General features: G+C 36.2%; 3 protein-coding genes, 2 long non-coding RNA genes, 1 other non-coding gene and 2 pseudogenes across 10 annotated transcripts; 4 read left to right on the top strand and 4 right to left on the bottom strand.

Moving 5' to 3' along the window:
• Positions 1-8071: 8071 nt before the first annotated feature.
• Positions 8072-8566, top strand: FERD3L (Fer3 like bHLH transcription factor). Its single transcript, XM_042927595.1, has one exon. It carries the CDS (start codon positions 8072-8074, stop codon positions 8564-8566), a length of 495 nt encoding a protein of 164 aa, XP_042783529.1.
• A 20233-nt stretch (positions 8567-28799) lies between these two features.
• LOC122208553 lies at positions 28800-39871 on the bottom strand. The gene is made up of 5 exons (XR_006197281.1): positions 39717-39871; positions 36226-36388; positions 34507-34831; positions 29994-30072; positions 28800-28887 (listed from the first exon to the last, which is right to left on the bottom strand). It is a non-coding gene; the product is annotated as an uncharacterized LOC122208553 (long non-coding RNA).
• Positions 39872-40415: 544 nt separating this feature from the next.
• On the top strand, positions 40416-42301 carry TWIST1 (twist family bHLH transcription factor 1). Its single transcript, XM_042927594.1, has 2 exons — positions 40416-41171; positions 41688-42301. Exon 1 carries the CDS (start codon positions 40530-40532, stop codon positions 41127-41129), a length of 600 nt encoding a protein of 199 aa, XP_042783528.1. The 5' UTR covers positions 40416-40529; the 3' UTR covers positions 41130-41171; positions 41688-42301.
• An 88023-nt stretch (positions 42302-130324) lies between these two features.
• On the bottom strand, positions 130325-1088139 carry HDAC9 (histone deacetylase 9). Of its 4 annotated transcripts, none has more exons than XM_042919682.1 (28): positions 1087887-1088139; positions 1086980-1087187; positions 985413-985532; positions 659959-660021; positions 572539-572780; positions 567429-567579; positions 566316-566442; positions 563933-564054; positions 527632-527763; positions 524133-524248; positions 513614-513736; positions 510165-510375; positions 509530-509747; positions 491189-491452; positions 419999-420176; positions 404749-404882; positions 390728-390848; positions 385571-385620; positions 355215-355322; positions 324093-324148; positions 323761-323848; positions 317951-318070; positions 317529-317626; positions 265811-265929; positions 204814-204947; positions 180874-180958; positions 151022-151199; positions 130325-130872 (listed from the first exon to the last, which is right to left on the bottom strand). In XM_042919682.1, the coding sequence occupies exons 3-28, from the start codon at positions 985432-985434 to the stop codon at positions 130833-130835; spliced, it is 3300 nt and encodes a 1099-aa protein (XP_042775616.1). In that variant the 5' UTR covers positions 985435-985532; positions 1086980-1087187; positions 1087887-1088139; the 3' UTR covers positions 130325-130832. The 4 variants fall into 4 exon arrangements, with proteins under 4 accessions (XP_042775616.1, XP_042775625.1, XP_042775634.1 ...); XM_042919691.1 differs by having other exon boundaries at positions 130326-130872; positions 151052-151199; XM_042919700.1 differs by lacking the exons at positions 130325-130872; positions 151022-151199; positions 180874-180958; ... (9 more) ...; positions 404749-404882; positions 419999-420176 and having other exon boundaries at positions 488822-491452; positions 567429-567570; positions 1087887-1088129.
• Positions 411457-412756, bottom strand: LOC122208547 (annotated as a pseudogene).
• On the bottom strand, positions 435616-437043 carry LOC122213626 (annotated as a pseudogene).
• On the top strand, positions 911109-934024 carry LOC122208551. Of its 2 annotated transcripts, XR_006197270.1 has the most exons (5): positions 911109-911322; positions 913135-913276; positions 914271-914334; positions 915185-915266; positions 932215-934024. It is a non-coding gene; the product is annotated as an uncharacterized LOC122208551 (long non-coding RNA). The 2 variants fall into 2 exon arrangements; XR_006197273.1 differs by lacking the exon at positions 915185-915266 and having other exon boundaries at positions 932215-934023.
• On the top strand, positions 959256-959384 carry LOC122214702. Its single transcript, XR_006200077.1, has one exon. It is a non-coding gene; the product is annotated as a U6atac minor spliceosomal RNA (small nuclear RNA).
• Positions 1088140-1095651: the final 7512 nt, after the last annotated feature.

The following is a 1095651-nucleotide window of genomic DNA, read 5'->3' as shown; positions in this document are numbered from 1 at the left end:
ATCCATGATACTAACCAATATGGAGATTCCATAATCCTCAAATGATAGCTATAAGAAGCCACAAAGAGGCTAAAGACAGTGGCAGGAGAACCAGAAAACCCTGCCCAAGGAAGGCTGGTGAGTCAAGAAGCAGAAAGATGGCTAGGAACCATTTCACTTCAAAGTTCCACTTTGTTTGTTTTGAAACAGCCAGCATTTTAAAGCTTAAGTAAATCACTTAAATTTAGAAGAGACAATATGGGACAGAAATAAATCTAAATGATACTCTTGGTATCTTTGCTTAAACAAAGTTATTTAATAAAAAATATCTAGTTAACCTAATGCAATATTCTTCATTGAAGAAAAAAAAAAGGTGATAAAAGGCTTCCAAACTCCATGCAAATAAAATTGAATATTCAAATTCCATAGACTGAAAATTATTGAAGAAATATTACGTTAGACTCTGACAGGTGCTGTTTTCAGAAAGATGAAGACATGAGTTAGTGGGAAGCATTGTAACTTGGTAATCAAACCCCCTGGGTTCCGACTTTGAATCCCAACAGGAGCATTTACACATTTGTGAACTCTTTCATTTTGAGATTCCTTTTAAAAATGGAAAGTTTATCTACTGCATAAGATTGTTTATTAAATGAAATAATACATGCACAGCACTTAATATATAGTAAGTATTCAATAACTATTATTCTTATTGCAAAATGGTAGGGTTTTTATGGTTGTTTTCTAGTTTCTTGGGAGGAGTAACTCCCCTCCATTACTCATAGGTAACTCCTGTGAAAGATAAAGGAGGAGAAAACAGAATTGAGCTGGGAAAAGCTTGAGACTAGAATACTAATCTGACATCTGTGAAAGGAAAAAGAAAGAGGAGGAATGAAGACTACACAGGAAAACCTCATACTATGATGCAAAGCTGAGAAAAAAATCAGCAAACGTAATAGGGAATTCTGGAGCAAATATGATCTACTTAAAAGTCTCATGTTAGGCACAAATGGCCAACCTCTGGTACTCCTTTTGTGCTGAGGCTGACAGAAAGAGTACATGCTGAATATATTTGAATGCTGCAGTGACTCCTAAGGCACCGAGGATGAAGCCGGTTGGCTCATTGCAATCTTTGCACTTGAAAAAGAAATCCAATCAGTGTACTTCCATGGTCACCATTTGATTTCAAATTCTAATAAGGGAAACCAAAATTACACAAGTGAAGAAACAAATATATACCGTGCCAGATGTTTTGTGTGTGCTTTGGAGAAAGATAAAGCAAGTTAGGGAGTGCAAGGCAGAGGGAGCACTAGTTTATATAGGATGGTCAGGGGGTGCTTCCCTGATAAGCCAGCATCATCCAGGACCTGAAGGAAGAAAGGGAGTGAGCGAGGTGGATATCTAAGAGATGAATATTGCAGCCATAGGCAACAGAAATGTAAAGACACTAGGATAGATATTGTGCCTACATGTTTGAGGAATAGCAAAGAGACCAGCATAGCCAAAGCCGAGTGAGGAAGGAGGAAAATAAGAGATGAGTTCTCATGGGTAGGGGATGGGAAAATAGTGTATCATGTAAAATGGTGCCTTTTAAGACATAGTGATAACGTTTACCCCAAGAGAGATAGAAAGAAGCTTACTCAGTGTCCCCACTTGACTGTTAATAAATATATTAAGATGTTCAGAGCTGAACTCCTGATCTTCACCCTCCCCCACATCTGCTCTTCCTGGGATCTTTCTCCTTTCAGTTGATCACACACTTTCTTTCCAGTTGCTCAGGCCAAAACCTTGGGATTGCCCTTGACTCCTTTTTCAAATGCCACATACAAGCATAAGCAAATCTTGTTGAATACTCCTCAAAATATATCCCAGATATAACCACTGTATGTCACAGCAACTGCTACCAACAGGTTACCAAAAGACCTGACCTCTGGTCAGGTCCCCCTATCTCTCTCTTGTTCCCCATCAAATTTATTCTGAACACATTAGCCAAAGGGATGACTTTAAACAGTAAGTAAATCTTCAGAAGGCTCCAGTGGATCCTCATCATATTCAAAGTAAAAACCAAGGTGGAAAAGGCCCTACATAATACAACCTTGCCCCATACTACCTTACTGACTCATCTCCTAGTATTCTTCCTTCAGTTCTTTCGGTCTAGTGGCCTCTGTGATGTTCCTCCAGTATCTCAGTCATTCTTCCACTTTATCTTGTCTGAAATGTTCTCTAAAATGACTCTGAAACACTCTCACTTGATATGCAACTAACTACCTCCCTGCTACCTTCAAGCATTTATTCAAATTAGACTTTCCAATTAGACTGTTACATGATAACTATTTAAAATAGCAACTTTCAGTATTCATGATCGTAATATACTAACCAACTTTTTTCCATATTACTTACCACTCTCAATACCATAACATTTTTTTGTGCGTTTCCTACCTTATTTACTGATACACACCAAATTCCTAGATCAACCCCACAAGGATCAGGCACATTATAGGCATTCAATAAAAATTGGTTGAAAAAACTTGTATTGTGTATTTTTTAATTTACTGTGCAATGCATTTGCTGTACAATAGAATAACAGGTTATAATTTAAATATATTGATGCACGTAGTACATACATGTATAATATTATTTTAAATATAATTCCATTTCCTTATTAAGTAGGAGTGTTTTTGAATATGTTAAGTTAAACCAATTAAGTTGCCCAATTTTTATGTCAAAAATGGTTAGATTTTTGGAAGTTACATATGTCTCAACTTAATACTAATATTTTCCCCATATTGTAAATGAATAGTATAATGGAAAAAAACTTGAAAAATTATTAAATTGCAAAGTCACACATATACTGTTCAATATCCAAGTCTACAAGGAATTTATGGACTTGAGGATGACTGTCAAACCTACAATGTTTATTACAAAAGAAAGTCACATTTAAAAATAATGTGCCAAAATATAGGAAATGAGATTAAAAAGGAAATTATTTGGGGGTAGGTTTATAACATCCTGAGGGATCTTTTTTCTTCATACCACTTTAGTTTTCCACATGTTTTTCAAAAAGAAAGACTTTGGAGACGGTTCAAACAACAACCAATGTAATAACTAGTATAAGTGAAATTTGTAAAATAGATTTATTCCAAAAGATAATTTAAATGGAACTATTTCGTGTGAAAAAGAAAAACCTGAGACAAAAAAAAAAAGGATTTAATATCTAACTGTAAGCCAGTTTTATAAGTGACACTGTAAAAACAGATCTAAAGTAGCGTATCTATCTGTTTAATCCTTCAAATCATTGACTGTTTTTTTTTTTTTTTTCAGGTACCAGTAGAAAAGACACCACAAAGTAAAGAGATCTGAGATACACTGGAAGAATATTTTTTCTCATATATTAATCTGAATTTGAGAGGTACAGCTCTACTCCATTATATCATTCCAAGTCCCAACTTTCTGTTGTTCTGCCATCACATAGGGCAGGATTCAATAAACTACAGCCTGAGAATCAAATTCTGCCTACCACCTTCTTTTTAAGTAACATTCTATTGGAACTCTGCTATACCCATTCATTTATATGTTTTCTGTAGCTGTTTTCATCTTTTTAAAAATGTTTTTATTTATTTTTGAAGGAGAGACAGAGCATGAGCAGGGGAGGAGCAGAGAGAGAGGGAGACAGAATTTGAAGCAGGCTCCAGGCTCTGAGCTTTCAGCACAGAGCCTGAGGCGGGGCTCAAACTCACGAACTGTGAGATCATGACCCGAGCAGAAGTCGGACGCCTAACCGACTGAGCCACCCAGGCACCCCATGTTTTCATCTTACAATGGTAGAGTTTAGTAGTTATGACAGAGATTGTACAAACCTGAAACAGGTACTATCTGGCGCTATATAGAAAAAGTCTTTCAGTCCCTGCCATAGTGTGCTGTCCTTGTCTACATGGTCAGCGCTAACTCGCTGCCAAAGCACCCAAGCCAGAAGAGAGCAAAGGGCCAAGTGGGAGGCAAGCAATTTCATTTCCAAAGACCAACTTGAACTTGCACATATTATGTCTCATTGACTCCACTGTCGTGGGCTAGACATATGCCCAGCTAAAATGCAGTGGGTCAGAAATGGGCCCAACTAACATATGTGTGGGTAGGTCTGTTACTAAAAGGAAAAAGGGTAAGTAGATGCCAGGGAATGCTGAGCAGTTTCTGCCACAATGATGAGGGGGAAAGAGTGGTTTAGGTGGAAATAAGAGGGAAATGATAAATAAGCCTCTTGAAGCAGCTGCCTTCATTGAATGGATTTTGACAATTAGAAGCACTTCACAAAGTAAAAGACTGCTTTCCGGGAATTCTGCCTTTTCTTTACTTATTTCTACTTAAGTGTAATTCACCCAAAACCTAGTAATACTAATATTTTAAAGAGCATATCATCATATTTGGTATTTGTTTTCAGTGACTATAAATAAGCCTTGAGTCTCTGCAATGGTAATGGTAGCTTGGTGTATGCCTCCCATGCAGAGCCTCTCCTTGTTACTCTAACACCTCAGTGTAATTTCAAAGACAGTACCTACAGATTCAGTTGCTTCACTTCAGGAGCATTTTTCCATTCCTTGTCCATCACACATATGTGTGATGTGTCCAACACACATATACACATGTAAACAAGATACATGCTCAACAACTTAATATTCGCTTACATGTTTGAGTGTCTTATCTTAGCAAGTCCCCCTAATAAGTATCCCAAGGAATGTGAAGATAGGCTTATTAAATAGGGCAGGGTCAGCAAACTACAGTTCAAGGGTGAAATCCTGCCCACTGCCTGATGTTGGAAATAAAGTTTTAGAGAACACAGCCATTCTTTTTCATTTACATATGGTCTATGGCTACTTTTATACTACAAAATCAAAACTGAGTAGTTCAGCAGAGATTCTATGACTTGCAAAAAGCCTAAATTACTATTTTGCCAATTAAAGAAAGTTTGCCAATCCCTGAACTACAGCATCCTGAGGAGCCCTTACTTTCATTTGAACTCAGGATTATAAGTAGAATAGCAAGCAGTTAGTTTGAATGTAAGCAAGAATTTCTTAACTCTAAATATAAACAAACCCTAGAATTTATTTCCTTTTACATTTCCTGAAAATTTTCCTGGAGCTTCCAAATGGCAGAAAAGGCAGTTATTCCATTTGTAAATATTTTAATAAAATGAATAAGTTTCTTGAGGTTTAATGGTTCCTTCCAAAGGGATGAAATGTTTTAAATCATTTTTATAAATTTATTACATTTACTGTGTATATTTACTGTGAAACCAAATATCCACAAAAGCATTTTAAAAAGAGTAGATGTTTCAAAATAAACAGAGAAAAACAATTTCACTTATTTCTATTCTATCATTATACTTATAAACAAAAAATAGAGTCAGTCATTATAATTTAAACATTTGTGTCACCATGATTAGAACCTTAAAGGATAAACTCAGATTATTGTGGTATAAACAGAAGTGTTTTCTTGGGATGTTATGATTAAAATTAAGAGAGAGGTATTTTTAAACTACTGCTACAGACATACCTATTAAGATATTTTTATGTTTCCTAATATTTTAATATTAATATTTCAACCCCATCCTGTGTAGTGTTCCATTAATTCTGCTACAGTACCTAATTTCATTAATTTTCTTTTGTGATAAGATTGTTGAAATATTCATCCCCTTTCATAAAATCCAAAAAATCCAAGAGAAGTGCCTCTTTAGATTCCCATGATAGCTTTTTACACCTATGGTATTAAATTTTACTTCTAAATATCTGTCATGTTTCCCTTCAGTAAGTGTCCTAATGTATTTTATTGCCAAACTAGATTCTCACAAGATGAGGTATTTAATCCACTTATGTTGGCATTTAAAACAGAAATGTTATGGGGCACCTAGGTGGCTCAGTTGGTTAAACTTTCGACTTTGGCTCAGGTCATGATCTCATGGCATGAGTTTGAGCCCCATGTAGGGCTCTGTCCTGACAACTCAGAGCCTGAAGACTGCTTTGGAAAGAGTCTCTGCCCCTCCCCAGCTGGCACTCTCTCTTTCTCTCAAAAATAAATAAACATTTAAAAAAAATTTTAAGAGAAAAGTTATGAGAAACATTTAACAACTACAAATCAAATTAATCCTCCCATTTACTTATTCTTTAGCCACTGTTGAAATTTCAATTCATTTTTTCTTATTTTTCAGTCTGCTCTTTGAAAGAGGTTGGGTAAAAATCAACAGGCAATCATAATCAAGAATCTCATTTTCATTAACATCTTTCAAGAACATAAATTTCAATTCTTCTCTGCCTGAGTTATCACAATGCACACTGGAGCATGAAAAATAAATGCAAGAGAAAAGAAAATCAACTAAAGGACAAAAGAACAAGAGAGAACACAGAGACGAATGTATTAAAAAATGAATGAAAGAAAAAGAAGAATTCATAACGATACTGCTTTAATAGTATCTGGAAGCACAAACTGGGAGGTTAGGAAGAAAAGGAATTGTGCTGACCTGTTAGAAATAGGCGGTTTCTGGGAGCTGTCCAATGTACTAACTGAACGGTCATACAACTCCCTCCTTAATAGGAATTGATGTCTTCAGGAATTTTTTCTTGAACCAAGGCGCCTCTTTACTGGTCTTTTTAGGCTCTTTTAACCTATCTTTAAAACAATTTTCTAACATGTTTTTCTGCTCTTCTGTGTCTTCTTAAAAATCCCTACGCCGAATAATTAAATAAATATAGCTACTGGCAAAGAAGGAAAAATGAACACTTCTTTGTTAAAATATTAGCGATAATATGAAATTAGTAAAATTTTGTCTTCGTCACACCAAATTTCAAATATCTTTACGTCTCAAAAATATGATATAAAGATAACTTTAAAATCTCCCTTAAATAGAATTCAATACAGCATAGTTTCCACTGGTAAGTCCTGTAGGGCAGTACAAATCAATGAGGAAAATGACCCAGATGGAAGTCAAGATTTATCTTTGTTCACAAATACCGAGCGGCAATTTAAACATTGCAAGACTTCTCAACAGAGAGTGAGCGGATCGACTTATTGCTTTATCAAAGGGTAAATCGCATTTTTGAGAGGAGATTGAAGTTGTTTTGTTTTGGGGCGCGAGTGTTTGCTTTTGCTTTGCCCCCCGACCCCCCCCCCCCCCCCGCCACGCTGGGGTTACACAATTAAGCACACTCGGGAGAAAAATATTATGAGCTTCCTTCCCCCCCACCCCATTATCATTTTGCCCTGAATTAAAATCTTCCACTTTACATGAGGAAGATATAAGTAGGGAAAGGAAAGTCAAGTATCTCAGTCGTTAGGCTGATTACAACAAAACAGACTTTGGAAGTCAGGGTTTGTAACGCGGCAGGAGAGCCGTTTAGATGCCCTGGAAGGAGAAAGCCGGTTCCAACAGCGACTCTGGGGAATGCGCTCTCGGCCCCCCCTACCGTGCTTACTTAAGCTAATGGAAGATCTTGCCTTTCAGTAGCCGCTGCACTGGGATACCAGACAAACAGCTCTCCTCGACCCCTGGCAGACAGGGCCTCTCTTCAGGACATCATTAAAAGCACATGCACTTGTTTCAGACCCATTGGCAGCCTCGGGTGGCAAGATTCGGGACTTCTACTCTGAAGCCAAGGAGAAGCCAGAGCGGTGGAAAACATCCTCGCTTTGAAAATCCAAAGCTAAATTAAAGAGCTACATGAGATAAGGAGCCTGAAGAATATTAGTTGGCTGCGGGGGTGAGGAGAGACACAAAAAGCACAGCAGGTAAGAGCCGGGGGTTGTTGCCAAAAAGGAACTGTCCCAGGTGGCGAGCGAAAAGGATCTCAGCGTTGGAGGCCTATCCGTTTGAGATTTCCTAGCGCGCTCAAGCTTGCTTGTCTTTTTCCATCAGTTTCCAGAGGACGGACATTGTCAGAGCCTTCCCTATCGGTGCCACTAATCCTGTTATCAGCTTGGTTATAAATGTTAATTCCCCTGGCCCTTCGGTGATGGTGCCGCATCAGATTGGGAGCTGTTAGGAAGCCCCTCACCAGAATCTCGCCCCTCCCTGCGAGAAACCGATGAGAGGCAGGGCCAAGGCAACGCGATGGCGGCCTATCCAGAGAGGTGCGTGGACGCCACCGTGCTGGACTTCGTCGCAGACCTGTCCCTGGCCTCCCCGGGGCACCCACTCCTCTGCGACTTCGCACCTGGTGTTCCCTTTGGGGACCGAGACCTTGTGCTCCGAGAGGGAAGACGCAGGAGGCTGGCACGCTTTGAGGAGGAGGATCCCGAAGAGGAGGGCGAAGTAGACGAGGGGGAGGAGGAGGAGGAGGAAGAGGAGCATGGGAGAGGCGCGTCCCCGCTGGGCCGTCCCAAGAGGAAAAGGGTGATCACCTATGCCCAGCGCCAGGCAGCCAACATCCGCGAGAGGAAGCGGATGTTCAACCTCAACGAGGCCTTCGACCAGCTGCGAAGGAAGGTGCCCACTTTTGCTTACGAGAAGAGGCTGTCCCGGATCGAGACCCTACGCCTGGCCATCGTCTACATTTCCTTCATGACCGAGCTCTTGGAGAGCTTCGAAAAGAAGGAAACCGGCTGAGTCCGGGTGGGATGGAGGTGTCTGTCCCCTCCTCTCGTGGGCGTGCGCGGGCTTGGGGGTGCATCAGGACCCAGCAGGGTGCGGCCGAGAGACCTGGAGGGACTCTTTAAGACAGAAAGTCTGGCCTTCTGGAGCTTGGTCCGGACTTGAGAAATCCCCACAGCTATGGAGAAGAGTGGCAGCCGGAGAGTTAACATACACGCGATTGCTTTCTAAGGAGCCTGGGGCGCCTTAGGAGGTAGAATTCGCTGGGCCTGTTGAGGCGACAGCCCAGAAGCGGTTTCTGCCGGCCTGGTGGGTGGGGAGCTAATCTTCTCCCCAAACTGTAGACTTCGGGGCCTTCTACGGAGTCCAAACTCTTCTCTTTACCTTAAAAAAAAAAAAAAAAAAAATAGAAGTAATAAAATAGACATTCCTACTGGTTTTTTGTTTTTTTTGTTTTTTTTTTTTTTGCCTCAACAGTCTGTGCTGTCCAATTCTGTGCAGGCGCTCCGCTCAGCTCCCCGTCCGAGCGCTTAGGTAGGTCCTGGAACAGACACAGGGGCGCAGGGTGGAGGGTCTCCTGGGAGGCCGAGGGACTCCGGACCTCTTGTTCAATCCTCTTAGGCTTGTCGAGAGACGGAAGGAAGGAAGGAAGTGAAGAAGGAACGGAAGTCCAGGGGACAAGCGACCTCTTAGAAGGGACATCATTCTCCCCTCTCTTCGCCTTAAGGCGCAAAACCAGAAACCTTGTTGGTGTTCCTCCCGGAGACTGATGCTCGAACTCAGAGGAGGACGGAGAGAGCTCCAGTCCTACAGGCGGGGACGCTCCTGGGCTTGCCAGGATCTTGGGCTACAAGCTTTGGCCGCGGAGCTGGACTTTCCCCTGCGCTTCCGGGAAAAGGACCTGGTCTTCCCAGGCTCGGCGCAGCTTCAGCGCGCACTTTTACATTTTTATCTGTAGGTAGAGAAGACAGCTTCCTTTCTAGTCACAACTAGGAACAAGAAAATCAAAACTCAGAGGAGGAGATGCATGCTTCCACTTTGCAAATATGTGTGTGATGGAGAGGAGGTTGAAGCAGGACCAAGTTGAGGACCCATCTTCAGTTTGGATCCTCTGCCATTCCACGGTTCTTCCTTCTGGGCGACCTGCTAACACCTGAACTGGGGTTCTTCAGATAGGAGTAGGTAAGTGAGGAGAGGAATCCGAATGAACAAGGCCCACCCAACTGCAAATTCCGTATTTCTTTATTTTGCCACTTCACCTCACACACCTTTGTGCACCCAAACACACACACACACACACACACACACACACACACACACACACACACATTCTCCCTATCATACCTTTAGAAATATTTTTATTAATAACTAATATATACTTATCCTAGAAAGTTTGGAAAACAAAAGCTAAAAAGGTAAATAAAATTTAAATCATTCCACATCACCACATAGTTAGCATTTTTATTTCCTTCTAGTCTTTTTTTTTTCTGTATAGATATGAATTAAATATGCTTAACAAATTTGAGGTACTTTTGGATATTGATCTTTCCCCACACTCATCAGTATAGAAAGAGCCCTTTCCCCCTGACTTTAAATATTATTCAAACATAATTTGATTACTGTATTTTATTGTCATAACGATGTATCACAGCTTAATGCCAGTCCTTTACAGGTACATAGCTAAGATACTTCCTTTTTAAAAAATAAATGGCAATGCAAAGAGCATTCTTCTAGATGTCTTGTCTGCCTGTGATAACTTCCTGATGTTAGAGAATAAGAAATAAAATTTCTTCATCAAATGAACATTTCAGTTTGTGGCTACAAATGGCCAGATTGCCTTCCAGGTAGGTTCTGCCAGTCCACACTCTTTCCCACCAGCACTGCCAGGATTTACTAGTCTCTCAAGTGTCTGCATTTAAAACTCTTCTAGTTCTCCTATCTATAGGAACCGAATTAGTTCCGAAATTTTGTCATTTCAGAACTAATTCTAATTGTCTTCCAGAGACAATTTCTTATTTTGACTGTGTCTTTTCACTAGGATTTTTTCCACCTCTACCATAGGAACGTCAGGATAAATAGGTAAAAGAAAAAAATGTAACCAGGTAAGACCAAAAAAAAAAAAAAAACAGCAAAATTAGGGAGTATATTTTTATTCTCTTGTCACTTTACAAAATAAACTGAAACTTAGACAATGACCTCTGTATCAGTTTTATAAAATAAAATTACTCATTTCCACTTCTTTTTCTAGACAACTTTTTGGCTACTGAGGCCAGTACATCTGTATTTTTAAAGATAAATTTAAAGTTACTCATTTCAATATGTTGACAAAAATAATTATTTCTGAACTTTTCATTAAACAGAATTCTGTTCCCTATCTTCTTATGGAGTGCTAGTGTCTCCATCAATACCTCATGTTTATTCAGTTATTTTTTAACCACTTTTTTAAAAAATGTGTCAACATTTTACATATAGTGTGAATGAGTTCAAAACTAAAAGAACTTGCAGAAGCTTCCTTATTTCTCTCCCTTACAGTCCCCCTGAGAATTAAACATCATGTAAAAAAAATCTACAAGTGTTAAGTTTTTTAAAAATGGCTCAAATCCAGGAATCATCATTTTTTTAAACCAGAAATTAAAGAAAGAAATGTGTGTAGACAAAGGACCTCTAAACCACTGGGTCCTAAAGAGTAAATACAAGCATCCATCATGCTTAATCCTCTCCCTCATGTTACAGACCATTTTGTTACGTTCTTAGTAAGCACATAATATCTTACAGTGAATAGTTCTTCAGCACATAAATAAAATCTAAAGAGCCTCCAAATAAAAAGTGATTTCCCCATTATTACCAGAAGAATTATGTCCACAATTCTTCAGTCTGTTAAATCGCATGAATGTTTTGTTCTCTGTAAATTTTTTGTATGTTTAGAAGCTGTTCTAAAATGCAAAGTCACTTAAGGCATTTTCTTAATCATTGTACTGATAGAATACTTTGAAGCCAAACAAGGATTGTAAACACAGAGAAATGGGTTGACTTATTTCTTACACCAAGTTATCCACAGAGATAAGTCATCTGCATTTTGAACATGAATCCACTACACCTCCAAATCTCAACACTCAACTTTTCTAAGCAATGCGACCGTTTTAGTTCTTTTCATGTTAGATCCATAAATTCAGCATACTTTTAATTTTTTTAATTCTTTTTTTTTTTTTTTTACCTTAGTTGACACACATATTACATTAGTTTCAGGTGTACAACAGAATGACTCAACAACTCTATACATTATGCTATGTTCACCACAGGTGCAGCTATCATCTGTCAGTGTACTTTGTATTTTTTTTTTAAATGTTGATTTATTTATTTTGAGAGAGAGAGAGTACAGGGAGGGGCAGAGAGAGAGAGAGAGGGAGAGAGAGAATCTCAAGCAGGCTCTGTGTCATCAGTGCAGGGCCTGACTCAGGGCTCCATCACAAGAACCATGAGATCATGACCTGAGCCAAAATCAAGAGCTGGATGCTTAACCAACTGAGCCACCCAGGTGCCCCTGTCGGTGTATGTTTTAACACAACTGTTTTTAGTATAACGTAACCTATGTTAACATTGTTTTATTCTTTATCTTTTAAACTAACACCAATAAAATATCAGTAGATACTGGTTTTTTAATACTTTCCACCAGTTTTAAAAAATCCTAATGTCAATTACTTCTGGAAATTCTTAATAATGTTTTTGAAATCTAAAAGTTATTTGGACATTTGGTATCTAAATACCATTTTAGACATTGCATAGAGGTGATTTATTTATATACAATTTACTGACTGAAACCTGCCTTTTGGTCTCAAACTAAATTCCCCATAATTTTCAGGTTACTAGTAGTATTTAGACATTTATACCAAAGAAAAAAAGATCTAAATGAAATCATATTTGAAAGACATAATCAGACTTTCCAAGGAAAGTAAAAATCAGAAGCCTTTGCCATCATCAACAGGCAGCCATTCAGGATGATCATCTTTTACAGCTGCCCAACGTGAAAGCCGATTTTGGCAAAAGTAGCAGTGAAAACTGAATCAAATATTATGTTAGTATTTATGCATAATTTCTGCATGAACATACAATTAAGATCCTAGGATTTTTATTGCTATTTATTATTGCATTTGTCAGCATTTCCATTATGAAAAACAATGTGGTGGAAGGTTTATAACAAAACTATAAAAATTCTGAGATGAAATTTGATAAGCACCGTTTAGCATAACTGTTATTCTTAACTACAAATCTTCAAAGAAAATTTCAAAGGTAATGAAAACACTTGAGTACATTTCACATGTAGGCTTTCAAAATGGACCTGCAATTTGAAAAACTAAGAGACTGTACTTAATACAAAATGCAAATTATTTTATTTCGATCAAAAATAACTGGCAGATTAATGTTGAATTTTTAAGTACTAAATCTCCTTTTTATAGGGTGACATTTCATTAAATTTTCTTTAATGTAAAATAGAAAAGTGTTAAAGGTTTGGTACATATCTATATCTTGGTGCAAGTTCACTCAAAGGTTTCTGAACTTTGCCAACATTTTGGGTGAAGTTAGTCCCAGTTTCTGGTCAGCGCCCTCTCTTCCTGTGAATGCTGAACTAAAAAAGGTTACAAAACAAAAGTCAGCAGTTCTGACCATTTTGTTTTGACTTTGGGGTTTCTTTGAATCCAAAGCTCAAAACCAAACCTGGCGGAGGAGGAGAAGGAAGGGAAAAAAACCCATGCAGGCTGAAATGAATAAAATACCAGAAAGATGGAAAAAGACTTCAAGTATCTATAAACCAAAGCCTATAAAATTCCACAATCTTCCCTGTGACCCCAAATTTTTAGTTCTGTACCTGAAACATATTCCATAAAGAAATATAAATAATTGCAAAAAATAGTATGAACACATTTTAAAACACTCTTTATGGTTAATATTTGGCAGAATTCCACCTTCAATCTTGCAGAAAGCATAGAACTTTTAATATTCAGTGAAACCAAGAATTTAATAAATATGATGGAAATTATCAGAATAAAATGACTTATGGTTACTTAGCGCTTTATGGTTTTCAAAGCACCATTCACATACTTCCTCTCATTTGATCCTCCCAAATTGGATTTTAACACGATCTAGAGTCCCTCTATTAAATTGAGTCATCAGCGTACCATCTTAAAAATTCACTCACTCATTAAAATCAGCATGATACCAAGATAACCTAAACAGGACCAATGGTCACATATAAGCAACACATTGTTTTCAAAGATATTGTTTCCAAAGATCAAAAGCACCTTAACACACTTTGTGGATGATAAATTATACAAAAGGCTAGTAGAGTCTGGCTCCCTCAAAGGCCAAATTTTACCACCTTCTATTTAGAGTTCTGTGAAAGAGATTTCCACCTGCAGTCAGCAAACATAGATGACCTCAGAGCAGCTGTTATAGACAGCTTTTTATAATTTCCAGTCTTCAAAAGGGAGGAAAATATCTATAAGAATTTGGAAATAGATCAAACAGTTGGTGAACAATAAAAGGCAACAACATCACATACATGTGTTTGAATGAACGAATGAATGGATATGATTACACAATTTGTTTTTACTGCAGATAATTTTGTGACTTCTCCAAAACTTAGTAAAATCACAAGCTGTCTTTGTTACTCATCATATCTTGAACTAATTGACTACATTTAGTCCTACAGTTTAGTGAAATGTTGGCTATATTTAATCCCATAGTTTAGTGAAATATTGGAGAAGCTAGAAACGGTTTCGAGGAGAAAAACCAAATAATTGAATTCTTAGGTCTGGACGAAGTAATAATATGTATAATAATAAGTAGTAATATATGTAACCATATATTTATTGTATTGCTTACTTATATTGAGTTGCGTTCTTTACATAGTTCGAATAATAACTTTAGGATATAGACATTATGATCACCTAGTAATGATGAAGACACGATGGAATAGAGAAGTTAAATAACTTTCCCAGGTTCAATCAAGATTTACACCCCATCAAGGATTTGAGACCAAATTCTTAGGGGCTGAGGTTATTTGTCAATGAATATATGATTATTATTCTTAAGTAGAAATGATATGGTAAAAATAAAAAAACTATTTTTATCTTTACTGAGGATCAGAAACGTGGACATGGGTTTACCATGTACCAGAGGGATACAGTCTCCGCAATGAAACTGGAAAGGTGAACTACTGGTGTAAGTTTTTGAAGAGGCCTTGAAATAATCTTCCATGGATATTCTAAAGCCACAACTTTCCTCTAGTGGCTTCAGTGCATTCCTGCCAGAAAAGAAGAGACAAAACTCTTTTGATGAACATAATGATTATAAACACAAGCTTTGGAATTTGACAGAAGTGGGTTTGAATTTCAAGTACATCACATCATGTTCTAGAAGCTAGTAAAACTTACTTAAATTTGTTGACCCTCAGTTTATTCATCGTTAAACTAGGAATAATAATATTCAGCAAACAGGGCTCTTATGAGGATTGACTGAATTATGTATGCAGAGTAAATGCTTTACAAGCACTCACTAAATGGTAACTACTATTAAAATACTCATCATCATCATCATCATCATCACCATTATCATCGTAACCATCCCAGTTCTATGGCAACAAAGAACTGTTCTATGAACAAAGCATCACCTTTACCACCAATGGTAATACATGAGCGTATAATATAGAAAAAAGCAGAACTCATTATATAATACTTTTAAATGAATTGAAAAAAAAATCAGATTTTTTTTAATTATCCAATATTTCCTTATTCCTGGAATACTTGAGTGCCAGCATTTAGTCCTGGTCCATGTATCTTTCTAAGTAAAACAATACACACCCAACAAATGAACAGAGAGTTCAAAACCCTCTCCTTTAATGTGCTACTGCAATAACATGTATATTAAAAAGAAAGCATAAGTAAGTCACTTTAAATCTGAGAAAAAGTGATCAGAATTCATTCACAGAAGTTTTATTTTACCAGCAGCCTAGATATTACAGTTTAGTATATATTTTCCACAACAGTGTGCATTTATTCAAATCAGATAATTTCTGATCGAATAGTTCTATATCTTAATTGCAAGAGTGGTTGCACTAACCCACATTTGTGACAGAATGACATAAAACTGCCTTTTTACACTAATGTTAATTTCCTGGCTTTGCTATTGTACTATAGTTATGTAAGATGTAACCTATGGAGAAAACTGAGTGAAGGGTACATGGAACCTCTCTGTACCACCTTTGTAAGATCCTATGAATCTATAATTATTTCAAAACAAAAAATGAAAAAATCAGATAATTACTATGGCATTTCTTTGAACCTATAGGGCACCTTAGAAATGTAAATTATCATTAATTTTAGGGAGACATTCACATATACTTGACTCATGTCCTGTTCTATAATTTTTCTTCAAGGGTCTCATGAAAGTGAAAACAAGTTTTGTGCATGGTATTATGTGTATCCTAGAATGAAAATCAGGACTCTACCTGTAGAGGTCATAGCCAAGAATTGAGTATCTGATTCTGGATTCCTTGACCAAATACATTCCCAAGTATGGATTTGAGTGGTGGAGGATCCACTTACAAAATTAGATAACTCACTTAAAATGTCTGGGCTTCAATACCTACCCTGGTCTGTAAAGTACAAGTAATAAATACAGAACTCTTTAAAGTATCAGAGGGGTTAAATCAAGTACTTAGTACAGTGCCCCACACAAAGTAAATATTTAGGGAATGCTGTTATTATTATTGTTTATGTTATTTCAATGTTCAATGTGTATACAGAGAAAAATGACAATTCAGCCTTTTAGAAGGACTCAAGAGAACACACACAGAAACAATAATAAATTGCCTTGCTTCTCCTAAACAGAATCAGTCTTTTAAATAGCATGGCATTTGTGGCAAATTTAATCTGCCATCAGAATAGTGTGTTTTTGTTTAATTTTGTTTTTAAGGCATAGAAATTTATTTTTTAAAATTTTTTTTAACGTTTATTTATTTTTGAGACAGAGAGAGACAGAGCATGAACGGGTGAGGGTCAGAGAGAGGGAGACACAGAATCCGAAACAGGCTTCAGGCTCTGAGCTGTCAGCACAGAGCCCGACTCAGGGCTCGAACTCACGGACCGCGAGATCATGACCTGAGCCGAAGTTGGCCGCCCAACCGACTGAGCCACCCAGGCGCCCCAAGGCATAGAAATTTAAAGGCAAAATTTCTGGTTCATGACATGTAATCACAATCTTTGATCTGCCAGGAAAGCCACTGTAAACCCTACATTTCTAAATAACCTCTAAAATTTGCATATAAAGCTTTTTATATGAAAAGTTGATACTTCTATTGGTATATCCTCTGGGATTTATTTTTGAGCAAATTCAACTTGAAAGCTGTGGTGTTGTGTAGGACTGCTTCAATTACCAAGCATTTATGCATACCTGATCAGATCTAGACAAACAGGAAGTATGAAAATCTGGAACTCAGCGTAATCAATGGAATGGAATACATGGTCATGCCTTGTTTTAGGTTCCCCGAGGGACATAGGAGTCCCTGTGCACCTAAGAAGGTTAAATGACCACCACCTGCTTTCCACTGAGGACAGTCAGGGAGGAAAAGAGAAAAGGCCCCTCTTGGGAGCAGCAGCAGAGAGGGAAGCTGGATCTAGAAGTGCACTCTGGGACATCATCCTGTGCTATTTCTGCCATTTACACTTTTTGAAAATTTGGTGCCTGGCTTTATCCTCTTTACTCGCATAATTTTTTTCACTCTGATGCTAGTAGATTTATACAAAATCTTTGAAAACTTTTGAATATTCTGGCCTAAACTTACCGGCAATTTAAATAGGAGGTTTTTGAAAAGATAAAGTTGACCTGAACTTACACATAATTTCTCAACATTTAAAAATGGGTAACTCTAGGAGCAGCTGGGTGGCTCAGTCAGCTGAGTGTCTGACTCTTGATTTTAGCTCAGGTCATGATCCCAGGGTCATGGGATCAAGGCCCACATTAGGCTCCACGCTGAGCGGGGAGCCTACTTAAGAATGTCTGCCTCTCTCCCTCTGCCCCTCTCCCCTGATTGAGCTCTCTCTCTCTCTCTCTAAAATAAAATAATAAAAAATTTAAAGCAAGATGGGTAACTCTAAAAAAATAAAATAAAATAATAAAAATGGGTAACCTTTTTTATATCTATTTTAATAATTTTTCTTCCTTGCATAGAAAGACAAAAGGATAATTATATCTTGTTCCTTTCAAAAGCTTTGATTCAGCTTCAAATGGTTTATTTGAGGGTTGATGGTAAAGGGCCTCCTGAAACTTACTAAAATTCTTCTGACTTGGGAAACATACCCAGTTTCAGATATTCTCACCATGGGTTCATATTGTTTACTAAAAAATGTCGTAACTGTAGTTAACAAGCATTTGACAAGTAGTGGTTTTGTTAATTGTAGATCTTATTGAACATACCATACCATTTCTTTCATCACTATTCATTTGTTTAATCTCATCGAAGTTTATTAAAATTAGAGCAGATGAGCTCAGTTAAAATATACATATTGGACGCCACTTTTTTTCAAGATGACACAACCACAAATTAAATTTCATACCCTTATTCGTATATTGTATTTCATCAAATTCAATCAACTGCTTCTAAAGTTAACATGAAAAAGGCTGAAAAATACCCAGAACTCAAGTGTATTACACAACAAAACACAACAAAGATTTTCCCAAATTACATCCAAATATCTCAGTCCAAACCTCATGGTCTTTAACCACGACATCCTCAGAGCTTCTCTATGGTTATAACCCCTCTCCCGTTGTATGAGCCACATGCATGCAAACATGCACACATGTGAAAGTATTTTTATTAGAATGCCTTCACATGTATTTTAGAATGGATGGTACATATGTAAATTTTTTTCACTACTAGCTCAAATCTTAAAAATGGTTTCATTTGTCTTCCTTCTCCATACTTTGGTAGTTTTACTGTTTTTTACTAATAGCCATCTCTTTCCTTAATATTTCATATGGTCATAATATTAATGATTGTTGAACCTTTCTAACCTTTGTCAGAATTCAAGTGGGCATCTTTGTCTTTACATATATTGAAAACAAGCCCCAAAATTACTCCAATTATCAACTGAACATTAGCTCCACATTAGTATATCAGACCTGCATATAATTACTAAGACCAGCAGCCAGTAAATTGTAGAAAAGAAAGTGTCTGGAATTGCCATTCAGGAAACCTACAGAACACTCACTGATTAGATGAGGGTCATTTACTCAATGAGAAAAACAGAATTTTCCCTGGGAGCAGAGCTACTTCCTCTTGGAGAGATTCAAGACTATCTGAAGTTCAGGTAATTTACCATATCAAGAAAGGCGTTATAAAGGATTCAAGAATGCTCTCTGAACTTTGGCTCTAGTTGGGAAGATCTAAGCCAGATTTTATAACATTAGGGACATTCTGTGGATTCTTACAGCTTGCTCATGGAAATTTCACTGGTGCCTAAGGAAATAATCAATACTATGTACAAAGAGTAGATTACAAAAGATGTATCTGGGTATTGTTTATAACATCAAAATTGAGAAAATAACCTAGATACCTTTAATATAAGTCCTGGTTTTAAACTGTTATGGGTGATGTACAAAAGAGACTGTGCTATGGGAAGATGAATCCAATAAATGATACGTGAAAAAGTATTCATATGGAAATGTGTGTAAATATAGGTGTGCATGCATGCATATCTTTATATATATAAATGTTCATTTTATATATGCTATAGGAAAACTGGTCATTTTTGTACTTGCTTGTATTTTTTCCAGTTTTCTAGCAATCTTTTGTAGTCTAACGTTATTTTAAAACAAGTGGGACTACATCAAACAAAAAAGCTTTGCACAGCAAAAGAAACCATCATAAAATTAAAAGACAACCTATGGAGTAAGAGAAAATATTTGCAAACCATCTATCTGACAAGCCGTTAATATCCAAAATATACAAATACACAATATACACAACTCAACAGCAAAAACACAAATAATCCAATTAAAAATGGGCAAAGGACATGAATGCACATTTTTCCAAAGAAAATCTGCAAATGACCAACAGGTACATAAAAAGGTGCTCAACATCATGAATCATCATTAAATTGTAAACCAAAACCACAATGAGATAGCACCTCACACCCGATCAGAATGGCAATTATCAAAAAGATAAGAGATAATGATCATTGGTAAGGATGTGGAGAAAGGGAAACCCTTGTGCACTGTTGGTGAGAATCTAAATTAGTACAGCAACTGTGGATAACAGCTTGGAGGGCCCTCAAAAAATTAAAATAAAACTATGATATGACCCAGCAATCCCACTTCTGGGTATCTATCTGAAGGAAATGAAACCACTATCTGGAAGAGATATCTGCACCCTTCGTGTTCACTGCAGCGTTATTCACAATAACCAAGACATGGAAACAACCTAGTGTCCACTGACAAATGAGTGGATAAAGAAACTGTGGGATATTCATACAATGAAATACTATTCAGTCACAAAAAAGAAGGAAATTCTGTCTTGCAACAAAGTGATGGATTTTGAGGACATGATGCTAAGTGAAATAAGTCATAGAAAGACAAATACTGTATGTTCTTACTTATATGTGGAATCTAAAAATGCCAAAATCATAGAAATAGAGTAGAATGGTGGCTGCCAGGAGTTGCAGAGCAGAGGAAATGGGGAGATGTTGGTCAAAGGGTACAAACTTCCAGTTATAAGTTCTGAGGGTCTAATATACAGCATGACAACTATAGTTAACAATACTGTATTACAGGATTGAAAGTTCTTAAGAGAACTATTAAATGTCATCAAAACAAAAAAAATAAAAATAATGAAATCATTTTATGTTAAAAATAGCCACACAGTAAAATTTGTGAGTTCTGCTAGTTGTATGTCAGGACGGTGTTACTTAAGTGAGAACTATTGCCTTCTTAGCACTAAAACATTTAAAACTAGATATTTAACATACTTAGACATGATATTCTGTAATATTTTTCTTTGGATACCACAGAGCATAACATTATCAGCATATGAGAGGCCCCTCTTATGCTTCCCTCCACTTACTACCCTTCTCTCCCTACAAGGATATCCAGTAACCTGATCTCTTAACAGCCTTGATTCGCTTCCCAGTTATTGTTTTGTTTTATATAAATGCAATCATTGGGTTTTGGGAAAAGAGGGCTTTTCTATTATAAATCTGTATTCAATAAAACAAGTATTCTGACATTGACCCTCAACATGCAAGAGAAGTTGAAATTAATTAGAAAGATAGGGATTAAATTTACCTTTAAATACACAGAGTTAACAACTAAAAGGAAAAGTACTTCACAAATATGCACTTCAATTTTATTGACACTGAAATGGAAAATGCAAATGGAAATTTTAACAGTGTTGTGAGCCTTCTCAAAAACAGCTGAGTTCACCCACAATTCACACACATACACACAAACGCACTCCTAATGAAAATAACTACAGTAAACTATACTTATTTCTAATGATATTCCTGGTTTTTAAACAATCAGTACCAAATTTTGCTTCCTATTTAGCCCCATGGGAATTACAATGCATATATGAGTGTGTGTGCATGTGTGTGTGAAGGCTCATATTGTATTGACATTTGATGTTTACTTCATTTTTTAAAAGGATTAATATTAGAACCAAGTGAGTGTGATCCCCAAAACTTTACATATTCATATGCATATTCATTTTCATGGACTTTTCGTATTCACGTTTGAAAACTGCCATACACTAAAAGAAAAAAAGTACATTTCTAACAAGTAATTTCAAAATATTTCAAACTTGCACTGCTTTTAATAACTTTTATTGTTTTTAACATGTGACATTTTATCCCCATTAGCAATAACAGATGTCTAATGCATTAAAAAGGAAAATCCTGCACACATGTTGAAATAGAGGACTTTACTGAAAGGAAAGCATGTGCTTTGATTTATATTAGTCAAAATTTAGATACTGTACTTGGTGCTATTTCAGGAAATGAAAAGGTGAGGAAATAGTTATATACCAGTAAACCAGAGCAAAAGTCTCCATAGAAACCAAAACAGTTTCAGTGGGAGCCACATAAGCTAAATTAATACCTAGAATATGGTCATATTAGCCCCTAGAGAGCTAATTCGAACAAAATAAAACACCGTTCGTTGGTTCATGCATGTTACACCATATTTACAATTCTTCTTTGTTCACAGTTAATTGTCAAAACCTAATCAGTCATCAAGACTATGAAAATTTGGGTGAACGCTAAGGAGAAAAGATCACAAAAACAACAGTGTTTACTTACTCTTCCCCAACTCCATGATCTTCACCACTAGTCAAAAGAAACACAAAGGGCAAATTGAAAAATAATGAACGATAAATCCCATTTTATTTGTTTAGCTAGTGTTTGGCCTCAGTTTTCACAGGCACTCCTGTAGACTCCTCACCTGACTTAGTGCTCCCCCACCCCACTGCAGACAGTACTGAGTGAGGAACCACAAGCCAGTAGGGGCAGCAATTAATTTACTGAACAACTACTATGCACTGGCTGCCTACATATACTATGCCATCCAATCCTTACAAAATACTATGATGAATATTAATATATGCTTTACAAATAAAAAAATTAAGTTCAAATTAAATGAAATATCCTGTCCAAGCTTAGACAGTGGTGGAGCCAGATTTTGACCCAGTTGTCTCCTTCTCTGGAGGTAATGGTGACAAACGTTGCCATTATATAGCTCTATGCCTCTGTCAATTAGCTGAAGAATAGCATATACTCCTTGCAAAGGTGACCCAGCATTCATTGTGTGTCCAGCTGGTTACAGCATAGACCGAAGAATTAAGAATTACTATCAGTTCCTAATGGTTTCAATTTATACCATCTTTCAAATGGCGTATTTGTTGCTAGTGGGATAATTTCTATTCCATGCAATTTGTATTTTATTCCTTTACACTCATTTTCTATGTTATTATTGTTTTGTGTTCATAGAGTGTGATAGAAATAGCTTCTTCCATCTAACCTGGGCTGTTTTCTTAAATGCTTCAGAAATACATCCGTGGGTGTATGTGACATAAAGGTATAGCTTCCAACTGCCTGATCCTATCACAAAAGGGCTACCACCTAGAGATCACATAATCCTTGATATTTCCTTCACACGATTCATTTCATTACAAACTGATTCATAATTAACCATAAGGTATACCGTCAGCTAAAGTATCCTATATATATTTATCATCTTTATGATGTTTGGAACAGCAAAAAGGGAAGTGCATTAGATATAAGCATAGATATAAGCATAATATATAAGCATGAGATACATCTATCCCGTGTTTTGGCAGGTCTGTCCCACTAGTCAAACTGGGTATCACTACACTTGTCCTACTGGACAGAGTTACTTTCAGGTTTTTCTCTTTTTGTTCACTTCATTTTCTTGCTCCCCAGCAAAACTAAAATTAAATTGAGAGGATCTTCTTAAGTGTGAGATTTTAACCTTAAAACAGAGAAAATTTGCTCATAAAGGTACTTATTTCATCATCTCCACAAAAGAAAAACACGACTTCTGGGTTGAAATTAAGGCTGGTTTGTATCTCTACAATTCTGGTATAAAATATAATTTGCCAACTTATGATGTAATAGCCAAGAAACCCAAAACAATGTCAAGAGCATTACCAAGGTCAGAAATGCTGAGTCCTAGCTGCAATAGGACAGTGTGGACAAGTCCCAAAGAAGAATCTTTTAAAAGGAAAGGGTACTACTCAGACTAACCTGAACTATGAATTTGAGGGTGGCTGGAAACTTCATGGAGGCTGACCACAAATTTACTACCGAACGGATCAAGTGGCAAAAGTGAATACAATTCTCAGATTTATGACATTTAATTCAGAAACAGAGGTTCTGTTGAAATAAAATTCCAACCATTGGGAGAATTTCCATGTCAGAAGATACAATTTATAATACTTTCTTCATCAGTTTAAAGTTTAAGGCCATTATTATGTCTCTGATTTTGTGGATGTTCTTTAGACGATACTATTTTATAAATCTGCTTTTCCTTCAAACTCTGGCTGATTTGCTACAAGTTAGTTGTGTTGCTTTTTAGAGTTCCTATATCATTAGTAATTGGCTCTCAATGTATTACTCTGTATTACAGTTCTAGTTATTCATCCCTCATTGTCACAAAGGTAAGTGGCTATGTATGACAAAGAAAAATTTACACAAAATCATTATAGATCTCTCTTGCTTCCCTTCTCTTCTCTTTCTCCCCACAGTTTTTTTTTCTCCTGTCCATGCCATCATTCTGTTGGATTCACTGACTAAATTTTATATAGTAGCATAGAAAATTAAGTTTCTTTTCTAGATTCTCTCCTCTGTGAACATGTATGCAAATGTTTTCTACAGAAATTATAGAGAAATAAAACACCAAGATATATTTTATTCAGTCTAGTGAAGTTAGTGGGCTACATAAATATCTCCCTTGGGAGAAAGAAGTTGACAAAATGATCAAGAAGGTGAACAATTTCCTGACTCCCCTTTCCTAAGTCAATGTTCATGGTCATTCTTCTGTGTAGCCCTAAACTAAACAAGCACATAAATGTCATAGTGAGGAGAGAGTGAAAAGTAGCAATAATGTAGGCTCAGTTTACATTTAAATTGGGCTGGATCGAATTGAGTTTTCTTGCTCCGTTCAGTACCCAGTTCCTGTGCTAACTTTCACTACCAATTTAACAAAAATCTATCAAATTATTTATTGGATGTTTACTTGTACTTGGCTTTGTTCTCAACATAATTTTTTTTCATTCAGTTAAGGTATCTTGTCTAAAATGAGCTCATAGTAGAATGAGAGACATACACTTAACCAGCTTGTGTAGACACTGGATGGAATATGTAGAAACAGTAGTTGTTGGGATATAATAGAAGAAAGGTAGTTAATATATTGTAAGTTCCATAGTAACCTATACCTAAATGCCCTTAGGTTGAGGCTTCTGGGAGGAGGAGTGTTGGCAGGTGGAGTGAAAGGGCTATATACCCAGCATGCACACTATGACTAGGTCTAAAGGAGTAATTCTAAGCTAAAAGCCAAGTTGAAGCCAAAGTTCATGATCATTTTGTTCACTACTTGGTAAATAGCCTGCTAGTTACCTAACAATATCCATTCTCTCTTTCTTCCTTTAACAATATAGCCTGTAAAGGTTATACTTCACATGGCTATCCAGCTAATGACTACCTTTCACAGCCTCCCTTGTAGTTAGTCGTGGCTATGTGACTAGAATCTAGTAATGGGATATGAGCACTAGCCACATGTAATTTCTAGATAGGGCCCCTAAAAGAGGGACATGTCTTCCCTTGGCTTTTCTCCCTTCCCAATGGCTAGAATGCAAAATTGAAATGAGTTTGGGGTGGCCATTTGGTCCATGAAATGGAAGTCCTATTTTGAGGACAAAAGAATAAGACATTAAATCTCCACCATGGTTCAGCCAGCGAGCCAAGACTGTAACACCTATCCAAATTTCTCATAAGATAAATAAACTTTGTTGTTTAATCCACTATATTTTTTGATCTCTTTATTATAGTGCCATATCCTACTTAATGTGTCTCTTCCTCCCAGGTACCTAGGACAGTGCCTGACATATAACAGGGTCTCATTAATATTGTGGACCTGTTAAGGGGCAGAATGATCTCACACTACATAGGTTTTTAAGCCTAAGGCCAGAGTACAAATACGCAAGGACTACATTGCAATTCTTCTGAACAAGCTGATATAAGAGAGGGAGAAGTACACACTATGCCTTTTCCCTACCCCAGTATGTAACACACCTCAGCTCCTCATACCCTAACATCACCTCACAAGGTACCATTGTGATGTCTCAGAAGGGAAAAAACAGTCTAGCTCTACAAAATGAAAGAAAGCATGAAATGTGAAAGAGGAAAATCAGCTTCTATGCTGTATAATACACAGCTGAAAGCTAGTGTCATTCTATGACAGTATAAACAATATAAATTTGAATGCAATAAAATTTTTCAAAAAACAATTAAAATGTATCTAAATTCAAATTTTTATATTATAAGAAATTTAGCAGACTTTTAGTTTATCTGTCTTTTGTTGTGACTTTCTCTTTGACAATGCACATTTGGGCTAAAAGTACCAAACTATAGAAGATGGTAACTGTTAATTGTTATACCCTTGCCTCCAAATAGGGGCAACAGAGCATTCAAATTCAGCATGTCTTCCATTTCAGATACTGCTGGACTCAAGGGTTTTCCCAACCTAGACTAATGCATTTTACTATCAAATTTCAGGGAGCATAATCTCAAAATCACCTCTCAATAACTTTCAATATCTCTGCTAAGAAAGACAACATTTACTGAAGATAGCCAGAAGTATATTATTCAAGATACTCAAATATCTCTGTTAGAATTAGGCGCTCCTGGGTGGCTTAGTCGGTTAAAAGTCCGACTCTTGGTTTTGGCTCAGGTCACGATCTCAATGCTCTTGAGTTCAAGCCCTGCATTGGGCGCTGCACTGGCAATCAGAACCTGTTTGGTATTTTCTCTCTCTCTCCTTCTCTTTCTCCCTCTCTCTCTGCCTCTCCCCTGCTCATGCTCTTTGTCTCTCAAAATAAATAAATAAACTTAAAGCACATTTTTAAAAATTCTGTGACAGGATTAAACCCCATAATCAGAAAGAAATTAGCAAATTAGTAAATCATTTTTGCCACCATATCACAAACCTATATTAAATAACATTATTTTTAAAAAAGGAACAGCCCTGTGAAATTTATTGGATATTTTATATATATTGTCATGAATACTGTCTTTTATTAACCTTAAGGCTTCCTTTCCCAATTAAGTTAAAAAAAAAATTCTTTCAGGCAAGTCACAGTATCGGAAATAGTCGGACTTCTGGATTCCGTGTGTGTGTGTGTGTGTGTGTGTGTGTGTGTGTGTTTCCTTCACAGACCCTATAGATGTTACAAATTGTTTGTGATACCTATTCATGTTGTATACTAGACTTCTTAGAGCCAAGTTTCTGATAATTAAAAAATATATAGAACAAGAAAGACAACTAGTTTACTAGAATCCCTGGCATCTGAAATATAAGCTGCAAGTCCTCAAAAAATACATAGGACATTCTTCTGCTAACTTGAGTTTTACTTTATACAGTTTCTTTTTTTTTTTATTCATGTATCTTCCTTATGTTTAACGTATGTCTTCCTTCTGGCTTTTTTCTATTCATGTTATCTACCTTAAATCTTCCTCTGGAAGTGTTATTTATTAATACATGAATATTTTTATAAGATGTTCTCCTTCAAGAATTTTTTGCTTAGGGGTGCATGGGTGTCTCAGTCAGTTAAGTGCCCTACTTCAGCTCAAGTCATGATTCATGGTTGGTGGGTTCGAGGCCGACGTCAGTCTCTGTGCTGACAGCTCAGAGCCTGGAGCCTGCTTCAGAGTGTGTCTCCCTCTCTCTCTGCCCTTCCCCTGCTTGTGCTCTACCTCTAAAATAAATGAATATCAAAAAAAATTTTTTTTAATAAGTTTTTGTTTAGAGGGGCGCCTGGGTGGCTCAGTTGGTTGGGCATCCGACTTCAGCTCAGGTCACGATCTCACAGTTTGTGAGTTCAAGCCCCGTGTCGGGTTCTGTGTTGACAGCTCAGAGCTTGGAGCCTGCTTCGGATTCTATGTCTCCCTCTCTCTCTGCCCCTCCCCTGCCCATGCTCTGCCTCTCTCTGTCTCAAAAATAAATAAAACATTAAAAATTTTTTTTAAAAAAAGAGTTTGTTTAGTTTCACACTTACTCTTCTTGTTTTTATAACAACTGATTAGACTTCGGTTGCTGTATTTCCTTGTATCATTGCTCATCTCATTCTTGTGTCATTCTCAGTAAGCTAAGAGTAAACTTGACCTTTTGTTGTTGTTAAGAGGACAAAATGGTATTTTCTGAGTCTTCCACACTTGTTCACACGTGTAAATGTGACTTTGGTTGGTTATATGAACTTCGTGGACTATAATATCCTTTTGGCCTGTGTTCTTTTGGAAAAGACCTAAGTAGCCAGATTTTCATTTTTTTTTTTTAAATAAATAACCTATGTTCTCTATCTGGATGCCTATAGGATGGCTTATCTTCAACATTCAATATTTTTCTGACAATATTAATGGGTATGGATCTGTTTTCACTCACTTTGCTTGGAATACAGTGTGCCATTCCATTTTATGAACTGTGTTAGTTTTTTTTTTTTTCCTACTCTGGAGAATTATGTCTTTTATTAATGATTATTGCTTCTCAATTTGTCCTAGTTTCTTCTTGGAAAAATGAATTATCTCTAATTTCACAAATATCACCCTACTTAAAATTGTACTCTCCTCATTAATCCCTATATCCCTTCTCTGATTGTTTTCTCTATAGAGTGATAACCATCTTTTTGTTTTTCACTCAACTCTTCCTCACATATACTCCCATAGTGATCACCTCCAGTTAAATAGCTCCAAAGGCCATGGCTATGCTGATATATTCCAAGTTTTACCTTCAGTCCAGACCTCTCTCACCAACTCCAGACTCACAAGTCCAACTGCCACCCAGCAATTCCACTTGGATTTCTAACCGACATCTCAAACTCAACATGTTTGAAATGAACTCTCCCCACTGAAATGTGTTCCACCACAGCCTTCTCCATCTCAGGGGTTGCCAATGCCCCCCCCCCCCGCCTCACTTTTTCTCAAATAAAAAGCCCTAAAGTCATTCTTGATGCCTCCTCCACACACCTCATATCTTATCTTTAGTGAATCCTATTAGTTCTACCTTCAAAATATATCTAGAATCTAGTCACTTCTTTCCAACTCCAACTCCACGGTTAACATCTAGTTTAGGTCATAAACACCTCTCATCTACATTACTGCAGTGGCCTGCTAACTAGTCTCTGTTCCCTTGAAGAAAAGCCCATACATGCCAGAGACCTTGGCACAATTCTGGGTCGATACCATTTCTTCTTCTACACAGGAATATCATCAAGTGAATACTCTTGAGTTCTGACACTTGTGGTGGAGTGAGATCTTCATATGACTGAATGGACCACTTAAATGGTTGGATCATTCCGAGGAATCAGAAAAGGAACAGGATAGACATTTCAGCAGTCAAAGGACTGACCATCCTTCCCATTTGAATTGCTACAGCCTTAGATTGGACATTCCCTTAGTATTTTCTTCCAACTATTTTATTACACAAACCTCCAGCTCTTTGAAACAATTAGGCTGAAAAGTCTTCCTTGTCTTCCAGGTCAGGGTCAACTGCTTTAGCTTCTTCTTTGCAAAGAAAATAAAACAGAGAATTTACAGATACTTTTTGCTTTATTGTAGTCTTTTCCCTCCTCACCAATATTTGTGCTGGTGCTGCTATACAGAAAAAAACCTGCTAAATATATATATGTGTGTGTGTGTGTGTGTGTGTGTGTGTGTGTGTGTATGTATATATATGCGTGTATATATATGTATATATACATATATATACATATATGTACATATCCTATATGTGTATATGTATATGTATATATCCTATATATATATACATATATATATATATAGGATATATATAGGAAAAAACTGCTAAATATATATATATGTACATATCCTATATATGTATATGTATGTGTGTGTGTGTGTGTGTGTGTGTATGGCATATATAGCTATAACAATACTAGATATGTTTATTGAATAATTTAAGAATCCAGTTAGTGGTAATATTTGATTGAATATCTGTGGAAGGAAACAGTCTCCAAATTATTTTTTTAAGTTTATTTGTTTAGTTTGAGAGAGAGAAAGAGAGAACACAAGCAGGGGAGGGACAGAGAGAGAGGGAGAAAGAATCGGGCTATCAGCACAAAGCCCAATGCAAGGGCTTGATCCCAGGAACTGTGAGATCATGACCTGAGCTGAAATCAAGAGTCAGATGTTTAACTGACTGAGCAACACAGGCACCCTTTCAAATTAGTATTTTTAAAGAAAGTGTTTTTAATCTCTGACTTTTAAGGAATAGATATTACTCTATCTTATTGTTGTTTGAGTACACTGGCTAAAATGTAAGTTTAAGATAAGACTGAGGTAAATTAAGGTATATTTAACTTGTGATTGTACTTGCACTTTTTGTACATTTCTAAAGAGAAAAATAATCAATAAATGAGTATTTATAGAGTACCCATTGTGCACACTATGGAGCCCATGTGGAATATGAGAAAAGTCTGGTTTCCTACAGCAAGTAGCCTTGCTGGGAATAAAATACTAACACAAATGAAACAGACTCCAATATAAGCCACTTAACACTAAGTTATCCTACAGTGAGTCTCAATGGTGTGGACCCTGGAAATGCCACCTCTGTTGGAGTTCAACAAACACTAAATAGTACTTCCTACCATTGGGTGAATACTCAGTCTGTGTGTCTTGGTGGGAAACTGCACTCCTTGTGATCACCTGGATGCAGGAAAGGGTGGGCTGAGGGAAAGAGACACATTAATGATGGCTTCTAGGTTTTTAGGCTAAGCAATTAGACAAACGACTTACTGAAATTGTGGGAGGAACAAATTACGACTAACAGTAAGTTCAAGATGTCTGTGAGAAACCTGCATTGTAGTATCAAGTGGACAGTTGAATATGAGAGTCTTTAGCTCAGACAAGATACCGCCTACTATGGAAAATGGAGGTCATACGCCTCCTGTTACCATTTTTTGGTAGCTAGGGCATGGATAAATTATTGAACCTCCTCCAATTAGTGTCCTCATCCTAAACTTTGAGTCCTCAGGGACTGAAATAAGGATATAGGAACTGATGCTCTTCAAACAGAACTCAATCATCAATTAATTTCCTCATTTACCCTTTAAGCCCTTCCTTTACACTTGGAATTGAATACAAATGCTACATCTCAGTCTACAAGGTACTGCATAACTCAGTCCTCATTTAAAGTAATAATATCAAACACATATCAAGTGCCAGGCACCATTTTAAGCACTTATGACTCTATTTCATCACGACAACTAATGATGCACATTATTCCCTCTTTTTCCCAGGAAGCATGGAGGGGCAAGTAACCTATATAAGATTACACACAGGTAGTGAGAAGTTGAGTCATATTTGAACCTAGGTTGACTGGCTCCAGGATCTGGGTTCTCAGGTACTACACTGTTCTCTATGGCCATTCTATGTTGCCAGAACGGAAGAATCACTCTGGACTTCTAAATCGTCTTCTTGCTCTAGCAGTGTATGACTTTACTGAAGTGCTTTTTTTTTTTTTTTTTTTTGAAATATAAGCAGTTTCTCCAGTTCTGCAATTGTAATGTTTTAAGAATTTTATAATAAATTAAGTGAAAATGATCATCTTATTGAATTTAACTAGGGAAATTATGCAGATTGTTATTTTTAATCTGCTTTCATTATTTTTCATTCTGTTCTATCCTAGTCTATTCTGTTCTCCAATAATGTGATCTTCTGCCATACCTATTACCTCAAGTAAATGACAAAAGCCACAGCGCCTTGTGATTGCAGCTTTCATTGCTGATAGATTCACAAATAAAAACCAATAGTCTTTCTGTCTTAACCAAAGTTTGCCATGAAATTCTCTCTCTCCCATTTAAAATGCATACTAAACAAAGTACTTTAAAGTGTTTTGATGAACCTCTATAAAATATCAGGGTGCCCAGTTTTTCATGTAAGAATCAATATAATGAACACAATAGTGAATAAATGTTACATAAGCCTAGAAGTGGAGTTGATTTTTCCGAATAATTGCATCAGACTGTAGTCTATTTTGGAGAATAGCTCTGTTAAAGAAGAAATATAACTCACTTGCAGTATTGGTTCTTCAGACATTTCAAGCCTGCCGATATTCTTCAAATTTAACATCTGTGTCTTCCTCTTTAGAGTATTTTTAACAATTATTTATCCCCAGCCCAAAAACTTGGCTGTGAAATTAAAACTGCTGTTAAAGTTGCTTTATGACCACCAATGGCTATTTCTGTTTTTCTCAGTCATTGTATGTACTTCATGCTCCCTAGAAACAGCTCTACCCATGAATATAATAAGTACATCTAAATAGGTCAGTTATGATTAAAGCAAAGAGATTGTGATTGTTTGTTCTTAACACACATCTGATAGTGAGACAGAAGAGTATGCTCTATTTGATAGCCACTTTTCAAGGTTCTAAGACCTTGGCAGAAATCGAGATGATGAGAAGGGCAGTGGGTTCCGGTTTCCTCACTAGCTCATTGTGTTCTGCCTAGAATTGAATCCAAAAGACAGAACTGGATGACATCAGTCACACTGAAGGCATGGAAGGCTCAGACAGGCCAGGATGTTAGTCCAACACCCACCTAGAAAAAGTGCAAAGGTACTAGTACTACAACCATTTCTTTCTTCACAACTTTCCTTGACTTTCAGTCAGGGCTCTTCAATTTGTCTCAGTATCCTTCGGCTAGCCTAGGCCCCTCCTTTCCTGAGAAAAATGTCATGCAATCAAATTCACTCAAAGGTGTCAGTGAGCTAATGTGTTACCTCACCTTGGGGACTTTACCATCTAAAAGACGAGCCTGGAGAAGACAACGGCAGGCTCCAACTTAATGAGTTGTCAGTGATAGATTTCAAGCATGGCTATGGGAAGTATTAAGTGGTTTTGGAGAAAGCCCCTTCAAACCACTTCACTACCTATTTTACTCATTTTTGGCATAAAAGTTTAGGACCACAGTTGGCCACAAGCAGTTTCCAGAACTAGAAGGAAATTCATTCTCATTACTTAGGAAAATGCTTTCAGGTTCTAGATATTGCCAAATCATAGAGTTAGAAGCAGTCATAGAGAAAACTTTTTCATCCATAAAACTAAGAGGCTAGATAATTTCTAAAATCTTTCAAGTTTACACATTTTTTTAACTTTTTCATATTATCTATCCAACTACTTCATTTTACAGATGAGGAAACTGATACCTCCAAATCTCCCTGAATCCATTTTCCCTCAGCTTTATATTATACTGTTCACATACCCCATAAATACTGCAATGGTATAAGTTCTCATAAGTAAACTGATGCATTTATAGGACATATATTGTGGGCTGACACAAGAACTTCCTAAATATAATCACATAACTGTCTAACCCATCCCCTGCACCGTCCACAGGCTTGTATGTCTAAAATATAAATCTGATTGTGTCTTTTCCCTGTTTAACATTCTTCAGTTTCCCCAACTCCATTTAGAGCTAAACCCAAATTCTCTAGCATGTCACACAGTTAGTGATCTAAACTTTGTATCATTTCTAGCTGTTCCCACACCCATTCCATCTCCAGCCATGCAAGATTCCTTACAGCACCCCGAGCAGGTCATACACGCTCCTGCCTCCCTGCCTTTATCCATGCCACTCCCAGTGTCTTTCCTTCCTCCTCCCCTTTCTACTCCTCATCTGGTTCACCCCAAACATCCTTGAAGACTAAAGCTGAGATAAAGGGTACTTTAGGAAGACTGCAATGTATGCTTCCTGTTAGATTTATGAATATTCCATTCTGCTGAAGAGAGTAAGAGAAACAAAGAAAATAGACAACATTAAGAATGGAAGTAAGTAATCTGTAAGACATCTTAGACATCACTAAAGTAAGTAGGAATGGACAGAAAGACTATGTAAGCATCAGATAGTCATGAACTCTCAGGGAATCCCATATTCATGAGGTCTTCAGCTCCCTGTTGGTGACATTCAACTTGGCCCACTTGTCCTCTGGCCAAGACTGAAAGATAAAACCCACAGCTGCTCAGAGGCTAATATCAAGCCCAGCTGTGGACAAGAGTATTTGCCTTCTCTAACAGAGCAAGTTAATTTAGCTCCAGGAATCCTACATCATTGCTAACCCTCACTTTGGACCTCTTAACCACACCATCAGCAAGGAAGGCTGCTGGAGGGCAGAGTCACCGTGAACCTGTGTACAAGATTTGGGTAGCATGGCCCTTCCTGCCTGTTCTAGTATATTAACCTACTGTAATTCCCTTTCTTACTGTATGTTCCTAATCAACTTAATAAACCAGGTTGACATGTACATCTTCACTTGGTCTGTGGGCCTTTCTGTGTGTGTCTCTGGCTGGGACAAGCTTCCTGGAAATATATTTGGAGGCTATCATTGCAGTGAGGTAATCTCCCCATGCACCAAGGCATCCTGTCACCTCAGACCAGGTCCAGGGTCCTTGGCACTCTTTGAAATATCCATCACAGTAGTTAGCTCTCCATGCCACAAAACTGTTTTCAGATTTTATTTCTCATTAGACTGTGACATCCTTGATGTCAGGGGCTAAATATTCTTACTCCAAGTACCTAACATAATTAGAGGTGGACACATTTTTGTTAAATTACGAAAGAATCAATAGACGTGTTATAACTAATTAGTGCCAGTTGAAACCAGAATTCAGGTCTCCTGAATGCACCATTAGGCAGAACCAGAACCTCACGATCTCTCAAGGTCTTGAGTAGGAGTGAGTGAGAGTAAAATGTATCACTACAACTATGTCTTCCCTGAGGTATCTGAGGTGGGGAAGACAAAGGCATTGATGCTGGCTAACCACAGGGAAAAAACACCAAGTTTGATCTCCATTGTGGAGGTCAAATAGAAAACAATGAGCCAGGATTTCTAAAATCCTATCATAATTCAAAGCATTTTTCACACAGTAATGGCATCAAGTGTCCCCCCAGACGTCTTCCCCTCTACCATCTTGAGAGGCAAGAACGACAACATGTAATACCTTTACTCTAATTCCAGATAGACCATATCTATTCAAGGAACATTACCCTCATTAAAAGTTTCCCAGCCCTCCACCAAGTTCCTTACTTTTTGTTAGCACTTCAGCGAGAATGACAGGGATTTTTAAAATCAAATGCCTATACCAAGGGACAGGTAGCTACTTACAACAATCTCTGTGAGCAGAAACTGAGGCAAATAATCCAGGTGCTTTTCTATTTCCCACTAAATGCATTTCTTTCTTTCTTTTCAGATGTAAGCCTTTTCTCTTGTCACTGACCCCTCCATATTAAGCCTTATTCTTTTTTCTCTTTCGGTCTCCCACCAGTTGTCCCAGCGCCCTCTTACACTCTCTTCACATTCTTCTCTGTCTTGTTCTCATTTTTGCTCTGGTTTTTCCTTCTTGTCCTTTTCTCTTCTTCTCTTTCCAGCATCTCTGGTCCACAGCTCAGTTCCTCCAGCAGGGTCTCAGAGAGTGTGATTAGGAATGTATCTGCAAGAAGACACATATGCAAAACAAAAAAAGCATTGAGTTCCAAATGAAGCAGCGATTCCCCAGTTTGACTGTCACCAGCATTCTACCAGAACTATAAAATTCATCTAAAAAAATATCAAGACATAATTCATTTTAATTTAATTTACAAAGTAATCAGATGCTCTGAAATCTTTTTTGAGAAAAAGTAATAGGAAAGAGGACAGTGACCTTAAATTAAAGAGTGTGTATCATAATTTGGGGGAAGTGTTGGGAATCTGTATCTTAATATCCTATTTTTCCATATCTTTGAAAAATAATTTAGTTCTTATGACATGCGTTAAAATAGAACTGGCAAATCATAAAACATAATTTCCATGCATTTGTTCACATAAAGACAACCCAAATGCTGAAACTAAAAATTCAAACTTTCAAAGGTATTCTGGAATAGTAACATATTTTTAAAAAAAGATTGTTTTTCATTGCCAAACATGGCTCTAAAATTGAGCAAGTAAAATTCCAGATCACTCACAGTTTTGTACAAACCTCTACTAATGCAAAATAAATGTTTTCCCTTAAAATGGTAGCATTTTAGTACATTTTCATTCATGTTCTTCTTTTATTTTCTACAATAAAGAGAAAAGATAAAATCTTCCAAGACATCCCAGGTTTGAATGCCAACTTATGTGTATATATGGTTTTTTCATTTATTTTTAAAATGATTTTTATTTTTTAAGTTTTAATTTTTTTAGTTTACATCAAAGTTACTTAATTAAGAAAAGTGACATAAATGAAATAGGCATCCCCAAAATGACATTCACTGTGCAATATTTTTTGCTATTTTGTAAGCCTTCCTCAAGTGTCTTTTTAAACAAAGTTCTCTAGGAAATTGTGTCCTCTTGTGGTCACTGGCAAAAACAACATGTTTTGTGCAGGAAGAATCAATCAAAACAATGGAAATAGGATTTAAGGCTTCAGGAAAAGCCATTTGTGAAAAAAGGAAATCCCTTGAAGTGTAGAGAGATGAAAGTTAGGAGTAATCAGAGTAGGAACTTTTTCTGGAAAAAACACAGAATATAAACCATTAGATTTATATTTAAATTGCTTGATGATTAGACAGAAAAGATAAAAACGCTTACTAAGTAGGAAGACTATGGTCATGATAAAAGCCGCTATGAATAAGTACATATTTCTTACATTATTTCTTCAGTTACTCCAGCAGCTCTCTGAAATAGGCGAGTATGTATGTCACCAAGATTAACTGGCAGCAAAGACAGGACACAGTCTCTCTAGCCTGCACACCCAACAAGCTAATAAAAGCTGGGTGGGGAGGAGGCTCTTCAAGACACCATACTTTTCCACACTCTGATTCCTCTTTATGTACAAGTTCAGCATATGCTGTTTCTTTATCTTACCTTCATTTTGAATGCACAATGTCAGATATTGTAAAGATTAATTTATTTGAAATTTGATTTGCTTGTTTAAGGTGCTCCTGGCAACTCAATTTCTTATGCTTTATCCTTTTTCATTTTACTTCCAGACTGAAAGCTTCACATTTGATAATTTTAGTTCCTGATCCTTAAAGAAGTTTGGAAAGAGAAATATAGAATCAGTTAGATTCATGAATTAAACTACCATGAAAAGAGAAAGAGAATGACCTCTTCTTTAGGGTAAGGTATTCAAACACGAAGGCTGCCTGTGTCACCAATCCAAGTCACTTGTGCTGACACAGACTTCATACTCCGCTTTGAAAAAATTCTCTTACTTAACTATCAAACTAGGCAATCCCCCATGGAGTGTTCAAACCAAGATGAAATCTAAGATGTCCATTCAACTGCAGCCTTCTCCAATTTGCGCCCCCTTCTGTGTGAACACTCCTGTGCCACGTTCATGCAATTCAGAGAAATTATTTCATAGAACTCTAAGCCAGCCTTCAGGTGGTAGGTCATCCAAAGAATAAGGAGAAAGAGTAGGAAGAGAGAGTCTCAAGCACTCACCTTTTGTGCAATCCCAGCTCCCAAATTTACCACCTTGCTAACAATTCTATAGTATATGCATGTTTCTTTTCCTTCTCTGAAAGTATTTATAAATGAATGTTGCTAAGAGAATGCCAGTGGGTACACATTCAGACGGTAAAAATACAGATAGATACATACTTACTGCATCTGCTCAGTAGGAGATTCCTAACTCTGTTTCTTCTAACAGGTTTTTTTTTTTTCACTTTTTAACACAGCACACATTCCTCAGGAAGGACTGCTAACATGCCAAGTTTGCAGTTTTGAAAACAAAGCTCGTTTTGAATTATCCAAGTGCAAAAGAAAAACTTTTTTGTTTTCAGTTCTTTTTTTTTTTTCAGGGAATTTGTTTTAGAAGTAGACAAAATGATTTAATTTCAATTAATCCAGTATTCCCAAAGAAGGCAGTTCTCCACTAACGTTCTTCAAGTCAGGCTGAGTTCAGCCCCAAGGGGAAATTTCCAAAACCGTTTTTTAAGAGCCTGAAATTAGGATTTTAGAACTAGGGATGCTTTCCCCCAGCAAGTGTGGACAAGAAAATTGTTAGATAAAATGTTACGTAGGATATAGCTGCAGATGAACAGGGTGGGACCAGGAAATATTACAGTTTGCAAAGCAGGGAGTATTGAGCCCCAGACATTTTGAGAGGTAATTCATTTGGCAAGCCACAGCCTTCTGCTCAAAAAGTAACATGTAGGCACTGAAAACCCCTCTCATTCTCTTCGTCCATTTCTTCAAAGAGCTCAAGAGAAATTTCTTCTCAGAACTAAAGTCATTGATTATGACTCTGTCAGGAAGATTCCATGCCGAGATGGTTCTAGTTAGGTCATTCATTTTCAGCCCTCCAGTAAGCATTCTGGCATCCAGAGCGCAGCCTCAGCCCCCGGGGATCCCTGGTGCCCAACAGCCAGGAGCTCTTCATTCCCTAGAAGTTTAGTTGCTCAGAACAGGGCTGGGTTAATTTGTTTAAGAACTAGTCTTAGAGATTGATGACTCTGCAAGTCTGGCTGGCTAAGGATCCCTGGCTGCTAGCTGCTGAGGACTCCGTTTCTCCTCCAGCTTCTCTGCCCTCATTTCCATCCCGCAACCCCAATTCCCCACCCCAATTCCCCTTGGTCAGGTAAGGTTTCCCTTTACACTTTGCCCACACTTTCCTGTCTTGCTTGTCCATAGCCACAAAGGAAAAAGTCCAATTATTCAATCTCTTTAGTTTTAAGACTTCAACCAAAGGGAAAAGAAAAACAAAATTAAGATTTGAGATTGATCTTTTAAAAAGAAAGGTAAAGGTGGAAACTTTTCAAGATTTCTGCAGCCACCTTCAAATAAGAATTGCGGAATAATCTGCAATTCAGATTTCTAAGAGAGAACACTGGGTAGAGTGGGGCAGAATTTCTGCCTTATTCTCTGCTTCCAAGAGATAAAATCCTACAGGCAGAAGATGAAAACAAAAGGTGTGACTTATCATAATGAGTTTTGCTTTAAGGATACCTGCCTGCACACTATTAAGTGGAGGTCAAGTAGAATCCACTTTCCAGACGGGCTCTCATTTTAAAATGCCGCGGGAGCTCTCCAAGCAGGCCAGTCAGCATGCTGTGGGCATTGTTTCTGAATATTTGTAAAAATGGTGATAGACAGACCCTGCAAGTCACACCTCCCATGAAAGCACTGCCTTGTTCACCCCCACGGGAGGGATGCCTCTTGCCCTCACTTCCCCCAGAAGTCTGAGCCCTTCAGCCAGCTCCAGGCGCTCCAGACCCCAGGGTTTCCGGACTGAATCTGTGAGCCTCAGCGGGGCAGAGCCACATGGCCTGCCCTGGTGTTGCCTGGGCTCCCTCCTCCTCTTCCTCCTCCTCCTGACACCCGGGACAACGACCCTCCATCAGGCCCAGAATGGGGTCCTTCGCTAAGTTAATTCTCCCCTGACAGTCCAGTCTGGGGATAGCGTGAGAGGACCTTGGCCTGTGCAGGGCACACAAGCTCAGCACCCCCAAATCTACCCCCTGAATATCGACTAATGCTTTGCTTTGCAACTAACGGATGAACACAAAAAGCTTATTCTATCCCAACTCGTTCCAATAGAGAGAAACAAGTCTGGAACTGCAAAGATGGGTTTCTCTTCCATGAGGCTTTCCTTCCAGCCCACCAACTTTTGTTGCCTCCGATCTGACAGAAGCTGCATTAACACCCTCTTTGGGGCTCTTTGTTGTTAATGTATCAGACAGAATTGCTTAAAATATAAAAGCGTCCAAGTAACTGGACCACGTCTGGGTAGCACGAAGCATAACTGCCCACTCCACCTCCTAGGAACAAGGAGTGGAGAAGGTGCCTCTCACAACTGGCTTGGGCAAGCCGCGTTGTGTTCAGGGGCTTTGGGACCTCATCTCACTTTCTTACGAGCCTACCTTTAGAGGTCACAATGCGGGGCCTTATTGGGAAGTAGGGTAGGGATGAAATGGCCACAGGGTCCTCCACCTTGGGCTGGCAGCTCAGGAGATCAGGGCCGCAGCGAAAACGCTGCGCTGTCCCTCTCTGGCCCCGCTGCCTTCTCCAAGAACAAAACTGACTTCCGAGAAAGAATGAATTTCTGTCTCTTTCCAGCACCGTCGGAGGTGTAGCCTTTTGAGTGGTAGGAAGCGTTAGACTGGGTCAGTGTAGAGGGAAAAGGAAGGCCCAGATGCTTCTCAGGGAGGGGTGAGAGCAGGCCGGGGCGCAGATCCACACTCCCCGTGTCGCAGCCACGTCTTCAGAAACGCCCACGACTTCAGGGCCCGCCGCAGCGGTTTGGCCTTTGGGGCTCTAGGGGCCCGTCTACCTGACTATTGGGGGAGCTCCGCGGCTGCCAGTTTTGCCATTGCCCCCACCCCAGCAATCCCAAAGGCAGCCCCACGGACCTAGAGGGTACTGGGGAGAGTTGAGACATCACGCACTGCGTAGAAGCTGTTGCTGCCGCTGCTGTCACAGCCACTCCGGGAGGGACTGACACCGCGGCCGAGAGGTCCCCTCCGGCCGCTTTCCGGGGCTGCGCTCGGGTGCGGGGGCGCGGCCCGCGCGCAACGGCGCGGAAGGAAATCGCCCCGCGCCCGCCTGCGGAGGGCGGCGGGGAGGGAAGAGGGAGGGCAGCAAGGAGGCGGGCAGAGGGGCCGGCCGCCGGAGCCAGGTCGTTTTTGAATGGTTTGGGAGAACGAATTGTTAGACCCTGAGCAAGTGGGGGGTGGGGACGGGGAAAGGAGGGGGGGGGGGGCTGGAAAGCGGAAACTTTCCTATAAAACTTCGAAAAGTCCCTCCTCCCCACGTCAGGCCAATGACACTGCTGCCCCCAAACTTTCCGCCTGCACGGAGGTATAAGAGCCTCCAAGTCTGCAGCTTTCGTCCAACTCCCAGACACCTCGCGGGCTCGCCGGCACCGGCAGCGTTTCCAGGAGGCCGAGCAGGGTGTGCGTGCGGCCGTTGGGCGCCTTCTTTTTGGACCTCGGGGCCATCCACACCGTCCCCTCCCCCTCCCGCCTCCCTCCCCGCCTCCCCCGCGCGCCCTCCCCGCGGAGATCCACCCCGTCCCTCCTCCCGCTCCCTCCTCGGCGGGCCGCACCGCCCCGGCCGGCGCCGCGCGCGGGGGAAGCTGGCGGGCTGAGGCGCCCCGCTCTCCTCCTTTTCCCGGGCCGCCCCTCTGCCCCGGGCCTGCGAGGCCGCACGCTGCCACCTGAGAGATGATGCAGGACGTGTCTAGCTCGCCAGTCTCGCCGGCCGACGACAGCCTGAGCAACAGCGAGGAAGAGCCGGACCGGCAGCAGCCGCCGAGCGGCAAGCGCGGGGGGCGCAAGCGGCGCAGCAGCCGGCGCAGCGCGGGCGGCGGCGCGGGGCCCGGCGGGGCCGCGGGCGGGGGCGTCGGAGGCGGCGACGAGCCGGGCAGCCCGGCCCAGGGCAAGCGCGGCAAGAAATCTGCGGGTGGCGGCGGCGGCGCCGGCGGCGGCGGCAGCAGCAGCGGCGGCGGGAGCCCGCAGTCCTACGAGGAGCTGCAGACGCAGCGGGTCATGGCCAACGTGCGGGAGCGCCAGCGCACGCAATCGCTGAACGAGGCGTTCGCCGCGCTGCGGAAGATCATCCCCACGCTGCCTTCGGACAAGCTGAGCAAGATCCAGACCCTCAAGTTGGCGGCCAGGTACATCGACTTCCTCTACCAGGTTCTCCAGAGCGACGAGCTGGACTCCAAGATGGCAAGCTGCAGCTATGTGGCCCATGAGCGGCTCAGCTACGCCTTCTCGGTCTGGAGGATGGAGGGGGCCTGGTCCATGTCCGCGTCCCACTAGCAGGCGGAGCTCCCCACCCCCTCGGCAGGGCCGGAGACCTAGGTAAGGACCGACATCTCTGCGCCCCTTCGCCGCTCAGGTGGCGGACGAACTGACGGCCGGGCCGCGGCTGCCTGCCCCTTCCTCAGCCCCCTCTCCCACTCCGCTCTCAGCCTTCGCCACCTCATCCCCTGAACGTCCCCGAAAGGCTGGTCCGTCCCCGCTAGGGAGAGAGGGGGGATGCGCCCCGGTTAGGAGCGTGCGTGTGCGTGAGTGTGCGTGCCAGACAGGAGGGAAGTCTGAGAAAGACTCCAGGGTCATGGGTAAGGACAGTTTTCTTGCCAGCGCCTCCCTTTCTTTTTGGCTTTAAGTTTTCCTTCTCCTTAAAACAAATGTTTCCAAATTCCACCTCCTCCTTCTTTCCGCCCACCCACTTCCTCTTGCCCTTGGGCTGAAATCCTTCCAGGTTGTTCAGCGCAATTTCTCAGTAGTGGTGATAAGAACAGAGCTCACTAGTCTTAGAAAACAGCCACGAAGACCTAAACAATAACCAACTTTCCCCTCTCTGGGTTTTTGCAGATGTCATTGTTTCCAGAGAAGGAGCAAATGGACAGTCTAGAGACTCTGGAGCTGGATAACTAAAAATAAATATATATGCCAAAGATTTTCTTGGAAATTAGAAGAGCAGAACCCAAATTCAAAGAAACAGGGCGTGGGGCGCACTTTTAAAAGAGAAAGCGAGACAGGCCCGTGGACAGTGATTCCCAGACGGGCAGCGGCACCATCCTCACACCTCTGCATTCTGATAGAAGTCTGAACAGTTGTTTGTGTTCTTTTTTTTTTTTTTTTTTGACGAAGAATGTTTTTATTTTTATTTTTTCATGCATGCATTCTCAAGAGGTCGTGCCAATCAGCCACTGAAAGGAAAGGCATCATTATGGACTTTCTCCATTTTAAAATGGTAACAACCAGAGGAATTTTAAGAACATCGTTAGAAATAAAAATACGGGGATCAAACTGACTTGCAAAATCACAGTCAGTTCATTCCTTTTTACCTTCTTCCTCTGAGGGAAAAAAAAAAAACTTAAAATACAAAAAACAACATTCTATTTATTTATTGATGACCCATGGTAAAATGCAAATAGATCCGGTGTCTAAATGCATTCATATTTTTATGATTGTTTTGTAAATATCTTTGTATATTATTTTTCTGCAATAAATAAATATGATTGAAAATTTTAAGAACCTCAAAGTTTGGTCTATATTTTTAAAGCTCAGGATTAAGTTGGCGGTAAATACTTGCTTGTTTAACTCTGGAGGCACCCAGGAGGGAGGGGGCACTAATATAAACAAAGCAGTGAAAAACGCAAATAAACTAGCTACTGACAGGCACAGGCATGTTATTTAGAAAGACAGCTTTATTATTATTCCAATTTGGTGTTCAGTGGGCTTTGTGGCATCTATCCTTCATCTCTTACCAGTTCTCTAAACAGCGAAAACTTAAATTTGTTACTCACCTCTCTTGCTTATATTTTGAGGAGGCAGTCGTAGAACAGTTCAACGCATATAAGCAATATGAAGCCAGCAGTCTTTTCTCTTGTTAACTCTGTATTTTTGTCATGAGCTCCACTGTTTGTGAGGATTTTTAAATAAGGTTCATTTCAGTGAACGGGTGTATAAAGTGTTCTTAAAATGACCTATCTGTACACGTATAAATCAATACAAATGCACTGAAAATAGTAAAGTTTAATTCAGCAGGAAAGATAATTCCAGTTGTAATTTACCTCTCTCTTTCATGAATGAAAATGATAATTAATGTCATGTTTGCTTAAAAGAAAAGCCAAAGTTAAGAATATTTTCCCATGTTGATGTTACCTATTTGGGAAGCATGCTCCTTTTTTGTATGTATAAAGAACATACAACTATGGAGTCAAATACAATAAGCAAAAAACCTGAACTTCCAGTATCTTCAGTAACAATTGGAACAATTACAATTTTAAATGCAACAGCTATTCATTTTCTGGTCAGTTCATTAGCAAGTAGATTTTATCCAAAATTACACGGAATTTTTCCTTGGTTACTTATAGGTATACAAAATCTGATGAAGTTAAGTTAAATGGGCAAATGGGGCTTGATTTTTATTTCATTATGGTTATTTCTGAACCAGGAAAATATTGGCTCATAACTAATATCATTAGGAGCAATACATTTGTATCACTCAGTGCTTAACTTTTACATCTAGTTTACTGCATTCAGGTGTAATCTGGCAAGCTTTCAAACTGGAAAATAATTTTGTTGTCTATTTCAAACAAAGGCTATGGCAGATAAGTGTATATGAATCCAAACAGGTTGTGTTTGTTCAACTCAGATTGAGGCTCTTATTACCTGAAGGTTTTTCATTCCCTCCCACACAACATCAGGGAATGCTGACATAACAATATTGTAAATTTACTATTCTGAATATTTGAGACCGTATTTTAGGATAAGGACCCTGTAGCATTTACTTACACTGAAAGGTTAGTGAAGGCTTGGGGAATTTGTTTGGATTTTGGTATTCCTTTACCAAATAACTACATGAGCCGGGAAAGTGATTATGTGTGCATGTATTTGTAGGGTGTGGGTGTATTGGCAGAGTGGAGAGAGAGAGGGAGTGCGTGTGTATAGGGTAGAAATGTAAGGGTACCCTAGAAGAATGAGGGAGGGCACATCAAGATGGTAATTCTCTCTTTTGTGTGTATCATCCTACACCTCCATTTTCTAAACTGTTTATGGAGGAATCTCCTTGTTCACTAGCTTGGTCTGACTATTTGATATTTCAGATTTCTTGACGTACATCAGGATGGAGCTGACTGTCACTGCTGAGAAGGTAATCTCTTATCTTATCTCTGATGATTTAAAACCCAGAGGTTTCACAAAAGGTAGCTTTTCATTTGCCTTTTTAATTTTTTTCTTTTTTTCTTTTTTTCTTTTTCTTTAGTATTTTGTTCTCTTTTCTCATAAGAGAACCCTGTGGAGAAAAATACCATATTTGTGTTGCTAAACTGAAGGTAATATTTTCCCCTAGATTTTCAGAGAAATGAATGAATGAATGAAAGGCGATGAATAGCTTTACTTTGAATGAGAATAATTCATGGAAAATATTAACTATTATACAATTTTCAGGTTGCAGACTGATTTTGTATTATTGCCAATCTCCTCCCCCTTGCACATAACAATGCTAATTCTTTTTTAGAATAGAAATAAAGCCACCTGTATTTCTTTTGCTCTACTATTTTTTTCCTGTTTTAATTCTTTTTGCTACCTATTCTTATTTAAAGGACACTTAAAATGAATTACCTCTGCTTCAGAAGTGAGAATTTAATGTGATGGCTGGACTGGGGGACTCTACCCTTTAGCCAGAATGCATTCACTGGAGGGAAAAATGCTGTATAAAATAGCCTTGGGTGAATTCTATAGACCACTGAGTAAAAATGGTTCCTTTACTGTGCACATAGTTTTTTTTTTTTTTTAATTTTGCTTTTAATTTCGTTGGATTGATAGCCTTCAGTTTGTTCTTATACACACATTTATGTTCCTTCTTTGTGCACACACTTGCTAAGCACATGCACAGATGATAATTCATGCACAGTTGCAGGTATCCTCTCTAAAGTGGTACAAATTATTAATAAAATAATGTTAAATAGCAAAAACTCACATACTGTGTGTACTTTTTTCCCACACTCAACAACGGCACAAGCTTCTTGCTCCTGCAGTCTTCAGGCTCATATTCATAATGGAGCTTTTTAAGGGACACTTGGCCTCTTGCAAAAAAGTCGAGCATTTTGCACATTCCACGGTTTGGCAAACTCAGAACTGGTTATTTTCTCTAGACCGGTATCAAGTTCTTCTCAGGCATATGATTTCACTTGAAGTCCTGCCCAGGAATCCTTCAAAGTGAGCGTTTGTCCCGCTCTCATGATGTCAGGCGGTTTTCCCTGCATCTGTAATTTGAAGAAAAACAAACAAACCTGCGGGGAACAAACGCCACGGAAACCCAAACAGAACTCCGTGGGGAGCGGGAGTCTCACCTGCGGCGGGCGCGGGCGGGGGGCGCAGGCCCAGACTCCCCTGCGTGGGTGGCGGTCCGGTGCCACACGGTGGAGAGAAAGACAATGTCGGTGCCCTCCTCCGACTGCGTAGACCGCTCCGGGCCCCGCGTCTGGCCGCTGCGCGGAGGCGGCGGTTCCAAGTGTCAGCGGTAGCAAAGGCGGCAGCAGCAACAGAGTCAGGCAAAGGCCCAGCCTCAAATTTCCAGAGACAGGCCTGTATTAGCGACAAACAGGGGTCGGGCGGGGGATCCCCGGGGGCCACTTTTGCAGAATTTTCTGCCTGTTGCGTCGTAAGCTGTGCCCCACCCCCAGCACCAGCGAAAGTGGAAGGAAAGTGCACCGTCAAAGTGGAAGGAGAAATCGGTTTCCTCGTAATTTCTCAAAGCCGGCAACCCCACTCTTTCCCGGAAACCTCGAAACCGAGACCTCAAAAATGCCAACAGGATTATTAATTATCCTTATTTACTGAACAGCAAAAGACAGACGCAGTAAACCGGGCATGGGATACATTTGCCATTTGCTTTTGTCCCAAGGCCCCAGGACGTGAGCCCACTTAATGTTCTTAGCAAATCAAAGCACGTGTCCTTTGAAGAAGGTGTGTAATTGGAGTTTAAGGCATGTATGGAATTCCCAGATGTCTATAAAGTAAGAAGGAGCATGTGGCAGGTCACTGGAAGGTGGGGCAGGTTAAAATCACTGGCACAAAGTCCCCCCCCCCCTTTATATTCGCCTTCTTTGTAAGAGCCAGGGAGGTAAACCTTGGGGAAAGGATGGGACGGGATCGTAATGAATGTCCAGCTTCTCCTATCAGAGTCATAGTAACCATGGTAAAAAGCACATGGTCAGAAAACCTCAAAGAAAACACTCAATTATAGCCGGGATTTCGTGGGCGCCCTGCAATGAGATCGTTTGGGGTTTGCTTCAGCGAAGGCCTCCAACGGCTGTCCTTCTTGTTTACGTGGACTGTTTTCTTTTCCTTCCATTCCCCCGCCTCCCCCCCCCCCCCACTAAGTTTGTGGATGTGTCTTCGTACTTATGCGTGAACAAAATTCCGGGTTAGGAAAAGAAAAAAAAAAATGTCTAAAAACATTCATTCCTAAAGGCAGCCTTCTTGGGGGAGGGGAGATTGAAGATTACGAGCAAGTGAAATTAAGTTTCTGTAAAACATGCAGTTTAAACATGGACCAGAAATGAGCGAATGTTCAATGAAAAGACAACCATCAGAATCAGCAGCACTCTTTTCTCATTTCACTGAGGAATATGTAGATGCATATGAGACTGTGGAATCCAAGCGCGAGTCTGAATATTGTTGAGTAGGCAGTTTTGTTTTGTTTTGTTTTGTTTTTGGTTTGAAGCCGGAATCGAAGGCAATATGACTTTTCTCCTTGGGTTCAAGATGGTGCGCTCACTTACCTGCACAGTGGAGCCAGAGGCGGACACGTAAGGATGGGGGTCTGCCAGAGAAGTTGGCCCTGGCAAAGGTTGGCCTTGGGAGGGTGTCGGTGTGGGGTCATCTGAGACTGGGGCCCAGAGCGTGGGGGCTGGAACAAAACGCGCCACAGACCCCGCCATTGAAGCAGGCGGGAGGGCTAAAAGGACGCGTGGGGGGAGGGGGGGGACAAGAGTGTGACAAGTGAAAAGTTAAGCAGGTACCTGAAGGAAGTTTATCTTGCCCAGATGTTAGGGCTTTTATGAAATGTCACGTGAAGAGAACAGATGTACAATTTGCAAATGGGGCCACGCCTGTAAATACAAGGAGGCAAATGCTTGGAGGAAAATCCAGGCATAAATCATCAACCTCCTTTTCTAGTTATCTATTCTCTCCTTTAAATATTTGCCACCAGAAAGGGAAGACACATCTTAAATCGTCAAGTGCCTCTTGGAGCAGAAGTCGCAATCCTATCCCCTCCCAGCACTCCCCATCCCCTAGGTGTCTTGGGTGCAGAGGGGTGGGGTGGCTGGCAAATATCTTCTCCCTTTGCGTTTTCCTTCTTCAGGTTCCCCATCCCCCACGTTTCTGTCTTGGCCTCTCAGAGACTTTTGATCCTGAGAAACGTATCGGATCTCGGTTAGGAAAAGCTGAAACTAATCAATTGCCTTTTTGAAGGGGTAGAGAGTGATAAGAAGAGAGAAGGAATGCCCGGCCTGACAGACCCTAAACCCCCAAGATGGTTGGATGGGCTGAAAGATGAGCAGATGAACCGGTGATCCCTCACTCCTGGGGCGGGACCCAGGCTCTGGGGATCCTTGCTACCCATGGGGTAGGGCTTTTAGGAAGTTAAATTATCGGTTTGATTGAGAAGGATTTTTAAAAATCACTTATACAAATAAGAGGCTTTTTTTTTCTTCCAGGCAAGAAGGAAGCTCAGTTCATAAACAAAACTAAAATGAATTAGTAGTTGCCCAGTTGTGTGGAAGACAGTTCAATTCCTTTCTCTGTTCTTAAGAGAGATGTTTTAGAAGCTATTGTGACTATTAATGCGTGGCTCAGGCCAGGATCTCTGCGCAATTAAGGCTTTAAATATTTGTTGACAATACTTTTAAGACTGTACATTAAATGAACGAGCTGTTCCATGGCTCTTCGCTTAAATGCCAGAGTATTCCTAGTCTCTGTAAAATTGACATGGCACCTGGCTTATAATTATTATATAGCTGCCCATACAGCTCTGTATTTTTTTAAAAATTTAAAAGTTGGGGAACTTTCTTCCACAATATTAAATCTAAACTTACTGTCAGAGTTTATGTTAATCCTCTTTGGATTTCCAAAGAATTGAAATAAATTCAAAATGATCAACTTTAAGGGTGACAGTTTTAAAAACGACAAGAGCAGATAAACAGACATATCTTTTCTCTCTATGGCATTTAATCTAAATACTCATCCAGCTGTCCCTGGAGGAACTTAACCTTGAGTTATTACCTTTGGGTACATATCATATCTGGTTATGGCCCCCAAAGCGTCCTGGAGGAAGACCTCAGATCCCGCCCCTCTGGGTTTGCCCAGCCTGGATGAGCCCCCACACCCTGACTCTGATACCGGTTGCTTCCCTTAGGGATTTCCAGACTTCCATTTCTAAACATAGTACTGGACCAAACAGTCTAAATTTCTTTTCTTTTGTTTATGAAACTTAACACCAATCAAAAAATTGTTACTATTGTTGAAAACCAACATGCAGCAAAAAGACACCATGCCAAGACGGCAAGTTTAGCAGTGATAATGAATCCTTCAGAGAGGTCTGCTGATGCCACCCCTGCAACAGTGTGCTCCATTCCTGGGCAGAACGCTACCTTGCAGAGCAGCCTTCTTTAAAATGTTCTTATAAATCCTTCTTTCATTATGACTGAAGGAAATTTCTGTTAGCATCTTGTTAAGGTTGCCTCTCTCCTCATTGCACCCTTCGCTTCTCTTGCTACGCCCTCCCCCCTACCCCCCATCAACACACACCTTTTAAAACTTTTAACTTTGTAACATAAAAAAGAGACCTGGAGCAGAGAATCCTTCTTCCTCTTCCTTCTCTCCAGGCCTCGACTGAGTGAAACTTAAAACACATCTCATAGATCAGTTTTCCTTCTCTGAAGTTAGGCACAGTCCACGACCCGGATTTTCAAATAGCCCAGGCTGGAGTCTGCAATATTTAATCCAGTCAGCTATTAAATGTCCTCCGGCTAAATCAAGAGTATAAGAATCCGTAGTAGGATAATGATACCAAGAGCAGTTTGGTAAAGGAAAGGGGGGCTGGGAGGGGACACGGACTCCAGGGATTCTTTGATTTGGAAAATCCTGTTTTTAGAACTCCTGTCAGAGTAATAACAAAGCAAAGAAACATGAAAGAACAACTCTTTGTTCCAGGATATGGTTTTAATGAAATACTACTAACACACACACACACACACACACACACACACACACTCACGAAAAGAAAAAGAAACAAGAAAGATCTATTAACAACGGCTTCTGAGACTCCACTTCTCCTTTACCTATTAGGGACTAGCACGCTCCGCAACGTGAACCCCTCTCCCCCTTTTCTGCCGCCTCATTACCTCCCTAATTAAGCCAGAATGATAGTTCAGAGGAGTCCCCGCGCACCTAACCACAGCGACACTGCCCTCCGCTACTCGTCCCTTCTCAGAGCACAGGCAGCGCCCTCTCCCACCCCTACCCCTACCCCCGCTCCCGCCTCCGCCCCGGGAACTTGACTGCTGGGGCTTTGCCTTCTCCCTTCCGAATGTGGGCATCCGCGCTTTGGGAGCTAGTTCTCCCGGTCCCTGGCGGGAGGCCTTCTTAGGACCCCAACACATGTGACACCAAGGGGATGGCGTGCCCCAAATCTGCCCGCCTTGGCTCCCAGCTGACCCTGCCCAGCGCTTTTTTGTTGACTTAAAACATCCGGAGGGACTGCAACTAATATAGCGGACGGGGCTGGGGGTAGGGGAGGAGAACGAAGAGGCAGGGGGTGGGGATCACCAAGAGAAAAAGCAACAGCATTGGGAAAGAGGGGGAGCAACCTTTTAGGCAGCGGGAACCAGAGATTTGAGCAGCCGCGTCTGTCATCTGTAACAGCGGACAGATAAAAACCGTCCCAGATCAAAGAGGTTCGTTCATAAATCACCCATAAGAAACGGATTGTAAGGAGTAAAAGACACGTGTCGAATAAGCTCAACGCTGGAGTCAGCTAGCTGCCAGCGCCGTTCCTAACGCCCCCTCTCGCGGTACCCGCGCAGCGAACGCGTCTTCCCGCAGGGAATGTATGTGGGGGGAGGTCTCTCCGTGCAAGTAACCCCCCCCCCCCACCGCGCCCCGGCCCCCGTCAACCTCCTACCCTCAACCCCGCCGCCCCCTAGCTTCCGCCGTAGACGCCCGGCTGGGCCATCCCTGCTCCAGGCTTGAGATTCAGTACAATCGTTTGACTCTGGATTGACCAAGGAAGTCGTGGTAAAAATTGGAGTCTTTTCATTTCTGAGGCCAGAACGTTGCTCTTTCGGAATCGCAGACATCTCCCACTCTAGATCCCCTCTTAGTGTCCTTGTCCCTCTGAGGATCCCTCTGGGGAGAACTTGGACATTTGCAGCGTTAGGGTGCAAATGTAACTCAGCCCATAGAGGCAGTTCGGCAAGAGCACAAATTGCCTGGGCGGGTGTTTTCTGTTCCGAGTTTTCTAAGTTTCGGATGAACAGTGCTTTGCACTGATGTTTGCCGCACCAGTGTAATCTGTGAGGAGCACTTGCTGTCTCTAAACTCAGACCAAGCGAATTCCCTTTCTCCGCCTCCCATCTCCCAAGCCCCAGACTCTCTCGCACCTGCTTCTCTTGGTTGAAAAAACAAGCGAAAGCGAATGTCCAGTACCGCGTTCTAAACTCTCCAGCCAGCTGTTCGGAGGACCCTCGCAACGCGTATTGGGCGAGTTTAGAAATGCTGTGGTTGGCCATCCCCAAGAAAGCAGTTGACAAATCTAAGAAAAGATAGAGCTTGTGAATTTGTGCGAGGGATTTCCAGCGACAAATGCCTCTTACTCCTTCTCTCTCAGTTTTAGCATCCTCCAGATAAGTAGGATTTTGCTTATAATAGGTGTTTATGGTTCCAGGAATTGCACTTTGATCTAGGATTTTGGGGGTGGAGTGTCTAAGGGGTCTCTAGACGCTTGTCTGATTTGAATGCTTTTCAGGATGATTTATGGCAAAAGGCTCCTTTCTGACACTTCCAGATGCCAAAGCTCTTACCTTCCTGGAAGGGGTGAGGGAAACCTGCTTCCAATAGCCGCGAGGATGGGAGCCAGCGCGCCTACCGCGCCACCCTGCGGGTCACCTTAAATTGACAGCACACACCACCAGCCTTGATGAGCAGCTGATAACCTTTCCCCTCCTTCCAACTTGAGGAGGGAGAAACCTTTTCTTGAGAACCAAGCTGGGGAGAGAAACCAAGTCAGCGCTGTCAAGTTAGTCTCTAGCAGTTAACTCTAGTTTATGCAATTAACGAACCACCTGCTCCCGCCCGTTGGTGGTTTGGTGTTAATGCGACTTGACCCACCAATGTAAAGCGGGGAGGGAATAAGCCCTCCGTTGGGAGCCCTGGTGGTTTCACCCGCCGGCCTCAGTCTCTGGCCGAGGCCGCGTGGATCGCAATCCTGGTTACCGCGGGGCGGAGGCCGGGACCGAGCTCAGAAGCAGCCGGGGCGTCGGGGCAGGAGTGGGGGGTGGGGGTGGGGGTGGAAGCGATGTCTTTCCGAAAGCTCCCGCAGTCGTAGGACGGTGAGGCGAGGCCAGGAAAAATAACCCTCCCGACTCAATTACTGCGAGCTCCACCGTGAAGCTGAAAAGCTGAAATGTGCGGCGCTGCAGGGGGGCAGGTCAGACAGGGCGGACGCTAGTGCGATTTTAGGGGACCCCTAGGGCCCACAGAGCAGAGAGCGCGCTGAAGACATTTGTCAACCTGAAGCTAAAGGTGGGCCCGACCCACAGTAGCCTCTAGCGGACGCTTTTCCCAGAGGAAACGACGGTTTCTAGCCGTTTCTTCTCCAAAATGTAGCTGATTGGGCACTGGGAAGGAGGAACTTTGTTTTCTTTCTTCTTTCCCAAGGTGAAGGCAAATTAAGGAAGGAATTAGCGGAGCAGCCTCGAAGACCAGCGGTGAGGAGGGTCGAGGCCACGGCACTGCTAGAAAATGTATGATTACAGAGGAAGGTTTAGCCCTGAGTGATATTCTGGTTATTTGCTTAGAATCCCACAAGGCTGGGAATCTGTGATATTTGGGAAAGAGTGTCTATTTCAGCCTTTCTCTGACGAGTCTCCACACTCCCTTCTCCCATGTCCCTTCGAGGTTAGTAACTACAAAGTCAAAGGTTTGCTTTCTCAATTGAGAAGTAAGCCTGATTTCCTGGGTGAAAGAGAATGGATTAACTCAAGAACCTGAAAAAACAAACAAACAAACAAACAAACAAACAAAAAAAAACACGTATTTTCCAAAGTACAAGCTTCCTTCATTCTTTATAACATTGCAAAACAAAGAACCAGATCAGAGTTTATTGGTTTATGCAGAAACGATCCTGATTTGATAAGCTTAATCATATGACAAAAGACAAACCGATTATTCCCCTCCTCTCTAAAGGCAGCCTGAGAGGTTTTGGAAGTCACTGCCTTTTTCCTAGAGTTCCAATCACTACATCAAAAGACTCAGGTCACCTCTTGTCTTTTCTGTATGTATACATTCAAGAGCATAAAAATATTAAATAAAAAACTTTTCCAACTTCAAACCTATCAAATGTTTAACAGCTGAAGGATATTCATCTTTAGGAGGCAGGCCAAAATGTCAATAAAAATTTAATTATTTCTGAAACATATGGGAGCACTTACAAGACCCAAAATGTGATACTAAGTATTGATATTGAGAGGAAACCAAACAATATACTTTCATATTTGCTGGTCAAGACCTTATACCCTGAAAAAAGTTCCACAAGCCGCAGAAATTTTTATTCTTCCTGACAGGGTTTCTAAAACTAGCATGAAAGACAGGTTGGTGGTCAAAGGGGTCATCTGTATTCTGTATAAGGAAAAATTAGTGTTGAACTCGTATGTGTTTGGCATTTGTTTTCTGGAGAAAACTGTGATGTCTATGATAGCAAATTACATTTCAGTAGGGGATGGAGGGAAGGTGTACATTGGTGTGGCCATTTTTGATTTTTAATACCTAACACAAACTGCTTTTCTGAAATGTTACATCCAAAATTTCTTTCCAGCTTATAATTCTGCTGTACTGAGAGATAGCCTTTTATGCTGGAAGGGACACTGGTGGTATTATTTCTGCAGTTGGCTGTGATAAGACTGGTGTGCAACTTGGAATAATGTCCAAAATCTAATTAGGGTCTCTTAGGTAGCTACTTTTTCCACTTAGAAGCATTAGCTTGTTTTCCATTTACAGCTTCCATAGGACTTTTGCTTTCTAAAAAATGACATCAAACTTTAACTGTTGAATTGTAGGTTAATTTGCTGGTCAGCTGCCACTTTTGGACCAGTCCTCTGATAAATCCTGATAGTTGGTTTGATTTCATTGTCATCATTTCCAGGTTTCATTGTGGTTCACTTCACAATGCCCTGAAGAGTGTCTTTGGTACCTCGTGTTCTGCTTCCCTAGACAAGAGGTTCTCAGTGTCAACATTAGCCTGATGGTGATTTGCATACCTTCCTGGATTGATAACCCATTTAACTGACAGCGAAGGACTCTGGAGTACAAAGTGTTTAAGATATTTGCCCAAGACTAACTGGGCCTAATCTGGTGCTCTTTTCTCTACTTAGGAGCATGGTTTTAAAATTTTAAGCAGGTTTGTAAACTCCAGAATTGGCCTGAGTATGAGAACTACCCATTTTCTTCTAGCTGATCAACCATTCCCCAAGGCTCACTATTTTTCTCTTTTACTACAGTTTTGTATAAACAAAGCAGATAACACAAGGCCATGACTGTCTATTAACAAGTGAGGCGGGACACCATTCACTCTGTGTATGGATGTAACACCTGGCCAGCATCCTGTTTAGCTGTTTTATCCTTTCATTTCCCAAGAATGAAAATGAGTAGGGCTTTATTTATACTAAAAATTCTAATAGTAATATTATTTATATGTGTACCTTTCAGAGTACTTGTTATTTTATTTTGATTTTTACAATTACTGGTACAAAGCCTTGTTTGTGGAAGAATGCCCCAAGACCATTATTTTTGCCTTTTATAAGGATAATTACCACTAAGAATACTCTTACGAATTTAAGACTGATGGAAAAAGAAAGATAATTTAACTAGCATGTGCAGAAACTGTTTGTTGGGCAGAAAAACCAGGAGTGTAGTTTGCCCCATGGAGTGATTATGGAATGAAGCAGAACCAAAGGAGAGTGATCATAAGTGGGTTTTCCTACTCTGTGCAAATGATCCCAGAGGTCTTTTCAGTTGGTGATCTGTGATGCTGTTCTTATGTCTGACATGCTTTCCTAGTGGGGTTTGTTTTCATGAGTTACTGATGCAAAGAACAATTTGAAATCAAGTTGTTAGTAGTAGAATTAAGAAAAGTAACACCCAGGTAAAGAGTGTGTGAAATTATTCGAATGTATGGCCACAAGTGACTCTCATTTACTCCTGTGAAAGATCTATCCAATTGTCTGATTGTACAGCTAGAGTTAAATATCATGTAGATCTGCAGAGGCAGTTTCAAAATGTTCATTCTTCCCCAACCGCTTTTCCCCAAGTGACAGGCTGCGTGGGTGGCCACTGTGACACTGCCTTCAGTTAAACAAATGCATGATTATTCAATCAACAAACATTTCTTGGGGGTCTCTGTAAAGCCTAAAGGCTATGTAGAAGTGACTGTGTCATGTTCATCATAACAAACAAAGGAACCTCTAATTACAGAAGGTTGGTCTCACCTGTGGATATTTGCTGCACGTGTGCTGAAGGCCTCGCCAACTGTTTTTCTTTGATATTCTGGGGGGTGCAGAAAATTAGAGCCCCCTACCTGTGGAAGAATAGGAGTGGAGAGGTAAAAGTGATTCACTCTGCATTTAGTATTCTAAGAGTGGAAACTTTAGAACAGACAGTAAAAGTGACTGTAAGAACATTGTCTTTTGGCCTTTGCTACTTGTCTTTCTTTTCAATGGACACTTACCAATCTGTAGCAAAATCCTATATAGTTGCTTATTAGACTTTAAGATTTTTATGCCTATCCAGTTCACTACTATAATCTCAGCATCTTGCTTAGGACCTGTCACATGGCATTTTTGTTGATTTGAATATCACTCCTATACTATTAGGGAAACTGAGGCAGAGAGGCAGAATTCACATCTAAAGAACCAAAAAAAAAAAAAAAAAAAGACAATATGACAGTCCCATACTGTGGTGGTGGGGAAATTCATGTACTTGTATCTCAGGTTTAGAATGAAAACCCAAACAAGCACAAAAGAAAATATTATTAAAACTTTGAGATTCAGACATTAATTTTAACTTACGTGTTTTAGAGTGCTTTCTATATGGAGCCCATAGCTGCCATTTGCCTATATGATTTCTTTGTGTGAATAAGTAAAGGGATCCCTTTTTCCCAGGACTTATGTCTTGTCTGTCAGAGCAGGGCTGACATCAGGTCCCATTACCCCATGGACCAAATGCCTTTGTTCAGTAACATCCCTCACAACCGTGGGTAGCAGCCTTGGTACCTCAAGAGCAATAATTGTCAAATGTAATAAGAAATCTGGCTAGCTTGTTATCAGTATGTTTTCAAGTCTATGAAATTGATTCCACTTGATTTCTGTCAAAGACCCAAATAGAGAGTCTCCACATGTGCTTCTAAACCAAACTGGGATAGTTTACCCAGGAGGGTCTCTTCTCCTGATTCAGCCAGTTCCATTTTCCTATATTCCTATGCTATAAAAAGCTCTATATTGTCCCATCACCTCCTAAAACAGTATGAACACTGGTAACTAAACAGTATATGTCAATCAGTATCTACTGAAAAACTGAAACTCCAAGTTACTTACTTATTGCATATATATGCATACATTATTCCAAACCCAAGAGTGGTGGTTTAGAGATTTAAATATAATTGATTGTGAATTGAAAAGAGGTATTCTAAAACTATTTTAAATTTGGTATGATTAGTATGAATGGAGAAAGCTGCTTCCCCACCCCCGTTCTTCTCCTGCCTTCCCCCCTCACTCCAGGGATGTGGTGAACTTGTGTAATTTAAGGCAGGTGGTCCACATAGTAGGCTGACCACAGAGGATGAGAGTGTGTGCATTTGATACCCTGACTGCTGCTCTTTAATAGACTTTAAATATACTATGACTATTATTTGGCTTTTGGCTATTACATTTATTTTCACTTTCTTTCAAAGGCTTCTCTCTTTCATTTCGTCATTTTCTGCACACTGAAATGCAACCCAGGTCCAGTGGCACCAACCAGAGAATTTATCTATGTTGTCATCAAACTGGATGCAAACGAAATATCAAAGGGGGGCAGAGGGCGCCACTATATAGGGCTCTTGAATGCTGACAGAAAATGCATGCATTTTTCTTTGCCTAGGTAATAACAATACTTTATTTTTATATAAAGCCTTTCATCTGAGAATCTCAAAGGCCTTCAAGATGTCGTTTGGGTCTGGCATTCTTCAATTGGCTGCCCTTTGTCTCTTTCAGTAAGGAAACATTCCTGCTGGATGTAGTTTCATAACTGATCTTGCACTTGAGTATGCACATTCAGGGGCCAAGGGCACTGAGTGTTTCTTGAATAGATCAAACAAATGGCCAGTTATGACATTCTCAAAACAACCCTGAGAGGAAGATGGGTGGCAAAGGTGATTATCTAATTTGCAGATGGAGCAGTTGTGACACAGCAGGTTAAGTGACTCACCTGAGGGCACACAGTGGAGTCTTTGTTACTGCTGGAAACAGTAGTAACATCTACCAGACCATTAGCAAGGCTCTGTTTCTTTGACATCCCACCTATCTGCTCCTTGCCCTTTCAGAATGAAAATCTCTAAGAAATGGCACCCTTGTGCCTATAAAAAAGGAGAATAGAGTAGCAACTTTGGAAATGTTTAAGATGAAATGTGTGGGCCTTACTTCTTCAGAAAAATCACAGCTTCTGTTCAAACTAGTGAGTCTAAAATATAAAAGAAATATCCCTTGCACATAGAAAGTGGAAGTATGATCTTTAAATTCCATTCCTTGTAAGTAAGAGAGCACATGTTGGTCTCAGCCAGGAAGCATAGCGTTAGTGGGATATGTATTTATGTATAGCTATATATGCAAATTCCTTAAGCTATTTGCACATTTTAAAACTTAAAGGAACTTTCCTTACTTGTAACTGTCTTTTTCTTTCCTGGAATTTTGTTTTGCTCATCATTTCAAGCATTGCCACTGGCTTCACATCACAGTTATTAATCTGGAAGAGCCCTGAATCTGGATTATTCCTCGGTATAACTATATATAATTTACTATTAACTCCATGTTTGATAATTCTGACTGTGATATTACACTTAACGTTTATGTTTTAATGTCCTCTTGGGACACCATATGATAATTTACTTTTACTTTTAAAATTCATGGGGGCATGGATCCCAACTTTGCTTTTGCAAGTAAAGTCACTTCTGTATTTGATTCAAGTAAGAAAAACTAACAGACAGAGTATGTATATATATTTTTAATAGACAGTACTTCATAATAAATGTGACTGTAGTTTTCATGTGAGAATAATTATACATTTGAAACAAGATAATTTATTAAACAAAAACTTATTTGTTTTGTTTTTCTTTCCTTTATCTTATATTCCATTTGAGTTTCTAACATGGAACCTGTCTTTCAAAGTGAAAGATTTTTACAAAAAGTCAAAGAAAAAAGTTCTGGAGTGATTTCTATATTATATATCCTGAAGCTGTCATTAGTCCATTTTACTGACAGTTATATATAAAAAGAAAAAAAAATCTTGGGTGTGTGTCTTCCTATTTTTCTAAGTTTAGACATTCTCAGATCCAAGATATGTAATTTAGAAAGCTTAGAAAAAGCTGTTCCATATATAACATTGGTTTTACCATATCAGGGGTAGAAATCTCAGCGATATGCCCATTTTCTTTATCTGTACATACCATCTAGGTTCTCAGCCTCGTTTTGATCTACTCCAGAAGGAATATGCATAAACAAGCAGGAGAAATGATGAAAAAGTTAAAAACTCAGTGATCTTACTTTGCCTGAATTTGAGAGTCTAGAATCTGTACTGTAACTTGTCATTATCAGTCTCTCTCTTCCATGAAATCGCCATTGCTTTGTGCTCACTCTACAAATGAAGCCACATTTGAGAAAGAAGGTGAAGGTGTAGCAATGTCGAACAATGAAAGATGCTTAAGATTTTTTTCCTGCTTTATTAGATAATCTGAGTATGGCTTTTGCTCTTCTTTTTCTTACACAGAGTAATCAAACCCTAATGCTAGCCTTTTCATTGGCACATGTATCTTTGTTTTGAGGTTATGTGGCCTTCTTGCATTACTGATTTTGCCCTAAATAAAAGTTCCATTTCTGATGTATAGTTGAGTTGGTTTAGGTTATGAGTGAAAAAAAGAAGAACAAGTCTAGTGTAAGTTCCACCACTTATTAGCTGTGTTATTTGCCAATTAACTGAATTTATCTGGGCATCAGGTTCTCTAAAATTGGGGAGAGTGGTAGATTGTATCACAAGCATTATCATTCTGTCATTGTACGACCTAATATCTCTGATGATGCTTCAATAAAATGCAGTTTTAAAGTACCATTGCCAGCTAGCTTATCAAGACATTTTTTCTGTCAGATGCCAAATTTTACATCATAAGATCAATTAAAATGTATTTTCTAAAAAAATTGTAACTTCAAAATTGTGACATAAAGCATTATTTATAAATCTAAAAACTCTTTCTGAACTTCAAATTACTATAGTTAAAAAGCAAAAATAAAAACTTGAAATCTGGGAGCAAATACAAAAGTAGTGGTAAATCGATAACATCTCATTGCTTTTAAAAGTCATTTGCTAATAGTTTAACTTTACCATTTTCTTGTTAAATGAAAGTATTTGTTATTTATCCCTTAATCAAAGATAATTCTATCTTAAATCATAAGGTATCTTTACTAGTCAATATTAATCTTATTCAACAGTTCGTAGCTATGGACCATGAGAGACAGTGAGTGTATGTGTTTACACGTACAATTGGCATGCTTATTACTGATAATGAAAAATGATAGGTACAGGGATGTATATTGGCTTTGAGGATTCTTTAAAGTATTAGTTCACAATTTTTCATCAAAATTTTCTTTTTCACGTTATGACATCAAAGTAAGGGTTTAAAACTTGAAACTTTTCCTAGGACTCATTCTCTGAAGTATTTCTGTTTCTTGTTTTGTTTTGTGGTCACTAACCACAGAGAAATTTGTCTTTTTTACATATGCTGGAAATAATTTACTGCTTTTAGAAATATTAAACCACAAAAAAAAACCCCAATGTTAAAGAAACATTATGGGTCTGCCGAAGCCCTCAAAAAGCCAGGAAATTGAGAGTTAATGCGGAAGCTCTGATCTGGCTCTATATCCAAGGGACGTTAGACCTCTGAAGAATGACAGGTAGAGCCCAGCCCACATACATGCAAATATTAAAAAAAAAAAATACGGTATTGGCAGGATGATGTGGGAGAGGGCACGCATGATTAGTGCAATTTCCCTGAGACACCAATATTCACATTGACTTACTATAAAATAATATTTTCATAAATACCAATTCTTACCTAACCTTAACATGTAGTCAAAAATCACAAATTCAGTACACTTCTAAAATGACAGTGCAGATTTTGATCTGTGGCATAGATCTATTTAACAGTATTAACTTAACAGAAAGGATATTCTGAAATCAAGTTTTAGAGGTAATATTCACTTGTACAATCTTTGCATATGATGTATGGATAAACAGTGCTTTCAAGTGTATCTATTTTACTGATTCCACTTAAGAGGCCAGGCTATTTACACAGACTAGGTCTCAGGAAATAAATCTCCTGATGTACATAACACAGAAGGCAAAAATTCATGATTTTAGTGGATGTATTTTTTTAAAGTGTTGTTTTTCAAACATTACCTTACATATCATCATACAGAAACTAAAATTCATAAATCAATCAAGAGAGAAAATTTCTATTGATGAAAGCATTGGATCCAGTTTGTAATTATATTGTATTTAATTGATTTAAACAATGTAATACTTTTCCTCAAGAACTTATACCTGCCTGTTGTTTCCATTTTAATATTTAATTATTACTTAATGCAGAAAATATATTTGAATGAGAATATCTATATCAAAAGTGGTTTATTTAAATAATTAAATACATATTTTATTATCACAAACCTAATTCATAGCAAAATATGTCATTGGATTGAGTCCGATGCTTCACATTTTTAAATCTGCAAGTAGAGAAAGAATTCTAGTGCTTGTATTGTAGGTATGCCCTTGATGGTATTATTGGAAATGAATTGTCATATTAATGGTAACCATATACTTGTAAAAGTATTTCTGTTGAGCTAGAGTTTTGTCAAAATAATTAGACAATGATAATTAAGTAATGAATTAATGTATTGCTTCATTTACTGTCATATTATTTGCTTTCTTTGTAAATGGAAAAGAAAGGTGAAAACCAATGTATCAGTTACTTAAAGTAGGCACATTTGGAATCAGAAAGATAAAGAATTTACATGAATCAGAAAGCATAAACTGCTTTCAATTTTAATTAAGAAAACTAATTTTTGTTTTTTGATATGAACATTAACTCACCAAATATAGGGTTTTTTTTTTTCATTTTAGAGCTCTGTTTTAAAAGCAAATTGACTATATGAATGAGACACAATGGATGATATATTTAATAAAAGCTCATTTCTCAATATATATTTTAATTCATTGAAAACTGATAATTTGCCCGCCTATGCTAGTGACTTCAAAAATTACTAGTAAAATAACAAACGTTTAATGAGAAATATTTAGCAACCTATTAAGTAGGAGTTGAATTATTTTTATACTGTGGAAAGGACTAATAATTACAGTCTAAAAATACTTTCCACACTGATTGAATTTTTATATATTAATTTAGATCTAAAATCTTGCTTTCTGCACTTGAACATGGAGATGTTAAAACATATTGTTGAATAAAGATTATATAATGAAGTCTTTCCAGATTCAGGAGCCTAATTACAATTTTTCAGATTACATATTCCAAATCATAGATTTGATCGGGTTGCAGTTCATGTATAAATAAATGAAATTATCCAACCTACTTTTTTAACATAATGTCCCCCATAAAACACAGGAAATATGTTACCAGGGAGAAAAATTAGCACATGAACAAAAGTTGTCACAACGCACTTCTAAAGATTAAACTTTGTGAGCTTAAAAATCACAGCTTTACAAATAAGAATCATTTTGCCTTTCTATTCTGGGCTTAAAGGAAGGCATTTGACACATTTACATGGCAAACTTAGTCAATGTTTGGAAATGCTTTGTAGTGGCCAAAGGCTGTGCATTTCCTTCTGTTGACCTGATTTTTTTCTTCCAATAAAGTTAATTAATAGAAGATGCATCCAACAGGATTATTGCAGATGTGCACATACTGCAGTGCTAATTGCTCTTATTTTTTACAATTCTGTCCTGCACATGCTTTAATTTATATTTGCCTGAGTTAGCTTTTTAGTGAATTAGCGGCACTCTGCCACACACTGAATAGTAATGTGCTTGCATCACTCGATTATCTCAGATGTGTTATTGTCTAGAATCCATGCTCCTAATTTCCTTACCACCCACACCCATCTCTTTCCTCTGTTTGGAAGGCTGATTTGTGTTAAGAAGGGACCACCAAGCTATTAACTCTAGGACATAACTGGCATTGTTCATAGAGAGCGGGGCTTATGATCATATCACATTTTAGCTCTTCCACCAGCATTATCCTTGTTTCCCCAATGCTTTCAAGAGGCAATAACTCCAAATGCCTCGCATGGAAATGATAAACTGCCTGTTGTGCCTTTTCTTTGAAGGAGTTCTCCTGCAGAGTATCATATTTAAATAAATTGCCATTGAGTTTAGCAAGCAGCACAATCATGCCCATTGAGGTAGAGTCTTTTGATCATATTTTGTAATGCAATCAAGGATCACATGAGGATTCTCGAGCAGGCCAGCCTTGCTGTGTGCTAAATAGGCGACAGGAGAAAGAAAACATTAATTGCCCTGAATCCCACTGACATAACAAAGCACACCTGTGTCCCAGATACTCCAGACCCTACAGCAGTGGTTACATATACGACCAGAGGAACTCTTTCCACTTGATTGATCAGTAATTTCAAACTACCAGATTAAAAAAAATTTCTGATATATTCAGATTGTCAAAAACAGTCAAATATGTGTACATAAGCACAGCATTTATGTATTTTTATGTAATGGAATGTACTAGATGGGAGCATGAGACCTGGGTTCTAGGTCCACCTATTTGCTGCCTGAGTTAGTTGACATCTCTTTTGCTGGTCTCCTCCCCTGTCATACCCTCTCAGAAATTATTAAGACAGGGACAGTAACTGCCTACTTACTGAAACAGTTGTCTTGAGGATTACATGAGAGAATTGTTAAGAAGAACTTTAGAAATACAAAGGACTTTACAAATGTACTATTTTGATAACTGTATGGATGTGTGTGGCACAGACTGTGTATGAATGGAGTCCTAGTCTCATTACTGCTTTGCAAACATTATTACAGTATTAATGTTTCTGGAAAAAAGGACTTAGAGGTCTTTCATCTACCGAGGCACTAGTAGGGAATGTCTAACTGACAGATTAATTGAGGAAACTTGGGGACATTCTTGAACTTCACTCAATGGATTTAAATACAGACAGCAGATGTAGAAGTAGGGGCTTGGAAGGAATTTCCTGCTCTGCTGGTCCAGCATTCTGACTTTCTGTTAAATTCTAAGATATCAATGAGCAAGAACTCGTCTATACCATCCCAAATCATTTCCTGCTGACAGATACTGTTTATTAACCTGTGACCCTCTCTGCCTTTCTTTCTTTCTTTCTTTCTTTCTTTCTTTCTTTCTTTCTTTCTTCTTTCTTTCTGTTTTGATGGTTGATGGTATAGGAAAGAGAAATGAGAGAGGGAGAAATGAAAAATCAAGGAAGTAATTAATAAACAAAATTATTTCAGTCTCTTCTAAGACAGTTTTGCAGTTCAGACTTATCTCTACCCCCAAGAATAGGATATAACTTTTATGTTGCATTCCAGTGAGATCTCAGAAATCATATGGGAATGCCATTTTTGTCAGAATGTTTCTCCTCTTTTATAGAGAAGAAAGATTTGGTCCCAGTCTGATACCTTACCTCCCTGCCAAAAGGGAATTAAAAAAAGAAGAGAATTGAACTAGGGAAGCATACCTTAGGTCCTAGAGGGTGAAGACTAAGGTTCTTTCATAAATGTTAAAAAATGATTATAATTCTACATCCTTATTATGAGCTGAAGTCAAATAACCTGAAAAATAAATGACCGAGGAGGGAAATGGGCTAAATGGCTTCCACATTACTGTGGAGCCTGTATCAGTTAGCTAGGGCTCCCATAAGGAAGGATCACAGAGGGCACTTAAATAACAGTTGTTTTCTCACAACTTTGGAGGTTATAAATGCAAGATCCACGTGGGGTAGTGTTGGTTTCTTTGGAGGCCTCTCTCCTTGGCTTGCAGGTGGCCCTCTTCTCCCTGTGTCTTCCTGTGTGTTCCTATGGCCCAATGTCCTCTTCCTATAAGGACACTAGTCATATTGAATTAAGCCCACCCTAATTACCTCTTTTAATCTTACCTCTTCAAAAATTCTATCTCAAAATACAGTCACATTCTGAGGTACTAGAGGGTTAGGACTTCAACATGTGAATTTTGGGAAGACACAATTCAGTCCATAACAGAGCTCCTTTTTATCCAAAGGAGAAAAGAAATCTCTTCCCTCAATTCCTACGGACACTGCAGAAAACATGAAATGTATTTGATTTACCATCCTGACAATTATAGGTGGGATTCCTAGGAGATATGGTGACAAGATTTTTGAATAAAACTAAAAAACAAAAAAACAAAAAGAAAAAAACAATGAAAAAACTAGCTGGAGTAATTAATCAAAGCCTAAATTAAAATCAGAAGTGGTAAATCCACTAAATGATAAAAATTCAAATAATCTAAGAAACATTCTTTTCATTGTAAAAAGGAAGAGCTTCTTCAAACATCTGTTCTTTTTTAGACCAATCCACACAAATAGTCCACAGCCCTATCTATAACCCTGTCTTACATTTCCCCATAGCCTATTTCTTGCCTCTCCAACCTGGCAGCTCAGTCCCTGTCATTCCCGCCCCATTTTGCACACGTAAATTTTATGGGGATAAGATATTGTCTGTTTTAGTCACCTCTGTAATACCAATGTTAGCCATACAATGAAAGTTAAGTAAATATATCATGAATAAGTAACAAGATTGTTGCTAAATATTATGGGCTAGGAATTTGGAGCTCCAAGTTCTATTACATCTTGTACTTTGTGTGTTGCAGGAACAACAAAAAGTATCTGAATCTCCTGTAAGTCCAAAGTGTTTATCTAAAGCAGATCTTTCTAAAAGACTTGAAAAAGTCTGGTTGCAGTCTCAATCAGATCAAGGAACATCTTGATTAGTAGATAAACCTGTGAGCCAATCAGTTCATCAGATAAAAAAATCAGTTGTTTATAAGTTAGCATATATCCTATCCATATATATATTACCTCTAATTCTTAAAGAAACCCACAGAGTGATGTATATATCTTCATTTTACAAGTATGGTAATAAAGTTCATAGAGGTTGAGTCACTTACCCAAGATTTCACAGCCATTAACAGACAGCCAGGATTTCAATTTTGGTTTTCAGTTTCAAGGTCCCATGACCTCATCCCTTATCCAACTTTGTTTCTAGTCAAAATGGCCACTCTAGTGGGGTTGGGGATACACAGCCTGATAATATTTTTAAATATCCTGCTTTCTGAGAAAGATAAAATAATTTTCAAAATACTACTCTTCTCAGTAAAGTCAAACAAAAATATTGCCTGGTTGTTATAAATACAGCATGTGTAATTAAATACTGGGTGGTATTTTCTGAAAAGAAAGGAAAATCATCCATCCTTTCTGAACCGATTTTCTCATAACTTGACTTCAACTAACCTTATTAATCAGGACAATGAAGAAAAAATTCACAAGACCCATGAGTCAGCCCATTTCAGATTCTCAGTGTCAGCATATGGTCTCAAAGCCCAGACACAGTATTTTCACATGATGCATCTTTGACTATTTATTACAGGGGAGGTAGGAGAAGAGGAAAGCAGTCTGTTTTGTTATCCATCCAGGAACACAGTTAAGTGTCTGCATTCCCAAAGGCAACTTGGCAGTTTTGGGCTTGGTGCCCACATTGTTCAAGCGGCGTTTGTTCTCAAGTCTCCAGAAGGGCTTTTAAAAAAAATATCTTAAATATTCCTGTTTCTTCATGTCCCCTTCCCATCCTCTAGAGAAATTGTTTAAATCATATGATTGATCTAATTTAGGCAACAACTCTGCTACAGCTCTTCAGCAGGGAGACTTGTTTTCTTTTAACTTTATGGTACTTTGTATAGGACCCTTTAGTCATTTTTATATAATCTTTAGCAATCTGAAGTCCCGGAGTCTCATCTGTTTTTTAAAATGCTTTATAAATTAAATTCTGTATACACAACTGAAAGTCTTTCTTTCCAGTCATAGCAAAATAAGTTATAAAAATAAATTAAATTTTCTTTTCCATCCATATTTAATTCTAGTGATTGGATTTTAATATGGAATAGAGAAGACATGTTTTGGGTCCATGTGTATACTCACTATATAGAGGAGGCTTTCAGTAAATGATTGGTGAGTTGAACCAATATGCCAGCCATGTGCCTTGGTCACCTGCCCCAGATCCCTCCTTCACTGTCTCATATTAGTGAGGCCCATGGCCTCCAAAGTCTGTTTCTTTGATTCACATCTCCCTTGCGGCTGCCCAGAAATATGATATTCAATCTCTCTACACTCAGTTTCCCTGTCTGTTAAGTGGACAATAATGATATGTGTCTCAAGAGGGTGTGCAAATTAAATATGATTACTTATCCTTGTAAAGGATAGACCGGTGTCTGTCACATCTTACCCTAATAACTATTCGGTTTTGTTATTATTGTGGTTACTATTATCATCATCACAGAAGATGTGAAAAATATCACTCTTAGTTTTTGAGGAAAGGAAGAAAAGCTATCTCTGAACGCTTTTTCTTATAGTTCTGTGCATGTTTGAAACTGAGAATCCCTCAGCTAATGCCAAGTTGGATGCAGCACAGTCAACATACAATCTTGCTACCCCAAGTCTGAATTTGGTGTTAGGTTTGCCACACTTTGAGTCCTTTCCCAGACACTCACAAACACTCACAAATGCAAAATTGTGTGTGTATAGTGAGGGTGGCAGGTTGGAAGGTTGTACCTTCATTCCTAAATAACATTAGTTTACTGGGATGAATGGTTTCCCCCTTCTCCTCTCCCGCTTCCTTTGGTAAATCTGATTTACTTGCAGTAACTCTGGAACAACTGAGGTAAGGATGACTATTCCCCAGCAATGAGAAAGGTTGTAAAACTGTTTCTGACTTAATAATAGGAAGATTTCTATTGTGTCAGAGAGGGAGGTAGACTGGTCACTTGACATCTAGGACCAAGCATTAGTCTACCAATCTTTATGTGATTGATTATTTTCAGTATTTTTTCAAAACTTTTCTGACTACTCAAAATTTTAAGGGTAACGAAATAAAAACCCCTATTTTCTTGATTACTGATCACACTATCCATCCTGCCTCTTCAAGGAAGGACTCTTCTGATAGCCATTCTCACTTCCCACCAATGCCTCAAGCACAAGAAAGAGAACTAGAGCAAAGCACATTTTGGGTGCTATGTGTTACTTGACATATGGCTAAAAACTTCAAGCGTTTGAACTTGCTATCTTGCTCATCGGTGTCACACGTAATCTACTTCATCATTCAAATCAGAGGAAATAATATGTTCCGCATTTTTACAAAATCTAGGACTCCCTTGCAATTCCTGAGATCTGAGTTTGGAACTGGAAATGAACCTTTCCAGAACTAAGTTAAAACTAATGTTGTCAAGCACAGCATCACGGTTCAGAGGGAAAAAAGAAAAACATCCAACTAAGGTTCACCAAGTAAAAGGTTTACCAGTTCCCTTAGTCATCAAATGCCTCCTTAGAAACCATGTTAATGAGTTACATGTAAGTAAATCAGAAACAAAGGTATTATTAACACATGGCTTCACAGAGAAAAAACATTTGCCCACATATTCTTTCAAATGTTCTAAATATTGTTCAGTTCTACAAATGATATGTTGAAAAGTAGATTTTTTACAGCATTATTGAGCTATAGTTCACATATCATACAGCTTATCCATTTAGAGTATACAAGTCAGGGCGCCTGGGTGGCTCAGTGGGTTAAGTGTCTGACTTTGGCTGAGGTCATCATCTCACAGTTCGTAGGTTTGAGCCCCACATCAGGCTCTGTGCTGACAGCTGGGGGCCTGGAGCCTGCTTCGGATTCTGGGTCTCCCTCTCTCTCTGCCCCTGCTCTGCTCACTCTCTCTCTCTCTCCCTCTCTCAAAAATAAATAAACATTAAAAAAAAAAAAATAGAAGGGCGCCTGGGTGGCTCAGTGGGTTAAGTGTCTAACTTCGGCTCAGGTCATCATCTCACAGTTCGTAGGTTTGAGCCCCGCATCAGGCTCTATGCTGACAGCTGGGAGCCTGAAGCCTGCTTCAGATTCTGTGTCTCCCTCTCTCTGCCCCTTCCCTGCTCACACTTCGTGTCTCTCTCTCTCTTTCAAAAATAAATGAACATTACAAAAAATTGTAAAGTATACAAGTCAATGATTTTTAGTATATTCATAAATATATTCAAGGACTACCACAGTCAATTTTAGAATAGTTTCATCACTTCAAGAAGAAACTGTTTCTAATTTAACAATAACCTCCCAATGCCCCTATGCTCACCAACCCTAAGCAATTAGAAATCTACTTTTATCTTTACTGATTTGCTTATTCTAGACATTTCATATAGATGAAATTATGTAATATGTAGTCTTTTGTGACTGGCTTCTTTCATTTAGTGTAATGTTTTCAGGGTTTATCGATGTTGTAGCATGTATCAGTATTTCACTCATTTCTATGGCCAAGTAATATTCTATCATGGATATACCATAGTGTGTTTATCTATTCATCACCTCATGGAAAATTGTGTTCTTCCCAATTTTTAGCTATTGTAAGTAATACTGCTGTAAATGTTTATGTACAAGTCTTAGTTTGGATATATATTTTCATTTTCTTGGGGATGTAGCTAGGAGCAGGATTGCTGAGTGTTATATAATAACTCTATGTTTAACTATTTGAAGAACTGCCAGAGTGCTTTCCAGAGTAGCTGCACCATTTTACATTCCCCCCAGAAATGCCTGAGGGTTCCATTTTTTCCCACATTCTTGCCAGCGCTTGTTATAATCTGACTTTGTGATTGTAGCCATTCCATTGTGGTTTAAGTACTATCTCATTGTGATTTTGATTTGCATTTCCTTGATGGCTATTGATGTCAAGCATGTTTTTATGTCCTTACCAGCCATGGTATATCTTCTTTGGAAAGTTGTATATTGACACCCTTTACCCATTTTTTAAATTGTGTTGTCTTTGTGTTATTGAATTATATGAATTCTTTATGTATTGTAGACACAAGTCCCTCATGACATATATGATTTGCAGATGTTTTCTCCCATTCTGTGGGTTATCTTTTCCTTTCTCGATAGTGTCCTTGAAGCACAATGGTTTTAAATTTTGATGAAGTTCAATTTACCTATTTTTTCTTTTGTTACTCATTCTTTTAGTTATATCTAATAATTCATTGCCAAATTCCGGGTCATTAATACTTATCACTGTGTTTTTTTCTAAGAGTTTTATACTTTTAGTTCTTACATGTATGTTAATTTTTGTATATATTATGAGGTAAGGGCTCAACTTCATTCTTTTGCATGTGGCTATCAAGTTGTCCATTTGTTGAAAGAACTACTATTTCCTCACTGAATGATCTTAGAACTCTTGCGGAAAATCAGTTGACTTTAGATACATGGGGTTATTTCTGGACTCTCAGTCTTATTCATTAGATTTATATGTCTATCCTTAAGATACCATCATACTGCCTTGATTACTGTTACTTTGTAATAAGTTTTGAAATTGAGAAATGTGAATCCTCCTACTTTGATTTTTTTCAAGATTGTTTTGTCTATTCTGAATCTCTTGAATTTCCATGTAAACTTTAAGAATTAACATGTCACTTTCTACAAAGAAGTTAGCTGGGATTCTAATTGGAAGTGCATGGATCTCTACATTAATTTGGAGAATACTACCACCTGAACAATAGTAAATTTTCCAATCCTTGAACATGGGATTTTTTCCCATTTATGTGGATACTTTTAATTTCTTTCAAGTATGTTTTATAGTTTTCAGATTTAGTTTTACACTTCTTTTGTTAAATTTATTCTTAAAAACTTTATTGTTTTTGATGCTACCATAAATAGAATTTTTCTTAATTTCATTTTTAGATTGTTCATTGCGAGTTATGAAAACACTACTGATTTTTGTAATGATGCTGCAACCTTACTAAACTCATTCACTAGTTCTATTAGTTGTTTGTGTATTTGCTTGTTGTTTTAGTAAACTTCTTAGAATTTTCTATAGACAAGATCTCTATGTCTTTTATTTCTTTGTAGTACCTAATTCTTGGACCCTCCAGTGTAATTTTGAATAGAAGGGGCAAGAGTGGACATCCTTATCTTGTTATTGATCTTAGTGGGGAGAAGTATTGTGTCTTTTAACATTAGGCATTATGTTATACTGTGGATTTTAAGTACATTCCCTTTATCAGGTTGAGAAGTTTCCCTTCTGTTCCTAGTCTGTTGAAATGTTTTTCGTTTTTTGTTTTTTGTTTTTTATCATGAAAGATGTTAGATTTGTCAAATTCTTTTTCTGAGTTTATTGAGACGATAATGTGGTTTGTTTTTATTCTACTGAAATAGTGTATTACATTAATTGATTTTCAGATACTAAACTGACCTTGCATTTCTGGAATAAATCTCACTTTGTCATGGTGTATAATTATTTTTATGTGTTCCTAGATGACTAGTATTTTGTTAAGGACTTTTGTATACATATTCATCAGAGATATTGGTCTGTAGTTTTCTTGTGATTGGTTTTGGTATCAGTATTATACTGGCCTCATAGACTGAATTGGGGAGTGTTTTCTCCTTTTCCATTTTTTGAGAAGATTTTGTGAAAAATTGATATTAATTCTTCTTTAAATGATCAGTAGAATTCATCAATGAAGCCATCTGAGTCTGGACTTTTCATTGTGCATAAAGTTTTAATTACTAATCCAATCTCTTGTTATAGTTTTATTCAGGTTGTATATTCTTGAATTAATTTTGGTAGTTTGTGTCTTTCTAGGAATTTGTCCATTTCATCTATGTTTTCTAATGTATTGGCATTACAGTTTTTCATAGTATTCTTTTATAATTATTTTTATCTTTTTTTAATATCAGCAGTGATGTCCCCTCTTTAATTTCTGATTCTATTAATTTGAGTCTTCAAAATTTCTCTTGGTAAATATAACTTAAGGTTTGTTAACCTTGTTGATTGTTTCAAAGAGCCAGCTTTTGATTTTGTTGATGTTTATTCTCTGTCTCATTAATTTCCATTCTAATCTTGATTATTATGAATACTAAGGTTTGACATAATCAAGCTGATGTGAGAGTAACTAAACTGCCAAACAAACTCTCGTTAAAGGACAGCAACAAAATTCAATAAACCACGTAATGTATAAAGGGAGCAGAAAATAGAAACATAAATTGTAAAGCTTTTACTTTTCTACACTATAGGGTATAATATTACTTGATGATAAACTCCAATATGTTAAAGATGCATAATGTAAATTCTTCAACAACTATTAAAGAAATCACATCAAAACAAAAACTTTGACATCATATTTAAGCTCAAGAAAAAAAAAGACAAAAGAAACGAAAAAACAAAATGAAAATGTATACCTATTAAGCCAAACTAGGAGTTATTTAAAACAAGGCCAGAAAAGAGATTTAAAAAATGAATACATGAATAAATAAAAGACAGGAAAAATAAAAAAGGTAACAGACTTAAACCCAATCATATTGGTAGTTACATTAATTATAGTCTAAACATTCAAATGAAAAGGCAGAAATTGTAAGAATGAATTTAATACATACATCCAACTGTAATGCAATTTAGAAGAAATGCATTATATTACATAAAGATATAACAATAAAATATATGTAGTATTGTATTTACTATACATGGATGTTAAAGTAAAAGGGTGGAAAAAGATATACCATGCATACATTTAAGCACTATAGTGATTATATTCATATCTAACAAAGAAGACTTAATGACAAAGAATATTATGAGGGATAAAGAGGGCCATTTCATAATAACAAAAGAGTTAATTCCATCAAGAGGACCTAAAAACTCAAAGTGTTTGCACCCAGTAACAAAGCTTCAACATATCTGCTTCTACTACTGACAGAACAAAAGGGAAAAATAAACCAATCCACAGTTGTAGTTGAAAATGTCAATAATTTACAGAAAATGTTCATAGGAAATCAGTAAGGATATAGAAGACTTGAAAAACATTATCAACTAAGTGATGATTAATAAAACATAGTAACCAAAACAGTAGAATATATATTCTTTTCAAGAGTACACGGAACATTCACCAAGATAGACCTTATTCCCAACCATAAAACAATTCTCAAAAATGTAAAAGAACTGAAATCACATAGATTGTATACTTAATTCTTACCACAACTGAAATTAAATTGAAATCAAATAACAAAAGTTACTTTACAGTAACCAAATATTTGAAAACTAAGCAATCCTCTTCTAAATAATCCCATACATCAAAGAACAAATCACAAGAGAAATTAGAAAATACTGTGATTTAAATAAGAATGAAAACACAAGATATAAGAATTTGTGAGATGCCATTAAAGTAGTGTTTAGAGGAGACTTCCTATTTTTAAGTGATTATTTTTGTAAAGAAGAAAGATCTAAACTCGATGATTCAAGAATTCACCTAAAGAAGACAAGAAAAATAAAAGAAAGCCAACTCCAAATTAAGTAGAAGAAAGAAACTAGACAATAAGTATCAACAATATGGAGATCAATGAATCAAAAAATATACAGTGGGTTTGACTTTTAGTAGTTTCTTTCATCTTTCATTCTTTCTTAGAGTTTCCTTCTCTTTGCTTGCATTACCCATCTGTTCTTGCATGTTGTCTGCTTTTTCCAGTAAAGTCCTTACATATTAATTATATTTATTTTAAAATATCCCTTCTGTTCAATAATTCAAAATCCATGTCATGTTTGAGTTGGGTTCTCTTGGATGAGAAGCATTATCTCTTTGGATGGTGGATTTTTAGACTTTTAGCATGCCTTGTGATTTTGTTGCTGAAGTCTGGATATGATGTATCCAGGAATAGGAACTGAGGTAAACAGGTCTTTAGTGTGAAGTTTTATGCTAACATTAAACAGTAAATACATCCCAACTAGGAGTTGTCCCTTTTCTTCCCTGTTGACTTTGGCCTTTAGGAGCACTAGAGCTTTGTTATGGAGAATATTCAGAATATATTTCACAATGATTACCCTTCACCTTCCCTACCAGAGGCACAAAGGGATCTTTCTGTGCTTTTCATCATGAGACCTTGATGGGGTTCCGGGAGGTAAGTCCACAAATTGAGAGACCCTGCCTAAGACTGCAGACCCCTGAAGACTCTCACTCTCACACTAGTCCACACTCAGTCTCCAACAATTAATCAAAATAGTCAGTTAAGTGTTACTACCAGTTTATGGCTCCACCAGCTTCTGCTTCTGGTAGGTAGATATTAGCTGTGATGTTCTGGATTCTCCTGTCTCTCCAGATTCAGGGTGGTGATTTGCTCTTACACTTCAGCTCCACAATGGTTCCAAGAAAAGTCATTGATTTTTTATTAGTTTATTTTTTCTTTTAAGGATGGTAGTGATGACTTCCAATCTCTTTACTTTTTTTCTTTATATCACTACTGTTGTTGTCCTTTTATTTTTATTTATATTTTTATGAATATAATTTATTGTCCAATTGGCTTACATACAACACCCAGTGCTCATCCCAACAAGGGCCTTCTCTTGAGATAAATCCAAACCCTTAATCACTGAGATTTTCAATTTTTGTAATTGTAATTATTATTTCTAAAATTTCCATTTTGTTCTTATTCATATAGTCTATTTCATTGTTGAGACTTCCTGTATTTTGTTCCTAGTGTATTTGTAATTGTTCATTGAAGCATTTTAATGATAGTTGCTTGAAAATTTTTGTGACATACTTCCAACATCTGTGCCATCTTGGTGTTGGCATCTTTTATTTTTGACAACTTGTGTTTTCTCATTCAGTTTGAGGTGTTCCTGAGTTTTTGCATGTCATATGAGTTTTGATTGAAATCTGGATATTTTGGGTACTATGTTAGAATACTTTGTATTTTGTTTAATTATTAGGTTTTAACAAGCCCTCTCTGACACCACTTCATTGGGTGAAGGAAGCTGCCACATCATTACTGCCAGATGTCAGTGGAAGTCCAGATTCTTCACTTGGCCTCCACTGACACCAGTGGATAAGGGTAGGGAGTTGCCCAATAGGCTTCTACTTATACTACTCTGTCCATTCCTTGTGTCCTAATGTCACTAGTTTGTCTGCCTACTTCTCTCCACCTTCTTATGTGTGTTTTATATATAGCATCCATGCTTTTTAACTGAAGAAAATCTAAACATATCCTTGACTTGAATAGCATAGCTTCTAAATAGAGAATCATACAATAGTTTGTAAATTTCTTACTCTGGGTGTATGAATATTTTTAAATGGACATAAATTAATAAAAAAACAGGAATAAAGGTCATAAGCAATAGATAGTAGATAAAATAAATACAACTAAAATAAATACAACTAAAAAAAAATTAAACCCACTTATAATCAAAGGAATGCAAATTTAAAAAATTTCCAACTCTTGTATCTGAGATTAGCAAATATATCCTGATTGTTAAACAGTGTTGAAGGGCATGTCAATGATGTTGAATCTAAAGGGTTGGAACTTTTGGGCCAATAATGATAGTTACTAGGCTTTTGTGTGTGTGTGTGTGTGTGTGTGTGTGTGTGTGTGTGTGTGTAAATGTGAATAAGAATTCACACTTAAAAATATTTGAAATAGAATTACAATATCAAGACTAGAACTATCTTTAATATCCTATATTAGGAGATAAATTATAGCACCTATTCACATGTTGGAATATTATGCAACAATCAAATTATTTTTAGAAAGGATTTTTAATATTGAAAGTAGTTATGATATAGTGAAAAAAGTAAAATGCAAAATTATTAGTATATTTAATCTTAACTGAATTTTTTTAAATGTTATATTTATTTTTTGAGAGAGAGCATGAGTGAGGGAGGGACAGAGAGGGGGAGGGACAGATCTGAAGTGGCTCTGGGCTGATAGGGTGACAGCAGTGAGCCAAACATGGGACTTGAACTCATGAACTGCAAGATCATGGTCTGAGCTGAAGTTGGATGCTCAAATGACTGAGACACCCAGGTGCCCCTTAATTATGAATTTTTAAAGTATTTGTAGAAAAAAGACTTTAAAATACAGGTATAATTATGAGTATTATTTTTTCATATTTTTTGTGTAATTTCAATTGTATTACTTTTCATTCCAATAAAAGTTATGTTTATAGCAATGCAAAATATACTGTATACACAATTATTTTGTTATGACCATCAAATTTGGGTTGGTATATTATAAAAACATTTTAGATGATGTGCATAAGTTGTTTTGTTTGGAGCTCATGAAAGGATTAATTTCATTAATATATTAAATATCTGGTTAGTTTAGTAAATCCAAATAATTTTTCATGCTACTTTTTAAAAATTTGGTTTGTATTTAGATGTGCTTAACACTAAAAACCAAATTTGTGTTTGATTCTTTCCACCTACACTAAAGAACACCAAGTTCTACAATGTGGAGGAAACAGGAAACTCTAGAATTATCTTTTCAAGATGAGAGATTTATTGTTTAAAAAATATTTTTAATAAAACATTTCATTGGGTGGATACTGTTTAAATGCTAAAACCTTGCCAACTGTCACTTTTTGACATTGCTTTATTTCTTGTCTTTTTATGCTTGTTTTGTCATTGTATAGTCAGTTTGGACAGCAGTTTCTATTTGTTTTTTATGTAGTAACATGAATTTGCAGCATATTTAGAGAGTTCTCTAAAATGTTCTTAGCATGAGCGATTTTAAATAATGTTAAATTTTCTAACTTGTTACCATATTCAGGATAACTTAAAAAGGATTTAAAACACCAAAATCTTATAACATCATTTTAGATATTATTATAAAAGAAAGGCAAAAAAATAATTAAAAAATGAAAAATAAGGAGTTTGAAAGATACCATGTTAGAGTTTCAAAATGCTGGATCCTATTTCCTTTGAACCATTCCTGTACCAGAGGTCCATAGATATTATTGTTCATATATAAAACACTTCTAAAATTAATTATTAATTTACATACTTTTCATATTCACTAGGGACGGTAGATGTTTATGATAAGCATATAAATTTACATGCCACTTAAATCACTCTAAAGGATTCCTATCATATTTCTCAATATTTTTCTCTATCGAGGTTTCTTCCCATTTTATGCTTATTGTATTGTAGTCCTACTTTCCATGTATTTATCCAAAGAGGAAATACCCCTGATGAAATATACTGCCACAGTCTTCTTTCTATGCAACAGGGCAGTTTCCAGTGAAAGATTCAAAATGCAAACCTAGAAATTGGAAACAAGAAATCTAGACCAGTAATAATTGCTATTTATTTAGCATTTAGCACTTGCTTGTCACTCTGTTAACTGGTTTATATGCATTCATTTATTTAATCATCAAATCAATTCCAAGAGATAGAAAGCTGAGGAAACTGATAATTATAGAGATTATGAAACTGGTCCAAGGTCAATGTGGCCAGTAAATAGAATACCAGAGCCTGGAACCTGACTTTGCCTGGTTTCAGAGCCCAGCCTCTTAATCACTAAACTATGTTAAGAGACTGGGAAGTAGGCTGAAAGTCTGGAACTACCCACTTACTTGCTCTTCTTTTTGCCAGAGAGGTTGGACCTATCACAAAAGAATTACAGGTTCATACAACAAATATATTAGTATCATATTCCAACCAATAAACAGAATCCCTAGAGTGAGGTCGTAGAACAACACCGAATTTCATGCTGAAGAGGAAGTATTCATCATATGGAAGACACTTGAAATTAGTCTGTCTCACAGGCTGTTGAATAGTGGAATTAAATGTGTTGATTACAAATAATGTGTGCAGTAAAAATCACATTAAAGACATGTAGAAATGTACAAGTTATATTAGTCAATGTGCATGGTAGAATGAGATAGAAATGTTATGGCCGATGTAATACAAGTCATAGCTATTCATTACTCACATTGTGGGTTTGGACAGGTATCCTCAACAATCCCTAGTTTTTCACTGCTACATGGCTTCATAATGCCTGTTGGGAGAGTTATTATGAGGATTAGTGACACTACTTCAAAACCACCTAGCTTGGCATCTGACACACTATAAATTTTGGCTATTATTATTGTGTATACTAATAGGCAATAGGTACAATTTACAGAATTACGAGGGCTTTGTATGGGGTTCTACTAACACAAAAAGATGTTTTGCATTATATAAGGCAAATAGGCACACATGAAAATTCAGATTTAAGCATCAAAAGTGATGATCCACATCTTAAAATGAACAATTATCTCAGTATGGAAGGGTGGGCTGATAATGTGTATATGAAAAATGACAGCGTTCATTTCATCATTCATTCAACAGACAGTTATCCAGAGCCTAGTTTATTCTAGGTGATAGAGATATTTACTCAAATTCTTTATACATAAGGCCTACAGGTTAGAGTGCTCACCAAAGAAAAGTAATATGAGCATATATACCCAAGTCAGGCCATTTGTAATCGGTTTGTTCCAATTGCAAATTGACAGGCAAGGCCTGCTTAACAAAAATGAAAGGCTTACTTAAGCACCTAAAAAACAATAAAATAAAATGTGACATTAATAAATAAGAAAATGTTTAAAATTTAAACTTAACTTGTTAGACACTGACTTAACTTTTTTGAAAATGAGATACTCCTTAAAAAATAAAGCCAGTGGATTTTAGAAGTGCATTATTTCTGACTGAAGATCTTGACATGTAAACATACTGTATTATACAATTCAGTAATTAAGGTTACACTTATAATAGATGATCCTCCCAGTTTCAGTGATTTTATATAGAAATGTATATTTTTCACATATAAAGTTCAGTATAAATATTTATGTAGGAAAGTAAGGGACCTAGACCTTTGGCCCAACTACATCATCTTCAATCACATAGCTTCCAACGTCACTGCACATGGGGAAGAACATGGGAGATTTATATCTGCACTCCCTGGAAGTGGTAGACTTCCTTTCCAACCACATTCCAGTGGTTAGATCTTACTACAGGGCAGACTGTAGTCTAGGTAAATGGTATCAAAATTGTGGTTCATGGACTGGCTGCCCATCTTTAAACTATTTGTTACTGATATTTGGTAAGATAAGGACCTTGTTCTGCATGTAAATCGACTGTCACTAAAGACACTATTGAGTATAGTTACAACTTTCTTGATGAAGGAAACAGTTTGTTGATTTACATTCTGGTGCTAGCTTCTAGTAGTGGACTGGCCCTTTGAGTAGCACTGGCTTAGTTAGCTGTGTGCCCAGGAGAAAGAGGAAATTGATTTGGCAACCAACTAGCCTGTCTCTGTCACATCCAACCAAATAATTCAGATAGGTATATTTGTGGGAATGATGGTTTGGTCTGGGTTTTAAATATCTTTAAGGTCTTTTAATAGTAAAATATGTTAACTAAATGAAAAATAATTTGCAAGAAATAACAATGCTCTTTGAAAATATGAAAGCATGTTGAGTTCTTTTCTTTCTTTTTTTTTCTGTGTCCATTTTCATTTTTATTTAAATTCCAATTAGTTAACATACAGTGTAATGTTAGTTTCAGGCTTGAATTTAGTGATTCATCACTTAATTACAACACCCAGTGCTCATGACAATAAGTGCCCTCTTTAATACCCACCACCATTTAAGCCATTCTCCTACCCACCTCCCCTACAGCAACCCTCAGATTGTTCTCCATAGTTAAGAGTCTGTTTTCTGGTTTGCCTCTCTTTCTTCCCCCCCCCCCATGTTTATCTGTTTTGTTTTTTAAATTCCACATGAGTGAAATCATACGGTGTTTGTCTTTCTCTGAGTTATTTTATTTTGCATAATACACTATAGCTCCATCCATGTTGTTGCAAATGAGTATCTTTTCATGTACCTGTTAGCCTTTCATACATCTTCTTTGGAGAAATGTTTATTTAGGTCCTTTGCCCATTTGTGTTTTTTGCTGTTGAGTTGTATTAGTTCTTTATATGTTTTGGTATTAATCCCTTGTCAGATACATGTTATATATATATATATATATATATATATATATATATATATATATAATATCATATATAAATATATATTTATTTGCAAACATTTCCCCCAACCATCAGCTGCCTTTTCACTTTATTAATGGTTTCTTTTGCTATGCAGAAGGTTTTGAGTTTGATGTAGTCTCATTTGTTTATTTTTTATTCTGCTTGTGCTTTAGGTGTCATATCAAAAAAATCATTACACAGGCCCATTCAAGGAGCTTTATTCCTAGGTTTTCTTCTAGGAGTTTCATGATTTCAAGTCCTACATTTAAGTTTATCATCTGTTTTCGTTATTTATTGTGAGTGGTGTAAGGTAGGGGTTCATTTTCCGTCTTTTACATGTGAATATCCAATTATTTCAGCACAATTTATTAAATATTTTTTCTTCATTAAGTATTCTTGGTTCCTTTGTCAAATAATAGTAGACTGTATGCTTAGCTTTATTTCTGGGTGCTGAAGTCTATTCTGTTGGTCTATTTGTCTATTTTTATGCACTTACCATACTGTTTTGATGACTATAGCTTTATGGTATAGTTTGAAATCAGGTGTGATGCCTTCTGTTTTGTCCTTCTTTCTCATGATTCCTTGGGCTATTTGGGGTCTTTTGTGATTCCATATAAATTTTAGCAGTTTTTTTTTCTACCTCTGTGAAAAATGCCATTGGAATCTTATAGGCATTGTGTATTGAATCTATAGATCACTTTTGATAGTATTGACATTTTAATATTAATTCTTCCAGTCCATGAACACAAGGTACCTTTCATTTATTTGTGTCTTCTTCAATTTCTTTCATCAATGTCTTATAGTTTTCAGAGTACAGAACTTTCACCTCCTTAGTTAAATTTATTCCTGACTAGTGTATTGTGTTTTATGTTATTGTAAATGGGATTGATTTCTTTATTTCTTTTTTCATAAAATTTGTTGTTAGTGTATAGAAATGGTACCGATTTTTACATGTTGATTTTGTATCCTACAGCTTTACCTAATTCATTGATGAGATCTAACAGTTTTTTGGTTGAGTCTCTAGGATTTTCCCTATATAAAATGATGTCATTTGCAAATGAGATAGTTTTACTTATTCCCTCTTAATTCTGATACCTTTTATTTCTTTTACTTGTCTAACTGATGTAGCTAGCACTGTTGTAGGACATATGGAAAAGTTGTGAAGAGAGTAAGTTCTTTCTATGAGTTCTCATCACAAGGAGAAATTTTTTTTTCTTTTTTCTCTTTTCTTCTTATTGTATCTATATGGAAAGATGTATATTAGTGAGCTGGTTGTGGTAATCATTTCACAACATATGTAGATTAAACTATCATGCTGTAAACCTTAAACTTATTCAGTGATATAGGTCAATTATTTCTCAATAAAACTGGAAAAAATATCAGCCACATTTCTTAGCTCAAAAAAGTGAAAGCATGACCAAATTAAGAATGATGTAAGATAAATAATATAGATTCACTGTAATTGTCTGCACTGTAAATTTTTATTTAAAAATTTTTTTTAAATAAAAAATAAATTTTTTTTTTCTTTTGAGAGAGAGAGAGAGTGCATGCAAGTGAGGGAGGGACAGAGAGAAAGGGAGAGAGAGAATCCCAACCAGGCTTTGCACAGTGCAGAGCTTGTTCTGGGCTCAAACTCACAAACTGCGAGATCATGCATACCCTGAGACAAAGTTGGATGCTTAACTGATTGAGCCACCCAGGTGCCCCTGCACTGTAAACTTTTAGAATCAAATCTTATTGTAATTTTAATAGCTAACAGTTACATTACATATACTCATATAACTCATGTTACATGAGTTAACTCAATTAACTCATATTAAATCTAAAGAAGTTGGACTTTTGGTACTAAAAGATGCTACAAAAGGCATTACAGATTTGGAATGAGGAGTTTCATGTTCTAGACTTAGCAGTGTAGCTAGTCAACTGTGTATTATCAAATAAGGATTGAGCATGATTGGGAAAAGTGTTTTTGACTACATCAGGAGTGTCAAATGGATTTTAATTCTTGTGTTAGTCCAAAATAACTGTCTGGGAGTGCTGTGTTGAGAAGGATTCTGAAGCGGAATTTAGGCCCGTTAGTCAAAAGTGTCATGATCAATAAGAGATGTCTGCTAAGGGTGAAGGATAGAAAATAGCTACTTTTGAAGTAAATATTTGCTGTATCTCAACTGTTTAGTATATAAGGTTATTTATATTTTCAAAATAAGTGTTCTTTTGAAGATTTTAGACATAACTATTATGAAGCATATCAAAGGGAGGATATGAGATAGGGTATGGATAATTAAACAGCAAAAACAAGGAAAAGGGAGATATTTAGAGAGTGACTTCATTCGTTTGAGGAGAATTTTCAAAATATAATTATGTCCATGTTTTATGTTAGCACAAAACACATTACAAATTTAAATGTCTCTTGGATTAGTCACCATTTTGAAATTTCCACACCCTGTTTCCTTTCTTTTAATGTGGAGAATCAAGTGTTTTTCTGGATTGCATGTTGTACCATTGTTGTGACCTATTAACTGGAGCATGGAAATGGACTATCATAATAATACTAGAGAGAGATAGTACTGCCACATCATTAAAAAGGGTGTATTCAATACATTTAAGGCAGGGGGAAGTGACTTTCACAATATAGGAAAAAGCAAAAGTGGCTGCAGATGGAATTAATGAGATAGGATTTAGGCTGCACATGCAGATGATGTTTGACATTCCTCCTTAAGACATCTCAGATGGAAAAGCCTGTGTGTTCTGGTTAATCTAGCTCTGACATACCCAGTGAATTGAAATCTAGATTGCAGAACATTTACATTGGTCAAAACTATCTTGATGATTTATGATGAAATAAATGTCTTGGTCCTTCTGAGAAATTTTAAGGTATCATTTTTCTTTACGTTGCTAAAAACTGCCGACTCAAGAGTCAGAAAGCCCAGATTCTAGGATGAGTTCTGTCATGATATGGGCAAATCATCTCACCACTCAAGATTTTAGTTTCTTCATCTGTAAAATTAGTTAATTCAAACCGATGCTTTCTGATACTTATGCTGTCCTATGTTTTAATTGCAGAACACCAAGAACTTTCTGGCTTGTGGTTTATAGGTAGAAATCTTGAGAATCACATGAAGGCAGATAGCTAGAGTTCAGAAGATTTTGGGGGGATATCTGTAATTCTTGCACAATACACTCAGATGTTAAGCCAGAAATTCTAGACTCACCTTTTATATTCTTTCAAGTGGAATCTATTTCCTCCTCAACATTTTTTGAGTTCACTCCTCCCCTAGCTTCAGCTTTATTGTCAATGTTTATTGAGGTTTCACCTGGAGGAATAGAAGACCTTTTGCTTCCCTTCTCTCAGGGCTCCCTCCTGTCTTCTAGCCTCCACTATTAGTGCTTGCTCTTACTCTACTTTATCACAGCAAGTCATTGCATGACTGCTTTGCTTCTCTCCCTGAAACAACACAAAGCTAACAGATTCATCCTCAGCCATCTCTGTCCCCTGAAACACTGGAATGCGAAAAAAACTATGACAGAATCTTAACAATTCAAAAGGCAACTATTTCATGAATGTTCCTCACTGATTTCCAACCTTTCTTCTTTTTTAAATTTCCCAGCGGTTAATCAGAATCCCTCGATGCCCTTTCTCATATAGTCAGAGTCTCTTTTAAGAACCAAGGTTCTCAAACCCTTTACTCTTAGGAAGCTTTCATACCCAGAAATTATTGAGCATCCCCAAAGCCTTTTGTTTATCTGGGTTGTATGTATTTACTTTTCTAGAAATGAAAACTTAGAAATATTTTCCTAAAGAATAACTTTATTTTCTAAGATTAAGAAATGTAGTGAAAAGAGTGACATGGTGTTAGTTTTGCAAATCTATCAGTGACTGGTTTGAAAAAAAGACAGCTAGAGCTTGTTTCTGCATTCGGCCTTTGCAATACGTTCTTTCAGTGGGGATATATGGCAAAAATATGGTGTCACAAAGATGTGTTGTGCAAAGAAGTAAAATGAACAATGTGGGGCTTAGGGTACCAACTCCCACACAGTTGAAAACTCACATACAACTTTGGACTCCCCAAGAACTTAACTACTAATAGCCTAATGATGACAGGAAGCCTTGCTAATGACATAAATAGTTGATTAACCCACATTTGAAATATTATATGTATTATGTACTATATTCTTATAATAAATTAAGTTATTATAAAAGAAAATGTTACTAAGAAAATTATGAGTAAGAAAAAATACATTTAAAGTACTGTAATGTATTTATTGAAAAAAAGCCATGTATAAGTGCATACACACCTTTCAAACCCACGTTCAAGTTCGAGGGTCAACTGTATTTTACTACCCTTTTTAGATGATTGCCAACATTGTTCTTTGATACTATACCAAAACTCAACAATTGTAGTTTCTAAAAGATTAGTTTCAGTGTGGAATTTGAAATCACATCAATGCACTTTTCCCTTTATGTTATGTTAAAATTTATTAGTCTGTCTAGTACTTTGAATAGATCTTTTGCCAGTGTATGATTTTATAACATTATGCTTTGATCATCTGAAAAATATTGGTGAACCAAGTTATGCAGAACTTCCGAATGTTGACACAGTTTATTATACAATATCAAAAGCATGCATTCATTAATATCACCAATCTCACCCAAAAAGTCTTAAGTAGTCTTAAGTATTGGGAAGCTGTCAAACTTAGGGTGTTTAATATAAGTTTTTCAAAATTCAAAAACATTTCTGACAGATTAAATTTTATCATTAGCAATAAACATTTTCAGTTGTTTGGGAGCAACAGGCTCATTTTGGTAATTTTGGAGAAAGTATTTGCAAAATACTCCAACTCATGTCTAAAGGACCAGTTTGTCTGGCAGTTATTCTTTTAAGTAAAAAAAAAAATGACCCCATCTTATCTTTTCCTATCTCTTCTCTTGCTCCATAGACTCATCAGCAAGAAAGAGGGGTTGTTTTTACACTTATTATCCTACATAGAACACATGTTCAATAAATACTTCTGAATAAACACTGCATAGTATTGTAATTATGTATACACACACACACATAGTTGCTTTTGGGCAACATTTATTTAAAGGAGTCAAATTGCTCAGAAAAATGTTTTTCCCGTAAGAAACTTTGTTTGGTTAAGTCTAAATATACCTCAAATTTTGCTAAGAGACTAAAACTTAATTATTCCAATCACTAAAAAGAGAGAATAATGATGTAATATGATAGAGGTGCTAAATATGACTCCAACAACAATCATATTAAAATATATAAGTATCAAATTAGCATGCCGTATACCTTAAATTTACAGAATGTTATATGTAAAATATATTCAATAAAAAGTAAAGCTAAGAATGAACTAGAGAAACCTAATTAGGAATTTTGGTGTCTTCTATTTGAATATTTTCTTATTTTGGATAAAGATATTTAAGATCATTGTGATAATAATTGATACTATATTAAAAGCTTTCCATTATAAAAACAAATAAAATAAATCTCAAGCATGACACTGATATAACTATTTATGTTTAGCATTACAGAAAAGTTTGCTTCCTATTATTTAAATCTCACAAAGTCTCAAGCAAAATCCTTTAGCAACATCTTGAGGTTTATTTAATATTTTTTAATCAGAAAGAAAATGTCAGAAGAAGTAATCACTGATATAATGAGAAACTAAAGTAGTCCATTACATATGAGTTGAGATAATTGATAAATATAAAATTGGAGACAATTTGTGTCATTTATTCAATTTAAATTTATAGAAGAGTTTCAAAAAACTTCATTGACTTTGTTTCAAAAGCTGTAGACATTATACTGAGCATTAATGTTACTGGCTCTATTTTAGATATCTGTATGCAAGTAAAGTGAAATGGAGAACTAAGCCCTTTAGAGGGGAATTTGACCAATGCAGACAGGCAAACTCATTTTTTTCCCTTAACAGAGACTTGGAGGCCCAATTTGGAAGATTGCCTCCACTCTTTTTACTTAATTCTGGTAGAAGGACAAATCACAAATGTCTAAATAAAAGCTATTGCTTTGGTATAACTGGAGTGAAGAGTGGTGTGTGTGTGTGTGTGTGTGTGTGTGTGTGTGTGTGTGTGTTCCTTCCCTGGAAGCCAACATGAAGACTTCAATTAGCGTGGAAGATTTGTAGATGCAACTTGGGTATCATTTCTTGTGTCCAGAAAGCTAGGCTGGGGGAAAGATTGCTGGCTTTAGAAAAACATAAAACTATATTCTAGGTTAGGATTGTGCCTTCAGATATTTGGTAAGTAATATTTCCGACACTCTTATAACTTTCCTAAAAGTACACTTTTAGTGGTGGCAGTAGTATGATTCTCAACCTAATTGTCATATTCTTCTAATTTCACTTTCACCTAATAAATTGAATTAAATGTTGGAAAATGTGAACTGTTTCTACATACATAAATGAATCGCCAAATAGATTTGGTACTATTAAGTGAAAAACTGTAGAAACACTATCCAAACTTGTTTTTACTCTTTATTCATCATGGGTGTTCAAAAAGCATGGATTAATGCTAACACCATACTGACTCTTGTTAAAGCCCAAAGAACCCATAGCTACAAAGGAGAATCAAATAAATTAAGGCTTGCAATTCACCTGGACTTTTATTTGTTATGTAATCTTAAGCAAGTTACTTAACCTCTTTGAACTTCAGGTTCTCCATTTTTAAATTATGAGTAATAATAGCTGTGAACATAAAAGGAAATATCATATGTTTAAATACATAATATAGCCCCGAAACAGCATAGACATTTGGTGATATTCATTCTGTTCCCTTACATTTTTCAAGATAATATTCCAAGTAAAAATTGTCTTAATTAAATTGATCAGCTTTTATTAATTGGAATTTCAGGGTAGCAATGGAGCTAAAATGCTAGGGATTGCCCCCAATATCCCAAGAATTGAGAGTTTAGGAAGGTGAAAAACAATTTGTGAACCTATAAGAAATTTACTTTTTTAATAGGAAAGCAACAACCTTCAATGGCTTTGGTTGCTTTCTGATGTATCAGAATTACTCTCCCAATTAAGCGGCAGTTACTGCCATTACACATCATTATGTTTAAATGGGAGTATCTGGAAGATGTCTCAATTAGACAGTCCTCCCAATTAAGTGTGTCCTATAGGTTAATAGGAATCACTTCCTCTCCCTTGAATAGGGGCTGTTTGGGAAAACTACCTAAGGCCCAATCATTAAAAGGTCAAAATTATGCTTCTCAGTTAACACTCCATAAAATGGAACTGGGAAAATTGGCCATGACTGCTGTGGTTTTTGTCAGTCTGGCTGCAAATCAATCAAGAAACTACATTCTGAGTTACAGTATGGTATACACTAGGGGCCAAATAATGCATAGGGAGATCAACAATACTCTTTGAAAGAGCCCAAATCTGGCAGTTGTTGCAATAATTCACCATATTATTCTTGTTCAGGTTTGATACAATTCCTAAAATAATTTGTGATTTTAAAAAATTAGACAAGATGGAGCAAAAGCAAACTCTGAGGTGATAAATTCTAGAAGTGAGAAAGAACACCTCACAGAAGAATAGTGAGTTCACAAATAGTCACATTATTTATAGTACAAAGCACTTGGCACTGTGGCATTAAACATAAAGATAGCTGAAAAAATTTTCTGGCCATGAAATTGAAGGCATCAAATATTCCTTGATTCCTATTACTTCCACTAACGTCTGCAGATACTGGTGATTCTTAAGTCAGAAACCTGAAATCTGGTGTACAAAATTTATAGATTACCAATGTCTAGGCTAAATGTTTTGGATGCATCTAAGAGATGGTATATCACTCGACTTACACTACTTCAAGCTGTTTATAGTTTGGGAAGAAGCCACTGAAGGCAAACATGTCTTGCTTCTCCTGAGCTATGCTACGTATAGCCTTCTGTTTCTTTGGCTATGAGGAAAAAAAAATTCCAAGACAAAGATTGATGAGAAAGGCTTGAGAAGATGATCTTTCTCCCCTCCCTGGAAATAACCTAGTTCCTTCAGTGCAAACACACACAAAAGAAGATACAGGGTAGAACATTTCCCAAGAATATAATGTAATCTTGACAAATATTCTAAAAAATCACAGGATATTTGCATCTTTAATATGTTTGCACAACAGCCAAGAGTAGAAAATAGTACAAAAAATTTTTAAAAATAGTAATTTATTTATTATAAATTCATAAAATTAAGTTTTACATTAATAAAAGGAATGTACACACATTACATGGGACAATGGAATTTTTAACTATTCTCCTATTTACCTCTCAGGAACTCAATTTACTCATTGGCCTTATTTATATGCATCCTTAATGTACTTGTAATAAATCTTCATATATTCTATATAATTTTCTTTTCTCAAAAAAGCAAATATCATTTTTCAGAGTTAAGGAATATGACAAAATCTTTGTTTCTTCATTTGGCAACTTTAATCTTTTCTGATTCCCTAGGTGATAGTGATTATTGGCATTTTGTTTCTTTGTCAGAATATACACATATGCACATTTGATACGGAGACCCTAAATCAAGAATAACACTGTTCTGTTGATAAGGCAGGACCAATATCCTGGGGAATTGGGAATTCCAATCTCTAGATCAGGCAGAATCTTGGCAATCAACCTGAAGTATTTTAGTGGAAGCTTAATGGGAAGCCTCAGGGATGTGAAAATTAAACCAAAACATTTGTCCCCATCTTCTTAGAATGGCATTCTAAAAACATGCGCAATGGTACCATCCATGGAGCCTAACCTGGTATCAGGAGCTTGTTGGAGCCCTGTGGTGCTGCCCACACCTCATTTTGTGGGAGGATGCATTACTGTGTCTGTCGGTAGGCAGCCTCCAGCTGTCAGCCGCTTCAGGGTTTTCCTCAGCTACAGAGGACTCTCTGCGTCATAGCCACACTTTTCCTGAGGCAGCCCACAACTAATAACTTGTCAAGGTGTGACTATGAAAGGTTGGCCATTTCAGCTCAATGCTGGATAATTCTGGAGGGCTTTTATAATTTATATAATATTATAATTTCAGACCTCCTTGTAGGGTTGGCTGAGGTTTTGTAGAGTCTATATCCCAGTCTGACTTCCCGTCTGGCCTGTTTGCCATCTCTCTCCCACTTCCAAAGGTATTAGTCCCCTAAAATGACATCTCAGCCTCTGCTTCCCGAGATCTAACCTGCAAGAAGTGCAATACAAACGTGTTGCATTTCTGGGTTTCCATATCTCTCTTTGCTACTTTTCTTTGATTGTTTGCTTCGTGTTTAATGGCTTCTGTCTACCTTAATTCTTAGGAACTGTTTTGCCTGAAGATAGCGTTCTTCCCTTTGAACCATGTAGCAAATCCTGTGTTCTCAGGCTAGACATTTTTAATTCTTTAGTGCTCTTATTTTCTGAACTGCACTAAGTAGGATCTGTGCCTATTGGCACTTATAAAATAATTATCCACAAAGTTATTTAAGTCATTTTTTAAAGAGATGGACTAAACTGCACTTTAAGGGATAAATTTTATGTATCAGAACTTCTGGAATTCTAGTGGAGCACTATATTTGTTATTAGAAATAACAAAATATTATTTAAAATGTTGGCTCAACAGATCAATGAAACCAAGAGTTGTTTTTTTGAAAAAATAAACAAAATTGATAAACCTCTAGCCAGGCTTCTCAAAAAGAAAAGGGAGATGACCCAAATAGATAAAATCATGAATACAAATGGAATGATGACACCAATCCCTCAGAAATACAAGCAATTATCAGGGAATACTATGAAAAATTATATGCCAACAAACTGGACAACCTGGAAGAAATGGACAAATTCCTAAACACCCACACACTTCCAAAACTCAAACTGGAGGAAATAGAAAGCTTGAACAGACCCATAACCAGTGAAGAAATTGAATCAGTTATCAAAAATCTCCCAACAAATAAGACTCCAGGACCAGATGGCTTCCCTGGGGAATTCTACCAGACATTTAAAGCAGAGATAATACCTATCCTTCTCAAGATATTCCAAAAAATAGAAAGGGAAGGAAAACTTCCAGACTCATTCTATGAAGCCAGTATTACTTTGATTCCTAAACCGGACAGACCAAGTAAAAAAAAAAAGAACTACAGGCCAATATCCCTGATGAATATGGATGCAAAAATTCTCAATAAGATACTAGCAAATCAAATTCAACAGGATATAAAAAGAATTATTCACCAAGATCAAGTGGGATTCATTCCTGGGATGCAGGGCTGGTTCAATATTCGCAAATCAATCAACGTGATACATCACATTAATGAAAGAAAAGATAAGAACCATATGATCCTGTCAATTGATGCAGAAAAAGCATTTGACAAAATTCAGCATCCTTTCTTAATAAAAACCCTCGAGAAAGTCGGGATAGAAGGAACATACTTAAAGATCATAAAAGCCATTTATGAAAAGCCCACAGCTAATATCATCCTCAATGGGGAAAAACTGAGAGCTTTTTCCCTGAGATCAGGAACACGACAGGGATGTCCACTCTCACCACTATTGTTTAACATAGTGTTGGAAGTGCTACCATCAGCAATCAGACAACAAAAGGAAATCAAAGGCATCAAAATTGGCAAAGATGAAGTCAAGCTTTCACTTTTTGCAGATGACATGATATTATACATGGAAAACCCGACAGACTCCACCAAAAGTCTGCTAGAACTGATACATGAATTCAGCAAAGTTGCAGGATACAAAATCAATGTACAGAAATCAGTTGCATTCTTATACACTAACAATGAAGCAACAGAAAGACAAATAAAGAAACTGATCCCATTCACAATTGCACCAAGAAGCATAAAATACCTAGGAATAAATCTAACCAAAGATGTACAAGATCTGTATGCTGAAAACTATAGAAAGCTTATGAAGGAAATTGAAGAAGATATAAAGAAATGGAAAAACATTCCTTGCTCATGGGTTGGAAGAATAAATATTGTTAAAATGTCAATACTACCCAAAGCTATCTACACATTCAATGCAGTCCCAATCAAAATTGCACCAGCATTCTTCTCGAAGCTAGAACAAGCAATCCTAAAATTCATATGGAACCACAAAAGGCCCCGAATAGCCAAAGTAATTTTGAAGAAGACCAAAGCAGGAGGCATCACAATCCCAGACTTTAGCCTCTACTATGAAGCTGTAATCATCAAGACAGCATGGTATTGGCCCAAAAACAGACACATAGACCAATGGAATAGAATAGAAACCCCAGAACTAGACCCACATAAGTATGGCCAACTCATCTTTGACAAAGCAGGAAAGAACATCCAATGGAAAAAAGACAGTCTCTTTAACAAATGGTGCTGGGAGAACTGGACAGCAACATGCAGAAGGATGAAACTAGACCACTTTCTTACACCATTCACAAAAATAAACTCAAAATGGATAAAGGACCTGAATGTGAGACAGGAAACCATCAAAACCCTAGAGGAGAAAGCAGGAAAAGACCTCTCTGACCTCAGCCACAGCAATTTCTTACTTGACACATCCCCAAAGGCAAGGGAATTAAAAGCAAAAATGAACTATTGGGACCTCTTGAAGATAAAAAGCTTCTGTACAGCAAAGGAAACAATCAACAAAACTAAAAGGCAATCAACGGAATGGGAAAAGATATTTCCAAATGACATATCGGACAAAGGGCTGGTATCCAAAATCTATAAAGAGCTCACCAAACTCCACACCCGAAAAACAAATAATCCAGTGAAGAAATGGGCAGAAAACATGAATAGACACTTCTCTAAAGAAGACATCATGAATAGACACTTCTCTAAAGAAGGCACATGAAAAGATGCTCAACATTGCTCCTCATCAGGGAAATACAAATCAAAACCACACTCAGATATCACCTCATGCCAGTCATGAACAAATCCAGAAATGAACAAATCAGGAGACTATAGATGCTGGCGAGGATGTGGAGAAACGGGAACCCTCTTGCACTGTTGGTGGGAATGCAAACTGGTGCAGCCACTCTGGAAAACAGTGTGGAGGTTCCTCAAAAAAATTAAAAATAGACCTACCCTATGACCCAGCACTAGCACTGCTAGGGATTTACCCAAGGGATACAGGAGTACTGATGCATAGGGGCACTTGTACCCCAATGTTTACAACAGCACTCTCAACAATAGCCAAATTGTGGAAAGAGCCTAAATGTCCATCAACTGATGAATGGATAAAGGAATTGTGGTTTATATACACAATGGAGTACTACGTGGCAATGAGAAAGAATGAAATATGGCCCTTTGTAGCAACGTGGATGGAACTGGAGAGTGTTATGCTAAGTGAAATAAGCCATACAGAGAAAGACAGATACCATATGTGTTCACTCTTATGTGGATCCTGAGAAACTTAACAGGAACCCATGGGGGAGAGGAAGGAAAAAAAAAAAAGAGGTTAGAGTGGGAGAGAGCCAAAGCATAAGAGACTATTAAAAAATGAGAACAAACTGAGGGTTGATGGGGGTGGGAGGGAGAGGAGGGTAGGTGATGGGCATTTAAGAGGGCATCTTTTGGGATGAGCACTGGGTGTTGTATGGAAACCAATTTGACAATAAATTTCATATATTAAAAAAAATGTTGGCTCAAAAGAACCAAAAATTAATGAATTAAAAATTCAGTTAGAGAGCCCAGGGAAATCACAGAAAACTCCTAAAGAAAGTATAAGTAATTAAAATAAATAAGAGCAGAATTACTGAAATAGAACAGAAGTAAGCAACGGTAGCCTGCGGGCCAGTTGGCTGTTTTTGTAATAAAGTTTTATTGGAACATAGCCACACAAGTTCATCTAGAATTGAACATGGTTGCTTTCATACCACAATGTCAGGGTTGAGTAGTTGTTATAGAGACCATATGGCCCACACAGTTGAAAATATTTACTATCTGACCTTTACAGAAATAGAAAATAACTATGATTCAAAGAAATAAAAAAAACATAAAGTTTGAATCTCTGAAAAGACATATAAATTGACAAACTTGTATTGAGTCTGATAAGAAAATAAGACAAGACATAGATGAACATTATTAGAAATGATAAAGAAGGACATAAACAAAAAGAGTAAGGGGAAATTATAAAGAAATGTATCATTAAATGTGAAAACAGCAGCAATGACACATTCCTAAGACGGTGTAACTAACTAAACTGCTAAAATATATGACATATGAATGGTCTTGATAATCATTAAAATAAACTGAGTTAGTAGTTAAAAATTTTCCCAAATAGAAAACATTAGGTCCAGATGGTTTGCACATGCACATTCTTAAGACACTGAAGAAACAAAAAAGCTGATATTATATAAATTATTTCAGAGTTGAGAGAAATAGAAAACACTCCCCTATCCATCTTAAGTGGCTTAAATAATTATATTCCCAAGTGTAGATGAAGGTACAAGAAAGGAAAATTGTAGGCAAATCTCTCTTAGAAAGATAAATGCAAAAAAATATTCTGCAGTTAAATATAACTATGTAATGTGAGTTTAATTCCTATTTACCATGGATTTTTTCCTACTTAAATCTACTTTTCTCTTTCTTGGAAAAAAAATGGTAAACATAAAAACTTGATAGAATATGAGCCAAAAAAATTCCCTCATGTATATAAAAAAAGTCATGAAGTAAGATTTATCACTAGAAAATCAATTACCAGTCATCATATTAACACATGACAAGAGAAGGTTATATGATCATCTCAGTAGATGAATGTGATAGTTAACTTCACCTGTTAACCTGACTGGGTCAAGCGGTGTTCTGGGTGTTTCTGTGAGGGTGTTTCTGAATGAGATTAACACTTAGTCAGTAGACCGAATAAAGCAGATTGCCCTTCACAATGTCAGTGGGACTCATTCAATCTGTTGAAGTCCTCAATAAAGCAAAAGGCTGACCCTCCCCGAGAAGGAGAGAATTCTCCAGCCTGATACTCTCCACATGGAATATCAGCTCTTCCTGCCCAATATCAAACAGATAATGACTTTCCTGTTCCTACAGCACTCTGTCACCTTTCAGACTCAGACTTGAACTAGGACATCAACTGCAGAGTTTGGACTTGACAGTCTCCGTAAGTATATGAGCCAATTCTTATTCCCAAGTAAGATATAGTTTCAATTTAATTGTAACAAAAATTTCAACAAACTTTCTGTAGAACTTGACAAGTTGATACTAAAATTTGTATGACAGAGAAAATGACCAAGAAATGCTAAGATACAGCTGAAGAAAGACAAACTAGTACAATTTGATATTGAAAATTTTTATAAAGCTATAATAACTAAGATAATGTGATATTTGTGTGAGGATTAGGAAAACAACGATGGAACAGATACACATACAATAGAAGAAATGTGTAAGAATTTTCACAACGTTATTGTTCACAGTAGCAAATATGTGGAAATAATGATAGAGTACATCAATTTGATAATGGATGAATGACACTGAAACATAAAACAATATGTAATTCAGCCATGTAATAGTATATGAAAAAGTATCAAAAATGCAAACATTCTCTGCTTTTCACAAATTGAAAAAAGACTAAAATAAAATGAAGTATACTTTGAAGGGATATTTATGGATGCACTAAATCTATAAAAAAGAGTAAAGCATGGGAAGAATGATAAACATAAGCTTCAAGAGGATGGTTACCTTGGATTGAAGAAAACATAAAAATGAAATGGTAGACAAACTATATCATTAAATTAGATAATTTTTAAGATCTTGATTTTTGGGTGCTGGATTTTAGGTAGGGGCTTATGGGTGATAAATACAAATACATAAATAGCTATATAAATAAAAGCAGACCATGCAGTGCTAAGAGTATGTTACAAACTAAAGATTATGATTAATTCAATTTTACATGCGCCAAACATCTAAAAGTTGAAAATAAAATTCTGATTTCATAGTAGAATCCCAACTAAAATATCTCAGATTCCTTTTTTAACTTAATGCAAATCAAATTGAAATTACAAGAATAATTTAAATAAAATAACTAAAATAGATGCTATTTTTTTTTTTTGTTTATTGTTATGGTAGGTGTGTAGTACCCATCATTTTATCAGAATGTGATTCTATAATTTTAAATCCTAGATGCCACATATTTAGGATGAGCAAAAAATCATTCTGAAAAAAAATGTACCTCAAATAGAAGAGATACTGAATCATATTTGATATACTTTCTTCATTATGACACTACTCTCCCTTAACTTTTGTCCATTTTGTTATTCCTTTTCAAAAACTTCCTTTCTTAATTTCTTCTGTTGTTTCCAACCTAAGAGAACTAGTTGAAATGTACCACAATTAGGTCCTTGGTTCTCATCTATACTTACTCTATAGGCATTTTCCTCCAAAAGTATGACGTTAAATAGAACGCGTATTTTGGTGACCCCAAATTGTATACTCCTAACCCAGACCTCTCTCCCAACATTTTGCTAGTTCATGAGAGCGAATTATTAAATATTTAGGAATTTTGCAAGCCATTTTTCAAATCTTTGGTAGCTTGAAATTAACCATAGGGGTAGTATTTTACCATGGAAATAAAATCTACCCTAATGAACTTATTTAAAACTGCAGTTTCATACTCTTCCTCCTTAACTCCTGATTCTCCTTGTCTTGCTCTACTTTTTATTTTTTCCATAGCACTGCCATCTAATAGCTTACTGTTTAATTTATTTATTTATTACTTTTATTATTTGTCAGCTACCTCTGCAAGCTATAAGATTTACTAGGGCAAGGATCCTTGATTAGTTTACTGATAGCCCAAAATACAATATCTGACACATATTAGGAAGTAAATAAATATTTGTTGACTGGATTAAAGAAAAGAAAAGGTGCTTTCTGTTACTGTGGGACAGGCATAAGTAAAAATTATAAGTAGCTCTCAATGTTTTTACATCAAGAACTTTAACTTGAATAAATGGCAAAGTGAGAGCAATGATTTTTCAAATTGCTTAAAAGCAGTTAGCTGCCCTGGCTTTGACCCTTCCAAATTTGTAAAGAATATTAGAGTTGAGATACAGCAAATTATTCCTTATTTGTATTTTTTTTTTAATCCATTGCTTCATTGCTGGGGTTTCTATAAGCAAAGATTGGACTAAGTATCATGTTAACTGCAGACAATGTCACTTAGGGGCAACTGAAAGAAAAATGTATGTGTATATACATACATATCCCAAAATCCCACACTGTATTTGAAAACCCTTTCTATGAAATTACGTGTTTAATTGTTTTACTGTGTGAAGCACCTACTTTCAATTTGGTATTTCCACTTAACACAGGATTTAATACACTTCTGACTTTTTGGTCTTCCTAATGGGTAACTGAACTTTCAAATGACTCCAGTATGTTGGCCTGACAAAGAATATTTGAAAATTTAAAGAGATGGAAAAATAAAAAAGGAAGCACCTCAGAAATACTGTATTTATACAACTGTTTCTTGATCAGATGCCATGTCATTGAGATATCTTATATGCTAGTGAAAGTGACTTTTCTTTGCAGTGTGCTTTTAAATGTTCCCTTATTGGTCTCTCACATACTCTCTAGCCAAGGTATAGTTTAAAGTCATTTTCATATTGTGATTTGGGATACCAAAGCATTAAATTATACCCAATTAAATAACTACATTTCTCTAGCTACAAATGATAATATAAACAGATCAATTCATGTACTTTGCTTGTGTTTTTCTCGAAGGTCAGAAAAACAAACAATATTTTAGGAATATTAAGCATTATTTTCATATTTTTATTTGGGGAAATAATACTTTATATAAACTAGAAGTTTTACACAAAAGTATATCAAACCAAATGGGAAGAAACTCTTTTAAAAAGACAAATGGCTATAAAAGTAACTTACCCCTATTTCCAGGCACTTTGAAATTCAATTAAATACATAAAGTGCCTTTCAAGAATCCTGAATATGTTTCCCAAAAATTATTTCATTTTCTCTTTTTTTTAAGCAGGGAGTAGCTCCCAAATCATTATTTCTTTGGCTTATTACAGTGTCTGTGGGGAAATATTACAGATTAATAAAGCGAAGCCTGGAGTGGGAAGGGATTCATGCAAATCAGATTGTATATTAGAAACAAGATTCAAAATGCTTTGTGATGAAGATACTAAAGTTGTGAACTCTCTCAGAAGTCTAACATTAACAATTTATAACCAGAAGGGGACCTTTGTTCAATGAGTCTCATGCTTCCACAATTCCACCATTCCAAGTTCTTTTTCAGATGACTCAGTCATTTCTGCCAACATTACTACGGACACTTTTCAAAATTATAGGTATTTATTGTTCTAAAGTGTATCACAAAATCTTAAATCAACCTGCTAGCCTTAAGTCCATGATATTTCATGACTTAAGCAAATACCCCAGAGTCGCTGCAAGTCATTATTGTGGCTCCTCTTTCCTCTGAATCCAAAGGCACTGAGTCTACTTCAGGACTCAAGCTGAATGACAAGGAGCTTGCTGGTACCCAGTGGTCGGATCAGCAAAGGTTTGAGGGCTTGTGATTTTTAGTTTGATAAGTACACCAACAAAATTATCTGCCAATTATTATTGTATGGGTCATGTTTTGAGACATTTTATAAATTAGCAACATATTCTGCCACAGATAAGTTAAAATCTACCTACAACAGCATAAAAGCTTACACACATTTTTTTCCCCCTCCATAACATGAAAGTCAGTAGTAGGCTGTCCAAGGTTAACGCAGGTGTTCAACAACAAGTGTTGGGGATGCAGGTTCTCTCTGCATCCTTTGTGCATTACTATGCTTAGCATGCTTTCATCCTCATGCTTGTCATTTCTTGGTCACAACAAGATGGATGCACCAGCAAGCATTATGTCCACATTTCAGGCAAGAAGAAACTAAGAGGGACAGAGGTCTATGCAAGCCATGTCTGCTCCTTTTTATTGAGAAAGAAAAAGGCCTTCCAGAAGCTCAGTCCAGCAGACTTATTCTTATATTTTGTTGGATAGAAGTATGTTGCATGATTACTTCCAGATCAATAAGTGGCCAAGGAGAATCAGACAACTACAATGGTTTAGACCAAAGGAGATTTGCTTCCTAGCTTGGGGTAAGAGCTAAAAGTCTCTGAGATCAAGGTACCACAGGCATCACCTGAACAATCTTGTTCTCTGTCAGTAGGTAAAGGTTATCAGATATTGTATAGGCAATGGACAGAGGCCTTCATACCCACAATTCTGCCTTATTCCTAATCAAATTAAATCACTAGCATTAGCAAATAGCACATAAAGCCAGAGTACAAAGTACAGCAGTGGTTGGCTGAGAACATGCTTTGGCCTCTACTTTCATTTGCTACCTAAGTTTTAGGTATAAACGGTTCTAAATGACATTCAGATTTATTAATAACTTGATTTGTAAGTATGCCTCAGTTCCATTGTATAAATGAAGAATAACACTCAAGACCTTGGCTTAGATTCTTGATTCTGATGTTTATTAGCTATAGGGCTATTTGAGACATATTAACTAAACCTTAATGCTCTCATTTGTAAAACAGGAATATTATCATTTATTTTGGGGACCTATACCATAGTGTGATTATAAGGATAAAATCTTTAATTGCAAAAACTCCACAGAGTCTTTTTCTAAGTGCCCAATAAATGTTTGCAGCAGTGAGGATTGCTCAGTTACTAGTATTCTAAGTTCAGAACATACTGAATGACTAAAGTGACCTCAATTTACCATTCACTGTGTAGTATATAAAATGGGAGGAGGGAGGAGAAGCCATAGTATATCCATTTCAGAAATCCTGGCCTCACTTAAATTAGTAACTGAACTTGTTTTTTGATATTTGCCTATTGCTCACTTATCATGTAATTACAAAACTCAAGATCAAATAAACAGTTCTTCTCAACAAAATTGGGACCTCATTAGGAATCAGGGATACTCCATGAGGTTTTAAAGACTGGAGGACAGTGCAATTTTCTTGGATAATCTATTAAGGCAAATGGAATGTAACTGCATTTTAAAATTTAATATGAAAACCAAATTCTACCAATAAATAAATAAATTTATACATATAAATCAAATTGTGAGCTCCTGTCTATAAAGAAATAGTCCATCCTTAATGACATTTTTAAGGCAGTCACATATTAAACATAGAGCAGACGCCACCCTCAGCCCATTAAAGAAGTCACCTGATAGCTTCATTTCTAAGTTAGGATAGTAGAAATTAGAACTGTTCACCCATCATAAAAGCAAATCACATAAATGACCACAGATAAAGCATAAAAAGAAAAAGGAAAAATTTCAAAGAGCAAAAGGAACTACATATGAAGCACAGAGAACCTTGCGGTAATTCAAATTCACTAATTGGGGTGGTACAAGCATTGACCATAGCTCTGTCAGTTTTTCTTAGCCAGTTTTTAAAATATGGTAATAATAACCCTTCCAACTAAATATGCCTTGCTACAGGGATTTCACTCAATACCACCAAAAGATCATTAAGAGGAGAACCTAAGACAACCAAGGGACCACTCATCCAACAAGCTTTATTGGAGATGTATATATAAGACACTATGCAAAGTTTGTGGAGGGTAAGTTTTATATTTTGTCATTTATTAAAATGTATTAACTAAAGTTAGTGCTGAAAACTGTTAAGCAATTGCTTTCTCTCTTTGATGCTAAATGTAAAATCTGTTACAGTCTTTATATAAATTTTCCAAGGAATTAAAAAATGAAAACATTTGAAGTTACAGAACATTCCAAAGAGTGGAAGACAGCTTGCTTGGATTTTCTCTAGAACTTGAAAAATCTTATTATTACATGTGGGAAAATACATGTGGGAATAGTATGACAGGGTTTCCTTATGCTCATTACTTAGACAAAATACATGTCTTTGTATAAAATATGTTCCTTTCCTATTCTCCCAGGTGTTCACACAATTTCTATGCTCCCAGTTGAAAATCTTTCAACTTGTCTCCATCATTCTGGATAAGGGTTCTTATTTCCTAATCTAGTTCTTTGGTATAATTTTACTAGCATTCATTATGTGAAGAGAAGTTATTACTACTTTCCTTTCTGTGACATCATCTTTCCTCCAAGTTGGCCTCTCCAAGCCAACACTCTGCACATCCTTTTGTGGTAAAGAGTGCCAACAATTTCAGCTTACTCTAGTCAAAAATTGGTCTTCTAAACCCTTTGATATCCAGCACGTATTGCTTGAGCACCCTGAATAACCAGTCATTGGCCAGCCATGCCTGTCCTCCATCATGCTTTCTCACCTGTTTTTTCCATCTTTGTACTGCAACATCAAATTTCTTTCAGTGTTAACAACCAATGCCTCAAATGTCTATCTTTTATGATAACAACTGATAGATCTGAAAACCTGGAGGTCTAATGAGAGCATGGTGGAGAAGGCTTCCCATAGCAGCACAGTTTCTTTTGTCTATGGTAACACAAGGACATTTACAGGGTCCTATAGAAATCATTTCTCTGCCCTTGTCATCCAACCCAGGGAATGATCCTCTGTTAAGAAATACTTAAATCCCTAGTTAGTACTGAATTTGCTGAATTCCTATTGGCCTAATAATAAGCTGTAGCTTATTTTTACTTATCTTCCCTATGTAAAATTTTATGTAATTGCTTCTCCTTTCTTCTTATTGATTTACCATAGCTTAAACATCAATTATCTATGTACTGGATGCTTACGAGACCATTGAGTTTTGAAACGGCAGTAGGAGTAAGTAATCTCTTGGTGGTCAAAAGTTGTATTCCCCCTCCAAAACCTCTAACAAAATAGTAAAGTCTATTCAAGAAGAATGAATTTTTTAGCTGTTTCCTACTCACATTCTAATTACTTTCCAATACTATTATTGAATTAATATGCATTTAATAAAGATGTTTAAACATCATTTATGACAACCATAACTAGACCAACATTGGGGTGTCCTATACTAATTATTGAGGGTCATTTCAAACTGATTTAAACCATTTCAAGATTTTATCTGATTTAATATTTTATTTGATTTACATAATTTACCATTTCTCTTTAATATTTTAATTTAAACACATTTCTTAAGTAGAGTTTGAGGTAAATCAATTTTCTATTAATACATTTTATCTTCATAATCAGAAATATGTTACTTACAAAACAAAATGACATTTCAAATTTGAGAATATTTGAGATTGTTTTCATTTCACAAGTTTGCAATTACTCATTATCATATAGCATCAGTCACTCATACTCACTAAAGATAGAGATAATGTTCAAATTTTCTTTCCCACCATCTGCCCTACCCCAGCTTCTACACAGCTAAGGCATATTCTATCCTCTTTTTTAAAATGATTTTTTGAAGTAAATATATTTTTTGGAGACAAACAAAATGGTTTCCATGTTCAAATGAAAACATAAGTCATCAGTTCCTGGTAACCTGGCCTGAGGCTGTTGACTTCAGGAAACTCTGGCTTTGTTGGTCCTGGGAATTAAGACCTATAGTGGCACTACATAACCTACAAGCATCTGTGGCAAAAATTTTCAATACAGACAGGCTAGTGAGGTTAATGAGTGTTTTATTTCTACTCTGGGGTGCTATCTGTTTCAGGGAAATCAGGGCCAATTGACCTTTTGCCAGTTATGTAAGAAATCCCATGTGGAAATCTGCATTAACTGGCATCATATTACTATTTTTTTCCAGTAATATTTTAGTACCTTTTATAGCTGGCTTCCAAAGCAGCTGTCTAGTTAGACTACCTCTTAATATGATTCGGCTCAGAACAATCATAGTTATCGAATTAACATTCCGGACAGTACTTCCTTCCAAAGGCAGAAAAACTCCACTGTGGCAACTGTCAAGGGCAGAAGCTCTTTGTAGAGAAATCCCCAGCTAATAGGCAGTGGTGTCATATCTATCATACATTAATCTGCACAGGCTTCACAACTTCTTAGAGCCTTGGAAATCAAGACCACTCCTTTTTGTGTGGTTGGCTTTAAATGGAATCATTCAGTAGATCATAGATTCTCCACTCCCCCCCATGCCCTGGCCATGTGAATAGATGAATGTAAAGAGTTTTTTTCTTTACTAAAAATTCTTGATTCAGTGCAGATGAACAGGAAGAAAAGAGATTCCATTTTCTACTAGAAGAAAGGTTATTAGTCATATCAAAGAGTAATAAATATTTCTTCCTTTCTAAGATTTCTCTACAGTCATGTTATAAAGCAGGTTTGCTCTTGGCTCTTTCAGCCTTCTTCTGAAGGCTGAAAGTGTCTTCTGCTCTCCTGGTGTTTTGTTTCAAGTGTTAATAGGTATTTCTGCCTTCTAAATTCTGCTTGCACACACTACAACTGTGGGTAGACGAGTTTAAATTTAATGCACAGTTTCCTTAAGCGTATTTGTATTTTTTCTTATGAAGTTAAAGACTTCCCTTATTTTAAATACATTGTCTGCTGTGTTATTGGGAGGGTGATAATTTGGGGCAGAAGACTGATTAACCCTGATGACATAGTTTAGAATTAACTTTGCACAGAGTCTTACATATGAGTTTATCATACTTGACCAGCATATTCTTACCATAGCCTCCAGTGTGGAAATTGGGTCCAGAGAAATGCTGGGACAAAGCAAAATGGTTTAAAATTTGGTGATATAAAATGCAACAACAGAGTGCATGCATCATGTACCAAGAAGACTTCCTGAAGTGCCAGGCCCTGCACAGAGTATGACCCTTTTTAAATATAGTAGTACTCTCAGTGCAGGACACATAACAAGCTTTTTAAAACACACAAAAGATAGAAACTTAGCCAAAATGACAAAACAGAGGAATTCTCCCCAAAAGAAAGTTCAGGAAGGAATCACAGTAATTCAGGCCAGAGAATTACTCAAAAAAGCTATGAACAGTATATCTAAACAAAAATTTAGAATAATTGTCATCAGACTAATAGCTGGGCTTGAAAAAAACATGGAAGACACCAGAGAAACTCTTGCTGCAGAGATCAAAGACCTAAGAACTAGTCACAATGAATTACAAAATGCTACAACTGAGATACAAAATAAACTAGATACAATAACAGCAAGGATGGAAGAAATAGAGGAGAGAATAGGTGAAATAGAAGATAAAACTATGGGAAATAATAGGAGCCAAGATGGCGGAACAGCATGGAAGCTTTTTGTGTGTCTCGCGTCCATGAAATACAGGCAGACCAACACTAAACCATCCTACACACCTAGAAAACTGAGTGGAGGATTAACATAACAATCTGCAAAACCTGAACCACAGAATTCAGCAGGTACGCAGCACAGAGAGCTGAACATGGGGAGTGAGAAGCCGCAAAAATTAGGGAACCACTTTTGTGGGTAGAGAGAGGATGGAGATTGGGGAGGCGGGGAGAATACGGGAAAAGCACCCCTCCCCAAAAGCAGCTGGAGAGAAAGTGGAAAATTGGAAACAGCCACAAGGACTAAACTAAAAAGGGAGAAAGAAGAAAGGAGAAAGGAAAGGGTTTAAATTCCATTAAGACTGTAAACAAGGGGAGCGCAAAGGCTGCAACTCCACAGTTTGATACCTGGCGGTGCTCTGGTGGGAAGGGCGAATCTCCAGGAAGAGAGTGGGGTCTGAGAGCTTCTCGGGCCACACAGGGAAAAGTGGTTCCACTGCTGGAAGGACATTTGGTAGAGACTGTTGAAGCCACCTGGTCCCAGCAGACCCCAGAAGGCAGCCACATTCACTGGTGCTGGGGCAAGGTCATTAATGGTGAAGCCTGGTGCCAGATGTGTGTTGTGATCTTCCATAATCCCTGAAACGCTGCTGCTACACTGTCTCATGAACTTTTTCTGGGGTGGGCTGGCACCTGGCTGCAGTCCCAGAGCACCAGCAACAACAGGATCCAGGGGGCGTTCCTGGGTGCAGCCGATATTCAGCCATTGTTTGGTGAGACCCTCCCTCAGAGGGGCAGAACGGGTCAAAGCTACAGTCCTTCAGACGTAAGGGGCCGGGTAAAACAGCCACATCTGAGACAAAACTTGGGAGAGAGGTACTGCCTGGGGCCTGATCACAGAGAGTGAAAAAGTGGGGAGTGGACGAGAGTTGGAGACAGAGGATGGGTGCACAATTGCTGATCCGGGAGAACAGACTGGGTAGCTGGGTAGCTGGGTGGCCATTTTCACCACTCCCGTGCATGCACATATCCACCTATGAGTGCCACAACAATCCACCCCAGTAGGCTAGTAGCGCCACCTAGTGGAGAGCGGAGCTGTTATACTGAGCGCCACCCAACTGGGCCAACTTCACTCTTCAAGAACAGAAGCCTCACCACCGGCTTAATTTATGGACTATAAAGAGCTACATAGACTGACTTCTAGAGGAAAACGAAGCAATTTCAGTCCTACTTCAATCTGTTAGCAGGTTCATTTATTCAATTTTTTTCTTTTTTTTTTCTTTTCCCTTTTTCTCTTTTACAATTCTTTTCTTTTCCTTGAATACAGAAAGAGAAAAAATTCATTTTTATTTTTAATTTTTATTAAAAATAATTCTTTAATTTTTATTACTATATTTTTTACTTTTGTGTAATTTTTTTTCAAATTCAACTTTACTTCCATCATTTTATTTTAGTCTACTTCAGTGTACTCACCATTTCAAATTTATAAACAATTTCCTTTTTTTCTTTCTTTTTCTTTTTTCTCTTTTTCATTTCTTTTCTTTTTCTTGAATGCAGAAAGAGAAAAAAATCATTTTTATTTTCAAATCCTTTTTAAAATTTTTAAAAAATTTTATTACTATATTTTTTGCTTTTATGTAAATTTTTCAAATTCTATCTTACTTCCATCATTTTATTTTAGTCTACTACAGTGTGTTCACTTTTTCAAATTTTCAAACGATATTTTTTTCTTTTTCTTTTTTCTTTTTTTATCTTCTTTCTCTTTTTCAATTCTTTTTTCTTAAATACAGAAAATGAAAAAATTCATATTTATTTTTAATTTTTATTAAAATATTTTTCTTTAATTTTTTCCTACTATATTCTTTACTTTTGTGTATATTTTTTCAAATTCTATTTTATCCCCATCATCTCATTTTAGTCACTTCAGTGTATTCATTTTTTCAAATTCTCAAACGATTTCCCTTTTTTCCTCCTCACTCCCTTTTTTTTCTCTAATCTGTCAAACCACTTTCAACACCCAGACCAAAACACACCTAGGATCTAGCATCATGTATTCAATTTTTGTGTGTGGGTGTTTTTAAGTTTTAATTTTAATATTTTTTAAACTTTAATTTTTTTAATTTCAATTTTTCTACCTCATTAATTCATTTTCTCCTTCCAAAATGACAAAACGAAGGAATTCACCCCAAAAGAAAGAGCACGATGAAACGAGAGCCAGGGATTTAACTAACACAGATATGAGCAAGATGTCTGAACCAGAATTTAGAATCACGATAATAAGAATACTAGCTGGAGTAAAAAATAGATTAGAATCCCTTTCTGCAGAGATAAAAGAAGTAAAAAATAGCCAGAATGAAATTAAAAATGCTATAACTGAGTTGCAATCATGGATGGATGCAGTGGCAGCAAGGACAGACGAGGCAGAACAGAGAATCAGCAATATTGAGGGCAAACTTATACAGAATAACGAAGCAGAAAAAAAGAGGGAGATTAAGGCAAAAGAGCACGATTTAAGAAGTAGAGAAATCAGTGACTCATTAAAAAGGAACAACATCAGAATCATAGGGGTCCCAGAAGAGGAAGAGAGAGAAACAGAGGCAAAAGGGTTATGTGACCAAATCATAGCAGAAATCTTTCCTAACCTGGGGAAAGACACAAACATCAAAATCCAGGAAGCACAGAGGACCCCCATTAGATTCAACAAAAACCAACAATCAACAAGGCATATCATATTCAAATTCACAAAATACTCAGGCAAGGAGAGAATCATGAAAGCAGCAAGGGGAAAAAAGTCCCTAACATACAAGGGAAGACAGATCAGGTTTGCAGAAGACCTATCCACAGAAATTTAGCAGGCCAGAAAAGAGTGGTGGGATATATTCAGTGTGCTGAATCAGAAAAATATACAGCCAAGAATTCTTTATCCAGCAAGGCCGTCATTCAAAATAGAAGGAGAGATAAAAAGTTTCCCAGACAAACAAAAATTAAAGGAGTTTGTGACCACTAAACCAGCCCTGCAAGAAATTTTAAGGGGGACTTTCTGAGGGGAGAAAAGATGAAAAAAATATATATAAATAAATAAATACCAAAAGCAACAAAAGATTAGAAAGGATCAGAGACCACCACCAGAAACTCCAACTCTACAAGCATCATAATGGCAATCAATTCGTATCTTTCAGTATTCACTCTAAACATCAATGGACTCAATGCTCCAATCAAAAGACATAGAGCAACAGAATGGATAAGAAAACAAGATCCATCTATATGCTGTTTACAAGAGACCCACTTTAGACCTAAAGGCACCTTCAGATTGAAAATAAGGGGATGGAGAACCATCTATCATGCTAATGGTCAACAAAAGAAAGCCGGAGTAGCCATATGCGTATCAGACAATTTAGACTTTAAAATAGGGACTGTATCTAGAGATGCAGAAGGGCATTATATCATAATCAAGGGGTCTATAGACCAAGAAGACCTAACAATTGTAAACATTTATGTGCCAAATGTGGAAACACCCAAATATATAAATCAATTAATCACAAACATAAAGAAACTCTTTGGTAGTAATACCATAATAGTAGGAGACTTCAACACCACACTGACAGCAATGGACAGATCATCTAATCAAAAAATCGACAAGGAGACAATGGCTTTGAATGACACAATGGACCAGATGGACTTAACAGATATATTCAGAACATTTCATCCTAAAACAGCAGAATATACATTCTTATCCAGTGCACATGGAACGTTCTCCAGAATAGACCATATACTGGGACACAAATCAACCCTAAGTAAGTACAAAAAGATCGAGATCGTAGCATGCATATTCTCAGAACAAAATGCTATGAAACTTGAAATCAACCACAAGAAAAAATTTGGAAAGGTAACAAATACTTGGAGACTGAAGAACATCCTACTAAAGAATGAATGGGCTAACCAAGCAGTTAAAGAGGAAATTAACAAGTATATGGAAGTCAATGAAAATGATAACACCACAACCCAAAACCTCTGGGATGCAGCAAAGGCAGTCATAAGAGGAAAGTATATAGCAATCCAGGACTTCTTAAAGAAGGGAGAAAGATCTCAGATACACAACCTAACCTTATGCCTTAAGGAGCTGGAAAAAGAACAACAAATAAAACCCAAAACCAGCAGAAGACAGGAAATAATAAAGATTAGAGCAGAAATTGATGTATTGAAACCAAAAAAACCAGTAGAACAGATCAATGAAACCAGAAGCTGGTTCTTTGAAAGAATTAACAAAATTGATAAACCACTAGCCAGTGTGATCAAGAAGAAAAAGGAAAGGACCCAAATAAATAAAATCAAGAATGAAAGAGGAGAGATCACAACCAACACAACAGAAATAAAAACAATAATAAGAGAATATTATGAGCAATTATATGCCAATAAATGGGTAATCTGTAAGAAATGGGCAAATTCCTAGAAACATATATACTACCAACACTGAAACAAGAAGAAATAGAAAATTTTAACAGACCCATAACCAGTAAGGAAATCAAATTAGTAATCAAAAATCTGCCAAAAAACCAGAGTCCAGGTCCAGATGGCTTTCCAGGGGAATTCTACCAAACATTTAAGCAAGAGTTAACACCCAATCTCTTGAAACTGTTCCAAAAAATAGAAATGGAAGAAAAACTTCCAAACTCTTTCTATGAAGCCATCATTACCTTGATTCCAAAAGCAAACAGAGACCCCACTAAAAAGGAGAACTACAGACAAATTTCCCTGATGAACATGGATGCAAAAATCCTCAACAAGATATTAGCCAACCAGATCCAACAATACATTAAAAAAATTATTCACCACGACCAAGCAGGATTTATACCTGGGATGCAGGGCTGGTTCAATATCCGCAGAACAAGTAACGTGATTCATCACAACAATAAAAGAAAGCACAAGAACCATTGATCCTCTCAATAGAGGCAGAGAAAGCATTTCACAAAATACAGCATCCTTTCTTGATAAAAACCCTCAAGAAAGTAGGGATAGAAGGAGGATACCTCGAGATGATAAAAGCCATGTATGAATGACCCAACACGAATATCATCCTCAATGGGGAAAAACTGAGAGCTTTCCCCCTAAGGTCAGGAACAAGACAGGGATGTCCACTCTCACCACTGTTATTCAATGTAGTATTGGAAGTCTTAGCCTCTGCAATCAGACAACACAAAGAAATAAAAGGCATCCCAATTGGCCATGAGGAGGTCAAACTTTCACTTGTCGCAGATGACATCATACTCTATATGGAAAACCCAAAAGATTCCACCAAAAAACTGCTAGAATTGATTCATGAATTCAGCAAAGTTGCAGGATATAAAATCAATGCACAGAAATCGGTTGCATTCCTATACACCAACAATGAAGCAACAGAAAGAGAAATCAAGGAATCGATCCCATTTACAGTTGCATAAAAAACCATAAAATACCTAGGAAGAAATCTAGTCAAAGAGTTGAAAAATCTATACACTGAAAATCATAGAAAGCTTAAGAAAGAAATTGAAGAAGACACAAAAAAATGGAAAAGGATTCCATACTCCTGGATAGCAAGAACAAATATTGTTAAAATGTCGATACTACCCAAAGTAATCTACATATTCAATGCAATCCCTATCAAAGTAACACCAGCATTATTCACAGAGCTAGAACAAATAATCCTAAAATTTGTATGGAACAAGAAAAGACCCCAAATAGCCAAAGCAGTCTTGAAAAAGAAAACCAAAGCAGGAGGCATCACAATCCCAGACTTCAAGCTATACTACAAAGCTGTAATCATCAAGACAGTATCGTACTGGCACAAAACCAGACACTCATCAGTGTAACAGAATAGAGAACCCGGAAATGGACCCACAAACCTATGGCCAACTAATCTTTGAAAAAAGTAGTAAAGAATATCCAATGGAATAAAGACAGTCTCTTCAGCAAGTGATGCTGGGAAAACTGGACAGCGACATGCAGAAGAATGAACCTGGACCACTTTCTTACACCATACCCCAAAATAAACTCAAAATGGATGAAAGACCTAAATGTAAGATAGGAAGCCATCAAAATCCTTGAGGAGAAAGCAGGTAAAAACCTCTTTGATCTTGGCCATAGCAACTTCTTACTCAACACATCTCTGGAGGCAAGGGAAACAAAAGCAAAAAGGAACTCTGGGACCTCATCAAAAAGCTTCTGCACAGCGAATGAAACAATCAGCAAAACTAAAAGGCAACAGACAGAATGGGAGAAGATATTTGCAAATGACGTATCAGATAAAGGGTTAGTATCCAAAATCTATGATGAACTTATCAAACTCAACACCCAAAAAACAAATAATCCAGTGAAAAAAATGGGCAAAAGACATGAATAGACACTTCTCCAAAGAAGACATCCATATGGCCAACCGACACATGAAAAAATGCTCCACATCACTCATCATCAGGGAATACAAATCAAAACCACAAGGAGATACCACCTCACCCCTGTCAGAATGGCTACCATTAACAACTCAGGCAATGACAGATGTTGGCGAGGATTCAGAGAAAGAGGATCTCTTTTGCATTGTTGGTGGGAATGCAAGCTGGTGCAGCCACTCTGGAAAACAGTATGGAGGTTCCTCAAAAAACTAAAAATAGAACTACCCTATGGTGCAGCAATTGCACTAGTAGGCATTTATCCATGGGATATAGGTGTGCTGTTTCAAAGGAACACATGCACCCCCATGTTTATAGCAGCACTGTCAACAATAGCCAAAGTATGGAAAGAACCCAAATGTCCATCGATGGATGAATGGATAAAGAAGATGTGGTATATATATATATATATATACACAATGGAGTATTATTCGGCAATGAAAAAGAATGAAATCTTGCCATTTGCAACTACGTGGATGGAACTGGAGGGTATTATTATAAGTGAAATGAGTCAGTCAGAGAAAGGCAAACATCATATGACTTCACTCATATGAGGACTTTAAGAGACAAAACAGATGAACATAAGGTAAGGGAAACAAAAATAATATAAAAACAGGGAAAGAGACAAAACAGAAAAGACTCATAAATATGGAGAACAAACAGAGGGTTGCTGGATGGGTTGTGGGAGGGGAGATGGGCTAAATGGGTAAGAGGCATTAAGGAATCTATTCCTGAAATCATTGTTTCACTATATGCTAACTAATTTGGATATAAATTTTAAAAAATAAAAAATAAAATTAGAAAAAAAACTATGGGAAATAATGAAGCTGAAAAAAGAGGGAAAGATCATGAGGGGAGAACTAGAGAACTAAGTGATTCCATGAAACAAAACAATATCAATGTCCTAGGAGTTCCAGAAGAAGAGCGAGACAAAAGGTTTATTTGAACAAATTATAGCTGAGAACTTCCCTAACCTGGGGAAGGAAACAGGCATCCAAGTCCAAGAAGCACAGAGAACTCCCCTCAAAATCAACAAAAACAGGCCCACAACATGACATATCATGTGAAACTGGCACAATAGAAAGATAAAGAAAGAACTCTGAAAGCAGCTAGGGACAAATGGTCCTTAACCTACAATGGTAGACACATAAGGTTAGTAGCAGACCTGTCCCCTGAAAGTTGGCAGGTAAGAAGGGAGTGGCAGGAAATATTTAATGTGCTGAATAATAAAAAAAATGCAGCCAAGAATCCTTTATCCAGCAAGGCTGTCATTCAGAATAGAAGGAGAGATAGACTTTCCCAAACCAAAACCAAAACCAAAACCAAAACCAAAACCAAAACCAAAACCAAAACCAAAACAAAACAAACAAACAAACAAAAAACTAAAGGATTATGACCACTAAACCAGCCCTACAAGAGATCCTAAGGGGGACTCTGAGAGGAAAGCAGCAAAGACTGCAAAGATCAAGAGACATCATCACAAACATGAAATCTACAGATAACACAGTGGCACTGAATTCATATCTTTAAATAATCACTATGAATGTAAATGGACTCAATGTTCCAATCAAAAGACATAAGGTATCAGAATGGAATTTTTTAAAAAAAGAAAAAGATCCCTCTTTATGCTACCTACAAGAGACACTTTAGACTGGAGGACACCTGCAGATTGAAAGTGAAGGGATGGAGAATCTATTATGCTAATAGACATCAAAAGAAAGCTGGAGTAGCCATGCTTCTATCAGACAAACTAGATTTTAAAACAAAGACTGTAACAAGAGATGAAGAAGGGCATTATATCATAATTAAGGGGTCTATCCACCAAGAAGAGCTAACAATTATAAATATTTATGCCCCCAACATAGAACACCGAAATATAGAAATCAATTAATTACAAACATAAGCAAACTTATTGATAATAATACCATAATCATAGGAAACTTTAATACTCCACTTACGACAATGGACAGATCACCTAGGCAGAAAATCAATAAGGAAACAATGGCTCAGGATGACACATTAGACTTAATAAATATATTCAGAACATTTCATCCTAAACCAGCAGAATACACATTCTTCTCGAGTGCACATGGAACATTCTCCAAAATGGATTACATACTGGTTCACAAAACAACCCTCAACAGGTCAAAAAATCGAGATCATACCATGCATATTTTCAGATCACAATGCTATGAAACTTGAAATCAACCGCAAGAAAAAAATTGGAAAGCCCCCAAATACATGGAGGTTAAAGAACATCTTACTAAAGAAAGAATGGGTTAACCAGGAAATTAAAGAAGAAATTGAAAAATACATGGAAGCAAAAGAAAATGAAAACATTACAGTCCAAACCCTTTGGGATGCAGCAAAGGCAGTCCTAAGAGAAAATACATGGCAATTCAGGCTTATCTCAAAAAGCAAGACAGGTCCCATATATACAACCTAACCTTACACCTAAAAGAGTTAGAAAAGGAGCAGCAAATAAAGCCAAAAGCTAGTAGAAGAAGGAAAATAATAAAGATTAGAGCAGAAATAAACAATATAGAATAAAAAAAATACAGTTGAATAGATCAATAAAACGACAAACTGTTTTTTGAAAGAATAAACAAAATTGATAACCCTCTAGCCAGACTTACCAAAAAGAAAAGAGGACCCAACTAGATAAAATCATGAATGAAAAAGGAGAGATCACCACCAGCACCACAGAAATACAAACAATTATAAAAGAATACTATAAAAAATTATATGCCAAAAAACTGGACAATCTGGAAAAAATGGACAAATTCCTACCCCTCACACACTACCAAAACTCAAACACGAAGAAACAGAAAATTTGAACAGACCCATAACCAGCAAAGAAATTGAATTGGTTATCAAAAACCTCCAACAAATTACAGTCCTGGGCCAGATGGCTTCCCAGGGGAATTCTACCAGACATTTAAAGCAGAGTTAATACCTATTATTCTCAAACTGTTCCAGAAAATAGAAATGGAAGGAAAGTTTCCAAACTCATTCTATGAAGCCAGCATTACCTTGATTCCAAAACCAGACAAAGTAAACAATCAACCAAACTTAAAGGCAACTAATGGAAGGGGAGAAGATACTTGCAAATGATATATTGGATAAAGGGTTAGTATCCCAAATCTGTAAAGAACTTACCAAACTCAACACCCAAAAAACAAATAATCCAGTGAAGAAATGGGCAAAAGACATGAATAGACACTTCTCCAAAGAAGACATCCAGATGGGGCACCTGGGTGGCTCATTCAGTTAAGTGTCTAACTTCAGCTCAGGGCATTATCTTGAGGTTCATGAGTTCAAACCCCACATTGGGCTCTGTGCAGACAGCTCAGAGCCTAGAGTCTGCTTCTGATTCTGTGTCACCCTCTCTCTCTCTGCCCCTCCCCCACTTGTGCATACACACTCTGTCTCTCTCTCTCAAAAACATATAAACATTAAAAAAAAAAGAAGACATCCAGATGGCAAACAGACACATGAAAATGTTTTTTCTATATTAATAGAGATGATCATGTGGGCTTTTCTTTTCATTCTGTTAATGTGGTATATTACATTGATTGATTTTTGTACGTTAAACTATCCTTGTATTCCAGGAATAGATCCCACTTGGTCATGATGCATAATCCTTTTTTTTTTTTTTAAGTTTATTTATTTTTTTGAGATAAAGAAAGTACACACAAGCAGGTGAGAGGCAGAGAGAAAAGAAGAGATAGAATTCCAAGCAGGCTCCACGCCATCAGCGCAGAGCTTGATTAGGGGCTAAACTCATGAACTATAAGATCATGACCTGGGCAGAGATCAAGAGTCGGGTGCTCAACCAACTGAGCCACCCAGGTGCCTCAATGCATGATCCTTTTAATGTTATGTTGAATTCTATTTGGTAATATTTTGTTGAAGATTTTTATATCACTATTCAGAGGGAATATTTGCCTTTAGTTTTCTTTTAGTGTCTTTGTCTGGCTTTGATATCAGGATAATTCTGGCCTCACAAAATGAGTTAGAAAGTCCTCCCTCCTCTTAATTTTTTGGGAAGAGATGGAGAAGGATAGGTATAATTCATCACTGTAGCCATTTGTTCTTGGGTAGAAAACCTTATTGTTAGAAGTGTTTTGGTTATTGATTAACTCTCCTTATTAGTTCTAGGCTATTCAGATTTTCTATTTCTTCATGATTCAGTCTTGGTACATTGTATTTCTAGAATCTTGTCCATTACATATGGGTTATCCAATTTGTTCGAGTACAATTGTACACAATACTCTGTTACAATCCTTTTTACTTGTATAAAATTGGTAGTAATATCCTCTCTTCTATTTCTGATTTAGGTTTTTGTGGGTCTTCTCTCTTTTTTCCTTAGTCAATCTATGTAAAAGTTTATCAATTTTGCTGATTTTTTCAAAAAACCAATTCTTGGTTATGTTAATTTTCTCTGTCTTCCTATTCTCTATTCTACTTATCACCACTCTTATCTTTATTATTTCCTTCCTTCTGCAAGTTTTGAATTTAATTAGTCTTTCCTTTACTTTTTATTCCTGAAGGTATAAAGGTTGTTGATTTGACACCTTTATTCCTTTATAATGTAACTATTTAAGTTATAAATCTCCCTTTGCCTCTGCTTTAACTGCATCCCATATATTTTCATGTTGTCTTTGCTTTATATATTCGGGTGCTCTGATATTTCATGCATATATATTTATAATTCACCTAGAATTTATATCTTCCAGGTGAATTGACCATTTTATCATTATGTAATGTTATTTGACTTGTGATACTTTTTGACTTGGGATCTATTTTGGCTCATAAAAGTATAGTCATCTTTGCCCAGTTGCTATGTGCATGAGATATCTTTTCCTATCTTTTCACTTTCAACCTATGTGTGTCCTTAGATCTAAAATGTGTCTCTTGAGTTGAAGATAACACAAACAAATGGAAAGATATTTCATGCTCATGGTTTGGAAGAATTAATATTGATAAAATGTCCATACAACCCAAAGCAATCTACAGATTCAATATGATCCCTACCAAAATATCAACAGTGTTTTTCATAGAACTATAACAAATAATACTAAAATTCGTATCGAACCACAAAAGACCCTGAATAGCCAAAGCAACCTTGAAAGGTATCACAATCCCAGATTTCAATATATACTACAAAGCTGTAGTAATCAAAACAGTATGGTACTGACACAAAACCAGATAGATTGGTCAGTGGAACAGAACCAAGAGTCCAGAAATAAACCCATGCTTATATGCTCGATTAATCTATGACAAAGGAGGCAAGAGTATATAATAAGGAAAAGGTAGACTTTTCAGTAAATAGTGCTGTACAGCTATATGCAAAATAATAAAACTGGACCACTTTCTTAGACTATATACAAAAATAAACTCGAAATGGATTAAAGACCTAAATGTGAGATTTGAAACTATAAAACTAGAGGAAAACATAGGTAGTAATTTCTTTGACAATGGTCTTAGCAACATTTTTCTAAATATGTCTCTTCAGTCAAAGGAACAAAAGCAAAAAGACACTACACTATGCTAAAATAAAAGACTTTTGTATAAGGAAATCTTCAACAAAATGAAAAGGCAACCTATTGGATGGGAGAAGATATTCAAAAATGATCTATCAGATAAAGGGTTAATATCCAAAAATATATTTAAAAAAAAACCTATACAACTCAGTGCCAAAAACTTCAAATAATCGGAATAAAAATGGTTAGAGGAGCTGGATAGACATTTTTCCAAAAAAGATAGAGAGATGGCCAACAGACAACATTACTGGTGATGAGCATTATGAAAAATATGCTCATCACCAGTAATCAGTGGGGAAATGCAAACCAAAACACATGAGATACGACCTTATACCTGTCAGAATGGTTAGAATCAAAAAACAAGAAATAACAAGTGTTGGTGAGGATATAGAGAAAAAGGAACCCTTGTGCATGATCGGTGGGAATGCAAATTGGTACAGCCATGGTGGAAAACAGTATGGAAGTTCCTCAAAAAATAAAAAATGGAAATGCTATATGACCCATTAATTCAACTACTGGGTATTTACCACCGCCCCCCCCAAAACAAAAACAAAAACAAAAACAAAAACAAAAACACTAATTTGAAAAGATATATTCACCCTTATGTTTATTGCAGCATTATTTACAATAGCCAAGATATGAAACCAACCCAAATGTCCATAGGTAGATGAATAAAGATATGATATATATAATGGAATATTATTACTCAGTCATAAAAAGGATGGGATCTTGCCATTTGTGACAACATGGAAGGACCTAAAGGGTTTTACACCATGTGAAAACAATCACAGAAAGGCAAATACCATATGATTTCACTTATGTGTAGAATCTAAAAAAACAATCAAAATAAACAAACAAAAAGCAGAAACACACCCATAAATACAGAGACAAACTGATGGCTGCAATAGGAGAAGGGGTTGGGAGGATGGGCAAAATGGGTGAAGGGGGGTGGGAGATGAAAACTTCCATTTATGGAATGTATAAGTCATGGAGATGAAAGGTACAGCATGGGGGATTTAGTCAGGTGTATCATAATAGTGTTATTGGTTACAGATGGTAGCTACACTTGTGGTGAGCACAGTATAACATATAGACTTGTCAAATCACTCTGTTGCACATCTGAAACTAATGTAACTATTTGTGTCCATTATACTTCAATTAGAACTATTTATTTATTTATTTATTTATTTATTTATTTATTTTAATAATTTATTGTCACATTAGTTAACATACAGTGTATACAATGTAGTCTTGGCTTCAGGAGTAGTTTCCCATGATTCATTACTTACATTCAACACCCAGTGCTCATCTCTACAAGTGCCCTCCTCAATACCCATCTCCCATTTTCCCCTCAATGCCCCCCCCACTCTCATCAACCTTCAGTTTGTTCTCTGTATGGTTTGCCTCCCTCTTTGTAACTTATTTTTCCTTCCCTTCCTCTATGTTATTCTGTTATGTTTCTCAAATTCCACATGTGAGTGAAAACATATGATTATCCATCTTTTTCTTACTGGCTTATTTCACTTAGCATAATACCCTCCAGTTCCATCCATGTTTTTGCAAATGGCAAGATTTCATTCTTTTTCATTGCCAAGTAGTATTCCAGTGTGTGCGTGTGTGTGTGTGTGTGTGTGTGTGTGTGTATCCATTCATCAGTTGATGGACCTTTGCGCTCTTTCCATAATTTGGCCATTGTTGATAGCACTGCTATAAACACTGGGGTATGTGTGTCCCTATGAATCAGCACTTCTATATCCTTATCCTTTGTATAAATTCTTATTAGTGCTATTGCTGGGTCGCAGGGTAGTTCTATTTTTTTTTTTTTTTCAACGTTTATTTATTTTTGGGACAGAGAGAGACAGAGCATGAACGGGGGAGGGACAGAGAGAGACAGAGAGAGACAGAGCATGAACGGGGGAGGGACAGAGAGAGAGGAAGACACAGAATCGGAAACAGGCTCCAGGCTCATCAGCCCAGAGCCTGACGCGGGGCTCGAACTCACAGACCGCGAGATCGTGACCTGGCTGAAGTCGGATGCTTAACCGACTGCGCCACCCAGGCGCCCCATGGGTAGTTCTATTTTTAATTCTTTGAGGAACCTCAAAGAATTCTGCTGTTTTCCAAAGTGGCTGCACCAGTTTGCATTCCCACCAACAGTGCAAGAGGGTTCCCCTTCTCCACATCCTTGCCAACATCTGTTGTTTCCTGAGTTGTTCATTTTAGCCACTCTGACCAGTATGAGGTGGTATCTCAATGTGGTTTTGATTTGTATTTCCCTGATGATGAGTGATGTTGAGCATCTTTGTATGTGTCTGTTAGCCATCTGGATATCTTCTTTGGAAAACTGTCTTCATGTATTCTGCCCATTTCTTCACTGGATTATTTGTTGAGTTCACTATTATTATTGTTCACGGGTGTTGAATTTGGTAAATTTTTTATAGATCTTTGATACTAATACTTTATCTGATAATGTATTTGCAAATATCTTCTCCCATTCCGTTGGTTGACTTTTAGTTTTGTTGATTGTTTCCTTTGCTGTGCAGAAGCTTTTTATCTTGATGGGGTCCTAACAGTTCATTTTTGCTTTTATTTCCCTTGCCTTTGGAGACATTAGAAAAAAAATTTTTAATAAAATAAAATGTGTCTCTTATGGACAGCTCATATATGTATCTTTTTTTTTTTTTAACCCATTCCACCAATCTATATTTTTCTATTGAGGAGTTTAATCCTTTTACACTGCCACAACTTTATAATTTCCACTCTGCTTTTTCTAGCCCGAGGGAGGGAACTAGGAATTGGCCCTGTTATAGACTGAATTTTCCCCTCTCCTGAATTCATAGGTTGAATCACTAACCCCCAACGCAATGGTATTAGGAGTTGAGGCCTTTGGGAGGTACTAGGTTTAGATTATACAGGTCATGAAGGTGAAGAACTCATGATAGGATTGGTGCTCTTATAAGAGAATGAAGAGACACCAGAGCCTTTTGTATCCACCATATGAGGATACGGTAAGAAGGCAGCCATCTACCAAGTGAGGAAGAAGGCCCTCACCAAAACCCAGCCATGCTGGTGACCTGATCTCGAGTCTCCAGAATTGTGGGAAATAAAAGTCTGTTTTTTAAACCACCAGTCCATAATATTTTGTTATAGCAGTCTGAGCAGATTAACACAAGCCACTTCCTCCTGACCTTAGTGCAGAGAATTGTGCAAGGATGTGAAGGGGCTGAGGCAAAGGTGAATAAAAACACCAGGAAATTTACTGCCATTCTGTGGCTTTTCCTTGATTGGGCATTTGCTTGGTTGCTGTAATCTTTAGCTGTTTTCCAGAGTACCTATAAAGTTATTTTAGTCAGTCTGAGGATGTTTATTTGATAATTCGGTAAGAGAATGAGGCCCAGGAGCTTCCTAGGGCAATATCTTGCTAACACTAACCCTCCTCCCCATGATTCAGAATGTTAATTTTGAGAAATGAGGGATAATGCACACTGAATTCAAGTATGATACATCAAAGTGAGTATATTCCTTTACTTGAAAGTTTTGAAAGCTGATCACTCATACTTAATATATTTAATATTTTAATCATGATTTTATAAAAATACTTTGTTTCTAATTATTCATAAATTTGATTCCATGGTTCACTATGTTCACTGTCAAATATCCTGAAGTGCACATGATAAATAGCCAAGTTTCATGCCTAAGTATATATACTATACATATATACAGAGACATTCCTGAGCAGTTACAAAATATGGTTTTGTAATAAGCACTGTGTTTTTTCATATATAACAAATGCATTATTTCCTTGTGCCCAAAATGCAAATTTGCAAATTACATCCAGGAACTCATCAAATCTGCTAGATGAATTATGTAATTCAATTTGGCAAAATTTTTGCTCACAGCACAAATAGTTTTCTTTGGTTTTCTTGGATTCTGTTCTAAGAAGGAGGTAGCTGGAAAAAAGTGAAAAATTACAGGATATGATTCATAAAAATCCCACATCTTTTTTGTGTGCTTGTACATTCTTTTTTGAGGGAAAATGTTTTTGTCCCACAGCAATGATTCCTCTTCCTTCTCAGTAAGTACTTTTTAGTTGGAAAGATACCCATGCACAATATATCCAAGGTATTCAAAAAACAGGGTAGCCAAAATGAGAGAAAGATGCATGTCATTTAGCAACTAGAGGAACATGTAGCATATTCATTAAATCCCTTTTTCACCAGAAAGGAATGTGAAGCCTGAACTTTAACACGGCCACAGTATGTACTAGAGAGCAAAGAAATGAAACCTCAGCTATGTATGTTGTTGCCAAGCATTAGCCCAAATCTTTCACTCTCTGACATGTGATGAGTATCTGTTTCCCTGTCATGTTTTAAGAGACATGAAAATGATGCCCATGTAACCATATCCTCATTTCTAAGGTTCAGACAAGTGGAACTCACTGCTATTCTTTCCTCTTCATATTTGCTACCAACAGTGAGAGTAAGCACATATGACTCAAAGAAGGACTACCAGCACTGCATTGTCTGAGGTCGTTTTCAGGGGGTACAAGAAACACCAAATAATTAGGAGTAGTTACATCTCTGCAGATAGTATAAGTACTTGTAATTTCCTTTTCTCTCCTAAAGCCGTCTGCGAACTCTTATCATTGTAGGTTTGTGAAAAACTCTTATGGCAGTAACTCTTATTACCTGGAATGAGGAGTTCTCTTAAGCAGTGGAATGACCAGCAGTTTCAGAAACTAAAGTGTTGATTTCATGCATATGAAGAATTCATGGAATATCAGAACTAAATGAAACCATAGAGATTAGATATCCAGTGCTCTCATTTCATAAAAAAGAGCCTGAAACCACTTTCCTTATTGTCAGTGTGAAGGACCAGTTAAACTGTAGCACTCCTTTTCTTAAAAAATTGTATTAAATGTTTATTTATTTTTTGAGAGAGATATAGAGCATGAGCAGGAGAGGGGCAGAAATAGAGGGAGACACAGAATCCGAAGCAGGCTCCAGGCTCTGAGCTCTGGTGTGGGGCTCGAACCCACAAACTGTGAGATCATGACCTGACCCGAAGTTGGATGCTTAACCGACTGAGCCACTCAGGTGCCCCTAAATGATAGCCCTTCTGCCATAAAGATCAAGAAAACTAGATAAAAATTTCTTTCAAATGTATAGATAAATTCACCCAAGCCAGCAAAACCTCCAAGTATCAGTAAGGAAGAAGGCATTGAAAATAAGAGGGGCAGGTAGGAGAGCTGATGTTGCCATGGGTTTAGGATGGCATCACAGGGAGTGGCCAGTGTAAGTAACCCAAGGGTTTAGGTTTTAATACCTATGCAGAGACAGGAGACGAACACTTGGGACTTCTTGAGACTGGAACTGAAAAACCCATCCTGCGCATACATGCTCACAAATAGGGAGGATCCTTGAAAGGCTGACCTGCTAAATGGCAGGGTAGACTAAAAAATATATGTATTTGCTCACTGACAACAGAATGACAAGGAAGCTGTAGTGTGTTTGTGGACACTGGGTGGGCAAAAACATTTCTCCTGATGATTTGTTAGCTTGCACATAGACTTGAGATTTAAATTCATATTAGTCATAAGGTCAAAGAACCTATAAGCAGCAGATGGAACATCAAAATGGTCCCACATAATAAAACCTCTGAGATCCTTCCCAGAAGAAAATTTGAAATTGCTCAAGAGGGATATGTCTTCAATCCAAGTGACATGGAATTCACACAGGTAAAAGCCCACTGAACATGAATTCACAATAAAACACTTTCAAAACAATAAATAAACCAATTTAAGCAATGCTTGAGTATTTGAGATCATAGAGAACTTAGACACCATGAACTAGATGTGTAGAACATTATTAAAATGTAAAACAAGAAGTCTGAGCAATAAGAAAGTAAGACACAAGAACAATGTAATATTGAAAAAGAAGTGAGCATATCTTTTAAAATTAATAATATGGTCTTTGAATGTTAAACTTCATAGGATGGAAATGCATAAAATTAGACCTGAAAGATTGGAGGAAATTTTGCAGAGGGCAGCATAAAAAGACAATGTGATGCAAAAGGTAAAAGGAAAGTTTATGGTCAAAAAGTACAGAGTGAGGCCTATCAGTATGGGTCTAATAAGAGTTGTATCCAATGAGAATTAGGGAAGAAGGAAATAGAAGATTGAGGGGCTATTATCAATCATAAATAACTTGGAATACTCAGAATAGAGGAAGGAGTTTAATTTTCAGATTTGTGAAATACATTAAGTCCCTTACAGGATAAACACAAAGATCAACTCTTGCAGATGATCTTCATATATCTTAAGAGAAGAAAAGAGATTACTTTCAAAAGAACAGTAGACAATTACAGACATCTTGGTAGTTAAAGCAGAGGTGAGACTATGATAAAATGATGTTATTGTGCTGACAAAAATTAATTTGCAAGCTAAATTTTAATACTCAGCCAACATATTATTTGCAAGTGAGGCCCCCCAAAATAATAAATACAGTTCAGACAGAGAGAGTAGAACATTAACCACTCCAAGCCTAAAAGGAGAAATGGAGTACCTTTAAAATTATTGAGCAAAAAAATTGGCAAACATAATTAAATCTCAGTAAATATTACTGCTTACTATAATTGTTGGAAACAGAAAATATTAATAATCTAAAGCAATAATTGTTATAAATAAAATCAAAGTTTAAAAGCAGCAGAAATAAATCCTATCCAATAATAATACATGAAATAAAATAGGGTAGATAGGAATCAATGTAATTTAAGGCTCTTGAATTCTGTAAGGGGAAAGTAGAGATGTATGATTGAGACTAAGCAACTTTAAGTCAAGTGGGCATTTTAATAATACGAGTAACCACTAAAATAATGGAAATATAATGTATAGTTTTCCTAAAATAATAGAAGTATAAGGTTTAACTTTCAAAGCATTAAAGGGAAAAAAATAAATTAAGACCATGAGAAGATAATGGTAGAAATGGGTCTGGAAACCAAAAGTCTGGATTTCTAGTTCTGCATTTTTTTCTCTGGGAATACTTTGGGAATACATCAAGCAAACTTGAATCTTAGAGTAAAAAAGATTTATATATACTTGGAAGCTTTTAAAATTGTTTTGGAAAGTTCTATATACCTGACTTGGCTTGATCTCAACAGAAGACACTGATTTTGTAACACAGATTACAGTATGGGGCTCCAAACACTTTTCCATTCATTTTCCATGGATCTAAAAGCAGTAGTGACCAGAAGGCACTATTTCATTGTATCTAGCAATCCTTTTATAATATTCACTAATTGCAAAGCAGTGCTTTTGACTGTGTCAAAAAACATATATGTCTATATGTATGTATATATGTATATGTATAGACATATATGTTAACCATAAGAAAAGAAGTTAGAATGTATTTAGTTAAGTATGGGCTAAATTTTAAACTGGGGAAATTATGGGGCACCTGGGTGGCTCAGTCGGTTAAGTGTCCGACTTTGGCTCAGGTCATGATCTCACGGGAGTTCAAGCCCCGTGTCGGGCTCTGTGCTGACAGCTCAGAGCCTGGAGCCTGTTTCAGATTCTGTGTCTCCCTTTCTCTCTGCCCCTCCCCTGTTCATGCTCTCTCTCTGTCTCAAAAATAAACGTTAAAATTTTTTTTTAATTTAAACTGGGGAAATTAAAACTTCAAGGTGGCAGTATAGTTCAATGGCACAGAGACCCCTATAAATACAGTCTGTCTGATGAGAGTGGTACAGTCTATCCGGTCTTGGGGTCTGATGAAAGCACTGAAAATACCATTTATCAAGATCACTGCTTTAAAAAGTAAGAGGTTGGAAATTGTTTCATTAAAGGGCAAATTAAATAAAGCAGAAATTGTCATTGAAGAACATGATTATCTGGGACTTGATGCATCTGAAATTATAATTAACTGATTTTTTCAAAAGAAATAGTGACTAAAATGCAAATGATTACAATTTAGAAGGCAATTTCTAAGGGGATTTTTAGGATCTCTATGAATTTAATCTCCTCTAATTTTCAGCATTATATACTTTTATTTTACTTTATTTTATTTTATTTTATTTTATTTTATTTTAATGTTTATTTATTTTTGAGAGAGAGAGACAGAGACACAGCATGAGCAGGGGAGGGACAGAGAGAGAGGGAGACACAGAATCCGAAGCAGGCTGCAGGCTCCGAGACAGGGCTTGAACTCACAACCTGTGAGATCATGACCTGAGCTGAAGTCTGATGCTTAATGGACTGAGTCACCCAGGCACCCCTGTCAGCATTATATTCTTTTAATTGAATGTTGACATTAGGGAAGGCAGACATTAGAAATGAAATGGCATTAACATACACCCTAAATCATATCAATGCTTTTGATAGATCTTTGCCCAAATCTTCCTGTGAATATAACTATATGTAATTTAGAGAACAAATATTTCTCGTATGTATTCTATGTCTACCTCTATAATTCTATGGAGAAAGAAGACAGGTCACAATTTTTTAAAATCCTTAGTATCACACAATTCTAAACCCACATGTATTATCTGGTAATACTTCTTTTGTTGCTATGTAAGAGGCAGCTTTAATGAAATTTTCATTTCTTTTATGTAGACATATTGCCAATTTTCTCGCTATCCCCCATGCTATTATGAGAACAGTACTGAATACATGTGGCATATTGTAGGCATTCAGTGAATGCTGATTACATTGAATAAAATCATTTGGATAGCAGTAAAGAAGATGGGTTTTCTTGTTTGGTAATTAAGCCTCAGTTTGCTCATCTATTAAGTTACTCCTCTCACAGGAGTGTTTTAAGACTTAAATGAGAGCCCAGGTTAAGTGTTTAATAACTATTAATATATTTATTTAAAAAAATAAACAAGTAAAAGAAATGTTTAGCAAAGGAGAAAATTTAAAAATAGCATACTAGAAATATGGATTCTTGAAGGAAAAATCTCATCTATAACATGAATATAAAGTCTTCACATCTCATTAAATCTTCATAAATACTTTATTAAAATTTTTATTGCATCATTAAATTGATTTACTGTATCACATCTTAAGGTTTTAAATATTAGTCTTTTGCAATAATTATCTTTAGGGAAAAAGCAAAAAATATATGTGAGACTGTATCAAACTTCACATGCCCTATATAAGCTTTCAGTAGGAAGTTAATAGTGCCTTTTTAAAATATACTAAGAACTCAAAAAATGTGACTTAATATAAGGTAAATGCAATCTTTATTATATCTCCAGCTTTTTAAATACTGAAAACAGGAATTCATTCACTTCTCTGAATCTTATTCCCCTATTCTTATGACATTTAAAAGAAGTATCAGTCTTTTCCAAAGTACTAATTAGGATATGTGGGTAATCACCCAATTATGGTCAACTGTGAGGACCATGGGAATTGATACTGATATTGATATTACAGAGCTGAGGAGAATTGCAATATTTGGAAGTACTTTGAGTTAAATAATTCCAAAAGTGTAAATAGTAAAAGTTCTTTAGATTTCTAACTGCAGACTTTTTTTTAAAAATTTTTAACGTTTATTTATTATTGAGAGACAGAGACAGACAGAGCTTGAGCAGGGGAGAGGCAGAAAGAGAGGGAGGCACAGAATCCCTGAAGCAGGCTCCAGGCTCCAAGCTGTCAGCACAGAGCCCGGCGCGGGGCTTTAACTCACAGAACGCAAGATCATGACCTGAGCAGAAGCCAGACACTTAACCAACTGAGCCACCCAGGAGCCTCAAACTGCAGACAACTTTTTAAAAATAATACAACACTCTGGGGGTCCTGGGTAGCTCAGTCAGTTAAGTGGCTGACTTTGGCTCAGGTCATGATCTCATGGTTTGTGAGTTTGAGCCCCGTGTGAGGCTTTGTGCTGATAGCTTTGTGCTGTGCAGCTTGGAGCCTATTTTGGATTCTGTGTCTCCCCTTCTCTCTGTCCCACCCTTGCTTGTGTGCACTCTCTCTCAAAAATAAATAAATAAACTTAAAAAAAATACAACATTCATTCTAGTTTTTCAACTGTACTCCCTTTTTTCAATTGTTCTTTTTTCACCGTGCAAACTTAAAGGAAACAAAGGACCATGAAGTAACATTTGCTATTTGACAAATCTGATTAAACCAAAGGTGTTTACCACTGAGACCTACTCTATCCACTCATTCCATCTCAAGTTTACTTTCTTTTAGAGAAAATACTACTATCTTTTCCCAGAAGGAATCCAAGCCATTGTCCACTGGAAACAGTTATGTTTTAGACTGTTAAACACTGCAGGGGTTTATAAAATACAAAAATAAGTATTAGTTTTGGAATAGATTTCAAGAGTTTTTGAAATATGTATTCCAAAGACATTTTAGGGTTATTGGCTAGATTAAAGAAAGATGTTGAAATAAGGAAAAAAAAAGTTTTGTAACTTGTACTTACTGTACAAACCTACCCACAATTACCAAATCCATTTAAAATGATAATTTAATAAAATCATAAGGTTAGCAAAGACTGAGCATATAGTCTATTCTGAATGTTAGTCATAGTTTTACAGTTAAAAAATGCTTTTTGTCTACTCTTTTTTTCATATCATGTATGCCATTTGGACGCAGATGTAGATAAGGATTTAAGCCTATCTCTTACTATCTGTAACAATGGGTAAGTAAATGAGTTAATCTTTTCATGTTCCATGATTTATCTGTGAATGGGAGTCTTATACATGATGTAGGGGTTCATGTGAGAATACTGTAATTATGGTACAGTGCTCAGTAGAGTAACAGGTACAAGTCTGGGATAACCAGTATTAGCTACTGTTATTTTTTATCCTAATCAGCACATTCCATTCAAACACTACTACTTTTAACCTACCTTTTTCTTCTTTTGTTAATTCTCACATTATAAAGGAATTTATTTGCAAAGAACCCTTTCACTTTTTGAAAGTGGAACACAGTAATTTATAACTATATTTTATTTACTCAATAAATATTTGACAAATAACGGTTTTATTTCAAATAGCTTTTATTCACACTAGGACTAGAGGAAATCTAATTCAGTAGAAAATACAAGACAAAAGGGGATCTTTTATCCTCTTCGAAAGAGAAGCACAACATTAACAACATAGACAATTTGGAACACACCATTGAATTACCCATTCAGTATTTTCAAATACAAAAAAAGGAATCAGAAAGAAGGTAAACATTCCAGGAGCATGTTCAACAATGGTATTGTTATAAGGTATTAATCCTTTATTAGATAATTATTTTTCACATCTGGGAAAATATCACTGGCAGCACAATTTTAAGAAAAGAAGTTTGGCAACATGTATTTTTCTCAGCAGCTCTGGATGACAGATTTTGGTGAACGCTAGCCAAAAAAATTAAGGGCAAAACCACTGGTGCACAGAGGACAACAAACTGATCTTATTACAGAAACAGATATCAGACCACAATAGAAAAGACATTTTAATTTTACACAAAGCCAGAAACTCCAGATTATTGGCATACACATCAACAAGCCTGGTCTAAAGTGTTTAATCATGAGAGTAATAAATATTGGTTTCCTGCCTGCTCTGCCCACTTTGTTTAAAAATATCAGGATATTTGCTTTCAAATGACAAAAAACTGATGAGGCTATAATCCACAAAATGGTCATTCACTTGTAACAGAATGCTTCTTATGCCTAGCAACCACTGAAAGGGCAATTTTATATAACCCAGCTGTTGTGGAGATAAGACACTAACATTGCTTATCTAGAAAAAGTTTGAGAAACTTAAAATTTAGAAAAAGCATATGGAGACTTTTATCTAAAAACAATTTTTTCATACCCAAGGAAGTGTGATTCCTCCTCAGATCTTAGAATTCTTAATTCCCAAGTTGTTTATAACTTCATTCCTACTCAATTTTAAGTTAATAAAAGCAATAGCCTGAAATTGCTGCAAGATCTCTGTCAAGTGTCATAAAATGCCAACTCCAAGAAAGGGCACCACAATGAAGCCTAAAGGACATGACTACATTGTCCCACAAAAAATTTGATCCTCCTTATTTTATTTGATGTTGCAACATTTGCCTCTAATGTGCCTAAGGCCCAAACAGAAAAATAAAAGAAGTCCAATTTTCTTTGAATAGTCTGGAAATAATATCTTATTTCCAAATTATATTGATTTAAAATTACTGTTCAGCCATTTTTTCTGCAGGTTAGAGTTTAAGCCGATGAGTTTGAATCATAAAGACATCATCCAAAGGGCAAGAAAAGTATATGTACAATCTTCTCTATGTGATAATGAGCATGACACAATTAGGCAGTAGCAATAATGGTGGAAAACTATATTTGACACAAAAGAAAAAATTCTGCATTAATAAAACAAAGTGCCAGGTCCAAAACTGTAGGCCAAAACACAATAACTGGATCTACCTTTTAAAATAAGAGTAGAAAAAAAGTCAAGTGGTTCCTGAAAAGGAAGAGATAAAAAGGAAGATAAAAGAGTATCTAGTAAAGTGTTTGTATAAATTGGCATGAATCAAAGTATACCTAGTGGTGTCTCAGAAAATAAGTTGCCAACGTTGTTTCTACTTACTAAACACAGAAATTTAAGAAATTACCCTGATAGTTTAGATATGGCAATTTGGCATTGGCAGTTGGACAATGGAAGGAGAGAAGGGTAAAAGGAAATTATTGGTTAGAAAGACTGGCACGGTATGGTGAATTCACCATGTATTTGCTAAACATTCCAGTTAGAGAATTAAGATGGTTAGAAAAAAAAGAGAGAGAGAGAGAGAGAGAGAGAGAGAGAGAAGATGGTTTGAGAAATTGTTACAACTCCATTACTCAATCAGTAAGATCAAGTCCAAAAACTCCAGGCCAATAGTCTAAGTTTCAACTGTCTGACCCAGCTATTTCAAGCATGTTTTAACTGACTCAGTTGTTGCATAAACCATTATATAAAACTAGCCATGTATATCATAAAAAAAAAAAACAAAAACAAAAACAAAAAAGGCTGCCGCTGATTTGGAGAAATCAAGTTCTAGAGTCCTGTATCCCATGTTCATCTACACAATTTATACTCTGGACCACATGACAAGCATGTTTTGTTTCATAAAGCATTTGATGAAGGAAAAGCAAGGTGTTAAGATGCAAGGGCTATGATTTTCAATGTAAATATGACCGGGAAAAGAAGTCACGCATAGGCACATACTTTAGTGACGGTGTTGATTTAGGTGATGTAATAATACTCGTAATACTTCATTCAAAAGGCAGTAAATAGTATAAAATACTGTTGGAGACCAAAATGTAATTGTGCCCTTTGGGAACACAAGAGATATTTGATGAAGATAACGACCATGCTGATGATCAGTTCTGAAGACAACAATAAAATGCCCCCATTTCTTGGTTTTAGATCATCTGGTTTTCATTTCTTTTGGAGGTGAAAACGCCCTCTTTATGGTATGGAGTTGAATCGGTGTTTTTCCCTATTTCTTATTTTTTTTTCATATTTTCTCTGCTAGTCTAGTGATTTAATTCCTGAAGCAGGAAAAGAATGTTAAGATAGATGCCACTAGAAATGACAATGTCAAACTCTGACAGAGTGGTTATTTGAAGCTCAGAATGAATTGCTTTTAAGATAAAAACCTTTGGTTTGTTTGTTTTGTGGCTATTAGACATTTAATACTTTCACTGAGACAAACTGAGTATAAACTTTCAAAAGATAAATACTAAGAAATATTTAAATAAACTGTCCTAAACATAGATGCTGCCATAAAAAATAAGTGTGAAAGTGCTGACTGAAATTTTCTCCCAGGAGACTGTCTTCATGGTCATTCTATTTTACTTCCATATGGAGTCTGTAAAGAAACCCAGTAAATCCACAAAGCTTTATGAATGACCTTTGGAAATATAAGAGTACTAAATTGTTAGGAGAGACCAGCCCCATAGTTTCTGAAATTGTGTGAGGAGACGTCCTGCTTTCAAATCCACTATGTTTGTTTGTTTTTTCAAGGTTTTAAGTAATCTCTATACCCAACATGTGGCTTGAACTTAAAACCCCAAGATCAAGAGTTGCCAGCCAGGTAGGTTCCTCTGCTATGTCCTCAGTGAGAGGTTTATGAGAGTTTTGCAAAGGGTTATAGTCAAAACTGAAGGCAAGATTTCAGTTCTTATGATTGGTAATGGAAATGTGATTTGTAATAGTTTTTCCTGTGTATCTCTGTTTTTCTCAAAAGCTTATTTCTATCTCTAATATTGATGTTGTAAATATGTTTAAAAATATTTCAAAATATTTCATCTCAAAATGTTCTTCCCATTTAGTAAGCAATAATTAAATAGCCTCTATTACCATTTGAGGTCCATATTACTTATTATCCTAATAAAATTGTCTGTTTTTCAGACACTGGGTTGTACTATATAATTGAGAAAATTAACTTTCCTTTTGTACTTATTATCAAATATTATTAAAGTCCTAGAATTATTTGCTAATTGATTTCTCAAAAGTCATCATTTTTACTCATCATGTATGTGATCTATTAGATTGTGAGAAAGCTTATGTATTTAAACTTCACAAAGAGAGAGAGTAGTGCTAATAATCTCTTACTATTATGAGCAATAAAATTAAATGTATAAGTGGAGAAAACTATTACCAAGTGAAACCACCCTTTCAAAAAGTGCTGGCCTATTTCAAAAGAAGTGTTGATGTTCTCAAAAAGCCTCCATTCGGTCCCTGAGGACTACACTAGAGCTTGTAAGGGTATAATCAAAAAGCACTTGCAGTCTCTTCTTAAAACTACATTCAGCTGTGATTAATCTTCTCCCTACCTTATCTCCCTCTCCATGCATCCTAAAGACCCTAACTGCAACCAACTGGGTACCACACAGAAGAATGTGTGATTAACTCATTAATGTGTCATGTTGTAAATCTAAATAACCATGGAGGTGTCCTAGTAATTTGGCTTTATCAGACTGATGGCTGTGTATATTAAATATGTGGCAAAATTATTATAGGAAATGTTAGTAAATTAGTATGCTTGCACTATACTGTTTCATTTTCTTACTCAACATCTAAAAAATATCTGGGAAGACTGAAAGTAATAACTGAGATTTGTAATTATGAAGCTGAGTTTAGAAAGTCACAATTATGTTTCCAATTAAAATATGACATAACTTTCTTTTTAAGGGGGAGAGGTGTCTTTTTTTTTTTTTTTATTAAAGCCTTTGGCTCCACTATTTGGTTTTCTGTAAGTAAGTCTCCTCAAGCAATTACAGAAAAATTGCAATAGCTAGCAAATATGATTGGCATCAATTTCTCTGAAAATATGATTTTTTAACAAAAATTCATTATTATTGTGAATCTAGATTGACCTTACCCTTATGCACTAAAACTAATTTTTACCTAATACTGAGTTACATTCCATTTCAGATTTCCTATTTCAAAGGGTGTCTCAAATTTCTAAGATGTTAAACCAAGTATTGAGCCATTTTTGTATATGTAATAAAAGTCTTTAAAATTAAAATGGTAATCCTAAAAAAACCAAATGCATGAAAAATATGGTCTGACTGTATAACAAAAGGGAGTTATATAATTCTACTTGAGTGAGATCTTTCATCTTTGATTTACAGGTTAGAGTCCTCTTTAACTAAAACCATATTGTTTTATATCTTTCATATCATGGCCTTTCCTAAAACCTTGTTTTAATTAAGGTTTCTTTCAGATTTCTGAATAAAAGCATGACAATCTTCACTTATGGCTTTAATATATCCTTTGACTTAGGAAAATATATAAAAAGAAACATCAACTCTTTCAAAAGCATTGTCAGACATTAAATACTGCGAGGTATTCTACATCAGTATCTTTAGGTGTTTGAGTTATACATTGAAATAAAATTTTGGGAGGTAGGGTATAACCTACTTATATTTAGTAAATTGCTTTTATTCTCAGAAATAAATGTCCTTTATTTTTAGCCTTTGACATTAAGGTAACATGTATGAAGGTTAAGTGTATTTTTGTTCCCCCCCTCCCCACAGGAAGGCACAACTTCATGGTTAACTCAATTCAAGGTGACTTCAAATAGGCAATGCCTTCATTAACACATTTCAAAGATCTAGAAAATTCAGTAGCATTCCTTCACCTCAGTGGTGTCAGAGTTAAAAGAACACATCAGGCCAAACAACTGTTAATCTGAAAAATATAAATAAAATAAAATAAAATAAAATAAAATAAAATAAAATAAAATAAAATAAAATAAAAAAATAAATGAAAGAAAGAAAGAAAGAATCAAAGAAAGAAAGAAAGACTCAAAGCTCCTAAGTAATTGGGAAAATTATGGGTAATCTTTAGCTTTTCTATAGGAAGGAGGGATGAAAGGTAAAAAGAATGGATGTGATGGAGGAAATAAAAAAAGAGAACCAAGTTCTTGATAGATTTGGAACAAAGTAAGACCATCCTCTATGGAGCATATGCTTGAAGTGACTATCATTAGAGCAAGGGATGTAGGAGGCAGATGGAAGACCTCATCCTCAAATACAGTTGCAAATCTCCCATGTGTGAGAACACACAGAGGGAGGTTAGGGAAATAGGGTTATTTTTCTCAAGAAATGTGACATAAAACATTGCACCATTACATACAGTTTGTGAAGATCCTTTGGCATTTGGACTTTGAGAGACAGCATGGTTTATTCCATTGAACAAAGCCTCACCCCAGTTCCTCCATCTTGAACTCTCTTACGAGTAAGAGTTGAACCATGTGTTAAAAGCCAAAAAAACAACAAAACAAAACAACCCCCCCCCCCCCCGCAATAGGTCAAGAACTGCTATCTGTTCATACCCAAAAGCAAATCCTGTAAGCAATTTAAGACTGACAAAAATTATGCAATAAAAAAAAAAAAAAAAAACTGATCAGAATGTCAGGAATGAGTATTTCTTAGGTTTTGCCCAAAATTTTGCTGGCTGTTGTAGCATCCATAATTAACAGTATCTAATGCTGTACTGGATGTTACTAGTTTAAACTTTGGGCGTGGGAGTGGGTCACTCAGCATATTAAAAGTATGCTGGAAGCAGTTTCTTCCAATCATGGTTTTACTGTAACTTTAGAATCACAACGGTTATGTTTAAGGAATCTTTAATGCCCTTTCAAGTCCATCCAAAGAACAAGTGAAGCTGCTGTTCAGAATTTTGTGCCCAGTGTTTATGTTACATCGAATCTGTGCCACCCAGGCAGCAGACAAGACATGTCTGAGGGTGCTGGGTGGGGGGATACACAATGATGTCACACACAGGAAATATAGTGGGGGAGGGTGTGCTTGGCACTTCACAAGGCTGGCTCCTCTTCCATAGGCTCACCAGCAGTTCTGTAAAAATAAACAGGCAATCAGAATACGGCATAAGAGTACACAATGACATTGTAGATTTTCATGCATAATCAAAGCTGATTTTTCAGCTCTCTCTAATGTTTATTTGTGTTATTCAGTTATCCATAAATAGAGTTTCTTTCCTAGGAAGTATAAACAAATGTCAAGTGGAAAAACATTTTAGATCCAAGCAATCATTGGAAATGTTCCTGTTTATATTAAAACATGTCAAAATATTTTATAAGTCTAGATTCTGAAATGTACATGTTTTGTGTCTAGTACAGTCCAATAATTTATTGAAAAAATTAACTACAATATTTTATTTTAGGAGCAATCACAATGATTTCCTATGGAACCAGTTTGCTAACGAGAGCAAAGGACCCATCTAGCTTCTGGAGGAGACTCACCAGGGCTCTAGTTTTTGCTTCTGTTCTTTCATAACTGGATTGGCTGCCTGCCGGAGGAATTTCAAATCAAATTCTGAATTTGATTAGTAAATTGCTGCTACAGACCCAACATTTTTACAAGAAATGCTCTATGGAAGTGTGTAAATAGTTTTTATTCGGCATCATCTGTGGGGTGTTCTGCTCAGGCAAAACCAAAACTAATTGCTTGGAAATTTATACTTGATATTTAAACTTAATTTAGTAACACTCTGAGGGTGTTTTAAGGCAAACTTTTAGAATGATTTTTAATTTAGTCAAAAGGACAGATTGTAGGAGAAATCCAAATACATGAGGTAGTTGGATGGTTGAGGAAGACTACTGGGATTTGAGATGCCGAGAGAAGTGAGTTTGAGTCTGAGCTCTGCGATTTGCTAATGTTGTAACTGCTAATGTTGCACTTCCATGAAGCAGTGGCTTCAGGTTCAAAACCAGAGGGAAAAAATGCTCCTTACAGAATTAGGTAAGGTTAAAAAAAGATACAAATATGACTTGTAAACAATAAACACTATGAGACATTAGTTATTTAATACTTTGGATCTGTCCCTTTGTCATCTAACATATGCATACAATTGTGTGAATGGCTCAGAGATACAGAGTTATGCCTATGCTACCACAGGAAACTATGGAAATAATATTTGGATGATGGTTCTCTTTGGATGGTGCAGTAATAGATAGGTGGTTTTCATTTTTTTCATATAGTTTATACTTGCCATGATTCTATGAGTTACTTTCATAATGGAAAAAAAAAATGCTATGTTTAAAACAAAGCTGCTCCTGAAGACAAATGAACTATTTAGCCATGTTGTTTTATACATTTATAAGGAAAATAAATCAAGATTTCTATGCATCTATAAATAAAGTAGTTGCCATTAAAATTTTTTTTTAGCGTTTATTTTTGAGAGACAGAGAGAGAGAGAGAGAGAGAGAGAGAGAGACAGAGTGCAAGCAGGAGAGGGGCAGAGAGAGGGAGACATAGAATTGAAGCAGACTCCAGGCTCCGCTGTCAACACAGAGCCCGGCACGGGGCTCCAGTTCATGAACCGAGAGATCGTGACCTGAGCTAAAGTCGGACACTTAACCGACTGAGCCACCCAGGTGCCCCAAGTAGTTGCCATTTTAACTTAGTGTTTTTATAATATCAATGAGATGGTAATAAAAAGGATTTTAATGCATCCTCTAAAGCATGAGAAATATACGATATTCATTATTTGACATTTCCTAAAGGGGTGCCAAATCAGTCCACGTGAGTACTAAAAAAAAAAAAAATCATTTCTTAGGAAGTTATAGCCTGTCCAAGATTATACTGGATAAGGAGGTTGTGAGAAAGCATTTAGCATTGTTATATAAGATCAAAAAAAACTGTTTAAATGAGTCATACTCTATCAAAATCTTTCCAAACTAAAATTATCAGTATGCTGAGAAGAAAACTCTAATGGAAACTGAGTTTTCCTATTTTTTTTTTTTAGCTTTATTGAGATCCAACTGACGTACAACATTGTATAAGTTTAAGGTGTAGAATGTGATGACTCGATACACAAATATATTGCAAAATGTTTACCACAAACACACATCTTTCACTTCATGTAAGTACCATCTGGTTGTTGTTATGGTAAGAACATTCAAGATTTAATCTCATAGCAACTTTCACGCATACATTACTGTTAATTATAGTCACCTTGCCTTACATTACATCCTTGGAATTGATTCATCTTATAAATGAAAGTGTGTACCCTTTGACCAACATTGTCCCATTTCCCCCAACTCCCAGCCCCTGGTAACTAACAATCTATTCTCTGTTTCTATCCGTTCAACGTGGACTTTTTCCAGTTTTACTGAGAAATAATTGATATATATAATTGAATAAGTTTAAGGTGTACAGTATGATGGTTTGGCTTACATATATTGTGAAATGATTATCATAATAGGTTTAGTTAACATCCATCATCTGGGGTGCCTGGGTGGCTCAGTTGGTTGAGTGTCCGACTTCAGCTCAGGTCATGATCTCACAGTTCATGGGTTCAAGTCCCGCATCGGGCTCTGTGTTGACAGCTCGGAGCCTGGAGCCTGCTTCGGATTCTGTGTCTCCCTCTCTTTCTGTCTCTCCCCTACTCTTGCTCTTTCTCTGTCTCAAAAATAAACATTAAAAAAAAAAAGAATCCATCATCTTATATACATACTGAGTTCAATAGGTTTAGATTTCACATATAGGTAAGATCATACAAATGAGTATTTATCTTTGTCTGCCTTATGTCACTTAGCCTAATGCCCTCAGGTTCACTCATGTTGAATCTCTTTTATGGCTGAATAATATTCCATTGGAAGTTTATACCACATTTTCTTTATCCATTCATCCATCAATGGAGACAGGTGTTAGGTTGTTTCCTTGTCTTGGCTGTAGTGAGCAATGCTGCAATGAACATGAGAGTGCAGATATTTCTTCAGGATACTGATTTTGTTTCCTCTGGATTATATACCCCGTAGTGAGGTTGCTGCATCACATGGTAGTTCTATTTTTAATTTATTGAGCAATCTCCATCACTAACATTTATTATCTCTTGTCTTTCTCATGCTAGCCATTTTAACTGACGTAAAATGGTATCTCATTGTGGTTTTGATTTGCATTTCCCTAATCATTAATGATGTTGAACATCTTTTCATATACCTGCTGGCCATCTGTATGTTTTCTTTAGAAAAATATCTGTTCTGGTCCTTTGTCCATTTTTTAATCAAATTATTACTTTTTGCCATTGAATTGTATGAGTTCCATATATATTTTGAATATCAACCCCTTATATATGTATCATGATTTGCAAATATACCATATATCACATATATACATGTGTTTGCAAATATTTTCTATATCATAGGTTGCCTTTTCATTTTGTTGATTGTTTCTTTTGCTGTGCAAAACTTTTAGGTTGATGTAGTTACACATGTTTATATTTTTGCTTTTGTTGCTTTTTCTTCTTTTTGTCATATCCAAAAAATTCATTGCAAAAGACCAAAGAAGCTTTTTTCCTTATTTTTTTTCTAAACTATAACTATGTTTATAGTTTCAGGTCTTCATGTAAGTCTTTAATCCACTTCAAGTTAATTTTTGTGAGTGGTGTACGATAGGGTCCAATTTCATTCTTTTTCATGGGAATGTCCAGTTTTCTCAATACCATTTACTGAAGAGATTACTTCCCCTTTGAATATTCTTGGCTCCCTTGGTAATATTAGTTGACTGTATATGTGAGGGTTTATTTCTGGGCTGTCAGTTCTGTTTCATTGGTTTATGTCTGCTTTTATGACAGTGCCATACTGTTTTGACTACTACAGCTTTGAACAGTTTTAACTCAGGATATGTGATGCTTCCAGCTTTGTTCTTTCTCAAGATTGTTTTGGCTATACAGGGTCTTTTGTCATTCCATATGAATTTGAGGATTTTTTTTCTTCTATTTTTGTGGAAAATGCCATTGGAATTCTGATAGGAATTTCATTGACTCTATAGATGACTTTGGTGTATGGACACTTCCAAACAGTTAAATCTTCTTTGTGTCATTTTCAGTTTCTTTCATCAGACTCTTCTTTTTGGTATATAGATCTTATTTTGTATTCTGCAACTAGCAGAGATAATTTTACTTCTTCTTTTCTTGTTTGGATGCCTTTTGTATCTTTTTCTTCCCTAATTGCTCTTGGTAGGACTTCCAGTACAATGTAGAATAGGAGTGGTGAGAATAGGTACCCTTATGTAGTTTCTGATCTTAGAGGGACAGTATTCAACTTTTACTGTTGAGTATGATGTTAGCTGTGGGTCTGTCATATGGCCTTTATTATGTTGAGGTATGTTCCTTCTATACCTAATTTGTTGAGAGTTTTCATTATGAAAGGATGTTAAATGTTGTCAGTTGTTTTCCCTGCACTTATTGAGAGAATCATATGATTTCTACCCTCCATTCTATTAATGTGGTGTATCATGGTGATTGATTTGCATTTGTTGAACCATCCTAGGGATAAATTCCACTTGATGATGTTGTATTATCTTTTAAATGTGTAGTTGAAATTACTTGGTATTTTGTTGAGGATTTTCACATCAATGTTCATCAGGGGTGTTGGCCTATAATTTTCCTTTTTTGTAGAATCCTTGTAGTATCTGACTGTGATATTGAGGCAATATGGGCTATATTAAGAGAAGTTTGAGAATATTCTCTTCTTTTCGATTTTTTTGGACAAGTTTGAGAACTGCTGTTAATTCTTCCTTAAAGGTTTAGAAGAATTCACCAGTGAAACCATCTGGGACTGGAATTTTGTTTGAGAGGTTTTTGATTACTGATCCAATCTCCTTACTTACTCATTATTGGTCTGTTCAGATTTTCTATTTCTTCATGATTCAGTGTTGGTATATTGTATATTGCTAGGAATTTATTAATTTCTTGTAGGTTATCCAATTTGTTGGCATATAACTGTTCATAGTAGTTTCTTATGCCACTTGTATTTATATGGTATTAGTTGTATCCCCTTTCATTAATAATTTTATTATTTGAGTCTTCTTTCTTGGTAAGTCTAGCTAAAGGTTTGTCAACCTTTTTAGTTTTCAAAGAATCAACTCTTAAGTTTGTTGATCTTTCCTATTGTTTTTCTATTCTCTATTTCATTTATTTCTGCTGTGATTTTTGTTATGCACTTTCTTCTAGCAACTTTGGGCTTAGTTTGTTTTTTTTCTAGAAGTTCCTTAAGATGTAAATTTGGGTGTTTTGAGATTATTTATTTATTGAGGCATTTACTGTTGCAAATTTGCCTCTTAACACTGCTTTTCCTTTATCCCATAAGTTTTGGTATATTCTGTTTCCATTTTTGTTTGCTTCAAGATATTTATTTCAAGACATTTTTTGATTTTCTTTTGATTTCATCCTTGATCAATTAGTTCAAGAGTGTGTTAAAATTTCCAAATATTTGTGAATTTTCCAGTTTTCCCCCTGCAATTGGTTCGGAGTTTCATACCATTGTGGTCAGAAAACATACTTGGTATAATTTCAGTCTTAAAATTTGCTAAGACTTGTATTGTGACATAACATTTGATTTGTCCTGGAGAATGATCCTTGTTCACTTGAGCAAAAATGTATATTTTCCTGCTATTGGATGAAATGTTCTGTTTATGTTTGTTAGATCCATTTGCTGTAAAGTGTAGCTCAAGGCCAATATTTTCTTACTGATTTTCTCTCTGAATGATGTAACCATTGTAGAAAGTGGAGTACTGAAGTCACCTACTATTATTGTATTGTTGTATATTACTCCCTTCAGATCCATTAGTATTTGCTCAATTTATTTAGGTGTTACAATGTTGGTAGCATGTATATTTATAATTGTATCCTCTTGATAAGCTGACCTACTTATCAACATATAATGACCTTTGCCTCTTATTACAGTTTTAGACTCAAAATTTATTTTTTGTTACATACATATTGCTACTCCTGCTCTATTCTGTGTTTCCATTTGCATGAAGTGTCTTTTCCATTCTTTGGCTCTGAGCCTATGTTTGTCCTTAAAGCTAAAGTAGTCTTTTATAGGCAGTATGTAGATGGAATTGTTTGTTTGTTTAAATTCACTTAGCCATGCTACGCCTTTTGATTGAAGAATCTAATCCATTTACATTTAAAATAATTGTTGATAACTAAGAACTTACCGTTTTGTTAATTGCTTTCTAGCTGTTTTGTAGTCCCTTTGTTCCTTTCTTCCTTTCTTGATGTCTTCACTTTGAATTGATATTTCTTCTTAGTGGTATACTTTGATTCCATTCTCTTTATCTCATGTGTACCTACTATAGCTTTTTGTTTTGTGGTTAGTCTGAGGCCTACTTGAAACATCTTGTACATATAACAGTCTATTTAATCTGATAACAACTTAACTTTGCTCACATGCAAAATTCTACCCTTTTACTCCTCCTCCCTACATTTTACGCTTTTTATGTCACACTTTACATCTTTTTATACTATGTATCTGTTAAGAAATTATTGTACCTATAGCTATTTTTAATACTTTTGCCCTTTAACTCTTACACTAGAGTTAAGTGGTTAATACAACATATTACAGTATTAGAACATTCTGATTCTGACTGTATTCTTACCTTTACTAGTATACAGAATATTTTCATGTTTTCAAGTTATTCAGTGTCATTCTTTCTCTTCAGCTTATAAGAACTACTTTCAGCATTTCTTCTAAGGCAGGTGTTGTGTGATGAATTTACTCAGCCTCTGTTTGTTTGGAAAAAAATTTATCTCACCTTCATTTCTGAAGGACCACTCTGCTAAATAAACTATCCTGGTTGACAGTTTTTTATTTTCAGCATTTGAATATATTACCCCACTCTTTCCTGGCTTACAAGGTTTTTGGTGAGAAAACCACTGATATCTTTACTGAAGTTCCCTAGTATGAGATAATTTTTTTTTCTTGATACTTTTAAATTTCTCTTTGTCTTTGATTTAGAGAGTTTTATTATAATGTGTCTTACAGAAGGTCTTTTTTTTTTTTTTTTTGGTTTTGTTTTGTTGCGAGAGAGAGACAGAGACAGAGAGAGAGAGAGAGAGCGCACACACATGAGTGGGGGAGAGGGGGAGAAAGAGATGGAGAAAGAGAATCTCACTACCACGAGATCATGATCAGAGCTGAAATCAGTTGGACACTTAGCTGACTGAGCCACTCAGGCACCCCCAAGAATATAATTTTGTATTGGAATTTTGAGCTGACCTATTAGTCTCATGAACCCAGGTATCTAAATCTTTCCTCAGGTTTGGGAAGGTCAGCCATTACTACTTTGTATTTTTTAAGTTTATTAATTTTGAGGGTGGAAGGGGCAGGAGAGAGGGATAGAGATAATCCCAAGTAGGCTCCACAATGTCAGTGCAGAGCCTGACGTGGGGTTTGATCCCACAAACCACGAGATCACGACCTGAGCAGAAACTGATTTGGACTCTCAACTGAATGAACCACCCAGGCACCTTAAGCCATTATTACTTTAAAAAAGCTTTCTGTCACCTTCTTCTACTGAGATTCCAATAATTCATAATCACTCCTGTGATTACAAGGCCTTCCCAGGGGCATAGCAGTGGAGGCCAATGCTGGGATTCAGGTTAGTGGGGTGCAAGTACACAGCTGAAGGGGTTAGATGCAGTTGAGCCCAATGGTTCAAATCACTGGGTTTGAGTCAGGTTTAGATGTGGGCCTACATGAAACTTTGTGGGCCTTGACTTTTGGAGTATGCTCCTGTGGCTGCAAGGTCTCACCATAGGTATAAACTGGCAGTTGAAGCTAGTGAGTTGGCCAGGAGTGTGCAGGTACAGAGTTGGAGGGCCTAGCTGCACCTGGGCTCAAGAGTTCAGGCCAGAGACAGAAGATAGGGCTGAATCCTGTTCTCTGCCAGTTGTGGGGGCCATGACTGTCAGAATGGACTCCCATGGCTGCAGCGTCTTGCTATGGGTGCACAAATGGCAGTGGAGGCTGGTGATGGGAGTCAGGCCAGCAGCGTGCTGGTGCACAGCTGGAGGGGCTATCCCTGAGTCTGTGCATGGTGGTGGATCAATGGCAGGGGTCCAGGTTGGTGTCTTGCACTGGTGCAGCCACAGAAGCTGGGGCTGGCTGCCAGTATAAATCCCAGGCTGCAGAGGCATGGGGGACAGAGGGAAGAAATGAGGAGAGACCTGGGAAACTAGATAACATGAACATGAAAACCTCTCGGGTAAAAACCTGGTGTAAAATCTCCAGGGGGTCTGAAGGAGCTGTTTTGGACATTGGTTTCTTCAGCAGTAAAAGCTACTGGGTTCCCTGCAGAGCATGTCACTGGGAACCACGATCACTCCCATTGCATTTCTGATACTGGTTGTGCCCACACTTCTTCCTTGTTCCAGGCCATCTCTATATGTCTCAGCTTTGCCAGTTCTCTGGGTGGGGTGAAACTGAAGTAGGTCCTTTCTGCAGTGTCCCAAAAGGGTGGGGATGCTGGTCACTCATCCCACTCTCCTCTTCCCAGCAAGGGGAACTCTTTCTAGCTGAGGCCCTCCTGGTGCTGAGTAGTGTCAGTCTGGAGAATGGATGACTCAGGCAAAATGAAGCTGTTCTTCATTCCCTTTTTATGTGGTTATTCTCAGGTTTTCTGTTCCACTGTTCTGCTAAAGTTTGTGAGTAGACTGCTAAGCTCTCCCAGAGCTGTTTTTGTTCGTGGACGGGTATCCAATTATTGATCTTTGTTGGGGGAAAAAAGCTCAGGTCTCTGCTCTCCCATAATAGTGACATCATTCCCCCAACCTGAATTTTCCTATTTCTAACCCAAATCTACAATAAGATGATCTTTCCCCCCATACCCAGGACTCAATTATGGCTGGAATTTCAGAGACAATAGTATAGAGAGAAAACATTCCATGGGTCACAGATGTAAGTAACACATATTTATTCTTTGTGGATGATCTGTGCATTCTTCAGATACATACATGTCCAGCTTAAACTCTGAGGACATGAACAGATGCTTCTCTTTCCTCCCTTCAAAATCATTTCATGCTTTGGGACACCTGGGTGGCTCAGTCAGTTGAATGTCCAACTCTTGATTTCGGCTCAGGTCCATGATCCCAGAGTTGTGGGATCAAGCCCCATGTCTAGCTCTGCACCAAGTGTGAGTCCTGCTTAAGGTTCTCTCTCCCTCTCTCTCTCCCTCTCTCTGTCTCCTCGACTCATGCACTTTCTCTCTAAAGTAAAAAAAAAAAAAAAAATTATTTCATACTAACCACTTTTTTGAAAATAGTCCACTTACTAATCCCCACCTTCTACTGAATCAAATATGCATCCACATAACTAACCAATTCTCTCTGTGTCTTGCTGCACAGAGATAGTGTCAGTAGCATAGAAAGTTGTAGAATCTCCTGGATTTCAAGGCAAATGATCTGTGCTTAAGTCCCAGCTCTACCACTTTCTAAAATTTAACTTTGAGCAAGTCAACATTTGTGGAGTCTCAATTTTCTCTTTAAAACTGAAATATTCCTTGACTTGCCCTCAGGGATGTAATTTAAGAGAACATGCTTTATACACTGTAAAGTGTTGAACAATTACAGAAGAACTGTATTATTTACATCTGCCACTGTGATAATTTATAGTATTTCCCTTTTCACATACATAGCTTTCAGTGGAGATGGTATTGTCTTTATTTAATTCCTATCCCCTAGATATCTGTTTTATAGTCTACATATTTCTTTAAAAGGATTTTTTAAAAAGAAATCATCTTTGTGAAACACTTAGAAAATGAACTTGGTGAAGAATGACCTTTTAACGTATTTTTAAACAAATTTTTTTTAAACGTTTATTTATTTTTGAGACAGAGAGAGACACAGCATGAACGGGGGAGGGTCAGAGAGAGAGGAAAACATAGAATCCGAAGCAGGCTCCAGGCTCTGAGCTGTCAGCACAGAGCCCGACGCGGGGCTCGAACTCACAGACTGCGAGATCATGACCTGAGCCAAAGTCGGACACTTAACTGACTGAGCCACCCAGGCGCCCCATTAATGTATTTTTTTTTTTTGTGAAACAGTGAGAAGCAATGCTCTGGAAATGTGGGGGCTCCCCACTTCCGTAATCAATGTACATATACACCAAGCTTACCTTGATTAGCAAAAATACAGTTGTGGAAAGAGATAGGGAAAGGGAAGAGATGCAATCTTTACATTTTTAAATTTAATTCCATTTGTAAGTAGGTAAGATGCAGACACAGTAAGGTCAACAATACGTATAAAATAAAACCTCCAAAGATAAATTTTAGTACAATAGTTTGGCTAATTGGAAGACATAAACTTCTACTCTAGCAAGCCAACTTAACAGTGAACACTGATGATTCTCTGTCAATAAAGGGTGAAGATTACATATATTTAAGAGAAGGATCTGTTCAGTCCAGCAATCACAGGTTAAAATAACTTACAAAAATATAAAGCAGAAAGTAAACAATTTAACTTGAGAAAATACATAGCATAAATTTAAATTCTTGTATTTGCCTTACATTCTTGTACATTTCCCAAAATGTATTTCATTTCCTATGATTTTTAAAACAGTATTTCTTTGTTTATATGAATAATGTCATTTAGTAATAAGTGTTTTCTCTTGTTTCATTGACTTGTTTGAATCCCATTATTATCTTACTTTTTTCTTCCTCCTTCAAGGCAGACAATCTAATGCCTGTTATGTACATTATTTTGTTTGTAGGGTACTCTTCAGAGCTATATATTATTGTTTTGTGAGCATATATTTTTATTTTATGTAATTAATATATATTTATATATTTACATATTATTTATAAACTAACATATTTATATATATTATATATAATATGTATATTATATATATAATTTCTGTTGCTTAATTTTCTCACTTAGTTCTGCATTTACTAGATCTATCCATGTAGTTATGTTTATCTAGTCTGTCACTGCCAAGTACTACATGGTATCTCCATGATCGATCGATCTATCTATCTATCTATCTATCTATCTATATCTGCCACATTTTAACTATTTCATTCTCCCAATAATGGACCCCAGGTTTGACTCCCTCTGTCTACCCACCATGAATAAAACTGTAGTGAACTTCCTACTATATATATGCTTTAATGACTTTAGACAAGACCATCTTCAGAAGCAGGATTACTAGTTAATATGCTTTGTGTATAGTAAATAGTACTAAACTGCTTTCCAGAATGGCTGCCACACTTACCTTCCCACAGCTCCCAAAGCTCCACATGTCTACTAATTCTGGCACTCCACAGTTTACTGAATCTCTCACTGATTCAAATTATAATTACTGCATGTCTATTATGCACCCTGGCTCTGTTCTAGGTACTACAAGTATTGAGGAGACAGAAAATAGAACAGGGGTACCTGACCTAATTTGGGGATTGATGGTCAGTGAATATTCTCCAAGAAGAGGAAGTGATATTTGATCTGAATTTTTTGGATAAGTGGAAGAAAATGGGGAGGCCAGTACATGGTCAAGTGGGAAGAAAGGGAATAAAAGTATTCCAAACAGTATGGAGTATATGTGCCAAGGGGCATGATATGAACATGAATATAGGTCTTTGGAAAAAAATATAAAAACCACAGTAAGATACCATTACATATCCGCTAGAAAGGCTAAAATTATAGACTGATTTTACAAAGTGCAGGTGAGGATATGAAGTAATTGGAGTAGTCATTCATTGCTGATGGGAATGAAAGATGGCACAACCATTTTGGAGAGCAGTTTGGAAGTGTATTACAAACACATGGCTTTCCTACACCTTGGCGATTCTATTCCTAGGTACATATAAAAGAAAATTGAGTGCTGTGTTCACAAAATAAAAACTTGTACAAAAATTTCATAGAGACTTAGGTTCCTCAAAAAATTAAAAATATAATTACCATATGATCCAGCAATTCCAGTTCTGGGTATATATCCAAAAGAATTGAAAACAGGATCTTGAAGAGATAATTGCATACCATATTCATTGAAGCATTATTCGCAGTGTCCAAGAGGTGGAGGCAACCTAAATGTCCATTAATAGACGAATGATAAAGACAATGTGGCATATGCCTACAATGGAATGTTATTCAGCACTAAAAAGGATAGAACCTAATCATATACTACAATATGGATGAACCTTGAGGACATTTTGCTAAGTGAGGTAAGCCAGTCACAAAAGGCAAATACTGCATATTCCACTTATATGAGGTATCAAAAGCAGTTGAATTGTTAGAAACAGAAAGTAAAATAGTGGTTGCCAGGAGCTGGGGAATAGGGAAAAGAGAAATTGCTGTTTAATAGGTATAGACCTTTAGTTCTGCAAGATGAAAAAATTCTAGAGATATGTTGCACAATAATGGGCATACAGTTAACACTACTGTACACTTAAAAATGGCTCAGAAGGAAAATGTTATGTTACATGCTTTTTACCACAATAATAAATTTTCATAGCTTTATTCATAACAGCCCTAAATGGCAGAGGACCTGAGTAGACATTTTTCTAAAGAAGACACACAGATGGTTGACAGGACATGACAAGGTGCTAAACGCCCACTAATCATCAGGTAAATGCAAATCAAAACCACAATGAGATACCATCTCATACATGTTAGAATGGCTATTATCAAAAAGACAACATATAACAAATGATGGCAAGGATGAGGGGAAAAGAGAACCCTTATGCACTGATGGTGGGATTGTACATTGGTGCAGCCACTATGAAAACATTTTATGGGAGTTCCTCAAAAAATTAAAAATAGAACTGCTATATTATGATCCAGCAATTCCACTTCTGGGTATTTATCAAAGGAAATGAGAAACTAACTTGAAAAGATATATTCAGCCCCATACTCACTGCGGTATGATTTAAAATAGCCAAGACATAAAAGCGACCTAAGTATTTATTAGTGGATGAATGGATAAAGAAAATGTGGCACAACGGAGTATTATTCAGCCATAAAAAAGAAGAAAATCTTGGCATTTGTGACAACTTGGATGGACCTTGAGGACATTATGTTAAGTGAAATAAATCAGACAGAGAAAGCAAATACTATATGATCTCACTTACCTGTGGAATCTATAAAACCTCTGAACTTACACATACAGAGAGCAGACTGGTAGTTGCCAGAGATGAGGGTAGGGGTAAGAGGAAGGTAAAATGGGTAAAAGTGGTCTAAAGGTACAAACTTCCAATTATAAAATAAATAAGTCCTGGGGATGTAAGGTACCTCAGAGTGACTATAATTAATATCACTGTGGTTTTTTGTTTGAAAAATGTTAAGAGAATACATTTTAAGAGTTCTCATGACAAGAAAAAAATTATAACTATGTGTGCTAATGGATGTTAACTAGGGTTATTGCGGTGATTATTTCACAAAATATACATATATTAAATCATTATGTTTTATACCTAAAATATGCTACATGTCAATTATGTCTCAATAAAAACCCCCAGAAAAATAAATTAATAGCTCCAAGTAGGTAACAAGCCAAACACCCACCCACAGGATAGACAGCTTATGGTGTGTTTATACAGGAGGATACTGCAGAGTAACAAAAATGAACAAGCTACTGACTATATGGGTCTCAAAAGCATTATGCTTAGTGGAGTAAAATAAGACAGACAAAAATCTGTATGACCTACTGATTCCCTTTAAATGAAACTTAATGTTTGGCAGAACTAATCTACAGTGTTGAAACTATTTTAAAAAACCAAAAAACAAAAAACAAAAAAAACCCGAATTACCTCTGGAGGAAATGGCGTTGACTAAGAGGCACAAGGCAACTTGATGGCTGAGGAAAATGTTCTTGATCTTGTTCTGAGTGATGTTCATTTGAGTATGGAATAGGTAAAAAAAAATCTGTGCATACTAGTATATGTAAGGTACGTTCCAGTTTGAAAAAAAAAAAATGAAATATCGCTTCTCGGCCTTTTGGCTAAAATCAAGTGAAAAAAAATGAAATAAGTTCACTGATCATGGAGGCTTATGAGTCCTGTTAAGAATGATAATGCTAATGGAATGGAATGGAAAGGCAATGAAGGGTTTTAAGCAGAGGCATGACAGGATTTGCTCTCCAGTTGTTTTGTTTTGTTTTGTTTTGTTTTGTTTTGTTTTGTTTTGTTTTGAAGAGCTCCCTGATTGCTCCGTAGAAACTGGATTAGAAAGGAAGCAAAAATGGATATGGGAACTAGTAAGGAAACTACTATAAGAGTTTGGACAAGAGATGAAGGTACTTTGGACTCAGTGTTGGCAGTAGACGTTTAAAAAAGTAGATGGTTTGCTCAAGCTATTGTCTCTATCTCAAGATACCTTTCTTCTTATTTACTAGGTGAAATCCTATATATTTTCCTACCCTGGCTCAGTTGTTCTGCTCTGTGATTTGTTTCCCATTTCTTGGTCTGTGTTAGGTCTTCTCCTTTTTTTTTCTACAGCTCAATATAGCAAATTACTTGTCACTTATTATAGTTGGTTGCTCATGTCTAATCCTATGGTAGGAAGAATAATAGCCTCTAATGGTGTCTATGTTCTAATCCTGGGAAGCTGTGAATATAGTCACTTTGCATGGCAAAACTGACTTTGAAGATGTGATTAAAGTTAAGTACCTTGAGATGAAGAAATTATCTTAATTATCCTAGTGGAGCTAATCTAATCATGAGTCTTCCAAAGCAGGGAATCTTTCCCAGTTTATAAGCCAGCTTTCCCAGCTTTCTTCTTTCAGTCAGATAGAGATGTGGTAAGTGAAGAAAGGTCAGCAGGATGTATATCTGCTGGTTTTGTAGGTACAGAAGGGGGTCATGAGCCAAGGAATACAGGCAGCCTCTAGAAACTGGAAAAGACAAGGATGCAGATTCTCTCTTAGATCCTCCAGGAAAGGACTCAAGCCCTGCTAACCTCTTGATTTTAGCCTAGAGACTTATCAGCCTTCTGACCTTTCTGTCATTTTAAGCCACTGATTAATTTTACAGTAATTTTTAAAGCTAGCAATAGAAAAGTAATAAAATCCGCAAGTATATGAACATTTTGGGGACTGTGAGGAAGCTCTGTGACCCTGAATCTCAACACTTTGTCCAGCACATACAGAATAATCAGATGTGTTTAAAGAATGAATGGACTGGATATTCTCTTTCCTCATTCCGCAGATTGGAGGATAATCCTGTAATCTGTCAGCATCACTCCCATGTTTGTCTCCCTCCCTAAAGACAATTCCTTTCTCCATTCAGAAAGATACTTTGCTGCCTCCTCCCTCCTTTATTATATTTATTCAGTCAATCCATCTTTATGATATGAGTACTATGGTTTCTAGTTATCTGAAAATTGACATTGTCAATTAGTCCTATACATATAAAACATATACATATAAAATACATATAAAATACATATAAATACATATAAAATACATATAAAATAAACATTTTGAAAACTTATAAAAATATAAAAATACTAATTCTCTCACAAAACATAGTAAATCGAGAGAGACAAGAATTGCTAAGGTATCATTACAAAATGTTGCCATTTTCACAGTATTTCATCTTCTCTCTTTGGATTCATTCATTCATTAAGTATTTATTTATTACCTACAATTTATTAGGCATTGTGAAAGTCTTGAGTTAAGTCAGCTAATTACAGATTAATGAACTCAACCAATTTATTGCTTAGAGATTATTTGTCAATCCCTTGTGTTTAATGACTGTACTACTGATTTAACCTATTAACAGTCAGCCATAGATGCCCAGGTACAGCCTCTATATTCTAATATACATCACTGGATGATGAACTATGTATTAAAGGAGGCAAAAATAAATTGTGGAAGAAGAAAAATGATGGAAAAAATAATGAAACCAATCTTTACTGAGTATTTACTATGTATTAGGTATTGTGTTAAGAAGTACTGTTTCATTTTCTCCCCAAAACCCTATGAAATTTTCCCTTCATTTTTAAATACAAGGAAAACAATGCCCAGGGAGATAAGTAACTTGCCTGAGACCACACAATTATTAAGTTGGTGCTAGGATTTGAATCTGTGCAAGCTGATTCAGACTCTATTCATCCTTTGTAGTGTTAAGAAGAAAAGAGTGAAGGAATAGAGATGAAGATGAAATGATAGGAAGCTGAAGTTATCATGTGATCTTATTTTACTTATAGTCCCATTCAAATGTGCTTCTTTTTCCTTAGAAAACACTTCTTTTAAGAATTCAGAAGGAACCCTAAAATATATAAATGGGCACTGGGTTGAACCCTAACATGCTAAGTCAGACTTTAAACATACCCCATGACCACATGATAGGCACCAAAAAAAACAGAGATAAAAAGATGGTCCCCAGAAAGAAGAGGAAAAAGAAGAGAAGAAGGGACAGATTATCCTTCCTTTTACCAGGAGCTTCCAAATCGTTAGCCCACTTAGCCCATTTTTCAACTAAGATTTTGTTGACACTGGATGAAAATTCAGAATAAAGTTTATATTGGAATGTTTGCTTGGTTAGATAAAAAAGTACTCAAAATAATGGCATCATAGAAAAAAAGTCAGAAGCTTTAGAAGCCTTGGAGATATAATCCTAAAGAACAGAAAACAAAGTTGTGTTTCTAGGAATACTAGACATGAATGTGTCTTTAATAGTAGTCTATATTTCTATATAAATATTCAGATACAGAAAAATGTGGTTGAAAATGTCCTTGGCACTAGTGATAGGCCATTCACTATCACCAGTGATAGGGAGATGATACTTGGGGTTTTCCAATTTATCGTTATACATTTTTTATACTCATGAATAAGACAGTTATTCAAAAAACAAAATGGCTACATTTAGAATCATATATTTTCTCATACTTCTGTATTAAATAATGACTTGAAACCATCTCATGAGAAAAGTTGCTAAAATTAGAAGACTAAATAATTAAATAAGCAACCAGATTGGAATGTATTAAGAAAATCTAACATGGTTCACACTATAATCAACAGGTCAAACTGACATTTGAAAAATATAACTTTCAGGGTACCTGGGTGGCTCGGTTAAGTGTCTGACTCTTGATTTTGGCTCAAGTCTTGATCTCACAACTGTGAGATCAAGACCTGCACCCAGCTCTATGCAGATAGCATGGGCCTGCTTACAATTCTCTCTCCCCCTCTCTCTTCCCCTCCTCTGCGCATGCTCACATGCTCTCTCTCTCTAAAAAATAAATAAACATAAAAAAAAAAAAAGAAATGTAACTTTCAGTTTCTGTTTTGGTTTAAAAAAAGAGAAAGAGACACTCAGGAATTCTGGATTGTAAATGTGTTCCTGATAACTGAATAGTTTATCATCCTGAAGTTTTGATTGTCAGAGAGAGATTTTTCTTGATTTTCAGCACAGCCTGAACTGGTATCCAAGAATAAACCTGAATACTGCACTGACCTTTTCAAAGTAGAAGCATTTGAAACAGATATCCAACCAATGCAAACTATAATCTTTTAAAGGTGAAGTCTAGCAAATAAGAAGAAACCTAAAATCATAGTTCTCTCTTCTAAGTGACCAGGTCTATCTATTTAAATAATCTTTGAACATATAACTGGGCCCCTTTCATTTTTTTGTCTTTTTTTTCCTGGTCTGCTATTGATTTCTTTCTCACTCGAGTCCTTTGCCACCTGAAAACTATGTTTTGAAAACTGTATTTCAGTTAATCATCTCTAAAATGAATCCCCACATATCAGCCTTTTTCTAATAATTTATTCTTCATGGTCCATCAATAAGTTGTAAAAAATGAAATAACTGTTTGCAATGTGTTGTCATCCCCTTTTGCGCACCCCCCCCCCATCCAAGAAAAATGAACAAAAAATACTTACAATGGTTCTTAGCCAGGAGCATTTTATCCCTTATTCACTAGTGGTAAATGAGTCAGATATGAGTTGGCCAGGAAAAGAGCTGCTTTACCCAAAATCTTAGTACAAAATGAGTCATCTCACTCCAAACACCAATATATCCTCCAAAATAACTGGCAAGAATTTCCTATAAAAAGAATCTTGCCTTCACTCTTTTCCATTCATTTAGCATTCTGATTTTTCTAATTTTTTAATTTCCTGTGTACTTATAATATTACATTCATAACAAAGGCCCAAGAACATTTCCATCTATTTATCTAATTCTATTTATCTATTTTATCTATCTATTTATCTAATTTATCTAATTCTGAAAGTCTTCTTTCCTGTATTGAGTAGGGAGACAATTCTAATAGCATGCCCCTGAAAAGAACAAATGTGCTGTGGCTTTCAAGGGTTCTCTGTCTCTGACTCTCTCTGATGAAATTCATGCATGGTTCAATAGAAATGCAAAAGCCAATTCTAGAAGAAGTTTTCTTTTCCTCTGCTGAAAAAGTGAGTGCAGAGCCTTGGAAAATATTTCAGGCAAAACTACTTTTCTTTCCATAAGAAAAATCAATCAAAATAGATACAGTGTGTTTCATACTGGTAAACAAACATGAATCCAGGTCCCAAGCTTAAACTCTGTTTTCCCTACACATCAGAACATTCCCATTCTCATTCTCTCTCTGCTATCAGAGGAAGCTTAAAAATCACTGTGAACTCTTAAAAAAAAAAATCACTGAGAACTCAAGCCAGGGTTAAGTCCCCATTGATTAACAGAAGTCAAACACATTATTTACCTGAGGATAAGCAAGCATACTTATAGAGAGAATTCATGCCAAAGTTCTGAGATTGTTTTTACTACTTGGGGCTTATAACATGACTTATCATTCTTAATTATTCTAAGCAAAATTATTTACAATTCATTTCACTCAGGTTGGAATTTAACTTCACTTCTCTGTATTAAATGAATTCTAAAGAACAAATATATTCCTTTTATATCCAACACTAACAGATGTTAGTTTGCTCAGTTTTATAGTCCTCAGATGACAGACAACTAACTGCATTTGGCTTTGGGAATAATTGCGACACCTTTGCATTATGAACTTGGTTTGGTTCTTAGCTGGGAACTGCAGGGGGTTAGTTCATATTATCGAAGAAGTGAAATAAGTTTTCCCTTTATGCTCCAGATGCCCATATGAAGATGCCTTCTAATACAGTATTATACAACTTTTTTTTTTTACAGGTAATCTGGTCTTAAATGGTTATAGTAAGAAAAATACTTGCATAAAAATGAAATATTTTATTCAATGCATCTCCTGCTCTTCACCAAAGCAAGATGTTAAATCCATTAAACTCCGAATGTCCAGTAAAAGTAAGAAAGCTAAAACGGTTCAAATTTGCACATTCTTGGGAAAATTGCCAACTAGGTACTAGGTAGCAGGATCTGTGTAATTAATGGTGATGTTATTGACAGAGGGAATATATTTCCTTCTCAGAAGCATTTTAAAAGTGCAAGCTGGAAGAGCTTTAGTAAAGCCTCACCTGATTCGTTTTTAAATTGAGAAAATGTGACTTTGAAGCCAGCTACAGAAAGCACCAATGTTAATATATGTACATTTGTGATGGATTTGGTTCTGGCAGACTTAAAAGAAATCTTGAATGTAACACTGTCTGTATGATAGGATGATGAACACCAAAATGCACAAACCAACAAGCATTTCTCAGAAGGAGAATAAGCAAACTCAATCTTAGGTTAACCTTATTTTTCTTTTCCTGAAAGCTATACTCATATGAAGACTCAGTGGATTCAACTTCTTATCATAAGATAGAATAAAATCAGACTGAAGAGTCCACACATTCCTTTTCACACATTCCCATCTCCTTTGTAGGCCACGTGTATCTTTATCCAGTCCTTGTACCACAAGAATAGTCATATAAGGAGCTCATACATGTTTAGGTTTTCTAACTTATTGACTAGTAATACCTCCAGCTTCTGCTCTCGTTTTTTCACTTTGTTATAACAGTAATTTCAAAATGATGATAGAAAAAGAATATCTGGAAAATGAGAGATAACTAAGAAGTAAAGCCCACAAGCAGCTCTTTCCATAATGATCTGCACTAAATTACTCAACAAGGAGTGATTTTTCTCACCATGTATCGCACGCCCTCTATTTCTCTGTGAACTGCAACCACATGCTCTAGTTCTGTGTTTCCCACTAAGAATGGAATTCTTGGTGGCCTATAGTGTGTGCTGTGGCATCTGTGGCTTTGGAGAACACAGGTGGTGGAAGTGGAGGAGACAGGAGAAGGAAAGCCTGGAGAGAGGTTCACAAATGCTAATGATGAGCCTGGATGTTACTGACCTTAATGACTCCCCCATCTTGGATCCATACCTGCTGTCTTCTGAAGCAAAGGGCTGTTCTACATCTACCGTCAGGGAGGCCATGGCAGAAACGGTCTCCGTCTCCTCTTGCAACTGTGCCCCAGCCAAAGCACAGCCCCTTGGCACAGCCACCATCCTAACTGACTTCCAGTACTTGCCTAGAAAAAAAATGCATCATATTTTAATAGGAATTTTAGAGCAGTATTAATCAGACTACTTATATAGGTCCAACTCAGAGCAGTTGTTGAGTTAAAATTCTCTATGCTATACATAGCTGTAATTTGGTTTCTTAAATATTATGATTAAGTCTTTTTCTCAGTCTAAGACTGCCAAGTTGTGAAGTGCTCATAGTCCCCAGCCTGAGTCTCTCCCTTGCTTAGAGGGTAATAAAGTGAGGAATAATCCATGGTCTAATGAACTCACTATCAGACTGGCAGCTGTCTCTACAATCAAGTAAGCAAACCCTGGGCATTGTGCCCCCTGGGAAATCCTTAAGAGACTGGGAGGTAGAAGTCTCATGGAGAAACTGAATGAAATAGTAATGTTAAAAATTGCTATTGAGCCATTACCTTTTTATAAAAAAATGAGGTTAGAATATTAAAGAAAAAGAAAAGCCCCAAAATGCCAGCATGAATTGAATGGCAACTTTGCCAGAACAATCAGGTTTGTTAGTCCTGGATGTTCTTTCTTTCTTAACCCCAGGGTGTGTACTAGAACAATAATTGATTTAAAACTTTAATATATGCACTGGTTGATGTTGGCACCCTTCCTCATGTCATACGGAAGTTTCATTTTTTGAGGAGGGGAAGGGGAATGAGGAAAAGAGGAGGTCATTTCATGAAAACATGCCAGTGGGATAAATATGAAAAAGCAGAGTCAATGGCCTTCTTGCAGCCCCTAAGCTATTCTGCGTGTCTGTGTGTGTGTGTGTGTGTGTGTGTGTGTGTGTGTGTGTGTGTGTGAAGTATTGAGTCATCTCAAATCAAAGCAGGAGAATATTCCTAGGTGCTGACATGACTTACCAGGTTAGAACTATCTCTGCAGCCTGACGAATTAGGAAAGAATTTGGCATGCAGAGTTTGCTTACTTCAAAAAAAAAAACAAAACAGAAAAAAAAAAGTTCTACTAGAATAGAAAAGACAAATGGATGGGGCACCTGACTAGCTCAGTCGGTTGTGTTCAACTCCTGATTTCATCTCAGGTCACAATCCTAGGGTCATGGGATCACGCCCTGTATCAGGCTCTGTGCTGAGTGTGGAGCCTGCTTAAGATTCTCTCTCTCTCCCTCTGCCCATCTCCCCTGTTCATGCTCTCTCTAAAATAAAATTTAAAAAATAAACTAAAAATTAAAAAAAAAAAAAGAAAAGGCAAATGGATGAATGCTGGATTGGGAACGAAGATAACTGGGTCCTGGACCACTTCATTTCTGCTTCTCACAACAGGGGAAAGATCTCAAATCCCTTCCAGTTCTAACATTTTTTAATCTGCCTCTCCTATCTTATTGCTTCACAAAGGAATGGATATCATGTTAGGGGAGAAGACCCAATCTCCCAATCACTTCTCATTTAGTTGTCTACTACAATGTTACTTGTTGTGATCACTTATTCTGACCAAAGTACGAGAATCATAAAGCTTTCAACTAGGACCAAATGATAGCAATTCTAACTGTGAATGAACCCACAAACTAACATTTTCTTTGAAAGCTAAGACTGTGCTAGATGTTGAGGACATAAAGATTCTTCCCTCACACCAAGAAATTTGTGGTCTAAATGACAATTCTGTGTGGAAACTGCCCATGTGATCCTGAGAGGAACTAAGTGGAATATATACTTATGATGATGGGAAAATGAGAGAAGAGTTGCCAGAAAAAACAACACTTGACTGAGTATTTGAAAGACCATCAGAAGTTAGTCAACGTTAAATAGAGGGAGGCAAGTAACCCTGGAAGAGGAAATAGTACACACAGATGTGCAGAGACTGGAATCTCATGTCTCTATGTTGTTGTTATTGTTGTTATTGTTGGCGGTGGTGGTGGTGGTGGTGGTGGTGGTGGCAGTGGTGGAGGGGATTACAAAGTCCATTGCTAGGCACAACTGGAGCATTTGGAAAAGTCTTGAGTGTGATGAAGGAGATTGTTGTTGTAGACATAGGTTAATTAACACACTGTCTTGAATAACATGTGAATGATGTTGGACTTCAACCTGTAGGTGAAAAGGGGCCATTTTAAGCAGAAGAGGCAGGGAATCAGGTTTAAGTTTTTAAAAGATCCCTCTGGACAGATCTTGGATGATGAATTGGAAGGTGATGAGAGTGGTGGCAGGAAAACCAATTTCACATCTTGGCAAAAATCCAGGTGGGAAATGATGATGTCTAAAACTAAAAGGAAGTGACAGAAAGAAATGAGGGAATGGAGTAAAGGGAGGTTTAGGAGGTAGGTAATGAAATGTATCTTGGCTTATTATTTAGGGCACCCCTACCTCTTTCAACTTTGAAAGATGACTCTGATTTGACAATTCCATTCCAAGACCCTAAGTTTTCTAGTTTACAATGTCATTATAATCTTATTCAAGTTGGAAATACCATATTCCATCTCTAAGTGCATTCAGTTGTAATGAGTTTCACAAAATATTATTTTTGATTTTTTTATTAAAAATTTTTAAATTTTTTTTAAGAGAGAGAGAGAGTGCAAGGGAAGAAGGGGCAGAGAGAAAAAGGGAGACAAAGAATCCGAAGCAGGCTCTAGGCTCTGAGCTGTTGGCACAGAGCCCGACACGGTGCGCAAACTCATGAACTGTAAGATCATGACCTGAGGGGAAGTCGAACTCTTAACCAACTGAGCCACCCAGGCACCCCAACACAAAATATTACTACTAAACATTATTTTAGCTCAGGATATTCAGAAAATTGGTGATGCTGGATGACATCCTTTCCTTTTTCTCTAGAGTGACTAATATGGGGCCTCTGACAAACAAACAACAGGTAGCAGGTGGTTTATGGGTTAAATTATGTTTTATACACTATATGAAAGAGAAACTAGCATTAATTAACTCCTAATATGTGCCAAGGAGTATGTTAGATGTTTTCACATTCCTAATTTATAATTTCATTTAATCCTCATAACTATTATGATGCAATATTAGGTAATTGTTCTAATTTTTTTGTAACATTTATTTATTTTTTAGAGACAGAGAGAGACAGAGCATGAGCAGGGGAGGGGCAGGGAGAGAAGGAGACATAGAATCCAAAGCAGGCTCCAGGCTCTGACATGGGGCTTGAACCCACAACCTGTGAGATCATGACCTGAGCCAAAGTATGACGCTTAACCGACTGAGCCACCCAGGTGCCCCTGTTGGGTAACCTTTCTAAAGTCACATGGCTAGGAAGAAGAAAAGCTGAAATCCTCATCCAGGATTGACTCCAAAATATCACTTGCTCTGTACTCTGTTGTCCTCCTTTATTCAGTCCTCCTCTACCCTCTTTCCACTATACATAAAAATATAAAAATGGACTCAATCTATAAAAATACCAACTTATAAGAATTATTTATATTATATAAGGATTATATACATTCTTTGCTTTACCAAAGAAATCATATTTGGTAATAACAGGTTACCCATGTTCCTCAGATATGTTACTCACTTGATGCACCTTTTATTGACTTTATGGTGTAAGTTTTTACACCAAGTGAGACAACCATGTAAGACTTGTCCTTTTTACTCTTCATTTCTCATAACCTTATACTATTGCAAACACCTGTTTACCAGCTAAGACATTGATGAAGCTATCATAAAACTGGAGATAAGGGCTCATTGAAGAGCATGAGTAAGAAGTCCATTGAAGAAGGGGCCCTGAACTAAAAGTCAAGATTTGTAGGTTGGAGACTACACACCAGTCCCAGAGAAGTCATTTGGATCACTCTGGAGCACAATTTCCACAGTTATAACGTGATAGTGGTAGAGTTGATAATGAAAGGGGTCTCCTTGCTGTAATTCTCAATGATAGTGATTTTTCTGATCTCATGTTATGTATTACACTTGGATGTTAGAATAAATTTGTTATGGAAGAAAATCTTCTCTGTGAGTCTCTAAACGCTTGAGGAGGTCAGTAAACACTTTTAGAAAATATGGCACATCTAGAATAAAGGGCTTTAATTTGTAAGCACTGTACATTTTCCCTTAAGAAGAGAATTCTTGGCCATAGACAAAACAAACATCTTTACTCCCCAAACACAATCAAGGATGGAAGGTGTGAATCGTTAATCATAATTTTTCAGTAGAATGACTGACAATGATTCTTCAACATTTAGCCTTTAGGTATGTGAGTAGTAAGAAAGATTTTAAATAGCTAAGACCTTTTGGAATAAAATGTAATGTGTATAAAATATCCTGCTAAGTTAAGATTAAACGTTGGAAGTTTGGTTTTTATCCAAATGTATGAGGTTTCTGACTCAGAAATAACCCAAAACTTTGAATTCAATATGGCCTCTGGAAAGCCTATAAAAACAAAGGAAATATTCTATATTAATAATGCATTCATAGACTACTATCTCTATTTGTAAAGGAGAATAATTAAAATGGAAGTGGGTATAGCACAGACTGTGCCATATGCAGCCAATTCAAACTACAAATTTATGGGTTATATTTTCACATGATGAGTAGGTTTTTTTTTTCTTTCACAAACATGTGTGCCAGGATATCGTATCTGTTGGCACGAGAATAATACCCCTATTAGCACACAAGAGAAATGAACCAAGGTTTACTGCTAGAGTTTTCAGGAGCTGTTATTTATAAAGTAAAATATTAGTAACTAGCCACCAGTGGATTAGTCTCCTAAAGCAATAAAACTGTCAAAAGAGAGGAGTTTTACATTAAAACTGGACATGCACACTCCCTCTTTGGTTATATCCTCTATCCTTATTCATTTTGCCCACTATGTAAATCTCCCCACTTTCAACACCTTTCCTTTCCTTTTATTTCTTTCCTTTTCTTTTCTTCCCTCCTCTCCCCCAACCCTCCTCCTCCTCCTTCTTTTTGACTATTTAACCTTCATTATTCTACATTTCTGTTTTTTCTGGTAAAGGCAAAGAATGAATCTAAAATAAAGGTAAGAACCAGGTAATAGATGCAGACAGTCAAGAGTTAGAGGGAGGCCATAGATGGGGTGTCACTGGGTCAGGTAGGAACCATGAGAGGACATTCTGCAGGTACTATGTAATCAGACTTCAGTAACAACAACATTGTTCTTAGTAATGAGCGTTTTGGAAAAACAGGTATTTGCTGTGTTAAAAGCAACACATTAGCCAAAAGTTTTCCCAACCAAAGCCTTTGACACTTTGAACATCTCCTGACCCCTGAAACCTCACCCTTCCCTCATCCTTCTGGGGCTTTACAGTCATTTCTCAAACTTGTGCTTAAATAATGTTGTCTTTTGTCATTACACACCATGTTCTCACAGGACAAGAAGCTGGTAGTAAACCATTTCTAATCCCCATCAACTTCAGAGATTATTAACACCCGGGACTTAAAGGGGCCCCACAGAGATTTTCCAGAGCTCAGAGCTTCTTAATAGAGTTTAAGATAGATGTTTTAAGCAAAATGGAGACATTTATTGGGATCCAAAGTATTGTATATATATGTAAAAATAAAGATGTATTGAAAGTTGGTGTATCAGTAGAGCGACCAGGTAATTTTTCATCCAAGGTGGGGCAATTTTAAGGTTAAAATGGGGCTAAAAATAAAAATCATGTCATTGAAATGTTCATTTACTGGTCAGCAAACTGTTTTTATCAGTGGACTTATAAAATATAAAACAGTCCTATTCAAAAGTTATTTTCATAACTAAAATTCATTCTAAAAAAACAAAAATATTATAATTCATATATGCCAAAGCATAGTGACTACTTTATACTGGTTATGTAAACATTAGAAAATAACATAAGCAGAATTATGATTGCTGCTAAATATTCACATAGGTTAATCAATTTTGTGGCCATATCTCTCAGTAATAGAATATCATTGGTATTTTTATGAAGATTGCATTTTTTTCAATGTGGTCCAAATATTTTATACTTTTTCATAAACTGCCTGAAATCTTCTTCAAAGTGGAATTTTACAGTTAATAAATTTGAAACTGTGGCATCTTTAAATATTCTTCTCAAGAGACTGTAATATTTTTGGTTGACCCCATCTTTACAAGTGTGGTGCTATAGTAGTAAATTCTGCTAAATTTGGGATATCTTTCACTTCCAATTTTTAAAATATTGATATCAGTGACTACTTCATACCAAATACTTTCACAACTACTGTTTTTTCCCTTCTTTCACAGGTACCTTTATTTAGCAAACATTTTATGTAAGCTGAACTTATCAAGAAAGCTTTCTTCATTTATGATTCTATAAAATTTTATTTACTAAATTTAGATGCTGCAAAATCATATGACTTCTCAATTTCATTCTATTTCAGAATACACAACTAAGAATAGGAATTTTATCAATGATTCTGTCAACAAATAGACATCTTTGAAAGCCCAATTACAGATTTTCAAAATTAAATCTTGTGCATGGTTTGCCTGTTGATACTAAATTTGTTACTTTATTTCCTTATTTTTGTAGGGGTCAATTTAAATGTTTTTTCTCTTGAAAACACTGTTTCTGTAACTGAAATTCTTTAAAAGTTTCAAAAGCTGGTATTTTTCCTTCATTTCATAACTATTTTTTTTAAGCATTTTTTTTTTTAAACATTTATTTATTTTTGAGACAGAGAGAGACAGAGCATGAACGGGGGAGGGTCAGAGAGAGAGGGAGACACAGAATCTGAAACAGGCTCCAGGCTCTGAGCTGTCAGCACAGAGCCTGACGCGGGGCTCGAACTCACAGACCGCGAGATCATGACCTGAGCTGAAGTCGGCCGCTTAACCGACTGAGCCACCCAGGCGCCCTGTAACTATCTTTTTTTATCAGCCTCATTGAGTATAGTTCATATTCAATAAAATTTACCAGTTCTAAGGGCAGATTATAATGCATGTTGACAAATGTGTGCAGTCACACATATATTTGAAATACAGAATATTTCTTCATCCCTAAAACCTTATTTTGGCCTTTTGGCATGAATTTCTTACCCTCCTTCTTGGCCCCTAATAGCCCCTAATAATAACTGAAATTCTGCCACTGTATTTTGCCTTTTCTATAATTTCATATAAATAAAACCATATACTATGTAGTCTTTAATCCCAGGCTTCTGTCATTTAACCTATCTATTCTGAGATTGAAAGATTCTTATCTTCATCTTATCATCGTTTTGTTTCTTTTTATGCAATATGATTTTTCTTTTCTCCGGCTTCTTTTAAGATTTCATGATAATGTTCCTCAGTGTGATTTTATTCATGTTTATTCTGCTTGAGATTGAGCTTCTAGGATCTGTGGATTTGTGGTTTTCATCAAATTATAAAACCTTTTCCCACTATTTCTTTAAATACTTCCCAAACTTCTTCCTTTTCTGGAACTCTAATTATAGATACGTTAGCTGATTGATGCTGCCCAATATATTACTGATATACTATTTTTCAGCATTTTTCTTTTTTTCCCTTTTTTGAAGTTTATTTATTTGAGAGACAGAGAGAGAAAGAGTGGGGGAGAGGCAGAGAGAGAGAGGGAGAGAAAGAATCCCAAGCAGGCTCCACACTGTCACTGTGGAGCCTGATGTGGGGCTCAAACTCACGAACCGTAAGATCATGACCTGGGCTGAAATGAAGAGTTGGATGCCCAACTGACTGAGCCACCCAGGTGCACCTCAGTACTTTTCTATTCTTCACTTTGAATAGTTCCTATTACTTCTTCAACTTCATTGTTTTTGTTTGTTTTGTTTTGTTTTTGTCTTTTGCAATGTATCATCTGCCATTAATTCTTCTAGGGTACATATTTTTTTAAATTTCAAATGCTTTTTTTATAATTTTTCATCTCTAAAACTTCCATTTGCACATTTTCCAGGTTTTAATTTCTCTGAACATCATGCTTGCAACTTTCCTCTTCATATTAGGAGTAACTAATATTTTTATCTGCTAATTCTATCATGCCTTGAATTTCTGAATAAGTTTCTTTTTTTAAATTTAAATTTTAGTTAGGTAACATAAAATGCACTATTGGTTTCAGGAGTTGAATTCAGTGATTTTCATCACTTATATACAACACTCAGTGCTCATCACAGTAAGTGCCCTCCTCCATCACCCATCTAGCCCATCTCCCACCTACTTCCCTCCATCAACCCTCAGTTTGTTCTCTATCATTAAGAATCTCTTGCAGTTTGTTTCCCTCTTTTCTCTTTTCCCTTCCTATATGTTCATCTGTTTTATTCTTAAATTCCATAGATGAGTGAAATTATATAAGTCTCTGATTGACTTATTTTGTTTAGCATAATACATTCTAGCTCCATCCACGTCATTGGAAATGGCAAGATTTCATTCTTTTGATGGCTGATAATTATTCCATTATATGTACATATATAACATATATACCACATATTCTTTATCCATTCATCAGTCAGTGGACATCTGGCATCTCCCCATAGTCTGGCTATTGTTGATAATGCTGATATAAACATGGGTGCATGTACCCATTTGAGTCTGTATTTTTGTTTCCTTTGGGTAAATACTTAATAGTGCACTTCCTGGATCACAGGGTAATTCTATTTTTAGTTCTTTGAGGAACCTCCATATTATTCTTCAGAGTGGCTGTACCAGTTTGCATTCCCACCGATAGTGCAAGAGGCTTTGCCTTTCTCCCCATCCTTTCCAACATGTGTTGTTTCTTGTGTTTTTAATTTTAGCCACTCTGACAGGTGTGTGATGGTAGGTATCTCATCGTGGTTTTGATTTGCATTTCCCTGGTGATGAGTGATGTTGAGCATCTTTTCATGTGTCTGTTAGCCATCTAGATGTCTTCTTTGGAAAAGTGTCTATTCATATATTTGCCCATTTCTTCAACAGATTATTTTTTTGGGGCTATTAAGTTTGATAAGTTGTTTATAGATTTTGGATACTAACCCTTTATCCAAAATGTTATTTGCAAATATCTTCTTCCATTGTGTAGACTGTCTTTTAGTTTTGTGGATTGTTCCCTGAACTGTGCAGATGACTTTTATCTCGATGAAGTCCCAGTAGTTCATGTTTGCTTTTGTTTCCCTTGCCTTTGGTGACATGTCTAGTAAGAAGCTGCTCCAGCTGAGGTCAAAGAGGTTGCTGCCTGTGTTCTCTTATAGTATTTTAATAGTTTCTTGTCTCACATTTAGGTCTTTCATCAATTTCAAATTTATTTTTGTGAATGGTGTAAGAAACTAGTACAAGTTTCAATCTTCTGCATGTTGCCATCCAGTTTTCCCAACACCATTTGCTGAAGTGACTGTCTTTTTCCCATTGGATACTCTTTCCTGATTTGTCAAAGATTAGTTAACCATATAGCTGTGGGTCCATTTCTGGGTTTTCTGTTCTGTTCCATTGATCTATGTGCCTGTTTTTGTGCCGGTACCATGCTGTCTTTATCACTACAGCTTTGTAATATAGTTTAAAATCCAGAATCGTGATGCATCCACTTTTGTTTTCCTTTTCCAACATTGCTTTGGCTATTCAGGGTCTTTTCTGGTTCCATACAAATTTTAGGATTGTTTATTCTAGCTCTGGGAAAAATGCTTCTGGCATTTTGATAGGGATTACATTAAATGTGTAGATTTCTTTGGATAGCATAGATATATTAACAATGTTTTTCTTCCAATTCATGAGCATGAAATGCTTTTCCATTTCTTTGTGTCCTTTTCAATCACTTTCATAAGTGTTCCATAGTTTTCAGAGTACAAATCTTTTACTTCTTTAGTTGGGTTTATTCCTAGGTATCTTATAGTTTTTGGTGCAGTTGCAAATGGGATTGATTCTGTGATTTCTTAGAGTTTTTATCAAGAAGGGATGCTGTATTTTGTCAAATGCTTTTTCTGAATCGATTCACAGGATCATATGTTTCTTATCCTTTCTTTTATTAATGTGGTATATCATGTTGATTGATTTGAGAATTTTGAACCAGTCCTGCAGCCTAGGAATAAATCCCACTTGATCACGGTGAATAATTATTTTAATGTACTGTTGAATTTGCTTTGCTAGTATTTTACTGAGAATTTTTTTTCCTATCCATGTTCATCAGGGATACTGGCTTGTAATCATCCTTTTTAGTGGGGTCTTTGTCTGGCTTTGGAATCAAGATACTGCTAGCTTCATAGAATGAGTTTGAAAGTTTTTCTTCCATTTCCATATTTTGGAAAAGCTAGAGAAGGATAGGTACTAATTCTTCTTTATTTTTTTATGTTTGTCCGTTTATTTAGAGAGAGTGGGCAAACAAGCCAGGGAGGGCAGAGAGAGGGGAAGAGAAAATTCCCAAGCAGGCTCTGCTCTTTCAGTGCAGAGCCTGATGCAGGGCTCGAACCTTGAGGTCACAACCTGAGCCAAAATCAAGTCAGACACTTAAGCAACTGAGCCACGCAGACACCCCAATTAATTCTTCTTTAAATGTCTGGTACACTTCCCCTGGGAAGCCATCTGGCCCAGGACCCTTGCTTGTTGGGAGATTTTTCATTACTGATTCAATTTCTTGCTGGGTATGGGTCTGTATCCTATTTCTTCTTATTTCAGTTTTGGTAGTTTCTGAGTTTCTACGAATTTGTCCATTTCTTCCAGATTGTCCAGTTTGTTGGCATATAATTTTTCGTATTCTCTTATAATTGTTTGTATTTCTGTGGTGTTGGTTGTGACCTCTCTTTCATTCATTTATCTATTTGGGTCCTCTCTCTTTTCTTTTTGATAAGTCTGGCTAGGGGGTTATCAATTTTGTTAATTCCTTCAAAGGACCAGCTCTTAGTTTCAGTGATCTGTTCTATGTTTCTGTTTTTGTTTGGTTTCTGTATCATTTATTTCTGTTCTAATCTTTATTATTTCCCTTCTTCTGCTGGCTTTAGGCTTTGTTTGCTGTTCCTTTTCTAGTTCCCTTAGATGTAAGGTTAGGTTTTATATTTGGAACCTTTCTTGCTTCTTGAGATAGGCCTGAATTGCAATATACATCCCTCTTAGGACTGCCTTTGCTGCATCCAAAGGTTTTGGACTGTTCTGTTCTCATTTTAATTTTCTTCCATGTATTTTTAAAATTTCTTCTTTAATTTTCTGGTTAACCTGTTATTCTTTAATAGGATGTTCTTTAACCTCCATGTATTTGAGGGCTTTCCAATTTTTTTCTTGTGGTTGACATCAAGTTTCATAGCATCATGATCTGAAAATATACATGGTTTGATCACAATCTTTTGGTACTTGTTGAGGACTGATTTCTGACCCCGTATATGATGTATAGAAGACACAGAAGGAGGAGGAGGAGGAGGGAGAGGAGGGAGGAGGAGGGAGAGGAGGGAGGAGGAGGGAAGAGGGAGAAGGGAAGATGAGGAGGGAGAAGGGAGAAGGAGGAGGAAGGGAAAAAAGTAAGCTTGGTCCTATTTCTACCAGAACTGTAGGTGATGCTTTGAAGCACTCTATGATTAGTACAGTTGGTGCATGTGGGGTGCTGCCTATGCTGGTCTTCTGGAGGAGAGGCCCACTGAGCTGGCTCAGAGTCAGACCTGTTCCATTACCAATGCAGTTTCCAGGTACAGGGGGGTGGGGTTAAGTGGGTCCAGCTTCTACTGGGGGATGCTGTGTTGCTCTCTGAAGTCCCACTGTGTTGGTGGTGAAAGGTAAAATGGCGTCACCTGACTCTTGTCTCTGGACAAAGGATCTCACACACTCCCTATTCATTCAGGAAGCCCTCAAAGAATAGCGAGGGCAGTCAGCGTACCCTGCACCAGAGCTCTCCTGCAATTTATCTTTGCTCTGTGGCTGGGAATCAAAACTTGAAATCTCGAGGGACCCGGCACTGCACATATCCATGCCCCTCCCCTAGAGTACAGCCTCTCTGAGCTGTGCCTGATGTGCTTTGTCCCAAAAACCTCTCCACTCTGCGCTGTGTCTGATATCCTTTGCCCCAGATAAAAACAGTGCATGTGCACTCTGCATGAAATGTACAGTGTAGCACTTTGGAAAGCAACAACCAAGTCATCTGCCCTCTGAACACACCTCTGTCCCTTGCTGATGAAAGGCCTTTTGCTGGTGCCTGCAGGGTCTTTTGTCCTGGGAGAGGCAATTTACCCTCTTCCAAATGTACTCCAGGAAGGGGAATGTTCTTTCCACTGAGACCCAGGAGATCCCTACACTATGCTATGCACTCTGGGACCAGTGCCCTGCTTCTCCCCAGGAGTGAACTCCACAGCTCTGCTGCGGAGAAACTCACACACTTCCAAAACTTCAGAGTTTGAGCTCCACAAGTTGTTTGCAAAAAAACTGCAACACTCAGTACCCCTCGGTCCCCAGTCTGTGGTCCAGAGAGGTTTTCGTCTTGTGCAAACATGACACCACACTCTCTTAACCCCTCTCTGTCTCCCTTTTCTCTCCCTATGGAAAGGGTTCCCTTCCCTTCTGAGGCACCACTGTTTTTCTCTCCCTCAATTCACTTCCATGCACCTCATACCTACCATGCTGACTCCTGACAACCTTGGAAATTGTTCTGCCAGTCCTCAGGTCAATTTCCTGGGTGTTCCATATGATCTGACCTCAATATAGCAGTGTTTGAGGGATGAGGAAAGTTCAGGGTCCCCATACTTGTCCACCATCTTAACTCCTCCCCTCTGAATTTCTGAATCAGTGATTTGTCTTGTAGTTCTAGGTCATATTTTCCCATTTCATAGCATGTCTGGTAATTTTCATTTGGATGCTTGGCATTATTAATTTGAACATTTCTGGTTATTGAATTTTGATGTGTTCTTTGACATGTTGGACTTTATTTGGGAACACAATTAAATCATGCAGTCAGTATGATCCTTTTGAGGCTTGCTCATACTCTTTGTCAAATTGGCTCCCGAGCAGGTTTTAGTACAAGGCTAATTTAGTCCAAAACTAAGAGAAAACCATTTTGATTTCTCTACATGTTGCCTTATGTATTAGAAGGTCTCTCCACTCTGGCTGAGAGGAATGCAAATTATTCTCAGTCCTGTGTGAACTGTTTGAATTGTTTAACCTACTGGTTTCCGATGGTTAGTTCTCCAGCCTTGTGGAATTTCACCTCATGCATGTAAAATAAGTAAGATAAAGGTTTAAAGACACTCCTGTACAGATACACAGAACTTCTTCTCTGTGCAGCAACTTCACCTCAAATATCCTGACTCACAAACTCGAGTCACTTCAATCTCCCCAAACACTGATTACTTTATCTTCAACTCAGAAAAGTAATTGGATTCTATTTGTATTCTCCCTCCCTATGCTGAAGCCTCGAGATTTCCCTCTATCAGTAACCTCAGGCAACTGTAGGACTCATATTTCTCTTTCCTTGTTTGTTTCCTGCTGGGATTATAGGACTTCAGTATCTGGTGCTCAGTGCCCAAAACAGTGTTCCATATATATGTTTTTCTAGTTTTATTTCTAATCAAAGGACAATTCCTAGAGTAGTTACTTCTTCATACGTAGGGGCAGAGGTCCATTTATTGAATATTTTGCTTAATGAATTCTGAATAGAAAAAATATAATGAAAATTCAGAAACTCATTTACAAAATAGTTCAATATTAGAATCATCTCAAACATTTCTAAAGTATGGTTGATAATGGGCAACTAAGAGAGGAAATTTGAACTGCCATGCTGAAGTTTTTTTTTCCTTTGTCATCAATATCAGCTGTATTTCAAAAACTTTGTATTTCATTTAGCAGTAATTCATTTATCTGTGTTTCATCCTGTATTTATATAAAGGTATTTTAAATTTTGAGAAAATACCTTACATTTTTATTGGTAGAATACTTAGCCTGCTTGCTTTTTTATTTATTTATTTTTATTTTTTTAATGTTTATTCATTTTTGCGAGATGGAGAGAGACAGAGCATGAGTGGGGGAGAGGCAGAGAGAGAGAGGGAGACACAGAATCTGAAGCAGGCTCCAGGCTCTGAGCTGTCAGCACACAGCCCGATGTGGGACTTGAACCCATAGACTGTGAGGTCATAACCTGAGCTGAAGTCGGACGCTTAACTAATTGGGCCACCTAGGCACCCACCTGCTTGGTTTTCAAAAGAAATTTTTAAATAAAATTTTATTAAATTATTGTTTAATTTTATTGTTATTTATAAAAATTTAGGGAATTTATATTGTTTACAATTAATGACAAACACATTTCCGTTAAGATTAAGCTATGCTCCCCCCAATCTAAATTTGCATATTAACATAAAACCAAGTTATTTTGTCAGTGTTAGATTTTCACTGTAATTTATAATGGCATTCATAATAATACTCAATCTTTCATTTTTGGCAGATTTATTTCTAAAAGCTCTACTTTGATTCCATAAATTGAATGAAAAATATCAAACCATTATTAGAACTAACTGATTTTTCTGTTTGAAGCATCTAAGGACACTGTATCATTGAACCAAGAGATTCTTTCAGTGGAGTCAACATGTAACAACCATTACCTCACTTTGGAGCTTGAAAAGAACACTTGAAATTCAAAATTTATTTTTAAAATGTAGATGCATGGTCATTTTATCTAAATAAAAAGTCATGCTTCACGAAGTGATACTTAAATGTACCTTCTGCAACTGCACTTGTTAAACTGCCATCTTTGGCTTTAGTTTTTATTTTTGTTTTGTTTTTCTTCTAATAATACTAAATTTTAAAGTAGATACTGATACTCATTCAGCAATATTATTGTCTTCAGTATTCATGTCATTTATGATATCATTATGTCCCCATGATGAACGATGAACATTGACAAACATTTTGCGGAAGATACATGTTCATTATCAACTTTCCTAGGAAACAGCAATTGAGCACTACATTTTTTAACAGGTATGTTTGCTTCTGATCACATTTCAGTCAACAGTATTAATAGCAAAATCAAAATATGCAAGTAACCACAAAATAAATAATTGTGGAACTGCAATGTAAAATAAAAACATTCAGAATGTAAATGCTGTATGCAGGACTACTCCCACTCTATTTCTTGAATATATTTTATCCATCCCTAACATTTTATTCCCCACATTTTCCCTAACCCCACTTTCTGGCGGCTTGGTACCTTTACGCATGTCACAAGTTGTGGCTACAGCACACCTGCCTGGCATACCAGGTGGCAGCAATGTTAAATATTTCTCTTTCCACCTTCCAGCCCAGAATTTTAGGTGTCCTTCACAACTGGTGTCTGTTATTTCAACATCCCATCGAGATACACTTGTTTCAGATTTTTCATTTTTCAGAAACCAAGTTGGTCCCACACCCTGCTTTTGTAAATTAAGTTGTAGTTAAATACAACTGTGTTCATCACACACTGGCTATGGATGCTTCCTTGCTACAATGGAAGAATTAAGCAGTTGCAACACAAAGCCTTACATATTTAGTATCCTACATTGTACAGAAAAACTTTGTTGACATCTGGTTTAAAGCAAGGAGGTATACAGACTAAGACTTATTTTGTACAAAATTATTCTGGCAGAACTTTAGACAAAAAAGTGGAAAAAGCAGGGGTGGATGTGGGCAGACCATTTTGTATGATATAGAAATGGTCTAGGAGAAAGAAGATGGAAGCCTGATTTGGGAGAGTGGCCATGGGAACAAAACTAAGAGGATAGATGAATGAAATGTTGAAGGGATACAACAAAAAGGATGGGATTATGGTTAGGATGTAGATAGCAATGGAAACAACACAAAAACTAATTCCTAGATTCCTATAAAAACTAGATTCCTAGAAAAACTGGAAGTATAAGGGTGCCATGTACTTGGATCAAGTAACCTGGAAGAGGCTAAAGTTTAGAGAAAGAATAATGACAATAGCTTTGGACATGTTGACTAAATGTACTTTGGTGATATCAAGGGAAAGATGCTGAACTAGAGCTTTAATAAACATAGGGAACTCAGATCTGAGGTCTGAGCTGAAGATATAAATTTTTGGAGTTATTCCTATAGAGAGGACTATGAAGCTATGGTCTGGGAGAAACACAACAATAAGTAAAATGATAAGAAACAGTTTTTGAATGCCTATTATTTGCCTGATAATCTATATGTAATTTCATATAATTTTAAAATTACCTTGTGAGATAGAATTTTTTACTTTATTTTACAGATGAGCAGACTGAAGTAAAGAGGGTTGAAATAACTTATCCACATTGTACAATTAGAAGAAGAATGTATAGTGTGAAAAGGATTTAGGTAGGGAATGATGAGCTCACTAGGCAGAGATTCTGCATTTAATGTTGCAGTTAGGGGTATTCAGAAGGGCTCGAACAGCTCATTTGTTTGGTTGGCTAAAACATGGACAAAAATGTGGCTCTCGGTGAGTGATTTAGAAATGTAAGAACTCCCTTGGTTTAATGGGATTTGAAGACATAGGAATATTAGACTGTTAGAGTGTATTTGTCCTTTGTGACCTATGCATCCACACTGGAAGGATCCAGAAGACATGCCTTTTACCATGACTATGAGATAAATTTGCAAGGCGAGTACTAGAATTCCTGAAAAGACTTGTGATTGCTTATTTCTGCAGACCATAATCTACAGTGGGAATTGTGGTCATTGAATTGGGAAACCTAAATATGGTGGGAGCAACTGGATCCGAGTGGCAGGGGGCAAGTGGCAGCATTCAATTACCAAAGGCAAGGTAGGTGTGGTTACCATAAAGGACAGCAGAGTAGAAGTAACTGGTTTGATACAATAGTGGAATGGCCTATAAAAGGTTCAGTTTCAATGCAAGCCAGCTGGTAATATTTTTAGGACTGGGGCAAGTTTCTCTAGGAAGATGTATATACTCTCTACCAGAATCCAATATATGGTGGTATTTCTCCCATATCCAGTACTCATGTGTCCAGGAATCAAGGGGTGAAAATGGAAGTTTCACTACTCAATATTATACCATTGGCAAAATTTTTACTTCTTGCTCCTGTGACTTTACGCTCTGCTAGCCCAAGCTTCCACCAGGGGACATAACGATGATTCCATTGAGCTGGAAGTTAAAACTTTGGCCTTCTTATGCCTTTGAATCAACAGGCAAAGAAAGGAATTACTGTGCTGGTTGGGATGATTAACCCTGATTATCAAGGAAAAATTGGACTGCTACTCCACAATGGAGTAAGGAAGAGAATGTGTGGAATACAGATCGCTTAGGGCATACCTTGGTACCACTATGCTCTGTGATTAAGGTCAGTGGAAAACTACAAAAACCCAATCCATGCAGGACTACTAATTCCAGAATGAAGGTTTGATTCATTCCACCAGTTAACCATAACCAGTTGAGTTGCTTCCTGAAGGCGTAGGGAATACAGAATGGGTAATGGAAGAAGGTAGTTATAAATACTAACTATGGACATAAGACTAGTTCCATAACAAGGACTGTAACTGTCAAGAGTATTTCCTCCTTATTTTATTATGAATATATCTGTATGCAAATATCTGTTTTCCTCTGTCCTCTCCTCCTTTATCATGTAACATAAGATGCAATGACTTTATATCATAATATTTATTATTAATAACAATAAACATTGCATAACAATATTTAACTATTGTTAATTTTACATTTATAGAATTTAAGTTATGAGACAATGAGAAGACCAAACATTACTCAAAACTCTAGCTACTGTCCTGGTGAAGTGCTTGGTGTGTTTTCAGTTGTACTTAGGAAAGTTGTATCATGTTAGGCAGCACTATGAACTTGTTATTGTCTACAATTAGAGATTAAGTATGGTTTAAGGAGATGTGTATGGTGCCAAGTTGACAAGAGATGGACTTGTGATGGTTAATTTTTATTATCAACTTTACTGGGCCACGGAGTACTCAGATATTTGGTTAAACATTACTCTGAGTATGTCTGGGAGGGTGTTTCTGGATGAGGCTAACACTTGAGTCAGTAGACTGAGTAGAGCAAATTGCCCTCCCCAGTGTGGGTGGGCTTCATTCGGCAGATTTATGGCCTGCATAAAATAAAAACTTAAATAAGGGAGAATTCTCTCTTTGACTCTCTTCAAGCTGGGACATCAATCTTCTTTTGTCTTTGGTCTCAGAACTTAAACCACTGGTTTTCCTAGTTCTTGGGTCTTTGAGTTTGGACTGGAACTCTGCTATTTATTCTTCCGGGATTCCAGCTTGCCAAGTGCAGATTTTGGAATTCTCAGCCTCAGTTACAACTGCATGATCTACTGCCTCATTATTTATATATATATAACATATATAGATATAGATATAGATATAGATATAGATATAGATATATAACATATATATAGATATATAGATATATAACATATATATATATATACACGCTTATTATAGTTATTGTTATATAGATTATGTTTCTCTGAAGAACTCAGAGTAGTAGGTGAAAATCAAGGTGAACTTGGAACATCTTGTGATGCCAAAAACTAAGAAAATGCTCACAAAAAGATAGGACCATGTCCAAAGGACATAGGAGCCAGCCTGAAAAAGATCCAAAGCGAGAATAATTTGCAACAAAATTAATAATGGTAAGAGAAAGGACAGTTCCTCATTGCTTCTAAGGAGTAAGGGAAATAGAAAATCAGCATTGGAACACCCAAGTAATAATTTTAGCAGGCACGATCTACCAATGGCTTCTAAAATTAGTGGATAAGCTTGGGGAGAAACAGGATATTTGCATAATTGCAAACGATCTTTCCGACATATTTATTCATTCCATAGGGAAGCATTATAACATCACATTGGAGAGCTCCTTAATCAAGTGATCAAGTTTAACCTCACCAATAATAAGACATATTCACATTATGTACCATGGATCTGAACCACTAAGAAACTGCATCACTGCTGCGGTAATCTTGTCCAAAATGCACACCCTCAATCTATTCATGAAAAACATCAGAATATACAAAGCTGAAAGATACTCTTTAAACTAACTGACCAGCACTCTTGAAAAGTGCCAAGGCCATAAAAAGACTGGGGAACTGTCACAGATGGGAGAAGACTGAGACATGACAACTAAATGCAATGTGTCAATCAAAGACTGAATCCTGGAACAGAACAAGGAAAAGAGTGAACTGGTGGACTCCTTTGTCTATAGTTTAGTTAACAGAATTATATTACTGTTAATTTGTTACTTTCTGTAATTATTGCTATGGTTATGCAAGATGTTAACATTAGGGGAAGTTGAGTGAAGGTCATATGAGAACTCTGTATTATAATTGCAACTTTTCTCTAAATGTAAAATCATTTCAAAATAAAAAGTTTCAAAAAGTCACCTTTTTAAATCTGGCAGCAGAAAGGCCACTGTGACCACAGTGAGACCAACCACACTAGACTGGTTCTGACAGGGACTGGAACTAAGAAAATGGAGATGGCTAGATAGAAACATTTTTTCAAGATTTGGTTCCTAAAGGGTTGAAGAGAGATAGGTAGTAAGCTAAAGGAGTGAGGTAGTTGGAGGTTGGTTTTTGGTTTTTTTTTTGTTTTGTTTTGTTTTGTTTTTTAAGATGAGGAGTATTTTAGGATGCTTAAATGCTGATGGCAATGAACAGTTCAAAGATAGCAGTTTGGTAGCTATAATTTACTCTAAGGTTTGTTGCTGAGATTAAGGAGGGAGGTAAAGGTAAGATGGATAGAGGTTTGAGGAGAGAGAAGTTTGAAGAAGTGTAGTTTGAGAGAGAGAGAGTAAATTGACCTGAGTAATACAGTAGGATTATAATGGGCCCATTTGAATTTGGTGATCATAAATTTACAGGAGGCCAAAGTACTATGATTCAGGATAATCATGAGCAGACCTGTTAACTTAGGTACAGTATTGGAGAAAGTTCTTTGTAGAATATATCCAAGGTAGAGATTTTATTAGATTGGTAAAGTAGAAGGCCAAGATTTTTAGGGCAGATTGAAAGGTAGACGGGCAAAAGAATTTGGGCATTAACTGTTTTCAAGGTGGACACAGAAGTGAAGAAAGGAAAGGAAAATGAATTAAGAGAAATGATAAAACAAATGAAATGAAAAAAATAAAGAGTCTTAGGTGTGTGAGTCAACAACTCTATGGCATATGGGTCTGATGTATCCCTCACTATCAGAGATATACCTGCCAGTACTGGCTTAGGACTTTTTTTTCCCCCCAAGTCTGCCAAGACACTAACAGATGGTCATCTGTTCTCCAGGTTCTTATTATTTCCTTTTTTGTTCTTTATCCCTATGAGTCCATGTCTTAAAAACAAAACAAAACAAACAAAAGAAAACAACATAAAACCCCTCTTTTTTATTATCTTAGTGGAACTCCATGGAGAAGTGAAAGTAAATGAGTATTTTTAATCCGTTATCATTCCCTGAAAATAGTGCCTCTCCTCTATTTTAACCCCACAGATAAGGCTTATTATTCTCTTGTTTCTCTTTTCTGCTGACTTTCTCTAGTGGCTTGTGCCCTTGTATATTTGATTTTATCCATTTATTTAAATATGTATGTTTATTTATTTGAATTCATATTTTGTTGAACTTCATCTCTGCATATACTGGGGTCTAAATTAGGGATACTTTTCCTCCAGAAAGAAAGTGCATTTGCTTCCTTCAGAACCAGGAGTAGACCAAGATAAAACCTCACTGGTACCCATCAAATTCATATCCCCAACTTTGATGCAGACCTTATGCTTTATTGTGCAGTTACAACACTGATACTGTCATTTGACTCAGGGATACTCTCCCTTTTTGTGTTACTTACTCTATTAAATTTCAGTTTATTTGTTTTTTCATCCTATTCCCTTACATGCTAGCAAGCCCAGTAATGTATTAAAATAGTCTTTTTTTAATGTATGCAGAATCTATTATATTTTAAAAGAGGTATAGTTTAGTGTCTATCCTGGGATACTTGGGAATAGGAAATGTGGTGGAACTCTGCCCTTAACTGTGAAATGAGGAAGAGGAAGGTCATATGCTTTAACAGAAAGAAAGAGGGTTTTAACAGCAAAGTCAGACCAGAATTCAAGTCTTGGTTGACTGCTTACTTGTGGAAAGACCTTCAACAAGCAACCTAAACTTGCTAAGCCTCAATTTATTAATGAACAAGATGAGGAAACTAATTATTCACTGCAGAGCTGTGTGAGGACTAGATGTAATGTATATAAACACCTAGCAAATTACCTTCTCCCAAACTTGACCTTCTAACATGCCTTATCTCAGTGAATGGTATCGAATGTGTGTGTGAAGCTTATCTGGGTGCTAACAGCTGAGTATATAATTACAGTGCAATCCTATTCTTTTTTTTTTTTTTTTTTTATGCTCTCAGTCCCAACCCCCCCTTTTTTTTTTAATTTTTTTAACGTTAGTGCAATCCGATTCTTAAAGAGTGTTCAGTCCTAGAAACACGCAGTTTTATTTATTCTTGTGGTTTGATTAGTTTTGCCTTAGTAGAACACAAGTGAAAGAAAACTTGTAACCATAGATGCAGCTGGAATTAAAAAAAATTCCAGACAAGTTAAGTCTCTAAGCAGATAGCAGATTTTCCTTTTGATTCAGGTATATTCTAGTATTAGTGTTCCACCAAACAATAATCAGAGTCTCAACATGTCAAGAGAATGGTTAATTAGAAGTTCAAAATCAACATTCAAAAAGCCACATGTGCAAGTCTGACCTGGCTCTGATACAAGTAAGGGTTGGTGGGGTTAATAGTGGGAAAATGTCTAATGCTGCTTTTCTTCAGTGAAGGTCTGCCTGGCCCAGGGCTGCAACGTCAAGGCCTCTGTCTAAACCAAAAAATCTATGACAAATAGCAGCTCACACCTGACAACAGTCAAGGTTTTAAACTCAACAGGGTAGGGATTTGAAATTCTGCCAATCCTTGCATTTTTCTGTGATTAGATGTATTTCACAAGTTTACAAGGGGCTCCAAAGTGGATTCATAGCTCCATGGCTCCTTCTAATTTGGCACTGCCCTTCTAGAACGGACTAAACCTCAATCAACCAGAACTTACAAAACTCCAAATCTTCAGTTAAATTGATTTTTCCCCTAAATATGTCATTTTTCAAAGAAATGGAAAAAGTATACACAAAAAGTACAAATAATGAATTTATTTGTGAGATAGAATAACATAATGGCTAAGACTATATACTCTGGAGATAGACTGCTTGATTTATGATGTTGCCTTTATCCAGTTTTTAACTGTGTGACCTTGGAGAAGTTGATTAACCTAGATGTGCCGCAGTTTACTTGGATGTAAAATGGAAATGAAAATAGTACCTACCTCATAGGGTTGTTAGGAAGATTAAATGAGTTAATCTATATTAATAAGAGTGTTTAGAACAGTACCTTGCACACTGAAAGCACTTAATAATTATTACTTTACTATTTGCTAGCAGTTTACAGGGTTTACATTGTATAAATAATTTAATCTAATGTCCCTCCATGACTTCACTGTAGTGAAAAACTCATATTTAGAATGATGATGCCTTTCCCCTAATTTCAAGCATTTCAATCAACAAAATTTCTTCTTTAAAGAAAACTCTACACCTGACCTGGGGCTCAAACTCACAATCCCAAGATCAAGAGTCACAAGCTCTTCTTCTTCTTCTTTTTCTTTAACGTTTATTTATTTTTGAGAGAGAGAGAGAGAGTGAGCACATGAGCAGGGGAGGGGCAGAGAGAGAGAGAGGGGGAGACAGAATCAGAAGCAGGCTCCAGGCTCTGAGCTGTCGGCACAGAGCCTGATGCGGGGCTCATACCCACAAATGTGACATCATGACCTGAGCCGAAGTTGGACGCTCAACCGACTGAGCCACCCAGGTGCCCCATGAGTCACATGCTCTTCTGACTGAGCCAGCCAGATGCCTCAAATATCTTCTTAAGTCTAATATCATTCATCTTGCTCTCCAAACCTTTTCTTCCTCTGCTGTTCCCTATCACAGGAGGTGACACCACCAACTACTCAGTTGTTCAAGCTTGATACCTGGAAATTATTAATTCTCTCCATGCCAATTAATTACCATCGCAAGTCAATTCTCCTTCCGATTTAAACTGCTCACATCTGACAATAAGCCATGCTAAATCTCCTGTCCTTTTTGCAGGCATAATAATCTTGTGAAGTGCAGATTTGAGCATGTTCCTTCCCTGACTGAAATGAGTCCTCAGATCCTTCTGAGTTAAAACCTTTGCAACACTCTGGGTATCTCTTCTTCTCTCCTGGATCTCAATAGGATGGAGGCAGAGGAGAGAGGAAAAGAGAAAGATATATCAAAAAAAGGTAGAAAATCAAAATACAATAAGAAGGAGCGAAAAAAAAAAAACTTAATGTGGTTGAGGCTTTGGGTATGGAGTTAAAGAACCTAGTAAAGGTTGCAAGATGATTTATGCAGTGCATGTTGCAATATGGGGAACAATCCTTTAATCCATGTGCATAGCCCCTGAGGTTAAGATATTGGACAGTTTCCTCACAACAGATATATGCAAATTCCTTTCAGTTTAGAAACAATCTGGATTTTCTCCTTAATTGTGATGTAAACGCCCCTTCTCCTTGATAAGGGAGTGGATAAAGGGAATTAGAAAGATGGGAGGAGATGGCTGAGAAGGGCATTTCACTTAAAAGAAAACAATGGTTGTCTCTTTAGAACAAATCTTACCTTACTTTAATAGCTTTGTTTCATTAATTACTATACATAAATCTCTTATACTGCTCTGATGATCTACTTAGTGGGTACATCAACAGTGTTTATATTTTATTTTACCAACTAGTTATCTCCCTTGGAAATAGAGTAGAAATGAAATCAACAAAATTAACTTGCCATTGTTTGCTTGCAACATCAGTTACTTCTTATTTCATTGTGGTGCCTAAACCAGTGAATCAGTGACTACCTTATAGTCAATTACCTAGTTCCACAGTATATTCTCCTGCAGTGAGAAAATTGTATTCTTTTTCATATTGGCCTCAAAAGTGGAATAAATTCAGAGGACCATAAATTCACTTCTCATTGCCCTAAATAATAATACGTGTGTGTGTGTGTGTGTGTGTGTGTGTGTGTGTGTTTTAAGAAATAGGGCCTACTGACAAATTTTACATGCAGGAAACATGGGTGTTATTTGATAATAACATACATGACAAATACTGTCCTTTCCTTATTCTGGCCTATGTAACTATTGTGCTGTGATTGGCATAATATGGAATTCTAAGACTCCAATTCACTAAACAAGGGAAGAATCACTAGGGTGGGGAAAAGATGAAAGTGGGGGGGTGGAGTGGGAAAATTCCAACCATTTTTTTAATGATCTTGCTTCTTATTTGCCATTTTGTTGCCACAGTAGCTCCAATTTAGAAAAGCAGTATGGTGATATGCCATGCCATTCTTCCTGAAATTTCTCAGAGAAGCTAAGTGACTTGCTCCTCATCATGTTTGTGAGTGGTAGAGAGGATCATATAGGAGTTACTGTCATTTTAAAATCCTCTATCCTGGTGTTTTTCAACTTATCAGCTGCGGAGGGTTGTAGCTAAATTTGTAAAGAATCCTCAAATTCTTGTGTACATATATATTTTTCTTGATCCACAAATCAAAAGATACTATGATTATCACTATTATCATTCAGGAGGTCTACAAAATTGGTTGACACTTAAAAAGTACTCTTCTTACTAAAAAGTGAGTAAGTAAAAGGAAACCATGGCTCTATACTTGTGGTTTTCATATTTTGGGGTTTCACAGATCAATATCAATATCATTCATTATATGTTTTAGAGCTTAAAATTATAGTCTTTCAAATAACATGGATTGAGTTTTATGGAAAACTCACTTCATAATCCCTCCCTTCAAAATCAGTAAAAATGTTATCATGGGCCAGGACTGGTGTGAAAAATGTCATTTGGGAACCCTGCTTCTCACCTTACAATGAAAAAGAAGGGAAGAAGAGTTCAATGGACTCTGTAACTTGTTAGGGTGGGTTTTAGAAAAGGAAACATACAGATGAGGGTTCTTTATCCTTCTCTGGGCTGACTCTTACCTGGCATCACTCACTGGTGATTATAGCCACCAGCAAACTATTAGTTTCAGCTCTGAGAACTGCCACCTCTAAGATTAGTGATGAAAGTGGTAGCTCACAAGTAATTCATGTTCCTTCTAACTTAGAAGTGATTCATCATTATGGGTTAAGGAAGACAGAAGAAAAGAGCTCATACATAATTTGCCTATTCTTCTCAATCTCTTATCTGCATGGGCTAGCCAAGGAGTTATGTTAGTTAGTTAAGAAAATTAACCCGGGCTAAGAAAAAAATGTGGCAAATATGGACAGATCAACGGATTCAACTGATTCAACTGTTATTCATTCAATAAACATTTGCACAATGCCTACCTTGGACAGACACTGTGTAAAGAATATAGCAATTAAAAACAAATAACACCAGCAAAAACAATCTCTGCCATGAAAACACACAGGAAATGTACCTAATCTAGAATAACAATAAAGGGAGACTCATACATGGCTTCTCAAAAGAGATAACATCTGAGCTAAGTCTAGAAAACTTGATAGGGATGAGGCAGAACACTTGTTACCAAAGTGAACAGCATGTGCAAACAAGAAGCTTCTTGACCATCTCAAACATAGTTGATCTTTGTATACATCCGCCATCTTGAGATGAAACCAGACCCTAACCTGTCAGGAGGGCTCTTTATTACCTGTCAGGAATAATGATTGCCCTGCCGTTGCCTCGTAAGGCCTTTCTTTCTTAGCTAAATGAGTAACATAAACAAGGACAGGACAACAGGGATGATCCTGCTGCCAAATATTCCCATACATGTGGCCAGGCAAAGGGCCAATGCTAATCACAGCCTCCAGCACCTGCATACCCTCAGCTGGGGGGCTCTGTTCTCAAAGAGAAATTCACAGAAGGCCTGTCAGCACCTTGCTGTCTGTCTTGGGACAAGGCTATCTAGGAACTTGCCTGAATGTTTCCCACATGCTACAAATCCTGCTTCTCGACATTTACATAGTTTTCTGATACTGTAGTCTCAAACCGTAGCACAAAAGAATCCTTCACAACCTATACTAACAATTCAAACACCTCCCAAAGTTAAAAGGAGGCACCTGTGAGATGCTCAGAGACGTATGTGAAGAGGGGGTTCTTCAGTTAAACAAAGGCCACCTTAAAGGCAACCTGTGCAGTTGCAAAGGACCCCCATATACAGAAGGGCCTGCATGTTGCATTCAGTGCTCTGCTGTCACCTTCATGAAATTATAGTATTTTTTTAACAAGGAAGTATTCACACATTTTCATTTTGCACTGGGATCTGCAAATTATGTAGTGGGTCCTGACTACTTTCCCCACCAAAGGGGAAAAGGGGAGCCCAGTCAAGGGCCTGAAGCCCTGTAAGAGGACTTGAAATGAAAGAGTGAGTTATAAAACAGAGAAAAATAAAAGTGAGAGTACAATTTTATAGTTTGTAAGGAAATCTAGCATTGTTTGCTAAGGCAGAAGCCCATAATTTTAATTTCTCAAGCCATTATGAAGTTTGTTACTCAGAAACACCCACATTATTTTATTGCTTAATGGACCTTATGCAGCCCTTTTCCGGTTCTTTAGTCTGGAAGAGTGGCCCCAAAGACATACAATTCAAATGGTCCCAAAAGACACACAATTCAAAGAACTACATAAAAATGTACCACATAGTGTCAAAGCCACAGTCTCAAACAACTTTCTCTGCACTGTTTTCTACTTCATGTCCCAAATGACAAGAGATCATTCTCATCTTGTATTTGTCTTTCCCATTACAACCTTTACTCACCAGTTCCTTCTTAACCACAACTCGAGTTCTCCCTGTGGTAATGTTACTATCAGTCTTTCCTGGCAAATATCTTTTCACATCACTAACACCTTGATTTTTATCAGGAATGGCTGAATAATTTGCAGGGCCCAGTGCAAAATAAAAATGTGGGCCCCTTTTTCAAAACTTAGTAAGAATTTAAAGGCAACAATAGGAAGAGCATGAAACTATGCATTGGGTCCTTATAAGTGTGGAGTTATGTGACTGCACAGGCTGAACATCCAAGAAGCCATCTTTAATTCTCAGTGGCCAAAATTGGGTCACATACCCCATTCCTTAACCAATCACTATTTAAGTGGGTTAACTAGTTTAGGCTTAGACTAAGAACAGCTTCCCTGGAACTGGGCATAAGTTCATCTTCTCTGAGTTGCATGGTATCTGGTGGCAAGGATTCATGACTAAAACCAGGCTTCTTTTGAGTAGAAGTTAGGAAGGCATTGTTGCTGAGTAGCCAACAACAGTACCCACTATGTCATGTATCCATGGCTAAGAAAGAGGAGGTCTTCTTTCAGAAACTCCCTTTGATGCAAGCTCTCATTCCCTAGGGCCTTGAAGATCAAATCCTCCCAACTTAACTCTGCCTGCTTTCCATTCCCAGGCCCCTATGCACTTTAAATATCTCCCCTGCTGTCAACCCGTTTCACAGGTACATGGAGGGGTGAAAAGATGTGATTCCCATACTCCTGACTATCATCAAAAGAAGGAACCAAGACTAACAGACCATAAAGTACACAAAAAACTCAAATAATAGAAGAAATTTAAGGAAAAATGCTACTAATTAAAATCCACATGTTAGTGTTGAGAGTTAGTGGAAGTATTGGGTTTACAAATGCTGGATGGAATCCTCAGTAGGAGTTCAGAAAGACAGGGGATTTTAAATGGGGGTAGTTGTCAGTGTTGAGTGCTGTGGAATGCATTTTAGAACAGAAGACTAATTCACAATCCACAGTGGTAGAATTCTCATAGAGCAAGTTTTGATAGTAGAATGAGTCTTTTTCAAGAGACAAACAGGTTTGTTTGGCTACAGCAGACTGAAAAAATCACTCAAAAATGTCAGTGGTAAAGTCATGCAGTAGAAAGTTATTACCAGGAAATTAGATCTAATACAAAAGGCAACAGTACAGTTTTTGAAGATGTACACTGTGATTTTTTCATACCTATGTGAAAATTGAGAGCTTGCTTTTGTTACTCTCTTCCAAACATTCGCTCTTCATCTGGCCCAAATCGTGTTCAGTCCTTAAGACCAAGCTCAGGCCCTATCACTGCCAACAGGCCTTCCCTGAACCTTCCTTGAACCTTCCTCACTTTCTAGTATCTCTCAACCCCACTGAAAGTGACTTAAGAAAGAGAATGCTCCTTCTCTACTGTCTCAGTGCACCTCATGACCCCATATTGGAAGGATCTATTGAAGCGTCTCTCACTCACTGGACTATAACTCTTTGATGCCAGAAACTCTACCTATTCTTCTTCATAACTTCTGTGCCTTGATGACTGATGAAATTATCTTCTATCAACATATCATAAGTATTAAAGAATGCTTAATACAATCAGAAGATACATAAGAACAATAACTTTTAATAATCTATGTGTATAATGGCAAAAGAATGCTCAGAATAAAAGAAAATAATATGTATAAAAAGTAGGTATTTTTATACTATTGATTACCTGAAAGGGGTATTAGAGTGGATATAGATGAATATGAGAAGGCTGTTAAAGATCATTTTAAGATCCCTTTCCTTAAGATCCAGAACAATATATAATAGAGTCTCTTAATTTACTCTCAATGGAAATGAGACAATATAATGACAGGTTTTGGTTCCAAATATTTGAATGTTTACATTTCTAGTCTCTGAAGATCCTTGAAATTTGGACTTTATTCCAGTTATGATATAACCAATAAACATTTATGGGGAACCTATGACCCTCAATCCAGGCAATAATGAAATTAAGTAAAGTGGAGATTGCTTTGAGCTCCTATATGGCATAATTTGTAAATAGTCACAGCACCCCACATACACCCATATCTCAAAATTGCTTCTGAGCTAGCAAAGTCAAAAAAACTTAGAAAGCTGGAAGGTGGTTTCTTTAGCGGTATTTAAAAAATGCTTCTATAGGACAATAGCAAAGCTAAGGGTTTTCCTGATTCTTCTTCACACATAATTTTGCCATTTGGTTTTTCCCTTCATGCTAACTTTCGTGTTAATTTATGCTTGATTTCAAGTGTGTGTATGTGTGTTTATGTGTGTGAAGGGAAATGGATAGTAAAGTTTCTGACTTTCCCTCCTTTGTTTAGATTTTCTTTTCTTTTGTTTTTATTTTTTTTTTACCGTTTATTTTTATTTTTGAGAGCTAGAGAGACAGAGCATGAGTGGGGGAGGGGCAGAGAGAGGGAGACAGAATCCGAAGCAGGCTCCTGACTCTGAGCTGTCAGCACACAGCCCAATGTGGGGCTCGAACTCACAGACTGCGAGATCATGACCTGAGCCGAAGTCAGCGGCTCAACCAACTGAGCCACCCAGGGACCCCTAGATTTTCTAGTAGTGAGGCTTTTTCACTAACTTTCTCCTCTCTTGACAAACTGAAAACCAGTAAATGATTCCTTAATTCTAACATCATTAGGAGATAACTTACCCTTAGTTAAGATTAGACAATATAATTAAAATTTCTATATTAATTTCATTTTTTAATGGATACTTAGTGGTAGTAATGAAAAAAAGAATCCAAGCACTTGGAAAATATGAGAAAAACATGGTTCTAAATATAGAGGCTCTGAGTTATCAGTGTAAGGTTAGATTAAGCACATTAAGAGCAAGGCAGTAACACATTTAGGTATAAATACATAATGTGTGTAAATTAGAATTCTAAATATGTTTCTCATATTTGAGAAGCTCAAATGTTTTTCATGTGTTCTCATTCTCAATATGTTTAATTAATTGTACCTGATTAGAAATTAAAAAAAAATTAAAGACATACTTTGAATTTCAATGATCTTCTGTAAAGAAATAACAGCATTCATATTCGGGGTTTGGTGGAGAATATCTTCTGCAAGCGGCTCCAGCTGCAGGAACAGTAGATAATAAAGAGCAGAATATTATGACTTTATAGTAAGTCTGACAGAAGCAAAGCAAATTGAAACAACCTAAAAAAAAAAGGCTGCCCCAAGAACTAGTTAACATTTTCATTTTGCTGATAGCAGTTCTAAAAGTGTAACCAGTTTTATTTTCTGTTTTGTAGCCATGTAATTGAATTCCAAAGGGCTTTTCTATTGGTCACAAAACTAATCTATGAAGTCCCTGAAGCAGGTGCATGTCTGTGTATTATTCATTAAAAATCTGAGTTATTTGTGTAATTTTTGTGGGTTCTTCACAAACCAAATTCCATCATGTCTGTATGTGCAGCTGGGCCCTGCAAACAAAACCTCAGGGAAGTTGCAGTAGACGGAAAGTGGGCAGTCTATTATCCATACTTTCGTAGTATTTTTACATCCGGCCACCTTACACTTTCGGACACTTCACAGTAGAAAGCCATAAGACATAGCTGCTCTTACTCAATTGCGGTTAAAGAAATGGTAGAGAAAATGTTCAAATAAAACCAGAGCTAAAAAAACTGCATGTTTAAAAGGGAAATAACTGTGCATTTTTCATTTAACTTCTACTATATTCATAACTAGGCAGAAGTCCATGTGGAAGCACAGGACAAATTCCTGTCTTGCAAATCTATCATGATCTTCTGGAATTACAATGATTTTTCATGGACAAGCTTTGCAAACATTGCTTTGTGAGAAATGAAGAGGAACTTTAAATAATTTATGGATTGTTCTGGCAGAACTAAATCTGATGATGCATCCTGGGAATACCTTGGTGATGTTGCTTGGTGTGTAGCAGCAGAAACCGCACACCCAGAACCTTGCAAACAAAATAGCTGTCTAGCTATTGAAATCCAGAAAGCAAGGAAAGTAATAGTAACAAAGGTATTTAAAAAAAAGGAGTTTTCTTAGAAAATCTGAAGTTAGTAGTCACAAATTCAAACTGATGGTCAAATTATAATATGGCTTGAAAAGGAACCGATGTCACTAGACATTGTACTGAAAAACTCATCTATGTCTCTTTTTCTGTAGAAAAAACCTAAAAACTCAGGAATTCCAAGTTTCCACAGCATATGTGAGTGAATCTTCCCCCCAGGGTCTCTCTGAATTGATTATTCTATACTTCAATCATGGAATCTAAAACAATAGCACCTTTCTTCCAGATGCCATAGGATAACTGAGTAGCTCAGGGATATTTATATATGGGTAAATTCACTAAATACAACTTTCAAGAAGGTTTTTTTCAGCTGCCAAAGAAAAACCTTTAAAACATCAAAAGGTTATTTGCAATACAGTTTAGCAAGAGAGAAAAAAAGTGTCAGTGAAAAGGTTCTGTAATCTCAAATTCTTAAAATTTGTTAAAATCAATTTTTAAATCTGGTATTTCATACAGTATCTTCAAGAATATGTTACCCTAGTTAACACCCTCTTAACTCAAAGGAAGTAATGAATCATAGGCAGTAGGTTACTTGGAAAACTTACTCAAGAATCAGATAGGGTTGAACTACCTTTCTTATAAATACTCCTTTCACTTCAGTCTCAGAGCTTAAAGAACATTTTTAATAGAAATCAGGTAGAATTTACTAACAAAATTTTTGAAACATCACCCTACGTTCAAATATCTAAGAACAAAACAATGAGGTGATTTCAGCATATTTAGTTCTTCAAAAAGCTCTCCTGTGCCATTAGGGGGAAAATGCTGACAAATTAAAAGGTGCAGGCTACTGGAAAGAAAACTACAGGCAGATCATTAATGTAAAAACCTCATTTCTGGAATTCTCCTGCATTGAGGTTTGTGGGCTATTTTTAAGATCTGGGTTATGTAGAACGTAAATGTGATTCAGGGTGTTGAGAGTAAAAATACAAACCACACTAAACCTTCAATTTGGAATGGTCAGTTAAATATGATAAAGTTGTGTCTACTTATAAAAGCAACCTAGAGAATTAAAGCAATTACACTGATAATTTAAACCCCCAAACCATTTCCCTGCATGTTTTTAGGTGAATGCCATTTGGAGGATTTAATCTTCAATAAATTGCTGCAATTTGCTTCATTTTGAGGATATACACACAGAGATGAATTCAGAAAGTTCTCAGTGTAGGTTCTTTATTTTTCCTTAGGTAGCTCTGCAGAGAAGGTAATAGGTAATATTCTGAGTTGGCAAGAAGGCAAGTAGCATTTAGGGTCTGTTTTCATAAGAGAGACCACAGAATTGAGTTGTCTTTTCTAGAGTGTTTGTTGATTTAATCATTCAAAATTATAAGCACTTAAAATATCTGCTTGAAGCATCTATTTAACAAATATTTATAAGTATTGGTATAACTAACTATAATGAAATAATATTAAATGAATAGTCATTTTTCTTAAATTTGGACAGAAACTAACAATATGCAGTAAAGCTCTGTTATGTATTTGGTTTGGCTGATAAGATACAGCAAAAACATTGGCTGTTGAGGCTAATCAATGTTAGTAAGATTTATTAAAATATAAATAAGGAAGTAATTTACATAAAACAATACTTTTGTATGCAAAACTTATAGTAAGATAAAACAGATGCAGATGAGGGAAATATCACACATCCATCATGCTATCTTTGTCGAGCAATTCCATCAAGTGATGATAATTATCAGGGAGTAAGAAGATACACTAGATAATTTTTAACACAACCTCTTGACACATGAAGTTCTCATCCAGCATATCTAAAGCTTAAATGCAACCATTACTTACATAACTTCTTTATACAAATTTTCTGACTGCGACAGGGAAATTTATTTTTCTATATTTTTTACAGAAAGTGGCAATACCATATTGATATAATTCAAATGTTTGCTAAGTTTCACATATCGTGTAATTTCTAAGTATTACAGCTATTTTAAAACACCATAAAATTGTGGCTATTACCATGTTGTAAATAAGTAATTTTCAGATTCTTTAGAATCAGACCATTTAATCAAAATCATTTTAGTTGACTAACATGCATTTATAGAAATAGGCAAAGGTATCCTTGGAGAAGCTCTTGAGTAAGAGTTTTAATATTTACTCTGTATTCATGAGAGAAGAAAATCAACTTTATTATTTTCATGATTCAGAACTGAACAGAGAAAAGGCTAAACAGAGATTTTGCAATTAGGTACATGAGAACTGATGTATACATCAATCAAGCAGAGGATCTACTAACTACTCTTGTTAGCTTTTATGTTTCCCAAATACGCCCAGTATTTCCACACTTTAATGCCTTTATTTATTCTGTTTCTTCTAAATTCTATTTTCTCTATCCTTATTTGAATTGGTGAAACCTTGCTAAATCATCCGAGGACCAATATGAACATTGCCTGCTCTGTGAAATCTTTTCTAAAATTCTCTGTGAGGGCAAATGGCTTCCACTTCTGTTCTTCCTTTCCACATATTCATGTTTACTGTACACATTTTTGTAGTAAGCCACGTCTGTCATTTTCCACTTTGTTGTGAGCCCTTTAAAGGCAAAGATATAGCCTGGTATATGGTGGGCATTAAAAAAATATGTTGAATGGGGGCGCGTGGGTGGCTCAGTCGGTTAAGTGTCTGACTTCAGCTCAGGTCATGATCTCATGGTTCGTAGGTTCGAGCCCCGCGTCGGGCTCTGTGCTGACAGCTCAGAGCCTGGAGCCTGCTTCGGATTCTGTGTCTCCCTCTCTCTCTGACCCTCCCCCGTTCATGCTCTGTCTCTCTCTGTCTCAAAAATAAATAAATGTTAAAAATATTAAAAAAAAATACGTTGAATGAAGGAAAGATTAATTGAAAGAAAACATAAAGAGGTTGTCTTTATTCTGGCCTCCAGAACTAACATATCTAAGTGGGATAGGTTTTTTTCTTGGTTACCTGCTGTAGTTGGGGCATGGTTTTAGGGTGAAAGACTAGAAGGAATAACGGATAATTCATTTTTAAATCAATGTAATCGATTTTTAGTTGAGGTTTTAGTTGATTTTTGAACTTAAACTGACCATTCTTGAAACTTAGTTATTAAGTCCAGTAATGTGTAAATGAGTAATTTTGTATAGACTTTCTACATACACAATTATATCATCTGTGAATAATGAGACATCTGTTTATTTTTAAACTTTATTTTTTGTTTCTTTTTCATACCCTATTACACAGTCTAGGACCACCAATGCACTGTTAAAATGAAGCAGTAAAAGTGAGCATCTTTTCCTTGTTTTTGATTTCAAAGAAAAATTCCCATATTTCACCCTTAAATCTGATGCTAACTACAGAATGTTTATAAATATCCTTTATCAAGTTAATAAATTTTCCTTTTATTCCTAGTTCGTCAAAAGTCATAATTGGGTGTTTAATTTATCAACTGATTTTTTAGCATCTATTGAAATGGTTATGTTTCTTTATCATTCTCTTAATATGGTGAATTATAATTACTTATTTTGGAATGTTACTATGTTATGTTCCTGGCTTAAACATAATTTTGTTATGGGGTTTTAAGATATTGAAGAATGGCTATAATTTTGTTTATGCTTATGAGCAGAATTTTCCTATAATATTCCTTTCTTATAATGTTTGTTCAAGTTTAGGGTATCATATTATACTGGTCTCAAATAATTAGCTGTGTTCTTACTCCTACCCCCTTACTCTGAAACAGTGTAAATTATAGTAGAATTCACTGGTGAAGCCATATGGGTTCACCATGGTACTTTCTCTTGGTAAATTTGGCTTTAAAGATTCAATTTTGAGGGCACCTGGGTGGCTCAGTTGGTTAAGCATCTGACTTCAGCTCAGGTCATGATCTCCTGGCTCACGAGTTCAAGCCCCCCTGTTGGGCTGTGCTGACAGCTCAGAACCTGCAGCCTGTTTTGGATCTGTGTCTCCTCCTTTTTCTGCCCCTCCCCTGCTTGTGCTCTGTCTCTCTCTCTCTCTCTCTCTCAAAAATAAATAAAAACATTAAAAAAAGATTCAGTTTTGTAAATTATTATAGTATCATTCAAATTTTTTGTCTTCTTGATTCAGTTTTTTCAAGGTTATATTTTTATAAGAAATTTCCCATTTCAAATAAAATTTCAATTGTTTTACATAAACATTTTTTTAAATATTCTTTTGTAACCCACACATTAAAATCTGTGGTAAGTCTACTTTTTCATTTCAAGTACTGGTAATGCATAACTTTTCTCTGTCTGTCTTGCTAGATTTCTATCAATTCTGTTAATTGTTTCAAAGAACTAAACTTTCACTTTTTTTTCCTTTTAAAAAATTTGTTTAATATTCATTTTTTTTTGAGAGAGAGAGAGACAGAGTGTGAGAGGGGGGAGGGGCAGACAGAGAGGGAGACAACAGAATCTGAAGCAAGCTGCAGACTATGACATGTGAGCACAGAGCCTGCTCAAACTCACAGTCTGTGAGATCATGACTTGAGCGAAAGTAGGACACTTAACCAACTGAGCCGGCCAGGTGCCCCCTAAACTTTGAGTTTTGAATATCTTATACATTATATATTTGTTTTGTATTTCATTATTTCTTCTCTATACATATCTTTTGCTTACTTCATGTTTAATTCACGCTTTGATTTTCTAATTGCTTTAGTTCTATACTTCTATCTTTAATTTTAAAGTTTCTTCTATTCTAATATACACATTTAAAAGCTTTACATTTTCCCCAAATTCAACTTTATATACATGACACAAATTTTAATATTTCATATTTTCATAATCATTCAACTCAAAATATTTTCTAATACTGTGATTTCTTTGGCACATGAGATATTGTACTTTGAAATCTCCAAATAAATGAGTTTTTCCAATTAGTTTTTTATTTCAAATTACATAACTAAATTTTTTTTAGTTTTGTTTTTATACTTCATTTTATTTTACATCATTGGTATCTTACTTTTATTTTACTGTAGTAAGAACACTTAACACAAATTCCAACCACTTAAAAAATTAAGTGTATAATACATTATTGTTGACTCCAGGAATAATGACATAGAGCAGATCACCAGAGCTTATTGATCTTGCTTGACTTAAACTTTATACTCATTGATTACTAACTCTCATTTATCTTTCCCTCCAATTCCTGACAACCGCCATTCACCCTCTCAGTCTGTGAATCCGATTATTCTAGATACCTCACGTAAATGGAATCATGCAGTATGTGTCTTTCTGCGAATGGACTGTTTCACTTAGCATAATGTCTTCAAGATTCATTCATGTTTCACATATTGCAAAATTTCTTTCCTTTTAAAGGCTGTATAGTATTCCATAATATGTATTTACCACATTTTCTTATTCATTCATCTTTCAGTAAACATTTAGCCTGTGTCCACATCTTGTCCTTGGTAAGTAGTGCTGCAATGATTATGGGAGGGCTATTATCTCCTCAAGATCCTGATCTTGCTGTATCATACAGCAGTTTTATATTTAACTTTTTGAGGGCCCTGTATACTGTTTTCTAGAGCAGTTGTACCATTCTGTATTCCCACCAATAGCATGCAAGGGTTCTAATTTCTCCACGTCCTTGCCAACACTCATCTTTGTGCCATTTTTGATAACAGTCATACTGACAGATGTGAGGTGACATCTCCGTGTGGTTTTGACTTGCATTTCTTGATGATTAGTGACATTAAACATTTTTTCATATACTTTGTGGCCAGTATATGTCTTCTTTGGAGAAATTTCTGTTCAAGTCCTTAGTCCATAGTGTTAAAAGTTGTTATATTTTTTAGATGCCTTATCAGATATATGGTTTGCAAATATTTTTTCCAATTCCATAGATTGCCTTTACACTCTGTTGATTGTTTCTTTTGCTGTACAGCTTTTTAATCTGATAGTCTTGTTTATTCTCGGTTTTGTTGCCAGTGCTTTTGGTGTCATATCCAGGAAATCACTGTCAAGACCAAAGTCATGAAACTTTCCCTGGTTTCTTTTAGGAGTTTCACAGTTTTGGGTTTTACATTCAAATCTTAATACATTTTGAGTTTATTTTTGTATATGAGATAAGATAAGGGTCCAGTTTCATTCTTTTATAAATACATATCAGTTTTCCCACCATTTGTTCAAGAGATTCACTTTCTCCAATATGTATTCTTGGGACCGTATATGTATGAATCAGTTAACCATGTAGGTCTGTAGATTTATTTATGTGCTTTCTCTTGGTCTCCAAGTCTACCTTTATGGCATTGTCATACTATTTTAATTACCAACCTGTGTAATCTATTTTGAAATCAGGAGGTGTGAAGACTCCAGCTTTGTTCTTCTTTTTTTACGACTGATTTGTTTATTTATGGTCTGTTGTGGTTTCATATGAATTATTTTTTTTCTATTCCTGTAAAATATGCCATTGGGATTTTGATATGGATTGCACTGAATATGCACTTTGGGAAGTATGAACATTTTAACAATATCAGGTCTTCTAATCCATAACCATGGATTGTGTTTCCATTTGTTTGTATTATGTAATATTGATTCTGGTTTAATTTCACTATGGTAAGAAGTTATAGTCTATATGAATCCAATTGAAATTTATTGAAATTTGCTTTATGTCCCCAAATATGGTTTGTTCTTGAAAACATTAAAGGTGTCCTTGAAAAGAATGATTTTCTGCAATTATTGGGTATGGCCTATTATATATATTTCAATTAGGGCAAGTTTATGAAAGTATTTAAATCTACATAACACCCTCTTTTATTATCTTCTTTCTCAATCAGTTTCAGAGAAGTATATTAAAATGTCATTATGATTCTGGTTTTGATTATTTTTCCATTTGCTTTTTTCAATTTTTGCCTGATATGTTTTGAACCTGAATTGTTAGATACATTACTTTTGAATTATTTCATCTTCTCAGTTAATAGAATATTTTACTACCATGAAGCATCTCTATCTCTACTTCATTTTTTTGTCTTAAAGTCCACTTTACCTGATATTAATATAGCCACACAAGCTTTATTTCAGTTAATTTCTGTAGTTTAATTTTTCTTTTTATATTTAAACTTTATTATTATATTATAACAAGTGTTCCTTTTTAAATAGCACTTTTTTATTATAATGTGATAATCTTTTGTTCTTATTGGCAAACAAAATCCATTTATGTCTTTTGTGGAACTGCACAAGCTGATTCTAAAATTTTATATAAAAACACAGAAGGGACAAATGTAGCCACGACTGTCTTGAAAACAAAAAATAAATGTGAGATTTGTTCTACCAGATATCAAGATTTCTTATAAAACTATAGTAGTGAAGGCAGTATAGTACTGTCAAAAGGATAGACAAACAGACCTGTGGAATACAATAGCATCTCTATGAAGACACAGACAAGATACTAATGCTCAGCCATAAGGAATAGATGGTCTTTTCAATAAACGGTGCAGGATCAACTTTTAATTCACATTAAAAACACACACACACACACAAATTTAACTTCTACTTCGTGCTATATAGACGTTCAATTCCCGATGGACTATGCAGCTAAATGTTGAAGTCAAAAATAAAGCTTTAAGGAAAGAAAAAGGAGAGTATTTACACAGCTTTGGCTATACACAAAGAAAACTTTGAAAGAATACAAAAGAGCTAACCATAAAGGAAATGACAGATTAGACATTAAAAATTATTTTTATTTTTCAAAGGGCACAATTACAAGGGTAAATAGACAAGGTATTTCACCACATGAAACCAACTGTAGAATCCATAAACAACTGCTCAAATCAGTAAGAAAAATGACAATCTGAAAGTGGACAAAAGGTACTTCAAAAACGGAATATACACATAATCAAAAAGTAGATGAAGATCTGCTTTACTTCTTCATTAGTATTTTGGCAAGACATAACCATGAGGATAAACTATTACACATACAACAGAATGTCTAACAATTTTAAAAGACTGACAATACCAAATGCTGGAAGTATGTAAAACAATGGAAACAGTCACATGCTGTTGGTAAATATGAATTGTGACAACCACTCTAGAAAAGTTTGTTATTATCTACAAAGACTAAACACATACAAATCCCACATCCCAGCAGTACCACTTTTAGATATATAGTCAACAGAAATGTGTAAAGAAATGAACCAAGAAACATATATATATATTTATCAATATATAAATATATAAATATATAAATGTAAATATAAATATATAAATATAAATATAAATATAAATATAAATATATATATATATATATATGAAGTCCATCATAGCATTGTACATAATGGCTCCCAAACTGGAAAAATTCTCTATAGTCATTAAAACCAGAATAAGTAAAGTGTGGCATTTTCTTAGATATTCCTTTTATGAAGTGTAATAATACTACATAATAATGCAAATGAATGAACTATAGCTAGCTGCAATAACATGAATGAATCTCATAAACATGTATTGAGCAAAAGAAGTTATATACAAAGAGATAGATATTGTATGATTTCATTTATATAAAGTTAAAAAACTGGTAAATTAAAATCTTGTGTTGAAAAGGGGAGTACTAATTGGAAAAGAAAAATATGGGGTCTATTGAAGTGCTGACATTATTTTATTTCTTCACTTGGTTGGTGGTGATATATGTGCTTGATTAGTGGTATTTCATTGAGTTGTGCATTCATACCTTATACAGTTTTCTGAATATTGTATTTTACAATCAAAAAACATTTTAAAAAGACAATATGTTTTCTGACATAAAAGAATAGGGGAATAAATCTGTTTCTTAACTCCATATTTTTTCTACATATTATGGTGCATTTAAGTAAAAAGGTGAGATTGTAGGTATTTCAGGAAAAATAAGTTATATTCTTAGATACAGGGTACAAATTTACCTACAAAGGGACTGAAAGACCCACTATAACATGTAAAGCAACACAGAAAAAATTTAGAAAGGGTTCAGTGTCAGGATGAAAAATATTGTGAAACTTTGGAAGAATATAGTGATCAAGACCAAGAGGATAAGGGAAGCAGTTTGCCATATAGATCTGACCTTCCATGTTGATGAACTATTATCAATTCCCTAGTGAGGAGGGAATGGTAGTTAAAACTCAACTTTCATTTAAATAATTGTCTTGGAGATGTCTTCAATTAGTTGTATATGTTTAATTTGATTGCTTAAGTAAATCTGGTTATAATTTTATCCATATTGTGATTCATGAGTCATTCTCAAAATAATCCTCTTTATTGATTTGAAGTCATTAAAATCTTTGACCAAAAAGATTGAAAAAAAAAGTCAATCAGGATGGATTCCATTGATAATCAAGTTACTACACTGACAGATTACTGAGATTATTCAGATTGAGTCTGCCTGCACACTACCTACATGTGGATGACATCACATAGCAATAAAGAAACATCTCTGGCCAAGAGGAGTGATATAAACCTAATGAGTCTTATGAGAATATCAGGAGAACTAAGAAACAAAGGGTACAGTCATGGCCATGGAGCCCACATGAAATATTAAAGGATTACTTGAATAAAATAAAAGGGACAAGAAGGCTAGATTCTGAGATTATTCCTGATGTTATCGCACTATTTACTGAATTTCATCCCAAGCTACCATGACAAAATATATCAGCTAATGAATGGAAGAAGGAAGACTATGAACAGATGCCTCTATTCACTGTCATATCCGAATAGTATCCCACAGTTTCTATGACACTTAACCACAGCAAATTTGGACTTAATGGTATACTTAAACACCTACAGCAAGAACTAGCTAAAGAGTTAAAAATGAACTTAAAGGTAAAAAGGAGGCATAGTAGTCTATTGGAAAGAGAATAAAGAATGCAATTAGTTGGATAATTTATACTATCAATATTTTTAAGCCTTGACATAAGGTTATAGATACAATGAGAAAACATTTCAAACTATGTATGTAAAGGTACATATCAAGATGAAGTTTCAATAACATTGAAAGCAAGTTTTCTCAGTGCTTTATGTGTAGTTTCCTAACACAATGTCCACTGTGTAGACATTAATTTTTATAAAGAAGGCTTAGTTCATTCTACATGCCAAAAATCTTGTTTCCTTGCCCCTGTTTTTCAAATAAGCTTAAACTTGATAGTTATACTTGGTAAGTCCTCCTGTTTTACTGTCCTTGATCTTTAGTTTTCTTCCTACTCATGTGTTTTTAAAATTTTCTCTTCTTTAATTTACATGTTTTTAAACTGCTTTTCCTTAAATTTTTGTTGTTGTTGTTTAGTAAAGCGATCTGTACTATACTCTTTTCCAAATGTCAATTTTCTGCTAAGAAGACCTGCTTCACATCATGTAGCAGTGGTGTGCTGGCAAATGTTTAACAGAAATAGCTGTAATTTGTAGCATTTGCTGAATTCCATGGTGAAAATATTCCCACCAAGGCCTATTTCAAGATACCAGTGTGATGTCACTGAACTCAGGATTGAGTAGAGATACACACACAATTAGCTCTCACAAGCCACTGAAAGCCAGCTCTAACATATCACTGATAGACTATTATTTTGTTTATTGATAACCAGGGGAAAACTCTTCCTGATGATTATCTCCTTAATGTTTTTTTTTTTCTTGTATAAGAGTATGCTTTCTTGAAAAATCATACACAGTTCTGTCATTATTTTACCCCCCAGCATGGGGCTTATTAGTTCAATTCTTCCATATTTTCCACAGAAATTCCAGTTCCTTATCTTATTCCATTCTACTGATCCAGCCTCATTATTTACTTTTATTCCACTCAAAGTAGCCTCTCCAGTGCCCAAAACAAACAAACCCAAAACAGAACCACCCACAATTCTAAGAAGTCTTAACGTCTTTATCTATGTATTTTTACTACGAGAGATAAATCCTTTCCTTTGGTTTTAGCTTGCCAAAATCTCATTTTTATTCAAGTCCAAGAAAGGTTAATATCTATTATAATATCTATTAAAATATTTCTCCATCCTCATAGTTAAAAACAAAGGGTCCTATATTATATTCCCAAAGTATTTTGTTTATATTGCTTTTACTTTTATTTGTATTAGAAGTTTTGGAAATAAAATATATGTCCAATAAAAGACTAATGAATGAAAGGGCAGATAAATGAATGCCATAACATGTTTGTTTCACCACTGAAAAGAAATGCTTTCTCTCTTTTATTGGTAATCAGAACCCTCTGAAGTATCTAGGTTTCCAGCTCACATTCCTTTTAACACCTTCTGAAAAGCCTACAGACAAACAATATGTGAGATGTACACAATGGAGTTTTGAATTATCCAGATAACTTCTCCTTTATTTGGCATTTGCTAAAAAAGATAAACAAACAAAAAAATCCACCTATCACTTTGGCTCCATTTCTCATAAGCCTTGTAAATACAAGAAATGCAACATATCTACAATGGAAAGTATCTTCAAATATTATTTTCCAAAACATTTTTATTCTCTTTAGATTATTCATACATTCCCTTTCAGAGCATGGATATGTTTCATAATCTAAGAGAAAACCATGGAAAAAACATTGTTCTGTATTATCATACAGTGTCCCTGTATTCAATTCTCCCTTTCTCTACTCATGAATTCCAACAATTTAAGAGCTTACAGGCTTTGCCAGATTCACACCAATTCCCCAATGGAGTCAGTCATACATAATCTGAAGGATGAAAAGATGGCAACACTACTTCTTTATTCAAAATCTAAAAAAAACAAACCCCTGATGACCAACTTGCACAATACCATCTCAAAAGTTCACCTCAGGGGTGGGTGTCAACACCTACTACAGTCAGTCCAAGTGACTTTTTCAGCATCTTTAGAGCAAAAAGTCACCTTGGGAAGATTATGAAAACACACAACCACTAAGTGTAGTCACTGTTTCTGAAATCCAAGTCAGATGAAAGCAGCTGAGGCTACTCGACAGGAGACAGCAGTTATTATGAAGAAGAGAAAGGAGAAAAAGAAAAGGAGAGAAAGAGGAAGACTGGAAGGGAAGGAAGGAAGGATGGATGGAAGGAAGGAAGGAAAGAGAAAGAAAGAAAGAAAGAAAGAGAAAAAGAAAGAAAAAGGAAAGAGAGAAAAGAAATAAGGGAGGGAAGAGGGGAGAGGGAGGGAAGAAGGGATAGAGAGAAGAGGCGGGAAAAAGGAAGGAAAAAAGGGATGGACAATGGAAGGAGTAAAAGCCAAACCTTAATAAGAGTTAATGAGATTTTAAAAAAAGCTATAATTGATACTTTGATAGCATTTTATGGTGACAGATAGTAGCTCCACTTGTGGTGAGCACAGCATAACATATAGAGAAGCTGAATCACTATGTTACACCCCTGCAACTAAGGTTAACATTGTTTGTCAACTGTACTCAAATAAGAAAACATTTTTTAAAAAGAAGAAAGAAAAAAATTGCCATAAACTCAAATATAAATGGTGAACCTTTAATACCAGAGGCTGTAGCATCATCCCAACAGCTTCCATGTCTACAGCAATTTGTTTTTGTTTTTTTTTTTAATCTAACAAGCTTAAAACTGTCATTTATTCTGTTTTGACAGGTGGCCTTTTAATGGCCCTGTTTTCAACTTACTACCCAAGGCTCTTCCTCCTATATGTCCTCTCCTATCTTACCTGCCTGAAGTTTTTCAATGTTTTTGTTTTAGATTCCATAGGAATGCCAAGGGCTTAAGCTTTTCTCACCTTTTGGGGAAATTTCTTTCAGGGGAAGCAACCCAGGGTGCTGTTAATTGGCTTTGCATAACAGTAGGCAAATCTGGCCTCAAAGTAACTGTGCCATTGTTTGCTAGCCAGCACAAATGCAGAGTACCAAAATCAGTTTCTCTGAGAACCTCGCAGATGTTTCTATTACTAATTCTAAAAATGATGTAACTATTTTCATAAGGATCACTGATGCCATTTCAAGCAACCGGATTCTTCTCATTTAGATAGTCACTTCTGTTTCTTGCAAACCCCAAGCTAGTGTTTTTAAGTGCTTCATTGAAGAAGTTCAAAAATATTCATCATACACTGATTGGATTGGTAAGTCTAAATTCTGAACTTTGCCAAGAAAAAGAAAAAAATGGATTTCTGGTAGGTCTTCAAAATCAGTTGCCTCAAGGAATTTTCTGTACCATGCTCAAATTAGCTTTAATCCAATAGTATATTATTTTGATTGACCTTGTGCCTATTTCTTTAAAGAAGAGCTAAAAGACATTTTGCTAATTAGATCACTTTCATCATAAAAATATTTAAAAAGAAAAATACCTATTTTGGTTGCATCACTCAGATAACTTAATTTTTTAAAAATCAAGTTTTTTGGTACCCATCTATATATTTACACTAAGATGCAGGCCAAGAGTTCCTGCTGATTTTATAATTCCTTTGGGTTATGTAATACATATTATTCTACTGATAATAAGTCATACGAAGCAGCATTTTGCTGTATTGACATGGCTTGGCCAAGAACAACAAGGAAAAGAAACAGCATTCAAAAAACTGGCAAAATGTTTATGAATTCTAATCCTCTGCACATGAATAAATACATCTGACAAAGTGCAGAGTCCTTCAAAAAGGCCCTTCTTGACCTTCCTAATTTGAGTTCAATTTCATGTTCAGTGTTGAGAAGCCAAAGTAGGTTCTGCCAATGTTTTAAGCTCAAACTTTACTATATTTTGCTATTTGTAAAAGTGAAATCCCAGATAATAAGTTATAATTGCCCTATTAATCACTTGAAAAGGGAGTTTGGAGGGAAAGTGGGATTTGAAATTGCAATAATTGGTAACTGAAAGATTTTTTAAAAAATTTTCTTACCTAGACTTTACTATGTGAAACCATTGTGAAAACTACATGTATGCACTTTTCAAAATGGTGAGGTACATGCAATATGCCTTATTATATATTGCTTTTTCTAAAAGAATGAAATCTAAAACTTCAATGCAGTCATGCTGTTAGTCATGATGACCTCTGAACTGAAAAATATATAGAAAGCCAGACCTTGGATTATAAATTATATTGTCAATGAAAGTGAGAAGAACTCTTTGTTTCTTAAGTTGTTTCAAGTATTACGTTTTCATTTCCTTTTTTCAAATGAATTATAATGCACAACACACATGTATTTTTCTTCCATTTTTCATTAAAAAAAATCCTTCTTTCCCTAAGCTTTGTTCTTCTGCATACTGATAGACATGACACACCAAAATTTACCTTTCAAAGTTCAATACACCAAATCCATCTGTTTCCCTTAAAGAATCTTGTGGGAAATTTATAATTTCATTTATACTCTGAAGAATTCTCAATAGAAAAAGTACAGAAAACCAGAGATTATTTAAATTTGTTTTCCCTTAGCTCATAATACACCAATTTTAGATTGTGCTTATGCAATTAAAAATAACCAATGAAAAAAGACAAGGTAATATTTAAGGTATTATAATAACTAAATCAAATTTACTATAAGACATCCAGATATTACAGTTGATTAAAGAGTTAATATAGCTGAAAACAAGCATTTCAGTCATTGTTTACTGGAATTTTTAGTACCTATACATCCATATGGTCATGTTTAAGATTGACCAATGACATTTTTATCCTTTCCTCTATCTTAAGCCTGGTCTTTCTAAAAATGCAGAGAAAGGGTATAGAAAGGTTTGCGAATAGATCTCAAACTTTAAATTAGGGGACATTGTTCTAGTGTCACTAATTGCTATATGAAAACAATCTATTTGATCTCTAGGGATAGCTCGTATAATAAAATGACCAAAGATATCCTATCCTGGTCAAAAGGTCCAGCAGTGGAAGGAAGGTACAAAACACAACCATTTAACTCCACACAATGGACTTCAATATGTTCTGAAACAGAGTCCTCTCTTAAAGAAAGAGACCACCAAAAAAAAAAAAAAAAATTATTCCATTCTCATTGGTAATCCTCCCTTGGAAGAATAAAGTAGGCCAAGTGTAGTGATTACCAGCACAAAGAAACAGAATTTCATTTGAATGGATGTGCTCAAAGAGAGCCAGTGAAATCCATAATTTCCTTTCACATAGTTGGAAAATAGTTGGCTTTTGCAACTGGGTAACATTTCTTTCTAGGCAGGTCAATCATCCATGGAGCCACAATCCACAACCTACTGTGATTTTCTGCACATCTGGCATAAGCCTTTATAATGTAAATATTAAAACCAGTCTGCTTCTCTAAAATGTTTCCACATTTAAAATCAAATAAGTAAGCTGTGACTAAAGGTGAATATGCAAAATATGTTTTCTGGTAGGCATAGGGCAGCTCAACACTAACTGATAAACCTTTAATACAATAAACACCCAAACATTATTTTTGACATTATTTGTTCATAGGAAACTCAGAAAGACTAATATTTAGAAAATATTAGACACTCTGAACTATGTGTGATCTGAAATAACAATCTACTAATAAGAACACTAATCATTAGATAGCTACATCTTTTAGGTTATTGTCTTATCTAAAATTATACAATAGAGAAAAGACTTAAAGAGTGCTCAAGCTTTCTTTCTCATATTTTCCTTAAAATAAAAAAATGTACATATTTATCTCAATAAATATGGCACAATAATCAAGTTGAAGCACTACAGACTTGTAAGATAATGATGACAATAAAACTTGCATGTTCAGCAGGCAGATGAGAAAATACTTTTTTCCCCTTCATAAATACTACAGGCAAAAGCTTAAGTTACTGTTAAAAGTAATATACATGACAGATTTAAAAAAATATTTTGTATATGTTTATTTCTTAAGTAGTCACATTACAAGTTCATGAAAGAAAGTAAAACCTAAAACAGTCTTAACACTTGTAAACATTCACTATAAATAAAAAGAATTGGTAACATTAAGGAATATATATAAACTGAAATATTTGTTGACTTGCAATTAATTAGTTCAAAAGTTTGCCATAATCTGAAAGTGAACCTAAAGGTAATGTGATCTGATGTCTACAGAGTAATCAGAAAAATATGTTGCAATTTAGTCACATAATGTGAAAGAAAAAAAAATCATGTTTGGCAATGCAAATTCAAGTTCAAAATTTGGATCTAATGCATTCTAGCTGCATGACTTTGAAAGGATTTCTCCAACCTGTTTGAGACTCATTATCACCATCTCTAAGATGGGAATAATATCTATCTCTTAGCCTAGAGAATTCATAAATAAACAGAAAAAGGTTGTCAAGGTTTTTAAAACTCCAGACCAAATGGTGATATAGGAGACTCCTAAATTTCCCATCATTCCATGGATGCATCAAATGTACATCTGTACATGGAACAATTCCCTCTGAGAGAAATCCAGAAACTAGCTGTGTGACTCCTATGCATTGACCAAATGAGAAAATACCCCATCAAAATGGGTAGGAAAGACTGAGATAATCCTTCACCATAAACCCCACGACCAACACAGCACCATACAATTGGGAGGGAACCCCCAAATCCCAGCTTTTCCTGAAAAATAAGTGGTTTGGACCACACATCAAAAACCCCAACTTTTAAGGCTCCCACCTATAGAATGGGGTCCCCAAACATGTAGCTCTGAACGCCAACAGGGCTTGTGTTTATGAGTCCCACAGGATACGGCAAACAAATAACATTTCTTAGGTGTGGGAGAAGAGCTATACCCCAAGGCTCAGCACAGAGAGAGCACGCAAAAAATCTCCCATCTCCCCATTTTTCTTGGAAATATCTTGACCACACACTTTATAAATTGCTACCTGAGGAATCTGATTTCTAATTAGCACACATCAATGTGCTGAGTGTGATTCTCCCTAGAGCCTAAAAATGCTGGTTAGGCATTTCTCCTGCCTTCTCCCTCTGGTTCCCTCCCGCAATAAAACCAAGTAACCATTATCTCTCTGGAAGGAGTCTATTCACACATCTAGCACCCCAACTTTTATGGCTCTCACCCAAATAATGGGCCCCTAAATCATGTAGCTCTGAGAGCAAAGAGTACCTGTGTTCATGAGTCCCTGGGGACTACAGCAAACAAATAAGGAGTTTTTAAATAGGCATAGGAGCACTGCCCATCTCCACCCCCATGTCTATACACCCAGGCTCAGCACAGAGAGAACAGACAAAAATGTTCATTTCACAGTGTCTCCCTGGAAGGGGTTTGACTACACAATTTCCCAGCTGCTATCTATGGATCTAGCTTCTATTTAACCTAAATGTAGGTGCTGACTGTGATCCTCACCTTAGGGACAATGATAGATCTTGGCATATTGTCAACTAAGGGGAGCCACTAACAACAAAGAGTGTGGCTTGAACAATCACAAAGGCTTAAGAAGTAACAAGGACCTTGGGCTGAGCTGATTGATGAAGTTCATCTCCTAGAAGAGACCATTCTGTCAAGACTAGGAGAGGTGGACGTTTTACCTCATGTGCAGAAACCAACAAAGAGAGTTAAAGAAAAGGAAGAAACAGGGTAATATATTATAAACAAAAGAAGACAAACTCGAGAAACTGATCTTAATGAAATGGAGATAAGATTTACCCCACAGAATATTCAAAATAACAGCTGTGAAAATGGTCATTGAAGTGAGGACAACAACACATGAACAAAGTGATCATAGAAGATCAACAGAAATATTCAAGAGCAGACTAGATCAAATGGAAGAAAAGATCAGTGAACTGAAAGACAGGGCAGTGAAATTCACCCAGTCAAAAAAGCAAAAAGAAAAAAAAAAGGATGCAAACAGTAAAGATAGCTTAAAGGACTTATGGGACACCATCAAGCAAATCAACATATACATTATAGGAGTTCCATAAGGAGAAGAGAAATGGCCAGAAAGCTTGTTTGAAGAAATAGTGGTTAAAAACTATCCCGGGGAGAGAAACAGACATTCAAATATAGAAATCCCAAGAGTATCAAATTAGATGGATGTAAAGAGATCAACACCAAGTCACATGAAGTTGTCAAAAGTTAAAAACAAAGAGAGACTCTTAAAAACAGCAAGAGAAAAGCAACTTGTCACAGATAGGGAGTCTCATTAAGATTATTAATGGATTTTTCAGCACAATACTTAATGACCAGAAAGAAGTTGGACGATATATTCAAATTGCAGTAAGAAAAAAACTGCTGATCAAGAATATTCTACCCAACAGAGCTGTCATTAAGAATTGAAAGACAGATACAAATTTACAATAAAAAACGGAAGTGTTCATCATCACTATAACATCACATTGCCCTTATAAGAGATGTTAAATTGAGTTCTTCAAAGCTGAAACGAAAGAATGCTAATTAGTAACCTAAAAACATATGAAAGTATAAAACTCACTGATACAGGCAAATACATAATTAAATTCAGAATACTCTAATATTATAATGACAGAGGGAAATCACTTAAAACTCAAGTGTAAAGGTTAAAAGAAAAAAGTATTAAAAATAGCTATAACTACAATAACTTGTTAAAGAATACACAATATAAAAAGCTATAAATTATGATATCAAAAACAATCATGGGAGGCGAGTTTAAAAATGTAGAGTTTCTGTTATACATTAGAGTTAGGATGTTACCAGCTTAAAATACACAATTATACATATAAGATTTTTGCAAGTCTCATGGTAATGACAAAGCAAAAGCCTACAGAAGTATGCAAAGAGAAAGAAAGAGAAATTAAAACATACCACTACAGGAAGTCATCAATTCACGAAGAAAGACAGTATGAAAAGAAGAAAGGAACTACAAAACTGCCAGAAAAAACAAGATGGCAAAAGGAAGCCTGCATAAATTTATGCAGTTAAATTTATTGGACTAAATTCTTTAATCAAAAAACACAGAGTGGCTGAATAAATACAAAATAAGACCTAACTATATGCTACCTACGGGAGAATCACTTCAGTTTTAAGTACACAGAGATTGAAAATGAAGAGATAGGAAGATATTCCATGCCAATGAAAATGAGAAGAAAGCAGGGGTAGGTTTGCTTGTATCAGAAAACAAAAACAAAAACAAAAACAACTGTAAGGTAAAAACTGTAACATGAGAAAAAGAAGGTCATTATATGATGACAAAGGGATCAATTCATCAAGAGTATATAACAATTGTCATATTTATGCACCCAACATAGAAGAAGTAGACTTATAAAGCACATATTAACAGATGTAAAGAAAGGAACAGACAAAAATACAATGATATTAGGGGACTTTAATACCCCACTCTCAATAATGGATAGATCAGCCAGACAGAAAACCAATATAGAAACAATAGACTTTATGTGTTAGACCATGTGGACCTAACAGACATATACAAACCATTTTATCCAATAGCAGCAGCAAATACATTCTTCTCAAGCACATATGGGACATTCTCTAGGACAAATCACGTATTAGGCCATAAAACCAGTCTTAACAAATTTTAAAAGACTGAAATCATCCCGCATTCCAAGTATATTGAAAACTCACAAATATGTGGTAATTTAACCACATGCTCCTGAACAACCAATGGGTCAAAGAAATCAAAAGAGAAATTTCAAAAACTCTTGAGACAAAAGAAAATGGAAACACAACACACCAAAACTTATGGGATGCAGCAAAAGTAGTTCTAAGAGGGATATTTATAGTGACAAATGATTACATCAATAAAAAAAGGAAGATCTCAACAGACAACCTATCTTTATAGGTTGTGATAAATTACATTGTGATACATTACATTAACAAAATGAAAGATAAAAGTCATATGATCATCTCAATACATTCATACAAAGCATTTGACAAAATTCAACATCCTTTCATGATTAAAAATGCTCAACAAATTTTGAATAGAAGGAGTATACCTGAACATAATAAATGGTATATATAATAAGCCCACAGCTAACACCATACTCTAGGATCAAGAAAAGACAAGGATGCCCACTTTTGCTACTTTTATTCAACATAGTAACTACAATCTACAACATAGTAAAAGCAAATAAGCAAGAAAAAGAAATAAAAGGCATCCAAATTGGAAAAGAAGAAGTAAAATTGTCTCTACTCAGAGATAACACAATAAGTATGGAAAACCCTAAATATTCCACCATAAAACTATTAGAATTAATAAATTCAGTAAAGTTGCAGGATGCAAATCAACATTAAAAAATCAGATTTTATATACTAACAATGAACTATCTGAAGAAGAAATACAACAATCCCATTTGCAATGGCATCACAAACAATAAAACACTCAGAGATAAATGTATCCAAGGAAAGGTGTATACACCAAAAACTGTAAGATATTGATGAAAGAAATTGAAGAAGACACAAATAAATGGAAAGATATCCCACGCTCATGGATAAGAGTTAATATTATTAAAATGTTCATACTGCTCAAAGCAATCTATGGATTCAATGAAACCCTTATCAAAAGGCATTTTTTACAATAGAAAAAAACAATCCTAAAACTCATATGAAATCACAAAGACCCCAGAGAGATGAAGAAATCTTGAGAAAGAATAATAATGCTGGAGTCACTATACTTCTTGATTTCGAGTATACTGTAAGTAATCAATGCTACTAGCATTAGAAACACATACACAGATTAATGGAACAGAAGAGAGGGCCCAAAGTAAACTCATGCACATGTGGTAAATTAATCTGTAACTAAATATCTGGGAATATACAATGGGGAAGGAATAGTCTCTTCAATATATGGTATTGGTAAAACTGAACAGCCATACACAGAAGAGTAAAACTGGACCCCTATCTTATATCATACACAAAAATAAATTTAAAATGGATTAAAAACTTAAATGCAAGATTTGAAGCCATAAACTCTTAGGGGAAAACTTAGGGGATAATCTCCTTGACATTGGCCTTGGTAATGTTTTTTTTGGATCTGACACCAAAAGTAAAGGCAACAAAAGGAAGCCAATGAACAAACAAACAGATGGTGTGACTACACCAAGCTTAAAAGCTTTTGCTCAGCAAGGGTAAATAAAATGAAAAGGTAACCTATGGAATGGGAGAAAATATTTGCAAACCATGTGTCCAATGAGAGGTTAATATCTAAAATATACAAAGAACTCATACAAGTCAATAGCAAAAAAACCCAAAAAACAAAAAACAAAGGCAAAACCCCAAATAAATCAATTAAAATGGGCAGAGAATCTAATTAGATGTTTTTTCCAAAGAAGACATATAAATAAATGGCCAACATGTATATGAAGAGGTGCTCAATATCACTAATCATCAGGAAAATGCAAATCAAAACCACAATGAGATATTACCTCATGCATTAACAAAGAGAAAAGAGATAAATGCTGGTGAGGATGTGGAGAGCAGGTAAGCTTTGTGCACTGTTTTTGGGAAGGTATGATGTATAGCCACTATGGAAAACAGTAGGAGATTCCTCAAGAAACTAAAACTACCACATGATCCAGCAAACTCACTTCTGGGTATACAACCAAAGGAAACAAAATCACTACCTTGAAGAGATATCTGTACTCCAATGTTTACTGCAGAATTATTTATGATAGTCAAGGTACAAAAACAACCTAAAAGTCCATCAACAGATAAGTGGAAAAATGTGGCATTTATATCTGCATATGATAGAATATTATTTAATTTTTTAAAAAGAAGATAATTTGTCATTTTTGACAAAATGGTTAAAACTGGAGGGCATTATACTAGGTGAAATAAATTGGACATAGAAAAAAATATTGTATGGTATCACTTATGTAGACCTCCCCCCGCAAAAAAAAACAGTAGTTGAACTCATAGAGTCAGAGAATAGTGGTTGCCAGGGGCCAGAGGGATGGGGAGAACAGGCAGAGTTTAGTAAATGGTTTTAAACTTTCAGTTACAAAATGAATAAGGAATGAGGATCTAATGTATTAGATGATGACTATAGTTCATAATAATGTATTATATAATTAAAATTTGTTAAGAAAGTAGAACTTCAGTGTTCTCACCAAACAAACAAAACCAGAAAGTAAGTATGTGAGGTAATGAAATGTGCTAAATTAATTTCATGGAGGGAATCATTTCATAATGTATACATATATCAAATCATCACACTGTATATATTTTTTTGAAGTAATAGTACTTGCCTTTTAATTTTTTTTTTAATGTTTATTTATTTTTGAGAGAGAGAGAGACAGAGCATGAACGGGGGAGGGGCAGAGAGAGAGGGAGACACAGAATCTGAAACAGGCTCCAGGCTCTGAGCCATCAGCCCAGAGCCCGATGCGGGGCTTGAACTCACGGACCGCGAGATCGCGACCTGAGGTGAAGTCGGATGCCCAACCGACTGAGCCACCCAGGCGCCCCCACACTGTATACTTTAAATGTATTACAGTTTTGTTTGCCAATTATATCTCAATAAAGCTGAAAAATTTTTAAGAAGCTTTATTTTCTCACTTGAACTGACACAATCCTATGGAAAATTTCAAGAGAAATTTTCTTTATTTCTTTTTCAGTATTTCACTGCGTATTTAGTTGTGTCAGTATACAAAGCATTTCTCTTCCCAAGGGTTATTTGTAGTTATAAAAAAAAATTTTAATGTTTATTTATTTTTGAGAGAGAGAGAGAGAGACAGAGACAGACAGAGCATGAGTGGGGGAGGGGCAGAGAGAGAGGGAGACACAGAACCCAAAATAGCTCCAGGCTCTGAGCTGTCAGCACAGAGCCCAATGTGGGGCTCAAACCCACAAACCATGAGATCACGACCTGAGCCGAAGTTGGACACTCAACCGACTGAGCCACTCAGGCATCCCTATTTTTTACTTATTTATTAAGCTTGCAAATAACCTGATTGAGGGAAGGGCTATGTGGATTAACTGGACAAAAATTATACCATATAACAAGAGTACATGTAAACTTCTGAAAGCTTACCTTCTTTCTTAAAATTGTAAGAGCAACATTGCACTTTCTGATTACATGAGATTAAAAAAAATTAAAATTATGTATGCATGATTTCCTAGTCCTTTACCCCTACCCTACTATACTTTTAATGATTTTTACCTCATTTCCTAGAAGGGCATTTACACAGGCTTCTGAGGCATCGCAGATGGCTGTGAGATCATGTCCTCCTTCTAGAGCCAACACCACATGTCCATCAGCCAATGTCATCAATTGCTTCGTCAAATGACCAAAGCCTACCATAACACAAACAACATTTCAGAGTATTAAATCAAAAGAGAATATTACTAGAATCTAATATTGATTGAGCATTTATTCTGTGTGTCTCCTTTCTCAGCACTTTCCATGGACTAACTCATTTAATACTTATAATAATTTGATAAACTAGGTGCTATTATTATCTATATTTTATATATGAGGGAACCAAAATCCAAGATCCAACAGCTAAGAAGTACCACAACCAAAATTTACAGCAATCAGTCTGGTTGCTCACCAGTGCACAGTACTGCCTTTCATAACACATTCTATATGTACCTGCATAAAAAATTTGAATAGCATTTGGCAAGTGTAAATAAGGTCAATAATCTCATTTGCTGGACTTCTGTTTATTGTTTCCATCATCTGCTTTTACTTTATTATATAAAAGGAAATTTTTTCATATCACCTCAAATTAACTATGTTAGATTTTATAGACATCCCTTTGATTATGATTAATCAATTAATTTGATTACATAGTTAATAAATTTAAAAAAATAACATCTCTCTATATTATAAAGTATAATGATGTGCAAAACATCTGTTCACTCACTTTCTAGTTTAAGGAAAATAATGTTAATAATACTTTTGAAGCTTCTTGTGTATTGTATTAACATCCCTCCTCTTCTTCTGGGAAATCAGGACCATGAATTTGTGGTGATAATGCTTTTGCTTTTTTTGTGTTTTTTTTTTTTTTACTTTATAAAAGCGGTTTTCTATTTTCACAACTTGCTCTTTTTATACAATATCTTCTTAGCTCATCTCTGTTGACAAATGTAGCTATAACTCTTTGCTGTCCAGTAGGTCATATTATGCATATACAAGAATTCATTTACCCAATCTCCTGATGACAGATATTAGCATTTTTGTTATTACAACACCCCAGTGTTTTATTATTACAAACAATGCCTCCATGAATGTTCTTATATCACTCTTGTGGTTCACATGTGCAACAGTGGAGTGAAATCTCTATGGCTTAAAATCTGCTAAATAATACCAGATTATTTGTAAAATGTTATATAATCAATCCCCACTCTGAGAAGCAGTGTATATAAAAATTCTAGTTCAGTCACATCTTTGCCAATATTTGGTATAACTTACCAAATAAGTGAATGAATCATGGCATCGTATTGCGGTTTCATTCAGTTTCAGGAAGGACCTTTCTATTTCTACTTTGAATTAAAGTTTTTATTACAAATAGGTGTTAAATTATTTACACCACAATGAGATGTTTTTCTCCTATAATTTCATAGTGTTGTAACATTAATATTATTAATATTAAGCCATGATTAAATTTATAAAGCAAAATAAACTTGGTTATGATGTAATTATCTGTTTTGTACACAGCTGGATTTGTTTTGCTAGTGATTTGGGTAGGATTTTTTCACCTATGTTCATGAATGGGGTTAATCTATAATTTTGCACTCCTGTATTGACCATGTTGAATTTTGATGTGGTTGGGACCCCCTTTTTCCATGATCTCATTCTAGAAAGTTGGGTAGAAATCTTCCGTAAAACCATTTGAGTTTTGTGTTTTCTTTGAGGAAGATTTTTAACTATTGAAAAAAATTTTTTGGAGATTATAGGGCTACTCATGCTTTCTATATCTTCATAAGTTACATTTTTCTAGAAATTTAATTGTTCAAATTTATTGAAATAATGTTATTTATTTTCCTATTTTGGAATTCCAATTAGATATATGTGGTTACTGTCATTATATCCTCAATGTCTCGTAAGGTTTCTTTCATATTGTGTATGTCTCTTTCTGTCCTGCATTAGAGGTATTTTAATTTTAGATCTACTTTCTAGCCTTTCTTTTTCCAGATGTGTCTAACCTGCTGTTTAACATTTATACTGGTATTTTCATTTCAGTGATTATGTTGTTCAATTACAGATGTCCTATTTGGTTAGATTTCATAACTTCTTAGTTCCTTTTATAGTTTGTTAGTCTTTGCTCATTTCTTCATTCTATTTCTTTACCCATTATTATTATATATCCTGTATCTGTTATTCAAAGTCTTTAGAGCCTCGTCTTACTATTTATTTTTCTGATGATTCACCCTCATTGTCTTAATTCTCTCTCTTCTGTGTTTTGAGGTGTTTTTGTTTTTGTTTTTGTTTTTTTTTGAGCCCATATACACTGGAACTTCCTATGTGAGAAGTTTTTGAAGCCTTAATTGAACTTGATATTTATTTTTGAAACGTGGGTTGAGTGTGATTTTGTTTGCTTCTACTGGATGGCTGGGATACCATCAGCTAGGATCAATTTTAAATTCTTAGATTAAAGGGACTCTTTTTTAATGCACAATTATTGTAAATGTGGACTCCAAAACTTGATTACAAATTCTCATGGAAAAAAAATAGTTTTTCCCTTTTTATTTCTTTTGAAATTTCCTCCAGTATAGCCCTAGCTAAGATAGACTTATAGTTTTCTTCATCAGAATTTCCTCTTCCATTCACCCTTTTTCTTACAGTTGGCCCTTTCTCCTACCTTTATGTTGGTCTCCAATAAAAACCTCTCCCTTCAGAGGCCCAAGACTTTGACTCCCTTTCCCAGTATGTAGTAGTCTATTAATGTTCAAGCTCTATCCAGCTGGAGAATTTGGGATAGCCCAGGTTAGCCAACAGCTATAGTATTTGCTCACCTTCCTTCATCTTTTTGGAAATCATTCATAGTTTTAAAAAGTAGTTTTGATATTTTCATGTAGAAGTGTTTCAGGATGTATAGACTCTCATAATGCCAGATGTAAATGTCTCTCATTCAACATAAAAAAAATGTAACATTGTATCCAACCTGTCCAATTTTAAGGACAATTGCAAAAAAATAAGATAAATGAAAAGAAATAAAACCATGTGCTCAATATGGCATTTCATTTTTAAAATATGGTTTAAGAACTTGTAAGGAATAAAAATTTTAGTTTTAAATCAATTATATTTTTAATAATTAACAGGCTTTATTTTTTAAAGCAGTTTGGATTTAAAGAAAAATTGAGCAGAAAGTACAGAGCATTCAACTATACTATCCCACCCCTTTGCTATCATTTCCTCTATAACTAACATCTTGCATTGTTAGTGTGGTATATTTTCTATAATTGATAAGCCAGTGTTGATATATTATTGTTAATAAAAGTCAACGGTTAGGATTCACGCTTTGTGCTGTATGGTTCTGTGAGTATTGACAAATGCATAATGGCATGTATCTACCATTATAGTATCATTTAGAATAGTTTCACTGCCCTAAAAAGCCCTTGTTGTCAACCTATTTATTCTTCCTATTCACCCTTCAACACTTGCAAACCAATGATCTTTTTTGTCTTTATAGTATTGTCATCAATTTTTCCATGTTTACATTAATTCAATTTTTAGCTTCTTGCATTATCCATTCTAAAGTACAAAGGACATTATTTCATTTTTCCTCATTCATATAGTACTTACAATATTTAGAATATTTCTACATCCATAAGAACTTGAAAGAATAATCTTGAATATGGAAGTGCATGCTCTGCAAGCCTGCCTGGGATACTTATAAGCCTGACTTCTATTCTTAAGCATTGTGGGGTTTTGTTTGAAAAGAAAGGAAATTCTCAGAATAAAGTTGGTAGAACTAAATGAAAGCCTATAAAGTTGTGAAACAATGAGACCCCAAACCAAAGTATGTTGCTTCCATTTTGGAACAACAGAAAAATATCATCTTCATCCTTGGAATGCACTGAGATATCTACCCAATAAACCATAACCGTCTAGAATTTCAGTTCTGGTCTAGCACTTGAGGTTAGCCATGAATAAGATGAGTTCACTTCCCCCATTACCTTGAAGCACTTCATTGTTGATTCTATCCACTTAGCTACTACTCTGATAGAAGTCACAATAGTAATTTTATAATTACTATATGTTGCTAAATAGTTGGCAGAAATTATTCTAAAAAGTATTTTAAAATTAAATAAAAACTGTTTTCAAGCACTGCAATATTTTTCACTTCTTACGGACCGCATTACGGTACCAATAAGAGTTTTTCCACAGGTCACTTAGAAATGAGGATGGCCACACTAAACTCTACCTTCTTACCTGACTACTATAAAAAGAATGCTAAGCCTTCAGAAAATGTGATGCAAAGTTCTGATCCCTAATGCTTAGAAATGTTCAAAGTTAATAGCACATAGTAACGACTTCCAATCTAGAAAATAAAAAAGAAATACAATACTTACATACAGGCAAAAAGGTAAATATTTCTGCTAATAATATTGTGAAATAATCAGAACAGCTTTTTCTATAACCTAACCCAGGGCTATAGTGAGAGCTTAAAAACACATAATAATAAATCAAGCCAGTATGTTATATCTTTTATACTAAAGGTTCCTAACAATTGAGAATTATCTAAAGTCATTACTGAGCAGATCAAATCACATGGATTTGGAAAAAGAGAGAAAGAGAGAAAATCTCAAATCTGATTTAAGTTCACTTTTTCCTCTGGAAATAAAAAAAAAGTCCCATAAAATACCAAATTTAGATGGGATAGTAAAAAGTGGAAGGAAAGAATGGAATGAAGCTAATGTTTGATCTCTATCCAAATTCCTCTTTCTTTTACCTACAGGGTTTATTTCCATTCACATGTTACCCATGTGATTTTGAACCACAGATTGAAGCAGCTGAACTTTTGAGTTATGCATGCACAAAACATTCAAGTGAAGTAAAGAAATGAATTTCTATAAGGCCTGTGGCCTCTCTTCCAATCAAAGTAAGGAATTCAATTATAACTGTTTAGCTTTGTTAGCCCGAGTTCTACTGTGTCCATTACTGCTGTACATATATATGAGGTATTTAAGAAGCCAAGCATGGCTATTAATGTCAAGGTATTATATTTCAGGACATGTGAGACAAAACTTTCAGTGGTGTGTGTGTGTGTCTGTGTGTGTGTGTGTGCGTGCATGAGTGTGTGTTTAATATTTTAATAGGCATAATTGCAAGCCGCATTTAATAGTTTTTACTTCTATCTTCACAAAAGGCACAAAAGCTCATCCTGCTTGTTACAGCAAACTTAGCCTGAAGAGTTGAAAAAGGACAGCAGAAACCATAGCCAGTGATTTGTTTTTTCAAGGGGGTTAGTGTCCTGAGTGTGAGGGCTTGTAGAAAAAAAGTGATCAAGCAGAAAAACACATCTCTGTAACATGGTGCATCTTGGGCTCAAGCAATCACCAGATATGGTGATGGAACTGGGTTCTTAGGGTCCATATCGACCTTTAGCTTCTGGATTATTTTTGGGGGGTGGCATGGGAGTAGAGCTTAGAGAGGAACCTGTGGTGTAGCAAGATGGGCAGGCACAGGTTAGTCAGTGAAATCAGTATAGAGTCATTGAAAATCAGACTTGGCAGTCTTCCCTATTACTTTACTGCATTGACTGTGACGGCATTCTCTAAGAAATACTTCTTTCAAAGTGAAATTCGGTACCTTAAACTCTTTTGAGAAGAACTTCCAGAATGAGGCTTTAACAAAGTACTAACGCTAATATACTACTGCTGCTGCTACTACTACACTAAAGAATCCTGTGTGCAGCCTGGTTATTTTAAACAGCATCATATTAATTTAATTTAATCAGCATTAAATGACAAGCATGAGAAGGAAGCTACATTGTAGCATGTCATTTCTTTTCATGACCAAACACAGGTGAATTGGTAACTACTAAAACTGAGACACCAATGAGCAAGAGAATTGGAAGGGCATTTTGAGTTAGAAATCTTCTGTTCAGTTCTGTTGATTTACTAGATGCAAATTTAATTTTTTGCTTCTTTAAAGAATTATTAAGTAAGCTGTAAATATGTTAGTGGTTCAAATTATCAGTTTCAATTTGATTTCTTGATATTCTATGGGGTGTTACTTCTGGCCAAAATCATATTGTGTCAGCAATTTTACTAGTTCAGAAAAGTAGTTTGAAATGAAAAGTTGCTCAAATAGCATTCAACAATTAAACTTTAGATATGTATTTAATAGTTAAGTCATAGGACAAAAAAGGATTCATCCTTCTAAATGGCATGTCTCTACCACTTCATCTGATGTTCCCCACATAGTTCCCAGAGAATAGTGGTAGTGAAAGGAAACAACATTAACTAGCTTTATTTTAACTGTCTTTAAAAAAAAGACTGTTTTGAAAACCAAACACATATTCATTGTAGAAAATTTAGAAAATAATAGAAAATAATGAATAGTAAATAAAATAAATAGTATAATATATAAGTATATGTGTAGTTATATATTATATAAATGTAGTGTCTAATATTTAATAAATAATAAAATTTATAATAGTAAAATAATTGTAATATATATAATAATAAATCCACAGTCCTGTCAAAGATACCAATTCCACTTTTGTAGTATTTCATGTTTGTTGTTTTTGTGTATTTTAAAAATAAAACAGGATCATATTATAATCTTTTAACTTACATTTACAAATATTAATAGTGGGAAACATTTTTCAAGTCCTCTACAATGTTATTTTAAATGTATTACTATACCAACCAATTCTGTGTTTAGATTTTTAAATTGTTACTAGGTTTTCAGTTTCATATATGATTGTAAATAATATCCTCCTGTAAGGTTAAAATGGCCACTACATATTAGCACTTATTTGATGCTAGTGTTATTATGTATTTTTTTTAATTATGGAAAGAGGCCTGTTCTTTTTATTGCTAGCTTTCCTTTTTTATCAGAGATGAGATAGAACGTAAATAGTAAAACATATAAAGGCAAAATGGGAACAACGTTCCCAAACTCTATAAACTTCATTCCTTTAGAACCTAGGTATATTCAGCAATGCCTGTTGTGGATAACCGAAACATTATTATAGAAGCCCAGGGAAATGAGAGATAATCCCAGATAGACTATTTCTATTATGAAATTACAAAAATGGCTGAATTAGAATTCTTTACGCAAGCTAAGACTGAGAGATTCTATTGTACATTGAAGAGGGACTTCTCTCTAACCTACAGTATAGTTACCATTGCTATTTTGCCCTCTTGTAATAGATTAGAGTTTAGAATCAGCAACCAATGCCAGAGAAAGTACCTGAGTCATGATTCATTTGGTTAATAAAGAAATAGACACAAAGTGAGTAAACAAGTCTTTTTAATTCTACTCACATTAATCTCTTAACTTTGCTGATGTCAGTCTTCCAGTCACTCAAGTGTTTCTACACTATTATTTTCTGTCTGTTGAGGAAAGCTTCAAGTGAAAAAAACAAAACAAAACAGGATGACAGAGGCAATCCTCACTCCCACACCCCTTCAGGAGAAGTAGTGGAGTGGAAATCAGCATTAGTGACAGTGTCTTGAAATACTGACACCTTATGTGTTATTGATTTATATCATTTTTCTAACTCTTTCTGATATAGTTAAAAAGTCTCAATAATAATTTACTCATTTTTAGCAGGTTAGTTTCATTTGGGCCAGAAATATTTGTGAAGACTACACTGTAGATTCAATATAGGAGAGATCAAAGAATACACACTTTTGTCCCATTTTAATGTGAAATTTAATTTTGCACATCCACTGGAAAAATTTCCACAGTTGTATCCAGAAAGGATCACTGGAGAATGCACATACAGTGAAGTGTAATTACAAAAGCTGTAGCCATTTTCCTCTCTAAACCCTTTCATCATTAAGTTGCCCTGTTGTTCTTTGGGAAAGTGCAGTCAAACTCAAGCTGAGAGAGAAGTTTGGGTAGCATGTGGCTGTCTCATGTATTGTAAGACTCTCTAGCAGGACTTCAAAGCAGAATCTGATTGTTACAGATGGGAAGAATGCTTTCCACAGAAATACCTTTTTAAGACTCATGGTGCTGTAATTCATATGGTAGGCACTTGTGATTCGTTCCTGATGATGTTGGGATCATTTAACTCACAAAACCATTGTCGCTACCATAAAATCCTTTCATCTGTAGCCAGAAAGGTTTATTCCAAGCAAATGAAAAATTTTCATTAAAGTATCACCTTAATAATGGGCAAATATATATATATTTTGGTCATGTTTAAAATGTAAATTTATGAACATATTCTGAAGATTCATTTCATGCTAAGATCTTTATTTATTTGATGTCCTAGGACTCTTTCCAAGTTCATTGAAACCGGAAATCAATTTTAGAAGGAATATGGAGATTATTATCATTAAATCTTTCAGTTGGCTTATTCTAAACAGCCCTATAAATATTGCATATGTTTTAAAGAAGGTACTTTCAACTACAGTAAAAATCCCTTTAGTGTTCTAGTCAGTGATGCTCCAGGAGGTGAATTTATATTCTTGGCATCTTTTGAAAACAAACGAATAGTTGGTTTGTATCTTGAAGTCTGAGACAACAGAATTCAGTGTCATTATTTCTGAAAAATTAAATTGGAAAACATTTTCCTGAAGAATTCCTGAGAATAAGATGGCAAGAAAGGTGACTGGCATTTTGACTATCCATCCCTCCCTCCCTCCCTCCCTCCCTCCCTCTCTCCAACTATGATCCACTTACAAATCAACATTTACTAAATTCCTACTATGTACGAAAGTATTATATGTAAATCTGATACTTCAAATAGATATGTGAATCTGAGTTTTTTCACCTGTAAATAGAACTAAAGATTAATTATTCTTTCATATTTGAAATGAATATTTAAATCATAAAAAGCCACCTCAAAAAAAAAAAAAACAGTACATCGAACAGAGCCTGGCAAATAGCAGTTTTAATATATTTTTTAATAAAAGATTTTAATCATGGAATTTTAGATCTAGAAGTGAATTTTAAGATTATATATTCCAATCTTTTCATTTTAAGGATGAGAAAAGTAGTATCTAAAAAGGTGAATTATAAAGGCAAACTATTAACAATATAGTTGGGGTGAGAACAAAGCTCTCAGTGAGTGCATTTCTTACCATTCAGCCAATTCATAGCTATTAATACTGCCCGTATTTTCAGACATGATTTCCAGTTCAAAAGGAACTTTAGAAAGAGTTCCTAGATACCAAATTGCTTTTACAAATCATTGCTTTGGTGTGTTAAGTGTAAACAAACCAGAAACATGTGAAATAAATTTCCCTTAAAATACACAAATATAAAACCAGCAAGGAAAAAAATCCCTAGAAAATGCTTTTGGACATTGTAAGACCATTCTTTTCTACCCATCAACATTTTTTTTTTTTGCCAAGCCCTAAGTGCAATTTGATTTGCCAATCACCAGTTTTTACTGCTGTTTTCAATAATGTATCAAACACATGGGATCTATTCTCTCATGGATGCTCATGCATAATTGGCTAAGTGAGATGGAATACGAGCAGAACAGACTCATGCTAAGGAATGATGATCCCATTACAGTAGTTTGCACTACTCAAATTCAACCAGTATTTACTGAGCATATACTCCAATAATAGCCAGGGAAATACATGGAAGAGTAAGATATAGTTCCTGCCTCCAAGGAACTAAAATATAAGGAACACTTACCCAGATAAATAAAATTTAACATAGAAAAAGAGAACTGTTATAAAATAAACACATTTTTAATAAAGTTTAATAGATGGAAGATATACATCTGCTTAGAGGAAACTCAGAGGATAATGGAGGACATACCCAAACATTTACACTGTTAGACATTTGTATATCTTTGCTTCAGCTTCCCATTTCCGACACAGGAATAGTAACACTGGTTGGTTGCAGTGAAATAATGTCTGTAAATACATCTATCCAGTACTTGTCACACAGGCAATATCAGTAACTATTACTTCCTCACCTCAGGATACCTCTTAATGCTTTAAAAGGTCTATTAGATAAATCTGCAATATATTATACATGGTATCATTCTTTTCATTTATTTAGTTTTCCCATTAGTAAACCTAGTTCTAGAATACTCAATTATGCTGACACAGGATCATACTTATTATAGTTCCAGAAAGCAAAACTGGAGAGTGGAAAAGTAAGTTTGGAGAACAGGAAGCAACATATTCAGACAATCCTGCTTTTTAAAAACCTATTTTGAAATAGTAAATTGCCAAGAATTGATTAATACTTTCAAACCTAACATACAGCTTGGTACATGGTAGGTGTTCAGTATGTGTTTATTGATAGAATGAGTGAATTTGGAATGAGCATGTTCAAGTTTTACTTGATTATATTTAAATTAGTATGGTAGTCAGAATTCTCAGAATGATCCTCAATGACTCTGATAAGTCTTGCCCTTATATAATCCCCTTCTTCTTGAGTGTGGGTAGAACCTATGCATATTATATACTCCTGTAGTATGGAAAAAAATTTAATTTGAAAAAGTAACAAAAGGGAAATTTGGAACAGTGTTGAGCAGAAAGAGGGTGGATAGATAATCTAATCATATGAACCCTTTATAAGCAAAGAGTTTTCTTCAGGTGGCCCCATAAGAGGAACTTGGAGATATTTGAGGCATAATAAGGGCTTGATGCATCATTAATAGATTGAACATTGTTGGGTCATGTAAGAAGGAATGTTGGTAATTTCTAGCCAGCAAAGAAATGAGAACCTCAGTTCTATAACTGTAAGGGACCGAATTTCAGCCAGCAACCTGAATGAACTCAGAAGAGGATTGTTCCTCAGAATCTTAATAAGGAGTTTTCTTGCATAATATATCAGCTTTGTGAGACCTGAAGCAGAGAACTCAGCTGAGTCTCCCCAGACTTGTGACCTACAGAACCATGAGGTAATAAGTGGGTAGTATTTTAGCTACTAAGTTTTCACATACCCCTGAATATATTGCAGGTCTAAGAAAAATTAATGTAATTCTAATTTATGAGGTAAATTGAAAGTATAAGGAAAGTTGAAAACTACAACTAAACAATTACAACAATTATAAATTCTAAAACATTTATTCTATGCCAGGTCCTTGGACTGTGTAGACATATTTCATTTAATAGTCACACCAACCTCATTAGGTAGCTACAGAGAATATCAAACTTTCTATAGAGAAGCAAACAAAGAGAAGTTGAATAACTTTCCCCAGGTCACACAACTACAATATAGTAATGTCAGGACTCAATTCAGGCTTTAGAGTCTGAAGCCTTATCCACTGATTACTGCCTGTTTAAAATAAGTGAAAAAAAAACCAAAAAAATAAAATAAAACATGTTTACTTTTCACCTAAAAGATGAAGTAACCAATGCATGTCACCATGTCCTCACTCATCCCCACTCATTTTCTCCATTAAGTGCCATGTGCCAGTACACTGAGGTATAAAACAAGTACCTTGGCAATGCCTGAGCATACTGTTCATTGGATCTGGGGAAGATGGTTTGTTGGGAAACAATAAGGCTGTGAGGAGTTTTCAGCTGAAATAAATACTTCAGTAATACTTTCAGTTGAAAGTGATCATTGGCCACATGATCATTGGCCACATCTGGTTGTACACTGCAAGGTGTTTCTAATTAATATATCTTATATTCAAGGAATTCTGGGAAGTCTTATATGGCTGAAAGGGTGAACAAGTTAGGAGAAAACTCTGAGCACAGAAATAAGCAAGCATGCCAGTAGAAAACTCTAGGCTCACTCAGATACAGCAGTGAGCTCAAAATACCAGGCATCTAACCACCTGTCATTGACTTCTTTCACCTTTCAGGATTAAATTCACAGCCTTCAAGGTATGATTTCTCCAGCTCCATCTTCTGCCATTCCCTGACATTTAGTCTTCCCTTGATTTAGAGATTACTATCTATACAGTTTGATGAATCAAATAGTGCCCATAAATATGAGCTTCTGCTGATGAAATATGCTGTCCATGTTAAGTCAGCTCCTACTCATCCTTTAAATTCAACATAAGCAACATCCTAAAACCACTGTAAAGAATTATTCCTATGTGCCTCCTCATACTTATTTTTCTGTATATACTACTTAATTTGTGAGTTCACCCTTACAGGGTATAAACAGGGACCATCTCTTTCTTGGGTTGGTATATCCATTGCCTAGTAGAGTGTTGGGCATTGTTATTATGTTAATTAAAAACTGATACATAAATAGTAGAGAGACATAAAGCAGACTGGCTGAATGTGTGATAACAGCTAATTTACACAAAACTTAGTGCAGCAGAGTCTCTGTGCTAAACACTTTACAACTTCTTTAATGCTCAACCCCTTTCCCAGCACCCCCCCCCCCAGAAGTTATTATCATTACTGTCACTGTAGAAAAGAAAACAAACAGAGAGATTAGGTACACTGTCTAAGGTAAAACAGCACAGGTAAGATTTGAATCCCCTGACTCTGCAATCCCTGCTCTTAAAACATAACCCAACTTTGTGGATTCAGAGCCTAGGATGAAACATGCATACCTCGGAGATATTGTGGATTTAGTTCCAGAACACTACAAGAGTGAATATCTCAATGAAATTACTCAAATGAATTTCTTGGTTTCCCTGTACATATAAAAGTGGTGTTTACACTATAACTAGTTAATTAAATGTGCAATAGGATTATGTCTAAAAAATCCATGTATATAGCTTAATTAAAAATATTTCATCACCAAAAAAAAATGTTAATGACCATCTGGGCTTTCAGCAAGGCATTACCTTTTTGCTGGTGGAGGGTACTGCCTGGATGCTGATGGCTGCTGACTGACTGACTGAGGTGGTGGCTACTGAAGGTTGGGGTGACCGTGGCCATTTCCTAAAATTAGACAACAGGAACATTTGCCACATCAGTGGACTTTTACTTTTGTCCATGGATTTCTCTGTAGCATGTGGTGTTTGATAGTATTTTACCCACAGGACTGGGTTCTTTCAAAACAGGAGTCAATCCTCTCAAACTCTGCTGCTGCTTTACCAATTCGGTTTATATGATATTCTAAATCCTTCGTTATCATTTCAATAATCTTCACAGCATCCTCACTAGGAGTCAATTCCATCTCAAGAAACAACTTTTTTGCTCATCCATAAAAAGGAATTCCTCATCCATTCAAGTTTTATCATGAGGTTGCAGCAATGCAGACACATCTTCAGGTTCTACTCCTAATACTAGTTCTCTTGCTACTTCCACCACATCTGCAGTTACTTTCTCCACTGCTGTCTCGAATCCCTCCAAGTCATCCACGAGGGCTGGAATCAACATCTTCCAAACTCCTATGCATGTTGAAAATTTGACCTCTTCCCACGAATCGCAATGTTCTTAAAGGCATCTAGAGTGATGCAACTTTTCCAGAAGGTCTTCAATTGACTCTGGCCAGAGCCATAAGAGAAATCACTATCTATAGCAGCCACTGCCTTGTGAAAGGTATTTCTTAAATAAGAAGACTTGAAAGTGGAAATTACTCCTTGATCCACGGACTGCAGAACGGATGCTGTGTTAGCAGCCACGAAAACAACATTCATCTCATTGTACGTTCCCATCAGACCTCTTGGCTGACCACGTGCACTGTCAATGAGCAGTCATATATTTTGAAAGGAATCTCTTCTTCTGAACACTAGGTCTCAACAGCGGGCTTAAAATATTCAGTAAACCATGTTGTGGACAGATGTGCTGTCGGCCAGGCTTTCTTATTCCATTTATAGAGCACAAGCAGAGTAGATTTAGCATAATTCTTAAGGGCCCCAGGATTTTCAAATGGTAAATGAGCACTGGCTTCAACTTAAAGTCACCAGCTGCATGAGCCCCTAACCAGAGGGTCAGCCTGTCCTTCGAAACTTTGAAGCCAAGCACTGACTTCTCCTCTTCAGCTATGAAAGTCCTTGGTGGCATCATCCTCCAATAGAAGCCTGTTTTGTGTACATTGAAAATCTATTGTTTAGGGTGGTCACCTTCATTAATTATCTTAGCTACCTCTTCTGGATACGTTGCTGCAGCTTCCACATCAGCACTTGCTGCTTCCCCTTGCACTTTTATGTTACAGAGATGGCCTCTTTCCTTAAACCCCATGAACCAACGTATGCTAGCTTTGAACTTTTTTTCTGCAGCTTCCTCACCTCCCTCAGCCTTCACGGTATTGAAGAGAGTTAGAGCCTTGCTGTGGATTAGGCTTTGGCTTAAGGGAGTGTTGTGGCTGCTGTGGTCTTCTATCCAGACCACTAAATAGTTCTCCATATCAGCAATGAGGCTGTTTCACTTTCCATCATTCATGAGTTTGGTGGAGTAGCACTTTTAATTTCCTTCAAGGACGTTTCCTTTGAATTCACAACTTGGCCAAGTGTATGGTGCAAGAGGCCTAACTTTTGGCTTATCTTGGCTTTCAACATGTCTTCCTCACTATGCTTAATCATTTCTCATTTTTGATTTAAAGTGAGAGATGGATGACTTCCTTTTACTTGAAAACTTACAGGCCACTGTAGGGTTATTAATTGGTCTAATTTCAATATTTTTGCATCTCAAAGAACAGGGAGGCTTGAGGAGATGGAGAAAGATGGTATAATGGCTATGGCTAGAGCACATTCAACATTTATTGATTAAGTTAGTCACCTTTTTATATAGGCACAGTTTGTGGTGCCCCAAAACAATTACAGTAGTAACCTCAAATATTTCTTACAACAGAAATCCATAAAAAATATAATAATAATTAAAAGTTTGAAATACTGCAAAAATTACTTTAATGAGACACAGACACATGCAACAAAACAAATGCTGTTGAAAAAATGGTGTCAATAGACTTGCTTGCCACTGGTTGCCACAAATCCTCAAAATAGAATTTCACATTGAGCGAAGCTCAACAAAATGTAGAGCATTTTTTGGAGAAAAGTAAAGAAAATGAGGCAGTGAAAAATGTTACGCTCTTAAGATATACCTACTATAGAAAATCTCTTTTCCTTTCTTTAAGAATGCTTTTTAAAAAATACTATGGCCAGTATAAATAGAAAATTATTTTCAAAGAGTGGTGAGGAGGAGTCTGCGGAAGAAGTTAAGGCTCAAAGAAATACAACACAGCAAAGAGAAAAGTCAAGTCCTTCTTGTCATAGACTGTTTTTCACACAGTACAATATTCATAAGGAATTTCGTTAATTTACTTTTATACACAGTGAAACTAGAATGCCATGCCTTCAAGAAGACTCAATAAAATAATTGCAGCTGATCCATTCATTTCAGAAATATTTGTTGAGAAGCTGCTACATGACAGGAACCATGCTAGCTAATGAGGATATAGTTTTGAGCACAAGAAAGACAGTCCCTACCCTTATATCACTTATAAACTAATGTTAGTGAGAGCTAATATCACTAGGAACCATGCTATGTATTTTAAATTCAGTATTGTCTCATTTATTCATCACACAACTGCCCAAAAGGGAGAATGAGTTATAAAGACCTTAACTTGTCGAAGCAACACAATCAGTGGAAAGCTGTAGTAAGAAACTGGTTTGTTGAATCTGGGACTTGTCCTTTATACAACTTGCCTGTGTTGAAATCCAAATAATACTGAAGCACTAGTATAATGTATTAGTGCTATAGTTGTAGCACTAATAATGTCTGAATACTAATCATCAAATTTCAATGACTGTAACCCTTTCTTCCTACTCAAGCTTCTACTTATATTCATAAAGGCTAATTTTCAGGAAAAAATGTCCACTTTGATTTTTCTGATATTGACAATTTGAAAAGAAATATTTTACCACCACCACCTTGTCCGCCCTCCTGTCCCTGCCAAAAAAACATAATTACCTTTCAAACCAACCTGTGGAACTAAGTTTGCCTTTCAACTTTAGTGTAGCCTTAATTCATGACAGCATTCCTGAAATTCTGCTCAGATAATGACAGACATGGCAACACTTACAGTGAATGACTATTGCCAAAAAGTTGATCCATTAGTTTGTCCTACTTATCCTTGTGGTTACTTCATGACTATTTTTTTTCTTTTATATTTATGTTTGCAACTAGCACAGTACCTAACACATAGTACCAAAAGTAATCTGGTCTTTTCTTCAAAAACAAACAACAGGGGTGCCTGGGTGGCTCAGTCGGTTAAGCGTCCGACTTTGGCTCAGGTCATGATCTCGTGGTCCACGAGTTCGAGCCCCGCGTCGGGCTCTGTGCTGACAGCTCAGAGCTTGGAGCCTGTTTCGGATTCTGTGTCTCCCTCTCTCTCTGACCCTCCCCCGTTCATGCTCTCTCTCTGTCTCAAAAATAAAAAAAAAAAAAACAAAAAACAAAAACAACAACAAAAACCCGATACTGAGTCCTACTGTATATATTTTACGAACAGATGCCTGTAAATGAGACAGATGATAATTCATCAGCTAAATTTTTTAGTATCAGCTAAATTTTAAAGGTTTTTTAAATGGTTGAAAATCAAATAATTCTTTTTAAGGAATATGAGGACATGTGACTCATTGATAAAAACAATCCTTGTAATTCCATTTCCCAAATGACCTAGGTTTTTAATTTCAAGACAAAAATACCTGATTTTAAAAGATAAGTATCTACCCTCTGGGCAAAACTGATGATTTCTCATTTTTCCTACCATAAAAAGTGATTCAAGAACCTTGCAAATTATAGGTTTCAAACAACCATTTAATTTAGATTAAATTAAATAGCAATTGTATGTTAAATAAATATGAAATGGCTCTGAAAGTATTTGTTAAAAGATTAAGAATTCTGTAATACATGGCTTCTGTTACACATTTGTTATTGCTGATATTTAAAAGAAATCACCATTTAATTGAAATACTTAAAGAACACTTACAAAGGAAAGCATAGCATTTAGTAAAACCCATAAGAATCTAATAAGCCCAAAAGAGTAGCTCTTAAAAAAGTGCCCCTTCTCCAACTGTGTGGCAGAATGTCTGCAGTGCAAACATGGCCCGGATCCTACACAATCTTTACAAATGCCATGATTAAATTTGCAAATATCTGCCAAAAAAGGGGTTTTATTTTAAATATCTATTATCAAAGTAGTTTTGGGCTATAGGATATAGGTCCCACCTGACATTAAAAAAAATCATTGAATGAACTAAAGGGAGATGAAAATAGGAAGTACCTCATATATCCATCACACATTTGAATATAACTATCATCCTTTGGAGAAAAAATTAAATATTGCAGAGCACATCACATCATGGCTTTTATCCTGCATTTTCCCCTGTTTTTCCAAGTTGGGAGTTATGAGAAATGAAAAAGGAGGCTTCCTTTGATCATGCTAGAGGTCTTGAATCTTAAGGTTGTATCTTTGTTAATGACACCCAAACTATTCAACTTATAGAAAATACCATAAAAACTTCAGCATTGCAAAAACCGAGTATTTCAGGGAGGGTGGTGGCATTTTAGGTCAAACACTTCAAGGCACTTAAGGGATCTGAAAGATGAAAAGACTGGAATATTGAGAGAGTGAAGTAAGCGGAGGCTACATTCAGTATGGGTAGATCAAAGATAAAGAGGAGTTGCCAGGACTTTTGGGATTAGCTGGGTATGTGTAAGAATAAATGAAGGAGCATAATCTGCTGGTAATTCTACAATTATTAGAACTGGGAGGTCATGGATGTCTTTCAACAGGAATCTGTACTGAGATTAGGCAACTGATTTTCAGACTAAAGATAATCACAGATGCACGAGGCTGGGAGTTAAACTGGAATACACTTGGAATATGCAGCAGTTGAATCTATTGCCCCTCCCTTAAAGTTCAGTCCAAATTTACCAAAAATAGTTAAAATTTCAGGATCTAGATGTTAACAGCCAAGCCTAGAGCTAAAAAATGTGGGAATTTTATTATGATGTGACCGTTGGCATTTTTCTTATCCTAGTCATAAGAGTTACAGCTTCAGGAAAAAAAAAAGCAACCGGGTTCCCCAAATTACCTAATTAATAATAGATAACAAAAGAAATTTAAAGTGATTACTAAAGGAATATGGCTTTTATGATAACCATTATGTCTCAAAAGAGTTGTGTAACTCTCATACTAACTTTCAACCTTAAATTCATTAAAGACAGATTATTTTTCTGAAGAGATATCCAGATGTTCTCTGCCAGCTGCTTAAAACCTCCCAAGACAACTGTTGATTCTTATTGCCTAGAGAATGCTAGTTTCTAGAAAAGATTACCTAGCGAGTCCTATGAAGCATCAGTGACAGAACCAATGTGGCACCACTGATTATGAATTTGGATAACTTTAATCGACAATCACAGTGGATATTATCAATTAAATTGTAGTTCAAGTTCTCTGACCTACTTGGCAAAGCTAATTCCCATCTCTCAGTTTTTATTTCTCTAAAGATCAAACAAAAGGATTGGACTAAGTATCTCTTAAAGAGAGGTTAACCTCTAGCTAAACATAATCATATGGGTATTTATTAAAATGCAGATTCCTGAGTCTCATTCTCAACTAAGTTGAAATCCAAATCTCTGGGATGAGACTCAGATTCAGCATTTCAAACAAGTCCCTTAACTGAGGTCTGAGTACTGTCTGACTACAAAATTTTTAAGGTTCTTTCTAGCTTTGCGATTTGGGTTGATCCCTTGATATCTTTTATAACTTTGTAGTAGTTAATGATTTAAGCCTGCCAAAAAACAAGCAAAACAGTTTATCTGTAAAATAAATAGGTATAAAAATAATGGAGTGCTTTGTTACTCCAAGTTTGGGTTTCCATGAAATAGTATAGGAAACAGCATTTCAACCTGCCCTTTCAGCTCTTCCCTGCTCCAGGATGTATCCCAACCTCCCCCCTCCCCCCTTTTTTTAATTATTATTTTTTAAATTTTATTTTAGAGAGAGTGAGTGAGCATGATTGGGGAGAGGGGCAGAGGGAGAGAGTAAGAATCTTAAGCAGGTCCTATGCTCAGTGAGGAGCCCAACACAGGGCTCAATCCCACAACTCTGGGATCAGGACCTGAGCCGAAATCAAGAGTCATGCTTGAAGAGGATGCTCAACCACCTGAGCAACCGGGGTAGCCCCCCCCAACCTCCCTTTACAAGTGCTATCCTCCTTTTGTCGCTAGTTTCCATGAAATACACTTTCAAGAAGGGCTCTCACATGATGAATTTATGTCAGTGGGTTATTTTTATCAGGAAGTTTTAGATATGGGGGCCTCATCTCAATATTTAAATATTAATATTTGTAAAACCCATATAAAGTGCCATGCCCATCATAATGAGTTACATAACTGTCAATTCTGGAATGATAAAAGCCTTTTTCCTCTACTAGAAAGATTTCTCAGTTGGAACTGTGTCCTTGCTCTCCCAAACGGTAGTATTAAAAGGAAACTATTTTACTCATATTTAAGATGAAACCTTGTTAACTATCAATTTGGTTACTCTTATGATAAATTATAAAGAGTAAAATGCCAACATGAAGAAAACTTTCTGCTAATGATAAATAAATAGTTTAGGGTATAGTGGTAATAGGCAGCTTTTTGGAAATAATCATTTGCAAAATGACACATAAGTACCCTTTTGACTTATGTTTTTAAAGATAATAAAATTTTCCCAAAGCACGTTGAATCGTCTTTATAATTAGGCCTTTAAATTAATCATGACTCATCATTTACTAAGTATTTATTGAGGAAAGTTTTCTGTATGGTACTTGCCTCTTTATTACCTACTACTTCAAAGTGCAGAGCTTGATTTGAATAGAGGATCTGAGACATGTAATATCACAATGATTCTCAGTGGAAAACAACTTTTCAGCTCGTGGGGTTAAAACAAAGCTTGTTAATGGGGGAACTCTGGTGAATTCCAACTGGTATCATCACTGAACATATAAGTAAAAGTAAGTTCTTAGGACACTTCAGCATTTCAATTGACTGAGTCAAGTAAGTGGGTCTACTTAGATTTTTGTTTCTGCTTGAAAAAAAACTGAGATAGCAGCATCTGTAGTGATAAGTGGTTCAAATGGTTGTGTGACTACATCATGTAAGGATATACTAACTTTTTAGTGGGGGAGAGATGGGTAATAAGTAATAAAAAGTAATAAGAACATGGTTATTTTAGTGTCCTAATTTAGGGGCAATTTTTAAAGATCATGTGAAAAAAGCAGGTAATTCCTATGTATATTCTTAGCATAAATAAATGGGAGAAAATTATAAATAAATAAATATCTCATTTAAATACATTAACCTATAGAATATCTCTTGAATGATACACTGGTTTTCTGTACCATTAACCTTTTTTTTTTTCTTCCCTGCCTTATGAAACTCTTCTCAACTGGCCTTGTGGCATTACACTCTCAGGTTCTCCTCTGTTCCCTCCTCCTCTGAATCTACTTGCCAGCTTCTCTACCTTCTTCACCTGAAAAATATGGGTTCTCCCAACATTCTGCCTTCAATACTCTACCCTCCCTCTGCAAACATTGTCCACCAGTGAATCTTTTCACTGTTACAGCTACATCCATTATCACTAAGTTAAAGACTGAAATCTCCATCACTACTTTCCTTTTCCATATCAAATTCTCAATCAAAAATTGCCAGTAGGTCATTTCTTTGTATATTCCAATCTAATCAAACAGGTCTAAATATTATCCATTATTCATCTTCTAGAACTTCTCCTTCAAAAATCCTATTAATATCTGCAAATGATAATGCTCAAACTATCTGGCTGGTAATCCAGGTCCCAATATGCCATACTGTCAAATTGCTGTCCCTGTATATGTATAGGCTTTCCTTCTGGACAGTGCATTGGAGAACAGGACAGATTTGGGAATGTGAATTCTATTTCTTTCTCTGTCACCAGTGTCATCTCAGACATGTTCTTTAATGTCCCCGAGTCCCCATTTCTTCTTCTGTCAACTGGGGATAATAACACATGGAAGAATACACATATCTACTTAAGCACAATGTGACAAAGTAAAGCTCAACAAGTGATTGTGAAGAACAAATGTGACACATTTGCTTGTGTCCTTCTTTCCATCTGCTTTCTCTCCTCATCTATGTCTAACTCATCATTCAAGAGCTAGCTGTGCTGCCTCCCATCACAATATTTAGAGAAATTTCTCTGATCACTACACAGTTTGCCTGCAGAATACACTTAGATAGTGTCTTTTCTTGTATGTATGCGTTATTTTATTTTCAACTTAATTGTAAGATGCTGAAAGAGTAGTTTGATATCCCAATTTTTGGTGTATCAGCCAGTAAGCCAAAACAGTAGCATTTGCTGAATAAATCAAATGCCATTGTTCCTCATACTAACCAAAGTCCAAGGGGCCTTTAGACTGAGGAGTAGTTGTGCTTGAATCTGAGGTTTTAGTCATTATTGACTGAAAACATTGTCATGTTTGAGCCAGGGAGATCTGTGCTTTGGCATTCTCTTTGCTCTTTTCTCAGGAATGTATTAAGATTTCGTATTTGTGAACGTTGTAAGTATTTTAACCCACCTTTACTGTCTCTTTTCTGTCTGCCACATGTTCTCACAGAACTTCTAAGGGAATGCGAAAACTGAAGTGCATCGTCTTCTTCATTTGGGCACTATATACTCTCCAAATGTAACTTAACATGAACAAAGTGTGGACTCTACCCAAGCAATGCTCAGGAAAGTCTCTCAAGATCCGGAAACAAACATTCTGGGATACTCTGCAGGCCAGATGTGCAGACTACAAGATGGCATGTGGGAAAGGAGAGAAAGAACCCAAGCCCATTAAATCTAGCACATTTCCAGGGTGGCTTACTTTTCTTTGCAAAAACGTGGAGAGGTGGGGGGCCCTTTGTTCCTGGCTGCCATTCGCCCACACTTCCTGGATGTTTATTAATATCAACTAAAAGAGAAAGACGGGTGTGTTCGAGAGTAATGGCTATAATAAGTAGGTAGAAAGCAATCCCTCAACCTAAAGTGTTTATGTGCTTGTTTCTCTCTGAGGTCCAACAGCTTCTATATCCACTTCATTCACCACATGACAGAATTCAGCAAAATCCTACACACTTACTGTATCATCTTGAGCAAACCATGTTGCCAGTTGGAGATGTTGTGTACTCACTACCTCATTTGAAAAACTAAGAAATTGTTGTAGATGATTTTGAAGTTCCTTTGCATCTACAATTCTACCTTAGTGAAAGACTAATCTTTCCCCAAATAACAGAACTCTTCAGGTCAAACTCTAATTACTCTCTTTGGCACTCACAGAAATGGTTGCCAAATTTTTGGCTAGTGACTGACATTTCATATCCACGCTAGTGCACTTTCAAACACAAACCATCCCGAGCCTTTCTTTGTTCTTCAGAGATGTCTGTTTCCGTCATCCCAAGAAAATGCAAGAACAGCCAAATGCAGGTGTTTGGGCATGGCCTAACAACTATGGTGCTTTGTCTTTCTTTTTTTTTTTTTTTTTTGAGGGGAGATCTGTTTTAATGTACAGAAAAAGTCACAAAGGCTGATCCCACAGTCTTGACATCTCCTCTGGTTGTCTGACATTCCCTCTGAAGTCCATGGGGATTCTGCACTCCAAAGGTACAGGCCCATCACAGGTAAATGAAGAAATATCCAAAGGAGGAGAATTTTAGTTAACAAGAAAAAAATAAAAACCTTAATATAGAAAAATAAAAAGTGATTTTGTTGTTATTGTTGCTGGGAAAAAATGGGAGTTTAAACAGCACATTTATTTCGTTTTAATTTCTGGGCTGTCAGACATCAGCTCTCAAGCCCTGATTCGGAACACATGCGAGGTCCCTTTGAAGTTTGGGCTGCTTTTCTTAACAATGGCAGAGAGATATAAAGAAATTAAACTGCAACATAATCATGAAACAGAACTTCTGGACTCCTGATTTACAAATTGTCATTATTTCATTATTTCAAGACTTCATTTTCAAAGCTTCATTGTGGTGCATACCTTTTTGTAATTTTTTTCTGGTTAAGCTCAAGATTCAGCTGTACTCTTCCCCTCCAAAATGAAGCATTCTACTTTTATTTTAATCAACTAAAAAATAGTTTATTGTGGTTTTCCAAAGACAAGAAAGGAACTGGAAAATTCAGAGGAATATATTAAATGGAACCTTTTTGATAAAAGCCATAGCAATATAGGGTTTAGCTCTTAAAATACCCAATTCTCTTGGCATAAAGACAAAAATGTACCTTAAATTTTCAGGCAGTCCAAAGAAAATGTCTACTTTGTTTTCATGCTCTAATAACAACGGTCTTTACCAAAGATTTCAAGGATCCTGAATAAAAACTGCACTTTAAATTTGGTCTGGTAGATGCCACATTTAAACACACAGACATACACACACACACACACACACACACACACACACACACACTGATTTCATGTTATCATTCACTGGTCATACATATTTATTTGAATGGATTATGGAATTTTATAATCCAACAGACCTTTATGTAAATATGAACAGGCTAAAAGATTCTTAGTACCTAAAAGAGTTTTCCTCACTGAATATTTTTTCTTGTAATATTTATACTCTTTCCAAATACTGCTGTTTTATTCTACCTGTTTCCATTTTTATAATGAAAACTTCCACTCAAGATTTCTTCTTTGCTATAATCTTAATGGTTACATAGTTTTGACCTTCAGTACACCTTCATGGAGTACTCACCATGTTTTATTTCAAGTTCCAACTTCATACACCAAAGTGATATGGGAAGTTGAAAGAACTATCCTCATCAGTGGTCAGCTCATACTGACTTGTGAGAACTAGTTGCTACATTTTCAGAAACTTTGTAAGCCAGGTGTAAGCATCTCCATTATTAAATATTAATATACATAATATTACAATAAAAAAGTATACTAAAACAAAGGTACTAACACTCAAAACTTATCACTTCCTAATTATTTAGTACTTCTGCTGTTGTTTATGGTCCTGGGGTTATTTGCATCTATGGTATCGATATGGTGGAAATATTGTGTGATACTTTGCTATTGTACATGTCTTCTCAACTTGTGAAAGTGACTTCACATTGGTAGCTGAAATTGGTCATGTGGGAGTATTATAGCACAAGCCTGTTTTTCTGTTTTGTTTTTTTGTTTTTGTTTTGTTTTGTTTTTGTACATGTTTTGATAAACATGTACCTGCACACCGTTAATTGTCCTTTGAATAATTACCTGAATTATTCAAAATAACTAATTTATGATTTACGATGATCACTTTAAGCTATGTATTTCAATTAACAATAGGAAGCTGGAATTTATTCTTGTTAGTCTTACTTTTTGAGTAGGATTGAATGGGAGAACTGGAATATGTGAAACTATTCCCACTATTTCCACCTGCTTTCAGCCTGAAACTCCTCATAGTTCCTTAACGCTGCCTACTACTCTTTAATCTCTTCACTGTTATTCAGTGTATTGATTTTGTTTTCATATTCCCAGCTTCTAAGGTTTTAATTTCTCCTCTGCCTAGAATAAAATTGCATTTTCACATCTCTTGAACCACCTCTTAAAGCTTTAATGAAAAACTGCATACTCTTGATGTCAATAGTAATTAGCAAGGTTGGTATAAGGTTCCTCTTATTTTCTGGCACAGGAGCAGGAAAATGTGGTCCAAATGAAACAAAGAAAATTGTACATAATTTTTTTTAGGAAAAGTGGGGAGTAAAGTGTGTATTGCTGTGTCATTACCTTAGAATTTTGGACTGTAAGTATCTAGAAGGGAGGTACCAAGTATGTCAAGCAGCCTAATTCCTTAAGTATTAAATAATCAACAGATGGGTTGCCAAAATCCCTCCCATTCTACTTTGACAATGGCCTCCATCTACAAATGAAAAACATTTCTATGTCAAGTAGTTTAAATTTTATTATTCTGATATGAATGACTGTCTTGAATACAAACAGGTTTTAGACACAGAAAATTAAGATCTCTTTCTCCAGAATGGATGTGGAAAAGATTTGGATAAGAACTGGAGAAAGTCTGACTATGAAAATTAGCCATGTGTTGAAAAGACTGCATTATTTATATACAACGCTATAGCTATAGCCTTTGCTCTAGCTCTCAAGAATGCTAGATTCCCCTCAATGCCCAAAAGAGAAATAGAAAAAAGTTTAAGCAAAGAGAATACTCATTTGTATATGCTACAACTAACTACAACTTTTTCACTAAAAACTCCTCTTTAGATAGTTTTCTAATATTTAAGATTAGTATTATTTATAGTTCATGGTGAGAACATTAATCTAAACATATTATCTAAGCTCTGGTATAGCATTTTTAAGGAGCATGACAATGTCTTTGATAAAACTGTAAGATCTAAAAGTCAGGCCTACCTGCGTTCAACACAAATGTGTCTCCTCCTAAATTCTAAAAAGAGAATTACTCTAGTTTTCATTAGAATCATTGTAAGTAATGTCATATACAATTTAAAAAAATCAAGCAGACCAATATTTCTCAAACTCCACATAATCAACATTTTGGATCAGTTAAAACTTTGTTATAGGGGACTGTCCTGTGCCTTGTATTATGTTTAACAACATCCCTGAGCTCTCCCCACCAGATGTTAGTAGCGCCATCCAGCTGTGCCAACTGCAATGTCTTCAGACATTGCCAAACATACTCTGGAATGCAAAGTCACCTTGAGTTGAGAACCACTGAATTAGACTGATTTTCAACAAAAGTGTTAATTTCATACATAACACATTTTTAGAATTTTTAAAAATCTGATAAAGAAGAAAGCCCCATAGCAATAGTACTTTCACTTATTGGATACCTCTGTAATTTTCAAAAAGTTTTAAAACATTATCTCATTTAATTCTTATAGCAAATAACAATATAGGTTTTTATGTCCATTTTGATAGATGAGAAAACTGAAAATATAAAGGAAAATAACTTCCCAAAGAGCACTCAGTTATTGTGCTGGTTTTAAATATATTTAATTCCAAACTACATATATATAAATTCAGTGAAAAATTATTGAGCTTTGACTACTTAGAATCTGTGTAATTGATGTGGCTCTTAGCTTTTATATTACACTTACTTTAGAATATGAAGCTTTTTAAAGAATGTACACACATTTATTTTTATTTTTTTCACACATTTTTGAAGTACCACCTATTCCACTGAGCATCTAAAAATAGGCCCCACTTAAAGTTTTTTCATGGTGCCTCTTAATGTATAGAAAAAAAAACTTTATAAAAATTATGTCTTTTCCTTTAGAATAAAATACATTACCATGAAAACAGTATTGTAAAAATATCTAAAGTATACTATGTACACATACTATATATACATAGCAAAATACACTATAACATATACTATAGGTATAAATTTGATCAGAACTAATTCCATAGAAGTCACCTTTAACTCTCACTTTCAAGGTACTTCTGGATCTGGATGATGCTGAAAATGACCCTACATTCTTATACCTACTCTGAAGATAGCACTTCACTATTCTAGCCAATGTGTCACTATATTACCAAGAGTAAGGTAAACTGTAGGGATACCTCATATACTAAGCATGTTTCCCTTAATGCATTTTGTTTTCTTTCCAGGATTACAGATTCCATGTCACTGGGTTGCATGACACTGTGGATCACTGGTCTATCCTTCTCCAAGGAATTACCTAGCTATGGCTCCAAAGGTCTGTGGCCCATCTCGTAAGGATGGGACACAATGACATCATTGCTGGATTCTACTTTGCTTTTTGAGGTTGTGGTAAAACCCACCTGTAGCCAAATTTTGCCTGTCAAATGATATGACATCATAAAATCTGTGGGGAATTCTTAAACTAGCGGTATGACTCAACTGGTAATAACATGAATGACGTAATCTTAATATGCATCATAGCATCTTATGACATGCCCCTTCTTTAAAAATCTTTTTAGACAAAACTTCATCACTTAAGAATTAAATAATTTAAACTTCCTACTATAAAAACTGCTATTATCCCTCACCTCGTGACAAATGTTTTTAATATATAGTTAACCTGGGCGTTGTCTATTTTACCTGAGAAATGCTTTCCAAATGAGCATAATCCAGAGTTTTTGTGAGAACCTCCTTCCTCACCTCTATGTTAAACTCATTTTTTTCTGACTCAAACAAAATTATAAAGAAAAAAATTCAGCTTTCTCTGTTCTGAATGACATTATATCCTGCAGGATGGATTCCCCACCCTTGGGATACTTTGGGTTTTAGTGGATGTTTTCATAGCATCTGCTTGAGGATTCTAAGCTTTGTAATGCACATGGCATTGTTTTCTTCTTTTAATGTGAGGATGTTCCTGATATGAAGAGAAAAGAAAGATTTTCCTGCTATCCCATGTTCTCTATTTCCCCAGGTTTACACCCAAACTTTCTCATCGTTAGGATAAAAGTTCTGGTATTCACTGATTCATATTAGAGCTTTCCAGGCCTTTAAAACTTTAAGATATCCATTAAACTATAAATATCCCAGTATCTTCACCATCTCCACCCTAAATATTTGGTAATGTTGGAGAGAAAAATGGGCTTTCCAAAGTCCATAGAAAGGAGTTTTTAATACATGTTAGCTAGCTTGTAAGAGACAAGGTAGCCTTAGTGTGTGTTCACTTACTCTAAGATGCAATCCTAAACTCTGAAGTGCCTTCGAGCCAGTGAGAGACATAAGGCAAGGTCATAGATTATAACAGGACAGAGATAAAGGGATGAGCAAGAGAAGAGACTCCAAGAGCATCACTAGGGGTTAACAAAAGTGAGTAATTCTGGCTGGGAGTCAAGAGGCTCTTTAAGGAGAGGATATTTTATGCTGGAGCTCAAGGATCAGTACACCTTGGCCAGCGAAAGGGAGAGGAAGAGCTCTGAAGGCAAAGAATATACTGAGCAACTTATAGAGAAAGAAAAGGCAGAGACTTTGAGGTTATGCCAAATATAAAGGAGATCTTTATGCTGAAGAGGGCAAACATCACAGTAAGGAGAGTTTGCAAACAGCACAGGGAGTCTCTTGAATGTCATTTCTTCACAAACCTGCCCTATCTCTGACCACCTAGATTTGAAGTTATCTCCTGAAAACCTAAAGCAGCTACTTTTGTCAATCATTTATCACACAAAAATGATAAATTCATGGAGTTTTAGTAGTAGAAGAAATCCAAACATAGATGATGAAAATAAGAGTCAGTAAAGTTTAATTATTCTGTCTTCTATTACTTTAAATTTTCTTGCAATATACACGGAAAAACAATGTATTGAGATATTAACTAGTGCCTCTTCTTCCTTTCAGGAAAATAGAAAGATTCCTTCCAACCCCTCATCCTCCCAATAACACACCACATACACACATTCTCTTCTATTCATAAAAAAATAGCAGATCTTTGGGTTCGGAGTGTAAAGTTCTTCAGTCTTCAGAGACTATTGATGACTTTTGTAGTTTAGGGGCAAAAAGAAGCAGCCAGGTTCAACAATCTCCACCAGACTTTAGTTTGGAAGTGCAGTTCTATTAAGACCATTTGATATATAGATTGTCACTGAGGGTAAGGACAATGGAGACTGGAGCTTGGGTTAAAGTGAAACTGGCTTAATCCCAGATGTGGTTTCATAGAGAGGGAAGGAAGAATCCTAAATCTAAAGTAGCCATCATGCCACTCTCTGTCAAGTCACTTTGATTTTCCTTTAACCCTTATTGCCACCAGCATTATTCATTTTTGTTTGCTGTCTTACTCCCACACTGTCATCACTCCCCAAAATTAAGTTGCAAAGGCCAGTGAATATATCTTTTTATTCTCATAACTGCATCCCCAGCAACATTATTTAGGGTCTCAGTAGGAAACAGATGGCACCTTAAAGAATGTGAAAAGAGAGTTTAATAAAGGTACTTTTTACTGAGGCAAAAGCAACACGTGAAACAATGGAAAGTCAATGCAACCGTTAGGTACGAGGGGCAATGAGAAGAAGTAAGAGATCTGTAGCTGTGGGGAACAGGAGGCCATGTGATAGAGAAGCTATAATGTTAGATAGAAGAATATAGCCCTTGTCCAAAGCCAAGTGGGAGTAGGAAGAAGCATCTTGTCCTCTAGGCTCCTGCCAGTACCCTCAATGGTCAATATCATCTAGAATCAAGGGAGCCTGGTGCCTCCTAGGGGACCAAGCAGGTTGGAGGGCTGATGTAGAAGGGATAACGGAGAATAATGCACACATTTAAAATTCACTAAATAAAAGACTAATTTCTCCAAAAGATAGGGACATTTATCTTCCCTTATCAGGAAAAGGCAGGAGTGCTGATGAGGCAGCATATACATTTTGACAGCAAAAGAATACCAAGAGCTTGTGAAATCGGGAGCCAGAGGAGAATGAAAAACATCTCTGTCCCTTGTCTTGGCACAGAGTAAGTGAAAATACTTGCCTTCACGTGGAACACATGAGATGGACAATGAACAGCAACCATAATGGACTAAAGGCTACAACCCCCTCTGAAACTTTTTAACTATGTAACCCTCTTCAATCTTCTCACTCAAATCTAAGCATGGCTTTGAGGATGATTAGAAGGCTTCTCATGGTCTTATGGTGAGGATCTAGCAAGTAGGAAACTCTGAGCCAGATAAAATTTTATTTAGAATAATAAACCAGAACAATATTTTATTTTTTCAAAGATGTTATTCTATTTTTTTAGTTGAGAGAGAGAGAACAATTAGAGGGGCAGAGAGATAGAGAGAGAGAGAGAGAGAGAGAGAGAGAGAGAGAGAATTCCAAGCAGGCTCATGTTCAGTGAGAAGCCTGATGTGGGGCTTAATCCCACAACTCTGAGATTGTGACCACGGCTGATATCAAGAGTCAGATGCTTAAATGACTGAGCAACCCCGGCAGCCCACCAGTGCAATACTTTATAAACCCAAGGATTTTAGATTAATTTCAGTACTGCTATATAGTTTCTATTCTTTGAAACAGACTTTAAACTTTGCAAGGGCTACTATGGGTTGAATTCTCTCCAAATTCATACCGTAATCCCCCAGTACCTCAGAATGTAGCCATTTTATGAGATAGAATCTTTAAAAAGATGGTTAAATTAAAATGATACCATTAGTTAGGACCTTAATCTAGTAAGACTGGAGTTCCTATAAGAGAGTGAGAGATACCTGTAACCCCAGGAGTGAGGATTCAGTAGAAGTCAGACTTCTGCCACCTCAGTCCTGAACTGCTAGCCACAAGAACTATGAGAAAATAAGTTTCTGTTGCTTAATCCACCAGTATTTTGTTATGGAAGCTCTAGTGAACTAATATAAGGGCTAAGACTACATCTTATGTTAACTACATTTTATCATCACATTAGCAGCATGGTGCCCTGACCACGATAGCTGTCCTGTGAATTCTGTGACTTGTTAGCTATATTAGCTCATTCTCCATTTCTAATATATTGGGACTGTGAAGCGCACTGTGTCTTTCATAATTATCTTCTACTTCCATTGTATAAATATGTGAAGTAGAAAATAAACCTTACTATTTCAGTAATTTCTACTTCTCACTAAGGTAGAAAATAACCTTTATCTATTTAAAAGAAATATGGAAAAATCATTTTTTTTTATCTAAAATATTTTAAAGCTTTCACTTGTTCCAACTGTTGGGTGTTTCTGGAAAGACAGGAATTGTGCCTGTGGTAATTATTAGTATTTCAGCCTCAGACATTCAGCAGAATCCCTGTTCCCAATCGTATCCAGTGTTATTCCCATTCTAGATTCTTTGCCAGTGGTGGAAAGGTCATGTGGAGGTGAGCATAATATGAGGTATCTGGCTCCAATTCCACAAGAAACATTAAAGTAACTGCAGACTGATAAAATAAAGAGAGGGAACAGCATGCTGGACTACAAAGATCCTAAACCAGAGTGAGCCAAATGGTACATTCTTGACTAATGGTGACTGGCAACGAAAGGGAGAATAGCCCTTAGGAACAGACAGAAGCTCCATTTTAGTTTAAAATATAGGTAGAATATATGAGGGTATCTGAAGACATGAGGTAACTGAAAACATGAGAGTAAATAGCTGTTAAGAAGGACAAGTAAACAGTTAACATTTTCTGCAAAAATATGAAAAGTTACCTTTTTTATAGTTAACTGCTGGAAATCAGTGAGATAATGATAAAAGAAAAAAATTAAGTTAAAACAGATTCTTTATGAATGTCCTCAGAAATTGGAAGAAAAGAAATTCTATTAGAGGTCATTTTGAATGAGTGACAAAAGGAAGAATAAATATTCGTGAGAGGACTATTACTGATTATCTACAGGCAAACTATGGATATACTGGGAGTTCAGTTCCAGATCATCACCAGAGAGCAAACACAATAAAGTGAGTCAAATGAATTCTTCGGTTTTCAGTACATGTAAGAGATATGCTTACACAATAACTGTATTTTATTAAGTGTGCAAGAGGATTAGGTCTAAAAAAATCCATGTATATAGCTTAATTAAAAGTATTTCATCACCAAAAAAAATGTTAATGACCATCTGGGCTTTCAGCAAGGCATTACCTTTTTGCTGGTGGAGGGTACTGCCTGGATGCTGATGGCTGCTGACTGACTGACTGAGGTGGTGGCTACTGAAGGTTGGGGTGACCGTGGCCATTTCCTAAAATTAGACAACAGGAACATTTGCCACATCAGTGGACTTTTACTTTTGTCCATGGATTTCTCTGTAGCATGTGGTGTTTGATAGTATTTTACCCACAGGACTGGGTTCTTTCAAAACAGGAGTCAATCCTCTCAAACTCTGCTGCTGCTTTACCAATTTGGTTTATATGATATTCTAAATCCTTCGTTATCATTTCAATAATCTTCACAGCATCCTCACCAGGAGTCAATTCCATCTCAAGAAACAACTTTTTTGCTCATCCATAAAAAGGAATTCCTCATCCATTCAAGTTTTATCATGAGGTTGCAGCAATGCAGACACATCTTCAGGTTCTACTCCTAATACTAGTTCTCTTGCTACTTCCACCACATCTGCAGTTACTTTCTCCACTGCTGTCTCGAATCCCTCCAAGTCATCCACGAGGGCTGGAATCAACATCTTCCAAACTCCTATGCATGTTGAAAATTTGACCTCTTCCCACGAATCGCAATGTTCTTAAAGGCATCTAGAGTGATGCAACTTTTCCAGAAGGTCTTCAATTGACTCTGGCCAGAGCCATAAGAGAAATCACTATCTATAGCAGCCACTGCCTTGTGAAAGGTATTTCTTAAATAAGAAGACTTGAAAGTGGAAATTACTCCTTGATCCACGGACTGCAGAACGGATGCTGTGTTAGCAGCCACGAAAACAACATTCATCTCATTGTACGTTCCCATCAGACCTCTTGGCTGACCACGTGCACTGTCAATGAGCAGTCATATATTTTGAAAGGAATCTCTTCTTCTGAACACTAGGTCTCAACAGCGGGCTTAAAATATTCAGTAAACCATGTTGTGGACAGATGTGCTGTCAGCCAGGCTTTCTTATTCCATTTATAGAGCACAAGCAGAGTAGATTTAGCATAATTCTTAAGGGCCCCAGGATTTTCAAATGGTAAATGAGCACTGGCTTCAACTTAAAGTCACCAGCTGCATGAGCCCCTAACCAGAGGGTCAGCCTGTCCTTCGAAACTTTGAAGCCAAGCACTGACTTCTCCTCTTCAGCTATGAAAGTCCTTGGTGGCATCATCCTCCAATAGAAGCCTGTTTTGTGTACATTGAAAATCTATTGTTTAGGGTGGTCACCTTCATTAATTATCTTAGCTACCTCTTCTGGATACGTTGCTGCAGCTTCCACATCAGCACTTGCTGCTTCCCCTTGCACTTTTATGTTACAGAGATGGCCTCTTTCCTTAAACCCCATGAACCAACGTATGCTAGCTTTGAACTTTTTTTCTGCAGCTTCCTCACCTCCCTCAGCCTTCACGGTATTGAAGAGAGTTAGAGCCTTGCTGTGGATTAGGCTTTGGCTTAAGGGAGTGTTGTGGCTGCTGTGGTCTTCTATCCAGACCACTAAATAGTTCTCCATATCAGCAATGAGGCTGTTTCACTTTCCCATCATTCATAGTTTGGTGGAGTAACACTTTTAATTTCCTTCAAGGACGTTTCCTTTGAATTCACAACTTGGCCAAGTGTTTGGTGCAAGAGGCCTAACTTTTGGCTTATCTTGGCTTTCAACATGCCTTTTTCACTATGCTTAATCACTCTCTGCTTTTGATTTAAGATGAGGGAGAGCCACTCTTTCACTTGAATACTTAGAGGCCACAGTAGGGTTATTAACTAGTCTAATTTCAATATTTTGTGTAAAAGGGGAAAGAAAGGGAAGTTTGAGGAGAGAGCAGTTGGTGGAGTAGTCAAAACACACACAAATTTATCAACATGTTCACGATCTTTTATGGGTGTGGTTCGTGGTGCCCCAAAATGCAATGGTAACATCAAGGATCACTGACCACCGATTACCATAATAAATACAACAATAATGAAAAAGTCTGAAATACCGTGAGAATTACCAAAACATGATACAGAGACACAAAGCAATCAAATTATATTGGAAAATGGTGCCAAAGACTTGCCTCACAAAAGGTTGCCCCAAACTTTCAATCTGTAAAAAACATAGTATCTTGGAAGTACAATAAAGCGAAGCACAATAAAAGGAGGTATGCCTATAATTTTGGCCTAACACTTACCATTGCCTAGGCCCTCTGCTAGTACATGAACTATGAATAAATTTTAGTTGTTATTTCTGTTTTATAAAAGAGGAAACTGAGGTTTAGGGAGGTTAACAACTAGCCTAAAGTCATGTAGTTTACAAAAGGTGTTGGAGTCAGGACCGAAATCCAGGTTTTCCTAGCTCTACAGCCCTTCCTATAACTAACCATGAGGCTGAAATTCATCAGTTCTTGGGGTTCCCCTTCTCTTACTGTGATCAACAAACTTATTTTTTGGTCTGAACACGTATTGTTTGCCAACAGCTCAAACAAGCAAATTACTGAATATATTTGTTCATTTCCTTGTGAATAACTTTGTATTTTGCTTTTATATACATTTGACTGATCTTTCCTACAGGACAGTGGGTTCTCTGCACAATTTGTTTCGTACAACCCTTAGCAAAATATCATATGTAAATAAGTGCTCTTACTGTAGATGATTATACTTTTTAGAACACACTCCAAGGAATGAGATCAGTGAGAGTCTTGGATTTAGAAAGCTTTTACCTTTAGGGTAAAGAAATGTTTTACTTATAAGTAGTGTGAAATTTCTTTTTCCCAACATTTTCTATTCCTTGGGTACTAAAATCAAAAGTATTCCTCTTTTGTTTATGTGCTAATTTGATTACTTAGCAAAATTATATTCTAGGAAACCCAACAAGATGTTTAAATGAGCTAAGTATACTTTTATTTATTTCAGTCATGCAATTTATTCAATCAAATATTTTCCCCTGCCCTTGTCAATTGTTTCAGTTGCTCACAGGCAATTCTATTAGGAATGAAATATTGTTAGAAGGGGGTTCTCAAAAAGTGCTTTATCTTCATTATATTGAAAATTCTATTCCAAACTAACCTTTGGGGAAATCTGTTTTACTGACATACTTTACTTTCATAGTTTCGTTTCAAACACAGGGAGTTTTCCTGCCAAAGCCTCATTTTTCTCCTTTTTGGCTAAAAGCTCTTTTATGGAGACTGTTCATTTCCCCCACCCCTCAGTGGATCTCACCATGATGACTCTCCTAAGGACACATTAGAGGGCTTTGTCCTAATCCATATTTTACTAAACATCCCCAGGAGTGAGAAGGACCTTCACTAGGATTTGATTAAACAAATTTTTAAAGCCAATAAAATGTTTTTAAGTTGCAAGGGAAAGCAGCATTAGTGCACATTCCCAAGGAGGGCAGATATTTCACTTTCCAGTCGTCCTTTAGGATGGAGTGTACTCTCTTTTAGAGCAGTTCCAGAGACTTCAGCCTCTAGGGGCAGTTACCCATGAGGATAGCTTTATTGAATAGCACAACACAGTTGTGGCTTAAGCTATTTCTACACACTGCAGAGCACTTTTATGTGTAACTTTCCCCTGTCACTTTAAAGAGTTATTGAAAGGGTCAAAGAAAATAAAATAGGTAATACCGAAAAGCTTGTGTTCAAGTTGAATATGACTTAACCCCTGGAAGAAATGGAAAAGAAAGCTACTTGTTAAATACAGTGGATTAGAAATGTATATATGCAGGTCTAAGGATAAAAGAAATTAGATTAAACATATTAGATTAATAGAGACTATTTTTATGATTAAATAGGTTTGGTTATGAAAACAATCCTATCTAATGTTCAGGAAATGGTTAAAATGGACCAAGTTGGTGGAAATATAGCTCATTAAGAGTCATATGTATATATGCCAAAATACTTATTATGTCCAATGAAGAGGAGACTAGAAACTCAATGCAATCACTATCCATAATCACAGAGGTTCATTTATTTGAGGGGGGGATAATCCCCTACAGACATGAGATTGTCTCAGTTGACTGATAATAACAAACAGGCTCAGTAGAAACAAAAGGTTGTAAAATCTCCACTACATTAAGTGTTCAATAGATGTAGTTTAAAAATCAAGTCTAGCTTTTCTTTTTCCTAATGTCAGCAATGCAGATAAAAACAGGCCTTAAAAAAAGGTTTTAAAAGTCTGAGATATTTTAATTCTGCCCCAGCAGAGAATGAAAGAATCAGAGGAGAAAATATATTAGTCACACAACCTCAGACACACACACACACACACACACACACACACACACACACACACACACACAAATGAGCATCTGATCTGTTGCAGTATGGGAGCCCTGGGAATAAAGCATCTTGTTGGGAATCTCTATAGTATTTTATTAGACAATCATGATTAATGTCACAAAATTTAAGCAATCTTTGAAAAGAAGTCAAAATGTGCCACAAAAATTCACTTGATTGTGCCAGTGGGAATATTTCCTAACATAGCCTCAAACTTCAAAAATAGTATAAAGCATGCAAATGGAGTAAGGGGCAGGGTCCATCCATTTCTTCCCAAGTATATTTAATTTATTTAACAGAAAAATGTTGGGAAAATTGTGACTCTCATTAGCATGAGAAAGGAGCATCCAGTCATGTCTATATACTGGGTTATTCACATGTTGTTTTTCCCAGGGCAAGGGAGGTATTCGGATTTCTTACTGCTTCATGTCACCAGTCTGTAACCCAGATTGTAACTTTAAGATGTTATCTCCTGGCTGCTCAGATAAACAGCCCATTATGTTTTTATGGTAGGCAGTTCTGAATCCTAAGGGGATTAGAATATATTGGCTGGAGTTTGTGGTTCCCTGCTAGACTATCAAGGGGTTCATGGGATCTTGCTTGGACTATATCTTTAAGCAAACACCTCTCTCATAATGGTGTCTCACACTGCCTTCGTGGCCATGGACTTCAAAAGCTGATTGCAGGGAGGGCCAAGAAGGCAATAACCCTTAATACAACAGAACCAGTCTAGAAGGGACAGACAGGGCAAAGGTAAGGCGTCTCTAAGGTTGGCATTTGTGAGTTTAGCCACATGGGGTGAATAGAGGCCATCTGTTCTTGAATCGGCAAACTCATAGTTTTCACACCATCCCAGGATCAAGTACATTTCATGCTTACTGGTGTCAGCACTGTAGAACTTTCCCAATCTTAATGATACATATTTTAAGTTTACTTACCTTTGTTCTCTAAATAATGATAGTATGTGTAGGTGCAAGCGTGTGTATATGTGTGTGTCTGTGTGTTTGGGGGATTTGAGTTATTCAGAGTAGACTTAAAAGCAAAAGTATTACAACTAAAAGAAAATTCAAGTATGCATTCATAAAACTTATATGAATAAGTTTGGGCAGGGGGAAAGAAAACTGGAATGCTGTGCTGTTGGAATTCTTTGCTTTCTTTTGAGTAGATTGTGTGAAGAGGTTTTTTTTTGTTCATGTTTTGTTTTGGTTGTGTGTTTGTTTTTCAATTACAGGAACTCCCTGTTTGAGATCCACAAACAGAGGAATCCCTTCTTCTGTCATCTTGCAAATAGTTGTGCATACTATCAACTATTTCAAAGAATACATCATTTAAGAAAACATTCTCATTTCTGAGATCTGGAAATAAGAAATAGAAACTTAAATTCTTCCGTTCATATTTCAAACCCAATATAAAATTATTTTTTATATGCCAAGTCATGGAGAGTATATAGCTTATTAAACATTAGATATGATTTATATGGATATATGTCTTTATCTACACTACTTGATAGATAAAAAATTATATTGAATAATTCAAGGCTTATACACTGATTTTAAATATTATTAACACACTGTACTCATATTAATTATTTTGTAAGTTAGCTTACCTACCATGTCTTCTAAAGTAATAACTAAAATACCACTAATTTAAATTTTGGAATAAAACATATAATTAAAATTTGTATCTTCTAGAGCCTATAAAAATATGATTTATTTAATCAACACAAAATTGGTTGAAACTTGCTATTAATGAGTGACAGTATTTCCTTATCAATGTCTTTACCATAACCTAGCCTAGGCTGTCAGATTCTTCATGAATCGCAGTAAAGATAATGAAAAAGAAGAAAACAAGGTCATATTGAGGGGCAGGAAGCATGAGTAAATTTCAGAAAAAGTGATGCCGGGGCTAACACCAAGGCATTGAGTTAACTCAATCATGCTGATTACTATTTACTATGTGAGAATTCAGTTCAAATCTAAACACAACAAGGGAAGTGCCATCTATTGATGGGACATTGAATCAGCATTTTGACTCTGAGAGAGTGAGTCTATAGCTCATCCAAATGTTATGTTTTCAATCAGTAAAACCATAGCAAATATATCCTAAGATTAAAACATGATTTCTTATTAATAACAGTTTACGTGGTGGAGATTCCAAAACCTAAGCCTTTGGAAACCTTCCCTATACAATAACTTTCTAACTCAGCAATCTTCATACCTTTTTGGTAGCACAATCTTAACTGCATATGAAAAACTACATACTCTTGGGGCACCTGGGTGGCTCAGTCGGTTAAGCGTCCAACTTCAGCTCAGATCACGATCTCATGCTCCGTGAGTTCGAGCCCCGCGTCGGGCTTTGGGCCGATGGCTCAGAGCCTGGAGCCTGCTTCCGATTCTGTGTCTCCCTCTCTCTCTGCCCCTCCCCCGTTCATGCTCTGTCTCTCTCTGTCTCAAAAATAAATAAGTGTTAAAAAATAAAAATAAAAAAAAAAAACTACATACTCTCTTGCATATTTCAAAGGGATGTCTAATATTTTTATGAGCTAGTATTTTTTAAAGGATGTATTTTAAGCATACTGTAATAGTGCTTTAAAAACATTTCCTTGAAATATTGGGCCCCTTGATCCAGTTTATGGATTACACTATGGAAAACATTCACCATAGAGTAAAATTGGCTATACCAAATATATTTGTCACACCAATCAACTAAATCAGACTTAATTTTTTCTTGCCGGGAAAAAGTATTACTTCATTATTTGATTCAATTATTGTGAAAGTGAGTTCCAACATAGGTAGAATGATGACAGATGGATGGATGGGTAGATGGATGGATGGATGGTGAGACAGGTAGGTAGGTAGGCACGTAAGTAGATATAGATCTTTTTGTGAGTTTTTGTAAGTACATATATATCTTTTCGTGAGTTTACAACCTAAATAAAATGAGATGCTGCCTCCCTTAAGATTGCTTAATAAAACTTTGTTTTGTGGTCAAAGGAAACTCTCAGAGATAATCCATTCCCTTAATCATGCTCCTTCTCATATTTCAAGTACTATCTCTACATGAGGCCACTCATTATTTCCATGAAAATACTATGTACTTTCAGGATTTTTTTCATTTATGTGTCTGTCCCATTTGGCTGTCTGTCCCATTTGGCTGAGTACCACTCACCATTTCATGTCATATTTCAGTTACCATGTCAGCAGGGTCTTTCTTTGACCAGGTAAATTGATCTACTTCATCTGTATTCCCCTAGGTTATTGTAAGTTATTTTATATCTATGTTGCTATGCCTTTCTTAATACACCATGAACACTTATGATACTTTAAAGGCTCAATAAATGTTTTTTTTTTGTTTTTAAATAAAAATTTAATAAATTTTAATTTATTAATATAAATAAAATTTAATAAATAAAAATAAAAAAATTTTAAATAAAAAAATTTGTTTTTAAATAAAACAAATGAATCAATAAATGATTCAATCATTAAGAACTAGTTCTACTGAGAAATGTCTAAAATAATGCTTTGTAAGGACATGTAGCTGTGTATAAATTCATACTCCACAAGAGGTGATTTCTTTAAATGCACAAAATATGTTTTGCTAATTTCTATACATTAAAAAATTAAATGTTCTTTTTAAAATTCTTTCCATATTTATTTTAGTTTTTTAAATATAATTTATTGTCAAGTTAGCTAACATACGGTGTATACAGTGTGCTCTTGGCTTCAGGAGTAGATTCCCATGATTCATTGTTTACATATAACACCCAGTACTCATCCCAACAAATGCCCTCCCTAATGCCCATCACCCATTTTTCCCTCTCCCCTCAAACCCTCCCCATCAACCCTCAGTTTGCTCTCTGTATTTAAGAGTCTCTCATGGTTTGCCTGCCTCTCTGTTTGAAATTCTCTTTTCCCCTTCTCCCACGGTCTTCTGTTCAGTTTCTCAAATTCCACATGAGTGAAAACATATGATATCTGTCTTTCTCTGACTGACTTATGTCACTTAGCGTAATACCCTCCAGTTCCATCCCAGTTGTTACAAATGGCAAGATTTCATTCTTCTCATTGCCAAGTAGTATTCCATTGTATATATAAACCACATCTTCTTTATCTACTCATCAGTTGATGGACATTTGGGCTCTTCCCATAACAAAATTTAAATGTTCTTATCATCCTTTTTGGTCTTAAAGAGATTGATTCATAGGAGACATTTTAAGAATGACAGTAAAAAGCAGCAATGTAGAAAGACCACACATGGATATGGTCTTTTAATAACATTATTTCCATGCCATTGTTCCCTGGTAGCAAAGACTCTTGGCAGGAATGGGGGGACAATATTAAAAAGAATAACCAATTTAAAAGGATGTTTGGATGTGGAGCAAAAATCATTTGTCTTATAATCACTTATAACATTTAACTGTAGTCATTTAACATATGTAACAAGTAGGAAATAAAATTTTTACATGGAAAATAATTTAAAAATAATATATGGAGAATTATAGCCCATTATTCATCCTTTTTGGTTGCCAAAGCAAGCAGCTTAATCAGACCTTCTCCAGTAGAACATGTTCAAATTGAGTATCAACTACAAATTTGATATTTGATATTCTGCAGAATTTAGCAGAAGGTATCAGAAGCCATCACAACATTCTTTAAATAATTTGTGGTAAATTATAACACTAGATTTTAGGAATCACGTGATATTTATCTATTCTCTTATACATATATTCTAAGAAAAATAGAAAATACAAAAAGTCCTAGGGTCTTGAGAAACCATGAAATCTCCCAAGTCTTTAAGCATTGTTCAGATTTCAGAAATTACTCAGTAAACGATTATTTGAGAGACCTTATTACTTTTCCCCCAAATAGCAGCCAAATTTCAATATATAGCTAATATATAAAACTTATATTTTCATATTTATTTATCACTCTCTGTTATAAATAAGTATGTACAAAACTACCACTAAAGCTATTTCTGAAAACTTCAGTCATACCAGATTTTGTTCAGTCAGAATTTTTTCTATGATTTAAGATTTAAAACTAGTAAATATTAGTGAAAACAAGCTTCGAGACATTCAAAGAAGTTACAGGTCATGATTTTACACTAGAAAAAAATTAGCATCTGCATTTTATTTAGTTTTTTTCTTTTTCTTTCTTTTTTTTTTTTTTTTTAAGTAAGCTCTACACCCAATGTGGGGCTTGAACTCACAACCCAGAGATCAAGAGTAGCATACTCTATCCGCTGAGCTAGCCAGGGACCCCAACATTTCCATTTTCTGAATGAATACATGTTGCTAAATCTTTTAGAATAACTTTGAGAATCTTAGAATATCTTTAAATACAAAGTTTTCTTTGTTCATGCTTGTGGTCTCAGAAATTGAGAATGACTTTTTCTCATTGGGCGAGTTTGCTTAATTTATCTACTTTCAATGTTTCCCAATAGAGATCTTTTTACTAAATGTTTCAGTAATAGAATCTGCACTTTGAAGGTACTGAGTCAGAATTGTTGACTCTGAAGCAATGTTCTTTCTTCTCTAACAAGCCACAGGTCCTGAAGAGTGACCGCATGACCTGTTTTCACCATCATTAACAAAATGACTTTTTGTACAAAAGAAAAGACCTTTCTATCTAAAAAATAAAATCTTATGATACATTGTGAAAATTATTTGGTATGACATTGACTTTTATTACGCTTTGTGTTACTCATGAGAACCAAAGAAGACCATGCTCAAGAATGAAAAAGAAAACACTTAAGGGGATCTGGGCAGTTTTAACAGCATGAGTGAAATACAACACCAAACAGGATGTCTCTATTCCCTTTGAACTTGAGGCATCCCATGGACCCTAAGCTACTGAATTCTCTGGTTAGTTATGTGGTGTCAGACATTCAGTATCACTTAATGAAGATAAGTTTCTACCTTCTACTTTTAAAGGCAATGGTGAATGAACGCTGCCTGACCAGAGGATTTTATCAAAGTCTTTGTAAAGTTAAAGAAAATGTGCATATTATTGTTAGGTCTTAAAGTAAGCAACTGTCCATGTTCTACTTTGTGGGTTTTGTTTGCTTGTTTGCTTGGTTTTTTGTTTGTTTTGTTTTTGTTTTTTTGCACTGACTGCAAGATCAGTAGGCAGAAATATTTCCATATTTACACCTCAAGAATAAACTTAAGTATTTGTTCATTTATTTTGAAAACATATATAAAGCTCTCATGGAAAAAAAATTGAACTTAAAAATCAACTGATTTTATCTCATCCAAGATTTCCTTTTATCATAAATAACACTTAGAATTTCCTACTAATTAGACAAAGTATCTTCTTGATTCTTTCCCTTTGACATTAATGAAACATGTACCTGCTCTTTTTTGAGATTTCCCTCATTACAGAAATAGACGAATAGTTTCTTTTTGGTTGTATATAGTCAAGTAACATAGATCCATACTAAGACACTGTCACACCTCTCTTTGGGAAATACATTCATAAGAAAGTGGCTGAGTAAGCATTAAATAATGCTTATTGGTACTAGGCTTATATATGAAGTTCCTACACTCTTCATGTAAACTCTTGGAAGCTGCGTGGAACAAGAAGCTCAAACTTGTGATCAAATGCAACCCCCAATGGAACACTGTCTAGGTTCATATGAGAATGGGCCAAAGAGATCTATCTGATGTTATTTGACGGTAATATGCCACCCTATTATTTTTGAATTTTAAATTTAAGCATAAACTGATTTCATCTTATCAAAACTTTTCTTCTTTCATAAAGAGATAACACTCTAATTCAGAGAAAATATACACTGACCTAATTAAAATTTAAAGTGATTCCCTTTGTGAAATGATTTTTAGAATAGGATTTAGTGATTCTCTCTTATGGCCATGCCCTGGTCTCTTTAATCAGCCCTAAGTAGAATCCTTCTACAATATCAATTCCAAGCATTCTCCTTTTTTATCATCTCCTATCTTTTCAGTTTACTCCCGCTACCTCTCCAATTGCAATAGTTTTGGGATCTGCCATTCATTGATCCAATCAATTTTTCATTCTTATACTCTTACATTTTTTATTTCTCTCCTTTAGCTAAATGGAAATGCATACCACATCAGATAATCACTTCCTTGCCTCTTTCACTTTAATTTAATCTCAGTTAAACTCTACTGTTCAATACAGCTGGTGAAAATAACACAGTTATGCTGACTTGTCTCACTTCAAATGAAGACCATGAAACTTATGTGGGTCCTTAACGTTGCTCCATGCAACCTCCTACCAGATTCCCTTTTTTGCTCACCTAGCTATTTATGCATATATTCTCTTTGGTTTTCAAACCTCCAAAATGTCCTTCCCATTCTCATTCTGAGTGATAGCCTCGGTTCCTATTTCACTAAAGAAGTCAATGAGAAGCATACTTGATAAATCTTCTACCACTACATGCACACACCTGCCAGCATCTGGACCCATGTGTTCTGCTTTTCCTTCAGTTACTATGGACAAATTGTCCATGTATCTAAGGTCAAACCTTCCATTAGTGGACTAGATCTCATCCCCTTCATATATTCAAGGGCATTTCTCCAGAAAATAATTCCTCCCTGTCTCTACAACAGCATCAAGATTTTGCTTTTTACCAAATCATTCCCAGCATCACATAAGTATGCTATTATTTTACTAATATTTTTTAAATGCTAATTTACTCTCCTCTTCCCACCTATTGTTCCATTTCTCTAATCCCTTTAAAGTAAAATCCCTCAAAAGATGAATGGTCTCAGAAGTCAGTTCCTCTCCTCCAACTTTCTCCTCCAATCAGGATTTTAACTCACCAAATCCTTTATTGACAAGGTCAGCAGTGGCCTCTGTGTTACTGAGTTTAATAGCCAGTGTTATCTTACTTGCCTCATCAACAACATTTGATACAGCTGATAATGCTCTCTTTGAACCATTTGCTTCAATTGGATTCCAGGACACCATGCTCTGCTAGTGACAATCAGCCACTCCTCGTGTGACACCTCCTTAGGACTCTGATGACATAATGTTGGAGCAGTCCAAGTCTCAGTCTTTAGATCTCCTCTCTACCTACACTTGCACCCCCCCCCCCCCCCAGGTGATTCCCACCTGGTCTCATGGTTTTAAATAACACCTACATGCAGATAACAATTACTTTTCTATCTTTAGCTCTGACTTCTATCCCAGACTGAAAACACATATATCCAATTGCTTTCCGGATAGCTACATTCAAATGTCTAAGAAACACTTCAAATCTCATGTGTACAGAGCTGAACACCTGATCATCCTTCCCCATTTCAGTTAATATCCTTCCACAATCTTCTCCCTTTCAGTTAATATCGACTCCGTCCTATCTAGTACACGGACCCAAGACCTTAGAGTTATCCTTTACTCCCCACCCCTCCCCCAGATCCCATCTGTCAGCAAATCCAATTCACTTACCTTTAAAATAAACCAGAACAAAACCCCTCCTCACCTCTTCCACTTTCCTTCTTCCTTCATCATCCCACTTCAGTCACTGCCTCCCTTGTTGCCTGAGCACTCCAAGGAACCTCTGTCTCAGGGCCTTTGCCTTGTTTTCATGTGTAGGAATGTGAGATCTATGTAGGTCTCACAGCCGTGCTCCCTCATCACCTTCTGGTCTTCATGCAGATGTCATTTATGAGTAAAGCCATCTCTGATGATCCTTTTTAAAATTGAAAATCTCTTTTCTCCAAGCATAACCTGATCCTTTCCCTACTTTAATTTTATTCATAGCATACAAAATCTTAATGTACTACAAGTTTACTTATTTTGTTTCATCTTTAACCACTAGAAAATGCTCTTCACAAGACTTTCTGTGATGATGCAAATGGTCTACATAAGTGCTGTCCAATGTGGCAGCTGCCAGCTATTGGATATATAAGCTGCATTAGAATAGGGAGTTTTGACTTGTTTAGACTGATGTAACCCCAGTACTTAGAACATCATCAGACCCATAGTAGGTATCCACTCTGTATCTGTTGAATGAATTAAGCACCTTTTCTTTCTGGTTTCATTTCCCTGGTTAAACATTGACCCAGGCCATGGTATTTGATTCATGATGGTAGCAGAGGGTACACGTTAGCTCCCACTCACCTTTGTGCGAAGAACAAATTGCACAACTCAGGTGGTTACCCTGAGTAAGTGACTTGGTTTTGCAGATAATTACTAGCTATTTAGAGCCTGCATCTCTTTCTCCTTTCTGATAGTACTATTGCTATCAGTGTGAAAAGGGCAAAAATGTTGTAGGAGAGCCCTAGATATGGAGGTATACGCCTGTCTCTGTCGAAAGTCACTGCCTTAATGACAAAATTACTTAGATTTCCTTTTTTATTTTCTTCAGTCCTTTTGCCTACTTGAAACCCCATGTAGGTTCTCAACACTCAGCTCCAGAAGAAAAGCCAAATATAAGAAGCATCAAGTAGCAGCCAGGGAGAAACAAACAAACAAACAAACAAACATGGGACATAAACTTATGCTCCTTAAACTCAGTAGTAATTACCTTTAGAATATAAATCTCATCTCTCTATCAGGAAAGAAGTTTCATCAGTCTTCTATAAGGAAGATTTAATAGCATTGCACGTCTGGGACAAAATCAAGTACACCTTCCTGGGCCCTCTAAGTTTGTTTCTGTGCAATCAATCTCCTTTTCCTACTTTGTATTGCCCCTTTATCTTTTCATAAAGCATGATGAGAAAATAGGTACACAGGGGCCAGAGTTTCTTTCTGTCTTTACAGGGCAGGGCCCAAATCTTCATGGTACAGAGTTTTATGCTCTCAATATACAAAAATGACCTTCTAGGAGAGAAGGAATAAGAATGGAAATAGCATAAAAGGTAAGAAATTTAGCTATTTCAGCCAAATGAGTGAACTTAATAAACTTGGATCCCTATGATGATTCAAGTTCTAAATATGTTCTGGTCCTTGTCTCTCCTTGCTTTCAAGGTCAATTTCTGATACAAATATAGAAAGAAAAATACATTTTTATCAGCTCTGAAACTAGACCACCTGTGAATTTCAGCTGTAGCTCTTTCATAATCAGGCCATTATATTTTTTATGCTTTAGTTTCTTCATCTGTAAAATGGAAATCATAGCAGTATTATTTATTTTACGGTATTGTTACAAAGATTTAAAAAGTGAATGTAATCTGCTTACAATAGATTTATTAAATGCTTATAGCTCTCACTATTCTAAGAGCGAATTTTAAACCATTCTATTGGTCATTGGTTCAAATGTTTCATTTTACAGGTGAGGACTAGGGACATCAACTTTTTAAATTGACGTTTAGTGTCTCAATCAGGATTAGAACAAAGTCTCCTACTTCCTAGCTAATGTACTTTCTAACACACTACTCTAATTCTTATCCTGACCCTTCACTCCTTTTCCATTCTTTTCTTGTTATATGAAAGTGGGAATAATCACACCTAGGAAAATTGGAGTTGGAAAGTGTGGCTTAGATTGCAAATAAGCAGTTACTTAACATTCTGCTCTTCAAGTTTTTTCTTCTCCAATGTGACAATCATCAAACCAATCAGTGGAAGTGCTCTCCTCTGCCACCAAAGGGAACACATCCATTCACACAGAGACCTGACAGGCTGTTACAATGCCAATGCCTCTGAGCCATGTGGAAGGTGGCTCTAGGGCTGGCCCTAGATAAATAAATGTGGTTAGTGTAAGCATTTTTAGCTTCCAGATGATAAAACTTCAAAAGCTTTGGATGATCTATTTTATGGAAGTCAAGAATTGACTGCAATTGAATCTTGCCAAACACCCAGACACTGCCTCTGAAGGCGGTCACACAATGAGCCACAGCAGCAAGCACACTGGAAAGAATAAGAAGCCGGATTCTCCAAAAACCTTGGGCTATTACTTTGGCCTGGCACTTACTAGTTATTAAGTCTGGTACTCAATGATTTACTCTTAAAATGCCTGCAGTGGTGTCTTTTCCTAATTGCTGATCTCATTTTGCACCCTAGTGCCAAATAGTCCCCCTGAGACTACTGAGTAAAACAACAGGAATAGTTCCAATAACCATCACAATCCTTAATAAAATGCAGCTCTTAAAGTAGATGACCTTCCTGGAACTATCCCAAGTAGCTTGACACTCTTCTGTTTTCTTTGGGTTCTTCATGTGCCTGTCAGTTACTGAAATTAGCTACATTTAATAAATGATTCCCTCTACTGGCTACTTGGACAATAAAGTGATTTTAGGGACTCTTACAGAAGGACTCTTGTTTAGATGATTACCCTAAACAGAAAGGCAATATTGTGCATAAGGACAGTGCTATGGGGAGAAACCTTTGACCAGAAACAGCATCTGAGAAAATTGTTTATAGTAGCTCCAAAGAAACTGCAAATAAATGAATGTATCTAGCAACTCTTCCAATTTTGAGATAAGCAATTCTAAATGAGAAGACTGGATTTTATATAGTGCACAAGTATATGTTATGAAACCCAGCTCAGATAGACTCACCAAAATATCCTACACTGGTGGAATTAAGTAAGGGTTAGCCAAATAAACCCTCAGTACACTACTTTAGGCTAAGGGGTCCCTCTGGCCTTACTTTTGTCTTTCATCACCAGCTCCACCTATCTATCCTTTTTCAGATTGTATTGTAGTTCCAGGAAGGAACAGTAAGCATACAGGTTATCTGCCATAGATGGTCAATGATTTGGTAAAAATAATTTCTGAAATAGGTAGTTTCTCCAGTTTATGGATAAACGCTACCAAATCAGAGAAAAAAGGAAAACAGCAGGGAATAAAGACCTTATCTATACTTTACATACATACATACATACTTTATGTACATATATATATATATATATATATATATATATACACACATACATATATACATACACACACACATATACATACATATATATATATATATATATATACATATATATATATATGTATATAAAATCAGGCCATTATCCTTTTTTATGCTTTAGTTTCTTCATCTGTAAAACGGGAAACATAGCAATATTGTTTATCTTACAGTATTGTTACAAAGATTTACAAAGTAAATGTAATGTGTTTACAATAGATTAAATGCTTATAGCTTATTAAATATATATATGCATTTAATCATTCCTGGAAAAATGGTTAAAATACTAAAGTTATTTCTATTTTTGAAAATTTAAATATTAAATTTAAGTTATTAAATTAAATTTATTAAATTGAATTTAACTAAATGTAAATAATCTTTGAAAAATAAGGTTTTACTTATTATAACATAAAATAAGTTAAAATGGTTCAAAATAATCTGATTAGAGCCACACCATTTCTTATGCAGAAGTTGGTATTGAGATTTGGTGATAGGGTAAAAGAGGGAGATGGGATAAGGAAATTTCTTTAAAGAAGTATTGCATTTGAAAACAACTTGGAAGAAAATTATTCATATTTGTCTTGTCACTTTTCATATTGTTTGATTTAAAATGTTTCACATTCTGAGATTAAGAGAAAACTCCTGCCTACAGAGTTCTTTCCACCAAGGGATCTGGTAGAGTTTATGGCACTCTACTGAGTGACAATTAGATTACTTGGTTAAAGAGATAAGGGGAATTCCTTGGAAGAGACTCTTGATCTGAAACTACTTGAGAAAAACATTGGGCAGAGGAGGCTAATTATCTACAGCTCTCTGGATTCGTCAGACCTGGTAAGAAGACAATCACTGCAATTCCCAATGACTTATCTGTCCCATGAACTCCAGAATCCCATGAGACAAGCTTGGGGATTCTGTTTGAAAGGAGTCAGGGAAAGGAGGAGATATGTGGAATTCTGTCCATCTCCTTACAGAAAACAACAGCAACAAAATAACTCATAGATACAGAGAACAGATTGGTGGTTGCTAAAGGCAGGGATGGTGGTGGGTTAAATGCATACATGTAGTCACAAGGTAAAAAATTTCAGTTATAAACTGAACAAGACCTGGATGTGTTGTATGGCATAGTGACTAAAGTTAATTATACTGCGTTGTATATTTGAGAGTTGCCAAGAGAATAGATCTTAAAAGTTCTCAAGAAAAAAACTGTAACTATGTATAGCAATAGATGTTAATAAGAGTAATTGTGGTGCTTTGGGCTCTGTGCTGACAGTGTGGAGCCTGCCTGAAATTCTCTCTCCCTGTCTCCCCAGCCCAGGCATGCACATACATTCTCTGTCAAAATAAGTAAATAAACATTTTAAAAAGTACTTAAATGTTAAACATTTCAAAGTAACTAAATACTAGTATTTATTTCCATATAAGATTGCAAAAGTAATTTGACATGTGAACACAGCTCAGGTGTATGAAAACAATTATCCCCAAATTTAATGGGCATAGCATCATTGATATCTCATTATATTTAGAATGTCACATATTGGAAAGCATTTTTTCATTTATTCCTTTACCTTATTTTATTGTACATAATAATAGCCCTATATTTAGCCCAAACAATATAATTTGTATCATTTCTGTTTGAGAGACAAGAGCATTAAGACACAGAAAAGTGAATTGGTAGCCAATTAGACCCAAATTATAGATCAACTAAATCCAAATCCTGTGTTTTTTCTTCCTATAACTAGCCCAGTAGGTCTCAAAATTTGGCTCCTAGCCCAGAAATATTAGCATCACCTGGGAACTTACAAATGCAAATTGCAGGCCCCATTTCAGACCTAATGAATCAAATATTCTAGGAGCGAGGCTCAGCAAGCCTAACAAGGCCACCAGGTGATGCTGCTGCTTCCCAGTTTGGAAACCAGTGTGCTAGACCATCATGACTGTCTCCAGCTCATGAGTAGTGTGAGAAAAACTTCCTGTAGGTTAAAAGTATACACTAATTCCTTATAATTTCTTTAATAACTTCATCACTGCACACATTAGTAGATAATTCTCAGTCACATAACTGGCCCATACGCTCATAGTACTGGTACTGACTTATGACATTACTTAACAAATTGTTTGACTAACAGTTTCTATTTTCTATTGATTTGATTTGTAAAATGAACTGGAAACCAATTGTTTTAGTTAGAGTGACCATCAAAATAAGGAGTCAGATGGAGATTTTAGGCCAAGGAAGGACAATTTTTGTCTTAGCTAAAAGCAAAGTCACATGATGAGAATCCACTAAAAATTTCTCCCTGATCATGTTTTTTGTTTGTTCATTTGTTTTATATTGTTATTTTATTTTTTTACTTTCTCACAACTCTACTCAATCCCTGGAAGCCTAGACAGGGAATATAAAATGGGTATCTAAACTTTAATTTTAGTATGGCCTTTGGATTTTTAAAACAACATCTCAAAGAGCAAAATCCTGTATTTTGTCAAATCTAACATGTCATCAAATATAGCACAAAATAATTGTGAATGTTTTTTATATACCACTATGAAAATTAAAAATAAAAAAAAAAAACAGTGCTCATCTAACAATGAAATGCCATCAAATGTAAGAAGCATCCCAATTCAGACATGCTATATTATGAAACAGTGCATCTTAGTATCAATGAAATACAGTCCACATTTTATTCTACAGTTGCAGCTGGAATCCTCTTTCAGGGAAAACTCTGCTTATGTATTTTCTTCTCAAAAGCAATGTTGATCTGGCCCCAGTTATAAAAGAGTTACAGTAATTTTGCTCTTCAAAGCTAAATAGTAGTCATCCTAGCCTAAGGATTGTTTCATGACATCAGTAACTAAGCACTACAGATGGAAAATATTCTTCTACATTTTGGTATCTGAGTTGTCATGTGGTGTAAGGAAACAGGCAATTGAGTGAGAAAATGAAGGCAGGGTAATAGTAAAACATGAAGCACTCATTGAATAAAATTTTGGCGGTTATTTCAAAATCATTTCTAAAACTGATGTTATTTTTTTTAATATGCTGACATTTTGCCTTCTTAACTGGCTATGTTGCTTCTTTATGTTGACTGTTACAAGGAACTATGTTGCATTGGACATTTATGAATATAAATCTCCTGTAAATCCACATTCCCCTGTCTTTGCAGGGGGCCATGTACTTGGTCATGAGTACAACAAGGAGTCTGGTATGTGGGAATTTTGGGCCAAAGACTAAGTCCCTGACTGATTCTTAGGCAGAATGTCCCATGAAAAATAGTAAATACTATCTACAAACTGGTAAGCTCCCATATATCTGAAAACCTTCATCTACTTTTTTGACTTGGAAAATTGTATTCAAATAAATTTATTGTTGGTGAAATTTCTTTTTATTTTCTGTATTTTCGCAATTCAGAATAAATTTCTATAGCAATTAAAAGCTCTACCAATTTATTTGGGATATTTTTAATAACTTGTTGAGCCAAGTAGAAAATATGTTAAGCTGGAAGTTAAAAGACATGAGATCAAGTTGTGATTTTCCTATTCTTCAGCTTCATGATTTTAAACAGTCACTTATTTTTTCCTGTCACTTTTTTAAAAAATTAGAATTGTAAATGACTACTAAATCCGTTTTAGTGATTTTTTTTTTTTTAATTTTTTTTAACGTTTATTTATTTTTGAGACAGAGAGAGACAGAGCATGAATAGGGGAGGGGCAGAGAGAGGGGGAGACACAGAATCGGAAGCAGGCTCCAGGCTCTGAGCTGTCAGCACAGAGCCGGACGCGGGGCTCGAACTCACGCAACGCAAGATCGTGACCTGAGCCGAAGTCGGCCGCTTAACCGACTGAGCCACCCAGGCGCCCCCTTTTTAGTGATTTCAAGGTAGTAAGAAGATCAAAGAATATAATAATACAAAAATACAAAAAAGGATGCTTTATATATATTATCTCACTTAATCATAAAAATGAAATGAGATAATGCAGAGAAGTTGTGTGTATAGTACGTACCACAGAGTGAAAACTCAACGATGGCCAGCAGGTATTACTGTATCATCTATCAACAGCACTGCCAAAATGAAACTAATGTCTCCTTCCAGTAAAGAAAACAATCTTCAAGACTTGAGTGACATTCCTGTGGTCATTCTAAGGCCAGCCCAGGATTATGACTCATCTACTGGATGTCCAGACTGGGCTTTCAACCTCAGGGTCATAGTGCCCTCCATAGTCACTGATAGGATAGTCAACTGGGTTAGCTTTGAGTAGAAAGTCTTTTCAATTTCAATTTAATTCCCAAAGTACTGTTGGAAAACACCTGAAAATAATACTTTATTTATCTATTAAATGACTTCTAGTCCATGTTTTCCCCTTAAGTTCATATTAGACTTGAAGAATATTAGTACACAACAACATCCTCTCTGCCACTTTTAATTGGAAAAAAGGGGTATGATACACAAAGTGTAAAAAGGTAAAGAAGCAAGATTAGTTGTTTGGGTTATGTGTTTGTAAAAAACAAGGGATATGGACTGTGGTTTAAGGAATAGGTAAAGAAGGGAGAAGGAATTCTTTCCTTCATCTCCTTCCATGTTTTTTTTTTTTTTTTTTTTTTTAATGTTTATTTATTTTTGAGACAGAGAGAGACAGAGCATGAACGGGGGAGGGTCACAGAGAGAAGGAGACACAGAATCTGAAACAGGCTCCAGGCTCTGAGCTGTCAGCACAGAGCCTGACGCGGGGCTTGAACCCATGAACCGTGAGACCATGACCTGAGCCGAAGCCGGACGCTTAACCGACTGAGCCACCCAGGCGCCCCTCCTTCCATGTTTTTAAGTGTTACTTAAAACTTTGTTTTGTTTGTTTTAACTTTGTTTGTTTGTTTGTTTGTTTTAACTAATTTCTATGCCCAAAATGGAGCTTTAACTCATGACCCCAAAATCAAGAGTCACCTGTTCTACTGTTGAGCCAGTCAGGCACCCCTAAGTGCTATATACTGAAGAAGAAACAAATGTCCAACCTGACTAAAAAAGTCAATGTCAGATAAAAGAAGACTTGTAAAAGGATATTCACCTAAACATTATTTATAATGAAAACTGGAAACAACTTAAAGATCCATTAATGGGAGAATAGACAAAATACATGATGGTATATGTCCATAAATGCCTAATACACAGAAATTAAAAGATACGCAGTGGCACCAGGGTGGCTCAGTACACTCTTGATCTCTCAGCTCAGATCATGATCTCATGGTTCGTGAGGTCGAGCCTCCCACTGGGCTCTGCCCTGACTGTGGAGCCTGCTTGAGATTCTCTCTCTCTCCCTCTCTCTCTCTCTCTCCCTCTCTCCCTCCCTCCCTCCCTCCCCCAGTTGCTTGCTCCCATTCTCTCTCTCAAAATAAATATTTTTTGAAAAAAAGATATATATTCATGAGTGTATATCAAAATTATTTTAAAGCAAAAAAAGCAAGTTTCATAAACTATATGAACAGAATGATAATGCTTACCTTTTGCTATACATGGTAAATTTAAAAACATACCCACTAAAATATTATTGTAGTGTGTGTGTATGCTGGAAAGAACACAAATTATGACAGTGGTTAAGAAGGGAAGGGGGATAGGACATAGGGTCAGTGATTAATGTGGAGCTCACATTCATCTGCAAGTTTTATTTCTTTTACAAACAAAAGACTTGGAACAAATATAATAAAAATATTTAGCTGTTGCCAATTTTAAATGGTGGAAATGAGTTTGTTATATAATTCTTTTTTATTATTCATCTTTTAAATCATGCAAAACTTTTTTAAAAATCTAAAAATGAGTGTATAATTTTAAACAAAATTTCTGAATTCCTGGATTCCATTACTTTATTCTTCCTAAAAAGAAGACATATGATTTACAGATTATTGACGTGAAGCTTAGTAATTGTGTGACTTCCACGTACAAGACATGAAGATTTTGCAATATGAGACATATCTTAAGTTTGTTTTACAGACAAGAAATCCTTGGAAAAACTGAACACTCAATATTTTTTTCAGGGTTTGCTTCAGACATGGACTTTATATAACAGAATAACTATGCCAAGCATAATGTGAGAAGCAAATTAGCAAATATAAACAAACGATGTCTCTAAGTAAAGATTATGTGTGTGTGTGTGTGTGTGCATGTGTGTGCATGTGTACATGCATACAGGTATGTGTGTATTTGAAGTGAAGCCTATGGATCCCTTCTCAGAATGTTTTTAAATGCATAAAATAAAGTACACAGATACCAAAGGCAATTATTATACTGAAAATAACTACCAAAATATGGGGGAAAGTCATGGCATAATACATACAATTCTATATTAGTGCATCAAATAACAATTGAGCAGCAGGTCTGATATATACCATCACTTCCAAGTAATGATGAGAGTAACTATTGGAAATACCTACACAGCAATAAAGTGATATGAAAATAGCTATCATTTCTATTGGTGATAAAGTCATCTGCTTTACTCATATTGTTATGGTTTGTTGCCTACATTTATAATGAAAACAAATACCTTCCTAAATTCATACAGCTAATAAGGGGCAAGTAACTGTTTTACTAAAAAATAATAATGTAATTTTTTTTATTCAAGCTCATAAGCCCCATTAATTCTATCCATGGACTCCTAGGAGGTCTGTGGACCCAAATTTAAGAACTTCAGAGACAGAAATATACCTGTCATCCATTCATCTACCTCTGCTTCCAAATGGCTCCTTAAATCTGCTGCAGGATGTAAAATCAGATAGACAATCAGGTACCCTAGTTATATATGTAAGAAGTTAAGCAGAATCTTAGCAAGGACAAGAAGGTGGGTCTATACCTTTATAAATGTGCTTTCTGCATCTATTTTTGCATTTCAGAAGTGCTATTTATTTTCTGATTTTCAACTGTATTTCAGATAGTTTAATTGCTAAAAATGCATCACTGGATAACTCACTCTGGATGAGTATATTAATAATGTCACAATCCAAGTACACCTCAATACACCAAAACAAACTTCCAGCTTTTAGGCAGGTATAGCCTAAGTTATCCTCATCACAAAATAATAATGCATTATTTTCTTTTAAAAGCATTGCCATTTATTCGATTACCCCCAGATTTATTACAAAAAAGGAATGCATATGGATATGGAAATGAGATGTAGGCACTTCTCTTACCAACCTGACTTTCAAATGAATGGACCATACACTACTATTTACCTAGAATCTTGCACAGTTTCCTAGGACTTCTGGCTATTCTCTTTCCATTTTGTTCAAGTAAGAGTCTCAAATATTGTTCAAGCTACAACATTTGGGTTGTATATTTTGTGTTCAATTACATCATCTAACTACCCAGACTTTTGGTGAATGTTTATATTTGTTGAAATGATATCAACAAGAAAATTCAAAACTATTAACTCATAACTATTAACTCATAATACTTAATAATTTATTCCTTATGCTGTAGGTATAAGTATTGTCTAACTCTCCCATATTTGCTTCTGATTAGGAAACTAATTTGAGAGGCATCTGAGTGGCTCAGTATGTTAAGCGTCTGACTCTTGTTTTGGGCTCAAGTCATGATGTCATGGTTTGTGAGTTCAAGCCTTGCATTGCTCCCTGAGATTCTCTCTCTTTCCCTCCCTCTCTCTCAAAATAAATAAAAGGAAACTAATTTGATTACAAAATTAGTGAGAGACAAAGTGGAGATTTGAACATAGATCTTCTGACACCAGAATGAGCTCTTCTGTACTTTCCTTTAATTTTTCATCTTTACTTCTGGTTTGCTATTTGAAGAATTCACTCTTCCACTGTCCTGCTTTTTTGAACAGAGATGAAATGAGTTATCTTAACCATCTAGATTCTAGTAGGTATTAACAGCTGGAACTCAGTGCTTTTGTGCAAGGCCTACTGCTACAAGGAAACTGTGAGTTCCCGCATTAATATTTATACTATTTTCAACACAATTTCTATTAAAGGGAAATGTTGAACAAGTGACCATTGTCAGAAACACAGGTTTGTGTTAGTTAAAATACTGTAAGAAATATGAATATGTCGTCTAAGCCTTGGAAAGAAGTGGCAGTGATAGGGGGACAGCAATTACAAACAAAAAAACAGCAAAACAAAAAAACAAACAAACAAAAAACCCCCATGAAATCCTAATTCAAGTAGCATCAAATATACTGGAAGAAAGCATCTGACTTGCTTAAAAGATCATGAGTTCATTTAGCTTTACTCATAAAAAAAAAAAAAAAAAAAGGAAATTATTTAGAAAATGTGCCAGGCACTGGTCCAGCTTCTGGGGAAATAGCACAGAAATGTGTAACAGAGGTTAATCTGATGGTAGCTGGATGGGAGGATGCTTTTGAGTAATTAGTTATGCATAATATTCCCTCAGTTTCCACCCTAATATAAATGAACTGAAGCAGTTCAGGCTTAAGGTTCATCTTTCATGAAATGGCATTTGGTTAGTGTCTTTCAGACACTCCTTTTCTCTATGCCTGTTTGCTACAGACTGAAATTCTACCATAAGAATATAAAGGATTGATTCCACAATTACAGATAATAATAAAAGATGCAACTGCCAAACAGAACTATCACATTAGCTGAAATACCCTCTCATTAAAAAAAATACATAATCAGGGGTGCCTGAGTGGCTCAGTTGGTTGGGTGTCTGACTTCAGCTCAGGTCATGATCTCGCAGTCTGTGAGTTCAAGCCCCGCATCGGGCTCTGTGCTGACAGCTCAGAGCCTAGAGCCTACTTGGGATTCTGTGTCTCCCACTCTCTCTGCCTCTCCCCCACTTGTGCTCTGTCTCTCTCTCTCTCTCAAAAATAAACAAAATGTAAAAAATAAATTTAATTAAAAAATATATAATCAAGTAGTAAATAAAGCATGCAAGTGAATGGGATCAAGTTATTTCTAGGTTTTGATAATGGGGAGAAAATTAGAGACAGAGGAGAGCCATGGACATGTTAAGATAGGGGTAGAATCATCGGTAAGAGAACAAGAAAAAAATTCACATTCACTAAAATATATTTAGTTCTGGCTCAGTCTGCTTTCGATTCTGTGGACAAATAAAATGTGTGGACAGGACATTTTGAACCATACATTCTGTAGACACAGGGGTATGAAGCACATACATCCATCATAAGCTGATGAAGTAGACTGACATAGCCTCGTATACTTAACAAGTTTATTTCTTGTCACTTATTTGTTGACTGGTTTAACACACAACTTCTTAGAGACTTATTTTTGAAGGATTGGCTAATCAAGGATTTTTTATACTTCCTCAGGTAAAACTCAAAGCTAAGTATGAATTCATTTATACAGGTATCTGCTTCACCACAGTGCTCTCTCCCTGCCAGGCAGACATTCACAGTGGGATAAAAGGAGTAAGAGGATCACGAAAAAGGATAAAACACTGTATCAAAAAGAAGATGATAATTCAAGACTAAGATATGTTATTTGATCTCCACCCCCGCCCCCCGCCAACTAATAGATGTTCTTTACATGTCAAAATAGCATTTATTTATTTGCTTTACATATCAAAATAACATTTATTTATTTGCTGAGGCAAATAGTTACTATCTAAAGAACTATAAAAATGCTCTGTTTGTAAAAGGAACATATATTTTTTTTTTATCAGACATGGCTATCATCTCAAAATGACTTTTTAAAATTTTTCTTTAATGTTTATTTATTTTTGAGAGAGACAGAGTGTGAGCAGGGGAGGGGCAGAGACAGAGGGAGAGAAAGCAAGCTCCAGGATCCGAGCTGTCAGTATAGAATCCAACGTGGGGCTTGAAGTCATGAACCATGTGATTATGACCTGAGCCAAAGTTGGACACTTAACCAACTGAGCCACCCAGGTGCCCCCACAATGACTTCTGAATCATTCCAAAGAAAGGAAAAATTGTTATTCACACAATGAAAGAAATTTACACATAGTTCACTATGCGAAGGCAATGAAAACAGAGAATATATAAACATGTTGAAAAGAAATAAAAAATATATTTTGTTGTAAATTAATCTGAACTGAAGAAACTATTCTTTTTAATGTTGACAAATCACAAACCCAGGGTGTGTTGCAATCTAGTGAATTAATTTTATTGTTGGAACATGACACTTAATTGTCATGCCAACCTTCTTAAACTGTAACCTAAAGGTATTAGGTCTGAATGATAGTATTTTAAATAATTTTTAATGTTTATTTATTTATTTTGAGAGAGCGCGAGAGAGAGAGAGTGAGCACAGGTGGGGCAGAGACAGGGAGAGAGACAATCCCAAGCAGTCTCCACACTGTCAGTACGGAGCCCAATACAGGGCTCCACCTCATGAACCTTGAGATCATGACCTGAGTCAATATTAAGAGTTTAACCGACTGAGCCACCCAAGAGCTCCTGTATGAGAGTATTTTAAAAAGATACACTTAGAACTTCATGATAAAATTTGATGTAATATTTACGGTAGGATACAAAGATACTTGTTCTTTTCAATGTAGGCCTTAATTCTGGTGGTTAATTGAAACAATAGCATAGACTTTAAATAGCTAATACAGACAATTTAAAACTTTAGCACAAATATGAATATTTTGTTATAGAGAACATTTAATATGTAAAGAAATGAGAGGAGAAAAGAAGGAAGAAAAATAGTACTAGCCAAGAATCAGCTTTAATTTAAATCACCTTTATGTTTGAACTGAAATTTTTGTCATAGTATCAACCAATTCTTTTTTAAAAAAATCAGACAGCTAACTAGATATCCAAATACAGATGAAAACACTAGTTGTTTTGACTTAATTTACCTTTTTACGTTCAGGGATATTAAACAAAACTATTTTAAAAGATTATTCAATGTGCTGTGACAGTAAAATTTTAGCATTTCTGACACAATAATATCTTCCAAACCATTCTCTAAAATTGCGGCAGAGGTGACTTTAGGTGGAAAACATTAGGAGATGGATTTGTTTCTGTAATTTCTACCTACTTTTTACTATAGGCTTTAGCCTATTTCTAGCCTCATTTAGGGACTCCTCTCATATGGAGGATGACTTCTGGCATAGGACAATGAAGGACCTATATTGATCACCTGTGGAGAACTTTCAAATCAAAACAACATAAATGCATCTGCCAGGTGGTTAGAGAAAGAACAGAGACTCAAGGGTGAGCTATTTGGGGAATAACTATACAGCTGTCTGGTAATCCTAACCTCTACCTAATTATGGCAGCATCTCTAGAAAATATAGCTGGCATACTCAAGCCTGTATGAGATGACACATACAAACAGTTGCCCAGATGTGATGCTCTGTGGTTTTTCATTTAAGTATCTGGGGACTAGTCAGTGTCTATCACAGACTGTGCTTGTGGAATTAAGGGTCTAGGGCACCAAAATGGCCTCTGCAGTATGCATCCAAGTACTCTATTCTCAAGCATTTTATGAAACACTGTCCTCTTTAGTGGAAAAAATCCAGTGAAAGCCTCATGCAATATTATCTAACTACAAATTCAGAGTAAGCACTTTGATTTTAACCCCAATTATTTCAGATGGTAAAATAGTTTTCTCACCTATGAAATATGTGAATGTTTTAGATAGGTTCCACTACAATCTCTGAGTTCTAGCATATCCTTTCCTCATTGTCTATCTTTTCCTTATTAAACTGTATGTACTCAAGAGAGGGCCAATTATAAATCAGTTAAAATTTATGTCTGTATATGTTTCTTAGGAAACAAGTCACCTTGTAAGGAAACATATGGTATGTTGAGTAGAAAAGATATAAGAAGGGAAAACAGATAAAGAGGGTTAAAAGGCTGGAGAGATTATAGACAAAGTTGTCCTGGCACAGAAAGCAATGAAGAGCTTCCCCCAAAATGGATAAAGAAACACAACATAATAAAGGTCCTGGTGCATTACACTGAAGCTAAAATAAGTAGAAACCATGTTTCTTATATCTACGCCTAAAATAAATGACACCACTACTACTTTCTATTATACCTTCCAAGATGATATTTGATATTTGAACTTCACTTGGCAAAAAAATGAACAAAAGAGAAAACAAAAAGATTAGTTCCTTGCAGCTAGTGCCGAGAAATGGACTCATTACAACTTGCCTCCTTGGCAGGAAGAAAGACCCAAATACAAACATTCCTCCTTCTGAAGGGAGATTTTTGGATTTAATAGCAAGGAACACCTTTTCTAGATTTGTGTCTTTGCTCCATGTGTTTTCCATTGTTTGGGTTTATCTCAACTTGGGGTATAGCTCTGTTTTTTTTTTTTTTTTTTAGACTAAACTCTTCAGCAGTCTTGATGCTAAAGAGGTCTATCTGCAGTGGAAGGATACACTTCAGTGGAATTTCATGAAGAAAGAAAAGGGATCATAAAGACATCTGATAAAACCAAACACCTCTCTATTCTATTTTACCAAACTTGTGAATTATTACACTTTGTTTGTGTTTGTGGAGTTGCCTCTTTCAATATGTTTTCAATAGACAACAAGGCACCAAAAACCCTGGGTAAATAATAGATGTTAAATATAGCTACTACCTAACAATGTTACTGGAACAATTAGAGTGCAGAAAACTCTCTCACATGAGAAGCCAACTAAAAACAAAGATTGGCATGGTGCTGGTTCTTTGGTTCTTTTTAAATTAATAAAACACACTTGCTCTAAACTCATCTCTCACACTTAAAAACTACTTAGGTTGCTTTTATTTGTTTTCAACCCCCATTAAAATACACAATAGTCGATCCGATTCTTTGTGTAATTCTGCTTTTTTTTCCTTCTTTTTTTATACATATCCAGAGTGCCAGCATACATTTGTGTGTGTGGACTATATGTATGCCTTATTTTCACATTCAGAGAGCATGGGGATTGTTCTTGAAGAAAGCCTCTTTCTAGCCAGATTCCATTAGGTCACATTATGTAAATGAATGTTTAACACAAAATTCATTTATTCATTTGGTGTGTAGTAGAACACATGGCAAATGCTAAGGAACACAGCCAAAAAGTGAATCTGTGCAACACAAAAGAAGACCAGTAGAGATCCTGAGCATTGTCTATACACTTGTAGAGAGCTGCTGAGTAAGGGGAACTATACCTTTTGCATTCAAACCCACAAGACCATAGATAGCATTATCAGGAAACACGAATTTTTACCACATGTACAATGGAATAAAAACAGTGACTTCCATTCTCTTTGCAAAAGCCCAGTAGCTTTTCTAGACTCATGACCTTTCAAGTCTTTTAATGTATTTTAAACAGAAGTCCTATCACTTCTGCCTTTAAGTAGCAAAACGGGACTCTGGGAAAACATAAAGGTTCTGAAATGCCTCATCAAGTCTAACAAAGAAAACTATTTAACTTTGTTTGTCTTAAAGGCAAACATCTACAGAGAGATGAATCTGACAGAACAGTAAACATGATCTAAATTATTTTTAAAAGTCTTACCTAAGCATACTAGACACAAGTAAAAGGTGCTGTCCATTTTAAAGACCTATTATGTCTTAACATTTCATAAATTCCTAAAAGATAATACTCACATTTTGCTGTCACCTTGTACCCCCCCAGAGGAGGGGCATGGCCCTCTAATGCATCAAATCCAGCGGAAACTAGGACCATGTCTGGATCAAACTCTTTAGCCACAGGCGTCACTACAGTCCTACACAGTAAAAAGGCAACCAGTTACACATGGGAATGGTGAATACCTTTAAAAATTGTGCAATGAAAATGACTTGGCACAACCTCAAGAACTTCCCAAGAATAAAAGAGAAGGGGAAAAGAAAACACCATTTGAAGAGATCAAAAAGTTATCATTTCCTTAATAGTGAATCACTGTTATTTTAGCATCCCAATTCAGTCTTTTTCTTTCATCTTTTTTCCTCTAAATTAAAAAAAAAAAAAAAAAAAAAAAAAAGCTTTACAGGTACATTCTAAAGCCCATCATATTACATGCACATCTGTGGCTGCTTTATCCCACTGCCTATAAAAAAAAGTGCTTCTTCCAAGGGAGTGACTAATGTTTTACAGAGGAAAGTCGAAGCTTTAGTGAAAACCTGGCTTGCTCCAGTTAGTGAGAACTTGGTGTAAATTTGAACTATAAATTTCTTTTGAGAAAAAGTTGCTTTTCCAACTTAAAAAAACCATTTTTAAATATTTGTCATGGTAGGGGGTAACTCCTGCAAAGGAAAAACACAAAATTCCTTTAATAGAATCCAGACTATAATGTTAAGTGAGTCTAAGGTCAGAGACACCAGGAATGTGGCAGCCTCATCCATGACAGCAACCCCTGCTGGTCCTACTCAGACACTTCAGCATTTACCTCTTTAGCCTTCTCAGGACACCCTAAACCCTTTTTCCTCAGTGCTGGATTTGATAGAAAATGATCAATAGATGCTACTGGGATTCATAAAATAGAAAAAAAAATAATGTAGGATTCAAGACTGATGTTCCATTATTAAAATTCAATTTTTTAAAGACTATTTAATAATATGGGGAAACTGCCCACAATAGCAAATTTAAAAATTGGTAAGGTCTCTACTGTGTGTTTAGTAGATAGAAATAACTGTACTAAATATTAAAATTGTTAACCTTAAGTAGTGACAAAATTGAATTCTTTTAATTTTTTTGTTTGCCAATCTCTAGTTTTACAGTGACCACATATTACTTCTACACTTAAAATTTTAAATAAGAAGTTGTTGAAGTTATAAAAGATAATTATTTGAAATTTACCTAGAGATATAAATGAATAAAATGTTTTTCATAATTCCACTACTATTATAAAAGTATGAAAGTTTAATACTTCAAACTCATAAGTGTGCATGTAAGTGACTTTCACAGGTAGTCTTTCTAACAATTGGAAAGCCACTCACATCTGAGTTAGGCCACCAGTGAAACTAAGTGAAAACCTAATTTTGTTTATGATGTACAGTTTCATTATTTTATTCTTCAATATCATTAAGAATCTCTAATAAAGCTACATTATCAGGAGTGATACCTTCAATCCTTTTCCTTCCCAATAATGCCAACACTTACATTATAATTTTCATAAATTGTTACACATTACCAATTCACTACTTTCATATGAATGAAATACCATGTGATACATGTATTTGGGATATTGGAATAAATGGTCTCAAAGAATCAAGAGTGTTATATCAAGGAACTGAGTATGATTAATCCTATGTACTCCTTTGGCAAACAAGCAGTACTCCTAGGAAAATATGGGGGTAGATGATTAAACAAAGTTGTCATCCAATCACATGCATCATAGTAACCAATTTTCCATCTCCTTTCCCTCTCTGGGAAAAGTTTCTCCCCCTCCTCTTGTTTTCCCCCTCATCAATCTACAGTTGTTAAGATTGACTGAAGGGTAAACATCCTTCAAGGCACAGCTCACTATCTTCTCCATAAGGGCTTCTCTCTACATATGGACATTAAATATATATGTATATATTTTTGAAGGACAAATACGGTAAAGGAGACAAGGATTGCCAATATAATTTGAATATATGACAGACATGGATACAATCTACAGAGAGGAAAATTAAAACATAAGTGTAAGTTCTGCAGTGGAAGCTACAAAAAGAAAGACTTTTCTCTTTTCCTAGAGAAACAAACTGACCAAAGAGAAAATACCTAGAGAAACTGACACTTGAGAATCACTCAGACCAACAATCAGGTTTTTTCCTCAGTCTTCCCATAGCGAATGTCCTACTCAAAAATCCCACTCAACATACAGAGCTCCCACTTATCTTTTCAGTGTCCTTTTCTCAAATATGAAGGATTGTTTGAAGAAAATTTCCAGAATAAAAGACAACAAAACTAACATGCAAACAAACAAAAGAAAGAGAACTCAGAAAACCAGAGAAAATTCAGGGAAGACACTATAATTGCAAAAATTAGGATTATCCTCAAAGACATAAAACAGTACATCTAGTAAATGAAAAGTGAGTGCTACTAAAAGAAGAAAAAGCAAACAAAACATATAATAGACTATTTAAAAGATAAAGTTGCTAAGTTCTCTCATAAAGAATAACCAAAATAGAGACACGAAAAATTGACAATGTCAGATCACACACTTAAAGAACCCATTTAGGAAGTCAACATACAAAGAACAGTCTAAGAGATTTTTTTTCCTTTTTTTTTTGTCTTATTGAGAAGTAATTGACATAGAAAACTGTATTAGTTTAAGGTGTCCAGCATAATGGTTTGACTTATCTGTATTTTGAAATGATTAACTCTACATGTTCGGTCAACATCCTTCTCAACTAGATAAAATAAAATGGAGAAGAAAGAAGTATTCTCCTCATGATAAGAACTCAGGATTAGCTTTCATAATTCTTTCCAGTATATCATACAGCAGTGTTAGCTACAGTCATCATGTTGTACATTACATCCCTCCTACTTATTTATCTTCTAACTAGAATTTTATACCTTTGACCCCACACTCTGCCTCTGATAACCACAAGTCTGATCTCTTTTCCTGAGTTTGTCTTGTTTTTTTTTGTTTTTTAGATTCCACATATAAGTGAGATCATAAAGTATTTGTCTTTCTCTGACTTACATCACTCATTTAGCATAACACCTCCAAGTTCCATCCATGTTGTTGTAAATGGTAGGATTTCCTCTTTTTATGGCTGAATAATATTCCATTCCATATACATACCATAATTTCTTTATCCATTCTTCCATAAGCTTGGTAGTTTCTATATGTTGGCTATTATAAACAATGCTGCTCTGAAAATGAGGGTGCACATTCTTTTTGAGTTAGTGTTTTCATCTTCTTAGGATATATTCTCAGAAGTGGAAGCAGATCATACGGTAGTTCTATATTTAATTTTTGAGGATTCTCCATACTGTTTTCCATTGTGGCTGCACCAATATACAATTCCACCAACAGTGCATAAGGTTTCCATTTTCTCCACACCAAAGCCAGCGTTTGTTATCTCTTGTCTTTTTCATGCTGGCCATCTAGGTTATATCTCAATGGGGTATTAATTTGCATTTCCCTAGTGATTAGTGATATTGAGCATTTCATGTACCTGTTGGCATTTTGCATATTTTTTTCAGAAAATGTCTATTCAGGTCCTTTGGGACCATTTTCAAAAATTGGGTTGTTTGTATTTTTGCTTTTGAGTTGTATGAGTTCTTTATATATTTTGGATATTAACCCCTTATCAGACATATGACTTACAAATATTTTTTCCCATTCCATAGGCTGTTTTTTAATTTTGTTGATGGTTCTTTTACTGTGCAGAGGCTTTTAAGCTTGATGTACTCATACTTATTTACTTTTTATTTTGTTGCTTGTGCTTTAGGTGTCATATCCAAGTAACTGTTACCAGGGCTCATGTTAAGAAGGCTTATTCCTGTTTTTCCTCTAGGGGTTTCATGGTTTCAGGACTTACATTTAAGTCTTTGATCCATTTCAAGTTAATTTTTGTGACTGGTATAAGATATTCTTTTATGTGTGATGCATTCTTTTATGTGTGATATATTCTTTTATGTGTGAATATCCACTTATCACAGTACCACTTATGGAAGAGACTGCCTTTTTTTCACTGAGTATTCTTGGCTCCTTTCTCAAATTTTAGTTGACTGTAAATGCTTGAATTTATTTCTGGGTTCTGCATTCTGTCCCATTGTTCTATTTTTCTGTTTTTGTGCCAGTACCATACTATTTTGATAAATTTGCTTTATAATACAGCTTGAAATCAGGAAATGTGATGCTTCCTGCTTTGTTCTTGCTCGATTCCTTTGACTACTTGGGGTCTTTTGTGGTTCTATATCAATTTTAGGAGTGTTTCTTCTACCTTTGTAAAAATGCCATTGAATCTTGATAGAGATTACATTGAATGTATATATATTATTATTTTTGATACTATTGTAAATGGGATTGATTTCTTTTTCAGAAAATTCACTGTTAGTGTAGAGAATGCTAGTGATTTTTGTACGTTAATTTTCTATCCTGCAACGTTACTGAATTCACTGATTAGATCTAACAGTTTTTGGTTGTCTTTCAGATTTTCTATATATAAAATCATGTCATCTGCAAAGAGAGACAATTTTACTTCTTCCTTTACAATTCCGATACTTTTTTTTCTTTTTTGCTTGATTGTTCCAGCTAGAACTTCTAGTACTATCTTGAATAGGAGTGATGAAAGTAGGCACTCTTGTTTTGTTCCTGATGTTAGAGGAAAAGCTTGCAACATTTCAACAATGTTACCTGAGTGAGGGCTTGTCATACACGGACTTCACTGTATTGATATATGTTCCTTCTTTGCCTGAAATTTTCAGTTTTTATCATGAATCAATGTTGAATTTTGATAAATGCTTTTTCTGTATTTATTGATATAATCATATGGTTCTTTTCTTTCATTCTGTTAATGTGATGTATCACATCGTTTGATTTATCTGTGTTGAACCATCCCTGTTTTCTAGGTATAAATCCCACTTGATCATGGTGAATGATCCTTTTTCATGTTTTGCTGAATTCAGTTTGGTAGTATTTCATTGAACATTTTGCATCAATAGTAATCAGGGATATTACCTGTAGTATTTGTTTAAGTGTGCTTTTCTGTTTTTTCTGGATAATGCTTAGTCTTGTAAAAGGAATTTTTGGAAGAGTCTGAGAAAGATCTGTGTTAATTTCACCAGCTAGAATTTACCAGTGAAGCTATCTGATCCTGGGCTTCTCTGTGTTGGGAGATTCTGGTTACTGATTTCATCTCCTTACTAGTAATCGATCTATTCAGATTTTCTCTTTCTTCCTGAACAGTCTTGGTAAGCTGCATGCTTCTAGAAAATTTCTCATGTCTTCTGGTTATTTAGTTAGCATATAGTTATTCACAATAGCCTCTTATCATCCTTTGAATTTTGGTGATGTCAGTTTTAATGTCTCCTTTTGACTTTATAATTTTGTTGATTTGGGTATTTTATCTTTTTTCCTTGGTTGGTCTAGCTATGTCTTTTTTTTTTTTTTTTTTTTTTATCTTTTCAAAGAAGCAATTCTTACTTTGGTTAATCTTACTTTTTCTGTTTTCTCTTTTATTTATTCTCCAATCTCTATTATTTCTTTCCTTTTTCTAACTTCATGCTCAGTTTGTTCTTTTTCTAGTTCCTTAGCGTTAGGTTGTTTATTTGGTATCTTTCTTGCTTGCTAATATAGGTGTTTATTTCTATAAATTTCCCTCTTAGAACTGCTTCTGCTGCATCGCACAAAGCCTGGTATGTTATGTTCCCATTTTCATTTGTCTGAATAAGCCTTTTTATTTCCCCCATTGATTTCTTCTTTGATCCACTGGTTGTTCAGGACAGTGCTGTTTAATTTCCATGTGTTCATGAATTTTCCAAACTTCTTCTTGTTAATGATTTCTAGTTTCATGCCATTGTGGTCAGAAAAGATACTTGGTATGATTTCAATATTCTTTAATTACTAAGGCTTATATGTGGTCTAACATATGGTCTATCCTAGAAAATGTTCCATGTGTGCTTGAGAAGAATGTATCTTGCTGTCATTGATAGAATGTTCTGTATTTGTCTATTATATCCATTTGGTCTATAGCATTATTCAAGTTTGCTCTTATTGATTCTCTGTCTAGATGATTGATCTATTGTTTAAAGTGGAGTACTGAAGTCCTCAACTATTATCAAATTACCATTTATTTCTCCTTTTAGCTCTGCTAGTTTTTGCTTTACATATTTAGGTAATCCAACGCATAAGTATTTATACTTGTTTTATCGTCTTGATGTAGTGACCCCTTTATCATTACATAGTTATCTTGTCTCTTTTTACCATTTTCAGTTTAAAGTCTATTTTGTCTGATGTAAGTACCACTACTTTTGGTTTTTTATGGTTACTATTTGCTTGAAATATCTTTTTCTGTTATTTCACTCTCAGTCTGTGTACATCTTTATAGCTAAAGTGTCTCTTGTAGGCAGTATATTGTTGGATCTTTTTTTTTTTGTTTCCATTCAGCCATTCTATGCCTAATAATTTAATCCATTACATTTAAAGTAATGATTTTTATTTTTTTAATTTTTTAAAAGTTCTTTTTATGTTTATTTATTTTTTAGAGACAGAGTGTGAGAGAGAGAGGGAGAGACAGAATCTGAAACAGGCTCTAGGTTCTGAGCTGTCAGCACAGAGCCTGACACGGGCCTTGAACCCACGAATGGTGAGATCATGACCTGAGCCGAAGTTGTATGCTTGACTGACTGAGCCACACAGGCACCCCTAAAGTAATAATTTTTAAAATGAAAAAATATTTAATTGAAGTACAGTTGACATAGAATATTAAATTAGTTTCAAGTGTACAACATAGTGATTCAACAATTACATTAGGAAATGCTCACCACGATAATTATATTACAGTATTATTAACTATATCCCCTATGCTATACTTTCATCACCATGACTTTTTTAAAACTGTAAGTTTGTACCTCGTAGTCTCCTTCACACATTTCTCCCACATTTAAAGTAATTATTGATAAGGAAATAATATTGCCATTTTTTTTGTTGTTTTCTAGTTGTTTTGTAGATCCACAGTTGCTTGTTTCTTATCCTGCTTTTTCTGTGTCTTCATGTCTTTCGGTATCAGTATGTTTTGACTTCTTTATTGTGTTCTTTGGTGTAATTACAACAGGATTTTCCCTTGTGCTTACTAAGAAGCGTACATAAAGTATCTTAAACTTCTAACACTCTATTTTAAACTAATAACAATTTAACTTCAATACAATTCATAAAATTAACACTTTTATTTCTCTTTCCCCTCACATTTTAGGTTGCTGTTACAATTTATATGTTTTTTTAAACATATAATGTGTAACTAATAACAGATTATAGTTTTGGTATTTTTACTATGTTCTTTTTTTTTTTTAACATTTAAACTAGAGTTGTGAGTTATCTGTCACTATTAACATAGTTCAGAATCTAACCTTGACTATATGTTTACCATTACCAATGAGGTTCATACTACCTTTTAACGTTTTTATGTTATCAATTAGTGTCCTTTTACTTCCACTCAAAGAATTGCCTTTAGCATTTCTCATAAGGCGGGTCTAGTAGTAATGAATTCCCTCAGCGTCTATTTGTTCAGGAAAGTCTTTATCCTTCATTTGTTTCTGAATGACAACTTCACCAGGTATAGAATTCCTGGTTGACAGTTATTTTCTTTCAATATTTTGAATATATTGTCTTCTGGCCTGAAAAGTTTCTGTTGAGAAATCCACTGACAGTCTTCTGGGGATTCTCTTGTATATAATTTCTCTCTTTTCTCTTACTGTTCTTAAAACTCTTTTTTACTTTTGACAGTTTACTTATGATATGTTTTAGTTTAGCCCTATTTTGTGTTCAATATATTTGGGTTCCTTCGGACCTCATGAATCTGGATGTCCATTTCTTTTCCCAGGATTGGTGCATTTTCAGCCATTATTGTTTTAAATATACATTTTATCCCCTTCTCTTTCTCTTTTCCTTCTAGAATTCCCATAATGTGAACATTGTTTCTTTTCATTATACCCCATAATTCCTGTAAGTTTTCTTCATTGTTCTTCTTTTTTTTTTCTTTTTGCTCCCTTGAGTGATTTCCAATATCCTGTCCTTCAGGTTGCTTATTCTTTCTTCTGCAATGTGGGGTCTACTTTTGAAACTACTTTTGAATTTTTCACTTTACTTATTGTGTTTTTCAATTCTAGGATTTTTTTTTTTTTTGATTGTTGCTATTTCCTTGTTGACCTTCTCATTTTGTTCATGCATTGCTTCCCTAATTTCTTGAAGTTGTCTGTGTTTTCTTGTAGTTCACTAACCTTCTATAAAAGGATTATTCTGAATTATTCCCCTGGTGGTTCACAGATCTCCGTTTCTTTAGAGACAGTCATTGGAACTTTATTAGTTTCCTTTGGTGGTATCTTATTTACTTGATTTTTTGTGAGCCTTGATTCCTTTTGTTGGTATATGCACATGTGAATAATTACCCTATTTTAGACTTTACAGGTTTGCTTTGGCAGAGACAGTTTTTCACCAGTAAGCTGGGTTTGCACCTGTGGGTGTGTCAACTGGTAAAGTCCTTGAGCAGGTGGGACCTGCTATTATGGTTTATTTTAGAAGCAAGGCAATTGTTTGAGCTTTGAGTACTGGGATGGAAACATGTGCTACTGGCTGAAAACAGCTGAGTAAGACAGCTGCTTGGTTCCCTACCCAAGTGAGGCTGTAACATGGGATCCACAGTTGCCTGGATTCTCTAGTCAGGCTTACTAGAATGGTCAGGACTGGGTAATATATTCAGTAATAGATGAAGCTATGAATTTGTTTCCTTGCCCTGGTAGGTGCGCATGATGAGAACAAAGGCCTGTATAGCTTGTTGTGTGGGGATCTGAATTGAAACTGTGACCCAGAGGGTTAATAAGGTTGAAACTAGCAGAAAATTTCAAGCTTGGTTTTCAGAGAACTGTTTCCCCCTAATCAGCTATTGTGTCTTTTCAGACCCCACTAAAAATCTACTAGCTGTCTCTGCAGAAGTCTGGACTCAGGGTCAACTGATAAGGTTCCAGCCTATGAACAAGCAAAGCCCTGCATTCCTTACCCAAGATAATGACTCCCAAACTCCATACACTTTATACTAACTCTCAGAGCATACCCAAAGCCCTTTCTCCTTCTCCTAAGATAACCTCCTAAGGTCAAGGGCTGAGTTTTGCCTTGTTCTGATGTTAAGTATCCACCCCAAAGTGAACATGGGATATATGTTACATATATGTTTGCTAAAATGAGCATGATCCATCTTTTCTTATGAATAGTCTTAAGTTTCCTTGCCTTTCTAAATCAGTATGTGTGTAATCTCAACCCCTATAGTTACAAAAAACTTGTTCTCTCACCCTTCAGGGAGCTGGATTTAAGGCTTTTTCCCTGTCTCATTTGGCTGCCTCTCAAATAAACCCTTCCTTGCTGCATACCTGGTATTTCAGTGATTGACTCTGCTGTGCATCAGGCAGATGGGCCTGGGTTTGGTGACAGAATCAGGCCAGAGCTTTCCCAGGTCATGTGAGTCTACCAGTTCTGCTCTGCAGTTGGGGAAGCCAAGGGCCATGGTCAAGAGCCACATGTTCAAACGCTACTGTATGTAGGGCTGTTGAATGTGCTATGCAATTTATCCATGCACTCTGGTTAGGTGCCCTGGTCAGACAGGCTGAAGACTGTATTCAGCAATAAGTGGGGCTACAAATTATGTTCCCCATAATTGTCTCAAAAGCCAAGTATACAGCTCTTTGTTGTCTCAGTTCAAGCCAATCAGCAACCCCAAATTCCCTGACCATACAGGTCCACTGGCTTTGCTGTTCGAACTATCATCTCTGCCCACTCACTTCATGGCTCAAGTTCCACTGAGCTGCAGAGCCTCCAGGAGTTGTCTTCAGCCCTTCTGGTCAGACAGGACAGAAAGACACTGTCTACAATAGGTGAAGTTATGTCTCAGCTCCCTTTCCTGGGTGGCAGTGGGAGGGGTCAAGGTGGCTCCAAACTACTTTCAGTTTCCCAAATAGGCTCTGTTTTTTGGGAAGGTCTTGGAGCTACCCTCAGCCTTGGCTATGAATTCATTAATATTCCTGTCTGTGCATGGTAGAGGAATAGTCCACTCCCAGTACTGGCTTTGTTATGGGGGCAATCAGCTCTGTTTGCCCACCTCTTAGGTTAAGTGCCACTGGGCCACAGTTTCCAGAAACTGTCTCCAGCCCTGCTGGTCCAATGGGACCAGAAGACACTTTCCAAAGTGGGTGGGGCTGCAACTCAACTCACTGCCTGGCCCTGGAAAACCAGGCTCTAAGGCCTGTAAAACTCCTCCTTTGAGAATCTGAATCAGGTAGATCTGCAGGCTGACAGGCTCTCTGGTCAAAGTGTACTCCTGACTTGGTTCTCAGATGAGCAAAACTACTGACTGGGACTACTACTTAGGCACTGCAGGCATAAAGATGGATGGTCAAGATCCATGTGCTGATTGTTGCAAACCCTCCCGCCGCCCCCTTCTCCACCACAATCAGATTCTCAGTGGTTGAGCCCCACAGATTTCCCCACAATCCTTGTGATATGAGATCAGAGTAGGCTCTCCTGCAAAGCAACCTACAATGCTGGGAGTGGTCTTGTCTCCTCTGGGTTCTCTTCTGCCCCTGAAGGAACCAGAGGCTCAGGGGAGACCTCTGTGTGGGGATGTGCCAGCCAGAGTTAAGAACAATGTGGTCAATGTGTAGCCACTTCTCTTACCCTTCTAATGTAGTTTGCCTTGGTCTCTGTGGTACAGGGGGTTGCTTCAGCCTTATCCCCATGCTCTAGAACTCCCTCAGTGATGTCTTTTCCTTGAATAGTTGTTAGTTGTTGTTTTGACGGGGAACAAAGCCAGGAACAACCTATGTCACCATGTTGGTTATATCACTATTTGGGAATCTTTTTAAGATTTAGAACATCCTATTCATTCAAACTGCCAATCAAAATTGAGAGTAGAAAATAAAGTTTCAGATATTCAAACTGTTAACAAAAAAATAATATCTCAAAAATTGTAAAAAATAAGGGGTGGACAGCATCTGGCTGTCTCAGTTGATGGAATATGTGACTCTTGATTTTGGGGTTGTGACTTTGAGCCCCACGTTGGGTGAAGAGATTACTTTAAAAAGTAAAAAAAATAATATCTCTCACAAATATTTTCACAAGAAGGTATTGGATGATATACTCCATTCAAATGAAGGCATATAGTAAGAAAGAATGAGACACAAGCCATTCACCCCATCAAAACATTTTTGAAAATGTCCATTTTTGCCAAAAGTAAAAACAAATTACTCTTATTTAGAACAAAATAGAAATTGGTATGGAATGGAATAGGTTTTCATTCCAATGGAACATTTTGTTAACAAAGACATCTTACCTAATTCCAAAAGAATTAGATCTATTTATCAACAAATCTCAAAATATACAGATCCTACTAGTTTCCATGTGAAGCAAATATCATGTTTGTTATGTATATCATTCCTGAATTCACAAATATATGGCTTTTCCAATTTCACACAGAATTTCAAAATGCTCTTTCAGGACTAATCCTATATACTTGAATTAACTCCAAACAATAAGAAAAATGGAAAATTGGAAAAAAATACATACTTAGAATTGTATCTGAGTGGTAATTGTTTGTTTAATGAATTCGTGATGTATAACTGTAAAAGTGATGCTATGCTACAACATATGCTGTATACTGAAGAACTAAATGGTAATGGGTGCTTAACAGTGGTATTGGTAAGGTTCATTTATTTATTTTAAGAAGTATATAATGAGTGTCTATTATGTTGCAAATTCCTTTGGCTTAAAGATATGCTAAATTTTGAACTGTATCTTTATTTTCCTCTTTAAAGTCTCTTATGCTCAGTTCCCTGATAAACCGAGGAATCTAAGACACCACTAATCTCTTTATTGCCGCAATTATTTTAGCAATGTATGTAAAGTGTTTGTACTCTTCTGTTTATGCCAGTATAGACTGAATTTTAATTCAAAAGATCTATCAAGTCTGAAAGACTAAAAAACACATTTGGGTAAAATATAAGTGGGAAAAGCGATAATTTTTCCTAAATGAAACACATCCTCAAAGGCATTCATTTAAAATTTTATCTAAACAACTAGGTTTTTTGATTAAAGATAGCAAACAAAGCATATGTGTTTGTCTCTCAACTTTCCCAATATCCCAATGGAAGGAAAGTACAGGTTTATATGAACTCATGGTTTTAAATACGTATCAAGCAAACAGACATAGAAATAACTTTAGATATGTGTATGCGTACATGGGTTAGTATGTATTTCCTAAAAGCAATGACAGCCCAGGGGCAAATAACAGTGGCCAGATCTTGTTTTCTAATATCATTCTCCAATGATCTTTGGGAAAGTGGTTGATTCCTGGGCTGTGTCAGGGAAAATACCAGGTATTTCTGTAACATCTTGTGATGACAGAAAATAATGAAATGCTCAAAGATAAAGGACATATTAATAGGGCATATGAACAAATGTGACAGAGCTCCCAATGGCCAAATCTGGGACAATTTCAGGAAAAAAACAACTAATGAGAGTATTGGATTATAATCCAGAGTCAAATAAGTATATGTGAATCACACAAAGATTTAAAAATAATGGAATAAATAGAGAATAAGTCATTCTGCCTTATAGAAAAAATTCATCTAATATGTATAGAAGAATTGAGAGAAATAGAAAATCACCATTTTAACAAGACAGAAATATTTGATGCAGACAAGGGCCATGGAAGGATGCTGAAATTTGTGGGCAAAAGTTTGAGAAGAAACATGGTGCTTGCATTATATCTTCCAAAGTATCTTCCCCAAGATATTCTAAAGGAAAAGAATAGAAACTTTAAAATAAAGAACGCTGCAGATACCATCTCAGTAAAGTGATCAAGGTTACCATCACTTGTGATAAGACATATCAACACCAATAGTCCCTGATGTGACACACTGAGAAAGGTTGATCATTTCTATAGTATTATTGCTAAAATATATATAATTTCAAATCTAATAAGAAGAAAACAACAGGCAAACCTAAATTGAAGAATATTTGACAGAAAAAGTGACCAGTATACTTAAAAGCCATGGCCAGGAAAATAAGGAAAGACTAAGGAATTGCTACAGATTGGAGAAGACATCTAAATGCAGTATAAAGCTCTGGATTGGATCCTGCAATAGGAAAAGGACATTAGTGGACAAACTGCATGCAGTCCCATATAAAATCAGTAGCCTATCTGGGCTGATGGCTCAGAGCCTGGAGCCTGTTTCCGATTCTGTGTCTCCCTCTCTCTCTGCCCCTCCCCCGTTCATGCTCTGCCTCTCTCTGTCCCAAAAATAAAAAAAATAAAAAACGTTGAAAAAAAAAAAAAAATCAGTAGCCTAGCTAATAGTAGTGTACAAATATTAATTTCTTAATTTTGATAATTATACTATGGTTATGTAAATTTTTAACATTAGGGGAAACTGAGTGTGGGGATAATATAGGGACTCTATGCTATTCTTACAACTTTTCTGGAAGTCTAACAGTATTTCAAAATAAAATATTACCAAGCATCAACATACAAAAAAAAAAAAAAAAAAGAAAGAAAGAATTGATAACAACAAAAGAGGATGGAACAGTTGTTAATAAACAGGGATTTTTAACAAGTTTCTAGAAGAGGGAGACTGCATACTGAAAAAAATTAAACAAATAAACACAAGCTGCCACCCTGAATACACTCTTATGGGACCACAGAAGAGACATGAGACACTCCCACTCAATGGAACCCCACTAAAGAAACATATGATGAAGGAAAAGAGGCAAAACTGAAAACAAGAGATTAAGAAATGTTAGTTGGTTAAGAGGACCAGCACTATTTCCAACACCTCAACTACCTTTCCTATCTGCCAGCAACCAGTGTTTAATCCCAGGCAGAATACTCAGTTGATTCTCCTAAGAAAAGGAGGTATCTGCAGAAAACGAAGAGTGTGGATACGGTTACCCCAAAATATAGTCTTCCTTTTTTTGTCATTTAGCGAGATTCAGAGACCATGAGCCATCTCCTGGAATGCTAATCCCAAAGTGGGATTTGGCGTAACACACACCTCATCCCATATGGGCTGACACAGAGCTCCCATTTGATCCATTTTTCAACCACAGGGAAAAATCTGATGTTAGTTACTACTTTCATAAACATCAATGTCAAAACATAAATTTCCTGACATATAAGGAGAACCAGTAGCATAAACAAAAGATTAAAATAAAGCCTGAAGAAAACAGAGATAGTTCAGTCAACAGAAACAATAATCTCAGAGATTCAGAAAAATATTTTATCTTTAAAACAAAGACATGCCAATATGAAAAATAACAAAAAACAAGGAAAGCACTTAAAGATAAAAAGAATAATTATATAAACTAAAAAAGATCTGAAAAAATAAAATTAAAGTAATCCTCCTATAAGGAAGGAAATAGACAAAATATAAGTGGGAAAATATGAGACTAAAAGGATTCATGCAGAAGTCATATATTTGAATAACAAGGTTCCTGAGAATGCTGAGACAGGGGAGGAAATTTTCAACAAATAACAGAAGATAATTCTTAGGAACTGAACAGTAAGTCCAACTGATGCAAAACTATGCATAAAAATATACATATACATTTAGACCTATTCTCATGAAACTTCAAATCCACAGGGATTCTTAAAAAATAAAAAATAAAAAGTCATCATCAGAAGAGATCAAGGAGTTTGACATCAAAGTACCAATCAGCAACAGTGAATGTCCTCACATTCTAAGGGAAAATTATTTTTAAACTTTAATTCTGTTTCCAGTCATTACATACTGATTTTCAAGTATGTTACTTAAATAAAAATACTTTAAGACATGTAAGGACTCAGAAATTTAATTCCAAAACACTCTTTCTGAATAATTTACTTAAGAATGTACTTCTGTAAATCAAGAAAGTAAATCCAAGAAACAGAGGAGCATAGGACCAAAGTAGTGGATGTATCACAAGAGAATGAGAAAGAAGGCCCAGTGACCTGATGATTTGTATATGTATTTTTTTCACTATGAAAACAAACTACTAAAGCAATAATGATAGCATATCTGCTTTTTCATCTCCATTTGACCATTGGAGATTCTGTCATAGAAGAAAAGAATCCCATTTTGGATATATTTCCGTGAAATGTGATTCTAAATCAGAACCTCCTCAGTTAGTATCAGATCTCTGGATTTATTTCAACTCTAGTCAATGGTCAACGAATTGATTGCAGTGACACTGAGTCATGTGCTTTAAGATGAGTCACACTAGTGATTTCCCATGATTCATCTAGGTGTATGCTGAATAAACAGTATACAATGCTACCCATTCATATGGCATGCTCAGCGCAGGGGAGCACTCCTCTGGCTTTAAGAAAAATGAAAGGCTTGATTCTTCAGCCTTAAACTCAAAATGTAAAGCATTTCAAAGTTTTTTAATATATAGAATTATCAATATTTTTTTATTATTCAGAGCCCCTATTATGTGAGAGGCACTAGGACTGTGCCAGGATTCAAAGATATGAACAAGTTGTAATTCTGCCCTCAAGAAATTCATAACCTACAAAGAAAAGTAGGTGGAAAATACGTTTTTGTAGTATGGCATGGCACAAACTCAGGCACAAGCAATGTATCAAGAGACAGAAGGGAGGGGGCAGTCAACAGGGATGAAGTCAGTATGAAGACAGTTCAGCAGAAGAAGGAACATGGAGAGTGATTTTAGACATTAGTGTAAGAGGTTGCCAAGAAGAAAAAAGTAGGGAGTTCATGCAGATGGACGAGCAAGGGCAAGGGCAAGAACATGGGCACCTGAAAGGATACAGAGACCTGTGGCAAATACTTCGACACGATTGGAGCATATGGTGCATATGGAGTAGCAGCAGCAGAGGTTTTAAAGGCATGCAGTTTCCAGCCCTACATGTCTGGCACAGAACCAGGAAAGCTTAATGTTGAGGAAACCAAGGGCGATGAGATAGTGGTGACAAGTTGTTCAAGAACTGCAAAGTTGACTATAGAGTAAGTGCATCACTCAGGTCATTTAATTCACTCAACAAATCTTTAACAACCTCCTGGAATATTCCAGGAACTACTGTAGGCAGGGTTTATAGCATACAGAGTCCCTGTTCTCTTGCCTTCATGGAGTTAACATTCTAATAGAGGAGAAAGACAGTGTATAAATAAAGAAGCAAGCACATACTAACGGCTAAGGTGAAAAATAAACATAAAGTCATGGAAGGTGGTGCAATTTAGGTATGGGTACACAGAGAAGGCAGCTCTGAGGTGGTGGCAGTGGAATAAAGCTGCACCGTATGAGGTGAAGAAGTATGTCAAGTGAATTATGGGGGTAAAACACTGGCCTGTGAGAATAATAAATGCACAGGACCTGAGGTGGGAGGGTCTTTGGTATATTCATAAAGGACCACAAGGAGGCAATTATGGCTGACATAAAGTGAATAAAGGAAAGATGGTTGGAAACGGGGTCAGAAAAGTGGCATAAAGTCAGTTCATGTAGGGCCTCATAGGCCCTTATAGGGACTTTGATTCTCATTCTGAACAAGAAAGGAAACTGGAAAGTTTTGAGTACAGCAGCGACATGATCTGATTTATATCATTTCTGTCCTCATCAATTAAGCTAAGTATTTTAAAGTATGTTTTAGAATTATGAGGTCTTTTGACCTCTGAGACAGCAGATTCTGATCCCCTATATAATTTTTATAATGGCATATTATAATCATGTAAATATGAATTATAGGTGAATTTTCAAGTCTATACTTTTCTTTATAGTTTAATTGTGGGTCACCACTTAAAAGCATCATACTATAAAATTACACATTGTCAAATGGTACAAGGACTTGTTCCTTTTAGATTTTTCTTACAAAAATGTATTATTACAATATGCACACTTTTCATCCATCTGCATATATTTGTGCATGAAGTGCAGGAGGATGCTCCCAAGGAAAACTCTTCATAACAGTTAATGCTTAGACAAGTGAGGAAGGAAGCATATCGAAGAACAGCTGCTAAACAGATTCTAGGCAGTGGTTGTGGTTGGTGCTTCAGGATGTCCCTCAGCACTTCACTCATCACTAGACCAGCCCCCTTCCGAGGACACACCAAGGGAAGGGGTATAATGGATATTTGCGGAAGAGGGTCAGTTTTGGAAGCTCTAAGAACACCAAGTATACCATTTATTGTCCACCAGATCCACCAATCCCAACCCCAGCAAGTCCTGCTCTTCTTCCTTAACATCCACCCTCCATCTCACACACCCAACATAGACAAACTCAAATAAACATTGTCTCTATCACCACCCTCTGTTTTCTTTATTGTCCCAATTTTCCATCTCTGGCAGCTCCCTTTCTCTCTCTTACACCCATCTCCAGTCCATTAGGAAATCCTGTTGTCTACACATTCAAACTATATCCAGAAACTTACCACATCTCAACACCTCCTATATCATCACCCTGGCCTGTGCCAACATAATTTATCTAAATTAGAGCTACAGCCTCCTAGGAGATAGCCCTATGATCTCTTTTACCTACTCTATACTCTGTTCTCAACATGGCAGCCAGGTTTATATGTTTATCATACCAGATCCTGACCATTTTTCTCAGGGCAAAAGGAAAGGTTTCTTAAATGGCCCTCATAGTCTCTGCACAATGAGGTTGCCCAGCATCAGTCTGATCCCATCTCTTACCACACTCCACCAGGACTCTACTCACAAATAGGCTAGATACACTCTGGACACTGGGATTTTTACACTGGCTACTCCTTTTGCCTGCAGCACTCTTTCCCAGATGGCTAACTCCCTCATCTTACTCAAATCTTTGCTCATGTATCATGAAGAGAGGGTAGTAAGACCTTTCCCTAATGCCCTTCCCCATACCTAGCATCACTCCATCTCCACCTCCATCATTCCACCTCCATCATTCCAAACTCTTTTACTCAGCTCTTTTTATCCCATAACACTTATCTTCCCAAGTGATACGTTATTTACTTATTGTGTTCATTGTGTATTTTATTGTCTAATTGTCCACACTAGATGCAAGGTCCCCAAAGGAAGAAATTGTTTGCCTCCCTCTGGGACACAGCAAAAGTGGTCATAAGAGGAAAGTATATAGTAATCCAGGCCTTCCTAAAGAAGGAAGAAAGATCTCAGATACACAACCTAATCTCATGTCTTAAGGAGCTGGAAAAAGAACACCAAATAAAACGCAAAACCAGCAGAAGACAGGAAATAATAAAATTAGAGCAGAAATTAATGCTATCGAAACCAAAAAAAACAGTAGAACAATGAAACCAGAAGCTGGTTCTTTGAAAGAATTAACAAAATTTATAAACCACTAGCAAGTCTTATCAAGAAGAAAAAGGAAAGGACCCAAATAAATAAAATCAAGAATGAAAGAGGAGAGATTACAACCAACACAACAGAAATAAAAACAATAAGAGAACTTATGAGTAATTATATGCCAATAAAATGGGTAATTTGGAGGAAATGGACAAATTCCTAGAAACATATATACTACCAAAACTGAAACAGGAATAGAAAATTTGAACAGACTCATAACCATTAAGGAAATCAAATTAGTAATCAAAAATCTGCCAAAAAACCAGAGTCCAGGGGTGCCTGGGTGGCTCAGTTGGTTAAGCGCCCGAATTCAGCTCAGGTCACGATCTCAGGGTCCGTGAGTTTGAGCCCCGCGTCGGGCTCTGGGCTGATGGCTCAGAGCCTGGGGCCTGCTTCCGATTCTGTGTCTCCCTCTCTCTCTGCCCCTCCCCCATTCATGTTCTGTCTCTCTCTGTCTCAAAAATGAATAAAATGTTAAAAAAAAAAATTAAAACCAGAGTCCAGGGCCAGATGGCTGTCCAGGGGAATTCTACCAAACATTTAAGGAAGAGTTAACACCTATTCTCTTGAAGCTGTTCCAAAAAAATAGAAATGGAAGGAAAACTTCCAAACTCTATTTAGCCAGCATTACCTTGATTCCAAAAGCAGAGACCCCACTAAAAAGGAGAACTACAGACAAATTTCCCTGATGAACATGGATGCAAAAATCCTCAACAAGATATTAGCCAACCAGATCCAACAATACATTAAAAAAAGTATTCACCACAACCGAGCAGGATTTATACCTGGGATGCAGGGCTGGTTCAATATCTGCAGAACAAGTAACGTGATTCATCACATCAATAAAAGAAAGGACAAGAACCATATGATCCTCTCAATAGACACAGAGAAAGCATTTCACAAAATACAGCATCCTTTCTTGATAAAAACCCTCACGAAAGTAGGGATAGAAGGAGCATACCTCGAGATGATAAGAGCCATATATGAACGGCCCAACATTAATATCATCCTCAATGGGGAAAAACAGAGTTTCCCCCTAAGGTCAAGAACAACACAGGGATGTCCACTCTCGCCACTGTTATTCAACATAGTTTTGGAAGTCTTAGCCTCTGCAATCAGACAACACAAAGAAATAAAAGGCATCCAAATTGGCCAGGAAGAGGTCAAACTTTCACTCGTCGCAGATGACATCATACTGTATATGGAAAACCCAAAAGATTCCACCAAAAAACTTCCAGAATTGATTCATGAATTCAGCAAAGTTGCAGGATATAAAATCAATGCACAGAAATCGGTTGCATTCCTATACACCAACAATGAAGCAAAAGAGAAATCAAGGAATCAATCCCATTTACAGTTGCATAAAAAACCATAAAATACCTAGGAAGAAATCTATCCAAAGAGGTGAAAAATTTATACACTGAAAACTACAGAAAGCTTAAAAAAGTAATTGAAGAAGACACAAAAAAATGGAAAAAGATTCCATGCTCCTGGATAGCAAGAACAAATATTGTTAAAATGTCGATACTACCCAAAGCAATGTACATATTCAATGCAATCCCTATCAAAGTAACACCAGCATTATTCACAGAACTAGAACAAATAATCCTAAAATTTGTATGGAACCAGAAAAGACCCCGAATAGCCAAAGCAATCTTGAAAAAGAAAACCAAAGCAGAAGGCATCACAATCCCAGACTTCAAGCTATACTACAAAGCTTTAATCATCAAGACAGTATGGAACTGGCACAAGAACAGACACTCAGATCAATGGAACAGAATACAGAGCCCAGAAATGGACCCACAAACCTATGGGCAACTAATCTTTCACAAAGCAGGAAAAAATATCCAATGGAATAAAGACAGTCTCTTCAGCAAGTAATGCTGGGAAAACTGGACAGCAACATGCAGAAGAATGAACCTGGACCACTTTCTTACACCATACCCCAAAATAAACTCAAAATGGATGAAAGACCTAAATGTAAGATAGGAAGCCATCAAAATCCTTGAGGAGAAAGCAGGTAAAAACCTCTTTGATCTTGGCCATAGCAACTTCTTACTCAACACATCTCTGGAGGCAAGGGAAACAAAAGCAAAAAGGAACTACTGGGACCTCATCAAAATAAAAAGCTTCTGCACAGTGAAGGAAACAATCAGCAAAACTAAAAGGCAACAGACAGAATGGGAGAAGATATTTGCAAATGACATATCAGATAAAGGGTTAGTATCCAAAATCTATGATGAACTTATCAAACTCAACACCCAAAAAACAAATAATCCAGTGAAAAAATGGGCAAAAGACATGAATAGACACTTCTCCAAAGAAGACATCCAGATGGCCAACTGACACATGAAAAAATGCTCAACATCACTCATCATCAGGGAATACAAATCAAAACCACAAGGAGATACCACCTCACACCTGTCAGAATGGTTAACATTAACAACTCAGACAACAACAGATGTTGGCGAGGATTCAGAGAAAGAGGATCTCTTTTGCATTGTTGGTGGGAATGCAAGCTGGTGCAGCCACTCTGGAAAACAGTATGGAGGTTCCTCAAAAAACTAAAAATAGAACTACCCTATGGCCCAGCAATTGCACTAGTAGGCATTTATCCATGGGACACAGGGATGCTGTTTTGAAAGGACACATGCACCCCCACGTTTATAGTAGCACTATCAACAATAGCCAAAGTATGGAAAGAGCCCAAATGTCCATCGATGGGTGAATGGATAAAGAAGATGTGGTGTGTGTGTGTGTGTGTACACACACACACACACACACAAATGGAGTATTACTCGGCAGTCAAAAAGAATGAAATCTTGCCATTTGCAACTATGTGGATGGAACTGGAGGGTATTATGCTAAGTGAATATTAGAGAAAGACAAAAATCATATGATTTCACTCATATGAGGACTTTAAGAGACAAAACAGATGAACATAAGAGAAGGGAAACAAAAATAATATAAAAACAGGGAGGGGGACAAAACAGAAGAGACAAAACAGTAGAGACTCATAAATATGGAGAAGAAACTAAGGGTTACTGAAAGAGTTGTGGGAGGGGGATGGGCTAAATGGGTAAGGGGCACTAAGGAATCTACTCCTGAAATCATTGTTTCACTATATGCTAATTTGGATGTAAATTTAAAAAAATTAAAAACAAAAATAAATAAATAAATAAATAAATAAATAAATAAATAAATAAATAAAAGAAATTGTTTGCCTCTTTGTTCACAGATGTATACCCGGGACCTAGAATAGTCATATTTCCCACATAGTGGTCACCCAATAAACAGCTGTTGAATGAAATGCCAAATGACAACCTCTCTGGTTTTTCATGCTTCCAGTTCAGGTTTTCTTAGACCCTCACTCTTCTTCAGCCTATGCACATTTCACAAATATATTTGAAATGCCTTATTTAGTAAAAGCCATCCACATTTTATTTGTCATGTTATTGTATATGAACTTTTGTTCTGAGTGCAATCATCAGATAATCTTATCTTTCTTTCTTGGCAGACTGGTTACAAGTTTTTGTCCAAGCCAAAAAACAGAATAGGGATGATGATTATAAGAATATGACCCATTTAAATAATTTTTAATCTAGAATTATACTAATGGGGAAAAGAAAAGAAAAGAAAAGAAAAGAAAAGAAAAGAAAAGAAGGAATAAAAATTCTTCACAACTTCAGAAGATGTAGTATATTATGGCTTCTATTTCTTCATATAATGTTGCATTTTCTTTTCTTGTGTCTACATAGTTTTTCTCTGCCTCAATAATTCTACTCAATGTGAATTTCCTCTTACCTTAACCTATTTTTGTTGATCAATTTAGATATTTTTCTAAGTGTCTAGGTCTTTTTTATTTGTACAAATAAAGCATTAAAATAGAAATTCTGTCAGCACAGAAGACATTATTCTCTAACCTTCTTGCTTTGATGAGCATTAGAACACTGTATGAAAGGGAGGGAGAAGGGAAAGGTGGGATTTCTTAAAAAGCCTTCATAAAAGGGGGCAAATTCTGCAATGTTTTCTACTGGGTACCATCTCAAAATTGAATTATCTAGTTTCAGTGTACAATTGTAGTGAAGTAAAAAGATTGATGGACTCTCAACTAAATAATATCTAGTTTCTGTTCTTGGCCTGCTCCTAATTTTGTGACCTTAGTAAACTATCTTTCCTTAATATTAGTTTTTACAGCTATAAAATAGGGGTAGGGGGCGCTTCCCCTAGATGGTCTCTAAAGTCATATGCCGTCTCACAAAATATGACTTTTTATGTCTCAGACCTACTTCACCAAAGAAACATTTTTTTTAACCTTCTTATTCTCTATCATTTGCATTTGATAAGAAAAACCCTTGCCTGGTGGTGGGGGGTGGGGTGGGAGAATTAGGGGAAAGTGGCTGAAAAGTACAAACTTCCAGTTATAAGATAAATCAATATGAGATAAATATGATAAATAAGGAATGTAATATACTAAAGGATGACTATAGTTAACAATACTGTATTGCATATTCGAGGCTTGCTGAGAGAAAACTAAAAGTTCTCACCACAAGGAAAGAAACTGTAAAATTATGTGAGACGATAAATGTTAAATAATATTGTAATCACTTAGAATATACATATATCAAATCATATTGTGCATCTTAAATTTGTACAATGTTATATGTCAATTATAACTCAATAAAACTGGAAAAAACAAGAACCACTGCCTGAAGCTCAACATCTTTCTGAACAAAATCTGTCTTCCATATTCATTTATTTGCCCTATCCTTTCAGGTCAATTCTGAAGAGCATCTTTCCTTTGAGGATTCTGAACTCCAGAGTCAAGAAATCAATACACTTCAAAAAAAAAAAAAAGTACTTATGAGCTACATATTTAGAGCAGATTATCACTCTTAAAAAGATTGAAGATCTATATATGAAATTTAGTGAGTTTATATTATTATTTTGTTACATTAAAATGTTTAGTACGCTGTTTTTAAAAGAATGAATCCTTGATGAAAATAAGAAAACTACATTCAAACATCATTAAAAAAATAATAATGGGTCTAAGATCTCATATTCATTTAAATGTGTGTGTTTCATAATACCTCACAATATATTCTAATAGGAATATGTACATTCTAAATAAATGTGTGTATATATATGTAACACAATAATGTATATGTGTATATATGTGTATGTATGTGTGTGCATGTATATATATATATATATATATATATATATATATATATATATATTCCTAGTCCATGACGTTTATTCTTTTAATTGGAGCTTTAAACATGACATTTAGTAAGTTAATATTACTTCAGTATATTAAAATGCCAATGCTAATTTTAGATCTCTGTTATTAAAAAAGAATGAATACTTGAAGGGACTAAGGGACTTTCCTTACTTAAGATGTGTCATATGGACAGTAATAGTTCTTACTAATTCAGAGATATTACTCAATGTGTCTCTGAACTGATGGTTAGGAGAAATATCTTTCTCACAGTAGCTCTCCTGGCTTTGGGACACTGTCAGTGAAGGTCATGTTATCATATTCATGGTATTATATTTGCTCTTCCTCTGCCTGTGGAATGGCATTAGCTTCCTACACAAAATCCTACACTCAGGCACAGCAAGCTGGGCAAAATTATAAATTGCTAGTCTATCAAATTGGATAAAAAGAATCTTCTGTAATTACCATACAGAGATAGAATGGTAAAGGAATTAACAGATTTTGCTTTTGTTGAACTCTATATTGAAACTTGGTCTAGAAAAATTAACAAACCAGAATTAGGAAACTCTAAGACATGATTAGTTTGGAGTTTCTAAAAGTCATTTAAGAGCTAATATTAAAATTTTATTGAAATAAACATTCTTCTGCTTTGAAATACAAAATGAAATGCATGTATGTTTCCATATGCACCTTCCTAGGAACTATGAAAATATATGAATACCATCTATTTTAATATGCCCAAAATGTGGCTATACTTTTGCAACAGTTTTAAGAAACATTTTATTACAATTTCAAATGTGGGTCTAGTAACTCACAGATGATCTTATGTCTTAGTTTTGTAAGTATTGCTAAATTAGTTCTTCCAAATTTGTAAAAGCTAAGGCTAGAAATGGACAGTTGCCCTGCCAGTATCCAGTTAATAAAGGACTGAGTTGTAGGCAACCAATGCGAAGCTAAAACAGAGAGGACCAAAATCTTCTCCAGGGTAATGCACTAGAAAACTATGGATTCCTTCTTAAACCCCTGCAAATTGCCTGTGGTTTCCCAGGTAGAAATAAGTTCCTCCTTATGGTTACCATGGGCACCTATGGAGAAGCTAGTTTCACAGCAGACTTTAAGTTCTAACTTCTCTTATGCCTACCTTATTCCTTCTCCCTCTTCCTTTCCATCTTTTCTTCCCTCTTCCCTTTTCTTTCATTTTATTTTTTAATAAATTTTCTCTCTCTTTTAGACCAATTTGTTCTTAGTTAGGACATGAACATAATTTATGAAAACTTTCGGAAAAATTTTACATAAATGAGACCACAAATTTTTCAATTTTGTTTCCTTAGGCAAAGACCAATTGGATAACCGAGGAAGAAAGTATATTTAGAGAACATAATCCACATATTCGGGCAAGAGAGGCAGAACAAGCCCCTGAAACATGTATCTTTCCAAATCTTTGTTTATTTTCATTTCTATAGCAACCTGGTGGTTGTAAAACACTGCCATAATGAGTGGAAAATAGAACACAAATGACAGTAAAATGTTTTTATAACTCAAATAGCAGAGGATTGTTTAGAGAATTTGGAAAGGCTGACTTTTTTTAAATGGGCTCATAGCAGGAAAAATGTCTACCTAAGTCAAAAGTAAATTTCTCCTCCAGAGGGACAATAAGATGCTTGTGACACGTGCATTTTGGAAACTTAATTATGTGCCCATTTCTTGTTATTACTTTCTTTATCCAAAAAAATCCCTAAAGAGATTTTACTACCATCAAATCAGTCATAGGGATTTCTCTGCTTTCAGTGGGGTGCAATGTGGGGCTTAGTGCACATATTGCATTTCCCATCACCCTATGAGCACAGAATATTCTTTTTGTAAAGTTTCAAATGGGCCTCCCTTTGGTCTTTGCACAAGTGATTGCATTCCATAAAATATTATTGCATTAAGCCAAAAGACCCTGGCTAAAAATTAAACTCAATATTCCAATAAAATCCAATCTATAATATATGTGTATACACACACATACACATACTTTAAAGAGGATGTTAGCCTTTATATTTCTTCTCAAAAGAAGAGAAGATGGAGCTTTGTAGGCATAAAAAGAAAGGAAAAGAAAGGTCAAACTTTACTGTAAGTAAATGTTCTGTGGTTTATAGAATTCACAAAACAAATTACAGCATGACATCCTTTTCAAGGAACTGTTTGTGTCTTCGGAAAAAGTGTGTATTATTTTTGGTGAACTCTACCTTTTGATGTGGCCTTTTTGAGGAAGGCAGCATCATCAAGATTTTTTTCTTTTAATTGCATAACAATACAAGATGAACAAGAAAAAAGCAAGCTCATTTAGTAATTTAAATCCCTCAGGCATAGCCAGAAAGAGACTGAGAAGGAAAGAAGAACTTGAGAACTGAATGCAGTTCTGAAGTGCAGGGTGAGGGTATCTCCTCCATCAGGAAGAGATCAAGGAGTTTTAATTTTATTTATATCTAAAATGATAGGGGAGTAGAATTCATCTCAAAGCTAAAGAAATAGTTCACTTATGCTGAAGGCAAGCTAACTCTTCTTACAACAACAATAAACTTAGCCATTTTGACAATCCAACACATGCCAGGCATGGAGCTGCACAACTTACATTATATCTAGTGCTGTAATACCTACAACATACCTGAAATTGTGTATTTTGATCTCCTACTTAATAGAAAATTAAACTGAGACTCAATGAAGTGAAAAAAAAATTGTCAAGTTTATCTGGCAAGTAACTTGCATGATTGGAATTCAAATCCAAATCTACCTGACTCCAAAGACCATGTTCTCAGAAACCTGACAATTTCACGGCCTTTTAATAGCATTACTGGACGAAAAATGATGTTTTTAAATGCTATGAATCTATGAAGAGATGAAGGTATATGATACGTATCAAATTAATCACTTCAATGTTTCTGTGAGTTAGATAGGAAGTGGGTACATTATGCTCCATTTTACAGGGGATAGTAGAAATGAGACTGACTGTGGACACTTATTCATCAGCAACTTATTTCCAGGCACAATTCCAACCACAATGTTCATTCCACCACTAAGAATGTACTTTCCATGGTGGCCTGATAGCATAAATAATATTTACTATTTTATTAGTTATGATAAAAACATACTACCAATGAGTCAGACTATGGATTGTCAATTGGCTTAGCATGAAAATAATATCTAAGTAATAAGAAGTAAAAAAAATACACTGATCACCCATTTTTCCAAATATACAGATGTCTGGCTCCATGTATACAAATGTTTAGTTATGTGACTTATTTTTATTTTTTAAAAACTGGGTGTTAGGGCAGCAATGAATATTGCTGTAGTGATACAGTGACATGCTAAATAAGCTGCTGAACACCTGGGCAGCACCAAGATTCCAATGAATAAAAACCCTGAAAATTGATCTTATTTTGCACATACATACTTGTCTTACAACCAAATAATCCCCTAGAGTCATCTACACAGCAGTTGTATATCGTCACACAAAAAATATTAAAGTTACTTTTTAAAACCTTTCCAAGTGGTATATATTTCATAAATATTTAAAAATTACTTTGTATTTGTCACATTGCCATTTGAAAACAATGCTGAAGCTGGACTTTGACAAGACTGTCTTATTCACAGATTTGTTCACTCATTCACTCATTTATCCAGCATGCATCCATTAAGCATCTACACTCAATGTCTTTGCCACATGCTGGATTTTATACTATTAAGACAGGCTCCTATACTTACAGGAGCTCAAATGGCATGTGTAACACAGATCTGTAAAGCATATTTCCCCCAGTACAAAGTGATAAGCCCTCCAATACAGATACAGAATTTTTTCCTTGTTAATTTAAAATTAGTACCTCCCAAAATATAGCTATGCATGTAGACACAAAAAGGAAGTTGTTGACTGTCTCTAAGATATAGAGGAAAGGTAAAATGATATTTCAGTTGCCTTGCTTAAGCAGTGTATTTCAAAATTCTCAAGACATGACCAAGAGCAAAAAAAAAAAAAAATACATTTCACTTTGTAAACCAACACGTACACACACACACACACACACACACACACATGCACACACACACGTTTCATAAAACAATACTTACATCTTTACATTTTCTCTTAAAGCCCATTTCAAAAACGCCATTCTTGACCCACATAATTGATTTTATAATCTTTTAATAAGTCTCACCTCACAGCTTAATGGAAAAGAAGCAATTATCCACCTGAAGAAAATAATTTCAGACAAAGGGAACAGTTTGTGCCACTCATGGAATTACTGAAGCCATAACATGGTAGAAAAAAATGGTAAAAATTTCAATGAAGTTGAATCATGACAGGCATGGGAGTGAAGAGTTGAAAACTGGATTAGAAGAATCAGAGAGAAAAGAAAAAATAACGTTGAGAGGTAAGTGAAAAATGTAGAACCACACTAAATAACCAGACTTTTATTTACTTGTAAGGAATATACAATCCTTTTATTTACTTGTAAGGAATATACAATATATAGTACTCATATATGTTACTGGTGGGATTATACATTTTTAGGATCATTTTTGGAAATCAAGTGGGCACTTTGTATCAAGAAACAAAAAATTATCATATCTCTTGACTGATAATTCAACTTCCAGAATTTTTTCCTTAAGAAAAATATCCAATTTAATGGAGACAAACTTAAGTCTGGTTAATATTTAAAATAATAAGAGTGTGTAAACAGCTTAGAGGTCTACTCTTAGAAAACTGATAAAATAATATTATGTAGCTATTAGAAATTATAGTTTAGGGGCGCCTGGGTGGCTCGGTCGGTTAAGCACCCGACTTTGGCTCAGGTCATGATCTCACGGTCTGTGAGTTCGAGCCCCGCGTCGGGCTCTGTGCTGACAGCTCAGAGCCTGGAGCCTGTTTCAGATTCTGTGTCTCCCTCTCTCTCTGCCCCTCCCCTGTTCATGCTCTGCCTCTCTCTGTCTCAAAAATAAATAAATGTTAAAAAAAAATTAAAAAAAAAAAGAAATTATGGTTTAATTCAACTTAAATTATAGAAGGGTTTATAGTCATAATTTGAATTCAATTATGTTCTAAAGAATACCTAAGGACACGAGGAAAATGCTTATTGATTTAAAAATGCAGGCGTAAAAATACTATTGAAAGATATAAAAAAGTATGCTAAATTATTATAAATTACACCTAGATTCTGGGATTCCAAATGATATTTTTAATTTTATTCTTTATATTTGTCTTTATTTTCCATATTCTCTATAATAAACAAGTACTACTTTCATAATTACAGTATAAATGACTTATCATTATTAATTATAGATTAAAAACTATAATCAGCTTATCCAACATTTATTAATAAGCAGAGTTTTTATTCTGTTTCCTCCTTCATTAAAGGGGGATGAAAAAAATATTACTTCCAGAGTTTAGGGGATTAAATGTGATTATGTAAGAGAAAGTGCTATTTTTAAAGTATACATTTCTAGGAAAATATTGTATGTATTTTTGTCTACTATTACATTTTCTAGCAAAGACATTCCATTAGTATCACCAATATGGCTTCTGAAGTTGTCTAATCAGCATTTGCAACCAGAATCAACAGTCAAAATAGTAGATATCTTACAAGGATTCCACTTTACTTTTCTCTAGGAGAACTTAATTTAAATTAATATCTAATATTTATTCAAAATTATACTTAAATATGAGAATTTTTAAATTGCCATATTCATCCTAAAATCATTACACTGTCTTTTGTGAGAAGAATTATACAGGTGATGATTTTTATGTATGTCTATTTTCTAACTTTTTTCTAACAAAGTTATATTCTTATTGCCAAACCAAATTATGAATATGAAACCTTCTATTATTTGGATCAATATAGAAGGAGCCTAAGACAGAACCTTGGGTACTCTATCTTTCAGGGAGCAGAAGGAAAAACAAGAAAAACAAAAAGCAAGAGAATGAGCCCTTAAAATTATGGAAAGAGATCCAGAAGACCATAGTGTTCTAAAAATCAGGAGGGGTACAAATTTTAAGAAAGAGAATATCAAATTATTAGGGGATTGAGAAAGATGATAATGGCTAAAAAAAAAAAAAAAAAACAAATTGTTGGCACTATGGACTTGGCGAACAAGTACTATCCCAAAGAATAGTTTTAATAAGAATGAAAGTAATTTGAATGATGAAGACATATGAATAACCACACATCTCTTTTATTACAAAGAGACTTCGACCTAAAACAATTCTACAGTAACATTACAAATGTATATTATGTATACACCAGTCTGCATCCCATGGGTTCTAAAAAAGCCCCAGAAGCCCTTCTCTAGCCAGTTTGAGGTAGGAATGTGAAATAGAGAGATTTTGTAGATGTGAAAAATTGAAGCGCAGATGGCTTAACTGGCTTGTCCAGGGTCACACAGCCAATAGTAAGTGAAGGAGCTGATGTATGAAACCAGGCAATCTGGTTCCTGAACTCAGGCTCTCAATAATTTAAGTAATTAGGCAATGTGCTTTGTAACACTGTGGCAAACTAAAAAATTGGTTTCCTATATAGAAATAGTTTGCACCTGAAATGATGTTACATTTGATTGTACTACTCACATTAACTAGAAAAAAATGTTAATAGAAAACAATGAATGATTAAACTGCTATGGTATTTCAAAGGACAATGCACATGAAATTCTTTGTTTCCTGCGTTTATATCACAAAACTAATAAACTGAAATTAAGGGATGATGCTAATACATTTGTAGAAAATACACCTCTTTTTCCCACTCCCAAGTTCAGTTCAAGAAAAATAGAAGTTGTACCTACATAGCTTCTAAAATCAATCATACAGACACTCTTTGGAGGTTGTTGTAGCCATGAGTGGTTGCGGAGACTGCCGTGTGGTCAACTCTGCTCACCATAATGACCAAAACAGAAAAATGTGTCCTAATCTTTTAGGATTAATTCAAGGAATGGATTCTGATTTTTAGGTTTAGGGATTAGGTTCAAAATCTAACCATTTACCCATAGTTTCTTGGTGGCTGTAAGCCTTTAGCCTGAACCTATGATGCAGTATCTCTCAGGACCAAAATATGAGTACCTTCTTTTCAAAGCATACATTTTAAGAGAACAGCAGGATTCAGCTTCTCTAACCAAGAGTCCCACTCCAAAGATACAACAGATGTTGGTCTGTGTGCAAAGCAAACATCAGCCCTGCTACTGTGGTCTGTGCTGAATTCTTCATAATTAGACATTTATCCCAGTACAGAGTCAAGGTCGTTAGAGTGAAAGGCTGTAATGCTTACAATTATTTTGCCCCTCATGTTTCTCTGCATGAAGTCAAGGAAGACAGCAGTGCATAGAAGTAAAAGAAGGAATGTTTCCATTAATGCAAAGGTCTCTTGATACTATAGAGGTTGGGAAACAGAGACTCTGAGTCAGTAGTAGAATCAGCTACCGGTTGGGTAGATAGCTCGACCTGGATTTGGCTTAGGATCCCCTCCCCTACTTCTCTTCACCCCTGTGCGAGGGAAACACTAAACGACAGGATAGAAAGCTAAAAAGTAAGGGGCTAGCAACCACAGCCTAATTAAATTTAACATATTTAAGTGGTGAAACCACAGGCAGCTAAAAAGGAGTTGTTCAAGTCCAGCATGGCCACCATTTCTAAACACAGTGGGTGTGATGAACTATGAACAGTATCTTCAGAGGAGAAGCAGGAAAGGAGTGTTTGTGGTGAAGTCTTAAAGTAGAATGACAGGAATAAGGAAACTAGGGCTGTTGATGATGGGCCAAGTTAAAAAAATATTACTGCAACTATTTTCTCTAAGTCATGAAAGTGTGCATTTATGTCAGGTTCATAGAGAACAGCCACTAATCAGTCTAGCTTTCAAACTTCTCCACAATAGCACAATGCCAGGCAAGACAGACCTTTGGGGATGTATATTTAGAAAAAAAATTTGCTGTATGGAATCTAGTTTAAAGAGCCCTGGGCTTGATGTCAGACCATCCATGTTTGAACCTATGCTCTGCTGGTCATTGTGATGGAAGTGAGTCCTTTTGCTTTCAACTCTGCCTTTGGAGAGTAGAGTGTGATGGGATTAAAGGATTCCCTCCCTAATTCCATCTACCTCTGAAATCTGACACCAATCACTTTAGCAACCAATTGCTAAAGTTTTCCCATTTTGGTATAAAAGAATTATTTTACACCTTGGTGATATTCAAAATGTTTAACAACCACAACATAAGAACTGATCATTAATTTGTACAGACACTGACCACATTGCCTTCCTTGGGGTTTTAAATGCACTGACAAAATATACTGACCAAAAAAGCTATAATGGCAATGATCATAAATTATAGCAGTTGAAATAATGGCATTTACTATATTTGTTTTTTCTTAATTGTAGTGACTCTTCACTCCCATCCATTTTTTTAAAAGTTACCCCTGATTTGATTATTTACTCCTCTAAGAGGCTTTTTAGATTTTTCCTCCACTAATTTTTTTCCTACTCAGGCCATTATACTCTGTCCTCACTTCCTTTTATCTATTTTATTTGTCTTCATTTAGCCATTTCTGTACTTTCTTTACCCACTTAGTGACCCTTCTTCTGATCCTCTTTTCTAATTGATAATACTCTTGAAGTGTCACAGATTTATTTTCTATGCTGTAAGATACAGTAACAATCTCAGTACTTATTAAATGACCAGCATCAGCATCATTATGATCACCATCACTACCATGAGGCCCACAAGAATATCACTTACTTAATATATATACCCAATATATCAAAAATAAAACTATAGGTTTTCTTCTTTTAAAAAATGTTTATTTTGGGGCACCTGGGTGGCTCAGTTGGTTGAGCGTCCGACTTCAGCTCAAGTCATGATCTCACAATCCGTGAGTTTGAGCCCCGCGTCGGGCTCTGTGCCGAGAGCTCGGAGCCTGGTGCCTGCTTCGGATTCTGTGTCTCCCTCTCTCTCTGCCCCTCCCCTGCTCATGCTCTGTCTCTCTCTGTCTCAAAAATAAATAAAAACATTAAAAAAAATTTTTTAAGTGTTTATTTGAGAGAGAGGCAAGAGAGAAAGAGAGAGAGGGAAGGAGAGAATGAGCACAGGGGGAGGGGCAGAGATTTAGGAGAGAGAGAATCCCAAGCAGCCTCTGTGTTGTCATTGCAGAGCCTGACACTGGGCTCAATCTCATAAACTGTTTAGACCATGACCTGAGCCGAAATCAAGAGACAGATGCTTAATTGACTGAGCCACCCAGGTGCCCCTAATTTTTCAATTGCTAATCTATGGTAGTGTAATATGTATCAACCATCAGATGGAGGAGCTCAGCATTTCTCAAAAATGTTGTAGCTGCCACCTGACGTGCTTACCAAATACCCATAGTTACATGGCATTAGGCAAATTTCTGGTACAGGTCTGGCGAAATCTGCCCACAACAATGGACAAGATTTTTTTAAATACAAATTTTATTCAGTTTTACTTTCTTAGCCTTGACTTTAAAAAGTCTCTCCAAAATAGATTACTGCTAACTTATACTAGTGGAATTAAAAGTGTGTCACTATGGTCCTAGCAAGTAAATTTTTCCCTTAATTCTGGTTTTTCTAAATGTCATAATCAGCTGAATAAATTATAGTTCAACCAGCAGTGAAGACAACCAGATATGTGAATTATCCTTTGTCTAATGTTTTTTCCAGATAGTTAATTTCTGAGAAAAATCCAATCAACCAATTTTTTAAAACTCTATTCATCTGACTTATTTAATTTCCATGGAATTTAATTACATAATAGTGTTGTGTAGGGATATGCAAATGTACACTAATGAAATCTAAGAGTTGAAAAGAATATTTCTGCTGCTTTGTTAAATTCTATTGAAATGATTTGTTCTATATTAGTAATACCAATTACACACTAGAACCTAAATTCTTAAATTATAACATTTTCAAAGACACTTTAAAAGTAAAGATGACATACTTTATTTCCAAGGAGGTCTATTCTAAGGAGAGCTAGTATCAGATTTATAATGATGCCCTGAATATATTTTCAGAATCATGGTCTTAGGAAAAAAGTTTCTGAAGCCAGACAAAAGAATATTCTAAATCACAGAATAAATTACTTTAGAATTGATGCTGTCTGATCTTAATGGTTATTTAGAATTTTCAGCATTGATATGGAACCCCAAACTCATTTGTTTTTTCCTAATGGACTTAACCATACTCAGGGTCACCTACACATTTATTTTGGAATGCATTAAAGCTTTCCATTTGTTTTAATAAACACAATCATACAAAAGTCCTAGACATATTTATTTAATATTTTTAAAAGAGACTGAGAAGTCAATATATTCTGTTTCATTTCATTAATATAAATCACTCTAGTTAAGATGAAACACCCTACATGTGAACCACATTAAAGCAACACTACACCTTAGAAGAAAAGTCAGAGCCAGGCCAGCTCAGGGACTTGCCTCAGTCCAGATTTTGAACGTGTTCACAAACAGGTGCAGACTCTTCACACCAAAGCCAAAATAAAAGTGTATACTCCCCAAGCAAACATTGGTTGCTCTCACTACCCCCACTTTGATTTGTTTTGTTTAAATTGACTTCATTATTTTTCCTTTATGGATCCTTTCTGTTCATTCATTCATTCATTATCGACCTTAACATATACTGGTAAGAGAAAAAACATCCTTTACTTTGATCTCCTTGCTCTGTGCCCTAGGATGAAAAATGTACCAAAGTTGAATTTTTATGACAAGACCATTCTCTATCAGTGCAGTTTCTCTAAGAGATTCTCCACCCTTGTAAAATGTCTGCTTCCCATCACTAGCTAGGATAGCCCCTAATTTTATCTAAGGCTCTTTACATGATATGTTGTACATTGTTTCATTCCAAATGATAGCAATCCAAGGCATTAAGATTATATGAACCAAGACATATTTACTATAAAGCTTGTGAAGCTTAATTTCCACTCACATAGAAACTTCCAGGAGCTGTGCACCTATTTTTGAAATTTTTCCTTTGTATTCTTTTTCTGAGAGTCCCAATCATTGTACAAGATTGAGACCCATAAAAAGGGTCTGCCCCTGAATAGGAATGATAATATGCCAATGTTGTATGAAATTATCCTTCCCTGGATGCCTGAGGAAGCGGGTCCTGCTCTTAAGGCTTGAATCAGCAACCCTTTCCCTTATCTGTGTTCTTCTACTGAATGGTCAATATCTCATGCTTTTTTCATGTAATTTTCACTCCCAACCAGGACTGTAAACTTTTCCAGGGAGACTACTGGATACTTCTGCATTTTCCTCCATAGCAACTAGCTTAGAGTTGAGCCCATATTAGTATTAGATCAGTTATTCCTAAGGCAGCTTTATGCACATCTACTACTTATGAAAAATGCTCCAAGCTCCAAAGGCTGAACTGAGACACTGATAAGGCAGAATAGAATTGTGCCATTTCTGTACCACTCAGGAGCCATTTCAGAGAGAGCTTTATCTGGGGACAAGTTTCCAATAAACCTCAGTTTCTATGGTATTTCCCCAACAGGCATACCTGCCTGCCAGAAGGTTAGAAGGCATTGGTGTGTGGCTGGTCCTGTATTACCAAAGGGGAAAAAAGTCTAATGAATCTAAGCATTCAGGAAACCAGCTTTAAGTTGATGTTTTCAAAAAGAAAGAAAATGGAAAATGTTTTTTTTTTTCATAAATGTATTTTAAAAGACAGAATTAAAGACATTCCATGCTAATGGAATTGTCAAAAGTTGATTAGATGATGTAATATAAATCAATACACTAACATTTCAAAAGAATTACATCATATAGATCCAGGTCTTAACATTTTACCTGTACTCTTTGAAAATTAAAAGTGCAGTTTCATGGGAAGGCAAATAAAGGATGATAATTACCAAGAGATAGTCATATCTGCACCAGTGGGCAGGCACTGCAGCCCAGATCCTCCTAGGGAAAATGTGGCATGAGCAAAGGCAAGCCACTGTGGGGCAATCTGAAACACTGAAACCAGAACTGATTTCTTCTCAGTATATTTCTAAATCCATTCAAGTTTGTCTTGGTAATGCACTCAGTTTCTCATTTTGAATTAATGGTGATGGAACATCCAACTCTTTTTCTATCCTGACACTAATTTGTGTGATCTTTTAAGTAACTTGTCCAACATATAAAAATGTCTGAGGACAAATCAATAGATGCAGAACTTTTGAACTTTGGCAAGAAAGACACCTCTTTCTTATGCTGGGCCCAAAAAACACTATTAATGGGTCATGGAAGGAAATATTTTGTAGGCTTACTCTTCTCTCAGCTGTCATTTTGGGAAGAGAATTGTCACACATCTGCCTCTCCCAGAACAAGAAGTACAAGAGTCTCCATCACATGAAACATTGCTCCTTGTGGCCACACCATGGTTTCTCAAGCACATCCCATATGTAGCACATTGGAATCAGGGTCAATTTAGCCAAGAAAGGTTGTATTCTTCTGTATTATCCAAGAAAGGTATTTTCTTTTAATGTCATAAAGGCTCATTGTCATAATGCTATTTCATGGTGTCTGAATCCTTTGATAGAAAAAAACCTTTTTGTCTTTGCTTGTTTTTATTTAGGCTTTTTTTCTTTTGCTTGTATAATTCAACCTACATGGACACCTTAAGACATTGGCTGAGTACTTATACTTGAAAGTGCATTTTAAGCAAATGACTAAGGACATTGTTGATTTATTGTTTTGATAATTGCAGTATCTTTTGAATAAACATCTGATAACCACAGCTGTGGTTTAATAAAGTTGAGAACATCTGTACATCTAGAAATATTATCTTTAGAAACCAAATGACATTGCCACACCATGATATCACAGGATCTGCTTCCAAAGCCACTTGTTTAACCAGGAAAAGTAATATGTTTTAACATTTACTGTCTTATTTCAGGTGTGCTTTCTTATCATGAAAGATATTCACTTAATTAAAACCCTCCCTTATTGACATAAAGACAAATTAATTCCCCCCCTTTTCCCTCAGCAAAACATAATCATGAATAACAAACGAGGTCTTAAAACTTTGTAAGTCCATAAATGGGTTTACCCATAAAACCAATTAAATGTTCACACTGCAATTAGTTGCTATTTGTAAGAGTTAAAAAGAAACAAATCCATGTTTTTAATGTGTCATATCTGATCTCAAATAAGTTTGGGAGATATGTGCACATATTTAAGCTGAAATAAAATATATACAGTAACTGTAAAATACAACCAATTTGCTATAATTTTGAATGGCAGTAACTTTACCCTAAAAAAATTCACTGGATGATTTAATAGTGATATCAAAGAAAACTGACCCTTTTTTCCCTTTTTCTCTCTTGTTGATTCTGTTTCTCCTTTCTTTTTTGGCTTTATGACTCTACGCTAAGGACCACGCAGATGCAACCAGTGGAAAATGGAAATGATAATCTGTAGAATATAGGTCATCCATGTGCTCAGTTTATCTAATAATAAAATTTGATGTATTATAAATAATATATAACATATATTGTACTTATTTTTAACTATATTGAGTATCATAAGAATAAATTATCTTATTTACTTTTATATTATGTTTAATTAATAATGAACTGTCTGCAATACTCACCAAGTTTGTTCCCTATATGTCAGGATTTTCCAAACTATGTTCAGTAAAATGCTAGTTTCCATATTTATAATCATTTTGGGGGAAAGTAATTGGGAAGCAGGGCAATCTATGTTCAAGTAATTTGAGGAAATTAACACATTAAATAATATGATAAATTTCCTTAATACCTAAAATTGTTGTCTTAAATTTGCTTTTGCAAATTATTTATCTTTAAGGGGAGATTTTTTTTTTTCACCATAAGATATTTTAATCGTTGAGAAACACTTGCTAGCATCCCCTGAATCTACTGTTTAGCACACCGTAGTATGGAAAATCCTTTCATTGCTATCTCAAATTTAGAGCCATTATTGGGTTGTTTGGTCTCCCAAAGATCTTTGTGGTAGATGTCTTAACTCTGCTCAAGCTGCCATAACCAAACACCATAAACTGGATGGTTTAACAACAGAAATAGAAATTGCCACAATTCTGCAGCCTAGAGTCTGAGATTAGGGTGCCAGCATGTGCTCACATGGCCTCTCCTCAGTGCACAGAGAGGGAGAAAGAGAGAAGAGCAAGCTCTGTGATGTCTCTTCACTAATCCCATCAGATCAGAACTCTACCCTCATGATCTCATCTAACTCTAATTACTTCCCACAGGCCCCATCTCCAAACACCATTGCACTGGGGTTATAGTATCAACAAATGAATTTTGCACTGGGGATTACAGTATCAACAAATGAATTTTGGGTAGACACATTCAGTCAATAACAGTGTCTAATGAAAAAGCAAATATTTTGAATTAGCTGAGTATTCTAAGACTCTTCTTTTTTTCTGATTGGTGTTGAGTTGATATCAGGTTCATCACTGACCAAGGTCTGTCAAGGGCCTCCTTAATTTCTTTTAGGAGAAATTAGGGAGTAAAGGCTTAGTTTTGTCTTCTTAATGCTAATTTCCCTGGGTTCTCTATATGGTCACTTAGGTGAAGCCACATCCTTGGGGAGAACCAGTGCCAAATTCAGCCTGTGCAAAAGAACACTCAGAAAGGAGTACTAAATGAATGGTCACCAGGATAATGCATGAAATGAGAACACATTAATGTCAGGTTTACTTAAATAATGCAAAAATAATTAACTCTTTATTTCAAAAAGAGCCAAATCAGATGGTGTCCTTCATGATTTTCCTAACCAAAAGGTGTTAAATAGGACAGGAAATGGGCTCTGACTCCATGTCCCTTCGCTATTTATGGCATGTCCAGGTCTCTTCAACTAAGAGGGCTAAGGGGTGAATAATTATTACTTCATTAAGATGCAGAAACCATCTTTTTCAATTGTACCAAAAGAGGAATAGCAGCAAGCTTCAGGAGGATGGACTCTTTGGTGATATTATAGCTGACCCCTAAAGAGGGAGGCTTCCTCAATTTTGTTTGCTTCTTGGCTTTGGACTGGATTGGGAACCCTTATGTATAACCTGTTTGTGAAACACTCTAGAAGCCAGGCTTTAATTTGGTAGAGTCTCCTGAGGGGTCTTTATTCCTGAGGGTGTCAGGACAACTCTCACACCACAGGAGGGTCCCTCACTTATTTCCACTTCAAAGGGGCATTAATAATAATCCTCCTTATTATAGAATCCAACCAGACCTTTTGTGTTTTGATGACTGAGAAGTGTTGTATATATATATTTTCAATATATCAGGTGCAATATTTTCAGACCCCCAAAATAAACGTTCTTTCTGCAAAAAACAGGCACAAACAAAAATGTTTTGAAAAGTAATCACTTGTTTAAAAAATGGAAATTGGGCTTCTGTGTTCTAAGGAATGTATGTGCATAATGGTGAAATTCAACACTGGTAAATGATCTGACTACCTCAAAGTGAAGTTTTTGCCTTCCTACAGTGGCCTTTAACCCTGTCCTTTCCTCCAATCTGAGAAGAGCTGATGTTGATGGAACATATAATGGCCCCTTTCCTGTGTAGTAAAGTCAGCAATAAAGCTTAGTAATTAAGGGTACCAGGGAGGCCCAGCCCAGCAGGCTAGTGGTGTGGCGAACACTTTTAGAACTTCAAACAATATCAAAGTCACTAAGAAACGGGCCTAGCTCAGTTCTGGTTTGAATTAAGCCTCACTTCCACACGCACTTTTCAAATCCAAGCTCAGACAAGAAAGCCAAGGCCTTCTGGATTTCATTAGAGCCAATTATCTTATCTGTTTCATCTCAGGCCTGACCCTAAGGCTGGCAAACAGCTATTCAGTGCATTTGTGTGGTTGTTTGAGAAAGCCTCCAGTCAGCCAATGGCCCGAGGACCTGCTAATTAAAACACTGTTGCCCCCCTGCCTCTAGTGATTAAATATTTTCAAGCTTTTGTAAATAATTTTTCCATTCTTTGCCCCAAGCCTCAAAGGTCCAATACATGCAGTAATTTATTTAGTTTGTCAGAGAATACTGTTGGAAATAGGGTCATAATGGAACCTTTGGAAATTTTTATACGTCTTCGTACTTCTGAAAGTGACAGTTTATAAACCAGCTAAATGTGTATACTATTCCTGATGTAATTATGCCCTAATGGCCTTTCTCCTTTTGAAGTGATATAGTGTATAACAGGCTTACATTTTGTCAATAATCATATTTCCTCAAATGTCAACATAATATCTAGCATCGGAATTTAATGAGATCATTTAAGTCCTAGAAATTTTATCAAGGTATATTGCCTTCAAGTTTTTTGCCTGAGGGTGGGTCACAGTCACAAAAACAAGATTGGGAAGAAGACTAATCAAATTCTTGCTTGCTCTCTGTGGCAAGGAACTGCTAGAGAACATGGTGAATTCTTTCCAGAACCAACTTCTGAGAAATCAGTTGCGTGATTAATATGATGCCACTTGAGAAAATAAAACATTCAAGAAGAACACTGAATTAAAAACTTTTCCCAGACCTAATTAATATGCACACTGATCTAAGAATCTCAGAATGATACTTACCTTGCATCTGACCTGTGGTGATGGGGAGGACATTAAAAACTTTCTTTATAGCTCTGACATACACTAAAGCACACATGGGTTTGGTAAATAACGCTAGGAAGCCCACTATGACCCTCCTGACACATGGACTTCCCTGCCTCCGTGTTCCATGGGTTTCATATGGCCACATGTACCAAAGTGCATGAAACTCCAGGCTGTCATGGACCAAACACAGACAGAGTGGGTAGACACAGCATGCAGACACCTCTCTTCCCCTTCTGCCCTGGGTACAGCCACACAGACTTACAGCTCTTCTAAGCCAATTCGGCCATGTTTTATTGGAGAAAAATAAAAACCCAGAGTTTTGTTTGTTGTTGTTGTTGCTCTTTTTGAAGTATTACAAGAAAAAATGTTGGCAGGCTCATTAGCTGCATCCAGTTTTCACTAACACACCTATGAAAAAGAACTATGGGACTGAACAGCTCTGTTTCTGTTGTTCTTAAAATGACACTTTGGTCTTATCCTAAATAATAGGCTTTTAATAAAAACATCCACCAAAGGCAAACAATTAAACAATACATAAAGCACCAGGGGGCAACGTCGTGGTTTAGTTACAGTCTGGAGCCATTCCAAAGGAGAACATGTGGGTATTTTACAAGGAACAATGCACTTTTCCAAAGTTATTATGAAACAACAAAATTTTAAATTGGGCCTCATAAGTCCTTCAAATTTGGTACAAGATTTCATGCTCAGCTCTGATAATGGGAGTAAATCTTTACATACTAATTTTTCCAAAGCATGTTTAGAGAACTGTGTCAAACATTTTATATATAAAAAACACACACACATCCATATGTACATATATACACACACATATGGTATATGTGTACACATATCTGTATACATATATATCTAAACATAATGCAATGTTATGTATTTGTGTATGCATACATGTATGCAAATATAGCAAATATATATAATGCAATGATATATATCTATATGATATATATCATCGCTATTTTAGAAGACAGACAAAATATTAATTTGTTAAGTTTAAAAAATATTGACAATAGTAAACAGGTGAGTGATCCTTACATATTAATTAAATATTTTTCATTTGGATTCTAGATACAATTATTTGATTTTTATCAACTGTCATATCCTCAAGAAACAAAGTGAAATGTATTAACAAACTTTGGCAGACTTCAGTTCCCTGAAAAGTTTAGAATTTAATCATTTTTAACTAAATCAGTAAAATATGACACACACCAGATTTTATTATTTCTGTCCCTGCCTTTTTCACCTGCTATAAATTATACTATATTTATGTAATTATATTTATTGGAAGGCAGTCATCACTGAATAATTTCTGTAATGATATTTTCAATCTAGAAATCCCGCACTATAAAAGGGAAACTCACACAAAGAAGGGAACTTGTATACACAAAGAAAAGTCAGAGGCTTGATGTGGTAACTTTAGTGTCTAAGAGACTTTTTCTGAAACTGAAAGCAGAGGGTCCAGTGACCAAGCTTTCTTGGGCTATAAAACTTTTAAATTATAGATTTGTGCCCACTCCATTCTTGCTCTGGATTGCAAATAAATTCCTCTTCACTATTTTGCCTTTGACTTTGTTAGAGTAAAAATGCCCCTTTGTTTCTGAAATTCAGTCCATAATAGTAACTCCAATATTATTTTAATTTCAAGAAGGTATCAACCAACAAAAATACACATCCTAGGTAAATCAATATTTTTGTTTTCAAGTAAGATATGTATCTTTCTTTAATAGGTCAGATAATGTGTAGATGCTATTTTCCTGATGGACTTTTCCACAAGTGTCTTGGTATGCAAAATACCTTCAAAGTGAAATGTGGATGCATCTAAACATTTTGCAAAGATTGAAAGGTGACTCAATCATCCATCACACCTCTTCTCCCACTCACTTTTTGAATTGCAAATATGAAATAAAATGGCAAGAATGTTATTTTGCTAAGTCTTTCCCGTTAGAAATTAAGTAGTTCATAAATCCACTGCCCTCCATATGGCTTTACATAACATCAGTGCTGGTCTTCAGAATAGAAGATGTTTAGACAATCCCAAGACCGTGGTGCCCACAAGAAAGATGGGAGATTCAAAGAAAAGTCCTTACCCTTCTAAAAGAGTGCCAGGGGAGTTTAAATGTCTGCATAACATAAATGGGAACAGATGCTGATTTATAAGTTTCATCTACATTACATCAAATCATTGGGATGAAATATGGAAAACTGAGTCTATCATCCAGATGTTTGATGTCATGCAAAGGCCTGGACTATTCTCTGAAAGTCCTGCCTACCAGAAAATGGTGTAAACTTCAGCCCTGAGCCTCAAAAGTAGTATGTGAACAGATTTTCTGTTGAACAGAAGTTTTCCAAAGATGATTCCTCTACCTGGAAAAGTAAGTGAATTTCCTTTAGTGAACATTATCTTGTTCTCAAAAAAGGGACTACAAATTTGCATTTATGGTATATTAAAACAAAACTTCTCTTTTTCCACATTTGTCATCTCAACAAACTTAGTTATAACAAACTTTAGGTATGAAATCATGGATATAAAGGGGAATTATTTAGTTTCAAGGAAACACATCTAAGACCCAAAGGCACTGAAATTTGGTTAATAGCTGTCCAAAGAAATATAAAATAAGTGACTTCTACTTAGTTTTATCTTACCAGTAAATGAAGTATAATCTTAATATATTCACTAAAATTGTGGAAAAGTGTGACTCCAAAGTTTCTCCATTATATTTATATAATAATTAAATGCAAGACAATTCCATTATTACAAGAAGATAAGTTAATGAATTGATCTGAATTGCTTGACAACCCAAAAGATCTGCTATTTCTGGCCTAAAAACCTCCACGTATTTCATGGAAAGCTTTCATCTCTTGATATCTCTGAGTATTACACATATGTTGGAAGGATTTTGTGCAAGAAAAAAGTTTTATAACCCATTGTTCCATCTTGAAAATAAAAACAAATCATTTTTAGTCACGCAAATTGCTTTCTTTCCTAGAACTTCTAGGGAAAAGATTTAATTGAACATAGCTACACTTTTAATTAGTCCTTATTATTTGGAAAACTGTATAACTGCTACACAAGTTCCTGGAAATTTTGGGCTTTAAAATTTCTAACTCAGAAGGGAAAAATGTTGTCTTAAAATTTTTACAGTGGATTTGACCTTTTTAAATAATAATAAAAACTATGTTGGAGCATTTGAACTACTTTAAATAGTTCTTCGCTGCAGATAATATAATTCGCCTTTCAAAACTTCAAGCACTTCAAGATACTTCCTGGACTTTTTACCTGAGCTCTCTACTGTCTAATAATATCATATCTCTTTGATGCTCAACTCAAAAATGAAGTTTGCAAGTTTCCTAAGGAAGACAGGTGTGCATAAGATCAATTTACTCTTAGGGTCAGGGAGCAGAATTCTAAGGGTATCTAGAGACACACACCTATAGAAATTGTAATTTTTTGATGAAAATTGGTACAATATGTTGCACAGATGAAAGAGAAAAAAAATGTTGTTAAACTATACTTATTGCTGAAACTAAAGAGCAGATAGAACTGACAGCTTTCTAAAATTTATTCCTATGGATCTTTTTCTTCTGACCTGTTCTGATAAAACTTCTTGAAACATCTCTACATGCTGAATATAAAGAAAAGAATCTGGACAATAAGTAAAAGTGTCCATCACATCAGCAGTAAATTCATATGCATTGCTCTTCATTGAAATAAAATATCAATAGATGAAAATCATTACTGCTTTGTTCCCAAGATTGATTGACAAGTTCAGATTTGAAGCCCACATCTTCTTTATTAGCCAAGTCTTTCAGAAACAGAAAATGTGGGCTTGATTTGTGAGCTATGATAAATGGTCTGGGAAAGATGGTAGTAGGGCCAATTTGATATGTACAGTATTTCATATTGGCAAATTGTTTCAAGAAATTCCACCCGCTTTCCCAAAATTTCTTCAACATCCTTGGGAAAATACATACTATCATGAGCATAATATATTTGGTTGTCACTAACAATTGAGAATCCATTTCAAGACTGGGAAGCATCAACCACAGCTCTTATAGACAAAATAAGACCCCAAATCATTTTTGCAGTATTGAGTATGATTTTTAGATGACAACAAATCATTCTTTATTTCACAATTGGATCTAAAAGTTAATTTATCATTCTATATTCCATTAAAATTTAATTAGGTATTTCTCAAGTTCAATTACATACTCATTTCAAAAAATGTAAATGTATACATAAGAAAATATTCCTTTTAACAAAGAGGGAAAACATATATTTCACACTGTAAATAGTCTGGTTATAAAAAGGAAGAAAAATTATAGGGGCTTTATTTGATAGGCTCTCTTATTATGTCAGATGAGGTAGAAAGGCACACAGAGAAGTGGCTTGGAGTTATTATGGAAGGGTAGTGAAAATCTAGGAGTTATTTTCAATTTTAAAAGTGTTACCAATTTAGATGTCCAAACCAAATGTTGTATAGACTAAAATGTATTTGCAAAGAATTTCTCACTATATTATTGTTTTGTCACTCCTACTCTTGATAGAGGAACTATAGCTTATAGCTTGGGGCCCAAAGAGTACTGTGTTCACATTCACTCTTATTGTCATTGAGTCCCTAATCACCATTTACCAGCTGTGGGACATCAGGAAACCTACTGAAACTCAAAAGGGGCTTGGTATCCTCATCTAGCAATTGGGAGCCCTTAACTTGTAAGATGAAAAAAAAAATGAGCAACTAACAAATATTAAGTCTTCAATGAAGGGTCTATGCTATTATTATCATTATGTTATTTTTACAATGATACTACTTTCCACTCTCTTAGCATTAAATTATATTAAAATATGATAAAAGTAAGAACAATATAAAATATTTACTTAGTTGGCATTACTAACAAGAAAGAACATAAATATTTATTATGGTCTTACCTCTTTCTCAGACAGAATTTAGCAATCTCTTATATATGACAAGAATATTTAGAAGTCAGTCCTCTAAAATTAGAATAGTGATGATATGTTTGCTTAAATAACAAGGAGACAAAATAAAATATTGCACTTATTTATGTCCCCTGACCAAAATTATCTACCATCATTCCATGGTAAACTCAACCACTCTAAGAAAACTCCAGGATAATCATTACTGTTTAGCTGTCTAAGGAACACTTGCTTTATGAATATGACAATAAAGGGTTCAATTCTTTGTTCTCAAGTTATATGTGTATTTTTTTTTAACTTTTTGCCACAGGTGGGAAAGAATCATAGAAAGCCAAGGTTCCCATTTTAAAGATGCTGCACCTAGAACAGAACCAACAGTTTAGTGAAGTGAGAATAACTATGCTATCTAGTCAAGTTTCCAGTCACAGTCTTGTATTAATGGATTTTCAATTTGTTTATATCATTAAAGCAAACAGGTATGAACCAAAGACAGGAGAAAAAGATATAGGCTGTTTGGACTGTGTATGTACTCAAATGATTGGACTGCTTGGAAGATGTAACAAATATACCTACTTGGTTATGTGGTCTAAGTATTTTAGCAAAGGCCATATTTATAACTGCAAATATTTTGATTAGAGAGACTTCATAAGTCAGTAAAGAAAAAATAGGTAGTTTACAAAAAAGTAACAACAAAAATTTTGGGTAGATATTTTCTAAATTAGAAAACTCACTCAAATCCCCTTTTTTAGTTGGCATACGAACAATCTCAGTGGAATAGAGTAGTTCTGGGTCAGAGTTTTCCCCTGAATATTCCTTAATAACTACTATTTATAGATACTTTGTCTTTTGGAAATCCTCAACACTAGCAAATATTAATTATGGTACTACAGACTATAACACACTAGCTTGGTGAGTTGTTATTTCTTAAATCACAACTTGTTTGTATCAAAGGAACCCAAATCAACAGTTCTATTCTACTCTCTTAGCTACTCTTCAGTGTATGTCAAATGAGTCATTTATTATTTTAACAAAACCTGATTTTAAGGGGCTTGTACTTCGTTTTCGAAATTAAAAATTTACACAGGAATTGTCATTTATTCACTCATTCACTCGTTCATTTATTTATTGAATAAAATAGGCAACATTTCAAGAACTACTAATGTCCTACTTCCACATTGGAAACTGCTCATTTTTAAAAAACATTTGGAGATGTTGACTTCACTAGATTTAATTAGGAGCATGAGATATTGTGTCCTGCCCACTATAAACAAACAACTTAAATGGTCTTTTATAAATAATCATTTAAACATCTGCAGAACTCTTAAAGAATTATTAGAAAAAATAATGCATCCAGTGCTCATCTAGGGACTATAGATGAAACAGAACAATTGGAAAAATATTTTGAAGTGACTGAAACAGACCCTGCTTAGCAGGCATTCAATAAAATATTTATTAAATGAAGAGAAGATATCTGACAATATTATAACCAAATGAATGAGTGTTCAGAGTTCCTTGTAAAATATACTCCTTGAGGAGCCAAGAGATAGATAGGTTTCAGATTTTTGCTAGGGTGACTTAATGGCAGGGGTTTCCAGTGCTTCTACTGTAGCCAGTATCATTTCCTCTCTAACTCATTCATTTATTCATTGATTCATCCAGCCAGCATCACTGAATAGCTCTTTTTTTGCAATGCTGTGTACCAGACATTTGTGACTTAGATTGGGGGTTAAGGTCTTATATTTTGGTAGAATTTCATTGCGCTTTATAACTCCTTAGTCTCTTAATTGATGAACAATAGGAAAGAGTAGCAATGTGGTGTGACAGAGAAATTTTAAGAGCCATAAACTGAATTCACACCATGGCCCTTATACTTAGTAGTTCTGTGGCTTATGCAAACAAACCATTTAAAAATTAGCCATAATGTTTATAAAAGTTCTAATCTAGGACCTTGCATTTAAGACATCAATAAATAAACATTAAAAAAAATTTTAAGGGGCACCTGGGTGGCTCAGTCGGTTAAGCGTCTGACTTCGGCTCAGGTCATGAGCTCGCAGTTCATGGGTTCAGGCCCCCCGTCGGGCTCTGTGCTGACAGCTCAGAGCCTGGAGCCTACTTCAGATTCTGTCTCCCTCTCTCTCTGCTCCTCGCCCACTCACACTATCTCTCTCTCTCTCAAAAATAAACATTAAAAAAAATTTAAAAAATTTTTAAAAATGGGGGGCGCCTGGGTGGCTCAGTCAGTTAAGTGTCCAACTTCGGCTCAAGTCATGCTCTAGCAGTCTGTGAGTTTGAACCCCGCGTTGGACTCTGTGCTGACAGCTTAGAGCCTGGAGATTCTGTGTCTCCCTCTCCCTCTGGCCCTCCCCCACTCAGGCGCGCTCTCTCTCTCTCTCTCTCTCTTTCAAAACTAAATAAACATTAAAAAAAATTTTTTTAAAGACATCAATAAAGATAGCCATAATTATTTTATAAAATGGTAGCCTTGGAATACACTTTAGTTCAACATAAAAGATATCTGATATTATTGGATATTTTCTAAAGTTATGAAAAATCTTAAATATATCCTTCGATTTTTTAGGGATGAACAATAACTACATGGAAGAAATAACTAGTTATGTGAACTAATTTACATATTCAATTTAACTTTTAAATTTATTTTAAAGCTTATAGAAAACATAAAATTTTTTCATTTGCCTGCAATATTCTTTTTGCCATAGAAAAAGCACATAATAGAAACCACAAGAATAATCTATGTGACAGACATTGGTAAAACAAGCAGCCATCTTATATTTCCCTATAGCTTCACAGAGAGAGGCTTTCCCTCCAAAGATACTATCAATTAAAAATTGATTAACAATTAAAAATTAAGAAAAAAAGAAAAGGCCCCATTTACTTTTTCCTCCATCTTCATATAATGCACCCACAAATGGATGCCAGAAAGATCTTCAGTTTTAATACCGGGAAACAAGGGTTGTATTAAGAAGTATATGCTTATAAAGTAACACTACATCAAAAATTGTTTTTGGAGTTTATCTTACTAAAACTCCAGATTAGAAAGGAATTTGTATATTCATATGGGCAATTCTTTGCCAACAAAACAGTTTATGGAGTATGATCCATATTCCTGCCAGGCAATCCCACCCTTAAACCCTTAAGGCAACAGAGCAAGATCATTTCATGACTCTATGGTTTTCACAGTCTATTTTCTCTGCTTCGTATAAGTGCCCCCTACTCCAATTGCTTTACCCCTTGAAAACTCACTCATCCTTGAAAACACAGGTCCAACAAAACTTGATGAAGCCTTTCCTGAAACTCTTCAGGAATAGTTCACTATATTATCCCCTTTACGTCTAAGCACATTTGTTCTCTAGAAGAGTAAGCATCACTTCTTTTATGATCCTTGACAAGTCCGCTCAAAATTCTAAGTACTCATCACTGTGCCTGGTACACAATATGTGTTCTATGAATGTTTTTGAAGAGATGATTTACTTTGATTCCTCTATAACAACTTCACAAGTACTTCTAGTCATACAAGTTGAATGGCAAAGAGACCTAGTATAGTTCAAAATTAACAGAATTATTATGGTTTAAATCTGGTTTCTAAATAGCTATAAACCTTAAAAGCTAAAATTTTACATTTCATCTGCCTAGCTAGGTAATATTGCTTCTCCTCTAACTAAGCTTAGGTATGGTGACCGCACTGGGAAGTTTAGAAAAGTTTACTAATATAAAGTGTCCGCATTACAGGCAAACAGAAAGTACCACTCTTGAGGACATTCAGTCACTTTCAAGAGCACTTGATTCACTTACCATTTCATTCAAAAAACAATAATGTATACTTAATATCTGTTTTCACATTATTTAATGAAATTGTTGTGTTCAAAGGGGTTATTCAAACAACTTTTTAAATTAATTAATTAATTAATTAACTAATTATTTTTCTGAGAAAGAGCCAGAGCATGAGTGGGGAAGGGGCAGAGAGAGAGGGAGACATAGAACCCAAAGCAGACTCCAGGCTCTGAGTTGTCAGCACAGAGCCCTACTCTGGGCTGGAACCCATCAACAGTGAGATCATGACATGAGCCAAAGTCAGATGCTTATCCAACTGAGCCACCCAGGTGCCCCCAAAGGGGTTCTTTGAAAACATTCTTACCCACCATTCACTTTGTGATGTGAGAACAAGTAGTACAAAATATAAACTCTCTTTCCCTGCTGGGTATGCATAATCCGTTTTAGGTAAAGCCTTAATACCCCAAATAGTATTATGATAATAAAAAAACTAAGAATTCCATATTGCAGATCAATGGATATAATCATTGCTATAGTAAGGTTGACAATTAAATGTATCATGCTAGTTACCAAGTTAACTTGGTAAACAAATAAATTCTTATGTGATGTATTAAAGTGTTTATCCCATTAGAGTTCCTTTAAAATATTAATACTGTTTCGTAAGTTGCAAATATAGGTAAACAGAATTCATAGCAGTGAAACTTCTGAAGTTTCTTAATGCAATTTTTTAGTATCATTATAAATTAACCCAAAATATCTTTATAGGCAACCCAGTCTTTAAGTAAATAAACTTATTTCAGCTATTTTTTTCTGTAAATAGTATAGATATTTGAGGGTATATATTTTTTCCAAAATAAAAATCTGGAATGTGGGTAGAATTGTCCTTAGTGTCTCAAAACCAAATTTACTTATTATTTTATTTTATTTTATTTTATTTTATTTTATTTTATTTTAGAAAGAGAGAGAGTGAGCAGAGGAGAGGGACAGAGGGAGAGGGAGAATCGTAAGCATGCTCCACACTCCGTGCAGAGCCACACATGGGTGTGGCTTGATCTTATGACCCTGGAACCATGACCTGAGCTGAAATCAAGAGTTGGGCACTCAACTAACTGAGCCACCCTGGGCACCCCTAAATATATTTATTTTTAATGTATTTTTTTGAAAATAGATATTTTCTTTCATTTTCCTGGGCCTGTTTGCAAATGAAAAATGACTGAAATGAGAAATTGAAGTATGCATGATATATAGGACAGCAGAAACTCACTAAAACTTAACTTGTGGAAAAATTTCCCTATTATATCCTTAAGTTTCAAATACATCATCAATAGGATTTTCGCCTTGGGAATTTATAAATGGTTAATTTAAAAATAATGCTTCTAAGATTTCTTATGCAGTTGTTTTGTTTTCCACTAAACAAAACACCCCCAAATCATGCATTAACAATAGGTTAAAATCTCCTAAAATCTTCCAAGTGAGGTAATATTGACATAATTTGATATTTCTCCTTAAAATAGTCCTTTACAAGGACTGATAGTATATTTTCAACACCAGAGAATTAATGTCTTTAAAAAAAACTCCATATCCAAAAGATAGCTTTTAACTTATTGCATTTCTTGCTTGAATTAATTTTAAAAGTTCTTTATAGGAGAAAATAGCAGAACATAATATGTATATATAAACATATCTTTCAATTACTGCTTACATTTTGTAGAGAAACTGAAAACAATGAATTAATCAGTTGATTTTTTTTTAATTTATATTTTAAAATATAATTTGTTGTCAAGTTGGCTAACATACAGTGTATACAGTGTGCTCTTGGCTTTGGGAGTAGATTCCCATGATACATCACTTACATACAAGTGCTGGTCTCAACAAGTGTGCTCCTCAATGCCCATCACCCATTTTCCGCTCCCCCCCAACCGCCCCTCCCCCCTTATCAACTCTCAGTTTGAGATGTGGTTTATATATACAATGGAATACTATTTGGCAATGAGAAAGAATGAAATCTTGCCATTTGCAACAACGTGGATGGAAGTGGAGGTTATTATGCTAAGTGAAGTAAGTCAGTCAGAGAAAGACAGATGTCATATGTTTTCACTCCTATGTAGGATTTGAGAGACGTAACAGAGGACAATGGGGAAAGGGAAGGGGAAAAAATAGTTTCAAACAGAGAGGGAGACAAACCATAAAAGACTCTTAAATACAGAGAATCAATTGATGTTTTAATGTGAGAGGGAAAATATACATATTATGAAAGAGAAAAGTCATTTACTCTACCATGAAATCAGACTGCCTAGGCCAAAATTCCAAAAGTGAGCTAGCTCCTCAGAACCAAGAATGCTGAGTGGTGCTATGTGCAAAAGGGAATCTGTAGTCCAATGAAATTTGGGAAATGCCTGTTCAACAAAATTAAGTAGGTAACAAAGGACTTTTCAGAGCATCTAATACGCTAACGTCCATTCTAAATCACATGTTATAATAAGCAGAAGTTTCCAGAACTACTTAATAAAATTTTTCCCTTTTCTTTTTTGTAGAGAGGGGATAGCATGCCTACGCCATTGGCCATATACCTATACAACTACAATTAGGTTTTGATGTACCTTTTTTTCTTACACATATTCTTTATGTGGCTTTGTAGCAATATTCAGTTCCCCTAAACCAAACATTTTTTAGAGCTTTGATGGAATGGCTCCTTTAGCCACTTTCCCTTGTTTAAAACTTACATTTCTCTTTTACAATTCGTGTTGTTTCAATGGACATTTGTTTTCTAATTTGCCACTCTCAGAAAAAGAAGTACCAACCTGAATGCTTCAAGGTACTCAATATCTCCCATGGGGGGATCAAGGCCACCTGTCCAGGCAATATTTATATTGTATCCTTCTCCTAGCCCTGTTCCAACCTAGGAAGAAAAAAAAAAAAAAAAAAAAAAAAACACAGTGGGCAGATGAGGGTGCAGGGAAGAAAACAAGAAGAGAGGAAAACAAACACATGTGAGCTCTCGAAATAAACATCAAACAACATGTCAAATCAGCCCAACCTTGCTTGACAACGAGTGCTCTGGGTTATGCACTTGTTCTGCACTGGTTCTTGGTCCCATGGGACAATTCAGTAATCTCGTGTAATTTAAAACACCAGCAAAGGACAAGAAAATTAGGGGTAATCATGCAATGCAATTACCTGAAAGATAAAAATAAAAGTGGGGCTCTAAAGAAATAAACCGAACCTCATTTGGGGCTCCACTGCCAGGGAAAAAGTTCCCTTCATCATAGCGATGGAGTGAAATATACAGGATGCTGGGGTCAGCATAAAAGGCCTGCTGTGTACCATTTCCATGGTGAACATCCTACAGGGAAAAGAAAACAGATGACAAATACAGTCATGTCTAACTCTGCGTGGAGACAACTTTTCTCATTTCTAGTTCCCTTTCTACCCCACCCTCCATCTCATTTTCTGTCTTCTCACTATGTCCCCCTTTCTTTCTCCCATTCAGCTTGCTTCCACACCACCCCCTTTACTTCCTGAACCTTTCAGGCAAATTACCCTTTAATGCACTCATTTTTTAAACTGGCTTCTAAAAATCAGGAAACCACAGCGAACATGCCCTGGAGACTCCAGATGAGCAGTCACTGAGAAAGCCCAGTCCTTTGGTACAATTAGATATTTATACACCGGCCCTTTGTACTCTTTGCTTCAGTGATGGAATCTCGCATCCTGTTTTATGGAGGAATTTTATGACTTATTAACTGCCAACAGTTCATAACCCCTCAGGCTTAATTAACTAGCCTCATTGGCCTCTGAAGAAAGACTAATGTTTAAACTACAAACTAGTATTTTGCAGAAGGATCTATGGCTTCCAGAGCATTTTCACAATTCTTGACAGAACACTAAACATACGTGTATGCATTGATTTGCCAAGTCCCACCATTAAGGTCAAAGGCTTTGCAACCAGCTGAGTAAATTGGCTTTCTTGGAGCATTCAGTTCAGTTAGCAATCCCTCAGCAGTTAGAATCACTTCAAAAGAGACGCCAGATGCAAAAAGGACTTCATACTTTATTTTGGTAAAATTGTGACGGCAAGAGTCGAAGACACAGGAGCATGAGCTCATCAGCTATTAAATCATCTGGGCCAACGCAGAAAGATGGCATGGAGCTTTATGCAACCTTGTCCAATCTGCCTAATTTTAATATTATATCATGGCTCTCTTCCCCAGCCTCCTTCTCTTTTTTCTTTCCCCACACCATACTGCCCTTCCTACAAAGAAACAAACAAACAAACAAACAAACAAACAAAACAGCTTATATCATTAAAATGAATGAAAAAAAATTCTTAGGACATTTGTATATGATAATGATTTAAAATGTAGCAGTTATTTGGTTCTATTGTTTTATGAGATAGATACATGCTGGAAATGATAAAAGAAATGGGAAAAAGAAAACTAAGAGCATTTTTAAAATTATCTTCACTGAAAGAGCTCAAGTGTTAATCTCAATTAATATGCTTCCTAGTATCTCCAAACAAAATAACACAGACAACTCTCAAAAGTGAATAACTTATATATTTGTATTCAAAATAATATTACTGCTACATGTGCAACATATACAATTTCCAGTTTTGTTTAAAAAGTTTTAGTCACTTGTCACTATGTACTTATATTGTACTTTATTTTGTATCAGTAAAAATCTTACTAGTTTCAACAATGATCCCTACAACTTTTGTGTCAGACACTTTATATTAACTAGTCTGAATGGATTATATAACAAGTATATGAGGTATATGATATTATCCCTAATTTAAAAGATAAGTAGACTGAGGTTCAGAGAGTTTCAGTAATTTACTAAGACTATACAGAGGAAAAGTTGCAAGACTGGATCTTGAATTCACTTCTTACTCCCAAAGCCAAACTCATAACCATTATATATTAACTTACACTTTACATTAATTACCAGTTCGATCCTCTTAGCAAATGTGTGAAGTAAGACTGGTGGTCATCATTGCTCCTTATTGAGGTTTATATAACTTGTCTTCAACTTCCAGCCCAGAACTCTCTCACTAAATACCATCAAGGTCTCACTTTGTTGGTTTCTGAAAGCCTGCACTGAGCCTGCTATCCACAGTGTAGACATATACTAATCATCTCCTCCTTTCATATTATACACATATCCAAAATCAATTAAGGAATCATAAAATATTGGGATCATATTATATATCATATAAGGAATCATAAAATATGCATCCAGAAACTTGTGGCTGAAGGCATACACATCAGGAGAAAATATAGCTTGGTGAAAATATATTAATCCAGGGATTTGTGAATGTTCAAAAAAAAAAAAAAAAGGAAGGCAGAGATAGTATAGCTATTTTCCTTTATGTGAGCAAAAATGAAACTAAACCATAATGTCTTTTTAATTTGCTACTAGATACCTAGAGGATGGGCAAACAAAATACTATGAAAAATAGTAATGAAGGAAGGCTTGCATTATTACTACAATGACAGAAGTTTTAGTCAGCATTGGAAGAAAAAATTGTTCTGGCCCTAAATAGGTCTACATTTTGAAAACCAGAAAAATAAGGCATTAATTACTCTTGTTTCTTTAGTGATGTTATAAAGGCTTATTTAAGAAGGTCAAATAAAAGATGATAAATTGTCTTATATATAAAATCATTTGCTCTTGAAAATGCGTTGGGTACTTATTGCATACTTTTCTGAATAAGAAATCTAATCTTGCCCACAGTATAATACGGATCCAACAGATATAATTAAAATACACAAACCCATTCTAAAAATACTTGGATAAATTTTTGATTCCATGTTCATATTCACAAAGTATTATTTAGGAATAAAGACAAGTCCAAATATGCCTTTTGTTTGGGGCAACAATTTATAATATAACCTTGAGAATACTTTTTCAACTTTCCCTGCTGTAAAATATTTATAAAAAGTACTTACTACTCAGGTATGATCTGAATATTTTCTCTCCACAGCAACAAATATATGCTAGACTAATATAAGAAAACTATTGGTGATTGTGAGGAATTACTACAATAATGAGATGAAATGAATCATTAAATGCCTCAAAATTTACTAGGATTTACTGAGAAATGATGAAAAATCATTTCAATATTTTACTTGTTAAAATATATTATGAAAATTTATTTTCTATAAAGATTTAGGACCAATGTGTTTTCATTATAATGTTAAACAGCTTTAAATAAATCATATATTTGATCAGCTAATGTCACTTGTAATTATTTAGAACAGGCACTTGTGACAATTCTCTTGTCAAATGTGGTGCTTGACTAAAAATAGAATTGCCCAAAATCTAGGGACATTTGAAGTGACTTTTTAATGAAGAAAGTCTAAATGTTTTATTTTCAATTGAAAGTCACATTGCATAAAAGCTACCTGAGTCAGGGAAGCAAATCCTACTTTCTAGGACGGTTCATGCCCTGAACACAATGAACAGTTTCTTATGAGTTGAAAAGCAAGTGCACCTGCTCCCTCTCCTCACCACTCTGAATGTCTCTGGAATCTTCCCCAGAAGGAGAATTGGAATGAATAAGCTCCAAAGATCAACTAGAATCATTCCTGCCCAAAATACTCAACGCCTCGGAATTTGCCTGTGGCCCCAAATAGGAGGTGAAGTAGAGCTCTGGATCTCTATTTATCTATTTACTAGGCATATAAAAATGATGAAACTAGCTGCTGGACAATGGAGTAGTTTTGCCCTCTGTTGGCCCAAGAATTGTGGAGCTAGTTCACACTGATTAGCCTAAAGTGAGTAACTTCAGATATGCAGGAATGAAATTCTTGTACCACTGAAGAACCTTCACTTCTCCTTTGCTAACTTGCAGAATAGACCTGTCAGCCAGGGAGAACGGATGTCTCTGAGCCACGTGGCACTTTAAAACTTCCTTCTCGGCAGCTGGAAGAAAACAAGGGAATTTCCTCAAAGTATCCCTGCAGCTGCAGAATTTGGAAGACTTGAAAGTTAGAATATGTGGGCTGGTGGTGATCTCAGAGGCAACCCTTTGGATAGAACCTCATATATTTGGAGGATCTGAAACAGAAACTTCTCCTCTACTATAGCCTGCTGGGAAATTAGTATCCTTTATGATTGAATAATAGAGCAAATTTATAATCAAAGGCCAGTAAGCTTATAGGACATTCCTTGGAGCTACCAAACAATTTATTTTTACAAATCATATTGAATTATCTAGAGTAGTCTTATATTAATATATAAGAATATAAACATTAGATATTTAATATAGATATGCATCACATGTTCAAACAAGCAAAATTTTATACACAAATCCTATGAGGTACAAACTATCGATCACAAGCAAGGCATTTTAGCTTTTAAGTCTATTGTACAATTTATTACTTTAGAGTTTGGGTATTACAAATGTGTTTTCAAAGGGACCTTAACAGTTATTGATTATCTTCACAGAACCATAAAATGATAGAAGATATTCCTTAGAAATTAACACTAAAATAATTTTTAAGGATAGGACAGTTTACCAATCTCCTTCCTGCATAATTTTGACAAATTTAGAAAACTTAGAAAAATTTTCCTACAATCCTTGGTCTTCATCAAGTTTTTGGCTTATCTTTATGGTACTAGAAGCATATTATATTACTTTTTAAATTTACTAGGTTATAAATCATGTAAATCTATAATTATCAATTATTGAAAATGTCATTTTGTATGTACATGGGAATAGAGGTATTGATGTTCTCATTTTTGTAAAATTTTAAGACCTTTAAGACCTTGCTGCTGTAGTATATCTAGACCTTCAACACATTTCTTTAATGGTGAACTATGACCTACAGGGAAACTCAAGCATATTTGGAAAATACATGGAAAATTTTCAGCACCAAAGTGCTTCTAGGGAGGCTATCATACAGTACACGGAAAACATCCATTCCTACCAAGCATTAAAAACAGTTATCAGTCTTTCATTCCTTTTATCTTCATTTCAATTTAACTAAGTATTTCTTCACATGGCTTTGTTCATGCTTTCTAAAACCCTTTAGTGTGTTTGCTTAACTGAATCAGAGGGCTGGATGGTGAGGCCACGACTTCCCAATAAGATTTAATTATGAGTGCAGATATGAACAAGATTTAGACTATTAAGCCTTGCACTTCAAAAAAACTTTTAACATATTTTGCCTTTAAATCTTTTATCACCTGCAAAAATTAATTAAGTGCAGATGTAGCAGGTTCGCTTTGGATGCCAGGGTTCATTTCCTGTCTATGCTTTGTCAGACAACCTATTACACCTCCTCGTGAACTGGAGGCAAACCGAAAACGGGGCTCATAAATCACCAGTCAGTTTTCTTTCGCCCTTTCCTGGGCTGGCCTTTTGTATGGGGCAGATCTCCAGCTCATTATTCATGAATATACTATAGACAACATGCCAAGTGTCATCTGCATTTAAACAAACCATTTGTTAAACAAATTATAACTCTATTGTGTAAGAATGCATCACGTTAAAATGCAAGACTAATCTAATGCCTCTGACTTTTAATCACTCAAGGTTCCTGCCGGGAGTCATCCCAAACTGGCATACATGATCTGAGATCTTTCAGAAAGAATGACATGCTGACTTGTTTTAATAATACCACTGTTGCACAACAAGCAACATGATTGCTAACCAGGGGAAGTGGCCAATTGGTTACCAAAGCAACAGCATTCTTTCCAGCACATCTGACTATTTAAAGTCTATATTCTGCAGGGAAAAGTAAATTCAGGTTCTGTTGGGTTATTTTAACTGTGGAAGTATCAATTCATTTAAGGATCATAAAAGTTGCCCTGATCTGCGCCTTCTTCTCATTAAATTGCAGTTAACACCATGAAAGTGAAACGTGAATGTTTATGGTTTCAGAACTGCAATCCTGAATTTAATGAGTTTCCACATTCAAAGGATGTTGTTTGCAAGTGCTAAAAGCAAGACAACGTAACAGAGAAATACAAATTCATTCCCTTTTATCTAAAGTCAGTGAAAATGCAGCTCTGGCCAGGAATACATACCAGATCTACAATCAATATCTTGCTTATATTTAGTTGGTCTCTCAAGTATTTGGCGGTAATTGCAACTGAATTAAAAAAGCAGAACCCCCTGCGGAATAGAGAAGAACAGAGAAATAAGAAAGCAAATCAGCCAGGAAAACCATTATAAATAATGTTCAGAGCATTTTTTAAAATGCTATATGATCTCTGAAGCCATAAATCTGCTTCTAGGAGTACCTTGCAAGATTTTTCAGTCCATCTGCTAACAATTAGAGGCTTCAGAGACATGCACGGGGCAGGTGACCGCCAGGAACCGTGGCGCTTGGAGATGGGCAACAGTCCCTGGTACTTACATGGCTGTGGATTCTTCAGCATGATGGCCTGGGGGCCTTACAACAGCAAACCCATTCTGTAAAAACAAGACAGGTTTTCAGTGATCAGATATGGGAGGATGGCTTGGATCTCCATGTTCTACAGAGCATCAGGCACACATGAAAAGATTCAAGTCTGTAAGAGATTTCAGAGCTTGTTTTCTTGCCCCTATTGTCATTTCATAGAGTGAACAGAAAGAATATATATGATCACATTTTCTCAGATCATGTCTCAAAAAGAAGGCTCCCACTGAGCCAGGGGAAGAACAGGGATTTGGGAGTTGTACCTAACTGGCAAATATGCAGGTCAGCTGTTACCCTAGCATGATTCATTTTCAAGAACAACTTCTTATTTTATGACAACAACATTGTACAGAGGGAGAAGAAATTCACTCTTCGTGCAGGTTTGGGTCAAAATTTTGAAAGACCAGGGAAGATCCAAAGTGAAAATTCTTTAGCCGGATTCTCTTAATGGTTATTTCCATTCCATTGTCAGCAAAATGATAAATTTATACTCACACACTCACATACACACAAAAGAAATGCCAGAAAGGTGAAAAAGAGAACAATGGAAAGCCCATATTTCTTCCAGTCTATAAATTTAGCTTGGATGACTGCCAAGATTTGCAACTTTATTGGATTCCCTAAGTCAATTTCTAGCCCACATTCTGGAATTTTATAAAGAATTCCAGGGCTGAGTAGCAATCAGATCTATCCATGATCAAGGAATGCCTTAACCTCCAGATTAGTTGGAATGCATCACGGAAAGCTGAAGTAACTCCAGCATGAAGGCAAGGAACTATAAATCCTTACAAAGCCAGCATGCTCAGAAAAATTGGGTTGCTTGATGTGAAAAAAAAAATCATTCATCAGATGGTTCACACCACCTTTCACTTAAGTATGATTCAAGTAACATGCTCAAAGATATTTTTTTAATATAGAAACCTAAAACTTTTGAAATAATTTTAATACACCCCAGGGATTTTTTTTTCCAAATCTTACTGCAGTCATAAAGATAGTATCAAGACAAATAATTTATTCCTTAGGACTTTAAATATACATAAATTTACATAAATATTCTAGAACATTATGGTAACCAACATACAATGAGCTAATTTGCTATATATTTTGATAAGCATATAGATAATGATAATCTCAGAAGCAAATTAGGAGTCAAATCAATATCAATTACAAATGTAGACATGATGATAAACATACTTCCTATTATTGTTCTTAAGGTACTTACTATCGGTCTGGCAATAAAAGACTAATATGAGAGAAACTATTAATGAATAGTCAACACTAAAGAGACAGAAATTTTAAGATTGTAGAATAAGGCTTTAGTGTGCTATTGGACTTCTGGGGAAAGATTATTAAGTACATATTATGATAAGTGCAAACATCCTGTTTGGAAAAACAACAGGATGAAAATAACAAATATGATACACAGCAATGTAATTAGCATGTAATGAATTTCTGTAACTGGATTCACAATACTAATAATCTTTGACAATTCAATTAAAACTAGTATGTTTTACAGGTAAAGGGCTACAAAGAAGAAAAAATTCAGTGATCAATATGAAAAAATATTCAACTAAATTATCAAATAAAAGCAAACTAAATCCTAACAGAAAAACATTTTTTGACCCAAGACATTGGAATTTTTTGCAGTACTCTATACTGACAATGCAATGGTACTTTATACCCTCAAAAATGCTGCTTAGAAGAAGATAATATAGCCTTTCTGGAAAATAATCCATCTTTATAGATTCAGAGCCTTTTAAAAACATTTACCCTTTGAATTACTAATATATTTAAAGGATTTTTGCCCTAAAGGTGTTATTAACTTTGTAGACAAGTATTTATATAAAAGATAATGTTTTATTTACAACAGGAAAAAATGGGAATTATCTAAGTTAGGTAATATTAGAAGAATGTTTAAATGAACCACGGTACATCTATACCATGGAATATTATACAGTCATTAAAATGTTATTACGAATATTAAGTAGAACAGGAAGACATCAACTTTGGAAATATTAGTGTTAAAAATAATAGATACACTATGATATATCTGAGTGATGGTATCATGTGGGTTAGTTTAAATTTATAATTTCATATCTTTTCCAAATGTTTTTACAACAAACATTAATTATTTCATAATGAAAAAAAAATAAACCAAAGAGAAAGTTAAGAAATAGATTTGAATTGGTCTTCCAGGAAGAGCTGTGTTCACAAAGGTAAAGAAATTATTTAAAGGGTATTCCGGGCAAGAGGAAAAATATGAACAATGACTCAGAAGAAAGGATTTTAGAAAGTATTATATACAAATATTACACTGTAGGTTAACTGGAATTTAAATAAAACTTTAAAAAATCAAGTATTATGTACAAAAAAAAATCAATCTGAATAGAAATCATGTTAAAGAACAAGATGGAAATAAAATCACATAAATAATTAACTAGATTATAGAAGAAAAGAAGCCAAAGAGAATTTGAATTCTATCTTCTCCCATTCAGCCAAATTCCTTGACAGAGGCGTTTGCCTTTCACTTTATAATCTTCCACAGTAACCTCCACCATTCTGCTAAACTGCTTCTGAAACTGCTTGATTTGGGGCTGAAAATTATCTTCTTGCAAACATTTTCACAGTCATTACGATCCATCCAAAGCTTCCACTGTGCTCTTATCAACATTTTCCACATCTTTTCTGAGGGCCCCCCTTTCCTTAGCTGAAGCCTAGCAGGGCTGCTTCTTCCACAATTTGTTCAAATAGTAGCTGCTTCCTCTCTCACACCTCACAACCCTGATGCAGTACTAGACAGAGCTGGTGTTCTCCTTGTGTCTCATGGCGGCTTTAAAAGTATAAAGCCTGCTGCATCCACCCCCACAATACTTTCTTGTAAAAAAGGATTAGATCACACACAGAGAGAAGAGATAAACACAGTAAGATGACTGAAACTGAGGCCTGTGGCAGTCTGGCTCCCTTTGCCTCCTGTTACATTAGAGGAAGTATTAGTCCTCCTAAAATCTATTTTACCACCTGTAGTTAGGATCCCACTCCCTCTTACGTTTTCACCATCATTTATGTTTTTCTCACTATCATATTAAATTCATATTAAGATTCCAAATTATACACACACACACAATTGAGATTTAAACAAGCTCGTTTCCACCATCTTGAAAATAATATATATTATATATATATATATATATTTTAACCAAAACTATACAAATATACACATTTATACAATATACTATATACCTCCACTCCACTGATCCCTCCAACTGCCACACTTCTCTTCCCTTTTAGCAAGCAAAATTTTTGAAATGGTGGGCAACCTTTCTGTCTCCTTTTTCCTTATCCTCACCTCTGCCTCAATTACCTACCTCTAATTTATTTTCCACTTCCGTAGTCCAGTAAAGACATTTTTACTAAGGTTGCCAATGGCTTCCATGTCACTAAATCCAAAGATACTGGTTATGCTTTCAGCCTACCTGGACCCTTTCAGCTTTAAACGCTACTGGCTATATATTCCTTTCAAAAACACTCTCTTCTCTTAGCTTTCATGATTTCATGTTCTCCAGGTTTATTTATCTCTCTTTCCATTTCTTAATCAGCTTCCCTTGAATGTTCATATTCCTCAGCTTGCCCTTTAAATAATGAAAGTACTCAGGACCCAGTCTTAGACTTCTCTTCTCCTCTTTCCACGCTGACTTCGGAGGCAATGCCACCACTTTTGTGGATTCAGTCACCACCCATCATCAGATACTTCACAGATTTATATTTCCAGGGTAAGCCCTGCACTGAACCAGACCAAAGTATCAGTCCACCTACTCAATATTTTCACTTAAATACTCACTTGCAAGTTCACTTCAAATTCAATACATCCAAGATCAAACTTTGGATTTTCTCTAACCTACCAATGATACCGTGATTCATCCAGTGGCTCAAGACAGAAGCTAATGAGTTATCCTAAATGGCTCCCTCTTCCTAGTCTTCCTCCATTTATTTTTAACTCATGACCAATTCCTGTTGATTTTGCTTCTAAATATCACTCAAATCTATGTACTTACATCTCTATCTACTCCTTGAATATTCTGCCTTTTGAATTTCTGCCTTTCTCTCCATCACTCCTCCAATAATTATTTATTGACTTCAATATACATACATATAGACACTTGATTTCTCAGTTCTCTGACTCCTCATCATCAGTGACTCCATCTTCCATTTACAGTCATACTACTAGACTTTGCCATTACCGTTGAGACATCTACTCCATAATCTTAGTGTCAAACATACAACTCTACTACAATCCTGTTTTCCAATTAATGCCCCAACTGCACCAAGACTTTCAATCCACTGATTTTATTTAACTTTTGCTATTCACCATTCATCCTTGTCACCATGTTCAGTTCCCTCCTTATCTGGTTAGAATTCAGGGCCCATCAATATATTCACTTCCTTGCAGGTATTTTCAGATATCTTGTCCCCCTTTTCCTCCAATTTACTCCTTTGGTGTATTAGTCTGCTCAAGCTACTATAACAAAATACCACAGGCTGGAGGGCTTAAACAACAGAAATTTCTCTAGTTCTGAAGGCTAGAAGTTGAGATTAAGGTCTGGCAGGGTTGGGTTTGTGTTGAGAACTCTTCCCAGCCTGCAGATGTCTGACTTTTTCCTAGAGTCCTCATGTGGCCTTTCTTCTGAGTGTACATACACAAGGGCAGAGAGAGAGAGAGAGAGAGAGAGAGAGAGAGAGAGAGAGAGAATTCTAATCTCTTCCTCTTCTTATAAGAACACTAGTCCTATTAGATTAAGGTCTCAACACTATGACTTCATGTAGCCTTTATCACCTCCTCACAGACCTTTCTTTATATACAATCTAGCAGGGCTAGAGTTTCAACATTATAAATTTGGGGGGCACAAACATCCAGTCCATAAATACTTCTAGTTACTTTGTCCCTTTCTTCCTTCAACATACTTCCCTGATAAATAAAAATATGATAAATAATAATTACTGTGGATTATTATTATTGCTAATCTAATCCTAACAACTCTTGCAGGGAGATAACATTATTATCTTCATTTCATGAACGAGGAAATCAAGGCATAGAAAGATTAAAGAACTTGCTTAAGGTTCATACCTAGGCAAGTGACAGAGCTGGGAGTCCAACCCAGAATATCTGGCACCTAAAAACAAGCATTTAAAACTAGGAACACTGTACAATCTGGCCTTTGCTCACCTTTTCAGCTTCATCTTGCACCACCATCCACTTTGCTTTCTCCACCCCAGCCAGTGGCTTTTTGTTTCCTCCAATAAGCCTGTTTCCCCTAGCCACAGACCTTTGCACATGCTCCTACTTTGGGATAGAATGTCTTCCACTTATGTATTCTCTCCATTCACCCAGATAACACCTCCTTACCTGCACATTTCAGTTCTAACATCACTTCTGCAGAGAAACCATCCTTGAGCCTCAGTAGGTCAGCATCAGTTTCCTGTGTAATATGTACTTAGAGATCTGCCAACCCTTGTTTCTGAGAACTTGTCTTAGTTTGTAATAATATACCTTAGTGTGGTTATTTGTTTTAATACTTTTGATTATTGTAACTTATATAATTAATGCCCCCACAGTGGGGTCACTCCTATATGACTTGGATCACCATTTTATCATCTAGATGTACATAGTGCCTGGCAGATAGCCAGTGGTCAGTAAAGAATGATCAAATAAATTTGTGAATAGATACCATTATGGTCCTTATCTCTGGCCATTCCTTTGATCTTGCTGTAAGTTCTTCCTTATCTCAAAGATCCCAACTTTTCCATCCCAGCTTTTTGTGGGAAGCTGCGTATTAAGACTTGAGAGCATCGGGGTGCCTGGGTTGCTGAGTAGGTTGGTTAAACGTCCAACTTTTGATTTTGGCTCAGGTCATGATCTCATGGCTCATGAGTTTGAGCCTCATGTTGCCCCCTGCACTGACAGAGCAGAGCTTGCTTGGGATCCTCTCTCTCTTCCTCTTTCTCTGTCCCTTACCCTCTCTCTCAAAATAAATATAAATAAACTAAGAAAAATAAAAAAAAGATATGGGAGCATCTTCTTTCTTAGAAACACATAAACTATTTTGTTCCTTACAATTAATGGAGTCTGTGATTTGATGAACTATTGTACAAAAGTGGTTTAAAATGACACTAGTTTTCTGACAGAAATCTTGGATTTTCACACTGGATTATGAGCCTCTTAACAAGGAATTTGTATTTTTCTGTACCCTTTATTGTCTGGCAAAAAGATTTTTTTTAATGTTTATTTATTTTTTGAGAGAGAGACAGAGTGTGAGTGGGGGAGGTGCAGGGAGAGAAAGAGAGAGACATAGAATCTGAAGCAGGCTGCAGGCTCTGAGCTGTCAGCACAGAGCCTGACATGGGGCTCGAACCCACAAGCCACAAGATCACGACCCGAGCAGAAGTCAGACACTCAACTGACTGAGCCACCCAGGCGCCCCATGCAAAAAGATTTATGTATGGGATACCACTTGAACCAGGGTTTTCCTTGGCTCAAAAATATATATAATGGGGCACCTGGGTAGCTCAGTTGGCTAAGTGTCCGACTTTGGCTCAAGTCATGAGCTCATGGTTCATGAGTTCAAGCCCCACTTTGGGCTCTGTGTTGACAGTTTGGAGCCTAGAGCTCACTTCATCTTCTGTGTCTCCTCCACTCTCTGCCCCTTTCCCACTCAGGCTCTGTCTCTGTCACTCTCTCTCTCAAAAATAAACATTAAAAATTTTTTTTAAAAAAAGAATATATGTCTTCAATGAATATTTCTCAATGAGCCATTTTAATAATTTACATTCATAATTCAAAAAATTCAAAAGTCTACTAGCCTCAATAACATTAAAAAACCTATATAAAGGACTCAGATGATCAATTTATTATTTTCTCATCTAATGCTAACAATAATCATTTTCATTTCATAATAAAATAGTTTTCTCAAAACTTGAAGTTCATATAATGTCTTTACTTAATGTCCTTTAATTTTTGAGCATCTCAGATTATAGTAGTAAAACCTACACATTTCATATCCTTTTGAATTTTCTACTTTACTTCATGAAAAAACTCCTTGATGTGTATTTTATTCAGTTATGAAGATTAAGTAGTTAATCTAAGCAAACAAATGCTGAAATACTTTTCTGTAACTTTGTATCAATTTAATGGAGATGTATTTTATCTTAAGAATCTGATTTTAAAAATCTCTTTCAAGTTTTAAATTCTCTTCAATCACAAACATTACTAATCATAGAGTTTTGGCAATATTTTAGTCACTAACAGCAACGGTGTTTCCAGAGTGTACTCATCCATATTTTTACTATTGTTGTTGTCTGGATCAGTATTGTGGATGCTTCTCCTTGGTTAAAGAGAAGGATGTGTTCTCTGATGTCATCATATGGGGAAATGCAGGAGACTATCTGCTCCCATATATAGTCATGGAAAGGGAATCTGTGACATTGTCTATATGTAAAACTGGATTTGAATGAGAGGGAAAGGAATACAATCATTTTAGACTATTGTCTATTTTCATAACAGATGACATATTTATTTTTATTTTCTGGTCAAATTTCTCAAAATGCCAAACTTTGTAAATTCATTATATGCACAGTGAAACCCTCCCCAGGCAGTAAGCAAACCAGTAGAACCACATTAAAGATTTGGGTTTTTGTTTTGTTTTGTTTTTTTTACCTCACCTAACCAAAGTCAAATTCTTCTACATAAGCTCAGTTTGCCCTCACATGGATGGTAAATGAAAATTTGGAAAATGTAAAACAATCTGATCCTTTTATTTGTTGCATTCATTACGATGGTCTCATGAACAGGAGAAATGTCTATTTTTATTTCTCTAACATCCTCATGGCCAAGTAGGTATGTGATGGATAGTAAGAACCATTAGTAATTCCAAATTGTATAGAGTAATTTAGGTTTCAGAAATCATGGTAAATAAGGGCCTAATGACAACTGATGAGGGTAATGTAGAAAGTCAAGAACACATTATATAACAGAATAGGCCAATACATATAGAATCCAAAAGAGAAAAAAGTAAAAATTATGTATACATTTCAAAAATATTAAACAATGATCTAGAGCTTAAACTACCTGTAATATAGCCTGTAGTCCCATTAGCAACTTAATAATTTGCTTCATTCTTTATAAAAACATAACTGCAGTACATAGTACAGAAATTCTCTGTGATATTAATAAACTGACAAGAGATTGTGTTTTTCTTGTTGTTGTTGTTGTGTTAGAAGTAGTTGGTCAAATGTTAGACTTTTAATCTTTTCAATATAACTCTATTTTTGGAAGCTATAAGAACAAAATCAAAGAAACCTGTCCTGTTTTAAAAAATGTTTTATGTATAATTTTTTTTGTTTTATGTATAATTTAACTGCCTACTATCCAAAGACTAATTGAGCATGTCAAACCAATTAATTTGATTCTGTTTTTAAAATTTCTTTTTAAATGGACTGCTAATTTAGAACTCAATTACCTCCCTATTACTACTAAAGTATTTCTAAATGTACTTAAGTATCAATCCTCAGTGAGATACCATGTATCAAAACATGGAAAAACAGCAGGGAAAAACTCTACAGCATGTATTCCCAAGTAAAGATGTGATGGTTGAATTATTACTTCAATACATTTTTTGAATTGAAAATTCATATGCCGTGGTTTATGTGTTTGAAATATTTCATTAGAAGCCAAAACCCCAGCTACTCCATATTCATACTGATGCAGTATCAATTTTGAAAATGACTTTTAAGAAACACTCCTTTACCTATATATTTAAAAAATAGTTGGAAACATTTTAATCTACTTTACTATTAAATAATAACTATAGTTGTCAAATATATTGGTGAATAAGCTATTTGGCGCTAGTAAAGAGTAGTGCTGAAAGCAACCAGAATCTCAAATTTAGCCTATGCTGGCTAGCACAACTTACCTCCCAACAAATCTGTATGCTCTTAAGTGACCTCTTTAACATCTCAAGAAACATGCTTGCCAAGTGTACAAGTCTTTTATATGATAGATCAAGAGTAATAAAGGGGTGCCTGGGTGGCTCAGTCGGTTAAGTGCACGACTTCAGCTCAGGTCATGATCTCATGGTTCGTGGGTTCGAGCCCCATGTCAGGCTCTGTGCTGACAGCTTGGAGCCTGGAGCCTGCTTCGGATGCTGTGTCTCCCTCTCTCTCTGTTCCTCCTCTGCTCTCACTCCGTCTCTCTCTCACTCTCTCAAAAATAAATAAAGATTTAAAAAATTTTTTTAAAAAGAGTAATAAAAATAAAGCATGCATTAGCTGGTTTGACACATTTTAAAACTTATTTATAGTAATAAATTTTTGGTTCTTTATATTAAGTTGCACAGAGGGAAGAGGTCAGAAACATGGTAAAGATATAATGCTTCTGTACCATTTACTTGTATAGAAAATCCTAAAGTTTTTGTATTATAGTAAAATTTTGGTTTTTAAAAACCATTGCTTGAAGTGATTATGCTGTCTGTTGGATCCTGTTTTGGGTGTTTTAATTGCTGTATGGGTTAGTTTTCTCTTTCTTTCTTTCTTTCCTTTCTTTCTTTTCTCTTTTTCTCTCTCTCCTCTTTCTCTTCCTTCCTTCCTCTCCTTCTTTTCTCTTCCCTTCCCTTTCCTTTTTTTTGGTGGTGGTGGGGTAATAATATTTTCTGTAATAGGATTTAAAATATAAATACCACTATTCATCTTGTTACATTAAGTATGTAATTTATTTCTTTCCTTTTGATTCAGGTAAAGTGGAATAAGGCAAAATGTCCATCAAAATTCTCTAGCGCATTGTGAAATATCTATGATGTTTCATGTGAACTTGTGGACTCTGTTTCCCCATCCAAAATGGTGCTGATTACAATCAACATAGTGGTATGAAAGTCCATTCTTTCAGCTAAAGTTGAAATTTGTTCAAAAGAAATTGTTCACAATATGTTTGTTGATATCACTGGATGTTACAATTTTAGGTGAAAGATCATTCATGAAAATTGAAAGAATACTCCTTCCCTTCCTATCACTTCCTGGTAATGCATTTGGGGATTTAGATGACCAGAAATCAACTCAGGAGCAGAGAAAGAAAAACAGAGAGGAACTCTTCCTTTCCTGCTTCCCTGACATGTTTTCCTTGTAAGAGCTTGTGAAACAATTGGCTCAGATTCCACTTTTCAGGCATGGCTCAGGTATAGGAGTGTTAAGAAGATGTTAAAAAACCTGCAATCTTGAGTTGATCATTATGGATATGATACAACTTAACATTTGTTTAACATGCCTTATACCAGCTCCCACTCAAAGTTCCTAATGAATAGTAATTGCAAACCTTTTGTGTATTCTGAGGTCTTCCTCTTCAACTACCTAGTATCTGTGATGAAAAATAGTTCCACATGTTTTATAGTATGGCAACAATAATGTGAGTAGAATATTCCTCTTCCCAGCCTTCAATTCTTGAAATAAAATTTCATTTGGAAGTAAAAAGAAAGTCATTAAGTCTACTAAACACTGTAAATAGTTGGCTTGCCCTATCATGTCTGTCTTCATTAAAAAAAGGGATCAAATTACATCATCTTAAAGACCTATTACTGACAAATGCTAGACTTTATCTACTTGCACTCAATTCCATTAGTCTTTGAGAAGTACTGTATAATATCTTTATTGTTAACTCTATCTATAAATTTTTTGTGTTTATTTTATTTTTGAGACAGAGACAGAGAGCGTGAGCAGGGGAGGAGCAAAGAGAGGGAGACACAGAATCCCAAGCAGGCTCCAGGCTCTGAGTTGTCAGCACAGAGCCCGACGCGGGGCTCGAACCCATGAACCGTGAGATCATGACCTGAGCTGAAGTCAGATGCTTAACCAGCTCAGCCACCCAGGTGCCCCTAATTCTATAAATAAAATATTAAATCTTGCTTTGTGATTCTTTCCAAAGGGAAGGAACTAAACAGGAATGTAAGGATAAAATACTACACTGTAGAATACTTGAACATTATTAAGTCAGTGGGTATCTCCTAATAATATCTGAACCACTTATAAAATTTGACATTGAAATTAGTAAATCAAGGTCAGTCTTCTGGGTTGCCTTTAACTGCAATTCACTGGTATGCACAATATTTTGAAATATGTCAATATAGTCCTCAAAACCAGTTAACTTCAGCCTTAAAAAGGATTTTATAAAAAGACAGTTTGTTTTAGAATCAATGCTATTAATCTACAGCTTCAGAGGAAAGGAAATTTCACAAAGAAAGTTTGTCTCTTATATACTAGAGTCTGGGAGGTTAAAGGAGGTAGGGAGATTTGCCAAGAAAACAATAAGGGACATATGGGAATACCATTTTGTTTCTTTGAGTGAGCTCAAGGGAGCCAGGAAAACAGGAGCCCAGCATTAGCAGTTTAACTGAATGGTGGACCCCAAAGCATATGCACAGCTGCCAGCCCTGCTCCCTGAAGAATCCAGAAGGAAGAAGCTTGATGACAGCCCTGGAAAACAGTTCTTAGGAAGGCTGGCATCTGTGGCCCATAATGCCTACAGCCTTAAGCCTGGCAAAGATATGGCTATAGACAGGAATAAACACACTCATGAAAAACCAGTCTCTTGGTAGAAAAGAGACAAGGCATTTAAGGTGTTTGATGGTGCTTATATTACACACAATTCAGGCTGACGCCTGTATGAAAATCGTTAACAGTAGATCCACTATGACGAATTTTCTGTTGGGAGGTGGAGGATCATCAGGAAAGGTTTGGTGAGGCAATAATAACTCACTGAAAGCTATTTGTTTAGTTTAACAATCACTGGTTTCAGCTGACACAAGGTCCAACAATTTAATTCCCTGAGACATGATTGGTTTTTGGACCATACTGACCAAATAGTCAGGTATTTTTCATTATGTAAATAGAGCCTCAATATGAAAAAACTTCGGAAAAACAAAAGGAATTGGGGCAAAAGAGTTTCTGGGTTTGTTTTCCTTTTAGGAACCGGAAAAATCATGATCATAGCCTTCTGTGAGGATAATAGTAAGTTTAACAATATGTCATTATAATAATAGTAATCATTATAGGATATTAAAAAATAGTAAGTGCATAGTAATGACAAAGACTTGATACTAAATGACACTGGGGGGAAATACTATGTCAACAAATGCCCCATGGCTAAGATCACGTTTGTCACTATATTTACATCTTACTATAGATTCTCATTCAATCGATGGTGATTCTAATAGTCTTGGTATCTTTTGGTACATACATATATTTATTCAATTAGATAAGTGAAATTTCAAAAATTTTATGAGTAGCAATGTACATTTTATAACTATCACTCAAATTCTGGGTTATTTAGGTAGATATTTTTAAAATTTGGTCATATTATTCCTAACTCTAATTGTAAATTTTATTCCTTCATTAAATTCTAATTCTCCATGACTATATACTATAACAAGGATACCAGCAATTAAATTTGTCAACTCAGTCAAAGGTAGGCAACTGAATCAAAACTTCAATCAAAGAAGTTAAATTATAATATGTACATAACAGCATCATGTGGAAAAAAACACCTAAACAAATGATCAGACTTCATTTGACAAGTCTGTAGGTGTGCATATTAAAGTTATTGCAATATAAAATTATAAAGGTATAAAATACTTATGTTCTTTAAGGGAATATGATATGTGTGATTTGGACACTGTATCAAAAAGCAAAACAATGTCTTTTGCAGAGATTGAACTAGGAGGAAAGTCAACATCTGCATGAGGCATAAACCAGCAAGTATCAAATTTAATATTTTAAAGATAAAAAACAAATATAAGTTAGAATCTTTTTCCCATTATAAATGTGCTACATTTTAAATACTGAAATGAAAATATAGCAGTATAAAATGTAAGTAAATGCAAATTTTGAGCCTGGAATTTGTTTTAGGAAGCATTCTTTCACATGTCACAGTTATTTTTAAAATATCATTAGAACTTTGACTAAAAGTCTAAAGTAGGTGTCAGGGACTGAGAAAAGCTCAGCAAAGTTTAGAGGGGACAGAGATATAGATAGAGTCTGAGGGGAGATACACAATTTTTAGTCAGTATGAGCAAAATTACATATAAGTAATGAAATATGGACAGCCCAAAGCCAAGAACCAGATGGAGAGGCTGGAAATAGGCATATCCAATTACCATGGAGCAGGTTGTTAAAACTACAAACTAGAAATTGAAATATTAGCCATCAGAAAAGCAGATGGGTAAAATAAAAACCTAGAAGGAAGCAGACTGTGCAGTAGAACACCACAGGCAGGCCAACTAGGCAACAACTCCTAGTTCCTGAGCAAACAATCTGAGTAATAGGTAGGTTCACCTTTTACCTTCAGTCTAAACTGACTAATTTAAAAGTGTGCAGAAAAGTTAAAACACTTGGTATGAAAGATGATGAGAGGTCAAGAACAAATCAGCGTTCCATAAGAGTAAACATGTAAGCGCCAAGGTTTCTTCCTTTTTCTGATGTTTAAATATCCATTCACAGTGGATGTGCTGAGAGAATATTAGTAACATATTTGTTACTTACTTTAAGTTGAAGAATAAATTAAGAAAAGTAAGTTAAGGTGCCCTGTTATAATTAGTGACACTTATCCCTTAGGAGAATGAGAGAGAAAACGTGAATCAGGAGAGAACTTGAATGTACTCTCAAAAATACATTTGTTTGGAGATCCACAGCTGATTAGAAGGAAAAAGGATGTATAAAACTTCAGTCCTACAAAAGTTAATAATAAATCACTGAACAAACAAACAAACAAACAAAACATACTTTTCTTTAAATCATTGAAGAGCTTTGGACAGGAAGAGATTTTAAAAGAATCAAATCCCAGGGAAGCAAACCCTTTCTAGTCTCTACTGATTTTTAAACACAATGCCTAGTATATAATCAAATATCACAAGACATGCAAAGAAGCAATAAGACTCTTAATTAAGTAAAAAATATGGTAATTGAAACATATCCACAAGTGCCTCAGATATTTGAATTATCAAATAAAGATTTTAAAATAATTATAATAGACGTGTTATACAATCTATAGGAAAGGATGATGAAGAGAAATATGTTAAAGAGGAGAATTTCGAAATAGATCTGGAAGCTATAAAAAATAACTTAAAGGGAATCTTAAAAGTGAGAAATACACTACGTGAAATGAAAAATTATTGTAATGGGGTTAATGGCAGCTTGGATACAACAGATGACAAAAACAATGAACTTAAAAATAGGTCAAGAGAAATTATCCAAATAGAAATAAGGAGAAGAGAAAAAGACTGAAGAAAATCAACAGACCCTGTAAGTCCAACGTTAAGTGTGAAATGATAAAATAAACATATAATTGTGTAGCAGTATTCTTGCACAGAGAGTCGTGACACTGAGGCTTTTTAATTTCCAGGAAGTATCTTTATTTGTGCCAGTAATGCTCAGTTGGGTTTGTACCCGAAGGACTGAGCACCGAACGTCATGTGGTATAGTCTTTTATACATGTTCTATTTCTTTGTCTCCCAAAAATGGTAACAGACACAAATATGCAGTCTGATTAAGTGGCCTCAGTTTACAAGGTCATGAGGGATGTTGTCACGTAGGTGCATAGCCAGGTTACCTTGAAGGTTTTTTGTTTGTTTGTTTTCCTTTTCTCTTTCTCTCTCTCTTTTTTTTTCCTCTCCTTAGGGAGGGGACCCTACCACAAGTGGACTCTAAGAATCAGATGATATAGAGAATAGGATAAAATGTTTTAAGAAATATTACCTAAAAACTCTAAATTTTGTCAAAAACAGAAAGCCACTTTACACAATAAACTCAATGAACTCAAGTAGGATAAAATCAGAAAACCATCGTTAATCACAAAACTACTAAAAAAGAGATAAAAAGAGAAAAAAGATGTATTAAATCATTAAATAAAGAGGTCAATTATAAGAGTAGTACCTTTCTCATCATTAATAAAAAAAAGTAAAAAAGAACACTGGAAGGATATCTTTAAACTATAAAATAATGATCAACATAAAATTCTATATCAAATGAAAATATCATTCAAAGATTAAAGGAAAAGAAAAACATTTTCTTATAAACAAAAGATGAATTTGTTGCCAATAGAACTGCAATACAAGGAATGCTGAAGGAAATTCTTTAGACTGAAAGGAAATGATACCAGATGGAAGTCTGGATCTGCCCACATGAATACAGAGCACCAGAAAGATTAAATATGCAGGCAAATAAAAAAGACATTTTATAAACTATCTTTATATTATATATGTATACACACATTCATTCATTCCCTTCCTCTCTGTGACACACACATAGACACACACAAGCACATACAAACACACCCTTTAAAAAATTTCAAATACTGAAACAACAGTAATGGTAATTTGTTGTGGAGATCTATAATATGTGTAAAAGTAAAATATCTGATAAAATAATACAGATAAGAGGAGATAAAGAGACTTACACTGTTATAAGTCTCAATAAATGTACCATTCAAGGAACACAAAGCTTATTTTTCTGACTCTAGAATTCAATTTCACATCAATTATAGACAGATATCTGCAAAAATCCCCAATTAGACACTAAGTAACACTCTTAGAAATTACATTTCACGGACACCTAGGTGGCTCAGTCAGTTGAGTGTCCAACTCTTGGTTTCAGCTCAAGTCATGATCTCAGAGTTTCATGGGTTCAAGCCCTGCACTGGGCTCTGTGCTGTTTGATATATTTTCTCCCTCTCTTCCCTTCCCCTGTTCACGCTGTCTCTCTTTCAAAAATAAATAAGTAAACTTAAAAAAAAAGAAAGAAAGTACATTTCAGGTGCTCTCACCACAAGAAAAAAAAGGGATCTGAACAGATGAATTACTGACAATGAATCAGTAATCAAAAACCTCCCCACAAACAAAAGTCCAGGACCAGATGGCTTCACAGATGAATGCTACCAAACTTTTAAATAAGAGTGAATACTTACTCATCTCAAACTATTCCCAAAAATAGAACAGAAGGAAAAACTTCTAAATTCATTCTATGGGCCCTGCATTACACAGATATCAAAACCAAACAAAGACACTACAAAAAAAAAGAAAACTACAGGTCCATACCTCTGATGAACATTAATGTAAAAACCCTCAACAAAACATTAAGAAGAAAATTAAATAATACATTAAAAAATTATTCACGATGGTGGTCAAGTAGAATTTATTCCAGGGATGCAAGAGTGGTTCAGTATTTGCCCATCAGTCAACATGATACATCAACTTAGAAAAGATAAAAACCTTATAATCATTTCAAGAGATGAAGAAAAAGCATTTGACAAAATATGACATATATTCATGATAAAAACTCTCAAAAGAGTAGGTTAAAGGGAACATACTGCAACATAATAAAGGTTATATATGTAAAACCCACTAACATCATAATGGTGAAAACTGAGAGCTTTTCCTCTAAGATTAGGAACAAGACAAGAATGTCCACTCCAACAACTTTTATTCAACATACTACTGAAACTCCTAGCCAAAGAAATCATCCAAGAAATACAAGGAATCCAAATTGGTAAGAAAGAAATAAAATCTTTACTCTTTGCAGATGACATGATATACTGCATTAAAAAGAAACCCTAAAGACTCCACCAAAAAATCATTAGAACTGATAAATTAATTCAGTAAAGTTGAAGGACACAAAGTTAATATACATAAATCTCTTGCATTTATATATAGTAATAATTAACTAGAGAAATTAGGGGAAAAAAATCCCATTTACAATTGCACCAAAAAGAATAATATACCTAGCAATAAACTTAACCAAGCATGTAAAAGACTTGTACCCTGAAAACTATAAAACATTGAGGAAAGAAATTGAAGAGGACACAAATGTAAAGATATTTCATGATCATGAAATATAAGGATTAGTACTGTTAAAATGTCCATACTACCTACCCAAAGCAATCTACAGATTCAGTGCAATTCTTGTCAATTTACAAACAGTGGTTTTCACAGAACTAGAACAAATAATACTAAAATTTGCATGGAACCAGAAAAGACTCTGATTAGCCAAAGAAAACTTGAGAAAGAACAAAACTAGAGATGTCCCAATGCCAGATTTTAAGATATACTACAAAGCTGTAGTAATCAAAACAGTATAGTACTGGCACAAAAGTAGACATACAGATCAGCAGAACAGAAAAGAGAGCCCAGAAATAAACTCATGTTTATATGATCAGTTACTCTACTGCAAAGGAGGCAACAATATACAATGTGGAAAAGAGAGTCTCTTCATTAAACAGTGATGGGAAAACTGGACAAGTGATACACAAAAGAATGAAACTGGACCACTTTCTTACACCATGCACAAAAATGAACTCAAAATGGATTAAAGACCTAAATATGAGACCTGAAATCACAAAATTCCTAGAAGATAACATAGGCAGTAATTTCTTTGACATCAGCCTTACCAACATTATTCTAAGGTATGTCTCCTTAAGCAATGGAAACAAAAGCAAAAATAAACTATTGAGACTACACCAAGTAAAAAACTTATGCACAGTGAAGGAAACCATCAACATAATTACAAGGCAACCTACTGAGTGGAAGAAGATATTTTCAAATGATATATCTGATAAGGGGTTAACATCGACAATACATAAAGACCTTATAAAACTCAATACCCAAAAACCAATACTCCAATTAAAAATAGGCAGAAGAAGAGCACCTGGGTGGCTCAGTCAGTTAGGCGACCGACCTTGGCTCAGGTCCTGATCTTGCAGTTCGTGGGTTCGAGCCCCACATCGGGCTCTGTGCTGAGAGCTCAGAGCCTGGAGCCTGCTGCCTGCTTTGAATTCTGTGTGTGTGTGTGTGTGTGTGTGTGTGTGTGCCTCCCCCCTCTCCCGCTCGTACTCTGCAGATCTCTGTCTCTCAAAACTAAATGAACCATTAAAAATTAAAAAAAAAATACATAAATAAAAATGGGCAGAAGACCTGATTAGACATTTTCCAAAGAAGACATATGGCCAACAGACACATGAAAAGATGCTCAACATCACAAATCATCAGGGAAAATCAAAACCACAATAAGATATCACCTTACACCTGTTAGAATGGCTAGAATCCAAAAGAAGTAACAAATGTTGATGAAGATGTTGAGAAAAAGGAACCCTTGTGCTTTGCTGGTGGGAATATTAATTGGTATAGCCAACATGGAAATCATTATGAAGGTTCCTCAAAAAATTAAAAATAGAAATGTCATATGATCCACTAATTCCACTACTGGATATTTAAACAAAGTAAACAAAAACACTAATTCGAAAAAATATGTTCACCTCCATGATTATTTTAGCATTATTTACAATAGCCACGATCTGGAAGCAACCCAAATGTCCAGTGATAGATGAAAGGATAAAGACTATTATCTATCTATCTATCTATCTATCTATCCACACACACACATATATATATAGGTGCAATTGGGATATTACTCAGCCATTAAAAAGAAAGAGATCTTGCCATTTGTGACAACATGGATGGATCTAGAGGGTATCATTGCTAAGTGAAATAAGTCAGACAGAGAAAGACAAATACAATAAGATTTTACTTACATGTAGAAGCTTTTTTTTTTTTTTTTTTTTTAACGTTTATTTATTTTTGAGACAGAGAGAGACAGAGCATGAATGGGGGAGGGTCAGAGAGAGGGAGACACAGAATCTGAAACAGGCTCCAGGCTCTGAGCTGTCAGCACAGAGCCCGACGCGGGGCTCAAACCCACGGACTGCGAGATCATGACCTGAGCCGAAGTCGGCCGCTTAACCGACTGAGCCACCCAGGCGCCCCTACTTACATGTAGAATCTTAAAAACAAAACAAAACAAAACAAAAAAACCAATCAACAAACACAAAATGAGATTCTTAAATACAGAGAATCCCAGAGGGGAAGTGGGTCAGAGGGTGGGTGAAATAGATAGAGGGGAATATAAGGTACAAACGTCCAGTTATAAAAAAAAATTAGTAATGGAGATGAAAAGTACAGCATAGGGAATATAGTCAATCATATTATAATAATGTGATTCAGTGAGAGCAGATGAATACACTTACAATTGTTGAATAATGTATAGAATTTTTGAATCAGGACAATGTACAGCTGAAACTAATTATAACATTCTATGTTAATTATTCTTCAATCAAAAAGGAAAAACAGGTAATTAGACGAGGAAATGGACATATTAATTAGCTTGGTTTGTAGTACAAACTTTACTAAGAACATGTATATCAAGTGTTCATGTTCTTAAATATAAACAATTTTTATTAGAAATAATAATAAGAAAGAAAGAAATTTATAGCACTCAGTGCCCATATTGGAAAAGAAAGGTCAAAATCTTGGGAAAATAGGTAAAGAAAATCTCAATTAAAATGGAGTTGGGAAGCCCTGAAAGAGGTGCTCTCACACACTACCACTAGCCCTAAGAAGCATACCTCACATTCCCAAAAGAAGGCTTATTTTACATATCCCAGCAGGAGGAAGGATTTTTCCTTGCCTCATAGCAGCCCAGCCAATAAAAACTCAGCGAAAAGCCCCTCCCAGCTTCCTCCTTCCCCTATAAAAGCAAGCCTCTATCTTCTGTTCTCTGGATTTGCTCCTAGTTCACAGTAGTTTAACTGTCTCACATTGCAATTCCTCTGCTATTCCTGAATAAGTGAATTTTGCTGAGAAAATAAGTGGCTCTTTTGTTTTTTAAAGTCAACAATGTCAGGTCTATGACCTCAGCTTCTCCCTTAAAAAACTGAAATAAACAAAAATAAAGAGAAAACGAAACCCAATGTAAAAAGAAAAGAGAAAAAATAATGATGAAATCAATGAAATAGAAAACAGAAAAAAAAGAGTAATAATTAAACCAAAGGTTGGTTCTTTGAGATAAATAAAACTGGTAAACTTCCAGCTAGGTTAATCAGGAAAGAAAAAAAGAAGACAAAAATTACCAGTCTCCGGAACAAAAGAGTTGACAAAATTATAGATTATACAGATAAAATATAATAATTACTTTGGAGAATAGTTTGCCATTTTCTCATAAATTGACATAAACATTTAAACTATAATTCAGTTATTTCTCTCCCAGGCATTTATCTATGAGAAATAAAAACATATGTCCAAAAACAGACTTGGAAAAGTATCTTCATAGCAGCTTTATTCATAGTACTCCAGAACTGAGATGAATCAACAAATTGTATAATATTCATAAAATAGAATACTATTCAGCAATAAAAGTTAACAAGCTAAACAATATATGGAATAGCATGGATGTATCTCAAAAATATATAAACGAATGTTCGACGCAGAGAAGTGTACACACAGTATACCACCGCCTTATATATAAAGCTCCACAATAGGAATAATTAGGCAGCTATGAGAAAAAGCAGATCAGTGTTTGCCTGTACTGGGGAGCAACTACCAAGGCATGAGGAAATTTCCTGATTTAAATATTTTGTAACTTGTGGTGGTAGCAAGGTATAGACATTTGTAAAAAGACTTCATATCCTTGAAAATCAGTACATTCTATTCAATGTACTTTCTATTTTGATTAAAAACTAAATCATATTATCTATTTTTAAAATCAATGATTACTAAACAGCTCACAATCATATGTGGTGAGAATATTAAAGAAGGAATCTATTTTGAATATTTAGTCGCTGTTTGTGGTAAGCATAATTCCCCCAAAAGATTTCCATGCCCTAATCCCCAGAATCTTTGAATGTTAACATTAAATGACAAAAGAAAACGTAGAAATGATTATGATTAAAGACTTTGTGTTGGAAACGGCACCCAGCACTGTATAGGTGGTCCCAGTCAAATCATACACATTCTTAAAAGGTGAGAACCTTTCTCAGCTGTGGTCAGACAGAAATGCAATGAGAGAAAAATGACAGCTTGAGAAGGGTTCTATGCATTCTTGCTGGCTCTGAGATGTAAGGACTATGTGAAAAGAACAGAGAGAGGCCTCTAGGGGCTAAAGGTAGCCCCCCAGCTGACAGCTAGCCAGAAAAGAGAGACGTCAGTCCTACAACCACATGGAAATGAGTTCTGCCAACATCTGATTATGCAAGGTAACTGTACAGGTCTCACTGGGTGAAAATAAAGGTGTCATCAGGGCTGCAATGTGACCTGTATACTTCTTCTGACCTCCATGGCAGAAAATAATAAATTTTGGTTGGCTTGAGTCACTAAATCTGTGGTAATTTGTTACAGTAGTAATAGAAACCAACATCCTGCTCTATCAAACGAACTAAATTATAAAAAGGAAACAGCTTTATTTTACTCCCAGTACTGACAAGTCTTTAGTCTATCTGATATAGTCCACAGCTTCTCAGCTACAGAAACAGTTTCATCTTTAGATATTAAAAAGTCCAGTTCAGCCTAAGTAAACTCTTTAGTGTCACATCACATGCAAAGCTCTCCTCCACTGACCTGCTGACCCACAGAACTGGGGACCAGTAGTGGGCAAACGTGGTGCGTCTGTGTGTGCTGAAGGAGGAGGCCCCACTACGTTCACACCTAGCTTATGGCTCCTCCAGCTCTGGAGGGTGGGAGAATAAAAGGATAAAAGCTTTGAATTAGCAGAGCACTTTGGAGATCTCTTTTGGCTTTTGGAATGCCCTCTGTCATGGCAGGAATCCAAATGCTTGTCCCTCTTTCAATGGGAACATTCACAGGTTCCTCAGAGTTATTGTCAGTGAGCTCCAATCTGCAAGGTTCACCGATGTAGGCAATGAACTCACCAGCAAGCCTCATCAGCTCTTCTTCACATTTTTAGTTACAATCACTGGGCAATACAGTGAGGGAGGGAGGGAGATCTTCCCTGGAAGGCAGACTTTGGTGAGATATGGCTTTCATCCAAAGTGTCCACTGCCCCACAAATGGGGAAAAAATAACCACCACCACCACCACCACCACAAAAACAAAAACAAAACAAAACACCTTGCTCCACCAACAGTGCCAAGTTTCACTGTTCACCCCTCTCTCTTCAACCTGCCCACATGGCAGTTTCAGCCAGCTCTCCACTTCGTATTCTCCAGGAGACAAATTTAGGCATTCTTGTATCTTTACCCAGCTCCCAAACTCCTGATACCTATGCCAGGCCCTCTTGTGAACTTCTTCATACCCTATCCTGGTAGTAGTGTAGAGACATCCTAAAGTTTTGTAATTCAACATGCATCAAGCTATGGACTGAAAAGCCACTCATCCCCCTTGCAGACATAAATGATTTCCTTAGACTTCTTCCCCACCTCTTACACATTTGGCTTAGGCTGGGGGGAAGCACAGGAAGGGAACAGAGCATAAGAGTCAAAATATTTATAGTCCATTTGAAGAATCTTCCATTAACCACATCTCTGTTATCTCACTTTTTGTTATATAAACTGGATTAGATGAGATAATTGCAGGCTTATTTAGCTATATTTTAATAAATTCATTGAAATGGTGTCTATTGCATGTAATAAATAATCATTGTCCTCAGCTTGGGAACTTGGTCAAAATTAGAGTCAACACAAATATTGCATTCTATACTTTACTTGTTGTACCATTTCAGGATGGAGAGTATACTTTTTAAGAAAGGCCAAACTGGTGGCAAAATGTATTTGAAGTGGCAATGCAACTTTCTTTATCTATAATCAGTATACAATGTAGTCGCTACCCTTATTCCTGAAGCTATTAGAAATACACTTTTAGTTTTCATTGCTACCTTCATATGCACATATGTGAGTATGCTGTATAACATGTGGGTGTGTACATTCCATCATTTTGCCTATGACTATCTCTCTAACATCAACTTCTGCGAGGACCTTGGCAGATAATTCAGATGTAGACACATGGCCATCTTGCAGTTTAGTTTCTTAAACATGTCAAAACTTACTTACTCCACCCTACAAGAAAGATTTTGTATTTGCTTTTTTCTTTGTATGGAATACTCCTTTCCCATGTATCTACGTGATTCTTCCCTATTTCATTCAGCAAAGATTTCTCCCTACCAGTAAGGTATTCCTGAAAACCCAAGTTAGCAGAGCCTTCCCTCAGGTTCCCTCTAAAACTCTTTCATGCTTTATTTTTTATCCATAGCATATATCTTCAGCTGAACTTGTATCATTGGGTATTTGTTTATTTATCCTTGCTCTCCCTGATAGCACCTAATTTCCTTGTCTTGGTATTTTCAGTATTTACAGTAGTTCCTAGCATGTAATAGATGCTTAGAATATGTATTTATTTTATACATTTATATTATAACTAGTAATTAAAATCAGCAACTTTCAGTCAGATGCAGCTGACTTACACAAAGTATCATCATGGAGTTGCATTAAAGTTCAGTTTAGCTAATATATATAAACAATTTGAGTCAGCAAAATCCACGATTAGATACATGGTAAGCAAAATACAGAGTATCAAACCCAAAAAGAAGACATTAAAAGTAATCAGAGGGAAAAAAGACATATATATTTACAAGAATTCCAACTGATTGGCAATTGATATTTTCCATGTCAAAACTGGAAACCGAAAGAGCATGAAGGATCTTCAAAGCGCTGAGAGAAACAGTCAACCCTGAACTGCTTTCAAGAATGAGGGCAAAAAGATACAATAGCTAAACAAAAACTGAGAAACCATCACTAAAGAAACTTCTAAAAAATGTACTGGAATAAAGAAAACAATCCCAGAATGGGGATTTCAGATACAAAGATAAATGGTGAAAAAGGAAAAGTATCACTATGTGAACAAGTATAAAGAAACACTAATGTTTTGGGGTGCCTGCTGGCTCAGTTCATTAAGTGTCCAACTCTTGGTTTCGGCTCAGGTCATGACCTCACGGTTCAAGAGTTCGACCCCCATGTTAGGCTCTGTGCTGGAGCGTGCCTGGGATTCTCTTTTCTCTCCTCTCTCTCTCCACCCTCCCCCTCTCAAAATAAATAAACTTAAAAAAAAGAAACACTAATGGTTTAGAACAGTATAATGTCTCATTAGTGATATCATTTTTTTTAAACCTGAAATACTGAACTATAACAGCTTATAAAGTTAGGACAGGATAATTGTCTTTAAGACATTCTAAAATACTTGTATTGATAGGAGAAGGAAGGGAGTGATTAAGTTTATGATCCATAAAATCGGTTAAATTTTAAAACACAATTCATAGATATGTGTATTTTTTTCAAAATTAGAGGTAATATAGAATGAGAAAAAAACTTTCAATTGAAAAAAAGCAATGGGTAAGTGAAGGAAAGGGGACACACAAATAATAGGAAAAAACAAAATATAATGATAGAAATAAATACATTTGCGTATGCAACTAATCATGTTAAATAAAAATGAGTTGACTTGCCCAGTTAAAATATACAGTCAGATTAGAAAACAAAATCCAGACATGAGCTATTTATAAGAAAGACAGTAATTGATGAACGAAGCAAATGCTAGGGGGAAAAAGCTAGCAATGCAGTATTAGTATCATTCAAGTCTAAGTGAGAGCAAAGAACCTTACTTGAGATAATTATTTAATATCAATAAAAGGTTTAAGAAGGATATAACAGTATTAACTTGTCTATATCTATATAGAGACAACTAAAAGGTAACACCATACTGACGAGATTGGCAAACATTCAAAAATCTGAAAACGTCAAATGTAGATAAGAGTGGGGGACCTGAAATTGGCAGAGTAACTATTTGTTTTCTATGTGTTGTCTCTTTTTGTTCCTCGATTCCTCTATTACTGATTTCTTTTAAGTAGGTACTCTATAATGCACCATTTTAATTTCCTTGCCATTTCTTTTATATATGTTCTTTTATATTCTTTAATATATTTTTTTTAACATTTATTTATTTTTGAGAGAGAGAGAGACAGAGCATGAACGGGGGAGGGTCACAGAGAGAGGGAGACACAGAATCCGAAACAGGCTCCAGGCTCCGAGCTGTCAGCACAGAGCCCGACGCGGGGCTCGAACCCACGGACCGTGAGATCATGACCTGACCCGAAGTCGGACGCTCAACCGACCGAGCCACCCAGGCGCCCCTCTTTAATATATTTTTCAGTTGTTTTCTTACTGGTTGCCCAGTGGATTATAATTAACATTTAACAAACTAGTTCAGACATGAACTAATAGTTCATGTATCAAAAAACTCTGTTTTGCTGTTATATAGCTCCATGTCTCATGCTCTCCTTTGGGCTGATATTATCACACCAATTTCATCTTTATACACTGTATGCCCACCAACACAGATCCATGGTTATTGTTCTATGCAGTTGTCTTTTAAATCTGAGAAAAGAAAGAGTTACAAACAAAAAATACAAATATACTATAATTTATATTTATTTACATACATACTTTTACTGGTGTTCTTTATTTATTCATGCTGATTCATCTGTTTCCTTGCATGTCTCATAATTTTACGTTGAAAACTGGACATTTTAAACAATGTAATGTGGCAATTCTGGAAATCAAATTTTCATCCCTCCCCAGGGCTTGTCACTGTTTTTTTTTTTTTTAGACTTATTTTCTTTATTGAATTAAAGAATTAGTGTGTATAAAATATCAATGTATACACAGATTATATGTCGCTGTTGTTTTGTTTATTGCCTTTTCTGAGTTAATTCTATAAAATCTATATTCTATGTTGAGTGTGGTACTTTAGTTTCTGCTTGGTTAATTTAGTGGTCAGTAAATGATTGGACAAAAATTTCCTTAAATGCTTGCAAATGAATGGTCTCCAGCCTTTTTCAAGGGGCTGGATGTGTGTATGTGTGTGTGTTTGGGTGTCGAACATATTTTCAATATCCAACCAGGCAGTTGATAATTTCACCTTGGCCTTCACTTCCTCTTTAAACAGAGCCTGAAAAGTCAGCCTGAAAAATGAGAGCTTAGGGCCTTGTCAGATCTTTCCTGCGTATGAACATAGTCCTATCATGCATGTGGCTTTCTGGACTCATGGTATTTGATGGGGCTTTTCATAGCTCTTAGCACATCTCCTTCCCCAGTTTTTCCTTTGAAGCTTTTGGTTACTCTATCATATTCTCCACTGTTATCTACCACTTCAGGTAGCCATGAAGTTATTAACCAATTGCCTTTAATTTTTCAACAACTGTTTCTAGGGAAAAGGCTTCTCATGTCAGTTGAACTCCAAGTCTAATCAGATAAAGACGGTCTTGCAAGTAGAGTCTGGTACTGAAGCACCAAACAGGCCCAATAATGACAATTCTCAGGGAATGAGGCTTTGAAGAAGCTCCCATTCTGCACCCTCTGGAGACTGCCAAGTTACTGGTTTTCACTGAAAAATGCAGGCTGTTATTTGTTAAGGCTACTGTGGAGCTAGAAAGAGTAAGATGAGAATAGGGTGAATTAAACCACCACAAAGCTCACTGTTCTTACCAAGATTCAGCTGGTTTTGTTTTGAATACATGCTTCCTGAGTTGTTGCAAACTTTTGGTTGCTTTCCAGAGTTCTTCAAAAATTTATCCTGACAAATTCTGCCAGTTCTATCATTGACTTTATCAAATTCTGCCAGTTTTCAGAGGTTTAAACTGCCAATTTTTGCTGATGTCACTGTGGCAAATAACTTTGGAATTCAACTTTGCATTTCTTACTGAAATTAACTATGTTTCTAGCGTAGGAGCTTGCCATTTTACTCTTTGTAATGCCATAGTGAAATAGCAGGCATGTTAAAGACTATTCATAGCAGCATTACTCAAATGAGCAAAAACCTGGAAATTAAAAAGTCCAACAGAATAAACAAATTATGATGTACAAAGGAATACTTCTTTACAATGAAAATGAATGAATCACAGCTAAATAAATTCATATGGAGAAATCCTTATAACATGATTTTAAGTGGAGGGAAAGAAATCTGAGGAATACATTTAATTATAATTATTGTAATTATAATTAATTATAATTAATACATTTAATTACTGAGAGAACTTTAACAGTGTGACTAAAGTATTTTTTTTAAGTTGAACAGTTCATAGGTATATAGTTTACCATTATGGTTTGTAAGTTATTAATGTAATTTGTCTTTTTGTAGGTTTTAAATATTTTATAATAATAAAACGAGTATATAGACTATTTGAAAAAGATGTCTTTAACCTATTTTTTCTTTCTGTATTTGTGTTATTTCCATAAGAAATTCCTTATAGGGTACTTGAACAGAGGGTCAGGAGATGTACGGGTTTGCCATTTACTAAACTGTGTACAGGATCCAAAAACTTACTTGATGTCTCTGAGCTGGTATCCTATTGGTGATACTTCCATCAAAGGTCATTATGAGAATTATGACAAATTACATGTAAACTGCCCAGCCTGGAGCAGGTACTCAATGAATAGCAGGTCTTATTAGCAACAAGACATCACAATATCCATTTAAACATTAAAGAAATCCATTCATCACTCAGACTACCAGGGGGTTTCTTTGACAAAAATTTCCAGATAACTAAAGCAATTTTCATTTATTTAATTTAATTTATTTTAAGGAGAGAGAGTGTGCAAGCTAGGAGAGGGACGAAGGGAGAGAGAGAATCTTAAGCAGGCTCCATGTTCAGTATGGACACAACATGGGGCTCCAACCCACGACCCTGGGATCATGACCTGAGCCTAAATGAAGAGTCAGATGCTTAACCAACTGAGCCACCCAGAAGCCCCAACAATTTTTACTTTTTATGATGATATTATAGCATTGCCAAAATAGCATCAAAATTCATCCTCATAGTAAAGCTTGATGTGTGTTCAATCATTTCTTTCCAGCTTTACTGAGGTATAATTGACAAAATTTATATGTACTTAAGGTATGCATCATGATATTTTACACCATTCTTTGAACCAAGTAATGAACTGTTTATAACTTGAAAAAATACTCATTTTTAAAAGATACATCTATTTCTAGACATAATTTCTTAAATGTGCTATAGAACAATAAAACCATTTTCAGGTAAGTATTCTTCCAATTACAGTTCCCAATACACCTAACATTTCAGCATTTTCAGAATATTTGTGTTCCTTTGTACTACAATCTCAGAAAGGACCAACTTGGGCATCTCTAGATTCCAGAAATTTCCATTTGTGTGCGTGTGTTTTACACATATAGATATGCATGTATATCTTGTTAAAAACTTGGAAAACTTGAAAGTGCCCATTCTTTGTAAATACACCAATTTACTGCTATAGTTTGCCACACATGGTCTGTTCAAGCATCAAAATGAAACCCACTTTCTGTGCCTTTTTCATTCCCTTAATTCTTTCAGTCCATCAGTACCCTCAGGTGAATAATGGACAGAACCTGTCAACAGTAAGGGGTATCACAATAAGTTCAGCATCAAGCAAATAGTCCAGGTAATCAAATCTGTCCTCAGCATTTTCCTTTCTCATACATACTTCTTATCTCCTGGGTCCCCATTCTCTATGAGTTTAGTCACCTAACCTCCAGCTGTCTCCCACCTCTCAGTTCAGTACTCCATCCAGGCCCACCCTATTTGAAATAAAGCTCTTAATTATTCTCTGTTTTCCAAGCAAAATTAGTGCAGTCTCACAAAATAGAGCATTATGATGTGCCGGTTTTGTTTCAGTGAGTTATTGATTTACTAGTAGAACATAGGAGAACTGAATGCAGATGCTGAAAACCAAAAAATTAACTCTGAAGTTTTCTTATCAGAGGCTAACTTACCAGTGTCCTCAAATAAGCTTCTCTGTTCTCTTCACAGATTGGAATGAAGTGACTCCACAGCCAGGAGTGTCAACTGCACTGGCCAGCAAGTGTACCAGCCCTGTCATACTGGAGGCTGAGACAGGTGGACACTGAGTGACATTTCTGCTTAGCTAGAGGTCCTCAAACATGGTTCTCTACCTCAGTTCTTCACTGTGGCTACAAATCATTTGTAACTGCTACCTTTCCCACATGGCATTCCCACAGGCCTCCTAAAATTATTAGCAATCAGGAGGTTCAGTCTCTTGACCTGTCAGCAGTAGTGCCTTTGTTATAGTCCTGTCTTGGACTTTTACTTTGGGCTTAACAATCAGAAATATAAATGAGCTGCAGTATCTCAAATATTCATCAAAATAAGTTGAAATCAATTTTAGAATATCTATTATTTGATGTGCCATAGTATGTATATTTGAGAATCAAATCTAATTTTCATTTGCAAACAGCACCACGTACAACATTCAACATTATAAATTCCACCCTGATGATTTTGCAGAACAAGAAACTGAAGCCCAAAGAAGTTAAATGATTTGCCACCAATGACAGAGGATTTAAGTGGCAGACCTTAGACCAAGATTTCTTGATCTTTAGGCTGGCTCTTATTCTCTCATCTTTTCTCCTCTATTTTTTTTAACCACACCTGCTAATTTCTCAACCAAGGGGGAAGAAAGCATTTGTACAAATCTTTGTTCTTAATATAAATAGCCAGTGTTGGTACAGCTGGTGGTCACCATGTCCATGCTATATGTTATTGACACTTTGTTTGTAATTGGCTATTTTAAATGACTACCTCCTAAAAAAGAGAAATAGGTTTCTGTTAAACACTCTTCACACGTACATTTGGCAATTCTGTATTTCCTAAGGCTACTAACAATGATGATTTTGAGTGTAATATGCAGGCATTATGCTTGAAAATTATTGATTAAACTCCCACAGAATCAAAACAATTAGAAATTGTGCATGCTAACATAATCATTTTCTTTGTTGTTAAATGGGTCTGCGACAGCATTGTCTTCTAAAAATTATAGTACTATGCCTTAGCTGTTTTATGTTTTTTGAATTCCTTTGAAAATAAGACCTTCAAATATTATTTTTTTTTAATGTCAATTTAGTCCAATGCTACAAGTGACATACTCAAACAGGAAGAATTATTGTTAAAGTGCTACTGGGAGACAGCCAAAACATCTCCGTAAGGCTGATTCCTTTCCTCTTTGCAATAGCTCATGACCAAAGGTAAAGACTGAGTAGTATGCACCACATTACTGGCCCCATAAATCCCCTAAGACGAGCAATCAATGTTCTGATGCTAATCATGTCAACTACACATAAAGCTTCTTAAGACTTCTTAAAGAGTTACAGCAAAGACTTCTGGGAAGATAATGCATGGTAAAGTGTACCTTCCTATCCTCCTTTTTTTAACACAAGTGGAACAGTCAGGTGTAAGTGAATAAAGATTCATTAGATAAAAAGAAAAATACTCCTAATTAGATTTTAGATAAACACAATTTGTGGTGCCTATATTGTTCACATCATATTTCCCCTAATCCCTATAATTGCTAAAAATACCAAATCAAATACCACTCAGATTTCCTTACAAAGTGTGTGAACTAGTGCATTAAAAAGCCAGGTTAGCACCAACAAAGTTTATAGGGGCAACTGCATTCAAGACGCACATGGCATACCTTTAAATAGCACTGTTAAAATACCAAATAAAATGTCAAAATCTGTCAGGTCTCTGGCTTTTATAAATTGTTTAGACTGGGAAACATTGGGGTTTGGACATTGTTCTTTTCATGTGATGTAGAAAAGAAGAGACCGTAAAAAGAACAATAAAGCGTAGATCATTTTTGAAGTTCTTTCATGGAAAAACATACTCTGGATCATTACCCTTTTAATCAACAATTTCCTTCTTCCTCCCAATCCTTCCCGTCTGGTATTTACCTTTCTCCCCCTTCCCTCCCCTCTCTCTGGGTGGTATTCTGAGCTTATACAGAGTATTCAGTAATCATATTTTAAAAATTGCTTCAAAAGAGAATCCCAGGAGGGCATGACAGACATGTATACACTGGGTATTTTTAACCTGGACCATAGCTTTACTCACCATGTCTATGCTCTTAAAAACACACCAGAGTGCCCTGACCACAGTTTCCCCAAGGAGAGGAAGGCCTTCTGAGCAGGACCAGCTACTACCTACCTACAGACTAGTTATTATCACACCTTAGTGGCCATCTTTCTGCCCTCTTCCCTCTGCCCCTTTTCTTTTATTACCACACCACACTCCCCACAATTCCCAAACAACAACATCAGTGTTTCAGCTTCTTCTCTGGATTTCCCACACTTAATGCAACCCAGACCTCACCTTCAGCTCTCCTGAGGCCACTTTGGAAGCCAGCTCGATGACACAGCCAACAGCCATGCGTGCAGCACCGGACGAGTGCAGCTCATTCCAAATGGTGTCACTGTCCACCTGAGCAAACAGTCAGCACAGCCCGAAGAAACGAGAGAGGGAAAATGAGAAGGACAAGGAATAGATGAAAAAGGGAGGGAGGGGGAGGGAAGAAGAGGAGAAGGGAAAAGAGAGAGAAAGCAAATTTGTGAGGAAGGGCTGGCAGGCTAACAACCTATGTACAATAACATTAGTCTTCCACCCTGGCCAGCTGAAAAGACCTTCTGGACACGGCTTTGCTTATACTTTTTCTCTATACTGACTTCTCCAATGGAAACACATTCCTGCCATGCCTCACTGCCATTCCCTGTTTAGATTTCTCATTACAAACAGCATTACATAGGCTGGATCTGGCGTAGTTACAGGCCTGCTAGAAACCAGGCCCCAGTAGTAGATAGAGTAAAAGCTAAGAGCACTTAGCTATACATAAAAATCGGATTTGCAAGTGCTAGCGGGGGAAAATTCAAATACCTTTCTGGCTGCAGGTTTACAGGGAGCCAAAGACAATTATTAGGCAGGTAGCAGTAGCAGTCAGTGAGTAGGAAGTAGCAACCACAGTTCAGGTTCTCCAACTAAATGGAAGGAGTGTGTGGTCCTCACACTTAAAACATTCACAATATTCAACTGCAAGGAACAATTTGGTTTTCAAAGTAGAAGCTTAAAATTTCTAACATTTATTACAGTTTGGCAGCTGGTCTTCATGCAGATTGGTATTATTAAAATTGGAGAGGCCATTAAAATACATGGTTGCTTCTGTAAGAGAACATTCTTATGAAAACAAAGTATGAACTGATATTTTTGATTTACCTTTATCAAATACTGTTTACTCTTTTTCATGCATCCAATAAGATAACATATAACAAGGACAAGAAAAGTACAATAACAGTGGTTTATAAAGATATATATATGTTACATATATTTATGTGTAAAATATTTCTTAATATATGTAAAAAAAAAAAAAAAAACGAATGGTAGAGGTCTTTAAAGTTACAACACATAAATTACTTCAAGCACCAGGAAATGTAATAAAAAATTTGTGACTGTGCAAGTAGAAAGACTTTTTGAATTGGTCAAAGAATGGAAATCCCACCCAAAATAAAGATATTTTTAAAAGAATTAAAGAGACCTAATGACGTGGAACAAATACAATAAATAACAATTACACATATTCACAATGCATTAAGCAGTTTCCTAAGCATTTTAACATGCCTTTTCTCATGAGATCCTTACCAACTTAAATTGTCAAGATCAATGAATAAATAAATAATAAGTGAGAACCATAAATAAATACATAAATAAATAGAAAAATTAGGATCTTTTCAACAACAGCAGAGTGGTGGTGAAGAGAGGTTTCTGAATCAAACTGTCACAGTGAGGTTATGGCTACCGCTAAAACCTGAATGACAGTGGGCAACTAATTAACATCTCTGCACTTTGGTTCCCTTACCTGTGACACACCAACTTTTTAAAGTACCATCCACATATGATTTTGGTGAGGATTAAATGAGTAAGTGATAAGCAAATGTTAGGTACTACTATTTAGGCTACTATTAAACCCATTTAAAATGCCTTACACATAGTACCAGCCTAATAAGTGTTTATTGAACGAGCACACCATGGCTTAGAGAAGCTACTCAGCTGACCCAAAACCTTCACACAGACCCCTGACTCTGACATCACCTGTCTTTCTACTACACTCCTGAAATAACTCTTGCTTTCTAAGAACATCAAGCCTTCGTCATAGTCGACACCATCATGGTAAACACTACCAGCTAAAAAGTGAAAGAATCATCAAATGGACATGGGAACCAAATCATTTGCCCTCCAAACCAAAAGCTTTATTTTTACTGAACAATGTAAACACTTATCTGAGCTTCATATAAACATATCCTTGAGGAAGATAGTTGTTCAAGTTTAAAATGAAAACCAACATTTACATTGTGCTGCATCATTTTTAGTCAGTATTACAGAGCTACAGGTGCCATAGTAAGTCCTCATTAATCAGATTTAAAGTTGGGGCACGTGGGTGGCTTAGCCAGTTAAACGTCCACTCTGAATTTTGGCTCAGGTCATGATCTAACACTTTGAGCCCTGTGTTGGGCTCTGTGCTGATATTGTGGAGCCTGACTGGGATTCCCTCTCTGTCCCTCCCCTGCGTGCATGCTCTCTCTCTCCCTCTCTTCTTCCCTCTCCCTCTCACTCACTCTCTCTCTCTCTTCCCCAAAATAAATAAATATTTAAAAGCCAAATTTAAAATTATTGTAAAAGCAAGCAAACATAAAACATATCAATAAATCCCAAAGACTTGGGGCGCCTGGGTGGCTCAGCTGGTTAAGCAACCGACTTCGGCTCAAGTCATGATCTCACAGTTAGTGAGTTTGAGTCCCGCGTCGGGCTCTGTGCTGACAGGTCAGAGCCTGGAGCCTACTTAGGATTCTGGCTCTCCCCCTCTCTCTGCCCCTCCCCTGCTCATGCTCTGTGTCTCTGTTTCTCAATAATAAATAAATGTTAAAAAAAAATTAAAAATAAATAAATAAATCCCAAAGACTTAATGAGTAACTCAAAACCACACATAATTCTACATATAATTCCACATATAATTCCTTTTTACTTGACTTTGGAATACACTCAGAAGATTTTGGAATTCTTGGAGAGATAAAATTCTGTGTCTGTGCCATCAATTTTTGTGTATAAACTTCTACTAATCAAGATACTTACTTTTTTTAAATTTGGCTAACATTTGTTAGGTACCCACTATGTAATAGATGCTAAGAGTTATATAGTATGGGGGTTACTTTTGTCAAAAAGGTATGATCATTGGTTGAAAGAATGCTAGACACATAGATGCTTAATGGATACTTGAGATTTTGACTACATCCAAAGTTCAGGCTTATCCTTAAACAGGTTTGTTAGGGATCTATGAAATTTATCAGCCATTTATTTACTTACATTTAAACGTGAAAAACATGTAGTTAAAGAACTATTTCAACCTGTTTTGTGTATATTTAGTTTATAACTAACTTAATAATGGTCAAGTTTTTTGGATATAATCTTTCCATAAATGGTAATTGTATTTAATTCTGAATTTATTAACAGATGTTGTCTTAGCTCACCTGCCATAACAAAATATCATACACTGAGAGGCTTAAATAACAAGATTTTATTTCTCCCAGTTCAGGAGGCTAGGAAGTCCAAGAAGGTATCAGCCAATTTGGTTTCTAGTTAAAATTCTGTTTCAGGTTTCATCCTGGCTTGCAGATGGCTGCCTTTTCACAATGTCCTCACATGGCCTTTCCTCAGTGAGTGCATGTAGAGACAGACCCCTCTCTCTTCCTCTTCTTAGAAAGCTACCATTCTATTAAAGATCCCATCCATATGACCACCTTTAACCTTAATTACCCTCAAAAAACCCTATTAAATTAAATCACATCAGGAGTTAGGGCTTCAAAATATGAATTGGGGGAAGGATACAATTCAGTATGTAGCAAGGTTATATCCCAAAAACTTGTTTATAAGTCAATTTATAATCATATTTTCCTAAGACATTGTGTTCCAAGTAGTTTTTCAGGAGCATTAGCTATTTAGCTACTAAAAGCTACACACATATATTTGCCATGTTATAGTTTAACAAGAGCTCCAATGGTAAGAAATCTTGCACAACTTATGAACTCTCCTGACTATGTCACTAGAAGAGACGTCCAAATCTACTTCCTGCCATTCTCAATGGAAAAAAGTATTTCTTATCCTGATATATCCATTTTACTGGTTGGAGAAACTGCCAAAAACATTTCCCTACATGAGTGATACCATCAAGAAGGACATGTTCATATAAAAGCTCTGATTTTAACTACTGCAAAGCTTTGACAGCAGAAAAAAACTCTAGGTAAGAGAGGACAGTTGACTCCACCAATTGTTAATGGCTCCTGGCATGGAATGGGATCCTGAGTGGTTGGGGGATAAAAAAGGAAAAAGAGCAAGAAGGATTAGACTTTGGTGGATATCTATAACTGGGATTAAGGAGGTGAGATGATAATACAATGATGATAAAGGTAGAGACCAGAAGAGCTTAGAACTGTAAGACAGGTGCTCTAGCATTTGAAAGTTGAAGGTAGAGAGTAGGACAGTGGCACAGAATTGGATCTGGGCATGGAAAATAATTGTAAACAATGTAAATTATTTAGATTAGGCCAGGAAAGGGGAAAGAAATGGTAGTGCAGCAGAAGGCAATCCTGTTGACTACACTAGCTGGTTCCTAAGATCTTGCTAAAGTTGTTGAGATATGCAAAGCAAATTCTTAAAACCAAAACTACTATAATCTGAAAAAAAATTAATTTGCTTGTATCTTTTTTGTTCTTTCCGTACACCACATTCACTTCTCCTAAGTCTGTTCACCAATTTATTCTTCAGCATGATACGTGTGTGTGTGTGTGTGTGTGTGTGTGTGTGTGTGTGTGTGTATACATATCCATGCACACATGTACACGTACATTAGGAGGCAGTGAAATGTGAACTGAAAGGAAGATTAGCATTGATATAAAATAAATGTAAAGAAATTGACGTTCAAAATAGGATTTTGCATCAGTACACAAAAAAATCCAGATTTTGTAGTAAAAGAGGATTTTTTCCAAATTCTTTTATATATCAAGAACTAAGCCTGATGGTCTGAGGTTATAGTCCTATATTAGTGACAGTATAAAGACAATGCTACTATTGCATCTCTGATACTCAGAGGAGAGAGTTTTTCTACTTATGACAATGAGACCTAAAGCTTACAGACCTAGGCTATAGGTAGGATATAATAAGAGGAAGAAAAACCAAAAGTCGTCCCTTCGGGTTCTGAGACAGTGGAAAAAGGCGACAAAAGGTGCAACAGAAGCACCCCACTAGGGAATCCTAACATACTCCATCTTGCAGTGAAATCAGGAGAAAATGAGCTGCTTCAAAGGCTGGAGATTCAGGAACAATAAGGTGGACTAGGGAAATTGCCATGGAAGCTTGCATATTCAGAGGACAACATGAGTGTCCAAGGATGTCATCAAATTTCCATCCCTCCTTCAGATACCCAAATGCCATCTTGGGAGAGGAAGCTGAGAGACTGAACGATTACCTAAAAATATTGCATCCAATAGTAAGTTGATCTTGAAGAAAAAGAATTGTAACATTGAAAGGAAGCTCTTCAAACTTGAAGAGATGCATATATTGTTAATTGTGGAGAAGATCAGTGTCATTAGAAGAAAAGAAAGCATATCTACCACATATGAATGAGCATGGCTGATTCTAATTTTGTATCCCATTTTTAAGGTCAGGAATTTAATCTGCTGAATGACAGGGAAAAAGGTCTAACCAAGATCCTGGAAGAAGTCCCCAGTGATATGCTATATATATGACTAGGGGTGTAAAAATGTATTTTAGAATTAATGTGGCAATATGCAACTTACTGCACCCCCCCGAAATAATCTGGAATTTTTAGCAAGCTTTTGATTACAAAGTATTCTGAAAAACAGACTGTTTTCAACTTTCAAATATTTCTGTATAAATGTACAAAACATGAAGGCAGCTTTAGTAGTCTGCTGCGTAACTGTCCACAGAGGCTTTGTTTTATTGCCAGAATTAAAATCTATCAATTTGAAAATAGTCCCCTCAAAATTCAACTCACTTTTAAACATGTAGGAAGGTCCGGACCTTACATGTGTCCAAAACTGTAGTTCAGAAATGTCAGATGAGGCTGTCCCACAAAAAGTCTTTCTGTATTAGGAACCAAGCACATGTGGTGAGATACTGGTGGAAATACAAATAGGGTAGAGAATTATACAAGCTTGGTTCACAAAAAAATATTTAGTCATCAGAGAAGGAGGCACAATTCTGAAGACAGTACAGGGCATGACACTGGGATCCTCCTAGCCCATATTTCCAGAGCCTCATGTCTATTTATTAGGGTAGGAAGGGTAAAGAAATGGAGAAAACTATAAGTAAAAACTGAAATAGGCAATGCATTTTATATTCTGTTAAAAAATGAGATTGAAGTAAAATACTTTGGTACCAAATTGAACATTTATGTTAAAAGAGGGAGAGAGTCACATTCTCTACTTCATTATGGACCTCAGAAAATCCAGGGCAACTGGCAATGTGACAACCCCAGAATAATCAGCAAAGGCCAGTAGGCCTCAGCAACTGGAAGGAAGGGAGGAGGACAAGAACAAGAGATGGGGGGAAAAATCTAGCAATTCATAAGCACATAGCAATTACTCACACTAGTCTAAAATAGTTAGGAAGATTCTCTATGGAGGCATGGAGGTAGAAGAGACAGTAAGGGTTTGAAAAGCACCGGTTACATATTTACTTACAAAAACTTAGTCACTAGGTAATACTATTCACATCTGAAAGAAGACTACCATGTTGCAATCTCTATAGCTATAAAAGATACAAAGGAGGATTACTGAATCAAACCTGATCTATGGAACATGAATGGTAGAAACATCATTTATTCACTTGGAGTCACAGCAGAATGCAATTCAGGAAATATACAGAGAAAGTGATAGAAAACTAATAAGGTTTTCTATCTAATTTCATGTTTTTCAGTTTTATTATTATATGTTGCCCTATTCTATAAAGTTCTATTCTTTATTATCTATAAATAATAATGACAATAATAATAACTGCTATTATCTCATAATTATAGAGTACTTATTAAGATCCAGACACTATGCAAATCTCATTGCCTATATAAACTCATACGATTCTTACAATAATCACTGGCATAGATGCTATTATTAAGCATTTCTGTATATGAAATTCAAAGAGGTTATTTAGCTAGTAATTAGTGCAGCTGGAAATGAGAACCCAGAAAAACAGCATAAGCTCTTAATCCATACTTATTTTTATGTTAATAAAATCAAAATCTAAAAAGTGAATAAAAAATAAAATCATTTTGAAAAAAACAGATTCTAATTCTATTTATAGAATCAAAGATTTTCGTAGTGAAATGCAACAGCTAAGACCTACATCACTTTTTTATCTGTAAAGGTATTGAATCTCTACCATGTAAAATTGCTAAAATATTCCAAAACTTCAAATGCCACAGTTGTATCGGGAGTAGCTGGGCATTTTGTAATTTTATAATTTGTTCACCATTATTTTAAAGCAGTAGTCTTAACGGGGGTGTTTTAAACCGTCTTCCCTCCCGCCCCAGCCCTGGTGCCCATTTGTGAATTTCTGAAGACATTTTTGGTTGTCAAGACTGCAGGGGCAGGTGAGCTTCCAGTGTCTGTTGAGTGGAAGCCAGGAATGTTGCTAATCATCTTACAGTGCAACAGGACATCACAACAAATAAATATCTGTCAATGTCAATAATGCCAAAGTTGAGAAATCTTGCTCTATAAACATTGAGATCCATATAAATATCAGTGCTCCCTTCTTCATACTGGCTGCTAAAACTCTCCACGACAAATTTGTGGACCTTCTCTAGTAAAAATAGTAGATACTACAGCTCACACCTTATAAGCTAATCTCATTCCTAGCTCATGTGTCTATCTTCACTTTTCCATGATTACCACACTTACTTTTGAACACACACGTCATGTTTGTTTTGAAAGTTGCTTTAAATCCTTTATGGAATATGACAAGAATAAAAGGAAAACACAGAGAAAGAACGAAGCAGCAAAAGTAGCAGAGAGAGAGTCCAGAGAGGAGGCAGAGCAGAGGACAGAGAGGGAACAAGGAGGAAATCGCTTTATATTTTCATTGTTAAAGTTGTGCTTTCTCTCTTGCTTTTTCTTTGGAATACAACCAAGAATCATTTTTATCAACATTGTTCTTTTCCTGAATTTTTCCAAATAATTGTGTCGGCTGAATAGAATCAACACTAATAGAAACTTATTTTAAAGGGCTATTCTGCCCTTTTCAGTTTCTTCAGTTTCACGAATTTAGTGACAGAGCCAGGAAAAACCTTTCACAGTTCTTCCCATTCTTTTGCTTCAATCTCAACTTATTTTTCCCTAATACATCAAAGAAGTGGATGGCAATTTATTATAATAATTTCAAAAAAGAAATAATTATATAATATCAGTGGCAAAATAAAAGATCAAGGACATCATATGATTATTGGCACCTATACGAAAAAGAAAAAAGAAAGAAAGAAAGAGACAAGTTCTACCTATTCACAGTCAGGTCCTTGAGAAATGTTTGTTCATTAGTATTTTGGGTTTGTCCCTGCATAAAAGTAAGGCAGGGAGTATACGGACAGACTACTGCCTTTGAGTGGTTATGATTCATTTCGTTTAGAGGAAATATGTAAGTGTCACACTTCCCAATGTTCACTTTCTTTGAAACAGATTCTGAGCATCTGAGAGCTGAGTAATATTTTAAAAACCATTGCTTTCACAGTTTCTTTATCCTACTGTGAATTAAGAACATGAATTAAAATGACCAAAATCCTTGGTCAGGATTTTTTAAGAAATCAAGATGTTGCTTGAGTGCCATCCCAGCCCCTTATTCAGAAGCCTCTGTGCATCTGCAAATCCTTCGGGTAAGCACTTAATGACCATCAGGTTTTTTCCTTTTTTAAAAAAACTGTTTACTCTGAGAATGACCACATAAAATTCAACCAGCAAAATGAAAGTATGATACACAGTGCACAAAATAATCAGAGTTCCAAGTAAGCTAAATGTCCAATATGTACCTCGACACTGGATAATATACACTGTCCATGTAATTTATGGTTTAAAAAACAGCAATAACAACAACAATCTTCTCCTTAAATGCTGCCTCAGATCTGCAGCAGGTATAATCTAGATTTAACTAAAGTGTAAAGAACTTCCTTGGTGTTAAGGGTATTAGTGACTAATATCAACAAGTAGAGTCCATGAACAGGAAAAGGTACAAAGAAAATAGCTCAGAGAGTCTCACATACCGAAGTGGAACAATTCAGGCCTAAAGCAGTAGCCGCATGTTCGAAAGACTCCAGAGGTCAGACTGGTAATGTAGATGTAATGTAAGGTAAGGTAAATGAGAGAGGGGGCCTTTGGGGTGATTTTTTAAATCTTAAATATTGAGAAGAACTCATTTTTTAAAAAATCCCCAGCCAAGCTAAAAAGAAACTTATCTATAGATGTGCTAAATATGGCTCCTGGGCTATCAGTGCGTAACTTTTGCGGTCCAGGGTGACTTATTTCTTCTACCCAAAGCTTGAAAATTCTAAAGTAGGAAATGGGGAAAAAAAAAGTATCTCAGAGGAACTAGATGGGTTGATTTCTTGTGTGAAATGATCATAGCCTAACTAAAGATTTCTTAGAGTGGGGCACTTAGATAACTTCTCTAACTCGTGGGGGGCGGGGTATGTTTATTAAGGATTCTAGCTTTGCCTGAGGATAAGACTAGAGTAAGGATGCTTAGGTTAACATTTTAAGTAAAGGCTGCAAATATTCACAGCACTATGAAAAGTTTTATTGCATTTTCAAATGTGTTACCTGTGAAAATACATGGTGGTGAAAATTATAATTCAGCAATGTTTTTAAATTAACTTGAAGCATATTAATTGCAGTAATGTCTACATGAATTTGAAAATGTAGCTTCATATTTTTGACACATATTTATTCAGTCCTTGGACAATGTTGGGTGTGCATAGGAATTCATTTGTTAATAACTTCATGGCCCTCAAGAGTTTGTGAACATAAGAACAACTGGTCTATGGCACAAGAACAGACACTGAGATCAATGTAACAGAATACAGAACTCAGAAATGGACCCACAAACCGATGGCCAACTAATCTTTGAACAAAGCAGGAAAGAATATCCAATGGAATAATGACAATCTTTTCAGCAAGTGGTGCTGGGAAAACTGGACAGTGACATGCAGAAGAATGAACCTGGACCATTTTCTTACATCATACACAAAAATAAACTCAAAATGGATGAAAGTCCTCAATGTAAGACAGGAAGCCATCAAAATCCTCGAGGAGAAAGCAGGTAAAAACCTCTTTGATCTTGCCCGCAGCAACTTCTTACTCAACACGTCTCCGGAGGCAAGGGAAACAAAAGCAAAAATGAACTACTGGGACCTCATCAAAACAAAAATCTTCTGCACAGCGAAGGAAACAATCAGCAAAACTAAAAGGCAACCAACAGAATGGGAGAAGATATTTGCAAATGACATATCAGATAAAGGGTTAGTATCCAAAATCTATAAAGAATTTATCAAAGACAACACCCAAAAAATAAATAATCCAGTGAAGAAATGGGCACAAAAACAGGAATAGACACTTCTCCAAAGACGACATCCAGATGGCTAACAGATACATGAAAAAATGCTCAACATCACTCATCATCAGGGAAATACAAATCAAAACCACAAGGAGATACCACCTTACACCTGTCAGAATGGCTAATATTAACAACAGAGGCAACAACAGATGTTGGTGAGGATGTGGAGAAAGAGGATCTCTTTTGCATTGTTGGTGGCAATGCAAGCTGGTGCAGCCACTCTGGAAAACAGTATGGAGGTTCCTCAAAAAACTAAAAATAGAACTACCCTACAACCCAGCAATTGCATTACTAGGTATTTATCCAAGGGACACAGGGATGCTGTTTCGAAGGGACACATGCACACCAATGTTTATAGCAGCACTATCAACAATAGCCAAAGTATGGAAAGAGCCCAAATGTCCATCGATAGATGAATAAGATGTGAGATATATATATATATATTCCATTATATATATATTCCATTATATATATTCCATTATATATATTCCATTATATATATATATATATATATATAATGGAATATTACTCAGCAATCAAAAAGAATGAAATCTTGCCATTTGCAACTATGTGGATGGAATTGGAGGGTATTATGCTAAGTGAAATTAGTCAGAGAAAGACAAAAATCATATGACTTCACTCATATGAGGACTTTAAGAGACAAAACAGATGAACACAAGGGAAGGGAAAAAATAATATAGAAAATGGAGGGGGACAAAACAGAGGAGACTCATAAATATGGAGAACAAATTGAGGGTTATGGGAGGGGTTATAGGAAGGGGGATGGGCTCAATGGGGAAGGGGCACTGAGGAATCTACTCCCGAAATCATTGTTGCACTATATGCTAATTTGGATGTAAATTAAAAAAAATAAAAAACAAGTTATATATAAAAAAAAGAACAATTGGTCTAAATTTACTTTATTGTTTGGGGGAGAGAAAGCTAATAATGATAATAATAATAATAATAACAAGTGCTGAATAAATAGTTAACTGTGGGTGGGGGGGGGGTTTGGAGCTAAGGTCATAAAACAAGCAAGTAACCTGAATTAGTCTATTACAGGTGTAACTGGATTCTTGGAATGAGGAAAGAAATAAAATAAAGCAGAAGAAATACTAAAGAGATAACGACTGAGAATTTATCAAAAAAAGTGAGACCACAGATCCAAAAAATTCAAAACATAACTACAAAAAAATGCCATCAATTCAATTACAAAAACAAAACCACACCTAGACACATCACTATCAAATTGCTAAAATATTAAAAAAAAAATCCTGAAGGAAGCAGAGAAAAGAAACACATTACATAAAATTTTGAACTAAGAAAAGGAATGTTAGCATATTTCTTAGCAGAAACTATTTAAGCTAGGAAACAATGGAGTCACATCTTCAAAGTTTTCAAAGGATAAACATGTCAATCCAGAATTCTATACGAACAAAAATATCTTTAAAAGGTAAAATAAAAATTTTCAGAAAAATAAATGCTGAAGTATTATACTTCCATCAGACCTGAAATACAAAAAATGGTAAAGAAAAACACTCAGGAAATGAAGAGTGCTGAAAATCATAATTATGAAGGCTCATATAAAAGAGACTTTTCCCTTATTTTTATTCCCTTAAAACCTTGACTGTCCAAAGCAAAAACAATAACAATTTTATTGAGGGTTTTATGGCACATGTAAAAAGTCAGATATATGCCAACAAAATATGTAGAATGAGAGGACTGCAAACTACTATAAGATTGTCACATTATATAAGAAGTAGTGTAACATTACTGACTTTGAAATGTATTAATTAATAAATGTATATACTAGAGAAACTACTAAAAATATAGATAAAATAAGCCTATAATGGAAATAAAAATATAATTCTCAAAAATATTCAATCCAAAGGAAAGCAGAAAAAAGATAGAAAAAGAAAACAAGCAAAAACAGATGTAACAAGTATATAACAACTAACAAGATGGTTGATTTAAATTCAACCATAGCAAAACCTCCCTAATATAGAACACTGTTCTTCAAAGTGTGGTCCATGGAACCATGGTGGTCCCAGTGTAACAACTAGATAAACAAAAGCAAGCCTTTAGAAACTTTTATAACAAATTTTTGGAATAATTTTATATCTGTTGAACCTAATAAAAATGAATTTGCATTTTGTACGGTTTAATCTCTTTTTTAGTAATTCTTTTTTATTACATTTTACAAGAGCATTGCTCTGTGACAGGAAATAAAATGTAAGCAAACAAAATCTTGTCCTTTACCACATAATAATTTGAGGAGCATTGATTTCACAGAGAAAGGACTTTCCTTCCAAATTACACAAAGATCGAATTCTACTTGGGTAAGAGAGCCACAAAGAAAAGGTAAAGCTACAGGTAAAATTGGAAATGCGTTAAGAGTTTGAAAATAAATTAACCCTAACAAGATAAGTTGTACCAAGAGAGAATGGCTACCAATATAATTTGTCAAAGCATTATACTACTAGTTTGTACCTAGAGGCTTTCATAGCCCCAGGATTTGGAGAAATTGTCAGGTTTTTTAATAAGCTTTTTAACAGATTTTCCAAGGAGCCAATCTTTGGACTCTTCCACTTTATTCCATTATGTTAGGTGATAGCTTTGGCAATGGCTTCATCACTGTTTAGTGCAGTATCACCTTACCTATTTTTTGACTCAAGAGTTAGAGTTAGAGACCTTGAAAACTATTTCCATTTACAAGCTGTTCAAACATGGGCAAGTTTATTAACCATGCTCTAAATAAAATGGAGATGAAACCACCTTATTCACAGGATTATATCACCTTCCTCATAGGATTATTATTAGCATTAAATTAGTCAATGCATGTAAAGTGTTTAACATAGTGCAACACAACAGTGAAAGTAGTAAGTTCTCAGTAAATATGTTCACTAAGAGAAAAAAAAAATCTCAGAGTTTTGGTTCCAACATTACTTTTTATTCCGCGGCACATCAAAAACAAAAATCATCTGTGATAATGCTAGAAGCCAGAAACTACTTCTAATCAGAAAGCTACATTTTTTTTTTTTTTTTAGCTGCATATGGATCTAGTTCAACTGGAGTTTCCTGAATGAATGTGGGCCTTTTCCAAGCACATCCAGCATAGCTCAATCTCTGGCACCCGAAACAAAGCTAATGCTCTGAAAAGCCGCACGTGATAGAAATTAAGCTACCTGTACTGAAAGTGGATATGAAAGTATTTTAAAAGGGAAAGAGAATGACTTAGAAGAAAAGGAATTTAGGCACAGTCTCCTTTGTATAATCGAAACTTAGCTTGTTGATTCTTTTCGGAAATATTCCCAGAGTTAAAATATAATACTAGTTTGCCCATTAACAGAACAGGTTTCATACGCACTCAGCATGGTTAATGTGGTACATGATTCTTCCACGGATGCCTTGAATATTTCATCCTGAAAGTTGGGAACCAAAAGTCCTCAGCCAATACTAAGCAGTTCAGTAAACAGCTGCTGCTATGCTATGCTGCTGCTTGGGCCACAGGGCATTTTTGAATAACTGAGTTTAAGCTTAAATAATGATCAGATGCCCGTAGAAACCTCCTGAGAGACATCAGACTTAACAAAGAAACAGAGGTTTCATCAAAGTACTGATTCTATACCATTTTAGGCATGTTGTATAAAAGTTAAACTATGAAGGAAATTAAGTATCTTTTTAACTTTTGCATTACTTCAGGTAAAATACGTATTTTAAATGAATCACCCATTGTGGATCAGCTATTTCTGCAGACAGTATCTTGATTTGGTAACTCAGAAATTATCTAATATTTTTTAAAATCACTGAAATCATCTCAGTTTTATTTAATTTCTGAGAAATTCTAGTTTTAATTTTTCAACATAGCTTATTTTTTTTTAAGCTCTATACAATATGTATAATGACATCTGCAAGCCAAATTTCTTATTTGTTTTAGGAAATAGAATAATTACCTTTTTCCACTTAAGAAGTATTTGAGAAGTTCAATATTTTTCTATCCTCAAGCCTCTACTCTTAGGGCTAGAACTGAAGATTACAATACATATTTTCTTTTCGGCAACAGTGAAAGTTGGGGTGGGAGTATGAAAGATTCAAAGAGAGAAAAGCTTAGACTGTTAGTAGATTCAGGGGAAGAGATAACAAGTCAAACTTACTACTCAAAGAAAGCACAAAGTAAATATCTCTGGTCAGCATCTAAAAAAGATGCAGGGGATGGATTGGGGCAACAAATAAGTGCCAGACACTGTGTTAAACATTTTAAATCATTACCTAATTTATTCCTCATGTACTATTAGTCACTTTAACAAAAGAGGAACTGAGCTTCAGAGAGGTTAAGTAATTCGAACAGTTACACAGTTGATAAGACACAGAACTGGGATTTCAATCAAAGTCAACCCTAGATAATAGATTTTGATATGGATGGAATTGTGTTCTCCCCAAATTCAAATGATGAAGATCTAACCCCAATTTGACCATATTTGCAGATAGGGACTTTAAAGAGGTAATATGACTGGTGTCCCTGTAAGTAGAGAAAGAGACACCAGTTATGTGCACACAAAGAGAAAAAGCCATGTAAAGACACAGTGAAAAAGTGTCCATCTGCAAACCGCAGAGATAGGCCTCAGGAGAAACCAATCCTGCCTGCAACTTGATCTTTAATTTCCAATCTCTAGCACTATTAGAAAATACCTATTTTTTAAAACAACATAGAGTTGACGAAATCTTCACTGCTGTCAGGGATAGGATAAAGATATATTTTTCTATCCTGGGCATTAGCATCTTAAGAATAAATGGGGAATGATTGTTTAAAAAGCTAATCAAGAGGCACCTGGGTGGCTCAGTACATTGAGCGTCTGACTTCAGCTGAGGTCACGATCTCACAGCTCACAAGTTCGAGCCTCTCGTTGGCTCTGTGCTGATGGCTCACAGCCTGGAGCCTGCTTCAGATTCTGTCTCACTCTCTCTCTGCCCCTCCACCATTTGTGCTCTCTCTCTCTCTCTCTTAAAAATAAACAAACATGATGATTCCTAAACCAGAGAGAGACCCAGTTAAAAAAGAGAACTACAGGCCAATATCCCTGATGAATATGGATGCAAAAATTCTCAATAAGATACTAGCAAATGAAATTCAACAGCATATAAAAAGAATTATTCACCATGATCAAGTGGGATTCATTCCTGGGATGCAGGGCTGGTTCAACATTTGCAAATCAATCAACATGATACATCACATTAATAAAAGAAAAGATAAGAACCATATGATCATGTCAATAGATGCAGAAAAGGCATTTGACAAAATTCAGCAAACTTACTTAATAAAAACCCTCAAGAAAGTCGGGATAGAAGGAACATACTTAAACATCATAAAAGCCATTTATGAAAAGCCCACAGCTCACATCATCCTCAATGGGGAAAAACTGAGAGCTTTTTCCCTGAGATCAGGAACACGACAGGGATGCCCACTCTCACCGCTGTTGTTTAACACAGTGTTGGAAGTTCTAGCATCAGCAAGCAGACAACAAAAGGAAATCAAAGGCATCAAAATCGGCAAAGATGAAGTTAAGCTTTCACTTTTTGCAGACGACATATTATACATGGAAAATCCAACAGACTCCACCAAAAGTCTGCTAGAACAGATACATGAATTTAGCAAAGTTGCAGGATACAAAATCAATGTACAGAAATCAGTTGCATTCTTATACACTAATAATGAAGCAACAGAAAGACAAATAAAGAAACTGATCCCATTCACAATTGCACCAAGAAGCATAAAATACCTAGGGATAAATCTAACCAAAGATGTAAAAGATCTGTATGCTGAAAACTATAGAAAGCTTATGAAGGAAATTGAAGAAGATATAAAGAAATGGAAAAACATTCCGTGCTCATGGACTGGAAGAATAAATATTGTCAAAATGTCAATACTACCCAAAGCTATCTACACATTCAATGCAATCCCAATCAAAATTGCACCAGCATTCTTCTCGAAGCCAGAACAAGCAATCCTAAAATTCATATGGAACCACAGAAGGCCCCGAATAGCCAAAGTAATTTTGAAGAGGAAGACCAAAGCAGGAGGTATCACAATCCCAGACTTTAGCCTCTACTACAAAGCTGTCATCATCAAGACAGCATGGTATTGGCACAAAAACAGACACATAGACCAATGGAATAGAATAGAAACCCCAGAACTAGAACCACAGAAGTATGGCCAACTCATCTTTGACAAAGCAGGAAAGAACATCCAATGGAAAAAAGAGTCTCTTTAACAAATGGTGCTGGGAGAACTGGACAGCAACATGCAGAAGATTGAAACTAGACCACTTTCTCACACCATTCACAAAAATAAACTCAAAATGGATAAAGGACCTGAATGTGAGACAGGAAACCATCAAAACCCTAGAGGAGAAAGCAGGAAAAGACCTCTCTGACCTCAGTAGTAGCAATTTTTTTACTGGACACATCCCCAAAGGCAAGGGAATTAAAAGCAAAAATGAACTACTGGGACCTCATGAAGATAAAAAGCTTCTGCACAGCAAAGGAAACAACCAACAAAACTAAAAGGCACCCAACGGAATGGGAAAAGATATTTGCAAATGACATATCGGACAAAGGGCTAGTATCCAAAATCTATAAAGAGCTCACCAAACTCCACACCCGAAAAACAAATAACCCAGTCAAGAAATGGGCAGAAAACATGAATAGACATTCTCTAAAGAAGACATCCGGATGGCCAACAGGCACATGAAAAGATGCTCAACATCACTCCTCATCAGGAAAATACAAATCAAAAACCACACTCGGATATCACCTCACGCCAGTCAGAGTGGCCAAAATGAACAAATCAGGAGACTATAGATGCTGGAGAGGATGTGGAGAAACGGGAACCCTCTTGCACTGTTGGTGGGAATGCAAATTGGAGCAGCCACTCTGGAAAACAGTGTGGAGGTTCCTCAAAAAATTAAAAATAGACCTACCCTATGACCCAGCAATAGCACTGCTAGGAATTTACCCAAGGGATACAGGAGTACTGATGCATAGGGGCACTTGTACCCCAATGTTTATAGCAGCACTCCCAACAATAGCCAAATTATGGAAAGAGCCTAAATGTCCATCAACTGATGAATGGATAAAGAAATTGTGATTTATACACACAACGGAGTACTACGTGGCAATGAGAAAGAATGAAATATGGCCCTTTGTAGCAACGTGGATGGAACTGGAGAATGTTAGGCTAAGTGAAATAAGCCATGCAGAGAAACACAGATACCATATGTTTTCACTCTTATGTGGATCCTGAGAAACTTAACACAAACCCATGCGGGAGGGGAAGGAAAAAAAAAGAGCTTAGAGTGGGAGAGAGCCAAAGCATAAGAGACTCCTAAAAACTGAGAACAAGCTGAGGGTTGATGGGGGGTGGGAGGGAGGGGAGGGTGGGTGATGGGTATTAAGGAGGGCACTTTTGGGATGAGCACTGGGTGTTGTATGGAAACCAATTTGACAATAAATTTCATATATTGAAAAAAAATAAAATAAAATAAAAAATAAACATGAAAAATGTTTTTTAAAAAAATAAAAAATAAAAGGTTAATCAGGTTTTATAAGTAGATGTTTTTGTTTTGTTTGTTTTGTACGTGTTTCTTTTCTTTCCTCTGGATTTCCTTGCAGTAGGCTAGTTACATGACGTTCCATATACAGGATGACTGTGAAGCTTGGAAAACAATCAATAACTTCATGGGATACCTGAGCTATTATTTAGGAATACCCTATATTTATATAGCTACTGGTAAACGACGATTTCTGTTGTTGAAGCTAGCCAGTCTGTGGTGTCTTTATATGGCAGCCTGAGCAGACAAATGCAGATAAGAACTAAAAAAAGATTTTCTATATTGTTTGTTCTATAGATCTCTTCTTAATGATATATGATGAGAACTAGTGTTAAGAGCCATGAGCGCAGTGCTAAGGGGGTATCTTCACACATCTGACACATAATAGATCCTTAATAAATGTGTGCCAAGAGAATCAATTAATGGATGAAAATAAGCCAATTCTATAGTGATATATTTCTTGACAGGGTTTGACTCTGGCTAAAATGTAAAAATAGTTTCCCCGTTCAAGTCCTGCATTACATCACTGATTTCGTGAAGAACATGTTTCTTTAGTTAGCACCACACCTAGATCTATAGCTTTCATTTACTAGCATTAGGTTCCTCCTTTCTCTAGCTTGATAACCAGCAATATCTGGGGTGCCTCTAGGGCCCCCATCCTCTGTCATGGTGTACCCCTACTCATCATAGAACTTCCAGGTCTTAACTATTTGCCCTAAGAAGACAAGACATCCCTGTAAGTCCTTGTCAACCAGATCCCCAGTATCAAGTTAATGGGAGCCTGCTTTATGATCGCTCCAGAAAAACTGATTTTTTAAAAGCTATTTTAGGGGTGCCTGGGTGGCTCAGTTGGTTAAGAGTCTTATTCAGCTCAGGTCATGATATCATGGTCTGTGAGTTCAAGCCCTACCTCAAGCTCTGCACTGACAGTTCAGAGCCTGCTCCAGATCCTCTTCTTCCTGTCTCTACCTCTCCCCCAAACACACCTTCTCACTCTTTCAAAATAAATAAACTTAAAAAAATCTGTTTTAAATTTAGATAAAGTATTACCACAAAGTAATACCATATTTGACCCCCAAAGGAGATGATAAAGTATGTTTCATTAATTACCTCTACTTCAGAGATAAAGAAATTGAAGCCTAGAAAAATTAAATTATTTGCGCCTTTGTAGTCATACAGGATCTTATCATTCAAAGTGTGGTTCATGGATGAGTAACATTGACATCATATGGGTAAGAGATGCAGAATTTCAGGCCCCATCCAGTTCTGTTGAATCAGAGACAATGTGGAGACTTGAATCCAAATGTTCTAATTTCTAAATCAAGTTTCTCTGTGTATCTCATTACAAGGGCTTCTGAAAACAATCTCCATATCCTTCTTACTAGTCTCCCTAAACTGCCACGATTCTAACGGGAGAACATTAGCTGGGTAGTATGTCAGATGGGACCTGAAGGTTTCAGGACTTTGAGGAAGATTTAAAATCATACCTTTGAGGCAGCAGCTTCTTTATTCTTTGCAAAACAAGACCTAATGAGGGCCACCCATCAGAATGCAGTAGGTCCATTCACTACACAGAGTTGCCACTGATAAACTACATCACCATATTTGATCCTCATAATAATGCAATGAGAGAGGCCCAACTGTCCCCATTTTAAAGATGAAGAAACTGTGGCTAAGATAAGTCAAATAACTGTAAGATAGAGTTTACATTGCTGATTTCTCTGACTCTAGAGCTCGGTGGAAAGACATACACCCTAAAGCCATAAAACCACTCAAGGAAGGTTCCGCGTTATTTAGGTAGCAGTACTTCAGAATCTCTTGAAAGCCCTCTGTAATCTGGGTGATTCCTGTAGGAGTATGTTGACAGTCATATTTCTGGGCCAAGGACCTATGGTATTCTTCACTGTATTCTTTGGTTGGCTCTGCAGCCTTTAACAATGGCCTCCTCCCTTCTCCCATGTGATACAATATGCCTCTTCTTTGAATGTATATATTCATTTCATGTTAGATGTTCTGCTGAAATCCTGAGACTTTTGAAATGGAGCTGGGATGGATTTATGATGACAATGTGTGGGTAAACCCACATGCTTTCTCTCTTTTGTTCAACACTAAGAGGAACACATGAATGACAGCCCACTCCCTTGGGATCACTTGTAGGTTATAATGCCCACACCTTAGCTTTTTTAGTCATGGTGAGATGAAAAAGAAATAGAGAAGCTATAGGGAGGACCTTCAGATTCCAAGTAAAACCATGGATATGATGAATGAATACTGTGACCGATATTCCATATGGAAAGAAGGCGTGAACTATTAATGAAGCAGCTGGAAGAGACAAGGGGCATGCCATGTACATTAATGCTCTACCATAACCCCCCTCCCAGTATGATCAACTGCTTTCTGACAGCCTTGACCTTACATGTACAATTTCTAGTCACTCTTCATCTTCACAAAAATATCCCTTTGCTATTTATGTGCCACTGATGAGAATAAGTATAGGAACGTATCTGTTGTGGCTGTGCTGCATCTTACGATTCTAAGGATTCTTATTTAAGGTACTGGTGGACTCAAGGATTTCCCAATAATATATGAATTACTTTGGGTTATGTGGTCAATCAAAGAATCTCAGAGTCCTTATTGCTACTCATAGTAATCGGCTGGTCAGTCCCACCAAGACTGAATTAGAGATACAGCCAAGTAAGACCATCTCAGTATTTTCCTACTACTTCATTTACTCTGGTGAACACGCTATGGAAAGTATATTTCATAATATTCTAATCCTTGTAAGTACTGGACAGTGCATGTTAGAGCCCTGTTTCTTCCAAGACAGCTTAATAAAATTAACTCTAACTCCATAGGTGTGTAAAATGAGATTCTATCTTACTCATCCCATAGTGGTTTGGTCCAGTGGCAGAGGTTTTTCAGTATTTTAGTTCAAATTACAATGCTGTGTATAGGTGCATAATTTTCACCCCAAATTAATGATGCCTGAGAGCACGGATAATACCTTACAGGAAGTACAATAAAAAAGAAAAGGCTTTCAGCAAAAGAAATAATTGTGCTTTATTATGGCTAGGATTATTCTCATTTGGGAAATGAGTGTTGATAATCATACGAGGTCGAAATTATGGTAAGTTCTGTGTGCACAGTACTGTGGTCAAGAGCTTGGGAATCAGGAGATCTCTACTTCGCCACCTACTAATTGTGTGACTTGAACAAGTTACTCCCTTCTCTGAACCTCAGTTTCCTTTTCTGTAGAGTATAAAGCCCAAGTTACACCTTTAGTAACAAGACTTCTGGGAATGCTGTGAAGATTAAGACATGAGGTAGGTTAACACTGGAAACTCCATATAAAGACAGTGAATCAGTCCAGTTCTACAAGAACCAATAAATAGGTATGTTTTAAAGGGTTCTCTATGGCCCTGCTGGAGAGGTCAGGGCATCTCACCTAATAGATAATCACCTCATCAAGTCAACCTTCTGTACACTATTAGGTTTAAAGTTAAGGGTTATAATTTTACTTAGATGGTTAGAGTACAGCTGTAAACAACTTAGCTGATTTTTTTTGTTGATTCATCCCATTTAATACTGAAGATATTAACAGTATCAGCAACAGAAATTTAATAGTAAATATAGCCCTGGAATTTGGACTCCAAAGTTTGTGCTCCTTGTGCTGTATACACATAGCACACAATTGGCAATGAACAAATAGAGAAGTCATCATCCTTTGCTTCATTCACTAACCTAATGGGATCAATAAATCAGTTATCTTGACTCTCACAGCTCAGATATACATCAGCAGGGACCAGCTGGAGACAACTGAGGACACAATACAATAGTGTCCATTAAAGAAGCAGCTAAAATGCACATGAAAAACCACTGGGAAATATAATACAAATGTCAGGGCATTTTCAATATACTTGAAAATGGCAGGTGTTAGACTATTGTATCTAATTTGCAGCTGCACAATATGGGAAACTATGTCCAAATAATGTTCCCAGGGACTGGGAACCCCTAAGCACATAATGCTGCTAAGATCTGGAGCCACCCAGATGTCTCACAGCCACAGACTGGATATTTGTGCCCCTACCTTCAAGATCCTCCAAGGTCAGATCTTAAGAGAGATTTCAGGAACTACAGGGTTGCCTGTAATTGAACTTGCCCCCACCTCCACCACCACACTTAAATCCAGGAGTCAAAAAAGTAGGCCCTGAACTCTGTGTGTTCAGGACAGAACCCTATCCCAAGATGGTCACATCTTCATAGGTAGGAGTGAAGATGGGGACCCAGAAACTCTGAGCAGTCTTGACAAGCCTACCCTCATGCTCCCTGTTATCCCTCCTTAATTTAGTCACCACAAGAAGCGAGGACTCCCAGGTCATGTCACCCAGAAATGCTGATCTCCAAAAGGTAACACTTTCCATTAACCACCAGTTCTGTCCCCAAGCCCCACCAGATTCCATACTGTCTTCCTTCCTTGCTTTCTTTTCTGCAGAATATTCATTACACACACATATCTGAACTAATGCATATTTGCTTATCTGTCTCCCCCCACCAGGATAGAATTTTTTTCTGTTTTACTCATTGCTGTACTTATAGTTTCTTAGCATATAGTAAGCCCTCAGTATACATTTATTGTGTAAACAAGTGAATAAGTGAGTGAATAAATTCTGCCCGAAGCTGTGAGTATATTACATCTAAAGGCCAATTCGTTTTGTGTGTTTGACTTCTTTCTTCTTTACTTGCTTTTAATGGAATAGTGAGCTGATGCTAGAGAGTGCATTCACTTGCTAGCTCTCAAAATGAAGATTTGATGCCTCTAAGAAACCTGAGACAGGAAAGCTGTCTTGCATAAATCTTTCATTAGAAAAATGACTTTGGATTTTGTTCCATTAAGAGACCAGATATTTTGCCTTCAGTCCATATCATCATGGACTCTCAGGTCTTTCCCATAAAGTTGATGAACAGCAATAGAGGAAGCTTAACACAGTGTACAAACGATAAGCCTAATAAGGGATATGATTGAGAACTGATAAGAAAATAAAAATTTTTAAATAAGAATATGAGGCTAGAGTTGCTCCATACTTAGCACATAGGAGGCTCTCAAAACCTATTTTTTTAATGGAAAAATGAATAGATGTTGACATGTCTGAAAGAGGGGCAATAGGTTAATTAAAAAGTCATCTATTTAGTAGCTAAGAATTTCACTACTTTTAGGCCTTGTTTTTATTTCTTTGAATGGCCACACTTCAAAATGGTACAGGATCATTTTAAAGGATATCTACATGTGCCCATAGTAAACATTAATTAGAGGCTATATAAATCATATTAGTTAGAATATAGTAACAAAATAAATTAACCAAATGATTTTGGGTGTATATCATTCTCAAATGTATTAGTGTTTTAACAGTCTTCATTAAAAAATGATTCAATGTATGCTTTGTTTATAAGATACTGCTTACTCTTTCAAGTTCTTAATTTTACTTATTATTCTATATCTTAAGAGAAGACGTTATACAGTAATAATGATGTTGCTTGCCTATGAGTCAGGAGCTATGGGTTCTACCCAGGAGTGTGGAATGGTTAAGTCCTGGGGACTCTGCCATGAACTGATTGCTATGGCTCATGCATTCAGCAAACTAATTTATTTAAGTTTTGGAATTTGAAATATATTATATGAAAATTTAGAAATTATGCTTTACTAAACTTTCTGTCAAAATACTTAACAAAGAAAAATCCAATAGGCTGTATCAATATTCTGCATTGGACATTAGTTTGTTATAGAGATTAATTATCGGGATCAGAATCCAGGGTAGAGATGTGACAAATAAAAATATTAATGAAGTTTTTTCACATCAAAATGAAAAGGTGAGATGGGCCAGGATTTAGGTCTATTTTAAGCTGCACAACATAGAAGCTGACCAAAGATTCCTTTTTTTCTAAGTACTATTTCGTTTGTCAACTCTAAGTGTTCATCTGACCTCAGGCCTTATGTTTTCTTGACAATAGAAGTGGTAACCAATTTATGATTGTATATTTGAATTTATTCAAGTATGTTTTAATTTCTCAGAGCTTTTGTTTCACAGAACCATAAATTTCTTGAATTAGAAGCTTAATGTTCACCAAACCCATTTACCTTTAGGAATAGCATAATCTAAGTTTCAATTTCTTTAGAGAAAATTATTACAGACAAGAGAAAGATTATAGAACAAGAAATTGCAGAAATTGGTATGTTTTCTTCTTCTCTGCTATTGACAGTACTTTGGTTGACAGTGTTGCTCATACAGTTTTTATAGTTGTGGTCCCAAGAACGTAAAAAACACATGTGTAAGGCTTTGATGATGGCATTTTTAAGCTATCTCATGTTGACAACAGAAGAATTTTAATAGCTTTGTTATATACATGTGTACTTTAAAAAGGAAAATGAAATCGGAACTTGAAAATGCATCCTGTTGTGCTTAGCCATAAAGTCAAAGCAATAGAAAGAATTTAATCACAAATGAGATGCTACAGGGAAGTGAACTGAGGAGGAACTTAAGGTTTTCATTTCTAATTGTCCTCTTTCCTGCCATGAACACCAGATACTTAAAGATTATATGCCATTTTACATTTTGTAGTAAACACAGAGTAACATATAGATGTTTATCTCTGTAGGGAATGCCGTCTACTTCCCTGTAACTATTATTGAGTATATACAATTAGCATACTCTATGCAATACTGGAAACATCCTTTGTTATTTAGAAGGCATCTCCTAGCTTGCATAATATTTTGCCCCACACCTAGAGCAACATGATCTTTTTGTGGAATCCATAACATGAACCAAAATTCTGAAACAATTTCATTAGGGCAGCTTATCAGTGTTACTTTTTCCAGGTGCCAGTGGTATTCCTGCTAGTATCATTTGCATCCAGTTTAAAACTAACGAAAATCCAAATGGGAAAGGGGAGATGGGAAAAAGAGAAATCCCAAATCTTAGTGGGTCCTCTTATTATGCTGGAGGGAAGAGGGCTGTGATGCCTCTCTGATAGCGGCAGCGGAGGAAATGAAGCACTGATTGCAAGCTACATTTGAGCTGAACATTAATACAAGGGAAATCAACATAATCTTGATTACCACATGTGAGAAACAGATGCCACCCCCAACTCTGCAGATGTAAGTGCCCGCTTAGGACAACTGGATGGGAACAGCACATAATGTGTGCACTTATGATAAGGAACATATAAATTTTGGCATGAACATTAGGTGTTGTTGTTGCTTAAGGGAAAAAAAATTCCCTCCTAATCAGCAATAGCTTGATGCAATTTTTAATAATATGGTGTGTTATTATGACCTAAACAATTAATGTCTGGACGTGTAGCCCTACCTCATACTCATAACCACCCCCCATACACATGCACATACTCATACAAATATATTCATTCCTAATTGTTCTTGAAAATTTATTTACCTTATGACTACTTAAATAGTTTCAACATCACTCTTCTTTCTTTTCTGTTCTGGAAGCCCCCTCCATTGTGTTTCTACAGCACAACATTTGTCCAAATCAGCCCAATGAATAGGCTATGAGCAAATGAGAAAAGTGGCCTTGTCTCATCAGTAACTACATTCCTGCACCTTATCTAATTACTGGCACAAAGTGATTTTTCCTACCCTTTACTCTTCATATGATAGCATTTGTTATGTCTTCTAAAATACTGATTGTGTTTCTAAAAAGACCACTCTGAAGAGCAGGATAAAAATATATTAGTCTAGTATTTCTGTTACGTTGAATTTAACGATCTGTCTATAGATTTGGTCAGAAAATAAATAATTTCCTGATATTATAACACAATAAAGAAAGTCAGAGAGATCCTTTAAAAGACTTGCACTAGATTTTTTTTTTACTGTTATTGGGGAAGAACCAATGTAATGTAATAAATGGGTAAAATGATATAAAGATACAAATGTAGTATCAAATTGACAATTTGATACTTTTGAACGTATGTACATATATAATACTTATGTATACGTAAATATTATATATCAGGGGGAAGAGCTTAGATTATAAATATGACAGAATGAAAGAGAATTTGAGACATTGCATCCAAACCTGCCTCCTATAGAGCAAGTATAGTTAGAACATAAATGAAATGTATGCTGAAAACCTCAGGGCAATGGAAATGAGCCTTAAATTACCTCCCCACAACCACCTAATCCTTCTCCCCATCTCCCCCTCTCCAAATCACACAAATGACATCTCTAACCTCCACAGTGTGTCAGATTTAGGAGTTATCAAATAGAATACGGGCAGAGTAAAAGTTTGTAATAAAAATCCAGCTTTGTGTTCACAGATTGACTGAGTTGCTGCCGGAGAAGGTGCCTTGATAAAACCTCACAGAGCCTCATTTTTGGCACATCTTTGACCAGTTAGGCGGGACCAGATTCTGCCCATGCTCAGCAATTCCTCATTCCTCCTAGGAAATTGTTCTGCCTCTTCCACAGCTCCTCCTCCTCCAATCAAGGGTCTGACACTGCCCATTGACCACGTTTATTTTTCTGCCTTTTGGCACCAGGAGCCTGTCTGTTGTAGGATAAAAGTGGAATTCTCTGCTGTCTGCAGGGCTTTCCCCAGGGAACAGAGCATGAAACCCAAACTTATATATAAAATCATATCCTGTTTGCAAACATCATATTCCCTTTGCTTCTCGCTAATCTGGTCCTGTAAACCCCAGCACAGCTTGAGAGCCCATTCCTCATCTAAACAAATGCCATAAGCCCCTTTATACTTTTACAACCATGTCAAAAAATAATATTGCCTGCCAATAGTGATGTGATTGGAGTTGCCTCCTCCGAGCCATAAAAGAAGTGCAGAGTCTGTTATCAATTTCTCTAAGTGTATCATGGGAATTATGGGTCGATTCAGTTCCAAGTTATAAATGACAACTCAAAAGCCGCAGAAGTGTTTGAAGTTGGGAGCTGATGACGACATTATCATAAAAGCCTGCTCGTCCTTGCTTTTGTGGTTTTTTTGTGGCCTATCAAGTGAAGAGGGAAAAATAAAGCTGAGAAATGATTTCAAGATTTCTTCACACAGCAGCAGGTCAGATGGCTAGAAAAATGATCACTATTTTTAGTGATATACCCTTAGGAGTGAGAACTAAAGTGGTCCTGCACTTGGTTTTATTTTCAGAGTCCCTTAATTATTTATGCCATTATACAATGACCAAGTCCTGCGATTTGGTAAAATGCTCTCTGCAACTGATGCATTTTCTGCAGTGCAATCACATATTAATGAGAAATGAGTCATGCCCTAGTAACTAACAAAATGAGAACCAAACACAAAGAAATTAGAAACCCTTGAGATTGTTGCTCAAAGTGTAATTCTGGAAAACATACCTGAAAGAAACTTAAGTACCATTTGCCCTTTGAGCAACTTAGCCAACACTGTCAAATTTTCATATGCAGAGTACACTTATCATGATGAGCACTGGGTAATGTACTGAATTGCTGAATCACTATATTGTACACCTAAATCTAATAAAATACTGTATCCTAACTATACTGGAATTTTAAAAACTTTAAAAAAGTATTATATACAATTTTAGGGGCAAATTTAATAAGAAGTAGGGATTTTCTGATTTCACAACATCCCAGGTATTCTCCTCAAAATCCAGTCAATCCATTAGCCTTCAGCAGGTATATATTAAAGCCATCTAGTAGCAAGTATATATTCCAGGAACTAGAGTTTCCTTTAACAATTGGAGAGCATTAAGTATTTTAGGATTCAAACTAATGGGTCCATCTTAGATGATCTGAACTAGAAGAGTGCCTTAAGACAGGGCAATTTCAGTGGTTTCCAAGTTCTCTGGGAAGAGAGCTTATGAAGTTGGACCACTCTCGGTTCATACTGGGTATCTTTGTATATACTCTGTATGTCTAGAACTGTCCCAAAGGTAAAAATTTAGACTGGTAGAAACACAAAGGATTCAGAATTTCTCTTAGGACTTGTATCAAAACCCAAAATCTGAGGGGTTAAGGAGGTTTCTGAATGCCTCAGAACACAATTTGGTTTCTTGAAGAAAAAAAAGCCAAATCAAACTAGTTTTTATTTTTTTTTTAATGTTTACTCATTTTTGAGAGGAGAGAGACAGAGTGTGAGAAGGGGAGGGGCAGAGAATGAGGGAGACACAGAACCTGAAGCAGGCTCCAGGCTTTGAGCTGCCAGCACAGAGCCTGACGCGGGGCCCAAACCCACAGACTGTGAAATCATGACCTCAGCAGAAGGCGGACACTCAACCAACTGAGCCAACCAGGCGTCCCAAACTAGTTCTTTACAGTTTCAACATGGATAAGCTTGTGCATGCACATGCATGCATAACACACACGTTCACACTCACCAGTGTGAACCTTCAGAAGACCAATAGGCCAATCTAATAAAGAGAAGTGCCTCTCTCCAGCCCTCTTCAATACTGATGAAGTCAAACTAATCCAGTCTTCCTCCTCCCCTCTGTCTGCCAAAGCTACATTTACCTACCACCACTGCTGTCACCAAGGATTAAGACAGTGTTTGGAAACATTATGAAGGACTTATTTTATGACACTCACTTTGCTTTATGTTGGACACACAGGGACAAAAGCAGCAGTGACCCTTCATTCCTTGGGCACTTCTAAGAGTTTACTAGAACAGTTCGAGCTAAAGAATAAGAATCTACCTTGGTATGAGTTTAAGCAGTTTGAATAGAGGTGCTTTGTGTTCAAGGGATAATATAGTATAGGCACAACCCAAGTCAGACTTGGAAGGTGGATCCTAAGGAGCTGTCCTCATTTCAGCGCTGCATCATGTATTAAATGTAAAGGAGTGGGAGTTTGATGACCATCACTCTTTTAACAGCTTTGATTTCCTCCCTATCATTGAATCTTCTAAGTAGCCATTAGCTTTGTTTCATTCTTTGCCTCATTTTCAGGTACTCAGCCATTCTCTTAAAATGGGCACTTGGGATGTTAAAAAATAATGACAAAGCCAATGCCATCCGTTGTCAATGAAACCTAATTTAAAAGTCAGTTTATCCTCTGTTTTCTAGAATAATTTTGCAAGTTCCTGGCTTCACAGTGGGTTTGCTAAAAGTAAGGAGGGTTTAATGTAGGATAGTGATTATAATGAGCTCAAGGTCAAAAAGTGAAGCTCACTGGTGAGCTGCCACAAAAGGAACATTACATCAGCCACAGTGCTGCAATGCTAGGCTCCAGGGACTAGCCTACTGAAGACAAACGGCATGGAAAGAACAAATAAGCTCTTTTAGAACTCCTGCACATGGACACGCACATCAACCTCATACTTTTAGACTTTTACCCGTTACTGTGTGACTTCAGGAAAATAAGGTCATTTCTCTGAGCCTTCAGTTTCTCATCTGCAAAATGGTATTAATAACTATTTTACAAAACTGGTATAAACCTGGTATAATGTTAGCAAACTATAAATTCCAAGCAGATTTTGGTTCTTGTAGCTGCCATTTATATTTCTGAAGAGGGTAGAATCATAGGTGAAGAAACAGGAAGATTATCCTTGTTAAATCTAGAGTCACTAAAATGAAAGAATTAGCTGAAAATATGTACAATTTCCCTGTATAAAATTTAGTGATCGTAAAATATTGCCTAAAATATGACACACACAGTTCTTTCCCTTCAATGTCCAAGAAACTTAATTGACTTAAATTCCTCAGTCCTTGAAACCTGATCTAGAAATATTTCTAAGTCCTAATATGACTTAGTACTTAGTTCTACAAGATGACAACTTGTTACTGGTAAGGGTTAACTGTAAATAGATTGCAGGTTAAAGGATATGTTCTAACCATCCACCAAAACGTAGCGCATTTTCTTCGTATATTTAAACAAATTTGTCCTTGAAATGTGGTATAAATATGCTGGGTCAAAAAAGGCTTTGTTAATTATTGAAGACAAAAATGGCCCCAGGGTTCACAAATAAAGTGTGCCACAATGCAAAGCACTTTGTGAAGTCTATGCCATTTTCACCAGGAATATTAGGCATTTGCGTACTCAGTATGAGTCTCTTGAAAATTGAATTCTGCTGCAAAACAGTTGAATCCTTTTGTGTTACCTTTTTTCCAGCTACATAAGTCTAGCAAAGTTGGCTTTGTGGATATGCTATCTGTGCAGTCACACAGAACTGTAGATTTAAAAGGCCCCACACTTGGATTAATTCACTGTTGTCACCATCTTGAAATTCTTAGTTTTGCACACAGGGATATGCATTTTCATTTGGAATTGAGCCCTATAAATTCTGTAGCCAGTCCTGAAGTTTATGATAACTTTTACTGAGAAATGGCTTTACCCATAACCACAATGATAAATCAAAGGATTTTTTTTGGTAGTTTATGTTATTTAAAAGCAGCAAACAAACTCATACTTACCCCAAGTCCACCACAAGGTAATGAAGAAAAGAACTTTTGAGAGGCGTCACCTACATATTAAGAAGACATGAAAAAATATAAAAATTGGGAATACAATTATAATTTTAAAAATTTTGGTGTTTAATAACACATGATATGTCACATAGTATTTATCACTTGATTCAGAAGAAAAGTAATCAAATTTTAGATATGCAAGAACTCAAAGCAAATGAATATAATTATTATTACATGTAGAGTCTACTGCCCTATGTGAAGACACACACCTATGAAATTTGAGTCTCCAGATTGTTTTGGCTAGCCTACACATCAATTAATATATCTTAATATGTTTTTTATTTATAGTTTACTTAAAATAACACACTTCTGAGTGTATCCCTCTAAAGTGATGTCTTAAGCCAAAGTTTCTGAAATACACTGTCCTTTTCTTAAAAAGTTTAAATATTAAAACATCTATTCAAATACACAGACTTATTAATTTTTACTTCAGATATAACTAACACAAAGTACACTTGTCTTAAGTATAAGCCTCTTCAAAATACAAATTTTTAAAAATAAAAACACTATAAAAAGGATAACCTTGGGGCATCTGGGTGGCTCAGTTGGTAAGCATCCGACTACAGCTCACAGTTTGTGAGTTCGAGCCCTGCATCAGACTCCATGCATACAGCTCAGAGCCTGGAGCCTCCTTTGGATTCTGTATCTCCCTCTCTCTCTCTCCCTGCTCCTGCTCATGCTCTGTCAGTCTCTCTCTCTCTCTCTCTCTCAAAAATAAATAAATATTAAAAATTTGTTTAAAAGTAAAAAGGATAACCTTTTGGGGAAATCTATACAATATAAACACATATATATCTTCTTTAAAATATATACCAAAATCTTACCTGTGATTGTCTCTTGGAATTGGTACTTCATGGAATTTTTAATCATTTTGTTCACCTGATTTTTTATTTTCTACATTATCTAGTACATTAATAGAGAAAACAAAAATATTTACTCCCTAAACCTCCTTGCAAAGTAATTAAAGGAAAAGGCAATGGTCATTTCTGTATCATAGTCCAATGGCTCTAAAGTGACTCAGGTCAAAGATGTACTGATCACATGTGAAATTAAAATATATAATATTGTATATTTTAATGTCTGAACTTTTCATTCCACAGTCAGTAAAAAGGGGTAATATTACAATGTACTAAATGTACTAAAGAAAATTTAAAGTAATTTTTAAAAATTATTAAACTCCAAGAGAATAAATGATAAGCTGCTTAAAGAGAATTTTTATTTAGTAATGTTCATAATAATACAAAACAACCAAATAATCAATAATTTAAATTTAGTAATGTGTAAAAAATTTTTAATTCACTGAACTGACTGGGTTTATTTTTTAATAATATTATATTGCCTTATTCATGGACTCAGATCTGGCTAGCCACAAGCTAATGAAAACTGGTACTAAGAACGACAGGAATATTAATGCAAAGGAAAACCTTACACTAAAAATGATTGGAGAAAATGTTTTTAAAGTGTCACCTTACACAGTCTAGAGTACTTAAATAGACAAATGGTGCCCATTTTCAAATCTAATCATTTTATAAGCTATAGATGTCTTTCAAGATACAAAGACTGATACGTCTGGTTATAATGAACTTTTATTTAAATCCTTCATCCTAAGTCCAGAACATAACTATCAAAAAAGTAGTATTACTTTAAATCAGAAAATCATACAAGTGAATGAATTTCAATTAAATATGCATGCACATTGACAGACAGCTCCCACCTGCCAATCTGTGGGGTGGGGGGCGGGAAGGGGGGGCTGGGGGAGAAAGAAGGATATATACAGTGAAACAAAAGGATAAAGAGAGGGAAGGTATCTTGAGGGTTATAAACTTCTATATATTTGTACATGGCAGCTTCAGTCTGGTCTTGAAGATAGAAGTAAAAAGCCACAAAAATTTAAATTTCATACACACACAAAAAAGGATGAAAGGTTAAACTTTTTTAAAAAAAGAGATTATTCACTTAGAATTTGAATTAAGGAAAACAAGTTAAGTTTCTGGATTCACAAGAAAAACTAAGGTACTTCAAAGTGTCATCAAAGTTGATTTTAGTGCTTGACATTAGATCTAACAATGCAACATCCCTGTTTATCTTTCTTTACTCATGTAGCTGGCACAAAATATTGAAATTGCTTCACTGATCCCTGAGAGGTGTCTATGGAATTCCTCATGTGTATCTAAAACTAACTCTAAAATCATCAATTGTATGAATATTATCTCACATTAAATACTAAAAACTAATAATATGTGGCCAATTTATTTACATTAAAACCATAAAAACTACCAAGATATGGAAGCAGCCCAAGTGTCCATTGATTAGTGAATGGATAAAGAAGATATGGTATATACAGAGAATGGAATATTATTCAGTCATAAAAAGAAACAAATTTTGCCATTCACAATGAAAAGGATGGACTAGAGACTGTAGTCTCTAAGTGAAATAAGTCAGTCAAAGAAAGACAAATACCATATGATTTCACTCATATGTGGAATTTAAGAAACAAAACAAACAAGCAAAGGGAAAAAGAGAGAGAGAGAAAGACAAACCAAGAAACAGACTTTTTGTTTATAGAGAACAAACTGATGGTTACCAGAGGGGAGGAGGGTAGGGGAAAGGGTTAAATAGATGAGGATTAAGCTGTGATGAACATCAGGTACTGTAATGAACTATTGAATCAATGTATCATACACCTGAACCAAATGTAACATTATATGTTAATGAACTGGAATTAAAATAAACTTAAAAAAAAAGCATGGGGATGGGTGCATTCCAGTAAAATTTCACTGATGGACAATGACAAAAAAAGAAAAAGGAAAAGAAAAAAAGAAAACAAACCTGTAAAAACTAAGCTATTGATACTTGGTGTTTTCATGGCATACATCATAGGAAACTCCTTTGTCCAGGTTCTAAATTATAGTTTGGCATTTACTTGTAAATCATTAAATTTTTAAATGATATATATGTCGACTATTTTGAGAAAATCAGTTTTGCTCAAGTGTAAAATTTCATTACAAAAACAGTGGTACTGCCATGTTTCATAAGTAAACCAGTTTGGAACTGCTGAAGTTTATTTCCTCCTTTCTCTTAAAATGCGGAATAATGGGGGCGCCTGGGTGGCTCAGTTGGTTAAGTGTCTGACTTCAACTCACATCATGATCTCAAGGTTCGTGAGTTTAAGCCCCATGTTGGGCTCTCTGCTAACAGCTCAGAGCCTGGAGCCTGCTTCAGATTCTGTGTCTCCCTCGCTCTCTGCCTTTCCCCCACTCATACTGTCTCTTTCAAATAAATAAAAACATAAAAGAATTTTTAAAAAGTGGCTGTTCGTCAGCTTGATAAAATGTGGAATAACGATTGTTTGAAACACCTCTCAAACGCCTATGTGTAAGTTTATCCCAATTAAATCCAAAGTACCTAGTCATATGCCTTGGTTGATTTATCCTTTAGACCATATTTAATTTTTAGACCATATTTAGAATTTTAACAATTAGGAAAGTTGATTTATCCTTTAGACCATATTTAATTTTTAGACCATATTTAGAATTTTCACAATTAGGAAAGTTTTCTACTGGTTTTCTCTTAACTAAGTTAAACAATTATCAAAATGGACACAGCTTTTTATCTTTAAATACATGAGTATTTTGATCTCATAAAACCATGAAAGTTCAGTTTGCTTCAACTTTGTGGTAAAATAGGTGTGATTATTAAATCATGTTAAAATAAGGACATTTATTATATAGTATCCATAGCAAAAGAAGTACTTTATGTCAAAGATCTGCATGTGCAAATATTGATTCCTTCAAAAGAATTCAGAAAAAAAAATACAGATTATATGTTTGGAGTGACTTGCCTTTATATTAATTATATAACTTCAATTCTACTATACAAAGTATTTCTCATCATCAAATTTTGAATGTTTTCTAAAAATTGAGTAGTCTTTATGTGTTCCCATTTCTGTCAGTTTCCCTCCAAGCTACCACTACCCAGCATGCATGCATTCACATGCTCACACACACTCACCCATATGCCTTTACTTCACAAATTTAGGGGTGCCTGCCATTTGTTTTAAAAGGCAGATTGTAAGCATTATAATGGGTAACTGTTAATTTCCCTTTATAATTGCTTTCTAAGATGCCTGCCTACTACATGTCATATACTTGCTTTTGAATTGCTTAGGACCAGTTAACATAAATCACGTAGAAATCGCATTAAATTAGGTGAAAGAGTCCAATAGTTGGTATCTGACATAATATGTTTGTTTGAAAGAAAGGGACAAGGAAAAGTCCTAAAATGCCCTTTTAGTTAAAATACTTAAAATATGATCCTTTGGCATACATTGCTATGTCATGTATTATTATTCCATTATAAAGAGTTATTAATAAACAATATAATTAATATTAGTTGCTCCAGCTAAATATGGTTTTGTCACAAACTGTTTTCTGAAATCTTCTGTTTCTATCACTCATATAAAGTTTGTGCAAAGCTCCGCAACATAAATTTTATTTTAATATCTAATGGTAAATGTTTGAAAAATTATATATTAACTAAAAATTGTGTTTATTAGTTTTACACTTCTGCTATCTACTTAACTATTTAATTCCATAGTTAAGGTATGCATTAAATAGATTATACTAAAATTTAAAATGCAATCTTACAATAAAATGTAATGTTCTAGGTATAGTAATAATGGGTTGGTACAGTGCCTTTTATATGTTAAGGTCAAAGTAAAAAACTAAAAGACACAAAAGAAATTGGAAAGGTGAAGATAAAATTGCATGAAGAATGTGAAAATCTTTATTTCTTTTAGCTTAAAAATGTAGACAAAGCCAACAATGCATGTATTCTTATAAGATAAAACACAGTGAATACTATTCAAATAAAGGTTAATTTAACAGTAAACATCATAGAACTTGCACTGTCATTTTTTCTAATGCAAGATTTTCTTAATCTATGCTGGTTTCTATTGTAAAGGACTCATTCCACAGAGTAATGCTGTTGGAAAAGCTGATTTTTTTGTCATACTGCTTGCCAAGTATTTTGAACTGACAACAGCATTGACTAATGATAGTGCTGGAATGTGCTATTCTCAGTAGAATGGAGACCCGTACAGACCTAGGAGTGTTCTGGGGTCCAGCTTCTGTCCATCCAGAGGGTTGGTGCCATACAACAGTGAGTGATGTTCAGAATGAACAAGCTGTATTTCCTCCAGGCTGGCTTTTCGACCTTGAATTCGCTGAAAGAAAATAGCAGAAGCCTACAGTACTCCACTAAAAACATTTAGAAGAAAGTAAGACACAAGTCACATTTAAGATGATTAATAATGAACTGAGTTTCATCATGCTGGAATGTGACACTGATTTGCTTAGTAAAGTACCATAATAATATTTGAAAAATGAGTGCATGCAAGGTTAAGAGCCTATGGATTGTTTATGCCTATGCCCAAATGGGCAACTGACATAAAGCATATTGTTCTTTGACATCAAAATAAGTCTATAACAAAGAAATTAAGAGTTAACTCCTTTGTAAAAGTATCAGCTTAAAAACAGAGGTTAAAACAAACAAAAAACCCTAAAAAAAAAAAAAAAACAACAACAAAAAACCTAGTGGCTACTGTTTAGCTGAGAGGTGAATTCATTAAAATCTTACTTTACATTCACTTGAAGAAGCTGTTAGGACAATTTCTCTATTGTTTCTTAAAGGACATAGTAATATCAACACATTTTAATGTAATCTATTATCACAAAAATGCTGATCACTTCATGTGTGCACCTCACGGAATCATTAATCTAGATCAATGTTACTCAAAGTATGTCCGATAGGGTCAGTAATATTTCAGGAATGGTTTGTGAATAGTGTGTGATGAGGTCTATACAGAAATCCAGAGTAAATATTTAGAAACTTATAGAAATTGAACAAACTATTTTTATATCTATTGAATCTAATAAAATCTTCTGTCTTCCATTTTTATTTTACTTTTGTAGTAATTTAATGTATTTTATAAAACCATTACTGTGACAGAAGAGGTAAGCAAAAACCAAAACTGCTGTTTAGCCAGAGATATTCTGACACACTCTCTAGACTCAGTCAATATTTTTATGCACATGCTAGGGAGAGACTTTCATTTCAACAAAGAATGGTGCTTCAACATAGACAAAAGAGCACATTACATGAAACCTCAGGTAGTCAATATACGAAGTATTCTTCTTGGCCACATTTCTCAGTTGATATATCTACAAGTCCAATAAACATCATGCTGGTGTATGAAGTTAATTAGCCTTACTTCTGAAAATTGCTGGGCTTCCCAAAATTACCCAGGCAGTATTAATGTATCACTTAAAATATGTATCACAACAAAGCCCTTGTAATATAACATATTAGTATAGAACTACAGTGAAATTCAAAGAAAATTTGTTCAGGAAATGTTGTCCTCTCATGTTCCCGACCATGAAATCACCAGGTGACATGAAAACATTGGGAAACAGCAACACCTCTCTGAGGACCAGGACAATTCCATATTCAACCTCCCTAATTTAAGAAAAGGTGATTGCTGTTGATGTTTAAGGAAGCAGGCTGGGAAAATCTCAAATATGCTGATACTTCCTAGGGGTTTACTGGGTAGAGGGCAGAGCTCTGCTTGTCACAGAAAATAAATCATCATGTCACAGTGAGAGAGGAATGGTGGGAGATCCAAGGAGTAAGAACAAGGTAACAGGAATGATGTAAAACAGAAACTTCTTGACACTGCGCTTGTAATGTGCCAAATAAATAAACAAATGCATATGGAATTTTCTTTGTCATAGCATTGAAATTTCCTGTTTTTGACATCCAATTTACATCTCCAGAAAAAAAAATTTAAATGCTTGAGAGAAATTATTTCTAGATAGGTACTGAATGCTGAAATTAAACCAGGTAGACAATGCTGAAGACAAAGGAAAATTTAATGACGGCCAACTGGTCAGTCATTGCTCTGATCAATAAACAAACATGTTATTGCCCTAGGTGGTTTGCTAGTAAACATTAAATTTGGAAGAGTTTACGGAAGGCCAGAACAACCAAAGAAGAATGGCAAATGATAAGATAAAATAAGCAAGAGAAAGTTCAAAGAAATATTAAAGGTTAACATTTTAACTTTGAGATTTCAGCTGGTGGAAAATCCCCCAAGATAAACAGTGGTAACTCCATGGTCTGAGTCATCTAAAATTGGAATGAGCACAGCACTGGAAACCAGACTGTGGCAACCAGTCTTAGTCTGGCAGAATAATGAACAATGTGAAATGACAGGGCTTCCAAATCTTATTTCTATGAGTCTACAAAATCCACAGCCATTAACATTTCACATGCTGATATAGTGAAACATCTATATCTTAAACAATGTCAATTCTATAGCTAACAATCAAACCCACATTTTGGCTACTGTCATAAAGCTTCATGATTTTTTTTCCCTTCCTCTTTTTCTATAAAGTTAGTTTTTCAACTCTGAATTGAAGTTCTACCTCTGGCATAACATTAAATACCATTAATAATAAACATATCTTTAGGTTTTTATAAACTAGTCACATATATTTACATATCATACACTTCATGCTTGTCCCAACTCCTTTTTCATTCTCCCACAATCCCACTTACATTCACGTGGAATGCTCAATCACACATTTCAAAAATAATCTGCTAACAAGATTTAATTATTGATGGTAGCCCAAGCGCTGATAAATCATAGGAGGACACCTGCTGAATCTCAGTAATTGTCTTCTGTACTATCAGTTAACTAACAGTAAGGATAGGGCATCTGATGCAGTCTATTTAACACTGACTTGCTCAAAGTATTCTGCTCTAGTGTATACTCTTGTCCTACCTCTTACTATTAAAATGTAATGTAGCTCCTAAGTTTTCACTTCGATTTCTTTCCGGTCCCCTTTCTCTGCTCCCTTATGAATTCAAAAAAAGTATTTTATACTGACTTCAAAAAAGTATTTTACACTGGTTCTTTTTATTATTATAGAATATATTTCTTAAAAAATAATTACACTAAATATAAGGAAGTACTTATTCTTAATAATCACCTTCTGCTCCTATGGATGCCAGACAAAATCTACAAACAAGATATACATGTTTCTACAGAAAGGGAGCAGTAAAAACCAACTCATTATGAAAAATGTTTCTACCTGGAAAAGTGATCTGGAGAAAGCACGTTTTGAGATTTATATCTCACAGGGGCACTGCTGTGGGAACTTGGTGGATGACTAAGCTAAAAATTCTGAAATTCCTTCTTTCTTAACACATAGGATCTCCTGGAGTAGTTCCATTTTGCCTCACTTTTATCAGATGTCTTAAATTTGTCATATTTAACTTTTTCTCTCAAAGTGAGGCTTCCAACAATTCTCATTTCTGGCATTATCATCAGTAATTTATTATGTGATGTGTTTATGCTTAAATATAGATATTTTGATTTAAGCCCTTCCCATATTTTCTACTTCCTGTGTAGCCTTTATTCCTTAATTTCTCTCTCATGATGCTCTCTTGAGTCAAAGGTCAACAGCATAATGAGTCATGAAATAGGATAAAGTGCTCTGATAATCGCAATTTAGGGAGATACTGATTTCCGTTCTCAGAGATACTTAGCATGCAAGATGTCTATCTGAAGTCATCTATGATTCTGACCAAAGGGATTTATGAGAACTCTCAGTATATTTGGACACTCAATGCATATAAAGGATAGCTTTCATCTGGGTCTTTCTCACTTAAAATCCCAATATAGGTCTTAAATACCTTGCTAATACAGGCTTAGGAAACAAAGCTTGTAGCTCTTCTTTCATTCTCTTAATAAAGAAACCCTGTGACGTAGGATGTACTCATTATTATGTTTTCATTCTCTGTGACCTGCATCCTTTTTTTTTTTAATTTTTAAAATTTACATCCAAGTTAGTTAGCATATAGTACAATAATGATATCAGGAACAGAATCCAGGGATTCATCCCCTACATGTAATACCCAGTGCTCATCCCAGTAAGTGTCTGTGACCTACATTCAAGAAGTTGTTCTTTCAGAGTAGGAAAAGAACTAATGTGTACTGAGTAACTACTCTCAGTGCTAAGCACCTGAGGTATATGACCATATTTAGTTCAGAGCCCCAAACAGTCTACCTTCAGGTTTGAAGTTTGACTAAAGTTATTTCAAATGACTATATCAGGGGCGCCTGGGTGGCTCAGTCAGTTAAGCATCAGACTTTGGCTCAGGTCATGATCTCGTAGTTCGTGGGTTCAAGCCCTGTGTCGGGCTCTGTGTTGACAGCTCGGAGCCTGGAGCCTACTTCAGATTCTGTGTCTCCCTCTGTCTCTGCCTCTCCCCCTCATTCACATTCACTCACTTACACACACACTCTCTCTCTCTCTTAAAAATAAACATTTAAAAAATTAAAAAAAAATAAAATGACAATATCGAATCTCTCAACACATCATGGTTCTTTCCTAAAGAAATAGTCTTTCTGAAATAAAGCCCGTTAATGCAACCTGATTATAGAAGGAATGTTCTGAACATGATCTCCAAAGTCATACTGTGACAGGATAAAATGCAGCCTACCCACACCCACCCACACACAGAGCACACACACGGTATAGATTCATATTTTTTTCTGCCAAGGAGCTGGGCAAAAAGGAAACAGTTCTATTCCTTCCCCTCCTGTGTTCAAAGCCTGGATTGAGGCCAGTGTCCTAATCAGTTCTCATTGGCCCTGGAGGAATCAGAACCTTTTGTAAAATATAATAAAGGGCATAAAATCATGATAAAATGCATGAAAAAGCAGTGCCTTTGGTTAGGGAACTAGAAATAATTTAGCAGAACAGATGGATTGCATTGGTTTGGTATTATTGAGGACATGAAAGGGCTCATTTTGTGGCAGTTCCAAACTAAGAGAAAATGTCCAACTTAAATTTGACAAGTCAAAGTACCTGCCTCTGCTGGGGGAGACCCTATTTTCTTTAATCATTTTCAAAGTGGTGACATATTAGGCAACAATTTCCACTGAAATATTTCATTTTCTGAAAATATTTCATCCAGTGTCCCTAAATATAGGGATGCATTTTTTTTCCTACAAAAATTCACAGGGTTGGCGACTTCGAAAGCTAAGAAATCATAAATGACTTAGGAGTGTCAAAGTTACCTTCTGTTACAAATTCCATACTTAATATTTAATGGGTAAGTTCACAGCCTATTCATTTTTCTTGATACCCTTCTCTCAAACAAATTCAAGATTCTGGACTCATTGCTCATGTCCACTGGTATCTATTGGAGTTTTCAAATGCTACATTCAATTGTTTCTTTGATTTTACATAAAGGATTTTTCAATCCCCTTCCCCCAACTGCATTCTTTGCTTCCATATATCCCTCATGATAATAACTTATTCCTATCAGAGTTTTTCTTATAAACAAAGGGGAGTGAAAGAAGGGAAGGAGGCAATTAAGCAGACAGGCAGCCCAATAGGCTTGTGGTCCTTTCAGCTGGTCACATGGAAAGAAAATAAACTGGAGGTCAGGAGCCCTGAGTTCTAGGTTCGGACCGTCACCTGTCTGTAACATGCTCCTAGCCAGCTATGAGGTACATTTCAGGACTCTAACTTCTCCATTTATAAACATTAGGAGGTTTGACCAAATTACTTCAAAGTCCCTCTTTAGCCCTAAAATGATAATATTCTATGTGAAATGATCTTATACACAATAAAAATTCAACATTCTTTATTTTAATTGATAGAATTGTCTTAGGCAAGCAAATATAATAATTGAAGTAATAAATTACTAAAGTTGAAGCAAGAGTGGAGATCTCACTATGAAGGTTTTCAAAAGTATATTAGCTATACTTTGAAGCAATTTCCTAATGTTTAATCATAATTGAAAAATAAGTATATTTTCTAAAATTCCTATTCCTACCTTGTGATAACTTCAAAATAATAAATACATTTCCCAATTTTTAAAAGTCTATGTATGGAACTTCTGAGTTAATGCTACCTTTGTTTCTCAAGTAAATGCTAACTTCTGTTACACTCCCATGTTCACATATTTGACTCCATTCACCTTTTTGTTTCTATCCCATTAAGCTTAAGAAATAGACCTCCTGGGGGCGCCTGGGTGGCTCAGTAGGTTAAGCGTCTGACTTTGGCTCGGGTCATGATCTCACAGTTCGTGAGTTCGAGCCCTGCGTCGGGCTCTGTGCTGACAGCTCAGAGCCTGGAGACTGCTTCACATTCTGTGTCTCCCTCTCTATCTGCCCCTTCCCTGCTCATGCTCTGTCTCTCTCTGTCTCAAAAATAAATAAACATTAAAAAAAATTTTTTTAATTAAAAAAAAAAAAAAAAGAAATAGACCTTCTGGTATAGTGGTTTTTAACATTGTCTGCACCTTGAAATCAGCTGGGGAAGATTAAAAGGTATTATTGCCTGGGTCCTACCTCCAGAACGTCTGATTAACCTTGGGGACACCCTGGGCATATAGATACTTAGAAACACCCTGTGGGTTTTAATGTGCATCCTCGGTCGAGAACTGCATGTTAGAGGGAGCTGTCCATTCTTTCTGCTTGTAAATGAATTCAAGATACTGACACTCTACTGACCCACATTTCAAACTGTAGTTACAACAAATGGTTGTCACAGCAAAGGTTGGGAAGTAAGAAAGATCTATCTGTTCTTCAAAACAAGTGCCTCCACTTGCTTATAAAACTGCTTGATTCAGTCATTGCAATTCACGTAAAGCTATTTCTGGGTGCATAAAGTAATTGCAAAAGAATTTCAGAGAACAGCAAATCCTATTCAATAATAAAGGTCTGAATGGTAAAAAAGTATACATGCTATATATTTCTTAAAAGTTTATTTCCACCCATTTCAAAATATTATGCTCATCAAAAAGAAAAAAAATGTTACCCTTTAGTGTAATTGCTCAATTTTTATGATTTTATGTAACTGAATCTCCTAGATTATAATTATTTTGTAAACAACTGTAAATGAACATTTTAACGGTTTGGGCTAAAGCATTGATTTTTTTAAAAATATTAATCATATATGAAACAAATTTTGTCACAATAAATATTTTGCATTACTTTAGCATTATAATTTTCAGATGGTTAAAAACATGTAACTATTCATTTTTGTTAATAGGCTTTAGGGGCACCTAGGTGGCTCAGTGGGTTAAGCATCTGACTCCTGATTTTGGCTCAGGTCATGATCCCATACATCCCATACAGGATCCCATCCCACAGAGCCACACACTGGGCTCTGTGTTGACAGCATGGAATATACCTGGGATTCTCTCACTCCTTCTCTCTCTACCCCTCCTCTGCTCATGTTCTACAAACAAACAAACATTTTAAAAAATAAGCTTTAATGCTGCTCTTAAAAAAATCCCATATCACTCTCCAAATGTGGGCAGTCTGTCTTATTTCCTTTTGTTGATTGTTTTCCACACTAATTCTTCCTTTTTTATAGAAAAAAATAATCAAAACAAAAAATTCCAAATCATCTTAATTCTGATTATAGGCTGCACAAGTAACTTTAATGTATTTATCTGACTAGGTTCACTCTACTGTGATACACAAGTATCTCTCAGAATAATTACAAAATGTATCCTGGTTTACTCATCACATCTAAATCATTTGTGCCACTTCTCAAGACTGTCCTGTCCTTTAGAGACAATTCACAAGACTCCCTAAGTTTCTTACTGCTTTGTGGTTAGATTCTAAAACACAAACACACATAAAATTTTCTTTTTGCAAGCTAAACAGTAAGCTGTTATGTGCTGCCATCTAGTTAGATTACTCTATAAAACAAATGTTTAATTGAATTAACTTGCAGTATTCAGTGCTTTTTAGCAGTTATGTCAGAAAATCTGCACATTCCAAAAGTTTTTCTCAAAGAGTATTATATTTCTTTATTTAGATTTGAAAAAGGTCTTCTAAAATTACCTGTAATGCACAGGAAGGTGTGGGACCCTAGCCCTGAGCTCCTTGGCATCTTAAGATTTTACATTAAACCTGCTCTCCACTTTTCTCATTGGAATGGCCGAGGAAGTCCCAAAAGGCACAACAGTAGCTTGGTTTTGGGTCCCCGAATTGTTTTGTAATTACTTTGTGTTGGCACTTGAATAAAAGAGTTAAACATTTCAGCACAGTATGTTGCTTATGGTTTTTACTTACGAATTAAGCAAAACAGTTATTCAATATTAGTTACAAAGAGCCAATGCAAATTCCACATAATATGTAATCCAACAAAAGCATTATAAAATGTTATTATTCTCAAAACAAATGTGAGAGCAAGCAAATGTCTGTGGGTGGCTTGGTGGGGCTGAGAGTCATGAACACTTCTGGAAAAACAACTGCAAGTGCATTTCTAACAGATGATGGGTCAATCTCTGCAATTTTTTAAGGACAGAAAAGCACATTGTTTTCTTCAGGGCACACACACTTTAGAAACCTGGCTACCTAATCAAAGGACTTGTTTCTGAGGAGGATACCGAATGACCCTTCCAGATCCACTTCTTACGGTAACAAGAAAGCTACCGATTTTGCTTTTTGCTCTCTAAAGAATCAGTAAACTAAGTATGAATGATTCAGTTGGGGAAAAAAATTAAATAGTACTGGCATGAAGGACTAACCACCTCAATTTTTAAAAAACAGTGCCACGTCATGCCAAAAGAAGTTGACCCACGTATCCACTGTAATCTAATATGATGAAGACTAATGTTTTCTCTGGCTGCTAATCAGGACTAGTAAGCACAACCAATTTACACTACAGCTTACAAGTCAAAAAGCAGTATGTTTACTAAAACACTCTAAAAATTTTGTCTACTCTTAACCAAAGAAAGTGTTATGTGCCAAATGAGCTCCTTAGCCATCTAGTTTCGTATGATATCACTAGCTGGAAAAGATCTTAGCAAATATCCTGCCTAAGAGCCTCATCTTACACATGGGCAAACCAATGAGTAAGGTTAAATGAGTTGACAAAAGTATACAGATAATTAATGGCAGGAGTAAGGTCAAATCTAATGTTGAACAATAACCTTTGAAGGAATCCATTTTGATCAATTTTCTACACTGCTAAATAAACTGACACAATACATAATTCTGATTTGTCGATCAGTCTATTATTTTGAAACAAAGGAGGCCATTGAATGTTTACAAATTGCCATCTTTCCTATCATATCATTGTTTAATTACAAAATTGACTATTCTGTTGGTTGAAGAAAGGTGACATTTCTTTGAATGCCAGTAGAATGGAGACTCCTTACCTTCTTTCCCAGTGAAATAAAAAGCCAAAAACAAACACAAAGACAGAAGGAGGTCAAGCTCTTCAACATTAGGTCTGGGGTACTTCCTCCTTTGTATTCTGATATACAACACTTCTACTTCCATCTCTTGTTCAGATGGCCCTTCTGATGCTGTCAAGACTATGGAGGCAGCACTGGACCACACTCTTTCTCATTTTATTTTTCTTCTCCAAGCTAAATCAGTAAGAGTCTTTAAAATCACTGCAACATAAATTAGTAACTCAAAATCCCTTGTGATTTTGTAATTACATATTTTTTTCTGTGACCATTTGATTAATATCGGCTGATCCCACCAAATGGTAATCTCCTTGAAGACAGGGCATGAATCTTCTCTAGATCCTAATACAGGAGCCTGGAAAACTCAAAATTTTGATGTACTGTTGAATGGATGAATCCTGTTCTTAAAGTGTACATCTTAAAGATTCTACCATTCTTAAAGTGTGGTGGCCAGATCAGCAGTATCAAGATTACCCAGACACATGTTAGCAACCCAAATTCTCAGACCTCATCCCAACAGGACTCCACTACTGCTGAATATGAACCTCTGAGGCTGGAGCCCCACAATCTGTATTTTAGTATTCCCAATGATTCTGATGTGTGCTAACATATGAGCACCGCACTAATCAATAAATGAATACCACTTATCTGGCCACAGGTTTCAGCTTGCTGACCAGCTATATGTCCCCAGAAATCTGTTGATACCTTCTCTAAAAGCACTGGCTAACTGCTAGCTATAGGTGGCTACACAGACCTGGCAGGAAAATAGTGTTCAAAGATGGCAAATCGCTCTCTGGATATTGGGGAAAAACAAACTGACCCAGCTTCTATGTATTATATTCTTATTCAATTATATCCTTTTCTGTAAAATCTAATAAATCCTCTCTCTTTTGAGACAATTGAGTTGAGTTCTTATTGCTCACACCAAGACAGGAATTTGTCTATAATGTTTAGGAAAGAGTGATAACCTAGACACCAAGGCTCGTATTCACATCCCTGGAGTCCTAGATGCACAGATTTTACCCTCTCAGGAATGCATGTTCTAAACATAATCAAGGAACAAACAGAACTGGAATTTAATTTCCTAGTAGTCCTATCTAGACAAATTTAGAAAGAAAGGTCTCATTCTCCTGAAGTCTTTGGGCTATCATGGTAAATATTCATTCATACCCAAGCTGAAACCTAACTTCTCTCATGGAGTGAATAAGTCAAGTCCAATTGGAAGATCCTGTCATTGGCCTTGATCTCCTTAGAAGGTTCATAAACACTAACCAGGAAACCTATTAGCCCATACAGGAAGAATTTTCTTGTCTCTTTGACCCTTAATGCTCTCACCATGTACCTGACCACTTGCCACTTATAGTATACTTTTCTCCTGTTTTTTTCAGCAACTGATTCTAATGAGTTTTGGTGAAATGCTAAAAGATTTGTTTTATGTTTCTGTGGTTTTCTCTTCCACATAATTGAAATTTTCAAAATCATTTGGCTTGAGACAAAAAGGTTAGCATCCTTGCAAGATGATTTAATAATATATTAAATGTGTACATTAGATTTAACTTGTCAAAGCAAAAACTTTAAAAGAAAATCCACAACGAACACGTACCATTTATTTTAGGTGCAGTTACTAGGAAGAGTACTGGTTGATGAAACAGATTCTACTATTTCTTAGTGGGCTAAACTGTTCTGAAATAACCTCTGTGTGTTCCCTTTTTATTTTCTCCCATACTCTTCTGATAGAAACAATCAAGAAGAAAAAAGGAGTTATGTTTCTTTTGGTTCTGTTTTACCCCTTTTGTTACTATGTTTTACCTTACATACAACCTGAAAGTCTCTAGAAAAGGGTAACATTTGTTTGGTTAATGATCATTTTTAAAATTACATTTTGGGGCGCCTAGGTGGCTAAATCGCTTAAGTGTCCGACTTCAGCTCAGGTCATGATTGCATGGTTTGTGGGTTTGAGCCCCACATCGGGCTCTGTGCTGACAGCTTGGAGCCTGCAGCCCTACCTCAGATTCTGTGTCTCCCTTTCTCTCTGCCCCTCCCTTACTCACACTCTGGGTGTGTCTCTCTCAAAAATAAATAAACATTAAAATTTTTTTTAAATTACATTTTGAATATTCCTAAAATCGTTTACATACAAAGAAACATCAACCTCTAGTTGTCTTAAACTCTTTTTTTAAATGGTTTTAGAAATTCCATTTTATGATTAGGTCAGCATGAAGTCCGAGATACCTGATAACATAGGAGCAAATAAATACATATGAGCAACAATTTCATCACTTAAGCAATCAAACAACTGGTGAACTGTTATCAAATTATGTTAGCAAAAAGAGTGTTCTGTTTATATTATTAAGAAATTATGGATATTTTTGTAGTTGGTCTTCATTAAGAGCAACTCTAGTGATCTGGGCTTTCAAGTGCATTATTCGTAGTGTGATTGTTTACCAAAGACACTTATTTAGCTGACTGGTCTAGGGCTAGACTCACTCATTCTCATTAGCCCCACTGTACTTCTGCCATTTCACCCTGGGTCTGATATCACATCAGTCAGTGCTGTTGTATAAATTGAATTTTATGCTTTCAAATAATACAGGACTAAAATAATGTGATGCATGAGGAGTTGAAAAAGAAGACTGATCAGAAAGGGGTAACAGATTTTTAAATGTTAAGACCAGGATGAGCCATTTTACATTTCACTTATTTCTGCACTTTGCTCCTTTCATAACCAGTGCTCTTTCAGGTAAAAAGATTTAAGGAATACCATAATCTAACAATGCATTTGAAGTCTCTGATCAGCCACTGCTAATTTGGCTGGGCTAACACTCCAGGATATAATAAAGACCTAAAAGTGAAAAAATGTAAACAGCAATGCCTCAGCTGGCAAAAGCACAGAAAAAAATGCCAAGGTGGAAAGCATCTATAGTAGATGCAACGGTGAAACAGAAACGTTCACGTGAATAAATGTCCATTAAGACCAGTTCACCACAGATTAGTCCCCTTGCTAGTTTACTTTATTTACTCCATATGGGACTGTGTCGACCACATAGTGGTTTGGCCTCCACAGTGCATTATCAAAAACATAAAAACCTTAAAGACAACTCTATAATTTACCAAAAAGTATGAAATCCTTCTGCCATATAATATGGACGCTACTGGCAAGAGATGAATAACAGACTTTCACTCAAGGAAGTATCAGAGAAATAAATCTAGCTCAAATTCTTTCACATTAAGGTTTTAGGTAAAGAGGATACATTTAATCAAAAGAATAACTTTAAATATGAAAAAAATTTGATAATTCTGTTATAAACATATAATAAAACTTGTGAAAACTAAATGTGTACACAATACTTTGGTGTATTCATTCACAATCCCAATCTGCTGAATGACCCACAGACATTACCCATGTTTTCATGTAAAGAAAAAAACCTACAAGGTACATTATTCACCTTCAAAAGAGAAAAATCAATAAAGGAAATAATACATCCTCATAAATGAATGTACTGAATAAATGACTTTGTATTTTCAAAATCAGTTCTTTTCACTACTTTGCAGAGAAGGATCAGACTGATGTCATTCAGGCATCAAATATCAGCAAGAGCACATGACTCTAAGAAACATTCTGTCTGCTCTGGCATTTCCATCTCAACTGATATATTTTACAGGTTTACTTTAAAGTAAATTGGCTTTGAATAGAAATATTCTGGACCACATTTTGGGTTGCCAAAATTTAATTAACTTAAAAGTAGTTGCATAAGATTGCTTTTCTATTTTATCAAAGTAGAGTGAATTCGATGTAGTCTCAATATATCAGTTTCCTCATGATATACCTTTAGTCAAAATATTATCCATTTAATTTCTTCCCAAACTAGTGAGAATCACACTGGATTTCCTTCACTGATCTGCAAAGACTGACAACAAAACCAAAGAGCAACATGTTATATTGTCAGTCTGTAATAACAAGGACTAGATTTGTCTTGTGAAATTCTATAGTTCTAGTCCCTAGAACATGTTTGAACATAATACAGACACAGGTAAAAATACTTTTGATCAATAAATGTTAAAGTAATGTGAAGAAAACATTGGGGCTATATTTTTTTTTAAATGTCTTAGACTCAAATATAGAATGTTACTGGGTCTTAGGCAACAATGGACAATGATAGCAACCAAATAAAACAGCTTATTGTGACAGATTTTGCAAATCTGAATACAGGAAATTTTTTGAATTGATACCATTTTTATTTGTGAAAGCCGAAAGAAACATATTTTTCTAAATGAAAAAGGGACTCGAGGAATCTTCAGAAATGAGTCTAAAGAAATACCAGTAAAATAAAAGTACTCAAACCTTCACTATAAAAACAGAAGATTATCAGCCACTTCAATAAAAAGAAGTTACTTTTCTTGGTAAGAGGACAGTTCATCTTTAAATCTAGTCAATTCCAAAGGCAAATTTGGGATATATCTGAGTTCAAAGTACAGCTTATAATAATAACAACTCTCAGCACTTAACAGATTGTGAAGAGTTTCCCAAAAATTTAACTGAATAAATGATACCTATCTGGAAACAAGAATGCTATCATGTGTCTCAAAAAATGCTGCAATAATCGCACACATACATCATGCAACTGCTCAGTCCATCAACATGGACTGAGTTCCCCCTAGGTGCCTAGCCCAGAGTCAGGTCAAAAGTGCTATGCTACAAGTATCAATAATGTTCATCGATCATGGTGTTTGTGTCCAAGTATTAACATTTTTCTACTACTACCCAAATGAATACTGCCCTTTTTACATGATTTATTTCAGTAAGTAAAAGAGTGTAGCCAATTCAGGATTACCTCACATTTATTTAGCAGTCCAGTTTCTTGCAGCCGTGACCAGATGCTCTGTATTCGTCCAGCGTGCTCAGGGTGAGTGGTGGAATTGCCACAAATACACTGGTGTTTCAGCATCAGAGGGTCGTAGGCAATTCCTTCAGCACAAAGAAAACACAGCACAAGACTGAGTAATGATACAAGGTTATGATAAAATGTTACGATAATATGATTACTCTAAAAAAGGCATTCTTTTAAAAATAAATTTACAAATAGAGAAATAATATATATTTGAAAATTCTAGCACATAAGAGTCATTTAGTCCTGTTTATCTGGATGTAAATGCAAAAATAGGTCAACCCCTGGATTAATCAGTACTGAGCACACCTTAGCTTAGTAAATATATAAAGGGATGAAGATGGTAAAATTTTAAGAAACTTCAGATTTTTAAAAATACTGTAATTTTACCAGTATCTTCAATCACTATGAAGTAAATCACAATTCAGTAAAGATCTATATGTTATCACTGAAGCCACAAAATGAGCTCTCTAAATCATGAATTAATTTCATGAGTAATTCTAGTTTCACTTTCTTTTTTTTCAATGCTTGTTTATTTATTTATTTTGAGAGAGAGAGAGAGAGATGGAGAGTGAGCAGGGGAGGGGCAAAAATAGAGGAGGAGAGAGAGTCCTAAGCAGGCTCCACAATGTCAGTGCACAGCCCATGCAGGGCTTAAACTCATGAACTAGTATTAGATCATGACCTGAGCTGAAACCAATATTTGGATGCTTAACTGATGGCCCCACCCAGGTGTGTCATCTATCTTCACTTTAGATCAGGGTTACACTTTTGTAATAAATTAGAAAACTTTCCAACTGCTTGCCCATTCTGCTCAGCAGTTCTTCCAAAGATGTACAGAAAGAGTTTATTCCTTGCTTACTGTGCTTTTCTCAGTTTATGCCAATCTGTAAGCAATCTTATAATATTGTGGAACATCTTAAGTGTTTCTTTAAAAAAATGAAAAAGTAAAAAAAAAATGAATTAAGTCGATTGCAATACCTTTAGTAGAGATTCCATAGATACTGAATATAATCTGCTTTTAAACTATCATGAGTTAACATATTTCATATTTTAGTTAGACTCTATGATGAGTTACAGGAAATGGATTTTATAGATACATAAAATAGGACTTTTTAAAGCAACAAAGTAGATGATAATTATAATGCTGGTTAATTTTGAAAAGATTTCTACCCTTAATCCAATTCCTTGGGGGGAAAACATGTTACTTACAAAACTGCCTGACATAAGAAATCATTTAACCGATCAAATATTCCAACAAATTACCATGGAAATACATTATCTGAGGACATGGAGTGAAGACAGAAGAAGACCAAAATTAAAAAGCAAAAATAGGTATCTATTCAAGAACAGATAAAGACCAATAATTTGTTTTTTTTTTTATTTTTATTTTATTTTTTTTCCAATATATGAAATTTATTGTCAAATTGGTTTCCATACAACACCCAGTGCTCATCCCAAAAGGTGCCCTCCTCAATACCCATCCCCTACCCTACCCTCCCTCCCACCCCCCATCAACCCTCAGTTTGTTCTCAGTTTTTAACAGTCTCTTATGCTTTGGCTCTCTCCCACTCTAACCTTTTTTTTTTTCCTTTTCCTCCCCCATGGGTTTGTGTTAAGTTTCTCAGGATCCACATAAGAGTGAAACCATATGGTATCTGTCTTTCTCTGTATGGCTTATTTCACTTAGCATCACACTCTCCAGTTACATCCACGTTGCTACAAAAGGCCATATTTCATTCTTTCTCATTGCCACGTAGTATTCCATTGTGTATATAAACCACAATTTCTTTATCCATTCATCTGTTGATGGACATTTAGGCTCTTTCCATAATTTGGCTATTGTTGAGAGTGCTGCTATAAACATTGGGGTACAAGTGCCCCTATGCATCAGTACTCCTGTATCCCTTGGGTAAATTCCTAGCAGTGCTATTGCTGGGTCATAGGGTAGGTCTATTTTTAATTTTCTGAGGAACCTCCACACTGCTTTCCAGAGCGGCTGCACCAATTTGCATTCCCACCAACAGTGCAAGAGGGTTCGGGTTCCTGTTTCTCCACATCCTCTCCAGCATCTATAGTCTCCTGATTTGTTCATTTTGGCCACTCTGACTGGTGTGAGGTGATATCTCAGTGTGGTTTTGATTTGTATTTCCCTGATAAGGAGCGATGTTGAGCATCTTTTCATGTGCCTGTTGGCCATCCGGATGTCTTCTTTAGAGAAGTGTCTATTCATGTTTTCTGCCCATTTCTTCACTGGGTTATTTGTTTTTCGGGTGTGGAGTTTGGTGAGCTCTTTATAGATTTTGGATACTAGCCCTTTGTCCGATATGTCATTTGCAAATATCTTTTCCCATTCCGTTGGGTGCCTTTTAGTTTTGTTGGTTGTTTCCTTTGCTGTGCAGAAGCTTTTTATCTTCATAAGGTCCCAGTAATTCATTTTTGCTTTTAATTCCCTTGCCTTTGGGGATGTGCCGAGTAAGAGATTGCTATGGCTGAGGTAAAGACCAGTAATTTGTATTGTAAAGTAAGTCTAATGGATTTTATTATTTTTTAAAAAATTTTGTTAATGTTTTATTTTTGAGAGAGAGAGAGAGCGAGAGCGCATGCGCGCAAACAGGGGAGGGGTAGAAAGGGAGACACAGAATTCAAAGCAGGCTCCAGGCTGTGAGCTGTCAGCACAGAACCCAATGCTGGACTCAAACCCACAAACTGCGAGATCATGATCTGAGCTAAAGTTGGACCCTTAATCACCTGAGCCACCCAGACGCCCCTCTCTCTTTGACTTACAATACTGTGTTAGAGGAATGCTACTCAAGAGGCAAAAATATTTATCTCTGAGTGTACTAAAAATCATGCAGAATAATGACATAGGTATTTTCAAACCATGTGGTAAAAATTATGTCCGTGAAAAAATGTCATTTTGCTGGTCCAAACAATATCCAATCTTAACACTCAAGTGGCTTCAAAATCCATCCCTATGCCCCTGACTCACACTTTCATCATTAGTGCTGATCCCTCTTTTAAGGAGCATACTTTCACACTTGTCTATTCAATTGCCCATCTAAAATCTCCATTTGGATGTCTCATAATTTTTATAAAGTGAGAATGTCTCAGATTTGGAGTTCATGATCTTAAGTCACACAAAATGTCTCTCATTTCAGTAAGGGACATCATGACCCACCATTTCTCACTCTAGAAACCTTAGTATCCTGCAGAAACTCCCTCTCCAAAGAACCAACAAGTACTGTTATCCCTCCAAAATACAACTTGAATCACTAGATTCTTATCTCTAGCCAAAACCACACATAATCCAAGGTACTACATCTCTAAACTCCTCAAATAAAGCCTTTTCACCGGCTACCTGACTTTTACTCTATCCCATTTAACACACAACAGCTACTTTTGCCTAAATCCTTTGGTGACTTTACTGATGAGATTAAAATTTCTCAAGGCCAAGTTTCTCCAACTTATACTTCACATACACCTCCTCTCTTGACCTCTGTTTCTTCCACAAGGGCCTACCTTCCATTCTTCAAAGCAATAAAAAATATACATGACTTAGGATCTTCATACCTGCTGTTCCATCTATGCCCCCAAATTCTTCCTTCTGGCTCCCCATAACCCATACCTTATTTGGCTAATTTCTATTCACCCTTCAGGGCTAAATGTTTTAATATCATCACGAACGGATGTTGTACTTTATAAAATGCTTTTAATCTACTGAAATGATCATATGGTTTGTATCATTTCACTTACGGATGTGATGTGTCACATTGATTGTTTTGAGAATATTGTTTTGAGACTCCCACCCTTGCATCCTGGGATTAAATCCCACTTGATCATAGTATATAATTTTTTAAATATATTGTTGAGTTCAGTTTGTAATATTTTGTTGAGGATTTTTGCTTCTATATTCATGAGAGATACTGGCCTTATATTTTTTTTGTAGTGTCTTTGTCTGGTTTTGGTGTCAGGGAGATACGGGTTTCATAGAATGAATTTGGAAGTTTTCCTTTTTCTTCTATTTTTGTGGAATAGTTTGAGAAGAATAGGCATTGATTCTTCTTTCAACGTTTGGTAGAATTTGCCTGTAAACCAGTCTGGTGCTGAACTTTTGATTTGGAGAGAATTTTTTGATTACTGAATCAATCTCCTTAGTGGTAAATGGTCTGTTCAAATTTTGTATTTCTTCCTGCTTCAGTTTTGGTAGGTTATATCTTTCTAGGAATTTATCCATTTGTTCTATGTTGTCTCATTTGTTGGCATATAGTTTTCCATCATATCTTGTATTGTTTGTATTTCTGTGGTGTTGGTTATTTCTTTTTCATTTGCGATTTTGTTTGAGGCCTTTCTCTCCCCCCCCCCCCCCCCGAGTCTGGTTAGAGGTTTGTCAATTTTGCTGATCTTTTCAAAGAACTGGCTCCTGGTTTCAGTGATAAGTTCTATTGTGTTTTTTAGTTTCTATCTCATTTATTTCTCCTCTGATCTTTTTTATTTCCTTCCCTCTACTGACTTGGGGTTTTGTTTGTTGTTCTTTTTCTAGCTCTTGTAGATGTAATGTTAGGTAATTTATTTGAAACTTTTCTTGCTTCAAAGTAAAACTGTATTACTATAAACTTCCCTCTTAAAACTGCTTTTGCTGCATACCAAAGGTTTTGGAATGTTGTGTTTTCATTTTCAATTGTTTCCATGTAATTTTTGATGTTTTCTTTGATTTCTTGGTTGACCCATTCATTGTTTAGTAGCATGTTATTTAACCTCTATATATTTGTGGTCTTTTCAGATTTCTTCTCATGGTTGATTTCTAATTTCATAGCATTGTGATCAGAAAAGATACATGGTATGACTTCGATCTTTTTGAATCTGTTGAGGTTTCTTTTGTGGCCTAATGTGTGATCTACTCTGGAGAATGCTCCATGTGCACTCAAAAAGAATGTGGATTCTGCTGTTTTAGGTTGAATTGTTCTGAATATGTCTATAGAATCCATCAGGTCCAGTGTATCATTCAAATCCACTCTTTCCTTGTTTTCTGTTTGGATGATCTGTCCATTAATGTGAGTGGGGTGTTAAAGTCCCCTAATATTATTGCATTACTATGGATTATTTTCTCTATGTTTGTTATTAACTGTTTTATGTATTTGGGTGCTCTCATGTTGGGTGCATACATATTTACAATTGTTACATCCTCTTGCTGGATGTTTAATACATTTTCAACTACAGTTTCATACTACATAAAAGACATGTTAATGGCAAGAGACACAAAAATTATAGCATCTCTCTCATTTTGAAAACATATTTTTCAAGACTAGAGATTCTAATCATTAAGTTGTTTAATTTTTTTCACTATTTCATCTTGACGTATCTAACTTCAGCTCCACAGTAGTGTTGCTCTTTTAACATTTTCTCCATAAACTGCTGCAAAAAAATATTGTAAAACAGGCTATAGTAGCTGGAAGTTATTGCCAAGTATCTGGAGATTATAATAAAAGTCCAGGAGCTCTTGGAAAGACATTTAAATTTAAGGGGAAATAAATAAAAATTTGGAACTCTAAACCTCCACTTACTCATCTTAATGATGTAGCAATGAGGTGTTAACAGGTAGAGTGGAAGGTGAGACTTTAGCCTCATCCTTCCTCTCCATTCCTTTCCTCTTTTTTTTTTTTCCAGAAACAAAAACTTACAGGGTGAGAAATAAGCCTGTCCCTCTCTTTGGAATTCATATGGAATTCTACTTTTCTTTGACCCTTTCTTCCCTACTGGTTACAATTTGTAACATAAGCCAATGGATCAATCTCTCTCTTGATCAATGGGACAAGAGTTAAAATTAGGATTTGGGAAAATAAACAAAGTCTTAACATAAAGTCTTTACCTGTATTTTAAACCCTAGGCGTTAATTTTCCATCCAAAAAGTTTCTGATACATTTCTAGATATGCTTGGACCCTGTACTTCCTCTGACTTTCAGCTTTGTTAAATGAGATAAGTATTTGAACCACCTACTGTGTATCTTTCCTTTTTCTTAATCTTTACATGTAGTTAAGTCATCAGCTAGCTATAGAGTCCATTCTGGTCTTCAGGTTTATACCTAGTTTCATATGACACTGTTAGGCTGAGTCTTCTTTGCTCTATCAAGAAAGTTGAGTCTAGAATATTTAGACCTAAAACTCTTGATCCTGATTCCGAATTCTTAACTTTCAACTTTATATCGCTTTTCTGGCAACTGCCTGAGGTCTTATACCTTCTCAGGGTATCTGCTCAATGACATTTATTAAATATATTGCAGGGCCAAAGGATTGAAATTTAACATGATACAAAAATAAATAGCATGATAGCTTTCTGAAAGATGTAAATGCAATAAACAGTCATTGAATGTTTATTATGATCCAGGTGCCACCAATTTCTTTCCTTCTCTCTCTCTCTCTCTCTCTCTCTCTCTCAGTGGAATCATGCTTTATTGGGGAGAGAGCACTTTACGCGACCAACAGATGAAAGCAGCCCAGAAGGCATCCTACACATCACACTGAAAAAGATACACAAGAGGTTCTGCTAAGAAACATCAACTGGAACATGGATTCCTCTGGGCAACTTCCCCAACCTCATCCCTCTGAGGGGTTGGGACAACTCCCAACCATTTCCTTGAAGGCAAATGCAATCTGCTAGAGATACAGCCCCTCAAGGATGCCTTCTTAATTTTTGTAAGGAACAATTTCTTTAGATGTTTTGAAGTCTTTGTTACTTTCCTTCCACATTTTCTCAAGTCCAGCAGACCATATTCTGTATAGATTGTGTTGATGTCAGCACGAGGGACATCATCTTTAGCCATAATCAAGTCTTCCAGGGTTACATCATCAGCCAGTGTCATCCTACTTATATGGATCCTGAAGATGTGCATCTTAGTCTTTTCCTGGGGCAGGAGGAATTCAATCTTCCTGTCAATGAGGCCTGGTCTGGTAAGTGCTGGATCCAAAGTTTCTATTCAGTGTGTGGCCATGATAACTTTCACGTCATCCCCTGAATCAAATCCATCCATCTTGTTCAACAGTTCCAATGCTGTTTGTTGAATTTCCCTCTCACCACTATAACTTGAATCATATTTTTTTTTGTTCCAGTGGCATCAATTTCATCAATAAACACAACAGAGGGTGCATGTTCTTCAGCAACTTGAAATAATTCCCTAATGAGTTTGGGCTCATCAGCTAGGTACTTCTGAATAAGTTCAGAGCCAACCACTCTCAAGGAAGTAGCTGAGGTTTGGTTTGCTTTGGCTAATAAGGTTTTACCTGTAACAGGTGGACCATAGAGAATGACCCACCGTGGGGGCTTTATACCCATTTCTTCATAATATTCAGGAGAGGAAATTCCACAGATTCTTTAATTTCCTGGACTTGTTTGTCCAACCCCCCCAATATCATCGCAGGTTTCCTGAGGGGCCTTTTCTACCTTCATCACTGTGACCAAGGGATCCAGGTCATCCATGAGCACCCCTATGAGAGCGTGTGCCTTATTGCCAAGTAGGACCAAGGAGCCTAGTTCCAGCAGATCCTTGTCTACAAAGGAAAGAATGCTGATGTAGTGTTCGGATACCACAGATGCAGACATGATGGAATAATTGTCATCAATGATCTCTTCCAAGGTTCCTACTGACATTGGGGCCTCCCTCAGATCATCCACTTTTGATCTTTCCCCTCTTTATTTTCATTTATTCATTTTATCCATTTTTTCCTTATTTCTAATGAATTCTTCCCCCATGAGAAGACAGTCTTCAATTCTAACTTCAATAATTTTAACTGGCACTGAATGTGAAGTGTCACCAGTGGCAGCCTGCTGGCAGCATCTGGTCCCTTCGTTTTCTTTTTCCCCACTCTAGTTGGTTTAGGAGGTTCATATCTCTTTCTTGTCCTTGTCATCCTTCTTGCCACCTTCAGGGCCATGACTACCATTCTGACCTTGACCCATCTTGCTTTAGTCATTCGAATCTTGGTGCCAACAATTTCATTTTATTACATTTAATTTATTATCTAGTAGTTAAGATGAGGCATGTATAAATATAGTTGTATGAAATGATTTTTAAAAACTCTGTATGGTAAGGAAGGAAAAAAATATAGGGCTAGAAAAAAAGACCTGAAATTGGTAGAATCACTAAAATGGATAAAAAGGGTTATCTCGAAGCAAGGGCCATTTCTAATTTTTTCCACTTCATACCTACAACAGCTATTATACTTTCTATTGATAATTCTAGTCTATCCATAAGGTTTATCATGCTTTTTATTTCTAGATCTACTGTACACTTTATATGCTAACACCTACAATATTTGTTATAATATCTTTTAACAGATACACTTAAAGTATTAGTGCAATTTTCAATTAAGTATGAAATGTGATTTGTCCAGCAAACAAATGAAATATCTAAAAATAAATGTTTAAAATGTGTTAAATTGTGCCTCTGAGTAGATAAAAGAATTTTTAAGACTTATAAATGTAAATCATCTTACCAGAATATCAGACAGTTAAAAAGGAAATAGAAGAAATCCCACTTTAGGCCTTCTAACTAACACTGTCTGATAGTCTGTTGAAACCTAGAAATTGGACTGGTATTGCCATTCAATAGCATAGCCCAAGAGCATATTCAACCAGCATGTAATTTGGCAAAAAGTCAAAAAGAATTCACTACACTTGTTGGCAAATAGCTAGAAAGACTTCTCTATACTCAAGAATTAGTGAGCAGGGGCACCTAGGTGGCTCAAGTTGGTTAAGCATCAGACTTCAACTTAGTTCACAATCTCAAGGTCGGTGGATTCAGTTGATGGGTTTGAGCCCCATGCGGGCTCCATGCTGACAGCTCGAAGCCTGGAGCCTGCTTTGGATTCTGTGTCTCCCTCTCTCTTTGCCTCCCCCCCCCCCCATTATTCTCCCTCTCCCTCTCCATCTCTCTCTCTTCCTCTCTCTCTCTCTCCCTCCCTTTATCTCTCTCTCAAAAATAAACATTAAAAAAAGAATGAGTGAGCAAAAACAAACAAAACAGATGAACAAAACCCAGAGCCTATGAGAATATGCTACAAAAACTGTAAAGGAAACACCATTCCTAGTAGTTAGGTCAGTGAAGATGATTTACTATAGGAACCAAAATAAAAACTTAGAAAACTTTTTGGCATCCCCAAATGTTAAAAGAAGCCAAAATAGAAGCCAAAAGCGAAATGGAAAATCATTATAAAATAAAAGCCAATAAAATAGAAGCCAAAAGCTAAATGGAAAGTTCAAGCTAAATTAATGAATAAAAAGAAAGATGGATAAATACTGCAAAGAAACAATAACTAGTAGCAAAATTAAAATCTAAACTGGAGGTAACAAAAGAGGAATTTACATTTCAGGAAACTGAATCGGTGCTACTGAATATAAACTTAGAGATGTACACAATGAGCAGAAAATATGAAAGTCAGAGAAGAGGAGTCTCAACAAAAAGTTGTAATTTCCCTCAAGGAAGAATTCAGAGTAATAGAATAATATAAAGAATTAAAGAATTTTTTCCTAACTAGAAAGAGACACGTACATGAACATGTATCTGCAAATGCTCATCTTAAAGATGATTTGGGTTTTTTTAATTAACAAAATAAAGAAAACATACTATAAGGCTACAGGAAAGAATAAACAGGCTGCCCACAAAAGAACATATACTAGTATGTATTCAGACTTCTAATCAATGCTAAACAAAAACTGTCCAAATGCTTGAGCATTTGGCTCTATTTCCAGACTTTTCAGACAGAAAACATGTGCCCCAATAAGTCTATGTCCAACTTTGCATGAAGGGAATAGGATGATAATATTGTCAGGCACAAAAAGCCCAAAAAATTAAAAATTAAAAAAACATAAATATACATATGTATCTATGTTATATATATACTTATAAATATGTATGCTATGATATATATGTGATCAAGTTTAGTTAATCTCCTAAATAAACAAAATAGCTATTTTTATCATCTTCAGTAAGATTCAGATGAGCAAATTTTTGAAGATTTTTCAGGAGAAATTCCAAGTGCATATGTTTGAAGATGGTAATCTCAAAACTGATTCTTTTCCCAAAGGAAATTAATCTCTCCATTCTGATACAGGTAGTAACAGAAGTTGCTCTAGAGGTTTTAAAACACACACAAACATACACACACAATTACACACATACACATATACTTACCAATACACACATGTATACGAAAAGAACACAAACATACGTATAAATTTTCTTTATTCTGTTAAAGAGAGCCACATAGGAAGATGAAAATATACTGAAAACAAATCCATATTTTACTTAGGGTTACCTCTGAATGATGGAATAATGGGTGATTCTTCTTTATAGTTTTCTAGGTTTACCAAATTGCCTTCAATGAACATGTATCCTTTTTCTCTAATTAATAAGAATATAAACATCACCCTAAAATTTGACGTAACATACCAATGATAGTTTTTTGTATAATTTTCAGTATTTTGTGTCTATTTACTCTCATTTCACTCAGTTGTTCATTTGTTTGTTGATTTACTTGTTTATTAGACAGTAAATATATATAATAAGCACCTTCCTTATACTAGCTATGTATCTAAGAAATGGGGTTAGAGAAAACAGAAAAACAGTCTCTTTCCTCATGGAGAGCCCAGTGGAACACAACGCCTGAAATAAATAAGTAAATACAATATTTGGGGAAAAATCCAGTTTGTTATGAGGGATCATAAAGAATTCAGATTTAGCTGATCAAGCAAGGCTTCTTGAAGGAAACAACATATAAACTAAAACTTGAAGAATTAACCAGAGTTAGCCTGACTTGGGAAAGTAGCTTTCATTGAAAGGAAGGAAGGAAGACAAGGAGGGAAAGAGAGAGGGAGGGAGGGAAAGAGGGAGATGGAGAGGGAAAGAGAGAAGGAGGAAGGGAGGAAGGGAGGGAGGGAGGGAGGGAGAGTGGAAGGAAGGGAGGGAGGGAGGAAGGAAAGAAGGCAAGCCAGTGTTGCTATTCTCACACTGAAATATTCAAATGTATTTCACTTTCCATCATGCTGTTTCACCCACTAAACGTCAATTGAAAAATTCTTTCAACTCAATTATTTTTAATGGCTTTCACAATGTTGGTTTGGTTTGAGTACTATGATTCTATTCACACTAGACACTGACTAAAAAGATAATATCACAAAGAAAGAACTTCCTCACAAATTATGTAAAGCAGCCTAGCACTGGGAGAAAGACCTTAAATTGTACTGATAGGGAGGATAAAGCCAATCAAATTCATTTGCCATTAAATCTTTGTTTCAGGGAATCTCATTTGGTACAATAATACCTTATACTCTCCAAGTCCTGTTGTGAGCCATGGCCAAGCCTCATCTCTATTAGAAAGACCTGAGCAGAAAAGATGACTATGGTAAAGAAAATAAAATACAATGCCCTTTCCTTAATTATCAGAAGTTATATAAACAATATGTCTTGGCTTTACATAGAACAAAAACCTCTACCTTTTAAATTGAATATTACAAAAAATGAGTATTAATACTCAGATTCCAATCATAAAATCCCTTTCAAGGAGTATGTGGCAACCTGGCTATACAACACATATTCTTCAGTATCATTAGAAGCATCATAATCTTATACTCTTCTTGCCCATCCTAGAAATAACTGTACTCAGCCATTGTGGAGGACCACCATGTAATGGCCACATATTAATCCATTTCTTGGTCCATTCAAGTCTTCACAGGAAATAGTCCAAAGACTTCATCCTACAACAACTGACTGAAATCACATACAACGTTTTCCACTTGAAATACTGATTTGTTCTTTTCAAAAAGCGGGTGGTGTGGCTGATCTATCTGGTTGCTGAGAATCCACATGGAAGGTGAAAGTTTGAAAGGTGTGCCTTGAAAATTATGTGAGTTAAGTATTAGATAACTTTTTAGTTGTGGCAAAAAGTACCACTCTTACAGAATGGATTTAAGTAAATCACCCACCTTTGTAACGTACTTTTTTCTGCTCCTTCCTTTTTAGTGGAACAACTACTGAGCATGTGAGATTGCATACCATTCTTTTGAAAAAAACCTAAATATTACCAAGGAATATACTTGAATGTCACTTTTGATTTTTTTAACTGTATCTATAGCAGATATTTAAAAGTCAAAAGAAAAGCATTTAGTGCTTAAACATACTTTTAAAACATACTAAAAATCAAAATCTTAATAGTTCATCTCTGAAATCAGATCATTAGAAATACTAAAATGAGGGATGCCTGGGTGGCTCAGTCGGTTAAGCTTCCGACTTCAGCTCAGATCATGATCTCCTGGTTCATGAGGTTAAGCCCTGTGTCAGGCTCTGTGCTGACCATTCAGAGCCTGGAGCCTGCTCAGATTCTGTGTCTCCCCCCTCTCTCTGCCCCTCCCCCACTTGAGCTCTGTCTCTCTCTCAAAAATAAATAAATATAAAACAAAATTTAAAAAAAATACTACAATGAATTTTGAGATCATGTGGATCTCAAAGATTCTCAGAGAGAATGGAGGCTACAGGAGAAATTTGGATTAAACACTATGTGGAACAAGCAGAGTAATGATGGTACGTTTCGTTTCCTTTGGATTTGGAAAAGCACTAAATGAGAGTTAGCAACCAAATATGTATTTTTAATCAGAATGGCAATGGAGGGGCTATTAGCATATATGTAAATAACACACTTTGTATACTTTTTTTAAAAAATTGAGCCATTTTAAGAATTTAAATGTTAGGATACAATTTTGAAGACCAAGTGAGAGAATAGTTTTTCTCTACCAAAGTATATAATGTTAAAATCACTTAGTCATTCTTCTTTTTTTTAATGTTTTTATTTTTGAGAGAGACAGAGAGTGAGTACTAGTGGGGGTGGGACAAAGAGAGAGGGAGTCACAGAATCTGAAGTAGGCTCCAGGCTCTAAGCTGTCAGCACAGAGCCCCATGCGGGGCTCAAACTCACGAACTGCGAGATCATGACCTGAGCCAAATTCGGATGCTCAACCGACTGAGCCACCCAGGAAGCCCCACTTAGTCATTCTTTAACTGGAACAATAATTACAAAGCAACTTTCAGTATTTTCAAATTTGAACTATCAATCCTAAGTGTTTATGACTGTATGTACATATATACATTCTATGCAAACTGTTTGTTGATTTAATTAAAATTTACTGTCTATTAAATATAAAATACTGTTTTTAAAAAATATAAGTGTATATAATCATTCAGATAAGAAGTGTGCTTAAGTCCATTAAATATGAAAACAGTCTCAAGCTCACTTCCCTATTTGTGTTGCTGACATTATGAGAAAGAAACTAACCATCTGAAATGATCCAGTCTTTGGTTTGAATGATTAGGTTGTTTGTCATGCTTCTATTAGCAGTTATAGTCTACTTTTCACCTGGATTCTTCTAAGGCCTCCAACCCTGTCCACCTGGCAACACTGCTTTCTCAAGCTTGTAGTATTATTCTAATATTCAGAAATCTTACTTTATTCATATTTAAGGAACATATAAAAGCAGAGGAAACCAAAGCATATCAGGAAAGGGTCACCCCTCTTAACCAAGATAAGAAAATCAATCAATAGGATTTCAGTAGTAGACAGCGACATACTGTAGGAACAGCACCACAAAACTTTATGATGAAGTTCACTTTTAAACTAAGGAAATAATTTTGAGTGAATGGAATTACCACCATGATAGGATGATCACTGATTGCTCTGTGTTCTCTGAAAACTTGTGGCCACTATGATAGGCTGATCACTGATTGCTCTGTGTTCTCTGAAAACTTATGGCCAAAATAAAAAATATTTTCTAGAGAAAGAATTTAGAAGAATGTAATTCTTGAAGGCTACCGATCTGAATAGCTACAAATAGTACTCCTCTGCATCACATATCTGGTTTTGAGCAAAAACTCTCTAAAGACCAAGGATAGAACCAGGCACAACATATCCCATCAGATTGTGCTGACACTGGGCTACAGTCCTGGCTTATCTGGGATACCAGGGCAGGTCTGCTATGCTCCAATACAGGGATCTGAGGCAGTGGTTAATATGGTACAAGAAATACATGCAAATATACCTAGCCTGTAACTCCTAGTATGGAATGTTGGCCTGTGCAATAACACCTTGCAAAAAGTAGTTCCTCTGCATACTTATTAAAGATGTCTGTCAAAGTTAAATAACTTGGCCATTCCATTCATATTTTTAAATAAAGATGATATCAAAGCTTGGGAATGTGATTTTAGAAAAAGCATTTTAACTTTTCCCAGCACAAAGGGTTGTATGAGGTCACTGAAGCCACAAAAACAAACTGGAATCCTGAAAACTGATTCAAAAATAAATCAGATAACCTGTAAGAGTCTTTGAGAGAAGGTGCACATGAATTCTCCCATGCTGCATCCAAGTTATGAGTCCCTTAGGGCTATTTTATCTTTCATTTGATCAGCCACAAGTTTGAGAACATGGATATCTTATGGATCCTATTCTTGTGAAGACAGAAAGGAGTATTTATCCACATGGATATTTACAGCATAGTTCCTTTGGAGAGGGAAGGGCACCCCTTTTTTGTGTGTATGTTCCAGCCTTGACCTTCCTCTGGCCTTTGTTTTCCTCTGTAGCCAGGTTCTAAAATAACACAGCTGTAGGCAAAGGAAGAGATTGGTCAAATAGCCCACCCAGAGGTGCCATAATAAATGGAAATGAAACTAACGTACGTAGCATTAAGCAAGGTTTGCCCTGGCCAACTGCCTCCCAGGAGTCATCTAAATGGCAAGTCGGAAGAAAACAATGAAACAAACAAAATGTGAAAAACAAACGTGGGGAGAGGCACTCTTCAGAGTCAAATAAAGCTGAGCATCATAAATTTCCTAGTGGCCAGGACTACTAGGAGGAAGAGACTGAGGAACACTGCTAAAGAATGTTGTAGGGATTTTGTTTCCAAAAGGGATCTATGCACCTGTTGATATGTTTTCCAGGCCCTTGAATGATAACAATTTATGAGGCTATTAATACTAAGCCCAAGATTTATCAGATGTGCTGTTTGTCTTGTGGCCAATATAACCTCATAAAATTTGGGTTGCACTGGGTTAAAATGAGCGTTCTGCTATTGGAGTTATTCAAAGCATTTAAATTGCTTAATCCCACAAGAACGGTGTATGTAGCCTGCCTATTAGGGAAAGTCTTTAGGGATTCCTACCAGTTGCAGAGCCAGGCTGGAGGGGGCAGTCCATTTCTGGATGAGGTAAAATGGAGGCAGCAGGGGAGGAATGAGTCCTGGAGACAAGACGATGTTTCTCTAATCCATCCATGCCAACCACAGCCAGCTGAGCTTGGCGCACGGAGCGCGCACGTGTGTGTTGGGGCTCCAGGAAGGGCTGTTGCCAAGAAAAGAGCACAGTAGAAAGAAACATGAGACAAGCATTGAGGGAGACACTGAGAATGACGTGTAAACAAATTAAGTTCATCAGGTCAGAGACATAATAAACGGTGTGAAGGAAAAAGAAAAAAAAATAGAGAAAGGGAGAGAAAAAACAAGATCTAGTCAATAAATCCATTCAACAGATGTTTTCACACTGACTTCCAGGGCTTGTCTGCCTGGCTAAGGAGGAGGTGATGGCAGGAGACCTGTCAATTTGAACTGATTGAAAGAAACAGACCTTTAACCTCAAAAGGAACATCAACTTAGACTCGTTTCCTATCTTGATAACAACATTTGAATATAGCTCCAGAATTGTTGCAACACAAAGTGGGAAAGCAATTCAACTGCTTTCAAACTGCCAATAAGGCTAAATTCTGAAAATTCTATCTTGAATTTATTCAGTAATATTGGCAATAAAATTTATGGGAGCCTAAAATTACCAATTATATGGCTATATTTTAATACCTTTCAGCCTTCACATTATGGTATAGAACAATGAATTTTTCATAGGTTGAATGGTATAATCTCAATAAAATAAAAATTTTGTTTCTTTAAAGAGTATTAAATATAATCTCAGCGATTTAACAATGTTAACATGTTTCATACTGTAGTTATCAAATCAAAAGCCTGAGTTTGGAATTCCTCGAAGATTCACTTAGTCCATACTTCTGTCTCCAAAAAAGACTATCTCTAAAACACAGACAAGCAGCTGATTTAACTATCAACATTACATAGTGAATATACTTCCTCTTCTTCAAAATCAGGGAATTCCTAACTCTTGCACTGCTTTTTATGATTCTTTCCTTTTCCATATGCTTAACAAATGTGGAAAATGGCTGAACAGTGATATATAAGATGATTTGATTATTGCATGCCATAGAAATTGATGCCAAAAAGTTAAAGTCTTTTAAGTATAAGACTAATTCCTATAATTTTAAATTTTTACATGCCTTTATGTTTTGATCTACCTGGCTAGCATTTACTCTTTCAAGACTCGATGCAAACATTACCTCTCATTAGTGAGGATTTGCCTTACACCTCCTATTAGGTTAGGTGCTAGCACCCATCATTTGCGATGCTTGTATTTCTAGCACAAGGCTTGTTATATCCTAAGTGTACAAATTACCCACTTAGAATGCTAACAAATCTACATACAACACAACTGTACTCAATGCATATTGCATGGTTTTATGTCATTATTACTTCCCCTGTATATGAGTTAATGGCGCATATTATGATTATGATTATGAATGTTTCATTATAGACAACAGGCAAAGACTGCCCAATTTTTTAAAAATAATCTTTTAAAATTAACTTTAAAATAAGTTGTAATTAGTGTATATGTACATATTGTTACTGCTGTATACAATACAGCAGAATAACTGTACCATCAATCAGTCAGTTGGAAGTCATCTGTCACATACTCAGGCTTTGGGCATTGACTGTGATGATAAGGATGGCTTGGTCAGGATCTAGTTCTAGTTATAATAGTTTTAACACTTTGACAGGAGTTTAACTCTCTTGTTTTCTTGAGTGCTTCCATCTATAATACCCCGAGGATACAACAATAAGTATGACACAGTCCCTCCTCTGATAGAATTTATAATCAGAGGGAATGCAAATGCATAATCATGACTTGGGGAATTTTCTATGGGGAAAAGGGGTTTTTCTGCATTTGATCTAAAATGCATGAGTAAACATCTACCTGAATGTCTGTAATCTCCATTTCTCTGTCTCTTCCTACTGTAATTTCTTTAACCCTCATCTAACCTCATGCATAAGGCCTTTGATCACCGTATTCCTAAGACAACCCATCTTACTTCTTTCTGCAAGAATTATCTTCCTAAGGCCCTCCTGTAAGCAAGAAGTTGACACAAAAGCCTCTGAAGGAAACTGAAGTCAGAACTTCCCTAGCCTGGCATTTGGGCCTCTATGACCTTAGGCCAACCTGCATTCTCAACATTAGGTCTTCTATTCCTTTTCCAAGTTCTAGCCCAAATCCTATCTACTGTACAACAAATATCGTTCCCAGGGCTGCATTCTCATTGTCATGAGCCCTGGGCACTATTAACTTTTTTGGGTTCCTTCCTCCATAAGTAATTATTAGAAAATTACATTCTATGCTTATATTGCCATACAATGGATTTTATATATATTATATTTTCTCTTTTGATTAAAATTTAAACATTCTGGGAGCACCTTCAAGTATCATGGGCTCTGGGCATAGTGTCTACTGTGTCTATGGAGACAGTGGCCCTAGTCCTTTGTGTTCCACCAATCTTTTGTGCATCATCTCTCTAGGTGTATCTATGAAGCTGCACATTCAGCAATCATGCACATCCTCTAAGAAAAACCTGTAATTTTCCAAAGAACCTTTTTAAGCTACCACATTAAATGTACTTTCACTTTCCATTACATTTCTAATACACTTTTTCTCTCTCCTTCTCCTTGCTGTCATCTTTTCTCTATTCGACTTACTGCATGCCATAACCACTTCCTGAGCTCATACTGTGTGCCAGATACTTTGCTGGTGTGTGGAGCCATTTTTATGTTCATTGTCTAGTCAGAATACAGACACTAAATATTTCTAAGTATAATGTAATCATAAATACAATGAGTGCTGTATAGAATAAATGCAAAGTGCCATAAAAATGTAAAGAAAAATCTGATATAGAGGTTGAGGGAACTTGCATCTAAGAATGTGATGTTTAAGATGTGAAGGATAAGTTGAATTAGTCAGGTAAAAAGTGGGGACAAGCTCTAGACACACTGTGTGTGTGAGACAAATTATCTTTGCATGTATAATATGCAAAGTTTTTTGAACCATGGACTGGATGTAACTCATTTCTGAGTTACATTTTTTGAGTTTATTTTCTGCTGCATTGTATATCTTGTTCTTATGCTTTCTTGAACCTAAATAACTATTTGCACATTGAAAATATATAACATATTTGGAAGTTAAAGGCCAATAATATAACCATGTTTTAGATGACTGGGGTTACTGAATGGTTTTCTCTCTTAACTAAAGAATCAATACTGTAAGAGCTCCATGTAAATAATATCACTAACTTCTTTTTAAATAAAAGGGGTGCCTGAGTGGCTCAGTCAATTAAACGTCCGATGTCAGCTCAGGTCATGATCTCACGGTTCATGGGTTCAAGTCCCGCATCAGGGTATGTGCTGACAGCTGAAAGCCTAGAGTCTGCTTCATATTCTGTGTGTCTCTCTCTTCCCCTCACGTTATGTCTCTCTCTCTCTCAAAAATTAAATAAATGTTAAAAATTTTTAAATAAAATATATTTATTGCTTACTTGAGCTTCACAGGAACCTTTTGAGATAATGGAATAATACTTTGCTAAGCCATAAGCATGAAACAAATGTTACATCTTAATACAGAACTTCATAATCAGGTAGGCAAAATCCTACTTATCCAATCTCTACTATTAGGAATATAGCAACACAGATAAGAGACAAATAACTACTTGTTAAGTAGTAGTTATTTATCACATATAAGTGTTCATCCAATATCTATTGTACATGCAGAAGAAAAGAAATCCCATGTTGGGTTGTATAGACAAGAAAGTGAATTAACCACGGCTCCTGATCTTGTGGGTTGACATTCTATATTCAAGCACTTTATCCCTAGTTGGTAAGTTCCATAAGGATAAAAGCTTTGCCTATTGATTCAGATATTCCTATGTAGTGTTTCAGATGTAGCCAGTGTTAATAAATATATGATGAGTAAATAAATACTCAGGAGATACATAGGCATCCTTAAGATTGCTCTATAGGGATAAAACAAGAAAGCCTATTATAAGCAATCATAACATAGTCAACCAAAGAATGGCTAGGTAAAATTATAAGAAAATAGACACTAAACAATTATCAAAAGACAATACTCTGAAATCATTTAGGGTTAGAGCCAAGAGATAATGAAAGAAATGAGTGATTTGAAAATTATTTTTCCTTTGTAATTTTATGAAGTTTCCAAACCTTCTATGTACCACCCATATTAAAACTTTAAGAAAAATGGTAAATGGTTTTAAAAATACACAGTCAAAACTTAGACATAAGAGCATAGGTCAAATATTTTTGAACCTTCTACCAAAAAAAGGACTAAAGAAGTGAGAAAAGATTATTCACTTTCAAGAGTTGACCACAATTATATACCCTTTTACAAATGAAGTATGGCTTTTAATATATAGGGGGAATCTTGATAATCCAGTAAGGCACACATTACTATGCTCATATTTGACAACAAAGCATCACAAAATGGTAAGCCACTTTTATTTCTGATGGATATTACTCCAAAGCAATAAAAAGCTTTCTGCTTGAGGCTGAAAATTGAGACAATTTTTTTTTTATTTATTCTAAGAGAAAGAACAAACAGGGGAGGGGCAGAGAGAGAGGGAGAGAGAGAATCCCAAGTAGGCTCCGCACTGTCAGAGCAGAACCCAATGAAGGGCTCAAACTCAAAAACTGTGAGATCATGACCTGAGCCAAAGTCAGATGCTTAACTGACTGAGCCACCCAGGTGCACCTAGTTAGTATTTTTGTGTTGTAGCTGGAATTTACTGATGTGTTTCACTACACCTTTTTTTTCCTATTAGCAATTTTAATAAGAGATAATTTTGTTCATAGTTATTTTCCATAATTTTAAGTAAGTACAAAAGAGAATGTTTCTGTCGCGTTTTCAGAAAAATAAAATGCTTAAGAGCACAAAACCTATTGTTACTAAAAATTAGATGGATACCCAAACTAAACTTTCATCTACTGAGCCTCACTGAAAAATGTGTCATGCCCACATGAATAATAAATACAATGTCCCCTCAAAAAAGCCTTTTTGCTTAAGATATCTTTTAAATATACTATCTTGAGGCTATTTCTTAAGCATACATTAGTCCTTCTTTTTTCAGGTTATTTAATTGGTGCTTTGGTTTTGATTGGTTACTTTGCCAGACTGTCATTCTGAGAAATTGTCTCAGGTTACTAACTGTAAGACAACATTTTCTTATATGAAGGAAGTGGTTCAGGCCTTATATGCCTGAACATCATCTGTCTCCTCCCACTGATAAAAACTATAAATTACTTTCACAGTAGAGTTACTATGCATCCATTTTATAAATTCTTCAGTAATGCCTAATAAGACATCAATGTCATTGAGGCCCAAGCCTTTCTAAATATGGGGGATAGGCACTGCTGTCCCTTTGAAAGTGGGTAGGAAAAGGTCTTGAAGTTTTCTGTATGACAAGCACAATGTTCTTCCTTAGAGTAAAATATTTATTTAGAGGTAGCTTGCTAATGGAGATTATGAGGTAATAAAGCCCCTGGGCAGAGGCAACATCAACATTATACTTTTCTTTAATTTTTGGTTATGTTTCTGTTTGGTTTTGTTTTGCATTCTTGTTGTCATTGCTTAAGGACCTCTTTTATGGCTTCTGGGTTTTCACTTTGTTCTGGATGGTTACATTTGTTTCTAGACATGTGGGTGGCTGCTCATTATGTGCGATAATCAGTATCATTATGCAATTTCAGCAAGAACAAATACAGAAATAAAAAATTATAGTGTTTCATCTTTGAAATAATCAGTGAAATAATCAGAATTATTTGAATTAGCTTATTAAAAGATAGTACCTAAAAGAAAAAAATATCATGGGAAAACAATTATGAAAAAAGTTAAAATTTGATTTCCAAGGCCATTTCTTTAAAGAATATATGTTCCTTCTTTATTGGCATTATGAGCAATTTGATTTTCTTTTTGGTTTCACAGTGTTTTGAACTTCAGGAGTCTTGTTTTTCAGAAAATTAGAATCATAAATATGCCTAGAGCCTATCTTGTAAAATGCCAAGGGCTGCGGGAAATTTGCATGTTCTAAAGTATTTCTATTATTCAGGATGGATGCATAAATACTGATTAACTTTAGACTGTTTAAAACTAAACATGCATGTTAATAATTTAAAAGGAGCTTAAATAAAAATGATGTATATAACTTTAAAGAAGACAAAAAAATTTTGGAAAAGAGAAAGGGAACCCTCTTGCACTACTGGTGGGAATGCAAACTGGTACAGCCACTCTGGAAAACAGTATGGAGTTTCCTCAAAAGTTAAAAATAGAACTACCCTATGATCCAGCAATCATACTACTAGCTATTTACCCAAAGAATACAAAAATACAAATCCAAAGGGATACATTTTATATGCGTAAAATAGATGATGGGGATTAAGGAGTGCACCTGCTGTGGGGCACCTGGGTGGCTCAGCCAGTTAAGCATCCAACTCTTGACTTGGGCTCAGGTCATGATCTCATGGTTTGTGGGTCTGAGCCCCACGTCCCTGACAGTGTGGAGCCTGCTTGGGATTCTTTCTCTCTCCCTCTCTCTCTACCCCTCATACTCTCTTTCTCTCTCTCTCAAAATAAATAAACTTTAAAAAAAAAAATGGGGCACCTGGGTGGCTTAGTCAGTTAGGCACTAGACTCTTGGTTTTGGCTCAGGTCACGATCTCACATTTCATGGGTTCAAGCCCCATATCAGGCTCCACAGTGACAGTGCAGAGGCTGCTTGGGATTGTTTCCCCCTCTCTCTCTCTGCCCTCCCCCACTCACTCTCTCTTTCTCTCTCAAAAATAAACTTAAAAATTTATTTTTTAAAAAAAGAGTGTACTTGCTCTAATGAGCACCAGGTATTGTATGGAAGCACTGAATTACTATATTGCATACCTGAAACTAATACTACACCATATGTTAACTAGAATTTAAATAATTTTTAAAAAGAAAAAGAAATGACAACTTAAATTTATTAAAATTAGCCATTTTGGTAAAAAAGAAGCAAAAAAAGCAGTAATATAAAATAAATGGAGAAAAATGAAACATGAAAAAAGCTGAACTATAATGCACAAAATGAGATGCTAGGAACAAACCTCAATTTATTACTAACACAGGTGATGTGAAGGTACTCAATTTACCATTTAAAAGATGAAGACTATGGATTAGGAGATTAGGTTAAAACAGACCAAGAGCCTTCAAAGCCCTGAGTAAGTCATATCGATTTAACTCCTGTGCACCCAACTCTAAGGACTGCAAGAATCTATCCTACAGCAATTGATTGCAGATCAAACACTTTAATTAAGCTAAGCCCTTACTAGATTGGTGGGCCTCCATCCCACAAAAATTTAGCTAACAGCTAAACACCCTAATCAACCGGCTTCTCTCGCCTTCTAGGAGGAAAAAAAAAAAGGCGATAGGAGCCCTGGCAGTATTTGAAGCTGCTTCTTTGAATTTGCAAATCAATGTGATATTTCACCAGAGAGCTTGGCAAAAAGAGGGCTTCAACCTCTGTTCTTAGATTTACAGTCTAAGGCTTTACTCAGCCACTGTAGCTATGTTCATAAACCGCTGACTATTTTCCACTAACCACAAAGATACCAGAACTCTCTACCTTTTATTCGGTGCCTGAGCTGGCATATAGGAACTGCCCTCAGCCCTCTAATTGGAGCTGAACTCAGCCAACCCAGTACTCTACTAGGAGATCATTAGATCTATAAAGTAATTGTCATTGCCCATGCATTCGTGATAATTTTCTTTATGGTAATACCAATCATGATCAGAGGCTTTGGGAACTGAGCAAGTTTAAATTAAAAGATTTTATGAAGACATACAAAAAATACTAACCAAAAAAAAAAAAAAGAAAAAAACAAAGGGGCAGAGGAGGAGGAAAAGCCTTGTGCAGCCATCCTGAAAAGAGACAAAACAGACTTTAGGGGGAAAATATTAGAGACCATATAAAGTTACATATAAAATAATATGAAAGTTAAATTAACAGTGACAACAAATTTAAACCTAGGAACATAAGCTCAATATGTAAAGAGCATAAACTGGCAGAATTACAAAGAAAAAAATTAAAAATTCACATATGGTAGGAGGTCATAACAAACTTAAAGCGATCGAGGTTACAGAAGATCTGAATAACCCAATTCTCTAGTTATTAAATTTTGAAACCAATAAAATACTCTTTCAAGCACCTATGGAACAACTACAAAACTAATACAATAAAGCAAATGTCAATAAACTTTTAAAAATTAATATTTATAGGGGCGCCTGGGTGGCGCAGTCGGTTAAGCGTCCGACTTCAGCCAGGTCACGATCTCGCGGTCCGTGAGTTCGAGCCCCGCGTCAGGCTCTGGGCTGATGGCTCGGAGCCTGGAGCCTGTTTCCGATTCTGTGTCTCCCTCTCTCTCTGCCCCTCCCCCGTTCATGCTCTGTCTCTCTTTGTCCCAAAAATAAATAAAAAATGTTGAAAAAAAAATTAAAAAAAAAAAAATTAATATTTATAATGGAATATTATTCAGTCTTAAAAAGAAACTCTGACATGTGCAATAATATAGATGCACCTTAAAGGCATTAGGCTAAGTGAAATAAGCCAGTAACAAAGGACAAATACTATGTGATTCCATTTGTATGACACACCTACAGTAATAAATTTATGAAGACAGGATTGTGGTTACCAGGGGCTGGGAAAAGGGGGAAAGACAGTTATTATTCAAAGGGTACAGAGTTTCAATTTGGAAAGATGAAAAAGTTCTGGAGATACACTGTGGTAATGGGGGCACAACAAGGTGAATATACCTAATGTCACTGCACTCTACACTTAAAAACAATTAAATGGTAAATGTTTTGTTTTATATATTTTCCAGGAAAAAAAGGAAGAATTAATATTATAAAGATCATGTATGCTGATGACATTATAATCAGAAATATAAAGTATGTAGATGAAAATATACACTAGACTCTGTTATTGAAAGAATTAAAATCATAAAGATTACAGTTCTTCCCAAATTATTTCTGGAATGTTTCAGCTCATTCTAAATTTTGTATAGATTAAAGGCAGAGACGAGCTATGTGAATTTTGAACATAAGGAATAAGCGGGGAGATAGGCCCAACCAAATACCTATACATACTAAAACCTAAATCATTTAACACAATAGAGTATTATTACATCATTGAATAGAGTATAATAAATTAGTAGGATAGAATAGAGAGCCCAGAAGGAGACCCATGAGTATATGGAAACTCTGTAAATAATAAAGATGCCCTACAGAATAGCAGTTAAACAAGAAATGTCTATACGTGATGCTGGGAAAACTGGTAACCTCTAAGGGGAACAATAAATTTAGATTCCTAATACTATGTGGAAAAAGAAAGGATTAAAAACTAAAATGTAAAATTCACAATTTAAAATATTTAATAATGTGGAGAATATCATTCTAAAGTTGGAGAAGGAAAGGAATTTAAGTACTTTATAACATGAGCCAGTAAAATACACACCACCATGGAAAAGAGAAGAAACTAAACAGGTTGGAATGTTCACTGAGCATCTGCTAGGCCCTGAAAATGAGGCCTGCTGTCCATTCACTGAGGCCTAAACACTGAGGCTGGGGGAGGAGGGCCCAGGGTTCCTCCATCTGAAGCACTGCTTTGTACAAACCTAAGCACACAAAGCAGGCATCACTTTAGGTTCTGACACAAGTTCATAACAATTCAAGGCCATGTGCTAATCAGATCTGGGTCTGGGTCCAGACCACTCAGCCTAAAAGAAAAGATAAATTAGGGGTAAAATGTTTGCAAATATTTAATGAATAAAGCAATTTTTAATGTTTGCATTACATACATAACTCTTAAAAATAAATGGGGACAGAAAAATGGACAAGTATGAACAAGGAATACCCAGATAATGAAACATTTCAATAAACCAACAAATATATGAATAGAAACAACCTCAGTAATAAAAGAAATGTAAATTAAAACCAACAGGGGATGCCATTTTATACTCATCAGATTGACCCAACATTTGAACTCTGATAATAGCAAGCATTAGTGAAAATATAGAGCAAGAAAAACTCATAGATGGCTTGTAGAAGGATAAATTGTTACAACCACATCAATGAACAATCCACTAATATTGAGTAAAAGTGAAGATGAACAATAAATCTACAGTAAAAATGGTAAGTGAAAAAAGCAAGGAAAATAATGTATATGAAGTTATTTAAGTTTAAAAATGTGCAAGTGAATATCATATACTGTTTAAATGCATATGAATATAGTAAAAATATAAAGAGAAAGGCATGGGAAAAATAGGCAAAATTAGAGAAATAGAAGGGAGATAAGATAGGAGAGAGACATACAGGTAATTTCAACTATATACTATATTTCTTATGTTGTATGACAATATTAAACTATTATATAATAATGTACCATATGTCATATAGTATGTATATATTATATACAATTAATTTTTTTAACCTTTATTTATGAGAGAGAGAGACAGAGTGTGAGCAGGGGAGGAGCAAAGAGAGAGGGAGACACAGAATCCGAACCAGGCTCCAGGCCCTGAGTTGTCAGCACAGAGCCCGACGCGGGGCTCGAACTCACAAACCGTGAGATCATGACCTTAGCCGAAGTCGGATGCTCAATCGACTGAGCCACCCAGGAGCCCCAATATACAATTATTTATTAGATTTTATTTCTTAAGCTGGATGTTATGGATGTCCATTATATTTATCATTTTCTCTGTATATAAATACAGAGAAAATAAATTGTAAATGTTTAATAAGTTGGTGCATACAAAACACCAATATTATTGTAACACAATGGTTTTAGTTATAGGACTAAGTTTTTGTATGGAGGAAATAAAGATTCACTGGAAAATACAAACAGGGAAGTTCCTGGGTAGCTCAGTCAGTTAAGCATCCAACTCTTCATCTGCTCTGTTCATGATCTCAAGGTTCATGGGCTCAAGCCCCACATTAGGGACTGACAGTGCGGAGACTGCTTGGGATTCTTTCTCTCTCCCTCTCTCTTTGCCCCTCCCCCCACCAAAATAAATAACCAAAAAAAAAAAAAAAAAAAAAAAAAAGGAAAATACAAATAGAATGAGTGAAAGAAAAAAACAGAAATAAAAAGTTAAAGTAGATAAGAAAAAAATAATAAAAATAAGTATGAAAAAATATTTTTATTAAGTTTAAGCTAATTTAGAGGTCATATAGTCATAAAATATTCATTAATTTGTACCAACTTACACTGATAAATGAATACAATAACATGCACAATTAAGTGTATTTCATTTTTAGAATTTCAACATATTATTAAATTCATCTCAATGAGAAAACGATCCTTAAGGCACTGAGAAATGAGAGCAGAAGGATGTAAATTAGAAATGTAAAATGAGGATTTGGAATAGAAAACAAATTTAAATGTGCAAATTTTAGGAAAATATCTAAAAGGACAAAAACAATTAAAAGTAATTACTTCTAAACACTGAAACTCTGATTGCTTCACTGATTGTTATATTCTTATTGTGACTGTACTTTCCAAATTGCCTAATAAGCATTTATTTTATTTTATCTTATTTTATTTTACTTTATTTTTTAAAATGTCTTTATTTTTGAGAGAGAGAGGACAAGAACATACGGGAGGGACAGAAAGAGAGGGAGAGAGAGAGAGAATCCTAAGCAGGATCCACACCCTTAGTATGGAGGTGGATGTGGGGCTCAAACTCACAGTACCGGGAGGTCATGACCTGAGCTGAAATCAAGAGTTGGACACTTAACCAGTTGAGCCAACCCAGGTGCCCCATAAGCATATATTTTTATTTTAGAGGTTCTTTTGAAATGTTTTACTTTATTGTAATATCAGTATTTTAATTGGTTAGATATGCTAAGGTGGTGTGCATGTGTGTATTTAAAGTAAACACGAATTGCTATTAACTCAGACAGACTTGGACAATGAAGGACTATTAGATACAAGCTACGTATGAACAGAAACTCCCATTGCACTATTATAATCCCAGTCCCAAATTTAGAACTTGGAACATAACAGGAGCTCACTAAATTCTGAGTTTGAAGAATGTATATATTATATCTTAAAAATATGACTGCTTCTAAAAAGAGAGAGACAAATCAAAAAACAAGACTCTTAACTATAGAGAACAAACTGGTGGTTACCAGATGGAAGGTAGGTGGGGGGGGATGGGTAAAATGGGTGATGGTGATTAACAAATATAATTATGACAAGCATTGAGTAATATATAAAATTGTTGAATCACTATATTGTACACCTGAAACTAATGTAATACTGTATGTTAATTAGACTGGAATTAAAATTAAAAACATTTTTAAAAAACTAAATAAATAAAATGATAAAGTAAAAGAAACAAAAGAAATATATAACTCCTTCCAGATTTGGGAGAAAAATCTGACTCTATTTGTTTGAGCTGGTAAATCTACATAATTTTTAAATGTCATTTAAATTTCTTGTGTTTCTTCTTCACAGTGTGGTTTACCAAAGAGTTTTGTGGCAATCAACAACTCTAGGTCACTAAGATACCTTATTTTGTTTTAACTCACCAGTGTATTGGAATAATTACTTTATCCTATTAAAGTCATAGTTACAACAGGTGATTGAAATGAAGTTTCAGAGAAAGTCTACACTTCTCGATATGTTACTGGGTGTATAGAAGTAATTCACTATTACCTTAGTGCCTTAAATTAAGGGTGAGACATTGGCTGATGACATATGGCTAAAGGCTGGTATAATGCGAAATAGAGCCCAAATATAGTACCTGTGAGCAGTGGTCTCCAAAGCGAGGAATACAAGCCAATACGGTGGGGTATAAAAGAAAACAGTAGAGCTTCTACTGATATTTGGTTTTTAAATAAAAATACAAAAATCAAATAAACTATACTAATATTTGATACATGAATAGACACTAGCATTTACACCCAGTCCCTGCATCAAGGATTACACAGCACAAACTCTCTGTAAGATATCCTAACATAGGAAGGGGAGTCTAATTTCAAACCTTAATATAAAACTACAATCAATATAAAGCTATAATCAAAACAGTATGCTCTGGCATAAGGATAGACATATAAATCAATGGAATTGTACTGAGGATCCAGAAATAAACCCTTATACTTATGACCAATTGATTTTTACCAAGAGTACTAAGATTTTTCAATGGAGAAAGATTAGTCCTTCAACAAATGGAGCTAATTCATCTGCATATCCACATGCAGAAGAATGAAACTGACTTTTTCTCACACCACACAAAAATGAACTCCAAGTGGATCACAGAACTAAATATGAGAGCTAAATTTATAAAATTCTTTTAAGAAATATAAGAGTAAATCTTAGATGTAAGACCAAAAGAAAAAAATATCCTGAAAATACATAAATTAGATATAATCAGAGCTAAAAACTTTGTTTCAAAAGGACACCATCAAGTAAACAGATAATCCATGAATCAGAGAAAATATTCACAAAACATGTATCTGATAAGAGATTTGTACCCAAACTATATAAAGAATTCTTACGCCTCCATAACAAAAAACCAACCCAATTCAAAAATTAAGTCAATTTTCTGAATACACATTTCTCTAAAACAGATACACAAATGACCAATAAGCACATGAAAAGAAGCTCAACCTCATAAGCTATAAGGGATTTGTAAATCAAAACAACAATGAGAAATAACTTCACACCAACCACATTGGTTTATAATAAAAAAGACAGATAATAGCAACTGTTGGTGGCAATGTGGAGAAATTGGAACTTTCATACACTTAGTAAAAAGGAAATATGATGGAGCCACTTTGGAAAACAGTCTGGCAGTTCCTTAAAAAGTTAAACAAAGAACTACCACATGACCTAGAAATTTCCATAATATGTATATACTTAACAGAAATGAAAATATAGGCCTTACAAAAATTTAAACACGAATGTTCACAACAGTACTATTCATAATAACCCAAAGTAGAAACAACCTATATGTCCATCAACTGATGAATAAATTATGGCATATCTATGCAATGGAATATTATCTAGCCATACAAAAGTAATTTTTTTGTTCATTCATAAATAATACACAAACATTTGCTATTTTCAGGAGACATTTAGTCATTAAACTGCAAGTTGAAAAACTATGAATACCTAAAAATGTAGAAATATCCACTCAAAATAAATTTTAGTGAATTAAGTCTTAATATGTTTACATTTAAAAATCACAAGCCTATTAAGTCAAGGTCATAAGTCAAATGACACAAAGTGACCAGAAACACCACATAGGGCACACTTGAAGGCCACCAATAGGCCTCCCTCCTCCGGGAGCTCTGCTGGGGAGATGGGTAATCTGGTAGCTAAAGAAGGCTGTGATAAACTGTTGAAGTCAAACACTGAACAATATATGAGACCTAAAATAAAGGAGGTAAATTCTAGGTTCTGGAGAGCTTAATCAGATTATTGGAGAAGGAAAAGAAAAGAGCAGAGGCAGAAGTCTCAGAAGCATTTGAAACCAGAGGTGTCACAGCCTCTGACCTACCTGTTAGCAGCTCTCCTGGTCAAACGTGCCCAACTACCCTGGGAAGCTGCAGGTCAATAAGAGCGGTTCCTGCTGAGCCAGGTCCCCCTGACACTGAGAGTCCTTACCATCAGCTGAGAAAGTCCATTCTCAAAGCATGCGCACAAAAGTTTCTAAAGGAATCCTAGTAGCTCCAAAGCCATGTCAGATGGGCAGAGCCCATGGAGGTTGGGTGTGAAGTCTCAAACATCCCAGGAATATTAGGGACAAGTGCACAGTTACACAACGAAAACAGTAAAGAGCCAGAAAGAGACATTTGTGATGTGCTGTAAATATACACTTTCGTTGTGACCTGTCGTTCCAGCTCCAGGAGCCAAGAGGTCACGCCTCCTGCCCCGAGCTCCAGTCCAGACAAAGGCACCAGCTCCTCCACGAGGCTGGGGGATGGACAAGGCACAACTTCCACTTCCCTTTAAATGATTTAACAGCTCACTGCCAGATGTAGCAGCACTTTTAGGCATTTCTAAAAATTGAAAACACTAAGTAGGTTATCCACGCTAGGAAAGTACAGATACGAAGATCTCTGTCCTGGGAAATACAAATCAGAAGCCTGACTGGCGTTCCAGGCCGAAGTCAGGCAGGAGAATCCTGGTTCAGAGGGCGGAGGCCCGGGAGGTACCGAAAAGGCGTGAGCCACTCCTGTCTTCAACCGCCCACAGAGGCTGAGTAATGGCCAACCCGTTACACCTGGCAGGAGGCGGACTGCTCCCCGCGCGAGAGCAGGTGACCAGCAGACACCTAGACCCTGGGGCCACGGTGCTGCGGCCACTTCCTAGAGGTGAGGCCCAGGCTTCGTCACACACTGTTTATGCAGCACCCAAAGCGCTGCCCTTTAATATCTTCCAGGTGGGTCCCGAGCGTCCCGCCTCGGGCCATGGCGGCACCTGGGAACCTGGAGCAGAGGCCCCCACGCGGCTGCCCACTAAGCCTGCAGGCCTCGTCCGCGTGGGGACGCCCGGCCTCACTCAGCTGGTCGCGTCTCTCACCACCCACCTCAGATGCAAAAACACTTCACAACCAGATTTCTAGAAAGAGTGTCAAGAACAGGCTTCTTTACACAGCCAGCCTTCTTCCACCTGACAGTTGCATCTTGGGAAAAGGTAAAATGCTCCTTTGGCCGTCAACACTGTGTTCCTCACATCCTCGAACCTGGTTCTTGTAAAATCCTGGCTTTCTCGCTGGGCTCACGGGTCACGCCGTATGCGGAGTTACACAGCTCCCTGGAATCCACAGTGAGGAATTCGACTCGGTCTTCACTCCCGGAACTGCAGGAAGGGGCGCCGCTGACCAGCAGCTCAAATTTCCGGCCCTCAATCACGTGGCTACAACTGCGCAAGCTCCTCTTCCTCACGCTGAAGCTCACGCTATGCGGCACCTTTGACGTTTTGCGGCCTCGTTCCCAAATTTTATCCTTCACAAGTTTCCTTACCGAGGAAATGTTATAAAATTCTGCTTCCTCCAACACCCCTTACTCTATCCAGTTCAGCACAGGAACCAAATAAGTAGAATCTCTGTCCCATCCTTGTCCAAGTCCTGGCCACGTGCTCCTGTGGCCTAAACGGTACACGAAAGATTTCCGGTCCGCACAGCGTCTGCCGGGTGGTGAGGAAGTAGGTTCCGCCTTCATCGTGCAGGATCCACTAGCACCTGCGGCCAGACCCGGAGTGCCGCTGTGCAGCAACAGCTCAGGCAGCCGCCCCCTGCCGCCCCGAATGCGGTTCCAAGGTGCCCTCTAGCTGTGCCTGCGGTACTAGCTCGCAGTCCTTCTCCACCAAGACCTCAGAAAGCCCCGTCACAGCGCCACAGAGAACACTTTCCGGTTGATGGGGTAAAATGCCTCCAGGTGGTCAGAAGGTACAAACTTCCAGTTATGTAATGTACAGCATGGTGAATATGGTTTAATAATACTGTATTATGTATTCAAAAAAATGTAATGAAGCTCTGATGCATGCTACAGCATGGATGAACCCTTGAAAACATACTAAGTGAAAGAGGACAGCCACACAAGACCATGTATTGTACAATTCCGTTTACATAAAATGTCCTGAATAGACACATTTTCTTTTATGGAGACAGTAGATTCATAGTTACCTGAGAGTAGAGGTGGGGTAGTGGGGAATTACTGTTGATGGGCACACAGTTTCTTTTGAGGGTGATTAAAATGTTCTAAAATTGACTGTGTTAATGGTGGTACAACTGTGTAAATATATTAAAAACGAATTGTACACTGAAGGTACTCAACCATATGATATGTGAATTGTATCTCAATAAAGTTGTTAAAAATAACACTTTTTTCATCATAGTGCCAAAAGCCCATTAACTCTCAAGGCAAAATTTATTTACAAATGATTTTTATTTCATTTTTATCTCACCTTTCTTAGTTTATCCTTTTGTGCATATTCTGTTATCATATAGAATACACTGATGTAATGGTACATTTATGTAATTTGGAAAGATATACTTCTACGTCTTTTTATGTATCTATATAATGATTATATACATAAGTATCTGCTAAAATATGTGTATTACCTGTGATAAAAAAAATTGTACACCATAAGAGTTGAAGAGTAAAGTGTTCCTTCTTATTTTTATTTGTTTTAAATTTTTTAACTTTTATTTATTTTTGAAAGAGTGCACAAGGGGGAGAGGGACCAGAAAGAGGGAGACAGAGGATCAGATTTGAAGGCTCCCACAGGGAGCACAGAGCCCACGGTGGGGTGGGGCATCAAATTCAGGAATCATGAGATCATGGCCTGAGCCAAAAAGAAGAGTTGGTAGCTTAACCTGCTGAGCTGCCCAGCTCAGTAAAAATGCTCAATAAAGTGTTCCTTTTTAAAGTAAATTTTGATAAGGTAGAGGGTACTTTTCCACATCGGGCTCCATTCTGACATTGTGGTATCTACTTGGGATTCTCTCTCTCCCTGTCTCTCTGCCCCTACCCCCCCAATCAAAATAAATACATAAACTTAACAACAACAACAACAAAAAGACAGGGTACCTTTAACAAATATGTAAGGCTGTTTATCATTCCCCATTTCCCATAGCAATGGGCAGTATTTCTGAATTCTAGTGTGCGAGAGTGGCAACTAAGTCCCGGAGAAGCTGGAATAACAAATTTGTTCTCAGCAGCGACAGAAAACACTCACTATTTCTATACTAACCTTCCAGTTCCTAGTGGTGGCCCCTTGTAGCAGAGGTCAGGATCCAGGTAGATAAATTACTGCTCTCATGTACTCACTGGTTTCTTCCAGTGAGGGCAGGTCAGTCTCACTCCCTTCTTCTCAGAATCTTCTCATTCCAAACAAGAGTCTTTGCTTAGCATATTATTCATACCATCAGACAATATTCAAAAAGGCACAAAGGAAAGGTAAAAATTTATATGTCAAATATTATCCTCATTTTCAAATCGTGAGGAATCTATAAACAATGTGACTCATGAGGCAGAGCTGTGGGTAGATGAACACTACACAGCTTTCAGGTAAAGCATCACTAGCAGAATCAGAGGGAATTGTTTTCAAATGTACCAGCATTTATATGTGTGTGCAGGGTGAGTGTATATGGTATGTGGTTATACCATAATTCTGGATTGAGGCTTAAAGGTTTATTTTAAACTCTAAAACTGAACCTATTTAACAACATTGTTCCTCAACTAAGTAGAATATTGGTAAAAGTTACTATGTATGTGAAGATTATGTAAATTGTTTCCAATGCATTCATAGATACCCTCAGATATAAGAGTTGTAAGGGGAAAATAATTACTAATGTGGTTACACTATGCCTTTACATCTCTGGTTGTTTTGGAAATGTTTAAGATCCAGCCACTTTGGAGTACTCTTGGAAAATGACCATTTTAAATCACTTGGGATTTTACTGACTACAGAATACAAAAGAAACCACATTTGAATTTTGAAATTAAGTAAGTGGCTAGTCCATAATGAGTAATTTCTTTCACAATAAAAAAGTAAAGAAAACAAGTTATATTTTTGTTCCTTTATTTGCTTTTTAGCTTCTACATTTTACAATTGCCTGTGGAAAAAATTTCAAGAGAATAGATTGAAATCATTTTAATTGCATAACAGCCCAGAGGAAGATAGAATTGTGCAATAGTCTTCACTAGCACCCTCTATTTGGTTGATAGCCAGTGCACAGTGCAGCATGAACAATGGAGCGCTGGTCTAGAAATAATAGCCTGAAGATAAAGGGAGAAAAATAGAGGTTTCGTTTGACTATGATGAATCTCTTGAGCATTTCCTTTATTCCTCCCCTTTGATAATTAGAGTCCAGATATAAAACAAATCATAATGAGAGGAATGACAAGCAATATAAATCATTGCTATTTAAGACACAAGAATTAGATGGATTTATCCTGAATAAGTGTTCTTAGCCTAGGTTCTCTGAAGAATTCTAGTGGGTACAAAATCCCTGAAATTGTGTCCAAAGTTGCTTGAGTATGTGCATCTGTGAATTTTCTGGACCTGTAATCTGTAGCTTTCATCGGAGGTCCTTAAAAAAATGTTACAAGTCACGGCTGCAAGAAAAAAATGCAGTAGTGGCTTTAATAATATCCCAATAATTACAACTTTTAGGTTTCTCTATTGATAAACCAGGTTTTCTTTATAAATTTTATTTATTTATTTGGGGGAAGAGAGCATAAAGAGAGAGGGAGAGAGAGAATGCCAAGCAGACTCTGCACTGTCAGTGTGTAGCCCAACATGGGGCTCAAACCCACGGATTGTGAGATGATGACCTGAGCCAAAATCAAGAGTTGGGTGCTTAACCAATTGAGCCACCCAGGCACCCAATAAACCAGTTTTGATGACAGTATGTCCTGAGTGGATTTTTATTTTAAAAACCATGGATTTAAACATATAGCAAGGTGGTCAAGTACGTAGGTTGAGAAATCTTGCAGAATCAGGCATTTAAGTTTTATACCTTCACCTTTCCTCCCAAGAAAACATCTTACTAAACTCAACATTAGGAGAATGCCCATATTTCACTACTAGTCTCCAGATCCAATTGCTTGTGTGCAAATTACCAAACATGTCAAGTTCTAGAAAATGTGTGATTTTATGTCGATTTCACCATCTCCCAAAACATACACGCATCAAAGGCAAGATATTCCAATTTTGTCACTGAACTAGAAGTCAATTACTGGTAGCTCCCTGCTAAAATGTTGTGCTAACAAAAAAAGAAAGAGAAAGAATATTGTTTCACCTGTATTCCTTCTGGCATTTAACCACAAGCATCCTCTTAAAACAGAAAACTTTCCTCTAAAAATAGAAAAGTGTTTGAGGAAACACACGGCTCAACCTGTAGCCTGTAAGAAAACACCTTAAATAAACACCTGTCTCTATAAGTTGGAATGAAATATTGCTGTTTAATCCACAACAAGACCTTTATAATCATAGGACACATTTACTAAGACAAATATAATATAATTTATATTATATTTACTACTTATATTTACTACTTATATTTACTACTTACATTATATTTACTAATAATCATAGGACACATTTACTAAGACAAATAAAATACACCTCAAAATACTTTAATTTTTGAAAGGAATGACTTTGTAAGTATTTCCTCAAACCTAAAAATAAATATCACAAAACAGGCATTGCAATTTAAACAATTCTGTGATGATTTCTTGACTTTGGTGGAATTTAACGAATTGATTAATCTATACACTCATTCACTATATTAAGAGTCTATTAAATGTTAGGCATCATAGTAGCAACCAGAAGATACAATGATGAATAAAACAGATATAGTCACTGCCCTGTGGAGTTTATAGTCTAGTGAGGGGGACAAATATTCATCAGGTATACACAAAAAAATATAAAGAAGCAACTGAGGTAAGGGCTATAAGAGAGTCAAGATAAGCTTCTCCAAGGAAGGGATATTTGGGCCAAAAGATGAAGAATAAGAAGTATTTAAGTTGACATAAAGGAAGAAGAATGTTCCATGTGGAGGGAACAGCATGTTGAGAGTGGGTCTGATGGTAGGGCATCTGGTAGTTACCCTGAAACAGGTGCAGGTCAGCATGGATATTTATAATGAGAGGAGGCTGCAGGAGCATATAGAGTGAGATTGTACAGAATTGACATCCTGTCTAAAGAGGCTGAATCTTAATCCTAAAAGCAATGGCAAATGAGTGAGTAGTTTTAACTTCCCAAGAGTTTGGCCTGGGATTGGACATTTAGTGGGGTTGATAAAAACAAATTCATATTTGGAAATGATCGTTCCAGCAGAATAACTCATATTTTATGTAAGGTGGATAACTTAATATTGATGCACCTTCCTAAACAAACTAAATAAAGTTATTAAAAAGAATATTGGACTCAGAGTAAAAACATCTAGGTTTGTACTCTAACCCTATCATTTTATCATGTGAAAGTTTAGGGGAAATTTACTTAACCTCTCAGAGCATTTTTATAAAATGAAATAATGTGTATCTGATGGGTATTTTTTTCATTAAGAGTAAATGGTATATCTGCAAAATGACTAATTAGGATTGCTATTTTAAACCTAAATGTTATATATTTTTCTGTATAGGATAAGGCAATTAATCATTAATAAGATGTCATTATTACCAGTGATTTATTTTTTATTAAAAAAAATTTTAATGTTTATTTACTTTTGAGAGAGAAAGAGAGACAGAGGCATGAGCAGGGGAGGGGCAGAGAGAGAGGGAGACACAGAATCTGAAGCAGGCTCCAGCTCTGAGCTGTCAGCACAGAGCCTGACGCGGGGCTTGGACTAACAGACTGCCCAGCCAAAGTTGGATGCTTAACCAACTGAGCCACCCTGGCACCCCACCAGTGATTTGTTGTAAAACTAAAATTGAGTCTCTGTTAGCAACAGAGTATTGTTGGGTCAATTTTCTACCTTATCACTGGTCTCATGATTGATGTCATGGTCTAAAGATTGTTCAACAGTGTTTCACCATTCTGCAACCACCAAATATGGTGCTTCTCAGACTCCATGCTTGTTTAACTCCTTTGCCAGAATTATACACGTTTATTTTTCTTACATAATTTTTATTCTGTTTTACTGAGATTTTATATTGATAATGCTTCTTGTGTTAAAGCCCTGCATAGTTATCAGGATAACAAGACAAAGCTTTCTAAGTCTATTGTCATGTCTCTTATATCTTTTAACAACTGGTTCCTAAAATATTCCTGGTCTTTACCATTATGGCTCAGTACCTGTTATCAGCTCACATATAATACTAATCAGAAAACTATTAACCTTACAGCACTGTTTTAATTAGTAACTTGGCCCACAGTAACCAAAGGGGTACAGATTCTGCTGAGTGATCTCACTAGTTGCCACAAATTGTTGACATCTACCAATAGCCAAATTTGCCTTTATTACACTCACTTCACACAATTATTTCTAAAAGCCATTGCCCACTGAATAGGCATATAAAACTCTTCAGTCCTGCTCTACAACATTTATTGTTTTAGCCTCAGCATAGATTAACTTCAGCTTATTACACTTTAACTTACTAACTTTAACTAAGTATAATGGGATATCCTATTATTATTATCCTTTTAGGTCTTTGATTTTTTTCACCAAAATATTTTATAGTTTCTGAAAGAGCATAGTGGTTAAGGAGTATGGAATCTCAAACCAGATTGCTTGGATTTGAATTCTACCTCTGTCACCTGTTAGCTTTGTGATTTTGGAGAAATTAATTAAATTCTCTAAAATGAAGATAATAGTATCACCTATGTTTTAAAATGTTCATAAGCGTTGAATTAGTTTATAAATGTACAAATTTTATAACAGTGCCTGCCAAATATCGAGCATTACGTAATGTTAGTTGTAGTTATAATGGTTGTCATAAATTAAACCAGAGCTTGTCAGTAATAATAGACATTGTTTGGAATTAATTCTTTAAAGTTATAATGTGAAATTAATAATAGGGTGATGTTAATTGCACTTTCATTGAAATTCTTAAAAACATTTAATCAGTTACAGCATTCGTTTTTTTTTTTTTAATTTTTATTTATTTTTGAGAGATGGAGATACAGCACAAGTTGGGGAGGGGTAGAGAAAGAGGGAGACACAGAATCCAAAGCAGGTTCCAGGCTCTGAGCTCTCAGCACAGAGCCCGACATGGGGCTCGAACTCATGAACTGTGAGATCATGACCTGAGCCGAAGTCCAGCACTTAACTGACTGAGGCACCAGGCACCCGCATTTGTTAATATTCTGATGGGATATAAGAAGTCCTTTCTATTTTTAGCTTGAAATAACAAACTTAAACTAGTTAGTACTTAAATTGGTACAATGATCATATTGCCTGTGGTAAGAATTTTTTCAGTGTTTGCATCAGAAATGACTATTTTCATAAATTTTAAAAGCTAATGATTCTCAATTTCAAAAAGTTTTCTCAGTTTTCTCCTTACAACCGATCTTCAATAATTCTATCTTCCCTGAGATTGTCCTATTTGTTACACTGAACTGCATTTTAAATGTTTATTGATCTGCATTGATCCATTCCTACGTCCATGAGCATAGACCAATAGATTTATTTTTAAAATCCAAAAGGGGAGATGCCTGGGTGGCTCAGTTGGTTAAGTGTCCAACTCTTGATTTTGGCTCATGAAATCAGTTTGTGGATTTGAGCCCCATGGCGGGCTTTGTGCTGGCATTGCAGAGCCTGCTTGGGATTCTCTCTCTGCTCCTGCTCACAGACTCTGCCTTTCTGTCTCTCTCTCAAAAAATAAATAAATAAGGTTTAAAAAGAATCCAAAAGGGGATATAACTATAACCTAGTATTAGCAAAAGAAACTTGTAATATCTAAAAAGAACAAACACATAATATAATACTAATATATAATGCTTAGTTATAAGCATTTTAGTTTAGGATCCTATCTGGTATTATTTGGTTTCAGTATAACAGATTTAATTCTGAATAGAATGACACAGACAATGTAAATTTCACTAAAATAAATTCCTGGCTTACATGAATGAACATCAGTTTAAAAGTTATTTTAGTGGCACCTGGGTGTCTCAGTCCGTTAAGTATCCGACTTTGGCTCAGGACATGATCTCACAGTTGATGAGTTCGAGTCCCACGTTGGGATCTGTGCTGACCGCTCAGAGCCTGGAGCCTGTTTCGGATTCTGTGTCTCCTTCTCTCTCTGCCCCTCCCCTGCTCATGCTCTTTCTGTCTCTCTCAAAAATAAATAAACATTAAAAATTTTAAAGTTGTTTTATCTCTCTGAGAAATATTTAAAATATTATCATGCATATTTATGCACATATTATTTATTAATAATATACCAAAATTCCTATTAAGAATGATATTGATAAAGTAAATCTGAAAATGTACAATAAATATAAAGAAGATATTTAAAGTGGTTATATTCAATTGCTGCCGAACTTATTATATTTGATTTACTACATGTCAATAAACACAATATCTAGTGTTAATGGTGTGATTTTTCATCTGCCTAGTTCTTTAGCAAAAAAATAAATAATAATTATCTTTTCACAACTTGCTCATAATTTGTTCACAACTTAGTAAAAGCTAAAATAGTTCTCATTATTAGATGGTGAGTCTATTATTAATTATACCTGGAGATTTTACACCATGCTTCTTAAATATGGGGTTTGAAACAAGGTCAGTGGAGGAGGTCACAATACATGAGGGAGAAGAAGAAAACTGAAAGTTTGTTGTTAACCATCTTTAGGAGTTTGAACTTCATTTTGAACGCAGCAAGTACTCATTGACATGTTATAGAAGGTGAAAGAAAATGATTCTATTTGCATTTATGGATAGCTTAACATTTCATTTTAGTTGAATGGGAATTGAAAGACTGGTTGTTGGCAGAGCTGATGAGTCATGACCAGTGGGCCTCTGGCTGAGCTACCAATCCGTCCTTCTGCCTGCTCAATTGTCCCTGAATCTGTTGAACATTTGCTTGGGTTGGTATGAGTTTGCTTTGTGTTTGGTGAAGATAAAAGGAATTCTGGGGGGATATGAAAGAAAATATGGGACAAGATGAGGAATGCAGAGGAGAGAACAAGTCTGCCCTCTGGCCCCACTGAATGGTTATTTAAGCTTTAGGAGGTCAAGCCTTCCAGTAAAAGGTGAAAGACCTGTTTTTGTATGAGATTTAAAGCCCAAGCACTGTTCTTCTGGGCCTCCTGTGGTAAATGGGTCATAAAGTGTGAAAGAGGGCATTTTCTTATTTCTGGCAGAAGAAATCATTGACGAAATGATTGAAATTATTGAAGACTAAAGGGAATGGAGGGCCACTTAGCACTCTGATTATTGTAAAGCTTTGAAAACTTTGGAGGCAGCAACCAAAACGTGGGCAGTGGTGGTGGGCATCACAGATCATGGCAGGAGCTGGTGGTTCTCAAGTAAACATGGATTCATTCCTGAACATATTAGTACTGCAGGGGCATGGAATCAGGCTCCTGGTCCAGAGTTACGGAGTTAAGGATTACCACGGCAGCAGAAGGTGGGTAATTGATGTAAATGTGATCTATTTTTAATCACTGGCCAGATACATGTATTACAAATGAATCCAATGAATCAGACAATTAGAGACAAGCAGGAGACTCTATAGTAATCCGGTTGACACAGCTGGGTGGTCAGACTCAGAACTGCAGTTACGGGTTAAACAGAAGAAGGACCTATGAGATATTTAGAAGACAGAAACAACATAATGTGATGAATTGGGAATCTCTACTTGAGGGAATTGGGGAGCAATGATGAAAAAGCATGGCCTCTGAAATCAGACTGTTTTGTATTTATCACTTAACAGCTGCACGATAGGCAAATTACTTAACTTCTTAAAATCTCAGTTGTCCCATATTTTGAATTTGTAAGTTTTGAATAACAGTAGTATCTACTGCTAGTATCTAATAGAGATGCCTCTCAAAGTTAAATGAGACGACTCACTTAAATTACCTAGCACAATGCTAGGCACATTCTAGGCATTTAGAACATATGAAAAATCATTAGCAAACCTGCAGAAAGTATTCAAATTATGAGGAAATCAAATTGTCCATTTTAGGAAGTCCTATTTATATGCAAATAAAACATTCTGTTAGATGAACAGATTTATCATCGACACCGTCACCAATACGCTGATTGTTAATGGGTTAATATTCTGAATATTTAGTCACCTTTAGGCTTTGCTTATGCATGAATTTTTCCTACCAGAATATGTTTATATGTGTGTATCTACATGTGTGTATGCATATACCTGTATGTATGTGTGTGTGTATTTATTACATCTGTGTGTGTGTATATATATAAGTATATGAAAATAATACCTTGCAAGATCATAAAATTGCATTCAAATAATTAAATAGATACAAAAGTAACATGAGATGAAAAATTGACAAATTGTGATCACAAATAAAAATCCTTCTTCCCTGATATTTCTCAGGAGACAGCTCTGTATCCAGCAGGGTTCTGGCAGAACCATGAGTTAAGTCTTGGGATAGAGTAAGGAATAGAATCACAGAGCAAGGAAGGTGCCCTATTACTTGCATTATGATCCCTGAAATTCCCCTATTTGCTTCTAAATCTGTGAGAGACAAGAATGAGTCTCTTTTGTTCACCATTAGATGCCCCAGTCACAGGGAACAATAAATATTTGTTAAATTAAACTATAGTATTTGGGGTTCCCAAAATTCTGACTATATTTTAAAATTGTAATCTAGCTCTTAAAAAACATGTAATTTGGGGCGCCTGGGTGGCTCAGTCGGTTGAGTGTCTGACTTCAGCTAGGTCATGATCTCGCAGTTCGTGGGTTCGAGCCCCACGTTGGGCTCTGTGCTGACAGCTCAGAGACTGAAGCCGGCTTCAGATTCTGTGTCTCCCCCTCTCTCTCTGCCCCTCCCCTGCTCGTGCTCTGTCTCTCTCTCTGTCAAAAATAAATAAACATTAAAAAAAATTAAAAAAACAGATGTAACTTAACCCATTTGTTTTACCAATGAAAAAATTGTTCTGTAATATGAAAGTGACTAGATCATGATATATAGCAATTAAATATCTGGAATTGAAAAAAAAGGTCCACCATTCTTTGTTGGGAGTCTGTTTTTAACAACTACATTATTTTCTTAATTATATTTCAAATTATACACATGTACCTGTGTGTGTGTGTGTGTGTGTGTGTGTGTGTGTGTGTATGTGTGTGCGTGCACACATGTGTGTAGAGACAGAGCCAGGGGAAGAGAGAGGAGACAGAGTACTTTAATCTACATTGATTTTTTTATTGATTTTATGGGAGTTTCTGTGTTCTGGGAGTTTTCATTGTGCAGTGACCGACCATACTAGCTGGGATTGTCCATGGAGACAGCAGCTGACCTACACCTCTGACCTCCATCTGCACTCTCATGCCTAGAATCTTACCTCCCAGTACCCCACTCTTAGCTGAAAGCTCTCCTTATTCTAGTTTTGTCACTCCCTGTCTCCCATTACTGCAGCTTGAGGACCTCATTGTGACTTCTCTTCCCTTCATCCCTCTTCTGGCTTTATTTCTGTCCGTTTCTAGCATAAACTCCATGATCAGTTCCAGGACTCAAAATACCATTTTTTCAGGGTCTTTCCCCAGATTTGCAACCTTCTCATCAGTCTCACTATTTGTTTTATTTTTAATGTTACAGACCACTACTAGAGAAAGCCATAGAGAAACAGCAGTGGGTGCCCTTCATTAAAAATTCAGTCTCAAGCCTCAGCTGGCCTCTCAAGTCAGCCGGACAATCTGTCTATATGTCCCAAGTCCCCTTCCTCCCTCTTTCCCCTTAGCAGCCCTTCCAAATCCCCATCATTCTCTATAAACCCTTGACCCCACTCAGCAAATGACCTCACCTTTTACTTTACAAAGGAAATAGAGGCCAACAGACAGCAACTCCCTCCACTTCCTGCCCCCTCCTCTACATTCTTATCAGCACCCACATCCATCCTTACCTCTTTTCCTCATTTTTCAGTTGAAGCAATGTCTCTCCTCTTAGCCAAGGCTAATCCCACCACCTGTGATCTGGATTCCATCCCTTCCCGCTCCCTCAGGGACATGCTCTATCAATCATCCATGCTCCTGTATCTTCAGCCTCTCTTGGTGTACTGGCTCTCTCCCTTCTACATACAAAATGCTCTCTTTGCTTCCAACTCAAACACACACACACACACACACACACGCACACACACACTCCTTTCTACACTCCCATCCTCTTCAGCTTACTGCCAGAACTTTCTCTTTTCTTTCTCAGCCAAGCTTCTTAAAAAAGAAAATCTCCTCTGATTTTAAAAGGAGTACATGCTCATTTTAGAATGTTTGGAGAATAAAGATATTCAAAGAAGAAAATAATAATTGCCCATAATATACACCACCCAAGGATGACAACTGCTAATATTTTGGTTTTGGGGTTTTTTGTAGTTTTGTTTTTCACTTCTTATAAAAAAAATGGGTATCATACTGCATAAAGTTTTGCATCTTTTTTTTTTTCATTTACTGTGACCATGTTTCCTGTCTCAAATACCCTTCACAAACAATCTGTTAGTGGTTGTTTATTATTGCATTATAAGTGTAACAATTTAAATACTTCCTTTATTAGACTGTTAGACTGTTCAATTTTTTCCTTCTATAAATAATCATAAACATGCTTCCTGAAGACAAACCCATACTTTTTCTCCTCCTACTCATTAGTCTGCCTAAGACAATCTGTCTTGTACCTCCTTCAGTTGAGATTTCACTCATTAAAGTTACCAGTGACTCTTTACCAATGTTGAAGAGACTTTTCTGGTTTATCTCACTGAGCTTCTTTGAGGTGCTTGACAGTGTAAGCAATTATTTCCTTGAAATAATCTTCAGCTCCGGCTTCCAAGAAACAACATCCCTACTTTCCATCTTTCTAGGTGTTCCCTATCATCCCCTTTGCACGTTCTTCTTCCTGGTCTTGCCTTTGAAAATTGGCTTCACTGGAGCTCCATCCACAGCCCTGGACTCTATTTCTACACTTTGTTCCTGGGGGTAACCAGTGACTCATCCTTCATTCAAAATGCTGGTGGTTTCCAACCTGTGCGCCCAGCCTGGCTTATCTCCTCTGGGGGGAGGCTTTTCTACCTCTTAGTCAAGCTCTCTGAATTCTTTTTCCTTTTCTAAGCTCTTGTGAACCCTATACCTAACTCTATCATGGCATGCATTGCTTTTATTTTAAACTGTTGGTGACTTGCCCTTCTCTTTCCAGGGACTCTAAAGCTCAGTACTATTGACATTTGTGTCAAATAATTCTTTGCTGTGGGGCTCTGTCCTATGTTGGCAGGGCGTTTAACATCTTTCATTTCTATCAACAAGATGTTATTAGCAATCCTCCAAAAATGTTATCATCATAAGTTTCTGAAGATTTTGTCAAATTCCCCTAAATACAAAATCCCCCAAGTGGCAAACCACTGTGCTAACCTGGGAGTTTTGTGAGGGTAGGACCTGTGTATTCGTTTGTCCATTCCAGTGTCCAGCACGTAAATGATGTCAAAGAAAAATAAAAATTAATAGGAACAGGTTGTTGTTTTTACAAAAATATTCCATTTTTATTGTCAACCATCAAGCAAATATTATATTACTAACAAGTTTCCTTGACCCATGGTAGGTATTAAAAATCAACAAAGTCCTTAAACTCAAGGAGCTTACAATTTTGGAGGAAATAAGTGAGTCAGACACGCAATCAGCATGCATATGGGAACTTAATTATACAAACGAAATGGTTCAGTTTTGCTGTGGCAGTTTGGAAATTTTGTTACTGCTCCGGGACAAGAAAGCAAAAAAGGAAAATGTTCAGAGGAGCCAGACCTTTTACCACATGTGAACAAAAGACCTGATTGGCACAAAAGCAAGAGAGATGGGGCATTTGCCACTCATATGGGAAAGACTGGGGACAGGTTTCAAACAGATGGGTCAGAATCTAGGTCGTTAAGGACACAAGTCTGCTCACACATAAAGTAGATTATTTCTTTCAATGATAGGTTTAATTTAGCTACTGACTATAGGTTCATGTTTTGTTCCAGTAAAATATGTTATATTGTCTACAATGTTTTCAATTAATTTAATTTTTATATAATCGTGGATATATGTGTTCAGTTAACCATTGGAATACAAGACGCAGACCTATTTAGATAAGTAGATGTGAGCAAATGGTTGTTCTCAATGGTAGCAACATGCTTTCCCAGTTGTTCTCAATGGTAGCAAATTTTGCTCCTCAAAGGATATTTGACACTGTTGAGACACTTTTGGTCGCCCAACTGGTGAGGAGGTAGGGAAGTGTGCCATTGGCATGTAATAGGTAGAGGTGAGAGATGCTGCTAAAATACTGAAATGCACAGGAGAGCCCCACACAACAAAGAATTCTTGGGCTGACATTTTGGAATGTCAGTAGTGCTGAGATTGGAAAATCTTCATTCTTATGGATCCACAACACCAATTAACACATTAAAGGATCTAGACTCCTGCAGATAGGTAGATAGATAGATAGATAGATAATAGATAGATGATAGATTTAAATTTAAAATTTATTCATTTATTTATTTAATACCTTTAAAAACAAGATCTCACTAGATTATTTTACTATGAACCCTGACTATATATTAGGTATATTGGGTGAAACATATTGATTAAAATTAAAATATATATTAAAATTAATTTTACCTATTTCTTTTTATTTTTTTAATGTGACTACCACAAAATATAAAATCACGTATGTGGCTTGCATTATATTTCTGCTGGATGACACTTATCTATCCATTTCCTCATACCAATAAAAAAAAAGTATTCCACTTCCTGTAAAATATTGAAAATCTTTGTTAACCAGTGCTAATTGATATTTTACTCCTTTCCTCCCCAATCTTAATTTATTGTAATGTAGATTAGTAATTAGTTGTTGGTCATAGGTAAGCTCTATGGGCTTTTAGAAAAATTATTATCCAATCTGTGTATATGCAAGAGAATAGCTCTCCTGATGTTCATATGTTTAAAGTCAGATTTATCATTTCAGCAGCTATTGAAATCACTAATATGTTTAGACTTTGAGCAAATTCTTGACTCTATCATTGCTCCAAATCCTCTTTTTCCCTCTTTTTGAAATAACTAAAATGACTAGAATATCAAGTTCAAAGCAGATGAGAAAGTCATTTGAGAATATCCATTTGTCACCCACAGATGTGGCTGTGGGTATCAATGAGAATGTGTCATTCACATACATTCAAATACATTCACATACATTCAAATACGGTTAGCTAGTTGGAATCACAATATTGGAGGGAAAATGGATGGCAATAGAGTTTTATATTGTATGGAGAATGCTGGGAGAATGCTGAATCCTAAAGTCACAAAAGGTAAGGAAGGGTCCACAATACTTCTAGTATTCCTAACCAAGGGAAGTCCAAAATCTTCCCAAATCAAAAGTATGGAGGAAGAAAAATGTGAACAAAAGTTAAAACAGCACAGGAGCTGCAACTTTGTGAACCAAAGACTCCTTTTCTGTGTGTGGCCAGTTAAACCTTGCTAAGGCTGTGCTTGCAGGCAGGCCAGGCAGAGCACACAGGTGTCACTGGGTCTTAATTCCAGCAAGGACACTTCTGTGCGCTCAAGAGGATTTAACGGATGACACTTGCATGGTAGCAGGGAATGCTTCTAGTTTGGAAGGGCTGTTTTTGATATTGTTTCTCTCTCAGCCACCCTCTTCCCCAGCCCAGGAGTGGCAGGGATGCCACATTAGTCAAGGCAGGACAAGGTCAGGGCTTGGCCTAAGATCTGGTTGTGGGAATATGCAAAAGGAAGTGGCTAAAATTAGTAATGGACTGAATGTGTGCCAGTGTTGTGGAGAAAGGGGAGAGAGTGGAGGAGCAACTCCAGATGATATTTGTATTGTCCTGTCTGGAGGAAAAAATAGGAATATAACACTCCCCAGGTAGGGGGAGGAGGGGTTGGGGGAGTGGATATTACGGTTTTCTTCACCCCCCTTTTTTCAGACCTGTCGGCTAATTTCATTGCGTTGCTTTCTCCCCAGCTTTTCCAATTTGGAATCCTTTGTAAACATGTTATATTTCATGTGTTTGCTCACTATGTCTTAAAAAACTGAATAACATTGAAAAGATGGAATTGGGAACATACCAGTTTGTGCCTCAATGTAGAAAAGTGAGCAAGATATTCAGGACAGAGAAAAACTAGAGAAATTCAACATAGATTTGCTCTAACATATCTTTGTCTTCTTAAAGATCAGTTATTAATTTGCACAATTGGACATCTGAAAATGGACTTTTCCCCTTATCATGACTTTTGATGTATTTTATTTAATTTCAAAAATTAATTCTTTGGGAGAACTGTGCATCCTGATACATGAATATGCATGATGGAAATAGGAAGTCAGGGACATAATCACATTATACCTTACAAAATACCATAACACCTTTAAGTTTTTGGTTTCCTCTGAGCTTCTGTTCAGAAATAAAATATTTTAAGTATTATTTTATATTGGATGAATTAGAAAATCAGAATTGTGTTCCTTTCGTTATAGAAAAAATATGATATACTCTGGTATATCTGGTTTTCTTTGATTCAATTTAGAGAGTTTTTGGAAAGAATAAAATGAAACAGGTTTTGAAGAAGAGGTCACTGAAACAGATGCTATCTACCATAAAATATTTAATATTTTCTTGAATTCTTAAAGGATTTGTCATTCAAATGGAATAAGTGTAGGATTCATATAGTATGTGTGGATTTCAAAATATGTAATTGTCATTCAAATGGAATAAGTTTGGGATTCATATAGGATGTAAGGATTTCAAAAGATGTAACTTTTCTTTACTCTCGTAGCAGGAAGTGCATACCTTATAAACGGATGTTTAAAGTTAGGCAATCGCTTACTAAATGTTAGGACAAAACCATAGTTTTGGTTGCAAAGGGCAAAATGTGGACAGAGATTTTTGATAAATGTCAGAGTGAAATGTTAATTCTAATTGTTCTGTCGAGTTGTCCTTGATTTGTGACAAGTCTGTTACTATGCAGATTTCCGAGCTGCCATGGCCCATGCAAGGATTTTACCCTGTGAAGTTACCCAGATACACCGTCTTCTCCATCTCACCTCTTTATTCCTAATTAGCGTGTCCCTGGGTTCTCTCAGAGTAGCATTATGGTTGTCCTGAAGTGTTTTTGATTTGGACTCTGACAAATTAAGCCATCCAATGTTTAGCAAAAGCACAAATTTAAGTCACAGAATTGGTAAACCCTTACAGGTGGCATCCCAGACAGTCGCCGACTTTCATCCTGCCCACCCTGTCCACTTCCCAGAGGTGCTGCAAGCACCAGTATAACTGTAAACTCACTTAAGGTTTTGGCTTTTGTGTCTTAAGTTCTCATTATGGTCCCATACTGCCTTTTCCCTGAAGTAATAATGGCACTAAGGTCAGGCAGCGCAATCCAGTCTACCAGTGTGCACTGAAATTTAGCAGGGTCTCTGAAAAAGTAGACACTGGAAAATTGGAGAGGAGGAAAGAACCACGGAAAGATAGGTCTGATGCTGGTGCCAACAGCCTGTCCCTTTTCTTGGGCCAGCGACATTCAGACTAACCGAGAATCACATCTCCGTCCTCGCTCCCAAATTGTCTAACGCGCAACTTCTCAGGAAGGTTTCAATTGCTTTCAGTAGTTGAAGTAATAGTAAGAGAAAGAGGAAAAGGGGAGAAGGGAAGGCAACCAACACTGAGACTTTCTATGTGCCCTTTGAGTTGCTGCCTTTTTTATTCCACATTATCCCTATCGAAGCACAGAAAATGAGAGGATTTTGTTCACGGTGACACAGTAATTAACAGAGTCAGAATTTTAATTCAAGTCTGTCTCCAAAACACATGCTCATTTTTTTACATACTCTCAGATAGATTTATGGGAAATCATATTTACACAAAATCACAAATATGTGGGAATCTACAATATCTTTGGATATCTTATGGATATTCCCTATCTATTTCATATATGAACTAGGCATGTTACTGGGGGATGCCTTTACCTACAAATTACCCAGGATTCTGCCTTCCCAAGATGAGATGACTGTAATTGATTCTGATTTTTAAAAATTACAATTTTGAGGGGCAGCTGGGTGGCTCAGTTGGTTAAATACCTGACTCTTGTTTTTGGTTCAGGTCATGATCTCCGGTTCATGGGTTTGAACCCTGTGTCTCGCACAGCCTTTTTGTGATCCTCTCTCTCCCTCTCTCTTTGCCCCTACCCTGCTTGTGCTTGCTCTCTCTCTTTCTCTCTCTCAAATTAAATAAATAAACTTAAAAATTTTTTGAAAAAGCATTGCATTTTCTGTTGGGCAAAACATACAATATTTTTATGCATATTATATATCTAAGAGCTGCTAATAAAATCATTTACCGTTTAGAACCTGCCTTCATCTAAAACCATGTGAAAATGCTAATCAGTTGAGTTTCATAGTACTAATGTATAGTAAATTGTTGTTCTTTTAAACAGATGGCATAACAGGATAAATTTCTGTGATAAATAAGAGAACTTAAAAAATGTCTTTTTGGCATGCCGGATCACAGTTGTGTTAAAACACATGTATTAATTATTCTCATACGTATCTCAAGTACCTAGAATGATAGGCCAAAACTAGGAGACAGTCTTGTTCTCTCACAGGGTTGGGTTTTTTGTTTTTCTTGGCTTTGTTTTTGGTTAAAAAAACCCAAACAAACAAACAAACAAACAAAAAACACACTTGTTTTGTTTCTTTTCAAACACACTATGCCTTGTTTCTTTTCAAAAACAAGTTTCTATATACTTAAGTTTATTGATCTCAACATAAGTTTTGCAGAAACATAAATATAAAAATTATTAAAAATTTAAAATTAGGTGCTGTATTTATCTAATTGAAATGTGTTTCAGAAATTAGGGAGATGATGGTGTTATAAATGTAGCAGTAAGGGCCACAGTGAATCATTCCTTCCTCTGTACATGCCCTCCCATGTGCAGTAGTCTGCTCCCACAAAGTAGTCTCCTCCCATGGTGACTCTGACCTTGGACCTTTGATGTGCTTTGACCAATGAGATAATTAATAGCAAGTGAGAAGCAGACACTTGAAAAGTACTTGCCCACTGGGGCGTGCCCCTCCTGGTTCCTAAGAACCTGTTGTGCCTCACAGTACGAACAAACCAGGGCTAGTCCCCTGGAAGATGAGACCGTGTACAGAGAGGCCCCAGGCTTCTCACCCATGCCAGCTTTCCCAGAGGAAAGGTGAAGGAGACCATCCTAGACCATTCAGCCCTAGCTGAACTGGATTAGAACAGAGGAACCACTAGATGATCAGCAGATTCATGAGAAATCATTCATGTTTATGGTTTTAAGCCACTGTGTTTTAAGATGGTTTGTTACAGAGCAAAATGTAACCAACTCAATACTGTTCCTCCAAAAATGTAAATATAAATCCAACTAAGTCTGAAAGTGATTGAAAACTATTGCTGACTCACAGAGCTAAGTGTTAGCTTCACTCCTAATCTCATCTTAATAAACAAATCAGCTATCTCCGTTAATTTCAGGAAACTAAATTCCAACAAGGCAATCCCACCATCACTAATCTTCCTGCAAAAGGCTGCAAGGGACAATAATGGTTTCAAGTAATGTCAAATTAAGACAGTAAAAACAAGGCAACTCATTCATAGGACTACTTGTGTCTCACAGAAATGCAAAGGCTTCAAAAATACTCTCTGCACCTCTCTTTCTCTTACATACACACACACACATACAGCTGTGCAAGTAGAGGAAACATTCGCATTCCCTAGTTGCTCTAAGACTTCAGAAGTTTCAGAACTGTATGTTTCCAAAAAGGAGACTTTTTTTTCTTACAGGATCCAGTGTAAGGACAAGCTTGCTTGTTACACTGTCACCATCATCTGTGAGACTATTTTCTTAAGTAGGTTCTTTTTAAGGTATTCTGCCTATTCCAGAAAAACATAGTTTTGAAGAATTTTTAGTAACCTGAAACAAGGCTAATGTGTAGAAACATGTATAGAAAAAAAAAAAAAACTACAGGATTTTACATTTAGTATGAATTCAATTTTGTAAAAACCCTGTATGTTTTATATATAAAATAAGCAAAAATAAAAACTTTTGAAACATGTTTACCCATTATAGTAAAGGACTTTATAGGTATATGATATTTTTATTTTCTGGTTTTAATCCTCAGTAGTATTAGTATGTATATAAATATATAAAACATAAAATAAATTAACATAATCTTGAAATCAATGGAGGAATATCTTAACATGTAAAATAATATTCTACGAATCATTTAGAAAAAAGTAATCAAGAAATTTAGATCAAATTATAGGTGATGGACATTCCCAGGAGTGAGTGGGTGTTCATTACAATAGTAAAAGCATGTACAGATTTTGTGTAAATAAATTGATTGATAAATGAAATTGCACACCATATAAATACTTGTAAATTTTCTAATCATGATCTTCTATACTGATGTTTTTTAATATACACTTCTTACTTGCATTAAGAATCCCTCATTAAAAACATATCAAATTGCTTCACAATTTTCCTTAGTATTTTACATTATTTTTGTCCCCATCCCACTGCATCTTTCTCTCTTTGCAGATTCTAATGCATAGATAAGGTAAAAAAATATTACTTAAAAGCAACACATTCAATCATTGCAATGTTTGTAAATGTTAACCGTTACCCAGACTTTCAGTCCAAGCCAGTACCCTAGGAATCCATCCACGCAGTCCCTCACCCCACTATTGACTATCCAGAACATTTAAAACGTAATGGTGCTGAGAAATGCAATTTTTGAAATAAGGCATGGATCAGAAGTCTGGGGCCTCAGTGGCTGCCCCTGTTGACCCAGTTACAGGACAGAATCTGCATATTTAAGATTCCTGGATCACTACAGTGCTGTTCATTTCTGTGTGCTTTTCAGGTCTTGTGGAGTAACAGATCCTGAAGATGAATTCTTGTGCACTGTTCAAAAGTAATATTCCCCAAAGGTAAAAATGGGAAGTTTACTTTTTCCTGCACACAGGATGACTTAATGAAAGTTGTTACTAACATTTTTGGCCTTACTACATATCAGAGAGTACCCTTTCTTACTGGAATATTTTGCAAACAAAACATGACTTGGATGTAAGAATAATGAATATTATAACAGAAAAAAAAAAACGAAATTGGAGTCGCCTCCTCCCTGAATGCAATATCCACCTATTACTGACCACTGTGACCTTTCTGGGAAAAGGCACTTCCATTGGACAGGGCAGTGGCCGCAAGGCAGCAAAACACCACTCAGAGTAATTCTTTACAGATGCCAGGAACCGGAAGTCTCAAGGGGAAAAATGAAAGCCATTCACTCTTCCAATGACATAGGCCTTTGATACCACAAAGCCATTTGGGCTCAGAGCTCCAAGGTCAGGAAGGCACGTAAAGATTGGTGATTAGAGAAATACTATATCAGCAAAGTGTGGCAAGCTATTAAAAGAAACTATAGCTTTTATGATTGTGTCGCTGAAGCTCCCCAGGGCTATTTGTATTAGATATTGAGTTAAGCATAACTTATTTAGTCCCAGCATTCCAGAAAACATTTTGATGTCAGCTACTGCAGGAAAGTAAACACAAAGCAAAGGAGGAAACAGAGCTGATCTCAAACAGATAAAAATGGCGTAATTTAATTTTCTGAACCCGGGCGTTTTAGAGCATTAAGAATGAGGAATTTTAGAAGGTCCTTTCAACTTGAAAAATAAAGTTTACTTAGGCATTTGGTGGAGGGGGAGAGAAGGAGCACAGAGCTTACACTATCAACTTGTTGAGCATGTATTAATTTCCAATCAAAAATATTTTTGATATACTTAGTGAATTGCTGCTCCCAGGGTTATAATCTGTGAGTAGGATAATGGATAAGTTTCCCCCTGCTCCCATGACTTAATAACCACACAATTTTTGTTTACACATCATCTCCCAGCAGGTCTAATTGTAGCATTATTCATGATATTGGTTCATAAGGTGTTTAGCATTCACCATACACTTTTATGACTGCCTTCAAAATTATTTTTTTCTAACACGAGGCTTTAACACTGACCACACTCACCATGTGATATCCAACCCTAAAATGAAAATTCTGGCAATGATAAGCATACCAAAAAGTCTGTTTAATTCCATGTGAACCAGAGAAAGGAATGCTTGAGTGCTGACTCCTAGCTCATGCCAAGATCCCTGAGAGGAATTTCCTTACAGGCCCTATGAAGACTGAGCAAAACTTGGTGACTCAGGGGACAGATTAATAGGTATCTGAAAACATTAGGCTATCAGTGTCTGAAGGACTGACCACTTTAAACAGTCTTAATATAGATGGCACTGCAGAAAGGAGTTGGAGGGGGACATTTATACCTAAAACTTTACATGTTATCCGAAAGAAGAAACATTTGCCATCTTTTCAAAACATCAAGGTAATTAGAGAAAGAGAGACAGAGAAGGAGGGAGGGAGAGAGAAAGAATTAGAGAGAGGGAGGGAGGATAGAGAGGGAGGAGAGAGAAGTGGGGAGGGGGAAGGAGAGAGATACAAAGAAAGAGAGAAAAGAAGGAAACTTGGAAAAATGTTAACAGTCCTTGCTTCTGGGTAGTGGGCTTATGGGTGATTTTTATACTTCTCTGTTTTTGCCAAATCTTCTGCAAATACTATGGCACCCTTCTGATTGAAAAAATGAAAGAGGAAGAAAATACACGAATGAGTAGGACAGCACATAGGTCTCTTATGTAAAAGGCATGCCAACGATTCCTTCTCTCATGGGCTAGGCCTTGCCATGATGAACATCTGCTTTGACATAATCTCAGAGAAGCTGCTCTAGGATTTACAGTCTGCTGAAGGGAAGCTGCTAGACCATTTTCAGAAGGATATTCTTCCATGTTCAGTTTTTGGGACTTTGCATTCCTCTGGCAATCTTGTACTCTTCGCCTACCTCTAAGAACTTGCATTTGTGTCTTCCCTAGCAAAGGAACTCTCCTGGTTTGTTTTATTCGTTTCTCCCCCAGAGTTGTTTTCATTTGTTTTGTAGGAAGAATGATAACTCCAGCAAATATTTTGTAATCATATCTCTTGCCCAAAGCTGATAACGTTCCATGAACATGTGACTATCACCATTGCCACTGTCTGTTTGACTTAATCATTGCCTGTGCCAAATGGTTGTTAAATGTTGTGAATGCCATCTGTAATTGTGCAGCCATACAATTCCTTATTCAGGTAATCATAAGAATGACCTCAGGTGTATCATTATAGTGGTTATAGAACCATTATATAGCCACACAATATATAACATGCTCTATTATACTATGCAAGAATCAGCATAGAATTACAGTTATGGAAATATGCAACTATAACATAGTTTTATAATTTGTGGTGAAGTTTAAGATAATCTCATTACAATTTTGCAGACAATCTATTTCAGTGATTAGTCTGAAATAAATGGTTTAAAGAAATTATCATTTTGGAATACCATGTAAACATAGCCAGTGAATGGTCACCACCTGACTGAAAAATAGTAAGGAAAATCTAAAAAAATGATGTTAAAGGTAAATGCAACCTATCACATTTAACTGTATGTTTCATTAGGCAGTATATGTTAGGAGAAAAGATGTTATAGATCCTAACTTTCAAAAATAAAATTACAGTTTGAGTGCACTCAGCAAAATAGTCACATGTGAAATACAGAAACATTTTACTATCTAGGTACAATATATGCCAAATACTAACCAGAAAATAAATAAAAATGTGAGAGGCGACTGATTTTTCTTAAAAAAAAAAAAAAAAGAAAGAAAGAAAAAGAATAAGGAACAATTCTTAAGGTTGTGCTTCTCTGATTTTTATTTTTTTTGGTTGCTGTTAAGGAAAGTTCAGGTGAGGATAAGCTCCTGTTGGATAGTCATAAACCAACCATTCATTCTAAATTCAGAATGCTAAGGAACACAAACCTGACATCAAGGTAAAAATAAATCCTGTATCTTTAACATTGGCAACATTTTGAAAACACCAGAGAAATTATCAAGCAAACTGTTCATTCTTTTACCATTGCTCTCCAAGTCCCATTCTGGCCACTGAAAGTGTCAGTAGTCTAGGGGCACCTGGGTGACTCAGTGGGTTAGCCCTCTGACCTCAGCTCAGGTCATGATCTTATGGTTCGTGGGTTCTAGCCCCGCATAGGGCTCTGTGCTGACAGCTCAGATCCTGGAGCCTGTTTTGGATTCTGTGTCTCCTTCTCTCTCTACGCCTCCCCTGCTCAAGCTTTTTCTCTGTCTCTCAAAAATAAATAAATGTTTAAAATTTTTTTTTTAAAAAGGAAGTGTCATTAGGCTGTATAACAGGCTCCTTCTGTGTATCTCAGGGGAAGCATACACTTTTAAAATCAATCTACTAAAATGTTAAGTAAACGTGGACTGTATCATGTAAACATAATCCTCATCTATTGTTGAAAATTTTATGTTGATATTGTTAAATATCATGGCAGAAAAGATAGGGAAACACAAAGCTTCCCCATAATTTCAATATTTTCTCATGTTCCCTCCACAAAGAGTCCATGTACAGACATAAAAAGATTTTTTTCTAACTTGACCGGTAGCCCAAGTTACATCTGCAGATGTAACTGCTAATGATGCTATCACTTTTGCTCTTTCACCCTATGGGACACCTGTTGACTTGCCAGACTGAGTTTCCTCCATTCATCTTGATTCAAGAGATCCATTCCCAAGAAGTACTAAAATGTGTGACTTTGTTTAGAATTATACTTATGCCTCACTTATGTCCTTGGTAATCCCATACAGCAACCTTCAAACTAAATACTACTTAGCTTCTTTAGATAAAGCATCAAGAAAGTTCAGGGCTTTAATAACAATAGAAACAAAATGTCACCCCCATGCCTACGTAAATTAGGGAAAACAAGGAGTAGAAGGAAGGATATATTGAACATATTTTCTTTTATTAATACTTTTAAATTGCAAAGAAACCTTCCCAAGGGTAAGGCCTCTTTGAAGATAAAAGCCCATTTGCATAAACTGAAGGGGCCTCTTTAATGCAGTTTTCATTATCTTGACTCCAAAGTGACTGATGTCAAGATCAAGGGAGTCAATCAGGGCAGATACACTCCAGGACACCATAGAGAAATAAATCAACCCATCTTCTCCACTCAGGAGAGTGCCGCTCCACGAAGGGGATTTGTGAATCTCCTTTCTGAAGCAGGAGGCCAAGTTCCATCATTGTGAGGACTGACTCTCATCCCTCAGAAGTCCCTCATTCTTTACGTTAATTGGGGTCCCCTGCGTCAGTTATCTAATAGTCTAATGAAGTTTGGAGATAAACCAGTTCTTGACCATTTCTTGCCCTCTGAACACTCCCAGGAAACTAACCCCATCCAGCCTTTTATCTCCTCATGTTAAAGAGAGAAAATTAACTCTGAAGAAAGTGACACTGCAGCCCCTTGGGTGGTGAATATGGTATGGGTCTTCTTGTGAGCAGAGAGAGGCAAAGAAAGGAGAAATCATCAGAGCTCATTAGATTCTTTGTGACAATTATTCCTTTGCCTTCCTCAGTCATTTTCTCCCATCTGCAATGGCACTTTGGCTATGGAGTGTCTGTTTGCCTTTACTTTGAAAAATAAAGACTTTACTTCTTAATTTGGCCTCTGTTACCCAATTTATTACATGATGCAGTAGGTCTACCCAGTCATGGTAGGTGTAGGCAAATTAAAAATGTCATCATTTGGTCTTTATTTCACAAGCTTGACTTAGTGCTGTTTTCACTTGCAAAATACAAACGTGAAAACTATAATTTATTATGGTACTAGCAATTCAAGATGTTTTGCTTGGATCCTATGTGTGCAATTGGTTACCAACATTCCAATCTGTTTTGCTTTAGTTGGCTACTAGTTTACTACCCTCAATTTCATTCTCTAAATCTGTGTTTAAAAAGAGTTTAACAACATTTTGATTCTGTTTGGAAATGTAGTTATGGGTTCCTCTCACTGATGCATAGGAACATTTTAAATGTGGTTAGTAAAATTTCATTTTATGGCAGATGACAAGATGCAAATTACTTATTTAGTGATTCCTTAATTTTACACATACTATTTTATTACAGTAAATATCAGAGGCCGGGTCACTTCAGGAGTGTATGAAGAGGTTATTTCAATTACACACATTGGAATGGCCTTGAAATTTCAGTCTCCTTGGAGTCTGCATCACGTAACTAGAAGAATCAGCCTCCCTGCTCTATGAGCAGCCCCTACTGGACAACTAATCAATTTGTGCTGCTGTTAGACTAGAAGCATCCATTCTTTCCCATTCTTCTCCTTCTCCCTCCTCCCTATGCTGGTGGGGGTGGGGGGAGAGGATTTTTTATTTTTCTCTTTAAAAGTAAGCTATGCTACTTTCTTTTCTAATAATGAACATTTAGTTGAAAGAGTTGCACCACATAATCCTATAAAGACATACTGACCTTCTGAAAATTGAATGGTATTATGCTTTCTCAGTAATTCAATTAGAATTCTTAAATTGAATCTCTTCTCCCATTAAAAACAATTTCTTGTACATAATAATAAAATAATCTTGTTAGTTTTAATGTATGAATCCTAATAACTATTATGAATATGTTGCAATAGGCTAAATAGAAATAAAGATATATTTGACTGATTTTGTTGTCTCTCTTTTTACAAATTAGTATCAGATATGACCCTTATTGCTCCATATTGTTTCCTATGGGTGCAAGGGCCTTAATAATATCTAAGTTGATCTTGTTTTCATTCTTAGCTATTATATAAAAATAAACTAGTTTGCATTTTATCACAATATAAAAATTAAAGGTCCAAAGAATTAGTATATAAAACATCATATTGAAAACATATTTATCATCAGATAATGAATATAGCTATTTTCTTCACTGCAAACATCTGACTATAATATAGTTTTTTTTTCCCCAAAAATTGGTAGGACAAAAAAATTTCATTATTTATCAGTACCCAAATGATGCACTTCCTTTTTTAAGATAAACTATAAATAGGCAACTTTATAAATTACTTGCAAAAGATACCAGACTGTCAGATCTGGATGCTTTAGGTGCCCTTTTTATCTGTAAGACTAGCAAACAATCAAATTTAGCCACACCATACCGAGAAAATATTGTATACTAACCAGATCTCCATTAATTGTCTTTGGTCCACAACATCTCTGTAATGAGATATTAACAAGGAATACCAAACTTTGCCCAAGATAAATGGACTTAGACCCAAATCTTCTTTTTTCCTACATGCCATAAAACACTTAAGAGAGATGGTATGTTATAGATTACATTTCACTTCAGCTGTTCACTGCCTAAAGACTAGGATTGAGGAGCTCAATGTCCTAGGTCAGGGGTTCAAAAAGTATGTTCAGTAGAACAGCAACATTTGAAAAAATGTCATGGTCCTATTTTTAATGTCAGGTTAAACAAAAGAAGTAAGTTGCTTTGTTGCAGGACTTCTCAGAACCATTAATTTTCTAAAGTCCATTGGGTGTCTCCCAAAAGTTTACATAAATTGCAGAGCTTCCAAAATTCATCTGCCCAGAGAATGTCTCTTTGGACCGATATTTGAAAATGCAGTTGAGAAAATTCTTTTGAAAGTCATCCAGCCTTTCTACTTCATGAGATCTTAAGAGAAATGATACTTCATTCCTTTCCAACATGCAGTTACCATACAGGGTATCTACTCTGTGAAAGGACCTGAAATATGCTGTCCTTTTAAAGCTCACTTTTGACCTTGGGAGATGGATGTTATCAACTCTGTCTCCTAGAGAGGGGACTTGAGACTCAGAGTTTAAGAGGTCTCAGGACGACCGAGTGGCCAAGTCATGTTCAAACAAAAGATGTGATCACTGCAAAATCCACCTCCTTCCCCTTACATTTTGTTGCACAAATTGGTCTTTTTTGGTGAAACTCTTTCATGGCTTCTCTGGTATGTCTAGGTCATGTAACTTGATCAGGATCAAGATGTTCTACTCAGCATTAGCAACCCTGATGCTTTGATCTTGGATCACTGCAGACTATGTTAACTTGAATTCTCCCTAGCATGGAAAATTGAGCACATTTGATAGGCTAATTTTATCTAGATCACTATCCAGTCTAAAGGACTGCCATTTATAACACACAGATTAGATGAAGAATGCATACATGTTAAAATACTAATCAAAGGTAAATGTGGAAACAACCAAAAGAAACTCAAAGAGCAGTTGGAGATCAGCGTTTATATCAGAGATGGTCTATGTTTTCCTCCCCTCTACCTATAAGTTAAGTTCTACCAAACCAAAAACTACCAAACAACTCCTTCTGTCTCACACTAACAAGGTTTTAATAGCCCACAAAAAAATCAGCATATAATTTAGTTTCTGTTCACTTCAGTCCTTCTACCCTTTGGCACTAAAATGAATGTAAGGTCAGAATGAGTAATACAAAGTGACTCACCCATCAGAAGAGCTTTTGGAAAACATACTCAAACTTCTGGGTCATCTCGGTTATCTACTAGTATTAATGGGGGCATATTACACCCTCACATTGAGGAGAATCTTTTACTATCAGAAAATAAATGTAACCCTGTCATGCAGAAAATTAATTCAAATTCACAACATGATCTGAATGGTTTGCTGTCTTTCAGATCTCCCAAAAGTCCTGCTTGCTACGCATGTGAAATTACTGCAACCCAAGTAAAATGACCGTTTTTCTCATAGTTCTCCAAGATAGGAGAATTCCACAAAAGTCATTCAGAAATAAATATGCATTAAACAAATATCTGATAATATCAGCAATTTGTTTGTTTTCTTTAGAATTCCTTAGTGGAAGACTATAATCACATCCCACAAGATCACATGAACATATACCTCACCTAAGTGAGAAGAATACCCTCACTTAGGAAATTAAACAACTCTATTAGCAAGTGTGATATATATTTTAATAGGAAAAAAAAGGCACAGTGCCAAAATATGCTAGTTGTACACTCCATGTCTTGTTTGCAAAATTATTTATATTACGTTCTCTTTGTTCAACTTTAAAGAGCAGTTTCTCTCTAAATAATTGCAATAGTCTCTTCTCAAGGAAAAAAGCAATGCAGAGTATATATTATAGCAATATTTTTTTGCATGAGTGGTACTTTAGCAATTTGACTTGATTGAAAATAGAGGGCTCCTTCTCGCTTTCAGAACAGCAGCAAAAATATAGAGTTCTAGGTGAGGACGAGAGCACAGACATAGACTTCTGCCAACATTAGAGACATGCCTGGAGGGAGTTGTTGCTCCACAGGAATGAACTGGCTATAAAGTTATTATGCTTATAGCCACCTTCTTAGCTTCAGTATGCAAAGGAGAGTCAAAAGTTCAAATATAACACTTTCTGGTCAAAAGAAAAATAATATTCCTATCATACAATCTAGAAACAGTTTGCAAATATTTGAGTTTTATGAATGCAAAGTGAAGCCATGGCATTTCAATGTATCGTTACCAGTAATAGCTCCTTACTATGTACCCTCAAAAGCCAAAATGTACTTCAGTTCACATCTGGCCTTCTTAATATGAAGTATGAATGAAAATCTCCTCTGTTACCCTCAGAAAGAGTGAAACACAGGCAGCAACACGCAGGTAGGAACTGGACTGTCAGGCCCACTTACCAAGCATGATGCCTCATTCCAGGCACTATCTCAACGCCTTTTGTAACAATGTTCAGCCCATTTAATGAAATACCACTGTTTGATGTCAATAAATCTTGATAAGGTGATAAAATTACCCATGAAAGAAGGTCTTAAACACTTTATGATGGAATTTGTGTCCTCTCTTAAATGATATATGCAACAACGTGATTCCATTTCTTAATAAAATTTAGACAATTTGGATTATTCCCTCTCCCTAGATATAGTTGACGATTACATTTAAAATGCTTATTTTAATTTAGCCGTAGCCACAGAAAAATATACCATGAACCAAATCAACAATACCCAGTTTAAATCAAAGGAGACTATGCTGTTGATGATCCTAAAGCTGGTAGGCAAAACACGAACCATAAATCCATCAGGCTAAGCACTAGTCCTTATTGCTACTATGGCTGGCCAAATTTGGCTAGCACCAACACCGTTGTAAAACCATAAACCAAGAAAACTTTATCCTTAGTGCGAAAATCTAAGAATATCAAGCAGTTTCCTTTGGTTAAACGACTTTCAGTACATTTTTCTAAAACATTTCTGTTGGGATCCTTTGGTTATAATTATTTTTTTTTCTCCACATTTGAATCGTTCCACCCTGACCCTTTATAATCCTCTGCAGCAATTACCATCGATCCTTGTGACATTGCCTCTCAGCCATATCCTACTAAAAAAACTTACGAAAATTCAAAATTTCTGAATTTTGAAAATTGTAATGGAGTCCATAGAAATCTCTCTGAAATGTCTCTACTGTCTCCCATGTCTTAGTTTAAAAACTTAGTTTAAAAACTCATTATTTATTCTACAGTGAGAGAAGAAAATACATTCGTGGGGGAACTTGTTACAATGTTTAGAAGAGGAAGTTCCCCCAAATCCAAATTAAGGATTTCTTCCTAGAGGTTCAGACAGGCTCTAGCAACACATTTTAATTAATGGTATTTATGCTTATTTTTTCAATGTAAAATATGGTGTGAACCATAATTTTAATTTAGCTCCTCCTACATATTAGTTTTAATTTATGTGAGAGAATGCAGGTTTAGAAGAAATAAGATGAAATCACTTTTAAAGTAGACTATAACTGAGACTTCCATTAAGTTAGACTAATTTTCCCTTACTTTTACTAAGTCAGCGAGGTTTGAATTTATTTCATTGGAAAATGGTCTGTGCCAGGTAGCTAACAACAGTCCAAGTGTCTTATAGAAAGATATTTACTTGTCTTAACCTTTCTTTGCAACTGTTAGAGTCCTTGTCATTTTGACTTCCTTTCAGCTAGTGACCTCTGCCCTGCTCCAATTTAAAGATAAACTGAAAGACATTTCTCCTGGATGTGTGCTTCTTCTAGTTTTTCAGTGAAACAGTGGCATCAAGCTGTCTAACTGATTATCTCCTGTTTGAAAGGGCTTATGGGGTATTTAATTTTGTATTGGGAGAGGGGAATTTAGAAAGAAGTAAGCAGGAAGAAGCGACGTGCTCTTAGGTGAGCCCAGACTTCAATATCAAAATAAGAAAAGGTAAATTGTGAGAGACCATACACAAATCGTTCACGAGTTAGCATTTATCAGCAATATATGTGAACACATGTGATAACATTTCAAAAATAATTTATTTAAGCATGTGACTGGAATTGGAGTTAAGCAAATCATCTTTTGTACATATTATTCAGAGTTTGTATATAAATACACTAAAACGGAGCACTCATTATTTAGAAAGTGTACAGAAAAGCATTTCCTATGTCATTGGTAGCTTTATATAATAGCATTCTTCCCTCTTCCTTTTCTTGCTGAGAATATGATACTCCTTGGTGTTGCTTTTGAAATCTAATTGTTCTCTTGTTGATAACAAACTAAGGGAATTAATAATAGGGTAATGTCAAAACAATGACTAGAAAAAGAGAGAATTACTCTCAACAGTATACACGCAAAAGTACACATTATTGCATAATACATATCATATACACGTATCACAACATACATAATGTGTATGTGTGTATGTACGTATACATAAAAAAGCTCATATATATAGTCAGCTCATATAAATATGTTATATATGTATATATATGTATATCATAATTTTCATTCAGTTTGCAAACTGTATAGCCTATTTGTGGGGTTTCTACGGTTTTAGTTAGCTTATAAAGGGAAATCTGATAGCCACCTCTCCCCTTTATACATTATATCGTGGAAAAACTCTATAAGAGTATCTAGCCAAACTTTACATTAGATAATGGGGAAAATTTATTGCATAAAGACTAAAACAATCTTTATTACAAGAGACCACACCTCAACACACAATTGAGGAAAACATCTCCCTTGTGAGAAAACAAAATAAAATATGTCCATCCATCTGTGAAGCCCTGAAAAAATACACAGCTTCCCCTCTTCCCTCCCATTCTGAATTCCTATTCATTTTGAGTCAGCCTATCTTAGGCCATTAATTAGCCTTTAGGCCTTTGAGGTCACCCTCTTGATCTGTTCTCTTTATACCGAAAAGTTTTCTCAGTGAATATTAAAGATACCTGAATACTGACTATATTGCCAAAATAATAGTACATTATATCTGATGAAATGCCTGGATTTGTAAAACCAAATTAAAAATTCACTGAAGTTATTTTGAATAGCACAGGTGTTATTTACTCCAGGATAGAAATTTCTTTCTCATTAATGGGAGTTCTATGATAGTATCAATTATAATTTAAACATACTGTCATAATTAAGGCTTACATCTTTGAAAATCTGTTGTTTCAAAAAATCTTAAGCTAGTCTATTGTTTCGCATGCAAATACACACAAAGGGAACCAGCATGACCAGTGAGTTGAGTGGAAAATTTATTTAAGTTGTAACTAGTGAAAGCAATTGAGCTAGGATTACTTCCTAGCTTGTACATTGCATAGCTTACTGCTTGTGATGGAAAATGTGTTGACCTAGGAAATGTGTACATGCAGAAAAAAAACATTAACAAAGCTAAATGAATAGGAATGGAAAGCATAGGTATTCATTAACTATTTATATTAAATCACAGGGCATTTGGAAAATTCATTCTTTAAGTAGTTATAAACATATGCTCTCCCAATGTACTATTATAAGTGTAGCTATCATATAAACCTACCATCTTTTATCTAATTATTTGTGTATGTGACTTATCCTCTTTTTACCAGATTATAAGCTTATAGGAGTAAGGCAGGATCATATTCAACACCTAAAACAATGCCGTGCATGTTATGGATGCATAAGTAAGTAACAAACATAGAAATGAAGATTTAAACTAGCTTAGTTAAGATTATTTTATGAGTAGATTCTTTACATATAAAGGAGAGAGGGTCCCAGCCTTTCTTTTAAATCTAGTGTTTTACTGTAATTATTAATAGGAGGGAGGAAACAATTTTGTGTAAATGTTAGTAGACAGAATTAAAACTGCACAATCTACTGGGCAGGTTAAGGATATGTGAGCCAATTGGAAAGAACTCATGGTAAGTTTAAGATTTAAATTTGTGTTTTCTATATATACTAAGAGGCAAAGTGAATGAACATATATCATAAATCAAAAACAAACAGTAAATAAAGTAAATTTTGTATCAAAATTTAGTATTACTAAAGTAATACTTAGTATTAAAAAGCTGAGTATCCCATAAATGACATTTTGCATGTCTTCTAAGCCATGACCACTAAGTTTTCTGCACCAGAGTTAAATGGATGAATTAAAAGATGGTACGGAAGGTATTTGGTATAAAGAAAACCACAGGGCCACAACTGCGATGCCAACTCATACAATGCCTTTCTGACTCCTATGAGGTTGTTTTTCACTTTTGACTTTTCTTTTTATAAGCGCTAGCACATGTTCCTCAAAATAGTAAGAAGGAGTTGGTTGAACAATTAAAAGAGTAATAATTGGCTCTCTGGTTTGAAGATGAAGGAGGTATAGTTTGACTTTATCCAGCGATCTATGTCAGATCCTAGGGTCAGTGACAATATTACTACCATCAGTTGGCAGGGAGGCTCCAAGTACTCTCTGAACTTCCGCACATTTGACCTGGGGTTGGAATCTGAACTCGGCCGTTTTCTAAAAGTCTGACCGAAGGCAACTGTTTCGCTATTTTGAAGCCACCATTTTTTCATCTGTAATTAAGAGCTGGTGATCAACCGATGTAAAATACTGGGCACTGTGTATGGCATTTAATTAAATCTTAATACATACTACTTTTTATTATTGTTATTATCATTATCTAATATCCCTGCCAATAATAAAATTTTGTCTTTATCCAGCTTTTTATTATTGTTATTATCATTATCTAATATCCCTGCCAATAATAAAATTTTGTCTTTCTGTACTACTTTTAATATTGCTTTCTATAATACTTTAAATGCTAGAAAACACTGTTTTTGCATACATTTTGTTACTGACTTAGTTGTATTATTTTCACTCATGAGAAATATCAAAAACACCGTCAGCACAGATTGTGTTTCTTCCATCTCTCACCTTTAGGTAGAAATCTATTTGTCAATCTTGGTTTGAAAATGCTAAATTGAGTGGAATTTAAGACACAAAACAGATGAACATAGGGTAAGGGAAGGACAAATAAGATAAAAACAGAGAGGGAGGCAAACCATAAGAGGCTCTTAAATACAGAGAACAAGCTGAGGGTTGCTAGAGGGGTGTTGGGTGTGGGGATGGGATAAATGGGCAATGGGCATTAAGGAGGGCACTTGTTGGGATGAACCCTGGGTGTTATATGTAAGTGATGAATCACTAAATTCTACTCCTGAGACCATTGTTACGCTACATGTTAATTAACTTGGATTTAAATAAAATAAAATAAAATTTTAAAAAATGCTAAGTCACCACTCACTTGACTTTTTAAACATCCAACAAGTCTTTTTTCCCCCCTAACCAGTTATAATTTTGAAGGAAATTATGTGAGAGATAAAGAAAAAAAAAGAAATTAAAAAATAAAATGGACATTCAATATTGGTCTACCTGCCTGATAGCTGTCAATAATAAGTGTAAATATTTCTAGGGGTACCTGGGTGGTTTAGTCAGTTAAACATCTGCCTTCGGCTCAGGTCATGATCTCATAGCTTGTGGGTTTGAGCCCTGCGTCAGGCTCTGTGCTGACAGCTCAGAGCCTGGAGCCTGCTTCAGATTCTGTGTCTTCCTCTCTCTCTGCCTCTCCCTGCTCACACTCTGTCTCTCTCTCTCAAAAAATAAATAAACATTAAAAAAAAGTGTAAATAGTTCTCATCTTTACATGTTAAGTTGTGTTACACATATACACACACATAGATACATATACATGCATACATACGTTAATATATATATATATATATATATATATATATATATATATATATATATATAAAATCACTTTATAAGCCAGCTGTCTTCTTGGGTAGGGAATAAGATTCTCAAATCATAGACAAATAAGCATCTCATATCATCTTTTAGGATCTTTATCTTATGTTTAAGATTAAGAAAAAAATAAAATTAAGAGATGCATTATTTAAAAATTGGATACCTTTCTCAAAGGAAACCACAATCATTAGTATATAGCTCAAAAGACAACTTTAAATCATCTAAAAAGGATCAGTTGCAGTGTTAATGAAGAATCTTTCAGTTATCAATATTATTGATTAAAATTCTTTTTTTGATCTGCACAAGTTAGTGACTACTACTCTCTTGTGCCACAATAAAAATGAACTTTCAAATTTTAAAAAGTTGCATAATCACAGGTAACAACAGTCAAATGTAACTATGTCAAACTTAAAAATTTCCATGCAGCAAAGAAAATAATGAACAGAATTTAAAAGCAATATATATACAGAATGGGATAAAATACATGAAAATCACGTATTCAAAAAGGAGTTAACATTCAAAATATATTATGAACTTCTACAATTCAACAATAACAAAATAGCCTGATTTTAAGATGGGCAGAGAACTTGAATAGACATTTCTCCAAAGAAATATATAAATGGCAAAGAAGTATATGAAAAGGTGTTCAGTATTACTAATTATCAGGGAAATGCAAATCAAAACTGCATGAGATATCACCTCATACCAGATATAATAGCCATTGTCAAAACAAACAAACAAACAAACAAACAAACAAACAAAGTAACAAATACTGTTAAGGATGTGGAAAAATTAGAGCCCCTAGAACACTATGGGTAGGAATGTAAAATGATGCATCTACTACAGAAAACAGTATGGGGTTTTCTCAAAAAAAAAAAAATAGGATTATCAATGATCCGGCAATCCCACTTCTTGGTATATACCTCAAAAAAATGGAAACAGAATCTCAAAGAGATAATTGCACACCTGTGTTCATTGCAGCATTATTCACAATAACCAAGGGGTGAAAGCAACTTAAATGTCCATTGATGGATAACTGGAACTTCCCTAAAAAAGGAACTTATGCTGTCATATTCTACAAGATGGAAGAATCTTGAGGAAATTACGCTAAGTGAAATAAGCTAGTCACAAAAGATAAATACTGCAGGATTCCATATATACAAGGCATATACAACACGCAAACTCACACAAACAGCAAATAGAACATGGCTAGCAGGACCTGGGGTGAGGGGGATATTGGGAGTTGTTCAAAGGGTATAGATTTTCAATTTTGCAAGATGAAAAACAAGAGATCTGTGTATAATAATGTTTATATAGTTAATACTACTGAGCTGTACATTTAAAAATAGTTAATATGTTAATTTTTTTCCATGATAAGTAAATTCCATAGATGAAAGCATGTTAACATAATTTACACTTAAGAAATTCAACCCTAATATCTTGACACAAATTTTGCTAATTCCAGTTTGTAATAAGTAGAGTTGAAATAACAATTAAAAATTTGATTTCTGCCTACAATATCCTCCCATTTTAAGGAATGAGTGAAAAAAATACAAAACCCTTCTCAATTTTCCTAAAAGAAACAGGCAATGTCTTTCTTTGATAAATCTTCTCCATTGTCATAAAACAAACAAAAATATCAACTGTTATAATTATCAGTGGAGGCTCTTTCTCAGAATAACTCCATGTACAGCAGAGGCCATGAAACTGTAGTTTGGAAACCTCAAGATCTTCCCTATATTCAGTCTTCAGGAGGGCCAGGCGCAAGATGCCAAACTCATTGCTGAACCCTGAGTGGCACTCACAGGTAGCAACGGTCACTGGACAGCTGATGTGAGTTTGGATCATAGTTCATCTAGCAACTTAGAAGGTAGAACACTGTGATCAAGACCTATACAGACTTTGTGCTTTATACATATTTTTACCAGGATAGCACAAATGACACTGTATTTTCTTCATTTATTCACTCGTCAATTTCCCTAAGTGACTGTAAATTTAGAAACCTATTTGGCCATCTCATTTATCTTGGCGTTCTATGGTCATCTTCTCATTCCCTGGTTGTGGTCCCAGGAACAAGGAGTTGTTCAGCCTGCATGTACTGAATCAGCCTGCACTATTACTGATTATACACAGGCTAAATAGCAATTAAAAAAAATAGATGAAGGATGTTGGTCAGTTTACATACATAGTCATACACTCATAAGTGTACCTGCAATAAAATATTAGGCTGATGTGTAAATTAATTGGGATTGTTTGCTAGAAGTCAAATGAGTTCATAAGTTAAATTATAAACACTCTTTTAATACAGGTGTTTTTTTTTCTTAAATATCTATTGAATTGCCTTCATTATGGTTATTAATTTTTTTAAATTAGAATTTTATAAGGGTTACATTTTCTAAAAGAAATTAGGTACTGCCATTCAATACCTATATTCAAGTTTCTCCTTTTAGGTTAATACTGAATACTCTTGCCTTAAAATATCTTAAGCAGATCTCTATTTCTGAATTAACTGCTACCTCATTACTAATTTCATTAAAAAACCTTAGTCATGTTTAACTTTATAACATTTTCAATCAAATATCAATACTGAAAAAGAGAGCTCTATGAGAAATTACTGTATTTCAGCCATAAGTTTATTCTATGTAGACAATATGGGTGTGTCTGGGTATTAAAAATATGTTCACTCTTAAAAAGTTATCAGCAACTTTAATGTTCTTATGTGGATACTGCCTTCTAAAATCAATGTGTGGTGGTGTATGTATGCTCTCAGAAAAATCACTCTAAATATGCATTTAAAATAAAATGAAAATGAAAAATTAATTATCTTGAAGAACTAGAGAATAATGAATCCTAAAATAGAAACAATGATGAAAGATTTAAATGCAGTTACACTGGAGAACTGATGTAAAAAGTATAGGAAGATAAAAAAGCACAGCTTTCACTTTGCATGTCCTCAAAGAAAACACAAAATCCCTGCAGCTCATAGATCCTTAATAAGACAGGCTTTGCCTGAGTGGTGGCGGCTATATTAAACATGAGATCATTATAAATGTCTGTGCTGTGAATGTAAATTATAGTGTAAGAATTATGTTGGTTAAGAGGACTTACATATCTAGGTTTTAACTTCCTTTTCTTTTACCACTTCACATTTTTAATCAAAAAATAATCAAAGGTAAGGACCTTATCTACAAATTCTATCAGAGTGAAACATGCAATTATTCTTTAGAAAATTCCTCATCTATTGGAAAGTAATAAATTTATGAGCTTTGGAACAAAGATACGACCTTTGAGACCGATTGTCATTTGTTCAGTATAGGTCCCATTGGTTGTGCCAAAGGCCAAGAAATGTCAGAGGTTAGGGGCTCTGTCTTGGCACCTAGGAGAGTAGTGCACACTGAGTAGATGTTTGGTGTGCTTGAATTTAACTCTTGCAGGACATTATTAAGTCCATATGCAAATCCTCTTGAAGTTCCAAACTGTGCATGTGTCTCAATTAATTAAGAGTCTCAAATCTGGGACCCCTAATTTTAAAATGTGGATATTCAAGTAAGTGTACCACATGGGACAAGTCACTTTGATTCATGGAAATTGCTGTTAATTCAGCTGGAAATTTAGGCAGATGTCCTCACTGCAAATCAGATTCGTTGCAGAAAGTATTTTTTAATCTGTTTCTTTTCAAACGTTCTTCACTAATTTTAAAGCTTGAAAAGTATCAGGAGTATAAGAATGACTTAAATCTGATTAAAGAAAATTTTTAAACTTTGAACATATCAATAAAAAAAGAAAAAAAATTTAAAATATCTTTGACCTTGAAAGAAAGACTAAAATACTGGGAAAATTTCTTAAAATGACTAAATGTGTTAACCGCTGTCTTTCTATGAAAACAAAACAAAGCTAAAATATTCTCATCCAAAATATCTCATCCAAAATGAAATAGTTTCTTTTTCAACAATAAATTCACCGACAGATTTAGAGATCTGGCAAGATAAAGAAAATCACATTAAATATACACAGGAACCAAAAAAGGGGCTTGATTTAAAATGACAGTTTGGCAGCTAAGTTAGGGTTAAAGTGATTCAATGATAATGATCTTGAGTTTCTACTAACAAAGTGGTAACAAACTGACTAAAAATTTCTGACTGCAAAACCATAGTATTCTCAAGCCTACATTAAACACAAAGAGCAGGAGCTCTTCTTCGTATCCTCAATATTTCTTTTTCACCTTCCCAAAGCCAAAATGTTATCATTTTGTATAAAAAAAAAAATCAAAGCCAAATGGTGAAAATGCAAAAATGTGGCTAAACAAATAGTCAAAATTTCAATGGTTTTATCTGCAGCATGCCCAGCAACAAAACAAAGCCAAGATATTGTCCATCTTTTTGACAGACAAAGAGCCTCAGAGGTCCAGAGTGACATGCCCGAAGGCTGGCACGTGATTGGGCTAATTAAATTAAATAGCAGGAAACAGCTTTTCCATATGCCACTGCCTGGCCACACACAAACTGTAACAGTAAATCTTTTATACTATACAAGGAAAAATGTAACCATTAAAAAATATACAGTATCAGCACACCATCCAAGAATCAGAAGCTGAATATTCACATAAACTTCCTGACCTGGACTTTAATGCCAAATGTCTAAGAACTTCCTAATTCACTTTAGGAGCCATCCAAAAGCCCATGATAATTAAAGAGGATGAAAAAGACATCCACCATCCGCCCCCCCTAACCTCCCATCACCACATCCACCAAGGTTTACCAACACTTTAATTTAAGCCAATTTTCTGATTGCTTTAAGGACATATTTTGACACCAAATCAAATCAAAACCTCAATACTTCTGAATCGAAGTTAAAAATCCATTCCTTATTTTTTACCACGTTTATATCCTCTCTCTCCATTACCCACTGCAACTTAAGAGATCAATTGAAAAAAGCATAAAGCCTTTGTAATCTCTTGAGAAAATTCTTCTCCCATGCACCACCCTCCCCACTGCTTAGCCAATAACATAATTTTCTCTAAGTTTGCCACTGCAGTTCTAGCTTTTGTTCAAGACATTATTTTAAACACATCCATATTTTCATGTTTCTAGAAGAATTTTCCTGGCTTGGTAGGTGCTACTCATTTTTATCAATCATGGTTTTCATTAGCTTTGATTTCTACTTGTCATCTTAAATAAAGAAGCACTGTGATGGAAAAATAAAGTCAAGGAAACTGCTTCCCAGGGATCCTGGGTTAGAATATTGCAAGGTAACTTTAACTTAGAGACGAAAAAAATTCAGAATCAGTGCAGACAGACATGGCTTATCTGTTTAAATAGAAACATTAAATATATAATACAATATACAAACTGTAAGTGATACTCAATTGGGGGAGGGAGAATTACATTTATGGTAACCAGTATGCAGATGTTATAAATATTTCATTATTTATGCTTTTCATACTTGAATTCAGGATTTTCATTAGACTTATTATTTATTACTATGTGAGTTGACTGAATTAATAGACCATGAGCTAACAAAATTATAGTATAATCTTTAATGACAAAAACACACCCAATTCATGGAGGTTACTCAGGAGAAGAATAAAAGAAAGAAAGCTGAGAAGGAGGAGGTAGAGAAAAAAATCTAACATTTGAAAGTGAAATTTGAAAAGGTTTTTCAAAACTAGTCAGTATTACTGTTTTTTACTTGGTTTATTTCACATAATTGCAAGATGCCAAAATGTCATCCAGTACACATGGGTTGGCAATGCCCTTTTCAGTATGTGTTTGTCTATATATGCCAGAAATCAATAAGCAATTGTTATTATTATTCCTCCATGTCCCCGTTTGAAATTAATGTTTGAATGTGAAGATAACCAAAAACCAAGAAATTCAATGAGACAATGGTCAAGCCACGTAGAATTGAGTGGTAAGTGACCAGATTCTAAAGTGAACCCAGGCCTAAGAGTGAGTTAAACCAGCTCCCTCTCCCTTTACCATCCATAACTCCCCCCCCACCCCCCCCACCCCCCCGCACCAATCAAAGCTGTATTTATCTCTTCACACTTTCCTGATCATGCTCCCTTCTGCATTCTCGTTCCTCCCACAGGGCCCTGGGATAGGATTAATAACTCCCTAGGGTCACCCATCCCTGTAAACATCCAGGACATTCAATAGATGCCCAGAGAGCATACTCATTAGTGAGAGAGAAAAACCAGGTTGAGAGTCATGGCAGCCATAGACCAGCCCTAACAAAGCTGAAAATCGAGTCTTGAAAGGTTCAAGTGATCAATGTTATTTAAAGAAAGACAACAAATTTAAATTGTCTGGCATCTAATGAAAATTTATTAGACATTAAAAGGAGCAGAAAAATAAGAACAATGTTCAAGAGAAAAATTAAGGAGTAGTAGCAGACACAGAAATGTTGGAGACAGTAGAATTAACAGTAAAGGGCTTTAAAGTGAGTATTATAAATATGTCCAAAGATTTAAAGGGAAATGAATAAAAGGATATAAATAGAAAATACATAAAAGAACTAAATGAAATCTCTGAAAAATATACTACCTTAATGACGAATTTGTTGGATGTGAACAAGTTTATTCACTAGAAGAAAAAATGAGTATGGAAATAGAAATTGCACAAACTGAAATAAAAAGAGAAAAAAAGAACAAGAAAAGAATGTACAGAGACTTATAGAGTGGTGAGACGATATCAAGTCATCTACTCTGGGTGTACTTGGAGCCCCAAAAGAGAAGGAGAAGAAATATTAGAAGAAACAATGTCTCACATTTTCCAAAAATTTAAAAAGTACAAACACCCACATGCAAGAAGCTCAGTGAACCAAAGCAGGATAAAAAAAAAAAAAAAAAAAAAAAAAAAAAAAAAAGGGGGAAAGAAAGAAAAAAACCCTCTGCACTGAGCCAAACCACAATCAAATTGCTGAAAACCAGTGATAGCAAGATAATAAAAATACATAGATGAAAAACACACTATCTGATGTTACGACTTGCTATAAAGCAACAATAATCTAAATTCTGTGATATTGTTGTAAAGCTAGACATATATATCAATGGAATCAATAAAGAGTTCAGAAATTTACTCACACATATATGTTCAATTGATTTACAGCAAAGGCATCAAAATAATTCAAAGGAACAATGATAATCTTTGCAAAAACTGATTCTGAAAAATTTAAGATACTTATATAAGATATGAACCTCAGTCTTTCTCCACATCATACACACAACTACATGGCTCAAAATGGCTCTTAGCTTTAAATGAAAAAACAGAACTAGAAGGAAAAAAAAACAGTGGAGCAAATTTTTCTTAGGACATTAAAGGGTTAACCGAGAAGAAAAAATTGATAGATCGGGACGCATCAAAATTAAAACATTCTGCTTTTCAAAATAAAAAGCAAAGCTATAGGCTGGTTGAAAATACTTGCAACATATATACCTAGAAATTGATTGTATCCAGATTATATGTTACTCCTGAAACCAATAATAAAAAGACAGACACTTCGATTAAAAAAAAAACATGCAACATAGCTGAATCATTAATTTACCAAAGAAGTTCTATAAATGGCCAATCAGCATATGAAAAACTGCTCAACATCATTAGACATCAAGAAACACAAAACAAAACTACAATGAGATTCCATTACACATCCGCTAGAGTGCATACAGTTAAAAAAATCTGATAGTACCAAGTGTCAGTAACAGGACTCTCATACCTTGCTGATGAGAATGTAAAATAATAAACAATCAAAAATAATTTGGCAGTTTCTTATAAAGTTAAGCAAATAGCTCACAACTCAACAATTCCACTTCCAGGTATTTACCCAGAAAAAATAAAGACAAATGTCTACAAAGACAGCAGCTATATCTTAGTCACTCATGCCTGGAAATAACCTAATTTTTCATCAGTAGATGAATGTATAAACAAATTGTGGCATATCCATATAATGGAACGCTATTCATAAATAAGAAAAGACCATTATTACTGATACATACATGGATGGATATAGAAGCAATCTTTGAGAGGAAAAAAATAATCCAGATTGAAAATATCATAGACTCCTTACTGATGCATAGGGGCACCTGTACCCCAATGTTTATAGCGGCACTCTCAACAATAGCCAAATTATGGAAAGAGCCTAAATGTCCATCAACTGATGAATGGATAAAGAAATTGTGGTTTATATACACAATGGAATACTACGTGGCAATGAGAAAAAATGAAATATGGCCTTTTGTAGCAACATGGATGGAACTGGAGAGTGTGATGCTAAGTGAAATAAGCCATACAGAGAAAGACAGATACCATATGGTTTCACTCTTATGTGGATCCTGAGAAACATAACAGAAACCCATGGGGGAGGGGAAGGAAAAAAAAAAAAAAAAAAAAGAGGTTAGAGTGGGAGAGAGCCAAAGCATAAGAGACTGTTAAAAACTGAGAACAAACTGAGGGTTGATGGGGGGTGGGAGGGAGGGCAGGGTGGGTGATGGGTATTGAGGAGGGCACCTTTTGGGATGAGCACTGGGTGTTGTATGGAAACCAATTTGACAGTAAATTTCATATATTAAAAATTAAAAAAAAATAATAAAAATAAAAAAAAAAAAGAAAATATCATAGACTCCTTGTATATAATTTATTTACATGAAATTGTAGAAAAATCAAAACTAATGCATAGTGACAGAATACAGATGAATGATTGGGGAGTGTGGGTAGAGGCTTGATTAAAAAGAAGCAGGAAAGAAGTCTTTGAAATGGCATAAATATTCTTTATCTAGATTTTGGTACACACATTTGTCAAAATTCATCAAACTGTATATATATAATGAGTGAATTGTTGTATTTACTTTTCAAGAGTAGATTAAAAAATCAGTAAGATTTAGAGAGTTAAAGTAACCAAAATAGAAACCTTACTTTAATTCATTTATTTATTTAAAAAAAATGTTAATGTTCATTTATTTTTGAGAGAGACAGAGTGTGAGTGGAGGAGGGGCAGAGAGTGAGGGAGATGCAGAATCTGAAACAGGCTCCAAGCCAGCAGCAGAGAACCTGATGTGGGGGTCGAACTCCCCAACCAGTGAGATCATGACCTGAGCCCAAGTCGGTCACTTAACTGACTGAGCCATCTAGACGCCTCTAATTCATTTAATTCAACATTTCAGTTCAAATTATTATGGGACAAAGAAAACCCATGACATTAGAAATTGTGACTTTTTTAGGGCACCTGGGTGATTCAGTCACTTAAGTGTCTGACTCTTGCGTTCGGCTCAGGTCATGATCTCATGCTTTGTGGGTTTGAGTCCCACAACTGGCTCTGTGCTGACAGCGTGGAGCTGGGATTCTGTCCCTCCCCTGCTTGTTCTCTCTCTCTCTCTGTCTCTCTCTCTCTCTCACTTTTAAAAAAGAAAGAAAGAAATTGGGACTTTTTTGAATCCCTGGGAGAACCCCTTGGGGAAAAAAAAAACATAACTGCTTCTGTATCTAGAAGACAATTATATTGAGATACAACTAACCACTACACATATATAAAGGTATACAGTATAGAGTAACACTTAAAATTTGCATGAGGTAAAAGAAAATTAAAAAAAAAAGAGAGAATCAAGTTGAATATTTTGATGAGTTGTCAGATGATTCAAGCAATAAAAGAAAAATCAAACCATGTATAATAGGTACCAGAATACTGAATGTTAAATTTACTTTGATTGGTGAAGCATAAATAAAGAAAAGAGGGATTTGATAGTATTACCATCATGGCCAAAACATATTTAAGATGCTAAAAAAAATACAGTGTAAATTAAGCTTATTCTTTATCATGTTAAATGAAGGTAAAAGAGAGAGGATTGATGACTATTCAAAACAAGGGGGCAATTTACGAAGATGGAGGCATCAGTGCAGAATTTCTTGTTCCCAGATGGAACAAGTTTAACATTCCACCCAACTGGAGAGAGTAGAAAAAAAAAAATCCTCCCACCCAAAAAAAGATTCTCAGAGCATTTGTTAAAAAGCAAAGACTCAGAAAAGTTTAGTACTTGTTTTTTTCATCCTGACTCCAAAGAAAGGCAGAGCCCAATGCAAATGTCACAAGAGAATCCCTTGTAGGCTACCAGGCAAGGCCAGCTTTCTGAGTTGTGCTGAACTCAACTTCCTCATTGATGGCTTTGGTGCTGTTAATGGGGTGGGAATTAATGCTAGAGGAGAGCTGGGCATAGAAAGAATTTATCAGAAGACCTTCTCCCTGGTCAGTATAGTTTCTTAATACATCTCTTGGAATAAAGATCATGTTGATCATTCAGACCTGGAGTTGTTTTAAATTTGCTGAATCCTTAGTTAAAATCTGTTTTTTCAGGAAAAATCTTGGGGTTCTTTTTATGGTATGTAAAGGAGGAGGAAGAAAGGGGAGTGGAGAGGAAGAAGAGTAATGCATTCCCACAGTCTCTCAAAGAACATCCCAACCTAGGTATTTCCCCACAAATTGGGCGGGACTTGCAGCTGAATCAGTTCTTTACTGTCTTCCTCCTGCAGTGACATAGGCTATATATATATATATATAGCCTATATATACATATACATATACGTATACATATATATATAGGCTATATATATACACAGTGCCATTTTCTGTGTGCTGGGACTTGAAAAAGTTGGGGAAGCACTGATCTAAGGCTTTTAATTAACTGAAGAGAAAGTTATTCACTATTAAAAAGTTAAACTAAATGTTCCTACTAAGAGGAAGAAAGTTACAAATGTTCCAAGAAGCTCTTAGTGATGTTATATTAACAATGACATTAATAGCAATGGCTAATTTTTACTCGGCAGCGATTTTGCTAGCACATATTATACTATTTACATAGACTGATCCATTTAAACTTCACAAACACCCCAACAAAAAGATGATAATGTTAATCATATTTGACAAATGAGTGAACTGAAGTTTGGCACAACTAAATACTTTGCTCCAGGTGGAGTTGACAGTAGATGTTGAATTTGGAACTCAGGCCCTCTGACTGTTGAACCAGCATTTGTAACCACTAGGCATCTACATCTAAAAGGCAGTTCCACAAGAGGATCTCAAAGACAATGAGAAGCGCCATGATTTAACTTTGATGTGTGTGTAGTCAAAACAACACAACAATTGTCATGTTCAGTAATACTTCTATTTAAATATCTGTAAAGATGAAGTCGATTCAGTCTCTAAAATTAATACGCATAATTTTTCTTCTTTCTGTGCTTTACCTTTCAAAAGCTATCTATAGAATACATGGATATAGAAAAATTAATACTACAGAGAGACCATGAAAATTATCTGATGTGCTGTATTTTTATCTAAAAATGTGTCTAGTAGAATAATGATTCATATAGAATACAAACGATCACAAATCAATTCAGTTTATGGAATATCAAGTAATCAATTCATCAAGAAAAAAAATCCATCATTAACCCCTGGCAAAAAATAAAAATTAAAAAGTGACTATTATCACTAGAGCCAGAGTAAAAAAAAAAAAAAAAAAAAAAAAAAAAAAAAAAAAATATATATATATATATATATATATATATATATATATATATATAATTATGAGGGTTGAAACTACAGGATACCATTTAGATTAAACTATTAGGTAGATATTGTATGTTCTGTTTACAGAGAATGTGAACAGGGCATTGGTATTTTACAGTACGTTCATTGAATCAGTATAAAGACTACACTGATGCAAAAGGAGGTTATTGTAATAGCAAAAGAATGAATTTGTGTTACTATTAATTAAGATATTGACCAGGGAAAGCAGAGTCAAAGAGAAAGTACAGAGATATGATGGCTTGGAAATCAGAAACAGGAGTATTGCAATTGCTTATTAGAAATAAAGGAGAGGAAATAAAGGTGATTTCATAATAATCTTTCCAGTGTCTAAAGGGTGGTTCCATGGATAAAATGGAAAAGCCGGATAAAACAGTGTATTTTAAAGAGAGTGAATTTAATAACTGAGATGAGAGTGGAGAAATAAGCGAATTTTCCTTACAACTGATAAGTATTAATAAAGCATTTGATAGACTTCAAGTTACCTTTAAGGTAAAGAACAAGGAGGTCTTTAAACCCTTAAATCATTCAGATATGCATATCCCTTCTAACACTAACAATTTACATGTGTATGTTAAACTGAGTAACAGCAACAGAAAGATAATGGCATGAGCAAATATTGGTTTGTTCAAGTTTGATAGCCCACCTATTTCTAAAATGATGTAGTGAAGTCTGTTTACATAATATAAAATGAAAGATGATCTAAAGCAGGATTCTATAACAGAAAATATAATGTGAGCCAAAAATGTAAGCCACATATATAATCTTAACTTTTCTAACAGCCACATTAAGAAAGATTAATTTTAATAATGTTACATAATCTATTTAAAATATTATTTTAATATGTAACCAAATACATCTTTATCACTTAGGAATATATTTTTCCTACTATGTCTCTGAAATCTAGTGTGCATTTCACACTTACAGCATATCTCAGTCATACCAGTCACATGTTAAATTCTTGATTGATACAAGTGGCTACCAGTTTGGACAGTACAAATATAGGGGTCATTGCAGAAATTCTGTCAACAGAGACACAAAGATGAAAGCAAAGAGGAAAACACGGGTTCAACATAAAATTTAAGGGCAAACAAGACATGAGTAAAAATGAGTAACCAGGATAGAATTTTGTCTTATAAATGAGGAAAAATAACTCTGATTTAGTTTTTTTTTTTTTAATTTTTTTAATGTTTATTTATTCTTGAGACAGAGACAGAGCATGAACAGGGGAGGGGCAGAGAAAGAGGGAGACATAGAATCTGAAACAGGCTCCAGGCTCTGAGCTGTCAGCACAGAGTCTGATGCGGGGCTTGAACCCATGAACTGTGAGATCATGACCTGAGCTGAAGTCGGACGCCCAACCAACTGAGCCACCCAGGTGCCCCTCAGATTTAGTTTTTAAACATCACCAGCAAAAGGCATTTCTTAAAGGAAAAATAAACTTAATGTTTTGTTCAGTTTATATTAGGTACAATAAACAGCAAGATTGTAGCATTTATATGGTTATTGGGAAGAAAAAGGAAAGGAAGAGCCTCAAAAGCCAGGAAGCAACAAGAGATAATAACAGGAAGGGGAGAAATGCAAGACCAATATCAGCTAGAAATTAAAAAAAAAAAAAATGGAGATGCTGCATGAGAAAATGGAGACCAACAATCATTAAGTTCTTATCTCTTTAAAAATAACTCAAATGGAAGAACATTTTTTTAAAAAAGTGTATATAACTCAAAAATGGATCAAAGACCTAAAAGTGCTAAAATTAAAAACTCTTAGGGGCACCTGGGTGGCTCACTTGGTTGAGCGTCTGGCTTCGGCTCAGGTCATGATCTTGCGGTTCATGAGTTCAAGCCCCCCATCAGGCTCTGTGCTGACATCTCAGAGCCGGGAGCTGCTTTGGGTTCTGCATCTCCCTCTCTCTCTCTCTCCCTCCCCTGCTCATGCTCATGCTCATGCTCTGTCTCTCTCTCCCAAAAATAAAAAAAAATAATAAAAACATTAAAAAAATAAAATAAAATAAAAAACTCTTAGAAGGAAACAGGGGTATACATCTTTGTGACATTGGATTAGGCAATGGTTTCTTAAATATGGCACCAAAAGCACAAGCAACAAAAGAAAAAAATAGATAAACTAGACTGCAGCAAAAATAAAAATGTTTGTGTACCAATAGAAACATCAAGAAAAGGAAAGAAGACCCACAGAATGGGAGAAAAAATTTGCAACTCATATATTTGATAATTTGCAATTCACATTTTGGATATCCAGCAAATATATTTAAAAACACTTAAAACTCAACAACAAAAAGACTAAGAAGCCAATCAAAAACTGGGCAGAGGACTTGAATAGATATTACCCCCAAAAGATACAAATGGTCACTAAGTAAATTTAAAGATGCTCATCACCATTAGCAATTAGCAAAATAGGAATCAAAGCAGCAATGAGTTGATATTTCACATCCACCAGGATGACTGCAATTAAAAAAAAAAAAACAAAATAACAAGTGTTGGAAGGACGTGGAAACATTGCAATCCCTCTTATACTGCTAGTGGAAAACAATCTGGCAGTTCCTCACAAGTAAACAGAAGTACCATAGAGCCCAGCAATTTCACTCCTAGGTATATACTATGCATATACTCAAGAGAATAATTATGTTAACATAAAAGCTTGAACATGAACATTTATAGCAGCATTACTCATAGGAGCCAAAGAATGAAAACTATGTGTCCTTCAACTAATGACTGCATAAACAAAATGTAGTATATTCACACAATGGAGTATTATTCAGTCATAAAAAGGAATGCAGTACTGATACACGAACCTTGAAAACATGCAGAGTGAAAGAAGCCAGCCACACAAAAGGCCACATAATATATGATTCATTTATATGAAGTGTCCACAACAGGCAAATCCATAGAGACCTAAAGTAGATGTAAGTGGTTGCCAGGGGCTGGAGGGAGGGAGCAAGGGGGGAGTGACTGATTAACTGGTAGAGGATTGCTTTCAGTTGATGAAAATATTCTGGAATTAGGTAGTAGTGACAGCAGCACAGCATCATGAATATACCAAAACCCACCGAATTGTATACTTTAAAATGGACAAAATGATAAATTGCATGTGATATGAAATTTATCTCAACAAAAACACAAAAACAAAAAACTATGTTGCAACAAATAGCTCACAACTTGTGAAGAAAAATAATTTGCCAAGTATTGGTGAGTAATACTCTATAAACAGGCTAAGCAATTATTTAAATTAGAAGAGAAAAATAAACCAAAAGGACAAATACTATCAAAGAAGTAACAGCAGTAAATATTGTGAGAATAATCTGTAGTCGAGTTAAAATGCAAATGAAACAGAACAATACACAAAAAATAGAATATAGTCTATTTTGGAAACTATGAATGAAGAGTTCAAGGATCTTAGGTAAAAGCTATTGAAAATCAGGCCTTAAATCAGGAAGTGGTTTAGTGCCCTTGGGCACCTCCAGAACATTATATCTGAATCAGACTCTCCCAAAGGGCTTAAAAAATTACATGCCTGGGCTCCATGTTGGGACAACAGAATCAGAACCTCTAGGAGGTGCAGTCAGAATCTGAATTGCCAGCAACTTCCCTCAGGAGGATTTTTATGCATCTTTCAACAGAAAAATCACCTAGAAAGACAAGAACTCAAGACAAAATGTCTCTGTTCTTCCTCTCCCCAACATTTTATACAGACTATTTTAGCTCAAAATAATTATCAAGAGCAGAAGTCAAAAAAAGGTTTTAAAAGGCAGCGTTCTAGGTGCTTAGAAATTGGGATCTTTGCCTTGGTTGGGAAATAAAGATAAGAAGTGGCAAAGGAGAGCTTGACCTAGTTGAAATCTTTTCTTCTCTTCCCCCAAAATTAATCTCAAGGGCAGGTATTCTGTTTTCCCTCATCCTAACACTGGCTTGGGTCAGAAAAAAAGAAACTCACAAATTTTCATGACTCAAAATGGTTGAATATCATGTGTCCAAGAATTAAGTCTCTCATCTGTGCATTAGACAAAAAAAAAAAAAAAAAAAAAAAAAAAAAAAAAAAAAAGAGTCCTGATCTCCTACTTTACAACAAGGAAACAATGATTAAGAGAAAATTGATTCAAAACAGTTCGGAAATGTTGATGGGGGGCTGGAAGAAAGGAGAGAGAGAAAAGAGAGAAGAAGAGAGAAGAGGGAAGAGAGAAGAGGGAAGAGAGAAGAGGGAAGAGAGAAGAGGGAAGAGGGAAAAGAGGAGAGAGAGAGAGAGAGAGAGAGAGAGAGAGAGGGAGAGAGAACTGGTGAATTAATAAACCTGTATAGGTGAAAAGAATTGTTGCATTAAATGCAGTGCGGTAGTAAAAGCAGAGAACAAGAACTCCAGTGCCAGAGTGCCTGGGTTCAAATTAGAGCTAGACTGTCACTGATTGGGTGACCTTGGCCTTATTTAACTTCCTTGTGCCCCAGTGCCCTCATCTCTACAATGAGAAATAATATCTACCTCATAAGGTTGTTGTGAGAACTAAACAAGTTACTAGACATATGTTTGCAATAGTTAAAAGTGAAAGTCTTTTTTAAAATCAAGATGACCCCAAAAGGTTGCATGGTCTAAACCTTCCACTTTATAAGCCTTAAAGAAGGTATTATGAAATTAGAATAGAGAACTTTTTAAATCTAAATAGATAAGTTCTGAAAAGTCACATTCCCAGTATCTTGTTTTATTTGCCAGAATTCTTTGATTGCCCTCCCATCCTTTCCTTTTAAAACCCCAATGGAGGAATTATCAAGAACAAAGGGAATGGTAATCTACATCTAGAATTCCTTCTCTTGCATATCCAAGTTCTTGATTGTAATTGGTAATTACCTTGATTATTTATCATTATTAACTCACAATTGTATACCCACAATTCCGTTTCCATTATCGAAATAATCACAAAGAAATGCCAAATTAAAAAAAATAATCTTATCTACCTATATATCCGTTGAGTACTAGGTTTCAAAAAAAATGTTGAGTGTCTGAATTCCTTTTTAATATCCTTTAGAGAAAAAAGTATAAAACTAAGTACAAATTTCTTAAAGATAATCTTTTTCAGATTAATTAAAAGTAGCAGTCTCCATCTCAGCAGCCACCTTTACCAATGAGAAGGTGGATTTTTACTGCCAGAAGAGGAAATCTAATGTTTAGTAACTGCAATTCCTGGCAAAAAGTATTTTTCTTAAAGAAAAAGTTTTTAACATGAGATTGATACTTTTTATTGAACTTTCACTTTACAGTTTGAAAATCAGAAATGCAGTATGAAACCATTATCTAATTGGTTCCTCCAACTCCTTTTTGAGGATCTCTGGCATCAGGTTCTTCTTGTAATTTTATAAAAAGCCTAACGGCAGGGCGCCTGGGTGGCTCAGTCAGTTAAACGTCCGACTTCGGCTCAGGTCATGGTCTCGTGGTTTGTGAGTTTGAGCCCCACGTTGGGCTCTGTGCTGACAGCTCAGAGCCTGAAGCCTGCTTTAGATTTTGTGTCTCCCTCTCTCTCTCTGCCCCTCCCCTGCTCATGCTCTGTCTCTGTCTCAAAAATAAATAAAACATTAAAATCAAAGTCCAAAGACAATTTTTAGAAAATTATAACTAATGGTATTCCAACAATTTTGATCAAATTATCAGATTTATGGCATTATGGAATAATAACCCATTTTGTAACAGTGATATTTAGCTCCAGAATTCTTAATAATCTAATGCAATATTGTTGTGAGTTGGAGTAATTTTAATTTGTAAGACATTGAAGTTTAGATTAAGGGAATCAAAGAATATAAAACAACTATTTTTAACCCGCTGAGACAAAAACAAGGTAACACATTATGAAGTTATGAAGTACTGACTGATTTAAATTTTGCTAGCAACTGACCAGAAGAGGAGCACAGTCTGTCAAGGGGCATGGATGTCTATGGTGCAGTTTCCTTTACCTGAGCCAGGCTCCTTGTTCTTTACTCTAGCATTAGAATCATTGTTTCCATCTAAGGGGAAGTCATTTAATTGTTTTTTTCTCTTTAAATTTATGGACTGTTACTTTATACTTGTAGGTCAGGCTGTCACTGTAATAGATAAAATTATTATGATACATGGAACATTATTTATTTTATTATTTACTGAGTGCTTGTTACACTGAAGGAATTATGTTAACCTTTTTAAAAATAATTTTTTAAGTTGAGCCAAGTTAGGAATTAACATTTATCAATATAAAGTTTTATATTTGGAAGGTGACATCAAAGATGATGACATATCATGAAAAAAGAGGCCACACTGGGGAAATGAAGAGGCAACAAATTTTACCTGTGTTTGCTATCTGATAATGGCTGACATAAGTAGGTTAAAATCATTGTTGGATTTATTATTTTTAATGGCATGAGAAATAATTGCTCAAAATATCTTCATTTTCTTGTTTCGACAACAAATGGCAAATATATTTTGGTATACGAGACCTAGTGCATGAGCTTCAAATTCGATTAAATAGATCAAGTTTACACAAAGCCAAATGTATGAAAGGGGATCTTTTAAAAAAAACTTTATTTGAGAAAGGAAGAGACTTATAACAGAAGGCAAGAAGGAAACATACAAACAATATATTTACAACACAAAACAAGAGATCACCTTCAAGGGTGTAAATTATAATAAATACAGTAGATTTTAAAAGAGACATTTATCAATTAATTCTAAGATGAATTAAGTCCAGCTTTCTTTTTCACTGGTTCCAGGTAGTTTCTTGATTAAATTCAAAGACTATCAAATTCAAACAATTAATGTCCACCAACTGTACTGATGAAGCTAGCTCTCTCAAATGACATTATAAAAAATAGGTTTTTTTTTTTGTTTGTGATTACATATCTTTGAAGTGATATTATACAAAAGTCTGCTCAGCCACATGTTCCTCCCCAAATAAAATGTATTTTAAAAGATGCACTATCCCTTTTTTATGAGATTGAAAGAAGACTTTAAAGAAAATGAATATTTATGAGATGGAAAAAATATACAATTTTATCTTAGGAATGCCATATTTTTAATGCAAAACAACTGACAAAAAGTCATTTTAATCTTAAGGAATATACTAACCAAAATATGTTGGTAATAGGAAAAGTTGCCTATTATAGCTATTTGTCAAATTATCAGAAGGACTTTCGTTATATGGAAAAGTTTTAAACTTTCTAACTACTAGTTATATTAATTTAATTTGAATGGAGACTTTTTTAAAAAGGATAATGTATCTTTAGCAGTGACCTTTTTTTAAGAAATATTTTTAAATGTCACAGCAAAATGTAAACAACACGTGCCAATAACATACAGTTGTTACAATGTCTACATTTGGCAAAATTGTTCTATCTCCTTTGAAACAGGATACTACACCTTAAAATACCTTGGATTTAGAAATATAAATATTTTAATAGAAAAAAACCTCACAAAGATTCTAGGTCAATTTGGATTATCCATATTAAAGGGGTCTTAATACAGAGAATCTTTAACTAGCTTAACAAAAGTAAACCTATAAAACAAGGTAAACATATCAAAAGGGAGTATGAAGGAAATGTTCCAGTGAAAAGCTTCCTTAACAATTTCCCTACTTGTGGTGTTATTTTCTTAGACAATAAATCAATTCATAGAGTGCCCTTTAAAAACAGAAAGAGTAAAACACTATCCTCCGTTTTTCCCCCCCTACATTCCTCATTACATGAATCACTTGGACTTCCTGTTTCCACAAGGCATTTCCTGTTCAGCCGCATAGAATCAGTTTTCTGTAGAACAGCAGGAACCTGACAAAGAACTGACTTAAATAAACAGAGTCTTCTGTTGCCTTCAAAGTTGTTTGTATTTCATAGCATCAAAGGACACAGTCCTTCTGAAGGTGCATTATATACAAGTAGATTCTGTTGTTAAGCCTAACTTTCCTAAATTTTTATTTGCCAAAATGGTATGGTATATGCCGGGTCATTATGGAATCATGCCTAAGAGATCCTAGTGATATAATTATGAAATATGATACACCTTCTTCTTTTAAACATAATTGTGACTTCATATCAGATAATCATCATACCATTACTATGTTTTCTACAATTGTAGATACAATATAGTATCTGATTGGACCATAATGCTGCACATTACTCCTTGCCGATACTTGCATCGGCTTCATTTGATCTTTTTTGATAGACAATGTCATCAAATAACACAAGATAAAAGTAAAATGAGCAGTGCTAGGTGAGACATAATGTAATATTTAAAATAGTGCTGTACTTTGCAATCTATATATTTAAAACCACCTCTATTCCTAATATTTTCAATTGCAATCTATACAATAACCTAAGGACTATTGGCATGGTAACCAGAACATTTAACAAAAAAGAGAGAGGACGGAAGGGGCAGACTACCTTTAACAGTGTTCAAGACTGTAGTATGATACATTATGTACAACAATGTGAAAACTGAATTCTATATACCAAAAAAAAAAAAAAAAAATTCAAGAACTAATAGAATGTTTCATTGATCAGACTGGGTGACTTGATCCAGCAGTCACTGATCTCAACAGATAAACTAAAAACAACAGTGAGTTGGTTTTCCTTAGAAGTAATTGGTGTGGCGGGCTTTGGGATGAATTTAAAGCCTATTAATTATGTGTATACTTATGTAGTATAATTTTAGTGTAACAAGTATTTCCTTACCAGTGGAGTTTCAATGAAACCTTGATATCTATATAGAAACCAGTATATAGAGAAATCTCTATATAGATATATATGTATTAAGTAGAATCCTTAAACACTAAAATCAAATCATTCAGAAATATAAACAGGATAGGAAATAATATCCATTTACCAAAACCTGCAATGCATTTCATATTCAGATAATGACTTTAATTACAAATCCTGGAGCTAAATCTTTGCCTATTACCTGTTGCATAAAAGCAGCCTGCTCCCCAGATTCCATTTCCTGGATCTGAGCATCTTCATCACTGTCCACTGGTTCCTCCTTGACCTTCACAGCCCCAACTTGTCCCAGTGTGTCATCCACACAAGCACTGCTGTCGCTCCTAGTGCTGTTGCCACTAGAGGGCGCTCTGTCTTCCTGCATCGCCTGGTCCCCCTGAAGCTCTTCCTCCGCTTCCTCGAGGTGACTGCCTGGTTGCTTCAGTTGTTCAATAGATTTCGAAAGCAGCTAGAAGAGAGTGTTCAGGGGTTCAAAATTCAATAGTCCTTGGTGGTAACAGAGAAGCAAAATACACTTTGATTTCTAATGACTCTACTTCAGTACATTCTGTTTCCTAATTTCTGAACATCAATTTCACAACGAATTTGTATGCAACTTCCTCAATAATACTGAATCTGAAGCAGTCCCATCATTTCTATATTGTATTGGTGTAGCAGGCAGAGAATAAGGTGTTTAGGTGCTTTTAAGAATCGGATTACTCTTTAACACACTTAGAAAATGGTGGGAAAAAGGTAGATAAGCTTCCTCTGGGAGAACCAGGAAACTTTTATAAGTACAGTTTGTACTGTGACAATTTAATCCAAATAGACCTGAGAATATTTTTCTGCAAAGAGAAAATGTAATGGAAATAATGGAACGGTAATGGAAAACTTCCACAGTCTCATTTTTATGACAAATGTCAACCACTATAAAGTACAAACACAAATGAGAAGTCCTTGTCTATCTAATTTTCCCATACCTAACTGGTCAAATGATAAACACCCTCTTATATATACTGGGGAAACATGGAAATATTGATTTTGAAATCCTAAACTTTAAAAAGATGTGGGATTAAAAAGTTATAGTAAAAATGTTTTATGAACATAACTAAGTAAGAGGGAAGAAGAAATTATTTGTAATTGAAAATTATTACTTAGGTCTTTTCTTGACTTTATAAATTAAATTGTATTTAATCTTCAGAAGTATATGAATTAATTGATCAATGATTTTAAAAAATGACAACATACCTAATGTAAACAATAGCAAAATATCATAGTATAAAAGCTCAATAAATGGGGTAAAATACTCAAGATGATTTCATCTTAAAATCGATAAGGTCCCCACTGACTGATCATCTGCAGATCCTAACTGTGTTTTCAAGAGTGATTAGAGTTTTCTGTTACATCAGTGCCCATGTAAACAACATGCCAAATATTGCTAATGAGCAGCACACTTAGAATATAACCACTAAAATCATGAATACTGATTTTTCTATGTCCAGTTTCAGCTTACCTCATACATATCTATGTTTCTTTTTTTAAAAGTTTATTTGTATTTATTTTGAGAGAGAGAGTTCATACAAGTGGGGGAGGGGCAGAGAGAGGGAGAGAGAGAGAATCCCAAGCATGCTCCATACTGCCAGTACAGAGCCCAACGTGGGGCTCAAACTCACAAACTGTGAGAACCTGAGCCAAAATCAAGAGTTGGACACTTAACCAAATGAGCCACCCAGGTGCCCCTAACTATGTTTCTAAGACTAAATACATGCTTAGAGTTAGAATACCTAGTACTCCAACTCTGAACGGTGTCTTACCCACTTTAGGCTTACAGACTTTCCTCCAGGCCACACAACCTCAGATGGCTATGCACACAGTGATGAAATCCTTAAATTTCACTGTAGGTAAAATTACTGGGAGTTTTCATTCATTTGTTCAACAAATATTGATTGAGCACCAACTATGTTCAAGATACCATGCCCTCATGGAGCTTATAGTTTAGTGTGTTAGAAAGGCACCAAATAGATAAATAAGTTTATTCTTATTTTCAAGTATGGTAAATGAAAATGAAAAGCACAGGGCGTTCTAAGAGTACACCCTAGTTGGCACAGGAGCACAACTGTGGATGGCTATGGGAGGTTTCACTTAGAGGGTGCTATGTTTAGGCTGAGACATGAAAGAGGAAGGATAGAAAAGGAGTTGTCAGTTATGTGTATGAGGGTTTGAAATAAGGGTAGAGAGCATTTCTGGCCCAAGGCACAGTATGTGTGCTGGAAAAAGGAGTTTAGTGGCATTAAAGCAAATGAAAGGCTGGTGGGGTTTGAGCACAAGAAGATGGGGAGAATGCTGGAAGATTTTGTTGGACAGAGTTACAGCTTATACTATATTTGGTTGGGTTGAGAACAAGATTCTAGAGACATAAAGAACAATTTAGGATAAGCCACAAATAAGATGTAAACATCACCAATCTTAAGTTAGACACAATCAAGCTACGAGAATATCTACCAATCACAATGTATGTCAAAATGAAGAAGGCAAATTAAATATTAGTTTCCTTTGTGCCTACAATCTAATTTCTATTGTTCCTGGGCTGTCAGCATAAGAACAATCATCCCATCATGCTTTAAATGTCTCTAAGTACTTTATAGGAAATTATGTGCAGGACTTTTGTACCAATGCTAATCAGCTCTTCATATCATAAATACATAAGACCTTGCATACTGCTGAGATTTTGGAGAAAAGGGACAATGTAATATTTCTAAACTTTGACTATACAACTCTAGGATCCCATTTAATTGGCTGTTAGAAAAAGAACATATAATGCCATAGAAAATAAGCAGGGTTTTCATTAAAAAGTCCCAGTTTGGGCTGGGACACCAGGGGTAAGGACTTTGGGTGACAAGTATCCATCCATTCTTCAGAGAGAGACAGAGAGAGAGAGAGCTAGAGCTCATCATTCAGTCTTGCAAAGCTTACCTCCATCACTCATCTCAGATGAGATATACAAGAGCAGGGTATAGAGGCTGTTGTGGGGAGAAGATTTTATCTAAAGAAAGGTATTAGTCAGGTGAAGGAGGCTGCAAGAGCCCCTCAGAGGGACTATCTGCAGGCAGACTGCTATAGTTCCATCTTCTGGATGGATGCTTGGTGAGCTGCAGGACTTCTCCCTCTCATTACCAAAGCTTAGCTGGAGAAACCCATGGGAGCTAGCTCGTCAGAGCTGGTGGGCCAAGGACATGTATGAAAGAAGCAGACACCTCTGGGAGGGGGTTCAAAAGTTCCTGCGCATAAGAACCTCTGTGAGGAAGAAAGAGTAAAAAATATGGGATGTGTGGCCATGAGACAGAAACTGAGGGGCCATTCATGAAAGGTCCACCAGCAAGCACAGGACCACTGTCCAGGAAATGCCACGTCCAAAGTCCCTGCTTACTGAGTAGTGGCTGCGACTTCTACAGCTTCTGGATGTTTGACGATGGGGCATATTTAATAACCAAGATGAAGCTATAAATACCACCTGTTAAGTAAAAGGGTGACCCTATTGCTGTTCGTCTTCTTTCCAGTCCCAGTCCCAACATGGCCACTCAGTACCTTGAACTCCTAACCTCTAATGGTCTTTTTCCTCTGTTCTACTTTAGTTCCCAAAGCTGTGATTATACCCTTGCCTTGGTCTATTTTTTTAATGTTTATTTATTTATTTTGAGACAGAGAGAGAGAGAGAGAGAGAGAGAGAGCGAGTGCAGGGGAGAGGCAGAAAGAGAGAGAGGGAGAGAGAGAATCCCAAGCAAGCTCTTTGCTGTCAGTGAGGAGCTAAGGCAGGGCTCCATCAGACAAACCGTGAAATCATGACCTGAGGCAAAATCAAAAGTTGAATGTTTAACTGACTGAGTCACCCTGGTGTTTATTGGTAGCTGTGCACTTTCCTAAATCTCAGTTTCGAACATCATTCCCTTCTGGATCATTCTCAGAATATTCTGACCCTAACCTCTCCTCAGCTCTGGAGGGTGCTCTAAGCAATTGAGCCTACCACATTCTTGCTGCCCACCCTCTCTTATCCCCCGCCCCTTCCCTCCTTGCTGGACTAAGCTCCATTCTCCATCAATAAAAATGACTCCCTTATACTGTCTTCAACTCTCTTGCCCTTTTCAACATGGGTTTTACTGGAAAAGTAAGACTTCTAACCTTGATTAATACTGAATCTCTGCCAAACCCAAGCAGCTGAATAAGCTAGGAAACAAACAAACAAATTACAACCATGTTGAATGTTTCTCTTCAAATTCATGAGCAAAACCATCAAAAGGGTCCTCTGTGCTGCCTGACAGTCCTACTACATTTCTTTAGTTAATTCATTCCCACTCTTTCCTTGACAATTTCAAACTACTGCCTCTCCCCTCCAACCTCTAATATTCAGACCTTTTATTCACTGCCTGCTTTGCTTCTTATTTCACTGAGGAAACAGAAGCCTCCAAAGGGAAACTCAACATCCGGCTACCATCACATTTAGCAAGCTCTCCTATTCACCCTTCCTGCTCCTGTTCTTTGGAAAGCAATGTCTTTGCTGTTATTCTCAGTCAATCCCTTGGCTTATGACCTGGATCCTATCTACTCCTGCAATTATCCATTCTGTCCTCCAACACACATTTCCCCTCTCTGCTGGAATATTCTTATTTGCACATTTTCAAAATGATAATCCATCTTAAATAAAACCTCCCTTGCTCCCCTCAACCAACCCCATTATTTAACTCCCTTCACAACAAAACTCCTTATTTCTTTTCACCGTCTTCATTTCTATTTTCCCATTCTCTTTAGAATTCATGCCAACAAGGCTTTCAACCACACTATATGACCAAAATCTCTCTTGTTAAAGTAAATAGTGACTGCATTAATTCTGAATCCAGTGGCATTTTAAATAGGGTATTAATGTGTCAGTAAGGTAACGCATTTCAAAAAGGGCACCAGGACACAATCATAGCATCTTTGAAAGTAAGAGACTCATATTACTACTGTTAGTTCAGCCAAAGACGAGACAAACTGTGTGTTAATTTCCCAGAATATAGTTTTCCATAGATAGCAAGATTGTCAAAGAAAACCTCTAATACTGACCAAATGCTGAGTGTTCACAGAACATGCCATATGTATGTTTTAACAAAAAACCTGAAATCTGACCTGTTAATGTATTTTTGAGGTCATGGACATACCATCATTTAGTCCACAGATCACACTGGGTCAGTATTTACAACCTCACTGACAAAGATATGTATGTAACAATTCTCAGTGTGCAATAAAGAAACAATGCCATTTGTTCTAGTGAGTTCCTTTGGCTTCATCTATAGTTGTGATGTACTAAAGGAAACCTGAGGGAGAAAAATGCCAGAATGAATAATGCTATGATGATGGGGCAAAAAGGCCAAATAGCAAAATGATCTTCCAAGGGCAGAATTCCTTGATGGTTTGTAAAAGAAATGTTTCTTGACATAAAACAGTAACTTATGAGTGGAGATCATATACATATAAAATGTAGTCATTGGTAATAATGCTCTTCAAACCTTTATTTTATAAAGAAGGAATTTCATGTCCGGAGAACCTGAGCCATCTCCAAAAAAAAAAAAAAAAAAATAGAAACCTAGAATTTTCGATACACTTCCAATCTGCTTTCTCCTCTGAAACAGCTACATTCTGGTAACAACTGAATTAATATAAACAATTCCATTGTCTTCCTGAGCTCCAAACTTCATATTCAGCTGCTTCAACATCTTTCCTTAGATCTAGAATATCAAACAGGTATCATAAACTTTAAATAGCTCAAAGAAAACCTTTATTCTCCTCCCACTCAAAATGTTTTGCTCACTTAATTGTCTCATCTGAGTGAACAGCAATACTCAATTGCATGAGTCAAAAATCTAGGATTTATTCTCGTCTCTCTCACTCATCATTTTTTAAAAATAAATACCTGAAAGTGTAACTGATGCTTAGTAACAGTGCTTTGACACTTTTCTTCCCAGGTTATGAAGCAAATGCCAAGGTCTACATGAACAATAACTGCCATTTTTTCACCATCTCTGAAACAGAATGTGCTCTTTGCGAAGTTTCACGAAATACAAGAGTGATAAATGGGATCTCCTGGAACCAGCTTTGCAAAATACAAATGCATAGAAGGAGTTAACCTAACTTCTTCTTCCAGGTATTTGACTAAAGCTGTTTTTGTTTAAGCAGTCAAATTTGCCAGAGTGGAAAAATTAGCAATTAACATCAACAAGAAAAATCTACAAACCAAAGTCACAGAAAACTTGCCTGCCAGGTTTAACTTATTATAAATTTTTAAAATAAAAAATTACTTGACATTGTTTGTAAGTTTCTGACTATGTATGAAGACATTCAGTACTCAGATTATGTTGTGTTGTATGTGTTTTTGAACTTCAAATGTGACCATTACAACGATGGTAGGGGCTAACCCTTTTCTAATTTGTACTGTCGCTGAGTGGCCCCAGATGCAGGGAGGAACTGTCTGCTCACTCTCAGTGGGGTAGCAGAGTCTCTCTTTGGTTGAACATCTGGAGGTGATCCCCCAGCAAAGTTGAGCTGTTGCCTTGCTGGCTACAAAACACAAGACAAAACATCTGTGTGACAGATAAATGCACAGACCTGTGCGAATCTCGGCTGAGGGCCCATCTGTAAAACACACTGTGTGTCATTCGTCTGACACCAGGTGAGGTACTTTGGTGGGGAACCCAGCAGAGAGGAAGATGATGGCTGTGCTTCTCCTTCTCCTTTTATCTGTGTTCTTCCTCATCTGTCAGTGTTTCCCTGTATTCTCTATGCTATTGCACAGCCATCGTACCGAACACTAAGAATGTTGCAGGCAATCTATGACCATTCTGGGTTTGTAACACACACTCATACATACTCATGCTGATATTCCAAGGACTAGGTATGATAATTTATCTAAATTTCTAACACCTTAAGTTTGCAATTCCATTCTTATCAATCCCTGCTAGGATCATAATTACAGCAAGTCTCTAAACTTCAATGTTCTATATTCCATGTTAAATATCATCTAGTCTATTGGCAAATGATGTAAAATTAATGAAATAATATTTAAAGGCTGTGCTGCTAACCTTTACACATGAGCACATTCAGCTCATCTCTGTGTAAGTTACACTGAGACAAGCCTAAAAGTCAACATAAGTGCTGTCAAATAAAGTATCTTTCAATTCCATATTTAAAATTTTTCCCACAGAGATCTTTTATGTCCCCACAAATATCTTCAGTTTTGGGATGGCAACTAAGAACAAGAGTGTAAAAGGAGTAAATCTGTTTCTGATGGACATCTGGTTTTCTGAAATTGTCAACAACCCATTAAGCACAAGTGTTTGAATGTGATTATTAAACTACGCAAAATGACCTTCAACCCAACTCATCACTTTCTTATTCTGCCTCAGATTGTAAGACAGATTTTACTTGGGGAATGGCAATGACACAAGTTTTTGTTTTTGTTTTTGTTCTTGTTTTTTCTTTTAAATAAATGCAAAACTCTTCTTTTGGAACACAAAACCTTTCCCTTAAGCTCCAAGGAAACTAGATTGTAAAACAATGATAAAATTCTGTCTCAAATCACAAATAGATTAGGTACGTACCAACTGTTCTCAAAAACAGCATGCAGCGTTTGGAGGGTTTTCAAATCAAGAGGTCTACTTAGAGAAGAACTCTACCTCAAGCCAAAATACTCCATGTCATTTCACTTCTGTGCATTTTAGGGAAATAACCAGAGGAACCAAAACTAAATGACAAGAGAAAAATATTTTCTAAATATTGGTTCATTATTCACATAAATTAAGTCTAAACTGAAAAATATTCCTTCTTCCCAATATTGAAGAGATATAAAACTAATCCAGGGATTAAGTGAATACTTAATAAACACGTGTTTATCTTTATAACTTCAAATGGTTGTCTAAATCAATGCATGCAATTAAAATACCCCTTTTCTGGCTTCAAAACATCCTAATATTTCAATAACTTAAGTAAGTGTTAACCCTCGGAACTGGAAAGGATACTGAAAATTTCCTCCTTCCAGTGAGTTTGAGAAAGTTACCCACCCACTCTTTATTCATTTGACAATTTTTGTTGAACACTTACTATATGCCACATCCTGAGAAGAGCAGTCAGGTGAGCTCTCAGAAAAGGAAACAGAAAGTAAGCAATTGAAGACTGGAACTTAATGTGGTAAGGAATGATGGGGGAAGGGGTGAGCGTCTGTGTCTCATTTGTATGGGCAGGAAAGGCCCTCAGAAGATGTGAGGTTTAAGCTAAGAGGGGCTCCAACACCACGGTCAAGTCATGAGAAGATCTGGAAGTTGAACCTACCATACAGTACAGTGGATAACACAACTCCTGGAGATGGAACGGCATTCCCAACAGACTGAAAAGGAGGCCAACATGGCTGAGGCTCAGCAAGTAAGGGAAGGGAGTAGGAGATGAGGTCAGTGACAGGGGCAAGAGCCAGATCACAACAGCCTTGCAGGCCACAAAAAGATGTTTGGATTTTATCTCATGAACAGTAAGGAGCAACTGGGCAATTTTAAGCAAGCCCTTAACATGATTTGATTTGCATTTGTAAATGATCACTCTGGTTACTATAGAATATTGGATGTAGGCAGGCAAAAGTAGAAACAGAAAGATCTAACTTTTAGAACACAGAAAGTTTAGCAAGAGAGTGTTACAAGACAACTAGAACACAAATGACCTATTTTTCCTTCTTTTACATCACTATGCCATTTTATGCATTTTTATATTACATAATAGGATTTTCCCCTAAAAGTCCCCTTTCCAATCTTTAGTTGATAGTACACGTTCTTTCAAAGTTCTCTTTCTTTGCTTTTTAAGGGCAATGAATAGAGGCACAGTTAAGGAAAGGCACCCTTGGCAATTTTGGACTGTGTCTCAGAATAGACAAGATCTCAAAGCCAATGATCTTCAGATCAACTGACTGATAAACATTTCCCTTTCTCCCCATTTGCCAACCCTTGCTTTGGTCATCTGGATAGCAGTACAAGCCCTATTTAAAATGGATACCAAGAATAAACCACAGAAAACAATTGCCACATGGAAATGTGGGCCCCAGTGCAGCCAGATTTTCAATTTTTCAGACAATGCCAGAAATCAGATTTGCATTTGAAATCTTTCTATTTTTAAAGATTGACAAAAAATTGAAATGCTTAAGATACCAAGCTGTCCAACGACAGCAGTCCACAGAGTGTCCACCTATGACCTCTGAAAATAATCCCTTATGGCCCTTCTTCCTTAAACATTCTATGGTTTAGATCATTTAGAGCTGATGTCTGCTTGCTCTCAAAATATACCATCCTTCATACTTGTTATTTGTTTTATGTTTCCCACACGGTCAAAAATTCAACTACTTTGCCTGGGGCTGGAGGTAGGGGTAGGAATTGACGACAAAGGAGCAAGACAAAGAAAGTTTGGAAGTTGAGGTAACTGCTCTCTATCTTGATTGTGGTAATTATATGACGATATGCATTTGTCAAAACTCACCGAATTATACAGCAAAAGGAATATATTTTGCTGTGTAAATTATACCTCAATAAATAATTCAATAATTAACATATATGGTGTTCCAAACAGAAATCAAAGTTCCGCTTCATGATGACTACAAAGACTCAAGCGGGAACAAAATTTAGTGGTTTGGTTTACAACAAAGTAGCTTGATTCAAGATTGAGGCAAGTAGGAAATGCGTGTCTTGGAGATATTTTAGCACTTCCAGATAACCGTTTTCATTAACAGAATAATAACAAAAAGAACTATGAGTGCTAAATAAGAATATAAATACTGCATTAAGATTTCAGTCGTGCTCACCATGTTTACAAAGCACTTTCAGTACATCCTTTCATGGGATCTGCACTATAAACCTCTAAAACATGCAGATTAGAGAATTATTGGACAAGGAGGCTCAACACTTTGTCCAAAGTTGCAAAACTAACAAATAATTCTGCAAGACATCAGAAACTTCTCTTGGAAATGTTACCAAGCATTCTAGATTTTGCAATTCATATGAGCTACGCATTATATAGAACTATCTTGGACTGGAATGATCTGTTTGCAGGCCTATGAACCATTCAAGGGAAAGAACAGGCCTTCTTTATTTTCATTTTCAGTATGCAGAAGCATAGTGGTTGCTAATAAATCATTGTGGAACACCATCAATGACTCCATGCCAGAAAATTATTTTTAGAAGTGAGTTTTTATTGCTGGGTGATACAACTCAGTCGATAGCAAGAGAGTAATGGTGCATTTTGGATATGGGAGCTTAGCCCTGGATGCAATTCTGCCTGAAGGAATGGGAATACTCTAGATCATATGACATTTCAGGGTCACTATAATCCCTGAGATTTCGTAAGTATTTAGAGACAGGGCGGAAAGATACAGGGGAAGAAAACTAAAATCAGGACTTTATAAGCAGCCAAAATCTATAACAAAGGGACTGCTACATACTGGTGGTTTTCATGTCCACAAATCACTTAGCTATATTAAAAATTCCTTAGTAAGACTTAATTATTTCATCCTGTCAAATGAAACTATTTGTCAAGGTTGAGAAACAACCAAATTATTTAGCTTTCCTCTCTCTTTGAACAGCCTGGAATCAACATCAGTCAAACCACTCACATGGTTTAATTCCCCAGATATTTTTCTTTCCCCTATTTTCTTACCTCATAGTCATGTCCAACTATTGTTTTTCTCATTCAGTAAAAGCGTCTCTGACTAGATTAACAGTGCAGAGTGAAAAGGAAAGGTCGAGGTCCTTCCCTTGGTCTTCAAGTTATGAAAGCAGCACTGGGAACGTTTACGAAAGTTACACATTAATCCACTGAAATGGTCATTTAGTTTCTTTTACAAACACCGGATTTCATCACATCTAATAATAAAGCAACAAGCCATTTTCTGTATATTATAAACCATCAACTTGTAATTATGTAGTGAAATGGTTCTATATGAATTCTCTACGATGATGTAAGCCAGTATTGCAGTAAGTGGTTTTTTTGAAGCTCAGTACATACCTACACGAATCTATTTACACTGGGCTAATCATGTCGAAATAGCATCTATTTAAGGGCAAAGTCAAAGTTTCTTTTATAAACCTCTATAGATAGATAAATAATCTAGGAGGCTTTTTACTGTTATAAAATTAAGACTGCCTTTCAGTGCTTGCTAAAGTTTTTGGACATACTATCCATCTAATGGGCAAAATGTAATCCTAAATTGTTGATTAAAGGCTCTGCATGGAAACATACTGTCAAATGGATAGAGAGAAATTAAACCTGACAACGGTAATGCCTACTTTCCTAAATGAAAGCCCAGTTCAAGTTTCTACTCATCCATTTTTCAAAACATAAAACAAGGCATTTTCCAACCACCCAGAGAGGAGATGCCAAATTTGCATTTCAGTTGAACTTGATGAAGTCAGTAGACTTTCAGCATCAGGCCAGCTCAGAACTCTTATGAGAAGATGTTTGCTCAATCTAAAGAAATGACGATTTTACAGCATGCAAGAAAGGCATGAAACATGGTCGGGCTGTACTGCACTCACAGCACTGTTGGGAAGCTTTAATATGTCCCACCATGTAAATCAACTTCCAAATTAGTCACTGGAGGGAGGACAATGTATGAAAAGTTGGGAAGTAAGGTCAGGAAAACAAATTTCTTCATTTCAGCAAATCCAAACCAATACCAAAAATAAATAAATACATAAAATAAGATCGCCTTTTTTTTGTTGTTGTTGTTTGCTTGCTTGTTTGCCTTCTCTTCAATTGTAAGTTCTCTACTTTTTTGCAAAAATAAAATTAGGAAAAACTTGTCTTGGAGAACGTGACTGGCTCAGTCAGTAGAGCACGTGACCCTTGATAACGGAGTCACCAGTTCAAGCCCCATGTTGGGTGTGGAGCCTACTTAAAACAAAAATTTTTGTTAAAAAAAGAGGGATGCCTGGGTGGCTCAGTCAGTTGAGTGTCTGACTCTCGATTTCAGTTCAGGTCATGATCCCAGGGTCATGAGATCAAGCCCCACATTGGGCACTGTGCTGAGTTTGGAGCCTGCTTAAGATTCTCTCTCTCTCTCTGTCTGCCCCTCTCCACTGCTCGCGTGCTCGCTAAAAATAAAAATTAAAAAAAGAAGTAAAAAAGAGTAAATAAAAAAAATTTTTAAAGGAAATCTTTTCTTCTGCTTGGTGAAGAAAACAACACTAAAATCGTAAGTACACATTTAGGTTCAGGACAGGTTTTTGTGTCATACAACCTATGTCAGAAGTCTAGTTCTGTCAACTTCTAGCCTGTCCCCTGGGTCAACTTACTTAAGCCCTTTAAAATTAACTTTCTTGATATTAAAAAGAATGAGTTGTTAAGTCTGAGAAAATAATGTACATAAGAAGGTTAGCATTGTGTCCCAGCCTACAGTGGGTCCTACTTATAAAAGGGAGCCAGTATTACGTGAAAGACCGTATCCCTAAGGTACCTATGGAGAAGGTGCTAGGAAGAGCCACAGTGCATGAAAGATATACCAGGAGTAATAGGTGCATCAAAAAGCAAAGATGGGTACATCATCCTCATCTAATTATACTTAAAATTTTAACCTTCCCACAAGAAGCCATGGATATAATCACCTTTATTAAAATAAAGCTAACACAAAGTGTTCCCTTGATTTAGGACATGATAATAGGACATGAGACTTAAAAATATAAACTTTCTGGAATGTAACATCTTTACAGTTGTTCTTCAAATAAATTTCCTTGGGAAAACATACGCTTTGCTCAACAGTGCACAAAATAGTTTTATTTTAGAACTACCTTCGGGGATATTTTGTAAGAACAAAATAACACACATATATGCACACTATGTTTGTGTGTGAGCACAGGCATGACAGACTATAGTCCCCTGGGTTGCTGTGGATGCATGATTGGGAACAAGGAGTAGGTATGAATCATGAGGGGTTATGAAGAATATGTAACATTTCTGTTAGAAAATTATATCAGGAAAAAGAATACAACAGATATTACTCAAATAAATGGTCAAATTCTCTTCTAAAATTAATGAAAACTCCCCATTTGCTCCGTTCAAGCATTTGAGCAAAATTATATTCATGCCTTGCTTGTCAGACATAATTTCTACCTGTTTTAATAAGGGTAACGCAGGACATCTGCTTGGCCTCCCTTTTACTAATCTTGTCTTAGATATATTTTTATTATGATAAAATAGCACTCATGTCAAAATGCCTAAGTATCATAGTAATAAATATATAATAAATACTTATATCTACAGTGAACTTTGACATATTTAAGATATCATCTCATGATTTATCTGGGTTTTTAAAAAAAGTGTTGGCTGATGTCCAGTCATAGGAATGCATAAGATATTTATCACAGAGTATATTACAAAGGGAAAGAAAGAAAGAAAGAAAGAAAGAAAGAAAGAAAGAAAGAAAGAAAGAGATAAAAAAGGACAGAAGAACCCAAGGAGGTAACCAAACAAGTCTCAAGTTTTACTTCCTCAATGAAAACAATTTTCTTCCTCATGTTCCCTATCCTAGTACATAACACATCGTATTACCGTTTACTGAATAATTCACTCCCTTGCTCCCCATACTTTAAGCTCCATGAGGACTCTGAATGTTATTTTCTTAGTGATTAAAATAGTGTCTGGCACAAAGCAAGAATTCAATGAGTTGCTAAATGGATAAATGCATAATAAATTGGTATTTCATTCAAATAAGTACTGAATGAAGAAAGAAATTTCTTAAATTTTCTGCTCATGTGGTTTTGATAGAATGAATATGAAAAACATAGGTATTAGAACAATTCTAATTAAAATAGAAATTATTCAGTGTGCATCAATGCTATCCTATACATACTATAACAGAGAAACAATTTAAAGAATAATGCCATTGGGCAGGGGGCAGAGGTCAAGGCCAGATTATCTCACAACAAAAATGCCTGAAGACACTCAGGAAAATTCCTGTGTATCATTCAGATAGTGTTACAACTAGAGATTTGCCCTTCTATTAATTAGGCAGTGATTGGTATATTCCTTCAAAAATCATAAAAAACCTGCAGTGTGTTTTGTTTTCATTAATCATAGTCTTTTTTTTAACAGAAAAATCTGTGGCAAGATTCAAATTTAAAATGATCCCAGAAGGGGCGCCTGGGTGGCGCAGTCGGTTAAGCGACCGACTTCAGCCAGGTCACGATCTCGCGGTCTGTGAGTTCGAGCCCCGCGTCAGGCTCTGGGCTGATGGCTCAGAGCCTGGAGCCTGTTTCCGATTCTGTGTCTCCCTCTCTCTCTGCCCCTCCCCCGTTCATGCTCTGTCTCTCTCTGTCCCAAAAATAAATAAAAAACGTTGAAAAAAAAAAAATTTTAAAATGATCCCAGAAGAAAATTGCCAATACCCTCTTACTTTTTTGTTTGCCTTTTTTTATTTATGGGGAAAATTTTGCTTTAGAAACCATTTTTATCTTTCAGTAAATAAACAAAAGATACCTGGCAAAAGCAACAATCCTCTTTTTTTTAAAATGTTCATTTTTGAGAGGGAGAGCACCCACACATGGGCACAAGCAGGGGGAGGGACAGAAAGAGGTACAGAGGATCCAAAGAAGGCTCCATGCTGACAGCAGAGAGCCTGATGCGGGGCTCAAACTCACAAAACACAAGATCATGACCTGAGCCAAAATTGGGTGCTTAATCGACCGAACTACCTAGGTGCCCAACATCAATCTTCTTTTGATACTAGCATAAAGAATCTTGGTTTTTAAAAAATGCCCACAAGTCATTGTTTCATGAATGTACCATACCTTAGCAACAGAAATTGTTCAATGCATTCCTGAATACTTTAAATGTCTCAAGAAAACAAAAGAACAAATAGTGTAAACCATGACTTTTTTTTTTTTTATGGTTAAACTTCTCAAAATACCTTCAGTGAAAATAAAATATTCAACCTGATGAGTATAAAGACAAATCATTCTGACAGGTTTTCCACTTACATTTCTACCTTGCCCCATTTTGTAGATGTAACAATATAAATACTGTATATACCCATTCCAGGGATATTTCTGCTAAGCAATTAAGTACTTACACCATAATTGTATGAGACAAATAATCCTTATGACACACAAATTTCCCATGTAAATGTCATTAAAGTATCAAGCAATGGGTAGGTAAGTTATTTAGTATGATTAATAATATTTACATTGTATAGTTATAGTAAGCAGGAATGACGGCTTTCATAAATGGTTGATTCAAATAATAGTAAGATATGACAAAGCTTTCCAAATTTAATAAGTCAATTATTATATAAACTCTGAAAAATATAGATTTGCTTTGACTTCTAATGATGATTAGCAATTCAATTACATCATTAAAAATTTCACACTAGGGGGAGGGTCACCTGGGTGGCTCAGTCGGTGGAGTGCGGACTTTGGCTTAGGTTATGATCTCCTAGGATGTGAGTTCAAGCCCCACATCAGATTCTGTGCTGACAGCTCAGAGCCTAGAGCCTGCTTTCAATCCTGTTTCCCTCTCCTTCTGTCCCTCCCCCACTTGCTCTCATGCTCTCTCGCTCTCTCTCTCTCAAAATTAAAATTAAAAAACATAAAAAATTAAAAAAAAATAATACCAGCAGGGCACCTGGGTGGCTCAGTCGGTTAAGCATCCAACTCTTGGTTTCAGCTCAGGTCATAATCTCACGGTTGGTGGGTTCAAGCCCTGCACTGGGCTCTACACTAACAGTGCACAGCCTGCTTAGGATTCTCTCTCCCTCTCTCTCTGCCATCCCTCTCTCTCTCTCAAAAATAAATAAATAAACATTAAAAAAATTTCATGCCAGGAAGGACAATCATATTTAATATGCTATAGGTTTAGAGACAAATACACTTATTTTTTCTTTTGTTGTCACTGCATTTTTGCTTCTCTAAATCTTAAAAAAAAATTTGAAGGAGCAAAAGAAAAGGAAATTTTCAAACAGGGTATCTGTATACCAATGTCTTTATGTGAGCATGTATTTCCTGCTACTGTAAGTACCTCAAGAGCAGGGACATTTTTATGATGCCAACTATTTGGTTCCATTTTGAATAGATTCAATATAGATTCATCCATTTTAACAGGAAAGAAAAATGACATAAATTAAATTTTCTATGGTTATTTCTCATTAATGGGTATTCAAAATGGTTAGAATACACATAAATATATAATTATACACAAACGCATTGGTTTTTGGCATCTCAGTTATGGCCCTCACATAATGTGAAATAAATGTTTTCATCACCTCCTGGGGAAGGGAGAACAGTAGCAATTCATTTCTTGATGGTTCTATTGTGAATACTTCAGAATAGGTCAGAGATTCAATATTTTCTTCTTTAAGATTCTTCTCTGTTCCCTCACACAATTGAGGGCAGGTGAAATATTTTCAAAATCTGGAGAATACCCAACGTGCATATGCCATTTGATCAAACATATGGAATACATACTTGGAGAAAAGCCAACTGGAGACCTGCTTGAGTAATCTAAACACCCAAGCTGAGAGGGGTTAATATATAAAGATCAGCTTTGTACTTTGAAGTTTTCTGGACTTCATTTTGCCTAATTAAGACAAGATTTAATAGTCAAACCACTGTACAAACATGTACCTGAGAGTATAGGTTTGTTTCTAATTTTGGGAAGAATTCTTAACAGATTCCAAGGAATCAGCTCCACATGGGAGAAGGTCTCTGATAAGATTTGCTCTTCTCATTGCTCAAATGCAAATGCCTGCTTTTCATCTTAGTTTCTTCCATGTGACTGAGGTTAGCATCCGCCTGTCAAAATCTCAAGTGTGATACTAAAATATAAAGATTCTGTTATTAGCATACCACTGAGTCTGAAACACCAGCATCTCTAGGTCATGAAAAATGTATTCCCAAATAATCTTAAATTAACAGGAATCTAACGAACTTAATTCCAGATCAAAATATTATGAGGCAAAATGTAGGATTCCTAATCTTTCTTTCTGCATAAAGTTTTCCTCACTGGTCACTGGACAATTTTTCAGGAATTCCCAGTAGTTATAAGTAGTGCTGAGAGACCACAAAACAAACAAACCGAACTCTACCATAATATAGCAGACATACACTCTTAAATCAAAAGTACTCCGTCACTACACAAGAAGGAAGTTGATTGCCTCCAGTGAGACTGATTTGATACAAAATAATTTGATAAATTTAGAGAAATGTGGTAGCAACGAAACAGGCATCAATCTGATGATATATAAAGAGTAATAAGCAATATAGTGAAATATAGTCTGCAGTAGAATGAAAGACGGCAGGAAAGGTAGTTACCACCGCCATCTATCCCCTGGTCCTATTTCCCCAATCCCACACACATACACATCATCTTTGAAAGCAGCAAAGGGCTGGGCTGGAGGAATTTCTGTTCAGCAGTATGGTATTCAGCCTGTGTTTCCTTCATGGCTCTGCCTTATTAAGCTGGAGGCCAAAGAGAAGAGAAAAACTCTCGCCCTACCCTACCTGCAATAAACACATGGTAAGTGAGCACATGATAAAGACCCCCTTTCTCCTAAATGCTATTACAAAGATGATTTGATCTTTGCCCAGGAGGTTTTGCTTTGTTTACATCACTATACAATAAAACTTTTAAACAGTAAGCCACTTTTTAGCTACCTATCAGTAAACAGAATGTCATTTCTTAATATAAAACCTCTCTCCATGATACTTGTAGGTGATACAGTAACAGTGGAGACTGGGTAGAATTATGACATCCAGGACCAAAACACTGTCCAGGAAGAAGAAGACTCTGCTTTGGAAACTCCTAGCAGACGGTAGTGGCAAAGCTGGGAAGACCAGTTTTGCTTATGGATTCACTGAAAATGTTACTGGCCTGGCCTGTCTGATATTGTCATATTGTAATCACTGTTTCTTTGTGGTTGCCTCAGCAGGAGAGCTCCTAAGGATGTGGTGTGATACATACATCAGCTTTCCATTTTGGCCACAATAAGGCTGCCAGAAAATTACCACATATTTCTGAGAAATTGCTTCAAACATTGTTTGGAATGAAGTGGGGCATACTAAAAAATAAATGCAACATGGATACATACAAGTTGCTGAGAAATACTCTGTTGGCTAACTTTGTCATATCTGCCTGCACCTGTGCAAACTTTTTGAGCTGTCGATCCACCACATTCAACTCTGCCTCAAGCCTTTTCTACAATACCAGAAAATGGGGCTCTGCACACAGGTGCCTGTGTGCGCTTATGTATTAAGATAGGGCTTCAATCATGAAAGCCCTTACTAATCCATAATCTCAGTTTTGCCATAAGCATCCTGTGACTGTAGTCATGGTGAAAATACTGATATTGTGATGCTGTCCCTGAGGGCTAGGATGGCGATCTCCTTTTGACTGTGATGGATAGATCCCAACATTCTCCTCTCATGTGCCCCGATCAGTGAAGAGAACCCCAATTTCCCCCATTGGTGGTTATGACATTTTGACTTCGGCTTGGGGGCTTACTTTGTTCATGTGGATCTGCTGCTGGTATTGCTTCTGCTTCTCCAAGAATTGCTGGTGTTGCTGCTGAATGACCAGCTGAGCCAATGTGCTCTGAGGCAAAGGTGCGGACTGGGTTCGATTCAGGGGTCTGTGACGGGGTAATTTGTGGGTACCTCTAATGCCAGGTGAAATTCTCTCTTTTGTTGCCAATGGAGACTGAGGATGTAAGGGAACTCCGCCTGAAAAAAAAAATGTAACACACACACATACAATTTTGCTTTATAAAAGAACAAAAAGCCACAGAAAATAGATATATGAGAAATTTGGTGAAACTAGTGATTCTGCTGGGCAAACAACAGAAGAAACCTAGGTTGTATGGGGTAAAGGCAGAAATGCCAGAACATTAGATAGGTATGCATCTCACCAGTGACTCACCAGTAATCGACTCTGGTACGTATGAAGGTTTAACAAGGTGAGGTGTTTTCCCCACCATGTATCTAGAGAAATAAATGAAAATAGTAGCCTTTCCCACAATACCAAGTGTCAGGGAGACCCTTGCATGACAATGTAAATCTTTAATAGGGTCTTGAGCTAAAGGGGCATTACATTGGAACACAGATAAAAGAAAGCCCTAAGATGATGGTGTCATTAATTACCAGTCACAAGAAGCTTTTGCTGTCGCATTTGTTCTTTCAGTAACAAATGCTGCAGGAGAGCTTGGTGGCTGCTGTTGGGTTTTCCCTCTAAAGCGACATGGGGATGGCTTGAAGATGCTGGGATGCTGCCCCCATACTGCCCAGGCAGAGGAACGCCTTGTCTGAGCGTCTGAGTCTCACACTTCTGTTTTTCTTTGAGTGAATTCGAAGCCTGTGTCAAGAAATAATAAAGATGTTAATCCTTTTTCATCCATTAGGTCTGTACACCATTAGATGAGTTTCTTATTCTATAATCCTTCCTTTCCCTACCCAAAATAAACCCCATCTTACTGATGGCTGAGTAGGGAAAATGTATAATAGGATGTCTTTTTTTTCTCCTAGTGTTTTCTTTTTTTTAACCGAAGTATAGTTCACACACAACACTACACTAGTCTCAGGCGTACAACATAGTGATTCAACATTGCTGAAGTGCTCATTATGAACTGCTCACCATGATAGTGTAGTTACCTCTGTTGCCATATGAAGTTATCACAATCTTATTCACTATATTCCCTATGCTGTACTTTACATCCCCATGACTTCTTCATTTTACAACTGGAAGTGTGTACCTCTTACTCGCCTTCACCTATTTTGCCCGACAGCATGTCTTTCTAAACTAACTACATCAACAAAGGAGAAATAAAAATAGGGTGGAAGCCTGGGAGACAATTTAGTATTGAGTATCCTTGTACTGAACTTAAAGATTATTTTAGCATTAACTAATAATAATACTAATTTCAGGGCTAATAACTGGGAAGTTTATGTTTAAAATATTTGAATATACTGTTTAAGTAAAAGGTATACTGGAAACATAAAATTGATTCAAATTGCTGAACTAGTGACTGTATCTTAGCAATGAGGAAGCTGAAGATAAAGAGAACCTGGGTGGCTCAGTCTGTTAAGAGTCTGACTTTGGCTCTGGTCATGATCTCACAGTTTGTGAGTTTCAGCACCGCATCAGCCTCTGTGCTGACAGAGTGGAGCCTGCTTGGGATTCTCTGTCTCCCTCTCTCTGCCCTTCCCCCCACCTCCTCTCTCAAAATAAATAAATAAACATTAACAAAAAAGAAGCTGGGATAAGACTGTCTATAGTTTTGGAGTTTCATGCAGAAGGAACAATTCCTCTAATGACCTCTAATAAGTTCACAGAGCTGTAGGTTTCCAATATTTAATTTTTAAAATAAAAGTCTTCAGCCAACTCAATGAGCAGTTGTATAAAAATGCAGGAATTTGATTTAAACATGTATTTTATATTAATTTGTAACAGATCCCCAAATCTCTAAATATTGAAAATGACACTGCAGATACTTTTGTTTAATAAAATAAACTACAAGTGAAATTAGATCAAATAAAAATGCTATTAAGAACTTGAAATGTATGATAACACAGTAATAAGGTAATAATAATTATATCATCAATAGTAATAATGCATTATCCTATTCAAAGAATTTAATGAATGGAGGTCATTTTGGCATTACAAAAGCAGAAGTCTAATACCTCAAAATTATGTGGCATGTTTCTTTTCAAAACTCATGTTTCATCTTTCAAAATTGCTGTGCACCAGGGAAGCAAAGCAATTTTCAGTGATGGCGAAATTGAAGGACAAAGAGGTAAATGGTTTGTCTTAGTCACATGGCAAGTCAACACAATGTTTAATCTAGAAGTGATTCCTTCTCCTGGCCTCTTTTCCTTAAAATTTCCCACTATTCAGTGGGGAAATGGAATATTAAGAGATCCCTTTGCCAAAGCAATGCTAAACTGAAAAATTAATTGTGATGGCCTCATCCACACCAAAATGGAAGCAAAGAAAAACGAAACTTCAATCCAAACCACATTGGTTTATTCATCCAACGGTACCAAATTGTATTACCATTGAAACATTAAATGGTCTGGCGTTAGTACTTGGTCCTTTGGGAAAAAATTCTCTCTGACCACATTAAAAGTGGTGTATGTTTGTGTTAGCTGGTAGGAATGACTTAGAACGCGCAAAAAAGAGTGGAAAGAAATGCCTATTCATGTGTCATAAGAAGCTTTTATGTTAGTATTTGCTTATCATCTGAAGAAGAGGAAAAACAGGAATGGAAGAAAAATAATTTTTAATAAGTGGAGATGTGAAAATACCATACATTAACATTTATATTTAGTTTCATCCTTAATTCCTTTTTTTCTTTTCACTAGAACCAATTGTTTACTAACGCTTCATGTGGAAATTCAAAGGCATAGCTGACATCAGTATTGTTAAGCTTTTCTTCTTCAATCCTCAGATAGAAAACAACAAAATTTTGCTTTTTCCTCACTAGTAGAAGATTACTATATCATGTAAGAGAAATGATAACATTTGGTAAAAATGCCAAATATAATCAGGAATCTCTTTGATTGATTTTATAACATGTATTGAACCCAATTATAAAATTTGTCATTTAAAAATGTTAGGTAGGTGTGCTTGTGCATAAAATAGCATACCGTATACAGGTCTTATATTCTGAAGATAAACTAATCACAAAATGGTCAACTCTTTAAAATTTCCTGGCGTGGGCTTATTGTAAAAGATGTGAATTTGACAAGCTGGAACTCCATGGAAGATGTGCTGCTAAAGTTTGAAAAAAACTGGTGCCAAGGGTTGGAAAAAATTTCTCTTTAAACCTAATGCATCCCATGACCTCTGCCTAAGTATTATTTACACAACAAGTCACAGATGAATTTTTCCAGGTAAAGCTTACACATCTTTTATATTATTTTGGGGAATACGTATAAAATAATTATTGCTATCTTCTGCTAGTAGGACAGTACCTCCCAAAGATCCTATTTCAGATGTCAGGACTTTTAAAGTAACTGATTCACTCTGAATCTCCTGGGAAGAATTTAATATTGCTCACAGAGAGGTTTTCCAGATATGTCCCTTACTATGACAGAGTCAGTAACTTAAATTCTGAAGATAAAGTCATTCACAAAATAAATTCTATAAACCTATGCTGCCTGCTTTAGAAGCTACAGCTCTCAACACAGGCCTGGGTTGAGTCCTACGTATGTTACTTAATGGCTCTGTGATCTTGGGATTTTAAATATTCCAAATCTCAGCTTCTTCTACTGTAACACTGTGGCCTGTAATCTCTGTTTCATGGAATGGCTGTGTGGAGCTACTAAAATAATATGTCTGGAGAGTACTTTCTTTTTTAAAAGCTATAAAGCATTATACAAATGTTAGTTATTATTTTTATAAATAGTATTATGTGAACCAGAATAATTCTTTAATTTGAAATGAAACTGAATGTCTCTGCACAACTCAGAGTGAAGTGGATGAATTCTCTGAGAAATGAACTCTACCAAGTTTCCCTGAAGTGTAAATATACAAGAAATGAAAGAGAGCTCCCCTATGAAAATATCACTTGGGCCACTGTGTAATGACTTACATTGAGCTGGGCTGGCACTGCTGGAAGTCCCAAGGTAATGTTGGGCAAAGAGGGAGAGGTATAAAGACTTAGCAGGTTCATGGAATCTTCGTGAATTAGAATGCGTTGCTGTGAAACCATATGCTGTTAACAACAACAACAAAAAAAAGAAAAAGAAAAAGAAAAAGGAGTCTCAAAACATTATTATGTCATAAATTTTACTGTAAAATGTTCACATTTTGGAAAATATATTTTATATTATCATGATTAATCAAAATAGTCAAGTATATTAAATGTTTATTTTGATTTCTGTATCAAAAGTTCTATGTGCAAATTAAAATTCTCTTCATTAGAAATCACCACAAAATGTGAAGAGCTTCTGTGTTCATTGTGCAAAATTCACTTTCAAAATTCTACCTTTATGGACCATAATCAGCATGTCTGTCCTCAATTGGTGAAGTATAACAATTAAATTGAGTAATTCTTATGAGTGTATTTTTTGTATTACTGAGTAATGATATGTATATAATGTTGCTACAATCATTATCTTTATATGGATTAAACATCATTTTACTGATGGGAAAACTCACACAAGAAAATCTTAGATTAGATATCACCATACAGGACTTCTATAATTAATAATATCTTTATTAAGTATAAAATTTATGAATAGACAATTCTGTGTGGTGTATGTTTAGATTATTCATATTCAGTAGCTAAGGTAAATGTTAAAATATTACAAGTTCCCTGTGCCACAAAAGGCTTCATTTACACTGAAAATACCTTGAATGTTTTCGCATCACAGTCCTTTCTACAACAAATACCTTTTTTTAATCCAATACTAAGAGTCATGTTTTCCCACATGTGGCCCAATATGGTTGCTTGAATTACATTTTCTGTTTAACTCTTGCTTCCCTCCCAGAACTCTTATACAATAAGAGTTACAAAGGTCTTATTAGACTAAGGAACTCTGGCCTGATATGGTCCCCAAGGGAACAACATCCCTGAAAAAGAATACTCCATGTAACAGTATGACACAGTGACTGCTTTCTTCCCAAACAAAAAGCATATGGGACTCCAATAATAGACCACCTCCAAGAGGGATATTGCACACACGGGCTTTGACTAAAGTAAATATAATAACTTGTCAAGCATGTTTGGGGGAGCTGTAGATTTTCCCCTGGACAAACCTGGGATATCAATTAACTGGGGAAAATATCATGTGCTAATACAATGCAACCTCAGAATGTCACTGAAGAGTGATGCGCCACCAAAACACAGGATGTTATTCCAAAACATCACCTCAGTCATAGGTTTGTTTGGAGATGAGTCGTAGCCTTAACATAATAAGAGCAGAAGGTTAAATGTAGAGTTTTTTTCATTGCAACCGGGAATTCCAAGCTAACTCAGATTTTATTTTTTTCTCACAAGGACAAGGCAGATATTTGTGCATGAAAATCAAGAGGTATATTGAAAGTTTTAACAATACATTGCTTTTATATGCAACCCTTTACAGAACTAAAGTTGTCTAAAATGCCACAGCATGAAGACTGCAGGAAAAGATCTGATCATTACAATGTGTGAGATTGCAATTTTGCATTAGGAGCTCTAAGTAGCAGTTGCATATTTGCTCTAATTAAAAAGGCAAGCTTTTATTTTGCTTACATTAATATGCTTTTAATATTAATTTTTAGTTTGGAATATATGCTTGAATAAGAACAAAACGAATGTGTGAGGAAGCAAAAAATATTTTAACTGGCTTATTAGTTGCAAGCAGTAATTTATAATAAAATGATATTTCATTCACTTATGTTTTCATAGAAGATAAATAAATGTGGAAAAGTAAGCACTTTAAATCATGTACAATATGCATTCCAGATTGTATCTGTTTATCTCACAACTGAGAGTTGACATGCACTGTGGGAATGGCACCAAAGATACCACAGGCTACACTAATGAGTTCATCTTTGTTTCACAGAATGAACTTCTGTGATATCTTTCCACCTCATCCCAGGAAGCAAACCTATGCTAAAGTAAGAAAAATACTTCTTCTTGGATGTAATAATAGCAGCAGCGGACCAGCTGCTCACATGGGCTTTGACTAAAGTGAAGACAACAGAAAATTCTCACTATGGGATTAAACTCTTGAAGTTTCATGTCAAAATCGAGTGTCTCCATTTCTTATGACAGTGTACTGCTTTTCAACACCTACCATGTGCCAACCTCTGGGCTAGGGACTTTTTTGGACATTAACCTATTTTTCATAGGCACTCTGTAGCTATCATTATGCTTCAGTTATGGATAAAGAAACGGAGTGATTTGCTCAATTCTGGTCCCCGGTGAGATCAGGAACATAACTTTTAAACTGATCAAGGCTATATGATTTGTTGTCAGGTACTGCTATAGAAGCTATATCTCACTGGACCACCATTACTGAAGGATATGGGAACCATAAAAAAAAAAGTACGGATATGGGGGACACTTTAGAAAAGAAGAGGAAGCAAAATCTGGTCCTGAGGCTGATGGAAAAGAATAAATGTGTGCAACTGGGAACCAGCTGACCTGGACATGAGAAGAAAGCGAAAGCCCTGGTGACTTTACAGACATGAGGGTGCTCAAGTCATGGAGACCATTCCTGAGGAAACAAGGAAAGTCGTGAGTCCCCCATGTTCACTAGGTATATAGCTGGTTCTTCCCACAGAGACTAATTGGTATAGTATATCACAGAACTTCAGGGATTTAGACATTACTTAGTTCATTTCCTTCAATTACAAGATAAGGTATCAGGCAGAGAATTTACATGGAATGGCTATAATCACAAATAACTTCACAGACCTGAAAAAATGTTTTCCTCAAATTATCTTCTTTAAATACAACTTTCCTCGATACAGCTTTTTGATCAACACAGTCTATCTGTTCCAGGTTAGTGATTCTTAGGAAGAACCTAGAGTTGTATTCTATCTACACGGCTAAAAGAGGGCAGACACACTTGAAAGCCAGCCAAAGACGTGGTGAAAGGTACCAATTCACTGAGACAGTGAAGGTTCCTGACCAGTATTCTTACAAGGCTGGAAGGTTACTCCACCTTAGCATTGTGGTGAGATCACAAGCATTTTCAGGCAAAGCCATGATTTTTCCAGGAAGCAATTTTGAAACCGACTCAGCCCTTAAATCAGAGCTGTGCTAAAATGCCATTTTCCATCTTAGAACATGGGGAAGATGGTTTTAATGTAAAAAAAAAATTCAGAACTAGAAAGCATTGCTGTAGTAAGATAAAATGGAAATATTAAATGTATAAGTGACCACCTTTTAATATTTACAAAACAATTAATAAATAACAATTCAGTTAGATTAACAGTGTGGCACTGTGCTATGCTAGTTAGGTGCACAGAAAAATAGAAAACTAACTAATGACCTTTGAAAACTATGATAATTAGAGTAGGGTTAAATCACTTCAATGGCACAGAGCAGGGTGTCAGTTTTTTACCAGGCTTTGATTGGTAGCTAGGAGCATTTCACCGGAAAGAGCGTGATGTTGAGAAGAGGGATATGACCGAGTCAGGTGTTGAGGCAGGGAAGGCCTACTCACATCTTAATAATGACTCTCAAATTTTTTTTCTCACCATAATAGCAATTGGAAGCCTATCTTATGGATAATCTTTGCAATCCAAATGAATAAAATACACTGAAAAATTATATGTCTCTCAACAGAGCTATTAATTTTGCCATTGAAATCAGAAACCTGTTAGCTTCAATGAAAAGACTCAAAATCTCTTACAAAAGGAACATGGGCAAAAGTTAGAAAAATACAAAATCTCAGAATGTCATAGGAATTGAGACAGGTAAAAACCATCACACATTGCTGGTGGGACTGTAGACTGGTATAGCAATTCTAATGAGTAATTCATAAAAATAAACAAATAATTACACTATATGCTGTGACCCTAAAATTATTCTGCTGGGAATTATATCTTCAAGAAATTCTCTCATTAATCTCTCACTTATCATCATTTAGGATGATGTCCACTGAAGCATGAAATTTATTGAAGCAGTTTTTGGTGGTGAGTGAGAACTGGAGTCCATTGGGACATCCCGCTGGAGAACAGGTAGATAAAACGGAGCACTGCCCACCAGGGATTGTTACAGTGATTAAAAGCAAACTATTAGGTATATGCATCCATAATGACATGACTAGATCTAAGAACATATACTTAGTGATAAAAATAAGAAATGGAATGAGGTTGATAACACCATGCTATTTACACTCACTAAAATTTGGGGGCACAAAGCAGAAAATACAAATGATGTAAGAGCCCATGCAAACAAAAAATACAGGAGAGAATGACTGCCTATGGGGGCAAGGGAAATGGAAGTGAGGATAGGAGATACAGAGGAAGGAAGGAAGGAAGGAAGGAAGGAAGGGAGTAAGGAAGGAATGGAAAGTAGGGAGGGATGGAGGAAGGGAGGGAGGAAGGGCAATACTTTTCTGACTCTTAAGACAAAGAAGTCAACAGATGATCTTTGATTGAAAACTAGTTATGTAAATAATCACCTACTTCTTAAGAAGCTCCTAGAGAAAGTGGGTGTAGAATTTTAAATTTACTACATGGTCAAAATTACCTACAATATACATGAGCATCAGATAGGGAATGTAAGTCTCTACAGAGTCTTGGTGAGGAGTAGTCTGGACTGGTGAAAATAAGTGTGGCCCCAGTGTCTTACATTTGAGCTCCATCACTTACTGGCTTATGACTGGGCAGCTAACCACCTTTCCCTGGACATCAGATCCTTTGGCATGAGACAGAAGTACCTCTGACTGGCATGATCTGGTAATATCTATGTGTAGTAGAATGGCATGCAGGAAGACATGCTTGTAAACCTCAGTCTGCTTTAGCTTTAAAAGGTCCCAGATCCCCAAATTAGACTATCTGAAAGAAAGCCACATTAAAAAAAGATGGGACGCTTGGGTGGCTCAGTTAGTTAAGCACCCGACTCTTGATTTCGGCTCAGGTCATGATCTCAGGGTTAGCAAGCTTGAGCCCCGCAATGGACTCCATGCTGACAGTGTGGAGACTGCTCAGGATTCTCTCTCTCTCTCTCTCTCTCTCTCTCTCTCTCTCTCTCTCCCTCTATCTCTCTGCCCCTTCCCTTGCTCGCACACTCTGTCTCAAAACAAACAAATAAACAAACAAAAAACAACAAAAAACCCCAAACCAAATATATATATCTTAATCATTTAATACTTACTTGTAGTTTTCACAGTGATTTTTTCAATAGTATTTATTTTCTATTGTCCTTTCAGATGGCAGATAGAAAATTAAAATCTCCATGTGATGAAGAAAGTTTTTAGAAATCTAAATCTCTAAGCTTTTACGTTTACTGGACATCCAAAAATGTACTACTATAAAATGATATGGAGACAAAAAATATTATCATTCAACTGGGCTTCCTTTGCATTTAAAAGGCACTGCTGAAGGTCTCATTAAAGGTCTTGCTTTACAATATTGACTCACGTTATTCCTACTAAATGATTCTTTTGTCACAGCAGCCTCTTTTCCCCGAAGATGGGGGGAAAGTGTTTTATCTTCTGCCATCGAAATCCATACCTCTGCACCCACTCAGGAGGAAGCATAACATTTACAGCAAATGTCACAACAACCATGATGAAACAATAGGCAGAGGAGTCATGTGAGATTGGGGCAAACACAATAGGTGACATTTCAGATGATTTTAGAGTACTTAACCTTATTATTAGAATCCTTTTTAAAAAATCGTTTGAATCTGCTGGAAAAAAAAAATATTTAAAAAATAGCACAGCAGAGCCAGACACTAATGTTCAAATAGAAATAAACCAGCTGCTTGGCTACTGTTAACGGAGCTATCAAATAAATCTACGGACTCTAAAATAATGGTGTTGATATTCACGGAAACATTTGAACCCACAGGCCCACAGTATTAACAATAAAGTAACTAGATAGGTAAAGACATTTCTGACTAGAGCTGGAAATAGAAACTCCTGAGGTTTCAGCTCCCCAACCAAGTTTACAAATGAGTAAAACAAGTAGCTCCAACAAGCCGAGTTCAGGAGTGAGCATATGCAAGAAATAGAAGAAATGGAACAGAAGTGGTCAGAGCAGATGGAGACTCACTCTCACATGTGATTTGCTGGCTTGAAGACAAACATGCTAATGAGTTTTCCCTACTAGGAGCCAGTACTGATAACAACAACAAAAAATGAACTCGTTTCACACTTCACAATTCACTACCCACCTTCCTAACACCGATCCCTCACAACAAAGTTGTTGGAGTAGGCATGACTACGTTTCACTAGATAAAGAATCTGAGGTCAGGGCAAGTTTAGCGACTTAACCAATGATGACAAAGTAGTCGGTTTTGGAGCCAGGTTCCTGTGGAGCCTGTCGAATGGAAGACCCATACTTTCAAATTGGCTGTGCTGTTTCCTTAGCGGGGACTTATGAGTAAATTCTCCTCCTACTTCTGTCTTAACCTCCATCTAAATTATGCAGGACATATGAATTTACAAGAGAAAAATTTTCCTTTTGTCTAAGCCTCAAGATCAGCCCGAGATACAGCGTTACTTTCCTGTTTCCTAAGTAAATCCTGTAGAGTAGATCCCGTTCATTTACACGGGCTGTGAAAGAATTAGGTGGCATGCTTTTATACTTACAGGTCACAGAATAAAGGTTCATTCAAATGTACACCATTGAACTATTTTAAAATGAAAACTCACCTGTGCTGTTTAACCAAAGATGGTAAAATAAGCCTGTTTTGCAAATGGTGAACCAAGCAATCGGCTTGGCTTTTCAAAGTGTAGTTGATGTGTATTTTTCATACCTTAAAAATATTTCTATTGATATGAAATTACAGAAATCTTGGAAGATTTCTGTAAAAATCATACTAAACCCAAAATGATTGTTAATCAAGAATTGCTGAAAATATTTGTTTTCCTCTTTTTCTAGTGTAGGTGGAAGCATTTTGTGTAACACAGCTAGGATATTAATTTGTGGAGAGTTTCCATCTGAGTTCTGCTGTCTCTTTACCTCTCCAGTATGAATTATATTACAGACCTCTGTAAGTGCAACACAGCAGAAAACCACATGTTAGCCATCAGGGTTGAATTTTTTGTTTTGGGCCACGGAGAGGCTACCCATCAGTGCATAAAGGTCTGCCCACCTGGCCTTTTGGATCATAGTTCAGGCACACAATTAATACATTATGAAGTAAGTCACTGCTTGCTTTTGAACTAGTCTTTCCAGCTTTGGAGGTGAATGTCCTGTCACTGACCTGAAGAAAAACCTCTACTCTTTCAAACTCCATTAAATCACATTTCCTTCTGTTTTTTTTTTTTTTTTTTTTTTTTTTAATGGTGGGGGTGGAAGGAAAGGTTTGTAACAGAATATGTTCTATAAGTAGCTGAAAAGTGAGGGCACTCTAAACAGATATTTGTGACAATAAAGGCTTTAGGAATATAAAAGAGATTAAGACAGTATAAACAAATTTCTTTAATTGTCATTCTTCAATGTATATTATTTTGAAATTTAAATATAGGGTCGCATAATTTGGGACACTCAATTTAACAGGTCATAAAAAGTTTGAAGAGAAAATCTTACCAAAATTTTCCATTTACTTCCAATCTCACAATTATATACTTTTTGGTTGTTCTTTTATGGTGTACTAAGTACTATATATATATATATATATATATATATATATGTATATGTATGTATGTATATATACACACACACACACAATACTTAGAGGAATGAGGAAGATACATATATTCTTTCATTTTATATATATATCCATATATATATGGATGTATATACATATATTCTCTCGTTATACATATATATATATATATATATATATATATATATATATATATATAGTTAGTAACAAACCATGTCTCTCCCCATACTCCCCACCTTCCCTCCTCCAGAGAAATAACCATCATGCTAAATTGTGTGTTCATCACACCATTAATCTGTGTAAAATACACTTTCGTTGCATATACTTTCCCAATCAAGATATTGTACTGCTGTTTCTGAACCTAATAAAATACTCTCATGCTGTAAGTAGTCTTCTGCACCTTTTAGCACTAACAATGCATTTCTAAGAATCATACATGCTGTTTAATGTAGTATAGTGTGTCATTGTTTTTTTGAAGGGCACAAAATTCATCCAGAGCCGATTTAGAATCCAGACCCTTTAGTGCTGAGAATCACTTTCCTCAAATTTAAAGGAAATGGAAATCTAAAGTTTTTAGAAATGTCTGTGACCAAGTTGTTCTTTTCCTGGAAACTGATTAAAGGGTCACAGAAAACTGACCAATATTGAGATATAAATGCATTAAAACAAATACAATACCTCAGCCAATAGTTCAAGAATCCCACTTATATCTATGATAACAAACACATGTGAAGAACTTACTCTATCTGGTATCACATTTTAGAAAGGAAAATGAAAAAAAGAAAGAGGGACAGCAGGATGGTGAGACACAAGAATAGATGAAAAATCTGGAGATAATGTCAAGGCCTGAATTGTTACTCTTCAGAGAGCTTCCAGGTAATCATAAGCAAGAGAGATTCTATCTCTTCGGCCCATTTTCCTTGGAAAACTGAGAGAAACTTTTGAAATCTAGAATGCAGGTGTATTCCTCTAGAGAAGATATATATTTGCTTTTCCGGACACGTAGGGGCCCTAACAAATCCGGGGCACTTTAAACGAAATTAACAGTTTGAGGTTATATAAATGTGGGATACAACTCCATGCAAGTACTAGCTTCTGGTGAAAACTTCTCAGGGAGAAATTCTGTCCCTGTATCCAGACACTTCTGGTGGCAGGGGTGAGGAGCTCACCAACATAGCATAGATACGGACTTTTGAAATTCCAGCTTAATGTTTCATGTTAGATTATCCTCCTTGGTCAGCACTGAGCTTTGCCTTCTTTCTCTTGAGTTTTGTGAGGCCCTAAAAACCAAAACTCAAAACTGAAGTATACAAATGTCCTCAGAGCAAAAGTGACTTCACTGGTTTCAATCCTTTGCTTATTAGGCATAACCTCTGGTTTTCTGCCTTCAATTATATTGTAGCCTGATTTTACAATTTATAAATAATGTGTGATAAGTATATGGGTGCGTGTGCGTGCGTGTGTGTGTGTGTGTGTGTGTGTGTGTGTTATGTGTGTATCAAATTACAAAGACACAGATATTGGCATAATGTACTGAAGACATTTCTATCAGTCAGGCTAACTATCCAAAATCAACTGGGTTGTCTCAGGAAATAGCAAAGAGAGTTCCCTATAAGTGTTTTAGTGGAAGTTTGATAATCACACATCAGGAAATATACATGATCCAAGAATCTGATATTTGATCAGTCTCTTTCAGCCCTCAGTTACCATGACTCTTATAAAATACAAGGGAAGAAACATGTTACAGTTATATATGAGATGTTACTGTACAGCCTTCCCTGCATGGAGCAATTCATGGTAAGGAGGAATTATAATAACAGAAAAGAAAAATCAAGAGTTTCAGTCAATTGATGGGGTCTTTTGGGGGTGCCTGGATGGCTTAGTTGGTTAAGCATCAGACTCTTGATTTCAGCTCAGATCATTATCTCACATCTTAAGGTTAATGAGTTCCAGCCCCACGTAGGGTTTTGCTTTGATGGTGCAGAGCCTGCTTGGGATTCTCTCCGTCTCTTTTCTCTCTGCCCCTCCCCTGCTTGTGTGTGCTCTCTATTTCTCTTCCTCTGAAATAGATAAATAAACTTAAAAAAAATTGATAGTGTCCTCAAAACAGCCTATTTCATAAGAATGGCTATTAATAGACAGTTGCCTTTGCTTAGCCTAAAGCCAAAACTACATAGAAAAATTCTTGTTGACTCACAATTTTATTTTCCTCTATTTTTACATCATTGGTTTCAATAAATTATGTGTTGAAAAATGTTATTAGGGTTGACTGCATAAATTCAGATCAATTTCCTTTAATATTTCATTCTTCAAAAACAGAGTTCATATCTTATTCATCTTTATATTCCCATTCCCAGGAAAAATGGCTGGCACTTAGTAGGTCCTCAGTAAATGTTTGCTCAGTCGAACCCTATGTTCCTCAGCTGTAATACTCCTTCTTTTTTTTCATCACTCGCCAGGGAGAACAAACCTACTTTGATAGGCTGTTCTACTGAGAGATTTTCATGAGGTTGTTTTTGCGTATTTATGGGTCTACCCCCATCAGAATAAAAACAAACATAATACTACTGAGCTGCACAACTGCTGGGCAGTGTATACTCAGCATCACTAAAAGGTTTTTTTGAGGATTACATTTCAACATTTTCAAACCCTGATTGTCATCCAAACTTTGTAAATAAGATCAAGTTTATTCAATTCCATATATTATAAGCCTACAGAAAAATAACTAAGAACAGGTGGCTTTAAAGTTTAGTTCAGAAAACTCACTTCGTTTTACAAGGCTCATCAAGGATCTAATTTTTAAAAGAACCAAAATAATCAAGAGTCTTACCTCAGCATGAGGAGTAGGCGGCAAAACTGAAGTCTCATTTTCAGTAACGTTACCGGTTGGCCCATTGTTTGGTGAGCTGGGGCCAGACCCTGGAGAGCTGCTACTGACTGAGGATTCTGAAAAACATTGTGAAGCACAAACAGATTCATGAAAAACATACAAAGATGAGCTTTAGTTATACTCTAAGTAACATACAGCACAGAACACTCTTTTCCTTCCCTATGGGAATGACAAGCACCATTTCAGTACGTTAAAAACAAAAACAAAAACAAAAACCTGTGGAAACTTTTGAAACATTTCTGAATTTTCATACCACTTTTCTCCCTTTGTTTTTACTGTTAAAAATACAACCTAGTACTCAATAGTTTCTAGAAAAGTAAGGATATCCACTTAGAGATCATTATAGAAGTTTTTGATGAAAAAAAAATAAAGAAGTTCTTTGGTATAAATTCTGAAACACATCTTTCTCACTGCCTTTCTGTCTATATATTTTGCTTACATTTTGATTAATCTGCTCTTTATCTTTGATTCTTATGTGCTGTTTTTTGTTTTTAATTTTTTTTAACATTTATTTATTTTTGAGAGACAGAGAGAGGCAGAGTATGAGCAGGGGAGGGGCAGAGAGAGAGGGAGACACAGAATTTGAAGCAGGCTGCAGGCTCTGAGCTGTCAGCACAGAGCCCGACGCGGAGCTCAAACTCACAAACTGTGAGATCATGACCTGAGCTGAAGTCGGTCGCTCAACCGACTGAGCCACCCAGGCACCCCTTTGCTGTTCTTTTAATGAGAAAAATACACATTAAAAAAATACTTCAAGGAGCTTCGTCTCCCCTAGACTCCTAATTCTTGTCCTTCCTTGTGTGACTACTGTTTTCTCATTAATGTCTCATTTTCATATCCTGTCTTTAAAAACAAAAACCAAGAAGTTATTTTCTTATATCTGCCTTGTCATTTTAAACCTATATTATTTATATCTTGTGTGTGATATTCAGACCGAAGTATTTCCTTATTTAGAAATCACTGCCATGAGCACTAGAACTCAAGGCAGCAAACAAATGCCGCTGCAGGATTCTACAACATTGTACTGGATGAGCTCTGGAAGGGGAGGCAGCAACTGATTTTTTGGGATCACTGAGAAAGTCTTAGAAAATAAGTGATATTGCACCTGGTGCTTGAAGAGAAGTGGTTCATGATACGCAGGCAATGGAGAAGAAGGGAGTGGAGGAGAAGGCATCGCAGGCACGGGGATGTGCCAAGGCTTAGAATTTTAAAATAACATGGCTTTGGTGGAAAAGGGGCAGAAAACTCTGGAATTTAAAAAAGAGGGAGATGGCAAGTCATTCCCATGTCAATTATTGGGAGGAAAGGGGGCATAGGTTTGGAAACAGCATGCACTTGAACCTGTGTCATGGGGAAGACAGATGTACAGATGTGAGAACAGCAATGTCAATTTAACTGCTATGATGCTATGAAGTCTCTGCCTAGATAGTGAAAGTAATTAGTATTAAGTTCCAAACACAGCTCATCCCAGTTACATGAAAGCTGGCAGAAGAAGGGGGAGGAGTACAGGTGACTAAAGCTGTCTGTCTGGTAGTCCAGATCCCCCAAAGACATTTAGAATAAGTACAACATACTAGTTTAAAAAAAAATCTACCAAAGTGTCCACAAGTCCTAGCTCACTGAGCAGAAATGTGTGTCTAAAAAACATACAAGTCTCTCTTTGAAAACACATTATTTCCTCAGATGAAAGGGGCAGTCATTATCTCACAAAATTAGGGAGGGAGAAATATGGTATTTCAAAAAAAAAAAAAAAAGAATGAAAGAAACTTGAGCAAAACTCCAGCAAATCATAACCCCTTTAAGTTAGAATTAATCATTATCCAGATTGGTATTGAGCAAAACTCTGCTGCAATATGGCAAGTGACTGTGGGGGAAAAGTTACAATCAAGAAAAGATCGTAAATAGAAAAGAACTTTGGGTTATATAAATATTACCTTAGAGAATCAGATTCTAAAACGAAAACAAACAAAAAAAGCAAAGCAATGTATATGTTTTTCTTGTTCCTTCAGGTTTTCCTGTTATGAGGTAGCATATTCTCGCCAATTAGAAAAATCACTCATATCTACTTGCATTAGACATGATATTTTCATCTTCTTTACATTCATGAAAACAGATTCACTCCCCAACACCCCAAACCCACTAAGTCCCTCTATTACAAAAACTTAAGATTTTTATTTACGTAAGTACAAATATGCATTCTGAAAAAGAAAGTCTGCAGCGCCGAATTTAGAATTGTCCAAATTAGTGATGATATTTGATATTAAAAATAAGTATAAACTTTACTATTTATTTATTTAATAGGTCTTATCTGTCAAGGAAAAAGTTTCCAATAATACTTTATTTGGATACACATATTAATCTATCAGGATTGCATAGGAAATGATGCATCTTTTTTCCCTAAATAACCTGCCAAATTACCAAGTCACATTAGTATTCTGTATTTTTCACCTCCACCACCTTTGCCCTATTGTCTCCCCAAACTGCACACTATGATGGCCACAGGAGATACAGACAAGTCATTTTTAAAAACTATTATCCTTACCTGCTAAGGATAAGATCTGATCTTAGAGGAATAATAGCAACTGACCAGATTGGTATAACCATGGAAAAAAATGGTTGCAAATGACCACTTCTTTATTGATGCAACTGAAGGAAATGACCAGATACAATGCATAGCTCCAAGTAGGTACTCAGTAAACAGTAGTCCATACTATTACTTTGGCTAGCCTTTTTGGTTCTCATATCCCTAGGTCCTCTCTAATTTCAGACCAGGTACAACTGGGACTAGAAAGCTTTGTAAGACATCAGGTTAAATTTCCTAACCTGTTCACCCCACCACTAACCAGGCAGCTAAAAAAATAAGAACTCTTCCATTTGAGACTAGTGAAAATGACAGTTTCTTTCCCTTCCTAAAAGGCAATATATCCCCCTCCTGCCATAAGTCCCAGTTCACTAGTAAACACATAAAGTCATTTATGAGTTCTGTAAATTTGTTGAAAAGTCAAGGTTTTGCTGTTCCACATAGTTTAATTTTCCCAGATGCATTTTGTACATTCATGTCTGAGTATGGGGGAAGTGTTCTTCTTGGACCTCCCTCTGCTCATTTCTGATCAAATTTCATTAAAAGTTATATTCTTCTAGTTGGCATTCCTAAAATGGACTGCCTGTTTCTGAAAAGATTAAGGTGAGCTTTGGCATTCCCTAGTTACGCCTAGATTGACACATAGTTCTGTTTTTCATTCATTTCCTATTTAACACAGTTGGTGAATGCATGGCAGGGTTTACTGAACTACTTGTGAGTTTTCAATATAATTTCCTTTCAAGAAATGTTTCTTCTTAAAATAACTTTAATATGCAACAGCCATGTTTATTCTAAACTATTTATTTTCATTCCTCCTACCAGCATTTTTTAGTGTATGTCTGCCCAGTCCTCAATTACCTGTCACCTCAAACATTCGCTTCTTGAATGAAGTGACAACATTTCCATCCTTCCGCCTGAGTAAGGGGCTGCTTCTCCTCTCTGCCACTTTCTGTTTTAACCTGGACCGCACCTTCAAGTTGGGCTCAGAGGCTGGGGATTGAGACAAAGAAAATAGATAAAAATTAAAAAATAGAGAGCCAGCTGCTCCTGTGTATAAAAAACGGCTCACCCTTTTCTTGGTTCCTGCTCATCTCAAATTAAAATTCCAACCATGTAAAATAAGGCATTAACTCTAAATGAATGAAACAGACAAATATAGTAATTATTTTTATGAAATGTGCAAAATGTTTTCCTACTTCTCTAAATATGAAGTGAAAAAAGAGTAAAAATATAAAGTTTTCTACTTATTTTATCTGACAGAATTGGGATTGCTGGGAGGTTTAATCATTAAATATGTTTGGGTCAGAGTAAGATTTATTATACGTCATTGTCAGCTCTTTTAATTCTCCCAAGGGTGAAACGCAATACCACAAAAACAGTACCCTGATGTGATTTTAGAGACTCTGGCCTGACTTCTGGTAATAAGAAGACACCTCTGTAGCATATAATTTATGTCTAATTCTGATTCCTGGAATATTTCTTTGTCGGTAGTTTCTAACCTGATATCCTGAGAAAATATACTTGGTATATTAACACCAAACCAAGAAGAATCATTATGAATAAAACTTTCTACACATTTTGTATACAATCAAATAGAAAGAAAGGGTGGCCAAGCCTTAGATTTGAAAGTTCCGAGTTAGGTTATATGTTCCAAAGTACAAATGCACATTATACATTAGTATACATACATTAGTATTTCTTTGGTTAAACTATTCTAGGTAGTGATGTTCTCTAATATAGTAATTATGTATTAGGCTTCTACGTAATTATACTCTAGAAGAATGGGAACACTGGAATGAGCCCCTATGTAGTACAAGTCAGTGATGGTAACGAAAATGGTGATGACGTTGATGATGACAGTTATGAAAAGAGTGTTTCCAACGACAACTAACATTCATGTAGTGATTCCCATGTTCACTACTGTTGTAAACACTTTGTTAATATTAACTTGTTTAACCATAAGAAAAAATCTATATGGGACAGATTCTATTTATACCTTGATTAGATTAATGAGGCAACGAACACAGAGAGGGTAAGTAACTTGCCCAAGGTCTCAGAGGTAAAAAGGGATGACACCATGATCTGTACCTAGATAATCTAGATCAAGTCTATTCTTCTAAATACCAAAATATTTCTGCTCCACCCTTCCTTGTATATGAACATCATAACAATTATAAACCTTTTCCCAAAGCATTACTAATCATCTGCGTTAGATATGATGGTATCATGCAGCTAGAGTTTTCGGTGAGTGAAATGTTTTCTTTGAAGGAATTTTGTATTTTTGCCTGACTGCAAAGTGTGTCAAAGTAAAACTTAACAATCTTTTCTTTCTTATCCCTCTTTATTATTGATTTGTTTTTATGTTTAGACTTCAAATATCTCCATGTTCATTTTGTCTTTTTGTTTTCTGTTTCCCTTCTCTGCAGCTTGATGTTGGATGAAGAACCCCTACATTTTAGCTTTACTTGGAATGAACTTGGTGAAATAGGAACTTGAAAGAAATATCCAGTTATAAAAATAAAACAAGTTAATTTTTTTTGTGTTATATACCTGATTTTATGGCTGAAAACCCTGAAAAGGTAGAGATGGGTGGCTTGAAAGTATTGCAAAAGTAGAAAATGAAAAAGGGGATAGGCAGAGAGCAGGACTGAGAACAAGAAGCTCAGGGCCGGAGCCCTGATATGTACCATTTCCCGGGGCCCCCACCTTGAGGCAAAGAAGGTAAACAGTTTGGGTAAAGGATTAAGGTTCTTCCAGACCTTCCAGGAGTTGACAGTCCACTTTATCTTAGTGGAGAAGTCTGAATTTGAATTACTAGCATCTGATTCAATCAGGATTAAAGGGAGAAAATAAAACTGTATTAATTCACTTAGATATGTTTCCCTGTACATGTTTATTTTTAAATTCCTTTAAAACACCAATTGTTGTCTCTAAAAAGCTGTAAGTTAATAAATATATTCATCTGAAACCTAGAAAGGAAGGAATGAGGAATCTCTATGTACTAACTCTTATTGCTTTCCACTGTGGCCTTGCTTATAACCTGAAGACAAAAAATTACAGATTCTCAGACTTTGATCTAGACATGCCTTGATGATGAAATCTAAGTATAAAATGCTACCGATTGACTGGCTCTCCAGAGGAAGACTATCAATTGATTAATCACTTTAAAGGATGGAGTAGGAAATGCACTATGTTTTCAGTGAGAAGAGGTGAAGTCCACTTCCCAGCTATGGGATATTCAGTAAGACTCTAGTACTTTCTGAGCCTGGCTCTTCATTTCTGAAACATAAAAATCTAAGACTTCCTTTATTTTAGAGCTATGGCCACCTGATTAGATACCTGAAAATAACTGTGAAGATCTAGATGAATGCACGGGAAGGAAAGGTTTATGGAACTTTCATTACTGCTGCTACTGTTAAGGATGGCAGGAATGACCCGGTCAGAACTGGGTCCCCACTCTCCTGATTTTCAGTCCAGCCCCCTTCCCTCTCCTAACACAAGGCACCAGTTGGGGCCAAGTTTCTGCAATCAAGACTAAAATGTGCCAAAAAGCTTGGAAAAACAGCATATGCCATTTAAACATTCTATGTGAAACCTAGAATTCCGTAAGCTTTTCAGGGAAAAGAAAATGATTTGTCAGGTCAGCACATAGCTTTAATTCCTATGTTTGTTTCAGAGTGGGCTGGATATACAGTTCTAAAATTTCTTTCAAAGGTCGACACAAAAAAAGTGAACACCAGACTAGGAATGAGAACTGGGTTCTGGTCTTGTAGCTATCAGCTACTAAAATCAATAACCTTGAATAATTCCTAGTCTCTGAATGTCAGTTCATTTATGCAAATCAGCTATAGATTACTAGTAGGGCATGGAGTACATTGGCTTTGGGTGAATTACTTTGTATCTTTAAACCTCAGTTTTTCATGTTAAAATGGGGACAGTTTTTTTTTTCCCCTCCATGTGCCCCAATAGACTCCATTTTACATCTTTGTCTGAGCCCATAAGGCTGAGTACTGGGGTTGCATCACTCTAGTCCTTTGCTGGTTTTATTTCCTTTGGGCTCATCTATGGGTAGGACTGGTTAGTGATAAAGGATTATGGAGGAGGGAGGGGCCAGGGTATCCTCTGCTCTCTCTGCCTCAGTGTTGCATCACTGGCTAGAGTTTTGTTTCTTTCTGATTTCATCTCCCTCGAGAGGCTTCTGCTCCATGGTTCCAGCTTTCCCAGCACTCCAGAAACATTGTTTCCTCTCCTTGCTTTTTCAACCCTAGGGGTGGGAATCGTTTCTTGCTGCTATTTTCTGGGTGCCTCAACATCCCTAAGCAGTTGTAAAGTACTCCTTTCATAAAAGTCTATGACCAATATTGTGAAGGTTCTGTTTCCTACCAAGACTCTGATTAACCAAGTCCCACGTACTCTGCCAAGTTTTTGTAGAATTAAATTAAATCATGCTCAGTAGAGGATAAACCAGTGCTTCTCAGGGAAGATGTTAACACCATGGGACAATTGGTAATGTGTGGAGATATTTTGGATGGTCAGTATGGAGTATAGCTGTTGGGAATCTAGTGGGTAGAAGCCAGAGTTGCTGCTAAACATCCTACAGTGTACATGGCAGATCCCAGAACGAAGAGTTATCTGGACTCAAATGTCTATACTGCCAAGTGTGAGAAACCCTGGGGTAAGAATCTGTAAATGGCAGTTGTTAATGACTATGCTACACTGCGATGATCAAAGAAGATAATACTATCTGTTAGACATTCTCAAAGAGGATGTGGAAGAGTAAGAAAAGATCATTAGAAATCAGGGAGTACTATACATCACTTGAAAATAATCAAGTGTTCACTATATTTTTATACTTAGAAATTTATTTCAAAACATTTTTAATATCACTGGTATTTCTATAGAAAGCAAAACAAGTCAACTTCATGTAGAAAGATGTAATTCTCAATTTTTGGTAGGATACTACTTGAAGCATTGTGATATTTTTATCTTTATCATCTGAGGACATAGTTTTTAGTTTTTTTGTTTTTTTTTATAGTTTATTTTTTTGAGACAGAGAGACAGAGAGAGAGAGAGAGAGCGAGAGAGAGAGAGCGAGCGCCAGTTGGGGAGGGGCAGAGAGAGAGAGGGAGACTTAGAATCCAAAGGAGGCTCCATGCCGACAGCAGAGAGCCTGATGAGGCTCCTGGGGCTTGTGGGGCTCATACTCAAGAACGGAACCTTCAGATCATGACCTGAGCTGAAGTCAGAAGCTTAACTGACTGAGCCACCCAGACACCCCAAGGACATAGCTTTTTAAAAACTAGGAATCACTGATATTCAGTAAGTGCAACATAAATTTATTTTTTCAAAATATACAATACACTAGGGTGTCCTGGGTGGCTTATCGGTTAAGTGTCCAACTTCAGCCCCAGATCACGATCTCACGGTTTGAGAGTTTGAGCTTACTTCAGATCCTCTGTCTCTCCCCCCCCACCTCTCTGCCTCTCCCTGACTTGTGCACGTGTGCACATGTGTGTCCACATGCTCTCTCTCTCTTAAAAATAAATATTAGAAAATATACACAACGTAAAACTTTTCTAAATAAAGGTCCATATGCACTAGTTCTAGTAAAAACTTTCATCTGTATTTCAATACTGGTTTTGAGTCACCAGAGTCACCAAAGACATTAGTATCTCAGTGGTGAGGATGAAGGATGAAATGATAGATAACCATCATTTAGTCATTGCAATGTTTTATAAGCTCACTCCTCATATTTCAGAAGCCCACACACCAAAGCTCAGCATGATATATACCCAAGGCGTAGAATTAATGATCTATTGTGCTGACTCAGTTTGCAGTTAGAGTTAATTCCATTTTTAATGCTCTGGTCTCCCCAAAGGCTGAAGATTTCCATTCCAGTGACTTGCTAATGGGATGCTAATCCTCAAGAGCCCAGAAAGAGATCACTAACTGGGGAGACATTCTGCTTGTATCTCAATGTATTTCATGCCTAGTTGCACTAATTGCCTTTCTATTTTTACCCCATACCCATCGCTCTCTACATCTCAATTAATCACAGAAACAGAAGGCAAGCTTTTTAGTGTGTGTGCCCATCTGAATGCATGTGTCTGCTGAGAAGAAAACCTTGCATGAAAAATTGATTATCATTATTTAAATGAAAACAATCAATATTAAAATAAAGAGGACAGACCTAAAACCTTTTATTCTTTTCACTTAAAAGAAATTTAAAAGAGAACAAAATGAAACAGAAAACATGTGCAAGATGCTTCATGAGCTAAATGTATTTCAAATCTTTCTTTTCATACATGGTGCGGAATGAACTTAGGGGTGGCAGGGTTTGAGAACAAACAACGGGAAAGAAAGAGTAAAGCTAGGTAGCAGAAGCACAGGTTAAAAAATTAGGATTCCAATAGTAACTGACAAAGCCCAGACTTGTCATTTCACTTCAGCTTGTTTTATGTGAGTGTGAGGGTGTCATTTTTGCACACTTACACATACATACAGACATGGAAAGTATTTTTTGCAGAAGCAAAGAGGTCTCAAACAGAAAAAGATCAGACTCAGATTTTACTGCTAACTTTCCATGTACTAATTGCAACCATGGGTGAGTTCTCTGATCTCCGTGAATCATTTTAGTATCTACTACAGAGTAGTAATGATGCCTACCGTACATCATGGTGGATGATTAAAGGGGTGGAATAGAGTACATAGCTCAACTGGCTGGCTGTCACAAAAAAAGTTGTTCAACTGACAGATGTTGAATAAATGAATGTTTAATGTAGTCTATATGTAAGACTAAGAGAAACTTAAAATAAAAAAGTAGGGGGCACCTGGGTGGCTCAGTCGGTTGAGCGTCCGACTTCAGCTCAGGTCACTATCTCGCGGTCCGTGAGTTCAAGCCCCGCGTCGGGCTCTGGGCTGATGGCTCAGAGCCTGGAGCTGCTTCCGATTCTGTGTCTCCCTCTCTCTCTGCCCCTCCCCCGTTCATGCTCTGTCTCTCTCTGTCTCAAAAATGAATAAATGTTAAAAAAAAAAAAAAAAAAAAATTTAAAAATAAAAAAAAAAAAAAGTAGAAGTATAGAGAGCTACAACTGGTTTACTGCCTTTGCCTTTTGCAATGTTACCTATAAAAACAACAAAAACAGTAATTATCCCTTTTCTGATCTTTTACTCAGTATATTTAAATCCACTTTTTTGGGGGGGGGGGGCACCTGGGCGGCTCAGTCGGTTGGGTATCCGACTTTGGCTCAGGTCATGATCTCACAGCTGGTGAGTTCGAGCCACGCATCAGGCTCTGTGCTGACAGCTCAGAGCCTGGAGCCTGCTTCAGATTCTGTGTCTCCCTCTCTCTCTGCCCCTCCCCTGCTTGTGCTGTCTCTCTCTCAAAAATGAATAAAGATTTAAAAAAATAAATAAAATAAAATCAATTTTTTGTTGGTAATTGACTACATATTTTTTTCAATATTTTTACTTACCTGTTTATAATTTCTTTTTTTTCATTTTTTAATGTTTATTTTACTTTTTAGAGAGAGAAAAAGAGGGGGAGAGAGAGAGAGAGAAAAGTGTGAGTGGGGGAGGGGCAGAGAGAGAGGGAGACACAGAATCTGAAGCAGGCTGCAGACTCTGAGCTGTCAGCACAGAGGATGCAGGGCTCAAACTCATGGACTGTGAGATCATGACCTGAGCTAAACCCGGACTCAACCGACTGGGCCACACCGGTGCCCCTATAATTTCTACTTTATTTAGTTTCTGTCTTAAATACATCACCATCTACTAAGAATGATGCTTACTGTGTGTACTTTGTCCTTATTCCCTTTTAATTCTAAATTATGAACATTCTTTACACCAATAATTGAGACAAAAATTCAATACCACGTATCATGGTATACAGATGTTCTTCATTCTCATTTGAAATGATCATAAGGATAAAAGGAAGAAATTTCCACTGAGTAATGGCCAATAATACTATTAATTAAGAGCGCCTGGGTGGTTCAGCCGGTTAAGCACCCAACTCTTGATTTCAGTTCAGGTCATGATCTCATGGGGCTTTGCAATGACAGCACGGAGCCTGCTTGAGATTCTCTCTCTCCCCCCCCTCTGTCCCCCACTTGCGCACACCCTGTCTCTCCAAATAAATAAATGTTTAAAAAACAATACTATTTAGATAATAATTATCAATCAAAATTTAGTACTAGATTAATATATGTCTTTATACTAATGAATATTTGAGATATTCAACAATTTCACCTGCACTGCATGTTTAGCACTGAAATCACAAGTGAAGGTGAGACTTCTGTTGCCAACTTCAGATTCCTTCTCTGGCATTGTCATTCTTCCCTGCTGTACTAGATCTGCGTACTTGTTCACCCAGCCTCTCTCTCTTGCTGTATTTCTCTTGCTCTCTCCCACCCACAGGGCTACCTTAGGAGCTGCCATATTCTAATACTCTGTCACTTGGAACCAAGGACATAAAAGCTATCATTCATTCACTCTCTTCTGAATGCCCTTTAGGAAGATTAGGTTTCCTGTCTGAGTCACTTCTCCCTTTCAGGGTAGCAGTGTAGGAATCCATTCCATGTGAACTGTTCAATTAAGTAATCATTCCAATTATGAAAAGATACTTTGGGGACATAGAAAATTCTCTAATCTAGTTTATCTGAAGATCTGGGTTACTCTAATTAAAACTTTTCATAATTAGACAAAGGCTATGTATTTGCAAAGTCAGCATTCAGAATAATACTACAAATCTAACACAGCTTATATTTTTGGCTCAAATAATACAGATTTTTTTTTAAATTTTTTTTCAACGTTTTTTATTTATTTTTGGGACAGAGAGAGACAGAGCATGAACGGGGGAGGGTCAGAGAGAGAGGGAGACACAGAATCGGAAACAGTCTCCAGGCTCCGAGCCATCAGCCCAGAGCCTAACGTGGGGCTCGAACTCACGGACCGCGAGATCGTGACCTGGCTGAAGTCGGACGCTTAACCGACTGCGCCACCCAGGCGCCCCAATAATACAGATTTTTAATGTTATGAGTCAGATTTTGTACATTTTTATGTCAGGAGCAAAGTTTCTAATCTAACTCTTTCTAACTGTAACCATTTAATGATATATAATTCATTCATATGAGTTTTAAAAAAATCATTTCTTTGGTAATTTTAACTTCTAATAACTAGCCACACTTACGGTAATTTATGAATGCAATTCCCTGAAGAAATTATAATACTATTCTTTTTGATTCAGAAATATTATTGTCAACATCTATCCATCTTCTTATTGGGAATATACCAAGTATATCTGTTTGTTAAAAAGGATTATTGTCTTTCAAAAAGCATATTGGTATATGTTATGCACATTAGTCAATTTGCAGTGTGGTCTTCTGAAGTGTTTATTTTATAACAACATTTATTGCTGCCTTCTGATTATATAGGTCATACATGTTCAATAATTTTAGAAATGGGGCAAATTGAGTTTTGCCTGCTAATATGTTTCTTTTGTGTTTTGCATATAAAAATATTTGAAAATGAGAATCAAATTATATTTATGATGGCATACTGTTTGTTCACTTAATGCATTATAAGTCTTTTCACAGGCAATTATATATTCTTTAAAATAATTCCATTTATTCTGTTTTTCACTCAAAAATCTATTATGAATCTTTCCCCAAGTAGCTATGTAGTCTTTTAAAAACACATTATAAGGGTGTACCATATGTTATGTAGTCACATTTACATGTGAGTATGCAATAATTTGTTTAAACATTTGATAACTGGATGTTTAGGTGATCTACAGTGTTGCTTGGAAAGACCGCACCAGTGGCATGCATTATTGTGAACCTACGTTCGCACTTGTGAGTATTTCCTTCCATCAGTGTAAACAGGAATTTAACTCTTAGGTTCCTCACAATTGAAAATAACAACACTGGGCGCCTGGGTGGCTCAGTCTGTTAAGCGTCCGACTTCAGTTCAGATCATGATCTCACGGCTCCTAAGTTTGAGCCCTGCGTTGGGCTCTGTGCTGACAGCATGCAGCCTGGAGCCTGCTTCGGATTCTGCATCTCCCTCTCTCTCTTTGCCCCTCCCCATTTGTGTTCTGTCTCTGTCTCTCTCTTAAAAATAAATAGACAATTTTTTTTAAAAAAAGGAAGAAAGCAACAACAACCTTATTATTATAAAAATTATCAATGGGCATACAGGGCAAAGAGTATTATTAAGTCCTATGAAGCAGCTCAGAGAAGTTGGAAAAACATATGGAGGTCAGGGTAACAGGAATGTGGTCCAGGATGGGGAGGTTGTTAGCCCTGCATGGGCATTTTCCCATAGCACTCATAGATGCTTCATATTGTCAGCCAGAGCAGGCATTCTAAAACTCAAAGGCCCAGGACAAGACACTCAGTTTCTTCTTCTATCTAAGAGCAGTACTCTGTACTGAAAACTGTACCCTTTTTTACACCAGTGTTTCTTCTGAGTGCCTGGTGCTTACCTGGCTTCGTTAGCACTTAGTGGAAATGAATGAATAAATGAATACAAAACTTGCTACTCAATGCTAGATTTAAGAAAAAAAAATACTAGGACAAACAAAGGAGAAAATAACAATTTTCCTTGAATTTTTAGGACATTTAAAGTACAAATTCCCATTTTTAAGGAATAATATACTTTAATCAAACAATATGATTCTGGACAAAAACAAATTATAATTTATACAGTATTTCTTCACTTTTTTATAGTTAAAATGAAAACTTTCTATTTAGTTGGTTCCATTGTTTAATGTCATTTAATTAAGATTCTATTGAGTAACAATACTGATAACATAGGCTGCAAGTTCCATGAGGGCTGGGAATGGGTACAGTTATGTTTCCATTGCTTATTCAGTACTTATGCAATACCTACTACATAGAGTAAATCTGTAAGTTATTTATTGAACAAATGAATGAATCAATGAATGTGAAAAAGTGTGTGTTAAACACTGAGGCAACTGCCTCATCAATAAAATAGAAAGCCTTTTTCTCCTAGGTACTCAAGGTCTAACAAAAATGAATGACAGACTGTGATCAATGCCATGCTATAAGTATAAGCAGGTTGTGGCTGTAAGGCACAGAGGGGGAAATCCTGGGGGCTGAGTGAGATACTGACAGGCCGACCTGGGAGGAAAGTACAATTCTATATGGAGAAAACAACCTTGTCCAGGGGAAGGTGCTGGCAAATTCAAGGAATGAATATTGAGTATGCTAACACATTGAGAAAGGGATACTAAATGGAAAATAAGGCTTCAAAAAAATATCAAGCAAAATTTAGCTAAATTATGCAATACTAAGAGAGGATATTTGATATATATCTTCAAACTCTCTTTCTTTCTTCTTAGCAGACAAGCGTGCATCTTTCCCATTCAAACAAAAATAAGCCCTCCTAAGATATAAATTATTAGCTACTATCTGTAGTTATACTTTAATTTCACAGTCAAGCTTTTTTTTTTAAGTAGCCTTAAACTTGCCACCACCACTTCCTAACCTCAAACCACTGCAATATGGCTCTAACCTTCACTGTTTCACTGAAATTACTCCACCACACATAGTGCTCAGAACAGTAGATGTCATAATTTTGTGTCTATTCTCAGTACTTAGCAACTACACAGACTCATGGTAAGTCTCAATAAGCAGTTGCTAAATGAATAAATGCATGCTTACACATATTCAAGCATGAAAGGAAACTTAATTAAAGGTTGGGTTTCAAATGTTGTTGAGAAGTAAAGTAGATGAACTTCAACTTTTCTAATTCCTAAAAATTTCTTGATGTTCAGTGTTATGGCAAGAAGTCTTATAGATCAGATGTGGAATGCAGAAGGAATTTCATTTTTCTGGCAAGCACGAAAAATAACATGTTTTGGATTCCAGGAAATCATATCCCCTAAGTCTAGAATACCTTCATATTTATCTAGACATGTATCTAGAATACTTCCTTTTATACATTTTAATATTTTAAGTATAAGATATTTACCTAAATAAGGACAAATTCTGAAAATCCATACTTTGAAAATACAGTAAAATGTTGAATTATCACTTCATTGAAATAACCTAGATTAAGGGCATATTCAGTCTTCTTCAATCCAGTTTCTAAAATCTATTAAGACATTTTTTTAACGCGTATTTTTGAGAGAGAGAGCACACAAGCAGGGAAAGGGCAGAGAGAGGGAGACACAAAATCCAAAGCAGGCTCCAGGCTCTGAGCTATTGGCACAGAGCCCGAGGCAGGGCTCGAACCCATGAGCAGTGAGATCATGACCTGAGCTGAAGTTGGATGCTCAACTAACTGAGCAACTCAGGCGTCCCTCTAAAATGTATGTTTTAACCCACAGCCTAAAGGTTTATAATAAAGTCTTACTTCTAACTAGTATTTTACAACTTAAATAATATGCTACTTTGGGGGTTATCTGAATTTATAGACATATTTATATCTTTTTAAAATAAAAGTCCTCTTTAGTTCTAAAATTCCACACTTATAAATAAAAATTCAGAATACATTACTTAATCATGCTAATAATATTTCAGGAATGAACGAATTCCTGTCTATGCATGAAAGAAATTATACCATGATGTACTTTACAGTTTTATTTACTTCCCTTATTATATGTATCCTTTATATACTCTTTCAAATAGAAATGTCATGAAGAATAGTTTTATTTGTGATGTAAAACTTTTTAACACTTTCTACCCAGATACTTCATAAGAGCTATAGGTATAAACATAGATGTGAATTGATTTCATGACAGAGTGAGGGCCATCTGAATGGGTGAGATCTGCATAGGGACAGCCCAGTATTTGATAGGGACACAATTTCTCCCAGGAAACAAGCATACAGTCAGGATTGTATGGTCCAGAAAATTAACACCTATCACCTAATAACTCTCTGGGTATCACCATAAATCTAACCTTATTTGTGCTCTCAGCATGAACCTTACTTGGTCACATTAATAAGAGTCTGGCACTGATTCCCAGTCTTGATTCTGCCACTGTGGTATGATTTGGGTAAAATATTATTCAATGTCTCTATGCCTCAATTTTCTTGCCTGAAAATGTGACATTCTCCTGACTTTAAAGAGTTCATAAGTATTAAAGAGAATGATATCCAGTAAATATACTAAAATCACTGTCTAATCTTAAATGCTGTAAACCTTACTTTCTTCAAATATATGGCTTTAAACTTTTAAAAACTTTTTTCTCTTATGTTTATTTAAAAATTTTCAGTTCATTCCCATAAAACTATAAAATTGCTATCTAGCTTGCTACTTTGTTTCCTTTTTTTTCTTCTGACTTGCCCAGTTTACAACTCTCCAAAAGCAGTTACTCAATCTTATTCCCACAAAATATTACTGTGAATTATGTTCTTAAAAATTACTTCATAAAGAATCTTCCTATATTTTTAAATACCTAAAGAGATGTATACTAGATGTATACTAGTTCCTAATATTACTCTATACATGTATTTATTCATATAAGAGAAATTTATTCGGTGCCTATTATAAGCTCTCTGAATACAATAGCAAACAAGCTATAGGTATTATCCTCAAAGATTTCTCACAGAATCTTAATTTTAATATAGACATATATTCATGAAGATATGTCCAGATTTATTTTGGCAAATATATTCGGAATAAGGAATGTAGTGTGTATTTAGCGTAGCTCTGTGGGTGATAAAAAGGCACCAAGTAAAGCTTAACAAAGGGGAAGTATGTATTAGCTAAGCATTTACAGAAAAGTATGAACTATCCAAGCATACAGTGGAGGAAGAGCAAGGACTATTTGGAAAATCAGGTGTGAATGGCTTATGTGAGTGTGAAGCAGAGAGTTCTTCTGGGACTGTAACTTGTTTGGGACTGCTCATGCAAGTGGTATGAGAGGGTGGAGTGGAGAAAGGTTACAGAGAAGGCTACGTCAGGAGGGGAGAAGGCTACGTCAGGAGGGGAGAAGGCAAGAGAAAGTTTGTGAATACCATGTAAGGATTTTAGCCTTCAAGATGACAGAAGAAGTATCACGGGGGCACCTTGTTGGCTCAGTCAGTAGAGCATCCAACTCCCGATCTCAGGATCCTGAGTTTGAGCCCCACCTTGAGTGTAGAAATTACTTAAATTAATTAATTAATTAAAAAAAGAAGAGTTATTACATGAGTCTTAAGTAGGAGGATAGGAACACTAGATTTAAAATTTAAAAAGACAGAGAGTTGACTGGCCAAAGTTATGCTGGAGTCAGAGAATGGTCAACCACTGGAATGGGCATTGAACTAAATGGGTATTGAACTGCAACAGACTGCATATTGAGGAAGGGAAGGTTTAAGAGCAAGCGATGACAGAAGATTCTACAATAAGATAGAGGACAACCAGTTCCCCAGTTTTCTGGATTAGCTCACTATGTAGAAGGTGGTTCCACTAGTCTCCTCAGGCAATCGCATTGTGCGGTTTAGTTTAAGTGGCTTTCTGGTCAATCTTGCCATGCACATTTATATTGTTTAGTGTTTAATTACTACTACTTGTAACTGTTATCTGCTTCACTATAATTTTGAGTCTTTCAGTGCAACCATTAGGAACATTTGGCCCTTCAAAACCCCTGACACCCAACCAGGTGCCATGGATAAACAGCACCAATAACAAAGGGTCAGCACTGATATCTAAACAACAGGAGTTTGTCCTTCACCTGGCTCAAACTCTAGCTACCTTACTTCCTGTTCTTCTTCTTCCGTTTCAAAACCTTCCAAGTCATTTGGGCAGATCTTGTTATTATTTTCCTTTACAAATTTTGCTTTTGTAAACTTTATGTTTTGGAATGTTCTCAGTAATTCACTTCTGCCTCAATGGAATTCACAGCTTCATTATCTTTATTCTAGATTTTCTTTGTAATACATATTTATAAGAAAACAAAAATATCTATCTCAGACTGATGTAAAAGGCAACATTTTGCCTCTGGATTTATTAAGGTCACCTCAGAGTCCTTCTCTAGACAGATCTTCAGTTAAACACCTTCTATTAGCCAACTTTCTCTGGATAACTATCTAGATAAATAGATCTCAAACTTCAAATAAACTGGTGAAGAAGTACTAAGTGAAAGGATTCTATACAATCATCATTCTAATAAAAACTCTAAATTAGTTGTGGTAGGCAGAATAAGGCAACAGAGATATCTATGTCTTACTCTCCAGAACGTGTGACTGTTACTTTACATGGTGAAAAAATAATTAAGGTTGCAGATGGATTTATGGTTGCTAATTAGCTCATTTAAAGAGAAGGAGATTATCCTGGATTGTCCAGGTGGGCCCAGGATAATCACAAGTGTCTTTTGAAAATACTAAAAAGAGAGGCAAAAGAGTGCCAGAGCAATGCAGTTCAAGACTCAACTAGTCACTGCTGGCTTCGAAGAGGGAAGTGGGCCACGAGCCAGAGAATGCAGGCAGCCCCCAGAAGCTGGAAACATCAAGGAGATGAAAATGCCCCTAGAGCCTCTAGAAAGGAACACGGCTCTGCTGACACCTCAATTTTAGCCCAGAGAGACCCATTTTGGACTTCTGACCTCCAGTACAGAAAGATCATAAATATGTGTGTTTTAAGGTACTAAGTTTGTAGTAATTTATTACAGGAGCCATAGGAAGCCAATACAGCAGTCCAGTGAATTCCAAGGTTGGCATTGTTTTGCAAGTAGCATATTCTTAAATACTGGTTACGATTAGATCAGGTTTTACTGTGCTATGTTTTTATTGCATTATTTTTAGGTAAGAAGTCAGATATTAAAGAAAACTATTAAGATATATGCTCATCAGTTAGCAAAATACTAGGACAATAATTAAAATTAATATTTACTATTTTATCATATTTAATTTTCTATAAAAGGTAAAAGTTTTATTAATATATATTTTATTTGTGAAAAGATAGAAAGGAGAAAAAAGAGACAAAAACAGAGCTTTTTTCTTTATTTTTTCTGTTAAAGATCCATAAGGGTGTAAGCTAAAGATCATTTATTTTAACCCTGAAATGCTAAGAATACTTTGTACATATTAAATAGCCATGATAAGCAAGCACTTTCCAAAATGCACTCAAGTGGGAACATTTTACTGTTTTTTCCTTCACAGATTCCATTTGAGATATTAGATTATTAAGCCAAAAAACAACTGTATTATAAGGCCCATTCCTAAACACAATTTCCCTTTTTTAGTGCAATGTAAGTTAGAGGAGAGAGAAAAAAAACGGTTTAAACATCTAATTAGCCAGTTTCAAAATGTAGTTAATTAAAATAATTTTGCTTTTATATATGATCTTCATGGTATGAGATACAATTCCAGTCTCCTACAACTTAATCAGATGAATATAAAATGTAACGTTCCATCTGGTAAATCAATTTAACAGACATAATTGTGCCCCACCATAACTCAATAAGACACTGAGGAAAACCATTGAAATGCTATTTCCTTTTCTTTAGAAGAGAATTATGTACAATTTCAGCATGCTTTGCATTTCTAAAAGTTAAAGTCAACAGGGAGGTATCACTCTCCTTTACATGAGTTTCCCATGAGAAAATCAACAGCAAAGTATAAAGCCTGTGCTGTTATTCCTGAAACACTCCATAATACTAACTTGGCTTTAACCAGAACATATTATTTGGCAGCTAAAACCTTTAATTAGAGTTGTGGTTTGAACAGATTTTCACAGAATTTATGTTCTATCAGGGCTCAAAGAACAGCATTGTTTTTCTTACCAGTTTATTCTATTTCAGGTGGTTTAAATGTTGTACTTGAGCTAGGAGTGGAAAAAAAGAGAATGTTGCTGATTCTCATTTAATTGGTTTTAATTATGACTGGACATTTCTGAAGGAGAACTAATAGCAATAGGACAAGAGGAGAGCCCCTTTAACTGAGACACACCCTTTAACTATTATTAACTGAGCACTTGCTTTGTGCCAAGTTGTATATTAGGTATTATGGGAGGAAAAATATATATCTAAAAAAGAGTGAGATGGTAGGGAAAGGTCTTCACTTGGTGATGGACTGGAAAAGAGGAGACAAAAGACAAAGCCAAGATGAATCTCACAGTCAACCCTGTGTGATTAGAGCAGAGGTTTTAGCAGAATAGAGGAAATCAGGAGTAGAAGCATGTCTTGAAGTGGAAGGTGTGAGGGTCAACTTTTTTTTTTAAGTTTATTTATTTTGAGAGAGAGAAAAAGAGAGCTTGTGCATGTGTGGGGGAGGGGCAGAGAGAGACGGAGAGAAAGAATCTCAAGCAGGGTATGTGTGATCAGTGCAGAGTCCAATGCAGAGCCCCATTACGGGCTTGATCTCACAAACTGTGAAATAATGACCTGAGCCAAAATCAAGAGTCAGAGATCAACTACCCAGGTGGCCTAGTGAGGGTCAACTTTTAAACCTGGGAGGTGACAATAATGGCAGAACATCTTGGGAATGTCAGCCTGGAGCCTATGGAGAGGTTGAGAATTAGAGATGTAGATTTTGACCATAAATTTAAAGGTAAAAATGAAAATGGTCCTGATCAGTCTGTTCATTTTACGAATGAGAAAGTTGAGTTAAACCCTGCTGTCAGAGGTACCTACTGATAAGACTGAATAAGAACTAGAATTAAAGCCTTTAATAGGCTGATGGTAATGAAAACGTGGGAAAATTAAAACAATGAAAAACAACATGCAGAGAGGAGGAGACAACTGAACTTGAAAAATCCCATGTTTCCATGGGCTGCATGCAGAAAGGATGCAGTAAGGAAACAGAGAGGGGAAGCAGATGAATGGAAGAGTAGCATTAAAATTAAGCTTTAAAGGAGAAAGAGTAAGAGTTGGTGAGTGGAGACAAAAGCCACAAAAGATAAAGGAAAAAAAAAAAACTAAGAAAAAGCCATAGATTTAGGGATTTGTAAGTCACCGGTGTCCTATGAGAATAATGATAAGGAAGAGAAAAATGAGTTAAATCAGATGATATACATTTCTGTAACATCATAACCTAGCAGAATAACTAAGCAGAATAGATGCTCAGTAAGTGTTATTCTGAATTCAATCGTATATGTAATGATGGAATAGATTTAAATTTTGACAACAAAGGGAAGAGGGAAAACCTAGAACAAGGGATGTGAATTTTTATTGATTTTTATTACTTTAAGAAAGGGGTCAATTTTGAAAGTCGAAAACATTCCGGAAGGAGCTTGTTAATAGGAAGACTTAAAAAATGCTTGCCTCCTGGGGATAAGGTTAACAGCAAAATCTCCTAGAGATTTTGAGATACTGAGCTCCTGGAAAGCAAAGATGGCCTCTTTGTCAGCTCTGTGTGCCCTGAGTGAGAACAATTTCTGGCCCAGAGTAAGTGCTGAATAAAAGTCAGCTCTCATTTCCCTCTGCTACCATCTCATTCAGCAAAATCAAAAGAGGGCACCTTTGAAAACTGCCTCTTTCCTTGCAATAGCTTAAATTAGAAGACTGCTAATGAAACTCTGAGAAGTATGGCAATACTTAAGAACTGACCTTCCCAATCTTTCCCACCCTTTGCAGCCTTCATTCTGTGAAGTAGCAGAAAGGCAGATCATATCCAGTGTCAGAGGAAGATGTCTCACTGATCACCCACCTCAATCTCCAAACTCCTATGCAACCCTTACCCACCTTTAATTTCCTTCTAATTGTAAATGAAACATATACAACTTTTTTGACCACACATTTTAATACAATTTCTACCAACAAGTTTCAAAACACTTCCTTCTAGTCAACCTGAAGTTTCAACCTTTAGCATACTGAGATTTTTTTTTTAACTCAAAAGTTCTCTGTACACATAAACTTCCTGATTTTGGGCTTTTCGTTCTCCCTCTAGAATCTGCACATTAAGGGAGAAAAGAGACCTGACTGTCACGGACTTCCCTCATGTGCCAGCATCTCCATTCCCCTTGCTGGTGGAATATTTTCCTGTGTTCTCATATCATTCATCTCTAGGCTTTACTCATTTGCCGCCTCTGGATTATATGGTTTACTTACGAACAAGTGAAAGGTATTATGATGTTTCCAATACCTATCCTTGAAACACCCACACTTTCAGGTCTCTTCTTTCCTCCTGTAGCACAGAGCTCTTCCTCCTTGAATTCTCCAACTTGTTACCATCTTTCCTGCCCTGGGAAAAGCCCTGGCACTTCCCTAAGCCCGCTCACTTCTCTCACTGTCCAAACATTCATATGCATATTCTCCCTACGTCTCTCAGTCTCTCAGTCTCTCTCTCTCTCTCTCTCTCTCTCTCTCTCTCGTCTGCTTCTCTCTGGCCCTGTCTGCTTCTCTCTCTCTCTCTCTCACACACACGTTCTCCTCAAAATAGCTCAAAATGCCCAAACTTACTAAGTTTTCTGTGTGACTCCAAGAAAACTCTAATTCTGAAATTTCAGTTGATCTTCAATTTTACTTTTTACATCATATTTCTATCTTTCATCAGTACAATCAAAACAACTCATCAACTTTCTTCTCAACATCTTAATGTCAATTGGTTTTATCATTTTTCCATTTCTAGTGAAATCTATAGTACTACGCTAGTACCCACACATTTTGGTGTCAGAAAGACTGGAGTTCGAATTCTACCTCTGTTGTTTACTAGCTGTGTGAACTTGGATCCGTTTATAAGTTCTCTGAATGTTTCTTCTTACCAAAGCAATTAGGTTAAACTCTCTGCTTTTCCATTCTTTTCTTTCATCCAGATCTGCATAGATCACCAAGATCTCTCTCTAAAGCTTTGCTTGTTTAATGTTAATCTCACACATGGAAGGAAATGCACGGCACTGACTTCTTTGGTCCTCTTCTTATACCAGGCTTCAAGAGAAAAGTGACTTCTTGCAAACTGAGTCTGGTACTACCTTATCTAGCAAAAGTTTCCTCCAATACTGTCAAAAGTAAGTCCTCCACCTTAAGATCCTTAAGATGCTCACTCCGTACCACCTTGCCTTTTTAAAAGTTTTTCTTTTTATGTTTGTTTATTTTTTGAGAGAGACAGAGCACAAGTGGGGGAGGGGCAGAGACAGAGAGGGAGACACAGAATCTGAAAAAGACTCCTAGCTGTCAGCACAAAGCCCAATGTGGGGCTCGAACTCAGGAACGGTAAGATCATGACCGGAGCTGAAGTCAGACGCTCAGCAGACTGAGCCACCCAGGTGCCCCTCACCTTACCTGTTTGATTCTCCCCTCTCCACCTACCTAGTGTTCCAAAGGTACTGTGAACCCATTTTCTCTCCCAAGACTTCCCTCCAAACTCTAGCCTTCACTCCTTGCTCATAAGTCTAAAGCACTTTAAAAACTTTAAAACATTATCATCTTAGTCACCTAATATTCTATGGCCATATCAAATCTTTGGGGAATAAAATGGGTAAAGATTTTAAAAAATAAACAAATGAATGCATAAACAGACATGCCTTCTATTTGTATTTACTGCATATGTTTTCACAAATAGAATAGTTATCATGAAGGCAGAAAATTTGTTTAATAGAGCCTCAGAGTCAAAACTAGCATAATATCAAAACATAAAAGAAACATAGAAAGCATTTTTGCAGTATTTTAAAGTATAAAATTTTATACTTTTATACATTATAAAATCTTTGAACTCTGGTAATTATCTTTAGGAATATTTCACCATCAGCATTTGCACACTCAAGAAATGTCATATATAACCAATATTTCAAGGTTTCTTTTCCTGTTGTTGAGAAAACAGCAATGGTAATCTTGTCATTTAGTTATTTATGTTATGCCACCTTTAAGGAATTTGAAAATTTTCTCAAGAAATGGCATAAATTGAACAGGCAAATTAAAAAAAAATAAAGTTACCCAAGATAGATTAGTGTCCACAGATAATAGACATTTTCAATTATTGAAGTTAGAGGTGAAAAGTGAAACAAGTCTTATAGAGTAGATAGAGTCTGAACCAGAACGCTAGAAATCTATCCTGTAGAAATAATAAGCAATTGGCTCAAAGACAGAACTTTTATAATGTTTGCTGCAAAATATTTTAATAGCAGACACTGGAAATATTTAAATGTCCAACATTAGAGTACTATAAGTGAATTATGGTATAGCTGTATGCTGAATGATTATCTAACCAATAATATGACACAGGAGATTCAAATTTGATGTTAAAAGACATCAAAAAGTGAATAATATACTTATGGTGCCAACACAGAAACTATAGTTTTATCTATTTTACTGATTTATATATTTTTCTATGATTAATATGGATTCCTTTTTAATTAAAAAAAAAAGTACAATATCGGGGCACCTGGGTGGCTCAGTCGGTTAAGCATCGGATTTCGGCTCAGGTCATGATCTCACAGTTCAAGAGTTTGAGCCCTGTGTCAGGCTCTGTGCTGACAGCTCAGAGCCTAGAGCCTGCTTCGGATTCTGTGTGTGTGTCTCTCTCTGCCCCTACCCATGCTTGCACTCTGTCTCTGGCTCTCTCTCTGTCTCTCTCTCTCTTTCAAAAATAAATAAAAACATTAAAATCAATTTTTAAAAAATACAATATCTGATATAAGAAGCCAAATAAACAAATAAGGAAAATTGTATGTAGGCTAAGGATAGCTACTTCAGTTGAACAAATTGAATAGCTTAGTTCTAGCATTGAGAGCTAAAGGAAAAATATACAGTTTTTTCATTGCAATAAGTAAGCATATTAATTCCTCAAGAAAGACAAACATTATCCTAGTAATACATCGAGATGGAAATTATTTTACATGTATATATATGTAATAGTAATGGAAACATAATGCGTGTGTCTTTAAGGAACGTTTTCCAAAAGCTAGAGAAATATTCATAATTTTTTTCTTATAACTATACTACAAATGAACATTATAAATCTAAAAAGTAAAATAGCTTCTATGTGGAATAAACACATATAAAGTATGTTTATTAATTCCTATGAATCCACAAGCTATTCTAACTTCCTAAAAATATATTAGATTTTAAAAATAACATTTTCTTGTACAGTGACAGCAAAGTCATATTTTGGCACTAATTTTACATGTACAGTTTCTCAGAATTGTTACTGATCAAGAAATTAGCTCTTATATTTGATTGTGGCAAATATATTTGGAAAGTCCAACTTAAATTTTTGTTTTATTTCTGGAATTGTTTATTTAAAGAAATGTTTAATTATTTAGATGTAGAAATACATTAATTTGTGGTTTTAAATAATTTGTTTTCAAAGGAAAATGTCTGTACTAGCTGGACTTATGAAGACTAATCCAAGCTCATATGTTATTTCTAAAATATGTTGAATGCTATTCATCATTAGACTGAAGTTAAATTGTAATTGGTACAATTTAATTTTTATAATTCATTATTTTGTGAGGATGAATCAACACGGTGATGTAACTTTAGTAAAACTGCCTTTTTCAATGATACCATATACCATTTATTTATGTATAAAACATAGGGATTGAAAGGCCAGGTCCTGAAATAAAACTCACTGTCTTCAAACCTGGCACTAAACTTCAAACCTGACGTTACATTCATCATGTAAATAAAAGGAGAACTAAGAAAAATTACTGACCTCTCTGTGACTGTTCCCCTGTCAGAAAACTACTGAAAAACAATGAGATGTATTTCAAGGTTACTGTATGGAATCACTAAGATATACAGATACTTACAATGGTATCTTGCATTTAGTGACCAATGTGATCTATTACTACCATATAAATCTAACCAGCTGTTAACATTATCTCCCTTCAAAATTATTATTTAATAACCATATTTTAAAACATATTTAAAGTATCCCTGCCAGTAGTAATCTCAAAATCCATAAGTTACCTATTTATCCCTTACCAACTATCACAGCAAAGTAACTTGCTGCTCTCTTGTTTATCAGTGTTTTACTATGGAGCAACACAGTATCTGAAGTAGGTAAACATCATCATCATGTAATTAATCATTACACTCCTCTTGATATTACATTATTTAGTCCAAAAATGATTTATATCATAAAGTTCTCAGCGCATTTCTCTGGCAAATATTCATTTCATAAACTTTGCATGATCATCCTCTATAGTGTTTTGCAAAATGGATATGATATAAATCTGCTGTGTTGTAACCAGCACTTTATAATAAAATAAACAGAATAGTAAAGAAACTATTATACATGATAAAATTGTTATGAGTTTTTATTTGTTTTTGGGATGTGTATTTCACACTGTGTAGTATGTCATTGATTAAAAAAAAATTGAAAGACAGTGATATATTATAGAAAAATACTGTGATCTCTATTGTTGAGACCAAAAAATATACAATGCAAATCCTGACACTGAGTAAATTTCATTATTATACAGAGGCAGTGTTTACATGGAAATAACATAGGTAGCAAAGGAAAATTAAGGGAACTGAAGTGTAAAGATTTCACCATCAGGGAAGAGATGAAAGAGGATTTGGAAAGCTTCCTATAAATTGTAGTGCTTATGGTAATTTTGAGAATGAGTAAGAAACTCAGTCCTGAAGAGACCACTGAAGAAAGTCCCAGGGCATGTATGACAATAACATAATATTTTAAACAAGAGATTTAATAGGGTCAAATTAATACAGATCAAGAAAACCAGGAGCTGGATCTAGGAAAAGATCAATAAAATTCATAAACCTTTCACCAGACTCATCAAGAAAAAAAGAGAAAAGACTCAAGTAAATTAAATCAGAAACAAAGGGGAAGAAATAACAACTGACACCACAGAAACACAAAGGATTATAATAAAACGTATGAAAATTATATGCCAACAAATTGAACAACCTAGAATAAATGGATAAATTCTTAGAAGCATCCAAAACGGAACCAGGAAAAAATAGAAAATTTGAACACACTGATTACTAGCAATGAAAGTTAATCAGTAATGAAAAAACTCCCAACAAACAACAGTCCAGGACTAGATGGTTTCACTGGTGAATTCCACCAGATGTTTAAAGAAGAGTTGATACCTACCCAAACTATTCCAAAAATATAGAAGAGGAAAGAAATCTTCCAAATTCAATCTGTGAGGCCAGAATTACCCTGATACCAAAACCAGACACAGACACTACAAAAAAGAAAACTACAGGCCAATATCTCTGATGAACATAGATGCAAATATTGTCAAGAAAATATTAGCAAACTGAATCCAACAATACATTAAAAATCACTCACCACGATCAAGTGGGATTTGTTCCAGGGATCCAAGGGTGGTTCAATATTTGCAAGTCAATCAACGTAATACATCACATTAATAAAAGAAAGGACAAGAACCATATGATCATCCCAACAAATGCAGAAAAAGCACTTGACAAAGCACAACATCCATTAATGATAAAAACTCTCAGCAAAGTAGGTCTAGAGGGAATATACTTCAACATAATAAAAGCCATCTATGAAAAACCCACAGCTAACATCATACTCAATGGTGAAAATGAGACCTCTTAGGGCATGAACAAGGAAAGGATGTCCACTTTCATCACTTCTACTCCACAGAGTACTGGAAGTCCCGTGTACTTCTACTCCACAGAGTACTGGAAGTCCACAGCAATCAGACACGAAAAAGAAATAAAAGGCATCAAAATTGGTACGGAAGAAGTGAAATCTCGTACTATTTGCAGAAGGTATGACGGTAAAAACAAAGAGAGGGAGAGAGTGTTAATAGAATCAGAGCTGCCTTTTAGAAGGATAAGTGCTGGTCAGAGTTTCATTCTCAGTCCAGATCATTTGAGAACAACTGTAAATTACATTAAAGCTTCCAGGGTGAACAGGTGAGGCAGTCTCCCTACCTACTTCCCCCAGTGCAATCTGTCTCTCTGTGAGAGTGATGTGTTTAGGGGTGGTACATAACTCAAGTGGTTCAAGTGAGTTAGTCTTTGGAATTTATAAGAACTACGTGGTGGAAAATGCTTGATTTGCTGTTTTGTTAAGCAGCTAAGAGGTAGGACTAGGGCTGTACTAGCTTATCCTTGTCAGCATTTGGAGGGAGGATCTCATAACAACATATGATCACATTGAACTAACATCTAAGCACATGGAGACTAGGCAAATACAGTTAAAAGAATCCCTCCAAATCTCCTCCTCCTTTTTTTTTTTTTTAAGCTAAGCTACTTTGTATTGGTTTCTTGCTACTTAAAATTAAGAGTTCCAAAAAAGCATAATTCTGTTCTGACTTGGGTGATGTGATTTAAAAATGCTTCTAAGTCTGTGTCCAAACTCAGGGAGAAGAGTTTGCTCTGACTGATTAGTGATGTCTGCCCTGGGCACTGGAAGGATTTTGTAGTAACACTCAGGCCACATTTGTGCCTTCTTTGGTCTATACTCAAGCTGTCCTATATGGTAGTAAACAGCTACACATATATTTAAATTCAAATTTATTGAAAAATTTCAACAAAAACGTATCTCCTCAGGCATACTAGCCATATTTTGTTTAATGTCAAGTGGCTACACTTGTCTAGTGGCTACTGAGTTGGATCATACAGATATAGAACTTTTACACCATTATTTTCAAAGAACCACACAAATACAGCCGTTGTAGGTAGTAAATGTTCTCTGAGAATTTCTTCTGTGTTTCCTACTTAAAATGTATACATAATAAAATTAAAATAGATAGTTCCAATTAAATATGCTGAATACTGAAAACTAAAGTGAGTATCTCAATGTCTTCTCTTACCTACATTCTTCAGTTGGTTTGCATCTTTCCTTTTACTCAAGAATGTTTATAATCTGGAAATGTAAAATAGTAGTTCCTCAAGAAGTAAGGTGGTCCAAATGCTATAATAAATTAATTTTCAATAAACCTTTCTGGAACCTACTCTATATGCCTTACTTACTCTGAAGACTGTAAGCTCATTAATGGCAAAAATCCTTTATTGTGTATATTGATTTCTTTACTCACTAACAGATACAGCACATAGTGTGGTTTTGTCAGATATGGAATAAAGATGTTACAAACACTCTCTTCAAGGACATATTTACCATCTAACTGGGAAGAACGAGATAAAAATATCAGTATGAAATATGATATCTAATAATCAACATGATTGCCAGCTTTTATAGCAAAAATTATGGTGAAATGGGAATATAGATAGTGAAAATATCACAATGAAGGTCTTATAAAAAATAACTTTTGAATGTATCCTTTATATGGATAGGTATGGATGTATCTTTTAAACAGAATATATAAATCTTGAGATAAAAATAAGAATCTCCAAAGCAAATAGTTTGGGAAACAAACTATTTATAAAAGGGGAGATTGGGAAACTAAAATACAGGTAACTTCTGGCTAGGTAAATTAAGGCCACTAGATGAAAAATTTAGAATGTCAGGATAAACTTTTATTACATGCTGCCTTAACACAAAGACGGGTTTTGAGCAAACAGATAATGGTTTCCTCCAGATTTCTTTCCCATAAAGGACACTTTAATTTCAAAAAACCCAGTGAGTGGCTGAACATTTAAAGAAAATATAATTGCAAACATTTCACCACTTATTTTCTGTCACATTTTAATTTATTTCATTAGATATGTCTAGAGATACATAAGTGCATATATTTGCATGGAATATTTTCCCCAGTGTTTCAAGTTATAAAATTGTGAATATTACAAATTAGGAGTCTTTTTTTTTCAATCATTCTTATGATTATACAGCAGATGGCTAAATGCTTTTAAAATCTTAATTATTATTTTTTGCCAATTTCTCATTCCAATCTTATCTAAAATGTCCTGCCTGTTTCTAATTGAGCATTTTACGGGGAGTGAAAAATATGTCATTAGAGTTTGTTACAGTTAATTATAATGAATTGGAGACATAATTCTGTAAAAGCACCATCATTTCTTATTTATACGGTCTTCAAATTATTAACATTTTCTTATCTTCCTCTCCATGAAACATGATAATATATTTCCTTTTGGACTTAGATACATCTTAGGAATCATTTGCTCCAAATCTTTTCTTTAAAAAATCTGAATCCAAATCATGAAATGCTATGTTTAAGGTCAGATATTAGTGACAGGGTTAAGACCATAGTTCTAGATGCCTTTTACCATTCCACGTCTTCCGTAATTATACTCTGTGGCTACTACTAACAACGCCTACCATGAATGTCATACCATCGTCTCAGTAACTCATACAGGTAACATGTACTGAGACTACTACGTATCAGTCACTGTGCTGGGCACTTTCATGCAATATCTTTATTGCTTATAATAATTCTGCAAGGCAAGTATTTTCCATATTTGACATTTGAGGCTCAGAGAAGTCCTCTAACTTTCCCATGGTCACATAGTTTGAAGTGGTAGCACTATGCTGTAATTCTCAGCCAGATCTAATTCCAAACCATAAGATTATTTTCCATGCTTTGTCCTTCTAGGGCATAATAGCTTTTTCATACTAGTTTCCCCCACAAATACTTTGAGTTAGATTTTCAAAGTTCTTACAAGGTTGTTTAATTATCACACAATTTGCAATTGATTCTTGCTCTTGGCTCTAACTAGTTATCATCCATATTGCACATACAATCTGTGAGACCAGCTTCTTGTTTATTGAATTGTGAAACTTCAACCATTTTGTTCCTTGATTCTAACCTAACCACAACTAACTTTTGAATAAATAATTCTCAGGAACATTAATTTCTATGCTTTTTATAATTTTTAAATTAACAAATATATATAAATCTGTATTTTTTCTCTATCACAAGAAACGTCATTATTCTAAACCATTTAATTTTTAAGTAAATACTAGTAATTTATCAACTGCAGCATGCACAATCACTAAGAAAAAAATGCAAAAGCAAAAAAAAAAAAAAAAACCCCAACAAACATGGCTGGTTGAACTATGAAAATACTATCCATTAGATCCATTCAGATTTCAGACGTTTGTTTAAGAAATTAGCATTTTAGAATCAATGAAATAGTTTTAAATGGCTAACTTTTCATAATCAAAGTGATTAAATCTATCAAAAGGTCTGCTTTTAAAAAGTAAATTATCTATGTAGAATATTAAATCCTATTTTAAACAGGAACTAAATTTTCTAATTTTTGGAGGGCTATGGTTGGTTTTTCTTATCTTTTCATATCTATAGAGTTTGATATAATGAGAAAAGTAAGAAAAACACAGAAAAAAAATCCTTATAATTCCCAAATCGTGCTTACACGGTAGTTTAAACTCCGTTGCAACCCAATATTTCATCAAATTTATTTTCAAAGTACCAAAATCAATAGGGTGTTGGTTCCTATTAAGGAGATGACATACAGAAGAGGGGATAGAAGGAATTATCACAGAATATTTCATTAGGCAAAGACTTCAGCACAAAGTGTTGGATTCCTTCCACAATGTGATTTTAAAATTATTTCAGTCTATTCTGTCACAGTTTTAGCACATGGATTTGTTAGTCATGACCAAGCTGAGAAAGACAGTCAATCATTTATGTTAATCTTTAAAAAAATCTATTATAATTAATTGGTAAGAATTCTATTGCTTAAATATAAATCTGTCACCTCGAAAAGTTGGTAAAGCTATGTTTAAAATTTTTTTAAAAATATTTTACAGGTTTAAAAGTCAATGGCGGACGTCTGGTATTAACTCCGACACGTAAAGAGCTTAGAAATCTTCACTTCCATCCTCACCACAAGAAAAAAGGCTGAGCAAAGTAAAAATCAACGTGGTTTTCTTAGATCCTTCAGAGAATAGAGGTCTCAGAGCAAACTGCTACCCTGAAATCTGGAGAGCCAGGAAAATACAGAAAATCACAGCTGAGATCAGTTTACTGGAAGCAGAAGCCACTGGAGCCAGTAACGGGTAGGAACGTCTAAATGTAATTTTGATGAGTTGCTAGAGGCACAAATCGCTCAAGGCTGATATGGACTAACTCACTGGATGGGCTTAATCTCAGGGGGTTTTATGCATAAGAACCAAAGCAGGTTCTCTAAGTGAAGATCAGTGAAAAGTCCCCTCCTATGTAAGTGAGGGCAAGGAGCAGGGATGGAAGAGAGGAGAAAAGTAACCATTTTGAAACATCCCCAGGGAAAAGGTAACAATTTAAAAATCTGTACATGAGAAAAACCTGCCCTGCAAGGGAAAATATTTTACCAGATCTTTACTTGACCTGGAGGGTAGAACAATAAGCCTTCTCCAGCACCTTCTAGCCTTTCTGTCTCACTTAAGCAGAAACAGTTCTGGAGGTCACGGATCACAGATTTAGGTCCACTAAAAAACTTAAGTTTAAGCATAAGATTATAGAATACTGATGTTCCCCAATGTCTGACCACCACATCAATAGGGTTCCAACATAAAACAATGGATTATAACTAAGAGAGCTGTAAATGAGACTCCATTTATAAAGAAATTCTTAGGGAAATCCTAAGAAAGGGAGGAAAACAAACAAAACCAGGAAACTCTGTCAACTACAGCTACAGTAAACATTAAAAGCAGTCCAGTTCCAGCCAGATTAACATAAAATCCACACCAAAAACTTAACCACTCAATTTCTATTTTCTAATATCAGATCCAGCTTTCAACAGAAAATTGCAAAGCATGCTAAAAAGTCAGAGAAAACACAGTCTAAAGAGATAAAGCAAACATCAGGCCAGACTCAGATAACATAACGATTTTGGAATTATCGGATAGAAAAAATAACTGAGTACTATGTGAAGGGCTCTAATGGAAAAAGTTGACCGCATGCAAGAACATATGGGTAAATGTAAGCAGAGAGATGGAAACACTAAGAGAGAATGAAAAGGAAATGTTTGAAATCAAAAGCACAGAATGAATGCCTGTGATGAGCTCCTCAGTTGACTGGACATGGCTGAGGAAAGAATCAATGATCCCAAAGATATGTCAATAGAAGATTCCCAAGCTGAAAGACAAAGTAAAAAAAGAACACAATATCCTAGAACTCTGAGACAATTACAAAAGATATACTGTATGTATACTGGTAATGCCAAAATAGCAAGAAAGAACGGAACAGAATATTTAAATAATGACTGAAATCCATTGAAAACTCTGTATAGGAATTTCAGGGAATGAGGATCAGTATAAATTCCAAAAGCTAAAGACCTAGGAGTATCATATTCCAACTGCAGAAAACCAAAGACAAAAGAGTATCTTCAAAGAAAGCAGAGGACATTAGAAAGCAACCTGTCTAGAGAGTAACAAGGGTACAAATTGTATCAGATTTCTGGTCAGAAACCATGCAAGTGATCAGAGTGTACTGAAATGTTTAAAGTGTTGCAAGAAAAATCCACAGCAATTTAGAATTCTCCCTCTGTCCCTCTCCCCTGCTCCCACTGTCCCTCCCTCCTTCTCTCTCAAGAAAAAACAAACAAATCCACAGAAGGTACAAAAAGAGGGGAAGATAAAATAAATAAATAAATAAATAAAGTAAGTATGATGATTAGAAAACAGTTACAAACATGGTGGTAATAATCTAATGATATCAATAACCACTTTACTTTTTTTTTTATTAGAGAGAGAGAGAGAGAGAGAGAGAGAGAGAGAAAATGAGCAGGGAAGAGGGGCAGAGGGAGAGAGACAGAGAATCCCAAGCAGGCTCCATGTATGGTGAAGTCTGGGGTCATGACCTGAGCAGAAATCAAGAGTCAGCACTCAACCTACTGAGCCACCCAGGCACCCCCCACCAGTAACCACTTTAAATATGAATGGTCTAATACACCAATTAAAAAAGACTGTCAGACTGGATTAAAAAAACAAAAAACAAAACAAAACATGGGGAACCTGGGTGGCTCAGTCAGTTGAGCATCTGACTTCAGGTCAGGTTATGATCTCATGGTTAATGAGTTCCAGCCCTGCATAGGGCTTGCTGCTGTCAGCACAGAGCCTGCTTAGGATCCTCTGTACCCCTCTCTCTCTGCCCCTCACCCTCCCTTTCAAAAATAAGTGAATTAAAAAAATTAAAAAAAAAAAAAACCAACTATACATTGCCTATAAGAAAGCGATTTTAAAAATAAAGACACAGATAGATTAAAAGTAAAGGGATAGAGAAAAATATGCCATGCTATCACTGGGAAATTACAAATTAAAACCAAAATGGGAAACCATCATAACCTATTAAAATGTTTAAAATCCAAAAAACTGAAAGTGAAAATACCAAGTGCTGGTGAGTATGTGGAACAACAAGGACTCTGACCCACTGCTGGTGAGTATGCAAAATGGCACAGCCACTTTGGAAGACAGTTGGGAACTTTTTTTTTTTTCCACAAAACTAAACATAGTCTTATCATAAGATCCAGCTGTCACACTCCAATGTGTTTACATAATTGGGTTCAAAACTTACATCACACAAAACCTACATGGGAATGTTTACAGATTTATTCATAAATGCTAAAATTCGGAAGGAACCGGGATGTCTCTCAATAAGTAAATGGATGTACAAACTGTGGTTCCTTTATACAGTACAATATTATTTAGCAATTAAAAGAAATAAGCTTACAAGGCACAGGAAGACATGAAGGGATCTTAAATGCATATTGCAAAGCCAAAGAAGCCAGTCTGGAAGGCTGCACACATTATTCTATACAGTTCCAACTATATGACATGCAGCAGAAGGCAAGGCTATAGAGACAGTAAAAATACCAGTGGTCACCAGGGGTTGGTCAGAGAGAGGGATGAATCCATGGAGCAGAGAGGATTTTTAGGGCAGTGAAACTATTCTGCATTAAATTGTAATGATGGATACATGACATGACATTACAAGTGAGTCAAAATCTATAGAACTTTACAACACTAAGAGTAAACCTTCATGTAAATTTTGGACTACACTAATAATAATGTACCTAGTAGTTAATTAATTATACCAAATGAACCACACTAATGGAAGATGTAAGTAAGAGCAAATACTGGTGGTGGAGAGGAATAAATGACATGGAAACCCTCTGTACTATCTGCTTAGTTTTTCTGCAAATCTAAACTTAAAGTCTAATAATTTAAAAATAAAAGTCAGGGGTGCTTGGGTAGCTCAGATGGTTAAGCGTCTGACGTTCGGCTCAGGTCATGATCTCAGGGTTCATGAGTTCGAGCCCCGTGTCGGGCTCTGTGTTGACAGCTCACAGCCTGGAGCCTGCTTCGGATTCTGTGTCTCCCTCTGTCTCTGCTCCTCCCCTGCTCGCACTCTGTCTCTCTCTCAAAAATAAATAAACATTAAAATAAAATTAAAAAATAAATAAAAGTCAAGAGCAGAAACTAAAACTCAGTTGGGCCCCAGTGAACACAAAGCATCAATTGGTGTTCCTCCTATGGTAGGTGACGGAAACAAGTTTGCTGCTATTTTCTGATACCATATTTGGCTCTGAAATGCCAGGCAAATACAAAGCTGACAAAACCCTTTATTCCAATGTTGACGTTAGTACTGCAAGTTGCACATAGCTTAAAAACAATGTTTGTCACTTTCTCCCCAGTTACTTGTTTTATCAATAAATGTGGCAGAATGTCAGACCTTAAAAAGTCTTTCCTTAACAATAAGACATTTGGTTAAGTTGATAAAAATACATGAAACTGAATTCCTTCTCAACTAGAAACATAAAATTAACTAAGCACTCCTTAAATCTTAGCTAAGATCCTAATCTCATTACATGCAATACTTAATGCAATTTCCAAAATAACTATATGAACCAAAAGCAATAATTACTCGCATTTTACAGATGACAGAGTCATAGGATAAAGAGGTTAAGTAAATTTCCTAAGATTGAGGATCCACATTTTGAATGGGTAGGTGGATTCAAAGCCTGTTGTTACTGTGCCACATTGCTTTTTGATTCTGGGAAAACTGCTGTAACTTTATCACAAAAGAAATATCCTACTAATTTTAAGTGAGAATGACCGCAACAATGGAATTAAGGCAGCGTGCTAAAGATATGAAAAAATAATCCAGTTTTTGTTGACCTGGAATAAGATTCTGAGTGACATTTTTACAAGCATAAGCACTATTTTAGTGCTATCTGTGCAGAAACGTGTGTGCATGCCCACATGTGCACATAAGCATGTGCTTGTGTATCATGAGAAAAACACAGAATTAGAAAGACAGAAGGGGGAAAAACTGATTTTAAAACAGTTGTATTAATTCTGGATTATAATAACTCGAATGGGTCACCAAGGTACCACAACAGAACTTCTAACTGCTATTCCGAGGGAGATTTATAAAGCTATATATCTCATCTCTGCCTTCTTTCCAACTTACTCAGTGTGGAAAATGACACTGGCCTTCCAAAATCTGAACTTATGTTTGGACCCCTTCCATCCTTGAGTCTTACTCTAGTGTTGCTGACCATTAAAATGAATATTTCATTGGGGCTGGAACAGCCCTATTAGCCCATGCCAAGCTTTATATGGCTTGCATGCTTTAAGAGGTCAATCTAGCCAACCAGTTCACTTTGTTCAAAAGTATTAAATAAACGGAATGACTGTAACATTCAAAGAAAGGCAAAGTTCACTAGGTAAGACCCCAATAATATGATGGAGCATAAAACTTCTAGAATTTTTTTACCATAATATTTTATGAAACATATGTACACACTCACTGGAAATAGAATCCAATTCAAATGGTTTTGAAGGTCAGTTCAAAGTCACCACATATGCAGTATCTTTGTGAGAAATACGTACTATTTCAAAAGCGTCTGGACCCAGAAGCTTCCTTTCTCTATTTTATACTTTATTATCAGTCTAGAAGGGTACTATATTAGGGGGAAAAAGTCACCTACTACACTATAATATAATTTGCAGCCAAAACACAAAGTTCAGTAAAATATTATAAATTTCAGTATCAACAAATCCTTCTCTCGTGGAACAAAAAGAATCACAGAAGGTAATTCTAAAAGGAAGTGCTATTTTAAGTGTGGGCGATAAATATAAAAGTTGAAAACAATTACTTCATTCTCAACTTCACAACTAATTATGAAATCCTTCCTTGTTCACTGTGGTGAAAGGATCAAAAGACTCTCAATTTCTGTATTTACATGTGAATTACGAATGGGCCTGATTACAGCCACCTATTTGTATTATTCTGATGCTTCCTAAATGCCCAAATTCTAAGAGCAACTAGGATTCTCCTAAGGGGAAGGAAGTAAAGGTCTACTTTGCATGACAAAGGTCAGATTTCTGCAGACAAATGAAACTTCTATGGGTGACTGTTCCTAGGTTATCACTGTCAGGCTGGGTCCTGGGAGGTCAAGAGAGGTTCCAAATTGTGCTCACTGCTTCAGGGATGCCCTTGGGGCCACTTTAATCATTTTAAGATCATTAAAACTTTTCTTATTCTGGTTCCAGCTTTATCCCCTAAATCTCACTAACACATACTGGCAATTCAGACCTGATGCAGGTTAAAAGGAAATTGAAGGTACTGCATTTAGTATTATATGCAGATCGAAAAAGAGAACCCACTTATTTAACAACTTCTTTAAAATTGGGTTCAGTGAAATTCAAGTAGACCACAGAGGGTCATAATCAGGCCCCAGTAGAAAAACTTGACTCTATTATAGCTATCCTGGTATTTACACTATGTGATCGATGATGCCACTACTCTAGATCTCATTTAATATGATGTAGGTTTATGTGACAATCATCTTAGTTTCCCCAATCATTACATATGTTTAATTATAATTACAGTAATAGTTTATTATTTACTTTTTTGGTAATAACTATTAAGCCATAAACATACAACAAATGCTGAAGTAAAAATTATTGCTTGACTATATTTCAGTGCTCTTCCATTTAGTGAAAATATATCTCTAAACTTTCACACAATGGATTGATTATAGTTAGAAGACTACTATTCTGCCTATTTGTAATTAAGGAAGAGTATCTCTTAAGTATTTTAGATAATGTGTAGAAAACATCTGTATTTAATTATATCATACTTCTCTTAGATGATGGGAATTGAATAAAGAGATATTTTGAAACATCTATACAGATATAAAAGTATTAATGGCTATTCAAGAGTTTCATTGGTATAGTGCTTGAAAAAGTTTCATTTTACAAATCCTTGGTCTAATGCTTCATAAATGTCAGATTTTCAATATAAAAGGAGTCAACTTCAAATACCAGGCAAATACAGAAAATATAACACTAGCAAAGACAAGGGCTGTATCTTTTCACCATTATTATATATCACATAGACACAGTAAATGTCTTTCCTATTAGTACAGATTTGAATAAAATTTTGTAACATACACACTGAGCAGGATTTCTCTTTGAATTCTGTTGTGGACTGAGAATTTTTACAAGAATAAATTAACAGCTTGCTAGTCATTCCTCACAGAGGAAAAAAATCCTAAACTGTTCTCATGGAAACTGGGACACAAAGTGTGGGTTTTTAGTACTTGTTCTGAAGTATTGAAAAAGATCAGATTTTCTTTCTGGATGCTTTACTGGCTCCAAATGCCACTTCTTTTCAAAGTCAGTGTCAGTTCTGCAGTCAGTTTTCAGTCTCCCAGTGGTAAGAATATATTCAAAGGCTGTGTGCACAGCAGGGTAGAAGTCTTTCTCCATGAATGTAACTATATCACTCATCAGTAACCTCCTGCCATAAGGGGACTTATGTTTTCTTTCCTTTTAGTGACTCCTTGGGCTCTTGAATGCCAGTCACTGCCCCGAGACCCGGGGCAGTATTCACATAATCTCTGTCAATAGTTCCTACACATGTCACTGGTGCAACTAAATGTCAAGACAGCAGATCAAAGTCTGCACATTCTAAAACTCATGTCCTTTATGGATCAATTTCCATAAACTATACTCTATGTTTTAGAAATACGTGGAGGCTCAGTCTTTGCTTTCTTCCTTTTATCCCAGAGAAGTTTATTGACATGAAAGGCAATCTGATTTGTACATAATAGGGTGAAATTCTGATGTAATACATAAAACTCATTCTTCCCTTTGCATAGCCTTCTTGAGGTATTTTACTTCTCGAAGCATTTTACTCTACCTATTGTCTTATGGTAGAAATGCAAAACTCTGCGAGCTATTAAAATTAAAAGGCATGGATTGCTTTCCAATACTTCACTGATCTACCCCAGTACCTGGTACATAAGATGGTAGGTAATAAATTTTTACTTATGATGGGTTTATTTTTAAATCTTCATTATGCTATAGGTAAATTATGACAGAATATAGCTTTAGCGTGTGTTTTTACAATCTGTATCCATTTTAATTATTCAAGGTTGCTTGGGAAAATGAATATAATTATTTGAAATCATTTCCACTCTCTAGATTTCATATACAAATTACATACATGTACACTTCTTAAGAAGACCTGAGTAAAATACGATAGACAAAACTATCTTCTCTGAATACATTTTCGGGTTATTTCTGGATACAAAAATTTTTAAGTTTAGAACTTTCTCTAAGAAAACATAACGTTTAGAATAGAATGTACACAAATGCTATTTATGCTTATATCTAGCTAAAGTCTAAATATATTTATTACAGGGGTAAGAGCATGTAACAAATTAAATAAGCACATATCAGAGGGCTGAAAAAAGAGAAGACAAGAAAACAAATACAAGCCTTAGAGCCAGAGGCGTTTTACTAAACTCCAAATGGAAGCTTCATTGTCCAAGTTCCCCTAAGCAAGTTTTTATATAATTACATGAGAGTATTAGGTACAAACCATCACTCAGAGTTCTCTTATAATCTGTGAGACGTTAGGCAAGTCACTTACTCAGAAGGTAGGTAGCCTTGGCCTTATATGTTTTCACCACTCAAACAATTAAAATTTACGGATTTTAAAATGTGTGATGAAAAGAAAGTTTATTATTCCCATTTTTGTAGTAAATGGTTGAGGGTCAAGAAAAACTTAGGTAAATGGAGGAAATTACAGAGGTCCTCATTGGTGGAGATTTAAATTTTCTAAGAAACCAAATTTCTATTTTCCCTAATTCTAATCTTTGTTGCTAATAAGACAATAATTTGTTTATAATCCAAACATGATGAACTTTTAAATTTGAAAAGGTACTTTGATTATATACTGCATCAACTGATGTTGAAACTGGGGTGTGTGTGTGTGTGTATGTGTGTGTGTGTGTGTATGCACACATGCACATATTTGTTTATGCTAAGGGCAGGGGTGGAGAGGGTGTGATAGTTATGATTCAAACCCTTTGACCCTTTCCTCTAGAGGCAAAATTAAATTACAGGTATGTTATGGAAGAGCAAGTGGAGTCTTGCTAAACCAACTTACCAGTTTTTCGAAGGGGGAAATCATCCTTTGCATCTTGTGCTCCTGGTAATGTGTATTTGTAAGATGGAGATGTTCCACTCAGGGGTGGAGAGCTTTGATCCAGTGACGTGTGGTGGGCAGCCCTACAAAAGAAAAAGAGGGCTCACCATTTGCTCTGGAGTTTTTACTGCGTGTTGGCCAGCAATAATCAGTTGCACATGCTGTGCACGTGTCTCAGCTGTGTTTATGTTCTTTCTTTTTAGTGTGTACAAACCACAGCCTCATGTAACCAAGTTCACTTTGGCAGAGTGGTACAGAATGCTGCAGGATTCCCAAGAATGACCACGGCGTGTGCGATCACACACTTACACAGAAATTTGCTTCACTAAAGAGAATTTACCAAAAGCCTGAGTGTTGATAATCTGAGATTACTGTGCACATTTTGTTAAGAGCCATACTAGTAACGAAGTCATCAGTCAAATCCTTTTTAGTCAAGAAGGTAGAATAACCAAAATAAAAGTTAATATATAGAAGGACTTCATTTTTGAAAACTGCTAGGTAATCTATGAAAGTACATGAGGGTGACTTTTCTACTACAGAGATAGTACAGCGTCAACAGCCTCAGGTCTCCTGATTTCTGCAGCACTTACAAGGTAAAGATTGGCAATCGCATATTTCTTCAACATGAAAATGATTTTTAAAAATGTTTTCTCTTCCCCGCACAAATATAGTGAAAGAGTTGTACTGCACCACTGGAGAAGAGTTTCCAGGACTGAACATTGTGTATCCAGTGGATATAACACCCATGATTATCATATACAAAGAAACCAATGAACAGGGCAGGGTTCTGCCAGTATTATCTATTTGAATCACGTATTCTCAAGAATTAACTGGCTTAAGGGCACTTCATCTAGCCATAGTGAGCAAAAAGCATTAAATTCTGATTCCATAAATTAATGATTTACAGTGTCTGGAGTTGGGCCCTACTGAAGTTCAGTTCAGTATAAAAAGGGACTGCTAACTGATATTTGACAGTCATGTTTAATATACCCAAGGGGACAGCTAAAGAATTTTCAGCTGACACGTTGTTTGTACGTAGTTGTTTCCCATTTAAAAAAGGTATTATCTCTTCTTAAAATGAGCTGTAACTTAGAAGGAATATGAATTAGTTATAAATTATGTATGTAATTTTAAGTAATAAAATGGTATTTATTTCTAAATACTTTGGGCTGTTAACTGAACATCTGAAAATTTTCTTCAGGGACTGGCTTCTCAAGTCAACTGACATGCCTGATGGAAATTACGTAAACCATTAAAAAGTATTCATACAGTACTCTACTTTGCAATCTGCCTCAGTTACCTTTTTTTTTTTTTTTTTGAGAAAAGCAGATACTTATAAAATAGAATCAGAAGGATAATAACTTTTTCAGTAGAACTCCTGGGATGCTCCCAGTTTCAATATAGAGTAATCAAGTATTTACTTCCTTAACCTTGATGATGTGAGGGATCACAAAAAATTCAAGTGTACAATCCGATAGTCAATCAGCAAACACATAAAATGAGAGCAACGATAGTATTATCTATTAGCCTATTATCCAAATATGCTTTATCTATCACTGTTTGTCCTGATTTTAAAAAGCACCACATCCTTCATATTTTACTGAAAGGAGAACTGTGTATTTCATAGTGGCTTTTCCCTGGACCCAGGGAAACACGGATCCATAAATCTGTAATACCATAATGCATTATGTTGTCAGCTTGTGTATCAGAAGCCAGGGTACTCATTTTACAGTGCAGCAAAAAATGAAGTCAGATGGACAGGCGTAAACTAGTCACTGAAGACTTAGCTTTACTTAGTTGCCTTCGTTCTCATTCTTTCCCTTCCCTCCCTTGTCTTCCTGCCTTTTTTTTTTTTTTTTTAAGTCGCAAAGCTTCTGGTCTTTTAAAAATAGCTCAGATCTCCACCTCCTATCGAGCCAAGTAAAATAAAGTCTCAACCTGCCAAATCCTCAGAAATTATTGTAAAGATATCAGATGCACCATCTGAGAATAGAAAAATGCAAACTAGGAACTAATTTCTATGCCCCACCCCACATTTCTGTTACTCATTCACCAAAAAACATATCTACTTCCTTGCCCTCAAGATGATACTTGCTAACATTCGTGAAGCACTGCTCTCTGTGGCATAGTTTACCACATTATTTCACAGGACCTTTCCAGCAACCCGAGAAGGCAGGTATTATTATTATTATAGTCTTCTTACAGAGAAGGACAAGAATTCAAGGAGCTTGACCACAGCCACATAGCTGAGAACGGCAGACCTCGGTTTTGTGCCCAGGCTGGCTGAACACAGAACCTGTGTTCTTGACCCGTGGGAATGAAAAAGGCCAAACACTGAACATACGTGTACCAGAGCTTGGGATGGCGGCTCACGGAATGATTTTTGCCATTAGTTGGAGTGTCTTTTGTTGCTGATTTACTCAACAGGAATTCTTGAAGCTTCTGCTTTACTTCTGTACTTGCCACTGCTCCTGAAACATACACATACAGAAATAGATGTTGACTTGGGGCTTTGTCCTTCCATGCCTCTGGACTATTTAGCAAAAATTAGGAAGTAACACCACTGGTCACTGCATGTGAAGTTTTCCTATTAAAAGAAGAAACCAGAGTCTAAAAACAGGCTTTTGGAAATGGCACAGTAATGTTTTGTAACTGCTGCTCAAAATGCCAATTTTCAAAGGAGCTTTGATGATTTCTTTAATTGCTTCTGCAGAAAGGGGAGTCCCAGAATTAACACTAATTTTTTCCTAAACTTAAAAAAATGAGGACTAAAACACTGCCTTTTAAAAATCAAGACTCTTGGGGGACAATATAAATGACAACACAATACACTGACCTCTCCTGAACTGCTAGTTGGAAAAACTAACATTTTAAAAACCTCTTTTGAGCATTAAACAAATAACTACTGCTGACTGTTCCAGTTCTAGTCATCTGATTTTAAACCTTGCTACATCCTGATTTTGAACTGACCTCAGATAGAGGAATTATTTGGATCTGTCTCCCTCTTGTGGATAGTTTTTTTAAACAAACGTTCTGCCTTAAATCTTCCCAAAGTCTGGGTACTCAAAAACTAAATGGAGGCAAGGCTTGACTTACAGAGAACAATTAATTATAACTTGAGCGGGAGGAAGGCATAGTGAGGAAATGTGAAAGTAAGTTTATTATAAAACAATATGGCATAGCTAGATCGCTTGACTAGAACCTTGTTTTTAAGCCTCAAAAACAACAGAAATAAGCATCTTTGCCAAACAATGCTCTGTTTACTTCCTCTGCAGACTGAAGGCAGAAAGATAATATGTGAATGTCAAAGCTTTACATTTGAGTCCATAATTCATTCTTTTAATTAAATGCAAACAGTTTTGACAAGTTTAATGCCACTCTTTATCAGGCTTCTTTCTGAATGACGATCAGCTAAACATGAGGGAAGAGATTCGTTTTTTACCCTGGTGCCTCTTACTTTCTCGTCCTCTATCTTTGCCTCTGAGAGGAGGAAGCTGTTGTTCTCTGCGATGCCTCTCTACTTCCTGTTCTTGCCTCTGCTGCTCCAGTTTCTGCTCCTTTTCTAGGAGTTCTTGTTGCTGTTTTATGGCTAGAAGTTCCTGTTGCAACTTGCGAGAAGAGAAAGACATGAGAGTGTGCAATTTCTTTAGGCGTTACAGTCATCACTGACCAAAATCAAACTGTTAGGAGATTCTGGAGTTTGTTTCCGTTTAGTTTACATTTTTACTCACTTTTTCAGTAGATGACTGAAATCTAACGACAAACAACTAATGCCATAGATGGTCTTAATGTCATATAAGCAAGTTTTTAGGTAGCTTCAGTTCCTGTGCCGCCCCACCAAAACTCGTTACCAAATTCACTGTAATCTTTAGTTCTATGAGTAGCTTTCCTTTGTACAACTGAAACATATGAAAACAGGCAAAGACAGAAATGGCCCAGAAGTCTGTTTTACCACGTCTCTCACATTATAAATAAACAACGGAAATCTTCATTTGTTATCCTGAGAAATAGTATGAAAATAATCAAATCTAAGGAATGGTGAGAAATAAGTTAATTTGGGAGAAGTCTACCTAAAACAGAATGAATGTTAAAAATTCCTAAACCTTACAGAGAAGGCTCTCAGATTAATGTAATCTATACATCCAAAATAGGCTTTGTTCTCAAAGCAGCAAACGTTCATTCATTCATCCAGCAGGCAAAAACACTCAGAATAGAGAGAGTGGTCAAAATGAAGTCACTTCCATTAAACTACTATCTGGTTGTCTGAATCCCTTGAATTCACTTCCAAACAAAGAAGAACATGAATATGAAGGCTTCTTAAAAACTGTATGGAGATGTCAGTTTTCTCTCAGGCAGAGAAAATGAATAACGGTAAATGTGCTCACTGACGAATACCTAAAGACGATGAGTTCTACCCAGGCTCTGGTATTACCAGATAAGAAATCTAGACACCTTATTAAACTACTTAAAGCCCTGGGTCCTCATATGTCAGAAAAACAATCTCCTTCACACATCATGCTCACAATGCATATGGAATTTACTGGGTAAGTTTGAACGACACTAATTTTAATGATTATTACTATATTTAGATCTCAGTCCTAATGAAGTTAGCGTAATTTGCTGTTTTAGGTATCTACCTAATATAAGTCTGAAATTTTTGTTGAAAAGTAAGAGAACAAAACCAAAAAGCTTTGTGGAATGGCATGAGAGTTACTCTGAAGCAAAAGGAAGCCAACTTTGTATGCAGACCATAATAGCCTCACCTCTCCCAGAAGGATATGGTTACAAGCATTTCTGGTTACTCTTCACATTAAAATCTTCGCCATTTTGGCTTTGAGATACCAGTCCCTTATTGGATGTTTCTACATACTCCATTTTAAAGGAAAAGTTTATAACTTCACTTAAACTATGCCTTGAATATTAATTCTTTTAAAAAAATTTTTAATGTTTATTTATTTTTGAGACAGACAGAGTGTGAGCAGGGGAGGGATGGAGAGAGAAGGAGACACAGAATCCGAAGCAGGCTCCAAGCTATAAGCTGTCAGCAGAGAGCCCAATGCAGGGCTGGAACTCATGGACCACGAGATCATGACTTGAGCAGAAGTTGGACACCTGACCAACTTAGCCCCCCAGGCACTCCTAAATATTAACTCTTTACAGCTATTGGGAGTGGTCAAATTGATTCATTGCTTCAACCAAAGCCCCAGTGAAATTGAAATTTAATCTATTTTAGAAAACTAGAAAAATCACACAACTTAGTCTCCATAGCTACTATTCATTATTGAAGACTGCAGGAATGATATTGAAAAAAAAGAGAAGGAAATAAAACATCAACCCCCAGTTTCAGATGTTCTGGACTGATACAGGACACAGAGAGGATGATGTGGTAGTTTTGATGGCAGACCAGGCAAGGCTAAAAATCCTAGAACAACCATTTACTGGCTGTGTGTCCTTCGGCAAGTTACAGTATTTCTCTCTGCCTTAGCTTATGTGGGTTGAAAAATGGGATAACAACATCTAACTCAAGAGATGTTGATGACAGAAGCCAAAAATTGATGCTAATAAAAGCTTCATGTACTATGTGTTCCTCATAAACATAAAATCCAAATGAAAGTTAAAAGCACCAATTCTTACCCTTTCCCATGAAAGAGTAAATTAAAATTTAAAAAGTTAAAAGCTTCCTAAACTCGAAAGGAAATTTAAATTAGGTCTTTAGTTTCTGAGAAAACGACTTACTACTTTAGCAAATCACTTTAAAAGGTAAATTTTCCTTTTGGCTATCTCAGAATCTTTTTCCTGTCAAGAGCCTCCTCTTTTCCTCTATTTTCCAGATGTCAGTAAACTAACTATACTACTTTGAGCTAAAGTAACAATCAGTTACTTACTTGCTACTATTGACTTGTGAGTAAAATGAAAAAATACATTACTTCAAAAACTTTCCTATGGCTCTTTACAACTACAAAATGCATCAAATATAAGTGAAAAGAAGTATTTAAAGCAGCAACTTTTTATTATTGCCCTGTATTCAGTGCAACGTGAGTCAGGTACCACAGTAAAATGAACTATACAGTTACCTTAAAAAGCATGGTGAAGGGCACCTGGCTGGCTCAGCTGGTAGAGAATGCGACTCTTGATCTCAGGGCTGTTGAGTTCAAGCCCCACATTTGGGGTAGAGATTATTTAATGAATAAAAGTTTAAAAAATCCTTCACAAAAAGTATGGTGAAGCATATAAATCTTATTCATTCATCAATGTCATCCTAACATGGCAAGAATGAATGGAGAAGGAAATCTAAACACCAATGTTCCAAATATTTTTCAAGGGTCAAATAGTAATGCTTTAAAGTCATTCAAAAATAATCCTGTAAACTAAATTAAGGTTTCCTATTCTACTCAATACAGTTATGAGCTACTGTTTCCACATGAGACCCAAAACAAAATCCCCACTCTTAATTTAGGGTATCTTACAGATCAGTAAATTGCAAGAGTTCTTTTAAAATTTTTTTAATGTTTATTTATTTCTGAGAGAGAGAGAGAGAGAGAGAGAGAGAGAGACAGACAGAGTGTGAGGAGGAGAGGGGCAGACAGAGAGGGAGACACAGAATCTGAAGCAGGCTCCAGGCTCTGTCAGCACAGAGCCTGACGCAGGGCTTGAACCCACAAATCATGAGATCATGACACATGCAGAAGTTGGACACGTAACTGACTGAGCCACCCAGGTGCCCCTAGAGTTCTTTTAGTAAAGTTCACTAGTAAAAGAAAAAAAAATCATGACATTTTATACCAGATGTCAAAGGCTTTTTTGGAATATAAGATACAATAGGCTTTCCAGACTAAGGGAAATATCTTAGAAAAAAACAAAGAACACAAGGAAGAAGGTAGAACTTTTACCTTCTCAGATACTAATATTAATGTGGTAAAATTATATAACATCAACACAGATTAATTATCTATATTAATCTGACATAAATATGCTGTATCCAATATGCAAGTGAGTAATAGATCAAGCGTCTATTGTACAATATTATAAATATGATAGAATGTGTAATTGATTGTATTAGTAAATTAACACGTGTTTAAATCATCTTGAAGGACGCAGATAATTAATTATGACAGTAATATAAAGTAGCAAGTATTTATAATAAAATTCCATTTTATTATTTATTCCATAAAAATTGAATTTTATTATAAATATTTGCTACTTTATATTATTGTCATAATAAATTAAAACTAAACATGTACTTAATCAGAACAAAATAGCCTTGTTTTAAATGCCTCTGTCAAGAATTTGAAACATTTCACAAGTAAAGTTAAAGTAACATTTATCTTAAAGATACAAGAAGAAATAGATACATAGATACATGTAAAATGACTTGACAACAAAATAGTCCATCATAAAATATTCTGGGACATAGACATATTTCTCCAAGAATAATGTAAACAACTTCGGTCTCAAACTGTCAACTACACCCAAAATTCTTTTAATAAATTTTTATCTGTGGTCTATTGAACTTATATAAAAATGTTGAAAATATTTGCCCAGGTTTCTTCAAATATAATTCCACTGAGCTTTTTCTGTCATTATTTTGAATGAATATTATAGGGTCTTCTTCGTAGGGAAAATACTCAGAACGTATACTTATAGGGAGGTGGTTGGAAGGATGGGGGAAAATAGCTGATGGGGGTTAAGGAGTGCATGTGTTGTCATGAGCACCGGGTGATGTATGGAAGTGTTGAATCACTATATTGTACACCTAATACCAATATTACACTGTATGTTAACTAACTGGAATTTAAATAAAAGCTTAAAAAAAAAAGAATATCCACTTATAGACAAAAAAAAAAAAAACCCAAAACAACACAGTCTCTCTCTTCGCATAAAGTGACTAATTTATCCTTTCTGATAAATAGATTATGCAGATTCTTTAAAGATATAAAATGAAGGGGCGCCTCAGTGGGTCAGTCGGTTGAGCATCCAACTCTTGATTTTGGCTCAGGTCATGATCCTAGGGTCATGGGATTGAACTCCTCTGTGCTAAGCATGGAGCTTGCTTGAGATTCTCTCTCTTTCTCCCTTTGTCCTTCTCACCCACTCACTCATGTGCTCTTTCTCAAAAATAAATAAATAAATAAATAAATAAATAAATAAATAAATAAATACACACACACACACACACACACACACACACACACACACACACACACAATGGATCTTCCCAGGGTCATTCATGATTCTTGGCGGAGAATAGATAAATGGGGCAAATGAACAAACTCACATACCAGAGAATAAACAGAAGGTAAGAATCACTATTTTCCACCACTGATGCTGTAAACTAATGGATGAGAGTAGTGGAGGCCCCTCCAAGAAGCAAAGCAGGTTTTTCATCAGCATTCTTACTACTTACCCAAGGTTTTCACCAGTAAAATCACAATTTCCTCCAAGCCATACCTCCATACCTCCATGTCTTAAACATTCCTCCTCTCCCCACCCCAGTGCTCCTTCTTATGCTCATGTCATGCTGCAGGCTTCTGGAGTGAAAAGGTCAGAGGCAAAGAAACATTTGCTACCTTGATGTGCTCCTGAAGCTGAGCCTGGTGCTGCCGTGTCAAGTTCTCATGCTGTTTCTGAAACTCTGCAATCAGGAGTTGCTTCTGGATTTGCTGCTGTTGCTGGATAAGGAGTAATTCTTGCTGCAGTTGCTTTTCACGGACAACAGGATCCACCACAGGCATCATCATCCTGAGGTCTGTCCTCAGGTCTAAAGGTGAGATGGGCTCCAGGCCCACAGGAACCTCTGATTTCACATCCACTAGAGAAACAGGGGGAAAAAAAGGGTGGGGGTAGGGGGCATGACAGAGGATAAGAAATTAGTACAGTGACTTGGAAACAAACAAAAAATAAAAGGGATTATTATACCCTAATACCCCTTCATGAATCTTCTAAATTTCTCTTTTCAAGGAGATGAATCAAAACAAAACAAAACAAAACACCAAAAAGATGAATCTAATCATTTACTGGTATATAAGTCATTCATAAAAACTATTCTACTTGATCAGTTATGCAAGTCAGGTAAACTTAGGACAAAAAAATGCAACTCTGTTGAGAAGATGCCAGGTTATAACACAGAAGTATCACAACTCAATTTCTACACTTGCAAACATTTTGGTTTGTAATTAGAATCAGAAGACAGATTCTCAGATACACTCCTTAAGAATTAAGTGCCTGGTTGGCTCAGTCAGTTTAGCTTCCTACTCTTGATTTTGGCTCAGGTCATGATCTCACCGTCATGAAATCAAGCCCTGCTTCAGGCACGTGCTAGCCGTAGAGCTTGCTTAAGATTCTCTCTCTCCCTGTCTCTCTGCCCTTTTCCCCTACTTGTGCTCTTTCTCTCCCAAATAAATAAATAAACAAATAAACAAACAAATAAATAAAGGAATTCCTTAAGAATTAAAGCTTTTTAGCAAGGTATCTGTAGGGCTATGGGACCTAACAAAGAAAACGACAGATCTGCATGCTAAAATCTTGAAAATGATGAGTAGGTTAGCTAACCAACCACAACAATGGTCCCAGGTCCAAACATCAAGGAGTGAAAGTAGCCAACTTTCTATGTACTGTTCTTAAAATGATAATATTTCAGTTACCTTATTCCTAAAATGAGCAAGGCAGAAAAATGGTGAGGAAGCCTAAAACAAATCAAACCACTAGAGGAAGAAGATTTGATGAGAATAATTATAGGACATTTAAAATTTAAATATCTAAAATAAATTAGACAATGCATAACAGTTCATATTATATATATATATATATATATATATATACACATATATACATATATATGTGTATATATATATATATATACACACATACATACATATAATTCTACTCCTGTTAGATAACTTGTAGGATGGAAGGCATAAGCACAAAAGCTCATAGACAAGGAAGACAGGCAGTAACAACATGGAACTATTAAAAGGACTAAATGGAATAATCCACTCCAAGGACTTAACACATATAGTACATTTCTCAATAAATGCTCTGAGTTTTTTAAGTTATATAAAAATTGAAATTTCCTGCATATGAAACTAGATGATACTGTGTGGCTCACAAAACAAAAATATTAAGAACGAGTATGCAAATAAAATTGCATGTGATTTCCATTTAGTACTAGAAAATAAAAACACTAAAACTTCTAGAAAAATGGAAAAAGGAAAAAGAAAATAAAGGAATATAAACAAGCAATTTTAAAAAAATTATCTTTACCAGTAAAGAAATATAAAGTTTAAGTGAAAGTAAGCCATTGTTTTCTAAACATTAAATATCATCTATATGATTCATGTATTTGCCTGTGTGTGTATATAATGGCCCATTGTATGGTGTAAGCATAATACCAAGTAGACAATTATGTATTGCAAGTGGCACTACCAAATAGCTTAAAACTTCTAAAAAATAATTTGGTGATATGTAGGAAGAGGTGTTAAGTATTTTACCATTTGATTCAGGTTTGCCAACTGTAGGAAGATATCTTAAGGAAACAATAGTAACAGGAAAAAACAGTTCAATGTCATACTATTTATTGAAGTATTATTATTTTAATTAAAATCACCAGCTACAAGGAAATGTCTAAGTAAAATATGTCACATCCATATGGTGGAAAAATACACAATCATTAAATCATGGGAACATGAAAAATGCTATTACAACATTAAGTGAAGAAACAGTAATAGAAGTGACACATACCCTATGATAGCTCTTTAAATAAATATCATTTAAGTCAATATACATTTATTGAGAACCTTAAATTCTCAGGTTTGATGCTAGATGCTGGACTGAGCAGTAGAGCAAAAATGACAAAAATTCCAACCCTCCCAGAGCATTGGGTTCTTAACTGTATTAGTCTCTGAATTCGTGTACCAAAGACTGGTGAGGTACAGAAGATAGTTGTATGTGGGGTGGAAATAGGAATAATTTTCTCTTTCTTACTTTTCTGTATTTTTCCAAATTGCATTTAATGCTCTGACTACTACTGTAAGTAACTTACATCTGTAGATTCCAGGTTGGGAACTACAAAGTTTATATTCTGTGTGGATTTAAGAGCTATTTTCATTAAGTCAAGAAAAGCTAACAGAAATCTTGTTTGTAGAAGTTAAGGCTGCAAATACTAAATGAAACATTAATGCCCTTACTTGTCACTTGAATTGCACATGTGTACAAGGCAGGTGGGTGAGGTGGAAGGGGGGCTGGTATCAATCTTGGGTTGCTAACACTGGTCATTTTTCAGTGTATTGATCAGAAGCTTGTGTTGATGATGCTACATATGTCACTTTAATGAAAATGGTAAAACAGTTTATTAATGAACCATTGTTTGGTGGACAAAGTCTTCTAAAACACTGATGTTTATGAAAGGAAAGATAGTAATTGTGACGAGTTGGGGACTAAATGAGGATAGTGGCCTCTAAAATCTCTTTGTTGCAGTACCTGCTATAGAACTTTCAATCAAGACTCTGGAGTAACATGAGATTTTGAACATTAATTTATAGAGTTGGCATAATTCCAACCAAAAGCAATGACTGTTAATGACGTATTTCATTTTTGCATTAAAAAGGCCAAACTACAGCCCCCAGTGTTTACATGGAAATCCCAATAAACAAAGGTTAGAATTTAACCCTATAAAGACAAAATGTAGAATTTCAAAAGACACTGGCCTCTCTCCTTGTTGGCATTGTTATTATCCATAAATTGTGATCATCGAATCTCTTAAAAAAAAAAAAAAACCTTCCCACAAAAAAAGATAAGGGAAAAAAGTCCCAGAACTCTCCAAAACAGCTATTGTCAACCTCAAAGGGTAATTTGACTTCTTAACCTGCTATCCCAACAGAAATGATTGTGTCTAACTGCTTGCCTTTGTTCAGAGACTAATCACTAAATTGTGAAAAATCACCCTCAACTTAGAAAAACTGCTCTTGATTATAAATAATTGCCCAAGACTGAGAGAAAGCGGCAAGCAAGATCCCAGTCTTTCATCCAATTTATTCAGCAGCAATCCACATTCCATTTGTCTAGACTAAATATAGCAGCGTTTATACAAGAAATCAATAGTGCTTGCAGAGAGGAGAGCAAAGGCATGAATATTTCATCAAACTCAGAGAGAAATGGCAATCAGCAAACTGATGGTTCTGTGTAGGTCATCTTTGGCCTGCTGGATTAGTTCTGTTACTTGGACAATAGCTCATCTCTGGCTAATCATAATCATATCATAAGCATTCTTTCTATTTTTAACATTAATTGTATTGTGGGTGACAAAGACTCATCGTATTCCAAAAGAAATGATGGATTTTTCTTACAGCTTCTGTGACAGGCTAATAAGCCTCTCCAGGAGCAATAATAGTAACACAATACCAGGGCTGAGTTTCAACAAGTTACAGTCACTTTCATATCACAGGATGTGAAAGAAAGGGCATTGTCCACAGCTGCTATATTATCATAATTAGAAATAACCAACTTACAAGAAAAAAATTAACAACCAATTTTAACAATGAGGAAATGGAATCATCTCTATTCATAACATTTCTTGCATAGGAGCATGCAAATTCCTTACAAATTACTTAGAACAGGTGCCAGTAGTACATAAGTTAGAAGGAAGTTGATGGAACAAATTGTAGTTATTAGTAGCACTAGTTATAAACAAATGTTTTTTTTTAACAGACCTCAATTACTTTAGCTCAAGACTTCATGCTTTATTCAGACTCACTATGTTTGTCTGAGATTTCAAACACATGCCAACACAAATATATGTTATATTATATTTATGTTATTAATTCTAATACCACATGCCCAGTCAGAACATTTCCACATATATATTAACTAGTCTTAATTACCACTTTACAAAGCCCTTGTCATTCTTTCTCCAGTGTCTTTCTTAATTGTTTGATAGTTATTTATTCTTCTTTTAGCATTAATCAACTCATGCACTTTTCTTTTAGAAACTGTTTTTAGTTTTTAATGAACATGGAAACAAAAAAGCTCCCATTTCAAAATTAAAATCTCAGATCATGTAGATGTATATAACAATCACATTTATTTAAGCAACATATATGCCCTGTTTATACTTGTAACTAAATTTCTTTGACAAATATATTTTTTAAACTATTAAAGTACTAATTCAGAGTTCAGAGAATAATCTAGTAGCCATGGAGTGTTTCATTCTTCACCATAGATACTGTTGTTATCTACAGCAAAGGTTAAGTAGAGAGAATTTTTGTATGTTCATAAACAGAAATCTTTGGTTTCTCTTTATCTTATAAACAAGAATCCATTCTTTCTAAGAATGTTTTAAGTGAACAACTTGCAAACCCCACAGATGGAAAAATTCTACGGACACACAATTTTGGCCATTTACAACAATCACAACTATGGCTGCAGCCTGTTGATGCTGTTCCTCTGGTAAGATCTCAAAGCAGTAGACTGCAAACTTCAGGTTTTTACAAAAAAATGGCATCGGCACAGACTCACCACCAATTTCTATGTGTCAGTTTAGCTAAAAATTAAAACTTGCAAAAATGTAATATACATTAGGACCATGTTTATTTCAGTTAATGTTCATATACAGCAACTGCAACTCAGAATACAACGTCACCGATGCAGACCTGTACAGCCAGTGTACGTGAAAATTAAGTTCTCTATACCAAGGAAATGGTTGTCCACAATCACTGGCAAGTGGACATACGAACTACAATTTCTAGATCTGGGGAGAACCAAATGTTGCTCGGACTATCTGATCAGCTAACATAAGCAGTTTTCTTCATGAGCCTTCTTGAAAAGCTATTGAAGAGGTCTTGGGGATGGGTGGAAGGCAATCAAAAAGTAGCTCATTATGGTCTCTGCCCTAACTACAGCACTGTATGTCAATCTCACCTTGAGGAATCTTCAAGAGTTTACTCTGCAATGGAGGATAGATTCTAGCTTCACTACCACTTCCTTGTCATTGGTTATTTTCATCACTGAAGAGAGTTTTTCGGATAGAATACATGGGTTTTGGGAAATAAACATAAGAACTCAAATCTTTTTCTTCCTTCAACTTCACGAAGTTGATTTAAGCCCATTTAAACTTCCTTGATATTTCCTTTTCTGATACCTGACTATCACCTGCCACCCCACCCTTCTAAGAGTCTTTCGGAACTAAACATATACAACTTTGTAATTTTATTTACATTTTTACTCCTTATCTCCTGTTGGCTACATCAGAGCATAAAGCTATCTAAGGACAGGGCCCTGTCTGATGCTTGTTTGAATCTTTTCTCTCTAGTCCTTTATCTCAATAACTATATTATAGCACAAATTCTTAAGTATTATACTATCTAAAGAAAGTATCAGATATTGCACAGGGCTGTATGTATCTAAAACAACATTATAGTCATTGCTTTTATGTATCATCAGGCCGACATATCATTTTTCATTAACTCCTTTATTCAGCAAATATTTGTGAAGCCATATTTAATAACAAAATAGTTTTTAGTCAATAAGAGAAGTAGGGAAAGCCTTCAGAGAACTCATATTTTGATGCAGAAGATCAACCCATAAACTTATTTAGAAAACATGACACATTAAAGGCAATGATGTTGGTGTTCCAGAATCCCAGCTGGGTCCCCTTCTATTTTCTCGCCAGGACCCTCCATGGTGATCTCTTCCATTCCCAGGACTATTTGCTTCCTATATGGTAACAATTCTATCTCCAACCTAAACATCTATTCCAAACTTGCAACCCAAATGTATAACTACTATCAGCAATCTCCACTTAACTAATACTACTATTTCTCCAGCACCTCTGGTCTCAGTTATTGCAACAAGAGACAACTGAAGTGTCCCTTTTATTACCCATATCCAATTGACAGAAATGATCTTTTCGACACTCAAATACTTTTTGTATCCATTAAGATCTCTCCACTACCACTGCCTGTTTTACTAAAGCAGTCCTCTGTCACGAAAACCAATCAACAAACCCCAATCTTTTTTCTCTTAAACGTTTTTTTTATTTTTGAGGGAGACAGACGATGAACAGGGGAGGAGCAGAGAGATAGGGAGACACAGAATCAGAAGCAGGCTCCAGGCTCCAAGCTGGCAGCACAGAGCCCAACGCGGGGCTCGAGCTCACAAACTGCGAGATCATGGCCTGAGCCGAAGTCAGACGCTTAACCCACTGAGCCACCCAGGTGCCCCAGAACCCAATCTTTAACATAACTGGCCTGTCCCCCCATGACGTGCTTTCTGCCTGTGTTTCCAGCCTCAATACCACCTACTTTCCCTTCACGTGAGTCATACTGATCTTGCAATTCCTTAAACACACCATGCTCTCCTAAGTTTCAGAGATGTCTCATAAACATTATCGCTTCCTAAAACCCAATCCCACCCCATTTTTCTACACTGATTTTTATTTATCCTTCATATAATAAAAATGACTTGCTCTAGGATGTCCTTCTGAGTTTTATTGCATTTTCCTAATAAATTCTTCAATTCTTTTCATAACATTAGTCTCCCTTCACCATTATCCTAAGTTCCATGAGAAAAAGGAGTGTATTTTCAGTGCCTAGTACAGCATAAAAATATAGTAATGCCTTAATGCATAGCTGGAATGAATGAAAAAATAAATGAATAAATGATAGTCATGGGAATCACATGGGTATAAAATCAGAAACACTGCATGTATGCATATGTATACACATGCCCAAGTAAAATCCTAAAACAATTACTTACTAGGTCTTTTTGACTGCTCAAACTTCAGATAAATAATATTTGACTGCTTAAATTATTGATAACTGAATGAGTTTCCATTAATAGTGAATAAGTATTTGTAAAAAAAAATGATCTCAGATATTTTTCTACCTAATGTGTCATTTCACATTTCCCATGTCATAATCTACTCTTTTTTTTTTTTTTAACATTTATTTATTTTTGAGAGACAGAGACAGAGCATGAGCAGGGGAAGGGCAGAGAGAGAGCGAAACACAGAATCTGGAAGCAGGCTCCAGGCTCCGAGCTGTCAGCACCGAGCCCGACATGGGGCTTGAACTCACGAATCATGAGATCATCACCTAGGCCGAAGACGGACACCCAAACGATGAAGCCACCCAGGCACCCCTCCCATGTCACAATGTACTCTTAAAATTCAGTGTGCTGACAGGTAATAACCACCAAAGTGGGGTGGGAACACTGAGTAAAATAAAATATACCCATGTATGCTGTTTGTCTCAACAGAGATCACCAAGAACAGGACACAGTGCTAAATTATTGAAACAATAAGGCCTAATTTGTAAAGGATTATTCTAGATTATATTATTAGAAAATGAGGCAAGGAGCACCCAGGTACCTCAGTGGGTTAAACATCCAACTCTTGATATCGGCTCAGGTCATGATATCAGTGTTCATGGGATTCAGCTCTTCACGGGGCTCTGCGCTTACCGCACAGAGCCTGCCTGGGATTCTCTCTCTCTCTGTCTCTCTCTCTCTCTTTCCCTCTCTCTCTCTCTCTCTCTCTGCCCCTCCACCATTTGCACCCTCTCTCTATCATAATTAATAAACTTAAAAAAAAAAAAGAAAATTAGGCCAAAACAGATAAACTGTAAGCTAAGAATTTTCTGGTCTCCAGGTTGAAAAATGAAGAATTAAATTACTAAATGTAAATAGAAAAGAATAAATTCTTCTTTAATAAAGGTAAATAAAGAATAAATAAGTTATTTTATCAAAATTCTTCAATGCTTTCTCCAAAATAACCAATAATTGACTTTATAAAAATACTGAACACCCTTAATTGAAAGCTTTTCATTGAAATGTATAGTGTTATTTTTGCCTTAGAAAGCACATTTTCTCTGAAAAAGGAAATTAATAAATGTGACTGTACCTAACATTAAAATTGGGAAATGGGAAAACAAATAATACATCCTCAGTCTGATGACAAAGCTGCCCAAACTTCACTTTAGTAGTACAAATATTCTTAGATGATTTTCCAGTTACTACTTATAATAGCATCATCATGAAATAAAAAAGAATTAGGAAATTATCAAACATGAAAAGAATAATTTTCAAAACAAGAATTATTTAAGTTGATTATTCCGGAAATACACTTCTCCCTCAAAGTGATTCTGTTCAAGTTATACGTGTCTTTAGTTTCTTAAAGTGCACTAATACACGGCATAAATGAAAAGAAAATACACGCGAGAAGCAATCTGGGCTTTGATTTACTATTCTCTTATTTCCCAGGGGTCTGAACAGGAAACAAAAATAACCACAAATGACTAAAATTTCAGTAGGCCTTGAAATATCAACATTTAAGTTAAAGAAAGCTAACTTTTTAATCAAAGCCTTACTATTTTGATTTACTTAATTCAAATTCCCTCTCTGCAAATATGCTTTTGAATTAAGCAGTCATAACAAACCATAACACAAACACGAATTGCCAACTCATTTGTAATACCCACTTAGTTCTAAACTATCGCAGTGTTTCCTAGTTCCTCACTATTCGAGAACCCAGTAAAAGCTTCATTGAGCTTCTTGCAGTAGGGAAACTAGATCAAGCCAATTTATGGGACTTCAAGGTAATAGGAGCTAAGAACCTAATCCATATTATTTTGTAATTTGAGATAAAAATTTAAGTTGACATAATGGTACCTGTAAATGAAACCTTCAGTAGATGAGAAATTTTAGTGTTTTTCAAAATAGAAAACATAAGTGTTAATCTATGAAGTTATTTATCTAGCCACATATAGCACTCATCATCTGGGAAGAGCAAACTGACTTCTGTAAGAATTTCTGTGAAAGTGCGACAAATGGTTTCCTTCTCCATTTTTCTTCCTACAACCTGTAAGTTCTTCTAGGTTACAATCACTAAATTATTACTACTTGCAAATGGTTAACAATACTTCCTTCTGCTTATGAAAACCTAATATTTGAAGCAGCAGATTCCCTTGTAACCCTGTATTCTAGTTCATCATTTGACACATAAAATAAACTTAATAAGTAAGTTTAAGGTTAGTGAATATTGATTGACTAAATTAGCTCTCTTGGCAGATACCCATCTCCAACAACATTCTTCGTGTCCAAATCATATTTGTTTCTTCAGAAAACAGACTTTTTTTCCAAGGGTGTGTTCCCACTCTTCTATCAGGAACCCTTGTCAGTGGAAGTATGTAACTATGTTCTTTTTTGATGAGAAAAAGAGCTTTTGTGTGTTCTTGTATCCTGCCAGCAAAAAACAAATACCTTTGACCAGAAAAAAATTTTCAATCTTTCCTGAGAGCTTCAATGCTTAATATACTCAAGACAAGAACATAATAAAAGTAGGAGGAGGAAAAGAGCAGAGATGCTACCAGGTATGATGCTTCCCTTCTTTTCCTCTTTGATTCAAACCATGTCTTTTATATCTACTCTCTAATCTTCAATCCTACAGGATGGAAACAGGATCTCCACCAATGCACTTTTTTTTTTTTTTTTTCCCCCTTCTCCAGATCTGGGTTGTTTGTGAAGTTCTAAGGAGATCTTTATTACAAACCAAAAAGTCTTAAAGTCCCACTAAAACCTTCTAATATAGGATTGTACTGACTTTTAAAAACATTTCTTTAAACAGCTGGACACTTTCTTCAAATAAAACATTATGAACAGCCCCAACATATAAAACCAGGACGAGCCCAACTCTTCAGCAGGAACTGATGTCCTACCCACTAACTTCCGCTCTGGCTCCTTCCCCTGGAAATCCAGATTCCATGGAATTCAGTTTGAAAATCACTACATTATTTCTTTATTTGCTAAATTCAAATCAGAGACAGATTACATTACTGCTCTTTCAAAGAACATGCATTACTATTTTGTGGAATTGTGGGAATTTAGAATTTTTGAATTGGAAATAATAAAGTTCCACTTTGTACACACAATTTGGGAGAAAAGTAAATGCTAAAAAATAAAAATTCATCTAACATTGCATAATTTCAAATCTAGCCAGACAAATGCATTGGCACCTGTGTTTATGTTATTGCCACATGGTGGCACCACTTTTGCTCACAAGTAGAAATACCCACTATCCTTTGTCAGGAAGCACTTTGAATATGTGAGTTTTAAAATAATTATGCAAGCTTGGAATTATGCAAAGTTTTCAGGGCTTGAGCATTCTAATAAAATGTGACTTCCCTATGCGGATTCTAAATTTGGCTTTCTAAACTTGGTTAAGAACAAAGATACCATAATGTTAGTCAGTCTGGAGAGTTGCTTTCTTTTAATTTAAATTACGAAGCCAACACCAATACCAGTGCTTATTATGTGCCAAACACTGTTCTGAATGTTTTACAAAATAAATGTTAATTCATTTACTCTTTTGTACAACACTATATGAGGTTGTAATATCCGGTTACCAGTGGGGCAGATATGATTATGGTCCTTAGTCACAGATGACGAAATGGAGGCCACGGAGAAACTTGGCCAAAGTCACATGGCTACTAACTGGTACAACGCGAATGAGAATAGACATCATTCACTTCCAGGGTCCATGATCTTAGCCACTTCACTCTTACTTGTGAGTTCTACAAAACAGGTAACCAATTTAATTTCTATGCAGTTTATGTTGGCATAAACCTTGATATAAGGATACTGAAAACTTTTTTGTTAAAACAATATCATATATTTTACAGGGTGCATGGGTGGCCCAGTCGGTGGAGCGTCCGACTCTTGATTTCTACTCAGGTCATGATCCCAGGGTCGTGGGATCGAGCCTTGCACCAGGCTCCACACTGAGCATGGAGCCTGCTTAAGGTTCTCGTTCTCTTTCTCTCTCTCTCTCTCTCTTTCTCTCCCCCTCTGCCTCTCTTCCCTGTTTGTACTCTCTCTCTCTAAACAAAAAAAACAGTAAACAAAAAAACCCACCCAATATCATATATTTTTATTTTTAACAGTAAAGAGAACCATTTACTTGTAATTGCCAATATATACAAAAGAGAGATTTGTAGAACACATTTATGCATATTTTGACACATTTGTGTATTTTCAGGTGAGTTCAAGGCATCCTTCTCAACACCTGTGTTCCAATGCTTTTCTAAGAAATAATTCTGTATTTAGGAAGTGCAAATTTGGTATTTCATCCTTCTCTTTTAGCTACAGAAAGTTCTGTTGAGTCTAGACAATTTTTTTATTTCATCTTACTTTCCAATCTCAATCTACTAACTCACAGGTAAAGACTGCCTCATAATGAAGTTATCCTTAGTATTTGATTAACTAAATCCCATTGGATTGTATCAGAGGTAGAGACACTGACTTATAATTAACTGTAAATAGTGTTAATGAGATTTAAATGTGTTGTTCATAAATTTCTAGATTACTTTTTTAATTGAAGTAAGTAGTAACAAAAAGGAAGAGGCAGCTGTTTTTTTGACAGTGTGAGAATAGATTTGACAGGATAGACTGTGGTGGTTTATTTTTCGTGATTTTGGAGTTTTTTTGGTGTATGAGTCCCTGTGCATTATGAGGGATGATCTCTAGCCATTAAGGCACAACTTAGACGATAAGTGTAAGGATCTACCTCAAAGAAGGGCCTGAAGTTGTCAGAAAATTCTGATCAAAAAAAAAAATATATATATATTATATATATAAATACAAATCAATAAATCTGTATCTGTGCATTAACTAAAGACCTTCAGAATCTGGCATAAGAAAATGTAATAATTTTTCTCTGTGGTTGGTGTTTAATTAGATGTCATTAAAATTTCTATTTCTGGTAGAACTCATAGTATCTGTTTATAGGAATGGCCTGTATTCAGAGAACTGTCAGCATTATAGAACAGAAGTTTCTCAACATTTTAAGCACAGCTTTGAGATGATCAGTCTACAACTTGAAGTGGTACATTTTGTACAAACAAAGTATAAGAAGTTACTTAAAGTATTAAAAATAAACAGGATTCTGTAGAGCTGGGGTCAGCAAACTATAGCTCATGGGCCAAACCCAGACTGCCTTGGTTCTTCTTTACCACCTACAGCCTAACAATGACTTTCACATTCTTGAATGGTAAAAAAAAAAAAAAAAAAAAAAAAAAAAAAAAAAGTGAAAATTATTTGGAATTCAAATTTCAGCGTTCATAAACAAAGCTTCATTGGAACATAGTCTATCTTATTCATTTACATATACTGTATGGCGGCATTTAAGTTATAAAGTCAGAGTTAAGTGCCACAGAGACAGTATGGCCTGCAAAACCTAAAATACTTACACAGACAGAAAAAAGTCTGTCCAACCTACTACAGAGGATCTACAGCCAATATTTTATTTTCACACAGTGATGTTTCCCTATGATAATCAAATTTCTAAGCCACCTCTCTTCTCTACCCTACTTAATTAGAAAGTAGAATATGCTGACAAGAAGACCATATAAAAAAAGCTCTAAGTATTTTCGTTGGATTGATATATTAGTTTTAGGATTTGTTGCTTGCTTCTCACATTAAGCAATTAACTGGAAAACAAAAATATAAACAAATATGATGGCATTTTTAAGTTTATTTATCTATTTTGAGAGAGAGAGAGAGAGAGAGAGAGAGAGAGAGAGAATATCCCAAGCAGCCTCTGTTTTGGCAGTGTAGAGCCTGACGTGGGGTTCGAACTTATGAACCGTGAGATCATGACCTAAGCCAAAACCAAGAGTCAGATGCTTATTAACCAAATGACCCACCCAGGTGCCCCAAACATGATGGCATTTTTAAGTGACCAATATATGTTGAGCAATAGTTACAATTTTTGCATGAATGTTTTTCATTTCATATAGCAGCCTTGTCATTATCCCCATTTTACAGGTTATAATAAGGAATACTAGATAGGTTTGAGTTAATTTTTGCAAGATCACATCTACAACATCATTCCTTAGGTGCTATTTTATCTTGTTTACTTAAATTTGTGGTAAATATTAATTTAGAATGAAGTTAAATGAAAGTCACTTTATCATATTCTATATTAAACAATTCAGGTAGGTTCTCCTTCTAATGTTTCTCCCTTCCTGAGGCAGAGATAACATACCCCTCATTAAGCTAGATCTAAAACAAATATTTGTTCAACTGAAATCTCTTTTAATAAAATAAAGAACATAGACTGCTCCCATCTAGGTAGCAGTTGTGATATAAATATATAAATATGTATATATATATATATATATATATATGTGTGTGTGTATATATATATATATGTATATGTATATATGTATATGCACACATATACATATATTTAAAAGAGCTGTACATTTTATAGAAATCAACAGATGAATGAATTTAGGAAAGGGATGTTTAGAAATTACAGGATATTGTGTTTATTTGACATTAAAATTTTTGTTAATAATGTGAGGGCTGATTTAGTTTGTACTGAGTATTTTAAAACCTTGAGGTTTTAAAGAAACATCACGTGTACCTCAAAGCTACAATAATACTACTACAAGGTTGGCTATTATGCCCTAGTGATAGATCTGTAGCCAAACCACTGAAGAAATTTGGTGCCTCAAACAAAATAGCCCTAGTAGTTAGCGTTGTAAGGGGGGGAGGGAAACTTATGGAAAAAAATAGTTACTCAAATGTTCTTCCAGATATTAATGTAATTTTAAATTAATGTAACCCAATATCATAGGAAATACATTGCTAATCATAGAGCTTAGCAAAGCCATTCTGAATCCAATGGTTTCAATTTTATTTTCCACAGAATTCATGACATAACGTAGATCAGGCTGGTAGAAGAGATTCAGCAGCTTGAGAACTCATTTGTTAAACAAAAATTTAAGTTCTGGTTTTTAAAAAGTGATTTAAATCAATGGTTTGCAATTTGTAATCCTTGAAAGGAATTTAAAAATGTAAGTATTATCTTGGTGAAACAGAAAAAGTAAGAAAAAAAAATAGATGCAATTTTTATTTATCATAAAAGAAATACACTTGTACAGGGGTTACTCAGGTTTCCTCTCCCTGCTGGGGTTGGAGGAGGAGTAAGGAGCTGGAACCCCGTGTGACGCCTTAGGTCAGTAAGGGAATTCGACCTGCTGAGTTAGGCATGTGTCTGTTAGATTTATGTAGGCTATCCAGTTGGTTTTATTCCTTCAAGGTAAAGTTGGCAGGAGGCAGGATTCAGTCAAAGCCAAGGTTCAGAAATTTCTGGGCATGTCTGGAGAGCAGGTGGGGCTGGCACAGCAGATGTCCATTTGCATAAAAGATAAAGACACCTCCTAAGAAAAACTCATCTTCAGAAAAGAGGAAGCCAGGCCTGACACACTTGACCTGATAACCAAGCCTCAGGGCCTGAGGGATTCGGACTGTGAACACACGGTTCCATACCTTCTCTGTGCACTCTCACCTCCAGGGCCCAGGGTTCAAACCTTGTTTCCATCTTTTATGCTACTCTGAAAATGCTTTCCTCAAACTCATTGGTAAGATTATATTGTTAAAACCAAGTCATTGTTTCATTTGATGCTCTCAGTCATGGAACACAGTTGCTTTAGAGAAAAAATAAATGAATGAATGAATATATCAATCACTGGCTCATGCACATATATTGCCAAAGGATAGAAGCGGAAGAAACATGGCAGAAAGAACTGAGTCTCACGTTTTAATCTTGATCACTTTATTTCCATGGGCCTTTGGTTCCTCATGTAGAAAATAAAGCAAAGAGGCTAAAGTGATGATTCGCAAGCCCCTTCCTGGTACTAAGGCTATTCTCTCCCCACCCCCAAATTATATAGAACATATACTAGTCTCTATGAGAAAGTCTATCTCATGAAGGAGGCAATTACTGTTGGCCTTCACTGACCTCCTTGGGTAAATCAATAACCACCAGAGCTGGCTCTAACCATAGAGAAAGGAAGGGGTCTTAGGAGAGAAGACAGGAACTCCTACCAAATAGAAAATGACAGAGAATGGAAAATAGAAACTCCTTTAGAAAAGGTTTATCTAATTAAAAATCACCCTACGGCAGGCTTTGCCTGAGATACAAAACCCAATTATGGTCAAAATTGTTTTCTTCCTTGATTGTGGTGTTTGGAAACTTCTCCTCAAACCCTCCATTGTAAATAGCAAAACATTGCTTTCCATTTTCTGTTTCAAAGAAAACATCTTTTTCTACAAGAGTTGTTTCTCAGTGGAAAGTAATGACCGAAAATATGTATATTTTGTAATTCATTGCTTATGGGAAAAAAATAATAAACATTTTCCTCACTACAAGTGCTACTATAGAGCAATACAATACCCAATTTGAGAAAAACCAGATATATTATTCTGATACTATGAAATGTGATGGATATTCAAGACACCCACATTACTTAATAAAGTCACAGAATATTGACAGTAATTAGAAAAAAGATACAACTAAAATTGAAAAGTAAAACTGAAAAAAAAGTTACCCACAATTTAAATATTTTAGAATTTCTTTTTTTGGTTAACACAAAAAGATAACATTACTTACAAAGTCTTACAGAAGTAAAATTAAAACCTCATCACCAGTTTATTTTTATTATTTCAGTGCATTTAAATATGAACAAAACCTTTTTTTTTTCTTTTTTTTTTTTTTGGCTGAAAAAATCCTGCCTTCCCCCCTCCAAAAAAGTACCCTATACTGTCCAAAGCATTTGGTCCTGTTTAATAGCTAAAAACTCTTTTTTCCCACCTCTCTCTAGTTTGGCTCCAAGTCAATGCTGTTTTTCTCATTCCAACTGTTTTGGACATATGCTGGCCCAACTAACAATGGTAAACACAGCAAGCTGTCTCTGATATGGTGCCGATTAAGTCATCTTGTGAGCAAGCAGAGTTTGGATGTTAAGATGCTAAGAAAGAAATTACTTTCAGAAATTCTTCTCCCTTTGAAAAATATTTAGATTCTCAATTTTAAATTATATGACAAACAAACCATGGGATACTTTAAAAAATATATTCTTTCAAGGTAGGCTTAAGCATTTGCAATACAAAGAAAACTAAGACACGATCCTTACATTTATAGATTTTACAATTTAAAAGGATAAGGAAAAGCATAGGGAACAGTGAAACCCAAAGATGAGCTTAAACATAAGTTTCTAGAGAGTGGCATTTGCTAAGTCGTAGAGGAAAAGAAGGTAGGAAAGTGAAATTATGAATACATTGAATTGTATTTTAATATCCTATTACGAAAATATTAGTACAAAAGTAATATCTTAACCCAAGAATTAGGAACAAAGACCTAAAGAACAGCAAGCATGTGGTACAAATAAATAACTGGAAGGAATATAAATATGATAGGGCATGAAATTATTATTGAGAATGAAAACAATTATTTTTAAAAGTTGGCATCTTAGATTCAATTTTGGTACATTAGAATTGAGCACTTATTTTTCACTTAGCTTAGATTGCTATATGACAGCTTCCCCTCATTATGCAAATGGAATAGATAAAACCAAATTGTAAAATAAAGCCAGAAATAAAAGTTTTCTTTAAAAATGCATATGTATTTGGAAGCTTAAGAGGAATACAGAAGTCAAAAAATGGGCCACCTCAAATTTGAAAAAATTGTAATATCTCATTTATTGATCAATAAAGCTCTCACCAAGTTACTACTATCCAAAATTTGAGTGTCATGAAAGCAAGGCAGATTAATTCATTCATAATTACAGATAATTATTTTTCAGTTGTACTCTTATCAACAACTTAACTCAGTTTTTTTTTCTTATTTCTAAATTATGTGTGCCCTGAAAATAGAAAGGTGAAGACTTTTGCTATCAAAAAATTTACCATCTAAGCAGGGTGGGAATCCAAGAGAAGAGAGGTGACAAACTGGATGAAAGGTATAAAATAAGATAAAGACTATACTATCTGAACAGATAGTTAGTGACGTCGATAGGTGCCAATTTGTGAGAGTTTTCTTTAAGAAAGGTATTGTGCTAGTAAGTACTTTAAAGACATTATGAAATCACAGACATAGGAAAAAATAATTTTGTCTGTAGGAGTCATTAGAAAGGCTTATGAGTACAAGATACTAGAGGCCAGAGGATGGGGAAAGAGCTAGAAAGCTAAAAGCAACAACAAAAGAATACCACAAGATAACCATTTAATAATTAGGGCTACCCAACACAGAATAGAAAGAAAAAGATGATGCATTAAAAAGACGTCTTCAAATCAGTAAGATTTGAAGACCAACTGGATAAAACAAGTAGGAATTTTTTTGTAAAATATCACTGATACATTTAAATTATATAGCAATGTTAAGGCAATATTGAACTTTTTAATTAATTTTAAAGTCAGAAAGAAAAAACTATATGATTTTTTTTTTTCTTAAAGGAGCAAAATCTTTTGACAGCAAAATGGGAGCATATAAACGACGATAAACTATTTTCTTAGTCACGGAAGTTTCCTAACGGTACAAAGCCACATAATATATTTTGAAATTCTTAAAAACTTTTGATCAGAAAATACAGATTAAATAAAAGTTCAATAAAACATGAGCTGTATCATAAAAGAAGAAAATTCCTTAAAAAAAAAAAGAACTGTGACACTTGTACATGACACTACAGATCATTTTGGAAAGAAATTAAAGGAGATCTAAATAAATGGAAATACATCCCATGTTTACTGATTAGAAAACAATACTCCAAACTGATTCACAGATTCAGTGCAATCCCTATCAAATTCCCAGTTTTGTTTTAATTGTTTGCAGGAACTGACAATGTGATCTTAAAATTCATATGATGGACACCTGAGTGGTTCAATCCATTGAGGCTCTGACTCTTGATTTCGGCTCAGGTCATGATCCAGAGGTCATGGTATCAAGCCTGGCATCAGGCTCTGCGCTGAGTGTAGAACCTGCTTAAGATTCTCTGTTCCCACCCCCCCCACCTCTCTCTCTCTCTCCACCTCTTCTCCTTTCCTCCACTCATGCCCTTTCTCTTTCTCTCTCTCTCAAATTAAAAAGGAATTCATATAGGGGCGCCTGGGTGGCTCAGTCGGTTGAGCGTCCGACTTCAGCTCAGGTCATGATCTCGCGGTCCGTGAGTTCGAGCCCCGCGTCGGGCTCTGGGCTGACGGCTCAGAGCCTGGAGCCTACTTCCGATTCTGTGTCTCCCTCTCTCTCTGCCCCTCCCCCGTTCATGCTCTGTCTCTCTATCTCAAAAATAAATAAACGTTAAAAAAATATTAAAAAAAAAGGAATTCATATAGAAATGGGACAACTCAGAATAGCAGAAATAATCTTGTAAAGAAAATACAGTGTGTAGGACTCACACTTTCTGATCTTAAAATTCACTGCAAAAACTACAATAATCAAGACAGTGAAGTACTGGCAGAAGGACTGATGTATCAACCAATGAAAGAATATTAAGAGCCTAGAAACAAGGCCTTACATTTATGGTCAATTACTTTTTGATGAGAGTGTTAAGACAGTTGAATAGGCAAAGAATAAATAGTCTTTTCAACAAATGGTGCTGGGACAATGAGATATTTGGATGCAAAAAAATGAAGATGGAATCTTACCTCCCACCATACACAAAAGATCAACTCAAAATAGATTAACAGTCTTAAATGTAGTGCAAACTCTATGAAACTCTTAAAAGACAACATAAAAGTAAATCTTTGTGACTCGGATTAGGCAATGGTTTTTTAAGTAACAAAATCAAAAGCACAAATGAAAAAAAAAAAAAGAGATAAATCGGTCTACATCAAAATTAAAACTTTTGTGCTGAAGATGATAACATGTATCCTCAGAATGGAAGAACGTATTTACAAATCACATATCTGATAAGGGTCTAGTATCCAGAATATATCAAATAAACTTTTAAGAGTTTAAACTCAAAACTACAAATACAAACGACCTAATTAAAAAAAAAAAAAAACAAAAAAAAAAAAAAAAAGAAAAAAAAACAGACAAAGGGCTTGAAAAGAGTTCTTCAGAGAAGATACACAAATGACCAGTAAGCACTTGAAAAGAGAATCAACATCGTTAGTCTTCAGGGCACTGCAAATTAAAACCATAGTGAGATACCACTTCACACCTACCAGAATAGTTATAATCAAAAAGATCGATTATAACAAGTGTTGACAAGCACTTATGACCCAGGAATTCCATTCCTACATATACATAACAAGAGAAATGGAAAACACACCCACACAAAAACTTGTATGTTGACATTCACAGCAGTATTAGTCATAATAGTCAAGACACAAATCAACCCAAATGTCAATCAACTGATGAACTGATAAAATGTGTCATATCCATACAGAGGAATATTATTCAGTAACACTAAAACTAAATGTAGAGCTAACATGGGCCAAACGGATGAACCTCTGAAAGGTTATGTTGTGTAAATAAGCCAGTCACAGAAAACCAAATCTTGTATGATTCTGTTTACATAAAACATCCAGAATAGGTAAATTTATAGAGACAAAAAATAGATTAGTGATTGTTTATGGCTGGGAGGAGTGAAATGGGAAATCATCGTCAATGGGTATGAGTTTTTCTAGGGTAGACAAAAGTATTAAAAATTAGATTGTGGTGATGGTTGCATGATCTTGTGCCTATACCAAAAAACATTGAATTATACATGCTAAATGAGTGAATTTTATGGTATATATCAATTCAGTTGTTAAAAATAATCTAATAAAATTGTCTAAATATACTGAGTCTAGGAATAACAAAAAGTGAATATACAGAACAAGATATTTCTTCATTTCAGAAACACAAAAGATAATAACTTGAAAACTGTTGTTTCTTCTAGAAATTTTAAAGATGGTAGTTGCCAAGTGCTTTCAATCTAGCTGTTAAGGTTACATTTTTAATTCAACTCACACTCTTACTAGCTTGTTTTGGAGCAGCATGTGTGAAAAATTAACTTAAAATGCCGCCACAATATTGACTCCAACTTTTTTTTTTAGTTTATTTATTTATTTTGAAAGAGAGAGAGAGCGCGGGCATGTGCGCAGGGAAGGGACAGAGAGAGAGAGGGAGAGAGAGAATCCCAAGCAGGCTCCCCACTGTCAGTGTAGAGCCCGACACAGGGCTCAATCTCATGAACTGTGAGATCATGACCTGAGCTGAAATCCAGAGTCGGATGTTTAAATGACTGAGCCACCCAGGTGCCCCAATTGACTGCAACTTTTTAACCAAGACATCAGATGTTTCAAGAGAGAAAAATGATTCATTTGCTTATTCTTTTCTCCCCCCCGCCCGTGACAATCTGCACTTTCTAGGGCTAACTGATATAGTACATAGGGACACGTGTGGTCAGCTTCAAGAGCTCTGGTCTCCGAACTGAAGAACTACTTCCTTTGTACTGCCTGGAGGAGAGGACAAGACAAGGTGAGGTCCAGGTAAAATTTCTCAACATGTAACCTGACTTCTAAGGCCTTCCCTCTGCCCCTTGCCTTTTCTTTAACATCCCCCTTCTCCCCACCCTTCTAATGCTCCATCTCTGATTCTAGGTGAGCTACATCGTATGGTCACCACAATTCTCATGTCATCGAAACATTTCACTTTTGTCCATTTCCCCACTATCAAAACACAACTGGCCCTCAGTAAGGTTGCTCGATCTGTGCAGTCATTCCTTCAACAAATACATTGTGTTTATTATGTGTCAATCACTACACAGAGTGACAAAACATTGAACAAGGCACAAAGTTGGGGAGAAAAATATTTGGTTACACTATGGTGAGGAAGCATAACATCAGAGATATGCACAGGTCACCATGGGTGCACTTTACACAGCCAAGTTTTTGAGTTAGGCATATGAAGGAAACTTCAAGTTAATTATTGTCATAAGACGTACAGAGAAGATGTTGGTGGCAGAGTGACAAATGTCAAGGGTGGGGAGGACATGAAAGCTAATATTACATGACAAAGAGACTGGGACTTTAGAAAGCATTTATTGAGTGAACATTCAATTAAGAAGCTGTATCAATGCCTTTAAATCTATCTTGTTCAGTTAATCCTCACAACTGTGTAAAGTCTTTAATATTATAATTTCCATTTTATAGATAAACCAAGGTTTAGGACAGTTATGTTCTGTGCTCAGCATCTCTCAGCTGAGGGGTAATATATATGGAAAGTTAAGTCAAATCACTCGGAGCACAGTTAGGAAATTATTTTTTATAAGTTATCTAGATGAACCTTGCAATTTTCAGAAATGTTAGACAAATTAACTTTTAAATAACTAACAAAAAATATTTGCCTTTTGGAAGGAAAGGCAGAATGACTGAGATATTGGTGCACAAAGAAAATGTACCTGTCATATATTCCCTTGCATATTTTAAATTTCAGATCACATTGTATAGTATCTATTCGAGTAAATAAATAATCAATCAAAATAAGTATAGGAAAATATAAGATTTGGATCATTTTGACCCAATTTTATATCTAAGCTTATATGTAGGTAGTACAGCCAGCATTACTGCTTGTAAGAAACAAATACAAAACAAACTTTAGAATGTGATACCTGAATTAGCTGTGGGTCTTTCATATGTGGCCTTTATGATCTTGAGGTTCCTTCTATCCCAACTTTGTTGAGTGTTTTTATTAAGAAAGGATGCTGTATTTTGTCAAATGTTTTTTCTGCATCTATTGAGAGGATCACATGGTTCTTATCCTTTCTTTTATTTATTTTTTTATCCTTTCTTTTATTAATATGATGTATCACATTAATTGATTTGTGGATATTGAACTAGTCCTTCATCCCAGGAATAAATCCCACTTGATCCTGGTGAATAATTCTTTCAGTATATTGTTGGATCTGCTTTGCTAGTATCTTGTTGAGAATTTTTGCATCCATGTTCATCAGGGAAATTGGTTTGTAGTGAAAAAGCATCTCATAGACTAAATAAAAGTTAAAAAGAAGTTATATTCCCAAAGCTGTTACTAAATAGTTGTCTCTGTCTTGGCTGAGGCCCCAGGAATATAGGTGTCAATGACTTCTGCATTTTAGACCACCCAAACAGGACTGCAGAGGAATACACTCAAAACCATTGTGGGCTTCCTTGACTCCTCAACACCAAAAGGTGTAAAAAAAGCTGCAGTAAAACTGGCCAAGGAGTTGGAGAAAACAGATGGAGAATTCTTGAGAGAGTGTCAATGCATTCCCCATCCCTAACCCCTCCTCCTTAGTGATGTAAGACTTGCTTGTCCCTCACCTTAAGATTAGTGATAAAGGCTTCAAAGAACACACTTAGAGAGCTTGATATGCTTCCCAAAGTTTTAGAGACAGGGTAGATTGGTTTCTGACTCATGACTAGGAGATCTAGTGGGTGAAAACCAAAGTTGAGAAGGTAGTTGAACCCATGTGGGAAATGATACCTGATCAATAGGTCTAATGTGTGAGTGCATCACGGAACCAGATACAGGTCAGGAGAGAAAGACAATGACAAGACTTTGGACTGTGTTACAATCTGCCCAGGAGGGCCAACTAATCAGTCAAGGAAACTGCAGCAAGAAAATCCTGAAGGTGTACAGGCTAGCACCCAAAGTGTGAAAGAGCACCTGTAACTGGCCAGTTCAGGAACTGTGAGCGAATGCACCCACAAAGGCCAGCTTTTATCACCTGGCCAAAGCAGGGATGTCTGCTCACAGGGGAATCCAACACGTAAGATCTTCCCCGCTTTGTTACCTCTCCTCACTGCCCACTAACCTCACATTTTTTTTCAAGCTGGTGGAGGAGGGAGAAAAACCAAAGGCTGGGAAAACAGCGAAGATGACTATGCCTCTCTCTTCTACTTAAGACTTATCCATGCAGCTGATCTGAACTAAATTGAGAAACTTTTACTTTGAATAAAGTTTGACTTTTACATTGATAATTACTGAACTGAAACAATATACAGTTAAAGTGCCTTGAGAACCTTTAATTATCAGAGGGGGACCAGTAAATTCATTGGGCTTATTAACTGTTTACCCTCAGTGTTGGGTCAGACTTCTCCTCCAGTATTAGTCTGAATGGGAAGAAAGGAAAGAGATTCAAGTTGGTTTTCTGTTGGCATCCTACAAATCCCACATTTCTAATATCAAAATTACAGTAGTTGTGGAAAAAAAAAACAATTAGTCTAAAGAGGGACTAAATCTACTCATGATGCTGACATTATTAGGACAAAATATTAGTGTGTTAGTTAAGGTACAACCTCAATTTCCACATCTGTAGAGGATGGTGTATAGATTTAGGGGACTGGCCCTGAAATGCAGTCATGAGGTGAGTCCTGATATAGAGCTTTTAGATGACCCTGACGGAACAATGTTTTCAGACATCATTCTTGTCACCTTTACCCCTTATGCCTCTCTAATTCCTTTGTCATCATGGCTCATGAAAAACTCCAACAATTGGAAATACACTACATTTAGGAATAAATTGTTTGCTTACTTATTTTTAGTAGTAGGAACATAAGTGTGTTTTCTGAGGATTCTGAAAATAAACCTGTTAAATGTGAAGAGAATAACCGTTCATGATTGGGTCAGGAAAGAGGACTGGTCACATGAAGTTCTACATGACAAAGATTGTATCCAGTAATTTTGGTTTATTATGAAAAGTTTTCTATATCTACAGACCAAAGTTTAACAAATATAAGAACATTCTTTAAAGAGCTTTTTGAAATGTTTAAAGTGTACGTGCTTGTTTATGCCAGGTCTCATATATCGTTTAAAAGGCTTTTAGTATTAGATTCTTTCAAGTTCAGCAGGTGGTAAGCACAATTGTAAAAACAGAAGTAAACACAAGTGAATGTTGAAATTTAATTAAATGTTTATTAAGCTCACAATATGCCAAAAGCCTGATATGAACTTATAATTTATGTATAAATAAATAAAACGGTATCTTCTCATTTTAAATTATAAAGGTAACAGTATGTTCACGGCAAAATATTGCAACAGTAGAAGAAATAAAGTAGAAGGGCAAAATCCCCTTTTCTCACTCCTGACCGCTTATTTCTGCTCCTAGAAGAAATCGCTATTGACAAATCCCTATTTCTTCTGTGCTCTTCCTGAGCTCTCCCTTTCATGAAGTGTTTTTTGTTTCTACCCCTGGTGTCATAGATAAAGCAGATGTCATTGCTCATATGAAGAACAAGCATAAGAAATATATTTTTATTTTCACTTTTAATAGAGAAAATTTAGGAAGAGATGACTTTATACTACACCAAGTATTTAGGTTAAATATAAAGAAAAACTCACCAACTTGCCATCGCTTTCAAGTTGTCAAAGCCCCAGAATAAAACACCAAAAGTATTTGCAGAATCTCCTTTGACCTACATCTGCTTTTTAAATTTTAAGTCAGTATCACATGGAGAACACATCTAGAATGTTGAACGAACAGGACTCCAAAAGAGCTTCTTCTGACTTTAAAAATAACCATAATCATACTATTTCTGAAGTAGCTTGGAATGTGAGCACAGAATATTCTCTCTTCACTTATAACTAAAATGCTAGTGAGATCCATTAAAAATTGCTCCTGAATCGATTTGGATTCCCAGGTAGATTTTCTTGTGAAAAGATATTCAGACCTCTTTGAATAAACAGTTAAGAGCTTTCTGAATTTACCATATAGGAAATAAATAAAGACACTTAAGCTAATCAGAAATCAAACAGTACTTATTAGATTTATTTAATTACTCCAAGGAATGATTTATCACATTATCCCTAAAACTGTTCTAAATGAGGTAAAATCCATTTAGTGTTCTGCTGAATTATGTGGCATTACCAACAATTTAACAGACACATGAAAATGTGTGGGGGAAACACTGAGAAACAGAAGTTTTATTGAGTTAAATATTAAGATAAGTGACAGTAAATTTTAAAATATTCAATTTACTTCCAGAGGAACATTTTTCCATATGTGGCATTTGGCTGCTGACTTCAACACTGGAATAGACAGAAATCAGGGAACCTAATTAAAGAGCTGAGAGAACATCTGGAAACTCAGTGAATATTATTTGGATATAAAGATTCTTTGGACTTTTGATTACATATGACATTGCTGTCTTAAGAAAATTTAACCTTCTTCCAATCTTTTTTGCCAAAAAGCAAGACAACCATCATTTATATCTCCTCTCAGTAGGTATATCTTCTGTCCCATTTCTTATGTCTAAATCCTCAGCACCCAAGTCCATGCTCTATGAATAATTATTGGATGAATAACTGAATGAATGACTTAATGGGAATATTAAGGAACCAAAATTTACATTGCATTGACACAAATTCTTGTGACCATTTTTGGGTCCATGAAATTTTTATTCTTACCCTACCTATCCTTACATAAGACATACTATAACCCCCTTATAACAAGTATTTCTAGCACGAAGTATTATTTTTTTAATACAACCATGACTTGCAGCTATAAACTTTTTGAACAGCTTGAGACCGTAACCCAAAATTTTAAGAACACATACTAGAGCTCTTCTGATGGAATTTTTGGTGATATATACTTTCTCCAAATAAAAACCATTATATATTTATTATTAAAAAACACAAGAAAATAAAAAAAAAAATCTAGGATTTTACTGTCCAGAAATAATAATGGTGAGATCTACTTGCAGAGTGTATACATAATGAGACCAAACGATAGAAAAAACATATTTTTCACCTTGCTCTTGCACTGAATATTATTATACATTTTATCATGTTATTAAAACTTCTCATAAATGTAATGAAATAATACAGAATGTAGACTTATAGTAATTAGTTTAACCATTTAACCTTTGGACATTTTAATTATTTTCAATTCCTTGTTTTTTAATCCTTTTATTATTACACTGGTATAATGGGTATTGTAGAAAATTAGGAAATAAAAACAAAAGTTGGAAAATATAAACATGAATTTCTAATACCCCGTGGTTACCACTGTTAACCTGAAAAAACTGTTAAGTGTTAAGATCTTAATATATCCTGGTGGACCTTTTATGTATACACATACCCATGTATATGTATTTCTGTGTGTACACGTGCACTAAAATAATATATTCATTATTTTGTAGCTGTATTATTTATCTAGGTTAAAAAGTCTCTACCTTTCTATTTTAAAATAGTTTCACCTCATCTAAAAGCCAGATCATATTCACACACAATTCACCCAAATTGTCCATTAGACTTGGTTTGTTGAAATTACCTAAGGTCCCATTTTTATCACCCAAATTTGATGAAGACTTCCCTATTTTTTTGCTATTAGTAACAGTGCTTAAATGGAGACTTTTGTGCATAAGGCTTTTTCTATGACTAGAATTGTTTCCTTAGGAGAGGTTCCCAGAAATGGAATTAATGAATCAAATGCCATGAACTTGTAAATCTCTTCATACCTACTGCCAAATGACTTTCCAAAAGCATTGTACTAAATTACATTTGCAACAGCAGGGCATAAGAATTTTCTTAAAAAGAGCATAGTTAAACAGTAAAGGAGTCTTTTGAACAGAAATTTAATTGGATGTCAAGAAACAAGGAAACTACACAACTGATGTTTATATCATTTACCTGTCAAGTTCAAGTCAGCTTATTAAACATGTACTACACACATAGAATTTAACTAGGTAGGAAAGGTGCATAGCATATTTCCTGTCCACAATAAGCACAGAATCCGTTGAGCAGCCATAAATAATCCATAACGTGATAAAAAGGTAATGCTGGAAGACAATGACAAAGATATACCCCAAACCTTGTAAGAGCAAACACAGAATCATCCAACCCAGTCTGAGAAAAAAGGAAGTTAATAAAAGGTTCTTGAAAGCTCTAACAATGTAGTTTATCTTGATGATTAAGCAGGAGGTAGACTAGACAATTAAAAAGTAAGGACAAAAAAAGAAGATAGTCATAGCATAAGGATCAGCATGAGTTTCTAAAGTAATCTCTAACATGGTATAAATAGGGGCAACTGCCCAGCTGTTTTTCCTGTATTCTCTCAACTTTTATGGTAAGTATCATTCCTTTAATAGAGTTTCAACAACAGAGTTCTATAGTCACTTCCTCTCCATGTAGAGTATACTTTAGCTCCTCTAACTGTTCTCAGTAGGAAGGGGTATAGTTAACGGCCTCTCTGGAAGACATGTGATAAGTATATGAATGTATTTTTCACTGTCACAATAACTAATGATACCACTGACATTCTCTGGTCAGGGCCCAGGGAAGTTTCACATGCCCACACAAAAAAGAACTGTTCCTCTGAAAATGCCAATAGTGCCCCACCCTCCCTTCTTAAGAAATACTGAGCCAGACTGTAAAATCCCTGGGGACAAAGACGGTATTCTACATGTTACCCTCATCGCACCTAGAACACATGGATGCTAGATATGTCATAAACACACAATGAATACCTCTTGATGGGCTTAAAATGAAAATTAGTATAATTTCAAAAGTAAGTAAAATGTTCAAAACAATTCACCAACTGTCTTATCATTTACTACTTACATGCATCATAATGAAGGGCATCACCAAAAAATGAGGAGGGTGTGAACTGCCCGTCTGTGAAATAAATCAATGGCAGTCACCTATCCGTTCACATTAGCAGAGAAAGCAAATCAGCTTTAATTCCCTCGATCACTTGCCACGGGGGCGGGGGGAGGGGGGGAACATTCCTAGAGATATTCAAGATATGTGAAGACTTGATTTTTAAGTAATTGTGGCTCTAATCCCCTACCAATGGTCACCCAGATTGAAGCATAATCTTCTGAAGGTTAAGATTTAACACAAGTGCTGAATAAAATGATATATGGGTACAGTTTGTTCTTAATTATTTTATTGGACTTTTTGAAGTCTATAGCATATATTACCTTTAAAAGTTTCTTCTTAAAACAAAATTGCCATAATTTACTTTTTACCGAATCTTTACACACCATTAAAACACAGTCAGTTAGCCTTTAAGACAACCATACTGCTCTTGGGGAGAAAACACCCTAAAAACATAAGGTTCTTAACATTTTTATTTTACAATAAAACAGGCCACAGGCAAATAAACACAGTTCTGAGTTAAAAGTGGCAGGAGCATTAGGTTTCAGAATTATCGTAAAACAGGAAGGTTATGAGGGTGTAACATAGGATGAAAGCAGCCTCAGCCCTGGAGCCTTCCTGCTGACTTGGGCCATGCCAAAATACACAGTGGTTTACATACAACACAAACACATACAAAGGTGCGCACACACAATACTCAAAAGGAGTATTTGGGGGAACTACGATCTTTCATAAAGTCCAGTTCAAGAGTAGAAGATAATAAAAGGTTCAAAGAGTTAATACAACTACTTCTGAAAATAAAATGCTGCCAGAACATTCAGATTACAAATGGTTTGCGAGTATGTGCATATTAGTAGTTTCTAGTAAGGTAATGCCATCTGGGAGAATAATCTCTCCTTGATAGTTCTGCAGACACACATACATACACCGAAATGCATGGCAAAGGTTATACCTCCAGTCAAAATTCTCCCTAAACAACTGATTTGAGACCACACCTCACAGAAAAACTAAATATCTATGTTGGTAAATACGGCTCAAAATATATGTTGTGGCAAAGAAAATATACATTGTGGTAAAGAGTGCTGTACCTACAGTTAGAGCCACATTCCAGTAAAAGGAGTAAGAGAATATGCCAAATGGAGGTAGCAGTTAAATTGCTCACCAGAAAAATAAAGAAAACCGGGTCATTATTTTTCCTTCCCTGAAATAAAGAAGCAGCTTCTGCTTAGTTTGGAACAGTCACTGTAAAAAGGGAGGCTTGTGTTTATTCAGCTCTGTTCTCAGCAGTCCAGTTCATTAGGTTTGTTGTTTTTTGTTTTTTGTTTTAAAATTTTTAACACTGTAACAATAATTTGTGGGTACTGCAAAGCTTACTTATGAAGTGGCAGATATGAAGATTGTACAGTAGAATATAAGCAAAAGGCAACACAAATACATGCAACTTAATTTCAAAATATTCTGGAGGCTCAAAGACAGAAATTTTCAAAAACCAAAAAACCTAGCCCTTTTCCTAGATAGCAAAACTGCATTACTATTTTTTACCTATAATCTTTCAAGTGCTTGATATCTTGATATCCTTAAGTACAACATACAAATTTCATAAGACAAACTTCCATATATTAGTCACCACTGGAAATAAATTCTTGTAAAAAATATTTTAATCACAGTTATAACAAAGGATTGTTTGAAAATTCCAAGACAAATTCTTAATCTTGTAACATACACAGGTACGTGAGGAAATGTAGCACAAAAAATAGTTTTATTTATAAAAGATGCTAATAACAAACATGATTATAATAAAGATAAGCTTAGTTTATTTTTCCTCAAATAATTATATATATAATACATTTCAGTTTGGCTCCTGTAACAAGTGTAATGGGCAATTTATTAAGACATCACACCACCATTTACTGTAAATAAGGATCAAATAAATACAGAATCACCATACAAAAACTATTAACACAAAATCTAGTTCTTAAAGCAATTGTTTCTCTGTTTCAAACTTGAATAATAAAAAATTAAGAATACAGTACGCCACATTTTCAACAAAACAAAAAAAAAATAAGATCTTGTTTCTCAGGATAAAAATAGAATAAAAAAAAAAAACCAGAGGTACAGCAACACTGAATCAGAAAACACCCAGTTGCACTGATGGTAACAGATTTATTTTAGTAACTGGATCTCTTTTGATACATTCTTCACTTGGCTTCGAGGACATTACACTCTCAAGTTTCCTCCTACTGAACTTGCTGGTTTTTCTTGGTCCTCTTTTCTTGGTCCTTGCTTTTTGCCTTGTTGACCTCTTAATTCTGGAGTTTCCCAGAGCTTAGTCCCTAGTCCTTTTCTCTATCTACACTGACTCTTCCTTGGTGAACTCATTTAATCTCATCATAAATGTCACTATGTGGTGGCAACTCCAAAACATATATCTCCATTCTGGATTTCTCTCCTGAACTCTAGACTCATATACCCACCTGCCAACAAGCAACCTCTACTTGTATGTCTAAAAGATATCTCAAAGCTGCCATATTTAGAAATGAACTCCTGATTTCCCCCTCAAACCCACTCCATCTGTAGCCTTCTCCATATTGGTTGTTGGCAACTCTATCCTTCCAATTTTTCAGGCCCAAAATGTTTGGAGCCATCTTTTCCTCCTTCTATGCTCTCTCACTCTACATCAAATTCATCAGAAAATCCTACTGAATGTATCTTCAAAAATATATATGTGTGTATGTGTGACCAAATATATTATTTGGTCAATAATAAAACCACTTCTGTAACTCCACTGCTAACAAAATAGTATAAGTCAAATGTCTTTCTCAAAGGATTACCAGGGTCCAAAACTAACTCAGATCACATGATCCTCTACTGAAAACCCTACAATGGCTGGCCCTTTCCCCCATGTAAAAGCAATGGCTCTCATAGTCCCATGTGATCAGTCCTTTCTTCTCCCCTCTGAGCTTATCTCCTATTAGTCTCCCCTCACTGACTCTCCTCTAGTCACACTGGCCTCCCTGCTGCTCCTTAAACATTCCAGGCATCTCCCATCTTAGTTCCCAAAACATTCTTGCCTCAGATCAATTTATGGCTAAAGCCTTTACTTCCTTACACAGTGTCCTACACATTATTTTGTTTGGAAATTATAACCTTCCTTCCATTCCCCACTGCATAACTCCCATCTCTTAGTTTTTTCTCTGTAACACCTACTAACTTATATTATAAAATTTATTTATGTGTTAAATCTATTATATTTCTGACAACCCTTCTTAGGATATAAGCTTCAGGAGAGAAGCAATTTTTCTCTGCTTTGTATCTGCCACATACCAGATACTTAATCAGCATTTACAGGATAGAATGAATGGAATACAATGGATTGGGAAATCATAAAATACAATGGAATGGAATGGAATGGAATGGAATGGAATGGAATGGAATGGAATGGAATGGAATGGAATGGAATGGAATTGGGTCAAAAAGAACGGAAAAGGTTAGTATAGCAATTGGCTACTCTGGTCTGCTATCTGCTCCACTTAGTATCATTGGCTCTGCTTTTGTTTCCAATCTGTAAAACAAAACAAAACAAAACAAAAACAAACAAAAAAGCAAGCAAAAATACCCAGTGGAGCACCAAAAGAGCAATGATATAGCTATGAAATGATCTCTATTTTTAATTAATTAAATCACAATAAAATGGATATATAGTGAAAATACCGCCTTTCTAAAAACTAAGGTACTAGTCAGAAGGTCAGAACCAGTGAGGACATATTCCTAAATGAGAAAAATAAGAAATATCAAAACAATATACAGAGACCAGTGATTTGGGCCAGAATAAGTTAATACCTACTCTCCTCATTTACTTCAAAGTAACCCTTTTCCATTAAATAATACTATTGCACAAAGGATGGCTTAAAGAAAACCTTTTTATTCTGAAAAGTTTTGAAGTCACAGAGAATTGCAAAAAATTGAACAGAGAGGACCCCTGTGTGTCCTTCACCCAGTTTTCCTCAATGGTTACATCTTATATAATTACAGAATAATATCAAAATCAGGAAGATAACATTGATATAAATTTATACATGTGTGTGACCTTTTGGGACTGGCTTTTTTCACCCAGCACAATGTCCTTGAGATCCATCCAGGTTGTTGTCTGCATCAATAGTCCTTCCATTTTTATTGTTGTGTAGTATTCCATGGTATAGACATACCACACAGTTTGTTTAAACATTAACCTGGTGAGGGACATTGGGGATGTCTACTGTTTAGACCGATTACAAATAAAGCTGCAATGAATAATTTTGCAGTTTTTTTTTTGTGTAAACATAACTTTTAATTTCTCTAGGATAAAGAAGTGCAATTGCTGGGTGATACAACAAGTGTATTTTTATATGTTTTAGGAAAAAGCCAAACTGTTTATCAGTGTGGCAGCATCAATTTACATTCCCACTAGCAATACATGAATGATCCAAATTCTCTGTATCCTTGTCAACATTTGGTATTGTCATTTTTAATTCTAGCTGTTCTAACAGGCATATATTGATATGTCTCTGTGGTTTTGGTTTCATTTTCATAATGGCTAATGATATTTAACATCTTTTCATGTGCTTATATGCTGTTTGTGTATCTTCCTTACTGAAATGTTTCTTCATGTCTCTTGCTCATTTTCTATTTGGACTATTTGGTTTTTTTTTTTTTTTACTGTTGAGTTTGAGAGTCACTCATACATGCTAGCTGTGTCCTTCGGTCATATATACAGTGGCAAGAATTTTGCTTTTTTATATAGCCACAGTTTAACTCATAAACTCTTCATATATACACTTATTAAAGCAATAAACCCAAGAGCTCTTTATACATCAGATATAATTATACTGAAATGACTGCAAAAATTCCTTTTTTGTTGTTTTTGCCTTTAGTTTGTCAATGTCTATTAATGTTATCTCTTTAACCTTTCTCTGCTTCCTTGAAAAAAATAAATACAAAAATAAATTTTTAAATAAAAATATGTGCCAATATGAATGCTACATTCATTCATGTATGCTTATTCTATAGATGCATGTAGCATGTATTAGTATAAATCCATAACACACACACACACACACACACACACATCTCAGCTTTTATATCCAGTGAACAAAAATTTCAGGGTCAAATATTGTCCTTTTATCACTTGGTAGAACATAGACCAATAGGTTCCCAACTAATGTATTTCTAACATTTAACACTAGTTTCTATTTTATGGAAAAATCAAACTTACTCTCTTATTGTATGTGACAAATATCTCACATTCTTTTTGATAATTTAAGAGTTTTTTTAACATGAATCCTTTGCTACAAAATTAAAACCTGTCTATTTTAGCAAGTGAAACCTGTGTTTATGTGTGAGGTTCCAGCCCTTCTGTTTTTCCTAAATTTCTTTTATATGTTAGGTCTTCTGATCTTTCAATCACACATCACACTACTCGTTATCAGCTTTTGCAGAAATATCATCATCACCATTGTAGTAGCAGTTAGTGTCCAACCACAGAAATAGAACACACGCAAGCTACTCCAATAGAATAAAATCAACATGATGAAATTCACTGAAGAAGCATTGCAAGAGATGAAAGAAATAGAGGAAAGTAAGGTAACTCAGAGATTTAACAAGTGCTGCTGTCTCAAGGATTGGAGGAACAAGAGAAGATATAATACATTACAGCTCAGAAACTGGCAAGAGGGAACCAGAGACCCAGAAGGTCATCAACGTGCCACCCTCATGGTAAAAAAAAACCGAGGCCACAAGACTGGATCTGGGATCATGGAGATAATGCAGTCATTTGGACCGATTTGGAGCTATGACATACACTGGGACCATGGAGGGAAGGGCTTCCTGAAGAAAGGGGGCACAGAGTGGGACAAGGGGTGGGAGGTATAAAGAGCTTTCCCATCTGTCTTTGAACCTCCACCCAATACTTCCCTTTCTCTAAACCAAGAAGCAAACAGTTACCAAAGGATCAGCGGTTTGCCAGCATCAACTCCATGCAAAGCAGAGCAGAGCAGGGGAAGGGAAGAGGGTGACCAGTGGAATTGATGATCAGGGTTAGTATACAGTAAATCGAGCTGAGGAAGTTAAGTAAGCCAGATGTTACAGTCAGGCTGCATTTTAGCAACCCTATAAAAACAGCTGATAGAAGTCAGTACTACTATATATATTGAGTCTTAATGATTACCTTGGAGTATAATCATCCATGGGGTCTATGATCTCCAATTCTCCCAGGCTAGCTATAACTAAGCAAGACTAAGGAACACACAAATGGGCAGAAGATTTACTTTGAACACTCTGAGGTGGGAAAAACTGGACTGTGCCCCTGGTGACATAGTGAATTTCCCAATTCTGCTCTCACTGGGGCCCTTCCTGTGAATATGTTTACATTTTCTAATTCACTACTGTTTCACACCAATAAGGGGGTAAATACCATCATACAACACAGAATACCAACAAAACTGAAATCTTGTCTATTTTTAAATGGAAATATTTTCTATCAGCTTCATCCTAGGCTGTTTAGGTCAAACAAAAGAATGAGAAAAAGGAAAAGGAAGGTGTCAGGAGGGTCAGGTTGAAAGAAGAGAAGCTACAGTCTACTCATTATCTCCTTTGTGGTTAGGTGCAGTTCTGGCTGCTTGCCATTAGGTAGATTGCCTAATACTCGCAACAACTTTGAGAGGTAACAATTCTATTCTAAGTTTACAGATGACAAAATTCAGAGTCAAAGAGGCTGAACACCATGCTCAAGACGTATCTCACTGAGTGTAGGATGCAGAAGGCTATTTACATTCCTTTTGAAACGTCAACTACCTTCTACTACACCAAGAATGTTTCTGTAAGCTTATACTCTTAAGTCATATTTTACACTGAAAAGATTATTTTTTATTTGAAACAAAATAAAATTCCTAAATGTAAGGAGAACATCTCTTTCCAGCATCTATGTAATCACTAGGCAAGGGCATGTAGTGCTTGGCAAAAGGGACAGGAAGAAAAGCATCCAAAAATTTAGGAGATATTCAAATTGTTCCCTCTTACATATTCCTACAGAATAAGATCACAGTTGTGTCAAAATGCATAATATAAGTGAGAATAGAAATTTGTAGTGGTAAAAAATAAGTCAATGTAATCTGAGGAACTTAACTTGCAAGTACTAAAATCAAGAAATTGCAATCCAGAGACTCACAGGCCAAAGAGTAAGAAAGCCAAGCTTTTTTTTTTTCCCCATGATTTTGACCACATATAAATAAAGGGATATTTAGGGATCTCTTAGCATACAGTGAACTAGTAGGTAGAATTTCACTAATTACCCTATCATTACCTTGACATTACAGTGCACAATACCCCCTTTATTCATTTATCCCATACCCAACATTTTATATTTATTAAATTTCCTGTAAATCTTCAGATGGATGTTTACTTGGCATCTCACACCTCACACTTGGACCATGAGTATGCTAAGTGCTGGGGATACAAAGTACTAAGGCATAGTATCTATTCCCGGGGAACTTTAAATCTAGCACAACACTTCCCAACTTTCTTCTCAGTGGTGCCCTTAGCATCTCAGTAACTTTTTTTTTCTTTTTTACCAAACATCTGAGCCACAAGAAATACCTATTAATAGAGTTTACTGCCTTGTCAGGTCTAAACTACTTAGTAACTATTAATGTCCTAACAACTTAACATCTTTTGGGCACTGTACAACTTTTCAAACCTTGGAATCAGACTGGAAACACTTTATTTTCATGTTCCAGAATGATTCTTATAAAGTACTTGGTTTTTATCACAGCAATTTTCAAAATCCAAGTTCTGCAAAGGTATGATGTTATGAAAAGCAATGAAGAGATCTAATGTTCAAATTCTGAACTTCTTTGAGCTAGTATTTCATGTATTGTGTGACAGATATCTTTGTGCCCATTCAAACTCTGAAATGTCTCATAGCACTCTTAATGGTCGACCCTGAGGTCCCTAAGCACACAATTTGGAAACTAAGTTTATTGCAGAGTTTCTCAACTTAGGCACTTTTGGCTGGAGACTTTTTTGTTGTAGGGGGTGCTGCTCTGTGCATTGCAAGATGTTTAGAAGAATCCCTGGCTTCCACTCAGTAGATCCCAACAGCACACACTCCTTTCAGTTATAACAATCAAAACTGTCTCCAGACATTGCCAAATGTCCTTTGGAGTATAAAATTATTCCCTTTTGAAATTCACGGCTTTAATGGAAAGCAGAGTTAAGTAAATGCACTTTTGCCAAGGGATAGCATAAACTCTATGATAAAGGTAGCCATTTGGCAATGACCTTCATAATGCCAATCTAGGATAAATTTTTAATGCATTTGACTCATAATTACCCTCTTAATTACCTTCTTAAAACACTACCTTTCCTTGAGCTTCTAATACTGCACTTTTCTGTTTTTCTAACTCACTAACCATCACTCCACAAACTTTTTGTTAGACTCTCTTTTCTGCCCTCTTAATGGTGGAAAGACCCAGAACGCAGAGCTCAGACCTTATTTCTTCACAGTCTATACTCACACCTATGTCAGTACCATCATTTTAAGTATAATATATATGCTGATGATGCCCAAATTCCTCTTTGACAATCCCTCTCCTAACCACTCCTGTCCAACTATTCCCTCAACATGTCCAAGTTGATGTTTGTTTGGCATTTAACTCCTAACACAGTCAAAACCCAATTCTATGTTTTCATTCCTAAACACACTCTTCAACTAGTGTTCACCATATCAGTAAATACCACAAAAACCCACCCAATTATTCAGGCCCAACAGCTCAAGCGTTGTCTTTGAGGCTTTTGTTTTTCTTCATCCGAGATCAAATCTAATGAATCCTGTCAACCCTATTTCAAAATAGCTTTCAAATGTGATCACTTCTACCTACCTTCACTACTGTCACCTAAATCCAAGCCACCATCAGCCTTGACTTCCACTGTGACTGCCTCTGATTATTCCACTTCCATTTTTACTTCTAACAATCATACAGCAGCAAGGATGGTTTTAAAGCATAAATAAGATAATGTTACTACCATGCTTAAAACCATACAGAGTAAAATCCAAAGATCTTACTATGACCTTCAGGATTCTCTGGATCTGACGTCTAGATGCCCTTCTGGTCTCATTTCTCATTGATCTTCTCTCGGTCCAAGTCTCCAAACCCATTTTCTGTTCCTGGAATGTACTAAGTAAGCCCAGGGTTTTTATATGTGTTATTCCCATGCCCAGAATGCTTTTCCTTCAGATATTTCTGTTGCTTGTGAATGAAACCAGAATATGTTATCCCCAAGTATGACTCTGTGATATAAAAATTATTTTAAGCTCAAGGCAATTAAGAAGCAACAAATGCAGGAAAAGCTCTCTCAACCCTCCCCCTTTTCTGAATAAAGGCAGCATATAAATTGTCCTTTTGCTCAAACACTCTTATTAGCCCAGAGAAAGCACAAGAGGAATCTGCAAACAAATCTTTCTCCCTTAGTTTTCTCCCATATATTTACTTTCCCACAGTTTGCCACCCTTGGGAGCCTAAAACTACTATTGCTACTCCTAACATTTTTCTAAAAAATTATTGTTTTTTATTGAATAACCTTCTTCATTTATTGTTGAAGATACTACATAATCTGCAGTTCTAGGTCACCACTTTGAATTACTCTTTGTAAATGCTTCTCCCTTATGCCTTATACTGTATGCATTAATAACTTTTTCTCTTGTAAATCTGTCTCTTTGAATCCCAGATGAAAAGTGAAAATGGGTAGAAGTAAAGTTTGCCTCACTTATACTTAGTACTTTCTTCTTCTGAGTCCTGCTCAAAATCATCTCTTAAGATACATTTATTTTTTATGGTTTATTTGTTTATATTCCATCTTCTCCACTGGAGTACAGACCCATGAAAGCAGGAAATTTTGATTTTTTTTTTTTTTTTTTTTTTGGTTCACCGAGACTATAGTCAGCACCTACAATAGGGTCTGGCATTTAGGAGTGGCTCAAAGTATATTTTGTTGAAGAATACATGAATAGCAAAATAGATAAAAGCATGAATGAATAGGTCTGAAAGCTATGCCACAAGAATACAGAGAGACAAAACATTTGAGTCTGAATGGGTTGGCTTTAGGAAAAGTTTCTTAGAGCAAGTGAGGCTTTAGCTTGGTCTTGAGAAGGGGAGAAAAGCCAAAAGGTAAGAAGAGCAATCCAAGTTGAGAAAAGGGGTTGGTGGGTCAATGCTCAGAGGGTGAAGCAACAAGATTTGTTCAGGAAACTGGGCAGGTGAGCAGAGCTGGGGCAGAAGTCCTTAGCCATTGTATGCAAAGTCATCATGCAAAGTCACCATTCACATGCCCAACAGAAAATCTTTCACGTGGTTCTCAAATGAAGATGCATGCCCCTCTACTTATGGTGTATCAGAATCTCGTAAAGTAAGGGGGTTGTGAAACTGGGAAGGAAACCTAGGGAGAATGAACACTTAGATAAGTAGGCAGGATTTGCCAAAAAATAGCTTTAAAAGGAGAGTGTTTATGGGGCACCTTGGGTGGTTCAGTTGGTTAAGCATCTGACTTCAGCTCAGGTCATGATCTCACAACTTGTGAGTTCAAGACCCACTTCGGGCTCTGTGCTGACAGCTCAGAGCCTGAAGCCTGCTTCAGATTCTGTGTCCCCTCTCTCTTTACCCCTCCCCTGCTCATGCTCTGTCTCTCTGTCCTTCAAAAATAAATAAACATTAAAAAAAATCTTAAAAGGAGAGTGTTTATGTGTATATGCTCCTACACACCTAAGGATTGTTAATATTATCTTGAAAGTGATGGGGGCATTTTGAACCAAGAATTACCATAGTCAGAGGATTTTCTCAGTTTTATAAATATTATTTGAAAATGTGATACCTACGTACTATATGACATAAATACACCATGAGTTCATTTCATCAGCCTTCTATTATTCAGTTTGTAAGTTGCTTCTGGTTTTTGCTGTCACAAATAACAGAGTAATCAACATACTACTTTATTAATTTTTGAGCATATTACTCCCTTAGGATAAATTTCTAGAACCAGATTTACTGTTAAGGGCTATAAATATTTTAAAGCTCTGATATATACTGCCAAAAGATCTTCCAGAAAGAATATAGTTACACGTTTTCCCAACAGTTTATCAGTGCCTTTTTGTCACACAGTTATTAATACCAAGTATTCTTTTAAATTTCAAATTTAATATACTTAAGTAGTACATCATGATGCTATTTTGCATTTTCTTGATTTTTAATAATACTTATCATTGTTCCATGTGTTTACTATCACTGGTATATCTCTCTTTTTAAATCGTCTGCACACATCCTTTGGAAAGACAAATCTTAGGAGTTTCCTGTATTGCACAAATATTGCTAACATTTAACAGTATTCAGCTGTTACTACAAACATTTATTAACCTAAGTGTACTACGGGCCAGAAAATGTTCTAAATATTTTAGATGTATTAGTTCATTTAATCCTCATAACAGTCATATGAAGGTGGTTTTATTAATGTATTTATTTACAGATGAAGACACTGAGGTATGGAGAAATTAGTAGCTTGATCAAGTTACACAGTTATTAAAGGACAGAGGTAAAGTTTGCCTCAGACAGATTCTTAACTTTTTTTGGAGGAGAATATCTGAAGGGAAAATGAATTTAATTTTGCACATGTTGACTTTCACAAGCCTATGGAATATTAGCTTAGTGGTTCTCAACAGCGGATAATACTGGTCCCCAGGAGAACTTTGCCCATTTTCTGTAGACATTCTTGGATCATCACAACTGGGGAGGGGTGCTACTCATCTCTAGTGGGTACAGGCTGGAGATGCTGCTAAACATCCTGTAAGGCAGAGGGCAGCCCCCTACAACAGAGCATTGGCCAGCCCAAACTGTCAACAGCACTGAAGCTGGGAAACCTCCACTGACGTGGCTATATTTAATATGGAGTTTGGAATTCAGAAAAATGGCCTAGGTCAGAGAGAAAGATTTGGTACAAACAATATAGAGGTACACTGTAAAAGGATTACATTTCTATGTGATCATATGCTGCTATATGCGTCTCTGCTCACTAGCAGCTTGTATCAAATTATTAAGCTTTCAGAATTAAATTGACTATAAAGGCTGAACATTTAACTACATACAATTCATTTATAGAGCACCCTGTTTTTCAGTAATTGTGCAGAGAAATTAGGATTCCTGTTCTTGTTCCAAAAACAATGATGCAAAACAAAATCCCATATAATTATTATGTTTGTCACCAAAATGCTTGCAAGCAAATCGGGTCATTGCTGAGTAACACAAAGTGGAATATTTTAGACAAATTAGGCAATTCCAGTAATAGGAAACACGAAATTAAAGAAAGGATATATTAGAATTACAAGAACATTGTAAACAGACGGACAATTAAGGCACACTTTGAAACATTAGCTAGTGAGCCGTGTGGTCAAAGGACTATTTCCACGTCTATCGACATGTCTATTGACATGGCAAGGCATACTTGATGGTTCAAAGAGTTTCCTCAGGAACTTAAGTGCTACTTTCGCTATTTGGAATTTTGGCTGGCATGCCAAGTTGCCAAGGTCACGTTCTGCTGGCAAGCAGCAAAGTAAAAGGTACCGGTCCATGCACATTAGCAAGGGGCACGGTGCCAACTGGAGGGCACGGTAAAGGCCAGTTGCTTCCAGAATTAAAAAAAAGTGTTATAACTACTTGTATTTTAAAGCAGTTTTTCACAAAAATCAGGGTTCCTTCGTTTGAAACATTTTATGCTTATTTCCAGCTAGAAAAATGAAACAACCATGACTATAGATACCAGGTATTTTAGTGGGGAGGAGTGTGCGCTCTGGAGTCAGATACCTGGATTCAAACCATGACTCTGCCACTTACTAGCTATATGATCTTAAAAATTTTTTTAACATTTATTCATTTTTGACAGACACAGGGAGACAGAGCATGAATGGGGGAAGGGCAGAGAGACAGGGAGACACAGAATCCAAAGCAGGCTCCAGGCTCTGAGTTGTCAGCACAGAGCCCGACAAAGGGCTCGAACTCACAAACCGTGAGATCATGACATGAGCCGAAGTCAAACACTTAACCAACTGAGCCACCCAGGCGCCCCAACTAGTTGTATGATCTTAGGCATATTATTTAACTGCTGTATGACTCAGTTTCTTTATCTCTAAAATGGTATCTATCCCCCCAGGTTCTTCCAAGAATCGTATCAGTTGATACCTATAAAGTCCTTACTAAATGCTCACTAATCCTGAGTATTTTAATATAATTTTTGTCTTAGTCTGCCTGGACAGCAGTAACAAAATACCACAAACTGGGGGACTTAAACAACAAACGTATGTTTCTCATAGTTTTGGAGACTGAGAAGTCCAAGATGAAGGTGCTACCCTGTGGGAAGAGCCCTCTTCCTGATTTGTAGATAGCTGTTTTCTTGTTTGATCCTCCCAGTGTGGAGGGAGAAGGAGAGGGAGTGCTCTCTGGTCTCTTCTTATAAGGGCACTAATCCCTTTATAAGGATCCACCCTTATGATCTCATCTAAACCTAATTACTCTTAATAAAATCACCTTGGAGGTTAGGCCTTTCACATATGAATCCAGGGGCAGGGGGAGGGGAGCAAAATTATGTTATGCAGTCCATAAGAATTTCAAAACAAAACAAAACAAATATCGTGCGGTTAAATGTTCTTTTCCTAAAGATAACAGTCTTAAATCACAAAGAATCTCTCCTAGAGTTCTATGTTCATCATTCATGAAAATTCCCTATTCTTCCAAGGATGTTAATGCCTACTCTGAACTTATGTTACCATAATTCACTTTGCTTAATACAGTACTGACATAATCTTGAAATACTATGTAAAGATTTCATGCCATTTAACTCCTCATATGCATATACCTTGATTCTTTTTTTTTTAAGATTTTGTTTTTTTAAATTTATCTATTTATTTTGAGAGGGAAAGAGAGAGAACAGGAGCATGGGAGAGACAGAGAGAAAGGGAAAGACAGATCTCAAGTAGACTCTGCACTATCATTGTGGAGTTTGACACTGGGCTCAAACTCACAAACTGTGAGATCTTGACCTGAGCCAAAGTCAAGAGTCAGATACTTGACCAACTGAGCCACCCAGGCACCCTGCATATACCCTGATTCTTCACAAGAATTTTTTATAGTATGTTTTGGACTGTCTTGAAATGAGGACTTTTTTCAATATGAGAACATGCCAAGTTCTTGTGTAACTCCAAGCCTTAGTTAAGCAAGGTGTCCAATACACCATTAGTAGTCAATGAATATTTGTTAAATAAAAGAACAGAAATATTTAATAAGGTTCTGTTGATTTGATGATGACAACATTATATATGAGAAACAAGGCTCTACCTTTACAATTTTTTCTTATACCTTGTATTCTTCTCATTCACTTAACTTTCTTCCCTTTTATTTATTTTTTGTTTGTTTGTTTGTGTTTTTATATTGGCCTGTAGTAAATTGGACTCTTTTGGTGTACAGGTCTATGAATTTTGGCAAATGTGTAGATAATATGACTATACTCACAATCAGGATACGAAACAGATCCATCACCCCAAAAAGTCCCTTATGCTCCACTTACCCCAACCACTGGCAACCACTAACCTGTTCTCTGTCACTGTAAGTTTTACTTATAATATTAAAATTTTTTTTTCACGGTTTGTTTGGAATAATTTCAAATTTGCAGAAATGTTGTCAAGATAATATATCAAGTTCAGCCTTCACTCCACTTCCCCTAATGTTACCATCATGCATAACCTTAGGACATTTGCCAAAACTAAGAAATTAAAACATTGATACAATACTAGGAGCTAAACTACACATTTTGCTTGGATTTCATCTGTTTCCCCTCTGCATCCTATTCACTGTTCCTAGATCCAGTCCAGGGAGCCACGTTGCATGGAGTGGCTGCATCTCATTGATCTTCTCTGACATGTGGTGGTTTCCAGTCTTTCCTGGTGTTTCATAACCTTTACACTTTTTAAAGATTACTGCTCAAGTATTCTGCAGAATTTTCCTCGGTTTCAGTTTGTCTGATGTTTTTGCATTATTAGACTGAGGATATGAATTTTGGGGGAACGTAAAAAGGTGAAATGCCTTCGCCTCACATCCACATAAGTACAGTAGATCTCCACGCATATCACTGGTAGCGTTCACTTTGATCCCTTGGTTAAGGAGGTTTCTGCCAGGTTTCTCCACTGTAACATTACTATTTCCCCTTTCTATACTCCATTCATTGAGTCATTCATGGAGTCACTAATTTAGTATTGTTATTATGACTACACTACTGCAAACAACCCTATCCTGTGAAAAGGAGCTTTCCATTTACTCCTCAGCATAAACATGAGACAAGTATTATCATCCTGATTTTATAAAGGAATTGAGGCTCACAGGAGTTAAATACTGCTTAAATAGTAAGAGGTGAGAAGTAAAATCAAGTCCATGAATATCTGATTCCCAAACACTTGCTCTCTTCTTACCAGGCTGCTCTTTCATCTACCCCCAAACGCATATAAATGAAAGTGAAGCAATAAATTCCTGTCACTGTTCCTAAGTATGCAACTCACATATTTCACTTTTCTACTTTAACATACCAACATATTGGAACTAGCGTGTATATTTCATAAATGTGGCTGAGCTGTGTGAGAATTAGCAAACTGATAGACAGGACCTGTCATTAGTGGGGATACCAGACAACATAGATAAACATCACCAAGTCTGGGAAGAAGAGGCCCAAATGGAAAGTGATATCCCACAGGAGGATGAAAGCGAATGCATGACCAGAAAAGAAATTCAGAAGGTGAATGCCAGAGAAGTGTACAGAAATTAATGGCAGAGAATTGTCAGGGGAAAAATACTGTAGCTCTCCTCTTCCCATACAATCAAGGCTATAGGGAAATGAATAGCCTACAGCAAAATAACTCCATGATAACTTGCAGAGCACAGCACAGAGCAGGGATCATTCCAGTCATTAAGAACAATGTACCGCCTGAGACCTATGGAGGTCTGGAGGTGTCATCCATCAACTGAGGCCTTAAGAAAGATGCTGGTCTACCTCTTTACCCAAAAGTTGAAACTGAGATGCTCAATTTCAGGATTTGGGCGTTTCCAAGAGTTGTAAAGTCTGTGAGCACCTAATGGTTAAAAACTCAGATATTATTCACATTTCCCTGGTTCTTAACTACCCCCCACCATGTAATTTTTAGGTCAGATTGGATTGGACTTGTTTTCCCTCTATATGCAAAGTCCGGTGGTTTTCCTCATTTAAGGGAATTCCCAGGGCCTTACAGTATTATGGCTACTTCTGGCTTTAACTTCCTGTCTCCACTAAATTACTGTTTTCTGCTCGCATTTTTCACTTTTATCCATGCCCTGGCACTGATCCTGTTGTTAACATAAATAAAAAAATTATCCTTTTGATCCCTATAAAAATAAACCCACTCATTTGTGGCCTTTCTGTGGTAATTTGATTTTATTGTTGAGTTGGGGAGAAGAGTGTAGCATAAACACTATAAAATACGAATATGTGACACATCTATTTTTTAAGTTCTTTGGTTTCATCCTCTCATTACTTTTCCATACCTTCTCTCCCCTGTTCCACCTCTTTTTATTCAGTTCCACTCCTGTAGGAACAACAACAACCAGATTTCTTCCATTTTCCTGGCACAGGGAGTTGGCTCTCTCCTACACTAGTCCAAAAATTCACCCCTCAATTTCTTCCACTTTTTTCAGTTAGAAGATGAGAAAGCAGGAGGGGAAAGCATGGAGACAGGCTTTATTCAGGTTACACTTAAAATGTTAGTTTTACAATTATTCCTGTTGATGACGTTTGTGTAGCAGAGTGAAAGTATGTTTTGTCCCTTATGACCCAGATAATTCAGTGAGGGTTAGGAGAATGTGGAAATATGGTAGCAATAATGATATTCTATTAAAAGAATTTCCAGGAGAAGCTGAAGAAGTGTGTACACAGGTATACTCACAATATTTCATGCCAGCATTTATTTCATAAGTCACTTTTTTTTAACTTTGAAAGCTTCTACAGAGACTAGTAACTATATGATTAACTTCAATGATACCTTCACCAGTACATTCTCATGAATTTATGAAGGCTTATGTAGGATTTTCATTGAGCACTATTAAGTTAATTATCTCCCATTTTCTTAAAACTCAAACATATGTTTTATTAGCACAATAATATCTTGGATATCAGAATGCTAATCAAATGAATTATTCAGGCTGGTTTAAATTTCTGTGTAGGTAAAGGTCAAACACCAACTGTAATATATTAGCTATTTTAAATGAGAAACCTTTCTTAAATATACACATAATTCTCAAGTTCTTAAACAGAATATATTGATATAACCGTATGTTTCTTCAGTGACTATGGGTCATCCTGAAAGTTAAATATTTTATTACCTTTTGTACATATAACACCATCCTTTTGAAGAATATATCATTGTTCCCCAAACCTAAATGGTCCTTTCTTAGTGTGAGTTCTCTTAAACTAGGCAAAATTTTACTGCTAGTGGTTTATTTGAGAAAGGATTCTATAAAACACCAACAGCAGAGCAGGGAATGAGACAGTAAAGGAAGGCAGCCAAGAAAAAGCAAATTACAACGATGGACAACTGGAGCTTCATCCCTCTGGGGAACTTTGGTTGCCAGCGTACAACACATTCTTTAGACTTAACCAAGGGGTAAGGAAGCTGAGATATTTACACATCTACTCCTGTCAGTCATTGGTTGTAGGATACTTCCTGGTCGCATTAATTCTCTGGCACTTCTGACCTGTCATGCACCTGTAGTAGGCATTTGATATAGGCTTGAGCCACCAAAGACAGCTCTCAGGCAAAGACAGAACTGTGCTGGCAAGAGCCAGACCATAAACAAGCCTTGAGAGATATGGGTGGGGGGCCTACACTTTCTGCTACAAGCTTGGAATACAAATTGGAGTTCCTTTGTTTACCATTTCTAGTTCTGTCTGCCTCATGGTGGTTGATCATCTCATAGATTGTTTCTTGCCTGCTGGTAGGCTTCCCTCTTAATTTCTTATGTTTTGTTTTCTAGCTCTGTGTATCTAGAATGTACATTTCAAAGGCTATTATAATTGGTTATAAAAGAGAAGTAAATCTTTTTTGCTTAAGGCCCTTACAAACTATCCCCAGAGAAACATTTTCAGACTGAATATAAAACGGGTTGTTTCAAAGACATTTCTGATACTTCCTTTGTGCTGGAATTTGTTACCAATAAAATGAGATTGCTGAAAAGCTGAGTTCTGGATGGAGAAGCTATTACCAAAGAAATGACTGTACGTAGATACGAATTCATCAGTGAAAGAGATCACAAATGTCCAGCACGAAGTTTAATCTTATGACACCCTCATTAAAATTATAGATGTGGATCAAGTCTATGACCATAATGAGGGGCTTCAGTAGACTGTTTTAGGAAATTTGTTGAGAGTGTTCCAGTATTATTATCTTAAAATATCTCATGGCACAGACAGTAATAATAAGAACATCAACAGGAATACAGTAATAATTTGGGATGATATAAAAGCCATATATGACTTCTGAATAAAAGTGATGGTCTGACCAAATACATTTATTGCTCATGCTTTCAGAAATACCATAAAATGGCAGTAAAATAATTAAAATTCATAAGCCTACAATTAAAAAGCTAATGGAACAGGAGACAAAACTGAACAAGAGAGTTCAATGAAATTTTAAAGACAAAAAGTGAAATGAACAGTGATAAACACCGTGTTGAATGGAGACAGTGCCACGTGAAGTAACTACAGTGAGCAAGTATCCATTTGCCTCAGGCCGCAGAATCCCACAGAGATTCAGAACTTGCAAGCACAGGCACTAAGGAAGGTGAGTGGCGAGGTGCAGGATCAAAAGCAGAGGGGCTGCTTTAGGTCCGATTACAAAGCATTTAAAATGTCATGTCCTCTCCCCAGTAGCCAAGAGATTTCTCTTCCCCTCTAGGTCTCTTTCACCCTCTACACATACTGCACCTGTTATGACTACAAGCGGAGAGAGTTATTCCCTGGATAAACTGAACTGATACAGGGCCCCAGTCCTAGCAGAAAACCTGAGATGCATGTAGAGCTGAAAAGTGGCAGGCTGACTGAGTGCGTGTCTGCATAGCCTACTTGCCCATCTACTTGCTGAGCTCTGACAGCCAAGTGTATTCCCTTCAAATAGAAGCCTGGAAGATTCCTCTCTGGAGACACTGAACAACTCATGAGAAAAAATCTAAAGACACTGCTGTGCAAGGATTGTCCCTAAACACAAGCACACAAATACACATACACCCAAAGGACTGCTAACTACTCAAACTTCCCACACAGGAAGCCATCCAGTCCACAGTCACCACACAAATAATGAGCTTCCATTGAGTAAATGCTCACTCTTAAACATGAAAGCTTCCAACATTCAGTAGATCAAACAAAGGAAAAAAATGTGAAAGGGGCAGAAAAGCATTAAGAAAAAGCATTAAGTGCAGGTAGAAAAACAGAAATTTGATTAACTATAATTAATATTCTCTAATAAAGCTACCTAGTATATTAAAATAAGAACAGTTTTCTTTGATAAAGGAATGCTCCTAAAAAGTGAAGAACTTTTGAAGCACTATAAAAAATGAGTCTCCAAATTGAAAGACTCTGCAGAAATACCCAGCAAAATGAATAAAAGAAGACTAACGCATATAAATGTGAAATTTTAGAACAGATAAAGAGAAGATTCTAAAAAGCTTCCAAAGGAGATGAAGAAGCCACATATAAAGAAAAGAGCATCAGATTGAGACTGGAATTCACAATGATTTTCAACTGGTGCTCTTGGCTTGGCCACACAAATCAATTAACAACAAGGAGACAAACATGACATTTTCAGACAGGTAAAAACTCAGTAAATATAAGCTACCATAAAATGTTCTTCAGAAAATGAAAGCAAAAGAAAAACCAATGAAGAAGCCTTAAGGATCTAAGAGAGAGGGGATCACCCAAGAAAACAGCAAAGGAAAAGATGCAGGACCAGTACCACCAGAGAGCAACCAGTTCATGGTAGAATGGGTTGGAAACTCCAGGAAATGTTGCAGGTTTGGACATATTTAAAAAAAAAATTAAATTTATTTACTTTGAGAGAGACGGAGAGAGAGAGAGAGAGAGAGAGAGAAAACCCATGCAAACATGAGTGAGGGGAGGGGCAGAGAGAGGGAGAGAGAGAGAATCCCAAGCAGGCTTTGCACTGTTGGTGCAAAGTCCGATGCGGGCCTTAAACCCGTGAACCGTGAGATCATGACCTGAGCTGAAATCAGGAGTCAGAGGTTCAAACGACTGAGCCTGGTGACCCTGGTGTCCCTGGTCAATGTTCTTTATAAACACATGGCAGAAATATTTAAGCATAGAAAATCAGATAAATGGGGGGGGCGGTAAACTTATAATTAACTTCAAGAAGATGGCAGCATTGAATAAGAGGCATGGTTGATTCAGGAGTAACATTTGACTAGTCATGTAAATGCTAGTTGATTTTATTTAATATTATGATACAACCATTGGGGTGGGTGGGAAGAAATGTACATGTACATTATATATACATGTGTGTATGTGTGTGTGTATTTGTACATTTGCATGTGGCATGGGTACACCATGGGTGGATATATATAAATGGATATTAGGAAGAAATTCCTCATCTCCCCACACAAGGCAACAATACATACATTTCGTATATGACTATGTTATTTCAAAGTATTAATGTAAAAGAGCAGAAAAAAGCAACAACTGCTAAAAGTAGTTGCCTCTGTGCACTGGAAAAACAAACTGGAGAAAGACACAGCAGGGCATTGCTATTTTCATTATAAAAGTTTTTACTTTTTATTTTATTTTATTTTATTTTATTTTATTTTATTTTATTTTATTTTATTTTTATTTTTATTTTTTTAAATTTTTTTAACATTTTAATTTATTTTTGAGACAGGGAGAGACAGAGCATGAACAGGGGAGGGTCAGAGAGAGGGAGACACAGAATCCGAAACAGGCTCCAGGCTCTGAGCCGTCAGCACAGAGCCCGACATGGGGCTCGAACTCACGGACCGTGAGATCATGACCTGAGCCGAAGTCGGCCGCTTAACCGACTAAGCCACCCAGGCGCCCCAAAGTTTCTACTTTTTAAACTGAATGCATGCTTTATTTTTATTTCTAAAAAACTATACAGAATTAATATATATAACATTTTAATAATTTTAGTTGTTAAGTCACAGAGAACCCAAAATTCAAGTCAGTGTTTAAGGCCTAGAGAGTCCTCATTATAGGAGGACTCATCAAAGGTGAGAGAGAGGAGGGATAAAATAGATGTTTATGATATTTCATAAAAATTGTATTTAATAAGGGTACAAATTAATTTTCAAAACTGGTATATTTTAGTAAATAAGTAGGCCACCTTTTCCCCCTTCCTTCTATTCTGAAGTAATCAAATATTTTGTTCCAGTTAGAAATATGTTTAAGAGAGCTCTTCATCTATTGTAGACAACAGTTTTCCTGGATATAGTAGCTGAAATGTGATAGTTCAATTTGAGAGTATTTTAATTCATTAAATATAAAACATAATAGCAAACAAATGCTATGGACAAATGGTCCAAAATGGACAAATGGTCCAAATGTCCAAAATGGACAAAAAGTCCATTTTACAATATTCTCTTTCAGAATCATCATTTTGACGCAACATAAAGAGTCCATTTTTTTATCACGCATCAACCTTTTAAACATTTCCTTTACTTGTGTATTAAAATTGAGTTCACTATAACTCAGCACAGTTGTGGTTCTGAGAAGTTAAAGGCATGGAGTTTTGCTTACATAGGCACATATGGACAGAATTACATTTTTATAGTTGATGAATCAAAAAGAATAGTATGAAAATAATGGAGAATTTTTTCCCTCCCTATTTCCTTATTTATAAGAAATTCATCAAATTATCTATTGAAGACTGTCAAAAACTAACATATACATGATGAATTAACTTCAGAGCTGTTTGACTTCTTTTCTTCAATCACAGAAAAAGGTGATTTTCTTTTAAGTTTTTTAAATTCGTTTAAGAGTCTATTTCTTATTTGGTTAATTACATGCACATCAGAGAAAAGAATTTGGAGATATTAAGTTATCATTTAACAATTTCTCCAGTTTATGTTGTGATTTAAACTCTTACTTTCTCAACTGAAATAGCAATATGAGTGCAACAAAAGTCCTTAATAGAGCACATTTATATGTTATTTATAGTTTGCTAGTCTATATACCTCAATAAACTGAAGACCAGTAAAGAACCCTATTATTCCTGGGTTTACTGAACACTAATAAAAATTTAAAATAATAATAATAATGATCAGAAAAAGTAAGAATAGTGGTGTAACTATATTATGAACTGGGGGAAGAAGAGGAAAATTATTCTCATTACCAGGCAATAAGTCAATAGACTGTGTTTAATAAATGAATATATCAAATAACTTCTTTATTTATTTTTTAGAAGGTGATAGTTTTTTAATTTTTTTGTTTTGTTTGTTTGTTTGTTTGTTTTAGAGAGAGAGTGCCAGGAGGGGAGAGGAGCAGAGGGAGAGAGAGAAAATCCTAAGCAGTCTTCAAGGCTCAGCACGAAGCCTGACATGGGGCTTGATCTCACAACCATGAGATCACAAACTGAGCTGAAATCAAGAGTCAGATGTTCAACTGACTGAGCCACCCAGCGCCCCTCAAATATCTATTTAAAGATAAAGACCTTTAAGTAACCATCCAACTCTTGATTTCAGCTCAGGTCATGATCTCACAGTTAGTGAGATCCAGTCCCAACTGGTTCTGTGCTGACAAGAAGAAGCCTCCTTGGGATTCTCTCTCTCCCTCTCAATCTGCCCTTCCCCTGCTCTTGTGCTCCACCCCCCCCCCCAAGATAAATACATAAACAGTAAAAAAATGAAGATACAGATGTTGTTTCTATAAGCATAAAAGGCAGAAACTATTAAAATTGGTTAATATGGGCAGGACTGGGAATAAGGTGAAATGGGATAAAGAAAGGTTTCTTTTTCATTGTAAGCCTTTCCATACTGATTGATGTAATTTTTTAAAACTATATATCTGTATTTAAACTTCCAACACTTTACAAGAACATGCATTTTTATGCACATGCATTTTATCTTATACACACACATATATATTTTATATACATATATACACATATACAATTAAATACCTGATTTTTTTTTAAACATGAAATACATCTTCACAAGTTTGTAACACTAGGGGAAACCCCTCAGAAAGCTGAGTGGACCCAGATGGTGAGTTTACAATGCATGACCAATACCCTATTTCTGAACTTTTAATAAAATAAAAAGTTAATGAATGTAAAATAAGAAACCTCATACTCTTTTAGAGACTTCTCGGTAAGAGTTTCTTTTTTTGTTTTGTTTCTAGAATATTTTGCATTAGTTGAAAAAATTCCCTGCCATCTCACTAAACGTATAAATCATTTGTTGGAGCCACACAGCAGAAGTGGCTTTCAGCAAGGGTATCATTTTTTGTTCAGCACTAGTATGTAAAACATTGTTTATGTTCTGAAGCAGTCATGTGGCTACCTTCACATGAGTGAGGCTCCCTCAATTTTGGGAGCAGCTTCCACAGGATGTTACCAATATTATTTTCAGAAAGAATATATATCATTTTTTAATTGTGCCATCCTTAAAGCACTAAATGTCTATTTTATAAAAAGTAATTTGAATATAAATCAGATCAAATTTGAGAAGCTTCCAATGATGCCTTTAACTTGACAGAAAAGGAACTGATAATAGTGTGCATTTTATGTAATTTATGCTTGTGCTCATTATGTAGTTTATTTCAAACATAGGCTTATTTTTTGTTTTTTTTTTCTTTTGTTTTTATAGTTAAGAAGAAGTGCATTCATATATTATTGAGAAAAGAGACTTGGGCTAGTTGAATTCACCAGTTTTTAAAATCCTTACCTTGCTTCCATTAGTTTGGTATGGTACATGATTTGCCATGACATCCATCCTTTTAATATGAGTTACAAAGTCCAGTATTTGAATGTGACAATATTTACTTATAGATTTATACTACCTACAACATTTGATCTAATTTATGTGCAAATTACTTTCTGAATCTGTTTTGGCATCTACGTTGGAAATCTATAGGGACATTAACATGTTATTGAGTCAAATAAGGAAAAAGGCTTTACACCCAAACATTTGGGATCCAAGAGACTCACAGAAGGACAAAGACATCAAGCAAGAAAATAGAAATGTAATATAAGTACCCCAGGAAAACTCTGATGACTGAAATAGCCACTTCACCTCAGGTTTTTACTTATGTGTTTCCTTTGGCAATATATATCATTCCAAATATACGTGCTCTAGACTGGGCAGGAAATTGTTCAAGGTGAAGGGAAGAGCAGTGAAGAAGGAGAACAATTGCCTTCTCATGCTTCATATTCTGACAGATGATAAACTATATTCCATACCAAATCCCCATTCTCATTGGTTCCTATCTTCTTGTGTATCTACCAGTGCCATAAAATGTATTGTTATTAATATTATTACTGCAAACTGTTTATAATTTGGAAACATTATACCACTTTTAAAAGTGACTTCCTAGAACAAAACCAAAAAGAATGCTCCAAGTATATAATCAGGAGTTTGTTAAGTCAATTTTAATGCTTATGAGAGACTATGGGACAATAAGTTAAGGGGCAAAGAAGAATAAACATTAGTCTTATTGATTATATCTCAGAATTATGAGTAAGGGACCAGAAAATCCATTCAGTCTGAAGATCCAAAAAAGAATTTATTCCACTTCCTTTGCTTATAAATACATTGGTTTACATTAATAATCTTCTTATTTGCACTTACGTATAAGATGCTACATTAATATGTTACACTATACTTCTTACACCAGTAATTTATTATTTCTATTTATCAGCTCTAAAACTAATAAGCATTTATACTGAAAAATAAATTAATTAATTTTGACTGAAAATTATTTTAGAAAACAACTCATGGAAACTATATTTTGTATAGTAGACAGTTTACATAAAATATTAGAATGTATTATAATAGCCTTTAAAATTAAAATTATTTATCATCTACATAGAGACATATAAGGTAAACATTCCAAAAAGTTCAGAATTCAAAAACTAAAATCATATTAACATTTTTCATCATTTAAATTCCACATGAATATTTTAAACAGGAAACTCATAGATTTCTATTTTAATAAAAGATTTTTATTTTAATTTGATTGAACATTTTCCTTAAAACTTATTTACCAAAAATAACTACTGCTTGGTATAAAATATATCAGACTTTTTATCCTAATTAAAACTCTCAGAATGACTTTTGTATTTTGAACCCTAATTTAGAGAAAACCAACAGAGATATTTTTTTTTCAATATTATCACAAACCTGACAACTTCCTCATTGAGCCACAAGATTTCTTTCAGTAACTTTTAAATCTAATTTTGTGATATTACCCAGAGATCCCCAACAATTTTCTCAATGCTCCAAAATTCTTTTTCAACAAACATGAATTTACTTCATTAGACATAAGCCCATAAAGGTGAAGGGGGAGGCAAAATGGAAAGAAAGATGGCAAAATGTAGATCAATTCAGCTTTAAAATTCTGCAAAAGCCCTGCAAGTTTCACTCTTTAACAATTTTTTTTCCAAAAATTAGTAAAGGTTATAGTTTCAAAGAGTAAAAGAAAATATCGGAACCACTACTGCTCTCTGATCCTTTCTCCTAATGTTCCTCTCTTTTTCGTAACTATAGTCCTAGAAACGGCCAGACAGAACCACAGGGAAATGATCTTTCACTATCACATCCATGTGAATCTGTACATTTAACCTCAATAATTCTTTAACCCACAATTCTTCTAAAGGTTCATCTTTTTCTCTACTAAATTGGTGACTTTTATTGTTATAATCTCTGGAATGTAGAACATTGCTCTACATTCTGGCTTACCTTTCTTTCAAAGAAATTTTCACCCAATTTCTTATTGACTAGACAGAACATTTTTTAAAGCTCCACCTAAGACCCCATTGCCTTTGAATTAGTTACTATCCTACATGCTCCTGACCTACCCCATGTATCCTTTCCTCTCAGGCTGTACTTCAGGATACTGTTAAGATAGAGTTGAGCGTTTTCTTTTTAAGTTATGTAGGCTATCCTAAGTCACAGATCCTTTGTACTACAAATAGAACTGATGTAGTTAATTGAAGGCTTCCTGCTGCTGTACGTAGTCAGCTACTGAGGTAGCTTGGAATTTCAGTGAGTTCTTATAACATGGAGCCCAAGGGCAACTTTAATTCCTCTGATACCCTTATGAGATTAACTTTGATAATATGTTTGGTGACACATTGACAAGAATTGGCTTTTCCTACCTTTTACAACTATTGTATTACAACTACCAGAGTCTGAGTCTTCAGCTGTAGATACAGAGTAGTAATAAAGATGTGTCAGTTGAAATACCTGTTTCACATTTTCCACTGCTCACAAAATACCACCTTTTAAAACATTTTAGTACCTTTATACGTGATGGCCATTGAGTTCTAGTAGTTTATTTTGCCGTGTTCACAGCATGCTTCTTTTGGCGTGGGAGTGGTCAGTGGGAGGGTATAGGCATCACTCTAGGGGAAAGATGATTCAGGTACAAGAATCCTCAAACAGTAACTTAAAAACAATGCCATATAATTCCAACAAAATATCATAATCAAAAGTTCATATAATGATGAATTAAACACTTTGTGTACCTTTCCTATGAAAGTGGCAGGTTTCCTGAGGAAACGTTCTTTGTGCACTCCTCAAACAGTAACTAAAACCATGAGCTTCAACTGGTCTAGAACAACTGCTGGGTGACACACAAAGACACCTACAGGACATCACGTCTCAGGTAGCAAGGCACCCTGGACTGCTCGAGAGGCAGCACTGGCAGTTAGTACTTAAAGCCGGGTGAACCAGAAATCATATGCGGCAAGGGAAAGACACCTGTGGGAAAACAGTCCAAGAGATGGAGACAAGGCCAAAGAACCCAAACGCCAGACAATGGGCATCCTACTCTGCTCGCCAAGGCCAGACTTAGCTTAAAGAAATGGCAGTCCTATATTCAAAGAGCAATCCCATACACTATGTAATACCCAGATGGATTATTTTTGTAAAGACTGCAAATGAATGATAGGATTACAGGTGTCGGGAGAGAAGTAGACTTATTTTCTAAACACTTAAACTCAGCAATCTTAAATATTTCTCTTCTGCGATTACCAAAGTGATTAAGAAATTTCGAGAAGGAAAAGAATCGAAGCATCAAAGCCTTTTGTACTTTGTCACTTTAAAATGTCTATCCAGATGACATTTTTCAATCAGTTATTTGTTTTAAATTACCAATATTACTTGTTATATACTGTTATATCTGGCCCCTGTCTAAGTCATTACATGTGTCAACACATTTGCTCTGAAATTAAATTTATCAAATAATTAGTTATTTTTGTCCTGTGAGAACAGTTGAGGAAGCACACTATGACATGCAAACCTATGAGGCTTTACTGATTCAGGCTGATTATTTAGTTTTTTCTAGCTTATAATGAGTGTCATACTAAAAACTTAAATGTATCACTATTATTAAATCTTAAAATGATTTTGGAGTCTCCTAAGATCTCTTAGTGTATTAAAAGTATTACATTACATTTAGAAAAACAACTTTCCTTCTCTCTATATACACTTTTCTATATTTCATATCATATATATGTGAAATGCCAAGTTATATTACAAACTCCTACCCAAAATCTTTTAGACAAACTCTCATGTACATTTTGAACCAGGTGTTGAGATAATAACATTTCATTTAGCAATGTTATAATTCATATCTATTCATTCCAATTCACTCCCTAAATCTCTCTCTCTCTCTCTCAATCTCTGAAGAGACACGGAGAGACAGAGAGAGAGTATACAGACAGGCCTTTCTTAATCTTCCTCCTCCTCCAAGCTTGAGCTTTATTTTCACATGCATTAATACTTTTCATAAAAGAATGTCATGCCATTAGCTTTAGATTTAAATATCTTGAAGTCACAACGTATAATACGCTGCTATCCTGAATCCGACCTTCGTACAAGTTGTGTCCTTGCCTTAACTTAGACTAAATACTAAGAATAACAGAAAGTGAGCTCCTCTCAACCATAGGTCTGATAGCAGGCTCCATCACAAAGTAGATAAGTGGCTGAGGTAATTTCATTTCCCTTAAATAAGAAAAGGCAATAGTCTACATCTGAAATTTACAACTGACTAGTAATTCTGAGTTTAAAATCCCTGCAAAACTTAGGGTTTTCTTCAAGTAGAAGAAATAGTTAACTTTCAGTTCTCAAAGCAATACAGCAGTTAATTACATATGGATCATCCTTCTCATATTCACTATATATGTAAATATATGTATACATGTAGATGTATGTGTGTTGTGTGTGTACGCCAAGGCCCAATTTCCACATATCTCTCATATTTGATTACTCTGAAAATAGCCAGCCCAGCCAGATGCTGGTTTCCATTGGACTCTTTTTGCCTCTATGCTTTCACTGCTTAAGGTTTTTCACTCTCTTCCTTCCTTCCCTCATTCAATAAAAATTGGTCAATGTTACCCACCAGGATCCCCTGTACATCTGTCAGTCCAGATGGGTAGCATGACAAGCAATGGGAATAATACACACATACGCGCGCGCGCGCACACACACACACACACACACACACACACACACACACACACACTTCAAGTTCTCTGAGAGCAAGTGTACAAGACTTTGTTTTGTGCCCTCATCTATCTTAGGCACCTAGACAATGCCCTGGTACACAAATGGCACTCAAAAAATACTTGTGAAACGAATGAAGAGTGGCATCATATCTACCCAGTCATGAATGCTAGAAACAGAAGAGTCATTCTAGATCCCTCCCCCGCCCCTTATTTTTGCATTAATTTCTGATTTCTCCATTTCCAGTCCTTATAGTTCCCTCTCATTATCCTCTCACTATTTCTGCCCAGGTGCTTACAGTTAAGAGTTAATGGACTGTATAATAGTTACACAACCCATTTTAAGTAGTATCCCATCCTTGACACCACAACCAACGTTACATTTCTAAGAAGTATTTCTGATCATCAGCTCTACTGCTTGAAATCCTTCAGAGGTTCATAACCATCATCTTCTCATGGAACTAAAGGGCCTTAATCATCTGTCTCCTGCCTATTCTACATCTTCATCTCCTACCACAGCAACATTATAGATCAGGCCCTCCAACTATCCTCCAACACACAGAACTTCCCTTCAGTGATCTCCTTTGCAAGGCCTCTCAGACCTTCCCAATCTCGCATTCCCTGGCTTTGGCACCTATTGTGCTCTGTTTACTGTGCCATTTTCCTAAACTCTAGACAGTGTGCTCTGAAGCAAGACATGGAAACATCCACTTTGGAATAAATTCAGTGGGCATCCATTGATGCTTCTTGATTTAAGCTGTCCAGCCTCTATAAGCTCAGTTTCCTCACTCTTTTTCCCACCACCTACAAAGAGGGTTCTAAAGAGGAACAAATGAAATATCATTCATTGAAAGTTCATAGCACTTGATACTCACGGGATATTATTACTTTGTAAGACACAATCTTGACCCCACTTCAATTGCTGCCCCTAGAAAGTCTAAAAAGATGGAGTAAGAAATAAGACAGACCCATTTTGTATGTTTGTTTGTTTGTAACCTGCCTGTTTCTCATTTCACTATTAGCAAATGAGCTCTATGATGTATCTGAATGAAAGCCAAATACTATGTCCTAACCAGTTGCAGGTCTGGGAAGAATGTGACTAGGAATAAATGATCAATCCTCAGCATCAAGAGAAGAAATGAAAATGTGGCCAGATTGCTGGGAGTATGCTCTGAGTATGATGTTAGAAGATTCTGGCTCCTCAGAGTCTGCCAGCCTGGACCCTCAGCCCCAGAGTCCTCCACATTCATATAACTCTAATAAAATTTCTATCCCTATATCTAAAGATGTATTTACTAATCAGACACTTGATGATTTAAAATCTTTCGGTGTGTGGCTCTTACTTCTGAATGGCCCTAAGAGTTTTTTGTGCTTGGAAGAGACGACTTAGCCATTCACAGAGAGGCAATCTCTCTATAAATGAACAGATTTCCACACGTGGGCTGTAATATATGCATAACACATTTCTCTCGGTGTTAATTTTGGTCTAACATCCTCCTGATGGTCTTGATTACCTTGGAGACTTACATCCTGTGTTCATATATACGTAGTTGTTAGTCACTTTTACTAAGCTGTCTCACCACCATTTCTCAAGAATGATAATTCTTGAGACACAATATTTCAATAACTCATTTTTCCTTTCAACAAATGTTTATTCAACTTCCTCTTTCAAGGCACTTTGCTAAGACTTAGTTAAATTTAAGTTCCATGTAAAACAGACAAATTCTGTGAAGGTCCAGCTAACTTTGTAGAAAAAAATAACTGGAACCATTTGAGAAAACCTATCAAAAAGTTTTATTAATTAAAGGTCTATCTTTTAATTTATAAGTAAAAAAGTTAAGTATCTTAAAGATTCGCTTTAACTGATTTTATTATCCTTTTTCTAAAAATTGTAAATCCTAGACCGTTGTTTATGATCAGTCATATTATTTATATGGCACCGATGCCAATACTATGTGAATCAACGGTATCCAGAGAAAGCAATAACACATGATTAAACATGGTGAGACAGTGTGGCAATAAATGCCTTTCAGAATAGCATATTACCAGGAAAACCAATAGCAATAATTTTTAAAATTGGAGTTATTAGAGGCTTTATCCACTTTGCTTATTTTATTCGTGGTGTGCTAATCAAATACATGTATAGCTGGGCACTGATTCCATGTAAACAATCTATGTTGTGACAAATCTCAAGGCATCTGGTTAAGTCAGATATCTCCCTTTGGGAATTAAAATGAAACTAGAAGTGTTTGCTCTTAAAATCTGTACCCTAGTAGATAGCATCCAACACAGAATCAAACATCCCATCTAATTTTTCCAATGCCATGTTTCCAAAAGGAAATTACATTAAATTCCTCCATTCAAAATGCAAAAAGCAAGACATCCAAGAATGAGATTTCCAGCAGAATGTAATTTTGAAGACATGATTTTTTTTTCCATTACTGGAGATATCAAACATTTTAAAAGCCTGTTCTTTCATAATTGGATTCCAGATCATTATTTTTTTGGCCAAAAAGAAAGGTTTTCTGCATTCTTAAAATAATTAGGCAGGATTTCAAATCAAATTATCCAATTTCAAAGCTCTATTTTTCTCTCTAAAATGCCTGTTAGGGAAGGACTGCTGATGACTAAGCTCTGTGTCATTCTCATGGCTTTATTAGGAGAATGTTCTAAGTCCTTCACTTTCTATGTAATCAGAACTATAATTTCTTCAGGTTATTTTAAGACCCAGCTATGGCTAAAGCAGGAAACTCAATTTTATTCTGAGCTCTAGACATGTCGACACAGCAGAGCAGGGCTCCAGCTCTCTGGGCTATCTTCTTTCATAAACCTTCTTGCTTGGTGTCAGACCAAGCCTCTAGGCTAGTTGTATTCCACTCTCTGGGTATCAAGTAACTCTTTCCAAGACACTGAGGGTAGTAGGACTGTTATTTTGGAAAATTTGTGTTGACATATCATCACTCTACAAATGAAGAGCTTACTTGTCCAGAAAGTACTACGGACTCTTCCTAACATCAATTTGAAAACCATATTCAACAGAAGGACAGTTGAGAAAACCAGGTGCCAGAAACATTTGATAAAAAGCAGAACAGAAAGCTCTAACTACACATGTCTACTTAGTTCATCATATTCCCTCAGAATTTTATAACTTAATTAACCAACTCTATTTAAACAGACTGGTTGCCTCTAATTATGCTAAAAAAATTTCTGTGGTGCAAAGTGATATTAATAGTGAGTGACATTTCTGCAAGTAACAGGTAACCCACTTCTATAATTATGAGTGCTATCTAAGGTAAAGAAGGAAGAATAGGACAGTATAATAAACTGTAAATAAAAATTATCTGCAAGAGACAGTCTTCAGAATGAAAATAAAAAATGCATCGTTACTTTAGTATTTTGATCTACACAAAAAAGCTCTCAGAGAAATGTATACTCAATCTTATTACTGAAACAAATGTATGAATACTTTCAATTTTAAGTTAACACACTGACATCAAAATGCTTTTTTGTTTTAAATTTATACTGTAGCCCTATTTCTATTTGTTATTTTTCATTCTGGCTTTTTTGTCTTTAGATTAAAATATTCTTATTTACTACTTTTCTATTGCTCCTACAACAACAACATGACATCATCATTATAGATCTATTGAGTTTACCAACCTCATGTATACAGTTACATATTGGGGATGTTTTCCCACTCAATATATAATCCATTCTTCCATGTTAATATATTTAGACATTACTTATTAATCGTACTGACTATATAGCATTTCAGAGTATGGATTATGGCAATTGATTTTTATATTGTCCAATACCTAAACTACCTTCAACTTTTTATCACTATAAATAATGCTGCAAATCAATCAATAAATAAATATCCTAGTACACAAATGCTTGTACATTTGCTTAAGCATTTTGGTATTGCATTTACAAGGAATTATTGGACTGCAGAATATGTACAGTTTAAATTTTGATAGTACTACAATTTGTGATTTTCCAAAATTTCACCAGCATGCTTTTCCACTAGTTCATGATGGTGCCCCTTCCTTCCAGCCTTAATTAACACTGTGTACTAGAAGTCTTTTTATTTTCCCTAATATAATGGATGAAAAAATAGCACCTCATTGATGTTTTAATCATGACTGAGAATGATCATCTACTCATTCATTTATTGGCTATTTTTGGTTTTTTCTCTTTGAATGTGTTCTTCATACCTTTGACCATCTTTCTATTGAGTTACTGGTATTGTATTTGCACTTTACAGATATTAACCTTTTGAATGTTTGATACATGGTAACTCTTTTCCATCTGTTTGTCATTTAGTGAAAAATAGTGGCATCATTTGTCATGTAACTTGTTTCTGACTTAGAATGCCAAGTCAAACATTACTCTTGTTTAAACTCTCTCTAGATAGGATTACACTGACAGAGATCTTTCCTAGAATGAGTTGTGATGACCTCACTCATAAGCTCATTAATATAAATAGAAATAGTTCTCCCAAGGCATAATATCTAAACTATAGTTTCTGCTAGCATCTTTTTCATTTTGGTCTGTGAAGGAGGGCCTTATAAAACCAAGCTTTAGGTTTATTCTACAAAAAGAATTTCTCAGTTACTTAAGAGAAGTGTGTATAAAATTAATAAACAAAGCACTGGGCTTTTGGATGTAAAGATTCATTCTCCATCATAAAATAGCTTTACTGGGCAGGAGATACATCCCATAAACTCATATATCTATTTTAATTCATATGGGAATAAGCATTTCAGATGGCTGAAGCTTCTCTCTTAAAGTATATTTTAAATGTCATTTTACTGTTTTAAGGGACTCTTTTCAAAATTGATTAGATATAGCCCTGCTTTTAAAGATGCCCACAATATGGAGAACACAGGTCCATCACTGGGCCTATCAGCCACTGCTTTGTGACTTGGTGGTTCCCTTAGGGCTTGTTATGCACAATGGTTGGCCCTTATGAAATTAGGCTGCTCTTTTGGTTTTAGTTCTAGCTCTACTTTTCTAATACATGTTTGTGAGTGGGTTCTTCTTGCTTGCTGTTGTGCACTGTGACTGTGGGTAGGCTTAGCTGTGGTACCCTCCCTGTACCTTTAATGTGTGCCTGTGCCTTCTGATCTCAGGTTTGAGAGCCCAAATAGCCAAATTTGGTATCATGCTTAAAAATGATCACTTACATTTCTGGGGTTACATGTTTCTTTGAGAATTAGACAAAGAATGGCCAGTATCCTAAGAAAAATGCACACATACACAAATACATTAGCGTGTGGACAATTTCATAGGATTCAGGAGTACCTAAAGCCCAATGATGGATCCCTGAGCCTCTCCTGGTACTTTTTGGTTCATTTAAGCTCCTGATTTTGGTTCCTACTGAAAAGGTTTCTGAATAAGTGAATCATTAATAGAAGTCAGTATAGTTAGAAAAGAGTAATCCCAAGAAAGTCAACCACAGTGGGAGGCAGTAAACCAGTAGATGAGTGATTATGTGAATACAAATAATGCCCTTTAAACATTTTTTAAATATCTATTTATTTATTTTTGAGATATAGAGACAGAGCACGAGCAGGGGAGGAGCACAGAGAGAGGGAGACACAGAATCTGAAACAGGCTCCAGGCTCTGAGCTGTGAGCCCAGAACCCGACGCGGGGCTCAAACTCACAAACCGTGAGATCATGACCTGAGCCGAACCTGGATGCTCAAACGACTGAGCCACCCAGGCATCCCAAATAATGCCCTTTTAAATGACCAATTAAAACATATAAAGCATGTGATTATTTATCAATGGTGAAATTTTCTCATGTTATTTCAAAAGGGAAAACAATGAAAAATATGTGCACATACTATATAACACTCTAAATGTGAGCATGTGAGTATGAAGACTGAGAAAAGAAAATGAAGAGGATCATTCGTATTTTTAAAACAAAAACTTGTACTTTAGCCAGATGAGCTGTCATCCCAAAGACTACTTCAGAAGTATAGTCAGGAGTTCCTTAGCATGTGAAAGAAGATTCTTGTCCTCAATGCCCTGTTTCCTGTCAAATTTGCATTAGAAGCCCACTTTCCACTTTGCTGTCATAATCCGGGCAGAAAACAGATGGGAGAAATGGAAGACAAGGGGAATAAAGGCCTCTTCTTTAATGAAGAAAACTTTGGCTTTACTTGTACTCCCCTACCTGCAAGGTTTTGTCCCTAAAGGTGGACAAATGATCAAATCAGCAGTGAGAAAAATCTGGATGAAAACAAGAGAACACCAAAACCAGTACATAATGTATAATATGTAGTAGCTAATTCTTTAGAACAAATGTACAAAAGAACTATGAAAGTAGCTGTGCTAGACTCTGAGAGTGGCAGAGAGGAGAAATAGAAAGGAGGAAAGGACTCTAAGCAATCTCTGAATCTAAGGAACTTACTTTTAGTTCTTTCATTCCCAAAGTTCTGGGTTCTTGCATAATATCACACAAGCAATCATGCTTCTTATCAACTTACAAGTGGAGAGTAGTGAGGAGATATAACATCCCAGGAACTCATTTTCATAATACATTCTTTGAATTTTTATCACTCATACAAACCAGCAGGTGATTCATTTTCCAATCTCTAAAATAAGGTATCCATGAAACCTCCAAATTGACAGTGGAAGTTGTTGATATAGGTCTAAAGGCTTAGGAGTGAAGTCGGGGTTTGAGCTAGAGATTTGTGAGTTATCAGCACAGAGCTGGTACCTGAAGCTGATCTGAAGCTGAGTAGGAGATGAGATTATGCCAGAAGGATATACGATAATAAAAACTTTAAAAAAATTACTGTGGAAGGCAGAATTGTAAGATGTTCACATGACATATTCCCCATCCGGTATTCATGATTATGTTAGGTTACCTGGCAATGGAATTTGTAGACATAGTTAAGATTAGTAATTATTTGACTTTAAGATAGAGAGATTTTCCAAGTGGGACTAACTTAATTATATGGGACTGTTTAAAAGAAGAGAGTTTTCTCTGGCTGGTAGAATATGAAATCAGAGAAGTCTGAAGCTTAAGAAGGATTCATTGCTGAGGTGGAGGGGGCAACATGGAAGCACCTGAGAGTAGACTCTACGAGGTAAAAATCAATCTATCCCATAGCCAACAAAAAACCAGGGCCCTCAGTACTGCAACCACAAGAAACTGAACTCTGCTGACAACATGAATGATTTTGTAAAGGACTCCAATATCCAGATGAGGACACAGTCACAGCCAACACATTGATTTCAGCCTTGCGAGGCCTGAGGACCCAGCTAGCCCATGTCTGGACTCCTGAATCACAGAAACTAAGAGATACTTTAGAGATGCTGGAAAGAAAGAGAAAGAGACAGAGAGAGAGAGAGAGACAGAGGAAGAGAGAAGAAAAAGAAGGAGAAGGAAGACGAGGAGGAGGAGGAGGAGGAGACAGAAACGGAGAAGGAGAAGAAGAGGCAATGGTCAGGTGGAAAGCAGTGAAATGCAGTCATAAGGTGAAGCCCATCAATTGACATCAACGTCCATAAGTGCCTGGCACTCTATATAACCTTCCCAAATGTGTTTGTCTTTAGACATTAGAAAGTGATTTTTTCAATGTGTGAGATTGCCAGTTTTGAGCCAAGAAATTAGGAATTAGACTATAATTCATGTTTATTTAAAGAAAAATAAAAATTTATAGAGAATGCTGGCTGAGTTTTTTTTTTTTCAGAGAAAGAAGTCTAATATCAGATATTGGTCCTTTAATCTTTCTATATAAATTTTTTACTATTATGCCAGAAGATGTTTGATTTTTCAGCTAAGTCATATGAGATGTTCAATTTACCATTATCCTAGAATTTAAATTTGACATACCTAAGAACATTCTTTAGAGCTATTTTCTTTTCTTTTCTTTTAGCTATGTTACCTTTGAAATAGCTTTAGGGCTATTTTCTAAAAGGGGTAGAAGAAGGTTCAGTTGGGTTTTTCCTGTTAGTGTTTTCAAGTAAATACGATATTGAGTAGGATTATAAGGTAATATTTTCTTTTGTGAAAGATACTGTAATAACTTCAGCAATCCAGAACATAAGAAAGACTCAAGCATTTGGCCTTTTATTGGCCAAACTTTATTTTCTACAGATATGAACTTAAATGAATATATATTAACAGAAGAAACCCTTCCTAAGGATCTTTTGACGCTTACTTTAAAAACCAAAGTAACAAGCTCAATCATTTGCTTTTTTATTTCCTAACTATAGTAGACATAACGAATTAGGATGCCAGAATGTAGTCCACTAGAAAGAGGCCTACAAGTGGATGAAAAATTTAAAGGAAAATGCCATTTTTGTCTGAAGGAAACAGCTGTTCAAACCGTGGTCATTGAAGGAATTCCCTATTCGAAGTATGACATAGTTAATATTCATAAAAAATATTATACCCTTAATAAAAGTATCATAACAAAGAAAGAGAAGATCTTCCTTACTTTTTTCAAATCAAATACTGGCTTTTAAATATATTCTTTATATATCTTTATGCCTAGATAACCCAATGTAATGGGCCTAGAAACATACAAAGTATAAAGGTACACATGCAGTTTAAGTATCAGCTATTGTAAGTGATTTTCAATTCATTCATTCAGTCATCCCACATTTTTTAAAAATGTTTATTTGTTTTGAGAGAGGGGAGAGAGAGAATCCCAAGCAGGCTCTGTACTATCAGCACAGAGCCCAGCATGGGACTCAATCTCAGGAACCATGAAATCATGACCTGAGCCCAAATCAAGAGCTGGACGCTTAACCAACTGAGCCACCCAGGCACCCCTAGTCACCCCCAAACATTTATGAGCAATTATTACAGCAATTATTATCAACGTCTTAGGTTTGTTTATATTAATTTCCATGTTTTAATTAATTTAGAAATTTTATTTTTATCTTACAGATATTTTCTTAGATATTAATGAATATTTCTGGGATAGAACCAATTTTGTTCTCCAAAATCATAATGCATTTTTATCTCATCCACAAGATAAAAGACTAATTATCACCAATCTATTAACTGGCTATCACTCTCAGTCTAGAATATTGTAGCTCATAGGTTCCAATGTATATAGAATTCTACCTCACGCACTGTTAATACTTAAGCCTTAGATTCCACATAATAATGTCTAACACCATGGAGTTAGAAATCTTTGCAAACTGGCTTTCACCAACTACCCAAGAAGCTAAAAAAATTTTCATTCTCAGAGTACTGAATATTTGTGAATGACTGATGTGTTTTTGGCAAAGAAGTGAATACTTCAGTAAGGCACACTATATTCAGCAATGAGATACACTTAACATATGAAAGAAAAATTTCCATGCATTACATTTCAAAAGATTGGAATGAGAAAGAAGGAAAAAATACTGTTGTTATCTTGATTGCAACATGTAGCTTTGGCATCATTTAAATATCACCCAGAGTAGGTGTAAAACCCAATAAAATAAGATTCTAGAACCAATAACCAATACAGTCTCTCTCACTTTCTAAATTCTAAAAATATTAACTATAAAACTGAGATTTAGAAAAACTTATGAATAAAAAAATTCCTAAGAACTCAGTAGTGCTTACTCCAACTTACTGTTTTGACAAAGATAAATATTTTGATTTAAATATATTGTTGGAAAAAAAGATAGGTGGAAATGATTTCTTATCAATTTAACCACTAACTTGCAGAAATTACATATATTAAGTAGTAATATTTAGTAAGGTATGTGAATAAACTTTCTGCTTCTTTATAATAATTTGTTACAGGGCTATTTAAATGAATTTCTGCTATATTTATTAGTCCAAAATAACACCTACTTTTTAAAAGTGAAATGCAGTTCCAAAGATCTAGAAAACTCAAATGTAGTCAACTGGGCAAAGAGATAGGAAGAAAAAAAAATAACACTGATGATAAAGCTTTATATTTCTGATTAATGGTAAAATAATAATCTTCATGACTAAAATGTAAACAAATAATATCTGGTTTTAAGCTACAAGAGGTTAGTATGTAGTAGTATTTTTCCTTCTGTTTTCTACTACTAGTAGAAAAATACCATAATTCTTGCTACGAGGAAACAAAAACAATTCAATTATAATTAATACATGCATTACGTATGTACACACACAATTACGTATGTACACACACATATAGTGCATGCACACAAAAGAAAGAGGAGGGGATTGTACTTATTGCTTCAAAGTATCAAACTAACGAGGTAAGTCAAAACAATTACTGAATAGTTTTTTGTAAACAGGTCTGACCGATGATTTTGTGAATGGGTAAGACATTCAAAACCAGTCAGGCACTAGCACAAACTTCAGAAGAAAGTTATAACAAACTAGAGCAGAATGAGCTCCTAAGCCCAAAATGTATAGTACTACAAACTAATAGTACTGGACTAACACATTTCTGTGGCAATTTTCTTATTCAATCAAAGTTACTTTTGTTATACAACAAAGATAGTGCTGTGACCTGATCTGCTTCAGGTAAGGAAAAAGGTGATTCACTGATATTTTTAAAGCTGGTAGGGACCTTAATAGTTAATCTAGGCAACCCCTCTCATGGTTAATAGATGCCAAGACAACTAAATTATCTACTTTCACACAATGGCAGACCCTGAGCTAAAACCCCCATAAGATACAGCTCCATGAGACTGGAGGCTATTGTTTCTTAATCAATTTCATTATCCCTGAACTCTTTTACATGCTATTACTAGGTTCATAAAAATATGAATGAACATATAAACAGATATACTGAGTTTTCCTGCTATCACATCTACAATGCCATGCAATATTTATTTATTTAGTTATTCATTCATTCATTCATTCATTCATTCACCATGCAATATTTAAATGGTTGTTGCATGCAGTGGGATTAGAATTACATTCAGCATATTTCTGGTACCCATGGAAAAATTAAAAGGTAAAGAACATTCTCTTCCTTTAGCACTGGCACAGTGCTTTCTAGAGACAAACTACCAGAAAAGGCAATTTGGACACAATATTCAAACGGTCCCTGCCTAACCATTAATTTTTTTACCTCTGTTTTGTTGAAAATTCTGTGTGGCCACATTAGTCTTTATTCTGAAAACAGCCCAAATATATCTTGGACTTAGGGGTATTTACACTGGTGTTCCTCTTACCTGGAATGCCTTTTCTTTACATGGCTGGGCTTTTCTAGTCATTCAGCCCTCAGCTTAAAAGTTATTTCCTCATTGGTGGTTTTAGGCACCAACTGGTATTTCGTGAGGCTTTAGGGTAGAGTATCTACCTTTCTTCCTTGACTTAATTATCACCCTCTATTTCACTCAACAGTACCCTTCAATCTGAATCTTTTATTTAAATCAATCTTGGGGTACCTAGTTGGCTCAGTCGGTTAAGTGACCAACTTCGGCTCGGGCCATGATCTCAAGGTTTGTGAGTTATGGCCTTGCATTGGGCTCTCTCTGTGCTGATAGCTCAGAACCTAGAGCCTGCTTCAGATTCCGTGTCTCCCCCTTCCTCTCCCCCTCCCCTGCTCGTGCTCTGTTTCTCTCTGTCTCTCAAAAATAAATAAAAATTAATTTTTTTTTAAAATCAGTCTCAAACTGTCTTTTGAAAATTGGTGAGCTATATAAATATTGAGTACTTTGGTCACCTAATTTAGTCAAACTTCACTAAAATCCTTCCCATATTTCTGAAAAACTCCTCTTCATCCCTCCACAAAATGCAAGACTCTGCATTTACTATACATCAGCCTTGGAAAAGTTTAACCAGTAACCTGTCCAATTGACTAACAATGGTATTATAAAAATAGATATTTGAGTACAACATTTGATTATGAGTTTACAAACTGAATATATTAATTCTTCCCAAAACATTTAATTAATAATAGTATGTCCCTTGACCATTTTATGTGATGCAAATTCTGGCATATAAAAAGGTATTAAAAATAACGCTGTATTCTGGTCCTTTGATCTATTTGTCTGTGTCCCTTGCCCAACCAACCATTGTTAATATATTGGTTGAGCTGGTGTGGAAGTGAGATTTACTATTTACTATATAATACCATTTAGTACATTTGATTTTTGTATCATGCATGAGTTATCTATCTCTTAAAGAAAGTTGGCTGTTTTATTTTTATTTTTTTCCTTTTTATTTTTTCATGTTTATTTATTTTTGAGAGAGAGAGAGACAGAGACAGAGTGTAAACAAGGGAGGGGCAGAGAGAGAGAGACACACACACACACACACACATAGAATCCAAAGCAGGCTGTCAGCACAGAGCCAACGTGGGGCTCAAACCCACAAACCGCAAGATCATGACCTGAGCTGAAGTTGGCTGCTTAACTGACTGAGCCATCCAGGCACCTCAGCTGTTTTAATAACAAAGAAATTTATAGAGTGATTTGAGAATAAATGATTTTTTAAAGATGCAGTCTTCCTATTTATGAACGCAGCAACTCTCAAATTTATTTAAGTTTTCTTATTTGTTCTTCAATAATTTTATCAATTTCTCCACAAAGGCTTCAACTGCTATTGTAAATAGTATCATCTTTTATTACCTTTTGTGTAATCTTTTTTTAAAATTTTTTTAACGTTTATTTATTATTGAGAAACAGAGACAGAGCATGAGCATGGGAGGGGCAGAAAGAAGGGGAGACAGAATCTGAAGCAGGCTCCAGGCTCTGTGTGGAGAGCTCAGAGCCTGACACAGGGCTAGAACTCAAAAAGATCATGCAAGATCATGACGGGAGCCAAAGTCAGATGCTTAACCGATTGAGCCACCCAGGCACTCCATTTTGTGTAATCTTTTTAACTCTTTATGTTTTATGCTGACCTTGTAATAAGCAATCTAACTGAATTCGTATTTTTAATTAAAATTTTTTTAAAATTTAAACTCCAGTTAGTTCACATACAATGTAATATTAGTTTCAGGTGTACAATTTAGTAATTCAACACTTCCAAGCAACACCCAGGGCTCATCACAACAAGTGCACTCCTTAACCTTTATCACCTATTTCTCCAAAGAAGACACATAGATGGCCAACAGACACACGAAAAGATGTGCAACATCATTCATCATCAGGAAAATACAAATCAAAACTGTAATGAAATATCACCTCACATCAGTCAGAATGGCTAAAATCAACAACACAAGAAACAACAGGTGTTGGTGAGGCTGTAGAGAAAGGGAAATCCTTCTGTACCATTGGTGGGAATGCCAACTGGTACAGCCACTCTGAAAAACAGTATGGAGGTTCCTCAAAAAGTTAAAAATAGAACTACCCTACAATACAGCAATTACAGTACTAGGTATTTACCTGAAGTATACAAAAATAATAATTCAAAGCGATACATGCACCCCAATATTTAGAGCAGTATTATCTACAATAGCCAAGCTATGGAAACAGCCCAAATGTCTACCAACTGATGAATGGATATATATAATATATATAATGTGTGTGTGTGTGTGCGTGTGTATGTACACACACACACACATACACACGCACACACACAAAAAGAATGAAATCTTGCCATTTGCAATGACATGGATGGAGCTAAGGAGTATTATGCTAAGTGAAATGAATCAGGGAAAAATAAATACCATATGATTTCACTCATATGAGGAAGTTGAGAAACAAAACAAATGAGTGAAGGAGAAAAAAGAGAGGAAGGCAAACCAAGAAACAGACTATAGAGAACAAACTGATGGTTACCAGAGTGGAAGTGAGGGGGTGCGTGGATTAAATAACTGAACTCTTTATTAGTTGGATTAATTCCTTTTCCTTTCAGGTTTTTACACATCTTATTGAATGCTCATGTCTTGATTAGGATCTCCAAAGATAAACTTCCTGACACTAAAGAAAATGTGTTTTACTTTTACCAGCAAAAATAAAATTTCAGATAAGGCTTTGTTTGATAATGCTTAGTATCATAAACTATTCGTAGTTTATGAGGAGTTTCTATCCTGGAAGGGCACTGGATTTTACTCAATGTTTTTCTCTAATGAGATGATCATATTATTTTTTCATTTAATCTGTTAACAGGGTGACATTCACCGATAGACTTTTTTCCTTTAACCATTCTTTCATTCATGGAATTATCTCTCTATAAAAGAAAACCCAAATAGCTAATACCATATGAAAACATTAAACTCCACTAGTAATCAGAAAAATTACCATAAAAAAGTAATACTGTGCCATTTTTCATCTTTCAGCTTGGCAAAAATATCTAAAGTCTAACAATATCCAATGATGGCAAGTATGTGTGAAAAATGGTTCACACATACATGATTGGGGAAGCATAAAGAAAATTTCTACTACATATTGGTTCAGTGCGTGAGGAAGGTGACTGGGCAGTAGATAATCAAATAGAAATATGTTCTCTCCCATGTCCACAAAGCTTTCTAGTCATCTAAAAACTAATGAAGTTTTCTAGAATGAATTTACAAAATGTTTTCTAGATTTATATTCATATTCAGGTTTAATACTATCTGCTGCAGGAAAAAAAAAAAAAAAAAAAAAAAAGACCACTGATCTTTCCAGGCCAATGATATGGCAGAATTTCCATTTACTTATTGGGATAATAGACACTGAGAGTTGATTCTTGATTAAAATCTGAAAGAAGTGATTTCATATTAGGAGCATTTTTTTTTTAAGTATATTTATTTTTTGAGACAGAGAGAGAGAGAGAAAGAGCGCACACACAAGTGGGTGAGGGGCAGAGAGAGAGGAAGAGAGAATCCCAAGCAGGATCTGCACTGCCAGCACAGAGACAGATGTGGGGCTTGAACCCATGAACTGTGAGATTACAACCCGAGCCAAAACCAAGAGTCCAAGGTTTAACCAACTAAGCCATGTAGGCGCCCCAAAGCATTGTTTTTATTATGTTTAATTATTTCTTGCCAGAAATTATTTATATTATTTTCCTTCTTACTGTATACAATTTAGGTTAGGTTAATATCCAAATTTCTTTTCTAACATTTTTATGTTTACCTTTCAGGAAAGAAAACAGATGATTCCAAGTAACTTAATTTGTATAGCTCCAAAAATTATAACCTTTGGACATTTACTCGAACAAATTCTTAATAATATTTAATATAAGAATGAGAAACTTCTAAATCCAAAGCTGACCAAACTTGATTTGTACCACCTCAATACAATTTTTATAGCAGTTAGAAACTTACCATGGACTCACAATGATGAGAAAACACAATTGGCAAAGTCATGGACTTAACACTGGCACATGCTCATTCCTGTGCTCTATTAAGTTGACTTCAACAGCTATGTTGCAAAATTTGGTTTCATTATCCAACTCTTTTCTTGGCCCACATTTATAGTAACTAACTCAATTAATTTTTTTAGCCTTAACGGCCTTAATGTATCCTTTCTTGTGCTGAGTTTTAAAGCTCAGCAAAGACTACCCTGAAAAAAATTATATCTTTTCCTACTTATATTACACTTACTCTCTTCACCATTCCTCTCCCACTTAGACATAAATATATTTATTTCATTCTTCTTCTTGAAAAACTGGGTACAGAGCTTGATTCACTCCTTCCATCTGTCTTTCCTTAATATCTCACTCTGTGAATTCCCTATTCTGACATTTTACTTTAGATAATTTTTTTAAATTACTGATACCCTTGGCATTCAACATTTGATTAAGTTGTTTATCAAAAAATCTTTTCTATTGCTCTCTTCTCAAAGAATATAGCCAATTAAGTAATACCTGAATAAATGTAGATGAGCTCCAAACAGCAATCTGAGGGGCAAAATTATTTCAGATTGGTGCTATTAACCAAAAATTCTATCCATTTTTGTCTTTATCTAAGAAAGCTGTCTCTACATAAAAGTTTCACACAGGAGAAAAATAGGATATAATGTGAAGTAATGTTTGAATAATATAAAAGTATACCTATAATCATTTTCACAACCAAATTTATTCTCCTGGGACCAAAGAGAATGCATTTATGTTCAGACAGTCTTAAATTGTCTATTTCACACTTAATATTTTGAATGCAGACACATATCTCATGGCATTATTGATTAAAAATCAAGTCAAAAAATAATACTACAAAATTCCATTCTCAAGAATAACTGAAAGATTTAGGGATCATATACATATTGTCAAAACACTGGATATTATTCTTGACTAATATTCTGAAATGAATGGTTTTAATTTTCAGTTAAGGTTTTAACAGATCAAGAAGTTTACATTTTTCAATTTACAAAAAACTGAGGATTTATTTTATACATAAAAGAGGAAATCATTTTTTTAAAAATCAAAAAATTTTTGAAAACAGACTGATACCACTGTACTCTTTAATCACTCATTCATTCATCTAAAAATAATCTCAGGGATCAATTATATGCTAGGCACTGTAGGGAATAAAAATAGAAGTAAAACATGATCCTTTTCCTCTTGGAGCTTATAATATAACTAATGGGGGGGGGGATGGGGACACACATACATAAATAACCACAGTGTAAGACATAAAGTGGAAATTTCTAAGTTAGTAATAAAGAACTATGGGAGAGGGGGGATTTGAGGAGAAGATAATATATATAACCGGGAAAGTGCTGCAGGGGATGGGGAGGGGGGGTTAGGGGACATTTGAACTATGCTTTGTAAGGGTTAGGATTCTTCTAGCAAAGAACAGAGCAGCAGAAGGGTATTTCAGAAAAAGGAAACAGCTGATTGTTAGTACACACACATACACACACACACACACACACACAGATAGCAATAACAGATAAACCAGAAATCTAGCCTAAAAATGCACCTGTCAAGTACTCAATAATTGAATTGAATTGATTAAATGAAACAATCCTTGAGGAAAAAATGTAGTTATTAAACATTTTCCTCAAGCTACACTGTGAATCCAAAAAAGCATGTTGTCCAGGAGTTCGGCTCAGTCCCAGTATTCTTGAAGCTAAAGAAAATGGTAGATGATCTCCTTCCCCTGGTTCCCTCACCTTCCCACCAATAAAGGCTTCCCCATCCCTTACAGAAGGCACAACTCAGTGGAGTTTAAAATAGCTCCAGAACACTTCCTGCTCTATTCTAACTGTGCTTTCATTCCATTTGACTTAGACCAATTGGAATGTTGAGGGAAAACCCCATGAGGCATCAGGCATGTGAGATCATGTGTCAGGCCCTCAAAAATGTTTGTCCATCCTACTATGTGTATCTATCATTGCTCCCTACCCATGAGAAAGCAGAACATGTGGGGAAAATAGTTTTTAGCACATTGTTGTTTCTCCCTTTTTAAAAATACATTTAAATACTTCCTTACTCAACTTTTATAAAAATTAATCACAAATGTATCCACTTCCTTAAAGGATGAAGACAATGTATTCTAAACATTTTGTTTAGAAGTTACAGTTCTATAGCCATACAAGGAAGTTGCTATTCATCCCATGATTTCCATGAATTAAATACCTGGCATGTTGTTAAGGGCTCAATAAACACCTGTGTAATGAATACTGTATTATATAACCTATTTATTTTTTAAAGTTTATTTATTTTTTAATTGTAGACAGAGAAAGTGTGAGCAAGGGAGACAGGCAAAGGGAGAGAGAGAATCATAAGCATGTTCTATGCTCAGTGCAGAGCCGATTCAGGGCTCAATCCCAGGGCCCTGGGATCATGACCTGAGCCAAATTCAAGAGCCAGATGCTCAAGTGACTGAGCCACCCAGGTGCCCCCAATAACCCCTTTTAAAAGTGTGCAATATTGGGGTACTTGGGTAGCTCAGTTGGTTGAGTGACTGACTCTTGATTTTGGCTCAGGTCATGATCCAAGGGTTGTGGGATCAAGCCCCACATTGGGCTCTGAGCTGAGCAAGAAAGCCTGCTTAAGATGTTCTCTCTCCCTCTGCCTCTCCTCTGCTTGTGCTCTCTCTAAAAAAAAAAAAAAAAAAGAAAAAAAGAAGAAAAAAAAAGATTCTCTTTCCCTACGCCCTCTCCCCACTGGCAGCTCTTCTCTCTAAAAAAAAATTTTTTAAGTGTGCAATATTGCAAATTTGAGAAAAAATTTTCAGACTTCTAACTTCAGTGGATGAGGATATACTGTCCCCATTCTTTTCGGCTCCCAGGTAAGAGGAATTCATCACTTCACTAAAGTACTAGCATGGTTCATACTGCTTGGGTAAGAAGTTTCTGCATATATGAGGTTAAAGCTGGAATGAGGGTCAAAGAAGAACCTTTGGGAAAGAACCAAGGTAAGTGGTTCAAAAAGGTCCTTATTTCCAGCCCAAAGCATTAATGCTAGGGAGATATCACCTCATTACAAAATTTCTCTTTGGAAATTAGAAAAAGTCTCTAAAACCAGGGAACAGACTTCCCCTGACTTTCTTACCTATCCACAAATAAAAATTTCCCCATTCTCCTGCTCTATTCTGTGATTTTATTCTGTTTGTTCTAGATCAAATGGAATGCTGAGGGAAAACCAACTTTTATTGGGGAAATATTCTTTGTATCTTAGCGTCCTCAAAAGGTTTTATGTGATTCGGCTAATACTGGCTTTGCCACCATTAGTCATTTTCTATCCCAATTTTCTTTTAGTTTTCCTTAATACTTATTACTATCTAAAGTAGCCCTATCTATCCATCATTCAATTGAACAATCAGTCAAATACATGTCTCCTCATCTTGTTTCATAGATGTATCCTCTGTGAGTAGAATAATACCTGGTATGTGGCTGGCTCTCAAATATTTTTGAGTAAAAAAAAATCAGATGTATGACTATTTCAATTCAGCTTCTAAAACTTCAAGCAATTACATCATCTCCCCAAATCTTCAACCTGCTAATTAAGAGTGGTCGAATGCAGTGGGTTACTACAATTGCTTCTACTTCCAATCCTCTGAATTTGTTTACATCTTGACTTCTTTGAGAATACACCTGAATTGCTACGTGTTCCTGTTTTTGTCTGTCATTCTGCAAGTTCCCAATGGGCTGTGGATTTCTTATATTGCACACAAACACAAAAATATTTATCTTTTTTTTTTTTAATTTTTTTTAACGTTTATTTATCTTTGAGACATAGAGAGACAGAGCATGAACAGGGGAGGGGCAGAGGGAGAGGGAGACACAGAATCCGAAACAGGCTCCAGGCTCTGAGCTGTCAGCCCAGAGCCCGACGCGGGGCTCGAACTCACGGACCGCGAAATCATGACCTGAGCCCAAGTCGGCCGCCCAACCGACCAAGCCACCCAGGCGCCCCAAAATATTTATCTTTTGAGAAGATAATATGTTTTCAGTAAATAAATAATTTTATGAATATTCCTATAGAACTGAATCATCCATTCTAAAGCATTTTAATTGATGTGTAGCAGGAAATGTATTACCACAGCACTTTAACATTTCAACATCTAACAATGAGTGAATAATCAGGAGTGAATAATCAGGAAATATAGAATGCAAATTTAAGAGAGTAAAATCGCAATTCTAATTTTAAACTAATATATCAATTACCAAGATCTGAATTAAACTTACAGTGTAAGTAAGCTAAGAGATCAGTTCTCTAATGTGAAATTGTACATTTTATTTTACATAAAATTTGTTGGGTTCAATAAGAGTTCATTATACCAGAACAACTAGCAAAGTCTTATACCTCCTTTTTATATACTGAAATTTTTATCTCATCTACTTAAATCAGCAACTTAATTAATGAATCATAATTTTTATAATATCTTTTATAGCTATATTTTACATATTATTGCAATAAAGCCAGAAACATAGATAATATTATTTACAGGTATTGTAATTTATTATTAAGTCATTTATAATATACATTCACCTATTTTTCCACACCTATGGCCAATCTATATATTCATTGTACTTATAACATTTGACTGTTTTTCACAAACCATCCCTTAGACCCAATTTTCATGAAATGTTAAAAAGTCCTATATATCTTTTGTAGGAATTTTATAAAATTTAGATTTCTTAGCTTTAAAAAAGTTCTACTTATCTTCTTAATAATAGAGTCATTCTTGCAAAGTAAAAAAAAAATAGAGTGTATGTACATGTGTGTGTATAAAATGACATTTTCCCTGGAAGGGTCAACAATGAGGAGCCCTGTTTATGAGCCATATTAACACCAAAGAGAGAGCTTAGCAATGTCTGTTTCTAAAAATAAATCCTGTGTGTCTCTTGTTGTCATCATCAACCAGAGTCTTCTGTGCTCTGTGACAGAAAGCATCAAGACTGCCTCTTTGCCTTTCCACAAGCATTATACATCAATATCCAAAGTTCTCCCTTTTCTGTCAAGGTGGCAGAGATAAAAAGAATTCTGTAATCACCCTAAGCAGACATTTAAACATTATTGCCCCTTAAGCAGACAGTTATCATGTTGTTTTGGCAGCAGGAAGGAATCTGTGGTTTCACTTGAATGTTATTCTTCTTTATTTAAACTACTAGAAATAACCCAAAAATGACAGAATGCTCTTTCTATAAATAATCATTCCAGTGTAGAGTTATATTAGGAGGTAACTCAGATGGCATGATAACGCCTAACAAGCTAATCTTAGACCTGCAATGCCATAAGATAGAAATACCGAGGCTAAGAATAACTGACCCAAAGGAGTCAGCCTGCTAAAGAGAGCCACAGACATGTGGGCATCTGCAGATTTTAATGCATTTAATGATCTTCTGAAAGCTTCTTTCGCCTGGAAGGCAATAAATTATGTCGGTCATTAATATGACAATCAATAATGCCTCCACCACGTATTCCATAAAGATGGCTCAAGATTCTCATAGCCAATAAGATTATAAAAATTAGTTGATAAAAACCAAGGAGCTGACTCCTGAATAATTGCATTAGTATCTAACTGGTGAATTCAATGTACAAATTTAACTCAAGATAAAGTAAAATGTAATGCCATGTTGGTACATACAAACATCACCACCCAGTTTTCACCTAAAAAGTCCACATTGGGCCCAAATTGGATGAATACAGATTCAAAATAGGCAGAGTAAAATTTTATTAGCTAGATTATTCTTTTGGCTTAAGAATTTGACATAGCATGTTGAGATAACGATTTGAGTGGAGATACAAACTTTATTGAACCTCCCCCCTGCCCAACTCATTTCTAGGTAAGGAATGAAGCAGATATAATTCAAACATTTTGGTCAAAAAATACTGAAGCCCATGGAGCTAACATTTGAAGGAAAAAAAAAAAAAGATCTCCAGCTAAATTACATTAGTTATAATGCGCTATTTTGCAGTGGTGCAAACCTTACAGGTATGACTTATAAGATGTACTGTGAGCACTGGCAAACAACATGCCAAATGCACTGGGGATACTGGTTCTGTCCACAGTGTGTACTCATTACTCTGCATATCATCAGTCTCATGGAACTCTAGAGGTTGGCTTGAGTTGTCTCAGCCCTGGACAGTGTTCACTTCCTCCAATATCATTATCAAGCCCTGGGAATGTGAAGTAAGGCTCCTCCAACCAAGCCTTTCACCATAGTAGCCTATTTGTGCCTTAAACCTCCCAGGACTAAGAAGTATGCCTAGACATTTATCTATATAGCTGATTCAATATTTTTAGCCCCAGATATGAAACACATTATCCTATGCAAAATAGTTTTCTCTTTGAGAAAAAGTGGCAAAGAGATGGTAAACAAGAACAGAGACATGGTAAACAAACCAAGTTCAAACCTGACCCTGCTGGTTCCTACCCATGATCACCATAAGTAAGTTCCTCTGAACCTGTTTCCATATCTGCAAAATACGCATCCTGCTCTAAGTAGTGCATACCTCTCCAAACTGCAAGGAAGATTAGAAGATGAAACAATGCCTGGTACAGAAAAAGCATCTGAAACAGTAGCTTATTACATTAATAAGAAGAATGAAATGTTAAAAAATGATGAAAAAATATGGCTCCAAACACTGACCTCCTAAGTTGAGAGTAAACAATTAGATCAGAGTGGAATGTGGCAGAAAAATCATGAAAATGATAACTGTGATATTTTTAAATCTAAAATGAGTGGTGTCTGATGTAAAACACACATTCAAAATACACAACTGAATTTCATTTGTAAGCAGATTTAAAAAGCACCCTCCAAGAGAGAGGCAAACCAAGAAACAGGCTTTACTATAAAGAACTGAAGGTTACTGGAGGGGAGGTGGGTGGGGGATGGGTTAAATAGGTGATGGGGATTAAGTGCACTTGTTGTGAGAGGGTCCTATGTAAGTATTGAATCACCAAATTGCACACTTGCAATGAATACTGCACTGTGTATTAATAAACTAGAATTTAAATAAAAAATTTTTAGAAAGCACCATCAAGAGTAAAATTTGAATCATGCTCTATTCACCAACAGCTTTTCTAATTCACCCTACATGAGGTTCCCTGAGAACTTTCTGGGTAAACACATTTTCACTAAAGTGAGAACTTCCAGGCCACAATGTGCAATTTAATGGAAATTTAGTGAAATTTTCTTGGGTTTTTTGTTTGTTTGTTTTTAATTTCAACTTTTAAAATTTAAAAATATTTTAACCTACTTTGGATATGTGTCATGTCTTTGACACCCACCAAAAGTCACCTCAAATAATTGAAAAAAGCATCCACAGGGCTAAAATTGTGTCAATACTGAACATAAATTATAAATAAAATGTTTCAATACAAGCAGTAGGCCATGAGGGGAAGAAGTAAAAAAAAATGAAGTTCTGGGGTTTTTCCAACCTTATCAACATGCAAAGAGCTTAATCATAAGTAAATGACTAGTTACAGTCTGTGGTTTGGTAAATTTCCTTCTTCCTTAAATGTAGTTTTCATTGGATTTAATTATTGGGTATTTAAAAAACACCATATATAAAAGGCCCATCCCTTATTTGACTAAGGAAAATTTAACATTAAAATAATGAACGGAACTGATACTCTTCTAAAACACAAGAATTACTCAGTTTTGTTTTCACGAACCAGAGCATCACAGAGTAACCCTAAACATAATGTTCTCTGATAATATGTAAAACGTGGGGCAGTTAGTATTGCAAAAACTCTTGTTTAAATTCAAGTTGTTTTCTGCAAGTGACTTAGTGGGGGAAGAATAGAACTAGTAGACCCAAGGTATTTTCTCATCCCTTCATCTCCAGATTGTCAGCTCCCAAAATTAGAAAAGGGAGAATTGCCCATAGTAAGGACACCATGCATCCAAGCCAACCACTGGCACTTTATCTTCCTTTCAAGAATGGGACAGACCATAGCACTGCCACTCTGATTTGAAGCACATGCCAAAATATCTTTGAATTTCATCTACTGAAAGCTTATTTTTAAAGTCATTTTCATGGGCTTTTATTCCAATTAAATTGTTTTCAAAGTATTCCAATTCAGAAAAAAATTGTTAAAATGCAGTTACTATTCCAGATTGTTAAAATTGTTCATTACTCTGAAAATGTAATAATTATAACAACATACTGGCAAAGAAATTGCATTTTGAATATTTTAAAAATAATCCTCCTTCAGTGTAAAGAAAAGTTTATACATTAAATAAATTTCTCTTAATATTTTCTGTATCCCTCAAAGCCAGCATTAAAGGAATACTTGACTCAAATTTATAATAAATGTTTGTAATGCACTAGTTTACAATGTTGATTTTCCTCTTCTCTAAAAAGCGATTTACAACCCTACAGAGATCCAGTGTTCTTCCATAACTATTCTTTTTAGGGTTCCTTCTAACAACAGTACTAAGAAAGGTTTCCTATTCAATACTAGTAAAAAAATGTATCAGTGTCAAAATGGATGTAAAAATCTTCATGAAAATGAAGTAACACCCATGATTCAATTGAAAAAAATTACATGGTCTGCTTCCTTCATTTAATTGTTTATATTTTGAGAAATACAACCTGAAGAAAAGTACCAAGAAGAAAATTCCAATCACCAACATACACACTGTAGCAAATACCGCTGGTGCCTAGCTAACATGCATTCCTTACCCTCCCTTCCTTCTTCCTAATACAAACTAAACGTTCAGCTGCAGCACCCACTCTCCTAGGCTCAGTATGACTCTAAGGAGCTACCATGGTGGTCCCATCCTGCTTTGTTCCTGGGTAGATGCTGCTTTTCTGGCCAATAAATTATGAAAGACAATTTGCTGGAGAAATGTTGGGTAAAACTTCCCTAAAGAAAACATCCAAGGAAGCAAAGTATCTCTTCTATGTCTCCAGACTTTGTTGTGCATAAATAGACACAATGCCTGGATCTGCCACATTCAACTCCTGCTTTGTTGAGGAAACAGACCTGTGAAGAAGATACAACTCTAAGGCCAACAGAGGGAAGCGGTATGAATGACCTGATTATTTTTGACATTATTGACCACCTAGTGCTGTCAACTACCCTGCTATTTTAACTAAGTGATAAATTTCCTTGTTGTCACTTTGAGTAGGATTTTCTGTTACTCGGAGCAGAACACAACCAATTTACCTAATACTTGGATTAAACACCGTTAATATTCTGACGCAGTAGATTTGTGTGTGGTCTGTAAGAAACACTTGTCAGAAGATATGCGCATATCATAAAAATTCATACAAAGTGAAAAAGTATGAAGATAAAAACAGAAGTCCCCCCATTCCCTGGCCCCAGCAACCAGCCCACCACCACACACACAAAACTGTCCATGATTTCTTTCAACCTATGTATGAATCCTTCTGGGAGATGGATGGATGGACCAAATACACTTTCATAAAAGTGAGATCATATCACTGATGTTATTTTTATTTAAAAAACATTAAATGATTTTATCAGGATTAAAAACTGCAACTGAAGGGACTATCAACATACTAAATGCTTCCTTCCTATATGAGGTTCTATTTCCAAGAAGATCTTTCTAAGGTTAAATTATTTTAAAAAATCAGTGTTTGGAGTCCTTTTCTTTCACCCCTGTGTTTCCATTTTAAGCAGCAGGGAGTCTGTCCCTGCCCAGAAAGAAGCTATCAGCAGTTTCACATTTTACTCTATCTCACCTCTCTCTAATGCCTCATATTGGTTATGTTTATGAATGTTGCCCTACTTTATAAAATTTGCTTTCTATCCTGTAACCACAATCTCATATTTGTTTAAATAGATTCATGGTTTGCCCCATTTATCTGCCTATGCTTTTCCTACTTCTGTATTTCATTTTTTATTCATCTCTTCATTGTGTGGGTTTCATTGAAGCAGCCTTGTTCATGTTTGGGAATTTCTGACTTGCCTACCCATTTTCTCTATATTTTAATAACTCTTGCCTGAATGGACCATTGGGTTACACTTCTTTTTGAACTTCAAAGATTTTTCTTCGTTATTTTTTGTCACTGAATGTTGGATATGCTTGATACTTCTTGAGTCCCATACATTCCCTTCCTCCCCACCTTCCCCCCACCATATACCTTTGCTTTACCTGCATGAACTCCTGAAGAATTTTTATTATTTGAAAATCAATAGCCCAGTTAGAATATGACTCTGTGATGAGCATTTGCAGCAAAATGTCCTTAAAAAATGAGAGTTCTTTCTGTCTACAGATTTATTTTTTTTCTTTTCCAGTGCAATAATCTTTCTTCTTTTTCACAAAATTATCTTCTGTTTCAATGTTTTAGAATATCAACTTCAGGGATATAAATAATCTTTTTGTTTTATTTCCTTTGTGTTTCTTATTAATTGACTTCTTTCCAATTGCTTGAATCCATTTTCCTTTTTCATTCCCTACGGTTGTCTTAAACCTTTCCCCTTTGTTGGTAAAGAGTTTCACTGGTGTCTGTTCTGCTTCCTGCTATTTCTAATGAATATTTTTGTTCTGTAATTATCATGCTTTTTCATTTTCATTTGTTTCCCAAGATCTAAAATATCCTTTTCTCTTGTGCTATTGTTTTATCATCTCATCTTTGAGTTCCTCTTTTATGGAATTTATGTTCTTATTAAGATGCCTCATTTGTGGGGAAAAATTATTAGATAATTCCATGGATTCAGTAAAAAGATGTTTTCTCCTGGTGGAATATCTAAGGTTAGATGGGGAAGGGTATTTGATGAAAAAGAATTATGGATCATTTTCCTAACTTAGAGTGTTGCCCTGAAGCCTTCATTTCTCCAGAGACAGTGTTCGTTCACCTTCCTCCATTTCACTAGTTTTTTTTCCAGAGTCATTTCTACTATTTCTCATGCACAAGAAATAACAACAACAACAACAGCTAAGGATATCCACTCAGTTTGCTTCTCTTCAAATCTGGCAATGTTAGTGAGAATTTTGAGAAAGTTGTCATTTTGTCAGTAAAATTCTAAGGGGGCCTAGGATGCAGGGCCTGTTAGGTTTCTCTGTCTTGATCAAAATCCCCATTTCCCTTTTTTCCTTGTCTATTAGCTTCCAAGATAGCTTAGGTCATATCACTTTCTGTACTCACTTAATGCTGAACACTGTGTCTGTGTGTGCATGCATGTGTGCATGCGTACGTGTGTGTGTGTGTGTGTGTGTGTGTGTGTGTGTGTGTAGGGCGAGTGTTGGCCAGGTTATACAATTTTAGAGTCACTTCATTATCTATCAGTGGCAAAAAATTATGTCATACATCATTTTCAAATTTCTCATCTTTAAAATCAAAATCCTCAGTTTTAAATCTCAATTTGGGGGGCACCTGGGTGGCTCAGTTGGTTGAGCATGTGACTCTTGATTTTGGCTCAGGGTCATGGGATCCAACACTGTGTCGGGTTCCATGCTGAGCATGGAGCCTGCTTAAGATTCTCAATCTCTCTTTCTCTCTCTCTCTCTCCCCCTCTCCTTCCCCCCTCTGCCCCTCCCCCACTCATATACATGCAACTCTCTAAATAAAAATAATAAATAAGTAAATAAACAAATATTCAGAATTGGGATTTATTTCAGTGTTCTGAGGGGTTTTATTGAATATTCTTACTTAACAGACATAACAATTATTCCACTGGTGTAATCCACAGAGATATAAAATATTCATTCTTGTCCCTATTCTCAATGGGCCTATTTATAACTAGCTTTCTGATCACTACCTATCAAATATTCAAATTGATAACAGCCTTGTAAGTGAAGATAACTTGAGTTAGAGAATGGCAAAACAGTAATTATGGGAAATACCAGAAGTGATTCTTGACATGACAGGAGCATTTCACAGACTTACATTTTCATAATTAGATTCTGCTTTCCAAGTAGACATAAATGGCTACTGAATCTAAAATGTTCCTTTCCCCTCGACAATGCACACCAAAGGGAAAAAAAAAAAAAAGATTCTGAAAGGGTGAAGATATGTTTTCCATAAAAGAAATTCAGGATTTAGATTTAAATGCTTTTCTTTTATACCCTAAAATAAGAATACATAGTAAAAATATGAGTTTTCCTTATTTTAAATGTATTTTACATTAATGCTGTATAAACTCTAGGAAATTCTTTTATAGTAATTGTTCCAATATTGTCTGGACAGCTCTGCTGTCCAACATGTTAAGCAAGATGCCTGGCAACAGGAGAACACCCCAAATTCTGCCAGCTACTGCTGAGTGACCTGAGTCAATATTTGTACATGCTTCACTTTCTGCCACAGTTATCACTTATATTGGCCCACACAAGCCACAAAAGTAGAGACTGACCTAGCACAATGTGTCACTCATAATGAATTCCAAGATTCAATATTACAGAGCGTTTTAACTGAAAACACATTAGCAGATTATACTGTAGAACCTAGTTCTCCCTAAAATGTCTTGCCTAGCTAGATCAATATTAGAAAAAAATGGAACCATATAAAACACTTGCAATTCAACAGTATGTAAAGAACTCTGAAGAAAACTCACCTTTATCAATGCATAGTATGGAGCTTAACTTTTAAAACAGCAAATGGGAACTTCAAAGCAATAGGTAACAATAAAACAAAGCTTTTTAAAACAATCTCAAGAAATACTTTGTTGTGGTTTCACTGTTCAATTATACATTCTGCAAATTCTTTGCCTTTGATTACTATGTAATGAGACACTTTACAGAACACATGTACATGTACACATGCGTGCGCACACACACACACACACACACACACACACACACAAACTACTCTGATTTACAGTCACAATTTACACAAGGAGATGACTAGTTCTTACCAGAACAGGAAAACCAAAAAAAGTAACTGACGTGTAAGATAACTAAAGAAAACTTACTCTCAAAACAAAATATCATTGTTCTATGTGACATACAATTGAACTCAGCTGGCTTGTTCAGCAAGCTAGAGCATGGTATGGAAGAGCCAGAAGCCCAGGTTCTTTCACTAAAAATAGTTATAATAATAGGGAGTCTGCATTTCAATAACATGTTGTTACATTTGAACCTCATAAAGAATGCCCAGAGGTAAGCATGAGGACATCATTATTGTTCAGGTTACAGATGAGTAACCAGTTATCCAAATGGCTAAGAGCCGGAACACAGAGCTCTTGACTCCTCGAACAGTGTTGTCTCCACCACTTTGCACTACTACCAAATAATCTCTTTCAGATCCAACGACTCCATCCATTCCTATGCCTATCAATCATAGACCCATGCCACTGGTCCGAAAGGGAGTGAAATGAAATTTGCAGATAAATTAAGATAAACACACCTCTAACTTGTCAATTAACTTAAAGGAAAACCCTACTGAAATGGGTCACCAGGATCACCATTGTCTCCTCCTACCCCTTCATCAGTGTTACTTAAAGTTTGCTGTAACCTTAGGATTGCTGGGAAGATAGTAAAAATTCCAATATCCAGGCTAGTTCCCATACCAGTTAAATCAGAAACTCTGGGGGTGTAACCAAGGCATCCGTGTTTTGTAAAATATTCTTGATGACTCCAAGTTTGAGAGCCAGGGCCTCAGAGGAAGTGCACAATAAAGACTGGGGGAACTAAAGTTAAGGCCATATTATATTAAACAACATCAAAAGTTATACAACATGGTAGAATGGATGCAAATGATTTTATGTTTCAAATTTGAAAAGTTAACAGAACTTGGAGTTTCCTTATTTATATCAGACAGGTTTGAGAGTTGATGTCAATCTACATCACCTTTCACTTAAGAGCTGGTTCTTACAGGATGTTTCCTGTAGAACTGACAACTGCACGGACAGTCTCAAGCACTTCCCTGCTGGAAAATATTATTGCTTTCATGTCAGGAAAATGACAGTCTCAACTGAAAATCGGAGTAAAGTTACATATGATTATCAAAGACACCGAAAACAGTGAGGCTTGCAAACACCTGTAGCCTGTGGCAAGAGATTCAATGTCAGCGGCCAGTAGCTGCTTCAAAGGCACAGCTTTGTTTCTACCATGTGAAAGAAACATGAAACTCCTAACAGAAGTGAGGACTAAACAGATAAAGTGTAGTACTGAAAAGATACCCAAAATAGTGATTGCTTAAAAGTTGATCCATATTTAAAAAATAAAACACTAAATTAAGTGACCAGTTCCATTGGAGACACACCAGCTGACCCCTCCCCAAGCTCTTGTCAACTTTAAAGCCACAAAGATAATAAACCATATTAAAATCCTAGTACGTTTGCTTCAGATAAGCAGACACTACTAGTTAAAATAGTTCTTGCCACTTAAGTGTCAACACCTCAAATTACACAAGATCGATCTCTTATTCTGAGCCCACCAAAAAACTGGATCAAGAGAAGTATCTTAAAATCATCGCAACTAACGGAGGTTTAAAGATAACTTGATTCAAACATAGGTGCGTAAATGGGAAGGTGTTCAGCACTGAAACAGACATCATGCCAACCTGTGGAATATTTCTTTCACATCTAGTTCTAGCAAGTAAACGCTGTTCTACGTTGCATTCTTTTCATGGAAATCTATGTGGTGATCTATAATTATGATCAAGCCCACATAGGAACTTAGAAGATGTGAGGGAGAACTTCAAGCCAATTTAGACTGAAACATTCGGAGGACGGAAACAACCCCCCCCCCCCCCCCCAAGCTTTAGGAACTGGCTGTAGGATTACATATGAAGAGCAGCAATTATAAGTAAGTGTTATCATGTGGAGAGTCTGCTCTTTTAACAAACAGAAATTGATAAAGCTGACAAGTTTCCTCTCCTCAGCACACCTTCTTGACGGCAAAAGCACATACAGAGAGAAACCAGAAATTAGACTCTGTTACTGTTATTCTTTAAAGGGTTGCACCTGCATGTAACACCTTTATGTGTGCGCTATGCCATCCATCTGCCTGACAATACTAGACTCTCCAAATGTTTTTAAAGAAAATTAAAATAAGCATCTGCTGATAATAATTTTATTCCATCCTGAATACTTTCGTTTTGGGCTGCTGAGAAAAAGCCACATTAAAACTACCTTTGTAACTCCTAGCAAACACATTTCAGAAGGTAGGTCTATAAATAGATGTGCGTCTGTATGCACACTGTAAATATAAAATCATCCGGCTAGCGGAGGCTGCAATTTAAACTGAAGCCCCAGGATGAACTTACCTGATTTTTAAAGTCCCATTAGAATAGCTTGCAATCAGTACAGATCTCCGTTTTCTACTTGCAGAGTAAGGCAAAGCACCCCCAACTACATTTTACTTATCTCAGTCCCATCCTTCATCAGAAGCTTTGAGATTTCATTCAGAAGCTGTTGTCCCTAAATGCTGAATATGCACAGAAACGGTAATGGAAGGGATCTAAGTTAAACCCTACAGACGCACCAAGAAAATAGCAACATCAACACCAAAAAGCAGCAAATCCTTGAGAGGTGCTTTTTCTTAGCTGCATTTCCCAAGTCTGCCTCCTTTCACACATAAAATGTCTCAGTTATGGAAGAGGATCTTACCTGAGCTGATCATACTGTGCATTCTCTGCTGAGCCAAGAGCTGCTCTCGTCCAGCCACCCCATCTGAGGAAAAACACGAGTCACTCTCGTAAATTGTCTGCAGCATATTCCAATCACTCTTACTTCAGCTACATGAAAGATTCATCGCTGCTCAGTGCACGGGCCCCAGGAGCTACCCTCCCTGGTCCTCCCTCCTCCCCGAGGAGAGGCAGCAGCCGACCAACTTCCACAATGATTCCCTTTCTGTTAAGGTGGACATACACTTTTCAAAATATCTGGACACTTTTCCTGTGTTACCAACCTGTGTACAAAGCAGAAAGGACCAAGTCGATGCTATGGCCGTCTGGAGTTTAGGTTATCCCGGAAACTAAAAGCAGGTGGGGAATAGGAATGTGCTTCGGGGTTATTGCTTTGTCAGAATAAGTAGAAAAATATTAACTGTACCCACGAGAAAAAGAAACTGATTAAACCTGGCTTATAGTTCTTCAGGCTGCTAGAGTTGCGTTGCAAGAACCCTCAGTCCTGCAAGTGGCTTCAGCCGGTGCCCTTCTATCTGTTTGTGTGCGTCTCTTCCCCCTCTCTGGTCTCTCTCAGCTCAAGTTGGCTAAAGCTAGTGATAATCCATTTGCATATGAATCAACAACGGCAGGGCCCACAGGCACAGAAATAGAACAATGGTCGGCCTGAGCCAAAAATAGGTCAAGCATGGCCGAGTGATTGGAGCCAGCATTAATGCATTTAAAAATACCCCAGCAAACCCAGCTGTCCAGCCTCTATCTTTCAAACCATAATTCTCGATTGCAGGGCCTTAAAAGCAATTAACTCTTTCCTCCCTCCCAGCTTGCTTTACACACTGTATTTCCATACTGGCGATTTGTTTCCAAAGAAAGAAAGGCAAAAAAAAAAAAAAAAAAAAAAAAAAAATTAAGAATCATAATTCTAAGAGGGCAAATGCACATACATTTAATTTCATTTTATTTTTATAGTATGTGTTTTTGGAAGAGAGAGGAGAGAAGTGCAGAGCTCTGTATTGGTTCTAAAATAATACTGGAAGCTTTTGCTCATAATGTGGTTTCTGCCTCACCCACGCACAGCAATCCTGGTGTTCTATTTTTGTTGCCTGTTTCTCTGGCTACACTGCAGTTGGCTGTAGCACTAGAAGCTTTTCTGCCTTCTAGTTTCAAGACTGACAGGAGATTTAGTAGAGGTAGTTTCAGAAAACAAGCACACCCCAGAATAAAATGTTTATGAAGAACTAGGTTGATTTTTTACTTGCCATTTATGCAAGGCAATTGTCCATTTCATAAATCCTAATGTGAGCTTGGTACCACCTATCAATTTTACTGCATCCACTTTCTATTATATCTAAATTAAAAAGAAAACATAGCTTAGGTCTGAAAATGTTGCCTCTATTTCAGCCCCTCAGGCTAAATTCAATGTGGAAAAGAAAAAGGAAAAGAAAAGTGTTGATGCTATCTAATGGATGGATGCAGAACGACCAAATATATATGCACCTGTAGTTCAACCAATAAATATGGTCAGTCTTCAACTAGGAATATTCTGCATTCATTGCTACCTGAAACACAGACCTCACTTTTTGGAAGAAATGGCATTTAGAGTAGTTGATAGGCTCCCAGACCAACACACATTTTGAAATTCACCTGTAGAGTAAATGAATTATAACATATACTACTAAACATTCTATAGTCTCTGAGGTACACTTACAACATCATTTCTGTATGAGAAATAAATTCTGCATCACAAACTGGGTTGTACCATCTAGCCATTCATAAGGGCACACCCAAAAGTGATAATCCACTAGTCCTGGGAACTCTTCTTCCTTTTCTAAACTAGGTCAGTAAGGAAAATGTAATTCTTAAAGCATTAGTAGCAACAGAGAAGGAAAGGGAAAAAGCAGAGTGTTTTAAGGTTCCTAGAACAACTGGTGGAGGAAGGATCTTGGTCAACCACAGAGTGTGGGGCAAGGAAAAGAGAACAAGGAGACATAGGGTTTTGGTGGAAGGGAGGAAGCATGTTAAGTCATTAGGCAGATAACACACTGCTGAAAACAGTGGTACAGAATTTTCCTTCTTTCATAGATTAACTCCTACTTCTTGCAAAATTATGTTTGGACACATAAGTTACAAGATTTTTAAAAAATTTATTCCAAAGCACATCGGACTTAAACTAAAACGAGAAAATCTTATTTTCCTGTCACTGGAAAAAAAAAAATATCTAATTCCATTTGATATTACAACTAAACTTTCACTCAGTCAAGAAATCAATATATAAAATTCAAGAGATGGAAATATTGTGGAGCTGACAAATTACCTCAGGGATGATGTAACCAAGCGTAGCATTTTAGACCTGGGAGGAAGTTTAGAATTTGCCTACAGTGGTGTTCAAACTCTCTGTGCCTCAGGATGCCATGGGACCCTGGAATTGACTTACAGTGCTTTCTCCAGAAAAGATTCTTCCCCCGAACCAGGGCAACCTCACTTTTATTTGTTTATACTGGAATATGTAAGAGTTCTTTTGAACAACAGCTTTGTACATTAAGAAGAAAACAGCTGAGGGGCGTCTGCGTAGCTCAGTCTGTTCCTTAAGCTTCTGACTCAATTTCAGCTCAGATCATGATTTCACAGTTTGTGGGATGGAGCCCCATGTTGGGATCTGCACCTACAGTGTGGAGCCTGCTTGGGACACACACACTGTCTCTCTCTCTCTCTCTCCCTCCCTCCCTCTCCCTCCCTCCTTCTCCCTCCTGCTCTCTGCCACTCCTCCTACCCACACTCATGTGCGTGTAAATGCACACGAGCAAGTGTGCTACTCTGTCTCAAAATAATCTTTTTTAAAAAAGAAGAAAATAGTTGAAATCCAATAGTGTTGAGTACAAACAAGCTCCCTATTTTCCAAAGTAAGAATTAAGGTGTGCTGAATGTTACTAAGGCTATAAAAGTACTTGTTAATGATATTATGACTAAAGAGACATGCTTTGTATCTAGCAGGTGGTCTCCCATCATATTCCCCAGTCTGGCATTCTGTCCCTTTTCAAGTGATGCAAATAATTACCTGAGATCTTCAAAATAAATTTTAGAATGATCTAGTGATGAAAAACGGAACCACCAATTGTTTCAGCGTGGTTTTGAACAGAATAGGCAAAACAGTGATAAACATGTAAGAGGGATGACAAAATCCTACTAATGCCATAATACACATCCTTTGTCATTTCAAATTTAAGTGACCCCTTCAAATTGCAATTGACAAAAACAGTTGCTGAGCTTTTATCATCAAGAAAAGTAAAACTCCAAAAGAGTGAGTTAGTAATTATCCTATTTCTCAGAGGTTCTAGGAAAAGGCATACCACATAAAATAGTGTAATGTGTCTTCTTCATGTTGACCAAGTTATTTCACTTGAGATTTTATCCCCACATGCTTTCAGTATTTTGTTTGTTTGTTTGTTTGGTTTGGTTTTGTTTTTACCATTAATAGTCTTGCCTTTTACCTCTTGACAATGAAAAGTTAGTTTAGGGTGAAAAGACATCAGACACATCATAAAATAGGTATCGCTTGTTTCTCAGAGGAAAAATAAGCATCATTAAAATCACCAGGAAGTATACTGATTACCATAGTTCCATTAACCAACAACTTAAATATTAAGAATGTTGTGTAATGCCTCTCACATCATATCGACAATGTCAGGAAAGAAATGTCAGTAAGTTTCTTTTTGTGCATTTATAAAATCAATTTTACTGATGGGAAAAAAACTATTAAATTTTGTATTATAAAAACCGTAACAAGCTAGTACAAATGCTAGGCTAGAATAAATAGGCATTAAAAAAATCTCAATATAATGAATGTTAACTCAATTTAATAAAAATGTTGGAAATTGATCTAAAAATCATTTTACATTCATTTTACACTCATTCAATAAATGTTAATATTATCTACTGATGGAAATGAAACCACTGTCTAATTATTTAAGTGGTTATTTTAAACAGAATATGCAAAACTAGTGATAAATTAATAGGAGGGATACCAAAATGTCATTCAAAAGCAATTATGATAATTCCAATTATTTTTATGCAGGTATATAGACAACACAAAAAGATGTATAAAAATCTATATGGCATCAAAATATTTCCTAAAATATCCTTGGACCCATAGCTCACATTGATCTTTTCTCAAATCAGTCCCACTGGAAAGAAGCAAATAAGGTAATATAGCCTGATATATTCTAAAACACTAAGGTAACCTCTGCTCATCTGTAATCAAACACAGACTTTTCATGTAGCACCAAATCTTATGATTCTGAAATCTAGACAAAGTATTTCACTTTGCCTGAAATATTAATTCTGTTTTACAGGAAATCTACAAAATTACTCACCAACACCTGGAACTCCTCACTCATTTTCTGACTCGCTCATGTTGCTTTTTCACCCATCCTCACGTTTCTCAAACTATTGTCACAGCAATAAAGTTATACGTACTTGTCTGTAAGTAGTAGACTTGGTTCACCTAGACTCCCAACGAACAGGCAATAGAGTACAGGGTGCTAATTTTTATTTGGAATTAAGTAGTCTATTTATCTTATTTTTCTATCTCTTAGAGAAACATCGCCAATTGTTATTAAATAGTGGATGTTCAATTTACAAGTGATTCCTTTCCACTAAAACAACCTAATTGGTTACCAAATGGTCTTCAGATAAGGAAATCTTGCCTGGTCCCAAGAACAGTTAAAGGGTATCAGAAAACACATCAGCAATGAAATTCCAGGGAGGCTGTTTTATATGAAAACAAAACAACATCAACAAAAGCTCTAGAACTGTTGGCCTTGATTTGATTGATAATAATTTCTTCTCTAACTTTTCCCTTCAAATGGGACATGTTGATCCATGATTTATTGTATTTCTAGGGGATTTCAGAGCATCAAGGTCACCTGGGAACTTGTGAGAAATGCAATTTATGGGGTACTTCCTATCCTAGAAGTACTAAATCACAATCTCTGGGAGGAATCTGTATTTTATAAGACCTTCAACTGATGCACGATAAAGTGTGACAATCAGTAGAGAAGATCAAGCTTTCCAAATCAACGATTAGATGGCTAAAATACATAAATGGAATAAGTATCTTTTTTGGGTCCAATTTTAAACAAGCCAGTATTATTAGAGAATAATTTATTTTAAATGAAAATAATTAAACTATGTAAGAGACTGAAGAAGACAATTAATATTCAAAGTAGAAAGAGGAGGATCATCCAAAAAAGTATCTCTTAACTGGCAGATGAGCCCAGCATTGTACATTTAAGATGATAGGGATGCGTGCACTGCTTTTCTTCACTAAGACAGGTTGTTCCAGGTTCTCTTCTTCTATTTGTCAGTTGCACATCAGTCTCTCTGTGCAGAGCTCAGTGCGGCCAGTCCAGGAGAAGAAAGCAGTATGATATCATATTCAACATGTACTATTTCATCGCTATTCATTTTTACCATAGTGTCTTATTAAAATCTCAATAATTAACTCCAAATCAATAATAAACCACAATTTTATAAAGCTATATGCATGTATGAAAAATAATCTTTTGTTGAAATCAAATGAAATGTAATTGCACTTTCATTTTTGCATTGTCTTGTGGACAAAATAACCAGTGAAAAAGGTCAGACAACAGACTGCAACAGAAATGATCTCACGTGGATTCCTTAATGTAATGATCATCATCGAGTACAGTTTGAGTAAACAAAGTTTTCAAATATCTTCCTTTTGGAGTATTTTAATGATATTGGCACTAGGAAATTAACATAAAAATGCATTTGTAGTTACACTTTATAGTACTGGATCTAATAACTGTAGTGATGGCAAAGTTTCTAGAAAAGTCTGGTTATCAATTGCATTGGCTCACGTCTACATGTTCTATTTTTAATTGGTAAATTCCATTGATTATACCATTCTGACTCAATGTTCTCAAAGAAATATAGGTTTAGATTCAACCTTCTCTCCCTGCAAGTCACTTAGAAACAGCACAGTAGTTTTTACACTTTGTATTATGGTACTGTAAACTTATTTCATATAGAAAAACTATTTCATATGTACAAACAGGCTCAATGTAAATATAAGTACGCCTCAACCGTTAATCTTTTCTTTTGCTTTAAGTGGCACGTAATGGCTCATGCTGATAATCAAACATCATTTTCTTAACAGCATTAGCTTTGAAATACAAACCAACCTGGACTAACCTATCCCATGTTTACTAAAGTAAGTATGTATAAGATATTTACAAGACAAACTTTTAATAGAAATCTTAGTTTCAAGACAAAATATTATTTCTGGCTACAAGGCTATGAAAATCAAAATTCTGGAAGAATTCCAGTTAAGTAAAATTAGCTTTCTGATCTTCACTATTTGGTATGATTCAAAAATTTAATTTTATATTATTCTACAAAGTAGGTGTTCATATGTAGCCACACGTTTAACAGTTATCATCTTATAAATAAATGGGATTCTGATCATCAAAAATCAATAGTGGTGAGTAGCACCTGAATGAATACTATATTTGAGAGCTGTGATAAGACTGATTTCCACATGCTAATATAAGTTCACCAGACATCAAAAAATCAACCCAGAAATGTCATTTCTTGCCACAAAGGTCAAGCTGATATTTACCATAGCAAACCACTACCTATCACCATGTTAAATCAAGAGAATGCCAGAATGCTTGCCACTGAAAATAGCAGCAACATTTTTTATACTGCAATTATATTCTGACTTCATAAATGATCTAATTGGATGTCAACTACCATATTTAAGAAACAGCAAATGCCCAAGCACTTATTTTTTTGCCTTATCAAAAATATTTATAGCAGTGGTGTATAACTAAATTATATACATTTGCAATTAGCCGTATCACTAAGTTTATTAGATGTCCATGGGTAAGGAATCTTTCCTGTTTCATGATGGTTTACTTTAACAGAATTCTTTCAGTTACCATTTGTCTGATAGATATTTTTCCACTCCTTTGTTTTCACCCTTTGCATCCTTTAAGAATAACTTTTATAGACAATATATACCTGGATGATTTTTTTCCTTTCATCCCATAGAAAAGTCTCACATTTGGTAACTTCATGGAAGGAAATAGTGGCCCTTGCTGGTTCATCATCTTCTCAAGAGCAAAAAAAGTAGTAAATCCACCTCATCTTTCAAAAGCCTGCACATATACATTACTTCCTTGGCAAAGCCTTCCCTGATCTGAGCAGTCATGAATGACAAGACCTAACTCTGTCCTTACGTATATCATAACAAGAGTCTTTGGATATTTCAACAATTTGGTTACATATCTGTTTCCCATGCTAGGCGTCAACAAGTCAAGAACAGATCTGTCATTCATCTATGTGCCTATTTCACACTGCCTAGCAAATAGTAAGCACTCTATATGATATGTGAATCTATGTAAATATACATATGTTTGATTTTTATACACTTTCATTCATGCTTGTTTTCACAGATAAATGTCAGGCAAACAATTTCCATCGTCTGCATCAGCCATTCGCATTCCACCCTTCCCCAAATTTATCTCCAGAGTTAGTTTTCCTCTCTCAAAAGGGTAATCTCACACACCCAATTCCAACATCATCCTGGTCAGATAAGTATGATGATTATGTTGCATACAGTACTTTTCAGGACAATAATGTAACCATTCATAAGCTTTGTATCATCAATATAAAACACAAGAGATGGTAAATTCTATCATGCTTTATTTTCCTAGGATTAAGCACAGGAAATTAAAAAATTCAAGATTCTAGAGAATTTACTGAAAACCTTCCCATTTCTACACTGAAACTATTTTTACTAAAAAGGAGTTCTGAACATTTTAACAATTGTTCCTGTGCTCTTGGGGCTCTCCTGGACTCTTATAATGGCCAGCTTGGCTCCAGGTAACAGTGACATGACTCTTCTGAAAACATCAAAGCTCTAATCAAAAAAGTTCCACTTTATATTCTCATTGACATAGAGAATTCCCTTTCAGTTTTAAAGAGCTCCTACATTGTCTAAGTCTTTAGAAGGAGGGGCCTTATGTTCACATGTTTTTTAAATCAAAAAGAGATATATTCTGGAAAATGTGCAAACTTCAGTGTCAGATATGAATTTACACTTGATTCATGAAAAACAGCGAATATATTTCATATGAAGGGCAACTACATTACATTCTAAATAATGTGGCTTATACGATGGAGACAGGCCTCTGGATTCAGACAGAATTTGACTTGAATCCCCCCCTCTCATTTAGTAGCCAGTTATAAGTTGGATAGCTTGGATAAGTTACTTAACCATTCTTAGTCATAATTCCCTCATTTTAAAAATATTAACCTCAGCTTCACAGTCACTTATGGAGCTTCAAAGCATTGAGATAAAGACCTTGAGGGGAAATGGGGTAAGAAAAAGGCTCAAAGAGAACAAGTCGTCTACAATTACCATCTGGACAAGACAGTGACTATATTTGCAGGGGCTTTTATATATAAACATTTAACCAAGATGTGATCTTTATTTTATCTGTATTTAGTGTTGCAGATGAGTTGTAAATCCAGCTGAAAGAGGAATGCCCTTTAAGAACTTCCTCTGATACGAAGCTCCAAGTATAAAATTAAGTGTTAGTTAAAAGGAGGACCTTCACATAGCAGCTAGTAGTGTTTTCTGCCAAGCAAGATTGGTTTATATGATCAAATTAATATTTGCTGAATAATGTATTAAAAATGTTTTGTGGGGGCAATTGGGTGGCTCAGTCAGGCAAGCCTCTGACTCTTGACTTGGGCTCAGGTCATGATTTCATGATTTGTGAGATTGAGCCCCATGTCAGAGCCTGCTTTTCTCTCTCTCCCTCTCTCTCTTAAAATAAATAAACTTAAAAAAAAATCCTCCTGTTTTAAAAAAAAGTACTTTATGAATGTCATCTATGGAGCTTAAAAAGTAAGACAAAATATATACACATCATGTCTGACAAGAAACATATACCACAATGCTATATAATTAATATATGCTGAATGTGGCCCCATACTATGTCATACTTTTCGAAGCCCATGAGAGAATTAAATACTCATGTTGTCAACTTTGCATTTCTCTGGTCGATATTCTTCCCAAAGCATTCATAGAAACATTCACCGTGTCTTTCTTCAACTTCATTCGTCTCATCCCTGCACCCTTTGCCTATTATTTCATATTCTGTTCCTGTTACCCTGCCCAATACATATGGAACTAAAAAGGGAAGGGAGTATTTATTTCCCCAAATTGTATCAACTTAATAAGGACTAAGAAATCATGGTTATAAAATAAACATGGTAAAAAAATGAAAAAAAATTGACATGTGCTTTGCAGGGTTGCTTTAATATTTAGAAATATGAATATAAAATTTCCACCATTATGGCAAGAACATAATAGGTATTCAGTACTCTTAAGTTACTATTATAGCACACTATTAATACACACATCAAGAAGTGAATAATCGAGGGCCTACTTAGATTTCTGTATTCTGAACTAAGATAATACCTATTTCTCAAAATCAGCTATAATATTAGAAAACAGAATATAAAAGACAAATTCGAAGGGAAAATTTTTATCACTCTCCAGGCTGATAAACACACCATGTGTATTCAGCAAGTCACTGATTCCTAATTGAATAATAAGAAATGGAAATAACGAGCAAGAGGGGAGTAGTATGTCCCAGCCTATTTGCAAAGCTTACTTTGTGAGGTCTAATCAGATATTTTAATAGGAGACACAAAGATTCATAGCAACACTCACATGTGTGCCATTTAATCACAACCTAGGAGTATCACCAATCCACAATGCATTTCCCCCCAGCTAATGACTTCATTCCAGATGGCAGGGACTCTATTTAAAATCAATAAGCTAACATTAGTTATTTCACCTGAAGCTATAACAACCTGTCTTTGTTTTCTTTTTTGTAATGAAGTGAAGACTGCTGTCTTCTTATTTTGGCTCTATCTGAAGGAAATTCTCAGCAGTACTTCCTGTAAGTAGCAGAGACCACTCGGAAGCCAAATTCACTTTTTTTAAATTCAAGACTTTACCTGGATTAAAATTTAGTAATTTTTGATTATTTAAATCATGAATAATTATGTATTGACTTGATGGAACCCAATGCTACTTGAGGGAAACTAAAGTCTAGGAGTAATTAACATTCCGAAGGCTAAATGGTAAGAAATTCTCAAGCACAGGCTAATGCTGTTCCCTTTATAAACTAGGGAGAAGGCATTAGTAAAAAATGACAGTTAAAACTCTCAAGCATTTCATTTTATTTAAAATATGTAGTTGAACTTGAACAACATAGGTTTGAACTTAATGTGTCCACTCATACATTGATTTTTTTCAGATAAATATAGTACTGTGAATTTATTTTCTCCTTATGATTTTTAAATAACATTTTCTTTCTGTAGCTTACTTTATTCTAAGAATATAGGATATAATATATATGACATACAATATGTTACATAAAATATGTGTTTTTAAAAATTTTTTAAATGTTTATTTTTGAGAGAGACAGCATGAATGGGGGAGGAGCAGAGAGAGAGGGAGACAAAGGATCTGAAGCAGGCTCTGTACTGACAGCAGAGAGTCTGATGCAGGGTTTGAACTCAGGAACCCTGAGATCAAGACTTGAGCAGAAGTCAGATGCTCAACTGACTGAGCCACCCAGGCACCCCTTACATAAAATATGCTTTAATCGACTGTTTATGTTTTCAGGAAGTCAACAGTAAGGCTATTAGTAAAGTCTGGGGGGAGTAAAAAGTTATATATGGATTTTTGACTGTACAGGTGATTGGCATCCTAACTCCCAAGTTGCTCAACGGTCAAGTGTACTTCACTCGAGACAGGATCAACCACACATAGAGCATATCATGAAAAACAAATTTTTAAGCCAATATGAGGGATGAGAAATGAGAACCAATAATTATTGTCAAGGTCTATGCTAACATGGCCACCTTCGTATATCACAATATAACATGACTCATATTGTTAATATCCAGTCATTAGGGTAAACCTAAAGTAGTATTTTCACTATTTCCAAATGAATTATGTATGGATTATCATAACATTTCAAGAATGTTAGAATCATTAAATATAGAGTATACTGGTTGTCAGACATCCAAACGTATATGATTCAAAACAGTTGACAAGAAAATGCAAGATTAAAATGGCACTAAAAAATTTGAATCTGTGCCATTGGGTATAATGTACAGACAGTCACGATATCTGATCAGTTTTTCAAATAATAAAATCTATTAACTTGGAACATAATAACCAATGTAGCATCGTTCTTAGGAAATCAGACAGAAAAGACAAAGAATTTGATTTGTAAAAAAATTAAATGATTTTATTAAAAAAAATTTCTCCAGAAATTGCTATGTACATCCAGGAACAATTTTAATTTTCCAGAATAAAGTTTCTTAACGTGGTGGTGAACTGAATGAGAAGACACAGTCCATACCCTGCCCATTCTTCATTCCAAAAACACTCTTCCCAGGATTTTCCTATGATCACAACAATGATGTCTACCAACACAACCCATAAATCAAAACTCATCCACTATCAAACAGTCTTTGTTTGGGTTCACTCTTCTTGTTTTGTTTTTTGTTGTCTTTGTTTCTGCCTTGCCTCATTTTTCATTAGGCTCTTTAGAACCACTGTATCCCTACTGTATTTCACTGCTTTTTAAAATGTCTAGTTGCTTAACATGATGTCTCCCTCATTCCAGCAATTACTGCCTAGTCTTTAGGGACAGGTATTCACACACCAGCCTCTGGCGCCTTTGTTTTCTCACATACAAATCAGAAGTTAATTTTCTTCCTGCCCCAAACCTAAGTATATATTACTTAACCATTAATATCCATGCTTTCCCTGCCTCTTTTATCTTTCTTTGTAGTATACATCAAATACATGATTCAGTGTCGTTTTCTTTGACTAATGTTCTTACTGCAAAAGTAAGCAGTAGCAAAAGTAATCCATTTGACTGACCAATTCCTTAAAAGATACATTAGCCTTGTTCTGTTTTTAATTATAAGAGTTTCCTACATTTATACAACAATTATTGTTTCCTTTGACAACACTGTCCTTTCAAAGGGTTCTGGGAAGAAGGACCTCAGATGTTCAGGCAAAATGAGGAGGACTGGTAGGGGCAATGTGTAATTGAAAGTTCTGGAACAGTAGAAACTAGCACACCTGGCTATTAATGTTCACTCGGTAACACTGTGATCTTGTGGCCCAGGGAATGCACATGTCCTTTGAATCCTAGCACTCTGTTCTTAAAAACATACCACTGCTCCAGAAATAAATAAAATAACATAAAATAAATAAGGGCTCAACATGAATTAGGAAGGAATATTATTTCTTCAAAATTATGAAGAAGTATTATGAAAGGCATTCCTTAATAATTCTTGTTTTTAATCCTCTAATTCTATTTTTTTAGCCTTTTGTCACATCAATTTCTAATATTTGAGTAGCAGAATAATATCTCAAGTGCTGGAAGACAGTGGAAATCAAGACAACAATACAAAACAATATCCATGTGGGGGGAAATAGTTAAAAAGATAACCCTGGAGAGGCACTTGCGTGGCTCAGTTGGTTAAGCATCCAACTCTTGATTTCAGCTCAGGTCACAGTCTCAGGGGCGGGAGCCAGAGCATTGTAGGGCTTGTTGGGCTCTGCACTGAGCATGGAGCCTGCTTAGGATTCTCTCTTGCTCTCCCTCTCTGCCCCAATCCCCCACTCTCTAAATAAATAAATAAATAAATAGTTTAAAAAAAAAAAAAGATTGTCTCTCTCCCTCTCCCTCCCCTTCAAAAAAAAAAAAAAAAAAAAAAAAGGTATCCCTGGAATGTGGCAACAGTGTGACAGTGCATGCTGGCATCCATTATTAAAGATCAGGGTCCAGGGTTCTGCTCCTGTTTTCAGTTCAGACTCCTTCTCTCCTTGCCAGAAAGAACAGAATCTGATCTTTTTTGTTGGTCCAACTTTTCAGAGAAAATGCAGAGCACGGTCAGAACTAAAGAGGCTCTTGGCTACCTGATCATGCCTCAGGAATACACAACTTGCAACAGGCATTTGATAAACATACTGGAGGAAAACTAACTCCTGTTAAAAATGCTAGTGGTGAAGACTTGGCACTTAAAGTGACCCACAAGCAATTACAGACACACAGACTAATCATTTTTCTGCAAACTGCAGCAAGGTCTTGACATGAGTAAGGAACAATCAGACAAAAATCATCATGCCATAATGTGCCCCCCCCCCCCCCCCCCCCCCGCCCACCAGAAAAGAAACTGCAGTGTTCAGACTATGTAAGACAAGAAATGCAGACTGGACATAGCTCCATATGATAAAGGTAAGATAGGAATTGAAGATTCATGTCAGGAGTCATCATTTGTCAAATGTAATTTGCTTATTTAATAGTATGAAAAATCATTGTATGGTTTATTAACACACATTAAATCATTTTGATATTCCTAAAGCCTTGAGTAAAAAGAAATTTTCTAGGTTATGTAACAGATGCTGGGGTAAAACCTGACTACTGGAGACAAAACTCTGGTACTCAAAGTGAACAGAACCCGTTATTACCCTATAAAACTGTCATAGCATTCAGTAGTTCACAGCAGCCCTTGGTTAAGAATACGCATTTGAGTAACCAACCCCAAAGTAAGATGCAAGTAAGTTAAGTCCTTTATCTATACTTTTTGAACACCATGAAGGAAATGACAGATCATTAAAATGCACTCTATAGCATGTCAGCTATAACACGATAATTACATTCCAGAGAAAATTCATATTCTGTTAATATGCTGCCTAGATAACAAGTGTAATGGGTGACAGGGTCATCAGTAAAATGGTCAAAACCTATGTTAAAGTTAACATCATCAACATCATTATCATCATCTAATATTATGATTAAAATTTTTAATTGTTGGGGCGCCTGGGTGGCTCAGTTGAGTCTCTGACTTCGGCTCAGGTCATGATCTCGCAGTTCGTGAATTCGAGCCCCGCGTCAAGCTCTGTGCTGACAGCTCAGAGCCTGGAGCCTGCTTCAGATTCTGTGTCCCCCTTTTTCTCCACCCATCCCTTCTTGTGCTCTGTCTCTCTCTGTCTTTCAAAAATGAATAAACATAAAAAAAATTTTCAATAAAAAATTTTTTAATTGTTAATTAGGGAAATAAGTTGGACCCCTCCCACCCTTACACTCCTGCCCCCCAGCCCCCCACCCCCCAACAAAACCAACAACTACAGCTCGGCCAGAGGCTGTCACAGTGGATGGGTAAATGCAGGAAACAACAGACAGGACTTGTGTGGAGGAGAGGCAGGTGGGTCCTGAGACAAAGCTGAGAGAGGCAGGGCCCTAGGGCAAGGGCTGCATTTCAAGGGGGCCTTGGAGGAAGAGCTTGTTGCCTCTAGCCAGCAGCTGAACAAGGACAGGGGTGTGCATCAGTGGTGAGGGACTGACTGGGTGGAGGCACTGGTTTTTAGTTTCTCAAATATGGTCACCATGGCTCCCGTGGCCAAACTAGCAGCCAATCGATAGCTTTTTCTTTTCCCTTTCTTACTGAAAGTTACTATGTTTCTACACCTATGGTTTCCTACGCTTGGAAAAAAAAATCACATATGAACCAACATCCACTTTATATTCTTATTACCCTCCCATTTACCAATCACGTTTGATTTAATTTTTCTAACAGGAACATGAGTCGTAGCAAGACAGATTGACCACCTTAAAGGTCCCTTCATTTTCTCTCACTCAATTCATCACCCTGATACACAGAAAGCGCCTTCCTCAGCACACTACAACTATGTTAGACAGATTCCTCCAGATCCAGCACCTGGGGCCCTCTTTTTGTCCTACTCACTCACCCTTCCTAGAAACTGACTAGCAAATCAGGAACCCCATGGCCCACAGGGTGGAGGAAGGCACTTACCATCCCCCCTCCAACAGGATCAGCTTGTCTGGCTTTAGAATATTCCACCACAAGATCTCTGACTGAACTTCAGTTTTAACATCTTGTTATCTTAGAGGCAGAATGGTACAGGGAGAAAAGCAAAGATGCAGATTTACCCCTGACTACATGGCATTCCGGCTTTAGGGTCTGGGGCAAGTTATCCTCAATTTTACCTACATATTGGCTACTATCATATATCCCTAATAGAGGTGTTGCTTTGGTGACATATTAAATGCCTAACACAAACCTTGGTAAATAGTTGCTGATCAATAAAATAGTAGCTAATTAGTATGTCTTAAACCCACACTCAATCAGTTTACTTTTATCTTAGACAAAATACAAACAAGTTGGTTGGCAACAGATCGAAAGAAAAAAATAAGAAGGAAAGGGTGGTTCTGGAAACAGGCAATTTCTGATTTTTCAAAAGTCAGAGGTCGATTCATAAGATAAAGAATGAGGAAAATCTTCATAAATATCTCTAAGCCTTGTGATCTAGTATAAGCGAGCACTGGCACACAGGTCTTCTTACACACCATTAGCATATGGCATAATATTAAAATAATGTTAATAAGAATGTTAATGATTGCCCTGAGTGATGGTTAAACTAGATAAAGTACTCTTCATTTAAGAAATCATAGGGGCGCCTGGGTGGCTCAGTCGGTTGGGCGTCCGACTTCAGCTCAGGTCATGATCTCGCAGTTCGTGGGTTCAAGCCCCGCATCAGGCTCTGGGCTGATGGCTCAGAGCCTGGAGCCTGCTTCGGATTCTGTGTCTCCCTCTCTCTCTGACCCTCCCCCGTTCATGCTCTGTTTCTCTTTGTCTCAAAAATAAAATAAACGTTAAAAAAAAAAAAAAAGAAATCATAGAAGTGGGGCGACTGGGTGGTTCAGTTGGTTGAGCATCTGACTCTTCATTTCGGCTCAGGGCATGATCCCAGTGTTGTGGGATCGAGCCAGCATCTGGCTCTGAGCTGAGCTTAGAGTCTGCTTGGGATTCTCTCTCTCTCTCTCTCTCTCTCTCTCTCTCTCCCTCTCTCTCTCTCTCTCTCTCTCTCTCTCAACCTCTCTCTTCCTGTCCCCCTCCCCCATTCTCTCTGTTTGTTTAAAATAAAAAAAAATCAGGGGCGCCTGGGTGGCTCAGTCGGTTAAGTGTCCGACTTCGGCTCAGGTCATGATCTCACGGTCCGTGAGTTCGAGCCCCGCGTCGGGCTCCGTGCTGACCGCTCAGAGCCTGGAGCCTGTTTCAGATTCTGTGTCTCCCTCTCTCTCTGATCCTCCCCTGTTCATGCTCTGTCTCTCTCTGTCTCAAAATTAAAAATAAACGTTAAAAAAAATTTTAAAAAAATCATAGATGCGAGACTACAAAGAAAAAAATTAATATTGAGATAAACTGTGCCCAAGGATAGAAAAAAATCAATATTTAATATTAATTCTTCACTTGATAAGCAAATTCTAAAATTAGTATGGAATAGCAAAGCTCCAAGGAAGGTAATCACAATTTTGAAGGAGATCAAAATGAGAGCATGTGCCTTATCATCTTAAAGACTTACCTGGTAAGTTATTATAAAGAGAATGCCTTATTGGTTCAAATAAAAAATAAAAGGTAAGATAACAGAATAGAGCAACAAAAAGTATAGGCCCACTTATGTATGAAAACTTTACATAGGTCAGTTCTGGAACCACAGTAAGTGGAGATCTTCAACAAATGGTTCCAGGATAGCTAGTTCCCTAGGTTAAACTATTACAGCCCTAGAAATTAGATGTTTATATTAAGCTATACACAGGTATACACACACTCACAGAATTAACTCCAAGTAGTTTAATGATCTATATACAAAGAGTAAACTTAAAAAAAAAATAGAAAAAAAAAATGTAAAGGAGTATGCTCAGATCCTCAGATTAGGGGTGGAATTGTTCAACAAGACACAGAAAAACACAAATCATTCAAAAAAAGACTGATAAATATGACATAAGAATATAAGTTTTGTACAAACTATTAAAGAGAAATTAATGGCACATTAGTTAATGTGCCATTAATTAATTAATGACAAATTAATGACACACTGAGAAAAAACATTTACAGCACATTTAACCAACCAATGACTAGTATTCAGAATATAATAATAACATTTACAAAGCAGTTTGAAAAGATACAACCCAATAATAAAGTAGGCAAAAGATAAAAATAGGCATTCACTAAAAAGGAATGTCTAATCCATGTATAAAATATGGTAAAGGATACTAATAATCAGGAAATAAAAAATTAATCCATAACAAGATACAGTTATAAATCCAGTGCATAGGTAAAAACTGAATTAGTAATACCAAATATTAATAAGAATGTTGAATAATAAGAACTCTTACACTTTGACAGCGTAAGTTTATTTCGTTACAAACATTTCATTTAATGAAGGCTAGATTTTCTGAAGAAATTACTATTTAAAGTGGCAACACTTTGTGTTTTCTAAGGCAACTCAATATTCATAAAATCCTAAACTGAATCTTGCCTAAGCTTACCCTTCTCTCTCTTTTTGCTTAATTAAACTAAATGTATTCTTTTAAGATTTTCTCTTTGTAACTTTGCTATTAACAATGAGAAATTACTATGGCACGTGAAATAAAAGTTGATTTCCAAATTAAGTAATGAAACAGAAAAGGAAAGAGCTAATGCGCAGCCCATCATCTTGAGAATAAGTGCAGCATAGAATTAGTAAATGCATAAATTGCACTTAAAAGTACAGTCTCTTTTTCAAAGATGATTACTACTTTAAGGAAGGCTTAGTGTGTCTGTTGACAGCCCTCAGGAAATTAAAGTATTGACTGATCTTTGTCTCTAGTATCAAAAGCAAGAACTGTTAAACGCAGAAATAGTCATGATAGGTAAACATATTTTAACTTGACAAAATGAAAACTACTGATATTGTTATTTAAAATATCTGAATAAATATACCGCTGGCAGAAAGGGCAGAAGGTAATTATGCTCTCTTAAAGGGTATTAATAGACAAAAAAATTTATGACTGTTCTAAAGTTCTTTTGATTTTCATGAATGTTTGAGATCAACATAATTTAAGAATAATGGCAAATATTAAAAACCAACATAACATTACATTCTGAAAATCACTCTTTTGTAATCTGTCAAGTGATAAGACCTCACCAGTTTTAAGTTTTGAAGATTCGTGAATACTAGGAAGTGTGACCAGAAATGAATTTTGAGACCACCATAAAGCTCTTCAATTACAAAAATGTATTTAACTAGTAAGGAAATATTTTCTCCATACGGACACAATTTGACCTTTTAAATGACCCATCTCAGTTATGTTTCATAAATATAGTCTTCTGATTCCTGAAATAAACATATGTATGAGTGTGGTTTTGTTTGCCTGTTTATATATAAAACTAATTAACTCCTCTGCCAGCCTTGGTTCAGAAATTTTGACACATTGGCTATTTGGGCTTCCCTGCACAGCTTTTAGCCACCTATTGTCAACTGTTAAACTATCAGTTCATGGGGGCCAACTGAGCTCCCAGAGGCTATTGTTATTTCCCTTACATTCAAGGGCTTGCGGGGCTCCAATAAGATATTCGTCAGAGCTGACTGCCATATAATTAATTACTTTAAGCTTCTGAATGAAAGATTTGTCAGAAGGGATGTTATTGCTATCTTTGGAGTCAGAGAAAGCATGGAGCACAGAGGTGAATGTTGTCGGCACCCACCTAAGCTCTGCTCTGGGGAGAGGGTATTCGGGCCCAGACACTGATGAATTCCTATAATTAGAAATAGGAAGTCCTATTTTTCTTAGCAGAAGAATGTTTTCCAAGGAATTATTAGGTGACTACTTGGAAACCGATTTTGGCATGGAAGATGAGATCTCTGGGTGGCAAACTCAAATAGCAAAACTTTGAAAACAAAAGAAGGGTTTAGCTCACTGCAGGATTTGCTTTTCTTGGTGGAAATACAAAACTGCAGCCAGAGTTTAACCGTTCAGAACAATACAACATATTCCAGGGGCTGTGTGGACAAAGAATGAAAAAACAAAATGAGAACATAAAAATAGAGATAAGGTTATTGGCTGCTAGCAAGGAATATTAGGGAAGAAACAAGATATTTAAAGGGGATTTTTAAATGAAGTTTCACTGTGTGGTATTCTTTAGGCTCTCCTCTCATACTGTGTAGCAGTCTAAAATACTAATGCTTTAAACCTGAAAGTGTAAGGAGTTAAATTTACCTTTCTGGGGAATGCAACAAACTCCAGATCCTGTCATATTGGGTTTGGGGACAGATCTGAGGTTCTCTGAGGTGGTCTTGCCACATCTGGGCTCCATGGGGTCAGATCCATCCAGTCATGTTATTAAACACTCAAACCATATAACTAACAAGCATGGTTTCAGTCAACATTCTGCCATCATCCTTATAATTATAATCTGGTTTCCCAGAATTTGCTGGTCAGAGGTCATGAGGGTATTGTCCCCTGGAGTAATACTTTTCATTGAGACTATTCATTTGAAATGCTGGTTGAATCCATTTCTCTTTGTGAGCATTGCTGGTGTGAATTTGCCAAGGTAAGTCCATCCTATGGGATGGACATGCTAACATACACTTGCATTTGATACGGCTACCTATTCTAAATCAGGGTTTTCTGTAAACATCACCCCTGCAGAGTGACATAATTTAAATATTATAGCTCCTTCTATTTAAATACAATAGCATCCAAAATCAGAATTAAAAAGTTCAAGTTTGGGCTATAATAGAGAGAATTCTTGATTGCAAAGAATTGGCCTATTACCTATAATGGAGACCAAACATGCAATGGGAGGTCTGCCTTATAAATACACAGTTAAGTTTCAAGAGACAAGACTTAAAGTGTGCTGGAGAAAAAACACACGTAAAGGGGCTCTAGTGCATATCATTATATCAAATATCGTTCCTACAAAGGATATTTTAATTTTAAGATCACATAGAACTACATGCAGAGGAAACGATGCTGAAATCACAATGGGATGCTCTGGAATACTAGTGATCTTGGTGAATTTTGCTGATATTTTATTGTTTATGACTGACATTATAGAAGCAAGAGCCTAACACAGTCATTCCAGAAGAAAACTTCCCTGCAGTGAACAAAGCCCTTTTGTGCTTCTGGTAAAACATGACTCCACTAAGGCAATTAGCTGTTTTAAAAATAAACTAATTCATTTTGGAGATCTGATGTATAATTATGCAGCTGCATGGACTGAGGAGGCATGGTGACTGGCTACAGTGTTAGTAAAATTAGAGGAAAAAAAGCACCTCTTTGCTGACAGCTAAAGCATTGATTTAAGGTCCAATTGCCACCTTTGCATTATGAGGAGCGCAAAATGAATCTCTTTCTAAAATAATACAAAAAATTTCTAATAATGATAGTAGGGTATCTCCAGAGACTGAGGGGATGGTAATTAAAAATATTTATCCAGAACCTTGCTTCTAAGAAGCTTGGCAGTCTCTGTAGCATCCACTCTTATATCTCTACAAAAATATGACTCAGAGAATTTAACTCACTCATTCCATAGACAGAACTGTTCTGTACTACTTCTAGAAGCAGAACATTTGGTGACATGGTACTTGTATGGGTTCAGGGGTACTGACAGGAAAAGGAAATGGCTCTTGGTCCATTTTCAAAAATTTGTTATTAAGGCAGCAGTTTCTATAGATGGGAAGATTGAGTCCTGGCCATTAACCACAGCAGGATCCAAGCTTTTTGGGGCAAAGGGCTCTACCCGATCCTGACACAGCACCTGACCTTGCTTGCAGCCTGAGTTTCCACAGAACCCGCAGGGTAAATTCACAACACACAAAGCACATTTTTAAAAATTCTATTCACACGTATTTCACTGCCTTTCAAATACATTATATACTTTCCACCAGGCGAAGACAGCAAGATTTGCACAAGGTGTCTTTACAGATTTCTTTCTTTTGATCATTGCTTCTTTATTACCTTTCCTTCTCCCTCGCATAATTTATCCCTCCCTCTCCCCCACTTTCTCTCTTCTCTTTTTCCTTCCTTTCCTTCTTTCCCTCTTTCCCCTCACCCTCCTTTCTCCATCCTTCCAGTAGCATTTTCACTCAATTTTCTTCCACTGAGTATTCCAGATTCTTGCCATGAATCATGTTAAATATCATTGTTTTTATGTTTCTGACTTTCAGGTTTCTAGTGTTGCTTTTATTAAGGAGCAGTTCTCTAATATCCTGAAACTAGAGAATATGAATTTCAGTTTAAGGTAAACATATGATCATTATCTATTTCAAACTTGCTTTTAAAGTATTTGAGAAGATAAAGGTTTATTGAAGTTTGGGGTGAATCTGCCTCACTGCCCCAAAAGGAAAAAAAAATGTAGTTCCAAGGCAATAAAGTGTCTACAAATAGAGAAATATATTAAAATTCTACTCTTATAAAAGGTTACTTCCTCGGTATCATTTAATACATTCTAAAAATTAGATGCAAACTTTATTTCCCCAAATTTTGTTTCCCTGGGTCTCTGATTTCCAGAAACGTCTCCTGGAGATTACTGTAGCCAAAGTCTCCCAGAGAAAAAACAGAAGCTTTAGGGGCATCTATGGGGGATACCTGCAATGGGAAAGCACAACTCTGCCTTAAATGTTACTGACATTTTGTTCAACATTTTATTTAGACCATTTAAAACTTACAGAAAAAGTTTAAGAAAATGGAAAGAACTTCACACACCTTACATGCATATTCAGTTTTTATCACTGTGCCACAATATATTGCTGTTTTAAAATTTAATTTGGTTTGCAAATAATGTTTCCATACATGCATTCACAAAAAAGTTGTGAGATATTACCAAGGCTCAATATCAGCATCAGGCAGAAAGACAGAAATAGCCCTCCCCAGGCAAATACTGGGAAGCCATCCTCTTCCTCAATGTCCTCTTAGAAGGCCTAAAATAACACCGGATAAGAAGCTGAGACATACGAGGGCCTGGCGAGTTAAGAACTAGTTATTTTATTTCTGCATTTTAAGGGATGTATATGAAACACCATAAATTCATACAGGAAGCTTATCATTTACTAACGTTGTTTACCGCGCAGCTAATACAGCATAAAGTCCCTCTTAGACTCCACCCAAGGAGGCCAAAGAGTTTGATTTTTGAAGTTTTTAAAGACCATTTAAAACTATTTAAAATAATTTCACCAACAGGTTGATCCATCAGCATGAAGCTCTAAGGAAAACATTATAACAAAGGTCTAATCAGTGAGAAGCAAACCAATTATTTACTTAAATATGTAAGAATGATTACATGTGTCGCCCAAGAAGAAATACTAGGGGAAGGAAATCAAGGTTGCCAGAGAAAACTGGACATGTCTGTTGTCTTTACATTCACCTCAAAATTTTCCAAATCAATCCTTCCTTATAAGGTCAGAAGTCATTTTAGTGGCTTATGCTATGGCTTGGCTTGTGCAACACTTTTCAGAACTGGGGCTGCTGGTCTACATGTACATGCACATGTGCATACGGGCTATGAGTGTACATATGAGTGGAGAAGAAATACTGTCCTGTAGAGATAGGTGAGGCTGATGTGTATGTAGGTAGTGTCAACTGAGCAGAAAATGGAAATGGTTGGGTCTTATATGAGGATGAGACAACAATAAATAGTCTGAGTTAACATTAGAGGTATGTATGCCTTGTGCTAAGGCTCCATCATAATCACCACATGTTGCTTCTTCTCATCCTCATAAAATAATCTGCTGAGCTCTGCAAACACAGAGCTGGCAGAGATAATGAGAAGGGTGACCCAAGAGCATAAGTATAAAAGCTGCAGCAAATCCTCAGCACCTTTCTTTGAATGGGTATTACTTTCTGGGATCAGACATTCAGACAGACAATCCAGAAAGCTCAGCCTCCCACAATCCAAAAGATGCCGATTGCTTAACTTTGTTCTCTCTGGCTTTAATATATCTCAGATAAGTGAGTCTGTTTAGATTTGACTAGACAGTTTGAAAATTGCAAATTGGCCTTAATTCATTAACCTGTTCAGTGAGCACCTCGTATACCAGATACTGCTCTAAACATCCAGGGAAGACTGGAGACAAAACCCATGTTTTCTCATGGAGTTTATATTCTAGTGAGGAGCAGAGAGCAATCAACAGGTACACAAAGAAGTGGGATTCCAGATGGTGATCACTGCAACATTGAAATAAAATAGGGTAATGGGATATAGAGTAACTTAGGAGACACAAACCATCTAGAAAGGGTGATAGAGAAAGCATCTCTCATTAAGGAGGTCACTCTTGAGCTGAGATCCAAAAAGCATGAAGAAGCCAGCCTTGTAAATATGTGGAAAAGGCACATTCCAGGTGGAGGGAACAGATCTGTGTGTGTCTGCAGCAGAAAGTCAGCCAGTGGAACTGCAGCACAGAATGGAGTGGTGAGGGGCACCTAGGCAACTCAGTCAGCTGAGTGTTGGACTCTTGATTTCAGCTCAGGTCATGATCTTGTAGTTCATGAGTTCAAGCCCCAAGTCAGGCTCTGCTCTGACACTGCGGAGCCTGCTTGGGATTCTCTCATGCCTTCACTCTCATCCCCTCCCCAGTAATCTCTCTCTCTCTCTCTCTCAAAATAAATAAATAAACTTAAAAAAAAAGAAGGGAGTGGCTAGAGGGAAAGAAGATGCTCTTGGAGGGAAGAGCAATCAGAACCTGTCGATCCTGGCAGAGTACAACAACAGAACAAAGAGAGACTTTAAACGGTTGGGTATGGGGGAGATGGGGCCATTAAGTGGGGAAGGACTTCATTCTAAGGACCATCATGATGTACAGCAGATCCAGGACTGTGCTGGGGCAGTGTCTGTCTGGGTGGCAGCGAATCAGGGACAAAACCAGAGGTGAATGGATTAGAGGAAGCTGTCTGAATATTATCTGTGCCATTTCTTACTGTGGAATTTGATTTGAAAACTGCCAGCAACAATCTTTTCTTGGAAATGGACAGGGATAGATAGTATAAATAAATATAATCTAAAAGGGAAAACAGGACTGAAAATCAAATCTCTCGGGAAAACGCAGCTAAGGCAGGGCTTCAAATCAAATCTTCAGGTCGAGAGGAAGTCCGTAGCAATTACAGAACATCATCCACAGCAGAGCGGCAGTACAGAGAGAAGTACTGGCCTGGACCTATTAGAGGTCTCAGCCTGGTTTGTGTTAGTAGCAAAATTTAAAACATAGGAATGGGCTTTAGAAAACCAGAATCCAGTCATTTACAGATTATTTTTAAAAGGCATCCAAATTAGCATGTCTAAACTACTTGAGTCTTCCTAGCATCTCTTTATCCCACTCCCACATCCTACTGGTAATAGTCTTTGATTTTCTCTCCATGGGGTGATTAATGGTACCCCCCAACCCAGTGACCAAGTAATTAAACTAAATAACAGGTCCCTGACCTTGGCTCAACAAATCTCTATCTCTCTCCAGGAATTTGAAACCAGCACAGAGCACAGCATGTGCAAAGGCCCAGAGGCCCTGACCTTAGCTCAACAAATCTCTATCTCTCTCCAGGAATTTGAAACCAGCACAGAGCACAGCATGTGCAAAGGCCCAGAGGTGGAAAAAGGCTGGGAGCTGAGTTATATTTGGATGGCACTCCTGAGAGAAAGTCCATCGACACTTGCTGCTGAGTTGTCACCTAATTTTCCTAATACTTTTTTGTTGTTGTTGAAGTTGGCATATTGATTTCTTCTGCTTACAGAAGAAAAATCTTCAGTTAATATCATTATCAATGCTTATAAATGTCATCCTGCCTTAGAACCAGGTATGTCAGGGCATCACAAGTCTTGAGGGCAGGATATATAACCCCCAAATTACTCAAAAGAGATGAAACAACGGATTAAAACCCAAAAGAGACAGTATAAAAAGCATGAAAGCTGTAGCTAAGACTCAGTTACCTCTTTATCACATAAAGGGAGGGTCAGACAACCTGAAAGTAGAGAGGGGGCCAAGCAATGAAAGTGCATTCAGTTCATCTGCAAATATTTATCGAAATACCTTCCCTGTGCCAAGCACCTACCCTATTTTCTGTAGCTGGAAATACAACAATAAACAGGGGAGAAAAGGCCCTTGTTCTCTTCAAGTTAAAATTTTTAGACTCTGGGGCGCCTAGGTGGCTCAGTCAGATGAGTGGCCAACTTCGGCTCAAGTCATGATCTCACGGTCCGTGAGTTCGAGCCCTGCGTCGGGCTCTGTGCTGATAGCGCAGAGCTTGGAGCCTGCTTCTGTTTCTGAGTCTCCCTTTCTCTCTGCCCCTCCCCATTTGCACTCTGTCTCTCACTGCCTTTCAAAGATGAATAAATGTTAAAAAAAAATTTAAAAAAATTTTAGACTTTAACTCGGTAAGAATTTTGCCTTCATATTTTCTCTGTCAATTATTTGAAATAGAAGTTCCGCCTGATAAGGTATGCTCAAACTTCAAAGCCATCAAGCTAAATGGAAATCCCTCAAGGATACTGTAGAGACAAATTCGTGCTTCAGGTATTCTGGTAGGTAAAGAAAATGAAAGTTCTCAAACTTAAGGGTAAATAGTAAATAGTAATAATAATGGCAACTGTGTAAATTTGTAGATTCTAAGGGCTTATCTCTCCAGAATCTGATCCTGGCAGGTATGAGAACCAGGTCTTTGCATTTTTAAAAAATGCTGTAAATTAGGGGTTAAGCAAACTAAGGCAAATCTAACCCTCTGCCTGTTTTTCTAAGTATTATTATTGGAATACGGACATATTCATTTACCTATTGTTTATGGTTGTTTTCCTGTTAAAGAGCATTGAATAGTGACAAAGGCTGTTTGGGCCTGCAAAGCGTGATATATTTACTAATGAAACTTTATTGGCAAAGTTTGTCAATCCATGCCTTGAGACATTCTCAAAGAGACTATCTAATATCTCTAGTGAGCGCAAACAGAAAATTGCATAACCGGTCAGGCACAGAAACTCAAGGAAACATAATAGCTTAAAATCAGTGATGTTTTGTTTTCTTGTTTCTTGAAGTTAAAGAAATAACATACTTGTTTTAGAAACCATGGAGCATTTATAAAACCACTACTCATTAGCCATACACAGAGATCACCTCTATTAAATTTCTGACATATTTCCTCATAGTCCTCCTTGTAATTGGTTTATTAAATGCAAAAGACATATATCTAGGTGACATCATTTTATTCTCAAAGTTGATGTTGCCTATAATCCATTAGTCCTAAAATAAATATGAGTGACACACCTGTAAGTGCTGAGTTCTACCCCCCCCCCCCCCAACCAATTAAACTGAGCTACAGACTGGAAGGAGTTGTAACTTACTCATCTTCATTTTCATAGCAACTAAGATCCTGTCTGGTACTTAGTCGGGACTTGTAAAACATTGATAGAATGAATGATAAAGAAAGCTACTAGATAGTTATGTTCTTACATTGGTCCTATTTGTGGGAACTTTGTGAATTGCCCTCATTCATGAAACACAATGTGATACCATTAGGTTGTTACTATGGAACACCTACACACTTTCTCTTATTCTTTAAAGTTCCTTGTTAACTGTGTCACCATTTAAAACGTGCTTTTTCTCCTTGTTAATGTAAGTTTTTCAAGGTCAACCCACAGTTGCCCAAAATAACACTCTATCTGGTGTTTCCCAGAAATAGAATATACATATATGACATTTAAAACCGGTCTTTGATTTATGAGATCTGTACATGATGGTGAATAATAGTGAGAAGTTCCCAAATTTGAACATGAAAATGTACTGCTCTTCCCCAGAATGAAAGTGGTAGAATATTATAATAAGCCAACAGCATTCTCTGTCAACACTATAACTCTGTGCTCTGTGTGTGTGTATATGTATATATATATATATATATGTGTGTGTGTGTGTGTGTATATATATATGTGTGTGTGTATATATATATATACACACATATACACATATATGGATATATATATATATATATATATATATATATATATATATATATATCACATATACGTAAGTAGTCCTTCAAACAAATTCTTCTCAGCTCCTTCTCATAGGTTTTGATTTATTCACACTGGCCAATGAAGTATAACTAGAAGTTACAAAAACCTAGCGGTCATCAATGGAAAAACTCCAAGGCCACTGCAATTAAGCTTGGGTCTGAATCAATATAGAATAGGTTACTATAAAACTTGAAGGAATGGCAGGGTGACAAAAAAGCACAAATAAAATCTGGAATGAGACAAATACCCAAGGTAACAACGATCTTATCTTTCTAAACATGTATAGTCTGACAATACAAAGATTTGCTTTAAATTTACTTTTGTATCATTGGTTTTCTACCTATATAGCAGCCTGGAGACTCAGAGGAAAAGAAAAATAACCAAACACTTTGAAAAGGAAGATGACTCAGGAATCACTGAGTACTAAAAAAGGTTAATGGTATTTTCTCATCTTTACAGATTCTATTCACTTGTCGTTCGTGAGTTGATTTTTGTGGGAAATAAATATCGATTTCTACCATATGCCAGGCTCTTTACTAACCTTTTGGGATAAAACAGATATATCCATCCTCATGGAGTTTATATTCTAACCAGAAAAAGAGATTATTTAAAAATTTACACGTCCTACTGGCTAAAGCTATAACAATTCGAACAACAATATAAGTAAAATTGTATTGGATTGTTACACAAAGAATAAAATAGGAATATAAAAGAATACACAGCTGGGGCACCTGGGTGGCTCCATTGATTGAGCGTCTAATTCTTGGTTTTGGCTCAGATCATGATCTCATGGTTTGTGAATCCGAGCTCCGCATCCGGCTCTGTGCTAACCACCCCTGCTTGGAGTTTCTCTCTCCTTCTCTCTCTACCCCTTGCCCACTTATGCTCTGTCTGTCTCTCTCAAAAATACATAAATAAACTTAAGAAAAAGAAAACATAGCTAAACAACGTATTATAAAAAGGTCTTCTGTTAAGAAAAGGAAAAATTCAAATAAAATGGACAAATTCCTAGAAAGGCATAACATATGAAACTGATACATGAATAACTAAGCAAATCTGAATAGTTATAAAACCATTAAAAATTGATTCCATAATTAAAATTTTTCCACAGAGAAAAGTCCAGCCTTCAACAGTAAACTGTACCAAAAAAATAAAGAATAAATAACACTAAATTCTTCCAGAAATAGAAAATTGAGTGAACACTGACCAACTCATTATGTAGATATATCTCTGGCCCCAAATCTAACTAGAGGATTCCAAGACAGAATAACTATAGACTAGCTTTATTCATGACAGAGAAACAAAAATCCTAGAAAATAGAAGAAGTGAAATCCAGACATAAATAAAAAGGATAGCTTCGATTTCTTTCTTTAATCTAAGTTACAAGAGTCTTCAGGGAAATCCTAATTAAAACCAAAATGAAATACCCACTGGCATAGCTAAAATTACGAAGAGTGATGACAACAAATATGGACAAGGAAGTGGAGGCCCCAGGACTGTGCTAATGAGCCTGGAAATTGATACAACCACTTTGGAAAACTGTTTGGCCTTGGGTATTAAATTTGAATGGACTCATATGCTATGCCACAGCAATTCCTAGAGTAAAAAAGGTATTCCTCAAGGTACACGTACAAGAACATTCTAGGTCAGTGTTTTCATAATTGGTCAAAACTGTAGACAACCAATATACCTATCAATATGCCTATACCAACCAATATACCTATATACCAATATGCAGTAGATTGGGCAAATTAATTCTGATATGGTGATGGGGTGGATACTATAGAGCAATGAAAATTTAAAAATTAAAGTTAAAAACATCACTGTGGATGAATCTCACAGACTTAACTTGGAGTGAAATTTCCAGTTACAAAACAATGTATACCCTGTAATTACATGTGTATGTAGGATACACAGGCAAAATGAAATGGCAGTGATGGAAATCAAAGCAGAGGTTATGTACGGAGAAGAGGGTAGAGTTGGCATTAGGAGGGCACCTGATTACTACATCACAAAGTGCCGGCATCACTCTTTCTTCATCTGTGGGTTAGTACTAGAGTATGTCCACTGAGTACTTCCCTGCATGTGGCTTTTATCCTATTAAAAAAAAAAAAAGTGAAAAACAAACAAAAAAGGTCCTGACTTCTATCAACATTTTTTAATAACAGAATAATAAGGTGAACCTGGTTATCACAGTAATATTATTATGCAGGTATATATAAAGAATGGAAGAGAACAGGAAGCCTAGATATCAGAAAAAGGATATGAGGCTGTAATAAATATTATATGTTGGGGGGTGACTGTGGAAATGGGGTTGCTATGACATCATTACTTAGAAGCTTAAGATGTATCTTTGTATGACAAATTTATAATTTTCAGTCCTTTCGTTTTTAAATGCTAAGATTAGATCCTTTAAATTCTGAGGTTTCTGATTCAGTAACAGGACATAGGTAGTATTAAATGATTATGCCAAGTACTTAGTCAAACAAAACCACCTACTAATATAGTGACCGTGAACACATAACTCCACTTCTCCAGGCCCCAGCTTTCTTTTCCTAATACAACACTTGGGAGGAATAAATGAGATAATCTGTATGAGATGTTTAGCACAATACCTGCCACAGGATAGACATCCCTTATTATGGGCTATCATCATCACCATCATTACCAACATCATCATCATCATCATCACCTAAAACTGACTGAAGTTTTATTAGTTTAAATATATGTTTAGTATCATAAATAATCTTTTTAATCAAATAATGCAATTTATTCAAAATTTATTGCTTTTCTTAAACAAAGCCAAAAAGTCACAAGCATTCAAACCACAGTTGTATAAACCCCTCACCCAGCCTTCATCTGTACTTTGTAAGCAAGAAATGGGGAAGGAGAGCCATTTTTTTCCCTTAAAAGACTGCTTTTGCTAAAATTACTTCAATTCCACTAAATCCTATGGTTACACAATAATGATAAGTCCCCCAAATAAAGCAAATCACAGATGATTTGGTTTTAGCCGATTGGGTAACAAAATTCAAACAAGAAAATATGTTTTTTCTCAAGGATTATGAGAAAAAATTCTATCAGGAATGCAAGGAAAATGATATTAAAATACTGGGGGAAATATCTCTTTAGATGCTGCCCTGGAGATTTAAGTAGGCAATGGAACTCCTAACAGAGCGACAGTTTCAGTTCAAATTTGCCAGTAAAAAATATGATGAAAGAAAAAGCAGTTGTTTTGTCTAGTACCAATTGAAATGTTACTTTTATTTAATAAGAAATAGGAACCCTATAATCTGATAGCAGATAGCATAATAGTGCTGTGCAAATGTCACATTACTAAGTTACAGTTCTGTAAACATTTTAGGAAATATTGGATTTAACTAAAACTTTTTGAGCTTTTTTGGTCTTTTGTGGTAATTGTAAACAAAATATTTAAAAACCCTTCAATTACATAAGAAGCTCTTTCATTAAAAGTCCTCTTTTTTATCATTTTAATTTACACTTATCTAAAATTACCAGCATCTACTTCAGCACTGCATAACACATTTTTATTTTTAAATTTCATGAATTTTATAGAATCAATCCATGTCAAAAAAAGTTAATTTGCATTCTAAAAATCAGTTTGGTTTTAGTTTCCAGCATTTAACAAAATACTTAGGACTCCAAATTTTTTCTGACTGCAAAGTCTATGTATGTCTGAGAGAAGTATATGTGGGTAAGGATGTATACACACATGATACTTTTTGTTAGACTTTGTCTGACTTTGTTATTCTTTTCCACAGTTAATAGAGTTTCCCACAGAAAGAGTGCCACTAATTTAATTTTTTCTTTTTGGCTTTTTCACTCTTCTCTAGATACCATTGTTTATTTTCCAGAGTGCATTAAACAGGTTGAGCTGAAATGTTAGTCACAGTAGGGCATTCGGTTGTTTTTATAATTTTTCTCCTCAATCTATTTTACAAGAAAACATAGTAGCCCTTCTCTTTTTTTTCTGTTAGCTTGGGAAAATCCACTCTTGACACCATAGAATGAAATTGAAAACCATAAAATATAGAAACCTAGGAACTTTGCCCCCCCAAATGCAGCTCTCATATACAATAATTCCATACAATTCCATATAATTGAACAAATAATTGTTTATTCTGCCCTGCAACCAAGACTGGCCATTGTCAAAAGCTTTGTTGCCTTTATAATTCTACGAAAAGTAAACTACAAACACAAGTGCAAATAGTATTATGACATATTATCTATACGGTAATAGGCTAGAATTATACCTTGTGTTCATGAGTCACTCTGATCATGAAAAACACACAGTTGACTTAATCATTTCAAGTTAACTTCATCATAAGAAGTATGCAAACTGAAGATCTGAAATATTTTGATACAGGGAAATCTATAACATTGGAAAATTCTGTAGGTTTAGATGAATGCCTGTCTTAAGTGTGAGGACTGGAAGGTATGCTGTAAGAAAACTAACAGGCAATTTCCTTTCATTTTAATAAGGAAGTTATACAATGTAGCCCAAGGGGGGCACATCATCCTCGGAGAACTCGAACTCTTTCAGCACAATCCCCAAAATCTACACTTGCAAATGTTAATTTGTAATTTGAACACCATGAAAATTAAATCATCACCCAGGGCAGGCTGATTCACTGGCAAGGGAACAAATATTGGAGGCCAAGGGCCATTTTCTATGGTTACCATTAGTCAATTATAGTCAATAAAATTAAGCTTATCTTACCTGTTTTTAAGAAAAAAAAAATGCCTCTCCAGAAAACAGCCCCCACACAAAAAACTTGAAAAATAAACCATTTGCGCATGTATATTACCAAAAGGCGATTTTATTTGTTCAGCATTTTTGTAGAAAGTTTCTTTTCACTCTTACTACTTTAATGTAAGTTTATGCTCCCCTACCCAATTTCTACCCCACTAGAGTATCTTTTAAAAATCATCTCAGAGCAAAAGTTAATTCTTGGCATTTTAATGTCTAACTTATCTGTTAAAACTTAGTAGGAAGTAACAGACTTCAGGCACTTGGAGCTAAGGAGAAAAAGGAATCGAGGGTCCTGTTATAAAAGGTAAAAAAAATAAATAAATAAAAAGAGTAAGGAGACGTACAAAGGCCCAAAGATACACCTAACCAACGTGAGGGTTTTGCCCACCTGGTTACCATACTTCTCTGACTCAGGCCGACTCCCAGCAGCAACCCATCGCCCCATGGCATAACTGGGTCAGGTATGCCTTGGCCAAAGTTGGTGCTGGCCACAGCTTTGACTGATAGCCTGGGAAAGGAAGTTACTCACTCATGCTCAGTTTAAGTCCAAAGAAACCAAAGAAACAAAATGAGGTCTGGCTCTACCTGGGAAGAAACTATAGTAGCCAGAGAATTGTACCTGTAGTGGAGTTTTAAAAATGGTAAGTTTAGGGGCAACTGGGTGGCTCAGTGGGTTGAGCATCTGACTTCACCTCAGGTCATGATCTCAGGGCTCATGAGTTCCAGCCCACGTCAAGCTCTGTGCTGACAGCTCCAAGCCTGGAGCCAGCTTTGGATTCTGTCTGTCTGTCTGTCTGTCTCTCTCTCTGCCCCTCTCCTACTCATTTTGTCTCTCCCTCAAAAATAAATAAAAACATTCAGAAAAACTTTTAAAATGGTAAGTTTACATGGAATTCCATTTTTTTTATTGATCAAAAGTATTGTTAAACTGGCTTCACTGTGTTTGAACTCAACCATCTTACTCTGCCAGGTAGAAGCTAGATCTCTATTTCCTAGAATAATTTAATGTTATTTCTTCCTTATTTTTTATTAGGTTACTAGTGAACTCTGGGATTTTCTTTGTGGAAAAATTTTTAATGATAGTTTCAATTTTTTGAAAAAAAAATTAATGTTTTTGAGAGAGAGAGAGGGAGAGAGAGAGCGTGTGTGGAGGAGGGGTGGAGAGAGAGGGAGACACAGAGTCTGAAGCAGGTTCCAGTCTTGGAGCTGTCAGCACAGAGCCCGACGCAGAGCTTGAACTCACAAACTGTGAAGTCGTGACCTGATCTGAAGTCGGACACTCAACTGACTGAGCCACCGAGGGATCCCAGATAGGTTCAGTTTTTTAAACCAGTAAGTTCTGGTGGGGTAAAGTCAGGTTCATTAACAGCAGATCCTACGTGGGAGTGGCAAACAACAGTCAACATTTAGTTCTCTCTCTGTTACTGCTTTGGATAGAGGTCAAGCCTTTAATATATATAAATTTAAAGTCTTGGCCAACTAAAAACAAGTATCTTTTTATTTCAAGACATTCTTTCACCACCTTCAGCCATGATGGAGAAGACTGCAATAAGAAACCTAATCAGTCAAAAAGGATTGGCTATGAATTTTTAAGTAAATCCAATCTTTGCAACTTTGTATCCAATCCTTAAAAAGACAGTAAGTCTTACTTGCTCTGGAAACAAACCAAAAGGATATTAATAATATTAGCAGGTTAGTTCATACTAGTTTTACCACCGAGTGATCCAAATTCTGTATTTATTGGTATAGCTTGGGGGCTTTTCCTAGTTTCCTAGTAACGATTTTCTTCCAGAAACATCAGCCATATTTCAGATATTGCTCATCTAAGTTATCGATCCTGAAAGAGCTCTTCTCTTGCTCATTAGAGATGACTCTGCCTAGTTAAGGTTTTCATTTCAATATATTCTTTTGAACATTTTCTCCAGCGACTCATGGTCAAACGTCCACATTTTAATTACCAGCATTCTACCACTGACAGGGTGGCTGCTCCTTGTGATAATGTACACTTCCCTGGGCCAGAATGCCAAGGAAATGGGTGCACAAGTACCCCTACTCTTTGACGGCAAAGCAGCAAATGTCACAACAAAACAAACATGATTCAGCCCTAACGTTTTTATAATACCCAACCCCATTCGAAGCACGATGCCCATACACACCTCCAAGTGACCAAAAAAAGCACCATACTCTTTAATGTCAGTCTGGGCACCTGTGTAGACACATGTGTCCTGTTAAGCTACACATGTTGGATCTCTTCTAATGGCAGAGGTCTAGCTCCTACCTGACAGAATAGGACCTATCCCATGGCAAAGAAGAAACAATTTGAAAATTCTTATCACCTGGGGGCGCCTGGGTGGCTCAGTCAGTTAAGCCTTGACTTTGGCTCAGGTCATGATCTCACAGTTTGTGAGATGGAGCTCCACATCAGGCTCTGTGCCGACAGTGTGGAGCCTGCTTGGGATTCTCTCTCTCTCCTTCTTTCTCTCCCCCTCCCCTGCTCTCTCGCTCTTTCTCTCGAAATAAACATAAAAAAATCTTATCACCTGAAAATCTATGAGTTCAAATATACTGAAGCCATTTTAAACATAGTTTTGACCAATCAATAAACTTGATGTTTTTTTTAAAGCTTATTAATGTCTTAACAAGAATCTCAAATTCAGGTAGTAGGAAAAGAAAATTAATTAATTAGAGCCAATTTTTTGATGTCTAGTTGACACTATTAAAGCCCGTACGCAAAAACCAACCAATTTGTAAATACGATCAGTCACTTGCACAGAGGCAGGCAGTAACTAATCAGAAAAAACAATAACACACACAAAAAATTAGGGGTGCCTAAATGGCTCAGTCGGTTAAGCATCAGACTTCGGCTCAGGTTATGATTTCATGGTTCATGAGTTCGAGGCCTGTGTTGGGCTCTGTGCTGACAGCTCAGAGCCTAGAGCCTGCTTCAGATTCTGTGTCTCCCTCTCTCCCTGTCCCTCCTGCACTAGCACTCTGTCTCCCTCTCTCTCTCCTCTCTCAAAAATAAAAATTTAAAATAAAACCTATAAAAACCCAAGAAAAATTAGAATATTCTTTTTAAAACCACATTTGGCAATTAATTTAAAAAGTTAAATTAAAATCTTAAAAGCAAATACCTTCTTACTCTCTCATAAATTTTATTCCTTAACTCATTCCTTAAAAAGCCTTTTTTTCCCTTTCATTTATGGCAATTCTATTTTATCCTAAATTAAAAGGTGTGGCAGTAGAAATTGATGGGACGAACATTAAGTAGTTCACCCAAAATACTATAGGAAAAGTGGTAGCAGAACTGCATACATATCTTCTGGGATCTGAAAACACACACGTGCACACACACACACACACACACACACACCCCTATATTCTCTTCTTGCTCATTAGAAAAGGGTTAAGATTAGAATAGGGTTGGACACGTGAGCTAATGAGAACCTTTGAGACTCCATGCTCATCTTCAAGGAGTCCTGAGAAAGGAAGTCTTATTTTTCCTACTAGTTTAAGATCTCAAAAAGTATGGGCACTTGAGCTGTACTGCCACCTTGCCATAACATCAAACTTGAGTACGATGCCAACGAGGTAGGTAGCAAAACTAAGGATGAAGAAAATCATTTTGTGATTCTGGAATATGGCTCTATCTGAAGCTGGTTCTACATCCAGGGCTTTTAGTTATGTGAGCCAGTATCCTTTTAACTTCAGTCAGTTTGAGTAGGACACTTACATTTGCAATCACAGAGATGTTATTGTTCCTTATTCCATTTAAAATTTGAAAAACACAGCTCCTTGGTGGCCCAGTCGGTTAAGCTTCTGGCTCTTGATTTCAGCTTAGGCCATGGGATGGAGCCTCGAATAGGACTCAGGGCTAAGCCTGGAGTCTGCTTAGGATTTCCTCTCTCCCTCTCCCTCTACCCTTACCCTTCCTTCTCACCCCCCTCCCCTCTCTCTCCCTCTCAAAAAGAAAAAAAAAAGTAAAATCTGAAAAACCAATTGACCAATGAAGGTAAGGTAGTTTAACAACATTTTTGACCAACAAAATGGAACTCTTTGTAAACTTAATATATTTTTTAAAAAAACTCATTAATGCCTTAACAAGAAGAAAAGGGGGTCATATTCCCATTTTATAAACACATAATGAGAGAAAATCACAAGCTAAGCTGAGTGGCCAAATAGTTTTAAACCTAGTACAATGCCACTCATAACCGTATTTTCTACTATCTTTCACCAACTCCTTTTCAGGTTTGTGAAACTTATGAATAAAAGTGGTAAATATATATAGATGAGCTCAAAAGCTAAATATGATTGTAGTAACAATAAAGCAATTGGGTTAATTACATTATAGGATGAAATTATCTTCATAACACTTATTCTAATTCACCTATGCTTATTTCACAACAGATATCAATGTACAAATGAAATGTGTGGGCTATGTTTATGTAACATGTTACTACATTTCTATCCCAAGGAAATTTGGGATATAGAACCTACAAATATTTATGAATAAGTTACATCTACCTAGCAGGTAAAAATACTGCTTTTGTTTCTTTTAAGAATAATTTCCTTGCTTTTTAATTTTATCCTTTGGTTTCAGGTTTTCTGGTTATAGCTGATGTTTTCAAAGTTGACGCTAATTGATGATAAAGGAAAATTTCAAAACAGCCAGGAAAACACTTTCTAAAGATGCTTTATAGCTCTCGGTAATCTAATTTGTGGAAAATGCAGAACGGAGCACCACAGAGTGCTTTTCAATAATTTATGGTGGAGATTCATCTCCTAAGTTTAGAAACATGATTTGTGACCCAACTGTGCTGTGAACCTATTTGTGTAATTAGGCGGCTGGCTACAATCCCCAACCTGGCCCATTCTTCCTGCACACTCTTCTGGGTCTGCAGAAGATCCAGATTCTAAACGTTGGATTCAACCTTTAGAAAATGAGTAAATGAAAACCGTTATTTATAATGTATTTTTTAAAATTCTAATTATTGCTAAAGCATAGAGAATTATGAGAATTTTTTGCTTCTGAGTTTAGAGGAGAACAGATAAACACCAGTACAAAATTATTTTGTTTTCGTTTCATATACAAGCTTGAAAAGTGCAGGATTCTTTAATTGTGTAATGAAATCAATGTCCTAACTAAAAATTCACCTTAAATGAGAAAAGGGACCAAGAATATCACAGCTATAAGTATTTTTTAGTTCAAGTTTTACAGGATTCATTGAGTTAGACTTAGCATTAAAAAAAAACTTATTTATTTTTTAATGTTTATTTTTGAGAGAGAGAGCAGGGGAGAGGCAGAGAGAGAGAGGGAGACAGAGAATCCAAACTGGGCTCCGCTGACAACAGCCAGCCCCATGTTGCTTGAACCTGTGAACTATGAGATCATGACCTGAAGAGAAATCTAAAGCTTAACTGACTGAGCTACCCAGGTACCCCACAAAAACTATTTTAAATATCATCTTAAACTTAAAATTATTTTATCTTTATTTTATTTACATGACTACTCTTAAGTTGTAGAAAGTTAGGTTTCTTACAACAAACAGGAAGAGATTTGGTCTTTTCCCACATTCATTTCCATGTCCCTGAACTGTTTTATTATCCAAATTTGCATCTTTAAATGAAGCAAATAGGCACTCAGCTTTGAAAGAAATAAAAGAAAAGGAAGAATCCAGACAATAGATAGCTATGAATTATGTATGACCTGTGTGCTCAGGGACAACTAATTAGAAATCAGTTAAGAAGAAAGTAAATTTTGATGTCATCCCTCTTCATTTTGAGGTAAAAGACAATTTTTAGTTTGAATATTTGTTGTCAGCAAGAACCAATATCCACAATGAAAATGTATTTACAATTTTTCATTTTATAGTTACAGAAAAAAAGATTATATTGAACCCAGTAATGAGATCAATGGAATTGTTAAATAAAACTTGTGTAATTAGTTAATTATCAAATGCCAGGTTTTTTTAAGGATACATTGCTGAAAGTAACAGCTACATAAAAGGTAGAAGACAATTTTGTTTAATTAGGAAATTAATAAAGCAAGTTTCCCTCTATCCACACATTGTCAAATGAGTAGTAAGTAAAAGGATTTTATTTTGCCTTCTAGTGATTTATATTTTAAGCTGTTTTGAAGAATATATTATGTTAGACTTAATGTAGCATTAAAAAAGCATTTGGGAGTAAAAGCTCAAATACTTGGGTTGGACTTCCAACTCTACTGGCTTTGTGAACTTGAGAAACTAATTTAAACTTTCTGAGCCACAGATGCCTAAAATGGAAAGTGGAGGCAATTTCTTGACCTATTTATATTACCAAGTAGAGTATCTGAAAACATAACACTTTGCAAATTCTAAAGTATTATTAAAATATAAAATACTGCTATTACAAAATTTTCTAAAGCTTTAATCTCAAAATTGTAGTGACCCATCTAAAATTAGAAGGTTAATTACATTGCCCAAGAAGAGTGGCAATTCATCAAATTATGAATTCAAAGGTGTTTTTGAGCTTAGAATTTTTGTAAAAAGTCTCTAATTTTGTAAATCTCCAGCATCTTCATAAGATTAATAAATAGACAAGTCCTAGATATTTTTTGCTATATCTAAACTGGATTTTAATTATTCTATAATTAATATTTTAGACATTTCAGTAATTCTATAATTATGATTTAGGCAATTACAGTTTCTGAATAATATGCCTGTTTTCATAGATTTTTAGGCTCTTAGTGCATAATCTAATATCTCTGTACTTGTTAAATATTTCTGCAATTGAATCGCAAAAGGAAAGATTTCCCCATGTATTCAAGCTTAGGAATCCCTTCACTTTTGTTTGTAGGCAATCTAAATGGGACTCTGGTTTTCATCTTTAGGTTGCTTGGGCAAGTATATTGTTTAAACTAGATATTATTCATACATGTTTGTAATTTAGTCTCTGATAGCTACACACAGTAACTGATATTTACTTAAAGCACCTGTAGAATAATTATGGAAAGTATAATAAAAAATAAGTAGTTATTCTATATGGTGACAGTGAACCTGTTAAACTAATTAGTTAAGGAAAGCTTTTAGACCAGAACTGGTAAATATGTGGCTAAGTATGTGGGAGTTCCACAACCTCCAGCCACTAGGTTAGCACTCCCAGATAAGCATTACCAATGCCTTTCTGCAAAGTCTCAGCCTCTTTCTTAACATAGGATTCCAAGGAGCTGCTACCAATTCTATAGATTTGACATTCAAGGAGAAAAATATTTACCTATTTATGTATTAGACCATTATGTGCCTGAAATAGCCTATAAGGTGCACTTTTGATCTGTTAAACCAAAAGAATTTTATCTCCAGAATTAGCACCCTTTGTGTCAATGCTGATGCTGGACTTTAGTGTTTTTCTCATCATTATATCTAGAAATAGGTGAACATTATTAGAAATAATCCAACATGAGAAATGCATAAGAAATAAGATGCAGAGGACTATCTTAAATAAATAAAAAGATAAACTGCAAATTTGTCTTATGACACAGCAGACATATAAAAAGCAATTTTTTTTTACTCAGAACTCCTGAATAGACATATTCCGAAGGAAAATTCTGATAAAAAAATATAAATTTTATTCAGTAAGTACCTTATAATTTATCTTGTAAAAAGTATCACAGTAATGAGGAAAAAAAGTAAAATCATGTTTAACTTGCACCGGGAAACAAGAGTAACTATTGGTTTTCCCTGACGGAGTGTTATAACATGCAAGTCCAAATTTATATCACATATTGATGGGGCTTATAAGCTACCTGGCTACTCACATGTTCCCGCTGTATGTGTAAATGGTAGGGCTACCTACCTGTGGTTTCATACAAAGTTCTCTTAACAAATCAGGCCCAAACACTAGATTGTTAGTCTTAGCTGTATCACATGGGCCTCAGCTTCAGGTTCTGAGATTCACTTTTGATATTTCTGATTGTTTTCTAAGAGTATCACTTTTACAGATTTATTTTGGTCAATGTTCCTACTGCTACTTCTATTTTATACGTTGGCCATATATATTGGCCCATTTTGGCCTGTTCCTGCTCTTGAAAGATTGCTGCACAAAACTCTGTACTTGTGTTGCTACCATGGCTCAGCCCAGGACTCAGGTCACTGCTTGATGCTCTGGCCGCACCACCCCTCAGTCTGCTGCTGGCCTCTGTCCTGTACCTTGATCACCTGCTCCACAGCCCTCACACCACCCTCACTAACATCTCAAGGCTACTGACTGATAAAGCAGATGCTGGCTCCATAGTTCAGATGGATCCTACAGCAAAGTTACTTCAGACACAATACTTCTGTACCACATCTCTTTCAGGCCCCACACAAAACCAAACACCCGGGGATATGAATTGACCATAAGCATTGCCAGATTGAGGCAGAGTCAGTGACACCACCATGCTCTTCTCAAACCAACAGTCTCCCCAGATCCCTACTTTCCCCTGAGCCCATGTCATTGAGCCAGACTTCTTCCTTCAGATGAATTCTCTCCCAAAGGTTGCTGGAGTCCCTCCTAAAATTTGCCTTCTGTTCTCTAAGCCACGCTATGTGACACAGTTTACCAAATATGCCAATAGGGCTGACTGGAAAGCATGTTTTTTTTTCAAGAGGTCCCTTCATCTCCAGAAAAAATCAGTTGCTACAAATAATGTGGAAAGAGGGGATATGTTGTGCCTGGGGATTCCACATGTGGGATTTGTGCCATCTGTAGTCCTGGTCAGCTGGGATTCCCTATTATTTATGCATATCTATATATGTATACACATAAATATTCACACACACGCACACATAGATCCCGTATATTAATATGTATCCACAGGGAAACACAAATGACATGTAGTTTCTATTGCTTTGTTTCCCCTTCTTGATACTTTGCCTTCATTTTGTATGTCTTACTGCATTATACTCAAAGGGTAAATGTAAGAGATGTATAATCAAAACCCTCTTTTCCTTATGATAAATAAACTGACCCATCACAATATAATCTCTGGAGCTTTGCCTCCTCTCAAAAACTTAAAGAAAAGAAGCAGAGGATAAAAATTTTGTATTAGTTATGGTATAAATATGAAGAAGCAATGGAAGTACAATTCAATTTTGGACCTCTGTGTTCAGTAAGAAATAGAGAACTCTTAAAATAATAAAGCACGTCTTAAAGACTTAAATTTATTTACATATGGCTCAGTGAAGAATGGTAATGATGGAATCATAGTTTACTCTCACAAAATACTTTGATCATTCAAGGATGGTTACCAAAAATGTCTACCCTGTAACTAGCACTGTGTAAGAGTAATGAAGAATAAAAATAAAGTGTACAAGCTCTGTTAAACATTCTTCCATCACTTAAACAAAGCCAATTTTGGAGACATCTTATCTACTATTTGCCAAAAGCAAAGGATCCCAGCAGTATTAATGGTGCTGACCTTCTATCTTTAAAATAGTGGAAAGTTGATGAATAAATATCAAATCACTGGAACTGAATCAAGAATCATACATGTGAATGCAATAATTAGAATCAGGAACCATCACAGACAAAAGCCTCAGATAGTGAACATTTCATAATATTTTTGTTGACTTTGCTTGCTCACATATCCTAGGCAGAGATGGAAAGGCTTCCAAACACAGTAACTCATTCCACAGGCACCTTTGAAAAGCCTAATATTTGTCAGGCACCGGAGCAGCAGTCTGATGCCCCTTACTTCTCCACTAGCCTCAGCTTGAATGTTTCCTATAAGGGAGCATACTCTTTTGAGATAGTTGTTTCATGTGTTAACATCTTTGTTAAAAAAGTATTTCCACAATTGGAAACAATTTAAATTCCCCCAAATGGCATATGGGAATGGTATATACATTTTAGTACTTCTAATCAATGAAATATTTCCAATTGAAAATATTGAATGTCATGGAAAATGGCCACAACAGAATGATAGGTGAAACCTTTATAAAAAGTATGGTGTTAGTGAACTTAAATTTCACAATAAACTGGGGGAGGGGGCTGTGAAGATGGGAGGGCCTTTTCCCAAATTCTCAAAAAAAAAATGAAGAGAAGTTTATTTTAACAGATGGTTAATAAAATTTAGTTATACTTATAACCTTAAGCTCTTTCTTATAACGGACAAAGAGTGCATTAAGTGTTGTGTTGGGGGTGGTGGTGAAAAGGGTAGTGAAGCTTTTCTTTTTTTAATATAAACTCTTATTCTAATGCTCCACATATACAAAAAGTGAGCAAACCATAGGTGTAGATCACATAGGTGTAGATTTACATAGGTGTAAATCTTGGTGAATTAACACAAACTAAACACACCCAAGAAACCAGCCAGATAAAATAAAACATTTTGGAAACCACAGCACTCCTCCTCATGTCTCTCTCTGTTGCTAACCCCCTCTAAGTAACTGAAAGCCGGACTTTCAACATCACAGATTGTGTTTGCCTGTTTTTTACTCTACAAAAGTTAAATCATACATGAGGCATTTTTGTGTCTCACTTCTTTCTTTCAACATTGTATTTGTGAAGTTCATCAATACTATTGTATGTAATAATAATACAATCACTTGCATTGCTGTGTGATGTTCCATTATATGAATATATCATGATTTATCCATTCTAATTTTGAGGAACATTGTTTTGTTTCCACTTCTGGGCTATTATTAATAGGACTTTTATAAACATTCTGTACATGTATTTTTGGTAAACACATCTTGGTGTACACATTTCTATTGGATATTATCTAAAGGTCTAATGCTGGGTCATAGGGTATGAATACTTTCAGATTAAGTATAAACTGTTTTGAGCTTAACTGTATTGGCAAAAATGGTGAGTTTCATAACACAGTCTTCAGTTTTGCCAAAATATTCGGGGGCTTTATCAATTTCCCCAAGAGTTTTCTTACTCCTCTGACATGCAAATTATTCTCCCTGTCCCTCAATCTTTTTAAGCACCTACCATGCCACAAATCTTACAAGTCCCCTCTTATTGGTGTATCAACAGGTTAAATTCTACCAAAACTGCAGGACCTTTGCTGTTCAAATTTTTGTTCAACATCACTCTCAGGAAGTTAATCAAATCCTACATCTTTTCCAAAAAACATAATTTGACTTTGCACAATATTTGCATATTTTTGAAAAGAATCCTTTCTAAATTTATGCAAAATTAACAGAATGCTGACCAAGAAAAAAAAATTGACAAAAAGGGTGAATTAAAAACAAAAGAAGTGGTAAGAATATTTGAATGGAAATGAGTTTTATAAATACTCAACTTACCATGAAATAATATATTCCTTTTCTTTCCTATGCAGCCTAATAGCTGGTAGAAATCTAATCATGAACATTCAAATAATTTGAATACAATAGTACATATATAAAATCTTGTAAGAAAATATACCGAACTATTTCTCGGCGGTAGCATCAAAAGTGACAGTGTTTTATTTTAGTACTATCTTTCATTTGTACAATAAATATTTGTTATTTGTATAAGCAGAAAATATCCATAAAGATTAGACAAAAAGTGAAATTTGCTTCCTTTTCAACATCTACTCATTGGTCTTAGTTCTGTTTAATGTAACTACATTGAATAAACATAGCTTATTTTCCATATGAGTGCTCTTTAAATAGTTTATCATAGTTATGTTTCTTTTTCACGGGGCAAATACCTCCAGATCCTCCTATAGTTCTTTTATGACATGAATACAGGACTCTCTACAGTTTCACTATTCTCCTTTGGACATGCTCTAGTTGTGTTCATCCAAATATATATTGTACGAGAAATACGTACACAATAGGAGCCAATGAAGCCTTTTAAGAAATCAAACTTGTGAATTTCATAAAATCTATGGTAGTCTTCTTAGATGTATATGGTGATACAAAGTTCTTGCTACAATATTCAGTCTGGATAGTAAAATACAATTTATAGGCTCTGCAAATAAAAACATTTCTCTTGCTCATGAAAATAATCTCAACTTTATAATTTAAATTTGCATAGCTAAGATCATTACTCTGATGTAATCCAAGTTCTGAGCTACAAGTGAGTAAATGGAGTGGCGGACATAACTGCATTTGTTTTTCCCCTAAACAGACTGACACACAAATGGTTCTACAATGATTAAGTTCAACACATCTTAAGCTCTTTTGTTTTATAAATGGCATAACATTATTAGTATTTATTTTTACTTCTAAAAACAAAAATCCAGTAAAAAATAGGATTATATTACAGACCATAATTTTGGCAAAGGCTATATAAATGTTTCTGTGAAATATAGGAATATTAAAATAAACACCCGGAAGTCTATTTTCACGTAGAGGTTATTTTAGGTGTCAATATATTTCATTGTAAATCATTTTAGGCTCTCTCCTATTTTTATTTTCATACCACTGACTCATATCTAGATTTGGATATTTTGAAAGGTCAATGATACCATAGATACACTACAGTCAATAAACATTCTCATTATTTTAAATACATCAATAATCCTATATTATTTTTAGGGTTGCAAGAAAGAATCTATCAACATGGAATTCAACATTTATTTACACATTCAGAACTTTTTAAGAAAAATGTAAAGCTCACGTGTTCACAAACATTCACTGGTTAATATGTATGCAAATATTCATTGAGGCAATTTTTTTGAAATAGAGAAAAACTGAAGCAGACTTAATAATATTAGGAAAAAGGTTAATCATATGGATAAAATGCAACTGTTAAAATAAGTTGAGAGCATTATAGCTTTTAATATAAAAGGCTGCCTTTAACATTTCACAGTTAAAAAAAAAAAGCATCCTGCAGGAAAATATGCATACATCATACACACACAAAGAAGCACATTTGCAAATGCAGAGTAAAACATATGAAAAAAAACATATTATTAAGTACTTTCCCCACAAAGTGGAAGTAGAGGCAAAGAGGGAGCTTTAGTTGTTTTTTTTTTTAAATTTACTCTTAATATATTAAAAAACAGTGTATATGGAGACCAGATTAAAAGAGAAGATTTGCCTCCAAAATGTACCTCTAACCTATTTCTTTTTTCAAGGCTTGTCAAATTTATACTAAACACATTCTTTTTTACTTCTTTATTAAACGTACCCCCACCTTAGCATGTGAAAGAATAGTGACCCAGGCTGATGAATGGTTGGCTTCAGAGCAGTGATGTCATATACAACAACCTAGAAAACCATGAATAAAATCTGAATATAACAATAAACTATTTATTTTTGGCAATCTTCTGAATTCCAAATTAGATACAGTTCTCTAACTTTAGTGGAAGCTCTGTGTATGTGTCTGAGAGTGTGGGAGCCAACAAAGGGTAGTGTTTGTCCCACTGAATTTAAATGTCTCTGCATATTATCCTCTTGGCTGGCCAGATGACAGAGGCCCTTGCCAGTCCTACTCTTTAAATAGAGACCTACACTTTTTAAATAGAGCTTACTTGTTCCAGAGAAAGGTTTTCTTTCCTTGTGCTCAAATTTTACTCTTTAAGGAGCAAATGAGCCTCTATGCCATCAGTAGCTCATGCACATACCCAAGACGTGTCTGACTTGTGAGCAGGTTTTTGTTTAAAAGGTTAAATTAAAATCTTCTTTGTATTCTCTGCTTTTATTTCTAGCACCTAATGAAAAGGTCAAACCGTTTTCAGGATATTTCCAAATACTGCTGTCAACTATCTTTTTACCCATTTAACTATCCATGCATAAAAGGAGTATTTGATTCAGAAAAGTTGAAGTTTCAAAATGCCTTCCTTTCTAACCATCTGTAAACAGCTCGCCTCCAGGCATTTGAGAACAGATAGGCCTGGTTACAACACACAGAAAAACAACTGCTGGCACAAATGAACAGTACAAGGCTTAAATTTCCATTAAAAAAGGCTCAGTAAGCTCTGTGAACATCAACTCATATTATCATAGGTACTTCCTTTTTCAATAATGACCTGTGCCATCTAAAGTACAATTATAGGAGCCATCCAGTCCTGTATATTTTAGCATCATGAATACCATAACAACATAGTCATGGAAAGTATGCAGTCAGCAGAAAATGGGCAACTTCTCAATACGTAAACTCAATTAAGACCATCAGATAGAACATAATATAGATATATAAACAAATTACACAACTCATTCAAAACATATTCCAGGGGAAAACAAGGAAGTATTCACCAAAAAAGTTAAAGTAACTCAATGTAAGTTGGTTTACATTAGTACTTGAAGTTGTGACTTGAGATAATAGAACTAATTTTACCTCCTATGATTAGTGAAAGCTGATTACAGTTGATTAAGTACATAATCTGTTGCCACGATATGATTATTGTCTTAAGAAAATGCATAATTTATTTTTCCACAGCTGTGAATTCTTGTATCATTGATATGGTGAATACAACCTCTTGCCTTCCTATAATACATATATTAGCAACTCGGCATGGCCTTTTCAGGTCATAAAATGATTAAGCTCTTGAATAATTTCAGAAACTCACATAGAAGTAATATTTCCAGCCCTAAATCTTACAGTGGTTATATCTTCTAAGGAAAATTTAGCCATTAAATGAGAGAGATGAAAAAGACAATATTTTTTTCCATTCTTAGTACATATGAATTAAATGGAAGAAAGTCATGTTATGACAAAGATTATAAATGACTTGATGATAATGAACAAGAAGAGGGGTTAGCAAATCCCCAGTTTTGAAAAATAACAATAGAATAGCATTATCATTCATAGCTTATATTTTGGTACTAAACATTTACCTTAACATTATGGCTGGAACTATTTTATTTATTCAGAGGCTAAAATACAGGGATCTACTTTTCCCCTATTAGTTACAAGATATGTCACTCAGTATTTAGAAAATATATACTGAGATGACTACTCAGAGACTTATTTCATTATTGCTGTTGATAATAAATCACCATCTTCAGCAGTAGCGTGAACGAAGCTTTTCTTTTCCCCTCTTGCTGGATAGATAGATACTCATATACATACATACACACAAATCATGGTATTTGCATGTATGTGTTTATACATGTGTGTATGAAAGCAAAATGGGTTCTATTGTTATCCAAAGCATTTTTAGCTTCTGAATTCTATTTTATATATGAGGGGTGGTGCTCTGCTAGTTAACACAAAAGTTAAACATTTGGTTTTAAACACACACACAAACACACACACACACACACACACACACAAAACCTTGACAGCCCAGGACAAATATTGAAAAATAACATATTTTCGGGGTGCCTGGTTGGCTCAGTCAGTTGAGCGACCAACTCTTAATTTCAGCTCAGGTCATGATCCCAGGTTCATGGGATCGAGCCCCACATCAGGCTCTGTACTGAGTGTGGAGCCTGCTTAAGATTCTCTCTTTCTCTCCTTCTACCCCTCTACCCTGCTCGTGCTCTTTCCCTCTCTAATATATATCTATATCTATATATCTATATCCACACATATGGATATATATGTATATACATATATATTTATACATACATATGTATATGTAGATACATATGTATATATATAAAATAATATATATATTAAATAATGTGTTTTTAAAAATGAACCATAACTAGCATCTGAAAAGCCAAGACTCTAGAAAAAGTATCCTCAATGGTAATACTAGTGCTTATTTCCTATTTAACTCTATTCCCTTCTTTGAGGTACATGTGTATGTTCCTTGGACCATCCGGTTTCCAATTTTCTTTTCCGCATTGGTCTTCAGTTTAATTTTCTATCAGAGAAAATATAGTTACATTAAATTATTGAATAATTTTCCTTAATAAAAACCTTTCATGGGACAAAATAGAAACATATCAGAACTTGTGAGATGCAGCAAAAATAGTTCTAAAATGGAAGTTCATAGGAATAAATACCTATATGAAAAAGCAACAAAGATCCCAATTAACCAAATTCACACCTTAAGAAACTAGAAAAAGAACAAACTGAGCCAAAACTTACTAAAAGGAAAGAAAGTATGAAATGTTACAAAATAAATAAATATAGAAAAAAATAGAAAAGATTACCAAACTAAGTTGGTTCTTTTTTTTTAAATATTTTTTTAACATTTATTTATTATTGAGAAACAGAGACAGAGCATGAGCATGGGAGGGGCAGAGAGAGGGGGAAACACAGAATCTGAAGCAGGTTCCAGACTCCAAGCTGTCAGCACAGAGCCCAATGCAGGACTTGAACTCACAAACCACGAGATCATGATCTGAACCGAAGTTGGACATTTTACCAACTGAACCACCCAGGCGCCCCATTAAGTTGGTTCTTTAAAGAGATAAACAAAATTGACAAACCATTACCTAGACTAACCAAAAGAAAAAAAAAATGCAAAGGATCCACATCAACAAAATTAGAAATGAAACAGGAGACATTACAACTGATACCACAAAAGTACAATGGATCATTAGAAGCTAATAAAAACAACTACATGTCAACAAACTGGAAAACCTAGGAGAAATGGAACAATTCTTAGAAACACACAACCTACCAACAATGAATCAGGAAGAAAAAAAAAATCTGAATAGACCGATTGCTAATAAGGAGATTGAATCAGTAACCAAATATCTTCCAATAAAGAAAGGTTCAGGACCAGAGGGCTTCACTGGTAAATTTTACCAAGCATTTAAAGAAGAATTAACACAAATCCTTCTTAAACTACTCCAAAAAATTGAAGAGGAAGGAATTCTCCCAAATTCATTTTATGAGTCTAGCATTATACTGATATCAAAGTCAGATAAAGACACAGTGAGAAAAGAAAACTACAAGATCATTAACCATCATCAAATGAGATTTATCCCTAGGATGAGAAGATGATTCAAACATATGTAAATTAATAAATGTTATATGTCAGACTAATAGAGCGAAAGAAGAATCATGTAATCGTCTCAATAGACACAGAAAAAGCATTTGACAAAATTCAACATTCTTTCATGAAAAAAAAAACACTTAATAAACTAGGCATAGAAGTAACATATCTCAACATAATAAAGGTCATACATAAAATGCCCATAGCTAATATCATACTCAATGGTGAAAGGTTGAAAGTTTTTCCTTTAAGATCAGGAACAAGATGTATACTTATCTTGATATGCACTAAGCAATGTACGGAACTGTAGAATCATTATATTGCACCCTGAAACTAATATAAGACTGTATGTTAATTATACTTCAATTAAAAAAAAAGACAGATGTATTTGTTAAAAAAATAAAAAAATGAGAGAAGCATCCCTAATCTTACCACTCCTATTCAAGACAAAACTGGAAGTCCTAGCTGGAGCAATTAGGCAAGAAAAAATTAAAAGTATCAATTAGAAAAAGTAAAATTGCCTCGCTGCAGATGACATGAGTTCACATATAGAAAATCCTAAGGATTCAACAACAACAACAAAATGTTAGAACTGATCAATGAATTCAGTAAAGTTGCAGGATACAAAACTAGCATAAAAAATCAGAAGCATTTCTACACAGCAGCAACTAAGTTTCTGATTATGAAGAAATTGACCTCATTTACAATAACATCAAAAACAATAAAATACTTAGGAATAAATTTAACCAAGGAGCTGAAAGATTTAATAATAAGACATTGATAAAAGAAATTTTTAAAAGAAACAAATAAATAGATATCTGGTGTTCATGGATTGGAAGAATTAATATTGTTAAAATGTCAATACTGCCAAAAGCCATCTAAAGATTGAATGCAATCTCTATCAAGATTCCAGGGGCATTTTTTACAGAAAAAGAAAAAAAACAGTTCTAAAATTTATATGAAACCACAAAAAACCCCAAATAGCCAGAGAAATTCTGAAAGATAAGAATAAAGAAGAAAGCATCACAGTTGCTAATTTCAAGTTATACCAAAAAAAAAAAAAACTACAGTAATTAAAACAGTATGGTATAAAAACAGAAAAAAAAGAGAAAATTATTAAGAGTCCAAAAATAAATTACATATATACTTTCAACTAATATTTGATAAAGGAGTCAAGAATTGCCAATGGGGAAAAAGATAATCTCTTCAATTAATGGTGTTGGGAAAATTAGATATTCACATGCAAAAACATGAAACTGAACCCCTACCTTATACCACTCACAAAAATTAACTCAAAATGGATTTAAGACTTAAATTTAAGACCTGAAACCGGGTACCTGGGTGCCTCAGTCAGTTAAGCGTCTGACTTCAGCTCAGGTCATGATCTTGTGATCTGTGGGTTCAAGCCCCACATCAGGCTCTGTGCTGACAGCTCAGAGCCTGGGACCTGCTTTGGATTCTGTGTCTCCCTCTCTCAGCCTCTACCCCGTTCACTCTCTCTCTCTCACTCTCTCTCAAAAATAAACATTAAAAAAAAAGACCTGAAACCATAAAATTTCTAGAAGAAAGCATAGGAAAAAAATCTCTTTGACATGGATCTTGGTAATGAACTCTTAGGAATCACACTAAAGCACAAGCAACAATATAAAAAATAAACAAGTAGGACCATATCAATCCAAAAAGTTTCTGCACAGCAAAAAAATAAATATTGACAAAGTGAAAAGACAACCTATGGAATGAGAAAAAAAAGTCTGCAAACCATATATCTGATAAAGGATTAATATCCAAAATATATAGAAAATTCACACAGGTCAATATCAAAAACAAAACAAAAAATCTAATTAAAAAATGAGCAAAGGACCTAAATAGACTTTTTTCCAAAAAAGATACATGAACGACCAACAGGTACACAAAAAGATGTTCAACATCACAAATCATTAGGGAAATGCAATTTAAAACTGCAGTGAGATATCATGTCACATGTATTAGGACTGCCATCATCAAAAAGACCAGAGTGGCACATTCGGTTCAGTTTAGGGTCTGACTGACTCTTGAATTCGACTCAGGTCATGATCTCACGGTGGTTGGATTGAGCCCCTTCTGGGGCTCTGCACTACGCTGTGGAGCCTGCTTGGGATTCTTTCTCTCCCTCTCTCTCTGCCCCTCTCCCACTAGCACATGCTCTATCTTTTTCTCTCTCTCTCAAAATAAATAAATAAACTTTTTAAAAAGACAAGAGATAACAAATGCTGGTGTGATGTGAAGAACAGGGAACCCTCATTCACTGTTGGTGGGATTGTAAGCTGGTACAGCCACTACAAAAAACCGTATGGAGGTTCCTCAAAAAATTAAAAATAGAACTACTTATGATCTAGCACTTCCACTTCTGAAAATATCCAAAGGACACAAAAACACTAACTTGAAAGATATCTGTACCACCATGCTCACAGTAGCATTATTTACAGTAGCCAAGATATGGAAACTGAAGTGTCCATCAATAGATAAATGGAAAAATAAGTTGTGTTACACATATATACAATGGAGTATTATTCAGCCATAAAAATGAAGAAATCCTACCATTTGGAACAACATGGATGGACCTTGAAGGCATTATGCTAAATGAAATGTCAGACACAGGATGACAAATGCTGTATGATGTCACTTAATTTGGAAACTTAACAAACAAACCAAATGCCAAACTCACAGAAAAAGATATCAGATTTGTGGTTATCAGAGGCAGAGGGATGGGGGAGGGAGGGGGAATTAGATGAAGGTGGTCAACAGATACAATCTTCAAGTTATAAGATAAGTAAGTACTAGGGATATAATGTAAAACATGATTACTAAAGTTAACACTGCTGCACGATATATAGGAAAGTTGTTAAGAATAAATCCTAAGAGTCCTCATTACAAGGAGTTTTTTTCCTTTTTATTGTATCTATATAATCTATATAATGTGATGGATATTAATTAAGCCTATTGTGGGTGATCATTTCACAGTATATGTAAATCAAATTATCATGCTGTACATCTTAAACTTATATAGTGATGTATGTCAATTATTTCTCAATAAAACTAGAAAAAAAATTCCCTCTAGTTCTAGCATACAAAATTAATGCTACAATGTAACTTATCTCTTGTGAAAATTTATAATCAAATGCAGTGAGAGGAGTTTCTTACAGAAAAAAATCTCAAGTTGATAAACCACTTTAGGTGAAGTAGGTTCTTACCATCCCTGGCTAGTCAGTGATTACTGAGATACTATCTCATTTCTATGAAAGTGAGTTTGTATCAGGGCAAGGAATGATGGGAATTCTGTTTCTATCTATGGTACCCTAGCAAATCAGGGGCTCCCATTGAGTTGTGTTGGTTTAGGAAAATAAGTTAGACATAAGGAGTCAATCAGCCATCAGCCTGGGTGCCTGGGGCATACACTATAGCTGATTCCCCAAGTGTGCCCCCTTGTGAATCATATCAGCCCCATATCAAAGTCATCTTCTTTAGTTTGAAGCTGTACTTTTGTGGCTGGGGTAGAACCGAAGGAGCCTCTGGGGATGTGGACAAATCAGCTGCTAATTAACCCGGCATTGCCTTGACTATACGAGCACTGAAAACTCTGGAGAGAAGGAAAAAAATACAGGTTTCCCATGGCACTACAGCATAGAGAATTAGAAATTGCAAAGTGACAATATAATGTCAACTACTTCCACTGAAAAAGATAAAACCTATTACAGACATAGTTTAGTTTAGATTACCCTGAGAATTATATGATTTCAGATAATGCAAGCTCTTATGTTTCCCGTGAAAATCCATGGTATCCAACTGATCGAGGGCCCCTAATGGAGATAAAGGTGAACACAGGAATACATTAGATAGCGCGTGGGTGGGAGGGCCGGAGGGTAATGTACCAAGATGACGTGAAGTACAAGCCTCAGCTCTGGAACATAGGCTAGCAATTGGAGGAAAATGTGTATCTGGCTTTTCCTACTGTCTAAAATTTTTTAAGTTTTTATTTTATTTATTTATTTTTAGAGAAAGAGAGAAAGTGCAAGTGGGGGAGGAGCAGACAGAGAGGGAGAGAGAGAATCCCATTCAGGCTTCTGCACTAATAGCTTGGAGCCAGACATGGGGTTCAAACCAACAAACCCAAAAGTTCATGACCTGAGCTGAAATCAAGAGCCAGATGCTTAACTACCTGAACCACCCATGTGCCCTCAAATTTCTTATTTACAAGCATCAATGTGAAACTTAAGGCTGCTTGAAGTAATTGTATCTTCCAGGGAGAAGTGGGACAGAGAAAGAAAATTACAGTTCTTCTCTTCCAATCCCCATAGCTAATACAGGGGTAGAAAATGCTAAATGCTGATGGGAAAGGAATCTTGTGTATAATATCAGTGTGCATTAACATAATTATTGGTGGTCATCTATCACCTTTAGTTTGCTCTCACTTTGCAGAATCCCTGAATTGAAAAAGTGTGAAAATTAATTTCCCATCTGGGTCTCTCTAGCTTTTCTAACCGTTTAAGTCCCTCTCTGGGTAGAAGATGGATGCAAGAAGACTAGAACCTTTACATGATTTGCCTTCTTTTGTTTCCGATTTATAAAATGAAGTGTCCTGAGACCTTTACCTCAGAACAAATGATATTGAAAAATGTATTTGGAATATAAGATAATTTGCAACTCATATTATGCAGCTGTGAAAATAAAAGCCAAAACAAATCATAGCATATTATTTCCAAGCAATTGTCATACCATTATATAGAAAAAATACAAATTTTATATGTATGTGCGTACGTGTATACATTTGAATAGTTTTAAACACTTCTAAATATATATACTTAAAAGCTTAACATTTTGCATTGCCAAATAAGTGCTAAAATATTAAAAACTCATAAAATATAAAGATAAATCTAAAATGGAAAGACAAATGACAAATGTCTAAGTAAAATATTATAGTAAGAAGTGACAGAAAATGTGGCTGTATGTGATGTAATGCATTAAAAAAAAAATGGCTGGATATCTACATAGCACTGGACATGAAAGAGCCTAGGATGTTGCTATGAGCAACAGAATGACAAGGTCTTAGATATATAAATGTTAGATCTTGAAATGACTCTGAGTCATGATCTGGGTTATTCCTCCAGCTTTTGTGAAAATTTGATATCACTATATCATTCTATAGATGGAGGAACAAAGTCCAGAGAAGTTCAGTGACCTGCTCCCAACATCCCCAAGAGCAAGCAAGGAGTAGTAAAGTTGTAAACAGAAGCAAGATCTCCTTTTCCCTAACACACTGAATTGACTTAAAAAACAAACAAACAAACAAACAAACAAACATTCATTAATCACGAAGACTGAAGGTCACGGAGCTTTCAAAATAGATAGTATTTAAATATAAGATTATCAAGGGTTCATAAAAGATACAGAGGAGGCTGCAGTAAGGAAAAAGGTCACATAGATTACGGAGTTTTACCCGTTTTGTCATGTCTATTTATTATGATAAACATAATAGTTATGGCTTAGGGAATCACGAGCATCTGAGAGAGAAAGAGACAGAGAGAATGAATATAAATTTTATGAGTGATATTTTTCTTACTGTTATGTGCACTCTGATACTTTCAATTCTGTGTTTAAAAGCTGGTCTCAACCCACTAAATTGATTTCTCAATTGGTCTCCTGGTCAGTGAGGAAACAGTAGTAATGAGGGGTGGGACCTCTCAAGTCGCTGGACCAAGAAATCCCCAGGGTTTCACAGAAGACAGAAGAGAAAGGTGGTAATGGGTATGTCATCATTTTTGGTGCAGAGGCTGTTGGGAGCCCCATAAAGTAGAAATGAGATGGGCAAAAGATTTTTACGTCTTTGAGTGAGAGATCATAGTAAGATTGACAGCTAGTCAGGGTTTAATTTATTGCCTTGATTTAACCAATTTTAAACATTTCAAATTTAACATTACTATGAGGAAGTCAAACTATAATTTTCTTCCAGAATTTATATAAAACTATTTTTAGTATTATGAAAATGAGAGATGAGAGGAAGAATGAGGCAGGATGGAAGACACAGAATTACAAGAGAAAGAGAAAATGAGACATGGAGAGAGTGAAAACTCCTGTTTGTGGCATCCTTCCCCTTTTAATTATCTGGGAGTACAAGAAGAGAAAGATTCAGCTTTATTTGAAACCAATAGATACAATAAGTAATGAGCTGTGCAGGTTAAATTAACTGCTTATCAAATGGGGCTATTCAAACTCATCCAAAATCACATATGATGTACATTCTACAGAAGTCCAGATACTAAGGATGGAGTCATACCATACACGCACACACTTTATGTGTGGTACTTGCAGTATTCAAAAGTAATTTTTGCACTCACTGATTCCATTAGAGTTTAACATCACTGTGATGTAGGCAGGGATAATTTAGAACCTCAGTTGGTTTAAAAATACTATTAAAAGTTTATCCCCATAAAGTGAAAGCAATTTAGAAGCTTAGGGAATAAAAAGTATGAGTAACTCAGTATCCCAGGACTAACAACTGTTAAGAGTTTGCTGTGTATTCTTCCAGACACTCATATGTACGTATGTATGCATGTATGTATGTGTGTGTGTGTATACACACACACACACACACACACACATACACACACACACAAGCACACACATCACATATATATAGCATATATTTTCTTTTCATTTCTGCAACCTGTCTTAGACCTTTCCATGTCTAGATATATGTTTTTATCCCATTCCAATGTATGGATATATCATAATTTAACCATTCTCCAATTGTTTTGTGAATATAAATAAAAAGCCTATATGCATGAGTTTGAACAAAAGTATAAATATTTCCATATAATAATTAATTCTGAAAAGCTAAATTGCTTGCACAGTATTATATTTAAAATTTTGAAATGACAAATTGGTGCCCAAAATGTTTCCAATAATATATCTGAATGCCATTTTCCCATACCACTACCAACACGGTGACACCAATCTTTCAAAAATTTTTACCAATGCTCAGGGCGAACAAAGGTAACATATTAATTTTTCTTATTAAGCATATGTTGTATATTTATTAGTCATTTGCATTTGTTCTATGAATTGTGTTTCCATATCCCTTGTCCATGTTAATACTGAATTTGGTAATCTATAGGAACACTTCATATATAATTTATATTTTTATGATACATATTTACATACTTACCCAGCATCTAATATATATGTTACATATATTTTCTGTCAGTCTACAACATGAAAAATTTACCATCTTTTTCTTTTTGCAATCTTTTTCTTTACGCCTTCTGAAGTGTATATTTTGGTGGTAGGGATTAAAAAAACAACAACAGATTACAGATTAGCACATAGAGACTCAAAGGGTTTAAATGACTTGTCCATGGTCACATAGGTACACAGTGGTGATTCTGAGAGTCTGACTTTAGCTGGCTGAAGTTTCTCTGGCTAGAGCTCAAACAAACTACAGTAACAAAAAAGCCGTATGATATTTTTGGCAGGCTTTATTTCAAGGTTCTTGAATATATTATACATATATAAACATGCACACATACCACACACATAACCATACACTCTTTTAAAATTCTTCTTTTACTCTCACACATAAAAGGCTACTTTCCACAGATCATTTTAGCTTCAGAAGAAGTGAAATTGAGTCTAAAATCAATTTTAATTAAAATCAGCTCAAAAAACGTGATACTGGATTGCCAGTGCTAGGAGGAGAGTTACAGAGTTTTAGCTAATCAATAAAACCTCCAGTTCCACTGAAAGAGAGCCTTAGAAACCCCTCTTGCCTCACATTAGCATCATCCTAAAGAGAATCATTAGCTAATAATATGCATGTAAGTGGAATTAGTATAGTTAGATTTGCTCATCAATAAGTGATATGAACTAGAGTATGGACTTCAGGACCGGCATGTTTATTATTTCTGTCATATCAAATCTATTCTTTACCCATTTGTCTCGCCTCAATAAGTAAACAATGATATGCCACTATCTCCATCTCATTATCTGGCTACTGCTAACACAAGGATAATCTGGAGCTAGAGACTATATATTAAAACAAAGCTTCATTTGGCAAATGCAAAATTTGTACCAAAATATAATCTTGAGAATTTATAACTTAACAGGTATAGCCACTCTTAGCAGATGTTAAATGTTTTACATTCTTTTCCTGGTGAAGAAGTTAAATTAAGTCTTTGTTGTGTATGTGAGACATCAAATAGACCCACATGACAATCCTGCAACTTAAAATCATGAAGACAGATGGATTCCTAAAGATTTGCCAATCTTGAAATTAGTGAGAAAACAAAACAACCAAAAATGAATTTTTTTAATGAAAAATGAATGGAATGAGGAATTTTTTTCCCATTTACCATACCATTATTCACAAGAGTTCCTAGCAGGATTATACTAACTTCCAACAACTGCAGAATTTTCCCATTAAGAATTCCTTATCTAATCATTTGAAATAGGTGACCAAAAAATAACCTTTGCACAATTTTATTTGAAGTAGAAATCACCTCAAAAATATAATTTCAATCAAATTTCAATTGAACAAGAACACTTAAGACATTAGCAATAAGAGATCTTATAAAACTTGTATTTTTTCATATATCATGTCAATATTGTCCAAAAAGTAAGAGCCATCAACAGAAGTATTGTGCATTTATTACTATTAGTACTATTACATATATAGTACTAAAACATTATACTAGTGTAATGTATTAGTATTCATGTATATACTAATATACATTGTGTAATGTGGACATTAATACTAATAATGTATATAGTAATACATTAAATTAGTACTAGTTAGTATAATACAAATATTATTTATTTAACCCTAGTTTATATAGTCTATAAAACCACTGACTTTAACCCTGTGTATAACATAACCCTTCTTTCCAGACATTTCAAGCACACAAATTGAACATTCAAGTTTCAGACTCAGTGCTCAGTAGGTGAAAAAGTAACATTATTCCTAATTCCAGGTTAAGATGTAAACAGAAGCACATAAAAATGCTTTAACAAAGGGTCCAAATCTGAGAGACTAGGAATAGCTTGCACTACCAGGCTTGTGATGAAAACCCTATGTTTCTCCATTCATTAATTCAGCATTTATTGAGTATCAGCCATATGCAAAGCTTCATACTAGGCCCCAGAAATCCGAAGATAAATAAGTTAAAATATATGTCCTCATGAGAGTTCACAATCTATCAGAAAAACAGATAGGTATAATGTTTACACAACAACATGGTTCTACTCAACAGAGAAATTGGCAAGGGAGCTGGCAGTAGGTACAAATAGCAAGAAGGAATTCCTTCCCTGGGTGCCTGGGTGGCTCTGTTGGTAAGCATCCAGACTTCTGCTCAGGTTATGATCTCACAGTTTGTGGTTTTTTTTTTTTTTTTTAACGTTTATTTATTTTTGAGACAGAGAGAGACAGAGCATGAACGGGGGAGGGTCAGAGAGAGGGAGACACAGAATCTGAAACAGGTTCCAGGCTCTGAGCTGTCAGCACAGAGCCCGACGCGGGGCTCAAACTCACGGACCGCGATATTATGACCTGAGCCGAAGTCGGCCGCTTAACCGACTGAGCCACCCACGCGCCCCCACAGTTCGTGGGTTTGAGTCCTGCGTCAGGCTCTGTGTTGACAGCTCAGAGCCTGGAGCCTGCTTTGGTTTCTCTCTCTCTCTCTCTCTCTCTCTCTCTCTCTGCTCCTCCCCCATTCATGCTCTGTCTCTTTCTGTCTCTCAAAAATAAACATTAAAAAAAGAAAAAGAAAAAAAAAAAAAGGAAACTCTTCCCAAGGGCAGAGAATCTGCCATATTCACTGGATAACACCCTTGCCTCGCTTAGAGCTGGTGCCTAATATGTGCTCCATAGGCATGTGTTGAATGAATAGAGGGATAGATGGATGTAAGCTTGACTCTCTCTTGGAGAAAGGAGGCAACAACTGAAAGGGATTTTGAAAGACACGATAAGATTTGGCAGACAAATGGGGCTAAACAGCTAAGCTAACACATGAAGGCATGGATACATGTTTTATTCAGGACCCTTCAAATAGCACAAGTCCACAGAGAATGTGAGGAGGACTATGTAGGAGGTGAGGATGAGGAGGTAAAAAGGACACACTAAGGAATTCTGACTTTATGATGTAGGCAATGGTGCTCTTCTAGCATACTGTTATTCCTATATATACCAAATTCTCAATAAATGTTTGTTGAAAAGCTGAATATTTTTCTCATAATAAAGAAATTAATGCTGAAGTATAAAGAGATATGTAATTCACAGTCATATTCACTATTGCAATATTATACAGTATTGAAAGCAGTAATTCCCTCACTCTTTGATATAGCAATTTTTTAATGGTTACTTTTTAAGTCATGATAGGGGTATAAAAGAAGAAGAATATTAGCAGCAATGATACATACATCATCAAAGACTTATTACATGAATTTAAGCCCTCTGTTTTCAAAGCCAATTTATATCTACTATCTTACTTGGTCCTTCCTTGATTTGGAGTTGACAGTGTTAATGGGGATATAACACAGATGTATTAAAAATATCCACAAAATTAAAGCATTGCGGCTTTTCTTTAAATGTTTATTTACCTTTGAGAGACAGAGAGAGAGAGCACAAGAGGGAGACACAGAATCTGAAACAGGCTCTAGGATCTGAGCTGTCAGCATACAGCCCAACGTGGGGCTTGAACTCACAAACCATGGAATCATGACCTGAGCTGAATTTGGACGCTTAACTGACTGAGTCACCCAGGTCCCCAAAGCATGGCAGCTTTTGATTAGGTATCCAAAAAGGTGTCATAGATTAGGAAGAAATAAATGGAAAGACTCCACAGACATGGTATGACCATATCATGGGGGCCATTTTCCTAGTCCTCATGGCTTCATCAGGGTGGAGCTCTTGAAAACATGAGTAAGTATCCAAGGGATCTCTCCCACTTTTGTGACCTCAAAGAAGTAAGAAAGTCAGACTTTGACATTTAATACAGCATTTTGTGTGAGGTTCCTTAAGGTCTGATTTTGTTGTAATTTGTGTCCACAGTGCTTTATGTATAATAGAAACAGTTTCTAAAATAGTATGTGTGTCATAAAGCCAAATAGTGGATTGTGGGACACGATGGGATGAGATGAGAGGGGAAAAGAGGGGCAGGGAATAGGGGAGAGGAGAGGAGTAGAGCAGAGGAGAAACGGAGAGGAGATGGAAGAGGAGAGGAGAGAAAAGAAGATTGGCATGGCATGGTGAGGCAAGGTTAGTCTAGGCTAGAATAGAACATATCAGGGTGCACTACGTATGGTGAGGGTATTATATCATGAAACTGAAGTTTCAATTATACATATGTGGGCAAGCAATCATAATTTGAAATTATTGTCTTAGTGTAGGTTGTGGTCCACAAGTTTGAGAAACACTAGTTTAGGAGGATAAGTATAAACTCTAAATCCAGATTCGGTCAACATCTAGCTTTGGCATTCCTGGCCCTAGGCCTGTGGTCTTTGACAAACTAATTACTTGGAAGCCTCAGTTTCCTAAAATTGAAAAAAAAAAAAAAAAAGGATGTGAAATAAGGATGATAGTTTTTAGATTATAGGACTGTTACAAATTTAATATTAAAATTAATGAATGAATGAAAAGCCTATAACAATTCCTAACACCCCAGTAGTTTTCATAAATTATCAGTATTATTTTGTGGTAGTCCCTCAGGAAATTTTACTTGCATGCAGTTGAAATAATTCTTTCAACATTTCCATTAATAGTGAAAACATAATCAAGAGGTAAATCTAATCTATTGAGAAGAGTTTATATTTGATGTTAGGTCTCAGACTCAACTGCAAATGCATCTGAATAGCATAGGAATTCCATGATTTGCTTCAGAGAAGTTTTGAATTTCTGTCTCTACAAGTTTGTATTTGCATTAATTCTTGAATTACCTGCACCAAGATGGGAAAGTTGTATCAAAGACACAATCTGTAACTCCCTTTGTTTTTATTGCAAATATTACATTGGCAAGACAAGTTTAAACACACACACACACACACACACACACACACACACACACACACTCTCTCTCTCTCTCTCTCTCTCTCTCACACACAATCAAACTTTCATGGGCTATCTGCATCTGGGAACACGAAAAGAAGCACCAACATCCAACGGAAAGTAAGTTTTCTATAAACATGAAAAGATGGGTAACATATTTATAATTAAAGAGAAACAAAATGTATTCTTGAGACATAGGCACTCCCCTGAATTAAGGAAGGTGGTAGTGGGAGACATAAGACAAAGGAAAGATGAAAAGGAGAACACAAATTCTTATTAATTATTATTCCTTTTTTCCATCCAACAAATAGGAAGTATTTATTGAGTCCCTACTTCATGGCAGGCATTGTTCTAGGCACAGGAGATACAGCAGTTCCAAAACAAAGTATCTGTCTCCATAAAATGTATACCCTAATGAGGGGCAAGAGACTACAAACAGCTAAATCAAGACACACCCTGCTGGTTGGTGATAAGAGCTGTGAAGAAAGCAGGGTAAGGGGAAAGGCAATTTGGGGTGGGGCAGGATAGGGGGCAGGTAGGTGGGATTGCTATTTTAGACAGAGTGCTCAGGAAAGACCTCTCTGAGAAGGCAACAATTGAGCCTAGATCTGAAGACTGACGCAGGTATCTGGGAGAGATGATCTATGCGTCTAATGAGGGGAGCAGCAAGTAAAAACACCAAATTCAGGGTATGCTGGGAATGTTGACAGTACAGCACAGACGTCAGAGTGTGAGGAGCTGGTGGCAGGAGATGAATGAGAGCGAGGGAAGCATATCTGCTTTTACTCTGAGAGTGATGAGAAACTACTAGAAGGTTCTGAGCAAAGGTGAGACATAGTATAACTTCTAACAGCTCACTGGGGCTGCTGGTTTTAGAATAAACCGGGGAAGGTTGGAGGTCACGGAATTTGGAGCAGAAGCAAGATCAATGAGGAGACTACTACAATAATCCAAGAGCCACAGCAGACGCCAAGATCAGCGGGATTTCAGTAGAGATGGAGTGAATAGGATTCACTACTGACAGGTAGACTGGTTGTGGAACAGGAGGGAAAAAGAGTCAAGGCAGATTGCCCAAGTTAAGATGGGTATAGAAGGGGCATCTGGGTGGTTCAGTTGGTTAAGACTCTTGGTTTCCGCTCAGGTCATGATCTCACAGTTGTGAGAGAGAGCCCGGTTTCGGGCTCCACGCTAACAGTGCCACGCTTGCTTGGGATTCTCTCTCTCCCTCTCTCTGCCCCTCCCCTACACAAATAATAAATACATTTTTTCTCACTCAAATAATAAATACATTTTTTAAAAATTAAAAAAAAAGATATAGGGAAGTGAAATTCTCAAATGAAAGAATGAATAATTTAAAAGATAAGGAAGGAAAGAAAAAAGAAATGAGAAAAGGAGATTTAACATGCAAATATTTACACTTAGAGGATGTAGAATAAGTTTTACCCCTGCTTAATGATTAAGTATTCACTGGCAGCTGCAGCTGGGTGGTAAGTCGAGGTACTTCCCTGGAAAAGATGAGGCTCTAAGCATGAGTGAGCACCTACGTTCCTTTAAGGGCTTAATTTACTACAAGAGGAATTCAGGAATAGAACAGAGCCTTCCATTTGAAATAGTTATTACAGGCAAAGCGTCTTAGGATGTTGTCGTGCCTGCAACAATTGGTTGTTACTCTCCCAGCCGGTTAATACCAGCCAGGCAACGGAGGTAATTGTAAGGATCAAAGCGTTGAGCTCCTACAGAGAAGCAAGTGCATACGTTGCCAATATTTCATCATTCGGAGCTACATTCCTTCTTTTCCTAATATGAAAGCTATAAAAGGGAAAGGGGGGGAAAAAAGCCCCTGAAAGTGCTATTGTTAAGACCAAAAACTAATTAGTCATTGCTTCCCAAAGTGTTATGTGAAATGTCTCCAGAAATAATGGTCTGCTTTCTCAGATTTTATAGGTTTGCTGAGTCTAGTGTTCTCTGGAATTTCCTGTTTCCCTTGCTAGGGAAGATTGAGTAAACTTTATAAGTCATCTTGAATAACAGAAACCTTTCAATAAAGGCAATCATTTGTGGATTCATAAAGTATACAACCAGCCTTGAAATAAGGATGAGAGCGGTAAATAAAAGCAATTCTGAGATTGTGTATATGAGTGTGACTATACTTTTTGGTTATTATAAGCCTGAGGTAGTTATTTTATACTCTTTGAAGATGCTGAATGAAAAATTCACATTTCCTTTCAGGGTGTTCATATGTCAAATAAATTATGGTCTAAAAATGGTAATCCAATGCCCCTAATGTTTGTAAATAATTTGCAATAATTCAATTGTTAATTATATAGCTAAACCTGGATTTAAAAACTGCTGTTTGATATTAAGTACCACTGTCACTGTGCATTAGTAAAATATTGAGATTCTATGCCTCTCACTAAGATTTAAAAGCTGTATTAGCATTTGTGTAAATGCTGCCACTGATACGGAAACTCACTTGGAGAGTGACAAATGACTTTTGCAGAGCAGCTGCCTTCAGAGTTTCCCACGAACAAAAAATAATAAATATAAAGTACTGACATTTCTAAAGCTCTTCACGTATACTAATCACTTCCCTGAAATTACCTGATTTAGTCACATGTGGCTCATAATTATGCCTGGCTTATTCAAAAGAAATATTACACATGTGTTAATACCAAAAATCAAGTGCAAATAGTGAGTTTTCAGGTCTGCAATTGTGTGTCCACGTATCACTGAGCTAATACAAATGGGGTCTATTCCCCACTGAGAGCTAGCAAAATGAAAAAGTATTTCTCTTATCAAAGTTGAAAAATAAATGCTGGCTTGGTAGAAGGCAAGTTGACTTGAATTCATTACAAGGGGATATAATTACTTAAGTACAAAATGGACCTGTTATAAGGCATGATGATTCCATCTATTTACCTATGATCACAAGGATAGTGTTAGAGACGCTTAAGAGTTTATTCTAGAAAAAGTCCAAACCTTGATGAAGCTTGCCAGGGAAAAACTTTCTCTCACTATTTTCTACAGATGCAATATATTATGAGTATTAAAATGTTAACCCTTCAGAGTCACAACCTACCTGGTGCTTTCTGCTTCCTGCAAAAGCACCAATAATTTAGTACTGACTGGAAAAGGAAGATCTCCTATGGAGCCATGAGTAAAACTTAATCAAATGTTAAAATAGGCCACAGAAGTCATCCGGTCTGATACTTTGAAAACACAAAATTCAATTTAGTTGACAAGCTTTATCTGAGGAACATCAGAAAGCAGCTCTCTCCCCAACACGTGTCACCTTCCCACTCAGCTGTGAATGGGGATCTGTCACACCACCTTTGGCTGTGTATTTCTCTCTCGTGGTGAGTCAAATCCCTGCTGAATAATCTTAGCTCTGATCCAACTTTCACAACAGAGTTGTGATACATCTCAGATGCAAACTGTCATTTTACAACTATTTCTACATTTGCTTGAACAAAAATTTTCTGAAACAATTTTGTTAATAATTTTGTATTTTTAAACATTTTTAACATTTACTTGGACACAATTCTTCAAGCTGTCTACAAACTCATGACCAAATAATTTTACTAAAAGCAAAGGTTTAACTTTCTGAAGGGTATTGTATGACCAAAAAAAAAAAAAAAAAGATGAGTAATAAAATTATATTCACAAGACTTTCCTAAGTAATTTGAATACACAATAAAACCTTAATTAAATTATCATAAAATAGATCATTATCATTGCTATTGCTTCATTTAACTACTAAAGGCTAATGAATACCCCTTAGATTTTTTTTTGAAGACCTTGTGGTAAAAGCCATATAATCATGCAATGTCTATAAAGGCAGAATAGAAATAATGCCAAACACCTTCCTCTTCTGAGGAATGTTGTCATTATACAGGATAAGAAAAACAAGTTTGACAAATGAAATTTCCACATAAACACTATTTATCAATAAATATAAAAGGATAAAACCTCTAAATTTTATATCAAACTTTTAATTTTTCTACTTATTTTGTCCCTCAAATATTTAAAGAAAATATTATTACTCTTACTATTATAAAATGTGACTAAAATAATAAAATTCAAAGTGAAGGAAGGCCCTATTTCCTCAAAATATTAAAAAAACAATTTTTATACAGGAAAGTTAATTACTATATTGAAGGAAAGTAGGGAGAGGGGAAATCTACATCCCCATGACTGTTATGTAATTTATATAATTACTTAATCTTCATACCAACCTGATGAGGTAGATATAATTATTCTCATTACCCAAATGAGGAAAATAAGACCCAAAGAATTCAAATACCATGCTGAAATGTACACAATCAATATGAGGTGGGATTGGTATTTGAGCCCAAATCCATCTACTTGCACATTCTTTTCACTTATACCATGGTGAAAGGGATGTTTTAAAAAAGAACTCAGTAGATTGTCGAGTTAATAAGAGCAAACATTTGGAAACTGACTTAGGTGAGAAGTTCAACTTTTTATTGTTACATTAAAGACAATAATGTGGAATGCCATAATTCCAAATCAAGGAATTACAAGCTCATATTGTGAGATTAAGAGTGAAGACAAAATTACAGTATGCTATTTATAAGTAGTATGTATCAGAAAGACCTTCAGAGGTCCTGGGTGGCTCAGTCACCAGTCAGTCAGTTAAGCATCTGAGTTCGGCTCAAGTCGTGATCTCGCAGTTCGTGAGTTCAAGCCCTGTGTCAGGGTCTGTGCTGACAGCTCACAGCCTGGAGCCTGCTTTGGATTCTGTCTCCCTCTCTCTCTGCCCCTCCTCTGCTCATGTTCTGTCTCTCTCTCTCTCTCTCAAAAATAAATAAAACATCAAAAAGGCCTTCAAAATTAAGGAGTTTTCTTTTTTAAAAAATCAATTAATTTTTTAAAATACGCTGTATGCCCATCATGGGGCTCGAACTCACAAATCTGAGGTTAAGAGTCACATGCTCTACTGACTGAACCTGCCAGGTGCCCCAATTAAGGAGTTTTCTCATTCTATTCAAGGATATATTTATACCTTCTTTGCACTAGATAGTCTCCAAATGTGTTGCCCAATTCCTTCCCTCCTTGTAAATGTACACAGTTCCTCCCAACAAGAGATAGAGTCCCTTCCCCCTTCCCTTGAATCTGGGTTGGCCTTGTGACTTGCTTTGGCTCATAAAATGTGGTGTGAGTAGTACTATGTTAGTTCTCAGCAAGGCTGTTAAACACTTCCAGGCTTTAAGACGTGTAGTACCTTTGGCTTTCAGTCCCTTGAGATCCAGCCTCCATGTAAAAAGCTTGGGACTATGAAGGAAAGGAGGCCATGTGGAAAAGAGCTTCTGGAGAATGAGAGGCCCTTTTAGATTTGACATCCTCAGCCCCAGCTGAATGCCACGAGAGCAGAGATAAGCCATCCTGCCAAGTACTGTCTAAAATGCAGAACCATGGGATGCATGGGTGGCTCAGTTGGTTAAGGGTCAGACTTCTGCTCAGGACATGATCCCATGGTTTGTGAGTTCCAGCCCCACATCAGGCTCTGTGCTGACAGGTCACAGCCTGGAGCCTGCTTCAGATTCTGTGTCTCCCTCTTTCTCTGTCCCTCCCCTGCTCACACTGTCTCTCTCTCTCAAAAATAAATACATATTTAAAAAAACTAAAAAATAAAATGCAGAACCATGAGCAAATAATTGGTGGTACTTTAAGTCACCACAGTTTAGAGTAATTTGCTATACACAAAGGGAAAATAAAAATAGTGTTCAATTAAATATGTTCCTTTAAGTTACCTCTTTAAGCATCTCGTAATATCTTATAAATAAAGCTTTCTTCTAAAGGGACATCTAGGCCCTAGAAACAAAACTCTCTCAATATTGTAAGAAAAGTAATAAATTAGGATTACTGTTTTAGAAACTCTTTTAGTTTCTAAAAGAGTTAAACTTTAAACTAGATAGATACAGAGATATAGACATATACATATATCCAAAAAAGAAAAAAAATCAGAAATTATCTGTTGAAGTTTTCACTCAACAAAGGCATATAAAGCTAAGTTCTAAACATTCATAAAAATAATCAATTTATTTTTTTAATAAAAACAAAAGATACCTGTTCTGAATAAACTGTAGTGCTCTAGGTAATAGGATTGTAAAAAAACAAGTATTAATAAAACCCACTAGTTTAAACCTGTTATAATTTTAGTAAAGTGTATCTCAATTACCCATTAGCAGTCTGCTATAAAGTGACTTTTGATAGAAAACTGATGTCTTTGCAGCTATTAGCTCAGTAGAAACCTTTCCACATTACTCTTTGGGGGCATACGCAGGACTATTAGATTGGAAGTTTTAAGACCTAACCCCTCCCTCCTCAAACTCAGGGCTGGGAAGAAGCAGTGGAATTATTAACATAAATTCAGATAGGAAATGAGTCTAGAGAGGAAAAAACAACCTTCAACCCAACCCATTTTGAGGTTAGTGGCAGCTTTTTTTTTTTCTTTTTCTCTTTCTTTTCTTTCTTTCCTTTTTTCTTTCTTTCTTTTTTTTTTTTTTTCCCTAAACACTAATGACAGGTTGGTCTGTAGCCTGCTGCTACTTCTTTCTCTCTCCAAGTCCAAACCCCACAGTGATTCCTTCCTTTCCCATGACCTATTGCCAGACTTCTGCTTTCTTTCCCCACAGGCTTGGTTTCTCCCTCCTTTGAAGATTCTGTTTTATAAAATCAATGCCTCATTCTTGCCTATTAGAGTGCTCTTTGGAGACCACTGGTAGTAGTCAATTGACAGAAACTGGGCAGAGCAGAGTTGATTCAGATTTTCCTCATGTGTATAAGTCTTCGTTTATAATCTATTTATAATTTGCATATATATTCTCCAACCAGGTTATCTCACCTGCCAATATTAAATCTGTTAGTTGCCAGTGGCTACTCCTTTCTAACCGTTCTCCCCAGAGATCACTGCCCCATATTTTTTTAGAAATAAAATGATATAGGATTACAAAAAAATGATTAGATGGGGGAAACTGAAGAGAATAAGAAGAGTTTACAGACTGTTTCTCACCATTTTACTATCTGCTAGATTAACCCTAGGAAAAGAAAAAAATCTTTAGTGTACTTGGAGAGAGAAAATACTAGAATTAAAGCATCTTCTTCCAGATGTGAGATTGTGTCCTCTTTCCATCATCTGGGAAAGTAAGCAGAGTAAAAGTAGAATGAAAAGATCTACATTTAGACACAGTGAGAAAATGCACGAATATGCAGTGGCTCCTAAAAATAGATTACAACAGAGAATGACATTATGCCAGTCACAGAAAAACAGGGTCAAGGCATTAAAGATATACCCAGACCAGGAGAGACCATCACCAGATCCCTTCTGGGGTTGGTCCAAGGCTCAGCCTCCACAAACAATAACAACCAGACTTTCAAGATTTAGTGCTGTCCTTACAAGAGACTGTTTTCACTCAGGGCCCTCATTAATCTTGTGCATTCACCCTGAGCCTAATCACGTGGCAAGCTAAGGTTAAGAGTCTGTTCTTGGGGAGCTAACTGCTTACTTGTGAGGTAAGCTCACTCATCCATGACACTGAGCTACCAAGAGGGCAGTGAAAGAAATAATTTAGGAAATTATGCCCTGGAAGTTTCACGTTATGAACATGTGAATCTGTCTCCCAGCTTCAAAGTTACCTCATTTGGAAAAAAAGTTCCCTTCATCTTTTCAGACATAAAAAGAACTATGCTTTTCTTTCTTTGTGTTTTTAAGAGATGTTATATTTGCTAATTTTAAAGTAAGCTTTGAGATGACAATTTGGGGAGAATTGTTTTGAAATGTACCTGTTTATTAAGTAACCACTCTTAAGCTAATTAATTTTATAAAATTATAATAACAATTATTATTATTATTTTAGAGAGAGAGCACAAGCAGGGGAGAGGGGCAGAAGGAGGGAGAGAGAATCTTAAGAAAGCTCCACGCTCAGGACAGAGCCCAATGCAGGGCTCAATCCCACAACCCTGGAATCACAACATGAGCTGAAATCAAGAGTCAGCAGTTCAACCAACTGAGCCACCCAGGCACCATTTTGTAAAAATATTTTAAGTGTGGAGTAATTTCCTGAAAACACTAAAGAATCAATTAGCTAAAACAATAATATTCCTACACTCTGCTAACAAGATAGTTTTAATTAAGAATACACAAACTTGGGACCCCTGGGTGGCTCAGTCAGTTAAGCATTGACTCTTGATTTCAGCTCAGGTCATGATCTCACAATTTGTGAGTTTTGAGCCCCACATTGGGCTCTGCGCTGACAGTGCAGAACCTGCGTGGGATTCTCTGTCTCCCTTTCTCTGTGTCTCTCAAAAATAAACAAACATTAAAAAAAAAAAAAAGAAAAAGAATACACATACTTGGGGCACCTGGGTGGCTCAGTCAGTTAAGCGCCAACTCTTGATTTGGGCTCAGGTCATGACCTCATGGTTCGCTGAATAGAGCCCCATACCAGACACTGGCCTAATAGCACAGAGCCTGCTTAGGATTCTCTCTCTGTCTCTCTCTGACCCTCCCTCCCCTACTCATACTCTCTCTCTCCCTCTCTCTCTCTCTCTCTCTCTCTCTCTCTCAAAATAAATGAACATTTTTAAAAAGAGAAAAAAAAAAAAGAATACACAAACTTGAAGGGTAAAGCAGAATGGGACAGAGTACAGAAGAAATTTTGAATAGTAAAAGTAAGTGCAAATCAGGTTAGCAAGTTAAGGTGACATAATGGGTGTCTAGCCATGTCCAGGTTATAATGATATCTTTGCATTAGTTGTCATCTCTGCCTGGAATGCTCTTCTATCAGATCTTTGTATAGCAGGCTGTTTCTCATTCAGATATCAGTTTAAGTGATACCTCCTTGGAAGGCTTATCCTTGCCCTATTTATAAAGCAGGCTTCCAGGCACTCCTGATTACTTAATTTGCTTTAATTTCTCCAAAGAAGTATTACTATCTGATATTTTCTTGCTCATTTTATTCACTTCCACTCCAGCCCTCAGCTAAAACATGAGTTCTATAAGAAGAGAAATCTTTTCTTTCCAGTTTATTTATTTATTTTGAGAAAGCACATGTGCAAACAAGTGCGCCAGAGGGGGAGGGGCAGAGGGAGAGAGAGAGAATTGCAAACAGGCTCTGCACTGCCAGCACGAGCCCCACCCAGGGCTGGGTCTCCCAAAAGGAAAGATCATGACCTGAGGTGAAATCAAGAGTCTGAGGCTCAACTGACTGAGCCACCCAGGTGCCATTATAAGAGGAGAAATCTTATCTTTTTCACCACTGAAGTCCTTAAGATCCATGAGAATATCTGTCAGAGACTAGGTATTTTATAAAATCTGGGAGGTCAGTGCCTAAACAAATGAATGGATGCTTTCAAAAAAGCTTATTTACTTGGCAGAATAAATTTTATGAGTTTTTAGTACTAAAAATCTCTATCAAGAAGAAACTTTGGGGGCACCTGGGTGGCTCAGTTGGTTAAGAGTCCAACTTTGGCTCAGGTGATGATCTCTCAATTTGTGGGTTCGAGTCCCACATCAGGATATGTGCTGACAGCTCAGAGCCTGGAGCCTGCTTCACATTCTGAATCTCCTCTCTCTGCCCCTCCCCCACTCATGCTCTGTCTTTCTCAAAAGTAAATCAACATTAAAAAAAAAATTTTTTTAAGGAAGAAACTTTGATGTCACTAATACAAGGTTGTAGCTAAAACCATAAAAACAGCAAGAACTCTGTATGCTGTAGATTATTATACCAGCACCTATACTTCAAACCCAGAGTGATTTACAAAGACTTTACCATTACAGATGACATGAGCATACTAAATGGATATAGTTAGCTCCAGCAATCACAAAAAGTAACACAGCAGAAATCATTGATTTCTGCAAACAAAATAACTACAGGAAGTACACCTATTCCTGGGCCTGAAATTCAGACTTCATGTCAACAGTCTAGAAAGATAAATAAATCATCCTGGGTAATCAGATAGTGTGCTTGTCTCAAGTGCAGGGAAAACTACATTTAGGAAGAGAATGTTTGTTCCTGCCTGGCCTCCCAAACAACTCTGGCAATTTACCTAATCTCAGTGGTTTATAGGTTTTGTTTATTTCACTGAGGTCCACTTCTCTGCCCCAAATATTTCTGTAGAACAGCAGATCTTTTCGCCTTTTACAAAATGGGGGCTGTTCTCACTGTGCCTGTGCCTGAGGCTGGAATCTGCAGGTGCAGGCTTCCAGGATTCATGGGCAGCCATCCCTGGAAAGCTACACCCTTCCCCAAGCGCAGGAAACAGGCTGCAGAAACTTTTCACAGTAATGGTGTATGCTTGTAATTTTTAATGAACCTACCCAGTGACATATCCTTACAGCTATTTTCATAAAGAAACCAGAACATTTTTATAAAAATGGAAATATTTTTAGGAGATCTTAGCAGAAGAAAAGATTTATTTAAAAACAAAACACAGGTTTCCAACCCTCTTCAAAGGTTTAAAAGGCTTATTTCAACAACAGAGTATAATTTATCATTAGCAGCATTCTCCTCTGTATAATAATGGGAGAAACAAATAGTGCATAGAACAGAGTTGTTTGCTCCTCTGGAGATTCTGAGTAGTGTCTGCAGAGGAACATGTTGCCACAATTTTGAAAACACTAAGAATCATCTCCTCACTTGGAGTCAGGGGTGCATGGTCTTTGCCCGACACAGACCTGAGTCTTGTGTATAGCTTTCCCTTAGTAGTGACATTGTGAGCAATTACTTACCTTCTTTAAGATTTACTTTCTTTACTTGTAAAATAAGAATAGTGATAACCAACATACAGAGTTGTAAATTTTGAATGATATAATGTATTTCTTAGTACATCAATAATTGACATTGTGTTTATTAGTATTCTGATTGAAATATTATTATCATTATCAATACCATCATTGAAAAGGCATTTTTCTCACTGGCTATGAGGATTAGTTTTATGTGTCTACTTGACTGGGCTAAGAGATGTCTAGACTGTTGGTAAAACATTACTTCTGGGCATGTCTCTGAGGGTATTTCTGGAATAGGTTAGTATTTGAATCAGTAGACTCAATAAAGGATGCTCCCTCATTGACACATGGGCAGTATTCAATCCTTTGAGAGCCTGAACAGAACAAAAATGTAGAGGAAGGGTGAATTTGGTCTTTTTAGCTTCAGCTGGGGCACCCATTTTTTTCCCGCCCTTAGGCATCCTGGTTCTCAGGCATTATGATTCAGATCAGAACTTGCACCAATGGCCTGCCCATTCTTAATTTTTCAGACTCAGACTGAATTACACCACCGGTTTTCCTGGTTCTCCAGCTTTCAGACAGTAGTTCATGGGCCTTTCCAGCCTCCATAACCACGTATGCCAATTCCTAGAATAAATCAATCTCTTTCTATGTACATATACAATACTACACACACACACACACACACACACACACACACACATATATATATATATATAAAGTATTCAGTTTTATTTGAAATATAATTTTACTTTTTATTTTTATAATTCAGTGTGCAGTATTACATCTCAAATAACAGATTGCAGATTCAGGACAAGAAAGTCCAAATATATATATATATATATATATATATATATATATATATATATATATATCAATTGATATGTCAATTGATCAATTGATCTCCTATTGGTTCTGTTTTTCTGGAGAACCCTGACTAATACACTGGCCATATGTTCATGACAAAAAGGGAAGGGACCAAGTCAATTCCTGTTTTCTGGTAATACAATAAAGACAAAACAATATTGGGAAACAATCAAAATCAATCATCAGTTTTCAAATAACATTTGTAACTACCGAGGGAAAAATTGAGTTGCATAGCTGCTGTGGGGTAAAGAAAAGAAGGAAATATAAAGATGACCCAAATAGGCTATTCAGATTATGTTCCACTGTCCACAAAGATTCTACGAGTTGTACAGGACAAAACACGTTATCCTCAAAAAAAAAAAAAAAAAAAAAAAAAAGAATGCTCAAGAGAAACTATACTTGCTTTTTGGCATAAAGTCTTATGGTAATCAATATTTGTAAAAAAGATAAATCAATAAATAGGTAGGGCTAAAAATTATTTGGGCATACCAAACAGTTGTTTCCAAACTGTTGGAGTACCCAGAGAAGTAGAACAAAAATTTTATAGGGAATCAACAAAGGATGGACCACTTGCATGTACTTTTAAAAAAAAATTTTTTTTAACATTTATTTTTTTTTGAGACACAGAGACAGAGTGCGAGCAGGGGAGGGGCAGAGTGAGAGGGAGACACAGAATCAGAAGCAGGCTCCAGGCTCCCAGCTCCAAGCTGTCAGCACAGAACCCGACGCAGGGCTCAAACCCACAAACTGTGGGATCGTGACCTGAGCCGAAGCCAGACGCTCAACTGACTGAGCCACCCAGGTGCCCCAACTTGCATGTACTTTTAACAGATAATGACTTAAAAAAATCCTTACCATCCATCTGCTATCACAATAAATTCAATAAAGCATGGAATTTCATCACTGAAAATGTAGGAAGGACATGGTCAAAAATAAAGTCTTTTAAATGGAATAAATTTAGTTTTATGAAAAACTCCCTATATTTTTCTTATTCTTCTATGGCCTGGTGAAATCATCTTTAAACATAACTACTCATCCATGGATATGACTTCGGGAACCACCTACATAATCCTTTAGATTGCCCACAAAAATTTTATCTCATGAATTTATTGAAGAGAACTTTAGATGTTTGTGTGGCTGTAGATTTTTGGTTTGTATGTTTTTATAATTTTATATGAGCAGGTTTTTATTTTCTGAAAAGAACAAAATAATATAAAGCTTTATCCAACAACCAAAATACTAAGATTTATTCTCCAGAGTTTTACTCTCTGAGGCTGCAATTTGAATATCCTATTTCAAAGCCTTCCCACTTCAGTGCTGTACCAACTTAGACTGAGTAACAAGAACTGAATTTACCCTTCTGCCCGAAAAAGCTAAAACCCTGAAACAAAGGAAAACCAAAACTAAAACAATGGTTTTTATGATCCTGAACTCAAGGTAACAAAGGATACCAATCCTAAGGGATGGAAAGCAAAAAAGGTGAGACCTACCATGGTCTGGATTTGTTGTTTTGAGAAAGTTTCTAGGTGATGGCACAGGGAGAGGAAGCCAAGGAGGAGTCTGATGGTCTACCAGACATGAGGAGACAGATCTGAGATTCCAAGGAGAACACAGCAGCTACAGTTTTCAGGACGGAGTGCTACAAGGGTAAAGGCTGCACAGAGCTAGAATTCTGAAAATTGACAAAAGCCTTCCACTAAATATTCAGCACCGTACCAGTCACAGTACCAGGAAAAATGTGTGAGTAAACTGTTTGAAGCATGGGGAAGAGACACCTGAAAACCCTAGAGGTAACTGACCAGTATACACAAGGACTAGGAATAGTGCCTGCTCCCATCACCCAGGCCATAAAACCTCATAATATAAAGAGCAGTGGGCAGAGTATCCAGAATGGTATTTTTTCAGCACTGGGAAATAATTAGCCCCAAACAAAACACTAATCCAATCTTGCCAAACAAATCTTAAAAGCAATACCTGAAACAATAAAAGTATTTACATGCAACTGTAGTGTTTTCCAGAACAAAGCAACACTTAAAGGAAGATAAAAATATCCAGCACCCAACAAGTTAAAAATCACAATGACTGGTTTCCAATAAAAAATTAGCAGGCATTCAAGAAACCCAGAAAAATATGACCCACAGTAAGAAAACCAACTAATTGAATCTGACATAGCACTGAAACAGATGTTAAAATGAGCAGACAAGAGATTAAGACAGTCATTAAAACTGTAACCCATATGTTTAAAAAAAGTTAAGAGGAAATATGGAAGATATAAAAGAGACAGAAACTGAACTTCTGTAGGTGAAAATTACAATGTGTGAGATGAAAAATATACTGGATGGGATAAATGGCAGAGTAGACAATGCAGAAGAAAAGACTAGTGAACTCAAAGGCATAGCAGTCAAAATTATCCAAACAGAAACACAGAGAGAAAAATAATAATCAAATTACTCAAAACCAATGATAAAGAGAATATAATTTACCAACCCCGAGTAGAAAGATACTTTAATGTACAGAGTAATTGAGAATGAAAACAGATATCTCATTGGAAACAAGAGGAACAAGATGATACTTGTTCAACTTGTTTCAACAATTTGTTTCAAATCTGGGAAAAAATGGGCACCTGGGTGGCCCAGTCAGTTAAGCATCTGACTTTGATTCAGGTCAGAATCTCATGGTGCATGAGTTTGAGCCCTGTGTCCGGCTCTGTGCTGATACCTCAGAGCCTGGAGCCTGCTTCAGTTTCTGTGTCTCCCTCTCTCTCTGCCCATCCCTTGCTCACTCTCTCCCTCGAAAATAAACATTAAAAATTTTTCAAAATAAATAACTAATATAAAATAAAATTTGGGAAAAAAAGAAGATACAAAGGTGACATCACTACAGATTCTGTAGATATTACAAAATAATAAGGCAATATTATGAACAACCTTTTTCAAATAAGTTGGATGACTTAAAGGAAATGGACATATCCCTTAAAACACTTACAGCCAAACTTCACTTAGGAAGAAATAAGTAATATAAATAATCCTATATCTATTACACAAATGAACTATTTAGTTTAAAATATTTCTACAAAGAAAACTCCAGGCTTAGATGGTTTGACTTATGAATTCTATCAAAATTAAAATTTTTTGTTTCTAACGTTTATTCATTTTTGAGAGACAGAGAGAGACAGAACATGAGTGGGGAAGGGGCAGAGAAAGGGAGACACAGAATCTGAAGCAGGCTCCAGGCTCTGAGCTGTCAGCACAGAGCCTGACGTGGGGCTCGAACTCAAGGACCACGAGATCATGACCTGAGCCGAAGTTGGACACTCAACCGACTGAGCCACTCAGGCTCACGAGATCATGACCTGAGCTGAAGTCGGACACTCAACCAACTGAGCCACTCAGGTGCCCCTGAATACTATCAAAACTTAAAGAAAACTTAATATCAATTCTATACAACTCCTCCAAAACTTGAAGGGGAGGCAATGCTATCCAACTCATTCTATGTAAGGACAGCATTACCTTCATACTAAAACTTGAGAAGGATGTTACAAGAAAATATATACATCAATATCCTTCATTGAACATAAAGGCAAAAATTCTAAATAATATTTTAGCAAACTTAATTAAACAATATATAAAAGGAATAATAATACCTCATGATTAGATATGGTTTACCCCAATAATGCTTGAATGGTTTAACATCTGAAAATCAATGAATATAATTTCCCATATTGACCAGAAAGAAGCCTAATAATACATTAAAGATATAATAGTATTTCCATGCTGAACATTCCACAAAATATGTATAGATACTTTCATTTACCTCAGGATCAAAACTTTTAAATGATCTCTGAAGGGAATACATTTGCAAAAGTTGAGTAGATATAACCAGGAAAAAACTGAAACTGCATAATTTTGTTCAGTACTGATTTCAGGCATTTCCCAGCATGGAAGGAAGGAAGGAAGGAAGGAAGGAAGGACGAAATCAAAACAAGAAAAATTTTGGATCAGCTTTCTTTTAGGAGATTAAATTTTCCCTCTAATTATTATGAGTGAAACAAACCTAAAAGATAAATAATGATAGAGAGTGTGCCTTTGTATAAAAACCCAAAGTACCTCACTAATCATTTGATCAGTCAGCAGCTGAATTCCTCACTGTGATTGCTACTGGGCCACGGTGTAGGGCAGCACGGACTGAGCAGTGGTTCCTTAGGGTGCACAGGAACTGGTGAAGCAGGAGGAGGTAAAATGGAGAGGTCCTAGCAGTGGTTAATTATTAGCTGGTGTGGAAATAGTTCAGTATTTCTACAAATGGTTCAACTATACCAGTGTGCACTGCCTGAACATTCTAGTTTAGACTGAAGAACACATGCACATTAAGCAGTTGAGAACTACCCCACAGTCCATCAGCATCACCTTCTGACATAAGATGTAACTTCCTTAGAAAGTCAGGAAAAGCAGTGTGCCAGGAGACAGGACATCAGAGTTCTTGCCCAGCTTGGACCAATTAGCAGCTGTGTAAACTTTGTCAAGCTACTTAATGCCTCTGAGCATCCGTTTGCTCATCTGTAAAATGAGGAGAAAGAGACAGAAAAACAAAGAGAAGGGCAGGGAACTACAAAGTAAGGTAAAAAGAAAGTGGTGGACAGATTACAGAATGAAGAGGCAAGGGAGAAAGGCTTGGAAAATCTGAAATTGTGACAAAATATAAAGGGACTCAAAAAAGACTATTCTCTAAAATAAAGATGGAGAAAGCAGGAAGTTGAGATAAAAAAATATCAACATCAACCATCCTCTATTTCCCCATTAATGATAAATTCAAGCAGGGTAAATCCCCAAAAATAACAAATAGCCTTTCTCCTCCTCCTGCTTTTTTTTAAAATCTAGTTTATTTCACTCAGCATGTGTTTTCAAGATTCACCCATGTTGTACCATGTATTAATAATGAACTTCATTTCTGTGGGTGAATAAGATCTGATTGTATGTATGCACCACATTTCATCCATTTATTTCTCTTAACATTTAAAAAAAATTCAAGTTTATTTATTTTGAGGGAGAGACAGAAAGAGCAAGAGGGGGAAGGACAGAGAGAGAGGGAGAGAGAGAATCCCAAGCAGGCTCTGTGCTGTCAGCGCAGAGCCCAATGTGGGGCTCGAACCCATGGACCGTTAGATCATTACCTGAGCCAAAACCAAGAGTCAGACGCTTAACCGACTGAGCCACCTAGGCACTCTTCTTAAAAATTTTTAACCAGATAGGATTAATATTTACCATTATATTAGTTTCAAGGGTACAACATAATGATTTGTTATTTTTGTACATATTGTGAAATGATCACTACAGTCTAGTTAACATCATCACTTCACACGGTTACAAATGTTTTTTCTTATGATGTAGCCTTCCTCCTTCATTTAAGTTATATTTTTTCTTAATATTTTCTAAAAAATATTTGTATTCACTATAACAATGTTTTTTCTATATATAAGAGTCAATGTTGGTATTTTTTTATTTTTTTAAAAGTTAATGTCAATATTTTTCTCACAATGTCTACTCACTGAAGACTAGACCATCTAACTTAGAAAATCAAGATGCAAAAGTGTGTGGTTCCTCGGAGGTCATTTCTTTACTTATATTTTATTTTTTACATATATCTAAAGATATTTTAGGTAGTTTATACAATGCATTTTTGGCCAAGGCCAAAAAAACAAAAAAACAAAAAAAAACTGAAGTGTGATGATAGAGAAGACATACTTATCTCCTATTATTTCATAAGAATAAGTACAAAAGTTAGTTATTGTTGTTATTGTTCCTTTAATGGACATTCTCTCCAAACCTCAATTTAAGAATTTATCCCGTGAATCTTACAAAAGTGACATTATGTAATGTAATGGTCAAGATCTTTGCTACATCTTTACAAAAGCACAATGAAAGTAAATTTTTTTCTTTCACAAATAAAGGAAGTAATAAAAGTTCCATTTACCTCAAATATTTTTGAGTTTTCACTTCAATACATTTAAAAAGTAAATGTTAAATAACCACATTTTTGAAATGCGTATTTTAATATCTTAGCAGCATTCTAGTTATGGTACCTCGGTCTTAAAACATCATTTATTTACTTCTAATTTCTTCCCTCTGGCCTTCTAATTTCCTTAGAAATGAAGTTTCTCATGTGTGGTCTCAGTCTGAAGAGAGTTTACTAGCAGTTTCATTTAAATCTTATCACAACTGGCTTATACAATATTTAAGGCAAAATACAGAATATTAAACAATGCTTATCACTAAGATACAGCATCTTCCACATAGTTAATCATTATTATCTAACAACGCAAATACTAAATATCTTGAGTTTTAGCCCCATAAACATCAGCCACAGTCTACACTGAGATATGAGATGTTATTTTACTCAGGTGTCTAAGTAGACAGAACACTGACTCCCCAGCCTATTCATCATACCCTTTATTATTATCTATTCCTCTAAATATCCATTTATTTCAAAGATTTGGCCAGCAAGTAAATTTTGTAACATAAGAATTAACATGGTTTCATATGTTTTATAAACAAAGACATTTGTAACAGTCAATGGAGCTTCTAATATATTTGAAAGAGGTTATAATACTCTGTTAATGTAGTAATAAACAGCGAAAAGTTCCAGTTTAAGTCCTGTGTACCCCTAACTGGAGTCAGGTACTAATGTTAGGACCTTTAAATATTAATAAGAATACAAAATTTTAAGTTGGTGCCCCCTGGAGATGGACTCCAGGCAGGAATCATTACTTCCAAGTATTCTTCTTTTTTTTTCCCCATAGTTTTTAATTGACCCTAGAAAACCAGTAAAATACTGTAGTTACCACAACTTTTTCCTCAAATTAAATTTTCTATGTCTGCAGTTCCTCTTTCTCTGCCTTCCTTTTGTGATCTCACTGCATGAAATATCAATTCATAGAGGGACTATTTATAGGAAATGATACACTATTATTTTGCATGTTCTTCAAATTATGGTGATACCTTCCCTGTTTAGTTAATGGTTAAAGCTAACGAATGCTTTCAAATACTATAGCAGTAAATATATTATTGACTCAGGAGTTTTGTAATTTGCTTAATCTAAATCATATTTTAATTGGTTAATCTGAAGATGGCCATATTTTAAAACCTTAGAGTGATGTTGTAATGTGGTTTAAAGCATTTCATATTATGCTAGTTTCTAAAGGTTTTCAAATCAATACTCTCTTAAGTATAAAGAAAAATGATCCATTTCATTATACTATTGTTTTAAACTCAAGTTGCCACTAGAGTCTTTGTTTTTTTTAGACTGCCATTTCTTCTAATATGTATATAATTTTTATCTCACTGCTGAACCTTGAAAACATGGGGATAGATGTCCCTATTGCATATATAATACACTTTTTATTGTGAGTAACATTTGCTTTGTCTTCTGATATATAGTAAAGAGCTCAAGCTTCAGAGCAAGTCAGACCTAAGTATGAGTCTCTTAGTGATGCAATGCCTAGCAAGTGACTTCACTCATCTGAACTTTAGGGTCCTCATCCAACAGGAGGATAATTTCTCCATCATGGTGTTCCTATAAAACTAAGTGATCAAACCAAACCATTATGAGGCACATAGCACAAAGCACACCAACGAAGCTGCAAGCAGTCATTACCCTTGTCTATGATAGTCCTGAGGAAGACTTCCTCTGCTGAAACCCTTGCCTCAATTGGTATACTCCAGTATACCTCCGAGTATTTTATTCTCCACCTGTATTTTATTTATTGTTATTAAAGCTTTCTAAGTGAGCTATTTTTGTTTGTTTGTTTGTTGTTTGTTTTTCTGACGAGGAAATAAAGAAAATATATAAGACATTTCCTAATTACTTATTTTTAAATAAATGTTTCTCCCAGACAGGCATCTGGTAAGAGGCCAAATACTGAAAGTAGGTCCCGATAACTCTTGTAGAACGACTTGGGTCTTTCCTAAAGGTGCGGTGTCCACCAGCACTCTGTGGATAGACCAAATACCCTAAGTTGGAACTCCTGGCTTATTAGCTTATTAGCACTTCCCAAACATTGACAGACAAGCCTATGCCGCAAACTGCTTCTTGCTGAGCAGCTTAGCGCCTTTTCTCTTGGCAAGAAACAGATTTCCAAAACTAGGTTTTGATTCTCAAATACTTCCTTGACTGAATTATAATTCTCTAGAGCTGCCTTTTTTTCCTTTCTTAACATCTTTCCTACAAAATGGAGTTTGCTTCCCTCACTAAAACAGAGCACTTTTGGTAAGGCTTATATTTACCACATTTTTAAAAAGACTATTTGCTTGATAAGAATATCATTTGGAGCACTTCTTAATTTAAAAAAAAATGAGATAGAAGTCTTGCTATGCATTCCTATTCCCATACTTTTGCATTTCACCAGGTTAAAAGAAACTAAAATGTTTCCTACCTGAAGAAAAATATCCTTCAAGAAATATAAAAGTAGGTAAAGTGAAGGGAACAAATATTTAAGAGTTAAAGTCCTTTAGGGATGCCTGTGTGGCTCAGTAGATTAAGTGTCTGACTCCTGGTTTTGGTTCAGGTCATGATCTCACGGTGTGTGGGTCTGAGCTCCACATTGGGCTCTGTGCTGATAGCATGGCACCTGCTTGGGATTCTCTCTCTGCCCCTCCCCAGCTCACACTAAACTAATTTTTAAAGAAGGAATAAGATTGAGTCTTTAGTCCTTATAAAAATATAGGACCGTAACAGTTGTGTGTGTGTGTGTGTGTGTGTGTGTGTGTGTGTGTAACTGTCCCACTCAAAAAGCATTCTTTTTCAAAACAAAGTGCTATGGGTTCTTGACACAAAAAGTTTTGGACACAAGATTCTTATGATTGATGCCAGAACTAAAAGCTCCAATAGGATTGTTCAGCCAGTACAATTTTCTTTCTTCGTTGTTAACATTGGCCAATGACCTATCATTTTTTAAAGGAATACATTTGAAGAAAGTTTCTGTTTTCTCTCTCAGCAACAAATGGATGCAGTACCTTCAAACTGAAACATTATATATTCACCAATAGAGTGAAAAAACTGAATCATAATCCAGTATTCAAAAAGAACTATTTTTAGATTATGATTTAACACTAAGAGAAGCGTACAGAAATTACCCCAAAAAATATGTAAAGAAAAATGTTGAATTAATAAAATAGGATGGAAATAAAACAAATATTTTCTATAGTTCATTCTTCCACCTTTTCTTAATTAAAACTAATTCACTTCATTACTTCTCTATGTTAAAATAAGCTCTAATCCTAATTACAAAAAGTCACATAAGATTTCGGGGAAATTGTTAATTTAGCCATTATTTGAGAGTCTCTCTTGCCCCCCAAACCACATGGAAAATGAAGAAAGTATGGCTTTCTGAAAAACTACAAACTTATCACTTTTTCTACAATTTAGTTTCTTGTGTGGAATCTTATGCCTAACCACAGTGTATGTCTTTATATTTCCTGATAAAGAAGTGGTCTCAAGAAAGGAAAGATACTAACATTTAAATACATTGCAAGTATAGTTAAGCAAACTCTGTCTTCGGAAGGGAAAGATTAAAACATCAGATTTGCAACATTTCATGTGGTAGAAGCGACTTCTGAAACAAGAGCAGTTTCTGAGGGTTGAGAGGTGAACACAGAGGGTGTCACTAAGCTCTCAGTTAGTCTCAAAGAGGTACCACTGTGCCTAATTATTTTCTCCTATGCTTCTGTCTATAAGCATTACACTTTTCACTTTTCTATGAAAAAGACCCATAGTTAATGAGAACCATAAAGATTCCTTAATCAGCTTATATTGTGAAAGAGTATTAAAGTCTCCACTTTCACAACAGGCACATGAAATACACACTTTTATAATATATTACTAGCACAGGAACTTACATCTCTCTCCCCTTGAACCACCTGCAAATTTTAATAGTCATGTATCGCCAGGGTACCAGAAACTCATAAAAGTTTAACCTGCTAATTAACAAGTAGGTAAAGTTCCAGCCCTGTACCATAATTCGTTTGCTTCCAAGGCATAGTCAGCAAAACCTAGAAAATATTCCCTTGATTTTTTTTTCCAAGGCAGCTATACTCCAGGCATGATTCCTTACCAAGGTCACCAGGAAGTGAAAGCACACAAATACATATCAAAAACCATGTCTTTATGGAGGGCATAAAGTTAGTGAAAATGTGGAGGTCTACAAATTGGATTTGAGTATCTCCAAAAAAACTGTTCTCTGAAAGATTTTATTTGGACTAGGTCACTCTTGTTCCAACTTCAATCTGTTCCTTTCCTAGTGTGGCTGCACCATAGGTCTGTGCCATTTATTTCATTCCCATTACCTAGAGGCTATATTAAAAAATATTATATGCTTACTACAACTGTTTATTCTTATGTAAACATCCAATCTATGATCCCAAATGTGGGGCTCACAAAATACAGAAATCTAAAGAAAGCACTACAAGAAAGAAAAAGCCTCCCAATTCTTTCCTGTAACAATGGTGATGGCTACTAATGACATTCCGATAAGATGACTTCAGGCTATGTAAGTTTCATAAACGGCCCATTAGTGTCAAGCCCTTGGTCTTGGTCCCAGCACAGCTAGCCATACTAGGAATTACTACCATATTAAGAAATTGGTTATTTTTCTGAACTTACAATACCAGGCAGAGCTATTTTCTTTTTCTAGTGTTTTATTTATGTGAACTAGCCTCCTAAGGGGGTAATTAAAAGATTTATGTCAGAAAGCTAGTGGAGGTATTATATGATGTCTGACTTTTCTGTAACTAGAGAATATCTGCATACATAAAGGCCAACAGACAGACACAAGTTAGGAAGTGGTTCATTCATTCATTCTTGTTTTACTGTGTGCCTTCTATAACACAAGAACAAGGTACTGTAAGTAGAGTGATTATATATATATATATATATATATATATATATATATATATATATATGGCTGATGTCATATATCTGATCATCTAATGGGCATAAACCATTAGGCTGGTTCTTCAACATTTACTAATTTTAACAGATTTCACTCCTTTCTAACATTAAATTCACAGATTATGAATAATAATAATAATAATAATAATAATAATAATGATAATACTGATAACTAGCATGTACTGAATACAACTTTGTGCCAAGTATAATGGTAAGCATTCTCCATATATGTCATTTCATTTAACCGCCCCGATAATTCTATAATGCAAGTACTATGTAAGTACAATGCTAAGTAACTTAATGATTAACACACAATTGAATATGGCCAGAATGCAAGCCTACTTCTGTCAGATGCCAAGGTATTTGTGCTTATGATGTAATTATCTCTCTGAAAAATAATTTAGGATCCAATCTTAGAGGATCTCAATCTACCCAATAAACAAATTTTATGCAGAAGTTGTATATCTAGACAAAAGGAAACACAATCATATTTCCTTTACAACTAAGGACAGCAGCACCATTTTCCTAAACCATCTCTGTGACATAATCCTAACTGACATCCAAAAAACCATTTTTCTGTTTTTTTCTAGCTTTATTGTTATTCTATGAAACCAATGCATCCCTGGTGCTCTAACATTTAATTCATAAACCCTTCATAGAGTTTTGAGAATGTGAATCCCATACTAAGTGCCCTGACACAGGGACTGTGAGCAATGGACAGTTTTTTGTTTGGAGATTTTACTCTATGAACTGACCAGTCATGAAAGGATGGGCACTGACTTTGAATCTCCTGTTCCTATTGTCTGTTCTTACATTTTTAGATTCTTTGTTTGGCTAAATATTTGCCACTGCACTTTTAGATTGTTACAGCAGCTTGAGACCTCAGAATGGACTTAATAGAGAAGCAAAATTTTAATGTACAACATAATCTGTCCCCAGGAAACAAGGGGTACCTACTTTTAAACAGGGGATGTTCAAGGAACACTTTCCTTTGGCAGAGAACAAGTTATTCTTGGGTCGCAAAGAGATAATCAAATAGAGCTCAGACATTATTCTAGACACAGAGCAAAGAACTCAATATATAGATGCATTAAACCTGCAGATTAGGAAAGTTGAGTTTAGTATAATTATTTCATTGACAGAGGTCTTGCCCTTGAAAGCAAGAACTTTAAAACATTTTTTAATGTTTATTTATTTTTGAGAGAGAGGGAGGCAGGGAGGGAGGGAGGGAGGGACAGAGAGAGAGAGAGAGAGAGAGAGAGAGAGAGAGAGGCAGAGAGAGAATGAGACCCAGAATCTGAAGCAGGCTCCAGGCTCTGAGCTGTCAGCACAGAGCCCAAAGCAGGGCTCAAACTCACCAACTGGGAGGTCATGACCTGAGACGAAGTCGGACGCTCAACCGACTGAATCACCCAGGCGCCCCTGAAAGCAAGAACTTTAAAGGTAAGAACCATTTCTGTCTTGTTTACCATTGGTACAGCAGCTCAGAGCCTGGGACATAATAGGTACACAATAAATGTTTATAATGCAGACCAACTCACCTACAAGTTCCTTTACTTATTTATTCATTAATTTATTTACATTTGTTTACTCATTAATTTTGCCATTCAATTCTTTTTAAAAAAATGTATTATGTTTATTTATTTATTTTGAAAGAGAGAGAGAGAACTTGAGCAGGGGAGGGGAAGAGAGAGAGGGACACAAAGAATCCCAAACATGTCAGTGCAGAACTGATGTGGGGCTTGATCTCAGGAACCATGAGATCATGACCTGAGCTGTAACCAAGAATTGGATGCTTAACTGACTGGGCCACTCAGGTGCCCCTTGCCATTCAATTGTAGTACATATATGTGGGGTAATTACTGAAATTAGGCACTGCGTTAGACTAGGGTTACAGGGGCTACCAACCAAATATACAGCAGGCCATGGCTTCAAAGTACACACGACCTAAACGAAAAACATAGGAAAATAATGAGAGCAACAAGGTGCTTAAGCTGTATGACAGAAAGCAATATGGGAACATATGGAAAGACATAGTTTAAAAACAGTTAAATCTGTTTTTCCTCACATCTATAAATTATTAGTGATCAAATCATGAGACTTATATGCCATTCTACAGTAGTGATGATTTAACCATAAGAGTGAATTTCCTTATTGTATCTTCCATATGTTTCTATTTGAAATAAAATGACAAATTAGTAACACATTACTAAGTATATACCTAACTGTATTTATACACTTAACTGGGAAACTTAAATCTGCATGCACAGTCAATATAATTCCCTGCTCCAAATCTGTAAATAAAGAAATTTTGTATCCAACTCTCAAAACATGCAATCAGATGTACAATAAGAAATGAAATGTAAACATATTTCCCTAGCCACTAATTTGCTATCAAGCAAGGGACTTGAAGGACCAAGCCGGCTCTGACTCACAGCTATGCAATTCTATGATTGTGTTTGCTTAAGCCACAAGCCAGTGTTTTATATAATCACTCTGTTTAGAACATCAGATTTCCCGTGGATTTTTTTTAGACTTGCTATGCCACCCAAAATTTTCTCTCTGAAGGTTAATGTAACATATATGGTGTGTTACTGAGTTTGTTCTTGAAAGAGGTGCCTAGCCAATGAAGAAGGGCATGAAAGCAGTCATTCACTCAGCTATCTTAAGTGCTGTTACACATACAAAATTCATTCCAACCATCAGCAATCCTAAATATTAACTAGTCCCCCACCTCCGGCTTCATTATCCACATTGCCACAAGAATGAGTAGTCTAAACCAAAAATCTTATCATGCTTCTCACATATCTGAAGCTTCCTGATGCTACTCCAACACATACAGGATAAAATCTGAGCTCCTCAGCTTAACAAACAGGAGCCTCCATAAACTGGCCTCTGTCTTCTCCTCAGGCCCACCCCACACTTCACAATCTTGCATTAAGATACTTAAGGCATTTACAAAAGAGATTAGCAGGAGAGAAATGAGGCAAAGGAATAAATACATGCCACAAAGGATTCTATGAATAAAGTCTATGGAAGTTGAAAGAGGAAATGGCAGATTGAGAAAATCAGGGAAGGATTCTTAAACATAAACTTTATTTTATTTTAAAGTTTTTTTGTTTATTTATTTAGAGAGCATGAGCCAGTGGATGGAGGAGGGGCAGAAAGAGAGGGAGACAGAGAGAACCCCAAGCAGGCTCCCAGCTGTCAGTGCAGAGCCCAATGAGGGACTCAAAACTCAGGAACCTGTGAAATCATGACCTAAGCCAAAATCAAGAGTTGGACTTAACTGACTGAACCACTCAGGCATCCCCAAAAGTTTTATTTTAATTGGGTTTCTCAGAATGGCTAAAATCTGGATAGGAGAAAATGGAAAGAGGATCAGAGGAACACCTGTATAAATAAATCCCAGAAGTAGGTAAGGACAGATTGTGAACGAGGAGCAGTAACCCCAGCCAAGAGAAGAATAAATAACTGAAGCGTGTGGAATAAAAATGACAAGGAAGATAGGATAGGGCTTAGTGCATGGGGTTCTTTGAAGGCTCCTGCATTTAATGAGTTTAGTCTAGAAATGCACGTGAGGCAGGTTTTTGACCACGGTTTTGACAAGAGGAAAGAGTATTGTTAGCTATTGACCTAACACTGCTGAGACATTAGTTACTTCCTGGCACCATCGTCCCCACTCCAGCTCAATCACTTTCAACATGGCTAAACTGGAGATACTAAGTATTACTATGCAAAGCGCAAAGATCTCATATTAGGATAAGTCAGGAAGGGCTGGGTCTTCTGCAGGAGAACAGGGCCACCCCAACCCCCAGAACTTCCACTCCCACCTCGTCTTCCCAACTACTGAATGAGGTAAATGTCTGCAGAATATTGCAAAACAACCACATCCAGTAGATGTTTAAGGATTAAGGAGGTGTCAAAGAAAGGAGGTACCTTTCTTTGAGTACAAATCTCTTAGAGCACACTGAAGGAGACTATCAGATCATTTTATTTAGGTCTGTTAGCCTACACATTCATTAGCCTGTAAATTCATATCTGTGCCACACTTTAAATAAATGTACAATATTTCATAAAAATTCCGACTCCTAGTAGTTTTCAAATAGCAAATATTTGACATGCCACAAGCAAAAGGGACTAAAAGTAGCGAAAGCTGGGCAAAGTACAAGAAGATTTATTTCCTCCAAAACAGCCACAAAATGATTAAGTTTAGATTTAAGAGTTTCCCATCATTTTCAGACCACAACTAAGGTTTCTCAGCCTCGCGTACACAAATTGGACTGCTGTGTTTATTTAACATCTGATAGCTTAACCTAAACACTCAGGCCCTGCTCCATTAGGAAAAGAAAACCTAAGAGGAAAGTTATTTTTGCAAAATGCAGACTTGATTTACAAGACACAGTCTCCAGTTCTTCAAGGTAATGATCAATGGAGGCTCCTCTTCCTATTCCAGGACTCGGGGCTAATCACTTTCATCCTACATCTGAATTCTTCCTCTGCCTCACCCTTCCAGCAGAGCTCTGATTCAGCTCCATCCACCTCTACTTGAGTCACCTAATTCCATGTATAAATCAAAGCAGGGCTCTCAATTTTTCTATCTCATTGGTCAGCATCCTCTCCCATTCTAGATACAGTCCTCTAACCTCTTATCTGCCCTCTTGGATCCCATCCACATCTCTTGGATACCTTCTCAGTGAATGTCCACATGTCCACGGTCATATGATGTAAGGGACCACTGCCAACCTCTGGGCTTCCAGAACAATACACTTGTCTGACTCCACACTCATCCTTCACATCTGTTTCCCAGATCAGTAGTAGGATGTGTCTTCCTTCCAGTCAATCAGTTCTATAGCAGTGTATTGGCAATACAGTGTACCAGCAACTTCACAGGTTTCTAACCTGATGATCCACAGTATCCCCCAACTATACACCACATGACTTTACTGTTTGTTGTTGTTGTTGTCGCTGTTGTTAAACTAAGTCTAAATGGGGAAAACTGGTTCTTTGGCTACTTCTGCCAAAAGGCTTATCATTGTTTTCGTCTTTTTACCTTCATCTAAGGTAATGAATGATGCCACTGAACGTTGTGATCTCTAAGCATCCATACTAGGCATTGAAATAAAAACAATTCAAGAAAGATTCACCCACCACCTCTCCAAATCCCTGTCATTTCTGATTCTTCTTTTGGACTCTGAGGGGAATAGACCAGTGTAAGGATGCCATGAGGGCCTCCAAACAAGGGTGGTAAAAAGGGGTTCTGTGATGCCCTAAGTAACATTGCTGCTGTGCATCCTTGATATTCCCCAGCTGAAAGAAGTAGAGAAAGGAACATGACTTAAAGACTCCAGGAGTCAGAGCTGCCCACCACACTAGTGCCTGGCCATGTCATACAGCCCTGCTCCCAACTTCTTCCCTGGAAGATGGCCCATGAGTATCCTGGAGAGACAGAAGAGGTGTGATGCTCCTTGCTGTCATACTTCGCAAGATGCACAGCAAACACTCTCCTGAACCTCAAGGGGAGAAGCCCGATTTTTCTTGGTTAGAATGTTCTAATGCTCCTCTGAGATAATGTGATGCTTGGGGAAAAGGAACTTGAGGAGGAGAGCATTATTTGAATGACAACCATTCTCTGGGTTGCTATGATATGTGTTGCCTCACTCACATTTACTACTATGAGGTTCCCTTGTCCACAAAACAACAAATAAAAGTTGAGTTTTACTGTGTTTTAAACAATGAATGTCATTTGTATCTCATTTTTAAATCTATACTTAATTGAAATTTTCCATACACTTTGGTTTTTTCCTTCTGTACCTTTTATATGTCCAATTTTTTTTTGTTGTAGTAGTAGAGACCCGAAAGAAAAAAGTGTCATTTTTTCCCTTGTAGTGACACTGGGGATAACTCTCACCCTTGTAAATTTGGTACAGAAAGGTGGATTTTTCAGTTTTCCCATATTGTTTTACTCAGTACCACCTGATAAAAAGCTTATAGAAATTAGCTTTGCCACACACCACTGACCTGCAGAGTCATTTTTCAGCTTCATGAACAAGTCCAAAGGAGAGGAAATTATTTTTTATTAACCAGGTACTAAAAACTAAAGCCTTTTATAAGAGTTGCTTGCTTCTTTCCACTGAGACCAGTAGGCAAAGGAAAAGAAATCCAACTGCAATAACTTTGCCCATAGGCGGCTTTATTAAAATCTATAAGGTGAAATTTGTAATAGAATCAAATCATCATAAAATATGTTAGGTATTTATGGTAAATACAACTATTATTATACACCTTCCTCCTGTGACACCACCCTTGGGAGAAAAGGATTTTGTGTGTTTCAAAAATGTGCTATTGTAAGGTGCACTTGGGCTCCTCTAGTTAAGGTCAAGTTGCATTTTCCATTATAAACCCGTTTCCAGGGGTTCATTACTTTGTCATAAAAACCTGCTTGGGGCTGAAATATGGCATAGAGAGTCTTAGCTCGGCAGCACATTATTTTTAAAAATGGATCAAAATTGGCTACACTCAGTTTAGTCACACTTAAATGATAAAATTATGATGAAAATAGATCTTAAAGAATTCAGTGGGCTAACACAGCTCAACCATTGAGTTGAGCAACAGATCACACCCATAATCTTATGTCTTTCCACTTGTCAAATCTAAAGACCTATAAAATCCACCACAACGCTTGTCAGCAAGGAAGCTGGAAAATAGCGTAAGCTGTTAAAAGACAAAAGAAAGAAGAAAAATAAACAAACTCAATTCAAAGGCAGTGTTTTATTTTCTGAGGTTTAAAGCAAGAGTTTTCCCAGGACAAAAATCTTACTGTGTTTTATCAGAAATTATATTAACATACCACATAACAATCCCTTCTGCCTCTATTCTGTTTCACACACCTTCCCCCATTTGTACCTGTGCTTGTCTATTCTATTTCAATTCACTTCTATTATCTCCCTTAATCATCTACTTCTATGCATCAAAAATCTGTACCCTCTGTTCCTTTTTTGTTTTGCCCAAAGATAGGAAACAAAAATATTTTTTTCTCAGTACAGCACCGATTTCTCTCCTTAGAAGAGTTGAGTTGGGGCGGGGGGAGCAATGAGGGAGGGAAGGCACAACATCATAAGTCAAAAAAAAAAAGAAAAAAAGAAACCAAAAGAATGTGGTTGAGGACAAGATGACAACCATCAGCCTTAAGTTAATTGTACCATCAAAATAAGCAAAAATGAATCAGGAAAGGTTCTGTTTCCAAGGAGAACATGCTAACTGAAGTACTTTTCCCAGGTAAAATTCCAGTATTTAGCAGTCTTTAATGTATTAGCTAAACACAATTAACACCACTAATCAGACACTTGGAATTTTTAAGCCTGGTCTCCATAAAGGGGTGTGAAACTTAAGGGCATCATCTCTTAATAGCACCAGTCAGGTGTAAAAATTAACACCTTGACCTCTATCCTTTAAAACAATTTACAGGGATAGACTTGGGTTCAAATAAAAAGGCAAGAGAAGCCTCAAAGGGTAAATAAAATTACAGTGGAGAATGTATGGGGAGGTAATGGGAGTAGGGAATATCAACTCCTCTTTGTTCCTAACTGTTGGCGATATGAATAACCTACCTTCACCTCCCGTGTCTCATGCAATGAGATGAGCCCATATGCACTACTTCTTAATCTGTCTGCGACAGTACCTTGCTAACGCCTGCATAGTTCTTACCAAGTCTGCAATCATCTTACATATGTTTTTAACCTATTGACAGTTTGTCTCCCTTATTAGGATGTAAGTTCTACAAAAGCAGTGACTTCCTGTTTTTTATTTGTATCTTCTCCCAGTGCCCCATGCCTGGTACACAGTGTCCCTCAATGAACATTTGTGGAAGGAAAGGAGGAAGGGAGTGGGGAATTAGAGGGAGTTTGGGAGAAATAACAAACAATCTGGTAGTCACTGTCAGGACAGTCTACATAACTAATAGTCTCAAAAGATTGCCTTTTTCCTACATCCCTCCTAATAGAATAAAAAGTATAATTCAAAATATTAGAATTCATCATGTGAGAAAATATAATCAAAGGTAGAATCAACTACTAGAATATACAAATTTTCAAAAGAAGGTATCTTCCAGTTTTTCTCATCTAAAAATATTTCATTAAATCTTATGGTGTCAGTATGAAATTCTAAAGTTCCAGAATTTTTGAGGAAAAATTAAAAGCTTCAGGCTTCTTCTTTGAAATAATATAATGGCCTTGGGGAAGGAATAGTTGAAAGTTTCATGCTAAAAAGTCCTATATGTGTTAGCAATGTTAAGTTTCCCACACATTAATGTATCTTTTATGTCATCATAAGTAATATCAAAGAAATCCAGTTTCTGACAAGAATGATCACACTTGAGAACACTCTAACAAAGAATGCACTCCTTCCCAAAAAAGTGCAGAGATATTTATATTAATTCCCTTTTGGAAGGCTTAGGTGGCTACAAATATAAATGTGAAAATGTTTGGTGTAAGTCATTTCTTCTGTCATTCCACCATCCACATACACAAAATTACCACGTGAAATAGCCACACACATATGCACCTCATTTTCCAATAGAAAAAAAGATACAAAGTAAGTCTCAATCTAAATAATTAATGATACTGATTTGTATTTATATAGCATTTCACACATTGTCTCACTTAATCCTTAAAATGACCTTGTAAAGTTGATAAAAGTAGCCCTATTTAAAAGTTAAACTACTTGCGGGGCTCCTGGGTGGCTCAGTTGGTTGAGCATCCAACTTCAGTTCCGGTCACCATCTCACGGCTTATGTGTTTGAGCCCCACGCCGGGCTCTGTACTGACAGCTCAGAGCCCGGAGCTTGCTTCGGATTCTGTGTCTCCCTCTCTCTGCTCCTCCCCTCCTCACACACTGTGCCTCTCTCAAATATAAATAAACATTAAAAACATTTTTTTTAAAAAGTTAAATTACCTGCCAGGTCACAAAGCTAGTGGCAGGATCATGATTCAAACCCTGAATTTACTTCAACTACCATGTTCTGTCCATTTTATCATAACTGCCTCTGCATACCACAGCATTTTCTACAAAAATAATTCTCTCTTGGTAGGATGTCAAACATAGTATAATCATCCATTTAAATCCATGTTGTAAAATTGTAAAATTACTGTTGTAAAATTACTATTTTGATGGAAACTTTTCTATAAATCATGTCAACTATCATGTTAACCAGATTACTGTTAAATTTCCCAATATTTGCATGTTCAACTCAGTGAAGCTTTTGTTTTATTTTGTTAAAGTATGGTATATGAAAATTTAAAACTAGGGGCGCCTGGGTGGCTCAGTCGGTTAAGCGTCCGACTTCGCCTCAGGTCATGATCTCGCGGTCGGTGTTTGAGCCCTGCATCAAGCTCTGTGCTGACAGCTCAGAGCCTGGAGCCTGTTTTGGATTCTGTGTCTCCCTCTCTCTCTCTGACCCTCCCCCATTCATGCTCTCTCTCTGTCTCAAAAATGAATAAATGTTAAAAAAAAAAAAAAAGAAAAAAAAAGAAAAAAAGAAAATTTAAAAACTAAAATACAAAACTAATAAACACATAAATGTTATTGATTGATTTGTAAAGTGTTCTTCAGTAACAAAAATGACACACACATACATTCAGCGGTTCTATTAAATCTTCACCTTACATTCTCCTAAGTGGTAGCCCTGTTACAACCTGATCTGCCTGGAATCTGTGGAGTGTAGCTCCTAATCAATGAATTTCCAATGAAGAAATTAGGTATAGTTTAATCCTCAATTCTGGAATTTGCTTCAAAATAATTTGTGGAACTTCACACACACACACACACACACACACACACACACACACGCCCATCCACCCCATCTCCTTGAAATACTGAGTCAGAATTTCCAAAACAGGGCCCCAATATACCTATTTTTAAAAGAACTCCACAGGGAATTTCTGATTAAGAATCAAGATTCTGAACCATTGCTATGAAGTATAACATTTGTTTCCTGACAATTTTTTAGAAAAATATTTTATGGCGTTATGGCATGAAGATGCAGAGCAGTATCTCCACAAAGATTTCCACCTTCCCTTCCTCCCAGCATTTCACAATCACTCCCTCTCAATATGTACAACTTTCCCAGCCGCCATTTTAATTTGTTAAAATCAACAAGGCACTTACAGAATTTTAGTAAGAAAATTAAGAGGGCCCCTTTCTCTAAGCTCCCTTTAACAAATAAGGTATGATTGTAAAGGACAGCCTCTTCCTAAATATTGAAGGCCCCCTGTAGAAATGTTAAGTGGAGATTATTTAAAGACAAGTACACAGAAACCTGACACACTCATTTTTAAAAGGGAGGTAGACTGTTGTTTATTTAGCTTTTGAAATCTATCCTAAATTTGGCTTTATGGAACCAAAAAAGTGTAGCTTTAAATTAACAGACTGCTTTCTACTGTCCAAGGGATAATTTGAACTTCACTGAGACATGTCTATGAATGGAAATAAAAATAACTCACATTAAACTCTAAGTACTTCCCCACACGCATTTCACTTGCCACAAGGCCCATTGTTCCAGGCGTTGCTTTTAAGCAGCCTGTAGGAAATTTTCACTGAAGCAATTTCCCATAACCAAGAAAAGGAAGGCCAAAGTGATTTCAGTTAAAAAATACATATACTTCTTAAGCTTTCGGCATGTAGGGTATCAAAAGCAGCTCTATCAGAGCAACAGTAATGGGAAATGTGAGACTCACATAATGCTCAAAATTCATAGCTAGCTTTAATTTTAGCTCACTTTTCCATACTTCTAAACAAAAATCTACTCCAGATAAAGTGTTCTGCTCCTCATTCCCACCTCATCTCATCCATTCTCTTAAAAATTTAGTTCTTTCTAGTTTTATTGAGAAATAATTGACAAACATCATGTAGACGTTTAAGGCATGCAACATAGCAGTTTGATTCACCACAAATTGTGAAATGATTACCACAATAGTTTCAGCTAACATCCATCTTCTTATGTAGCTACGATAAAAACAAAGGGAAAAAAATTCGCCTTGTGATGAGAAGTCATAGATTTACTCTCTTAACACTTACCTATATAGTACACAGCAGTGTTAGCTACAGTCATCATGTTGTACATTCCATCCTGTACTTATTTATCTTATAAGTGGAAGTCTGTACCTTTTGACGACCTTCCTCCAATTCCCTCTCCCCACCCTTCACCTCTGGTAACCATAAGTTTGATCTTTTTCTGCCAGTTAGTTTGTTTACTTGTTTGTATGTTTACATTCCACACGTAAGTGACATCTCACAATATTTGTCTTTCTAGGACTCATTTCACTTAGCATAGTGCTTTCGAGGCCCATTCATGTTGTTGCCAATGGTAGGATTTTCTTGTGAAAGCTGAATTTTAAACCTAGAAATATTTCAAATATCCAGAAAACAAAAATATGAGAAGCCTCTCTGTTCTAAAGCACATTAATATTTTGCCATATTTGCTTCCAATCTCTTTGTTGTCCCTTCTCTTCACTCTCCAAGCGTAGTCCATCTTATGGAAATAGCCCTGATGATATCAGGCCAAAGAATCTCTCCTCCAAAACTCTTTTCCTCTTAATTCTTACTTTGACCAATTTAATGTTTTACTTCTTGTACACGATAGGTCTTACAAACTTTACTTGTTTAATTCATTATGCATGTTGGCCTAAATTTCTTTACTGCTTGCTGATCCTCAGGTTTTCTCTTTCATCTTGAGTCAATGTATGTGTTTTTTTAAACATTCATTTTATCTAAGTTTTAAAAGTTACAGTACACAGTTTTTCCTATTTCCTTATTACTTTAAAAAGCATTGTTAGGCCCATTCCCATTTCTAATAAACTTTACATATATCTCCATTCTCTTTAATATAAATCTTGGCAGAATTTTAGATATTTTATTAAAATATTTTCAGTTATTTTTTGTCAATCATGTCTAAACCTACCTTCAACACCTCCCATCTGTCATGGCTTTTGAGCTTTCTAGCAGACTGTCGACTCTGAATGTCACAGTCCAGCAAATAAACAGGGTCAGCAGGAAAATATGTCCAATTGTTTCCTTTAGCTCTCCTCTGGTTCTTTTTTAGGCTAAATTGACTCAGTTAAGACCCTCCTGGGTGAAAAGTAAAATGCCATGTCTGCTAAAAAAATAAAAAGCATGAAATGTAGATCCCTAACTTGAATGACTTCATTATTGGCTGATGATAAGAGAGAAGATAAAAAAAATGTCAACAATAAAATGACACAGATAGGGGATACACAGAAGTCAAGCTCTTCTGGGGAAAATTACAGTTCTTGGAGTACAGTGGTCAGGGAAAATGACACCATGAGAATAGGATTTAAGCTAATAATACAATAATTATAATAATAGCAACAGTCTTCATTTACCAAACACCTATGCATGTCAATTTATAAGATTAGCACCTACACAGAAATATGTATCTATGTGTGTGTATGCATACTAGAGCATTCACAGCAGATTTGTGGGTCATGGATAATGCCAATTTGCCAGGGAATCTGCAAATAGATCCCCAAAACATCCTCATGAGGTAACAAGTACTATCAGCCTCATTTGACAAATGAAAAATTGGGGAACAAAAAGATTAAGTAACTCATCCAGGGTTGCCCCTATAGTGAGCAAACGTGCATTTATTTATATCCAGGTGTCTTACTCTACAGCTGCCATTCTCAATAGGTGATAATAAAGATGAAAAAGTAGAGAAAGTTTTGGAAGGTCCTAAGTGCCATCAAATGTAGGCCACTACTGGCAAGTGTGTCTCGTGGGGAACACTATTTTCTTGCAGTGTCAATAAGTGATGTGTGAGTAACAGGGTTTGATGGTCAGTAAGTGAGAGGTATTCAGGGTTAAACTGCGGCAAACAGGTCACGGTGTGACAGGACTTCTCAGAGCCTTTAAAACATGCCACCGTGCAATTTTAGATTATTAAGAAAAGGATATAGTGCACAGTGTTTTTGAATCTTCTTTGAGCAGGGAACAGTTACTGTTCTGCAGAGAAGCTGGAGAAACTGAGACTTCTCCATGGCCATGCAGCTGGTTTCGGTGAACCCGAAAGCCAGAACTGAAGACCTCTGGCTGCCAGGCCAGGCTTTGTCTAGGGAAAAATAGTGAAAGATCTTAAAATGTACCCTATGGAAAAGGTACAGCAATTTTCATTTTTAGAAGTAGGAAAAATCAGGGTACAAAATAGACTGAAGTGGAGAGACATTAGCAGCCATTATAAAACTACTGCAGGAACTCAGAAATGACTTGCAAAATGGCTGAGTCAAGGAGGTGGCAGAAAGAAAAAGGAAGATGCAAGCATTAAATCAAACATTCAAGAATAGAAGTAAACCTTGAGAGTTGCTATGAACCAGTCACTTCTGGGAGATACAGGACTTGCTGACTTACTAGGATCTTCTCTAAAATTCTTGGGGCGCCTGAGTGGCTCAGTCGGTTAAGCGTCCGACTTCGGCTCAGGTCACGATCTCGCGGTCCGGGAGTTTGAGCCCCACGTCGGGCTCTGTGCTGACAGCTCAGAGCCTGGAGCCTGTTTCAGATTCTGTCTCCCTCTCTCTCTGACCCTCCCCTGTTCATGCTCTGTCTCTCCCTATCTCAAAAATAAATAAACGTTAAAAAAAAATTAAAAAAAAAATAAATAAAATTCTGAAGAAGACTGCAGGCTAGCATAGAACCTCCTCTCTAGTTCTATCAGCAGATTCCAGGGAGCAGTCAGCTACCAAGAGCCACAAGAACATCATTTCATTATTATCGGAGAATTACTTCTAAATGTGGCTTTATTTTTTCCCAACAAAGCCAAGAAAATCATGGTCAAATCTTTGAACAAATTTTTGGTTCTCATGCTTGTCTCATTCTCCACTGTCTCTTTTCTCAATCGTGCGTGTGTGTGTGTGTGTGTGTGTGCGCGTGCGTGTGCATGCCTGTGGCACTGTCTGTGTCTATGCCTGTATCTCTGTGTTGTCCTTCTGTCTCCAGGGGCAAACACAATTAAAATCTAAAAATATCTCATTTTTTTCAAAACAACTACACTAATTGATGTGTGTAGAGAACATGTTAGTCATGTTCACAAAATGCCAAAATAAATTTAAAAATTATATCCTTAGGAAGTCACACAGTCTTTAAAACATGCAACCATGGAGACCAACTTTTGCTAAACCCCCTTTTTTCCTTTGCTACCTTCAAAAAAAGCAAAATAGTTATATCTTCAGAAAAGCACAAGATATTAATCATTAGTTCATAGTTCCTTCATCACCCTAAAGGTCCTTTATCATCAAGTCATTAAGTCCACCTCTCAGGTACTCCTTTTCCTTTCTCTTATGCATACTGTTGAAACACATAGATTGCTTCCCGCCATCTTGTGGCAGAAACCACTAGCTAATGACTAAAAGCGCCTCTCCTGCTACACATCCCAGCCTTACCTGCAGTTAGGTGAAAGAACAGCATTCTGTCCAATGACATGTGAGCAGAAGCGACCTGTGCCACTCCAGATCCAAACTGTACAGAATCACCATCGACACCCCTCCACATGCTGTCTCCCTTTAAGTGCCTGGGCAACACTAGAAGCCATGTGCAGAAAATCTCAAAACTGCCATCCAAATGGATCTGTAAGGTGCCCAGGAGAGGAGAACTGTTGTGCTGATTTAAACTCCTATCAGGAGAACTCTTATGGACTAAGGACTGTAAAGACTCTTACATCAATGAAAAATAATTTTTTACTGTGATAATCCACTGACATTTTGTGGTCTCTCTGTTACCACACCTAGAGACAGTGAAATGAAATGACAACTTGAAATAGAATGAGACCATAACGAAGGCCCAACATTTTAATATTGGCTTAGTTGTCAGAGTCAGGTAGCAAGAAACAGATATACCACAACTGGAAAATTGGAGATTTATGCCACCAAAAAACAAAACAAAACAAAACAAAACCATACCATTTAGTGAAACAGAAGCCTATAATTACTCAAAAAGTAACCTAAGTGCCCAGTGAACTTGAAGTTCTAAGGGAAACGGTTGCAAAAGGCCATGATATCAGAGTGTATTATTTGTTCCTTGCTGCTTAGTACAAGGTAGAACAAGAAAGAAATGAGCTAACGCAAAAATTAACCAGTTTGGAGACAGAAATGAAAAGGAATACAGAGTCTAGAAATTTCAGACTTTGCAAGACTGAAAAGTGAGACTGCTTCTGATCCCCAAATAGCAAAAATAAGTTTCTATTTTAACAACTTTGAACAACATCCATTAAAAATTCCCAATTAAACAAAAATACTTAACTCTGTGAGAAAAATAAAACTGCAGCTAGTCCACCCCTACGACTTGCCCCAGCCTTTGTTCCAGGTGGATTCAAGATGGCAATCACCGAACTGAGAAGGCAGCGCAGGAGACCAAAGGAAAGAAGAGCAGAGTTAGGAACTGAGTTTAGAAAATCATTGCGTGTGGCCATGGAACTGACTGGAAGCAATATATCAGAAGCCCACCAGATTTCTGAAAGAACTATTGTAGGGGGCATAAAACTAACTGATTAGACACACACTCACACACACACACACACACACACACACACACACACATGAAGCTAGTCATCAAAGACCTTTCTTTCTTCATTTCTCTTCTATCCTCAGAAGCTGTACAAAACAATACTGGGGCTCTAAGCTCAGGCTTGTGGTAATTGGGCTGTGAAAGCCCTGTGACCCCCACAAAGGGCCCCTTCCTCACTGCTCACTTTAGAGGTGTTTTTAGAGGATCACCAACAAGGGAGAGCTTTCCAGAGGACTGTGGCAGAGCCACTAAGAACATGAATAAAATACTCTGGGGACAATTTTGGGAACAGCATCATTTCATCTTGTTAGTCTCATGTACAAATACACCAGGGTGATTCTGGTCAGAATATGTATCTTGTTTCCATAAAGCAAGCCCATATAGTTCAGTGAAATAGATTCTTCTCTCCTGGACAAGATGAACCCGCCCCCCCCTCCAACATCTCCCAGGCATAACTTAAAGTAATATTGCTAGAATTTAAAAATACCATTTGAAAAATCTTTTAAAGTGTAAGAAATCAGTTACTGCAATTGAATGTGAATGAGAGGGTTTTTTCCCTTTCTCCCCCCACATAGAAAAATTTTCCCCTACAACCTAAATGAAAACATACAAAAAAAAAAAACCATTAAGGTGTTTTTCAAATAATGAGTTGATATAATCTGTTGTTTTACTCTCGCACACAGTCCTGAACAAAGCATATGACCACATCATACTATTGGAATTACCATTTAAAGTATCAAAAAAGGAGATACTTTGTTCAATCGTTTATCCCTATTCCGTCTACCGTTATTGTCTTATCATTTATTTTTGCCACTGATGGGAAAGATTTTTTAAAATTCACACTTGCCTTACTTATTTCTAAAAGTCTAAAGATAAGCAATGTTCCTACACCATTGGCTTGGCTAGGAGTACTATTTCAGTTGGAATTTCTCTCTGTTCAGCCTACCTCCTTCCTCATTTTCTACAAGTAGTCAAAATAGCAGAGTATCACTTTTGGAGTGACATGGCATTTCAGGAAAAGCCCACACGACAACTGTTTAAAATATTCTTTGCAAGCTTCTGACTGAGAAATACAACACAGGCAATTTAGAAAAAGGCTTTAATTGTGCTAAGATTCTATAACAGCAGAAAAGATTAAGAAGTGGGATTTTTTTTCTTAAAAAACGGACAGGATTATGAATTCAGCATTTAACTGAGCACCTTCTACGTGCAAGCCTTCTCACTGGGTACTGGATGGAAATATAAACATGAGTAGCACAAGAACAGTTATGAACAGAAAAGATGTCAGGACAGGTTCCCACCCGCACGCCCCCCACCCCCGGCCAGCCCACCCCATGCCAAAACATGGAAAAGGTTAAGGTTATAAAAAGGGATCTTTTTAAACAAAGAGAAAGACAGACACTCTTGTGAGCTGGAGATCCACTCTTCCTCTTCAGGTCTTCTATCCTCAGAAGCTGAAGGTCACCATTCCTTATCTATCAGCACAAATAAACAGATCTGAGACTCACAATCTCCATAAAAGGCCAGACACAAGAGGGTGGAAAGACATAAAAAGACTGGCAACTGCTAGACTGGGGGGAGGGAAAAACATGATGAGACTGCTAAATGGAGAGGACCCACGAAGGACGTTACTGCCAAAAGTGAAGAATGGATTTGACCACATGGTGTGTCCCAAGACTAAGAGTAAATTCCATGAGTAGAACTCAGTAAAAGAGCTGAAGAGGCTAAAGAAGGCAGTCTAGAATCTTCTTCACCCTGGGGACTGAATAGGAGTGAGAAAAAATTTCTTGAAGCTGAAGAGACTGAACATTCTCCTTTCCATTTCAATTTCAGTTATCCTACTAGGTTCCACAAAAGGGATGGAGGGACCACCTTAGACACTGCAATGTCAAATGGGATATTCTTGTAGGTGTTTAATTTCTCTCCTCTAGTAGGGAAGGCCAAATGCAGAGCAGGGGTGAGAATGACCTGGGTCTCATGTTATGGCTTTGTGTCAAAATTCTTCTGGCCTCAAAAGATATGTGTGACATGCACAGGGCCAAATACTTAGAGGCCATTTAAAAATAAAAATTACAGTCGGTTAAACATTCGACCTTGGTTCAGGTCATAATCTCATGGTTTGTGAGTTCAAGCTTCACATTGGGCTCTGCACTAATAGTGCAGAGCCTGACTGGGATTCTCTCCTCTCTCTCTCTTTGCCCCTCCCCCACTCTCTCTCAAAACAAAATCAACTTTAAACACACTTTAAAAAATTAAAAAATAATAATTACCAAATGAGATTCCCTGTGTGAGGGGTTCACTGACAATAAGATCCCATTTAAAGATGTAAAACTGCAGTCAGTGGAAAACTGAAACCAAATGAGGTGAGGAATGAGGAATTCTCCCAGGGAATGAGAAAGAGAAAGAGGGGCGCCTGGGTGGCTTGGTCGGTTAAGCGTCCGACTTCGGCTCAGGTCATGATCTCGCGGCCCGTGAGTTCAAGCCCCGCGTCGGGCTCTGTGCTGACCGCTCGGAGCCTGGAGCCTGTTTCAGATTCTGTGTCTCCCTCTCTCTCTCTGCCCCTCCCCTGTTCATGCTCTGTCTCTGTCTCAAAAATAAATAAACGTTAAAAAAAAAATTATTAAAAAAAAAAAAAAAAAAAAAAAAAAAAAGAAAGAGAAAGAAATGGGGAACTGTAGATACACACTGCAGGTGCTCAGAGTCCATATTACAAGGCTCTCACAGGCTTACCTGGGCTGACAAGAGAACTCATAGTCTACACAAGTGCATGGTGTCAGAAGTGCAAACAAGCAATCTAAAGGAGTTCAGAGTTGGGAATAAGGGGAAAGCTTAATGATGAGTTAAACTGGGCCATTAACGCAAGTTGGATCTTTCCAAAGAGAGATGGATGAAGAAAATATACCAGGAGATCAAAATCATGATGACCAAAGGAAACAGAAAATGAGTAAGCGTCATCAGCTGACTATTTAATGGTACAGCTTTGCTGGAACAAAGGGTACACTAAATAACCAAAGTGGCTTGAAATGTAGCTTTGGGCTATATGGGCTGTGACTTTTTTTTTTAATGTTTACTTATTTTTGAGAGAGAGAGAGCATGAGCGGGGAGGGGCAGAGAGAGAGGGACACACAGAATCCCAAGCAGGCTCCAGGCTGTCAGCACAGAGCCCAACACGGGGCTCCAACTCAGGAACTGCGAGATTACGAGATTACGACGTGAGCCGAAGTCGGACACTCAACTCATGGAGCCACCCAGGTGCCCCTGGACTGTGACTTTTTTGACAAGCAATGGGGAGGCTACTAAAAGTTTGGAAAGAGGAAAAGAGTTACAGGCCCTGTGCTGGGGAATTCTTTCCTCTAGCTCTTCCGAAAATGTCAATGATGGCTGCCATGTTACACAATGTGCTTAATAATAAAAGAATCAGAGGCTTCAGTTCATTGGTTTGTGCAGGATGGGAGGCTGTGAAACAAAGTGGTCACAATCATGCTGCTTAGAAGTATTTTCTAAAGCCAACTTAGATGAAAACTGCCATCAGCAAATAGTTCCAGAGGAACAATATCGTAAGTGTAACTATAGTCCTTACTTTAGTCAATTTGCAATTTGTCATAGCTAGTTAGATGTTTTCAAATAATACTCCTCTGTGAACAGAAGCAGAGAAAAGATCCCAAACCCAGGTCAGAGAGCAATAAAACACATCAATTGTGATGTACACAAAATATATTTCCAAATTAGAGGCAGGTTTACTTTAGTAGACTAATGTACACTAGTCCCAAACTGTAAACTGGCTACATTCACTAGCATACTAACATAAATGTATTCATTTCTTTTGGTGCTGTTATCCAAAAGGGAAATGATTGGATTTGAGAAGCATGCATGCAGAGAGAAGAAAGCTTTATTGAACATACACCTATCTAGTATAATTAAGAGCCTCAAAATACTTCTGCATCTGAGAGAGCTTATTTCTTCCCTGGAGCTGTAATGCATATATATTTGATTCCATCACTTTGCCTCTTTTTGCAGGAGCATGCCTATAATACATACAACTAAAGCCTCCAGAATGTCTGTAATGAGGAAATAAACCTTTTCTTTTTCAGCATTCACACTCTTCACAATGAGAAGAACTCAAACACAAAATTTACAAGCTGGTGGGTCAAAAAAAAGAAGGATCAAAGAACTGCCTTCAAGCAGTTCACATTTGCAAGTGGCAAATAAGAACAAAAACAGCTCACTTTTTACCCAACCTTGATGTTTTGTCTTTTTGTCTCCAAAAGCCTAACATCACTTATAGGAGAAACGCATTTATCTTATTATCCCTGTGAAGGGCTGACTGGGAGATACATTGAAGGAATCAGGGGCAGGCACAGAAACTGGGATACAATAAGCCTCCTTCTGCAATTGAAAGATTAGGCCTAATTTTAAGCATAACTTTTTTTCTTCCCCCCGCCCCCAAGTTCTGACATCAAGCAGGACAGAAATCCATAACTGATGCTGATTACCCTACAGGATCACCCAAACACCTACTTGGGATCCTAACTTTCCTACTCCTACCTGAGTTATTGTGGGGCATTTTTTAAATCTCACTGAGCCTCAGGTCCCTGATGTTTAAAAGTGCAATATTATTACATATTTCAAGAGGCTGTTAAGGGAATTCAGAAATAATGTATGTAAAATGTATTTAATATGAGATTTAAAAACTTGTTTCCTACATTTCCCTTCTTAAATGATACATACTCCTGGGGCACCTGGGTGGCTCAATTGGTTAAGCGTCTGACCCTGGATTTTGGCTCAGAGAATAATCTCATGGTTTGAGAATTCAAGCCCCCTCATAGGACTCTGTGCTAACAGCATGGAGCCTGCTTGGAATGCTCATCCTCTCTCTCTCTCTTTCTCTGCCCCCCCCCCCCCCCCCCCCGTGTTCATGCTCTCTCTCTCTCTCTCAAAATAAACTTAAAAAAATATATATATACTCCTTTTAAAATACAGATTTACTGTAGAAAAAAATTAAAAATTATCCATAATCTCCCTATTTTAAATGAAAGGCTACAAATACTTTTCTATGTTTCAATTTTTAGTATGTATGTGTGTGTATGTATACATATTTTCAAACAATATTTTATAAAAATATTGTGAAACATGCCCGGTATGTTTTGTAACTAGCACTTTTAAGATTTAGAGAAAGGCAAAAGTTTTCATTACTTTCATCCATCCCTCCTTTCTTTTATTGATTTCTTCCTTTCATGCTAAAAAGACCTTTTTTGCTTTGATGTAAGATAAATATCTATATTATCTTCAAGCTCTTTCCTGCTTTCTTTTTTTACATTCAATCTTTTGATCCATCTGGAATTTATTTTAGTATATAATGTGAAGTAAAAAACTAACTCTATTTTTTTCCAAAGAGTTCGCCAGTTTTTTCCAGAATCATTTCCGAAATAATCTTTCCTTTCTTTACTAATTTAAATGCCTCTTTTATCCTATACCTGAACAGGGTGCCAAAATGTTTTAACCCATGTAGCAACTTTGATAGCCTAATAGTGCCTGTCTGGGGTATTCAGAGCTCATGTCCGGGCCCAGCAGGGAAGGCTGCCCAGGTCACGTAGCAATGAGTCTGCTACGTCTGTCACGGAGGAAGATGGGAAGAGACCGTAGCTGTGCCACAAATGTGCCAGCCCTGTGCTAGTTAAATAACTTCTGTGTTTTTCAGATTAATTCCATTGCAGCTTTATGATACATTTAGACATCTTGTAGCCCAGGTGCCCTTTTATTTCTCTTCTTAATCAAATTATTTATGGCTGTTCTTTAAAGTTTATTATTCCAGATGAATGTTATATTCTCTTTACAATGTCCCAGAGAATTTTGTTAGGATCATAGTAACAGTAAATTTATAAAAAACATGAAGATAAATGGCATCTGTACAACAAACAGTCTTTCTAGCCAGAAACATAAGTTGTTCCATTTATTTTGTCATGTATTCTCTCAATTAGAAAAATATATGTGTATACATTCATACATGATATACATATACATATGTATGCATACTCATATCCAGATTGTGCATTATATGTCCAGCACTTTCTTGTTAAGTTTTCTCTATACGTTTTATTTGTTGCTATTGTGAATGGAGATATTTGTTCACTACATTATCTATATGATTATTTTAAAACCATTATATGTATTTTACATCCTCCTTACTAATCATGTTATTTCTAATAGTTTTTCTGCTGACGCATGGACTTTACATGTACTTTATATGTATTTTATATGTATTTATACTTTATATGTATTTTACATCCTCCTTACTAATCATGTTATTTCTAATAGTTTTTCTGCTGACACATGGACTTTCTACGTAGGCAATGATATAATTGAAATCATAAGATCGCTATCTGAAATCTCATGTCCTTTTTTGTTATCATTACCTATTTACCACTCTAAGTGATACACTCCAAAGCCACAATTTGATCTCCAGTGCCTAGAGCGGTGCTTGCCACATGGTAGATGTTCAATAAGCATTTGTTGAATGACTGCTGCTTGAAAAGAAATAATCGTCCAAATATAACAGGACGGCCCTCCTCACATTTTGAAGAGTTATATTTGAACATTTTGGCTCCTAACTTAGTACATTGGCTAGAACTTCAAGAATACCATTGGGAGGGTAGAGATTTTTTTCTTGTTACCTACTCAGAATGTCAATGGCAGTTCACGAATACATATGACTGATGCTTAAAAATTGGCTTGGGAATGGGGCACTTGGGTGGCTCAGTTGGTAAGCATGACCTGATTCTGCTCAGGTCATGATCTCATGGTTAGTGAGTTCAAGGCCCACACTGGGTTCCATGCTGACAATGCAGAGCCTGCTTTGGATCCCCTTTCTACCTCTCTCTGCCCCTGCCCTGCTCATGCTCTCTCTCTCTCAAAATAACTAAATAAACTTAAAAAAAAATTGGATTGGGAATAACTTGTTACTGTTAAGAAAGCATTTTACTATAACTAAATTCTTTCTTTCTTTCTTTCTTCCTTCCTTCCTTCCTTCTTTGAAATAGAGAATTGATATGGACCACATTTGGGAGATTTCTTAAAGGAAGATTACCATGGAGATTTTCTCTTTTGATCTACCAAAGCGATTTACTGTTTTAGTGAAAATAATAATTTGGGAGGATAGGAGGTTTTAAAACCACCTTGAGATGCTAATATTGACACTACCTAGAAAAACATCACTCACACACAACTTTGTACTTAACTTTGAGATCCACAAGTTTGTATATAACACTTGTATAAAAACAAGTTTGTATTTACTGTCTTTTAATAAAAAGGCATTAAATTTTTTCATCAACTATCCAAGAGTACACATACCTCAGGCAAAAAACATGAAACAACCCAAAACATGTAAAACATTAAAATATTTTCTAATACTAAACATACTGCCAAATCCTGAAATAAAACCCATAATATCAGGGGGTATTTTCCCTAAAATATACAATTCATTTGTCTACTCTATTAAATTGGTCCTTACTCAACATTTCATTTTGAAAATTATTTCCTTCATAATCTTTTCATAGCATTATTCACTCACATTTTAAGATTGAGTCATTTATTTTTACTCTTTCTTAATACCAAGACAAAGGTCTGAAATTTGCCTATTAATTTTCATTTTATCCTATCCCATACACTTTGACAAATGGTCTCATCATTGCATCATTTTCTTTTGATTTCCTTTTTGAGTCAAAAATTTTTAGAGAAGTGGTTTTCTTTTGCTGTCTCTAGTATTTTTTTAGATTCATTATTAATTTCTACTTCATTACTTTGTGTTAAGACAATGTACACTGTGCTCTTTCTAGTTTGAAATATTTATTCAACCATATTAATTCCTCCAAGACTTTTCCCAAACCATTTGTCAAAGACCCAGAATAATTGTTTCCAACAATGTCAATCTTTTTCAAAAGTTTTACTTTATAAATATGAATAGCTTCCTCGAAGTCCACAGAGCTAGAATTAAAGATATTTGGGGGCCCTAGGATACTAAGTGCTCTTTCCCTCCAGATGAGAATGCAGTTTTCAAATAGTGCACTTGTTTAAAGAACCAAAAAAAAAAAAAAAAAAAAAAAAAAAAAAGCCCCTCTTAGAGAAGCCTGTAGATGGTTAGTGTGAGTTCTCCTTGGAATGGTGATGAAAACCCATGTGTAAACAGATTCCAACAGAGCAAGACTTGAGCCTTCCTTTCCCCTATGTGAGGACCAGATCTATGCCAGCAGTCAGGAGCAAAGGAAAAGCCATGTAGTAATAGGCTACATTTCCTCTCTGTTCAGACAACTCTCTTCTGTTTAATCATGGGCCCTTAGCAAGGTTTATGGAAAACTTAAAACAACTAATGTCTTCATCTTTACCTTGCTAATATGAATTTCCATACTGCAACAATGCAATTTAATCAGTGCCATTTAATTTGCCACTCTTTATGTTTTCACAATATAAAATGTCACAATTGTGGTGTCACTGTGGAGGTATACATCAAATAAGTTGATTTTTCTCATTTAATGCTTTTCTGACTTATATTCTATGAGTTGCTATAGTAATTTCCCTATTTGCACTTAGCTGAAGTATTTTAACCTATTATTTGATTTTAAAAGTACTGTGTCATTTTTGTTAAAGGCCTTTTGAAAACAGGTTAGTTTTAAGCCTAATCTGAGAGAGCCTCTTTGTCTCGAAAAGTGGAAATGTGATGCATTTGTATTAACTGGCTCTAATTAATTAATTATTTATTCACTTATTTATTTATGTTTATTTATTTATTTTTAAATTTTTTAATGTTTTATTTTTGAGACAGAGAGAGACAGAGCATGAACGGGGGAGGGGCAGAGAGAGGGAGACACAGAATCGGAAGCAGGCTCCAGGCTCTGAGCCATCAGCCCAGAGCCCAACGCGGGGCTTGAACTCACAGACCGTGAGATCGTGACCTGAGCTGAAGTCGGACGCTTAACCGACTGAGCCACCCAGGCGCCCCTAAGTTTGTTTATTTAAATAATCTCTACACCCAAAGTGGAGCTCGAACTCATGACCCTGAGATGAAGAGTCCCACATTTCTCTGACTGAGCCAGCCAGGAACTCGTAACTGGCATAATTTAATGTTTCATTGTACTTAGGGATTAGAGACTTTGTTTTAGGACTCAAGTGGTTTTAGAGTAAGACTTAAATAAGGTATTTTACTCATTCCACTCCAGGTGGGGAAAAGCATGAGGGATATCATCCCAGTGTTCGGTGACTTTCTTAGAGAAGAGTCCCACAAGATGCAAATCCTAGGGTGTTTCAAGTAGTGTGAACCAATCCATTAGGAATTCTGCAGAATCTGTATGGAATGGAAATCCCTTAGGTCTGTTCAAACCACAGGTGAGAATCAGTAAAGAGAAACACCACCATAATTATTTCCAAGAATGTACTGGGAGTCCCAAACAACCACATGATAAAGACAACAAAATCCCAGTAAAATAGAAACATAAATACTGAAAAAAATTTGGTAACCTTCTGACAGATTTTGGAACTAAGAAAAGAGTTGCATACTTAAGGTTAACCTTAAATTTCACAAACTGATGTGAAGTTAGATTTCTTGTGTGTGTGAGTTCAACAGAATATAATTGGTGTGCTACCCAATACCTTACCTAACTCAGTTCAATTGCTGATATAGAACAGATGGCCACTTAGAGATGAATACTGCAACATGTTCAAAGATCCGTGAAAACCTAATATTAATTTCCCTAAGAAGATGCTCACAAAATAAGCAGGTTTCTTTTTACAAGACAAAACAAATTTGGTTTATCAAGTATACACAAATTTGGAGTCTATTTGCTACATAGGCAAACTTAAATGTTCTACACAAAGAATACTAGAAACCAAATGGCAACCACTAATGTAAGATAATATAGTTATAATTTCAATCTGTATTTATCTAAGAATATAAACTTATACTAAAAATAAGGTAGCTGTTATATTCATTCTCTTAAGTGTATCTTCTATTATTCAGAGAACCAAATTTTGAGCGGTTATTTCAAAAAAAAAATAGAAGGAACCTATTAAACCATTACTAAAGAGAGAATTCATTTATGAGTTATGAAGTTATAAATTTCAACTGCACCTCAACTAAAGACATAGATCCCTATGTGTAGTAAGAATAATGATTTTTAGATATAAATCTTTCAAAAAATAAGCTTTTGTTTTATTTTGGTGTTTGAATAAAACTGATGTGCCCATAGATCAAATAACCAATTACAGTTTTAGATAAAATTGAATTAAGAGAAGGCTTTCCATATTTAGTTCCACTAAAAACAATACAGATGTCATTTAATAAAAACAAGCTCCCTTTCCTATCTGCTTTATCGCTTCAATTGCTCAGACATATTGAAGTGAAGCCATTTTGTTGTGTTTTGGTATGAGCTCTGCTTTTATAAAATTCATATGTTTACTCCAAAATAGAGCTTATGCATAGACATAAACATATTTATATATATATATATAAACACATATGCATAAATAAATATATATCTATGTTAGATATGGGTATATATAAAATCCACTTTACTCAGGTAAACATCCACAGGAAAAAAGATTAGATTACTAAAATTTGACTATCTGTGGTTAGGCGCTTTTTTCCCCTAATTATTTTTAATGTGAATTTAACCCACTCCTAGGTATTATTATCTGACATTATTATGAAAACACGATACTGTAATATGATCAGCAATGAATAAAAATAAATATATTATCTAAACACGTATAAAAATACATAGTTTGGTAAATGTAATGCACACATGTATGTATAATACACACACATCAGCATACAAATATGTATCCGTATACACACTAAATGATTTATTCTCTCAGAAAAATTAACTATGGCATTTGTATTTATACTAAAAAGAACATTTATATTTGCTCTGACATTTGTACGGCTGAAACCCCTTTGACTTTTCACCTCCTAGTAACTTTAATAATATCTTTTATATTTTCCTGAATCTGCACTAAATCATCCAGTCATATCTTCTAGTCCCCGAGTATGAGCAGTATGAGCTCACTGGACAAAGAGTGGCACCTAATTTAGCTATTAAGTCCCTATGTTTTTTCAAGTCTCCAGGTTTACTAGTTTTGTTCCACCTACTGAGATATCTGAGACTCTTTTATGTTTTCTGGAATGAAAGTTAAGTATTTTTCAACATGTAAAATCAAACCACTTTCATGTTCCCGTGTCTATTGAAAGGACCAAGTTTCTTCTTTAAATCTGAAGAACAAAAGGAGAAATAATAAAAAGCAAAATCCTTATCTTTATATGAATAACTGTAGATTAAAAATGATTAAATGTAATGACATCTTTAACAATGAATCATTATTACATTATTATCCTTGGAGGATGAAGCACAAAAGATTGATCAGAATTGCTGCTCAATATATATCTGTAGCCTACGTGATTTACTCAAAGAATAAAATATGATGAACTCTGGAGGCTGGTATTTAAATTTCAAATCATAGGAAACATCTTTGCCACATTCACTCAGATAAGAAGATGTAAGACTTACATTGAAATTATTCTTTATGATACTTAAACTCCAATCAAAACAAGTATCATACATATATGTGGACATTGAGTATATTTTCCATTCTTAAAGGAAAAAGAGGTGAAAGAAATTTTCCTAAATAAGGAGTTAATATAACTAATAAATACTACTGACTAGCACAACACCTACAACATGAACTAATGTTCATTTTTAAAGGAAATCTTTACAAAATCCAGATACCAATTTTTTAAAGAGGGAAAGCATTATTTTTTTTATTAAATTTTTTAAAAATTTTATTTATTATTGAAAGACAGAGAGAGTCAGAGCGTGAGCAAGGGAGGGGGAGAGGGAGACACAGAATCTGAAGCAGGCTCCAGGCTCTGAGCTGTCAGCACAGAGCCCGACGCAGGGCTCAAACTCACAAACCACGAGATCATGACCTGAGCTGAAGTCGGATGCTTAACTGACTGAGCCACCTAGGCGCCCCTAGACGGAAAGCATGATTAATGAATAAGAGTGACTATAAAATAAAAATTCTAGGCTAGAGATGAACAAAGTGTTGGCCGCTAATAATTTTCCAGGCAATTGACTGGATCTTTGCCTTAGCTTCTCTGATTGCTCTTTCTTAAATCAAGCAAAGGGAAGGGAACGTTACATAAGCATTATGGTTAACAGCCAGAAACTAGTGTCAATATGATGCCAGAATTATTTCATGATTTCCAGGATCCCATAGCGAAAGAAATATATAATATTGCATTCAATAAGTCAACAGTAAAAATGGATATATGTATCAATTTAGGGTGCCAGAGTATGCAGTATGTGATGAATCAAAGCATTCTGCAATGTGAAGCACACATTCACTCAATGGATCAAAGTTATCGCATGAGAGCAAGTTTAGTATTACTTTTTGTATTATTTATGTCTCAGAAGCAGAATTATTACAACTGTACACATTTCAAGTCGTATTTAGGGGAGAACTTGTAATTCTACTCCTACACCGAATTTATTTTGATATAATTTGTTATTGAACAGAGCACCTCTTCCTGCACAGTGTCTTCTGGCCCAAACAATATCAATCTCATGCTCTAATCACTGCCTTTCACATTGACCTCTACCCCCAGGGCCTCACTTCTCAGAACACCTCTTTCTTAGGTTCATTCCCAATCTTTGCTTGTTTTTCACACACAGCAGCTCTGGGAAGGAAGAGTCACAAAGACCTTTTGGCCTTTTTTTAAAGAAACCACCCACCTAACTAAATAATAACTCTCAATGTCAATAATCAAAATATTTTTATGATACCGCCCATTCTTTAAAAAATTTTTTTAAATGTTTATTTATTTTTGAGAGAGAGAGAGTGCAAGCAGGAGAGGGGCAGAGAGAGAACCCGAAGCAGACACAGAACCCGAAGCAGGCTCCACTCTTTGAGCTGTCAGCACAGGGCCCAACGCGGGGCTTGAACTCACGAACTGTGAGATTGTGACCTGAGCTGAAGTCAGACGCTTAACTGACTAAGCCACCTAGGTGCCCCTGATCCTGCCCATTCTGCATAAAAAATAATTGGGGCACCTGGGTGGCTTAGTCAGTTAAGATTCTGACTCCTGATTTTAGCTCAGGTCATGATCTCATGGTTCCTGAGTTCGAGCCCCACATCAGGCTCTGCGCTGATGGTGCAGAGCCTGCTTAGGATTCTCTGTCTCCCTTTCTCTATGCCATGTTCTCTCTCTCAAAAATAAATAAACTTTAAAAAATAATCTGTTACCTAGACATGTGCATAATGCATTGCTTTTATAATTATTTTTCATAGCATTATTTTATTTCATCATCAAAAAAAAAGGACACCAAGAGAGCTCTGGAGGACAGATAATTAATACCCTTTCTATATATGAAGTAATGGATAAACAGGCAAGTGACATGACTAGGATCATGTAGCTGGGTAGGGCCGGGAAGGATTCAGTCACAGACTTTAGATTCTCATTTCCAGGGCTCTAAGGGGCCCAGCCTTCACTGGCCCAGGCAGCGTGAATGCAGTTCCACACCAGGGTTTGAGGCCGATGAAAAGGAGGCAAGCTAGATTTAAGTATCCACTTGCCCCTCAGTAGGTGCCAGTACAGGGTCCCATCTGCACCACCTGTGTGGTGGCCTAGGTAAATACAGAGGAAAGGAACGACCTATTGATAGCCTGCTATATATCAAGCCCACTATATAAGCAATCTACTTTATTCTTGCAAACAACCTTACAAAATAAATGTTATCATACTCATTTTATGGAAGAAAAGAATACACCTCTTATTTTATAGGTTAAGGGATCCTATTCAAGGCTGCACAGCTACTAAGTGGAAAATGAAAACTCAACACCAGGTAAGCCTGTCTAACTTCGATGCTCATTGTCTTTTCTTGCAATACTGCTGCTTCCTACTACATATGCTTTAGGGGCAAGAAATATATATAAAGAGATTCAGGGTATCATATATATAACTTATATTAAATATATATTTTATATTTTATATATGCTTTTATAAACATACATAATAGAGATGTTATATTATAGATTGTACATTATTACATTAATTATATATTATTATACATATAATACAAAGAATAGTTTAGTGAATGAGCATTCAAATTAGAAGAAACACATCTATAGAGAGAGAACTAGTCACATTTTAATTCCACTTTAATTTCATAATTTTTGTATTCTAACAATTTTATAGCAGTAACGAACTAATATCTGCCATTATTTTTAGAAGTACTCAGGTTAAGTATCCAATTATGGAGTGCTTTTCATATTTCTAAAAATATCAAGTATCAGCCACAAAAAAACCAAAGGATCATAAGTAGAAGTCTACTATTTCTCTTTAAAAGTTAGCATGTCTTAAAAGCCAGAAAAATACATTATAAACTTTTTTTCCCAAACAAATGAAATTTCAAGGCAAAGCTTAAAAATGTCAATGATTAGTAAAGAAGGGTTACCTCGAGAGTTCAGGTTTTGGTGTGTTCCTTTCAAAGCTCCTTCAGTTTCACCTGGACTTCAAGAGAAGAAGCGTTGCAAATGTGGCACTTACACCTCATTTCCTGGCAAGGAATTCTAACCTACTATGAAATCCTATTAAAGTAGGAAAATGTCTTCAATATTCAAATGAATGAAAGTCCATCAGGATTTCTGGATTACTTGGACATAAAACTAAACAGAATAGCTGTTAATATCATCGTGAAGACCCTCCAAATATGCATATTTATGTATCATAATAACCACATAAGGTAGTTACTATGATTATTCCCATTTTAGAGATGAGTAAACTGAGACATAGGGACATGTTTAAATGATCCTTTTATCTTTCTCATGTTAGAAAAAAATACACTGTAGGCTCTCATGAAAATTTTTCTGCAACAAGATAAACCTTGCATAAATGATAACTTTAAATAAATACACTCACCTTTCTTACTACACTACAAAAGTAATATATTCAGGAGAGCTCAGCTAGAAAGGACTACAGCTACAGATAAAAAAACTCGTCTTTTGGCTCCAATTCATTTACGTTTTGAACCAAAATTAAGCAAATGATATAGACATGAAAATTCCTAGTTTATTTAAATCCACTGTTTTGGATACAGAAATCCATTATATGGTTCATAACCCTGCTGCATATACAAAATGACCTGTCCTTCTTATAATCTATAATACATAGCTACTCTTGCAGCATCGCCGACAGGATCACCAACGCCATCTAACACAACCAAGTCTGCCCGAAGCTATTCAGCTGGTCAAGGAAGCTTTTTCTACTAGCCCTGGGAGATCATGGACTAGGGTAGGTCTGGTCTGAGCCCAGGTTGGTCTCATGATTAAAATCGTGCAGGAGATAATTACAGCTCTGTCACTCTTACCTTCTATAACAATGTTTTCAACCATTCCAGAATGATCCCAAGAGTGGGAAAGGGTGCCTATACCAAGCAAGTCGAAACCTGTAAAGGATCAAAACTTCTAACTTCTGAAGCGATCTTGAGCTACGGGGAAATCCAGACCAGGCAGTCGGGTTACTCGTGCCTCACAGGCTCTCTGTTGCAAGTGCAGCCACTGCTCTGACACACCTGCCCTCGTTCTCAGGATTAAAAAGCCCTCTGAAGACTAGCAGATCAGGCTATCCTCTCTACTCACTTGTGTCCACGTAATTCATTATGTCTGGACACTGATATTCCCTCAGGTGCAACCACTATGTTCCATCTCCCTAGCCCAGTGTTTTTCAAATTTGCCTGCTTATTGGAATCACCAGGAAAGATTTCAGAAATACTGACGACTGGGCCTCATTGAAGATCAAATAAGGATTTGTTAGGTATGAGCTACCTTATTGGGTTGGCTGAGCACATTCAGATTCCATCAATGCCTCATTTATAAGGAGAAAATAACTGATACAAGATTATCAGTGTCATTGGAGGGTACAACTCAATTCCAATTCAAAAGTGTCCCAGAGATGACCTAAGACCTGTCCCTACTTCAAGAATCTCAGACCAGCAAATAGAGAGGCACCAATGTTTCAGTATATAGATTAAGGAAAGACATATGACTAATGTTAAAAGATCTCTGAATTCTGTTTTTGGTCATTGCAAGGTAAGTTAGTCTGGGAAACAGAAGCAGTACATATTTTCTTGCCCTTAGGATCATATCAGAGGAAAGTGATTCAGAGTCCTTCAATAATTTGAGGTACTTGGAAAAAATGCCTTCATTCCATAATTATTAAAAAGATATGAAAAAGCAGAGGAATCTTAGCTGTGACAGAATACAACAATTAATAATTCACTCATTTCTTTCTGCATTTGTGCCTGTATAGTACTTTCATTGTAATTAGTTCTTAATTTTGTTTGTTTGGCTCTGTTGTAGAATTCCTAGTACATTTTAATACATATATTATAATACACATGAAAGATACTAAAACAGGGTATCTTATACTAAAATAATCAATAATATACATATATATTATGTACACACACACACACACACACACACACAGAAAGAGAGAGACAAAGAGAAGATACTTCATACTTCATACCAAGCTTTCATTTAACTCCTCTAATCACCACTTTAGGAGAAAAATTTAACTGAAATATTTATCTTTCTTCTTAACATTAATTTTAACAGTTATAATAAAGGTGCTAGGTGCATTCTATAGAATAAATAAATAAAATGTGCACCAAAACACCCACGTTAAGTTGTTTCTGAAGGGGAAAAATGTATACCTACATACTGTTAAACTGAAACCCATACCTCGATTATTGCTGCAGAGCAACTGGCAAGGTTTGTTTAGCAAATTTCATGCCAAGCTTCTGAAGTATGCACCCTATCCCTTTCCACACATAATTCAATATAAACACTTTTCTTCTGACAGGCATTTTGAAAGATCAAAGTGCAGAACAAAGGCAAAGAGTGACATGAAGCGCAAGTTCTGGACCATTGAGATGAATGGATGGATTAGCCAGAAAATTCATGATGACACCTTGGAGCTGCAGAAGTGGTTCTGTTTATGTGATTACAGTTTCAATGCTTAGGAGACCCAAAGCTCTAAACAGCAATTTTCCTCTTTGCCCCTACAGGAAACCCGGCAATATTTCAACAAGCTCATCCATCAGTGTCAATCAGTGCAATTCACCTGACATCTCATTATAAGTTTTAAGCAACTGGATGTCATCTAGAAGAGGACAAATAGTTCATTACACAAACCATTATGGACCAAATAGAACCCTTATGCAAAATGCATCAAACAAAATCCATTAGATTGCCAGCAAGGGCTAGATAAAAGTCAAATAAAATAAACTATTGTAAAATATGCTTCTTATAGAGCACAATGATCCAATTCCCTCACACTTATGATTTACAGACTTACATTATAAGAAGCAGTGTTGAACTTGCTAAACAAAAAAATATGGTTTTATGCATATAGACTTGAAATAGAGAATTCGATTAGGAGTGAAGTTTTAACTACATGGACTTCTCTGATCTAGGAGCAGAAAAAAAGGAGAATGTTTGGGTTCACTAGCTGGACTTCAATATTTTCAGCAATTTCCAGCCACCCTCTAAATTAATGTTTTCAGCAGTGTCGTATACCATCACGTTGATTCCAGAATATGGCAAAACATCAAAATCCTGGCCAGTGTTATTCCTTTCACTGCTAGCTTGAAAGGATATGCAATTAATTATATTGCAGATTTATGGGATTCTAACTAGAACCACACCGACTGGCTTGCTAGTGAGTACAGGAAGAAGGTAACCCACTTGGGGCTTCAAGAACCTGGAGGACTACAAGCACAATGGTTTGCAAGAATAAATTACTTTCTTAATAGTTTATACTCCAGTCTACTAAAATTCATCCTTTTTTTTCTTTTCAGTATCATTATCTCTATGGACAAGTTATACTGTAGTTATTTAAAAAAAGGGGGGGGGGTTACTGAAAAAGCAAGTCTTAAGGAAAGATCTTAAAAAAGAAACAACTCTTCTTAAATATGCTTTGAACCTCAAAAAAATTATTGCATTGGCAGGTGGTGGGAAAGTTGACCTTATAATTCCTTTCTACCCTGGAATGATTTAAAGATTCTCTATAAACCTTTTTCCCCCCTCACAGCAGCAGTTATACTGATGCAAACAATCCCATTTCAGGATGATGGCAGGGACAGACTCAGGGAGCAGCACACTTTCTCAGTCATCTGTCTGAATCTCTCCTTGATCAACCATGAGACACTTTCATGACTTGCTCTGCACCATTCTAAAAAGATTTTTTTGAATAACAGTGCTAGCTATCTGGTATTGATCACTCTGGTATACAGCCTCCTTCAGTGCTAAGTCCACAGCATTTAGGGGAAATTTATTCCACATGTAATTAGAAATCCCACTGAAGGAGTCATTACATAAATAAAGAGTAGATATGGAGCTCAAGATAAAATATTCTCAAGATTTCAGTGTAAGAATATTAATTTTCAAATATTTAAGAAAGAAAACAAAAAGGAAATGAAAGAGAAAAGGGAAGGAGAAAAGACTAGATTTGTAATTTAACCCTCTTGTTTCATTTTCAGATACCATGATAAACATAATATTACAATATTCTAAATATTGCTATAGAAAATGATAACGTAAGTTGTTAATCACTTTTTTCTTGCATTTCAGTTGACTAAAAGGGAATTTTTAAAGTATAAAAATGGTTTACATAAGTATCCCAATATTATGCTGTTTTGTTTTTATATTTTTAATGTTTATTTATTTTTGAGAGAGACAGAGAGAGAGCTCACAAGCAGGGGAGGGGCAGAGATAGAAAGAGACACAGAATCCGAAGCAGGCTCCAGGCTCTGAGCTGTCAGCACGGAGCCCAATGCTCGAACTCACGAGCCATGAGATCATGACCTGAGCCCAAGTTGGACATTTTTTCTTAATTTTTAAAAAATTTTTAATTTATTTATTTTGAGAGAGAGAAGAGTGCACACAAGCTGGGAAGGGGCACAGAAAGAAGGAGAGAGAGTATCTCAAGCAGGCTCTGTGCTGTCGGTGTAGAGCCTGACAGGGGGCTCGAAATCATGAACCATGAGATCATGACCTGAGCCCAAATCGAGAGTCAGACACTTAACTGAGTGAGCCACGCAGGCACCCTGGAAGTATTTTTCATTTTAAACACATAAATGATACTGTGAACAAAGAAATATACCATAACAAAGGAAAAAAATTAAGAATACTCTAAATGTCCCATATATAAATAGTGTGAAAGCATTTAGCCAGGGAGTAGATTTTAAGGGGCTTAAAAGTGGGTTTAGTAGATTTTTAAACTAGTAGCAGATGAACAAAAAGATAATTTATAATCACTGCATCTAGACAGTTATAAAGACTATATAATCCTTTATTAATAATACTTTATTACTATATAAAGTAATATAATCCAGCATAAGGTTGCAGTGTGCATGGTGAGTTCAACAATTACAACCCCTGTTCCAGATAAAAGGCACCACAGAGAGGCATGTCCCTTTTTTACTTGGCCACTTGTTATGTGAGGACTTCCATATTTAGTTTTCCTGTCTTGAATCGATATCTGAAACCTGGATGACTTTTCTTCTTCAACATAACTCAAGTGAATCATCACAAAGCTCAGACAGTGGAAAGAGTGAATCCTTATAACCAACACAAAGGTGACAAAAGAGAAAAGCCATGAAATTAAACTGATGGCCTTTTTTCCCATAAAATTAACCTAAACTTTTTTTTCAGAAAATAAAGCACATCTTAACAAAATAATATGTTTTGCTTTATAAAAAAGAGTTTATGTGAGAAGCAAAGTTCTCATCAATGGTACCAAATGGAGTCCTGATACAGAACCATGTGTTTGATACATAACAGATTTGATATATGGCAATGGTAGCTATGGAGATCACTAATTGGTCTGGGACACCTGGTTAACCATGTGGAAAACAAAAATGAAGATAGATCCCTACCTCATACACACACACACACACACACACGCACACGCACACGCACACGCACACACAGAGATCCCAGGTGTATTTAAAGGATTTAAAATGTGATAGGTAACTTCAATTTTGGAATAAAACACAAAAATACATCTTTGTGATCTTTCCATGGGAAGAATTTCAAACAAGACATAGAAGAGTATGAATTGTTAAATAAAAAATAATAGATTTGAATCCATTAAAATTAAAAACTTCTATGTATTGAAAGACAGTATAAATAAAGGAAAAGACAACCACAATTTGGGAAAAGATGCTGGTAACATAAAATTGATATGGGATTAGTATCAGATTATTCCAACAACTTCTAGAAGGCAATAAGGGAGAGAAGCAACCCAAAAGAAAAAAAAAGAAAAAAACAGAAAAAAGAGGCATTTCCCATGAAAAGGAGCCGTATGGTGAATAAGCACATCCAAAGATGCTTAACTCATGCCTACCAGGGAAGTGCAAACCCAGACCACGTCAATAACCTCCATATGACAAAAATGAAGAAACCTTAACATACAAGTGTTGGGAAAAATGTGGAGCACCAGGAACTCTCAGACACTGATGATGAGTGTATAAATTGGTTCCAGATATTTTTGAAAGTAATTTAGAATTATAAATTTTATGTACCCATTTTATGACTCAGCAATTCCACTTCCAGGTTTACCCTGAAAAGAGTTACAAGTGCAGCAGTAAACATGTATGAGCAGCATGTTCAGAGAAGTATCGACTATCATAGCAAAAACTTAGGGGCGCCTGGGTGGCTCAGTTGGTTGGACGTCCGACTTTGGCTCAGGTCATGATCTCACAGTCTGTGAGTCCGAGCCCCACGTTGGGCTCTTCGCTGACAGCTCAGAGCCTGAAGCCTGCTTCAGATTCTGTCTTGTTCTCTCTCTGCCCCTCCCCCACTCTCACTCTGTGCGTCTCTCAAAAATAAAATTAAAAAAAAAAAACATAAAAAAACAGCAAAAACCTAAAACAATGTCAATACCTATGAAGGAAAGAGATAAGCAAATGTGGTTTATTCAAATAATGAAATAGTAAAGTATAATAAAAAATGAATAAATTCCAGCTATACATTATAACCTACTGATGAATTTTAAAATATAATAATCAGTGTAAAAAAAGCAAGTTGTAGAAGATTGCATACGTTATCATGCTATGTTTACAAAACTCCAAAAAACAAACCTAAAGATTGTTTTGGAGTATATACAGATATGGTCTCTTTTTATAAAAATAAACAAACAAAAATGTGAAATGCATACTTGGTGGTGGGAGTGGTTATTATAGAATTGGATCAGTGTAAAACATAGAGTATTACATGCACTGATACTGTTCTTAGGCAGGGTGGTGGGTTCAGAAGTATTTATTTTATTATAAATTACATGTTGTATATTTTCCTGTATGAATAAAACCTTACACTGAAAAATTACAAACACAATTGCAATAGCTAACGTTAGCTCTTATACATATAAAAGAAAGAAAGAAAAATGTCTGTGTACCTGTTCTGTTTGGCTTGTATATTGTCTTTACTATTTTTTATATCACTCAAACTTCAAAATTAACTATATTATATAAAAAAATCTGGCACTCTTCTTCTCTTAATCATAGGAAGAACTGGCGACCCAAGGCCCATCTTCTTGCATGGTGCAAAAATCAGTGGAACTAAATAAAAACTGTCCCCTCTCTAGTCCCATGGCCTCTATCCAGCTTGATTTGTTGTCCCCCTGTCCCCCGTCCCCCTAAGTATCTGAATGTGCAATCCCTTACAACACCCTGGAATAAACAATGGCTGTCTCAGAATAGTGGAATTAAATATGATTTTATTTCTTCTTCTCTTATCTGTGCTTCTTACTCTTCTGCAGTAAATATTACTTATGAAAAAGAAACATGAGCTTTATTTTGATGGGTATTGCAAGAGAAAAATGAATAAATTTCACACAGATGGGAAGGGAATGAAAAACAAGGTTTCTAGAAAGGTAGTGAATGCTACCTACATGTTAAGAATTCCATGTTAATAAAATCAGCCAAATTTACGACATTTTAATAAACATGCTTAATTTAAACATTTTCTATAGTTTTTTTTTTCCTTTTTTAAAAAAGTTTATTTATTTTTGAGAGAGAGAGAGGCAGAGAGACAGGGAGAGAGAGAATCCCAAGCAGGCTCTGCACTGTCACCATGGAGTCTGGTGCATGGGTGGAACTCATGAACCGTGAGATCATGACCTGAGCTGAAGTCAAGAGTCAGATGCTTAACCGACTGAGCCACCCAGGTACCCCCATCAATTTTTTTCTTTTTAAGCTAAATGAAGTAAACAAGACCTAGAAAACATGATTAACTAAAAGCATCACTTTTACATAAAAAAAGGAGAGTCAATTCATTGGAATTTCAAACTGAGAATGGAATATGAGCTAGCACAATAGCTATGAGCTTTTCTTTTAGAAACCAAGTTTATAACTTTGTAACTGCAAAGATGGAAAGCTGCCTTGTAGCAAGGACCTCATAGCCCTGCCAAAAAATGTCATCATCTGTCAGCATCCTATGTTCTTAAATTTTCTTGAAGAATAAAAAGGAAAAGGTGGTTATGGAATTTATGCATCCCACCCTTTGGCTCTCAGCCCTGCTCCTTTGGAGTATTTTCATGTAAAAGTTCACTGGCCAAGGAGATTCTTGGCCAAGTGTGACTGAAAGGCCAGAGCCCATGGAAGAGTAAGTAAGAGTCTTCATTGGCATTGTAGCAAGTTATTTTGGGTCAGAGATCTTCCACTGGAGCAAATTCTAGGTCTTACATCCAAGCCAGTTGTCATGATCTAGAAACTTTTATTCCTGAGGTCCTAGGCCATTATTTTCTCCTTAGCACTTAGAGGATACTGACAGCTAGTAACTTACCCTGCATTCTGTTATGGAACCTGCACTTCCCTGAGTCACTTGGTAAAAAATATGTTGGTGTCTAAGAAGACTTGCTTAAAACTATTCTGCAAAGCACCATCATCCATGATCCATTTTCCTTCAGTTTATCGCCATCACAGGACAGGAAGTGAAGGAAATGAAGAATTAAATTACAGTACTGGGGAATGAACATGGGAATACCACTCTATCATTTTATTTTTCAATTTTAATTCTTAATTCTTGACTGCTTTGGGTGCTCACAAAAAATAAGAAGAGAAGAAGGAGTAATTGACAGAAAAAAACCCTTAAAGGCAACATGGGTGCCTGGTTGGCTTAGTCAGTAGAACATGCAACTGTTGATCTCTGGGTTGTGAGTTTGAGCCCCATGTTGGGTACAGAGATAGCTTTAAAAAATAAAAATAATATTAATAAAATATTTAAAAGCAACACAAAAGGGGAAAAGAAGTAATATGAGATATGCGTTTGTCATTATGTTCCGTTCATTCAATTTCTCTTGAACTCTATTTGGAAATTACTACAATTATTCCTACCTTAAAGATCAGGAAACAGAGTTTTCCATTCTAGGAATAGGTTTACTATAATTTACCTAATGACACAACTAATGAGTAGTAGATCTGGTGTTTGAATTCCACAGTATGTGTTTTTCCCATTAGACCACACTTTCTAGAACATGAACTTGTGCAAATTCAGGCTTTATTTGCCTCTGCATGAAATACGGACTTCAGAGTCAGGCATTTAAAGAATAAACTCACTGCTTTATTCCTCTAATTGCATTTCCTATTCTTAGGCTAAGTATTACTGGAGAAATATCAAATAATACTGCAAGAAGAATTTACCATAAATTCATATTAGAGTTATTTATTCATACTCAATAATTTTCATACAATTCCAGGAGATCTTCTATACCAGAGATGGCAAATGTGTGGAGTAAACACCACTACCTCTCCCTGATTACCAGGGTCAGGGACTGTTCATCAGGTGTACCTCTTACCTCTGTATATTATTTTGGCCTCAGAATCCCACTCAGCACATTATTCTATGCAGGCACTACCAATTTAATCATAGTTAGTATTGAATTTAAAATTTATATACCACCCTAGTCCTAGTTCATTCACCACAGTGGTTCCAAACCTATCAGAACACCAGTTACTAATCCTATCCCTGCCTTATTTGCTCCCAGCAAGTTGCCTTGCAGCTTAGAAGACATCTCAGTAGAACACATTTATCTTTCTTCTTGGTCTCAAATTCTTTCCATCTTTGCATTTGTCTAAGAAGAGGTATTTTTCTTAAATGAAGCAGCCATCCATACTTTTCCTCTCTAACCAATCTTTTAATCATCCATGCCTTCATTATTCTTAAGTCTGTCACCCACTATGTGGTACCTACCTCCATGTGTCAATACATGCCCCACTGTTTCTTGCTCATAAAAATAAACAATTTCCCCCTCAACTCTGCTGCAGTTCAAGTGAACTCTCCAGGGATCTGGTTATGCTAAAGATTTAGATTCCTTGAACCTGGGGTGGGGCGGGGGCAGGGAGAGCTGAGATTCAGAATCTCTAGCAAGCTTCCAGGTGAAGAGGATGCTGCTGTGGCCCACACTCTGAGTGGTAAGGCTGTATCTCTCTCATTTTTCAGTCACTCTCTCTTCTTTTTCTAAGACACACTCCAGACTGGTTCTCTCCATTTTTGCCCATAATTGCCCTTTTTCTTCCTCCTTACTGACTTATTTTCTTCTTCCTTGTGCCTAAACTTTCTTTTTCCTTTCATTTTCTTTCCTTCCTTCCTTCCTCCCTCCCTCCCTCCCTCCCTCCCTCCCTCCCTCCCTCCCTCCCTCCCTCCCTCTCTCTCTCTCTCTTTCTTTCTTTCTTTCTTTCTTTCTTTCTTTCTTTCTTTCTTTCTTTCTTTCTTTCTTTCTTTCTTTCTTTTTTTTAGAGAGAGAGAGTGAGACAGCGTGTGCGTGAGCAGGGGAGAGGTAGAGGGAAAGAGAGAGAATCCCAATCAGGCTTCACATCCAGAGCTGAGCCTGACATGGGGCTTCATCTCATGACTATGAGTTCATGACCTGAGCCAAATTCAAGACTCGGCCACTTAACTGAGTGAGTCACCCAGGTGCCCCATATTTCTAATGTTAATAAAAATAATACTATTAGTTTGAGCATGTCTTATGTGCCAGTCACTACACTACAAACCTTATATTGATTATCTTAATTAATCCTCAGAAGAATCCATGAGAAGTTTTTCATTTTAAAGATGGTAAATTGAGGTACCATCACCAACATGACACAGGCAGCTTGGAGCAAGGATTTAGCCCCAGGCAATTTAGCTCAGAAGCCTGGTAACTTTACCTCAGCTATCCAGCCTTTCGCCAGTGTTGTTCAAGAAACCATGAGCAAGCCAGCAATTCCAAGTTTGTACCTTGAAAGTAAGTGGCTGAGAGGTGTGATAAAGAAGGAGAAAAGGCTGCTGAAAGAAAGGCTGTGAACCATTGCAGGAAATCCGATAGAGCAACATTTGAAGGTGAATGGATTGCTACTACAAAGTAATCAGATCGGCCCATCCATTCAGAATTAAAGTTCTGAATCTGAAGAATCTTTGGGAAAAGTTGGACTTGAAAAAAATATTCATGGTAAGGCATTTCACTAGAAAAATCAAACTCTGGGCCAGTTGATATCCTCACAATTCAAGTCACTGGATCTAGTGGTAAATGTGATGTCCTTTGTAGAAAATGCAGACACAGGACTCTCAGAACTGAGATCGACCACACAAAATGAGGAGACACCTGGTAACGTTGCCTTATGTCTATATTTATGCCTTCCTCAATGCTCAGGCTATTGGCCTTTTCTAATTAATCCTTCTAACACTGCACTTCTGAGAGACTAATTAGAAGCAGAAAACATCTCCATTTTAAAAATAGGAAGCAGATGCAGTGACTTAGTGGTACTTAGTGAATCAGTAACAGAACTTCAAATCAAGCCTAACTCAGATTCCACTGATTTATCTACATGTCACAGTACCAAATATAAACTTTAAAAGACAAAAACAAAAATTAAAAAAAAAAACGAATTAACAAATTCTTATTTGTTAATCTAGGCCAAATTCTGCAAAACAGGCAAAACTGTGCCACTTCTTTCTCTAGGATTATTATGTTTCTTTTAAAACACAAAATTACTAGACAGCAGTCTTGTCCATTAATCCTCACAATTAGCTTGAAAAGCATCTGAGATCAGATACCAGGAAGTTACAAAATATATATACCTCATTTGACATTAAGAAAAAGTAAAGAAGGAAATTATATGAAAATCCACTGTAGCTAAAATAAGTCACAGATTAACGGCTTTATGGAAAACCACCTTATTAAATTCTACCTTTCCTTTAAAAAGATACATAGAATTAGTATAATTAATGGTTGTAATTACTTTCATAATGTACTTTTCTTGACATAAACATTCTTTAATCAATCCAAAATGCAAAAATGCTCATTAGTGAGTTTACTATTTTAATAACCTTTATCAACACAAGTCTAAAACTCACACTTTCCAGTACTTGAATCAAACTGGAATAAATATTTTCCTCATAAATTCTACACTTCTGGTAATTGTTCAGGCATAGATTTTTTACTAGAAGATACAAACCAAACATAACAGCACATATTTTCTGACCTTTAAAAACATATCCGAATTTTCACTATTCAGGATTGCTCTACCTTCAAATATGAAACTCAGAAGTAATTCTTCCTAAGACATAAATGCAGTATGAGAACATCACATGAAATTGAAAATCAACAGCATGATAAACTGATGTATTAGGTGAATAAGAGAAAAAAAAATTCACCATATCTAGGTCACTTTTTGTTCATTTCTTAAAGAGAAATCACTGCTTTTACACTTAACACTTGTACTCATAATAATTCCATGCTATTTATTTGTGTACACCATTGTGTATGTATATTCCTTTTTCATGCCTTTATAAATCATGAAATCACAAATCTCCAAATTCCTCAGTGTTCAGAAATTATGATTTTGATGACTGGAACACATTGTGTTTCTAGTTACTAAGATTCATATTCTTATTAAAAACCAAGTTTCTTCTAATATATAATATGAACACATATCATTTCCCTCTAACACAGACATAGAAGGGAACCACGGTTGCAGCACACAGACATCACCGATTTCTATCCTGTGATAACAGAATCCTTTAATTTCTTCAATTCTGTAGTGAAATTTAGAAACGAGGACCAGAACATCATAAATGCTCAAAGTCCACATGGTCAAGTATGAAAGGTTAGATCATTTTCAGCCTAACAGTTCATTCTATTCTCCCAGAAACAAGTCCTACTCAGTGAGAAGAGCTCGGACTCCTAAGAGAACTGGGTGGGGAATCACCACTGCTCCATTTGCCCCTCCCAAAGCACCTAACTCCTCCGGAGCAGCAAAAGCTAGCTCAAGACAGTAGCCCATGCTGAATCAGCACTTGTCGTTGAACCAGAAATTCCAGAAGGGTGGGAGGCTGGCAAGGAGAGACGGGAAGAAATAAGGAGGCCTTGGAGGAAAAGAACATTTCATATACTGACAATAGGTCTCCTGAGTGTATCAGTAATAAATTGGCTTCCTTCCAAAAAGTTTTTCTCTTTTACTCTCTCTGCAATAAAGGAAACAGTACATTAAAGTGTTTTGTGGACTATGGACAATTTGGAAAATCACATATTTTCAACGGTATTCCTCTATGAATTAAAGTTAAGGTCTATCCTTAAACAGAAGCAGTATTAGCCACATATTCAACAGAAATCTAACCCTCAGTTAAATTTTATGCCCATTGAAGCAGTTAAAGTGTTTCCAAAATAAGAGAAATGAAAGTTTCTTTTGGCTTCCCTGGTGTAATATACCTGAATGTAATTATTTACCAAATATACAGAATGAGAATGTTTACACTAAACTGTAATTGAAAAATTTAAGTTCTTCCTAGGGGGGAAAAAAAAATGCTACCCAAACAAGAAATCAACACGCAATAGACAAGCTATTTTGAAGGGACAGACAGCACTGGTTTGGATAACTTCAGGAAAGAGGTATGGGTAGGATAAATGAGGTCAGTCACCATCTAGTTTCACTTACCCGTGTGTTGTTTGAGATTTTCAGTGAGCACCTATAATTTTAGTACCTTAATATTTAAAGAGAAAAAAAAAAAAAACAAAACAGTTTCTCTCCTTGTGGTGCCTGACCAGAAAAAAAATCTCTCCAGCTTTTGGAAACTTTAGTATATTCTATAAAATGCAGTATGGTTATTAGTTATGAGGTTAAGAGACAATCAGGTAGAAAAAAAATTTGCTAAACTAAAACACTTTCTTATAATTCTCAGAAGAGGAGAAACACCATTTTGCTCCTAGGAACAGGCTATTTTTGAATGACCCTAATGAACTGAAAAGTTGCTTGTAACTCTAAGTCACACAACTGATGCCAAACAAGGATACTTCTTCTGCCACGTTTCAGGTAAAGTCAGTCTATCAATCAAGAATTATATACAAAGAAATGCTCTAGACACAAGAGTAAATAAGTAAGTAGAAAGAACTCATCCCAGCCCTTGGAAAATATATGCTTTTACTGGTAAAGCAAGACAAATAAATAAAAATTGTCAGCAATGTAGTGTGTAATAATTTTGCAATAAATGGGACCAAGAGCCCTGTACTATATAAAGGAAGAAATTATTTTCTGAGGTAAGGACATGGAAATCTTCAAGAAGGACATCTTGAGCAAACCTTGAGCAAGGTTTGCATTCCAAAGCAAACCTTGGAAGAAATAGAGCATTTATTTGAGTAAAGTGATGGTAAGAAGAAGGGCATTGGAGAGAGAGGCACGGATGGGGAAACGGTGATTCTGAAGTTTTCCTTTTTTTCCACAGCAAATGGGGAGCCTCTGGAAATGTTTGGCTAAAGAGATGTTTTAGGAAGTGTAGAGGAAAAGATCAACGTCAGGATAACAATCATGAGGATAATATGTAATAGTCTAGTCATGAGGTTCATAAATGTTTCTAGATCAGGGAAACAAAGTAAGGAGAAGATGCTAAAACTATTAGCCATGAAGACAGTGACTGAATGGCCAACAAAATATGAAAGTAGAGAGAAATATCTTCAAAACTTCACTTATGCAAAATGAGAAAAATGATGACACAAAATGAAACCCACTTGGTGAGAGATGTGATGAGTCTATTCAGAAATGTTTAAAAGTAATTGAAAATGTAGGAATATATTCAGAGAAAAGGATCAGGACTGAAGATTAGAGTAGTCCCCATCTAAACTGGAATTGTAAGTGACTCCAAGAAAGTAGAAGAATTTTCTTTAAACAATCTAGATAAGAGAAGAGCCAAGGACTACAAAGTAAGAAGTTGATGAGGATCGAAGGAAAGGGACAGTAGAGTGTGGTGACAGACACTATTGGCAGGAGGAGGTAATACCAGTAGGCAGCCTGTGTTGGAGAGGAAAATGAGACAGAGAAAATGCTCTTGGGTTATTCAGGAAATCACCACTGACTTTGGTGGATCACTAGAGACAGAAAGCAGGTACTGAGGTTATAGGTAGAAAGAGGGTCACTGTACTACAGTCTCCTATGTGATTCTGAAAAATTCCTTCTTAAGTTTTAGAAAATGTGAATTAGAGCTGAGGAAATGATAGTGAAAGAATGAAGAGAAGCTAGCTTAGGGACAAGAGCAAAGATCTCTCCTCCCCTCTCCCAAACCCCACCACCAATTTAAAGACGTAGTTCAGCACAGTCACTGAAGTACAGGCTTTGGTGCCAGACCGTATGGGTTCAAATATTAGCCCTGCCATTTATTACTAGTGTCTTGGGACAAATCACTTGATCCTGAGTACTGACTGTGAGACAGGCACTTTATTTCTTGACTACTGACGATGTGACAGGTTCTTTGCCGACATTATTTCATTTAATCCTCACATTCTTATAACATGGTCTCATAGGTCAGTTTTCTGCTTCAGGATGATCAGTGAGAGCACATGTGCCTAAAGTTGCCGCTAAAGTCAGGACCCAAACCTAGCTCTATTGATTCGAGAGCCTGTGTTCTTAACTACTAAATGATAGAGAGAGGGGTTAACTGAAGGTGGGATGTACTACATGGTACCCTATGTTGGATTTCTGAGCATAAGCACCAAAACCAAGACAGGAATGCCTAGATCTTTGCATCTAACAGCTCTTATTTAATGTACAATGAATCTACAACTGTCTCATAATCAAAATCAAATTCTAGCAAGAGTCAATTAGGTAACACACGAGTTGAGGGGGCTGGAGAATTCACCCCAACAGTGAGGTAGTGTTCGAGAATTAGTCACCATTCAGTATTAGTCAATGGTTGCCACGGTGAAAAGTAGGTCCATGTTAATGTATCTTCAATTTTTTAACAAAAGCATGGAAGTGAGGATATAGACAACTAATTCAAAGTGCTCTAAAATTACTATGTAAGGCAAACAAAATATTAAAGTCCTTTGGACTGGGCCACAACCTCAGCATGACCAGACAAAGTTTCACTTCTACTCTAGTGGTCCACTAACAGAGCAATGCTATTCACATCTCTTGCAGTTTCTGGCAAAGGAAAAAAGGTGCCCAGAAAATGGTATGTCTAGGGATGGTGCATAAACAGTAAATCCTATGTTCCCTAAGAAATATCTTGTAGCACCAGATAACACATTTTGCATTATATTCAGCTTAACAAATAGCCTCGAGGGACTAACAGGTATTTTTGAGAGTATTACCAACACTGGTACAGTTCTCCATATGTGCCACATAGTGATCTAAGTGCTTTCTATACAACAAGTCTTTCAGTCATCCAGGGAACGATATAAGATAGGTGAATTTATTGTTCCCATTCTACAGAGGAGACAGTTGAGACACCGATTAAATAACTTGTTCAAGGTCACAAAGCTAGCAAGTTCAGTGGCAGGATTTGAATGGAAGAAGGCTACCTCCAGAGTCTGAGCCCTTCGCCCCTTGGGCACCACCTTCCTAAATCTAAATGAGGGTAGTAAGGGGTTGATGATGCTATGTAGTTAAGCTGTCCTCTGGTCTCTCAGACATACTGCAATGGAGATACATGATACTTTTATTTTTAGCATTAATGTCACATGAACCACCTCAGCAGGAAGGAATCTTGTGTGGTAGGTATAAAATGTCTCAGATGTTTTCCATATCACTTCTGCTCACATCAAGACCACCAATATATACTTATACAACTGCTAAGCAGTATGCACAAATGTATCCATTCATATTATTTTAATGTGCTACTGAAATACTTCAAGCATTCACGAATGTATGCTCTACGACCGAGCCAGTGAAGTGCCCCCTGCCATTCATGAAAGTAAGTATATGTGTATTTGTAGACACACATTTATAAAGTCTTCCTGGATGTGAATGAATAATATTATTCAGATGTGTTCTTTCTCATGTTTTCAACCTAACGAGTCCATTATTGTATTTGATCAAAAGAGAAGTTCCTAAAAAAATAATATTAAAGGATACACATACCTATCAAGTTCTTAGTGTTCTCATCTACTCTCATATTTCTTTTTTTTTTTTAAGTTCCAATCCTCAATAAAAGAAACACTCATTTGAAGATGTTTGGATTGCCCTGGCTTTTTACAATCAATGTCAGTTTGTATAAAACTAGAAATATGAGTTATTATTTCCAAAAGTACTTTTAAATATCCCATGAATCATTAACTGCTCTCTCAATGTAGCCACATTTAACAAGCTGAAAACTATACCTTTAAAGAAAAAAAAAAAGCTTTTTCCTCTACTCCCAACACACAGATAAAAGTCAATTGCAAAACCATCTTAGTCTAGATTACTGCAACTGTCTCCTCAGTTGTCTCCTGTACTCACTTGAGCCCCTGTCCGTCTCCTCAGTTGTCTTCTATATTCACTTGAGCTTCTGTCCAATAGAGGACAGAATTATACTTGCAAAATCCAAATGAGATGGTGATGTCACTGGTTTTCTTTTTGTCCTCTAAAGTCATCACTGCACCTAGAAACAAATCCAAGCTCCTCACAAAAACCTTTTTTACCTGCCCTACCACCCCTCGAGCCATATATTAACCCACTTCTTCACTTACAGTGAGATACTTAGACACACATTCAGTTCTGAGAACAAGCCGAGCTCTTTCCTGACTCAGCGTCTTCTCATACTCTGTTCCCCTGTCTAGAAAGCTATTCTTCCAATCCTCTATGTGGCTGGGGCTCTGCAAAGTCACCTCCATAGAAATATTCTTCCTGACTTCCTGGCTTTAATTTCATCCCTAGAGTTATTCTCACTATCCTCTTCCCTCCTGGAACTGATTTTAGTCCATAATGATGCCTTTCCTTTTTGTTTATATGTTTTGTCTGTCTCTTCCACTGGCTAGAACTACACAAAGGCAGAAACTATGCTTGCATTTTCACTATGGTATAGGTGGAACCTAGCAGAATGCCTAGAACACAATTAGCATGCAATCAAAGTTCAGTGATAGAAATGAAGAAAGAAGGAGGGAGAGAAGAGAATGACAGAAAAAACGAGGGATGGGAGAAGAAAAGTTAACTGCTGGGTTCATGCAAATGGAATTTTTTTATCACTGGACTGTGAGTCTACTCAGACGATGTGAATGTCTGTTGAAACAATTCTCAAGTGTTTTCTTACTCTACCTGTCTACTCTTTTCACATACAAACTAGATTAGATATGTAGGAAGGATTTCAAAGTAAAGATAAGATACAGTGAGGGGGGCCTAAAGTTGTTTCAGATCCTTACACCAAAATCAGAGCTTATAAATCTTACGTGTTGATATCCCAGAATGGTACAATTTCATAGGTATTTTTTTAACTCAACGACCATCAGGAAAATGCCTTGTGTAAGAGGAAGCTTACACTTGTGTAAGAGGAAGCTAGTCATTTCTTAAATTGACCTGAAGATATAGACCTTATTGCTAATTAACTTAATCTTTCAACCATATTTTTTATTTCTACTGTACACAAGACTAATAGTAGTTAAATGAAAAGAACAGGGGGAAAAAACCCAGAATGTTTACATATCACAATTCAAAAAAATTCTTATGGATTTTTAGGTCCTGCATTGCTTATCATCCATACATTGAAGAGAACACTGGCATTGCATTTGTCTCTTGTCAGCCTAATTCTTCCAGTATAACTTTATAAACTTATGAGGTTTAAAGATTTGTATCACAGTTTCCTGGATCTTACCCCTCCTCTTATGTGCAAATACTGATTTTCTTCTTTGACTCTTGTCTTTGTCTTAAAACCAATCTTTCTAAAGGAAAAATGTTGTGAAAGTCTTAAGTGAAATTACTCCTACAGACCACTGTGAGTTAGATCAAAAGATGTTTCTAAGGTATAGACATCCAAAGGTGGGACAGCTGACAGGGAGGAAGGGGTGACTCATCCTGAAGAGTCACTGAAGGAAGGACTCTCAATTATCAAGGTCCTTAGCACAAATCCCTGAAATCGGAAGGTTCATCTAAGGCAATGTGGCATTCTCAATTCTTGCAAGTCACTGCAGTTTGAAGATTTCTGAGAAGACACTGGTCTTTCTAATAAAAACACATGTGCTGCCCTCTAGAGTTACAAGGGGAAAAAACGAATCAACCTGGAAATTCTGAAAACGGAAGTAAAGAGAAAGAGGACAGGAGGCGCATATGTCCATCTGTACTGTTTTTCTGACCTAACGAACAATTAGTGTCAGGCTTTGAATATGAGAAGTAAATTAATATCAGCTGGAGGAAATTCCGAATCTGAGGTAAATAATAGTTCTCTCTGAAAAACACAATTGGGGATTTTTAAAAACTTTTAAAAATGCATTTTAAAACAACTTTATTGAGTAAAGCTACCCATTTCAGGGGTACAATTTAATGATTTTCTGAAATAAATTTAAACCTAGCTGTATAACCATCACCATAATCTTGTTTCACAATTTTGCCATCACACCCGTTAAGGTCCGCCAAAGTAAAGCTAATACCCATTCCTGCCCCAGACCCAGGAAACCACTAGTCTACTGTATATCTCTACAGATTTGCCTCTCATTTCATTTTTGAAATATGGAAGTCTGGAATCAAATATTCCCTAACACAGCAATCAAGGCAAGTCTTCCTTTTTGTAATGCTTCTCCTTCAAACTGTCCTGCTTTGATCAATGTCATTAAAGAAGGGTTGAATCCCTTACCAAACCAACTTTAGGGAGAATATCTGTAAATAGCTACTACTTTTCAATGTTTCAACACATCATATATTTAGTCTTCCACAGTTTGAAGGTGATATTAAATCTGTTTCTAGTCTATGTAAAAATTGACCATGAGTATACTTTTCACATGCAGGTCAACAGTCCATTTCAAAATAAGATTTCACACCCCAAGGTTTTATAAAGGATTAATGGTTATTATATTTCTCTTTACTAGGTATGAGCAATCCATTTTTAAGTGAGCAATCCATTTTTAAGTTGAAAAAAAAAACTCTAAATTATTCCTTTCTTTGCTAATAAGCTTTTAAAAATCTCCATTTTAGGGGGAGTCTGGGTGGCTCAGTGAGCTAAGCTTCCGACTTCAGCTCAGGTCATGATCTCGCAGTGTGTGAGTTCGAGCCCCACACTGGGCTCTGTGCAGGCAGGTCAGAGCCTGGAGCCTGCTTTGGATTCTGTGTCTTCCTCTTTCTCTGCCCCTCTCCCATGCATGCTCTGTCTCTCTCTCTCTCAAAAATAAATAAACATTAAAAAAAATTAAAAATCTCCATTTGTAATCTGTCAAAAGCACTTTTTTAATGGGCAATTAATTTTATTTTCTTTTATGTGTTATAGTTGAGACACAATGTTACATTAGTTTCAGGTGTACAACACAGTAATCCAATAAGTTTATATGTTCTGTTATGCTCCCCCTAAGAGTAGCAGCCATCTGTCACCATATGTTATTACTTTATTCATTCCATAATTAGAAGCCTATATCTTCCACTCCCCTTCACCCATTTGCCCATCCTCTACCCACCCTCCCCTCTGGCAACCATCAGTTTGTTCTCTATATTTATAGGTCTGATTCTGCTTTTTGTTTGTTTAGTCATTTGTTTTGTTTTTTAGACTTCACATATAAATGAAATCATATGGTATTTGTCTTTCTCTGTCTGACTCATTTCACTTAGCCTAATGTCTTCCAGGTTGAAATTATTTTAATCTTAGTGGTGTGACAGCCTTCACACAGAAACAAAGATTCCCTCAGGAGAGCCCAGGTTCTCAGGAGGTGAGACCTGAAACTCTAGCCCATCCTCTGGAGCAGAAATACCATCTGAAATTTACCATGTTACCTAGGCAGGACAGTTAATTTTCTGTACCTCAGTTTTCTCATCCATACAATGGAGATAAGGGTTTATCTGGGATTTAAAAGTACTGAGACATGTGCCTTGAACATAGCCCACAGTGACTGTTTATAATCAATATTATTTGAAAGTTATTTTACCAAGGATAATTATCATCATTTAAAAGTAAAGAATGGCGGGGTGCCTGGGTGGCTCAGTCGGTTAAGCGGCCGACTTCGGCTCAGGTCATAATCTCGCGGTTTGTGAGTTCGAGCTCCACGTCGGGCTCTGTGCTGACAGCTCGTAGCCTGGAGCCTGCTTCAGATTCTATGTCTCCCTCTATCTCTCTGCCCCGCCCCTGCTCACACTCTTTCTCTCTGTCTCTCAGTAATAAATAAACATTAAAAAAATAAAAAATAAAAAAATAAAAGTAAAGAATGGATTTGTGATTGGCAGCAGAAAAATGTCTAACAATGGGCAGAGTGAGAATTTTAAATCATCTATTTACAATTACTTATATCACATGCATTATGGATTTTCAAAGCCAAGTTGTGGTTTTGGTTCATCTTCAAGACTAAGGACTAAACCAAGAGGAATTCAAAGGCTGGTCTCAAAGAAGGCAACAACGCTCATCAGGGCCTATGTACCAAGAATGTGCTGACACACTTTATGGCTTTTTGTATTCCCTATATTCATTGCCTTACGAGTTTTTCCTTTACCTTATCCAAATGGTAAACTGTCTATTTCACAAAGATAAGATTATGTGATTATAGCAAAGTAGAAAAGGAACAAATTTAGATCTGGATAAGTAAAATTAAACAAATCAAAGAAGAAAGCAAAGATGGGAATTAATAGTTTGATTTTTAGGTTTCTTTTTTTCTAAGCAATTTATGTTTTAAAGCATTATTAAGTTAGGAACCTTACGTATCTTTGTGAATCCACTTTAATTCAAGCAACAAGGCCTGCTGACTCACCTCCACCACCATGGGCAGTCCCTACAAGCACAAATCTGCACATTAATTGCGATTAATGCTCCTCTCTTCTTTCAAGCACCAAGGAGCAGAGTTTTATAAACAGCCAAGTGTGTTAATTTAAACAAAATATAACAAACCAGTTCTTTCTAGGTGGTAAAGCTTGGTCTGCATATTTTCATTATTACATAATGGTTACCTTTAGGCCATAAACTATAAGGTCATAGTAAGGTTACCATGAAGTAGCAAATGTAATAAGTGGGAAGAAAAGTAACTAGAGACCATATTTAAGATGACTTTTTCCCTAGATGGGTAAATGAATGTTCTTTTAGTATAGCTCATTCAGTAGTGCTGTTTTAATACAGGTTTTCTATTTAAGCCACTCATCTATACTCTGTATTGTAAAATTTCTCAAAGATTTCTTTTTAATGCTTTCCCTCTCCCCCTTACAACACAAACCCAGAATTTGCTATGGTTCAAATGGTGAGACTAACCTAAAGGTTAAAGCCATCCTTGGCTTAGAACGTGCATACACTAATATTCAAATCAAAATGTGAAATAAGTTACTATTCTGATTGTGAAGAATACATTAAAATACACAAAGAGTAACAAAATAAAATGAATAAGTACAGGCTCTTTGTGTTTCTAAAAGACATATCCTTTTCACCAGGTGATGGTAAATTGATACACAGCATTAATAATTTTAAAAGTTCGGGGTGCCTGGGTGGCTTAGTTGGTTAAGTGTGCGACTTCGACTCAGGCCATGATCTCACGGTTCGTGGGTTCGAGCCCCACGTTGGGCTCTGTGCTGACAGGTCAGAGACTGTAGCCTGCTTCAGATTCTGTGTCTCCCTCTCTCTCTGGCCCTCCCCCACTCACGCTCTGTCTCCATGTCTCTCTCGAAAAGTGAAAAAACATTAAAAAATAATAATTTTAAAGGTTGTTTGCCTACTACTTCACTACACAAAAATGCAAAGTCTGCATTGGCAGAAAACAGCTTGAGATCTTTCTATCCAAATGTGTTGGTCAATGTGATAACTGTTTTTCATTTATATACTGTTGATACCCAAGATACAGCAAATAATGTCATCAATTTCCTTCAATTACCTCATAAAGGATTCATTTGCACTCAGGGAATAAAAAGGTTGCGACAGTAGCTTCAGGATCACTCAGCAGCAAGAATCAACATTAATAACTATCCTCAGAGGCACAGAGGGAGGGAAAAAAGTCATTTACTTAACATTCTTTAATTCTTTGTGGTATAACAAGACTATGTCATGATTTAGGGTTGAAAAGCGCAGTTCTTTTGCTCATGAGAAAAGTCTTCCATAATCTGCACATTTTTTCTGACACTTGGAGTTATGAGATCTCAGGCAACCTTTAAATGTGGTATCCCCCTGCTGAAAGCTCTCAAACAGCCTTCAGAGGAAAAAGAAAATCCCAATATTACTTTACTCCTGAGACTTCAAATAGCTCAGGCCTTACTGTATAAAGATGTTTCTTTATACAATAGTTAGATAGTGCTGATGAAAATAACTCTTGTATGCCTATATTGTAACATAGGGTCATGTATGGCTAATTAAGCATTCTTCCTTTGGTTTGATTACATAAAGAGTTGGTTTTGTAATATAATAGCACGTGAAGGTCAGTATGGTTATGAGAGAAACCTTAGATGCTGTGACAAATCCAATAACTATCAGGGTATTTTGTTCATAAAAGTAAAGCATTTCTCAAAATATTTTGCTGATTTGTTAAGGTACTCAGAGATATTATGCTGGCTGCTGGACTGACCTTCTCCATGACACTATAGGGTCAGCAGATTTGACAACTATACACTGTCAACTCTCTAGGCCGTCAACAGATTTTCTTAGAAGACAGGAATGTGTATTTTGGAGTGAGGCAGAGACCAAAACCAGGATATTTAAGTTGAGGCACACAGGTATCTGAACCAAGCCGGGGGGGAAAAGACAAATTATCAGTCGGCTACTTCCATAACCAGCTTCACCGGTGTGTTGTGAGCAAAGCTCACACACTTTTCAGGTAAAGCCTCCTGCCTCCAGAAAAGACTTAACTTTCATGGCTATGTCTCCTCTGAGTATGTAAAAGAGACAGTGATTCACATCTTACAAGTCCAGGAATCTTTGAAATGAACTTCAGGAAACGTTGAAAGCTACCTGAAGCTCCTGCAACAAATATAGGACTGCACTGCCCTCCAGAGGTGACTCCTTGGCAAATACTGCACTTTTCATCAATGAATGTTGTAAGGACCAAGGAATTCTGCTGCAGTAATCCTCACTGCAATTTTACTACTGCCGTCTCAAATGTTTTTGTTTTTGTTTTTGTTTTTTTTTTACACATATGCCTAAAAATCAGCAGCAACCTACTGTTTTCCCTTAAGCAGAATATTACATTTTCTTGGCTCTTCCATCTCATCTCATTTCCTTTTGTCCTGTTTGAAACTAATATTTGCTACAACTTCTGTTAAATGTTCAATATTAATTTTTTATGCTTAGGAGGACCTATTTATTCATGCATATTTTTTCAGAGAAATCAGACTAGACAGCCTAGGGAAGCCTTACCAGAACTTAAGAAGCCTCAGAAATGACTTGAGGCCATCAAAGGAGTACTGAAGAAACTGAATATTTTGCGGTCTAATTACATTGTCATTACTTCACTGAAACTTGAAGGGTGCCCACAGCTACTGTGAGAAAAATATAAACTTATCTTGAAGTCTTTTCTTCTTGAGCTTTGGTTCCCCGTAGTTATGTAAACTACTTCTGTGCTGTCTCACATTCCACCTAAAATAAGGGGAAACTTTGTGGATTATCACTATCACTTTCCCTTTATTCACTATCAGCTCAAAATTTTTGAGGTTTAAGACAAAGCTAATAATTCCATGATAAAACTGCAATAATGAGTATGAATGACTCAAAACAAATAAATGGGAAGTATGAAATCTCAAACATTTAGTGGAGAAAGTTAAACTTTATCTCTTTGTATAACAAATATTTAGGTAGGGCTTTGCAGATATTAAGTTAATTAAATCATAACATATGTAAGTATTATGATTAACACTTACCTTTTACAGGTAAGACACGGGAGGTTAACGTAGTTCAAGATCACAGAACTGGCACGTGAAACAGCTGAGATTCAAACTTAAGCACTTTGGCTCCTGAGTCCTGGTTCTTAACTTCTTAAATTTAACTTAACTTAAATACATAGATTTGTTTTCTCCCACATCAAAAAAAGCATTAATGAAATTTAACAAAATAAAGTTAATACTTTAAAATAAAGTTTAATATTTTAAAATAAAGTTAATACTTTTCAGGTACTTTTTAAAAAAACCCATGGCACATAGAAATCTTTAAAAATATTAAAACCCTGATAGATAGAAATATTGCAAGAAAGAATAAAATTGTAAATCAATTTTTCAGGATGACTTACAAATATTTACTAAGTCACTAATCTCTGGGGGCTGGAATGAAGAAAATATGAAATGACATGGGAGAGTATTAAATCTTCTAAAAATAAAAGTGAAGTATATAAGTAAATCAGTTATTGACATATTAAACTCAGTATCAAAAACATTTTAGCTTGTATCGAGCAACTATCATTTTTCAAATAAATAATTGTGATTATTTTTCTGCAATAAAAAAGAGAAATGCAAAGAAAACACTTTATCATGAATACTAAATTCATTTAAAAAAACAGTTGATAAAAGACTTGAGATTCATAAAGGGAACCACCACAAATGGACAGTTATTGAACTCAGAGAGGGATTATAAAATGCACTTCAGGTTGGATTTAAAAACAATGCTCTTGCACCAAGCAGGCCTGCCAGCTACCCAGCGGCTGGGTTCAGAAACTTAAAAGCCCCTGAGAATGCAGCTCGGTAACAACAAAGCAAATGCAGTCAATGCCCAGTGTCGTTATGGGGATTAGATGGGGGTCACCACTTCATGGCAGCACCTGCACAGCTATGACATAAGCTTATATCCTACATAAATCATACCCCCTCTGTTTGCAAAGCAATAATAAAAAAGTTGTTGCTTGTCTTTTGACTTTTATTTCTGGGAAACTTGGAGTTTTTCCCTTATAGCAGTGGAATGTACTAACCATCCCCAGTGGGACACACTTAGAAACCCCTATCACGGAGCATATGTATAAATATCCACCTTCTCACCTCCAAAGTCATTTGCATCTTAAACATCACAAAGTTATTATTATTTTAAGCAGATTAGAGTGAGGAAGAAAGGGAGAGTGAGAAGGAAGGAAAAATAGGAAGGGAGACACCTGAAAGAGGAAATCAAAATACTAGTACTGACTGAAGATACATAACTGACCAACTAGTGGTAAAGGGAAATCAAAATAAGATGGACTTGCCATTGACAGTTGCTAAACACTGCTTTGGACAAATGCCAATGAATCTGGTGAGTTCTGAGTTCTCCCCTCCCCCACCCCACCCCGCCATCGAATCCAAATACTAAAAACGACTGCCTCCCCAAAATATACTGCTTTTCAAAGCTAGCACTAATATTGCTTGAGAGATCAATGAAATGATGTCGCTAGAACTTACTTGAGAAAAGACATGGTGACTGCCCTTAAATCACTAGGTTACACACATGGACAATAATTTGAAAAACCAACCTATAAGTCCAGTTTGCCACAGGGCAAAACTTCACAGTAAAGGATAAAATAATAGCAGGTTAAAAAAAATAGAAACTTATTGAATTCGCATTGCCACACTTGCATGACAACAATAACACTAATACTAATACTGAATGATGACCAGAGCTGGGAAAGTACTGCATCATGGGGCATCTGGGTGGCTCAGTCGGTTAAGCATCCGACTCTTGATTAGGGCTTAGCTCATGATCTGTGGTTTGTGAGTTCAAGGCCCGCATTGGGCTCCATGCTGACAGTGTGGAGGCTGCATGGGATTCTCTCTCTGCACCTCCCGCGTGCTCTTGGGCTCTCCCTCTTTCTTTCTCTCTCAAAATAAATAAATAAATAAACTTAAAAAAAAAAGTATTGCATCAGCAGGTGGAGCACTTCCTAATACAGAGGTAATGTTTAATCTTCACCTACATTCTAATACTCTAGCTTCTAAAGGGAAGAGCAAGAGAAATGTACTGAGTATTATTAATACTGAAGACCTACTAAGTTACTTGAGTAAGGGATCTTTAAAAAAAATGCGTTTGTTCTAGGTATCCTGTCTAGAAAGATATATTTTATTTTCTTCATAGTGATAACCCTGTTTGTACAAAAAGTGAAATCCAACAACACATTTTTAGTCAGAAATTTTTTTAATGAAAAATACAGTTAATACAGATGATATTAGGATGATAGCCAAGACATCCTCTATGAAGCTTTAATGCTGTGAAAATTATAAAGTTACTAATGCAAAGAATATCAAATATGTCCCCCAATTCAATGTTTAATATTTAAATATTTATTGAGTCTCTGTTCTTGAGGACTTCCACTATACTGGGGAGAAATGAAAAATAAATTTAAAACCCATAGCAGATGTTAGCTATTGATCTCTGCTACAGAGAAAAAATCAGCCAGCAAGGTGAAGGGGCACTATCTGTGTGTGTGTGTGTGTGTGTGTGTGTGTGTGTGTGTGTGCGTGCGAGTGTGTGTGTGCGTGTGTGTAAGCTCCCTAATATAAAGTAACCTGGTGAGGCATCTCTGGTGAGATGGAGAGAGCTGTGTGGAAATCTGGGAGAAACAGCAAATGAAAACATCCTTGAATACGTAAGGCATATCATGCAGTGTTTCATGGGCCTCGGTAAGGACTGGATTTCACTCTGCATAAAAAGAAAGCCATTGTGCAACCAGTGTGAGAACTGCATTTTCTAATGTGGGGGAAAAGTAATTGTACTCAAGCTATCAGAATAGTATATAAGGCACAGTGGCCAGAATTGGGGCATGGAGAATGACATATTGGGATTAAAATAATTTCTGTTTTTCAACGTCAAAGCTGAAAGACCCTATGTTAATTACCGCATTTCTCAACCCCCACACAAATGGTCATAATATGTACACTACAGTAAGATTAAGCAACGCATAATACAAACAGCACCTAAGATTGTTCCAGGATTATAGTAACTGCTTAATAATTAATAGCTGACATTTAAATAGTGTTGTAAGCAACTGGAAAATGTGTTTGACATGAACTTAGGCAGGAAATACACACATTCTGAAAGGTCTAAAGAGAAGATGGATGTTATTAGGACAGTCTTTGAATCTTCAAAGATTCTAAGGGGCTCTCGACATCTAAATAAATCTCCAAAAGATGCAAGTTCATAAGGAGAGTTTGGTACACAATACAAATATCTAATTGGATAATTACATTATTATCCCTTCAGAGTAACTGATGAATAAAAATAGTGGTATTTAAAGTGAAAATTATATATTTCTTAGGACATGTCTAATTGAAGCATCCCAATCACCTATGAGTAAGAATTAAACTTACTTTTAAAATGAGAAATTGAAGTTTGGGGAAGGTAAATAAAATGTCCATATCACACATCTAACAAATAAGCTCACAGCCTGTCCATAGTAAGTGCTCAGTTAATGTTTCTTAGATGAATATATGAAGCTTTACTCCAAATTTCATGTCTAAATTATTGATAATGGCTCTATAATTTATTAAATCAGGTAAATGCTTCCCAAATTCTTCTGATGATTAAGAATCATCTAATGCTTGTGTTTTCTCCTTTTTCCATTGCCAGACCCAGAAACTTTTATGAAAAAGCCTAGAAATCAATATTTTTAACAAGACTCCTATGAGTAGAGAATTCCGAAAAATACCTCACTGGATATTAACTGCATAATGACTCTTTTCTAATCTAGAACTGCCACTTAGCTCTCTTTTGAAAAGAATACGGGATGCCTAGGTAGCTCAGTTGGTTAAGCGTCTGACTCTTGGTTTTGGCTCAGGTCATTATCTCATGGTTTCATGAGTTTGAGCCTCAGGTCAAGCCCCACATAAGGCTCTATGCTGACAATGTGGAGCCTGCTTGGGATTCTCTGTCTCACTCTCTCTTTGCCCCTCCCCCACTAGCGCTGTCTCTGTCTCTCTCAAAATAAACTTAAAAACAAATAAAATAAATAAAAAGAAGAATATATAACCCTTTCAATCCTCCGCCATTTCAAAGCCCAATAAATAATCTTTCTTCCTTGCAAAGACAGAGGGCCCTGAATTACAGATTTTAAAAATGTTGCAAGATATCAACTTTGTCTAAGATCACTTTGTTGATTTTAGTTAAATGGGAATAAACACAATATGCATGGGAGTTTTAGTTTGGTTTTCCCATGACAGGCTACATATCCAAGCAAATGTCTAAGGAAGGATTTTCTAGTATTGAAAGTTTTTACATAGACTCAATTATAAAAAGCATTCCTCGCCTAGCCTTCTGCAGGGGGTGGTGATCAAGGTCTCATAGTATCTGGAAACTTTTTTGGTAACATAGTTAAAAGTATTGTTGAAATGAAATTCCCATTCCCTTCACTTTCCGGTAAGAGTGGGAAAATAGTCTTCATTTAGAAAGTCTTCACTATGCCCTAAAAAATACAGATTGCTGTATATTCTGCCAACTGCTGAGTGGTATCCAGTGCTGGTAACCAGGATGAGGTCAGACACATTAAAATGGTGAATAACTGTAGTTTTTCACAAAGCTTTGGGGTCTAAAAAGAAATTCTATAAAATATTTATCTGATGTGGTACACAGAACAAACAAGAGCAATTTCTTAAGCTCCCAATACCACGCTGTAAGGAAAATGACTAATAGCTATTCTATTTTCCTTGGACCAAGAGAAACGATCTGAACTGTCATCCGCTGGCTCCCGTGCAAATAATGGGAAGCTTCCACCTTCTCTGGCTTTGAGAATTCAGTGACTACTAATGATGAGAGTCACTAATCAAGCATGCATACCAGGGTCTATCCTAAATATACAAGATAAAAGAGTCTTCCAGTCCCACTGACCATTAGCTATCGCAAAGCAGCAACATCCTACAGTTTCAAGATGAAGAAGATTCCGAAAAATATGTTAACTAAACAACACTATTTCCTGGTCAAATGATTTTTTCTTTTAATGACGATAAAAGAACAGTGTGAAAGTTGCAACTCTTGGACCTAAAATAAACACGTTCTCAGGAAATATTCATATTCCCCTTTCAGTCCAACATAAATAAAAGGAAAAATAGAAAGTAATGCAATGGAGGTTGTGCCTCCAACAAAAGCAAAACTACAGAGTCTAAAAAAGCATGTGACAAAATTTGAGGTTTAAATTATCCAAAATCCCTCATAAAGAAATAGTCTTAAAGATTTAATGACAATAGGAGCACTTGTTTCAAAGCACTGTCAAAGTAAATTACTTTGAAAACATCTGCTTCCATCTATTTGTAATAACACTAAGCTATCAATTTCAAAGGATTTATAAATTTTTATTTTTTCAAAATTTTGTAATGTGTTTGTTTTTGAGAGAGAGAGAGAGAGAGAGAGAGAGAGAGACAGAGCATGAGTGAGGGAGGGACAGAGAGAGAGGGAGAGACATAATCCAAAGCAGGCTCCAGGCTCGGTGCTGACTGCACAGAGCCTGATGCAGAGCTCGAACTCATGAACTGTGAGATCATGACCTGAGCTGAAGTCAGATGCTTAACTCACTGAGCCACCCAGGCGCCCCTATAAATTCTTTTAAAACGAAAATAATTATTCTCTTCTTTTGTGGCACAATTACTGCAATCTTAGAAGGAAGAAAGAAACTTTCTTCATTCTGAACAAGAACATAACTTTTCGTTAGCAAATGATTTTTAATTGAACTAATTTAATTAGATTCAGCATTTAGACACTCAGAATGTCTTTTCTGTTTTCTCAATTAGCATTGGTGTACTCAGTCTCTCTAGAAAAATTTTAAGAAAAATAAATGTGTAAAAGCTTAAAACATCTACCTTTAAAATAATATGGCTGCTGCTGTATTTGGAACATAAATATCACTCTGCATGGGGCTTAAAAGAAACAAGACAGAACAATTAACTAGAGTCCTTGGAAAAGATTCAACTCTAATGCATGCCAGGGGCCAGCAGGGGGAGTAAAAGCCCCAAAATCTGGATAAAATGAAAGAAAAATGCTAAATGGAGGTACAGGTGGGATAACCTGCAAAGAATCAGTCACCGGATCAAATGGGAAAATAAAAAGATTCTTTAGGGCCTTAACCTAGAGATAAAATGATTTTGAATTATATCTCATCCATCTGGTGAAAAACAAGTTCATGTCTTTCTACATATACTGTGGGAGAAAAATAAGCTAACAGAATTTCTTCATCGGTCCACTCAGATTCAAAACCCTATCACCTTTTTTTCCATCATCGGTTGATAAAGAGAATGAGCTGCTCTACTAGAAGACAATCATATACTTTTATTAAACAATAATTCGTTTAACTAACAATTTCTTGAATTTCACTGTGTGGTCAGGTAGGAGAATAATGAGTCCTATGTCAGTGACCTCTTAATCAGGCATTTGTTCTAGCACATGAGAGAAAATGATGCTTAACATGATCTGCATGAATTAACAGCTCTGGTAGTAGAGATGAGGGGGAAATTTCTAAAAGCAATGAGGGAGTAAACAAAGAAAATTTTTTCAGCAATAAGTCAAAACATATTCCATGTTCATACTGTTTAATTTGAAGACATTTTATGCATAGAAACACAGCATTATCTAGAAGAAAGAAAATTCTGGCCTTCAGAAACACAATAACTCTTTCAGGTCACAGAATTACCAATGCATCTGATTAAAATATTACCTGTCAGACCTTTCAGGAACACCTAATACTGCCTGACAGATGTTTGCTGGCTGGTTATTTCACTCAATAAGGCAGTGAAGGGCTACTAACTGCATCCGCTCTTATTTGCATTAAGATGTTTGGCCATCCAAAAAAAACACAAAAAAAACAAAAAAGACATAAGGCCATCAGGTTTTAGCAGAGATGCCAGATTAACCAAATTCTGATTATGCAAACTCTCTGTTGAATGACCTCACAGATTATCCTTTAATAGAAGACATTCTTCATCAAAAACCATATCTTTTTATGGGTTTTATTTATCAACCCTCAGAAGTTGGTGAAAAATTTTTTCAAGTTAAAAAGAGAGTTTGCTAGAAAATCTTCAACTGTGCAGTTAACACTGAATTTGATAAACAGTACATTCCCAGTAACAGCCACCAAAATTCCAAGTTAAATCTGTGCCCTTGGAACAACGCCAAAATGCCACAGCATATTTGCACTTTGAACAAATTGCACATTTTTAACTCCTATTTTTTTCTGCCAAAACAAAGGCTCAAATATGCAGATTCTATCCTCTCTAAAAACTTTACAATGGTAATTTCGGATGCAATGAAAAATGCTTTCAAGAACAACAGAGTGATAGATTGATTTGCTATTTTATTTTTAATACTACCTGAACTATTTCTGGAAATCACAAACGAAAACAGATACCCTGAAATTGTCACTATCATCAACTGGCTTTGAAATCAGGCAACTTTATTAGATTTTTCTTTGCTACTTGGCCAATATCCTTAACCTCTCAGCCCCAATTTATTTGTCAGATAGTGAAAATAATACCTCATAGGCTTATTGGAAGGAGTCAACGAGATAATAAATGTGTCTATTCTAGTTCCTACCACATAGTAGCTAATCAATAAATGATACCTCTACCATTATATCCTACTAGACATTTGCACCTACTGGGTTCAAGACACTAATCATGATTTGCAAAATGAAAATAATAATTTCAAATAGGATTTCTAAGCCTTCAGTTATAATTTGAAAAATGCCCTGATTTAGGGCATTATACTAATGAGAAAACTCTGTTAAGAAACTGAACGTTTTCTGTCAAATATACCATTCTTCCCCCCAAATAATTACTCATTAAAATCCTACTAAAGATCTTCCGATCAAATTGTCCACTACAGAATAAATTCTAACAAAAACAGATATAATTTGATCGGGACCCAACAGAGTTGACTTACTGAAAAAATAAAGGTTCCCCATGTTATTTCCAGATTATATTTGACTACTTTATTACTTTAGTGGGCACCCTATAATAAATATTATCCATTTTCCTACTTTTTGATAAAAGAATACTATAATTCTTTATGGAGGAAATAAATACATATATAAAGGTAGATTTATTAAAATAAAAATAATCCTTATTAGGGCAATAAAGATTAGTACAAATAAAATCTATGCTAATATGGTTGTTCTTTTACTCAATCCAAATACAGTAGAGAAGGTAAAAGAGTCTTCCAGCTAGGACCAAGGTAGAAATCTATTTCTTATGTTTTACCTTTCGCTACCCTTTTTTAAAGAATATATTTTAGTCTTATTCTATTTAAAAACAAAAATATGCAAATAGGAATTTAGAGTTTGGTTTTAATTTTGATGTAAGGTATAGCTCCGTCTCCTCACTGTCAATACTTCTGCAAACAGACACAGCTGAGCTGCACACATCATATACATAGGCAATTTTTCTGTAGGTGATCTGAATGTTATGATGATTTGAAGTGTGCCTGATATTGTTTCCATTAAATTGTGTCTAATGCATTATAACTGTGAATTAAAAATTTATATACCATAAATCCCTTGGAGGTTTTAAATAGCAACTTACTGAGTACCTTCCTTGCAAAAAGTTCATACGACATGAAGTATTTACTATTAAATAGCTTCTAATATTTCACCTTAGGGAATGCCAAAATGTTTCCCAAAGGGTAACTTTAGTGACCCAAGCATTTACAAAATGATGAGTAAGATACCAGAGAGATATGTAAATCCCAAGCTGCTGAGTTTGTTTTGGTTAAACAGCTCAGCTTCTTTTTGAGAAAGACAGATGAAATGTGCATCTCCCTATGCAGGAGAAGATGGTATGCAATTAGAGTAGAGATGATCCAAATCACATGTAAATGACTTGGTGAGTTGTTACTGGGAATCTTTTGTCTGGACTTTCATTCTGAGACGAATATTTTGAGCACCATATGAAGTGTCCTTGACAAAATTTCTCTCAAGAAACTTAACCCAAATGACTATATTAACAGCTACCACCTGCCTTTCAAAATGTATAATTTTTCTCACTCATCAGTAGATCCATTTAATGCTTTGTTTACATATAACATAAACATTAAGGTTGTTTAACAGAAGTAGGAAATGAGTCAAAGTAAGTGGACATGCATTTAAAACTGAGAGACTGTTTTGTGTGATCTGTAACATAGCAGAAATGATAATAAGGTAAGTAATTTATTAGAAGTTATCTGTGTTTATTAAATGTTTTACACTGTTATCTCATTTAAATCTCTCAACAATCCAGAAGCTGGGCACAACTGCAATTCTAATTTTATAAATGAGGAAACTGAGGCACATAGAGGTTGAGAAACCAGACTTCTGAGTAAAAAAGAGGGGGGGAAATAAGGACATTATTCTTATGATACAAATATTACTATGACTCAGAAATTCCCATTCCATTTCCTGTCAAGATGGAATAATGGACTCTTCCACCTAAATCAACCAAAAAAATGGACAAAATATATGAAACAATAGTTTTAAAACACTAGAACATCAGGCAACCAAGTATAGTGATCCTTGACAGATGCAAAATATACAAAGTAGGCCTAAAGACTGCACAGCTTAATGCCTTGAAAGAGTTTCTGGTAGTGGTACAGCAGGTGGAAACCCAAAAAGAACACAGCAGACTCCCAGAGGTGAAGAAACAAAGTCAAAAATCTGAGGACAGCACAGTGTTCGCAGGCAGCACTAGTGAGAAGAATGCAGCACCAAGCAAAATGAAGAATTTCCAGAGCTACACAGAAGGACTTTCCTCAAATAATCAGTAATCATCAGTACGTGTATGTAAGAAAACCTCCATAAAAGATTAGAAGAAAGAGTGCTCAAGTGTCAAAAAGGGCTAGAAATAGTGCTTATTTCTACCAACCAGAGAGGAAAGTCTCATGAGTAATGGGGCATTAGATACAGTAAACCAAAGGGGCCTCCCTCAGTAGTAAGAAATAATAAATCCTAGAAAGCACTACTCCAGTCATGCCTAATTGGAACCAAAGGATAAAAATGTTTTTTAATAATTTAGCTGTTTCCTTGAATGAAGCTCAAGAATAGTTTGAGGAATATAAAAAATATGCAGCATTCAAGAAGGTAAAATATACAATGTTTGGCATATATTAAAAATTACCAGGTATGCCAGGAAGCAAGAAAATATGACCCCAACTAAGGAGAAAAATCAATCAAACCAGACTCAAAACTGATACAGACTTTAGAGTTAACTGAGAAAAAAAAAGCATATTAAACAGCTATAAACTGGTATCCCACATTTTCAAAAATTAAGTAATGGCATGAAAGATATTAAAAAGAACCAAATGAAAGTTCTAGAAATGGAAGCTACAATATGCCAGATGAACTATATATTGGATGGGCTAATAGGTGACTAGACATTTCAGAAAAAAAAGATTAGAGGACTTGCAGACATAGCAATGCAAACTACCAAAATAAAACACAGAAAGAAAAGATAACTTTTTAAAAATTTATTTACTTTGAGAGAGAGAGAGAGAGAGAGAGAGAGAGAGGGAGAGGCAGAGAGAGAGGAAAAAAGAAAGAATCTCAAGCAGGCTCAATGCTGTCAGTGCAGAGTCTGACACAGAAATTGAACTCAAAAACAGAGAGATCATGACCTGAGTCAAAATAAAGGATTGAACTCTTAACCCACTGAGCCACCCAGGCACCCAAGAAAAGAGAATTTTTTAAAAACATCAGAGCATCATCAAAACATGGAATCATTTCACGTGGGTAAAATACATGTATTTGAAGCCCCCAAATGATGGGTGATATTTGAAAAAGAAATGGCCACCAAAATGCCTGTATTTGATGGAAAACATACACTCAAAATAAACCCAAAGCAGAAGAAACATGAATAAAACTACTCCAAAGAATATTATAATCAAATTGTTGCAAAATATTAATTAGAGAATAAAAATCTTAAAAATAGCCAAGGGGTGCAAGGAGGACAAGAATGGGGAGAAGACACATTCTAAGTACAGAAAAACGAAGGTAAGTATTATGACAGCATACTTCATGCCAGAAACACTGTAATCAAGAAGATAATGGAGCAACATCTTTAAAGTACTGATAGAAAAAAATATCAACATGGAATTCTATATCCACCCAAAACATATTTCAATATTGAAAGTGAAATAAAGACTTCTTCCGACATACAAAAGCTGGAAGAAGTTATCATCAGCACATCTGTACTTCAAGAAATGCTAGTCCTTTATGTAAAGAAAATCATATCAGATGGAAAAATCTGATGATCTACAAAAAGAAATGCAAAGCACCACAAACGGCAACCTCATGGAAAAATAGTAATTTTTCTTATTATTTAAATTTCTTTAAAAAATAATCTAATGTTTAAATAAAACTAATAATGCAGTGTAGGGTTTATAACTAAGGTACAAGTAAAAAATCTATGACAATAATATCACCACGGTCAGGAAGGAGTAAATACAAGTATACTTTTGGTAAAGTTCTCATACTATAAAAGTAGCAGTATAATATCATTTGGACATAGATTATGAAAATTAATGATGCATATTATAAACCATAGAGTTAAACTTATAAAACAGAACTGTAGATGACAAGCTACAAAATGAGAACAAAATGAGTCATTTTAAAAACTCAATTATTTAAAAATAAGGTACTAAAGAAATAAAGAAGAGAAAGAAAAAATAGTAAATAAATAGCAAGATGATAGATTTACACCTAACCATATCAATAACCACACTAAATGTAAATGGTCCAATTAAAAGGCAAAGATTGCCAGATTGAATGCCAAATAAAATTCAACTATATGCTTTGTTCAAGACACTTATTGTGATTATGACACAAACAGACTAAAAGTGAAAATATTGGTAAAGATATACTAACATTAATCAAAAGACAGCTGAGACAAGAAGATTTCAGAGCCAAAGAATACTACTAAAGATACAATTTCATTTCATGATAGTGGAATTAATTCATCAGTAGGATATATCAGTACTAAATGTTTATACACCTAATATTAGAGTCTTTAAATAGAGAAAAAAAAAACTAATAGAATTTCAAGGAGAAATAAACAAACCCACAATTGTAATAGGAGATTTCAATACTCATCTCTCAATAATTGTTAGAGTAGATAGAAAAATCAGCAAAAATATACAAGATTTGAACAGCACTCTCAACACACTTGAATTTATTAACATTGATAGAAAACCCAACAGTAGAATACACATTTTCTTCAAGTACATATGAAATATTTGCCTATGAATGTGGTACCATATTTTGTGCTTTAAGACAACTCAGTATTTAAAAGGATTCAATTCATTCAAGTTATATTCTGACCCAAACGCAATAAATTAGAAATCACTAACAAAAAGATAACTTGGAAAATGCTAAAATATTTGGAAAATAAATAAAACACTTAGGAATGATCATGGGGCAACAAATAAATCAAAAGGGAAATTACAAAGAATTCTGTGACATGAATAGTAAAGAGATCACAAGCTAAAAAAAAAAAAAAAAGTGTGACCGCATCAAATTAGATTCTACTTACCAAAGGAAACCATTAACAAAATAAAAAGGTGACCTATGGAATCTGAGAAAATAATTACCAACAACATATCTGATAAACAGTAATATCCAAAATGTACAAGGAACCCATACAACTCAACAGCAAAAAAATACGAACAACCTAATCTTAAAATGGGCAAATAACCTGAATAGACATTTTTCCAAAGACATACAAATGGTCAAAAGGTACATGAAAAGGGCCCCACACCACTAATTATTAGGGAAATGCAAATCAAAGCTACAATGAGATATCACCTAACACCTGTTAGAATAGTTATGATCAACAAGACAAGAGATTACAAATGCTGCTCAGTAGGTGGAGAAGGGGCAACAATTATACTCTTTTGGAGAGAATGTAAACTGGTAGAGTCACTATGGAAGAGAATATGTAGGTTCCTCAAGAAATTAAAACTAGAGGTACCATATGATCCAGCAAATGAACCTGAAGGGCATTATGCTATGTGAAATAAACCAGAGAAGACAAACGAAGACAAACACTATATGGTATTACTTCTATGTGGACATTAAATGGCGGGGGGGGGGGGGGGGGGGGGAGGCAAACTCATAGTAGTTCCCAAGGATCCCAGGGATCCCAGAGGTCCAGAAGGAGGAGAAGGAGAGGTTGATAAAGGAGTACAAACTTTTAGTTTGAAGATATTGTTGTAATATTAATAAGGTCTGAGGATCTAATGGATAACATGGTAACAATAGTTGATAACACTATGTCATACAATTGAAATTTGCTAAGAGATAGAACTTAAATGTTTTCAGGAAAAAAAAAAGGTAAATATATGAGATTGAAGGATGTGTTAATTACCTCAGTAGGGGAAATTCTTTCACAATGTATACATATATAAAATCATCATTTATTCACCTAAAAAAGGAAACTTTTCTAAATCAAATGAAAATGAAAACACAACATATCAATATCTGTGAATCTACAGCACTGTTAGCAGTATTTAAGAAAAATTTTGTAACACTAAATATATGTAATTGAAAAGAAAAAAAGTTCTCGTAACAATTACCTCAGCTTCCACATTAAGAAACTAGAAAAAAGAGGAGCCAATCAAACCCAAAGCAAGTAGAAGAAATGTAATAATGAAGATTAGAGTGGGAATCAAAGAAATAGGAAAAAAGAAGGACAATAGAGAATACCAATGAAACCAAAAGTTGATAATATTTAAGATTTAAAATACTGGGAAATGTCTAGTTAGACTAATGAATAAAGGAGAAAAGACATTAATTACTAATATTAGGAATGAAATTTGTAATAGCAATACAGAATCTACAGATATGTAAAAGGTAATAAGAGAATATTACCAGAAACTTGATTCCTGAACAGTTGAAAAAGCTAGATGAAGTGGGAAAATTTCTTGAAAAATACAAACTACCCAATTCAAGAAGAAATGGGTAATGCGAATAGCGTTGCATCTATTAAAGATTTTGCATTTGTAATTTAAAATCTTCCTGCAAAAAAGTCTCCAGGCCCAGGTGGAATTAACTGTTAAATTCTACCAAATATTTAAGGAAAAAAGAATGCATCTCTGCAAACTTTTCCAGAAAACTGAAGTGACTCTTTCCAATGTATTATATGAGACTAGCATTACCCTTATACCAAAATCTGACAAACACATTACAGGAAAAGAAAATTCCAGACCAATATTCCTCAAGCAGAATCTGTCAACATATAAAAAATTATAGACCTTGACCAAGTGGGATTTGCCCCCAGTAATGCAAGATTGGTTTACCATTTGAAAGCAATTAATGAAAGACACCATATTAATAGAATAAATGACAAAAAACACATAAACATCTCAAGAGAAGCAGAAAAATACCAAATCAATTCTTAACAAGCTACATGGAAATGTGCAAATTTTGAAAGTATCTAACAGTAAGTGCTATTCATATCATCAAATATTTATTAAATATCTATGCACTTGAGCTAATTCTTGGCTAAGAAAACATTAGGAAAAAAGATACAAACCCTAGCTTCAGTAGAGCTTGTATCTTTGTAATTGTTGTCATTATCTTTGTAACATCATCATCTGTTCAGATCCTTCTCTGCATAGTAATGGCACTCTACCACACACTTCAATTTGCCAGCATAGTAAATTGCTATATCCAATTGATTTTACATACATACTTTGTCTCATTAGAGGCCTATGCACATTCTGTTTCTTATTTCTTAGACCTGAACTACTACCTTAAATACAACAATTTTCTACTTCTTGTTTAAATAAGATAAATGCACTGAACTCTACTGTAGTTCTAGATAACAAAACAATAATGAAAAATAATAATCCTTTACACTTGTATAGTGGTTTACACATTTCAAAGCATTTTCACATTGACTATATCATGATCTCACTTGAAAAATTCTGTGCAGTCACTAAAGAGAGTAAGGAATATCTTTATTTTATAAATGAGAATACTGAGGTCCAGAGATGTTAAGTGATTTATCCATAATGCACAGTTATATAATTTCTTCACATAGAAACTATTCTTTCATCTCCTTCAAGTTTCAGAAAGAGCAGTGGTTTCATAAACAAGCACTATCTTTCTTGAATATAGTGGCACATGTCTAATTTCATAAATAGGCTCCTTCAAATAGACTTAATATGGCTTTTCCAACATGGCTACTAAGCTTTTTGCCCAGCAGTAATCAAGTCCACTATAAAACATACACACTCCTCAAGTCTTATTACATTGTTACAAGACAACCAGACTGTCCATAGAGTGAGCAAGTAAGTGGCCCATGTGAGGAAAATTCTCGATCAAGGAACTAAGAATTCACATGACTGTAACATTAGAATCCAAAATATAAATAATATTCATTACACTTCCACAAAATTCATCTATGATAATAAATTCCCCTTACTGAAAGAATGTTTTAAAGTTTTATATAGCACTGTTAAAAAAAATAACCTGCTTTTTAAGCTCCATTTCAACTTAACTAGAAAAATAACCTTCTTAATCAATTTATTTAACAGAGACTAACTCAAAGTGCTAAAAAGTATTTTGGATATTCTTTTGCCCAATTTCAGTAGAAGTGCCTCTGCACAGCTGACAGGAAGAAATGAAGAAAGGTTTCCTCTTCTATAAATAAAATACAGAAGTATGAGAAGGAGGGGGGGGGCATCTGAAATTGGTTGATTTGCTGTTCCTCTTTTAAAAATCACTAAATTGAATGTGAAAATAATTTAACATACTAAGTTGTTCGTGGATTTCTCCAAATGATTGCAAATTTCTGGGAAACAACCTTACTCTGTCACTATTTCTGCCATAAATTATATACATTACAAAATAATGCCATTGGAGAAAAACCAACAAAAGCACCAAGAGATTATGTTTCTAGGCACATGCAGAGCTCATTTTACTTTAATTATACAGTTCTTTAATTTGGTAATCATAAAATATTCCCCGACAAAATTAGTTTTAGCTACAAACTTAGGCATGTAAATTTCATACAGTCACCACTTTTCCTGACACACTGTCAGAATGTCACAGTTTTTAAATAATGACAGTACGTGGTATGGCACTACTTTTTCAAGAAATACATCCACAAGAACGTAATGTTCAGTTGGCTTCCTCAAAAGAAAACAGATGAGGAATAAATAGTGGCAATAATTTTCCTGCTTATGGAAACATGAAAGTAACATGGTAAAATTTCAAATTTCACTCATCAGCCCTACCATTTATACTGAGACCCACCTCAAAATGAAGAGTGACTTTTTAGAACTATTTAACAGAAAATGAAACTAGCAATAATAATCCACTCTTTCTCAAATGGCTACAATAGCAACCAAATTTCTACCAGTTTTATTCCTTAAGGTATAGAGAGAAGGATGTCAACTATATTCATAATGAAAAGTGCCTATGTTAAAATGAAGATGTTGTTATTTACATTACAGAGGGCAATGTAATTGCTTATTACAATAACAATTGCTTGTTAGCAAGCTTCTGTTTACAGAGCTCACTGCACAGCCCCTTGTTTGATGAGCTGTTGCTTATATATGTGGCTACATTTGCATCAGTGTTTAAATGTGAAAACTTGTGAAGTAAAAAGAAAAGTTAAGATACAACAAACGGATAATCATAATTAGATACCATCCCATGGGGAATTTAAAATGAGGCTATACCAAAATGTTAATAATGACATCTGATCCTGATACAATATGCTATTATTGTTCCCATTTTTCAGATGGGGAATCTGAAGCACAAGAGAATAAAATATTTGTCCAAGGTCCTATAGCTGGCAATCAAGTGAAAATCTGATCCCAAGCATTCTGAGTAGAGAAGGTGAATTCTTGACCTTCCTAAGAAAAATGGTTGCTTTGAACTACATATTTTTGTAATTATATAACTTATTTACCTCATATGAACAATAAACAAGTGAAAAACTTACAAACCACAAAATGTTTGTGTGGCTGAAAAATTTTTTGAATTATACTATTTAGTGACTGGCTGACACTTACCCCTTATGTTTGGATTGCCCTCCCAAAAATAAAGTTCCCTACCCCACCATTCCATCTGGCATGATCCCTTCCTCAATCTTCTCTTCTGCTGATAGAGAGGGAAAGTAATGACTTAGAATCATCCTACATACAGGCTCATAACCCTGCCTTTTTCTTTTTTACTTTCTTTTTTGAGGACATTCTAAGCACTAGTAGAGAGACCAGCAGCTCAGCATTTACCTCCACCTCTTACTTGATAAGTCTACTCTCCTCACTGATCTCTTCCATAATATTCTTTCTACATTCTTTAAATTAACATGTCTCATTCTCACTCTTTTCCTCCTCCAGCCTCCAGCAGAATCTTGGAGGCTAAGGAATTAAAAACAGGCTCATAGCCCTTTGCACCAGACCAGGCTTAGCAGCAAATCCACCTCTATCAAGAATGTCATGGGCCCGGTCTAACCTTGGAACATGTCCCTGAGCAATACAGGATGAAATCAGGAGATGGAATCTCTCACTCTCAGTCCACCTAGCTAAAGAAGACTGAAATCTTGGTGGCATAAAAGCTGTATAGGACTAAGAAATGGAAAGAGTCAAAATGAACACAGTCACCCCCCAAGAAAAAAAGGAGGAGACAAGGGGTGCCTGGGTGGCTCAGTCGGTGAAACGTCCAACTTCGGCTCAGATCATGACCTCATGGCTTGGGAGTTTGAGCCCCGTGTCGGGCTCTGTGCTGACAGTTCAGAGCCTGAAGCCTCTTCAGATTCTGTGTCTTTCTCTCTCTCTCTCTGCCCTTACCCCACTCACACTGTCTCTCTCTGTCTCTCAAAAATAAATAAACATTAAAAAAAAAAAAGGAGGAGAGAAGACTAAGGCAAAGAAAAAGATCTATGGTAGAACAAAGATAGCACCTCTTGCTTGTTTAATTAATGTAATATATTGCTTCTCTCAGAGACTACTATTAAATTGTTCTAAATTTTCTTCTGTTCCCTGCATTAAATGTATTTCTTCTGAGTCTTTCTTTTCTTTTTTCTTTTCTTTTTCTTTTCTTCTCTCTCTCTCTCTCTCTCTCTGTCTCTGTCTCTCTCTTTTCTCTTTCTCTGGTGTGAGAAGTTTAATTTCTTTAAAGTTCAAAGTTCCTCTGGAAGATCAGGACTTCAGGTTAGCAGGTAGAAAGTAGGTTGACAATTCTCAAGGTCAGTATGTAGACTTTCACTTGATCCCCTATTTATCAATCCTATCCCTTACCCCCAGCTTCCGATGTCCTGGGTGTCCCAAAGTCACAAAATTCTATGGATTAATTTCTTCAAATAAAGCTTCCCTAACTTCAAATCAACTTCCCTAACCCTACTGGACAAGAAGTAGGATAGTATCCTAACTGTGTAGGGTGGTGGGGCAAAGAAGGGAGAGAAATGATCTGGTGACTGACTGCTACTTAAATAAACTGTCAACCAACCTTTATATTCAGTCATTAGGCTCCTCCCCACCTATAATCTCTGGATCCATCTGAGTTTCGGGGAACAAAATATCTTACTTCTCAATGTCATTATCCCTGTAGACATTGAGTTTGAGTTTCTTCCGTGGTTCTAAGTTAGTCACCTTCCCATCTTCCAGAAATATGTTGGTAACCCTTCTATGCAATTATCTCCTCTCCTACTGTCTCTCTCCTATGAGTTTATACTTTCAAATGTTTATTGTCATTTTAATGGAGTTTTTGGAAATAATGGAGGTAAATACATGTTTTCATTAATATACTTGAAATGCTATTTGATATTTTGAAAAAGTAATCACCACCAATAACCTTTGATATGCCATCAAATATAAGAATACCCTGGGTGGCTCTGTGGGTTAGGTGTCCCACTCCTGATTTCAGTTTGAATCATGATCTCATGGTTGTGAGATCGAGCCCTGAGTCAAGCTAAGTGCAGAGAGTGGAGCCTGCTTGGAGTCTTCTCCTTCTCTCTACCCATCCTCGGCTCATGCATGCTTGTGCTCTCTCTCTCTCTCCCTCTCTTTCAAAATACATTAATAAATAACCTTAAAAAAAGAATACCCTAATTTTGGCAAGAATGACTCTGGCATTTCACTCTCTGATATCATCTGATTTAAGTATATTTTCTTATACAATGGGGGTTATTTTATATCTAGTTTATTAATATTTTCCCCTAGGAATTGGTATTGACTTTTTTCATGCTTTTTATCCATATCTAGGGAGATTTTTTTCTTTTGATATATTTCTGTAATTATTAATGAATTCTTGACACTAAGTCATTCTTCCTGGCTGAGGTGAATTATTCTTTTAAGATATTCCTAAATTTAATTTGCTATACTTTACTGAGACTTTTTGCCCATATATTCATAGTAGGGATTGGTGTATAGATATATTTTTGTGATATTTTCTGCTAAGTTTTAAATTGAGAATTATGTAACCTTCAAAAAATATTAGTTGGAATACTTTCTATCAATTTCTATCTATTCAAACAAGAATTTACTTTTTAAAAATTTGAACAGCTTACTGGTACCAATACTTTGAGGAGTAATTCTTAACAAAGTTCTTTCCAAATTTCTTCCATTTCAGATATTTCTGTCTTTTACTCCAAAATTATAAGTAGTCAACCACCAAAATTTTGTCTGCTACCAAGTTTCACAGAGAATCAGCTTATGAATTCTATTTTTATTAATATTCGTATACCATTATAACTTCTTTACTAATTTTTAAAATAACAGTGCTTTACACTTATTCCTCATTATATATCCAAAGGTTTTTAAATTACTTTTTTTGAAGAAACAACTCTTCGATACATGAACACCACCTTTCATGGTGTCTTTAAATTTTGTTTTTTTATCTCATCCAATTCCCCTTAATATTGTTATGTTTAAACTTTATATTTTTTAAAACATCCTGTGTTGGGTTTTATTTTTTGTAGTTTAAAAATGAAATAATTTGCCACTATATATTTGCCTGTGAATTCAGCTTTGTTGTATTTCAGTAGGATTTTTTCCCCCTTGAATAGTGTTCTTATTTTCTAAATGACTCACAATTACAGTTTTAACTGACACTGACCCAACTGTTCTGAAGGGTATATTTCTTCCAAGTAATTGTTTATTTTGTGTTACAGCTTTGTGTTAATAATTTCTGTTTTTATTACATTATAATCAGAGAATATGGTCTATCTAATATCTCTTGGCACACATCTTAATCCCTAACAATACAAGAAACTAAATTTGGCATGATAAATAGACTTGTCACTCTCAGGTAAATACTTTGAGTCAGGATCTTTCTACAAGTTTATCTTTCCACAATGAATGTTTTATCAAAAGGTCTTCCAACTTCTGAAATAAAGCCTTTCTCAGTGTTTTATAAGGTACTTGTTGATTTCTTTGACCCTCACAAAATTATTAGCTCATAGTCTATTGTACATGAAAAAGAATAACTTCCTCTAGCTTCAACACAAAAGACAGGCCAAAATGAGAAGTGGGGTTTTTCGATCACTTAAATAACCACCATTTTGAAGTTTAAAAAAATTTACAGATGATGGGGTACCTGGGTGGCTCAGTCGGTTAAGCACCTGACTTTGGCTCAGGTCATGATCTTGCAGTTCATGGGTTGGAGCGCCATATGGGGCTCCAAGGTGACAGCTCAGAACCTGAAGCCTGCTTCAAATTCTGTCTCCCTCTCTGCCCCTCCCCCGCTCGCTTGCACTCTCTCTCTCAAAAATAAATAAACATTTAAAAAATATATTTTACAGATGCATTAATTGAAATCTATAGAGGCTTAATGACTTGCCTACCATCTTACATTTAGTGCAGAGCAGCCAGAGCAGAAAAAATTTTTTTTGGGGGGTGGAGATTTTGGATTCTCATGCCATAGTCCCCTTCCAATGTGCTCTCTCTTTTTATTGGCCCAACTATAGAATGTAGTCACTAATTTTATATGTTTCTCATTGATTTGATTAGAACAATTATATGCTGGAAGAGAAGCAAAAATGAAATTGAAGTGACTAGGGGAAGAATTTTTAGAAAATATCACACACACACACACACACACACACACACACACACACTTAAACACAGCTACAAATTGCAGACTTGTGAAAAATGAAAAATCATCTTTGAGATGGGATAGGAAGCCTCTCAGGGGAGCTCTGGTTATACATGCTATGTTATAATATTTACTGGTCTACAAGAATATTTTAGTTGTTAGTTTGAAACATTTAAGTGAGGAAATAATCAGGAAAATTATTTCATGTCTACATATAGTTCCTATTCCTCTCCTAGAAAGAATTTTAATTACAACTAAAAAAAAAAAAAAAAACAAACTTTTTTTAAATCGGCTTAAACTTTTGAATGCCTGGCAAATGTGGCCATGGGAAGTGTACTGAGCCTGACAGAAGTGTAGTGTGTGGTTCCAGGCCTGGCTCTATGACTGTAGCATCTGTGACTTAGCTTTGTGATTCTGGATGTTTCTCTAGACCTCCCTTTCCTGAGAGGCTTTGCACAGATAGTCCCTACCATGCCTTTGGACTCAATTTTTGTGAAACCGAAGTTTGCAAATGATACTGTTCTTTATTTCAGGTGATATTTATTCAGAATGTATCCAGTGCCAGGCAACAGGGCTAGATAATGGATGATATGAAAAAGGGTAGTTACAGTCCCGACCTACAACAAATGCACAGCTGCCCACACTCTTTCTTCACCTCAAACAGGATGACTACGTTATCATATTTAAAACAGTTATGATTCTAATATGTTTTTCTTATGCACACAACAGCCATTTTGGAACTTCTTTGAGAATTACTTAAAGGTGATTAAAAGAAAGAAAAAGCTAAACATCTCTGTTCCAGCCTGCCAGCCACAGCATAGGTTAAAAAGTTACATTTAACCACACAAACAAACAAAAGGTGGTGCTATATTCCTCAGCTCTGTTTTTGTCTGTGGTTGTTAGAGCTATTTTAAGTTTTAATTGAAATTATGTATTTCCTAAAAATAAGTTAACTGAACATATTGCCTTTTCTTATTTAAAAAAAAACCTTTCTATTATGCCGATGATATCAGAGATTAATAACAAAAGTAAAAGATAATTAACCAGAGACATTTAAAATAAATGGAAATCAAAATGCATTGCATGCTTGATTGTTTGACTAAAATTAAACAACTAATCTGAATATGACTGATGGGGATGTTGCAGGAGGAACAATTAAAACTGTATAACTCTGATAACTTCAATCAGGGTATGTCTCTTCTTGTTTTCCATTTGCCTTTTGTTATTTATACCTGAGATGCAAAAAACATATAATCGGTTTCTCATCTCTGCCTGTGGTTGTGATGATAGGGAAATCAATCGTTAATTGGTCAGCTCACTGTACTCCTTTATTTATTATGTCTGTGTCTCTCCCTCCTTGATCTTAAATTTCCTTATGATTCTCCTCAGGATTATTTGTTTTATGTGAGTAAAACCAGGATGCTACAGTGCTAAACTTACTGCTTTGCCATTTGTTTCAGATTATTCTTCCTACATGCTCCAATTTGCATAACTTTATTGTTTTGTGGATTCTAAGCTTGTGAATTTATTACCAAGGCACCTGCCAGTGTTACTGTATTTAAGGAACTGTCAGCAGTTTCTATTTTGGGGTTCTAAGTTGGCTACAAAAATTTACTCTGGGCTGAATTTTGGCATGTGTTATAGGGTAGCAAACCAAGAGAAAATTATTTTTAGAAAACAGGGAGAGAATGGTGGGGAAATAGTTTTTTTTTTTTGAGGTATAGAAATATAAAATAGAAAACAGAAGTTGGTGGTTTCAGAAGTATTCTGGAAGATTAATTCTCTTTGGTTTTTCTGAAGTTAGTACCTTTTCAACCCATTACTCTACATTGCAGACTCATGCCTTAAGGGATTATGGTAAAACATTAACATTATTGTTCTCTTTACAGGCAAAATATCTTGTATATGCATTAGTTTCAATAATGGGACAAGAGTTTTAGGAAAAAAAAATCATTGATTTAGTAAAGACTAGACTAGAACCAACAACAAGTTGAAGATTCCTGGCAAATGACTAAGCATCTGAAGTATGACCTTCAAGTGTGTCAAAAGGAGGTTCTTCTTAGCCCACTCCCCTTCGGCAACACATAGTCACTATTATCACAAAGAGCTTCACTAAATTGGGAAGAATGAGGGATACTCTGAGTTTCATTTGTCTCTGGGAAGGAGTCTTCATAGTCTATATACATTTATTTGGCAAGCAAAAAAAAAAAAAAAGATTCATTAGCATATCTAGAACTTTTGAAACATAGTATAATTGAAACTTTTATTTTTCCAAAGCATCAAGGCATGGAAGGCGTGTCATACCCTTCCCATTACCCACATAGATGTGAGAGACCATACACATACACATCTTAGAATGAAGCAATAAACTATGGTTTATACTTTATACCTCATGTATCTTAGAATTTAAAAAATATACTATTTCTAAAGTAGAACTCATAAGAGACTTATTATAAACTGATAAACATTTCTTGAGCACCTTTTTGGGGCAAGGCACTCAGCTAGAGAGTTGCGTTAGTAAGGTATACAAAATTCTGGGCCAGGGATGAAAGCATAATATGAAATGAAGAAAAGAAAGGGAAGTCTATCATAGACATAATCTGCATCCAAACACTGTCTATGGGAAGTAAACTCTGGTCCATAGTTTCAAACAAGCTAGTCCTTCTGGCAGCTATAACACTGTTGTGAAAATCGAGATGTCAAAATAATCAGAGGCTAACTTCAAACACTGAATCATACAATCCATTCCATTCTCTCTTCATACCTTTCTCACCACGTGGCCTTTCAGGTATAATTTGATTTTCCCTGCAGAGTAACTTTCAGTGAGTCACCACTGAGTAGGCACAGATGTGCATTCTAAATCATTTGGAGCAAAGAATTCTTATTAGACATCAATATATTTGCATTTGGGTTTATACATTAATATCTTGTGAGTTGGTTAATGCAAGCCTGTCTCTGTATGAGAGCTCTAGTCTCAATATGCTAACCAAATAAGTACCTAGACCCTCATTGCTAAGGTCCACACCCTACAGCCTACAAGTCCAGTCCTGACACATGACAGGAGCTTAATGAATGAGTTAAGGCAGTGCCACACTGTAAAAGCCCCTGGAGGGTAGCATGGCCTCTCCTGGTAGCCCACTTAAGTTACTATGCAGTTTTCTCTCCAATTTCAACAGGAACTAAAAAGTTCAAAGAGAAAAATAGTCATGGTTTGAATTTTTACAATTTCATTTGATTTTAATGAACTCCAAAAATAAATGAGCTAAAGCAAAGAGGCTTCCAAACCATACCTCATTTCCACTCTGATGTTTTTCAGTCTCATAATTACTGCTTAAATAAATATCCTTTAAACCATGCTAGATTTTGTTTCCTCTTTCTACGGCAGCCTATTGCTGAAAGATGTCTTAGAGTACCTTCTCGCACAACCTCCTTTTTCACAAAGGACCAAACTGATGTTACTATTTCATCCAATCCTATAACAATAAAAAAAGGAAATAAGTACCAAAAGTAGATTAAAATAACCAAGAAGTTGTTCCTCACTAATTAAAATCAGGAAGTTTGGTTAGTTTGATGTTATTAAGAAACAAAAAATTATTTCGGAGTAGCTCATATGTGTTTTCTGCTGTTCATCCAACTTTATTTGGTATAGGCTCTTCAAGTTTATCCTCAATTTTCTGGTTATTAATAGTTTTAATTAGCTTTTTCACATTTATGGGATGATAATAAAAACAGCAAGTTCCTCAGAAATATGTGTTTTTCTTTTAGTTTTTGTTTCCTTAAGCATAAAAATTTGCACCCCAAGAGTGGGGTGTTGCCCATTTCATGTTTTGTTATTGTTTTAATTAGCGTAATGTTCCATGTTTTGGCTTTTAGTATCAAGTTTAACCATATGCAACTGCAATATCTATAGGACAACAGTGGTTAAAATCAGTAATTTCATATGACTCAAACTAATATTTACTTAAAATGTAGTTTTTACTGCAAATTAGCTATATGACAACATTATATTTTCTGGCCAATTATATCTAGTTTCTGATATGTAAGCCAAAAATAAGACATTTTGGTAAGCAGGTTAAATTTAATTTATAGCAAATAACTCTCTTTACCCTAAGAAATAAGTTGATTTCCCTAAAAACAACTACTTGTAATCATATAAGCCTTCTACATACTAACCGAAAATGAAAAAGAGATGTTCCCTTATTAAATGAAGAAAGTCCGATAAATTGTAAGTCAAACATAGAATGAGTTAAAAAAAAATCAATGTAAGAATTCATTTTTAGATATCCTGTCACATATTTCCATGGCATTTAATGGGTTATCAGCACATGGGAAAAGTGGAGGAGTGGGGAGGGGCTAAGTCCCTCCACTCTTAATTGCTTTTATATTTTGAGGTATCCCAAATCATGAAATCATGAAAATGGTGAAATGATGGAAAATAGGGCATTGAGAAGGAAGATCTACGTTTACCTCAATGACCCATATGACTTAATCATTCAGTGAACAACCTAGTATCAGCTGTCCCCTGGATTCCAACTGGGAAGACCTCAGATTTCTACAAACTTTTCTACTCTATAACAGGGAATATAACTAGAAATAAATGGCTTTCTCAGTGTGGTTTTGATTTGTATTTCCCTGATGAGGAGTGACGTTGAGCATCTTTTCATGTGCCTGTTGGCCATCTGGATGTCTTCTTTAGAAAAGTGTCTGTTCATGTCTTCTGCCCATTTCTTCACTGGATTGTTTGCTTTTCGGGTGTGGAGTTTGGTGTGTTCTTTATAGATTTTGGATACTAGCCCTTTATCCGATATGTTATTTGCAAATATCTTTTCCCATTCCATCAGTTGCCTTTTAGTTTTGTTGATTGTTTCCTTTGCAGTGCAGAAGCTTTTTATCTTGATGAGATCTGAATAGTTCATTTTTGCTTTTAATTCTCTTGTCTTTGGAAATGTGTCAAGTAAGAAATTGCTGCACCTCAACAATTAAAAATAGATCGACCCTATGACCCAGCAATAGCATTGCTAGGAATTTACCCAAGGGATACAGGAGTGCTGATGCATAGGGGCACTTGTACCCCAATGTTTATAGCAGCACTTTCAACAATAGCCAAATTATGAAAAGAGCCTAAATGTCCATCACCTGATGAATGGATAAAGAAGATGTGGTTTATATATACAATGGAATACTACTTGGCAGTGAGAAAGAATGAAATCTGGCCATTTGTAGCAATGTGGATGGAACTGGAGAGTGTTATCTTAAGTGAAATAAGTCAGGCAGAGAAAAACAGATACCATATGATTTACTCATATGTGGATCCTGAGAAACTCAACAGAAGACCAGGGGGAAGGGAAGGGGAAAGAAAAGTTACAGACAGGGAAGGAGGCAAACCATAAGAGACTCTTAAATACTGAGAACAAACTAAGGTTGATGGCGGGTGGGGGGGGAGGGGAAAGTGGGTGATGAGCATTGAGGAGGGCACCCGTTGGGATGAGCACTGGGTGTTGTATTGAAACCAATTTGACAATAGGTTTCATAAATAATTAAAAAATAGAAAAAGAAATAAATTACTTTAAAAGATGGAATTACATAAAAGAACATAGCCTATACACTATACAACTCTTAACTAGACTTTCTAATAGAGATTTTAAAACCTAAACAATTTAAAAGCAATGAGAAATCCAAAATATATATTCATTTTGGTGAGAGACCACATGCATTGTGATCAAGCTTCTGTTTCTAATCAGACCCTTTACTCTAGGTACCAAAAATATGCCAGCATGTTCTATTATTTGGGACAAAATCAGAAACATATAAATGGTGAAGAGAATTAAGAACTGATAGTTAACTCCTAAAGAGAAAGTGACATATCCACTGTGTTTGCATAAAGTAGCCAAGAAAATACTATAACTATTGCTTGACACCTGTTATCTAAATTACACTTCCTTCAAGCTTCACTTCTCCAAAACAATGTTTTTAAAAATCCTAAGAACGTTGTCATTGTAAGACAAATACATTCTTTCAGGTAATTTTTTTTCAAATATACAATGTTTGAAGAATGTAAGTAGTATTTTTCAATTCGAAGTTCTAAAAAGTAAAAACTCAAACCATTCCCAGACAAAAGAGCAATTTGAACTAAGACAACAAGTCTTTGTGTTCACTAATAGCAAGAACAATATTAAATAAAATTAACCATGTCAGAATCTCATTTGTCCAATTTGTCACCTGAGAATTGTTTTCACTATTTACAATATCTATGTATCACGAATAAAACCTAGCAGAATTTATTTACTTTTGTCAAATGCCATTAGTTTAAGACAAGTAACAAAATGAGTTAAACATTTCTTTCAAATGATTATTTTTTTAATTTTTTTTAACGTTTATTTATTTTTGAGACAGAGAGAGACAGAGCATTAACAGGGGAGGGGCAGAGAGAGAGGGAGACACAGAATCGGAAGCAGGCTCCAGGCTCCGAGCCGGCAGCCCAGAGCCCGACGCGGGGCTCGAACTCATGGACGGCGAGATCGTGACCTGAACTGAAGTTGTACGCTTAACCAAGTGAGCCACCCAGGCGCCCCTCAAATGATTGTTTTTGCTTATATTATACGCATTAGGCCATGTGATTTTACCACAAATTAAAGTGAAATATCCTCAAACTTGAAAATTTTTATATATTCATTTTATTTTTTTCTTTTATTAATTTTGTTTAAAAAATGTTTATCTTTGAGAGAGAAAGAGTGAGGAAGGGGCAGAGAGGGAGAGGGACAGAACATCTGAAGTGGGCTTGTGCTGGTAGCAGAGAGCCAGGCTTGAGGCCCAAACCCACAAAGTGTGAGATCATGACCTGAGCTGAAGTTGGACACCTAACCAACTGAGCCACCCGGGCACCCCTCTTTTATTAAGCTTTTTAATTTCAGTATAGTTAACACAGTGTTATATTAGTTTCAGGTGTACAATACAGTGATTCAACAATTCTATACATCATTACTCAGTGCTCATAGTGACAAGTGTACTCTTAGTCCCCTTCACCTATTTTCACCCATCCCCACAGCCCCTCTCATATGCTTTATTTTAAATAAGTACCCTCAGTTAAAGTTGTTTTTTTTTCAAATAGAACATTTTTTACTTGAATGTTATATATATATAACATATATATATATATATATATATATATATATATGTTGAAGTATATAACATATATACTTCAGAATATATATATATATATATATGTGTGTGTGTGTGTGTGTGTGTATTCTATCCAAGAAAAATAGAATACACATTTTCCTCAAGTACACACAGAAGAATCCCCTGGGTAAGTCACATGAAAAGAGACATAACAATATTACAATTTTAATAAGAATGAAATCATAACAAGCATATATTTTCCAACCACAATGGTAGAAAACTAAAGATCAACAATAAAACAAAGCTGGAAAATCTACAATGTAAATATTAAGTATTTAATATATAAACATTAAACACACTACTGCCCAGTGGGCCAAATAAGAAATCAAACAGCAAATCAAAATGTGTGTCAAAAAAATGAAAAAGAATACACAATATTCCAAAACCTATGAGACACAGCAAAAGCAGCTGTTAGAGTGAAATTTATGCTTTAAATGCTTGTATTAAGAAAAAAAAAAGTTCAAATAAACAACTTAACATCACATTACAAGGAACAAGAAAAAGAAGAAACTTAGCTGAAATTTAGTAGAGGAAGGAAATAACCAAGGGGAAAAAAACACAAAATACTTGTGCAGTAAACTCAAATAAAATGCAATGATATATACAATATTACTGAAACAGTCTTCAAATTCAAAGCTATCAGCTTCTGCATTAATCTGACAATTTTCATCGTTATCAGGGGAAGGGACTGAATCATTACGTGTCATGGAAATTGTCTTCACTTTTATCCTACATCTCCTTTATATTTTTTTAAGCATTTTATTTATTTTTGGGAGAGCGCAAGTGGGGGATGGGCAGAGAGAGAGGGGAACACATGATCCCAAGCAATCTCTGTACTGACAAGCTAACAGCAGAGAGCCCGATTTGGGGCATGAACTCACGAACAAACCACAACACCACAACCTGAGCTGAAGTCAGATGCTCAATTGACTGAGCCCCTCAAGTGCCCTGTGCAAATTCTTTAGAATATTTTCTGGCTTGGGGGTTTTTTGGAAGGTGGCAACAGTAGAAGAAGAATAGGTATAGTAATAATCCTACACACATACACATCTCTGTCTCAGATACACTAAATGATGCCAGTCTCCTGTATTTTAAGTATTCCTTTAATTCATTTTGCTGCTAATACTTCCAACAGTAATAAGTACATTGTAATGATTATACAGAGTTTAATGATGTTCTTTCACTAAACTGTTACTTCTGGCTGTTGTGGTAACTTGCAATGATAAACTTGACAAGATGAAATCAGTACTACCTAATGAAGAGTAATTGATACATCAATGTTTTGTTCATAATGTCAACAGGGGAAACTGTAGGTCATTCCTTTGTTTCATTCATTGTTTTTTAACTCAAAAAAGTAGGGTTTTATTTTCAAAAGCGCTGAGCATCCAAAATTAAGGTAATTGTACTATTTCCATTCACATGCTTTGTCTTCATCTTGATCTTTCTCTGAGTCTATTTCATCCCATAGACTGAAAATTACTGGGTAATTTTTATTACCTTTTGGTACTTCTTGTACCCTTTTCTGTTAGGCAATGATTCAACTTGTAGGTCAATTGTCCCTAATTTAGCTCTGCACTTACATACATGTTAAGCTCTGCAGTTTATTGCATACAGAGGATAGCAGAAAAGGAAATGTGTTCATGGTAGCTTTAAGAACTTTCAGATTTTATCAGTCAGAAAAGAAACTTTATACTATTTTCAGTTTGAGCTTAAAACACTCTGTGGTATTTTAGCATTTGGTATAGATGTCTCATGTCACTTATCACATTATACCCTACATTATAATTATTTCTGTAAATACTAAAGTTGCTTTAGGGACCTCTAAGTTCCATAAGGGCAAGAATTATTTCTTATTCATCTTTTTATGTTTTACAAAAATGCTCCTCAAATTTAATGTGTACACAAATCACCTGGAAATCTTGTTAGAATGAAGATTCTGTTCAGCAGTTCTGGGATGGGGCCTGAAGGATTGCATTTCTTTCTTTTTTAAAAAAAATTTGTAAGACTGGCTCTGCCTTTATTATTTTTTTTGAATTTTATTTTATTTTTTTATTTAACTTTATTTTTTATTTTTTAAATTTTACATCCTAATTAGTTAGTATATAGTGAAGCAATGATTTCAGTAGATTCCTTAATGCCCCTTACCCATTTAGCCCAGCCCCCCTACCGCAACCCCTCCAGCAACCCTCAGTTTGTTCTCCATATTTATGAGTCTCTTTTGTTTTGTCCCCCTCCCTGTTCTTATATTATTTTTGTTTCCCTTCCCTTATGTTCATCTGTTTTGTCTCTTAAAGTCCTCATATGAGTGAAGTCATATGATTTTTGTCTTTCTCTGACTAATTTCACTTAGCATAATACCCTCCAGTTCCATCCACGTAGTTGCAAATGGCAAGATTTCATTCTTTTTGATTGCTGAGTAATACTCCATTGTATATATATACCACATCTTCTTTATCCATTCATCCATAAATGGACATTTGGGTTCTTTCCATACTTTGGCTATTGTTGAGAGTGCTGCTATAAACATGGGGGTGCATGTGTCCCATCGAAACAGCACACCTGTATCCCTTGGATAAATGCCTAGTAGTGCAATTGCTGGGTCGTAGGGTAGTTCTCTGACCAACTACCAGGTTTGCTGATTCTGGTCATCTGAAAACCACACTGTGAGTAAGTAGGGTATACAGCACCCAATATAAGCCATGAACCACTTAAAGGCATTTCTTTCAATTTTGACAGAAATAACCTTGTTACCTTTGGTAAAAAGTCAACAGTATTGAGTGCCTACAATGTACCAAATACAGTCAATAACTCTCACGTACGTAAGAGGTAAGTACTATTTTACCTCCATTTTACAGACAGGGAAAGAGGTGAAGTAATTTGCCTAAGTAATTGAACCCAGGTTTGCCAGATTCAACAGCTTCAGCTTTCAGTCACATCAACATAATTCCTCTTAGCATCTCTTAGCCATAATAAATGAGATTGGCTGGGATGTACTTTCTCTCCTCTCTTAGAGAACATTTCCCATCCTTCAAGGCCCAGAAGGACCCTACTTCTTTGATTTTCCTCCACTGTATGTAATTTCCTTACTTCCCTGGAGGTTTCCCAGAAATTAGTTCATCTTGCTAGTGTAGCACTTGTGAAGGAGTGGGGCCTTCTGATCTTCTTTGCCAGGTGTCTAAAGTTTTGAGAATTGGAATTTTGTCTTACTCAAAATTTGGTGATACCCCAATAGTTAGATCATGGGAGCTTTTAAAAGATACAGTGTCCACACATCACTCCCAGGGCTTCAAATTTGTCTGGTCTGGGTTAAAGCCTGTGCATCAGCATGTTTGTAAAACTCCCCAGGGGATTCTAATGGGTTGTCAGGTGAGAATCCCTGATGGTGAGCCTCAAAGGACATAATGAGAGCTAGGATGTTCACTCTGGGGGAGGTGGGTATACTTTAGAGGGTTGTGACAAGCTCCCTCTGGCTGATATGCTGAGAATAGTTAGGGGAGTGGCAATAGAGGTGATGAGAAATAGTCATAGGTCTAGATATTTTTCCATGGTAGAGCCAATATGAATTGAAGACAAATTGTATGTGGGTCTAGAAGATAGAAATGGATGAAGGATAACTCCAAAGTTTTTGGCCTGAACAACTACAAGACTTGTTTGCTATTTACTAAGAGACTTTCGAAGGAATAAGTAACAGGTAGGTGTACATTTGACACTATACATTCCAGAAGGGGGTCAACCATCTCTGAGGTCAGTGTTATTTAAAATGGAGCCTGCTCTTCAATAATAAAGTTCTTTTCCCCATCATCATATACTCACTCTCTTCCCTGATGTCCTTCACTAAACCAGGCTCCTTCTCTTCTCCAAACTCCCTGTTCTTCCTAGAGTCCTTCTTTCCTCTCATGGATCCTCTCCAAAGTTTTTCCCTATGCTTATTGGATGATTTTTCTCCTGATGGGGCACCATTCTTATTTCTTCCTGCATCCTGAGACTAGCTGCTGTTTTTGTCTTCCACAGCGACCACACATTTTACCCTCAATCTCGTTCTTAAATCCTACTTACTGTCTGTTTTTGTCTCCTGTACCCTAACTAGAAAAACACATTGGATGTCCCTACTGAGTCAGCAATCAGCATGCTCTATGCCAGCATACTGCCAAGGTAGAAATGAACACTCTGTCTCTGTCTATAGAATTAACCTTTTCAGTATGAAAATACAATCTCTTGGTAAGTAGGAGATAAGAGCTGCCGTGTATCAAAAGTGATATGCTCACATTAAGTAAAACCTGAAAATTATTTTCCTTGATAACCAGCGATGCATCTAACTATATTCCTGGAGGGAAACTGTACTCTGCAGTATCTAATATGGTAATCCATAAAAATTAGCTACTCTGTAAGTCTATGATCATGAAAATTGCACTCACTACCCCTTCTTTGATATCTAAAAACACATTTTCCTATGCCCAAAGTCTGTGATTATGAAAAAGAAACAAACTGAATAATCCAAATTGTACTGCTCACATTCAAATGCTAAAGTACTAGACTAGAAAAAAAATTTTCTGATTATGCCATTACTGTATAGATGAACGGTGTTTAATGCTGCTAAATCTACCAAAAAGAAAGTATCATTTCAATGTTATCTTCACCCATAGATGAGATTTTTCTACACGTAACTGTCAGAAGATGTTTTAAATAAAAGAGAAAGGACCTTGGGAAGCTTAAAGAGTTAGAAGCTATATACATTTCTTCCACTAGAAATCTTAAAGGAATTCTCACCTAAAAGAAGAGTAAAATAAATTTAGCTAGTTTGAAATGTTAAGTATCTCTTTGAAATTGAGGCTAATACATAATGGAAAGCAGAAATACTTCAATTTTGCCTTGCTTTTCATAAAAATTCCAACTGAAATATTCAAAGTTACAGCTCTCCAAGTTAAAAGAAATGGATAACATTTATGTGGTTCTATTGTGCATCAGCGTGCACAATTTGATTGAAACTTGGTGTAGTTGAGGAGAGAAAAGTTAATAAGGCAATTATTCATGTGCTACCTGAAATCAGACAGGAACGTGAGCCTTCCACAAGACACAATATACGGAGTTACTCTCAAAAGGACTAATCTATCCAAAACTCACCAGTACATACCATTTATTTCTTTTTTTAATGTTTTTTTTTTCAATTTCATTAATCTTTTATTATTTCTTTAATATGAAATTTATTGTCAAATAGTTTCCATACAACACCCAGTGCTCATCCCAACAGGTGCTCTCCTCAATACCCATCACCCACCCTCCATCAACCCTCAGTTTGTTCTCAGTTTTTAAGAGTCTCTTATGTTTTGGCTCCCTCCCTCTCTAACCTTTTTTTTTTGGGTGGGGGGAACCTCATGAAGATAAAAATCTTCTGCACTGAAAAAGTACATACCATTTTGATAGTGCTCTCTACACCAAATCAAGCAACCACTTTCCAATTTAATTTTATTCTTATAATTCCACAATCACACACACACACACACACACACACACACACACACACACATTTTCTTAAAGCTTACAAAATAATTGTGTGGTTAAAATGAAATGATCTTTAGCAAAATAAAAGGCATCACCCCTATTAAATGGCACCTGTTCTTGAGTTTACCATCAATTCTGAGCTCTTCTTCACTTGCCCACTTTTATTCCACATACAGCATGGAATGTAAGTGTTGAAAACATGTGAGACTAGGGTAAGATGAATGAAGCAGGAGGATGGATGATGAAAGGAAAGGATGAGAAGATAATGAAGGTTCTGAAGGCCTGGATTTAGCCAGAAGGAAAGAGAATACTATGAAAGGGAGGAGGCAGAAAAAAAAAAAAAGTAGTTGTAGATACTAAGAACGCTGTTCATTTGCCCTACTATTTAGACTCAAGTCAGGTGTGACTGGAACAGTAAGGAAATCTTGTAGGAAATCTGTAGAATCTCCTTAGGCCTTAGAATATGGATAGCAGGATCTGTAAGTTTGAGCCATATGAAATTGCCTGACCTACAAAAATCCCTATTGCATATGGTTCAGCCTAAGATAAACATTTGCATAGTCAATGCTAATTATCTGTGCTCTCTCCTCCTCCCAAGCATGACTGGGATAAATATGCTGAAAAATGGGCAATTGGAAAGTTCCTCTAAGGAGGCTATAGGACAGCTTGAGCACACACTGCTAGCCACAGACAGAGCAGGGATCAAAAATCAGAGTTGACCCCCAGCCCAGGACTCCTTCCATAACCCTATGCAATAGAGGGAAGGTCCAAAGAGAGAAACAATGTGAAAGGAAGAGCAAATGTCAGACTTACCTGCACACTCAGAATTTCACTGAGGGACAAAATCATATCTACCAAAATAGAGCTCGCTTCTTCCTCATGTTACCAGAGAACAATGAATAAAAAATGAGTCATCTGAAAGAATGACATTTCCCCCAAGTGCCATGATTTAGTGGCATTTTTTAAGAGTAAATCCCAAGTTTGTCAAATTCAAGAGTCCTTTGCTGGTGATTAGTTAACATGGTTGACAATAAGGGATACTTTAAAGAACTACCCAATCCAACCATGACACATCTTTCAGGGCTGGACAAGAGAGCCAGTGCAAAGGATTTTATGCCCTCAGTCATTATTACTGTCACGAAAAAAAGGAACTCATCCTATTCACAGCACAATTTCTCTGTTAGCTGAAAGTTAAAGACAGATTTCCAAGTCCCATGATGGTGTCACTAGTGGATTCAATGAGAGATCAACCGTGGTGCACATCAAGGAGATAAAGACAAAGAATATATATAATCAAGTATCTGACCGACTCAAATTACTCACCTAAGCAGATAATGTGGGCTAGGGAAAAAAAGTGCTCAAAGCTGATTTGGAAGATCTTCAGAGATCTCTTACTAGCCTCAAACTTGTTGAAAAAATTTAATGGACTATTACTATAAGCATCCTTGATGGTTACTGGGCACTACACCGGGGTTGAATGTCCTCAAGCATTTTTATCCCACAGGTTTGCTGATGAGCTTGTTAAAAGCTGGGCAGCTTACAGGGAGCAGCAAGTGCTGAAAGAACTTGGTCTTGAGAGAGAGAGAGAGAGAGAGAGAGAGAGAACACCTTTTGTTCCCACCATCATGAGTTATTCAGGTTATAAAATTTGGAACTGATAGTTGGTCCACAACAACAACAACCTGCTGCACTAACTAAAATAGATTGTATATGTGAAGAAAACAAACAAACAAACAAAAAACAAACAAAAAAAACTCTTCTCCCTCAGTTTGGGCTCCAAGAAAAGAAATCAAAATATTGGATGAATGTTGTGATTGTCTGTTGTTAAAGGCAAGGCTGCTATTTTTTTATTTTTTTTTATGTTTTTTTATTTTATATTTGAGAAAGAGAGACAGAGCATGAGCCAGGGGAGGGGCAGAGACAGAGGGAGACACAGAATTTGAAGCAGGCTCCAGGCTCTGAGCTGTCAGCACAGAGCCCGATGTGGGGCCCACCACACTCATGGACAGTGAGATCATCACCTGAGCCAAAGCTGGATGCCTAACCGACTCAGCCACCCAGGTGCCCCAAGGCTGCTATTTTAAATAATTGCAAAGAAACTTTTCAAAAGCCCTAAATAATGGTTTCAATAATTTTTAGGCCTTGCTCTAGATGGCAAACCCATCTTCACCTTTTTTTTCAAAAATGGGTGGCTAAAACATTTTCTGAGGGGCACAGTAAGATGCCTTGTAAATTTAGTCTTCTGTATTTTTGCTGGAGCTAAATTACAAGCATTATATTGGTAAGTTGTAAAAGTCAAATAAAGAAATTAAATTTAGCACAGTGTTTACAATGGTGATTTCTCATTCCAATAATTATGGGAACTCATAAAATTTAGGCTTTGCAAGAACAGCAGATTTGTTAGACTTATTTTTAAATTTATGGGCATCAACAAATAGGATAGTTTCCAAATATGTTATTTGATCTGATTTTTAAAATCTGGCTGGCAATTTACTTGAAGCATTCACAAATTTCCATTTTATTGGTGACTAGATGAGCTTTTATTTGTAAATACACTGTGCCTACTTTTAAACTGCTTCTATGGCTTTAGAGTTTAGTTTAAATGCATAAACATAAGAAAGAAAGAGATACGTAAAATCTATTTTAAGATCTGAGAGGCAGTTTTGAAAGTTTTACTAACCCCAAACTAATCTGCACCAGCCACAGAAACCATCTTGCTAGCAGCAAATAATAAAGAGAAAGTACCAAAACCAAATACCATAAAACAGGTTTTTGTTTCAACCATCAAGTGTGTTTATCAGCATACAACTGTAAAGCAAACAACAGTAATGACAATAGTACTGGACTATCAAACATTTTATGTTTATCTATATCAGCGCTTGTCACACTTTTTGGAAAGAGGCAACTCCTCCCTGCCACCCATGTGAATTCTGGTTGAGGAGGTCTAGAAGGGGCGTGAGAGTCTGCATTTAGAAATGCACACATCTTCCTGTGTGATGCTGATGCTGCACATATTTTTACGTGTTACCTTCTTAACCATCCTAAGATATCTCCACCTACCAAGTAATGAAATGGAGGAAAAGAGAAATTTCATACAACTCACAAGTGACAGAACACAAGTCCCCTTATCTACAACATTTCACTGCCTTCACCTCTCAAGAAGAATCTCCCATCATCAATAGTTAATGCTACATCCAAATAACCTACTAATCCAAGATAAATGGATTCAACTCCGTTTTAGAGCAGTTACAAAAACCCAGATGCTCAGGCCTTTCCACCTCTCCCCATCCCCCATATATTTCCTTTTTGATAAATGTGGTAGGAACTGAGAAGTCTAAATATTTTCATCACCTCCACAGGTGACCCTGGAAATCACCAAAGTTACTCATTTCTTACACTGTCCGAAGAGAAAACCCAATGCAATATAGGCCATCTGCATTCCATTTGTTACTGAAAATGGCAAATATGAGGTGTGGATGCTGATCAAGTATATGGGCTTGAGGAAGGACACTTTTCTAAAAAAAAAAAAAAAAAAGGTAGATATTTATTTAGCATTTTCTCTTGATGACAACACACAAGCTGTAACCTTTCAGTTCGTCTCTAGGCCTGAGCTATAGTCTTTTTGTAATTCTCCCTTATTTCATGAAAGACTCTAATCCAACATATGCTAGCACATCCAGCAGGTGTATGCAGAAAACCAATCCATTCTGAGATCTCCCTCAGAGGCCAGAACATCGGGATGAAACTGGCTCTGGTATGTTTCTTTTCCTCTATACTTTCATGCTGTTGCAACAGCAAGCATGTGTCATCAGAAAATATAATTAGTCAGAGCTCCTCCTGACGACCATTATATTTTCTGGAGTTTAGGTAAGGCAGACTTCTCTCCCCATTTCCACTTTTACAGGCAAATTTCTCCGTAGCCCCAATGATTTCAAAATATTCTTTTTACTGGGCCATTTGTGCAAGTTAGGACAATAAAATATAAGAAGAACTGTCACCAACACAAACTAGTTTAATGAAAAGAAATGTAACACAGCTCGGGGTCTTACACTGTCGGTTCCCCGCAAAGTGGGAAGTTCTATTCAGCCTTAACAACAATTCCACAGATTTCCACAATCTTTTCACCTCTTACTTTAAGACAGCAGTTGACTCAATAGCTATCAGAGAAAACAGATTCAGGACCAGGGTAGTGTGTCATCAGTGACAAACTGGAATCAGTCACTCAGCCCATGTTTGGGAAAGATACATGTGAGCAAGATACTACCATTTTTGTCAAGATTAAAAATAACTGGATATTCATATACAGTTTCTCTTCTCATGTCTTCAAAAACCTACTTTAAGATTCAAGTTTACCAGGCAGAAGTTCAGCATACTTTATTAGTAATTCCTTATTGAGAGTACATAAAGGGCAATGGTCTTAAGAGAAGATAACAAAGTTGCTTTATAGAATAATCAGAAACCTATGAACTATCACTGCTTCAGTTAAGAAAATCTGGCTGCCAGAAGTAAACATCTGACACAAAGCACATCCTTTCATTCACTATTACACACACAGGAATATTTTTAAATGGGTAATATTTTTAATGTAGTGTTATTCCAAAGAGGGCTCAATATTGACTTTGGGGGGGAGGGCGGGGTACAACGCAAGTACATACAAAAATCTGTATGTAAAGTATTACCTCCCAGTAAGAAAATTCTAAATGCCATACTCCTGTACTTATGTGCATATTTTGGCAGATAACCCCAAACTGTGTGCAAAGTTATCAATGAAAATATTCTGTTAATAACACACTTAAGAGTACTTGCTAAGTAACATGTCTTCTATATATATTGTATAGCAAGTACCCTGCAATTCAGTGTGGTCCCTGAACCAACAGCAACAGAAGCATCATGACCCAAGAACTTATTAGAAATGCAAATCTCAACCTCACCCCAGACCCACTGAATCAGTGTCTGCATTTTAACAAGATCCCTAGGTGACTCATAGGCACTTCACAGTTTGAGAAACACTGGTGTAGCAGTTATCAAGCTAGGCACTTTGTTTTTTAACTTAATCTTCACAACATTCCTACTAGCTAGATATTTTTCTTTTCATCATTACCACTTAATGGGTGAAGAAACAAGACATGGTAATAACTTTTCCAAAGGTCACATAAACAGGAAGGGACAAATCCAAACCCAGGGCCATCAGATACAAAAGCCCTGTTTGTTTCTCTCTGCTGTGTTATCTTTAAGACAGAATGTCTTCCTTCAGAACCCACAAATAGATGTTGGATAGTATGCAAAGTTCAGTGCACCTTTCTCATGAAAAGCTTCATGATCTTCAACTGATTTTTCAAAGAAGTCTATGATCCAAAGATGTTTAACAATTACTTTTTGAAACCCTCGCTGTAAAAAAGTATAGGGGCAAGTAAACAAGTGAAAAACAAGCCGCAAAAATTTGTTTTCCTAACATTAATGCTTTACTCCTTGAAATTTGAAGAGGACCACCACTACAAATTAAAAAAAGTCATATTCCAAGCAGCAATTTACATTTATACATTTCCTTTTAAAAATGTGTGGTCATGCAATTATTCTCCCCTGCCTTTTTTAGGATGCTTAAGAACTTATATAAAAGGAGAAACGAAAATGAGGGACACTTTGTGCTGAAACTTTTGAGTCTAACTGAAATTTGGTTCATCACTACAGATTTTAAAAAAACATGGTGGTTGGGGCACTTGGGTGGCTCAATCAGTTGAGCTCCTGGCTCTTGATTTTGGCTCAGGTTATGACCCCATGGTCATGGGGTCGAGCCCTGAATCAGGCTCTGTGCTGAGCGTAGAGACTGCTTAAGATTCTCCCTTTCCCTCTGTCCCTCTCCCCCTTACTCCCTCTCCCTCTCCCTCTCTCTCTCTCTCTTTCTTTCTCAAATAAATTTTAAAAGATGACCTTAAAAAAAAAAAAAAAAAACATGGTGGTCCAAAGCATAGCTATTGGAATTCATCTGTTATCCAGGTTTGAATTTTAGCTCTGCCACGTGTTGTATCTTGAGCAAGTCATGTGGAATCTTGAGCAAGTCATGTGGTTTTCTAAACCTTAGTTTCCTACTATAAAATGAAGATAACACCACTAAGCCCTATCCCTGTTGTTTTGTTATGTAAGATAATATAGTCAGTGGGTCTAGTGAATTGCCTGGCAATGTAGTAAGCACTCAAATTTGCAGTCAATTATTACTAAAAGTGCTGTATCTTCTCAGTGATTATTATGTTATAAATATACTTCCTGGAGTTTTTCCAAGATCCAAGAAAGCTGTTCATCAGATTTTCTAATCCTTGTAAATGAAAGGATGGGAATTTAAGGAGTGAGCACTGGCCTAAAAGCAAAGGGAAGGAAGGGGAGGGGAAATTTAAACTCCTTTCAGTTACATTTTTATTATGAATCAGTGGTTCTCAAAGTGTGGTCTCCACACTAGCAGTATCATCTTCACTGGGTCCTTCTTAGAAAAACCAATTCTCAGGCCTTTCCCCAAATCCACTAAACCAAAGCTTCTGGGGCTGGGACCAGCGAAAGTCTTCCAGCTGAGTCTAATGCATGATAAAGTTTGAGATCTGCCAGTATAAATGGAAAAACGCATTGGGCAAGGACCATCTGAAAACCAGTGTACCTCCACACAGTCTCCACACTCCATCTTTGGTGTGTGGACACCCGAAGCTGTGATTAAATCTCTTGTGATCTGTGACATATATCATCATAAGGATCTTCTCAGGAAGAAAGAGGATACTGGGAAGGCAGAGGAAAGGCACATCTGCATAAATATGCAGCTCTCAACTTCCTAAAGGAGGGTGTTATCCTCCTAGAAACTTTCCCCACGTCACCAAAGGGGATTAATGTCATCATTAAGTTATGTAGGGCTGTGAACAGTTGCATCAAAAGAACATATCCTCTTTTTCTACAGAAGTAAGTGTCAAGTCTCTGATCCTAGCTTAAGGCCTGTATTTTACTAGGGGAAAATGGACATCTGCTTAGGTTTTAAGCAGAGAGGTGTTAACCAGTGGGAAGGTAAATGGGGGCATATAAAGCACAGAGGTTAAGAGTGTTGACTGCAAAGTCCCGTTTGCTTGTTGTCCTAACACAGCTCCTCAGTTAGGAGCTCTGTGACATTGAACAACTAATGAATCATGCTTTGCCCCAATCATGCTTTGGTCTAAGGGGATAAGAACAATAGTACCCATCTTACATTGATGCCAAGGATTAAAGGAATTCACATACATAGAACACATAGAATAGTGCCTGGCATCCAGTAAGTGCTCAATAAATGTTCTTTTTTTTTTTAAAAAAAAAAAGGTAGATGAAACAGAATCAAAAAATGTTGGTCTCTTCTTTGTTAGCAGTCTTATAAAAAGGAATCCATTCCCTTTAACATGGGGGTTTAGACAAAGGCCTTATGTTTTCATATTCTGCATGACATTCACAATAAGGTCACACCTTTATGTGGTTACTGTTAATTAATTATTTTATGTATCTTTGCCATGTTTTTTCAACCAGATTGCCAAGAAACATTGAAAACAAAGACACTTATGTCTCCTCATACTCCCCACTATGCCTTCCCTGTAGAAACTGCTAAACATATATTTATCTGTGATGATACAACACGAAAAATAAAAATCTGAATTACAAAATACAAATTTCAGCATTCATTTATTTTTAAGAAGACAGCCACAACATTAGAAATATATTTATGTAACGTATTACTAAACTTCTTTTAAGTTTTTTTCTAAAAATGCATTGACACAGCAAAAAATTTCTATAATATCAATCAGAGCAACTCAACCCCAACTGTTTCATGGAGCTAGAGTTAAATCACCTTCTTAAAACATTGTAAAAAACCTACTCTTCAATAACATAAAAATGTGTTTATGACATTGAACATAAAGACTGATGAAGGTTATACTATACAGCCCTTCTAAAACTCCTTTAGGTTGTTTTCACTGATGCTCCAACAGAGATAAAAAAGAAAGTTATTACCTGAAATAAAACCTCAGCTTCAATTTATTGCCACATTTCCAGGCATCCCATATCAAACATAACTATAAATAGTAGGATCCTCAAACTGCAAGTCCAGTCTAATTTATAATTTATTTCCCCACTATTCCTGTCTTTCTGTCTGGAATGCTTCAGCCTGAAAGAAATACCATCATGTTTTACAAGTTGGGTTTAGAAACAGTCACTGCAGATCCACTACAAATGGGACATTGTTTCCATGGCTGGACTGTGATATGAAGATAGGCCAGGCACATAACTATCTCCAGAATACAATGGCTTCCTTGCCTACATTTTCCTCCCCTCTGTCTCACATTGGAAACAGTACAGCTATGAGCTTCTATAGGACCTGTCACCAGGGAACTGTCCAACATACTTTGGCAAGGGAATTATTTCACCCTGTAAGAAAAGAGGATAGGAAAACACTAAGAAGAATAATCTCTTGCTTGGATGCTGGCCATCTAATTAAATTCAGAGAGGTATTGATTCTGTCCACTTAAATTAACTTTAATTTTATATATAACCAAATTATAGATTTAAATTAACCAATATAGATCCCTGAAAGTCCTCCAAGAAAATATCACATGTCTCTAAATATAATTTTTAAAGTGAATATGATTGATGTCTGACTTGGATTGTTGATTATTTTCTATTTTAACATAAAATTCCTAGCACAAAAGGATAAATTGAGGCACTGTTTTACGTAAGGTGAAGGCACAACTTAGCCACAAAGAAAGCAAAAACTTTCTAAAGTTCACTAAGAGTATGTTATTATTCCAGAGATTTAGAAAATATTTAAGAGTAGCATTTTAAATTAAATTGAAAACATTTGTAATAGTTTCTTATCTAAATCATCATACATTATAAAAGCATTTACATATATTAAAATCCAAATATTTCAAAGTTCACACGTGGTGACAAGAATACCAAATCTGGAATCCTAAGTGTGGCTAACCAATATCTAGTTAGAATGTTCCACATCTTTGCTAAATGCTGAGCAAGAGAAAATGAATTATTTGGATCTGAGCCTTAATAATTTTTAGTGTCAGGTCATCAATCTCCTGACTGAAAAATATTAAATTCTAAAGTCACTTCTCAAAGAATTCACAGCATTGTTTTCTTCCGATTATTTGCTACATAGCACCAATTTTATTATCTCTGAGTTAGTGTGGATACAATGGAGTCAGAAATAATACAGAATAGACCAAATTACTTAGCCATACATTACTACCAACTTTCCACTTGATTGCCTTGCTGATCTATTTCTCTATAATTATCACTCACTAGTATTAAATATTTGTTCCTGAAATTGGCTAAAACATTCTCAAAATGCAGAGATGACAGAAAATGCAGATGATGAAGAAATGTTTTCTTTGTAAAACTGAAAGAGTTCCCAGAATTGTTTTCAAAAATAGAGGACAGGGAAATAGGTAACTAAGCACTTAAGAAAACACATACCTTCCATATAATTTTCCATATCTCCATGAATTACAGGAATATAAATCTGAAAAAGTTCTAATGGCTGTGGAGAATAAAGCAGATAGAACTTTCAGAGCACATATATTTTGTCCTTCTAGAAATAAACATCCACCATCCCTAATCAACCCACTAAACTGTTAGTAAATTGTGTTTCTTGAACTCTTTTAAGGGGACCACTTTAATCTTCCCAGAGAAGATTGTCTAGGGCAAAACAAAGATTTCTTACCATGATTACCATTCAGAATCTAAAAATAGACATCCAAGAAAATTGAGATCAAGCAACTTCCTGACATAAACCTGACCTAATTCAACAGTCTGGTTTTTATCAGTCCTTGCTTAAGACCCAGAGGGTCATGAAGCTTCAAAGAATAAGAGACCCCGCAGAGGACACAGAGCCCATGGACAATTTACGTGTAAAATAATCAGCCTTGCAAAAGATTAGAAATTACCTAACATCTCTTAATAGAAGACCTATTAAGTAAATTGTTTAAAAATCCATACAATGAAATACTATATAGTTGTGAAAAACAAAGAAGCAAGAAGACTTCCATATATGGAACTCTGAGAAGTATGGTAAGGGGAATAAAACACAAGGCACAGAAAATGTGTTATAACATGCTAATATTTAATACATATACACACAAATACACAGAGCACAATATTCTGGAGGACTACACAAGAAACAGGGAGCAGTGACTGATTCTGGAGAGAGGAAAGGAGCAATCAAGGCAAAGGGGGAGAAATACAAACTTTTCACACTGTGACTTTCCTATCTTTGAATTTTGTACCTGTATATCTCATACATAAAATCATACTTAATACCACTGGTGAGAAAATAATGAAGCCACCCTTACATCTGTAGGACATTTGTACGACATACAAGGAGTCAGGACAAAAAGCCCTACAGTATTCAAATGGTTCCCATTTCATCGTTTCCTCATTCACCAGGAAGCTCCACATAACAAAGGCTGTTTCAACTTAGGGTAAACATCTTTTCCACCTACTGTTCCTTGGATTGTTTCAAATAAACTTCCCGTGGTAGCATAAGGAAGATAGTTTAGTGGCAAAAGCCATTTCCCTTCCATATTAATCTTCATCAATCTCTCGTCCAAAAGCTTCCCAGAAAAAGCATGCTTTCTAATTAAAAAAGGTGCCTGCATTGAAAAGGCAGCTCCAAAGCCAGTCCCTAGCCCTTTGTTTCTGAACCTTTCTATAAAGAAATTCTGAGGCCATCACTACAGTGACCCCATACTGGAGAGAAAAAGTCCCCATTTGGTACATCCCTCCTTGATAGTACTACAATCTGACAGCACTTAGTGGATGAGACAGAACATAGTGTTACAAGTGGGGGCTGTGAAGAGAGACTGTCCAAGTTTGAACCCTGATTTTGCCACTTACTAAGTAAATATGGACAACTTTCATAACTTCTGTGTGCCTATTTCCACATAGGCAAACTGTAAGTAATAATACTACCTAATCTGACAGCACAACTTTTCATTCTTTAGGTTACAACCCATTAGAGTGAATAATAAAATTAATTTGCTGAGTCACAACTGGCACTTCTTTAATTAAATGAGACAGAAAAAAATGGAAAAGAATAAAAAAGAAAACATGAATTTTAAACATAGTGAAAGGTGATCATGAATTTTTTTTCCATTCATATACAACATAGGGACTGGGGGGGCTCTATGTGTAAGGTGTCTCAATTTTTCACTGGGGGTCATTTAAACAACTTAAAAGTCTACTATAATTAACTATGAGGAAAAACTGTATTAATAAATACCAAGTACTTAATACGTTGCCTAGCACTTAGTAAGCACTCTGAGGATGAGCTTCTGTGATCCTTATTACAGTAAGAGTAACCAACTTTTGTCATCATCATCATCTATAGCATTCAGAGGTAAAAAAGTAAACTCAATATATAATTGATGGCAGCAAAAAAATTACATAAAATACAAATCTTAATGAAATATAATGATATTAAAATACCTATAGAGATAATTATGATCACTTGGGAAAATTTAAAAACAGAAAATGGAATGAAATAATGTAGCAGGTTTGTGTAACACAGTTCAGAGGAGAAAAACACCGGATTTAGGGAACTTCACCATTGGGTGAAAATAAACTCCGTGCGCGTGCGTGTGTGTGTGTGTGTGTGTGTGTGTGTACATGTGAACGGGAATCATAAGGTTCATGATGACCTAGAGAAAATATCAACTTCTTATTCTTCTGATTCTATCTTTGCAAAGGGACAATCCATTGTTACTTCTGCATCTGACCTGTAGCAATGTGCAGAAGCTAAGGCACTAAATCCAAATGCTGGACAGGGATCCCCCCAACTCTAAATGTTAACTTGTGTGTAGTGAGAATAAATGGGAGGGATTAAACACGAGTATCATATGTGTTTTATTTTTATGCTTCACATTGTGATTTGAAAAATAAAAGTGGCATTCTGATTTATACATATGTTCCTTGGGAGTCTGGTGAGCATGAAGCTGTTACTGAGACACCGACCAGTTCTTTCTTTACTGACTAAACCCAGTTTCAAGACCACATGGCTAGAATGATATGGACACAATACGAAATGCTGTCACTCTGAGAAGACTTTCTGGCCCACCAAACATTCTCCTCCAAAGCAAGTTGTATCCCAATGGTTTTCAAAACTGTGTTGAGTGGCAGAAGCCAATCTAAAACCTTGTGATATGTATAACAGAAAACCAAGCTTCCCCTAGTGTATACAGGCATGAGGGGAGCCTGGAATATTCTTCCTGATTATTCCCCCAATAATTCCTTCTCCTTCCAGATGGCAGACCTTAACAGAGCTCCGTTGGACAGTTTGAAAGCCTCTATTCCATCTCAGTAGCTATCAAACTATAGCAGGCATCAGAATGATCAGGAAGGCTTGTTAGAATCCAGATGGCTGAAGCCCACCAGTGTCTGGAAGGCCAGGGTTGTGAAGCCTGAGAATGTGCATTTCTTACAAGTTTCCCAGGTGATGCTGATGCTCCTGGGTCGAATGACTACACTTTGAGAACCACAGCCCTACCACACCTTCAACACATTTGTTTGATATAGCTTGAACAAGGATCACCTATACTTTATACCTTTGCAACTAATTTGAAAGTTCTAAACATTTTTATTACAAAAGCATCCTAAAAATTCAACATACAAAGTATTTAGATTTGGGGATTTTTTTCAATAAAGCAGTGTTTAGATCCTAGTGATTTAGCTCCATTAATTGAGAACACACTCACTAGGGCATGAGAAGGTTCTGATACAGTGCTATAGAAACACATTTTCCTAAAAGTTCTTTAGGTTCTATTTCCCTACAGAACAATAATGTTCCCTGTTTGGAAATAATCCCCAAATGTTCCCTCTTGTTTAAATTGCATGAATTCTTAACATACGTGGCACACATACTGTAATCTATGACTGAATGGAGCCCTTTCTGTTCTCAGGGAGAATGGAAGGATGTTATTTTCAGAAACAGTGAGGCTACCTTTCCCATTTTTTTCTGACTGGCAAAATACTGCAATAAAGTATTGCTCAACTCAGACTGAAACAATTTTCCCATCTGTCAAAATATTTTAAATAGTATCAAGCTGGTATTACTTTGTCAAAACATTTCATCAGAAACAGTATCTAAATTTAAACAAGCAGTTCCTCGAACTATGTAAGTAAGGTGAATAAACTGTCACTGACACAATATATTTTCTGGAAAACCTGCAGTCTTGTTAGAAAGACCTTGAAGGAAATGGGTGTTTAAACCAAGGATAAATGTACACTGGGTAGAGACAAATGAACACTGCGTAAAAGGCTGAACATTTCATTGTCCTAGAAATGACACCCTTCAATTCTTCCCAAACAGCATAAAACAACCCCAGCTTTACAAATAATTCTGGTCAGTCTCAGTAAACCTACAATTTTGCCATAAAATATGAATGTTATAGGTTAATGCAGAGACCTCCACAAGCATAAGGACCTTGGGATTTGGAGTTGATGCTAATTCTCCCTTCAGCATCCATATGAGGTGGTATGGATCACCTGATGTTTCTGGGCCTCAGTTTCTACGTCTGCACACACAGGAAAAACCTGCCTCACAAGGCGGACTTGAGATACGGCACTAAGAAGGCATCTGATGGACTCAGTTTTCCTGCTTTCACATCCATCCATAAAACTCAGATTAATCCCCATGATTTGAGTTTAATTTGGGAGACAGTATGAATAACAGGAAAAATAATGTCTAGTGACATTTCATGTCAATAATTTATAGAATGTATATATTCTGGCTTTATACATTCTCTACTTCTCGTTATAAATCTAGCACAAGAAAAGCACTAACAGAACATTCTCTCTAGGTCAGACCTACCTACATTTTTTCCCCATAAAGGAGTATATCTTCAATTATCTACAGATGCTACCAAAACTTTTACATCCTTAAGGGAATTTGAAATTCACTGTATGTCCTAAATTCATGTCGTTTACCACCTTAGAAGGAAGTACAGTATATGTGTAGCAAATGATATTGTTTGCTGCAAACTATTCAAAGGTTAAGTAACTACAGACTCGCATTGAACTTTTTTCTCATAGGAAAAATGTTCATTTCTTATACCTGGTCAAAGAAACCTACAGGAATGACAATGAATGAAACAGGGTTAAAATAGTGAGATTTTGGGGTGCTGGGTGGCTCAGTTGGTTAAGCATCTGACTTCAGCTCAGGTCATGATCTCACGGTTCGTGGGTTTAAGCCCCACATCGGGCTCTGTGTTGACAGTTCAGAGCCTGGAGCCAACTTGGGAATCTGTGTCTCCCTCTCTCTCTCTGCCCTCCTTTCCTCATGCTGTCTCTCTCTCTCTCTCTCTCAAAAAGAAATAAAAACATTAAAAAATAGTGAGGTTTTTTCCTCTTTGATGTTTAAAATATTCTGAGCAGCCTTGGTTTTGCAAATTTCACATTCTAAGTAATCTCGATTGCCAGAACCAAGTTCATTACAGAAATTAAGAAGTCTCTAACAATCAAAATTGGTTCACAACACTGTTAAAATATTTAAATATAAACATTGGGTATCTAAACATAAACTAAAACAAAGTGCTAAAATTTTTATTTAAATTGAGGAAACTGTTCATGCATACATTGAGGTTTTTATCATTCTTCACAGTCATAGGAAAACTTTTAACAAAGACCTTAACTTACTCGTAACATTTTCATATGTATGTATATTTGCCAGCTTCAGAAATATTTCTTTGCTTGTATTTGTGCATGACTTCAAGTATTTTAATTATCTAGAGAGCACATCTAGCCAGGTGGAGAATCACAGACACATAGCATTCTTTTCGCACAATGATCTTTGGTGTTAGTGAGGCACACCTGGCTGGCTCAGTCGGTGGAGCGTGAAACTCTTGATCGTGGGGTGTGAGTTCAAGCCCCACATCGAGTGTAGAGATTACTTAAAAATAAAATCCTTAAAAAATTGCATTAGTGATATATGTTGTTTTTATGTGTGGGATTATGGTTTTGAAAATATCACTATGATTTTGATTAATATGATTTTATAATGTCAGACACTGTTTTTGGGATCTAAGGATAGCTAAGCACTTACTTTGAGAAAATGATATGGTATCTATAACAAGAAGAGTTTTGACTTTTTTAAAAAATGACCCTAAACAATTATCATTATTCTCATAAAAGTCAATGTTCAAGATGACTGTTATATCAAGAGCCTTTTTTAATATGAATCAGGTAGAAATTTCCTTTACTGCATTCCTTTTGTACCCTCGGATTGATCATTGCAAATGTCCATGCAGTCTGAGGTGTCAATTACTTGCCGATGGACACAAAACTCACAAATGGGTGAAGCCAGGATGTATGGCCCCCAGGTGGGTAGTCTTACCTTTCCCTGCCAAAAGAAGAGGGGTAGAACCATCCCACTCAAAGAGTATACAATCGAGCTGGGGATCCAAGACGTAAGCATACAACAAGTTAAATAATAAAAGTGAGAAATAACAACTCAGCGAATTAAGGCAACACATGTCGCAATGTGAACTAAGCAGTGAAGACAAGGGGTGAGGTCAGTGTGGCCAAATGAGCATGGACAGCTGCATAAAGAGGAGTCTTGAAGTAGACATGTAGAACAAGAAAAGTTTAAGCGGAGACATGTTTCATGTGTCCAGAATAACAGGAGCAAAACAGAGCCATGTGAGTAAACAATCTGGTTGGAGTGAAGGATTTATATTTAAAAAAAAAAAAAAGTATTGATGAAACTGGACAAATAGTTGAAAAGATCGTGAACGTCTTGAATTAAAGTCTGGCAGGAATCAATCCTACCACCACTGGTATCCATCCAAAAATTGTGAGTAGAGAAGAACTTTGATTAAAAGGTGTTTGAGAAAAATATTCAGCAAGAGCATGAAAAAGAAGCTGGTGAGGAAATCCCCAGAGCTCTGTATGAAAGGCTTTAAAATCTACTGGTCAATTTCAAAGACCCATAAATTACTCAATAGTTGTTAAATATATCTTACTATTATCTTTTATTTTCTTACAAATGCTACAACTTCAGAACTACATAAGTGCAGTTTTGGAGCATGCCTAAAGCTGCTTCACTAAGATTTACTTCTGAAAACATATGCTATAGTAGGTGCTACTGATGGATCCTCCATATCTACTTGCCTTTACCACTGTAGAACACCCTGGCCAGACTTTGATTTCCAACCTCCAGCACCTGTATTTCTTTCCCAGAGGCCAGAAGAGGCTGGGGACATAAACCCCACACAACCAACCCTGAGTTCTGCCCAGCAGTCCTCAACCAATGGCTAGAATCAAGCGTTGCCACATAAATATCTCAGCTCCCTCCCCTGGATGGAATATTTCTCTTTTTTTAATGTTTTGTTTATTTTTGAGAGAGAGACAGAGTATGAGCAGGGAAGGGGTAGAGAGAGAGGGAAACACAGAATCTGAAGCAGGCTCCAGGCTCTGAGCTGTCAGCATGGAGTCCGAAATGGGGTTTGAACCCACAAACGATGAGATCATGACCTGAGCCCAAGTCAGATGCTTAACCAACTGAGCCACCCAGGCTCAGAATATTTCTAGTGTGCATGTTGTACATTCTTTCCCTCAGTTACCAGTAGAATAACTCTTTAGTTATCCAGCATAGTAACTTCCTTGATATCTTGCCCCCACACATTCCCACCCCTGCTGTCTTCTACTCTCTTTCACATTTTCCTTATTACAGTGTCCTAGACTCTGTTTCCAAATGACTTAAACTGGAATCCTTGCCTTGGGGTGAGGGTGAACGCAAGCTAAAATACACCATAGTGTTTCAGCCTACTAACCTTGGTTCAAGTTACCTCCCTTGTTCTAATAACCGCTCAAGACCCAGAAAGTACATCCTTTCACCCCTAGTCTGAGTTTCCCTGATCAGCCCAGCTCATTGCATAGGCTCCCTTTCCTAAAACTTTCAACAATCATAGCCTTTACTTTTAGGTGTTCTATATCACATGGTGTGTTATGTGTATGTCTTACCTTCTCATCCACTAGGCACTCACCTTATAGATTGAAACTTTGCTTCTTTGTATCTTCCACAAGCATAAAGCTGAGATTTGTGTCATTCAAATGGCTACTGATTACTACTTCTCCCTGTTGACTTACAGACCAGAAAACCTACTGATAAAAGGGGAGTCATACTTTATTTAGCTTAGGATTTAGATATGGTTCTTTGGACACATATGGTTTGGCAGAATGAGAGAAGGTAAAAGGGCCAGCAAATTTGAATCTAGCTTTCTGGCTTCTAAGTAGAAGCCCACTGTTCCAAACATATTTCCAGTTTCCTAATTTTTCAGTATAGAATGCAGAGGAAACTAAGAAGATTCATTTCTCTTTAATTCAAACCTAGTATCGCTCATCCATTTTCTTAGTCAACAATTGTTTATTGAGAACCTGTTATTGTCAGGCACTAGCATAGCAAACCTATACATATTAGAGGGAAATTATGGTTTTTGCTGTCTGGCACTTATGGCTGAAGGTACAAACAAAAGAAGACAGATAATATCCAAGCAAAAACAAATACACACAAAAAAATGAGAATTATAAAACTGAGGCTATGAAATAAAAATACAGAGTCTAGTTGAAAAGAATGACCAAGATAAAAAGGGGCTACTCAAATGGGGTTGATCAGGGAAGATCCTCCTGCCCTAAAGGGTAAGCAGACAAGCCAAGGGTGCCTGGGTGGCTCAGTCAGTTAAGCATCTGACTTCAGCTCAGGTCATGATATCATGGTTTGTGGGTTCGAGCCCCACGCCAGGCTCTGTGCTGACAGCTCAGAGCCTGGTTCCTGCTTTGGATTCTATGCCTCCCTCTCTCTCTGTTCCTCCCCCACTTGCACTCTCTCTCTCTTTCAAAAATAAATGAAGATTGAAAAAATTTTGTAAAACAAGAAATTCAACCTCATAAATATTTTACCCTATTCTAATAAAGTTGAGGACTATGGCATCCTGTTTTATGAAGACAGATTACCTAATTGGGGAATATAGAGGAGAGAGTGGGGAGCATATACAGATATCCAGGACAGCATGCTTGATTCTGACACATCTTCCATTCAGGATACCACCCTTCCATTCTGTTTGAGAATTCCTCCTCGGGAAGTCACAAGACTTAGATAAGTAAAAATAGATTACCACTCTGTGTCCATTGATATTGGTATGTGTACTTGAGTTATTAAGTATTAACCATATAAACAGTATAGAAGGTGATATATTCCATGGTTTCATGTAAATAATCTAAGATTCAATGATTCATATTTCCTTTTTTTTTTGTCACAGAAAAGCTACTTCTCTTCCACCTCATGGAGCATTTACACTGTAATGACTTATCCATGTGTCTGCTAGACATTATCTGTTAAATGTGAAGAAAAAGCCAGCGTTGAGTTCCTCACAGTATAATTCATAATATCTTACCTATACAAGGTACTCAATCAATGTTTGCCAAATGAATTAATAACACTGTTAGTATTTATTGAATGCTTAATATTTTCCTGGCACTGTGCTAATTGTGGCTGGTACTGCTTAAGATTGTGAGCTCTGGAGTCAATAGTCTGTGCTTAACACCTGAATATGTCATTACTAGCTCTAGACCTTTGGGAAACTAATTTACAATCATCACTCCTCAGAGTTCCCATGCATAAAATCCAGACAATAATCCCTAGCTCGTAAATTGGTCATGAACATTAAATGACAGAACACGGCACAGTGCCTGGCATATTATAAATGCTGAACTTCTTCTTCTTCTTTTTTAAGTTTTATTTATTTAAGTAATCTCTATACCCATCATAGGGCTTGAACTCACAACCCTGAGGTCAAGAGTCGCACACTCTCCTGACTGAGCCAGGCAGGCACCCCTAAATGCCAAACTTCTAAACTCTTACATAATCCCACAATAGTACCATGTAACACATGAAGGCACTCAATCTTTGAGACTCAGATCACATTACTCATGATGGGCAGAGCTCAGATAACCAAAATCCATGGGACTTTCTATCAGTCGGGGTGTAAGTTAACCTGCTGTAACAAAGAAACCAAATAATACAATGGTTTAAACAACAGAGAAGTTTATTTCTCTCTTGTGTAGCATGCCAGATTGCCAATGCCTTCGGTGACCAATACTCTTTACTCCTTTTGCCCTGACATCTCCTAGAACACATGTCAATGTATGGTTGAAGCGGGATCAAAACCATCTGAAGTTTCAGACAGCAGGAAAAGAAAGGGGCAGAATGTAACAAACAAATGTCTTAAAGCATAGATGGAGAAGTGACACACATCACTCACATTCTGTTCCTAAGAACTTAGTCACATGGCCACATCTACCTCAAATGGGGACTGAGAATTATAGGGCCTTGCTGGTCAGCCATGTGCTCAGCTGCAATTTTATTTCCTTGGAACAAGGGGGAATGGATTTTGGTAGACAGCTAACAATCTCTACCATGGACTCTAACCCTATGCTTTTCAACATAAAGAATCTAACGTCTCATTCCGAAACTACTCTGTTGCCATCCCTGAAAACTTAACAGCTTATCATGCAAGTTACTTGACTATGTTACAGTGGGGATGAATTTACTACACACTTAAAAATTACATGAGCTCGTGTTCTGCCCTTTCTGTGAAAAACCATCAATCTCTCAGTGTTATTGCATCCAATAAAATTATATGCTTTTAGGAAAAGGCATTAAAGACTGACTGACAAAAATCACAGTTCATATTTTATATGTGGGAAATTAAGAACCAAAAAGTTACTTAACTGAAGTCCTAACTAGTCTTAGATAGTAAGTCAACCATATATAGAATCCCTAAAACAGAAGAGAATGAACTAACACTTTCAAACACCTACGAGTATTCTAGGTGCCTTAATTAATTCAAACAAATAATTCCTGAACACTCATTATGCCACAAACAGTGTGCATTACTAGAGACTAGACACTGTCTATGCCTTCTAGAAGGTGAGGTCCAAACTTTACACATATTCTGTTTAATTTTACCTCTATTAACACCTTACACAGTAGACATCATAAATGAGGAAACTAAGACTCAGAAATGTAGTCAATTTGCAAATGTTACTCACTAGTTAATGGTATCGTGTTAAAATCCAAATCCTCTTGGCTCCACAACCAGTGCCCTTTCCATGATGTCCTGACTCCCGACTCAAACCACACCAGACATACTAGCAATGACTTCACCAAAAAAGAACAGATCACGCACTTACTACCATTATCTGAATTTTTTTCTCATTTTCTGACTGAAATGATGCATAAAAACTACATATGCCAAGTGAGTCCCCACTGGAAACATGATCAGAGAACTGTGCAAATGGGCATACGTCACAAGTGGCAATTAAGTGCATAAAATCAGCATGACTGACCCAAGGGTGTAAACAAACAAGCAGACTGGGGAGTATTATTAATCACATGCACACTGTCTACTTAATTGCAACTCGGGCTCTTAAAAGTTAGAAGAGAAATTTCCACTGAAGGAAATTTCCAACTTGGGGGTAAGATCTCTGTTTATAATATGTAAGTATTTTAGATACACATATGCTAATACATATGACTTCAAAAGCAATAAAGTTGCCAAATATTTAAATGAATTACTTTGTCAAATACATAAGCAAAAAACGCTGTTATAAGATTTATACAAAATCCATTTTCTTATATTCTGAATTTTGTGATGGTTGAGAAGGAATAGGAAAACACGGGTGTGTTAAGACCTTATCATTTGAGAACATCTAAATAACAAGAGAGACTTTTTCCCATTCTATCATTCAATCACTCTCATTAAAAATAAGTACCTACTTGAGGTATAGAAGGGTCTGACACTACCCACTTGAGGGCAGATCTACTTTGATCTCTTTGTCTCTGTCTCTGTAGCATTAGGTTTCAAATAAAAATATATGGTGATTCATTCCATACACATGTTTATTGTTGTACATTTTATATGTAAATGTATATGTAAATTAATACATTCAAATACAGAGGCAGTCAAAGTTTTTGTCTCTTTCTACTTTTAAATGCTTAGATGGGAATATGAAAGAAAGTATTAAGCTATTTACTATTCCCAGTGGGATACTAAATGAAAGCTAAATAAGTCTCCAGAATAAAATAGAGGATTAAATCAATTTATGCAAAAAAAATCTATGTGTCTAGATTGTTTTTTGCTGTAACTACATTCAGTGTAAGGTTAAAAAAAAGACAACCTCACATTCTATTATAAAATTCAACTTCAACTACCATACTTAAATTAACTTGCTCTGAGAATAGAGACATTAAATTATATCTTCAAATCACTTACACAATAGCTCACAATATTATTACCTTAAAATGTAATTCTGATACTTATACTGAGAAGCTGGAAAGTTCCAATTGAATGAGTTAACTTGAAGGAATACTCTTTTAAGCAATTTTACACAAAATGAGCATTATATGGTCATCCAAATGCATATGCAATAAACATTGTATTTTTAAAAATTGCACTGCAGGAGAAAGTGGTTTTATCTAAAGAACAAAAATGTTTGCATTTCTTAACCTCAGTTTAAACAAACAAATTAAGTTCCTTAACTATACTTAATGCTCTCTTTTTTTTCAGTTTATTTATTTTGAGAGAGAATGTGCATGTCAGTAGGGGAGGGGGAGAGAGAGAGAGGGAGAGAGAGGATCCCAAGCAGGATCCGCACTATCAGCTGAGAGCCTGATATGGGGCTCCATCCCATGAAACACAAGATAATGACCTGAGCCTAAATCAAGAGTCAGACACTCAACCAGCTGAACCACCCAGGTTTTCCCACTTAATTCTGTTTTTGACAGTATTTTTCTCGGTTCATGAAGAGTTATGTGAGTGCTGCTTTATTAACTAGAATCCATGATGTCAGAGTTTTCAACTGCAGTTTCACAACCATTAATGAAATGATTGTTTCTTCTAAAGGTAATTTTTTTGTCAACTACATACCTAAAATCATAGTTGTCTTCCAAAATATGAAAGAATTTTTTTTCTAGCTAAGGCTCTGCCTAGCCTTAATATAACCTGCCTGTTCATTGGAATAGTTTGTTTTGAATATAGTTCAAGAACTTTAAAACTTATATTTATTGGAGCACCTGGGTGGCTCAGTCAGTTGAGTGTTTGATTCTTGATTTCAGCTCATCATGATCTCATGGGTTCATGAGTTTGAGCCTTGCATCAAGCTCTGTGCTGACAGCAGGGATTCATTCATGGATTCATGGATTCTCTCTCTCCTCTCCCTACCCCTCCACCACTCACACTCTTTCTTGCTCTAATAAATAACTAAACATTTCTAAAAACGTAACTTAAAAAAAAATAAAATGGGGCGCCTGGGTGGCTCGGTCGGTTAAGCGTCTGACTTCGGCTCAGATCATGATCTCACGGTCCCTGAGTTCGAGCCCCACGTCGGGCTCTGTGCTGACAGCTCAGAGCTTGGAGCCTGTTTCAGATTCTGTGTCTCCCTCTCTCTCTGCCCCTCCCCTGTTCATGCTCTGTCTCTCTCTGTCTCAAAAATAAATAAATGTTAAAAAAAATTTTTTAAATAAAATGAATGTTTAAACATTTATATTTATTAAGATACTTAAGATATTTGCACACTGAAAAACAATTTGCTCTTGTGGTATGTCTTACTCTTATTTTGATAAAAAAAACTATATATAATGAACATATTGCTTTATAATCTTTTTCTACTTAGCATACAGAAAATATTTTATACGTCATTACATATACTTTAGTAGTGGCTTACACAGCCTTCTTTTAAAACATCCTTTTGTGTTTTTTCATTAAAGTATTGGTAAGTCAAAGGAAACCTGATATTTATAGAAGTATGCCTTCCACCAGTTAAAATCAGATCTTACCTTTGACATTCCATCTAGAGAGACACAGCTCTAGAGGGAGGAAGACTTAAATTTTAGGGTGGTGATATGTGCGTTCCTGGGAAGTTACTTAATTATCTCTTGGGACCTAAACTATTTCATTGGTACAAGTCTAGATAATGAAGAATATCTTACTTGTCAAAAGAGTCTCTTGAGAAGCCTTCAAAATTTAACGTCTATGACTAAAATACGCAGTTCACTGCAACCAAGCAGGGGAAAGTGTGTGCCAAGGCATAAGTGAATTGGGAAGGTGTCCTCCTCTGTACAGCTTCACTCTCCATTGTCGGGCCCCAAATGACTCATCCCAGAGATTTTCCTTTTCTTCAGGCCAATCACATTTTTCAACCAAGTAGGAGTTTATTCCTGCCTTCTTGAGCTGGCACCAACCCATTTTTCAAATTGTGTCAAGCCATACATTTTATTCAGTGACAACCTTTCTTTTTCTAAACCTCGGAAGATGAACACTTTTTTTTCCTGACTGTAAAAAATCAAATTATGTCACCTAATTTCAAGGAAAAGATCTGCAATGGCAGTCAGACCAAACACACCATTTGTATGCAAAGAGAGTTAAAGTACTGGAAAAGTACCCTTGCCAGTAGAGTGTGGTATCATTAAACACAGAACTAAATTTGAAGCAGAAGTAGTAGAAAAAAAATATATCTCGAAATGTGATAGGGTCCATTACGCTTCTTGATGAGATTACTTGCCTCTCCAATACATTACCCAAAGGCGCTTACAAAACTGAGGGAATATATTACATTGGAATTATCAGGACTTTCTAAGTAGGTCAAATTTTGAAGCAAAAAAAAATAAAATGCTTCAAATTTTATGCAGTGTTACAAAAAAAATTGTAGGAACTCTGCAGCAAAGGTGCTAATCACTTTTTAAAGTAAATTTACAAAAAAGTCTTACTCTTGCATAAACATTAAATGTATCGCTTTAAAATGCAGACCAACACACCTGAGGGCTGTTCTTTCACCATCAGCTTAATTCAGTTTTTAATAATAAACTGAATTTTAATTATATAAATATCTTTATTCATTTGAAACTGTTAGAAAAGTTGGGCTCCAAAAAATTTCAAAATCTAACTCTGATCATTTTGAACCAAACAGATTCAGTCCTTACGATAAATATAAAATACTTTTTCTTCTTCCTACTGGGTTTCCATTCATGGTGTTATTACAAAACAACAAAGTTCTGGTACAATGTTTTTAATAACATTTTAGTTTTCTTAGAGGTAATTCTAAAATAGCAGGTTTACTATTTGTGTAACTTTTCATATGGGAATATTGAAACATCTAGCAGCTGTAGCATATGCTTCAGAGTGCCCTAGGCAGCAACATGATTACATAAAAATTGACTTAAGAACCTATTTAATTAATTCAAGTACAAGTTGAATAAAAGAATGTTAACTGCTTTAAAAGTAAAAACTTCTTTTGAAAAATCATCTCAAGCAAGAAAAATGTAAAAATATAGGTCTTTTAATGTCTGATGTCATGTTGACAAAGGTTAGATAAATATGGACCAAAGAAGTACCTGTGGAAATAAATAATGAGAACATAGACCTTTGTGACTTGCACCTGCCATGATACCTGAACAGTCCACCAAGCAGCACCTCTTCAGATGCAGGCAATGAAGCCCCCAGTGAAGATACCATCTGGGAGCGAATACATTATGCCAATAATAGCGTATTGTGAATTACTGTGAATAATACAGACCTGACACATTAGTGTTAGTAACTAGTGGGTCTCTGAGAAAAGGGAATGCAGAACTGTAACATTTAAATTGTGTGGGAGGGAGGAAGGAAGAGTGAAATCCCCCAGGTTTAGGCCCTAAAACTTAAGAAGAAGGTTCATGAAGATTAAAAGAGAGAAAAGCTCCAAAGGCAGAGAAAATGTCTTTAAACGATTTTACCATCATCTAGACCAACTTTTATTTTGAAGAGGAGGAAATTCAGGATCAAACAGACCAACCAAAAGGAGAATGGTGAATGGCGGCCATAGAAACCAGCTTTGCCAAAGTTGTAATCTACTTAGCAACGACACCACTTCTGATTCTTTGGGGAATTACATTCTTTCAACCAGGACTAAAAAGTTGTCCCAAGTCATATAAAAATTCCAAATCATATCACATTTATTGTCACAAGAATGCAACCTAGTTTTGAATGTTAAGCCACTACAATAATGCATATGGTAAAGAGAGAGGAATTATATGGAATAGAAATAAATTGATAGAGGATTTTAAAATAAAAATAAAAAACAAAAGAAAAAGCTCATGATGGTTTTTTTTTTTCAGGCCACCATTCCTTGTGGCATTCCCCAAACTTCATATCCCTTTTATTCCTACTTTCTTCCTTTCGTGCAGTTTCAACTTGCATGGCACACTGAAGACTCTCAAATAGCCACCTCTAGTTCTGCCATCTTGACAATGATTAATCCCTCTCTGGAACTTCCCTGAAAACTCTACAGTGTCCTGCTGCCAGAGCAAGGACAAGTCCAGGTAATAAACATGGTACTTCACTCTTCCTGAAGGAAGGCACAGCATACAAAATCAATCTCACTGTGTATATTTCTTGTCCTGTCTCCTTCTGTGTGTCTGCTAATAAAACATTCACTGTATCATTGTGTTTAAAACACTGTCATGTAGGGGGTGCCTGGGTGCCTCAGTTTGTTAAGTATCCAAATTCAGCTCAGGTCATGATCTTGCAGTTTGTGGGTTTGGGCCCCACGTCGGGCTCTGTGCTGACAGCTCAGAGACTGGAGCCTGCTTGGGATTCTGTGTCTCCCTCTCTCTCTGCCCCTCTCCTACTCACCCTCTGTCTTTCTCTTGCTCTCTCTCAAAAATAAACAAACATAAACAATTTTTTAAAAATTAAAAAATTTTTAAAAAGTCAAATAAAACACTGTCATTTTGATCTCAGGCTCATACTTTATCCAGGGATGCAGACAGTCACCAAAGATGTCTACTCCTTTCTAATGATGCCACTGCCATCACCCAAAAGCCACAAGCCTACATTTCACAGTCACTGAGCTTGTTTTATTCCTTCCACCCTTCCCTTTGACAATCCATCCTAAAAGCAAAGATACATTTTTTAATTGTGGTAACAAAAACCACACAGCATGAGATCTATCCACATAACAATTTTCAAGTGTAGTGTACAGTATTATTAACTATAACTACATTGTTGTATATCAATCTCTAGAACTTTTTCATCTTGCTTGACTGAAATTTTATACCCATTGAAGAGCAACTTCCCATTTTTCCCCCTCTCTGGCCCTTGGCAACCACCATTACTGTTTTCTTTCCCTATGAGTTTAACTACTTTACACATATATGGAACCATGCAGAATTTTTTTTTCTGTAACTGGTTTGTTTCACTTAGCATTAGTTACTCAGGGTTAATCTGTGTTGTAGCATATGACAAGATATCTTTCCTTATGGCTAAATAATACTCCATTGCATATATGCCACATTTTCTTTATCCCTTTGTCTGTTGATGAACATTTAGGTTGCTTCCACATCTTGGCTAGAGTGAACTAAATATTGGAATGAACACAGGAGTGCTAATATTTCTTCAAGATCCCAATTTCAATTCTTCTGGATAAATATCCAGAAGTATGATTGGTGGATCATATGGTACTTCTATTTTTAATCTTTGAGGAACCTCTATACTGTTTCATAGCAGCTGTACTATTTTACATGCCCACCAACAGTGCATAGGGTTCCAATTTCTCCACATTCTCACCAATACTTGTTATTTTCTGTTTGTTTTTTCTTAAGGTCCGCCTAACAGTTGTGAGGTGATACATTATTGGGCTTACAATACCCTGATAACTAGCAACAGTGAACATTTTTTTTTCATATACCTGTTAGCCATCTGTATTGTCTTTGGAGAGTGCCCATTTTAATCAGGCTATTTATTTGTTTGTTTACTTATTTATTTTTGCCTTGAGTTGTAGGATGTCTTTATATTTTTTGAATATTAACTCCTCATAAGATACATGGTTTGTAAATATTTTCTTCCATTCTGTAAGTTGCCTTTTCAGTCTGTTAATGGTGTCCATTGCTGTGCAAAGTTTATTTATTTTTGCTTTTGTTGCCTGTGATTTTTGTATCATATATAAGAAATCATTGCAAAGACTAATGTTATGAAGCTTTTCCTCTATTTTTTCCTGGGAGTTTCATAGTTTAAGGTATTAAAGTCTCTAATCCATTTTGAGTTGATTTTTGTGCATGGTGTAAGACAATGGTCTAATTTCATACACACAGGCATTTGAAAAAGTAATTTTATACCTTTTAAAAGTATACATATACGTATACATATATGTAGTAAAACTTTTAACATGAATTAAAGAACAATAAACCAAAATGCAGAATTGTGTTTATCCTTTGGGGGCAGGGAGTCTCAGAGGAGACAGCGCTGATAATGGTCATATTCAATTTCCTAAGTTGGTTTTATGTATGTACCTAGTATTTCACTATATTTGTACATATACATATACACAATTTTAGATATATGGACTATTTTATGAAAAAATTTAAAATAAAACTGTTTATTTTTAAAGGGGCGAAGTTTATAGTTTTTTAAAAAAATGAATCTAATAACTTTTAAAATGATTTTTTTTAATTCTAAAACTTCCCTATATACCCATTAGCATAAGAACTTACCTCTAGAGGTCCCTGGGTGGCTCAGTCAGTAAAGCATCTGACTCTTGATCTTGGCTCAGATCATGATCTCAGGATTCTTGAGATCACCTGCCACGTCAGGCTCTCAGGATTCTCGAGATCACATCTCACGTCAGGCTCTGTGCTGACAGTGCAGAGCCTGCTTGGGATTTCCTCTCCCTCTCTCTCTATCCCTCCTTTGTGTGCACATGTGTGTGGACTCTCTCTCTCAAAAAAAAAAAAAAAAAAAAAAAAAGAAGTCTACTTAAAAGTTTCCAACTCTGAGGTAAAACAGTCTAACATCCATTGGGTGGAGCACTGCTCTCTATTTCTAATCACACAGATAAATTCTACTGAAAATTTACCGAGGCAGTTCATCCAAATGCATTTTATTTTTATTTATTTAATTCCTTCTACCAAATCCCAAGATGAAAACAAAGTTCAAAGATTACTTGCTATACAAACTTATCAAAAACACTGATCATGAACAGAGATCCCTACTTGCTTGCAGAAAAACTCTACTCAAGAACTACTATTGTCAATGCTTGATGGTAAGCACTGAATAGGTCTGCATGATAATTTATGTCAAGGTTTCTCAGCCTCAGCACTATTGACATTTTGGGTCAAATAATTCTTTGTTGTGTAAGGTTGTCTGATACATTGTTGGATATTTAACAGCATCCTTGGCCTCTTCCCACTAGAAGCCAGTAGCATAGTCTGTCCCCAGTTGTGACATTCAAAATATTGCCAAGTATTTCCGTAGTATAAAACTGTCCCCCAGTTGAAAACCACTGCTCTATATGAATAACACACCCTAGAGGTGCCCTCAGCAATAGGACCCAGCAGCCTTGACAACAGAAATACAAATAGGAAAAAAAGTGCTAAGCTCAAGCAAATTACACGTTATGGGAAATCAATTTAGACCAGCCTAAGTAACTTATTATTTCCTTGAATACTATACAGCTACATGAAAATAAGGAAATTGATAAATATAGTGCCACTTAAAATTACTCTTAAATAAAAATTAATCTTCATTGATGTATTCAATTAGCAGTAAATTGATTAGTCAATATGTCAAAATGCAGGAACATTTTAAAGAAATTAAATTTTCTGTGTATTTATCGTGTGCCAATAAGCTCCACATTACTAAATTCCATGACATTTGTTGATAATTGATTAGCTCTTTAATTAGCACTGGATATGAGTAACCACTCATTTCTCCTGAATATTCTATGCTTTGTGTTTTCCATTTTCTCTGGCAGCTACTCATCCATCTCCTTTACTGACCAATTCCCCTGTCTTCCAAATTTTGGAGTTTCCCATGGTTGAGTACTGAGCCCTTAGCTTTTCTCACTTCATACCATATCCCCGAGTGGTCAGATCTATTTCCACAGCTTCATATACCGTCTATGTGCCATCATCTGCCTCCTTGACGTCGTCCCTTCAAAGTTCCAAGAGCACTTCAGTTGAGATGTTCAAGCCCCATCTTCACATATGACATCTCCCTTGATCCAGCTGCTCATGCCATCGGATCAGAATTGACATTTTCCTCATTCGTATTTTCCCATCTAATTAGTTATCAAATCCTATTTATTATACTGGATCTGTCAGTTCTGTCCACTGTCCTCATCCCCACTGGTACTACTTACTGAAGGCTACAATGATTTCTGGACTAGGCTACTCAAAGAGTTTTCTAACCTGTTTCCATATGTCTACTCTTGCTTAAGAACCTATTCTCCACTCAATAATTTAAAAATACTATTCAGATCATGCAACTTCCAGTGTAAACTTGCAATCACTTCTGATTGCACTTACAGCAATATGCAATTCCCTGCCATGACCTAGTAGGCTCTGCACCATCTGAACTCCTTTGCTTACATCTCCAAGCAACTTTCCCCTTTGTACATGTTTTATCCACGGTGGTCTTTACTCTCTCAGAGAAGCCAAACTCCTTACCACTTGGCACAAGCAGGTCCCTGTGACTTAGAAAGATCTTTCTGTGCCACTCAGGCTCATCTTAAAATGAGCATCTTTAGAGAGAGAGCTCTCTGATCCATCAAACCATATATGGCCTGGTATGTAAACATTTAACATGTATCGTAGCATATAATTCATACAAAGCTGCTATGAGCTCCGTATCATTTTACAGGTAAATACATCAAGGCTTAGGAAGGTTAGTAAGATACTTTCACATCACAGAGTAACAGAACTGGATCCATAGCTCTCTCATCTCCAAGCCTGGTCTCTGACTAACACACACAAGACCTTTCCCAATGTAGATAGTCTAACGAAGACAGGATATGCTTTACGAATTACAGCTTCCTTCACTTCATACAATATTGTTTACCCACTAGTCTGTAAGATTTCGGAGACAGAAGCTGCAATTATTGATCTCTAAATCTCAAGGGCAGGTGATACTTAAAATTTGTGATGAAAGGGTCAAAAGAACAGGAAGAAAAAAATAAAAATAATAATATAAAATAATAAAAAAATAAATAATAAAAAATAATAAAATAAACAAGAGAATTCATCTCAGGGAAAAACAAGGCTTTATTTATCCAAGACTTTTAATAAAATATTTAATCCCCAAAACAGTAGGGACAAATGCTGAAGATTAGGACAGGAACAAGTGGACCTGGAAGCATGAGGTTATTACTATTCAGTCTTCCAATGGCTGTGACCAAAGCCATCAAAAATTACATTAAGTGCATAAAGCAGGTGACTAGGACCAGCAAAATGGCACTTTTGAATCTGTTTCTAGCCATAGACAGACATGGAAATGTCCAACTCTGAATCCAAGTAACGAATGACGCGTTCTTCCGAGATAAAGACATTAGAGAAAAGAAAACACTCGTGATGGAACAGTTCTGCAAACAATGGTTTGCAGTCACAGCACTAAATAGCATCTTCGCTTTTGCAAAAATGAAAGAATCCAAGGATACTTTGTAACCACGATCTTTCTGACTTTACTCCCTCCCCCACCAGCAGTCTCAACTCCATTTATCCCCTACTTTCTCTGCAAAAAAGAAAAAAAAAAAAAGTCCAATTTTAAATCTCTTCCAATGTTTTTATAAGTAAAGCTTGGCTGATCCTATCAAGATGACAAAAGTTCTGTAGCCAATAAAGGAAAAATAAAGATGAGAGATTGCTGAATGCACCTGATTGCCTGATAAGAGAAGTCAATTATTTTCTATCTGATGTTTTCATTTTCAGCTGGAAATTTCAGACAGTGCCCCTCTCAGTGAAGGAAAATTTTTTAAAACACCATTACTCCACTGGAGGGGAAAAAAATTCTCCAAAGTTGTGAAATGAAACTCTTCCTTCATTCACACACTGGTTTTTATTTTTACAGTCGTACCAGTAATCTGAAAGAAAAGGCACTGAAAGTCAATTCCAGGTCTCTAAAATGTCTGACTGTGCATGACCCAGTTCTCTTCAGCACCTCCCAGAAGATTCAGCCAATTTTTATTTCTGCAGTGCACCAGTGTTTATCATTTGTTTTACAACGGTGCTGCATGTTCTTGAAAGTTGACACAGATGAATTTCACCCCTCGTTTACAAAAACTCAAGAGAGACGAATAGCCTTAAAAACTAAATCCGCCACTGAGGCATGGTTAATTTACTAAAACAGCATTTCTTTTTTGTCCCCCTCTCAGTTCAATATTTACTTCCTTACAGTGGTAACTCCACCTCCACCAGAGCCTCTTTATTTGTCAAGATTTCTGACAAATTTCCAGCTTATAATTAGGCATTATGAAAATTCACTGTGGGAAATCTATTGCTAGACAAAAGCTTTTCCATTCGCTTTGCTTTAAAGGAACACTGATGACTTTCACATTGGAAAGGCTAAGAGCAAAATCATGGATGCATTTTGACTGCATATATATGAATAAACTGATTTCTTAGGGACAAATGCTCTAAGACAGACCTGGAACAGAATCCTAGCTGTCTCTTATTAGCTGGGTAATCAAAGGTAAGTTGCTTCATCTGTCTGTGCCTTGGTTTCCTTAGCTATAAAATGAAGATAGTAACACTAAGTGTCGCATGGGTATATTAGGAGTATTAAATGAGAAAACCACCCAGCGCAGTACCAGGCACATGGTAAATGCTCAGTAAATAGCAGTCATTAGTGTTTTTATTAATAACAGAAAGAAAGAGTAGGGACAGTCCTCACTTCCCCACTTACTGCCATCTTCAGAATCCCACCATCCTCCTTTACTAATGAATGAAGAAAGCATCTAGGCAGCTTGAAGCCCTGGAAAACCACAGCAAGCCTAGGGGTCCTGTCTCTGAGAGAAAGGACAATTGTTCAGATCTGAGGCAGCTTCTCAGGCCCTGCAGCATTGCCTAAACCCACTGACAACACACCCCCTCTCCGGGATGAGAGGGGCTCGTGCCTCTCTCCCCAGACTGACGTCTCCTTGTTCTGTCAGCTGAAGCAAATTTCTAGTCCCTCATCCTCAAAGCTAGCGTATGGACAAGACATGCTCTGACACTCTTCAGAGAGAATTAATTCGGAGCTGATGGGGAAGAGCAAGAGCAGGGAGTTTTCAGGAGCCCAGGAACAAGTAAGACATCTCCATGGACACTTTCCCTGGCCTTACATCATCAAATAATCAAAAGAAAGCAACGGTCAGAAATCAACCAAGTATGCCCAGACACAAGTTTGGCTTTCTGTGTGAACAGAGCTCATCCCTCCTATGACTCTAATCATTTCAGCAAACAGTTGGGGAGCTAATACAGAGTGAGCTCTCTGTATTCTCAGCACTTGGCCAAGTCTTCACATGTACGGACAGTCTCATTGTCTCCTATCTTCAAAAACATCAATACTGTCATTTTTCTTCATTTTTCAGGTGAGAAACCAAGGCATAGAAAGATCGGGAAACTTCCTTGGTGCACTTGGGTGGCTCGGTTGGTTGAGTGTCTGACTTGGGCTCAAGGTGTAATCTTGTGGTTCGTGCGTTCACACCCCACATCGGGCTCTCTGCTGTCCGTGTGGGGCCCACTTCGGATTCTCTGTCCCCCTCTTTCTCTACTCCTCTCCCACTCACACACTCTCTCTCTCAGAAATAAATAAACACTTTTTAAAAGACAAAGAGTGGGAAACTTCCTAAACAAAACACTGGATTGCATGGAACCACAATTTGACCCAGTCTAGCTCCAAGTCCCTAATCTTCACTCCTCTCCTCTATGCCCCACTCCCATTGGCCAAACAATGGAAAGTTGGTCTTGCTTTCTCTGATTCATAATTCAATTTTCTGTAAGGGTATTTCTCTAAAACTTATGTTACTGAACTGGCAGGAGCTTTGAACAGATTCTAGTCCTCTTTCATTTAATATTCAGAATACACACACTTAAAATATTGTAATTCTACTAGCACTGAAGTGGGAACCCCATCACAGAGGTGTGGATGAAACAAAGTGGACCCTGAGTCCTGAACTCTTGAAGCTTTGTGATAAGGCACAGGGAATCTGTGCATAGTGCACTCTACTTGTGTTTGTATTTGAGATTCTCCATAATAAAAAGTTAAAAGCAATAAAAATTTAAACCACAAACAAGATAACTGAAGATCTTAACCCATTTTAGGATCCAGGCACCTGGGTTCAGTAACTCAATATTTCTTTGGACAATGTCGCTACTGGATTGATTGCAAGAAATAAGAGTGCAGGAACTTATTTATCAAAAATTTTACTAATACAAGAATCCTTCCCCAGGAGTATTTTACTCTCATCTATCTGGGACAGCGAAGATATTCTCGGAGTTGAACCTTTGGCTCACTCTAACATCTGCTGTTCCTGGAGCTACTGCTGCTGATAGGAAAACCTTTTCCTTCCTTCCCCGTAGCAGGTTTGTCTTTCCACAGCCTACAAACTACTAAAGACTATTTGCATAATCAAACTAAAAACTTCCACCCCTACAGCCTTTTCACAGTTCTCTTAAAAGGTGAAAAGAGAGAAACTTACCCGTTCTGTTGTACATTCCCTCTTTGCCAAAATGTGCTGTGGTTTCGAAAACTAGCCCAGTGCTTCTGAACTTTTCTGTATCCGTTATAATATTAAAGAGCCACAAGGAAGGGAAGTGGTTAGTCAACTTGCTAATTTTATCAGTCCCTCCCACTGGTTAAATAGTACCTGATGCTACAGACCCGAGATCAGTTTTCCAGCTCACTTCTCTGGTACAGCACGCCTTTATAAAAACAACCTAACCTGAGGGGAAAGAGAGTGACAGTCAGTATCTAGTTCATAGGCATGAGACACTTAATGAATGAACGTTTTATTACTATTAATAAGAAGCCCAACAGACTACAGAAACCAGCGATTTTACAAAACGAGGAGGAGGAGGAGAGAGAATGTCTGTCAGCTCCATACTCTAAGCATACTCTCAGTCGGGTGTGCAGGGGAGTGATTTTAATGCAATCAGAGGATGTGTGGGAAGTAGCTGGTGTTTCACTGCTGATAAATTCTCTGCCCTGGAATGGAGCCAGTTTACCGGATATATACACTTCCACAACTTGGGGCCCTGGCTAGGACAAGTCTCTTCCTCCAGAGTTTATCAATTAAAACATAGGGCCAAGTAAGGCATATGCCTCTGAATGAGGGAAAACTAAGCGTCCTTTAAAGAAATCATGAACTGTCTTATGGTTGTAAGTATCTGCAGTAAATGAAAAGAAAATACACAACCTAAAGACAGATTTTAATGAGGTAAAGTAATTCTGACGTGACAATCCAACTCCAAAAATAGCAATATATAAAACACTGGCTCCCCAGAAACCTCTATCACAGGATTTTCTAAGTTATTTAAATGTATGGCATTTGAATTAAATATGGAATACTCACTTTGAAGTGTATTTCCCACCATATCATTAGGGCAGTGGGAAAAAAAATATCTGAAAATCAAATCATTACAGTAACTCCTGCCTCTGATTGGTTGAGAAATTGAAAACTTCAGTCCCTTCAGAGAAATTCTGGCAGTTTTTATATAATTGCATATGGTGATGGCATTTGCAAAAAGAATTAGCTTTGGTAAACTAAGGCACGCTAAGGAAGCTAGCAATTCATTACTGTCACTTTTCCTTTCTTAGTGTTCTCACTACTCACGCAATCAAATGAGGAAAGGAAAAATTTGGTGAAACTAGTGAATTTATTTTCCACCTCCATAAGTTTGTTTTCTAGTTAGAACTAAGAAAGTATACTGTACTGAGGTGAAATACCAGCCATATCTTGTTCTGAGATCCCAGCTCCAATCTGCCTTGAAGAGCAAAAGGTGCACATTTCTAAGCCCTCAAGGTCATGTCCGCCTAACTGTGTGAGTTTAAGAGGAGGAGCAAATACCTAAAATCAACATTTCACACCCATGGCCCTCCCACCAACATCGGTGGCTTCTGTATCTTCACAGAAGGAAGAGAAAAACACACAGAGTTCTAGAGCAAAAAGAAGGGAAGGAAAATGAAAAAGACTCACACTCTTTCTCTAAAATTTTTTGCAGCCTCCCCAGGCTTCTACATTCAGGGCCACCTCCTTGGCCTCTTCCAGAAGCCTTCCTCCTCCATTCAAACATACCAACTTGCACCCTCTCTGAAGTCCTACAGCATATTTCATCATTCTCTCAGTCTAGCCATAAATTATTTCTATGGAATGTCTTTCTAGAAGACTGTCAGCCTCTTCAGGACTTAGATACATCCTTGATGCCCACCTAGAACATTAAGCTTATGGATCACAAAGCCCCTCTTTTAAAACAAGTATTTTGCAAGGCTCTTTTACTGACCTAAAATGAAACTCAGAGATTCTGAATCCAACCTGTATACAGTATATTTTTGCAAACTCAATGAAGTGCTGGGGCACCTGGGTGGCTCAGATGGTTAAGGTTCCGACTCTTGATCTCAGTTCAGATCATGATCACGTAGTTTGTGAGACTGAGCCCATGTCGGGCTCTGTACTGACAGCACACAGCCTGCTTGGGATTGTCTCTCCCTCTTCTCTCTCCTCCTCCCTCACTCACACTCTCTGTCCCTCCCCCCACCAAAATAAATAAACTTAAAAAAATCAATCAAGTGCTCCCATGCATGAGTATGTACACACTTCAGGAGTCCTCCAAAACTTGTCCTACCTCCCAATGAGCAAATCCAGATTGAAGAGATGTAAGAAGAACCCAATCTTTACAAGAAAAGTAGGAAAGTGAAACACTGGACAGTTGAGTAGATGGGAGAATAAAATCTAGTATTAAAATAAGAAATAATAAACCAGACTTATCATCAAATAATAAAGTAAAAGGAAAATAACACTAAGTGAAGTCCAGATAACATGCTAAGGAAAATTACAGACTGTAGACCTAAAGAAAATGTAAAAAAATGATTAATATTCTCTTACAGAAGCTGAGAATTGTTCCTTATTCATAAAACATTTTACAGGAGCATGAACTTCTCCTTTTTTCAATACTGAACCAGAGAGCTACAGATGCATACTGATAGAGCTGTGCGTGTTGGTTAAAATCCCATGAGCCACATTGTTGCCAGTGACATGGTTCTCCAAATGGTGAACAATTTTTCACATAGCTTCTAACAATAAAATTTGAAATTACACGATAGTTGTAGTCCTAGAAAATTCTGTGTATAATAAAATTGAAGAAAACAGTTTCATATATGTAGCAGACTTTGTTGTTAGGCTCAAATAATTATAGACAGGCGTTTCACGCATATGACTATCCAAAGAAATATTTGAAATGCATGGCGCAAGAAAAATTTTTCCAATTGTAGCAGTGTTCCTCACATTATAAGACCCCTCATGACCATGAGACTGGCCCACTAAATACCAGAAGCACCACCTGAACATTGTGGCATCCAGAAAACATTCTCACAATTTTCCAATCCTTGCCTTGGAGGTCAGCACAGCCTCATGAAGAGCCACCACCCAAGACAATCCACGACCCTTGGCAAATTGAGCTGCTTCGGAAGTCAGGCAGGAACATCGAGAAGTGAAGGAAACCAGGGGAGGGTTATGTGAAATGAAGGACACAGGCCTCGGCTCACGTGAGCCACCATTAGCAGCCACCATGGGCTCCTACCCACTGTAACCTACAGATTATGAGCAGTGCAGAACCTTCTGTCTTCCAAGGGAAAGGAAGGAGACATCTAGATTTTTATGCAAAATGTCACTTTTCAAAAGATTGGCAAACACTCTTAGGATCAAACACAATTTTTCTGTAGGCTAACATGATCTCTAACATGAACTATTTGGTCAATTACAAAAAGCAGCTGTAATAACATTTATAAAATATGCAATGCCAAAATATGATATTTAGTGTAAAAAGCAGGTGACCCAGCACTCTGATCTCATTTTGTAAAAACAATTATATATAAATTATATACGATCAACCCTGGAGTATCTGCCAACATGTTCACAGGAATTCTCTACTGATAGATATTTCTTTTTCCTTTTCAGCATTTTCTAATCTTTCTAAGATGGGCACATAGGTTTTACAATAAGAAATAAGCCTAGTTTTAAAACTATATTTAGTTTATTTAGTTTTAAAACATTAGAGAGAGGACAGTAGCTATAAAACGCTCTTTGAATACAGAAAGGACCACGGTTAAAATGTACAAACAAATAAAATTCGTCTCAAATACCAAATTCTGCTCCATGTCAAGCACTGGCTAAAGACCAGATGTAAAAATCAAGCATTCTGCAAACCAGAAGAAGGCTGTGCCCAAATACTAGGATTCACTACATTGGGTTCCAGATAATGGGTCATTACTTTATCTCCTTTATTAGCCAGCCAGAGCCCACACAGGCAGAATGGAAGACTGAGTGCATGACAAAGAAATACTCAAGTAACTGTCGATTAAAAAAGATCTAGTCCTTTAAAAAGGTGAAAAAGTAAGTTTTTCTATGAACTTAATAATAACAAGAAGAAAGTTAATCTTTAAAATGAAAGTGTCTTAATAATTTAATTACCTTTTTCCTATTTACAACATCAACAGAAGCTGGGTCATTTTTGAGTTCAATAAATTACTTTATTAATCTCCTCTAAGGCTTAAGAAATACTTCATAAAACCTCCCTTTTTTGCAAGCCAGTTTTATCCTTCTATCTGCTGAAGACTTGGACCACATTTTACTCCTATAAAAGCTTATTTTCTCCCAAATTAGAAATATTTAATTAGAAACGTTTCAGAGCTGATCCTCCTAGGGACCAAACATGACATCCTAGAAAAATAAGCTAAGATCTTAAAAAATCATACATAATAAGACGATTTAAAATGCCCAGGTATACACCCTAAAAATTCTGCAATCGCTACTGATTTTTTGGGAATTAATAAAAATGTACTACCAGACTGTATAGAAAGGAACTTTAGAACCACAGAAATTGGTGTGGAAATGATGTTACCATTTCTAGAGATGTTACTTTTTCCTGTTAGAGAGTACAGTCATGCCACTGCTTACTTTGAAAGGAATTCACCCTTTCTCCAGGCTTCAGCTATATGCTGACTAGAGCGTCAGTCCCTAAATACGTTTTCAAGTTTGTTCATTTCCATTCTGCAGAATCAGAAGATTATACAGTCTGTGAACTAAAACTTTCCTTTCAGTTATGTCTTTCAATTTTGATGACAAAAGCAGATGTTTGCAGGTCTGAAAGTTGCTAGTTCGACATTGTTGGGGAACCTAGGGTGAATGCAACAAACTTACCAATTGCCCAGCATAAAATGCGATATGAAAATCTCATAAGCACAGTATCATGCAGCATGTCTTTCTGAGAAAAGCATCCCAAATATAGTTTCTTTAAAATGTTTTAGGCATCTGGATTAAATTTGCTGCTAAGGTGATTATTTTTAGGCAAGATCCTGCGTATTGCCATATATTCAAATAAAACTTTTAAAATTGCCATTGAATACAACACCTCTAATACTTGTTGAAAGGAAAGGAATATCATTCATGTGTGTATGTGTGTGTATATGTGTGTGTGTGTGTGTGTGCGTGTGTGTGTGTAACACATAGTATTCAAATACACTAGTTATCAAATAAGTGTAAATTATGAAAGATTAACATTTGAGGCTATCAACTGAGGCTAATCAATTGAGGCTAATAGAAGATGATGACAAGCTCATGATGTGAAAAGCACTCTGATATACTACTGATAGGAGTGTAAATTGGTACACCATTCCTGGAGAAATAATTGTCACAGTGTATCAAGAATCTTTTTAAAAGTTCATGCTCTTTGAGAGCGACTCTTTTTCCAGGCATCATTTCTAAAGGAAAAAAAAAAAAAAATGTAAAATGATGATTCGTGTAAATGAACTTCCATTACACTGTTATTTTAAAAAGTTGTTAAACACCTGCAAATCATCTATCTGCCCAACATAAAGGGGATAATAAAAGAAATTATGGTATAATTATATGAAAAAGTAGGGGCGCCTGGGTGGCGCAGTCGGTTAAGCATCCGACTTCAGCCAGGTCACGATCTCGCGGTCTGTGAGTTCGAGCCCCGCGTCAGGCTCTGGGCTGATGGCTCAGAGCCTGGAGCCTGTTTCCGATTCTGTGTCTCCCTCTCTCTGCCCCTCCCCCGTTCATGCTCTGTCTGTCTCTCTCTGTCCCCCCCAAAAAAAAATAAAATAAAAAACGTTGAAAAAAAAAAAAAAAAAAAAGTATAACACAACTTCTACAAATCATGATATTAAAATATGTAATGACACTAAAAAATGTTTATAATACAACATTAGGTAAAAAAGTTACAAAATGTGTATGTATTATTATCCATATCTTGGAACACAAACATGCTCCGTTCATAACCTTACATGTCACAAATAAAATGTATCTGCATATTCAATAGAAAAAGACCAAAAGCCCAGGATGTGAAGAATAATTATCTCTGGATGGCACAATTATAGATAAATTTTATATTCTTCTTTTTACCTTTTCTTTTTGACCAAGTTTTCTACCTTGAGCATCAGGAAAAAAATACTTCATAAATCTGAAGACATCAAAAAGTTGTGAAGCACTCTTCATGGATGTCAGAATCTTCTTCATTATCACAGCACCCTCTACTTGGTCTTTAGTCTTCAAAAGCACATTTTATTGTTACTTTGGCTTTGTAGACTTCTCATTTTACTCCTTGATAAAGTGAAGCTTGCCTAGAAACTCAGACAATTTAGGGTGAAATCAACCTTAAGTTGATGTGTTATGTTACGTTAATGTGTCAGCTGGTCATCTTAGTTACTCCATAAGATTTAGTTACTCTTAAAAACAAACCGCTGGGGCGCCTGGGTGGCGCAGTCGGTTAAGCGTCCGACTTCAGCCAGGTCACGATCTCGCGGTCCGTGAGTTCGAGCCCCGCGTCAGGCTCTGGGCTGATGGCTCGGAGCCTGGAGCCTGTTTCCGATTCTGTGTCTCCCTCTCTCTCTGCCCCTCCCCCGTTCATGCTCTGTCTCTCTCTGTCCCAAAAATAAATAAAAAACGTTGAAAAAAAAAATTTAAAAAAAAAAAAAAAAACAAACTGCTGGGCCGCCTGGTGGCTCAGTTGGTTAAACGTCTGACTTTGGCTGCAGTCATGATCTTGCAGTCCCTGAGTTTGAGCCCTGTGTTGGACTCTGTGCTGACAGCTCAGAGCCTGGAGCCTGCTTCAGATTCTGTGTCTCCCTCTCTCTCTGCCCCTCCGCACTCACAATCTGTCTCTCTCACTCTCTCTCTCAAAAATAAGTAAACATTAAAAAAAAAACCTGCTAAAATCCACACCCAATTAATTGCAAAATAAATAAGCAAATTTTTACCTGGGACAATAGTAACAGTGAGTGTTGGATTTAAATCAAGCCAAGGAGAAAGAAATTCATTTTCATCTAGTTTCCATAATACCAAACACTTGAAAATTGTAACTTATTTAATTATCTCAACAATGTTGAGAGTTAAGTTTTCTTCCATCTATTTTACAGATGAGGGGATTAATTTTCTCAAAGACTAGGTAAATTGACGAAGGTCTCATATTTCATAAATGGAGAACCAGAACTGACTACAGATAATTCTGGCTACGAAACCACTGTCTAGCATATAAAAAGAGGTGTTTCTTTGGAATCCAGGTAGTGCACCTGGGCAACTTAAAGAATAAAGTCTTAGAAGATTATGAAATAAATTAGATTATTAATAAGAATAAAACATACTTTTTTCCTCTGGAGTTACTATTATGGAAGATGAAACAACTAACAGAAAATTGGGGGAGGAGGGGGAAACACACAGTTGAATTAATAATTGAGGTCATGTTTTCTGAGCCCCAAATCAGGACACAGGACATAGACATGGTACCAGTCTCCTGTTTTGTGTAGCCATCCTATGTCCAATGTTTAATTGGGGGGGGGGGGGGGAGGGCGGGGAGGGGGTTTAAATTGGCATCTTATATATTATTTGTAAATACTAAATAAAAGTCACATTTTTTACTTCAAAGGGAAAATTTCAGTTACAAGTAATATATGTTCCTCAAATCAAGTAACAGAAAAAAATTTATGAGGGAGAAGTAAAAACTATCTCATTACGCTACACTACAAAAAAATAGCCATTGTTGATGTGGTAACCTCCCAGATTTCTATTTACATACAAAACAGCATAGTAGGAATTAGGAAAATGAAGGCTGGTTAAATTGGCCAAGTAGTATAGTTGGTGACATGAGGCAAGGCTTGAACAGAGATGTGTCTGACTCCCACAGGAATGTTTTTTCTACCTCCCATTTTGCCAAAGGTAGGGGGATGGGTGGAATACTCCACAAACACAGAAACTGAAGGTGAGTATTCAATTGTCTGTTTTTAATACTTTCATAAAATGAAAAATATTAGATGGTTGACTCTGTCATTTACTACTATTTCCCTTTGAGCAAATCACTGAATTTCCCCAGGCAGAATGTTCTCACCTATAGATAATGGTGATAACTTCCAGAGTTCTGAAAGAGTCAATGACTCAGTAACTAAATGGAATTAAATTTTAGTACTTAAGAATCTCTGTTTGAGAACAACACAACATTCTTGGGCATCAAAATGCAATGCTAACCTTTGGGATTTTAAATGAATTAATTAAGATACCATTTGGGCCACGTGTACTGACAACTCATTCTGCAAAGAGGAATGATAATCAGTTCAACAAATAATAGCCTGCTGTTCTATTTTCTGCGACATGACTTGGTATTCCACCAAGTTTAAAAATAAATCTTTTACTCACCTATGATTGACTCTCTCTCCCTCTCCTTACATTATTACTATGCCCTACTATGGAATGCCTCCCTCTGCTGGGTTAAAGTGTGCTTTGAGTATTAGAAACGGAGGATCAGAAAAGGGTCAGAGTTCCATGTATCCTTTCTTTCTCTCTGAACAGTGCCTAAAAATCACCCAGAATTTCCAACATTTCTTTCAGGCCCCAGTTCCAAGGGTGAGAAACTTCGATCACTAAAACAGTCCTGGGTTCCAGCTGTTCATGTAGAGACTGGGTTGTACTACTAAGTGAAGATCATACCCTGCACGAGGCAGCAAAGAGGAAGGAGTACCCAGACCCATTCAGTTATGTGCCCATTGTGAAATGCCATTGCAACATTCTTTTGTCTCCCGAAGGGATAAGTACCTCACCAAGTCACACACAGTCCAAATGAGCTGCATTCTTCTAAAGTAGTTTCCACTAACTGATAATCACTTTCACTCAGTGCAAATATGTGACTTCCCTTTCTGGAAAAGGTCTTGAGACCTTGCAATGTTTTGTTTAACAATAATAATCTTGTTGTTTCACTCTCATCTATTCCCCTAAGAATTAAAATGTTTTTATTTCTCAATACTAGGGATTCTCAGGGACCATTCTGGGATTTTCCTAAAAAGTTTGCCTACTGTACTACCACTCACTAACTAGATAGTCTTAGAAATGTTATTAAACGTTCTGGCCTTTATTTTCTCATTTACAAAATGGGGCTAATAATGTCTTTCATAGAATTGCTGTACATATTAAATAAGATCAATTATATGAAGGGCCTTCACACAATGACCAGCACATTTTAAATGGTTAATAACTGATAACTACAATTTCTATAAGTAATCATAAACAATATTTATATAGTTTTCTCCTCTCCACTCTGAGGATATTATAATGACTGTGTAACTGTATGTATATTCTTTCCATATTTTTTAAGGTGGCTAAAGGCCCATTTAGGCCCTTTTTCCACAAGTTTACTATACAGTTTTTTAAATCCTTTTAAGATCCATAACCCTACTGAATCAGGAATAAAATGTATACTTAGTTTCAGGCAAACAATAGTTCAACAGAAGCCCCTTCAATTTTTAATTACTCCCTCTTCCTTCTTCAAGTTCACTGCTATTCTCTGATTTTTTTAATCTTGAAAGCCAGTCAGGGTACATTATTTATGTTATATTCAATAGGGAGGAAAAGAAGAAAAGGAATTTTATTCAGGACACTAACTCTAACCTTGAAATGTTATTTTCTGAACATTTGTTCTGCTCACTGAGCAATTTTTGTCTTCAAGTCAGATGTCTAAATACAGTGCTTGAGCTCTGCTTAAAGGCTAAAAATATAGACTTCTGCACAAGGTGATGGTTACAAAAGAAGGTATTTAGAATATGGTTCAATAGAAGCTAAGGTAATTGAGCGTTAGCTAGCTATATAGTTGAACCTGAAGAATTTCTGATCTACACTGAAGCTTTGGAGTCAACTCTTGGGCCATTATCCTTTGAAATACATTTTACTTGAAAAGAGAGTCAATTAAGTAAGTGGTTTCCTGAAATCCTTCACCAGGTCCTCAATTTTCATCATTTCAAGACTGGAAGTCCTGGAAGCCTTTGTCGGCCTTTTTCCCTCTCTAAATAGAGTACTTATAAAAACATGTTCCACAAAGCATACTGAGTATGAACAGGAAGAATGGCCACAAAGCTTATGAAACATTTCCCTCCTCTTGAGAAAAAGCTTTGAATAGAAGTCAATGAATAATTATGATGCTCAATAGTACCACGTAAAACATAGCCATCATATAGAAAGTTTTTTATCCTCCAGAATACATTGATCATTGCTGGCTCTGTTTCAGATTCGAAGTTCTGCTCTCAAACCTCACACTTGGTCTTCCTCAGGCACACTTTCCTAAAAGTAAAGTTTCCAGGTTGGGATGGAAATAGAAAAATAGAACAAAGGATTATCCTAGAGTGGATAATCTTGACTTTATTTTCCAATAACAGTGAAGTCCATTTCATTTTTAAACTTTTATTCCTTTTGAGAACCTGGAAAAAAATAATATTGGATGAAGAAAGGGAGATAGGGTACATAATAAAAATTGTGATGTGCTCATGAGGCAAATATTGCCTGAATGAGTGAATGAATGGAAGGAGTCATAACAACACTGGAAAATCTCAATAGGCTATATTATTATCAGATCCCTCTTTAAATATTTATTATAAGTAAATTGCATGAGGCCATCCTGTCTTTTTTAATACTTTATCTCCAGTGCCTAGAAACACACCCAAATACTCCTTAACAAGTATTTGCTGAATGGATAAATACACTTTCATTTCCCTTTTATTTCCTTTTCTACTTTTCCATCATTTTTAAGGCTAACACACAATTATTTTCTTAAACCTCTGAGAATTCCCCTTTCAACACTAGACAGAATAGATAAGTAAAATGGAATCATAATTCCTTAATAAAATTTTCATGTGAAAAATAATATTTGGCCAATTTACACATAGTATGTGAATTAAGCCTTTGAGAAAAGTAGTTTCTAGGCAACATCTGTCCTTATTAAGTGGGTAAAATGCAAACGCACATACATACTGGATATACATTTGACCAATTTTTTTGCATCGTCCTCATCATGAAGTCATTAGGTAGAAAACATCAGAACAGAAAAATTCCCCTAATCATTTCATTTATTCATCTCCCATAACAGTCAAAATTGCCTAAACACTACTTTTTAGTAATAATAAGTGTAAAATTGTGGTATGAAATCCAGGTAGGCAGGTAGTGAGACAAAGTAGCTAACACAGGGACAACAAAAATTGCATTCTAAAGGAGGTCTCTATCTGGACTATGTTGTGTCAATTATGTCTAATAAAATGTAGTTTGCTACACTCCAACATTTTTTGTAAATATGTTTTTATTGTGTATTGGAACATTTTTGGTGGAGGTTTAGGTGTGCTTTATTTTACGGTGAATTAAATTTTATACATATCTGAGACTGGAGTTTGATGCCTTAAATTTATTTCTAAAATGACATAAAGTTTACTTTAAAACTTCCAAACTTCCACATCCATGTTTTTGAATTTCCAGATTGGGACTCTCAGAATAAAATAATACACATTTCTATAGCAGAGGTAGCTCCTGTCATGGGGTTAAAATGTTCAACAGGAAAGAATCTTTTTTCCTTCTGGAGTTACCAAACACCTCCTCATACCTTTCAAAGTGACCTTTTAAAACTGAATATGAAACGCATAAAAGGTTCTGTCTCTCTCCATATGCATGTATTCACAATGTCCTAAGGCATTTATTTCAGCAGAATTCCTGATGTTTTAAAGTTGATTTAAAAACAAATAAACAAAAATATTTAAGAAATAACTGCATCTTATAGCATTTTAAGAACTTCTCTTTTACCATGTTACACATAAAAGGCATATCTAAATTTAGATGTATGTAGATAAACATGCCAATCCCTGAAAAACCCTAGACCACAGAAGTTCTAGGGAAAAGTCTGTATTATATTAAACATGAGGCTCCATTTCCTTGTTTTGAATTATTGGTGCTGCTGTGGCAACAGCACAATAGAGAACTGTGTTGCACTCTCAGCAGAGCTATTTATATTATTTAACCTCTTCCCTGGGAGTTCTTCCTCTACTGAGTTCTTCCATTATTTTAATAAAGCAGCCCATTCAAAGTTTTTTAAAAAATCGTTGCTACATGTGAACAAACAACAGTTACCTTTAAGCTCTTTAGGGCAAACATTCTGGACACGAAGCTAATCTTTTGACAAGGTTTAAGACAGAATACCCATTTAACAGATCATTTTACCAAAATATTTTTTTTTAATTTTACCAAAACATCCAGAAATGGGAAATAGCTAGTTAAGTCCTAATTAAAACACTTCAAAGGAGAAGAGATTTCTACAAAATAAAAGTTCAAGGTGGTGTTCCTTCCTGAGTATAGGATGTTGCAAGTGGAAGGTGAAGCGTGTGCAGTGACATCGACTGGCAAAAAGACTAAGAGTAAACTAATTCCATAAAGGTACATGTCATAAAAATTTCTTTAATACTCACCCTCTAGAACAGTTATATTAACCAAAGAGAAAATTAATCAATTAGATTTATACTGGTGACTTGTTAAACTATGAACATTTCCTTTAGTTAGGATAAATTGGCTAGCCATGTAGTTGATTCAAAGGTAGGACCTTTTAATAAACTCTTTTGAACATAGTAAATGACGTTAATTCCCATATTTGGAAATCAACCAAGACAGCTGGAAGAAGTTGTTAGGACATGAGAAAACGAGGTAGGACAAAAAATGAAAAGTCAGTCTTCTCCAATGACTAGGAAATGCTTGGGGAGGGAGTAGTGCAAGGCAAAATATTAAGGGTCAGGCAGAAACTATCAAAATGGAAGCAAAGGACTATAAACACTTTTGTAAATGAAAACTGCACCTCTCTAGATTTATCTGTCACTTCTCCCATAGACCTGCTCTTCATGTACAAGGAAGTTCTCATTTTCCATTCAACTGGCCAATACCTTTCCCTCTTCCATCCACTTGGGCTTGCTGTTCCACCTGCCTGCCCTTCTCCCCTCTTTTTTTGCTGGCAAAGGCACTTGTTTAGACTTAGATCAGGTGTCTTGTCTGTCAGCTTGCTCAGTGACCCCCCACTCAAGCAGAGATTGTCACTGCTTCTTCAGTGTCACAGGCCACCATCCCTACTTCTGCCTGAGTGCTCACATCTTCTTACTATGAAGGTGTTTTTATCGAGTTCTCTCACTAAACCGGGACCTCCGCAAGGGCAGAGTCCACAGAAAACTCATTCTTTTCTTTTGCCTCTTTTTTTTTTTAAATTGTGCTATGATTACTGAATGACTTAAATGATGGTATCAAAATGGATTTAAAATTAGTAATAAAAACCATAACATGTTTTTAAAAGTTACAATGTTCCGACATGTTTTAAAATGTAAGTTTGCTCATGTAATAGAATGCAAGAAGATATTTAGGGTATAAAAGAAAAATAATAAGGATACAAAAAGAAAAAATTAGGAGAAATGGACCAGGAAGCCACTTTTGTCACTGCCTGCTATGACTATGAGCAAACTTAGTAAATATTCTATTAAAAATTTTTGAAGTGAATATTATAAAGGCTAAAATGAATAAGCATTATTTCTAGTTTTATATTTGGCTCCCGAAAAAAGTAAATTGGATAAGCTGTCATTCCAACTATTCATTATTTCTTTATAAAATGTAACACCACCCACTTTCTATGGAAGAAAAAAAATCACATATTCTTTCTTAATAAAACCTATGCCCTATAGAGGTGCTCTGTCAAGCTGAGAAATGGCATGTCAGGAGACAAAATATGCTGCAGAGACAGATGTCCCTATTCAAAATGCATGTACAATGATCAATCACAATTCAGAACATTCTTGAAAACTCAAGCACCACACTTAAAAAACAATTACAGAAAGACATGTTAAAATAACATCAAGAAGCTTGATACGTGCTGAATGCATTACCCAAGAAATTCAAAAGAGTATTTGTAGAACTTGAGAGGATTTTGTATTTTGTTAAGGTTCCGTATAAGAATTTGAACAGTACTGTTAAAGGAAATACTGTGCCAAGGTCCACACCTGCTCTTGGGTGAGCTCACCTTTGCCTTATGCTACAAGCTAGCCATTCAATACCCATACCTGGCCTATCATTAATGTCATTCCAAGTTTCATGAAGAATTTAGTATTTGTTGCTCCTAAGCATGCCTTTGATTTCATTTCAAGTGAGTAACCCTAAACAATATATAGCAGCGTAAACATATTTTTGAGATTTCATATATGATTATATATGCCTAGCTTTTTACTATCAAAGCCACATACTATTCCACTGCATGAAAATATCTCAAATTATTTATCCATTTTCCTATTGATGGATATTTGGTTTGTGAATAATGCTGAAATAAACATTTCTGTACATGTCACTTTGTGTACATGTGAGTATCTATCCCCATGGGATTACACCTCCCAGTGGAATTGCTGACTGGGCCCTTACGAGATGCACAACTTGCCTACATATGTATGAATATATTGCTCTCTTAAGTGGTACTAATTTAAACTTCCCAGTATGGTGAAATTTCCTACTGCTCCATATCCTCACCACCAGTTGGTGTTGTTGAACTTTATTATTTTGTCAAACTTATGGCTGATGGGTGTATGGAATTGTATAACCTAGTAGCTTTAATTTGCATATCCCTGATCTTGATTTTAGCTGTTTAGTGGCCATTTCGATTTCATTTGATCAAAACTGACTACTCTTATTTGTCCTGTTTTTCCTGGGTTATTTTCTTTTCTTTTCTTTCTTTATTATTTTTTTTTTTTTTGATATCCTGAATGCTAATACTTGGTCATATTTATGTCACACATACCTTTTCCCAGTCTTTGACTTGTTTCTTTTTTCTTTTATCTTATAAATTTTAAATTTAATAATTATTTTCATAATTATTGATCCCTTCCTTCGAATTAGTGCTTTTTTGTATTTTGCTCAGAAAATTCTTCCACCCGCTATATCATAATATCCAATTTGCATTTCAAATTTAAATCCTTAAAATTCATCTGAAATTGCTTTTATGCTTTTACGAAGTAGGGATACATATTCAATTTTTTGTCCCAGTGCCATTTATTGAATAACTCATTTATTTGATGATCAGCAAGGCCATCTCTGTCATATATCTTGTTTCCATGTATAAATTGGTGCTTTCCGGGTGATTCCGCCTAATCCATTTGACATAATGTACAATATTATGGTTTTATAAGAAGTCTAGGTATGTTATAATGCCATTCTTCCCACTTTGTTCTTTTTATTCAAGATTGCCTTTCCTTTCCTTTCACGTAAATTTGACAGTTAGCTTGTTGAATTCCATAAAAAATTCTGTTGGGTACTTGATTAGAATTTCATTGAATCCATAGCTCAGTTTGAGAATTAACAACTTAATAATACTGAATATTTCAATTCATGAGAATGGTATCTTTCTCTATTTACTTGAATTATTTTCAAATAACTTTCATTAAAGATCATCTTTTTACATGATGGTATTTTGTGTCTTTTATTAGATTTATTCCTAGGTTCCTTTTTTGTGTGTGGCAAATGTTATAGATATTGTGAGTTGTATTTTCTAACTATGGAAATATATCTTCTTGATCTTTGTATCCAGAGCTCATTATACATTTAGGGCTCCTTATATGCATTTTGATTATGAATAAATGAATGACAAAATGTTGTGACATTTACATGAGAAATAAAATTCTATAATGATGGTAAACCAGAAACACATTATTGGGATTATTTTGTTTTCATTTTAACTAAGGTAAGATTAAAATAGGAGAAAAATTAAAGCCAGAATTAACCAAAATATTAGAAATCAATTTCAAAAAGAAAAACTAGGGAAGGGCAGAAAATTTTGTAGAAGGCAACATTTCAGAGGAAGCTAAAACCAAGGAAGAAAAATTTTAAAACAATTGAAAAAATGATTCATAAAAAGGATCTAGAATTATTTATTGTAAAAAAGTTATCCCTACATCTTACTGACTCTGAAGGATTTTTATTATTACACACCCTTAATGTTTAATTTTTTAAATATACTGCATATGTATTTAATATTTTAAACATATCTATATATCTATATCTATATGTATATATATATACATATATATATACTCTACATTATCTGAGAACTGTTTCTCATGCATCTTACTCTTTCCTCCCACAAAGTTTAGAATTAAGATTTTTCTCCTTCATTCAGCCACACAATCATTTATCAAATATTTATTAAATTCAGTCCATATGCTGGGCACTTTATTTAAAAAAATTTTTTTAATGTTTTTATTTATTTCTGAGACAGAGAGAGACAGAGCATGAGCAGGGGAGGGGCAGAAAGAGAGGGAGACACAGAATCCAAAGCAGGCTCCAGGCTCTGAGCTGTCAGCACAGAGCCTGACACAGGGCTCAAACTCATGGACTGTGAGACCATGATCTGAGCTGAAGGCTGACGCTTAACTGACTGAGCCACCCAGGCGCCCCCTGGGCACTTTAATAGATAGTAAATGGAATGTGCCTGACTTCCACCCTCACAGAAGCTTATGGGCTCCTGGAGAAGACAGATATTAAATAAGGACTCCCCAGTCTGTATTAAAATGTTGTGACAAGGGAAATACAGAGTGCTATGCGTACAGTTGAGGACCCGAGAGAGAAGACATCATGGACTGCCCATCTTGAGGAAGTGCTGTTAAAACTAATACTTGAAGAAAACTTAGGAATTAGAGACAAAACAGGTGTTCAGGCTGGACAAAAGCCATGGGGTGCACAACATGTAAGATCACAGCATTTCAAGGATCCAGGAAACAAAGGGGGAAACCAATGCCAAATATTTGTTCTTTCATTTCTTACTCAAACACATGACAGCCTGAAATACTTGGACTTTCTGGTTCAATATGAAGACAAGGAGGCAGAAATGGGAACTCCTTTTTTTTTTTTTTTTTTAATATATGAAATTTATTGTCAAATTGGTTTCCATACAACACCCAGTGCTCATCCCAAAAGGTGCCCTCTTCAATACCCATCACCCACCCTCCCCTCCCTCCCACCCCCCATCAACCCTCAGTTTGTTCTCAGTTTTTAACAGTCTCTTATGCTTTGGCTCTCTCTCACTCTAACCTCTTTTTTTTTTTTTTCCTTCCCCTCCCCCATGGGTCAGAAATGGGAACTCCTAATGTTCTAAGCTGTGGATCTTCTCTAAGACAATATGTATGTACCTAAAATGTACTTAGACAGAATAGCTGGGATTAATTCACAAATAGTTCATATACAATTTCACTTCGATATACACATCTACGGAGTGCCTGGGTGGCTCAGTCGGTTAAGTGTCTGACTTTGGCTCAGATCATGATCTCACGGTTCGTGGATTCAAGCCCCGCGTCAGGCTCTGTGCTGACCGCTCAGAGCCTGGAGCCTGCTTCGGATTCTGTGTGTTGTCTCCCTCTGTTTCTCCCCCACTCACATTCATTCTCTCTCTCTCTCTCTCTCTCTCTCTCTCTCTCTCTCAAAAATAAATAAAGCTTAAAAATTAAAAAAATATATATACATATCTACAGAGTATACCATGCAGGTATACAGTCACATATGCAAAACTAGTAACTCAAAATATACAATTATGTTTTTAATGTACAATTCTTTTAAAATCATACACTGTACACCTTCAGCATCTACATTTCCTTCCCTAATTATAATTTCTACAAGAAAATTTTACCATAAGATATTGACAAACAATAATGGTGAGAGATGATCAGTATTACATAGGGATATTTGTAATTCAGACAAACTTGGTAGAAATTATTTGTTGAACATTTGAAGAATTTCCACATAATTATTAAATATACTAAATATTCTTTCCATAGTATGTTTAGTATACCAAATCAATGTTAATACTACATTAGTTCTTGCCAAATAACAATATCACAACAAAAATCAAATAATGTAATTACCAGAAAATTTGGCTAACTTAAATTCAAAAATAGTAAAGCTTATAATTTATTTTTGTCATTTCATTAAAAATGGAACAAAATGCCAGTTTGAATCATGATATAAAATCCATGCAGATTTAGCTATTTTCTATTTTATTTGGCTTTTCCAAAGACCAAAGGAAAATAAGGCATTTTTCAGTCATGATTCAGAAGGTAAACATAAAATCTAATCATAATTCCAGAAGCAACCATGACTTATATTTTAGCATTTCCCTTCTTGTTCTTTTTGCCTAAAAATAATGCATTTATGTATACATGTTGTGTGTATATATGTATGTATATATATATATGTATATATATATATACATACACACATATATGTATATTTATATTCAAGACAAATATATATATGTATGTATTCAAAATAAATCATTATTTAGGTTTATTACCTACTTTTTACAAAAACAATATCATTTAAAAGACTTATTTTATGACTGTGTAATATTCCACAGGAAAAATGCACCATATTAAACTTGGCTGTTTTCTATCATTAGTAGGCATTCAGATATGTTTCTGACTTTATTTGTTCTTTATAAATAAAAAGCATTGTCTTTTTACTTTATGCCTGTTATACTAACAACGTGGGAACTTAATGGCAGAAAAAGTGACAGAAAAATAAACCACCTTTCTTCTCTAAGTCACCTGTCTTAAAAAACGTGTGCAAACATTTACTGAAGACCAATTCTATTCCAGGCCCTTTCATAAGCACAGAGGATACAGAGAGGAGTGAAAAACACTTGCCAGGAGCTCATTGTCTATCATAGTTATTTCCAACTGGGACAATTCTGCCTTGCAGAGGACATCTGGCAATGCTTGGAGACATTTCTGGTGGTTACAGTGTGGGAGGATAGTGTTACTGGCCTATAGAGGCCAGAGGTGTTGGGTAAACACCCTCCAGTGTACACAACTAGCCACCACAACAATTATGGAGCCCAAAAGTTCAATAAGAAAAGTGCCAAGGTTCAGAAACCCTGGTCTAGTCCTCTTGTGCAGTCTCCAACTCCATCACACTCAAGAGTTCATCTCTCCTCAATGATAACATTTAATAAGTTATAAGAATGATTAGGCACACCAAAAATCTCCATGAAGCTACATATTTAGGTCAACAGAACGGCCCAACTAGAAGGAGTCCATCCCAGTTTCCATACTCGTATTTCAAATACAGTGACTCCAGATACTGATCAATGAACCCCAAAGCCTGGCAGGATTTTAAATCTGGGGCATAGACTTCAGACTCTGTTTAATGTGGCTTCTTCTACTCTCTTTCAGACTGTTCGAGTTTAGGATTGTCTCAGGCAAGAAAATGAAAACAAGGTATTTTTAACTACCTGCTCAATTGCTTGGAAAATTACCTCTTAAAACATTTAAACACCCACTTCTCATTTTTTCCAAAGCCCTTGAGTAGCCAAATGATATTAATCACTGGAAATTCTTGAAGAAAGATGTAATTTTTCAGTGTTTGGAGGGTTCATTTTATTTTTCAAGCTATTTATTTTGGAATATACGTATATGTATGTGTGTATGTAGTATGGGTATATGTAATTACTATAAACATACTATACATGTTTTATAGAATATGTACATGTATATAGTACAGTATGTATATATTATATATACTATGTATAGATACATACATACATACATCTGCAAGACAATCATAAAGTTGCTACAAACCCGGCAGCAGTACCTTCTCTGAAATTCTAGAAGATTCAATTTTGATAGACCCACATGAGCCTTCAAAGAGTAGCAAACTCATCATAGCAATTGAAATCCAAGTAATTATACGTTCTTCAACTACAAATGCAATATTTATTAGGCAAAAGAATCCTGATTTTGTGTAATGCTGTATATAATGAGATTGTACATTTCCTTTAATCTTCCATTTGTTCAAATAACCACAGCACAGCTGGTGGCAACAAAAGCTACTCAATTGTTTTTTCACTGTCTAAACTTGGAATAAATGGTCCAGCTCTAGAAAAGAAGTTGTCCTTTTGTCTGATAAGTTCCTTTCAAGTGGTTATCAATTTAAGTAGAGAAGTCAAAGCAGCCCATCAGCAAATACCTCATCAGATAAAACATCAAATACCAACCACCCCCATTACTGAAAACACTGGTTTGGAAAATAAACAAGGGCAAAATGGCTCACTGCTTTTAATCAGCGTAATGAATACCATTAACTCAAACTGCAAACTCCCTATTCACCAGAAGTGAATTATTTAGTTCCAATATCTTTCCAATGGTTTCTTTTTCTCTTTAAACTTTAATTAAAATCAACCACATTTGAAAACTGTGGAGCTTGAGACTAAGAAAAGATTTTCAGCAATAAAAGTGTTTTTTAAAACTTTGGTTCTGGGAACCTCTCCGACATTTGAAAATTCTTCAACTTAACTGGAAATGCAATTTGTGTAACTTAAACATCAGTAAAGAGAGATATAAAATTCAAGCTATTCAACCAACTTTTGTGAAGAAAATTCCACGTGCTGAATACCATGAGCACATGACAAATAGGGCATCATGAGAGAAAGTATTTTATGGCTCAAGCAATTCATGTATCAATCAGATGTTTGTCAATGAACATGGATACTGAAAAGTTTTCATAAAGTATACAACAATCAATATTTTGGAAGTATCTTATAAAAGCTTTTCTACTGTTCTCCTTGATTTCCGAATATTCTAATAGGTTTAGTGTTTTTATTAGCTCTATTAAATATCTGAGTTCTCATGAAAATATTAATTGATCAAAAATGTACATTTTAAATTGTTCCAATAGCTGTGAGAAGTATCAACATCAATTAAAATTAGCACGTGGGCACCTGGGTAGCTCAGTTGGTTGAGCATCGGACTTCAGCCCAGGTACTGGTCTCAAAGTTTGTGAGTTGGAGCCCCGTGTCAGACTCTATAACTGACAGCTCAGAGCCTGGAGCCTGCTTCCGATTCTGTTTCCTCTCTCTGCCCCTCCCATGCTCATGCACTCTTCTCTCTCTCTCTCTCTCAGAAATAAACATTAAAAAAATTAAAAACAAAAGATTAGTTGTGTTCAGCATTCTACCAAGTACTATGAAAAGAAATAGTAACATTGGAAATAGACTATAAGAATGGTTTCATGGGTTTCGGTTGACATTTTCACAGTATTTATGTATCCACCTAATATGTATCATCTACCACATACAAAGCTACATAAAAATTAAAAAAAGAAGCAGAAAATATTTCCAGTTGAGGAAACATGATAGAAAAGCCCTTTACAGGAATATATTGAATACCATGGGGGAAACAAACCCCAGACTAAAGGAATGTGCATAGATTCTCTTTCTTTCCTTTTTAAATACTTTTTTAATGTTTATTTATTTTTGAGAGTGAGAGAAACAGAGCACATTCAGGGGAAGGGCAGAGAGAGAGGGAAGATACAGAATCCTAAGCAGGATCCAGGCTCTGAGCTGTCAGCATAGAGCCCGATGAGGGGCTCAACCCAACGGACCACGAGATCGTGACCTGAGCCAAAGTCAGATGCTTAACCAACTGAGCCACCCAGGCACCCTGATTCTCTTTCTGACCCAAATCGCATCCCTGCATGTTGACTAGCCACACTACAATAGTTCAGAAAACAACTATTGGTGAACTGATAAAATATTATTCCTGGGTAGTTGGATTTTTTTTTTAATCAATGTCTGATTTCCAAACGTAAAATTTTATGAAAGAAAATACCATGAACAGGGCACCTAGGTGGCTCAATCAGTTGAGCTCAGGTCATGAAGTCAGTCTGACTTCAGCTCAGGTCATGATCTCACAGTCTATGAGATGGAGCTTCGTGTTGGACTCTGTGCTGACAGCTCTGAGTTACAGCCTGCTTCAGATTCTGCATCTGCCTCTGTCCCTGGCCCTCCCCCTCATACTCATTCTCTCTCTCAAAAATAAATAAACATTTAAAAAAAAAAGGAAAATAGCATGAACGGATAGCTTATAAGATACTGCTTCTAGCAACAATTTTGTGCATATATGATTTTTTGTTTTGGTCTCCCGTCAACATTCATGGATACTATTATAAGTGAAATTGTATCCATGCACCTGAAATACCTAGTATTGACTCCTCCTTAATCTGAAGAAAAGGACAAGTTTTCTTTGAATGTTCTCAGGATCTATTTTTCCCACCACCTAACATAGACTGAAATTAAATCAAATTCACCATTTATAATAAAAGCCCTCACTGAGATGCCTGGGTAGCTCAGTCGGCTGAGCGTCTGACTCTTGATTACTGTTCACATCATGATCCCAGGATAGTACAATCCAGCCCCGTGCTGGGCTCATTGCTGAGTGTGGAGCCTGCTTAAGACTTACTTTCTTTCTCTCTCTCTCTCTCTCTCTCTCTCTCTCTCTCTCTCTCTCTCTCTCTCTCCCTTTGCTACTCTCTCCCAATTGCATGCTCCCTCCCTCCTAAAATAATTTGTGTTTTTTTTTTAAAGTCTTTGCTGTTCTTCAGTAAGCACCACCTCTTAAACAGATGTGCTCTAAACTTAACAATACATCATGATGGACATACACAGACACTCCTGGGCACAATGTTTAAATACCCCTATAGTAACTAGTTTTTCCTTAATGGCACTAAAGTATATAACAAAAAGTAAATGAAAAAGTTGTGGCCTAACACCATTTAGATGCAGTCAATATTTTTAAAGAATATGTAGCTAAATTTCTAAATCCACTTATATAAACAGCTTTCTCTTACAACTGGAAATTCTGTCTAATTGAAGCCTAAATTAGAAGAAGGGCTTCAAGATGTCACTAAGAGAATAAATTAATTAATCTTCCCCATAAGAACTAAAATTCACATAGTAGCAATACACGAGTAAGACTGTCTTAACAAGAATCACCCTTTCTAAAATAGGAATGTGTTAATCCCTCAAAATGAATTGCTGGCCTCTATATTCATGTCTGTCTTACATAATGAGTATATAGTCAATGACTTTTAGCTTGCTAAAATCTTCCACACCTAATTTCATGATGGCTATGAAGCAAATACTTTGCTTGTATAATTGCACAGTATTTTTTAAAATGATGATATGTCTATGACTTCTTTAAATTAAACCATTAATAGTTATATATGTATGTAAGCTCTATTTTGTTCTTCCTTGATACATTGGTTAAAGAGAGTGTTGCTTAATTCCTATATACCTGTGAATTTGCCAAATTCCCTTCTGCTTTTTATTTCTAATCTCATTCTATTGTGGTTGGACAATATACTATGCATATTTTCAATCCTTTAAATTTATTGAAATTTGTTCAGTGGTCTAGCATATATGGTTTATCTTAGAGAATAGACCTTACACACTTCAGAACAATGTATATTACATGTTGCTGTTGGCTGGAGCAGATATTCTGCTAACATTCTACAGATGTTTGTTAGGTCTAGTTGGTTTAGAGTGTTATTGTTATTAAAGTCTGCTATTTTCTTCTGTGTCATCTGTCTAGTTTTTGTATTCATTAATGGTAAAGTCTCTTACTGTTATTGGTGAATTTTCTATTTATCCCTTTATTCTGTCAGTGTTTGTTTCCTATTTTTTGTGCTTCTGTTACTAGGTGCATTAGTGTTTATAACTACTATGTCTTCTTCATTGGTTGATCATTTGATCATTACAAAAAGTCCTCTTCTGCCCCTAGTAAAAATTTTTGTCTTAAGGTCTATTATGTCTGACATTAGTATCTTTTTTTGGTTACTACTAGAATGGTATACATATCTTTTTCCATCCTTTAACTTTCAAAATGTTCGTTTCTTTGAATCTAACATGTTTCTTGTATACAGAAGATAGATGCTTTCTTATCCATTCTGTCAGCATCTGCCTTTGATTGGGTTATTCAACCCATTTATATTAAATAAATTACTGATAAGATAGAATTTATGTCTGCCATTTCTATGTCATGTCTCTTGTTCCTCTATTCTTCTCACTGCCTTATGTTGTGTTACACAGATATTTTTTGCTGTACAATGTTAATTCCCATGTCATCTTTTTTAAATATATTTTTAGGGCGCCTGGGTGGCTCAGTTGGTTAAGCGTCTGACTTCAGCTCAGGTCATGATCTCGCGGTTTGTGAGTTTGAGCCCTGCATTAGGCGCCATGCTGACAGCTCAGAGCCTGGAGCTTGCTTCAGATTCTGTGTCTCCCTCTCTCTCCCTGCTCACACTTTGTCTCTCTCTCTCTCTCTCTCTCTCTCTCTCTCTCTCTCTCTCTCAAAAATAAATAAACATTAAAAAATTTTAAAAAGATAAATATATTTTAATTATTTTATTAGTCCCTGGAGATTAAAATTATCTTAATTTGCAGCAATTTAGTTCAGATTAATACTAACTTAATCTCACTAAGACACACAATATTACTACTATATAGTTTTGTTCCCTCTTCTCTCCTTTGTGTTATTATTTTCATACAAATTACTTTTAATACATTATTGTCCTATTAACATAGTTTTATAGTTATTGCTTTATACAGCTGTCTTTTAAATCAAGAGAAAAAAGTTATAAACAAAAATACATTTATACTGTCTTTTATATTTACCTATGTAGTTACCTCTACCAGTATTCTTTACTTCTTCATGTGGAGTTGAATTGTGGTTTTGTATTCCTTCATTTCAGCCTGAAGAAATTTCTTTAGTATATCTAGTAGGGCAAGTTTGCTAGCAACAAAATCTCTGTTATTGTTTATCTTTCATTATCTTAATTTGTTCTTAAAATTGAAGGACACCTTTGCTGGATATAATATTTTTGGATGAGAATCTTTCAGCACTTTGAATATGTCATCTCACTGCCTTCTCTAGCCTTCATGGTTTCTGAAGACTAGTCATCTGTCAATCATATTGAGGACTGCTTGATTTGATGTTTTTTTTGTTTTGTTTTGTTTTGGTTTTTTTGCTGCTTTCAAGATCTCTTTGTTCTTTGCATCACCAGTTTGACTATGAGGTGTCTGGGTGTGGTTTATTTATTGGGCATTTTCCTCATAACATTTATTGGTGTTTGTTGAGCTTCTTCAACACATATACTTATCTTCAAATCTGGGGAGTTTTCAGCTATGATTTCTTGAAATATTCTTTCTGCTTCTTTCCTTCTGGAACTTCCATTATACACATATTGGTACTCTTGATGTCTCACAGGTCTCTGTGGCCCTGTTCATTTTTCCTCATTCTTTTACTTCTTGTTCCTCAGATGAAATAATTTCAATTGACCTATCTTCAAGTTTGCTAGTTTTTATCCTTCAGCCAGTTCAAATCTGTTGAGCTCCCCTGGTAAATTTTTCATTTCATTTATTGTGCTTTTCAACCCCAGAATTTCTATTTGATTCTTTTTTTTACAATGTCCAACTCTTCATGGATATTTTATATTTAGTTGACAACACACTATTCTCATACTTCCCTTTAGTTTTGTAAACATGGTTTCCTTTAGATTTTTGGACATATTTATCATAGCTGATTTAATTCCTTTGTCTAGTAGGTCTAATGTCTGGGCTTCCTCAGAGACAGTTTTTATTGATTTTGTTTTTTCTATGTATGATCAAGACCTTTCTTTCTTCTATTTTTGGCATATATTGCACATTTTTTTGTTGAAAACTAGACATGTTAAGCAATATAATGTAGCAATTCTGGAAAACAGATACTCTCTCATCCCCAAAGTTTTTGGTTTGTCTGTTTGATGTTGTTATTGCTTCTCTTGCTGATTTTGCTGTTGTTTGCTTAGTGACTTTTCTGAATTCTCTAAAGTTTGTAGTTTTGTCATTTGTAACCACTGAAGCCTCTGCTCAGTTAAATCTGTGATGAGCTAATGATTAGACAAAGATTTCCTTAAACACCTTGAACCAATATGTCTCCCAGACTTTGACAAGGGGCCCTATATGCATCTTGGGGCAAAAATGCAATGTTCTGGTGAACAGTTTACAACTCTGACTCAGCCTTGACTTCTTCCTTGTGAAGAAGCTCAAGGTCAGCCAAAGGTAAAGGTTAGGGCTCTCTCAGGTCTTTCCTGGGCATGTGCACATCTCTGCCCGTATCTCTTAAGCAAAAACTGAAAAAAGCTTCCTTGTTATATAAAACAAGACACTGAAGCATCATCAGTATAAATTCTTACATGACCCAGAACTTAATTCACTGTGGATATGCCCTTTACCATTAGCTAATATTTCTCTGCCTGGCTCTGAATAAATCATGGTTTTATGCTCATCAGAACAAACTTCTCTGCATATTTTGTAGATGATTTAAAAACACAGAACCTGATCCAAGCATTACAAGCCAAGATATTACAAAGGTTGCATATTTCAATAAAACCTTGAAGATGATAGGGTCCAGGAGATGCCAAAGTGCTTCCATCTTCAAATTAAAATTCTAAACAGTTGTACAAAAGTTCCTGAGTTCAGCATCTTCTGTAGCCCACTCCCCAGAGAGAGGTTTCATGGTTTTCACACATACTCAGCACATACAGCTCATTTAGAGAAGGGCTTATATAACCAAACATTTTGACTTCATAGGCTTGTTCAGGGACCTTTCTGTGAGATGATAATTGAATCTTTCCAGTGCTGCTTATGCTGAGATCATCTTATAGATGTTCTTCATGAGGGTGACAGAGAGCACAGCATTATATCAAACACACCCAATTCTTTCACATAATAGTCATCAGAGACTCTGTACCAGTACATTTATGGGATCAATCAGTTATCTTTCCATTCTGTCCTTAGATAGAGCTTGGTAAAAAGGAATTGGCCAAATAAAAAGCTATGCTTGGAAATTTACATATCAAAATCAATGCATACATTTTTAAAAGTTCCACTTGACTAAATTTCCCACAAATTGAGAATCTGCTCTTAAGATAAATCATTGCATTTCATGTTTGCTCATAAAAATTAAGGGGTTGGTATTTTGTATGTGGAAGCTTTTAGTTCATAAATAATAGCTGGCTTAAAATTAGCTGACTGATGATTACAGTTGGATACCATAGATCTTTCTAAAATATTTTATTTAACTGACAACACGTTTAATTTCTAATAAATAAATTGACTCATCAAAATGACACATAGTTATGGAAAGAGGTCATTACGATACTCCACTATTTTTAACTCTTTGGAAAGGAAAAAAAGTATCCTAAGTGGGAAAATCTATTAAAGAAATTTAAAGTGCACATTTAAGCAAAAAAGAGCAAAGAAGACAAAAGTTAAGGTTCTCAGGTTAACGACCATTTAGTTATGTTAAACTTAATATGTGTTTAATTAGGCTATTAAATGTGTACTTTAATGTAACACAGGTGAAATGCAGAGTAGTTAATGTTTCCATGAGAATTTAATTTCTACACTTCCTTACTCTCCCATGTTGAAACAGGCAACCTTTGAGTTGGGTTAATATAGCCCTTTGCAGTTAATTGCTTTGTTTTGGTTTTATTTTAAAAAGAAAAGAATAAAGCAACTGACAGTATTTAGTATTATTCATGTTTAAATGGTCCTTGTTGGTTTTAAAAATAATACCTTAGTAAAAGGAATAGATTAGAGGATATGTTTATATCTTTGCTAGAGCCAACCTTCTTGACTTGACATAATTTTTTAGCCAGACTTTATTAATAAGCAGTGAACCACTATATTAAAATAAATCAAAAGAAATGATTATTTAAATGTATTTTAATTATAGAACAAGTAGCCACAATTCACACACGAAATCCTTAATGTCCTCGCTGACTTTAGCAATAAGAACAACAACAAAAACTAAGGCAGCATGCCTTTGACTTCACTGATTCTACTTCATAACTTATAAACACCATCAGAAAAAGGCAACAAAATTTACCTTCTTGGTGTTATTGAAAAGAGTATGCCCCAGAAACCCTATCTTAATCCTGTGCTTGTTTTCTTTACAAGCACCAACCTTTTAGTTGGTGCTCTCTGTTGCATCTTAAATACAGAGTGTAAACCTTATTTTGTAGTGGGAATGAAGGAGAGAATACTTCCCATTAGTCCCATACAGTTATAGCATGACGGTTTCTGGACTTGTGTGATTACCCTACAATATACTGCCCCAGTAGACTGGACTGTGACACATATCTTGGGATCCTTAAGAATCTATTCCCAAATAACTGGGAGAGAATGGTAGTGCTGGCATCAGAGGAGCCAACAGGGTTCCCATTAGAATACATTTTGTTAAATCAGAAAGAGTTCCAGAGTTGTCTAACATGTCCACTCCATGTTTTAGAACCCTAAAGTATCTGTCCTAAAACTGGTTCAGTGGATTTAACACACTGACCCTTACCTTCTCTGCACACAGCTGTTGATCTAGCTCTGGATGACTTCCCAAGCATAAGCCTAGCCACCCCAGAAAAGTCAATTTCCAGTAAGAGAGGACTATAATGTTCCAGATCAACATACTTTGTACAGCCATGCTCTTTGAGAATAAATGGCCTGGTAATTCATTACCTCCTAGTTACTCATTTACTACTATCCTTATGTAGTAGGCAGAGCTTTAAAAGCAAATCTAAATCCCAGATACACTACTTAGTAGCTTCATGACTTTGCATAAATAGTTAATTCTTATACACCTCAGTTTTCTTATCTCCAAAGTAGAGAAATTAGGAATTTCTCCTAAAACTGTCATGCTGACTAAATGAGATAATGTTTTTAAGTGTCTAAAAACAGTGCCTGGCAAAGAATAAGCACTCAGTAAATGTGAGCCTTCTCAACAGCAGTACTGTAAATACTAAGAAACATTATCAAAGAACACATCTGATTAGCAATGTTTTGACTAAGTTTAGAAGGCAAGCATTGGGAACCGATTAAAGGAACAGGTTGCTAGACTAGATGTGACTTACAATTATTAGAGTGATCATCATTCATTGTTCATTCAGATATTTATTAAGCATCTGAATGCTCACTAGATTCTATACAAGGAAAAAAAAGTTGACAATTCTCTAAAAGACTCACAATACTAGGGGAATATAAGACAAATATACACATCAGTATGATTGGGGAAAATTATAGCCAATGCCAACTGAAGTAAAAGTGCTTAAAGGTGGGGAACTCCTATCTGGTAAGAGGGATTATTACACTATGAAATATTTCTAAATAAAGTAACATTTTTTTTATTCTGGATATATTCTTTTGATAATACTAGGCTCTGAAGGAGATCTCAGGGGTAAATATCAAATTCCTTTATTCAATAATATTTACTGATAATTGATTATGTGCTAAATACCTCATTCCACTAAACCTCAAACAACATTCAGGGCTAAAAATGGCTTGTCTTCATATATCAATAAAATCTTATTTGTTTTAGGAAAAAATGCAACTGGGGTGCCGGGGTGGCTCAGTCAGTTAAGTGTCCGGCTTTAGCTCAAGTCATGATCTCATAGTTCATGGGTTTGAACCCCATATCAGGCTTTGTACTGGTAGGACGAAGCCTGCTTCTGATTCCCTGCCTCCCTCTCTCTCCATCCCTTTCCCACTCTCATGTTCTTTCTCTCTCTCTCTCTCTCTCTCTCTCTCTCTCTCTCAAAAATAAACATTAAATTAAAAAATTCAATCATTCTATTTTGACAAAATTTTAATCCCTGCTTAAATATTTCCTGAGGAAAACTGCAGGATTCACCTGCAGAGAAGTCTACTGATTTATAAGACTATTTCTGTCACTTTTTAAATGGCTTTCAGGGGCACCTGGGTGGCTCAGTCGATTGAGCGTCTGACTTCGGCTCAGGTCATGATCTCATGGCTCGTGAGTTCGAGCCCCGCGTCGGGCTCTGCACTGACTGCTCAGAGCCTGGAGCCTGCTTCAGATTCTGTGTCTCCCTCTCTTTCTGCCCCTAACCCACTCACATTCTGTCTCTGTCTCTCTCAAAAATAAACATTAAAATTTTTTTTTAATAAATAAATAAATTAAATAAATGGCTTTCCTTTTTATTTTCTTTCCTTTAAGAACCTGTAACATGTAAACTGGATCCAGGATCACAGAGACCTTGAATTAAACTGTTGGCCAAAGCAAATTATTTCTCTGAGCCAAGTTTCCTCCTTTGTAAAAATCCGTAAAATAGAAATAAATTTCAGCATTTTGCTTGTACTCTGTGGTTTTTATTTCCTTGTGCCAACTTGTTTACAACTAAACCTCCTTTGCTAGATTGCTTCTTAGAAACAGCTACCACATCTTGTTCACTTTTACATGGCCAAAGTACTTAACATAGTGCTTGCTTCACACAGATAACAACTATAAATTACCTATGTCTAACACCTTTCCCCCTGCTTGGATGATAGCAAAAGCATCAAATCTACTCTTAACCAATAAACTAATATATTTTTATTTCATGTACTTTGCCAGGGAGACAATCTCCAAACCCAATGTTATATAAGGTTTAGCTAAAACTCATTAAGAGAATAATATTTTCATTCTTACTTATTTTTGACAGATAAAAATAGTATATCTTTAAGGCGTAGAGCACGATGATTTGATATACATATAAGGGACCACCACAATGAAATTATTTAACCTATCACCTCCCATACTTAACACTTCTGTGTGTGTGTGGTGTATGTTACTATTGTTTACTACAGTCACCATGCCGTACATTAGATCTCAAGAACTCACTCCTCTCATTAGCTGACAGTTTGTACCCTCTGATCGATAAAAGATCATCTAAATGTGCAATAAGTCATACTTGAAATCAGTGCTCCGCGATAATCCCCTGAAGATTCTGATGCAGTATGTCTGAGATGGAGTCTGAGAGTCTACATTTCTAACAAGCCCCCAGGTGATGCTGAAGCTGCTGGTCAGCAAACCTCACTCTGTTGGTCGGCTCTAAATCACTCTTAAAGTTTGTGCCTGGTGTTCATTTTTTGTTCTCTATAGAAGTGTTTTCCTGGACGATGCTTAAGCATTAAACTACTAGCCAAAAGCATTTTAGAAACATACTTTTAAAAGTCCTAAGACGAGCTTTGTCCTATATACTTGGGTGCTTTTGAGTACTCTCATTATTTATTACATTTTGTGGGGCTTGTCTCACAGGACGTATCACAAAGATTTCTCTCGAGACTTGGTATTAGAAAGAGTGGTGCTCCTTCTGCACAGCTGGCTTGTTCTTCTAGGACACACAGTATCAATCTTTTAAACTGTTGGTCTTTCCCTTTTTTCTGTGGCTGCTTGAAAACCTACAGACAGCTGTGTCGGCCCTTTCCCTACAGAAAATGAGCAGTACCTTAGCACCTGGATTATATGTACAACTTCATCTTAAATCATTAAATAATTCATCTACCTTTTCCTTCCCTTATTTTTTGCTGGCTTTTATTTTACTACATTTTGGATTTTGCAGTATTATATTTATATATTATAAACAGACTTAAAATCCTGTTTGAAATGGATTGGAATGGAAATTGAAAGAAAAACTGACAGATTTTAAGAAGAAAACACATGTATCACGGTTCTCAAACATTCCATCATCTTTTATAAAAACTACAATGCAGCTTGCTAAAATTTTTATTAACTGACTTAAAGTTATTTTTTATAGTTTTTTTAAGTTATTTATTTTGGGGGAGAGAGACAGAGAGAGAGAGAACTCAGAGGAGGGGCAGAGAGGGAGAGAGAGAAAGAATCCCAAGCAGGCTCTATGCTGTCAGCACTGAGTCTGTCAGCATACAGCCTGAACCCAGAAACCATGAGATCATGACCTGAGCCAAAATCAAGAGTCAGATGCCTAACCGACTAAGCCACCCAGGCACCCCTGACTTAAATTTATTTTTAAGAAAATTAGGGTTCCAAAAGCCTTTGCTATCATTTCCATTACTGATGACAATGGACTGTCTCAGAGCAGTAAGACAGAACCCAAATTGGAAGGTAGGAATGGCTGGCCATTGGCTGCCTGATTTGTTTCCAGCTCTCTCATGATATGCTGTGGATCTCTTCACTCAGTCTGGGGGTTCAGAGCTCTTTCAATTCTTTCACCAACTTCCCTGAAATCCAATTACCACTATGAACTCCTACAGAATTTATTTTCTCTACTATTTTTTGCTCTCTCCCAAATGGTATATATACAGTGTTGTTATAACATTCATATTTTTATATTTTTGTGTCCCTCACTTTACCTAGCACCCAACTTTCCATGCAGTCAGCATCAATATTACTTTCTGCTTATTAAGTAACAACATTACTATTGTAGGAACCCTACAATAGGGGGCACTGCATAATAATCTTGGACACTCAATACAGAGGTAAGAAATTAAAAACTAACCATCTGGGACAAACAAAATTATCTCTTCAAGTTATTAAGAAAAGCCCTAGGTCTGCTAGGATGGCAAGGTTACTGAAGAGCACCTATAACTATGAAGTCACCTTGGCAATTAAGATGTTTTAAATAATGCTTTCAAAGTCCTCTTAATCATTTCACTCCATTGTAGAAACTCATCAATGTCTCATCAAAGCTGCCTATAAAGCTGCTTGAATTTTAAGGCTATCAAAGGTATGGTCACAACCTATTTTTCCAAGTTGAATGATTTCCCATTTTTCTTTTATATATTTAATTCTCCAGGCAAATCAATCCATTTACTTGTCTCAAATGTCTCTTCTATCATCCCCTTGCCTTGCTTAATATCATGAATCCTGCCTGAAGTACTATTCATGTCTGTCACACAACTAAATCCTATCCATCCTCCAGAAACCAATGAAAATGTTCCTCCTTCATGATGGTGTCTTTCCCTATTTTCCAATTTGAAAGGAATCTCAGTCTGCCACATTTATGTATCACCTATCATCTGTCTCCTGTCTCCTTACAAAATACTGCTTTTGACTACATTTTGGGTTTGTTGTTGTTGTTGTTTTTTCTTGTTTTTTTGGTTGTTTGTTTTGTTTTTGCATATGATATCTGCCAACTGGTTAGCCCTCTGAAGAAAGTTATGGCTACTTTTTGTTAATATTCAGAAAACTCTTACCTTACTCCCTTCAATCTAGTCTTTAAAAGTCTACTGAAGGAAACCATCAACAAAATCCTGCTAGGGGCGCCTAGGTGGCTCAGTTGGTTAAGTGTCTGACTTCGGCTTAGGTCATGATCAGTTAGTGGGTTTGAGCCCCGCGTGTGGCTCTGTGCTAACAGCTTGGAGCCTGGAGCCCGCTTCAGACTCTGTGTCTTCCTCGCTCCCTGCCCCTCCCCGGCTCATGCTCTGTCTTTGCTTCTCAAAAATGAATAAACGTTAAAAAAAAATTTAAAGAAAATCCTTGTCGACATGCATCAGCAGGTCATTACAAAGCAAAGAAAGTGTTATTTGTTTACCTGTTTTTCCTATGAAACAAGCCTCTTTTAATCACACCTCCCATTTATGTGTGTGTATGAAGTATACATTCATAATTTTGCAAAACACAATAAATATATAAAATGTTTAGTTTGCATATTCCAGTTTTGATTAATCATGGAATAGTTTTCCTTCACAGAGATTGATAAGGGCTACTACTCATAAAATGCAACTCTACATAATAGTACTCTCCTTGGAGAGTGTTATGCTAAGTGAAATAAGCCATACAGAGAAAGACACATACCATACGTTTTCACTCTTATATGGATCCTGAGAAACTTAACAGAAACCCATGGGGGAGGGGAAGGGAAAAAAAAAAGAGGTTAGAGTGGGAGAGAGCCAAAGCATAAGAAACTCTTAAAAACTGAGAACAAACTGAGGGTTGATGGGGGGTGGGAGGGAGGGGAGGGTGGGTGATGGGTATTGAGGAGGGCACTTTTGGGATGAGCACTGGGTGTGTATGGAAACCAATTTGACAATAAATTTCATATATTGAAAAATAATAAATAAAACAATAAATATGGATTTTCTCATAAAAAAAATAGTACTCTCCTTGGTACTTCAACACTTAACAAAGCACCTAAACTTCATAACAAAGTAGAGAGTGCTCTGAATTATAGGAGTCAAATTATTTCAAATGTATGATTAAATATGCTATAAAATTATTCTTCTGAACACTTATTTTATTTGTTAAAGACCATATGTTCTTCCTCAAAATAACTTGCTATTTTTGAACTATTACTCAGCCACACACTTCCTACAAGCAGCAAAGGTTACTTCAGCGAAACCTTGATTTTACAATATTTGAAAGACTTTCTTCTGCTACTCTATGCCAGCTGAAAATTCATGAGTCATAGGTGAATGGCAGGGGCAGTCCTGGAGGTAACTGTTCCTTAATGCAACTGGCCTGAAATAAAATTTATTTAGCAATTATTATTTTATAAACTCTTTCATACACACGATTGTTTTTTTTTTTGTTTGTTTGTTTTTTGTTTTTTTTTTTTGCTTTAAAGCAATGATGAAAACAAGTATCAGTATTACTTCCACTTTTCAGAGGATGCAATCAGGTCTTAGAGGAGTTAGGTGAACAGCCCAAGGACACAAAGCTAACTAATGGCAATACCCAGATACCTAACTCTTTTTTTTTTACATGAAATTTAAACAACATGTTGTTTCCATACAACAGCCAGTGCTCATCCCAACAGATGCCCTCCTCAGTGCCCATCACCCACTTTCCCCTCCCTCTCACCCCCCATCAACCCTCAGTTTATTTCAGTTTTTAAGAGTCTCTTATGGTTTGGCTCCCTCCCTCTCTAACTTTTTCCAGATACCTAATTCTTTACACTATCATATTTAGTTTAAGATTTGAAGCATTTTTAGTCGTCTTTCGTTTCAGTTTGAACTGTCTTTAGATGGCTACTTCTTTAAATACAGCTGCTTCCAAATTGGCCAGTGAATTTGATATTGTCTTTTTTCTCATGATGTTTTGGGTCATTCCTTTCTCACTTGATCCACTAACTTTGTGTTAAGTTGGAAACTTTTGAAGTACATCAAAAGTCAGAAAATTTGGGGGGCACCTGGGTGGTTCAGTCAGTTAAGCATCTGACTTCAGCTCAGGTCATGATCTCACAATTCGTGAATTCCCCTGCATTGAGCTCTGTACTGAGAGTTCGGAGCCTGGAGACTGCTTCGCATTCTGTGTCTCCCTCTCTCTACTCCTCCCCTGCTTACACTCTGTCTCTCTCTCTCCCTCAAAAATAAATAAAATCATTAAAAAAAAATTCAGAAAAGTTTAAGTCAAGGTAGCATGTTTAATTAAACATTGGCAGAGACAGGGCTGTATATTTCTAAACCTTGTTTCCTTTTCCTCCAGGGCTTAAGGCTAGATAACACTTTCTAGGCTCCCTTAAATTAAGTGGAACCATGTGACTACCTATAACCAAGGAAAGGCAGTCAGAAGTGATGGCTAACACTTCCAGGTCTGAACCAAAATAATACTCTTCAATGCAATCTTTCACACTCTCCTCTCTTGTTTATAGGCCAGATACAGAGGATCCAATGACAGTGAAGCCAGTCAATGGAAAGGGCTGGAACTCCTAAATAACTGGAAAGAGCAAAGGCTCCCAACACTTGCCCCACTACCACCAACACTAACCTCGCTCTGGATGGTGACATGGTGATAAACAATCCTTGACTGTACTAAAGCCATCAAGATTTCGGTCTTGTTAGTTATATTCACCTACCCCAATTTAAACATCAATGAATAACTTAATTTCTCTTTCAATAAACATTCTATAAACAGAAGTATATGATTTCAAGTATAGATTCCTCAACCATTATTACCTTTCATAATCAATTCAATGCTTTTATGAGTGTGCTTTGGTGTTAAGTAGGCTTGAAACAAAGAAACAGGTTCAGAGTGTGAAGTAGTGGATTATACACAGCTCCTTCAAAACATGACAATAGTATTCTTATGTTTAGTATTTTAGTATTTTTAAAGATACCATATGTTTTCACTCTTATGTGGATCCTGAGAAACTTAACAGAAACCCATGGGGGAGGGGAAGGGAAAAAAAAAAAAAAAAGAGGTTAGAGTGGGAGAGAGCCACAACATAATAGACTCTTAAAAACTGAGAACAAACTGAGGGCAGATGGGGGGTGGGAGGGAAGGGAGGATGGGTGATGGGTATTGAGGAGAGCACCTTTTGGGATGAGCACTGGGTGTTGTATGGAAACCAATTTGACAATAAACTTCATATATTGCAAAAAAATAAAGTCATTCCTGACTATGTTTCATGTACTTTAGGATGTACAGAACATACATACATGATAGATACATGGATATATCCTATATATAGGATAGAATAAGTTCATTATGTAGAATGTATAATTGGATTATTCTTGTACAGTTATAAAAGTATTAAAAGCCTAATATTTATATAGATAGTGCTCACATTTTAATGACACAGCAAATACTATTTGTCACTCATGAAGAGAGGAGAATGGGGACATACTCCCCAGCTTTCTGATAGATGACCTATGGTTCTCCAGACCATTCCTGGAATTAGTTGGCTGCACTAACTCGAGCCACTCCTCTGGATCTGAATTATCACTGCAACTGGTTGTAGTTACATTAAAATAATTTACAACCTCTCATCTTAGTTTTCTCCCCACATAGGGGATATAACCTATATATAACCTTTTAAAAAAAAGTTAACAGGTATTAAAAAGAAATGTTAAGGCACTAGGTATCTAGATGCCTAATAACTTAACTGGTGTTTTCTCCCAGAAAAGAGAAAGATCATTCACTGATAACGAAGAGTTAATTTGGGGTAGGTGGGTAGATGGCTGTAGGCAGCAGTAAACCCTGAAAGGTTTGCCAACTTGCAGTTTATTAAATTTTCTTGTTTTTTTTTAAATTTGTTTAATGTTTATCAATTTTTGAGAGAGATAGAAATGAGGAGGGGATGAGTAAAGAGAGTGGGAGGCACAGATTCTGTGTCATCAGCTCAGAGCCCAATGTGGGGCTTGAACTCATGAAACACAAGATCATGACCTGAGTCAAAAATGGATGCTAAACCGACTGAGCCACCCAGGTGACCCTAGATTTTCTTTTAGAAAAGGGTTAGTCCTTTTCTTTTTCAAAAGTTTGTTTGTTTTTTGTTTATATAATCTCTATATCCAACATGGGGCTCAAACTCATGATCCCAAGATCAAGAGTTGTGTGCTTCCCTGACTGAGACAGCTAGGTGCTCCTACTTTTTAAAAAAAATTTTAATGTTTATTTATTTTGGGGAGACAGAGAGACAGAGTAGGGGAGGGGCAAAGAGAGAGGGAGATACAGAATCCAAAGCAGCCTCCAGGTTCTGAGCTGTCAGCACAGAGCCCAACAGAGGGCTTGAACGCACAAAGCGCAGAATCATGACCTGGGCTAATGTCAGACGACCAACTGACTGAGCCACCCAGGGGTCTCCATCAACAGTGTATAAGGGTTCCTTTTTTCCACATCCTCGCCAACACTATTGTTTCTTGTTTGTTTGTTTGTTTTTTATTTTAGCCATTCCAACAGGTGTGAGGTGATATTTCTTGTAGTTTTGATTTGCATTTCCCTGATGATGAGTGATATTGAGCATATTTTCATGTGCCTGTTGGCCATCTGTATGTCTTTTTGGATAAATGCCCGTTCATGTATTCACCCATTTTTAATTGGATTATTTGTTTGCTGGGTTTTGAGTTGGATAAGTTCTTTATTTATTTTAAATACTAACCCTTTATTCGATACATCATTGGTAAATATCTTCTCCTGTTCAGTAGGTTATCTTTTAGTCTTGTTGATTGTTTGCCATGCAGTAGCTATTTATTTGGATGTAGGCCCAATAGTTTATTTTTGCTTTGTTTCCCTTGCCTCAGGAGACATATCTAGAAAGATGTTGCTTTGGCTGATGTCAGAGAAATTATTGCCTGTGTGCTCTTCTAGGATTTTTATGGTTTCATGTCTCACATTTAAGATCTTAATCCATTCTGAGTTCAGTTTTGTGTGTGGTGTAAGAACGTGTTCCAGTTTCATTCTTTTGCATGTAGCTATCCAATTTTCCGAGCACCATTTGTTGAAGAAACTGTATTTTTCCCAATGCATATTCTTTCCTCCTTTGTCAAAGACTGATCATATAATTGTGGGTTTATTAATTTTTGCATGTTTTAAAAAATGCATCCTGAAAGAGGGAAATATGAAGAATATGAAATACTAAAAACACAAATGATTTTTCTAGGAGTTTTGTGATAACAGATATAACAGCTTTTTACCCAATTGAATCTCTAAGATTCCAGCTGCAAGAAGTCTGAGTCTTAAAGTCAAAACTAGAAATGTAGGTGATATTGGATAGCATAGTAATTGAGTTAATTACAAAGCAAAAAATAAGTCATTTCTATATTCAGTTGCTGCAGAATAACTGCCTTTCGATGTTTGTTTGAATACTCTAAATGATTCTAGACAAATGTTGACTGAATGAATAAGTTAATTATTGAATGAATTAATCTAGCTCTTTGAATCACATCATTTAACACAATGACTGGCACAAACTGGGACCCAACAAATGTTCAGTGAGATTGATTTTCCTTTCCACAGCCTGGTAAGAAGAGGTCTTCAGAACCAATTCTTATAGAGTTCTCTTGAATCTCATATTTCACACCCATTCATCTCATGTAGTGCATGAGAGAAACTCACCTTCGTTAGAAATATTCAGCTTATAAAACAATTATCAAATAAGAGTAGAGTAGCATGCCTCAAACCACTGAAATCCTCCATTTTCAAGCACCCATCAAATTATCCATTAGTGTTTACAAGCATTCATTTGGTACTTACCAAGGTAAAGAAATGAGCTAAGCATGAAAGAATGTGACAGAAAATGTTTTGGAAGGTGCTGCTCAAAAACTGCAAACAAAATTAACCAAGTTTCACGTCAATATACCATATCCAGTGAATGCAAGGCTTCCCTCCTCTTTAATGTACAGCTACTTTGCAAAAAACTTTTCTCTAAAACTTTTTAATGTTTTAAGAGCACAAAACTAGTTAAAACAGACTCTGTCTATTCATAACACGAATATTAATGGCCTGGTGTTTATATGTTTCTCCATTACTAGAACATGTAAGAAAAGTTAAATTCTTTTCACTTCAGCAACTTTAGAACCTATTTGTGATTTTAAAAAAATTAAAAACATCAAATAGCAAATTCAATTAGTAAATTTGCAATTGCCTTTTTAATCTTCCATATTTTAAAAATTTAATTATCCCAGACAAAACTTTATTAGCTAAGTTATACATAATACATTTTTATGAATCTAAATAAATTAAGCATTGTAAAGGCCTTAAAATAAGCACTGCATACAATTTCCTGTTTTTTCAAAGGTCTGGAAAGAAAGACTATTCAAATTCCCTATCTTCAAAATTTCCAAAAAAATTAAATTTTCAAAACTTTCTTAGTTTGCGTAGAAATCAACTAACCTATAAGAAGTACATGAACAAACCCTTTACTGGAGAGTTTTTCAAAGTACTTGCATTTTAAAACGTTAGGTTTATTATTAGTGGTTTAGAAAAAAGAATCTTCAGATCAGTCTCAACTTCTTCACTATCTTGCTTATTTTTTTTTTTTTTTAATGATAGGGATTGTCCTGCAAATCTATGGTGGAGAAAATGAAACAATGTTTTGCAAAGAAAAGTATCACTCACATGAATTAACTATATAATTATGTTATAAAATGGGAGATAGCAAGATTTCTAATGAAAGTGAAAGTCTAAAGAACATGGTACTGCCCCCATTTCTTTCAGCCCTTTTGCAAGAAAATCTTCCAAACATTGGTCTCTGCTCATGATTCCCAATTCTTCTTGTCCCATCTTCCCTTACCCATTCCAGTCTGATTTACAAGCTAATCATTCCACTTAAGCTGACCACAACCTGCTAGATCAATAGTCAATTCGGTAGTACCATTCTCATGAGCAACTCTCCCCTCCTTGGTTCAATTTTTTTAACTTGGCTTTCAAATCACTACACACTCATGATTTTCTTCCTGCTTTGGTTCCTCCTTTCCTGGTTCCTTCTGTATCCCTCAGCATTTGAGAAGGGTATGTCCCAGTGCTCAAGACTTGGCCTCTTCTCATTATCTGTTTACCTTTAATCTCTCAGTGACTCTCCCTGCTCTCGTGGCATCAAATACCATCTCTCTACTAATGGCTTCTAAAATTTTTATCTCTACTCCAGGCCACTTTTAAGAACTCCAGATACATACATCTAACTACTAGACATTTTCATTTGGATGAACAGATTATCTCAAACTCCATCTGCCCAAATTGTATTCCTCATCTCAGCTGATGGCAATTTTATCCTTCTGGTCCCTAAAGCCAGAACCAAAGGAACAACACTTGACTTCACTTTTCTATTACACCCCAAATCCAGGTTGTTCACAAGTCCTGTTGGATCTGGCTTCAAAATATTCCTGGAATCCAACCCCTTCTAAGTACTTCCACAATTGCCAACCTTGTCTGAGCCATCATCTTCTTTTACCTCTTTTTTGTCACGTTTTAATTTGAATACATACATACATACATAAATGTTTTAGACTGAATATAGCTGCCAGAAAATGTTATGATAGTTTCAGGTGTACAATACAGTGATTCAAGATCTCTGTATGTTATGCTATGCTTGCAAGTGTAGCTACTGTCTGTCACCATACAACACTATTACAGTACCAGTGAGTATATTCCCTATGTGGTAGCTTTCATCCCTATGACTTATTCATTCCACAACTGGATCAGTCTTCTTCCTTCCACCCTTATCTCACACTCTTCCAGTCTAGTCTTCCAATCTAGTCCATGGAGCAATTCATTCTTGAGTTTAAAATCGTGGAATGGTCCTCAACTTCATTCAGAATAAAAACCATAGTCCCTACAATGGCTTAAAAGGGACTCAGCTCTCCATTACTTCAATGACTTTCTTCCCTACCAACCTGGTTCACTTGCTATGCTCCTGCCTACAACAGGTTCTTGGTCTTCCTCAAAAGGCCAAGCACATCTACAAAAGCAGAAAGCAGATTCATAGTTGTCAGGGTCTGGTGGGGAAAGGAAAATTGTGGAAGAATAACTGCTTAATGGTATAGGGTCCCCTTTTGGGATGATGAAAATGTTTTAGAACTAGATAGTTGTTATGGTTGCACAACATTGTGAATGCACTGTCACTGAACTATATAGTTTAAAATGGTTAAAACGGTAAATTTTATGTGTATTGTACCAGTTAAGAAAATTGCCAAGTACCCTTCCAATCTTTGCTGTAGCTGTTTGCTCTGTCCAGAGAGTGCTATTGTCCCAAATATCCACTTGCCTAACTCCCTTCCACCTGTGTCTTTGTTTAATATCACATTCCCAATGAAGCCAACTCTATTTAATACTGCAAACTACTCCTTACTCTGCACCTCCCTTACCATGCTCAACCCTTTTTTTTTTTTTCCACAACACTTATTTTCTAGCATAGTAGATAACATACTTACTCAATATATACACATCTTATTGTCTCCTTTGTTAGGATAAGAGCTCTAAGAGGCAGGGGTCTTTGTGTATTATTTTTAGGAAGAAAAAAACAATGATACGTATTTAGCCTGATTTATTAAAAATATATACATTAGGCCTACTAGAAGCAAGGCAATTTTCTAGATGTTAGAAATTCAATGGCAAACAAACAGGCACAATACTCCCTTTTCTCAAGTATAGCAGGGGAATTACGGTGGCAGAATACCCTTCTGAGAAATTAAGTTAGTCTTGGTTTTCACAAATTTAGCTTCACCTAGGAGGAAAAAAGGATTTTTTTTTTTCATCTCCGCAACCCTCAGAAGTTAACCTTAAAAGCCACCTCAGTATTCTGAAAGTTGGCCTTTTTGAGTGATGGGTCTAAAAAGAAGTTTCAGCTGGATGAGGGCCCAGAAGGCAAATCCTAACTGGGCCTCTGCACTGGAAGGCCAAAGCCCGTGAGGCTCTTGAACCAGATTTTTTTGGAGGAGCAGCTGAGATCTCAGGGTTAGAAGTGGCCCCTTCCCTTGGGAGGTTCTAATAGTTTCCAGACACTCTGAAAAGATAGGGATTACAATTTTACAGGGTGTCTGATACATGAGCCCACTTGACAGTACGACTTCTAAGGAGAAAGTACCACAAGGCGATGCCTGCTGGCGGCCAAGAGGGACAAAGAATTAGTACTAAGCACCAAAGTTTTGAAAGTTGAAGCGAAATTTTCCTAGCTGTCCCTGAGTGAAACCAGCTGCCAGTGGAGCTACCCAAACTGAACTGACACCACATGACTAAGTAAGAGCCCAGGAGAAGTGACCAACATGGACTGAGGACTGAGTCTCATCCGGTCTCCATTTCCTGGAAGCAAATAAGCCTTCGGATGCTTAAATACCTGTATGAAGAAGGAGGCATCTCCAAGATTGAAGGATATTTGCTTTCTGGTCAGCCTTGGTTACAAAAGAAAGACTGAAGACAGAGCTCTTTCAACAACTTACTAAGCAATAAGAAGGCAAGGATATTACACCATTTGTCTGTAAGTGCTGTTGTAACTAATGCACATAGTAACTTGTGAAAAAAATGAATGAACAGTGACTTAAAATAAGATGAATGGAAATCTGTTTGTATTTCGCAGTATTTAATATTTTTCTAGGAAAATACCACTTAGTTTCAGTTGCCAGTATGTATGGTGGTGGGGTTTTGTTTTTGTTTTTGGTTCTGGAAGTTTTTTTTGTTTTTTTTTTTTTTTTTTCAGTTACTAGCACTGCAGTTTCTGTTGCATAAAAGGAAATCCAGCTCCACTTCTCTAGCAACCCTTCCCCCACCCCCACCCCCACCGCCCTCACACTATGCATTTTTTTTTCTTTCACCCTTGCTTAGCAGTTCACTTGCTCCTATTTGGGAAGTTACTTATCTTATATTAAAACTTACTTTTAACCTCTTGCATCAAAAAAGAAGAAGCCATACTGTCATGCTGGGTTATTCAACAACAATCTATTCCCCTCCACGGGATAAACTCAGCCTTCACCCCCATAGTTTATCTTCTCTGGGAGCTGGATTACTGCCTCATAAAACAGCACAACAGTACTATTATCACATAATCATTATCATTACCTCACTTGCAGCCATACAGATCCTTCTAATCCTGAACATCCTGCCTCTCTAATCTTGCTATATCTATCCTCTCCTGCTGTGAAACTGGTGGTGTGTTCCATTTTCAAAGAAGCTTAATGTAATCACAAATGAAAAAATAAAATATATTTTTTAACTAGGCTGCGTTTTATTGATACCATTGTGTTATATAGCAATTTAAAATAGCTCCATATTTCATCCAAGTAAACAAAACAAATGTGTGGGTGGCAGGGAAATTTGATCTTCAGCCTAGGTCCATGTTTTCTCCTCCAATCTTCTCTTTCTAGCTTTTGTCGTGTTATTTAGGGCAGATTCAATATGACACTTCTGTGTGGGGACTACTCAGTCAGCAAATGAATTGCCTCCACCTTGAGTGGAGTTTGGAAGAAGCACTGCCATTCTACCTAGATTTATCCAGAGGCTACAAGTCATCACTGTTTAGTTGGGCCTTTTCCGTGCCCAACTAAAGTTACAAGGGATACCCAAAGTGGGTTCCTTCCCTGATCATTTTGACAAAAAAATGAATCATTCTAACTCTGTGAGGATGACATATCCATGCCCTCCGAAGCCTAAAAGAAACAGGCACTGAACTTTAGTCCTCACAACCAGGGAAAACAAAGTTAAGAAAAACTTTATAGCACCAATAGTAAAATCAGATCATCAAAGGGTTCACATTTATTTCTTTATGTACATAGAATGTTTTTATGTATGTTTTCCTACCTAGTGTTTGTTTTTGACACTGATAACACAGAAAATTAAGAAAACAGATATATGTATCTATAGATCTATATATCTATAGATATATAGATAGATACATATAAACAGATATATAGATCTATAGATCTATACAGATCTATATATAGATCTATATATAGATCTATAGATCTATAGATATATAGATATATAGATATATAGATATATAGATATATAGATATATAGATATATAGATATATAGATACATATATCTATGGGTCTCCTGACATGGGAGATCATGACCTGAGCCATCATCAAGAGCCAGACACTCAACTGATTGAGCCACCAAGGCAACCCAAGGTCTTCTTTACCAATTGGCAGGATGCCTGGGTGGCTCAGTTGGTTCAGCATCCCACTCTTGGTTTTGGCTCAGGTCATGATCTCATGGTTTCCTGAGTTCGAGCCCCACATCCGGCACTGTGCTGACAGCATGGAACCTGCTCGGGATTCTTTCTCTCTCCCTCTCTCTCTGCCCATCCCCTGCTCACATTGTCTCGGTCTCTCTCATAAACAAACAAACAAACAAACAAACTTTATTAAAACCTGGCATTATATAAGAGAAGCAATCCAATCTCCTGACAGACGCATACTCTGTCTTACCCTCCTCCATATTATAGCACCTCTTTATGGCATATATTTATAAAAGCTACTGGATTTTAAGAAGCAAGTTCTACTCTTCTATCAGGTGTGACATGTGCAACCAGCAACAGCATCCAGTCAGATGTATAACCACTATGGTACTCATGCAATTCAATGTCAGGGAACTCCAAGAGTTGGCATGTAGCCATGAATGAGCCAAGGGACCATAAAACTTCTAGAAAATTATACCAAAATGGTGTTGACTTGGCCTTTTAATCGAATGATAATATTGCCTTTAAAATCATTAATAAAATAGAAAACAATTTTTCTTTATTCTTTTGTCTTACTGTGTAACTGAGTCATACCTATAGTAGAAACTACAAAGAAGCAGCAATGTGAGAAGGTCACAGTTTACTTCATAGAAACAGCTATAAACAATACCTGAACCAGCTAAGGGTCAGAGAGAACACAATACAGAAAAAAAAAAGAGCTCTAAGCAATGAAAGGAGAAGATACCTTTTCTCTGTTTAATACCAGGGAAGGCTATATAAACCCATCTATGGCAATAACAAGGGATTCCCCGGAAGGAATCCCCAAAGAGAACATTAGTAGCTCACATTTTCATTTGAGAAGCAACGTGATCTCTCTGAATTTTCAGAATACTCTTATTAGTTTTGTAGAGTAGCAATTAACAAACTAAATAGCTAAAGAAACATAGTTGCTAAACAGTACAGCTCCAGCAGAAAGTATTTGTATATCTAGAGGAAGAGGGAAAAAGAAACATGAAAAGGTCCTGAAGTAGGTCTGTGTTTACTGTATGTAAGGGCCAACAAGGAGGCCAGTGTAGGGTAAAATGAGCAATGGACAGGGTTAGGAGATGAAATCAGAAAGAGGGTGGAGAGATGGAGTGCATATCATTTACAGCACTATAGAAAACGAGGAAGATTCTAGATTTTGTTTTGATAACATGAAAAGCCATTGGATAGTTATGAGCACAGAAATAACATGAGAGGACTTTTAGCAAGATCAATCTGGTTATTGTGTGAGAAATTAACCATATGGGGCAAAGGTAGAAGCAGAAATTTAATGCAAGAGTCCAGGCAATATTTCTTCCTCAGAGAAATTCTCCCACCAGCTGTTCAGAGAATGAAATAAAATATTCTTCATATTTTTACAGTAAAAATAGCAACTTGAATAATGTACATTATACATTACAAATAACTGCAATCTTTTAATAAGTTTCAATACAAAGAAGGGCCTTTTTCAGTAGCGGAACATGCAGCACACCCAGCACAACAGAAGATAATACCCAAATTACAACCGAAATCCAAGATTCTAACCTAGCCACTTTCAGTTAAGGCTTCCATCGATACCCAAGTAGGAAGCTCAGTGAGGAGTACCATGGTAGTTTTGACTGTATAGTATTTGCAGTTATAAGCCAAAGAAATAGGTAAACATTATTAAAATGATTTACCCCAAAGTGCCCAATTTAGATGCCAGACAGTGCTCTCCTTTACTTTCACAAAGTTCCAAGCAGATCTCTTGTGACACTATTAAGGAGATGAGACCAGCAACATGGACTTTAGAAAACTGGAATTTGCTGTCTTGGAAGATGTCCAAACTATCCAGAGAATATATGCAGCACATCTCATAGGAAAGGCAAACTGTATAAGGGTTACTTCTTCTAAAAACGTCATCTCTTACATTTTGTGCAATATTCCTTTAAGCGTTGTCCGTCTTTATTTACCTTGGAACTTTCACCCTGTATTATGATAAAAGGAGATTAAAATTCCGGGAACTATTAACTGTTCCCAAAAGGCACTCCCATTCTCCTGTGGCAACTTAATATATTTGAAGCTGAGCCCATTTTTGATTAAACTATAGGAAGACTCTGCCAGGTCTCTACTAAAATTTATCACTCTATTTCTCTTTCCTATCATCTGAAATGTTTTTTGAAGAAAATCAAAGGTACATCTAAAATAGAACTTTATTTTTAACCTCTTTAACCACTTGAAAAGAACAGGGTTGTCAATGACGCTGATCTATGGGTGAAGGAAAGAAACCAAGGTGGTCAGGGAGGCAGCTCAAAGTTTTCACAAAGTCCTTGGTCAGCTTTCATGTACATCAAAATGAAACGTATGGCCCCTGGTGACTGAAAGCCTTCACGGGCTTGCAGCCTCTTTCTAACCTCTCTTCATGCTGTGTGGTTGCAGGGGCTCTTCCTTTCCGAGTCAGAATTCATATTCCTCCTTTGTGACAGTACGGTCTGTTCAAAGTAACCCAGATAAAATGGGGTTCCTTCTAGTTCTTATGGCAGTTTAAACTATTTTAAAATGATGTTACCCTTCTGTTTGCAATAATCTTCATTTTCCTCCACTGTGCTAAGGATATTCTGTCACCTTTTATTTTAGTCATTGTCTTTCAGGAAAAAAAAAAAAAAAACAAGTGTCAAATTTGACACTTGAAAGTATTTTTGATAAATGAGCAATTTCCAAACTCTAAGTGAAAGGCTAGTGAAAAATCTTTAAGATACACTTAAAATACCCATTAGCAGGAGAAGGACTGTACCCAGGGTTAAAAATTACGGGGAAAACAACTTGTAAGCATTACCACTTAAGAAGCTGAGTGCCTAAGGCAATGTTCCTGACCACCACACAAGTCAGCGATTTGCCTCTGGAGTCTGTTCCACACCTCTCTAATAGGCCCAGAAGCTACAGACAATTAAGTATTAGATTATGTGACTCCCACTGCTAAAAGTTAGCGGAACATTCTATGGCTTTACCGAAAGTGTGCTGCTTTTCAGCTAGGGGTGCAATTTCACCAGCTCACTCACCTGCATCTATGTGCTACTTAATCCCGGCTTCCTAGCGTTTTCCTTTAATTGGCTCAGCCATCTTCTGCCCTCAATCAGCCTGATTTTATTCTTGGGTTCCTGGTGAAGACGACTGAATCTGAAAATTGTGGTGCCAAAGTCTTACAGCAGTGTCAGACATATTTATCCATCTAAAACTTCTATATTTAGAGGTGATGTCTTTCTGTGGTTAATGAAGCCACATCTTTGCAAGTATCTAAAGTCTACACTATTCTGGGGAAATACTAGAGGAACTACTCACAACACGAGAGTTAAGGTATGGCAGCCAGCATGTCAGCATGTATGGTGGTATGGAAAACACACTGGCCAAAGAACCAAAAGACCTGACTTGGTTGCAATTTATTTGACCACGTCTTTGTAGGCAATGCCATCATTCTGTGCCTCCCTCAGTTGACTCATCTATAAACTGGGGATTAAGCCACCTACTTCAAACGGTTTTAGTCAGAGAGAAATGAAATAAGAAGTGGTAAAATGATGTGCAAATTACAAACGCTATAGAAATTGAGGGATTAGAGTATTATTGGTATTCTCAAATTCTAATTTCCTTATCATGGAGGCAGTAAATAGCTCTTAAGAACTTGATGATGTTTTTATATTAAAAAGTTAATTAAGAAGACCTTCATTAGCATGTGTAATCAAGTTCACTGTTCCAATTGGTTCACTGAAATTTCTATTGCTAAAATAACACGGAAGAAGCCACAATAATCCTGAACACATGTTAATTACACAAAGCATCAAAATGTATCAAGGAATAACCAAAAGATTTATGGCCATTGACACTACTCAACTCAGCTGTCTGCTCTTGATGATTTTCTGCCACACTGACTCAAGGATCCTATGCAACCTTCAACCATCACCTTTGATAAAAGGACACAGAAGAGCATACACTATCCACTCTTTTCTCCTAGGTCTTAACTCAAATATCACACTGCTTGGCATCATCTGAGTTCCTGACACTGAACAGTTCTAAAACTGAGTTCACTTCAATTGTCTATACTTAGAATTGCCTGTTCTTTCATCGGTGACATCATTCATCTCTCGGTCACCCAGGTTAGTACCTCATCCATTCTTTCTTCAAAATATTTCCATGAATTCTGTTCTTTTATCTGACCATTAACTCCTAGTGTACCTTTATCATCTCAAGTCTAGTAGGCTAACAGACCGATTTCCTTCCTCTTCATCTCAGAACTCCCATACCCTATTCCATAAGCAGAGGATTAATTTTCTTAGAAACCCCACTTCCAGGTATCACACAAGTAATCAATGCCCAGTGCCATGTGAAGCTTTTAAATCCCACTCTAAGTGACTGTCCTTAATTGAAGTCGCTCAAGAGTAAGATGTTTCCAAGCTTTAATAAAGTGCAGTTAGACTATGTCAGTAATATGTAACTAGATATCTCCAAATCAGTAAGAAATACTTAACATGGCGCTAAAAATAACTGCTAATCATGGCTTCTACAAATATGACTTATGTGTACAAGATGTAAGTGACTGTTTCACAGGGACTCATAGCAGTCAGTTGCCCTGGAGATCCCCAGGAGCAGCATAAACTGAGACGGCCAGCCTGTCAGAGATGTGGGATCAACATGTGCCAGCGAAAGAAGCAAAGGAAATACCTGCTAGAGTCTTAAGTGAGTCAAGATTAGGGTGACCAACTATTCCAGTATGCACAGGACTAAGAGGTTCCCAGGACATGAGACTTTCACCTTTAAAACTGGAGGAATCTCAGGCAAACTGGGATAAGCTGGTCACCCTGGTTAAGACCATGGTGAGGTACACACCAAGGGGAAGGAGAAGCACAAAGCACAATCAGTCAAGTCAGGGAAGTCAAAGCCAAGGGGCAGGGAGCCAAGGTTACAGCACAAAGGCCTAGGACCACTTACATGGACCACATTTGGCCATACCTTCCTATCTCAAATGTTTTACCTTCCCAGCTCACAGCTGCACATGAGGAATCTTAATTCAGTCAAGTGTGTGAACTGCCATCTGACACTACATGGGGTTCCAAGTCTGTGTGTTCACTTCATCTGTTTGGTTCATTCCAGGACAAAATTCCAAGTGCATCCAAAGTGCACACAGAAAATTTGATTTTATAAGCCACAAACCCAGGTATGTATACAATGTAACCATCTCAATTTCCCTTAAACTAAACTAAATTTCTACTTTAAATCCCTAATTCCAGTTAATGGCAGACAACTTAATCGAGTCACTTCAAGTAAATGCAATCAAATTAGTGATTACTCAGTTATTTCTAATTTAAAGTCTGTCAACTTGGAATGAGACAGCCAGATCTTCTCTTCTTTAAGATCCTCTGACCCTTCTAGGGTTTCTGGGTTTGGAGGGTAAGACCTAGACCTTTTCTCAAACTTTAGCAAGACAAAGAATCACTTGGAGGGCCTGTTGATTACAGATCTCTGGGAACGGCCCCACAGTTTCAGATTCAGTATGTCTGGGGTGGGATGCTCAAGAATTTGCATTTCTAACAAGCTCCTAGGTGATGCTGCTGCGGTTGGTCTCAGGGACCATACTTCGAGAGCTACTGGCATATATTCAGAGGTCTTCTGGGTGATTCCAGCTCCTCGTTAGTTTTCTTCCATTCTCTGAATTATCTCCCTGGAGCTTTGGATCACTCCATGTGACAAGAAAACAAATGCCAATGAGGGCGGAATGAATGCCTTATAGGTCTAGACTTGGGGATAGGTCAAATAGTGTAACAAAAAGAAACATGGTGTTATAGGAGCACTTTAACTAGTATCTCAAAAATTATCATTTTGCTACATCTGTAAGTGTTATATTGTCAGCACTGTGCATATAGCTGCCCTCAGATATATCCTACAGCTTGTTAAATGTTAGTGTAGAATGAAGGAAAATGACTTCACCAGAGTCTAAAAACTTCTAAGTCAGGCTTTACCTCTTAATAGCTATGTGTCCTTGGTTAAGTTTTTTTTAAATTTACCAGCTCTGTTTTCTCGACTATTAAGTAAGACTGATTCTATCTTCCCTACCATGGTGATCTCACAGAATATTTGCAAGACTCAAAGGTAATGTTTGAAAACATGCTTTGAAAATAATTAATGGTTATATTTAAGGTGAAATATCTGTTATCATCCACATAACTTCTCAGTCTAAATAGTTAACTCTATAAAAATTAGATATATATGGCAAAACTATAGATATATATATATATATATACATTATACATATATAATATGTATAATATATATTTTTCATAAATATGAATACAATAAATATATATCATATATTACATTATAGTATATATAACATAATATATAATGACTATATATGTAATACACACATATACAATTTTTAAAAAATATTTTTAATGTCTATTTATTTTTGAAAGACAGAGAGACAGAGCACATGCAGAAGGGCAGAGAGAAAGGGAGACACAGAATCCAAAGCAGTCTCCAAGCTCCCAGCTTTCAGCACCGAGCCCCATATGGGACTCGAACCCACAAACCGTGAGATCATGACCTGAGCCGAAGTCAGATGCTTAACCGAATGAGCCAGCCAGGCACGCCTACACACATACAATTTTAACATTCGCCAATATTACCAATACTATCAGGCACTTACTAGTTAAACTCATGGGCAGTAGGGAACTGGAACAAATTGTGTACATGTCTTCCCAACTCCTCATTTAATGACATTAAGTTGGTGGCTTAAAATCAACAAATGCTACAAATTAGGACTTGTGTGTGGCCTGTTTATTTTCAGAGAGCTAGTTGTTAAACACTTACCAGCATAGCACTGCTTTAAAGGACATACTGGGCCTTTGAGAGGTACATTTCCAGTGTCCGTTTTGATAAAGCAATAAGCATGTATTTTTCTTTTCCCTTTTATACCACATAAAAAAGTTACAATTTGGGGGAAAAAAAGCATGTTAAAATACATACAAATATGTTTTACCAAATTCTTAACCTGCAGCAGTGATTTTCAGTCTAAAGTGGGACAAGAATCATCTGGGTATTTGTTTACAATGCACATTTGAGAGGCGCCTGGGTGGCTTGGTCAGTTAAGCTTCCAGCTCTTGATTTCGGCTCAGGTCATGACGTCCCGGTTGGTGGGATCAAGCCCTATGTCAGGCTCCATGCTGAGAGCGCAGAGCCTGCTTGGGATTCTCTCTTTCTCCCTCTCTGTCTGCCCCTGCCCTCACTTACACGCTCACTATCTCTCTCAAAATAAATGAAAAAACTTTAAAAATGAAATAAAATAGGGGCGCCTGGGTAGCTCAGTTGGGTAAGCCTCCAGCTTGGTCTAGTTATGATCTTAAGGTTTGTGGATTCGAGCCCAGCATCAGGCTCTGTGCCTGGAGCCTGCTTTGAATTCTGTGCTTCCCTTGCTCTCTGTCCCTCCCCCACTCACACTCTGTCTCTCTCTCAAAAACAAATAAACATTTAATGGGGCACCCAGGTAGCTCAGCTGGTTGAGCATCCGACTTTGGCTCAGGTCATGATCTCACAGTTCGTGAGTTCGAGCCCCGTGTCAGGCTCTGTGCTGACAGCTCAGAGCCTAGAGCCTGCTTCGGATTCTGTGTCTCCCTCTCTCTCTGCCCCACCCCCACTCATGCTCTGTCTCTTTCTGTCTTAAAAATAAATAAAACATTTAAAACATTTTTAAAAATAAATAAACATTTAAAAAAAATGAAATAAAAAAAATGCCAATTTCAGAGCCTTCCCCCCTCAGTAATGTGAACAGTATGTCTGAAAAAGGAACCCGAAGTTCTGGGGGTATCCCAAATCAGTGGTCCTGCAACAACATGTAGATCTATGGATAAAACCCCACATTCTGGCTTTCAAAGCCATCTACCACCTTGTCACAAAATTCCTTGTCCTCATTTCCCTAGTGCATGCCTGTCCTGAATTGAAAAGGTACTATCACTCTCCTACAACACAATCTTTGGAATTTTGCTTTACCTATTTACCAAGTTTCCTACAATTGAAAGCTCTCCAATGTGAACCCTGAGTTGACAAGATAAAAACAGATTTCATAGCCTTTTATACTAGCAAACTTAGCAACTGTTTCAAGGGCACATGCTGGCAATGAGTCAGGACCAATTGAAATCTTTCATAAAGTGGCAGGAAAGGGGTCAAGAGAGAAGGATGAAGGTCTCTGCATGCATCATTCCCCCACACACTACAGAATAATGCTGAGCATTTTGCCTAAGCAATTTTACTTTAGTCACAAAATCTTACTATATAAAAATAACTTGTTTTATAAATTAGCTGTCAAATCCTTGGAGAAGCCAACCATGAACAATTTGTTGTTGGTTATATTTCCATTATTGTCACCATTTAATCCATAGTTTAGTGATTAATGGTTTTCTAAGAAAACTTGTTTGAAGTATAAAGAATGAAATCCGTTAAACCAAGTATGACCCGACAAGATTCATTTGTCTTGAGGGTCTCATCAGTACTGAAGCTGTCATGACATAATTAATGGTCTAAAAGATGAAACAGGACTTCTGTTCTGTCATGTCTCCTCTATTTAAGTCTTTAAAAATGAAAAATAATGAGTAAAGGTGTAAAACAAACTGTTTGATATGCCAAGAGGCAAAATAATCCCATTAAAATAATTAGAATTTCATCACATATTATTAGATACTGCTGTTTCATTGGAGAAAAAGCTCAGTCTGGGATGATCCTCTGATATATGTGGGCATCATTTATAACACTGCCATTAGGAAGGATATACTTTCTGAAACTTGATAAGAAGCCTCCAGACATGCTTCTCTCAGAATTAAAAGGCTGCTTTGGGCAACAATCCTTCAAAAGTTCTCAACTACTGAAAAAAATTTATTGTTTCTTTAGTTTAATTAAGAGCCTCCCACATATCTGAAAGAAGAGTAGAGAACTCAAAACTGAATCTATACTATGGGTCTATGATCATAGAAATTATATGTGCAAATAAACCAGGCTAGAAAAGGCAACAGAAAATGATAATAGTTGATTTGTTCAGAGATAGGAGATTGGGCATTAAATTTTCCACTGTGCAACAAATATAAATTAAGAATGCTAACAATAACTCAACCTGACTCTACAGCTCACTGGGTCAACAATCTGTGCCCCTGCATGGCTAACCATTATTTTAATCCAATCTGATTTAATGCAACATACTATTTTTGAGCACCAACTATGAGAAAGGGATTTTGCTAACAGCATGAAGAGAGACTCAAGAATTCACTAGAATCCATGCCATCAGGGACCTTGAAATCTAGTGGGGAATAAAAACATGAATGTAAATGACTATGATAAAAAAGTAAAATATGGAGTGATCTGGAAAACACTAGGGAAGAAGTGCTTAGCAAATAGGGAGATTGGTGAAGATTTTACAGAAAAGATAGACATACAGAGAAGCCTAAAATTTCCCTAAGATGTGGAAGCTTGCAACAGTAGTTGAAAAGTGATCAGAGGAAGTATTAGAGACTATAGTAACAGGGGGAGAAATAATGAAGAGAGAGTAAAATCATACTGTGTACTAACTGTACCACAACCCTGGAGTCTTGGCTTTATAACCTCTTAGCGGCATGTTTGGCAAATAGCAGGCACTCAACATGTTTTGGTGGAAGGCAGTCAAGCCCCAGAGTAACTAGGAGGAATAATACTCCAACTAGGACAGCCATGCACGTGTAAGATTCTACTTAGAAGATAACTAGTGTTTTAAATGTGAAAGTGCAGTCTAAGTCTCAATTTATATGAATTTAAATGTCATATCTCATAATTATGATAAGCAAGCGGCACAAATTACAAACTTGCTCATTATTTTGTATTTAATGGAAATTAACTTGTTCTCATTTTGCTATTATAAAAATGTTATCTAATTTATCAATGTGTATCTTTCTATGTGTTTATATATGATTTTACATGTTGCCATCAGTTTTGATAAGGGAATAAAAGTATTTCCTTGAACACCTAAAGGATAAGAAAAACTCAGAGAATATTACATTCATGTCAAATAGTACTTCAATTCACACCTATAAGTAATAGTTCAATTAACAAATACCTTTGGAAGAGGGTACCTAAATCAAAACCAATAGAGTGAAAAATACTGTATTTCCTTCTGCATCCACTTCTCCCATTCTCTAGCTTCTAATTCATACACAGAGGCTCTGGGTCCTAAACTACCATGTACCTATCGAAAACTGAAGAATCACTACTCTTATCATCCCATTTTAACCAGTACCCATTCACACTGAAATTAACTCAAAATGTCCTGATTTTTAAAGGTCTTTAATTGGAAAAAATTCTTTATTCCTAATAAGGAAAGGCATTTTCTCATTCTGAAGGATGCCTGAATACTTAGACTGTCTACTAAGCCTACTTTTGGCTGATTCTTAAGTGGTCCTAAACACTAGCTTATACGGGGAGAGGGGCACAGCTTGTAGGGGATACAGTTTGATCTTCATAAAGTAAGGAGAAATTCAGATGCCATTTGCCTATTACCCAATGCATCAGTGCAGTGAAAAACCTTACACAACTGAACATAGCAGCCCTACTTGAAGCACAACCCACTTTAATTCTTGTGGGGTGACTTGGGGAGGGAGGCACAGAGCACATCTCCATCAGTCACAATGGCTCCTTGCTCTTCTGGGACCCTGGCTAAGGAGGTCGGAAACTTTGGAGAATAGAAGAGTATATGTTACATCTGAAGTGAGCCTACATCACCCCAGCAAAGGGCTGTCTGCCACCAGGTCCCTTCCCTCTTCTCTTGTTCCCAATGGATTTTCCTTTACAGAGTATAAACCAAGCCCCAGCCTTCATCTCCTTTAACCTTAACTGCTGAAGCTTTTGCTCAAGACTAAGATATTTTTAATGCTATTTAAAATTTCTGTCCTGCACTCTTTCTTATCTGGAATGCTTCCTTCTGCTTCCCAGATTATTTCTGCTTGAGGTTATGAGGTGTCTAACAAATAACCGTGTTGTTGGAAGGCACTGATTTCATCAATGGAGCTATTAACTGCACACAGTAAAAATGTTGATGACTATAGCCCTTTTGATTCAACTTTTAAAACCACTTCTAAGAGTTTTGTTTATTTACGGTCTTTACTTATGTTCAAGAGAAAATTTGAGATGGCTTGAAACACAAAAGACCAAAACTCATTAACAATGCTTACAAAACTAATGTCAAATAATAAAGAAGAAATAAATACGAAAACCCAGACTGCAGAACCCCTTTTGGGCATAACACTTAACTGTGGTTGCTCAAAAAACCTATTGGGTCATTGAGAGTGATAAACACTATTCTGGTGCTATGATCAAAGAGGAATTTATTGCCTAAGTCTTTCTGTATAATTTACCAGGCAACATAATGAATAAGGTCTTTAACGGCAGTTTTCATAAACCATGCAAAGACATCTTGCAGGATAAGCTTCATGGGCATGCAACCCATGCAGCTGTACAGCACCCCAAGACTGGAAGAGCCCCACATTTGGTTTCATGTTCTGCTGTTGCTGTCTTGAAATTCTCAACTTTTTTAACAAGGGGTCTCATATTTTCATTGTACACTGACTGGGCACTGAAAATTACATAGCCCATCTTGACATCTTTCACACAGCTATCAACCCCTAAAGTTCTTGTTTGAGGGTATTTCTCCTTTGGCAATTTAAGTACAGCATTTGTGGAACTGATTCTATATTTTTCTGAGTATTAAAAATAAATCACATGGATATATGAAGACCCCCCCCCCAGCAAACTCCCAAACTTAAGTCTTATAAATACTAAACATAAGCAATAGAATCATTTTATGTGGGGGAGGGGGGGGAGAAAAAAGTCATTATTTCTCCTTTCATATGTTAAGCTCAAGACACTTGTCAACAGAAATAATGTATTTACTGTGATGTTTTTTAGATATAGTAAGATGTCTTAGCTGTAAAATCTGTAAATAGACTTCTCATTTAAAATCAATCACCCAAGTATAACTTCATCAAATTAAAAATTGTTTTCTCTGAATTGTGCCTTCCATTATTTTCCCTTGATCTTACTGTCTCAGGAAATACATTTTTAATGTGTTCATAGAGAAGTAAAATATCCTCAGGTGGCATTTTGTATTTTACTATGCCTTCAGATCTGTTCTAATTACTGCTTCCTACCAGGAATGGACTCTTAGCCTGTTCTTTATGAATTTTTGTGTATAGTTGAAAGCCATCTTTCCCATATACAACACATCAGGTAAAACGAAACTTGGAAGCTCCTGTTCATATGACTGATGAAAACTGCTTCTGCCATAATAGCACATTAAGTCCAGCACCAGAACTGCTGCTGGAAGGTACTCAACGGTACCCATGATCCCAGCATCCCTCCATTCCAGTTTAAACCACCACAGTCTTCCAAGCACAGAGACCTGTGTGCCTGAGGCTTAGAATCTAGGGGGCAGTACATGCAATGGCATCACCACTTCACCACATACACGTGACATGGTGAAATGATAAAGGAAAGGACCAGGGATGGATTCAAGGACGTGACATTCAAACTTATTGAAAAATATTTAGTTTTATTATCAATTCAGAATGTGATTTAATAGGTGCAGGTCTATGCATGAAGCTAGAGATGGATTTACTGTGAATTAATGAAGCTTAATTAAGCTCAGGGCTCTTTACTTGCACAGTCACCTTTCAACACTTTTCACTCATGTTGTTATTTGTAATTTTGTATCCCTTTTCTTAAAAAGGACCCCGAAACTTTTAAGATCCACAACCCACAAAACTTGGGTCCTCCTCTGCATGGGTCATACTGACTTTTGGCTCTCCCCAGAGTTCTTCTCAAGAATGACAGGCTCACACAACTAGATGCAGTTAGTTAGCATTAATTCCATTTTACTAACTCATGGACTTACAACAGGACTAGTTTAGTAGGCAACAAACTTGATCCTATTTAGCCTGATTTTCTCAGACTACATTCTCCTCCTGAACTCAAAGTCTTAGTGATAGTTCCAGCCTTCCTTCTAGAAAAAGCATAAAGATAAGAGCTGGAGGGCACATGCATTTTCATATCTATCCCAGAACTAAACAGACACAGAGGGTCAAAAAAGAAGGTGCGTTAAGAAGGAAGAGGTCATCAGACTGCAGCTCCTTTTTTGAACCAGAACTTCTCACTTCTTGGTCCCACCCCACAGCCTGCTTGAGCTTTCTAGACAACCTCGCTGGAGGGAAGGAAATATAATTTGCCTTTTTTTCTCTAGAAGTATTTCCTTCTAATGTCACGGGTTTCCTTTATAGCTGTGACAGAGAACATCAGGATTGTTGTATGGGTGAAACTGTATTTTAGGGGATGTGATGTTACCAGATGGTTTTTAATCAAAGAAGTTTTACACCTATCACAAGAATGCAATTTTAAGCTTCATATTCATAAGTTCATCTGTTTTATTTAACAATGAATTTGTCCATAAATTACAATGAAAGTACTTATAAAGATAATTGTTCTTTGTAAAAATCACTCGGAAACAATAAAAATCACAAAATCAGAATAGAAACAGTGAAATCTTTGAGTATTAAGCAGCCACCTTTATTCTATGAAAGTATATGTGACTAAAGGTGGGTGTAAAGGTGTTTGCAATTCCTTTTCCACCAAACATTAACATTTCTACCAGATAAAGCATGGTGATTAGGAACTGCAAGCTAAAGAGATTCAATTCACATGGTGCCACTTCTAGCAAAATTTATTTTGATTTATTCTGGATAGAAATGCAAATAAATCTTTTGAGCACATATAGACTAAAGAAGATTGCTATGAGACTTAAATATAATTATTATATCACAAGAGAAAGTGAATAAAATGTATTAGCACAGTGGCTCAGAAAAAGAGACATTCAAAGCATATAATTCATCCAGTAAGCACTAACAGGTCACACTGTTTCATATCAAGAATGCAAACAAAAGTTCTTGAAATATTAGGAAAAATTCTTTGGAAGCTATTATAACATTACACAAAAGTTGTAAAAGTAATAATATGATAATATTTCTAATAAAAGAAAAATGACAGCAGGCAGCAGGCTGCATTGTTAGTTGATGCTGAGGGACCTTCAGCTGGGTAGTACAAGATTATCTTTGCAAAGAACTTTCTCACACAGATTTAGAAGTTTATCAGTCTAAATAGTCTTTAGAAGATACAGTCCCAGACTTTTTTTTGTGCCTAAGAACAAAGTTGATACAAATTATTATCTTTTGAAATGGTGCAGCCTTTACATAGTTGTATGTTGACAGCATCTAAGAAAAACTGGTTATACAATGCATTTGGGTATGACTACGTATTTGTAGCATGTTCACTTTCAGTGAAAATGTGTCTTCTCAAAAATAAATTTTCCTGTGTTCTCCCATATACCAGAACACCTGTAAGATATCAACAGTATCTTATAGTAAACAGTGAATTTTTACATGTTCTTTCAAAAAACTTTTAAGTCACTGAAATGATTAGATTCACCAGAAAACTAAAGAAAATATTTAAGAGTATTAAAAAGTTTCTATCCGAAGGTAAGAAGTCTAAATTTGCAGCTGCCCCAGCTTAACACAAATTTATTGATCAATATTTCAAATATAAGGTATTCATCACAGCTTTACATGTATGCACTCAAGTAACCTTCTAAATATCTTTACTTGAATATCTTGCCCTCCAAGGGCAAAAGGCACAAAATTAGACTAATCTATGCATTCCCAACCTTAAACCTCCTTCCCTAACAGGTCTCTCCTTCTGTCCAGTTTTGCTTCCCTCCAAATTACAACCAGAATGATACTCATGATACACAAATCTGATTGTGTTATTGCTCTGCTTAAAACTTTCACTATGTGTCCAACTGCCCTTCATTCACCTGAATATGGTTCACAACATTCTCTGAGATTTGCTCGCAGCTCACATACCTGCAGCATTGCTCTCCACTCTTGGTCTCATAGTCTAGGCTGTGACTGACCATGCCAAATTGTTCTTAATTCTATAGACGTTATCAATACAAGTCTGTCATCCTGACCCCAAAATCTTTCCTCAGTCCTACACGCGACTCCTGCAGCTTAAACCTCACTATCACTGACGCCCAAAACTAGCTTATGATCCCATAGCATTCCATACTTCCTTTCTCATAAACCCTAGCTTACCACACACTATTATTATTCAGAGGGGGAATGCTCTTTCCCACTTTTGAAGTTTCTCTCACGTGGGAGGAACACTACCTACTAGTGTGACACCCTTAGTCTTCCCCAAAAGGAGTGACTATGCCATGGTGAATTTTAAAAGGGAAACACAGTGTCTTTCTCCCGGGAAAAAAGAACCATTCTGTCCAGAGAGAGCATGTGCTTTGCTTCTCAATGCTATTAATGTCACAGGGGCCAGATGCTTCTCTTCAGAGGAGCATGTAGTTGCCCAGCCCTCCCAGAACATTATGAGTGTATTTCTCATAGTATGAGAAGGGGTTTAGTATCAGAAAGCCCACTTGGCCCTTGATACAAGCTACTTAGTCTAATACTATCTGTATCAGTATAAACATGTTAATTTTGTTTCCCATCCACCGTACTCTTTTCTTTCATTTCTCACTTTGCTCAGAAATCATATAGGAACAAGGAGTGATTTCTCTTGGGAACACTCAATCCCCCAGATCATAATACCTATGTACTGTTTTTGGTAAGTCTATAAGATCTGAAAGATGGGGAAGAGATGTCTGGTTTACCGTTACAGTCCCTGTAATCTAGCAAGTGCCTCGCCAAGAGCAGGTGCTCCGAAATTGTTGCTTATTAAATAAACAAGTAAGTACTTAGATGCCATCCTGCCATCTTATCCGCTATTCAGGCACAACTACTACCTCCAGTTAGGTTGTAGCTACTCTTAAAATATTTCTTACTTTCAAATTCCATCTAACATGTTTTCTATCTAATGAATTTTAGACTCTTGACATCAATCTTTTTAAAATACACTTTAAAAAATTTTATTAATAGCACTCTATTGAAATAAATCCTAAATTGGAAACATATGAGCTAGCACATTAGGAATTCACTAATTTGCAGATCATTTTTATCCATTAGTTCACTGCAGAAAAATCACACATTTAAAAAACAGTTCAAACAGCAATTTCACCAGCATCTTAGCCTTAAACTTCACATACTCTAAATTTATCTTATCCAGGAACATACAATAAAATGTAGGCCTGTATGGTTAAATATAGTTCAAGGTAGTTAAAAAAGAGGCATGTTGGTATTTTGGAAAGTAGATTAATGGGTTAAAGAATTGTATTACGAGTCAAATTAGGGTAGATTAATAATTATATTTTGAGAGTTTCTAAAACTCTCATCTTTAATTTTAACATTTTTATTGAGCATAAGACATCTATTAATATTCTAAATGTGTTTGCTAATAAACTTTATAATATTATTATTTTATGTTTAAATATATTATTTTAAAAGGACTGATACATTGCTGAATATGATTTCATATTTAAAATCAAGGGACAAGTTTTCCCTTTGATAAAACAAATCTATTATTTTTTAATGAAACTTATCAGAAAAATATAAATCACATAATAGAATTATAATCTGTCGAGAATGTTTCTTCTTGTAAAGTATCTGTTATTTTAAGTGAAGACTGCCTGCATAAACTAATTTGTGGCAACTTCATTTTTATTCATTCAATTATATTTAAAAGTCCATGTATATGCATGAATACATAATTAAACGTTCTTGTAAGATTTGTCTCTAGACTTGAAGGAAAAAATATATATGTTCTCAAACTTTGAGAATTAGGATGCTACTGCATAAAACATAATGAAGGATTATATGTCAATATCCTTTTGTATTTGTGACAAAAGGGAAAACATTCCAAAAAGAATTGTAAAGGAAGATCTAAGTTGTACAGGACAGGAACAAAATGTGCAATAAGCAGAAGTCTTTGGCATGTATTTTTAAACAGGAGGTTTTGAAAACTCCAAATTTAGCTTCATAAAAAGAGGTAGTGCAAGTGTGAAGCATGTGGTCATTTTGGCATACTCTGTGTATAACTTCTCTCTTTACCTATATAAGGATATAATAAAGCTTCAGAAATGTGCAAAGCAGAAATCCTCCAGTTCTGTTTATTCACTTTCAGTCAGGTAGTAAAATATCCTAATGTTCCATGAAGAAATCTCCAAAATGCACTACTAAAATAGCCTGCTAAAGAGAAATCAACAACTTCTTTATTTAGATACCGAACAGTTTAAAGGAAAAGACTGGTGGGGCTTTTTGTTTTTTGTTTTTTAAGCCAACTATATCTGCAAGGATCTGTCAGCTTTACTAAATGTTCCTTGTCTTTATTTTGTTGCATGGTTTTCATACTGTCATGCCCCTTCCTTCCTTTTCAATCCCCCATATTCTCCAACTTCCTTTCAAGCCTTTTGGGGGGAAAGTGTCTCAATACCCTTAATCTTTTCCCATTTCATCCCCTCTTCATGATCCTTTCTCCCTTTTCTGACTCCTTCTGGCCTTCTTTCGCTATAATAATTACTTTATATTATACTTACATAGCCTCATATTTCTTTTACAAGTTCAATTTCTAAAACATTCTCCATTCACTTCTTCTTCTATAATCCTTGGCCACACTGTAAAGAAAATGTAAACTAAGGCCTCCTTTCCCTTGGTTATCTAAGACAGAGCAGCAATGTAAGGAATAGAAAAGAGTTTCTGCACGTGATGTGTGTGTGTGATGTTCCTGTGGCCCTCAATCTCGAGGGAATACCAAACTCTTCCCATAACCTACATGTATGGCAAAAGGATCGACAACTGGGGAAAAAAATCAAACTTGTTTGGATAGAACGATTTGTGCTGACAATTTAAATGTGAAATTCTGCCTATTTCAATGGTGCTACATGACTCTCAGTTCAGTTTTGAAAAACTTTGTTTTCTAAAATCGTTATGGTTTCAAATATAATTTAAAAAAATTTTTAATGTTTTTTATTCATTTTTGAGAGACAGACACAGAGCGTGAGTGGGGGAGGGCAGAGAGAGGAAGACACAGAATCTGAAGCAGGCCCCAGGCTCTGAGCTGTAAGCACAGAGCCGGGCGCAGGACTCAAACCCATGGACCGTGAGTTCCTGACCTGAGCCGAAGTCGGACGTTTACCCGACTGAGCCACCCAGGCACCCCTCAAATATAATTTTAAATGGTTTTCCAGAATCCATATCAACTAATACCTATGAGCGTATGAATGAAACTGGATTTTCAGATAGTAATAGTTCATTAAAAAGAAGATTTGGCCACCAACAAACTGAAACCATTCCTTCTTTTCTGACAATGGTATACAAAAAGAGGATATGAACTAACATAATAATCATAAAATGGAAATCAACATGGTAAATATCAATGACAAGTAGCATATACCACTGCCAAAATGGCACGCAGTTATAAATTTGAATAACCAACACAATCAAGATTTAACCTAGGGATGTACCTAAATAAAAATGTCTGAGACCTAAATGAAGTTAACTGTACAACAACTAAAAAGGCTAATTAAAAGATGTACTATTTTCCTGATAGGATGATTAATACTGTAAAGATGTTAATAGGGCAATTGCAAACTATTTTGAAGAGAGATTTTATAAACCTAATTTAACATATTGACTCTCAAAGAAAAAGTATGTAAAAAGAGCTAAGGGGAGTTTTAAAGAGAAAAAATAAAGTAGAGTAATTTAAACAGTATGATACTAATAGAGAAATTACAGGTGATAATAAAAAAGTCTACAAAGAGACACATGTGTATATACATTTAGTGTAAGATTAAAATAAAATTAAACAGTTCTATTGCTCCTCACACTGTTAAAATGAAGAATTCCACAGGATTTATTATATATAAAAATTTATTTTAAAAAAAAAAAGTAGAAACAATAGAGGAGGCTTTGTTATTTGTTTGCATCAGAAATCTTGCGGTTTGGGAGGTATATGCCTATATTGAATTGTGGTGCTATCATTTAAAACTACAAACCTTGGATAAGTTGTTTATTCACCATCTATAAAAAAAAAAGGATTAATAGTATCTTATTCATTGGGTTGTTATGAGGATTGAATGACCGCATGCTCATAAAGTGTTTAGGTGTCTAACAAACTTTACTTGTGGTTTTTATGCTTAGCATAGAAACAAAAGCCAGAAAACATAAGAAAAAAGAATGACATATGTGAGTATATCAAATTTTTAAGGTTTTGTGCAACAAATATCGCAGTAAAGGCGAAATTCAAAGTATGTAATGATTTACAATATGTATCGAGGATATATTAAAAAGCTCTTAATTCATTTGAAAAATAAGCACCTTAAGAAAAATGTGGCAAATATCACAAGCAAACTGCTCCCCAAGAGAAATACAAAGGCCCCACAAACATAGGACATTTCTTTCAACCTCACTAATAATCAAAGAAATATTTTTTTTTCTTTTCTGATTAGCAAAAATTGATTATTCACAGTACTGTAAAAGAGTAAGGTCAAATAACTTTCTCATGCAATATTGATGAGATAATAAACTGGTAAAACCTTTTGGGGAGCAGTTTATGAAGGTATATGGAAATTTAAAGATGCATTACCTTTCCCTAACAGTTCTACTGTATGAACATAGCCTAAGGAAATAGAGAAGTACAAAAACAAACAAAACAGATATTTTTCACACTGTTATTAAAATAGCAAAACAAGTTAACAACCCACGAGGTAAATCTGTAATTACTAATGCAGAAATAGATCAATAGGTCAATATTCAGTAAGAAAAGACAAATTAAAGAATAGCGTATGCAAGGCACATGGGTGGCTCAGTCAGTTAAGCATCTGACTTCAGCCCAGTTCACAATCTTGTGGTTTGTGAGTTCGAACCCCGGGGGGGGGGGGGGGGGGGGGGGGGGGGGGAAGGGGGAGGCTCTGTGCTGTCTGACAGCTCAGAGCCTGGAGCCCACTTCAGATTCTGTCTCCCTCGCTCTCTGCCCCTCCCCCACTCACACACTCTCTCTGTCTCTGTCTCTTTCTCAAAAATAAATAAACATTTTTAAAAATTAAAAAAAAATAGCATATGCAGTATGAATCAGTCCTATTTCAAACACATGTAGTGGCAATATAGGTTTGTAATTGCAAAGAAAAGTTCTGGAAGAATATATTTTAAACTGTAATCAGCGGTCATTTCAGTGGGATAAGATTATAAGAAGCTTTCACTTTTTAATTTATACTGTAAAGTATAGTTTGGATACTTTCTTACATTTGAGAATTCCTTTCATAAGGAAAAAAAGAGACCTTTCCATTTTGGAAAAAATAAGAGATTAAGAAACTCCTAATAATTACTCTGCTAGTTTCAGATTCTCACATAATTCTAACAGCTACCTGACTTTTTAAAACATTTTTTGCTTAGGTTCAATAAGGTCCTTGTCAAGAATTAATATATACCTAAGTGTTAACTTCCTCTTTAAAAGAACTGCAATTAAAAGAGATACTTACAATAGAATTCACAAGCATGTTTCTCAGAGTTTAACTTGCAAGTAACATCTCCATTAGTACTTGAAACCAAGAATTATAACCCATAGCAGGCAGAGCATTTAAAGAAATTTTAATAATAAGAAGGTGTCCAATTTAATTTGACTTTCAAAATGTTTTTTACACTTCAGAAACTAAGAACTTCCCTACAGCCTATAAAACTTGTGCTATGCATCATAATTTTTAGGAGGAGAAAAAGTAATTTCTTCTCATTAATGGTAAACAAATTCGTTTCTTTCAGAAGCTAGAGTTATACGGAAAATTCATAATTAGTATAGTAGAAACAAGATATTCTTTTTCATCATTGAAGAGTATTAGAATCTTCTGGAGATCAAGTATTTTACATTTTCCGTGGTTTTGAACAGTTTTACTAAAGCAAGCTCTAACTATATTTAAATATGGAAGGCCACCACCCAATTTAGTGAACAATTTCACTTCCTCAGGAAGCAGAGGAACAGCCATATGACTGGATATTATACCCCTGAGAAAGAATTAAACTGGATTCCTGCAAGAGAGACTAACTTCCCTATCTATCTCTCTATGGCATAAAAAAATGAACATTACTGTTCTTAGTTTAGAACTCATTCCTCCTGCCAAAAATTGTGCATCCCCCAGATTCTCTTAGGAAGCATCATGTTATACAGCAGAGCATTCTACACCAACACTCACCAGATGTCTAATTTTGAGAAAGTTTAGTGTACATATCTGTAAAATGGGAAAACATCACCTGCTTTACAAGGATGTGTGAATATTAAATGGGATGCTGAGGCTAATATTAATGCAAAATACAAAAAAAGGGGGCTCAAAATATGCTCAGAAGCCAGGATAACTAATAGTGAGCAGCCCAGAAAAGAAAAATGTGAAACAATAGAGTAAATGTAATTGTATAATTATAGTTACATGATTTTAAAAGCATGCATTTTCTTGGCCTACTTGAAAAATAAGGTGCTAAGATAAAAACAACAACAACAAGAACAACAAAGGAAAGCCACACAAAGGTAAATAACCATTAACCAACCACCTCACATTTAAAAAAAAAAAATTAATGTTTATTTATTTCTGAGAGAGAGGGAGAGAGAGAGAGGGTGAGCAGGGCAGGGGCAGAGAGAGAGACATACAATCTGAAGCAGGTTCTAGGCTGCGAGCTGTCAGCACAGAGCCCCACATGGAGCTCAAACTCATGAACCAAGCCAATCATGACCTGAGCCAAAGTCAGATGTTTAAATAACTGAGCCACCCAGGCACCCCTAACCACCTCACATTTTAATTTCCCTTTTTTTTATAACAATAAATTCATAAAGGAACAAGAACACACCACTAGAAGTTCTTGAGCAAGAGAGAAGTGATAGATGCAGTGTTTGGACTGAACACCTCATTGCTGGGTTATCAAATTGACTTTCAGCATGCATCTTCATATCTGGATTGTGACAGGGGCACTGCATCACTTCTAGATGAAAGACTCTCAAACCTGAGAATCATGACTTCTCTCCTGCTCCAGGAGCTTCAAGTGATGATCTAGTATCTGCTTAATTTCTTCTGCCTGATAATCAAGGTTCTCGGTATTCGGATTACACTTTCCCTATTCATACTGAATCTCAAATACAGATTCTCTAGGCAAGGTTATGTCATTTTACTCCCAGCAAAATACCAGGTGGATGCCAGTCTGTGCGGGTGTTCATACCACCTCCAGATTTAGAACACTGCCTCTCCCTTAGTCTTGTGCAAGCCAATCCACTCTTCAAATCCACTTCAAGATCCAACCCTCCCCCAACAAAATCATGAATGTGTATGTATTATACATTTAGAGCCAGTTCCACAGAATCTATCACATCTATTCGTTTCCTTTTTATGTTCCTATTATTTGTCTATGACTTGTTTTGCCTGGCATGGTCACTTTGGAATAGAAAGTCATGGCTAATATTATTCTATTTTGAATCCTTTAGAAAACTTTTATAAGTATAGTAACAGCAAATTTCTTCACTGGTGCAAAAAAACAAGTATTTGCCCATGCCTCCCCCCTCCCCCATCCATCACATACATTCTTTTTTAAAAAATATAATTTATTGTCAAATTGGCTTACATACAACACCCAGTGCTCACCCCAACAAGTGCCCTCCTCAATGCCCATCACCCATTTCCCCCTCCCGCCCCCCCTTATCCACCCTCAGTTTGTTCTCTGTATTTAAGAGTCTCTTGTGGTTTGCCTCCCTCCCTCCCTGTTTGTAACTATTTTTTCCCCTTCTCTTCCCCCATGGTCTTCTGTTAAATTTCTCAAGATCCACATACAACATCACATACATTCTTGATCAAAATTATGGCATAAATTTAATATTCACCTGAAAATCCCTGAATTTTCCATTTTGTTTAGGTCTTGTGAAAATATCACTTTCCAAGAAGATTATACATTTCTGTAGTTATTCTTGTTGCTTCATCCATGTACCATGCATGCCAGGCATTATGTGTATAGCATATAATTTTGAAAACAATGCAGGAAAGGAGGCTTTTTGCTTCTTTTATTTTATACAGGTAAGAAAATGGAAATGAAAAGGGCCAACACCACAAAGCAAGTAAGGAACAGATTTGCCTGTCAAAAAGCCCTTCAGACTCCCAAGGTCTCCCTGCTATACTCTGCTTCTGCCTCGTCAGAAAACGTGTGCTCATGTTCCACCGCAGCTTACTGTCTCAGCCTCTTAATGACATTTGAAGTTTAAGATCAATTATTATCAAAAGGAAAATTTTTTGAGATCCAGAAAACTGTCCAGGAGGTTAATTTTTTTGTACGTCACTGTGAACACCAGTGATCCGAAAGTGCTGGGCAGGAAGACTTTTCAAGTAAAAACAGCCATGAGAATGCTGAGAGTGCCTTTCCTTTTTCTTTCTTTTCTTTTCTTTCCTTTTTTTTTTTTTTTAAAGACTAGACAACTCTCAATTATGCTTTTATCCCTGGACAAATGTTCCTTAACACTCACCAAATTTTGGCAGATGGCTGACAACAAAAGTAAAAAAAATGTATCTTTTCTTACTTTTAACCGATTATTCTAGCAAATGTTCAAACAATAAAATATAAGCAAGCGATACTTTAGTAGCCATCAAACTAAGTGATCAGTACCTTGAAAGTGCTTCAGTCATTTAATTATTTCCCAACATTTTCAAGCTCACTGCAGAACAGTCCCACTGTGTAGCCCTAAAGGAAAAGTCCAATAAAATACATTTTCAAAGAAAACCATAATATTTTTTAATGAGAATTACTTGCACCTTTAAAAGTAATTACAAGAAAGATATACTCTTAAACATCAAGAAAAAGAATACGCAGATTCAGAGATAAGGCTGTCAGAGTAATTCTCCTACCTTATTAGTAGTCCAAAAGTAATAATTAAAACTACAGTTAGATACCATGTTCCCTATAAGGCCCTTTTATTTTTCAAATATACTACGTAGTATTGATAAGCATAAAAGAAGCCAGACTTTTTTTTTATTATGTCAAGAGGAGCATAACTTTAATACAAATTTCCAGAGAATATTTTGGCAGTATATGTATAAAGCCTTCAAATGTTTATATGCCTCATCCCAGCAATGACATCTTTAGGAATTTATGGTACAATATTAGAGGCAAAAAAATTAATAAACAACTTACATTAGTCAAATACCCAAAATGACCTAATTAAAAGCAATATTAGTAGATTGGTAGAAATAAATTATGGCATGCTCACAGAATGGATGTCAACCAAGCAAATAAAAATCCTATTTTAGAACACTATTTCATAACATGACAATTGTTTGTGATGTGCCATTATGTGAGAAAAGGTTAAAAACAACATATATTCTAATTTGTTTTTTGCAAATGCTCAAGGTCATATCTGCATTGAGAGGGGAAAAATATAAACCACTGGAAGATCCACTATGTGTGGATGGTAGGCTGAAGACAATTTTTATAACCTGAGATATGTGTGTTGACTAAACTCAATGACCCCCGCCTCTGGCATTCACTTCCTTGTGCTGTCAACTCCCACACTGTATCAAGGTTGGTAAGGTGGGATCAAGGAGAAGGGACCTTATGTCACTTCTAAGGATAGTTCATAAAAGATATTAGAGCTTCTATCTTACTCTCTGGGATCACTCACTCTGGGGAAAGCAATCAGCTCTGTGGAGAGGTCTACATGGCAAGGAACTGAGACCTTCTGCCAACAGCCAGAGAGGAAATGAGGACTGTAACCAATAGCCATGTGAGTGAACCATCTTGGAAATGGATCCTCCAGCTTTGTTCAAGCCTTCAGATGACAACAGCACTCACCAACAGCTTGACTGCAACTTCCTAAAACACTGAGCCAGTAAAGCCCAGATAAGCCACTCCCAGATTTTTGACTCTCAGAAACTGTGAGAAAATAAATATTTTAAGGCTATGATTGTCTTAAATTATGAAATTTTGGAGTAATTTGTTATACAGTAGTTATACAGTTATAAAGTGTGTTTCTCTATATGTATTCCAAATTTTTTTGGATAACTAGTACTGCTTTGAAAATTAGAGAACAAAATGCCACCTCAGACCTGCTCCATTTCTGACCTGGGCTGGTTCACCCCTCCTTAGGCAAGCTGGTAGTCCCGCACTCCTGGAAGGTTACCATATTGATGCTGAACTTAATGTGGACACCCGATCAGCGTAGCACACTACAGTCCAGAACTTCTGGGCTGAAATAACCCTTCTACCTCAGCATCTCGAGTAACTGGGACTAGAGGTGCGTGCCACCACGCCTGGCCAAAATGCCACTTTAGAACACTAGACATTGTCAGTATAATCCTGATACAGATTTTAGATTAAGTCCCAGTGTCAATTTTTCAAGCTAAATATTTCCAAAGGATCCTCACACAGGTAACATACCTGCACTAATCCAGCAGCAGAGAGGTCCTACAAATGGAATGTTCCAGTTACCATTAAGTTAGAAAGCCTAAAACTTACCTTGAAAGGCCCTTTGCAAATAAAGAACAAAAATAAATTAACTAAATATTCAGTACAAATATGCAAATAATTTTTTAAGAGGAGAGTAAACTATACCTAAGGAAAGCAAGAGAAAAGTAACACTAAAGATATAAACAATTATTTCTTAAAAATAGTAAAATATGTACAATTCTAGTAAGTAAAGGGATTTGGAGAGAGAAAGCAGAAAGAGCTAATCTTTGCTCTCAAAAGAAAGACCCAAAAATAAAATGAGAGGTAAAAATCACTACTTCAGAAAAGATTTAAAAAATTATATAGATTCCTATATACAGTCTGTTGCTAAAAATTTTTTTAAGTAGAATATATGTCAAAACAGACCAACAATTCTAGAAAAAATTGAAGTAAACAACTATTGCCAAATAAAGTTTCCAGGCCATGATGATTTTAATATGTTACTTCTTTAAACAGTGAAGGCATAGAAAAATACGGGGATATACATATTTTTTAATCTGTTGTAGGATGTTCAAGTAACCCTCACCTTTCTGCTAGGTGATATGGTAGCCTGTGTGTTTTAAAAAGGTCCCTTTCTCAAGATACCATACTACCTTCATCTGTAAAAGTACTGTAGCTAGGCAAAGAATGATAGGATAGGTGATGACGTGCAGGTTGTTCAATCATAAATGACAAGCCTACTAACACTTAACCCTGAAACTTGAAAAAGAGCTGACAAAACAGAAAACTACAGGTATTATTTATGAACATGGAGGCAAAAATGTTAGATGAAATATACATCAAACACAGCAGCATATTAAAATCATGATAAAACATGTCCAGTTTAGTTTATTTCAGGAAATCCAGAATGATTTAATATTGGGAAAGCTATTAATAAATTTATGACATCAATAAGTCAAAAGCAATTAAAACAGAACACTCCCTCAAAAAAATGTAACTATCTGGATACATGTTCATGGGTTAGTAAACCAGGATAGTTTAATGTATAGTTATCACCCTATTAAGCATTAAACAGAGTTGTTTTCAATAAAGTCAGATGTATATATGACACCCATCACTAACATGAGAATGAAAGCCTGACATTCTTACCAATGCAATAAAAAAAGAATTAAGATTTATAAATATTGGAAAGGCAACTTATATGCGTATATAATATTGTTGCTTATCTTTTTACAAGATTTAACTGAAAACCGTAAGAAATTATGAGATTCGGATGAACTTTTCAGTACGCCAACAACAGCTGGAAAATTTTCAGGAAAAGCCACAGTCACATACAACCAACCAATCACTCAATCATTCCATCACTTTCCTCTCTTTTGCTTCTCTCTTTCCCTCTTCCCATTCTTTCCTCTTGCTCTCTCTCTCTCTCTCCCTGTCTCTCTCTCACACCTATACACATGCATACATACATCCCTACATCTCATACTGTTACACACCTGGAAATAAAATTATGTTTATCTAATGCAAAAAGATAGGGAGGAAAAAAAAAAGGCCTTCTGAAGAGGTACAAGATAAGAGAAGCCATAATGAAGAAATGACACAATTCTAGAGAGCCATCTGATAGAATTGATACACCAAGATGAGTGACTTCTCTATTTTCAAGGAACAAGACGTGTTTCAGAAGTTGTCTAAACATGTATTTATACGATTGACAATAACAGCTTGAAATATGCCAATGGAGCCCAAGGGTCGATAACATACATTTTCAGCCGAACACTCATCTTCTCTTCAAGAAGACAAAAGCAAAAAAAGTCCCTTATGGGATAAAGAGAATAAAAGATCTCCCTTCATCTATCTTACCTTCATTGGAGTCACTAACCTCCAAGAATCACATTGTTCTGGGACCACATTTTAAGTCACATAACATTGTACCCTTTTGGTGCCAAATGCCAAAAGCTATTTGAGGACAAGGATAAAGTCATTTCTTTAGATGCTCAATACTTCCTTATTAAATCATTTAAACAAACCAGACTACTTACTAACCTACTAAACCCTCATAGAGTGAAAAAGGAACAATTTACCCACTTAGGATAAACACAGATAAATTTGGAAGAGATCATTTTTCATGCATCCTTTTCCTTTCCATAGCACCACCTCACATGTTAATGGAAAACTGATACATATGGACTAAAGCAGCCTTGTTGGGTCATTCCAAGTTATATCTCTCCACGTAAAGAAAGGACTGAAACTCTCTCTAGGCCATTTATGTCTCCCATCTAATGACATTAAACGTTTTCTTCAAGTGGGTCAAGCACTATCAGATTTCACATTTGAATCTATATGTTAATTGAGTGTACTGTGTGAGATATGAAAAACAGGTTAATAATTATTTAAATATACTATTTTAAATGAGAAAAGAAATAATGAATTTACTAAAAAGTAATATTTTTTGACCCATATCCCCCTTTCATTTCCAGGAAACAACAAATAATATCAACTATTTGCTAATAGATAGCGTAAGTCCATTATTAAACCATAGTACTTAAGTACAAGCTTTTCTATCATTTTATATTATCTTTCAAGAAAGTATTTTATGGTTCCATATGTAAATAATTATAACAGTATAATAAAATACTTCCATGATCCTCAGTTTGTTTTCAGTGGACAGTACTTCAACTAAGATGTCTTTATAAATAACGCTTTGCTTTATCTCCTGCTGCCTGGGACACAACATACAGTTATGAACTGCTCTACTCATTACTGAATTTCTTTATCTTATTAGTTTGTTAAAGACATAAAAGTAGGATATCACTTTGGTAAATTTGGTAAACACTTGCTTCCTATGCCGTTTCATATCACACAAGTGTTTACCAGTTTCTCAAAGCACTGCGTATCAATATAATTCTTAACTACATATTGGAAAAGCACCAAAATGAGATTTTCCCCAGTGATATGACTTTTAGGTTTAAAGTACCTTAGTTACAATATATCTAATGAAGTGGAGTGAGAGAGATTAGACCTTTTCACATATTAATCTGAGCTTAAATTCTAAGAAGATCACTGCTATACAAGAATGGACAGAGGCATCTGTTTATCTCTGAGAAAACAGCTATGGCTAAGTCAAATGCCACTTTTCATAGCTTAATGGGTGGAATTAAAGAGCATGAGTCAGAGAAACCATTAAAACAACAGTAGCTTCAAATTCTGACTCTGACACTTTCGGTATGATGTTGAATAATTATACTCCAAAGCCATTGCTTCCTTATCTGTAAAACAGGATAAAAATATACACCCTGTAATGCTATGTTATTGGGAGACTTAGATGCAGTAATGTATAAAGTGATTAGCAGAGTTCCTGGTACTACAGTAACAGTAAATAAACCTGAAGCTACTATTATAGTGAAATTTATGTTCTAACATCACTAATCCTATAGATGAAATACCCTCTCCTTTTTAAACTGGGTAAGGAAGAAAGACCACTGGGGGACTGCTAAACTCACAAGGCTGGAAGGCTTGCAACTACAGAAAAATTATGACACGAGAGATCCTTCAGAGGTGCTCAGCAATCTATTATTTGCTGCCTGGTAGATGTCTCAAGACATAGAGAATACTTCATCACATGTAATGGATGATCAAGGCTTCAAAATGCTTTTCCAAGAAGTGGTGCCACTAGTGAAAAATGGAACTGATAATTTCACATCTCTTAAAAGCAGGCTGTATCTGAGCTTATGTCTTAGAGTGTGAATAGCCCAAACATTTAGCTTTGTGGTTTTATCAGAGCTGAACAAGAACTAGACAAAATTAGAATTTAGCTAATATTAGTGACGAGGTTTACAGTTATCTTCAGTCAGTGGAAATCACTCATGGTTATATCAATTACTAGAGAAAATTCCTTCTTAATAGATCACAGTCATAAACGCAAAATCCCAGAAATACCACATTAATGATGGTTTGTGGGTACAAACAATAATTCAATAACTATTATCAGAGTTTATAGTAATTAGCTTCGTATCAAAGAAAGTTAAAACTAGCCAAATCATCTTTCCACAGGTAAAACAAATATAGTTATTAAATATAGAAAATCATGGTTCCTCACATATACACTAAATTTTAAGAAAAAAACTGGAAGGGTAGGTCATGAATACTCCTCATCATTATTTAAATGCCAAACCTAAAAATTAACCACTGGCATACAAGAAACCTTCAACAGTACTCTCTCCTGTGAACAGGCATTTCTGTTAAAAGTATTCCTCGTCTTACCCCAGAGGGAAAAATTATTAAAATAAATTAACATTTTACTGGGTCTCTAATTGGAAGTGGCTGTTCTCAACAAATATGTTTATCAAACAGTGTGACTGGCAAAATGTATTACTGTAGCTGTAGTTATCCAAATTACATGCTGTCTAAAGCAAAAAGGGCAAAAGCCATCTGGCTCATATAACTTGCATTTTCTAGACAGCTTGCAGCTGGTTCTGATTAAGCAGCATCTCAGAACTCCAAGAGATCTATTTTTATCCCTGGAAGTATATTTTTAGGGCTCACACACCCAAGGCACAAGGCATTTGCATTAATAAATGAACAATTACCTTCAATAAGGAAAAGGTTTATGTAAAACTGTGGTTTGGTCTTCAGCTATGCAGGATGGACTACAACTTGAATATGATAGTCTGACACCTTATTTTGAGAATGCGCTCTTCTCTGGATGTTCCAAGAGAGGGACACAGAAAAGACACTTCCTCTGTCTTATGAAATAACCAAAAGAAGATTCTCAACAAGAAACTCAACTGCGTTGCCTGATCCAGCCTAGCAGGATGGTACAATTATCACCCCATTGTACAAATGAGGAAACAAAAGTTTGGAGAGGCTAAGTAACATGCTCAGAGTAAAAAAGACAGTGAATAAGGCAACCAGGATTCACATCTATTTCTTCTGACCCCACAGCCTGAGCTCACTACTGACAGGGCTAATAATGCATTTCAACAATTCACTTCTTTATATTGCTTTAAATATTGTTTATTTATGTCCTTCCAAATGGACTTCAATGTCTATCATTATAGGGGCCAGGTCTTCACTGCACAGTTTTCATCCTCAGAGCTTAGCACAATAACCTGCACTCAAAAGCACTTGCTGAACACATGACCACAAAACTCATTCTTTCAGGCACAGGTTTAAAATACCCATTATCAAGTAGGTCTTTCTTTCTGTTTGTCATCAGTAGATTCCAGCAGACATCTGTATGTCACAGAGACCAAGTCAATTAATAGCCATATATACTATGACTGTGTCAGAAGGAAATCATGAGGATACCAACACTTTCACCAAAGCTCATCATTCGCACATGCAGGGGCAAAAGTCAAATCATTTCATATGCCCTTGACACTGGGCTTCCCTCAAGATCTGACAGCACTGTCAGGCGCAAAACAAATATAAGAAACTCATCCACTAAGTACTATATTTGTATTCAAGATACACTATCAGGGCCTGAAAATCAACATTTTAAATATCTTAGATTTATAATATTGGCAGTGTGAGTTAGTGGGCTTCTCTGGTGGGTGGATTTTTACAGTCACAAAGGTGGTGAAACATGGCAAGAGCTTGTAAGTTGCTTTAAAATGCCCATGAAGGGCGCCTGGGTGGGTGGCTCAGTCGGTTGGGACGGCCGACTTCGGCTCAGGTCATGATCTCGCAGTCAGTGAGTTCAAGCCCCGCGTCGGGCTCTGTGCTGATGGCTCGGAGCCTGGAGCCTGTTTCGGATTCTGTGTCTCCCTCTCTCTGACCCTCCCCCGTTCATGCTCTGTCTCTCTCTGTCTCAAAAATAAATAAATGTTAAAATGTCCATGAAATGTTGTGTAGATGGTTACTGATGGGGTTTCTGAAACACTAATCCAAGGCCGACATCTTCTCCTTTTATCATTAGATGTTCTCCTTCCACACCTATAGTTACATGCTTTTGTATTTTACAGGGGACTCTGCCTGTATTTTAAGTAATTATGGTCATATTTACCGTCATGACTCCAAAGGAAAGGCCGCCCTGTATAAAAATGTCAGGGAGTATTTCATTCCTATCCTTTACGTCATTGCCATGCTCTCGTTACAAATAAATACTTTCTGATGGTAAAAACAGATAATAATAAAGGGTTGCCAAGTTTCCCCTCCTCCAGACTGTCATGGAGGATTAAGTGTTAAAATGATGAACTTGGCTATAAATAAAAAGGATCATTTCATTATGAATAAATAAAAATTGTCAATTTATAACATGACTCCTTCAGGCCCAAATTTAGAAGGGAAAAAGAAAATTTCAATGTCACTTACTACCTTGAGCTTAAAAGCACTACTCATATTAACTTGGTTTTGGTTCCACATAATATAGCAAATCCCAAAAAACAAAAACAATGCTTTCCTGATTCTGCAAGTCCATGTCTCATAGGGCACAAAGAAAGAAAAGGAAGTGACTGGTTTAAAATAGGCCTTCTAAGTGACTCAATTACATTATATTGAACTCTTTTCAACATCCTTTAATTCTAAAGCTAAAATGCGGGTTATATTTGAAAAAGGTTTAAAATCATGGTACAAACTGATTTACCTTATATTGCCTGAAATAAGAAATCTCTCTTAACCAGAACTTACATTCTTTATTAGATAAGTGATAAATGCAAGAGAGCGAGAGCCATTCAAGCAGAGGAGAGGGACAGAGGGAGACAGAGAGAGATCTTAAGCAGGCTCCCTGTTCAGCAAAGAGCCCGATGTGGGGCTTGATCTCATGACCCTGGGATCATGACCTAAGCTGAAATCAAGAGTCAGATGCTCAACTGACTGAGCCACCCAGGCACTCCCAGAGGTGATGATTCTAGTAAGAAATTTACTAGATTTGAATTGTTTGAAAAATAGCTACTTTATTACAAATTGAAAGTCTCACTAGACCGTAGGTTCCTGGAGAGTCAGATCTACGTCTTATTCAAGGATGGAGCAATGAACATAGTAGAATATCTGGATTTTATGAGGTGCTCAATAAATGTCAAGTTTGAAAGAATTCCTACTATGCAACTCACAATTTCCTCATTATATCAGATACAATGTTTACAGTACATAGTGTTTGCAGTTGTCCTTAGTAGGCAAAAAGAAAACTAACATCAGTGTCAAAAAAACAAACAAACAAACAAAAAACCCACTACATACTCCTTTTCCCTTAAAAAACTGTCCCTCTTTCTGATTTGAACCAATGGAAATTTGAACTAACTCTTGTGACCACTGTATAGTCAACAGAGCTCCATCTCCATGATTCAATTCCTCAATTTGGCCCAGATAACAATAGCAGCCTTACTGTATCTACTTAAAAGATGACTACATTTTACACAAACATGATTAATAACAGAGAGTACAGGGTATCTTAAGTAAAAGTCAGGAGTACTTAGCAAGAGATAGGGCTATGGAAAGAACATTGGTTTCAAGGTCAAAGACGGGTTTGAGCCAAAATGCAGCTCTTATTAGCAATGTGACCTTGGGCTAGTCTCTCCCTAAAATAAGTCTTCACCTATATTAAATTAGGACCATAAAGTACTTATCTCATGAAGCTATTATGAGAAGTAATGTATGATAAGATATGAAAAAGCTCTTCACATAGTGCCTATTACATAAGTAGGTTATCAATAAAGTTTTATTGAATCAGAATATAAAAGATCACAAAACCAAAAAGTTACTACCTGTCTCTTCCCATTAAAATATCCATACCTAGAGCGGTATAAGGGACTAATGGAGTTTGGAAATAATGACATAATAAATAAGGAAAATAAGATTTAAGGGAAAGGGAAAACAGCTAAGGTAGGTTGATAATTATTTTTGTTTATTTGATGGATTAGGACTTAACTAACAGGCAATTAAGTTGTATATAATAAAAAACAAATGCAGAAATTACAGGTCTGATTTTCAGACTCAATATTTCAAAACTGTTACTCAGGATTTACACACTACATAATTTTCATGGTAAATTCTAGTCTTTCGTTGTTTTTTTTATTAACTCATGCTATTTTATTATTCAACTCTCTTTCCTTTATCATTGACAACTAGATGAAACTTTTCTCTTAATTTTCTTTCCATATTCTATGTTATCAATGATGACTTCATGACAATTTAGAATGGATGTGCTAGGATATTTTGGATACAAATGTTTAGGCCCCACACAAAAATGATTTCAGATTAGGGGAGTTATTTTTTGTTTTTTGTTTGTTTGGTTGGTTTTTGTTTTGTTTTCTTTTGTTTTGGCTACAGGTGATGGTAAGGTAGAAAAGGGACATAAGATATTAAGATAGAAAATGTGAAAGGTTGTGATCTGGATAACTATTAAGAAATATTTGAAACTCTCTCTCAAGTGGAAAATTCAGTAACTTTTATACATCTTGTTTATTATGGCTGCTGTTCTCTCCCCAACTTTTTTAATCCATCTACTCTTAAATTAGGTACTGAACAGGTTGATTTGAAATCACCCACAGGTAAATCAATTCTTTTAAAGGGAATCACTTAAAAATACTACAAAGCTAAATGGTACTACTAAAAACTGTTTTTAAAACACAAATGTAAAGACTTAATATATAAAAGACGAGTGCATGTGTATATGTAATAAGAGACATAATATGAATAATAAATATAAATATATTTACTTTCTTTTTTGTGGTTAAGACTCCCCACTTATTTATATTTTCCTGATAGTGAATCTTTACTTCTCTGTGCTTTTTCTCATTATTAAGTCAAATATATTCTTATAAGATGTCCCAAATCATTTTTTTGAATGAAGAAGTACATAAATTAAACACTTGGACTAAATTTATTATCAAGTGCCTGCCATGCTTCTCCCTACACTTGAACTTACTCTGAGGTCACAGAACTTGGACACTAAAATAATTTTAGTGTACCTCCCCAAAGAGAATTTTTATAAGGCATCTATTTATTCACGTAAATGGCCCTGTGTATATCCAAATTATTTTTTATGACTCAGGAAACCAAGTCCTCATTATCCTTTCATCTCCTGTAACCACAAGAATAATCATGTAACTGAAAGGGCTGAAATTCGAGGAGTCTCTCTGGGAATATTTACCCCCCCACACATCCCCACCTTTCTTTTCTCTTTTATAATGGGACCTTGCCAAGAGATGTGCTCTTATACATAAAAAGAATTACACAAAAGAGGAAGTCCAAAGAAAGTCATCCATTGGGATTTATTTATTTACATCACTGAGGTCCTGCTTATTCCTGACCTAATTTGCCAATACAAAACTATTTTTAAATAAAGAATACCTTATAAAACTTAAATAATGAAATGAGTTTTAGTGTGCATTTAAAAAGGAGGGTTTAAACACCTTATGTGTACAGAATTCCAGAAATAATTACTATTTGATATGTATTTATGTTTTATTTTCCAAAACTCCTTAATACACTTTATCCCTCCTTGTCACCAATTAACAGCTGCAGTGATAGAAACTATAATTCACATGTCAAAGATGATCCGTCTAAAGTTTCCACAGCTATAGAACACAGATTGTTTTCTATAATTTCAATCACATTTTCATAAGAATATGGTTTCCTTGGCTCAGGAATTTCTCATTGACCTACCATTGGTTTCAAAAATTAACATCGATAACACTTCCACATTTGTGTCTTGCATGTGTATCAAATCCTATCAAACCCAGAAGTATTATCAATGAATATTTGAGTCCCCCCCCAAAAGAGATGGAGTATGTGCTCCAATTTTTCATTTAAGAGCAAGCCCAAAAGATAGGCCTTTTTAAAAGAAATAAATTGAATATAGAATTACCTGAAGACTGTCACAAATAATATTCATAACATGTACATGTTTAACTTGAAATTCTTCTAACAAGTATTTCATATTCAAGAAAACTATAGAACTTAACTTAGAAATAAGTAAGATACAATAATCCTAAATGAGATTACAAGATTAAAAAACCAAACATTCTCAAAGTATTTTGTAGACATAAAATAGCAATTATAGTTAAAACAAAACTTTCATTAGAACTAGAAAAAATAAAGAGGTGAAAACATACTATTTTCCTTTGTGCTACCACAGTTCTGTATTCACCTCTCTATCATGATTTTTATCATATCATACATGTATCCAGTTTTTGGGTTTTTTTCATATCTGTTTTCCTGGCAAGACTTTGATTACCAGGGGTGGGGAAACTGGCAATTTTCATTCTTCTATCCTCACTTTTTCTGGTACATAATAGAAGTTCAAGGATTTTTTAAAAGAAGGGCTGAGCCCACTAGATTTTAAAATGTATTATAAAGCAATAATAATTTAAATAATGTGGTTTTGACATGTATTTTGAAATACATCAACAAATAAGAATAGAAAGTCCAGTAAAATATCTAATTATATGTAAGAATGTAATGATATAATAAAAATTCAAAACGATCAGGGAGGAAAGCTATTTAATAAATTATATTGAGATAACCAGTGATCTGAGGGGAAAATGGGTCAAAATTTATATTGCATAATATAATTACAATACTAATGCCTCCTTATTCTCTGTCTTTCTGTGTGTGTATGTCTGTGTATATTTGCATTTATAATACATATATGATTTAGCTCATAAAAATGAGCATAAAATTGAGTATTTTTGAAACAATGGAGGCTTTCTAAACCTTGAGTTAATAAAAGAAACAAAAAGATGTAAATTTTACAGTTTAATCTTTAACTTTTACTAAGAAAAGTGATAGTCATGGTAAAAGGAAAACAACATATTGCAGAAATGTTTATCAAATACAAGAGATCAAAGGTTGTTTTCTATGTTACAAAAGGGGATAAACTGACAGAAAAATAAGATGCTGAAGAAAAATAAGGCACTAACATGGACATGCACATAGGAATCAAATTATTAGGTACACATCGAAAAAAAAGAGCATTAAAGCATTTTATTTATCAAAGTGAGGCAAATTAAGGCAACACTGAAGTACCATTTTACATTTAACTAACAAATACAAAATTCTAAGACACAATATCCAACAATACCCAGGTTCTTAGAAAAATAAAATTGATAAAGCCAAGACATTATTGTTGGCAATTTATAGTAGAAAGCCATCTGACAAAGCACTTCAAAAATCATTTCTTAAAAATCACATCCTTTGACCCATAAAAATATTCAAAACTTTTAACTTAATAAGATCAGGCCAGAAAGTTTAAACTGAGTGAATAATGACCCATAATAATAATACTAATAATTTTAAAAATTAAAAAAAAGAAAGGCCATATTCAAACAATTTTTGTTGTGATGCAATTTATAATAGCAAAATATTATAAATCTAAATCTTCAACATCAGAGGAATGATTAAGTAAACTAATGATTACCAAGCAACTGCTCCTGGAAACCACTCATTAAAGAGTATAATACCTGAAAACGGCAATATAAGTTGAAACCAAATACGACTTGAAACCGAAAGGAAACAAACTGCACAGGTTGGTAAGGTAAGGAACAGTTCCTGTCTGTTTTTAATATTATTTATTCTATAATTAAAAATTGAGAAAAAAATGGTTCTATAAATTATTGGTAGATATTCAAAACTAGAGACCCACAAACGGATCACATATGAAGCCAAAGCTAAAAACAAAATTAATTTCTTTGAAAGAAAATTACAGCTTCTGAAATATAGTACATGCCCTGGCACTTAAATGGAGAAAAGGCTAAGTAAGAATAATGGGGAAATTACTACAGTAAAGAAATGAAAGACAAAATAAAAATGCCTATGGAAAGTATCTTCTCCATGGAGATCAAGAACTAAAGCTGGTTTTAAGCTAAGAAAACAGGAGTGAATTGGTCCATTCAAAGAAGCTAGAAAACAGAAAATAGAGTATTATAAAAATAAAAAAACTTTCCCTGTGAGTAATTTTTTTTCACTTTCCTCCACCAGTCATCCCTCTTCACTTCTATGCACCAAGAGTAGCCCACTGGTGCCTAACTATGAAAAGCAAGGTTACAATGAGCCTTGTTTGTGTACATTCATCATTTGCATACAAACTTTAATATTAGCTTAAAAAAAGGCACATTGATGCAGAGGTCTGGAAAAAGGGCAAGTTACCCCTTATGTCTCTATAACACTATTTGCCACATGCACTGCTCCTTCCAATTTTAGTTTCATTAAATGTAATGAAAATGAGAAAATTTGTTATGCCACGGGTGTTCACACAACTCTACCCGGATCAGCTACTGTGTTGAGACACATCTGGTGTGCCAGAAACAAACTAGGAAGTGGTGTGTAGGAGGAAAGATAATTAAAAGTTGTCAAACATATTTCTTTAGGCACTCAACATAATCTGGTATTCTAATTATTTTCCAGATATTGATGTAGTCAAGTTTATTACACAAGCTAAAGCAAAACTTTTAGGTTCCCCTAAAACTTTTCCTTCGCAATTCTTTACATGATAGAATTGGTATACCCACATTAATACTCCATACACCCAAAACACACATTAGGAAATTTTCTCCTTGGGATATTATGCCCCTGGGTATTAGGTTATCTGACATTCCTCAAACATATCCAACTATTTTATGCTTGTTAATCTGTTAATAACTGGAGGACGACTTCTTCAATATTTCCCTTCTAATCTGAGCAATTATGACTATACGACAATTTTAGTGCCAAAACCAATGACAACAATGAAGACAATTAAATACAGTTTGGCAGTGGGAAATAAATTCCCTGAAATCATCAAATAATTTCACACAGACAACCCAAAACCCAACTTTATTTATTAGTATTAAATTATACACAATTGAGGCTCCTAGTCTTCTGATACACAATTCACCTTTAAAAATGCAAGCCAGGGGGCACCTGGGTGGTTCAGTCGGTTAGGCGTCGGACTTTTAATTTTGGCTCAGGTCATGATCTTGGGGTTCTAGGGTTCGAGCCCCAAGTCGGGCTCGGTGCTGACAGTACGGAACCTGCTTGGGATTTTTTCTCTCCCTCTCTCTGCTCTCCCGCACTTGTGTTTGTAGGCTCTCTCTCTCAAAATGAATAAACATTAAAACAAATTTTTTTTTTTTAATTTTTAACAAATGCAAGCCAGGAATACCTCAGAAATCTTTCTAATCCAGTTTTCCTAAATAATAATGTACTAAGAAAAACACTTAAAAATACAGATAAATATTGATCCATTAACCCAATTAGAATATATAGACTGTTTATTTTTTTATTATTTTTTTAAATTTTAAAAAAAAAATTTTTTTTAATATTTATTTATTTTTGAGACAGAGAGAGACAGAGCATGAATGGGGGAGGGGCAGAGAGAGAGGGAGACACAGAATCGGAAGCAGGCTCCAGGCCCTGAGCCATCAGCCCAGAGCCTGACGCAGGGCTCGAACTCACGAACCACGAGATCGTGACCTGAGCTGAAGTCGGACGCTCAACCGACTGAGCCACCCAGGCGCCCCGGATTTTTTAATTATTTTTTAAATTTTATTTTAGAAAGAGAGGGAGAGAGCAAGCAGGGGAGGGGGGCAGAGGGAAAGAGAAGGAGAGGGAGAGGGAGAGGGAGAGAATCTCAAGCAGGCTCCATGCTCAGCACAGAGCCTGAAGCCGGGCTTGATCCCATGAACCTGGGATCATGACCTGAGCCGAAATCAAGAGTCATACACTCAACCAACTAAGCCACCCAGGTGCCCCAGGAATGTTAAGACTGTTTAACAGCTAAGATTTATAATGCTCATATGATATTTCAGGCACTGCTCTAAAAGGCTTTCCAGGTATTAATTTACTTAATCTTCACAAGACTTTTGAAGTAGAAGACGTTAATTGGTATGCCCATTGTTCAGATGAGCAAACTGAACCAGAGAGATTATGACAGTCAGTTGATAGAACTGAGTTTCTACCCAGGTCCATAGGACTCCACCACTACTCTCTACTGCCCCCGTGCCTTCCACTGTATACCATGTCTACCTCTGTGTTATTTCCTATGTGCCACATCTCAGCTTTCACTGTAACAGACACTTGACATGCACACTAAGCAAAAACACAATGATGATTCAAGAGATGTCAATGAAACCAATTCTTCAGAAACAATCTAAAAGGTGATGGTTTCAATTCCAAGAATGCACTGAAACATCTTAAATCTTAACATCTTAAACCATAACATTTGAAACCTACTCTACAATTCAGTATTTTTATCTAAATGGCCTTAAACCTACTAAAAGGAAGCAAACTCTGAGTAAGCATAACAGTGGGGAAGAATCCGTGATTGTCCAGAACATTATAATTTTTGATTACTTTTAATTTACCTCTGAATTAAGTAAAAGTGTCTATACACAGGTGCGACATGTTCCACAAGGCAAGAAACCCCAAAGAAAACAAGTCTCTTAATAGGAAGGATACTGTTAAATCTTCTCTAGGTTGTCATAGGTAACTATCTTCAACTGTTAATGCAGAAGGTAAAGAAACAAGATGATCACTCAGAAAACATCTGGAAAATAAAATGAAGTCATGAAACCCAGTAGATACCTACCTACATAAAAGTGAAAATCAACTAAAAATTCCAAGACAGTTCTATGACCTGAAATTTTACTTAATTCAGGTCCAGAAGGAGACAAAAGCAAAACAAAACAAGATAATTTGACACTGTCTACAGATACCTGGGAATATATTTATTAAACTATAACAGTGAGCTCTGGCCAAGCTTACATAAAGACAGCAGATAAAGAGAAAAAGTCTTCCCCCAGCTTACTCTTAAAAATGACAGAAGAATACCCTGGTGATGACGGAGTAGAAGAGTTCTTCATTTCCTGTTATTGTGAATGTTCTGAGCACATGTTCAAGGCGTTCTCATCACCACTGCCTAATTTTCATTTATTTTCCTCAAATGCAAACGGTCAGTTGCCTAGGCTGACTTTACTGTACTTGTCTTTTCAACTCTATTCAGGAGAATAACAGGAAAATAACTCATCATGCGGGGGGTGGGGGGGGAATGTAAATGACGCTGGTGTCATAAGGCTTACAGGAAGCAAGAATAGTAAGGTAAGAACAAAAAGAATAAAAAACAAAGACTCACCAGAACATGGCCTACTTGAAAGGAGCTGCTTCCTACGGGTGGTAGAGGGCTGCTACGGTTTGCCAGAGTCCTTGTAAAGTGCTCTGGCGGGAGGCCCCTAGTTTTCCACTGGGGTCTCTCAGAGGTACTAGTCTGGCAGCCCTTCCTGAGAGTGGTCTTACACGGGGGTCAGATGGGGACACTTCTCCATCTATCAGTGGGTGGCTACATTCTGTAGGAGGCACAGGAAGCCTGCTTTAGCCTTGAGTCTACCATGTGGTCCCAAACCCAACATTATTTGTAAGAAGGCAGTAAGTTTGATCCCTTTCCCTTTCCTACATTTATTTCTTGATGGCTCAAAACATGAAGAGAATGGTATCATACGTAACACTCTGAAATCCCAACCAAACATAAAGCAAATCTTTTCCTGCTGGTTTTCCAAATTCATAGGAAGTATGGGGAATTATTTAAAAAGCATTAGGGAAAACTAAGATTTAAGATACAAAACCTGAGACAGGGAATAGGGGTGGATCTTAGGCATTCTGGTAGGGGGTGAGGGGGTGCTCCTATAGACCAGTTCTGTTGTGAAGTGGCCACAGGTTCCACCCTAAGCTTCCAGTGCAAGCTAAGGAACTGGGCCTGGCTACCCTGATGTGTAAAACAAGAGGGCTAGACAAGGCCATCTTCAGGGCACCTATGGGCACCAACATTCTATGATGTTATAACTAAAAGTAACTAGCTGTGGCAGTACTTTTAATGTGAAAAATGAAAACCCACATCAGTCCCACATCACAAGACTGAAGTCAGCCCAGAGCCAGAGCACTCTCTAAGAAAGATGAAAATGTTGTTGATCTGCAGTAATTTTAGAAACTGGTGAAGAGACCAAGAAATACACTGAGAAATTAAAACAGGACATTGACCTCTGTGAAAAGATCAGATACAAAAGAATAATTACTGGACTAAGGGAAAAGTAGTTTTTCCCTGTATTATTTTTAAAGTAGGTATGTCCTTGAAAATATTATTAAAAATATTGAATCCTCAATTGCCCAATGGTATTAGGCCACTTCCAAAACCCAATAAAATCCCAAATTAGCTTGCAGATGAATGATGGCTTTAAGAATTTATCCAGAATCCAGTGTGATCCTATAGATGGGATGGGACAAACTCCTCAGAAAATGCCAAGAAACATTTGAGCCAGGCCAAAAAGCACTGAAACGTTCCACTGACATAGAACCCACAAGTCAACATGAAGCTTTCACTGGAAGATACAGCCTTTGCGTGCAGTTTTCCAGGGATCCAGCCAAAACTCAGAGATTATTGAAAAAAGCTCTCAAAACCAAAATGATTCCAAATAGAGGTTTCTATGACAGGGGAATTCTGAATGGAAATTTATCATTCACAACCAATGGCTTCAATAGCTGATCCCATTACATCAAAGGATTTTAATTCTTTCCTGGAAATTCTTTACAAATTACAGGTAACCGCAGTCTGAACAGAACTTCTGTGTATTTTTAAACAAGTCAATTGTTTCAATGAGATAAATACATTTATTTCCACCAGACAGATAATTGTTTTCTTGTTCAATTGCATTACATTTGTGTATCCAGGTATAAAATGTTACAAATGGAAAATTACTGAGAAGCAAAGCAGTCATTAGTGTGACTTATAAACGGAGCAGAAATGTTAAAAAAGTTTTTCTAATGCTTTTTTATGTTACGAAATACGTATTTTTATTTTTTAATCTCTTCTATATCTTAAAAATTTTTTTTTAATGTTTATTTATTTATGGGACAGAGAGAGACAGAGCATGAATGGGGGAGGGGCAGAAAGCGTGGGAGACACAGAATCCGAAGCAGGCTCCAGGCTCTGAGCTGTCAGCACAGAGCCCGACGCGGGGCTCGAACTCACAAATGTCACAAACCGTGAGATCATGCCCTGAGCCAAAGTAGGTCGCTCAACCGACTGAGCCACCCAGGTGCCCCTAATCTCTTCTATATCTGATTGCAGAGCAAATCCTCATGCCCAAACACAACACAAAGAGAACTAAGACGTTGGCTGACCAACAAGAATGGAGAAATGACTTGAATATAAATAGACACAAAAGTAAAATAAATTCAAGGATAAATTACTCACCTTCATAAGAAATCCAGAAATTTGGGAAACTCTGGGAAGTAAAAATAAATCATTTTCAAGTATCACTACTGGAAATATACTATTTCTAGATATCATTTTGTAGATAGAAGAATTGTGTCATAAAAGCACATATCTGATTACCTTCCCAAGAGATTTCTCACCTATCAACTATCCTCAATTAAAGACAGCCTCAAAGCAAACAAGAGACATTAAATGACAAAAAAAGTCAGCACCTTGTTGTTGAAGGCAGATTATTTCCTTATGGAATTTGCACATAAATGGTCAATAAGAAAGAATGGCCAAAGACAGTCTCCCCTTACTTACCAGAAAGTAGGAAGGCACACAATTAGAATTACAATACCTAACACACAATATCCTGGGGGCACAAGTGCCATTCTATAAAAAAAATGTTGGTTTTGTTAATATTAGTATTTTAATGTCTTCGGATTAAAGCTGATGGCACCTATTCTCCATCTGTTCAATAGTTTTTGTGTCACATATTATATCAACATATACACTGTACATTTTTTAAATAGAAAGATCTTATTTTTTCCAAACTTCTTAGAAATTCATGTTTCACACTGTACAATCAAAAAATTGTTAAAGGGTATTGACTACAATTTAAATATCACACATTGATCAAATACTCAAAACTGATTAAAAATGGGTATTGTGATGTTAACACAGATCTAGAAACACATTAGGAGGTACAATATAATTTTGAATAAGGCATAGTAAACATATATAATCATTTTAACCAATGATTCTTCTCTTTTTTTTCTTTGTGTAAGTTGATTGTATGAGATTTAAGAGTTAGAAGACTTAGTAATAGAATTAAAATACCATAAGAAATTGAAATTTCTTTACAGTGTTGGAGTTAAAGAAAAAATAATGCTAGTATGTTTTTGTTTTCTGAATACTTTTTACAGTTATATTAACTTAAAGCTATATAAAATAGGGGTAGGCTCCCTGTAAAGAATTTCTTTTAATGTTTATTTATTTATTTTTGAGAGAGAGAGAGAGCACAAGCAGGGGAGGGGCAGAGAGAAAGACAGAATGTGAATCAGGCTCCAGGCTATGAGCTGTCAGCACAGAGCCCCACATGGGGCTCAAACCCATGACCTGTGAGATCATGACCTGAATCTAAGTGAAACACTCAACTGACTGATCCACCCAGGCACCCCAAGAATTTTTTAATCACATCTTTAAAATTTAGGAGGAAATCTGTTGGTCCAAAGATGCTTTTAGACAAGATTATACACTTTGAATTATTTAATATATTATAATAATCTAATTAATAGTAAATCAATAAAAACTTCCAAAATAGCAATGAGGAAGATTTGCTGTAAAATTTATTTTCTGAATTTACCCAAGGCCACTTTTGCAGCTTAGAACATTTTCTTGACATATAGATATTTTTCCCCAGTATTTTTCAGCTGTAAAAAAAAATCCTAAAATTTCTTAAACCAATCTTCACATTTTTGGAAAAGGAAATCAAAGTCCTAGGAATTAAAATGTGAAACCGGATTCTATATACCTACTTAAATGCCAAGTCAAAATTACAGCAAAGAAATCCTAATTCCTGTTTCATTTTTCATTTAAGGTGAAAAATAAAGGTAAAAGTAATGGTCTGGAGATCTTACAAATCCAAAGCACAATATTTAAAATGGGAGAAACAGGAGTGGGGGAAATCACCAGCTTCATGGAGCTTACATTCTCATGCACATACAGACAAACCAATGTCAAGAGCGAACTCTGTCCCCAACCAAGTTTTTGTGTACTGACTCATCTTTCTTCTCTAAGCCTGTAATTCCCGCCTGGAGAGCCTGAATCACATTCTTACCCTCTGTTCCTCTCTCTCACTCCCCTATGGGGTTTGTTCTGTCAGATGACCTCTGTTCACTTACACAGGATTCCAAGATGCCTTACTCAGCCTAACCCACACGAGCTACCCACCTTACTACACCTGCGTGCAACAATTTCATTCGAATTTCCAATATCACTTCAGAGTCAACAGAAACAAAACCAAACATATTCTCTCTCAGAACTGACTGCCTATTTCAACTTCCCCTATTGCTACCATTATTATTCTCCAGAATTCTCAGTCCTAAATTTTAGTCAGCTTTAATTCCTCCCTCACCTGTAGCATCCATATCTAGTCAGTCTCCATACCCCACACGTATTAGTCAGAGTTCTCCAGAGAAACAGAGACACATTATAAGGAATTGGCTCACAGAATATGGAGGCTGGTAAGTCCAAAATCTGCACAGCTGGTGTTTCAGTTTGAGTCTGAACGTCAACAAGGCTTCTGTGGAACCGGGAGGAACCAATGTTCCAGTTCAGAGGCTGTCAGGCAGAATTCTCTCTTATTTGGGGGAGGTCAGCCTTTTGTTCTATTCAGGCCTTCACCTAATTGGATGAGGCCCACCCACATTATGGAGACTCAGTCTGCTTTACTCAGTCTACAAATTAAAATGTTAATCTCACTCTTACAGAAACACCCAGAATAACGTTTGACCAAATATATTGGCACCCAGTGGCCTAGTCAAATTGATGCAAAAAATTCACCATCACACCACAGTTTTACTTTTCAAAAGTCACACTTGTTTTCTCTACTCTTGGTCTCACCACCATCATCTCATATCAGGTCCTTACGATCCCCTACTGGTTTTAGCAAAAGGATGTAAACTAGCCCCCTCACCTTCCTTTAGTTCATGCATCAGTGAATATGCTGTGGATACATTTATTTTCGGAAATGTTTTTGTCATATCATCCCTGTTCTATATACCTTAATTCACAATGACATCTTACTCTAAAAAGATCCATTCTTTTTCTTACAATATATTGCCCTATATAATCCAGCCCTACTTTGCCTACTGACCTGTTTCTTCTATCAATCTCCTAATTTAGAACTTACATTATAACTGGCCAACAGCTTAAATATCTTCTTCTCTCATCCACACCCATTCCCTCCGCAACATACTTCCCCTTCTCTGGAAAGCATTGCGAACTCTTCTTTGCCTACCTCAATCCCATCCACCTGCCAAGCTTTGTCTCCAGTTTCAACTCCTTTTTGAAGTTTTCCTAATTCTCCAAACCACATGAATCTTTTAGTTTCTATCCCTCATGTACATTTAAAATAAACAAAACCATTGCTATTCTAAACTACTCTGTCTTGTTCATGAATTTATTTATTTTTTTAAATGTTTATTTATTTGGAGAGAAAGAAAGAGAGAGAGAGCATGAGTGGATGAGGGGCAGAGAGAGAGAGAGAGAGAGGGAAAAAGAGAATCCCAAGCAGGCACCACACCACCAGTGCAGAGGCGGACACAGGGCTCCATCCCACGACCTGAGCCAAAATCAAGAGTCAGACACTTAACCAACTGAGCCACCCAGGTGTTCCCATGAATTTATTTCTATTGCACATCCCTCTTTCCCTGGTTCCCAATATCACCCTATTACTTCCAAACACACACCTTCTATTTATGCTGGGTTGAAAATCTTGGAAACTGCTGTGCCAAGCACTGTTTAAGGCAATAGACATACAAAGAAGCGCTACTCTAAAAGCCTTACAGTCTAATATGAGAGAGAGATAATTACTATAATAATTAAGGAACAATGTACTGCATGCTGTAACAAAGGTAGATACAGTGCTCTAAGGGAATATAGAGAATATAACAGAGGATGAAACTAAATATCCCTAGTAGAATAATGTGGTTGGAGATAAATTTAACAGGAGGAAAAGGCATTTCAAGTACTGAAAATAACCAGTGCAAAAGAACAGAAACAGTGAACATACACATACACACACACACACACACACACACACACACACATATATACATTCTTATATACATATATACATAGTTATATACATATGCATATATACATATAGATACATATATACACACATATACATTTATATTCATATATATTCATATAAGATATGATGAGACATTTACCACATTGGCAAACTAACTGGGTGTTAAGGATCAGAATCCAGGCACAAAATGGCTTAAAAGTAAGAGATTAAATTCAGTAAAAGTATTATTGAGTAATAGGAACAGAGCCCTAGAAACAAAAGTATCTGTAATATTGAGAATAGTAAGTCCAGAACTTGAGTGTGGAGCTGAGGAGAAGCAAACATGGCTGGAGCATGGAGCCACACCACTTCTAGCTGAGAGACTAGGAAAGCCCTAAAATACAAGTAGATTTTTATTTGTCCCTTATCGATGACCATAAGGAACAAAGAATTTTCATTACTCATTTGGTGACAAATCTAAGCTCATCTGGCAATAAAAACTGGCCTAAACAGACAGGAGATTATTTATTATTTTAACCTCATTTAGTATTAATAGCTATGAATTTCACTGCAGAAATAAATATTAAATGTTTTTATTATGAGGAACTGTCCCAGACCCCATTAAAAGTGACATGACACCAAAAACAATAAGATACCTAGGAATAAACCTAACTAAAGAAGGAAAAGATCTATACTCTGAAAACTGTAGAACATTTATGAAAGAAACTCAAGAGGACACTAAGCAATGGAAAAGCATTCCATGCTCATGGATTAGAAGAACAAACATTGGTAAAATGTCCATACTACCCAAATCAATCTACACATATAATGAATTCTTACCAAAATATCACCAGTATGTTTCTCAGAGCTAGAACAGACAATCCTAAAATTTGTATGGAACCACAAAAGAACCTGAATAGCCAAAGCAATTCTTAAAAAGAAACACAAAACCAGAGGCATCATGATTCCAGATTTCAAGTTACATTACAAAGCTGTAGTCTCAAGACAGTATGCTACTGGAACAAAAACAGACATATAGATCAATGGAACAGAAGAGAAAACCCAGAAATGGACCCAGAATTAAATGGCCAACTCATCTTCGACAAAGCAGGAAAGAATATCCAATGGAAAAAATGACAGTCTCTTCAACAATGTCGTTGGAAAAAATCCTGTGTCTTTCAGGAACACACTGAAGGATAAAAGTGGACCACTTTCTTACACCATATGCAAAAATAAATTCAAAAAGAATGAGAGACCTAAATGTGACACAGGAAACCATCAAAATACTTCAGGACAAAACAGGCAGCAACCTCTTTAACCTTGGCCGTAGAAAGTTCTTACTAGAACGCATCACCAAAGGCAAAGGAAACAAAAGCAAAGATGAACTATTGGGATTTCATCAAGAAAAAAAGCTTCTGCACACTGAAGGAAACAACAAAACCAAAGGCAGCCTACTTAATGGGAGAAGATATTTGCAAACAACATATAAAGGGTTAAGTATCTAAATAGTATCTTATAAAGGGTTAGTATCTTATAAAGGGTTATAATAGTATCTTATAAAGGATTAGTATCTAAAATCTATAAGGATTTATCAAACTCAACACCCCAAATACAAATAGTTAAGAAATGGTCAGAAGACATGAATAGACACTTTTCCAAATTACATCAAAATTACTAACAGACACATGAAAAGATGCTCAATATCACTCACCATCAAAGAAATACAAATCAAAACCACAATGAGATACCACCTCACACCTATCAGAATGGCTAAAATTAACAACAAACAAACAACAGGTGTTGGCAAGGATGAGGAGAAAGGGGAACCCTCTTGCATTGTTGGTAGGATTGCAAACTGGTGCAGCCATTCTGGACAACAGCATGGAGGTTCCTCAAGAAACTAAAAAAAGGAACTACCCTATGACCCATCATTTGCACTATTAGGCTTTTACCCAAAGGATGCAAAAATACAGATTCAAAGAGGTATGTGCACCCCAATGTTAATAGCAGCATGATCACTAATAGCCAAATTATGGAGACAGCCCAAATGTCCCTCGACTAATGAATGGATAAAGAAGATGTGGTATATATATACAATGGAATATTACTCAGCCATCAAAAAGAATGAAGTCTTGCCATTTGCAATGACATGGATGGAACTAGAATGTATTATGCTAAGTGAAATAAGTCAGAGAAACACAAATATTGTACCATTTTACTCATATGTGGAATTTAAGAAACAAAACAGAGGAACATATAAGAAGGAGGAAAAAGAGAAGAAAGGGAAACAAACCACAAGAGACTCTTAATGATAGAGAACAAAGTGTGGGTTCACAGAGGGAGGTGGGTGGGCGATGGTCTGGATGGGTGATGGGTACTAAGGAGGGCACTTGTGATAAGTACTAGGTGTTGTATGTAAGTGATTAATCACTAAATTCTACTCCTGAAACCAATATTGCACCAAATGTTAACTAACAAAAATGTAAATTGAAGAAAAAGAAAAAGATTTTTTTAAAGGCTAAATAAATTTTTAAAAATAAAAATAAATAAAAATAAAAAATAAAAGTGACATGCCATGTAACACAGGATTTATGTCTCATGCTACCTTTTAAAAACCTGATAAAATCTCTTAGCTTTATACCCTCTGGATCCTTCCATGTTGTTGCAAATTGCAAGATCTCTTTCTTTTCACGGATGAATAATACTAAGTGAAACACATCAGTCAGAGAAAGACAAATACCATATGATTTCACTTACATGTGGAATTTAAGAAACAAAGAAAAAAAGAGACAAACTAAAAATCAGACTCTTAACTACAGAGAAGAAACTAATGGTTACCAGAGGGGAGGTGGATGGGGAGAAGGGTGAAGTAGGTGAAGGGAATGTTTTTGTCATGAGGAGCACTGAGTAATGTACAGAAATGTTGAATCACTACGCTGTATACCAGAAACAACTATTAACACTGTATGTTAAGTATACTGGAATTAAAAATTTTCTAAATCCAAAGCTGGTAAATGTTAAAATTAAAAAAAAAAAAAAAAAAACACACACAACTGATAAAATCTCAATTCTAAAACACACCTGGCTCCTGGGGTTTTGGAATATTCTATGGACCTTAGATTTTGAGATTTCACAGAACCAGTCAGATACAGAAGGGGATCTATTGCCCAAGAAAGGTTTTAGAGTCCATGGAAGATCCATTTAGGATTGTTTTGTTAAATGGAGGGTGAGTTCTCATTGCCAAACACATTCTATTTTTGACCATCTTTGTGATCCGTGGCAAAGTTTATTTTACTTATGTAGTATTAGTTAAAAACAAAAAATAAACTGACAATCATGGACTCTTATATCAACCTTTTCACTCCCCTTATAATGCCAAGAATACCAGGAAAAAATTGTAAAAGAACATTCTCTTTGCCTCCTATAAACTTAATAGATAGTTTCCTGGAATTGTCTATTCAAATAGAAAATTAATTTCCATGCACAGCTGGAAATACCACATTGGCAAGCAAAGAAAACATCAAACACCAGTATATTAAAGTGTAGGAACTATAAAGACTCAACAAAACAGAATCTGCTCAGTAAGATGGTCATATGAGAACATATTTTCACCTGTTTATTTAATGTATAAGTACATCTCTTAAAGTGAAGTAGCAATAATCAAGGAAGCTTTGGATTCAGAAAAACAATGAGAGGATTACATCATTCAAGCCATTTTTCTATCGTTGTATGAAAGGAGAAGAGGTTAGCACATTCCTTGCCAAGGATAAAAGACGTCCTCAGGCCTGCACAATACATGTATGGGTAAGATACTGCCACCTACTTTGTGGCATGGTTGCTTTTTTATTTTTCACTTTGGGATGATGTAAAAGTTCTAAAGATAGTGGTGACACCTGTGCAATAATGTAAATGTCCTTCAGGCCAAGGAAGTACACACTCTAAGAGGGTTAAAGGGTAAATTTCATGTTATGTGTATTTTACTGTTATATAAAATATAATTTCAATAATATACAAAAAGCTCCTTAAAATCAATAAAAAATAGTCTAAAAGAAACATATGCAAAGGGTACAAACAAATTGAAAACAGAGGAAGAAAATCCAATAAATACATGGAAAAATGTTCAAAACCACAAATAAGAATGCAAGTAAAAATGACTACAAACTATCATATTCAATCTTTCAAATTAGTGAAGATTAAAAATATTGAGAATTTAAAAAAGAAAAAAGGCAGCTTTTCTAGACCCACCAAAAAGATCAGGCTCTGTTTATACATCATCCTTCATTTGCTTAGGCCTAATGGGTATTCGTCTTTGTACTGACCCATCAAGAAAAAGCAGGCTCATGGTGCCATCTGGGGACTCCTCCCCGATGCTGTACCTGCATCAGGCAATGACTTATATGGTCAATACTCAACTAATAACCAAACTAAACAAAACAATACACTTCATACACTTTGAAAAAGAAGAAGAAGAAGAAGAAGAAGAAGAAGAAGAAGAAGAAGAAAAGAAAAGAAAAGAAAAGAACAAAAGAAAGGCAGAAACCAGAACATCACCTTCAGTAACTGCCATACAGAAAGGCCAGTAAAAAGGAGTAACAAGGTGAGCATGAGAAAACCTCATATGGCATCCAGGCAGTTGGCCCCCTTGGTCCTGCTGCCTTGATTCTCAAGTTATCAGAATACAAATTAAGAATCTCCAGCACTGACATTTTGCATATAACAACAAGGAGAAATTTCAATAAAAATCAATGTGTTATGAAAGTAAGACAGAGAAAAACAGTCTGTGTGAACTTTATTCACGTTGGAACCTCTGAATGAGTGAAAGATTGACTTCAGGAGCATTTCTAGACCAAACACAACAGAGTCCCAAAGTGTAATATTGTGTTAAAAACCTGGAGCTACATCTCTATTATCTTTGACAAAGAACCCCAAAACACCATGTACTTCAGTAAATCTGCTGGGATATCCCACAAGCAAAGTGAGGGATCAATTTAATTAGCTACATATAGGAGGCAGTATGTGGATGGGAAAATACATGGGACAAAGTAGGAGCTGAAGAAATACTTGTTGAACTGAACTGAGACAAGTGGTAGAAGCTAATACACAGTACCTGTATGTACTGATGAAATTTATTATTGTTCCAACTTTCTACCATATTTAACCTATGGAAAATATAGAAAATATCTATAGAGCCAGCTGTAAAGGTTTATTCTTTTCCACTTGGCATCCCCAGTAACAACCAACCCGCAGCATGGTGCTCAGAGTCTAAGTGAAGATTCATTTCCCCAGAATCAACATCTTTGACTCAAATCCTATTGACAAAAATACAGAAAGTTGTAAGTATGGGGGTGAAATGTAAATGATGAGAAGGTGATCAAAACAAAGATTCTAACAGAAGACAGGCCAGATGATATAGATAAGTCACCTCAGTGAGACCTACTCAAATAAACCAGAAGTAGTCTCTTTTAGTATCCTATCAGAGAAATGTGAGGATTCAATCAGTAACTTCCAACTTCCTCATTTGCTACTCACACTAAAACTTCATTTCATATTAAATGAAATATATTTATATGTATATATAGAAACATATTTGTCTATAGAAAACTCAATTTCAATTTTCACAAATTAATACTTGATCTTATAATGCATGTGCACTCTGGTATCTTGTAATATTGTCTATTCTATTGAACCATTTAATTGCAAGTACAAAACTGATTCCATGGCCTGATAAGAGCCTGTGACATGCAGAAAACACAGGACTATATGATTTCTTTCTAGCTCATTAAAGGAAAGATCATGATTTTATGTAGACGCAATCTAAAAATATCCATAACTCCTAAATACTAGGTCCTCAATGACCTTTCCAAAGCTAATTACTGAATGAAATGATATACCCCCAGTAACATCTTTGCTTCCCTTCTTCCTCACAATAAATACCCACAATACTTTCCATTCAACAGGCTTTAGAAGTGATTTTCCCAGGGTGTACAACTATTGCCCCACCTGACAGCAGAGGTGAACACAGGGGATTTTGCAATAAAAAGTTAAACATTTACCAAAGGAACTCCCTTAACCCGTAATAAAGTACATTTGAATCTCTGTAAGCCACCCAGCAATAACTAAACAAAAGTCAAAATGGTACTCACGCAGCAGCAGCAAACCACATAAACCTTGGTTTTAATTAAATGAAAGATATTTCATAGTAGTTGTATTCTCCCTTCAAAACTACACAATTTGTTCCCTGAAATAAAATTATTCTAAGTTTCTAGAATAGCATCTTTGTCACTTTTGTAGATTTTCTTAATTGGATGCCGTCTGTTGCAGACCCCCCTCTTCATCCCACCTCATCCTCACCATCTTTAGTAATGGCCCAAACTTGTGGGTGTGCAGGAGTCTCTGGTGAAAAATGAGCTGGCTTTGAGTCAAACAATACTTCCCAATCACAATCGGGGTTTTTTCAGTACATAGCTAGGGAAAGGTCTTGTTTACTTCTTCCCATTATAGCTTAAAAACCATCTAAAACATTGTTTCCTCAAAGTCATTACCATCGAGACATGGAATCCTAACAGCATCATCTGTGCTTGTCAAGTGATTTCAAATTGCTTTACTTTGTAAACCTTCTCTTGCTTCTAAGTCTACCGGGTAAAGAAGTAAATTCCACATGTATTTAATAGCATTTGGATATTTTATTCATGACAGTTTATAAAATAAAATGTAAAGCCTCAAAGTTTTAACTTTAAAAAGCACTTTGAATTATAAACATGAAAGAAATATTAGTGTCAAAAAATTAGGTCCATTGTAATCCTGTAATCAAAGCATTCTGTGCATTTTCCAAACTTGGCAAGCCACATTTTTATTTTTAATTTTTGAACTACTAATTCTGGAGGAAAAACAAACACCATTAACTTCCTCTTCAGTCACTAGCCGTCAGTGCCATGTGTTTTTATCGCTTCCTGCCACAAGGAAATACGTTTGAAACAAAGAATGATATTCAAAAGAGAGTTCTCTGGGTGTTTAAAGTCATTCTTTCAGGAATTGAGAAACACTGTAAACATATTTAAATAATGGTACAGAATGATAAAACTATTCAGAAAACCTTCACATTTCTTTTATTACGTGATAATGCTCAAAACAAGCCTGTCAAGATTATTTAAAAATAAACTGAGTTGGTCAAGTTAAATAAGTTCCCTTCCTAACACAGCTAATAAATGACAGAGCTTGAATCCAAATCCACTCAGTTTTATACCCAACCTCATAGTGGAAACTATATTCCATTGTTTTCCCTATGAACCTTTTGATCAAACTGTAGGTTTTTATATTAGCCTATTTGTCTAAACCATCACGGGTTTTTGTGGACGAGTCGTGGGGAGAGCCTTCGCTGAGGCTAAGGATGATAAGAACATGAAGATGAAGAAGTATTCAACACCTTCCTTATTAAGTCCTATGTACTAGATAGTACACTAAATACTGGGAATCCTCAGCAAAGATGTAAACTATACCTCTTACTCTGAGGAGTTGGTAAGAAATTGAAAAAAAGGGTGGTCTTTGTTTGAGTTGCTATGCCAAAATACCACAGCCTGGGTGGTTGAAACAACATAAATGTTTTTCTCACAGTTCTAAAAGCTGGGAAGTCGAAGATCAAGGTGCTGGCAGATTCAGCGTCTGGTGAGAGTCCTCTTCCTCATTTGTAGATAACCACCTTCCTGCTGCATGCTCACATGGCCCTTCTTGGTACATGCTCATGGAAGAAGATCTTTCTCTCTTCTTCTTATAAGAGCACTAATCCCATCGTGAGGGTCCTACTCTTATGACCTAATCTAAACCTGATTATCTCGGGGCGCCTGGGTGGCTCGGTCGGTTAAGCGTCCGACTTCAGCTCTGGTCATGATCTCACGGTTTGTGGGTTTGAGCCTCACGTCAGGCTCTGTGGTGACAGCTCAGAGCCTGGAGCCCGTTTCGGATTCTGTGTCTCCGTCCCTCTTTGGCTCTCCCTCGTTCATGCTCTGTCTCTGTCTCAAAAATAAATAAATGTTAAAAAAATTAAAAAATTAAATTAAATTAAAAAAAACCTGATTATCTCCCAAATGCCCCACTTCCAAAAACCAACACATTGAGAGCCAGGGCTTCAACATACAAATTTGGAGGTGCCATAAACATTGGGCCTATAACAGGAAACTGACAGGTAAAACAAGCGATCACAATTAGTTTGATATATGAAATATCACAAATATCATCACTTAATTATACTTGAAAAATATTTCTTGATAGTGAAAGGGAAGTAATTTTTTTACCATCAATGAAATCCATGAGATAAACAATAATCTCCATGTTTTACAAATGAGAAAACTGTGGCTCAGAAATGATAATTTGTCCAAGATCAAAAAGTGAGCAAGTGAGGGAGACTGGTTTTAAACACGAATCTACCTAGCTTCAAAGCCCAGCCTCTTTTTACTAGAGAGCTGTAACCAAGGGCAACAACAGCCTTCCTCACTGCCTCTTCTAGGGTGTATATAGCATGGCTCTTCCTACCAAGAAAGAGAGTAGCTCCAAGAGCCAAGTACAAACATACATAGCATGTAAAAACCCTCTGAATAAGAGATGACTAAGGCCTGAATGCTGATACAATAAAAGCAGGTCAGGAAACTAATTAAAAGCACAGATCCTAAACTAGCCTGTCCCACTTGCAAAAGAGAACACTCTACCTAGTAAAATGGTAGAGACACTGGTTTCATGGCAGACATAGTACGACTGTAATTCTCAAAAAATATTTCATAAGCTAACAAAAGAACAAAGACACCTACGTATTTGAAATATAAAACCAATATGACAAAAAAAGTATTTTAATGTTGAAGCAAATTAACCTGGAACAGAGATACAGATTTGATTTACTTTTCTTCAGCTCTGAGAAAGTCATTGTGACTCAGTGAGTACTAAGGCTGTAGCAAAGTTTCTGTTTAACTTTTTTAACTTTTTTTTTTCCTTTGAGGGAGAGAGAGAGACAGCGTGAGCAGGGGGAGGGGCAGAGAGAGAGGGAGACACAGAATGTGAAGTGGACTCCAGACTCTGAGCTGTCAGCACAAAGCCTGACACAGGTCTCAAACTCACCAGCCGAGCTGTGAGATCATGACCTAAGCCAAAGTCGGATGCTTAACTGACTAAGCCACCCAGGCTCTCCAAGGCTGTAGCAAAATTTTAAAAGTATACATCTTTTCCAGCACTTTGCATAGTAGGTACTTAATAACATGCTGTGAATGAATGGATGCAGGCAAGAAAAAATGAATTAGGATTCAGATTAAATGGTCACATTCACAGTATATAATTAAATATCTCATTTTATGTAGGGGTTTTGAAATGATTTCTTCAATTTCCAGTTAAACGTCTACCCATATTTATTTTCAAGCCTAACTTGTATGATAGCCAAAAGATCTAGATATTTTTGTGTTCCAAAACAAAATAATTGCATGCTATTTTACTCACAATTTTGAAATTTACAGTTCATAAAAATACTATGTTTAAAAGGAATTTGGGGAAAATGGATATTACTGAGAATAAAGAAATGTGTTTATATGCAGTGTGGTAACATAGGAGATTTTTAAAACTAGGTAATTTTGCTTATTAGTGGTACAAATTGGGAAGGATAAAGAAAAAAAGAAAAGCAATGATCTTTATTTCAATATACTATTTAGTAGCCATTTCAATGGTAATGTAGAGGTGTTACAGAATAATACCTCTACTCCATCTTACTTTCTGGTCATCATTTTTCTCTTATTTCATAATCTTATTGTTAATGTCTTTTATTTTGCAATACTGAAGATCTTTTTCTAAGCCAATTTATGTCCTTTTTTGAAAGAAAAGCCATATATGTGTATGTGTGTATCTATATACAAACATATATTCATATACATTATATATAAATGCCCATAATCATTTATGCATATACATAATTATATATAATTATATATGTATATGTCTCTTTCCTGGGTACATTCTGTCTCTTTCACATATATGAAATTGTATGTTATATATGTCAAATATTATATATCAATAAATATATTTATATATTTATAATTTATATTTTTATGGATTATATATTATTTATTTTATATGCTTATATAAAATACAAATATTAATATGTTATTTATTTGTATATACTTATATATACAAATACCTAATTTATATCCAGAAACTACATATAATTATATATAAATTAGAAATTATATATAATAAAACTATATACATAAATTATATATATATAATTTAGAAATGAGACAATCCTTATATTAACTCAACATTTATTTACAAGTTAGTCTTTATGTATTCCATATAAGCACACATAAAAATATCTCATGCTCACACAAATATGAGAAAATCACTTCTCTCAAGATCTCACTTTAATTAACGTTTGGGTTTGGGGGCACTTGGTTTACACCTCAGTGACGTGTGTAAAAGGGTGGTCAGGAGACCTCAAGTATGACTAAGTGTCATAATGTCAGACAGTACTGGCTGATTTCCTCAACACTCAGTGGTAGCAAGAGTCCCAGGGTGGTCACAACTGTGTCCCTGTGCTCAGAGCCTATCAGAGTACCAGCAGGTTTTACCACAAGGACTTGTAAATCCCTAAGGATTCTATCTAGGTAGGTTCAAGTGGGGCCTGAGAATTTGTGTATTGAGAAGCCCCATGTGATTCCTATCAGACAAGCCTGAAAAACACTGTTAGCATATATGGGAAGGAGCACATTGAAGGAGAAGGCCAGAAATGTGGTTCGCCCTATACCATGGACACTAGAAATGTCTCATAAGTACTGCCAGTTTTTATAGACCATGGCAAGCCATGGAGAGTTTTGATAAAGGAAATAATTAGATTTGTGCTTTAGCAGCAGTGCTTTACTAGGCAGCATTGTACAATTAGGCTGAATGCAGGAGACTAAAAATAGAAAGATTAGCTGGAAACCTATGACAATAGTTGTGGCCAGAAGTAATGAATGCTAAAGGCTAGCAACAAAAACGGAAAATAGAGTCAATCAAAATCCAAGCCAACTTGATGTGCAGGGGAGCAGAATAAGAGTTTCAAAAGTGGCACCATTGTTTTAAGCACAAGTGGCTGAGGAGATATCTGTGATGTTCATAGAAAGAAAGAAGGTCAAAAGAATTTACACTAGGTACAGTATAAGTAAATGAATTCATAAATGAATGGTTAAAAGAAAGATCATTTGTAAGGACAGGAAACAGGGTTTTAACCCCAGTTCTACCATCTTCTTGCTAGCACATGCTAGACACATCTTTTAAGCTCTCTAATCCTAGTATATTTGTTTATAAATTATGCTAGTAAAAAATTTTGCAGGATTGCTGTAAGGGTTCAATAAAATGATCTGTAACACTTGATCCATAGTAGGTGACTAACAGGACAATTTCATTGTTTTTCTGCTTTTCTTTTCACCAACTTTTATGTTCAATGATTTAAAGCCATTCCAGACACACAGTAGGCACTCAACATACACTGGTTGAATGAATGAATGAATTACTACTGCTATGACAATTCTATTGAAGACTGAAAAAAGATCATGGGATTTGGCCATTAAAGAGTAATTGGTGCACTTAGAGACTGCTTAAATGCCTAGGGGTTTTGAACATTTGTGTGAAGATAAAGTCCAAGTGTTCTGGTAGAGGACATTCAAAATCAAGTGGTATTGTAGAATTAAAGTTTCTTCGAGTTTCATTGTTTTGTTGTATTGTTTTGTTTTTTCTATTCTGCACGTTAAATAAAGGCTTCCAGCTAGAAAAGAAAAATCTGCTTTATTAACTTTAACAGTATTAAAAACACCTTATCCCTTAGAGTTTTTACAGTATATTGTCTCATTTGATATTCAGCTACTTGAGTCAAGGAATTCGGTTACTACTATCATCATTTCTATTTTAAAGATGAGAAAACTAAGATTCAGGAAAGTTGAGGTACTTTTACGGCATGAGTGTCAGAGCCAGGGGAATTTAACTGAGGTCTTCTGACCACAAGTTTGTTGAGCTTTCCACCACCCACACTCATCAAGCCCATTCATGTTATTCCATATGAGCTCTCTTCCATGCTTGCCCTCACACTAAGTTTTCCCTCCTACGATTTGGAAGTGAAGAGTGGGGAAGAGTCTTATGGGCCTGAGGAAGTTTGGAAAATAATGCTCCTTCCTCAAAACGCAGCCAGCACCACAGAGCACCCATCCTCCTGCTAGTCCAGTGCCAGTCACGAATGCTAACACCACAGTACACCTGTTTCTTGTTAGCTACAACAGAAAAACCTGCTGTCCTTTGGGAAGTATCAGAACTGTCTTTTTGGAAAGCTTTTCTGTAAAGATGATACAAGCTTTAAATTCTGATCTTAACCAACTGGTTAAACAGAAAAATTTGTCTTTATATTGAGTTACTGTTACTTTGTACCACTGCCCATGGTGTTGACTGCTTGAATTCACACCCTGACCCTAAGCAGATGCACAACCTTGGACATCTTATCTATCTCTGAAAGTGGTTTCTCATCTTTAAAATGGGGATTCTAGAAAATAGCCCTTACCCTATAGGGTTTTCACTTTAATAAATAAAATACCACATACAAAGTATTTGGCACATTTAGAATGTGAAATATAAGGAACACTCAATACGTGGTCTTTGCTATTCAGCAATGTGTGGTACCTTAGTCTTGCGGAGAAAGCAATTCAGGCCCAGAATGATCAAGATACTTTGCACAAAGTGACCAAACATCATTTTGAAACAGTAACTTTCCTTATGGAGAAAGAAATGCCCAAGATAATCAATGAATTTTTCATTGACTGAAACTGCCACATTCATTCCTCTGACTTTAAATTATTCATTTGTAAATTAATGTACATTTTCAGTTAATAAATCAGATGATTTATGATGGGGGGAGCAGCTAGACCCACAGGTGAGTTTCGAAAATCTTAAACATAAAAAAGTACATTTAGAAACACAGGAAAAGGGCTTTTTTAAACACATCAATATGTATTCTCACATATCCTTGTAACAATTAATATCTAAATGAAATTAATTTGCATGCTTTCAAAATAGGAGAACAAGTGTTTAATTTTCATAACTAATAAAACAACATTGCCTTTTTGTAGAAAGTAAATGTTATCTCCTAAAGGACAAGAATTTTATATTTATTTACTTTCTCCTGCTTTTTTATACTTCCCTGATGTTTCTTGTCATAGTGGCTCTGGACATTGGTTACACATTATAATCACTTTGGAGGTTTAAATGAATACCCGGGCATAGACCTATAAGGAGTCCAGTTAAATCAAAATTGTTGAGGTTGGTGGTTCCAGTTCAGGTTCTGTCTTTGTTTCCTTTAAGCGCTACAGATGACTTTAAGGCAGAGCCCAAACCAAGAATCACTGGCTTACCCAACGTCTTTCAAACAGAATGATGGATTTTTTTTTGCCTTGTTGACTGCTGTCTATAAATAAGTTGTTTTACTTCGAACCATAAAACTGCTTACTCTGAAAGGCAGTCTTGACCTTCAATGCAAGTTAGATTTCCCTTGATTCTAATCAAATGATTTTATGAGAGTCCCATTCCATTAATTTTCCTCATAAAGTTAGGTGGGATGAGTTATATAAGAAGACCACATTATACACAGCATTCAAATTACAGCACTAGAAAAAAAAAAAATAGGTCAGGCAGGTTACAGATTAGTGCTCTGTGGTATTTTTTTAAGAGTTTAGGTATCATGCTAATTTTGTAACAGTTGAAGTTATAAATCAATGACAAAAATGTGATTCTGAAAAAACCAGCAAAAGAAATACAACATTATAGCATTAAAATATCTGACACAACCATACAGCTATTCTGAAATCCTTTTCATTCAATTCCTGAAACCCTTCGAATAAATAATGCTGGATCCAGATTGCGGAACAATGGGGGTTAAAAAGAACCAGACAAGCATAGGAAGCCTGATCTGCTTATACTGTCAGGTAACAAACAAGAAGATAATCTATGTATTTCAACAGCAATAACTTTATTTTCCTGGGTTATTTAATAGTGCTGTCTCCTGTGTGCTATGTAGCAATAGGGAATGAAATGAAGTTGCAGGAACTCCAAAAGAAGCAGAAGGAGAAAGACATCCAACGGCCAAGACACATCACCATTTATGTATTATTTATCCTTTCGATAATTTAGTTTACCAATGGTTTAAAAGGATAAAAATACTGAACCACTCTGCAAATCCTCTTATACTGGCATAACCTCTCTACAGAGTAGCCTTCTTCCACTGGGGAAAACATGGGGTAAGGTGGAAAAAATGGGATCCAACAAAGACCCCAAGGATCTGAAACTAAATCAGGTTCACAAATACAGGCAAGAGAATTTAAGAAAGTGTTTAGGATTGCTTCCTTCGAGTAAGTGAAGTTAGGAAGTAGAACCTTAAGCATAGGTTGAAAATTTTAGAATGGAAAGATGGGTTCAGTTGCTTACTTAACTATTCAAGAACCTTTTTTTTTTTTTTTTTTTTTTTTTTTTTTTTTAATGAATCATGTGTTAAGTTAGCAGCAGCCTTAAAGAGGGATAAGACACTGTCCCTGAAAGTTTCAGTGTGACTTAGTCCTTGGCCCTCTCCTCTTTTTCTCTTTTTTCTTCATTTCCATCTTTTAATTGATAAGGTCATGCTTGCTAATTTTAAGCTACCCATGTTTTTAACTATTACCTTTATTCAGATGATTCTTAAATTTCTAGCTCTAGGACAAATTTCTCTTCATCAACTCTACGTCTCAAGCTATTCCTGACAACTAGCAGAACTATGGTCAAGAATACACACTACTGAATTAGAGTTCCTAGATCTGAGTCCTAGATCTGTTCCACTCAATTTACCATGAGACCTTGACAGAGCAAGATATTTAACCTCTCAAAACCTCAAGATCTGTATCTGTAACACAGGGATAAGAACAGTACCTATACCTCAAGAGTTATGAAGAGTTCCATGAAATGAAGACAATATAGTAATGAAGCCCCTAGCTTGTGGGAAAAATTCAGCAAAAGTTAACTATCTTTTCTATCAATATCACTTACTCCCACTAATTATCATTTTTGAACTTCATAATTACTTTTGTTGCTTCCTACTGTGCTTTTCTGTTTTCCAGTCTTCTTTTGAAACATTTAAAATAAAACTTTCCCCTCTATTTCTGTTTTTCTCACTGAAGCCTGCTCCTAATATTTACAGGTCCTAGATTAAAATTTCAGAGGTCCACCTACCCTGTTTCTAAATTTTTTTAACATATAAATCAACCTATTAGCTGTTAAATAAAATTTTTTCTACCCTACTGCCTTTGAAATGGATTAGAAGATCAGGTTTAAAGTTATATTTTTCAGATGCTTCTGGATTCTAGGACAGAAAATCTAAGTAAAAGGAAATTTAATGCCTAGATGTGAGCCCCCAGCCCTTGCCTCCAGCCATGACCACCCACCTCCCCTATTCCTACACACCAAATCTTTTGAAATCTTACCCATCTGTGAAGGACATTTCGTGTACTTCCTTCTCCAAATTTCCCTTGAGACAGATATGATCTCATCCTCCTCTAAGTATACAAATTATTTTGTTTCTTTTTATCTTAATGGAAGTTACAGCATTCTGACTTACATTTTTAACAGTACCTATGCCTTTGTTTTCCTAGTTACAGGTCACTTCTACTTGACCAAAGATTCTTTGTGCTTAATACTAGCAGCATGTAAGAATTTCCTGATGAGCTTAAAAAAAAAAAAAGACCTCTAGGGTCCACCCAAAATCAAAATCAAGCATATGTAGTGGGGAACAGACAGGGATATTTTTCTAAAGCTCTATTGTTGATGTTGACATGCGGCAAAGGTTGATAAGAATTGTATAAGATTATAAATTCCTTGGAGGGCAAGGTCTATATTTTGTACTCAACACATTCTTTGAAATTGAATTTAAGCTGATATATGTTTTCCCTCCTGTAAAATACTTTCTGACCCATAGGCTACACATAACCTCTATAGTTACTGAACTAATTTATGAGCACTGAGGCATGATGGTGACTTAAGCTCTAGAATTGGGTAAAAGGAGACATATAAAGAATTAATCTTACAGTCTGGATCAAACTGTCTCTTTTGCCTATATCTCTGTTTACTCTGTATGGTACATCTTATTGACAAAATAATCAAATAATTAAAAGTATGGTCAGGGTGTTATTCCTAACACCTCGGACAGTGTTTGGCATACAGTGGGCATGATATAAAAGTCTGGTGAATGGGTGAGTGAATGAGCAAATTCATGAACAGAAATTACGAAATGGAAGGATTTGAGACATTATTTCAGTCAGGTGTGTAGGGTAGGTTGAATAATGACCCCTCAAAAGATACTCACATTTTCATCCCTGGAACCTGTGAATTTTATCTCATATGTTAAAAAAAAAAAAAAAAAGGACTTTGCAATTGTGATTAATGATTTTGAGATGGAAAGATTATCCTGGATTACCCAGGTGGGCCCTAAATGCAATCATATATATCCTTATTAAAGGGAGATTAGACATACACAGAGAAGGCAATGTGAACAGAAAGGCAGAGATTGGAGTGATAATTGCACAAACTAAGGCACCAGAAGTTAGAAGAGGCAAAGAACAGATTCAGAGGGAGGCACACAAGAATGCCAGCATGGCAGATGGTGTAAAAACACACCAAAAGGTGAAGTAAGGCAACACAATCATTTATTGGAGGTGGGACAGAGTAGGAAGCCGGTATATAATAAAAAAGAGGGATGGCATAATTCCATTTGCTCAAAAGTGAACAAGCTTTTGAGCAAGTGACAGACACAACTAGAAACTGTGATAGAATGTGGAAATGATGGTTTTGTCACCAGTGTGAAAAGACCTACAGACGTGGGTATTTAGAGTGACATTCACAAAAGGATAGTTACAGGTCACAGTTAAGACAAAAGCACAAATTTGTGTATACTAACTCTAAATGAACACTAAATGCTTTAGTATCTCTTTTACAATTATATCTTTTATATATTGATATAACAAATTCATTACATATCTTCCAAATAAAGAAACTGGGACAAAGGGAGATCTAGTGAACAGCAGATAGATGACAGGTAACACTTGTTTCCAGAGCTTATGTTTTAAGTCCGTGGGCTTTTACTGATAACCTCGAATATGCATTTGTATAATTTCTCAGTAACAGATAAGGTAACAAAGTATTCAAAGCAAAAGATATAGATTCCCTTAGACCTGATGAGTATGGACACTTTTTTTATGGGGTGGAGGTAGGATAACAAAGAACAGAAGGAAAGCAGAAGCAAAAAGACTAAACCTCTTTACCTCGTATATTGGTTAAGAACATACAACGACAGCAGGATGTAAACATATCCATAATGATCCTACAGTTATAACAAGCAAAATAAACAATCCAACTTTAACATGTCCCAATTCCCCAAGGACCTCAGGTTTGCCGTGTAGTTTAAGAATTAGTCACTCATTTAGACTGGGGCAAATCCCTATGGATTCAGGGAGTTTGCGATCAACTAATGGGTTATGGCGTTATTGTCAGTGGATGTTACCCCACAGGAGGTTGGACCATTGCATCACTCAGGGTAAAGACATACTTCTTTTGTGTGTGACAAACAAGAGCCTACCCAAAGAGGTTCCCCAGAGAGCTGTGAGTGAAAGATATGCAGTACTTGCCTATTTCACATCTGTTCTTTCCATGAGCTTTAGAGCAATGAACTTCCTGGGCAGATATGAAAGGAACCCCTTATGACTACATATATGCCAGTGGAAGAGATCACTCCATCTATCCAATATCATGCTGCAACAGTGGCAAATAATAAAGCCAAAACACATCTTTAGTGGGGACACACAGAAAATTTAGGAACCTAATTTAATTTTTATGAAGACTTCAACTATCATATTAAAGTGCTTATGAGTTCATCAATTTAAATGAGAAAAAATGAAAACACAGAGATCAACATGTCATAAATTTTAAACCAGCTGTTTTCCTTTGTACATATTTCATGGAAGTTCCTCAGAAAAATGTTACTACTGTTAATAATACAGTCTGCAAAGAATGCATCCATTTTTTTAAATTTTTTCATTCTTATTTATTTTTGAAAGAAAGAGAGACAGACAGAACATGAGCAGGGGAGGGGCACAGAGAAAAGGAGACAGAGAATCTGAAGCTGGCTAAAGGCTCCAAGCTGTCAGCACAGAGCAGGATGTGGGGCTCAAATCCATGAACCGTGAAATCATGACCTGAGCCAAAGTTGGATGCTTAACTGACTGAGCCACCCAGGCACCCCAAAAATGTATTAATTTTTAAAAGTTTGGGGTGCCTGGGTGGCTCAGTCAGTTAAGCGTCTGACTCTTGGTTTCAGCTCAGGTCATGATCTCACAGTTTTGTTCCTTTGAGCTACACATTGGGCTCTGCGCTGGCAGCGTAGAGCCTGCTTGGGATTCTCTCTCTCTCTCTCTCTCTCTCTCTCTCTCTCCCTCCCTCCCTTCCTCCCTCCCTCTTGGGATTCTCTCTCTCTCTCTCTCTCCCTCTCTCTCTGCCCCTTCCCAACTTGCACTGTCCCTCTCTCAAAATAAATAAAGAAAACTTTAAAGGTTTAAAATTTTTTTTTTCAACGTTTTTTATTTATTTTTGGGACAGAGAGAGACAGAGCATGAACGGGGGAGGGGCAGAGAGAGAGGGAGACACAGAATCGGAAACAGGCTCCAGGCTCCGAGCCATCAGCCCAGAGCCTGACGCGGGGCTCGAACTCACGGACCGCGAGATCGTGACCTGGCTGAAGTCGGACGCTTAACCGACTGCGCCACCCAGGCGCCCCGAAAACTTTAAAGGTTTAAATGGTGTTGGACCAATGATTTCAACTTAAAACAATTTGCTGCTTAACCACAATTGAAAATACTTTTACTCCTTCCTCTGTTCTTACCTACAGTGTGTATTTTTTTAATGGGGTGGGAGGTAGCTTATAAGTATTGAAACAGGGAGAGTTCAAGTTACTAAAAGGCAAAAGGCTGGTAGGTCGGCTTTCTACTACTGTGCTAGCTACAGCAGCTCCAAACTTGGACTTAACATTTAGGGAACTCAGTATGTGGCCACAGTTCTTGCAAAGGATAACCACCCTCTTGCACTGTTTATTGTTTAAGGAATAGACAAGACACCTAGAGGGACACAAAAAATTTCAATGGGTAGCACCTAAATAGAAGCAAAAGAACAGCTCAAAACTGTCAGGAAGACGTTAAAAGAACAGAAAGTTAACAAAAGAATAAATAAGAAGAAACAAAGGGAGGGGACATGATTTACCACAGAGATCAAGCACCTTGGTTTTGCTGAGATATTTTCAACTGTTTCCCCTCACTCCAAAGATAGTTTATCAGCCTCCTCACAAAATATCCTTTGTTCTTCACTTATTTGGCTCCTTTTATGTGCTAGGCAACATATTAGCTAATCAAGGAACTATGAGTCAAATAACCAATTGTTTTACATTTAAAAAAAAATCTTAGAAAGATGTCTCTTGCTTTCAAAGAGCTTAGTTTATTACTAAGCTATGACTAAGAAAACCCCCCAGCTATAGGAGATAAGTCCCTTTTCCAATGAGGTAACAGGTATCAGAGAAGCCCAGGATCATCAAGGAAGGCTTCACAGAAGAATGAAACAGAGGCATGCCTTGAATAATAAATAAAGAAATTTCCCAAGGACTGGAGGTGTGTTGGTATGAAGGGGAGGGCACTCCCAACAGTGAGAAAGTCACACCCAAAGGTCTACAAGCAGAAAAGCAAGAACCAGGGAAGGCACATAGCTTCATGTGGTGACCAGAACAGGCTCGTGGTGCATGGAGGAGGAAAAGAAAGACTAACAAGAAAAGGCTGTGGGGTCCTTGTGTCCCTCAGGTAGAGGCTATAGACAGTCTATGACATTTTTCAAACAGGGCGGTGACTTAATCAGTTTGGCTGAAGGAGAGTCATCTCATAGTAGAAAAAAGACTTGCTACCAAGAAGTTCAAAGCCAAATCTACTTCTCTAGCAACTTTACAGAACTTGAGTATATATACCAAGGACATTTGCTTTATCTAATCTCCCTTCTTTTCTTTCATTTCCTCGTCATGTGTTTTATTTTTTAAAACATATTATATAAATCCCAAATCCTTCTTGGGAGTTAGGCAGGAGAAAAGAATATGAAAGAAAGACAACTAAGAAAGGTAAGAAGGCAGATGGGGAGGTGGATTATCAGTTCTCCCAACAGAAGGGAAAATGAACTCTACTTTGACATATTTTATTGAAATTCAGAGATCCAATAGCACACATTATCCAACACAAGTTATCATATGTATTATTTTTCTTCTTTCTATAATTGGCTTCCTGACTTTTTCTAATTTTCAGCTCCTTTCACTGAAATACTAATACCTTTAAAATCTGTTTTCCAATAGATTGTTTCACTTTAAACATAAAGCCAAAATAAGATATATTAAATTCTCCATTAAAAATGAAGCACCATATTATAGGCACAAAGATACAGATACGTTCAAAAATAACATAAAAACCACCTAAAAACAATTTTCATAGCTTTGTGCTTTTATTTTCTTAAAGTAGTTTTCAAAATATCCCTAATTATAATATTTCTTTTAATACAACATATAAGCAGAGAAGACAGGTTTTCAGGAAGAATTACTTCATAATCACTGGGTTAATAATTTACTACGAAAGACAATATTCGCTGAATGACAGTAACATTCCCCATAAGTCCCCATCCATGAACACACTGGGCAGATATTTGGGGATCCCAGTGACAAACCAAACAAGTAACTACAATGACTTTCTATATTTTTTCCAACCAGATAGAGATTCCAAAAGAGGAGTTCAAGATACAGTTCTGTCTTTGCCCATTTGTACAGCAGTCTTAGCTCTGCAAAAAGCACTCAGAATCTCAAAACCAGAAAAACATAGGTGAGGTAATCAAGTAACCTTTTCAGTAACAACAGAAACAGGTGTCACCACCAGCTTTTGTTAAACTCGCTTACATTCTCCAAAAATCCAAAGGCGCTCAGTGTTTCTTTCTGAAGAACAATCTCCTCTGAGGTGAAGGTTACAAGATGAATGCCTGCATATGTGCCCCTATGATTATCTACCCTCTCTTAGGACTCACAGAATTCCAAAGTGGGAAAAATTATTAGGCCAAATTCCAACTTCAAAGGAAATTCTCCAGTTAGGCCAGTTGCCAGTGGAACTATGAAACCAATATAAAGTCTTCTTAGAAGTTAAGAGCCTGGAAGGAAAGGTTAATTATGCAGTGCTAACTACGGAGCAACCCATCCATCATAAGAGCAAAGAGTCTTACACAATCAAATGTCAGAAAGTTAGCATGAAAAAAGACTCAAAACAATTTCACAGACTATCTCAGAATTCTTCTATTCCCAGTAAATCGATTTAAGAGTTTAAGGAAATACTCACCGATAGTATGTCATGAGTCTCTCCTTTGGGGTATTTAAGTAACTCTGAAGCAACTTAAAATCAACACATGAGACATGTGTGGATAAAAGGTATTGATCATAATTTGCAAGGATGAACATGACAAAATCAAAGCCATAATAATGGCTCACCTATTAGAAACTTAGAATTTGTAAAAAACTATATAGCAAAGGCAGAAAGAAAACAAGAAAATAAGGGGGATGGGAGACAATTAAAATGTAATTACAGTATGTAAGAAAAAACAAACATATATTTTGCTCATAACAAAGAATTTTTTAATTTCTTCAGAACTTATTCTTAGCTCACTAACATTTTATTTGACACAATTCTTTGCTTTCTAATCCTATAACAAATTAGAAGTAATAAATTATAAATGGAGAAGACTGTTATACATTAACATTCTCAAAAGATAACAGATAAAAATTAAATATATATAAAACCATAGAAACTAAAACATTTGAGTATTTTTTAGTGGAGTTTAGATGGTTCTACATACCTCTGTATTTCCTGACACTTATTACAATATTGCAAAACAATCACACTCACGCACATGCACACACACATGTACACACCCACAACTTTGATATTATTAACAGCAAACCCTAAAGAATATAGAAAAAAAATCTGCAAAGGTCCACATACAGTTATAAACAAAAGGCTGCCCATTTGTTTTGCCAAGGTACTAAAATTTGCCACTGGATCTTCAATAAAATGAAGCCTAGCATTGTTTTATAATTGCATTCACTGTAAAACAAGTGTTTATCAACCACTGTCTATTTGACCTAGATTTTCAACATAATATGTGAAATCCTGAAGGTGTTTAAAAATGTTATGCAGGACACCTGGTGGCTCAGTCAGTTAAGCGTCTGACCTAGGCTCAGGTCATGATCTCGCAGTTTGTGAGTTCGAGCCACACATCAGGCTCTGTGCTGACAGCTCAGAGCCTGGAGCCTGCTTTGGATTCTGGGTCTCCCTCTCTTTCTCTGTCTCTCCTCTGCTCAAGCTCTGTCTCCATCTCTCAAAAAATAAGTAAATGTTAAAAAAAATTTTAATGTGATGCCAATATGCAATAGACAGCAAACATAAGAATTGTGAATATTAAATTACTTCTTCCTCAGTAGATGTAACTATAATTTCAGATAAGCTGACATGACTTTTATTTATTTATTTATTTATTTATTTATTTATTTATTTATTTATTTATTTATTTTTGGCAGAGAGCCTTCAGCTGCCACTGATATGACTTTTGTATACTAATTAAGGACACATACTATTCTATATTATACATATTATTCCCACTTTCTGGGAAGCTTCCACTAACCAGAACTTGAATTTACTAATAGCTACACTGCTTCACTATTTCACATGATTCCTAATGAAAGGCTTACTGAAGAATCTCTTAGAAAATGATTTGCCCTGATTTCAATATGTTTCTACCTCTTTGAAAGAACCTTATTTAACTCTTTAATAATTGGTATAATCAAGAGTACATTATGAAATACTCCTACCTCTTATAAGCACTACCATATTTTTACCCCCAGGTATAAATGTTCATAATAAATGTGGGAGAGACTGACTAGCTATTCACCGAACTTGTTTCCTCCTCTTCCTGGACCACTGCTAGTCTGCTTTTCTCAGCCTCCTTTGCAGTGAGGTATGGTCATGTAACTAAATTATATCCAAAGAAATGTGGGTATGCCTATGGAAACGTCCCACATAAACCCACCTCTTCCATTTTCCTTCCATCAGCTTGACGGAGAGACGTATACTAACCTTGGAATCCACAAGGAGAAGAAAGACAAGTCACAAGACAGCAACCATCTGGGGCCTCCATAGCCACTACAAAAGAAGAGCCTACCACTCAGGAAAGTCTTTTTAGTCTTTATGTGAGGAAGAAACAGCCTTCTTTTCTGTTTGAACTACATTATGAGGAGTTTTTTGGTAGTGTTATAGTAATGAACACAATAAATATATAAACTGAATTACCTATCAAAAGTAATTGTGAAAAGTAAAGTTGAGAAGAAATACATGTGCAAAATAAATTTAAACTGAATATTTTGGTAAAAGATTTGTGCCTCACGTTTCAAGCACTGTCCCTCAGGACCTGAAGAATAAATAAAATCTTCTATCTGGTTTGTTTCAAACTTGAATATCAGATTGAGAAGTTTAGACTTAGCAATAGCAAAAGAATGAGTCACATAACTGTGAAGTTAAAGTAATAAAAGAAAATCCAAAATAATATTTAACAAATTTAACGTTCATTATCTCCTATCAATACTGTACTCTAATCAAATTCTGCTACAAAACTTGAAGGACTGATTTGATTATCTTAGAATATTTATCTTGATCACAACTTTGAAATAAATAATTAGCTGGGGGCCTGAAAATATTTTAGTTACACAGAGTTTATTGTAATGAGATTTCACCTGTATTTCAATAAAAAGCTTATCAGACTTATCAGGGGAAGCCTTAACCTACTTGATTTGTCCTATGACTCTATTTCATTTACCATTCATTTTTTATGGTAACATATTGTGAACAAACTGAAGAAAAAAATACCCACTTGGACATTTTGATATTTGTTTGTAGCTTTGTCCTGGTTTTAGTTTCCTACTTAATGACTAAATGGCACCACAGTGGGTGATACACTAGAGTAAAAGTGGTGAATCATTAAAGAGTTCGTAAATTTTAAAAACAGGGGCAGGCCTTCTGGGCCCCATATGCTTCTAGAAAACCCAATGTTGTGCTGTATTAATTGAACCGTGAAACTTTTATTAGTCCTCTTTAAAAATGCTTGCAGTGAAGCTTTTATTAATGCTTGCCCTCAAATTGTTTATACTACTTAGCATTTCCATAACAATTTAGATTTCAAAGAACTTTTTGATCATTAGTTAAATCCACCACATTTCTATAAGAGAATTCGGCTCTTTAGCAAAACAGAGGCAGGCAGGGAAAACTCAGCTAATTTTTGCCTAAGATATGCCAATCAGAAAAAGAATAGAATATAAGATTTTTCCACAAAACCTTTAACTTCTGTTTAGACAAGCCTGGCCCTCTCACTCCATATGCATTATAAGTGTCTTCACAATGGTGAAGAAAAGAGAAATTACCTATCTTTATGCAATGGGCTTTGAAAACTAAGGTTATAGGATGCTGCAATACAGCTAGAGTATCTCTACTATCCAGATTCACCTAGATGCCCATCAGGCCACAGCACTGCCCAATATCAAGAGGCATCATGTATGTATGTTGTGTTCTTTGTTTCAAAACTTCTTTGAGTACATTTTCATCAAAACTGCATTATACAAATTAGATCCATCAAAAGTAAAAGGTAGAATCATTCTAGGGTTGATTCAGCCTATCTTATTTACTCTTAAAAATGTCCAGGCTCACATCATGTCTTCTGTATTCTTGAGATCATCCTGAAAATATGATCTGGTTTAAAATAGGTAGAAAGATGAGGGGTGGAGGGGAAATGCACTCTCTCTATAAGAATATCTTTGCTTCACCTCCACATAAAAACAGGATGGCCTAGATAGCAGAGAATGCATAGAAGCCTTCAGAATTTCTCCACAAATGATTACCTCCTCTAATTTTCAATAGCACTAGCTTTTCATTTGGCAGAAAGCAAAATAACTGAGTTATATATTAGCTCACAAGAGAAATACCTCTATTGAGATAGGATTTAATGATGTATTTTTTGTTTTTCTAGAGTCTCAAAATGAGAATTACTAGTTCTTGTTAGACAGATTAAAAAACATTCCTGGGGGGCGTCTGGGTGGCCCAATAGGTCAAGTGTCCGACTCTTGGTTTCGGCTCAGGTCATGAACTCTCAGTTTGTGAGTTCAAGCCCCATGTTGAGCTCTGTGCTTACAGTGCAGAACCTACTTGGAATTCTTTCTCCCCTCTCTCTCTGCCCTTCCCCTGCTCACTCTCCCTCTCAAATTAAATAAATAAACTTAAAAAAAAAATTTCTGCATTTTGCCAAGTCACAGTGAAGAGCACTATGAAATCTGTTATCTGGTACCCTCCCCGCAAGCTGACTACATAATTCTCTTTAGGGGAGGAGTCTGAGAATCCGTATTTATAACAAGAGCCCCATGTGACTTTTATTACCTGACATGGTTGGGAAACTCTAGATTGGATGAGACCTAAAGTCCTTCCTTCTGAGACTTGGCAATCCTGATAAAAAATAAATTACTATAAATGGCATCCATACTGCTATACAGAAGAAATTAATTTCTGATCCTACATTTATTAAAATGCTTTAACACACTGAAGGGACCCAAACTACTCATTCTTCTGTCTCTCCACTAAAGGGTGCTGTCTATAAGGGTAGAAACCATAATTTAGTACTCTTTGCGTCCCTACTGAAGAACACACCACTTGACACAAAATGGATGCTTAATGAAATGTGAATGATTGACTATCCCAAGTGCAGCAGCTAGCTGCCAATCTTATCCAGTCTGCCCTCCTTGCAGGCTCCTCAGTGCCCAAAAGCAATACACACTGCTCTAACTTAGAACATTATTGAGGCACCAGGATTAAAATAAAAACTAGCGAATTCTATATTCAAAAATCAGCACTTATTGTTTGACTGAATACATGATCAAGACAGTAATATTTAGTACTTGATATCAACTATAATTGAACATGGATGGTGAAGTTTTATGGGGAAAACAAGAATGCATACTATCCCAGAACCAATTTTCAAGACAAACATAAATACTTTGTCCAAAACACTGACTATTAAAGAATTTCTAGAATAACCGGAGTGAGGCTATTTTTCTGGTGCACAATAACTCCTTAGAGCCCTTTGCAGAACAAAAGCAAAACAAATGGATGGTGATTGCCTCAGGCCAATTTAAGTCTCTTTTTAGATAGCGCTTTTTTTTTTTTTTTAATGAGATGTAAGAAAAACACTTTTTCTAAGTCAAAAGATTAGGTTATTTCTCACCAGCAGAATATATATGGCACCAAAAGATACAGGCTAATGATAGCAGGAGAATTTTTTCATGTCTGTGGCCAGAACATTTCCCTTTATATACGCAAAGTGCATTTCAGGTCTCTGATCATAGTTTGCATTTGTAACAAATAGAAAAGACTCCAACCCACCTGGCCCACTTGCTATGACTTTCCTCAATTCAGATTTCATTCATAAAAATTTCCCAAACAGAACTGACCGAGGCCTTTCGATAGTGCTGCTCTCAACAGAGCAGAGCATTTATAAGAAAAGTACACAAGGAAATTTTAATGAGCTTCACTCAATAGTTGTCTTATTTATCACCCACTTTTTCCTTTCTCCTAACTGAACAATTACCATGGCTGGCAAGAACTTCCTCATTCAAACAGCAGTCTCAAAGGATATTTTCATATTATAAAACCAATATTCTTGGCGGGGGGGAAGGGTATGCTGATTTCAATTGTCAAACATTACCAGTTATAAGCTGTATCAGGTATATATGGAATTAATCAAAGTATTTGGTATTATTTTACTTTATGTTTTTTGAAAGAGAGTCCAATGTATTTGCCCATTTTATGTATTACAGTACCTTTACACATAGAAGCTCTGAATTAAAAAAAAATGTTACAAGTTGTTATCATCTTGAGCAGAAAAAAGTTGACCTACACATACTATTCCCTCCTTCTCCATATGCACCTTGAAGCAAGGATTCATATCCACTTTCTATGAAACAAACACCTATGCTGGGTGTACAGTAAGACTTCTATTTAACCTCAAATCCCCTTTAATCATGTTTCTTCTCCCTCAGGAGGAGTTAGGTACAAGCACTCTATGTTTTACTTCTCTCTTTTACCACACAAAGTTCAGTAAATGTTACTTCTGGCCATCAGTTCCTTACATATAAATACCATTTCTATAGCTTTCTTGCCCAATATACTTTACCTCTTAAGCAGTTATCTCAAAAGCAACAAAAATCTCACCCTGTTCCACATAAGGTGAGAAAACTAAGACTATTATCACCCTTACACCAACCTTCCAAAAAAAACATTACTTTTAGAACAAAATTAGATGTAATATGGACCTACCTGAGAAATTCTCTAAGGTACCCATAGCTCACATTAAGTATAAAATTTCCCACCTGTTTATCTTCCTGCTATGTGGTCTACTTTCCTGTAGGCTTGGAAAAATTTTAAATATTTCTTATTATATTGTATTGATTCTCTTCTTTAACTAAGGTTGTCAAAATATTTCTGTATTCACTGCAAGCTAGTTACCTTTAAATAGCCTTTGATGGCCTAAACTGGGAATTTAACCACTTAAAATAGTGTTGTTAATGGGATTATGTGTTTCTCATTAAAAATAAGTGGGTCCAGGTCTAAATGTGTTAGAAAGATGCTAAATAAAAACCACACAGACACTGAAATTGCACTATTTAAAAGTGAGTGAGTTTCATACATTGAATTTAATTATAATTTGGATCCAAATTTGTCCTATACAGTTTATCCTTCATTAGCTATGATGGCATCTGCATTTTGTGCCCATTTCAAGATTACATATCCTGGTAAAGTTGCTGTTTCAAATGTTTCATGTGGATACAGTTGTAGTCACTGCCATAAATTCTATTTTCTCATCATTCAATCTTACCCGTCACTCTTCCCAGTCAGAGTGAGAGGTGACAATAGAGGGAGCATATGACCAAGGTGGTGGATAATAAAGGGACAGGACAATTTTTTTAATATATAAAAAGTCCACTTTCTGGTCTAGAGAATTAAAGACAAACCCCTATATAAATTCTAGACAATAATTTCCAGAAACAGAAGAAGTTTTCTGCCACTTCTGTACTTAGCCAATTTGTCCCTATCGATTTTAGTATGGTTTTTAATGACATCAAAACATCCCATCACAAGAAAAAAATATTTAACTATCGTGATTCTAAATTAAATGACTTTTTGTAAGTTATGCAATTGTGACACATTAAATTTATACATACACGATATATAATACATTTAAAATATAATGTATACATATATAAAATGCAAACATAATTTTAAGTTCATCTTAATAGAAAGGATAATACAGTATACCAGAACTGTGATAAGCAATGTAGCTCACACACAGGGCTGTCTGTGGGGTGGGGGGTGGAGCAGGAAGGAACAAGTACAGCAGGCTAGACCAGTGCTTCCCAAAGTGTAGTCTCCAGGCCAAGACTAACATCACCTGGGGCAACCTATAATACTTGCAAGGGTTGGGTCCCCCTCAGGCCTGCTGAATCATATACTAAGAGGATGGGCGAATTTTTAACAAGCCCTCCCAGTGATGCTAATGCATGCTAACGTTTGAGAACCACTGGAGCACAAAGACTCAGAGGTAAGAGGCCTTAGGTAACTCTTCATCTGTGTATCCAGAAGACAATGCCAATTATAAATAATGATTGTAACTAAAAACTCGGGAATACCTTTACTACGTCACTTAGAATCAACAGTCATGGATATACCCTCCAATAATGTTCAGTTCCAAGTTCAACATACAAGTTGGCAGCTTGTTGAGGATGTGGGGAAAGTTGGTGAAACAGTGGAATATCACAGTAGCTGATCTGGGTGTGGCACACCACAGAGTGAAAATCTTGGCAAAAGATCTCCTTTTGTAAATCCTGAAAATAATATTATATTAGCTTCAACCTCAAGAGTTGGGTAACTCAAGGACATCAATATGAGGAAAGGGTGTTTTTTTTTTAAGAATATACAATTATCCAAGCGGAAAATTCTTTTAAAATTTGTCTATGATTAACATGTAGTATCTGACCCTACTCCATCATTCTCGAGACTTGGATTATGTTTGTTCCAAAAGTGACACCCAGTTCCTGTAGGAATGGGTGTTGGCTCTGCTGATCACAACTATATGAGCAACGTATTACACTAGACTCAGAGGAAGCAGGTGCTGAGATTATAATTAAATATGTATATAGGAAACAGGAGTGGCAGCAAAGAAGGGCAGGGAGGAGAAATATCCTTCCTGTGTGTCAAAGAGATGGAGAAGTGTAAATCCACAAGCTGATTTCCCAAGCCCACAGCACAATTTAATAGCATACAGACACGTATTAGGTCAGAAAGACCATGGGTGTGAAGTAGATGCCAACATCATATGTAATAAATATTAATAACGTCATAAAATGCAATCCAAATGCTACATTAGGAGCAGAAGGATTAAAGCCTAGTGCTCAGATAACAACGCAAATGAAATTACTGCCTGGAAAGCAAACTGGGTTATGTAATAGAGGATTAGCTGTAGAATACAACATTCAAAATTCATTATATTAACCAATCTTTGTCAGAAAGAAAAAAAAAAGTCCTTTCATGACTGAAATTTCTTGCTTTGAAGCAACACAAAGCAACAACTTTCACATAAAGTTGGTTAATGGTTTAAGAAGGAACCAGACTGACCGGGCTGCACTGGCGAGCTCATCGTGGGAATCTGGAGAAGGACTAATGGGATGGGATGCAGATTCACCGCCTTCCTTCCGCTTTCAGTGTTGGTCTTGGACAGACTGGTAGAGGAGAAACCTAAAATGTAAAAAAAAAAAAAAAAAAAAAGATGTGTATGATACAGGTTATGTCAAGTTACATAGGAAAAGAGACAGAACTGGCTTTGCATCTCAGCTCAGCCACAGCTGGACCATGGAAACAGTCACACCAACCTCCCTGGTGTCTTAAATCTTCACCCATAAAAAAACAAAATTCCGTAAAGCACAGGAATATTGTAAACACCAAATAATATAATAGGTGTGGAAAGAATCTGTGAGGAGAAAAGCACTTCACACAATTATAATTAGTTTCCTGTTTACTGTTCACTATAATTTGTTCACTGTGATCATTATTATACAAATTGAAAACATGTTTTGGAATGTGGATACAAGGGTCTCGTTACATAGAATTCTTGACTATCACTGTCAAAGATTTCCTTCCAGAGGCAGGAGTTCTTAGTGAAAAAAATTTTAATGAACTAAAATAAGGAACAAATCAGCCATAAACTATACAAGTGACAGAAAACCCCCATTACAATTTCCATTTCTCCTTGAAACCTTTTGCAGTCTTATTCCAGCCAAAAGCAATAACAGCCATAGTCTTTCTAGGAGTGGCACTTACAGGATGGACTTCTGGAAAGGAATTTAAGGGACTTTCTGCTTACAATTTGAATGTACTCTCACTTCTAGACACTTCAGCAAAGGAAACGCAATTGGAAGGACATTCTCCTCACAGTTTACTGGAATGTCAAAGTTTAAAAAAAAAGAAAAGGAAGAAGAAGCTTTTAAAGTTATACTTAATGAGTTTCTTACTAAAATAGCATATTCCAATTGGACTATTTTTGTAGACAGAATGCTGTGAACACTGAGAATTGTACTTCTCTTTATCTTGAGAATCCAACATATTTACTGGGACTCACTTTCCCATCAGTATCTTGAAAGTGTTATACTATTTTTGCCCAAATGTATAAAGCAGGATATAAATACATATTTCCTTTGAAGAACTAAATAATATCACCAAGAACACCTATAGTAGTTTCAATGGTCTCTACATAGAAATAGGCTAGTTACTAAAATAGCGGAGAGTTATCAGTCCAGCTGGTTACTTCTCATCATATCTTTGGTGCTACATACATGTAACAATATAACATATAGTTTCATAAATCTTCTTTAAAAATTATGCTGATGTGCTTATTTTATTAGCATTGTTTTAAGAATCTTAATTTCCATGTTGATGAGAAAGCAATATTTCTACAAAAAATGAAAAATGAAAAGTAGAAAACTCTTTTGATTTCTCTATCAGCAGAGACATGTTGACGTTGGCTTCTAAATGAAAAGATGTCAATGTCATATTTTAAAGTAATAACACCATGTGCATAGTTCTTTATAGTTACAGTGTACTTTTAAACCTATCATCGTATTTAATATCACTTTCACATTAACCATGCTAATAGGTACTTGTAACTCTCCCCTCTCTTTATGAGTGAGAAAAATGAGATATCATCTACTTCATATTTAAAAGGTAATAAAGCAAAAGCAAAAACAAAGTTGAGTGAGATTTGAATTTATACACTAAAATTAATGAATGTGAATGTTGAGGATTTTGGCAGTTATACTTTTTCACAATGCAGTATGAAACATTTCATAAATGCTCTTGATACATTCTGGCTTCCCAATGTACAATTTGATTTTAAATTAGGAATAACAAAAAGCAACAACCAGGAAACCTTAAGAGTATGGAGGGAGACAGTACTGAAATGTGTCTTCCATCAGTGGCAGAGTTACTCTGTGTTAAAAAAAAAAAAAAAAAACACTTCTTTTTAATCTATGTTACTTTGTTCAAATACTTGTATATGTACAAATACAACTAAATTTAGCCAATAATGTCCAAAATTTTAATTGTGATAATACCAAAGCCAAAGTTTTACTACTTATCCCCAAATCTAAAATGAGAAAGTTATTTCTATTTCCACACACCTGCCATTTATTTCCACAAACATACATAACAAATGTCCATGACATGCTGATTCATGGCTACGTACATAATTGTTGGGTTTTGACTTCATAGCTCTAGACCTGACTTGCAAAATAAATCTCAGATGGAAATATGAATTTGGCTTCTAAAATATCAGTAAATAACTTTTTAAAATGTAATCTACTCACTCTGCCATTCAGCCTTTTATGCCTAAACATGTAAACATGACATATCCTTCTAATATTATTAAAGCCTTATTATCTGAATGCTGCATAAAGAAAATTAACGTGCAATTCCATGTTGATACATCCTAGTTCCCATTTATTGCATTAAACCAAAATTATCATGACAGTATAGCTGCATAACTGAACTGTGGGCACATCAAAATCTCTCCTAAAATGTTTCAGGGGTATTGATCCTCTACACATACATGCATCTTGTGTGTATGTGTGTGCATGTGCATACACATGTGCATCATCAGCTACATAAATTTCTCTTTCCTCATGGCCAACAAAATCGACAGATTAGCAACTGTATTCACACATTATAGGGACAAAATTGATACAGAATTTTACACAAATTAAGTCAGAGGTGCCTGGGTGATCCAGTAGGTTAAGCTCACGACTCTTGGTTTCAGCCCAGGTCACGATCTCGCGGTTCGTGGGATGGAGTTCCATGTCAGGTTCTGCACTAACAGTGTGGAGCCTGCTTGGGATTCTCTCTCTCCCTCTCTCTGCCACTCTCCCACTCATGCTCGAGTGCTATCTCTCTCAAAGATAAGCAAATAAACCTTTTACAAAAGACAGTTTTTAGCTACTTAGAAAAGAAAGAGGGGTGGTCAGCGAGGGAACACCGGTCAATGAGAATGGGCAATTTATTCTTAAATCTCCCTACACTTCTTTATCCAAATGAGCTCCAGAGAAACAGACTGTTTTCTTAGAATGGGAACATTTTCCCCTAGTACATTAGTCATTCTTACAAATAAGCCTAATGTAGAAATAATAGGAAACTGGCCTTCAAGTGGGTTGATAAATGAAAAAAAGAAAAAGAAAGCAAGTAATGCTGATTGTGTGTACAGATTATCCAAGCAGATATAGAAATATATTTGTTTTCAATTAATAGTTTCAACTAATTTGCACATTAATTTGTTCATGCTATAAAAATACATATATGCACATTTAAGGATATAAACACAAGCACAACAAGAGTAAAATTGCTGCTATGAATCTTTTACCTATTGAGATCCAAGAATGGTTATTTTTTTTTCCTGAATATATTCTTTGAGCTCTGTGAATCCACAATAAGGCACTGGGAGTCTTGCTTCCAAAAGACCACCTCTGACTGCAGGTTGATCAGCTGCCTACAAGTCAGTTATTGCTATGATATCGTGGGACATAGCACAAGCATAGTGCAACAGTCCAAGGGGGTGATATCTTGCAATGTCTCAGCTTGCCCATGCAGCCAGGGAAAGAAGGGCACTAACACATTATATCACCCCATGCCACACTGCTCTCATTAGCATCATTGTAGGGTTGTTTCCACAGGTCCTTTAGCCATTCTACCTGTATGACATGTTCTACAGTAATAGCATGGCAAGTCACCAGCACTTTACAGGACATAAAGAATTTGCACAAGGATTATCTCCTCTGATCTTCACAACAGCTCTTTGGAGTACACTGATAAGCCATTATTATTCCCATTTTACAGATGAGGAATTTGAGGCTTAGAGAATTTCAGAGATTTGTTCACAGACATGTAGGTGGTAAAATGGAAGAACTGGTCTTCTGACTGCTAGCCCAGTGTTCTCTGTAGCATCACAATGAATTATAGACCCTTCGAGCAGAGCTGGTTAAATATCAAGACTGTGTCTACCTAGTCATTACAGTTTCAGTAATGGCTCATTAATTAACAGGTCTCCCTTACTAAAGAACCTATCTAGCCATTGAACAGACTGAATTCAGTCACCAAAAAAACCCAAAAAAAAAACCCAAAAAACAAAAAACAAAACAAACAAAAACAAACAAAAACAATAAAATAAATCAAAAAGTTGGAATGAATGTCTGTCTACATGAATTCTCACACTATAAGCTTTCATTTCCTTAGACTTGGACTTCATGGTCCTACCACAACCTTTCTTGGTTTTTTAACTATAGTCTGACCTTTTATTACAGTTTTTTCCTTGTGGACAATTGCTATTATCTTAGACAATGTGCCACCAAGAAAACAATGCTTCAGTTGTTATGTAGCTAACAAAAACTATGTGTCTCTAAAATATCTTTCCCAGACTTAGGGTATGTTGTAATGCACAGCTCAGTCTACAAAGACATTCACACTCATCTGCAGTCCTTCTCTTCTTAGGTGGAGCTGTTAGCCACTAATCCTCTATAGAGTAGGCACCATGAGCTGACTCAATTCATAACATCCACTTGAAGAGAGTTTACTGGTGAAATAAGCCTACTGTGCCAGTGCACTGAGTATCATCAAGCCCATAGTCTCTCTCTCTTATGCCTTAGAATAACATGAAATTCTACCACGATTTTATATTTAGAGGAAAACACTAGAAAATTACTCTTAACATTCTATTCAATTCAACAAACTCTTATTGATTACATACAAGATACTCCATTACCAGTTTGGAAAGCTCAGATTATATTTCCACTTCTCTGATTCTTGCATTTCCCACAGATAGTCACCAAAGCCAGTACACTAATGTCTTAAAAATATCTTTCATATCTGGGCCCTCCTTTACATTTCAATGAGTGCTGCCTTGGCCCAAGTAATCATTCATCTTAATTAGATTCTTTATCTGACCTTCTATCTGGTATCCCTGCCTCTAGGGAATGTCTGAATGAATAAGTGAGTGAGCAAATAAAATTTGGCGACCAGCACACTCTTTAGTTGGTATTCAAGTTCCTTCATAATTCATTTCTTCCCACCTCATTTTCTCTCCTTCTTTTCCTCACACAATCCTATGGTTCCACACAATCTGTCATTATTCCTAGGGTGATGTTCCACGTTGTTAACTACTGCTGAGGCACAGGCACCAAATAATCAAAATGAACACTACCTGTATGGCTGTACTAATGCACATCAGCAGACTGTGGGTCCTGATTATTCCTGTATAGTATTATTCATATTCATATTTCCATGCCTTTGTACTTCTTTCTACAAAGATTACTATCATATCTTCACTACCTTCCAGCTCAAATTCTTTAAGACCATCTTCAATGAGAACGCTTAACCAGCCACTCCAAGCAAAAGGTCAGCTTCCCCATCTATATCCTTTCCCACTGTATCTTGTACCTGTAATAACACCCCTTGTGCTAGATAATAATAATGCCTCTCATGTTAGTGAAGTACTTTTATCCACCATAAGACTATGTTCCTCAGTTCAGGGATTATACTGTATTCATCTCAGTAATGCCTACACCTAGTACAGTACCTGGAACATGCAGGCACATGATAAATTCTTGATAGATGAGTTAACAAAGGGGAAGGGCTGAACTAATGAATCTGCAGTTGCCCGATTTGGCTGCGGAATCATTTATCCAATGTTTTATTATAGAGTTCTGAAGGACTAGAACATAGTCCTTTGATTTGGGTCAAAAAAAAGAAAATACTCTCCACTTAGATGGGCCACCATCTAAGAAGAGCAGACCCAGAGAGGGTGGATGCCTTCACGGATCAGGGGAAAACACTATTCACCCAAAACCAAATTTGCCTGTGAATTATGTTATCCAAGATACTGTCATTTTCTAGGGCTTATCATATGAAGTGATTTCCCAGATCACTAAAATGGTTCAGCTTCTCACCTTATTAGCCCAGCTTTTTCTCCACTGGAGGAAGTCCATTTCTTTATTCGACAAGTTTTATAACTTCACCATTACATCAAAATCATCGAACCACTATTCATCAAGACACAAGAGAATGCGATACAGATTTAAGGATACTTGTTCCCCTTCAATTTTAACAACAGAAGCAGGACTGTGCAAATAATGCTCCTGACAATACTTAAAAGTTGTCTTAAGCAACAGGACCCCAGGGACTCTGGGGACTGGAAAACTGATGGACACAACAAGAGCCACACTAAAGATACAGCCAGTTATTTAACTTCACCTAATACCACAGCAGACATCTGGTGCTCCAAATTATCAAACACATTCATAAAGACTGGCACATCGACTCCTTTTGGCTCATTCTAGTCTCTGGGCAGTTACCTACACAAGACTATTGGTTTCACTCCCTGTCTGCTTGCCAGATGTTTGCTGACTTCACCTTTGAGTACAGCTAAGAACAGAACGTGTCACCCAGAGGGCCACACATCTCACATGCAGTCTCTGTGCTTACATTTTAAAAGCAAATAATAAGCTCCATTATAAGACTTTTAGGAGAGCCATTTAAGTACAGGCTACAATGTAGGTGTAACACAGAGCAGGGAATGCAGCTTGGGAGGTTAGTTGTTATGCATGTATTTTGCATATTTAAGACGGAATTCAGTAGTCTATACTATAAATATAATTCAATGGTAACATCTAAAAATATACAACACAATCAGGAATGGTCTGCTGGTTATTTCATTTCATAAGAAGAAGTTCTGCCAACCACAGTACCTGCACTAATAAAACAGACCTTTTCTTAGTAAGTCTTGTTTTTTACAACATTGGGCTTAGCCCCAGGAACGCCAGTACCCAAGTCATATCTTAAATGGCTTCTGATAGATAACAAAGAACATTTTATCAAAAACTCTTACTGCACTGATTTTTATTGAATCATCTTTGAAAGCCCCTACCTGAAACTTCCCTCCTTGGACAATAGGGAATAGGGAGTCACAGCCGCCATTATCATCAGTTTGAGTTTAAAACTAGAATCACAATACCCAGAAACTGCAGGACATACAAGGCTCCTTTTCAGTCATGGCAAAGGGGTTCTTAGAAAAAAAAGCTTTGTCTACCTGTAAATACACATGAGACAGAAGTCCAAAATAGAATTGTGAAAAGGAAGTAATAGTCGAAGTGAAGGAACTTGTAACAGACAACCTCTGATACCTGTGCAGCAGGAGGGCTTTGTAACTCTTACACTATAACCTTCCCTGCAGAAAACTGCCCGATCAAGCATGCTTAAAAGAACCTGGCTCCCGGTCTACTCCCTTGCTAGTGTGGAGGCACGGGTTATGATCAGCTGGCCAAATACAAAAGACCTTTATCCATTGCTGCAATTTAGATTGACATAGTTCTCTTTTCCAAACTTCAGTATTGAATACATTTTTTAAAAATGTCTGTGATTTCTTTAATGCTGCTATGTACCTCTTGAAGATCTGATAATCCCTTCATGCAGCAAATTGCCCATGTGAAATGTCTCACTAGCTGGGTGCTATGGAAGTCAATTAACCTCTCTGAACCTCAGATGCTTACACATGAATTACTTAACTCACCAGGTCGTTGTGAGGCTTGGAAAAAATAAATGTAAAGTAATCGGTAAGGAGAAAGTGCACAAAAATGTTGACTATTAGTATCATTATTAGTATAGAAATTGTGTTTTACTTCAGGCCAAGTTCCATCCCAGGAGGAAACTGTGATACACAGTGCCTCTCACCTGGAACAAGTTCTATGCCACAGCTATTAATCTTTCTCACTCCACTAGGGCTACAACAGGGATCTAATTACTAAAGCTTTCTCCTTTCTTTGCTTCTTCCTTTTAGAAGGCAAATGTGTATTCTATGGAAATACAATGTGCCAATATTTGCTTGTGACTATACTTTACCCTAATCTTTTACTGACTGATGTTGCTAATATTTTTTTTAATCACTTCTTAGGTATTGATGGAAAGGAAAGCAAAAGAATATCAAATCCAGTAAGTTAGAAACAATTATCATTTTGCAGAAATTTGAAAAGAAACAGGAACTGTATTCCCCGAGCACTGTATAAATCTTTCTATAAAGAACTTTTGTATTGTCTTAACAGAGCACCTTGGGAATTTCAGTAGACTCTAAGGCCTCTCCTCTTATTATGAGGAGGAATTTACTAACCATTTTACTAACTGCTCTACTGAAAGTGGTCAGTTCTATTTTAAGCCACCCAAGACATATCTCCAGACATGGACAGACATGCACCTGAGGGGAAGAAATGACAACAGCAGAGTTCCCACATGGTAAAGAAGGGAAACAATGAGCCATGAGCCATGAGGGCAGCTGCCAAAAGACAGCAGGTACATGGGCTCCATCCCCAGTCAAGAACCATGTTGTCACTGCTTCTTTTTACTCATTTCTCTATATTTGACCCACTTTTTTTAAATTTACATCCAAGTTGGTTAGCATATAGTGCAACGATTTCAGGAGTAGATTCCTTAATGCCCCTTACCCATTTAGCCCATTGCCCCCCCCCCCAACAACCCCTCCAGGAACCCTCTGTTTGTTCTCCATATTTAAGAGTCTCTTATGGGGGCGCCTGGGTGGCTCAGTCAGTTAAGCGGCCAACTTCGGCTCAGGTCATGATCTCACAGTCCATGAGTTCGAGCTCCGTGTCGGGCTCTGTGCTGACAGCTCAGAGCCTGGAGCCTGCTTCGGATTCTGTGTCTCCCTCTCTCTCTGACCCTCTGTTGTTCATGCTCTGTCTCTCTCTGTCTCAAAAATAAATAAAACATTAAAAAAAATTTTTTAAAAAAGAGTCTCTTATGTTTTGCCCCCCTCCCTGCTTATATATTGTTTGCTTCCTTTCCCTTGTGTTCATCTGTTCTGTGTCTTAAAGTCCTCATGTGAGTGAAGTCATATGATTTTTGTCTTTCTCTGACTGACTTATTTTGCTTAGCATAATACCCTCTAGTTCCATCCACGTGGTTGCAAATGGCAAGATTTCATTCTTTTTGATTGCCAAATAATACTCCATTGTGTATGTATGTGTGTGTATATATATGTATATATATACATATGTATACACACACATATATATGCCACATGTTCTTTCTCCATTCATCCATTGATGGACATTTTTGACCCACTTTTCCACTAGCCTTTTCTGGAATCTCTTCCAGTTGAACAGGTCATTCACTTCATTAATCCCTTTCTGAAAAACTCCCCTTGGGGCACCTGGGTGGCTCAGTCCCTTAAGTGCCTGACTTCTGCTTAGGTCATGATCTCATGGTTTACGAGTCCAAGCCCCACATTGGATTCTGTGCTGACAACTCAGAGCATGGAGCCTGCTTCGGATTCTGTGTCTCCCTCTCCCTCTGTCCCTTCCCGACTCATGTTCTGTCTCTTTCTATTGCTCTCTCTCTCTCAAAAATAAAAACATTTAACAAAATAAAAAAAAAAAACTCTCCTTAAGTAATGAGTTGAGCCAACCTCCCATCTTCCATCTTTAACTCCTTCTTATCTTCTTACAAAGAACTATAGTTTATACCTAAGATTTATCTCAATTCCATCCCTCTCCGGTTCCTTTCTTGCCTATGCTTTTTCTTTCTCTACAGAGGCTTCCTTTGAACACACACTGATATCTTAGGATACCCCTCAATTTCTAGAATACACTGATATGTAAGAAATACATCATATCAACTATCTTGTTCTTAACTTTACCCTACCAATTATTACTGACTTTTCTTTTTGTTTTTAATTTTTTTTTTCATTTATTTATTTCTGAGAGACAGAGACAGAGCACAAGTGGGGGAGGGAAAGAGAGAGAAGGAGACACAGAATCTGAAGCAGGCTTCAGGCTCTAAGCTGTTAGCAAAGAACCCGACGCGGGGCTCGCACCCACAAACCATGAGATCATGACCTGAGCCAAAGTCAGATGCTCAACTGACTGAGCCACCCAGGCGCCCCTATTACTGACTTTTCTAACTGACACAAACTTCATAATTATGTTCCGCTAAGTCAACCCAGGTTCATGCTATGGAACCTTTTGTGGGTTATATGTAGCATAAAAGCAATAGTTTTAACCATGCTTGAGTGTAACATGTACTTGGAGTGCTCACTAAGAATGTTTGGTACAGAGCTGCGAAGGTAGCTCAGATGGCCCCTGCCATGCAGATTTCACTCATAGTGTGAAGGATCTCTCATAGCGTGATCCAAGGACTGTTCTGAAATTCAGATACTTGGCACTCATCTAAGAACCTCCTAGATTCAAATCTTTGGGACAAAGGCCCAGAAACAGTGTTTTTAACAAGCTTCCACAATAATTCTTAACTGAGCTAAAATATGAGAACCACTGAATATATATGTACAATTAAGAAACAAAATAACAAAACACACACACACACACACACACACACACACACACACACAGAGAGAGAGAGAGAGAGAGAGAGAGAGAGAGAGAGAGAGAGAGAGAGAAACAGTGAAAAACACACTTAAAGTCTGACAGACCTTATTGTAAATTACACCTCTCTGATTTTCTTATTATATTCTCACAGGCAAATTATTTTACCACTCTGACCTTCAGTTTGCTCACCGGTAAGTTGTTGACTCTAATATCTATTTGTAAAACTAGGGACAAACAACAATATATTTAAAATATTTAGCGCAGTGCTCAACAAATGTGAGATATCATTATGACAGTCAGGGCCTCTGTGTTGCAAACTGCCTCTGGAATTGTGAAACACTGCACCCCTAATAGATATCATGTCTTAAAAAGAATAGGACAGCACAAGGGCTACAGGGATTTGAAGGAAGCTTTCACTGCACTCAGAGGTAGAGGGGAGAAGGTACCATGGAAGAGCTGGCATGCAGCTTTAGGATATTGAGTATTACACAAACATGCATAGTTGGCAAAAATGTCCTCCTTTCCAGGAAGTTCCCTAAGTCCTAACCTCAGTGAATTGTAAATAGCTTCAAGAAACAATTTTTAAATTACCTTGTTGTGTCCTTCAACTACTTCATGATTAAAATGATCTATTTTTGTAGTCCCCTACCATAAAATAGTTTCAGTGTTAAAATTATCCTCAAAGTTACTCTTAAATACAGAGAACAAACTGAGGGTTCCTGGAGGGGTTTTCAGTGAGGGATGGGCTATATGGGCAAGGGGCATTAAGAAGGACACTTGTTGAGATGAGCACTGTTATACGTAGGGGATAAATCACTGGATTCTACTCCTGAAATCATTACTACACTAAATGCTAACTAATTTGGATGTAAATTTTAAAAAATTAAAAAAATTAAAAAATACAATAAAATTATCCTCAAAGTTATCTCAAGCTCTATACTAGTAACAGGATGTTGGTAGTTTGTTTTATGAAGCATATTCCATTTCCCCCAAAAGAGGACAAATTTATACAGACTGCTTCTCAAGTATACCATGTTCTTTATATACAAAATGATAGTACTAACTCTTGCCAGGAGGAGGTACTCTGGATTACTATATTATTACTGATGGGCTGCAGCTTTTCTAACATCTCTTAGAAGAACCATGTAAGATGTCTGCTGAGGGTCAGGAAGGCAGCCTTTTTAGCAAAGTTGAAAATTCAACTGCTCCAAGGAAGCTAACTGGCTCATAACAGGATCAAGAGATTGATCCCATTAGTAAAACACACTAATGAATGAAGCCAACTCACTCTGAGCAAATCTTATTAAACCTCATTATCTTATGAAGAATAAAGAGCAATTCCTACTCTGTTTCAAAAAGTGGAGAAAAGATTCAAATTATAAAACTTGCAAAAATAAGGTAACAACAATTATTGAGAATATAAATACAATCTCAGAACTCAAAACAAACCCAGAACTCAATCCAAAGGACATTTATTTCCTCTCAGTGAGAAAGCATCCTTTGAAACTGAGTATCTGCATAAAAACAAAGGGTAGCTAAACCAACTCATTTTACTGCAGGCAACTTCTATTAATGTCACATAGGGGAAGAGATACAGTCTTTGCTTTCATATTCCCGTTCTGCAGGAAAAAATATTCATACACACACACACACACACACACACACACACACACATTAAAATAGACTGAGACAGATCAACACATATAAATAGCTCAATGCAACATCTGTAGCAGTCCTTAAGATTGTATTAAAGTCCTTGCTGTTTATCAGGTTGGTAAATCATATCAGCTCCTAGTTACTTAAATTGCCAGTTGCTGGGCAACCACATCTTCTGTCAACTGTCACTCACTCTTAAGTTCCTCTGCAACACTCCTTTAAGAAAAAAAATACTGAAAAATTCTTGAGATGCTTATTTTGGGCATCAGAAATGCACTTAATTTTATCCCTGAGCTTAAAGAGTCTGTGAATTGAATAATATTGAGAAAATAAATATGTTCAGTGAACCGGAGAAGGGACAGTGTGTGTGGTACAGGTAGTGCTGTGGGTGAGTACCTAGATAGAGAAGTGAGAGACTTTGTTAAAGGCAGTCTCCCTTTTGGAACCTGGTCCACAGTAAAGGCATGTTTGTGACAGAATTTTTCCAAAAGAAAATATGTACTCTAGAGGAAATAGGCTATTCTCAACAAAACTGATGTCTAGTTATTTTTATAATCATGCACTCATCACTGAAGGTTGAATAAGCATTACAGTCACAGGAATCAACAACTCCTTCCTTCAGATACTTTTTCCCCCTGGTAAGTTCAAACAAAATAATTTACTACCATCTCATGAAAATCTCTACTCTGTAAATGTTGTTTTATTTTCTTGGATGTAAATCAGTATGCATTATTTTACTCAATCCAAGAGTTAAGTTATCTACCAATAGTATAAAACGTGTCTTCAAGGTCAGGCAGACTCCTCAGCCATGAAGATAATATAATGCAGTATCTATGTAGTTCACCACATCAATATAAGTAGTTCTAGAATTGCTGCTCCCCGTCTCTCTGGGCCTCAGTTTTAAACTAGATCACCTCTGAAGTTCTTCCTAGCAATAACATTTCATACAATCATCAACCTTTAAATTATATAGTTCTCAGTTACAGCCTATATAAAACTGAGCCAACCCAATAAATCAGACTTGTGTTGCTACATGTCACAAACACAGAAACATATACAGCTAGAGACAAAAAAATATATTAAAATAAACAACTTACACTGTTACACATTTAACAAAATAAAAAGGAATATCTTCATGACTTCAAATAGGATATTATTTCTTCAATGAGCCAGAATTTGTCAACTTTGAAATTAAAAAACTTGTGCAATCAAAGAAACTCTCAAAAAGTGTAAAGATAAATCACACTGAGGAAAAAATATTGCAATGCAAATAACCAACAAAGAATTAGGAACAGGAATATTTTAAGAACATCCATGAATCAGTAAGAAACCAAAACAAAACAAAAAAAAGAACAATTTAGGATAGGAAAAGGAAAGGAATGGGCAACAAACTGAAAGGAGAATTTCGGCAGCCAATGATTACATGAAAAGATGCTCAATGAGATACCAATCACACCCGTAAGATTGGATATCATTTTTAAATCGCATAATCCTAGTGTTGGCAAGGATATGGAACAACTGAAATTCTCCTACACTTTAAGAGAGAATATTCTAAGCACACACCACTTAGAATAGAAACTTAAAACTATTTAGTCTAAGGGAGATTTATAGCACTCCATGACCTGTAGTAGGCAAAATAATGATACCCAAAGATGTTCATGACCTAATTCTCAGAACCTGTGAATATGTTACCTTACATAGCAAAGGGGGTGATGAAGATTACAGAAGAATTTAGTTTACTAATAAAATAACCTTACTGTAGGGAGATTATCCTGATTATTCAGGGGGGCCCAATGTATTCACAAGTGTTTTAAAGTGAAAGACAAAGGCAGAAGAGAGTCAGATGGAGATGTGACTATGGAATAATAGATGCAGCAATGCTGGCTTTGAAGACAGAGCAAAGAGGCCATAATCCAAAGAAAATGAGCACTTTCTTAAAACTGTGAAAGCAAGAAACGGATTCTCCCCTAGAGGTGCCATAAGAAACACAGCTTTGCCAACACCTGCATTTTAGCCCACTGAGACTTGTGTCAGACTTCTAATCTCCATAACTATAAGATAATAAATTTGTGTTGTTTGAAAACACCAGGTTTTGGTAATTTGTTTCAGCAGCAATAGGAAACTAATAAATGACCCATCAATTATTCTCCTAGGGAAATTCTCCCATGTGACTGCTTGCACAAGAATGTTCACAGCAAGATTATTTAGAACAGAAATTTGAAAACAATCTAAATGTTCATCAACAGGAAAATGAATAAATGCTAATATAAAAGAGAATACTCTATAGTAATTAATATAAAGGACCTCTAGATATACATATCAACACAGATACGTTTCAAAGCTTATTGTAAATTAGTGAAATAATAAGCTAAAGCATTATTTGTATAATATACCATTTATATGAGGTTCAAGAACATACAAAATGATACGGCAATATTTGTGGATAAATATATTATAGCTAAAGAATAAATAAATGAATAGGAATGATAAACACCATACCCAGGATAGTGGCTACCTTCGAGTGAATGAAATTAACAGTATTTCAAGTACATCTCAAACACTTTACTTATTAAAACAAAAAGTCCTGAGGGGAATAGCACAAAATACAGAGATCTGACAGGGGCATATGTGTAGATAACTATTAAGTTTATTGTTCATACTTTTCTGTATTACTGAAATATTTCATAATAAAAAAATAAACAACATATGCTTCAGTGATGTATTTTCCACATGTCAACTGGCAAACAGGCAAACCAATTCTTCCCAAGTTCACAGAAAATGATCTCACCCAAGGAAATATCCCTATTAACTTACCAATTAAAAGACAAAAATACCAAAAAGCAAACATCAATATTTGACCTAATTTTTGTAACCTTCCAAATGTACACTGAAATAAGCAGATTTTTATTTTTCTTTTTATTTTAAGCAATTTCATCTTACTTCTGAAAGTCAAGAAGTAATTCACATTGGGAGGATTTCTTCTGAGTGTCTCCAAATAGGCACACCCAGGTGTGAAGAGGTCTATTTGTAAGTGGGTATTTATGAAATGGACCATAATAAATATGTTATCACCTTTCATACAAAAAGGTGAGATGGTTCATTTAGAAATACAGTGTTTACATAAATTGCCTGACAAAATAATATTCTAATTATCATTGCCAAAATCCTCCATCAATAAGGATTAAGAAGCTTATTTACTAGAGACACAAGTATTTAGGAAAAAATATAAATCTCCTTTTTTGTGGTTTAATATTTCCCCTTTATTTACACTTCTATCAAACATGTTTAAACTCCTATGTTTATCTTTTTTTTAGGTGGCAATGTCTGTCTAAAGCCCTGAGGGCATTAAGATTAGGCAATGACTATTCTGCATTTTAGGACAAGACTAGGAATGAGGGGGTTTTCCACTTTAACCATTTTTCCTCCTGAACTGGAAAACGTTAACTCTTTCTCTGGGAAGCATTCATTACTTAAAACACTGGCACTAAATTGTTTTTGCTAGAAGAAAAAAATAAAAAGGATAATCTAAGAATAATATATAATAAATATATGATTGGTAAAAATAGAAGCATTGCACTACAACCAATTGTCATGAATATAAAGCTTATTTAACCTCTAAAAAGCCAAGATCCCTTTCTTTTCAGCCTGAGAAAACTAATTCTTTTTAGTTCTGGGTAGCACAAATATAATACCTGCGCCTGCCAAAATGCCAACCACAACATAAAAGGCAACAATAACAGCTTTAAAGAAAAACATGTTCCTTTGTTGTTTCCCTGACCAAGCCAAGCCTGAATCCAAATAACATGCTTTGATCAACAATTCTGAATATCAAACATGAAGACATACCATATCACCATGCCTAAAATAAAAGATAAACATACTATTTCAGTTTACTTTAATTTATATAATACTATTTGGGTTATTAATACACTAAGAACTATCATGTAAGAAACACTGACTTAAGAACTATTCCAGCCAGGTAACATTTTATAATCAAAGCTTCCTCCTTTAACCGATGCCTCACATTTATGCAGAGCATTACTACCAATAGCATTCCAGAATCACTTAACGGAATCTTCTACCTTGTAAGACCTTCCTTCACCGTTTTCCCTTCTGTTTCTCTTTTCTCAGCATGAAGACATTTGGGTTGGTAAATCAACATTCTTACATATTTTCCCCATATCCCTTCTCCAGAGAAATGTCATCTCTTGTTTTATCCACTTCTTCTGAGGGGTCTTCCTTCTCTGCCTAGGATCATTTCCTCTTCAAGCACATAGGTCGAGTTCCCTAAATTCAATGTAATAGGATCTCTGAAACCATCTTGGCTGCTTTTCTCTCCTTTAGAGGAAATTCCCTACTCATTTCTGACAGACACATGACCTCTACCTGAATATATCCTCTGTCAAAAACTCACCAAATCCATGCCATTGATGAGTAGATTATAAGTATGTAAAAGATGTTCTCCACATGAAGTCAAGACGCACCTCTCAGTTAGTTCTATTTATTGATTTACTTCATTCATTCTTCTATGGCCCCAAATCTCTTTGTCATGTTTTTTATCCATTCCATTATTTGAATGCTATCATGGTTCCTTCAAATCTTAATTAAATACCCTCTGTTTATCCAAATAAGCCTTTAACCTTAATACCTTTAGTTCCATAATATGCTCTGCTCCCACTACCAATTGATGTTAAGCTAGGATATGACCAGCAGATGCCTGGCATACAGCATATGCATACATATGCCATATGTGAACTAGCATAGCCCTTACCAGTTCAGTCAGTCTAAAAACATACTACTGTATTCAGTGCCATCATATCACCCTGGGTTTATGACTTCAAATTCAATCCAGTGACATTATCTTACTTATTTGTTATTTCTTGTTTGGTGTATGTCTCCTGCTGCCAGGCTACAAACTCCATGAAAGTAAAGATGCTGTGCATCTAATTCACAGGAACCAGAGAACAGTGCCTCACACAATAGACAGTCCACATATACTGTTGGCTCTTCAAGTAAACTCTACCTAAAATATTGCTTTTCAACAATTTTCAACAGACATATTCATGTATATTCAGTATCTCTTACTGAACTAAATCATACAATGGCTAAGTGCTGGCCACTGTGTAATTTCAAAATGAGTAAAATTTAGTCTTTACGGATAGGGAGAGTTCCCAGAGTTGGTGATGATAAGGTTAAATCCTGGAGAAGGTACAGAAAGATATCATTCAAAAAATGTATTTATAATCAACACACAGTGCTGTAATGCCATTCTGTTTCATATTTTTAGACTTCAGGAGGTTTGAGACTTTAAGAAGGTTGGAAGAAAAGTATTATAGGTACAGGGAACAGCACTGGTGAACAATGCACAAGTAAGAAAAAGAACATTCTAGGAACTGCCAGCCAACTGAGGTGATGGCTGAGGAGAAGGTGGTGTGGGGAAATGCAAGGGGTGGCCTGGGGAGTTATCAGGGCAGATTATGAAAAGAGGGCAGTAGAAGCCTCTAAAAAGATTTAAACAAGAATATGACCTCACCAGGTTAACATTTAGAGAAACAGAAAATGCTACTCTCAGAATAGTGCATTTAGCAGAGGAGGGTAGGACTAGGGGCAAGAAATGGGTAAGAAGCTGCTATAGAATTTAGAAGAAGAGATGACAAGAGGGTGGGATATGGGGATGGGGGGTGGACCACAAAGAATGGAGCACAGGAATAGTCAAGGCAGTAGGACCAATAGGGTCAAATGATAAAGAGGTGAAGGAAAGAGGAAGTCAAAGATGACCCTCAAGCTTTCTGAATTGGTGAACCAGAAGGAGGTCCCAGTCACAGAAATCAGGAATCTGTAATAATAATCAAGAAGCTCCGAAGCCTTCACTTCTCAAACTAAGAAAAGCATGTACAACAGTATGTTAATGATGCCCTCTGAGAACTGGTATTTAAAGTGATCTAATCTCCTTTAGTCTTTCTTTCTTTTTAATTTCCAATTTTTCTTTAAAAATGTATTATTCACAATGAGAAGATGTTTTATTTCTAACTTTTTTCAATAAAACTGGCTTTAGGGGCTCCTGAATGGCTCAGTTGGTTAAGTGTCGAATTCTTGGTTTCAGCTCAGGTTATGACCTCACAGTTCATGAGTTCCAGCGGCATCGGGATCCATGCTGATGGTACAGAGCCTGCTTGGGATTCTCACTCCCTCTCTCTCTCTGCCCCTCCCCTGCTCACTCTGTTTCTCTCTCAAAAATAGATAAATAAATTTAAAAAAAAAACTGGTTTTGTTATTTTGTCTGAAAGATAAAATGGGAGTCTGAAAGTCATTCCCACGGATGAGTCTGTAAGTCATTACAATCAAAATTAGATGATCCATGTAGATAGATTTAGGGGTTTGGAGATTTTGTTTTTTGTCATAAATACAACCAGCGATATAAGATTGTGACACTACCAGGCGATTCATGTCAACCTGGGCTTTTTTCTTCTTCTAATGAGGTTATCTTCCACATCCCACAAAATTTTTGTGTAATGCCTACTACTTACTAGGTAATGTCATGAACAGACAAACTCTGTACAAAATTAGTAGGTAAAATAAAAGTACCTATAAACTAATTAAGTTGCTCTAATTTCTGTTTTTGGTAATAGCAACAACTCATCTTACTTACATACTTAACATCTTGACATGGTAATTTAAATAGATTCTGTCATCCCTGCAAATAAATAGAACTCTTATATAACATGCCATGCTTATAAGCAGATTGACTACAAACATCACATACATGGAGTTTTTTTCAAATTGTCTTAATGTAGACAGTTGTATGGTAAGGGTTTAACAAGCAGTCTAACTCCATCTCCTGATTTCTTTGAGGAATTTTTTTTTCTCCAGGTTTTGGAAAAAATCATTATTATTATTTGCTACAAAATGCAAACATGCCACTGTAGACATCCACTCATTCAGCATGGAATACACCGGTTTACAAGAGATGAGGAGGAAACACTCTCTGTCTTCATGTGGTATACATTTGGGTGAAAAAGCAGGAGAGGGCAGAGTTTTGGAAGTATTTCCACAAGGTTACTATAAATTAAAGTGGTTCAAAAACTAAAGAACACAAAGAGCGGAACTGAAGGGCCCTGGTGGGACTGAATACTTAACAACTAAATCCAATGCTTCTGTACACACTGCTGGCATAATGGAAGATTTTAATGGAAGAGCCCCACCCCCACCCCCAGTTTCATGCAGTGATTACTGCTATAGGTTTACTCCACAGACCTGGGGCAGGAAGTGCTGAAATCACAAGATGTAAACATAAAACAGAATACTCTTGACCTAACAAACCCTTTGAGAGGGGAGATAACTGGCTTCCACTTCAAGGAAAGTAAAAGTCTGCAGCCCATGGGCCACCAGACATAAGCAGCCGGGGACAGGGAAAGCTGGGAGGCCATCAGATTGACCTGAGATGAGCTGGTCCCAAAAAGGACAAAACCAAATGGCCAGTTGTGCCTTTTGCTCAAAGCAGAGTAACTGCTGGGAAATTAAAAGAACACTAATTCCCCTGCAAGATGAAGGAGAAACAACAAAATTCTACATGGTGATGTTGACCTCATCCCAGTAACAATAGAACAAATTCTGTAGCAGGTTAAGGCAGTTCATAAAACTCCAGGGCACTTAATCTTCAAACATGGGTTTTTTCAAAAGGGAAAAGAACCTCAAAGACAAGAATGAGAACTGCCGGAGTGGCTAGGAAGGAAGAGTAGGCAAGGTGGATGGTCTCCTTTGAGGATTATTCTCTTATGATTATTTTGGAAGCCCCTTATATATTAAGGGTAGAGTTTCACGGGGTAAAATTAAGTTACTTTTTTAGGCCAAATGAAGGTACATACTTCTAATCCCTTCCATAGTCCTGTATAGTGGGTGGGGAAATGGAGGAGACCCTGAGACATACGGGTTCCTCATACTTTAACCCCATTTTCTCTCAGCAACAGAAGAGTATCTCCTACACAGACATCAGGTGGGAATTCTTCAGACAGAGCTTTTTACTCAATTAGGATTTAGGAAAAAAGTCTTGAGACAACAAAGGACCAGGATCAATTTGATAATTAAGAAACCAAGGATTTGTATAGGGAAATCATGATTCAGTGAAGTGATAGGGTGTTGTTGGCCCTATCCAGTAAGTGCCCTCTCTTTCAAAACTCTGCTTACACTATATTTAAAGTCTGTAAACCAAACATTTTAAAAAATCGTATCTGAGAACAAGACCAAGACTGTGTTTACTTCAACTTGGGAATAAATAAATGATACAAGTAACTGAGAGGAAAGAATATATAAAAATGCAAAAAGGTGAAAGATGAGATCTGATCCCACCCCATGCCCCACCTCTACTCTGAGAGCCCTATAGATATCCCATCAGAAAATATGAGTAAACTCCAAATGCCCCAGCAGTTTAACATTTCATTTGATGAACAAGGGTGCCTCAATATCTGTACCACAAGTACTTTGGCGCATTAAAAATTCACTCTGTTTATTCAGGGATGTTAGTCCTCCCCTGAATAATGTTACTTTCTGAATACCAAAGTTTTAAAGTATTTACTAAGCAAAATTTCCTGCCCAGTCAAACCAGCATCTCAGGAAGCAGGGCACTGCCAGTGGACTCTGATGGGTTTTCATACTCCCTGCACCTGGGATCAAAGGCAGGCTCTTCGGATAATTTTAAAGCCCTAGCCAGCGTGCTCAGAAAATGTTCAAGACTTTTAAGTTTATCACTACATGTAGGGGGAGGGGAATCTTTTTTCAAACAGATAATTTTTCTGCTGTCCTAAAAGTGCTTTTTAACAAACCATAATCACCTCAGTCAGATGTACTGCAACTAGCAAGGGAACAATACAGTTTACTTTTGAAAGGACTCTGCAAAATACTCATTATCAAACAACAGAAGCAGGGCTTCAGCAAGGGCCTTGGTTCAACTTTAAAATACCTGAAGCCTAGGGTAGCTCACTTGCTAATCAGGGCACACAACCTCTCTCCAGCTGAAGAAGCTTATTTTCATAGTGCCTGATGTATTCTAATGAAAAATGCTGCTCATTGAGAATTTTAGTTTTAGGAAGGAACAGGAAGTCAAATTGTATTGTAGCCATTTGGTTAAAAAAAAAAAAAAAACCTTACAATTTGACTTTCCATTCAAAATATAAGTGACCTTCAAATTAAATGCTATATCAATAAACTGCCTTGTTTTTCATTTGACAGTACTAGAAAAATTTATAAAAAGAACAGGATGTATACATTCACTGACATAAGCATATAGATTAAAATCTTTGGTAATGGAAAGAAAAATTAATTTTATTTTTTCAAAGTATTGCGTACCAAGTAATAACTTACAAAAAAAATTTTGAAGTTATCATAGGTGGATATATTTATTTATACAGATAAATAAAAGTACATCTTGAATAATCAATTGTCTACACATAATTACTAACAATTCCCTTACAGAATATAAAGTATTGATTCAGTTTCCTAATTGAATTTGAGTTAAAAAAGAGATGGGATGAAATCTAGACCTAGTCAAAGAGTAACATAAGCTTTTCTAAGTTCTGGGGAAGGTGCTCTATTTTATTATTTTTCTTATTTGGTGTGCTCAAAGAGAAAAACCCGTAAAATAACTTGTATGCCATTATTATGATTTTAAAAAGTACAACAGGGGAGTCTGGGTAGCTCAGTCAGTTAAGTGTCCAACTCCTGATTTCAGCTCAGGTCATGATTTCATGGTTCATGGGTTCAAGCCCCGCATTAGGCTCCTCGCTAACAGCATGGAGCCTGCTTGGGATTCTGTCTCCCCCTCTCTCTGCCCCTCCCCTTCTCTCTCTCTCTCTCTCTCTCTCTCTCTCTCTCTCTCTCTCTCAAAATCAATAAATGAACCTTAAAAAAAATAAAATAAAAAATACAATAGAATCCATAATATTTAATCTCTTCTTTAGACAAGTTCTTTGAGGTGACAGAGAGCCATTTCCCTTCTGCCAAGAATCCCTAAGGAGGACCATCCTGTCACCCCTGGCTTGTCATCAGAGCCTCATTTCTGCAGGTGGAAAGGCCTCCGATATGTCTAGAGATTTCACTTCAGCAGTATGAGAATTTTACCTGGGCAATGAGTACCCTAGCTTTGGCAGAAAGAAAAAATAAAGTCCACATCCTGCCCTTACTTTTTTCATGGACTGAGGCTAGATGAGGCCTTGGACTTCTCCACAGTGTCATATTCATTTCCCAGGGATGCCATAACAAATTATCCAAACTTGGTGCTTGTAACAACAGAATGTATTCTCTCACAGAGTTCTAGAGGCCAGAAGTCCAACAGCAATTTCAAAAAACAAAATCAAGGTGTCAGTAGGGTCACACTCCCACCAGAGGCTCTAGGGTAGAACCTCCTCCTTGCAATTCCCAGGTCAAGTAGCTGCTGCTATTCCTTTGGCATGTGGAATCCAATCTTTGCTTCCATGGTCACACTGCTTTCCCTCTTCTGTATGTGTCACATGTCCCGCTACCTCCCTCTTATAAGGATATATGTGATTGTTGTTAGGGCCCACCTGGATAATCCAGGATAATCAGAATAACCTCAAATATCTTAAATGAATCACATCTGCCAGGTCCCTTTTTGGCCATATAAAGTAACATTCACAGATTCCAAGGATTAGGATGTGGATGCTTTACAGAGTGCCATTATTCACCCTACCAAGGTATCTTGTACAATCTAATATATTACAAACTAGTTTATAAAACTTGACAATTTACTACTCTGTTACTCTCAGAAAATAAAAAAATAGCAAAACATAGTATGTGAAGATTACAAGTAAAGGGTTATGCATTCCATACTTTCTTGGTCCCAGAGGGTAAAATAAAATGTCAGAAAAAAGTCCAGATTATAATGATTTGATGATATCCCATAAATTAAATACTTAATATTCCTAAGCATACTTTTCACCCTCACATAATTTTTTTTTAATTTATACACATTTGATTAACAATTTTAGAAATGGAAGATTACTAGAAATGTTAGTAAGCACAGGCATAATCATAACATTTATTATTAGGATTCTACGAAGCCTCAAGTTAGAAATCATTATCTAGAGTGCCAGGAGAGTGTAATGAAGAAGAAAAAGTACTCTGAATTGAGAGTCCTAGATTTGCATCCCAGCTTTGCCCCTGACAAGGTGAGTGACTTCGGGCAAGCACTTATGCTCAGTTTGTCCATCTGTGATGTGAGATATGTCTCTGGGCATTTCCCTACCATCAAGATTCATAATGAAACTGAAGTTGAACCCCCGACTCCTTGGCTGGGTACAAATCCAAAGTAGTCCTCTTTCTCTTGTTACCAGTTCCTGGGAAGGTTGCAACCTGCCACCCTCTCTGCTTCTTGAGCATCTCCAGCACTGTCTATTTAAGCTAAGAGCCCAAGTTTGCACAAAAATAACAATAACAAATAATCACCATCATCATTATCATCAGCATTATCTTTATGGAAAGCACCCCACTATCTTGCTCTTTGGCTCCCTTTTTTTTTCTATCCCCTCATGTCTATTCCACGCTCCCTCTATCTCAGATAAACCCAAGAATTCCAATCCCTTGTCACACTATCATGCCATCCAGTTCTCACTCTAAAGTCTTGGTGCCAGCAACAAGAAGACAAGCTGTGAAAGCAGACAAGGTGAGGAAGGCATCAGGTATGTCAGAGGTTCATGGTCTCCTCAGAACCCTCATCAAGACTGCAGACTAACACATTTCTCTTCCTAACGGTAATTTTTATTTTTGTCAAGTTGATAAGATCTTGTTATATTTAAATGGGGCCAATACTACCCACTTGGAAAGGTACTGATGAGAATCAAAAAAGAAAATATCTTAGTATGCTGTCGGGCACATATTACGAGTTCAATAAGTATTACTGCTATCATCATCATTATTATTAATGTTACTATAATGCTTCAGGGACTTAAATTAGCTCTGTTTAGATACAAACCATATAAGAAAACCTGTAGTCAGTATTCATAAACAAACGACAAAAACCATTGAAGTCAGAATCATAGTTTGAGTCAATGCTATATTTTAAAGGGTTGTCATGCATAAAAACAAATGCCAATGAATTCCATTCCGAAAACAATTTTGCATAGTTGTATTTTTAGTTTCTCAGAACTGGCCTGATTTTCTCTTCCCTGGGTGAATAGAATTCCCTCTGAAATCCCTAATGTAGCAAATAAAGAGAGAATATGTCTGGTTTCAGTCAGATATTACGTGGGTTGAGGTTGGGGATGGGCATGGAGATGAGGCTGAAAAGTAGAAACATAAATCTGATTCAGAATCACTCTCAGGAAGTAAGAATGAGCAATAATGTTGCTCACTAATGTTGACAACTTACAATTGATCCTCTTCTTCCCTTTTATACAGTTCCTGTAACTAATTTCTGCCTTTAAAAAGTCCTATCCAATTTCTGCTACTTCAAATAGGACCATGCATGAGAATCTCTAAGCTACATTCAATCCATGAATTCTTTTAATGACAGGTATAAGTACAGCTAATGGTGGAAATTAACCACTAGCTTCATTGGTCTTGATCCATCAGAGTTATAAAGGCATTTATACGGTCACCCAAAGGCTCATTTCTTTTCCTAGCAGTGCTTTAACAACACTTCTTAATTAATACATACTATGACATTAGTGAAAAATAATACGCTATCTAGAAGAAATAGGAATAAAGCAGGTCAACCTTGTACTGCTTAGCCATAAGAGATTTAGTCTCTGAAATACCAAGCTGCTTGGTAAGGGGACTTGAACTTTAAAGCAGTCCCACAACATGAACACAGAGAACACTGTGGTGCCAAGGAGCCAGCACAGCTACCGGAAACTTCCACAAGGTTATTCACACAATGGTTGTAATGGACCAATTCCAGGAGGGTGAACATTATAATCAAGGCTAAATTTTACTCTTTTGGCCCTGCCTGAGAAGAGACATTCAGGCATTTAAAAAAATAAAATGTGTGTGTGTGTGTGTGTGTGTGTGTGTGTGTGCGCGCGCGCGCATGTGTGTATGTATATGTGTGTGTGTGTGTGTGTGTGTGTATATATATATATATATCTGTGTATACACATACACACACAGATAATAAATAATAACTTCCAACAAGCAAACAGAAATGTAATGTCACAGAAGTGTCACATGCTTCCTTCCCATAGCAACTTCCAATAATCAAATGGTTTTCTCTAAGTAAGCAACACAAAAGAATTTACAGAAACGAGCTGCTTTCTCTTTTGACTACAATAATCATTTTTGCACTTGATGTTTTTGGTTATCTGACTTGAGTGCCATTTTAAATGCAAAACAACCAACAGAAACTGAGCCCATTAATTCATTACAAAGGTGTTCACGCATACAGAAGAAGTGAAAACATTCGTATCTGCTGAATAATGTGTATATCCTACAATTGCAAAATTAAGCCCAGGGATAATAACCAGGAAAAACAGACATCACATGAAGCTAAAAATAAGCTGATGCCAAAGCTACCAGACGTAGCTCCTAAGTGTCCCTAAAATGACAAGAAGTCATGCTGTGTCTAGTTTCAAGTCATGGATATTTGACAAGTCTTCTCGTATGTCATCTAGAATATCACCACTGCTTAACAAAATGCCCAGTGGATTTTTTTTCTTAAGAGGTTGATATGAGCAATGAACAGCTCTAAATATATTATAAGGTTCTGACATGTCCGAGGACTACAATTATTTTCTGTGATTAATCCTGTTTTTTTTTACTGACACGCCATGGGTATTTTGGAGGGAATTATTTCTGCTTTGAACGGGAGTTCAATATTCTCTGTTCTTTTTGTTATTAATTTTCAATGCAATTTATGACAGAAGCTAAGGATAAGGAGCTGGGGATGGGGAGCAGAGGTTTGAATCAAGATTTGCTTTCCTTGACAGACCGCTGGTACCAACTGTTTCCATGGTGAGCAGTCTCACTTATGTTTGAGGCCAGAGGACCTAGTTAGGCCAGGGTCCAAAGTTGATAGCCAATCGATTTCATTCTGAGAGTTATTTTAAAGGAATGTTAACCTTAGGATGCTTTACAAAAATAAAATCAAATGAAAAAATAAAGTCATTTATTAGGGGAGGAGGAGCAGGATATACTGGGATTCTGATATAAAGAAACAATAGAATTTGAAACAGCTGCTTTTCATTCTCAGCCTTGCACAAGCCACCTCACTAAAGACAGATTTAGGCTAAACTCTTCATTTTATGGATAATAAAACTAAGTCCTCACAGATCCAAAGAACTCGGCCAAAGTCACTTAATGATTCTATACCATTTTCTGAATAATCTTACTGGAAAGAACATACTGTCTTTTTTAGAAATTTTTCATTTCTTCCACTTAATTCAGGTGATATGAACTTATTTGACTCCACAAAGAATAAGCTAAAAACTTCGATCAAAACATTTGAGTATGTTCAGATACGATAAAATATTTTGCCTATTATTCCACATATTACTACAATTTTATGAGAGTTTCTAAACACCTTGAATGTAGTTATATTTTACTTCTGTAGTTAGCAATTTGCAGACCGTTGTGAATTTTGGAAGCTACTAATTGTCTGAAGAAAAGAGAAATAACGTCACTGGGACACATTGGCACACTGAAGGCAAGAAAAAGCCCTTAATTGCTGTGACTTGGGAGCAAAAAGAAGGAAGCAAATGAACACGCAATAGAGAATTTTTAAAAAGAGGCGTGTGAAGGTGTTAGAGAATGGAACACATTCAACTCCTATTTCTCTAAGTCTGTAATTACCACCTGGCCGAAAGAACAAGCAGTGATTCTCCATAATCTATCTGTTGGCATTAGCTGAAATAGCTCTTAAATACTTGACGTCAGCCTCTTCTTAGCCTAAAACAAATTGGGGAAGTATTTGTCTTCAATTTTGACTTCAACTGTCTATCATTACATCATAATTCTTAAACTTGGTACTGCTCAGAGGACAAAGACCAAGGATAAGTGGCCATGGCACCCCACCTGGGCCTGCTTTCTTTAAGGATGTCTTTCTTTCTTTCGGAAGTCCTTTGCTAGGACTGAAGGCATTCATTACTTCAGATGGCAGTGTTCACTTTCTTCCTCCTCCCTTGCTCAGAAAAAGTTTCTTTCCTTCTCTAGGGCATGGGGATGACAATGGCCAAAGCTCTGGCCCAGGAAAGACCTTGTCACTTCCTTTTCTGCCTTCAAAAGATACTTTCTACAACTGACTGCAGAAGGTAGTTCAGAAGTGTACGCTTTGCCTGCCACTCCATCCTACGAGTGGTCTGCTCAAAAATAAATGACGATTAATACTTCTTCCTTTCCTAAGTAGGAAAGAAGCAACCTCCTACTTTCCCCAAAACCGAGGAATTCTGAATGACGCAACTAAACTGATTTTTCAACTATAACATTCTGATTCTCAGCACACTATGGATATATAACCAGCAACCAAATAGTACTATCAGCTATCTATCAATCAATCAATCAATCAATGAAGCTCATATTAACAAGTATTGAGCAGCCAATAATCACTGCTCTAGTTTTAAAGCAGAGTCCACTTAAAAAAATTTTTTTTTTACATTTATTCATTTTTAAGAGACAGAGAGCACAAGCAGGGGAGGGGCAGAGAGAAAGGGAGACACAGAATCTGAAGCAGGCTCCAGGCTCCGAGCTGTCAGCACAGAGCCCGACACGAGGCTCGAACTCACAAACCGTGAGATCATGACCTGAGCCAAAGTCAGACACTTAACTGACTGAGCCACCCAAGAGCCCCCAGAGAGTCCACTTTCAAAAAATAATTGGAATAGGGGCACCTGGGTGCCTCAGACAGTTAAGTGTCTGGCTCTTGATTTCAACTCAGGTCATGATCTTGCAGTCACAGGATCCAGCCCCACATGGGGTTCTACGCTGAGCATGAAGCCTGTTTGGGATTCTCTCTCCCTCTCTCTGCCCCTTCCCCACTCGCTCATGCACATGCACTCTCTCTCAAAATAAATAAAACATTAAAAAATAATAATCAGAAGAGATTTAAAGTATTTTTCCTTATATGCACCATCCAAAACTATAAAATTCACACATCCTCAAGTTTTCTTGTTATCTATAAGAGTAAAGAAGCTTTATACAATGTTACATTGTATTACATTACAAAGATTCATTCAAGATTCTTAACACTTAAGTGAAAGAGATCAGATTTGGGTAACAGACAAAAGAAAACCAACCAATCATCAATAAAGATTTCTAAACAATGAGTAATAATGAGAAACAACAAAGACATCTCTTCACCAACATGAACTATGCTGTTGCACTTAGAAATCTGGAAATTGTTCTGAATTAGGAAGTTGCTGATAGTCTAAAAAAAAAAAAGAAAAAAGAAAAAATACATCACTGAAACCAGTTGGCACATTGAAGGCAAGAAAAAGCTTGTAACTGTAGTGACTTGGAGGCAGAGAGAGGGAAGCAAGAAACATGTAAGAGAAAACTTCAAAAGAGGCATGACACAGATAATCACATATTATGATTCTATGCATATGAATGTCCAGAAGCAAAAAGTCCACAAAGGCCAAAAGTGAATTATTGGTTGCCTAGGGCTGGGGGAACGAAGAGTTTGAGGGGTAACAGCTAAAGAGCAAGCGTAGCATTTCTTTTGTGGATGACAAAAATGTTCTAAAACTGATTATGGTGATGGTTGCAAAGCTCTGTGAATGTACACTATACCACTGAATTGTAGGCTTTAAATGAGTGAACTGTATAGTATGTAAATTATGTCTCAATAATTCTGTTACCCCACCCCCAAAAAGAGAGAGAGACAGAGAAAGAGAGAGACCTATGAATGTGCTGACAAGTGGAACACCAAGAGAAGCTACTGCAAGGGAGTAATTCAGTAAGGGAATACAACACTTAAGAAGTTGGACACTAGGGGCGCCTGGGTGGCTCAGTCGGTTAAGCGGCCGACTTCGGCTCAGGTCATGATCTCGCAGTCCGTGAGTTCAAGCCCCGTGTCGGGCTCTGTGCTGACAGCTCAGAGCCTGGAGCCTGTTTCAGATTCTGTGTCTCCCTCTCTCTCTCTGACCCTCCCCTGTTCGTGCTCTGTCTCTCTCTGTCTCAAAAATAAATAAAAACGTTAAAAAAAATTAAAAAAAAAAAAAAAGAAGTTGGACACTAGGAGCAGCATCACTACCTCTGATGCCACTAATGCCCACGCTTAAGTTTTTGTTTTTGTTTTTTTTTTTAATGTTTATTTATTTTTGAGACAGAGACAGAGTGTCAACAGGGGAGGGGCAGAGAGAGAGGGAGACACAGAATCTGAAGCAAGCTGCAGGCTCTGAGCTGTCAGCACAGAGCCCAACGTGGGGCTCGAACCCATGAACTATGAGATCATGACCTGAGCCGAAGTCTGAGGCTCAACCGACTGACCCACCCAGGCACCCTGCCCACGCTTAAGTTTTAATTATTTGGGCCCACAGAACTCTTTTCTACCCTAGGGCCTTTACATGTACCATGAAATGTGACATCTAATCTACTCTTCATCAGTTGTCTTTTGTTTTGTTTATAACCAGCCGGAGAAGTAACCATTCATCCCAAAGAGATCTCTCTTAGCTTAAATGCTACTTCCAAAGAGTTTAAATATATCTAATCTAGATAGGATGTCACTGTTATTCTCTCTCATTTGAATCCTGGTATTCTCCTTAATTAACACTTATCTCAATTTACTATTACATATTCACTTATGTTTAATTTCTAGTGCCTTCTCTTCCATTGTAAGCTTCATGATAGCAGGGACTGTGTCTGCTTTGTGCCAAGCATGGTTCAGTGAACAGATCATGGGGAAAGCAAATATTTGAACAAATGAAAGGATCAGGAATGAATGAGTAGATACCACAACTAATGCCCTATAAGACTCCACAGAGTTGGGAAGCCTCATGCCATATGACAATTTTCCAGAACTACTCCTCAGGATATCCAACTCTGTTGGAGACAGTACCAACATAATAAAGACCTTAGAGGCCATCTGGTCCCACCCCTGCTTTACTTCACAGATGAGAAAGCCAAGGTCCAGAGAGAAGAAAGGAGTCAATCCATATTGAAACTAACAACACACCATTTCTGCTTAATAGTCCAAAAAGAGTTTAGGGCCCTTATTAATTTCTTCATGGTAACTAAATAATAAAACTATTCCCCTAATATACCCAGGGGTTTTCCAGTCTATTCTCTGGGATTTTTTAGTAAAAATATAAGTTTCCTAGAGTTTTGGCAAAGTAGGAAGGCACTGGCTTAGATTAGGTGCACAGAGAAGCTCCTGTTCTACCCCCACCTTGGTACATGGTTATGTAGTTAGACACTGAGAATTCTAACTTCATCCACTTTTTTGTGATTGTCCAAAAAAGAAAAAAACATTACCTTTTACTAAAACATTACCTTTACTAAAAGTGAAAATACAGTTACAGAATTATTAGGGATCTCAATCATCCACTAAATCTTTAAAAAATATGTTATAACACAATTTTGAAAATTCACCAAAATAGACATGGAAATCATAAACAAGAAAATAAACAACTATGATGATCAAATTTAAGGTGAAATAAAAAATATCGTTAAAATCATAAACTGATGTTCTGTGAGCAAGAACACAATACCAGAATAACTGAAAAAATGATTTCAAGACTCTTCTCCATTTTCTCTGCACGGAGTCTGAAGTTCTGGCCTCTGAAGTTACTATGTGTTAAAGCATTAGCTACAGCAGTGTTAAATAAATACGTAACCTGGAAAAAATAGCACATGACACCATTCGTGCTGATAAACAGGTGAACCCCCAAATTGTTTTACCAGATTAGGCACTGGGCACTACGGAAAACAGCAAGAATAAGACCCTTACTTAATGGTCCTGAGCTGTAAACTTCAAACTAAAAAAGCAAAGAATGGGGTTTGCTATAGCCTGAATGTTTGTGTCCCCCCCAAAATTCATAAACTGAAATCCTCACCCCCAAGATAATGGTATTAGGAGGTAGAGTGTTTTGAAGGTGATGAAGTCATGAGGGTGGAGCCCTTATGAATGGTACTGGTGCCTTTATAAAGGCCGCAGAGAGATCCCTAGAACTTTCTACCACATGAGGTTACATCAGGCTCTCATCAGACACTGAATTGGCCAGCTCCTTGATCTTGAATTTCCCAGCCGTGAGAACTGTAAGAAATGAACTTATTCTTTATAAGCCACCCAATCTATTGTATTTGTTACACCAGCCTGAAGGGACTAAAACAGGGTTAATAAACCAAAGCCAGCAGCACAGTGGGGGTCCCTGCCTGCAGAAGGGGAGAGAAGAATGGGACACTATTAGGGTTGCCAGATTTAACAAGCGGTAACAATGATAATGTAGATGCCAAATTGAATTTAAATTTCAGATAAACAACAAATATTTGCAGTCTAAATATGGTCCATGCAATATTTGGGAACTATTAATACTAAAAAAAAGGTTTTGATGAGACAAAACATCAATTAATTAGCATTCTTCTGTATTTTATCTGGCAACCTAGACACTAATGAAAAGGAAAATAACCTTACAAGTCATATGACTTTAGTTCATATCCCAGCTCCACTAATGATTTTGTGTAAGCTCTTTACATTCTCTGAGAATCACTTGAAACCTGAAAAAGTTGTTACAATCCCAAATTAAATAATAGCAAAATACCAATGTATCAGTATAACCATTTATCCACTTGCCCTCCTGTACTTCATCATTCTGTCTGAGGATGGCTTGGACTTGGAAGACATTTTTTACGTAGGTTACTAATTTTACTCCCAACTGCTCTCTTTGAATCCAAACAGTACATAAGGTGCTTAAAACCTTGGCCTGTAATAGAACTACTAATATTTTAATCCAAACCAAAACAGTATGACTTGGGAGAAATGTTTATAGCAATTTGATAGCCAGCATTAATAAATCCCTCACCCTCAGAAATTGGTGGTTTTTCCACAGAAGGATTGGACTCTGTGGCCAATAAACTAAATTGAAAAATCTCCAACCAACTGTAATAAACACAGAATTGAAAGCTAATAAAACACCACAGGGCATTTCAAGGTAACTCAGCAGGGGAGAGCTCACCAATATTAGATGTGTTTACAGATGGTGACTAAAGATATAATAATTAATCTGCTTTTGAACTAATGAACAAATCACATGCTTCCTTAAAATACAAAGCACAAAGCTCTTAGCTGCTAATTAAGTTTAGGAGTGGAATAAACACTTGATTTGCAGTAAAGGATAAGGCTCATAAACAGTAATATATAGCTATCCAAGTCTTGCCTTTCTGACTCAGAAAAACAAGTGCCCTATTCAGGGTATAAAAATTGACATGGCACTATCATTCACCTGCGGTTTTCAAGTCTTAACAAGATCCAAGATCATTTATTATGTGACATAAAGTGCTTCCTTAAGGATCTTTTACAAAGGAATTACTCCAAATTGGTTATAACAAAGCTAAATGTAGTATTTTGCAATGTTGATAATAATATTTAAAGCTTGTACAAGTTCAGCCATGGAAACAGAATGCATCACACTAGCAATCCAATAGATCAGTTATTCTCTATCCCCTTCATAAGTGTTCAGTGCAGCTGACAACTTGAATAATTAAGAATTCCTCGTGTAGAATTAAATGGAATAAGATTCATGCTCACAGATGAAAGGGGAAGAGGATGGATGGGTAGGCAGAAAGATAAACAGATGATAGACCAGGGGTCGACAAACTACAGCCCAATGGCCAAGTCTGGCCCCTCAGCCTGTCTTAGCACAGCCCACAAGATAAGGGCGGGGTTTACATATTTTAATGGTTGAAAAAAAATCAAAAGAAGAAAAATATTTCATGACACATGAAAATTATATGAAAGTGGAGGAAACATGAAGAAGTGGTCCATAAATAAAGAGTCACTGGGACACAGCCACACCCATTTGTTTACCTATTGTCTATGGTGCTTTTGTGCAACAACAGCAGAGCAGAGTACCTAAAACAGAGGCCATGTGGCCCACAAAGACTGAAATATTCATTTTGTTCTCCTTTTCAGGACGTTATCTGTATGCCAACTCCTGAGGCAGACAGATAAGTAGATAGATAATACAAACTACAAGCCTCTATCATCTACCCATCCCAGTAGGTTGCACTAGAATTCTCAAGCATAGTCGTTACAAGCACCAAACTACTTTAGAATGTAATTTATCATCACTTAGAAAATAAAACATAACTATCACGAGCCAGGACTCATCTTGTTGCTACATTTGATTATATGTATGTTTTTCCTTAGAAAATGGACTTTCATGAAAGGCCCAGAAACTCAGGTTGCATGTAGCAGGACTTCCGCTATTCTCTCAGCAGAGGATTTTCTGCCTTCTCCCTCCCTTTCCCTCATGGTCTACTATCTCTGATGCTGCCTGCACACACAGCCCCTTTCCCTTCTCCAGTCTCTGATTCTCACCCACATGGCAGCCGGGCTGGGGCAGTGTCCCTGGGGCAGGAACGGCTATGGCCATGGCAAAGGGTAGAAGAAGGGAGGGAACCCTCATTCCTCAGTGCCCCTACAGCTGTTCTCAGTCACAGGTCAATTTCTTCCAACATACTCTTCTCCTTCTTTCTCACCAAATCTGGTATCTCATGAAAATGCAAGTAGATCTTAATTCAGTATTTTTAATTCACAGAAGCCCTATCATTCTTTTTGTGCACTTTCAAATTTCTCTACAGGTCTAAGAGAAATGAATGAAGAGGGTGAAGAAGCCCCCTCCACACCACCATCTATTTCCTCTGTTGCTAACAGTTAAAAAGCGAAAAACAACAACAACAACAACAACAACAACTTAGAAAACATCAATCAAGTTATCTGTTGCTTTTGGGGCAGAAGTATAAGAAAAATGCTCTGACACTGTGTCTTGTATTAGAATGGATAATGGAAAGACAGAAACCCTGTCAGGAACAACAGCTAGAGGCTGGACAAATGGAATGGATCAGATCAATCTCCTGTATTCTCAGAAGAAAAAGAAAATAACAGAAGTGATATGAAGTGGCCAAGGCCAAGAAACTCCCCCCAAAGTTTACACCATGAAACAGCCTTACGTGACTACACCATCTCTACCCCATCCCACAGAGCTTTACCAAGATGACAGCATATCACATGGAATCACTTAGAAATGTAAGAGCTGGGAAGGACTGTTCAAGGTTCGTTTTATATTTTCTGTGTCAAAAATACTGCTTGTAACAAAGTAGATGCTCAATAAACATTTTTGAATGAATAAACTGAGGAATAAATGACTCTATCTTACTCCCTTATTTTACAGAAACTGGAGTTTTTCAAGATCACATAGCTCATTGGAGAAAGCTAAAACAAAAACTCAATTTATAAGCTCTCCCTTGCCCAAGGCCATTGCTCTCTAGTGGCGGGGAGTGTGGAAGACATGGATGACATTCACCCAACAGACCTTCTTTGTCTACCCATCTCCAGATGAGCTCGGTATTGTGCTCAGAGAAAGTGTGCAACTGCCCCGCCTCCCAGAAGATAATTCATCTGAAGCTTAGAGTCTAAGCCAGTGCTACCAGTCTGATTTTGGTGGCCAGTGACTGGTTTAGGAGCAGACTCTGACTCAGAACTTTGGCCAATGGAGAAAGGGACATCTGCTTGGGAGAAGGCCTTCTGGGAGATATTTTCCTACTTATTATGATTAAAAGTCCACTCCTCATTCTTTGACCTTTCAGAGTTTGTTATTCAAGGACAAGATTCTTGTGGCTTCTAGGGACATCTCATCACCACGAGGTTATAAAGATTTCAAAGAACCTAACCTAACCCAGAACCTTGGCTTCACTGAGCTACTGAATTAACCAAAGCCAAACCACTCATTCCAGAGTTTTTAAGCGAGAGGATAAACCATACTATTATTCAAATTGAGTAGTCTCTTGCTTGCAGCCAAAACATGTTGAATCATGTATCCATTCTTGGAAGATGCTCCATTCCCTGCCTTGGCCTTTATCCTAAAGAGTCTTCACCTAAGTTCATGGGAACCTTAGGCAACATTGTAAGGGAAAAAATAAAAAGCTAATTCTCATTGCCAAGATAGCAGGAGGGCTTCAAGTGCCCACCTCTACCCCAGTGAAGCACTAGTCTATGCCAAGCCAAACTTCAAGCGCATTTTCCCAGTAGAAATATATGTTGTGTGGGCCCCATGACGATTATAGAGCAGAAACTGTACTATATGGTTTAAATAGGTTTTTGTAGGTTGGCCTGGAAACGTAACATTGTTTCTATGGAAAATGTTTCAAACTCCAAACTCTGTTCCAAATGAACTTTTGAATGCAACCTGTTTTAAATTGGGGGGTTGTATATTTATTTATAATTAAAATACACAAGGATGGAAATGAGTTATCAGGTGCAAAAATCACATTTGGACTTCTGGCTTTAAATTAATCAGTGTCCCTTTGCCATTTTGGATAAAATAACTTTGAATAAAAGGGGGTAGTAATATCTTGCAGTACCAAATAAACATGAAAAATCAGAATTCAGATAACCTACCATATCTTAAAATTTGCTATTGGAGGAGGGGTTACTTTACAAATTAAATAGTGCCCATCGTGCCAAAATCTGTCATTGTAAGCAATGTCTTTAGGGCCATTGGGAAATGTTTCAAGCAGTAATTTGAATGAATGTATGAAAATATTACACCAAAATAAATTTAAAACCCAAAATAGAAAAACCTTTGTATTTAAGGATTAATCCAAACCCTTGGAGTTTTGTGTTCAAGTCAGCCAACAACTATAATTTGGTTCCCCCCCAACCCACACCCGCCAAAAAAAATCTCCATTTCTTGGTCCGGATACTAAAGATAGATCGGGGTATAGCAGAAAAGGTACTTCCTAGAGATTGTAGCTTTTTCTATTTCCTCTACAATAGAATGAAAAAAATACCATCTAGGTCCCAGACCTGTTGTGACATTTACATGATATAGCATCCCCCAGTGCTGTACTTGAGATCTAGTAAGTCCTCAGTAACTGTCAGTTTCATTACTTTGTCTCCTCTTCTTTCTTACAAGAATACTGCCCTCATCTAACATATCTAAATTCTCACCAACCTACACACATAACTGACAACCAGAGTTTATTCTTCTGGTAAATATGCATATGGTCTCTAAAGAAAATCAAGTCTAGCATAATCTTTCAACTCTATGTGAAAATGAATTAACATTTTTCTCTGCCTGGTATAAAATATTACGATTGAATGCTACGGGGACTTTTCATTACTGTATTTTCTGAAACTTATATTTAAATTCCGCTGAAACCATAGATCTGGATGTAAGTTTCTGGGATTGGCATGTTGAAGAAATACAAAGGTAGTATAAAAGGGTAAAAAAGAAATGAACAATTACAATTCAAATCAAGGTTTGGTATGATACAGAGAATCTTATCTTCGCCTCAAGATCTCCTCATTTTTTCCTTGTGAACTATTAAGTTTCAGAGTTTCCAAAATTATTCTTTTATAATACAGCAACCATTTTTTACTTAAAAGTAAACTGTAATAATTAGTGAATGCCAGTTAAAATAATGATGTCTATAGCTAACATAAGATAGTAAAGATTAAACCTCAGTGTTCTTAATGCTTTGAAATTAATGTTGAAAGCAGGAATTCATTCTTTTGGTTAACTTGACTGCCACACTGAGCATATCTCTGTGTATTGCTCTCTTAAAATGTTCAATTTTTTGGATGCTGCTTAGAAGCCATCTGTGTTCAACTCCTCTACCGTTAATTTGGAAGTGGTATTTGCATGTTGTTATGGTACTCATGTTACCTTGGTTCCATGACCTGTCCTTTCTCTGCTTACTAAATCTACCAAATAGAATGAACACCAGTAAATCAAAGAGTTGCCTTTGTTCTATGTGATTATCGTACAAAGCAATTGAAGCTGCTGTCCCAAGGCTCCACAATAAAACTCGACTCCGTGCAGGTAAGCAGAAGCCTATCCAGGATGGCTATCTATATTTTCCAAACCACCAGTCCCAAAATACACTGTTTCAAAGCAATTTAATATTTCGGTGAAAAAAAAAAATGGGTATCACAGAGGGAATGAGTCTTGTCAATTTTCCTAAGCCATACTTCCCACTCACAACAATGTAAGTTTTCAAATAAAATAATTCAAATTAATTTTCCCACCTCTTATACTCCAATAACCCTACTTATCTGTCATGCTTTATCTCAAAATTAAAATTTATCAGTGACTAAAGAAGCAAATAAAACAGTTTCCTCTTGAAGCTCTCTACACTTCCCTCCCCAAAGTACAATTTGGTCTTCCTCACATCTCTGTATCTTCTGCTATGCTCTAAGTGCAAAATGCCCCAAAACTACCTTACTGCCAGCATGCAAACTCTCACCCTCAAGTTTCCACAAAGAGTATTCGATTCCTCAACAAGCAGCAAACTCTACAAATCACCATCACGCCCAAGAGAAGAGCAAATCAAATTGCTCTTGAAAGATACAAAGAGAAGAAAAACTAAAAGCTCTCATTCTTAATCTAAAAACAATGCATATGTATGAGCAACACTAAACTCTAAATATACATTTGTATTTCACCCACACTGCTTATGACTACAGATTTTTGCCAAAAATATTACATTTAAGTATAATACCTCAAGTTTTTGAAAATCTCCAAACACCCTATCTTTCCTCCTCACTGCCTACCCCCAACCCAAATATATTACTACAAACTTCTGGGTAAAGGACAGAAAATCTCACACTAAACATGAAAAACTGAGGTGAAGGATGTTTCCCAATGTAGGGGGAGAAAAGGTTTGGGTTTAGAACCATCTCTTAGTTTAAAAGGAATAGGCTTTAGAGGCTGAGATGGGAATGTCGGCTCTGTCTCTATATGAACTGTTTAACACTGAGAAACTGACTTAACCTTTCTGGGCCTCAGGTGTAAGATGGTCTTAATACCTTCTATGATCACCGTGTATACAAAGTATAAATAAGCAACAGGCTATACAGCACAGTTTCTCAGCCTCAGCACTACTAGCATCTTAAGCCCCATAACTGTGTTGTGGGGTCTGTCCTGTACATTGTAGGATGTTTAGCAGCATCCCTGGCTTCTACCCACTAGATGCCAGTAGCACTCCTCCCTTCTCTTGATAACCTACAATGTCTCCTGACATTGCCAAAAGTACTTTAGAGGCAAAACCTTCCCCTGTGGTATATCGCTGAACTACCTGGCTGATAATAAATGCTTACACTGTAATGGTAATAGTCATCATTATCATTATCCATTAAATAGTAGTGTCCAGATAAACATTGTAGTACCATCGACATGTTACTAAAGAAAATGTTCTTTGGTGGCAAATATGGGCAGCATGGTGAGGCCACAGTCAACATCCAGCAGTTTGATCACCACCTGATGACATGTACTCTCAACAAGACACCTATGGTCTTTTACAGGTAGTAAAGAAATTTGGGGGAAGTTACAGGGAATATAAAATACCCACAGTTTTTGGGCACCTAGGTGGCTCAGTCAGTTGAGCATCCGACTCTTGATTTTGGCTCAGGTCATGATCCCATAGTCCTGGGACTGAGCCCTGCATCGAGCTCCATGCTGTGTAGAGTCTGCTTGAGATTCTCTGTCTCTCTCTCTCTCTCTCTCTCCCTTTCCACTCTCCCCTGACTTCTCTCTCTCTCTCCCTCTCTCCCTCTCTCTAATTAAAACACACACACACACGCACACACAAACACACACACACACACACACACACACACACACACACAAACACACACACAGCTAAAAAAATTATTGCCACAAAGCACTACTTTTCAGTCCTAATGTTAATTTGTAGCAGAGCGGTGACCAAAATACTGACACACTTACTCCTAGTTCAACAGATATTTCATCTCACCATGACAAGTATTTAGGAAAAATCCAAATTAGACAGTCAGACTTTCCAGTGTCTATTCACTGTCCAAGTGCATTTTCCCACTAATTCCTTTTGGTAAACTAGCTAAGCTGCTCCAACTTTCTTCCTGTTTCCTTCACTATATTACCCAGTTCTTCAGGAGACTGACAGCTCTCTAGGGTCTAGAAGACAGAAGACAGATTTAACCAAGGCAAATTTGGTCAGCAAGAAACCGATAGCTTCAGTCTCTCTAGTATGCCATCACAAACATTTTCTATGGCAAACATCCGCAGCTAGGATAGAACAGATAGCCTTTCATATTTCACTTAACCAATGTACATTGCTTGGTCAGATCAGTTTTGCCTCTAAGACCTACTCAAACACTACTGCTTGCTGTATTTCTAAGAATTTTTACTATTAGAAGCATGGGACACAGTGTCTATGCCTTCCAAGGAAAAGGCATGGAATGACTACTGATGCACTCTGATTTCAAATATAACAACTATTCTATTACAGGGTTGTAACCTAGCATTTACTAAAAGGTCCATGTTAGAGGCAGATTGTAAGGTTTGCTACCATGTTCTTGAGTAGAAGATCAGTAACAAAAAATTATAGCAAGAAACATCAGTTTTTGCTGGTCCTAAATATGGTAATGAAGGATGAATGAGTTTAATTCTAGAGTAGCTTTAGACAAAATATTCTGGAAGAAAAAAAGTTCATCTTTGGTATCCCCAAGCTGCCCCACCTGTGGTTTTTATGGTATGTATGCCCCCTCCCCAAGCCTAAGATACACTATTCAGAGCACCATTTTTCAGATGCCAGATTTCCCTTATGTACTTATGCTGGTCAGTATCCTCTTAGAGCCCAGATACATATCTTCCAAGTCAATCATTAATGTGATAAATTAATCCATGTCACAGTGTTAATGGCCCTCTATAACAAGAAAATGCAAAAACAGAGTCTGGTGGCAAAATAAATGAAGATTTGGAGACTAGTAATTTTGACCTAGTTACTTTTATAAGCCTTAATCTTTAAACTGTGTTATAATAACATCGATCTCATAGGTCGCTGCACAGAATGCAGTGTTTAGCACACAATGAACATCAATAATTGCAACTATATTACTAAATTCCTCTATTATATCCTACCTTGAAGTCACTCCAATAATGAAATTTTAAGCAGGCTAGAAATTAAGGAAATTATGTTGACAATTTTCACAATAAAAAGGGGAATAAGGTATAGCAAAGAAAGAGAATTTCAAAAGGAAAATAGGAGCCCTCTGTTCTGCAGATGAGGAAACTGACATGGCCAAAGCAAGAGCACCATGTTGATCTATCATTCCTTTCCAATGGCTTTTACATCCTTTCTACTCCGATTAAGTCAGGTTAGGTATGTGTCAAAGAAACATAAACACTACCACTATTTTAGCTCTGATTCCCATGTTCTAGTCTCTAAAGGGACAAGTCAAGAAAAAGTGAGAAGTCAGAGACAAATGTCATTATTTGGGCCATTGGTAAAGTAGGGATAATAAAAATACGTTCCTCATGGGATTCTTGTGAGGAGTATATAAATAATACACATTAAGCGGTGGGCCTGGCATAAGGAAGTCCCATAAATGTCAGCCATTAATGTTATGTAGAAGAGTGTGACATCTTAACTTCACCCACAAAGCAAATGAAACCCAGAGAGATGAAGTGATGTTGCAAAGGTACGTGCTGGACATGGAAAAAAGAACCCAGTATTCTCATGTTTCTGATGAGGAGAAAAAGGAAAATGTGGAACAAGGGGAAAGAGCAAGTCCACAGAGCACTACCATGAACTCTCCACCACCATTCCAAACGCACTCTAGCATTAGTTTCCCAGGACTGCTCTAACTACCACAGATGAGGTGGCTTAAAGCAACAGGTATTTATTCTCTCCCAGTTCCAGAGGACAGAAGTCTGAAATCAAGGTTTTAGCAGGGCCATACTCCCTCTGAGACTTGGTAGAATCCTTCCTTGCCTCTTCTTACCTTCTGGTGGTGGCTGGCAGTCCTAAGCATTCCTTGCCTTATGGCTGCATCCCTCCAATCTCTGCCTCTGCTGTCATATGGCTTTCTCCCTGCATGTCCCTGACTCTCTCTCTCTCTCTCTCTCTTCTCCTCTTATTATAAGGACACTGGCCCTACTGGATTAATGGCTCACCCTACTGCAGTATGACCTCATATTCCCTTCTTTTTAAGTTTATTTATTTATTTTGAGAGAGAAGAAGAAAGAAAACACACAAGTGAGGAAAGAGGCAGAGAGAGAGAGAAAGAGAATCCCAAGCAGGCTCCAAGCTGTCAGTGCAGAGCTGGATGTGGGGCTCCATCTCACAACTGTGAGATCATGACCTGAGCCAAAATCAAGAGTGGGACACTTAACCGACTGAGCCACCCAGGTGTCCCAGACCCCATCTTATCTTGACTGCATCTGCAAAGACCCTTTTGTCCAAATAAGGTCACAATCCCAGGTACCAGGGATTAGAACTTGAACATACTGTTTTGGAGGAACACAATTCAACCACAACACCTCTCTCATCTGGAGACATTTTTGTTTTTGTTTGGTTTGTGTAGCCAGTTTTTTGTGGGGTTTTTTGTTTTTTTGCTTTTTGTTTTTTGGGTTTTTTTTTCAGGGGGGGTGTTGGAGGGAGGGTCAGTCTTAAATGAGAAATTCACTGAAATGTTATTCATGCTAATGGGCCAACTCAGAATTATTGTAATAAAAAGGCAACTCTGTCTACTTAACCATGTTTACTTCCCAAGCCCATTAGTGGTTCCATGTGGTGAGAAAAATTTCCCACTCACTTTATCAAATTTAGCACATTTATTTAGTCTGAGTCAATGTCTGAAATATCCTTTCATACATTTAAGCTAACTTTTCCCAAGGTCATGCAGCAAGATAGAAGTCATAGATCTTTCCCCTGTGAGTCAGTCACTATAAAATATAGCACGGAATTTGGGTGAAAGAAAGGTGATGAAATGTGCCTGGAATAATACAGAGTTGGTTTTTCCCCATGTAACACATTTGCATTGTATTTTATTTTATACATATCTGAACCAAAACCGAAGCACCACTGACCTAAAATGAACTATAATTTCATACGAATGTATCTGTAATGAAATAGATTATTTTTTGAGACTGAGAAACACTTTCTTTCCAATCACAACTCAAAGTAAAAGGGAGTACACATTGCTATCTATTAATATCCTTTGAGCGAAGTGGTACTTAAAGAATAAAAATGGTCACTTTTCCCTTGTCGTAAAACATCAGCAAGTCACATAAAATATAACTGTTCCAGTCAGGCATTCATCACTGCTGAATTTTTGTGTCAGATTCTCTCAGCCTGGAATGTTTCTAATATGAATTTAGTTAATTTTGATAAAGAGAAATTCACTCAATTCACCTTAAAAAACGAACTAATCTAAGCTCTGGTCATACATGCCAGGCACAAAGCAATCTGTATTAAATTTTCACCATAAAACAGTTACCAAATTTGATCTGGCAGGGTAAACTCTCTCAGCACGAAATCATTGAGAAACATGAGAGGCCTTTTCTGGAATTTTATAACGTGGAGGAAATTTTCTCTTTAGGAATAAACATTACATTTCATATACATACTTTAATAACTATAGAGATACGAGCCAAACTTGGGACTGACTACATACAAGCAGTGTAGTGAAGTGTCTAGGGTCCACGTGGAGTCAGATCAGACTGCCTGGTTTGGAAGCCATGCCTTGGAAGCTGCAATAAATTGAAACATCCACTCAATCTCTCTAACACTCAGTGTTCTCAGCTGTAAAAGAGGGATGATGATAATAGTACCAACATCGAGGACTTTAATGAATAATAGATGAAATGACTATAAAATCTTTGGCATAATGCCTAATGTTATTATTATTAAGAGCACGGATCCACACCTGGCAGGTATGGCAAACTGCCTGGTTTCAAATCACAGCTGCTATGAAGTACTGGCATTGAAATATTGGGCAAGTAACTTCATCTCTGTGAGCATCACATTCTACAAAAGGGGAAAATAATAGTAACTACTTCAAGAATATCAAATGATATGTATGAATTGCTTAGCTCAATACTGGAATACACTAAGATCTCAGAAAAAAATATATATACTTTGTTATATCTTCCTGGTGGAATTTAATTATGCAAATAATTTAATAATTGGCTTTTCACTTACACACACTGCAAATTTCTTTGTCATTTAATAATTATTCTCATAAATCCAAAACAAAGAATTATTCCATGCCTAGAGGGTCAGAAATATTTTTGCAGGTATGAATAGTGCAAGATTGATCAGGACAGGGATTTTTTTTAAGTTTATTTATTTTGCAAGAGAGAGAAAGAGAGAGCATGAGTGAGGGAGGGGCAGGGAGAAAGGGAGAAAGAGGGAGAGAGAGAATCCCAAGCAGGCTCCAAGCTCAGAGCAGAGCCCAATATGGGGCTGAGTCTCACAAAATGTGAGATCAGGACCCAGCTGAAATCAAGAGTTGGACACTTAACCAACTGAGCCACCCAGGTGCCTGTAGACAGGGATTTTAGAAATATTCCTTTTAGACCCATTCTCAGTGCTCCCAAGTAGTCCATGAATAGTTTACTTAAATTTCACTCTTTTCTAACATATTTCAGCTGCACAGAAACTAACATATTTCAAACAAGAAGTCTGGAAACAACCAGAAAATAACCAAGTAATGTGTGCAGCTATACTTGTTTAAAGCAGTCAGATACAAAAAGTATTATCAGGCAGATTCTCAGAATACTTTCCTCCTTGCTGAACTTTTTCACAGGAGCCTTCCCAGCAGCCACGCTTGGTAAAGAGAGCCTGTTAACACTGGTCCCCTTTCAAGTCCAGGATTGTGTCTCACTTCCTGAACTGCTCTATCTAGACTGACACTGAAGAATGGATCCTCTTGTCCAGCAGGAACTGTCTGATGGCTTTACTTACCAATTAAAAGTAAAGTCTAGATGGAGGCCAAAAAAGTTTCTCCTAGGCCAGTAGGTATGGAGACTGAAAAGGCTGCCTTCCCAAATAAGACAGCCTTAAATTGGTGAGAAATACAAGTGCAAAGGTTGGAGCTACACAGGGCTTTAGAGCCTCCCCTTTAGCAAACACTATTAACTGGCTAACCAAAGCCATTCTCTCCTATGCTGTCTCTTGCTATAGATGTTGGGAAACTAAATATTCACTTTTCAATCTCTTCTGTAGCTAGGAGTGGACAATGAGGTATAAGCAGAACACTGCTAAGGAAGTGCTAAGGTTCTCTAAAGCTTTTGCTTTTGTGATTAAACAAGACACCACCTGCCTGGTGCTGTCCCTCCCCTGCCCCACCCCCTTTTTTCTACCTAGAACATGAACGTGAGGTTGAGAACAGCAATAGCCTCCTGCAACCATGAATCAATCAACAAACACAAGGACCAGCTACCGGAGCAGGGCCACAACAGCGTTCTAACTCTAATAACGGAAATACAGAGTAAGGCATTATTCTTTTAAACATCAAGGCTAAGATGCCAGGATCGTCAGCCAGATGGCTGAAGTGGTATTAGATTTACGAAGGAGGTAGGTAACACAGTGTCAGATTCAATGATGGTCACTACAATGGCAACAAGGAGCCAGCTGCCTGAATTTTAAATACCAATATCCACATTTGGCATCATCAGTACCAATATCTCTGAATACTTAGGCCAATTATTTAATATGTATTTAAGAAAACAGATCTTAAAAGACTTGAAATGTTAAACTACCATGCAAATGTAAAATAGTTCTTTATTTTACTATATTTCAAGTGAGAGGCAAATAAGGACTGTAAATCTTAATAATGACAAACTAATAGAACTGAGACAGGATAAGCAAAAATGTTATGCATTTCTTTGATTGAAGTATATATATAAGTATGAGTGTGTTAAAAGCAAGAATCCAAGTGAAAAAGTCATAAATTATAATGCTGAAGAAAGTCATGTTCCAAAATAAGACTTGTTTTCTTCAGCAGTCTGGATAACATTTTACCTTGTGTTCAAACTATCCATGCATGCAATGAATGCAGTTTAGTCAACCTCAAATTATACCCCATTTCTGATCATCTTGTAGAAGCTCAACCTGTGTCCATGGAAATGTAGCATCACATTGCAGGGCTAAGTAAAAGAAACAATATTTGGCATTTAAATGCATGAGGTACCTTTAAATTGACTCCTTTTTTAAAAAAAAATATCTCCACCAAAAAACAGGCTAAAATTTCAACTCAATATTTCAGAAATTAAATCAACATGAAAATTCACCCTGGTCAATCACATATTTACCTCTCATTCTATAAGTTATTCATAAATTAACTGGTTCCTTTCTGAGTTTTTCTTGAGCTCATCCTTCCCACTTCTTCAATTACAATTCACTGATGTAAATGAGTTTAATGTACCTGTACTTGAATTTATCACATCTTATGTTATCATTCCTCATCCTTAGAAAAATAAGGATCCTCCTATTTTTCAATTTTCCCACAATTTTCTCACAGGTCTGCATTTCATTTCCTACCATATGTTTGTCACCTTCTTCCAACATTTACTTCCACCTTCTACACCATCAATCTCTCCCTCTCTACTAGCTTTCTTCATTAGGGCTATAAATCCATTCAAACAAAAACACAAACAAAAAAGCCCCAAACCTGCAAATGTCTTCTGGCTACCTATAACCTAGTACCTAAGGAACATCCCTTCTCTGCCATGCTTTTCAAAAGAGTAGATCCCTTGTTTCCAAACATCCCATATATACAACCATTGTGTGCTAATAAGTGTTTAGCAATCAGCTCCAATAAAAAAAATATGTGTGTTTATATATGCGTGTGTGTTTATTATAAATTTTACTAGTATAAAAGAGACATAGCACAGAATTTACACATAATAATAAAATATACAACATTCTTTACCTTAAATTCCACACAGACAACTGCTTTCTTTTTTTTTTTTTTTCCAACTTCTTTCTTAGAAAATGCTTTCATTGATATTTACCAACTCTGGTGTGCTCTGACATGAATGAATGTTGGTTGATATTTTCTTTTACATTAGTAAATAAGATGAAAGTGAAACAATGAATATGTATGTCAGAACTTCTCTTGCTCATCAATATTGGGAACAACTTCTCTGTTGAATTAGATAATATTTTACATATATGAAGAATATTTGGAAAAATATTTCTTCAATTTTTGTATCATTTACAATGCAATTGCTACATATCCAACATTCTTTTGAGTTTAGTCTGCATTATTAACAATGTATCTATCCCTTTAAGTCTGGACAATCAGCACAACAAAATCTCACATTTGCAGCATTTGCCAATTTCCATGGTATCGATAGTCTCACTATGGGAAATTTCAAGATACCAAAGTGAAGTCAGTGAACATAGACTCCAGAAGAGGTAGGCAGTAGCACAATTTTATATGGTACATCCATATCCAGATAAACTAGACAAAAATAACCTTAAGAGCATAGACAATAAGAGAAGGTAGTAAAATAATTAGGAAGGATGAATTTTGAACATTTACTATACTGATTTTTAATAAAATGTCTTTAATTGTAATGATACATAATTCAGTTGACAGTAATGGCTATGTTTAACAACCAGCCTGTACCTTTGTTGAAAACTTAACAAGGTGGCTCTCACAAGTCAGTGTAAACCAGTTCCAGGTCACCAGTGCATGGAAATATGGCTTATACAATACATACCTGCTCTTGCTAGAGCCAACACAGACTTTCTGCTACCAGTCCATGGGAGCTTTTGCACACCTGTCTTATTTGACCTCTCTGCCACATTCCCAACACTTTCCACACACTGCCTTTCAACTACTTTCAACTTTCAACTTTCTTTCAACTACTCTGCCAAGGTTTTCCAGATTCATCGTAGAACTTTATTCATTCACCATTCTCCTTAAACATTCATGTTATTCTAACCTCAGTCCCTTTTCCTGCTCATTTTGCAAACCCAGTCTAGGCAATCTCACTAATGGGTTTAGTTAAGCAACAATTCACCAATGACCTCAAATCTCTTTTAGCAGACCAGGCTGTTCTGCTAAGTACCAGAACGGATTGCACAATGCCGTATGAGTTAGGTCCCCTTCTTATTTATTTACTAATTAAGTAATGAGTTGGGTAATTATGTGTTTGTGTCTGTTTCTCCCACTAGGCTGTAAGCTTCACAGGCACATGGAACATTGTGACTCTTTTCTTGCCATAGTCTCAGGGTCTAGCACATTATCTAGCACAGAGTAGCTCCTTTGGGAATCAATAAAGGTATACATTGAAATAAGCATTTAAAACTAAACAAGTACAAAACAGAGCTCAGTAAATGCCCCACAAAATGTGTTTCTCTCTTGACTCTCAATCATACCAAATGGTGCCAATATCTAACCCTGCCTCATCTGAAAGAATCCAAGACTACTCTTTTCCCCTTATTTTTCTTATCCAGTCACTGACGACAATCTACCTTCTCATCACCTAAACAACTTGCAAAGCTTTTCCTTCTTCCTCACCATCACTCTTGCTACCTTAGCTTAGACTCATTCTTGCCTGGACCACGACAGGTCTTGCCTGAGCTCCCTGCCTCCTGTTTTCCCCTATTCCAACTCAAATTCATGGTACTACCAAAACAACCTCTTTACAAGGATGACTGTGGCCATCTCTGTTCAGTAGTCTATCAGTGGTGTGCTACCAGCTAGAGAAGAAACTCCAAACTCCATCCCCTAGAACTTATAAAGCCCTTTGTGGTCAGGACCTCATCTGGTTTCCCAGTCTCACCACCTTCCACTTTCCTAGGAAGCATCTTCACTCCATTTGCACTTACATGGCTGTAGTTCCCCACCCTCTTTCACATCTCTGGGCCTCTATACTTTGACTTCTCTCAACCTGAAATATCCTCTCTCTGTTCTCCACTTGGTGGTCAAGGCTCATTGCATGCTCTTTTTTTTTTTTGACCTCCAACAAAGACCCCTCCCTCTCTATTTTCATAATGCTCTGACACTTCTATGACTATATTTATCCCCTCCTATAATGATTACTTTTGAATATTTACTTCTCCCCAACTAGACTATGAACACTTGCCCAAAATTGACTATATCGACCACAGAGACAAGCACAGAGTAGGAATTCAGCACTCCTTGTAGGACTATGAAATGACAAGCCATTTATTCTGCAGAGAAAATACACAACTAAGTAGCTGTTGCCCCTTTTAAAACCATTCACCTTGAAAGTTATCCACTTAGTTTAATGATGGTGGCATTACTCCAAGTATTTTTGGAAGTCGACTTTCAGAACTGTCTGGGGAATGTTCTTTAAATGATCTCAAGTGAGGCCAAAAAAACATCATTCTGAACAGATATGAGGCCTAGGAGGAATCACAGCACAAGTGATACAATTCTCTGTAGAAAACGAGGAATGAAATATGTACCAGATCACATAATGATTGATGTGGGGGGACTAATAAACTGGCTCAAAGGTATATCTACAGAGAAAATCTCAAAAAATATTTTGAGCAATATCTTAATATTTTGTCATATTAAAGACATTTACAAGTCCTTAAGATGATTTCTCTGACAGAGCAATATTAATGTGGATGTATAGTTATTGGTAACTTGCTTGATCCACTATATGAAGCTCTTTCAATTAACATTTCCCAAAAAACATCCAATGTGAATAGGTATCTAATAGAAACTGGTGATTAAAGAAATTTAATACACAGTATTAGACAAGGTTAAAAGGGTTTATTTACTCACAGACTTTTCAGAGATATTAATATCTTAATGTGACTCTCCATGACATCTATCTATGGTACACGGGGCTTATCAAATTCTTTTAACTTCATGATCTTTTCTTCTTGCAGATATTGTAGGATTAATGTTCCATATACTTTGAGAAATCTGTTGTATGGAACTAGGTGCATCTTTGGAAAATATGACTTGTAATCTGAAACTATACTGATATCAAAAGCTACAGATGAGGTTACTGAGAATATATTCTAACTGCCTTATATAATGTATCTCATTTATCTTTACAACAGACTTGTAGTATAGATAGTACTAGGATCCCCAAATTATAATTAAGGACAGAAAGGTTGAGAAAACTTAAGTAACCAGTCATATACCACACAGCTAGTTAGAAATGGAGACAAAATGTCACCCTGTCATGACCAACCCATGGGTCAAAAGCTTAACCTGGGCACTGAGTGGGTTCTGCACTGCCTCTTGGACTGAACACAAGCTCTCCTGGAATACACTGCCTCTTCATCATTTCCCTATTTCCACATAGCTAATTCCTACCTATTACTTTAAGGTTCATTTTATCTATTTTCCCTGGGATGCCTTCACTGCCAACTGACTAAAAATAACCATCCCCATGGTACCTTATTCCTTTCATGGAACTTATAAATTTACTGGCTTATACAAACCGCACATAGAGACCAAACTCGCACAGCCTCAGAAAAAAAAGCTTTTGACCAGCTAACATATCCCAGACAAGAGAAAAGTTTATGGTCTAACCTCATTTTCATTGTTTTCTCAGGGTAAATTTGGGTAAATACCACAATAATAAATTTGAAATTCTGCTTTAAACATTTCAAAGTAGTTGCAGGAATATCATCCCATCTGTATCTCAACTTTTAAAGGAAGAAAACAAGTTATCTTTGTAAGTAGAAGAACCTGAGTTTTTAAAAAAGCTAAGTGGTTCAACATGCAAATCAGTCTATCCCAGAACAGTACTGCACACATAGTAGGTACTTAACCGATGGCTGGGTAAATGCTTGAGTAAGGCTAACTTAAATTCTGGCACTTTTCACCCTTCAGCACTCCTTCTGCTCCGGTGCGCCACCTCCAGATGTAGCAGATACTGTTGTTGCCTGCCCACATCCCGTGGCCATTACCACTCAAATGAATGCCCACAGACTTTCAACAGCCAACACTTCCATTTAGTCACCTGAGGGTCTTCTCCCCTCTCCACAGAAGGCTAGAAGCAGCCTCAACTAAGGAGTAACTGGTTCTGTGGTGTCTTGAATAGACAACTCTAAGGGATGCTTTCTTGCAGTTTCCCCCACCCCCAAATTAAGCTTCAGTTGCCCAAAATGGTAGCTGGCTTAATACACATCCTTTACTGACTGCCTTCCCTACCCCCATCCATGTATTCTTTGCATCCTAAAGAAACTACCTGCTCTCCAAACCTTTGTCTTAGAGTCGGATTCTGGGAAATAAAACAATGTAGGATAGGAAAGTATTTCTAGTTTTAAAAAACAAAGGTAAAGGGGCACCTGGGTGGCTCAGTCGGTTAAGTGTCCGACTTCGGCTCAGGTCATGATCTCACAGCTGGTGAATTCGATCCCCTCAACAGGCTCTGTGCTGACAGCTCAGAGCCTGGAGCCTGCTTCAGATTCTGTGTCTCCCTCTCTCCCTGCTACTCCCCAACTCATGCTCTCTCTCTCTCTCAAAAATAAATAAACATTAAACATTTTTTAAACATAGGTAAAAAAGTCAGGGATCACTTATAAATAATTTAGTATAATCACATTTTTCAAAGAGAAAACATTAACCAGCCGCTATTTGTCACTGCACAGTGAAAACAATCCAAACTGGGAGTTAATGTTAGTACATGAATTTTAACTTATGAATTTTCTGACATGAAAAGGAAAGAAAGACTGCTTTGAAAAATACAGAAGACACTGTAAAAATCTGTTGGGCAAAGTGCCATTTTAATACCCACTTTAGGCCTTCCTAAAGGCCTAAAAATACCTTCCTGTTAGGCCTCTAACACCTTCCTCAGGTGCACAGGCTGAGAAAAGTAAAATTTCTCACATTGTATTAATCTGTTCTTTTTGAAATAACTTTTTAAAGGCGGGGAATAGGATAGCAGGGAGAGGAGAGATCAGGTTGTTTTAATAAAGTCATCTGATTACACAGGATTTCTTAAATGGCCCCAGATCTCTGATTTTCAGTATAGCAAATATAAGCTCTCTCTCCCATATGCCTACGTTTGATGCCACTGAGTATGCTCATTCATTCGTTCAAAATTTGACAAATGCTTTCTATGGAGACTTATGAGGATTTACCTGTAGAGATAGAAAAATGAAATACACACAGCTATCCCCAAGGAGTCCCCAATCCAGATAGTGAGACAGAAAAATGAACAGCATTCAGGATGACAATGGATGCTGAGGGTATTTGGGGGTCACAAAGGACATGCTCCTAATCCCCACAGGGTTGGAGGAATGGAGCATGGAGTCAGCAAAACTGGATTAAGACTCTTATAAAATGTTTGCTTTAAAATATGGTTCCCCATACCTGGCCCACCATATTTTATTTAAAATAAAAAACTACAAAACATGAACTTACAAGCACAGTGAAGTTAAAGGAGCTTCTTTCTAGATTTTCTGGTTGCAAAATCTAGATAAGTGCAACAAAGTTAATGTCTTTTCATACTGTAGGGTGCTCCTGCTTGTTTCAGGAGTATCTACCTAATCCTCGTAAGTAATCCAGCAACAGTGATGTATAGGAAGGAACTCCAGAGGATGTGAGATCTTCACTGAAACTTGAAGGAAAATCAGGAATTCTCTAGATGGGCTGAGAGAGAAAAGAGTGGACAGAATTCTTCTGGCAGAAATGTGTAAGTGGATAAGACTGAGAGATAGCACGCAACTCTTCCAACAGTTAGTAGATTCGTACACCGACACAAGGGGGAAAGGGGCAGGTAGGGGTGTGGGAAGACGAGAGGACTGGGAAACGAGACTGGAAAGATCAGCAAAAGTCATGTCTGCTATGGTCTCTGATTTATTTTTTGAAGTATAATTCACATACCATAAAATTTACCCTTTGAAACTGCACAATTGAATGATTTGTTTAGTATATTCACAGAGTTGTACAACCAACAGCCCTACCTAACTCTTCATCACCCTCAAAAAGAAACCCATATGCTTTTGCGGTCACATGCCATTTCCCCTCCCCCTAGTCACTGACAACCACTACTCTCCTTATCTCTGGATATTTCATTTAAGTGGAATTATACAAATGAGACCTTACAAAAGGCCTTATAAGTCAGGCTTCTTTCACTGAGCATACTGTTTTCATGTCTTATATATCAGTGTTTCATTCTTCTTTATGGCCCAGTAATATTCCTTTGTGTGCCTGTACCACATTTTGTTTATCTATTCACCAGCTGGTAGACATTTGGGTTGTTTCCACGTTTTGGCTATTATAAATGGATAAGAACATTCATGTACACATTTTGTCTAAAAACGTGGTTTTAATTCCCTCTATATGCCTGAGGGAAGTGGAACCGCTGGGTCATATGGTAACTCTATGTTTAACTTTTTGAGGAACTGCCAGACTGTTTTCCAAAGTGGCTGCACCATTTTATGTACATACCAATGCTGGAGTCTGAAGTCATCTGGAAGTCAGGTGAGCCACTCAAAGTCTTGAGGCTGGTAATAGTTATACTAAAATTTTAATTTTAGAAAGGTCACTCTAGAAGCAGTGTGGAGAATGATTAAATAATTTGGATAATATAAGAGGTATAAAAGTAATCTAGTTGCCTACTGCAAAGAAACCAGGTGAGACAACAAGATAGTCTAATTAGGATAATAATAGTAGAGATGGGGGAGGAAGTGAAATTGAAAAGGAAGAGGAAGGAAAGGGAAATCACATTTTTTTTTTCCTAGAGAGAGAGAGAGCACCTATGCAAGCATATGGGAGAGGCAGAAGGAGACAGAATCTTAAGCAGGCTCCATGCTCAGCACAGAGCCCAACATGGGGCTCAATCCCATAACCCTGGGATCAGATCCGGGCCAAAATCAAGAGTCAGACACTTAGCTGACTGAGCCACCCAGGCAACCCAGAAAGGAAAGTACCTTTAAAAATTATTAATTTAGGGGCACCTGGGTGGCTCAGTCAGTTAAGTGTCCAACTTTAGCTAGGGTCATGATCTCACAGTGCTGACAGTCAGCTCAGAGCCTGGAGCCTGCTTAGGATTCTGTGCCCCCATCTCTCTCGGCCCCTTCCCTGCTCCCTCTCCCTCACCCTCTCTCAAAAACAAGCATTATTTTTTTTTTAATTTAAAAATGATCAATTTAAAACAAATTACACATGAAGGTGAGTATCATAAACATAAATGCCTAAAAGATCAGGCAAGAAAGGAAAATAAATAAAATACAAGATATAAGCAATAGGGAATGGTAGACACTAAAAGAGGAAAGAACACATCTAATCAAAAAATAGCAGCTATAACTCAGCTCTAACAACCCCAATGCTATGGGAAATGTAGATGTAGTAGTACTGTCCAATCTCCTTGGTCAAGAAAAACCAAACTGGGTTTCATGTTAAATATCCAGATTTTCAAATATAGACAATTAATGCAATGTTTCTTTAAATTCTGTGATATCAACAAAACATGCCAATGGCTGCAGTTTGTGATCTCCCCAGCATGAAGCGAAAGGAACAGTGAGCCAAGAAGCAGAGTGTGTGCACAGGGCAGGGGTGGACTGAAGAAGATACTACGAAGGAGACAGAGGAGAGAGCAGAAGCAGAGGAGGAAACTGTAATGGTGTGACATCACAGAGGCTCAGGGATAGATTCCAGAGAGGGGAGTAAGTAGTAAACAGTGTAAAATGCCAAGGGTGCCATTTCACACTAGCACTGAAAAGTGGACTTCAGGATTTGACAACTATGAAATACAAAATATTTTCAGGAAAATGAAAAAAAAAAAACCTGATGACTGTGAGCAAGTATAAAGCTGAATAATTTAGCCTTCTCTCACTTCTCAAACCTTGTTTTCTCCAAAAGTCATCATAGAAACTATGGGCCCCAAATTTTTGTTTACGTTTCTCAGAGAAGAGCCATCATTACTTATGTGGTCCTCTTCAGCTGATAGATACTGGACTAGTTCAATTTTTTTAATCACATCCAAAGAACAAGTTTTAATCTCTGTGATGCATGATCACTTGCTCCTCTTAAGCTTGCACTTATAAAAATTCACTACCGACCTGTCTTATAAACAGACAAACAAAAAAAAATTGGGAGAACAGTGTAAATAACTTTGCCTGTGTGTGACAGAGACACAAAATAACAGTGGCTTAGATGAGAGAAATTTCTTCCTCATTCACATAAAGCTTCAAGCTGGTTTGGCAGCTCTGCCTCAAGAAGTCATCGTCACTGTCCCAGGCTTTTTAAAAACAATCCTGTTGCTCCTCTCTCCTTAGAACGCTGGCCTCTTAAGGAGGTCTCAGAGAGTACACCACCATATCCACATTCCAGCAGGTTAGAAGGGAAAAGAGAGCCCACCCCTGTGCTTTAATGGCCCATCTGGAAGTCACTCAAATCTCTTCTGCTTGTTTTTTACAGCCAGAATTTTGCCACATGGCACAATTCCTAGCTGCAAGGGAGGCTGAGAAGTATCATCTTTATTCTGTGGGGTCTGATCCCAGCAAAACTTCAGAGGCTCTGGGTTTGAGGACAATGGAGAAAGGAGATACTGGGAGATAATTAGGAGTCTCCACCACAGAGTGGTATTTAATTTTCAAGGTTCTGTTCTTAAAATTCTAGAAATAATTTATATTTTCGTTCAATTTTACAAGAGAATATAAATCTGGCCTAACCTTTATGCTTAAATACTGGAAACAGAGCAATGTAACATTGCCACAATTTTGGATTCATCGTGCTGGTATTTATGACAGCGCTGAAGAAAGTTAAAGTTAATTTTAATTTGTTCTTACAAAATTATTTTCCTAAGAATTCTAAAGCAACTCTAGTCTTCCTGCCATGCTTAACAACTAGCTTTCAAAAGACTACATTAAAACTCAAACTATAAAATACAAAAATCATTGACATATTCCTACAGCATATGGAACTATACCACCTCAAAGATTCTTTTAAATTAACACAGTCAATTGTGCCCTTACTGCCAGAAAATGCTTAAAGTAACAACATGCATGTACCAAAGCAAGATGTGCTCCTGAATTTTGTCACTCTATTCTCATAAGTTCACAGTGCTATATTTTATCACTTAAATACTAGAGAAAACCAAAAATAAAATAGTTCAACAGCACATAGTTCACTACTTACTTGATATATGAACATTCTAGAGGCCTACCCATGAACTACAGAATCTCCTAAATAAATATAAAAAGGAACTCCATAAAAAGTGATACAATTTAAAAGACAGCAATTTTTTAGCTGTTTTATGGTCATTCACATCCTATAAATTCAAGAATATATTATACACAAAGCTACCTGACTTTAATCCTTCTTAAAAAACAAGCTAATAGGATATACCACTTCCTTATAGTAGCATGTTTTATCCACTTAAAAATATTTAAATTATGTTTAACTAATTTAAATTCTTAATTTATGATTGGCTTGCCTTAAGAAGAATTTTGAATGGCTAGGGCAATGATTAAAATCATCAAGCATAATATGGGACATAACTGACCATTAAAACTTAATTTTTAAAATTAAAAATTCAGTATGAGATATTCATTATAGAAAGTTTGGGGGTGCCTGGGTGGCTCAGTCAGTTAAGCGTCCGACTTTGGCTCAGGTCACGATCTGCGGTCCGTGGGTTCGAGCCCCACGTTGGGCTCTGTGCTGACAGCTCAGAGCCTGGAGCCTGTTTCAGATTCTGTGTCTCCCTCTTCCTCTGACCCTCCCCTGTTCATGCTCTCTCTCTTTCTCTCTCTGTCTCAGAAATAAATAAATGTTAAAAAAAAAAATTTAAAAAAAAAGTTTGGAAACTACTGAAAAATAAAAAGAATGTCCAATAAACTGCATTAAAGTGAGTATTATATACTTAAATCATCTCAAAAATTATCCTGACCAACAAGATTTTTCATGGAAGAGAAAAATGAATGGAGGACACACACTTCTAATCAAGACAGAGCAACAGGGATGGGAAATATACTCTGCTTGTAAAGATGAAAGTGCTGTACAAAATATATGGAACAGCAATTTTCAAGACACTGGATACCAGGCAATAATCCTTGAGAAATGGGAAACATAAGGCAAACCCTAAGAAATGGGAAAACTGATGACATGAGTACTATGACTATTTCAGCTTCTAGATAATAGCTCAGGGAAGAAAAATAAAGACAGCCCAGCACAGCTCCTGAACTGAAGAGATGTACTTAAGAATCTACGGAGATCAGAGCAGTTAGAAATCTCCAAACAGAGTTCCAGAGGAATGAAAGCTAAACAGAGATATCTCCAAAGATTTGCAGATAACCCTCAGGTATTCCGCAAAGTACTGATCAGTACAATATATAAGGGAAACAACACAAGGCCAGGGAAAGAACCACAGGAAAGGACTACAGGGAATAGTACCTAGTACTCACTCAAGGCTGGGAATTGTGCCTGTTCCCACCAACCAGCCTGGAAAGCCTTCTAATTCATTGGGTTTAGGGTAAACCTGAACAAAATCTGAAAGAATCAAACTGCTTCTGTAACTATCTGCATCCCATTAAAAAAATACTTAAGAAGATTTATAGGGATATAAAAATATCCCACACTCTACAAGGTAAAATTCACAATGTCTGTTATCCACCAAAAAATAACCAGGCATTCAAAGAAGTAGGAAAATATAACCCATAACAAGTAGAAAAATCAACCCAATAAAACTGGTCAAGTACTGAAAAGATGCTAGAATTCACAAGCAAGGTCATTTAATTGGTTATTATAAATCTATTCCATATGTTCAAAAAAGTTAGAAATAGTGACCAATATTTTTAAAACACCCAAATTAAACTTCAAGAGATGAACACTACAATGTGTGTGATAAACAACAACAATAACAACAACAACAACAACAACATTAAATGTGGTTACTGGTAGTGAATCTGAAGACACAATAAAAACTATCCAAAATGAAACAGAGGAAAAAAAAGAATAAAAGAAGATAAACAGACCACCAGTGATCCTAATATACATGTAACTGGAGTTCCTGAAAGACGATAGAAGACAAAAGAAACCAAACAAATTTGTAAGAAAAGAGTGATTACATTCTTTTCAGATTTGACAGAAATCATAAACCCATAGGTCCAAGAAGGTGAATGAACCCAAATCACAAAAAAAAAAAAAAATGAAGAAAACTATACCAAGACAAACCATAATCAAGTTTTTCAAAACCAGTGAAAAGGGAATATGTTTAAGGATGTGTTACATAGAAAAAGAAACAAAATTAAGGATGACAGCAGATTTCTCCTAAGAAACAATGCAAGAAGGAAAACAGTGGAGCAACATCTTTAAAGTTGAGAAAAAGAAAAAAAAAATACTATCAATCTAGAATTCTATATCAAAAAAAAATCTTATAAAATGAAGGCCAAAAAAAAAGATGCTTTCCTATATACAAAAGCTAAGAGAATTCCTCACTAGCAGCCCTATGCCACATGAAATGTTAAAGGAAGCCCTCTAGGCAGAGAGATGATACCAGATGGAAACTGTATGAAAAGCATGAAAAGAAATGAAGGGATGAAAGGAATGAAGAGCACTTAAAATGGCAACGACATGAGGAAATACAAAAGATTTGGTTTTATTATGTAAATATCTTTAAAAGAAAAATAGAACAGGATATGAAATAAAAATCTAATGTGTTTTCAACAGTTACTTGAAAACTATAAATTCCCCCAAGAATATTTCAGATCTGCTATTCTAGAGAAATTAAAACTGTAGCCCTTATTCTAAAAACCCACTCCATTTGGCTTACATTTTCCTCATTTGGCCTGAGCAGTCTTAGCATTATATTTTTGAATACACAAGTTGAATTTATTACCTTTGTTTTAATAAAGAAAAAGTAGTTAAGTAACTCCAAAAGGATGTTCTTAGTAAACAAGTTAGCTCACACAGTTTGGCAATGGCTTTGCTGATATTTATAAGTAAAAGCAAATAACTATTGTTTTACTACAGTGTGAAACTCATCAAATGTTTACTTTAATGCAGGTAACTTTAAAAATTGAGTCAAAGAGATAAGTAGATTAAAAATATATTTAGGGGCGCCTGGGTGGTTCAGTCAGTTAGGTGTCCAACTCTTGATTTTAGCCCAGGTCATGATCTCAAAATAAATAATAAACGTTAAATTTATTTATTTATAGTACAATTCACAGAACTTGGATTCACTATTTGATCATTGTTATTATCATCATAATTGTATAAGATGGTGTGAACCTAATGCATGATGCACATCATTAAGTATTTTTAGGGGAAGGTTTATCAGCAAGGTTGGGACAGAAGATAAAAAGCAGTGCTAGCATCTTACCATTAAGAGGCGGATGAAAGCAATCAAGAGACTAAAGCATAATTGGCAATTCCTGAGTGCAAAATTCTATATATTGCTACTGAGTTTTCTCCTATCCTGTGAAATCTATTCAAAAGCATATCCACAGGTTCTCTCAATGAGTAGCCCTGCACTGGAATGAAAGTGAAAATAAAGAAATAAAACAAGATGTATCTCTTGGGTAAAGAGGAAAAAGTAGGTTCCAAGATGAAAATTTAGAATTGACAAAACCACCTTGGAAAAGGGGTTAACTCAGCCATAAAGTATAGTTCACAGGCACTTGAGTGAATAACCCTGAAAAGCAATTCTGATGCATATTCAAATTTGGGAACTGCTAAGCTAGACTAAAAGAATGAACAAAGGCAAGTCTCCACACCTAAGTATGTGTGTTCAAATTCTGCCATATAAAACAACTATTAAATATCCAGCAGGAGAGAATGAATGGAAAATTTTAAAGTATTTCTACTTGCCAACAGAGTTTATTTCAATTTACTTGAATATTTAATTTCTACACCATTATATATTACTAGATTCAGCATTCTCTAAAGAATTAAGTGAGACAATATATGTGGACATACCCAATACTGAAGTTCAATAACTATATGATGGATTTTAATCAAAGTCTTCTCTTGAAGTGCCGCAAGTTGCATAAAAAACCTTAGAGCAATTCCTGCCTTTCTAAATGGAAAATCCTGTTGTATTGATTTCATGCCCCTGATACTAGCTTTGAAACGTGTTATGTTGGGATTACATCTTACATAAGGATTGAGTTATCATATGTTTAAGTGTGTATGATGCTACTTCATTCTTCTTCTCTACCAGAAAGGATAAAATGATAAGAAAAGCAAAAACGTTAATAGAAGAAAAGCAATTCAGACACTTTTAAGAATACAGCACCTTTAAAATCAGAATATCAGCAGACATTAATACATCAAAGACAGGGTATTATAAACACCATCTTATACAATGACGATGATAATAACGATGAACAAATAGTGAATCCAAGTTTAAATGGTTTATTAGGAGAGACAAGGAAACCTGGGCCATTAGAAAAGAAAGTATATGTAAAGCTTATCTGGTAAACTGGTCAGTGTCAGGCCTCTGAACTAATAAGGAAATGATGAACACCTAAATCAGATGGTGGGATGACACACAATGTCATCAGTCCTTTGGGAAAAGAATGAAACCAATTTGATGGAATATACTGCCCTGTGTATAAAGTAATAGGGCATTAATTAATTAGTTAATTAATATAACTCATTTACCCAATAACAACAATCACCATAACAACATCCAATTACAACCAAAAAATGTAGTGTTGGTGATGTGGGCAAATGAGTTTGAGAATGGAGGCTGCCTGAGCTGCCTACCAACCACATGGCATTATTTTATAATTAAAATTAAATAAAAGTAAATTCAGGCTCTCAGCCTGCCTTAACTACAGTTCATGTGCTCAAAGGTCACACATGCCTAGTGACTATGATAACTGGAGAACAAGAGATACAGAATATTTCCATCACCACTGAAAATTCTATTAGACAACACTGATCTATAAAAGTGTTAAAATTGCCTTGTATATGAAACATGTGATCTAAAAGAAGACATGCACATACACACACACACACACACACACACACACACAAGTCAATAACACACCCACTCTTTCTTTCAGAACATTTACTGATCATTTCTCATGTAAAAGTTGCTGTGCCAGGCATTTGGGGTCTACAGATTAAAACAAAGTAGTCCCTGCCCTCAAGGGGGAGCTCACAGTGCCCTAGGAAATAACAACATACAAACAGTTGGTCAAGCTGTTTATAAGCAAATACTTCTTTGGCACCAACTGAGAAATGCACTTAGCGCTGTGGAATATAACAAAAAACAGGGACGGCTGGGTGGCTCAGTTGGTTGAGTGTCTGACTCTTGACTTCAGTTCAGGTCATGATTTCATGGTTCATGACTTTCATTGGGCTCTGTGCTGGCATTGTGGAGCCTGCCTGGGATTCTCTCCTTCTCCTCTCTGCCCCTCTCCTGTTCTCTCTCTCTTTCTCTCTCAAAATAAATAAACTTAAAAAAAAAAGTAAGCACATTCTCTCTGCCTTCACAGAGTTTACAATCTAGTTAATAATACAACACAGAGTAAGATGTATAATATTTTAAGTGACATTATTTGCAATCTATGTACTTCAAACTGAAATCCATGAGTTTGATGTGGAATTCTGCTTTTGCACTTTGGGACACTAGGACAATGATCTAAAAGTGTAAAATAAATATGAATATATTCTAATTAATTTCTGAATAAGTATCTTAAAACGAAATAACCACCATGGAATTTTCATGCTATTGGTGTTCTCAATCATGCAGGTACTAGGTGAAGACAAATAGCATACAGTTTGTTAAATAAATAAAATCTGATGAGAAAAAAAGGTGAGGATTAATTGAGTCATTATAGAACACGTGGTCAAGGGATCCAAAAGTACCTGCACTATAGTGGTTAAAATCATCATCGTGTTTGAAGGCGACACAGCATGCTATCTCTGGGGAGTTTCTACACAATCTGTTCACCATTCCTACAATCTTTGGATATGGCTCACACATTTGATTTAGAATTCAAAAATTTTACAATGCTGATCACATTTTTAAGAGAACAAAAAGGGATTATAGAGTACTCAGGTGATACTTCATTAAAACTGATTTGAAGATTATTCACTTGGAGACTTTTGTTCATATATGAAGTCTGATTACCCTGAACCAGCAAACAAAGCCTTGAAGTTACTATTGTGGATTTCCTTTTTTAATTCATTTTTTTCAAAGGATACTTTCTGCATGTATATTAATATAAAACACAGAAATGGATTAAATAAGAACAGGATCTGAGGCTACATCTTTATATTCTTAAATGCAACACTGGCAACGTAACTTCAGCAATACATCACTTGTCACAAAAGTCAATCCAGCTCTTCTTAATTTCATCGGGTCTGTTGTGTACATTTAATGTTGGCTTGTTGGTTTTCGTTTTATAATTTGTGAAATCTGCAAGTAAAGATGTTTGTACTTTATTTTATGTTCCTACATAGTTACATAAAATGTTTAATAAGAATAACTTAGGTTCATACTGTAGAGACCAGTAGCCTCAGCTAAAATCAGACTGTTCTTCCGCATCATGTTTTATTTAGAAGGGTTTTCATCATGAAGCCAGACCGCCTCTTCCTTTCTTTCCAAATAGGTATGAGAGGCTATAGGTCTCTAGTGGGCCACCGATGAATTGCAAAGAGACCACAAAAACTATGTAAATCATACATTAAGTATATCACTATATCTCAGAAGTATAAAAATGCTATTCTGGGCAATAAAATGCAAATTCCTTTAATGGCTTTACTCATACAGTAGCCTTTCTTATTATGGGTTTTTAAAATCAATTAACACTAAAATTAAACTTTAAGTCTGTGTAAACCATTGCCAGAGCCCTAAATTACTCTAAGAATTCAGAGAAGAACGAGATCATTGTCAGCTGCAGTAAGCATCACAACAGGGGAGGGAAAGAAGTTGGGATTAGGTGGAAAGGAGCACAGAGAAGGTGCACCTCCTAATGGGCACACTTTCCAAATAAAACCCCAGAGGAGTAAAGCTCTGATTGTGGCTAAGAGATAAGCTACTGATAGTTCTGGAGGTGGCAGGTTCAGAAAATGCGTGGAGAATCCTTGGCTGAAAGAAACTTGTGCTATTTAGTACTCCTTCAATTGAAAGAGACAGAAACTCAATTTATGTATAACTTCTTGCTCACATAACATAAAACCACAAAAACAGTAGTAGAATGGCCTCAAGAATGACTCCATGCTGGAACTGAAACGTTGTTATTGTTTATTCCCTACAACCTTCTCACCCCCTCCACATATACACATTCACATCTTGACTTTTCTTTACATGTCAGGCTGGTTGTTCATTACGTAAAACCTAAGCCACTTTCTAGTTCTAAGTTTAGGGCTTATATCCTTAAAGCCATACAGCAAGGAGTGGCAAGAATTAAAAATGAAAAGGTAATAAATAGAGGCTAGGTCCAGACTATGAGAGAATCTGCATGCCATGCTAAGGTTTTTCAGCTTTTAGAGTCAAATCTGGCCGAGGCTACGTTAGAACATCTAAATCCTATATGAAAAAATAAGTGTATTTCAAAGTTTCCTGAGCTATAACTTGCTGGGGATTAGTTTCTTGTACTCGACCCTAATAAACCATAGGTATGCACCTGATAGAATACAATCCAATGAGAAAGCTGCTTTAGGGTATTCAGTTTAAAGTGTTTACATTCTGACTTGAGTACCCAGGGAAATCTTAAAGTCTTCCTCATACCATGCTGGGATGGAGGGTACAACTCTGTAAAATTAGCAGAATACAGATGAGTCCCATACTGAGCTTGTATTTTGCAGTAGAACAGCAAGGGGATCTGAGCAAATGATTCCGATCAATGGAACTAGATCCATTTAAAGAAGAGATTTAAGTACATAAAACAGAAGGAAAAAAAAGCAGAATATCTATGAATAGAATTCAGAGGCACCACAGAGTAGAAAGGGGGACTGAGTAATAGAAGAACAAAGGAGGAATGTCTCAATAGACTTTTCAAGTAGATCAAAACAGTTGCATCTACTGAAAAAGCTACAGAAAGAACCCTATGGTCAAAGAGGCAATGAAAATTCATAATGTTTCCTAATTGAATTTAATAGAAATCTACATATAGGAGAAAAAGGAGACACAGAGCTTTATATTTCTGCCAAAATGATAAGTAGAAATAAAAATATACAGCCTCCACTCCACATTCTTACTTTTAGATGGAAGACAGACCTATAATCTGTACTTCCTGCTGGGAAAAAAGAAGGCATGATACAGCACACTCTCTCACTCCTCTGTTTAACCCTCATACTCCAGTATCCAGTTCTCACAAGATGAACGAAGGAACCCAAGAGCAATTATAGTGCTGACATTCACTCCAGTGGGAAAAACAAGCTTTCCCTTGGAAGCCTCACTTACTGCTTATGAGTACAGGATGTATAAGACCATGGGCTTTGAAATCAGAACTAGATTCAACTGTCCCACCCATATCTGAATGACCCTTAGCAATGTATTTAACCTTTCAAAGTCTCCATTTCCTTGGGAGGGAAGCGGAGGTGGCAGAACTAGGAAAATTGGAACTCAGTGGCCAGAGATGAGATATAGATTGGATAAAATCATTCCTGCAAAGTGCCTGAAACACAAGCTGTACTCAATAGACCTCCATGCCCCTACACAATACCTAATATTCACTGGGCCCCAATTGTACAATGGATCTGAAATGGTCTCTGGCTCTGTTCTCTCCTGAAAAAGAAGGGGAGGGCAAGCTGCAGACCTCCAAATCACATACTGGCTCCAGGCACGGGCGAGTGGCAGTAGTCCTTCTCTTTCATATGTGGAATATATTAAGGGCTAATGAAGTCAATTCCTAGACTAACATGCCTCCTAGGGATTCATCTTTTTAAAGTCTTCTACTCCTTTGTTACCACCATTCCTAAATGGAACCTCATTACCCCCATTCTCCCAAATCCTATTAAGAGTTTTCTTTCTAAGGAGCTGCAGGACTCCAGCTACTCTCCAGTTAAACCCCATCTCCAGTCGGTCATCATGCCTCTCCTGGTCAAAACCTTTGACATTTCATTAAGTAATCATTTGCTCACATTTTTTATCCTTCTTTCCAGCAGTAGACACTTGTCATCCTTTTGGGCCATGAGCAACCAAACCACATTGGTATATATGAAAAATGCTCTGTCTTATGACACAGAGCCCATCTTCTATTATAGAAGCTGGTGTGCCAACAGTGTCCGCAATGTCTCACAGAATCGGTTCTGCAGACAGATTTTGAGCACTGTTTTTGACTGAGTGGCTTCTAAGCAAGGTCTGCTGACTATTCCAAAGATTCAATGGGCAGGGTGCCTGGGTGGCTCAGTTAGTCACAAGTTCAACTCTTGGTTTCAGCTCAGGGCACGATCTCGCAGTTCATAGGCATGAGCCCCACATCGAGCTCCACCCTGGCAGTGTGGGGATCCTCTCTCCCTCATTCTCTCTCTGTACCTCTCCAGCTCTCCCTCTCAAAATAAATAAACTTTGAAATATACAAAATAAAAAAAAGATTCAGTGATTCATCCTAAATGACCTCTAGCGAGTCATGCCACTGTATCATCCCCTCCCCTTAAGTTTGGGTAGAACATATGACTTGCTTCTATTCAGCAAAATATGGCAAAGATGAGTGATGTCATTCCCTTGATTAGATGATGTTTTGTGACAAAAATGATGTCATGTCACTCCCATATGTTATAAAAGATTGTCTTATCACACTGAAGCAACAACTCTTCCTTGCTGGCTTTGAAAAGTAGGCTGCCATGTTGTAAGACTACCTATGAGAGGGTCACATGACAAAGAACAGCAGGCTGCCTCTAAGAACTGTGAGTGGCCCCAGACAACCAGGAGGAAAATAGAGACTTCAGTCCTACAACCACAGGAGATGAATTCTTCCAACAATCTAGGAAAGCTGGAAGCAGACCTGATCCTAGGTGAACCTCTCATAGGACTGCAGGCTTAACCAACACCTGGTGAGATCCCTGCACACAGGATGCAATTGGGCCATGTACAGCAATGAAACTGAGATAATAAACATTTGCTGTTTCAAGCCGCTAAATTTGTGGCAATGTGTCCAAAGCAACAGAAAACAGAGTCGATATCTTGTAATACATTTATTTAATTCTTAAATTAACTAAAGTTAGTTTCAGTGACTTGCTGCCAAATATCTTGAGTGATATTTGAGTGAACCAAATTTTATCCTTCCTTCACTGGCCAAGTCAAATTCCACTCATCACAGTTCCATGCAAACTAGACTACTCCACACTAATCTCCTTATCATGTATTCTGTAGAAATGGGAAGAAAGTACCATTTCCAGCAATCCCAACTCTTCTCAATCTCACCAGCAGCATGCTATACTCTCCCTAGTTAGCAAAGAATATTAAATATGGGTTGCTTTCCTCTCTTTGAGGCTCTAAACAGAATAACCTATAGTAAATGGCAAACCACACTTGAATAATCTTTTTTTTTCCAAATTTCACACTTAAAACATTTTGATGAACTCCTATAAACCAAACATTTAGGGAAAGACAGTAAATAAATAAACCTAATGAAGTAGAGAGTTCCTGATACCCTCTCCTCATTAGAAAATGCTGGGGTGCCTGGGTGGCTCAGTTGGCTGAGCATATGACTTCAGCTTAGGTCATGATTTCACATCTCGTGAGTCCGTGCCCCACGCCAGGCTCTGTGCTGACAGCTCGGAGCCTGGAGCCTCCTTCAGATTCTGTGTCTCCCTCTCTCTGCCCCTCCCCTGCTCGTTTTCTCTCTCTTTCTCTCTCTCTCTCTTTCCCTCTCTCTCTCTCAAAAATAAACAATTAAAACAATTTTTTTAAATAAATAAAATGTCTGAAAGTATTTTTGTCAAATACACGAAGCCAAACATTACATATTGCTATTGTCTATGAAATTACAATGCTTTCTTCTGTATCCTGGATAATGTATTCCACTTTTTAATCTAATAATACAATATCATAAGTCTTGGCTGTTACAAATCATGTGGGCAATTACCCTGAAAAAGTCTAGTGAGATTTGAAGAAGAGGGAATTTGGAAAAATGAAAAAAAAAAAAAATGTCATGAGTACCTTCTCCACAGAAGAACAAGTTGCTATCCTTTTTTTGTTTTTTGTTTTTGTTTTTAAATCTGATTTATCTAGATACGAAGAGAAACTGTCTACATGAACAGAAACAACCAGATAATTGCATAAACTCTCTGTTCACTTTGATTTCGTAAGTTCAGCCAAAGAAGCAGAGCTAATAAGAGAAGACAGGTGTCCTAACACCCAGGAAAACATGATCTTTAATCGATGCTGGCTGGCTCTGGAGTGGACGGTCCATTACTGTCCTCTGTCAATATTCTATCTTCTCAAAAATCACATTCTGATTCTCTCATCAGTGAGCCTGATGATCTTCAAGCCTGATGACCATACTGATAAAATTCAAAGCAGCTTTGACCATTAAAAGGATGGTATATAATTGATAAGGCCAGGCCAGTGGGGACAGAGAAAAGTGTGGCACATGAAAGGATGGTATATAATTGATAAGGCCAGGCCAATGGGGACAGAGAAAAGTGTGGCACATGGACTGACTGCAGGAATGAATAACCCTCAGAGGTGTGTGTTTGTTTTAGCACTAACTACTGGGGTTGCGGTTCTCCCCCATCAGTAGACAACAGTAAGGCTCATTCCCATATGACTATACTGATAGATATAAAATCTGATCAGCATATCTACAAAGCTAAGCACTTTGAAATCCAGGAATGTATAAATTTATGAAAATATCATTTAACATGGCCATGGGAGCAGCATGCTATTGTGAACAGAACACAGGAAATACAGATGTCACCCTCAGCTTCACAGTAATTCACTACTGTGTGACCTTGGATCTAACAGTGTACCTGCTACCTTCTTCTGAAAATGAGAACAATATGTCTTCCTACCTGCCTCTCAAATGTTTTGAAGAATATCTGAGAAAGGTAAGCATTATAATAATAAGATAGGAAACAATTGTACATTTCTGCGGATGTATGCAGTAAAAATTAAGTATGACATCTTTATTGAAAGGAAAGGACTTCAAACAATAAAAGTCCCTGCCAATTTAAACATTAATATAATTACATTCTAAAACAAAAAACCCATTGAAGCAAAAATAAAAAGCCACATTTGAACGTAATAAAAAATGTCCATAACTACAATATTTCACTAATGAGAAGGTACAGATGCTACATACAGAAGGATTTTATGATGTCCATATGTTTCTCAACTGAGTCTCCTTGTTAGCTATTTCTCCATATCTCTATTTAAGAATAACCTACACCTTCCCCACTGAGCAGGTGTAAATTGCAGTATAATATGTTGTAATATTTAAACAAATTCAAGATAGAAGCAATTCTAATGAAAAGAAATGACAGCTACACAACCCTAAAACATCCTTAGGTGTTGATATTAATACAAATCCGAACTATGTGTATCACTGGAACTAGTTAATTAGACAACTTATATGGTCAGTTGGCTTTATCATTTAAAATTCCTAAAAACCCAAATATTGTCTAAATATACCCCAAATACATATAATAAGTAATTATTTATATTCGTGGCAGTAACTTCATAAAGCAACTGTCTACCATATTAATGGGCACTGTGATGGTCATAAAACACTCAATCATAAAAGCCTGTTACAGTGTATAAAATTACCTGTTTAATTTCAGAAGGGCCATCTTTATTTTTAAAGGATGTCAGTTTAATATGCCAAACTCTTTCTAGCCAGAGTGTTTGGTCTGACTTCCCAATGAAGGCAGGCCCAACAGGCTGAATTGCAGAGAGAAACAGGAAGACTGAGGTTTAAGAAAAAAAAAAAAAAAAAAAAGAAAAAGAAAGAAAGAAAAAAATCATTCCTTCCTAACCATAAACTGGTACTTAATTTAAAATACTTAATTCCTTCTGCACAATCCTATGTCCTATGTGCACCTATGTCCATTCTGAATGGAGATGTTCAATTCAGGAAGAGAGCTGGGAAAGCATCTCTCTCTCTCTAGCTGGTAGCTTAATATCAAAGGTCAGACTCAAGATTCCAACTCTACTTGCACCTGTTTGTGACTGAAACATCTATGAAAACATTCACTCTTTCCCCACATGGAAAATGACATATTCCAAGAAAATGCTCTCTTGTTGAGATTTGCCCCACTCAAACAAAATGGATGAAAATAAATTACAAAAAAAGTTTTAAAACTAAATTATTTGTCCTCCTGGAAATACAATATTCTTATTAAGTAGCTTAAATGCAAATGCTTTCCAGAAGGCACATCAGTGATTTGGTCTTTGGGTAATTAAATTGGTGCAAACTGGAATAGTGGTTTAAAAGGAAAAGGAGAACTAATTATTTGTGGCAAAAAGCAAATATATTAAACAAGTTTTCAGTCACAATAATTTCCATAATAAACATTCAAAGTACCAAAGAGTAGTTCAAAAGATATCTTTTCCAAGCATGATATTTTAATTGTCCTCATTTACTAACTGCAACTTATTCTGTGCTGTTATTAATTACAGGATTTAAAAGATTTGCAGCACATCAGAAAATAACATCCAGACCTTTTCAAATGTCAAATTGTTTTCTTTGCAAATAATTTAATTTTTTTCTTTAATATGACTTCTCTATGTAGTTACTCCCTTATCCTAGCTTTCAAGGATGCTTGCAAGATTTGAAAACATGGACTGTACTTTAAATACCTTTAATTCCTAAATCCTACCCTTTATGAGAAATCTCAACAAGCCAAGATTATTTAGTTGTATGAGCATTGTTATATCCTTTGGGGAGAATAATACTCTTCACTTCCTTTTCCAGTTGAAGTTCAACTTTTTAAGCCCTTCTTACCTCACTCCCACATTTTGCACACACACACACACACACAGGCACAATATGTGTGTAATGGCACATATGTAGATAGCCCATTTCTCATAGATTTCAAAATGTTATGGTTACTTAACCTAAAAGTTCCTTTTAGGAGATAATACACACCTCCTGGCAGGGAAAACAAACTGGAAAGATCTTCCTGAAACTAGAGCGTGGGAGACTCACTAGAGAATTTCCAATTCCATACCACCTGAACCACGTCCTCAGCTCCCAGCTGCAGGCCACCTCTCCAGACTACCGCGCCTCGGATCTGGAGAGCAGCTCAGTCCCCCTCGATCACAACAGGAACGCACAGGCCTCTGACACCTCTCACTGCGGATAAGTGGGAGATGGCTTCAAAGCCAAACGCTGCCCGCCAGGCACTCAGGGAACGCCCCCCCGCCCTCCCCCGTCGCCTCGTCTCCTTCCTATCCCCACCGTGACACCCTCCAGGCATTTAATTAACCAGTTTACCTTAGTGAGTTTACGATTCATCAATCTCCTTCTACTAGCCATCCCCCAGGCTCCGGAACTTTTCTAAAGCCCAGAATTCTGATCTGTAGTCATGGAACTGAAGTCCCCCCCACGAAACATCAAAGGTACCCCCACTAAGTATTGCTCCTTTCAAGCAACACGTTGGCTGTACAAAACTTTTCATTCATAACTCGACTCCAGCATAAACTGGGTGTGTGTGTTGGGGGAGGAAAGGGGGGGGTGTCATGTCACCGACCCCTCGCCTGGGCTTGAGTAGCCAATGTCTTTTTGCCCAGCAGAAAAAAAGATCACCTGGCGCTGAACTTACGACAAAGGTTCCCGTCAACCCACCACAGCCTCCGGGTTTCGAGGTGCAAGGCAAGCTGTGCCGGGGTCTGGACTGGGATGCTGTTAACCTGGGGAATCCGAGCCGGCAATACAGCGGTACATCCGGGGGACGCTTGGCCCCCAATTCCCAGGGCTTCCCCCGACACCAGCCGGGGACCGGGCTGTGGTGCCACTCACCTCCGCCCGCTCCTGCTGAGGCTGTCGCGCCCTCCTTCGCCCCACGTCGGCGACCCCCTAACTTCTCCCCCTTCTCCAAACAGCCATCTTTCGCGGAGAAGAGAATGGCGAGGCAGAAGCGAAGGGGGGATTGAAAGTTGACTCGGGGACCGCCGCTGCTCCGCCAGCAGGCACTTACCGGCCGCGACAGGCGCCTGAGGAGGAGACCGCCGCGAGGGTGGCGGGCGCGGCGGGGCCGGCTCGGTGCGCGCTGCGCGATGTGCGGGACGCGCCGCCGCCGCGGCCGCCGCGCGGGGGGCGGGGGGAGCTCGGGAGGGCGGTGCGCGCGGCAGCGAGCTGCGAGCTGCGAGCTGAGCGGGTGGAGGCGCGCGGAGGATTTACTAAAAATAGCAACTCTTTGGGAGGAGGGGGGGCGGAGGTGGGAGGGAGACGGAGAGGCCAGGCCCCGAGCCCCTGCGCGGCCGAGGCTGGGCGGGGCCCGGTGGGAAGGGAGGCAGGGCCGGCGGCGGGACCGCGGGCCCAGGCGCTGGAGACCCGCAGGCCCGGGACCCGCGAGCCGGGGCGGGGGAACAAGGAGTGCGGGAAAACCTGGGCGCGCGGCCGAGGCGCGGGGAAGGACGCGCGGGAGGCAGCAGGACCCAGAGAGCCGCCTAGGGCGGCGTGGAGGACCAGCGATTCCTCCCCTGGGAAGGACCGGGTGCCTGAGAAGACTTGGGTTTCCGAAGCGATACACGCCCACGCGAGGCGCAAGGTGACGGTCTGGCGACCCGCGCTCCTCCCGCAGGGCCCCTAGGCTGCCCGGGGCCGTGACCCAGGACGGTGCGGGAAGGAGCCAGGCAGCCGCCGTGCCCGCCCCAGCTCGGGGAGCCGCGGCCGCTCAGGTGCGCGCCACGCAGACCCCGCGGGTCCACGTCTCTGCCACTTCTTTTTGAGAGAAGGGAGCGTTTTGGGGCGGTACCTGGAGCGTCCCCACAGACGCTTGCAGCTTAGAGAATCATTCAAGGAAATTTTAAGAGAAAACGCTACATTTGGGGGGAGGGGGGTTAAAAACGAATGGGAAATGGGAGGAAATAATGGTGATTGCTATTGGAAACATGATTTAGTTTGTGGCGTTTTAAGGCTGAACAGAGAGCACCATCTGTTCTCAGACCAACCATGAGGGACGGGAGGCAGAGTTAGTAGGTCCGAGAAGCGACAAGGTGATCCCCTTCAGTGGTTAATATTTTTACTTTGCAGAGCTGGGTTGTCTTTTTTTTTTCCTGCTACAACTTCGTCTATTCTGGTATCACTTACACCTATAGAATCCTTTATATATGGAGTAGAAACCTGAAGGATGTTTTCAAAAATTGTTGTCCTACACATACTTATCTAATGCTAACATTTAATCTTTCAAAGAGGCTAATATTGTAGTGTATATAATGTGACTCTCAAACAAATCAAAGCTAGTGTCTCTGCATGTACATTTCTGTTTTCCTCTAAGTCAGCTAAAACGCTACTGGCTCATAGATTAAACGGATGTAAAGAACAAGAGACACTTAACCTAGTGCCCTCCTTTTCAGAGAAGAGAACAGAGATCCAGAGGCGTGGTGTGATTTGGCCAAGGTCTCAGTTAGTGGCCAGTGGCTGGGTTTAGTTTAAATTCTAGTATTAAAATTGAACTGTCAATGCAAAAAGACCCGGATAACTCAGAGAAACCAGTACGGTGTCTAATTTAAAATAGTTCAGCCTTGGGGCACCTGGATGGCTGAGTCAGTAGAGCATCTGACTCTTGATTTGACTGAGGTCATGATCCCAGGGTTCATGAGGATCCTGAGATGATCCCATGAGGTCGTGGGATGGAGTCCCACCCTAGGGGTTCTGGGCTGAAGGTGGAACCTGCTTAATATTCTCTCTCTCTCTCTCTCTCTCTCTCTGCCCCACTCCCCTACTCGCTCTCTCGCTCTGTCTCTCTAAAACAAAATTTTGAAGAAGTGAGAAAATATTATCTTTAAAAAATAAAATAGTTCAGCATTTATAGTAGAATGAAGGCATGTTGTGGTTAGATTTAAACCTCACTTTGCTCTAATGAGGAATTCATAGTACAAGGGTGGTCAGCTAGCTTTAAATAAAAAAGCCACTATCCTAAGGTTGCTAGTGCTAACAGCTTGCTCAACTTTCTGTCTACACTAGGGATGTGTGCATCAACAGGATGAATCTTGATAATGGGATCTCATTAGTGAAATGGGTTGTGTTGACTGTTGACTAAAAATATATTTCAGAGAAACTTCTTATTCACATATGGACTACGCATAAGCAGGTATAAACATCTAGTGACCTTTAACCTTTACTTTCCAAGATAGAGTCCTTTCGGAAATGGTCTAGTGTCCAGGCTTTTTTTTTTTTTTTTTTTGGATGACGATTGTGTTTGGCTACTACTGACTCAAAGGAAAGCAATTATCCCTGTCTTGTCTCTCAAGAAAACCTTTCACATAAAGTGTTTGTTGAAACACACACACACAAGATGCCTTTTGAAGCACAAAAAAAAAGACAAATGTGCTGGGATTTCACTAGATGTTTGTGTAATAAAGGTATGTATGGCAGAATTTGAACCAAAACTCATTTTCGCCTTTTAGGGAGCTGGTACAGGGCATAGCTGACATTCGCCATCTCTAATTATTTATTTTTACCACATCTAAGTCATTTGATAACAGGGAGCTGAATTGCTCATCATTCTCTTAGATATTTCCATGATAACTTTAAGCAAGGCATTTGCTAGGTGCTACTGGAGATTTCAATATTTTAAGATAACATTTTGTAAGAAAGGTTATAGTTTCTTTTAGAAGTCCTGATGGGACTCCCACGGCTTTCTGTTCAAACCTAGCCTTCATGATGCAGTATTACGTTGTTTTTTTTTCTGGTTTTAGGGTCTCCTCAACACAGAGGACAGATAACTTTATTCATGTTTTTGTAGGTTTTTTAAGACTATTTTTTAGAGCAGTTTTAGATTTATAGAGTAATTGAGAAGCTCTATGAAGTTTCCATATATCCCCCCACATACGCACATAATTTCCCATTATTAACATTTTACATTAGTATTGTACATTTGTTACATATGGTGAATTAATATTGAGACATCATTAACTGTGGAGTCCATAATTTTTCACATTTCCTTAGTTTTTACCTAACGTCCTTTTTCTATCTCAGGATCCCATGTAGGGATCCCACATTGTCTTTAGCGGTTATGTCTCCTTAGGCTGTTCTTTGCTGTGATAGTTTCTCAGACTTCCCTTGTCTGTTGTGACCATGACAATTTGGAGCAGTGATGATGAGCTCTATTGCAGGATGGCCCTCTAGTAGAATTTGTCTGATGTTTTTCTCATGTTGAGACTTGCATTATGGATTTGGGGAGGGAAATCACACATGTGAAATGCCATTTTTAGCACATCATATCAAGGGTACATACTAGCAACATGATCTATCACTGCTGATGCTGACCTGGCTAAAATAGTGTTTGTCAGATGTCTCCACCATAAATTTTTTTCTCCCCTTCCTAAATTGTATTCTTTGGAAGTAAGTCACTATGCGTAGTCCATACTTTAAAAGTAATTTAAGGGGCACCTGGGTACCTCAGTCAGTTACTCCTCTGACTTCAGCTCAGGTCTTGATCTCATGGTTCACAAGTTCAAACCAGGTTGGGCTCTGTGCTGACAGCTCAGAGCCTGGAGCCTGCTTCGGATTCTGTGTCTCCCTCTCTCTCTGCCCCTTCCCTGTTTGTGCTCTCTTTCTCTCAAAAATAAATAAACATTAAAACAGTTTAATAAAAATAAAAATAAATACAAGTAACTTAATTAGGGGTTCCTGGGTGGCTCAGTTGGTTAAGCATCTGACTTTGGCTCAGGTCATAGTCTCCTGGTTTTTGAGTTCCAGCCCTGCATCTGGCTCTCCGTTGTCAGCAGGGAATCTGCTTTGGATCCTCTGTTCCCCTCTCTCTCTGCCCCTGCCCCACTTGTACTTGCGCTTGCTCTCTCTCTCTCTCTCTCTCTGAAATAAATAAAATATTTAGGGGCACCTGGATGGCTCAGTCAGTTGAGCATCTGACTTCAGCTCAGGTCATGATCTCCTAGTTCGCGAGTTCCCCAGCCCTGCTTCCAGCTCTGTGCTGACAGCTCAGAGCCTGGAGCCTGCTTCACATTCAATGTCTCCCTCTCTCTCTGCCCCTCCCCTGCTGGTGCTCTGTCTCTCTGTCTCTCTCAAAAATAAACATTTAAATGAATGAATGAATGAATAAATGAATAAATAAATAAATAAATAAATATTTAAAAATAAACAATAAAAGTAACTTAAATAACTTTTAATATTCTATGCATGTACATATTTATTTGATTTACATTATTCATTTGGAATTCTTGTGCATTCATTTACACATTTTTCTCCAAGGATCACAAGGACACTCCCTGCTCATCACAAGGGCACTCATCACAAGGGCACTCCTTTTTGATGCATAGGGGCACTTGCACCCAATGTTTATAGCAGTACTTTCAACAATAGCCAAATTACGGAAAGAGCCTAAATGTCCATCAACTGACAAATGAATAAAGAAGATGTGGTTTATATATACAATGGAATACTACCTGGCAATGAGAAACAATGGAATCTGGCCATTTATAGCAACATGGATAGAACTGGAGAGTATTATGCTAAGTGAAATCAGTCAGGCAGAGAAAGACAGATACCATATGTTTTCACTCATATGTGGATCCTAAGTAACTTAACAGAAGACCATGGGGGAGAGGAAAGGGGAAAAAAAAGTTACAGACAGGGAAGGAAGCAAACCATAAGAGACTCTTAAATACTAAGAACAAACTGAGGGTTGATGGGGGGTGGGGGAAAGGGGAAAGTGGGTGATGGGTATTGAGGAGGGCACCTGTTGGGATGAGCACTGGGTGTTGTATGGAAACCAATTTGACAATAAATTATATATGTGTGTGTGTGTGTGTGTGTGTGTGTGTATAAAGAAAAAGAAAAAGAAACATTGGAAAATTAAAAAAAAAAAAAACAAGGGAACTCCTTAAACCCCATCACCTATTTAACCCATTACCCCATCCACTTCCCTTCTAGCAACCATCAGTTTGTTCTGTATAGGTAAGAATCTGTTTCTTGGTTGTCTCTTTTTTTTTCCTTCGCTCGTTTGTTTCTTATTGAACATATGAGTGAAATTATATGGTATTTATCTTCCTCTGACTGATTTATTTCCCTTAGCTTAATACTCTCTAGCTCCATCCAAGCATTGCAAATGGCAGGACTTCATTATTTTTGATGGACGAGTAATATTCCACCATATACATATATACATATATATGTATATATAAAGCCATATACCAAAAATGTGGTGTATATATATATCACATCTTCTTTATCCATTCATCAGTTGGTGAACACTTGGGCTGTTTCCATAATTTGGCTATTGTAGATAATGCTACAATAAATATATCGGGGTGCACGTAATCCCTTTGAATTAGTATTTTTGCATTCTTTGGGTAAATACCTAGTAGTGCAATTGCTCGATTGTAGGAAGTTCTATTTTTAGCTTTTTGCGGAAACCCCATACTGTTTTCCAGAGCGGCTGCACCAGTTTGCATTCCCACCAACAGTGCAAGAGGGTTCCTCTTTCTCCACATCCTCACCAAAGGGTGGTGCCATTTTAAAAAGTAAAGATATATATTTAGAGGGAAGGGATAAAGAAATTTAGCTAGAAGAATGGACTATCAGAGGTGGGTTTTACCATGAAACTAATAAAACTTAAGCTTCAGGGACTCTCATGTGCACAGGTGCCTTCTAAGGCCCTATATTCATAATTTTGTATTATTTTACTTGAAAGGGCCCCAAATATGCATAAGCCTCATACCCCACCAAACCTGGCTCTCTCCCTGTTTACTACAAGATATGAAAAGGTGAAAGCAAAGGGCTCCACAGCCCTAAAACTTACTGGTAACACTTCCACAATCTGTGTATCTGAACTCCCAGAAATAGTTCCATGCAAGGTGATACTGAAGTTTGGGTTCCTCAGGCACATTTAAAAACTGAATCTGTGTATACATGTATAATAAGAAAGGAGGATATATTTAGTGTCAGGTACAGCCTAGAAACTACCCAATCTGCAAGGCCAATGTCTGTATACACACCATAGCACCTTCCCATCATGTGGCTTTCATTTTGTTTGTTACCCATAAAAGTCATTGAGTGCATTAGTCCTCTCCATAAAAGTTCTAGTTTTCACTGAGATCATTTTTTCTTGGAAGTCATTTCATTTTGAAAATAATTTTTCTCATGGTTACTGATAATACTTCCTCAGGAGATTTAAGTGACTATTTCATTCTCAATTAATTTTGTCCGCTTCTAGGTCTGCAACAATGGATATTGTATTGCTCATCATCTGTTCAGGAACTCCCCATTGAAGGGAGAGGTCTGTGCAGTAATAGAGGTTGTAATGTGACCCATTAAGGATTTCTTTCCCTTGCTAAATTTTGAATGGAATCTGGATGAATATGCTGCCTCTATTTTTAATAATTCCTTTCTTATGCAAAAATGTGTGGGTCATAGTGAGGTTTAATCACAACCCATTGCTCATTTATGAAATACTCTGAACTGCAATTAGTCAGATGCAAATGTGAAGCACTGTTATCATGCGCACATTAGCAGACTGTCAAACCAAGTTTTTGAATTAGGAAACAATCAAAGAAAAATCTTTGCTTTTTATACTTTCACAGTGAGTTTCTTTTAAAAGAAGAGCTTCCATATCCATTTTTATAAGTATTTCATAGTAAGGTACCTCAAATCTATAGCCAATCAGCTTACATTGAAAGAAAAGATTTCAAAATCTAGATGTATGTTTCTTGGTATATGCATATATTTATACATAAAATTTTTAGGTAAAGTCCTTATTAGAAAATAGTTCTTTGGGGCACCTGGGTGGCTCAGTCAGTTAAGCATCCGATGTTGGCTCAGGTCATAAACTCACCGTTTGTGGGTTCAAGCCCCATGTTGGACTCTGTGCTCAGAGCCTGGAGCCTGCTTCGGATTCTGTGTCTCCCTCTCTTTCTGCCCCTACCCCGCTCATGCCCTGTCTCCCTCTCTCTCTAAAAAATAAACATTAAAAAAAAAAGAAAATAGTTCTTAACATATATAAGTTTTGTGCCATTTAAGTTAGAGGAAGAACACGAACAAATTAATGCTATTTGTGGGTTAATTTTCAGTATGCTTGAAGTAATCATTAAGTTATATTTCAACTCTAATATAATGTTACCTTATGTGAAAGCATAAAGTTCATGTTGCCTTTTGTACTGAGGGTGTTCACCCATGTGCATAATGTTGTTTGCCACGAGAATAAACCTATACAAATTTTAGGATACCTTGATAATTTATTTTAGATTCCTTTCTATTTATTTATTTATTTATTTATTTATTTATTAACACTGTAAGAAGTCTGAAGATGGGAACCTACTGCTATTGGTTTGGTAGCTCAAGAATGGAGAGGCAAGGTTTTTGTGATTTGTCAGGGCCTTTTCCCTTATTGCCACAAAATGTCTGTTGTAGTACCAGCCATCAAATCTACTTTCCAGAAGGCAACAAAAGGGGGAATATAAAAAGGGTAATACATTTATCAAGAAAAACAGAGACTTCCCAGCAGCCCTAAACACTCTTCTACTTAGTTCTCACTCAACACAGCTTTATCGCATCATCAACACTGTCTGCAAGAGAAGCTGGAATAGCAAATTTTCTTTTGTATTTATTTATTTCTGTAGTATGTATTTTTCCAGCCTCTATACCAGAGAAACACAGAATAAAAAGAGTTTGAATGGGTGAAGGAACCAACCTATAATATCCACCATAGCCCCAAAGTTAAGTTTCAAAAATATTGATATTGACTTTACTAGAAAATTTTCATTATTCAGTATTTTTAAAAGGAATGTGCTAAATGTAGCTTTTGATCTCAGGGTCATGAGTTCAAGCCCCACATTGGACATAGAGCTTTAAAATAAATAAATAAATAAATACATACATAAATACATAAATAAATAAATAAAATTTAAAGAATGTGCTTAGTTACAGAATTTCATGACGTTTCATATATTCACTATCCTGATTTTAGCAGTCACATCTAATCCAACTCAATATTGCAAATGAGGATACTGAGATCCGGAAGTTTTAAGTAAACTCGCCCAAGACCACAGTAGGTCTTAATTAGTCCAGATTAAGAGCCCTCTCTGATCTAAGATACACCTTTTATATCGGTGTCCTCCTCCCAGTATAACTAACTACTGCCTACTCTGCCTTTTCTGCGTAAGTACTAAAAAAGAGAGAGACAAAGAGAGAGAAAAGAAAAAAGAAAAGGAAAGTACATCTACCATCGTCTTCAAACTTATTGTCTTCCTCTGAGCCAAAACTCCATACACTGTAACATAAGTTGTAAAAAGTTTTCCAATGCATTTGATATTACTTGGATCAGTATTTAAAATCAGTTTTACGGGGCGCCTGGGTGGCTCAGTCGGTTAAGCGTCCGACTTCAGCTCAGGTCACGATCTCACAGTCCGTGAGTTCGAGCCCCAGGTCAGGCTCTGGGCTGATGGCTCAGAGCCTGGAGCCTGCTTCCGATTCTGTGTCTTCCTCTCTCTCTGCCCCTCCCCCGTTCATGCTCTGTCTCTCTCTGTCTCAAAAATAAATAAACGTTAAAAAAAAAAAATTTTTTTAAATAAAATCAGTTTTACAGTATGACCCTCCTTTTTTGGTTTCTCATCCTAAATCTTTTGCTGTTAACTTTGCAGTTGCTATTTCAGAGACTAAGAACATTAGAATGCCCCTTCCTTCTCTAAAGACAATTGTAATTTCCTGTAAAGAAGCACCTTCTTTTCTATAGTTCCTTATGGCTGCCTGCCTAAGAAAACAGGATACATCCATAAAATAGCCTTAAGAAAATTCAAATTTAGAAAAAGACTAATTTGGGTAATGATTGTTAACAAAAAATTATTTGTTTTACAAACAGTTTTGGTCATTGAAAGCTATAATCATGTACTATTAAATAAAATTGGAACATGTAGGGGAATTTTTCTTAAAATTTATGAAGTGTTAAAAAGCTTAATCTCTGCATTTTATTACATAATAAGCTCTTCTAGGGACTTCTAAATACGTAATTTTTATTTTCATGCAATTCAGGAGCACATAGAAAGCATTAAGTAAATTAACTCCCATTATTGCCATTGTCTTTTTTCTTTTAATAATTTGTGGTAATTGGATCTATGTTTGAAATACATAAGCATTATAGCCTCCAAGCAGAAGAATAGGAATAAACAGTTTTTAAATTATTTTTTATTGGCAGAAAATTCTTTAAAAACACTAATATTTTATAACTAGGTGTTCATAAATTACCAGGTTACTCAGAAAAGTGTCAAGATAAACAACAATGGTAGTACAGAGCAGAAGATAACATAGACTTGTCTTAACAGTGGTAGTGCTCAGAGGTCAAGTCTTTGCCCAGCCAAATGATCTATGAGGCCATAGAAGGTATATTTTGCTCTATAAAAGGAAACAAAAACAAAGACCTCAGATATAAAGACAGCCAACAAGTAACAGTATGACAATGAACTCTGACGGCATGAGGAACGTATAGGCTTTTTTTACATTATGCACAAACAATCCCCCAAATCTCAAAGGTTTATTTCATTTTCATGAAACTGATCCTTGGCCATTCAGCTATGAGTCTCCGCCATAATGTGTCTATTCTAGGGCCTCAACACATAGAGCACAGCTGTCTTGAAAGCACATTTTCTTGGCAGAAAGAGCAAAGCTATGGTGGACACGTGCACTGCTCTAAAAACTTCCCCTTGAAAGTTGCATATATCAGTTTCCCTCATGTTTCATTAGCAAAAGCGAGTCACTTAGCCAAGTCTAACTTCAATGCTGTGTGAAGTAAAATCCTCTTACAGAGAGGAGCCTCAATAGTATTGATAATAATATAATAATAATATTTGGGGCGCCTGGGTGGCTCTGTCAGTTAAGCATCCAACTTCGGCTCAGGTCATGATCTCACGGCTGGTGAGTTCGAGCTCTGCATCGGGCTCTGTGCTGACAGCTCAGAGCCTGGAGCTGCTTCAGATTCTGTGTCTCCCTCGTTGTCTGTCCCTCCCCTGTTCATCCTCTGTCTCCCTCTCTCTCTCTCTCTCTCTCTCTCAAAAATAAATAAACATTAAAAACAAAAATTAAAATAATAATATTTATTATTTTAATAATAATAATAATATTTATTTATTTAGGCTCATCTATACACCAGTCACTAGGCTAAGTGCTAGCACACAGATTACCCCTTTCCAATTTTGTAATAACCCTACAATTTGGGTACTAATTGTCATCTTTAAGAAGAGGAAATTGAGACAGAGTAAAGTTAATTAATGCTAAAATCCCACAACTAGCAAGTAAACATGGGATCCTAAACTCAGACACAGACAGTCTAACTCCAGGGTTCAGCTCCTAACCCGCATGCTGAAGTAGTACACAAAGTCCAATTGCAGAGTTTATGGAATATGGAATACATAAGACAAAAGATTCAATATTGAGACATATGAGATAAACAAAGGAAATTCATAAGATTTTAATGCTAAGTCAGCAAGTCCTGGTAATACACATATTCAGTAAACTTGGTTACTTGCAAAAGCTTTGCAATATCCATAACACCATGGAAAGAGATATTCTTAGAGATTGAGGCCAAGAAGACCAAGAAGGATAATGTGAGACAGACTATATTTATCAAAAAAGACCAAAGATTAAGACCAAGGGAACCTAAGAAATTAACCAAGATATGGATCCCTGACCTTTCAGACTAGTGAATTACCTAAAGTAGTGTTTAGGCAGTCCCTTCCTTTGTCCTATGTGTATCACTCTGGAATGAGTTAAAAGGAATAGGCATGAGTGTATAGTATTAGAGCCCAAATTTACACAATCACATGAGGTACGCAGAATGAATACTCCTATTTTCCAAACACACAACTTTCACCCTTTTTTTTTCACCCCATCAATTCTTTCACTATGTCCCACATCCATCAAAATAAGAAAAAAATCTGATATTCATTATATTCTAGTGCAAATAAATTTCCATTAATTTGCTCACTGGGGGGGAAAGAAGCTCACTGCTGTTACTATAGAAATGTTTCTGGACACTAAATGTGGGTGGACAAATGAGTATGTAATGCTGTTAGTTACCTACCTTTCCAGTTTATTAGTACCATTCTTTCTCTACTAACTAACCTAACTTGACTCATTCCTGTCTCTCTTGCTCCAACAGGCCCACTTTCTTCTCCGTTTTCTTTCTCTAGCTCTTGAACATAAAATTATCCACAACCTAGGTCACCTGAGTGGTTCAGTCGGTTAAGTGTCCGACTCTTGATTTCGTCTCAGGCCATAAGATCAAGTCCTGCATCAGGCTCCGTGCTTGGGATTCTGTCTCTCCCTCTCTCTCTGGCTCTTCCCCCCCCAAAATAAGTAAACATTTTAAAAATTAAAAAAAATTGTCCACATGTACTTGCATATGCATGTTGAACTTAATTATCATGAAAACTTATCATATAAAATGTTGTATATTTATTTCATTCCTATTATTCCTGGCTTCTAATTTTGGCTCTCTGATACACTAAAAAGGGGGAAAGTTTGTTTTTTTTTTTTAATTAAGAATTAAATTAGGCTTTGAATATAAACCACATTCTATGGTAAACCACTTACCTTGAATAGACATAGATGACTGAATGGATAAATAAATAAACACGATATTGACTGAGCACATTATTAAATGTGTCAAATCATTTGGGGTTCCAATCTTAACTATCCACTTACACTTTGCTCTTTATAATTTGTGCCTTTGTGTAATCGGCAACCAGTAGCTGAGTTTTACAGAGTCACATTTTCAGTTTAATTTCAACCCGATTTCAGATTGAAAGTAATCGGATCCCATATTCATTTATAGGGAATATTCACCCATTCCCTCCAGATCTCATCTCTTCTATGTCTGGCTCTCTGCTCAGAAGACAGTCCTCTGCAGACCATACCACCAGGGTTTCCTTGCCTTTGGGCTCCTGGTTGGATTTTGCCGGTGGAAGGCATGGATAAAGAAGTTACACTGGGTATTTAGCCCCATCGCTCCAGCTCTGCCTGCTGGGCCATCGTTTGGCAATGACTACATTCTTCCTCAGCCTGAAGCTCCTGCAAATATACCTCTCACAAGGGTCTGCTCAGAGGCACTCACCCCTCAACACCTCAAGCTGAGGGACATTAAGAACTTGCTACCATTGCTGCATTCCAAATACTTCTCTGTTACTTGATGACTCCTCCAAACTGTCTACACCTGTATACGGAGTGACTTAAACCCTCCTTACCCCTTTGATTGTGCCATCTGCTTTTCTGTTTAGATTACAATATAGGCTAAAAACCACCTATCCTAAGAATAGGGTTTTAAGTCAGGCAGCCACAAAATGCTCTGATTGCAGCTACCATGTAGTTCCATCATCATCACAAGACTAAGACTGAAGAATTCTTTTAAGGCACAACGGGAGCTCACCAAAGTCTAGAGTTCCAATGTTTTCTGAGAATCTGGGATTTTCCTATCCAATGTAATTCAAGGTATGTAGGACACGTGTATATTCCTCCAAGCTTTAGCTTCACCATGCAGGGAAGGGTTACTATTTGTGTGTATGTGTGTGCGCGTGTATGTATGTGTGTGTGTGTTTCAGCTTAAGATGCACATGTATGTCTTCAATAGATATATCTAACACAATAATTATAGTATTGACATAACATGTAGCAAGTTGCATTGAAATGGATCATATAAAGTATGTGAATTAGGAGCCAAAAAGGAACCTGTTTTTGAAGTAGTTGTCTCAGAAAAGCATTCTAGTGTGTTTTTAGGGGCCACAATTAAAGAAAGTAATATTCTTGTTAGTCTTCAAATGAAGGTGTTCAGTACTCACAGCAGGAAAACTTAGAATAGATAGTCTAACACTATAATGAGGTGTTAAGAGAACTGGAAGAATAAGAAGCTTCAGATTTGAGGCTAACCACTGTATGTAAAGAAAAGAGAAAACTGTGGTTCATCTTCCATTTGGTTATTTCATTAGTGTGATGGTTCATATTAAAACTACCAAACAATGGAAACAAGGAAGTTTGTTGGGGAAAAAAAGTCAAATCAATAAAAATCATCTTTAAAGATTGCAAAATCATCAGCAAAATACAGCTGACTCAATGAATGTGCATTAGTCCCCTAATGCAGTAACGAAAAGTTTAAACTATTTCTGTTGATTTAAAACCACATATTTCCTTATTATTCTTCCAGGCTTGATATTATTTGTATTTTTATGTGTTTTTTAATGTTTATTTATTGAGAGAGAAAGAGAGAGAGAGAGAGAGAGGGAGAGAGACAGAGAGAGAGAGAGAGAGAGGGAGAGAGACAGAGAGAGAGAGAGAGAGAGAGAGAGAGAGAGAATCCCAAGCAGGCTCCACACTGTCAGCACAGAGCCCAGCACAGTGAGATCATGACCTAAGCCAAAACCAAGAGTTGGATGCTCAACCAACAGATCCAACAAGGTGCCCCTATTTGTATTTTCTAAAGATAATGTCAGCATTATACCCCTTCTGGATGCTTTTATCTTTATACCTTAAAGAAATGGACTTTCTCTAATGAATCCAGAGTACTGTAATATCCCCTACCCCATCAATAACCCCTTTTTTCTCTTCAAAAAGAGACTTTGATCTTTTTTTCTTTAACAAAACTTTCCTAGTATTGGTTGAAAACCCTGGAAAAATAGAACTCAGCAACTATATTTTACATGGTATTACTCATCTCATAGCAGTTGCATGCTTCAGTGCTTTAAAAAAGCTTTTTAGATTTGTAATATACAGTAGTCCTCCCCTTATCTGTGGTTCAGCTTTCCATTGTTTCTGTTACCTGCAGTCAGTCTCGGGTTCAGAAACAGATGACCCTCCTTCTGACGTATCACCACTGTCATTATGCCTACATCATCAGTCGCTTCATTTCATCTCATCACGTAGGCATTTCATCTCACACCCTCACAAGGAGAAGGATGAGGTCGTATTCACATAGCTTTTATTACAGTATAGTGTTAGAAGTGTTTTATTTTATTAGTAGTTAGTATTGTTAATCTCTTATCATGCCTAATGTACAAATTAAACTTTATCATAGGTATGTACATATGGGAAAAAAATAGTATCTATAGAGCTCAGTACTATCCATGGCTTCGGGCATCCACTGAGGATCTTAGAATGTATCCTCTGCAGATAAGGGAGACTACAATATTTCTTAAATATGTATCATTTCTCCCTACTGCCCTGTGCATTACTCAAATTTGTCCATTTAACACTAAAGAACAAAGTGCTATTTTTCCTAACTCTTTGGCTTACTAGTAAGAAAGGCATATTTTATCATCTTTAAATATGAAATGGATCCATGATTTTTAAAATATGTTACTTTGTAGTCTGACAAAGAAAATAGGACACAAAAGACATAAATTAATGTTAAGAAAAAGCTTACTGGGGAAAATATTTCTACCTCCTTGCTTTTCTCACTTAGAAATTTTGAAAGGATGAAGATTTCCCCAGAAAGGACTGGGGAATTTCAGAAGAACTAATAGGACATATTCACAAATCCTTATATTGAAATGTTATTTTAATATATTTCATTTGGAATTATTAAGAAATCCTCTTTCCTCCTATTTCAATATGACTTAACCTCAATGGTAGCCAAATATTTATGCTACAACAAATTCTTTTGGTGACTAATTCCTGTATTTCAAATAATGACTTTTCTACAGTTTTATTTAAACTTAGGGCCTGTGAAGAAAACGTTTAACTGTTTTAGAACACTCTGTTTGGACTTTTGAGTTAAATACAGTGGACTGAACAGGAATTTGTCTTGGGTTCTCCTAAAACCCCATTAAAATGACAATAATGATTGTTTTGAAGAATAAATCCATAAAAACAGAAAGAATGAGAAGGAAGACAACAACAGCACAATTGGAGAGGTTGCAAAACAAGATGGATGAATTATAAATGGTTAAGAAGCTAAGAGAAACCTTAAAATAAAAATAAGTCAACTCATGACTCAAGAATTGGAAATAACCCATACCCCTAATCATGGAACTGGCTAGTAGATACAGTATTGGAAATACAGAGTTAGTAATACTGGCTCTGAAAAGTTTTCAGAAAGAGTTTGCCCTTAGGAGATAATTTAATTGTGAACCACTGGATGCCTGGGGAAACTGAGGAGACATATCTGTCACATTACATTGATAAGTAGACTTCACAGTAGACACCTGAACTGCCAGTGCCCACTGTCCAGTTGATGCCCAGACTTTAGCAATTGGATTAATACTCCCTGGAATGGACTGAGGAAAATGATACTAGAACTCCTGTAGGTTGAGGGTAAGATTTCTCTAAAACAGAAGGAAGAGTATACTGTGGATGTTTGAAAAAGGATGTGCTTATTGCATTGTGTGAGGGGTGGGGGAGTGGGGGGTGTAGGGAGATGCGGAGTGAGACAAGGATTTCAAAATAAAAAACATAATAAATACCTAGGGTGCGTCCATGAGGGACCCCCAATAGCAGGTTTGAGTGCTGCTCTCTTCGCACTATGTCAGTCATACTTAGTTGTGACAGCTTTCAGTTGCCTGCAATGCTTTAGTAATTCTGATATATCCTTGTAGCCTGGTGTGCATGATTTGTAGGGAATAGACACATAGGACAGTGAAGGAAATGCTGCCTGTTGCACAGAAAGTCCTCTAGAAGGGCACCTGTTGGAACAGAACAGCATCACAGTTCCAGGGAAAGAGCCAGCCACAAAGTTTGTGGTGATCAACAGGAACACATGGCGAGAAAAAGCAGCTGAGGGCAGGCGCTCAGAACAACTGTGAGAAAAACTCAATCTCAAATATTCTGGAAGGCGGTGACAGTGAGGGAGTATTGCAGCTGGTTTCCCCAGAAAGCAGACTCTGAGAAAGAGGATAGTGTGCAGAGAGCTTACTAAGCAGAACTCTTGGGACCAACCTTTTGTGGGGAAAGAAGTCAGCAGGATTGGGCAGAGGGAGAAGCTGGGCTGTATGTACTGCAACCACACACAGCCTTGAATGAGCCACAATGAGCTCTGAAGCTGGAATGGCCCTTTCTAGTCATCTTGAGCCAGGGTGAGGTGGCTGAGCCTTTTTTGTCCTTAGTTCAAAGGCATGCATTTGGGCAAGGACGCTCTCTTCAACAAAGGATAACTCTTTCCATCAGCTGAGGAAATAAGTCCTTCAGTTCTGAACGGGGGATTTGGACAGCACAGTGTAGTATCCACCATAGTAGAGAAGACTGAAAAATGTTGAAATAGAACATGAGTTTCAGTAGAAGGTTGCTAAACTGCTTTGTGAGAAGAGTAGACTTGGTTACATGCAGGGAGAGGTTTTGTTTTGCAGAGGATGGAGGGTAAACACACCGAAAAAGTGTGTTTGGGTAGTAACGAGAGTTCTGAGAGGTAGTGGAAGGGGTGAAGGAGGAGAATGAAGGCATGATGGCTGGTAGACTAAGATTAACTTTGCCGGGGCAGGGGGGTTGCGGGGGGAGAGAGGAGGGGAGAAGGGTTGCAAAGAAGTGAGGGGATTTATTACATTTTAGCTATGTGGTATGCCTGTGTGAACCTTCTTCTCTATCAAACCACAAAATCTGCAATAAATTTTTCATTATTCACCAAGACATTGTGGAATTGGATGTTTCCTGCTGTGTTTTTTTTTATTTTCAACTACAACAAAGTGTGAGTACTGTCTCTGAGCAGCCTGGAGCCTTTAAGACCTAGACTGATCACTTAGGGGCCAGCCCCATCTGGCAACAGATGCCTTCACAGTGAACATGATGGTGAAGTTCAGAGCAAAAGTAGAAAAAGACTTGTGTTCGGTATTATCATCAGACAAACTTTAGGCATGTCAAAACACGTAAAATCATTCTGTTTGCACCATCACTGTCTAAAAAGACAACAACCTTGGAATTGGAAATTTGATCTCATGAGCAAATATCTCATGATATTTAAAGAAAATATCATCTATGTATGGAGTGCTTCCAAATGTATCCCCTAGCCAGATCTCTCCCCTCATTCCAGGCTTTGTGGCTGCTACTCAACAAATTTGCTTAGATGTCCCAAACCAGGTGTCTGATCTTCTCTCTGCAATCGAGTACCCCTTAGAGTTTTTCTCTCCTCAGTTAATAACAACTCCAAACTTTCAACTACTCAGGCCCAAAATTTGGATTCATGTTTAATTTCTCTCTTTCTCTCATAAACTATATCCAATTCATTAGCAAATCCTGGTAGCTTTGCCTTCAAAATATATTCAGAGTCTGATTGTGTCTCTCCATCTCCACCACTGCTCCCAAACCATCATTACCTCTCACCTGGATCAGTTTAGTAGCCTCTTAACTAGTCTTCCTGCTTCCACCTTGTTCCTCTACAGCTTATTCTCAGGGTGGAAACCAACACAAATAGAAGTCAAAGTCTTGGCAATGGCCTACAAGATCCCTAGATGATCTAATTTTCTACTGCCTTCTGACCTTATGTCCTGTAACTCTGCCTCTCATTTTCCACGGGTATCCCTGTTGTCCCTAGCTGGTATCCCATGCCAGGCACACCACTGCCCACACTCTTTGCATTTGCTGTTCCCTTTGCAGCAATGTTTTTCTCCCTAATATACACAGAATACACCCCCTTTAATACTTTAGTATTTACTCACAAAGCACCTCCTTAAATTCGACAGCCCTCACATTCTTTCATTCCTTATTTCCCTTCCTTCCTTATTTCTATGGTACCTATCTCCATATGATATACTATATTTTTTACTTATTTATTTGAGTACTATATATCTTCCTCCATTTCCATTTAAAGCAAACTCCACAAGGCTAGAGATTCTTATCCTATTCAGTGTTATATTGCTAACCGTCTGGAACAGTACTTGGCACGTAGCAAGCAGGTGATAAAATTGACTGAATGAATTTCATAAGTTAATTTTACACTATGAGTATTTGAGAAGGTGCATGTCTTCATCTTGATCTTTATCTTGAGGATTTCATCAAGTCTCAGTACTAAATACCTGTGCAAATAGTAGAGTTTCATTAGGCGATGTCATCTAGTATGTTTTTACTCCAAGCAAAACCTGCTGAACATTATCTTGCTATGAGTATATGCAGGAGGCAATATAAAAGATAGTTGTGGTCCAAACCCCAAATCCCAATCCATTCCTTCCAGTTCACTCCTCGTGTAAACAGAGTTTCATGTAACATTTCTAACAGAATGGAATCATTTGGGGAAGGTAGAATGGAAAACCGAGTGGGTAGCTTGAGAGAAAAACACTGGAAGTCGTAATTTGCCTTTCATAAATTCACACAAGTGAGAAATTCATCTAAAAATGGAAATTCTAAAACAACCAGAAAAAAAAATGACTTACGAACCAAATTTTTGTTTTTCTTTCTCTTCTTTTGTAAAAAATGGCTTCCATTTGCTGTGACTCCATCACCTGAAAGGGACCACTGACATTGGTAAATGCACTCCTGGAGCACATCTGTCCTTCCATTCCCATCAATCAGCAACACGAAGTAAGTGCCCACTTTTCACATCAGATATTGTGATGTGTTTAAGAGGCACCTGGGTGGCTCAGTCGGTTGAGCATCCGACTCTTGGTTTCAGCTCAGGTCATGATCTCACACTTCATGGGATCGAACCCAGCGTCAGGCTCTGTGCTGATAGCATGGAGCCTGCTTGGGATTCTCTCTGTCCTTTTCTCTCTCTGTCCCTTCCTTACTTGTGCACGCACACTCTCTGTCTCAAATAAACTTAAAAAAAAAGAAGAAAAAAAAGAATCAGACAACACTATCCTTAGTCTTCTTAATTTTTCCAATTGGACTGAAGAGCATTGGAAAAGCAGTTATACCTCTTTAATTCACACACTACTAAAGCTGAATTTGTGACTATTCAGAAGGAGGCCAGGGTAGTTTTTGTACTACCTCCAAAGAGAATCTTTATTAAATAAATGAATTTTCCACAAAATTTCATGAAAACTATTTTAACTGTTTCAGGCCACTATTTTCAAGTACCTTTAAGCATTTAAAAATACTCATTTACACACAGCTTGTTGTTATGTCATTCAGAAATAATTTTGATCTATTTACTAAAAGCAAGTCAGCAAAGGACATCTAAGCCAACGTTTCTTTCAGACCTAGCTATGGTAGCTTCCTTAAAAGAGGTAAAAAACTGTAATTATTTGTAAATCTTTTTTTAGCTGAGGATTTTTCACATTAAATATAAATTAGAGTGGTTTCCCTATACTTAAATAAATTTTAAAACATACAACTGAACTTACATAGAAATACACACAAATGCTATATAGGTGAGTGGGGGGAGAAGGAAGGAAGGACAGATAGATGGAAGGAGAAATGGACAGAAGGAAGGATGGAAGGAATAAAAAAGAAATAAAAACATAAACATTATTTTTAAGGTAACTAAAACCAACTATGTCACAACAGATTGCTCAGCTGGACAACCAAAGCCTTTCATAAACTGGTTCTATCTTTTTCAGTTCATCCACCAAATAAAGATATTTTGTATATTTATTACTGATCTGGAAAATTTCCCAAATATAAGGACCATAAAATTTAGATATTTTGTATCCTCAGTTAGTAGATGGATTTGGACATGGCATGTAGTTAAGGCCTATTACCCAAAAAATGTTTTGGTCCTAGGCCTTCCATTTCTCTCTCTCTCTTTTTTTTTTAAATTGATTTTTGAGAGAGATAGAGAGACAGAGCACAAGCGAGGGAGGGGCAGAGAGGGAGACACAGAATCTGAAACAGAATCCAGGCTCTGAGCTGCAAGCACAAAGCCCAACACGAGACTCAAACTCATGAACCATGAGATTATGATCTGAGCCGAAGTCGGACATTTGACCAACTGAGCCACCCAGGTGCCCCCCATTTCTCATTTTTGTGTGGCAACATAGCGTAGGAAATCTAGAGCTCTATAGCCAGACACCCCGACTTCAAATTCTGGCTTTACCCTTTACTAGCTCAACAAGCATATCACAACCTCCCTGTGCCTCAGTTTCCTCATCTATAAAATGAAGGCATAATAGTTGTATATAATTTATACTTTGTTGCAAACATGAAATGAGTTATTGCCTATAAAGTGCTTGGTATGGTACTGGCATAAAGTAAGTGCTCCATAAGTGCTAGCATTAATTATTACTGCTATTGTTATTATGGCTGAAATTCAGTCATTATCTTTATATTTAGTTTCTTCCTGTACTTAGTGAAGATTACTGCCCTGTCACATGCCTACCTTTCAAGGTAAACCAGCAATGTAGCAAAGGCTCATGAAGGAAGGCTAGCCTCAGTCTATTAAATGCAGGATGAATAATCAACATTGAGATAAGTAAATCAAAAATATCAGAATAATATAGCTAAATTCTATTAAAGATATTTGAGGCTGTATTCACTGCTTGGATAGGACAACCCAATGACTGATGATTCCCCCAAATAACACTGATATTCAACAATCTAGTATTGTATAGATTTTTATATAGGTTCCTACCTATATATGTCCACATTTATCTTAGATTCTTAGAGTGTTGTGATAAAGGAAATAAAGTATACCTTCATCAATAGAGTCACAGCTTTAGACATTTATTCCCTGATATAAAAATCAAGCCATAGGCACTAGAGTAGCCTTACACTCTCAGGTTAGAACTAAGTTCTTGCCTTTATGAAAAGAAAAGAAAATGGTCCAGATTACTTTATCTTCTGACCAAAAAAAAAAAAAAAAAGTGCTATTAAACAACATACAAAGAAGAAATTTAAGGTATTCATTGATCAACAGCTATTGCCTTTAGAACATCAGTAGTGTGTATATATCATGCTCTTTGAAGTGAATTCTTGTATGTAAAAAGCAACTCTATAATTTGCAATAACTGTTTACACATGTTATTTCATTTGATCTTTATAACAATCAACAAAGGGATAAATATAAATACCATGTAAAGTAGATATTAATACTTTTTAAAACTATGTCTTAGGGAACCTAAGGACTAAGCCATGGTCAAATGGCTAGTAAATAGGGGAATCAGATTCAGATTCTAAATCAAATTATTTCAGTATTCAGTAACTTCTTGTCAAGGGTGTATTATGTGCTAAATACTATACTAAGCTCTAGGGCTGTAATTACTCTTTGCCTTTTACTGGTTTTCAGTCTTGACGAGATGATAGAAGAGCAACAAAGTCATTACAGTACAATGATAATGGAAATTTCATTCATTGATTCATTCATTCAATATTTGTTGCCTATTGTATCAGTCTGTTCTAGCAGGAAACAATGGCATACTCTGTATTTATCTAAGTATTTATCTCTGGCTATGGCTTAGTTATGGTCCCAACAGAAAACAGGTAGTACTCCCAAATTAGGATAATTTAAGTAAGGCTTAATAAAGGCAAGATTTATATGGGTAGAATCATCCAACTTCCCAGGAGTAATAACAGTTGGCCTGTTACTACCTTGAAGCTTCTATCAAGGTAAGAATGCAGTAACTGGAATCCAGGAGAATCCAGTAGAGAGGGCCATCTTGAAAGGAACTGTATTCTTTGAATGCAAAACAATATCATCAGGATGATATTCCAAGGTGGGAGCCAGAGACATAAGTACACCAAACTCACTCTCCTCTGACCCCTGATGAGATTCCCATTGGCTAAACCCAACAGGAAGCAAGAGGTTAAGGTTGTAACCCATAGATGTACTCCATACAGAGCCGTCTCAAAAGGCATAAAAGTGTATGGAGAACAGTAGGATGTGAGTATGGAGAGGCCAACAATTCTAGAGGGCAAAAGTCTGAAGTCAGTTTGCACATCACTGCAATCTGTGTCTCCATGGTCAAAGGACCTCCAATTCTGTGTGGGTAATCCTCCTCTGCCTTCCTTTTATAAGGACACTTGTGATGGCATTTAGGACCCACCCAGAAAATCCAAAATAACCTCCACACACATCTCAAAATCCTTAACTTAATCTCTTATGCACAGACCCCTTTTCAAATAAGGTAATATTTGTAGGTTTCAAAGATTTAGGGTATGGTATCTTTGGGAGACCATTTTTATACATGCCACAGTTTTCATTTTCAAATGTGAGAAGACAATGTATAATACCCAAAACTGAAAAATGAAGCAGTAACAAGCCTGTTTTTCAGTGACATGTAGGTATATACCCAAAGAATTAGCTAGAAAGGGTAAAATCGCTGACTCTGTGTAGGGTTAAATAAACATGGAGGAAGACATCCTCAACCAGGACTCCACTAGAATATTAAAAAAAAATTCTTTTAATGTTTATTTACTTTTGAAAGACAGAGGTAGAGTGTGAGTGGGGAGGGGGCAGAGAAGGAGATGCAGAATCTGAAGCAGGCTCCAGGCTCTGAGCTATCAGCACAGAGCCCAATGCAGGGCTTTTACTCAGGGACTGCAAGATCATGACCCAAGCCAGATGTTTAACCTACTGAGCCACCCAGCTGCCCCTACTAGAATAAATATTTAAACCTTAGTGCCCTAAAGCATCCATCGTGTGTTAGTAATTATCTTCTCTACTATGCTTCATGAAGGGACTATCGCTCCACTATTAATGGGAAATTGGGAAAAAGAAAAAAAGTCCCTTAAATCCTATTCTGTAGGGCTTAATTTTCTAATGTAACCCTGGTTGAGAGAGGCATTTGGAGCTGGACACAAAAGTAAAAGTAAGCTTTAAAAAAGTAAAGTAAGGGGTGCCTGTGTGGCTCAGTCAGTTAAGCATCTGACTCAGGTCATGACCTCCTGGTTCCTGAGTTCGAGCCCCGAGTCGAGCTCTGTGCTGACAGCTCAAAGCCTGGAGCCTGCTTCGGATTCTGTGTCTCCCTCTTTCTCTGCCTGCCCCTGCTCATTATATTCTCTCTCTCTCTCTCTCTCTCTCTCTCTCTCTCAAAAACAGATAAACATTAATTTTTTTTTAACTAAATAAAAGGAGAAGGAGTGGAAACAACATCTTTCAAGGGTTTCAAAAGTCTAGTATTAAGAGCAGAAGAGAAAGAGGAAGTTCTGACAGTTGCACAAGTTTCCTAAAGGAGATGAGAGAGTTTGGTTTTAGACAGAAGGAGAGGCACCTATTCTTTCACAGCTAATGAGGGAAGAAAGAAATGGGATAGATGCTGGTAAATTTTAGGTGCATAGCAAGAAGTTGAAGAAACTCATACGTGGTAACTCTCACTTTTTCTGTGCAAAAGAGATTTTGTATGATTATACTTCACTCCCCACTTCATTATGACTGTCATCGATAAAACAGAGTCATTAACATACAACAACTCTGAAAGATCACTTTGTCTTCTTAAAGAAGTAATCCAACTTCAACTTGGTATCTGTGTTAACATCAGCTAATAATCATTTTCTGAAGTGTTCTATTCAATTTACATCTCTCGCCTCCTAGAAGGAAGAATGTTAATGGTGAGGAAAGCTGTCAAGTCTCTGATTACTGCCTACAAATGTTATCACTTGCTACTGTTCAACAATGTTCTGATGAAAATATTACTACTAATGGAACAACATGCATATGTTCTTAGGATAGAAATAGTATTGCGACATTCTGCTTGCTTACAAGTAAAGTAAATTAACATTGAACTGAGGTGAAAAGTAATTCCTTGAGCAAAGTTCTCATGAAATTTTAGCTCTGAATGCACACATTTCATAGAAGATTGCAAGAGACTTCATTCAGGCTTGAACACTTACCTAAATAAAAATCTCATCTCTCAGTAGGTATTATTATGGAATTAAAGCAGTTAATGCAGCTCCAATCTCATATTTCTGGGTACACTAAATTGTGTTTAGTGTCATAAACTCTCCCCAAGGGGTTGACAAAGGACAAAAGATAGAGCCAGAAACCACCATCAAATCAATCTATGAGTAAATTTCATACCAGCCATCTATCTAGTTGGCTTTCTTGAATTCAAACTAAATTTTATAAAACCATGTCCAATATCTTCATTGATGATGACAGTAATGCAAATTTCTTTTTTTTTTAATTTTTAATGTTTATTTATTTTTGAGAGAGAAGCAGTGTGAGTGGGGGAGGGGCAGAGAGAGAGGGAGACACAGGATCTGAAGCGGGCTCCAGGCTCTGAGCTGTCAGCACAGAGCCTGATGTGGGGCTCGAAACCACAAACAGTGAGATCATGACCTGAGCTGAAGTTGGATGCTTTACCAACTGAGCCACCCAGGCAACCCAACAATAATGCAAATTTAAATGTAAACGACTTTTAGCCTACAGTGTATTAAAAAGTAAAGGGTAGGTAGATGCAAGAATTTTACATGAAGTAAGGAATAGCAAAGGAATTTTTAAATTAAAACCACAGAAAATTTATATTTAACAAGCATACTGAGCTTTTTCATGTGCTTTAACCGACAGTTCCAAGAGTGAAACTTTATTCTAAGGAAATAATTTTATGTACGGATGCCATTTAGAGGTAAAGATGTTCATCACAGCATTGTATTTAGTTTAGAATTATTCTTAGTTTTAAAAGCTAAGAAACTATCATTGGGAGAGGGGAGTGGGCAGTGAGGAAATGTCATTGCACATCTGTTTTCATAATATACTACTATGCAGCTATTTAACAGAGTAAATAATAGATAGATATCCAAAATGTATTAAGTGGTAAATACAGGTTGCCAAACCAAATACAAAATGTGATCCCAGGGTTGCCTATTTATAGTGTATATGCATACAAATTTGTGTTTAAAAACATAGGCAAAAATGTGGAAGAATACACACTAAATTTTATTGCATTTATTTGTGTGGTGGAATTACTGTTAATATATACACTTAAATTTCTATAACTAACATGAATTATTCATATAATGAGAATACGAAAGAGAATTTGCTTTAAAAATTATGTTTGCTAGGTGTTTTGAATGACTAAGTGAAATCCCCATGTCATATCAAATGCAAAAGCAGGATATGAAACTGTACATAAAGCATGAAATTTGTCACAAAAAAATGCAAGAAATATGCCAAAACGAGTACTAGGATTTTAAGTGACATTTTTTGTACTCATTTATACTTCTTCACACTTTTCAAAAATTTCAACAATGAATATTTATTCATTAAAAAACAAGAAATAGAGAAACATAAAGATTCATAGAAAGTGTAGAATTCCATGCAAAAAAACTAGTAACTAATGTTCACCATTGAAATTTTTCCACTGGAACGTGCTCAGTATGGTGTTTATGAAAGGCACTTCCTGCCAAATGTTCATTTATTCCTTTAAAAAATGATCTAGAAACTTCACAGACTAGATCTCCCAAATTTCTAGCTTCGGGGGCTAAGTATGGCTAACTCAATCAAGTCTGAACAAACCAATGGCTGAGGTGAAAAAGTTTTTAACGGAAGACTAAGCAATCACGTAATGTGTCCTTGAGCCATTGTCAAGCAGTTAAATATAAAATAGAGATAACAATGCTTTAAATTCAGAGGTTGAAAAAGAGGACACTAATGTGACTTAAGAAAATTTAATAAATGGGTGAGGGAGTGTAGGGAGAGCAAACGTGTAGGACTTAAATTAAGCTTTAAAAGATGGACAATATTTGACTAAAACCAGGGAAAAGATTTCATATAGTCATCATGTATGCATAACTGGATTGAAAATTGACACCTTATTACTTAGACATGCAAAAAAAAAATAGTCTTCTTGTGATTCACAATGGTCATAGTATTTATCTTGAGCCCAATTCTGGAGGAAGCTGGTGGGGAAAGTGAGTATTGTAGGTGAGGGATGCAAACTTAATAAATGTTGGTTTCTCAGTCTCTTAAACTTTTATTGATGACTCAATATTTTAAGACTAATGCTCAAGTTTTCTGATTTCCTCTAGAGGCAATGTAAGAATAAGTTACTTTATATAAAAAGAATAGTTGGTGTAATCATAAGGTTGTGAAAGTTCCTGATTGTATTTCTCTCTCCATAGACTGGCCATGGTAAAATGGAGGCATGCCATATCTTTAAATAATGGAATTTAGCCATGCTATCTTTACCAAGAACAGATGTTAATTTGGGAATAGCATAGTCTAAATCTCAGTCTAAAGACTGTGAATAGAAATGTTTTCTCAATTAGCGAGGAGCCTCCCCCTTCCCATATTGTGAAATGTCACATTTGGTTTCTTCCATCTGAGGGACCCAACAGAGAAATCATCTCTTATAAGGAGTTACAAGGTATTTTAAATGCTGTTCCCTTGTTTATCTAAGAAAGAGCCAAGATTCTAGAAATTTCTTTAGGCTTAGTGGTTTGGAAGTGTGGGGAATCAGGGAGACAAGGATGCCAATACTTTTTTTAGGCACCCTCTTCTTCCCATTCAGCTTTCCAACTGTGCTGCCCTTCTGCCTTGCTGACTAAAGGGACTAATTGCTCACCACTCACTTGGTGGCTTTCAATTCTGTGTCTTTTCACTAAAGAGAACTCTCTCTGGGCTCTGCCACAAATCCTGAGAAAGGAAGGAGTTGAAGAGAGAAGATCTGGGCTGAAGGATGTGTTATGCCTTGTGATTCATTCAAAATTTCCTTTTCCTTTTGACCTTTATCCACTGTGTCTGGGTCAAGTCTGTGAACCTCAGCTCCCCTGCCACTCAGGATGCATTTCTCCATCAAGGATACTGCCAGGGAAGACTGAGCATGGGTTTTATTACCAGCCTGGGGAGACCAGCCATCAACTCTAACAACTCTAGTCATTGTTCCTCAGTCCATTTCAGGAAGGACTGTATATGTCTTATTACTCCATATCCTAGCTTACCCCTCTCTTTGGGTCACCCACCACTAATCAAATGTGTCCTGAGCTTCCAGCACCTACCAGGCCCTGAGCTTCAGCTCAAATTGGAATTAAAAAAATGGAAAAGTCATGTCTCTATATTAAAACACAGCAGAGGCTAAGGAGGACTTAAAGGCAGACATGGAAAAATTTCATCTTAAGACTGGACTGTAGAGGGTCTGGGAAGGGGGTGGGTGCTGGTGGTGTCAGGAAGGTAAACTAGGGCTAGATTACAGAGAACCTTTAATTCTGAGTGAAAAAGACAAGATGCGACAAATCTTATTTTTTAAGCAGTGGTATTTCTGTGATTTATGTCAACAGTTTATTTTTGAATCTTAAAAAAAGTTATTTTGGTCACTTTAAATATACCACAAGCACATTTTTAAACTCTTAGATTTGTTAACACCTGCAGCTTTGTCATTGTACAAAATAAGTCACATTAAATGCTAAGTGGAAAAGCTTAAATTAAGTCTTTCAAGAATAGCCTCATCTGGAAACCAATGCTGATGGTGAGGTTTGGGGGCACCACTGCTCTAATACCATGCTTATCATTCTTAAATTTGACTCTGTGATAGAACTTTGAGGAGATGTGAGAAAAGGAGGCAAATTTCTTGCTGGCCATTCATCAAAATCTTTAGTGAGTATCTATTAACACATGATCTATGCTAGGTGCTATTTAGGAGGAAGCTGAAATCATGGTTCACCCTTTTCATATTTATAACCCTAAAAGAAACTTAATTCTAAGAACTCCAATGCCTCAAATAGAAGTTCACATTGATTTTTAGCCTATCATCATAAATCTATTACACTATCTTCACTTTTTCAAGAATCCTCCAATAATGCTAAATACATTTTAGTTATTAAGTACCTACTCTATTATTTATCTACTGAGAACCAATTATGTGCTGACCTTTACATATATTACCTAATTTAATCTTCACAACAACCTCATGAGGTAGATTTTACTATCCTCATTTCAAAACAAGTAGCCTGACTCTCAGCAAAATTAAATAGCAGGGCTTAGTTACACAGCTAAAAAGAACCCAACCTAGTTTTGCCTGATTGCAAACCTGTGCTCTTTCTCCCTCACACATTGTCTGGGCAGCAAGTTAAGAAAATACAATATTTAGAGGATTACGATGAGGACATACACCCAGCATGGAGGGCCATAAATATTGGCATGTCTGGTTCTGCCTAATAGAGTGAATTAGCCAAAAAATCTCCCCACGGAGAAACAGAGATCTAAGTCCAGATTTAAAATATAAGTGCTTTACTAGATAAAAGAGTTTAGCATATCATGTTCAAACATAAGTCTGAATGAAAAACCACGTTGGTTTCAGAGACCTTCTGGGATCTGATAATGTTAGAGCACAGAGTGTATGTGTAAGAGTGATACAAAGTGAATTAGGCAGGGAATAAATCATAAAAAGCATCCTAGAGTTTTGCTTGATGGAAAGGTCTTGTTTCCAGAAAATATTTAATTTATAGGAATTGTGTGGTTATAACTGAGTTTCCTTTGCTCAAGTTGCCAAATGGAAAATGCGGTACCCAAGCAAAAATGATTTGTTCATTTATTGAGTATTGTAATGTGCCAGAAACTGTGTAAGGCACTGAGGATAAAGACCTAAGGAAGAGGATACTCTATTGTAATTGATACTGAGGTTGACTGTTCTCCATCCCAATACACCCCCTTGCTGTAACAGGACTGACCTCGGAGACAAGGCTGGAGTGATTTTCTAAGTCAAATATAATAATTCCATCTCCCTTTCAATGCCACATTTAAGCCAGTCTGAGTTTCTAAATGTTCTTGAGATAATTCTTGTCCTTAGGTGGACTCATCATTCAGTTTTTAGGAGACTGATGGATGAACTGATTGATACACTGCTTTGTTCCAAAAACAAAGATTTCAGCCCAGCCTGCAGATGTGCATGCAAAGTACCAGAATAAAGAACAAACTGATAAAGAGGTGCCTGGGTGGCAGACTCTTGATTTCAGCTCAGGTCATGATCCCAGGGTTGTGGGATGGAGTCCCACATCAGGATCTACGCAGAGCATGAATCCTTCTTAAAATTCCCTCTCTCCCCTGCTCTCTTTCTCTCTCCCTCAAATAAATGAAAATGAAACAATAAGTAAATAAAAGAATAAACTGATGAAGAATTGAGAATAAGGGGACTAAAAGGATAGTGAACAGCTACTAGAAAAAGCAAATTTGACCCTAATGTTCCTAGAAGAAAAAGCACAAAAGAAAAACATGAATAGTTAATAAAAATCATCAACCAATTGAATGATAACAAAGCAACAACAATAGCTTATACTTAGTAAGTACTTATGGTCCAAGCACTGTTCTAAACACTTATGATATATTAATTTATTTAATTCATATTAATTCATTTAATCTATAGCACAACCCTAGAAGTGTTTTCATCCCCACCTTTGAAAGGAGAAAAAGTGAGGCCCATGAAATTTAATTAAATTATTTAATTATCTAATAAGTACAGAGCTAAGAAGAAAAATAAAAACAAATGAGTAGCTCACGGGAAGCACAGTATTCTTAATACATTGCCAGAGAGAAATATTTCTCAAGGGTCCTTATAAAGGGAGATTTTGCATTATAATAGTTAACTTGGTTGTGCAGTAATGCAGAAAATTCCCTGGCAGATAAATAAGATTTTTTGTTTTTAATGTCCGTGAAGGATAAGATTTAGAAGTAAAATCTGGATGCTCTGAAACATCTTTGTATTTCCTCTCAGTAGTTATGATCCTTTTCTCTCCCAGATGAGTAAGGTTTCAAGTTTCAAAAATACAGGCTTAAGCTGATTGTGAAATGAATCCTTCATTGGGGACTGGAAAATCTACTCACCTAGCAACTATCTTTCAAAGATACATACTGTATATGTATTTGAAATTTCCAGTAGAATTACGATTTTGAGAAATATTCTTTCTTACAGGAAGTGAAATGCATCATCTTACACGAATTTCCTTCATCATCAATATTTTGGATTGTTTTCCACTCAGACAATGGCTCTGGCATTAAAATCATGGGTAAATCTCTGGTGCTGGTTTATTAGGCATGTGGCCTAAACAGACATGGTCCCTTTGGTAGTATCTCCTCTCCATGCCTGAGTCACTTGGTTCTCCCCAGGCTTTGTCCTTCTCCTGGTCATTAAAAGCCATTGTCAGGAACGGATCTGAACAACTTGCTTCTACTAAAGTTAAACACAGGCGAGGCTTAATATCTACTTACATTTTAACCATAGAAAGAACCTGAAGGATCCAGTCACTGAATGTGGAGATTGTCTGATCTAGCCAACCTGGCCTTTTAAAGCCATATTACACGTTAAGAAAGGAGAATAAGGAAGAGAGAAGCAAGGGATTAACGTTCAAAATCTACACCTTACATTTCATTCTTAATCAAAATTATAAGGAAAATATTTCCTGCAAATGAAGAGGTGAATGTTTTCACTATAAGATTGCAGGGGTGCCTGGGTGGTGGGTGGCGTAGTCTGTTAAGCGTCTAACTTCGGCTCAGGTCATGATCTTGTGAATCGTGAGTTCAGCCCCTCATTGGCCTCTGTGTTGACAGCTCAGAGCCTGGAGCCTGCATCAGATTCTGTGTCCTCCTCACTCTCTGCCCCTCCCCCATTTGCACTCTGTCTCTCTCTTTCAAAATTACATAAACATTAAAAACAAGTTTAAAAAATTTACAGCATTGTAGATGTTGTAATATACTTATTTTTCCTAAAGAACTTCATATTCATGGGGCACCTGGGTGGCTCAGTGGATTAAGCATCTGACTCTTGATTTCTGCTCAGGTCATGACCTTGAGGTTCATGTGATCAAGCCCCACACTGGGCTCTACTCTGACAGTGCAGAGCCTGCCTGGGATTCTCTCTCTTCCTCTCTCTCTCTGCCCCTCCACTGTTCATACTCACTCCCATGTGTGCACGCTCTCTCTCTCTCTTTCTCTCTGAAAATAAATAAACCTTAAAAAAAAGAATTTCAAACTTACAAAAATGATAAAAAGTCAAACTTCTTTTTTAGGCCCAGGGCAACACAATTATCCACAGATTATAAAATTCTATGAACTCTTTGCTATTGGCTTGTGAGACATAAACACATTGAGAATAAAAATGTGAAAGAAATAATTTTGCAGTAGTTTGATAGAATAAGTTTATGTCTCTTGCAACAAATAATTTTAAAAATTATATTATTACGTTTTTTTAAATATCTTTTTTCTAGTAATTCATTTTTATTGTATTTTACAAAAGAATTGATCTACAATGGATTGGAGATATATATATATATATATATATAAAGAACTCCACAGTTAGTTGGAGAAGCACTATACTATAGTATAAATAATTCTGTGTTAAATAGGACACTGTCATATTTTGTTCTAAAACAAGTAAATGGTACCAGGTGTCAGAAGTTTAAAAATATTTTGTGGGGGAAATCTTCTATCCACTAATGCAACTTTTATATGTATGTGTATGCATATGAACTAGAAAAAGATTTGCATTGTCTGATAATCAAATATATATTCAGGAATCAATACTGGAGAAACACTATAATCAGGTAAAGAAAATATTAAATGATAACAAGATAAAATAATTTCCCAGAAGTTGTTGGAACTCAAACCGAGGAAAGGATGTCCACTGGGGCTGTTGCATTTTTGGCAAATGGCTGATAATGGAGGAAAGATTAATAGAATCATAAAAAGTTGGAAATCACAGAATCCTACTTCTTCGTTTTGACAGATGAGCTCGGAATAAGGAAGAAACTGTTGGAACTAAAACGATGAACTGGTGGGTGAGAACTGCAGTTCTCATTATATATACAGTTTCCATATATAAATACATCTTTGTTGCTATTTTGTAATATCCAGAATCAGATAATATTAGAGTGAGAGAAACCATCACTATCAAATAATACAGCTTCTAAATTTTACACATAAGACAACCATGGACTTACGAGGTTAAGTGAGCATGCCTGAAATTGCTCAGCACTTAAAAAGTAAGATCAGGAGGATTATCTCATTCCCGTTGCAGTAATATTATGAAGCATCATGTTATGGGACTTTCAGGTGAATCATCATATTAATTCCTCAGGAAAAGTCTTCTACTCAGTCCTCAAAGGAGTATATTTCATAGGAATGAAGTTTTGCTTTTCTTAGGCACATCTATGAAAAAATAAGTTTTATTTAACAAATTAAATGATTGACCACAATGATAGGACCAGAGGAATTTTGCCAAGTAAAGATAATGGATTTGGAAGAATAATACAATTAATAAAAATAAGAGAATTTCAGGGTTAGAATAAACCTCAGCTAATTTATATACACTCTGGAACTACCATCTAGCCTACTCATAAGGAGTATAGTAATGAGTCCAAATCCCACATTTTTATGTTTTTGGACTCATACACTGTGCTGATTGATTAAAAACAGAAGTTACTTGCTCGATAATTGCAGGTACTAAGCTGGCCTCATAATAACCCTGTGAAGAAGATGTTATTATTACCCATTTTACACATGGGATAATTAAAGGTGAGAGAAGTCAAGTAAGTTGTACATGTTACATTGCTTATATAAAATCACACTTCAATCTGATCATATACCCTTACAAGCCCATATCTATTATACCATACTGTGGTCTAGCTAGTCAGTCAAAATGGGATCATAGGCAGCCAAGAGAGCCCTGGAGTCAGACTGTCTGGGTTCAAATCCAGATCTCACTGCATAATGACTATGACTCTGGGAAAGTTATTTAACTCCCCTGTGCCTGCTATTTCCTTTCCTGTAAAATGGAAGTGGGACTACTATGAAGATTCCAAGTATTTAGCATATAGTAAGAACTCAGTAAACGTTATCTATTATTACCAAGGCTCAAGGAGACAACTCGAGCTAAAGTAGATCTCTTGGTTGTCCAGGGCACAGCAAAATCAATTTATTAACTCCTCTGTCCCTAATCTTCTTGTTTGTAGGCTCTCCATCTGGTGGGAAGAAGGCAATCCAGCTTCTCGAGTACTTCTCAAAGAAGTCATATATTTCTCCCGTGAAGGTAAACAGGCTCAGATATTCTTCATGCTAGAACTCGGTTGGAAGTATCAGCTTCTGATTCTCCCAGTGGCTATCACTATAACTTTATAAACAAAAAAAAAAAAAAAAGGAGAAATATACGAAGATGGTAATGAAATAGTAAAGTTAAAAACCAAATCAATATTCACCATAAGAAACTCTGAATATTATACCTCTAATTAGTAAATGTCTTGTTTAGGGATGCCTGGGTGGCTCAGTCAGTTAAACGTCTTTTGATTTCTTCTCAGGTAATGATCTCTGGGTCTTGAGGTCGAGCCCCACATAAGGCTCCATGCTAGGCATAGAGTTTCCTCAAGATTCTCTCTTTACCTCTCCCTCTTCTCCTCCCCTGCTTAGGCTGTGCGCTCTCTCTCTCTCTCTCTCTCTCTCTTTCTCAACAAATAAAAAATAATAATAAAGAAATGTCTTGTTTAAAGCAATTGTTCTCAAAAGTGACATTAGCCTGAAAGTCTCTCAGGGTTCAGGTTAGACGGAAATGACCCCAAACCAATTACAGCAGGATCTCTGGGGATGGAGCTGAGGTATCAGGTTGTTTGTTTGTTTGTTTGTTTTTTTCAAGTTCCCCAGGGGGTTCTAATGTGTAGCCAAGGTTGAGAATCACTGCTTTAATGCTACCAGGTAAAAAAAAAAAAAAAAAAAAAAAAAAAAAAAATTCCTGAGGTTGAGTCTAGAAATCTAAATGTTCAGAAAACAATTCAGGTGATACTGATGATTGGTCATATTGGAAATCTCTGGTTTAGAACACATGACACCCCAATAAATAGCCGAGGGCCTATATTTACCCTCATAAAGTTTGAGGAAACATTGCCAGTGGAGCTTTCAGACAGAAAATACTTGGTAATAGTTTGGATTTCAGTTCATGAAATTGGAAATAGATTGTCAAGATCTCCCTATTTACTAACCTGTAAACACCATATAGGAATTGCAAGTTTAAGTGGAAATTTAAATGTGTATTTCCTGCTTCCATTATATTTATATCATAACCCTTAATATTGAGCCAACATAATTTGTTTCTTACCTACCAGAAATTATTTTCGTATGCAAATTGTATGAAACTCAGCCTTTATAATACAGAAGAGACAGCACAAAAATCACAGCTATGTAGCAACCAAGCAAAAACAGTGCTGATTTATGAAACTTCACAGACTTAGAAATAGAAACAAAGCACTAAATATTCATGAAATCCCATACAGTGCTTGCACATAAGTTACATCTCAGTGATTTGTAACTTAGTTATAGGGAAAAAATAATAATCTGAGCACATCCAAACATATGGAACCTTTCAAGTGTTAAGTTTCACTAATTTTTTATCTTACTTTGGTCATAAATTTGGTCTTATTTTGGTCATATTTGAGTCATAAATAAATTATGAATATGTTGTAAATGGTTGGCCATAATCTACACCTCCCAAAGAAAAGTAAACGAAGATTTCATCAGCAAAACAAGAGAGTAAGTATGGAAAAAAGAATTTAATGAAAATCTTCTCTGATTGCAATGTTTTTTTTAAAGTGGTAAAAGCTCTTTAAAGACACGAAAACACAAGTGAAAGAAGCAAGTAAAATTCTGTCACTCGACAAAACAACATCATAAAGCTACCCTGCAAACAGAGATAAAATAAGAAAACAATCTGCCATGTACTCTTTGAATTAATCATAAATTCAAGAAATAATCTGAGAGCTAATATGATAATCAAGAAAATATTAAATTTCATTGAGTTACCTTGCCAATTTCAGTTCCAGTTTCATAACATAATTATCTCAATTTTTTTTAACTATACTAACATAAATACTAAGATTCAGACTTCAAACACAAATACTAAGTGCCTACAATCCACATTTAAAATAGTAAGATTAGTGGGGCACCTGGGTGGTTCAGTTGGTTAAGCAACTGACTTCAGCTCAGGTCATGATCTCACAGTCCGTCAGTTTGAGCCCTAGTCAGGCTCTCTGTGGACAGCTCAGAGCCTGGAGCCTGCTTCAGGTTCTGTGTCTCCCTCCCTCTGTTCCTCCTCTGCTCACACTCTGTCTCTCTCTCTCTCTCTCTCTCTCTCTCTCTCTTTTTCAAAAATAAATAAATATTTTAAAACATATTTAAAATAGAAAGATTAGAAGTATATCACTGGTAAAATCTAACAATTCAATCCAAGATCTATTTACTTATTTTAAACACATTGACTTTTTAAAAATACATATAATTCAATTAACTGCTAAAAATCCCCTCTATTCATTTTTTTTTTTTGCAACCTCTGATTTTTTTTTCCCTTCAGTGTGTAATAAACCATAATTAACTCCAAGTAGCTCTGGAACATAGTGCTGTTTTTAAACAACTGTTAAAGAACTCCTTTAATTAGAAAAAATTTACAATCAAGATATGCTCTTTTTTTGTGTGTGTGAGGGGAGGGTGCTAATTTTCAAGTGGCCTTAATTTACCTGTGACACAAATATATGGTCAGAGATGATGTATCACCTCCATTGAAACACTCTTACTATTCTTAAAAAAGCAAGTGTGATACTGGGATGTATAAATAGTAGCTAAGCATCAGGAATGTGAGGTGACATAGCCAGTATAATACTTATACTGGTCAGACATGCATGAGCACCAATTATTTAGATTTACAAATTTAAGAGAGAGATGTAGACAGTAGTAAAAATGATCAAAGTCTATAAAAATGGAAACTCTAATGAAGGCCTTAACAAAATGACATTATTCAGCAAAGGAATTTTTTAACAATAGTTCTCAAGTATATGAAGAGGATGATATCAGCTGCTCACCATCTTTATTGAGGAACAAATAAGCAAGAATGAGATTAAACTTTAGGAGACAAGACTTAAGTGAGATAGAATAGAATTTCCCAAAAGAATTATATTTTTAGAAAGAGCAAATCATCAAAAGGGTCTGTGGAATTTCCTTCCCTGGAAGTATTTATAAATAAGACATATTTTTCCTTGTTCAAAAAGTTTCAGTGATGTCTTCCTGAGAGAAATAATCTCCTATCATAGAATCTCAAGATGGAAAGATCATATTTCCCAATCACCATTTACTGCTATAAAATATACTGAAAACGGAGACTTAATATATAGTTATAAGAATTAAACATTCAAATAGTCCAAAGATTTTATGATCTGTAGTCAAAATATGCTTAATCCCTATCAGATAAACTAAGGAAAATAAGAAACCATTCTCTTTTAGTTAACCAATAATCTTCCACGTGGCTATATGATTCAACTTTTTTTTTCAGGAACCTTAATCTATCATTGTATATGGAGGCAGTCTGCTGCCGTAAAGGTGCACTAAGATGTCGGTGTCTTCCCAGCTCTCACCTGATGTAGGAGTTCACAGGCAAGGACTCATTCTAGCTCAAAAAGTCAGATGGAACCACACACTCTTTGAAGAGGCATACTTTCAGCATGTGACCCTCTCATCACAGCTTACCGTAACCCCATGGGAAAGACAGGGACAAGCAATAATCTTCCAGTTCTAATACACTGTTCTTGCCACTCTAGGAAGAAGATAAATAGCAAGTAAAGAAGAATCTGAAACAAGTTTCCACGTAGACCAGTTCTGCTCTCACTTTTCAATATTTTTAACACCTATCCTGCATACATAAATAGCTAACATTTATAACATATTGTGCTATACATACAATATATAAAGCACTTGTTACTAATGGTTTATATTTGTTCTACTTATTTAATCCTCACAGTTTTAAGAAGTTGGTACTATGGTTGTCATCCATTTTATAGATGAGGAAACTTTGGCAAAGATGTTAATTTGTCCAAAGTCACTCAGATACGAAGCTACAGAGGCACAACTCAAACCTAGGCAGTCTGGCACCAGAGCCTCTGTGCACATTTGTAACATCAAGCTGCCTCTCTGCAGTTGAATTAAATATACAGAAAATTAGAAATCAACTATTTCCATTCCATTCCTCATACTTGAAAACACTATTAATCACTATGTTTCTAGGCTTCAAACACAGAGCAGGACCCTACAAAGTTACAAAAATAAAATGTTGCTTTGAAAAATATATAATTTTGAGAATTAAAATAATGGTTTATTGTCATAAATTCATTTATCCACAGGCAAGATCTCTCTTCTTATGTGTATGAAAGGAAGAAAACAGATTGACACTAATAAGCTGTTTCTTGTTTTTCATTGTAGTTTATTTGAAATGAGAAGCTCATGAATTGAATTGATAAGAAGTCAATTAACATATAAGGATATGAAGCAGAATGTATTTACACAAAAAGTGACTGTTGGCGAAGTAAACTGCTAAAGTCAACAATTGCAAGTAACATTTAAAAAGACAAATTACTAGGAGTTAGTATATAGAATATATATTCATTATATGCCTTTACTCTCCCTTATCACCAACTTTGAGTCTATCATAAATGTAATTATATCCTTGATTTTAAAGGTCCTAGCAGACGTGGGGAAACCATGCTGGGACTATAAATGTAACCACAATGGCACAAGCTTACACTAGCTACTTCCAAAAATTAGCCCTGTCTCAACGCATCCAACAGCTATTTCTGATAATTCCTTAGACTACAGGTTTCTGTTACTTCTACAAGATCCTGCAAATTTGTCCACTTCAGCCTCTTCATCAGCCACTACGGTACAGTCTCTCCTACCACTAAGCTTGCCGAGATGGCTTCCCCACCAGGGACAGGTATTCTCTGCCAGTGGCAGTTGCTGCTTGCTGCCTCCACCATTCTACCCCTCAGGGAGAGAATCTGAGCACAACTCATCCTAAATTCCTGATCCAAGACTAGCTGTCATTATTGTAGGTTTCAGTTTTCTAGACTTCATGGGTCAAGAGTGATGGAAGTTAAGGCCCGGGGCCTGGTGAAGGTGAAGAGTCTCCTTCTCCTCATTAAACTGGGACCCAAAAACTTTCTATCTTCAGAATAACGGTGAACCAGAAGTAAACCTGCCACCCCCATCCATAGTAGGGAGAGATGACTTGTGAGCAGAGCAGAGAGCAGGGAGCGGTGTTAGAAAGATGGGTGAAAGGGTTGGGAGGAGGGGATCCCTGAGAAGTTGTTATATCCCCTGGATAGTCCGGGGAAATTTAAGTGCTGTATGTGGTTCAAGGTGGTCCCAGACTGGTAACAATCCCACGCAGGAGTCAGAAACAAATTTTTTCTGGAAGAAGAAATTTTCATTCTAGACCTCAAAGAATTTTCTAATATAAAATTTCATGTGTTATAAAGGTACATAAAGATAAATAAGCATAAAAGAAAAAAAACAGCAAGAAAAAAAAGACAGCAGATACAGATTCCAAAGACTTTAGACAATGGAATCACCAGATATACCGTATGACACAGTTTTTATACTAGGATTTTTTAAATTTTATTTTTTAATGTTTATTTTTGAGAGACAGAGCATGAGCGAGGGAGGGGCAGAGAGAGAGGGAGACACAGAATCCGAAGCAGGCTCCAGGCTTTGAACTGTTGGCACAGAGACCAATGCGGGGCTCGAACTCATGAACTGTGAGATCATGATCTTGACCGACTGAGCCATCCAGGTGCCCCTTATACTAGGATTTAAAAATTAGTTTCATATAAGAATGACTGTGAAGACAGCTTCAGAGAACAAAACTCTAAGAATTGCCCCCATAGAATTGAAAACAAAACTAAAATATTTTCAAATGAAAAATATAATACTAAAATTAAAAATTCAAGAGATATACCAATTAGAGTGGCCCAAATCTGGAACACTGGTAATACAAAATGCTGGTGAGGATGTGGAACAACAGGAATTCTTATGCATTCCTGTTGGGAATGCAAAATGGTACAGCCACTCTGGAAGACAATTTGGCAGTTTCTTATAAAACTCAACCTACTCTTACCACATGGGTGTGATTTCTGGGTCACTAAATGGAATATTATTTAGCACTAAAAAGAAATGAGCTATCAAGCCATGAAAAGATATGAAGAAAACTTAAATGCATATTAATAAGTGAAAAAAGTCAATCTGCAAAGGCTACATACTGAATGATTCCAACCATATGATCCTGGAAAAAGCAAAACTATGGAGACACTAAAAAAGATCAGTACTTGCCTGTGGTAAGGAAGGAGAGGAGAGACAATAGGCAGAACACAGAAGATTTGGGAGTAGTAAAAATACTCTTTGTGATGTTATCATGATGGATACATGTCAGTATACATTTGTCCAAGCCCATGGAATATAGAACATCAAGAGTGAACCCTAAGGTAAACTATGGAGTTTGGGTGATTATTATGTGTCAATGTAGGTTCAACCTCCATTACAAAAAAAAAAAAAAGTGTCATTCTGGTGGGTGATGTTGATAATAAGGGAAGCTATACCCACACATCCTCACAATCTCTGTACTTTCCTTTCAGTTTTTGGACTTTGAAACTACTCTCAAAAATGTTTTTAAAAATAACTTCAATCTACCGTTTTTATAACATAATAGGCCCAGATAAAAAGGGAGTAAGTAAACTGGAAGACAGGTCAGAAGAAGGGATTTAGTACGTAGCACAGGAAACAAACAAACAAAAACTGTGAAAGAGAGGTTCATGGAATATGCAATGAGGGGTATATTTTAAGTTTCACCAGAGCTACAGTAGTAAGAGAGAGAATTGGACAGAAGCAATATTTAAAGAAAAGTAAAGAATTTTTCCACTACCAAGGAAAAACACCAATTCACAGATTTAAGAAACCAAATGAATCTCAAACATATGCAATTAGTTTTTAAAATTCCATACCAAGACTTATAACAGTGAATCTGCATAAGAAAGAAAGAAAGAAAGAAAGAAAGAAAGAAAGAAAAAGAGAGAGAAGGAAGGAAGGAAGGAAGGGAGGAAGAAAGGAAGGAAGAAAGGAAGGAAGGAAGGAAGGATTATCTTAAAAAGCAGCTAGAGGGGAGAAATGTATTACCTTCAAAGGAATAACTTCAAAGCAGGATGAGTTCTAAATAGCAGCAAGAGAATCCAGAGAAAGGGAAAATGATTAACTCAATGGGCTGAAAGAAAATAACCGACAACCTGGAATTGTACACTTAGCAAAAATATCTTTAAGAATGAGGGTGAAATGAAGACATCACACCAAAAGAAAAAAGAGAGTTTTTCACCAGCAGTATCTTGAAAATTTGTAAGGATGTACTTTAGGCAGAAGGCAACTGATCTCAAAAGGATATTTAAGATGTTATAATAAAAGGGGAAAAGAGAGTAATACATAGGTAGATATATCTAAACGAACATTGATTATATAAACAACAATAATTTAATTGTGGAAATAAAAAAAAAGGGAAGGAAGGAGAGAAGGAAGGGAAATGATAATACCTGACCACTCTATGTTAGGAAGGGATAAATAAAGTTAAAGGACATGAAGTTAAATGGCATTTATAAGCAACACAACTAATACATAAATATACAGTAAGGCTAAAACTACAAGACCAGAAAATAAACCAAATACTATTTTAAAGATAGCTAATATAATTATCAGCAAATAGAATTTAAGGCAAAAGACATTAGTAGAAAAAAGAGTTTTACTTTAAAATAGTTTCTTGATTCCAAAA

Source organism: Panthera leo, chromosome A2 (genome assembly GCF_018350215.1).
Source record: "Panthera leo isolate Ple1 chromosome A2, P.leo_Ple1_pat1.1, whole genome shotgun sequence".
Lineage (NCBI taxonomy): Eukaryota > Metazoa > Chordata > Mammalia > Carnivora > Felidae > Panthera > Panthera leo.
The sequence above is the reverse complement of the archived record's forward strand: the minus strand, read 5'-3'. Positions and strand labels throughout refer to the sequence as shown.

Excerpts from the sequence above, each read along its gene's own strand:
- FERD3L (XM_042927595.1), top strand. The coding sequence starts at position 8,072 with ATGGCGGCCTATCCAGAGAGGTGCGTGGACGCCACCGTGCTGGACTTC.
- TWIST1 (XM_042927594.1), top strand. The coding sequence starts at position 40,530 with ATGATGCAGGACGTGTCTAGCTCGCCAGTCTCGCCGGCCGACGACAGC.
- HDAC9 (XM_042919682.1), bottom strand. The coding sequence starts at position 985,434 with ATGAGCTCGCCAGTGCAGCCCG. Across the intron at positions 385,621-390,727 it reads GGACCCCAGAACACTCCTAG|GTGACGCCTCTCAAAAGTTC; the intron begins GTCTGTACGGGT and ends CTTAATATGTAG. Across the intron at positions 355,323-385,570 it reads TACCTTGTGGTGGACTTGGG|GTGGACAGTGACACCATTTG; the intron begins GTAAGTATGAGT and ends CTGTTTGCTCAG.